At 36.9% G+C, this 1153433-nt stretch overlaps 5 protein-coding genes and 2 long non-coding RNA genes across 18 annotated transcripts; 5 read left to right on the top strand and 2 right to left on the bottom strand.

Moving 5' to 3' along the window:
- Nucleotides 1-144252: 144252 nt before the first annotated feature.
- LGSN (lengsin, lens protein with glutamine synthetase domain) lies at nucleotides 144253-188406 on the bottom strand (the record flags this gene model as incomplete). 3 transcript variants are annotated; one of them, XM_084515725.1, is made up of 6 exons in its annotated part: nucleotides 144253-145452; nucleotides 147094-147272; nucleotides 156936-157923; nucleotides 165462-165557; nucleotides 170418-170493; nucleotides 188253-188406. In XM_084515725.1, the coding sequence occupies 4 exons, from the start codon at nucleotides 165489-165491 to the stop codon at nucleotides 144253-144255; spliced, it is 2397 nt and encodes a 798-aa protein (XP_084371851.1). The 3 variants fall into 3 exon arrangements, with proteins under 3 accessions (XP_084371851.1, XP_084371852.1, XP_084371850.1); XM_084515726.1 differs by lacking the exon at nucleotides 188253-188406 and adding an exon at nucleotides 181176-181300; XM_084515724.1 differs by lacking the exons at nucleotides 165462-165557; nucleotides 170418-170493; nucleotides 188253-188406 and having other exon boundaries at nucleotides 156936-158007.
- A 58236-nt stretch (nucleotides 188407-246642) lies between these two features.
- On the top strand, nucleotides 246643-254197 carry LOC311434702 (uncharacterized protein). The gene is made up of 2 exons (XM_084515012.1): nucleotides 246643-246874; nucleotides 254000-254197. The coding sequence occupies exons 1-2, from the start codon at nucleotides 246836-246838 to the stop codon at nucleotides 254093-254095; spliced, it is 135 nt and encodes a 44-aa protein (XP_084371138.1). The 5' UTR covers nucleotides 246643-246835; the 3' UTR covers nucleotides 254096-254197.
- A 139-nt stretch (nucleotides 254198-254336) lies between these two features.
- On the top strand, nucleotides 254337-260306 carry PTP4A1 (protein tyrosine phosphatase 4A1). The gene is made up of 5 exons (XM_084515011.1): nucleotides 254337-254548; nucleotides 255891-255983; nucleotides 256332-256462; nucleotides 257892-257966; nucleotides 258871-260306. The coding sequence occupies exons 1-5, from the start codon at nucleotides 254444-254446 to the stop codon at nucleotides 258986-258988; spliced, it is 522 nt and encodes a 173-aa protein (XP_084371137.1). The 5' UTR covers nucleotides 254337-254443; the 3' UTR covers nucleotides 258989-260306.
- Nucleotides 260307-273594: 13288 nt separating this feature from the next.
- On the top strand, nucleotides 273595-322867 carry PHF3 (PHD finger protein 3). Of its 6 annotated transcripts, none has more exons than XM_084512620.1 (16): nucleotides 273605-273735; nucleotides 281626-281894; nucleotides 291164-291325; nucleotides 292467-294279; nucleotides 304253-304580; nucleotides 305959-306136; nucleotides 307665-307815; nucleotides 307936-308092; nucleotides 309051-309167; nucleotides 311097-311225; nucleotides 311663-311798; nucleotides 312178-312370; nucleotides 314911-315058; nucleotides 316545-316634; nucleotides 317831-318026; nucleotides 319238-322867. In XM_084512620.1, exons 2-16 carry the CDS (start codon nucleotides 281651-281653, stop codon nucleotides 321403-321405), a joined length of 6210 nt encoding a protein of 2069 aa, XP_084368746.1. In that variant the 5' UTR covers nucleotides 273605-273735; nucleotides 281626-281650; the 3' UTR covers nucleotides 321406-322867. The 6 variants fall into 6 exon arrangements, with proteins under 6 accessions (XP_084368743.1, XP_084368746.1, XP_084368742.1 ...); XM_084512616.1 differs by having other exon boundaries at nucleotides 273718-273735; nucleotides 281718-281894; XM_084512617.1 differs by lacking the exon at nucleotides 281626-281894 and having other exon boundaries at nucleotides 273595-273735.
- Nucleotides 322291-1046064, bottom strand: EYS (eyes shut homolog). Of its 3 annotated transcripts, XM_084512624.1 has the most exons (39): nucleotides 1045950-1046064; nucleotides 1037768-1038021; nucleotides 1022683-1022787; nucleotides 939496-939618; nucleotides 924054-924158; nucleotides 899246-899368; nucleotides 897541-897654; nucleotides 896170-896283; nucleotides 895641-895754; nucleotides 882059-882256; nucleotides 879564-879685; nucleotides 839845-839966; nucleotides 809902-810161; nucleotides 803571-803667; nucleotides 802381-802488; nucleotides 801558-801703; nucleotides 777325-777496; nucleotides 776719-776797; nucleotides 769521-769720; nucleotides 701249-701373; nucleotides 696597-696721; nucleotides 689488-689734; nucleotides 609112-609302; nucleotides 607306-607397; nucleotides 591866-592016; nucleotides 560172-560284; nucleotides 534891-535117; nucleotides 480911-481075; nucleotides 469097-469250; nucleotides 432340-432448; nucleotides 429580-429800; nucleotides 381239-381411; nucleotides 367360-367542; nucleotides 361558-361724; nucleotides 361206-361350; nucleotides 354721-354895; nucleotides 347242-347414; nucleotides 336122-336283; nucleotides 322291-326563 (listed from the first exon to the last, which is right to left on the bottom strand). In XM_084512624.1, exons 1-39 carry the CDS (start codon nucleotides 1045961-1045963, stop codon nucleotides 325362-325364), a joined length of 6870 nt encoding a protein of 2289 aa, XP_084368750.1. In that variant the 5' UTR covers nucleotides 1045964-1046064; the 3' UTR covers nucleotides 322291-325361. The 3 variants fall into 3 exon arrangements, with proteins under 3 accessions (XP_084368750.1, XP_084368748.1, XP_084368749.1); XM_084512622.1 differs by lacking the exons at nucleotides 879564-879685; nucleotides 882059-882256; nucleotides 895641-895754; ... (6 more) ...; nucleotides 1037768-1038021; nucleotides 1045950-1046064 and adding exons at nucleotides 842521-842634; nucleotides 847641-847781; XM_084512623.1 differs by lacking the exons at nucleotides 879564-879685; nucleotides 882059-882256; nucleotides 895641-895754; ... (6 more) ...; nucleotides 1037768-1038021; nucleotides 1045950-1046064 and adding an exon at nucleotides 847641-847806.
- Nucleotides 432082-475030, top strand: LOC311433466. Its single transcript, XR_014690763.1, has 3 exons — nucleotides 432082-432206; nucleotides 432334-432623; nucleotides 474842-475030. It is a non-coding gene; the product is annotated as an uncharacterized lncRNA (long non-coding RNA).
- Nucleotides 883385-915126, top strand: LOC311433465. 3 transcript variants are annotated; one of them, XR_014690760.1, is made up of 8 exons: nucleotides 883385-883565; nucleotides 893227-893361; nucleotides 896003-896181; nucleotides 897561-897696; nucleotides 898482-898535; nucleotides 907056-907153; nucleotides 910225-910599; nucleotides 915011-915126. It is a non-coding gene; the product is annotated as an uncharacterized lncRNA (long non-coding RNA). The 3 variants fall into 3 exon arrangements; XR_014690761.1 differs by lacking the exon at nucleotides 915011-915126 and having other exon boundaries at nucleotides 910225-912353; XR_014690762.1 differs by lacking the exons at nucleotides 883385-883565; nucleotides 915011-915126 and adding an exon at nucleotides 886429-888193 and having other exon boundaries at nucleotides 910225-912353.
- Nucleotides 1046065-1153433: the final 107369 nt, after the last annotated feature.

The following is a 1153433-nucleotide window of genomic DNA, read 5'->3' as shown; positions in this document are numbered from 1 at the left end:
AATTTGATCCAGTCAAATGTTCCCCTTTGATTTAAAAAAAAAAAAAAAAGAAAAAAAAAAAAAAGATAGATGTAGTAGTAAAGACTTTATGGTAGCATGACCTGAATTATCTGCACTTCTTACCTAATAACTAATATCTAAGTGACTTGTTTTTGAGAGTGTCCTGCACTCTACACCTAGTCTTAGCCAAATTTTATTCCTCATCTTTACTAATTCTTAATCTTTACTAACTGTGTAGGTGAAAGTACAAAATGTCTGGCAGTAAAATCTGTACTCATATCTTTGAAATTTATCATTTATGCCATACATAAATGGCATAAAGATTGAGAGATCACCAAAGAACAAATTGACCTTATATAGACTGAACAGTCTTCTGGGGCTGCCTCCTTAATTCTCTGCCTAAAATTTAAGCATGTGTCTATATTCAAGGAGCATATGGCTATACTCAAGTGTGGACTTTTGAGGAAAGCTGAAGCATCAAGATATTATGGTAGGCACTGTACAGTAACCAGAGCCTGCGAATACAGAATAATTACATCAAAAACAAACAAACAAACAAACAAACAAATAAATAAATAAAGGATTTTGACAAAATAGAAGTTGCCTCAATAGTGTGAGGTCTGGAAAAATCTTCCCAGTAAAAATTTACAGCTTTACTACTTATTAAGTGTATCCAAGAGAATTTCTTACATTAATTTTAGCATGGTTAACAAGTACCTAAAGGATGAGAGTATTTTTTTTTTATTTTTTTTTTTTGAGATAGGACTTAGCCTACAAAGAAAAAAAAACATTTTGAGAAACACAGGCTAGAACCCAGATCTGGATATATTTAGACTAGGCAGAAGGTGCTTATTGTTTAAAAAGAAAAGCTAATTAAATACACAAAATAAGTAAATATATTAAAAAAAAAAAAAATGTAGTAAATCTGTCATATTCCTACCCATCACTTGAAAATTTTAAATCAATATTTGTTGTCATTCTTTAAAATGTGCCATAATACAAGTTTTACCAGTACCATGAATCACTGAATTCTGCAATTGGGTTAAGCAGCATCTTACATTAGTTGATTTGCATTGTCCCTTTCAGTCTTAAAAATCCACAGCCCATATACTGTATAAAAAGATTGAAAACAGTAGCAAAAGCAGTTATGTAGAAACACCTGTTAAAAACAGAAAATTCCTAAACTGCCTGCTAAACAAAACAAAGTCCTGCACCTTCTGCAAGCTCATTTCCTCCTGCTGCTGCTCTCTCTGCCAGAAACTCCTTTGCCCATGCATGTGTTTTGACAGGTGGCATTTCTTTTTCCACCTTCTTACTTATGCATTGGGTTGGCAGTCCTTTACACTAGCCTGTTTCCATCCCTATTCACATTCTCTGTTGCTGCTTCCAGACCTCCAAAAGTGTACACAGAACTGCCTTCTTGCTCCTTGTGAATTTTCTGTACAGACCCGTTACATTGTGGGTCTTTTCACATTTGCAAGTAATGCCAAAATTCTGCTTGAGCTCCACCTGAAGTATTGTGGCTTATCTTTCTGTCACTATAAATACATCTGAATTTATAAATACAACTGTTTAAACTGCTGAAGATTAAATGCTTGAGTGGGATTATTAACTACAAAAGGATCTTTGAAGATAAATATGGGTTCAGCCTAGGGGAGAAAAATCCCTTTCTAAAGACCTGGCTAGCCTTCAGTAAATGACTCTAAATTAATCAAAGCAGGGTTTTGGACAACAATAATGCCATAAGCATTATTGGATGTTGGCACCTGCTGTGGTGTGGAGAAGATTTTTAAGTCTGGGAAAGCTGTCACTGTTACAAATCCAAACCTTTGCAAAAGCCATTTTAAAAGCATTTTCAAATTTTGTTCTTGAGAAAGAACAAAAGGAACTTTCTTCTCAAAAAAATGTAGCCCATTCCCCCTCCACCACAGTTGTTTGAAAGAATGATGTCTCTATTAACTCCCATAGTAAATTTTTCATCAAAGAACAGAAAATCTCAGTTTCTTGTTGTCTCCATTAAGAGTTGTTGTATTTTTTTCACTGAGAATAATAATAATAATAATAATAATAATAATAATAATAATAATAATAATAATAATAATTGTGGAAAGAATCCCAATTATTTGGTGTCATTTATGTCTGTGGTGGTTTTACTCAGGTGGGCTGCCGAGCTCCACCACAAATGCTCTCTCACTTCCCCTCCTCAAAGGGGAAGGGGGAGAAAACTGAGGTACTCAAGCAAATCCAGAGAAGGGCAATGAAGTTGGTGAGGGGTCTGGAGAACAAGTCTTACGAGGAATGGCTGAGGGAGCTGAAATTGTTCAGCCTGGAAAAGAGAAGGTTCAGGAGCAACCTTATCACTCTCTATAGATATCTTAAAGGAGGCTGTGGCAAGGTGGGGGTTGGTCTGTTCTCCCATGTGCCTGGTGACAGGACGAGGAGGAATGGGCTAAAGTTGCACCAGGGCAGGTTTAGACTGGATATTAGAAAGAACTTCTTTACCAAAAGGGTTGTTGGTTGGAATTGGCTGCCCAGGGAAGTGATTGAGTCACCATCCCTGGAGGTCTTTAAAAGACGTTTAGATGTAGAGCGTAGTGATATGGTTTAGTGGAGGACTGGTTAGTGTTAGGTCAGAGGTTGGACTAGGTGATGATCTTGGAGGTCTCTTCCCACGTAGATCATTCTGTGATTCTGTGAAAATATGATGAAGAGGGCCAAAGGGCCAAGATAAGGACAGGGAGATCTCTCAACAATTACCATGATGAGCAAAAAAGACTCAGAGTAGGGAAATTATTGAAATTTATTGCTTATTACTAAAAAGACAGAGAAGTGAGAAACAAAGGAAAGAAACCAAAAACACCTTCCACCCATCCACCCTCTTCCACCTCCTCCCCAAGCAATGCAGGGGAATGGGGAATGGGAGCTGCAGTCAGTCTATGGCATTTTTTCTCCTCCACTCCTTCAGGGTCACTCTCTTCATCTGCTCCACATGGGGTCCCTCCCATGGGATACCATCCTTCCCAAACTGAGTCTGCAGGGGCTACCCACAGGCAGCAGCTCTTCAAGAACTGCTCCCACATGGCTTTGTACCACGGGGTCCATCTGTCAGGAGCAAACTGCTCCAGCACGGGCGGCAGCTCCCTCCAGACCCCCTGCTCCTGTGTGGGCTCCTCTCCACAGGCTGCAGCTCTGGCCTGGGGCCTGCTCCTGTGGGGACTCTCCATGAGCCACAGCCTCCTCCAGGCTACATCCACCTGCTCCACTGGGGGTTCCTCTATGGGGGGGAGAGGGGGGGGAGGGGAGGGGGCGCCTGCTCCACCAGGGGCCTCTCCACCTCTCCACAGGCTGCAGGGGAACATCTGTTCCATGCCTGGAGCACCTCCTGCCCTCCTACACTGACGCTGGGGGCTGCAGGGCTGGTTCTCACTCCTCCCTCTCCCAGCTTCTGTTTTACAGCAGGTTTTTGGTTTGGTTTGGTTTGGTTGTTTTGTTTATTTTTCTTTTTCCCCCTTTCTTAAATCTGCTCTTTCAGAGGTGCAAACATAGCTTTTTGCCTTGGCTCTGGGCATCAGTGGGTCCCTTTGGAGCCAGCTGAAACTGGCCCCTATCTAACATGGGGCAACTGCTGGATTCTTCTCACAGAAGCCACTCCTAAAGCCCCCCACTACCAAAACCTTGCCACTGCGAGATCTAACCTTGAAATAAAGAAAAATATATGCCTACATTCCTCTGTAAGCATTTTTCAAATTATAACTACTCTGTAACTTATATAATATGAAATGAATTCAGCAGATTTTAAGAGAATTCAATATTTTTATATTTTTTTTAATTAGCGGTCTTGCAATTTTAAGGGATACTTATTTCTGAAATTGCTGTAAATACAGCGTTTATCACATCTGCCCTGTCAATCAAATTAAAATAACTTTTTGTCTACTGATAAATAAGGTGATTAAAAAAGGTTTTTATCAGTAGAGACTAGTTCAGACATACTATGAAAACAAAGCAGATGAGAAATACAGCCTCCTCTAGATCAAATATACATTAGATATTAAAAGAATTTTATGATTTGCCATAAAGAAAATGTGATTCTCACTAGAATTAAAATGACTGCTACAGTAGTTTAACATTTACAAAGAAATTTCCTTTGTAAATAGAAAAAGTACATGAGCATGAAAATAAAAATTCAGGAAAACAGTTATCAGCATATATGGTTAAATTCCTTTCATTGATGCAATATCACCTGAGCTGGTAAAATTATTTCATGCTTATACAGTAACACTGTTGGCATACTTAGCAGGCATGTTCACTGTACTTCTCTGATGAGCTGGACAGCAAACTGTGGCATTGAATTGAAATGGAAGTAGTGGATATTTTTGAAGGGGTCTAGGGGAGAATTTCTGTTTAAGCACATCCTCCTGCAACTACATTTTCATGGGTACAGTGCTGTAGTGTCCCCCACACACATTAGAGGAACTTTTTGGTGCAGTATGAGACCCATGATCATGATTTAAATTACACCTTTAATAATAATAATAATAATAATAATAATAATAATAATAATAATAATAATAATAATAATAATAATTTTAAGCAGTAAGGGTAATATCAAAGGTGATGTTAATCAAATTGAGCTAGTTACTTAGAGATACAGTTCCTATTTCAAGTGTGACTGACACATTTAGAGAGAGATTTTCAGAAACTGCCCTCAGAAAATGAATGTTATGCTGCCTCCAGACTGCCAGCTTGTTAGTCATGGGGTCAGAGCTGGGACTGTCCTTGCTTTACGTTGGAAGATACCCCACCTCTCAGAAGGCTGCTGAGTCTGCTGAGCAATCTGCTGAGATTAAGACTAGAAGCAAAATGGAATTCCCACCTTACTTATGCAGTTGGCTTTCCTCACTGTCAGAAACAGCTTTTAAGGAAGGCTGATAAATGCCTGAGATGGACAACAGAGTAAAATCAACATCATGGTGCTGCCATGGGACAAAGTGTCAGGAAAATTAACAACCCCTTCCACTCCCTTTTATTCAGCCTTCGAACACTGTAAGACTAAGATCATACTCAAGAGTTTAATGTTTTGGGGATTTTTTATGCTATATGCACACAGAAGTGAAGAGCCAAGGGTTGTGGTTTTTTTTGTTTGTGGTGTTTGGTTTTTTTCCCCAGTGTATGGTACATTATCTTAAAAAGGAGTTTTAGGGGGAATAAAATGACATGTATGGTATGTAGACATCCTTAACTATAAATAAATAAATAAATAAATAAATAAATAAGAACATTGAAGAACAAAGTGGCATTTTTTTAATTAAATACTTAATAATTAATATTTGAATATTTTACTTAAATCAAATTATTTTAACTATGAGAAAACCTATACTTAAGAAAACAGATTTTAAATTTTTAAAAGAATAAGTGCCATAGTGTTATAAATGAAGTCTCAACTCAATCTGAATTTAAATAATATTTTTAAAAGGTATAAAAGGCAAGTAAACAGCGCTGGGTGTGCGGGGAGTCTACGCTCCACCAACACGCACACACGAACATCAAACATTCTAAATATACAGAACATTGCTTTTACATACTAAACCCAAGTATGCCTATACAATCAGAAAAGGTAACAAACAATCCTTTAAGTTCCATGACTTAGCGGTCTCCATTTTCAATTCCTTTTCTTGATTACATACACTGGAGAATTCCAGGGCTAGTCGTGGGAACAATATGTCTTGCTTTAAGTTGTTAAGCAACTCGGTCTTCAGGCCTTATATATCCCATTCTTTCCGAAGCAAAGAAAAGCATACCCATCTCCTTTTCAAGGTCAAATGGCACGTCCAGGTCACCAGGGGGCGTAACAGCAAAGGCCTTCGATGGCAGGAGTGGGGTGGAGGGGCGATGGTGTAGCAGAAGGGTCAATAAATGAGCCCGCAGCTCCCTCACTGTCTGGCAAACCACACGTTTCTGACTGTGGTCCCACATGGCTCTTTAAGGCCTCAGAGACTGCTCGCCAGGTATCGAGCAATCCCACTGCAACCTTGTCATTTTTAGTTGCAGAGTCCCACACCTTGACATAAATTTGGTCCCATGTTTCAGGATCATAAACTGTCCGATTGTTAACAAGGAGAATAAGCTGTAAGGTTACCAGGACAGTCTTTGTTTCTAAGTACGTATGATTCCCCATAATGCGCAACTGCTTACCAGCAAGAGGCAGTTGTGTGTGTGGGTCCGCTTCTTCCAGCTTGAGCTTCTTTCCAGCTCCAGTGCGCCTATTTCCAGCGACTTTCAGTATGAGCTTCTTTGAGCAGTTTGCTGAGTTTGGCCGAACCTATCTTCATGAGGCGATCAATGTGCCTGTTCCCGTCCTGGTCTCCATTCTGCCAGCCTGTTCCTATTCACTCCTTTTTCCTGCTTCTTTATTGATGACGTAACTTCATCATGTTGCTTTTTTTATCTTGAGGGCAGGCTCCCCTCTTATACTCTTCTCGCCACAGCAATTCTTTTCAAAACAACTTTTCATTGGTCAAACAACTTTGCATATAACAACAGCAAACACCCAGAAACTTTCATGCCTTAACAGCTTGAGAACAAGCAACCCAAGACTGCACAGAGTCTCCTGAATCACCCTTCTTTGTTCTCTCTAAACTCTTTTACATTTCTGATGGCCTCATCCTTAAGAGTCTGATGTTATCATCAACCACAGGGCTTTCTGACCCCCATGGCCACGCTCACACATCTCCCCCTTCTTTATTAATATCAACCATTTTCTCGACACAAATTACCACTCCATATATAACAATAGGTAAACTAAAAATGGAAACTGGACTGCAACATGCACTTTATTCCACTTTATAATAATTTTGATTTTAATATTGCTCACAGTTCAAACCAAAAGCTAATATTTTTATCTTTTCAATGTGGTGCTTAATATTGAATGAGAAGTTCATTTGCTTTCCAGTTCTATGGTAGGTGTCATCGGAGGTAGATAGTATGTACAAGAGGATAACTTTGTAGAGTGAATTATCTTTCTTTTTTTTTTTTTTTTTGCTAGAAGTACTGACAAAAAACAGCATTGGTGAATAGCCAGTGTAACATACAGTATTAAAAGGAGAAGTTTATGAAAGCTAGACATAATTAAACTGAGCATTGATAAGTAAAACTATCATCATAAATAAAACATTAAACACAACAAAGGAGACGTGAAGAGGTATTTTAAATATATAGGAAGCAAATCATCTGTAAAGTCTGACACTTCAGGCTTTTAAAAGGAACAAGTAGGAAGTTTGACAGGTGTTTATATTAAAATTACAAAGTGCTCAAATCAAGTCTTTTCCTTCAAAGCTGATTATCAACACTTGAAGTTTGAATATAATTTGCTAGAGGGAAGAAGTATTGTAATAGCACAAAAGAAGTAGCTGAACTCAGCTTACCAAGTTCAATACAGATGTGATTTTAACTTTTGCGAAGTCCAATTAAAATGATGAATTTTTACAAATACATTTGAATATGGAGACTATAAAATGGACAGGGAGCCAAGAAACAGTATTTCTAGTTTCTCTTCTTGTCTGGTACTCAGACAACACTTTGTTATATACTGCATGGCACGAAAACATGAAACAAGAAGTTAGCCTTCCCCTACACTGTGTTTCTTCAGAGCATAGTCCCTAAAAAGAACAACAAATCAAATTATTTCACAGTGGAAAATGTGATATTGAGACTTTTACCTGTGAACTGGAGACATCACCTCTAATTCTGACTCTAACAAATCAAAAATAATAACAAAAAAATTGGGAGGGTTCCTTTTCACCTGTAGAAGATACTATATCAGCTTTTAGCAGTCAAAAGTAATGCTGCAGTGTTAATTCAAAATGAGTTATAAAAATGAATGTAGAAAAGCCAGAATTCTACAGTTCACAGAATCACAGAATCACAGAATTGTCTAGATTGGAAGAGACCTCAAGATCATTGAGTCCAACCTCTGACCTAACACTAACAAGTCTTCCACTAAACCATATCACTATGTTCAACATCTAAACGTCTTTTAAAGACCTCCAGGGATGGTGACTCCACCACTTCCCTGGGCAGCCTGTTCCAATGCCTCACAACCCTCTCAGTAAAGAAGTTCTTCCTAATATCCAACCTAAAACTCCCCTGGCACAACTTTAGCCCATTCCCCCTCATCCTGTCACCAGGCATGTGGGAGAACAGACCAACCCCACCTCGCTACAGCCTCCCTTGAGGTACCTATAGAGAGCAATAAGGTCGCCCCTGAGCCTCCTCTTCTCCAGGCTGAACAAGCCCAGCTCCCTCAGCCGCTACTCGTAGGACTTGTTCTCCAGGCCCCTCACCAGCTTCGTCGCCCTTCTCTGCACCCGTTCAAGCACCTCGATGTCCTTCTTGTAGCGAGGGGCCCAAAACTGAACACAGTACTCGAGGTGCGGCCTCACCAGAGCTGAGTACAGGGGGACGATCACCTCCCTAGCCCTGCTGGTCACACTGTTCCTGATACAAGCCAGGATGCCGTTGGCCTTCTTGGCCACCTGAGCACACTGCTGGCTCATATTCAGCCGACTATCCACCATCACTCCCAGGTCCTTCTCTGCCTGGCAGCTCTCCAACCATTCCTCTCCCAGCCTGTAGCTCTGCTTGGCGTTATTGCACCCCAGGTGCAGGACCCGGCACTTGGCCTTGTTGAACTTCATGCAGTTGACCTCAGCCCATCAGTGCAGCCTATCCAGATCCTCCTGCAGAGCTTTCCTACCCTCAAGCAGATCGACACACGCACCTAACTTGGTGTCATCTGCAAACTTATCGAGTGTGCACTCGATGCCCTCGTCCAGATCATCGATGAAGATATTAAAGAGGACTGGCCCCAGCACCGAGCCCTGGGGAACGCCACTAGTGACCTGTCTCCAACTGGACTTGACTCCATTTACCATGACTCTTTGGGCCCGGCTATCCAGCCAGTTTCTAACCCAACGAAGCGTGCGCCAGTCCAAGCCAAGAGCAGCCAGTTTCTTGAGGAGAATGCTGTGGGAGACAGTGTCAAAAGCCTTGCTGAAGTCAAGGTAGACCACATCCACAGCCTTTCCCTCGTCCACCCAGCGCGTCACTTTGTCATAGAAGGAGATCAGGTTCGTCAAGCAGGATGTGCCTTTCATAAACCCATGCAGACTGGGCCTGATCGCCTGCTTGCCCTGCAAGTGCTGCATGATGACTCTCAGGAGGATCTGCTCCATGAGCTTCCCTGGTACTGAGGTCAAACTGACAGGCCTGTAGTTTCCTGGGTCTGCCCTCCGGCCCTTCTTGTAGATGGGCGTCACATTTGCTAGCCGCCAGTCAACTGGGACCTCCCCCGATCGCCAGGACTGCTGATAAATGATGGACTGTGGTTTGGCCAGCTCCTCTGCCAGTTCTCTCAGTACCCTTGGGTGGATCCCATCCGGCCCCATCGACTTGTGCACATCCAAGTGCCGTAGCAGGTCACCAAACAGTTCTTCATGAATAGTAAGGGCCACATCCTGCTCCCCATCCCCTTCCACCAGCTCGGGGTACTGAGTATCCAGAGAACAACCGGTATTGCCGCTAAAGACTGAGGCAAAGAAGGCATTGAGCACCTCCGCCTTTTCCTCATCTCTTGTAACTAAGTTTCCCCCCACATCCAGTAAAGGCTGGAGATTCTCCTTAGTCCTCCATTTAGCATTGATGTATGTGTAAAAACATTTTTTGTTGTCTTTGATGGCAGTAGCCAGATTGAGCTCCAGATGAGTTTTGGCCTTTCTAACTTTGTCCGTGCACTGCCTCGCAAGATCCTTATAGTCCTCCTGAGTGGTCTGCCCTCTTTTCCAAAGATTGTAAACCCTCTTTTTCCTCCTAAGCTCAAGCCACAATTCTCTCTTGAGCCAGGCTGGTCTTCTTCCCCGCCAGCTCGTCTTTGGGTACTTGGGGACAGACCGCTCCTGCACCATTAAGATTTCCTTCTTGAAGAGTGCCCAGCCTTCCTGGACTGCCCTTCAGAACCACCTCTCAAGGGACTCTACTAACCAGTGTCCTGAACAGTTCAAAGTCAGCCCTCCGAAAGTCCTATACAGCGGTTTTACTGGTCTCCTTCCTGGCTTCTCCAAGAATAGAGAACTCTACCATTTCATGGTCACTCTGCTCAAGACAGTTTCCAACGACCACATCTCCCACCAGTCCTTCTCTGTTTCTGAAGAGAAGGTCTAGCGGGGCGCCTCCCCTGGTAGGCTCACTAACCAGATGCATCAGAAAGCTATCTTCCACACTCTCCAGAAACCTCCTAGACTGCTTTCTCTGGGCTTTGTTGTGCTTCCAGAATATATCTGAGAAGTTGAAGTCCTCCACAAGAACAAGCACTGATGATTTCATAACTTTTGTCATCTGCCTGTAGAACTCCTCATCGGTCTCCTCATCCTGGTTCAGCAGTCTGTAACAGACCCCCACCAGGATGCTTGCCTTGTTGGCCTTCCCGCTGATCCTAACCCATAAGGACTCAACCTTATCATATGTAAAGGAAACCAATATAATGAAGTAATGTATGCTTAATTGTTTTAGAAGTTATATATATTTGACTTCATAAATCCTGTCCCTGGAAGCTTACCCACCATGCAGTTTAATCATATATGAATTTTCAAGTACAAAAATGGAATTTGCAAAAAATAGAAAAAGACAAAATCTTTCACAGTCATGAGTGAACTGAATACTTCTTTGACTTGTCTAAATTTCATTATCTTTGCTTTTGTAAAACCAGAAATGCTCACTGTTGCTGAGTTCAGAGGGATTTTTTTCTCATCTTGCTAGCAAGTTTGCCATCCATGGATTGACCTAGCCACCATCATTTTGTGAAATCCTCCTCCTTATTATTGTATGTGAAGAAGAGAAAATATAATTTGAAACAATTATTGGAAAACCAGGAATGATAAGATAACTTTATTGTCTCTTCAGATGTTAGGATTTTGTTATTAGAAAGAAATGTTTCCTTTTCTCCCCTTGAAAAATTTGGCTTGGATTAAAAGAGTTACTTTCTCTTCAAAAGCTGCCTGGTTAATATAGTGGAACTGATGCATCCCATTAGAGACCCACCAGAATCTTCACAGCAGATGGATGCTGCCAAAAGAAGATGACAAAATTTCCCAATATGGAGTACAATCAGAGTCACCCAACGTAGAAAGCAGACTCAGAGACACTTCAAAATCATTAGGTCACCCATTCCTATTGGTCCACTTGCAGTAGGATGGTAGGACAGCAATCTTTTTATCTTTTTATCATTTTGTTTGTTTGTTTGTTTGTTTTTGTTTGTTTGGTTGGTTTTTGTTGTTGGTGGTGTTTTTTTTTTTTGAATGACCTTTATGAATTCTAGAGTATAAGTGTTTATTTAACAAAACAGGAGCTGTTGTACAAACAGTGAGTGCCTGTAAAAGGATCACATTGTTTAACTATTTTGGCAGTGACTCAAAGATACCCTCAGAATTTTTCTTTTGCTTCTACCCAGAGCAGCTTATTATCTCATACTGGGAAAACAACATTTGCATTTGCAACAAAAAGTTTATTTGATCTTCCATGCACATGGTTCCTTAGATGACTGCAGCTTGACAACTTTATTCCTTTCTCTGAAATTTTCCTGGACTGTTTCCTCAGAAAACCTCTTTACTTCTTCTCCCATTTCCCTTTTCTAACCTCGGATTCAGAGAAATTGTTGTCTTTCTGTCTTCCCTGACCTAGCATAACGATTGAGTAAATCCTTTCACTGATTGCTTATTTTCTTATCTACATCTGTCTGCCTAACAGTTCACAAATTTCTCTGTGAAAATTCTGAAACCATCTGCACCTTTCTGCAGCAGAGTTTCTATTCAGTCCTTGCTAGTCTATGAACTTTACCATAACAGTTCGTAACTCAGAAATCTCATGTTGCCCTTTTTTTTTTTTTTTCTGCACCTATTAGTTCCAGCCACTAGCAGGTCACTACAATTTAGGCACACTGAAACTGATTCATTAATAAATGACATCTGCCTATTGTGAATCATTATGGTGATGACAAAACCAAGGGAGGAACAGAGCCATGGGGAGCGCCCATGTTCCTCCAGGCATTACTAACTGCCGAGTAGCATACAATTTATATGGGCATAAGAGAACTAAACCCACAACCTAAAGCATTGCTTTAGTACAGGCCAAAGCCACTAAAATAAGCTATCTTCAACAAGAATCCTTCAAGTATAACAAGTATGCCTGTACCAATAATTTTCTTCACCTATGCTAGGAATATAGATTATTTATTTTTTTTAATCTAATAGTACTTTTCTGACAAAACAATTTTTCAGACAAATTTGCTTGTTTTGACAGCTATGTTGACACTATATCTCACATTATTCTGTAATGGTACAGACCAATTTAAAATTCATCTTCCAGTTTCACCCTGAAAGTGAGCTCATGGTAGAGGTCCTGTCTACTCTGTTCCAACCTGGCAATGAATGTCAGAGAATTCTGATACCTGTCCACACTTAAGCTTGTTGCAGGATAAAGCCTGCATATTTGTCTTCTAAAGCCTTCAAACTTGTAACAGTACCATGTTTTCATTTTGGTTTGGTTTTTGTTTTCTTTTCTTTTGATTACTGCCCTCTAGAATACTGAAGGATATTATCATTCAATGCTGACAACAGCACTTTGCCCAAGCACTGTCCTGTGCTATCAGAGAATATTATAAGTGAACAAGATAATATTCTATCTTAGCTACTGTGAGAAGATGCAAGGAGCTGAGATTTGTTACATGGCCTTATGATCTTTCCGAGAGAAGTTATTTTCTTATCTTCCTAAAGAGGAATACTAAAACAGTATTTGTGCAGCAAAGTGCTACAGTTGAATTGCTTTTAGAATTATTCCAATTCCAAGATGAATTTTGCTTGATAATCCCAGAGAAATATCTACAAAAATGAATGTCAATTTAGGAATGGGTGTTCTCTTATTTCCAGACAATTACAATTCTTCATTCTTGGTTTGGGATTTTTTTTGTATGTTTGTTTGTTTGTTTTTTGTTTTGTTTTGTTTTGTTTAGTTTTTAAATACTTCTGCCAAGGAATGTTTTTTAACAATGACTGTTGTGAATTTAAAAGCAGTGTTAATTCAATCTGACAATAAAAGAGACTTTTTATCCTTGTAAAACTGATAGTTCTTCTTACAGGTGTATCTTAAAAGACTAAAAGATGATGATATTAATTCACTGTGCCCGAGGCAACCTCTTAAAATTAAAGCTCTAGTCTGAGTAAATCTCAATCTGTTTTGAAAAACAGCTTAAATTGTTTGCTATGGAGAAATTCAAGGTCTTTAAAAACAGAGATCATACAATTTGTTTAGTTCCATTGGAACTGGGGGGAGAGGGGAGGGGGAGGAGGAGGGAAGACAACGTGTTCTTAAGCAGGTGTTAAAGGTGAGGTAGTGTTAATATTTTTGTATAACTCTATTTCTGAGGTACTGAAAGATTTGTTTATGACATGTATTCTAAATAATAATTAAAAAAAAAAAAAAAAAAAAAAAAACTGTCACCTATTATAAAAGATTAAGGTTATTGCTAAGTCTGAAAAGGCTATATGAACAAACCAGCACCATCAGCTGATACAGGAGATAAAGGCAGCAGCCTCTTTTAGAGAATGAGGCAAGGATTTTCTCAGCAAGATCAGCCTGAAAATGAATTTCGATATATATTCATTCAAGGTGCAGATTTTGCAATTCAAGGTGCAGATTTGCAATCGAACAAGAGCTGATGCCTTGCCCAGGTTTGAGATAGCTTTCATAGCCTTGCCAGTGACATTTAAGTTGGTGCTCACTTAAGATTGTACCTGCAAGGAGCAGACTGCCTGCCAGAGAGGCAGCCTGGCCCCTGATAGACTGCAGCTGAAGGTAGATTCACTTCCATCTGGGTCTGCCTGCAGAAGAAGATCAGCTGAAGCCTGGAGCTCCTGCTTTGTACAAAAACCCTGTGGTTACTTTAGCCATAGGCAGAGGTTCCTGCTCCTAATCACCTTTCTTTCAAGGATTTCTCCAGCTGAGGGTGCAAGAGCAAGGCTGAATATCAGAACGAATATCAGAAGAAAAGGCAGAGAACACTGTGTATAAAAGGAAGCAACAACTTAAGGCTGCCAAAACCCACTAAAGGCAGCTGTGTGAGGTCCCAAATCTGTGGGGGGAAAGTTGGGATGAAAAGTAAATAATTGTCTGAAACTTCAGGCTGAGTATAGTGAAGAGGATATGATGTCAACTGAGGAGAATGTGACAGAGAGAATGTTCTTCCAAAGGTAAAAGTAAAAAGACAGAAAATTTCTTAAAATTAATTTAACTCTCTTCCCCTTCTGTCAGAACACTGATTTGTAGAAGAGCTGCAGAAAGATTAAGATTCCTACAGAAAGAAAAGGATAATTTTAAATCAAAAGATAGATTGCAAAACAAATTAAATACATAAATCAAACAGGATACTGTTTTCTATTATCATATATATTAACATATGTGCTATATTTTACATCTTTTTCTTTATGATTTCTAATTTCAAAAGGCATATTTCATAAGAAACTGCATGCAAGATACAGTCTGAAATTGGTAGTGTGGAGGCAGCTCTGGAGAAGAAACTACCTCCTGCTACACTACCTGTAGCCTTATATATACCCATAAGTATGTATAAGTATTGTTCAACGGCTTAATTGATGACCTTGATGAGGGAATAGAATCACAGAATCACAGAATCACAGAATTTCTAGGTTGGAAGAGACCTCAAGATCATCGAGTCCAACCTCTGACCTAACACTAGCAGTCCCCACGAAACCATATCCCTAAGCTCTACATCTAAACGTCTTTTGAAGACTTCCAGGGATGATGACTCCACCACTTCCCTGGGCAGCCTGTTCCAATGCCTCACAACCCTTTCAGTAAAGAAGTTCTTCCTAACATCTAACCTAAAACTCCCCTGGCTCAACTTAAGCCCATTCCCCCTCATCCTGTCACCAGGCACGTGGGAGAACAGGCCAACTCCCACCTCGCTACAGCCTCCCTTGAGGTACCTATAGAGAGCAATAAGGTCGCCCCTGAGCCTCCTCTTCTCCAGGCTGAACAAGCCCAGCTCCCTCAGCCGCTACTCGTAGGACTTGTTCTCCAGGCCCCTCACCAGCTTCGTCGCCCTTCTCTGCACCCGTTCAAGCACCTCGATGTCCTTCTTGTAGCGAGGGGCCCAAAACTGAACACAGTACTCGAGGTGCGGCCTCACCAGAGCTGAGTACAGGGGGACGATCACCTCCCTAGCCCTGCTGGTCACACTGCTTCTTATGCAAGCCAGGATGCTGTTGGCCTTCTTGGCCACCTGAGCACACTGCTGGCTCATATTCAGCCGACTATCCACCATCACTCCCAGGTCCTTCTCTGCCTGGCAGCTCTCCAACCATTCCTCTCCCAGCCTGTAGCTCTGCTTGGGGTTATTGCACCCCAGGTGCAGGACCCAGCACTTGGCCTTGTTGAACTTCATGCAGTTGACCTCAGCCCATCGGTGCAGCCTATCCAGATCCTCCTGCAGAGCTTTCCTACCCTCAAGCAGATCGACACACGCACCTAACTTGGTGTCATCTGCAAACTTATCGAGTGTGCACTCGATGCCCTCGTCCAGATCATCGATGAAGATATTAAAGAGGACTGGCCCCAGCACCGAGCCCTGGGGAACGCCACTAGTGACCTGTCTCCAACTGGACTTGACTCCATTTACCATGACTCTTTGGGCCCGGCTATCCAGCCAGTTTCTAACCCAACGAAGCGTGCGCCAGTCCAAGCCAAGAGCAGCCAGTTTCTTGAGGAGAATGCTGTGGGAGACAGTGTCAAAAGCCTTGCTGAAGTCAAGGTAGACCACATCCACAGCCTTTCCCTCGTCCACCCAGCGCGTCACTTTGTCATAGAAGGAGATCAGGTTCGTCAAGCAGGATGTGCCTTTCATAAACCCATGCAGACTGGGCCTGATCGCCTGCTTGCCCTGCAAGTGCTGCATGATGACTCTCAGGAGGATCTGCTCCATGAGCTTCCCTGGTACTGAGGTCAAACTGACAGGCCTGTAGTTTCCTGGGTCTGCCCTCCGGCCCTTCTTGTAGATGGGCGTCACATTTGCTAGCCGCCAGTCAACTGGGACCTCCCCCGATCGCCAGGACTGCTGATAAATGATGGACTGTGGTTTGGCCAGCTCCTCTGCCAGTTCTCTCAGTACCCTTGGGTGGATCCCATCCGGCCCCATCGACTTGTGCACATCCAAGTGCCGTAGCAGGTCACCAAACAGTTCTTCATGGATAGTAAGGGCCACATCCTGCTCCCCATCCCCTTCCACCAGCTCGGGGTACTGAGTATCCAGAGAACAACCGGTATTGCCGCTAAAGACTGAGGCAAAGAAGGCATTGAGCACCTCCGCCTTTTCCTCATCTCTTGTAACTAAGTTTCCCCCCACATCCAGTAAAGGCTGGAGATTCTCCTTAGTCCTCCTTTTTGTGTTGATGTATTTATAGAAACGTTTTTTGTTATCTTTAACGGCAGTAGCCAGATTGAGCTCCAGATGAGCTTTGGCCTTCCTAATTTTGTCCCTGCACAGCCTCGCTACATCCTTAAAGTCCTCCCTAGTGGCCTGCCCACTTTTCCAAAGATTATAAACCCTCTTTTTTCTCCTAAGCTCAAGCCACAATTCTCTCTTGAGCCAGGCTGGTCTTCTTCCCCGCCAGCTCGTCTTTGGGCACGTGGGGACAGACCGTTCCCGTGCCATTAAGATTTCCCTCTTGAAGAGCGCCCAGCCTTCCTGGACCCTTCTGCCCTTCAGAACAGCCTCCCATATACTACACACAACATTATATACAGTGCTGTATATAAAGAGGGCTATGTTTGAATGTATTAATTCAGGGTGTTGAACTTCATAGAGTAATTATAAGAAGAACTAAGAATCCTGTGCATGAAATAACCATAAGAGGACAGTGGATAACCATAAGAGGACTAGGATAGTGGCTGTAACTTGAAAAGAGAAAAGACAAAAGGACACATAATTCACATTCACAAAATATTTTTTCCTGTGTAAGCTAAACTCTGAGTAAATACAGCTGTTATTTTTATCTTACTGAACTGTTGCAGAGAGATTGAAAAATGAATACTATGAAAAATCCATTTCTGGAAAATTGATAAAATTATATTGTTCCATTTCTTTTCTGTATTTTCATGTGGTTTCTTGCAAGTGTAGGTTTTATCCTTGCAGGTAAAATGAAAATTATTAAATATCTGTTTTCTTATATTTCGATACAGTTTTTATTTTAGATTCTTTATATTATTTTATATGTACTTTACACTTGTTTTATGTGTATTCATAGCAAACTAGATATTCTCCTAACAGTCAGAATCACCACAGAGGAAACTGCATTTTTTTGCTACAAAGTGAGTTGTAATTGCCAGAAGCCAGGGAAGAAACTGTATGATTCGCCACCAGTGGATAGCATGGGCAGTTAATTTATGGTCTTGAATCCAGGAGAAATTGTTCAAGAAATTGTTTCAGTTTACAACTAAGAAGTTTTTGCAGAAGGGGGTTTTATAGTTTAAATGCTATTATTTTGCGTTGTACAATGATTGATGAAACTAATACACAGTCATTTACATATTGATACACTTGGAGAAGAGCCAGAAAAAGTAACTGTCTTCCTTTAACTGGAATCTGAGAAAAGTCTAGGGCCTCCAAACTGTAGAAATCTACTTAAGACATTTCTAAACTGATTAACTTTTCTTTGTCTGATTTTAGCTTATTCCAGAAGATTTGTAAAACATAATTTCATTACTTGTGTTGGAGTCTTCTATTTGTTTATGTGAGAACTTAGCCAGATGCTCTATTGAACTACTTTTTATGAGTTCTATTTCACAAGAAACTCAATATCTTCTTTCCAATAGCAAACAAAAATTGAGTGTGACATTATATTTACCACTGCAATAGCCATAGCTAATTTAGTTATAGTTAATGGAGTTCATTAATCCTCTGTAATTCTTTCTTTTGTTTCCAAAAGTACTGCACTGAATAGCATAGACTTGAAAATATTTCACTGATGAACTTCAATATAACGGTGTATTTGCACTTCGGCCTAGTTTATGTAAACCGTAGTTTATTGCTCAAGCCTACTGTCTTGAGTATTTAATCAAAAATAAATAAAATAATAAACAAACGAAAAGCAGCAATACATGGATAAAAATAGAATTATTCATACATTTTGTAAAATATACCATACACTTAGTGGTCTCTATGTCTGTCAGCATGGACTATCCTCTTAAGTTATTTTTCTCATTCTTTCAAAAATTCCTCCCAGATATGGAGATACATACTGTACTTTCAAATAAACTTACCCAAATAAACTGCTGGGAAAAACAGCACACTGTTGCCATCAAACAGTCAAAATGGAAGGATTTAAATGTTTACATATTGTACAAAGTTCACCGTTTAAAACCTTCCTTGCACAAATAACTTGCATCAGTACCTCCTTGTAATAGAACCTTTCATGGGAGAAAGAGCAAAGAGCACACGGTATTTGTTGAAAGAATTCATCTCACATAAAATTTCCCTTTGGTCTATGCAATCCATATATCTTCACAGTCTTCACAACATTGCCTTTTTCACTGAAGAATTATCTGTCATACTCCGTAATTAGGTGCACTTTCACAAGTATATTGTATAGATTTTTGTAACAGCACTTCATTGGTTTTGTAATCCTTTTTCCTTAAGAGCAGTCACCCTTTTACAAAATCTTCAATACTTTGGAAAACAGAAATGTTATATGGCATTCAAGTTTCTTCTGTGGTCCTCCGGACTGCAGTCTAAGACGTTTCTACAGTTTACTGCCTATGGTTCACTTCTCCATAGATGTTTTCCTACAGAAGTTGTACATTGATACAATAAAAAAGCCTCTGTTGTAAGATAAATACCTAAAAATAAATCAGTGAGCTAATGTCTTTTTTATATTTTTTTCCAAAGTTTTGCAGTTCATTTATCCTAAAATGCCATATTAGAAGAAGTAAGCTATCTAGATGATCTTGGTCAATGGTAAACATAAGTTTAAGTTATGATTGGAGGTGTTTAGGAGAGTTTTTGGCATACCAACTCTAGAGGCTGGGGAAAAGATTGTTTTATAGAAACAAAAAGACTAATTCCCACTTTTGATGCCTGTATCCACAAAAGGAGTCTTTAAAGCCTTTTTTTTTTTTTTTTTTTCAGCTGCTAGCTAATTTTGTAGACTCTTAGTCTCCATAGGCACAGATGTTTTATTTTTGCTAAATTTCTGCCTCCATCCGTATTATGAAATTTCTTCTGTCTCGACAGCACTGCACAGAAAGATGTATATCCCATGTTAAATATTCTTTGCCCATGCCCACTACTGAACATGATCCATCAGGTCTTATAAGTATTGTCCTTGTCCAGGCTACCCATGAACTGCTGTAAGAGAACAACCCCTGGGACTGGCAGCTTATTGTCAAAGCCCACCAGCCCAACATCCAACAGCTCAATCATTGACCTACAAATAAATATCTGTTTCAAGGGACTCAAATTCACATGCAAGCAGACTTGTACAGCATTTTAGCAAGCTAAACATAGTAATGCAAACAGGAAAGTAAATCCTAGCAAAATATACTGAATGTGTGTGACACAGGTATTCATCATATAGATGAAAGTTACACATGACTTGAATTTAAATGAGTGAATTTGCATTTCTTAGGGCATTATTTTATGTTAATCTCAGAGTCTCCATTTTTTGCAGAACTCCAGCAGCCACTAAGCTATAGAGAGCAAGAAGTCAAACCTCTGTCTCATAATTCTGGGAGACAAGGAAAAATTATAAAAGTTCATAAAATTATGATAATTTCACCAATCCAGAGGACACAATGCCTATTTTCATAGTACTGACTCTCTTCTCCTGGACAAAGTGATATTCCCAAGAGACATCCTGCTCTTTGGATGACTCTGCTATTTCTATAACCCTCTGATTTCCCTCTCTTTCCATGTGACTCACAGAAGTCATATGAGGTACTGTGAATCTGTTTTTTTATTTTTTTTAATGTAAAAGTTCTGTTGTTGAGCTTTTTTAGGATCTAACAGGCATGGTTTGCATTTCATTACATAGACATGTAGGTCCAAGCCCATGTGTCCAAGCTCTGGGAGATGCTTGTTGTCATAAAGTGATTGCCATGGAAGAAGATGTGGCAGCTTTTTCATTCCTGCCTATGGAAGTTGTTTCACTTTGTTTAATGAATTAAAAAATCTCTGTACCAGAAAAGCAACACAGATATTGTGCTAAATAAAATTAACTCATTCATACAAGAAGAAAAATCAAATAAATGTAGGCTATTACAGTAATCTTTACAGCAGGAAATGGAACCTTTATCTTCTACACTCTAATAAACAGCTTAATGTCAAATTACATCAATAATACATTCATGTGGTCTGGATTAGTCACTTCTATGAACAGTGAAACAGTTTTAGTTGTTCTTTCCTTACGAAACTGAGTGCAAGGAGTCCTTAAGTGAGATTTCAACATTAACTTCTGTTATGTACCAAGGCATGACTTCTCACAGAACTGGATGAACTGATTAATCTGATCAGGAGAATCACTCCTGAATGTTCATGCTCATTTGAAACAATTTAAGCTTCTAACCTTTATAACTGTAAAAAAATAATCTTTGTGATATGAATTAAGCATAGAATGATTCATTTTTCACTACAACCTAGCAAAACCTTGAAATAAATTGATTCATCTTAATTGGAGGCAGATTCTAATTCCTGATTAAAATGTGAACACCATTATTGTTAGCTATCTTAATATTGATTAAAAAGAATAAAAAGAAAAGGAAAGATCACATTACGATAATGTGATCTTTATCATGAGTGTATTTTGGCATCATATATGGCTAGGCCTTGGGTTACAGTGTTTTGAGAGAGCACAATCACTTCTTTTTCAAGATTCCTGATGCATAAATTTTACAACCAGAACTGTATGCTTTCTACTCTTAGTTGGCTATTTTAAGTGCAAAGGAAGAAACAAAATCTTTGGAAATAGGATGCTTAGAGAGTGTGCTTAAATTTACAGACAATCTGTTTAATAATTTTTACTGTCTTTAACAACCCATTCAATATTGAATTGAATGCAAGCAGTCTGCATTTCACATCTCATAAATTTATCTGTACTTACAAGGTAACTTGTTTCTTACTTTAAAATTAAACATTCTGGTATATAGAAAAAGCTTTTGAAAGACTTATATTTGCTATAACACTTCGATAGTAACTTTAGCTGTACTTAGTATGCATGCACATATGCTTCAGATATTTTATTTTCATAATTCACCTTCTGTTTTGGTAAAGAGTACATTTTATAGTGATGCATATTTGTATGTCAGTCACCTACCCATCTTACATAAGATGAAGTATTCTTAGTTTATCTCTGACACATCTGCCAGAACTTCCTATTATCCAAACAGTTTAATCAAATTGAAATTGGATTCAATTTTTCCAAAAAAATTACCAAATCTGTTCTAAAACTTACCTAACAAATAGAGTTCTACAACAATCTGGAGTTCTAGAATTGAGAACATTGTAGGTAGATTACTTAAGGGAAATAAAATAAATAAGAATAAGAAACAGCAATAGTTTATGATTTCAGGGAAGCTGCTGAACACAATTTTATTGTACAGGCTATCTTTCAGCTTTTAAATAAGAAAAAAAAATAATTCTTGGTTCCACCCAAATGGAGTGGAAATGAGGCCCAAATGGCTCAAATACTGATGGCTTACAATTAGCCATTGTAAGACAGAAACATCAAAAACACCAAGTTTGAAGAGAAAATTTAATGTTGGGCAGACTATATTTTCATCTGGTCAAAATTCAGCCTCTCTACCTGCATCTCTCTGCAAGGACTCAGGAAAAAAAGCCTTTGAAGAAGTTTTTCAATGACAACAAATTTGCTAAATAGCAAAGCATGGTAACATGGCAATGTTTAATCACTTCAGAAGAGTTTTTAACACAATTTTTTGAACACTTGATGCAATGGTCTGGAAATATAAAGACCAGTGGTATGAGATAGTTTGCATGAAATTGCTTGATGGAAAATATTGCTTATATTAATCTTAAATAGCTTATAAAGTATCAGCATCTAAGAAAAAATCTTTACAGTCTCAAGCATAAATTGAAGCTATGCATAATGCTTAGTATGGCAAGAAAACAGATGAGTTGTGATAACAATTTGATCAAAATGACATAATGTCTAATGGTGCTCTTAAAATACAGTATGGTCCTCCTAATGACAGTTCCACCCCTTTTGTGAGTTTTGGATAGATTGCCTTTCTGAAAGAACTAAATTCTTGAAGCTAAATGTCAGCATTTACATTTTCATTCAGCAAACAGTCTACAAGGCCACAGAATGCCTGTCTTCACAGACTGTCAGTTCACTCTAGCTATCACTTACTGTCTCAGAAATTCAGGTGACAAAGAACTTACTCTCATTTCAGTTGAGACTCTCAAAGGCTTTGAGGCTTCTTAATCCTTACAAAGCTCTTTCTGTTTATGTGAGATAAAGTAGTGATCCCATAAGACTACAAACTTTGCTTCTTTGTCCACCTTTACAAGAAGATAGATAATCATTTCATACAGTGCACTCATTGAAGACCTTCCCTATTAAAAAAAATCTTGATGATATTATTATGAGGTCTGTATTTAACTGCCTTACTTTGCCATATAACAAAAACTTTTGCCTGGCAGCAAACGTTGTTTCTGAAAATGAAATGAACAACAAACATAGTCTTTGCACATAGAACAAAAGTATGAGAGCCTTTATGTCTACTCCACGTTTTTTGACCTGACATTGTCAGTAGTATCTTTCCTTTGGGATGGGTTACTTAGATAGTTTCACTGTGTGGCTTAGAAAATTTCATGATGGAATAAAGGCAAGACTGGTGGAAGTATGAATGCTTTCAATTTGTTTCCTCTAGTAACACAAACTTGTGTCATCTCAGCAACACTGCTTATTATACAGTTTGTCATGCTGTTCTCAGCTGATTTCTAAAACACACTTCAGGTATCTGGATTAGATTCAGGGCTTGATGGAAAGCCATTAAGTGCCATTGTGTTGAGCAACAAGAATATCTGATCCTCTGTCTTCTGACAACTGTATCCTGCTTGCTCATGCCTAGGAACCTATGCAAATAATAGTGAATTGAATTTCTTCTGCATGTTTACCTTTTGGAATGATTAATGACCTTGAAAACATCACTTTTCATGGTAAACCACCAACCATTAGTTATAAATAACAGAAGGCATGTGCTTCCAGCTGTAGAGAAATTATCCCCTCTCAGTGTTAGAGACTGATGAAACTTTCAGCAAACCACAGTTGCCCAAGGCAGCCTTCAGAAAATAACACAGATATCTTTTTGACAGGGAGGGAATAATTTTGCAGACATAGTAAAAGTCTGAAAGGTGTCTGATGGGGAGCTGTAAAAGCAGGCCACTCCTGCAAGGGAGGGTGAGCCAAGGACCAGGGTGACAGGAAGACTGGCAGAACAGTGTCTTCATCAGCAAGGGCACAGTCCCAGAGTGCCCAAGCAAGGAGAACAGGACAGGACCCGATGATGGTTACCAGGGTCAGTCAATGCTCAGTGATCCCCAGGAAAGTCCGTGTTGACGAGGCAGGTCTGAGGTCAAGTTAGGAAGTCAAGTCAGCATCTCAAGGTCTGTACAGTTGAATTTATTACATGTTGTGCATTTTATTCATCTTCTATGCTTTCCTTTTTATTTTTTTTTTCCTCCTTGTTATCCTTAAAACTGGTTTTGTCCAGATCTCCCTCTGCTTTTCTTTAAATAACAACCGGTGAGTTAGTCTGTAGCCTTGCAGTCTCTGCTGCCATCCTGTTCCCACTTCTCAACATCACTGAGAAGGATCTTTTACCAGGCCTCTGTTTCTTTACAGTATACATAAATGAATATAAATGTTTCAGTCTACAAAAAAAAAAATAATTACTTGTAACTACCAAATATATAAAACTATAGCTATGCCAAATTAAGACAAGCAAAAATAAAATGAAGGAAGCATAGCTACCTGATCATCTGCAAAACTCTAAGAATGAGAAAATCATTTATGGACTACAGGCCTAAAATATAGTGGTGTTCTTGGGGAAAAGGAAAAAAAAAATCTCTTCTATGTATTATCTTCTTCAAGAATAAAATGATATCTTGAGTTTGGAAAAACATGGTGATTCTGAGGAGTTAAATAGAGTTTTTTGGTGTGACTGCATGCATATAAAGACAGGAATATTACTAAGAAATATCTGTAGTAACAATTTTCAAATTAGGGATCATGGCAGACATGAAGGAACTTATTCATAAAACTCATCAAGACATTGTGGAGTTTGCACTTGTTTGCAAGCTGAAAAGGAGGAAGTAAAAATCTTTGCTTGGGGAGCCACATCTATTTTAATATTGGTATGCTGTCCTTGCTATTTGTTATTTGGTAGAAGAATGAATGTGAAGAATGTAATGCCCTTGCCTGTGTATGGTTCTGACAAGAATTTAGTAACAGCTTCTAAATGAATTTATGGATTTGGACTGGGAATAAAACAGTAATCAGTATTGCAAATGCTTGTAAACAAAGACACAAATATTCACCCGAGCACTTATTGTATAATCCTGAGACAAAGCTATGTGTTCCCTCTACAACCATCAAGAGAGAGCTGGGACAGCAACTGTATATATACATATATACTATACTATACTGTACTTAAAGCTCAATGTTTACTGAGCCACAGTGAGTTCCAGTTCAGCTGAATTATAGAAAATTAGTCAGAGGTTGAAGTTTTTAGAAAAGAAAACTATTAATTGGCATGTTTCAAAATGTTTGGAGGCTTAATACAGTTCCATATGAAGAAAAAAAAAAAAAAAAAAAAGTCTGAAAATATAACCAAAACACCAAAACATCTAAGCTTTCTCACTTTGGAAGCAAATAAGCACAGAGAAAAAAAAAAATCTTAATAGTATCTCTTTGAATATTTAATCATCCTTTCATCCTTATTCCAATCAGAAACAGTTACAGACACTCAAATGAAGATTCAGACTACACCAAAGTTAACCAAAATATCAAAAAGCTCAAAAGTTTCACCTATGACTTCACATAAGAGGTCAAACTTCATAAACATTTTCATAGACATAACAACCCAAATCCCTTACATATTTCTGGTTAGGTAGAATATCAATTGAAAACACAAATAAAGAATTAAAAATAAAAAGCTTAAAAAACTTTATTTATTTTTTTAAGTGAATTAATAATAATATATTAAGATATTATTAAGATATTAATTATCTTAATATATTAAGATATTATTAAGTCTGTTAAGATAGCGTAAGACTGTACAATGAACATTGCTGAAAAGTACATGCAGAGAAGTAATACTTAGATATAATTCTTTTTTGATATAAGCTGGTATGACACTGCCCCTTATGAGTGACACATTACCTAAATTACATTAAAGTGCTGGAGAGACTTCTGTGTAAGTAACAATGATAAGGATGAACATGGCAAATTAGTTAAGGACACAGGTAATGGCCTTAAAAATGCAAGCATGTTTTAAGGTGGATGAGTATTGCATACATCATTATCATGATGTGTCAATGGACCTACTCACATATTCACTATCAGCCTTAGCAGATGTGCCTTGTTAGGCTGGCCATAAGGGAACCAGCTATGTTGTGTTTTTTTTTAAGGGGAAGTTATAGAAAAAGCTTTAGAAATGCTAAGGGAGATTATTCCTATAAGGTAATAATATTTTAATAAAGCATAAAAAGGTGTGACTAAAATCAACAGAATGAAATCTGTAGAAGAAAAAACTGAGGTTGGATCTTAGATGGAAATATTTTCACTCTGAGATCTATTGGACTGTGGACCTACTTCAAGTAAACAGAGAGTTCTCATCTCTTTTGCTGTTTCCTGTGATATGTAAAATCAGATTGAAAAAGAGAAAATGCACTTGAGCTGTCAGCTCATTTTCCTTGTTATAATCTTTTTCTACTCCCTTTTTCTGCTGTTAGGGATAGCTTATTGAAAGAAAAAAAATATATATTGCTGTTGTAGAAATGCCTCCTAAGAAAGCTAATGGCAGATATACAAGACTTAAAAGATCCTTGACAAATGTTATTCTGCTTCTAATACTAGCCTGACATTAAAAGGATAATGGAATATGTCCAAAGTGTCACTGAACTTCTATTCTCTTCTTGATGATGCAACTCTGAAAAAGTTGTTATATAATGAAGACTTAGAGTATTCCAAAACAGATTCATATGTGAATATCTCTAAACATCTTTTACATATTACTAAAAATCTGTAAAGGAAAACTATATAGTTCAAAGACTAAACCATGTATTCCTGTTTAATATTGAAGACTTTCAAATAGAAATATTTGGGAACTGCATTAAATTTATATAAATATTAAACAAAAAATATATTTTTGAACACAAGAAAATATGAAAAACTGAGATGCACATATTACTCAAGATAATCTTCTTTCACCAAAAAATCAAAACATTAAAATGGTTTTAATTTAAGAGTAGTAAGTTTATCTGAAAAATGTAAAAATATTCGTATTCTAAGTTAATCAGTAGTTAAGCTTCTTCTTTTTATTTGATCTTTCTCTAAGGATTTTTCACTTCATTCCTTCATTCAAGTATTAATAATAATTCAGGTTTTAATTTGATGTTGAATTTCAAATACTTCTTATTAAATATTAAATATGATATTGTATATTATATTTAGCATAGGTTAATGAAATAATAAATATATATAAAAAATAAATTTTATGTGATTAGAATCAGTAACAATTTAACTATTAATTTCAATTTTGCTAACATTTTATCTATTAAATATATATTAAAATGCAATATGAAACTAAGAATTAATGTTAACTTTGTAATCATGTCTTGATAAGTTCATAGTATAACTTATATGGAATCTCCTCAAGTGAATTAATAGCAAAATGTATGTATGGACAAAGCTTTTCATATTAAGTTAAATCAATAATATAACTTTGAAACACATCTTGTAGTTATCTGCAGATAAAAATCAATATCTATCTTTGCAAAAAAAAAGGTTAATAATATCTATTAAAATAAAGGCAAAAATATTTTTAATTAGTAATTTACAGTGTATTCAAACTGCATTAGTAAAAACATTCGTATTGCCCATACATTTCTATGATGAGAACACACAATCCAAAATTCTTTAGAAATTCTTTGGTTTTAATAGCTCATCTCACAGCCTTTTTCATTGATATCAGTGCTAATTGTTTAAACTGATAGCCTCAAATGTTTTAGAAGCAAGACTACCGGAACTTTTATTCTGAAGGGCTTCCCTGAATTAAAAAGTAAATGAGACATCTCTTCAGACCACCTTTCTGTGTAGTCTCTGAGAAGAGATTTCTCCAGTTCAGTTTTCCAGAGTGCTATGTTCCCTCTACTGACATTCAAAGTCATCTCTGTATTGGATATAAATAAAATGTTTCACTATGCAAAGAGATCAAACGATTAGATAGGACAGAACTGTCTATGAAAGAATTGAGATGGAAAGAATCAAAAGTAAATGGTCAGTCAGTGAATGACAGCTCAAAGTTCTGCAAAGCAATTAGTTAATATCATTACTGTTAGATCCCTACATATCCATATTCACATGGAGCAGTCACCACAACCATGTTTAATCATGCTCTTGAAGGGTACACTGTTTGGATGTAGGAATAATATGAATCACTAATCCATGATAGAAGAATGTATGGGAGGAAGGACTCCTTTACCTCAGCCCTCCTCTGTCAAGTACCCAAAGTTACGTCCCTGTATCAAACGTATCCTTTGGTCTCTTCCCTGAAATAAGGTCAAAGTCAGGTTCTCACATGACAAGCACTTTAATGGCATTTAAGGCCAAGCAAATGCAAAACAGTCCTAATCAACTCAAGCCATTTTTTTGGAGGAAGTTTAGGGTTTGTTGAAACCTCTACAGGCTGGACTCCACACTCTGAACTACCCCTAGGAAAATGAAATCTCTATTAAGCCTCCACAGGCTCAGTTTATATTGATAGTATGTCAGCATATTGCAACCAGTCCAGTATCAAACTACATTACTGTGAACAGGGAAGAGAAATTCAGTTTCATAACTAGAGGGCATATAACTTAAGGCACACTGATGGAGAAAAAACTATGTGGTCTCGTTGCATCAGCAGGTGAACTCTCAATTTCCCAGTGCACAGCTAATTTCCTAATCTTTCCCAAATGCAGATGGAAAGGAACAAAACAAAACAAAATAAAACAAAAAAACTTACTCCCCCATTGTTTTCTGATCCAGTGGAGATGTCGGTTTTGCTCAAATCTTCAGGTACCTAGTTTAGATTGGAATAAAAGTTGAGTACCTGATTTGCTTTGAGGATTTAAGCATGTTCTTGTGTTGCTTCAAGCCTTTTCTTTCCTGTCAAGACTCCTATTATTCTTATCCAACTTCATGTCTTATGGTCTAAAATCACTGCATCTCATATTTTCACAGTATCTTTTACAACAACATAAACTCTGCAAATACAACTATGTGCCACAATACATTTACCTGGGAGATAGAGATCCAGTAGGGTTCACATGCAGTTTAAATCTGGAATATCAGATGCATCTCTTTCTTCTAATTTACAAACAAGGAAATAACCCCCAGGACATATTGTCTTGTTTCATATGAAGGGTAGAAATTGTAAATCTATACTTTGTTTAGGTTTACAAGCCACTTTGCTCTCATTTAGACAAATTTAGTTAATGTAATCTTAATTTATGTAATCTTTTCATCACAAGTCAATTAAATACATCGTACTACAAGCAATCTTAGCCTGGTCAAAACTAAGCTAACAAAAATATTTCTGTAGGAGATCATGAAACTGGGTTTTTCTCCCAAACTCAGACACAATAGTTGTTATGAGATGTTCTGTTTATTATAGAGTACATGCATACTATCCAGATCATTTACTATAAAATATGTGATTAGCTGGTACTTATAATTTATTTTCAGGAACTGAAACAACAAATTATTTTCTCCTTTTCTTAGAGAACTGGTATATGAGTTTAAGCTGACACATATAATGTTGATATTTTGTAATTTACAGTAGATAAATTCTCTGGAATGTCATAGAGAAAATACAATTTAAGATCTCCCAAGCTATACCACTTGTCTTTTTGTTACTGGCATGCTTGTAACTTGAAGTTTGTAAATTGAAGCTTCTTTGATGTTTTTTCTTTTAGCACTGTTAATTTTAAAACCAGGTGGAATTGGCATTTTAAAATTCTATTTGAGTAGTTGATTAGATGTAAAAATTTTCTTACAGTTTCTGCAAGAATCTGTGTGAGGTGTCCTTGTGTTAGTTCCTTCCCTTACATTGATGGCATAACACAGTCTGACATTCTGTGTTAATAGGCTTTTATTAAGTTGGATTCAGAAGCTGTATCTCTTGGTGAATAAAGAGGTTGTATAATGTATTTTTCTTCATTCAGTGATGTTAGAAAGGATGTGGTGGTCTTCTGGCTGGGAAAAGTAATAGCTTTCACCCGTTTCTTGCTAGACACTTATTTTTCCTGAGTATTTTTAGACCTGAAGCTCACAGGTGTGTTTCAAGAAAATCAGCAAGCATGCATGTTCTGTAATTTCAATACTCAGTACAAATTAACTGATTTTATTGTTGTTATCAATAAGTCTTTGATTTATCCTAACATTAAAACTCAGCTTTTAAATGGACTGTTTCAGATATGTGATCCACAGTATTTATCATGATGTTCACTAAACACTATTCAGCTCAACTTTTTAAGTCGTATTTCCAAAGCATATCTCCAACATAACTGTTCTAAACTATATGCACTGGCTTATAGTTTGAGCTTCAGAATGATAGTCCTAGTCATGGTACACAGTTAAAAGGCTTCATTCTCCAGAACAGAGAGCGGAACTGTGTATTGGGGTTCTAAGGTCAAAACCTACCTGCAGAGCAAGAAAAAGAGACTAACAAACCAGACTTTTTATGCCCTCTGTGCTGACATGATCTTCACTCACTCTGGTACCACTGAAGTATGATTCACTGCCCCAGTTCAATGCCTGGGAAGAACAAAGTACCTTCAAAAAGTAAGCTTGACAACACTCTGAATTGACATCGAGTAAGTAGCTAGCAATAAAGAAAGAGACTTCTAAATCTTGTTTCTCAAGAACTTGGAGCAACAAGGAGATGGTTTTGTTAATATGAGATCCACAGCCTGCAAGTTCCTCCAGAGAACGCTGTTATTTGATGGGTACCAAATAATAGTAGACCAATTAACACAAATCTAACACACCCTGTTAAATCACATTTTCAAGGACCAGAAGTGTATTTGACACAAACTTTGCTTGCAAAGTCATTCTTCTGTCACCAGAATTTATGTAAAAATGATTTTTTTTTTTTTTTTATATAGAACGACAACCAAAATGAGGTTGTAGTACCTTTTTTTACCTTCTTTACAGTCATGGGGATACATATATTAAAAAAAAAAAATAGTAATGAGAGCAACAAATTATTTAATCTGGAGATTTCTGGGAGTCTCATGCTGATCCCTCTGCCTTCCTCCCCCATCTGGTATATTTAATATTTTTTAATCTGATGAGAGTTAAACAGCTCTTAATAGGCCAATTCTCTCCTTTTCATAACAGCTAACATCAATTATGAACTATGTAGGAATTACAGGATAGCAATAAACTGTGAAATTAAATAATTCATCAAAGCTAATTGTCAATATCCAGCATGCATACAATTTTCATTACCACTACCTGCGTCAACATGAGGCAGTTCTGCCCTTTTTTTTTAAGTGAGGCAAGATTTGTGGGGAAAAAAAACAATACCTGTTATTAGACCATCTGATATTGCTGGGTAAAAAGCATACAAGTTTACTTAAATACAAACCCTTCCTCAGACCTGACAAAAGCAAACATCTTTCCAAACTAAATAATGAATGAAAACATTGAGTCCCAACCACCTGAAAGAAAAGGTATCTGCTACACGTGGAGTTAGGGAGAGAATATTCACAAGTGGATATGTTGTAAAGTGATCATTTATAAGAAAAAGAAAAAGTCTGGTAATTTATTGCTTGCAGAACAAGAAGGGACTACCTTGGAAGGCAGAGAGAATTATAGAATACCATAAAGCCATACCTCTACTGAGTCATTTGTTTTTAGCATCAAATATTATATAACTAAACTTAGACTACAGTATGGCACTGTTTCTTCTCCCTGGATTAGTTCACTCCTTTGCACAAGGAAGGAAACCCAAATTTTAATTTTCCACAGGCAGGGATGCCACCCAATAGATCAGGTTGCCCAGGGCCTCATCTAATCTGGTTTTGAACACCTCCAGGGATGGGATATCCACAGCTTCTCTGGGCAACCTGTTCCAGTGCCTCACCACCCTCTGAGTGAAAAATTTCTTCCTCATATTTAATATAAACCTCCCCTCTTTTAGTTTGAAACCATTTCCCCTCATTCTGTCAATATCATCCCGTCAAATCAAGAGTTGCTCTCCATCTTTTTATAAGTCCCCTTCAAGTACTGAAAGTTTGCAATGAGATCTCCCCAGAGACTTCTCTACTGTAGGCTGAACAACCCCAGCTCTTTCAGGCTTTCTTCATAGAAGAGATGCTCCAGCCCATTTATCCCCTTTGTGGACCTCCTCTGGACCCCCTCTAACAGATCAACATCTTTCTTGTGCTTGGAGCCCCAGACCTGGACACAGTACTCCAAGTGAGGCCTCACAATGGAAAAGCAGAGTGGGACAGTCACCTCCCTCAACCTGCTGGCCACTCCTCTGTTGATACAGCCCAGGATGCAGTTTGCCTTCTGGGCTGCAAGCATGCACTACTGGCTCATGTCAAGGTTTTCATCCACCAGAAGCCCTAAGTCCTTCTCTGCAGGGCTGCTCTCAATGAGTTCTTCTCCCAGTCTTGTTGAACCTCATTAGGTTCACGTTACTTCACAAGCTTGTCCAGGTCCACTTGGATGGCATTCCTTCCTTCTATTGTATCAACCAAACCACTCAGCTTGGTATCATATCCAAATTTGCTGAAGGTGCACTTGATACCACTGTATTATGTCATTGATAAAAATATTAAACAGTACTGGTCCTAGGACAGACCCCTGAGGCACACAACTCATCTCTGGCCTCCACTTGGACATAGAGCCACCACTCTCCGGGTGTGAACTTCAAGCAAACTCCTAATCCACTGAATGGTTCACCCACCAAATCCGTATCTCTTCAATCTGAAGACCAGGATTTCATGAGCGACTGTGTCAAAGGCCTTGCAGAAATCCAGGTAGATGACATTGGTTGGTCTTCCTTTGTCAACTGAAGCTGTCACTCATTTGTAGAAAGCCACCAGATTAGTCAGGTACGATTTACCCTTGGCGAATCCATGCTGTCTGTCTCAGATCACCTCTTGTCTTGCATGTGCCTTGACATCACTTCCAGGAGGATCTTTTCCATGATCATGCCAGGCACAGAGGTGAGGGTCACTGGTCTGTGGGTCTCTGGGTCCTCCTTTCTATCCTTGCTAAACTTTCCAGGCTGTGGTAGTTTCACCCAGATAGACAGCTAAACTCCACCATAACCACTCTCTCACTCCTCCTCCTCAAAACAAGGGGAGAAAATACGATGAAAAAAGGCTTATGGGTTGAGATAAGGACAGAGATTACTGGTCTTATCCAATTACTGTCACAGGCAAAGTAGAATCAGCATAGGTACATAAATATAATTTATTACCTATTGCTGTCAAATTAAAGCAGTGAGAACTAAAAGCAAACTGAAAACACCTTCTCCCCATCCACCCTCCTATCTCTGAGCAGCACAGGTAAACAGGTAAGTGGGGCTGCAGTCAGCCCCTAACATCTCTGCCACTGCCATGGTCACTCTCTAAGCCCGCTCCCCCATGGGTCCGTAACACGGGGTTCATCCCCCAGGAGCAAACTGCTCCAGCATGGCGGCAGCTCCCCCCAGGCCCCCTGCTCCTGCATGGGCTCCTCTCCATGGGCTGCAGCTCTGGCCCAGGGCCTGCAGCTCTGGCCCAGGGCCTGCTCCTGCAGGGGCTCTCCATGGGCTGCAGCCTCCTCCAGGCCACATCCACCTGCTCCACCAGGGGCTCCTCCACAGGGGGGCTGAAGCGTGGAGATCTGCTCCATGTGGGACCCATGGGCTGCAGGGGGACAGCCTGCTCCATCAGGGGCCTCTCCACAGGCCGCAGGGGAATTTTAGCTCTGGTGTCTGGAGCACCTCCTGCACTCCCACTCCTCTCTCCCAGCTCCTGTTGCACAGCAGGTTTTTCTCTTTCTAAAATTTGCTTTCCCAGAAGCTCAACCAGCATTGCTCATTGGCTCTTATCTAACATGGGGCAGCTGCTGGGCTCTGCTCACTGAAGCCGCTCCTGCAGCTCCCTGCTACCAGAACCTTGCCACATAAACCCAATACACAGATGGCACTGAAAGAATTGTGGGCATCCACTTCAGCAGGTACTCAACTTTCCATACTGGGTGATTAAGAAATGGTTACAGTCTGCAGTGCACATGGTTACAGCACAGCAATTCTCCAATTTTTCACCCAGCTGGACATTGTCGTTAAAGGATAATCACTTCTATATTCATTTCTGTTTACTAACAAGTATGGATTCTTAGGCTATCTGAACACACTTTAATCTAGCTAGCAGTGACACCCATGATAGTGACATTAATCCTGGTAAATGGCTTTCAGCTTTCAAGCTAATACCCAAGGTACTTTGACAGTCTGACCCACCTCCTCTGAAAAGCTGTGGTCTCCATATCACAACTCCTATTGCTGCCTAGCAGCAACTAATCTACCTCTTGCTGATAGCAAATGCATCATACACCATTCAGATGTACTCTAGATTTTCCTTCTGATGGTGTCATACTCGCTTATTCTATCTGCAATATGAAATTTTGGTACATGAGTTCACTACAGAATAGTTTTCAATGTAAATTACAAACATTCTCCTTAATGTAGTACCCAATTGCATTTTTCTTTGTTTGATTATCAGAAAGATATTGTTATTTTTATCCATTTCATTTATCTCATTTTTATTAGTGCAAACACAAAATGGAAGTTTTCAGCATCCCTTCTTTCTACTATGTTCTCTATATATTTCAATGGTTACATTGTCTTTTTGTTTGTTTGTTTGTTTGTTTGTTTTTTGTGATTCACAAAATCACTGCTTCTCTGAAAATTAGTCAGCATTGGAATGGAAAACAGCTAACAACTGCTACATGGTGACACAACTGAGAAGTCATTTTGTATGTCATGCAAATCAATACAGAATGTTTATATTTTAAAAGCTGATATTAAAAAAAAAAAAAAAAAAAACTCTAAAAATATTTTTTTAAAAAGACAAAACGGTTATCCAAACAATAAATTTTTAGATAAAGTATCAGTTGCAACTTTAATGATTCAAAGGCAAGATTTCATTAAAAAAAAAAAAATGCACATTTAATTATGGATGTTTTGAATGGTATGATGCACAAGATGCAAAACTATTAAAACTCATTACTAGGGTACAGATGTTTTATGTACTTTTAAACTATAGACTAAATTGATTGTGCCTCTTTGTCTATAAACCAGCTGGCTATTCTTTATTAAGGCATCTGCCACTTCTTCATAGAAAAAGATAGTAAAAATGAGGGCAGAACAGATTTTAACTCAGAACCTCCAAAGACATTACTTTAAAGGAATATAAAAGAAGAAAATAATATGTAAACCTGGTAACTACAAACAACAAAAACACAGGCAATATACATTAAATTAAATCTGTCATATGGCAACTAATTTTATGAGCTTTCAGCTGAGTCACTAATCTCAGGATATATTGTTATATTAATAAAAAAAATCATCCACCTTTAATAACAACAAGTATGATTATGTGAAAATATTAACTACCTCACTCTCCATAAGGAATTTAAAATTTACTTCTGTTAATCTTGGTACTAGCCCTACAAACAAAGCCTTGTTCCTCTCAATCTTCATTAAATGGGGTTAGTAGAATTTTGATAAAACAGATTCACAAGATTTTAGTTATGAATATTGAATATGAGTATGTAGGATGGAATTTTTTTTTGTTCCCCCAGTGGTCTAAACTTGCAAATGCACAAGTATTGTTCAATGATTTCATGCTTCTATGCCCTAGTTTTCTGGTTCACAGAACTGTAAGCAGGAGAAGGTTTTAGTTTTAATGCAATAACATAATTGTAATCACATGAAAACAGCTCTCTGCCTTTCCTTTACCTAGGAGGAAGAATGATGGTTATGTGACCCATTTTAGGTTTGTAAATTGTAAGATGCTAAACACTTCTTTTTCAAAATCTAACATTTTTTGCTAATTGTTATGCGGTGAAGTGATGAATGCCTGCCTTAATAATTTAACACTTCAGTAAGAAATAGTTTAGCAACTTTTAATAGTCCCATTAAGGGTTTTAATTTTTAAAAAATTCTCCACCAATTTATAACTATTACTTGCAAAGCTCAAGCATGCTGCCCTTTGTAACAACACTTTGGTACTAGGCAAGGGTCTATGCATGCAGTCAGTGACCACACAGCCTATACATGTTATACATCTTTGAAAAATTCACTTCCCTTTTGTTCAGGAACCCAAAGACTTTTGAGCAATCCTCAAGATGAATTACTGGTGTGAGCTCCTGTTGTGTGGAAGACCTGCATCTGACCCTTGGGTCCCCTCACTAGGCCCAATCCTCATCCCTAGCCTAGCCTAGACAGGCTTTTCCTAAGTGCCTCTGAGAGGGCCTGAGATAAGTGCTGGATTGCAGTGCCAGTAATTCCAGACGTGAGCACACAAACCTCATCTCCTTCTCAGACAGAGTCTCAGAGAAAAACATGTGAATGTGTGAATCGCTCTAGCCATTTCTAAACTGCACTGAAAAATCTGAAGTAAGGCATAATACTCCAATTGATTCCAATACTACACCTTGAGAGTAACACTGAAAGAATAAAGAGCTATAACATACAGTCTTTTATATGTATAATTTCTGTAATAGTTTTACTCTAAATATTGTTTAATTTAAAAAAAAAAAAAAAAAAAAAAAAAAAAAGAAAAAAAGAGGAAAAGGATTCGAAGGATGAAATCCCTTCCCATCCCCTCCTCCACCCCTCCCCCCCCCCCAAAAAAAAATATATTAAAAAAATCTATTTTACAAACAATACATATTGAGAAAATTATCAGCAAAGGCTGGTAACTGCTGCCTATGGATTGCTGGAAGGTAAAGAGAAATGCAATGTCTTTATATCCCTAGGATCTAGTCAAAAATAAAAAATGCTGTTTATGCTGACAGCTTCATTATTTTTTTGTTGTTGTTATTGTTGTTCTGAAAGTACACATTTTGATTGATGTTTGTATTGAGCAGGAATTTTAATTTGCCTATATTGACCTTTCTGATTAGTAAAAAGGCCTTGAGAAAGAATTTATTTTGTTCTTGTATTTCGTATCTTTGGTTTTAGTGAGTTCTGATATCTGTGTTATAAGGAAAAGGATAGAAATTCTTCAAACAAATCAATACCACCACTCTTATCTTTCCCCTTTTCATTTCTTTAGAACCAAAATTCTGCTGCTTACCCTTAAAAACATGATGCAAATCCATTTCCAGTTTCTTCTCTGAAACAACTGTACATGAAACTAAATTCACATTCCTACAGTCTACTGAATATGTATTTTCTTTGCTACTTGTTCATGTATAATAAAGCTACAAGGAATACTACTTCTGCATGACGGATGTACAAAGGGGAATAAAACAGGAAGAATAAAAATCAGGTTTATGATTAACATTCCTCACTCATTTTCATTCATATTGTCAGATATGTGATATTGCCATGAACATTTTGAGTTAGACTGGAAGGTTTGTGAATATCCAAGTTTAAAGTTATACCTGTTAAGAAGACAAAGAGGGAGAAGAAACACTACCTAATTTCTTTATTATTCAGCATTATCTTGCAACATTCATCCTCTAGGGATCACAAAGCTTTCTTTTAGCAGAAAAAGGGTGCTAATTTAAAATGTTAATGAGGAAATGACATTTATTCTATTTGAAGATTGAAAGAAAGTGTTCAATGTATAGATATTACTTTAAATCATCTTTAAAATTGTGTTGGTGATTCCTAATGGGACTTGAAAATTCAATGAGACTTGAATTTTGTCAGTCCTACTCTATCTGCAACTGGGAAGTAAAATTCAATATCAATGAGATGACAGCTCTACTTGAAAAGAGACAACATTCCCATTTCTTGTACTAAAATACTTTTCTAGGACCAACAATGCTAAAATACCTTTTCAAAATTCATTTTTATTTAATATATATGATGTCAATCCAACGACTTGTATTCTTTGCTTCATAGGATCAAATGTCTGCTCGAGTCAGGGATTAGCTCAAGCTTGATGGTCCTTGGGACTTCAACCTATGGATCTGATCAGGAATTATTCTACTGAATGCAATGAAAGCAACTTAGTGTGAGCAAGCAGTGGCTCAAATCCCAGACTCCCAATCCCAGAAATCAGTATAGTAGTTTTGTTGTAAGATTTATACTTGACCTTGAAATATTTTAAATGTGAATATCAACACACTATACAGTAAAATTTTGGAGGACTTTTTCCCTGCTGAGGTATCTGCAATAAATTGTTCAAATTTAGTACAACTCAAAACTTTTGTAAGCTTTGCATTGAAAGAAAAGTATGCTTTTATATGCTGTTCTATCAAGTGAAAGATTAAAGGGCACTGAAGTGCATTCAAGATGTTGCTATACAGTTAGTGACACTGCCTTGACAAATTTTGATGACAAGAGCTGTCATATATGTGATGGACCTGTGCACTGCAGATATTCTCCCTTTCCATATTTGAGCCTGAGCTGAAAGGTTGAACAGACCTTTTCCAATAAGTGTGGCCTTATCGTCCTTGGATCACTGGACACAGGATACTTCAAGTATGAAGGGACCTCCGGAGGCCTCTAGAGCACCTCCTGCTGAAGGAAGTGTCACAGGGTGTAGAGCACACAGGCCCAAAGAAGGATTGTGTGCTGCAGTCTCTTTTCGGACATAGTAAAAGCTAGTGTCCAAGGGCAGGGAGACTGTCAAGAGTGAAATGTCACACAGACCAGAGACCATAACTGTGTTGATAAAATACAATGATTTTACCATAGTGTATTCAAAAACTCAGGTGGAGGAAAAAAAAATCTACTGTGTATCATGCCAGGAATTAAAATAGAAAAACAGATGACTAAGTTCCCAGTTCTCTATTCCTTCAGTACCAAACACATGGCATATAGAGTATAATGATTATTTTAGAGAAACAGATACTAATCATGTGTGAGTCTCATGAGATCCTACTGAGGGCATCAGATATAAAGCCCAGTGGAGAGTATATTATCTATAACGCCAACGGTGAGTATAGCTTTAATATTAGCATGCTACTGTATTTCTTAATAAGAATCTTTTATATTTGTCATTCTTTTCTCTGGCATGAAAATACAGAAGAAAAAAATAATTATAATTTTAAACAGAAAGCCAAAAGTAAGCCAACCAGCTAACTGTTTAATAATGGAAACTTATCCTGTTTTATAGCAATAACCATCCATGAGGATTGCTTTGTTTAATTAAATATATTTTAGGTTCTTAACACAAAAATATTAATTTACATTGTATTCTTTTTTCATCCCTCCTCAGATCATTTCTCATTACTTTCTGGTATACTAAAACTTTTACGTATTTAATGAGTGAAAGTCTTTATTAGGAAGGGAATTAAAGATGCATTTCAGTAAATGGCCTATATGCCTATGATGTAAGTTTTAGAACTTTACAGTTGATGCAGTTATTTTATTTTATTTTATTTTATTTTATTTTATTTTATTTTATTTTATTTTATTTTATTTTATTTTATTTTAATATCTTATTTCTTATGATAGAGGTGTCATGAATTTTCCTCTGAAGAAAAATGTAATGAGAAACCAGACATCCATTCATGTTTGATATTGACTACTTTTCCACCTGATGGGCCACTCTTCAAATCCACATCTTTCCTATTTAGAGATTAGGATGTTGTGTGGGACCGTGTCAAAGGCCTTACAGAAGTCCAAGTAGATGGTAGTAGAAGTCCAAGTCTTTTTTGACTGAATTAAACAACTGTTGTGTTTTAGCACTTAAACTCACAATAGTTAATTGTTGGTAGTATGAGACCAATTTTCAGTTACTTTTGTTCTACTAACAAATAAATCTGGTATTTTACTGGAACAGAATCTTTTAACTTTTAATTAAAATAAATAACACAGTATGCCTAGCCAAATAAACAATTTCAAACAAGTTCCATATGTTTTAGAGTTGAAAATTAAATAGATGGGCAAGAGAAAAAGACTCAAAACTCTAAATTACTCATAGGAAGAAATTCAAAATAGTATGATTTAGCCAGAATAATTTTATTTTATTTTTTAAAAATTTGTAAGTTGTGGGGTTTTTTAGCTACATTCCAGTGAGTAGTTTTCCTGATATGAGAAACAATGCAAGTGTCTGACTAAGTTAGCTAGAGGACTGTGCAAAGAAAATGGGTTAGCATCACTCAAAGGGATTGAAATGCTACAAAATCATGCAAATCATGACTTTTCACAAGGGAATTTCTAAAGTGTAAAATGAATGCAAATATTAAGCAAATTGTCCATTGCATAATAAATATCTTCTAAGCTTCTAAATTTTGAATTTGGATCTCTTAAGTGACATATGGAGGAAAAACATTTGTTTATGTAATGGTCTTGAAAAAATGTATTTTAGCTTGAATGTCTGACTATTTCTTCAGTATAAAGTGACAGAGAAGATTTCCTCCTGAAAGTGAATTTTGATGTTGAGTATTTTCCCTTACTTTCAATGCAGAAGTTTTCAACCACAAAAAGGTTATTCAAAACAGGCAACTATCCTGAAAAGAAATAACGTGTTTCTGTTTGTTTGCTTGTGTTTTGTTGTTGTTGTTGTTGTTGTTTTATTTTGTTTTGTTTTGGTTTGGTTTTGATGCAAATTTGTCATAGCAAAATTTCAGCCACTTTCTCAAGTTCATTGTGGTTTTTGGATACCCTGATCAGCTGTCTCAAATGGGAGAACTAGAATGTAAGGTAGTTTGTTGTTGTTAATTGTGTTGTTTTTGTTCCTGTTATATAGAATAAATGTCATCTCCTTTAACCAGAGATCAGCAGTATTTGTAAGACTTTCCTGAAATTTGTAAGAGTTTCCGTGAAATTCCTAAAGATCATTACATAGCACAATACTAATTTGTCTTTTTCCTCCTTACCTATCTCCAGCTGTAGCACAATGCACAGCTGACCATTTTAATCATTATTATGCCTGTTGCTTTTGTTTGTTTGTTTGTTTCCAGAAATTAGTAATATTTCTAATTGATATTTGGGGAATACGTAATTCTTTGGTTTCTTTTTATGAAGAATTATCTTCATTTGTTTCTCTTACTTGTCCTTTTTTTTTTTTTTTTTGGAATACTTTACGTTATCTCTTACACGTGTTTAACACTATGTTTATGCAATTCAGAAAGCTGATTGGGAATTAGGACTGTCAGGAAATTTTCTGATAAAGCATTTTTCCACAGAAAATGTCAGTCCGTCAACACCAGTGTTCTCTGCAAAAGGGACAGTGCCAGCAATGCTCTGAGGAGCTTTCTCTGCCAAGAGGGATTTTGGCTGGTTCACTGTCCAGCTGCTGCCTAGTGCACTGCTGGGACGCTGTGCCCTGATGGTGGTCAGGTCTTCAACCTCCTGCCTGATCCATCAGCCAGGATCTTGGGCTCCCAAGGAGGCCCAGCTCTGATTCTGTCTATATTTGGCTAGTCAGCCATTATGGAGTTGTGACTGCAAACCAGTAAGGTCAAGCAGCTGTTTCCTTAGGCAACAGGGATGAATGGAAGTGGGAAAGAAATTGTCTGTCACTCTACTTTTCCCCTTTATTTCACTAAAGTGTAGAGGTTCTGGCATCTAGCACATTTCCCAACAATCGTTATTAGTGTAATAGATCAAAAATAAAATAAAATAATTACAGAAACACGTAAGCTTACATCCATACTGGTCCCTTAAATCACTATTGCAACCAAGGATTTTGAGACTTCTTTTATTGGCATAAACAAATACACGAAAAATACATACATCTCCCACCATGGAGATGGTGGGGTGGATGTGCAAATAATTGGGTCTTCAGCTGTGTCCTAATACTTACATACTGAATTAAAGTGCTGAATAGCTGAAAGGAGACATAAAGCCACAGTGATGGCTGGGGATAGTGCTCTAATATGGTGAACAAGATCCCCTACATAAATCTCAGTGAAAGGCATAGACCCAGGGAACTACAGACTGGTGAATCTCACCTCTGTGCCTGGCAAGATCATGGATCTGTTCCTCCTGGAGGCAATATTAAGGAACATGCAGGACAAGGAGCCAGCATTGCTTCACCAAGGGTAAATCATGCCTGACTGATCTGGTGGCCTACTATGATGGAGTAACTGCATCAATAGACAAGGGAAAACAGACTGATGTCATCTACTTGGACTTCTGTAAGGCCTTTGACATGGCCCCACACAACATCCTAATTTCTAAATAGGAAAGATGTGGATTTGAAGAGTGGCCCATCAGGTGGAAAAGGAATTGGCTCAATGGCCACACCCAGAGAGTGGTGGTCAATTGTTCTATGTCCGGGTGGAGGCCAGTGACAAAAGATGTCCCACAGGGGTCTGTCTTGAGACCTCCAAAGGAGGGTCACAAAGATGATCAGAGGCTGGAACATATCTCGTATGAAGAAAGGCTGAGAGAGCTGGGTATTTTCAGCCTGGAGAAGAGAAGAATCTGGGGAGACCTCTTTGCGGACTTTCAGTACTTAAAGTATAAAAAAGATGGAGAGTGACAGTTTACATGGGCAGATGGTGACAGGATAAGGGGGAATAGTTTTAAACTAAAGAAGTGTAGGCTTCAATTAGATATAAGAAAGAAATTTACTATGAGGGCGGTGAGGCACTTGAGCATGTTGCCCAGAGAAGTTGTGGATGCCCCATTCCTGGAGGTGTTCAAGTTCAGATTGGATGGGGCCTTGGCCCACCTTATCTAGCGCTTGGCATCCCTGTCTATGGCAGGGGGGTTGGAGTTATATGATCTTTACGGTCCTTTCCAACCTGAGCCATTCTATGATTCTATGTGAGGATAGTGCCAAAGTCATGTTACAGCACATAACATGGCAGATGAGAAGCAAGGTCCAAGACAGTCCTGTGAGCCTGTTGTAGGTTCAGCAGAACCCTTGGCTCTTCCAACACAGAGAACCGTGAAACACCACTGGACTGAAGGAGTGCAGAGTTACTTTCCAAGTGACACTCCTCTAAGAGACAGCATTGAATATTTGCAGCAGTAGGTAAATTCTGTCTCCACTTAATTGACTGAGGAATTTAAACTGGATTTACAGCTCTTAAGACCTTATAGGCAAGCCTGTAACATCTTATAAATCTATGTGTGGCAGAAGAACTGTTATTACCCAAGTTGCATGTCCAGTATCTGCTCGTGTTGCCACCTGAAGTAGTTATTCTGCAGGGATGAGAAAGAACAGAGTCCCTGAGACTGTAACTTCCTTGCAATGGGAAGAATATAGCCTTGGCTCTGCACAGATAAAACAACACTGAAGAAGAGGTGATTTGTATTTATTACAAGGTTTGCACAGTCTTGTCTCCATAGAAAAAGTGGAGTGAGCAAAGAAAAATTCTTTACTTACTTTTCTTGTTTGTCCTTAATGAAGAACATCTATTAACTTTTCTCATGCTGAAATTCAAGTCAGCTTTCTGTTGTACAGTTAAGTACTTAAGGTGATGATAACAAAAGACCATCACTGAATTTGCTTTATTCTTGAAAATTGAGGGGCAACTTCTGTTAGTACTATTGTCTATTGTAGATTTTCATGCTTCATAAATAAATGAATAAATAAATAAAGCTGTTATCGTCACCAGGAAGAATGATTGCAAACCCAACAGAAAGTGTTATTATGTTAGTAGTTCTGAGTTCACATCTATGGTATGATTATTTTTTCTAAGAATCTAAAGTTTTGAGCAGCTAAGTTACCTATGTAAGAAAAAAAAAAAAAAAAAAAAAAAAAAAAAAAAAAAACTTTAAAACCTTTTCAGTTTTAAACAAAAACATGTACAAATATAAAACTTCTTCCTTTACCAAGGTAGGCTATCTGTGCCAAGATTTACATGCTTTAGGAGAAAAAAATTGGCTCAAAGACACATCTTCTAGGCTCCAGATCAGAAGTTATATTAAAGTATGCCAAGGTCTTGCCCTCAGTTGTATTTCCTCTATGCAGTGTTCCAAGCAGTATCTCAGAAAGCATGATGTGGAGAGACCATTAAAAAAAATCATTTGTCCATGACAAGCAGGAAATGAAACAATCTCTCTCTTGACATAAGTCAAGTCATTTAGTCTAGCTCCTGACACAACCACATCCAAGGTGTCTTTACACTGAGTCAAGTGATAAGGGATAAAGGGAAATACTGGCAGTCATAAGAGTTCAAGAGAAGTGTATGCCTGTATTAGATTTTATTTTGTGTTTTCTTTTTTAAAAATTAAAAAAAAAAAAAGAAAAACTACTATTAGACTTAATTGTAAATATTATTGTCTTCTAAAACCAATAATTAAATGAGAATTTTTTAAAATACTGTGTTGTCAGAAAGTTAAACAAACAATTCCTTTTCCTGTAAATTATTTCAAGAACGTGTAAAACTATAGCTAGCACATGACCTAAAAAAAAAGTGCCATTTTTCCCTACTACACAAAGCACAGATTTCCTCCTTTACTTAATTCCAGCTAGACACTAGTCTGGATAATGAAAGGAAATAGTTTTAAAAGTTAGTAGGCATTCTGATAACTGTAACTTCAAATACTAAAGCAGCATGTTGAAAAGTATACAATCAGCTAGACTGAGTGGTTCTAATAGAACTGCAGACTTTTCAACAAATTTACACTTAGCGCGTTGATCTCAATATTTATGTTGTTATGCTGAATGATAATAGGAGTGCTCCAAACAGGATTTGAAAAATGACTGTTTAGACAGTCTGAATCTTCCTTGTTCTCAGCACTCCTCATTTCATTTGCTGTCCATCATGCTTTGAATGCTAGGATGTAATATAACCCTGTCTTACCTCTGGTCATTCCTAGGCTAGGTATTTGCACTCTGAAATGCAAATTGTTGAGATTATGCCTGGCACAGGCTGGAGCAAGGTGTTGAGGTTACCAGAGTATTAAATCCTAGACATGAACACTTTGCTGTATCATTAAGCAGAGCTAGTAGTCCCTCAGTCTGGGTGAGTATTTGGAACCAATGGAAGTTTTGTTGCTCAATTTAATGAAGCCAGGATTTCACCACCGACCCATCATGTTCTCCCAGGCTATAGAAATACTTAGGCAAAAGGGTTTAACCTAATCCTTGTCAGCAGAATAACGTAGTGCCAACTCTAACACTGGATTGAGATAGCAAGACCAGCTTCATTCCAGTTACTTTTCCTAGCTTTGCCTGTGAACATCCATACCAAAATTAATTCAAAAAGCCTAGGGCATTCTTTAGTAGAAATAAAAGGTCAAAGTCAAGCACAAACATGTACCTTTAATATGTAATTCTACTAGACAACATCAACTGATTCTCCATCTTGGCATAATTAAAAACGAGATCTTGCTCTCATCTCCTCGTTTTCCCTTATAGAATGAATGGGAATGAAGAGCTGCAAAGAGGAGGAAGGGGAAGATAAAGCCTTCTCCCTTCAGCAGAACAAACAATCTGATCAGGACAGATCCCCAGGCAACCTCAGCCTTATGAATCACATTGTTGAATGTCTTACATGTATCTTAGGGAGAGCTCTGAGGAAACTGTCTTACACGTCTTTTTACATGTATAACTCAAGCTATTTCATCATCCTATTTATTTTATTATATTTACACATATATGTGTATATGCATATAAATGTATACAAATATACTCCCCATAATTAATCATTTCATTTTCATCATTCACCATGAAAACATTATTATTGTCATCAAGACTTTAGAGATGCTTTGTCAAAAGCTTTGGTGTCAAAACACCTTAGCCTCATAATGATTTCTCAAAATATGTTGAGTGTCACTAACCATCAAAAACTTCCTCAGATACTCCACACACCTTCTAGTCCAGCAAATTTCAACACCTGGCTGCCTTGCCCTATTATTCGCTTAATATATATATTTATATGTAATACTCTCTACCAAAGACAAATAATGTCTAATTTTATCTCTCTTTGTCTAGCCAGACTAGAAGATAATTAGTTCTTTCTTTCTTACACTATTGAAGATTAGTAAGAAATTCAATAAAAGACTTCCACTGAACATCAGCACATTGTAAATGAGAAATATAAAGGGGTTTTGTTGAAGGAAAAACATTCATGTTTTTATTCCCCTTTAATGTATTTCAGGTTGAGTATGAAACTTTAGCAATGCACAAGGGAGAAACGACAAGTTGTTGAGGCAGGAAACACAAAAGTAAGTAATTGGAAGAATTAAGTGAAATAGTGTTGTGGTATAGGCCCAGCAAGCAACTCAGCTCCACACAGCTGCTTGCTCACTTTCAGCAGGTGGAAGTGGGGAGAGAACTGGAAAGGTAAAAGTGCAAGAACTCATGAGCTGACATAAAGACTGTTCACTAGATAAAGTAAAAGCCACATGTGCAAGTAAAACAAAAGAAGGAATTCATTCACTACTTCCCATCAGCAAGCACCTAGGTGTTCAGCCACTTGTTGGAAAGCAGAGATCATCATATGCAAGAGTTCCTTGGGAAAACAAATGTCATCACTCCAAACTCCCACACACATACACACTTCCTCCTTCTTTACTCCAGCTGCTATTGCTGAGCATGATGCCACATGGTGTAGGACATCCCTTTGGTCAGCCTGGGTCACCTGTCCTAGCTGTGTTCCCTCCCAGCTCCCAGTGTACTCTCATCCTTCTCACTGGCAGGGCAGCGCCAACAGCTGAAAAGTCCTTGGCTCCTTGTGAGCACTTCTCTGCAACAAGTAAAATATCAGCATGTTATCACCATTATTTTAATCAAAAATCCAAAACATAGCATCATACAAGCCTCTATGAAGAAAATTAACTCAATCCCAGCCAAAACTATGAGAAATAATATGACAGAGATAATTTGGAAAGGGTTAGGAAACTAAAATGAAAGGCAGAGAGAGATGCCTTGGTTTCTCATTTAAAACACTGAACACTTCAAAAGAGATTGGCACTCATAAGTTATTTCTGCTCCAGTTGGCCTTATTAATCTCAGTCATATTGTCATAGATATTTGCTCAAGCCTATGAACTGTTCAAATAGTGCATGATATGGGTCATGTGAATACAGACAATTGGAAAATAATCTTTTACTCTTTTAGAAGATTGATATGGGTAGTTTGTCTTAGAAAGGCTAAAATAATATTATTAAAAGCGTTTAAAGTGCATTCTAGTTTCAGTAATGAATTCTGTAAATACTCAGCTTTATCACAGACCAACATTACAACTATTGTAAAATAGTAGAGATCCATTTAAACCATTTTATGCCACCTAATGATATGCCTCAACAAATGTATCCAAAAGTTGGTGCAATTCTAATACCTGTCATCAGGTGGCCTGTTATCAGAAGAACTACTTATGTAAAAGATTTTGTGATAATGTATTGACTTTCTTTCATCCTGAGTAAGACAACCTACCATTTAATGTCTTCTAATGAAACAGCTACTTTCATTTAGATTAATCCAACAAACACAAATAAAGTACTATTTGCAAGTAAAAAAGAAAAAAAATCTAGTAATTGGCTTTGAGAATTAAAAGAATGTTTTCTTTGTATTTGAAAGAGGAACAGAAAATCATGAACATTAATTTCAGAATATAAGCTATTCCTTTTATTGTTTGGAGAGTGGCCATCAGAGAACAAGAAACTCCACTCAGACTGATCTCTTGATACCTGTGCCATAAAAACAAATCAGAAAATAGACTTATTTCTCTATAGCTACATTGCCTCCAGTTTTGAGGCTTCTTATATGTTTGCTGTATTCCAGGAAATAAATAAACGAACAAATAATTGTGGTAAATAACTTCAAAACATCCACAATTAAATGTATGTGCTGCTGTGACTAAATTTTATTAAAACAGTATTAAAGATATTAAAACAGTATTAAAACTGTACTGTAAAACTGTTGAAATATTCTGTGGAAGTTAATTGATCATTAGGTTTATTAGTTTTCCCTTTACAATCATTGTATGTAAAGAACTTGGGAACTTAATCACAGAATCATAGAATCATAGAATATCCTGAGTTGGAAGGGACCCTTAAGGATCATCAAGTCCAACTCTTGACACCGCACAGGTCTACCCAAAAGTTCAGACCATGTGCCTAAGTGCACAGTCCAATCTCTTCTTAAATTCAGACAGGCTTGGTGCAGTGACCACTTCCCTGGGGAGCCTGTTCCAGTGTGCAACCACCCTCTCTGTGAAGAACCCCCTCCTGACGTCCAGCCTAAATTTCCCCTGCCTCAGCTTAACCCCGTTCCCGCGGGTCCTGTCACTAGTGTTAATGGAGAAAAGGTCTCCTGCCTCTCGACACCCCCTTACGAGGAAGTTGTAGACTGTGATGAGGTCTCCCCTCAGCCTCCTCTTCTCCAGGCTGAACAGGCCTAGTGACCTCAGCCGTTCCTCGTATGTCTTCCCCTCAAGGCCTTTCACCATCTTCGTAGCCCTCCTCTGGACACTTTCCAACAGTTTCATGTCCTTTTTATACTGTGGTGCCCAGAACTGCACACAGTACTCGAGGTGAGGCCGCACCAGCGCAGAGTAGAGTGGGACAATCACCTCCCTTGACCTACTAGCGATGCCGTGCTTGATGCACCCCAGGACACGATTGGCCCTCCTGGCTGCCAGGGCACACTGCTGGCTCATATTCAACTTGCTGTCTACCACGACCCCCAGATCCCTCTCTTCTAGGCTGCTCTCCAGCGTCTCATCACCCAGTCTGTACATGCAGCCAGGGTTTCCCTGTCCCAGGTGCAGGACCCGGCACTTGCTCTTATTGAACTTCATGCGGTTGGTGATCGCCCAGCTCTCCAACCTGTCCAGATCCCTCTGTAAGGCCTTTACGCCCTCATTTGAGTCCACAACTCCTCCAAGTTTGGTGTCATCAGCAAACTTGCTCAAAATACCCTCTATTCCTACATCCAGATCGTTTATAAAAATATTGAAAAGTACCGGCCCTAAAATGGAGCCTTGAGGGACCCCACTGGTGACCGCCCGCCAGCCTGACACAGCCCCATTTACCATAACCCTTTGGGCCCTGCCCGTTAGCCAATTGCTCACCCATCGTATGATGTTTTTATTTAGCTGTATGGTGGACATTTTGTCCAGTAGGATCCTATGGGAAATCGTGTCAAAAGCCTTGCTGAAGTCCAAAAAAATCACATCAGCTGGTTTCCCTTGGTCCACCATACAGGTGATCTTATGATGTTCTTTAAACATCATAAGGGTGATCTTAATGAGTTCTTTAAACCTGGTTATGTCCCCAAGTTCTCTTAATTTCTCTTGACTTCAACAGGTCTGCATGATCACGGGAGATGGCCTGCGTACACCTGATTATCTGTTTTGATTTGCATGATGTTTGCTAAAGTTAAGATCATCAAATATTTATTAGTCAGAGGATTAGGGGCTGGGATATTATGGATAATGCAATAAATCTGTAACAGAAATAGTGCCCCTGGGCACCAGCTGCTCTGGTTTATAATAGTGTAGTCATGTCCATGCAGGGATGTGACCAGTTAGTAAACTGTCACAGACCAGAAAATATCAGACATACACATTAAACTTGTATCAACTAGCTGTGCACTCCCAGAAGCTCATAGAGCCATAGAATAATTTAGGTTGGAAAGGACCTCTGGAGCTGAACCCATTGATCAAAACCAACTTCAGCTACATGAGATTGCTCAGGGCCCTGTCCAGTCAAGTTCTGAATATAATCAAGGGTAAAGGTTTCACAGCCTCTCTAGGCAACCTGTTCCAGTGTTTGATCAAATTCACTGTGCAAAATGCTTTTCTGACATTTTGTCAGAATTTCCTTTGCTGCAGCTTGTGACTATTGCCTCTTATCTTTTCACGGTCCCTTTCAGGAAGAGTTTGTCTTCTCTAAAACTGTTGGTTATGTAGCTGAAGACAGAAAATAGATTCTCCCTCAGTCCACTAGTCTTCTGGATGAGAAAACCCAACTCTTTTGGATTCTTCTTGCATGAGATGCACCAGCCCTGTAAACAACATGGTGGACTCTCTTCAGGTTATCTATGCTTTTCTTGTCCCAGGGACACCAAAACTGGGTAAAGTACTCTACCTGTGCTTTCACAAGAACTCAACAGAGGTAAATAACTGCTTCCATTAGCCTATTAGCTACACTTTTACCAATACAGCTCAGAATGTAATTAATCCACATATCCACAAGGACACACTGTTGACTAGCATTCAACTTATTGTATACCAGGACCCTCCCTTACAGTCCTTTTCTGTAAAACTGTTTTCCTGTAGTGTCTTGGTGATACTCCATCAGAGGTGCAGAATTTCATATTTGTCTTAACTGAATTTCACGAGGTTCCCATTAAATCATTTCTGCAGCTTGCCAAGGTCAGCTGCCTGTAAACTATACTCCTCACCATACCAACCGCTTGCCCCACTCTTGGGACAATCAGTCTTGTCATCTGCAAACGCACTGAGGGCACGTTTCATCCCATTGTTCACCTTTTAGTATGAATAGCAACAACAGGACACACAGCTGCCCAGGCCACCCCTGGAGATAACATTGATAATAACATATTGCTAGCCTTGAGTCCTAGCCTGGACTTTCTGCCCCTCAGAAAGTTGTTAAGGGGATTGGGAGAGCAGGTAGTGTTCTCCTCCATCTTCCCAGTTGGAGACTGAGACCCAAAAAGAAGATAAATGGATCAGGCAAATGACTGGCTGTGTGGCTAGTGCCATGTTCAGGGTCTGGGGTTCTGTGATGCTGGACAAACCTCCACAAGACCAGGCATATTGACACTGGATGGAGCAAACCTGAACAGGTGGGGCAAGAGTGTTCTGTGAGGCAAGCTGTTTAGACTTATTAGCAGAGCTTTAAACTAGATTCAGCAGTGGACAAGGATTTACAGAGGAGAAACAGGGAACACCGACACTTCAGGAAGCAACAGGGAAATATGTGAATCACCCCAAAGTAATTAGTGGCTGCTCCACTGAAAAGGTGATGGGGCTGACAGCCTAGCTGAAGTGCCTCCACATCATAGCACACCTTATGGGAAGCAAGCGGGAGGAGTCAGAAACCTTGGTGCAATCAGAAAACTGTGACCTAATTGCTACCATAGAAACGTGGTGGAATGAATCACTCAACTGGAACACTTCAAGTGAGGGCTACAAGCTTTACAGAAGAGATAGACAGGGAAAGAAAGGCTGGGATGTTGTCTTCTATGGAAATAAATTGATAGATTGTGAAGAGCTGTTCTGAGAAACAGTCACAACCAGGTTGAGAGCTTGTGGGTAAAACTCAGGGACAAGACCAATAAAGGACACATTATCATTAGGTTCTCCTTCAGGCCACTTGATGAAGGGAAGCCAGTTGACAGGACCTTCTTGATTCAGGTACAAGAAGGATCACACTCACAGGCTGTCATTCTAATGGGGGACTTCAACCTCCCTGACATCTGCTAGGAAAGCAACAGAGCAGGCTGTAAGCAATCCAGGAGACTCCTAGAGCATGTTGAGGATAACTTTCTGGACCAGGTATTAGTTAGTGGGAAATTTTTTACTTGGAGGGTGATGAGGCCACTGGAACAGGTTGCCAAGAGAAGCTATGGATTCCCCTTCCATGGAGGTGTTCAAAACCAAGTTGGGTGGAGCTTTGGACAACCTGATCTAGTGGGATGTGTCCCTGCCCATGGGAGGAGGGTGGAATTAGATGGTATTCCAACCCATCTAGGATATGATTTTATGGTTTCCAACACTGAAGTTCTATAGATACCAAAGTAAGGAATGATAAACTTTTAAAAGAAATCCCTGGTGACTGCCAGACGAAAGGGAATCTTTTCATCATGCAACTGTACCAGACAAAGGGTTAATATGGTCTCTTAGCAGCCTCTTAATGTTGTCTTTCTTTAATATTGTACTGGGGGTGTCCTCAGGTGCATGTCAAAAGTGTAATAAATGAATTTAGATGCATGGTTAGAAGAAGGTTTGAAGTTGCCATAATTTTATAGGAAAGATATTAATGGAAAAATCATCCAGCTTCTGTTTTCAGCTTCTAAAAGGAGTTTCATAATTATCCTTTTTCCATTTCACATACACAGATGATAAGTATAATGTTTTAATTTTAACCTGGGCAGACAACTTGCAGAACTATGATTTGATTGAACTCTGTTGTGACTGAAGATTTCTTCTGAAGATCAGCACCTTACTGAGAACATTGAACTCAAGTGAATAAATAAAACATGAACATCAATAAGGATAAGGAAATTCAAAGTTAAATAAAATAAGATGTTATAAGACAACCACGGAATATTTAAATATGTAATGCAGACTTTCTAATGAAAGGAAGAAAGGAATATAAATTAATTTGTAACCACAGAAAGTGGAGAACAGTGCAAGAGGCAGAAGAAAAATTAGCCACCTGCTTTAAAAAGTTTTGTGGCCATGATCACAGATGAAGTAAAATGGTGCTGTGCTACAGCTATGTAATCTTGATTCACATGACAGGATAACCTGCTGCAATGTTTTATAATGTGCACAATCTATATCCTGTAGCATTATATATGAAAATCAAGAGGCCAGATGGGATGTAATATTGTTTGTTAACTCACCCAAAGTAGTAGGAGGTGAAAACAGACTCTCTTCAGACTTTCTTACAAAGTCATGGCCCACTACATTGGCATGTGAAAATGAAGTCCTGGATCTTGGTCTTAAAAATCTGTGTAATGCTAGCTATGGCTTTATATATATATATGTATATATATATATTTATATATGTTAAAAAAATCTTTTTAACTCTTATTTGTTCTGTAGCATGAAAAATTGAGCTGAGTTTTTAATAATCTGACAGAAAATCTCACACCTCAGTCTGTTAATTCTCTTAAACCTCACCACTGAAATGACTGTATGATTGAGATTACCTGTCCATACTGACAATGTCATAATGCAGGTCCTGCTGAAATGACCCCAATTGCAACGTGATGGGCTCTTCCAACTGCTTCCCACAGAGATGGTTCTTACTTCAGCTGCCTGTGCAAGGTACTGGATCCTCACTTGCCACTCAAAACCAAAATCCAGAAAGCATATTTCTTTTCTTTTGAGGTAATGCCGAAAAGGAAAATTTAGAAGTAGGCAGAAATGTTGCCTTCTGCTTTCAGCTCATAGGCTGTGTTGTCTGCCTGAGGTCTAAAGAGCAGAGCAACTAAAGTGTTGCCACTGCAGAGTCATGGTTATAAGGGACTTGCCAGAGCAGGAAGAGATGGTGATGTGAGAGGGGTAAGAAGCAGAGAGGGGCAACAACAAGGTTTTGTATTCCCTCAGAACAAACATTAGCCCAAACAAAATGTTCTCTAGTTCCTTGGCTGTTCTTTCAAGGGATGCAACCATTTTGCTTAGGCCTCTGAGTTATGATAAGGCTGTTTTAGCTAGGAGTGCTGCCCTTACCCATGTACAATGTTCGTTCCCTTCCTTTTTCCATTTATTTTTTGATATGCAACCTGCAAGCTTCTGTTGTGCACTACAGGATAATGCTGTGCAAGTTACGTAAGTTTTTGCAGCTGGATGTACATGTGTTGCTGCTGCTGCTGCCTTATAAGCACTCCAAAAATCATTTCTGTTTCATTTTCTAGTGTACAAATTGTTACTTACAGTGTACTGACAACAACCATAAAGCGAGAATCTAATTAGAAATAATTAAGAGCCATCCACATACCCACGAATTATAAGTCTGATCCCTTTGGATGACTGGCAAAAGCTGTTTCCTGTGCTTCACAGAAGATAAGTGTTTACAGGGAGAAAGAACTAGATTACTAACCACAGCTAGTCAGCAAATTTCTTTGTTGTTGTTGTTGTTGTTGTTTTTATAATTCAGTTTATTCCAAAATGCAGAACAATGCACAGCACTGATATTTTATCATTGTAACTGTGACTGAGAAAGCTTCAAGCAAAACCTTCAAATATCTAGTCAGTCCAATAAATGTGAAGGCATTTATGGCTGCCTGCTCCATTCTTTCAGTGAGCAATGCTCAGTGGGGCTGCCAGTTTGATGTGAGATGATTGAAGTCTTATTTTGGAATTACTCTTTATAAAATTGCCACTGGATGCCCAAAAATATATTTGATAGAAAAGCTGCAATCAAAACTAAAAATACACCTGCAAGAGATGTGTCATACCACAGTTATGTTACAAGAGCCTCTACCAGAAAGAGAGTGGATTTAGGACAATGCCACACAACTGCTAGATAGGAGTTCTGAGTGTACCATGTTCTGAGAGAAAAAATGATAATAATAATTGAATTTGAGTGCACTGCTAATTATCCATATAAAATATTTTAAAGTTCTACCATGATACAGCTACAAATAATTGCTGAAATACTGAGTTTCATCTGCCTACAAGGTGTGTAGTCATCTATGAGCTACTGAGCCCTTTTAGCTGCATTGTGCACAAAACCTGTTTCAACATATGTAAAGTTCTTGAAAATTGCCTTAAGACAATTCACCAAACTTAGGGAATTGTTGTAACAGAAGACTGTTGCCAAAACAGCTTTTCATGATGGCATGCCAGGGACATGTCAGAAACTGGAAGTACATTTAAATTGCACAGCACAGCTGTTGGTTAAAAATCAGCTCTGGGGTAAACCTTTGGAGGCTGACTGAAATGCTGGCAACCCTTAATGTGCTCTTAAACCAAGGACCAGGCAAGCTGTTGTGCAATAAGAGAAATGGAAGCAGATTTTCATGTCTCTAACTCTGTCACCAAAGTAAATTTTCCAAGATGGTATTCTTTGCTCCTTCAATACTTAAACCAGAGGGAATTTAGAAATGCTAAGTCTCTATATCATGAATGCAGAGCTTCCAGTGTAAGCATCCATCGCAAAGTTAAAAATACAGAAAGTCTAAGCATCCAAATCATGTGCTTAAAGTCAGATAGCATGGATATTCCCCAAAATCTCCTTGTCTTTTCTTTCCTATTGAGAGCCAGAAAAGACAACCAATGCTCAAATATTGTTTGGGGTGGGGGGTTAAGGTTTGTAAAGCAAGTTGATTTTTTTTTTTCCAGCTTCCTCACTTTTTTTTTCACCTCAATTCTTAAGTTTTATTTGTCTGTACTCATCCCTGGTGACAAAAATAACAGTTTGATCCTCCTTTCACCCTTTGTAGTAAAAACTGTGTCTGTAGTTTTTTACACAAGGGCAAAACCCTTGGGCAATCAGAAGTGAACTCAATGTTGTTAACTTCAGGTAGTACTAAAATAGACTTTACAAAAGGCATTGCAGAGGCTTTTTATTTCCCAATTTTATTGCAAACAGGTCCTAACAACTCTCTTGAGATCAAAAGCTGTCTAAAAGTGATCTTTTTAGTCAATTCATCCAGTTACAACAAATGAACATTATCTTGACATTCTGTGCATTGTTCTGGTTATTTTCAGTTGTTGCTATTGTAACCTGCTTTAAGGCATCATGCTGAACACAGATTCAATTTCTAAAGTACCTGAAGGTACTGTCAGTATTAAGGAAGCATGCCAAAGCTGTCATCGAGTAGTCTACAGCAAAAGATTGTCCAAAGCTGAGCTGCAAGTCAAAAATTAAGAATCTTTTAAAATGTTCAACAGGAAGTAATATAGCCATAAGGACTTACCCAGAGCAAAACCTGCTGTAGCAGTTACACTGAACATAGAGCACAGAAGAGAAAATTCTGACTGTGTTAAAAAACAGACTTTTATACCTTAATTGATTCCCTCCTGGAAAATATTTTATTTTTCATTTCATGAAAAGTGCCAGTTATGGAAGTTCCAGAGTAAACATGTGAGTCCTTTGAAGTATTTTTGTTTTAAAAAGGTTTGATGTTTGAAAAACGGGGATATTTTTCCCTTGGGAATGCCATTTTTTTTCTCTCCAGAATATGTGCTATTTAATGAAAAAAAAAAAAAAAAAAAAAAGTTTTATTTTTATTTTTATTAAATTTGTACTGAAATCACTAACCTCTGATGTGGCTATGAAAAAAAAAAAAAAAAGAAGAAGAAGAAGAAGAATTTAAATTCATTTTGATGCTAATGCGTATCTCCTGTAGTACTTTTTTACCTTCTTAGTCTTGCATGTTCTATATTTCAAAAATAAAAACATTAAACTGGAATATATACGTATATTTTTTCATCTTGTACAGGCTTGTATGATGAAGACCTGACAAGGTAACTGTAAAAATATCTGTTATTCTAACTTCCATCATTGATTTCATTAAGGGATCTGAGAGGAAAAAGGAGAAAATGGTTTCTATGAATTCTTGAATGTTATACAGAATTTCTGATTGTGAAGAACTTTCCTTTTACTTAGCTAAAAGATAGCACGTCCCAGAATTTATGAAGAAGTTGTTTTATAGGGTTGATTGCCAGGTAATTATATTTTTTAATTTGCTGAACGTCTGCAATCTCTAAGAATAAGTAATTTTATCAGCCAAGGCCTTTGTAATTTTTTGCTGTTGGTGGTGGGGTTTTGTGTCTGTCTGTTGTGTGGTTTTGTTTGTTTGTTTGTTTGTTTGTTTAATGTAAATCCAGTAGTCTGATAATTACTATCTGAGTCACAAGAAACTACTACTTCTTTTTCCAGGAAACACGATTAAAGTTAGGTTACTCAAAGTTTCTATTTAAAAAAAAAATATATATATAAATATATTCATAAATAAATTTTAAAAAGGGGGAAGGAGGGGAAGGAAGCCTAGAATCATAGAATATCCTGAGTTGGAAGAGACCCATAAGGATCATCAAGTCCAACTCTTTGCACTGCACAGGTTGTGGTGGTTTTACCATGCTGGGCAGCTAAACACCACAACCGCTCTCTCACTCCCCCTCCTTAGATGAGGAGGGGAAGAAGGAAAGCACAGAACAACTCATGGGTTGAGATAAGGATAATTTAATTAAAGGGAAATAATAATAATAATAATTAAAGAAAGATTGTTATGAACTAAACAATTTAACTAAAGGGAAAAAAAAAAGGGGAAAGGGGGAAAGGGAGGGGGAAAGCAAAAAAAAAAAAAAAAAAAAAGAGAGGAAAACAAACAAATAAAACAAATGAAAGCTATGTGGAAGTGCAGAAGAAAGAAATTACTCTCTACATCCCACAACTGAGCGATGCATGAGCACGTTCTTGAAGCAGGGCCTCAACGCACGTAGCCAGTGTTCAGGAGGAGGACCGATGTTTTCACAATGAGAGCCCACCCCTCCCCTCTTCTTCCTGTTTCCACCTTTTATTGCTGAATGTGACATCACATGGTATGGAACCTTTGGTTGGTTTAGGTCAGCTGCCCTGGTGATGTTTCTCTTCTCACTTTTTGCCCACACCCTAGGAGGGTTAGAGAAAGGTCCAATGCTGTGCCAGCACTGCTCAGCAGTAGACACAACACTGGTGTGATAACACTGCTGTTCCAGCTACAAGTGCAGAGTACAGCACTGTATGGGCTGCTGCAGGGAAAGTTAACATCCCAGCCAGACCCAGTACACAGGTCTACCCAAAAGTTTAGACCATGTGACTAAGTGCACAGTCCAATCGCTTTTTAAATTCAGACAGGCTTGGTAAAGAGACTACTTCACTGGGGAGCTTGTTCCAGTGTGCTACCACCCTCTCGGTGAAGAACCTCTTCCTGATGTCAAGCCTAAACTTCCCCTGCCTCAGCTTAACACCGTTCCTGCGGGTCCTATCACTGATGCCCAGAACTGCACACAGTACTTGAGGTGAGGCCGCACCAGCACAGAGTAGAGTGGGACAATCACCTCCCTCGACCGACTAGCAATGCTGTGCTTGATGCACCCCAGGATACAGTTGGCCCTCCTGGTTGCCAGGGCACATTGCTGGCTCATATTCAACTTGCTGTCAACCTCAACCCCCAGATCCCTCTCTGTGGAACTGCTCTCCAGCGTCTTGTCACCCAGTCTGTACATAAAGCCAGGGTTGCCCCGTCCCAGGTGTAGGACCTGGCACTTGCTTTTGTTAAACTTCATGTGGTTGGTGATCGCCCAGCTCTCCAATCTGTCCAGATCTCTCTGCAAGGCCTTTCCACCCTCATCTGAGTCCACAACTCCTCCGATTTTGGTGTTATTGGCAAATTTGCTCAGAACTCCTTCTAGTCCTATACCCAAATCATTTATAAAAACATTGAAGAGGACTGGCCCTAAAATGGAGTCTTGAGGGACCCCACTAGTGAACATCTGCCAGCCAGTCGTGGCCCCATTTACCACAACTCTTTGAGCCCTGCCCGTCAGCCAATTGCTCACCCATCTTATGATGTTTTTGTTAAGTTGTATGCTGGACATTTTGTCCAGTATGATCCTATGGGAAACTGTGTCAAAAGCCTTGCTGAAGTCCAAAAAGATCACATCAGCTGGTTTCCCTTGATCAACTAGACGGGTGATCTTGTCATAAAAGGAAATCAAATTTGTTAGGCAGGACCTACCCCTCATGAACTCATGTTGGCTAGGACCAATGCCTGCATTGTCCGCCAGGTGCACTTCAATAACTTCAAGAATCATCTTCTCCATGATTTTACCAGGCATTGACATGAGACTGACAGGCCTATAATTGCTAGGGTCTTCTTTCTTACCCTTGAAAATTGGCACAACATTTGCCAGCTTCCAATCTACTGGGACCTCTCCAGGTTCCCAAGATCGTTGAAAAATAATTGAGAGAGGTCCCGCGATGACATCAGCCAGCTCTTTAAGCACCCTGGGATGAGTCCCATCCAAACCCATGGACTTATATGGATCCAGACAGAGCTGCAAATCCCGCACATGGTCAGGGTCAGTTGGGAGTTTTTCATTCCCACCATCATTGTCCTCCAGCTCAGGGCACCCTGGGAAGAAGAAGGCATGAAATGTCTCTGCTTTGCCTATGTCATTGTCTGTGAGGAGACCTTCCCCATCAAGTAGCAGACCTGTTTTCTTTGGTCCTCCTTTTTCTGTTCACATATCTAAAAAAAACTTTTTTTATTGTCTCCCACAGACATGGCCAGATTCAACTCTAGTTGGGCTTTGGCCACAAGAATTTTATCCCTACAAATATGAACAGCATCCCTGTACTCCTTCCTCGCTGTCTGACCCTCCTTTCAGCAGCCATACACTTTCTTATTTCACCTAAGCTCTAGTAGAAGATCCCTGGTCAGCCAGGCCGGCCTTCTGCCCCATCTGCCTAACTTCCGATATTTTGGAATTGCCTGATCTTGTGCTTTTAGGAGGCAGTGCTTAAAGACTGACAAGCACTGATGGACGCCAATGCCTTCAAAAGCAGTTTCCCAGGGGACCATGCTGACTGACACTGAGAAGCCTGAAGTCTGTTTTCCCTATATCCAGTGCTGAAGTTTTAGTGGCAGTTTTCCTTCTGTCACCATAAATTCTAAATTCAACCATTTCATGGTCACTATGACCAAGATAGCCACCAATTGCCACATCTCCCACAAGATCCTCTCTGTTCTCCAGCAACAGATCTAGGAGGGCACCTTTCCTAGTCGGCTCCCTTTGCACCTGCACCAAGAAGTTATCATCTAGGTACTTTACAAACCTCCTGGACTTGCTAGTGTCAGCTGTGTGGTGATCCCAGTTGATGTCTGGCAAGTTGAAATCCCCCATAAGGACAAGGGGAGTTGATCTTGAGGCATCTCATAGTTCCGCAAAGAATAATTCATCGGCATTATCATCCTGGCTGGGTGGTCTGTAATAGACTCCCACTACGTCATCCCTTTTATTTGTTCATCCCTTACTCCTTACCCAAAGGCCATTGCCAGAGGCCAACTTTGCCATCGCCAACTTTAAGTTCCACACAGTCAAGCCCATGCTGCACATACATCTCCACCGCACCACCTCGCCTACCCTGTCTGTCCCTCCTGAAGAGCCTGTTACCATCTATTGCAGCACACCAGCCACAGAACTCATCCCATCGTTTCTGCCGATGATGTCGTAGTTGTGGGACTGGGCCAAGACTTCTAGCTCATCCATTTTATTCCTCATACTGCGTGCATTTGTGTAGAAGCACTTCAAATGTGCCTCCCAACACACAGTACCTTGTGGAGCTGACTGAAGGACCTCACCAGCACACAGTCCCTGATTCTAGTGCACCATCCTTTAGCTCATCACTGGCATGCCTGTTTTTTTCCCCTTCCCCCTTTGACTGTAGTTTAAAGCCCTATTTATCAGCCCTGCCAGCTCCTGAGCAAAAATTCTTACCCGTCTCTGAGAGAGGAGCATCCCATCTGGTGCCAGCAGGCACGTTGTCACGTAGACCTTCCCATGATAGAAGAACCCAAAGTTCTGCCAGTTGCACCAGTCCCAAAGCCACATGTTAATGTGAGGAGCCTACTTGTCAGCTTCAATTCTCCCTATCGGAAGGACAGAGGCAAACACAACCTGTGCACCTGATCCTTTAAGTACTCACCCTAAAGCCCTAAAGTCCCTTTTGATCACTCTTGTGTATAAGCAAGCAATAAATGTAGTTGCTTCAGAGATACTCTTTGCATGTTTTTCTCTGAAGTGTTTTTTTACAGATATAACCATTTTCAGATTAGGCTTATTTTACTTTGGGCATTGTCCTCCAAATAACTTCAAAGTGTATTATTCATCACATCAAAAGTGAGTTCTGTCATAGCTGACTGATCAGGCTTTGTTGCTTTGGTTTTCTTTGTACTTCTGATGTCAGTCTGCTACTGTGATGTGAAGTGAGGATGGGGAATGTAAGGCATATTGAGGTAGGGCAGCCGTGTGAGCAATATATTCATTGGGAATGTACTATCTTTTCAGATGTCCAGACGATGGTTTGCAGTGGAATGCCAACAAGTAGCTCACAAGCTATCAGTTATTAAACAGATACAATATCAGTTATTAAGGTTCTCAAAACCTGCTCTTATAAGACCTTGTAAGTCCTTGTTTTTTACTTACATTTAATTTTGAAAAAAAAAAAAAAACAAAAAAACAAAACAAAAAAAAAAACAGCATGTCTCAAATCAAAACCTTTTACCCAAGGTATGAACCCTGAAAAAAGAATGCCAACATAAGAAACTAATTGACTTCTAAGAATAGGATAAGGATTTTCTATTATATTAAAAAAAAAAAAAAAAAACTTCTGTTAAAAGCCCAGCTGAAAAAAAACCACCTCCAGACCACAGAAACAGCATCAGCCTCCCCCACATTTGACTCTGTAGCTGATCTCTCAGACATGGGGCAGCATTCAAGTAAACCAAAGAATACCACTTTTTCCATAGTGTGGTAGAAACATAGGAACATATGAGCAACATAGCCCAGCTCCACGACAACCGGTCTCTCACTCCCCCTCCTCAAAGGGAAAGGGGGAGAAAATATGATGAAGAGGATGAAGAGGACTCAAGGGTTGAGATAAGAACAGGTAGGTCACTCAACAATTACCATGACGGACAAAACAGACTCACAGTAGGGAGATTATTGAAGTTTACTGCTTATTACTAACAAGACAGAGAAGTGAGAAACAAAGGAAAGAAACCAGAAACACCTTTCCCCCATCCACCTTCTTCCACCTCCTCCCCCTGAGCAATACAGGGGAATGGGGGAATGGAGATTGCAGTCAGTCTATAGCACTTCTCCTCCACTCCTTCACAGACACTCTCTTCCCCTGCTCCAACATGGGGTCCCTCCCACAAGATGCCACCCTCCCCAAAATTATCCTATATGGGCTTCCCATGGGCAGCAGCTCTTCAAGAACAGCTCAGGGTCCACTGCCAGTTCCTGCCACATCACCTGCTCCTGCATGGGTTCCTCTCCATAGGCTGCAGCTCTGGCCCAGGGACTGGACAGGAAAAAGATGAGGGTGGGAAGTGATGGGACTTGTAGCTTCTGAAGGACAGAAGGGGGGAACTTCTTTGAACTAAGACCATGGAGATGAAAGGCAATGGAGACTACCTGTGGTGGTTTCACGCTAACAGGCAACTTAATTCTACCATACCACTTTCTCATTCCCCCTCCTCAAAAGAACAGGATGAGACAGTATGATGAAAAAAGTCTCATGAGTTGAGATAAGAACAGGGAGATAACTCATCAGTTACCACCACAGGAAAAATAGACTCAGCGTAGAGAGGTTAATATAATTTATTGCCTGTTGCTAACAGACTAGAGCAGTGAGAACTAAAAGCAAACCAAAAACACCTCCCACATTTATCCTCTTCTACCTCTTCCCCATGAGCAGCAGCGCAGGGGAACTAGGAATGGGGGCTGCAGTCAGTCCCTAACATTTTGTCTCCACCCCTCCTTCACGGTCACTCTCTGCCCCAACTCCACATGGGGTCTCTCCCACAGGGTGCTGTCTTTCCTGAACTGAGCATGCAGGAATGCAGGAGCTGCCCACAGGCAGCAGCCCTTCCAGAACTGCTCCCACATGGCTCCTTACCACAGGGTCCATCCCCCAGGAGCAAACTGCACTCACATGTGGGCGGCAGCTCCCCCCAGGTCCCCTGCTCCTGCGTGGGCTTCTCTTCACGGGCTGCAGCTCTGACCTGGGGCCTGCTCCTGCGGGGGCTCTCCATGGGCTGCAGCCTCCTCCAGGCCACATCCACCTGCTCCACCAGGGGCTCCTCCAAGGGCTGCAGCATGGAGATCTGCTCCATGTGGGACCCATGGGCTGCAGGGGGACAGCCTGCTCCACCAAGAGTGTCTCCACAGGCCGCAGGGGAACTTCTGCTGCATGCCTGGAGCACCTCCTGCCCTCCTTCTGCACTGACCTTGGCGTCTGCAGAGCTGATTATCTACATTTTCTCCCTTCTCTCTCCCTGCTACAGTTGCACAGCAGTTTGTTGTTGTTTTGCTTTGTTGTGTTTGTTGTTTTTGTTTGTTTGTTTGTTTTTCCCCTTTCTTAAATCTGCTCTCCCAGAGACCCATCCAGCATCACTCCCTGGCTCAACTCTGGCCAGCAGTGTCTCTTTTGGAGCCAGCTGGAGCTGGCTCTGATCTGACATGGGGCAGCTGCTGGACTCTGCTCACAGAGGCCTCCCCTGCAGCCTCCCTGCTGCCAAAACCTTGCCACATAAACATTATACACTGCTGAGTGTAAGAGTCCAGCGATGACAGTGCAGACAACTGCAAGAAAAATAAACTGATTTAATTAAGTTCTAGGCTGTGTGGGGAGAAATGGGGTACTTTGGATGGACCAAGTGGGCTGGCAGGTAGACATACTTGCAGCGAGGCAGAACTAGGACACAGTGAACCCAGGAGGGACATCTAGGACTGTTTGAAACAGAGGTAGCAGAGTGATTAGAATGGTACAGCAAAGAAGGTGCTGGAAAAGAGAGAGCTTGGAGAAAAGTATTGAAAAGCAAAAAAGTACGGGAGAATGATTTAGAGCAGGCTCCCTCCAGGCACTAGTAAAGACTTAAAGATCCTTGAATCTCCCTACTCTATTGCCATTGACAATTTTTTTATTTTTTTAGTGAAAATATGTGCAATATTCCACCTTCTCCCTGTCCACAGATAGAAGAATCACCTATTATTTCTATCAGTCACACCAGTAGACTTACTGATAAATTATTAAATTAAATATATTTCCCATACAGACGCCATGAAGGTGTTAATACAAGGGCACATCATGCAAATCAAGGGCTTAATATACAGTTATTAGAAATCTGTGAAATGACACGTAAATATGTATATCCAATTTTGTTATATCCTTCTCAAATCACCCTGAGTCAGGAAGTACTACTAAAATACTGTTCTTTTCACTTTACTTGAGTTCCATTATGCACTGAGTTTATAATGCGTCTTTTCATTTAGGAATGACCCTTCTTTGTCCCTGGACTTATTCTGCATTCAACCACTGTCTACACCATTGGAAAAACCCCTGAGCATCTCTAAATTTGTGCCTTTAGTAGATGATAATCCACACTGTTAAATGAAAAGTCCAGGCTGTCACATTCCAGCTTGCAGCCTGCAACCCTCTGAGAAACACAAAGGAAATCTTGGTCCCACAGGTAGTATGGTGAAGTCACAGCAAAACTCTGGCTGAGAGAAAAGCAGTAAGAGAACAGCTTCATAAACTGTTGTGCAGCTATAAATGAGAACTTGAGCTCTTACACAGAATTTTAACTCAAAATCTTTTCTGACGGTTTATATATATACTTTTTTATACAAGTACATTTTCCAATGACTTCAGTAGCTCGGATAAGTGATTTAAACTTACATCTTTACCCAGGCATTGGACCGTAGATGAGTGCTTACAGAGATAAGTGTATTTTGGAGGGATCCTTTTTCCCCATCCATGATGGAGGGATCCATCTTCCTTATCCAGCCACAGACTGCAGAGATACAAATGCAAAGTAATGCAACATGTCAAAGACCTGGTGCCAAAGCCCTGAGACTGGGGAGGTACAAATAGGTTGCATATGCTTGTCCCCTCTATGGCCTTGTCACAGGTACGTATAAGAAATGATATAGTAGAATATTGTTTTAATCTCTGTGTGACTAGAGAGAAGAAAGGAATCTGTGGGCCATATCATTAGGGTCCTGCTCTGGAAAATTTAATACTATCCCTTTATCTTCCACGTAGGCCTGTGCAAAAGTTGTACATGTCTTCAAATCCAATTTTTCACAGCAGATAGTTCATTCTGTGTTTTGTAAGTTGGAGTTGTACTTGAGTATACAAAAGCAATGTCACTGTAGTTTGAAACACCCCAAATTGCTTACCTAAGATTTAGCACTTATCTCTGTTTATAAGCTCTCTCTGTATCTACTGGTGTATAAATTGCAGACTATACCACATCCCCACTTGAGAGAAGAGACCTCACAAAATGGATTCATTGTTTTATGGAGCAGCAAACTGCAGTAGCAATACTGTAGATAAAAACTCAGAAAACAAACAAACATGTTTTAATGCAACATTTAAATAGTATGCAGCAAGTAATGCCTCTAGATATCCATTGACCAATGAGAATAAAACAAAGGCTTAGACCGTTGCTAATCCTTTAAGTGCTGGACATTCTCTGCATTAAATGAAGTAAGGGTTGGAGAAGAATAAAGTGTATTATACAATTCTGAATCATATATATCTGAAAATATATGCACAATACTAACTATAATTCTTCTATTTCCTACCTGCTGAAATTTTGAATTTGCAGCCTTTTTAAAAATGTGCAGTTATCTTTGCTTGACTGTTTTGCCTGTTATGTATGGAAACATATAGCAGAATTACTACTTAGACTAGTCTGAACTAGTATTGAATAAATCATTTTTGATTCTCAGTTCTATTAAAATGTAGTACCATTACAATTTTTATACTTAATATTTTCTTACAAGTTTGCAACATAGATTTTATTTCAGCCCAAAAGAATACCACTACAACATACAGCTAACATTGATTTTTTTTTTTCCTGAAATCATATATGCAACATCTTGTTCTAACCTGTATCTAGAGAAAACATCTGCATTTTCTTTTTGTGACAGAGAAACACTGTAGTTTCATACGGTTCATATATTTTCAATTCATATTCTAAGTTCTGTAAGAAGAGAGCTGTTGAAAAATATGTCTTACAAACTGTGAAGATGTATAAAAATTCAGGATTCCTTTTTGTGTCAACAGGATTCCTCCACACCTCAACAAATCTTCTCTGCCTTCTGCTGATCCCTGCATTTTGTTCCAACACTCTAAATGAAAGCCTTTCCCTCAGTGACCAAAATGACCACTTTGTATACTGCATGAGTGATGTTTTTAATTTCTCTCTGTTACTTCAGACATGTATTAGAAAACAAATGGTTATAACTGTACACTTATGGAAACATAAATAAGTGTGCTACTTCCACTAAGCACATTCACAGTGAGTAGCATTTAGTAACTTAGGTGGATCTTTTTGACCTTGGAAGCAACTATTGTACTATGTAAGCTAATACATGAGAAATGATCTTAAAACAAATCATATTTCCACCTCAAATGGGAGCAAAAAGACAATCTATTTCAAAGACACTCTTTCCTCCTTTTTTTTGCTTATGCTATCAAAAATACAGGTGCAATAAAGAAAGCGGGTAAGATTTGTGGTTTTGTTATCCTATTACCATGACAGCAAAGACAGACATGCTATTCTGTTATTAAACATGTCCAATTACAGCCATAAAATGTTGCTCCTATTTTTATTATCTGTCTTAGGGTTATAAAGTTTTGTAGGTTAGATGGGAAAAAAAAATACACGTGAAAATGCTTCAATACATATTTGTCACACACACTCCAGTGTATACATTTCCTTGGAAACAGCCAAAAAAGGCTCAAAGTATGTATAGAATGTACAGAAATCAGGAAAGCTAGTCTAAGAACCAACTCACTTGTTTAGATGTACTTGTAGCTCTAGTATGAAACAAAGCATTTGTGTTATATTAATAACGTTTATTTTGCTGTCTTAATGTACATGGAAAGAATCTGGTCTGAAAAAAGAAATTTTATTTTAATGTATATGACCAAATTCTACATTAAATTGTATCCTCAGAGACATATACATTGTTGCTAGCTTTGGTGAGGACAGATTTTGGTCCATTACACTGAGAATCGCTGTTTGATATTTCACATTCACCCTGAGAGGTAAGTAAAAACACTATGGTACACACTTGCAAAGCTATTGAGGATCTGTTGCTTACTGAAATTAATGGAGCTTCTGTTAACTGAGATCTGGAGGAATTAGCAAATAACTCACATTTTATATTTAATGTGTTATAATACTGTTCAACTATAACTACTAACAATGAAATACTTTAATTTTCCTAGTATAAAATTTTCAGTTCACCTTCTTTGTTCTTTTTTATTCCTTTATATATTTTTATATATATATAAAGGAAAAGGTGTCAGTGACTCACCATGTTCCAGTGCATCCAGGTACACACATAATTTAGTGGAACTGTCAACATGCATTACTGGGAAACTGTACTGTGTTTTTCTTCATTTTCTAGTCTTGTACCAGAGACGGAAAGACTAATGTTGTCACAATAGAAACAGACGAAAACAGTAGAGATGTTTTATTAATTTTATCACCAGAAGGCAGAGCAGCTGCAACTACGTAATAGCTCTGCCTTTAAAATGCTTTAGCACATCTTTCATTGTGTGGTAGCATATTTACTATACCCAGACTGAATATCACCATGAAATGAATGTTTTGAGCAATGAAATAAAAACAAAGGCTTACATTCTATTCATTCTACTTTTCTGTTTTGTGCTCTACAGTTTAATCTTCTGCTTTCTAATTTCACATTCCTTTGTTGGTCTAACAAATGTACAAGACAAATCAGATCAAACCACACAATCACTGTGTAAGAACCCATTTTGTTGGCATATGTGTTCTTATCTTTCTTTCTTTCCTTGTAAAACTTCAATATGTCTTTAATAAGAGATGTGTTCACATATATGTAATCTGAAAGATTTCTGAGAAAGGTTTGTTTTTTAAGGTGGTTGGATGAATGGATTTCTGTTTCTTTAAGCTAGCAATGTAGTGTCACTACATTGTATTATATACATATGTATATATAATTCTAATTTGTACTGTACAACATATTCATTAATCTTTCATTGGTCTTAGCATATACTTGTCCATGAACTGCTAAGTACATTAAGAGCAGTTCACCAATACCTTTCATGAAAAGGTACATTGTCTATTTCTTCATCAACCTAGTTTAGATGTAAGTCTTGATTTCTTGCACTCCAGTTTAAATATCTTGTTACAATTCGTAATTGTGATTGCAAGCAGAACAAATAACTGTGGAACTTTTGCACAGCCGCGTATTTCAAAATTAAAATATTCAATTATTTGACATACTTTCAGGGAGTACCATGATGGGGTACAAAAAATCACATATATTTACCATTTCATGCAAAACACATCTAGTCAAATTAATTCAATATGTATCAATAATATTATTTGGTCTAATTGAATAAATGCTCTTTTTTATATTTATAGTTTGATTTGTGTAAGCAGTGTGACTTACTAACAGATGATATTCCAATTCTAAAAATTTATACTATTACATATCATTAGAGCGTGCTTCCAGTGCTTTATGCAAACTGGAGTAACAGACCTCAAAAAGCTAATATGAAATTTTCAAAGAATTTCCTGCTCAGGGAAAAAAAAATTCCTAAAAAGGAATCCTCTTAGCTCCATAATTCAACATTTTCCATCTGATATACCAATATCCTCCTCAAAAGGCTGACTGTAATTGAGATCTGAGCCAAGTGACTTGAGAGAAAATTAAGATTTTTTTTTTCTGTGAGTATGCAACCCCATGCAAGAGTATCAGTTCCCAGATCGTTCCGCTACTCACTGCACCCACAATATAATAAGCTACATAGCTGTGTCTTCCTACAGCTTCTTCCTCTTTTTCCTACACCAGCCCTCAATCCTTAGCCAACGTTCTCTCTATCCTTTCTTTGGATATCCCTAATAGGATCTAGAAGCAGTACTGTAATACAGAAGTCTTTCTGAATTTTTGACCAAACAATTTGAGAAGGCTTCAGTCATTATGATTTAGTATTGTAAAGAATATTTCAGTAAGTTACTTTTGAAGCCTCTTCCAGAGAAAGAAAAATATCTAACTCAAAAGAGATGTTTTATTTCAGTAAATTGAATTATATGGTCTGAGTTTCTCTGTCTCCAGCCAATAAAGCTTTCCAAAGGCCCTTTGGCACTTGGGTTTTTGAAAATTAGGATGTCTCTGAGGAGAGATTTAGTTGCTTATCGTCTTTTGAGGATCTGAGACTACAGGTTTGTAGTGCAATGTAAACACATTTTAATACATTGCACAGTTACTAGCTTCTCAGTATTGCTTGCATCTACTAGTTTCCAAGGCTGAATGACAAATATTTGAAATGGACTTCAGCATTTCACTGTATGGCCTAGTATATATTGCTAGTTTGTCTATGTTCATGTATAAAGTAAGGATTTCATTGAACACAAGTAAGCACACTAAGTTGCATAAGTATCATCCTATAAAAAATAACCTAAATGTAGAACAGAAACTTTGAGCACTGTAACTTAACTACTTTAGAAGACTAAAGTAGGTATAATGCATGCATTATTAACTGACATACATCCCATTTCCTTAGCAGAACAAATGTGATGCAAGTCCACCCACCACAATCCAAAATTTATTATAAGTAAAAGAAGCATATATATTTTGAATAATATATGCTTAAGTGTATTAAAATCAGTTTTATAGCATACCATTTACAATGGAATTTTAAGACTAATACATTAAAAATATATATTATGTGATTTCAAAGGAAATTCATATCTTTGTGTTCAGGAGTATCGATTTGTTGTAAGGACATGTTCCAGAATCAATGTTCACTTTACGTTTACTTCCAGCACACAATACTTAAGATACATTCATGATACACTCATTCCGTCAAATGAACCCTTAGGATATTATCTTTTACTAACAAAGGTAACCACAAGTATTTGTCTACACCACAACCAATAGATACAATGTGGGGAGATAAAAAAAAAAAAAAAAAAAAAAAAAAGCAGAGAAACCATTATCTGCATCTTCAGACTACACATGTGATTTTATTTTAAACCTTGTATATATGGGATGCCGGTACATCAAATATATCTGCCACCAAATCTGTATGACTTTGCACTTAAGCACAGCTTCATTCACATCAGTGAATTTCTCTATGAATCTGTATCTGATCAAATATCAGTTTCTGATATCAAGTACCTAATCAAATAGACTGTTCCTAATTCTAAATTCTACCTAGGTAGATAGTAGAAACACAGACCACTGTCAGAATGGCAATGCATATTGCAATGCACGGTCATGTTTTCAGTCTGTGGAAATTAATGCAAGGCACTGATAAAAGGAAAACCTTCTAAAAAAAAAAATAAAAAAAAAATTTAACAGCTAGAAGTATCAGTGTGTCAGTTACTCCAGATGAGACAATGAGGGTGGAAAACCTCTCTGATGCTATTCAACGATTTTACATCATGATTTTACAACATTCAACGTGTCATTAAAAATCCGTTGTGTCTTCATAAAAAGAAAAAAAATAAAAATTATGTTATTTTCCCTACAAGTGTCCTCTAGCTCTATTTCATATGCTTGTGAAACTTTTTCCTACTTTTTTGAGCAAAATTTCCTACATTTCTGAGCAAACTGGTATAGTGAAAACTGTCCCTGCTTATGTTTGGAATTAGATGCTCTTTAAGATCCCTTACAACCCAAGCCATTCTATGATTCTATGATTCTATGATTCTATGATTATCTTCTGAAATTAAGTGAGCACCGTTATTATCCTATATTTTAATGTTCTTCAGAAAAAGCTAACAACTGAAAAAAAAGTAAGGATTCAGAAGTATTTTTCTCCACCACTTTAGCAATAATTCCATAGGATGCACCCTTTTAAGAGAGGCTTTCTGAAATACAATTCACTTGTATTCTAACACACTAAAATTTCTAATTACACCTGTTAAAAACAGAAACTCTGTGTAGCTCAATATCAATCAGAATAGTGAGTTCCTCATAGAGAACAAAACTTTGCTGTGATTCTGATCTGCACTTTCTTTACTGCTGTTGCTGCTGCAGGCCAAATCTTATTAATCATACCCCAGTAAACTCTCTAGTAGACAAGGGCAACAATATATAAAATTTACTCTAGTCATTAGCAACCCTGTTGCACAAAAAATATTCCCCCCCCCCAAAAAAAAAAAAAAAAAATCAAAGAAACAGTATTTGAGGCCTTATTTTAAAAATAACTTGCAGTTTAAACAGAATTTCACTAATTTTATGACATTATCTAATCAATAAGAAAATACAGTTTATTAGATTCCATTACAGTTCATGACCATCTAGTCTATCTTCCAACAAAATGCAGACTTCAGAATGCCTTGAATTAATTCCTGTTTGATCTCAAGCATATCTTTTAATGATATCCAGTATAGATTTATAAATACTCTCTAGAGATGGAGAATCCATTAGCTAAATGCTTACTATAGGCAATTACTTTCCTTCTTTGCTAGTACTCTGTTAATAGTTTTCTATTCCCAGGAAATTATATATCGATTAGGCTGGGGTCACCCCCACAGACCTGTCTTTTATTAGACAAATTGTTTGAGCTATATATTTTAGGGAGAGCCCAGTTTTTTGATCTCCTTATCATTCTCAAGGTTCTTCTCTGAACCGTCTCCAATTTCTAGGCAGCATTTCTGAAATGTAGATACTGTACATTTGTACATGCTCTGTGTCCCAGCAGCAATCATTCCTCTCTCAAATATGAAATAAACTCACTTAACACTTTCAGAGTACATCTCTTCCTTTGCATCTGAAAGGATGTTTGCCTCAAGTTCAAGTCAGTTCTACCAGTCCACTAATAAAAAATAGTAAATTATGTGCAGCGAAGAGCCTATTCCTCCAGGACACCATAAGAAGTATGTATCAATGTGGATCTTGCTACATGTGTTAAGCATAAACCAGACCGAACAACCTCATTGCCTTTTCCAGCCACCTTGCAAATAATTGGAAGCTTTTTTGTTTGTTTGTTTGTTTGCTTGCTTTTTGTTTGTTTGTTTGTTTGTTTTTAGTATAACCATCCTATTTCCTTATACTTATGTTAATTGGTGTTTACAAGGGTAACCTACTTGGCTGTTAATTTATCAAACCCCATTTCAGCCCAAACACAATGTCGTGACAGTACAGTTTACAATTAGTTCCATTATTTTTTCTTTCCTTTTTGAATACTGTCACAATGTTACCTTTCTTCTTCTGCAGAAATTTTGCTATGCTCCAAATCTTTTGAAGGCAGATAACAATGTTCCAAAGAACTGCTTTATGCTGGCATAAAACTTCTAGTGGTTGTATCTTTTTTTTTCTTTCACTCGTCAATTTAAATAACAGAGGTTATTGATCACTAGCATTCAAATATGGATAATAGTCTTAAAATTTCATCAGCTTACTTCTAAGAGGGTAAAACTAACTAAAACTAACTAAACTAACTACAGGTCATTCAAACAGGTGAATCAGAAAAACGATATTATCTCTCAGTCAGGAGAGATAAAGGACCTAGAATGTGGTTGGTGGCCTAAACTAAAATCAAATCCTTCTTTGAAGACTTCTGCTTTTGCATCAGTCTGCTAAGAAATGATACAGGTAGCGAGGGGAAGATATTTGAGTTTACACTCTTTTTTAATGTGTTTTACATTTCTCTAGTAGCAATGAATTCCCATCATTTAAAGCATCAGTTAAATAAGACAGTCATCTGTGGTACTAAGAGGATTAAATTCCCATCTTTTCTATGTCAGTCATTTTAAAACCCTTTTATTATCAAGATGGCTTACTTCCACAAACACACATTTAATTTTAAACTTGTTAAAGCTATATTCACTTTCAAACCGAGTGAGTCCATTACAAAAAGATTCAGAATTTTGCTTTGGTATAAATTCTGATTTCAGAGCCTGAAAGAGCTTGCTTTCATTCAAAGCAATCACATGTTCTTAGGAAGCTCAGAAACATTAAAGTAGGCATCAAAATCCCAGCTGCTGTCACTGTCATAGATCTTCCATCCTACTCAACTTTTCACAGAAAAGCTCAAAGAATGTTTTGGCCAGACAGAGGGGTAAGTGCAGCAGCCTGTATCCTTTTATGAGAAGGCTAGTTTTCCATCTCAGTTCCAAACAACCTGCCCAAAATTTTAGACATAAATTAGATAAAATATAATTTTAGATACAATTGTTGATTGAGGCAAAGAGGAGAACTCAGACTTCTTCCCATGTGTATGTCTTGGCCAGCAGTGAGATGCTACATGAGCATCACACTTGGTTCCTTCACCCAGAGTGGGGCCTGACTGTGTTTTAAGTCAGGAGGCTGTAGCTTTTCTTCATAAAGAAAAGTGGTTCTTTACAAAATGTGTGGCTGCTTTATCCACTGAAAACTTGTGTAGAAGAGTGAGTGTGACAACTTGACCTGCTATAAGAATGCTTTATTGGAACTGAATTGTATTGCTTAAACAAATCACAGCCTTACTAGATCTCCTTTTTGGTCACAATAAATTTGATATTCCCATGAATATATTGGCACAAGTGCCCTATAAAAAGTAGTATTTTTTAAAAAACTCCTACAATTCATTTACATAAATTTATTTTCTGAAAACAGTTTTGTGAATTCTCTTGGAAGAAACTGTGGCAAAAATAATTGAATATTAGCTGTGAAAGTGAATTTCTAGTTAATCATTCTAACCTACCCAGCTAGCAATGTCATCTTTCTGTGTTCAGATATTTCTGCACATTGCAAAAGCATAGCCTTTACTGATCTAATTATATCTACAAGGCTGGTAGGTAAACCTAAGTCTTTAGCACATTTTTTTCATAGTTTGAGTATTAAAAATCATCTTACACTTTCCAAATATTTATTTTTGTAAGACTGCTGATTTTTATTATTTTTTGAGCCCTCCAAGCTTTTCTATTTCTGCTCTTAATGTGATCTTAGCAAAACCTTACGAATTATTATAGCTATTCAATTTCCTATGTAATTTCTACAGGCTCACTTGAATCTATCTGTCATAGAAAACTTTGTTTCTGCAAGGAATAATTTCTATCTGTACATAGAAATGACATCTATCAATCAATTTTTTTTTTATAACTGATGTGTATTCTAGGTCAAAGCTGCACTGAAACTAATAGTTGGCAATAGTTGCCACCCACATTCTTTCATAAAAGCCTGATATATGATAGCTACTGATTTATTTTGGATTAAATGGATGAGGTTTTTGATGTTTCACTTAAAGTCTCTCTGCTGTGCTTATATAAATTTATCATTTATTATGGAAGAATGTGTAAATCTATACAATTTCTGTTTGTGGAAAGCTTCATTATTCTCATAACTACACTGTAGAGATACCACAGGTGGCAGTGGAGGCTGCAGGGCCTCTGCGAGGTGAGCTGGTTCCAGCCAACTCCAACAGCCCCACCGCAGGGCATGGCTGGGCCTAGCAGCCAAGATGGTGATGCCTCTGGGAAAGTTTATTTTAAAAAGAGGAAAAAATGCCATACAGGCAGAAGAGGAGGGGAAAAAAAGAGTGGGAAACAGCCCTACAAACAGCAAGGTCAATGTAGAAATGGAGGAATCATAGAATGGCTTGGGTAGGAAGGGACCTTGGAGACCAAGGAGTTCCAAACCCCTGCCATGGGCAGGGATGCCACCCACTAGATCAGGTTGCGCAGAGCCTCATCCAACTTGGTCTTGAACTTCTCCAGGGATGGGACATGCACAGCTTCTCTGAGCAAACTGTTCCACTGCCTCATAACCCTCTGAGGAGAGAAGGTGCTCTAGGCACTGGAGCAAAGAATCCCCTGCAGCCCAAGGAGGATACCATTGTGGAGCAGGTTTATCCTGAAGGACTGCAGCTCAGGGAGAAGAACCATTCTGTAGCATGGGAAAAATCTGAGGAGGGAAGAGTGGCAGAGTGGAACTGGATTGACCTCATCCTGCTGTGCTACTCAGGGCAGGAGTGGTAGAGGAGTCAGGAGTAAAGCTGATCATGGAAAAAGGAGTGGAGAAGAGGGAGCAAAACAATGTCTTTTTTAGTTGTTGTCTTTGTTTCTCACTATCCAAATCTATTTTAATTGTCAATAAATTAAACTAATTTTTGCTGAGTCTGTTTTGTGCATGACATTAATTTCTAAGTGAGCTCCCTGTCTATCTCAACCCATGTACTTTTCATCTTACTTTCCCCTATCGGTCCTTTTGAGGAGAAGAGAGAGTAAGCAAACAGGTGGGCACCTGGCCCTTATCCAAGGTTAACTGTTCAGATAAACCCAGACTGTATGTAATAAATAAAGCTAAAGGATGTACATCACTACAAAGATGAAGAGAATGATAGTTACCTGTCAACTCAATGAGGTAATATTCAGTGGTGAAAAACTGATATGCAATCATGCAGTTTAAGATTCTGATTTGGGGCACACAGGACAGTATCATTACTGCACAAACAGACATCATTTTTGCCTGTAAAATTACTTTAAACAAGTTTAAAAAAAAAATAAGATATCATAATTATCTTGCTGTCACTGTCAATATATATATACATTTGTACATACATATAGGTATAAACATCTATTTATTAACTTTTAATGCTGTTACTCTAAAATATTTATGTTATTAAAATCCTTAATATTCTCCTATTCCAGAACAAATGTATTGAAGGATTTTTGCAGTAAATTTTCCACTTCTGCAATGGAGTGAGCTCTGCTTTGGCAGCTTAATTATTAAAAGAGAAGTCTGACTGTTTACAGATATTTGGAATGTAAAAGTATATCCTGCAGAGAGCTAATGAGATAGTCAAATATGATTTAACATCTCTTTGATTCACAACGATAGCTTCACAGTATTAGTGGTATGTCTGTACATTGGAGCAGTTTATCTGTGTATCTATTTGCAGCCAATCAGTTAAGTATTACTCTGAGCATTTGAAAAATACTTGCAGAAAGAATACATTAGAAATTCAAGCCAAGCACTTCTGAGGTTATTCCCTCTAATCTCATCCTTTGGCAAAGGGAGTATTTCTGTTGTAATTAATTTTAACACTTTGACCAATCAGTTCTGAAGTGACTGTTACTTCAGGCTGTTCTTGTCTCAGCTTCACTGGCTATCTTGTAGCTAGTCATCATTAGCTCTTTCATTGTACTGTAATTTAGTTCCAGGATCCTACTTTTTTCTTGCATTCAGTGTCTGTGCTTTTTTCTTCCATTATTTGTTTAGTTATTTTGAAACAGACTACAATAAAAAATTTTCTGAAGAGCACAGAGGCTGATTTACCACATTTCCACCAATATGTCAACATTTTTGTCAGTTTTACTTTAGTTATGGAAACAGTACAAGGAAAAAAAGAATCAAAGTTGCTGTCAGTGGAATTCTCAAAATCAAGATCTAATTAATAGCATGTTTTTACAGCAGATTCAGTCAGCTTTTTGTGACAGTATCCTGTGTAATGTCAGAGTTTAAATGAATGCACTTTAAGAGTATGCACGGAGTCAACTGGTTGTCAAGCATAAAAACATTTTTGAAATTATGGAAATAACCTTTCAAAGTACATCAAGACAGACCTCAAACTGGACATGGGAACCAAGATGTACATAGGTATAAGGATTAAATGTTATTTAGCCACAACCTTAAAATCAAAAAAAAAAAAAAAAAAATCTTATCTATGAGGGTGGTGAGATACTGGAAGAGGTTGCTGAGATAAAGTGTAGTTGCCCCATCCCTGGTGGTGTTCAAGGTCAGGCTGGATGGGGTTTTGAGCAACATGATGGGAAGGTGTCCCTTCCCATGGCAGGGAGGTTGGAATTAGATGATCCTTAAGGGTCCAATGGTCCCTTCCAATCAAAATCATTCTATGAATAAAAATTAAGAAATAAAAAAATAATAATAATAATAAAAAAAATAAGACTTAAAATTAAACTTACGTTGCATACCTCAAGAGATTTTTTTCGCTCCACTTGCTATTTCTCTCCACTGTCCTAACTGTTACTCCTTCACGTTATGAATATCTGCACAGCCCCCCTAGGAGCAGGAAGAGAGCAAAGAGGATGGGAACAAAAGACAACAGGAAAAACAGCAGAATAGCGGACTAAAAGTCCGCTAAGAAAGTGTTAAAAAGAAAATGAGGAAGGGTAGTGTCTAGGAAAACAGGGAAGAATGGCAAAGCACTGCAGTGAGGGGACAAAGAAGTATGCTGTTGTGCTTGCTAAAAACAAGCATGAGTAAGGAAAGATGAACAATTGTAAAATGAGGTTTTGTTACTTCAATTCCTAGAATAACCTGATGAAATAAAATAATAAACTTCTTAGGGCTATGCTGTGCTATGCTTTTCATTTTCTGGATTTCAGTTTGTGAAAGTTCTGGAAAGTTTCTGGATTTTCAGTTTGCAACATCCCTGCCATAAGAAGCATATTCTCACACAAGTAAAGCAGGAGAAAAACAGTAGAACCTAATCAGACAAGTGGTCACCTATAAAAGCTCTTTATTTGTTTTTGTTAAATGAAGACTTGAGAACCATCATTTTTTCTCCTCAGATCTGAATAACATTAATATGTTGAAAAATTTCTTATGGCATGTCCTAAATCTGTGGAACAATGCAATAAATTTATATGTATACATATATATACATATAAATTAGAGGAGCAAAAAGCTACTGTAATTGTGAATAAAGAAGCTGAGATGTACTTCACAAACAAAACCTTCTTCCAGCCTATCATTCAATGTTTGTCATATTTGATTCATTCTCTTAATAGAAAGCTTAATTTTCCCAATGAGACCTGACAGCTTTCTTGAACTAGTTTCACAGATGATATATCTGCCATGAGATTGATGTGTCTCAGGCAGCACTACATATGACATTTTCTGTTGGTCTGCAAAGGAAAGATAGAAACAAGACCACAACTTTATGAAAAGCCCGCAGATTTTTGGCAGAAAATGAAAAAAATTTTAACCCGACCTTTGATGGGAAAAGAGACACCACTGCAGAACATCTAGCCCAGTAAACAAACAAACTGACACTTTTGCAATAATGCATACACTTTGCAGATTGAAGGGTTGCTTGATGTTTAAATTGATTATCTGACAACAAAATGTCAGGATGTTGTTCATAAGCATACAGCTTATTCTGTTCAAGAATTTTATTAGGAATATTTAAGAATACTAAGAATCAAACTCACAAAGGATAGAAGCTTATTGTGCTTACATATCAGAAAAAGGTTGTGCTGTTGCATGTAAAAATATTTGACCTGCATGGTCAAATGTAAGATGTAAGTTGTAAGTTGTTCAAAAAATTAACAAGACAAAGCAGAATCATGTTATCATTAAAGTGAAAAACAAATAATAATAATAATAATAATTTTTACTTGTTTTTACCGTGTTAAATACGCTTTTTTGGTTTGCACTCAATCTACCATTTCTAATGCTAGCCTAGCTAACCCTATGCTAAAACATTTATTTATAGATTCCATCTGAATGAGATTTTGAAAAAAAAATCTTACAAACAGGAGAAATTGTTGCAAATCTATAATATGAATGTTAACGTAGAAATCAATGGCTGGAAGCAGAATTTAAATTAGAAATCTGAGTTCTATGAAGTTACAGCTTCTACAGCTGAACCTGTTCCATTGTATTTCTGAAGCTGACTTTATTCAGGATATTTTAATTCCAGATGACCAGTGGATTACAAATGTAGAAAAAAACATGCTTCAAAAAAGCAGTGCTTGGCTTCCACTAAAATGCAGGCTCTTCTGGACATTATCGCTCACCAAAAAATGACAGATAAACTGAGAACAAGGGAAGATTATATAATGATCAGCTTGCCTGTACATGGCCTGTAAGCTGAAAGAGGAGCTTAAGTCAATTAATACATCAGCTGCTAGTCTTTACCTAGATAGTCAAGTAAAAACACTTTGGCATTCAGCCTTATTTCTCTTCATTAGGAGCATTGTATTTAACATGAAAGCCACATTTTAAATCAGACACTATCAAACAGGAGAAGGTTTAGACAAGCACCATCAAGAATCATCAAAAGCTCTGAAAATAAGACCTATTAAGAAAGGTTAACAAAACAGGATTGTTTAGTCTGGCAAAAAGGTGGATGAAAGAAGACAGAACTGTCTACATACACATAAAGTGATGTAAGAAAGTTGACTAGGATCAGTTATCTCCCTAGTCAACATAGAATGTAAAAAATAGTAACAGACAATCTATAGAAGGGACAATCAGGTTAAATAAACTATTGATCATGTATGGCAATTGAAAAGCTTTGCCAGGAAACTGTAGTTTCACCATCAAAACAGGCGTTGGGGATAGGAAAGATGCAGTGTTTTTCACTAAACCCATCATGTTCTCAAGAAGCAAAAGAACACTTCTGCAATCCAAACCCAACTCAGTGATTGCTGAATTGTAAGCTACATTACTGCTGAAACTCTTGTATGTTAATACAAGAATGTATGTGATTATTGTATGTAAATCTTGTGAGTAGATATAATTTTGCATTATTATATCTGTGACTTCCTGCTTGAAGGTGTTCATTAATTTTAGAAATAAATAACTGAATACAATAAATAAACAAAAATACAATACAATAAATAAAGTAAATAAATAGAATATAGCCTTTTTCTGGGACAGGTGCTCTTTTTTATTTTTATATAGCTTCAGAAATACTTATGTGTAATTGTGATTTGTCATTTTTTATAGATTCCAGCAACATATTGAAATGTACAAATTTTACTAACCTTTCAAACAGAGTTGACCTGTTTATCTTAGCAGTCATGCATTTCTAAAGTGTGTTCAGAATACATTATCTTACCAACCTGAGATTTATGTACTGCAGATAAAGCCTTTAATTTCCTGTGTGAAAACTGTAGCAAAATCAATAACTATTTCTAGTTCCTGTGCTTACCTGAAAAGAACCATTACTTAATAAACAGAAAAGATGGCCTCACTTTTTGGCCTGTGATAAAACACTAAATCCATGTCATAAAAAATCTTTCTAAGACAGTCATATCTTCAAATGAAACTAGTATAAATTCACTGCTAGAACAGCAAAGGTAGTTTCTAGCAAAACAGACAGCACTGGCAAACTGTTTTGACATTTAAATATTTATACTGGACTTTGATGTTATCTTGTCATTTAGTTGAATAATATTTTAAGTTATATGCCAAAAATATCTATAAATTTAAATTTATGTTGTTATGTATAATTGTATCATTTTGTGGATGTCTTTATTAGTATTCTGATTTGCTATGCATCTAAACATGACCTGAGTAACATTTGAGAATCAAATAATAAATGCATAATAAATATTAAATTATATTAAAATTTATAAGTTCATAAAAAACTTGTAGCAGTTTATTATTCCAATATTTTCTCTGTTCACATATTTTCTATCATTGCCAAACATAATAATATAAGTTTTAAACATGATTATCTATAGGTGATCCTTCTAAATGTGTTCTATTAAACAATTATGATGATGAAGCCTTTTAATCTTCTCCATTTTCCTGTCAGAAAAGTTTCCTAGAATTTTGTAAAGATTAAACTGACAGAAAAAGCTCATTCAAATTCTTGTTGATTTCTCTTTGTTGAATATAACATCAGAGCCTAATGTTGATTCCTTGAAGTTGTTGGAATCAGAGATGCACAGAAAGTTTAATGACATAGACAACAGCGATGTACATTATAACTCATGACGTGTAAAATACAGTGATACTATCTGAAAGGTTCAGCCACAAAGTTATGCAAACTTTGCAAACTGATTTTAATGTGTAGTTTTTAATTGTATGTGGAGCAGTTTAAGTTACAAATGTTACCTCACCACTGGTACTTACTGGGTTGATGTGAATATATTTGATAATTTCCAAGGCCATATTCCAGATACATATGTCAACTTATAACATTTCCTCTTGCCAAGTTACTTTATAATGAACTTGATTAACCAGTATGATAAAACCACTAATGTTTTTTTTCCATTTTAGTGTTATGTGTGTGATAATTTTGTGGTTAAGTAAAACTAGGGACAAGTGTTTCTAAGGGTACAGCAGTTGTAAAAGGGAAATAACAAGTGCAAACACACATTAAAAGAGAATCTTTAGAAGTCCTTGGAAAAATTATTTGTACTAATAACACTTGAAAGAGATGCTTTAATGTATGAAATTAAAAGAAGTAACGAATAGAAAGCAGTGCTTATGAGAATACATACATTTTGAAACAGCACTGACTTGTTTTTGATTAAATGGAAAACTGTTTCAAGTAAGGATTTGCTTTAATGTTAAATTCCAAAGCCAAATGATAAAATACTAAGCTAAGAACTCTAAAACATCTGCAGGTGTCTGAAATAAAGAAGAAAGACAGTAAATGAATACATGAAAGCAATGTGTTACTCTGTCAAGCATCACTGATACACTGAAAGCTTGACAAATTTTAGATTTGTCATCAGGTATTATGCTTTTAATGTTAGTCTTTTGAAACAAAATATATGTTAAGAGACTTTTTCAAGATTTACTCAATTCACTGTGTACAGCTCTGTACAGCTTATGCAGCACTCACTTTCTGTGTACTTTTAGTTGTCATTACGGAGTTTTTACTCTAAGCTAAGAGTGTACCCCACACAGTACACCTCTTTTTTGTAGTTTCCCACATTTGGACATACAAGTAACATTCTTATTAATAACATGGGGGAGTTGAGACCTTATCACTTACAACATTGTCTAAGACAGCAAAACAGTGCTAAATAATAGCATTACATATCAGAAATGCTATTTTTACAGGATTTGTATAACTTTCTGAAACCTCTGATTCTGAAGTTAATCAGGGCCTGCAGAAAAATAGCTGGCAAGAACATATTATTCCATAGTTCTCTTGAAAAATAAATCTGTAATATTTTAAAATAATTGTGAGATCGATAGGGTGTAAATTAATGACATACTGAAGATTTTTGGTAGTCATTCTAGTACCTATTTAGTGGAAGGTCAAAGATAAATCCATTCAGTGGTGCTTCCTTGCATATACACTCCACTCCCTCCACCTCTCTATGTACCTAGCAACATTGTCAGTAGAAGATATCAGGACGACAAAGCAAAAGCAAAAAAGTAACTGTTGAGCCCAGTCTTCTCAAGCAGGTAGGTGGATGAGCTCCTGTTACTGTGCCTGCCTGTGACAGATGAGGAACAAATTACAGAAATTCAACTAATTATGCATATGGTATAATGGAACATGCCCGTAGTGAATAACCAAATGAGGCATGTACTTCACTTGCAACAAATTATCGTGCAAATGCAGTACAGTCCCTTCTTCATTATTTATTTGTGATTTTGGTTGATAAGCACTCCATTTGAAAGTAATCCTTTCTCATTTAACTTAGTCCTATTGATTTGTATGTTTTGGTATTTTTCTAATGAGATCATCTATTTGTCCAGGATAGTTAATCAACTATTTTGGGGAGAAAAAAGAAAAAAAAAAAAAAAAAGAGAAAAAAAGAAAAAAAAAAGAAAAGAAAAGAAAAGAAAAGAAAAGAAAAGAAAAGAAAAGAAAAGAAAAGAAAAGAAAAGAAAAGAAAAGAAAAGAAAAGAAAAGAAAAGAAAAGAAAAGAAAAGAAAAAGTAAGATTAGTGTGTTTTATTTGTAGAACATTTAGTTAATGTTCATCCCACAATGTGGGAAACTGACATTTCCGAACATGGATTTTGATCTAACCTGTAGTAACTGGCAAAGTACACTGAACTATTGTCCCTCTGATAAGACAACCAAAGAGACGGTGGTAAAACGGTATACAATTCAAACTTAAGCATTCAGTTACCTAAGTTCCAAACTAGAAGGAATTTCTTGATGGCAGGGAAAGAACTAATCATAAGGCTTTTATTTTTAAATTATTATTTTAGTTTGTTTTGTTTTGGTTTGTTTTGTTTTGGTTTGGTTTGTTTTGGTTTGGTTTGGTTTGGTTTGGTGTTTTTTTTTTTTTACATTTTCTCTAAACAGAAAATGCTACCTAGTCAAGTGTAGTCAATGACACTGACAAATCTTTCCTCAGACAATAAATTTCACGGGTGCGTGTAGCCCATTATTGTACAAACTTCTCTACCTGCTGGAACTTGATGTGTATTTACTTATTAGTTTTCTATGTCAGCTCTCTGAAAGCAGGGTAATATTGCAATTCTCATGGAACTACAGAAAATTTAGTCAGAAGAAAGGGTCAAGTATAATGATAAAGCTGAAAGACTGATTTCTTTGTTCAAGAAAATAAAGATTTATACAGGGTGAAGAAAAATGGCCAAAGATTTGTGCCAAAGTCCTCTGTGGAGAAACATATTAACAAAGAGAGAGAGCTGAGAAAAGACTGTGCATGGGCTCCTGTTAATAAAGAAAACCTTAGGTGTTAAGAAATAACATGGTGTTGATGTTTCCTGCCAGGTTCAGCTTCTGTGTATTGCCATTCATTGTGTGTATAGTAGTGAGGGTAAAAGCATTCTGCTGGCAGTGTAGCTTTGTCTCAGTATGGGGCTTAGGAAGAAATGAAACATCCTCTTTGACTTTCATACAGAAATTCAATCAGTCTTCATCCTAGGGGATGTCTAGCTTGTTACCCATGTTCCCTTTTCTTGCCTGTAACAGCAAACAGAATTATTCCTTTTGCTTTTTGGTTCACATGCACAAAGTGCCAACGATTTCCTTGGTATGGCAATATGTTAGACAGAGGGATAAAACCATCAAGAACTCTATGTGTTTCTCTTGAAACCTGCCACTTCCACTTTGTTTTACAAAACACAAACTTTCCATACAAACTCAAAGGTTTGTTTATGGGTTCTAGTGACAAAATTTTACCATTAGATTAACAATGAACCTAATTAACATCAGTTAGATTTGATGCAGTTATTTAGAGATTGCCTTCTAATATGCACCTCAGCAATACTGTCAAATAACTTCAATTATTCCTGAATTCCCCAAAAGTAGTCAACATCTAACAAAAGATACTAGTAATCTTGAAAAAAATATATAATAATATTGCTTTCATCTCAGGAAAATAAAAGGATGCTGTTGTAAGCCAGAAAAGATCTCATAATTGATATAAATTAAATGTGATGGATGATGAAAACCTGAAAAGAGTAATAACCATTAAAACATCTAAATTCTACTGTTGAAATTAAACTAATTATGATATTATATGGTCTGAAAGTTAGACAATACAGTCTAACTTTCTACAGTCTCCAGTCTAACGTCCCCATGGACATTTCATAATATATTCTTGTCAGTATCAGGAAGAGATGAGAAACAGAAATATGTCAGACAAAGAAGAAAGTCTTAAATAGAGTAGGCTAAATAATGAAAGGTCTTCTATTGACCAGCCCTAGATCTAGAACTAGAAAAAGCAGAGTATTCACACCACCGATTTGGACACCTGACTTAACTAGTCTGTCTCCCTTGCTTCCATTTATACTTGAAGGAGTGAGGCCCTCCTTCAAAATTCAACTCAGAGTAATAATATGTAATTTTTTTTTTGGATGTCCCAGATCTGGTTTAAAAATGCTATAGCCAAATGCTGCAATGTGCAAATGTGCAAAATATAATATACATCTTCTCCCTTTCAATTGAGATGCCTTCAGAGCAATGTATAAATAAGATGTCTGTATGAGATGCTTAGGTATGAATACCGCTCAGATTAACTACCTGATAACATCCCATTTCAGAGGAAATGTGTAATACAGGTTCTTCCTCCTTAATCTGTCTTGATCAGTGCCTCAGTTATACTCAGTTATCTGGGGGTTCTGTCTTCAGTTGTGCCCTTCAGCACAGAGCAGGAGACCACAGACTGTCCATCTGTGAGGTGAAAACAACAGTGCTATTTTCCTCTCATAAATGTCTGGAGATTCTCTCATAGAGATGCTACATGGTCAGCCATGTGAACCACTGAAAAGAGCAAGGATATACTGTTCATACATGATTATGTCAGATGACCTCTTTGCCCCGTGCTAGTGAGGTGATTTCACATGGTTCCACTTCCATAAATAGTCCTGGAGTTGTAGGACACCTACAGTATCTGCTTGCAGATGCTTCCAGCAAATCACTGAAAAAATTCCATTCAATATAATAAATTAAGAGAAGGGTGAAAGACTGAGAACATTTCTGTACTCTAAGGAGAATGAAACAGCAAGAACCTTTTGCTAATATACTTGATTGTGGGAAACCATCTTCCTCTGAAACAAAATCTTCTACCCTAGGTCCCTGTGGGCAGTAAAAATGTATCATCAGGAAGTTTCTTCCCAGACTAAAAGAACTGCAATGCAGAGACGAGTAGAGGTCTTCCCTAAGGACAAAGCAGGCAAATCCTGACTAGCCACAAGACGTCAATGCACCTGTTCAAGTGTATATGAATCACTCAATTTCTGTGAAGGAGAAGAAAACAATTTCTGATACTGCATTTCTCACTATGGGGAAAAAAAGAAGAAGAAGAAAAAAAAAAAAAAAAAGAAAAAAAAAAGCACTGCAAGTTTTACCTTCTGGAATGATTTACTGTACAAAGTGAAAACTTATTTTATTTCTATCTGTGAAACACAATCCACTGCTAGGAAATGTCTTCTGTACTACATTCATTTGGAAAATTAAAGCCTCATTAGGATTAGCTAATTCAAAAGGCAAAGAGTAATTATACCAATTTTGTGAACTTCCTTTGATAGCAATAGTAGTAAATGGCAGGTAGAAGAAAAGAAGAAATGATAAATCCAAGAGAGAGTACAGTATGACAGAGTGAGATCTACAAAGGGAGAACGATACAACTACAGTGAAGCAATTAGTGTGAAAGACAAGTAGTCAGACTAAATGTGGTATTTTAAATATAAATAGTGATAGTTGTTACAAATGGTGAAGGACTGTAAACTTAACCAGTAGGTCATGCATACCACCTTTCAATGTTGTCAAATGAGTCTGTATATATGTGTCAGAATATGTATGCACACCAAAAATACAACTTGCTACATGTATTAGATTTGTAAGCTTGGAAGTCAATGAAGAGAAAAGAACTTTAGGTTTAAATTGGAAATTGGAAATACATCGTGCTACATACTTGAAAGCAAATCAAAATATTCTTGTGTTTAATAAGACTGCATTTTTTTATGCTAATCATCATACAGCCTGAAACATTTGATTTTTGAGACCAATTTTCTTGCTCTGCCAGATCACTGAAAGTCTAGTTGAATGCTGGATTCTAGTTGGAAAATCTAGTTGGATTCCCAGTCTGTGTTGGTGTCATTACTGCCTAGTCACAACAACTCAAAACAGTGGAACAAAAACCTCCATGCAATTTTAAGTGCTAGAGCAGCAGCTTAAAAAAAATATGTATACTCATTAGGAGAGTCAAACTGAAAACAGCAGTCAGGGGCTTACTGACTGAGCCATGCTCAGATCTGTTAGGCCAGCAGACCATCTGACTGCAGTGAAATAAGAAATATAAAAGCAAGTTTTTGCAAAACCCAAAGTCCAGAGAATAGATGTGTAACCTATAGGCTAACAGCAAAGCTGAAAGCAAAAAGTAGACCATGCAATCACTGTGATCATACAAATGCACAAGTGTTGCACACTTTATTTTCTGATGTGTGTTAGGGTGAGTTCTTCAATTATTTGGAAAACATAATCACTTTTTAATTTGGATTATCTCATGGTTTGAAGACCTAATTGCAATGAAAGGTATTTCTTTGGGTCTGAACATAGCCAAAGTAATGTCATATAATAGATGCATTAGGCTCTATTTTGCTTAAATGGGAAGACACACTGTATTCTCTCTCTTTCTTTTTAACCAAACTTTCATATATATATATAAAAAAAAAAAAAAAAGCTGAAAATTGAATTAACACTACAATTATTTCAGACAACATAAAATAAAAGCTTGAGAAATATTGTAATAAACAAGGTAATTGGAGAGGCAGATTTTCTCAGGAAAGAAGTAGACAGAAATCTGTTTTATATGGATAGTTCAATGACAAAGACATTTAAAGATAATTGACCTGATGTTAATAACATTGCCCTTTAGAAACAAACAAAACAAAACAACAAAAGAAACAAGCAAAAAAAAATACTTAGCAGAAGTATCAACCAAGTTATAGGAATCCTTCCTTGTCTCTAAATGAGAAATCTCACAGAGCTGTGAACAAGAAGCTACCCAACCCATGAGATATGAGATATAATGATATATATATGAGATATAATATGAGATAATAATGAGATATAATGAGATAATATGAGATAATAATGAGATATAATGAGATATAATGAGATAGCTTAATGAGCTAATGTGTGCAAAACAGAACCCACTCAGTATGAATGAAGAGTAACTTTTTGATACTAAACCATGAATCAGAACAGGTATGACATTTGTCCAAAATAAATACACACAAGAGAACATAACAAACTGTCAACAGATTACAAGGATACATAGACAGAAGTAACAGGTTACTAAGCAAAGTGGCTGATTGTTTTGGCGGGATACACCTGATAGTAACCAGAGAGATATAAGCATTTTCCATAACTGGACAATATGTCTCTCAGTTGTCATGCCAACAAAGTATCATTGATCTGGAACAGACTTGACAAAAGTGAAGCTTTTTTTCAATTTAAAACCATTACCCCTTGTCCTGTCAAGGACATGTACTGTGGACTGTTGAGTAGGTGATTGTTAAATTTTCACAGGGAGGAGGTAATCTGAGCTATTTATGAAGAGGTTTGTGCATTTTGATTCATCAGAGAAGAGCATTTTGCAGAACTCTTTCATCTTCTTCACCCTTCCAACAATTAACTAAAGGTTCCCCTTAAAGACATGTCTGTTTCTTATTACAGTGTATAATGAACTGTTTAGGAACCTGAGTTTGTAGGGTAAAAAGTTGTATGACAATATTGTCTGTGGGCTGACCCTCAGTCTGGGGCTCCAGACCCTCCATCCTCCATACAGGATTCAGAAATAGAACTACCTGTACAAGTATCTCAGGATTTTCTAATAAGGAGCTGTGTTTAGAACAGAACAGATCAGAACAGAACAGAATAGGAATGGGAATGGGAATGGGAATGGGAATGGGAATGGGAATGGGAATGGGAATGGGAATATTCCAAAGATCATCTAGTCCAACTGCCTCTTCAGGGCTAACCAAATGTTAAAGCATATTCATGAGGGCATTGTCCAAATACCTCTTGAACCCTGACAGGCATGGGGCATCAACCACATTTCTGGGAAGCCTGGTCCAGTGTTTGACTACCCTCACAGTAAAAACATTTTTCATAATGTCCAGTCTGAACCTCCCCTGGTGCAGTTTTGTGCCGTTCCCATACATCCTGTCATTGGTCACCAGGGAGCAGAGACCAGCACCTCCCTCTCTAATTCCCCTCCTCAAGAAGCTGCAGAGAGCAGTGAGGTTGCCTCTCAGACTCCTTTTCTCTCAGTGCCAGTTGTGGCACCCAGCATTTTCCTTTATTGAACTTACTGAACATACTGTTGCTGATCATCCACTTCAATCCCCCTGCACGGCCTTTTATTCCTCTTATTCCACTTATTCCTCTTATTCCTCTCATTCCTCTAGGGAGTCAACACCTTCCAATTTAGTGTTGTCAACAAACTTGCTGAGGATGCATTCCATTTGTTATAAATGGCTCAGGATTCAAATTAGAATTAAATGAAAAATAGGATTTATTAAAGGATATAAAGGAATAGAGGTAAGCAAACAGCGCTGGGTGCACCGGGAGTCTCCGCTCCACCAGGATGCACACCAATTACATCAAGCAACTGATTTTTATGCTCCTAGACTAATACATATTCATTACTACTTCTAAAAAAAATAGATTATTAAAATTAGCTTCCGGGGTGCAGTCCCTCCTACTGGAGCATGCGCAGTCTCCGCTGGGGTCTCTTCTGGGGGTCTCTAGGGGTCTTCCATGCTGAAGGCTCGCAGTCTTCCTCTTCCCCTTTGTACTTACTGGGCACCATCCCAAGTTTACGGAACACCTTCTTCAAAACACCTTCTTCAAATCTTGTCTCCCAGCCACCTTTCAGCTTCTTTCTCGGCCCCCCCCTGACCAGATACCAAAGATCCACATAGTATCCCATAACAGTCACTAGTTGTTATCAGTTGTTCTGAAACTCCCAGACACACGGGTAATTAAAACATTCTTCCCCAGCCATTCACAGACATCTATAGCAGTGTTAGAAATAGAAGTCTGGAATAACAAAAGCAAACAGGTTCATAAATTTAAGAAGTGATAAATTGGCTAGAATGAGGAATGAGGGGGAGACTGGGACACACTGCAGCTGTGGTTCAAGCATTGCCAGTGCAGGGCCCAGAGGCAGACAGGATTCAAACATTTCAAACAGAATTGTTCTTTATGGACACGAATTGTTAAAACATTCCTCACAATCCCTTATCTTCTTTTCAATATCCCCAATTCGTGTCTCTTCTGTTATTAATAATTGGATTTCATCAGTTTGTTCTTGGAGGGTCCAATTCTTAAGCATCATAATTGACATATTCCCTTCTTTTTTTAATGAAGTTATTACCAATGTACTATTTATCACCCGGCGTATTAATAGTGTAAGACAAGGTATCATACAAGGTACAAATAATAACGTCATTATACCACATAATAATAAAAATAACACCCTTTTAACCCATGGTCCACCAGGCAGCCATGAAAATAAATCCCATTCCATATCCTTCCAGGTTTGTGTTGGGACGTGGGCTAATTTTCTAATTTCCTTGGTTATCTTTTTAACTACTTTCCCATTATCGTCAATTTGTAAGCAACAATTAGAATAATTTAGTTTACCACACACACCCCCTTCTTCTGCTAGTAAATAGTCCAAGACCATTCTGTGTTGGAAAATAGCATTCCTCATCTGGGTAGATTGGTCAGCTAGGAGATCCAGAGCTGTTGCTGTTTGATTAGTTATTATTTCGAGAACTGCTTGTAACCTAATTATGCGATTCAAATTATAAATAGGTTCTCGAGCTCCAGATATTACTTCATTCGGATTCCATGTAGCTGGTCCATAATACTGTATGATTCTTTCAGGGGGCCACTCATTTTCTCTCCATTTTTGAGCACTACCTCCAGCTAAAGAGGTATCAATATATCGTTTCTCCCTATTGAGATCATCATATAATTTTACTCCTAAGTGATTCCCTTGTATTTGAGATAATAAAAAGAATAAAGGTCTTATGTATCCCACGTAGCATATTCCTGACCAATCTTTTGGTAACCTTTTATAGGCCCGTTTGCCACATATCCAATAATGTCCTTTTAAAGCCCACGTCCCATTTAGAAAAGGACCATCCCAGTTTTTTCTATTCCTTGGGGCGTGAAAATACAAGGTGTTCTCGTTACCAAGTGGCCCAGTTACAATGTTTGCTTCCTTAATACTCGTATATATACACTTCCAAGCCCCTACACTAGATTCCCACTCACAATTACAGCTAATTTCTCCTTCACGACTTGTCATATTATTGGCTGACCAGAAATGTTTAAAAAACACTTGCGTCCTGTTCTCATTTTGCCACCTCCAGCGATAGATTTTTACCACATGCTGTTCCCTAGTGGTGTTATCACGCTGACAACTCAAGATTTGAACATCGAATTGTCCTTTTGATTGTGCTCTTGCCATGGCTTTACACCCAGGTCCAAAGAATTCCTTAGATGAGCATTTCAGCCAAGTCCCATTTTTCAGCTGGACATGTGTAGCATTCCATTTTCCTTTACTTGCTGTACAGTTTATAGGTCTACATTCAGGATCAGTACATTCATATCCAGGGGACAGAGTCCATTTACAAACGCTTTCTCCCACCTTTACTGTCCCTGTTCTGTTTAAACAATATATACCTTTTTCTGATGAATACAATTGCCACGGGCCTTCTTCCTCTTTCCAGAATTGTGTTCCATTATGAACTTCACTTAAATTACTAACCCACCATTTAGGTTCAACTGGGCCAGCTACCCAAGGCCAACTTTCAGCTCCTCTTGGTCCCCCACAAACCCACATCTATAGCAGTGTTAGAAATAGAAGTCCGGAATAACAAAAGCAAACAGGTTCATAAATTTAAGAAGTGATAAATTGGCTAGAATGAGGAATGAGGGGGAGACTGGGACACACTGCAGCTGTGGTTCAAGCATTGCCAGTGCAGGGCCCAGAGGCAGACAGGATTCAAACATTTCAAACAGAATTGTTCTTTATGGACACGAATTGTTAAAACATTCCTCACACATTCCTGCATCTAGATCATTGATAAAAACATTCAACAGGATTGGCCCTAGAACTGAGCCCCGGGAAACACTGCTAGTAACTGTCCACCTGCCAGATGAAACCAGAAAGCATGGAAGTCATGAGAATCTCAGTTTGATGCCAGGATAAACAATTTCTAGGCTTCTTACCATGGCAGTTACAGGAGTTACCCTTGAGTGACTTGAGTGACTTGATGATGCTTAGGGAAGCAAGAATATGAAATTTTAAATCCCATGGATAAAAGCTTAAATTCTGTTTAGAGACTCGTATTTTCTGAAAAACTTGGCTTCTTCTAGTTATTTCTTCATTACTCACTTTTGTACAACTTCTTTTGCTGTGATTTAATTCAGTGTTAATACATCAAGTAAATTTTCTTTTAAGAATGTTTTCTTCTTGGCAGCTGCCCTACAAATAGGTCTCTTCTGATGTCCAATCATGTATGCACAGTGTTCTCTTCTATCATAAATTACATGAGATCTATAATTTCAGCTTTGATGCATGACTGTAAAAGTGCTAAGATTTAAAAGCCTTGAGGTGATGTTGAGTTCATTATGGGAAGCTGGCAGTGCTTCTTCCAACAGATAAAAGAAATTTAATTACTGGCATCTACAGGAGACAGTTGCGTCTACTTTGAATGCTATGATTTCTTTTATAACCTAGCTAGCTATAATTTCTGTACCACGTATTTTCCCTGAATGGATTTGGTACTTCAGTCAAGCTTTTCAGCAAGAAATCATCTTAACAGGAATACGTTTTTTTTAATTTCTTATCGCAAGAATAAACATGAATCTGATGCTTGAAAGGTTTCAGAACCCCAATGGAAGAATTTTAAAGGTCTTATTTGTATGAGATTTTTTCAGCCAAATTCTTGTTGTTTTCTTCCTTTCCTGATGCTATAGCTAATATAGAATATAAGAGATGCAAGCCCTGTGTAGGATGCTGTTTATTCTACTTATAATATATACAGTATTTTCCGTCAGAATGAGTTTACAATTTTATAAATGTGTCTCAAAACTTTGGAGTGACAGGAGATTGCTTGAAATGAAATATCTTTTTCAGCAGACTTTTTCAGATTGTGTCTAAGAAGAAAATTGTAGTTAATCTACTTCTCTAAAGAAAATTTGGCTGAACTTGTAATATATATTTTAAACTACTGAATCCTCTCTATTTCAGGAATAAACCCAGACGTTGAAACTCCAGCCAAGAAAAACTTCTAACTGCTGATATTGAGAAAATAACTGTAAAATAATTTTCTTCCAGCCCAGAGTGTAGGAAAAAAATTGATCTTAATCAATTATTTGGAGATATGTGTGTAGATTTGCTTTCAGTACCATCTTTGGGGATCACAAAGCATTGGCCTTGTTTCAGCACAGACTCTACATGCTTTGAATAGGAAGAGATTTAAGTAATTCTTAAATATGCTGCTTTTCTGAAAGGGGCCTTTTGTAAGTGTAATAGGAATATTGATCAGAATGAAGTTATATTTTTTTATATTAAATTGCTATCTTCACCTGTAATAATATAAGTAGTATTCAAAATTATTTGCTCTGTAATGGTCATGGCATGCATACTGACAGTCTTCACAGACTGTTTGTAGTTGTATGTCTGATCTGACAAGCCAATGCAGGCAAAATGCCAATTGAAATTAATGAGAATTTTGCTTGTGTGAGAATGCAAAATGAGGCTCTTTATGATTGTGACATTCTTAATATCCACTAGCTTAAAGCATTAAAAAAAATAAAATAAAATGCAGTAACATCTAATGGAGGGCTTGAATAGTCTTTGGAGTAACTTAAATGATTGACTTGAATTTTTCTCCATGTACAATTCAAAGAATAAAAATGACAAAAAAAAAAAAAAAAAAAAAAAAGATTTTAGTCTGTAAGGCATCTAAGTCTTATTAGCAGCCAAGGTTCATGGTCACTTGATAGACTCTGATGATACCATGACACCATAACTGGAATATTGTGTTTATACAATTCATATTTTGATAGAAAGTATAGAAAGTATCTTCAACTGTTCTAAACTGTTATATTCCCAGGTCGAACTGTACACACACTCTGTATACTTGGATAACTATACTAAAACACATTCCAGGAAAGGTTATGCATCCTGCTATTTTAAAGCCCAGTGGAAACCATATGAAACCTTTCAAGAAAATCTGAAGACTCATATATTAAATTAATAATATTTTAATAACATGAATTCTTTGGTGTTTTCATACAATTAACATAGACAGCCAGTAACAATAAAATCACTACATATCATAGAATCATAGAATCATAGAATATCCTGAGTTGGAAGGGACCCTTAAGGATCATCAAGTCCAACTCTCGACACCGCACAGGTCTACCCAAAAGTTCAGACCATGTGCCTAAGTTCACAGTCCAATCTCTTCTTAAATTCAGACAGGAATTCATATGTATGTACACACAAAACACAAGCAAGAATTTAAGACTTATGTCAGAGATCGCTTAGTGTCATGAGAGCCTCTGAAATTTTTCTGAGACCATATTTATTGTTATTATCCTGGATACTTTTGCATCATTAGCAAAGTTCTCCAACCCCTTTTCTAAGGATACAGAACCTCGTGGGATTCCACTGCTGTCCTTCCTTCACTGAAAATGTTGACTGTATTGTCCTATCATATATGGCACCACGAGATTGCTAGTTTGAAGGAAGTGAGCTTTGTGACTGAGCTAGGAATTTCTGAGGCTTGTTTTGGGCTAGGTCTTGGAAAAGAGGAATGGCTCAGATGTGATGTCATTGCCCGAAAGACAGTAGTATTTGATCCATGCAAGAGCATCTGGACATGGAATTTCCTGGAGCCGCCTAGGAAAGCTGCAATAATTAATGAAAGTAAAAGTAATGATGAAACTAGAGTGTAATAATAAATGTAGAGAATGATGCTAAGCAGAAGCATAAATCACTCTTCACAAGAGGAGCAGATACCATGAAAGAACCTATCACCTTTGAATTTAATGAAAAGCCCTCTCTCAGAAAGGGAAAATCAGTTACATACACCACTCAAATGAATGCTGTATGTCCTATTGTAGTAAGTTCCAAGCACTTTACACTTCTAGCCTTTTTTTTTTTTTTTTCCTCCTGTTGTTTCTTTATCTGTAATTGTCTCCAGATATTTTTCCTGTTTTATCTGCCATTTTTTTTCTTTCTCACTCAGTTTCATTCACAGTCTTATCCTTCCATCCCTGATCCTTTTCTCTATTCCCTTAAATAATCCCTTAAATAATCCATCCGACACTGGTGCTACATATGACTGCATTTTTAAATGACGTTGAAGCCTTTTATTTGATTTCAGCTGAAGTACATGTAGATGTAGTCACCTTCTCATTATTACTTGAATCACTTGCTTCTTCACTAATACTAAAATCCAGGTCTATTTTTTCTCTTGATGAATATTTTCCCCAAGATTATCAGTTTATTTTTAAACTATTGGGAAAATGAATTACTAAATCTGTGGACTGCTATGCACAGAACATTTTTATATTTAAACTTACACTGGATTTTTCAAAAACACAATTTAGTTCCCACAGTTCCTTATTAAGTTGATCTAATTTTGCTGGATTTATCTCCTATATCAGTGTACTGAAGAGAAAGAAAGCTAGATTGAATGCATGTGTGTGTGTGTATGTGTGTCCAATGGCTTCTGACAGTTCCTTTCAGGAATGAATGGAAAATAAAATGAAATTAAAATGAAATTATACAGATGTGAGATGCTTTGCTCAAACTGCTCTCCAAGATACAACAGAAACAAGTTAACTTGCATGACAAAGCTTGGGATAAACCAAGCTTTGAAACATAAAATGGCTGATAGATTTAGGATGTATTCATAGGATGTATTCATTTTAAGAATAATTAAAAAAAAAAAAAAAAAAAAAAAAAAAAAAGAGGAAAGGGAGAAAAGAAGGAAATTTATGAATTACTGCAAAGAGGTCATTTTATTGATATTCTTTGTTCCAAAGGCTCTAGAATATGCACTATGCATGCTAACATCTGCTGAAATCTCAGACCTAGTTAAAGCATAAGAATAGATCACTCTTTATTGTTTTATTTCTCAGTTATATGGAGACCTCAGTTTCATTCATCAGTTTCATAATACACAGAAATAACAGTCTGTAAGCTATGAGGTAACCATCAAAGAGGCTGGGATTACACAAATCTGACAACAAGACTAAGCAGAATTTAGCACAAGGACTAGTCCCAAAATCAGTAAGGTGATACCACACTTGTAAACAAACCCACAAACTTTCCATGGAGTGTACTTAGTGTATTCCTATTACATATTCCTTAGATGAGGAACAGAATGATAACCACTAGTGATTACAAATCCAGCATTTACTTTGACAGAAGAATGGATCTTTCAGTTCTCTGCAAAAAAAGACAAAGACAGGTTTGGTTTTGTGCAAACTGTCAAGAAGAAAAATGTTCAGAAGACCTGGATCAGTAAAAACAGCTGTTAACTGTTATTAAACTGGTGTTAAAGAGGTGCTCAACATTGCTGCAGGACTATGAATTCTGATGGACCTGAGAATTGCAAGTGAATTATTCACATAAGGCCTTCTTGACAAATATGGGAAATCACTCTGCCATGCAAATACTTCACATATCTTGATTTATCAAACTATATTATCTTGCCCAGTAGCTTAAGGCTAACACAACATAAGTGTTTAGACAATGCTCTCAGACACATGGTCTGATTTTTTGGGTGGTCCTTTGGAGACTGTGGTGGTTTTACCGTGCTGGGCAGCTAAACACCACAACCATTCTCTCACTCCCCCTCCTTAGATGAGGAGGGGAAGAAGTAAAGCAAAGAACAACTCACGGGTTGAGATAAAGATAATTTAATTAAAGGGAAATAATAATAATAATAATTAAAGGAAGATTATTATGATCTAAACAATTTAAAGGGAAAAAAAAGGAAAGGGGGAAAGGGAGGGGAAAAGGAAAAAGGAAAAAAGGGAGGAAAACAAAAAAAAAAATAAAACAAATGCAGGCTATGTGGAAGTGCAGAGGAAAGAAGTTACTCTCTACTTCCCACAATTGAGTGATGCGTGACCACGTCCTTGAAGCAGGGCCTCAACTCACGTAGCCAGTGTTCAGGGGGAGGACCGACGTTTTCCCAACGAGAGCCCACCCCTCCCCTCTTCTTCCTGTTTCCACCTTTTATTGCTGAATGTGACATCACATGGTATGGAACCTTTGGTTGGTTTAGGTCAGCTGCCTTGGTGATGTTTCTCTTCTCACTTTTTGCCCACACCCTAGGAGGGTTAGAGAAAGGTCCAATGCTGTGCCAGCACTGCTCAGCAGTAGACACAACACTGGTGTGATAACACTGCTGTTCCAGCCACAAGTGCAGAGCACAGCACTGTATGGGCTGCTGCAGGGAAAGTTAACATTTCAATCAGACCCAGTACAGGGACCCAGGAGTTGGACTTGATCCTTGTGGGTCCTTTCCAACTTGGGATATTCTATGATTCTATGAAGGTAGTCTAAATAAAGACTATTATCTTTCAAAAAAGAATCAGTCTACCCTAATTCTTATTTGTAGTCTTTTTCTTGAATAACAAAGCTTCAATTCTTAACAGATCAAAATCAAAATAAGTCTATAATAGTCTTCTGGATTCTCTTATATCCAAAGAGGGCTATAGAAGAGAAATCAACAGAAAATGAAACAGTAGCAAAAAGGACTGACACAAGCATTTCAATGTCTTAAGTAGAGAGGAAGAAGAGATACTAACAAGGAAATAAGATAATCTAAGATAGAGATGACAAAGATTTTTATACACAGAAGGTTCTGAGGCTCAATAGTAAAACTCACTATGTACACAGAGGCCAAAGGTTCATCAGGAATCGGTGAAAATTTCTAAGAAGGAAGCAGCATGCTACGAGAACTCCAGCTGTCCCAGACAGAGACAGAGCTAGCTGGTTTAAAGTAATTGTTAACATTTATCAGGGACTAAGGGGAAATACACATATATAGGAAAGTTTATAACCTATGAATAAAACTGTTTTCTTCTGATGATGATTGTTTTATCAGTGTAATCAGACACTGATGATGCCCCAAATAAAAGAAGAGATGCAGATGCCAAGTTACGCATATCATGTTAACTTGTTCAGAATACAGAGAAGCTGTGACCCAAACTGTGCATCTGGACTATCTTGAACTGTATCGTTGTGCCTCTGAGAAAGGAGTTCTTTCACCTTGGGCTGTCATGTTTTAATTGAATCTGAGAGTGGCACAAAGGAGTAAGAAGAACCTTATTGCTCATTTTCACCTTATAACTATGGTATCTCTTCCTGCTCCCTTCCAGACCAGAACACTCTTTTTGATTTTTTTAGATTTAATTCTTGAATGTATATTGGGAGCCTTGAAACATTTGTCTATGTTCTAGATATGAGGAGAAGAGAACAGCTTTGGTTCTGATCATTTTTTTGGTTTTGCAGTAGGAGATTAGAAATTAAATAGGTGAATTAAACTAAAATGCGGAATGCAAGAACAAACTTTATTCAGAGATGGTCAGAAAAACATTTAAAAGCAATGCCTTAGAATAAAAACTTTGAATCTTCATCTGTCACTTATAAAACTGGTCCACCTCTCTGAAAATTCTTTGAGATCAGGGATTTATTTATTTATTTATTTATTTATTTATTTTTCTGAATCAGTTTGCATATAGCTAGTTATAAAACTAGAAACCATATTATCAACCGTGAAAGTATATAATTAGTTTCTTTATGGATCTGCAATTTTTGCTAGATAAAATAAAAACTGTCACCAAATGCAGATGCCATTATGAATATGACAGGTCATTTTGTAGAAAAAGTTTGTGTAGAATAACATCTGATAATTTGTTGGAAACATTAGCATATAGATGGCTGTGGGATGTGTGAAATATTATCAGAAGAATTCTAATCTAAATTGCTGCAATGTCCAAATAGGATTTAGTGTTTTGTTATTATAATGCTCATAGCAGTTCAGACCTAAACAATTTATAGACTTAGCATTCAGTAGTGAATAGAAGCATACATTCTTTCTCCCTGTTAAAATCCTGAGAGCTGTTGAGTTGAGAGCATAGATTACTGTTATTATACAACGATATGTGATTAAGTGTTTGAAAGTGACTAATATTACTGAAGGGTTTTTTTTTGCTTCAAGCTGTTTGTATAGCAGAGGATAGGTGGTGGTTTTGTTTTTGTTTTTGTTTTTGTTTTCCTAGTAATACTATTTAGCTAAACTTAGCAGGAATGCTTTTAAAATTCCTGCACCCAGAAGATTAGGTAAATATTTTCTGAAAATGAAATATAATTCTGTTCCACTAAGGATTACATTAGAAAGTAGAAAAAAATAAATGAAATGAAGTGAAAGGAAATGAAGTGAAATGAAATAAAATAAATAAAATAAAATATTTTTCTGCAGAGCCACTGCACCTAACAAAAAGAAGACAAACAAAGCCAACAAGCTATACCATTTCTTGTGTAAATAGAGTGATTTAAAACAGTCTACATTGATCTAGAGAGTAAGATGATTCACTAGAAAGGGAACCAGAAAATTCCTAAACCAGAAACCCAAGATGATCCCCATACCAAGAAAATAATCAGATGGCAGCAAAAATAGAATTCTCTTTCTGGTTCTTGGTGAACACTGCTACTGAACGCACTTCATGCACTTGCACAGGCTGTGCAGATCTTCTCTACTTTGAACTCACTGCTAGGAATCATTTGTCAGATCAGAGATAACACCTAATTTTTCACGCAAGTACTTGACATTCTAAGGACTTCTACAAGAGCATTTGTAGCAAAAAATAACACTCTAATAGCAGTATGGATCACTGGTTGCACATGTTTATGATACCTTGGCATCTTTGCCTCCAAAACTCAACATGGAAAAGTAAGGCCCTTTGTCCTAATGCCAGTGTCTGTCATCAAATACTAAACTGGAAAAATCCCACAGTGCATAAAAGATATAAAAATAATCAGCAAAATGCTGATCAAAATACTAAATAGGTTTCTCCTTCTCCTCCAGCAATTTCTCTACATCATTTCTAACTGGAATTTCTCTACATCATTTCTCTGGGTTCTGTGAACATTATATTCAGTACTGCTACACCTGCATTTCTTGTTTTGTAAATAGACTCACATTCTTTCAGAGATATAGAGAATATAATTTTCTGCAGCTAAGCACATCCTAAAATAGCTGCACGCTAAATGCAAAATAAATAAATAAATATCAGATTTCTTCCTGGTTATTTAAGAATTATTGTCTCCTTTTAATCACGTCTTTTAGTAATGAAAAATAGGGATTAATTCCTTAATAAATAAAGCAATTTTACATATTTGTATGTAAATAGGTCAGAAGATATATGTAACTTATATGATGGACAGGACCTAGTTCTGAACTTAGTTAAGGAAATACTTTAGGTCTTTAAATATGAATGTAATTTACTGTGGAAAAAAAAAAAAAAAAAAAAAAAAAAAAAAAAAAAAAAGTAAGAGCAGCCTCTATTTTTTCCCCTAGATTAAAATCATTAAAATATTCTAAACTTTTCCATATTAGTTCTCTTATTTAGGATAGGAAAATGTTTTTTGTAGGCAAAAGAGTGATTTTTTTCTGTATTGTTTTAAAGATGTAGATTAATTACTGAATTAGGCATTACATGAGACAAAACACCATAATCAAACTTCTAAGTATGCATCTCAATTACAGCCTGTGTTTGTGTTCTTAGAAAAACATTTACCTACACTACAGCTGGCAGATTTTTCAGATAATTAACAATGGAAAGTGATTCAATTTTAATTACTTATGGAAATGTCCAAAGGCTGCCCACTCTGAAAATATTGGGCCACACTGCCTATCCTAAATGAACAGATCCAACTGTTTGACTCTGAGATTATCAATACCTCAAAATCAAAGACATACCATACGATCTTGGAAAAGGAAGAATCTTCTCTAAAAGTTCTGTTGTCTCTCCTGCAGCAGAGTAATGTCTTGAACTGTGTATTCTTCTCTACCAAGTAACCTAGGGGAATTTTAAATTAAAAATCTGATAAACATATCATATTTAAAGGCTATTGAATGCTGTCTAAGTTCCAGCCTTCTAATGATGAATCTGCATTTTACAGATGAAAAAAAAAAAAAAATGTACTAGTAGCTGGATACAAAGAACTGTGAAGTTGAGGCCATAAAGGGAGCTACTCCAATGACTGCTTTCTACTTTCTAATAAGATGAACAGAGACACTGTTATATGTCAAATATAAATAGAAATTTATATTAAAAATATAAAATGGACCTCTTGATTCCTCTCTGACTAGGTCAATTAATTGCATTGGTTGATTGTCAAAATGAGTGGTAGGAAACTTCTCTTTCAAATTTTCCAATGCAAGAATAACACAAAGAAATTTAACTTGATTACCTGCTGTATTAGTTGGTGGTTTGGTCATTTGAATTAATTTATTGATTTAATTTTAATTGTGACTTTGATCATCATGCTTATGATCATTCCTCTGTGCCACTTTTAATTATCTCTCTGAAACTAGTACGTTAGTTTGATAATGTGTTTGTTTAGTTTTATTAAAAGGATGAGCAGGCAAATATAAAAAAAAAAAAAAAAAAAAAAAAAAAACATAAAAAATGTACATTTGTATTTCCTTCATCAAATTGCCACATGGGTCATGTATTCAAGGGCAAGTATGATATTAAAGTACTTGGAAAATACTTGGCTCACCTTCAAAATTAGTATTAAGTCATTCATATTTGACTAAGTCAATGGAAGTGAGAGCAGAATATGCTTTTCAGATCTAAAGATTAGATCATATAGATGAAATATTAGGTACTTAGATATTCCACAGTTGGTTTGGTTTTTTGTTGTTGTTGTGTTTTTTTGGACCATTTTAGGGAGCCTGGTTTTGGATCAAAATTGTTCATTTAATAAAATTTCTGTTTCAATTTGAATATTTTTCTTTTTTCTGATCAAGTAGAAACTAAAATGGAAACACTTTTGGGTAGAAACTCTGAAATCTTGCTAAAATCTTGAGCTTGCAAACACTGAAATATTTTTTTTGCCAACAGAATATTTGAATGGCATTTTGAGAACTTGAATTTCTCTCAGAAAGTAATTCACTGTGTTTTCTGATCTAACCCGTGAAAAAAACAAATTACAATTTCAAGCCCACCCAAAACACTACTTCAACCCATTGTTTTTCTACTTCAGTCTCATTGTTAGCAACAAGCATGTTACCTTCCTATTGCTTATCCATGTAGCATGGCTATGATCCTTGGAATAGGGTCTAAGTTTCACTCCAATTATTAGCAGCAACTGCATAAGCTTCCTAACTAGGAAATGCTTTTCTCTGCTCAAATTTCACAGATGTGAACAATCTCCTGGTTTTAGATGTCAATGATGAACTAAGGTGCAATGCTTCCATCCTGCATAGCTTTTCTGACTCACAGGAAAACAAAATTCACTGTGCCAGTTCTGGATTTGCCTCCAGGTCCCATACAACAATGTTTTAATCACAAATAAAGCAATTGACAAGAAAAATGCTTTTTGTTGTTGTTTTGTTTTGTTTTAATATATATACATTTGTTTAAAGTTAAACAGCTTCAACAGATGAAAACAAATTTCTTCTTCCAAAACATTCTATATCCTGGTATCTTGTGCATTCTCATGGAAATGGATGTCCTGAGTTTGAAAATTTAACCAGAGTGACAAGTCCTGAATCTAAGACTTCAGCTGATACAATGAGACATTTGCTTGAAAGAAATAAGTGTTTTATTAGTTTTATTACTGCTCACTAGCACACTGACTTCAATGTATTCATAGCACAAATATTACAGCAAGCAGCATGAACAATAAAGCAGGCAGGACTGGGAGAAGAATACTTACCTTGTGATTCCTGTGAAGCTTAAATCTGAAATAGGTGCTTAGTAACTGACCCATCAGGACCTGGGTGCTTTCCCAATACTTTACAAATAGGTACTAACATCTAGAGTTACTGATTGAAACTTCAGTACTCACAAAGTGTCCTGGATAGATGAGAGGCTCACAATGTTTGTGTGGAGGTGGGCATCTAAACCAGCAGGTAGCTGCCAATGTAGCCCAAGGGACACAATGGTGAAAGCACTGTGGGCCAACACCAGCACTTTTGTGTGAGACAGATATGATTAACATAAAATACAGATTAAGATACAGATTTATTTCTTGCAACCTCATAGAGGCCTGACCGTATTGGAAAGCTGACTGGGCAGCTTTCCCTCTCCCTGTGCTGTCCCCACAGCAGCTGAGATGTGCAGGAAGCATGGACTTGCTGAGGACCCCCAACACATTGACAGGAATGTCATTAGCAGTAGTTCATGGTAGCTCATGGTGGCCACCTCCCATTGACATCCCAGCCCTACAAGGAGTGGTGAGGAAATGCCTGAGGGTGTTTTTTCCTGTCATTCACATCATTGAAATGTCTGTCAGCTGTAAATGAAGATGGGTCAGGGTCAAGTTCTAACAGGTACCTCAAGATTTATCACTTATCAAAGTAAAACAATGCTGGTATTTGTTTTTTATTCAAAGAACCCTGAATTTTTGGATTTTAGTTTTTAATTGAGAAACATGTTTTTTATTCAAAGAACCCTGAATTTTTGGATTTTAGTTTTTAATTGAGAAACATGTTTTTTATTCAAAGAAGCCTGAAATTTTGGATTTTAGTTTTTAAATGAGAAACATTACATCGTTATAGCAGTATTATGTTGTATTTTTGGTTTACAATGTTTGACTGGATTTAGGGCTGAAGATGAAAGGAAAACCTTGTTTCTGAAGATATTACCAAGACTACTTAGCTATTTCTCCTTTCATTCCATTCATTAATATTGTTGTATTATGCAGTGTTAAAACACCAATTAACTTACAGAAAACATTCCAGGTTCTCATGATTATTAATCTCTGCTTTTGAAAGGGCTAACTGAATTACTGTCGTGTAAACTCAGAGCATTATTCATGAGACTGTGGCTGAAACTGCATTTCCTTCAATCTTCAACAAGATCAACCATATCCTTAATGAACAAGAGCAAATGGGAAATAAATCCAACAGAGGATTTTGATATTGAATTTGAAAAGACTATAGTCTATCAGTCTTGGCAAGAGAATTGAATAAAAATAAAATAAAATAAAAAAAAAAAAGAGAGAGAGAAAGAGGGAGAAAAATAATGTTTGGATTATGCGTGATGAAAATAAAGAAGGAAATGCGTCCTAGTTGCATGAAAACATTAGGAATATTTTGGTGATTGACTTTGCTGTGTAAACTTCACAAATATCATTTGATACACCTTTTGATACACCTTTTGATACACCATTTGATACATCTTTTCACCAAATAAGTATAAGTGATTATTGTGACAATGTTCAAAAAGAATATTTATATTTCCAGAAGCCTTTGCTTTACTTCCGTGAATAAAATCTCACTAATTTATTATTTTCCCTTGGATCCTCTAGTATATTTAGAACAGTTTGCAGCAAACCTGAGATTGAAACTGAAAATAAAAATAATCATTTCTCAGTTTAAGAAATGAATGTATGTATATTTTGAATTTCATTGTTTCTGTTAAGCCAATCTCTACTAGGAGGTTGTTAAATTCAAGATTTAATCTGAAAATCTGTTTTTTTCTCAACTTCTTCTCTATAGTAAAAATGAATTTGCCTCCATGACGACCATTTCTGCAGTGCATGTGCCATAGCAGAACACTAGACTAAGCCACTGCTGTTAGCACCCACCTGTACACAGACGGAGGTATTTGCATTAAGCAGCAGTCATGCTACAAGAGTCAGTGGCATTCACTGCTACTCTTCCAGCACACGTACACATGGAGGTAAATCTTTGACTCTTCTGTAAGACTTCCATGAAACCTGGGGACAGGGGCAAGAATTCCCCCATGGCTGCAGGAAATTTTCTATGCCCACATACAAGCAGACAGATTCTCCTTCAGGAGACCTGAAACTGCATATAGGCTCTTTATTGACTGTATGGGATGGTTATTTGCTTCCACTGGGACAGTATCACTAAGCACGTAAAGCTTAAGACAGAAACTGGCACTCACATAAAGCAAACTGGATCATAGCCTTCCATTTGCAAGTGCCTTTAATAACCAGACTCTCATTAGTCAACAGCAGCTGGCTATTCTATGCTCCACTCAAAAGCTATTTTTGTCGACCTGCACTAATACCCCAATCACTATACCTCTTCTTTCTGTTATTTTCATTTTTTTTTTTGCCTTTCTTGCAGGAATGCTACAAAAGCACCGAAGCCCCTTTGTGTTAGGCACTGTATTTTTTCAATGTCTATTTTCTTGAAAGAGCTTGCTAACCATGTATAAAATCAGAAAAGTATATAACAAAGATGGAAGAGTCTTGAGGAAATAATGAAATGATTATAATAGAAGGAATGAACAATTATAATATAAGGTTCATGTCAAACCAGCCATTAACCTAACACGCTACTTTGAAAGCTGAAATCATATAATATCTTCACATAGGTAGGACCTTACTGACAAGACTCTGCTTTGCTGTTTTTTCTAGGAGGAAGTTGTTAACACCATGTTCATATGCAGAGCAGTAAAGTCATGCTAGATTTCATATGTTTAAAGGAGATGGAAGAGAGTGATGAAACAGATATCTGGAAAGCACTTCACTCGTTGTCACTGAATCTTTCACTGAAAAGTAAATCCTGGCCAAAATATTTTATTCATATGTATTCATGAACAGTTGCCCTGGCCATGGACATGGAGACAAGTCAGATTTGCCAGTTTAGAGCACATTAATCATTCATAGCTGTTTTGGCAAATTACTGAGTAAGGCTTATTCTCATATGTGCAAAGCTAACCTCACCAGATATTTTATATAAATGAAATAATTAAATGGATGTGAGGTAAACAAAGTGACAAAGTGATGTGCTTGGTGGATGAGGGAAAGGCTGTGGATGCGGTCTACCTTGACTTCAGTAAGGCTTTTGACACCTTTTCCCACAACATTCTCCTCAAGAAAATGGCTGCTCGTGGCTTGGACTGGTGTACACTTCGTTGGGTTAGAAACTGGCTGGATAGCCTGGCCTAAAGAGTTGTGGTGAATGGAGTCAAATCCAGTTGGAGACAGGTCACTAGTGGCGTCCCACAGGGCTCAGTACTGGGGCCAGTCCTCTTTAATATATCGATGATCTGGATGAGGGCATTGAGTGCACCCTCAGTAAGTTTGCAGATGACACCAAGTTAGGTGCGTGTGTCGATCAGCTCGAGGGCAGGAAGGCTCTGCAGGAGGATCTGAATAGGCTGCACCGATGGGCTGAGGTCAACTGCATGAAATTCAACAAGGCCAAGTGCCGGGTCCTGTACCTGGAGCACAACAACCCCAAGCAGAGCTACAGGCTGGGAGATGAGTGGTTGGAAAGCTGACTGGCAGAGAAGGACCTGGGAGTGATGGTTGATAGTCGGCTGAATATGAGCCAGCAGTGTGCTCAGATGGCCAAGAAGGCCAACAGCATCCTGGCTTGCATAAGAAGCAGTGTGGCCAGCAGGTCTAGGAAGTGATTGTCCCCCTGTACTCAGCTCTGGTGAGGCCGCACCTCGAGTACTGTGTTCAGTTTTGGGCCCCTCGCTACAAGAAGGACATCGAGGTGCTCGAACAAGTCCAGAGAAGGGCGACCAAGCAGGTGAGGGGTCTGGAGAACAAGTCTTATGAGGAGCAGCTGAGGGAGCTGGGCTTGTTCAGCCTGGAGAAGAGGAGGCTCGGGGGTGACCTTATCGCTCTCTACAGCCTTAAAGTACTCTGTAGCGAGGTGGGGTTGGTCTGTTCTCCCACATGCCTGGTGACAGGATGAGGGGGAACGGGCTAAAGTTGTGCCAGGGGAGTTTTAGGTTTTAGGTTGGATGTTAGGAAGAACTTCTGTACTGAAAGGGTTGTTAGGCATTGGAACGGGCTGCCCAGGGAAGCGGTTGAGTCACCATCCCTGGAGGTCTTTAAAAGACATTGATGTAGAGCTTAGTAATATGGTTTAGCGGAGGACTTGTTAGTGTTAGGTCACAGGTTGGACTAGGTGATCTTGGAGGTCTCTTCCAACCTAGAAATTCTGTGATTCTGTAAAATCAGGAGATAATGTAGGTACAGAGCTGTCACCTACTAGGTTCACTTTGTGGTATGCTTCAGCTTCCTAAACTGTGTTTGGTTTTAAATGTTTTCTGCTTCTATGCTTAGGTAGAGTCACTAAGACAGTGTATTTGAAAGAAAAAGAAAAGTCTTGTATAGGGTGTTTTTTTTGTTGTTGTTTTTTGTTTGTTTGTTTGTTTTTCAGCTGATTTGAGCAATATTACTCTATCTTATATATAGTAATGATGAAATGCTACATCATTTATACCCAATTCAGTGACAAACCTGCTAAGGGACTTAATCACAGTCTGTGCCTGCAACCAATTAAGGAAAAAAGGGCCTTTGTTCATCTAATCTTCAGAGTATTATCAAACAATCCTTCTGGGCCCCATTTAGAAATCTAAACACCTCTGGCAATTGAAGTATAGTGCATGTAAATAATTAAAATCATAAATATCGTTAAACAAATGAAATTGCTACTGATCTGGTAGGTTGCCAGTGAATTCACTGAGCAAAGATGCTGTAATCGGACAGCATATGGTGAAGTTATGCATAAAGTTTCCAAGTTTCCAAGTACTGTTCTTTTTCTGACTTACAATTAAATGACATGCTGTGGAAACAGAGGCTATATAACTCAGCTTGTGTTAGAAGGCAGATGTTCCAGGCAACAAGATATTAAAAGAATATGCTTCAAATATCTGACATTTTATGTGTGGGGTTTTTAATATTTTTTTATTATAATAATAAATAAAAAATAATATCACAGATACTGAATATAGGACTTTAATAGAACATACCTCTTTTTTAAAATAATTCAAAGAATTTTGTGAATTAAACATTTTGCTACTGTGAGGTCTCACTTCATTTTGTTTACTTTTACTATAAGTAATAATAATATTTTATATTTAGTAATATATTAGGTACAAATACCTCCATTTATTTCTACATCATAAATAGCCAAACTGAGTGAAATTTAAACAAGGAAGTAAAAACACTGCACAAATATTTATGTGATTGTAATTCAGTCTGGGGTAATGGTTTACTGGTTCAAATTTCTTTTCAGGGTAAATTCTGGAGTATCTGTGGATTTTGGTATTCAAAGGTGTGAAAATTCACTTTAACTTAACATGCTTTATTTTTCAGATACTTGAGCAGCATCCTAAATAATACATTTATTTTTCTGTTTGAATGCAATTTCTTCAGAAAAGTCATCTGCCTGTGAAATGTAAACAAGCTCACTAATAGCCTCAGAAAAGAAGAAAATCTGGCCACACCCACATATCACTTCAATTTTGTGCAACTGTCAGAAATAGTCTTTGCAGAAATAAGATTTTTAGCATGGGATCAAACGACAGTCACCTACAGATAGCTACAGTGGTTCAGAAAAAGTTCCCATCATACTGTCCCCAGAAGTGACCACAAACAAAAGACTAGAGAAAAGTGAGAACAAAGCAAACATTTATGATACTTCCCATGAGTATGCTCTCATCCTTTACTTGTTTTATGGTCAGGGGAATTCCCGAGATCAACATAGATTATCGTTTTATTATCTTCATCTGATGTCTCTTCCAACAATCTGTCCAGTGTCCCTTGAATACATGTACTTTTTTTTTTTTTTTTGCTTACACATCATTTGGAAAGTATTTCCATGGTATTTTACATGTATACCAACTGCAATTCCCTTGATCTCTTACTGGCAGAGTAGGAGATTTCAACAGTAGAAGTTGAGCAGTTTCTAATCACACACTCCGTGTCTCCACATCATTCTTCAGATCTCTGTCACATTCCCCCTACATCAGCTCTGTCTGGGCTGCAGAAGCTTCATCAGCTCAGTCCTTTCTCACACAGGAACTGTTCCCTGCTTCTGATCATTCGTATTGCCTTTTCTTGAATCTTATTTAGTTTTACTATGTCCTTCATTAGAATGAGAGGATCAAAACTACATACTTACAGACAGCGTGTGAGAGAGCCAAAGAAATTATATCAGTGGCATGATGATGTTTTCTGTTTTATATTCTGTTCCTTTCCCTACAATACTTAACTCTGGATTGGTTTAGACTGCTTCTAAGCACTGAGCTGGTGCTTTCAGGGAACTACAAGACCAGAACCACAAATCTCACTCCTGAGTGATAACAGTCATCTCAAACACACCACTTTAGATGTGGAAATAAGACTAGTTTTGGCCAGATTCATTCTTTTACATAAAACTTAATTCCACCTCTCATTTGATTGCCTAATCATAGTATTTCATAAGGCCTTTTTCAGTTCTTCACAACCTACCCTTTTCTTGTTACCCTGAATAATTTCAAATCACTCTTAAACTTTCTTCCCTCATTTATCTCCCTCTTTTTCAGACCATTACCATGCACATCTCTTATACCTGTCCAGAATTCCTCTACTTAAGATTACATGGCATATTAGGATGGAGTAAGTTCCTAGCCCGGTGCTTCTCCAAGTTACTTCCTAACATTACACTCTCCCATTACCATGTTATCTCTGTTCTCATAGTATCTCTGTCCTGCTTCTGAATAAAGTCAACACATGAGAAGAAGATACATTTAGCAGGCTGCTTGAGAAGAACCTGCAACCTAGGTGTTGGTGGTGATTGTCTTTCCAATTTCCAATTCCAAGTTCTCACAAATATACTTGTTAAGTTATGGCCACACATACAAATCTGGGTATGTTAGAAAATCTTGCTTCAATAGTGCAATAGGATGATTGTGACTTCCACTGCGATGGAGACAGTGATTAATTACTTTGCATCTTTTAAGCTTTGGACCAATTTTGGTACCATTGGCTGAGGTAAAATGATATTTTTTGAAAAACTCTATTAGAGTTTTAGAGTACATGTTGGGAGAGCAATTATTCACTGATTTTAACTGTCTATCATAAATTATCCTAGTCAGCATCCATATGTACTTTGTTTCATGGGGTTCTTCAGACAGCTTATTAGATCTATCTCATCTCATTAGAAATCATCATGACCAGCCAATGTTATTCTTTGTCTTTGCTTGTCCTGTGCTACTTTCATAAAATAATTATTTGCCATCTTGTCTGTTGGTTTTGACAAGCTTTCCTGGTAGAAGAATAAGAGCCAAAATAATTATTTTTAATTTATTTATTTTTTTAGTAAAGCCTACCATAAGTATTTACATTTCCATGTATTATAGAATCAGGCATAAAAGTTTCATCAAAATGGAATTAAAATAGAAATACTGGGAAACAAAAAACAAACAAACAAACAAACAAAAATAACACGTTAAAGAGGTCAACAAATGTAGACTTTCAAAGGAAGTATGCAGGGCTGCTGGTATTCGTTCTGCTACATTATTTACTGTCATTTTTTGCAAAGTTATGATACATTTTTAGCTACTGATTTTTTTTCCCTGTAAATATATAATATGCAGATTGTCAGTAATATTATTAGAAAATAGATCATTAATAGTAATTAATGGTGATAATGATAATGATTAATAATAATAATAATCTTGGGGAAATAATACCCCCCTGACATTTTGTGGCAGGAGCAAGACACTGATTTTACCTGTCATGAAATGACATATATAGAGGTCACAAGAGATAATGAAATGTGACTGAATATGAAATAATTCAGTGTGACTTATCCGTTACACTCAAATTCAAACTGAACAAATCCATAGATGAAGGTTTTCAAAGAAAGGTTACAGAGGTTCAGTTCTGAAATATATACACACTAAAGTAAAGGTCTAGACTAATGTTTCAACTCCTAACTCCCATGAGGAGTTACTGAATTCTGGAAGTAGAACCTATGCAGAACTGGAACCTCACTCATCTGCTTTTCAAAAGATTGGACATTCAATAGTCCCCACTAAAATCAACAGAGCCTGCTGAAAATTTGGCATTTATTTTTAGACCATTTTTTTAGTCTATGAGTTAAGCTAAAGTTTTGTTAATACATTCCAAGTATGCAAATAATGTGGAAGTCTGTAATTGTATATAAAACATCTTACAGATGTTTCAGAATCATTCATACATAGCTGTATTCAATGTTTTAATGTTTTCTCTTAAAACTAGATTTCCCTCTTCATTTCTGCCGAATACTATTTTCATTCTCCTAATCTAAATTGAACTGTGTGATGCAGCAAAGTACATTTCCTCCATGATAACTGCAGAATTGCATAACATTCTCACATCCCAAGGTCTAATGTGAAGGATACAGCATGAAGTAATGTTACTTTTATAGATGGGAAAGTAAAATTAAGATAAAAATGCTATTACTTTACTTCAGGGGAAAATGTAATTGCAAGGTTTGAAGCTAGTTTAAATATTATTTGAGAAACTGGATGACTGTGTGCAGAGCTCTGCAGGACATGGCAAATATGCTTGTTACTCTTACCCCTTTGTAAGATTCAAAGGTAAAAGATGTTAGTCTTAGAGTGGAAAGCATATGCTTTATTTTTACATTATTTTTATTTAATTCTCCAGCTGAGCTTGATAAGAATAAATGTTTTTCCCTCAAAAAAAAAAAAGACCTACTTTAAAAAAATCTTCATATGAAAAAGAAGCTTTAATAAAGATGTTCCAGACATAAATTAACAAGAAATGAAGCAGTCAATAGATAGAAAGCTTCAAGAGCCATGGTTCAGTTACTGCCCTATCTGTTTACATAATAAATCCTTACTAGACTGTCATCACTACAGTCTCTGAAAAGAAATAAAATCTGTAATATATTTATATCCTCTGTACCTCTCACTGAAAAATGGATATAGTTACACCATATTAAAATGGTAAGGAGCTGAGTTATGAAGAGGTTATAATGACCTTCCTGAGGTCACACGAGTTACCTGAGTAACCCACCTTTCTTCTAATTTCTCTGGTTTTGAATTAGTGACTGTTTTTTTCTAAATCATACATATGGCCTAACATAGTGTGCCCTTGTGCAGGTCTGCACTCAGTGCAAGTCTGCTTGATGCTAATGTAGTAAAATCCTAAATAATGTAATTTATTAAAAAATGAGAGATAAAGAACTGTAAGAGAAAATTAAAAGTCTTAATTTAATTTTAAATGTTTCACCTTTTAATTACCCAAGAGAAAAATCAATTTAGTCAATTCCATGCTTCGTTTGCTTTGAAACGTGATTTTAAATGTTTTGTTTTGCACACGGTCTCACTTTTTGTACTAATTTTACTGGCAAAGTATAGAATGAAAAATTAAAATAATAAATTAATTACTTAACCTTATTTTACACTGTTTGAAACTTTTTCACGTTCTTCTAAGGGAAATTTAAGTAAAATCTACTTTTACCTTACTTTTACAAATTTTCCAGTCTTTCAAGTGGGAAGAATTAAAAAAAAAAAAAAATATATAAGTAAAATTATCCTATTATTTTTAATAACATACCTTTTTAGAATTCCTTCATCAGATATGAAAAAGGAAATGTTGTGAGAAAGAGTATTTTTCACTAACTTTTTATTTCAATTAAACTCAGTGTTTCTCCTTACATTGAAGTAAATCTCAACATAATTTAATAATACTGAGAGTAGTTTTATATTAATTGTCTGGCCCTGGGCTATAGTTTCATGATATGAATTGTTCAGAGAAAACATTAGCTCAAGGTATTTCAGTCTGCTTTTTCTTTCCACCTCAGTCATTCCGACCCACTTCCTTTATTATGCCAGAAAACTGAAACACCAGATTCTGGAGTAGATGCACAGCAATAAGGTAATGTAATGCACGAGTAAAACCAGGAAAAGTAAAGTAAAACCAGGAAAGACCCAATGCACTGTGAAACGAAGACCTACATCATTGCTAAATAAATTATTCCAAGTTAGTATTGATCTTTTTTTGTACACCCATATGGTAAGAATTAATTTGCCCTAACACTGGACATCTGAGGTTTGACCTACTCTTGCTAGAGTCTCTCTATAGGCACTGAAAAGAAACTGTCACTTCTTGAAGACAGTATGTCTTATTCTAGATCAGTTTTTGGGCAGATGAATGACTCCATTGAGACCCATATTTCTTTTCAAGTAAATAAATTTAGAATTAAATATGTAAAGTGGGTGAGATGATTCCCATCTACCATGTTATTCTTGAATTGAAGGCTTTGATGGATAAGTACAACCATAGATAAGTAAAGTATATGTGCAGGCAATTAATTAAAAAGAAAGAGTACCCAGTCCCTGGCTTCAGAACATCTTACTAAAGAGATGGTGTATAGATAAAAAAAAAAAAAAAGAGGAAATACAACTAACTGACCACTTGAGTTGGATATGCCTTTCGTGGTGATGATTCACGTGTTTCTGAGTTGAAAATAACACATTTAAAGATTAAGCTTTTGGGGTCTATGCATTTCATATGCAGACCATTGCCCCCTTTAAGTACCCTGTCCCTTATAGCAGATCCTGACTGGCAAGTCATAAGTGCAAAATTTGTACATACAGCTTCTACTCCAAAAAGCAGAACCGCAGCAGCGTTCATGGTCATCTGCACAGGATACTAGATTTATAGAATCAAAATAGGAATTTATTTTATTTATATATTTATTTATATTTATTTGATTTGTAGAATCAAAATTTAGGGAGAAAATTCATGTGGCCAAAGCTCAGTTACAGTTGAAGCTAGCCAGTACTGTAGGGGACAATAAAAATGTTCTTTTAAAATATGTTAACAGCAAAAGGAGGAACAAAGAAAACATTGGTCCATTATTTTATGAGGATGTTCACCTCACAAATAGGGATGTAGACAAAAGAGACATGTTTAATGCCTTCTTCACCTCTAACTTCAACACCAGGCCCTGGGAACCCTGGAGGCCTGAGTTGGAGGACTATAATATGTATATATAAATATATGTATATATGTATAACTATAAATCCCAAACTTGTGTGGGATTCGTTGCTCCAGCTGTATGCATATAAGTCTATGGGGCCTGATGGGATTCATCCCAAAGTACTGAGAGAGCTGGCTGATGTCATCAGGAGACCTCTCTCAATTATTTTTCAATAGTCTTGGGAATCTGGTGAGGTCCCAGTCAACTGGAATTTAGCAAACATTCCAATTTTCAAGAAGGGTAAGAAAAGAAGACCCTGGCAATTACAGGCCTGTTAGTCTCACTTCAGTGCCTGGTAAAATTATGAAGCTGTGTTCCTTTCTAAAGTTGTGTTCCTTTCTCCTGCACAAACAGAGTAAGTGTTTTATGCTTCCTGGGGTCAATCAGCACTGTGAGATAAATCGTGCACAGAGATAAATGTACATATATACCATCCAACTTGCTCTTTCACTCAAAGTGGATAATGACAATGATATGAGCTAAGGGATTCTTGATGAACTCGATCAAAGTCTGGTTAAAAAGAAAATATCCTGTATTATGATAAATATTCATAATCCTCAACAAGTTAAAGCTGGCTTTGGGAAGAGCAGGACATTCAAATTGATGGATATTTTTATATCCATCAATCCCTAACAATTTTTTTGATTCCCTAACAATATAAAGAGACTCCTTATGCTACTCTGTGCAAGGAGTGAATTTTTCTCTTTATAATAAAATCTGTCTAAATTTACTGAAAAGTAGTATACTTTTTAGCCACAGTAAAATGTTTTTCTAACATTCTCCCACTTAGGCCAGCAAGCAAAGTGAATGCTTGTCTTCCGAGATATATTTGTATACACAAAATAATTAATTTCTCTGTATGCAAACAAATTATTCTATAGCAAGGAGAACCACAAACAAGTAAAAACAAGAAGTGTATCCAGGTTTCAAACATCTTTGAATTCCAGAATGTTTCAATGAATATAATGCAAAAGCATGGGCAATCTGCAAAGTTCATATTTCCTATAGATTTGATTGACAGAGGGATAGTTGTTTCCAGACCATGTGTGACTGGGTGGCAGATTTTGTTGTCTAAAATGTATTTAACAATACCCACATTGACATTTTACAGCATTATCATGCCAGCACATGGCATTTTGAGTAGAAGATTAAAAAACATTTAAAGCATTTAACTGACTTAATTCCAGCAACTGACCTTTGCTGACATTACTTAAATGCCGTTTTGCAAAGAAAAAAAAATGTAGCTTCAATTGTTCACAGCCTGTCAGCCTTTAAAATTACTTCAGGAACAAATCCTTTTTTTCAGACTGATTCAGTGAAATCTGAATTAGGAAACTGGCAAACTACCCCCTTGGCCTACGTAGAAAACTGTTGAACAAGCTCAGGCACTGAAGGAGCAAGAGGAGATGTAGATAGCCTTGTGGGAACACCATTAGCAAAAAAAAAAAAAAAAAATGTTTTCTTCATTTTCTTCATTGACTGCACTGCTCTCTAGCTAAGCTGAAACTTCAAATTTTTACCAAATTTTTCAGAAACCTAACCACATTCCCACAGCTAGGTGAAGGTCCTGAACTGTGTAACAACACTGTGACAGGGTGAAACTTCTGAGCTTCCTCTATTTCAATATGGCACTGAGAGAAAACCTGGGTGCCTCTAGGAATGCCATCTATTACAGTGTTTCAGACAGCAATGGAATAAGTTTTACAGTTACAGTTACAGTTTTGGCAGGGAGAAAATTTATGGTTATTTAGACTAAAAATCAGAAGAATTCTATTTTATTGATTCAGAATATCAGATTTTTAAGTGAATTCCTAAAAGTGGGAGAAGGCAACACAGGCACTTTGGAAACTAAACTAACATGAATATTATATATGGAACAAAAGGGCTTAAAATATCAGATTTCCATTTTATTTTCCCTTTGAGTATGGAGAACAATGCTTATTTAATTTCTTCTAAAATTATGCTTTATTTCCATGTTTGTGTGTGTGTTTTTTTTTTCTTTCCTCCTACTACAATGATTATTTTCAGTTCCTTAGTTTCTGTCTCATGTTTTCCTCAAATAACAAAAACCATTATGAGTAAATGCCACTTCTATTCCTTCTAGCATCCTTCTGCTCTTATCACTTGTAGCAAAACAAGCTTGAAAGGAGCATTGAGGTCTCTTCCAACCTAGAAAATTCTGTGATTCTGTGATTCTGTGATTTTTGCAGTTCAGGCATCTGCATTTTCTTCTGACAAATACTTAAAGTAATTTTTTAAGGTTTAATTCAAGATTATACAAATTTATCTTTTAAACTTCCATTAAGAAGTCCTATGCTTTAAACCCTCAGTGATAATTAATACTTTTCTAAATTGGAATATTTGTGCCTGCAAGAATCAACCATGCTGTTACATACAGCATCAACTAGCATTTCTAATATCTGCACAGGTCATTACACATCCTATTTAACCCCTAATAACAATGATTTATATGCATGATATTCTTTTTCATTATCTTTGTCCATCACCATAAACTCTTCTGTCTTGCTAGAGAACTGCTGCCTTTAGTAAATTTTTCTTATATAAAACAAAACAGAATTCCATTTATCATGTTATTTAAAAAGAGGATTTAGACATGCAGAAAACTGCAACTTTCCAATTTTCCAATGAAAAACAAGGGCAATCAAAGATATAATCAAGGACTATCTTCCTACTACTCTTGACAGGGGCAAAACTGGCCTCCAGCTAATATAAAGTAATACCAGCAAGATGGAAGGTCTAAAATTTCCTAGTAAATTTAGAAGGGCTTATTTGGGCTTCTCATTTTTCTTTAAGTCAGAAATGAGCTTACAAATTTAAAAAGACTTGAATGAGAGCCCTGCTCTAGTGGATGTGTATTAGCAAAACAGAGGGACCTTTGTACTGGCAGCAACTAGATGAAAATACAGAGTTGTCATTACTGATGTTTGTATGCTTCAGGTGTGTTAAATGCTGCATAGCAGCTTGGCATTAGTAGCAGTGCTGCCTGGTACCATTGTCTATGTTAAGCTAAAGGTATTGTTAAACACAGTGATTTTTCAATTCCACCACACTTTGAAGTGTGTGTTAACACCAGGACATGCATCCTCTTTTGAAATTTGTGAGGCATCTCTCTGTACCTGCTGTGCTTAATTTTAAAATCTAATGCTATCATCAAAGATAGAAAGCTGTTTCCTCTTTTGTCTATGCGCTCTATTTCACACCAGTTTTCATTAAATCTTTCCATAGTTCTTGCTATAGATTGATCCTGTCTAGCCCTGCCTGACCTTCAGACCTTGTCAAATGACATTTTTTTTTTAAGTTTAAAATCTTGCTTTGTGACAGATCTGAATAACCAGGGACATGTTTGCAAAAACAGAGTAAGGAAGGAGCTAAACAGAAAAAGAGTGTTCTTGAATGTCTCAGCACAGAGGAGCTTCTCTAGTTTTGCTTCATTGGACCCCAACTGTTTCAAGAATGTTTTATTAGGGTCCTCCAAACACCTCCTGAAAGCACAGGATACTTGAGAGCAAAGAGAAAATACAGGCTGCAAGGGTCCCTAAGAAAACCTTATTATGTCTGCTTAAGCATGAACCATAGAATCAATTACTTTGGAAAAAAACAGCCATCAACCTGACCATCTGAATCCCCTCACTAAACCAGGTCCCGTAGTGCCACATACACTTGTCTTTTAAATAGACAAGTCTCTGCATAGACAGAGACTCCGCCTCTTCCCTAGGCACTTTGTTCCACATAAGAAGACTCCCATGTGTTCATCTTCAGCGTATTTCTGGGTGAAGAAACATGACTAACTTGAAACTGAATTATTGTTATTACTCCCTACTCCACAGGATGGGGATTGGAATTAGATGATCTTTAAGATCCCAACCCAAAGCATTCTGTGAATCTATGATTTTATTCTATTAAAAAAAAAAAAAAAAAAAAAAAAAAAAAAAAAAAAAAAAAAAAAAAAAAAAAAAAAAAAGTGAGGTTTGAAAACACAGCATATGTAAAAACTCTTTCTGAAGCAGTTATAAAGACAATACTAAAATTAAAGCCTGGAGTTTCTTCAGATTGGTCTGTAGTGAGTTTTATGGTACACAGTCAGAGAAACAGCATTAACCGCACTGATATGCTGGGCTAGAAACATCAATATTGACCTAATTCTGCAGGATTGATTAGACAAGATTTCAGCGGGGGGTTTCATGGGATGAGAATACTGCAGTCATGCCCACTGTCTCTACAAAATGAAAATAGCACCACAGAGTACTAAGCATGTTGCATGTTTGTTCACATTCCAATGGATCCATACAATATTTGCTCTTTTATTTGCTTTGAAAATGGAGTAACTGTCCTGGTTTCAGCTGGGATGGAGTTAATTTTCCTCCTAGTAGCTGGTATTGGATTGTTTTGGATGTGTTTTGGATTCAGGATGGAAATAAAATTGATAACACACTGATGTTTTGGTTGCTTCAGAGCAGTGCTCACACAAAGCCAAGGACTTTTCAGCTCCTGGTGCTGCCCTGCCAGCGAGGAGGCTGGGAGTGCACCAGGAGCTGCGAGGGGACACAGCCAGGACAGCTGACCCAGGCTGGCCAAAGGGATGTGCCACACCATGTGGTGTCATGCTCAGCAATAACAGCTGGGGGAATTGGCTGGGAGGGGGCTGTTGCTCCAGACTGGCTGGACATCAGTCAGCAGGTGATGAGCAATTGCACTGTACATCACTTGCTTTGTATATTCTCTGGTCATTATTATTATTTTTCCTTCTTTTTCTGTCCTATTAAATTGTCTTTATCTCAGCCCGTGAGTTTTTACCTTTTTTTTTTTGAATCTCTCCCTGATCCCACTGGGGGGGAGTGAAGGAATGGCTGCATAGTGCTGAGCTGCCTGCTGTGTTAAACCAGAACAGTAACACAGATGGTGCAATTAGGTGGTTGGCTTTGATAAGTTGCACCTGCTTTTATGGCTTCAGAACATAATGTCTCTGGCCATTTTATTTCTTGTAGATTCCTTTTTCAAGTGCTGGAAAAGTACTTGTTATTTGCAATCCACTACCTCTATTGCAGTAAACTATGTCTTTGTAGGAATATAGAGCCTCTTTTTTATTTACTGCTGCTAGTGGGATGATACCATATAACTCTTACCATTGGTTGGGAAATGATGCCACAGCATGATGTGTGAAACAAAACCGCCTTTTGAACACAAACGCTCTTCCTCAGTCTCAGTACTCAAAGTCTGCAGTGACTAATGTTCTGTCTAGGAATGACATTCTACCCAGACAGAGACCCATAATATGGGGGCAGTTTGGGGACACCTCTGCTTGGTGTGCATGTAGTGCCACATGGAGCCCAAGTGGGGGACAACATGTGGGGCCTGCACCCAACATCTCGCACCAGGGGGGGAACTAGCACAGAGAGGAGGTTCAGTGGTGGAAGTAGTCTTTATTTATAGAAGGATATTTGGAAATCTGTATATATTGATATTTTTCAAGCATCTGGGGTTGTGGTTTATCTACTGTATTGCCAGTATTGATCCTGATTTTATAGTTCACTGATTGCCAGTTAACAATGTCATTAATAAATCAATAAACCACTGGTTTGATTTAAATTACATGAGTAGAGCAATTTACTACAGTGACACATATGATCTATTACTACACAGACCCAGAGGCCTAAGTCCCACAGAGGAGGATACAAGACCACTCTTACACTGATAAATAACTAAAGGCTCTTAGCTTAAATGTTTCAGCAACATCAAGGTTAAAACAGTAGAAATATGGAGGACATAAAGTTTCAGAAAACAGAATTACTCATTATAAGACCTTTGCTAGGGAGAGCAAATTTGACAAAATTATACTGCATGTTTTGCAAACAACAAGACCCCATATGCTTAGTAATTACTTTTTATTTTTTCAATTGAAAAACTACTTTGTCCACCTGTTATTCACCATCAATTTATAAAGACACTAAAAGTTTTGCAAATATTTTGACTTCCCTGAGAATAGCATGGGTTTCAACTACTTGTTTTGAACGTTAGAGTTTTATTGCTGAGTATGATTTTAAATGCTCACTGGCAAGTTTGGTTATCCAATGCAACATAGACTGGAAGCCACCACATAGAATGCATGGGTTGGACTGAAGAGGGGGCATTACAGCAAGATCTTCAATTTACTTTTGGGACAAATCACTTCTACAGCAAGGTACAGAGCCATCCCAGTAGAGATATTACCTAGAAGGAAAATCTGAAGCATGTTTCTCACTAAGAAACCAAATATATATGGGAAAAAAAAAAAAAAAAAGTCTAAATAAAGATTTAGCAGGTGAAAGAATCAAAAAAAAATAATATTTAAAAAAAAATAAAATATTTTTTTTAAAAATTGAATGCTAAAAAGGAGCAAAAAAGTATATGGAAAACTTCTGCCCTAAATCATTCCTAACAAAACAGAACACTTTCATGTGAACACAAAATTGCCAGTGCTTCCAAAACACAGAGACAAGATTTACAGTACCTAAAGAGGACCTACAAGACAGCTAGAAAGGGAGTCTATATCAGGAAGTGTAGTGATATGACATAGAACAAAGGATAATACTTTTAAATTAAAAGAGGTTATTAGGAAAAAAAAATATTTGCTATAAGGGTGGTGAGGCACTGGAAGAGGTTGCCCAGAAAAGCTGTGGATGCCCCACCCCTGGAAGTGTTCAAAGCCAGTTTGGATGGGACTTTGAGCAGCCTTGTCTGGCGGAAGGTGTACCTGCCATGGCGGTGGGGGTGAGGGGTGATCTTTAGGGTCCTTTCCAACCCAAACCATTCTGTGATTCTATGATTGCAGATCCTAAATAGAGATTGTGGGGTGACATTGTAATTAATAGATAATTAGACCTCATCTCTCAAAACACCTTTCTATTTTGCAGTAAACATTAATAGGGTAGCTTGAAGGAACAAGATATTTTCTGTGATTATCAAAAAAAAAACAAAATCTGAAATGAGACTGTCTCTGCAACCCAGGTAATATTTTAAATCTAGAGAAACCAGAAACACACATGAATCAATTTTCTTTTTGTTATATATATATATATTCATTGATAATTGCAACCAAGAATATTCTATGTAAATATGAGTACAATGAACTTAAATTTAAATATAATGTCTTTTCATAAAGTTAATCTTTAATAAATTCTGAAAAAATATTCAAACTTGAAAAATTTTTAAAACATTGACATCTAACCTTCTACCAAATAATTAATAAAACTACTTGCTTTGATTATGGACACTTTTTTTTTTTTTTTTTTTTTTTTGACTGTTAGGAATATATAGATATGTAATTAAGATTTTTTTTTCTTGTTATTTTATTTCTCTTGCTCTCCATCCCTGGATAAAAGCTTTATTAATTGCCTGATGTACTGAAAATCTCAGTTATAAATGTCATTCCTCCTTACAATCTAAAATACTATGGTTCATTAATTCATGATAGATAAATATCAAAAGGTTTCGTATTCTGGTTACATTCAGATGAGAAAAGATTTGGATGTTTAATTGCTCTTTAACTTAAAGCTCCAAACAACTGGTTAGACACAGCTAGATTTAAAATATATATATATATGTATATACATATATATAAGAGTTTAAGGGTTCTGCACATAATTTTAATGCTTATGGTTAATGGCTGAGCTAAGAAGAGAGTGTTGTTGAATTTTAACATCTGAATTCTACAGTACTATATCCCACGCAGTACAAATTGTAGAATTATCACATTCATACATGAGATATATTCATAGTTTCACTCCTCTGAGCCCTCCATCTTAGGTTTGTATCCAGATTAAGGTGAAAAATGGTAAAAAGAAGTAATTATATTCTGTATTTCAAGGCCACTGCTATTGTTATTATTTAAAATCATCATAACTGTTGATGAATCTGAACATAACGCCCAGTTGGCTGAAACACATTTTCTTGGGCCTCTCTGACATGTTCCTGCACATAGGCTATTCTTGAATGGGGGTGCACAAAAGCTCCTTTCCTTATGTGTTGTGAAGCACAGCCATTCCCTCTTCCCACCCCAGGTTTTGTGCTAGTTTGAGCATTTTTTCCTACAGTTTTATAGGTACTCCAGGGTTTACCATTTCCTTCTTCAGGGCACACAAGTGTTAACTAATAGAAAAAATAGGAGAATAGTTTTACACAGTTATTGAATATTGTTGTGGTTTTTTTTAATGCCAGTCCAGCAACTAGTCCTCCAATTTCCTCCTCCAAATCACAGAAATGTCTCTCTTATGCTGCACATTTTCTTCTCCCGTATGGGTTCTGTAGTTAAAAATGTCTCTTCTGCTACAATGCCACAGTTTTTGTTTCTTCAAGCAAGCTACATTTCTCTCTGAATCCCTTCTAGTTCTTCCAGAATCTTTTAACTTCAGTGATTTTCAATACAGAGCAACTATATTCAGTTTCTTTAATCTCCTGAGGACCTCTAAACTCCAGTGTTTTATAAGAAACTACCTTTACCTAGAATGTATTATCTTCATCTGTGCAGTTTATTTAGATACTTATGATAATAATTAGTCTCTCAGAGAGAGACATAACATTACTCTCTTCTCATCTCTTCCTAGATCATCTACCAAAAATTGTAAAAAACAGTTTAAGGTAAAGAAAGGTTAGATATTATATAGAATCATGCCATAAAAACAAACTGGAATTCATGAAATATATAATATTCACTATGCATAAAAATTACAGGTTTAGAAACACTTTTCAAAAAAATCTTTTTTTTCCCCTCTCTTAACTTTCTCAAATCCAGATGTGCATGCCAATATCTGAAAAGTAAAGATTGTGCAAGTGCCTTTTCTCAAAGCCATCAGCGGCCTTGATTTATTCCAAATTGATTATCATTTCACTGATTATCCTCTTATTCCAATAGAAATGGCAGTATATCATATAAATTCATTTAGTCTATTTTGTAATATAAACAATGAATAAAATATTTAAATCAGAGGTTTCACTTTCTTAGAAACTCAATCTGCTTGTGAGACCTGCAATAAAATTTGTGGGAAAAGGAAAAAAGGGAAAGGGAACCCTATACCAGCTTATACCTAAAAGGGGCCTAAAAGAAAGGTGGAAAGGGACATTTTATCAGGGAGTATAGTGATAACACAAGATGTAATGGCTATAAGCTAAAAAGGGGTAGATTTAGATTAGATATACAGAATAAATTCTTTACTATGTGGTGATGAGGGACTGGAAGAAGAAGTTCAGAGAAACTGTGGATGCTCCATCCCTAGAAGTGTTCAAGGCCAGACTGGATGGGGCTTTGAGCTACCTGGTCTAACGGGAGGTGTCCCTCCCCATGGCAGGGGGGTGGAATTAGATGGTCTTTAAGATCCCTTCCAACCCTAGTCTATGACTGATAAAGGGGAAGGGAAGGAGGAAAGAGAAGGGCAAGGAGAAGATATTCACATATGATACACAATATCATATGCATGCAAAATATTTTAGCTTGGCTGTGATTCTACTGAAAAGCTGTTATCAACAAATAGGAAAAAAAAAAGTTTGAAAAACTCTGATTTACACACAAATCAAAAAGCCAACTCCTTCCTGTAGTTAGCAATGTAGCAAGCAAACATATACTGGGAAATAAATAATTACAAAAAATATAAACATTAATATAATTTTAGTGTAACAGAAATAAATTATAAAGCAAAATCTATTTTAATATGCAACTTGATGTTACATATCTATACATTACAACAATATTCCTTGTTACACTGGAAAGTATGTATTGGAAATTTGTGTCTCACAACTCAGGAATGGAAGGTATAAGATATGCACATTGAATAAAAAGTAGTCTTGGCCAGAAGAGAAATCTGATGTTAAACTTCCTGAATCCTACAACTTTCTGTTCTGTTTGCACCCAAGCCAGCCATTAAAGTGAGTTCTAAGGATTTTGATTTGTTATTCATGATGCTGGCTGCTGTTAACTCACCCACAACACTGTGCTGTTCATGTCTCACTTGAGAAGTTCTTGGAAGGAAAGGTATAGGGAAAGTTAAAACAAAAAATATATATTTAATTTAAAATAAGTTATACTTACTTTCTTTTTATGTACAGGCCATGGAATATTTCCAGCTGATCTTCATGGTCTTGAGTTGGTCTGTATTTGCATACTCAGGAGCAAAATATTACACCTTTATAAGACGTCTTTCTCTTTGAATTAATAAATTTGGACTGTTAATTTACAGTCCATTTTATGACAATGATGTTCAAACACTTGAAAAGCATAATTCCTAACAGAGATTGCCCTCAGCCCATCCTCAGCATCATCTACTACCTCATCCTTTCTTCTCAAAGACACAACAAAATGCCAGGCTTTGAAATTTTACTTGTTTGAATTAACAAATTGCAACAAATCCTGACAGAATAAATAAAATAGGAATAAAGAACAAATAAAATATGAAGCGTACATTTCAGTCATCTTAAAAAAAAAAAAAAAAAAAAAAAAAACCTTCAAAACCCATAATGTTGTGAAAGAAATATTATACTCACCCTTCATGGGTGAAATATTACATATTTTCAATGACTCATTGCACCATACTCAACCATTCTGGAGTGGCAACGTTAACTGGACTGTTTTTTCCCAAAGCACATGAAAAAATAGAGCTGAAACTTTCTGAGCATGAATTGTGGTTATTTCAATACCCACTCTACAGTGCTGTTGTAGGCACTGTGACTTTAATTAGGAAAATGCTAGCAGTAACTTATGTACTTCACAGTTATTCGGATACCTTGACCATATTTTGTTGTTTTTACATCCCTGGAGGTCTTTAAAAGATGTAGAGCTTAGTGGTATGGTTTAGTGTAGGACTTGTTAGTGTTAGGTCAGAGGTTGGACTCAGTGATCTTGGAGGTCTCTTCCAACCTAGATGATTCTGTGATTCTCTATTGCTATTGCTTTTGGTTTTTAAAAGAGGTGAAATTCCACATTAAATTTCGTCAGTTTGTTTCATGTTCTAGTCATATAATGTGGATACAGATATTAAAATCTGTGTTTATCAGTGTGTACAGTATCTAAAACACGAAAGATGCACTGGAATTTAAAAATATTTTTGGAGAGCACCTTGCTACTTAACAATTTCACTTTCTGCAAAAGCCTACACATACTTATCTTTCACGAACTAGTGCAGAAAAGACACACGTGAGCAAACCAAAGAACTCTGCTGAAGATGCATGATGCAGTTGCATGACACTAAAAATGATTATAAATATGAAGGAAATTCTGGTAATATCCTTATGGGGGAAAAAAAAAAAAAAGAAAAAAAAAAAAAAAAGTGTCCTGTGTCTGACATTTTGCCAGCAATGCACAGAAGAGTGTAATTTAACAGGACATCTATAATTTAAAAAGAAACACACTTTTATTTAGATTGCCACTATTGATCCAAACATCAGGTCTCCACTCTGAATATAGTTGGTGTTTATAAGGAAAGCTATAGTATCTTATATACATACTGGATAATTCAGTAACAAACAAGTGTTAAGCAGAGTTTGCTATAAGTGAAATAGAACTAGCAGAGTTTTACATACTGCTTTCAGCAGTTGAGTGTAGTTGCACATACCACATGCACGTAAAATGGACAAGTAGATTAATCTGGCAGGATTAATCTGTCCAAATGAAGATGCTTATAATATGAATATCTGAATTAAGCTAACCTTTGTGGGACCATTTTATGCAGAGGAAATAAATACATCTATGTTATAATTGATCTAGTCCTGAACCTGAAGTCTGTAACAGGTCAGGTTAATCAAAATTGAGAAAAGTCTAGTAGCCAAGACAACTAGGTTAGATGTAAATACCCACACTGTGTGTGTCTGAAGTACAATGAGATAACTGATATCCACTTCATGCAGAAAGAACCAAGATTCAGATAGTCCAGCTACATGCCTCAAGTTCACCAAATCTGATGCCTAGCAGAAGTAGCTCAAAGGAGAAAATAAATGACTTGAAACAGCTCCAGCTGAATTCTGGGAGCCACTGGTTCCCATTCATATTTATTAATATTTATATTATATTAATATTTGTTATTATTTTCAAGAGAATCCCACATTAGTTTAGATCTAGAAAGAAAAGCTAAGGAAAGCGGGTCTGAAGAAAAGAGACAAAGTGATGAAAAAGTATTCTTCAGCTCTAGGAAAAAAAGAGCGAATTACAATATTCTATGTATCAAATTAATACTATTTTTGTTTGCTTTCTTTGAGAGGACATAAGAATGTCCTCTGAGTTATGCAGTTTAATAAACTGAGGTTTTATACGGATCCTACAATCAGAAAAATGGGGAGAAAAAAAAAAAAACAAGCATGGAAAAATATTTGAAAGCGTAATTAAACTTTTATGAAAGAAAATAAAAGCCAATTTTCCAGTCAAATTTTCCAATGACAAAACATTGGCATCACTCTTCTCATTCAAAACTAATGATCAAAGTCTTTTATATCTAACTATACATGGAGAAATTAATACATATTTTGAGTCAGCTCGCTAAAGCTTGCCAGGATTAGTAGCATCAGGTACTAAGTCTTGTGATGAAGCTGGAGGGAAATATGGAACCCATTCACTCAAAGGAGCATATCTATCTCAACCACTGAGCATGTAAATGAATGTTGATATCTTGGCAGTACCAATTCAATCTTCAATCAGGACATTCATGAAATATCATTGGGAGTCAAAACACAGATAAATATATGTTTGCTCTTAGGATAGCATGTTGTATAAGTAAATTAACACAGGAAACCATTACTCATTTCATATGAGAAAGATGTGGCTTACTAGGATAGAGAAAAACTGATCTAAATTTCCTTAGGTAGAAACCTCAAATCCCTGTTCTACCTGTCCAGTCTGTAGGCTAGCAATTGAAATACTTAACTCAGTGCTAAAAACTGTGCTTTTTGGTTCAAACAATTTCTGTGTTGGATGATAACATGTTGTGGTGTAAATGCCTGAAGTAACTAGGAAAATAAAACTAACATTCACATTTTTAAGGAAAAGGTACAGCATTGAAGAGGCTTTCAGGGTAGGGCATAACTGCTTTATCAGAGCGTTCCCTAGGCTCCCAGCCTTAGATGCTATCGCGCTGGGGAAACTTGGTGTGCTAGCTCTAAGGAACAGCACGGAGCATAGAGTGGAGTGGAGACACCACGGCTAGGCTCTGTAATCAGATGGGACCTCGATTGTTCTTGTGCACAAAGCTGCACTTTTTGCCACCCTAAGCCAAAGACCTGTCATGTTTTGACAAATGCTGTACCCTAGTGTACTTTTTGCTCATTATAATATCATTATAATACCAAAACACACCTCCATCCCAAAAGCTACCCGCCTCCAAGGTGCGACCACCCCTCACTGAGCATGCGCTCTGAATTCCTCGGAGCCTATTACTTTAAACGGAGACGGGAAAACTTTACACCAATCATAACTAAGATATGCTTGACTAGAGCCACTCAAGCTCCACCTAAAAGATAGAAAATAATATAAATTGGCCCAAGAGAAAGGGGATGTTAGGGAAGATACCACCGTCAGGGGAGATACCATCCCGAGGACAACATCCTTAGGACCTCCTGACTCCTGGGATCAGTCGACGGGCTGAGCCTCTCTTCCCCCCCCATTGGGACGCCTTTGGGTGAGATCTAAATACTTGCTTATAAATCTCTATAGAGTCTCTGATCCTTTTTAACGCGTTTATTTCTAGGCTGCGCACCTGCAACATCTATAACATCTATAACATCTGTAACACCTATAACACCTATAACACCTGTGTATTTTATGCATACTAGCTTGCTTTGCAGACAGTCACTATCGCCGGCAATCCAAAAGAACCTGATTATCTGTTGCTGTAATAAACCATACTTGATTGCATTGTGATAACTCTCATTGAGTGCAACGAGGGTGAGGGTGGTTATCCGTGATAGTTCAGTGTTCTGAATCTAACCAGACCCCCAGGCGGTTAATGCATTTTTGGTGAATGTCCGAACGGACCCCCAGATGGTTAATGCGTTTTTGGTGAATGTCTGAACGGACCCCCAGGCCGTTAATGCGTTTTTGGTGAATGTCTGACTGGACCCCCAGACGGTTAATGTGTTTTTGGTGAATGTCCGACTGGTTCAGTGTCCTGAATCTGACCGGGCCCGTAACGGTTAATCAGCTACACCCCTTAACGCGACACATGTGCATTTGTATGCACATGGGCACAAGGTCCATTTCAACTGTTCTTTCAAGCAATGGATTTTGCAAAGAACACTGTAAAGGGAGCAGGGAGGGAATGAACATTCAAAAATAAAATTAATCCTAGTTTGTTCCATTCCTGCCTTAGGATTCCCTAGGTGTATTTTGGTGAATGAAGTAACTGGCGAAGTCATACATATAGCCCCTGGGTTGAAAGGATAGTATAGTATCTCTAGGAAGATAAGCATACCTGAGATTCAACTTTTCTGCCAAAGTCCTTAGTTTGATTTTGCAAATATTTAAATATGAATGATGCTGACCCAAATAAACATGAAATGGCTGCTTAAGTTTGTAATCTTTCCTCTATATCTCAGCATATAACATGCAAGGAGTGGAGATCATACTTTAATATATTAAATGAATACGTTTCATACATAAACATGTCTCTTCGTGAAACAAAGGAATTAAGCTTTCTCCTTTTGTCAATGAGACCACACTTCTACATAGCAACCACATATAACTTTTATTTTATGATCACGAGGAATAGTGTACAATACACAGAACATACCATGGGAAACATGAAATTTTCATTACCTCTCTTCTATGGAGAGACTTGAAAGTGGTGGATATCCATCCTAATTCAGTATCTGCTTTTGTCTTTTTCAACTTTTTACTCTTTGTGTGCTGTAACTTTTTTCCACAGAGTGAACAAATTCTCAAATTCCTTAATGGCTCAGTATTCTTCCTCAGGGGGAAAGTTTTCTATCTATTCCTCCCCACCTCCTTCTTACCCACAGAAGGATGGTTTAGCCTTCTTGCCTTATCATGCTTATCCTTTCCATCCTTTCCCACTTAGGCATCTGAACAGAGTTCTATAAAACTCAAGTGATATTATAAAACAAAGGGAAAGAGAAAAGCACCAAATACAGGAAAAAGGAAATATTCCATTTTACCAAGCATTCTATTCAAATCCTTCAAATGTCTGCACTTCTGTCCCTAGTTGCTCTGATGGTCTTGTTGCAAGCTTTGTAAGCAAGAGCCAAAGAGCAGGCCAGCTGGCTCCAGAACAAGCCTCTCCTCCCATCTGCCTCCTGCAGGCTCAGCCCTCCCTCAGAGAGATGGATTGCTTAACCACAAGTATATCATGCCAGCCTTTTCCTTTGCAAGTATAGCAACTTTAGGGAAAGCACAAAAGAGTAGAGGAGACAATTACGATTTTAAAACAGAGCTGTTTGAAGCATTCTATTTAATTCAATAAAATGTAATAGCAAATGGTACTTTTTTCAAAAACCTTCATTAAGGCAGTATATATATAAAAATCAATAAAAATCTATTTCCCTAGTTCTGTTGCATCATTAGAAAAGCTATGCTTTTTGGAGTTATATCCATGGAACTTTATTAGTTTTATCCTAATTCAATTTTGTAGTACTTTTCTTTAAGAATAGTTAGAACACTGAAAACAGCAAGGAAAAAATGTCATTAAGGTCAAAATTTCACATTTTACCAAAATAAATCTAAGAAGATAATGTTTGATTTCCCATTTATGTCAAATATTAAATAACCATTTGGTTATAAACTCTAATAATTAGAGGCATCAAATTATAAAAGATATGTTTTTCAATGGTAAAATTAGCTGTTTGGTCATTTGGCCTGGTAAGATAAAAAGGTGCACCTCATATAAGATTTGAAGATCAAATAACTATATTAACATGAAGAAAGATAAAAAAATAATAAATACAAAATAAGAGGATTCATAGCCATACCCTACAAACATAAATTAAGAAAAAAAAAAAAAAAAAAACTTTTTTTTTTTTATTTCACTGTCCCCAACATATGATATAAAATGAGTTTTCAAATATGTTTCTAAATGAACCTACCCAGTTCCCAGTTTTGAAAATGTGTTTGTTTAAATTTCGTGATTGGTGTGGAGGAGCTCCAGGTTGCCTGTCAGAATCAAAAAAACAGGTCATATCAAGTACTTTGTACTGATGCATAAAGTCCCTTAGCTCTATCTAGTGGATGGAAAGGAGTATACTGCTTTCTGTGAAAGAGCTGTTTAATGACTTTGCTAACATATTTAAATGTGACTTAAAGTCCTTCTTCCTTCCACTCCTTCTGTAGCTGCACCATGTATAAACAAACATCTGAGCTGATAGCGTGATTGCATTATTTTAGAGAATTAGTTTATTAGCCTCTCCTTAACCTGTTCAATATGGCTTAAATAATAGGTTTGTAGGGGAAAGACAATATATTTTATTAAGCAACTGATGTAATTGGAAAAAAAAAAAAATGACAATTTTTAGTCACACAAGATCTTCATGAGAGCTAATCCAGACTTATTTATGTTTCAGAGCAAAGTAAATCTTCAGACAAGGCATACTATTTTCTTCTTTTTTTTTCCACCATTTTTCTTGCTTTACTAGTACATGGTCATGGCTTTTTGTTTACAAAGATACTTTTTGTCTCACCTATACATAGGCTTGCAAAAATATTATTATTTATTATATTTTTGGTTTTGGCATGGTAATCATTTTTAAACTGTGCAGAAAATTCATCTTTTTATTTTCATTTTTTAAAAAAATCTTACATTTTAATAAGTTTTACGTAATTTAAATATACCTACATAGGCAAAATAAAAGACAGTAGGAGAGGAAGATTTTTAATAGTGGCTGTTAGCTGCTGACAGTGTTCTCTCTTGAAACTTGACTCTGAAGCCAGTACAGGCTTCCATCTATTCCTGCAAAACCCTGTGTGAGCAGAAAGATCTGCATGTGTGTTCCCAGAAATGGAGCATAGAGAAGTCAGGCATCACAGCACAGCCTTCACTCCAGGAAAAGAGATGGGGGGAAGACTTTAGTGAAAGTAAGGTTGTTTTCTCTTAGGCCATTGAAGAGTCCCTTTCTCATTAAACGTGAGAAAGCAGTTGAAACTAGATGTCACCTACCCTCACAAAAGCAAGAGTTCCATGAGATTTCATGCAAAGTCCCTTTATACCCTCCTAAGTAAATATACTCCTTGCATAAAAAGATATGTCAGACTGAAGGATGTGGGAGCTAGAGTACTTATGGAGTTGTTCCACCATTTCTGTTATTGTCATGCATTGCACAAGTTTATGCATATTTGAGGTCTCCCAGATGAACTAATGAGATGTTTGCCACATGAGCTATTTTTGAAGGCCTGCAGAAATCTACACTTGTGCTGAAAGTAGCTGCCAACTTGTTTACTGGAGTGAGAAATAAGTCTCTCTTTCAAAGACTCTTGTTTAGCTCTGTAAAATATTTGGGCTTTTGTTTTGATCTGCAAAGCCCTCTGTAGCTGAAACTTCGTACACTGGCACAGCATTGATCTGCTGAAACATCTTAACCAACTTTATTCAACTTTCCCACAGAAAGGCCTTTAATCTATAAAAAGTTTGTTTGAGAGGCCATCAAATCCTTGATGTATTACAATTTCAGCTATGGCTTGGTGCTGTAAAATTCTTGCAAGTATAACTTCAATGAGAATTCCTGTCCAAATAAACCAGGATAATCTTTGGAAAGGAAGAGGGAAGTGAAGGGAAATGAAAGATCATAAGCTTAGCTGTCATTAGAAAAAGATTTATTGATACAGATGTATCGAGAAACATTTCTAAGACACACCTTTTGGAAGCATAACATATCCAGCTTCACTTCAGCAAACAAAATGTACTAGCAGAAAACAGTTTTTCCCTGGTATAATTGTGTTTACATTAAGGCTTAGAGCTAAAAATGTTATGGAACGCTCCTGCAAACTATTGCAAAATTTACCAAAAATACTTAAAATAACAAAGCTTACAAAATATAAACAAATTTTATCTCAGAAATGCATCTTTTTTTTAAGTATGAAAGTTTATATAATGAAGATACTAATCCTCCTTCCAGATTCCATACCATCACAGCTATGACACCGATACCTGCAACAAACTTCACTATATCATAAAAAGACTCCAGCATAGACCCAGACTTAAAGTAGTATTTTTAACTTTTGTGTATGTGTGTTTTTCAAACTATAGACATTCTCAAAGGTTTCCCTTTGAGAAAGTTTACCTTTATGTCCTTAATTATCTTTAGAAGTTCTTTGTTTAGACCAAAGATCCTGAGAGTCTCATGGAACCATAGATTTGAATCAATTTATTTTGAAGGAGAAGACAAACGTATCACACTTTTCATAACATGTAATTTTACCCAGAATCAGTCTGAGAAATTGCGGAAGATCAGAGAGCAAGTAACTGGCAAACGTGAGAACAGACAGCCTGGTTTAGTACTTGGCTGTATACTGCTGAGGTCTTATCATTAATTATTGGTGTTGTGTGAAGACAAGCAGGTGTAGTGAGAACACAGCACTATCTTCAACAGGGATGCTCAAAATAAATTTGACTACAATGATAACACTGTTGTGCTAGGGATGAGAATATCTCTGTTCTGTTTGGTGCAGGACTGTATTCCATAGAAATTATATAAATAGTAATACATGGCTGTATTGTTAATAAATAACTAACATTGATCTGTCCTGCCAATATTGTTCATACATTCATACATCTTGTTGATTTAGCTTGTTTCCTAAGGAGGAAAAAAAAAAAAAAAAAAAAAAAAAAAAAAAAAAAACTGAACTGTCTACATATTCATACACTGGAGATTATATAAGCAACTAATTAATATTAAAACCTAGGATGAAAATGGGATTATCACAGCTTTGCAATTCAATGTTTTTACAGTCAAAACTATGCAATACAGGGAAGAATTTTAAAAACAGAAACATTAAAACCCTACTTTGATGAAAATCTTCAAAATGCCTAAGACTTTGCTGTCCTTCGGTGAAGCTTTACAGATCATTAGAAAATTCTAAGTAGATATCAGCAATTTATGCTGCATAGACTGACAATTAATTGAATTGTAACTAGCATAGTTGTTGTGACTACACCCTGAGGACCCTTTGAAAATGAGGAATGAACCTGTCAGATTATTTCCTCTTGATTAGGAAAAGAAAAAAGAGCAAAATCCTTCCACAAATCCTGAATTCTTTTGAGGACAACTTGAAGTAGCTGTGCATAATGCATAGGTACTGATTAGACATTTATTTGATTTACTGAAACACAGCTACATAACAGTTTGCAATGCATCAACCTCCTGAATGGAGTTCTCAAACTATAGTGTGTCTGTTTAGAAAAATGTTATCTTCCCGATTCTGAAAACCACCATTAGGAAGCTCCTAGAGAAGTGAAATGCTTCTGGTCTCTGGCCGAAACATTTTTGACTTTTATTTCTTAGACGTTTCTATCACTGTTCATTATATTGATGAAGGGATACCATTTCACCTCTACCTTTTTAAATTAAGTAAATAGCTACATAGATTGTAAGCCATATATTTCTGTCTCCAAGTGCTATCTCTACAGTGCCTTGCTATCAGGATTTAGTCATTACTAGAGACCATGGGTTTCATTCCCAAATTGTTTATGATTGCAGTTTCACTTCTTGCTCGCCTCCAGACATGCAACCTCAAATACAGTAAAAAACAACTCAATTTCTTATAACACTCCCTTATATCTCCTGCTATCTCTCTGCTCCCAGTTGTAACTCCTGATTTGCAGACTACTGCTGTAGGCACTTCTGCAATACAAATAATGAGCCATGCAGAGCAGTATAAAGTACCCAGACAAACAGGAGAAATACATTACATGCTTAGGAGTGCTGCAGCCAATGAGACCATACGAAGTCTTTAGACAGTGGGCATTTATCTAAGGTACAGCAGAAGATATAAGCCCTTTCTCTCTCACCTCATCAGACCATAACTGAGGAAGACGCAATTCACTATGGGAGTCCAGGCAACCCCAAGAGTACAGTAGCAACTCATGTGCATCTCCAAGAGACTGCCAAAGGGAAGTAAGTTATAAACCTCTGCTGATAGAGGGGAGCCAGTAAGAAATAAGTAATATATTAAGTAATATATACATATAAGTCATATGTTATATAACTATAGTTATAACTATATAACTATAAGTATATATATATATATAACTATATATATAACTATAGTTATAGTTATACTTATAGTATATAAGTAATATAATAAGAAATGAAGCCCTTGCATAGAATCATAGAACAGCTTGGGTTGGAAGAGTCTATAAAGATCATCTAATTCTATCCCCCCATCATAACTAAGGATGTCACCTGCCAGATCAGGTTGGTCAGGGCCTCATCCAACCTGGTCTTGAACACCTCCAGGGATGGAGCATCCACAGCTTCCCTAGGTAACCTCTTCCAGTGTCCCACTACCCTCTAAGTGAAGAATTTCCTCCTAATAGAACAGGAGAACTCCTCTGCACAGAACTGTCCAGCAACGTGCCCTGGGCATAGGCACAGTCCTCTGAGCTTTGTCTAAATTGGTAGCTGCAAGGGATCTTCCAGCTGTCCATGACTAGGCCACATTCTGTTTTATCCTTCAGTGGGATGATGCACACTTAGCTATGTCCCATTCTGGCTGATCAGGGTTCAAGGACGCTTGTGTTTACAAGACTTACAAGACACCGTTTGCAATGCAATGTTTTATTTAGGAAAATGTGATCTACTCAGTGAGCAAGTCCAGAAACCACTCCTCATCACATCTCTGACCAACATCACAATGCCAGTAATACTTCATAAGACTGAAGCCCGTATTTGTTCAGGGCTACTTCTGGAGACTCACAGCTGCTCCTCAGCCGTGCAGTAGCATAAAATATAAGTCTGCACCACAAAGCATGAATACACCAAAGCCTATCCTTCCTGACAACCATCCTTTACAGTACACTCATTCAAAGATCTGTTTTTACATATCTTCTGTTCACTGTATAGGAATAAACAACTAAGTAGACTGTCCATGAAGATGTAATTAAGGGCTAAACTGTTGGGTTAAACTCTATTATCACCAGGGTGTAAATTCAGAGCAGCTCTACTATAGGTGGATTTAAACTGATATAAAATTAGAATAAATAATATAAGGGGCAAGACTCCAAACACCAAGGAGACTTCCCACTGTTGGGCAGAGTTATGTAAAAAGAAGACATAGAGGAGAGGATTTTGAAATGTGTCTACAGGGGAAAGAAAAAAAAAAATAAAAAAATAAAGTAGCTTTTACAGAGATCAGACAGGATTTTCACAGTATAAAATCTGACATGCAAAACATTGATACTATAGCCTACTATATCAGGACATATGTTTAAAGCATCAGATAAGCTAGAATAAATCTTCTTAAAGTTAATAAGTATTGTCATTGTTATTTACACAGCAAAATGATTTATTGATTTTGAAAAAAAACAGAAGTTGTTTTTTTTTTCCCCACTTCTATCTTTAAAATTATTAAAACTTACAATGCAGTGCCCTAGAGTTTAAACAGGTTAGAAGATAAATCAAGGAATTGAATGCTATGATTATCTGGGTTAATTGCACTTAAATAAATAATATTCCATATATATCACTGAAAGTAAGATTTATTTTCTGTAAGATATTACTTCCCTCCCTTTCCTCCCCCTGCCACAAAGTTCTCCATTTAAATTCTTAATCATAGTGTAGGTTCAAACTTTTTTTTTTTTTTTTAGGAATTGAATACAGATATTTGGTGACTAGAGTATAACAGATGGAGAAAATGTGCGAGATTTTTTGGATTTGTTTGTGTGTTTTTGTTTTTGCTAGTTTGTTTAAAAAAAAATGAAAAAAAAAAAAAAAAAGACAGTTTGTATAGGACAGAACTGTAAGATAACTCAACCTTCATGCTGCAGAAAGGAATGGTTAGGCAGCATTTCATCCAAAATCCGGAACAAAGATTTAAAAATGCAGTATGTTATTATGCACCCTATTGGCAGAACAGTACTTAAAAGAAGAAATGACAAGAGATTATGATGAAAAGAGGATATTTAAAAAAAATAATAATTTTAACATATCTTTTAACAGTATAATTAATGATAATTAAGATAATTAATAGCTCTGATTTTGATTGGTATAAGAGAATACATAAATATTAAAAAGTGATATTCTTTTGTGGGGGAAAAAAATGCATGCTTTAGACAGAGTGAAGCATACACTAAGAAAATACTGTTTTTCTTTCTCTTCTTTCCAAGATCAGGATCCAGAAAAGAAAAGAAAGTAATTGAGAATAAAAACAGTATTTACATTCTTTTCTTTCTTAGTAGATGGCAATGATTGTTTTAGCTTACTATGCTGTGTAATCATTTATTTCTTCATGTTCCCTACATCTGTAATGTTAAGATAACATTACTGTAGAAAAAACAAATAGTTTTATGTTTCTGTTCCAAACACATTCACTTGAATAATTCGGCCTTACAAAATAAATATGTATATATAAATATTAGCAGTATTTTCAAGTCAGCAGTTAGCAAGAGACACTGCAAAGTTAAACTTCAGATTAACTTCCATTACCCAAGAATTTTTACAATAAATGCCTATTCAGTTTTCAGCCAAAGATCCTGAGCAGATCTGTATAAACAGCAATATAGCACACTGTATTGTTATTCCATCAGATGTTAGACTTAAGAAATAAATATCATAGGAGATTTTGAGAAATATTTTATTGCTAAAGTAATTGTACGAAGTCACAATTACCTTGAAATGTAATGGACAGGCATCTACACATGTTGGAAGGTTGCACAGAACTGCTGGAATATTTATTAAATATTTCTTGTCCTTAAAAAGATGTGTCAGGGGCAAGATATATAGGCATTCCTTCTACTTATTTTGTTCTGCGTTCATGGCAGGTTATCCTGTATTTGTCTCTTGTAGAAGAATCTGTCTAACCTCATTTTTAAAACAAATGATGTATACAAGGTTAGGGGAAAATGGCCCAATAGACGTGAGGTTGACACAGCTCCATGCCCCATGTCCAAACAGTGGTAAGGCTGAGCATGCCCCTAGGCACATGCAGACAGAGCTCAAGTATACACCACAACTTTAACAACCAATTGATGCAGCTGTGTGGTAAAATAAATAAATATGCAGCCAATGAAATATTAAATATAAAAAAACGTCCTCCAGAGCACATCATCTGTATTAAAATACGCTAGCTGCTATTCCACCCAAGAATAAGGCACCATAAATAAAAGACCATTTTCTTCAAGAGATCTAACACACAGGTAAAGAGAGTATACTATGTATGCGTAATATCTCCCAGGTTTGAAAAGCCTCAAACTTTTCCACTTTTTCCACAAAAATTCCAGCATTACTAATATTAAACATAATTTTTCCCCCTCCAAAAACTCCAATATTTTTAGCTAATGAACTATCTTTCACTTAGGGTTGTCTTTAACCAGGAGAAAGAGTATTCAAATGGTTTTTTTACTGTAGATTGACGCTGGACAGAAACTAAACACATACCCAGTTCCTCACTCACCCTGTCCCCCTCCATTAGGATGGGGGAGAGAAGTGGAAAAGCAAGCACAAAAAAAACCTCATGGTTCAAGATAAAGGCAGTTTAGTAAGTGAAGAAAAGGGTAAGGGGAAGTGAAGTGAAGGATCACTCACTGCTCTCCACAGGCAGATCAATGCCCAGACAGTCTGCAAGCAGTGGCTACTTTAGAAAAAACTACCTCCCAGTTTTTGTTGCTGAGTATTATGTCATATGGTATGGAATATCCCTTTGGTTCCCCTCCCAACTTCTTGCCCACCCCCAGCCTGTTCAGTAGGGAGTCAGAGTGAGAAACAGAAAACTTTAGTGTTCTGTTTAGCAGTAGCTAATACACTGGTGCGCAGTTAACACTGTTGTAGTCACAAATCCAAAACACAGCACTATACACGCTGCTGAAAAGAAAATAAACTCCACCACATCCAGACCCAGTATATTGAATGATGCAGTAGTTGAATGATGTAGCATTGAATGAGCAGGCTTTAATAAATTTGTCTTTAGCCCCACCTCTAAAGCCACTGCAACCAAAATGTTAAAATACAGCATAAAAAATTAATATCGGTTATCCTTTGGAAACGCTTATCCCTTGCCACTAAGTCTATGAGAACTAAGCTCCAAACTGAGGTACACCAGTTAGGTGACTAAAATTTGATGGGGTAAGTCTGCACCCAAAAGCTTTGAAATTGGCTCAATATTCTACAAAAAGACTATCTAGAGTGTGTGTGGAAGAGGCACAACATCATGTATTAACTGCAATTCTGTAAGTTCTATCTTCGGTATACTGTATTTTTATAAGGCAAACAAAAAAGGGAGCAAAACACCAAGAATATAACTTTTATCAGGGTGGAATATCATCACCGGTATGAGATGGTAGAAAGCACTATTTGTGGATGTTACAATAAGAGCTTAGTATCAGCAAAGAAATCAAAAAGCACCCTTAAATTGCAGATTAAATTGAACAATTGTTGTTGCATACCTTCAATCAAAGAAAATTGCTCTGCAGTTGCAAACTCATCCAAGCAGTTTCTCTGTCAGTCAGAGTTTTATTCACCTTCAACCAATCATTCTTCACCCAGCACCTGATCTCCTGACCGCTGCCTTACGGAGTTTTTCTCAGGTGGTGAATAAGAGTTTGCACTGAGCACTCTCACCTATTCAGCCATCTTCACATCTTTCTTCCACTGTTCAAATCTAACATAGACATTTGGTGAAATTGCCTGTAAATAGTTCCTTTTCCCTTCACTTCCTTTCCTGGCATATTGTAGGATCATATTTGTCTGTTTTCCACAGATAGTGTATAAAAATGTTTCAAAATAATTTCAGAGCAGATAAATTAAAGTTCTGCAACAACTTTGCAGAATCAATTTATATTTGAAGCATTTGAAGTATTTTGAACATATTTGAGTTGTTTAAAAAAAAAAAAAAAAAAAAAAAAGTAGTTGTTGCAAAGAAAGAGTTAGAAGAAAGAGATTGTTAAAATGAACATCGCAACTTTGTGAAGAGATTAAATATGTGAAATATGAGATGTAGAAGCTGACTTAGAGAATGAAGCCATATATATGCATATACTTAGGCAGAACTACTTTAAAATGTCTATCCCACATGCTGACTGATATACAGATTATATAGCTAAATCCTAATAATCTAAATTCTGTGTAGAGTAAAGTTTCTGCTCAGGAATAGAAAGGTAGTTGGAATAGTTGTGTCTAGGGTTCATTTATTATGTATTTATGATTTTCCCACAGCAGACAAATAATGTGTTGGAAAGGAAGGAAATTAGTATAGGTAAAATGGCAATCCCTATAAGCAAGAAGACTTTCCACAGCATTTTAATAAGATGGAAGTATGAAAGAGCTTGCAGTGAAGGTGCACATTCAAATACTGAATACTGCTATTAAATGACAAATATTTGCATTGCTATGTTAGAGAATATATAAAGTATATAAATATATGCATATGCATACACATGCACAAATATAGACAAACACCTTTTAAGATCGTATAAAAATGTATAAAATATTATTAGGAATCAAAATAATATTTTGAGAAGTCGTGTAGTGAGTGCATCCTTTACTGAAAATTCAACAGTAAATTAGGCTTAACTAACCAAATGACAAAGAGATGAATTAGCTTTCAGCTGCTGTACTATGATTCTTTAAAATACTATATGTACATATTTAAAATATATGGGTATATTTTTATGCCGCATTTTGTAGCACAGCATGAGAATTTGAGATTCCCAGAGGAAAGTTGTGCGGTACACTGCTGCCCTCTGGCTGGAGCCTGAAAGAAGGACGGCTAAATATTTACTTTGTGTATATGGTGTCAATGGCTTGACATACTAGAGAAATGTTACCTAATACATCAAATTTTGTTTTTATATCTCACAAAACGTGAAGCACAGTTAGAATAATCTAATTTCCAAATTCATCTCCTGGTGAGTCAAAAATCTATGTGAAATGTATGATTAATTTTCACAGAAGTCTGTAGTCATTGCTGATAAGGAGATGAGATGACCAACTAAAAGTTAAATTGTGTGGTCTAGGCCAAACACCTAAGTCACTTCTGTAGGTAATAAATGAAAGTAGCTCATACATTCAACCAACCTTGTTGCCTTCTATGATGACATCACCAGCTGGGTAGATGGGGGGAGAGCAGTGGACGTCATCTACCTTAGACTTTAACAAAACTTTAGCAAGGCTTTTGATACTGTCTCCCATGACATCCTGATAGCAAAGCTGAGAAAGGGTGGACTAGAGGAGTGGACAGTAAGGTGGGTTGAAAACTGGCTGACTGGCCAAGCTCAGAGGGTGGTGATCGGCAAAGCAGAGTCCAGCTGGAGACTGAAGTAGCAGTGTTCCCCAGGGGTCAGTGCTGGGTCTGGTCTCATTCAACATCTTCAGCAATGACCTTGAGGAGGGAATAGCGTCCACTCTCAGCAAGTACACCAATGATATAAGGCTGGGAGGAGTGACCTACACACCTGAAGGCTGTGCTGCTATTCAAGCGGGACCTGGACAGGCTGGAGAGTTGGGCAGGAAGAAACCAAATGAGATTTAAGAAGAGAAAGTGTAGAGTCCTGTAGCTGAGAAGGAACAACCACATGTATCAGTACAGGCTGGGGGGTGACCTGCTGGAGAGGAGCTCTGTGGAGAAGGACCTGGGGGTCCTGGTGGATGACAGGTTGACCATGAGCCAGCAGTGTGCCCTGGTGGCCAAGAAGGCCAATGGGATCCTGGCATACATTAAAAGGAGTGTGGCCAGCAGGTCAAGGGAGGTGATCCTCCCCCTCTACTCTGCCCTGCTCAGGCCTCACCTGGAGTGCTGTGTACAGTTCTGGGCTCCCCAGTACAAAAAAGACAGGAAGCTCCTGGAAAGAGCCCAGCAGAGGGCCACAAAGTTGATATGGGGCCTGAAGTATCTTACCTATGAAGAAAGACTGAGAGAGAGTCTTTTCTCCAGTGTCTGTTCAGCCTGGAGAAAAGAAGACTGAGAGGGGATCTTATCAATGTTTATAAATATCTTAAGTGTGGATGACAAAGGGATATAGCCAACCTCTTTTCAGTGGTTTGTGGAGACAGGACAAGTGGCAATGGCCACAAAATGGAGCACAGGAAGTTCCACACCAACATGAGAAAGAACTTCAAGGTGAGGGTGACGGAGCACTAGAACAAGCTGCCCAGGGAGGTTGCAGAGCCTCCTTCTCTGGAGATATTCAAGGCCCATCTGGACGCCTACCTGGGCAACCTGCTCTAGGGAACCTGCTTTGGCAGGGGGGTTGGACCCAATGATCTCCTGAGGTTCCTTCCAACCTCTACAATTCTGTGATTCTGTGATCTAATTACCTTTAAGTCTTATTCTGATTACCTTAAACTACATATTTAATTATTTAGAAGCTGGAGCAAATGATCTCAGCCTCCTTTCCAGACTCAGAGATGGGCTTATGTGTCATTGGGCTAATAAGTAAAATATATTTCTTTTCCTATAAACTCAGCTACAAGCTCACAGTCCAACTGTCTGTTCCACTGACACACAGCAACATGGGATCTCTGCAAACAAGGAAAATTGTTTATTATTATTCCAGCTCATTATTCCTATAAATGCTTATGTATCTAAGGATGTACCTATCCTGGTAAATATTAAATTACACTTCAGTGACCCTTATCAAACTCTGTCATGTTCCACAGACATCCACTGGGTAAAAGCATGCTGATAACATGAAGATTACTAGTACTGGAGACTCCACAGTTTTCTTAAATGTCACTTTTATTGGTTCAATAACCTGAACACTATGAAGGTCTCCAGACTATCTAGTTAAAATCTTCTTTGATACAACTCTCTTAATTCCATTCTGACCACAGTGGACAGGAAGAAATGATTATATTCTGCTACTTATCAGCATCTTTTACATGTTATAATCCCTTATACCATACCCCCTCTTTCCCTCTTTCTAAGCTAAACAAAGCCATTCAGTCCTTTCTACTAAATAGGTCTGAGAACTATGATCATTTCCTTTGCTCATCTCTGGATTTTCACTAATTAATCTACAGGTCTTCAAAGTGTGGCACCCTGTTATCAAATCCTGAAAAGAATTACATTAAGGAAAAGTATAAATCTGTGCTTCTTGCAGGTTATACTTTTGTTTATTATTTCCAGTCTGTACTTCCTTAAAATTGCTGAGCTAGTGAAATGGAACACTACCCAGACTACTTCTGAACAAACACATACTTACACAGCTCAGTTCCTTGGCCCAATTTAGTATTTTGCATTTATCCTTACTGAAGTACTTTTATTTTTTTTCCAGAAATTTTATCCAATCTATTAACATCATTTTTATTTTAATCTTGTCCTTAACATAAGGGGAAAAATAAATAAATAAATAAATAAATATGTTTACAAATTGTTGTAGTTTAACCCCAGAAGGTAATTCCAGGTGGAAGTTTTTCCTCAGAAAAGTATCCCAAAATTTAAATGAAAAATAAAGCATAGCACCTATCTATATTCTATTTTCATATAAATGGCAGTGATGCAAATTCTAAATAAATTATAAAATGTATGCAATATGAAATATTCTTCCATAGGAGTCTATAGACTAGCTGTTAGTTATAAAAATGTTGTCTAAATTTTCTAGTGAAAAAAAAAATTAAAAAAAAAAAGTTTTGAGGGAAAGCTTCTTTAATCATTATTAATGGTATTGATCAAAAGGCATAGCCAACCTAGCAACTACTTATTTACCTGCATATTCTGAATTGCAAACTACCATAATTCTACCATAATGCCTACTGGCATTACAAAAAGCCATCTTGTGATATTTTAAAGGTTTTAGAGTTTAGAACAGTGCTACTTATAATTATTTTGCATGATATGGAACCAAGGCCTGGCATGTACAGAAAAAGAAGTTGTGACATTGTGCAATGTCAAAAGCAGTACTAATTTGTCAACAAGTAAATAAATATGTAGTCTGGATAAATCTGAAGAGATTAAAAGATGCCTTATTAATATCAGAAAATTCTTATGCAAAGCTTTGCAGCATCTGACTATAGTACCCTGGGAAATCATCACTACCTTATACAAAGCTAGAGATTTCATGTCATCTTTTTTTTCTTTTTTTTTTTTTTCAATTTAAAACTTGCAGAAGTTTAAATTACCAAACTAGTGATGCTCAAGATATCGATCCTGAATCTGTAGATCAGTGAAGGATTTTTCCAAACAACACTTCAAGTGATGAAATGTTAGTGATACACCAGTCAATAGTAAGCAGTAAGGTTACTATTGCAGTAAGAAGTAGTTATCTTTTTCTTGTTGCCTTTCTCAAGCATAAGCATGAAAATTTGCTCAAAGATGAAGACTACTTTAAGAATGTATGACTGCTTATTTTGAAAGAAATATTTTTGATGTTTTCCGCAGAGTTGGAATTATCTTATTTTTAATATATAGAATATATTTAGGAACCAGTGTTGAACAAAATATTGAACAGAATTTAAGATACAATAACTTCAACCTGCATTTGTGAACCTTTTATTTCAAACAGAATTCAACTGACTATTTCAAACATAGTTATGACAGGTTGGTTATCCAAGTCACAAAAGAACTGAAAGAGCAACATCTCTGTTTTATAAGGTATTTCACTGGGTCTCTCTGGGAAGGGTGAGCTAACATGTTTTATTTAACCTGGTTTATTTTATGAAATAATTTGTGAAAAATAGATATAGATCTGAAATTGGATTTTAGAAACTCTAGTGTGTGAATGCATTTCTATTTCAAGATCGACTTCTAGATAAACTTTAAACTTGTTAAGATAATTATGCCTGAAGAAGCTTAATGCATGTTCCATGGCCATTTCTTGTACAGCTTTGCTTAGCCAGTGTATTTACCATCACATAAAAATTTCATCAGATTAATACATATCCTATATGCAGTGACAGGCTTTAAAACATCCTTGCCAGATGAAGAGCAAGGAATAGCTATTAGCCTGTGCTACTGTTGGGACTGAACAAGGAGTAAGGTAAGAAAGTTGTCTGAGCAAGGAAAATATTTTTGTTGGTATTTTCTGCCAAGAGCTTGTGAAAACAAGAGTAAGAAATTACCAGAAATAGAATACAGTTCTTGGTAAAGATAGGTTCACAAAGCCCCTGAAGAACTTTTAGGGCAGCAAAACAAATATTTTTTTTTTCAGAATGGGAAACTCAGTTTAAAATTCAAGGCTAGACTTGGGTAAAGCAAATCAGCCTGGAGCAGATAAAAATAGTTCCATAATATGGAACACCCAAAAAATAAGCATCAGGTGAGTAAGGGAGAGAAGCAAATCCACGCACCAACCACAAACTGAGACAATGGAACACATTTATTATGTTTCCTCAGATCTGTTCATATCCTCTTGTTATGTGAGTATGAAGTGATTTCTTCTTTGGAATCCTACATCAAGTTTTAGCATATCAGGTGCCTCGTTTGTCTCATGTCCCTGAAGATACTTTAACCTTTAAGTAGACACGAGTGTAAAGATCTGAGAAAGGTTGTACTAAATTAGTGAAGATAACTCCTATTTGAGACTATGAAAACTGAACTGCATGGCCTCGTTACTGCAGCTGATAGAAGGCCATGTTCAGAGACTGTGCCAGTGAGACAGGAACCATACTTAAGGCCAAAGTAAGTCCAAGAGTGTATGAGTCCACCTTAGCCAGCAGTCTAGTAATGGGATAGGCAATGTGCCCTGAGAAAATGGTACATACCATGACTGAGACTACAAAAATAAACGAGATCAGAAACAGTATTGCTTTCAAAGTCTTCTAAAATTATTTCAACATTATTACAGTTGCAGTTCAACTATTAGTGCAAGTATACTATCTAAGTTTCTATAACATAGAAAATTTCCAGTACAACACTCTGGAGGGGAAAAGTGACAGGTCCATCAATAGGCAAGCAACACATTTCTATTTGCACTTTCTAGTTCAAGGGGTTGACAGAGGCAGTGACTGAACCTTGTTTCCACTCCACTAGTGACCCAAAACTTTCACTCAGGAATTCCTACACATCAATTAAAATATTGCAACAAGATAAAGAGCATCATAAACCATTCTTAATGTGGAGCTGGAATACAAAATGATGGTTGGTTTTAATAATAAAGGATGGAAGCAAACCTAAAGAATGAGAGCAAACCTCCTGCCATTCCAAAAAAAATATATATATATATATATATATATATATACACTTAACTTTACACTAGCTACTCTTTCTTATTTTAGGATGGGTTTTCTCCTCTGTATTAATGTTTGTTTTCTAATCTCTGAGTTCATATTTTCACTCACTCTTTCTGATTTTAGTCTGACTCCTTTTCACAGTAATTTTCTTCATCTTTGATAATATCAGGTTGCCCTAAAAAGCCCATTTTAAGCTCTTTATTCTCTGACTTCCTTGTCTTTTTTCTCCTCATTTCTCATTCAACTCTGAATTAACCCATTAACCATCAAAACTGTCATATTACCAACTCTTTTTACTTCATAGTGGTTTGATTCTCCTAGCTTTCCATCAATAATTCCTTCTTCAAGCCACTATTTAATTTCTTTTAATATCTTTATCCAATATATTTTTTTGCAAACTTCACTCAACAGTAATCCTGTTGTATAGATTATTTCATGCCCACTTCTCCCTCCTTTCTTTTCTTTACTACTAAGATACTGATTCCTGTCTCTCAGGTTCTCTAGCCTGAGAGAGTCTTTTGCCTCTCTTTCTACAATGTTCATCATTCTAGATGAAGTTTTGAATTGAAGTCAAATTCTTCTGGTTTATCAACCTTTCTCCTACTGAATAAGCTGGGAGAAATCCCAAAAACAAATGGAACAAAAATTCCTTCGCCTTCAATTTTCCTGCCTGCCACCTTTCACCCCATTACTCCTGCTTTTCTCCACATTATACTTGTCTGTTCACTTAAATTAACTTTTAAAATAATGTTTAAAAAATAATAATAAAATAAAAATAATTTAAAATATGTTTATTAATTTCAAGATTCTTGTCTACAGTATATGCATTTACACAGCATTACTACAGAAGAATGCTCCTTCTAAATAAAATACCCCAAGCATTTATTCCTTTCAATATCCATTTCTTCAGTTTCTAACTCATAATGTTTCATGGCAACAAAATATCTGATAAAAGTTTCACCTAATGCTTCCTGAATGCACGAATCTTTCTCAAGTGCAACAAGAGCATCTTCTAACTTCAGAGGGATGGATGAAGGTTTCAGATCAGAAACAAGGTTTTCTTCTTGGGACATATCATCATACCTAAGTCCTCTTTTTATTCCATCTAGACCTGCAGCAACTGTAGCAGCAAGCACAAGGTAGGGGTTTGCTGTAGCAGAACTTAATTTATTATCTATATGAGTACCTTTTCCAACATGACATTTGATGTTAAAGGCACAGCTGTTATCATTATATGCCCATTTTGCATTTACAGTCTCTTTTGATTCTTTACTGTATTTGGAATAAGGCTTACGGCAGCTGGTGGTAGGAGCCATCAAACAGCTAATAGCTGCTGAGTGTGCCAAGAGACCGGATAACCAATTTTTTCCAATATCTGTGAGCTCCTCAACTCCATAACCAGCAGAAAACAAATTCTTTTGGCCATTCACATCCCACAGACTGTGTGAAAGAGCCCCTGAATTGTAGAATCCTGATTCTGAGAAAAAGCTAGCTACATAGTTGTACTTCTTAGCCACCTCTTTAATGCCTGTTCTAAATGTGAAGGCACTGTCAGCAGCATCTATTCCAAATGCTGGATGAAAAGTGATCTCCATTTGTCCAGGCCCACTGGAAGAAGAAAAGCTTTCAATATTGGCTCCAGTATAATACATTCCTTCAATGAGCTCCTGAATGAATGTCTGGTCATGGTTATTTAGTATCGTTGCTGCAGGAAAGGATATTGTCTTTGAATTTACAACCTCAGTAATGCCATAAATACAAAATTCATAAGTGAAAGCAGAGTGTAGAGAAAAGCCATTGTCCTGAAGCTGGCTCAGCTGCTTCTTGGCGATGTGCCTAGGTGAGGTCATTAGGGGGTTGCCCAGTACAGTGAAAGAATCACATATCACTCTAGCAGTCTGCTCAGTCCAGGGTAGAATTCGAAACGTTGATAAATCAGGATTGAGGATTATGTCACAATTAAAATTTGTTGCATTTATGTAATCTATTTCATTATCCTTAGGATTCAGGGTCAGTTCAAGATAACTTCTGGGCATGGCAACACCATGAATTGCTTTTTCCTAAAACACAGAGCAGAATGACAGATTACCAGATGAGAAAAGAACCGAACAGTATTTCTATGTATGTTAAATTTACGAAACACAGACTCTTAGCAGGAATAAAAAAACACCTAAGACACAGTTCTCACTGAGGTGGTGGATAACATTCAATTACGGTGTCAATGAGAAACCCAATGAAAACCCTGGCATCAGATATCCTGATGATTGCTTTTTAAATTCCCATGCACAACTGGAAAGAAAAAAATTTTGTTCAGCACCTAATCTTCCATGGTCATTGTACAATTATGGAATCATCAGTTATATGGAAACTTTACAAGTCAAGCTTTAATTTATAACCACTTTTTTAGGCTTTCACATTCTCAGAGCATTTACTTTACATAGATCCAAGTGACCACACAAGACTCATGTCAAAACAAATTCAGTCTGTCACTTCCCTTTAAATGTCATAACATGTACCTCACTATTTTTCAGATGCAAAGTTAAGCCAAAAATTTATGGATCTGTCAAATAAGGAGGGGAGGGGAGGGGAAGGGCGGGGAGGGGAGGCGAGGGGAGGTGAGGAGAGGCAAGGAGAGGCAAGGTTATGCCAACATCTACTTAGTGAAACTTGGTTCATGTTTAAGTCTTACATTTATTCATCTAAGAGAAAGGGTTACCATCTGAATCATCAGAAGACACAAAATGAACCTAAAAAGGGGGAAACATTTTAGCTCTGTCTCTGGCTGATAAAACAAAATTTTGCTTATCCAGATGGAATATTTTTTAAACACTTCAAACTGCACACAACGGCTCCTCTTAAATTTAATAAATAAATATCTGCCTTTTCTAAAACAGGTGGAAATCTAGTGGTAACAATTCTCACTAACTAGCATCCATAACCAAAACTGCCCACTTTGGTGAATACTGCTGCAAAGTTTCTAAGCTGTCCATTCAACATTGAAGAAGTACTGAAGGTAAAAGCCCTATATTACACCCAACTCTCTGTCCACCAAAACCTCCACCAAAAATTAATTAATTAAATAAATAAATAAATTGATCACTCTCTTCTGTGCATATACATACAGATATAGTACAAATATTTGTACTGATATGAGTGAAAGTATAATATAGCTATGCACATGAAGTATCATAGAAGCAATATACTGAAAAGGCTGACTAGTCAGGGATACAATTGCTTCTTAATTTGGTTCTTATCTCCTGAATCATCAATATGGCAAGTATTGTTATTAAATCATTATTTTCTCATCTGATTTACTCATAGCTAAATGCATTTTCATTTCCTCATTTTCCTTCTGTTAGTGGTTACACTTTTTCTTTACTGATATTCAGGAACCAAAATCTTTATAATAGTGTTGAACTTGATAATTCTGATGAAAGAGATTATTAGAAGTGCAAATAACTGAAATTATTAGATTTACTTATTTAGATTACCATTTTTGTGGAACAGAGGGTAATCTAAATTAAAAGGGGAGAGGGGGAGTCTAGATCCTTTGGGAACATTAACAAGTAGAAGGAACAGAAAATTTGTTCAAAGTTGAACTTTCTGCCTGCACTCCAAAAATAATATATGTATATATAACATAAATTAAGGATGATGCCATGAAAATACATTACCATATACCTAAAAAACAAAATACTTACATGAAAAAAGCGAGAAGGAATGTTCTTTGATCTTGACACACCATGGAGGTCTATTGATTCAAATCTGACAAACTGTATGTTGTCTCTGGCCATCTGCTGCTTAATAAATTCAATATGAGAGAACAGGTGAAGGAGAGTTGGATTTCTGAGGCTGTTTATATCAGGCTCTCTGCTGGATGCTAAAAGTGAAGAGGAATGTTCACATCAAACAAAATAATGAATGCTGGAATACAGGCTGTTCTAAAAAAAGTGCAATAGTGGCAAACAATGACAAAAAATAGTGTAAAAACAGAACTGAGAAAAAGATATGGATCACAAAATATTTTTTATAAGTAAATGGGCAATTTTGGCCTGAGGATCCATATAGAATCCCTTGTTTTCTGGAGTGGCCTATAATTTGAATGAATTTTTATTGTGATAAGAAAACACAGAAGTATCATGTAGTAAATCCAGGAATTTCTGAGGGATACCTCAGCTGTTTTGTTGGGTGAATTTAGGAGTACAAATAGCAGCTGGATATTTATTTCTCACTGAAACCTGATAGAATTCAGGTGCTGTATTTCTTTAATGCCTTCGAAAAACACATGGATACAGAACTGTGATAAAAAGGGCACTTATCTATTAAATCTTTCCCAGTACCTTCTAAGGAAGCCTGCAGTCTTCTCCACAGGCAGCAAACATTTAAGAGAAGTTTCTGCATTTACTGGTATAGAGTTGCCTTCTTTACTGTATTACAGAAGCTGTAGGACAATATAAACTTTTTGGTATAAAAGCAGTAACATTTGAGTATAATTTTTATAGCGGAGCAGAGACCTAGGCACTGTAACTTCTTTTCACAAACCTCTTCATCTGCCAGATGGCTTTCCCTTTAAGTGTCTAAGTATTATTACTATCCAAGTTAAACTGAATAAAACATTAATTTCAATTTATTACAATAAACTTATTAAATCAAGGGCAAAATCTGATATTATGAAAAAAAAAAAAAAAATCAGTACAAAGCAAGAAGGTAAAACCAAGGGAAAAAAAAAAAAAAAAAAAAAAAAAAAAAAAGTTGTAACATCTTCACCTGTGAGCAGTTTATTAAAATACCTTTTTCCTTCTGTCTTCTATAAATATCAGGGAACTATGTCCTTAAATGGATATACACTGAATAAGGAAGTATTGTTTAAATTTTGTGTTACATTCTCTGTTACAATTGCAGCTAAAACACAACTAGTGAGCACAGAATATATGTAAACTATCTTATATTGTCATTCAAGTAATTGTTATTTGAATTCCAATTCAGTTGTCCTATAACTTTGTTCTACAACATAAATGTTTACTGACTTTTAGCAAATTTGACCTCCTTATGGACCATCAATTAGCCATCTATTAACAGAAAATAAACTGTGGCTATTTATCAGATGGAAAGAGTTCATAAATATTCTAAAAAGTGTAAAAAGCCTGAGGTTTTTCAATCTAAAAAGACTGCTCAAGCCTTTATTCTACGAGTGTTTAACATTAAAGTGTAAACGTTAAAAAAGTAAAATAAATAAATAAATAAATAAATGAAAAAGCAAAAATTGTCTTCTCCAGTTGGACTTATGATTAATTATAACTTTTTCTAGATTTATCTAGAACTAAAATTAACATTGACCTAGTAAAATTAACAATGACCTAGTAAATAAAACTAGGCTAAATACCAATTTGGACAACACAATAGTCAAAAGACAGATATTTATTTTATTTACAAGATTCTTGACACAAAATCTGTTAGAATCAATAGAAATACTACCACTACTTTCACATTTTAGAGGCAGTTTGTCATTTATGATATCACTTGTATATTGTCTTTCCCACTGAAATTATAAGGTTTTGTAAATTATATGATAGATAAAAATATTAATATCTCTGTCTTGAGACTTAATATCTCTGACTGATTTTGAAAATATGAAAGGTTTTTTTTGTTTGTTTGTTTGTTTGTTGTTTTGTTTTGTTTGTTTTTTTTTTTTTTGCATAATATAGAGAATGACTGATCAATAGCAATACTTCTTATGTTTCTCCAGCACAAGTCACAAAACTACATTTTGTTGGTAGCTGCTGTATAAATCACTGGCAAACTAAGTCCATGAAACTAGTGATGACTAAAGTTTAGAAAGGTGCACTGAGGATCTGAGTACTTTATCTTTTCCCAGTTTGTACAATCATTAACTAGAGCATTAGCTAACAGAGAGAAGGTAGCTAATAAATAAATGTCTACCCGAATTCAATGCACAGTCTTACATTCTTATGAGGTAGGACTGTATCCACGAGTGTTCCCCTAGCTCCCCGAGACTGTAGAAGTAACAACAAATTCATTCTCAATTCATAAACCCTACTTACAGAAACATGTACGTACATTTCACAAGGTGTTCAGATTTGGTTTCAGTTTTTCATTTTAAAAAATAATTATAAATCCATACTATATTTCTTATGTTTAATCAGTAGTACACAGGAAAGCATTTAATGTTTCTATGTTTCTGTCTGTATTTCCAATTCAAGTTAACACAGAGGAAAAAATAGTATGGCTTATGTTTGTTTTGCAATTACTACAAACTAGCTACTAATCCATGTAAATTATCTACATATATCTTTTTTAAATATGAATATACAAAACTACAAATATTAATACTCCCTAAGTCTACAAACTCTACAAACTATAGTATTGTGATTATTTCTAGCAGAAGAGTGATGTCATTCTTGAATTATTACTATTGAAATCATTCAGTTTCCTAAGAACAGCTGACTTCTGTCTAGGGCAAATTGTTAACATTTGCTTTATGTTCTCAGAAAAGTACCATCACAGAAGGAAAGTCCACATGTCCCAGATCAATCTGTCGTTATCTGCTTGTTCAAAGAAATTCTTTCCCATGGTCTCTTGTTAAATCATGCAGCATCTAAAGCAAACAATTTCTCAGTTCTATAAGAGGTGACTGTGTCAAACTGATGAAACAAAAAGAACATGTTACATGTTACCAGGGGACTTAACAGTGACAGGAAAAGGCTGACCTAACAAATGTAGTAATATTGGAAACTCTTCTTTGAGAAATACAACCACCAAGGTAACATAAGGCAATAACAGCAGATACCAGGAGGTAGTCTCCAGATACAAATCATGCACTGGAGAAGAGACCAAGAGACCACATTTCCACTGGTGCCCTCAAGTCTCTTCTTCCAGCAGCACCAGCTGTGCTAGATACAACGCTGCTGCAGTCATATAGCTGCTCTGCTCCCTCCTCCTGTCCCATGAGAAGGGGTCTGGGTGCCCTTAGAAATCTGTCATTGGGTGCTCTGAAGATCTGTGTGATATTGAACCCCTTTATAAGTCTTGGGTAGATGATATTCACTGGCAATGTGTCCAATGGGATAAATACATTTATACCCTTCTAAATCCTATGAAAATACCTGTCAGTAGTAACTTAAATATAGCCATTCATCTTTACATGACTCTGGTCTGTGTATTTAAGAGCAGACAGTGTACTTGGTTTGTACAGCATATTCTTACATTTGTCTTAAAACATTAACAGCCTCTTTCTCAAAACTCATATGAGAGCCTTTCTAATGTTATATTCTTATATTCTTACTGCTACTATTTAAACTCTCTCCTTTGTATCCCCATCTGCTTGTTTAACATGCTAAGTAGGAGTACTGAGTTATATTTAAATAGTAGTGTTGATATGAATGGCTATCAGAAACATTTACACTTGAAAACATTATGTAATTTAACTTTCTTTTCATCTAACTATAGTTTCATCAAAAATGTTTACAATGTTGATTTTTGTAGTCAAAAGGTGTTCCATAACTCTTATTTTTGCTCCCTACAAGCCCTCTGACAGGGGAAGAAAGATGTAACCATACCAAAAAATTATCAAAGTGTGGGAGAAAGTAAAAATATTTCCCTGTTTGATTATCATATTTGAATATTTTTCCATCTGTTTCTTTGTCTCATTTTATCTTGCTTTCCTTTTTAATCTTAACTCTGAAAATGGCTTTTTAAACTAATGTGGTCACAGAGAAGTTCAGCTCTTTTTCATGAGTTTCATATCTAATTTAGAGGTCAGTTTCAACCATCCACAGATTATTCTTTCCAAACTCTACAACAGTACATGACATAGCTTCTCAGAGGAGCTACATTATTGAGAATTAAAATACAAAATACAATTTTATTTACCAATTGATGAAAGACAAAATAAAAGACTCATTTTTTTCTGTCTTCCAGGGTGTTTTATAAAATGGTTGTTCTGTATTGAATGAGAAAATCATCACATTTTTATATAAAAGTTAGAGACAATTCCACCTAGACAAGAGGATTTGAAAATAAAATATGTAGAAATGTCTGAAAATAATAATGTGGGTAATACCCAATTGATAATCTTAAATGTAATGGATATAGAGTGCCATGCCTTTCTTCAAACTCAAATAGAAAAATTGGATTTAAGGGGGGAATCATTAAGCCAAGTTCCATGAAGTGAGTTATACAGTATTACAAACTAGATAGCCCCTTCTGATTTAAAAATATTTGAACTAATGAGGAAAATAAATAAATAAATAAATAATAAAACAAAACAAAACAATGAGTGCAAGAACTACATTAGCCAAAAGTGTAATTATTTAGGGAAAAGAAGGTAGAGACTAAATTCTTCCTGAATACATTATAGAAGGAGAGGTGGCAAGCAAAGAAATCAAGCAGACACTCTATTCCACTTACATTAGGTCTAAACTAGTATATATGGCAATTGTTACTATCACTGTTATTAGAGATAAACTAAGTGTCTCAAAAAGGACAGAAAGAATTACTGACTATACCTCTTTTTCTCACAGAGCTACAGGATGACTAGCTTACTGCAGGCACCAGAGACAGATGAGAAGAATTTCACCCAAAAGAGTACATAATAGAGCAGAAAGATAGGATGGAAGTGCTATCTGAACATTTTTGTTTTGTATAGATCAAGAAAAAAAATGGGAAATCATATAGAGACACAGCAGGAAGAGATTTTCTGCTATTGGTATGAAAGATAAAGGACTTAGGAGTTTTGGTTTGCTTTAAAGAAAAATATCTGCTCTTAGAGTTTGTGAGGCAAAAAAAAAAAAAAAAGTAAAAAAATAAAGTAGCAAGTTATATACAGCTCAGCTCTAAGGAAAAATGAAGTAAAAAGAAAATGTGATGGTTTATTTGACAGAAAATAGGGACAATCGAGAAAGTTTAGGAAGGAGCTAAGTTTCAGCCATGTTATATTCAAGTTGAGTTCAAAATATTGAAAAAGCAACATCAGAAAAATAAAATTAACTGCAGATAGGGTATAAGGAAGGAACGTGATGAAATAGCACAGCATTGTTTTTTTCTCTTTGGGAGAGCTGTGAAAACAGAACAGATTGTATAAAATATAAAGCAGAGAAGACCAGCAAGTCAAAAACACCATCTTCCCCACAGTAATCCCCAAAGTCATGCAGGAATGACTGCAAGAGGTACTGAACATGATCAGCCCAGAACAGGATTTTACAAACCTCTCCAGTGTCCACTTACAGCTCCTAAAGTGTCTTCATTTCTACTTCCTGATCAATGAGCAAAATCAATAAGAACAGACAGACATTCCTCTTCCAGGTGAGCACAGGGGATGGTGAACTCTGGCAGCAAGGAGTTCAGACTTTGTTAAAAACATGTGGACAAGCATTGGTTTCTGTGGAGCAAAAAGTCTATGCTATTTGCATTGTATGAAAGTCTTCTTTTCATACTTCTGCCTGTAAATACCAGTTATCACCTCTTCTGACTGCCTTTTTACCAACAGCCTTGAACATGTCAAGAATGGCATCATGAGATTACTCACTGTAACTGAAAAGTGCTCATAGAGTTGATAAGTTCCACTCTTAAGAAATATAAGAAATATAGCCTGTTAGCATCTATTTGACGTATGGGTCCCTTCCAACTCAGGACATTCTATAGAGAATTTAGCAAAGGAACTAATAGTAACTTGAATATTTGGGGTCAACACCCGAATAACTTCTCACGTTGGAGTTCTTTTTCTGCGCACCTAACATTTCAACAGTCACTGGGTAACTTGCGATGCCTACAGCTATAGTTAAGACATATTTTCATTCTTCAGAAATTTTCTCCACCCTCCTGATCCCATGCTGGTCACATATACATGTCCTTACTTGACATATGCACAAGATCAGCCCTGTTGAGAGGACCCATTCCTGGAGCTGTGCACATTTTAGCTCTTCCTTGTTTTGTTTTTTTTTTCTCAGCTACAGACCAGGATGTACAAAAGGGCATTTACAGTGTGTTGCCCACCTACAGCTACATGGAGATGCTGCTGTCTCTTAAGATACAGCAGATAGCTTTGTCCTAAGCCTGTGCAGTGGCACCAGGTTGTTCAGTTCAATTAATTTCCTTCTGTGACAAAGAGAGCCCCACCCATGTTGTGAATCACGATCCTTGGGAACTCCAGATTTCTCAGATAAAATTTTCTTCTGTCTCCTCTCTGGTTACCACAGTATAAACATTCCAGTTTAGCAGTATGTAAAGCAACATGTGATATGTTCTGAGTTCAGTGAGGTTAATATACATTTACATTATATACTACATATATAAAACGTATTCCTGTGTGTATATGTACATGCTATGAAGTGTTGTGTAATGCTATATACATTACACTTCATCTGCATTTTTACTCTTTGGAAGATTCTTGGTCTCCCAAGATCACAGGCAGTGAACAGCTTACGAAGCATCTGATTATTAATGACTACATGCTAATTTGCAGAAGTGCCCATAATTATCATATATGGATACTTATGCAAAAAAAATTCATAAATTCGTGTTAATGCAGTCAGTAGAATTACCTAATTAGCTTTAAGTGTTAGCTTCTATCTTTCCATGGTGATGAATTAAATTCAAAGAGCTTTAGTTTCAGCTCCAGTTTCACTGACAGTGTCTAAACAGTATTTTTCATGTTGGCCAAATACTTTGGGTGTCATTTATTTATTTTTTATTATTATTATGCTGCATCGTTGTTGTTGTTGTTGTTGTTGTTATGTTATTTTTTTTCCCTCAAACACTTCTTTTCACAAAAAAGTTGGCAAGCAATATATTAAGTATTCAGAAGATGAATAGAAATCCCATGCAACTTCCAAACAGAAATTTGGAACAAATGCATGAACTTCTTTTTTTTTTGAGAGATGTTAACCAGGTAACTAGCATGGCTATATTTCAATCCTCTGCATTACAATAAGTCCCAGCTATGTTTTAGCCCTCCTACTGCTTCCATCTAGTGATTGTCCATTAACTGAAAGGATAGGTGTGTAGTTTTAGAACAGTAAAGTATACTCCAGACATCCAAATGTCTGTAAGTGCTCAACATAACTAAAGAATTACACTGGGCAGTATTTATCTAATTTTTTTTATTATAGCCATATAATTTCAATGCTCTCCTACTTTGTATTCTATATTAAACAGAGACACAAAGAGAACAATCTCTGTGTTTATTTGTAAATCCAATGTTTTGAAAATTTGCTGAATATGAGTAGTGTTTCAGATAGACGCAGTATAGATGTATAGTATACATGTCTAGATCCAAGACTTTTGTTCAATCACTTTTGTAACTAAAATGTTCAAGATAACATTTTAGTCATAAAATATTTTGGATTTTTTCTTATAAATCTTAATTGGCAATGAAATATTGTTTATGCAAAGACTCATTAAAGACTGCAGAATTTTATCTAAATCTTTCTTCCCTTCATTTGAGCTACTGAGTATATTCAATGAAGATTAATTTCAAAGCACACAAGTTTCTATGTAAGTAGAAACTATTTCTACACAAATAATGTGTTGTTTTTGTTTTTTGCTTGTGGTTTTTTTTTTCATATACTAGTGGAACTATAAAAGTATACATGGTACCCTGTCATTTGTTTGGTAAAAGACAAATGGAATCCAAACCGTATGTGACTTGTTTTGTTTTAGATGTGACAAAACAGTATTCCCTCCCCTCCATTCATAGTTAGTTTTCAACTAGAGTTCACTCACAGTCATTTTACTGCCAGTGACACAGGTAAAGATTAACCCCAGGTTCATTTAGGCATTTCAGAGTTAGGAAAATAATCTAAACTAAACATGTAGAATTCTTCCCCATTGAGGAGAAAGAGAAGCCAGTTTCTCAAGACCAATTTCTCTAACCAATTTCTTTCCATTTTCTTTAACCATTCTGTCTTTGAACAGAGAATGACTGTCTTTCTCTGTCTTTCTCTACTGACAAAGAAATGAGCTTGACTAGATAGACACTTTAGTGGCTATATTCTGGTTGAAATCTCTCTGTAGAGTCTACAGTTAATCTAATCAAATCCTTATACTTTTTAAATGGTGTTATGAAAAAGAATAGTTTTTTACATTTTTTAAAACTTATTTTCTGGTTTTGCAGAAAACAATAGTAATCTAAATTTGGCAATTAATTTTGCTAACCTTTCAGCAGGGGAAAAATACTGTAAAGGAACAACAATATTGTAAGGGAACAACATCCATTGTAGGCTAAGAAATAATCCTCTAACTTGTTTGTTCTAATAGACAAAAATAGAGAGTGATTTGAGCACAAAATATCATTTCAGACCTTTATGTTTCTCATATAGTGCACTGAATTACTGCTGATGATCATAGAGTCGTAGAATAGTTTGGGTTGGAAGGAACCTCAAAGATCATCTAGTTCCAGGCCCCCTGCCATGGGTAGGAACACCTCCCACTATGAACAACTATTCATGGATATTATATTCTGAATTGTTCAAACTGGTTAACACAATGTCTATTGAAAAATCCTCCTGTGCCCAACAAAATTTCATATATTCAAACTGCCTGTTTTCAGAGCATATACAACCATGTTTCTACCATCTGAAAGCAGACTTTTCAAAGAGCAGGATAACTTAATATTGTTATACAAATTTAATTGTGACTTATAGATTTTATTATATAGTCAATGATAGACTTTTTTTTTTATTAATGAAGAGTAAAGATTCGTATTTATTGTATCAGTCATATAAGTCAGAGGGCATCGTATCTACCCTGAAAAGCTGATGATGTTATCTGATCCTGATACTCCTGGAAGTTTATTAACATGATATCTCTTCAACTGGTAAACTGTTGTTTGTGTCCTTCCTGGAAAACACACAAAGCAACTAACAGCTCAAGCCCATCACATTATTATAGTTAATAGTAGCATTCAGCTTGCTGATCCAGCTAGCCCAGAAGTCTAGTTTTTACTGTTTCAAAGAAACCACTACCTATTAGTAGCAATTAATCTGCTCTATAAACATTTCCAAAATGGACTTATTGAACACCATGAAGATACGTGGAAGTTCTCTGCCTCGTTTGCTTTTCTTCCCCTATATTTTATATTAGATGTTTTGCATTCCAGTCCTCTCACAGGACTAATAATTGCAAACATCATACCTACATGGGAGCAATTTTCACTGCTGGATATGTTAACAAAAAGGAAATTTTAAGAAACCCAACTGCCTTCAGAGTTTTTCAGTGTCTAGCAGACCTTTGGGAAATGTTGCCTGCACTTAGTTTAAATGAGGAAATATTTCAGTTTTAATGAACATGACATGACCACTTGTGCATGGCAGTTTTTGGCAGGCAGCTTGGCATCATAAATGCCTTACTTTCTAAAAAACTCAGCACAGATGTAGGGTAGAACTTCTGATCCACCCCAATGATACAGAAATGATGGGTATCAATTTTCTCATTAGTTCTGACTAAATTTTGCAACTTCACAAAACCCCACAAAATAACAGAAGCATTTTCTTTAACAGCACAGCAGGTGTTGGCTAAATATCCTTACCAGTATGGCTTGCAGAAGAGCCGAACTCAATCTCTGGAGCAGTGCTTTCTGCACTCGTAGAAGTTGCTGGTTGTCTCAGAATAGGCTGATCCACCTCACCGCCTGCTGGCTGTTGCTGAGCAGTCCCAGCAGAGCTGAGAACCAGAAGAGACTTGCTCTGCTGTCCCACTCCCTCCTTGTGGAGACTGTGGTACTTTTGATTCTCTTTTCCAAAATGGAGACTAAACAAGTCAAAGGGTCTGCCCTGTTTATCAGCTATTTTCTCCCCATGCTTCAAGTTTTGCTGAGAAAAAGTGCCACCTGACCTACCACTACAATTGGGCCCATGGTCAGGAAGAGGACTTTCACTTAGAAGTTTTTTCAGCTCTTCCAGACTTTGTTCAGAAATGCCAGGTGTGAAGGACTCTGCAGTACTTCTTCCATGTGTGGTTGCAGTACTCTCCAGGAAGCCTGTCTTTGTCATATGAAATTTGCTGTCTTCATCTGTCCTACCCTGTTCTTCTTGTATACACTCCATCTTTTCACTGTCCTCTTCCTTGTACACTGTGTCTGCACACCCAGCTTTTTCTGTGTTGTTGGCAGCTTGTACATCCATGGGCAACTTTGTTTTACCTGGTGTATCTATCTTCTTATGCATTTTTTCTATTACTTTTACCCCAGTGCCAGCATCTTCTGGGATTTCATGTGTTTCCCCAGACATGTCTTCTTTCATGTTGCTGACAAAATGGGAAATGCCACTACCCCCTCTGTCTTTTTGCACTGGAGGAAAATTAGTCAGGTTTTGAATAGATTGATGCGATGGTGGTTCTGAACAACCAGTGATTCCTTGAAGATGATGAGGATCTGGGATTTCTGAGGTATGAGACAACTCCGTCTTCTCATTTTCTAACAGAGGAACATGCTTTGTGGTACCTTTGACTCCTTTTTTCTTTCTGAAACTACATATATTGTTGCCATCAACTTCGTCATTTGCAATTCCAGATGTGTTCTGCAACCAGCAATAAAATATACAACCAAATAATATGCATGAATGAAACAGAACATAGGAATGGTCTACTAGCACCAGCTTCATTTATTTTGTGGCACTTCCATCACTTCTTGGTCATGGAGGTCTTTGTGGTTACTTACTACCTTCAAATTATACTATTTGGATAAAAGGTTCCTACTGAAAATTGAGTGAGAAGGTCTTAGGTTTTAAAACAAAACAATGTACCTTCATAATTTAATTTTTAGGCAATCTTAGTAAATGAAAATATAAGATGTACACTGTGTGACATCATTTGTCAAAAAAGACATGGCCTTTAAATATGAAAAAGTGTGTTTTAATCATTACATTTATACATGTTCTTGTTCATATCAAAAACATTTGTATTTATAAAGGAAATAAATAGCCTTAAAACAGAATGCTGCCAATCATTTGGGATTGTATGGGAAGTGAAACCTAAAAATAATCTGGCTTTAACTGAATTTCAAGGACCTAGTTTGGCCAAATAACCAAACTGCCAGGGCAGCTGTCAAATAAACAAATCTCTATTTGGATTATAATGAGGAAAGAACCAGAGGATAATATTTACCTTTATATTTGGCATTAATATGATTTACATTGTAGTGTTGGGAGCAGATTTCTAAATTTATATAAAAAATATGGAGATGGTGCAAAGAGAAGCAACAAAAAATAATCTGTTAGCATTATCCCACAGAATATCAAGAAGTATCTGAATCATCTCTCCTAAGTATACTGATAGGATCATTTTTGGTCCTATTACTATGGGTAATTACCCCATCACTGTAGGTAATTAATTATTTTACAAACTATCAAGGTAGGGATCAAATTCTCCATCTCGTGAAGTAACAGTGAAGACTGTAATACTATTTAACCAAAATATATATCACTCCATAGCTGATCACAAACTGTTATGTTGGTCACAAATACCTGCTCAAGCATTTATTAATGACTAAGCAACTTAGCCAAGAGTTCTTGGTTTGCTTGGGTTGGACTGGAATTAACACCTGTAAAATAACTGGGAAACTGAGAGATACCATCTTTGTTACTGCTCTTCACCTTTTCCACAAAGACTAGATTCTGTCCAATTTCTGAATTTGCAGAAGAAATAGGGGTCTGCACAGAAAAAAGTGAATGCCAGTCTGGATAAGGCAAAAGAGCTTCCTGCTGGCAGACAAAAGCATTTAGAAGAAAAGGCAGCAGTGTATGAGACATACGTGGAAGGAAACAGTCACATGGCTTCCACTAAGATAATTAATACCTCCCTTTTTCTGTATTATTCCTCCTATTTTCTCATTATGTTCACCCATTACGCTACTTTCCATTAATACCCCAGTCAAAAAGGCATAAGACCTTTTTTTCCTGAAACAGAGCTCAAGGAAAGCTTCCTTCCTCTCTTCCCCTTGCTCTGAATCTCTTTGATGCACTTTATTACAGCTTCTTTTGGAGCTTACTGGGGCATTCCTGCTAGCCCAGAAAGCAGATGAGTGCCAGCTCTCTAAGAAGGACATGACATTCTCTGCCTGTAACTCCCCCACACATATCACAACCATGACTTGGTTGGCTCTTTGAATCGACATGATTACTGTCTCATTGACAACAGAAGTCTTTGCTTACCTCAGTTTTAGCACTCAATTTCTAGTGATTCCATTTTATATTCAAAAAACTTTGGTTTATTCTCATAAAATGATTCTGGGTGTACTCTGATACCTCTACATGTTCACCCATGCAGAATAGGCCTAATTCCTACAGCTCTGTGTCATAACAGAATAAAAATGTAATGAAGATTCCTTCATTTACATTCAGTAATGTTCCTGAATAGACGAGCAGACAAGAACTGCTTATAATGGAGCATTTTAACATCCTCATTAGTAACACAACTCGAATGAAGCTGGGGAACTATTGATTGCCAAATGGAGTAACCTAAATCATTGTGAAATGAAAGAGGCATCAAATTAAATTTCTAGATATATAAAATGTTTTTCTGAAAGAAGAGAAGAGTTTCAGCTATGAAAGCTATAATCGTTAGAGGATTGCATTTTTAATGAATTTATGAAAAATATTTACTTAAACATCCTCTGCGGCAAAGGCTGCCATCATTAAAATATTCAGATTTCCTCTTTATGAAGTCTTCATATTTCCTTTGTCTTCTTCAATAGCTTGAAATCAGTAACATAACATAACAATATGTGCATTTCTGCCCTGCATTTGTGTATTCTGTGCTTAAAGATAACTACTGAAAATTCTAATGTTAGATGCAAATCTTGTCAGTTGTCCCTATTGTAGATCTTTGAAAATACGTTGAAAATAACTAAATATGAACACATCCTTTTGTATAATACTTAGATATTGAAGTCAGACAAAGAGTAGTTCATGTAAGAAATGTAAATGTAAAACATCAGAAATCTACCTGTTCCTGTAGTTAACCAAGCTAAATGATTTCCTGAACACAAGGTTCATATTATAATCTTTACCAAAACAAATTCCTTCTGAACAGAGAAGAGAAGGATAAGGACTGGCCACTTGTATACCCATTAATGGAAACATTTCTTTGTAATAAAATTCTAATGATCAATGTGGCTATAGTACTCTGCAAAGAATTTATTTTCTTTACAGGAGTTGAGACACAGTTGAGTACTGCATTTTTATCATAGAATATTTATCATAGAAAAAGGATATTGTGCCCATTGCTCTTAAATAAAAACACTGACCTTTTTTTGCATTTAAAGAAAATAAAATCTTACATTTACCCAGAGAAAAATCTATGCATTACTTAGGACCCTCAGCACAGGGCACTCTGTGATTTTGTCTCTGTGTAAGAATGATTCTTCTAAATAAACTGAGATATGTACATGTATGAATTTTCATTTTAAAGTAATTTCATGGCATTTTCTGAAGTGGACTAATGCTGAAGTTTTTGCAAGGTACAATTATAGCATCCTTTCATATTAAAAATAGTCATATGCACGAGTTATGATACAGCCTTACTATCTAGTAGTTTATGTAGAAACTACTAGTTTCTACATAAATTACTACTACTTTTATCTAGTAGTTTACCAGAAAGAGTCTAGTGCTTGCACACAGAGGCAGAAGAACCCAGGATATAGGACCTAAGAATTTTCTCATTAATTTATTATTTCTAGACAGTTTTGTTTACAGAATACAGAATCAAGTAAAGTATCTTTCAACTATCAGCTTGAAAGACTTAGCTGGATAGTGATCATGACTTAATTTCATTGAACCATGTGTCCTGTTACGCAGAAAGGAAAATAGAAATATTCATGGCAAAAGTTCTAGTTATTTTTATGTCATTACTGAAATTACTGAATGTTCCTACATTTTTGTTGCTGTGTGGCAGCAATTAACAGGAGCTACTATAGCTACATGAAAGTTCTTTCAGCCAACATTTGTTTCAGAATCATTCATGGGGCTGGGTTTTTTGTTTGTTTGTTTCTTATTTTCAAATATTTACTGACACACTAAATCAAAGATCTTGAAAGTTTTGAAGTTTTCTTCTCTTTCTTAAGTCGTAAATACTCAGGTGGTGATTCAAATATTCTTGCCAGCAAGGTTATTTCCAAAATGTAAACAATGTATGCAATACTATGCAATAAATCTAAAGTTTAGGTTTTCTAAAAGATGTATCTGATGTTAAATGTCATTGATAGGTATCGGTACTCTGCCAGGTCTTTACTTCCATTGGGACTTCTTGCCCCAGTGCTGTAACTCATGCTGGCACATTGATCCCCTTTGCAAAGGGGATTTGGCCCTAGAAAGCTTTCAGTAGAGGTGAACCACTGTGAGTTCTACAAGGCAGGTAGTCTAGGGGTGAAATAGACTTAATGTCTTGTTAATAAATAATTTAAATTCACACAAATAACAGCTTTGCATGTCTTCACTTGATACCTAGTGTATCATGTCATGTGCACAAGTGTCTGGATGTCTGTGACTATCAACAGAACAAAGTTCTCAAACTACAAAGTGCAAAGTGCAAACTACAAAGTACTACAGTGCTTCAGGGCTACACTTGTGTGTTACAACACTGTATTATATAGCACTATAAAATATAGCACTGTAAAAGTAAACACTGTAAAATATAGCACTATACAAAGTATAGCAAAGTATATCTCTTGCTACACAAGAGAATATCCTGCTGTTCAGCTCTCACATGACAATGGCAGGTAAAAGGTGTAGAGAACAGAAGACAGTATCAGCAAGCAAATATTTCAGCCCTGTGCAGATGAAATTGCTTGCTCTACTTAACCCAATTACATGCCACTGCTGGCATGTCGTCAGGCTTCTACAGTTGAAAGACATTTTATATCTTGTGGCAACACAAAAGCCATACATCTAAAGCAATTTATCTCAATCAGTTTGTGTTCACTTCTAAGCTTTGTACAAGCTCTGAAGTGGAACATTAACTATATCATGAAATACAGCACTGCCAAAAGGCAGTTCGTCTGTAAACCTGCCAATCCACAAGCCAAGAACATTTGGAAATGTAAAGGGTTGCCTTTGGGAGGAATAATAAGCACAGGGATATCTGGTGTGTGGAGCAAGTGAAAATCCAAGACAGTTCTTGAACCTTTGCCTTAAAAGGTTTTTATAGATGACTCAAAATATATCTGCAATGTACTATGAGACAAATTCAGAGGTTGCAGAGGGAACCTTCTATTTTTTCTTACTTTTTGTTTCCTTCCTGACCTTAGGAAAGAACTCAAACATTATTGGGATTTATAAACCTCTCTAAAAAATCTACTGACAGAGAGAGACAGAAAAATGAGAAAAATAAATAAATAAATAAAATAAATAACAAAAAATTCATACTATAGCATGTGAACGGGGAAAAAAAAAAAAAAAAAAAAAAAAAAAAAAAGGAGCAAAGAAATATGGTTTAAAAGATTCCCTAAGTAACTGCAGATGAATAGCTGCACTAGGATTTATATCACAGAGGAAAGTGAAAGAGAGAACACTGAAACTCCAGCAGCAGCTTTTATATATATAGTCAACGAGATAACCCAATGTTTCTGCTACCGGCTATCCAAAAACTTAATGCAGCAATTCGGCAAACAGCACTGGTGTATCAATCACATTCTTGTTTTCTCTTTTCTTTCAGATTATTAATCAATTATTAATCAATTGTATCCATTATTTAGTTAAGAGGTCAGGGAGTAAGGAGGTGAAATTGTGATGGTCTTCCTCCGTTATCAAGATTTTTCAAGAATGGAAGATTCATTGTGCATAGAACATCAAGACATGAAAATCTGGTATTAAAAATCAAAATTCTGTAAGATGTGATTGGCTGAATGTTTTATTTATTTAAAGTTAAATAGCTTCACAAGGGTTTGAATTTGTTTTTCTATCATAAAAGTCAGTGGTGAAAATTTTAAATTAAAAGTTTTCAGTCTAATTTCCAGTCTAAGAAAATCTTAAAATATTGTTCAAATGATGTTGACAACTGGCCTTATTCACATTGTTTGAACATTTCTCCAGACTTCAAAAGTAAAACAATTTTTGCATTACACTTCGATTATCTTTCAATTGTTATGGAACTATAAATGCTGAAGAACTTTCTGGCTGTTACCAGGTTACCCTTTTCAGCTTTCTCTGTTTGGTACAGTCAAGTTAATTAATGTTTGCATGTGGCAACAAATCTCAAAAACTAAAATTCAGGTCTTAACAAGAGGTGCTCCTTAAGACATTATATAACAGTGTACGTAAAGCTAGTACATCCAAGTCCAAGTTTTTTCCCTGTGTCTTCCCCTGACAGATGGAAAGAGTTACCCAGCTGCTTGCCCCAGCAACCAGGCAGCGAAGGAGCAGAGGATGATGGAATAATTATCTACTGCTGGGAATTAATGCAGCTTCACTAGAGTCACTGGAGCTACTCAGATTTATACCAGGAGGGAATTTGGCCCATGGAGTATAGAGCCACAGAAGACAGCACAGACATTACCAGGGAGTTGCTCTAGGAACAGAGAAGGATTTTGTGTTTTCTTTTGCTTGCAGTGCTAAAACAATGTATGCTACTGTAAATAGACACTGGTGGTTTTTCAGCTAGAGACATGAAGATCACAGCACATTGTCAAGTTATTGCTGTAACTAATTCCTCTCTCAGTGACCTTGTTTTATAAAGTGGTTCTCAGAGAGTGATTTACTGCTACAAAAACCTCCCTGTGAAGGACCTGCAAGTGGCATAAATATTAGGTACATGTGATTGTTTTGCAGTTAGAGAAGCTGTAAAGCACAATCTTGCCATAGGTCATGGGAAGATGTGTGGTAATGTTAGGAGCAGAAGCAAAGTCTCCTTTCGTTTTTGAAACTTTTAAATATACACAGGATTACTAATGTCCTTCATGGGAAAATGAATAGAAGAGTTTAGCTCACTTATTTTCACATCTGACCTCTGCCTTCCTCTGCTACTCCCATCCAAAGACTTCATGCTACATATCCAATTAGTAGATTAGCTCTCAAGGTCTCAAGATTCACTGCTTCAAGGCAGCAGAATCCTTGTGGTAAAGTTATTTGCAAATACTTTCCCTTGGACTGTGCCACCTGCAACATGTAAGAAAATTCCCTAAAGCAAGATAGACTCTCAAAATTAAGAAACTGATCCTGCTTTCAAAATGACTTTGGAACAGAAAATTACATTGGTGGTGTCATCTCCAACTTGCAGTGGTGTAAATGAGATGTAAGAACAGGACCCATTTAACACATGACTGATCCTCTTTCTGGAAGACATTTGCAAGGAAATGGACTTAATGATACACAGGATTTTTATGTCTAATTTCTATGACTCATTTCATATCTAAAGATGGTCTGGGAGGCAGTTAGTGACTCAGAGAAGGTATATCTCTGGCATAGTATTCATTTGTTCACCTTGACAAAAAATTTTAGTAGCCTCAGGAAGTCTGCCTTCACCTTTACTTCCAAGCTACCTTATATCTTTCTCAATATTTTAAATTAAACATTTTAATTTCATGTTTTCCATAATAATATATCTTGGACCCTACCCAAGATAACAGTGGTTGTTGTTTTTTGGTTGTTTGTTTTTAGTCTTGTTGAAAATATTTAATGCAACTTCAGGGTCAGAATCTAAGAATCTAAGCAGCTCCAGCTCCACTCAGCTCAGTAGAACAAATCAAGGGCATCACTTTCAGGTCAGACATTTATGTTAGTGGTTTCACTTATATTAATTATGTCAATTTACTTTTTCACAAATATTAATGGGTCAGATTTTAGACCTGTATTTCTGATACTTTTGCTAAAATTATAAATGGAAGATATAGGAAATTAAAATGTGTTAGACTTGCTTTCTAAGGTAAATGGTTGTTTGAGCTTAAACCAGAAGTCTTTCTTTGACCTGCATCTGGCTCAGAATTAGACCATGCTCAATACACGTGCATGAAGACATACACATACACCACAATTAAGTATTCGTTCACTTAAAATCTTGAAGCGGATATAAAAAGTATTTTATATCATATTATCTGCTCAGATATCATTCACAGTCAGTCCCTTACCTCCTGAGTAAGATCTTCCTTTTCGTTCATGTCCACTTCATTCTAGTTCAAGTCACCATTAGAAATGGCTTGGTAAAATTCTAATAGAAGTACATCCTGTATTTATAGGCATGGACACAACAAAGGTTAGTTAAAACAGAATTGCTGTAAAGTTCTTTTCCCAGAAGGCTATGCAGGTGATGAACCATACAGAGCAACCCTAATGTGTCATGCCCAAGAGCACCACTTTCTGGAACAGTGTTAAAGTAGTAAAATAACAAATGCACATTATTAGCTGCCTGCCTGAAAACAAAGACAACTGAGTATAAAACTGTTTTGCTCAACTTTTCTCCTCACAAAAGGTTTTTTTTTTTGCTCTGTAGCAAGCCATTTTTGTTCTAGAACAGAAGCTATTGTTAGGCTCCTTTGAGGTAAAACCTATATTGGACTTTATAACAACAGTATGTTGTCAGGGCACAGAGGTAGGAATTTGAAAGGCACAGCACACTACAAGAACAACACAGAGTACTAGACTGCTGTTCTAGGTGTTTGCATGTAGCTAATTAATACTGGTGGATCTGTCTTTTTGGGGGGAAGGGTTTGGGTTTTATATGTTTCTTTGTTGTTTTTTTTTTGTATTTTTTTTTTTCCATCAGGTCTCTAAAATCATATCAGTGATCAGATAGCTAAGGTTGCCTTTCTTATACTTCTTTAGTTACCTGTTTTAATATGGATTCAAAGGACTATGTTTAACTGATATTTCATTCATCCAATTTCCTTTAGCTGACCTAATGTGGATGATTGTGTGTGATTACAGCCAGCAGCTGATCTCCCAATAAACTCATGTGAGCATCATGTTAAGAATAGCACTTCATCATGCAAAAAAAAGCAGGTTTAGTAATTTTTCATACTTTAAAAAAAAAAATAATAAAATACTGAGTTTGTTAAAATTACCCCATCAAAAGAAGAGCTATGGATTTGGAGTTACAGTTCACAAAAATCTCTGTCTTCTTCAGTTAAATATATAAAGATAGGTGCCCAGGACCCAAACAATGATTCTGAAAACCCTTCCTCAACTTGGAGGCACTGAAAGGCTCTGGAGCTCTCATCTCAGTTATTCCATCTGCTCAAGTGCTCTGACTGCCCTTATTATGAACTGCCCCACTTGTCACAAAGCAGAACAGGACAATATCTGCATAACTGTGAGTTTATCAGTGTTCAAGAAATAGACTTACTCATAAGACTATTAACAATGCAACATTGTGCTAAAAATTCTCTTGTCAGCTTATACTAGCTACAAATTAATTTTTAACAGCTCATCAAAGGTGTACTAGGTACCCTAATGTTTTCATGGATATATGTTCTATGTAGCATCACTGGAAAATGACCCCAAAGAACAGCCCATAAGCGTGTTCTCTGGAGGAGAAGCAGATTTACACAAAATGTTCTGTTTCTTTTAGAATGTAATACTGATATCATGAGTTTGTGTAATTATTTAATTTAAATATGCTGGTCTTAAGCCACAACTTATCAAATATTAATCTAAAAACCTAGACACTGGAAATACAACACACGAGACCAGCCATTAACAAAAGTGATCACTTAATATTTTAACTACAGGTACTTTGTATGCACTATGATGAATACATGGTAATGAGAAATGGAAACTGCTCAATTATCCCATTAGCCTCTCTTCAGTAGCTAAAAAAGAGAGACAGCTTCTCTTATGACAGCTATTGCAGCAGATAACTGCCAGCTCAGGGGAGCTCTCTGCTGGCTAGCGGCCAAAATCTCACTTCACCATCACCGCGGTTTACAACTATTTCTGATCTCAGCTACTGATGTCAGGGTTTTTTTTCACGTGTTTTCCAGAGAAGAAATCTGTTCATAATCTTCTCCCATTCGAACTGGTTTTCCAGAAGGGGAAATTTCTACATACTCTTCATTAACTTATTTTTAAGTAGTAAAGAGTCAGGCCTTAAACATCCATCGGGAATCTTTTTCTCTCAGTGTTAGGTGGAGGTTACTTTCAGTTGTTAATTTCAGTGGGTTCCCTGGAATACCTACATTTTTAAAAATAAACTGTACAGGACAAAATTTCTGTATCTTGGATAGGTCTTGAATGGTGCCTAATGATTCCCAGGTTGGAGGAAGGGAGGATTACATCCTGTGATCTGTTCATGGGCCTGGAAAATTTATCACAGTAATTTTATCACTTCCTTTTATCACCTAAATTTAATTGAATGCATCCATTCCTGTTTCTAATCCTGACAGGCATGCCAAAATACACCTTTACTACCTAACTGGTTTCAAAAGTAGTTCTCTTAGAGGTTGCTGAAGTAGGTAACTAAAAGTTAACAGAGGAAACAGTTCAAATGGAAAATTGCTTCCTCCACTTGCAGAAGCCTTTAAAAATAAAGGGTCTTTCAAAGTCTTATAACACTTAGAGACTTCCAAACTGGTATCAACTGGCTAGTGTCAACTAACATCCACAGGGCACAGATCTGTATAGATACACAGGTTAAGATGGATTTTTTACAGACCTATCTCAGGAGCTTTTGAGAACAAAAACCTTTGAGGTCCCCAGTTCCAAGGCTGGGAATTACATAGAAGTAAAAGGAGATATTCACTAAGTTTCTCCCTCACAACCATAAATATATAAAATTCTGTGCTAATACCAAAAGGCTGTCATTATAAAGCCAAAATAAAAATCTGAACACCAAAATCCCTTTAGGAAGATCCAACCTAATGTGTTCCTTCAACAATGAGATATATTTCTGTTTTAACCTCCAACCTTGTGCGTTGCCATCATTATTAAACAAAACTGTACTTTGTGTTGTAGAAAATGTCTTTTTCTTCACCATTTCTTCACAGCTGATGTTAGATATTATCCAGTCTCAAGATTTGTAGAAGACTGCAGTTAAATTCCAGTTTAAATTGCCACCTAGTAAACTATGAGCATAGAAACACGATTAGAGCTTTGTTTTCTATTGATCTTTATTCAGTTACTATAGCTATCTATCTGCTATGTCCTCTTTTAGGATTTATTCATATGACTGTCTCTTTCAGCACTCTCACAAATAAGCCCTCACTATGCATGACAGCATTTATCTAGCACTCTCCCATCCATTGCCCAGTGCTTCCTTCTTGATTTATATTCCAGTTAGGTAGCAAGAAATGCCCCTGTAAAAAGCTGTTCTCTTCTGTATTTTCAGGTGTCAAAAAGTAGGCACAAATGATACAGACAAGGAGAGTACTGAAAAGCTAGTCTAAGATGTATTAGGAGTTAATTATGGTAATTTTTTAAATCAGTGACATTAGTAAGAAATCTTATCAGTGGGTAATAAGCAATTATTTTATACTCAGAAGAACTGCAGTTGTCTTAAATGTTGATTATTGGAAACTGTAGCACTATTTGTGCTTCAGGTGATGCCTTAATATATATGCTCTCCATAACCAAAGCATTAAAATTGAATGCCAGACCTTATTATACCTCTCCCAGTTTTTGGTCTTTCATGTATTAAATGTGAAAATGAAATACAGAGGCCTGTTGTTTATTTTACTCTTGACATCACACTTGATTTATTTTCTGTATTGAAATTTTAAAATTACTTTTCAAATCACAAAGAACCACTAATTAGATCATGATGGGTCTGTCATTCTGTAAGTCAAAGTGATACCTTTACATGAACAGCCTAGACCTTGTAAGTTTGCATCATTCCTAATAAAATGAATCTGTTATTTTTTTCATCCTTTTCATTCCCTCTTCTATCTTAATAAGTGACTGGAAATAATTCTGTTTCTTTTATCTATTGCTTTTTATTGCTTTTTTTTTTCTTGCATTCTCTGTCAAAAATAGAATTTCTTTTCCTGTCTGGAAATCAGGCTGTTCTTTGTATGTTTTGAGCTTTTCACCAAAAATTCATATGCCATCTTTTCCTTCCAAGGCATATACTAGTGTTTTTTTTTTGCTCCCGCATACAGCTGTCACTGAAACAGAATCAAAAAAAAAATACAGAATGTTAAAATTTTTAGACAGGGGTTGAAGAATATTAGATTGGAACTAGCCATAGCTAGAAGAAGAATTAATAGAATCATAGAATCATTCATGTCAGAAAAGACCTCTAAGGTCATCTAGTCTAACCTTTAAAATGCAACCTTTCAAATGCCTGTGCCTCCAGCTCTGCTCCAATATTCTTCCCTCCCCATGCTTTGCCACCACCATGGCAACATATGCTCAGTCCCCTGGTGGTCACACACTGTCACAAGGCAGATGTTGCTGTGGGTATAAAGTTACAGAGCTGTGCAGCAGCTAGAAATCTGTCTGGTTTTCCACGCCTCTACCAACATGGCATCACATGGGAAGCTTACTGCACCAACCCAGTGCTGAGGCATCGCATAACCTGTGGTGGAGTCTGGGGAGGGAAACCAGCAAGCAAGGTGCAAGACACTTCTTCCAGTGAACAAAGTGGCTGCACATGGCCCTGCAGGCTATAATTAGGAATTAATCTGGATTTAATTAAATCCAGATAATAATGCTTAAATTACTAATCCTACCAAACATGTTATTTGAGCATCACTAATACTATTCCAGTTTTACAGCTATCTATATAATGCTGCACTCTCTGATGCACTCTTTGAGATGAAATGGAAGAAGCTGTGAAATGGAAACAGCACAACAGAAGCACCAACACAATCTCCTGCAGTAACTGTGATTTTCCACATTAATTCACCATCTAAACTTCTGGCAGATGTCACACGCCTTGACTCATCAACACAACAGTGTCACAGCCTGAGGTGCTGTAACCGCAGTTCATTGTGTCCTTGTTAAGGATGTAAGGTCTGTAATGTCTTCTTAATTCATTCCAGAACTGTGCTAATTCAGGTTGCTGTGTACCCATGCTGAAGGAAGGTTAGATGTTTACCATTGGCTGTCAGCGTGGGCCAAGATCCTTGCATTATGGTTTAATTTCTTACCTCTTGTTACTTTCCACTGCTTCCTTCAGCTTTCTTCTTTTCCAGATCTGTCTTCAAGAGCTGTTTCACATTTTGGCTGCCAGATCAATTTTAGTAGAAGGATGGGATAAATTAATTTTAAATTAATTAATAAATTAATTAAATTAATAAATTAATTTAATTAATAGCTCAACCATCTCTAACCTCTTACAGCTCTTGCCTTTGTTCATGAGTTGTTCATGGAGGACTATGTCCTACCACAGCAAGATAACTATTATGTCTCACTCATTTCACTTTTTCCATGGTTAACCCTGTGCACGTGGCCCTGCCTGCTGCAGAAAGAGGAGCACAGTGACACTAGCAGCCTTGGCCTTCCATTTAGACATAAGAAGTTTAGATGTGTCTTGACAAGTCTTCCAAATTCTTCTAGGTTAAACCAAACAGCAGACTACAAGCTGTCACTGACATGCATCAATACTACAGCAAGAGGTGCTCTATGGCAATAGAGAGGGAAAAGGAAAAACATCCTTCAAGTACTACAGGACCAGACTGATCCAACTTTCTTGCAGTGTGCAAATATTTCAGCCTGCCTGGTGGCAGATGTGTCAAATACTTTTGCTGAGGAGCTAGCAATGGTTTCATAGTACTTAGTTATGCAAATCATTGAAAGTAATGAGGTATTCCGTAGGAAAATTAGGGAATGTAGTGCATAGTTTGAGACTACTAACAATACTCACGCCAGTCATTCTCCTGTCCTGAATTTTCTAATTGCCTACCCAAACAGTACTGTATGTGATCAATAAGAAGAATAAATGTTGTCTGGTACTTTAATTTGTACTTATAAATTGGAAAAATCAAAGATGAGAAACTACGTATCTGTCCACTTTATGCATTTGCTTGTAAAAAAAAAAAAAAAAAATCTTGACAGATGCTAAGTTTAAGGTCTTTGTCATGTTAGTCTTAAAACGAACCTGGAGTCTTAAAACAAACCTAGGGGAAAATATCTCTAACATTATCTATGGAGAAATTTTTAGCACTTTATAGATGAAAAGGAATTCAGTACTGTGTTATTATGCTTACTTTAAACTAGTGTAGTTCTGCTGATTAAAATTTGATCCCAGCTTTATTAGCCTAGTTATCTAGACCTTTTGATGTGTTTGTGCTATTGTACCATAACTCCACTATTCTTTATTTTTATTTCCTCAGTAAATTTGTCCACTGTGAAAATAAATTCTCTTTTTCTTGTATTCATACATGTAGGTGCCTACTCCCTTTTCCCCAATACATTATTTATGTTGTTCAGGCAGAAAGGAGCATACGTATATGTTTCATTTGTTCAGTAAAGTATTCACCTAAGGTACAGTATATGGTTTCGATGCAACTAGTGTCTGAATATCCATTCAGTATAGTGGTCTCTCTATACCAATTCCCCTACCAATCAGGCCAACAGCTGCTGTTGCAAAAGGAAAAAGTGATAAAGGAGCTTAATCTTCCTTGTCAGAATTGTTCCACTTGATGCAAACTGATTACAAATTCATTGGGTCAAATAAAGGACATATAATTTTAATTCTATATATCATTAGTGAGGGACTCTGCTAGACAAATGAAGCACCTCGTTAAATCTCTGTCACAGTAAAAATTATATATTTTACATAGAAGTTGTTTTTCTATATAACTTTTGTGCCAGGCAGATTTTGTTTAGATGGTGTAGGGTCCCTTCCCTTTAAATGATATTCTTTCAGTCCATGGGGATTACACTGATCTCAGTCACACCAGTAGAAAGCCAGTAATATTTTTAGGATTTCAGTGAAATTATTAGGATGACATTAAGAACTATACCACAGACCAAATTGTTTAGAATTTTAAATGGTTATATGAAAAACATAAATAGTTTTCAAATGTTTTCCTAATTAGGAGCAAGAAATCTAAACCAACCACAAGAATACAAGGGTAAAGTGATCACAGCTATAAAAATGTAAATTTATGAGTTTAACCAAAAGTAACCTTTGAAATCTATTTTTTTCCAGGAATCACTGAAATTAAAAAAATAAAAATAAAAATTAAAAAAAATGCTCCTTATCTGCTCATTAAGAATGAAAAGTATTAAGCAATTGTCATGTTTTCCTGAATTCCCATAGGGAATAATGTAAAAACATCTTATTAACAACACTCAAGAATATTATAGCAAATGTCATAACAGCTTTTGTCTATTCTTGGAGCACCAATACACTCCATGTACAATTTAAGAACAATTTAATTTTCAATTAAGACAATTAAGACAGTTTAAAAACATTTTTCATTTTAAAAACATCTTTGTCTTACATTTTCAAGGAAGACTTGAAAACAAACCAATGCATAAAGAAATAACCTCTTTATGAGTCTGGTGTTTTGGTGGGTGTTTGTTTTGATTTTTCTCTTTTTAAAACTCTGTGCTAGGGGTTTAGTAAGTAAACCAGCCTTAGTAAGTAAATAAGAGTTTACATGCTGTATATGAAATCACTTATGACTTCACTTATGACTTTTATTATATGGTGTCCAGATTCAGATGTGCCCAGGTTGTCGCTGATATTAATGGGTCTGCCTCAGTGGTTTCAATAGCTCTACTGACATGTTTTAGTCCACTCTTGCATAGTCCACTCTAACTTAGTGCACTATTGCTTTAACTCCTTTGCTACCCACAAACCTGTGTTTCCCTTCAAGAGAAGCAAGGTCAAATACAGGATGATATATACCCACACCCACTTCTTGTCCTGGCACAGAGTCAGGACACAGCTAAGAGCATAACCCAGCAACCAGGACTATGAGTGGTCTTCAGAACATTCTTGTCCCCCTACTAGATATGTGACAAAAAAGAAGCATTTTTAGACTGTTTTAGAAAGAAGGTGAAATAATAATCCATGTAAAAATATGGTTAGGTAGAAGAGAGGGAAAAAATAAAACTGTACTGAATTGGGCATTATACTCTTCAACTGTAAGTGAAGTTTTGTATTCCAGACCAATCAAAGTGACAGAGACAGAGAAGAAAACATGTTTTATCTTATAAATGGGATGAATTCCTTCTCATGGATGTTATAGTCTGGCAAACCAGCCATCTCTGTTCTACCATGGTCAGCTGGAACCATATAAATCCTGTCCCCAGTGATCTGAATATTGTGTTTTTTTTTATCCTTCATATTTCTATAAAGACACTGTCAAAAGACCCAAAGAGTATCGCAATAATGTTGTACTTTTAATATAAATCTTCTCAGATTAAGAGGATTTTTACCACATGAAGCAATATTTGTTCCTATACATGTTAAAAATTCTCATGCTCTTAGATATGGGAATAAACAGTAACTTTTGTGTTTTCAAGGCTGAACTCAGGGAATTAACTGTTAGTTTTTGATAGTTTCAGTGAAGGTTGTATGACTAAAACATTATTCAGCTCTCTGCAATCACCACACATAAGCCTGGGGAAAGAAGGAAATAGAGGATGAGTGGAAAAAATATATGGCTTTCTAGTTAATTGAAATGTTCATTCGCAGTCAAAACATTTATCTTTTATGATTCATAACTATGCTTGGGATTTTTTTTCCTTAATTAGAAATACTTACCATAATTTAAAAAATGTATTCCAAAAAATCACCCTCAGTGATATAGGCATTCAGCCTTACCCAAACCACTATTTTTGAATGAACTTTCCTAGTTGCACTGAAAATTATGAAGAGTTATATAGCTCATTTACACAAACTAAAATACAAGGTCACTATGACTTGTAAGACACTATTTCAAACAATGTTGCTTAAATCAGATCCATAGTTTCCATGCTAATTATCCCCAAATGTCCTAAGAAATAGAGCATCTGAAAGTAGGTCTTCTTAATGTGTTGCTTCAAGGTAGGTACCTAATCTCTGTTTGCATTTACAGAACTTTAAAATTCCTTTTCCTATTACAGGAAAAAAAAAAATATTTAAAACACCTTTCAGACCATGTTCAGCTATAGCTGAGACTGAATACCTAAAAATACACCAATTAAAAAAAAAAAAAAATGTAAATTGTTACAAACCTAATAAACACTCTCAAAATCTGAGTAGATTCCATTGGTGCAGATAACAGATTCAGCATGATGATTGGGCTAAGACTGCAACAAATGCAAGTACAGAAAGAGCATGGGTAAGGAGGATACATGGCAGGTCCTAATCCAGTAGGCTTTCTCTGAGTTATTTCCCCTCGCTTCTTCTCATGAGCCAGAGTGTCTGTTAAATTCTGCTCTCTCCTCTTCCAGCAGTATTTGAAAAGTTTCTCAGGTAACAGATGAATCTGACTGAATCCAGAAGAGCTGCATACAGCTAAACCTAAGAAATTTTTATTAAAAATATTGTCTGTATTTTATATTCCTTAAGAACTTGTAATAGTTCAAAACTTACCTATGCAAAGCCCAAAATAGAAGCAAATCCTGTAGGAATGAGACCTTTTCAGTCATTCCATTGATATTTTATGTGGAATGGCCCTGCAGATAATTATGCTTAGGGAATAAAGGAAGAGAATACTAAATTTCCAACCTCCTGATCTCAAGTGGTAAATTAATAATGTTGTATGTATGGAAAATGGTTGTCATGTTCTCTATTTACATTAGGTGGCACCATTCTCGCAGATTTATGGTTTATCTCAAAAAGCTGTAAAACAATCATTCTGAATTCAAGTGAAATACCACCCTTCATATGGCAGGTACTTGACTTGCATCTTACATTATTTAGGCAAGCAAAATTACTTAGTTTCAGTGTAAAAGAAATCTTCAGTTCTGAAGAAATGCTGCAAGACATAGCTAGCAGGAAAATAGAACAGCCAAGGGATTTACTGGTAAACCTTGCTCTTTAATAGGCTTATTATTAAACCTGCATTGCATTTCCCATCTCTAAACAAGTTCTGTTCCCAGAAAAGTGAGAGCTAAAACCCACTTATGGTTCAACTATTTAGCTGAATTATAATAATTTGCCAGGACTCACATTCTTCGGGTATTAATGGGGGAATTTCTCAAAAAAGTTGACTGAGACTGACAATATCGTTTTGTAACGTATTTCACCATGTGGTTCACCTAATATTAAAGTGAAGTCAGAACTTCTAAAATGCTTTTACAAAAGAAATGAGGGAGAGGGTAAGTTGACACAGCAATCAACTTCATTTTCAATTCAGATCAGCCTCTTCTCAAAATACAACCGGCGAGGTGTTGACTTAGGAATGGTTATCCAGCATCTTTAGGTGGTACCTCAAAACCAAGGGTAGCAAAGTAACAAAGTTTCCTGCTTGTGAAGAAAAATTTATATATACATCAGCCCCTTTCTGCCAAATGCTTTCACTCTGATGTACTTCAATACCTTGACAACAGTGTTCCATGTGGCTGTATTCCTGTTCCCATGCTGTCACTCTGCCATCACAGTTGAAAATCTCAATAGAAAGAAATTCTTATAGGACTCATGACACTAGGGTTCCTGGTCTTGGCATGAACTGTTGGAAGAGAAGTACTTGAAAGTTTTAGGCTTCGTTTTGCCAAATTTGGAAAAAAAACATACATAGTCAAATAGATAGGAACAGATGGATGGGAACTGTCTAAACGTTTCAAGAACTCAGAGATGTGGCTTTCTATTCCATTGCTCTGTCTATAGTTTAACACCCTCATAGCTCATGTAATCAGTTTCAGTAACCTCTTTTTCATTACCTAAGGAGCCATAGTCAAATTTGTAGAAGCAAATAGATGCTATTTGAAATTTACAATACACATTTTACTGCTCTGTTTGTTGCTGATTCTTTGATATCAAATTTTCCCTCAGTACAAGTTCATGTCATTTGTACTTACAGAGACAGGTGACCAAAACTGTCTGTGACTTAACTAGGAATCAATTTTTTAAATCTTCAGGGAACCCAATATACAACTTTAGGTACCAGTCAAAAACAGCCTCTGAGTCCTACTACAACTAGTGACAATGGGAGGGGTTTTAATAAACCTTAAGCAATTCTAAATGTCTTTCCACACCATTTATGTACAGACAAAAAAGCAATGATAAATTGAAATTATAACTGAGTAGGTGATTTAGGTAAAAAGCTGTTAAGGTGTGGAAGGCCTTAAATACCAGCCTTAACTATGTTTTGGGATGACATCATGCAATGGCCATGCAATTATTATTAAAAGCATAATAGTATTATTATTAAACGCATCGAGTCCCTGGTGAGACTGGACTGATTGCAAAAGACACTATTTTTATTTTCTTGCTAATATTACTAATTCATATCTAAATTAATGATGATTGATCTATTCATTATAAAAACATTATATATCAAATGACAGCAAGAAAATTTAGAAAATATTGCAGAGGATCTTAGTACACTTTTTCTATTACTCTCAAGGAAACCACATTGATATCAGTGTTAAAATTGTCAACAAACTGCAGTTGAATCTTACTAAAAATACTTCTAGACAGTGAGGGCTACAAGTTCATTCTTAAAATGTGTTTCTGAATTCCTTCTGATTGTCTGTATGTATGTTTATGGGCCAGATGTAATGGGACTTTTAACACCTAAAAAGTCAATTGAGAGTGGACACACACAGGTGCCTAATACATGGTGTTTATAAAGTTACAAGTAATCTGTATATGTTTTCAATAAACCAAGCCACAGTACTCCTGGAAATAAAATTTATACATAGGTATATGTATATCTTACACACTTACCTAGGTAATAGTACCATCTGTAAAGGAAAAGAATCAGAGGCTTTTTGTGTAGTTTATGGTTACTGGAACTTTATCTATAACTATAGAAAAAGAGACATGCATGTATATGTGTGTGTGTGTATATATATGTATATATATATATGAGTTAAAAGTAACTAATATATACAGTAACATATATTGCAGCAGAGAATATAGTTTATCATCTTGCTGCAATTTTGCACATTTACCTGAGTCTGGTAATATCAGTGGATTAGACAAGTGTCATTTATTGTTTGTCATATTAGAACCAAACACCCTTGAGGCTGAATCACAGAATTATATTATCTATATTTGGAAAGGAACTGACTAGAGGAAAGCTAAGTTTGCTTCCTCTGATGTCCTGTAATAAGTATACTTACATCTGTATCAGATAAAGTACAAATCTACTTTATCTGTTGAAATACCACTGGGTCAAGGGTGCATGAAGATTAATATATTCTCAGTACTGTAGTTTTAATCAAATTTGTAAAGATGTTTCATACCCTTGTAGACTACAGGTATGGAAACATCTATGAGTAAAACAGATGAATGGACTGAAAGCATACCATGAAATCATTTTGGGATGGCCCATTTTGGCCACACTTCCTTGCCCCTAGTGGATTATTACAATTTTTCCCTCCACCAGAAAGCTTGCCGTAGGTTTGGTACATGCCCACATGCCAGTTGGCATTCCACTGAGCAATACCTGGGCACGTTCAGTGTTTAGTAGAGGCCAGGAACCATTCCTAACAAGTGGCTTATATAAGTCAACCCCATTTTGAAAGGTATGAGAGATCAGACAAAAGGGCATGAGTCTTGTTGTTTCATTTAACCTGACTACCCAAGAGCTGGTCTTGGCGATATTCATGTCCTGGTTATAAGGATGACAGCACAATCAGAGGTGAAGGAGATAGAAATTATATGGTACATAGGAAGCTATGGAATATATGGCCCTTACGATCTGTAACATAAGCCTTTGAAATAATTCAGCTGCCAGATCATTTTCTGCAACTCCAATAAGCACTGCAAAGGACTTGCCCCTCTGCACCATAGTCTGGGGGTCATTACTTAACACACCTAGACCTTCTGCAAACTTTCTTAATGTGTTGAAAAAAATGGCATAAATTGGTCATAAAGAGACTGTAAAGATGTAATTTATTATTTTGGCCTTTTCAGGCCTATTCACACCTAACATGCTTCCGCTTTCCCCAAGCTTATTAGTTGCAGTATCATAAGCAGACCCTTCCCTCCCATACCCCATCCAAATGTTCAAACTTTCACTCACAAAAAAACTCCATCTAGCCTTTAGATGTTTTTAATAATAACTGTAGACACCTGCTTGTGTTTTCAGCAAGTATCTGACTGCCCTTCTAAACAGGAGTTGGAGAGGGTATAAGGAAAGTTTTCCAATCTGTTTAAATAAACAAGTATCAAAAGCCTTTGTTTTTTCCCTACTACTTAGAAGTGTAATTTAGTTTTTGTTTTTTTTTTTTTTCCCTGGGATTCATGTGGCAGGTTGATCTAGTTGAGTGTAAGGACAGGGCACTAAGTGTAGGAGTCCAAGGTAAAAGTCATTGCAAAAACAGCTAAAAGGAACCTGACCTTGTTATAATGAGACAGTGGTTGTACTGCTGCCAGAAACAGAATTAACACAAAGAGTAGAACAGGTGTTTAAGCACCTGATTAGTGTGATGACTGTTTGCTGTGACCGTTCACCTCCTGAGATACAGGAGAGAGAGAAGAAACTTCTGCTTGAGAGGGACAGCTGCTCCCAACTCTAGACAGGTTTGATCTCATGAAAATCCATGTTCCAGGAGTACCTCACCACACACTGCCCCAGGATCTTCAGATTCAAGAAGATACCTACTGGGAGAGCTATGGAGTGTGAACATCGCCTCCTTATCGGTTCCAGGAAAGAAAAGGGCAAAATGAGCACCAATGACACCATGTATGAGCCCTGGGCTGTACTGGGCAACCTGCCGTAGGTGTCCCTGCTTGAGCATGGGTGTTGGACCAGAGGGTCTCCAGAGGTCCAACATCAACCATTCTGTGACTATTTTTTGAGTTCCCCCAAAGTCATTGACTGAAGAACACCGACTCTGTAGGGAAATCACACATACCATATCTGGTCAGCTAAGGCAACTATAAGAAGCCTAACATACCAGCTTTCTCACAACTTTCCTGAATCTGTATGAATTGCAATTGACATAATTAGTAAGCCTTTGAAAAAAAAAAAAAAAAAAAAAAAAAAAAAAAAAAAAAGTGGGGGGGGAGGTTTTTCATAAAGTGGAAGGCTTATTCTTGACATGAGTGCTATTCCTCTGCTAAACAAAATCCCCGCTTCAAAGCAGGGTGGTGCTGGAGTGTTTCAAAGGCCTCAAAGTATTAACATGAGCAAAATGGCACTTTGTTCCTGGGTTCATTTGTTGAAGGGGCTGAACGATTTGGCTGAAATATTATGGAATTCAGCCAGGGGCACAGGCAGGGTAGGAAAAGTTTTGGCTTAAACTCAGCATTTCAGAAAAGGTGGAAACAACTAAAAACACTATTGCATAATGGGAATGGTAGCTGTCTTCAATGGTGCCTTCAGTGGTGCATAATAAGTGGTGCTGCTAACACCACATGTAACAGAGTTCTGACCTGCTTTTTTAATTTCCATTACTGCAGCAGGGGAAGGTTTTTTTTTTAATACAAATACTGGAATACATTAAAAAGTCATTAATGACCCATCCTATATAACATTCATTTCTCCTCAACTTGGCATGCCGTTTTAATTAGGGGCTTGAAAAATGAAAAAGAAATAAACACGGTCTGAAGATATTCCTAGCATTATTCTCTCTCTGACATCTCCAATGCAGACCACAGCCTTCCCAACCTGTGAGAGACAAAGAGACATGTGGAAAGTGAGAGATGTGTATCCTGTGTGCCAGCTAATGTTAACAAGATGTACATGCCACTGTGACTCAGCAACAACAAACCTGTAATTTCCTGCAGGCTTCAGGCATTTGACATCAGAATGACTCAGCAACCACACAGAGAGCTGAAGAGTTCTTTGCACAATTGCACCAGAGCATCTTTAAAATAATTTTGCAGAAATAACTGTAGTTTTCAAGGTCTCCCTATTCTTATATTTAGTTATTGCAGTAACCTTCTTGTGATTGTTTCAAAAATTAGTTACTATCACATGGGGCTGGTTGTGGCTCCACTACTCTTACAAAACAATATTGCATATTGTTCTTCAATAAATTCTTATCATACCTTATTTTCCACCAAATCTTTGATATTTGGGAATGGAGGCAGCAGGAACACAGAGCCCACAAAGGAGCTGTGCCTGCATTTTATTAGATTTTGTTTATCTACTGCTGCTTTAAGAACCACTTTCTCTCAATTTTATTTCTCAGAACTTTTTGGCAGCCCACTGAAAAAAAAATAAATAAATAAACATAAATATTCTAAGGTAGGAGTTGTCACTGAATACTGGTGAAAGGGAGCTGAGTGACATCCTACAGGCTGGGGGAAATTTTAATGCTTAAGAATGAGAAGCAAATCATACTCCTGCCAGAGAACAGCCCACCTTCAACACCTGAACAACCCCACAGTTCGTAGCATAACCACACAGTGAGCTCAAGACCTCTAGCTCTGAGTGAAAAGTAGGAATTTAAAACATGCTGAAATGGACAAGATCCCTTCACCCATGCTTACAAAGGTGGCCGCAACTACTCATCCTCAGTCAAGAAGTCCCAAGTGGAATACAAAAGCACTCCACGGGTGAACCACGGTGTTTGTAACTCTTCTTCATGAAGGCATCTAAGCACTAGCATATGGACTCCCACAAATAAAACAGGCTCATATTGCGCAAAAGTCAGCTCTGACGAGTTTTGACATCAGGTATTTAAAAAATAACTGAGGACTCAAATTTGATAATGGAGATTCTTACAGTGTCATGTAGCAGTTGTTGTTCCAGTCATCTTGTATAACAGAGAGCTAAGGAATTGACTCAAAAATTAATATGCAAAAAGAATATTACCCAGGTTGCAAGGTATTTGCTGACATTTACTTTTTTAGGTGCTGCTACCCCTGTGCAGGCTCTGCTTGTGCTGCTGGCAAAAGAGATTCTGGACAGCTTCAAATCAGATGTTGGAGAGTCACTTTAGCTGTTGCTCTCTCAGCCACTTGATTTCCTTTACCCTGCTCAAGTTAAAGAAAACAAGTGAGTGCTTAAACATATTAGCTTGGCACAACAATACCTTAACACAGGCACACAGCTGGTGTGTGACCATACGGCGGGGAATGCAAGCTAGGAACTTAGGTCAGACACTAGGAGTTAAGAAACATCAGATAAATTACTTCCTGGCAACTTTAATTCTGTTCCCTTGTGCAATTACATTTCAATGCAGTCTTTAATTATGTAATCACATCCTATTCTTCCTCTTTTTGCCTCTTATTTTTAATGAAGAAACTGGATTCCCTTGGTAGCTAAATTAAGATTTCAGAAGCAACTCTAGATATAGTGATTCCTAGTTTTCAAATGCTTGACCTGCATTCTAATTTATATTTTTTGGCATAGTTTTTTTCATATGTAAGTTTAAATGGAATGATAACATCAAAGTAAGGTGAATTTAGAGTGTCTTTTACCCCAGCTTTGCAAGTGGCTGATGTAGATGGTCTTTATTTTTCATGCACCACAAGCTTCAAACCCACACACGTTGCCTTGTGAAAAGTTTCATTGTTTGGTTGGCTTGTTTCTAGAAGAAAAATGTTTCTACTAAATGTTGAAATGTAATCATATATCATGGGAGATGTCACATTCTCTCTGAAAATCTTGAAAGAAAAAAAAAGACAAGTAATTGATCTGCAATTCTCACAAGGTAGCATTCCAAATTTACACACACACACACATATACATATATATAAACATAAAAGTTTGGAGTTGAAAATTTATGAGGTCAGGTTCAGACTTCTTGCATTCATTTTTTCACCAAAAAGTCAATATTTTCTTTCAGGGAAGAAAGTCAGCTCTCGTAGTTACTCTGCTTCCAAGTGGTAGCTAGCACTGTTTGAAAATGTTACCAGGCAATGGTAGGACAGCAGAGAACAAATTAAACAAAATTCTTTCCTCAATGTACTTCAACTTGCATTTGAAATTGAAGGGAAGAAACTGTTTCTAGTTTTGTTTACTTAACCTACTTCAGTTCTTTTGTTTGTAGTTATAATGAAGTTCTAGAGGTATTGATGAACCACTCAAAGAACACTGTGTTTTTGTCCAGGCCAGTCAGTGGGTCCAAAGATTGAAAACAAAATGTTACATTTTCTTCTTGGTAATTTAAGAAGCTTTGATATTGCTGTTTCTGCTTAATGCCTGTTTAAAAGCATCTTTTTCCAACCACCACTGACCAGACCTGAAAGCTTTTTGTATTGTTCTGAAGGAGTTTATTCATTCTGGTTTAATCTATTGTGAGCTAATGTGATCTGGATGTCAGATTTGCTCTTCATTCAACTAAGTGACTCATGGCCACTTCTACTCCAGTTTCTCCGCATCTTCAGCCTGTTTTTCCAGGTTCACCTGGAGTTTGGGCTAGGCTGCCTTCAGGCAGATGTTCTTCATTTTGGCTTCTCTTTTCAGTCTTGTAACTGAGGCTAAAGTGTGAACATAAAAGAAACCAAATATCCCAGGAATGTGATGAAAAAATATGAAACTTTTCTAGACGTCATTAACCTGTGAACCTATTTAATCAGTCAAGGAGATTCCACACTACCATGGAACATGGGAAATATTTGAGATTTATAAAGTTTTATTATTATACAAACTTTTGGCTGATGGGCTTTTGTATTAAATTCTTTTATGAATCTTTAGGAGAACAGATTGTCACTGTACAGCCCTGAGATTTTGTTATGGCTTGCACCAGACGTCCTGTGCCTGAAGCTAATAAATAGCTGTGATATCAAAATTTAAAAGGCAATACTGTGCATTCCTATGGGACTCCTCCTTTTCAAAAGCCTTTCACACTAATGAAATGACTTTACTCTACTAAAAAACAGGAGTTTTATCAGATCTGGCTTGATTCAGATTGCCTGTCCTATCTTGTTGTATTACTGTAGAGGACATGGAATCCATCACACAGAAAAATTACTTAAAAATAATCTGCTCAAGAAATAACAATTACTAATTGCTTTTGTTTATCTGAATTAAATTTTCTACTGTTCACAGAATACGGCTCTTTTGGAGAACCCCTGTTGCTTCGTGGAAACATTTTTTGGGAAAAGCATTCTCTTTTTATGGTGTTGCTACCAGGGATTTTTTTTATTCTGCCTCTCATTTTTATTATTATGAAAATTAACTCTTGTATGAAAACAGGATTTTTGTTCTTTGAGATTTATTCATAAGAACACCACTTTTTAGCATTCATTTAGCACTTTTCATTTTTGAAAAAGCAACAAAACATCTGTTAGTTACTATTTGCTATCTACCATAATACTAGAGCATAAATGATGTCTTACCATTCTTTTTCCAAAGAATGTTCTCCTTTTTACCTCCAAACTCATAGAATTATATGTGACATTGCAGTAGACCATCATAAACATACTATTTTCACACACATTTATGATAATTTTACATTGGAGATAAATGAATTGCAGGAGCAGAACTTTCACATAACTGTTTTTAATGGAAATAAGGAAAAAACAGCACAGCACATAAACTTACTGACTTTTGCTGGTTTCAGACTGCTGTTCCTTCCTAATGTCATGTGGAAGTGAATCAGGCATGTATGAATATGGATACCATTTGCAGAAAATACTATGAAAAATAATTTTTCCTAGCATTTAAAAAACTTTAATAAAATGTTCTAATTTTGTAGCAAAAGTTGGTGCAACTTCTGCTAGAAATTAATTTTCTGCATGTATAAAACATACAGTTAGTTTTTAGTGAACAAGGCAACATTATGAAAATACCTTCATCTGTGATGTTTTTGTGTTTAATGAAGTTTCAGACACTTAAAATTAATTTACAGAGGTATAATACTGCAATCAAAACTACTGCCACTTTAATTTTCACTTTCTCATTAAAAAGGTCTTGTATCCACAGTTTAATTTTCAAGTCCAGTCTATTGTTTTTATGAATACAGACTATACTATGGAGGCTGTACAAGCCATATCATGTGTACATATAATGATTCCTGTCATTTAATACAGGCATAATAATTTCTATTTAATCATATGGAAAAATATTTAAGTAGTTATTGGTGCTGGAAATCCATATAAATCCCTGGATTACACATCATAATATAAATTCTTCTTTATATTTCTCAGTACATCCTCTTATATATAAAACAAATATTTCACCATCCATGTTCTTTCCTTTTTCTTTACTAAAGCATTTCCATTTGAAGAAAGGTTTCCACATGACTTAGAGGATCTTTGGGATTTTTCAAATAATTTATCAAAATCTTGCAAAACTCCGTGTGTACAATCTAGTTCCAGTGGTATCAAGGATGATCTTTGGTTAGTTCTTCCTTCCCTGAAATATTTCTGTATGGTTGAAAGTTTTAAATTCCTTTAAATCAAGTTTATCTGCCTATCAGTTTTTCTTGTTAGTTTTGAAGCACAGAAGATGACTGAAGTGTTTGACAGATAAACTGTACTTTTTCATAGAAGGAAGGGTGGAAGGAAACTTAGTTCAAAATTAACACAAACATTTCCAAGTACTGAAAAGTCTGGTTCTGATTTTTTATTTTTTGCCATAATGTAAATTAAGCTTATAGGTCTATCTTTGGCCAGTGTGCCTTCTCTAGAGAGTCTTTTCTGCTGTCACGTTTGCAAAGGCTATTTGTCTACCATATTTACAATTCATGGTCAAGTCCCCAAGTGGTGCTTTCTGGCTGTTTTTGAGCTAGGGGACACATTTCAGCAACCAAGTCTGAAAGCACACATTGATCCTATCTAGATCTCTAACAAGCAGAGACCTGAAAAAGTCTCACCTCCCCCGGCCTCCACTTGAAGGCAACCTGGGCCAGAACATTGTCCCTACAGACACCAGCAGGGCCTCAGCCTGGGCTGTAGGTCCATCCAGGGACAGCTCCTGCCACCGTAACTAAACATAGCTGAAGCCTATGCACATATCTCAACATTGCATTTTGTTAAGATGTTTTATGGAAAACACAGTTTCTGGGTGTTCCATAGAAACATTATTTCTTGATGAAGAGAACTGAAACATGGTAATTCACTTAACCATGACTGTAAAATTGTTCTTTGCTGCATAATGAACTGTAGCAACTGCTTCAGAAGCCTTGTTAGTTAGAAGCTGTCATCCCCCGTTTTCTCTTGTGAAGCTTCCTGACCAGACTATATTTCCCATGATATACTGGAGATATCCCTTACTAGGGTGAAGGAGCAGCGTTTCTTTATCAGGCCACAGGTTTCATCTGATGACTTCTGTTTGAATTTTCCTCTCTTATTAGGCCACTTTCCTACGGTGGAGAACTGGGGCATCCACGGCTGAAATTCTTTCAGTTTAAAAAGATCTCATGGCACTCTCTATACACAGACATTTCTATGCTTCTTTGGCATCAGCCTTCAGGCACTGAGTTGCATCTCTCTGTACTCTCTCTATGGTAAATGCAAGCTTCAGCTGAGAATCCTACTAGCTCCAGAGCATCAGACTGCTGCCTCACCCCAGAGATTTGAAATAAAATAGAAAGCACTCAGTGCATTTTCTCTTGTGCTTTCTGCCACATTGTGCAGCTCAGCCACCCATCTGGGCGTCCTAGATCCACCAACAGATAACTTGCACCCAGTTCCCCTTTAATGAGTTCAGGTCACAGCAGTCACCGAAAACCAGCAGAATATTTTAACCTGAAGTTGAGGTCTGAAGATATAGAGTGCCAGTGATTGGCAGAGCCAACAACTCTTTACCACTTAAGAGAATTAACAGACAGAATGGTATTAAATTCAACTCCTTTCACTGTTTAGTCAAACTAATACTTAATTCATTAATATCCACTTATCTTCTTGATGGGTGACTAGCACCCATGGTTGAAGTGCCACAAATGGTGATGAGACAGACTGAAATATAAGGTCTGAATAGGTCTGTCTCGTGTTGTTTTCAACTACGCTGCTACTCTTTGCTTAATCACATCAATAGCTTATCCACGGCCTCATGTCTTCCTCCCCAGCACCCTCCCAGCACCTGTCTGCGCAGGCTAACATTTGCAGTCTGAGGTAGGCTAGAAGGTTTACTATTTCATCTATGATATTGGAATCTGTGCTACTCTAGAAAAGCCAGTCACAGCTTCATCACTCCTTACTTCTGAGTATACACTACTTTTGATCTATAAAAGCCTTGGAAGGTTCTTGAGAACTGGAGCTGCTGGCAAGGCGAGTAAGTGGCAGCCACTCCCCGCCCCCTCTAAGAATTCACATTCTGCAAGGGGGATTTTCCTCTCATTTAAGGCTGAAAACATTCCTGAGAGGAACAGTTTGTCCTCAAGTTGGCATAATGTTGCACTAAACATTTGCCACTTACTGTTCTGCAAGCTGTTAAGCTTCCTGTGAAAGCAGTAAGATACCACAGAAGCACTCTTTTGTAAACAGAGTCCTACATCATTTTATTAAAGTACTGTGGCAATACTTATCTGGGAACAAAACAAGGGGAAGTTGCATCAGTATGTGGGCTGCAAATGGGGCAAGGGGAACTATTAACCTAAATTAACACAGAAAAACAGATGACATTCAACCAGGAACCCTTCTTTTTACAAGGAACAGCATACAGAAAGAAATTCAAAGCATAGAATATAGGATAAGCAGACAGAGAGGAAGGGGGTAATTTGGGAGCAGTCAAGACACAAAAATATGATAGAAAATAAAGAGTAGAAGAAAAGCAATGAAAAGTTTCAATAAGCTTTGTAACAGACATCAAAATGAAGGAGAAATGCACTTCTTACAAAGACTCTGGACAGACATTCCATGTGAGCAGGTAGTCCCTTCTCTTCTCACAGTACAAGGTCACCAGCACCATACTGGGCAACCTGGACTCCTTGCGTGGCTAAGGTCATTGGTATCTCCTTACTCACTGAACTGTAGAGCTTATTTTCAGTCTTGAATCAGGACCCTATTTACTATGCACTTTACAAGCCCCCTACTGTTAATAACCTAATTACAACACAAGAATTAACAGATACACACAGAGGAACACCACTCAGTGGATCTAGGTGGTCCTTTCCAGCCTAACATCCCCTTGTAAATGGGAAAGCACCTTGAAACATCCTTGTTGACCATGACAGGCTGTGATTAAAGAACATCTGCACCCACTCTAGTTGCTGATACAGTATTTATGGGTTACTGATTTTCTAAATAGATCCCAGGAAATGTAGGAGAATGAGTCCCATACTTGTATATATCTTTAAAAAAAAAGAAAAAAAAAAAAAAAAGGCTGAACCTGCTCAAGAGGTGGCAAGTAAGTAATGTGCTGGAATAAACTGGTCAAAACACTATGCCTCTTTACTGAAAATTAATTAAACATGCCTAGAACTTCTCTGAACCTTCTGATACTCAAACTGGCTAGACCAGAATGGCCTGTGTCTGCACTAATGACAACTCTTTCTATCCAAAGCACAGTTGTTGCTTCCAAACTGCCTCGAGGGAATTGCCTCTTCTGCACAAACCCCTAAGAAGTGCCCAAGAACTGCTTGGAGAAGTCTGAGCTGATCCAGCATGAACCAAGGACTAGGTTAATGATCTAGCAGTACAGATGGCTGAGTTTCATTACTCTAGAAGATTTAGCAACAGACACCACCTGTGGCACTAACCTGATAGAACTCAAGAATTAACAAAATGAGAAGACAGTGCTTTCAAGAACTTACTGCAAAAGCACATTAATTGATCTGCAGAGCTGTATGTATCAGCAGCAGAAAACAGTTTGATGTTTCAGAAAGGAAACTCCTGAGAAGGAGCTGTTGTTCAGCAGAGTGCTGCTTGGAAGGGCAAACTCAGATCCGTGAGCATGGAAACTATTTTCTTTTGTCTGCTCCTATTGCAAAGCAATGGGTTTGCTGAGTGCTGAGGGGAAAGGCCGAGGAGGGAGACAAGGGCATCCCTATTTACAAACAGACAAAATTGCACAAGAAGTGCCTGGACTTACATAAGCAGTTTGTCCTTCTGGTGCAAACAATCCAGCTAGACCACAAATATCAGATGAGTGCTCAGGTGAAAAGCAGTTACAAGTCATTGTTCTGAGAAAATGCTCTGAAAGGGAGAGCCCAAGGCCATGACATCACCCACAGACATCTGCAAACCAAGCCTGGATGCTGGTGAGTCACATCATACATAAAGCAGCTGCATTTGAGAAGCCCTTCACGACCAAGGCCAATAAAGTTTATTGTTGTTAATTTACAATTAACTCAGATTAAATTGACGTAATTGGGAGAATCTGACTCATAGACTTTTTATACGTTTATTTTTAAAACCTTATCTATTAAATAAATACATTTTCTGTTTCCAAAATGACATAATTCGTCATTACCTGTGTTTAAAAGAACCAATGCTGCTTTTCACACAGTAAAGGAGTCAGACACTAGGTTTTTTACTAGTTGTTCTGTGTCTGGGCTGAGAAGCTGATCACTACCCTTAAATTCTGCCCCAAATGGTGTTTTATACAAACTAATGGAGAAGGTATGATTTAATATACATATATATTTGTGTCTCAGATGTGTTGTAGCACAACTGAGGACACTGAGTCAGATCCTGCCTTACGCCACAGCTGGGTTTATGTATAAGGGAGACCAGCATTTGGTCCCCTCCCTTGTGCTGGGCAGCCCTCTTTATCTTCCTATAACAACACCACCTCCAATTCTAATCCCTTGGGTTGCAGGACAAGCACCAAACCACTTGTTCTGTCATGGGGAGCTGCTGCAGGGTTGCAGTGCTGTGACAGCCGAATTTGGCTGTACAGAAGGTGGCAGGATCAGGACCACTCTCAGCTGTACAAAGGAGTCGCTAGGCAACAAAAGTAGCTATGGTTACCTGTATCCGAAATGAACCACGGATTTCTGTGATTAGTCATTCAGCTGGAAAAACCTGGAAAAAAACACTTTTTTTTCCTTGATGAATGTATCAAAATATAACAGTGCCTTTGCATAAATATTGTTGCAATGACAAGACACAATTAAATAGATCTTACTTTACAGGCACTTGTTTGCTTCGCCTTGGGTTTTATGCAAGATGTAGGCTATTTGCTTTCAGATGTTTGGGGCTGCAGCTTTAGAGACAAGACCAGACCTTTGGCCAAGGATCAAGTGCTTCCAAACTCTACATTAGGGAAGTATCCTGGAGAAGCCACAGGAGAAGCAGCAGATTTCCTTTGCCCGTTGAGACTGGCTATTCTTTCCCCAGGAAGCTCTCACTGGAGTTCACTTGGTACGTGAGATTGTTTGCTGATTAATATCAAAGGGTGCCAGCAATCATGTGCCTACACTAATGCTCTCATGCATATCATCTTACACACACTGGAGATTTCCATGAGGCAAAGGCAGCTCAGAGAAAGCAGTGTCCCAGAGGCCTGAACCCAGCCTCAGCAGCAGGGACAAGGAGCAGCTGAGGTCACCAACACCTTCCCTTCAGTGACTGCAGGTGCACCCTTCATGACCTTAACAGAGCCAGAAAAACTCCCAGACCCAGCAGTCCCTGGCCACTACACCCCTGAGCAAAAATCCCTCCTAAATCCAAAGCTGGCAATCCATTTAACCCTGTCTGCACACATCATCTGAGGTGATGGAAGTAGCAGTCTCTTTCCTACCTCTTTCACCTGGAGTTAAATGGTTGAGTCAACTAAATCAATCTGCAGTTAGCACAGGCATTCACAGGAGCATACATTTTTTTCTTGCACAAGGAGTGTATTCAGAGAGATTCTCTCAGCCATTCCTTACAGGGGCTTATAAACGTATTATTGATTCTTGGGTGTTTGGGGGTTGTTAATTAGAATTTGAGTTTACAGCAACAGCTCTCCTTGCTTCATCAGAAGAGACTGAAACTAAGGCGCTCAGCTGGTAATTTAAAAGCAGTATTTTTATAATCTGTAATATGTTTGCTACTTTAAATATAAATGTAAAGCAATAATCAAGTGAATTAATGCTAATACACATGCTAACCTACCTTACTTTGATTAAACTAGTTTACTTTGTTTACCATTGGAATGAGGAAGTCCCTGCAACTTACTTTAATCTACTTATTCAACTCCTTTATTAAAATCATGCTTTTCAGCTGTGATCACTAAGCCAAATAATACATGATGTAAGCAAAAAGCTCATGAAAATCTGTATAAACTATTTTGATCAGTCTTATCCAAAAAAATGAATTGGGCTTCAAACAATGGGCTTTTCTTTCTATGAAGCCTGTTAGGAAATCCCACTGCAAATATTCTTAAGCTTTAACGGTAGCTACTGAGGCTACCACTTCCATGCTAGAAGCATTAAACTTTATTTACCTTGTGTCACAGAAAAAGAGAGAAGAAAGCAGAAAAAAATTGCCCAACTCAGTAGTACATTTGCAATAGTGATGCTGCCATAAACTACACTTTGATCAGTCTTGTGATCGGGCTGCAATGATATTAGCTTCCTTGGAAATAAGCATTTGGGAAAAGCTCCATAATTTCATAGATTTTGCTTCATGAAGCCTAAATGTATATGCACATCTCTACAGTTTCCTTGCCGGCGCTCTCTCACATGGTTACACAGTTAGCAGAGATGCTGATAGAGCTGTCAAGAAAAACCCTTGTTTCTCAATTCGAGTACTGAAGAACAGAGGGAAGAAACATAAAAGTTCAGGCCCCAGCAACGATTTTTTTTGTTCAAAGTGCTGCATCAAGGAAAGAGAAGTGTCTTGGACTAGATAGTTAGAAGTCATATCTTTTACTGAGGTGACAACCAGCTCAAAACAACACAGAGAAAGACTGGAACAAGATGCACTGTAATGGTGCTTATTATCAAAACCGATTTGATTTACAAGCGGGCTGAAAATCTCATAACAAATTTATTTTCACATGACTGCCCAGACTCTCTCTTTTAGACTGGCTCAGAAATGCCTTGGCCTTTCTCACAGTACTACTACATTTCTTCCAAACCCAGCCAAAAACGGAGACACTGCAGACTGCAAGAATGAAGGAATAAATTATTTACTCAGTAAAACAAAATCTCTCCCTGAACACTGAAGCTAATAAAGCTTGGTTTCCTATAAATTTGTGCCTTGTGCTTGATAGACTTTGGCCAGGTGTAAGCACTAAAAATATTATTTTTCACAAACTGTGATGTCTGAATGAAGTTTTTCATTCTAGGATCCAAGTTTCTTTTTCATGTCTATTCTAATAGAGTATAAATTTCTACAGCAGACTTTAATTAACAGGATTTCCCCCCTCTAATTGTTCATTTATTTGCAGAAAACCTTTTATTTTTCTTTTCTTTTTCTTGTCCTCTATAATTTTGTTCAATGAGGTAAGAAACAGACAGGAGTTTTAAGTTATCAGAGAGTGTTCAGGAAATCATCATATACGGATAAGTAAGCTTAGCAAATGCTATTGCCTAAGTCTCATTTATTTCTGTCTAACAAACAAAAAAAAAAAAAGGGGGGGGGGGGGGGAGGAAAGGGGGGAAGAGACAGAGAAAGAGAAAGTTCAAGATTGATTTGATTTCATTAAACCAAAGCTTGAAGACACACGAACCAGCCTGTGTTGTAAAAGATTTACATCCAGATTTAAAATGTAAGGGTTAGATCTTAGATCTTGGGACCTGGAACAGCTCATGGGACTCTAAAAAAATTATTTAAAACTCTGACATTGTGCCATTATCATCTGGGAAGTTTTTGAAGATAGATTCTTGGTTCTGATCTACATGTGGCTGTTATTAATTTTTTGTATCTAAACAATCTCTAAAGGGACAAAAAGCTACTTTCTCCCATTTTCTCTTCATTATTAATCAATCTGTTGAAGTATTGGAGCTGGCTGTGAATGCTAAGAAGGAGCACCTTTTAGCTTGTTAATGAAGTCAAACACAACGTAAATATTTTTGCAAAACCTTAAGATATATAACTAACTTTAGAAGAATATTCTGAGGTGATAAAACAAGTTCTTTAAATAAAGGGGTGCTGAGCCTTATTAAAGGGGAGCACTTTTATTGTTGTTGTTTTGTCTTGTTTTTATGTCTTCTGTAACATTTATGTAACATTCTGCAACATTTATTTCTGAATGCATGGAAGTGCACAACGGGAGCATACCATTCATAACAACAGTATCTAGTACAAGTGTTTGTACATTTCAACCTGCATTAAATGGACCATATCTCACCATTACTGAGCTTGTGGCTGAGCAGAAAACAGATTTCTCCCCCAAGAGAATGTCTGTGATTGTCTGTTAGTTTTGATTTTTTCTTAATAATTTATTTCACCACTTAATATCTTTTAATTTAATAGGCTCATATCTGTAATAAACTGCGTCTGTTTTCACAACATTTTCCCCATAGGTTTAAATGAAGTCTATCAATATTACACACAGATTGTGAAATAAGGCAATTCGTGGAAAGATTCAAGTGGACTAAAGTCATGCTGGCTGTAATCTACCCCACCTCCTTACAGTCTGGATTTGAGGTCTGATAGTTCCTGGACTAGAACTGACATCTCACACTGCTGAGATATCCTCAGCTGCAAGTGTTGCAGTTGCTGGGCTGGAACAAGCCCCTCAGATCCTTGTCTATACCCAATTTGTCCATGTTTGGTGCCTTCCAAGAGAGCACTGACTTGTGAGGGCAAACAAGAGGGAATGTGTCTACAGCCCTTTTGAGAGTGTTTTCTTCATTCTGTTTCCTGTCTGAGTTCTGCTTGTGCACTACCTATTAAGACACATGGGATAAAAAGCACAGACAGTACTGGAAACAGACATTTCCCCATTCCCTATTCATAGAATTTTAGAATAGTTTAGGTTTGAAAAGACCTCTAAGATCCTCAAGTCCAACTATTAACCTAATACTACCAAGTCTACCGCTAAACTATGTCACTAAGCTCACATCTACACATCTTCGGAATACCTGCAGGGATGGTAACCCAACCACTTCCCTGGGCAGCCTCTTCCAATGCTTGACCACCCACTCCATGAATAATTTTTTGCCTAATATCCAACCTAAATCTCCCCTGGTGCAACTTGAGGTCATTTCCTCTTGTCCTATGGCTTGTTGCTTGGAAGAATAGACCAACCCCCACCCTGTCACAACCTCCTTTGAGATAGTTGTAAAGACAGATGAGGCCTCCCTTGAGACTCTTTTTCTGTAGGCAAAATAACCTCAGTTCCCTCCACTGCTCCTCATAAGACTTGTTCTATAGACCCTTCACCAGCTTCATTGCCCTTCTTTGAACAGGCTCCAGCACCTCAAAGTCCTTCCTGTAGTGAGGAGCCCAAAACTGAACTCTGTACTCAAGGTGCGGCCTCACCAGAGCCCAGTACAAAGGGACAATCAGTTCCCTAGTCCTGCTGGCCATGCTATTTCTAATACAAACCAGGATGCCGTTGGCCTTTTTGGCCACCTGAGCACACTGTTGGCTCATATTCAACTGGCTATCAACCAATACCCTCAAATCCTGTCCTGCTGTGCAGTTTTCCAGCCACTCTTCCACCAGCCTGTAGAACTGCAAGGGGTTGTTTTGCCCCAAGTGCAGGACCCTTCAATTGGTCTTGTTGAACTTCATAAGGTTGGCTTCTGCCCATCAATCCAGCCTATACAGATCCCTCTGTAAATCCTTCCCACCCTCAAGACCATTATTTTTTCTCTTCCAGGCTTCATGAATTTTCTGGTCTTTTCTGCTTGGTTGTCCAGCTTCATCCTCACTGGAGATATCCATCAGCCAGGTGCTTCCTACACTCTAAGGCAATTAGGTGAGAAGGTGCTATTTCACCCAGAACAAAGGTGATGGCTATGGTCCTGTATTTCCTGAACAAGTGCTCTGTTTCCCCAGGCTACTGAATAAAAGCAGGTATTTCCTTCAAAGGAAATTCAGAACTAGGAAACCCGGGGGGATGCACTTGCCTGCCGTGAGTCCCTCAATGACAGAGTTTCAGCCATTGAACAAAGAGTAGAATTGGTGACCAGGCTGTTCCCATCATCCATCTTGATGAAAATACATGTACTTCTGAAATCTTGGGAAACATCTACCTTATCTTCAGAAGTCAAAAGCAGCTTTGCCTGACATAAAACAATGGAAAAATCCCAGAGATTGTTCTACTACAGGTGCAGAGTAACCCATCTAAGATCTTTAGGAACATATGATATGGTAAAAAAAATTGATCAGGCATTTTTTTCTGTCAATTTGAAAATATTCAATAACTCAAATCAGCCCTTAATTAGAGAGCATGGAAAAAAAAAAAAAAAAAAAAAAAAAAAAAAAAAGTCTGCTTCATTAGACATGTTTGGCATTGATTAGAAGTGTAACTTGTTCTTGGCCTTAATTTGTGTAGGTGGCTGTCCTTATCAGGAATAAGAATCGCATCCTGTGAGAGCTCTGTCTGACTTAGCTCTGATATGATTTTTCATTTCTCTATGAAATGCCAAACAAAAACATTAACTAAGTCAAAGATAGACCCGTTGTGCTTGATACTTTTCCAAATTCACTCTATTTTAGCTAACTTTCTGAAATACTTTTTCTCTGTGTAATTTTCTTGGAGCTTTTAAAGTCACTAAAAATAATACAACTGCATCATCACAAGTACCATCTACCCCAAGGCAGCATATGCTGTCCTTGACATCTGTAGTAGCTCACACTCAATTGTTGTATATCTTCCGTAAACAGAAAGTGCTAATGCAGCTTAACTGAAAGAAATATTTTTAAAAGCTGATAAATCAGATTAAATTTTCATTGGGATTTCAGTGAAATGTGTGAAAGATCTGATATTTGTGCTGATATGTTATTCTTTATAAACACAAGTGGCACACCACAGAGACAAGTAAATAGTCTAATTTTGTATATATAATAGTAAACTGATGTGCATTTATACCTATAAAATATTCAAATACACACAAAGAAAAAGTGGAAAGAAGAAGAAAAAACAAACAAACAAAAGTTCTCCCAACCTAGCCATCTTAAATTAGAAGACAGACCTCCAGATTTAACCTCAAAGATGTTATTGAGAAATATGGAGGAAGAAGAATTGGCAGTTTAAATTTGTTCTAATCAAATTGCAAGATAATTATTGTTTAATATTCAACTTTGGTATATCTTTTTTTTTTTTCCTCTTTGACACATCTTTTAAGCTTTAAGTATTCCAGAACTGTTCTCAATGAGAATCTGAAAGCACAGATTACTCATCACCACTTAATTTTCTAATGTCCACAAATAATTACATTTTTATTCCTCTATATTTCTACTACATTTGAAAGAAATATAATAATAACACAAGTTGCTGAGTGCAAGAAAGCAAAAAGGTAGCATTACAAAGCTGCCAAGTTAGGCAATGACAAGCTTTCTTTTAGGTGATTGACAACATTTTCAATCCCAGGTTGTCTGATCCTGGCTGTCTGTGGGAGGTTACTGACCTCACAACCCTTCTGTGGGAAGAATCATATGAGCAATCCCTAATTTACTTCAGGCAAAGGTGTTTGGGTTAGCATACAATCTTGTATCATCATTATCATTGATTACCTCATTGACCTTGCCTGAAAGTAGATTAGAAAATGAATGCATAAGCCTTTCAGCATCAGTGTCATAAAACACCAGACATTACATCTGGAGCCAGTAATGGCATCAGCTGACACAGGTAGATTCAGAAGGGAAGTTTTCCTGTTTGGTGTCATTTAGTTAGTATACATTCCCCATCCAAAGAGTCAGAATTTTGTACAGGAAGAAGACTTATATTGGAATGTGTTTTCACTACTTTTCAGAAGTCAGTAAAGAAAATCTTGTTTGCTAAACAATCTTCTGCCTCTATTGTAAGCTTTCTAGAGGTATCTTTCTTGTTTCATTAAGGCAAATAGAAGCTCATGTGGTCATATTCATAGGCTGCAACAGGACGTGTAATATGGAGCTTCCCTTCCAGGAATTAAATGGTGGTGCACAGCTGAAGTTATTGTTTTTCAAGACACCTGCACACAAACCCACATCTAGGCACAAAGAGACAGTGAACTTCAAAACCCCAGGCAAACAGGGTATATAGCAGAACCAAGCAGTCAGCACTACTGATGCAGTAACTGATTAGCAAAAAGCAAAACAGAAAGCTAATGAAACATCATTGGTTCTGAAGGTCAAAGAAATCACTTCAGAGCTGCTTTCCCTCTCAGCCAGACCTGGATATTGAATTGCTCATAAATGCTTCTGTCATTGCAACAGACACGTTATTTTTCAACATATACTGAACACTCTGCAGCAAATACTACTCATAGTTCATTTTGATTCCAAAAAATATTTTTTTTCACCTGGAAACGTGTTTTTTTTGTTGTTGTTTTGTTTGTTTGTTTTCCCTCTCGTGTTTCAACATGAAAATATTAAGTTAAGCAAAGCAAATAATTAAGGAGTCAATAATAAGTTGTGCTTAAGCATAGTGTGAGTAGAAAAAAATGTCTTTTTTTAAATACCTCTTCTTTTTTTCTTTAACCAGCAGAATGTTGCTCTCCGCAGAGCTGTTTTATATTTTGCAATTCCAGCAAAAATTTCCCTTTAGACTTATGATTGCTAGCTACAAAGAGAGATGAAACACAGATATGTTGCATCATCAGACATGATTTCTTATCTTGCTATGTAACATTGATAATAACTGTTATTATTTGTGCCACATAGGTGTTTCAGTTAAGCTCTCTGTTGCAAGTGTTGTACAGGTATAAACCCCGGGTTCTACCCCAGCAGAAGTTTCTGCCCACAATAAGTTTAGCTCAATGTACTCCCATAAATATAATGAGTCGTAGAAGAAAACGGAAAAGACAAAGGAAGTTTGAGTGCATATTAACAGAAGGCAGCAAAATACATCTGCATTATTTTGTTTTAATTCTTCAGTTGGAAATAACACCTAATTATCAGAAATCCCCTTTGGCTGTTTATCTCCACTAATACATCTGGAACACTGCTTCAGCTCAGCATAAAATTCAACCCACATAATTATTGTTTTATTTCTTTGTCATCAAATATTTTCTAGTAAACAGAATTCCTGTCACGGAATTTAAAACAGATATGTTTTTCTTAATTATCCTAGGATCTGACCTAGCTTTACCCAAAGTCACCTCTGCTTACTGGCTAAAGCATTGCCTTATAATAATGGCAAATACATACAGGTCTGTTGTTTCTGAAGACAAGCAGTCAAGGAACATGAGATGTATAGCAGATATTCTGCTCTTCTGAGATGAACTAAGAACAGCGGTGTCACTGGTTGAGAAACTCTCTCTTAAGTCTACATATCTGTGAATTTTGGAGGCAAAATATATATTAGTTAATAAATTGCTTCAACACCTAAGGAAAAACTGTCTTAAATATAAACAGTATTTAAATATTTAATTAATACTAAATACATATATAAAAAAACTAATATAAATATAAAATATAACGTGTAACTTAAGTATCCAGTCAACACAGAAACTTCTGCTAGATATCCTAATTTTGCAAATAGACTATAGAAAGACGTGGGAATATAGATTATGACATTCCCCCCAAAATGTACATGTTAAAAGGATGGTTTCAGAAGTCAGCCAAGAAGAATCGCAAAAACAAAAGGCAGGTGGGGGGAGACTGGTCTCTGTTTTGGAAATTTGGTGCCTTTCTCAAACCTGTAGTTAAGTTCCCCTACCCCTTTGAGATTAAAGGCAGGCTCACTTGTGAAGGCTTTGTTTTTAAAGCTACACCCTGAAGAATTTGGCACTGAGCACTGTGCTGATTTAAAACACAAAGGTTGAGGACAGCGATCTGCCCTTTAAATTTTAAACATGAACATCAGTTTGATATCACATCTCCTTTAGCGAGGTGGATATGCAACTTCAGCACTCTGTGCTGCTGAGGAAATTTAAGCACACATAACTTTTGACTGTACCTTACACAACAGACAAGAGATTAATTGGATAAAAATGGCACGGTTCAGTATTTTTGCTGGAAATTTCATTCTACAGAGAACATAAAAGTCATTTGGCCACACAATAAAAAGCAAGAGGAAACACAACAAAGTAGGCAGAAGTACTTTCTTGGATAAATAAAGGAGCAGAGACTGGGGGTTTATATATTGTATCTATGATGCTCTAATATCAACAGCCAGTACAGAAATTTTTCAAAATCCAGGGTCCTGTTCTCCAGGTGTGTGCCCTAATTACAATGCTACAGGGTGAAGGTCTCTCTTGTGTTTTTTTATTCACATCCCAGTAAAATGGTCTGCTCTTCTCCAAATGCTTTATTTCCAGAAAGGACATGAGCAGAATAACTTGTTGCTCATGCCACTGTCCACACTTGACTGAGAGCAGGCTGCAGCAAAATAGATAGAAACTATAATTTTCTGTGATTAGCACAGCTTTTCTATGTCTAAAGAGCACCAATCCTTTAACAATTTACAGGGTAGTGTTAATAATAAATGTCCTGAAATAAGAAATAATTATGACTATTTTTGTTGGCACTTCTACTTACTTTATGCTCCTGTGTTCCCATACATGTAGGACTTACTCCCACATTTCATCCACATGGTAAACGTGTCTGATATACCCACACCAGCTGCATCTGATTGAAGGACAGACAGTAAGAGAGCTTACTTCATCATTCCTCACAGGAAAAGGAAAATACCAGACAAAAGCAAGGCTTATGACACTGGGTCCTAAAAACCTCAGGCTCTATTACAGTTACTTTTGGCAGAAGGAGGATCAAATACAGTTTAAACCTTGGGAACGGACAAGAGTCCCACGAGTAAATAAAAGGAGCAGCTCTACAGTCAAGGCCAGCATAATCAGGGATATCAGATGACATTAAGGGAACTAGGAAACCCAAAAGCTAGCTTGTGTACTCCAGAAATACCAGTAACCAGAACAAGGGCAAAAGTTACTCAGTTTTAGATTCAAATTACTGCAGATAGAGATTTGCCAAGCTACTTGGACATGTAATTGGGTTAGAAAGTATTCCTGTGTATAAACTTCAGGGATTCTGTGGGCTTTTCAGAGTGAAAAATATAAATGATTTCTTACAGGTCTCCAAAATTGTTTCCTGATGAGACTCAAAGTTGGGTTTTATTTTATTTTATTTTATTTTATTTTATTTTATTTTATTTTATTTTATTTTATTTTATTTTATTCTGTTTTGCTTCTGAACACAGTATGCATACCTACATCCTGCCTATAGAAAGGCTGTGGAAGGCAGCCTGTCAGGCTCTGCTAAATGAGAGGCAAACACAGCTCTGTGGTACATGGCTGTGGACTTAAATGAGAACGGGTTGTCTCAAGGGAAGAACATTTCATGGCTGAGTTCTTTTATATGAGCTAATCTTTTCAGAAATGGCACTGAAAGACAAGAAATGAAACCAAATTAGTATTTCTTGGTCTAGATTTTCACAAAGAAATAACCCTACTTTATAATCCAAGTGCAAATAATACAAGGGGTAACTGCAAGAACCAATAATTGCTTCTAATAAGAAGATAAGATGGTATTCTAAATGACACATTTTACACAAGAGTTCAGCAATCTGAATTTGATACACCATGAAGCAAACACTTTGAGCAAATTGTATTGTTTTCTGATGTTTTTTTAGCCTCTTTTTTTTTTTTTTCTTTTCTTTTTCTTTACCCTCATTCCAGGAAGATTCATATGTACATGTGGTGTTTAATAACAGATTCTTTAGTTTTTCATCAGGCTGTATTGTTCTTCACAAATACTCAAAGGACGACTAATTAAAAATATCAAAAAGCTGTGAATCCTGAAAGATTAATAACTTTTACTATGAATTCTGGTTCGATTCAAGTTTAATGAAAGCATAAAATATCCCCTCTCACTATGAAGTAGTGGGTACTTCATAAGCAAGTCTATGTTCTAACCAAGCAGCTGAAACAATATCTTGTGACCGTAAACTCTACAGGCTCTCATCTATACTGACATGAAAAAGAAGATTCTGCTATATAACCCAGGACCACTTTCAGAAGTAGGAATGGGCAGGATTAGGAATTACCTCAAATATTGAATGAGTAGCAATCTAGTAAGAAATCCTAAAGGTAATTTTCTAATTACCAAACACAGAAAATAGAAAAATACCGAATACAGAGTCAAAGAAAACACTTTAGCTCATGAATTATTTGTTGCCATTATTTGTGAAATATCTGAACATTAAATATGTTTAGACAAATGAGGATTACTATGGTAACAGAAAAAGACTACCTTTGTCAGATAGCTTCTTTAACAAGGATGCTACTGTGACGGAAGGACATTATTGGGGGTGGGGGGGAAGGAGAGAAAAAAACAAATGATATACCAAATGAACTTTTATTTTCTTATTCTGATCTCAAAATTCACTGTTGACTTGAAGTCAACAATTCTGCTCTATTCCTATAATGAGTTTCTATTTTGCATAACAAGATCTCAAATCACATGTGTATAATAAATATGTCCAAGTTTAGGTGCATAATTGAAGTCCAAGAGGCAAAACAAAAATATAATGAGGCTCCAGGGGTTCAATATTGTTAATGAAGGATAAAATACCTGGACTTGTTTATGTTTCTTTTATGTTGGAACAGTAGATTAAGAAGTAGTGCAGCTTTATTACATATTTCTATTCAGATGTATTTTCTTCTATAGGTCATATCAAATTTTCAGCCCCATGAAACCCTCATTTTTCATTTGTGTATATCTTAGTGGATTACACCTTTAAGAACATAATAGTTACAGATATTTAAAATTCTTCTAAATTGTCATACCTTATGAAGCAATCTCATGTTTTCATTCCCCATCTAGAGCTTCCCTTTTAGCCAAGCATGAAGATTTCTACTCATAATCAACTGATATTTGACAGACACCATGAGCTAATATATTTTCCCAGAAAAAGAAAATTCCGTTTCCATAATGACTTGAAAGGTAGGTCATAGTGAATTTTGTATATTGCTCAGAGATTAAATTCTGTCTTGTTTCCAATCAAGAATGGCTACAAGCCAGCAAAATTGCAGAGAGAAATACTAGAAGGTTTGGCAAGAACTGTATCTGTCTCTGATTAAATTTAGGTATTCTTTGACTTGTCGAGTTTCACACATTGAAGCTGAGATACACTTGGCTCCTATTCCCTGAAGTTAAGACTACATACATTTACATTTTGTGACATCTCTGCTTCTTCTTTATCCCATATGGGTCACCTTTATCACAGTATAGTAGTATGTCTAGCTTATATACTTAAGGAGCAAAAAAGAGGCCAGAAGAGAGCTACAGAATAAAAAAAAAAAAAAAAAAAAAAAAAAAAAAGTCTTTGCTGGGGAAACAATACCTTGTGGGGCCAAGACTATAAAATACATAAAAAGTAGTCACGGTCTCCCAAAAATAATAAAGATAAAAACAGTAAAATTTTCCTATTTTTCTTCCCATGGAAGATTCTCATTCCAGACAAGCTTCCCACCAGTTTGCTGAGCTCTTCTGTAGGGTATCTTTTGACAAAGCTATCCAGTCATATGAAGCTATTTTTGTCTGCACAACCGTATTAGTGAAGACCAACAGTGAAACACAACATGATTTGTATCTCTGGCTACAGTGTTATCAAAGTCTTCTAGATTCGTAGCTACTCTGGATCTCTACATACTAGCTACCTGAAATCCTGATTTTAAATTCCAGCTTTTGTCTTTCCATGTCCATCACCAGCACAGGATTTGGAATATTACTTAGTCCACTGTCCTCCACTGGAAACACAGAAAGGTGGTAAACTGAAAGCTGGAGAGAATCAAAAAACAGCTTTCTGCTGCTCCCCTGAGCTTTTCTTCATGGTGGATTAGACACCAATAGGTGTCAATTCTGGATATTTTGGCATCATAAACATGGCTGAATCCTAACCCATAATTGAAAACTGTAAATTTTCTCTATCCTATCATCAAACTCATAAGCAAAAATTACCCTAAGGAATTAATATTTGAAACTCTTTCTTGATTGATTTAAATTTAGATTTTCAAGAAGCTTTTGAAAATATTATTTGAAAAAGCTCTTTTAAAAGAATTGAACATTACGTCTCTCAGGTATATGTGTTTAAGCATGTGACATTATTATATATCCGTCATTATTATATAGACATTATTATATATCAGATATAACATATTCATCATGTATATATGTGATATTTTATATATAGTATAAAAATTTTCCTAAGTGAACTTGTGAAGAGGTAAATAGTGAGACCAAAAAAAAAAAAAATCAAATAGTACAGAATTAATTACAATAGTCAGCACAGGAGCTGACAAGAAAAAGTTGCAGAATAGTCTTATGATACAGCATACATGTTTGATAGAATGGTAAATAAAATTCATCCTTCATAAATGCAAATCCATACATACCATGAAAATAAACCATAAGTTGTTGAACATAAGATTAAATATTAAGTGACAATCAGGAAGACAGTACTAGAAGTAAAATTAATAGGAAGTTCTCTGAACTTACTATAAGTAAGTTAGTAATTTATAGTAAGTTATAGTTAGTAATTAATAGTAATTTATGGTAAGTTCTGTTTCCCGGTAGAAAAAAGACAGGGAGTTCCTGGAAAGAGTCCAGCAGAGACCAAAAAGATAGTACAGGGCCTGGAGCATCTTCCCTATGAGGAAAAGACTGACAGACCTGGGTCTGTTCAGCCATGAGAAGAGAAGACTGAGAGGGGATCTTAACAATGTTTACAAATATCTTAACTGTGTGAGACAGAGGGATTTGGTCAACCTCTTTTCAGTGGTTTGTGTGGACAGGACAAGGGGCGATGGTCACAATGAGCACAGGAAGTTCTGCACCAACATGTGAAAGAACTTCTTCACAGTGAAGGTGATGGAGCACCTGAAAAGGCTGCCCAGAGAGGTTGTGGAGTCTCCTTCTCTGGAGATATTCAAGGCCCATCTGGATGCCTACCTGGGCAACCTGCCTTAGGGAACCTGCTTTGGCAGGGGGGTTGGACCCAATGATCTTTCGAGGTCCTTTCCAACCCCATCTGTGATTCTGTGAAAACATTTTTTTCAATGTTCAAGAGATCACAACAGAAAACAGGATTATGAAAACAGTAAAGAATCAAATGGAAATAAGACACTCTGATTCTCTGATTCTACCCAAAAAGAACACAGTAAAATGGGTTAAAAAAAATAAAAAATAAAAAAATAAAATAATAAAAAAAAAAGGATCACTGGGGATTTGGAATGTCTTCATTTGAGGATTAAATAAACTTCAATAAATCTTCACTATGGAAAAGAGATAAATATGGGGAAATTGGAGAGAAATATGCAGGATATATGATACACATTGATAGGGTGAATAGAGAATAACTATTCACTGTTTCCCACAACATAAAGACAGTGCAGAAAAAAAAAATGAAATTACCAGGCAACAGATTTAAAACAAATAGAAGGAAGTATTTTTCTTGTGACACATGATCACATTGTAGCACTCATTGCCATAGGATGTTGTGGATGCCAAGAGTATAAATGGGCCCAAAAAGCAATTAGACAAAATTTATGTAAGAATTCATGGAAGATCTCTGTACTGAAAGTCCTTCAGTCTCAGATTATTGAAAGCTATAAAGGTATAAGCAGGGAAAAAATTATTCTGTGTTCACCTTGTTTTGTCATCTTTCCCAAAGTTTGTGCCTGTTGCCTCTTGTCCTGATACTGGGCACCACTGAAAAGAGCCTGGCTCCAGCCTCTATGAACCCTCCCTTCAGGTATTTATGGACACTGATAAGATCCACCTTCTTCTTCATCACCTTCCTCTTCTTCAGGCTGAACAGCTCCAACTCCCTTAGCCTCTCTACATAGGAGGGGTGCTCCAGTCCCTTCAGCATCTAGGTGGCCACTGGACTCTCTCCAGTTTGTCTAGGTCTCTCTTACACTGAGGGTCCCTGAACATCCCACAGACAGCTTCACTAATGCAGAGTAGAGGGGAAGGATCACCTGTCTTCACTTGCTGATGATACTTTGTGAAGAGACTTTTTACTCAAGCCTGTAGTGATAGGTCAAGAGGTAATGGCTTTAAACTGAAAGAGGTACATTTAGATTAGATATTCAGAAGAAATTCATCACTCGGAGGGTGGTGAGGTACTGGAACAGAGAAACTGTGGATGTCCCATCCCTGCAAGTGTTCAAAGCCAGGACGGATGGGATTTTGGCAACCTGGTCTAGTGGAAGGTGTCCCTGCCCATGGCAGGGGGGATGGATCTTTAAGGTCCCTTCCAACCCAAAACCATTCTATGATTCTCTGGTTATAAAAGCTTGAATAGATGTTCTGATCCAACAAAGTTGTTCTTATGTTTTGACAGCAGGATTCAACCAGATTCTTGTTGGAAATATGATCTTCGCTGCTATTCTGGAGTAAGCATATTTTGAAACAAAATTCATGTCTGGACTTTGTATCAGTGGTTAGACAGTGGTTGCAAGATCATGATGATATTGCTGGTTTGATGCTGTCCCAGGTTCAGCAACGAGTAGAAGCTCTTGACAGCTGTTTTATTCTTATATGATAGGATTGATGGGTTGTGTCCCAGAGATGAGATGTTGCATCATAAAGACACATTCACAATTAAAACTCCCAAGGAAAACAACCTTTTCTCAGTATACTGAAGCCTTCTTCGTTAGCAAGGTAGATTGCACAATGTTTGCAATTCTGTGCAAGATCTTACAATGTGTTTCTGTAAATCCTTAGTAATGTAAATGAAGAGTAATTTTCTGAAAATAAATGATACTATCCAATTTTAGTCACTGCACCTACCATTATTTAGGATTGTGGTTCTGGACAAATTTTAAGTAGTCTGGGAAATGAAAAATTCAGAGTTCGTTCCTGCTTTCAGAGTCCTTAGAAGAGCTTCAGTCTGGAGAACAGCACGTGACAAGACAGGTGTTACTGTAGAGAGAATTGATGGAGCCAGTGTAAATTGACTTTGCTACTTCCAGAGACGAGGCTGAGCTGGAGTTTGGCCCATTCATTAAATATGTGTTTTCCTAACAGGTAAGGAGGCACTGTACTGTTCAATAGTCAAGGGAAGTTGGTGGGGCAAGCAGACAAAGGACAAAACGGAAGCAGAGATCATTTCACATCTTTATTATTAATACTTTAATTTATGTAATATACCTCAAAGGTGGTGGAGGATTAAGAAATTGTTGAAAATTAACTAATAGTTCAGAAAAAACAATATTATTGAGGTTTCATGCTGATCATTTTTTGTAATCTATGCAGCTCTTTTTCATTTCTCTGCTTGCTTTGCATATATTTCCTCATTGACTGCTATGAGGAATTTGAATGCCATAATAGTTATTTGGTGGAATACTCCTGTTTTTCATCAGTGCTATTAAACAATGTCACTTGGAAGCCAGGCAGACTCCTGGACATGTGGACACTGAGGCATATAATGCTCTGCACAAACAATCACTAATGTTTTAGATAGTACAGATTATATATGAGATACTGAGAAGCGATCGGTTTTAAATGCCTGCCAAGGAAAGTGGTCGAACAAGTTTGAACGGTTACAACACTGACAAAGCCATAACCATGAAGTTCGAAGAGAACAGAACAAACAAGACTGTTTTCTAATAATTTAGTATGTTTTAGGTGCTAGAAATATTGGGAACAGACAATCTATTGACTGATGCAAAATTCTAGCTGGTGTTAGACATGACTACACGGTTTCTGCCAGTTTGCTTTAGTCAGATTAACTCAAAGCTTCATTGTAATTCCGGCACCAGATAGTTGTATTTCTGCCAACAATGCCAAGTCTTTACTTACTGCTGAAATAAGCCTATCAAATCTAAGGTCCCGATGAATAGACTGCAGTGGGAGGATGGCAGGAATTGCTTGCGCAGGCATGGCACGGGGGACACATTTCACAGTGATCAGCATCTGAAAGACATCAGCGAGCAGCTAATTGTCTGTAAATTACTGTGTTTACCAGTTCAACAGGGCAAATACTAACCTAATGATATTTAAAATTAATGCCACTGCTACACAATCAGACAGAACGTAAATTAATTCTTTTTAAATTACAGCTTTCTCACTACAAAAGCAAACAAATAAATGAGAAATAATAACGTTTTAATTCACTCTTTCAAAATGAAGTTCATCATCTGTAGTGTTTACACTTTGATGGATTGCTCAGGCGTAGATTCACTCATGTGCCACCTGACAATGTTGCAACCAAACTGAAGAGCACTCTGATTTAGCTGGAACTTTGAGAGGTTTTCTCACTTTTTATTTATTTTCACTACAGCTGTCCATTTCTGCCCTTATATGAGATAACTGCTACCTTAGCCCAAAGTGGCAAAATCAGTATGCCCCCAAACGTTTTCATCATATTTGCCTAATTAATTTATTTTTCTGGTTTTGGTTTTAGTTGTGACTTAGAAATGAACTGCATCTGCAAAAGGAAGGGATAAGTTCTGTTCTTCACATTTTGGGAATGTTGATAAAGCTATGAAATCGGAAATGATTTGTTTCCATCCTATTTCTTATTCTCTGTTTTAGGGTATGAACACATCACTTTTTATCATGTTATGCCTTGAATCTTCCCTTTTGTTCTGTGAACTGGTTTGTCAGTCTATTTCAGTTCTACTGTGTCTTATACACCTTTGGAGGCACACAAATAAACAGTTTAATCCTTTAAATATCATTAGAGCTTTTCTATTTGTTCTTCTGTTATGCTTTATTGCCTTCACCATGTGATATTTCCTCATTCAAACTTTTTGGAACCGTGTTTCTTTCACAATTCAGAGGCAAAAGGGTAATGCAACCACCTTTCCTCTCATTTTTTCCTGCTAGGTTATCAACACCGAGGTGTTTGCAGTCACAATCTATTGGCAATGTGTCTTGTAAGAATTTTTGAGACTTGAAATACGTCACTGCCAAGGCAGGACTGCACTATACATTTTGATGAATTGGTAATCAATTAACTATAATAAGTGTAATCATAAATTCTGATTAGCTGGTAAATAGTGTGAGACATAGCTGCAAATTGATGCATTTGAGATTCTGATACATCCACCTAGAGCAGTTCCTTTCAAAATGAGCTCTTTGTCTAGGCACAACTAGATCAGCCAAACCACAGAAGTTCCATGACGTAGGACTGATCCAATGAAAGTATATACTTCTGTATGCTTCTATATTCACTTCTGCTGATGTCTTTAACCTGTGTCCCTTCTGTTATATCACAGATCTGTTCCGAAGATTCACGCAGTATTCTCAAATTTTATGCTCTGAATGCAGATTTATGAGTCTGGATGATTTATTTATTTATTTTACAGACACAGAAATTGAGTGGAGTGGACCAGCACAGGTGGTGATGGAGTTAGCAGGTCCCAGCCTGGCCTGCACTATTTCTTATCATAAACTCAGTGATTCAGTGGCTGGGCACACATCAGGATTGGTATGCTTAGAACAGAAATATCATCTGCAAGACTCCTTCCAGCACATTACTTGTGCTGTCACTCCTGCCCAGGTGGGGAGATCAATAAAAGTTGTGGCTATATCTGGCAGAGTCAGCTTCCAGTACAGCTGCTACCAGGGGCAGCAGCCAAGCTCTGAAGCAAAAAGCAGATAGAAAAGCAGTGCATATGGCAATCTCATAGAAAGTAGAGGAAAGGCTAGATACAAGACAACCCAAAATATCACATAAAATGCACAACAGAATTGGTCATAAACACATAATGTATGATCTTTCTAATGCAGGCAGTGACCATTCATGACCTGACCTTGCAAGTACATGTTGAATTGTTCTTTATCTGTTCTACCAAATTATCTGGTTCTGCACAGATATGACATAGTTGCTTATCATTAGACTTCTTAGCTAGGTCTAAAATCAAATAAACTCTATGTCCTCAAGCCTGCAAGTGTTATAAATTCATTTTAAAATTCCACCAGATAAAAAAAATTAAAAAAAAATAAATGAACACTTTGTCACTTTGTCTTAATTGTTCATTTTGTTGGGATTACTTATCTAAACGTATGAAAAGAAAGTTTGTGCTTTGCATCTCTTTCACTACAACAGTTTGAGGTGGGTTTTTTTTTTTTTTTTCCACTGACTAATAAACTGTGTATATGCATATATACGTACAGAAACACACATTTCCACATACATACGTAATAGCTTCCTGAAGCTACAGGAATTTCAGCATCCTAAAATTGTGACATTTTCATGATACTAATAAACCAATAAGAAGCAGGCCTGCTGTGGATGTTAGGAGGTCATTTTCAGCCTTTCTCTCTGCTGCAGTACAAGATCAGCTTTGTTACTGTTGATAAATTTGTGTATTCTGTCATTAAGAGCTTTAGTAATGAATACGCCTTAGTCAGTGTTTCATTTACCTAATAAGTAAATTTACTATATATATATATTTTTTAGATTGCCTTATATTTTTAGATTTTTATTTACTAGACTCTTTCCATTAATTGTAAATACTATCCCAAAATCATGTCTAGTGAGGCTAAGTTGTTTGTAAGAAATAGGCAAGTACTACAACTGAGAAAAGTGGTTGTTAGTAAGTTCAACATACTAAAATTGCTTGGCTATACACGTGAAGTGAAAGGTTAATTTTCTTTATCTTCATGATTTCTCCAACAGTACAGAATTGTAGCAGAAATATGAAGATTGGTATCATTGAAGGATATACAGAAAAGTTTGTGTTCAAAAGCACCACAAGCAGGAGTTAAATAACAGCCTGTATTGATAACTTAGGACAAAACCAACAGCAATTCAACTGGCAGACGCTGAAGAATGTGTTTTTGTAAAGACCAGAGGGTCTGTGGTCTGATGAGAAAGGCAATAAAGATGCACAATGTCATATGCATAATTCTTTTTCCTCTTATCCTAAAAGGAAAACAAATTGTAGTGATGAAGATACTTCAGATGGGAAAATAATACAATGGGCAACACATTACCTAAGATTCATGGAGAGTGAAATTAAATTCTGAAACAAGAACCACCTTAATAGAATTTTTGGTTTCTAAAGGATATTGAAGACCAGCCCAAAAATCCATTTGTCATCACCAGTAAAGAAGAAGCCAAGAGACATAGCGAGGACTCAACAACCAATATTCATCGTTACCCACATAAGACATACAGATCATTCTTTCCAGACCAGGTGGCATACACATCTCTATGCTTATGAGGGTACGAGTGAGTGAAAGCTTAGGGATGACTGGAACCAATTTTGTTTAAAATGAGCTTCTGTAAGTTCTCACACTGAATTTTGTTAAATTAATTTCCCACAAAGTTGAGGAGAAAAGGGAAGGTCATATTGAATTGGTTGTAAACGGTCCCCAGTGAGAGACCAGTTAAAATAAAACATAAACACTTGAGCAAAGGACATTGTTTAAGAAATCTGTTCCTTCTGTGAGTGCCTTGTCCATGAGGCAACAGAGTTATTGTCCTGACTACAGTCTTTCCTGATAGGTAGCTCCAACTCAGTTCTGCAGAATAAGGCCCATTCAACAATATCAACCCAACTTGGCCCACAGAAAATCTGGTTTTGAAATAAGCAGATTATTTTAAAAAGGCACCAGAAAAAGGACTGGAAACCAAATTTCCCATATCCTCAAAGAATACTCTAACCATTACACAAAACGCAAGAATGCATATCATGACTATTATCTCTTCTATTAGCTATGTTTCAAAACACAAAGCTAGAGCTCTGAAGCTTTGACTGAATTTGAATGATCTCAAATCTGTACATGGAGTTACACACACATTTGGAGCACATTTAGAGCATGGAACTGCTCTGAAGTTTTAAGAGCTGTTTGGGATAGTTTTGGTAATCTAGTGGCAAAAGTGGAAGCAAAGCACTGAGATGCTTAAACTGGGACAGAGCAGAAGCAAAAACACTGAGCACCAAGGAAAGAGGCAGGAGGACTTGTTGAAATGAAACATTTACAGCAAACCCATGAAGGCTTTTGGAGCTGCATTGAGTATGAGATTAAAGCAGCTAAATTTAAGCATTACAGGTATCAAAACTGTGGAATTGTTTTATTTGCTACTAAGGTCACAGTCATAATATCTGCTCTAAGGTGAGCTGAACTGCTCTTTAGAGTCCATTAACTGTGTTGATTAGACTTCCATCAACTATAATAATAGCTGCCTATTATTATAATAATAGGCATGCCTGTGTGCATCTAAGTATAAAATTCAAAATTTAATGTTCTTAATGTCTAACCAGGAATCACTTTCCTGTGTTCTGACTTTGTATGTGTCTTGCTATAGATGCCATTGGTCTTTCTTTGGATATGCCTCTAAATCACATTTCTGCAATAGTACCTTTATGAATGTCATGATCAACAACATTTTAACAGTGAGCAATTTGTATTTTTTCTCACTCAAATAACAGCATTAAATTATCTAATTCTTCAAGTTTCATTTTGCAGAGTAGAACTGTTCCATACAGTTAAAAATTGTCATAACTGCTCTAGTTGTTTGGATACCATATTCTGGGTTAATGCCTCCTGAAAGGTTAACAATGGACAGAATATGTGACATGAAATTTAGTCTGGAAGAATTATTTACTGTTTAGCTACCATCATTTTTCCATTATTTAAAGATAACACAGCATGGAAAAATTTTTGCAGATACTTCTATTGTAACTGATCAAATTGCATTTTTCTTTTTATGGTGAGGGTAAACTCTTGTTCTTGGAAGTCTTGACAACAATGATATCTGAAATCTCTTGTTGAGTCACATAGCAACATTCATATCTAAAGACAAACTAAATTTCCTCCACATTTGGTTGCTGGTAGTTTCCGTGCTGAATAAAATACTCCCAATAAAATACTGAAGAATCAGATTAATTCTGGCTCTTCTTTTACATTACTCTTGCTAGTAAGCTCACTTTGACTATACATTTGTTCGAACACAAGTAGAAATCAAGATTTTGGGGTTTTATTGACAGTTCTTCGGTGTATGTTCAGATCTGTGCAGTCCCTTAACTTTTTTGTTTGTTTGTTTGTTTTTGTTTGTATACTATTTATGTATAATACAGAATCTCAAATACTTCAGCATGAAAACAAATTTTAAAAATTACTTTAGCTTTCACAGTGTTGCTTTTAAAATACTTTTTATTCATCTTAAACATCACTACAGTGCTGGTTTTTAAATGAAGTCCTGATTGTTCCTTCTGCTCTTATTCACAAACACCCTTCAAAAATTCATTTGGGTTGTGTTTATGCTCACTCTGATTTGGGTAACTTTGAGGAGCTCCATGAACACACATCTGCCTTGTTCCCTCCCAGTGGTGGTGGTGTGAAGCAGAGGAAAGAATACCACACAGGCAGTGCAAGAAGAGCAGTTACATGGGAACACCTTGTCCCAGGCAGGCACCTCTTGCCCTCCATCCCCTTAACTAGGGCTGTAACCTACAGAGTTTTACAGAGGCCTTTATGGTCAGTGGGGAGAAGAAAACTGGCATGAGCATCCTTCCACCCACACACCTTTGACTGAGCTGAACATGACTTCTTTGCTGATTATAGCTTTATAGTTCTGAATACTCCCACGTGGTTTTGGTACATTTAATTTTTCTGGTTTGCATCCAAAAGGCATATGTCTAAGTGCAAGGGAAATGAGTTCTGGCAGGAATAGGAATAGCCTTCAACTAGCCCACGTGTATCCTGGCAGTGATGTAGTATATAGACAATTTTAAAGTCTCATCATTTATTTTTAATGTTTTTCAGAAGCAGTAGGACATAAAAAATATCTACAGAAAATGCAAGATGAGTGGCAGAACACGAATCTTCTCTTTTCTTGCCTGTCTCCAGTAACAGTTTGAGGATATCCTGTTGCTAGCTAATTCCACCAAAAATGACAAAAGTCACTAAATAAATTATCCTCAGGGCAGGTTTTCAATAATATAAAGGCTGTAGTAATTTTTCTTCTGTTTTGAAATGTTTGAAATCTGTTAACTTTTAATAGCTGCCTACTACATTTTCTGAAATATGTTATTTTAGAAATATTACATATCTTATTCTCTGCTTATATAGGTTTTCAGTGTTTTATTTAATAGTACAGCTGAAAGTCTTATTTTTCAAAGTTGTTGCAAAATATAAAAGACACTGAAATAGAAATCTAAGACTGACTTTCCTATATCCTGGTTTTAAAATATTTTGTTGTCTTTTCTTTCTGTAGCAGTGAATAACTACTTTATAAAAATGAAACTATTTCAATTATTTTTTTCTCCTCTATATTCTGTTGATTAAAGTGTTCTCACATAAAGGGAGAAGTGTCCTCGAGATCCTGACATATTAAAATAAAAATGTGAATATTTGCTTTTTGCTTTTCATAGGAACCAAGCAGGCACCACCTATTTTTTGGAGTTAATGTATATATCCATTACTGCATAGACTGTGAAAGTCTCCATTATTTGTCAGAAATGGTATGACAGCATCCTTTCTCCATCCAAGAGAAGATAGATGGGAAGATGTCTGGTATGGCAATCCTGTCAGGGCAGAGGTTTCAGCATAGGTCCCCAGGTGATGGAGTGGCATCCTCAGTGGCAGAAATTCACAGAGTACATGAAGCTAGCACTACCTGAGTGAAACATTTTTTCTTTGTATTTACTTTGCATTAGTATTTTTTGGTATTACATGTCTGCCCAGAGAAGCCATGGATGCCCCCATCCTTGGAGATGTTCAAGGCCAGGTTGGATGAGGCCCTGGATAACCTGATCTAGTGGAAGGAGGGTTGAAACTAGATGATCTCTAAGGCCCCTTCCCCAAGCCATTCTGTGATTCTATGATGTGGAAAAAAAATCTTGCAGGTCTTGTGGGGATACACATGCCAAAAAAATTTGCAAGGCCCCGACAGCAACATGTAATCATGTAGCTTTATGGGATACCACGTTATATTCAGGACCTACAAGAAAATGTTTAGATTAAACAAGTAGACAATGCAAAATAATGGGGTGGAAAATTTATAGACGACACAGAAATATACTGTGGAACAAAGCCAACATTTTCAAGTATAAATCCTTAAAACCCTTTCACACAGTAAAAGAAGCATGTTGTCTGAAAAAAAAAGCTGCTCAGAAGTGTCAGCTCCACCAACACAGACTTCCCCTGGTTATTTATTTCATGTTCATTTCTAGTTGTAGGACTTAAGTGAGCATTCAAGCTTGAAAATGTTTGTCTGTTGCTCACTATAATTTTTCAAACCAGGAGGAAGGTAGTTCAAGCAGGTTATGCCATGAAATATTCACAGACAGCAGCTGCTCATGGAGCCAGAATCCCAGGTAAAACAATCACTTTTCATTACCTCATCAGAGCACCAAGCACTTGTCATATATGGGCATCAACTTATCACTTTGCACAAAAATTCATCACAAGAAAATAGCAAGCATAAAGGTCTGTGTTAAAATAATCAAAATAATTCTGTTTCTCTTTATTTTTTTCTTTTCCTCCCCTGTTTAGTTTCTTCCTTCTTTTTTTTTCATTCCATTTCATTACCTCATTTAACCTACTTCAGATAGTGTGTTCCCTAGCAAACCTCCCATTTCCCCGTTCCTTGTTTAGTAACTCCTACAGTGGTGTAGATCAGACTTTGGAACCAGCATCCTGAAATCTCATGTGACTGACAAGTCAGTGGATCAACTGTATTCAGATTTCTGAACATAGTATTTGCTATTTCTGACAGGCAGAATGAGTTCAGGACAAACTGTTTCAATCTCCTCTCATTTTTTCTTGTTGTATCCCAGCACTATTTTTTTTAACTTGACCCCTTATTTTATAGGTTTAAAATTTCTTTTTTCTCGTCTTCCTGTCCTCTTCATGTCTTATCTCTTTCCCCATCCCAACATTATGCCTTAGCTCTATTTTTTACTTCTAAAAGAAAAAGATCAAATCAACTTTCAACATTTCTTCACCATTTTTATTTGTACTTCAGAATAACGTTGTCTAATGATACAAGGAAGGATTTCTCTAGCAGAATAATGTCATGTGTTATTAAGAATTGATGGCAAAGTCTGATACAATATTTCAATATCTTCATTTGTGTAGTTCACAAAAACAATGTTGTGCACTTTTTATATATACATACTGTATATATATGTGAGGGGGCAGGCATGTGTATACATGTGTGGATATATGTTATCATTTCAAAATCAAGACATGATATACAAATTGGGAATCTGACAAAGAAACACATAAACCCCCTCAAGTGACTGAACTTTTACTGTCCAAACAGCAGCTGTTTAATATTTAATTCCCACACTTACTAGAATAAATTGGGGTCTAGTTATTAGTTTCCACATATCCATGAATATGCTTAAGGTTTGTTTTTTCATTTGTTTTTTTTTTTTTTTTTTTTTTTTTTTCTGCACAGATCATATTTCAGTATATTCTTTCTTTTTGAAAAGAATATAAAATTGTGAATATAGAAAAGATATCAACATTTTACCAAACTTGGACCAGCCTTGCAGTTGCTGAGGGTAAATTTCCTATATTTTAAATAGGAGTTTTCTTGGAAAATTGTGGATACTGTTGCAGTGTTAGCAGTGCCTCTTCATGATAGATAGAGTATATTCCATTCATAAATAAAAGCTAATTAAATCTACAACATTTCTTAAACCATAGCATACTTAATCTATTATGCAGAAACATCTATTATGAATCAGCTCTTGAAATGAATTTCCAAAGTATATTTGGAGACAGGTGATTATATGGTTGTGTGGAAATAAGTAAATTTTCTACATGTTCTCTCTCTCTCTCTTTTTTTTTTTTTTTTAAGCCCTTGTTAGCATGTTTGGAATAACTAGTTGTCAGAAAGTTAATTGAAGCTGTATAACCAATCAACAATATATAATTCAGAAAGGAACCAGAATACATTTGAGTACAGAATGCCTCTGTAAGCTGTACCTCTCTTCTTGCACTATGCTTTGTCTCACTGATGGCTGTTATACAAGAATAGCACCCCTTTTTTCTGGTCAGTAAGGGAGGTTTTTATGAAACAGCTGTTTTAATGATATTTTCTCCTTTCCCAGACTGGTGATGATGAAAGTGCCATATGTTTAAAACTGCTTATGCAGTAATTTGGAAAACAAAACAACACCATGCACACACACACACACAAATCAACAACAACAAATATTTATTTGTTTTTCTGAATTCTCTGTGTGTCTTGGGCAAGCAAGTCAGAGGATAGCTTTGGAAAATGCCTGTGTAGTAAAGACGGAATATGTATTCTCTTGCTGGGGAAATCCCAGGCGGAACAGCAGAGCTGACATTTGACACATATCAGTTATTAAACTGCATCTCAGGGAATATACCAGAAGTGGAGTTGCCAGCCATGCTTCCTTTAATAAAGATGAACTGCAGTAGCTGTGATACTTGACAACAATACTGGAAAGAAAGTTAATTATTAAGATTATCTGGAAAACAATTCCATTCTCCAACTGCTTTCAAAATTATTTTATTTTTATCAAAACAAGTGGTTTATTTTATTTCAAATGAAATTCTGTTGAAACAACGCTGAGCTTCGAGAACTAAAGCTGTGTCACCACTAGAAGTAACCAGTGAACCCTGTCACAGATCCATTTTAATATTAAATTCTGTGAAAACATAATGAAAATGTACACATCCAAGAAATATACCAGCTATGCCAAACCTGAATATTTCAACATATTTCTTTTAATTATGTAGAAAACTAATATGAATGTTAACGCTCTTCTCTTATAGCTGTTCAACTAAATAACTAGTAATACTTCTGTTTTTCCACTTCTAAAGGAAATTGGTTAAAAAATAATGTGAAATGAATGCAATGGAGAAGGCGGGTTTTTGTTTTTCACATTTTTTTCTCAGAGGCTGATTTAGATCTCTTGTATTCAAGATGCATATTTACTTCAATGAAAATGCAAGGTTTCTGTTTTTGTGCCCTTAAAACTGCACTGAAGCAGAAACTAAGATATTTGAGTATGCTAACAGGATGGAAATAAATTAACATTTTATATATTATTCAAATAGAATATATGTTCATAATGGCTCGTGTTATTAGGATAAACCATCTATAAGGGAAAGGAAGGATATGAACAATATGGCTAAGCATGTACTTCTCACTAAGTACATAAATCTAATATTGCTAGAGAGTCTGGTGGTAGGCAGTTATGTCTCAGTTTTCTTCTCCTCCCCGTTATTGTCTCCTTCTATTTTACTAAACGTATGAAGAGCAAAAGCAAAGTTCATGAAAACAGAGTTTCAACCATGTGAAAGGGGAGGCACTCTCTTCTACATTTGGAGGAACACTGAATTAATCATAGTCTAGGAGGTATTCTGTTGTTAATAATCTTGACTTAACACTCTCATGTTGGATAGAACTTTAAAAACAGGATGTTTACCATAAAGGGACTAAGCCTAACCAGGCTGACCACTTCAGATTTCACACCATACTTGATAAGAAAAGATTAGCAACTCCTGTGTGACATATGTCACAATTTTAAAGTCTGTTTCACAACCATTTCTTCTGATGTTAGTTTGGTTTTAAAACAACCCATTTCTCTCCACCCTAGCTATTCATTTCTGTTTGTGCTGCCCCCATTGTTCTGTTGTTTCATTTATTTGTGTGGCCATGGGTGTGACAGATTTTGAAGCTGATCTAGGTTAAAAATAAACCAGGGGAAAAATACAACTATATTAACCCAGTTATTTGCCTGTTCACCAGTTTCAGAAAGGAAATCAAAGAAAAAAAATCTTATTCCTGCCTATCTTATTCTGGGATGCTTGATGCCAACTCAGGATGGTTGTTTCATACTAAGTCTTCCCACACAAGGATATAAGGTTAGGGATGGATATTTTACATTATTTACATTAGGGATAGATATTTTGCCAATAGTCAATGTGGTTGGGCCACTCCCAGTTGTGGAATTCATGGCTAGCAAAGGAAAATACACAAAACTTTCACCTAATACCTAGAGTACATAACAAAATAATTGTAATATTTGCAAATATTTTTTGACATTAGCTATAAAGAAATGATCTATTTGAAAAGTGTTATAAATGTTATTTAAATATTCATGTTTCTTTCCTGAAGAAGAAAAAAAAAAAAAAAAAGAAAAAAAGAAAAAAAGAAAAGAAAAGCATTTTGTTTCTTTCATTTAGATTTGTGATAAAAATTAATCTTTCAAAAATATTTTAGTTATTATTATAGAAAGTCAAAATTACTTAAGCTCATCATTAATTAAAAAATATTAAAGGACTTAATTTTAATTAAAAGACTTAAAACTAGATCCCCTTGAAATCAGTGGCAGGGAAGACAGTTTTTCTATGATTTTTTTTTTCTGAATTTCTATTCAGATAACCCTCCCTTGAAATTAAGATGATTATTTCCTTCAAAATATATACTAGTAATTCACATGCAAATATCACAAGTTTAAGGAAATATATATTGTGGTCATACTGCAAAACTTATATTTGGCAAAAGAAATGAAATTTAAAATTATACAGCTTTAAGTATTTATTTTTACAAATAGTATACATTTTACATATATTAGCATATACAACTTCTCAAAATTTAGAGATTTCAGTTTATTACCAATATTACTTCGTGAAGTGACTGCTATTTTAAAAAAATGTAACTGTGTCCAGATGAATTACGTGTGAGGCAAAAAGGGAACTAAGGCTTCTCATTCTGCTATGTTCTTTCAGAAAAAGAAACTAGCTCCACACAACTCTCCTTAGAGTTCAAAGAAACCTTGACAGAAGCCAGTAATGACTATAATGCTAATAGTACCTATAATGCCAGACATTTCACAATAAGCCTAATATTTTTAATCAATTCCTGAACTAACTAATTTCACAAGAATGTAATATATTATCTTTATACTTCTCTTATTATGAAAGTGATAATAAACAAGTCACAATTCAAATACAGTGTATAGGGAAGGAAAGCCAGCTGCTGCTATGATGTAAAAAGACTGCAATGTATGTGCATGAAAGGTTTGGATTAGCTCCAGATACATGCAAAGTCCAAGATACCATCTGATACTTTTAATTTCCAGTTAGGAAGAAAATAAAGGCAATATAAACAGGATAAGAATCATCATAGTCTTGGTGTTGTTTTTGCTACAGCAGTGGTAAGGCAAAAGTCATAGTCCTGCGTACAATTCTTCATTATCATAAATTTTCTGGACAACAGAATTTACATAGAGACAAAAAAATTCAGAGACATTTAACTTTCTACTTCAGTGTACTAAAGGAAAAAAAAAAAACATTTATTATAATTTGTACATTTTTTTCAAGTCTATATTCATGACTATTCTTTCCTTCTCTTTATTGACATACACTATTATATTCTCCTCTGACTTACTTTTGAAAACAGAACAGAAACTGCCCTAATAGTGTTAATTCCATGTAACTTCATTAAAAATAGTTCACTTGTCTCATTTGACCCAGGTTAAAAGTCATGTATTTTCTTTTAAGACACTGAAATAACTACTGATCTACACAACAAAAGTGCAGGAGATAGCTGGTACATTGGAATGTGATTGTTCTTTTATGAACAACAGTGGATTTCATTTTAAAGCAGATCCAGAAATTATGCACTTGTCTATGTCTGTTAGCTAAGGGATTGATCTGGTTTTGGAAAATAAAAAAGATTTTATGTAAGTTAAATTGCTTATCTGGGATTTCTGATGCAGACAATTGAAGGCAAATTGGAAAAAAACTTTCATTTTGATACATTGCTGACATTGAGGTCCTAGAAAAATGGCCAGAATGTGTCTGGAAAACCAACTGGACCTAGAAATACTTGTTAAATAGTTAATGAGGTAAAAAACCCTATTTCTTTATCTCATTTTTAGCTTTTCAGTATCAACTACATGCATGCTTTTTAGCCAAAGACATTATTTCAAATCATTTTTATTTGACATTATTTTGATTATTTGATATCATTTTTGCACTGATATCATTTCATTTACAAAAATGAAATTTTTGTGAACTTGTATTGGTGTAATGTAGAGCGGAATGAGCCCCTCAGAATTACTGGAAGGGCAGGTGGCTGACATAACTATAGCCAATACTTTCCTAATCCAATACTTGAATCATTTATTTTAAACTTGCCCAACTATAATTTTTTAAGCTGGCATTTCTAGCCTGGAAACTTTTAGAAAATGTTAGCCATAACAATTCATTTTTTTTCTGAGAAGAGAGCAAGGAAAAACAGATTGTTTTCGACATATATTTAAAAAAAAATAATAATAAATTTTAAAATGACCTTTTATTTGCAATATTTGCAAGAGTGAGATAGCATTCTATCTCACTTTCCCTCTGTCTTCCCCTTCTCCATACTTTGTACCATGGTTTTGAACTTGAGCAGGATGTGGACATTTCAAGGATGGACCTTTCACTGTGAAATTCCATCCATAATAGCTACATCGCAAACCTTTAAAAACTCACATATGCCCATAGGGACCTGTGAGAGAGAACAGTTAAAACCCCTAAAAATTCTATACCCATTGAACACATTAAAGCTTTACAAGGTTTGTAGTGATGAGTAGGCTGTTCCTGAACCATCTCCATAAAGTGAATGACTAAGATGATACACAGACTGTGGATTTTTTTTTCCTGTTATGGCTGTCCCCAGCTGCTCTGCCTTAGAGAGATTCTGTTACAAGAAGGAAAAACTGCAACCACATAGTCTGATTTTTCAAGTGCTATGCACTCAGACTGTAACAGTTGTCAGAAGGACCTCTGCTCTAGACATGTGAATTGCTAAAAATACTACTTTACTTGAAAAATGTAGTCTCAGCCTTTTCAGACACATGAAATTAATGGATACCTTTGACCTTAACCTCACTATACTTCAGCTTCCTACAAATCAGATAGGGATAGAATGCACTTTCACATGGGCATTGGGAAAATAAATTAATGAATATTTGTGGTGATTTCAGATGCAAGCAATACATTTCATAGTAAAACCTGTGAGAAAGGTAATGATTCACTATTCAGAGAAGAATTTAAATAGTGTGCATGATCATCTGTAAAGAATTAGGCAACATTTTGAATATGTGTTCCTATATCATATTATACAGGGGCTTAGATGTCTTGTAACTAAGATTGCAAAAGCACTTTTCACTCGGGCACTTACAAACATTTTAATGCTTGGTTTCTCAACCTTACTTACAATTGTAATGTTTGTGTGTGTGTCTGTAGATTTAAAAATGAATTTTGCTGCAGCAGCAGTTTAATACATTTAATGGCAAATTCTTCAGCCCTTGAACAGAAAAGGACTTACTTACTTAAAAGGACTTACTTATGACTCCCACTATGGTTTTTCCTTGTAATTGTTATTTATCATGGTTGACTGTAGTTTGCTTAAACACAGCCTGTTTTCTCACTGTAAGCCTCACCTTGCAGGGCAACTAACTCCTGTACAAACTGACACTGTTTCAGAGACACTGCCCACCCTTGCTTTGCAACCTACTTACTGATGCATTGTTGTACTACCTGAGCACAGAGCTCTGTTTATAAACAACTTAATATTTCAGTTAATTACCAGAATGAAAAATAAACTACTGGAGAAAGTATTCACTTCCAGATTTTTGCCTAAAGGCTATAGAATCAGATAAAAGAGAAACATAACAGATAACAGTTTGCTGTTTATTTCTTGTCCTGTTTCACCTTTGAGACATTTTCACCAACCAGTTTGTTTTTTTGACCTTGAGGAAGGTCGGAAATTTCTGTCTGTGCTACATGTCAATACACTTAATTATATTTTTAACTACTGCCAGCTAAAATCAGCCATATGAATATATCCGTGATGTTAAATCCAGAGATGTGAAAGGGCTTAGCATGAATATATTTTCTACTTTGTTTTGCCACTGGGTTTATGTCTGCAGTTGTGGCTCTTGGTTAATTAAGGAATAGAATTATTTGATAAGAAAGTGTAATATTTACATAAATATTGTTCAAGGAAAGCTACAGCTTGACCCTTTAATTAGAATTTGATTGAGTGGCACTTGTAGTACCCAGTAGCTTAGAGTCGATAAAAAAAAAGGCAACATGAGTATATATTCACTCCAATACTACAGTGAAAGACAATGAGGAAAAAACACAAACAGATGCAGTGGTAAATTTTGCACATCGCCACAAAGAAAACTTGAACTGTCCTTTTATTTGCATGCTGTTCTAGCAGCAGATTTTTAGAAACAGCATTTTTAAAAAGAGTATAGCCAAAAAACTGAGTCTTGACATTGTGACGGCCAAGTGAAAACAACCAGGAAAACAACAGCCTCACTAGTGTGAAACAAAAATAGTCCCAAAGATGAAAACTAGACAGGAAAAAAAAATAAAAAAAAAAAAATCAGGATGCAGCTGAAGCAATCATTTAAAACCTAAGGAAAAAAAAAAAAAAAAAAAAAAAAAGGCAGGGGGATGTTATACAAAACAATTTTTCTAAGAGAGGTCACTATAAATCCAGATCAACAAAGATTAAAATAGCAGCAAGAGAAATTCACCATAGCAAATCAATTTTACAAAATAAAAGTCCTTTATCCCAGTGATAAATTAGAGACAAACTGTATGCAGGAGAAAATCATGCAAAAGAATAAATTGAATCTCTTGTGTAATAAAGCACAGAATAGAATTCTACTCATGCTTTTATAAGTTTAAAGATCAAAAATATAAAGAGAACATAAAACTTCAGATGAATCTTGAGATCAGAATAATTGGGTGTTCCAAATATAATATGCATGCTATAAGCACCCCAAAGCCCAATCTGAAACAGAATCCCATGTACAAAAATGTACAAAAATCATGATCACCATTCTAAGCACTGCTGTATGAGCAGGATACAGACTTAACTTGTTTTATTCACTGGAGTTGCTATGAGATAAAAATCATGTCATTTTTTTTCATTAATTTTGTTGTGCTGCTACAAGTTTATCCATAACAAAGGTGCTGCAAATTACGGGTTTTAGGATAGCATTCAAATAAATGTGTAGGTGTTAAATACACTTAGCAAGCTGTTGAGGTCCAAATACACCACTGTTCCATACACTTCACAAAGAAGAGCAGCTTTTCAACATTACAGCCTAAAAGTAACCAAAGTTAAATTTCAATTAACTGTGTACTGCATTGTGGCTCCCATGTTATATCACTAATGGCAATATGTTTTCAGCTTTCCTATGAAATATATAAAGGGCAGTTTGCATTGCAGTCAGCACAGTTAATGTTTAACAATTCAAGTAACATAACAATAATGTTCTATTGTATCCTTCAAAATGCTTCATCAGAATTCCCAAAAGACAAGAAGTACTTTTTTTTTTTAATAAAGTGAGGGATGGCAGTGATTACAGATTAGTACCTTACATTCTGCATTGTAGTCTACCTAATCACTGTAAACGCTTGACTGACTCTGTTGCATGCCTGACTTGATCCCAGACTGTACTTTTCCAAAGTTTCCTCCAGAGATCCCACCTGTTTCAGTTTGTCATAATTTTATCTAAAAACTGTTTCTCCTATGTATTTTTCTATTCAGCATCTGAATCAGCTAATGATTGTAGTAACTGTAATAATATATGTAACTCCTAACACCTGCCATCAGATTTTCAAAATACCATGAAAGTAGGAAGGATATATAAAAATAATTCTGAAAGGTCAATTTCTAAACCCAAGTTTTAGGGCACTTTGGTCTCTTTAGTTTTCAAAAGAAGCTGAGAATGAATCTGAAGACACTTTGCAACATGCTTTCTTAACTTTTCATCTACACTATGAAGATAAAAAAATAAAATAAAATTATAAATTGGTGACTAGCTTCACTGAGGTTACTTGAACTGATTGGGACTAAAGGAACTAGTGCCAGCTAATTATGTATGTTATGTATGTATGTATATATGTATTAGCATGTATTTATTCTGCTTATATATATGAAAACAGGTGGTTCAGACTTGGATTTTTGAAGCAGTGACACCATTTCCCTCTCTTAAACAGTGACTCAGACTTGAAAATGGAAAAGAAAGAGTTCTCTTACCTTTACTCTTTAAAAATACTGTATATTTCATTTTACATACATACCTATTAAACACTTGACTTCTCAATATCAGTGATTCAGACATAAAGTGAGGATAATCAAAGACTTCTGAAAACATTTAAGAATGAACTCCTTTTGAACTCCTTGAAAATCCAGTGTACAATCATTGAGCAGAGCAGTACTTATTTTTCAGTCATACAATAATGATTTAGCCAATCAGATTAGAAGACAGCAACAACAGAAGAAAGCAACAGTTTTAATAACAACACCTGTGTCTTATGTCTTAGATTAATGCAATAGTACAGAGCTAATAATGAGGTACATAGTTAAGAATGAATGTAAAGAGCACTGGACAAACTCAGTATATGGGGTAATGCATACTCGTAGGATGTAGTTCTACATGCTTCAGAAACAGATTTGCTAAGAGATTGCTGCCCCATTCTTCTCTTTTTTATAACCACCAAATATTTGTATCTTACTGACTGAAATTCTAAGGTCCTGACCGCAAGAGAAAATCCTTAATGGATTATCTGCACAAAGTATCCTTTGATTCCTCAGAATGAATTCAGGGATCTTGCATATATAGACTACTCCTTCATTACTAAAATAAATTATTAAAATCTTGGTCTTAAACTATGTCAGTATTTACGTTTTCCTCAACATACAAACCCTTTTCTATAGCCTGATCCGTATGTGTGAAGATCTTATGTAGTAGCAAGCAGGAGAAATACTGCAGATGTACAAGCAATAGTATATGAAAATTAACTTTAATTCAGGCAACAAATTCATAAGGTATCAACACCTCAGTTCAGGATCCCCAAAAGAGTAGGCAAACTTCCATTTGATTATGGAAACTGGGTCCAAAATTCAGATGTAATTGGATTCTAGGCTTTTCTAACTGCTAACAAAGGTTAGAATCAGTAGGAGCCAGTTAATGTTCTTCAAGTGTGTACTTTGGCATAAATTAGAGCTTCTGAGTAGTAGCTATAATTCATGTTACTGACACAAAATTATGGTCAACATCTACTACTGACAGGCTGAAAACACCGGATGATGGTGATAGATTTTGACACTGATAAGTATAGCTCACCTGCTTCCAATCTAGGCAATAGAGTTTACTTAACTCTTGTGTATATCAAAAAGGAAGTTTACCCTCTTTTTTTATTGAACTTCATGTCACTATTCTTCTTTTGTGTTCCATTATTTCTTTTAACCAGCTTGGCAGCTGAATTGAATATCTCTCTTTTTTTTTTTTTTTTTTTTTTTTTGCCTTGGACCTCCAAGTCACTAGACAGTGACAAAAAGCTATGGGCAACTGTTAATTGCGAGTTGTCTGTATTTGCTTTGTATTTTAAAAATGCTTTGTAAGTTCCATTATTCTTAAATGTCCTTCTGCAGAAATTGAGAAGCTATCATTTCCTTAGCTGTATTTTTCTAGTTATATCTAAAAGTGTCAAAAACAGTGACTCTGGTGCTGACTCATTCCCCATTGCCTCCTTAGACATTTGTGTTGTAGGAATACAAATAGTAGGTTTCAAAGGTATTTTTTCCATGAACTGAGCAGTAATACATTGTTTTTAATGCCCATTCTAAAAGATCGTAAATCAAAACTGCAAACTCTTTTACTTATTTTTAAGAAAGAAATCAAATATGTCCTAATGTTACTTAGTTGGTATGTTCAAATGAGAGACAAGTGTCTTGCCAAATCTGAAGAAGAGTTGTTTTCACTGATTTAAAATAAATAAATAAATAATTAAAAATCAGAAAAACTAAAAATGCACATCTTTTAATGTACTGTTCTATAATGACTATTTGGCAAAAACAGGTGGTATACCAGGTTGCAGGCTTGTGTTCTACTGATAGTCTAACAGTTCTGTAAGATCTCAAACTGACAGAGACAATTTGTTTCTAGCAAATTTCCACTGTATTTTTTTTCCTCAGGATACCTAAAGCAAGTGCAAAAAGGCTTCTGTCTTACTTTGTTTTCTTTCTTACAAGCCAGCATATGCCAGGTAATTATTCCAGTCTGATATTGCTCCAAACAAAACACAATAGGTCTGTGTGGCAATTGAGCTAGAGAAGACTTTTCTACTATAAAACTTTAGAATATCTTCCTTGCAATGACTAAGACTGAAATTTCAGGTTCTTCATTCCCTTGTTCTGTGCCTTCCCTAGAGCAAAAGAAAGGCAAAAGAAAAAAATAATATCTGAGATGCTCATTTGCAGGCATATGCACACTAGCTAGAACTGTACTGTATTTTCTACTACTGCAAGAGAAGACATTTTTTTCTTAATGCAACTATCTGTCCCCCCTGCATCCCTATTCTCTCCTCAAAATAACAGTATTGTAACAACAACCTTTTGGCCTTCTCTGGTAAATTGCTTGTATTGTCCAGTGAACAGTCTGTCCTCCTGACTAATTTCATATAGCTAAAATTAAAAACAGCACTAAGCTTTGCTTTACTCAAAAACAAAACCAGAAAATATATGTCTTTTTAACATAAATTGGTTTATTTTTGTATGTAAGAAGAGATAAATCACATAAAGCTAGACCTGTGTCTGGGAGACTTCAGTCCCCAAAATACCAATAGTATTACAATAATAAAAATAGGACAGTATAGAGGCCATCCTAATTTAGCTAAAGAATTGTTCTCCTGACACTGTCACTATATGAACACAAAGCTTTTCCTATTCTCAGCTCCCACTTGCAGTTTATAAATAGATGCAGTGATCTGTACAAAAACAGGTTGCAAACAAGGTGGAAGGAACCAGTAGTGAGAACTTTTTGCTGGAGTCTAATTATTGTTTGCACTACTGCAATGACCACAGTCAAGTACTAGAGTGCCCTGTTTGTTTTAGAAATAAACTTCATCCCTTTTCTTTTGGATTTTGTGGGAATGATTCATAAAATAATGTTAAAGTGTAATGGTATGTATGTTAAAGAATAGTTGAGATTAAAAATAGTTTTCTGTAATTTTTTTTCTGCACTACCACTCATTCACACTCATTCACATTTCTTCAGACAACATTTCTGCCTGGCACTGACATGGTCACGAGTGCTTCGTGGGATGACGGCAAGGATGAAAGCCAAAGAAAGAGCCAGGCAGCATTATAAAGCAGCACAGGGGCTGCTTTATTCCAGATGCTCTCAGAGCACGTCACATCCCTAAGACAATTAGGGTGTACCAAACCTACTTAATGGCAGCAATAGTACAACGGGAGCCTACCAGCTACAGCAACTGGCCCATAGCCCATGTGATCTGGCCAGCCTGAGGAAAGGCACTATCAAATTAGTCTTTGGCTGGCCCAGATCTGTGGGACAAAGAACAATTTGTATAGGAAGCAATGATCTTAAAAGTCCCAAAAAATAAATAAATAAATAAAAATTAAAAAAAATTTGGGCTTCTGCCATGCAGCAGATTGGGAGCTTTGGAAGCATTTCAAGAGATCAGCTTCCTGTTCCAAGGGAATTGCCCTATGCATCTATTCTTTTTCCTCCTTGACTGTTTTTTTTAGTGGTGTTATTAAACTTGCAAAAAGACAGCAACATCCAGTAAGCCAATGGTCAGACTGTTATTCTGTTAGAAAACTCAGCATAGTGTCCAGCAGGTCTGCTCCTAAGACTGAAGAGCACCTGTCCTTCCAGTAGCTTGTTCTTGTGACCTCCCTGCCCCTGTTATTTTCAGCTGGAAATGCTTAGCCTCAAAGCACTTTGCATCTTGTGCTCAAAGAAGATCTGAAAAGAGACACAATAAAAATGTTTAAACACTTGGCCCCAGGAATAAATTTCAAAACTGAGGATTTGATATCAATATGATAAATATAACACATAGCAATATGTAAGTGACTTGGAATGACAATGACAACAGAAAAAGTTGAAAACTTGCTGCCCAGGCAATAAAAAATCCTGAAGACAGTGACATGTCTGAAATCTATCCTCCCAGAAATATTGCATGTCATGCCAGACTGCCGTAAAGCATTCCTGTCCATTTGTGACCCACAGTCATGAATTCTTGCTTGAGAGTTGGCTGGATCCAGACTTATTCCCTTCCGCATAGACATCAATGGAATGGTTTCTGCATAACTGCCTTGAGGTTAGTACACTGAAAAGGGAAGGATTGTCTTGTGCTTAAAATTTGTTTTCAACCTCAAACCCATGTTTCCTCATCTTTAATTGTAAGAGAAACTTTCCTATGTCTATCAGTATGAGGTGAATAAGGCTCCAGAAAGAAAAATAGCACATTTTAAATGGAGGTAGAGAAGGACTTAGGAACTTATGAGCTAGCTAGCCAACCACAGTCCTCAGAAAAATACTGCAATAAACAATCAAAGAATTTGAAGGTCTCTACAGGACAGCCTAAGATATTTGTAAGGGATTCCCTACAAATCACATTATACCAATTTAATCTTCTTCTAAAACAGGCAATAGGCCTTCTGAATAGAAGACAAGTAGGAAAAATTACATGCATTAACCTGCAAAAAGTTTTTTGACACTTTCTTGATATTTTATTTCAAGCAATCAGAAAAAAATCTTGATGAAACTAAAATAGAATAGATTCGAAAGCTTTGAAAATGGGTGCAAAACTTGGGAAATTATTTTAATTATTTTTTTAATAGAAAAAATAAAATTAATAGTTTATTGTCTAAAGGGAGGGATGATTAACTATAAAATCACAGAAATATTCATTACATCTGGTACTATTCAAAAATGTGTAATCAGTAAATTAGATTAGCAAATAAAAGGGTAATTTTTGACAGTTGTATTTTATCTTGGAGTTTGGAGAGTGTTAGCCAGACTGAATGGCGTACTTAGAATTTGAATGCTTGAAGAAATTGGAGAAAAAATCAATGCAATTAAAAGAAGGCAAGGTCAAAGTATTGCTCTGTTAGGGGTTTACCAAAAGTACAACAGCAAGATTACCAGGTAGAATTTCTTCAGAAACAGAATCTGGGCATCACTGTGGTTCACAAGTCAAGGTGAACCAACACTCTTACTATTGTGAAAAAAAAAAAACAAAATAAGTCTTATGCATAAATAAAAGTGTTACAAGTAAAGCAATATGAAAGAACTTTTCTACTCCCACAGACATTGATAGATCCTCAGCTTGAGTACTGCATCCTGTTTCATGCAGCTAAATTCAGGAAAGGAGTCCGATCTGGATAAAAGGCAAAGTATATGCTCTGGAGCAAAAAACTTAAGGACTTTGGTTGGATAAATTTCAGAAGAAACCTGAACCTAAAGAATCCCAGCAATGATTTAGGCAGACGTTATTTTAGTTGCTCTATAAAATTTCCAAAGCTGTGTCTGAAGTTCTGGGACATATCAGGTTCCTTCCAGAGTCCTCCTTCCAAAAGAGAAAACCCAAAATAAAAGATTTGCTTTTATGGGCAACCATGTCATCCATATCTAGGACCATTATTAAATCATTGCTATAAGGTTTCCTTTTTTTTTTTTACTCCTTATTTACAATGTCTGGCATATTTCCATAAATAACTTCATCATTAGGAATGTAAAGTCAGCAAAAAATGTACAAAAGTACATAGGGTTGAAGCAAACATGCTATTTACAAAGAAAAAAGTAAATGCAAATGAAAACAAAATCTGGGGGAGAAAAAAAAAAAAAAAAAACAAAAAAAAACAAACAGTAAGTTTAAAATGAATTGTAAACTATAAAAGCAAAAACAAAAACAAAAAAAATGAATATTAGTTTAATATTTAAAACATTTTAACTATATTTATAAATCCACTTTTAAAGGTCAGTTTTAGCCCTTCTAAATTAGAAGACTATTTATAAGTTAGAGAACCAAGGCACCTAAGCAATAATACTCTCTCGTAAACTAAATAGATGACTGATTGCTACCAACAGCAGAGAGGACATTTGCAAAGTCTTCTGTATGCTGTTTAGTCCAGCAGAATAAATTTGACAAAAAGTCATAAAAAAAAATAAATTAATTAACATAACTAATAATGCTTAATTTTAACTTGTTTTTCAGTATTATATTTCAAATTTAGGAAGGCCTTAATATCAGAAGAATCAAAAGGCACCATATATTTTGTCATAAGCAGAAAAAATGTTAAAGAGATAATGCAAATTAAAGGGAGATCTCAGGTGTTATTAATCGATGTAGGTATGAAAATATGCAGAAAATGGTGTTTCCTAAGATATATATTTCATGTTAAAAAGCATGACAAATAAAAACCCTTTGCTCAAAATTATACTTTTTATTTCAACACCATGTATGGTTGAAACCATGTTTTAAAATGAATGTTTAAAGACTAAGTAAGCTATTGCACCTTTTAGATAAACAGATAGATAAGGATTCAATTTGGCTGTATGTCCCCCACCAGAAAGCAGTAACCGGAATCCAAATTCCTCAATTTTGTGTCACACTAAACTTACGTACATAGTTCAGATCAAGTATATCCACAGTACACTCCAGAGCTTCATCAACCCTGCAGTCTAGGGATTTGTCCTTTCTAATTTGACATAAAACTCATTGCCAGCCTTTTAGTGTTCAGTCTTTTATTATGCTGTTTGAAATACACTTTAACTCCTTGCTCTTCTAAATCCAGCAATAAGAAATAAATTGCCAGTAGTTAATGCACTTTCCTGAAAAGTTTGAGATTTTTGTTTAAATCATTACCCAGAATCAAACAGACTTGACTTGAAACCACGGTTCCTGTTTCTGGTCTTTCCTGGAGCATCCTGGACCAGTGGTGATATTATTCCACTGTGGATAAAATGCATAAATAATCGGTAAGTCAGAGACCAAAAGAATAGGAAGGTAGACACCTAGATAATAGGTATGGCATGTGTTCCATTTTTAGTTATTGCTGCAGAGTGGAGGAGCACTAGGAGAGATTGAGAGGCCCTACTCAATCTGTACTTGAGATGTAGTACAGTTTTAGGATTAAGATAGTCTTCTGAGAGATGCAGGTTCAAATCCCAGAAAAAGAAACAGAAGATTAAAATTAAGGTATTGTATTTCTTAATGACTGCCCTAACAGTATAAGATCAACGCTGCTACACAGTTGTATTTGGAGACCATGTGAGGCCCTTAATTTATTTTGCTTTTCTTAAAAGTGCAGAAATAATTTCAGATCAAATACACCTTTTTATGCTGCGGAGATGAAATGGTGACATTTTGTGTTCCTTATGATTTCTAAATGTTTCCTAGGTAAGGATAACAAAGAGCTCAAAGAGATGTCTGAGAGGCTGTAGTATCCCAAACAATGGAGTACAATTTAGAACACATTAGAAAAGCATCTGTCAGGAATGATATTCACTGATACATAATTCCTTGGGACAGGAAAATGTATTGGGTGACTTCCTGATGTTATTAGCTAGCCTTTTTTTTTTTCTCTAATTTTCCATCCCTCAGAAGGGATCAGACTGGTTTTAGCCTTAGCAAAAGCAGAAAATCCTCCCACAGGCTTAAAGATTACAGGTTCCATCCAAATACGAGAAATTTAGATTCAACTGCATAGGTCTGAAATACTAACGTTCTCAGGGTTTGCAGGTAGACTTGTCCTTTTAATTTGATGCTCTGAAATACAGTGTCACTGTTTAATATCAGGACAGTGAGTTAAGAGAAAGTGTTGATATCTTAGGTAATAAAGATAGAAAATCACATCCTGTGGAATATTAAATGCATTGTGCCAAGTGGCTGAATATATTTATCACTAGTCACATTTGACTGTACTGGAATTCCTTTTTCTCAAGTCAAGTGCATTAAGATCTGCTTGGTACATAGAGCTGCTCAAAGTAAAACACTGGGCAGAATGTAGGAAGAGCTACTGATGAGTAGATATTATTTCCTCTGACTCAGAACTAAGCTAAAAATCTAGTATGGTTTTAGATATTGACATGGTTATTCTTTCAGATGTGAGAGACATTAAAGCCACTGATAACCATAAGAATCCATGACATTCTAGCTTGGCACGATTTGGTGTATTACTTTTGGCCTGATTCTCAACTCCACATGAACTCTAGAGCTTCAACAGAACGCAAAATGTTTTTTGTTTTGTTTTGTTTTGTTTTGTGTTTTTGTTTTGTTTTGTTTGTTTGTTTGTTTTGTTTTGTTTTCTCTTCCTACCATGACTTGATGGTAAGAGTTACAATGCAATGACCAAGTTTCATTTTGATGTGGGCATTGTTTGCATATCACTACATTGGATGTTATGGGATAGTGAACACTGGATACATTCAGGGTAGTACAATGTGATTTTAGAATTTTTTCTTTAACTTTTAGATTTTTGTCTAGAGACAATACTATTAGAATAGTCAGAAGGGAAAGAGGTTTTTTAAATATCTATGGACAGTAATCTAGACTATTACACACAGTCTCACTGAATGTGGAAACTTTGGCATGAATAATTCCTAGCAAAGCTCAGGACTACTGTGGTGGTTTCACGCTGATAGCTAGCTAAATTCCACCACAGAGCACTCTTGCTATCCCAACTTAAAGGAACTGTGGAAGAAAATATGATGAAAAAGGGCTCAAGGGCTGAGATAAAGACAGGGAGATCCCTCATCAATTACCATCACAGGCAAAACAGACTCAGCATAAGGGAGATAACTGGAATTTATTGCCTATAACTAGCAGACTAGAGTAGTGAGAAATAAAAAACAAACTAAAACCACCTTCCTCCCATCCAGCCTCTCCTTCCCCGAGCAGCAGAGGATAACAGAGAATGGGGGCTGCAGTCAGTCCCTAATGTTTCATCTCCAGTCCTTCACGGTCACTCTCTGCCCCTGCTCCACGCGGGGTCCCTCCCACGGGATGCTGTCCTTCCTGAACTGAGCCTGCGGAGGCTGCCCACAGGCAGCAGCTCTTCAAGAACTGCTCCTACACGGCTCTGTACCACGGGATCCATCCCCCAGGAGCAAACTGCTCCAGCATGGGTCCCCCACGGGTGGCAGCTCCCCCCAGACTCCCCCTGCTCCTGTGTGGGCTCCTCTCCACGGGCTGCAGCTTTGGCCCAGGGCCTGCTCCTGTGGGGGCTCTCCATGGGCCGCAGCCTCCTCCAGGCCACATCCACCAGCTCCACTGGGGGCTCCTCCACAGGCTGCAGGGAAGCTTACAGAGGCCACCCCTGCCACCAGTAGAGAAGCCAATGACAAGAGGTGCTATGCTTGACTTCATGCTCAGTTATAAGGAGATGCTCACTGAGGGTGTGATGTTTGAAGGCAGCCTTGGCTGCAATGATCATTAGATGGTGGAGCTTAGAATCCTAGGAGGAATTGGAGCAAAAAGCAAGATCACTACAGGAGAGTGGACTGAGGTTTCCTCAAGGATCTGCTTGGCAGAGTACTGTGGGATAAGACCCTGGAGGGACAGGAAGCCAAAGAATGCTGGTTAATATTCAAGGATCACCTTGAAGCGATAAGCAGTTCATCCCAACAAAGAGGAAGTCAGGCAAAAATGCCAAGGCCTGCATGGATTAATGAGGACACCTTGGCAATACTCAAAAAGGGTGGAAGCAGGGACAGGTAACTTGGAAGAAATGGAGATACACCATCTGAGAATGCAAAGACATGGTCAAGAAAGCCAAAGACCATTTGGAATTGAATCTGGCTGAAGATATCAAAGACAACAAGAAGGGCTTCTCTAAGTACACAATGAACAAAAGAAAGACTAGGGAAAATGTGCTGAATGGGACAGGGGCTCTGGTGATGTGGAAAATGTTGAGGTACTGAATGTCTTCTTTGCCTTGGTCTTTACCAGCAAGACTGGCCTTTAGAAATCCAAGGACCTGGGGATGAGAGGGAAAGTCTGGAGCAATGAATACAAATCCTTAATGGAGGAGAATGAGATCAGGGAATACTTTAAAAAAATGTACTATACAGAAGTCCATTGACCATGATGGGATTAATCGTCAAGAGCTGAGGAAGATGTCTGGTGTCATTGGGAGGCCACTGTCAATAATCTGGGGCAAATGTCACTCATGTCACTCTTATCTTCATGAACTGTAGGAAGGAGTGCTCAGAGAAGTATAGGCAGATTAACCTCACCTCAGTCCTTCAGAAGATGATGAAGCAGCTAATCCTGAAAACCACTCCCATGCACATGTGACTAGTTTAAAATATAGGTGCTTATTCTAATTGTTCATTCTTTCTCTGCAGTCAAGAGAAATACTGTTGAAAACCAACTCATTTCATTTTAAATAGTTATTTCACAACAGGATTAATTAATCTCTAGAAGGGCTTATCTCTCTCTTAGTTATAGAGGAAATTTAGATCATTAACTCACATTTGACACCTAATTTACAATGGCAAAACTTAAGCAGGATGCATCCTACTGTAGGTTTCTATATGAGGTGCAACTCAAAATTTGGTGTCTGTTTTTCCACATTAGGGCTAACGATTTGATTTAACTTGAGATAGATGTCTGAACTTGTGTGAATACCAGTTCATAAATCTTCCGTGTTACAAATCTGTCCTCTGATTAAGGTTTAATGTATTTATCATTTTGTTTCCTGTTATAGAATCATAAAATCATCTAGATTAGAAAAGCCTTTAAGATCAGCAAGTCCAAACATCATCCTGAACTGCAAGACCCATCACTAAACCATGTCCCTTAGTGCCATGTCCACACGTCTCTTGAATATCTTCAGGAATGGGGACTCCACCACATCCCTGAGCAGACTGTTCCAAGGCTTCACCACCCTCTCCATGAAGAAATTCTTCCAAATGTCCAATCTAAACCTCCCCTGGTGCAACTTAAGACTGTTTCCTTGTGTCCTGTCACTTGTCTCCTAAGAAAAGAACCCAACACTCTCCTTGTTGTAATTTACTTTCAAGTAGTTGTGGAGAATGACGAGGTCTCCCCTCATCCTCCTTTTCTCTGGACTAAACAACCCCAGTTCCCTCAGCCACTCCTCTTAACTCGTTTTCTAGGCCCTTCACTGGCTTTGTTGTTCTTCTCTACACACACCTGAGCAACTCATTGTCTTTCTTGTAGTGAGAGGCCCAAAGCTAAACACAATATTTGCAGTTCAGTCTCACCAGACATCACCAAGTACAGAAAGACAATCCCATCCCTAATTCCTGCTAGGTGTTCCACACCATTTTTGACACAGGTCAGTCTGCCACTGACCTTCTTGCCCACCTGGGCACACTGATGGCTCATGTTCAGCCAGCTGCCAACCAGCACCCCGAGGTACTTGCCTGCTGGGCAACCTTCCAGCCACTCTTCCCCAAGCCACTGCATGGGGTTGTTACGACCCAAGTACAGGACCCAGTACTTAGGACCCAGTTAAGTGTCCTGTGACTGGACTTGGCCCATCCAGATCCCTCTGCAAAGCCTTCCTACTCTAAAGATCAAGAATCCTTCTTAACTTAGTATTGCCTGCAAACGTACTGAGAGTGCACTCAATCCCCTCAGCCAGATCACAGACAAAACTATTAAAACTGGCCCCAGTACCAAGCCCTGGGGAAAAACACTGGTGACCGGCTGCCAACAGGAATGAACTCCATTCAGTGTGATTCTTTGAGCCTGGCCATTCAGCCTATTCTTCCCATACTGAACTGTACACCTGTCCAAGCCATGAGCAGCAAGCATCTCCAGGAGAACTCTGTGGAAACCAGCATCAAACACTTTACTAAAATCCAGGTAAACAACATCTGCAATACATTTACATATCTTACATAATGCAACACTATCTTAAGACAATGATAGTTAATTTGAAGGCAACATTTATAGCCTTTTTGCCACATAATAATATGGGAGAAGGCAATATAAGGAAAGCCACAAGTAGTCAGGAATAGACCGCTCTGACTGTGCTAAATACAGCACAAGAGAAATACAGAGCCTAAGGGAGGGGAAAACTAACTGATTCCTGAGACTGGATATAAAACTCAATTCCTGACCATTCAGCAGGGGGAAATGAAGTAATAAAACTTCACTTCTGACTCTGAGGTTGAAAACTGCAGTCCTTGAAGAATGTTCTGAAGAAGATTGAGGTAGCCTGGTGAACAAGATTGAGTACTGAGGTCACAGGAATAAGGAAAAAATAAATGTGTAGTTTTGTGGCAAATAAGACCAAGAAAACACTATTGTTACTGTTGGTTGGTCCCTATAATGTCAGCAGGGAAAAAAAGCAGAAGGAAGGGTTGTCAAACACAGGTACGTGTGTTTTAATCCTTAAAAATAAAGAATTTGTATTGCAACAGAGTACACAAAAATAGTTAAGATGTTACATAATCATAACAGTAAACAAGACACATGGCTTTAGTTTCTAGGTAAAGAATAGATTTGAGTGAGGCAGTGTTGGAACGAGAAAATTGTAGGTGGGAAGTTTCTTGTACCTACCTTTATACATAGATAGATAGATAGATAGATAGATAGATAGATAGATAGATAGATAGATAGATTATTTTTTTCCCATTCTCAGACTATAATGGATAAAGAGAGAAAACTTGAAAGTTTGTTTCAAGAAATATTATTCTGGTGGTACTTACTGCACAGGCTGAAATATATTTGAGTTGGCTGAAGAAGCCATTTCTATGCTGATATTTTCATTCACCTGCAGGCCGTACTGAAACTTGTTTTACATAACAACATTTTCTAAGAAAGTGAGCTTTCTTAGAGGCCATAGTATGCTTTCAAAATGTTTTAAAATAAAAGTTTCTTGGTTATGTTCAAGAACTTTTACCCCAATGTCTGCCTATTTTCTTTAAAAAAACTTCCTTTGTTTTCATTGCAAACTGAGTAAAGAAAGACACTTTCATTCCCCAAGAGTTGACTCATAGTTACTTAAGTTTTAAGTTTTAAGCCTTCTGGATGTTTTGGTCTGGTATCTCCTTGCTAGCTGTTATGACTCCTACTGATTCTGTTCTTAGTTTCCTAATTCTCTTCATGTTTTGGACAGGAGTCCTTACCATCTAATTAAGGGTGTGAATTCCATTGCACTGGAACCATCTAAAGCTGGGCATCCCCAAGAGATGATTGCCCTGGAAAATGTGATTTGTGCTCTGAGATCACTTAGATGCTTTAGAAAAGTATTCTGTTAAGCAACAGATTCTAAAGAAACTAATTTTAAAGTCAGAACTTACATTTTGCTCAACTCTTAAACGGAGATGAAGTCCTATCCACCTTTCCAAAATAAATTTCCTATGTGCCCTAATAGAGTAAAACCTGAATAAAGGATTCAGATTGTTTTCTGGAAAAAAAAAATTAAAAAATAAAAAAATAGGGTATCTGTTGACTTTTCCTAAATAAGGATAGTGAAAGTACATCAAAATGGAAAATACCATAGTCAAGTTGTATACAAAACAGCACCTTCAACAAAAAGTCATGATTCCTGCATTAGCTTTCATTGTATTTTACTTAAATCAGAGGAAGATTTATACCTTTTATCCTGTACAAACAGTGGATGGTTCTGAAAGCTTCTATTCAAGCCTGGACTTACTGAGTCACTAACAAGTTGAGAGGCTTCAGAGAACATATGATTCACAAAGCTCACTTATAAGCTTAGCAATACGGACAGCAAAGGTTTTCCGGTTTGTATTTGCATGCACTGAGCAGCATAACATGCCTATTTTTTGAGGGTTTTGCCAAAGTCTGTAGAGCAAACTCGAGTATTGAGAACCTTGTTTTAGCAACAGAATATGTAGAGTTCTGGTGTCACATTGCCCAGCCTTTTGAAAATGTCTCTAGATTGTTTCTTGTTTGCTTAAAAATAATTTTTTTTGCAGCAAATAAAATTAAATCTTGAAATGTATCTTGATGCTTAGGCATTATAAGTTTTGGAATTTCATGTTGTTTTCTACAATGGAGTTCAGTAAAAACAACAAACAAAAACCCTAGAATTTCTAATAGAATTACAAGCTCCAAGGAAGATGTAATGTTTTAGAATTTGGTTTCTTCCAAAAGAATACTTTATGTATTGAAAATTCCTCCTAAGCTGTCAGCATTGTTTACTCTAAAGCACTGTAGAACAATCATTAGTCCATTTGTGTTTATTACTTTTACATCCATCTTGTCTGTATCGTAAGAATTTTCCTCTACTATCTACAAGGACTTTTCATGGAGTTTCAGGGTGCTGAAATCTTTCAAAACTATCTGAGAAAGATTCTGGAGGAAATAATGGATTTGCTGGCCTCTAAAAGAGCTAATTGACCTTTTTCTGTCATTGCAAACATATTGTTATTTTCTGAATTACTTGTCATAACCAACATAGTATGACTTGGTACTTAGCTTCCTACCTTTCTGCAGTTTTTCCTCCCCTTCCAAAGGCCAGCCTTAAAGACGTAGGTTTCACTACTTGTGATTATCTACAGTGGGCATGTCCGCAAGGCAGAGTATTTTCAGATCTGCTCAGGCCTCCTTAAACCACACAAAGGCCCTCTGATTACCTGCAATCCCATAAAACATGTATATCATAATAATAACAGGTGCACTCGCTTACTCCAACGGTTATAAATATATCTTCCAATTTATGTAGTGCCCTTATGAGTGATGTGTCTCTAGGTGCAAAGCCAAAGGATTATTTTACCTTTATGCTCTAAGAACAGAAGTTATTTCAGCTTGCCATCAAATGCACATGGGGTACTTCTGGCCCTATAGTTCTTACTATTCTCAATTTGCATCACTGATATTAAAAGAGCTGCTCCAATTCTAAGTGTTTATGTTAAGATGGAGGTGTTCATATGATGCTTGATGCTTTTTGCACAATACTGGAAAGTGAGAAGATCCCGAAAAATAACAAAAGAAAAAGACTACCATAATGTTTTCATGGCAAACCAGATGGCCACAAAAGCTTCTGCAATCATTACTCTATCCCCAAGTATACATTAGTGTTTCAGGCAAAGACTGTGCAATTCTACAACAGGATTGTTCAAAACGCAGGCAGGGAGTGGTTGAGGTGGCTCCAGAATTTTGCATCTAAACAGATGTAGAAATAAATGTGTCCCACTCCCCGTGGTGTGGGGATGCTAACTGCCATTAATTAAAAAAAAAAAAAAAAAAAAAAAAAAAAGTTACCCATGTGGCATCAGAAACATATTGAGGTAATAGCTTTTTTGTAGAACAGCGTTATTGCTGAGACACATATGCCTACAGCTTGCTTTGCTGAAAACATATATGAACATGTTAGTCGGAACAGTATTACTCCCCAATCTTGGGCTTGATGGCAGGTTCAGAAATACTAGTTTGAAAAATGTTAAAGGCACATGTCATTAAGGATACAAAGGAGGCCCTTCTGCAGAAAGAAACTATTTGCACAGGCAAACCACAATGTATATTCCTCATATTCTTAATGGGGTATGGGTCCCTACTACTAGTTTGATATGTATTATTTTGGCCAACAGTATTAATGGGACTGATGACCAAAGCAATGTTCTGTTCAAGCCCTGGGAAAATTTAATTACACATACAGCATCTGCGAAGCCTCTTGCAGAGTTCGTCTGCCAGACTGACAGCAAAATAGCATAAGGCCTATGTGAATGTCAGTGTTGCAAAAACTATGTACTTAATGATATACTCTACCAACTCACTGAAAGGCCAAATGAAAGTACTTTAATATAAGATAGACTTACCTTACTTCTGTTTTGTTTGATTCAGCTTACTGAAGCAACAGACAAAGGAAATGAGCGATAGTAAATAATCCCAGCACCATACCATGTAGGATGGTAGTTCTCAGGTGCTCTCTGGTTTAAAACTGAATAGAAAAGCTGCTGATTTTTTTTTTTTCTTAGCAAGTAGAGAAAACAGTTAATCATTCCCTTTTACTGGGTTATGGCTTCCAACTTGAATTTGAAATGTAGTTGGTTTTCATGTGTTGGTGAGTTTTGGATCATAGGATTTCATGTATTTTGGTTTTCAAGTGTTTTGTTTCTTCTGTTAAATTAAAAATTTCAGATGTATGAATACATTGTACTTTCTAGTACAATGACAATTATGATACTATACAAAAGTGAAATGTACAATGACAATTATGATACTATACAAAAGTGAAATATCCATTAAGCAAAAAAGCAAGAAAGGGAACATGTATACCAAGCAAAAAAATATATATATGTGTGTATTTTATTTTCTATGACATGTTCTAAATTTCCATCTCCTATAATAACTTTAATTGTCACTTAATGACATAATGTCATGTAATGACGTATTTGAGCATGGATTGGAACTGCAACAGAACTTCTGTTACCACCCTTTGCCTCTATCTTTCAATTTTTAATTCAAATCTCAGAATTAAAGACAGGAATTCATAATAATAATGAAATTCAAACAGTAAATGGCAAGACAAACTTTACAGATAGTAACAGTATAGCTTAGTAATTGGCACAGAAATAAATAAATAAATATTCTTGAACATTTCTTCCTAGCAATGGAGGGGGAAAAAAACAGGAGCAGTGCAGGTAAGATGCTGAACAAGCAGTGAGTGACTGCTATCTGCAGTAAAGAATATGGAATAAGCTGAAGTCTGGGAACTCTTCTACAGACATTTTCATGAAGTCTTTTAATCTTTACAGACCTAGAATACTGAAAGCTAATGGTACATTTTCAGAAAACTCCACAGTCCTACAGCTTGAACAGACTGAGGAAAGAGAGTGCTGTTTAGTGCTGGCTGCAGCAGTAACAGCACAAGGCAATATAATCTGTGGTTAACATTTTAGACCAAAAGCATAAATGAATTTTCACATTCATCCAGAATAATGTTTCAAATGGGAACAGTAACAAGGCCTTGTAATAGCTGTATACTCTTGTAATTGCCGTTAAAATGTCAAATATACTATTATTAAGGTATTAGCTTAGCAGCCTTCACGGGTGGCATTGGTGCGAGGCAGTAGCAGAAAGATTAGAATTAGATTTCAGCTTTGTAACAGTTGTTGTATAGGATCTTTAACGTACAATTTCCTACACAGTCATAGCAAATAGGGAAAGCATGATTAGCACCAAAGGTTCTGCTCGTCCTCCCTATGGCTAGGCTCTGATTCACTCCTAACATGTCCTCAAAAAATATTCCCAGGCTGTCATCTTGAACAGCTTACTGAGATAAGCACCGTGGTATATCCAAAATGTCAGACCATCGAATTGTTCCAAAAAGAGTGTAGAGAAAATTTAACATGAATCAAATCAGCAAGTCCCAGCTTTCCTAACACATAAGCCTAAACTGCTAGCAAGGAACTGCTAGGATAGTAGGAATAAATAAGTAGACATTGTAAAAGCGGGTAACAACAGGGAACTTGTGAGAAGTTTTTTGCAAAATTTTGTTGAGACTATTCATCTTTAGGATTACTCCTGTAGCACTGCTTAAATCACCATCTACCTGGCTTATCTGTTGCCTAAGTGACAATTATGTTAAACCTGCAGCGTGGCAGCTCTACTAGCTACAGCACTCCATGCTATAGCTACTAAGCACTACAGTAAGCACATGTATTTTAAAGATCTGCCTGTGATTTAGATTACTTCTTCGGTCACAAGAAATCCTTCATTTGCTGATCTCCAATGTTTTAACGCATATTGGGAATGAAGTCCACACCAGAAACAATACCTCTACTGAATAAACAGAAGCAACATGAGGAATCCACTGAATTTTCCAAATAAACAACTGAAAAAGGACTTCATGATGTGTCCTTGTATTTATGAGTTATCAGCCTAGTAGTTCTCTACTCCCTCTAACCAGTTCATGGCTGATATAACCAGAGTTCCAGAAAGAAACAGAAATGACCTTCTCTTCCAAAACCAGAGAAAGTTTTAGAAGCTGAAAATGGAAAACTGCTGCTATCATTAAAGCATATAGACAAGATGTAGCCAAAGATCAAAACTTAAATTATATCACACCTTGTAAAAGTGCCCATTTACATTAATGGGTGAAGAGGTCTGTGCTAAATCCTGATAATGAATTCAGACTATTTTAATAAATATGCATAGACAAATATATATATATGTATAAAGAATCCAATGTAAATTTTTCAGTTTTGCTAATTTGCTAGAGCAACAGACATTCATTTCATACAGTAAGCTGAATTCTGTGTCACACTTCAACCACTTCATTCCACTCAAAAGCACAAACACATCAAATATATCTCTAACACATCAGTGCAGAAATTTCCATGGCAGAAAGGTTCCCCCCTCTAGCATAAAAACATAGGTCTGGTTCATCAATCTTCCACTAGAATAGTGTTCCCTTGGTGTTATATGGAAGCAGCAGAGGTCTCAAATGCATGTTGTGACCATGCTGGCCCAGGCCCTTGGAAACAGAACAGGCAGCTTCACTGCACTGTTGAGTGAAACTTGGAAACAGGAGAGAAAACAGCTAATGTTTTTAATCCAAAGTGAAAAACAATCATAAGACTTTTCAAGGGACTGAAGAAAAGGATGCAGTTTGAAAGAATTTGACTGGAGACATTCATCAGACAATAAGAAGAAAACATGCTAAACAAAAATGGAATAAATGAGAAATCAAGCCATGGAAAGGAAGCTGACAGTTAAAATCTGACAAGGGAAAAAAATAAATTAGAAATTTAGAACAATTTCATGTACACTAAGGAAAAATCACCAGTGGAAAAGTATAAGGCATCAATCAGTTAATCTGCAGATATTAATGAACTCTGGAAATATTAAAAGCAGAATTTTCATATAAGGAAAAAAAAAAAAAAAAAGAAATTATATGCTACCATTATGATCTAAATATGAAGTGGAGTTTGACTAGATACATAAATTCAAAGGATCTTCTATTAAAAGCTTTCTTTTCCCATTAGATTCTTACCTCAAAATGAAAATAAATAAATAAATAAATAAATAAATAAAATGTATTTTGTGGTTTATGTCACAGTCTTTGTGTCACAGTCTGTGAAATTTCACCCAGTTATTCCTGTATTGAACTCAGTAATTTGTATTTTTTCAGAGCACATGAGTTTGTCAGACTTGTTGTCAGACAACATCCCAGCTTTCTCTTCAAGTTAAGAAACTTAGTAGCTTGCATCTTCTATCTGCAAGGTCTCCTGAAGCTACTTTTTGAGATGGAGAGGGAGAGTTCTTCACATGTCTCAGCAACTTCTTCCACTCTTCAAATATTTTTTCAGCTTACATTCTCATCAATATGTCCACATCTCTTCTAAACCATGGCTCTGGATCTCTCACAATACAAACACAAGACTTACACAAACTATTGACTTGTGCCTCACACTGTCCTGCAGACACTCACACTCCATTACCCTGTTCAACAGAAAGCCAAAAGACTGTGGAATCTGAAAGAGGCCGTGGCACTGAATGTAAGCTGAGGAAGGAAGAGAAAAAAGGGATAATTGTAGGAGGAATAAAGGTAACGAAAGGGGTATTTAACAGGGCAAGTAACAAAATGCTACACACAGGCTCCAGGCACTTTTTTTTTTTTTAATATAGAAAAATATGGTAATTTGAGAAGTTTATGGCCACAGACCTGATAATAGTCAGAATCAATGCTATATGAAAAGAAAACTCTCTAGCCCTTCTCACAATTTCATGTTATTATCTACAGAACACATAAGGATCACTTTTAGTGTTACCATAATGCCACCTTGGAAGTTCATATTGACTTGTCATATACTTGTCACGTATTTGTCATTCATATTTGTCCATTATGACTTCCAGACTCTCTTCAGAGTAACAGAAGTGTTCTTAAAAATGCACAAAACTATCTCAAGTTCTAGGTTCTAGCTATATGACTTTGCTCGTGGCTGTACTTAAGCAAATTTTTGAGTGAACACAAGTTACTGAACAATCTCTGCATAACTACTTTGACATCACTGGTACTTGCTATTCATCAGTCTTTGCATCAGTCACACTTTTTTTTCAGTGATCTTTGATTATATTCCTTTGATAAAACTGTTTGAAAACATGAACATTTAGTGTACCAGCCATGTAGTTACTTTCATGCCAACCTTGTAATCTTATCAAAGCATTAAGCCAGTTTTCTTTGACAATAGCTATTTTCCCTAAAACTATAAAAATTTGCATTAATTAAATTCTCATCCTTTAATTCTTTTTTTTTTTTTTGTTCTAATCAGCTTAGTCATGTATGAGTTTTTTAGTAGATGACAGTCTAAGTAGTTCATGGTCAACTCACTTCACCTTTTTAAACATTGGCATGACATGGCCATGAATACAGCCTTCTGAAATTTCACCACAAAAAGCTACAGTTATTATCAACAAGTGAAAAATCTAACCAGCAAACTCTTCAGTGTGTTAGTTCCATATGGATAGCCTAGTGACAAACACAGCAAAATGGTATTGATATAAAATGCCCCTGAATTTATTCAAATTTAAATGATTAGTCCATATAAACACCAAATTCAGTGAAATTACATCCAACTGATACTGAAACAAACCCAGATTTCTGACTTTTCTTCTTTACCCTCCTGTTATGATACAGAAGACCCAAATAAATGGCAGGGAAAATTGATTTCTGACTAGAAGGACTAAGGAAGTGCTGGCAAAAGACAAATATGTTAAGAATCAATATTTTTACTTAGTCTCTGAGTAATATCTATATTAGTTGATACATAAATATTTCAAACATAAACGTAGTATTTTGGAGTTTAACTTTTACAAATTGCTTAGAAGCAGGTACAAGCAAAAAAGTAAGAAAAAACATTTCATAGAATCATAGAATGGTTTGGGTTGGAAGGATCCTTAAAGACCACCCAGTTCCACCCTCCTGCCATGGGCAGGGACACCTCCCACCAGACCAGGCTGCTTAAAGCCCCACCTAGCCTGGCCTTGAACATCTGCAGGGATGGGGCATCCACAGCTTCTCTGGCCAACCTGTGCCAGTGCCTCACCACCTTCAGAGTGAATTTCTTCTTTATATCTAATTTAAACCTACCTTTTAGTTTAAAGACTGTTAGGTCTTTTCGTTTAAAAACACTGCCCCTTGTCATATCATTACAGTAAAGTCTCTCTCCATCTCCTTATAAGCTCCCTTTAGGTCTTGAAAAGCTTCAGTGAGATTTCCCTGGAGCCTTCTCTTCTCCAGGCTGAACAGCCCCAGCTCTTTCAGCCTTTCTTCAAAGGAGAGGTGTTCCAGCCCCCTGATCATCCTTGTGGCCCTCCTCTGGATTCACCCCAATGTCCTTCTTTTCCTTGGGGCTCCAGAGCTGAACGCAGTACTTCAGGTGGAGTCTCACAAGAGTGAAGTGGAGGTCCCTTGACCTGCTGCCCTTGATTTTTTTTTAAGGCTGCCCAGGATGCAGTTGGCCTTCTCAGCTGAAAGCACACAAATCTCATGTCTAATTTGTCATCCACCACTATCTCCAAGTCCATCTCCACTTGGCTGCTCTCCATTCATCCTCAGTCTGTACTGATACCAGGGATTGCCCCAACCCAGGTGCAGCACCTTGCACTCAGCCTCGTTCAGCTTCCTGAGTTTCACATGAGCAAAGTGATGCACAGTCACAGTGACTGCATGTTGAAGACTACTTCTTGTCATGGTCCCTTTGGTTAAAAAACAATATAATGGATTTTTGAAAAGTACAGGAAGGTTGTCAAAATTGTCCAACTGTTCCCCATTATAACCTCTTATCATAAAAGTTATATTAGTCTTCCTAATATCACAACTGTGGTGACTGCATCTTTGTCTCTCAAACTGTTCATCCTGGTCTCTTCTCCCACAGGTTTCTCTTTACAGGCATTTCTTTTTCCTTATCTTCAGGAGTTCTTGTCTCTTTCTATCTGTTACTTTCTGCCTCCTCAGCTCACTTCATTTCATCAGTACACTGCCTTGCACTTTGTAACAATCCACTTTTATTTCTTCTGCAAATATCTTTGTTCTGTGTTGTATGAAATAGCAGCTTATTATCTCTCTTCTAATACTCCATGTATGTCTTGACATCTTAGACTGTAAAACACAGGGACTGTATCTTATGTAGTGATTAGTAGGACATATTTGACCATGACAAAGGGGTCGAGATAGGGAATATCGTAAAACAAATTAATATAAATCGCTTAAATGACACCAGCATTATTTCCTCAAAAAATGTAGTTTTAGACTAAAAGCATTCTGAGCTAAATCCTTTCCTCCTAGGGAATACAATTTCAAAGAAGCTGCCAGTGACCCTTACTTCCAGTGTACACTACTGTGCTGCAGTACTGAAAGGATGTTGCATCAGAAAGTAATTTGATCCTAAAATCGTGATCAGTTTAATGTGCAATGAAACAGTAAACAAAAGCTTGCATTGTTGGAGGAAAAAAACCAGCACAGATTAAAGCAGGTAGAGAGCTGTTTAATCTGTCTCAGAACTCTGTCCAAAGCAAATTCCTCAGGCTTTACTGATGAGAGAGGGAAGGTCTGTCTGCATTTTCTCTTTTTCCACTGAAACCTTCCTAACATCGTAACCGCCGACAAATAAACAGTATTCCAAGCAGCCATTAACCTTGGGATCATCTTATTACTTCATAGTATTCCAAGCACATTTACAAGAAGCTTTATACGGAGCAGCTACAAGTTCACCAGACACGCGCCCTGAGTCAGTCAGTAAATAGAAAACGCAAAAGTAAATAAACACAGGCCAGATGTATTTATAGCCCAGAAAGGCTGAGTCTAACCTCAGCAGAGACGTGACTCCTGGACAGAAATTAGTTGATGCGTGTGTAGTCTGGAGGCAGGTGGAATGAAAGGTGGTACAGGCGTCTTCTGAGTAACACCTCTTTTATATGCAAGTTACCAAAAAAAAAAAAAAAAGAAACAAAGGCTGTGAATATGCCATGGAGGTTATACAAAAATAGAAAATTTAGGCAAAACCAATTGTCACAGAATCATAGCATGGTTTGGGTTGGAAGGGGCCTCACAGATCATCGAAGATCATGACAGGGCTGCTTGGGGTCTCATCTAGCCTGGCCCTGAGCACCTCCAGGGAGGCGCCGTGCCCTCGTGCAATTTAATATAAAACAGGCAAGACTTAGAATTAGCTGTTTATTTTTTAGACAAGACACAGGTCTGTCAGGACGGGACACTGCTGACCCGCAGTAACGCACTACGCAGGAGAACGGCTCAGCGAGCCGGCTGCGGCAGCGCTGCCTCACGCAGCCCGTCCCTTCAGGCGGAGCTGCCCCACACGAGCTGTTGGCCGGGCTGACGGTGCCCGGCCGGGGGCCGCCGCTCCGGACCCGCCGCCAACACCGCCCCGGTGCCCCCTCCGGGCACCCTCCGCTCCCCTCCGCGGCGGCCGGGGGCGGCGCTCCCCGCCCCTGTGGGCGAGGCGCGATCGCGCCGGGCCCTGCCCCCGCCCCCCTCCCGCCGCCTCCCTCAGCAACCGGTTCCCGCCGGCTGCCTCCGCCTCTCGGCGCCCTCCCGCCCCCGCCCCGCGGAAGCCCCGCCCCGCGGGCGGTGCCACTCCCGCCCCCTCCGCGCCGGCGGCGCCTCCGATTGGGCGAGCGCCACGCCCGTCGCGGCCGGGCGCCGGCGAGGGGCGGGCCCCGCGGCGCTAGTGCAGGAGGCGGCGCCCAGGCTCCCCCCTTGTGCCGCCGCGTCCGCGCCGCGCCAGCCCGCAGAGCCGCCGCCCGCCGCAGCTGTATGCCCCAGCCCCGCTCCGCCGCCGAACCCCCTCCGGCAGCTCCGCGGCCTCCAGCGCCTCCGCGTCCTCCTGCTTCTGCTCCTCCTGCCCCCGGCGGTGGCGCCCGCACCCCGGCTGTATGATCAGGCTACAGTCTTCAATGAGTAACCATATTCCTGTGAGTGCCGCCGCGACGCGACGCCCCCCCCCCCCTTCCCTTCCCCGCACCCTGCCCGCGGACCCTCGCCCCTCCCGGGCGTGCCGGGCTCGGCGCCTCTCCCTCTCCTCTCCCCCCCTTTCCCCGGCCCCTTCCGTCTCCTCCATGTTGTCTCCTTTGTTCTGGCGCGGGGCAGCCGGGCTGGGCTCGCCCTCGCCGCGCCGCCAGGGGATGGGTTGACCTGTCCGCCGCTCCGCATCACCGTCTGGCGGCGGCGGCGGCGGCGGCGGCGGTGGCGGCGGCTCCCCCCCGGTGCGGGCACCGCAGCGCCCCGGCGTTGTGGCAGGCCGGGAGCCCCCTGCCGGGGGGAGGCCGGGGCCGGGCGGCGGCTGCGGGGGACAAGATGGCTCCGCGGCGGGAGCCGGGGGGAAGAAGCGCGGCTCCGACCCGGCGGCGGCAGCAGGAGGAGGAGGCGGCGGCCCCCCGGCGGCGCTCGGCGCGGCCCCGGGCCCGCGGGGCGCTGGGGCAAGCCCCGGCTTGTCCGGCCGCGTGGGCGAGGGGGGGGCGGCCGGGGGGAGCCATGGCGGCGGGCACGTGCGCGGCGGCCATGAGGGGGGGCGGCCATGAGGGAGGCCGGGAGGGCGGCGGGGCGGCCGCGCTTTGTCTGCGCCGGGCGGCGGCTGTCGGGGCGCGGAGCCTTCCCCCAGACGAGGCCGGGAGCGGGCTGAGGGGAGAGCGACGCTGCGGAGGAGGCGGCTGAAGGCAGGTTGAGGACGGGTGCCGCCGTAGCAGCCTGTCCCGCTTCGCGGTTGCGAGCTGACGAGCGTAATAAAAGCCGTGAATTTTGCCGGAGCCTGTCGTTGAGACCTTTCTTTGTGGTGTTCTGTTCCCCTCCCCTCGTAACCTCTCCCTTGCTTAACTTCCGTGACCGCAGAGCACGCTGTGTGTTAAAGCAGCAACGCCACAAAGCTGGCAGGTGGCGGTGCGCCCTCCGCAAGCAAGCAAAACGCGATCAAAATCCGGCTGCTGTCAGCTGGTAACAGCAGGAGCGCGGTCACTTGTGCGCGGCTCGTAGCTGCCTGCACAGCGAATCCTCTGAGCTGACCCTGGCGCAAGGGTTCGGCGATCCTGCTGTGCCTCGCCGCAGCCGGAGGCAACTTCTCAATATGTCTACCTGTGTCTGCGGAGTCGCCGAAGCAGTGACTCAGAAGTACGAACGCTGTCTCCTCGTAACTTCATTAAACTGTCAGATCAAAAAAAAAAAAAAAAAAAAAAAGAAAAACAGCGTGGAGATGACACTCAAATGTCAGCTCTCGTTATTATACCGACGGAACGGCAGCGCGCTCTGAAATTGTCGTACAGGAGCGGCATTGTTTCAGGGGGAAAATGTGAAAGAATGCAGGGAGGAAATGTGAGAATGAGGAAGAAAAATGAGTGACAGCTGTAGCGAGGGCTGAGGGAGAAGGATATCATTGTCTTAGTGAAACTAAATGTGTCAGTATGGCAGTAAATAAATAAAACTTATCCTTATCTAATAAGTCCTATCTTGTGAAACCTTTTTGTTATGACAAAGACATGCCACGTAATAATGCTGGATCTATCCCAGTGTGTAGGCTGACTGTAAGTGATCACGTCTCTTAAAGATTAACCAGAACTCCCTGATCAGGGTATTACTGAATTCTAAGCTAGTTGTAGATACCTTATATTTGAAGATAAAACTCAGTCTGTAAGATCAATAAATAAGGTAACAGTTACGAGTAGATCCCTAACTTCTTACAGCTTCTCTCACAGATGCGGCTTCTTCTTGGGGATCTGTATTACACTTAAAATACAGCAATAACTGTATTTGCCTTTATATGCTTAAAACGTAATGGAGTAAGTTTTGAGTAGAATGACAGGAATTAAGTAGTTTGCTGTCTAAGCAACAGAAGCGTTAAGTAATTTCTGAGTCTGTCCTTCCTCACTTTCAGAAACTCAGAGGATGCATTAGAAAAGGGGTGGAATTGGATTGTCACGTCTTGCTCTCCCCAGTAGGGAATTAAGGCTTTTTTCATGTTCTTTCATGGTGCAAGCAGGAGAACTGGGAATATAGTCACAAGGCCTCTGTTTCATCATCTGTTGAAGTTGCATTGACTTTCTATACAGGAAGTTTTGAGATAATCTTTTCTTCCCCTGAACTGCATGCTTTAACCACAAGAAATGTCCTTTGTGGAGCATGTTGTAACGAATTTGTGATAAACCCCAGGCATTTCTTGTTTGTGCTATCAGAGTGTATTTTCTTAGGCTGTGAGTTGCTCTCTGAGCCAAAATGGGTAACCCTGTCACCGTGGATATAACACAGGTGTTCGCGTACCCTGTAGATGGAAGGAGAATCTTGTCAACAACACCTAATGAAGGTGTGCCATCACCTTATGTAATGGCTCTGCAGTTAGTACCCCTTTCCCTCCCACTTCTTTGTGCCTTTGTTACCACTTAGGCCTTGAGTAGTAAGAGAGAGTCTGGATACTTGCCCCCCTGTTTTTCAGTAGCTTTTTGACAAGTAGCAAGTTAGAACAATTGTAGGCACTGTCACATTGTAATGAAGTTCAGTTTTCTAGCTTTTATTCCATAGTTTCAGTAACAAAGTGTATTACAGTGTGGTTTCAGAGAATGTGACACCCACATCGCTGATTCTGGACATAAATGTTCAGTCTAGGAGCAGGTGGGTTGAGCAGCTGAGAGCCATCTTACGCATCTTCTGAAAGTGAAGTGCCCTGCAGCTGTGTAGACCAGAGCTTCTGGTTTGCACACTTCTAAAGGTGCTACCAGGTTTTGAACGAACATCAGCACCATGGGTTAACCTTACAGGCCTTCCATTTCCACATGTCGGTACCAATCTAACAGATTTTTCATAAGCACTTTTTGCCAGATGTAAATGATTGTTTCAAACAGAATTGATGTTTGAATCTTCCTGTCAGCAAAGACAAATAATTTAGCTTCCTATCCCAAAGAAGGGTGTGAATTAAAGCTTTTCTTTATGAGATGTCTTCCTCTTGCTTGAGTAATTATTCTGTAATTTCTTGTAATTTCTATGATAGATGGAGCAATCATAGTTAACATGACTTTGTCCCTTATTGGACGGGATACCTTCTTTTAATAGGAGGTCTTGGCATATTAAACCTTCATTTTGTTTTCCAAGTCTTGACGGATCTGAGAGTCTAAATGTAGCCTGGCTTTCTGTTACTAATAGAAAGTGCTGCTATCATCACCAAAAATCCTTCAGTGTTAATTTCCTCAAGGATAGCTCACATTGAAATGGAAAGCCATGTGACGGAGTACCCAAATTAACAGTACAAACTGTTGGTTGATATCATTCTGTTAAACTTCTGTGTACAACAGCATGCATTTGGGTTTCACTTGTGCAGCCTTATGCATTTATATGGCATCTTGATTTTTTGATAAATCACCTACCAAATAATGAACTATCTAAAAAAATACAGTGACTTAAACTGTACTTCCAAGCCTTTTGAAAGTTGAAGTCATTTGGGCTCTCACCAAGCATGAGGTGGTGTTAATTACTGCAACAGTGTGTTTATAGCTGACTTTTTGTCTTCCAGACCTTTTTGCTGAAGAGGGATGAAACCTTGTACTCCAACTTAATGTCCTAGCACAAAGAGCATGCCAATATACTTGTTTGTAATTTTAACTTAACTCCCAGAACAGACCTAAATTAGGTTGGCACAATCTATCTTAGCATAGTACAGACTATTATAGCATTAAGGAATCGGTCTGCACACGGAGCTTTCCAGCTAGCAGTGATGAGAAGAGATGGCATACTCATCAAAGGAAAATGTGAGCTTTGCTCCTTTATAATGTGGCAGCAGCTGTTGCCAAGGCAAACAGTGAGAACGAAATGCATGCTTAGTTAGGTCCGTACTTCTCTGAATTAGTAAGGTGCTGATGTGTCTAATTGCTAACTGCTAAGCCAGTATTAAAGAAATGAATCCATTTGTAGGGGTTAATTGCACAGGGAACTCAAACTTAACATCGTGTAATATAGTCCCTTCAACTTCGTATAATTTGAATTGTGAACGCAGTTTCTGGATGTAATTAACAATCTGCTTTGAAAAAGGAGGCGTTGCTGCTTAATCAGTGCTCTGCTGCCTGCCCTCCTCTTTACCCCTGCAAAGTGTTTGTCTGCTTTTACATTGAGTACTCCCAGGCGCGCACTGAGGGCAGCCAACCTACTGGACTGGATGAAACCTGATGGCTTCTTACTTCCTACCTGCCACCGTATGGGGTCGTGCTGCCTTGTTTCCAATTACTCTGTGTTCCTTTCCCTCTAAATTCTTCATCTTGCGGATTGAAAAACTGTTTCTTTACCCTAGTGACCCAGTTCTGTCTCATAACTTCGAGCTCACGTTTTTTCTGTTATTTCTGTTTCTGACACTCTTCTCTCCCTCATCCTCTACTGGAGAAAATGGCCAGCTTGTCTTAGAAGACTTACAAAGAGATAAACATGAGATCTGCCAGCACATGAGAAAAGCAGTGTAAGACCTTGCGCAGATGGATCTGCTTAAAGCTGCCCTGTGCTTTTCTGGCGTTCTGCTTCTTAAACTAATTGAAAGTGACTTTAAATAAGCCCTCTTCAGTTGCTATTTTAGGTGTTCCCTAAGTCTGGTCCTAGGACTCTTTATTGCACCATCTACCTTTTGCTGGTATGGTTGGTATGTCAATGATGATGCTTGAAATTCTTCACATTCTGCTGGCTACTGTTAGTCTGTTGCCCTTTAACTCTTCGAGGGATCCTTCCTGCTCCTTTTTCATGCTTATTTTATTTCAAGATCTTAGGTTACATCACAAATAAATCACAATTACTTGGAGAATTAATCCTCTAGTCTTCATAAAAATGGTGATGATACCAATGGAATGGCAGCAACGTGTGTGCAGCTCTTTTTGTGTCATACTGGTTAGCAGTTGTTTATTTTTTTGTCTTCTTTTTAAGCCAGTAAGGTGCATCCTTCAAAGTTGGTAACAAAAAGCTGTCTGAAAATGTGAAAAGGACCAGGGGAGGCATTTGGTGTGCTTTTTGTAAAGGTACTTGGTAACTGTATGGTTCATCTCTGCTACAGTCTAAACTGGAATGACTTTTCCCTGTTACAAGGACTTCCTCTCCTCTGGACTTAGGAATGGAGCAAAGCCCTGTCTGCAACATAAAACATTGTTGCAGTTCTTTAAAAGCATACAGCACTTGGAGAACTCCTGTGCTGCCAGGAGGCCTCTTGGGAAAACCAGCAATTGTTAGGTCATCTGATCTGTTGTGACTTCTGCTTAATACTCAGCATTGTTATGAATATGCTCGCTGTCGTCTTTCTGGATATGCTTTAGCGTCTGCAGTGGGGTCTTGGTGTGACTCCAAATCCTGGATGGCAGCTAGCAACTGTGAGTTATTTGCATGTAACTTTTTCTTCCTGCCCTTTTCAACGAAGTGGTTTAAGACGTTGGCAGTTTTCAGGCTTTATCGTGCAGTTTTCTTTAGGTTCTCATCTGTTGAATTTGCTTTCTTGTGGTTGGGCTGCTTTTCAGCACAGGCTGGTTCTTTCATGGTTATTTGAAAGAAAGTTGAGTGTAGGAGCACTGAAATTCTGTTGCTTATTTTCTCATGCGTGCTTGCCATGATTGTATATGTGGATGGATGCATAGAGTTTGTGGTTAAAAAAAAAAATAAAGTCTGATGATTGCTACAGTTTACTTACTAGAAAAATATACAACGTAGCTAGATATATGAAGGCAAAGAACTGATATTGCCATTTCCTAGCCTACCAAAAATCCCATTTTAAACAGTAAGTCTCTGATAGTAAGTCTCTTCTGTAATATTGCATGCTCAGCTAACCCATTCCCAAAGTATGTTGGGTGATATTTTGTTTGGACTTAGATATATTTGAATTCCTCCCAGTGTTTGAAGTTGACTGGCCAGCATACTTCATTTTTCCTGAGAAGTTGTAGGGTTGGTGATGTTTCTCATTATACCTAAGAATAATTTGTGGGCATCTGTTTCAGCCTGTATCTATCCTTTTGGGAAACAAAACTTCTTTTTACCCTCTGTTCCCCAGGTAGAAAGGGGCTTTTGGGTATCGTCATCCACACTGCCAATGTGGCTAGGCACGAAACTAACTCCTGTGCCATAAGATTCCAGAGTGCATGAAAGCATGTATTCCTGGATCATATTCACAGCAACATCTGCAAGTGAATGCATAACTTATGGCAGTTCATCAGCTATCTACTTCCTGATTGTGCATTTTGCAGTAACTTTATATGCAAATTTAATCTTAGGGAAATAGCAGGCTACTGGGCAGGAATAACCTAGTCAATAAGTTGCCTTCATATTTTTTTTTAGCTAGAGTATAGCCACTATCTTGATATAATGTCTTCATCCTTGAGTATGTGAAATGTTCCTTTAGAAGTCTGCACGCTTTAAGTCTCAAAACATGTTTCAAACCTTGTGTTACTTTGTTAGGCCATAAAGATTTTGGGGTTTGCTTTCAAGGCCTCCTGCATTTCCAGGTTTTTTTTTTTTTTTTTTTTTTTTTTTTTTTTTTTTAACTGGCTATTCTGCATGTGAGTTAATTGTTCCTACATGCAAACTCTGTCCATTGCGTTATCCTTTAAGGCAGGTTGTTCTGTCTCTGTGTAGAGAATGGTAGTTTGGTTTAAACAGTAGTTGTCTGAATATTCAGTGAACATTCAAGGAATCTCATGTGTGCCTTTGTGTGGCTGCTTAAGGTCAGTGTAACTTTAGTAGGTGTTGTGATATTTCTTAATTTGCAGTAGAAGATAGGTACACTGGGAGTTCTTAAAACTTCATATTTTCTTGCAGTGTTAGCACTTCTGAGTTTATACTTCAAAGTTGCTGTATTGAGTACTTTAATACTGAAGATTTAAATATTTTGTTTTAATAAATATATTGACTTTCTAGTAAACATTTAGTTTCTTTGTCAGGGAAGGTAACAGGATTTTTATGCAAACCTAATTCTTTGATTTAAAGAATAAACCTTGTGAAACTTGGTCTTTCTCCTTTCATTTATTCAGTTTATAATGCTTATTGTCTTTAAAAATAACCTTACCTTATGTATGCTCATTTTGCTTCTTTCTCCTTTCTCTTTACAGCAGTTCTGTGGTGTTCTTGGTCACACATTTATGGAGTTTCTGAAGGGCAGTGGAGACTACTGCCAGGCACAGCACGACCTCTATGCAGACAAGTGAACTGTAGAAATTCATTACTACTCCACCAAGAAGCCCCCCTAAGAGTGGTTGACCAGGATAAGAAGTATTGAATTGAAATTGGCAGAGCATTTAACAAAAGAATTCAGACCTGGATGGGGTAAACCTCAGTGCACTGCCTTTCTTTTGCCTCAGTATTACTGGATTGAAGAATTGCTGCTTCTTGTTAGGAGGTTCATTTCATTTCCCATTGCTCCCAACTTCATACTTCGAAGCACTGAGAATTTCACGTGGAGTATAGTGAAGTAGACTTCAGTTTCTCTACATCACTTCTGTATTAGATTTTTTTGAATCCTTTCATAATCTTGTTGCATGTTTAACTAAATTAATATGGCCCGAATGAACCGCCCAGCTCCTGTGGAAATCACCTACAAGAACATGAGATTCCTAATCACACACAATCCAACCAACGCAACCTTAAACAAATTTATAGAGGTAAGGTTGGGCCAAAGTTCTTACTGATGTGTTCTTATTTATGCCTCAACAGCACACTATACTAACAATTTCCTTCCTCAGTATTTGTTAACTACAGAGTCTGTATGAAGTAGTGATGAGGCTGTTCATATATTAACTCATTTCAAGTAGCAATGCCATGCTTTACAGACGAATCTACTTGGAGACTTAAGCCTTCACTAAACCATACTTCTGAAAGTGAAGCACAGAAATAATTGTTGTCTAGTATTTAGTACGCTGCTTAGGAGCGTAATCAGGAATGGTCTTGGCTGAGTTCTGTAGAACAGTACCAGGATCTGCTAGTGATGGGAACCCATGTTCAGATTCATCTAAGCGGTGTAACATTTCTTTGCCTTTATTGCAATACTGCTTACAAAGAGAATAATTCAGTATAGATTGTACACCAGCAACTTAGGAATAAATAATAGAATCGCAGCATGCTTTCACTGCCTGTATCCATTGAGTATTAGTAGATGAGGGTTCTAGTGTAGCTTAAGACAATCCTCTTGAGTGTCATTGCTTACATGACTGAAATTTATAGTAGTAAACTTGTTCTGCATCCTGAGTTGTTGATGCTACTTAAGTGTTCCAGTATATGCTGAAACTCTTTGCCAGCTAAAGCATGTCTTAGCATATATTGCTTGTATCTGAATCTTCCATCTGAACCTTGCAGCTAGCATGCTGGAGGCATAAGTTGTATAGTTAAGTGTATGATAAAAATGCCTTCTTCCAGAGTTACCTATGGGTAAGGTTTGAGTTTGTAATGCAATCTTATTAGCAAGATTTAAGGTCTATCGTACCTCTGTTACATATATGCATTTAGTATGGGCTAATTTACAAGAAATACAGTGAGTTAATAAATTTTTTATACTCTCACAGCTAGATGAAGTGTTCACAGACAGTGTGAATGATGTTTTTTTGCAGGGAAAATGAAGTGTGATTGTACTGTTGTTTCTCATAAATGAGGCTTAATAGTAAAATGGAAAATTATTTTTTTATTCTCCAATAATGAAAACCCATGAACTGGAATGATTTGTTGCCCTATTCTCCTAATTCTTATCAGTAAAGTGTGTTACAAACTGCTAGTTTTAAGTGGAGTATGCAAAGGGGAAGATCTAAGAAGCAAACCACTTCAGATATGTTTGCAGAAGAGCTTACAGGTATCTGGCGTTAGTGCACAGTAGTCTTTGATTTCAGCTGTGTTCTTCACAGGCTGGCAAGCATTTGTGTTAGTTCATTTACTGAAACTTTAGGAAGAAGTTAATAAGCAAACCAGTTGAGAAAATGTCATCTTGCTCTTAAAACGGTTCTTTTCACTCCCTAGGAACTTAAGAAATACGGTGTTACCACAGTGGTAAGAGTGTGTGAAGCTACTTATGACACTGCTCCGGTGGAAAAAGAAGGCATTCAGGTTTTGGTAAGTAGTGTAACAGATGCTTTTTGACACTTAATGTTTATAGTTATTAGTCACCAGCTTAATTCACTCTATAAGCATATTCCAGCAGCTGATGAGTGCATAGCTCCATAGACCTCTTCTCTTAGGAGAAAAAAACATTTTTTTGTGGAAATGCCTTTGCTCAATGAAACTGGTTGAGAGGAATATACTCCTAATATTGCTATGCTTTTATTTTTAAGAAAACATAAATTTGAGCAGTTCCCTTGTCTGTCAGCTCTTTCGTCAATTATGCACACTTTTTTTTTTATGCACAAAGCAGTAGTAGTTGCATCTTCTATGTAATTATGCATGTCTCATGTTATATTATAGGACTGGCCCTTTGATGACGGTGCTCCACCATCCAACCAGATTGTTGATGATTGGCTAAACCTCCTTAAAGTTAAATTTCGTGAAGAACCTGGTTGTTGTATTGCTGTACACTGTGTTGCTGGTCTTGGACGGTGGGTAAAGTTTTAAAGATCTGTTATCCCTGGTCAGACTTTCGAATATTTAGTACAAAAGCGTAGTTGAGGCAAATGTAAAATAGTCACAGATCCAGCATTGGAATGAGCTCACACTCGAGTAGGTTAAATGACAGCAAACTGTTGTATGTAATATGGGACTTAGGTTATTCAAAAGATTGTGCTGTTATCGCAGCTATTGAGTTACTAAATGAAGTAAAAAACTACATTCCTATACCAAGCATATTAATGAGTATCCCCCTGATATTTTTTGTCTTGCTACAGGCTTTCTTTTCTGTATGGATTTGTTTTTTACTGATTCTCATCTATATGTCTTTTTCCATCCATATTGCAGCAGTATTGTCAGTTTCCTAGTAATGGGGATACTATAGCTATTAGCCCCAAATGAGTGAGGTGTTTTGGCATATCAAGAACAACTTTAACTCACCAGATATTTGGCTGTTTTCCAAAGTCTAAAAACCCTGTTTCAGTGACACCAGCCTCAAAATTTATACAGATGAAGCTAAATACCCTACCAACTCTGCTTCTTCTGTCTGCTGGGGCTCTTAAATACAGCTCTAAAAGTTCTGAAGACAAAATGTTTTTTCTGTTGCTTTTTTAGACTACCTAGAAATAAGTCTGCTCAAAAGGTAGCTGAAATATTTTAGCCATTGGTTTCAGCATTTCTAATATAAAATAAAATGGAGGTTTCTGGTCTTGGCGTCACTTATCCACTGCTTGCATTATGGCTTCACGTGAGTTGACTGTAGTGCTGAATGCCACCAAAACAAGCGATGTGTCTGGTTTTCCCCCTCAAAATTTTGTGGTTAACTAGTTGGAAAAAAAATCTATCTTACATATAAGGCTTGTTAAATCCTTATAAAATCATTTAGTAAGCATATGAAACCATTTAGTAAGCTTGTTATTAGGTGTGCATACCTTTTGCTGCAGTATGGCATGTTTTTTCTGTCTTGCATGTGGAACTTTCTTAAAAAAATAAATAAATAAATAAATGGAGCCATATGTTGTTAATCTCTGTTAATTTGTGCCAGGCTTTCTTAACTGAAGACAGTATTCTGTCAGATGAAGAACACTTTAGCAAGCAAGGAAATCCTTGGCTTGGGTGGAATAATAACTTACATTTTATTCTTGCTGTCTTCCCATATACCTGAAGTCAGGTGAACAAAACTATGGTTAACCATAGTTAATTCTTCCTTTTTTTTTTTTTTTTTTTTTTAAGGGCAGTACATAGCTTGAAAACATGGTATAATCACCCGGTTATGTAGAAAACCTTTCCGTCTTCCTTATGTTTCTCTTCTGTCCTTATGCATGTCTTCTTTGCTTCTCAAGGGAAGAAGTGGGGGAAGTATAATTCTTTCCTGAGTATGCACTGGTAAATGCTAAATTGAACTTTTTTTTTTTTAACCAGAGCTCCAGTCTTAGTTGCTCTTGCACTGATAGAATGTGGAATGAAGTATGAAGATGCAGTGCAGTTTATAAGACAGTAAGTACGAAGCTAACATCTGTTTCCAAGATATAACACATTGACATATCCTTGGGTACTGCAGGGAATTCTAAATTATTGTTTGTTGATCTTCAGACATTCTTCATAACAGTCAGTGTTCTAAGACTTGACATGTGGGATTGGTATTTCCTCTTGAGAGGCACAACACCTTCGAGACTTAGGTTCTGTCTACTAGCTGGAGCTAACATTCATTCATTCCCCTTTGTGGCTCCTTTCTTTATTAGATCAAAGTGTGCTAAACAGTTTTTCCCCCATGTCTTTTTTTTTCTGGTAGCCTACCTAAGAAGAGTATTTCCTTCTATTTTTTGTGCCTACTAAAAATGGCAAAATACTTGTATAATTGCCAAGCCTTTGAGGAATTATGTTCAGCTTGCACATCTTCAGGCTGGTATATACAAAGTGAGGAATATGAAACCTGGTACACATTCCAAAGAATAAAGGAAAACGTAGCTCTTTCATAGGTTCTTGGTTTGAGCAGAACCAAGAAAGTTCAACTTAAAATGCTAAATACTCTCTCAATATTGTAGTATTCTTAATTATTTTAAGAGATTACATAACCTTAGCTTGTTTAAGGAAGAAACGGTCTCAAATCTGCTCTCTGTAGCTTTCTTTTGAAGTCTCTTCTAAAGATCTGCAAGATCTTTCTCTTGTATATATCAGAGGTGGAAACACTATCTAAAATACTATGTAGTCCAATTAGGTATTTGTGAAAGGAAGCTACCACCCTCTTTCCTGGCACTTAACTTTTAATTACTGTTATTTTCATTACAGTCCTGACTTAATGGTATTTTTTCAAGTGACCTAAAAATATTTTTCTCCAATGGGTGGTATTATTTCACTGGGCAGTAATTGAATGTTTTAAGACACTTTTTCTTCTATTTAGGAAACGTCGTGGAGCTTTTAACAGCAAGCAACTTCTGTACTTGGAGAAATACCGCCCCAAGATGCGCCTCCGTTTTAAAGACTCCAATGGTCACCGAAATAACTGTTGCATTCAGTAAAGCCCAACAGCCTATACTACTACTGTAGGATTAAAGGACGGGAACTAAGAATTAAGCAGACTGCATGCCAAAGACATGGGTCTGATATTTTTTAGTAGTAAAGGAAGCTTCCTTAGGAGTAATTAATAGGCTAAAAGCTTAGTAGAAATGCAACTGTATGTTTAGATAAATACTCAACTGTTTGGAGACCCAGTAAATGTTTTTGCTGTACCCTGAGCTGTCTGAGCTGTCTCCTTGTTTATTAATTACCAGTTCAAATATCCTTTAATCATGCCATTGAGTCTTACCCACCTAGTTTCTACTACTAAAAATTGGGGTACTAAAGTAAATCAATCCGTAGAGAGATTAGGTGCCAAAATACCCAGCATATCAGCTATATGTTTTTCCTTATAAATGAGCATAGTTCTGATGAATTAAGAACTACCAGCTTATCTGGACCTTACTTTTTTTTTTCTAGTCATTTCAATATTGAAGAATATGGCCTCTAAGATAGTCTTGCCTGCTTCACTGTATGTTTCGTCTCCCACAATCGCACTAGAATTATCAGGATTTGCACAGTCTGTTTTTTTAATACTATGAATTACAGCAACTTTTTCTCCAGTGTCTGTACTTTCTGTTACCTGAACCTCTCCATTTTACAAATCATTACTCTATGGTTACTCATGTAGAAAATCTTTTAAATTGTACAGAAGCACACAAGTCTTTAATGTCTCCAGACAAAAAGCCTTACAGTAAAATTAATGTTGGCACTTGATGTGCAACTTAACAGAGGGCCTAAAAAGGTTGGGAGGGGCTATTTAATATTTCTAGTAAAATGTTGCCTTTGTCTTGTGCAGGAAGTATAGAATATGCCCTTTACTTTAGTAAATATTTTTTTAAAACGTAGAAATGCTTTGTTATTGTAGCTAAAAATTCTTAATCAGAAAATTTCTGAAAAATCTTGTAGTTTCTTTTACTGTACCTATTGAAAGTTGTTTACCGACTATTGCTTTGTTGAAAGTGTGATTATTTTTTTTTTCTTTTGTTTTTCCCTCCTTGAGTTTCTGCTATGACTTGGGCAGACCTCTGTAATATTTTGTATGCCTTTCAAGCTGCGTAACTTAATATTTGGATACTTGATAATTTGTTTTATTATGTAATTGATAAAATGGTGATGTGTATTAATGTTAGTTCAACCATATATTTATACTGTCTTGGGAATGTGTGGTTATAGTTCTGTGGGAGAAATAATTTTGCCAGTGTTCACCAGCTTGTAAAATCTAGTGTGAGAGCTTAAACATCTAAATAAATACTGAAATGCACTTAAAGTTTGCTGAAACACTCATGACTTTCACTTCTTCTTGTGTACTTTGTCAGCAATCTTACGGTGCCTAAAATCAGAATCTATCCAGGCACCTGTTTTGTTTTGTTTTTTTTTTTAAATCTGGGCCTGAGTGTCCCCTTTGCTGTAATGTTTGCTGTTTGTTTTACTCATAAATAAATGTGGACAAAAATTAATAGTAGAAAGTACGCTATTTCTTTATGGAGCTTGCTTTTGACTTCCTGTCCCCAGTACTAAGGTAAGTTACTAACTTAACATTCTTGAAATGCTGCAATAAATACAGAGGAGTAATAAAACTAATGATACTCGTAAGTGTTGTCTAGGCTTTACAGATACGTGTAGCAAATAATACGATAGCCTCAGCCTCAACAATGAAATGCTATGTACAAACAGAAGGTATTCCAAAAATCACGCGACCTAAAACTTAGGCAATTCCAAGTTTCCATAGTGGTGGTTGAACTTCCTGATGGAAACTGGCTTTATTAGTCAGCTGGGCTGCTGTTCCTACCAGTGATCACAAACCCCAGGCATATGTCTGCTCAAAAATTAAAGTTGTGGTTAAGTATATCTTGCCTTTCTAAAAGGTGAGGTGGAATGCTATGTACAACAGAAGCTTTAATGAGACTTCAGAAGAACTTTGGAGAGGCATGGTCTCATTAAAGAGAACACTTTGAAATTCTGTGTTGTTTGAAAAAGGCTTGCAACTGAATATAATTTACCTTTGTCATGAGTTCTGTACAGTAGTAAATTAAACTCTTAAGAGGAAATTAAACTTGGTTTAAAGAATGTTTTGACTAAATGAATAAATCTTAATGTTTATTGTATTTTTCAAGATTATTACTTTGAAATTGGCAAGCTTAAAGGCGTCAAAGTCTATTCTACTTACCTGCTTCCTTATGAATTTCTGATAAGCTGGAAATTCTCCATCTGCTCAATTGCTGTAATTAAGTCTTCTAAGCTAAGGGCACTTTCTTGTACTGCAAACGTAATTCAAAGTTATATAAAAGTAAATTCTAAAGTAATCTGAACACTTTTTTAAAAGTATAAAAGTCAGGGAAAAATGGGGAGGAGGTAGCTGAAAACTGAGAGCCAGAATCGTGCAGGGGATTCATGTTATGCAGTGAGATCTGGCACACTAGAGTATCTTCTGATCCTATAGCAAAGCTGATCCATTCTTTTCTCCTAAATTACTGTGTCTTGTCAGGCTGTTTCCTGGCAAAATAAATAAATAATAATCAAAGCCTTGTGCAACAGAACTGGGATCATCTTATACTTCCGGAAAAAGTTAACATTGAGTGAGCAGAGGAATATTCTAGTATCTTACTATCACTGTGGCACCTACGACATGAGGAGACTTTCCAAATATTTATTGGGGTAAATAAAACTGTCTTCTGTATTCAAATAATGCTTTGTTAAATGAATAAACTGGTCCTTGAACAGTTTTAATATAACTGGTTGCACAGGGGCTACTGCTTTGTGCAAATAAAAACTGACAGGATACAACTCTACATTTTCTAGGTTATTTGGTTTATTACTCCTCCTGTGTATACATGACAGTATGTCCATTTGTCTGAGAAAATGAGACTTTTAAAATGAAGACCAGTGTCATCAGCGTTTCAATTGTCAAAATAGTCCGCACTTGGGAAAAATTGCAAATCTACAAAAAGTTGGTAGCTCAGGAGTTCATCAGGCTATTGTTATCCAGTATTAATTGGTATCCAAACTAAGGTAAAAAGTAATTTATTCACATATCTTAGCTTCCTTGTATTCCAGTAAGTCCTGGTAAAATGCTTGTAATTTTTTTTTTTTTACTTAAATCATTAGTGCAATGCCAGTACATTTTAAATCGAGGGAAGGCTACATTTAGTTTGAGAGCTGTAACATGTTTGTGATGGTAGCTTGGTCCTCTGGACTGTTTTATTTCAAGCCTACTAGTGAGTTTAATCAGTTACATAAACTGCTCTAAAGAGTAAAACTGCATCATGCGCATATCAGCTTCAAGCAAAGCTCAAGTCAACTTCTGAACTATGTTAATCATATCTAAATGTGAATCCCTAGGTAATGGAAAATATAATTTCTTGTGCATAACAACTCTGGTAGATTTTAGGCACTAAAATGTTGGCTATACTCAAAATATGAAGATAACATGAAAATATAAAGTGAGTTAAAATTCAGTATAATTTACATGAACTGACAAATAAAAAGGAAGAAACACAAATGGAATTACTGTATCTTCAATTAAGGCTAAAACCTCACATGAAAGAAAATGCCATACTGTTGCATGTAATTTTATAGTGATCCTAATCATTTGAATGTTGCACTTCTTTAAGTGATTCTATTTTCTTGGCAGTACTTAATTACACAATAGCATATCATTCTCTTCTACTAGGCTGTGTTTCATCTAGTTGACTGTGAATGGATTGGGTAAGTATAGTTTGTAAATGGTAGTATTACAAGATTCCTTAGCATATTGTATCAGAAGTTAAATATCTATGGTAAATATTTAGAGAGGGGGAGAGCATGATCTTGTGATTACTGCAGCAGAAAATTGATGGACTCTCTGTACTGTTCTGTCATGCGTTTCCTAAATGATTCTGGGGAAAGGTAGTGAAACAAGATATTCTGTGACCAGGCATCCAAAATCATGTATAAAGTCAAATACGATTCTTTTGAACCTGATTCTCAAAAGTGCTGACTAGTCAATTTTGATAAAAGTGTGAAAACATATTTGACGTTACATAGCATTACATATTTTTGAACAGTCACAAAGCATTTCAGAGTCAGCACTCAAAAGCAGTTAATATTTATCATAGAACCACAGAATGGTTTGGTTAAAGATCACCTAGTTCCAACGACACTGCCATGGCCGTGGTGAGGAACACCTCCCACCAGACCAGGTTGCTCAAAGCCCTATCCTGTCTCTGACCTTCAACGCCTCCAGGGATGGGACATCCACAGCTGCTCTGGGCAACCTGTTCCAGTGCCTCACCACCCTCAGAGGGAAGAATTTCTTATTAATATCTGATCTAAATTACTCTCTTCTAGTTTAAAGCCATTACCCCATGTCCTGCCACTACACTGCCTGACAAAGAGTCCCTCCCCACTTTCCTGTAGCCCACCCTTTAGATAATGGAAGGCTTGAGTGGGGTATCCCTGGAGCATTCTCTTCTCCAGGCTGAACAATCACAACTCTGTCTTGTCTTTGTACGAGAGGTGCTCCAACCCTTTGATTGTATTTGTGGCCCTCCTCTGGACTCGTTCTAATACTTTGATGTCCTTCTTGTGCTGGGGGCCCCAGAGCTCAATGCAGTGCTCCAGGTGGGGTTTCACAAGAGCAGAGTAGAAGAGGACAATCACCTCCCTTGACCTGCTGGCCATGCTTCTTTTGATGCAGCCCAGGATGTGGCTGGCTTTCTGGCCTGCAAGCGCATATTGCTGGCTCATGTCAAACTTCTTGTCAACCAACAACCCCAGCTCCTCCTCATTAGGACATTCTCCACCCAGCCTGTGTTTGTGCTTGGGATCGCCTTGGTCTGAGTGCAAGACCTTATACTTGGCCTTGTTGAACCTCGTGAGGTTCTTACAGGCCCACCTCCCCAGCCTGTCCAGGTCCTTCTGGATGGCATCCCTTCCTTCCATTGTGTTGACAGCACCACACAGTTTGGTGTCATCGGCAAACTTGCTGAGGGTGCACTCGATCCCACTGTCCATGTAAACCAACAAAGATGTTAAACAGTGCCACTCCCAGTACTGAGGAACGCCACTTGTTACTGATCTCCACCTGGCCATTGAGCTGTTGACCGCAACCCTATGAGTGTGACCATCCAGCCAGTTCCTCATCCACTGAGTGGTCTGTCAAACCCATGTGTCTCCAATGTAAGGACGAGGATATCATGGGAGACAGTGTCAAATGCTTTGCACATCCAGTCCAGCTGTCAGTTGTTCTGCTGTCCACCCATATTGTAGCCCCATTGTAGAAGGCCACCAGATTTGTCAGGCATGATCTGCCCTTAGTGAAGCCTTGTTGGCTGTCACCAGTCACCTCCTTATTTTCCATGTGCCTTATCAGAGTTTCCAGGAGGATCTGCTCTATGATCTTGCCAGGCACACAAGTGAGACTGACTGGCCTTTTGATTCTTAACCTCCCTGGTCTTCAGTTCTCCTCCCATAAAACTCCATTATTTCCAAACTTCCCATAAGGTAGTTGCAGAGATAAGCGCTGTTTCTGAAGTTTAGATACATCTGTAGTGTTAACTGTAGAAGAAACAGGTAGGACAATATATAATTCTGTATTGAGTAAAAAATTTTAAGTTAAACTTGAGATCTTAAGAAAAATACTAAGGAGTTGCTCATTCATATGAACATTGCTCATTCTAACAAGTGAGGTGGGGGCAAAAACTTCTGGAACTATGTATTTATGTTTGAGAATAACATTTTAACATTTTTAAGTTTCTGCATGTTTGTGTAGCATCAATAAGACTATTTTTGCAAGTTTTTTTTTAATATATGTGATGTAATTTAATGTTTTGAATACTATTTCTAAAATATTTAATATTTAATATTTTAGAGTTGTTACAATTATGCTGCATCATTAAGCAAGTATTCTTTGTAACTATAGGGGAGATTGTCAAATAGGAAACCACAGTAATCTATCTGGAATGGTGCTATCTTTATGTACATATTTGTATAATCTCTCCTGAGGTTATCGTCACTTACAAAAAGATAATTATAATTTGTAAGGTTAATTCCAGTCTTAATAGAATGAAGCTTTTTTTTTTTTTTTTTTTTTTTTTTAACAGCCGGGATTCCTGAACAAATATGGATGTTTACATGTGAGTAAATGCTTTCTTTACACTCCCCGGAACTAATTTTACACTTCTAATCTTCTAATCAGTCTTATGCTAAAAGAGATGCCTAAAACAGACTACATGAAAAGCTCCCCACAGGTGAGAGCACAGTTTTGCAAAGGGAGCATGGGACAGCAAACTCGCTTTGCAATGTTGGTATCTACAGGTAGATAAAAAATATCTCACCAACTCATCTAAGTGAAATATGTATTTCAAGGTACCACATAGAAAGTCATTTCTTTCAACATACAACCTTGTTCTTAATGTGTAATAACCATTAACAATTATAACCTGATTTTATTTTTATTGGCATGAATTTATGCTGTAGGTCACCAAAGCAAGCACGGCATTATTTTCCTGTTGGTGATTGCCTGTATGAACACCATTAGTTTTGATAGCCACTGTTATAATGCATTCTGTCTTCAGTGCATTGATAATTAATTATCTCAGTAACAACACAAGTAAGTTACTCATCAGTGGAAAGTGTATCCTTGTGAGGTAATAGTGGTTAAATAATGGTCTGACAAGAAAAGATAGGGATGGTGCCAGAAGATCAAGTTGCCTGCTCCGATTTCTGATTCAAATGATTGTAGCTGTAGAAAACCAGACACCAGTGTTCAGATACAAGGGAACGCTCAACATAGAAATACTCAAGTAGTATACTGTCAGTATGTCATCACTGGATGTAACCCGTGTCAGTGTAATGAAACCTACGGATAAGGAAAGTGTATTTTGTAGTGGGCTGAAATCTTAATTCCACTTTAGGGGTGAGTAACAGTAGTAGCACAATCTTATCCCTCATATAAATTTGCACATGAGAACACTTTGTCAGCTAGTTTCACAGATCCCTCAATCTTTCTTCATAGGAGAGGTGCTCCAGCCCTCTGATCATCTTAGTGGCCCTCCTCTGGACCGTTCCAAGAGCTCCACATCCTTCTCGTGCTGTGGGCCCCAGGCCTGCACGCAGTATTCCAGGTGGGGTCTCACAAGAGTGGAGTAGAGGGGGAAAATCACCTCCCTCTCCCTGCTGGCCACCCCTGTTTTAATGCAGCCCAGGACATAGTTGGCCTTCCAGGCTGCAAGCATGTACTGCTGGCTCATGTCCAGCTTCTTGTCCATCAGGACCCCAAGTCCTTCTCTGCAGGGCTGCTCACAAGTTCTTCTTCTCCCAGTCTAAATAAATACCTGAGATTGCCGCAGCCTAAGTGCAACACTTTGCACTTGGCCTTGTTGAACCTCATTAGGTTCTCATGGGCCCACTTCTCCAGCCTGTCCAGGTCCCTCTGGATGGAATCCCTTCCCTCTATTGTATCAACTGCATCGCTCAGCTTGGTGTCATCTGCAAACTTGCTGAGGGTGCACTCAATTCCATCATCTATGTCATTGATAAAGATGTTGAGGAGCACTGGACTCAAGACCAACCCCAGAGGGACACCACTTGTGACCGGCCTCCACCAAGACATAGAACCGTTGACCACAACCCTTAAGCAGTCAAGTAATTTTATGACATTCAACCATGTTGTCTTGTTAAGCAGGCTATCCTTGTGATGGAGAACAAGCAAACTTAAAATTTTAATTGAACTGTATTTAATTACAAACCTGATTCAATCATTTTTACTTCTACAGTTGTCATTCTTCATTCAGATGCCTGATCTCTGTTAGCTATTTGCTACATGAGGTTTCTTTCATACTCTGAGAAACTTGACTTCTTTAATTTTGTCCTGGTTTTGGCTGGGAGAGTAAATTTTCTTCCTATTAGCTGGTGTGATGCTGTGTTTTGAATTTAGGATGAAAACAAAGTTGATAACAAGCTGATGTTTTAGTTGTTGCAGAGTGGTGCTTATACTTGAGGACTTTTTGACCTCTTGTGCTGCCCTGCCAGCAAGGAGGACAGGGGAACAAAGAAGCTGGGAGCAGATACAGCAAGGACAGCCAGCTGATAGACATCAGTCAGCTGCTGGTGAGCAACTGTATTGAGCATTACTACTTGCTTTTTTTTTTTTTTTTCCCTTTTTTTCTTTTTTCCTTTTTTCTTTTATTAACCTGTCCTTATCTCAACCTATGAGTTCTTGTACTTTTCAGTTCTCTTCCCCATCGCACTGAGGTGGCTGGATGGTGAGTGGATGGCTGTAACCCAGTTGTCTGCTGGGTTAAACCTGGACTCCTCAGGGTTAGGCTGGGCATCAGTCATCGGATGGTGAGCAATTGCATTGTGCATCACTTGTTTGTACACATTATTAGTAGTAGTACTATTATCATCGTTGTTATTATTATTGTTGTTATTATTATTATTGTTATTATTATTTTCCTGTCTTAATAAACTGTCTTTATCTCAACTCACGGGCTTTACTTTCCCATTTCTCTCCCCCATCCCAGAGAGGGAGGGGGGAGAGGGAGTGAACGGCTGTGTGGTGTTTAGCTGCCGGCTGGGTTAAACCACGACAGGAAGGTTCTGAGCTAAGTCCAGAAAGGGAATTGGAAAGGGTTATTACATCTTTGTGGATTGCAGCAGTAAGGTGGGTTTGAAGGAAATGCCCTAACTGCCCCAGTTAGTGAACAATTTAGGTCGTACAAATATCAGGAGGTCATCTATTCCAACCACATGTTCAGAGCAGGGCTAGCTTCAAAATTAGATCAGGTTATGCAGGAGTCTGTCCATTGAGATAACTCAGTCTCTCCAGGCATCTGTTCTAGGGTTTGTTCAGCTGCCCTCCAAGTGAATACTTTTTTCTTCGTAGCTAGTCTCAGAATCACAGCATGTTAGGGATTGGAAGGAACCTTAAAAGATCATCTACTCCAATCACCTAGATATCTGCTTTTGGCTAGTGATAAGGAAGTCCTTAGAGGGATCTTTGACATGCCTCAGTCCTAAACTTTTATTCTCCAGTGTTCTACCCTGAGCAGCATCCCACTTAGCTGCAGTATCTCCTTTAAGATAAACTAAAACACAGCAAATAATTCTTCAGTCATAATTTGAAAAGTGGGAAAGGGACAGAAAAAAAAATAATAAAGAAAAGAACTCAGACTACTGCATTTTGAAAACAGAACAAAGATTAGTTATAAACTAGGAATAGTCTCAACCTAAATTAATATTTTTCTTCAGTGTTGAATAATATAAAGTAGAAGACAAAGGCTATGAAGGTTGTGGAGATAAGAATGTAGAGAGCGAATACTTCACATGGAAGCACTTCCAAATTTTCAGCTTAAAGAGACTGGGAAACATCAGCCTACCAATTCCGAAAGAACTGGCTCATTGCATTTCAAGTTCAGAGACAAGCTGAACTTGAGCCGTACACAAACTTAGCTGTTTGTATATCACATGAAAGTCAGAAGCAAGCACACATGAGCACAGTTTTTTGCTCCTATTGTAGCTAAGGCTGGGACTGAACCATGCAGCTGCAGTTGTCTCTCTGCGTACCCAAGCCCTTTCCCAGAGGACCATTAGGAGCAGCAGTCCATGTCAGCACGAAGCCAAGGCTAGGAATGGATTTATTGCAGAGCCGAGTGCTGCACAGCCAGCATCCCCATGAGCATAAAAAGTTTGTGATCTGTAGCTGTATAGATTCCCACTCATTTAGACTGCAATCATTGTACTGTAAAACTGGAGATTAGCAAATTTAAGGTTTATATATAAGAAGGGGCAAAAATGAGGAAAGCAACTTTGGGTCTGGTAATATGATAAAAATTACAAATTCTGAGGTGAAAAAATAGATGAAATAAGGTCATCATTCCACACTAGAAATGATTAGTCCAACTGGAGGATTTAGTAGAAGAGTTTCAAAGTAGAAAAAGCAGGAGACAGTAACAGGTAACAATGGAAGAGTAGAGAGAAGGTAAATGGAATTTCTCAGCTGATTTGAGAACTCCGCTTCTGGGTATATGTAGCATGATGTACAATGGATATTGTATGTTTTAATATATGCTCTCTTATATATATAACTACGTAATAGCATTTGCATAAAACCTAGAAAATTATCAAGAACTGTGCTGATGGAGAAAGATCGGAATGCCATGCATAGTCCTTGTCAAGTCTGTCCAAGAAAGACAAATCCAAACTAAGGCATGTGTGCTCCGTAAGATTTCTGCTCCAACAGAGGATGGGACTTCTAGCAATATCAAATTAAAATTTTGTATCTTTGAAGTTCTTTCATTTGATTTTGATTTTCAGAGTGATAAATCATATGTCCTTCATTCATAAATTTATTTATTTATACTGTATTTTTTTACCTGTTATTTGCTTTTTTTCTGTGTGGTAGTCACAAAACAAAGAGTTTTGTGCTCTGATGTTCAGCAGAACAGCCCTACAACCCAGCAACCGCAGCAAACAGGTGTACTGACAGTCTCTATTTCTAGCACCATGCCCGTGCCCCAGCTACTTGATGCAATACCACATTTACTGGTGGGAAAAAACATTTAGGACAACTTGCTGTAGAACAGGAATAGAGCGTAGGGATGATTGTTGAACATGTGTGCGAAAGAAATGTAATGTCTAGTCTTAGTGGAAAGGCAGAGGAAATACCACAAATCAGAAAACAGTCTTACAGGAAATGTGTATGAATTTTTAGTGCAAGATATATGTACACACTACAATGTTTATGTTTAAAGTTAAATGAATATACATCTGAACAATTACTTATCTGAATAAAGTTGTACTTATTAAAAAAAGTAATTAATGCTCTCTCAGATCTCTCCTTATGAATATACAGGGAAAACAAATCATAAAACAAGCACTTAGTCAGAATATATTGTTTTTACTATAATTTAGTACCAAATGATCATCTTCACAGAAATTACAATTAAGGTAAACAGACACGAGTGAAATATCAGGTGTTTAGAATATTAGTAACTCGAGCAACAATTCCATAGGCAACTGCCCAAACTTGTTTGTGAGTTAAGTCAGTTTTATGTGAGCTGTTGTAGTTTGTTTTCATTCAAGGCTTTTTCTTCCTGGCATACACAAATCTCTGCCAGTAACTGCAACTCCATCTTGTCTCCTGGGATGAAATGTCTTTCAGTCTTTAATTCAATTATTCAAGTATTCAGCTGAGTAAGTTGTAATAAATAGCTTGTATTATCTGTATGTTTCATATCCTTACAAAAAACTACTTGTAGTCATATAATCAATGACTAAACATCCTTTCTTCAGAACCCCACCCTAGTTCACTAAGTTGTATTGTTATTTTTAAAAACAACAGTTCATTTTACCTTTATTTCCATGGAACTGAATGATTTTCTGCTTTACAAAGTATGACGTGTTTGATCCAAAAATCTGCAAAAATCGGAATGGTGGATAATGAGGAAAATAGTGTCAAAATCTGTTTATTATAAAATTTTCTAAAATTTATTTATTCTTAATAAAAGATGTGCATTTTCAGTATGGAACTAGAAAATTTCAGGAGGTTACTGGTTATTATTGTTGTGCATTTGAAAAACAAACAAACAAACAAAAACACACACAAAAAAAAACAACAACAGTGAAAGAGTTCTTGTGTTAAATTTTAAATTTTGTTAAGGATACTAGTTTGGGATAATATACAGCTCATAGGCTTCAAATGAGCTAACCATAGAGCTTCCCAAATTATTGATACTGGCCAATCCTAGATATTTTGAACAGACATTTTGCTGTTGACCCTGGGAAAAAATCATGGCAAATGATTTTTTGTGTATGTATGGAAGGCAGTTATCTAATTATTAAGAGGTGCCAATGTAATATGTATGACTTTTCAGAATAGCATAAAAAATAAGCTTGTTTAGTGTTGTAAACTTTGAAGATTAATGCAACTGCTGCTCTAGTATTTTAATTTCTTTCAGAAGTCTAATTCTGCTTTGCATAACATTCTAAGAAGTTATATAGGTTACAAAATTAGTGCAACACTTGGGCATTAAAATGATTTAAATCAAACGTCTCTGAGAAAATTCAAATAAATATGCCTAGACAAAAAAAAAAAAAAAAGTTATTGTGAGAGTTTGCTTGAATAGCTATTGGCCTACTGCTACTGCTATAGTGTATCTTGGCTTTTGACAGTGGATATTTTCCTTGAGCATGGGAGAAATATGTTAGTTTGCAACCATATCCACTAACTTCTTTATCCAGTTAAGCGTATGTAGCAATCCAGCGCCTTTCAACATTTCTATTCAGTAATTAACACTCAAAAGCAAACCATGTTTAATTCCAGTAAGGAATGTGACTGTGTATACCATATTTTCAAAGGTATTGTTTATAGAAAAATATATGAAAATATATTTCATATATGAAAATATATAGAAAAATATATATGGACGGCAAGAGAAGGCTATAAGGAAAATCATTCAGGAACCTCTTGGAAAGAGTTGTGGCTGTGAAGAGACTTGGGAGTATCGGCAAAGAAACTGCCTTCTGCTGCTGCTTTCTCTTGTGCTTAGGGCAGTAGAAGACTGCTTTCTGAAAATAAATAGGTTCCTTTCCAACGGAAACAACTTGCAAGATCTGGAATATTACCAACTATCTCGTGTAATGGGATGACATGATAAAAACATCGCTAAGAAAGATAGCAGATGGTACAGTTGTAGTTGTGTGTAGCTGATCCGATGTCATTGTGTACAAAGCCGTTTGTAATACCTATTACATTTTCCGCTGTATTTTTTTTTTTTCTCCTTTATTTTGATGTTAAATAAAACCACAGCACAGGTGCTACTGGTGAGCAATTTGCTATGTATGACAGGCAACTATGATTCTAAAGGGACTGGCTGGTGTGGGTCATCACAGAGAGAAGTACATGAACTCTGTTATACTGAGAAGAGCAAAAGTTAGGTGTCTTTTGAAAGTGTAAAGAAAGAACTGAATAGGGCAATGATCAATAATCAGATTATTAGCAATGCTTTGCCTGGTGCTTATGTCAGAAGGGTTGAATGCTGGAAAATCTGTGTGATGCATTTGGACGCAAATGTAATAAACTCAGTTTCATTTCAGACAATAATTTCATTTCTTAGTATAGTCTTGAGAAAATAAATATCAGAGGCTTAGCACCTTGTTGAAAGCCTTTGGAGAAATGAGTGCCATCAACTCAGTAGCTCAGTTTCGTGCCATCATAAGACAATCTTTTAAAGAGATGGCTGCCTTGGAGAGAGAATATTCAAAACTGGAAAAGCACAGGAAAAAAAAAAAAAAAAAAGATAAAAAACAACCATGGTGATTTGCGTAAAGGTGATTTAAGGACTGAGAGAAAAACAGTTTGGGTTAAAAACTGTGGTCTGCAACAAAAGTTTTTGTCTTGTTGCAACTAGTCTGTGCACTGGCTGAAAATATGAAACGTATTGCTGTGCTTTAGGTTTAAAGCCCCCTCTCCTAATGTGATTGTAGTGAGAGAAATATGTACTGCATTTCAGCCTTTATAGAACCACAGAACATGCATTTCAAAGACTCTGAACTAAGAAAAAGAAACAAAGGAAAACCAACCCATTTCAACTTCCTCGCCTTTTTATTTTGTCCTGATGTTGCTTGCACTTCACTACAAAATGAGGAATATGCAAAGACAGTGTTACTGCCTTATCATTCTGAATCTGTTTTTAAGACTAATATACAAAGACAATGTTAATACATTGCCGTTGACAGTATAATTTATTATTTTAAAACTAATACTCCTTTTTTTTGGTGGGGGGTGGTATTCAATTTGAAACATGGTGTGTGCAATAAAGCGTCAGGGTTGCAGATACTGTTCATCATCAGGCTGAAGGAGAAATATGTATTTAATGTTAGAATGCAAATCAGAAGTCCTTTTCCAGGGTGACATTATGTGGAGACTGGATTATTTCAGGCACTGATGACCTGATAAAAGCACCTTTGGAGGGAATTTGCGTGACATGGTGTGAAGGGTCAAAATTATCCTAAAACAAAGCCACAGGAAGACGTGTGCATGCCGAGGGGCGGCATGAGAACCTCCCAAGGAACAGGCTGCCCAGGGAAGTGGTGGAGTCACCATCCCTGCAGGTCTTTAAAAGACGTTTAGATGTAGAGCTCAGTGATATGGTTTAGTGGAGGACTGGTTAGTGTTAGGTCAGAGGTTGGACTCGGTGATCTCGGAGGTCTCTTCCAACCTAGAGAATTCTGCGATCTGAGGAACCAGGGGCCACCAAGAGCCGAGCACCCCTCACCACTCCCCCACACACAGACGGAGCGCCCGGCTCGCCCCATCCGGCACCCAGCAGAGCCCCGTGGCTCCTCGCGGGCCACCCCGGGGCCGTGCCCCGTTATCTCGGCCCCATCCCTCAGCGGCTGCCGAGGGTGGGGGCCGGGCCCCAGCGCACCGAGCGGCGGGGCCCTGACGGGGGCCGGGCGCCTGCGCGGCGCCGCGCCCGCCTCCCGGTAAACAGCGCGGTCACGTGAGCGGCGGGCCCGGCGGGGGCGCGCCTACGGGGGGGAGCGGGCACGCGGCCGGCGGCGCCAGGCGGAGGAGCCGGAGCCGGGAGCGGGCAGCGGGGGCGCGGGCAGCGGGGCCGGGGGAAGGCGGTGCGCGCTCCCGCGGGCCCTGCCTTCCCTTGCGGCGCGGCCTCCGCGGCCTCTTCGTCGGCGGGCGGCGCGGCGCGGCGCGGAGCGGGGTGAGGTGAGTCACCGCCGGCGGGGCGCGGGCGATGGGGGCCGGGGGCGCCGGGCCTCGCGCGGCCTCCGCAGCACGGCCGGGCCCGTAGCGGCCGGGCAGGGCAGGGCAGCGCCGGGGGGGCCGCGGCTGAGGCCTGGCCGGGCTGGGCCGGGCCTAGCGGGGCCCAGCGGCGCGGCTCGGGCCTTGAGGCCGCGTTGGGCCGCGGGGCCGGGCCGCGTCTCGGGGGCCGGGCCGGGTCCCGTCGCCCAGCCGCACGCAGCCCGCTGACCTTGCGCAGGCCGCGGCCGGGCCCTGAGCTCCGCGCCCGCCTCTCCACGGCCCCGTCTCGGCCTCCCAGCTCCGCCCGGCCGGCCCCGGGCCCCGGCAGCCCCGAGAGCTGGGGAGCAAGCGGCGGTTGGGAGCCAGCTGTTCCCCTGCTATTGGCCTGGCCTGCGCGGGGCTCCTCCTCCCGTCCCTCGCACTTCGCATCGTCAACGGGTGCCGTGGTTAACTCTTGTGTAGGGTACCCGCCGCGGGAGGCACGGCACAGGAGGCTGGGGGGGCCGGGGGGGCCCTGGTGGCACCGCCATCCCGCCCTTGGGTGGCGTGGGCTTTCCAGGACGGTCTGTCCACGCTTCCTCCTTGCTGCTGGAATGTAAATAATTAATGCCTGTTGGGTTTAGAAGAGACATTGCTCATGTAACAACAAGTCTGTAAAGTAGGGGTACGTTACAGCCATGGCACAAGAGACTGGAAGAAGAGCACCCCCCCATTCATTGTAGGGTGAACTATGGAAGTGTTCAGAAAGGAGCATGGAAGTTGGGAAGGGAACACGAGGACATGAGGTGACAAGTGTAGCAAGCAAATTACAGCTGTGGTGTTGTCCTTTATGGGGCTGTTAATCTCTTAGGTAAGTTCTGTACGCTTGCTGTTGTAAAAGTTGATGCTCGTATTGCTAAACCAGGGAAATACTGTAGGATTAGGTGTGAGGGTTGTAAGCATGGCTTCTCTCTGACAACACTAATTCACAGTTTGTTGTGCTTAGGAAATTCATCTGGTAAGGTTTGGGAAATATTCTATACGGGAGATCTTGAAATCCAGGATTTCAAGATTTCTTGGAATAATTTAACTTTGGTCTTCACGCTTAGTGTGCAACTCACAACAAAGCTGGGCTCAGCTCTCTTCTTGCTTCATCACAAAGCTGCTACTTCTAACTTCAGTTCTGCTTTAAAGATTAGACATAAATATAGAATTCTAAACACCTAGATTTTTTGTTTCAACCATCACTTTCAGCTATTTGGCCATTTGTTTTATATGGGCATGTTACATTTGCAAATCCTCACAAATTTTATGTAGCTGGATGGAATGGCATCTAACTACAAACCATGATGTATAGATCTAATCCGTTATAGTTATCACAGTGTGGAAGCAGTTGATAAGGTGTCTCTAAGAAAACAAAAGCTCAAAAAACTTATGATTATCTACCATACTTCTGTGACCTCTTAGAAACTTTTTAGAGCTTGGTTCTATCTCGTGGCTTAAATGCTACTCACGTGCAAAGAGGTGAGCATGTGTATGCTGTAAGGAATTATTTTAGCTGTTAGTTTAATGAGTCTGTAGCTCTTTAATTTTCTTTACATTTTCTGCAATTCTTTAATTTTTCCTTGGGAACCTAAATACCGTTGAATCCAAGTCTTAAAAATGTTAAGGGAAGAGAAGTTATTTGTAGAAAACAGTAATCTTTCATTGTCTTGCCTTTTATGTCAGAAACATTGATGAGTAAGGGAATGTTTTTTGTTTATTTTTAAGGTAGCATTATGAAGCAGAAATGCCAAAGTCCAGTAAACTGTGAGTGTTCATTATATAAAAGCAAAATGAAAAATATGGACTGCCTGTGGCATGCACCTGAATGGTGTCAATATGGGCATGTGGCAGATGTTATATTTCTGTGGAAAACCTCACCAAGCTTCACCATTAAGCATCTAACTGATTTTGAAAAAAAATAATTGTGTTTCTAAATTAATCGTTATCAGAGAGGCACTGAAAAATTCAACAAGTATTACAAATGAAATTATTCTGTCTGGGACTACTGACAAATAATCAATGTAACCTATTAGAAAGCTTAATGTTTATATAATGACCATGCTGAAAATTCCTAAAACAAGTAGTGTGTAATGTGAGGATGGAAAAGAGTTGAAGAACATACCAATAGTCATGGAAAAATAATCTGTCATTAGCTTTTTCTTTTCAGGGATACGTCTCTTCTTAGTGAGCTTACAAATTCTAGAGGCATATGGAGAGATGTGTACTCTCTGAGTGATACAGAGCAGTATAATCTTTGATTATTATTAACTTTTGTGGGATTCACTGATGGGGTGGTCCGGTAAAGGAAAACAGTCTACTTCATGAAATGGATTTGAAAGATGTCACAGTGTAAAGTCATTTCTGTGACAGAACACAACTTCTAGTGCAGGTCTTTGTGCCTCTTCTAGCTGTAGAGGGAGAAGCGTGTTTTTGAGGAAGGGTTTTTCTGTGCAAAAGATCTGATTTTGTGTGATATAATTTGATTTTTTATGATTAGGAAAAGGTTTATCTCTGTCTCTTCCGCATTTCTTTGTCTTTTAATTTAATCCTTTTTCTTCCTGTTCAGTGAAATGAGTTACAGGTCTGGTAGTTGAATGTAATTCTTTCAGATAGTGAAGTTTAATAAAGAAAAATCTCGAGCTGTCTGACCTTCCATCAAATAATCTGTAGCAAAGAGTAGGGAATCCACAGTGTCAGTGAGGAGTACAGCACGCATCTTCAGATTATAGATTTTGGGATGTGGTTATTGCTTCAGATATCAAGACCGCAGAGATTTCAGTAACAGGGTGGTAAGATCTGGGTCAGTTGGTGTTTGAAGACCTTTAGGGTAAGGGGAGGACAAGAAGAGCCACTGAGAGTTACATAGTTTTAAATGAGGAATTAAAATAATCAATAGGGAATTTAGGGGAGCGGGTGGTATATAGATACTTATGGGTGGACGTTTTTGATGTACAGCTTTGTCAGTGTACCTGCAATGCAGCAATATTGATGTTACAAATACACATTTTGGTTACATGCTGCTGTTAGGCAGGTCTTTGGTATGGTGTTCTGTTTGAGTGGCTGGCAAATTAGAAAGCGATCAAATTTGATTATCCTCAAAGGCCAAGGCTCAGGAAACCATATTCCATCCAAGCTTTGTATCTTTTTTTTTTTTTTTTTTTTTTTTAATAAAGGACACTGACATTTTCTTTACCAGTTCTGAATACGTTTCTTTGGTTATATTGCAATTCAGATGCTCGTAAATCAGAATTGCTTTTCCCGTCAGAGATGTTTTGTCAGTTCGTTTATTCCTTGATGACTGCCCTAGATGATGGATTTGAAACAGTGTGAACCAGAGTAGAAGGCATATTGGTGTGAGAGTTGTAAAGGTCCAGCATTGTTGCTGACCCTGCTGCTGGTGTATTGTCCAGTAATGGTTTCTTTTTGTATCCCATGGTGTGTTGAGGCTGTGAGCTCCATTGGCTAGAACGTGCGTTACTACAGAGGACCTGGGTCTTGGCTGTGGCTTTTGGAGCTGTAATACCTGAAGTTGTCAGACTAAATACAGCTGCCAATGCTTAAGCGTGGACACATGGCAACCTCATTAACTTTCACTCAGGCGTTTGTGAGCATACCTGTTATGGTTCCACATTCAAGGAGGGCAGGAGGATGGCAGTAATGCTGCCTGTGTGCAGCGCCAGCACTTGGAGCAGTGCTGGTAGCTCTGGGGACATGGGGTGCCTGGGGTGTGCTGGCATCCCAGCTCTGTGGAGCTAAGGCAGAGGTTTGGTACGCTGAGTGCTCTTTTAGTTACAGTATTTACCAAAGCACGCAGGAGAGGGATGCCTTTAATTGCATGTGTAGTCAGCTAATTTCATGTCAATTAAGGTGCAATTTCCCTCTGTTTTGCTGGAAAGCTGCTTTTGTCAGTTGTACTATTGTACTAAAACGCAGTTGTGTTTTTGTCAGTGTGTGCTGTTGGGTTTCTCCATGGCAGTGCAGTGCTAGCATTTCACGTTTGTTTTTGATATCTAAGAAGCTATTTACCCAAACAGCTCTGTTCCTTTTGTATACTTTTCTGACCGATGTTCTTAATAGTACTACTTGAAGGAATAAATATAATATGAAAAAACTGTTAACTTTCTGTGGAAATACTGTTTTTTTTTTTTTTTTTTTGTTTTGTTTTTTTTGAAGTCTAACTTCTGAGGACTTTCATAAACCAGACTTCTTTTAAATTACTAACTAGAAATACAGGGACTTCCATTTTACATGCTTAAATTTAAAATATAAGCTAACTTATACAAGTCCTCTCCTGCATAGAGGAAGGAAGAGGGAAAGTATTTTTTTTTTTTGGTAGCAATTGCTTTGTAAAAATCTGTGGTCTAGCAAGAAGTGTGTCTGCCTTTCATTGTCAGTCCCTGTGGGTTCTGTGCCTTGTGCTGATCTAGTAACGCTAAAGTACTTTTTCTAAACTTGGTATGGTACAAGGTGAACTTGGTGTGGTACAAGGAATTGAACATCCGTTTCTTGAACCAAGTTTAGCAAAATTTTCATCCCAAGTACTTTACTTGATGCCCCTCTTGCTTTTAACAATTGTAGAACATCAATTTTTTAACTTACTAGGTTTTGTGGTGGCAGGATTTCTCTGTGAAACAGCATTGGTTATAACCTTACAGTGATCTTTTGATAAAAAAATTTGGATAGAACTGTATTCTTTTGGATAGATATGGATAGAACTTGAATCATGCTCCAGAAACAAACTTTACAACAATTTTTTCCTGAGTTCTCTCTGATAACTAGACAGATGTTGAGGCCACACCTTGAGTACTGTGTTCAGTTTTGGGCCCCTCAGTACCAGAAAGACATCGAGGCCCTGGAGCATGTCCAGAGAAGGGCTACAAAGCTGGTGAAGGGCCTGGAGCACAAGTCTTGTGTGGAGTGGCTGAGGGAACTGGGATTGTTTAGCCTGGAGGAAAGGAAGCTCAGGGGAGACCTCATTGCTCTCTACAGTTGCCTGAGAGGAAGATGTGGGGAGCTGGGGGTCAGCCTCTTCTCACAGGTAACTAGTGATAGGTCTAGAGGGAATGGCCTCAAGTTGTGTTGGGGAGGTTCAGGTTGGAAAAGAGGAGACATTTCTTCTCAGAAAGAGCAGTCAGGCATTGGAATGGGTTGCCCAGGGAGGTTGTGGAGTCACCGTCCCTGGGGATGTTCAAGGAAAGGTTGGACGTGGTGCTTAGGGACATGGTTTAGTGGGTGGTATTGCTAGGGGGAGTTGGACCAGATGATCTTGAAGTTCTCTTCCAACATTATGATTCTGTGATTAATTGAAGATGGCTGAGGCCATTCAATGTGTAGTTGTTTTGAGTTTTGTAAGAATGCATTTGGTGTTCTGGATGGCTGTGTGATGGGTCTAGCAAAACTGTAGGTGTTCTCTCCCCCCTCTCCCCCCCCAAGTCACATTGTTGAAGAGGTTAATTCTGTTGACAGCCTTGCTATGTATGAAGAGCTGCAGTTCTGCCAGAGCTTTTGTTACTTTGCAACTGCTCTTCATGAAGTGGATACCGCTGCTTTGGTAACAGGCATTACATAAAGGTTCGCCTCCTATGCAGGAGACAAACAAACAAAGCCCTCTTGAGAAAGATTACTCTAGGTATATTAAAGCTCCCTACCCTTTCCCCCCCTCCCCCCCCCCATTATATTTAATGTTGGGCACAAAAAAGTTCTTCCAGTAATTTGTGAGTGTTATATCTGTGATGTCCCTGGTGAGGTTTGCCATCAGTTTGTCCTGTGCCTGTTACTCACGTGCTTGCGTGACTCACATGCTTGCATGATGCTAATATGAGAAAAACATGGTCATTACAGGAGGCTGTTTTGAAGTACTGGGTTGTGGCATTTGCAATTATTTTCCTACTCTGAGCTACTCCAGCTCTTGTAGTTTATCCTGTGTAGTATCAGATTGTTGTAACTACATTGCCTAAGGTTAATAAAAGAGACTATTTAAAAGGGCACAGCGCTTCCTCAGTTACAGTTTGGTACTTTGTTTGTTGCCAAATTTGGATATTTGTGAACTGGGAGAAGAATATGGGCTGCTATACATGCTAGTTGACGTGGCATACACATAGATGCACTGCTTAATAACAAAAAAGTCTTTATTTTCTTGTAGGGAGTTTTCAAATACAACACGTTTCCTCCTGTAAGGCTGTTACCTTTGTAAGTAAAGGCACCTAATTTGGCCTCATTTTTTCTTCTTGCTGACTGTTCGGTCAGTAGGATGTTATGCACTAGAGTATTTTCATCATGGTTAGTGTGTAGATATTGTAAAGACACCATGCTCTGCAGTGATATACCTGACCCCTGTTTCCTTCTGGACTGCCAGATGGGAGAATAAGGACTGTCACGTTTTTAACAAAAAAAAATAATAATTTCATGCTCGTGTGTAGTTCATGTAAACTTGTGAAGTTGCAAAACTAAATTACAAGAACAGGGTTGAAACTGGGACAAAGCACTTGAGTATGTGTATGGCTTGGATTTTCCCTGTTGGTCATTAAAACAGAAATATCCAGTTAATAAGTATAAGAAAGCATACTTACTGCTGTACTAAGCGTAAGTAGATCCTGGGCTCATTTAGCAGCAGGTTGCTGGAATGGGAATCTAGAAGCTAATTCAAGCACTGGAAGCTGTAAAACCCCCTTTTCTCCCTTTCCTTTAATTAGTGCATTCATTCAAAAAATAAAATCCTGTCTAGTGTGTGGGAGGCGGCTGATAGAGGAAGGAGCTGGAGAGAATTCGTGTCCTTGCAGAAGCATGAACAGCTTTGCATGTGCCAAAACTGGTCTCCTAGGCTCTCTAGATAATGCCAGACACTGCTTCATTTTCCTTGCACCCCAAAGTTACCATATTTATTATAATTATCTCTCTGCACTTGAAGTGTATGGTCCTAAACCCCTGAAGAAGCAATTTGTTGATTTTTTTCATCTCTTGTGTAGTTGTACTTTCTTATCAGTTAAATCTTTGCTGAAACAGTTGTTCCTTCTGCTCCATCACAATGAAGTGATGTAGGGAAATGTAGGTGCTGTCTTTGACTGCAGTTCTTTAAGTCTTAAGCTTCTTCAAAACTGAAACTTACAAGAGGGTTCTGGCTCTTTTGAAGCCGTCTAACAGAATTCTTACATGCAATTGGGGTCAAACTTTCACATAAAACTTTATAATGTTATTGGATATAATCATAGGTGAAAAATAGGGATAAGACTCTACTACTTAAAAATAGTTACTTGCCATGAATTGCAGGGGCAGAAATGTAATCCTTCCCAGTTTGGGGCCCAGTATGCAGGCTCCTGAGCTCTGCTCTGCTGTTAGTGGAAGCTGACCGCGGTTTCGTATGTGAAGGTGAAGAAAGATGTGCCCTTGCAGTGCCATTGCTCCATGCTTGTTGACTTCTGTACCACCCCCTGTACCTGAGCTGGTTAAGGTTCAAATTTTAGAAAGGAAATGTTTCACTTAAACCTTATTGTACGTATTCTGCAGAAGTGCCAACACTGATGTTGATGGAGGAGCTTATGTTAGTAACTTAGCATACAAGTTCTTGTAAAGGCAGTCAGTTAAAAAGAGAAATGATTTTAGATATGTAATGGGCTATGCTAAGCCATATGCAGATTTATTTTTTATTTTTTTACAAGTCTAAAATACCTTAAGCATTCTTTATTAAACAAAACAACCAAAACAATTTGCTGGTTTCTTAGGTGTTTTTTTCTTCTTCCTTTTTTTTCTTTTTCTTTTTTTTTTTTTTCTTTTTTTTTTTTTTTGGCTATTTGTAGCTTATTTTCTTATGGTATTTTTCTTGTCTTTCTATAGGGCTGAAAGACACACAGGAGACTTCATGGATATAGTTGATACATTTAACCATTTAATTCCTACTGAACACTTAGATGATGCCCTATTTCTAGGATCCAACCTGGAGAATGAAGTCTGTGAGGATTTTAGTACAAGTCAAAATGTCTTAGAGGATTCGCTGAAGAACATGCTCAGCGATAAGGATCCTATGCTAGGATCTGCAAGTGCCCAGTTCTGTTTGCCTGTTTTGGATAGCAATGATCCCAATTTCCAGATGCCTTGTTCAACAGGTAAATCTTATAATTTTTTAAGATTACAATTTAAAATACATTAATACTGTAGTGCCAACCCTTTTTCATAATGTAGAAATAATAATTTGGGATTTCTGTCTCTTTCCTGCCCCTTTGGTTGTGCTGCTTACATGCTTGGCATGTAAAACATGCAGTTTTTTAACTTGGTCACTTAACAACAGGGGAAAGCTCCTAATCTGGGTCAAAATTAATCTAGGCTTTGACTTGAATATGTGTAAATTATTCCCAATTAGAATTTGATTTCTTTAGCATAAGAACTGTGTCTTATTAGTGAAATTGTTAGTTGTCTTCAAAAATTTAATAGTGCAGGATTGCCAAGAGGCGTGTTTGAGGTATACAGCTTCTGTTACTTCTCTGACCTCACGGTTATTCTGTTAGTGCTAGGAGTTGTAGCATGGAGTTGATACTGGGTGTTTTGCTTTGTTTGGCTTCAAACAATTCTTTATTATGGTTTGGAAACACCTGAGTTGGAACTGATTTAGAGCACAGCTTTTACGTAAAAATCAGTTAAGGAGTTGTGGAACAGTTTTGGAAGATGGAGGTGGGTGGGGAACAAAACTATAATCCAGTTCCTAAGTTATGTATAGGTTGAATAGTTGGAATAATTACTCTGAATTTACTGTAATGGGTAAAAAGGTACTCTTTGCTTAATAGGTTTTTTTGTTTGTTTTTGACAGGAAGGTTTCTTTTTCTTTGTTTTTAAATTGGGTTCATTACTGAAAAGTGTTGTAGATTAGTGCAAATAACTTATATCAGCATTTAATTTTCTTCTGGTAGCTTTTATGAATTATTTCTGAAAATCTTGACAATTTTGTAGTATAATATGTTTTGTTTCTACTAACAGACTGAATTCTCACCTTTGTTAAATCAAGCGGTATTTTGGCATGGAAAACTGTAAATTAAAGATGGTACTCATTAGGGCAATGACAAAGTGAGCTACAGAAACCAAGATATTTGATCTTTTTACTGCTTTAATACAATATGGTTTGAGGCCATCTTTAATGTTCTTGTTTATTCTTGTAATAGTCCATGTGCTTACGCTTTGTCTTTAACCTACCAAACAAAATTATATCAGTTGTAATGTGCATAAGACTGCAGTGTACACAGTTAAACCAATCTTCCTCTCTGTTTATTTCCATCCAGTAAAACAATGATGTGAGTTCTTGTTTCACAGAGCCACAACTGTGTATCCTTCTATAAACCTATACTGCATTTAAAATTTTTGAATTAACTCATAGGGTACAGCTGGATATTTTAGAAGTTACAGGGAGATGTTTGGGGGCTTTTTGGCAAACTAGCTGGATATTTCTCTTAAAAGTGGAGTAATTAACAGTATTGATATTTAAATAACCACAACTTCTTAAAGTTATTTTTTTAAGCTTGCTGTCTGTTAAAATAAATGAGCAAGCTCATTAATTGTGGCTATTACTTCAGGCTGCATACAGGCTCAGAGAATCAAAACTGGTATAACTTCTTTTAAGTTATAAAATATATATTATTTAATTTATATTTTAAATATAAAAGCAAGACTAAAACCGTGTTTCAGTATGTAAATAAAAACATACAATTTGCAATTAATGTCATAGTGATCCAAAAGGATCACTATGTTCTTGCTGTTGGTTGTTCTTTATAGGTCTTGTTAAGAAGGTCTTGTCTTTATTCTGAGATGGTAGGACCCCAATATTTTTCTATCAGTGGTGTTTTCTTTTTTTTTTTTTTTTAAATTGAGAATAACAGCCATCATTTTGAAGCAGTGTTTCTTTGTTTGTCCTTATTCCTCATGACTTATTTGATTTGTGTGAGAGTTGGTGATCTAAGGCAACTCAGATTGTCACTACATTCTTACCAGCAGACTGAAGATGGTAATACCCTTTGTAAGAACTGATGATGGAAAGGCTGATATTTCCAAAATGTATGCATGAAAGCTCCTCTCTGCTCCAATATCATTTTGTTTGGAGAAGAGAAGGGAAGAGAACCCCACAGTTCTCCCCACAAAACTTGCCTTGCTAATATCCTTAGATCTGTAACACCTTTGGTGTTTCATACAGTGTAGCTTGCTGTATTATTATTCATTCATTTTTTGGTGTTTTTTTCCTCTTTTGTGTAGGATATCATCACAAATTTAATCTGTGTTGCATTAAGCAGTATGGTTACAGAACGGTTGGTTGTTAGCCCTTTTATCCTTTCCTTAGGATAAATTGGTAAAAACAAATGTATAGTAAAACCTTACAAAAAGAAAAAGTTATGTTAACCTGGGCACAACCTAGGAAATACTGTTTTTTGCAGCGGGGGGTGGGGGAGGAAGTCTGTGGTGGTGTTCTGGTTTTCTTTTTTCTTTCATTTTGTTTGTTTAATTTCGTTATTTATTCTTAAAGCTGAAATGTTAGATGGCTGTGATTCTCACTGTCAGCTCTGCAGGGGACAGCAGTTGTTTGGGCTCCCGAAGATAAGCCATTTTTTCTGCAGAGGCAGAAATTTATGTATTCATTGTTATTTATTTTAGACCTACAAACGGTATCTTGCAAAACACTTATCAAGACCATGGAACAGTTTAAGAATGGGAGCAAAATCCTTTGCTGGCCTTCTGAGCTGATTTTCAAAAGGACAGGCTTAGCATGGTTGCTGGTCCATGAATAGCTGAAATGTCCTGTTTTGTCCAGTTTTTAAAGTGGTGAAAATTTCTTTGTGTTCTTTTGCTGTGAAAATTTCATGCTATCTTCTTCTTCTGTGGGTAAGCTGAAGAGATAAAAGTATAAATAGTTGGGCTGAGGTGATTTGGCTGAAGTGGAATTAGGTCTGACAGGTAAATCGAAGGAGCTGAGTGCATGGCTCACTGATACTTAAGTGGAAGCTTGTTTTGAGCAAAGAGTTCAAGAGTATTTGTAAACCTGTGCACAAAGCAAGATGCTGACTTCAACCAGGAGACCTTGCACCACTTCACCATAAGGAGGATATTGAGTTGCTTGATTGTGTGTGGAAAAAGCAACGAAGCTGGGGAAGGGGCTCGAAAAGAAGAGTTGAGAGGAGCGGCTGAGCGAATTGGGGTTCTTTAGTCTGGAGAAGAGGAGGCTCGGGAGACCTCATTGCTTTCCACAACTACCTGAAAGGAGGTTGCAGTGTTGGTCTCTCTTTCTCAGGTGGCAAGTGTTAGGGCTTATATTGAACATGAGGAAATGGTCTCAAGTTGTTCCAGGGGAGGTTTGGATTGGACATTAGAGAGAATTTCTTTGAGGAAAGGGTGGCCAAGCATTGGAACGGGCTGCCCAGGGAAGTGGTGGAGTCCCTATCCTGGGAGGTATTCAAGGGACTTGTGGACATGACACTAAGGGATGTGGTTTAGTGACGGGCCTTGTAGGTCAGGTTGATGGTTGGACTTCATGATCTTGGAAGGCATTTCCAGTCTAGGTGATTGTATGATTTTGTTTAAACGTGAGATTTTCATGTGCAAATGGTACATTTTTGTGGTGTAAGGCCTGCATAGCAGTATATCAAGTTTCTCAGAACTAACAGCCTTTTCTCTGCTTTACTTTGGAGATTAGAGCTTTTTGGCTCTCATTTACATCAGTCTTAAGAACCCCTTCTTTATTCTGGCTCTTAACTTGTTTTCACTTGTGGGTCTGTGTTCTGCCCTTTCTCTTACTGTTGGGTTGACATAAGTTCTTGATGAGCGTTGTTCACAGGCCTAACCCAAAGTCATTACTCATCAGTATTGCATCTGTCTTGCTCAGCATTAGGATTTATATTGCACACCATTCACCACAAACTAAGCTTTTTGTTACTGCTGAGCTCTTTCAAAGGTGGTGATCTGACTGGATGTGATGCATGGTAGCAATTGGTTTACATCCCTATGCACTTATCTATATGACAGAACTGCACAGACTTCTGTGAGTTGAGGTTTGATTTCCATCACTGTTGGTTGGAGGCATTTCCACAGAAAATGCACAAACTACTTTGTAAATTGGATTACATGTAATTGGCACGGGAAGCATAGTAGCATCATAGTCCGTGGTACCGGTATATGACAGATAGCGAGGAGCATGAAAATAGATGTCTGTTGCCTGTGTATTGATATGAGGAACTGTATCAGTGCCAGTAAAGCAGTCTCATGTTCGTGTCTTGGCCTGAATCCAGCTTTATGCTGGATCTAATTTTTTTGTTAGATGACATTATTGATCTTTGTCTGTTCTATGAGCTTGCTCTGTAATTACCACCGAGAAATAGAATGGGATTGTCTTGTTCAGCTTTGACTGAAGAGTTGGATGTTTGGAGAAGACAAAATCCTTTCCAGACCTGTTAATGCCTTTGAGCAGAGATGGAAGTAACTTTTCATGATTTTTTCCAAGCTGGAGAGGGTATGGGTCAAATTAACAGCTGTTATGCTGAAATCCTTTTAGGATGTGTTTGTGAGAAGTGACTGCTAAATTGTGAAGATGTGGTTGGGTTGCTGGTTTGTGGGATTAGATGGTGCAGATTGCTGCTCATGTAGTGCAGCTGGGAAATTTTCTGTTATTTCAATGAATCAAGGCACAACCTATTTGCAGATCTCAGGAGCTTAGCAGTAATGGAAGCGGTTTACTGTCCTGAAGTAGCTATTGGCAGTGAGACCTAGTGGCATTAGTGGAAGTTGGTGCAACTGCTGCCTTTGCCAGATAAAAGACAGAATTTGACAAAACGAGGTTTTCAAAAATTAAATGAAACACTAGTTTTTGAAATACTCAGAGGTGTCCCATATCATGTTTGAGGTGTCTCTGTTTCCCTTCATCAGGACGGTAAGGTGTTTGTTCTCCAAAGAGCTGTGTGATCAACACAGGTAGATTATGTGGAATAGCTCCAGGCTGTCTTTGATATTTGGATGGTGCGTATGCATGCTTTTTGTTTGTTTGTTTGTCTTTTCCTTCTGATCCTTTTTCTTTAATCAGAAATGGAAAATGTAAAGTTAAGAATATGACTTAGCTCTTCAGAGCAACACCTTTATTCAGACTTGGTACTTTAGTGATGGGGGGTGTTCTGTTTCATTCTGTTGTTTCTTGCTGTAAGACAAGCTGGAAATTTGTACACTAGTCTTATAAGTATGAGCATGGCAGGTCAGGCCAAAACCCCTGATAGCTGAGATCGTATGGTTTCCTTCACCACAAATCCTGTGGTGATTTGCCACCAAACTGTGAAGATTTGTCTGACTTCTGGTCAACAGCCCCAGATTTGGGATTTTCCTCTTCCCTTGTTTTATTTATTATATTTGTGTCTGTGTCTGTATATATGCACACATGCATATATATGCCAAAATCAAACTAAGTAAGCAGGATTTGTACTAACTGGGCATTTCTCAGCTATCATAAATTCTGTAGCTTTCCAGGTTGTTATTCACTGGAGCAGTGTGATTTTATTATACATGTAGTAGATGGTATGGCATGTGAATTGCATATCATCTAGAGATGTTTCTGGATTTCATAGCAAAATTAAAATTTTACCAGTGTAATTTATGTTTATCAAGTCAGATATTTTTTAATAAGTGATGAGGATTGGCCCTATAAGAGTGTAAAAAGACTGTTGGGGATATCTTTTAAATTGCAATTTTTTGTTTCCTGTGCTTCTAGATTGCTTCTTGAAAAGGGTTTCCCCTGAGTGCAGTCTGCTCTTTCCAGTTTTACCCTATGTGTTCACGAGTACTGTTCAAAGCAGCATTACTTCTGCTAAAACTGTGATCATGTACTAAATCTTTGGAGCCAAAATGATTTTTCTGACTACAAATACTTTTTTTTTTTTTTTTCCTTGTAGCTGTTTTCTGTTTTAGGCACTTTATGCTCGTTTCGCTAAAATCAAATGTACATCTATTTTTTCCACCTGCTTATGAAGTGATTTTGAATATAACTTCTCAATTGCAACCCCAAATGCTTTATGGTTTCTCAGTATTCTTACCTCTTTCTGCCTTCCTTCCTCCAAGCTGTCCCTGTGAACAGTTGCACAGTGTCTTGTGACCAAGGTAGTAACCTTTCTGTATAAAATTTAAATTTGTTATGTTGCTGTCATTCTGAGAACATGGAAAATGTTTATTTTGCATGCTTTTTGTCTGTAGGTAACAAACTGCCAGTTTTCCCCACTGTACATTTTTCTGAAGACGTAGTTATTTCTTTGGATCAGTTCTGTGCATGGAGGGAGGTTGGGTCTTTAGCATTTACAACAGTGCAGAGCAGGAATAGTGGAATGTTATTCCTTCTGGTTAGCTAAGCAAAAGAAAACCAGAGCTGGTACCTACAGGAGAACTTTAGTTCTACACTTGAAATTTACCTTGACCAGTGTGTCAAAAATCTGAATATTTTTGTATAATTTTGGCTAAAGATAATCAAGGGAAGACATATGTTAATAATATTTATATATTTAAAAGATTTTGATGATATTTTAGGTGTTTTCTTCTCCTTCCCTCCCCTTCCTCCATCAAGTAAGGCTTGTTTTCTTCAATTATGTATCAATGAAGAAATAAAAATTTGTCGCAGTTTTGTTTTAACACATGGAAAGTTCTACTTTAAAAGTGCGAATATTTTTAATGTGTTCTTCTGTTATTGTTTGACATGTATGAAAAGTGAGACAGTAGCCTGGAAATTTAAATACTTTGCAGATAACAGACTCAATATATTAAGATGACAGCCAGTGGTGCTTCTTCAAGCATGTGTATTTGTATACATATAAATATATAGGTCACAGTCTCTCTCTATGTATTTTCCTTCTTTGCAGCTTTTTCAGTTGTGTGCAGTTCTGATGTTTTTTCCTTTCCTCCTGTATGATTATTTATCACTTACACCTCTGTCTTAATTTCTATAGATAATTATTGCTAACATCATCTCTATCCTTTTCTGTTGTTTTCATTATCAGTATCTCTTTCTGTTTTATTTCTGTCTGTTTCTGCTTTTGGTGGTTTTGTCTTTCCACATTCCTATCTCTACCTCCATTTCCTTTCATAATTCAATGTTCCAGTCTCCTCCTCTGTATCTATTACTATTCCTTGTCACTTTTTCCTTTCCCAGCAGGGTTCTGTGTTGACTTCTCATCCCGCCTCATGTGGCTGTAATAGCCGAGTTGTAGCTCAGGTCGTTTGAAATAAACAAGATTCTGTGCTTCAAATTCATCCATAAAATTAAAGCTACAGCACAGAGTCTTGTAAGTATGAAAATACTTTAATTCTGATATTTCAAACTGTCTGTCAATAGTAGACTGAATGTGTCCCTTGTGTTAATGAAGGGTGTGTAAATGAATTAACTTGTGCAAGACGTGTAAAACACGAGGCTTTAATGAGCTGTGAGATCAGCTACAGAACTGTTTCAGAAGTTGTCTGAGTAGTTTTGATTCTTCGTGTTATCTTCAGTAGTTAGTGTAGTTCTACACCAAGGAGTCAGAAGGGTCACAGGCTGTTCCCTCACACCAGCTGCACGTTCTGTAGGAATGCTGTTGTAATAAGATGGCTCACACCAAAGTGCGGAGCTGTCAGAAGGATCTAATCACGTAATCTTTCAGAACACAGGAAGGGTGGCCTGAGTTAGGATGAGGATCCATCTTGTTTGGTGTCCTGTGTTGGACAATGGCCAGCATTACATATTTAGGGGAAAATAAAGTCTGACAGGGCAATTAGTATCATATTTTCCCCAGTATGTAGCTTGTAGCAAATAAGTGACGAAACATTTGGATGAGTGGACTGACGCTAGATTTATCAGTCTTGTGCAGCTGGTGTGTGATATCTGTATACAAATACACCCATAAAGATAGCTCTGTGGATTGGGAAGAGAAAGCTGCCAGTAATTGCCAGAAATACACATTTCCTCTAACTGGGGCATACAATGCAGTAACTAAATAATATGGTTAAAATAAAATGAGTGACAGTACGTTGTTAGCTAAAGAAACTCCTAGTTTTCAGCTCCTGACAGCTGTCTAAGTACAGAGGACCAGAATGAAGTTCACCTGGTGCCAAGCTCAGCCTTACTTTTAGAAGGATTTTAAACAGCCTCATATTTGATCTTTAACAGGTGTATCTGTTAAATGTGTCATGAGACTGTGGGTTGAATGACAGTCTAGATAGACTTGATTATTTATCACTGCTTGGCTTTAGCAGTGTTTTACAGCTCCTGTTTTTCGTTACTCTATGCTCATTATTACAGTGGTTTCACAAGAGAACTTCTATTTAAGTTGTGAAAACATCTGAGTTGAAGCAGAAATTGACAGGTTTTCAGAGGCAAGCTGAAGATTCTAACAATTTTTAATTTTTATTATCTTCTTGTTTTGGTTTCTAAGATGAATATATTAAAGCAATTTTAAGAAAATAATTGTTAGAATTTTTTAGAGATCTTATTTCTGTTGTGTAAGTTAGTTTGCCTTAAAAATGCTGGAGTTGGTGCTGGGATAGTGAAGAATAGGCTTACTTGATTGTTTGGAGTCTGTGTTGTATTTGTCAGACCCTTCTACATGTCTTATAAAATCACTTGGGTGTTTGGCCTGATCTCACAAATTTCGCATCCTACAGGGACCGGGATTCATTAATCACACATAGGATCTTGGGATAGGAGAGGCTACCATTGCAGAACCAAACTTAGAGAAAGTGAGGAGAATGGCTGGTACAGTGGCCTGACTGCCTCTTAGGAAACCTATTTTCAGGAGCAACCTCTGGGATCCTTCGCAGGTTAGTGGAGGATAGGAATTCGACAACGTTCTCTGATTCTGGCTGGGAGACTAGTGCATGCTGCACTCCATGCCCTTCCGAAACTGGGTTGCAGATGGAGATACGTGAGGTGGGTGGGACTTTCAGTTTTAAAATTGTGTCCTATGAGAAAACCGTGATTTTTATACTCATTCCTCTTCTGGATCAGCTCTTTGTACTGTTTACCTTTCTTCACTTTTTCTTAGGTGGGAAGGGGCAGTGAGGGACAGCTGATCCTCTAAGACTGTGGACCTTCTTGTGCCAAAATAAAAAAAAAAAAAAAAAAAACAAAAAACAAAACCAGTAAAAATGTGAGTCCACCAAAAAGCTGTAAGGACTATCTACAGAAATTTTAAGCTTTGGGTGACAGCTTCTTCTACACTGAAACTGCCTCACGTGGGAATTTTCTGTCCTGCCTTTCTTCATTTTTTTCCTTTTTGTTTGTTTTTAGATGGCCAATTTATTTATTTTTCCCTGTTTCTTCCCCCGCCTTACTCACCCTTACAGTTGCAACACTTTTTGTTCCTTTTAAAGTTTTAGGATCTTTCTTGTTTGTTTGTTTTCCCAGTTATCGGTCTTGATGATATTATGGATGAAGAGGGAGTTAAAGAGAGTGGAAATGACACCATCGATGAAGATGAGTTAACTTTACCGAACAGGAATTTGAGGAGTCGTTCAGAAGAAACGTCAGTCGTGTCACCAAGAAAGTCACCACGTTTAATGGCACAAGGTGATTACTCAATATGGGATGTATGTTTTTGCACATTCAAGGTCAACTAAATTTTTAGAATCCCTTCCTAATATTCATAAATGCCAAGTATTTGTTAGTAGTTGGTTGTGTGGAGTACAGGCGCTTCCTTTTTTTTTTTTTTTTTTTTTTTTTTTTTTTTTTAATAAATGAGAGCCAGAGATTGGCATCAGTAGGGTGCTATTCAGTTTGAATTCCTCTATAACAAATGCTCTTCCTTATGGCCTGTGGTTCTCAAACATGTTTTTGAAACTTTGTTCCTTTTACCTAAATCAGATTTGCACTGTGGTTCTTTAACACAGCCCTGCTGTATTTTCAAACAGTATTGGAGAATTAGATTAGCATGGCTCTTTATTTCCAATTAAAATTTTTAATTCTGTTTGTTCTTATTTGTGTGTGTTCTTTTTGTTTTAAAGTTACAGTAATTGCACTTGTAAAGTCTTTCATATAGATATCTCAACATGCTTAATAGTTATTTCACATATTTAAATTGTGATAGCTGATTGTATATAATCAGGGTTTTTTTAAACTTCTTGAACAGGTGGAGTTATTGACAGCTCTACTTTGTCCCCAAAGAGTAGGCCGAGTTAAGATAAAATTAATAGGGAAATCAGAATTTAAGAAAGAGCCTATGTTACAAAGCTGGTGAATACACTTTTAAAAGGCACTTAAATTTGATTATTACTTTTACAATAATCAATAATCTGTCATTAAGTGAGAACATGACTGGATTTCAGATTCATATACTGTGTTCTCTAAAAACTTTGTAAAATTTGCATTTATACTTATCACAATATAACTTTATGCTATTTTTACTTAAAGTAGAAAGAGTAGAAAAGGTTGAGTGCTAGAAAAGTTGAGTGGATTTTGTCTTTTTTATTGTGAGAGCTACTTCTGTTTTTTCATATACTGTTCAGAGCTTTAGTAGCCATAAAAGTAATGATTTTTTTCCATTCAAACTGTTTTTTTTATTTTCTCTAAGTTCAATGAACAACTAAGTTTCAAAATTCTTTTTGTGTCCAGTAAGGTAAGGTAGGCTCAGTCACTTCTATTCTAGATTAGTCTTGTGTTTGCATATAGGAGTACATGGTATAGCTAAGACACTTTCTCTTTACCTTTATAGAACCAGTACGGAGTTTGCGACAGAGCACACTGGCCAAGCGTTCAAATGTTGCACCTCCTGTCAGTACCAAGAAATCATCTGTAAAAAGTGGATCTGCTCTCAAAACAGGACAGAAACAACAAGAGAAAAGTCCAGCTAAAGAGGCAGATGTTGCCACACCTGTGAAAGCAGAACAACCTAAAGAAGTTAGGCGTAGTACAAGACGATCAGCACAGACAGAAGGAGCAGCAGCAGCAGTAACTGCTTCCCCAAGTAATACAAAGCCTCTTCCTGGTCCTGAAGAGGTGAATGAAGTGAAGTCTGAAACACCTGAGCAGGCAAAGGTTGAAGAAATATCCCAAGAGTTAAGTTGTTCTGAGGTACCAGGAGCTTGTACTGCTCCTGGAGAAACAAAGGAAATAACAGAGATTGCAACAAAAACTGAGTCTGGGAGTGTTGATTCAGTTTGTTCAGCATCTGCAGATACTGAAATTACTGCAGCTAAAAATGAAGGAAATGATGTGATTAATTCAATGGGCTCTGAAACTTCTGCGGAAGAAAAGACTGAAAATAAAGCAGAGGAATTGGAGAAAATAACAGAAGAACATGATCAAAGTGGGATAACTGGAGAAACTAATGATCCATCTAGCGTTTGTGTGAATCCAAGTGAAATTTATGAGACCTTTTCAAATTTGTCTGGCTCTTTAGAAGAGGGGGTTGAATGTAGATTAGGTTCCCATAGTGTGGAATTTCCTGATGAAAATACATTGTCAGTAAAAGAAAGTGTAACAGAGCCTGTAGATGATGGCAAAGGAGTGGAGAAAACTGTAAGTTCATCAGAGGAACTACTGGACAGTACAGAGTTTGATAATAAAGACTTGAAAAGTGAGGAGCTTACTTCTGTTCACCCAGGAAATAGCATTTTAGAAAGCACTGTTCTTGACCATGCAAGCCAAGATGTACAGCAGCAGATCAGCAGTACTGAAGTAGAAGGCCCTGAGACCTCAAAAGTTCAGGATGATGATAAACAAATTAGTGTTGCTTCAAAATGTGAAAAGAATATTAGGCCTCGGCATAGTAAATCTGCAGTACAGAATAAGCAAAATCTGACTGCAGGTACTCGACAGAAATCAGGTACAGTGCAACAAGACACAAGGAATTCAAGAACAAGAGCTGGTATTGCTGTTTCAGGTCTTCACAGTCCATCTCCAGCAGGTCTGAAGCGGAATGCAGATGAGCAAGACAGTCATCAACATCCGAACAACCCTGTTAAAATTAGGAAGAAACAATCTGATCTTGGTTTGAAAACAAAGAGTTGTCTTTCAGGGACCACAGTAAAAAAGCAGACCAATACAATGCTGAAGAAAATACCCCGAGTCCAGGCTTCTGGGCAAGGACAGAAGTCATCAATTCAGAGAGCAATTGACAAATCTCCTACACAACAAAGCTGTTCTAAAGATACCCACCACTCTGTGCACACAGTGTCAGGCCATATTTCAAATCTTGGTCAGAAGCAAGCCCAGAAACAGCTTACAACTGTGCTAAAAACAAATAGCTCCACCAAGGAGGAGTCAGAGGCAAAAGATGCCTCTATGGTAGAACATCTGAAGGAGGATGATAAAGAAAAAAAATCAAAAAGAATTGATAAAAATCTTCAACCTCGCCAGAGAAGAAGTAGCAAAAGTCTTTCGCTTGATGAACCTCCACTGTTTATTCCAGATAACATTTCAACTGTTAAACGGGAAGGCTTGGAACATACCTCTGCTAGTGAAAGTAAACATGTTTGGGTGCCCAGCAAGCAGTGTGGCTTTTGCAAAAAGCCACATGGCAACAGGTGTGTGTGGCTTTGTGTCTGCAGAGTTCTTTATTATTGGTCTCAGAAGATACTTTGTTTTTTTCCCTCTTACCAAATGTTTCTTACTGCTGGTACCCAAGCATACAAGGAAAAGCCTTGTAATGGAATCCGGTGTGTTATGCTGTGAATTGGTTTTATTTGCACTCATACATGTCATCTTGTCTTTTAAATAGATCATTGGAAATGAGTTTGGCCATAAACTTTTGCTAAGAATGTTTTATTTTATGAGTGTATTCTCAAGGAATTTGCAACTCTGTTGTAATGTTACCTCTTCTAAACTCATTCTTTTTCTTAGAAAAGAAACCAGACTAAGATACCTGTGTTCCAGATTGCCATTTCCTTCCTTCCAGAGATCTCCTAAGTTAAAGGATTGCCATCAATCAAAGGAATTGAGTAGTTGTTTGCATCTGTTTTTATCATTTAGAATTGTGATTTTAGTACCGAGAGGTTAACATTTGTTTTTTCCTGATGTCATCATTGCTGCCAGGCTTTCATGTAACTGGAGTAACAATGAAGTTGAAGTTGGGGGGGGGGGGGGGGAAGGAAGGGAAAAAGTAATGGGAAGGGGAGGAATTTATGGAACTTCCACGTAAGCATATCTGAAATTGTCTTTAAACCTAATACTGAGGTTGCCTATGAAGTTGATGTCCCTCTGTCACTGTAAGTGAACTGAAAAAGGTTAAAATATTTCACTAATGAGCTATCAATCCAAGACGTTGTGCGTTTAAAGTAATTTTCAGTCATTATATTTTAGTCCATTTGTTAGAGTGAAATGCAGAAAATGAGATACAGCAGATATGCTACTGTACAGGAATAAGTTCAGTAAACCAATTTGGCATTGCTAGATCTTAGTGCTCCTAGAAGAACAGTATAACACATGGATGACTAGTTGAAGTCAGACTCAAGAGAGCCCTTGAGTTGCCAAAGATGGTGATTACTGCTATCCTTACCTTTGTAATAACACTTGTTCGGACTTTCTATCAAAATCTGTGCCACAAAACTGTTGGCAGACACAACCAGAAGTTTCAGCATGAGAATATTGGATCCTCCAAATGTAGGAGGATATTTGTAATGTAAATGAATTTTTGAATGTGGAATAGAGACATGCTAGTGGAGTGAGGAAGCTCATATTTATTGAGCCTTGTGGTTAATAATAGAGACTTAAGACTGATGGTTCATGACTTTTTATTGACACTTAAAAAATGATTTTTTTTAATTTATTTGAATTTATTTCATTTTGTAGTTGCATGCTACAAATAAAAATTATTAACCTTTCAGATTCACTTCATGTCGCTAAGATACAAGAGAAAGCAAAACTTGTCTGAAGTGTCTTAGCATACTTGTGCCAGTTTAATTATTGATGCAAGAACAAGCAAACATTTTCAATACAGTACAAAAAGAAGGACAAATTTCATATTTTCGTAATTTGGAAGTATATCATACTGATGAAAATCTACTATAGCACTAATTGGTTTTTTTTTTGGTGTCCCCTTGCCCCCCTTCACTTTGTGGATTGCTTTTCAATGAATTTGTTTCCCTTCTGTAATAATGAGCCTGTTTCCTTTATTTATCTGTTCATGGTACAGGAAAAAGCAGAAGGACGAGTGTGAGAGTCAAATATTTTAAAATGGCGTAAGTTCAACAAAAGACAGAGAGCAGAGCTGAGATCTGAAACAGTGTTTGTATTTATATCCCACTCAGTGGTCATTTATACTTTGAAGATATTCGTCAACACTAGTACAAATTACTTGTAGAAAAAGGAAGCTGAACTGAAGCTGCAGCCCTGAGTTGGGAAATTATGTGCATATGATAATGAAATATTAGAATTCAGGCTGCAAAATACTAGTTATTTGAACCTTTTTATATTCCCTGCAATAAATACGAACCTACTAACTTGTCGCTAATGTAATACTAAGCTTGGAGGATTGATTCAGGTTGGAGAAAACATGTGGAAATCATTTCATCAGCCTTGTTTGTGTATAGAATCCTCAGAGGGGATGCTTACATAGGTGTTTCGCAGCCCCAGGGTGATCTTCGTAAGCCTGCTAGAAGAACAGTACAAGATGGATGGTACTGTTGAATATTGGTTTATTTCAGAATCACCTCTTCAAAAAATCATATCAGTTGGTGTCTTTAGGGATACAAGCTGTAATTTGTTGATCACATGCAAAGTCAAAGTACACCTACCTTGCACTGCTGATTTTGGCTGGGAAAGAAGTCCTTTCTTGTGAACATGTGACTTGCATAATGGAAAAAAAAATCAAGTTACGATGTGCCTTGCCCTATAAGAGGCATGCCTGCTTTTTAGTGTTAATAGATTTGATCATTTTCTCTTGGGTACCTGAGTTTTGAACAGTGATTTTTCGTGCTCTGCTTTCCACTTGCCTTGATGGTTATAAACTGGAACCAACATAGCTGTATTATTGTATCTTTATCACCATTACCATAGAGTGGGTGGTCAACCTTTGGCTTAAGGTTGGTCTTTTTGCTTGATGTTATGGTCTGTTTGCTTGATGTATTCTTTACAAGATAACTAAAAAAGTTATTGTTCTTTCAGATGAAAACTAAACCAGGTATTTCTCAGCAACTTGGATAATTATCATGTATCTTTTTGTAGGTAGTAATTTTCATCACATCTGAAACACTTTCTCTGCTTAGAGCAAAGTTTCAGTTGGTGTTACCCATTCAGTATTTCTTTCAACTTAGCCATTGTGTTCCAATACTGCTGTCAGATGTTTTCCCATTGGCTAGTAACATACATAACACATAAATTTTCATTCATCTATAGATGAAAAGTATGTATATATGTGTATCGCATAAAGATAACACAGACTGAATTTATTACCTCAACTTCTCAATGTGTCCTAGTAATACTGAAAATAGTAAGCTTTATCACAAACATAATAGTTAATTTTCCTGAAGACAGACTGAAGATATTTAAAAATAGTTGAAGAAAAATATTTAATTTCTTGGGTAGAGCTAGATGAAGATGCTCTGCAGATAGTGAGAAATGTGCTAATTCAAGATTTATTCTTGGATGTGTCATGTGCATCCTTCTGATGTAAAGGCCCATAATATAAATTTCTCCATTTTTCTTTGTAGGTGTTTTTTCTGTACAGGCTGGGGGGCTGAATTCATTCCTTTCTTACACAGAGAGACAAAACCTAACGGAGGTTTTGCAGATTCTCTCCTTTGTCTTCACTCTATCTTTTTTTAATGAAAGAAGTTCCATATGTACTATGCATTAGTAATGAGAACTCGAGATTTCCTGTTTTTAAACAAATCTTCTAGAAAGTGTTGTAGAAAGCAAAAGGAAGCTTGTACTTTTAATTGCTTTCTTGTGAATTTGTCTTTTGATTTCTACAATTCTATTTTTTTTTAACATAGTGTGGTGACAGGGATCTTTTTATGTGCTGTTGTTTTTATTATTTTTGTTCTGGTGTTGCTTGGTGTATGCCCATGCAGTTTGTGTGATTAGACTACCAGACCTTCTCAGAGTTCACAGAAAAGCTTGGTAAAACTGGAGTTTTACATAGTCATCATCTTCCCCACATTTCAATTCTGCTTTAAGGTGGAAGAAAAGTTAGTAATGCTGTAAAAGGCAATTGGGAAGTGCAGAACTTGATTTAGCAAAGGTACAGTATTCCTGACCTTGCATACTGAGAATCACGTATTTATTTAATTTGATAATATATTATTTAATAATGTAATTATTATACAACTGTAATACAATAATTACTTTGTGTATGAAGTTTTAAAAAAAAAAATCTGAATTTTTTTTCTACAGTAGCATTTGTTTGGATTTTTTAAATAATGCCAGTACTTCATTAAGCTAATACAAACATGAAAGGACGAAGAAGGAGATTAAGGATCTGAACTCATAACCACCCTCAAGTTAAACACACATTCTTTTTAAGGGTAGATGCATAAACAGTGCATGCATGAATCATTGTTGCGACAACATTCTTCATAAGAAACAGTAATTAGAATAATTACGTTGCTTTAGTTCTGACACTTGTATAGTATGAGTATATTAAACTGTAGGTTCTGTGAGATGTCATCAATTTGTAGTCATGGATGATGCTTTCAGGTTTTCTCCCTCCTACTGCTTTCTCCCACTTTGAAAAGCCTTGCAATATTAAAAGCTCTTATCCGTGAGCTGTAGCGAAGTTGAATGACAGTATAAGCAACACAGTGTTGTAATATATAATTCAAGAATGGCAGGACTCCAGTGTTCATATTTATAGTCATACCATTTTATAACTTGTTTTTTATATGCATCATATTGCTGTGCTGCAATATTGGTAGAATTACTGTTAATATCAGTAATGTTAGATAATCAGGAAAATGGATAGTACAAGTTGTCTGAAATATATAAAAATATTTTATAGAATTATGTATGCAGTTTACAGAACTGATCCAGCAATATGTATATAGAACCACTTGTTAATGGAGCTGCCTTTAATGATTTTTTATATGTTTGTGGTTAATATTATGAGATGTATTTTACCCCTTTTTTTTTTCCAAGGTTTGGGGAAGTTCAAGGATTTTGGTTTTCCTGTTGTTGGGCCTGTTTCATTCAATTACATTCAGATCAGGGTGCACAGGGTTACCTGTGTCCTTGTTCGCTTCCTTTTTGGAGAGGCTCTTGTAACATGAAAAAGAAGCATATGCTTTTAAGGAAAAAAAAACTTGTATAAAAGATCGGGTACTGAAACTTGATATTGAAGAAATGAGTTTTCAGTGTCTTGTTGCTACGCTGCAAACTTCACATAAAGATAGATGATTATAATGTTTCTTTGAAGATAGCTTGTTCTTGTTTCTTGAAAATCAAAAGCTGAAAAATCATTAGACAACTGTATTAATCTTGTACTAAAGGTGAACAAGAAAAATTGCTTATGTGCATGTGCTCTGATAACAAGGTACTGCAGATTTTCTTGGTAATCACTTGTTCTGCTGAACTTTGGATTGAGCCCATGCTACTTCAGTGATGTGGAATATGGGCTCTGCTAAAGCTGCTGTGAATATCTTCCTCAGTCTCTGAGGAATAAAGCGGGTTGGTAAAGGTTAAACCTGTCACTCATTCCTTCTATTAGGAATGTCTTTATTAGGTAAAGGAAAAACAGTTGCCTCCATGTAATGTCTCTCCTTGAGGTTGGCTGGACTGTAGCATCAGTGCAGCTGAGACACAGTTATAATGTTAATAGTTAATACAAATTGCAACAGATTTTATAGAAGATTGGTTAATGGTACTATTAAGGGGGAACCTGAAATAATACTTAAGCGCCTAAAGCACGCCCCATATTTGCCAGATGCAGAAATATTTGAACTTTTCAAAACTGCATGAATAGTTTATCCTCTTAGCTGAGCTGAGGGTTAGAGTGTCTTTTTGAATAGTTAAGAGTATCAAGGCTTTTTTTGTTAAGATTTGAATTTTGTTGCAGGTTTTTGTCTTATGCCTTGCCAAATGCAATGAGCTAAAAAGAAACAGTTATTTTTCTATGTCAATGCACTCTAGGTTATTAATCTTAAAATGCAGATAATTGGCCCATACAACTATTCTGACAGCTCCTGATTTTTTTGTCTTTTGTTTTACTTGTAGCTTTACAGCAAACAATTATTTTATGAATAATAGGGCTTCTGCCCATATTACTTTTAAAATCTTATTTCACAATAATCAATTTCTCTGAAAATATGCTGCTCTATAAACTAAATGTATGCAAGTTAATTTTAAAACATGGCCTATGTATTTTGAAAATAAATGGTTCAAGCTTGAGTGTTTTCATCTCATGGTTGAATTTAATTCACCAAAAATAATACTAAAGACAGTCTGTCAATCTCTAAGAGAGATGGTGAAAGGTTTGCTTTAATTGTCTTTCTTTATTTTGTGATCCATTCCTTAATGGCCTTTAAGGTACATCTTTTTATGCTGTTATGTGGGGACTGCCAAGAATCCTGGAAACAGAATGGAACAATAACATACTCCATGTAAAAGTGCCAGTGAACTATAATAGTGTCTGCTGTTACCTGTCAGCTCTTAGATTTTTCTCAAACTATTTTTATTAAAGACAAGTAAAAGGAGTGCTGATCTGTTATTGAATTTGGCATGATATAATATTTTAAAACACATTTTTTTTCTCTTTCAGCTTTACATCTTCCAATCCAGCCTTACAACATGGGTAAAACTCCTGCACATCAAACTTGAAGCAGTCTACATTCAGAAACCTTGGTGTTTTAAATAGTCCAAGATATCAGAACCTCTTCAATCACAACTGACAGCTGTGCAAGAGGACATCTTTGATCCTTCAAGCCAGGCTTCAGTGTCCCTTGACGCCCCTTTTTAATCTGAGCATTGCGCCGTCACTTTTCTGTTCTCCAAATACAATTACTGTTACAGATCATAAATGCATTTTTGTGTGCAGATGAGTGAAACAGAAAAAGATGCAAAAGTGGCCTTATGGTACAAAGAATTATTTACATTACTTGTATCAAAATCAGTATGTTCTCTCCCAGCCTTGGAAGTCAGTCTTTCAGTTGAGTCATGTGAAAACAGTGAAAGTTTGTGGCAGGCATCACTGGTATTTTTATTACCATTTTGTATAACAAGGTTTAAGCAAAACAACTGTAAACACTTAAATTCTGTTTATAGTACAGGCTTTGTGGACACTTCCAGATTCTCTTCATAGCTTTGGTTTCTGAATCCCAGGTTTTATTGTGCGTGTTTAAATACAGAGCAATTGAAACCTTGTTGTAAAGCCAGGAGTGAAGCCAAATGGACATTCCATCTTGAGTAGTTTGCTTAAGATGGCTTGAATGACATCTCTCTATCTTGGTGTATATTGTTAGTGAAGAATTATCTGTTTCTGAGCAGAATTTGCTACACTTGTTTCTTCTTTTTATTATTTGCAAGGAATAGAGAAAGAAAAAATAACACACTTGTGAAGTTGGCTGCTAGTGATCAGTTTATTTTTGGAAGACTGCCTCTGCTGTTCTGCTTCATTGCCTTAAATTATCCCTGTTCAACAAGGTTAAACTACTAAGAAAGAAAAATCACTTCAAACCTGAAATTTGCATAGTTAAGACTATGAACACATGGGACAGACTTTTCTAACACAGATTTTACACTGTCCACACTAGGTGAAGTCTTTGATATGGGGGAGGAGGGTTGAGTGTGTGTCTTAATTCTATTATTGATAGGCCAGAAAATAAAGATGTAAGACTGAATGCCTATCTGGTGCCCTACTGGTATCACACACCATCCCTTTTGCTGACTTCCTGTTTGTGAGCACAGCTGAAAATTGCATGTGCTGTCAATTTAAAATTGGAGTTGTACAGCACTTTGTCTGTTTTAGTCTCTGGAGTTCATCTCTGCTTTTTTGTAAATGTAGACACTTTCCTAAATGTTAGTCAAAATTTTATTTGTTAAGGGTTGTAATCTGCCCTGCTCATTTAACAAACTAGCTTGAATTTACAAACTGAAGAAAATGATTTTTTTTTTTTTAATTAAAAATATAAGTAGCATTTGTGGCTCTGAGATGGTGTATTCCTGGTTTCCTTCAATTTTTAACCAAAAGGCATTCATTCATTAGCACACCAAAATACCCTCTGGGCAAGAAGTACTTGACTACTTCAGCCTGATTTCAACTCTGTAGAAAATTTTACGTTTGGAATTCTTGTAACCAGTTTTTGGTATCCACAGAGTTCTTGTAATACTTTCTGGCAGTGATGCAGGATGTATCCGATGTCAAGCATCTTCTTGTAGATCCTTGCAATTGTGAAATGGGCATTCATGCTATATTTCCTACCATCATGTTTGGCTGTAGGTTCTCAGTAAGGAACAATCACCTTTGTATTAAATTTACATCACTTCTCTTTTGTTTTATTGTGTTTAAGAATATGGTGTTCCTGGGGCAAGGCTGTCAGAAGCACTTAACTGTGATGTTGCCATTCATACATCTTTTAGCTTTGTTGGGACATAGATGTGAAAAGATGGAGATCCTGACAAAAGTTGAAGGAACCTACACCTTCATAATTGAAACTACTGAATAGATAGCCAGATTTTGATTTTTGGTTTCTCATGAATAACACCAAAAATGTACTTGCAGCTCAGAAAAAAATAAAAATAAAAATGAGAAAAAGCAGAAGACAGCTTTCTTCACAAACTAGATTATAAAAACTGGTTTCTTTAAATCTAATGAACAAGACTGTAGGCTACTAAAACTGGAAGTGACCTTTTTCTCAAACAGGTGGAGCTTTAAAGCTTATCAGACTCATTTTGGCTCAAAAGATTCTATTTACTTCAGGATTTAATCCTGATTTTTTTTTGGGGGGGGGGGGAGGGGGGTGGGTAAGCAACAACAGAACATAAAGCTGCTACTTTCTTCTTTCCTGCTCTTGTGTTTCAAACTTCTGCTGTTAGACTAGGAAGACTTTTTTTCATCTCTTGAGATATCTGTAGTTTCTTGAATACAGTACCAAACTGCCTGGAAAGTTCATCTACAGCTCTGCTGAATATATTCATCTAGGCACACTTTGCCAAACCATACACTATTACAAAGTAGGTAAGTCAGCAGATAGCAGGACCTGATCTTTACAGCAACACATACAGGTTAGGAATCTTCTTTAGAGTAGTCCTACAAACTTCAGGTCAGATTTCTTCTATGGAATTGAACCAAATAGTTCTGTACATAATTTTTCAGTGTTAACGAAGTCACACTTTTCATAATGTGCTTGCAAGTCTTCTTGGATTTCCTTCTGCTAAACATTAAGGTACTTAAAAAAAAAAAAAAAAAAAAAAAAAGAAAGAAAAATAATGCAAATGGATAATGCAAGAGCTCTTTCTACATCATTTGCAAGCAAATCTTTAGTAATCACATTATATTCAGTTTTATAAGAAATTATTTGAAAAGTAAATACTACCAATTCTGTTTCCTATAACAGATGTGTTGAGGTGTTTAATCTATTTAACTTTGAAATTTCATTCTACTCCAGAATAATTCTACTGAGAAATTGTACCTTTCAGAGCAATTAGGCACTAGTGATACCTAATAACATTTTCAAAGTTTTAACAAAATTGCCAGAACTAGGCTTTTATTTGAGACCAAGTGATCTTAATGCTTAGAAAATGCAACCTGTAGATAAACTTACTTTTCATTTAAAAATAATGAAACAGTTCAAGTGACTGCGAGATGAAAAGTGTGCTTTAAATGATACTATTCTTTATTTGAAATATTATTTAAATAAATAGTAGCTCTGAATAAAGTAGCTGAGCAACACAACAGTGGCATGTACCTTGTTTCAAGCAAACAAACTAATCGCTGCCAACTGGCCAGATGTAGCTAATTCCTGGCTCCAAATTCACCAGTAAAGAGAATAAAAGGCAAATTTCTGCATATAATTTACTAATAATAGTCTCTAAGTAACATGGTGTAAAATATCAACTAACTTATAATAGCCTTTTCTGTCTGGGCCAATTTTATTTGTCAAAATAATTAAACATCTATTACTGCTATGGAGCATTGTATCAGTTGATACATTTCTTCTATGAGGATGATAATCGCATTTGAAACAATATGAATGTGGTATGTTCTTGCAAGAAAATTTTCAAGTTTTCTGAAACATAAGTTTACGGGTTTTGAGATTAATACTTCGAGAGATTCTATTGTTAGGGTTTGGGGGCAGATTACAAACACCTTATGAGGTTATGATACTCTCTTGGACTGCTGCAAAAAAGCAAAAACAAAACAAACAAAACCAAACAATTTCTCAGGAAGATCATACCATGTCGTAAGGCTGGAGATGGATGTAAAGCTACAAAGAAAATCATGTTTCAGGTAAGAACGATTTGTTGACACGTACAAATAAAACCAAATATGGTATATTCTGCTTAAATTGTTGCTTTCTATTTATTATTACTAGTTAGACACTAACCTGTATTTTACTTTGTTTTCAGGTTTATGGTAGGCTGTGGCAGGTGTGATGACTGGTTTCATGGTGATTGTGTTGGACTGAGTCTATCTCAAGCACAGCAGATGGGTGAAGAAGATAAAGAATATGTTTGTGTGAAATGCTGTGCTGAAGAAGACAAAAAGGCAGAGTGTTTTGATCAAAGTCTACTGGATACTCAAGTTAAACTTGAAAGCTACAGAGAAGAAAAAGCAATTGAATGTGAAAAACCGGGGATGTCAAAGCAAGCACCTACCTGTAATCTAAATCTAACAACTGAAAAAACAAAGCAGGCAGAAGATGCAGGGAAGCATAAAGTCAAAATTTTCAGAAGGGTAAGTTTCATTCATTTAATTCCTTTTAGTTATTGGAGATATTGGCAGGGGGGTTGGACCCGATGATCTTTCGAGGTCCCTTCCAACCCCTTCAATTCTGTGATTCTGTGTGATACAGGAGGTTTCCTTTTAAATCCATGTCATCCAAAATACTGTGTTTCAAACATTTTTGAATCTAGTATAAAACTTGTTATTTTCAGAGTAACGTTATTTTCAGACAGGTTTGGCTATTTTGAGGTACTGCTGGTACATTCTGTCTTATATTGAGCAGCAGTCATGTCATACATTGTAGGTTCACCTATATACATATTTGTCTGTTTAAAAATAAGCAAAATACATGATTAGAAACAGCTCAACCCTTCTCACTAGGGAAGGAACACGTGAAAAACGTAATAGAATAAGTGTTTACTACACTATAGACTTTCACAGGTCTAGGAGCAAAGGATAGCCAGAAGTTTTTGAATATTCTATTAATTTTTTTTTCTGTCCCTCCAACCCCTGGTAATGGTCACGTTATAAACAGTGTATATGAGGTTCAATGGAAGATTGGAATACCGTATTTTACATAAGTGATATTTTGAACAAGTTAGCAAATTTTGCCTTCAAAATTCTACTCATTTTTATATGGCATCTGTCAATTTGCTATATTACATAAAGCATAAATCTTAAATTTCTATATGACAACAACATTTTAGAAGAAAATACGTAACACTTTAATTAGGGCCTTTCTACTTTCTTTTACTAATAAATTTAATTTATTTTCATAATGCTTTTGTTAAACTTCCTTAGTCTTTTGACATATAGGTATTATATTCACCATAACTTGTAGAGCTTAGGGATATGGTTTAGTGGAGGGCTGTTAGCGTTAGGTTGGAGGTTGGACTTGATGACCTTGAGGTCTCTTCCAACCTAGAAAATTCTGTGATTCTGTAACTTTATCATTACTGATCCTTTCTGTCTTCTTTCTGCATGGTATTATTGTAATTCTGATTCATAAACTCTTCTGTCTAATTTTGATCAAATTTTTGTATAATCATATGTGACTTCCTGTGGATACATGCCTAAAACAGGTTAAGAGAAGTTCATGTCCCTGATTTTTTAAAACAGCTGAAAACAGAGTGTTTTTCAACAGGGAGCTTAACTGCAAGACACCTGTGACGTGTCTTGGGCCAGTTTTTCAATGAGATCGTTAATCGTGTTTGGTAGCAATTTGGGATATTGTTCAGTAACTTCTTAGAAGACATTACATAATGGTGCATATACATCTCAGGAGTTTATTATACCATATACTTAAAAACTCGCGAAAATGCATGGTAATTATATAGTGGTTCATTATAGCATTCAGTAGCATGCTAGTGTACATAAATGTTTATTTCAGGAATCTGGTGATGGGAAGAATTTGTCAGAATCCAGAGACTCAGATACTAAAAAAGGCCAACATGTTCCTACTCGAAAAGCAACACAAACTGCTGTAATTCCTCGGCGATCTTCAGATGAGAAAAGTGAAAAAAATAGTAAAGAGTCTCTTAGCATGGTTGAAAAGTCCACCAAGTCAGGTAAGGAAGTTTGGAAAAGTACTCCATGCTGTAAATGACATGTGTACAGTGAAGAATGATGACTTCATAGTATCAATTTTCAAGCATTTCATGGTGCAAGTGATGGTGATCTGGAGAGCTGTTTTTTCCCATGATGTTTATGGCCTTCATTTCTCATTTCATTTTAAAACTTTTTTTAGCAGGTAAATGTTTCCTATTTGAATAGTAGAGGGTGATCACATTATCAAGAGTGGAAGAAAAAGCGCATCTGTATTAAGCTTAATTTCATGTTGTAGAAAACTTTGTAGCATTCTTCCATAAAATAGTAGGAGCACTTAATGGGCATAAAAATGTTGATATTGAGATATAAGTAGTACCTTGAAACACTCGTTTCTTTTGCACAAATTGATAAATAATTGCATCAGAATTCATATCAAAGGGGAACATTATATTGCACACTGAGCCATCAGATTTTCATTTGTAATTCTATTTGAAAGGTAGACGGGACCTATTTTCGTTCACAGCAAACAATCCCCCAGCTCCCTTCCAGAAAGCATTACTCTTCCAAGTTCATGATAATGTGAAATTCTTGTGATTTGGATCTGAAATCTCAGCAGCAATGCTAGAGCGATTCTGTCTGAGAACTGTGTCTTTAAATCCTAAACTCAAGTTTTGAATTCATGTCTTAAAAAAATCCACTTTTCTAGTCTTTTGCCAATGTTGACATCCTAAAAAAACTGTGGAAGAAAACAGTGGAAAATGTTGGGGTTAAATGTAATGGCATCTTTTAAACTTCAAACACTTTGCTGTTTGGAATTCTGAGTCACAAAATAGCTGACATCCTTTCTAACTGCAGATTGCAGGAGTTTAAATGAGTCTGGTATCCATGATATCATTGAATTATTCTAAAATATGTTAATTAAATTAGGAGGTGGCAAAATGCTGTCACGATGAATTCAGAATAGTAGTTAATCTAAAGATCAGTTTTAAACATAGAATCACAGAATGGCTTGGGCTGGAAGGGACCTTAAAGACAATCTGATTCTACCTCCCCCACCATGGGCACGGACACCTCCCACCAGACCAGGTTGCCCAAAGCCCCATCCAGCCTGGCCTTGAACACCTCCAGGGATGGGGCATCCACAGCTTCTCTGGGCAGCCTGTGCCAGTGCCTCACCACCCTCATAGGAAAAAAGTCTTCCTAATATCTAATCTAAACCCACTCTTTTCTAGTTTAAAGCCATTCCCCCTTGTCCTATTTTTGCACCCCCTGACAAAGAGTCCCTCCCCAGCTTTCCTGTAGGTCCCCTTTAGCTACTGGAAGGCCTCTCTAAAGTCTCCCCAGACCTTTTGTTCTCCAATCTGAATGAGCCCAACTCCCTCAGCCCCTCTTCGTAGGGGAGGTATTACAACCCTCTGATCATCTTTGTGGCCCTCCTCTAGCCTTGTTCTAATACTTCCAAAAACAAAAGCTCATGATATCCAGCAATGGTAATTGTTTATTTAAGTGGCTGTGTCACTTACAGTTTTTAACTCTGTATTTTGATAGGTGTTCACGAGAAACAAGAAATTAAGAAAAAGAAAAATGAGAAAGGATCAATCAGTGCAACACATCTACCAGCTGTGCCAGCTTCCAAACCTTCTGCTGATCAGATAAGACAAAGTGTTAAGCAATCTCTTAAGGAAATTTTGATGAAAAGGTATAAATATATGTATTAAATGAAATTATTAATTTTTGTTTACAATTCCTTCAGAAGACAAGATAAGAAATTAATTATTTGGAAGTATTTGGTAATTTTTGTACTTGTGTTTTCTCACAGGTTGACAGACTCCAGTTTAAAGATTCCTGAGGAGAGAGCAGCAAAAGTTGCCACAAGAATCGAAAGAGAACTGTTTTCTTTTTTTCGGGACACTGACTCAAAATATAAGAACAAATACAGAAGTTTAATGTTCAACCTAAAAGATCCAAAAAATAATGTATGTATTACTTGTTTACTATGGTTTGCAGAAATCCTTTATTTGCTGTAGGTTAAAGAAAAAGTTTTCTGTGTGGGTACATTATTAGTTCTTTCACAATTAAACCTGTTCATTACTTTTTTGTATGTTTTTTATCTTTATTATTTGTCTTCTGGCATATTCAATGCTCTGTTTTTTTCTCCATCATTAATTCTTCATCTCTTTCCTCCCTGTGCACTTAGTAGTGGGATTTCAAAGTGTAGTGAATATATTGTTTTGTCAATATTTTTGTAATTACTACTGATGCGTATTTTTTCCCATAATTTTCTTTTTTTGTTTGTGTCTTGTAGCTTGTCTCACTGTTGTTTTCATACCCAAATTTCTCACTTAGTCTTCACTCATGTTTTCTGCATTCTTTGAGCTCATTATTATTGCCTCTTCAACTTCTGTCTTTTTGACTTATCAATTGCTCTGATTCTTTCTTCTTTGTTCTGATCAAGTTGCCTTGTCTAGTTTCTCCCTATAGTAATCTCTCTATATTGATGATAACCAACTGTAAGTTGTATAAGCAGAATAATTTTTTTTACTAACTTGCCTTGTTTGTGCATACCCCCAAATTATATGGCATCCCCCCAACAAGGATTCATTTACGTCAGTCAAGAAGTATAGACATCCTCTTTAATATTACAAAAAGTCTCAATTACTGCTGCAGTGGGCATAAATTTGCTTTCTCTTTTTGGAACAATGGTTGACTGTGCAGCTGGTCATTAAGAATATATATTGATGTAGAACAAACAGGGAGCTCTGAAATTAAGGTTTGTATCATAAAAAATCTAAATCTAGTAGTGCTTCTGATAGTGAGAAATAATTACAAACAATATATATAGCTGTATAGAGTGTATTGTATGTTGCTTCTCTACTGTGTTTCCTATTAGGAGCTGTTTTGTCTCAGCAATAGTTAATTATTTTTTTCTTCTAGATACTGTTTAAAAAAGTACTGAAAGGAGAGGTTACTCCAGACCATCTAATAAAAATGAGCCCAGAAGAACTGGCTTCCAAAGAACTGGCTGCTTGGAGACTAAGAGAAAACAGACACGTGAGATTTGTCAATTTATGTTGTTTAGTTGGATGCCTAAACATATTTAAATTCTGTTTTCAGGTTAAGTGTATTCAGGAAGAACAAAATGCATGTTAAGCAAAGCAACTCTAACTAATCAGTAGGACCTCTATAATTTGAATACGCAGTATTCAAAACCCAAAAGAAATATTAGGACAGAAGTGAAAGAAGTAGTAAATTCACTGGAGGGGGAAACAGTGCATTTTCCTATGCCATGCAGCTTTCTTGCTGCTCTTCTTTTCCATTTTTTCTGTCTCATGAGTCCAGGCTTTTGTGTCTATCCTTATTTCCAATAAGATTTTAAAGCTCCAGCTGGGGTTTTATAGAAACAAGGCTTTTTTTAAAGCGGTAGAGAAATCTCTTGAGATGAGTGAAACCTAATGGGTCTTTATAATTCATATATTGATGGTGCATGACATTTCATCCACCAAGAAGTAAATCTGAAGCTGGAAATTTGACCTGCCAGTCTGAAAAGTCATCTGAAGGAAATAAATAATAACATAAGGTATAGGAAGTTTATTAGGTTACTTTGGCTATTACTTTTCTCAGAACAGGAAGTAATGATATATTGTAGCTGTGCTGATAGTTTAAAAGGTGAAGCAGGAATATAAAGAACTGTGTTATTTTTATAGAAGATGCCTTTTTCTTAAATAGTACTCTTTTCAATGGTCAGTTAAACTGATGATGGTTAGCCAGTGATAGTTAACTGTGGCTACTTAAAAATGCTTGTTTTACAGCATCAAGTTTTATAGTTTACAAAATCTTGATTTGCGTTGACAGGATCTTTGATATTTATAAGCTACTGCATGGGACTGAAAGGCACAAAATTTGGATCATGTTAATTGGGATACATTTTGTGTTTGGCTATAAATGAATAGGTACTTTTCTGTACAATAGGTGGAAATCCATGACCTCGAATTCTGTGTGGTAAGAGTGAAAGAATGTTTAGTGATACCTACTTCAGTACAGTGAAATGCTATTTTAGAGACTGATTTGCCTTGTGACATTATTTATTCATATTTTTCATTTCTCAAAGCCCATATTTTCTGTCTAATGCTCATCTTTTACATTACATGCTTGTTACATGTGTTTTATTTTTATAAACAACAGTAAAATACTGAAAATAGGTGATACAACACAATACTGCACTGCTATGAGGGACAACTTCAAAACAAAAATATATTCTGCTTAAAATTACTGAAGGGTTCTAAATATTTCTAGAAGTTTTCAAATATTACACAGAAACATAATGCAACATGTAAAATAAATAACAATGATTGTTTCATCTGATTGTATTTTTCATTTTCCTGTTTAAGGAAAGACTTTAAGATTGTCACTTACAGTGCTTTTTTTTCCAAAATTTTCTAGTGTGTTCAAAAGTGACTAAGTACTTGTCAGACAGCTGAAGTAATCATAGAATCTTTGTTCCTTAATCAAATCAGGTTTAAACTGTTGGGGACAGCCAACACAAACTGTTCCTGATTTAAGTAGTAAAGATGTTCTAAGAAATTGATTTAAGAAGCAGTTTTAGAAATAGTGGTGTATGTTTTCTTCTTTGTGATGGAGCAAAGTAGCAGTCCTGATCAGAATTAGCATATGCATTAAGAGTACGTTTAAATGTTTTTATTGAGGTAGAATGTTTATGTACTCAAAATCAAGCTCTTGGAAAATTATGTAGATCTGTATGTATTTGTGCCCTACATCTTCTTTATTATTATGGGGAAAGAGTTAATGCATTTTTCTTTAGACCTCTTACTTGTGGTTTTGCTTTATGAAACTGACTGACACTTGCAAAATAAGAATATATTGTATACCCATAGAGTTTTCTGATTGCTGTTGTTACATTTACTAATTTCCAAGTTGTTTTTATATGAACGTACACACATACATAGCCTCCTGTTTTTACAGACAATTGAAATGATTGAGAAGGAACAGAGGGAAGTTGAAAGAAGACCTATCACAAAAATCACTCACAAAGGAGAAATAGAAATTGAAAGTGAAACACCAATGAAAGAACAAGAAGTTATGGAAATTCAGGTAGAAAACAAAACCATTAACAGAACACTTTACAACCATTTTATCCATGAACCGAATATGCTGTGTATCAAGATCTGTGACTACGTTAGGTCTGTTTTGAGTTTAATTTTTCTTTTAACCCTACTGACTGGTGTTTTTTTTCCCACGTTGTGTCCATGATCAGATGATGAATTCAAAAAACGGTAGAAAATACTCTGAATCTTTTGTGAAGAAATATATATATATAGGAATAACTATGCAAAATTTTTATGCATTTCTAGATTTTTTGATAGTCTCTTGGGTAACAGAGACTTGATAACTTCTAGGTTATAGACCTGAAGAGAAAATTTTATCTGAAGGGAAGAAAACACCATAAATAAAGTGAAGGAATATAAACAGAAATATTAGGAAAATTAACAGAAGAAAAAAGCTAACTGAAATGTTTTGACTTTCCTTAGGAACCTAATATGACAAAGATGTTTGAGAAGTCAGAGGAAGCTGACAAAGATAAAGAAGGAAATGAATCTGCAACTCCAGACACCACAAGTCAACACAAAAATCATCTCTTCGATCTTAACTGCAAAATCTGTATAGGTAATTTTGAGAAGCACGTTTATTTAAATGCATCATGCACCAAGGCAAAGAGGAAAATCCTTGTTATGAGTGTATGTGCTATCATTGATTTGCAGTAGAAATAACAGCATGGTTTGGGTTGGAAGGAACCTTAAAGATCATCTACTTCCAACCCCTCTGCCGTGGGCAGGGACACCTTGTATTAGATCAGGTTGCCCAGGACCTCATCCAGCCTGGTCTTGAACATCTCCAGGGATGGGGCATATTGGAGCAAATAATACATTTATCATATCACACTGCAATGGCTATATTGTATTTTTGGTTCATCTTCCTTGTCTACAGAGGAAGTCCACTTTGTTTATTTAATAAAACAAACAAAATTTTACTTCATTCTTTGCAGGTCGAATGGCACCACCTACTGATGATATTTCTGCAAAAAAAGTGAAGGTGTCTGTTGGAGTTGCACGGAAACAATCAGACAATGAAGCAGAGAGCATTGCAGAATCACTTTCTTCAACATCATGTATTTTAGCTTCAGAATTATTGGAAGATGATAAACAAGACTTATCCAAATCATTCTCACCTCTCCCAAAGTAATATAAACTGAAAAAAACGGTGTTTTTAATGAAACACATTATTTCTATCATTAACATATTATGACTAACATTATTTTTTGATGGCGTTTCATAGCCTGTTTGTATAGTGGAAGTAGTACACCTTTTCTTAGGATTGGGGTTATTTGCTGGAGTACATAATGCTATTCATTTATATAAATAATGCTACATATATTGTGATTACAGACTTCTCATATTTCCTTCTGGGAAAAATAAACCTCCTTATGTTTTCTGGTACAAAGATACCTAAAAATACATGTGGGTTTCTGTTAAAAAGGTCAGAGTATAGATTTCATACTGTATTGTGCTATTAAGGGACATAATATTTACAGTGCTGCAATCAAAGTGTGTGTGTGTGTGTTTGTGTATATATAATGTTAGGGACTTTGAGGTTGCTCTAGATAGACCAATGTAAATGATAAACCAGCTTAGTTACAAACCTCCAAAAAATAACTAGCGCTTAAAAATCTTGCCCAAATGAACTGTGAGTATTAAGTACGGTGGATCTGTTGCCTTACAGTTAGCACTAATGTCCATGGTCTTTGTTAGGGTTGTTAAGACCAGAGATCTCAGTGTGAGAAGCTGAAACTGAAGTTATGCCATCCTTCTCACCTGTTTTCTCAGCAGTGGTGTTCTGCGCTGTCTGTACTCTCTCCAAAACAAAAGGGGAAAGATGGAGAAATCTCATTTGTTCCCAACACTGTGTTTTGTTTGTTTGTTTTTTTACAGTCTTGGTGTTTCCAGGCATCTTCCTTGCTTGTTGTGCCAGATTGTTTTTGTTCTGTCATCATCACATTTCTCTCTCCTGCCTGCCCTACATCTCTTGTTACCTTGCAGATTTTGTTACTGTTTACAAATGCTTCTTGTACCCCGTCTGGAAGCAAAGCAACAACTCTTCATTTGCCCCTTTGCAGTTACTGATTATTTTATGCTTTGCTATGTTACAGAATGCTTTTGTGTTGTGGCTGCTTATGTTGTTAGCAATGTTATGTTTCTTTAAAAAAAAAAAAAAAAAAGTATATACTGTTTCCTGTTACACAGTTCCAATGTGGTTTGTTTGTTTTTTTTTTTCATTTGTGGTAAGGTAAGGAAATACTATTTATATCGTGCTTACTATGCGTTTTCATTATGGTATGCACCAGGCTACAGTCAGGTCTGGTATGAGTAATACTTAGAGAACAGTCATTATAATGTTGAGTTAATGTAGGAAGGATTTTCATCTGAAAGAAGAATAGTTTTATCTTTCAGTATTTCTAGCCATGTCAGACTGTGTATTTTGGGATGCTGATAACTCTTCCACATTTAGAAGAAAACCACAGAGCAAATGGCAAAAAGCAGCAGCAATAATTTCTAAACCTGTTGTCTTACTCTCTTTAAGATGAAAATGTGGTAGCTATTCTTGAACACACGGGTTTTGTAGACCCCTTCTGTTGGAGAATTTTTTCTCTTTAGTCCTTGCCCTCCCCTTCTTTCCTTGGCTTGTAATTTAGCCAGTCTGTCAGTATGGGTTTTGCTGTTTGCCGTCAGCTCTCTTCATTTTCTTCCCCCCCCTCTCTCTTCTCTCTGCTAAAGGCAAATTGCAATTTATGAGGCTATATTTTCTGGTTTACAAGAGGTGTTTCTAGAAAATCATTGACTCTCAGTTATTTAGAAATGACCAGTGTCCATAATGAAATTCAGCCTTTATCAGAGCAGTGCAATCCTTCACCAAGGACAGTGGACTTTGAATCTTCAGCAAACTATTCTAAAAACAAAGAAGTAATTTCTAGGGTAGACAGAAAGAAACACCAGTTATTGTGTTACTATTGCAGCACAGCACTTGTTACTAGTGAGTGGCTAGCTTACCATTGCTAGTAGCATGCCTAGAGTGTTTTAATAAGTACGAGTTTGGAAAAAAAATAAATATGTCTGTAATTTAAAAAATTAGCTGTAATGTCTTTGCTGAGGAAACCCCCAGGTTGAAAAACACTCTCCTGTGAAATTATTCAAGTCTTTCAGTTTATGTCTTGCAACTGTTTTCTGTTAAAGTGTGTGTGAGGAAACGCCTTGTGCAGGTGATGATATTGGAATTCAGAAGAGGTACTCACAGAGCTTGTGGATGTGATGCATGAGTGAGAGCAGCTAGCCCGTGGGCCAGTGACAAGCAAGGGGAAAGCAGATACTCAAGTGGTGGGTAGACAGTGTTGCAAGCAGAAGTAGGAGCTTGGAAAGCAAGGTGAAGATAAGCCAACAGTTCAGTGTCATCTCCCCCCCGGTGCAGGGGAAGATCTTAACTTCTGTGTGCTCCAATGATAGTGAACTAACGTGCTGCTTATCTGATGGTCCTTCATGTAACACATCTGCTCCTGTAGAAGGAAAGAAATAAGATTGTCTGCCTATCTCTTTTCGTAGACCCTCGAATATGCTTAACTGAAAAATAAAATTCTTAATGATAGGTAACCTGTTTTACAAAGAAAGGTGATTATTTACGTGATCTGACATGTCACATTCTAAACAAAGTGTTGTCTGTCTTTTTTCAGATCAGAAACACCTGGTACTGTAGAGTGTGAAAGTCTGTTTCTGGCACGCCTGAATTTCATCTGGAAGGGTTTCATCAACATGCCTTCTGTGGCAAAGTTTGTTATTAAGGCTTATCCAGTGTCTGGCTCTTTTGAGTATTTGACAGAGGTATTTACATTTCTTGCAAAGAACGAACAATTAATTTATTAACTTTAGTGACTTGTTTACCATAGACTAATAATAGTATAATGATGAAAGGCAGTGAAGCATGATCGCTATACTGAGTTGAAGTACTTGTGGGAGGAAATAGGATAGGTAAGGTTTATATGTATTTACAAGTAATGTATTTCTCCCTACGTGGACCCACGGTTCATCAGGACTCAAATTCTCTGAATCCCTGAAATGTTTAAGATGTTTTGTTCTCACGTTTCTTGAGGATGAATAGCAGAATTTACAGAGCTGGCTTCATAAGGGTTGAATCGTTTCTAGTTTATTATGGAGTATCTTCTATATTACAAATTAACAGGGAAAGGCAGGACAAAATTTGCTACTGAAATAATCATCTCAGTGGCATCTGTTTTCTGAATTAGAGGTGGAAAAGTGAATGATCAGTTTTTAATTCAAAGCAATAAACAAGTCAGACACCTCTTTTCCAAAAACGGATACTGTTGGTGGTTTCTTTTAACATTACGTGAAGTCTCATTTTCTGCAGTAAAAACCTGCATAACAGGAATTGTATTTTTGCCAATCTGGTGGCAGTTGTATTCGTAATCTCCACTGTAAGACTAAATTGTCCTTTATATATATTTATATGTAAGTATAAATAAATATATAATAATAATTATTATTATCATATACTATAATTATATATAATAATTACATTAATAATAATTATACTATAATAATTATATATGTATGTAGTATTCAGTATCTGAGGCAGGAAATGGATGCAACTGCTTATAACAGTTGTCTTTGCAGCATAAAATAAAGATCAAAATCTCATATAAGGCTAAGTGTTACTTCTCACCAGTGACACAGGAAGCATCAGCTGTCTAATTAAATGGCGTTAAGTCTTTTATTAATGTGCTTATCTTTACTTGGCTGTAAATCTTTAGTGTAGTGCAGGGCATGCAGTACCCTTTAGCCCATGTACTTTGCATAGCTCTTCTGCTCTACTTCAAAATGACTTTTTCCTAAGTTGTTCTGAAATTATTCTGGAAGTCTGTTTATGTCACTGGTGAATAGTGAACTCAGTAGTATCTGAGAACAAATTTTTGTCTATATGCATCTATAAGTAGATTGCATTTTTTTTCTCATGATTAAGATTTTGAAAGCTTGTATTCTTTGATAGGTGTAGGGCTTGCATAACAGTTTAATTTTAAAGATAGCTTGTGTTTACAGTTAGTGTTACTGAAATAAATGATTTTGGAAGATGTAGATGAACAGCGTTGAATGATAACTAATTTATTACTAATAATTGATTTTGCACTGAAAATCTTAATACAAATATACAAAATCTAAATGTAAATTACTTTTTTCTAATGTTGTAACTTCTACTGACTTTTAAAATTAGAATTTAAGAACTATAAAAATTATGTTTTGAATATATGAAACAAATATATTGGATTCTGATTTCTGTTGTCCTTTCTCATAGGATTTACCTGATAGTATTCAAGTAGGTGGCAGGATATCTCCTCACACTGTCTGGGAGTATGTAGAAAAAATCAAAGCTTCAGGGACCAAGGTAAGAAATCTTACGTATTGAAGGCTTGCTTAACTTACATTCTGTTTACCCTGGACATCTTTTCTTCCTGGGACATTTGCAAAATACATAACAGTTTATGGATAACTCATGGTTACATTAAATGGGATGGGTGGCAGCTGTTGGCATTTGTTTTCTATCTAACCTCAATTGGTCAGGTGTTGTTCAAGAACACTTACATTCTTTTGCAACATACACAACTTCATATGTCTTAAGTGTTACTTTCTAGTTTCTGTACTGTTACAATATGTAAAACCACCTTAGTGGCCCAAGATGGACTTGTACCGCTGCGTGCAGGTTGTCCTTCTGCTGGAGAGCCCCAAACTAGACACAGTACTCCAGTTGCTATCTCACAAGTGCTGAATAGAAAGGAACAATTGTTTCCCTTGACCTGCTGGCTGCTGTGCTTCTGACACCCAGTATACAGTTGGCTTTCCATGCAACATGGGTGGTATTGCTGGTTCATATTCAGCTTGCCCACCAGGATCCACACATCCTTTTATGCCATGCTGCTTCCTAGCCTGTCCTGGTTCCCAGGGATACTCCTCTAAAGGTACAAGATTTTGCATTTGCCTTGGCTGATGTTTATGAGGTTCTGGTCAACCTGCTAAGGTCCCTCTGAAGAGCAGCCTGCCTTTTGGCACATCAGCCACTGTCCCTAATCAGGTGTCATCTTGGTTTTGCAAAGAGTCTCCTGTTCCATCTTCCCAGTCATTAAGTCATTAAACAGCATCAGCCCCAGCATCAACTGCTGAGCTGGGTTTTAGATGTAAGTTTGGGATTCAGATGCTGGTCTTGCTTTAGTATTAATTAATAGCTTAGCCATGAAAGACAATACAAGGCAAATCTTTCTAGTAATGTTAAGCATTAGGGAGGGGAATAATTTAGGGAAGCATGCCAGCTTCCACTTAAGCTTGTTATTTTGCAGGCTGATAAAAGTTAGCTTGTCATAGAGTAATTTATTTATTTAAATTCTAAATGCTTTTTGTTTGCTTTTTCCATTTGCTTTAATTACTTTTGACCTTGTCTCTATTCCTTCTACCTCCTCTGTTCTCTGCATTTCTGGGGAGACACTTTGTTTTCTTCTTTGAACTATGCCTTTAAATGAAGAATAGCCATTGAACAATTGAAATTACATTTTATATATATGTATCTTTTTTTTCTCTTTTTCTAAACAGGAAATCTGTGTAGTTCGCTTTACGCCTGTAACTGAAGAGGATCAGATATCCTATGCTTTGTTGTTTGCATATTTCAGCAGCAGAAAACGTTACGGTGTAGCTGCCAATAACATGAAGCAAGTGAAAGATTTGTATCTCATCCCATTAGGTTCCTCAGATAAAGTCCCACATCATCTTGTGCCTTTTGATGGGCCCGGTAAGTACAGCATGGAATTTGGAAGTTTGTTACTGTTTTTCATTTATATAAGCTTGTAACAGAAAAGAAAAAATAATTTTAAAAGATGGTTAATGATTTTTTGAAAAATAACAGTTATTCTGTTGAAACATGTCATGGTTTTTCCAGCGTCATATTTGCTTCCTTGAGAAGACATTAATTTCCAATTTTAAGACTATTCTGATAATTAAATGTACTTTTGCTGAAAAAAATAACTGAATAATTTTGTTTCATGTTTTATTGCATAATTCCTCTAACCCAGATTTCTTTGTGGTTGCTATCTCAGAAAATTCGGTGACACAGGTAACCTTTGATAGTAATCCTACTGAGCGCCAAGTTGATACTGTAACTTAAAAATAGTATTTTTCATTATTTGAAATATACTCGCTCCTTTTTTTTTTTGCTTTCACTTGAAGTGTTCCAAACATTTTAAAAAGGGAAGGAAAAAAAAAAAACACAAAACAAACAAAACAGACACGTAAAGTTTAAAAACAGCAAGAAATAAAAAGCTCCTGAAATGTTTGTCATTTGTTGCTTAAGCCTGAGTTCTTGAGTTCTTTTGTGCCAATTTATTTTGGTTATTAAAAAAATTGCAGATGATTTCATTTTAGATGGGTGGGGATGAAACTTAAGAGGGGATAAGCTACAAGTCATAATTTTCTTTGCAACAACCTAAATTAGAACAAAATGCATATGGAAGAGAGAATAGTAGACCTTGAAACATGGTGCCCTTCTGGAATAAGGGAAGCATTTTGGAAAGTCAGGCTTGGTCAAACCTTTGAGGAAATGTATCCAACACAAATTGATTACCAGACTTCTTTGTTGCAAGTGGTATATTGTTTCTTTTTTTTTTTTTTTTTTACTCTTGTGCTTTGGTGTCACTGTAGCTCACTTAGATGTTTAACTTTTTTTCTTACATGACTAGACATCCTTTATAACAGTCTTGTGTTCTGTATTTGGAAGTTATACTGGGTGATAAAGTACTTAAAGCAATTTTAATTTGCTATAGTTGAAGGCGTAATTTTCATGTTGGAAATAGTTCTGATTTTAAGTTCTGCTTAATGATGGAAATCTCAAATGTCATAAAGTGTATAATTTCCATAATATATAAGTTTGTGGGTTATTTTTGTTAAAAATGAGTGCCTTAACCAAAATATAAGTAGATGATAATTTGCTGTTACAATTTTGTGCAGGGATTGAATTGCATCGACCAAATTTATTACTGGGATTGATAATTCGGCAGAAAATGAAGAGACAGATTACTGCTGTTACAAGTGTTACTAGTAGTTTTGTGGACGAAGCTTCTGAAAGTACCTTGAGTAGCTTGCCGCCAGAGAAGAAAAGCAAGCCAAACAAACCTGAGGTCTCTCATAATGACTTGGTACTAGAAGACGAAGAGGAAAATGATTTTTTTAATTCCTTCACAGCAGTGCTACACAAGCAGAGAAACAAACCTCAACAGTCTAATACAGATGATCTTTCAGCAGTAATTGAACCGTTAGTGGAAAGTACAAAACATGAACCACCAAAGCCTCTCCGATTTCTTCCTGGAGTCCTGGTTGGGTGGGAGAATCAGCCTTCCACGCTGGAGCTAGCAAATAAACCATTGCCAGTGGATGATATTCTTCAAAGCCTGTTGGGTACGACAGGGCAGGCATATGAACAAAGTAAGCCAGAGACGAGTCCCAGTGAAGACATACCTTTATTAAATGAACAAACAACTTCAAAAGAAGAAAACATGGATGTTGCTGAAGTAGCTACTGAAGTCAGTGAGACAAAGGCTAGTTCAGATGATACACAAGAATCCACTAATGCTACCGCACCTGGGGATGCAGCAGTTGTAGGGACTTCAAGTTCTGCAAGGAGTGCTGGAACTTTGATAGGACTTAGTCTAAAGGGAAAGCCTCCTGATGTCTCCACAGAAGCATTTTTAGCAAATTTATCTGCTCAGTCACAGAATAAAGAAACTGAAGAAAGTAAAGAAAATGATTCAAAGCGGCAATTGCCTGACAAGGATAATACTGCACAGGAAACTAGAAGGACAGCAAATTCCAGCTTTTCTTCTTCATCAAGTGCAGGAAAAAAAAATGAGAACAATGGTAATGCAAGCTCTGCTGAAGGTACTACTGCTAATACCTCTAAATCACCACAATTTATTAACCTTAAGAGAGACCCTCGACAGGCAGCTGGACGAAGCCAGCAGACTAGTGCTTCAGAAAACAAGGAAGGGGATGCTAGCAAAAATGAAGACCGACAGAATGTTTCAGGAAATGAACAAATGGAACCAGAGAATAAACAGACTTCTGGAGAAATGGGATTAAACCCGTATCAAAGCGATGCACAAACAAATGAGATGCAGTGCAGTTCAACTGCAACAAAAGCAGATAACGCATGTGCATCACAAGCAGAAGATACCAAACAGTCACAGGAAGATGCACTGATGCAAAACATTGAAACAGTGAACTCTTTTAGAAGAGGACCAGCAGCAACTTCATCTCATTTTGAAACTGAAAATTCTTCTCGTTCTGAGTTTATTTCCAAAGTCCCAAGCCCTGGCAGCTTCTCATCTGTTAGACCTCCGCAACAGAATTTTCAGCATCCTAAGTCTAATCCACCTGGATTTCAGTTTCAGGCTCCTGCACCTCATAACTTCCCTCCACAAAACAACCCTATGTTTGGATTTCCTCCTCATTTACCACCTCCACTTCTTCCTCCTCCAGGCTTTGGCTTTCCTCAAAATCCGATGATGCCATGGCCACCTGTAGCTCATTTATCAGGTCAGCCACCACACTATGCTGGACCCATTGCACAAGGGCTACCAGTGGCTCACAAACAATCCAGATTTTTGGGGCCAGAAAATTTTTTTCAGGGTAAAGACACTAGGAGACCAGAAAGACGTCATAGCGATCCTTGGGGCAGACAAGAACAGCAATTGGAGAGAGGGTTCAGTAGAGGAAAAAATGATCAACACAGACAAAGATTTTATAGTGACTCTCAGCACCAAAAGAAAGAAAGACAAGAAAAAGAGTGGAACAATGAAAAATACTGGGAGCAAGATTCTGAAAGAAATAGACGCAGAGACAGAAACCAGGAAAAAGAGAGAGAGAGGAAGAGTAGAGAGGAAGGACATAGAGACAAAGAAAAATTGCGGCTTCCACACAGTGATAGGGGTGCTGATGGAAAATGCCCCAGAGAGACTAGAAATCCAGAAAAAAAGACGGAAAAGCCTAAGACGGAAGAGCAGGATCAAGAAAAAGATAAGGAGAGGGAGAAAAGTAAAGAGAAGCATAGAGAACGAGAAAGCGATAAGAACAGAGATAGACATAGGGACCACAGTGACAGAAGTAAAAGCAAAAGGTAAAAAGATGCAGGCAGTCTTTTAAAATCCTATTTAAATAAACTGTTAGATTAATGTCGTAAAACTTTGTATAAAAAGAAAAAAAGCCTGCTAGGATTGTGCCATCTTTTTTATTCAGTGTTGGTGTTTTGCAGAAACAAGTCTGTGTTTTGGTACCATTCAATGTACCAATACTCATCCTTTTTTCATTATACCAACTATCGCTAGAAGTAGGAGTTTAATATTTTTAAAGATTTTACATTGCTGTATATTCAAAATTTTAAAGATTTCTTTTATTAATATGCAATAAAGGCTTAGAAATTTTCTTAGCTGATAAAGTTGGCTTTAGTCAAGTCTGCAATATAGTCGCTGCCTTTGGTAATTTGTGCTCTCTTCTGTTTTAAGATGCTCTGATAATTTTAAAGATGAATTTCATACGATAACCTTCTTTTTAAATTGCACTCTTTTTATGGATTGTAGCAAAGCCTCAGAGTCCACACATTCTACAACAAAATATAATATGCTCGGCGATGTGAAGAGTTTTTTAAATTATTCAGTAGTACAATAAAATAATTCAAGTGTATTTCATCGGTTTTTCAAGTATTTCCTAAGCATCTAAAGCAGTCTGTGACCAGAAATTGGAAGGCTGAGCTGCTCGAATGTTATTGCTTTAAACTGCACTTGTTTTAATAAGAAAGCATTTTTAACCTAAGTTCTTGAAAATATGATTTGTGGTAGTTGATTCATTTCTCCCACCATTTTCCATGCTTCAAAAACTTGAATACCTAAGCTTGTACATTACTTTGTGTTTTGCTATCCTTTTTACTGTAAAATGTAAATATTTTAAGGGATATTTTGATTCTAAAATGATAAAACTTTCTCACATACTGTGTGTGTTTGATTTCATAGGTGTGAAAATGTAGACTAAATGAATATAGCAGGCTAAGTTGTACAATGCCACACTGGTCTTATGGCTAAGTCATTCTGAGTTTTGGGGGGGGTGAAGAAAGGGGAGAAAGGTAGAGGGAAATTTGTACCATTGGGACTTTCAGTAAATTGACTGCCATCCATTTCAGAAACTAAAAGGCAGAAAAAAAAAGAAAAAAAAAGAAAAAAAAAAAAAAAGACAACCTGAATACAAACTAAAATCTCCTGCTCTTACCCTTCCTTAAATACCCTGGTCATTTTGTCTAGTCTGTTAGAAACAAGAAAAACATTCCATTATGTAAACCAAAAATTAGGTTTATTGTCCTGTTTCTCAGTGTTCTGTTTTTTATTTTGAGTACATTACCTTATGTATGGACATCGCATTTTGCACTTTGCTGTAGAAAAGCCTCTTCTTTTTCAGAAGGTCATTTCAGTCTAACAACACACTAATAACTGTTCATTTTAATTATGGATGTATTTTAAAGTAAAATTTCATTTGGGTACCCTGCAGATAGATTCACAGTCAATTCAACTAAAATAAAAAGAATCTTACACCAAATGAAGGGGGCAGTAGCCTTTTATTCAGTGATGTTTCTTAGCCTCATAATTGAGAAGCTTCTAAAGGGAAAAATCCTCTGTTAGTAACCAGAAGCAATATTTATCCTTCTGAATTTTGTAGTGTGATAAAATGACATTAAATTAGCCTTTTCCAAATTAATTCCATGATCTTGATAGCAGTAGTGCCACCGATTACATCAGGTAATAATATGCACACGTTGTGTTGCTTAAACATTTACCCCAGTGTTCTTTAGATATAAAACTGCACCACAACCTTGGTTTGTGTTTGAAATCCATTTTAAATCAGTAGCTTTGCTCGTGAAGGTTTTCTTTTGACTTGTCCAAAGGTGCTCTAAAAATAAACTGTTAGTGGTGAAAATCGCAGCTGCCTGCACTGAAGAGAATGGGAGTGCTTTCTGTCAGAATTACCAGAAGCATTTTGTTTGGAAAGAGTAAGTAAACATTTCCCAAGCTTGCCGAGTGCTTTACTACCTGCCTCTTGTATGCGAAGCCTGAAGAGTGCCAAAGTGAAAAAGCTCTGGAGGTAGAGTTTGAAGATTTTAAATGAACAGGCAGAGACAGCTGACAGAATTTGGTCCTAGAACTTGAGTTAAGGTAATAGGAACAACTACCACTGCTGCAGGGGTGAAGGACTGTTGTCTTCTCCATTGCCTTCAGTCACTCTCCCTCTGACACTGGTGTTAGCTGGGAATGCTCTGATTAATTGTTACTTGTTTTATGCTGAATCACTGCTCAGACCACAAAAAGCAGCGTGCACTCGTGGGGAACTGGCAGTACACCAGGAACCCCAGAGAGAACAGGATAAACCCTAAAGACGCTCCCTTCCCCAGCATCACATGGCCTTAAAAGGCCCTTCTAAGAGAAACGAAGAGGAGAAGAATCTGGAGCCAGCTCAAATGCCAAATAGGCTTTGTGAGCTGCCGTTACTTGTTGGAAAGAGGGGAGGAAGCTCTGCTGCATCAGCCCGATCGCTTGAGGGTTCAGAGCAGCTTAAGAGGATGGAAAGAACCTCGCAAAGTTGTTTGCAAAGCCTTATTAGAACATCTTGCAGCAGTTCCATCACCCTGCCCCTCAGTTAATCTTTGAGTCATCTCTTACTGCTGGCAAGGCACTCGTTGCCACGTGCTCGTAATGGTTATGTGGCAAGTAACGTGTCACCTGGTTTTGCTGTGCCTGTTGTCTATGTTCCTGACCTGCTTTATAGGAATTAAAAAAAAATAGTTGCTTGTCCCTGATCAGTACCCACTGAAGATTTCTGTTGGGAAAATTCCCATGCAAGGAGGTAAGAGTTGATAATGTGCTTTGGAGCAATAGTAAAGTTAAAAGGGAAAAAGATAGGAAGCCATCACTACTATTTTTTATATATTTTATTTATACAGTAAGTCAGCAGTCAAATGAGGAAAACAAATGCCATCACAAATCATGTGTCTAAGCAGATTAAAATACAACTTGATTTCTTTTGTATTTATATATTGAAGTGTTCTATTTTTACTTTTGATGTTAAAAATTCAAAATAATAGTAATGGAAATTCAATTTATAGTGGCTAAAAATTTGTCTAGTAAAATCTCAACATCTCATTTAGAGGAATAAAAGCCAGAAGGTGTAGCTAAAGCAAAGCAGTTGTTCGACTTTATTAAATCTATTAGGAACTGTAGTTATTTGTAGGCAGACTGCCACTGTCCCACATTCCAGCTGTAAATAGTTAAGTTTTCATGTAGTCAAATCAGGGAGACCTCTGGTGGAGAAATACAGTAGGCATATTTTTATGCCTCAGTGGATATGTATGAGCTCAGTAATTAAGTAAAATACCTTTTCTACCCTTACGGAAGAATGATTTTAAACATAATATTTTAGCAGTCTATTAAGTTCTACTGTTTTACATAAAAGTATATGTAATGGATAGAGACTTGGAAGGTAGGAAGAACAACTTCATTACCTGAAATACAGTCATCGTGGACTTAACAATTAACTAGAGGTGTTATGATTTTATGACAGTGCATGTTATTTTTTTAACATACGCTTTTTACCTCAAGTACATTTTTTTTCCACCTACAAATACTGCTTTTTCTCTTGGTCTTAAAATTACAAACTACAGAAGAGAAGCTATGCATTCTAATAAAACTTAGTTTTGGAAAAACAGGTAGGTTGTCCTTATCTACAAACAATACTGTATTTTTGCAAGCTAATTACCATCTGTTTACAAAATTATTTCTAGCACAATAAAGAAAAAATCAGACTTCTTCAATAAAGTAAATACCAAAATGTATGTAAAAGTACTTATGAGTAAAGTAAAAATTCTGACAATATTTTATATATGCTATTAATACTCAACATTAAAAAAGAAAAGGAATTGGAGACAATTTTACTAATTGCTTTCTTACATCTGTTCCTGAATATTACACTTTCACCTAATACAAGAGGCAGGACAAAAATGAAATGTATCACTTTTAAAGGATCTTAAATAGTTTTTCAATTAATTTCTATGATCTCCATTATGGACATTATAACCTTCTGCTTTCATTAGCTGAACCTTTTTGGAATCCTGGAAGAGTGCAATATCTTTAATTTTACCAGTGAATTCCTTCTGAAAAAGCCCTGCAGTGACTGTATGGATATTTCTGCCAATTTCAAACCCACCAAAATAACAAATGCCACCATAATTTAAAGCAGTGTATTTTCTGTCTGGATCAATATCTTCAAAAATAATTAGTTCCTCATCAAGATACACCTTAATACAAGTTTGATTTTGGATTACAGTAACAAAATGCCATCTTTCATCACAACAGGTGGAGGAGTCTTTGCTGTGAATTAGAGGAACAGAGATTCTTTCACCAAGATTAATGACAACTTTTAATGTTCCATTGGCTAGACCAATGGCAAGGAAATCATTGTCTTCATCTTCAGCTTTTCCCATCCATACCATTAAGGCTTCGGCTTGATTTGTAGAAAAATTTAAAGAAATGCGGGTATATTGGAGGTCTCGTTTTCCATAAAGAGGATCTATGTATTTGATATAGGAGTTACCAACAAACTTTGCAGTAAAAAATTTGATTTTATTGTCGCAGTGTTTACCTGACCAGCCTAGTGCACACGCACAGGTATATGAGAACAACGCAGGCTGAGGAATACAGAGAGCTCGAGACCCACACCTGTTCTGTGAACAGTGAACGGATTCTTCACACGTGTTCCCTATCCACCCTTGGGGGCAAGAACAAGAAAAGCCTGAGCTTTCAACCTGGCACGTTCCATTATTTTTGCACACTGAATACCCACAAGCTGTTCCATCGCAGTCACCGACGTTGGCTCCACCTTTGGGGTCTGTCGCTGTAAGCTTCAGTTCTCTGTCATTTATAAAAATTTCTCTTATACAGCCGCTGAAACCTGTGGGTTCGTCTTCTACTGCCATTGAGTTGACAAGACTTAGAGAAGACACCCCTCCAACATAAAAATCTGTGTGCACATCTAGCGCCTTCATTCCAGCGCTGCCTTTCTGAGTAATGTTGGTACCATCCAGGTCCAGGTAGCCTTCATTGCCAACTCTTCCTGCTTTGAGCAAATGCCATGTTTTTCCATCTGCGTGGATCTTTTGAACAGCCTGTAGGATGATTGTCTTGTCTCCTAAATTATAGCGTAGCTGTATAAATCCATTTACTAATGATATACATAGAAAGTCACCTGTAGAAAACAGTGTAAAATAGTTTTACTTTTTAGAGGCAGTGTGTTGAAAAATAGCATATTCATGATCCTGATAGGCCTGCATTTCCCCAATTCAGTAACATTTTCAGTGGCCTTGTACCTTCGCTTTATATTAATTGTACAAAGGGCTATGTTCCCTCATGAGCTTCTTGTGGTTCTCCACTTTTTTTTTTCTCTTATTGGAAACTGAGCCCATGTTTTCTCAGCTTCAAAGAAACATGCCCAGCTTTCTGAAAAGCTCTGCCTTGGTACAGAGGCTAGATAACTGGGGGGTAGGAGGAAACGGGATCACTTTGGCATTCAGGGAATGTGAGTTGGTGTTCCCATGAAAAAGAATAAAGTTTTGGCTGAGATATAAATGCTACAATAAACTTAATTTCCATATGCTGAATAGAGGTTTGATGGATTTGTCAGTTTAATGACACTGAAGGTTGTCTGCACCAAACATACTCTGCTTTCCCCCCCAGCTTCTTTTTGCAACTGTGCTGTGTTGGGTTTAATGATCTGACAGCTGTAGGAGTAGATAAGCCTTTTTATTTATTTATTTAATTGCTCTTCTGGAGGCCTCCATGACAAAGAATTAGGTGGAGGTATCTTTTCTTGTACTATCAGTGTTTCTGGCCTTACAAGCAATATGAAAGGAGAGACAAAACCTCTTTGAACTATACTTACAAATGAGGAAAAAATAGGAAAAGTTAGGAAGCAGGAGCTGGAAGGAAGGTATGGAGGGTAGAGATAGAGTCTGCCAGGGAAAAATGACAGTGAGGCAGAGGAGGGCAGCAAAAGAGTTTGTGCAAACGAAGTTCACTTTTTTTTTAACTTTTTGGTATTTGCCTTCACAATTCAACTTTTTCAGTTTAACCTTACTTTTGGAAGTAATAGGTATGAGGTATATTTTTAAGTTAAGCTTACTAAATTGATAAGTTTATTAAATCTGAATGTATACTTTCCTAGTTATCAGTAAAACCTAACTTTTAATGTAGTGTTTTGCTAATGAAGAAATATTTTTAAATCGAGAAAGTACAGGTTAGTTAAAAATTCAACTTTCATAAGGGTGTACCTGTTAGTACACCGAATAAAATTTGTTTTCTTGTAGGTTTATTTATTTATTCATTCATTTATTTGTGTAAAAAAAAAAAAAAAAAAAAAAAAAAAAAAAAAAAAAAGAATCCCTGAATTACATTGCTTTTAGTAAAGTTAAAAATGAATGGCTAGAAGATTTTGGAAGTTACTCAAATTGTACCTCTCTTTTGAGCAATTGCTTAGGCTCACATTCAGAGATGTTTCAGTTCTAGTGGTGGCTGTAGAGGATGTGCTTTGTGCCTCAGCTTGCCTGTCCCGGGCACCCACAAGGAGATCAAGGAGAGGGCTTTTTGTTGTTTTGGCTCCAATCCCAACAAGCAGAGCACTTCCTTCTAGCTTTCTACCTCCAGCTGCAACAATCTGTTGTACTCACTTGCATACCTCTTTGTATGTAACTTCTTTCACCATTTCTTTTATCAGGACCTCAATCCCAAGGTAAGAAAGGAGCATCAGAACACATTTCTGAACTACCCTTTTGGTGTCCCTCAATCCTATCTGTTACCCAGGTATGCAGACTTGCATAGGGAGGTCAGTACTCATTCTTTGCTGCCTAGGAAGAAGGAAAGCATCTGACCAGATGCTGCTTAAATGAGCTGTTTGCTTGTCTGTAATGTAATCAAGTGCTGGAGAAGCTGGAACTTCTCCAAGACTTCCCAGCCTACAGAGAAGTTTCTTGATAGCACTGCACATGTGACAATGATCTGTCTGAGATGCCATTAGAGAACAGTAGTTCAGTGAGGCCTAGCAAAGGTGGACACAGTTTCAGCAGCCTTGTTTCTGACTCAGACCTAGTGCTGCTTATCGCTATTGTACTACAGTTAGCGTTGCGGCTCTAGGTTACTCATTGCACAAGCACCTGCCCTCTAGAGTGCAAGGGGAGGTTATGGCTCAGTGTTCTGGATTCTGTTTAGCACAGGTTTGAGGCCTCTCCTCAGATAGAAGTAACTCACCCTTCTGCTAGTTGGGAACAACAAAGTTAAACTTTGTAATTTCAGCTCTCCAAGGCTCTCAGGGCACTTTCCTCAGGTTATATTCTTTCATTTTGCATATGACAACTTGCCCTTTTAGCCTCTAGCAAGAACAGCTGAGTCTTAATATAAACTTTATGATGTGAAAACTGATGCCAGAGTTCAGCTCAGTATTTCTCCATGAAGTTTACCATGCCGTAAGCAGTACTACTCAGGGACATCTGGCTTAAAATATTTTGGGACTAGAATATGAGGTGTTTTGTGCTCAGTATCCATGAAACAACTTCTTAAAGGCCAGTTATGGACTTGTCTTTGTCACTCTTCACTTTAACCGATGACATTTTCAACAAGGGACCTCTATCTGCCCTTTATCTGAGGAATGAGTTACACAGCTGAGGTTTCTGTTTATGCTATTGTAGGACTTCCAACACCTTTTTAAACAAACAGAAAGCATCCTTAGCATTGAATTTCCCTTCAGCAGTCTCATTATGGAAGGCCACAAAGCAAAGTAATTGCTACTATTTTAGCTTTAGTACTATTCAAACCCATTAAACAAAACACTAACTGGGACCAAAAACCCTTCTGAAGAAAATTGCTTTTGTTAAGAAGGAAAGTGAAGCAATCCTCAGTTTTTTCAGGACGAGAACTTGGGTCTGGTCCCTCCTTTCTATAATATACAACACAGGACACATAACTTTGCTTCTGGCTTTTCAGATTAGCATCTCATCTAACATGGACTATTTATCCCCATCAGTATTGTCACAAAAAAAAGCAGAGACTCCTGAGATAGGTACTCACATTCATTATTTTGCTGTGCACTCAAGCCTTTGCACAACCCATTGGAGGGTGTGCAAAGACCTGTAAGGCAATCTGTCTCAATAATATTACATCGGCCTCTATGGAAATAGGCTACTTGAGTTCAGCTGCAGCTTGAAGCCACACATCAAGTCCCAGGGTGTTGAACAAAATTTTTGACAGTTTCAGCCTTCATTTCTGTTCTGATATACCTTTCCCTGTCACCTTTCTGTTCAGAACAGCAAAATAAGAAGGTTTTTTATGGCCTGAATAGAAGGTGATTTTGTAGCAAGTGTTGACTTTAAGGAAGGAACTGTTACGGGCTTAAAGCAACACCTTTACTTGTAAACCCAAGTTCATGGTTTTCACCAAATGAACGATGGACAAAGTTGCTCAGTCTCAGAATGGATTGTCTCTCTATCGCATAGTACAGGGCAACACCCTAAAATAGGTACTGATTTTTCTTCACCACCCTCATTTTCTAGGTTTCATTGCAAATGCGCATCCCACCTGCTCCCATGTCAGATGTCTGAGTTCCCAGAAGCCAGCTCCTTCTGGGAGCTGCTCCTTCAGGTGTCCTGAGCAGTCAGCTGCTAAAACTGGAAGTTAATGAGAAGTCCCCTATATGTTCATCCAACTACTGCTGTGAGATCTGGATTATCCACAGCAATATCTGCTTGGATGACTTCTTACAACTGATTCTGAAGGTATCACAAACATTTTCAGCTTTCTACCACTCTGAATATGTAAATCTGTAAGTAGGTTACAGTCATGCAGCCAGGGTTTAAATTCTCCCAAATGGTGGCAACGCCCTTTCATGTTCAGCCTCTATCTAGACATGCAGGTGAGTCTCTGTATCCTGCTCTTGAGTGGGAATGATGCTTAAGCAGTATCAGGTCACCATGTTTTTATGTCACCACAGGAAACTCATCTACATGGTAATGTATCAAGACCGTATAGTTAGAAATGCATGCTTGGAATGCTTCACTCTATTTTTTCACTTTATTCATGCAGAAACATTACAGTGTGTAAAATGTGATGACACCATTACATTTGCACAGCTGTATTGGCCAAACATCTTTACAGTTACTGCATTCACTACCAAATCTGCCTAATGATGATGCATTTACTAGGAGGACTGAACATGCTGTCAAAGGATCTTAGGCTGACAGACCATGGGTAGGGGATCATAGGTGGTATTTTTAACTCTTCTCTTTCACAATGTCTTCCCCACAGTGACTCAAAGTCTATGCTTGTGCTCAATGTGTATGTGAATAAAGCAATCTGCTGTCTGACAGATTTAAGTCTGAGCTCTTAGATGAGAAGTTTTTATTCCATTGATGGTAAGGAGGATTTCCCATTAGTTTTTAAGGTCAAACGGACCTCCAAAACATCCTTTTAATTAACTTTGGAAGCAGTGGATGCAGTCTTCTAGTCAGTGACATTTGCCCTTTTCATGCAGTCATCATGTCCAATGCAAAACAGAGATGCAAATCTCCCTAAGGGCTCCTTGTTTGTCAGAAACACCAATAAATTCCTGTCGTACTGAAGATGTAGGTTCCTTTACAAAGACTCCTAAGACATATGATACTTGTCCTTTATCTCTTCCTTTGTGACTAAACGGAAGCCTCAGTGCTATGATATTCTGCTGGGGATGGAGGCTTTGATGTGTCTTCAGGGTACGTGTCACAAGAGCTCTAGGCAGCGGTTGCAGATCTATGGTCTTACTTCCTTCAGCCCTGCGACAGCATCTCTGTGTGTAGATTTGCTGGCCTCAGCCTATGCCTTGTATTGCTTTTACCTCACCTTTGCTTCCTCTAAATCAAGGCCAGAATGTCAGTTTCTATTCTAGTCTTTCTTTCCCCTCTCCTTCCACTTCCTATTTCAGGAACCTTTATTGATCATCGGCACTGTGTTGTCAATGGACGGTACAGAAGTTTCATCCTGTTTCATGCATTGTAGTTTCTGCAGTGGCTATTTCCTCTTCCTAAAGAGGAAGGCTCATTAGTGATTTATCAGAATTTAAGAATGTAAAATGTCTACATTTACATTGTTCACATTCAGTATATCGACCTGTATCTTTTGTTTTCTTCCTGCTGGCTTTAGGGGCTTGTTAACCTTGACCCTATCTTGGCCACATTCTGAGTGCATGCACCCAGCTAGGCATCACTCAGCTGACAGGTTACAGCAGCTTATTGCACCCATTGTAACTTGCTCTCTCACCTAGTGATGACCACAGCACAGTGCCTTTAAGGTATAAGCATTGCCTTATAGGAGCTACTCCACATAAACACTTTTGTGGGTTATTACAACATTATTATATGGCATGTACAGAGCTGCATCTCATGGATAATGCAAAACTAAGAATGGGTTTCAAGCCAAGCCTGTTAATCTCTCAAATCATGTAAAAATCACCATGATAATAGGTAGACTCCACCTTATGCTTGGAGCACCATCTTGGAGCAGAAGGGCACAGCTAGGATTCAGAACAACCCCCTGGATGTAGTGATGCTGATGCATCTAGAAGGGGTTGGGTGTTATTTCTTTTTGGGTCAAACTATTCAGCCTTGTGTTTCAAAAAATGCTGTTCTCAGTGAAGAAACTTTTCAGCCTCATTTACGCACCACTATCACTCGGACATATTTCAGCAGCTAGGATGAGTCACCTTTATTGAGCAATCTCAATTTTGTTGCCTCATGTTTGGTTTGCTTGCCAGTGGCAAACGGGTACCAACAGGTCTTCATATACAATGGATTTCAGGACAATGGGGATGAGTGTTCCTTCACATAGATAAGTGAACAGCTCAGCTTCCTACACTGCTAATTTAGTCCATACAAATGATCCTAAAACTAGCAAAAAAAAAAAAAGCAGAATTGATGCCGCTGTTGGAAAATGAAAAGTGTATAAGAGAGAAGACTTAACCACTGTGATTGTCTTCTAAAAGTGGGTAGACTGGTCAATTTGTTTATGATTAGGAAAACAAAGCTTTTCTCTGCATGTGTATTCCAGCTATTCTGAATACTTTCAAGGGATTTTAGTCCAGTAGAATGATCTGGTTTTCACCATAAAAATGTCTTAGAAAAGCAAGTAGCCATCATACACCCATACTTGCTACCTCTTAGTTCAGGTTTTTAAACTGAAATGCTTTATCAGGAGTTAAAATGTGGAGGTTTTTCAGACCAGGTAGGTAACATAATCCTTTTAAAAGGAGACAGAGCACTGGCTTTGCAAATGTTGAGTATTAAATTTAGTGTGAGTCATCCTATTCTGTTTATTAACCTGACTACCTTCTTAGTCACCCAGAATAACTGTTCTTTCTCATCTCATCAGGGATCAAACCTTTCCATCACCCTGGCCTGAATTTAAGAACTGTGTAGGCAGCCTACAACATATTCCACCTTTATGAACAAATGTAAAGCTTCAGTAATGCTATGACTCAATGAAAAAAATAATGCTCCTCACTGCTTTTTACCCAGAGTGCTAAGGACTTCAAATATGTAGAGTGGTCTCTATGTAAATGGACTAAATTATACGTTGCTCAAGCATTTGATGGGCGTCCAGCTGAATTAAAGGATATTTAGTGGGGATCTCACACTTTTGTTGGTAGGAATAGGATACATTGCACTGAAGAAAATGTGAAATGGGCTGACCTTCTACCAACACCTTGCTGAACTCCACAAAAATGCTGTATTATTTGCAGAGATCTCACTCAGAAGCAGTTCATACAACCATCTGCATCTCCCAAATATTTATCTTGCTAGAATAAAACAAGTAATCAGAGCAGGGGAAAAAACTTTTTGTCTTTCTATCTGCAAGTTTACAAATTAAAAAATGTACGCTCCCCTTCCCTTCCCTTCCCTTCCCTTCCCTTCCCTTCCCTTCCCTTCCCTTCCCTTCCCTTCCCTTCCCTTCCCTTCCCTTCCCTTCCCTTCCCTTCCCTTCCCTTCCCTTCCCTTCCCTTCCCTTCCCTTCCCTTCCCTTCCCTTCCCTTCCCTTCCCTTCCCTTCCCTTCCCTTCCCTTCCCTTCCCTTCCCTTCCCTTCCCTTCCCTTCCCTTCCCTTCCCTTCCCTTCCCTTCCCTTCCCTTCCCTTCCCCCAAATTATTATTAACCACTAGCCACTTAAAATTTTGCTAAATTTTGGAATGATTTTCACAGGAACAGCACGGATTAATAATTAATTATTCAATAATATTAGTATTATTACTGAAAGTCAAGATGGAACTTCAGAAAGAGCTGGCAAAGCAAGAAAGCCTGTGACTGACAGAATTATAGGAACTTCTGCTAACAGAAAATGATTGGTAGGATATCTTCCATTTATGCTAATTTGCCAAGTGCTTAAATGTGTCTACTGAAGTAACCAGTTTGTTAGACAAGCACAGACTGGGACCAGCATATCAAGATTTGAATAAAGAGACTACCCTCTCTAGAAATGTGTGTAATGTTCTTTGGAAAGAACAAAAGAAGAAGGAAATGTTTTAAGGAAAGTCTTATGCTTATTTCTTCACTTAAGATTTTTTTTTTCTTATAGAGAATGCCCTTGCAGTCCTTTGCAGGGAAAGTCCCAGTGTACTATTTACATTGGGTAACAAGCCAGTGTATAATCGTGTCACTGTGACATGCTACAACTCAGTATCACTCCTAAATTAGCTGCATAGTCAGAGCTTATTTCTTTTACAAAAGCAGCATTACCTGCGGGAAGGGAAGGGAAGGGAAGGGAAGGGAAGGGAAGGGAAGGGAAGGGAAGGGAAGGGAAAGGAAGGGAAGGGAAGGGAAGGGAAGGGAAGGGAAGGGAAGGGAAGGGAAGGGAAGGGAAGGGAAGGGAAAGGGGAAATGTCCTAATGTCCTAATTATTTTCTATTAAAAATAAGTTTAGAAAAAAAAATCCTGCGGTTTGGACAATCAATTTATTAAATCTTACATAACTGCACAGAAGAAAAGGATTTATATAAAGTGCTTTGTAAACTAATCCCCAACAGAAAGCTCTTTCACATCTGCTGGCTGCTAAGAATACTTCTGAGTCTTTCATCAGTCTAATTCTGTCTGGATTTGACAGGATTAGATAAAGGCAAATATTAAGGGCCACACGATTAGCTTTTCCTAAATCTTTCAAACTTCAGGACAATGAAAAGGGGAGTAGGAAATGTGTAAAGAAATTAGATTACTCTATAGAAGACTTTTTTTGATTTTTTCTTTTTTTTTTTTTTTTTTTAATGAATTTGGTATGTTTCTAAAGAGTGACTTTAAGAAAATATTCCTTTCAATGCAAACTAAACATTCCTGAATCGCAACAGAATGAGGGCATGCTCATGGTAAACCACTCCTAGCCCAAGTTAAACAGGCTGAGCACTCTCCTTAATGCTGCCAAAGAGATATTTAATTTCTTTATATGCTAGTTGCTTCCATGACCTCTGACTATTCCAGGGTTCTCTTGAGAGGGATCCTTTTTTTTCTCTTCTATTTTTCATGGCCCATATAATGCTTTAGTTTACACAGGAGAGAACTATTCAGTGAGAATCTCAGAGTTTGGCTCATGAGTGATAGAGTTATAAAAGATTCATTGTAGAAGACAGAGTTCTTTGCAAATAAATGTATTTGTATTGTGCCATCTATTTTTCTTTGAAGCTGCTTCTCTGAGTGCAGTTGTAATTAGAACAAGACAAGCCAGCACTGTATGATATATTATCAATCTCACCTAATAGTAGCCTGTTAAAGCAGCTGTGTATAGAATAAGAAGATGGTAAGCTGGGTATATGTGCATTTATATGCATACATGTCCAAGTATCTTTATAGAAATGTCTCAAAGCTCTAGACCTCGAACAAAGAAATATAAAAATACATGATGAGCAGTTATGTTTTTTTTATCATACAAAGCCCCAGTTTTGCACAGAGTATTACTTATTACAAGTGAAAAATTTGCTCTAAAATCACATTACAAGTGATACATCATGCTTCTGCTTAAAAACATGCAAGCCACCATACAAATGCCATATAAAAATTACATACATTAATAAAGTATGTCATAAAATTACACCTTAATAATAAATTTCAAAATGTATTTGCACTGTTTGGCAACTTATTTTTATTTTTTTTTGCCATGGAGTTTTAGGAATGGTTACTCAGTAAAATTTGCAATACTTTTGTACATAGCAGAAATTATTTATTTAATTTGTTTTTCACTCTGCATATCTGGCAAATGTAGAATATGTATGTTTTGCATGCTGCACTAGCAAACTTTTCAGCATTACAGAAGAAAAAATTAAGTTTCTGATGAACATCAGTTCTCTTTCACAGGTCACTTTTGCTTAACTTCAGTTTAATAGGTTTTTATATTGCTTTGTTTTGGTACATTTTAAAATACTGATCCAAACCCTGGGCTGTAAATCCTGGTGTAGCTGCACTGGATTTACGGAAGCAGTATCAGTAAATACTTGTTGAAGATCTGGCTACTATTATTTTTCAGGGGAAAACAGTTTGTTGAATCACTTCATTAAATCTTTGTTGGCTTTGGACTCATGCAAAATTTTATTACATGATTGTTCTCAGGAACATGATTATTTACACAGCTCAAAACCCAGTCACCATGGACAATGAGTTACAGAGACTGAACACCTGCATCACTTTAATATGCTGCTTTTCTTTTTCACCAAAGCACCTGGATGTATAATATTAGCAAACTGGGAATATCCTTACCTGATTGAGTAGCCAAATGCTGTGCAGTGTAAAACAGAATACCGTCTGGAGATAGAGGCTGAAACTGGAGTTTGATATGGGTCTTATGTCGGATATAAAAGGGTGCAAATGACATCCACGATGATTCGTTACTTCTGAAAGAAGGATCACTAATGGAAATATCTGAAAAATATAACAGGAAATGTCTTCTTCTGAAAGATACTTGGGAGTACTGCATTATTGTAGCATAAGTTGTCTACAGATATTCTGTATATCTCACATATGCAGTACATAATACTTCCAATTCTTCCCTTTCTGAAGACTAAAAAAAAACAACAACTAAAACAACTAGATATAGAATAAAACTCACATAATAACAAATCAAAGCCATTTTGTTTTCTGGATGCCTTGTCTGCATTGACAATCAAGCCTGTAATTTTCATGCAAACTAAATGTGCTCTTGTTAGTGTTCATTTTCAAATATACAAAAGTGTTATTTTTACATTGTTTAAAAATCCAGGCACAAAGTGCTCTTGCAGGAGTCAAAATAAGCAGTCATTTCTTCACTACATAGACAAAGTCTTTAGTGGAAGATCTTTATGAACTGCTTCTTATGACATAAGAATGTACATTTTAAGTTGAAAGTACATTACTAATAGCTGCTGAAATTTGTTTTTAGGGTAATCACACTGAGCTGCTCAGTAATTCAAATGGTTCCTTATTATACTGAAATGTATAATATTTCAAATATTACACATTTTCTCTTTCAGTTTCTCTGCTGAAGCTGTGTTGTTTCTTTTTTAAGAAACCAACAACTTACCTCAGTTTTGCACCCGAAATTTCCTAGATTTATAGTAACTTGATTTCAGCCAAATATACCTTCAAGATTTCCTAGTAGCACACTCCTACATGACCGTATATTATCTTTCCACACTCAAGTTTTCTCTATAACATCTGCTTGTGAATTCACTTGTCATGCAGTTGTACCTTGTACTGCCTATCACAGATGGGCCTTAATTATTAGATTGGTATACAGCCAGCATGCTGCAAGACTTTGTAATTTGTCTGTTTGTCATACCACCTCCCTCAGAATTGGATTCAAAGTGTTTTTGGTGGACAGTTTCCAGCAGACAGATGCAGCATTATAGAGGATCCAGATGTCTCACCTGTTGTCAGTACTTGATCATGCCTCAGTAAATAACACAACTGGCCTCTTTGTTATTTTACTTTTTCCCCTAGGTTACAGTTAATACTTCCAAGAAACATGCATGGATTTAACACCACAAATTCTCAGTGAGTTTAGAAATAAGTTTTAACCTCTGTAAAACCATTTATAGTGGATTTATGAAATGTTCTAATAATCTGAATGAAACTTTTGATGATCTGCTATTCAACCTACACATATATTCTCACTCAAAAACATTAACAAATCACTCCCATCTTAAGCGTCATAATAGCTGTTATGACATCAAGGCTATGCAGTGTCTGTAGTAATATGTCAGAAAAGTAAAGTTCCTGGCATCTATACTTAAAAGATAACAGTAATAAAAATACAGTCTTGAGAGTAGCAATGACTGTGTAAGACAAACAGTAATAGAACTTTCTAAACAGATTAAGTGATATAATGAATGCAATTAAAATGTCTGAACACTCTCAGGTACAAGAGCCAAAACAAAGTTATACTTAAAATTAATGATTTACATTTGGATTTTTAGATGCTTGTATTTTTTTAGTGGGTAAGAGAAAATATTCTCCATTAGCAGTTATAGATGTAGTCCATACCTTGATGGCTTCATACTTAAAAATTACACAGAAATAATGATTCTTTTGTTCATAGACTTTTTTGCTTTCTGCATCAGTCAGTCAGTCTTCTCCTAGCAAAGTTTTGCACAGCAGGACTTACATATGAACATACAGAACTGTGCCACAGCTGTCAATCTTATACTAAAATAAGTAAAAATCTTATACTAATCTCATGCTAAAATAATATAAAAATAAAATACTGATTAAAAGGTCATACTAGCAGAAGTGTAAAATGAGATATCTGAAAGTCTTTGTGACACATTCAGTTTCACTTTGTCAATGTAGTTAATTCTTTACAGTTTATGAAGGAAGCATGGACAATGACTAGTGTGAAAGCAAAATGTTATGCTGCAGCAGTGAAATGCTACATTACTTATCATTGGCAAGTATATGGGAGAAAGATTGCTATAGTAAAAAGCCTTGGAGCAGAGAGAGAAAATAAGGATGGAAAAAAATCATGATTTTATACTATCACTCAGAGAATGAATTAAATCCATGACTTTATTGCAAACAATATCTAAAAATGTCAAAATGCTTTAGAAAGGCAGTATCATGATTCTGATTTACAGATATCAAATAAAATACTCTATTTAATATACTTTGTTTTGCAACTTTCAAGATGCAAATAATTTATTTCCATTTTGCTAAAAATGTTTTAATTTCCAATAAATTTATCTGAACATATCTCAGAGAACAACACATTTTGCCACAGTGCAGCAGGACTAACTACAGGAAGTACTTGAATGACTTCTAATTTGCATGTAGATTATTTTGTAGGTCCAATAAATATTGATTACATGCATGAAAAAGATCTGACTTGACAGGTACATGGAAAGTTCACCATATCTCAGAACAGAAGTCTTTAAGTCTACTGCAGTGCACAGAGATAATCAGAATAAAATTCAATTTTTTGCAACACTGCATCTATAGATAGACAAGTTTTTAAGCTGTAGAATAAGAAAATTTAAGCATTTCAATTTGCTTTTATGGCAGGCATATGCAAAACTAACATGTTAAGTCAAATGCTGAGATACTTTGCTATTGTATTCTTGGCAACAACCTTTGTTTTTTCCCCTAAGATAAGAATATAAGTAGTTTGGCAAAACTTGTGCAAAACAGTTCCTGTGTTACATATTCTTACCCCAGAGAAACTCCGCTAAAACAGTTGAGACAAATGGATGCCTTTGACAGTCCTATAAGCTAAATTTGTAGGACCTCTACTGTGTAGCTGTTGTATTCCTCATTAGTGCACTCAGCACCGCATGGTGTACTGTTAGCACAACAGGCATTTAAGCAAACACTTTTATTCTGTATCAGACTAATGTCTCACTTCTCTAAGCTGCGTACTAGTATCTGATAAAGTTGTGCATCTCTAAATGATACCGAAAGAATTAAACTCTAAATCCCTTTAGACCAATAAGAGATATGGGAACACATAACAAGTTTCTGCAAGTACTATTGCTGAAGTTTGCTATTGTTTCTCTCTATTAAACATTCATACATTTCAGGTTCCTCCTGCTACCCTCCTTTAAGTAGCCCTGTAATGCTCTATATCAGGTTTACATGGCAAGAGTTTGGTAGCAAGGTGGCTGCAGGGGTGGCCTCTGTGAGCACAGCCCAGCAGGTGCCTCATGTCAGATCAGAGTCAGCTCCAGACAGCGCCAAAGGGACCTGCTGCTGGCCAGAGCTGAGCCAGGAAGCAATGCTGGGTGTGCCTCTGAGAGAACAGATTGAAGGAAGGGGAAAAAAAAAACACCTGCTGTGCAACTGCAGCTGGGAGAGAGGAGTGAGAACCAGCCCTGCAGACCCCAGGGTCAGTACAGAAGGAGGGCAGGAGGTGCTCCAGTCATGGAGCAGAAGTTCCCCTGTGGCCTGTGGAGAGGCCCCTGCTGGAGCAGGCTGTTCCCCTGCAGCCCATGGGTCCCACATGGAGCAGATCTCCACGCTGCAGCCCGTGGAGGAGACCCTGGTGGAGCAGGTGGATGTGGCCTGGAGGAGGCTGCGGCCCATGGAGAGCCTCTGCAGGAGCAGTCCCCCAGCCGGAGCTGCAGCCCGTGGAGAGGAGCCCACACAGGAGCAGGGAGTCTGGGGAGAGCTGCCGCCCACCCGTGAGGGACCCATGCTGGAGCAGTTTGCTCCTGGGGGATGGACCCGGTGGTACAAAGCTGTGTGGGAGCAGTTCTTGAAGAGCTGCTGCCTGTGGGCAGCCCCCGCAGGCTCAGTTTGGGAAGGACGGCATCCTGTGGGAGGGACCCCACGTGGAGCAGGGGCAGAGAGTGATCTTGAAGGAGCAGCGGAGACAAAGTGCTAGGAACTGACTGCAGCCCCCATTCCAAGTACCTCTGCGCCACTCAGGGGGAGGTGGTGGAAGAGGGTGGATGGGCGGAAGGTGATTTTAGTTTGCTTTTTATTTCTCGCTGCTCTAGTCTCCTAGTCTTAGTCAATAAATTGCAGTTATCTTTCTATGCTGAATTTGTTTTGCCCATGACGATAACTGTTGAGTGATCTCCTTGGCCTTGTTTCAACCCTTGAGCCCTTTTCATTATATTTTCTCCCCCTTTCCCTTTGAGGAAGGAGAGTAAGAGAGGGGTTGTCATGGAGCTCAGCTGCCCAGCTGGGTAAAGCTACCACATGCTCATATGTCCTATTGAACCACTATTATTTCGAGGTTATTCTTGCAGCTTGGTTTGCACTATTGAAGCCCAACTGCTTCTACATATCCCACCCTGCTGCCTCAAGAATTAATTACGCTATGATAGTTTATTCAAGCAGCTTGTTGCCTCAAAACTTTCAGTGAGCCCATTTGCCATGCAGTCTGTCAACAAATCTTGCAGCAGAAAAGTAAAACAAACAACTTAAAAAACTGAGCTCAAACACCATGAAGGAAGCCTAGAGGCCGTGGAAGCAGGGATGGGCTACCCAGCAGGAATACAGAACCAACACCTGAGTGTAACAATGGTGAAGTTAGGAATCAAATCTCAGCAGGAGTGGAAACTGGCAAGGGATGTGAAAGGAAACAAGAAGACTTCCGACAAGAAATCTAAGGAAAGCGTGGAGCCACGTTTTCCCCCACGTCTGAAAAACGTTTTTCATTAAATGACGTTTAATGAAAAACGACATGGAAAAAGGCAAGATACTCAAAGCCTTGTTTGATTTTCTTTACTGGTAAAGTCTGCTCAAGACTCCCAGGCCCTTGAGCCTGGAAACAGCACTTGGGGAAGTGCATTATCTTTGGCAGAGGAAGAATTTGGGAGCACTTCAGCCAGTCAGACACAGTCAAAGACAAAGGACTGGGATACATCCCAGAGTAATGAGGGAGATGGCCAATGTCACTCTGGGGCTGCTCCTGACTGATAAGCTTTGAAAGATCATGGGGATCGTAGGAGGTTCCTGATGATAGGAGGAAAGCAAAACATCACATTCTCTTCCAGCAAAGGCAAGAAAGATGATGCAAAGACTTATGGTCCAGTCAACCTCACTTCACTTAGAAACTACCATGAAGCAAAAACCTCCTGGATGCAATATCCAACCATGTAAAAGACAAGATGTTGACAAGGTCAAATTATGCATGACCAGCCTGATAGCTTTTTTGATGAGATGGGTAGCTCTGTGACAAGCCAAGAACAGTGAATGTTTGCCTCAAGTTGGGGCAAGGCCTTCGATATAGCCTTTTCATAGTATACTTATACAGCCAAATTGGCAAAATATGGTTTGGATGATCAGCCTTTGATGCTATATCAGCTATACCACTTTGTTTTTCTTCTCTCCAATCCTTCTTGGAACTAAATACAAACAAGATTCCTGCCTGTTAGTCCCTGAGTAAGCTGAGCCAGATGGACTCAGGGGAGCAGCGAGTGCCAGCTTTGGAGTCCTGGTCACCCAGGCTGGTCCAGAGTGATGAGGCAGGGCTGAGGTCAAGACCACAAGTCAGCTTGTGGATTGGGGTCCAGGTTCAGATCAACACAGTTCATGGTCTGGATGTGGTGCTGCTGCAGTACAGCCAGGGATCAAGGTCAAGAGCCTCTAAAAGCTGCTCTTGAGCAAAGCAGGAGGAAGCTCCTGCTGAGGCTTCTCAGCAGAGCTGTCTTCAAGACTAGATGCCTGCACCATCTCTAGGATGACTGAAACCAAACAGACGAACCATTAGGAGGTGGTGAAAGAATGCACTTACAGCGCAGCACTAACAGTTCATTAGCAATAAGCAGTTGCCTGAAATCTTTTAAGTTCACAGTCAATGTTTTGAATCTGTCATAGAGAGTGAGCAGCTCCACCAGACAATTGTTTCATTTTGGAAAATAATGACAGGTGTGTCAGTATGGAAATCTTCATCCTGAGCTAGTATTTGCTTAAGATTGCAGCTGAAAAATTACTGAAATAGCACAGTTTTTTTTTTTGTTTGTTTTGTTTTTTTTTTTTTTTTTTTAAGGGGGGAGGTTGTGTATGTAGGTATTTAGATAAAAAGAAAAAAAAATCAGCTTATCTCAATTGTGTTTTTCTTTTCAATTATCACTGCTTATTTAATCTTTGAAGAGCTAACATTTCCATAACCAACAAACTAATTCAAGTATAACAACAAACAACAACAACAACAAAACAACGAAAAACAAAATAACCATTGGAACTTTCATTTTTAGTGCAGTAACAAGAAGTAGAGCATGTTAATGAAAGTATTGATTATTAACACAACTCTAATAGACCAGTTAGAACAATGTATTCATGAAAGTGGTAATTTTGTCAGACCTGCAGCCATTAGTAATCCTTGTTGTCCCTGAAGACATGACTGAGCCAAACATTGTTCAGAACAATGCTGGAACAAGAGATTGCAATTTTGTAAGTAAAGTCTACAGTTCTATTTGTTTTTGTTGCAGCAGATTTGTAACCACTAATTAGATAACTAATTAGCTAGGAAGTAACATCTAGGAGCATATGGTTAAATCCCCAAAGACACCTCTGGTTCTCCAAAGCCTAAAATAGCTATCACCATCCAAAGTCAAAACAGTAGACCTCAGGCTTTTATCCTTATGTAATATGACTGCTACTCCAAGATCTTCTCAGCATGTTGCCACAAGGTTTCAAAAATTCTACTGGAAACAGAAAGCTTGATGGGCCCTTTGTTGCTTAAATTACTAAGAGAACACAGTAGTCACTGTGATTCAAAACAGCAAGCTATTAAGTGCCCACAATTGTCTTTAAAATGGTTAAACATAGAAACACAAGTTTCCAAATAGTATTTATGAAACAGTTTGTGCATAAAATCAGCAAGTCTAACTGCATTGTCAAATAAATCCAACATATTATGCATGCATGTATGCATGTGTTCGCACTTGAGTGTTTGTATGTAAGGTGCCTGTTTATGATAAGAATCTCGAGCTAAAGCATAGTCTAAATTAATTTGTCTTATACTAGTAGTAAATATACATTGGGGAACATTCTAGACTATGTAGAAAGAAAAAAAATCTTTATAGTAAAAATGATTCTAAGAGACAGTTTCTTCCACTTTTCATTATGACTAGATTGTGACTAGATGGACTAGATAGTTACAGAACTGTCTTTATTTTATTCTCAGGTATTTGCAAAATTCTGCTGTACTATTTTATCAGACATGGAATTTGACATCAGAGCAACATCTAGAAAATCGACTTCTTGTTGATAAACATGATCAAAGGAAATTGTTTGTCATTTGTTCATCAAGAATTTTTTTTTTACTGCTTGATAAGTATCCTATTATATTTAGGATAAGAACAATGAAAAGCTCTTTTACATTTGCTTTCCTTTCATCAAGACCTGTACTGATAAGCAGTGATTGTAGCTATGGAATTCAGAGCATAATATACAGTAGAAGACATCTATTATTAACTTATTTCTTTGTTAAAAGGGCAGTAGCATTCCATTATGGGGCCTTGAAGAAAACAGAAGTTATTTTAGTAGGTGTTGTGAAAGTGTGTCATACAAACTAATCCCTTTGTATTTGAACATGGTAATAGTTTCAGTAAGCGCACTTAAAGTTTATGGGACATGATGAAATTATTGTTTTCTATTTATCTGATCAGCATCTGTTTAACAGAGCCAAAACTTCCTTGGTAAAGACAAAAACTATTGAATAATTAAAAATTTAAAGAAATACAGTGATAAAAACTGTGCTCATTTTAGCCACTGTCAATTCTTCTCCAACACTGCCATCTACAGAATCTTTCAAATACTACATTGATGTTGCCTTAAAAGAGAATATTATCAGGTCTATAAAATTTTACAATTAACTCCTCTGAAATTATAGGTTTTCTTCTTTCCTCTACAAAACCGAGTATATTACATAGGATATGAATTTCAAATGCTTATTATCTAGTGGAATTCTAGCTTATGTAGAAAGATATCTCAAAGCTTGACGTAATGTAAGAGGAGTTTAATCGACTCCAAATTTATTTCTGTTCAAGTTGTCTACCGCCTTGAATGAGACTGTTTATGTCAAGGTGAGAGACCTGATCTAATCTTTAAAAAAAAGAAAAAAATGCAAGATAAAAATGTTTGGATGATAGAAAACTACCTCAAGGATACATAGTTGCTGTGCTAAACTTTCCTCTAAACCTTCACTCTTGGCCACTGCAAGAGACAGGATTACTGGACTCACACAGGGACACTTCATACATGAGGAATAAGCAGCTGAGGTGCAATTTGGTAAAGATTAGAATATACATGCAGACAGTTATTATGCATATATATGTACATGTATATATATAATAATGTAATATTGATGTGCTACAAATCAAACTATTTGTCTGCAGCAAAAGGTTTTTAGACTATTCCTTCATCTCTAAGCTTTGACACTTGATCTTGGCCACTTTTCTCACAAGCCAGTAGGTCTACTGCATACTCAGAGGAGAGCTGAAACAGCCAGGTCCTTAGTGGTTTCCTGGCCCAAGTTACTGCATATAGCCAGGGACCTTGAAGGCTGCATCTGTCATCTCAAGCTCTGTCTGTGTTGAAGCCTCCACACCAGCAGAGAGAGCTGCTCTGCTGCCTGCTGGTCTGTGGCATGTTGCCACCATATCCCAGAATACATGAAGGGACTGAGTTCAACTGTGGGCCCCCTTCTTCAGAAGGAGCAGTTCTTTAAGAACTGTTATAGCCTCACCTGTATATATGATTTCATTTCTCTCATGCAGTTTTCATAAAGAACCATCTGATCTAGTGGGTGGCATCCCTGCCCATGGCAGGGGGGTTGGAACTAGATGATCTTTAAGGTCCCTTCCAACCCAAGCCATTCTATGATGATTCTATGATATTTTTAGTGTTTGTTAGGCAGGTTAGTACTTGATTTCTGTCATTTTGTGTTTAATTATCTCTAACTTCTAAGGTCAAAGTACTTTTTCTCATTACTGTGGCTCTAGCCCTACTGCCTTATTTATTTCACCTGACCTGTTGTTGTGTAAACCATATTACTGTCCTGTATTTTTCCAGTCACTATTATTTGGTAAAGTCCTATTTGTTCTTACTCTTTGCTATTCTCCTCTGATGTCTTTTGCCTCATAAATCTCTTCTGTCCTTTCCTCACACTTCTTTCCTTCTTTCTTGCACATTCATTAGTCTCCATCATTTAATTTCCCTCTGTTCTCTTTGGGTCCCTTGGGCCATTCATTCTTCTCTGTCTCTTTTTCTTTTGGCTTCAATAACCACCATCAATCCAGAGATGAGATATTCAATCTTGATAAACAGCTGTTTTTAGCAATTTGCCATCCACTAAAAGTGCAAACTCTGATTTGAAAAATCTCATGATAATTCATTACTCTGCCAGAGTAAGGTGAAATGCAGGGCATGGAGTTTGGTGAGGACCCATAAACTCTACTTATAAAAAGAAAGCTTTTAAATAAAACAGAAAGAAACCCTCTACTGTGTTTACCAGGTGGAAGAATTACTAGGAAGATGACAATCTACAAGAAATACAATTTTCTATTGCTCAGTTATAAGCTATCTCTTTTAGGTAATAGTGGCCATCACAAGAAGATCCAAATCTATTAGGAAACCAGAATACAGGGTTTTTTACTTGATTAATTAACAGCTTTATGTATAGCACAAATCCTGTTGATCAGTGTCCTGAGTCCAGATGGTATGATATTTTAAAATCTCACTTGAAATGGGAATTCAAAATCTAAATGTTCACATGAAGAGCCCTGAAAAACTATTGCAGCAGAGACAATAAAGAAAGCATATTCTTACCTGGAATAAAGAATTTAACAATGGCTTTCCGTAAGCTATATCCTTTTTGATTTGTGTCTACCAATTGCAAGTGCTCTCTGAAACAGGATTTTAAAACTGTACCAAACTATTGGATGGGAACTGCAAAACAGGTCAAAAACAGTTCGGCTTGTCAGTTTTGTGCTTGAAACTTGCTCTGTAGGCAGAACAAAGGAGGTTGGACATCGGCAGGCAGTTTGAGAAGGGAGCTATTTAACAGTAACTGGTGTTCAAAAGTTGTAAAGAGAGCATCTTGAAGGAAAAACATACACTTCTACAATATTAACTTGAATTTGAGAACTGCAGAATAGAGGATGCAGACCATAGTACATCTTTTTGCACACAGAGACACTTCAGACACTTACAGGAAAAGTCCCTGAGCTTGCAGAAGTTATGTATGCACATTGTTGGATATTCATTTGTACAATCCCTTACAGGTGAAAACACCTTGATAAAGGATTCCTACATGTAAGGATAAGAAAAGGTGGGCAGATTGAAGAGATATTTTGTGGAAGACGTTGATAGAAAGTCTCAGGGAAAAAAATCTCCTGAAGATTATTACAGTGATATTTGCATTTCTATCATCGTTCTCAGTGCATACCTATCCAACAGCTACTAAAGTCAAGAACAACCTCTCCACTGCTGTCAGAGGAAATTGGATAAGGTCCTAAATGCTTACTATTTCTGAGATGTGCTCAGAAGTGTGCTTCTGAGCTCTTAAGAGTATTTCTCAATGTACTTCATTATGGTGAGCTTGGGAATTGACCTGAGCAGAGTATCACTGTAACACTGCTCTGGAATGCTTCCTGTCCCCTCAGTATCTGACAGTGTCAAACTGCCCATGGATTTAGTTGAATGATTTGAAAAAAAATTAGGGAAAAAATGGTGTTGAAAGTAAGTAGAGTCAGAAAACTATCTAACATTTCAGTTTTAAATGACTTTATTTTTCTAACAGAAACAAGTACCAGTTTCTATATTTAGTAAAATCTATTTTATACCTTGTGACTTCATTTCACATTTCATTCATATTTTACAAAATACTGTGTTTTTTCTGCCTGGACATTACTGTCAAGTAACTCTATGTACCGTGTACTATTCACTTGACATACCTTGTTCGCAGTAGGTACCGGTTGTTCCAAGAGGACAGTGACATGTGTAGCCATCAGGTAGTGGCACACAGGTACCGCCTTGCTTGCACAGATGTGGAGGATTGTGCTCTGGGTCACATACTGACACCGTTTCTGTGCAAAATGCACCTTTCCATCCAGTGAGGCAGTCACAGCTACGGTAGGTAAGTGAAAGGAAAGAATGCAACATTGTTACCAAAAGAAATCAATGGTTCAGTAGCAAAGTAATCAAGATTTTCAAGTCTGGAATACCTGCATTTAATCATCTGGTCCAAAACAGCAAATAGAAGAGTGTCGTAACAAAGTTTGTCATTTACCTTTTTGATCTGTTTACTTTATAGCATGAAAATTGTATTTAATAGGGAACATAATATTTTTAATATTTGAGTTACAGGATCAGTATCTACAAGAAACAATCAAGTTTGTGGCTATTTTTTTGTATTTTGCTCTACAAATAGCTCAAGGAAGCTTTGACTGCATAAACTAGTATGAGTCAAAGTGGAATTTAAAAGGGAAAGCAAAGCAGCGAAGAGCATTTCTAAAAACACAATCAGATGTCACTATAAAAGAACTGTTATCAATTCCAAATTGTAACTACTAACAGGAGTCTGTCAGCAACTGCCTTTCATTTAGCCATTATTCATTTGCTAAAATCTTATCATTGGCAATCAGAGATAGGCTTGGTGAAGCACTTCATGGAAAAGAGGATAGTGGATTTGCCAAGAATGAGGGGGCAATCTGAGTGTTGTATGACTGTAAACCTGTGCCATTATCAAATTGTCTAAATTGACTGGATCACTAGTGAGTGTCTGGTACTTTCTATACCTTTCATCCAAACCAGGAGAACAAAAATTTCAAATTAACTTGTAAATTTAAAATTAAATTGAATTCTATAGAAATTGTGAAATACAGATTACACTTGGCGTTGATGTTAAAAATGCCCTCCTTATTAAGAAGCAAATTTTCAAAACAGTTCAAATGAAATGTGAGACCTATTTGCATTTTAAAATCTAGTGACACTTTATGATACAAAAATCATTCCCCTGAATAAAAACACTTATTGATTCTTTTTCCTAAATATTTTCTCTTTCTAGGCTAAGAATGAAATCTCATCTATTTTGATTGATTCTTAGTCCGTGTCTTTTTGTATATGTGCAAAATCTTGAATTTTTCTTCAAACTCACTCAGTTACACTTTCTCTATTAATCAGCCCACTGTTTCTGGAAAAAACAGGGAGTCTGTGAAACTGTCTCATTTCAAGTATGTTCTGTCACTATATTTCATCTTCCACAGTTGATATACAAGACACAGTGATACTTTTATTGCTGTTTCACTAAACCTTCAGATCAGGCAACACCATGTAAATAAAGCAAAATCAGCAAACCCTTTGATAAAGAGCTATCTGGATTGGAAGGGGAGAGAAGACAAGACCTTGCAAAAGCAAAAACATCTCCATTCATCATAGCATTAGAATGTGTTCCGTCTCACCAGCAACTGTTAAGCTTTGATGCAGAAAAGTTACTGAGAAAGGGAAGTAATTTTACTCCCTAAGTGGCACACAGAAATGTCCATTTCTTGTGCTGTCAAGCAGGGTGTTCAGAGCCAAAGCTACTACTACTGGGAAGTATACACAAAGGTTCTTCTCATTTACTTTTTTTGCATCTGTGTATGTCCAATTTCATTATTTGTCTCTTATGACCAATAAAAGTTAGGTTTTTAAATGAGTTGAAAACTATTTGCATGGGGCTGAACATGTTTGCTGTGGCTCATAGTGGCAACCCCTTCTTCTAAACACTCTGAAGCAAGTTGGAGAGGGCTTGAGAAGTTCCGACCCAAAGTTTCCTAATCTTTAGAAAGGTAAAGCAAGAGGCAACATTTCAAATCCTTTGCATCACATGGCCTGTCATATTGGTCTAGTTTTCTCTATACTTCATTATGGTTGCATATTGTTTTACCAGAATGGGAGAACCCAGTGGCTTGTAACATCACCAGTCCCTTGGTTCTCAAGTGTTTAAAGACACATTTATTTAGATAGAAGAAGTGAGATTCAGTTTGAGATCAAGATACTTAATTTTATATATTTACGTATGAGCTGGGGGAGAGGTTCTATTGCCTATGCATCCACGTACAGTGATTCATTAGGTGCCACAAAGCCTCCAGTTGCCTTCCTAGAGGTATGTGGGAGTAGGAAGACAAGACTCTGCCAAAACACACTGAATGCTTGTTAGGCAATGGGATCCTAGAGTAGGTGCCTGAACTCATAGGCTAATGGATTGATTAAATAACATCCAGTTAATGGATTAATAAATTAATATCCATTAGATCTAGCAGAAACAGTCAGGGGAACCAGCGCAATATCCATTGACATTATTCATGTATTGATATGCATAACTAATGACAAGGACTGCATTCAACTGCCTCAACACAGGCATTTAGTGCCATCTGACATGCCTTGGTCAATCTGAGAAATCTGTGCAACTAGAAGACAGAAGACCCGCAGAAGACATGTGCTCTTCTGGACACCCCATGGAGACCAGGAAAGGTATCCCAAGATACGTGCTGATGTATAAAGACAACTGGAAAGGCCTGGACTTCCGTTGATGGTGGATCAATTGACATCGATCTTACACTTTTAGCTTAACTGTTAAGTTGATGTGTTTTAGGAGCTAAATCTCACCGCAAGATACTTTCCTTTTTAAGGGTTTTTGAACAATATGGATTAAATTGATTCCTCTGTGTCTCAGCTATTAAGTTTCTCAAGAAAACTGTCAAAATGCCTCTAATTTTTCTATATCATATTTTTATGTAGAGAAAGGATAGGAAGGCCCTCACTTATAACTTTGATAGTGTGACTTTGAGGAAATTGGATAATTCTTTTTCCTTGTCTTAGTTTTTCCAAACGATTCTTAATAGGGTGCACTGCACAGTGTATATATATGACAAAGATGGGCCAAGTCAGGAAGCAAGAACTGTCAAATTCACAGCTCATGGAGAAATAAAACAAAAGATCACTTTTGAATCTGGAAGTTTCAGATATTATTTAGAGTTTTGTAATCTTTCTGTTTAGGAAGTTCAATTATGGTTTAATTTAATGTCAATTTGTTTGTTTCTTCTCAAATGCTTAACAGTGTCACACACTGTTCACAGAAAGGCTTTCCAGGCTCCAAGTCCAGTACTTAACCCAAAGTCAGCTCTCAAATAAGTAACACAGTTTCTGCATAAGTAGGGACAAGAAGCACTGTTGATGACATAAACCCAAAATGTGTTATATGAAAATGTTGGCAACATTAAAAAAATCATGAAAATTAATTTCACTTTTTATATACTATAAAAGAAATATGCTGGTATCTTACTACATAAAATCCTTATCAAACTAGAAGAATTTACTGAACCTTATTGGAAAATAATTAAAGGTACTAAAGGATTTCTGTGAAGAAACTGGAATGTTTGCTTATATCTAATGTGGTTTCCTATACTAAACCAAGAGCATTCTCATATTAAACATAGAGAATATCAAGTTTAAAATGTCATGCTCAATGCTAACAAACCTGTAACTTTCTATAGTTATACAAAAGTGATGTCAAATCAAACAAATCTTCTTATAACAGAAGGGATTCAGCCCTGCAGATTTAGACACCTGAATATGTGCAGGTGTATGTGAGAGTAGGTGTCTACTTTTAAGATGTGTATCTATTCAATGTAGATGAGAGGCTCAATTAATTTACCTAATCAGGTAGGCCAACTGAGACTAAGCAAATGTCTGCTGCCAACTAACACTTCCCAGGGGTATCCCATCTGGTCTCCAACTACTTTTCCACTGGTCTCTTCAAGGAGAGAGGACACTGGTCTCTCCAAGTTTTGTATTACATTTGCAAACATATGGATATCTCAGATACTGCATGGTTTCTCGAATTTATACAGGCCTATATTAGCCACCCAAGCTACTGGACATTTCTGGATATATTTCTTAAGTTTATATTGTATTGGAACCGAAAGATGCTGAACAACTGAGATCTTTTAATAAAAGTGGCTTTACACTAAGGCAATGGAAAACTAGAGCATTAGTGAAAAACAGTTAATCTTCAGGCTATAAGGCAAAAACAGCCTGGAGCAATTAAGATTGGAAGAAAATTAATAGTATTTAAACAAAGAGTACCATGGAAGTCTGCAAAAATTTTCTACTAAATCTGCCAAATTAGATGACAATTTTTAGGTAGCAAATACACCCCCCCAAAAAAGTAAAAACTTTTATTGATGTAAAGTATAACAACTGGATAGATAAATGCTTTTTTTCCTTACAAACTATAAAATTGTGTCGTTTCATTGAAAATTGTTTCTGTCCTTGAATTGACAATTGTTTCTAATCAAATTCAACCTAATAATGAAACTACACCAGCTTACCTTATGGGGTATCCCTGCACTATATAGAGTTATGATTTAATTTCCCAAACCTAAGTGGCTAGTGCTATTTGAAGTGCTATGAGAAATCCACATGTGCCTCAGAGATATGACAGAAGACTTATGCAAGTCTTGAACTCTTCAAAGCTGCAGCTGAAGGCCAAATGGTTTACTCAGAGGTACCTAAAGTGCCATTACAGGCTTACATTAACCAACTGAATCCTACCCATTATGTGTGATGTTCTGTTCAGAGTACACAGAAGACATACTTTTCCGCTCATTTCAGCAACAAACAATAGCTATAACACTTCATAGACAATCTTATTGGATGTAATTGCCATAAACAAAATAATGGAGTATATTATTGCCCCTTGAACATAAAGTTCTTCATTTTACTATTCAAATATTTCCTCTTAATTTTGTTAATACATAGTAGTTCTGCTCTGTTGCTGGACAGAATGTAAAATTTAATGCTGTACATTTCTGCTTCTATTTAAATCAAAGCATTATCCCTGTAGCAACTGAATCTACAGCTTAATGGCACTGCACACTTTCTGGCAGAGTGGTGGAAACAGGACTTAAAAATAGCTCAAAACAGCAAGAAAAACTGGAGAGATCTCATTTCAGGAGAAAAATACTTGAACACAAATACAGTTCCCTCAAGGACTCTGCTCCTCAGAGGAACACAGGTGATATGAAAATGGAGAGAAGTTTCCCCTGAGAAAAGCAAGACAGTATTGATAGCTACTATACATTGGCAAAAATCATATGCATGCTATATCCAGGCCTCTTTGGCTTTTTGTTGTTATTGTTGTTTTGTGAGGAGAAGGTGGCAAAAACTGGTACATGCATGAATAAATATGTATTATCTATGACAACCTAGCTGCTGTGAAATATGAGGGCAGGATTATAATTCAGTAGGAGGTCACTACAGATTAAAACGAAACAACTCACCCCTCTAAAAGCAAACACCCCACATTTTAAAACAATTCCTAAACAAATCTACAATTAACATTATGAAACTGTAATGATGAAAAAGAACTTTGCCTACAATATCAAGCTTCCAATGTAGCCCAATCACCAGCTGCTGCTCTAGCCTGTCACTCCTTTTCCAAATGTTCCCTAGGTCTTGCTGGTGGTGGTTCTGTGTACTTTGCAGGCCAGAAGATGACTTAGCAGTGCTGAGTAAGTTCCTGAAGCCAGGACGTAGGTTGGTGTAGGTGGGCACATGGGAGGGGCATACTTCAGCCTACATTTCTGTTATTTTTTTGTTGCAATTTTGTTTTTGTGTCTCCTCTAACAACCCTGTAAATGGAAAGGGTGCCATTTGCCTTTCTTTTTCCTCAGAAGGATCAAACACACTGGATGCCAAGGACTTAATAGTTCTGGAAGGAACCTGCAAAGTCCAATAATTGAGACATACCTATAGCTCAACAGTCAGAAAGCAATTCCAAATTATACCTTGTTATTCAGGATGTTTAAAGCGTTTCTTTCATTGCTCTATTTAAGAGCATATAAAGATGCTTTTAAGGGGAATGGAGAGGGGAATTGCATGCTACATATCAAGGGTGAATTTTCTAAATTGTAAGTAAAGCCTTGCGAGCTTTAGAAATGCTAGTTTTGTACAGGTTTTCTTACTGATAAAGATTTGTCTCAGGGGCAACAAAACCAATTACCGTTTAATTCTCTCTCCAGTACACATTTAGGAGCTTGTTTTTAGCTTGACAAGTATGCAAACTCTTTTCTTTGTATTACACAGAAGGGACAGGTCTTTGTTGTTTTGAAGAAGAATTGACATACACAGAGGCTCCACAGTGTAAAGCCTGTCTTTCTCTTCTTATCTGTCTTGCTGTCCACAGTGTTTTCAGTCATTGTTTTCAGACATTTTATATCAGCACTTCTTTCTTTTTTTAAAAAAAGAAGTAAATATATGTTAATAAATGAACACAGGAGGAAGTACATGAGGGAAAGCAAGTATAATTAATCTTGGCAGATGCTTTTAAAATCAATAGCACTCCTCAGCGAAGGCTTTACAGCTGAGTTACAAAGTTTGGAAACAAGATTTATTACAATGGAAATGTTGACACATAGCAGCAGTTTGGAACTGCAAATTCACTTTCTTCTTTGTGCCTTACAGACTAGACACAAAGATCCATCTAAACTTAGTGATAAGGCATGAAAGACTTATCTTTTGTGCCAGCTGAAGACCTTTCCGCCCCATCACCGCTTATTATCTGATTGATCAGCCAGCTGAACAGCTCATATGATGAACTGACCTAGTTCAAACAGTTTTGACATAAGATCCTTACTAACCTGCCTTGTTTTGTATGGAATGGATTAAGAAGGCCTTACATGAGCAGGCCAGACAGCAGATCCGGAAAGGCAATGGTGAAAGAACAGTTGAGAAGGGCATGAGGGTGCATTTGAGAGAAAGCAAAATATCCACATAAATGATAACTGGAGGCAAAAAGACCTGTGTATATTAGGGAGAGATTGAGCAGCAGAGAATTACACACAGATGCTCAGTAAGATTGTTCCTATGATTTATACTGGCTCAGAACTTTCCAATATTAGACATTCAATGATTTACTCCAGAAAGGGGTTCTCAAATAAAAAATACTTTTTTTTTTTGGTCTACCAGCCATGTTCAGGCAATGTTCAAGCTCCCCTCTTTTCTATTTTGTTCTCTGATATCTAGGATGCTACTTAGTTTAATTAAATGCCTTTCTTACATATCTAGTTCTATCCACACATTCTGTGGTAAGTCTGGATGCCAGTGACTTTCAGAGGAGCTTGACCAGTCCATGGAGCTTCTTAAAACAGACCCTCAGCAAATGTCCTAATAATTTTTAAACTTTGGTTTTGATTTTATTAATGTAAGATTAAAATTATATTTTTTCTTCTGTTATTAGAAAGGAAGAAAAATGTTCAACAGTTTTCTACCTTTCCAATAAGATGATAGGTTTCTGGAGACTTCAGTTATCAAGAAATTAAATTAGCACAGTTATTAGGTCTACTGATCAGTCTATGTTGTAACCTAGAAAAAAGTTTTTTCATACTTACTAAACAGTAGAGCCACTTTCCACACACTTGCCACCATTTCTGCATTTTATTAAACTGCATGGGGAATCTTTACATTGTCCAACACTGCGACCTGAATTAGGGTGACCTTCTGGACTCCCTGGTGATTTAAACTCCTGATTCACGTTGGTGCGAACTTGAACATCAAAAATGCAACCTTAGAAGTAGAAAGGAGAAAGAAGTGGAGTTTACAACAGACACAGGGAGACATAACAAACCAAACAACAGAACACAGTCATCCCTCACTGAACGGGTTCCACCAGAATGTCTTCAATGTGTAGACAATCATACCATCTCCAAGAGCTAAAGCTATGCTGGCTACTTTCTGTTCAGGAAATGAGTGAGATTGTAAGATCCTTCATTAACAATAGGTAAAACAACGGAAGTAATTTCTCAAGGAATAGACAGAATGCAGAGTCAGTGACTAAGGAGTGATGTGGGTGCAGTTTTGTGCTTACACATGCATGCTCTTACAGAAATGCATCTACATCAGATAAAAGAAACAAACAAACAAACAAACAAAAACACAACAAGCATAGAGCACAAGAAGTCTGTTTGATGTAAAATATGTAAGAATTCAGAGAGCATTGGCTAATGCAGTGAGGAAATGTGGACTTGAATTTCTTTAGGCTAAAATGGACTCCTTCAGGGGATGACCAAGATTCTCCCCTCCTCAGGTAAATGCTTCAGTCTCTGTTACAAAGAGATCATTATCACACATGACCACAACATTTGACAGAGTGTATATGCTGCTCCTGTAGGCCCTTGCTCTCAGAAAATGATTAAAAATTTTCATCTATAATAGTAAGGTAAGCAGTACCAGAGCCTGTTCCTTTGTTCTGTGGACAAGTAACCTAGTGTATCCACAGCTGTATCACCGAACTGTTACTAGCTTCCAGAATAGTATAGGTGCATCCAAAATACTAATGTAGTATTAGTGCCAACATTATGGCACCCCTAAATACACCTAATAATTGTTTGGGAAAATGGGGATTGACACAGACCAAATATATGACAATTGTTAGAATTCATCTATAGAGATAATTGAATGTCAGTAACTAGATCCATACACTGACATTTTTTTAATTTGCTAATACATTGTTATCCTAAATGAAATATACATTAATGTATACCATTTGAAACTAAAAATCAGACTTAAACCCACTTAACAGTGGGTTTAAACAGTGCAAAAAAGAATTTTCTATATCTGATTTATATAATTTAGTTGAAATACAGTGAATTCCCACAGAGTTCAAAATCCTGAGAATTGTAGGTATTGAACAGTGCATGCCAGAGGCTCTCTGTTTAACATTAAAAGTGGCAGAAAGGCATGACATGAAGACTGCAAATAATCAAATTTCTTTTTTCAATTCACTTAATATATTTTTTTTCATGATCCACTGAAATCACTTAAGAAACAAACTTGTACCTGAAAGACAAAATAAATTTTCAATACAAAATCACCGAATGACAGTTGAGGTTGGAAGGGACTTCTGGAGATCATCTTGCCCAATCCACCTGCCAAGCAGATTCACCTAGACCACATTGCAGAGGTATTTCTATATATTTATTTATATTTATCTTTGTATATTTCTACAATAATGGGTATTTCTTCAGTTTATAAAAGATATCAAGAACATATGGACTTTCTCCATTGTTTGTTTCACAGTCAGGGAATTCAAAATTAATTATTACTTATGTGACAATTATAGAAAAAGATAACTGCTTTGTGCCTTAGTATTTATTGATATAATTCTGATCTTGTTAAAAATATTGGAACATTTATCAAGATGGTTGACTTGAAAATACTTTGACTACATATAATTTTGAGACTTTTCCCTCAGATTGTGTTATCTTTATACAAAGGAGTAATAGAGAACAGCAGTCATTTCACATTCCACTGACACAACTATTTGTTGACCCTTAATAGCTCAATAGGGTAAGAAAAGTGTGATTTTCACAGTCTGAAGTCATGTTTCCAGAATAGCTTTACAAATCTTAATATACTATTCACAATTTACATTCTCACATGAACATTCATTGAACACTAGTTCATTGGACCTAGCTTTATGTAATAAGCCATCTTCTTCTATAGCAATATTGTTTGAGTTCATTTACTGATGATCAACATTTTCAAGCTTGGGTTTAGAAATATTTGACATAATGACAAATGACATAATGACAAATTATACAACCCGTAAAGTAGGATGTAGCTTTTTATTCCCTCAGAGAATTATTAAGGAAGGAAGGTCAATAGAAGCTATGAAAAACAAATACATCCAATTTAGATAATCTAGATACTGAAATAGATATCTTCATTTTAGCTCTGCATTTCTTTTTTTTTCTTTTTTTCCCCTTCACTTTTGGAAAATATGCCGTGAGACTTTATATTATCAGACTATTCTGTTGAAGGTGTATATATATATATAAATATAAATATATATATATATAAATATATATATATAAAAATATATATATATATATATAAATATATATATATATAAAAATATATAAATATATATATATATAAAGAATCATAATTTATTTTGACCAAAATGTAGCAAAACAAGTATTTTAACAACTGTTAGAACAACATTAGACAAATTTGCTTTCTTAGGATTTTTCCTTATTACACACACTTTGTAGTTCTGTTTATACTGCCACATAACTGGTAATTTAAAAACTCATATTAAGCAATTTAAAACAAACCTAGCTTGATGACTATTTGCAATCTTCATATTACATCCCTCTTTTGCTTTTAACAGTGTTAGTTTTAGGCCACCACATACTCAGTAAATCCTAACTGATGTTTCATCTGTTTATCAGTAGTAGATAAAGCATGTTCTGTTCTCATGAGTCTTGCTAGAGTGCTGAGAAAAAGCAGCCCAGTGCTCTGTGTAAACAATGGAAAGCACAGTGAGTACCCAAGAACTGGGAAGGTCACCATGGAAAATAAACTGGCATTCATGACAATGACTAGTTTGATCGTACCAGCAGAACACCTAGGTTAGAAACAGCTTCTGAGCATTTGTAAACACAGCATACAGTAATTACTGGAGCGTATTTTGGCAGAGCTTTATGAGTTCAGTTGAGATTTTCATTTAATTTTCTTATTTCTTCTAACTGTTAGTAGGATGCAGGTGAAGGACTCAAGCAAGCACTACACAAACTTCTGCAGAGGGATCAGCTGATGAATGTGCCTTCTTTCAGACGTGAATTCCCTTTACTCTGCCAGTTCTGGGCCTCTTAATGAGAAACTGCCAACTATTCTGAATAGTGGAGAGGTTTTCTGTCACAGCCAAGTTTGCAGGACGAACTCAAAAGAAGCTTCTGAATTTGTGAGTTGAACTCAGTTTGATCCCAAAGATCAGAGTTTGATGCAAGTTAGCTGAAAGCAGATGCAGCAAGACAGTGAACGCACAGAGGATGCACTACTACCTCTGTAGTAGTATTGTAGTCTTTAGTCTAGTGGCTCCTTAGACCACACTTGGACCTTTCTGTTAATGACTTTTTTACTCTAAATGTAACGTATAGCTTTCACCTCAGTCAAACAGAGCTCACAAAACAGATCCCTTCCTTCTTTGTCTCCCCTACTAACAACAATATCTGCCACTATTTTTCACCAGATCCTAAATGATGTCTGCTCCTTTTGTGGCTGCCTCAAACAAAAGGTCAGAAAAGGTTTCTCCTTTAGTATAGTCATAGAAATGCAAGCATGATTTTGGCTTTTTGTCTGGTTTTCCCTGTAGCTTATCTTGCACTATTACAAACCTTTAATTTTAACCTGTACCCAAATACCTAATGTCATAATGTTCTCCTTGTCTGTTCTTGTCTTGCTTTTGCACCTCACAGATGACAAGTTCCTTTCTTTTAGATCCTGAGGGGACAATCATCATGCAGATACACCATCTCTGAAGCCATGCATGCATTTTGGACTTAGTGCTCATACGTGATGACAAACTCTTCCCTTTTTGTAAGATACCATCAAGACATAACAATTTGTACACAAGAATGGACCTAAAGCTTGTTCCTCCCTGCTAGTCCCCTGTCTAGGCTGCAACCTTAGCTTTGATCTCTATCGTCTTCTCATTTTCCTGCTTGCTGCCTTGCTAGAGGAGCAATGGCCAAGTGGGGATCAATAAAAGTCCTGAGAAACTGATAGAGAAATGCTACTTTGCATGAGGCTAGAGGAAGTCATGGTCCTGATGTAGCGTTTCCATTGTGAAGGAAGAAATAAACATTTCCTCTACTGACAAGTAGAAAAATGTTTGCACCCACTGCTTTGTAGTACAATTCTTTTGAGACCAATGAACACAGTGTAAAATAGGACTTACGAGTATAGTATCGAAAGAATTATGAGTATACTCCTTCTATATCGTTTAATAAAGACATTTATTTTCAGTTCCATCCTCTCCTATGGAAATTCAATAACAACTGCTAAAGACACATAACCTTGCATGAGCAAATGGTCTGAAACAGTAGCTGTACAGAGGAAAATCCTGAGTGATTGCAAGCTGTTACTGGGGGCAGTGGGTCTGCAGCAGCAAGGCTGACCTTCTCAGTGTTTCTTGATCCAATAGTGATTGCTTATAAAAGGAGAGGTACACTGTGCTATTAGAAGCAAAATGGTTTTAATAAATCATGTCTTTAAAAGCAGCCAACAGAAGCTTTCCAAAAGTCTGAGGGTTTTAATCAACTATATGCTAGACAAATTTATCTTGTTACTTCCAGAGTTTTTATGTGGACTCCCTACAGCTCCAGATTGGCTGAAGTACAGTGGTTACAAATTTTCCTTTATGTTAATGATATTGCAGTTCCCCCTCTGGAGGACTATGAAGATTTATTTCTGATCCTGAGGGCTGAGAGCTGAACCTGGGGAGACTTCTGAGTTAGAAGAACAAATGAGAAGCTGACTACATGAGAAAAGGTCATGGGAAATCAGTTGTAGGGAAATGTAGCTTCCTTCAATGTCAATATGATCTGGAGAACAGACACAAGATGATACTGGGAACAAGAGCATGAAATTGATTACCAAATATAAGAAACTTAAAACTGTGAATGACAGGGACAATGATAAAACTGTTTATGTGCTACATTAAAAAAAAATACTGAGGTAGAGCCTTCTTTTTAAACAGTAAGAAAAATTGATCAATAGTAATGATAACTAAGAGTATCTGAGCTTTGAAATATTTTGCATTTTTGTCATCATTCTATGATTTGCATTGTCATAAGACCAAACCTTGAGATTATATATCTATTAAAAACAAAACAAAACAAAACAAAACAAAACAAAACAACAACAACAACAACAAAACATGAAAGAAGGGCATCTCCTAGAAACTTGGAAGCTCTGAGGATTCATTTGCATACATTGGCATCCAGAAATCATGAACTACACTTGGAATAAAGGATCATATTGGAGAATTTACATTTAGAAAATTACTATACTGTTGGATTTATCCTTTGAAACTGGAATTAGGAGATGAGTTAATAAATTCATAGATGTCAGCTAGGACAAAACCAGGTGGATTTAAGTTTGTACTTTTATGCTTGTCTTCATGAACTCGAATTTGGGGATGTTGTAATAAGAAAAAGTAAGGTGATGGCTAGAAAAGAGGCAGTTAGGCAATCTTAGTGGCAATGGAGTGTACTGGTGTATGAAAGTGAATTTTATTGCCATACTTGCCTTTCATAATGCACCTCTGATTCATAACTAGGAACTCAAACTTTGCTCTGCTATAATAAAATGTTTTACTTTCATGTGAAAGGTGTTTAAAATAAATTGAAGTTTATCTAACAAATATAGAGCACATTTTTTTCTATAGAACTAAGGAATACATATAAACAAGTGATGTGAGCAAATCCTTTGCTTTACTGCTGATCCAATTGGTAGAAGTTGAATTTAGATTTCTACAGAGCTTAAAATATGAAGGTTAGAGGTAGGAATTATCATCTGTTATATAAATAGCTGAAATATTCCTTACAGACATTATAGACACCTAACCTGTCCAAAGGAAAAAACATAATGCCAGAGAAAAAAAATAAATTCAGATTTTATGATACCTTATCAGAAAGGAGCCTTTAGCATGAAAGCTATTACCCAAACCAGTACTTACAGTGACAATGGCTAGAACTAGTTGGGAGAAGAATCTAAATTACTTTGCCATAGTGAAACAAAACTGTTTTGGAATGATACAATAGAACAGGGGCAGATAAAAAGAAATGATAACATGTCAACCTTCTGTTCTTATGAGAAACAGAAAGTGTTAAAAATGTTCAGCAAAGCCTCTTCTTGCATTACGTTTTTTAGTCACCACAAGGTAATAATGAAAAAGCTACAGGAATTTCAGCCAAATATATTCTAGTTTGTTTCCTTTTACGACAGAGTTTTTAGATCCTTATTTCATAGACAACTGAAACAATCTGACACATGTTTTAACAGGAATTGAAAACAGTATAATCTTTACCTTGAAAGCTGTTCTTAAATCTGGATCCCTTTGGTAGGAGTTCTGGAGTATACTCATGATAGCCTCCTAAATAAAACTGACTGAAGACATTGAGTCCAACCAGTCTTCCAGGAGAAGTGACAGTTTTATTCTTCTGATCATCCACCTTTCAATAGAACATTTATATTTGTTACAACAAAGCATTCTACCTTACCTGGGAAAGCCTAAAGAGGAGAGCCCTCCAAACATAACAGGGAAATATAAAACAGTCATTTTAAAGATTTTCATATTGAATGGAGGGGTGTATGGGGGGAGAACTCTACAATCTAAAAGTCTATCCTTCTAAAATAAATATATATACATATATTTTTACCTTCAGCCAGCCTTTCTGGTGGTATCTGCCAAGATGGATGACGTGAATTTTGAGTGTCAGATCAAGTGGTTTACTAATGATTGTTGCTGTGCCAGAACCTAAATTGTAGCTATATACTACTCTGCCATCACGGAGGCCTAACACCAGAAAATCATCTCCATTCAGACCTGGAAAGACAAAATTAGAATAGCTACTTCTTCCAGGATTCAGTGAATACTGCAGCATAAAATATTTTTCAAATCCACGGAAAATACATCAGTTTAGGAAAATTTTAGCTAGAAAGGTTTTAAATTTTGAATCTGTTTTTAACATCCATTGTTCAGTTTATGTCACAAATTCCATTATTCTTGTGGATTTAAAAGAGAAACTTCAGAGATTTGTAAAATAATTATAGCTTTTTTTGAAGGAAGATCTATTTATTTATTTAGTTAGTTAGTTAGTTTCTGTAGGGTAGGCTAGTTACATCCACAAATCCTGTTGAGCCTGGTGGGTTTAGTAGTTGTTGCTGTTCTTCTGCCTGCAGTATTAATAGATTCTCAACCTCTTCCAAAGTCTAAGTCATACTTAAAAATACAAACAAAACAAATTGAAATTCCAAGTTACAGAGGCCATGGCTTAATTCTATCCCAATACACTTTCACGATAAATACTTTTCTTTTGAAACAGCAATAACCAACAGCCTCAAAACCTGAGGGTAACTGCTACTATGAGGTTAGGACAAGGTAATGGAAACCATAGGGTTATGAGCCTGGGGAAGCTCAAGCAGCTTCTAACAAGCTCGGCCAGCTGCCCATGACCCTGAAACATCCAAAAACTTTACTACAGCTACCCCTGGTTAGGGATTGCCAAACACTGGTGCTTAGCACTTAGCTGGTGCTTGGGAGAGACCTTTGTAAGAGCCAGGTGTAAAACACAGCTAATGGAGGCAGCAGTTTGTAGCAGTAGTTTGTGGTTTGTGTGGAAGGGTGCAAGGAAGAGGTCCACACATCGCTCAAAATTCCCCACTCTTTCTTCTTCTGTATCTGTTGTTAAATCCAGAGTATTTATTACTGAAGTTTCTCTGGTCAGAATATTCACATCTCAATTTTCTGAATTTTTCTTAGAACTTTCAATTTAGAACTAATTTCTTTGTAAATCTGCAGCACAGAAATTAATTTATTTACATTTAGGTCAATATATGCTATCACTAGCAGAAATTCTTCAAAGGAACAATATTTTAAAGGGACATAGTGAGCTTCACAGTTAAAGGTCCCCTCCTGAACTACCTCCTACAGTTTAACTCCAAAGCAGGGATCATTGCTGGCTGCAGCTATGGTGAAATCAAAGGGAGAACTGGGTGGTCCCTCAAGTCAGAAAATTCCAAGATGTGCACATTCCTGAAGAGATAAACCCGAAAGGTGACAGTAAACATCATTATCTACAAACGAGGCTTTTTTTTTTAGCACTGTACTTTTTACTGCGCTATGCGGAAAATTTGACAAAACCCATTCATTTATGGTCACAGACTGCAGCAGAGGTTGTGAATAGACATAGAGGAAATATGCTCTTTCTGTGTGTGCTTCTCTTTCAGTAGAGCAATGTCTGAAAAAACACTGGACTGCTGTGAGTGGAAGAGTGTCAATAATCAGATTTTAATATCTAATTATATTTACAAAGGTGACAGAACAAAAAAAAATCTGAAAGTTGTAAAGAAATTTACAGAGGAATATTGGGCATCATGATGGATGTGAAATTACTACATCATCTAAACATTCTAAGGTAAATATAATACTGTAATTACTTTGTATAACCTCAGGGGGAAAAAAAAAAAAGTCGAGTTTAAATTTAATAGTGTTATGTAATTGGAATTTCCTTTTTAGGATTCTTTTTAGTAACCCCTCTTAAACATGCAAGAGATAAGCTCTTAACTTCCACAAGGACATAAGCTTATTTAACTATGAACAGAAATGTAGCAATATTATTACTTAGGGTAGGAAGAGATGTAAGAAGTCAGTAAAGTCTTAAAATCTATGACTAATCTAAAATACATATTTTTTTTCCTGATATTGATAGCTTCTTTAGATTTATCTCTCTAAAATTATTTTGTTTTGGGTAAATTGTTAGTTTTTTTAAGGAGGTTTTACACTAATGGCACTGGTCAGAAATATCATGGACAAAACAAAAACCCAGTGAGGATGAAAGGTATCAAATCAACCATATTTCATGCTGAGGTAGGCTAGTCTCAGCTAACAGCCATGCTCCCATCCATCTGCTCACTCACTCTTCTCAGTGGGATGGGAGGTGGGAGGGTGACAAGAACAGGAGCAAGAAAGCTTCTGAGGCCACCAACACTTTGCCATGGACACCTCATGGACGTACAGAGTGACAACTTCTGTCTCAGCCTGTGGGAGCAGGAGATTTTTTTCTAGAATTGTAGCCCAAGCCAGGGGTCAGACACAGACCTGAGATGAAAAGCAGGGGACGTGTCCTCTATGACAGGGAGAAATCCAGAGGATGGTTAGCCTGACTGTTGTGAGAGGTTCAGCATTAAGGTAGGTGAGATATTAGAGCTAGGGTGACTTACCCCACTTTGTTTTTTTTTTTAACCCACTTTGTGGGGTAAGAGGGAGAAGATGTTAGGCACCTGTGTATCAGACATCATTTGATCATACTTCACAAGAGGTTAGACACAACATTAATTCAGTTCAAATATAATACGGGAATTAATGTGAGATGAAAACTGAGTTGGGGATAGTAATCCAGAAATATTAACAGAATAAAAGAACAAAGAAGCCGGTCAGAGTCTGGAAATGAAGAATGATCCCATCCTTGTTTTGTGTCTGTGTAGATGATCTAGGCAGGGTTGACAGGAGGGGAGTTAAGTGGGATTCTGCAAGAGAATGCTAAGAGAAATGGGATGAAATGGAGAAAAGGGAACACAGAATATTAAAAATGCTTCCTTACAGCAAGATTACAGGCTGCGAAAAATCTCATACTCCTCATAGTGAGAGCATTATTGTTTGATATTTGATAAAAATAACTTGTTGGAACAACAGCATCTCCTCCCAGTGAAGTAGGCAAATTTCACTTGGTAGAAAGTGCTGCTTTCTGGTAATGAGAATGGGAGTTACTTGATCTCCCCAGCCATTTGAACTAAGAAGAAAATTAATATAACTGCTATAGAGCAGTTCACCTGACACCTCATTGCTTCCCGGTCTTGCTGACAGCTGGTGAGCTGCTGCCCACCCCTGATCTGACACAGAGGTGCAGGAATGTATTGTTACTGGGTGGCAGTGTTCATGAAAAAAATAGATGCTGAATAACAAAAAGACAAGTTTCCACTTGACAACTACATAATAAGCCCAGAATGCTAGTATTCCGGTTAATAAAAATGACACCATGGAAGAGCCAATAATAATCCTTTTTGAACTCAGTTCAGCTAAATATGTCTGCAAGGATTGTACTTCACAATAACTTTGACACTACAGGGTACATCTTGCAGGCAGGCCTTTTGGAAACAGACTTCAGTGCAAAGAAATTGATTCAGTTGTTTGGATCTGTATTATATGCAAGCAATTTATTTATGTATTTATTTATTGCATTCTGTTTTGATTAATGTAGCTCAAAAAGAAATTCAGGTTATTTTTCACCATTGATGCTGTTAATTTTATATTTGCAGTTTTTTCTATTCTGAGTAAAGGCAGTGGACAAATGGTTATAATTTGGTTATGTTTCCTACAATTTCTGTACTGACAGTTTGAAATTCTGTTCCCAAGGTTGCAGAAACATGTATAAATGCTGTGGTTTGTTTTTGTCATTGAAAGGAGTGTTCTTTTGTGTTTGTATTACAAGAGTTTTATTTATTATTACTATTAAAATTTAATAATGGGGACACTAGTTTCTGAAAACTGCTTTCTGAATGACTGGATGGAAACGTTTTGGCAATGATGACTCCATGTACCATCTCTAATTGGTTAGCTGAAAAAGACAAAATTTCCTCTATCTACAACAATAAATAATTAGTAAGTGAAAGGAAAAGCTGCCAGGGAATAAACCAGGGAATGTTATGGAAGTAAATGTGGCACCAGTGGTAGACTTGGATGTAATCAAAATTTTGTTCAATATAATTCAGTTAGCAGCACCACCCTAAATTTTCACTAAATTTTTGGGGGAAAAAAAAAAAAAAGGAGAAAAAAAAAAAAAGGAAAATAGAAAAGCCAGATTCACACAAAGAGGCAAAGCAAAATTTTGTATTTAATAAACTTCCAGTGGTTTAATATTTGTATTAAGCTAATTTGGATAACCAACTCAATAAATTAAGTAAATCAGCTTGTGGTTGTTTGTCCATGTGCTGTGCCAAGGTATCATGGCACAGTGAAGTCCAGTTGATCAACAGAGCTGCACTAACTACATCTGACAGGATCTTCCCAAATGAAAAGTAACCAGCTTAATTACATCACAGATATGTAAACTGCCAAGCCAACCTGAGCTGATGTGTTAGTTTGCATTGCAATGGGCTAACTCCGCTGTCTGCCACAGAATGTACAGGAACTTCAGTTATTAAGAAACAACAGAAAACAAGACTAAAAAAAGCCCCAAATGAATTAACGCAGTAAATTGAGGACACCCCGTATCTTATTGCTGTGATATACTGGAGTAATTTTGTGCAATGTGTATGTAAATTAGGCAAAAAGGCACATCACCAAACCTCCCTTATAGGCTTCAACAATATGCATCAGCTCTAAATCCAAAACTTAATTCAAATTGCAGAAACAGCTATGGTAAAGATAAGTAATATGTTTCCAATGATCTATTAAGTAGTTTCTGCCCTGACTGCTGAATATCTGCATTAACAGTTTATTAATGTTTTTTCTAACTTTCATCAGTATTGCGGGTCCTGTTTAGACAGTGATGCTAAAATGGACAAAACACAAATAGTAATATTTTACCCCATTTCAGTGCTGAGGCTGTGTCAGCCTACTACAGTGGGCTGCTGTGCAGATATACGTAAAACGTTGTTAAAATCTTAGTCCATGCATTGTAAACAGATATATATAACCCACTTCTCAGCTGTGTTATTGAGACCAAGTTGAATACCTTGCTGTACAGATTCCAGCAGAACTTATAGCTACCTTGGGTTAACTTGCTTTGAGGGATGTCAAGGTTAGGGTCTAGTATTTCACATAAAGAACACAGAGTCCAATTCTCAGTGCCACAGGGCTGTATTTCAGTCCTGTGGACCATGGAAGTGCAGCCACTGTGATAACAGCAGCAATTCATGGCCGTTCCTCTGGCAGGTTGTTTGAGGACACAGGAAGAAAAAATGACAGGGTGGCTGTGACATGTCAGACAGATGAACTGATTTTCCAATAAAGTGAGAGTCCATGTTAGAAGATTTGAGGCAGCATGTTTCAAAAATGGCCACCAAATCAATGTAATCAATAATGTAATTGATAAATAAATGTAATCAACAATTAAATGTTTGTGACTGAAAAGAGAATCTTAATCTTTTAGTTTCTATATATTTTGTTCAGAAATCTGCCACCTCGAGCATCAGATTAACTGTTTCCAGTAATTAAAGTTAAGTTACACTTCTTCTCTATGGAAGAAGAAAAAAAGAACAATAAAAAAACTACTACCACCACCACCAAAACCCTGATTGTTAACTGTGTTTACAAAGCTATAAAGTATTGAAGAGATTATTTTCTTCCTAATGAAATTATATCATGAAAAGAATCAAGAAAAAGCTGTGTATATTTTCTCCCTACTTGCTTGATGAATATTCTAAAGTCTGTAAGAATATGTAACAATAGTAAAGCTTACCTTGGCCCTTTTGTCCAGTGAAAAATATCAGGTTATCTTGTAAAGCTGAGTGGTGATTTACCAACTGAAATTTCAAGCGGAATTCATAGTAGAAGGTGATATTTGGGATTGTAGAATAAGCTAGGAATGAAGTATAGCCAAAAGCATCTGTGCCACTGAAACTGGGCTGGCTAATACTAATAACTGTTTAAAAGAAACAGAAATTCAGTGTTAGGGCAAATTCTTTAACATACATATTTGCAATTTGTATTTAATAGTCTGTTCTAAAATTAAAACATAATAAATAATACCAATAAATTGATATGCTGTAATATTTTACATACATGCAGACATAGCTCAATTTTTCCTTTAATTTTACACAGTCCTACTTTTACAACTAAATTACTGGCAACTACTGCCATCTCCTGGTCTCTACATAGTATTGTTATAAACTGAAATACACTGCAATATTTACTCAGAGCTCAGACAGACAAAAGAAAACACACAAAGAAATTCTCCTGTTAAAGAAATGCCATCCTACACACATCCCAGTGAAAATAAGTACAGGGATATACTGAATCAGTTAAGGAATAGTAATTCTTCACATGTGGAGAAGTAATAGAAATAATCATCATAATATGATGAGTTTACAGTGCTGTGAATAGGACCTATATGAATTATATTGTTTCACACTATTTCCTATACCCTTTGAAATTTTTGAATATCCACGAATTTGGAATATAAAACGTAACTTTACAGTACGGACAAGTTATTTAACATTATTATTATTATTAAGGATCAATTTAATAAAAACTTGTTGGGCATTGACCAAACAAAGCATGCAGCTTTATAAAATAGTTTGCCAGCTGCTGCTTCCTCAAAAGCAGTGAAAGTTACAATTTCATTAAAAAACCTACCAGTTTTGTGATGCAGAAGTTTATACTTTATATGGTAAAAAATGGTAGAATTAAAAAAGCAGATAAAATGCAAATAAAATCAAGTCTGTACACATATATCTGTACTGGTAAACAGTTGGTAGAGTTCTGGTTCAAGCACCTACATGGCATCAGGGACTTCCTGCTGGAGCCAAATATCCAGGCTGCTGTCAATTGTTGCAGTCAGCGCCCAGAGCAAAGATAACATAATGCTCATATTGACAGTATGATTTAGTGAAAAACAGGATAGAAAGGCAGAATAGCTGAGCTTAATCCTGGAAGGCTGAGTGTGGGGCTAGATTTTAAAGATTTGAACACTAATACACAACTGATACGAGCACCAAATGTGGCTGGATCTAGAAATGCACAGGAGCACCATGTATAAACCAGATTGGGAAATCCTGGTCAAGAATTATAATCTTCCCCAAGTAAATCTACGTTAGCCTAAATAGCTTTAAACATCTAGCCCAAAATACTTACAGTTTGGGAGAAACAGTCAAATGTAATTGTGCAAATTATATCACCACCTCTAGTTTGTGGAATCTACTTCTAAATTTGCAACCTGGGAAATTTGCCACATTGACACTGATTACTTTATTATCTGAACCTGACAAAAGGTGCAGATGTAGCCACAGAAAACCTTTTATGGCACAAAATTCAAGTCTGCAGAAAAACAGTGTGTACTGTCCCATTTATTAAGCACTACTTCACATTATGCCTTGTTCTGTGATTTCAAACAGGAGCCAGGAAATTTCCATATGAAATGGTTGTTTTGTCCTAATTACAACAAAACTGGCAACGATTTTGTTCTTCTCAACATAGTCTCATTGAACATAACCTCAGGTCTTAGATCTTTATGAGTCATGTGAATTTGAAGAAGAAACACAGCTCTCATATTTAAATCTGGTGTTGGCTGCAGTCCACTAGTATTTCCTCAGACTACCTCCACGTGGCTGAGGACAGATCAAGTTCTCCATTTTTTTTCTTCTCAGGAAGCTATGACAGATTGCTCCTTTAACATGGACTAACTTTCTTTCTTTCTTTCTTTCTTTCTTTCTTTCTTTCTTTCTTTCTTTCTTTCTTTCTTTCTTTCTTTCTTTTTCTTTCTTTCTTTCTTTCTTTCTTTCTTTCTTTCTTTCTTTCTTTCTTTCTTTCTTTCTTTTTCTTTCTTTCTTTCTTTCTTTCTTTCTTTCTTTCTTTCTTTCTTTCTTTCTTTCTTTCTTTCTTTCTTTCTTTCTTTTTTCCTTCCTTCCTTCCTTCCTTCCTTCCTTCCTTCCTTCCTTCCTTCCTTCCTTCCTTCCTTCCTTCCTTCCTTCCTTCCTTCCTTCCTTCCTTCCTTCCTTCCTTCCTTCCTTCCTTCCTTCCTTCCTTCCTTCCTCCCTCCCTCCCTCCCTCCCTCTCTCCCTCCCTCCCTCCTTTCCTCCCTTCCTCCCTTTCTTTCAAACATCTTACTCACAACAAAGAACATATCATATCTCTTTGGTAATTTAAACAAGAATTACAACCCATGTGCCATCAAATGTCAAAACCTTGACAGACATTGTCAAATAGGTTTAAAATACTTCTTAGAAATATCAGTTCAAAGTTTAATGGATGCCTCGGTGATAGTCAAGTTAGAAACACCTCGATAGAAGTGACATGTTTTGAAAAACACTGTGCAAAGGGGGAAGACCACACCAAAGCAGATGTATCAGAGAATGTCAATGTGACACATTACTTAAGAGTTCTTGAAGGCAGGACAGCTATTTCTGACAGGACCTTTAATGAATGGCTTACATCCATGACCTTTAACATGGATGTACCCTGAACAAACATCTATTCAGGGGAAGAAGATGGGAGCTCTTTCTTCAATCCAAATCACGATAAACATTCTGGTTCAGACCTTAACTACACTGCAATTTTACCTACACTTTGGGTACCCACTACTTGAGTATAAGAATTGAACTTTACTTTCATGTTCTTCATAAAGAGAAGGCTTACATGGCATCATAACTTATGCACTCTTACAAAAATAAATAAACAAATAATAAATCTGGTATGTAATAATTGTTTCTTTGTCACAATAAAAAATAAATCATTGGCATTTAATATTTGTTATACTTTTTTAATTTCACAGTATTACTTGCCTACTTCTATTTTATTTAATATTTATTTACAATAGGAAAGAGACATCTAGGTCCTAAGCCTCCCACCTGTTAGAAGCAATGTGCACAAGTACACCATGGGTGGCAGTGATCTGACCACTTGAGGGCATCTACGCTACAGATGTCCACGTAACAGCTGGCTACCCCAGGTTGTATGTTTTGTTGGTAGAAACATTAAGCACACTTAGGATGCAGTTTCTTTCATCTAAAACACATCACTTAAGTAGGTCAGGTGAATAGCATTCTAAAATGCTAATTTGACCCCACCAAGCACATAAACAGCCTTGGGCAGTAAGTCAGAGAAGAGTATTATAGACCTCTAAAGTTAGGTGGGATGAAGACTACCTTCTCTGTATCCTGCAACTACCTCCCAGCCCACATCTCCTTTGTTTTTGGTACCTGTTATGGTAAAACTGAATGATGAATGATTGAGAAATTCTGAAGTAGTTCTCTGTGAAATAAGGAAACTTTTTTTTTTTTTTTTCCCCCCTCTGGTTTTAAAGAATTGGAACTGTAGGACACTCAGAAACTAAATTATGTGTTCAAAGTGACACACAATGGCTGAAGTGGACTGAAGAACTGAGTATAGATGTCTAAACACCAAGCTAGAGCACAGCCACTAAGCATTCTTTGCATATTGAGCTTTTCAGTTTCTTACCCTGGGTGTCTGAGCCCAGCACCTTTCAAAATCCCTGACAAGATATAATTTTCTTAATTTGCATCTTTTGGCTACATGAACATCTCCTCTCATCATCTTGTCAGTACTAGGTTAAAGGTTGGACTAGATGATCTCAGAGGTCTTTTCCAACCATAATGATTCTATGATAATTAAATCCCTTTATGGCCTTTTTGCCCAGTTCTGAGTGTAACCGTGCATTTTTCTGGGGCTGTGAAGTACTCTCAATAACATATCCAGCATGTAGGCGCTTAAGGCATCCCTGCTGTGCTAGAGCTTCTGGATACAATAACAGACACCACCAACCAATGGCTTTTAGGATAAACAATTTATCTCAGAATAGCAGCACAGAAACAAACAAAAATCTGTAGTACAAATGCCCAGGTCAAAACGACAGTAAATCCAGTAATTCATTAATATTGGGCTAAGTGTAAAATTTGCATAACCCTGGTTATCAGAGAGGCCAACAGGCAGCAGGGCATGGCCTCTCCTCTGGATGAGGAAATCAGACACACTGACAAGTTTGGGGAATTTCAAATAACTCCCTGATTAGACTACCCTCCTTTATTGTTGGGTAGTGGAAGGACTACCTGAACTTGTCAAACAGCCCTCACATCCCACCCTTGCTCTGTTCTCTCCCCTGTGTGCACAGTACCTGAATGCTACCTGAAGTGGTGCACAACCATTGTATAGACCTATACTTACATCAGGCATGTAGTCACCAGACAAAGAAATACCACACAAGGAAACCATAGCATTATGCTCACAGGCATATTTTGTGAAAACCATTATAAGTTATTTTGTTTTAGTTCCTCACAGTTTTCTCCACAGTGTTGGAGCAGTTTCTGACACCTACTAAAAGTGAGCTGCAGTGTCTAATTAACTACCCTATCTTTAGCAGGCAGGTACACGCAGCAAGTGTTCATAAACAGTCCTCCCTATGGTGATCTCTGAAGGGTAAAAAGTATTTAGATATGTTAATTAATCCTGAGTCAAAAGCTTGCATTTCAGGCTAATCTAATAAATCTAACTTGTCAGAAGATACTTATCCATGTTTTATCTGTTTCTGGGTGGTTGCTTACAGTTTTATGCCACATTTTAAATCATGATTCTTCTCTGCACTAAGTGTTATTTATCAACAGGTCTTTATCCAATCACATCAAAACCTGAAAGGTTACGGTAAATATGTATTGGTGTAAAATGTTCAGTCTTTGAGATATCTTTCATACAATGACCTTCGTTAGTCTAAATTTAAAACAGACTACTTTGCCATACTCTTACATATTTTTAACTTAAAAATGCAACAAACAAAAAACCCACAACTATATGAAAAACACAGTAGGTGGTAAATTCATATCTAGTAATATAACTCCACCTTTTCCTTTTATTCTCTATCTTTTTTATTATAAATGTATGGAGCCAAGGTAGAAAATTGTGTAATCTTGAAGCCCTCTTTTCCTTGAGAAATAGTCCTTCAAAATGTTATTTTCAAAAGACTTATTGCTGAAGGAAGAGCAGAGGGCACAGATGTCTCCATTGGGCTCCATTGTTATTTTCCTTTTCCTGCCTAGCCACCATCCAAGCCAGATTCCCACACTTTTGCTTTTGCAGTATACAGTATGAAGTTATAAAGCACAGAGTTGTGTCCCAAAGGCTATTCTTATGAGCCATGCAAAGCCACACTCCAAATTAACTGTGCCTAAAACACAAACAGCTCTGACAGAGAACTTGAAGCCTTTTATCAACTTTTTTTGTCCTTGATCCCATCCTGTGTCTCTCTGTCAGTCTTATGCCATTTATCACTGTCCTATTCTGCATTCCCAGTACCAAACAGGTAATAAGGTATGATATGTCCCATTGACTCACAAACAAATAATGACAAATTATCCCATTATATAAATATATAAATACGGTTGGCTACCTACTTCCCTAGGACTGTACATCACATCAGAGGTGAATACAAAAGTGGGAGGTGAAAAAAGCAAGTATAGTTTGAAAAAAATCTTAACAAAGAGGAGAGAATAAAGTGACAAGGAAGAAAGAGAAAAATGGTTTCATTATCTTTGAATTTTCTGTTATGAGTTAAAATAAATGTTCCTTTCAGCATTCACTGCCAATACATCTTCGACCACAGCTTTACAATTCATTGTAAAAAACAAGACAGATGAATGGGATAAAAAAGAGGTGAAGACTTCAGACTGTAGAATTACAATCAGAGAAGCCAATTCTTTACATTATAATTGACAATCTCTGAACAGTTATCAGCTGAGTGCCTGGCTCCAGGATGAGCAGCCATATATATTTGGGGATGAGTATTAATCAATTCTCCTAAAAAACAACTCACATACTTGAGAAGACAATATTGAAATGGGAATAACTGGTAAACATATTTTCCAGCCTTCTAAGATGTATAAAAGTCTTCAGAAATGTGTCCTTTGTTGTCATGAAATTCTGCAGCCATCATTCCTTTTGCTGGTTTGCAGTACAGCTTTTAGTAAACAAAATCTTGCTCCTGAGCATAGAAATATGAATGAACAGAGAGAAAAATATTCCCTTTGCTGAGTTTACAAAAACATTTTAAGTGCTGCTGGTCTGTTCATGCTCTTACTCATCATGTTTCTAAGGAGGCAGCAAAAAGGACAGGTGTTTAATTGACAAGCTATGCTCCTAATGAAAGTGGCTGGCTTAACAAAGCAAAGCAAATTACAAATCAATTTCTATAAATCAATATATATTCACAATGGCCGATTTTAAATACAAATTTGCATGCAGACCTCTGGCACAGGGAAGGTACCTCTGTGCAGGTACCTCTGAGGTAGGAACCTCTTTCTGTGCATGGCATTACATTACAAGGTATCAAATCAGGGATTGCTGGCTGACAGGTGAAGGGAAGACAAACTTTCTGCTACAACTCCCCCGTCCTTTGTGCCTGGAAAGAAGTAGAGGGTTAGGGAGGACAGGGAGGTACTCAGGGACCAACAGTGGAAATGAGAGAGAAGGCTTGTTGTACAAACAGGTAACAGATACAGCAAAACTTGTGAAGGAGAGGTGAGATGAGCAAATTAAGCTGATATTTATTCTACGTAAAAAATGTTTTTCTTTAACAATCAACCCACTTTCCTTACCAGAAGCTCTGTGAAATGCAAGGAGGTAAAGGTAAGGGTGGCCTGAGCTGCAGGGAGGAGTTGTGCCAACTGGGAGTTCAAGGGTGTATTAGATGACCCATGATGTCTGGAAGACTATTGTATGAGGAGTTAGTGATCCACATAACGGCAAATTCAGGTGTGTGCTCCCCTCCAAGAAAAGTATCTCAAGCATTCATTTTATCTGTGTTGTGGGATCAGTGGTATAGTTATGTGGTATTGTTATGGAGCCCATGGGCCCTATTAGCTTAGCTTATTTCTGTAACTCTATGGAGTAGTAATTTTTTCACTTCTAAGTGGAAGCTGAGATTTGATACAAAACTGATTTCACTGCTCAAGGATGAAACTGAAAAACTGGTAACAGAGCAGTGACATCAAGTGTGTGCGTGTGACTGTGTGCATGTGTGTTTTGTACAATTTTTATGACATACCTTACTTTGGAGGGAAGGAAAGAGGGAAATTAAGGCCCAGATAATGATCCAGAAAATAAATTCACTTGAACAGGAGAAAAGAAATCCTGATCAGCATTCCCCAAAGTCTCTTACCACTGACCAAGAGCCTTGTGAGGCATTTTTTTTTATCTGAGGAAATTCCCCTTGGGCATCCATCGTCACTGAACTGCACAATTTAGTCTGCAGATGTAAAAAGCTCTGAAGGTGACATTGTGTGACAAACATAGCTGCAGAGAACACTTCACTTGCAGGCTGATTTTCACTCCACAGAGTTTGGAGCAAGTGGCTATTCCCACTTCAGCACTTCGAAATGAATTTTATACATGGGGGAATACATCCTACAGAAAACACAGGCCAGACCCTCTGGACTGGCAAACATTACCATAAATGTTGCTCAGAAATGTGTTGCAATGAACGTACTTACAGAGTGCTGTGAATACATGCTGGGCACAGCCCTTTTCAGTGTGTGTTCATCAAACACAATGTCACAGTTAGGATTCTATTTGATCTTGTCACAGTTATACCTTCACAAAGCAAAACTAAAATAAACTCCGCAGTTTGGTCTAAAAGACTGCAGTTTACACAATTACTCATCTTCGCAATGCACACTCCATTGAAATGCTTCTCTTTCTTTTAAACTTATCTCTGAGTATACAAAGTGCTTGCCCTTGACTCCTGAAGCACAAAATGCTTCCTATTATGACCAACAGCTTTTCAGAAGGGTCTAATTTCTTGTGTAATATATAATTAACCACATCAAGGGTTGAGAACTCCAGGTGTTCATTTCCATTCCTGGTGAATGAACCATTTGTATTTCATGTTTTTCCATGAGCATTTATGAGGCTATCACAACTCAGCAGTAGAGTGACACCTGGATATTTCCTCTTTATGGTTTCTGATTTTTTTTTATATTTGAATTTCTTACTTTATTTCAAACATACGGAGCTCATATTTTACAGACCATATCAGGTTCCTGTATGAGCCAGGGAATGACCCCAGATTGTACATGACTGCAGGTGTTGGAAAAGGAAAAGGAAAAGAGATGAAAGAGAAAGAGAAAGAGAAAGAGAAAGAGAAAGAGAAAGAGAAAGAGAAAGAGAAAGAGAAAGAGAAAGAGAAAGAGAAAGAGAAAGAGAAAGAAGAAACAGAAGGAAAGGCTGGCGACTGAGATCATAGCAACTGAAGTTTTTTTTTTTTTAATGTACAAGAATGGTGAACTCTCTTTAGTTTGACAAGTATTTTTAATAGTTTAGGCTAACTGAAAATACTTGACTTGCATTTCATATTAACCTTAGTAATTTGGCCACATTTATATTTAAATTTTTATAATTAGAATTCTCTTATATTTTAAAAGAGTTGAAGTATGGACATGTTTGAGCTCAGGCTTTCTCCTTGAGTGGAGGAAGGACTGCAATTTTTCATTTAGATCAGATCTTATGAAATGATAAATCTCTCCAGGTGACAGCGCATTCTAGTTCTAACCTAATCCTCATTTGTTTCCATAATGAGTTGTTGATATATCTTCCTGACCAACTTTTAAAAGTAAAAAAAAATAAATATATAGGAGGTATTTTAAAAATAGTTTCACAGAAAAAAAATGTTCTTAGCGCTGTTGGAGAATGTGTGTTCATTGGTCCGAAATGGTAAGATTTGCAAGCACTTTCATTCACCAGTGTGATCCTAAACACCAGAGTAGGAAGATACAGACACTTTCATTTACAATCTGCAAGAAACACAGTGTAAGCCAGTTTTTACTAAATTAAATGTAAAAGGAAATTTATCAGACCAGGACTTGAATTTTGGCTGCTTTTATACAAATCTACTAGCAATAACTGGTTTTGGTTTAAATGCTCTAGATCCCTTCATGTACAGCTTAAAAAAACTAAGTTACTTCAGAGACTGAGTCAAGCTGCTCATGCAGACATCGTCTCTGTTCCAAATTATTGTATATTGGTGATGTAAATTGCTAAATATTTTCCATTTTTTATTCCAGTGACTACAATCCTCTTTCAGGCTTCATTTTTTTTCATGAGAGCTTTTAACACCAGAAATCAATAGTCTTAGGTTATGTCATAAAAGCTTGCCCGTGACCCCAGAAAGCAGCACAGAGGCACCAGCTGGTGGTGGAACTCAATTAACACTCCACCCCAGATACCCGTGGCCCATCACAAGAGCCATCAGCCCACCACAGGCTCATCTCCACAAGCCCAGAGATGCACAGAGCCCAAAGGCAGGTGGAAAACCATATCAGGCTCCAGAAGAAGGGGCACCCTGTCTGGACTGTCCCAGGAGAGCCTCAGCCCCAGTGTCTAATCATGGCACCAACCATGATGCTGGAGTGGCTTTTGGACTGAGGGGGATTGCTGCCTGGGGGCATGGGACACATTGTGGGATCCAGGTGCATCTCCCCCAAAAGAGAGACCACAGGGAAGTCCCAGCCAGCTCTCGGGGGGGGGGGGGGGGGGGGCTTGTATACCCAGGTGCCAGCAACTGGGGAGACTGGGATCCATGGGCAGCTACCGGGCAGACTGAGGGTGTGAGCCCAGCTGTTGAGAGGATCCATTTTGTACCATCTCTTTATTTATTCTCACTGATAAGATCCATTTTGTACCATCTCTTTATTTATTCTCACTACCAGACCTCCATTGTGCTTAGCCAGAGTGGGGAGCAAGATGGGACCTTTGGTGTTCTCTTTGTGTGAGTGCTCTAAGTGTCCATCTGTGGTTTGTGTGGCTGGACAGGTATATATGTCCATGTGGGGTGTATATGTGTGCTCTTTGTGTGTATGCAGCTGGGAACATGTGCGGTGCGTTGGTACAGGTTGGACCTGGGTCATGGAGCTGCACCAGCCTCACCTCTACCAGGCTGCTGGATCCAGCCCAGTTCCCCTAACAAACAGCAGTGAAGTGCTTCTAAAACTGGTGATAGAGAGTAGAGCTGGGTACCTTTATATTAAGAAGCTTGAAAGGAGCCTAGTGATTTTATGTAATTGCAATTTAGTGTTCATGTCTTCCCATATTATCGTCCTCCCACTCACTGACCCATTACACCTTATCTATGTGGCTTCATGAGAGAGATTTCAATATGTAATGGTCAACGTGCAGTCAGAGTAACGTGGTCATCTAGTGATAAAAACAAGGAAAGATGTGTAGTGACAGATAATGCATCTTACTATTTTTATATCTGGAAAAATGGACATGCTTTTAGAAAGCTTTTCTTGATTTCTGAACTAGTATAATGTAACTAGTATAATAAACACAGAGCAATTGTTCCCAGCCTGGTTAGATTGCAGTATGCTTCATCTCCTTCAGAGACTGAAAAGTGCTTGTTAGCCCCAGGAGCTTGTCTATCTTCTCCATATTATATAGGTTAGTCTAATAAAAGTTACCCTCCATCTTTAAGTTTTTGCCTTGTTTGTCATTTGTATAATGCCATATAGTTTTCTCACTTTTAGAATGCTGTGCGTTCCACATTAAATGATGTATTTTTAACACATGCCAGTTTTTCTCTCCCCCCCCCCAATGGTGACAACAGTTTTATTATCATATTCTCTTACATATCTGTAAAGTTTCATGTTGTTCTTAGTGTGACTTAACTCAACTGGTAGCACTTGAAACTCTGACACAGGCAAGACCTGTAGCAGTGGGCTCATTTGTGGCTCTGTCAACATCTTGAGTTCCTTTTACTTTGTCTTTTGTAAATAATATCTAGTGACAAATAAACATACTAGGGTTTAAACATGATAGGTTCATCAACATTAATGAAGACCATCAATTATTTGATAAATAGCTAGGAGAAACAGCTTTTCTTCAGTTTCAGACACAAAGTAGCATGAATTTGGTGACTAATCTCAATAGTAGAGACAATGTTATTTCTGTGTCTTGAACAGGAGAAAAATAAATATGCATGCATCTAGTCTTTAAATTTTACGGACTATTTCTTTCTAATAAATTTATTATCTGGGCCACTCATTTTGTTAGAGTAAACAAAGTTGGCTTCTGTTTCTAATGCAATTTATATTGTTCCACAATTGTAATTAGGCAATCTATCATTATCTCCAAATGCCACACCAAATGTATAGCTTTGGTTTTGCTAGCACTATTCCTAAGGCTGTACCCAGCATTCACTGCATTTTGTTTCACACCTCTTTGTTCAGTTTTAGTTTATGTGACCAAAAGACCTTTTGCAGCTCATTTTAACTTTCAGAGCAACTTAACAAGATTTGTATCTGTGCTTACTTTATTTCTGTTCCTTCTAAACTCTTAAGACAGAGCTTGGTGGAATAATTTTTCATATTTCAATAATTTTTTGTTGCAGACTTATTCACCCTAAAAGATTTATACTCTGACCTACTAAGTTATTTTTTTCTCCCCCATTTTTCTTTCTTATAGTGATGCTCCAGAAAAAGTTTTCCCTTTTCACATAATAAAATTTCATCCTTTCTGTGCTTTCATATGCTTTAGGTTTGTAGTCTAACCAAACTCATGAATTTGTGTATTTTCAGTTTACACTAGAGACAGCTGACTACAAAGAGTTGTGGAAGAACCTAGTAAATTGAGGCAGATGACAGAAACAGTCCTAGCCTGACACATAGAATGGTGTGCTCTGAACTTGCTGTCAGCAAAGGAAGAAGAGTTTTAGGAGTTTTAATAGGTGGTTTTGTGAAAACCTCAGCATACTTATAAAAAGAAATAGAGTACAAGAAATGATTAAGAAAAAGACATAGTCCTTTTGACAGAAAAATATCAAACACTGTGGCATTATCACACCTTGAATATTGAGGTCACCTCTGGACCCTCATCTTAAAAAGGATGCAGTAGAACTGAAAAGGAACAGAGTAGGCAGTCTGGATACAGCCTGGCTGGTGTACCAAGACTAAGGAAACAGTCTGGATTCTTTAGAAATCATTTTGTGAGGCTTATAATGAGGATGCCTAAAATCAGGAAAGGCATGCATAAAGTTAACAGGGAACATTCACAAAACAGGGAACAAGTTTAAAAGATCTGTTCTGACACAAATCTTGACACATTAAGGTCATTGGATGCATTCCAATGTGTCATTGCAATTGACACATGCAAGCAAATACATGGCAGTACTTCTGCGCATGCTACACATGTACATCTGGAGTCATTTGTTGCAAGATGTTGTATATCAAATTTATACGGGCTCAAAGACCAATTAGAGAAGTGTGTAGAAGAAAAGAAATCTATCAAGGGCTAAGTGATACCCATACACTAACCCCAGCACATGAAGTCCCAATACTCCAGACAGAAAAATACCAATACATTTTATACACTTATCTACACACTTACTATTGGCTATCAAGTGTCAGGGTGAAATTAAATGATGGATAAAACCTAAAAGTTCTACTGAAAAGTATGGAAATTTCTTCTAATTGACATTTTAAATAAGAGGTAAACATTTGTGATATGATGAAAAAGACAATGCAATCCTTTGATCTGACCTGAACATTACCTCATATTAATTTTGAAAAGCATTTCAAATGCACTTCTGAATCAGCTCAGAATCAGGAATTATTTTCTATATGCAGATCTGTCAATCATTACTTGTCATTACATTTTTAATTTGTTCTTTCTGACCTGAGAAATTCATCACATTGTAACACCTGGTAGTATCTTTATAACCCAGACAGTACTGTTTATATAATCTTTTTATATACAACATGTACAAAGTCATGCTTCCCTAAGTACAGCAAAATTAAACTACAGGAGAAAATGTTTTGTCCAAAGAAGTTCTCAGTCAAATATTTTTCTCAGGTTTTCCTAAGGCAAATTACTAAAACATCAGCCACTACCCCGTATTTCCTGGCTTGTCTACTCAGTTATGGGCCCCTCAGTACCAGAAGGACAATGAGGCCCTGGAGCATGTCCAGAGAAGGGCTTTGAAGCTGGTGAAGGGCCTAGAACACAACTCCAGGCTGAGATACTGAGGGAACTGGGGTTGTTTAGTCTTGGGAAGAGAAGGCTCAGGGGAAACCAATTTGCTCTCTACAGTTACCTGAAAGGAAAGTGTGGGGAGCTGGGGTTTGGCCTCTTTTTGCAGATAACTAGCAACAGGGCTAGAGGGAATGGCCTCAAATTGTGCCAGGGGAAATTTAGGTTGGAAATTAGGAGGCATTTCTTCTCAGAAAGAGCAGTCAGGCATTGGAATGGTTTGCCCAGGGAGGTGGTGGAGTCGCCATCCGTGGGGGTATTCAAGGAAAGGTTGGACCTGGTGCTTAGGGACATGGTTTAGCGGGTGATATCGGTAGGGGTATGGTTGGGCCAAATGATCTTGGAGGTATTTTCCAACGTTTTCTATCATTTTGTGATTTTTCTGTCTCCCTTCCTGTTTTATGAAACAACATGCAGAGCAGGTGCTCAGCTCAGGCATTCTTTGCTTGGGACTGGGCATTGGGTAGGAAACAATGAAAGTGGGGAAGTGGTCACTTACAGTGTTTTGTCTTCAAAGTATTTAACTTGTTTCTTACCACAACTTCTGTGAATGATAAAAACATTGTTGTAAGAAAGATGAAGCATACAGTTCTTACCATCACTGCAGAGGATGCCAGATCTTCCATATGGACAAAGGCAAACAGCATCTCGCCCGGACTTTGGAAAACATGTAGCTCCGTTTCCACATGGATTTTTATCACAAGTCATGAACTGGCAGAGCTTTCCAGAGTAGGGTTTAGGGCATTCACAAAACCAATTTTCTGCATCACTGGAAAATTTAAATTAAAAACAAAACAAAAAATGTAAACATATTTGAGAAAGGATGGGTTTTATTCTCACAGAAAATCAGTGACATTTGACTTATGAGTGTAATATATTTCTTTGTATTTGTCCTCCTTTTTTTTTTTCTTGTGTACCTGGCATTGGAGATGTCAGAATGTTTTCTGTGTGACTTGAGTTGACAGGTTCTTTTTTGTTTTATATTTTAATTTAGTTTTCCTTTCATGGTAAAACACATGACTTTTTCTGATGAGTCTCGTTAGTTATTTGTGCTGCTGCTTTCATAACATGGTCAAAATAACAGCTAAAGAAAAATATCTCTTCTATCATGTCTCAGAAAAAAAGGAAAGAAGGAAAAACAAGATATTCAAAGGTACTAGTTTACTTTGCAAACCATTTGTACATTCAGGTATTACCTACAGGTCTTGATAACACAGTAAAGGAAAACTGAAATATGAATACTTACAGTGGTGATTATATTGAAAGTGAACCAGAATAAACAGGAAATATCTCTGCTTTCATATATCTTATGTTCTCAACTATGAAAAAAATATTAGAATAGACAAGGGAAAAAATAAGTGCCAATAAGTCTCAAGGGGTAAGAATGTGCATATTCTGTTTTTATGAAGTATCTTTTTAGTATGCAAGGACAGCACAGTGGCAGATACAGTCTGGAAATAAAAATCAAATAGGAATACATGGAGTGTAAGGCATTCCTGTCTACCACTTGGTATAAATATCATTTCATTAAAGGCTTTATTTGATTTTCCCCTTGTTTTATGTCTGAAATCAGATGACAGCTAGATAGGTCAGTTTATGTGATTACTACACATCTTCAGTATTGAACAGAAACATGTCTTATACTTGATAAGGTCACATGTGCCCACGGGTATGAATGCAGAAGACATGATGTGAGCTATGTCAAACCACAGCCATTTTATTTTTCCTGATAATAGTATAATCATTAGGAATTTCAGTGGTGATATACGAAACAAATGTGATTTTTAAAAATGTGTCCGCTGCTTACAGTATCCATGCAATCAGGTTAGAGAAAATAATCTGGCTCTGAGAGAACTGCTGCATTTTTTTTTTTAAAAAAGGAAATAAGGGAGTCTTGTGACAGCCTGTGCATAGCAGTTGATTAGTATATTTCTAAACTGACCACCCGCAGTTCTGGGGAGCGAGAATCTCATCTGGAAAGTCTACCAGAATGAATCTCATGAATAATGCCTCCAGACACCTTTGCAAAAGAAAATTGCTATCAGCTGCAATAATAAATTTCTGTGTGTAGCCTATTCTATTTATAGATCTGCTGCAGACACTGGGACAGGAATGTAAATGAGGTACTGGGATGCCTTCACTTGTGCAGCATCAAAAAGCCTGCTTTCAGCTGTTTCAATATCATCATTACATAGTTTAGCTAATTGAAAAAGCAACAATAAACTGAATTATTCCTGGAAATCTACAATTGACACTGATGATCTTCTCTAAAATCAGTTATCAAATGTGTGTGTTTGTTTGTAGAGGAGAAGAAAGATCATCACTGCTGACTGCCAAAATACAGAGACTTTAGTCTTCACCTTTAAAAAAAAAGAAATGTAATATATTGTTTTATTGAACTATGTATATCAATATTTGTCATTTCTTCTGTAGTCTTATTTTTAGTGCTGTACAGACGATTAAAAATAACAAGACTCACCAAAAATGGTGAGGAATGTATTTATTATTATAAAAATGAGAAATGTCCTAACATTTTACTGTTTTTAAAACAATACTGTTTTACCATTTACATCAACAGTAAATATAATAACAAAATATAATAACCCTAATGACAAAGAAGGGTGATTCCCAATGAGGCAAAGAAAACAGTTTTTAAAAAGTTCTCCAAAATAACACAAAGCTTGAAAATATCAAGCTTTGTGTTTATTTTGTTTATTCAGTGTTAATCACACTGAATAAATATTACAACCAATTCACAAGAATTAGTGTACTGAAATACAAAATCCCAAATGACTTATTATTCTCTCTCGAAGCAGTCTGTTTCTGTACTTGGTTTCAAAAAGGACAAGGTCCCTTATATTCTGCTGAATTCATTTCAGCTGGAAAGAGCACAAAAATGCTTCAATGACTAGGGAGTTCGCTTCTCCCAGGTGGTTTTCACAATTTCATGGTATCCTGCCATTCTTTATAAATGCATGAAGAGAATGAAAAGGGGCAGCAAATCTGAATAGTAGTATCTTTTGCTTATACCATACACCTATAATGGCTCCTAGAAAAAGTCATTGGATAAATGTGGGCTGAATGTATAAATATTGCCCAATAGAACCACTGTGGAAAATACCAGAATTTTGAGGCTGCAAAATTGGAAAGAAATTTAGAATGTTTTGCAGAAATGTTTCATGTCTACATTTGTGTTTCTGTTCAGATCCAGAGAGTGATTTTGAAGCTAATCTCTTTGTTGTCCCTATTTGAAATGCTTTGGAGTGATCTGAAGAATACATGAACTCCGTTTCAGATGAACCCAACCCATAAGACTGTCTCACACCTCAGGTACTCCAGCTGCTAATGGGCGTCCATAGCATGGGGCCAGACCAGATTGTGTGTGTTAAAGCTCCTTGAAACAAGGTGTAGTAAGGATGTTGTCCTCAGCACTTAGGTGCCCTGTAAAACTACTCCTATTGAACTGCATTATCTGCTAATATAGACACAGATTTACAGATGCAGTCCTCAAAAGAAAATCAGACAGAGATGGTATATATTATATACATAAAAAAAAGCCCCAGATTTTAAACTCGGGCTACTCCTGAAGTAGATAAAGAACAAAACAAGCATCCAGAATTGTATGAAGGAGGAATGTCACAATGAATGAGAGAAAATGGGAGAAGAGAGAAATACCATGGAAATGGAGTGGAAGAGACAAGAGCAACACTCCTAGGGCACTGTCACCTCATGTCACCAGCCTTACGGTATATGAAGTAGCATGCGTAGGGAAGATGAACTGTTCTCCCACCTTCTTACAGTCCTCTTCTGAAATGGTAAGGGGTATACTTTTCATTACCATTTCCCATGTTAAAATATTTCTTTGATCTTTGAGGTAGACCTTGGCTTGGAAAGAAAATCATCAAGAAGCATGTGCAAGATCTGACACGACATTGGTAATTCAGTAATAAAAATTCTTCCCCTTGAATCTTTACTGGAATCATCAGTGCTCTGAGCTAATGAATTAACTCAGTGCTCTGAGTTAATGAAATCAAAGTTTTGCATAAGAGTGCCACCTTTGGGATGACAACACAGTTTTTGATAGCTTAGTGTTTTTAAATTTTGCACAATGCAGAGGAAATTATTATAACGTGATAATACTGTGTCACAGCGGTATTTAATTACAGTTTTTGACTTTTAAACTAATTCCCTTTTTGAAAACAATATTACAATTCCTCTGTATAACGTATCACAGACATCATTTATACTACGGTGATGCAGTGGTGTGGTTCTCCAAAGCACACTACAGTCTCCTATAGGCCTGTGTTTCTTCCATCTATAAAGGTGGAATACCACTACTTACAGAGCCCACAAGTGTTCTGTGATCCCCACTGAAAGCACTGCATGTGCCATTTGCCTACCTGTATGTGAGAGGGCTTCCCTGAAAGTGAATGTACGCAACACCCTTTAATCATGACAGTGCTAAAGTAAGAATTTTAAAAAATGCTTGTTGTAGTGGGTTCAATATTTAATGATGCAAGTTCTTTTACTGCTATCACTATATTATCTGAGATAAAGATATAAAAATTGAAGGAAACAGCTTCCCAAGCTACTTCAGTTAATAAATAATAGATATAATTCCATTTATTTTAAAGTTATTACCATTATTTATTACCACTGCCATTAAAAAAAAAAAAAAGGAAACTTAAAGGAGCATCGTACTTTGCCAGTTTAATTTGAATTACACTTCATGCAAAGACTTGTTAAATCTTCTTTTAGAAAATACTTGAATAATGTAAAAGTGATTAGGTTCTTCTTCTGAAAGCTTTGTGTAATAGACAAATCCACAGAAACTCATTGCAACCAGAAGGATAACCGTATCCCATCAATAATCTTAAAAATATCAAAGGACAATACATAAAAGAGGCATTTCTTCCTTGTGCACAGCAGGTGATTTTCTAGTATATAATATATCTGCCAATCTTTCCTTGTATTATACAGCTCCAAAAATCAATTCAGCTTTCCTGCTGCTTTGGTACTTTCAGCCAGGTTTCCTCAATTATGGTATCTTCTCTAGATCTGAGTGCTTTTGTTAGCTTTACTGTTTTGAATCCTTTTTCCCCTATCAGGAATTATTATTCTGCAAGCTCTGGTGATTCACTTTAAATTTCCTTTCCTTTCACTGAAAGTACTTTCTAAACTGTTTCTCTTTGTATAAACAACTACTGACAAGCTCTCTTTAAACCAAGTCTAAATCACTTGTGAACAAAATTGCTTTTGAAAACTCCTAGGAAAAATACTTCCAGATTGGTTGGGTGCACTCATGAAAAAAAGGTTTTGCTCTAAATTTTGTTTGAGGCAGGTTTACTCTCACTGTTATGCTGGTTCTAGCATGGACTAAATGGCCTCTGATTCTACTGCAGATCTCACACTTAAGCTGTATCTCCAAATTCTTTGATCCATGTTAAAAGTATTAGAGTGGGAAGGATCCATTTTCACTTCAAAATGGAGAAAAGGAGTGACAAAAAGGTTTCAGCACTTTCTTTGCCTGCTGCCAATATACAAGAGACTCTTGCATATAAAATCGTTCAGCTCAAATGAAAAAAAAAATAATTATAAAATCAAATTAAGAAATTTAATTAAACAGATGCTTAATCCATCTCAGGCAAATAACAACAAGCATCTGCTCAATCTTATCATTTTTAAGCATGTATGACCTTCCTCAAACAAGAATACACTCCTGAAATGATACCTAAGCTTCAGAAAGTTCACTGAATTCATGTTGGTGTTACTTACATCATGTTGGTGAAATACTGAAATCATGTTGGTGAGACTTACATGTATTAGCCCTTCCCCAGTCTCCTCAGACTTTTCAATTCTTTCCTGTCCTTGGGTTGTATGGGACAAATGTTAAATAGATTTTATCATCTGCTAAAATGTATTTATGAAAATTCAAATGAAAAAAATGCTGAAAGGCAATGATTTTGATAATTAAAAACTAGCACTTTATGGAACACAGACAGGACAAAGTAGACAAAGTAGTAGACAGATCTCTAACACATGAAAGCAAAAAGCTGCATAACTCCTATTTGTCCTTTGAAAATCTCTCATAATTCTTCTATGACAGCAAGTTTGCAATCACTCCCAGCAGTGCCCTAATCAACCTTTGCTTCAATATATTTACAACTTGCAAGCAGACTCACCAGCACTGTATCGAAAACAGTAACGCTGAACATTAGCATGTATCATATTGCTTCTTGCCCTGTTTTCATTAAAGTAGCATTGTATACTATTAATCATTTCTGTTAGAATTTTGAAGAAATCTTTTAGCACAAAACCATTAATCACTGCAACATTAGATGAATTTATAGCTTGTAGAACTATGTAATTTAGTAATTTCAAAGGTTTCAATGTTTCTTCACAGAGCAACTATAGTTTGTTACACTGATTGTGAGATGGATAATAACAAAATTGATGAACAAAACTGTGAATAATTTGCAAAATAACAGCATTTATTTTAAATTCACAGCATAATACTTTTGAACTATAAAGGGTTTAATCTAAATCCAGAAACAGCAGACTGTAGAAAGAGGTATAATTTGTGTAAATCCAGTGTTCATTATGCTTTCTTTCTCAGTTTCTTCCTAACAATTTTTTCTGTTTCTAAACCAGATTTTTTTTTATTTATGCAAACTCTATCCAGCCCATTGTGAATTCAATTTATGGAAAGAAGTTTTCATAACCACCTCTTCAGTGCTGTGTCTCTAGTTCTTCTACCAATTTGTAACTCCAATAATCAGTGGCTCAGCATTTTCTTATCCATTTAGCACCCATTACCTTTTGTGTTTGAAAAACATTTCTAACCATAAGCAGTTCATCATCAGTACTTTCTTAGAGGTTTGGTCTATGTACAAGGCTTGGAGCCAGGAATTGGTAGGAATTCACACAAAAGTGTAAGTTACGCTTCGAATTTTCACTGTTCTCACAGCAAATGGTGCTGTTCACACAATTACTTCCCAATACCTCATGTATATTCAATTGGACAACCTTCTTTTTAATCCTAGGTACAATCTCAAGTTATTCTAGTTTCACCTCAGCCTCTGAACTTCCTGTTTCTATCTTAAAAATAAAAATAATAATAATTAAAAAAGAGATAATTTCAAAATATGCATGCAACAGTGTAACACAATAATACTTTTCCAATAATATTTTAACATTAATGAGGTCACCATATCTCTCCTGTTTGATTATTCAAAGCTTGTGTGTGATTTCTCATTTTTAACTGTATTTATTTATGTTGGCTATCTATCTATCTGGGAGCTTGCTGTTTTCTTCTGATTCTTTCATGTGACATAAGAGAAGGTCTCTTTCTTCCTCCCTTTTTGAGATTCACTTGCTTCCCCACTGTACTCCAGATGTCTTCCTGTACTATCAAGAATAAGAGAGGGGAAGAAAGCCACAGACACGTCTCCTTGTGCATCCTTTCTTTGGGGTGCCCCAGCTCTCAGAAGCTGGAAGAAATCCCCGCAGCACAGGATTTCTTTTTATACAATAATTGAGCTGTGCTCAATTTTTAAGTTTTAAAGAAAACTTCGTAGCTTCCCTCTGCCCACGGTTCTATCTGAATATCTACAGTTAATTCAGATTATGCTCATTCTTTAAGTGACATCAAAAGTAGGTCACAAAAATGGAAAACAAAAAGAATTAGGAGCAAGCACATTTGAAGGACCAAATCTTCACCTGTCTACCAATTATTATCCTACTGCAAATTAAAGGTAACATATAGCAGACTGCACAAGCCTTTTACAAAGACTAATTACCTAAGCTTGTACAACTTTTTGAATGTAAGAAGTGTAAGAGAAGTGCTGAGTACCAGAACTACTGACAACACTGATTGAAGTCAAAAGTCAGCAATCACTGTGTGCTTTCATTTACTTTTACAATATAGTTTTTATCAATAGCTTCAGTTTTGTCTTGTAGGTTGACCTTTTACTTTGCCTGCTGCCTCAGCTTTGAATTTTACACATTTCTGGATGATGGCTATGAATTATGAAGGGTATAAGGTGCCCTAAAAACTGTGAAATCAAATGCTTTAAAATTGAGAGTTGGCATTTTTCAAACGTGCAAGAACTACCACAGTTAGAAATGTTCTATTCTTGAAAATTGGCATAGCTGGATGACATACCAGACTAAACTAATGCAGACAAACTTTAATCTAATTAGCACAGTTACCAGCTGTAGTAAAAACATAGCAGGATGTTTCATCCTGACTGCTAATCCGTCAGGGAAAGCAGGGTATGTTCTCAGTTTACTAGCACGTATTGACATTACTATGCATTCTCTCTTCATGTAAATTATCTTGGTTGTTCCTTTTCTACAGCCATTATCTCTTTATTTTGTTTTATAGGCATGCCCTTTGTGTATCTGTAGAAATGAGCACAGAGGGAGCTGTGATGCTTGTGGTCGCACTTTTGTTTTGAAGTTAGCACATAAAGGCAGTGAGAGTGCCTAAGGAAAATGGAAGAAAAATGCACAGAAAAAATAAGACAGAGGCATACTGCAGAAGATAGAGTACCTTTTAACCCTTTCTATTTACTTTCTTCTGTCAACTTATAATAAGCATAGTTGCCAAATCCATATCAGCTGCAAAATTGATGTAAAAATGTCTTCCTTTGATATCAATACTCCTACCAGTAAAACACACATTAGAGCTAGTTAGCATGATTTGCTGTTCAAACAGTTTGACTAACAGGTTGGAGAAGACATTTAAACATCCTGTTTCTGGACACGAAAGGACTTACTAATAATGCCAGTAGTGCTTGGAGTTTTCCTAAACTTCTTGGCTCAGTTGGTTAAATAAGGATGGCTCTACTGAAATCTGTGGTGCTCCTGAAAAGTCACAGCTTTGGATGTAGACTGTAACATATAGCAGGAAAAATTACAATTGGAAATATAATTTGGGGGTACTCATTTTCTACTTCTAGACTGCTAATGCTTTAATATTAAAATTATATTGACAAAGAGCAAAAGTGACTCAGGAGTACCAACTAGAAGCTGAGTTCTCACTGTTTCTGTTATGTCCCTGATCAAAGGCATGGGTGGGTACCTACTGATTGCTCTTAGTCCAGACCAAAAGATTTACTCTTGCATTGCTAGCTGCAAAGAGGAAGTGAAAAATGCTCCCAAAAGTATTCTGAAAGACTCTTGTGCTTAAAGACTAACTTAGAGCATGGCCTGGAATCTAAAGTTTATTTGAGACCTATACCAAAAATTGCACTAGAATTATGAGACAGATATGTAGAAATTAAAAATACAAACGGCACTCTGCTAACCAAATGAATTATACAATTATTAATCAAACAAAAACAACTTCTCTGTTAACTGATTCCATTTTCTGACATGCTTTGTAAAGGCTTTTTAAGAGGTTCAGGACTGGAAGCAGTTCCCTGGAGTTGAGGTCCCCAAACAACTAAACAGCTTTCACATCAAAGAGCATGTTTCTCTCGAATTCTACCCGTGACTGAATCTCCAACACAATAGCTTTTAACTTGTTGAAGCATCAGACCACTGTGTGAATGTTCAGTTTGTGTCTGAACCAGCTGACTGGTTTCATGAGGATCATAATCTTCAGCACAGTAGCAGATGCTTTAATGCAGACAAAAATCTCCATGAAACCACTTAGCAACTACAGAAACTGGTAAAACACCTGAATTCTTTGATGTTAAGTCCTGTTCCTTGTTTGAAAAGAAAAATAAATAAATAAATAAATGTTGCTTTCTTTACTCAAGGGCTTGAAAAGCTAATACACAAAAATATATTGTGTGACAGCAGGATGTACTATAAATCAAATGTCTCCAACATCAAAATACAAATCTTGTATTTGTGTGCACAGTCAGAAATCAATTTGTATGTGTGTGGTATATCGAAGAAAAAGGTGAAAGACTGGAATTTCTTCTTGTTTTCACTTTAATTTTTGGATGTAATTTGTGAAATTACGACTGTTGATATTCACTTAGAACATTTTATATATGATCTATATAAATGTGGTATGCCATACTCGTAACACCATAATTTGTTAGGACAATTTGGTATTGATTCACCTATGAAATAACAACTTATCAGATCTTCACCTGCAACTGATACAAAGCATGGCTGGTTATAAGCATTTATTAATCATTTTTTTTTTTCTACTGGATTACTTTAAAATATAAAATCAGCAATCATAATTATTTCATTAGCAAATTCCTTTTACATCCCCCCTTCCTTCTGTATTTGCACTACCATTTCTTTTTTAAGGTGTCAGAGATGAGTGACAAAGCTGTTTTTAAATATGTTAGTACTCTTAATATTTTAATTTGTCACACAGCAATAATATTCAGGTCACAATGGTATTTATGGGAAGGGGATCACTGGCAGTGGTTTCTGCTAATGCAACTGAACACAAAATATCTTAGTTGGGATTGAATTTGTATTGTGATTATAAAGAAAGCAGGAACAGTCTGTGTTGCAGCTGTAAGAAACTGGCTTGAGTCCTCTAAGACTGTGCACTGCATAAAATCTTTTCCTATAGAAATTTCTGTAGCTTGGATGGCTGCCTTTAAATGTATTTTCTGTGTGTAATATAATTCTGTGTCTGCTAGTATAATCTAAAACACTGTCTATGCCAAGGTATCATTTACGTGTTTCCTATGTTCCAGCAATTGGATTTATGCTAGACTAAAAATCGCAGCACTGGAAGAATGGAGTGATTCATTGCTGGAGTGTTTCTATGGCAAGCCTTTCTCTGCTATAATTGTTCAACTCCACAGGTGGTAGCTATGGCAGCATCACTTGTGCAGAGAGAATATCACACAGTATCTGTTTTAAGGAAGGTAAAATTTGTCATTGCTAAAAACAATCTTACACAGAACAATGCTTATATATATGGCATTAATTACACTGTTGCTATTAAAGACTAACCCGTGTACAGTGAGAGTATCTGTAATAAAACCTGTAAGCAGAAAAAAGAACTAATAGACAGACTTTGTAAACAAACATAATTTGAAGCTGTCCAAGTAAAAGTTATAAGTAACATACATTATAGAAGTGGTTAACAAGGCTTAAAAAAAGTCTGTAATATATACAATTATAACTCATTTTTTGGAATATTTGTCTGTTTTGTCTAAGGGCAACATTGCTCTTCTGATTGGTGTAATTATGTCCCAAACATGCAAGCTAATATATTTTACATAGGACTCCATAAATCTAAAATTTTAGGGAAGACAAAGAAAACATAGCTTTTGTGGAGCTTTTTTTACACTCATTTATCAAATATCTTTTTGTATACCTAGCTAAGATCTGCTGCTTATGCAACACAACAAGATGCAAGAAGCCCTAGCGCAAGGAATTCATCTAAAAATCCCCTAGCATAAATCACACAGGATCACAAATCATTCATCAATCACCCCTTCATACATCACCGCCTGCCAGAGGATGGTCAACAGTGTGCCCTCACTCCTTAAACAGTTGCAGCCAGTGCCTGAAATAGCATTATGTGCTGCTTTATGAAGGTTAAGTATCCTGGAGAAAAGGCATTGTCCTCTTACTACCCAAGCTATTAAAAAGCCACATCCTCCATTGATCATCATTTCAATGAGTACCTTGCTCTGCAGTCCGTGTGTTCCTGCCTGTCAGGCAGTGCAGCTCTCTGAAGAACACAACCTGCAGCACATTGCTACCACCTGTCATATGGCAACAGCAGGGTTTTTCCAAATGCACTCCAGAGGCACTGTGAGAAAGCCCTAAATCACACTTTATTGAACCCAACCTGATGAAAAGCAAAACAAAACAAAACAAAACAACAAAAAATCCATCTCACTGTCCTAGAAGAAATAAGCACAATGTTCACAGAGGCTCAGAGGATTCGCAGCTGTGCTCTGACTTATGAATGAAAGCTGGTGATCTCACAGCAAAAGAGTTGTGGTTGATGAGACAATATTGTGCAACCTTTCTTTTTGGAGATACAAAAAAGAACTGGCGATCTATCTGACCTACACTTGGTGATGTTCCTTCCCAACTCTCCAAAGAACCTCAAAACCCTTTCTTCCTACAGGCAGACAAAGCCGTGCTCCCTTTTAGCTTACCTGACATGTACTCTTGAAAATCAAACTTTTTGCTTCTAAGACCTTACTTGTGGCCAGGATACACTGACACTGGGCTATGTCTCCTCATCTGAAGCAGTGAGGAGTACTAGAGACTCTTGTCATTTCTACTTTTGCTATTCTAGCAGTGTTTCCAAAATTAAGAATTTTAAAATGTTGTAAGAGGCAAAGAGAAACGAGGTGAAAAGTCCAGATATTACACTCCATCACATTTGGCAGCAAAATAGAAGAGTGAAAAGATTTTTTCCCCCTAGAGAATGTTTTGTATTAGACATACCGATATTTTTTAAGCTAACCTTTACAATTATTTTCCTTTAGTTATCACCACAACACTTCTGTTGCTGCAAATATTTCACACTGATGAGATGTCTGCTTTGTGACAGATATTAGAAAAAACACTGATTTAATTTTCCTCTGAATTTTATGCAAGATTTGAAAAGCATGAGATTTTTTTTTTTTTTTTCCTGGGAGCTGGCACTTGCTAGAGACTAGCCAGATCACTCATGCCTTAAATTTAAGTCAAAGTTTGTACTTCATTTGTTCATAGTCTCTCCTTCCCACAACAGAAAGAAGCAAATTGCTGCTGAAGGGACAAACAGTAAGGACACTCTCTAAATCCTAAACTAGCCACAAGGCATCATACGTAACATTGTCTGATTTTATACATTGCTCCATTACCAAGGTAAAATCTACTGGCTTATATTTCACTGTTCACAACTATTGCAACAGACCAGAGAACAAGGCCCTCTACATTTTTTCCATCTGGCTGTGCTGGTGTTGGTTAGGATGGAGTTCGTATTATTCAGAGCAGCCCGTATGGTGCTGGCTTTTAGACTGATGACCAAAACAGTCCAAACCAGCTACGTCCCTGTGCTGTAGCTATGGCTAAGCAGTGTTTGCACACCTCCAGGGTTTCCTCTGCCTCTCTCTCTGCCCCCCAGCACATAGGTTGCAGGTGGGCAAGAGACTGGGAGGGGACACAGCCAGGACAGCTGACCCAGGCTGACCAAAGGGATGTCCCACACCACACAACACCATGCCCAGCTGCAAAACTGGGCACAGGGGAGTTTTCCCAAAGGTGCCATTGCTCAGGGGTGGCCTGGGCATTGGTCTGCTGGTTGTGAGTGCTTACTTTTGCATCACAGTTTTTCTCTTCCTTTTTTCCCCTCCACTTATTAAACTGCCTCTATCTCAACCCATGAGTTTTCTTGCTTTTGCCCTTCCAGTTCTCTCTTACCCTGCTGGAGGCAAGTAACCCAGGAATGGGGTGGGGGCTCACCTGCTGGCCAGGATCAACCCTCTGCGGTGAATTAACTAACAAATCCCAAATGGGCCCACAAGTTATTGTAGCAGGAATGGCAATACAGTCACTCTGGAGGAGTTTTTATTTAGCAGGCTATTCAAGGAGAAATAATGTGGCCCAAAGACTGGAAAATCTGGACATTGCAAGGGACATTAACTTCCTGCAGTTCTTCCCTATTTTGATAACAACACACATTTGTCAGCGTGAGTTCACCAGCAGGTCAGGGTTTGTGTGACAACCAGGCTGCAATGCATTTAATCAAGGAATAGATAGTAGAAATCCTGCATATCCTTAAAGGCTTTCATACTTTATTTTGATCCTGTCTCTGCTGGCTCACAGAGCACAGCAGCTCCTTGCCTGGGCTCTGTGATGACAAACACAGAAAACCCAGCCCCTGGAGTCAGTACAAATCCCAGTGTCATGCCCACAGAGCTGTGAATATGTCCTTGATGTTGACACGAAGCAGGGGCGAGCAGCACACCTAAATACACAGTTCATTCTGGCTTAGGGGAGTCCTTGAAAGCCAGGAACAAGAAGGATTGCAGGGCAGGAAGGCTGCACACTACCAGGGGAGTCATAGGAGATGGGGAACAAATGTCATTATCGAGCCATTTAGTAGCTCCTATATTTGCTTAACATTGGTGAGCTTCTCAGAATAAGTGTTCTCAAAAAAATTTTTAAGCGTGAGACCCATGAGGAAGGTCCAAAGCACACTAGGGATGTGATTCTGCTTGGGCATCTTATGATACTTACAAATATTAGCTTTGAGGAGGAGGCAGTATTTGTTAGAGTATTTCAGAGTGTTCTGAATTAGAAAATCCATTCCTCTAATGGCAAAGGATAGGCAGAGTTCCAGACATGTTAATCTACACTGGTTGCTGGGTGTGCCTACTGTCCACGACCAACAGCATCTAACAGTAACCCAGGATCGTCTCGGGAGTTTTAAGCAGGTGAACCAGCAAATTGCAATGAGTTGCAAGCAATAATACTCAGCAATGTTATACCTGGTCCAATTACATACACCAGGTCAGACCAATGCATGTGTGCCAGTGTCCTGTCTCAGACAATGGACAAAACTGGCATCTCAGAAAAGAGGATGGTTGTAAGGTAAGCAAAGCATTCAGTGACATTCATCTTCTAGTGACCTGAACCAAAGCATATCTTGAATCAGAGCTGATGTCCTTGTGTTTCACAGTCCTTAATAGATTTTTTTTTTCACCATGAACGTATCCAACCACTTTATGAATCCATGTAACCTTTGAATATCTCCACTGTGTGGCACAGTTTCGCAGCTTATGCATGAATTATTATCTAAGTATCTACTGCTCAGTTTGAATTTGTCTCTTTGCTTCATGAGATGCACACAAGTTCTTCTATTAGAAGATGAATAGTTATTGTCTATTTGCTTTCCTCACATCTCTCTTGATGTTGTAGACCTCTTTCATAATGCTCTTTGAACACCTCTTCCACACTGGAGAAGCTGAGGCTGAACATCTGTTGAATGAAACACTCCAGTCTTTCAATCATCCTTGTTGCCTTTTTTCCTCTAACCTCATTCATCACTCTGCTTTTTGAGATGAGAGACTAAAATGAGAAAAACAATGTGGGGTAATGGTGCCCTGCCAATTAATATTTGTGCACCAATATTTTTATTTATTTATTTCTCCTAAGGCCTACTCTTTGCTTTCTTAATTGCTACTGAGCACAGAGCTGGTGTATCTCATAGAATATTTAAAAACTGTTTCACGGGATATTAGAATCTTGGATGTTCCCAAACTTCTTCTGAGTGGCAGCAGCTCATTCAGAGCGAACACTTCAATTGGTAAAGTTAAGGTGTTTCCCTCTTTTAAAATGTGTTTTCCTTCTCAGTATGCATGAACTTAATTTATATTGGATTTCCAACCACTTGTATTACTCAATCACTTCATATTATGAGAGCTCTTATATAGTTCTTCTCAGTTGTCTTGAATAGCTAAGGATCAGCCTTAAGAATTAAAGAATAAGGCAATATGAGCAAAAGACTATAGTGGACCTTGTGCAGGGTCAAAAACCAACTTGCAATACAATAGGGAATATTGTATGTAAGGCTTACCTACCATAAACTTTGGGAAGAACAGCAAAACCTTTGTATCTAGTGAACCACATGCTCTATTTTTTCCTGGAAAAACGCCTTTTTTTTTTTTTTTTTTTTTTTGAATTCTAGAATATGGAGAAAGGTAAATAACATCAATACACCAGTCATGCATTTATGCCTAGGAAGACATGTATACGTTATAATGCAGTTGCAACTTTTAATTTCAGGCTACCTTTTGTGTCTGTATTTGTGTTAATGTTTAAAAGTGAATCCACAATCATTAAAATGTGTATTCAGTTAAAAGTAATGAATTCAAGAAAGCTAAGAAAAGACCACGTTCTGTACAGAAAAAGAAGTGAAAATGATGTTCTGCTTATTATTTCGCATCCTGATTTAAACCATTAAAAAAGCCTGGTTCAGAAAGTTGTTGATTATATTCTAAGATGCTCTGAACTAAAATGATATTAAGCCTATTTCTAAACATGTTTCCATTCAAGGCAGCTGTCACAGAGATGTTGTCCAGAGATGATAAGGATACAAACATATTCTAGTTATACAGGGCCACTGGCCATTTCTGGAGCATAAAGGAAAATACCATTACGAGCAAAAAAAGTTAAGGTTGAAAATGGTTATAAGAAAACATGACATTCACCTAGATTTTTTAAAATTTACACTCTCATCTATCATGTCATTTTTTTTTTTATAGAAATCAGCCAACAGAACTGCTAAGGCAGACTGGGTTGATAAAATCTAAAGTAGACTTTCTGCTGCCTAGTCTCTAAGTGTCAGTAGCAATACATTCAGTGTTATGAATGTCCTCAAGGTATGTCTCCTGCTCTGACGACTGTGATATCACTCATTTCTCAGGAATAGCAGTTGCCATTGAAAATTATGTTTTGAAACTGGTAAATCTCTGGAAAGCAAAGAAACAAAACATCAAATATGGGATGACTGCCAAACAGAGAGCAAAATTTAATCCTTATTTTCACTAACTGCTTCTGATGGTACCAGGCTCATTATCACTAAATGCTTCTGATGGTACAAGGCTCATTACTGTTCAGTTTGTGAAGAATCCTGCTGTATTTATGCAGAAAATTAGAATGTGGTGAGAACTGTGGTATAGGAAACTCCCCTGCTCTTCCAGTTCAAGAAGCTCAACTTTGAATCTGAGTAATTGTTCACTTACGGAAAGCCAAAGTTTCCACATTTTAAGGTTCTTTGTCTGTAAAATGGGTATAATCTTGTCTTTCTGGGTGGGTTAAAAATCATGAAGCAAAGCACTGTGGAAAAATGTTCCACATAGGTCCTTAATACACATTTAAAACAAATTCTGTGAATACTTAGGTTAAGTCTGCTCATAGATTCATCCTACGCCTGCAGTTCAATGAGATGAACTACCATTTCTATTTCCATTTAGCAGTATTTACCCCTTGTTTTTAATTTCAGGGTATTAGTGTATTATTGGAGAGAAACACTGCTTTCCAGACTTTCAACACTGAAAGATTTGCAACATTTGGAAAGGAAAGCTGAAAACTGCTGAATGTATAAGTGCCCATTTTACTCTAAATTAAGTAAATTGCTGTGATTATTTTTTAATTTGTATTTGAAATCAAGCTCATAAATGCAAGGTTTCAGAAGCAAAACCAACACTATCTATATATATAGTTCTTCTAAAGTTTCTAAAGGTAAACTTACTAACAACGCTTATATGAAAAGAGGTGTGTGACTTCCATTGCATTAGTATGCTGAAAATGACTTTAGTGCTAATCAAACATCACTGGTGCAATAAGGGCTTCAGGATATTCTCTACAAGCCTGCCTGAGCACTTAATACGTTCCCAAAAAACTTTTCTGTAAAAGTGTACTGCTTTCATTAAAGTTCATATACCAGCTGTCTGGCTTTCTTGTGTGTACTTATGTTCCATCTTCAACAGTCATTTTAGAATAAACGTATATTTCCTAAAGGAACAGGAACAAGGGCTATTTAGAGCATACTAAAACAAACAAGCAAAAAATTTTTACATTGAGTAATTAATAGAAGCCCTCAACAGTCAGAGGCTTTTAACTCCAAGCCAATGCTGATATCTAATATTTTTGCTCAGGGAGGTGGTGGAGTCGCCATCCCTGGGGGTGTTCAAAGAAAGGTTGGACATGGTGCTTAGGGACATGATTTAGTGGGTGATACTGGTCCATCTGTTGGACCAGATGATCTTGGAGGTCTTTTCCAACTTTAATGATTCTGTGATTCTGTGAATATAGATCAGAAGGGACAAATGTGAACATAACTTGTAGGCAAGTATCACTAATAGACATGAAAACTTATCAAAAACCCAAGTGGATAAACCTAAGACTAAACAAGAAGATATATGATATTCTGGATGAAATACCGTAGGAAAAAGATCCCTTTGAGTATTTGTTTGAATACTTGTCAGTCATTTACGAAAAAAAAAAAAAAAAAAAAAAAAAAAAAGACTAGCTGTTTCAAAACACCATAAATGCTGAATGCAGAGGATAGTGAAAGCTCTATAAAAATAAGTGCAAATAAAGATTGACACTCAGTAAGTGGAGGAAAAGAGCTCACCCCCTGAAAAAAATATTGGAATTCATCTTTCAAAAGTCATAGCTGTGGAAATTCAAAGTAAAATGCTGCTGCTGGAAGCAACTGACTTAACCAGTCAGTTTTCAGACTCTCAAAACTGAAATTAAAATAGATTTGAAAGACTGTAAAGTCAACTGAAGTTATTGCAGCGGCTTGGAGAAATGATGCACTTCTGTTTACTTTACTTCACATTCTCTCTAGAGTCTGCATGAAGCCTATTAGTAACACATGCATTTTATTCTTTCAGAGAAGACTGGGAGATGGTACGTGCCATAACAGCAAATCCCTTTTGTATTAGTTTCTTAGCATTGTTAAATATTAATCTTTTATGCTTTGGTTTTCTTTCTCTTTTTCTATTCTAAAAAAAATGCAATAACAACAAAGAACAACTCCCCTCCCTCTCACCCCCCAATCTGAAATGATATATAAATTAAAGGTAACTAAGTTTATATGTTAACAATCACTCAGGCAGTGCCTTGTGAAGCTGCTGAGGACTGAGTCCTGTTATAACAGGTGTTTAATACCCAGAAAGTCAGCTCTGGTAATATAATATTTTAACACCAAGGTAACTGATCTGTTCGTGCAGTTGGTCAAATACAATGGGGATGACAATAGGATAAACAGAAAGCCTCAAGTTTTCAAGAGCTCAGTAGCTCTTATAGTTCCTGTGCTCCTTTCTCTGTAGGCTTGAAAAATGAGGGGGCTCATCTCTCACTGCTAACCCCACTCCTAAAACCTATAAGCAGAGGGGACAAACCTCACCCACGTGTTCCTTAAAGCCATTCATGGAGGTGGGTAGTTTTTGTTTGTGCTAAGGGTTCTCCATGTCCCAAAAGCCTGGGAACAGGATTTGAACTATTAGACCAAGATTATTTCATTATACTTAAATGCTTGAAAAGTTAAACAACATTCTGGTAATTTCATTTGGAGGTGCATTTGGGGAATGAAGCATTTTAGCAAATGAAAGTCCGCCTGGCTTGTTACAAATGTGTCATGTATTTGCAGTTTGTTATTAGAGTGTAACTGGCTGAGTCTGGCTTTGCCATCCACTACAGTTTGCTTCAGTACCAGGCTGCACAGTCAAGAGCCTTCATCAAGTCAGGGCTCGGAATTGCTTTATGACCATTTGTAATGTTTATGATGCTGGCAACTGTCTGTAATGTAAACTCTGTGGTCATCAGGATAAAATAATGCTCTTATACTAATACGATAAATCAACAGTACTATACAGAATTTGTTATATATATTATGATGCACTTGGTTTAGGATTATCTTAATGTACTCCACTGCAATATGGCTCTGTACATTTGCAGTAATATACTGCAATTTTATACAGTTACATAAAAGCTCTATTGAAATAATACTGCACAGCATTTTATGCAGTTCTTAAAATAGCAGACATAATGTAGCCCAAAAATCACAGGCTATTTAATAATGCATGAGATGTTAAAATTATGCTACTTTCTATTGTAAGTTTTTCTTTTTCAGTTGTTAGTGTCTCAGATGTTCTCTTCAACACTGTGCTACTTCACTCTCCTTCACTGATTGCAACACAAAGAAGTAGCATTGTACAGCACACTACTGTTGTATTTTTTTTCTATCAATCTACAAAACATTATAAGAAGCATCTAAAGAGCAGAGGAGCTCCTTTTGCCCCTGCTTCCTTTGCTTCATTTGTACACATTCGGTAAAAGCTGGAGGAAACACTGTTTATATTGCTGAATGCTATTGCAGACCTCACTAAAATTAAGGGAGAGATTCATGGCTCTAGGTAATATTATGCATACTGTTATTTTCATTTGGATACCTTAAAAGTAAAAAGCTGTGAAACCACAGACAATCTACCAGCCTAGGAGTCTGTTTTTTAGAAGTCAGCCCTCATATAGCTTACCAGAAAGGAATACCCTTGCCCCTTCCACTCCTGGAGTAGGCAGTCATTGTTTTAAGTGTACAACACATTTCTGCTGTGAGAGGACCCTAAAGGAGTACAATCCCGTTGCTTAGCAATATCAAGCAAACAAGATTAAAAAAAAAAATTCTCTTCATCCTGTTTTCCTCTGTCCTGCACTTGTTCGTTTTCTGAAATATACATAAGCATTTGTGACTAAACCATACTAAGCTTATATCTAGTTTCATAGCCTATGCTTTTTAAAATACAAAATAGGCACTTCCATGAAATCCTTTAATGGGGGTAGCAGCCATTACTGAATATTTTAAATTATTAGACTGCTGCTAACCAGAGCAACCCACAATAATATCCGTGATAGAGAAGAAAAAAAAAAAAAAAGGAAAAAAGAAAAAAAGCTGTGAGATTCAGATTCCTTTTCAGCTTCTTTAAAAAGCAGAGAACATAAATCTGTGCCAGAAGCAGAATTTCTTGTTCAAAGATCACAGAACCACAGCATGGCTGAGGTGGGAAGGGACTTCTGGAGGGCATCAGGTCCAACCCCCTGCTCAAGCAGGGCCACCTAGAACAGGCTGCCCAGGACCACGACCAGGTGGTTTTGAAGACCTCCAAGGAGGGAGACCCCACAGCCTCTCCGGACAGCTTGCAGCAGCATACATTTAACTAATTGTAGTACGAAGCAAATGACTGAAACCTCAGAATATAGCTCATTGCTCATTTCACTCCTTATCAAGTTAGTTAGGAAAACAAAACAAAAACCAATCAACAAAAAAGAAATAAAGACACTGGCAACCTGACAAATAATCACTTTAATTTCAAGATAGATTTTAGCTGTCAGTCAAATGAAAGTTGCTTACTTAGGTAAAATAACAGACCAAAAAGACAGTGAAGGATGTTCACTAGATTTTGAGCATTTTTCAAGGCTGAAAGTGCTTATTTGTCAGGTGGCTAGCTTGCATTTATAATCAAATTTTCTTGCTCACTGTGCCTTGCAAACAAATGCCCAGTAAGATACATTCATCAGAAACTGCAACACCCAGCTATTGGAATGAATACTTTAAATGCCAGAATGTTTCATTTTTCCACCATTTTAAAGCAAACAGTCCAAATTATACCATTACATATTCTATAGGAAACCTCTTCACAGGAAGATTAAAAGAAATACGTAAATATATGCATAAGAGTGAAGAGACTGCACAGATAACAGATGAATAGAACAGTTACAAATATGAGAATTTCTTTAGATGAGACAAATGATACATAGTAAAGGTACAGGGTCAAAAGAAATGAGTAATACTCAAGAGAACATACTGCAGATACATAGAGGGCTATGTTACACAAGGAGAAAGTCTTTACTGTTAGAAAAATAATGTTTACTTTTTTTTTTTTATCTTTTACATGCTAAATACAAATGTAATCGCTCTTATGAGCATAGCCCTTTTTGCAAAAATTTCAAACTTAGCTTTGTGATATACTAGAAAATACACTAGGTGGCAGCAAAAAGCAAGCTAACAAAGCCGTAACACTAAGGCATATATTGAGATTGAATACGGAAGAACTCTGTTTTCAACAGGGAATGAAGGTGAAAGGAATTAAATTCTGGTCTTCTTTTGCTTAGATATTTTCCATTAAGTAGAGCAGTGTCTAAGCAAGTTGTCCCTTGCACTATTTGTTATTCTGTCACAAAGCTGAGATGTTTGTGATGGTCTTTCAAGGAGAATCAAATGCAGAGTCTCTACATGGCTCACTGCAAAGAAATTCAGTAACAATTCCCATGCTGCTAACAGACACACAAATAATGATGTCGTGCTCCCTATGCTTTGGGTCAAATATTTTAGATAAAATGACATGTCACACTTAAACATAAGAAAATGCTGAAAATACATGCCAAAATAAGGCTCTGTTTTCAAAATTATCTGTACTGCTGCCTCCTCTTCAGTATATCTTAGTTTCTATAATTAGGTTTTCAAACTCCTGTCATGCAGCAGATTCCCAAAGAAGATTTATGGATTGACCAGTATAGTCTGATTAAAAGCGGATCTCTTCCCTAAAAAGAAAGCGATGTGAAGCTCTACTTTGTAAACATTATCTAAAATGGCTGCCAGAATTTTAGCTATTAGTCCACTGTCAGTGGATAATGACATTATATTTTAGAAAAACATTTGGAAGCTGTCGTATAGTACCTACCATGTCTCCCTTAAAAAATTAATTATGTACATCTAGCTGTTTGTGTGCCTATACAAGAAACACAAAAAGTTAAAGCTAACTGAGAAAAGATTAATGCAATTCTTCTTATCTCCTGAATGCCTTTGCTGTTAAGATTTATTATTTGAGGCAAACTTGGAAAACTGGACCAGGACTAATTTCTGTCCAAAGAATGCACTGAAACTTGTCTCTGCTCTTATGTCACCCTACTGAAATAAGGAGGGAATAATATATCTATATATCTTCCTAGTTTCCCTGCCATCATTGTAGTATGGACAATGAACTGTTTTCAGTAGCTCATACTTTCCATCTTAATAACATGCTTTCCTGCTTACCCATCTCCCATAGGGATTCTTTTGTCTAAGACAGGAGAAATAGGAAAAAGTAAAACAGAGTAGAAGACATTGCTTGAAGATCACAAGAGTGACCTCTTCAATTTTAGCTGCTTTAATATGTACTGTAACAGACATTAAATAATCTGTTGAACAATTCAAGCTCTGACATGATGGATCTTTGTTGCAAACTTTTATTATTTGTCACATTCATCATACATAAGAACACAACAATTTTGTCAAAATGTGCTTTGTTTGGCCATCAGCTGAAAGCCCAAATAACCTATAGACTATAAGTTCAAATTAAGGAGCCTGGTAAGTATGGTGGCAGAAGGTAACAAAGTTGTAAGAAATAAGTTTCAGTCTAAATATGTAAGTAAACTCATCTTAGATGTCATCTTTAATATCAAGAAGCAACAAATTTGAAACTTTTATTATATATTTGAGGATATCATTTCATATCCAAACCCATATTATCTTTTCTTTCCCCAAACTTTCGATACCTTTACCTGTGAATAGCCAAAAATCTTCCTCCTCTCCGCTTCCCAAATTTTCCTAAGAGTTTCTTGGTGATACAATTTTGTGAAAGACAAAGTAGCATTGTTTAATTTTCTGATTCTGGAAATCTACTTGTTCAATGATGACTAAAAATAAATAAATTAAATAACTAAATAAATACAGAGAGTTCCATAGGAAGTGTTTTCCTGCTTTGAAATGGTTGTTTTGTCTATTTGGATGAATAGACAAAATTCAGAGGAGCGATGAGAATTGGCTACTCTGTCAAGGCTGCCATGAATTCACTCACTAAAGACAACAGATGATGGTAGGGAAATTCTTTGTGGACTTTTGCAAAATAATATTTTCTTCAACTGCTGCTAAAAGAAGTAGAATACCAGCTTTAAAGATTTTTTTTGTAAAGGTTTTACCTGAACCTTTGAGAAATAACTGTTCAAATACAGTTAATACAAACTTCTACAAGCTTTGCTGTAGTTGAAAAAAAGTGTTCTCATAAAACAAACGTCATTCTCAAAGAACCCATTTAAAATTAATTAATATGTTTAATTTACCAAGAAAAATAATAATAATAAAAAAACACAACACTTTTTAATCAGGATAAGGATATAATTTTGGTGATATATTGTATTCCAACTGTATAATAAAGTGACTGAACACGTTACTAATGTGTGAGGCTCATCTTGGCTTAAGTTATGGAACAACAAGCTACAGTTTCTTAAGCTAATAATTCAAATTGAACACTACACTTAATAGATCTTTTTCTGTACCACTGATGTGCAGCCTTCTTCAAGACAGAAAGCAACAGTAGCTTAATAAGAACCAAACATCTGGGGAGGAAATGTTCGCTTCTTTGTGTGGGCAAGCAGAACTGCAAGAAGGCACGCTGTTTTCCAGCCATTAGGTTACTCCTGTGTAAATCTGCTATATTATATGTATTTCTGAAGTTTCAGAAAACCTTTCTCAATTGAAAGTGATTTAAGACTCATGCCTAAGGTCTCATCTAAGAGAGAACTGCTGTGCTCCTCGGCATCAGACTAAGAAATTTAATTGGAACTGATTTAAAGGGATGAGTGTCTCTTGCTGAAACAACAACAATGCCTCTTTGCCACCTGGGTTTTCTGCAGAGGTTTCCCATCTGAGCAGTGAACTAGCATCACACAGCTTAACTTCTCAGCTCTGACAGTTCAACTGCAAAATACAATAGGCCTACGGGGTATATGCACCTCTCATACTATTACATGGCTTTTCTTTCTGAAAGGCACTTATTTATTTGTTCCCCTGCTTCCCCTTTTGGGTCAGGTGGACCTTGTGTATATCTTTCTTCACTGATGGAGCAATTGCAAACCACAAGGTCAACCCGGGTAAACACATTTATACATGCAGTTTTAAAATGCTGTGTCAAATTTTTCCCATATTTCAGAAGCTTCCTTGGATGGTAAGTATATAAATCTGTATTGAGGAAAATTTATTTTCCTAATGTATAAAATAAATTGAAAGGAAGCTGTTAGGAATGATTTTATAATCATCCCTGAGGCAGAAACCATTTAGAGCAACTCTGGCAGCATGCAGGCTTCATACAAACTCAAGAAAGCATTAAGAACATTTATGATTGTTGCAGCAGAAGTCCAATTTACATTGAGCTAACACAAATGCATGACTTGGAATTACCAAGTGTGTAGATAAGTTGAGCAGGTCAGAACCGGATCATTGTCATACCTTTGGGTATGTCAGAAGTAATGTGTACTAATGTATTATTTAAAGGATTTTAATGAAAACTGAATCAGATGAAGTGAACTGTTTCTAATCTGATTTTCACTGTATCAGGCTAAGCCATACTCCGTGATAATAAGGCCCAAGAAATCTAAAGAAAAATAAATAAGCAGTGATCATCAGAGTGTAAAAAACTGCAGTCTGCAGGGCCAGGAGTCAAGCACTAACTTTCTGTTATTAGTTGATTCCCAACTTGCCAAAATACCTACTTGCACTCTCAAGAGAAATTAGCCATTGATAAAAAATGCCAGTTTTCTCCACCAAGGAATGTCAAGAATTAAAACCTCAAGTTAAGATTTCTCAAGCAGGATATGCATTATTAGTTTCTTCTCACCATCAACTAGTCCCTCAAAAACAGCACTTCTCATCAGTAATTAACAGAGTGCAAAGTAAAGTGTCCCAAGTCTCGGTTGTGCAAGTAATGATGTGAAATCGTTTCCACATCTTTTCTGGAAGCATCTGGATGTTTCCACATCTAGATGTTTCAAGGAGATTCAAAAGGCTGTACTGTATAACTCTCTCCAAACCATCCTCAGACTCCTTTCCTGCTTCTCTCCTCTGCAGCTTCAGAAGACTGTGAATTAATAACCTTGAAATTTTTGTAGTAGCCAATTGATTCAGAAAATTGTGTCAATAGTTCTACTAAAAATCCTTTTATTCCATGGTTTGTTAGCACTTACATGGTCCTTTTAAGCAAGTTGCTATGAAGAAAAAATACTGTTTCAAGAATGCAATTACAGTTTGCAGGGATTGATAAACTGGCACTTATGTAATAAAACAGTTAAATTTGCAGTCTCAGACTAATCTTTGGCTCATTTCAGCCAACATAAAAGAATAATTTGACTTGACTTGACCTAGTAATTTTACAGACTGACCAACTTTTAATAATTTTGCTTGAATCAACTACTTACCTTCACTAGTGATAAATATATATTGGTGGTTTATCTCACTGCAATTTTTCACTTATCACATTTAAATTTTGAAACCTTTTTTTACAAAAGGTGGTAAAGACAAGGTAAGAATGATAGGTATGGGTATTCTCCACTCTCACTGCTTTGTCTAGTCCTAAGAACTATATTGAGACTGTTTCTAACTTAAAATGGAAGCCAGTTCTTGTCTTTTTTTTCCTAAGGGTTTCACTCTATATTTTGCTCTAATTAATCATAATTTGTCTCTAACCTTACCTTCTTACCTATTATGCTGGCCTGTCATATTTCACCGTCTTCTCCCAACCAACTTGGAGAGATCGATTCGGACCTTCATATCTTAGCACTACACTCTGGTAAATGTTGCAGCTCCTAACACTCAATTCCAATTATTTTTATGCAAATGGATATGACAACACCCCATGTCTATCCTACCTCTCACTAATAAGAGTCTCAGTTTTTAAAGGACTTTTCCATCCCTTTCAACTGAACCATGCTTGAGAAACATTATTTCTGTAACATCGTCCTTCCAGTGCTGCAGCTCAGCCATTCGAACAGCTTCCAAATAATTCCTCCTTGACATGTTTCTGCTATGTGATATGTCTTTCCCTCTGGGCTTCTTTATGGAAAAATATTCTCCACAAGAAGCTCAGGAAGACATTTACTGCATAGCTGCAATAGCCAAAAAATTACTATTCTTACCATATTGCTGCTTCTGCAGACAGGGCATGGCACTTCCTTCTACAAACTCAGACATGTGAGTTAAAACTTGAATGTCCAACTTCATTTTTATTTTATTAATTTGGTCTCTGGGTGACAAGCTTAACTTTGACCTTGTTCTGGGTATTTATAGATGCATACCTGATGCATTACCATGAATCCTTGATGACTGTGTAGAAAAGAAAAAATTCTGACTTATGTTTCACAACAGTGGCAGCAATTATTTTGCCTTATACCTATTGTATCCATAGCTTCCAAGAATACTAAGTAAGTGTTCAGAACAGTGTTTCCAGGCTCTACACTTCCATTTGCATGCAGACGTTCAACAGTTAAGCGTCCAGACTCAGAAAATGATTTTCTGAAATGTGCCAATGCATTTGTGTGCCTGTGGAGAGGCACTTTACATGTGTAGTTGAACCAAAAGCAAGTGAAAACAAGTCATCATTACCTTAATTTTTGATGATCAAGAAGGGAAATGCACTAATAATATAACATCAGCACGTACTAACAAAATAAAATAATAAAAGAATTACCCAAATTTTCATTTGTTTCCAAAAATAAATCCATCTCATTAAGGTATAAATATTCATTGATGGTCAGAAATGTGGCGATAAATTCTTTCAGTTTATGAGAAGTTACAGAGAAGTGCTCAGTTATGGAGAAGTGTCATCTTCATGAATTTAAAAATGTAAATAAGTGCAAAACACAAAATCCATGAAGGTAAATCCAAGTATTACTTAATGAAACAGTGAGGCTTAGCAATGAAGACAAAGGAATGATTCTGCAATGTGAGAAGAAAATGTAATTGTAAGCCTTTCACCAGGTCACCAATTTGTCCACTTTTAGCAGTAGCAATTCAGCAAGATAATTTAGCACTTTAAAGGAAAATAAGAACAGGAGTTCTTCAGAATATTTTAAAATATAAAAAAGACAGCAGAAGAAGAGACTTCATCATAATTAGGCAAAAAATGTCCTCTCAAGTTACTTGCTGACCTCTGAAATGCAATGTTCTTCTATCCTTATTAGATGGATACACATTAATTTCAATTTAAGACCCAGAAAACCAAGAGTCAGTAACTGTCAAACAATGCCAGTATGGCTTTGTCACTTGTTCTTCTGCGCTCAATTAGAAGTTTTCTTCGGTCAAATATGTAGTGAATAAATGTTTCCTTTTGTTTATGGACTTGCCCTACGTGTTTTCTTTTTAAATTTACAAGATAAAAGGGAACTCTGTAATATTCCCTAGATATTTAATCTGTGACACATTCTTGTTACTGTACTTAGTACATTTCTTTGTACACCAATTAATAACAATAATAATAAAAAACATTAATAGAGAGATTGTTATATCTTTAAGTAGCCAAACCTTAACTGAACCTAAATTAACCTTTCTTGGTACTTAAATCTGAAACAATAGACAATATTTTCAAACTCTTTTAAAAAATCCTGATAATAAACTTATCAGGATTTAAACTCACAAAGGAAAGGTCCTGTGGTATTTGACATCTTTTCATCAAATCTTTCTAAGCTTTTACTAATGAGACATGTATGTATGAAGTAGTATTTACGTAGAACTCAATAAATACAACTGTATGCCCTGAAAAATTAATTTACAGAGAAATAAATGTATTTATATTTAGCTTCCATACATGGACAAATAAATTGAATCTGAAACTGCATATTCTCTGGTTTTCAGACAAGAATTTTAACTGTATTGGAATTCTGAATGTAACAAGGTCATGACATGTAGATTAGAAACTTGTTTAATTTCAAATCAGGTACTATCCATACTGTGCATTATGTGAAACAACACTACACCCATGATTACAACCATATCACACCCTTCTTCATGTTCTATGTGGAAAATGTTTTAAAATGTTTGTCAGAAAGGAGGAAATGCAACAAGGCAGGCACAATCTCTTGGTACTTAAAAAACCCTTCAGCTTTCATATACAATGCTAAATTGTCAGTATTTACTGAAGAAAGTTTCAAAGAATTAGATGTGTTGCATCATCATAAGGCTAAACCCTTGACTATACCATCTGCCTTGAGTGAGGAGAAGCACTGCTGTATCTTAGGAAAGATAAAGGTACTTTAATGAATGCCATTGACTGCAAATATTACGAGTAAATAATTTTTGCTACTAAAGTGGCAGAAAGCACCAATTATCTTGGAAGAGTATAAAAGAACAGAATGTAATTTAAGAGATATGCTACAGCTAGAGCAGAAATAATGGGCAATCAACAGAGTGCACTGAAATTCCATTTTATCTGTTAGGAATCATCTCAAGGTACACAGTCACAATGATCCACGTGAAACCAAATCCATGGTTTCAATGGACTTAAAAATACACTGAAGTATTTCAATTATTCAGGATATAAGGGTTTGAAGTTTGGGTTACATTCATTTATTATCTGTAAGCTTAGAAAGAAATCTAGCAAAAATACCCCCAGCAAGCTAGCAAAGGAAGATGAAGAGATAAATTAGTGTTGTATGCATAGGATTGTCTAATCTCTGATTTCTGTGTGTTTTTTAGCATTCAAACAGCCTACGAGTCACAACCCATCAGTCATCAACACCATCCTCTTCTGGAGGCAGCACCACCACGGGACAATCAGTACGACAGAAGGTGCAACCTTCAGTTGCACCTCTTCACAGCTCAGTACCTTAATATAAATCCACCTGGTTTACACTAAAAAGCCAAACTGTGTGATGAGATGCAGGCATACGTATCTTCATCTGACTCTGAAGTGGAGCAGACAGCTTAAACAAGCACTGTCAGCGTTATCTGTCAGAACTCTCAACAGAGAATTGGAATTTTACAATGGACAAGGGCAAGTTTATGTGCTATTACTTTGGACTCTGGGTTTATTTAACTTGAAAAACAGACAATATGGTCTACCTTAAATATCTAAATAAGATTCATGCAAGTGTATTTGCCCAAAGTTGGGATTACAAATGTGTGTATACTAACCACTAAATACCAATTTACTACATAATCAGAAAGGGTGGGAACCTTCTGCTTTAACTTGTGATCTGAAAACTGTGAACTGAAGTGATCTGAAAATTAGACATCTAGACCAAGCTAATTACCTGTATATCCTCAGTAGTCAAATAGGTAGTAAAGTACTTCCAGAGAAGGATTTATAAAGTATTAATATACATGTACGAGGAAGGTGGCACGTTCTTCCAGAAGTGTCAACAAGTCTGCACAGAGTATGGAGAAAGCAAACACATAACTTAGATATCCTGCTTCTTGGGGGTTATTATTGTTAAGGTATATCCTATCTTAGTGGTTCATCTAAAGGTTTGAGATAACAACTGTTACCTGAAATTCAAGATTTGACATCATGCAGGGGCTAGTAATGCTTATTATCAAGAATAAGATTTTAAACTTAATTTTTTTAATTTATGTTTATAACTAAAAAAATGCCAAAGTTTAAAATGCAAGTTCTAGAAACTAAGTAAAACACGAAGGAAAGTGTGATGATCCACAGTGAAAATCTTCTGGCTTCAGGAGAAGAAAGATAAAAGAATGCTGCAGTCACTAAAATTGCATGTTTCCAACAAAGGTTCGGGGACATGCAATTATTGAGAAATAATTGCAGAAAGAGTCTTGTCTGATGATTCCACCTGACTATCTGGAACAATAGATTCTTGGACTGCTTCTGTCAAACTCAAAAATAATAAACAATGGAGCAAAAAAATGCAGTGTTTATATCCTACTTGTATATAAATAAAGAGAAAAAGTGGGTAAGCAAAGATACTCCAATCATTGAGCAATATCAGCAAAAAGAGGATAGACAGCATGGAGAAAATATAATTATTAACAAGAACAATAACCAAGCAATTTAGTTAGTAAAATGATTGCATTTGAGCTAGGAGAGTGGATACTGGCACTGAGAAAAATAATGGCCCCTAGATATTTCAATATTAAAACATGAAGAATTTGAGCATTACAGAGGAAAAACCAAACAGAATAAGCAGACCATAAAATTTGATATAACAGAAATAATAGGAACATGGTACAATAGCAAATACAGCTTCGGGAAAAAAACAAGGGTTGGGGGTAGCATTGCACAGAGATGTTACGATAGAATCTAATTCTCTCAAGAAAAAAAGAAAAAGGCCTGATGCTCCAGTAATGTAAAACAAACATAATATACCTGGACCTCAGCAGATAATTTACTTGAAGTTATATTCAAAATTATTAAACAATACAGTAATATTGGGAAGTGCCTGCCTGGTCTGCCTTCAGCAAAATGCCCTCAAAACCAGCAGGTGATAACAGAGGAATGTGAGCAGGATGGGACACCCAAATCCATGTGAGTGCTTGTCCCAAGCTGATAATGCTAATGAGGAACTCCACAGCAGCCTCCTACCAGACTATGCAATAACCAGGGAATTATGAAGAGACTTTTGAAACCAAGGAGCCTGGAGATGTGCAAGAGAGCTGGGAGAGGCCCCAGAGCGGGATGAGGAGCAGCAGCCCTGGCTGGCACTGCTGTAGTGGGGTGCAGGCAGTGATAGGGGTGAACACAGAGCTGGAGCTCCCACACCTCTGCAGGTGGGTACCCACCTGCAAACCTTCTAGAAGTGTTTGCAGCCCAGGCTGGGCTGGGTGCCCATGCTGTGAGGTTGCGTGCAGATCAGTTACAGAAAATTGCTTGGAAATTCATTGACATTTATTAACGTTCTGCAGTAAGTAGTACTGTGGGTTTTCCGTCACATTGCTGGTATCGATCGTGAATGTATAGTGCAGTTATTGCCAGTTAATTACATGTCATTAATAAATCCATAAGCCACTTTGATCCTGGTCTAAACCACATGAATTAAGCAGCTTTTCCCCCATGAGAAATATTAGCAAAAAATTTAGAATAGGTAAAAAACTGACTGTGTATGAAAATTCACATCGAATTTTCTGAACTACATAATTCTGAACATGCACAGACTGTTGTGCTTATATATTTGGGAAGTCTGGAGGTCAAAATGAAAGCACCAGCTAATTTTACACACCGCTTGGAGCCAGGCACTGCTTGAAAGCAAACAATCTGAATTACTGTCTGAGACAACCTAAAGTTTGTCTAAATTGAGAAAATGGATGTAGACAGAAAAAATTGCAAATGTGGACATCCAAGTAATTATCCATATTGCGCTGTGGCAGATTTGTTTCCAGCTGTATCAAATATGGATGAAAGCATTTAATGGGACAAAAATCTTTGAAGTATTGAGTTGGCTAAAACCAGACGCAAAGGTTCACAGTCATGTTCTCTGCAGAATAAAGGAGAGCCCTGCATTAAACTCCTACTTTTCAGACAGAACTAATTGGTTATTACTTAAGAATTCTGTTCTTTTCTGATTACTGGAAAAATCACCCCCCTTTTCTTTCTTCTGTTTCTCAAAACAGAAAGAATAAGGCAAACATAATGCTATTTACCAGTAGCTATGGCGACTGCTTGTAGGAAAGGGTAATATGTTCACAAAGGAGAAAAAAGAAAGATCCTCACTATCTCGTCCTTAGACTAAAATGAAAGCAAACCAAACCAGTTCATTCGTTAATATATGTTTCTTTACTCAAGCAAGCAAAGTGGGAGGGCAAATAACTTCCTACAGTTCAATGCATTAATTGGAAAATTGTTTTAGGAAGAGTGCCTTAACACTTCAGGAATTCTATGCAAAATCATTATATCATCTTTCTCTGCTGAAGATTTGTCTGGCAGCTGACGGCTTTGTAATAATTAACTCCCTCCAGAAAGCAGGATGATAGTGAGGTCAGGAGAGAAAATGTAAATAGGTCATGCAACAGTCAGGATTATTGGCACACTATCTTTATAAATAATTGAATCAAGTAAGTCTCCTGGCTGCAACATATCCTTGTGATGTTGGATTCTTGTTCATATTGATGTGGTTCTGGGACACAATATTGATTTAATCATCCTTTCCTATTAGATCAGTGTTGAGAAAACATGCTGGTTTTCTCTTCTCTACATGTCCATTCCAAAACAGGGAGATCTGAAAGTGTTTGTTTGCAATTGCCCTCTCTGTTTGTGCTGCACTTATTTAGAAGCCAATTTTAAGCTGGAGTACCAAAGTGCTGTACTACTTAATCACGAGCTACTATACATTCAGCTAACATTGGGTTCTAAGGGACACATCAAGCCATTTTATTTCATCAACATTAAATACATATTAATGTCTAAAATATTGAAAGACAAATGTGACAGAATTGACTTTATATTAGTTTAGAGCTTACAGTCTTTCTCTGCTGTTATTAATCAGGCCTGTGTGGATCACTTAAGTCATTCTGTTGTAAGGGAGGCAAAGTTGTCTCAAGATGAAAAGACTATTTTTTATCTCAAAGGATGAATTCCTAGACTTCTCAGAAACACATACACTTATCTATGCCTGCTATCACTAGAGGTAGAGCAGGTTTTGCCCTTTTCTTTGTCTCAGAAGTGAGAAGCAAGTGGATTTCTTTTTTCCCTAGTTTTACTTTACACTGACATCCATAGTGATACATGCTGGTAGCAGCAAGCCAGTGACACCACAGCAATTTCTCTCCTACAGAGTCATTCATCCAGCAGTTTGAAATGACTCAAACAGCACTTTGGTGCTCTGTTTTCCATCTCTTTTTATACCACCCTAGCTCTCCCCTTATACTGTCTATGCTTTGCTTTAAAGAATAATTAAGACAAAGTTAGACAAATTTTTAATCCCTGGCACTGCAGTGTTTTTGCTGGCTCTGCGCCCCCACACCCAGTCTTTACCTTCTGTCTATAGAAACCACTTAATAAGTTCAGGACATTTTTATGCATGCTTCTGACTGCAGGTCCTTCATTGATTTCTAAAGATGATCCAGCTGAGTACAGCAATGAAACAAGCACCTTAAGAACTTTTATTAGGGTATAAATGAGACACTGTTTCTCAGATTTCCCTCCTGTTGTTTTCTGTTCAGTTCTATAATGCAGATCAATACAATCCAGAGTTATCTTGGGTGAACAAAAAGTTGCTGAATGTATCCAGCTGTGGGCTTGATTAGATTTTCACTTCACTGGTATAAATCAGAGTAGCTTCACGTAAGGCAAGGGAATCTCAGCTCTCTGAAATGGTGTAAGCTGAGACGTAAATGAGAACCAAACTCCATTTTCTTTCATGTGTTCTGCTAGCAGTGTCAGCTCAAAATCATGTGTCAGAGGATGAAGCTTTACATGTAAAAACTGAATTGTACTATTACTAATTATTAATGATTACAGCAATTGGGCAGAGAGAAATATACCCATAACATTTGCTGGAAAGAAAGATAATTGGAGATGCTGCCTCAAAGAATTTGCACTTCTGCTTCTGTGACTCAGATGTCAGTTCATAATTCCTGCTTGAGGAAAGGTAGGTGTTTGGAAGAAAGGCTGGTTATAGGCATAACTTAGCTCAAACAAAAGGCAGCTCTGATGGATGGCTTGAATATGTTGATTCTCTCTTTTTAACAGCACAACGTGTTCCTGTTTTTTCTGAGGTTCATTCTGCATTCAAAAATGAAATAAAAGTCTCAAGCTTAATTCCTTTTTATAAATAAATTATATGTAAACACAGTATAAAAATATTTTCTTTGCTTTAAGTGAAAATAAGATAGCAGTGCTATGCAGGCTTTTGCCTATGTGCTTATACACTTCACTGCGCAGGATACCTTCACGAACATAGCATTTCTACTAAAATACATCATTCACTAAATCTCACTGGAACTACTTACATAAGGAATCCTTTTGGGAGTGAAGTAGCTTGATTGGCCCACATAGAGCACTCTTCTTCAATGTAGCATAGAAAGGGAAATGAAATCAGGAAGAGCATAGAAAAAAACTCCTCAGATACCACAGCAATAAGTGAAAAAACAGGATACACTCGGATGGAAATAAACAACGACAATCTCCCCTCCTTCCCGTGCACACAGAATTTTTTATGCAAATATTTACTGGGTAAGCAGTACAATTATCAGAAGAAGTTAGCAGTCCTGAATTTTACTTACTGAAGAAGATATTGCAAATAACTGCAATGAAGCACAGAACAAAAAAAAGGCGGGGGCATACACAGAAAATGGCGCACCACTGCTGGGCATTATTATTCCTATTCTCCTGAGGTCTTAATTTAAAATGTGCTTTTTTTTTTTTTTTGAAGTGCAGAGATAAAAATGCAGAGGGGAGAAGGGACAGAGGTTACAGGAGACAAAGAACATTGAAAGCCTTTAAAAATAGGTGCAACACACAAAAACACGATGACCAAATAGGCCCCAGCACAACAGTCATTTTTTAATTATTTATTTATAAATCTAATGGTGTTTCAAATGCAGGCTGGCATAAGGATTCTCAGAAGTGGAGTATTTTTCTCCTCTCTATGAAATTTAAACATTTTTGCCAAGCTACTGCCAGTAGGAAGGTGCTTTTATGAGAAGCAAATTGCTTGAATATGCTACTGGGGGATTTACTTTCTCTGTAGCCCTATTTTTAGTTAAATGCCATAAAATGCTGGCAAAACCCAATTACTACCAGCTTGGAAAAGTTCTCCTTTAGCTCACCTTTAAGATCTACTGCATTCTGTCCAGAGGGGTTTCAGTACAAGGTCCATTTCTCTAGCTGTGAGTGGGTGACATTCCAGCTCTAGGTGGCAGTAACCTATAGCTCTTCCATTTCAGAGTCTAGCAGAGGATTAAAATCAGCCCAGGCACAGAGAGCAGTGTTTCACTTCGATATAGCAGAAACAAAATGCAACTAATTAGGATTTCTCACAGCCAAGAATTCCATGGTTTTCCTGGCAAAGAAAAGGAGTTTCTGAGGCAAAGAAAATGAGTTTCACCCAGTTACTTAAATCATGATCTCTATTTTTTAATAAATTGTACAAATCGAGTGTTTTTCTTTACCTCAGGTTTTATTTCAGAAAGGGGCTGGTTTACATCCATGGACTCTTCGACAGTGCATAATCAAACAGCTGCAGAGAGAAAAGCTGAAATTTGGTATAAAAATAATCTTCCTCATTTTGTCTCTAATTATGTTTCTGTAAATTGGAGTAATCTGTGTTGAGTGAACTTGGGATGCACTGGGTATATTAGGTTTGCAGCTAAACTTGCAGTGTTCCTGACTAAGGAAAGTTACTTGTACAGCTTCCTAGTCCAAGGTGGCAGAATGTGTATGCAATCTGTGTCAAGGACTTGAGAAATATATATAGACAACGTTACTAAAACTGCATATTACCAAGGTTAGCCTACAGAAAATGGCTGCAAAATAAAACATCCAAGAATCAGGAACTACCCAACTGATAATGAAAAAAAAAAACAAATGCACAAAATATGGACAAAAACATACTGATAAACAAAGTCATCATATACCAATGCACGCCATTGTACATATGCGTATACAGTTATATAACAATGTACAACTATTTTCTACTATACAAAATAATTTTCCACAGAATGTGGATCAAAAGATGAGGTTTTAACTGCATTAGTTCTAGGCAGAAAAAAAGATAAATTCATTTCAATTACCATTTTGTACTCATTCTGCACCTACCAAGATCTCTTCATGCCCACAAATACCATCTTGTTCATATTAAATCACAGCATTTTATCATCACGTTACAGGACAAATATCAGCTCATTTTAAAATGAAAGTATTATAACTTCACATCTGCTCTTAAATCATCAACCCAGCTTTAAAGACATGCTTGAAAAGAAGCAAGCAATCGTCCATAAATAAAAAGTGTCCTGATGTTGAGTCCTGCTCCATCCCAGCATTGTCTCATGCCTTGCAGTAGTTCATATGCAAAACATGCTCTCCTACTGATGGAATCCACTTGTCCTTGCTATTAAGTGAAACACAGCAGGACCCAGAGAGCATTTGCTGAAGCTGAAAACCGACTTTATAATTTAGCCTTGAATCTCGAGCTGGCATAACTATCACATTATAAATCTGGATGCTGAGTCTGAACACTTGTAAAGCAAATAAAATAAAATCCTGATTGCTTTGTATTTTTCATTTCAGTTTAAGAATATGTACTAAAATTAGATCTCAATGTTAAAAACATCTTACGTTCATCCACTCAAAGAATTTCAAAGCCTAACAATTAAATCGGTATCTGCCAACAGTAAAACAAATACATGCTGTCTACCTTGCTGTTATTCAAAGCAGGGAAAATATTAAGGATACTCAAAGACTGCACCAGCTTTTAAAATTTGAGTGGCTACATTTGACTAAATGTTAAGAGAGATGCATGTTTATATGTTGCATTGTTGTGCCATGGTTCCTGCAACAGGGACAAATCAAGGAGCCATTTTCCGAGGGCCAGTGCAAAATCCGTCCCCTGTGCCAACTTAGCTTCCAGGGTTTAACTGAAGCTTAAGCAAATTTCACCCTGGGGAAGGCTAGGGTGTGAGGATAGAGACAATCAGAAACTGTGAGAAAGCACCACAAAGAGGGAATGGATCACAGCTCTGCTTCTGTGCATTTTCTGGGACAGTAGGTGGCATGAGACGAAGGGAAATTCCAACCCTTCGGCTGTCTTTCATCTTAACTTCTCCATGAAATTTGATTTGGGGAAGGAGGGGGAAAAAAACCTAGCCACCTTTAAAATACCCAATTTATTTGTTAATGGTTGTTAACCACAAATGTTTTTCAGTTCAATTTACCCTCGATTTTTCTATATAGTTTATTCTCTCCACTACATTCATATATTTATCCAGGTAGTGACTCTGTTCCATAGAGTAATATCATGACTTCTAATGAAAAACAAGAAAAAAAGTCTGGATTACATAAAAAGAAACCATGCTGAAAACATGTTTAGCTTCAATTTTAGTTTTTAAATCAATCTCTGATTTTTTTTTTAAGGTGTGAAGTTCATAATTAATCTCTGAAGGTATCCAGGAAACAACTTAAATCTGGGTTAATGAACTACTGTGCTTGGTTTCCACCCTAGAAATACATTGCACTGTTTCTGCAAATGGTTTACGAGATGGAGAGGTGGATGAATAATTGGACAAGTATGACAACTGAAATATAATGATGATAAACTACCATATTATATGCCACTACAAAAAAAAAAAAAAAAAAAAAAAAAAAAGAAGAAGAATTACTGGAAATTCCTCAGCTTACAAATAGTACCAGTCTTTGTGTTTTAGCTGAAGATTTGTATTAAAAATGCTAACAGTTTATAACTCAAAATCCCTTGTTAAGAAGAATTTATTTTAGAATAAAATTTCTGTTACTGATGCCATACCACCTCCCAGCATATTTCTGTGTGACTTTTTTTTGGCTTTTCCAGACTCTGCTTTGTATAATTATGAAGAAAATAAATTAAATTAAAGCCATGAATAGTTGCTGGGCAAAGATTGTCATCAAGAAAAATAGAAAAAAATGGCTATTTACAGGACAGCTATTGTGCATCTTGAACAAATGTTGTTCATTTATATTTCATTAACAGTATCACTCTCACTGTACTCAAGATTATGTTCTAATTACCATTATTGTCTGTTGGGGATCTTGCCTATTTCCCTGTTGTTCTCTTACAAATGGTGGGAGACGGAATAAACCCAATTGCCCTTTGCACCCTCCCCAAGAACGTATTATAAAACTCCATAGTATAATGAAGAGATGACAACTACAAATATATGATCAATACATGCTGAAGAACTAGAGCCACCATATGGTAATTAAACTGTCTGAGTGCATATACACATGCATGTGTTCATATATGAACACATACTTAACTCACACTTTCATAATTCCTGATGATTACAGCAAAGATGACGAGATGGTAACTAAGATATGAAACTTCATTCTCTACTAGCAGCCTCAGAGGAAACGTGAAAGAGAAGTCATGGCCACAGCTTCGGAACTGAAGGCTTGCATACCCCTCTGCCATCTTGAGAAAATTCTGGGTTGAGTGTAGACAGGGAGATTCAATTTAAATAACAGTGCAGCATAGAGGAGCCCTTATAACTTGCACTTTGACTAACTGCTTAAAACAATTTTCCTGATTCTGAGTAACTTGTCTCTGTCTGGGACATTTCACCCTGGGAGATGCCTGAAGTTCTCTCTCCAGTTGGACTTTTTCAGAATTTGATTTCATTGCTATTACAACCTATTCTAGTATGAGTGTGAAAAACTACCAGCAGCTCTATATTCTTTCATGTACACACCAAAATAAAATAATTTTTAAAGTAATTTATGTGTTAATATATTTAGAAGTGGCTCACGTGCAGCAATGACTAGGATGTCCAAAAACTGATATTACTATTTCATATGGTCCAATTAAAACAACACAAGCACATTAGAAGACAATAAGAAGAAACAATATGGTCACTTCTGTGTAACTTCCCTTCAGAGCAATGAAATACTTTCTTATCTGACTGTAAAACACCTTACTAGAGCAATGCGAGAAGAGATCTAGTGTAAACACTGACCTCCAAGCCAGATGAATTTTTCAAAGAACACAATAAGGCTAAATTGATGGGCATACAGAGAAGATGACCCGAATACAACAGAACACAGTATCCCTTATTGAACACTGAGGCCTTGTGGAGTAGTACAAATCATGCCTTAACATCTCTGATCTTCTAACTCATAACACTTACGCGCTATCAGTTCTTGAAGTAGCAAAGAAGCCATACCAGCTGTACTCTTATGAGCATCTGAAGTATGTAGTTTAGCAGGGTATGACTGGTGAGTCTGATAATAGTACAAATACAACTATTACAAAGAGAAGCCTGTCCCTAAAGGAAACCCTTCTAAAGCTATTCAGGACTTTTTATTTAGTAATACAGTATTCTAGTCAGGTAACTGAACAGCAATGGTACTGTTTAATGGATAAATGAAATAATAATAATAGATAACTATTACTGGAAATAATTCCATGAGCTTTTACAGTGTTGTTGTGAAATTCAATGATTCTATGATTTTTATTGTTCCACAACTAGACTAGAGCAATGCTAGAAGACTCCATGGATTAAGGAGAATGCCAATGGACTCATAATAGACTTTGTGCAGACCTCTGCTATAAAACCTCATCAAGATAATCTGAGGAAGGTCCTGGTTGAAGGAGAAACAGATTCTTGTTTGAAGGTCTCTATCCTTGTATCTGCTAATGTATTATAGAATCATAGAATCATAGAATATCCTGAGTTGCAAGGGACCCTTAAGGATCATCAAGTCCAACTCTTGATGTTAGAAAGAATCAATCTTTAAGAGTGGATTTATCATACATGTTCTTGAACAAGACAATCTTTTTTGAACAGGGATGCACTAACTCTCTAGCAAGACACCAGGTAATTCTTAAGTCTATGGATTCTTTACACATAACACACACACCCTTTCACTTAAGAACAATATACAACCTCAACAGGTCTTCCCTAGCAAAAATAAAAACTCAAACCATTTCACTCTTTCACAAGTTTTAAGATTGATAGGTAATCTGAAACAACTGGACTCAATTGTGGGCAAGACTGTCTTTACAAGCATCCCATATATTGACCCACAGAAATAGTCAGCGAGGAAAAACTGAGGGACTAGTGAGCTTACATTTGCCTTTGAATATTCAACTAGACAACTGTAGATAATTGGTACAGGCAGAATGTCCCTTCTATTTCTGTCTTTTCTCCTCCCTAAAAGCTAGATTTTGGCTAGGTTTGGCTAGCTAAAAGAAGCCTAATCTAAATGTATTGTATTCATGCACATACAACATATGGACATGCACATAGAGAACTATGAGTATGTGTATGCCACTGTTTGTATTTAGCTGTACATATGATCATAAAGTTGTTTTTTTTTTTTTATGAAATCCAAAAAAAAAACCACCAACAAACAAAAACCAACAAGGCTTAACAGTCATAAAAATAAAATAAAATCCGGTTTCCTATCTTTCTAAAAATAACTTTTAAAAAGTGAACTGAAATGCTGTCACTGAGAAAGAAATAAAGTAACAAAAAAAATTTCCTAACACTACTATAGCTCATATCCAGACACTCCACATTCAGGCTGAATATTAACCATGTGATTTTCAGTTCTCTATTCAACAAGATGCCAAAGGTGAAGAAGGATTCTCAAAACCATAATCAAAATCTGTTCTCTGAGGTCACCTCAGATAAACTTCACTCTCCATGATAAGCTCCACAAACAGTTATTCAGAACCTTGTTCAATCTCCATTCAACCACACTAGTAAGGACTGAAATGTCATATTTTTTTTCCTCCCTTATGTGATTTTCATTGCTTGAAGTCCAGAAATCTATCATTAGTAGGTAGGTGTGTGCATTAAGTTAGGAGCAAAGGAATAAATGTTCTAACATATATTACAGATACTGCATTATTCATCTTTCTCAGTACCAGTCTTGTAATTTTATTGTGATATCTTACAGTAAACAGCTAGAGCCTATAATGGTTCCTTATGGAAAACATACACATTTTACTGAAAACATGATCTCTGTGGAATCTTGTGTGACCATTAGTACAAAGAATGTGCACATTTATCATTTTTCATACATCTACTACATGTGATAAACCATATAGCAAACAGTGCCGGCTATACTACTTGTCAGGATTTACAGAGCAGTGAACTTACAAGAATGCACGCGCTACTTCTCTAGTTGGACAAACATGTCTGAACAGTGTTTTGAGTAGTTATACATCCATTTAAACATCTCAGTCACTTTGGAAAAGGATACTATTTGATTCATTTCCCCGATGTTTTAAAGCTACTCCATATAAGATTCCCTTTCTGGAAGCAGTGGTATCACAAATGCCAATTTGGTTGTGCGGTAATCCTTGAAAATGATGTTGCATGTATTTCTGGGAATTGAGTCAAATCATTCCAGAATGATTGCTATTAAAATGATACTAACTGGTATTTCAATAACTACACTAAAATTTGAGCTATTGAAGCTTCTCTGATTTAAATACAATTGAACTGAGATAATATATAAACATCACGTTTAACAAATTTTGTGCACAGCTTGCACATTGTCTGAACAGTGAGGAATTTAAAGTCTATTTATACTTGGATCCTTGCTTTTTCTGCATGCTCTGTTTTCAGCATGTTGCTTTTCACACTAATAGAATACTAAATCTGCAGATCTGAGAACAGAAAAAATTGATTTTTTCCAGACATTTTTAATAGAACCACCACCGTACTGCCTACTTTAAAAACAGAGGAAGGTTTACTCTTTGATCATCTCTTTTTCCAACTTGTTTGCTTGGATTTGGATTTTAATGCTATTATTCAACCAACAGAATTTGTTACTTCAACAATAGTTCTGTCAGAAAATGAGGTTCTGAAGCTAAAAAATTCTGAAAAGTGTACCACATTTTAATCACTGGTAAAAGAGTTGCATATTTTAAAGAAATTTAAGTAGAAATTATGTTGGACTAGGAAAAACAGCAGTCAGGTTCTATTGTACACAACAGTATGTATTACAATATAGTGTTAGTAAAACTGTAGATTAAATTTTCTCTATTGCTTGCCTCTTTGACATTCCCATAAAAGTATGATGTAATAAACGTATGTCCAACAGGATTTTGGTCATTTTAAGAAAACCAATGGTATTCATTCTCCTCAAAAATGATTTGACAGATTTTCTGAGTAAGAGTGGCATTATTTTTCCTAAGATCAGGTGGAACCTGATACAATGAAAAATCTCTCTATCAGAAAAATAAAACAAGTTGGAAGTAAACTTAAATAATATTTTTATTCATCAAAGCCCAATTTGACATCAGCATTAGAAAAAAAAAATGAATTTTCAAATGTGAATCTTTCATATCTAGCAAACCAGCTACACTAGCTACATAATTTAATAAAATGTACAGGATCCAACAAGTTCAGTCTCCCAAATGAGTCTTCCTAAATAATGGCATGTAGAAGCATGAATTGAAATAGTAATACCATCAGTTGCTGGAGTTGTCAAACGTGTAGGTGAGCACCTTTAGTATTGACAGAGCTAAGCCAAACCCAGCCCTTTGGAAGGAAGCAGAAAGCAGGATATCTTCCTTATGCAAATCAGCATTACTCAGGCACATATAGTGAAAATTCTGCAAAAGTTTAAGGTATGAACAACATATCTGGGTCCAGGAAAAGAATTCATGACTCCCATCTGGAAATCTACTCCTTTTTCTCCAATTTCAAATCTACTTATATAAAAATGAAACCCTTTTTTTTTTTTTTTTTTTGGTTTATCTTTGTGCATGAGTTGAACACAGCAGAACTTAAAATATTATTTCTGGACTTAATATCACAGAATCACAGAATCACAGAATTTCTAGGTTGGAAGAGACCTCAAGATCGTCGAGTCCAACCTCTGACCTAATGCTAACAGTCCCCACTAAACCATATCCCTAAGCTCTACATCTAAACATCTTTTAAAGACTTCCAGGGATGGTGACTCCACCACTTCCCTGGGCAGCCTGTTTCAGTGTCTAACAACCCTTTCAGTAAAGAAGTTCTTCCTAACATCCAACCTAAAACTCCCCTGGCTCAACTTTAGCCCATTCCCCCTCGTCCTGTCACCAGGCACGTGGGAGAACAGACCAACCCCCACCTCACTACAGCCTCCTTTAAGGTATCTGTAGAGAGCAATAAGGTCGCCCCTGAGCCTCCTTTTCTCCAGGCTGAACAAGCCCAGCTCCCTAAGCCGCTCCTTGTAGGACTTGTTCTCCAGGCCCCTCACCAGCTTCGTCGCCCTTCTCTGCACCCGCTCAAGCACCTCGATGTCCTTCTTGTAGCGAGGGGCCCAAAACTGAACACAGTACTCGAGGTGCGGCCTCACCAGAGCTGAGTACAGGGGGACGATCACCTCCCTAGCCCTGCTGGCCACACTGTTTCTGATACAAGCCAGGATGCCGTTGGCCTTCTTGGCCACCTGAGCACACTGCTGGCTCATATTCAGCTGACTATCCACCATCACTCCCAGGTCCTTCTCTGCCTGGCAGCTCTCCAACCACTCCTCTCCCAGTCTGTAGCTCTGCTTGGGGTTATTGCGCCCCAGGTGCAGGACCCGGCACTTGGCCTTGTTGAATTTCATGCAGTTGACCTCAGCCCATCGGTCCAGCCTATCCAGATCCTCCTGCAGAGCTTTCCTACCCTCAAGCAGATCAACACACGCACCTAACTTGGTGTCATCTGCGAACTTACTGAGGGTGCACTCGATGCCCTCGTCCAGCTGGATCCATATGGAGTCAAGTCCAGCCTCCAACTGGACTTGACTCCATGTGGATCCTAATGATATGTAACTAGGATTCATATTCATATATCAAACAACAGCATCAACAAGAAAATGGGAGCTCTGGAAAACATTCTTGCCTGAGTCTCCTAGTCTATAAAAAAGATCTGTAAAAGGATCCTTGTAATATGATCAGTTCTGCTACTTCAAAATATCTGGTTCCTTTCTTACCTTACATCTAAAGCACTGATGGGAGACCTATTAGCAGTTCTAAAAAATTGACCTACAGTACTATTAATGTTACATGGGAGGTGCTTCCATGGTCCCTGCTTTGAGAATAGGAAATAGCTTATTCTCATCTTTACTTCAAAAAAAAAAAACACCCACAAATCAGATTTTGTGAGATTGATAATGTAGACCTGTGCTAAAAATCTGAGAAAAACATTTATAAAGGGATAAAAGCTTACCTTTAGATGAATTCCTTCAGCTAAAACCTGACTTGACATGCATTTCTGTCTTATGGGCACAAGGAAGCACAAGAATTATTTCTAGCATATGTCATAGGAAAGATTCAATATTTGAATAACCCCTTTGAAATGGAAAATGAGACGCAAACATAGTCAGAACAACATTTTAGAGTCTCCAAGGTCTTCAGTTTGAGCTCTTTTTCTAAAAAAAAAAAAAAAAAGTAGCAATCATAACAACTGAGAATATATAGAGAAGAAAGGAACCATGAAATTTGTCAAGTCACTTCACCTACTCTTCTCAATAGCTGCAATATATGGAATTGCATCACTCATCAAGTTCCACTATAAATTTTCTTTTTGCTTAAAATAAAGCTAATTTAAAATTCATTTTATAACTTTCAAAAAGGCATTAAAAACCTTTTCAGATGAAGTTTGGAAAAAACTTCAGACTGATTTTCTCATTCCGTGAATTAGTTCTTTAAAACTTAAGAATAGTATGTTCTTTCAACATGTGGAAAACAGACAGTTTCTGAAATATGATTTAAAATGTGGCCATTCCTATCTGTAGTTGTAAAGGTACACTACTGATGAAATCTACATTTCTGGGGAGGTATTTCTTGCACTTTCAGGGACCAAAACTGAAAATTTGCTTTCCTGGCATAGTTGGTGCATATGGCATTCATCGTGGTTGAAATCTGAAGATAAGTGTCTCTCTATTGAAATTTATTGCTAATTGAGTTTGATTTTTCAGTCTTAGCTAATTGATTAACATTAATGGACCCATCTGCTGCACCAATACATGGGGAACAACAACAGTAAGAAAAATCACTGTGAGAATAGTTTGAGACACTGGAAACATGAGTGTTCGTGGGAGCAATTAACTTTGAGATTGTACTGTGCACTACAAAAAAACAAACTTGTCTATGTTTACATTTTCCTGAGTCTTTATACAATTTAAAACAAATGTATTAATCAACTGCTACTAGCATTGCATCTGACAATTGTCAAACCATTGGTGAAGTAATTTTATGAATTTATTTCCTACACACAGATGTGTCTTCTTAATTAACACTAAGCTTGGTTTGCAACATCTGGCTCACACGAAGAAGGGGCCACACAGAATATTAAGAGCTTCCAAGGTTAATCTTACCATGCCCTTTCCAAACAAGAACTTAAAATAAAATAAACTCTGATTTCACAAAATTAGCCATAGAACTATATGCCACTCAAGTCCTAAATTTACTGAATAGTTGTTATTTTTTCCTCTGAAATAAACCACTCTCTGGAATGCTACATTTAGCATGGATTTAAAGTGCAGTGAAAGAGCTAGTGAACGTGCAAAAGTGCTTCTAAAAGCCACAGGGCATTTACAAATGAAAGAGAATAGTTTTTAAAAACTAACAAAATAACAGTTATGTAAAGAATTATAAATTTAGATTCATACTAAAACTCATTCGATAGAGCATATGTTTAAAACAGAATGGCTTTTGTACTACACACAGATTTTTAGTCAAAATATAAATGGAATTGTGATAACACTTTTTTTTTTTTTTTTTTTATGAAAGCAGAGGGGCTCTTAGAGCATAGATATAACCATATAAGCATAACTTCAAAAGAATAAAAATAACAGGAGATTTTGACTTCCACAATATGATGCATTCATTAATTTCATACTGTGGCAAAATGGTGATTGTGTGGCCCGTCACCATCACCATGGCCCTTCCTGGACACCCTGGGGCAGTGTCTGACCCTTGTCAGGCAAGTAACTTTCATTTAGGAATGACTGTAAAAAATGTTTCTTATGAAACACACCTGCCTATGCAGAGCAGTATGTGTTGACAAGTTCCAGTGCTCATTATAAAACATGGCTGAGTTATTCATTATATAATACTTCATGGCCTTTCAAAAGCAAAAGCTCTAATTAGTCGCCAAGCACCTGAAGAATAACATGCAATAAAAAAAAATCTTTTTTTCTTGCCACTTAACAGTGTAAGTGAAACAACTGACAACATCTGAAACAAGTCAATAATAGTTTCATAAGAGTTGTCAAATCACTGCTTGTTTCATCTGAAAAAAAAATACAATAAATACAACTAAGTTGTTTCCAGTAATAAGTAGACAAATGGATAAAATTAATGGTGGAGATGGGAATATTACTACTATTGACATGGTGGTTTAACATGGATGGGCAGCTCATCACCACCACACTGCTCTCTCACTTCCCTTCCTCAACCCAACAGGGGGAGATAATATGGTGGAAAAATAGGCTCATGGGCTGAGAAAGGGACAGGGAGATCTCTCAACAGTTACTGCCAAGGGATAAACAGACAGCATATGGGAGATAAATGTAATTTATTTCCTATTACTAGCAAGCTAGAGCAGTGAGAAAAACGAAACAAAACAAAACAAAACAAAACAATCACATTCTCCCCTATCCACCCTCTTCTACCTCCTCCCACCAAGCAGTGCAGGGGAATGGGGGCTGCAGTCCCTGATGCTTTGTGTCTGCCGCTCCTTCACGGTCACTCTCTGCCGCTGCTCCACGTGGGGTCCCTCCCATGGGATGTCATCCTTCTCGAACTGAGCCTGCAGGGGCTGCCCACAGGCAGCAGCTCTCCAAGAACTGCTCCCACATGGCTCCGTACCACGGGGTCCATCCCCCAGGAGCAAACTGCTCCAGCACAGGTCCCCCATGGGCAGCAGCTCCCCCCAGACCCCCTGCTCCTGTGTGGGCTCCTCCCCACAGGCTGCAGCTCCAGCCCGGGGCCTGCTCCTGCGCGGGCTCTCCACAAGATGTTTTTTTCCCCTTTCTTCAATCTGCTCTCTCAGAGGCCCACCCAGCGTCACTCCCTGGTTTGGCTCTGGCCAGCAGTGGGTCCCTTTTGGAGCCATCTGGAGCTGGATCTGCTCTGACATGGGGCAGCTGCTGGGCTCTGCTCACAGAGGCCATCCCTGCAGCCCCGTGCTGCTAAAACCTTGCCATGTAAAAACAATAGATTATTTACAGTTTATTATTGCAGTCATAAATATAAAATCATTACCTGAAGATAACAATGTTGTGTAGTCTACATGCACCATTTGAACACTGGAACTGAGATTTTTTTTTCCATAGAAACTATATACAGAATATCCACCTCTTTTTTCAGTTTTCCTGTTCCACATATAACATGGTGTGAACTACTACAGGGTTCCTTGCAATCTGAATAGTGGTTTATCAACTAGTTTTGAGGATAAAGCAACTAATAAACCATTGTGGAGCTAAGGGAGAGAGTAGTGTCTTTCAGCTTCAAGAAGTATTAAGGAACATTTGTAACTAGGAAGAATGTGATGAGTACTACAGCTCTAAAGTTGATCTGTTTACTATATAGAGTTTGCTAGACTACATACTTGATACATAGATTCCTAAATAGTATTACAAGGAATTGCCTGGAAAGAATTACAGGAAGAGTCTATTCTCACAGAATATTTCTGTTCCTTTTGGGAGATGCTTCATTCATTGAAGCAATCAATTCAGGTCTTAAGACAATAGATTTAGAGGAAAAAACTTTGAGGAGTATTCACGTCCACATTAGAGACACTCTGGAGCCAGACCTGACAAGGTTGATCAGGAGGTATAAAAGTCATTATTCTTCCATACCTCCTCAATCTGATGAAAAGCTGTGGAAAATGGGATCAGTAAAGAGAAGAAATGGGTTTCTGACCCTGGCATTGTCAGGCAGAGTCCGTGTAAAATGCCTGCCAGCACCTTGTCACCCTGTTTACATCCAGCACAAAGAAATTGTAGAAGATGGGTACATGACTCATCAAGAGTGAATCTTGTAGATGTGTCACACGCATACCTTTCATCACTTCTCAGAAAAGCAGAAGCAATTTGTTCTCCCCTTAGTTAATTACATGGTATACAGTGATGGAGCTGTATGTGCACATACTGTGGACAAAATGAAGCATCAGGACTTTGGGATGCAGGAATTGCACCTCTGAAGATCCCTATCTATTGACCTATCCAAATGGGACTTCCATATCCTGAGACACAATCTGTTTTGTGACATCTAGAGGAATGATCAGTCTCTGAAAAAGCAAATACTGTTCTGGCAAATATATGTTATTAAGTCAGAACTGCAGAACCTGAATACTTATAAAACAGGCATGGCAACTACTTACCAATTACCATCAATTTTAAACAGAAATGCAGTTCTCAAATTCTGAGTGCCTTAGACAAGTTACTATGGCTTAAAAACTTACTGTGCTTCAACTGAACCATCATTCAACTGAAACACCATCCTCTGTGCTTTTAGCCCACATCTCTTTTGGATCCCATTTCTTCTTTCATTTGATGCACTTTAACTTTCAAAGGTTCTTTGAGCATACTTTTTCGTAAGTGCTGAAGGTGATGACTCACTTGTTGGTGTTTTCATAGCATGGTGATGAATGCATGTGATGTGTATCCAGAACACCATGAGGATGGGTGAGGGTACAGGCCTAGCAGGATATAGAGTTGTTAGACAGAAAAATGAGACCTTATGTGATCTCGTCCTATCTGTGAAAAGAGTCTGATTTAGTCACCATGCCTTATAGGTGAACTAGTTGACCATGAAGGAATTCTGGCAGCAACCCAATATGCATGTAGCATGGACAATGTAATTACATTTTATATCTGTTTTCATGTAAGCAAATAAGGTGTAAAATCTCTGGTTAGGCATGAAGCATTATCGGGACAGAAGATAGGTGATTACTTTATTACACAGAAAATTATAATAATTTCTCATTAAGGATGAACCTACCAGCCACTGTGTAAATAGATGATAAAATGGTAACTCTTACCTAGTGCACGTCCCACCATTGTGACATGGATGATATTCACATACTGGAACATTACAGTTCTCAACATTCCTCCCTCCGAGAGCCTCATCTATGATGAACAATTCTTTGTTGTTAACTTGAAAATCCCTAATGCATCCTTTATAGCCATGTATCTGCCCAACACATCGAGGAACCTTTTCATGAACAGGAACATTTCCAAGAAAGATCGATCCAAAGGCGATCTGCCGAAACAAGAAAAGAAACAGCAGAAAAGAATGTGGTATATGATGGTACTATAAGCAATGAAGGAATAATACGAGATAAAGGAAACAGCCATTAGTTGAAGATGGTCAAAACTGATGATATTTGATTATAGGATTTTTTTAAACGTCTCTCTTTTTATTTTACTTTGTACAAAGAGACTGTTTTTATGTGTGTGTATATCTTCAAATGTGTAAAACAACATATGTTCTATGAAATATAAATTTGAATTCTGAGACTTAACTAACTTTAAACATGGTTTAAGGTTTTCTTAGTGTTTTCCTCATTTTACACAAGTTTTACAATCTTGGTTGAGGGTTGGCACAGGAACACAGGAGAAACAGTATACCAAAGGATAAAGCTTTCCCTTAGGATCAGGGACCTCCAGAATCCCCCCAAAAAGGAATTATGAAATAAAGATTTTACATTTCCTAGATGAGTGACAAAAATGGACCACTATAGTGAAGACCAGGAGAAAAGGGAAAGGTTTAGTTAGTAAATTCTAGGGTTATATGTACCTAGAACATCCTGATAAAGATGCCAAGGGAACAACCAAAACAATTTCATACTGCGTCTGACCAAGTCTAGTGTTCTTGTGCTACCTATCTAGGAGGGAAAACCTTGTCCATAACTTTTAAAGGTTTTGTAAGTGACTCATTCAGTACTATGAATTCCACCCTCAAAGCTGGTGCTTGACTATTTAGAGCTCTGATATGGGGCTTCACCATGCCTAAGTTCCTTTGCCTATCAGGAACTGAAAAGATCATGTATATATATATATATATTTTTTTTTTTAATTTAAAAAATCAGGTAAAAAAATTCATTATCATTCTGTGATAAATTTACTTATACAATGCCACCAATCCAGAAAGTGAGTGAAACCTAGTCAATTCAAGTATGAATAAATCAATGGAATAACAAATATATCACAGGATGTGTAAAACTGAGAAATCATTTACGTGAGGAGATAATTTATAGATAAGGAGTCCTTCACTATCATATCCAGACACCAACTGCAAAATTTAGGAGCAGAAGGAAGAAGACATCATGTTGACTTGTCTAGATTTCACATATCTATATTACCTTGTTTTGCTGTTTCTTATATGGCTTTTATCACTGCATGAACTATGCTGCTGACAATCTAAAGTGAAATTTGGAGATACAATGAACATGAATGCCTTCAGATATTCCTCTACTTACAATGCATTTCATTTAGAAAGAAAAGAAAAAGAAAACACTACACCTTTTAGAGCATGGATAAAATTAAATCAGATTTTTCACATGGAAAGAATTCAAAGACATCAGTTCAGCACTTGTCAAATTCATTTCATATCACTTGACTCTCTCTCCTATCAAACATAGCTGTAAACCAGCATAGCTTCGGACAAGATTTGTAAGTAGTATTCGCAGACAGACATTTTCTCTCCATCTGTGAACCTGTTACAGAATTAAGCAAAGCACTGAGCTGGAATGTACAATGTCTATGATAAATATATATATATACATATGTATGTATGTATGTATCTAACAATTCTCTTGCAGCGCAACATTTTTATTATTGGATTTATTTTACAAAAGTGTTGACCTGGGGGCAGACCCAGTGAACCACAGAATAACTTCAGTTGGCTCTCCTCAGTTTCATGCATCAATGGTTTTTATCATAATGTTAGATGTTCAAACTCATGCTAGTACACCATAAAGCACATTTTTTTCCTGTAAAGGTCTTGTTCTGAGTTAAACTGACAGAACCAGAATATATTTTAAGGAAGCACACAAGAAAAATTCCTGTTAATCTTGTTAATACCCTAGCAGCCTTAACATAACATTATGGTAACGTTATAGTAACTTGCAATGCACATCATGATTAGTATCTCTACAGTTAACTGTACTGTCTCTTAGTGAATAAACTTATAAAGTGAACTCTCAATCATAGTTCAAATTCTCATGTCCCAAACCACCTAAGACGTACCATGCAGAAAGAATCTTGTGATGCTAGAATGCAGAACAAAGACAGGTGATAAAATGGAGACAAAGAATAACAGAAAATCTCAAGATCTGGGAAAGTTGGCCTGTTGCCCATTTAGGGTGAGTCTTCTGTTACCAGTTTCAAAATGGAGACAATCATATTTATAATACTGTTCAGAAGGCAAATCCTAGCAACAGTTCTGACACCAGGTTAAGTCAGTGATGATTCATAACTGCCTTCCACTATACAGTGTCGATTGCAAACAAAAAGTAACCAGGATTACTGCTAGGCATTATCTGAATTGTTCCTAGCAGCACTGTGGCCTAAGTCAGTGACACTGCAAACATTTTATTTTTCCTCTTGCAGTATCAGTGTCCTTTTCATGGACTTTAAGCAGCTGAAATAGACGTTTCAGGGTTCGGTAAGCTGAAGAAATCATTGGAAATACTATGGATGCCTTGTGTGAAATGACATATTAAAGAGAAAGTAAGTGCATATAATGATATCTGTGTGTTCAAAGCAAATAACTGTTTTTTGATGTTTTGCAGACTCACCTGAGATGCTTGATATGAGAGCGAGAGTCTGTGTTGTACAGGAGGATTTCCATCTGCAGCCATTTCAATCATGCAGTACCCTTCAGGACTGCTAACAGGCAACATATAGCTGGAAGGAAACAGAAGATCTCATTACCGTTTATGCCACTGACAGAGGAGTATTCGAATCTCATACAGCAAAGGCAAGGTGAAAAAGATGCTTCTGACTCCATGAGGGATGACAGCCTTTGGACAATAAGAATTCTAGTTTTATGGCTACATGGACTAACCAGGACACAAAAGATGTAAGTTTCTTCTTTTAATGTCCCTCTTCTATTTGCTTTCCTGCTGTTCTTGACTCTAGTTTTTGAAATGTTTACAGAGATGAAGAAGAAAGAGATCTTTACATGCGTAAGTGGGTACTGATAAATTGTAAGTGCAAAGTGTGGCTGACATGTGGTCTCCCTAGTATAGAAGATTGTTGGACAAGTATCATCAATGTTGAATGATGCTGAACTCCAAAGGTGGAAATTTCCTCTTCCTGCCCTACAGGGGAAACAGAAATGGAGTAAGAAATGAAAGGCTGCATACCTCAGAGCAGCAAGATTACAAAGTGATATAGTTATTGCTACTTGGGAAGCATGCTGTTTATGTAAACTCTGGTACTGAGCTTCATAGATAAAGAAGAATATAATGTTAAGGGAATTTGTAAAGCAAGCACTAGTGAACATTAAATCAGACACCCCAAATTCTTTAAGTTCTGTCTATGATGAGATCTCAGGAAATGTTATGAATAATATCAATAACAAAAACCCAATCCTACAAGATGATTTTGAAATATATATATATATATATCAAATATATATATTTAGTATTTAGAAAGGAATTTGCATAAACATTATTGCAGCAATGGCAGAATACGAGAATATTAGTTGATAGGTTCTTTAAAACCAAGCTTTGATAATTCTGTACAAGTGTTTCCCACTTCCATCCTCAGTTTGAATTTTCAAATACTTTAAAAGTAAGTGTGATGGGCCTCCTTTTGGGAACCATGTTCATGTTTACTGACTACATGCACAAACGCTAACATACAGGTCATCAAACTCTACTCAGTCATATCCATACAACTGTGTTTCCAGAGTAATGCCTTTAACAAGAAAAATGTTACATTTTCACAATATTTTGATCCTGAAAGAAATGTATACATTTATTTGGACTGCCAAATTTCCCATGTTTTTAGCTGAACTAAGAGACAATGCCAGGAATCTCATAAACTGTTTTGTGTTGGTGCAACTGAATCTTCATGTCAGGCCTCAGACTTATGAAAGAGTTAACATATTTTAAAGCCCATGATGCCCTGAACACTACAAGCAGATATTACTACTCTTATAAATGACACACCTCAGCCCTTCCAAAGATAAATTTACTCCTGGATGAACCGCAGCAAAACCTACCGCACTCTTGAATGCTGACTTCTTCATGTACCACCACCTGTTTGTCTGTTTCCATGGTATAATTTATCCTGTGTTATGCCTTGAGCTTTGCTTTTGTACTTGTGTCTACAGATTTACTTTCTATCCTCCTATCTGTAGATCCAGCATGAAATCCAGAGCCTCAGTTTTCACCTCTGGGTGAAGTTACTGGGAACACTGTATTGACATAAATTGATATAGTATCAGGCCCCTAATGAATATGGGTACATTTCTAACACTAACTGCAGTTCAATGACATCTGAGTGAGCAGGAAAAAAACAGTACATCCACCAACACAAGTCACATAGGCAGTATGTCTATATCAGCAGGTGATGCACCCATATAAATAAATCCTGCCTTTCTAATGGCTATGTTGCTTCTGGTTCCAGAGCTACTTCAGTCAATACTAACTCATTGACTTTTCACTGCATTCTGCTGCACGGGGTTGAAATGTGTTAAATTATTTCACCTTTGTAAGTATGCAACACTTTTCCTACTATTGAATCAGGAACAACAGTGTTTTAAAAGTTGTTTACAAGACAGGTATTTGAGTGGCATCTTCTAGATCGCCCTTTAAAAATGAGACCCAGTCTCTTAGACTATTCAACTGAATTTGAAAAATGTTCATTTTTTCTTTAATTTTAGGTTTAAAAAAAATGAAGTTGTTAATATTTTAAGTTCCTTCTTACGTAGCATAAAGTTATAATAACATTTCATTTTTAATGTAGGGAGTCAGCAGCAATATCTGCCATTCTGAAGATTAGCTAATTTTCACAATATCTTTATAAAATGTGAACTGAATAAACACAAGCTCCTTCTCAATAAATAATAGGCCTTTGTGATTCCCTTTTTAAATACTCACATAAGGACAAGTTTGGAGAAAGTACTTCTATCTACTCTGATTTCCAGCCAATTCATGGTATGGAAAAATACCTTGAATTTCATTTCATGTTCCTACTAATACTTCTGCTCCAGGAAAATCACAGTGTATAAAGATAATTTCTCAGGTAAAAGTAAATTTACCCTTCTTGTGGGGAAAAGCAACTCATAACCTTTCCTTGACATCAGCCAATGTGGATTTTTTGGCATAGACCTAATATACCCATGGCAGTGCCTCCTCCTCACCCCTGCCTTGTCCCTGCTTTTCAGAAAGATTTCTGAAATCTGCATATTCTGCAGTTTCTATATTAATTCAAGGTTTAACCCTACATATCACATTTGACAATAGTCCAACTTACAAAGAATAAAGCTTTAAGTGATGTGGCAATATTCATAAATAAGAATGTTTGTCTGATAGAAAAGAATAGAACAGCATGGTCTATGTCACTTTGATCAGCTTCAAGCAATTAGCCTACCAAGCTAAATTCAGCATTGTGAATTTTCATTGCAAATGTCTGGTATTCAAACATTATCACTGCTTTGGGTACATAAGTTCTCTTGCTTTGATTCTTTGCAAAGGAAAGAAAAAAAGACATAGAAAAATAAAAATAGGTGCAATTAAAATAAACTTTAAAGATTATTCAATGCTGAAACAGTTTTTACTGCAGTATCTTTATGTAGCTAATCCCAGGTATCCTAAATCGTATACATGCTAACACGGTTATCCTTACTCAGGTATATCTGGTGATTCATTCTACTTTTAAAGTAACATGTCAGAAAAATGGAAATAATAAATACCTATAAGCAGCAGCTATTACACTGTGATTTTGAACATCAGGTCTCAACTTCACAAAGAACATAAAGCTATATATTTTTTTTAAGATGCAGCAACGAAAACTCAAAGAGAAGAGACGATTAGATTGATGTCAGCCTGCAGATTAGTGACTGAGCTGTGGGAAGAAAGCAGAGGCTGTAAGCAGCAATCTACTGCCCTGTATTCCGGAGCTCATGTTAGGATTGCTGCCACCACTGCCTTTAGCGTTTGCTCCTTTCCTTGCAAGAACTTCCAAGCAAATAATACATGAAAATTCTCTCTGTCTTAGGTCACAGAAATGAAAAACTTGTCATTTGAAATGTGAGAAAAATGCATATTTTTCATGCTTACATTACCACAAAATTAGGACTGTTTGAGTTTGCTAGATTACTCACATATGCTTAGAAGAGCTTTTGAAAAGAGACAGAGCATGGAAAATTTCAGCCCAAAAGACAGCTTTCTGAGAAAATTATGAAAATAATGAAAAATGGCAATTAAAACAGAAATTCTGTCTCTATCTTTACCACAGCATTTGCATTCACGAAGTACTAAAATATGGACATATGAAAGATAATTATTCTAGTTTTTAAAAACAATGATGTAGAAAAGAATATGCTTGAAATGTTCTGCAGTAGAAATGACCTGAAATAAAATGTCTCTTCATCTAACTGTACAACTGGATAATATTTCTGTTATAAACCAAGATTAAATCTGTCTTAATCTTGCAGCTAGATAAATGCAGCAGTATTATTACACACACCTCATATATAAAAAAATAATCCACTATCTATATTAGAAAAGATAAAACCGAACTGATGATTTATTCTCTTGACATTTTTTCTTTCTTTTTCTAATTAACCTCCTATTATGAGATACTGACCTCACATAAAGAACACCTGAGATAAAAGTGGCTAATCACCGACATCTTTAAATTTTGACGTATTTGTAGCTCAGTTGTGCTTTTTCACTTGTTTAGATGCTGAAGGCATTTCAGTCCATCTGCCTCACATCTCAGTGGCATATTTCAGTTGCATTCAAAGCCGGCGTATTTTTACCTCCAGAGACAGTGACTGAATAGAATGCAATATGATTCCTATTGCAGGATTATTTTGTCAGGCACCAATTGGTCTGATTCATGCACATCACACTTGTAATGATATAAAAAGGTTTCACGTAGCGGAAGAGAACCGAGTGTGTGGAGAGTAGGTATGGGAAACATGTATGTGTGTGGGACACATGGGAATGATATACAGAGCGTTTCTTACAGTAATCTAACTAGGTCTGGAGCCATGTGGAGCCCAACCTGTTCCTGTAAATGCTAAGGTGCAGGCCTGATGTAGCTGAATATTTGTTTCCACAGACTTGAAATGAGAAGAGGTTCAGACTTCTTTTCTGTGTTTGGCTTAGAATAACATGATTTTTCATAGCTGCTGTGGATTTTATATAAGCTCTTGTTAAGAACAAGAATTAACAAAGGGTTTACTACAGGGGCTGTTTCTTTACAAAAGACTGATGGACAGATACGAAACCGAGGTTGCATACAGTGATTAATGCAGTTACTAGTTACAACTTGATTAATCAGGTGACTGAACACTGAATTTCTAACAAAGTGCAATGTTTACCTAACATGCTTGTACCTATGACACAATTGTAGATATAAAGTATGGAATTAATATAGGTTTGAAATTGTATTAAAATAAATCCTCTTAAACTAGCAAAGATCGAGGCACTTCTAAATCTGTCACCTGTTATAATCTTGCTCAAGTAAAGGTTTTATTTCAAATTATCACAGCTACTTCTCCACATGAGAAATGATCGCAATTTCTTTTTCTTCAAGCAGGTCACCAGGTGGCAGTAAAGGAGCACAATAGAAAGTATGATCAAAAAAACATACTGCTGTCTCTTCTAATCATTGGAAAGACTGACTTAAGCCCTAATTGATAGCATGATTGCTTCAGCTACCAGTTTATATCAAGGGAAACACAGTAAAGTATCTTAAACTGATTACATATTTGACAATATGGATGAGAATGGGTCCAGAGAGTGGAACTTCTGGAAGACTCTTAACTGCATTCATGCATTATAACAACATAATGTAATCATCTAAAAATGGTGCATTCACGGTTGTGTTAACAAACTTTAAAAAATATAGTTTATAGTAATTATATTTTCTGTATAGTGCTGTAGGTGCAGCCATATTTCTGACAGCCTAAGGAGAGACATAAAATTAAAAGGTCAGATCAGAGGGTACAAAAAAAAAACAACACAGGCTTTATAAAGAGAATTGGCTTCTAATTTTATGCAAGCTAAGTTGTCATTGAAAGATGTATTTATTTATTTATTTATTTATTTATTTAAAATCAATATCTAGAAGATAGTAGATGGGGGTTTCTAGTCTTCTGAGAAATGATTACAAAGCAGTTAAACTACTGTCCACTTTTTAATGTTACAATTGGAGGACTACTTTTAGAGCTGTTTGCTATTTTTTTCCTTCAAGCTGACAAACACAAACCCAACTTAATAATACATCATGGGAAAAAAAAATCTCAACAAAAACACACATGACTCTTCACTGAAAAAGTGCTGATATTAAAGAGACAATCTAAAATGACTCCTGCAAAACACTGAAACAGCAGCCTCATTTACACCCTTGATTAACCAGAGCAGTTGTCAAGGGAACATCTAACCAGCTGTCAAGCAATACAGGAGATTTTTCAAGAACAGTGATTTTACTTATGACTGAGCACATTCAATTCACAAGTGTGAAAATGTGTACTGTGCCTTACAGTTTTAATAATCTCTTGGTACTTCTTTCCAGAATTGCTGCATTTATTATTTGTTTCCTTAAAAAATATTTCTGTTACTAAAAACATACCCTCTCTTCTGAAAAGTGACTTCAACATGCTGCTTCTATGGAAATATTCATATGTTTCTTTACCCTCTTCTATTTCAACAAGGTGAAATTTTAGTATCACTAAGCAGTGATAATTATAGAAATGAATGCTTCATTTTATGTCTGACATTTTATTTGAAATCAATGAAATGTCTATTGTAACCTCCAGCCATTCAACACCAAATTTCACGTTTTCTAGTTGTTATGAAGTGACCTAGATGTAAATGCATACCGGCAGGGGAGAGAGAGAGACAGACAGAGATGAGGCAAGGGAGTCAAAAGAAGCGCAGAAGAGGGAAAAAACACAGATGACTTTGACCCCTAATAGTGTCTTGCAGTACTAGTAATCTCCTGATGCTCTTTATAAAAAAGAAAGTGTGTTTGTGTGTCTATTGGAATGTGTTACTTGTCAGAGGTCTGGATTTGGAAGAGAAAGGAAATTCTAACTCTTAAAAGGCTCTTCTGATGGGGTAGAAACTCTGAGTGTTGCTGACGGTTTGTTTTGAGTGTTTTCTTAATTGGGTCTTAGAGTGTTTGCTGTTTATGTAAGATTCAAGAGCTGTTCTTCAGTCTGTGAAAGTAAAACAGTTAACAGTTCTTTGGAAGCATCACACCGAATATTACTTTCCCTATTATTGGTGACACTTTCCTCATATCCATACATCGAACTCAACAGCCTTCCTCCTAACAATGCTACAAAATAGCTTCTGCTATCTCTACTTAAATTCTTCCCTTATTCCTTGGTACGTTTTACTAGAATATGTGGGAAAAGCAGAACTTAAAAAATACATGAAGATAGAGAAACTTCAGAGAGAAAGTGAATTCTTTAAGGATAGCATACATAAAAGTGGACATAATAATGCACATGAATATCTTTGGGACTCTAGTGTGACTTATGATTATAAGCAGTTGATCTGATTTATTCATACTCAAGAGTATTGTAGCTAGCATACAAATGATACTGCTTTTCTATCGATATGCTTTGTATGTTTGTATTGCAGAGAGGGTTCTGCAGTAGTGCACTGATTCTCTTTTACTCAAAAGGAAGTTGGAGGTCCATGCTACTGACCTTACTCTTGAGTGCTCCACATTGCATTGTTGAAAATATTATTTATTGTTTTCTACTAAAATATTACTTGCAAAAAGGATTGTCTAAAAAAACCTGAAAACTGAGTTTTTAGAACATCAGTCCATTTACATTATGGTTGACTTTGAAAGTCTTCCTGACACTCCATTTTCTCTTTCTTCATTGTGGGTGCAACCAATTATGAACAAAATAAAAGAAAAACAACAACAACAAAAAGGAACTATGTAGTTGTTGTTTGAACACACATAAGTACTTTAATGGATACCAGTCTTAAGACACCACTTTCAACATTAATTTCTTTTTAAATTGAATATTTTCTTCTTTGCATTTGATTGCAGATTTATTGGCAGGGTTGTTTTATGCATAGAACACATGATTTTCTGCCAGAGTTTTGGATTTATCTGTGGGAAATAACACTTCAAAATGTATGAGGAAGTTTGAACTGAAATTCATATGTGATATTTAAACAAGAGCTCTTATGTAGTATACAAGCAGAATGATTTGTACAATAGTATCATACCTTTTGTACTACATGCATTCTTTTCACTCATTTTCCAAGTAGGTCTTTTAAAAAATATTCAAAATTACAAATCAGAAGGAGAAAATCAACAAGAAATAAAAAAAAAAACTTATAGGTCTTCCCCACGTGACTTTACCTATTCCTGGATGTCATCATTTTCTTAACACAGATTTTATGGTATTAATAAAACTGGTGATATGTTACTGTATTAAACCTTTCTTACACACATTTTATACACTTTCCTATCACCATAATATTAAATACAGAGTTTGACATTAAAGAGGTATTATTTGCCTTTTGTTTCTTAGTGGACCTTCAACTAGCATAATTTGCTGTATATTGGAATATGGTATTTGTCAAAATTCCGATTTTCGAACTGCCATCATAGTACTTGCTAGAGCTTCTGAGAGCAGGCCAAGTTCTAATAAAGTGTAATGAATGTTGATAGCCTCGCATTAACATGAGGGAGAAAAAATTGCCAGCTCTTCCTCAGTTCTGATTAATCCAGGAAGAATAATAGCATCTTTGCATGGCTCTTTTATTAAAATTGCTGAGCTTTTTCTTATTATACATACATCAATCCATAAGAAATGAAGTATCCATAAGGGAGTAGCATTTAGAATTTGGCTTTACATTACTAAGATGCTATTTTAAATACCTTAAAAGTGAACCCACTTAACTTCAAGCCTGTTTACTATACTCCCAAAGTAGGCAGTTTTAGTATTGAAAGACTAGCCAGTCTGACAGTGACTTTTTGCTATTATTTTGTTGGACAGAGCCTTTTTTTTTTGATCATATTGTAGTTTTAAAAAAACAAAACAAAACAAAAATATGTATTTATTCTACTCTTCCATTCACATATTTTCTTAGATTTACAGATTATTTAATATAATAAAGATTCACCAAAAATTGGCTTGATGTACATCATCAGCTCCAAGATAGCTTTTAAGAGGATGTTTTGCTAGGCTTGCTGTCATGTCCCTTCACACAATTTAGTAATAATTAATCTATTATTAACACAATAAACAGTACTTAATACAGCATAATAATTATAAGCAAAATGTACTCCACAGTGTGTTTGAAAGCTCCTAGGACTACTGCAAACAGCTGAAAACAGTTCCACAAGAAAGATCCTTAAGAGTAGATGACAAGCTGAAAACATGACAAGAATGCCATCCTGTTACAGAAAAAGTAAGCAAAAGACTGTGATGTATAAATAGGTATATAGAGAGTATACATGTAAACATTTTTCTGCTTTCTTCCAACATAAGAATGGCGAATGATGTCATAATTCTTAATGGCCCACTTTATTAATCAGCAGGAGTTTTGCTCAGTCTATCAATTTTCACTAGTCTCTGATCCTATGTTCTCTTACTGCCATCAACATGTTTGGTATATACATTTCCTCATTTCTATCATTGCTGATACATAAGGCATGCTAATAGCCTTGAAATGGTACATCACACTGAAGTACATCAGCCAAGAGAATTAAAATTACAAGAAAGTTTCAAGAACCACTAGACACCTGAAAAAGTGACCTGAAAGGTAAGTTTAAATCCAGGTTTCATCAAATCCAAGATACATTCTTTCATTGTTAGCATCCTTTTAGCAGATAATTACTTTTGCTAATACTCGTCATATATCACTTAGGCAAAATTGAAAGAGCTGAAGAAGACAAGACAAATTAGATGCACATTGTAATCTCCAAGCACAGAGAAGGCTGCTACAAACAACAACAACAAAATCTGTTCTTTTTCTCCATGACAGGTATTAGAATAAAATCTCTCTAATGGGATGGATATTAAGGTAGATTGCATAGGCTTATACAGGGTCCCTCACTGGATGTTTTTAAGCACAGGTTAGAAAAACATGTTAGAAATGACATAACCATATACTTTACAGTATTATAACAAAGTATGGAGTAAGCATGCCCTGCTAATGCAGTGGAAAAGAGCAGGTGATGACCTAAGATCTCTTGCAGCCCTGCAATTGTATAATTCTAACATTTCTATCAAAAAATTAAATATATTTCAGTGCAGGAATGTTAACACTGTAATATTTGTCTCAGATTTGGTTAAATCTAAGCTTAAAATTAATGACATTTACAATCTTTCAGATAATTCTACAAAGTAAAGAAAAAGTAGAACTGATCTTAGAATGGACCAACAACAGGATTATAACAGAAGTAACTGAGATGATTAATATCTCTGAATATATATAGGCCTAGATTCTTTCTATTAGATACAATTCTAATGTTATCTCCTAAGGAAGATAGTTTTTCTAAGGAGTCTTTCTAAAGAGTTCTGAATAAAAAGGCAGAAAGGAAAACCTTTTTGTTCTCATTCAAACTATTTTTCTCTTCTGCTGTAGAGATACTAGAAGAATTGGATAGTATATGGAGAACAAATATATTTTATCTTGCATAAAATTCTCTATCTTGCATAGGAGATGCGATTTCTTTATGAAATGTCTGCACACAGTTTTTCACATATTACATAGAATATTAAAAAAAAAATCACAACAGCAACCCATGTTTGCGTAATAAGCTTATCACCAGCTGAAAATCTAGTCATACCCACTTTATGTGAAACTAGAACTGTTTCTGCCAGATTCTACTTAACTTTCCTTATTCCTCATGCCAGTTCTGCAAGCTCTGTCAATCCCAGCGTTAAGTATATGATCCTTTAGTAGATCAGTTAATGGGATTCTTTCTAATGCATATATCACCCCGTATACTACAGGGAGCAGGCACCCAAGGATCATTTACTTCAATGGAATGCTTTTCCTCAACAGATATATTTTATGAATCATGACTTCGAATATATCTGTTCTCAGACTGGCTCCTAATAGGAAAGCAGAAGTTCTGCTCTTAATCATATCTCTGCAATTCTACTGATTTCACGGGGACTGCACTGGTGTAAACACAATACATCAGTGCACTGTGACAACAGACTGACAGACTGCGACATCTCCATTTCACACATGTAAAAATGGGAATGGCACAACAACACTGGAAAAAAATAACATTAATATTTATACAGAGTTTTGAAGCTGCAACAAAATTTCATAGTTGTCCTCATCATCATTACAATAGTTATTGTTATCATTATTCATGATCATGACAGTATTGCAAGAGGAGATTGTTACTGACTTGATCCTGTCAGTAGGCACCAACTCCTAGGAATACCAGATGTTTGATTCTGAGTTTCAGGACAACCTGTTGTTACTTAGAAGTATGGAGAATATTGAACTTGTACTTATGTTCTCTGCTGGATCACAATTGGTTTCTTTGTGTATTTTTGTGGGTTTTTCTTTCTGCTAGATGAATGCATGGGCCCACTTATTTTTATTGCTAATAAAAAGCTGTACTTTTTAACTCAATAATTCACCTTTGAGATCGAATACTGTTACTTTCTCCTGTTTTTGATAGCATGGCCGCATGTTCATGTACCAACTGGGTATTTGCTCCACCTGAACATGGCTATTTCAATTTTCATTATGGTCACCTTTAACTTGCCTTTGAGTCCACATTATATATCAAAGAAAAAGACTTCTACTCCTCAGAGCTCCAGAGATGAACATTACTTTTGGAAAGTCCTTGCAGTCTTTTCCACAGCTTGTTCTTACTCTCTTATTTGGTTTCTCTCATTCACTAAATTTTAATATAAATATAATTACAGTCAAGCAATTTTAGCTAATATTATACAAGAGAAAGGAAAATTTGCTTTATCTTTTACTCCCCTTATGTAATCCCAGTTAAAACCTATGTAACACCTAATAAAAAGTGTGGAAGACACAGAGAGAATGAGTAAAATTAAACTATAATCTTCACAAAAAGAATATACTGACAAGAAAAGAGTGAAGCCCCTTATATGAAGTCATTACATAATAGGTTTTGACCTGTTGTTCTTCCCTTAAGTACAGATGAAACCATTTAAGTACAGAAAATGGAAAACAAGCTCCCTAACACTCATCTATTATCTAAAAAGTCATATGCTTTCCTCTGGGGAAGCCAAATTAGGTGTTTTTGTTCATTTAGAAAAGGCCTAAATGGCAATCAAAAGCAGCAATACATTATTATATTGACAAAGGGTGAATTGGGAGACTTCTGCTGAACAGTGAACAGATTGAAGCCTAAATTTGATTGCATAGAGCACCCAAAACCTAACTTTAAAAGAATAGAAGAATACTCTTTACAAAAGTACAAGATTTCACCAAGTCAGAGAACTTTTATTCTGGAGAGAAACATGACTCCATTATCAGGCACATCATTCTCTGTAGCTACAGTATCATTTGTAGTTACAGTGATTTTGATCACACTGAAAAAGTGTTGGATCATGTTTCTATTTTAAAAAATGGTAAGATTCATATTAATATCATTAGAAGCAGAGTATAACCCTATATAGGAAACATCCAATATTATCTCCCACTAAGCAAATTAACATTTTTCTAAGCCTGGCAAAGTATGAAACTTTACCAAGATAAAACTTGGTAAAACTTCAAATTTCAAAAACTGAAACTGTTGCATTGGAGACTGTGATATTATATATAATACTCTTTATTAAACCATGTATCTACCTACCAGCCAAGTGAATCTTATGCATATGAAAGTACCAGTGGAAATAAAGAAATATAAGAAATCGGTGTATGGATGTATGGAAACAATTGTCCCATGTGAAATTGCTATGAGATAAAAATTGTGAAGAAAATGCATGTCTATGTATGTTTCTGACAGCCAATGTTTACCTACATAAGGTTATACTAACAATTTGCCTGTGGCAGTAAGAATTTTTCTGTGTATATGTAAATTGTGCTTGACAGAATGGCCAAAACAGAATGAAGAATGAAAAAAAAAAAAGAACATATCCAAAATACCATACTCTGAGTGGGGAAAATTCCACTCAATACAATAATGAAAAAGGTAAATTCAAACAAATGTTGAGGATTGAATTGTCCTAACACCTCACCAACAGACTGCCTTAAAAGAGCATGAAAATGTACTTTAATGTACTCACAAAGAGACATGGTAGGTAATGTCCTACCAGTTATCTCTCTCCCCTCCCCTGAGAAGGGCTATTACTCCCTGCAGCATATTGACACTTCCAGAGTTAGAAGCTTAACATTGCGCTAGAATGTAGGAATGAATGATTACGTGAGCCATCTTAAGATATAGTCTTCCATTTAGGGTCTCGCATAAATCTGATCCTATGAATGAAAATTAGGAGGCCGCCTGACACATGAATAAAGCTGTTCAATGCAATGTTGTACAGATAACAATACAATACTAAAATGACCTCCAATTGAGAATCTTCTATTTTCTTACCTATTGCAGACAGAAGAAATACAATAATGAGCAACATTTATCACTTCCACCAGGCAGCACTAATTATTTTTCCTTTACATAGCCTGATGGCCTAAAATGAACTACTACACCCCCCTCTACATTGGGGAAAACTAAAAGAAAAATAGGTTAAGCAATGTGGTTAATGAGAAGCCTAGTCTTTAACTTGAATGCCAAGGGAACGAACAATTTATATACTTAGAGTGTTAATACAGGGGAGACTGCAAAGAATAAAATCCTTCTACTGCCAATTAGTGCGAGCCCTGAAATTGAGGCTGCTGTCTTTACCAGCACTCATGACCAAAAGATTTTCTCCTGGTATTTCAATAGTATGCATTTAAGTATTTATTTATTTATTTATTTATTTATTTTTATATAATTTGGAGATTCTTTAATGGTATTTTGGTTTCAGAGGCTTTAAGGCTCACCTCTTCTAGTTCTTTGCAACCTTGAGTCCTCGAGCCTTAGAGCTACACTCACATTGCCCTAATTTAGACTTAGACAAACTTTATGTGCCTACTTCTCCTAGTGAGATTCAGACAGCCTATTCTCAGGCTCTGCTGATCATATTCAAGTAATTTGCTTCTTTACATTTTCAGACACATCCTAGTCAGAAAAAAAGGAAAAGACAGACATCTACTCTCTGTTATCATTCAGGACCAGCTCCTGAAGCACTTGTCTTCCCTACTCAACTGTTTATGAAGTAAGGTCTAAGGATTCCTAATTCAGCTGAATTACATTAATATAAAAAAAATGGAAAGGGAATGTGAATCAGGACTGCCTCTTAGGATATTGAGATCTCTATTGTACTGCTTAACTTGGTAAATTATTTTAGTCTAACTGAAACTAAGTTATTGATAAAAAGTAGTTTTCTCTATATGACAAGAAATATCACTAGCATTTTATTTGTGGTAAGCATTACTTTTTACATTGTCATAAATAAAGGGCCAAGAATTCCAGCAGAGTATACTTCAGAAGGGGAATACACCATTTTTAGCCCACATGAAACTGGGAATGAATAATTTATCTTTCTTAGTAGGCTGTAGCAACTGTTAAGAGAGTAATCTCTGTGTCTCCAATCCTAACCAAAATTGTGTCTTTTGTTTTGACATCATCAGTAAGAAAGAAGATGAGTCTCTGTCATCATAATCCCTTCAGGCTCTCTTCAACACAAGTGAAGAGTAGCTCTGATTTTAGATAACAAATGAGAGGTAACAGTGCTACTAAAAGTGCCAGGCGCATTACAAATCTAATTTCACAAAGCATGAGCAACCCACCTCAGGTCAATAATACAAGACAGAAACGTTAAATGGCACACACACTTACCAGACTGAAGATTTATTGATTTGTGAAGCCTAACTACCAGGCAATATAATCAGTTGCTTGCGTTTTTCAAAAACTGCTACTTGGCTGTTGCATATTTATTTGAACAAAGGACCAGAATGGAGCACATCTGTGCTTTCAGAATGCATATATAAGCATAGAATAGCAGAGAACTTCAAAGTATATTGTTATCATCTAAACTGATTAAAGGGGTTCACTCACCTTTTTCTGGACCAGAGTCATTAGCTGTTTTGCTGCTGCCTGCTTATGACATATATGCTGTGTTTTTCCTTAACACTAAAGAGTTTGAGCTTTAGAACTGCCATGTCAAAGAAATTAATATTCTCATAATACTTGCATATATCCCTTGTACTTGAATTTTTCTAAATCACAGCAATCCATATGAAGAGCTGAGAATTTTTTTCTAAGCTATAGCCAAACATTTTTTTTTAAAGAAAAAAAGAGACTATTTTATGGCAATACGTTTATATACATTTTAGCTGCAATTTTCTTTAAAACTACTCTAAAATGCACATGAAACGACAGTATTATATATTTATTCCTTACTTGAATGTAAAAAGATAAAATATGGATTACAATGTAATTTGGATATGTTTCAAGAAAGACAATATTTAAATAGCCACATGCACATTTTATAACATATTATAAATGTCTTATCTCCTATTTTTATTCAGAAACTTTGATTAGCAATGTATATTTGAGCTGAAGTGTGTTATTTGGAAAATAAATACTTCACAAGATTCATGAATATTAACTGCAAAGAAGAAAAACAAGGTAAATATAACACATTTAGCTCATATGACTAAATGTGTGCCACCTTTTATTAAGTTTTACATTTTTTAAGCAAGATGGATTACTTTCATCTGAGTATAAACATGGAAACTATGAGGTGTTTATGGAAAAGAGAAATCTTTATGATGTGAAATGTGCAGCATTTTCTTCATGCATGGGTAGATGAAACCTTATGTTGGACACTAGCCCTTTAACAAGATTATATTTTATGAATGCCTGTCATTAAGGAAATTAAGGAAGTGTAAACAACACAGTGACTGTTGCTGTGTATGTGCAATCTGGTTTTCGTTGCAGATGAGGTGCTCTATTTCTTCATTTTTGTGTCCACTTTTTCAATAAAATATTGGGAATGCAAATCCATACATGCTGAAATTGGAAATATTAGAAAGCATTTCTCTACAAGAATAAAGCTGAGATTAAACATTTCATTTTAAAGGGATGCTCAATACTATCAATCATGTAGATACTTCAGGTAACAAATAAGGCACTGCATAAAGTTTCAATTTATCAGAATAAACATCTATAACTGAGAAAAATTCATTTCAGATTAATCTGTTTCTGATTTGCAAGTGTATAGATTATATGCAGAAATAAAATCAGTCAATTTAACTATTCCATTAAATAATGTGAAATCACAAAGTTCCCACCTGAAAATGTATTAGCTCAGATTTTGTCCCACAATATGAATACATCCATTTGGTTTGATCTTATTTACTTTTAAATTGATCTATTCAGTAGTAAACCCCACTTTCAGTGTATAATTCATAACACTAAAATATTTGGATGGCCTGTTCTTTATGGCAGAAGAACACTCATATTATGAAGTTTTGGGGAACTATGAAACATATACATAAGTTCATAAACATGCAAAATATTGTATTTGTCATAACAAAGCATATCACATATCACAAGGTTTATTTTTATAAATATTTATTTATATTGACATTATCTTTATAAATATATATATTATATAAGTATATATATTTAACTTATGAAGCACTTTAGAAGCTTGAGTCCTTCAGCATTTATACAACAGAAAAGCTTATAGTAGAAAAATATCATACGGAGAATAACGTACACAAAGAAAACAAGTCTCCATATGTTGGCCACTATATTCACTATGGGTACTGCAACTGCTGACACCATTGGTTTGAGGTAGTTTAACAGTTAATTTTGAAATATCCAAATCAATTTTTCGGGTGATACTCAGCACCATCAGTCAGCATTCAATTCATCACATTGAAGAGGAGATGGATTTTATAAATTACATTTTCGCTGTGTGAGAGTCCGGATGTCCCTGTCTGGGTACCACAAATCTGTCAGAGAAAAATGCTATGTGGAAATGTTCATAGCTATTAGCTGTAAGAAAGCAGGTCACTAAGCATGATTGGTGGGAAGAAGCAAACCACGTTTTTCTGGAGATCAGCTATAGTTAGTAGTGACTGAAAAGTAACATGCAGAAGCAAACAACTCTGCCTGGAGGCTGGTACTGAAGGTAACGTGAGGAAGCAACAGGAGATGTAAGGGATCACTGGAGGAAATCACAGAAAGTATTTGATTGAATGGCCCACATAATGTTTGGACCAGGAGACTGCTTATGAAACCCACCATGGTATTATGCGTATTTTGGTGGGAGAAAAGATGCTTTGAAGACACTAGAGAAGCCACCCCCAGAAGGCCGACTTGTGCATGGAACTGCTGCCTAAAGTGAGGAAGTACTGGGGCTTTGGTCTTGTTGCTGGATCGAGGAGAAGGTAAATAGAGTGTTAAATCCTGAACAGATTTAGGACAGGATTTTATGTCAGGACAAAGTGTGGGTCAGCTGCTCCTGCAAGGCCAGGATGTCATGAGCAATGGGGGCTCCCTAGGGTAGCATGGCAGGGCCTGGCAGCAGGGCCTGCCCCAGCCCCACCACCTAGGAACAGGGCAGCCGGGGGCACCTAAGCAGCCCCAGAACCTGGGGCTGCCCCCAGGCCATCCATGGTGTGGACTTCGTGTTGGCCCTGAGCTCCAGCAGCCAGACCCCAGGAAGGGGGATGCATTCAGGACCCTGAGGGGACAACAGGTAGCATGGTGCATGAGGTCATGGCCTCCACACTGCACCTAGGGAGGCATGAAGCCCTTGCAGGCAATGAGTGAATGGGATATGTATGTATTACTTGTTACTGTTGTTGTTTAAGCAGTGTTTTGTTCAGTAGTTGCAATTTTCTAATTTTAATTATTATTGGTTTCCCAATCTCAGGTAATGCAATAAGAATTGAAATAAGAGAGGGATCATCTATTTTCCTGGCATAGCTACACCCACACTAATCAATCAAGTACCTCAAGACAAAGTCTGGTGTGCAGTACACAGGCAGAAAGCACTAAAGGTAGTGGAAGCCACAAATCGATCCTTGTATTTTGGCACCATAGCTGCATTTTGACAAACTGGTGGAGAATGTAGGCAGTATGAGGCTGTCCTGACACTGTGTGTATGAATGTGTAAATATAATGACAAATAGAGCAATTAAATAGTAAATGCAAAGAAAAAGTCTGTTTTGTGAATGTATATTAAAACTTCCAGGGTGGACTGAGGGCTTACTAGCTAGCTAACCAAACTTTGCGACAGCCCTATGAATAAGTTAATTATTAATCTTTCCATATTTCAAATAAGTGAAATTACTTGTCTGGTGTCAAACTGTAACCAACTGCAGACCAAGGGTAGGCTAGATGATGTCAAGAGATCCAGCTGCACATAAAGACTGAATTTATCAGAGCCCAAGCTTGACAGAAAGGTAGAAGAAAAGTATTCATTTAAATAATACCACAGTTACTACTGCTTTTAAATATGCAGTATGCACATTTAACACAGTGAGTAAACAAGCACAGGAGAATGTAGGCTTGCCAAAAGAAAAAAAAAAAAAAAAAAAGAACAAATCAAAACATTTTGACACATACTACCTAGGATCAACAAAGTCAATTAGGCATGTGTGTTTGATTTTGAGACCCAAAGGCTGACAGCACCTCCTTTCTGCCTCACAATCACATAATCACAGAACTGAGGTCAGAAGGGACCTCTGGAAACGTTCTTGTCCAGTTCCCCTGCTCACAGGAAGGTCAGCCACACAAGGTTGCTCAAGACTACGCTTCAGAAGGCTCCTTCAGAATCTAACCACACACATGCTTCAGATGATCCTACCCTGAGTCCTTCAGTGTTTTAGTTTCTTTCAACATTCTCCTGTGTCTCAGAGATAGGCATTAAGGTGCCCAAACCCTTGATGAGTGTAACCTATTCAGTATGCATAGTGAAAATGGGCATTCATATAACACAGTGGAAAAAGGCAGCTGTTGAGAAGCCCACTGCCTTTAAAAAAAGTCCTGTGGTCAGGGATGTTGGCTAGTAGGAGACCCTCAGTCAAGTCCTCTTCAACCTTAATGAGTCAGAACACACATGCCAAGAGAATGGATAAGTCGTCTAGCTGTAAACCAGAATGGGCTGGGATGGGCTAGGACCTCTTTCCAGCCTAAAGGAATGTATCATCTATGGGGTCACAGGGTGAAACACAAGAATGTACTGGAGCCTATACCACTGCAACAGGACTCAACTGGTCCAGAAACTTTTTACATACTTTGAAGTCATAAATGTCACTAAATAGCAAACATAAAGTGCAGTGGAAACATAACAAAAATATCCTACCCTCACTAGACTGAAGTCAAGCTACTTCTAGCTTACCTCTGTTGTTATGGACTTTTTTCTGTATTTGGAAGGTCAATGTTTAGGATCCCAAAGGGAATGAATCCCATAATGTGTGGGTGTGAGTCAGGCCAGCCCTGTATACTGTCTTCTTCCCTACTAATTGATACTAAATACTTGAAATCAACATTGTAGGAATGGCATATTGTCACTGTCTGCCTCTTCAGTCAACAGAAAAAATATACAGCTCATTGTGGTGGTCTGAATCAGTCTGAAGGGAAGACCATTACTTTTTAGCCACTGCAACACCTAAGTTACACATGGCCTTCACTTCATAGGGGCCTAAAAGTAGACACTCTCTCAATACAGCCAAATAAAGCTGAGGTATAGAGTGATTTTACATTTCAGTGTTGTTTTTGGTCTATCTGCTTGTATTCATGATACTAGCTGGTCCCATTATTGCATTCCTTCTCCAAAGGTTACTTTCTATTTATTTATTGCAGTAGATAAAAGAATACCAGGCACCACGGCACAAAGGATGGTGACACGATCACATTGGGGATTTGATTTTACTCAGAGGATTCAGTGATGATCAGCAGTTGAATTTTATCAAATGGGTTGTAAAAATGAAGTCTTCCTTTAGAAAGGAAGAAAGAACAAAAATAAGAGTTTTCTTTCATTTCAAGCCACTCTTTCAACCTTTAAATGCCACAACAGCAAGAACAAAACAATCTTACTAAAGATGACCAAACTGAACATACCAACATAACCCAGACTACATACTTCAAAAGTTTGGAGAAGAAGGTTGTCCTTCAATATTAGGTAGAAAAGGAAAAAAAGGTAATTTCAAATAATGTTTTATAGTAAAACATTTCCACGGTGGTCTGAAGGGCATTTATAGCATTGTACTTCTGACATGAATATGAAGCAATCCCTATCAGGGAAGATTTTTTTCCTCTGTAGGACTTAATGGACTCCTTCATTATTTCTTTTGGCCACAATATTGAGCACTAAGGGAACTGACTGCCAGCTAGATTTTGCACTGTTGACCATCAAATTTTGAGCTCTACGGACCAAATTTTCTCCCAGTTATCCCATTCAGCCATAAGGGTATTATGGATGATAACACTGAAAGGCTTGTATAAAGGACTGAAAAAACAGCAGTAGGTTCAAGCAAAGTAGATCTGCTTTCAAATGTGTTTTAACTGAGATCGGTTAATTTGTTTTGATTATTTGATTTGTTTTGATTGTTTTAGTCTTTGGCCATGCATCTCAGCATTTTGTGACTATTAATGAATTTTATCATAACAAGAGCTCTGTGATCTCTTGTTATCACAGACAAGAAGCTGAAGCAAAGATAGATGAAAAGACTTGCTAAAGAACATGGCCCCAAAATGCCAGATAATGAGTTTAAGTCCTGTGACTGTTATAGTTATATTCATAAATGTATCTTTCCTATATAAATTTGCTAGAAATTAAAAAGAATCAATCTAAATCCAATGTGCTTTTAAAGACCATACTCACTGTTCTGATTAAATTGCAGCAGTTAAATATTTGTCTGTTTTCTGTCAATATTAACTGCTTTGCTTAATGATGAATCTGGAATACTTTCTTTATTATGCATCTGCTTCTCAGTTGTGAACCAGAGGAATAGAGTGGGTAGAAAGATACTGCGAGCAGGATTAGATCAGCTAATCCTTCTGCTGCTTTCAGTAAACAGCTACTGGATTGTTTTTTTCGAATTAAAGAAAAATTAAAAAAAAAAAAAAAGGCTACTGCCTGGTCAGGAAGGAAAAAAAATAAACCTAAACACCTGTGTCTGGCATAGGAGCAGCTGGGTGCATGCTGATGATGATTCAACTGTAATATGTGCTGCGTATAATTATATAAGCAGAATAAGTTGTGTGGGGAATCTATTACAGAAAATCTACTCCATGACTAATTAGCTTTATTTTGTTTTCACTGTCTTCCTTTTATCATCCTTTTCTCATTCTGGAAAGCATGGGGGAACAAATGAAGCTCTGTTTCTGACTCATTGTTACTACTGAATGTTGTGACAAAGAGCTTCAGTAGGTAGGAAAGAAATAGCCCATTTGGCTTGAATCATAAACCAACTCCATATCAACATAAACAGACAAAACGCTTATTTTCTGTGGGAAAACTGCAAAGGACAAAGCAAGAATCTTAGCAGATAAAGTTTTAAGTGCTCATATTTGATCAATCACTTAATATTTTGGAGCCTACGTGTCCTCCATTCAGGAAAATGATTTAAAGCACGCTAGTTTTAGAGCAGAAATTCTTTTGAGCCTATAGAAAACTATTCTCAGTTATCTGCGATTGAAATGGACAGTGCTTCTATCAGTTGCTGACATCCAAAAGATATAAAATGTTTGAACATATATTTTGGAGACTTCTAGAATCTGCTAGGTTCTGCTAGGCATCATGATAGACAGGTCTTTGGTTAAGGAGTCAGTGCAGCTGGGGTCACCTCTGAATAATGAAGAAAGAACAGAAGCCAAAAAGAAAGGGATAAATTGTTCAGACACCATTTAATAGGATCTGTTGAGGTTTGTCAAGAATAGAATCTCTGAATTTTTATCCTGTTGTTTAAAGGGTTGCAAAGAGATAAGAAAAACACAGAATGTATATTTTACCAATTTTTAAGCGGTATATTTTATCACCACAAAATGCAACAGTACTATGCACAAAAGTCACAGGTGGCAAGATGTTACTTCATCTTTAGTTTAAGAACTTGTGTAATGTGAGAGGAGCTATACCAGCTTCCTGCAGCTCAGCTTGAATTCAAACCGAACAATTCTGTGCAGCTTCATTTCCTACTTAATGTAGCTGTAAATGTTTTGGCCCTTTGGTCTTCTGTATTCAGTGTGCAACCTTTGGTATATTTAACAGTTTTCCTGCTTATCACAAAGAAAAATGTCATCTTAGCCATTCTCTGTCTTCTTAAGAAAGATTTTGAGAGGTCTACTGAAATAATAATAATAAAAAGGAAACATCACAGTAAGAATTCTGAATATCTGAGAGCAAAACCCTGTTCTCTGTTTAATCGCTGATTTAGTGCTACATGAACAAAAAGATAAAAGCTATCAAAAATCCCCACAACCTTACTGTAAACCAGTCAGAAAAGAAAATTAGCTGTAATTAAAATTACATGGACAAATCACTTGAAATCATAGCACAGAGGTATAAAGAGAACTAATTCTGAAAGTGTTGGACCCATGATCTTTGGATAAGGTTAGTTTTCTACACACTAACTCACCAAATTAAGAGTCAACAGAAGCTGCTATAAAAAAATGAGAGAGGACTTTTCCAAGATCTTGGCCTCTTTTTGGATCTGACTGCCATACTTGTCTGAGTGATAAGGTGTTTTGTCCTAGTGTTAATAAGGGGCAGTTTTAGTCAATCTGGGACTGTGCTGCTGCCAAAAAGAACAGTGCCCACTAACACCTTGGTACAGCTGTTCAGGGAGCATGATTAGAAGTCCAATCTGACTGAAAGCCAAATTACCAAATCCCTCAAAAGATCATCTTTTAATCAGATGGGCAGAATTTTAGCAGCAGTTCACAGCTAATTGGTATAAGTTATTCATCCTTCTTTTGAACTGCCTGCCCAATAAGACTGACAATACCTTCCTGAGCAAACAGAACTTTAATATATATATATTAATTCCAAAATCTGTAAAGTGCTGATCAGTGTAAAACAAACAAGCAAACAAAACAAACTAAAACAACACACAAGAAAATAAAACAATTTGTTGCATATGTTATAATGTGCACATGTGGCTCAAAATAATTTATTCCGAAATGCAGTGAAACTCATTGTTGCATGTGTGCAGAATGTGTGAATATTTGAAGGTCACAGGATTACTTTCTAGCATTCAGAGACTTTTTGCAATTGTTATTAGAAGGAAAGCTAATGATGATGCCTACCATCTTGCCGTTTCCCTATTAAGTATGTGCTCTGCGTTCTGAAAACAAAAACCAACCAACCAAAACCCATGAAAACAAAACAAAAACCACACACATCCTTTGGGGCTTAAGTCAGAGGCTTAAATAGGTTAAGAGGAAACAGATGAAATAATAAAGGTTTTAAAGAGCACTAGCATTTCTAGCCCTTGGAGCAGGATTTGGGTATTTAGCAAGATGGGCAATACCGCACCGTTGGCTGGGAGAACCTCAGTGCATTACCACACTGAGCTCTAAAATTGAAGAACATTGTGTATACATTTGGCACGGGCTGCTGCTGGGATTATTGTCTGCATCAAGCAACCAGCAACCTCCACTCATGTGGTGCTGTGTGCCTGTTTTATCTTACATATTTCCACCTTATGTTTTCAGTAAAACTGTTTGTGTACATGCTGCTCAGCAAGGGAATTGAAGAAACATCATTTACAAAGTGGTATGATAAAAGTGCCAGATTCACTACCTACACAAAATACAGTTAGAAATCTGGGGTAAAGGAGACCACAGAAAGATTATAACGGTATGTATTTTATGGAAATAAATTCACCAAAACAAAGCAGTATGTGTTTCTCTTCTGTTAAAGGTGAAAGAAGAATTCACATTCTTAGTAATAAGCATCTGCATCTTTGGAAGGTTCAGGAAGAAGTCTTTTCATGTTCTTCTGCCAAGGAAAGAAATGGTCAGATCATGTCTTATGTCAGGCACAGACCAGTGTTTAAATTTGTATTTTTCACAACATTTGCTGTTGAGCAAAACCTACACCCTCCCACAGAAGGCAGGCAAGTATAATCCTGTTATTTTCCAGATGGGTGAACAAAAGAGGTTGCAGAAGATTGTTTCTGACAGTGCTGGGAACAAAACCCAGGGGCCAAACCACCTATCAGATTTACATAAAATGCATTCAAATGCAAGAGAAAATGTATTTTCTGAAGGTGTTTTGAACAGCTGCTGAGTAATTTAGTAGCAACACAGCATGCAACACTATAGCTCTCACATTCACATCTTTCATTACTACCAGTCCCCTAGGTGCTGGCAGCTCTGACAAGACAATGTGAGCCGTAGGGGGGATGAAACAATTTCTGTGACAATGTATAGATCCCTAGTTCCCAGTGTTCTCACTAAAACTCTCCAGTTCAGTAAGAAGACATAACCACCAGCAGCACAGAAGGCTGACCAGCACTGAGAACAGCACAGAAGCAGTAGAAGAAAAGCCACAGAGGCACATACTACAAGACGCAGATGTCACCTGGAGCTATACAAGCCAAACAGAGAAATGTACAGCAAACATATGATACTGCAGTTCAGCAGAGCCTCCAGAAAAGGAGCCTCCACAGACCGGAGAAGAATTCTATTTTAATGTACTCCAAACCTCCACTTTACAAATCTGTTTAACAGGGTTAACTTGGATTATGAGCTTGAATAAGAATCTGGCCTTCTATAGTATTTTGCCATTTCACAGCAAAACACAGGGTTTCACAGACCCACAGAACTTGTTTACAAACTATGTTGAAACAGTCATCATATCCCAAAATGCCTTGTAGTGCAACAGATGTTTTTTTATGCCTCTGGAAATACAACAGTGCCAGTAGTGCTAGACATTAATTACTTCTCTATATTCGGTATATGCTAACACTTATGATGTGACTACAGGAATTCTACAATATATTCACTTTTACTTTCTGTTGAACAACAGAATAAAATCTTGTCCAACACATGGTAGCAGTAGTTGTAATTTAAATAAACTACAGAGGCCACATCTTTATTATCAAGTTTTGCCTACACAACTACATTTGTAAGGGATGTAGAAAAATTGCTTTCTGTATCGCTTTGAGTTCCCTCTGTGGTGGGTTGACCTCGGCCAGCTGCCAGCTGCTAACCCAGCTACTCTCTCACTCTCTTTCCTCAACCCGTTTGGGTGGGGGAAGAAAATAGCATGAAAAAGATTGAGATAAAAGTTCAAGATAAAGACAGGGAGATCATTTGTCAATTAGCATCACAGACAAAACAGATTTCACTTCGGGAATATTAATTTAATTTACTGCCAGTTAAGATAGACTTGGGTTCTGAGAAACAAAATCAAAAATTAAAACTCTTTCTCCCTATTCCCCTCTTCCCAGGCTCAACTGCACTCCTTCATTCCCAAATCCTCCATCTCCTTACCCAAATGGCACAGGAAGGGAAGGGGGGGAGAATGAAGGGTTGCAGTCACAGAATCACAGAACCATTGTTGTGGCTCTACATTGAACTCTTTTCAGTATGTCCATGTCTCCCTTGTGCTCCTCCATACAAGGAGGTTCTGCGGAGCACCAGAACTAGGCACAGCACTCCAGGTGCAGCCTCACCAATGCTGAGCGGAGGGGAAGGATCAGCCCTCCTGTCCTGCTGGTGATACTTTGCCTAATGCAGCCAAGAATACTGCTAGCCTTGTCAGCAGCAAGGGTACATTGCTGACTTGCATTCAACTTGGTGTCCACCAGGATGCTCAGGTCCTTTTCTGCCAAAGGTCCTTTTCTCTCCACAGTTTGCAGAGAAATACAAGCTCCACTGTGGTCTCCTACACAAGCTGCAGGGGAACCTCTGCTTTAGCACCATGGAGTACCTTCTGCACCCTCTCTCCTTTTTGTTCCCTCCTCCTCTATGTTCCCTCCTCCTCTATTTTCTCCCCTTCCTTAAACACATTTCCCAGAGGCCCCACCATCTTGGCTGCCAGGCCCAGCCGTGCCCTGCCGTGGGGTCGTCTGAGCTGGCTGGGGCCGGCATGGGGCAGCCCCGGCCTCTCCTCACAGAGGCCCGTGCAGCCCCCAATACCACTGCTGAAACCTTGCCATCTGCACCCTATACACCTTCTTTCTACCAAATGTGTATGCACCTTGCTAAAATATTAAGCTATTGACATGTGGATGTAAATTTCTTAGCAGAAAAACTAAACCTCTTATTGAACAACCTTGCAAGGACAAGATCAAGTGACCACAATGGTCACTTTGTGACTGTTTTCATCTGTGACCATTTTCATATGTGGATGAAAGTGATCACAGATACAACAGTAACTACATAGAAAATAGACCAACAAAGTTAAACAGGGTGGGAGAGCTAGCAGACAAAGGTGAGTGAGCAGAGAAGAAAGTTTCAAATTCACAGTCTAAAGACAGGTTGGTGTGTGCTTCAAGGAAGAAGCAAAGCATAATGAGGACAGTCAAGGTGTAGGACAGATGAATAAAAAAGCTTTTCCCACCTGAATTAACTACATCCCAGAAGATAAATTTATCACACAATTGACGTGCTTTAATCAAATGCAGAGAAATACCTTCCTTCCTCATTATGCTCCTAAATGAGTTTCTTTCAGACTCAGAAAGATGCAGCTCACTTCTCTCTCTCTCTTACATGACTAGTAAGGAGGACTATTTAACAAATGTACCTGTAAATTTTACTCAGGTCACTCCATATGTATCACCAATTTTCATACAGACAGTAAGTAAAAGTAGACCTAAACTGGCTAGTCTTAAATCAGTCAGCTCTGTGATATCTTGCTTGTTTCTTCTTTGCATATGTGTAAACTATATATTAAATACCAGCCTGAAATTTGTTTAGAAAGCAAGAAGTTAAGAAAAGTAAGGTTATAGTAATTAAGATTAAATAATAGTAATAAAACATGAAATAATCTTCACTATTTCTTCCTTCCCTTGGCCCCCATCAAAAGAATAATTTCCAGTGAAATGTATGAAAGAGAGATACCACGTTTGTGAATCTTAAGTCCCGTGATCATTTTGGGTCTGGACTTGACATAGTGCAAACTACAGACCATATATTAGGACAGCAATTCAACAATTTAAAAAATCTGTTTAAATATTTAGATTGCCCTTGGAATGGTGGCATATGAGTGCCTCAGAATTATTAAATACATTTCATCTTTTGAACATCTTTCTGAGGTAAGTAAGTACCAGTTGCATTTGACAGCTATGCAAACTAAGCAACAAGATAGGGCTAGCCAAACTGTTTAAAACCACATGGGAAGTTTGCTGCTGAGATAGGAGCTGACAATGTAGGCTAAGAAGACCTTCTCCTTTCTCCTCAACACAGAGGACAAAATCCAACCAACCCCATATTAGCCTCATCTACAAGACTTCACTGCCCACTCTGTTGCTTTGTGGAGACCTGCCCTCTGATTCTTCTACAATTTCTACTGCTCATGAAGTACATCAAAGAGAGCCAAACTGGCTAGTCAGGAGCTATATTTTCTTCCCCTTCCACCAGCCACATATGAACCACATATGGTTCTATGATTCTATGATTTTGAAACCTTTACTATCTGTTTCACCCAGCCACATGAAGACTAAAAAGTGAATCACATGAGATCATGTAGCAGAAACTATCTAGAGAAATTTCAACTCTAGAAAAAGAAATCACATAGCAGAACTTGGAAGACAGTCCTTTATTCATCACATGGGATAAAAAAGGACTACAAAAGGATAGGTATACCCCATTAAAGAAGTGTCACCTGTAATACATGAAGGGAGGGTTCTAATGAGCTTAGCAAAATTCTGGAAATTTGCGTTACATGCAGTTTAGAATTTTCATAACATAGTGAACAGAGCAGTTATAAACACTTTAGCTGTAACATTACTGAAAGGCAATGCATATAATTTTCAAAGCAAAAGCACCCAGAAAATTGAAGTGGACTATATAGACTATTAGAACTTAAATCTTGTATTTTTTCCTGTAGAAATACAGAGATTCTTCCAAATGTGGAATTTTAAAATTATAACACAAAGCCAAACCATAAAATAAAAGGTAATGAAATGTGTATTATGTTTTATAATGTATGCCTTTCTTAATTCTAGTGAATCTACAGCTCAGTCTTTAGAAAAGCTAGTAAATTATGACATAGAGCTTCAGTAAAATTACATAATCTAATAATGGCTATTAGCAACATCTATCATAAAGAAAGTCATAAATAACTGTTGCAATTATCAACAGTGGAACGAAACAGTTTCTTTAATGTGATTATTAATCCTGAGCACATTTTTGAGAAAATGAGATTTCCTCATTACTTTTGATTCTGCAAATTATATCAGCTATTATTTATGCCACTTTTGATAAGACGGGGTGCTAAACAGGAAGGTGTTAGGATGCTCTGAATTATATAATATTTCAATCATGCTTTGTGAAGTTTATGATATGAAAAACTAACAATCTACTCACATATCTAATTAGCAACTTATTTATCATATGTATAATGATGAAATACTGATCATGTATTAGAGAGTACACTGGTCATTAAACATCCGATCTCATGTGAATATTGATATGACAGAGTTTGCATGTGTCCCTTATTCCATGTATCCTATTCCTTTCAGTACTTCCATTCTAGTATGAAAAAACAGAAAATATATTGTCTTGAACTATTTGGTATTCCTTTACCATCAACAAGTGTTAGCAATGAAATTCAGAGTATGAGGACTATTTCTTAAAGGTATGATTTAGTGAAAAGAACATTAAAAATAGCAGTCAAAATTGAGAATAACAACCTTTATTGTTATCTTCAAGTATGGTCCTCTACTTTAGAGATGGAGAATAGTGGAAATGAAACAAAATTATTGGCCAGCAATGCACCTTAACCACTGGAAAGATTAAATAAATGTTCACTGTACAATGAGGCTATATGGAACCTCTCCGTAGGACAGTCAGTATATTAAATATAGGTCTTGACTCATGTCAAAATGATCACCAACAAGATGGAAATAATTTCAAAAGTACTTTTTTGTTGTTGTTCACAATCATAAATCACTTCTTTGTATGTCTTGTGCATTAGCTAAAAGTTAGTATTAGGGAGCAAGTGAGTAAGTGATTAATTCGCAGTGAGTGATTAACTGTTTTAAATAGCTGTATTACAGTTAAACTGGTAGGCAAACAAAATAAATCACAATATGATAAAAAGTACATATCTCTGTTTCCAATATAAATGATCTCTAGGAAGTGAAACAAATTCTATTAAAAACAAAGGTCACCAGTTGTCACGGCATGTAAGACAGGAGCTCACAACAGTCTTCACATATACTATGTGTATATATACACTATGAATAAATCTATCCGCAGGATTCTATACTTGTGCTGACAAAGCCATAGATTGATTGAATTTATTTCTTGTGCTGATTTTCAATGTTTTCAAATGATGCGTTGTTACACCAAAAATCTCTCCATGAGACAGGATTTACTAGCCTTTCAGGATGGATTAATTCATCCTGAAAATGTAAATGCAATCCAGAATAAACTACTGCAAAAGTTACTGTGATTTTTCAGATGCCTGATTTCACTTTATTGTGCTAAGTTGAATATACTTATAAATTTCCTATAGCAGCATTGGTCATACAAGTGAAGTATGTTACATTCTTAAAAGGGTTAGTAAAAAAAATAAAAGTAAGACCTATTCTTGTTTCTTGTAGGGAATAAACTCATCTGCACCATTTCTCATTTCATCAAGTAAAAAATTCTGGTGGATGATAGCTTAAGGAACAGAGGTTAAATTACGCTGTCTTTTATTTTATTTTATTTTTTTTTCAGGATACTGAAGGACAGACAAGAATTTAACTATATCAATTTCAAGCTCAAATTCAGAGCATCTTTTGGGTTAAAAGTCAGCATTTGCCTTCAGACAATTTGATTTATCAAAATGCCAGATTTTACATAAAATTTGATTACACTAAATTGCCAACAAAATCTAATTTTTCAAATTCCATTTCAACAGGAGATTGAAAATGGCATCATACCAACTGGACATGAGAATAAGAAATTTATCTAAAATTAAAATAACTTTGTCTCTATTTTCTCAATTATTTTTCATGGCACTAAACACATTTATCAAATGAGTTCCTTTTATCATTAAGGCTTACGACGTTAGAACCTTGAATTTCCAATTAGAGAATGGCTTGGGTTGGAAGGGACCTTAAAGATCATCTAATTCCAACTTCTCTGCCATGGACAGGGACACCTGCCACTAGATCAGGTTGCTCAAGGCCCCAGCCAGCCTTGTCTTGAGCACCTCCAGGGATGGGGCATCCACAACTTCTCTGGGGCAACCTGTGCCAGTGCCTCACCACCCTCATAGGCAAGACTTTCTTCCTTAATATCCTAATCGTTTTAGCTTCTAGACCACACATTCTTGCAGATACTCCAATAACATTTACTGCAGCTTCCTAAGTTGCATATAAGAAAACAAAGCAGATATCACTTCTGTAGAAAAGGATCTGAGATTTATGGATTTATGAAGGGAAAATCATGCTTAACCAATCTGATAACCTTCTACAATGAGGTGGCTAGCTTTGTGGTTGAATGGAGTTTATTTGTCTTTGATGACTCATTGATGAAATGCTAAATATCATTGCTGTATCAAAAAAAATATTTGTTTCAAAAAGTGACATACATTTCTACACACACTGAATGTTCAGTTCAAGCATAAAACCTGAAACTGAAATGAAATCAAAAAGAAAGCTTTTCTACATGAGAATCCATTCTCCTATCTGAGTTATTTCAGCTAGGAGGCCACACAGAATAATTTAAATGGTTGATCCTAATGTTCCCTCAAATGGTCAATTTTAATTAAGTATACAAGAATTTATATACATCACTTTGGTGTAATGCACATATTATGAACTACTTTTGAGACTAATAGATGTAAAGTGATTTAATTATGTAAAACTGTAACAGCTAAAAGAGTAGCCTGTCAAGGTACAAGGAAAATGCTGCATTGATGGCAATGAGATTAAAGGCTTCAGAGAACGCTGTATATATTCAATCTTCCCACCTTATACTGGCAAATATGATGATGATTTTAAGAAACAGATATACATTACAAACTGAATTGAGCCCACAACTGCTTTCAAACAGGTTGATAAACTGTCATCAAATGTAGATAATTTTAGTGGAAAACCATCTCTTTGAAAGAATTTCTATGCTCTGTCACACTGTGATTTATGCTGAGCTATCATGATTTATAATTTCTGTAGAAAATGCAGTAAATATAAATATGTATAGTTAATTAGGCATTCCTTCTGAAAGTAATTCCAAGCTTATTATAATCTGTTAGACATTTTACAGCATGTACAGTTTCATGCATTTAACACAACATCCACATGGATAAGAATCATGTTTGCGCTGACTCAAAATTTAAAATTAGAAAATTACAGTATGTAAGATACTCCATTTCAAAACTCTATCCAAGTGTGTTTTCTTTATCAGTTTATAAATTTATATGGCCAATTATTCTTACACCTCTCCCAGACTGCTTTCACTGTTAATGTTCAAAGAATTTTGGAACAATTTTTGGTGTGATAAGATGACACCAACACTGCATCAAGTTGATCCAAGCTATCTAATAAAACACCTTCCCATTTCTCATTCTTCATATAACAATGTTGGAAGTATTAGCTATTACTAATGGCTATTTACTATTATCTATTACTATTATTATTAGGAAAGAGTACCTGAAGACAGCAAAATGCTCCATGTGCTACACTATACACCACTTCAGATACAAAGCCACTTTAGGAAGATCTGCTCAGTTGTTTCCAATTTATCAAAAAAACAAATCCCTGTAATTCATGGTAACTGGTAATGTTGGACACAATGGTAAACCATCAGAAAATTAATCATTCTTTGTTTTACTGATTTAACATATTTTTCAGCAATACAGAGAAGAGCATCTGGCATCTTTAAATACTAATGAAATGATGACTTAAAAATATGTGCTGAGAACATATATCTCTCCGGAATGATGAAAAGAAACAAGTAAACTCCATGATTCAAAACAAATCGAGTGATCATATGGATGATGATTTACATATTTTTATAAAAACAATTGCATTTAAGAAGACAAATGTAATAAAAAAAGTTGTAAGATCAGTTCAAACTATTGTCTCCTGTGTAAAATGAGGAAGTGGACGTAAAACATGGAAACTAATAATATAATCATGTGGCTTGCATTCGGCACATTATGTCTTGCCAGTTTCCATGTGGAGGTACAAAAATATTTTTAGAACTTTCACAATTCAGAAGGTGTCCTCTGCTTTTGAAGCATGAAAGACCAAATAAACTTCAGCAGTTTCTGTACAACTACATGGTCCAGGCTAGAATTTGTCATACAACATTAACTGAATAATTTATTTAACACATTTTGCTTTAATGGATTGCCATGGGTGACCTCAGCCATGAATAAATGCTTACATCCACATACAAGTACTAATTTTAGTGTGACACAAAGCTGGAAAGAACTACATTCTATATAGTCACTTGTAAAATTTATGAAAATTTACTGTACATAATACAACAATAAAGCTCTGTGGAGATAGTCACTATACTCATTAAATCCCATAGAAAAATTCTGGTAATGCTACAGGTAAGGTACAACAGAGTAATATACTATACTATACAGGCAAGATTTTAGTTAATGCTTGTGTAGAGTCTTCCAAACATAAAAGAATTTGGTGTCCTCCCTCAAGTATGTGCTCACTGCCTAGGGAGTGAACAATCTAAACTTTTGGAAGGAAGTACATCTAAAAAATTACCGTTCAGAAAAGATGAGCATAAGATGTCAAAAAAAAAAATCAGTATTTTTACTCCAATTGCTAAAGTCCATCTCACTCTCTATCTAGAAAAATCGAGTCATGGTGACTTGATAATCTCTTCTTTGTTAAAGATGTTTTCCTTTAATCAATGAACTGAAGGAACACCATATGGCTACCATGACAGCCATATCACTTTAACCACAAATTATGTACATCAAATTTTGCAACAGGCAAACATATTTCAGAACCCACATGTGGAATGAAATGTTGTCAAACTAATGTTCTTTGAATATTTGTAGAGAACAAAATCAAAGGCAATCTAAACAACACAGCAAATATGTGTTTACAGACTTAACAAAAAAGATCAATACAATCTCAATTACGAAATCACAAAAAAATAAACCCAAACAAAACACGCATTTTCAAAAACAGGTATCAATTCATTCTAAAATCAACAGAAATGGAAACAAATAAAACAGGATTCTGAAACAGCTCTCTAGTTTCTTTAGGCAAGGCAGAAAAAAATAAGCAGTCAAAGTTTTATTGGTTGTTTCCATAAAGCTGTCATATCACAAGGATTGTAAATAAAATGACTGAATATTTAAAACTCATTTAATCTTCATCAGGTTTGAAAGAGATGACCATAATCTAAGGGAACAAAACATATGGGTTAATCTAAGAGAAAGCAATAGGGTGTGAACTCTGGGGATGTCTTAGCTTCCTATTAATCGTGTATTTAGAAACAAAAAGTGTAAAAGATGGAAACTTTCTTCTACAAAGGCTATCGGGAGTTATGCTGTTTATCCCATTGGAACCGTAGTTATATCCAGAACTGGAATATCTGTCAAATATGACCTTATAGAATAATTCAAAGTCAAATTTAACAGAAATATCATTTCCCACATGGAGTATTTTCAAACAGTAACAGAGAGTTATTTATACCAGCCTTTGTCTCTTCTTTTCCTGCATTATAGGGGAAAAAATCATTAATTTTGCAGGTAAAATGTACAGATAGAGTTATCTATCTTCAACAGCCACTAAGAGAACACAAATCAACAGTTTTGTCATGCATTCATATTTTATAGCCAATGATACAAGATCCTGGGGAGGCACAAATGCCTTGTCAAGTTTGCTTTTTCCTTTGGCAGAGGTTAAGGATGATTGCTGAAGGATTACAATTTTATTGCTGTTTGGTGAAGGATATACTGCTCTCTCTACATTTTAGAAGGACTCACAAGAATAATCACTAGTCATTTTGAAGGCCATGCCCATAAACTCAGATGCATATAAATCCCTGCCAGTCACAGTCTACATTCATGCATTTCAAGTTATTTAGTATGCCACTGTTTTAAAGATAGCAGAATAAATTCCAGTAAACAAAGGTAATGTGTAAATTGAACTGACATTACCTTTTAGTGTAACAACATGAAGAGTGAATCCATAAATATATATGCTAATTTTAGGGTAAAAAAGAGGGAAATAAATTTATTTTTCAGTGTCAACTTAAATTTTATACCTTGAATGAATCTTTTCAATGACATATAGCTTCATTTATTGCTAAGATATTGGTAGAGTTTTAAAGCTACACAGCATTTTAATGTTTTAATTTTATGAATGAGAGACAAGGCTACCTCAGCTAATACACTGCAGGTAATCAGTTGACCAATGTCTCACCCAAGAATTGCCTCTGAGATTAAAAAGAACAAACTTAGAAACAATTTTTTAGTATTGAACTGTATGCTTTTATCAAGTATCTGCTATGAGAAAAACATCATCTGCTTGCTCATGGGTAGAAGGAATAAAGTTTTCTTTGCAAGTTTTATATATATCTACAGTATATATAAAAATCCTAAAATACATTAATATACAGTCAATTAACAAGTAATTAGGTTTGAGTATGCTATGTGACCTTGCTTCATTAATACTAAGCATTAATAAAGAATACAAGAAAAAAAGAAAAAATGGTATAATTGGAGTGGAAGTTTAAATGGAGTAGAAGAGTAAAGTATAGACTGGCAGCTAAGAAATGTAAGATGGACAGTTTCTTAAATGGTAGATCCTTTCATCCCTACATGTGCTGGAAAGAGGTTTCCTATTTATATTCAAACAAGTTTTTGTTATAAGCGAATATGGTAAGGCTTAATGTGTGAGCATAAAAACTAACAAAAAATTCCAAACAATCACTTAGCATACAAATAAACCAATATCAATATACTCCTAGCAATCTACTCTTATATAATGAGGTCATCAAAACTTCTAGTATGAGCAACATTTCAGAATTTTGAAATATTTACATAAAACAGAAATATCACCAAAGACAAACATAAAAATCTTCAGATGATGCTTTTACTTCCCTGTATTGGTAGTAAGAAGGTAATTTTGAGAACACCACTATATACATTTCAAGGAAATTCTTGCAGTCTCCTTCACATACGATACTCTAACAGCAAAAATGTTCCTAGGTAGAACTACCTTTAATTTAACTAATTTGCGTTATGAGTTCCCTCATATCACAAATGCTTACAGTTCAGGTGCAGCAATTTAACTATATGACAAAGTAAAATAATATCAGAGTGATGGTAACTTAAAATTTTAATGGACATCAGAATTCTCAAATATTTTTGAAGTGAACATTACACACATTACCATTATTTTGATGTCACTAATATAAACATAACACAAAATTTATATTATTTCATTCTTACCTCTGTCCTAACTTGCACATTTAAAATCCCTTGAGTGGAAAAGAGTTAATCCATTACCAGGACATAACAATACATTTTCCAAAATTATAAATTAACCTTTCTGTGAACTAGTGTGTGCTAGATGAAAAATACTCATCAGCCACCATTGCGAACTGCTAACAGTGCAATTGCTTTTGTAGATATGACATCGTAGATAACAATCCTGTGCTGTGATATGTTACCATGCCTAATTTTAATTTCTCATCTTAAAATTAAGCAGTAATTTAGTTCTATACTTAGCACTAGAAATATGATAAGTTAAATTTATTAAAGAATAGAATAGAATAGAATAGAATAGAATAGAATAGAATAGAATAGAATAGAATAGAATAGGATTAGGTTTCAGTTGGAAGGGATCTGAAAAGATCACTGAGTCTAACTGTCAGACTACATCAGGGCTGACCCAAAGTTAAAACATTAAAATCATCATCCAAATGCCTCTTAAATACAGATAGCTATAGATCCTCAACCACTTCTCTAGGAAGCCTGTTCCAGTATCACACTACCCACTCAGAAAATAAGGCTTTCCTAATGTCTAGTCTGAACTGCCCCTGTTGCAGTTTTGAGCCATTCTCATGCATTCTGTCACTAGATAGCTGTGACAAAAGATGAGCACCTTTCTTTCCACTTCCATTCATGAATTTATAGAGGGCAATGAGGTCACTCCTCAATTTGCTTTTTTCCAGATTTAACAAGCCCAATGTCCTCATCTGTTCTGAGAGGATGTGCCTTCCAGCCCTTTAGCTTTGTTGCCTTCATCTGGACACATTCCAGTATCTGAAAGTCCTTTTAAAATGGTGAAGCCCAGAACTGCACACAAGGTGAGGACACACCAATACAAAATACGGTGGGAGAATCACCTAATTTGATGGGCTGGCTATGCTGTGCTTAATGCACCCCACCTAAAATGCAGTTTGCTCTTTTGGCTGTCAGTGCACACCGCTGGCTCGTGTTGAGTCTATGTTATTGTTGAGTTATGTTGACCAGTACTCACAAATCCCTTTCTGCTGAGCTGCTCTGCAGCCACTCATCTCCCAGACTGTACTTGTGTCTGGCATTATTCCATCCAAATGCAGAGTCTGGCATTTGATTTAGTAAAATTTCATGCCACTAGTGATGGCCCACTCTCCTAATCTATCTAGATCCCTCTGAGAATCCTCTTGTTCCTCGTAAGAGTCCACAGCATCTCTCAGCTTAGTATCGTCAGCAAATTTACTAAGCATGGATTCAACCCTTGCACCCAGACCATTGACAAAAAATATTTAACAGAATTGGCCCCAAGATTGAGCTTTGGGTAATACCACTATTGACTGGCTGCCAGACACTCCTATGTGGATTACCTTATCATAGAATGATATCAAATTAATGGGTTAGGACTTACCCACGTTAGCTCATAAATTATGAGCTACCTATTTTTAACATCCAACATTTTATTTTTCTTAAAAAAACTGAACTAATGTATGTGAAAAAGATATATTAAATCAAGAATACTACCTTATGAAAAAGATTTCCAAACATGCGTACAATTTTGCGTTCCAGTATGATTTTTTTTTACTGTCAAAAAACCAAAACAACAACAACAACAACAACAACAACAACAAAAAACCACAACAAAACTACTCTTTTTTTGCTCAATATATATGACTAAATCTCTTTAGCGTAACACAGTATTAAGTTCTTACCTTATTGTGATAGGGATGAGTATACCCTTGCTAATGGATTGATTGACAGACACAGTCAGAATGTTCTGAGAGTTTCCACAGCTGAATCGAACTGCTGGTTTCCCTTCCACAAGATACAAGTGAAGAAATTGCTCTCCAAAATGCTTTTCACTAGCTTTGAAAACAAAAATAGAGACAGTCATGATTCTGAAAGCATAGGACCTTTTGGAAAGATCTGACACTACTAAGAAGTCACCACCAGTCTTAATGCCTATGTCTTCCATTCATAGAATTAAAGAATCAAAGAATTATCTAGGTTGGAAAAGGCCATCAAGATCACCAAGACCAACAATCAACCTTTAGTAGCATGTCCACGAGTCTCTTGAATACTTTAAGGAATGGGGAATCCATCACTTCCCTGGGCAGCCTGTTCCAATGCTTAATCACCCTCTCCATAATGAAATTCTTCCTAACGTCCCATCTAAACTTCCCCTGCTGCAACTTAAGACCACTTCCTTGCATCCTATCATTTGTCACCTGAGAAAATAGACTGACACCCTCTTCAGTGCAAGCTTCTTTCAGGTAGTTGTAGTCAGCAGTAAGGTCCCCCCTCAACCACCTCTTTTCTAGACTAAACAACCCCAATTCAACAACCCCAGTTCCCTCAGCCATTACTAATAATTTCACCAGCTTCATTTCCTTCACCGGCTTCATTGCTCTTCTCTGCACACACTTGAACACATCAAGTGTTCTTCTTCTAGTGAGGAGCCCAAAACTGAACATGGTACTTGAGGCATGGTCTCACCAGTGGTGTGTACAAGGGGACAATCACTTCCCCAGTCTTGCCGGCCACACTGTTTCTGACACAGGCTAGGATGCCACTGGCCTTCTTGCCCACATCGGCACGCTGATAGCTCATGTTCAGCCAGCTGCCAACCATCACCCCCACGTCCTTGCCTGGTGGGCAACTTCCCAGCCACTCTTCCTCAAGCCTGTAACGCTGCATGGGGTTGTTACGGCCCAAGTGCAGGATCCAGCACTTAGCCTTGTTGAGTGTCCTGTGATTGGACTCGGCCCATCGATCCAGCCTCTCCAGACCCCCCTGCAAAGTCTTCCTGTCCTCATGCAGATTGAGAGCCCTGCCTAACTTGGTATTGTCTGCACACTTACTGAGGGTGCACTTGATCCCTTCATACAGATCACTGACAAATCTGTTAAACAAAAGTGGCCCCAGTACCAAGCCCTGGGGACCACCACTGGTGACGGGCTGCCAACAGGACTGAACTCCATTCACCGTGACTCCTTGTGCCCAGCCATTCAGCCTGTTCTTCCCTCACTGAACTGTACACCCGTTGAAGCCATAAGCAGCCACTTTCTCCAGTGTCAAACACTTTACTAAAATTCAAGTAAACAAAATCCACAGCCTTTCTCTCATTTACTAAATGGATTGTCTTGTCCTAGAAGGAGATCAATTCATTTACAGGACTCTGCTTGAGTGACTATGAGAATATGATTAAACTTTGTGTCAGCAGGTCATAACAAGTCAAAGAAATAATATCAAGACAAAATTTACTTACATATCACTATAATTACATAAGCCTTACAGGGATCTTTAATGGAAGGTGAGCTTTTCTGTTTATCCAGCAGTATCATTACAGTGACAAGGACAATGGTAAAATCAAATCACAAAAATATTAGAATATTATGATTTACAATTTCATTCAGATTTTCAATCATAATAGAGAAATTAAAAGTTGTAAAAGAACTTCTTTCCTATAACCTCTATGGATAATTCAACTTTGCCAACTATTGACACATTTCAAACTTGATGAGATAAATAATGATCTACAAAATGTCAGATATACCATACTACTTGCAGAGTAGAACTAAGAATAAAAATATATTTACAAAAAAAAAAAATAAATCATTTTTTGTTCTCTTCCAGTAAACAGTATCTTTAAAACATCACTGGAAAATACCTTTTTAGATGATAGATAGCATATGCTTGATCTACTAAAAAAAAAAAAAATAAAAAAAATAAAAAAATGACACCTACAAATGCCTTTTTAATGTTTTATGTACGTTTTTATATATATTGTGTATTTTTTTTAAGATTTTGTCCTTTGAATTTAACTGTATTTACTTCTCATACTAAGTATGACACGGTTCCTGTTTAGGATTTTTATTCCCCTTTAAGAGAAACTGTTAAGTGTAAATGTTTTGTTGTTTTTTTCCCACTGTATTTTACTATATTTAACTGAAGTAAAAATGACTTAATAGCTAGGTCATAGAGTTGAATTTATTGTTTATTTGTTCAGCAATATTTGAGCATAAGATTACGATTTTCTTCCAGAATCATTAGGTTGTTTTGACATAACTCAAACACATCACTTTCAGAGCAGAGATAATATGTTATGACTAAGCTACAACTTGAAGAACATGATTAATTCCCATTTAGTTATTTTTTAAAAGATCAGGGTCATATTTTGCTCTTAGTTTATTTATAGTAATTAAAAAGAAGTCTGAGCACTATGCCTTTTCTCAAACTGTTACATTCTGCAAACCTGGATGAAAAAAAATAATATATAAATATATATATATTTATATATATATAAATATATGTATATATTTTTTTTCTTACAAAGACTCAAAATCAAGGACTTGATTCTCTCAAAATCTCTGAACTTCACAACTGATAATATGCAAACCGGGGGTTGACTACTGGGAAAAGGGGGGGTGAAAGAAACTAGGCAACTGCTGGTAGGGAACTGGGGAGGAACAAGGGAGGCAGATAGAAAAGGGTATGAAGGGGGAGGGTCACGTGTAAACTGGGACCAGACAGCACGCTTATCTGACTGAGCCCTACACTTGATCACCACAGACTGTCCTCCTATCTTTTCATTAAATCCTTTCTTAACTATCCTTATGTGCAAGCTCACTCTCTACCCCATGTGTGTGAGTGCTTGAAGGACTTAGTGCCAGCTACTGGGAAGCCAGTATGACTGGATTTGGTGCTGGCTACAAGAGTCAGATCAGGAGTGTAGGCACCCCCAGGCCTGTGGGTGCAGCCTGTGTGGCCAGCTGTGTTATGCTCTGTGTGTGTCTGTGTGTGGGCACGTCTCTGGGATACATGCTTAACTTTGCTACTGGTTTAACCTGCAAACAGGAAAGCAACAGCCATGTCTATTGGCTTGGGATGGAGACCCAGAGGTGGGTTCCAGAGGCTGGGCAGGAGGAGCTCCCAGGCCTGGAGCTGCTGGACATGGCCACGGCTTATAACATCCCTTAACACTTTATTTAGAAAGTTATAAATTACATGGGTGTGCTTGGGACAGCTTCTTGCTGGAAAACCTACTAATTTGTAAAGAGAAAATTATAACTTTAATTTGGAGCACATAACAGAAATAAAAAGGTAACATTTTTTAGCAGACAAAGGGAAGCAGCAAATGTTTGCAACTGCCTGACTATTTGCATTTGTTTAGTTTAAAGCAGAAACAGTTCACAACAAAAACCCTATCCTCTAGAGCAGCTTTCTAGCCAGCACACGGTTTCTTCAGTCTGTTAAAAACCCTGATAACCTACTAAAATTAGCCATTAGGCTTAGGCATTTTTGTATTCTAAATATATAATTAACTCAGGAAGAGTTCAACTGGGTTTTATGCCTTTGGCTTTTATGATTTCCTTCTACACTGTTATCTTTCAAAATGTTTTGCACTATCACTGTTAAAAAGGTCACTGATTTTTGACTTTGGCTTTACTGATACATACATATCTTGCATCATTTGTTTCCTTATCTTTTCCTCCCTTCGCACACACGCTGTTCCAGGCATTCCCCATTCTCAACAATAATCTGTAAATTATGTAGAATTGGGAGAGGGTTGTGAATGTATATATTGACAATAGGGCTTAAAAGAAAAAAAAAAAAAGTTACAGATAAATAGGCTTTCTTCTCTCAGTGACACCACCTGACTGTTCACATTACCCACTACTGAAAACTTGGAAGAAGGTTCTTGTTATTACTAGTAAAGTAAAAAATCTGGGACAGCTCCCCCAGAGGTAGCATCACTCCTTGAAACCCCAGTGAGTGTTACTGCTTACACTTTAGTCTAGGGAGCACTGATGGGCCATGCTTATAGGTAACTAATAACATTCTTCACATGGTCTGCTAGGTAGTATAAGAACCTTTGAAAAAAAACAGTCGTTTAAATCTTTCTACAGTGACCATGAGGAGGCAGAGTGTCCCTCTGAAGAATTTTGTTCTGGCACTGTAAAAGAACATATATATTCTTGCATTCTTGCAGCATACAAGGTCGGAAGCCTTCATAGGAAAAGCCTGAGACTTCAGGAAGAAAAAAAGGTTCCAGGACCCATTTTCAGGAAACCAATTTAGGATTCAGGAAATCAGGAACCAACTAAATAAAAAAAATCTTTTGCACAGTAGGATTTACTCATCCTGATGTTAGTAAAAATTACATGAGAGGATTGGGTCAAAGAAACCAGATCTCAGCAAACATTCGTTCACAGGAAACTGCAAACTGCAAGGCTGTTTTCATACGTCACTACAGTGGCAAGTGAGTGGCCACTGGTCTCAAATGGTTGCCTATCTAGAGAAGAAATTTAAAATTCCAATAAACTATGGGAGGATGCTTTATTAGGTGAAAGTATATTTTGACACAGAGGAGGGATGCCACAAAATACTCTGCTTGAGAATGCCAGGCTGAAGTAATTAGACCATGACTTAGCTGCCTGCAAGGCCCATCTTTACTTCTAGGAGGATAAGTAGAATATGGGTAGAGCTGGAGAAATCAGCTTTTGAGAGCACAGGAACATAATTTATGAGCACAACTTATGAAAAGGGAGTTGGTGTCCTTAAGGAATGCTATAACCATGGGATGTGATATCTCAAATCCAACTGTCAGAATACCATATATACTAGAAAACAAACAATGTGCCTTTGAAGGGATTGAGAAAAGCATTATGCTGACTCTGTTAGAAGTGAAAATGATGAAATAAAACTTTATAACTGTATCAGGCTTATTTTATGACCATTTGCCATTTATTTCCCGTTATGGTTAAATATCACAATTTGCTTTGACTTGTTGATGAAATTAAATCACGCAAACAAAATCAATGAAGAATATAGTAAGAAGTTGCAAGAATGCAGCGTATCCAACAAAGAAATATTTCTCAAATGATGGTTAATCTTTATTGGCACAAATGTAACAATTCTATATATTATTAAACTTGCTGTCCTGACACATTTAAAGAGAAATCTCCACCCACCCTGCCAATAATGGAAAGATAAGGTAACTGCAAAGAGACCTGCAATATTTTTAGGTCCTCTGTATGTCATTAAATACATGCTTTATTATTAAAAAAATAATAATTAAGGAAATCATCATTATTAAAAAGGTTTTATTTTTTTAAATTAAATTTTTTACTAATTACCTGATGGAGAAATAGGTCTGAACTTAAACTTATCACCACCTAGTAAAATCAGGTGTGTCTGTAAAATGAATGATCTAAAAGTGGACTAAGTAAAAAAAAAAAAAAAAGGTATAATTATTTTCTAGTACAATAAACCTGAAACAAGTAGATTACTGTGATTTTCTTCCTGTTTTTATAAATGCTTTTGTCAAAGAGGATTTTTGCCTAATGAATGTGTGAAATGTCATAATTATGGAGCTACTACTAACACCAGTATATTAACAATATGGAAATGTCAGAAATGTTAACCCCTTTTATATTTTTTTTTCTTGTATCCAGTGAGTGCACTAGCCTCAAGAGGACTTTCTGCTGGTAGTTCATTTCTCAGCTATTTGATGGGAGCACAGCTTCAAAAAAGCAGCAGCAGAAGCAGGAGTTGTACTGCTTCTGAAGGAGCACAGCTGACAACAGCAGCTTCTCTTTTGAAGCTGTCAGAAAGGAAGAAGAAAGATGGAGCAAGGAGCAAAGAACAGGGATGAAGGAAGAACAGAGGGAGCATATGAACTCATGAAAGGTATTATGTTTATCTGACAGAACTACAGAAGATCTTGGTGCCTGCACAAAGAAATAATAGATTACAAAGCTCTGGATAACCTATACAGGATCAATTTTTCCTATACAAATACATAGAGCGTTAATACACACACACAAAAAAAAAAAAATAAAAAATTGAGAGATATTTATTTTACACATGAATATAATATCGTGTTTTACATTCAAGCAAAACTCAATAAGGATACTGATAAGGACACAGATTACCAGAGAAACATAGAACAAAAAAAGGAAAAGCAAAACCAAAGGAAAGACACTGGTGACAAGGGGAAAGATACCTTAGAAAAGAGGAGGAAGACAGTTTAAATGTAAGGCAAAGATATAATTAACATTAAATACAGTGCCAGAGTTCTACAGAATATGTAGGCTTCTCCTGCTTTATGTGTTTGGTTCAACAGCCGGAAGGAGATCCAGATTTTTTTTAATCTTAGCAAAACCGAATCTTAGAAGAAAGCTTTATGGCCACTGAAAGAGTAGAATCTTGCAGGACAGGTAAAGCTCTGTTTTAGGAATAACAAGGGGAACTGGAATGAAAGTTACTGCAAGCCAAAAGCAAGTAAGAAAACTGTTAGAAATCACATAAGAATATGCCCGAGTTCCTGGAGCTATCCCAACTCTGTCAGTGAGAATGAAGTCATTGCATCCTGACCCTCCCTCCTTTCCTCTGGGTGTGTGAAGGGACAAGAAGGCAGCTGCGACACAGGGCATGGAGGTCTCAGATGTGTGTAAGTGGAAAGCAAGGAAATGCATGGTCCTCCACTCATACTACTTTATCTTTCCAGTTCTAAAGAATGTTAAGTGGCCAAATACTGTTATAAAAGAATCTTTGTAAACACCTAATAAATACTCTATTAACAATTTAACAAGGGAAGTATGAACTGATAGCTGAACAGCTATGAGGTTAGACCCATGATGAGTACACTATCTAGAAAATATCTTCTATCTTAAGACTAATAATTCAAGTCAGATAACCAAAATCAGATAAAATGTTTCAACTGTCTGAAATTATAGCCATTTTTAGTTTATTTTTTATTGCAAGGATCTGGAAGGTAAAACTGGAATGCAAGGTTGCAGATGACACTAAGCTGAGTGGTGCAGTTGATATGACAGAAGGAAGGGAGGCCATCCAAAGGGACCTGGAAAAAAATGAGAATTGGGCCCACATAAATCTAATGAGGTTCAACAAGTCTAAGTGCAAGGTGTTTCACCTGGACCCTGTGCAGAGAAGGACACTGAGGATTCTGGTGGATGAAGAGCTTGACATGATCCAGCAGTGCGTGCTTGCAGCCCAGAAGGCCAACTGTGCATTAAAAAGGCTGCATTAAAAGAGGAGTGGCCAGCAGGGCGAGGGAGGTGATTGTGCTCCTCTACTTGAAGCACTGCATCTAGTCTGGTCTGGGGCCCCCAGCACAGGAAGGATGTGGGTCTGTTAGAATGGGTCCTGAAGAGGGCTACAAAGATGATTAGAGGACTGGAGCACCTGTGAAGAAAGGTTAAGAGAGCTGGGTCTGTCCAGCCTGGAGAAGAAAAGGGGGACCTCATTGTGGCTTCTCAGCCCCTTGTTTAAAGGGAGCTTATAAAACAGATAGAGAGTGACTCTTTGCTCAGTCAGATAATGACAGGACAAGGGGGAATGAACTAAAAGAAGGGAGATTTTGATTAGTGTTTATGAGGAAATTCTTCTCCTGGAGGGTGGTGAGGCACAGGAACAGGTTGCCCAGAGAGGCTGCAGACGCCCCATCCCTGGAGGTGTTCAAGACCAGGTTACATGAAGCCCTGAGCAACATGATCTAGTGGGTGGCATCCCTGCCAATGGCAGGAGGCTTGGAACTAGATGCTCTTTGAGGTCCCTTCCAACCAAGGCTATTCTATGATTCTATGACAAAAGGATGACATTTTTATAAGCTGAGGAAAACCTCTAAGGCCATTCCATCCACCATAGATATGACATTGTATTTCCATGCAGTCACAAACAAATGTTTTACAGTGACATATGTTACTGGAAAAGTTGAAGTATTGAACAGTAAGCATTTATTGAATATTAGATTGAATATATGTTCAATGAAATATATAATACATATATTCAATATAATATTGAATGTATATTCAATATACTTACTGAAGCATAAGAACGGTAAATTGAATAAATGCTGGGCAAAAATGTGCATGGGCTGAATGTAGTTGACACGGTCTGGAACCATATAGGAAGGGCAAAACTAAGGCTGGTATACAGAAGGAAAAATATCTAGAATAACTATGGTGGGAGTGTTCCATGCAAGACCATCTGTCACAGATTCAAAGTTTTTTTATCCTAGAAAACCTACAGTTCTGTGGTTCACCAAGCTATTTCTTGGTGAAACAGCAATTTCCATTGAAATCTGTGGGAGGACTTTTGTGGTAAGAAGGAACTGTGGTAAGAGTAAAACTCCATCACTGACACTTCCTCAGATTTTCCTTGGAGTCTTGCATTATATTAACAAAGAGATATAAATTATGAGGTGCACAGTATGTGTTACTTTTTCCTCTAAAAACACAATTAATGTTTTCAGTTTGATAATATTAAACTGGTTAAACAGTTTTATGAGCTTAGATTTATGATACACACCTTGCTGCAACAAAAATCTCAAAGTTTTATTCTTCCTGATACTACTTGTCTTTTCTTTAAAATAAAAGATTTTTGGCCTAAAGGTACACCTGCTACTTCTGCAGAGTTAGAAAACTGAAAAGCTAGAGAGTCTCTTTGGTTAGTACTTTAAAAATACTTTTTTTTTTTTTTCTTTGTCAGCATTCCTTCTGAGATTTTCTGTGTTGTCCAATTGGCTCTAAGTTTCATGATATGCTACTAGCTTTCAAACTTCCAATTTAGAGGGAGAAAAAAACCAGCACATTATTTCCTCTTGTGGTAATGAAAGAATTTGTTTAGTGTTTGTACACATGAAAGTAACTTTTGTCTGCTTTAATGAAATTTAGAAACATTAATACTTTCTCTGATATTCAAAAGCTGAAAATGTTTCAGCTATAAGCACATAATCTGAGATAGACTACAAAATTTACTTTGGAGCAGCATCATCTTAAATATATTTGGTTTGATTTTGAATGTGTTAAATTATCACTCCGTTCACTTAATTCAGCATTTTCCTTTGTTCAATTTTTCATTTATTAACTACAAAAAAAACACTAAATGGTCCTACATTTATCGAGTATTTGTACCTTTATAGCTGAATTAGGCATAATGAAACTTTGCTTTTGTTAAATCAGTGTATTTTTTTGGATAAAAACAATGGTAGAAGGAGATATACTGGCTTACAGAGAACAAAATTAAGGAGTGTAATACAGCTATCAATTATGCCCATGGTGGCCTCAAAATACAAAGAAAGTCTCCAAACCTTCTCTTCCTTCCCTAGCATCATTTCAGCTGCACCCAAACTCTCAGTACATAATCCTGAGGTTTCATGCCAAATTGCTAAGAAAGATATTTAACTGTCCAAACAATGTCTATTCAAAGTATTCATCTGCACTTGAAGTATATGAAGTGTCTGCAGATACTTCTGTGCCTTATCATACCAGCTGGTCAGAACTAGACGTGCAAAATGTGACAATTTCTAGGTTTCTCAAAATGATTTGAAATGTTGCAAACAACAAAAGAGAAATTCCACAGACCATATCATAGAGTGAAAGCTGAAATTAACACCTTTGAGTCTCAGCACTCTTCTCACTCTTCTAAGGGAGCTCACTAATTCCAAGGGCATGCTAGTTCTCACCTGACAATTGGAAAAACCTTAAGAAAAAAAAAAAAAAAAAAAAAGCAGAGAAATCTCAAAAAAATAACAAGTTTAATATCCTCAGAATTTTCACACCACTTCTGTTTTAAATGATTGCTGTAAAAAAAAGTGTGGAAAACCAACTAATCACCAAAGCTTTGGTTGTAGCTCTGCTTTGTGCAGCTGGATGAAAAGAAAAAATAAGAGGATATACTGTTCATCTTTGCGTAATTTCCACATGAAATGCAACAGAAAAGCAAATATCTACCAGATTTTAATTACAGGAAAACATAGATACTGAAAGAGTTGGAATTTCATTTTCAGTTATAAATTTTGCACAACATTTGATGCTTGCAAAGATAAGCAAATTTACTATGTTTTAAATATTTGCATTGTAAACTAGGCAAACAGCATTCATCATTGAAAATTTTGTTTCAAAGCTACTCCAACCACAATTCCTCCCCAAATCCATACATTTGCTGCTTTCAGATCAAAACATTTTCCAACAAGCAGTGGTAGAAGAAAATTACATTCTGACTGTAGGAGCACAGTACACTTATCTGGGTTTTCAAACTTCACTTCCTCCTAGGATTAGCAGAGAAGCTTCCAGATTGGATTTTTTTTTTTTTTAATATACATGCTTACTCATTAGGGTTTATGTGTAGATAGCAAACTTTACTTTAACTTTGGCTTGAAGTTTTGCAGTGATGAGCCAAACAAAATCATTAAATAACAAAAACATTCAAAGTACTTCCAGTGACCTTCCTTGAATACTTCTTAAAGGATGAATTACTCCTCTTCAAGTTGAAATAATTAAAAACTGTAAAACGCTTCAACATAAAGAACTGCCACATCACCATTTATCTGTGACTCTTAGCAAGTTTTGTAGCCACATATCTTAGGCAACTGCAGCAACAACCTGGCTATAACATGCAACAACTTGAGGTACTTTGAAAGTCAGTAAACATAAATGTCTGGTTTGGGGCTACAGTGTTTTACATCTAAAGAAAGTGTTATACAGACAATAACAAAAAGCATAATTAAATAATGCCACAAAGATTCTAATCATGGCTTGTAAATATTTACATAGTGCAGGTGAATTCATGTGTATTACTTCCAGATGAACGTACAAATAACAAAAAATAATTTGAAAAAATATATTAAATCAACATGATTTCTTCATGTAGACTAACCCAAAGAAACTGTGCTGAAGAGAGAATACTTCTACTGATTTTGTCTTTGTGGAGAAATATTAAATCTATCAGAAAGACTGCAAACACATTTTTCTATCCCTTCCTGTGTTCATGAAGAAATGAGCTCACTTTTCAGGAAGACACCATCTCACTTTCTAGGTTTTCCTTTTGGATAGGAGTTACAAGCTAAAATATATAATGAATTATTAAACTGGAAGGGAAACCTATTTTTCTTGCTGATTTGTGAAAAGTATACTGTTTCGTGAATTCATGCTGTATACTGAGAAACGAATTACACAGGCAAGAAGCAACATTGTTATGTAGTATTAACAAGTATACTTCTAAGTCTGCAAGTATACTCTCCGGGGACCACAAAACAATCCTCTGAAGTGTGAAATCACAGTAAATAAGCAGAACTAATGGTACTTCTGCAATCCAAAAAAAGCACTGGAATCAAAATCACAATTTTAACAAAAAGTGAGACTCAATCCAAGTATGGAGAACTTGTTTCACTGCAATAAATTGGTCGAAATTGCTTCAACATTTGTATTTTAGAGTTTTAACACGTATTACTGGAGTCAAACACTTACTGTGCTCCTTCCTGTCAGAAAGCAGCATTTTCAGTTATCAGTTGTGCTTTGCTCAATGAGTCATATATCAAAGAACTTTCCAGAATAACACAAAGAACTACACTTCAAATTTTATAACACATCGTGTATTAGAATACCAAAAGGCTCCTACTGCATTTTAATGATTATTTTTGCTGCTGATCTACACCAAAGTTATTAAGGACCTGAAGAAGCTAAAACTGATACTTAACGTCAAGTATCATTGGTACTCACTGTAAAGAATAGTGCCACTTAGAGCAGTTGTCTTCACTGTCAAGTACAGAGTCGTCAGATTGCTTGTTTCCTGCCCAGATGCAGTCCTGATCTCCGTTACAGATGTTAGAGAAGGAAGTTCCAAATATGAATTTCCAGTGAAGGATGGAAAAAACAGGGCTGTGTCTGCAATGAATAACAAAAAAGCTTTTTTCAATTAATTGCTACAAAATAAAGTAATAAAATGCGACACAATCAGCAAAGCACATTTGAAAATACCCATTCTTTTGAATACCTTTGAACAATGTAATCAACTCTATTATTTGCAAGGTACATGCAAAAATGTATTTAATTTCAAACTTCTGAGTTAAAAGACTAGAAGAGGAAGATGTTCTAGCATCTGCGTATTAGAATTGAAAAGGCCATTATAGGAGGGACCACTGTCAGAAGATGCAATAAAGTTCAGAAGCTTGTATCAAACATTCTCGTCTTTACAGATGTGTCTATGCAGAATTATTGTCCACTAACATACCCGTGAAGTGTTTTTGATTTATAATTGTAGATGAAAATACAGTTTTTCTTAATTTTGAGGATACTTTAATGTTTCGTTTTTGAAATTATGATGACTGTACTGTTGGGCAGTACATACATTTTTCCACTAGACTACTGGTGGAAAAAAAATAGAAATCACAAGTGAAAACTTTAAATATGAAGGCTTAACATCAGCAACTTCTATTGTATTGATTACTTTTGTTTATTTTTTTTCCTTTGTAGGAAAATACTCGTAAAAAAATACCATCCAAGCTAGAAAAAATAGTTTAACTGAGGTTAGACTGAGGGGCTTCCTGATGCCTTATGAATCCTAGTCAGGCAATGCTCCTTGAAAACTGTTCAAATTCATCATCATGGACATGAACAAGGAATAAGCAGTCTGAGTAAGGTAATATATCAGTAAAGAAATTTAATATTTATTTAACTAGAAATATACAATGGATTAGTAATTGATGATTACAGATAGGCATGATTAGCATGTGGTTATTCTTATTCACTGCTGTTGTTTAACCACAGTAGACCACTAAGCATCACACAGCTGCTCACTCAATCTCCCCATAGTGGCACATGGGAGAAAATTAGAAAGGTAAAAATGAGAAAAACTCATGGGTTGAGATAAAGACAGTTAAATAAGTAAATAAGTTTAATAAAAGTTGCATGTGCAAGCAAAGCAAAGTAAGGAATTCAGTCACTGCTTCCCATCGGCAGGCAGGTGTTCAGCCACTTCCAGGAAAGCAGGCTTCAAGCAAGCACATAACAGTTACTTGAGAAGTGTAACTCCATCACTCCAAACGTCCACCCTTCTCTTTCTTTCCCCTCAGCTTTCACTGCCGAACATGCCACATGGTGTGAGACATCTCTTTGGTCCCCTCCCAGCTCCTGGTGCTCTCCCAGGCTCCTTGCTGGCAGGGCAGCACCAGAAGCTGAAAACTCCTTGGCTCTGTGCAAGCACTGCTCTGCAACAACTAAAATATTGGTGTATTATCAATAATATTTCATCAAAAATCCAAAACACAGCATGATATGTGCTACTCCATCCTGGCCAAAACCAGGACATTCATTCTGAATATTAATTTTTTGTTTGTTTCTCAAATGTGTCCACAGTTTGTTCTCTGCCATTTTTCATTGTACTTAAGAAGAAAGAATAAAATGAAACTCATTGGTTAAACAAGCATGAGTTGAAAGGCATTCATATAGAAAAAAAAAAAAAAAAAAAGCAAATAGAAAAAATAGAAAGCAGGAAGAAAAGCAGAAGGAAAGCAAGAAGTAGTTATGTTCCTAAAAGGTGGGTCTGGAAAGATTAAGGTTCTTGGAGAAATTGAATAAACAATGGGATGAAAAAATTTCCTGGGTGTGTGAGGGAAAGGTCCAAGACATTGCAAAGAATAAAAAGTCAGAAGCAGACCTATATGGTTAGGAGAAAGTTACTTGTCTAACTAAGTTTATACTTTTAAGGAAAACAGCATTATATATAGCTAATCCAGTACAGGACCACAAAGATGATGAAGTGACTGAAGCTCTTCTTGTATGAGGATTGGCTGAGAGCGCTGGGTCTTCTGAAACCTGAGAAGAGAAGGCTCAGGAGGATCTTAACAATGTGTATAAATTCCTGATGGAAGGGGATGAAGAAGAGGAAGACAAGCTCTTTTCAGTAGTGCTCACTGACAGGACAAGATGTGATGGTCAAAATCAAAAAACAGGAAATTCTGTCTGAACACATGGAAACACTGTTTTACTGTGAGGGTTGTCAAGTGCTGGAACAGGTTGCTCAGAGTGGTTGTCAATTCTCCGTCCTTTGAAAAATTCAAAACCCAGCTGGACATGGTTGTGAGAAACCTGCTCTCAATAACTCCACTTGAACAGAAGGTTGGACTTGATGATATCAAGAGGCCCCTTACAACGTCAACATTTTGACAATTCTGTGATCTTTCACAGAGAGGCTTTGTGCAGAAAACATTAATTCTTATTTTTCAAGTGCAGTGCCTTCAGAAACATTAGTGTAGTGTAATACCATATACTAACATATCATGCACATAAACCTACTGAGTCTTTCGTTAGGCAGCTTTCAAAAATATTTAAATTTGCGATTACTTCTCCACAAGAATTGTTCCCACCACCCACCAACGTGCTTCCTCTTTTGCTGTGTCAATATGACTGCATGTGCTCATGAAATTAATCAGATTAGGAAAGTCCTCCAAATTAAAATAATCTTGAGCAGGAGGGGATTTTTTTAAAATCTGGATCACTACCCTGATCTGTTTTACCATGGATCCCCAAGATATTGGTACTGGTACAAGTAAGAGAACACATAAAGAGCAGAAATGAAGAGCAAGGAATCAAGGGCTTACTCATTCAGTACTGCTACTGAACATGCTGTTGTGGATTATGTCCTACAAACAAGAGTGTGCACATTTCTGGCAACCCCACTTATGAATCACTTACTGTTGTATTTTTATGCCCTATAAACTCTATCTAAAGCTTGCAACAAGAAAAACACACTTTTTCTTCCATCATTAATGGTTCCAACAACATGAAGTTTTAACATTATGTCTTTAAAAGGCTGTAAAAAGGAAAAGGAGCCAAACACCAATAACATGCATCTGCAGTGCTATATAAAAAATGATAGTTGGCATTCTAATCAAGAAACCTGAAGGGGAAAGAGAGGAGGGGAGGGAGGACAGGATGTTCTGTCAGTCTTGAAAGTAAGGATGACTGCATCTGTCCTTTAGCTGGAATAGTTCCCTTCAAAGGGCAGACCTTCCGCAAAGACACACAGCTTTCCAGGCAGTCCAGCACCCTGCAAGCAGAATTCCCTGCACTACTAAACAGCGAAGACAACTGAGAAAAATGTTATTTCAACTGTAGTTGGCTATAGCCAACAAAGCCATTCAGGACTAGGAGGGTGCAGAGTGTGAGTGTACGTCAGCAAAGAGGTGAGAGGAGAGGAATTAGTCATCTCCTTGGATGAAGGCCCTAAGTGGAAGAAAACTAGGCAGCTTTCCGATTTTCTTTAAAGTGTGCATACCTCCTCCTGCTTTCATCTTCACACAAACCAAGACTGATTATCTGCAATGTAGGTCAGAAGCAGGAATACAAGCTCCACAGGTTGCACAATGAAGCAAAGAAACTACCAAAGGCTTCTTAAGCACAAGATACCATGGAAAAGTTCCTGCCCAGCACGAGGAATCAAATCTGAAACATTCCATTTCAACAGAGCCAAAGAGGGCATAAGCTGAACAATAATAGGTTAATCATAGACATACGACTGATGCCAGCTATAATGTGCATGCTCTACCACTGCAGGAGAGCATTTTACACTGTTTTCGAGTTGCTTTTACATATTTTACATGCACATATTTTAAGATGGCTGCTGGCACTAAGTCATTTTGTGCTTCATTTATTTCACGTCAGGCTGAAAGAAGAAAGAGTTACTTTATTTCCTCTACAGTCTCTTCTAGGGCCACTACATAACCACCTGTCCATGACCACAAAGGACTGTTCCACGGGGGCAGCTGTTTCCAAAGTGGGGTGCACACACCCCATGGGGTGTGCAAGACAAAATACAGGGGTGCAGGAAAGAAAATATTATAACTTCAGTAGCTCTTGTATGCAATTTAGTAATAAAATAATATACATATACCTGAAAGGTGTGCTCAAAAATAGTTTGGAGATCAGTGCATTAGGGAAAAAATCAGGTCAATATGGACTCAGCAGCCACATGTCCCATGGAAAGCAGATGAGCATAGTGAGAGCACCAGCACAGCAGTTCTGGAGTATCGAGAAAGTCTGAAAAGGAATTGTGTTACGATTCTTTGACCTACATGTAAGGTGTTACTATAGCTAAACAGTGACAAATGTGTCACTGTACCAACAGAGGATAGTGATGAAACTAATACAGTACAACTTCTCAAAAAATGCATGGTTCTTTTACATTCAGTGTATGTCTGTGTTTCAATAAGGAAAATGGTTTAATGAATTTTATTCCCCAAACTGTGTTTTAGGTTATCTAGCTGTCTGAAACCTAAACTGTGTGTGTTTGAGCTTCATCTTTAGATACTTATATATAGCTAATAACCAGGAAGTGACATAATACAATGTTAAAGAAAATGAATACAGAAATAAAAAAAGAACTTCATAAGTAGAAATCAAAATCAAGTACAAGTAACTCAACGGTTTTACAGGTCTCAGTTACACTGGAAGAAATGAAAAATCTTCTAGTATTTTAGAGGTAAAAAAAAAAAAAAAAGGAGACTGAATAATTCAAGATACAATACCTATAAAAATTCATAACAGACTACAGAGCTGTTTCTGGAATTCCCTGAATAGCATATAGTGCTAAAAATGATGTGTTAACAGTTTAACTGAAGTTTTGAATTTTCTACTGAAATAAATAGGTTATCTGGCAGAGGACTGACTATAATTTTCATAACATAGTGTAACAAGAAAAAGTTGGGAAGACTTTAACAAGTTTCTGTCATCATCCTATTTGAATTTGCTTTAGTTAGGAAATAAACAGGAGTACGGGGAAGAATACATGTACACTGTTTTCCATTGCTAGGAAATTGGAATAAGTCTATTTCCACTCTTGTCTTTAATTTCCATTTGTACTTCTGTGTGTGTGACAAGTTTGTCTTAGTAATGCATTCTATTCAAATAAAAAAAAGTCTTTTTAATCTTGAAGATAGTAAGAGACAGTCAAGTGCACCAGCCATCATTAAGTAAATTCATATGAGAAATCAGCAACGTTTTTAATAGTAAGAATGAATATTAATTAGGAAACAAATGAACAAACAAAAACAACAGCCAACAAAACCTTAGGAAGAGAAGTAGTTCGTTCATCTTGTGGTAGGAGGAATATGACCAAACATTTGGCCAAGTTGTCTACAACCAACAAGATAAATAACTGCACAGAAGGTCCTTGGTCCTCACTGGTAAGGCAGAAAAATGTGTAATCCTAGGATGTGAACTCATTCTGCCTTATAATAAACACCTAAAAAGGCCAGGTGAATGATGACCTAAAACTACCACTTGCTCTCCACTCACCTTAAAAGGACTTGAGGGTCACTAGCTTAGCTGTAGACATGTACACAGGCAATATCTGAAGTTAGATGAACCAGCCATACTCTTGATGACCATGCATCAGAAGCAAATGGCTTGCTGGAGGATATTCTTTAGGCAAAAGCAAGTTACTTAACATAGTAGTTCTGAGCTGAAATGTTAGATAGTGCACTAAACAAGATGTCAGAATGGTTAGGGGCTTAAACTCTGAATTTCTGATTTCTATTTTCCAATTACAGTGGTAAACATCCTACAAGAGATTGGAAACTTACTGATAGATTATTTGCTTCTTTTACATCGCTGAAGGAATATAGAAAAAGCACAGATGATTTGTTTGCCAGGCAGTGCAGCAAACCTTTTCCACATTACCAAAACCAGAGGCATTTGCAGCAAGAAGTCAGGTTAGCAGCAATATCAAGGGGCTGATGAATACATGGCTTGCTCTATCCATCTAGAGCTCACAGAATAGCTCAGAGAACCAAATATAACTAACTACCTGATAGTAATGCATTCTTTTATCTCATGGTCATGGTGCGAAGAGAATCAAAGTGAAATAAATATGATTCAGATAATTCCTAGGGATAAGTCTGGTACATACAAAAACCTGACTTGGGTATATCATAAAACATCACACACATCTACAGAAAGAAATACAATAATCATTGGCTCAATGACCGTAACTTTAGGAATCTAAAAAATAATTGATTAGGCGAGTTCAGCTGTTTCCACACAATAAAATATGAAACAAAATAAATCCCACCTTCACTACTTTCATTCTTTCAGCAAAAGCCTTCTTTTTGTGGAAACTCAACTACATTACAAGGCAAAAAATCCTTATGGAATAACACACACAAGTTTTTCCTTATCAGGGCAGCCTGGTGCCTTGTTGATAATGCTCTTTGCTGTCAACTGGGGGATCTAAATTCAGATCACTGACTTAATCTCTTGTTTTGCAGATTGCTAGGGGCTTCAAATAGCAAAAAGAGAGTATATTTAATCATGAAGACTCAGAGGAAGCACTGAGAAACAACAGGTCAAATAAGCAATCCTTAAGAGCAGGGCATCATTCCATTTTCATTGAAAATGCCATACAGGTGGAAGAATATTAGATAAAAAGAGTTTAAAAAAATCTGGGAAAATAAAGCAGATGATGGCCTCTGAAAAGGTACAGTGAAACACAGAACAGAAGTGAGGATGATCAAAAGGATAGTATGACTTCCAGAGTGAGAAACATATCAGGACTATGGAACGTGCATAAAATTTGCAAAGGAAAATGTGAATAAGAAATGACAATTCGGTGGTTTGTACTATAAAAGCTAAGCGTACTTAATGACACTGTCAGATCACAGACTTGAAAAACAAAAGGAAGTGATTATTAACTTTACTCAGAATGAATAGTTACCTTGGGCAATTTATGGCCACAGATGGTATGTGGATCAAAAGTATAAAAAGTAAATGATGAAAAAATGAGAAAAAGAGGGGAAAACAGACCTGTACATATAAACAAATATATTTCCTGCAGCTCAGGAAATCCTAATCTCAGATTGGTGGAAGCTGTTGTTCTTCAGGAAAACTCACAGCTGCCTTGTTTCTCGTATCTCTTTCAACACGTCTGTGACTAGTCTTGCTCAGAGACAGGATATTGAGGAAGTTAACCTACCAGCCTGATCTATCTGGTAGTTTACAGTTATTTGTTCTGCTTTCCACATTGCCAAAAAGATACATGACAGAAGACAAATTTATGCACGGTATTTAATATAAAGGAAATTAATAATTCCATAGTTATCTGAAACACAGTGATTGCTATTATCTAGTGCCTAGAGATCAAGTTAACCTTCTCTTTATGCAGCTGCATTGTAATAAGTACCACCTGTGTAGATGAAACCAATATAGAGATGGATTTGGTTTTGTTTCAGAAGAAAAATGAGACACTCATAAATTCATAGAATATCCTGTGTTGGAAAGTACCCACAAGGATCGAGTCCAACTTCTGGCTCCACACAGGAATACCCCAAAATCAGATCCTCTGTCTGAGAGCATTGTCCAAATGCTTCTTGAACTTTGACAGGTTCGGTGCCATGACCCAGTGGTCATGACCCTGGGGAGCCTGTCCCAGTGCCCAACCACCCTCTGGGTGCAGAACCTTTCCCTCACACCCAGCCTGACCCTCCCCTGTCCCAGCTCCATGCCATTCCCTTGGGTCCTGTCGCTGTCCCCAGAGAGCAGAGCTCAGCGCCTGCCCCTCCGCTCCCCTTGTGAGGGAGCTGCAGGCCGCTATGAGGCCTCCCCTCAGCCTGCTCTGCTCTGGGCTGAACAAACAAGGGACCTCAGCTGCTCCTCATAAGTCTTCCCCTCTAGACCCTTCATCATTTTTGTTGCCCTCCTTTGGACACTCTCTAATAGTTCTATATCTTTACTGGCTCAGCCAACTTTATTTGAGGCACCCAAAATTGGGGAATGATATGTTGATAGTTTTAGCATTCTTTAAATACTGAGCAGTTCAAGAGTTAGCTCCATGTCTGACAAAAGGAAATCATAATAAAGCAGTTCGATGCTCCTATGCTTTGGGAAACAGGGAGTCACAAGAAGAAGAAACTACCTTCAGATTTCTGTTTTGTGGATTTCATTTTTCTTCTTCAGACCTCATGTTTTAAAATAGAAGAATCACTTTTTTTTTTTTTTTTTTGCCAATACCCTTGCTATAAATCAGCAGTTATTACTGCATCGGTTTTCAGATGAGAAGTTGGTATTTTCAGCCAACTCTTGTTCATCTGTAGCGGGAAGAAAATTACCTTCCTCACTTGTTCTTCTCTCACTGAAGTTTATTCACTTAGAGGCCACGAAACATGCTAATCTGTCCAGCTGAAAGATGCAGTGTAATTATTAAATTCAGTTATGGTTATTTATGGGTATTATATAGATACACAAAGTAAGGCCAGACGTGTAAGTAAACGGAACAGATTGACATGATAAAGAAAAAAGGAAAATCATTCATTCATATCCCGTTCAACAAGATTTTGTGAAAAAAATAAGGAATGAAAATATTATCTAAACAAGAGAAGGTATAAAAAACAGTCAATATGAATAAATCCCTCAGTATCTATTTCCTGGTGCTTTTACTGTTATTTTGTGATGGTAACATCTGCAAGCATACTGAAAATAAAAAAAAACTATTTTTTGTTAGTCCAAATCCACAAATGAGATTAGCATCACAGTAACTGTTTTTAGTACTTCTGAGAACAGCTTCTCCATAGGTCTTTTTCTTCTTGTTTAGTTTCACCTCCAAAACTTATTTTGTTTCTAAGTGCCTTCAATTTTGAAACAGAAAGAATGTTCCTAATTGATACTTGTACCTTATTAGGGTTATGTATTTTACCATCTCCATTCAAAATGATGTGTAAATGTTAAATCTTTTCCTGAACTTAACGTAGACGAAATTGGGAAACTCTTACATAATATTTTCTTCAAGTTCAACATATTTGATTGGAAATATGATCTAACTGCAAAAACACCTGAGTTTTATCTTTTTTTTTTTTTTTTTTTTTTTTTTTGTAAAGAAGTTCTATCTGGAAGGGAGATAAGGCTCCTTTGTATCTTCAGGTATGCTTTTCAACCTTTCTCAATTAAAGGAAGAAAATCTAAGGTAGGCTTTGAATATCACACCATAATTTACACTGGAGTTCTCATAATGAATTACTAGATTTGATGTTAGAAAGCTGGCTGCATTTAAGGTCACAATGACACATATTACAGCAAATCCTAATGAAGCAAGGACTTGTACAAATCTTTTGAAGTTCACTCATTAATATATTTGTTCTGTAAAGTATCACAGAAGGTCTACATGAACATAAGCTTTCACATTTTTGATTGAAGTCTAATGAGCTGGTAAAAGGAGTGAATGAAATAAAGTATTGGTCTTTGGGGGGGAAGAAAAAGGCAGCTATCCAAGTGATTCTAGAAACTCAAGATTTTTCTATGTCCTCAATGTAATGAAAACTGTTTGGTTGCTTAAATGCGTGTGACCCAAAAGCTTAATTTCCTGTTGTTTTACAGTGAGTTTCAGTTAGACATGTACATATTTTATTTGTATGCCTGTAATTCGTATGTTTATCAAAATTTCAAGGCCATCTTTTTACTTTATGAGATACCAGTGTATTTTCAGTTAGTCTAATTTTATTTCTGCCAGCTAAGTTTAATTTTATTATCTGCAATGGTGCTTGAACACATAAACTAACATTCCTGTCCCAAAGGATCAGAGAGATACTTGATGAGTAACTGGCTATAAAAGTTTAATTTGGATAAATATTCAAACTTTCAGTGTGTGTCATATTTAGTCAGTTGAAGAGGAATCTTTCATCTGGATAACACTAAAGACAAATTTTTTACATGGTTGGCACCAGATAAATGATGATCAATATTATATGTTTTAAGCACACTAGATTTAATGTGCTCATATACATAATGCAGTGTAAATAATGCAACATTGTTTATACACCAAATTTTAGTAAGATTTTCCTATGATTATGTTATTATTTAGACCTCTAGATGCAGGTCTAAAAAGAAAAGACAGTGATACAGGTCAGTACATAGCAATAGTAAATATGAAAATGGGATTTCAAAAGCAATTTCATAACTTACACTCTCATATACAGAACTAATTAGGAGGTTGGACAGTAAAATCCACTGAGCTGTGTTGGGTTTATGTGCCACAGTTTTGGTATAGGGAGCCTCTGTGAGAAGAGAACAGAATTATAAGAATAAATGCTGTATTTTGGCAAGAGGATGCTAAAAACAGAAACAGCAAGTTCATCAAGAAGTCCTTCTAACCTCTTGAAATATTTTCATTTGTTTAGGCCAACATCTTGCAGTTGCCCCTTGGACTTCAGTTTGGGGTGGGGGATGTTCCAAGGTCTTTGGATTCAAATCCTAGAGTTATGACCTTATTCTGAAAAAGATGGCTTTGATATCTATGATAAGAACCTGAGATTAACCAGTGACAATGTCTGTAGGTGAGCAAGGTTAGAAACAATTTGAATACAAATAATGTTAAATTCTGTTCCCTCAAAAAGTGAGGTCTTAAGAGGAATGAGAACCACAAAACGTAAACATGTAAGCAATTTCTGCTCCATTGCCCAATTATATTAACTCAAAAGTACTTTATCATGGCTTCTTTTGGGAATCATATCACTAACTCTACGGTTTGGTGGAATAAAAAAATAAATATATCAGGCCAAAAAGAATATTTAAGGACTATTTTTTTTTAATAAAATAAGGCAGATTAATCTTCATTTAGCATTAGAGCAGGAATTAGAAAAAGACATTTCTATGTGTTGACATTTTCCTTCGAGGATTTAAAAAACAGAATAATTTTCTGTTTCTCTATAGTTTTGCTAATATAATTTATTCATTTTTAGCCTGATTTTTTGGATAGAAGAAAGCAAAAACATAAAGTAGAGAAGTATCTATATAGACATCCTACCTTTATTTCCTAATGCCAGCCACTGTGAAAATATACTATATTAGTTTGAAAGGACCAAATTAGAAATACCATTTAAAAATAATGAAAATTTGTGCTAGACTGTATCTAACACAAAACCAGTTCAGTCACAGGTAATTGCAGGAGAATGCTACAATCTTGTAAGCAAACATACCTGGATTAAACTAATGAGACAACTGAAAATTCAGAAATTCATAACCTTTTGCACAATCTTTAATTTTTTTTTAGCAGCCTTATTCAGCCAAGACATGAAAACAATGCCACGTCTGGCATAATTGTAGATTGAAAACAAGTAGTTTTATTGCTATCATGGCTTTACCTGCCAGACAATCACTATCCTCTTCCAAAACGTATCTTGTAAAAGTACCAGATAAGATAGATGTTCAGCATTAAAGCTTTCAGCTCATCTGCATGCTTTTCCTACTGATTTGATGCTACAGTGATGTAGCAAACCCCTGGCTGAGGGTGTAAGCGTAACAGAGAGTAGCTGTTCAATTTTCCCATACACTGTTTGCTGTGGGGAAGACAGTAACATGGACTCTGTTAAAGCAAAAGTGAGCAAGCAGTAGGGAAGAAGAGTTCTTACTGTCGTATCATAGCTGCTTCATTTTGGGTCAGTCTAAATCCCTTCTAGGAGAGAAGAAAGAAAGGCATGACTACATCCCCCAGGAAGCACTGAGCAAGCTTCTTTTGGAGATGGAAGACACCTGCAGCATGATTGTAAACACAGACATTCCCCACCTCTTTTCTCCTCCCCCTCTATTCAACCCACCCAAAAAGACCTGCCTAAATTAAGTTCCCCTGGGCAATAGGTCTACAAGAGTTTCATTAAAATTTGGAAGTCATCCTTCTTGAATTTGTTTCCAACCCTTTTTATTTTAACTTGTTTTGCAGTGCAGGCCTGACCTTTATCTATACAGAGTTGCTTAGTTCTAATGTAGTGTTTTATGTTCTAATGCAAGATGACTTTAGGCATGGAATCATTTGGTGTTTTGGGATGTTCTTCCTTAAAGAAAACAGCGTTTCATCTCCAGGTTGCAGCTTACTTGGGAAACTGCCAAGTGGCAACTCAAAACTAAAAGCTCTTATTCCAGAACCGTTTCTGGAACAGTTTTCCAGTTACTGCAGAATGCCACATGCCTATTGAAGTGAAGCATTACAGACCACTTAGCAATTTCTTCCCTTTTGTTAAATGGTACAGAAATAAACCTTGTCACTGCTGTAAGCTTCTTTGCATTCATGTAAGTAGGTTTATTCAAACAGGTTGCTAATGTGATTCACAGCAATAGTTTGTAAACATACATAGTTAAATGAGTAGCAAGGTGGTCGATGAAAGAAGAGAGATAATTTTATCCTATAGAAAAACATATATAGACAAAAATTTCCTCTTCTCCCTAACCTTACTGTAGAACTCAAACATACTAGTTTCAAAATAAGCTAAACTACTGCTAATTCAAGTCCAGGTGGCCAAGCTATGCCACCAGACTACAGTTCAGAAAACATAGTACATGAAATTGACACAACTGTTGGAAAGCAAATGACAAACTCTTTCCCAGCACTTGCCAACAATATTTAAGAAACACAGTCTTGTATACATGGATTTCTACAAAGGATCTCATGAGGAAAATAATCTTCTCTTCCAGGCAACAAAACAAACACAGCAACATTTGTCATGGACTCAAATAATCCTTGCACCTCAACACAACGCAAAAGAAAATCTCTAAAGCAGGGTATGTAAACAGTAACAGATCTCAAGAATGTCTGCCTTGATTAAAGAAAAAATACAGAAACTATTAAAATTTTGTTTGCTGCTTTCTGAGGCAAGGAATTCAAACAAGATGTATGAAGGTTATGTGACAGTAAAAGCACAAAACATGTCCACGTTAGAGTTTCTCAATGAACCAGGACAAGTCCTTAAATTATTAATGTTGCAGTATGCTTTTGTTTGCTCAATTCAGAAGGTAACTGCACCTGAGCTACTGGAAGCTGCTCTGCTCTAAAGACAAAAGCCAAACACTACTGTGAAAGTAAAAGGGACCCACAATTTGTATGTCACAGTTCTCCAGTTGGTTCTCGCAATACGAGCATCTGTTCCGTCTACGCACACACTCCAGCAGTTCTCCTTGGAGACTGCACTGTACAAAGCAAAGCAAAAATTGCAAAGTTCTCTTAGGGTACTGACAAATAATGAAATAAAAATGGCATATTTAACAGAAAAGTGTTTCATTTAACCCTCTTCTGAATTAGGTCCAAAGGAAACAGGTCCTCTTTTCATCCCAAGACCTGGTGCTGCTACGAACAAGCAAGCAGAACTCCATCAGAAGACCTCACCAGTTATGCCAGTGCCATAGGACTGACTACACTGCACAGCTTTTAAGTACCCTGCCCACAGAATGTAGAGAAAAGACAGAAAGCTCAGCCATAGAAACCACATCCAGGCCCCCCGTACGGTGCTGTTGAACTGTTTAAAAAACCTTTTGTTCCTTATTTTTATTATTACTTCTTTCTAAGGGACAAAAGTCTAAGCAAGTCTAATGCCAAAAAACAAAAAACAACACACACACACAAAAAGTAATTACTGATCACACAGGATACGTATCGTTAGTGATATCAATCTATCTTAAAAAGAACTAAATTTTAAGTACTATCTATTTTTAATATCTGTTGAATGAGAGAACCCTTCTATGATGCCTTATTTTCAATTACTTAGGCATGTTTAAATAGTGTGTTGCTTTCTTTCACATTTTTTGAACTATTTCTTTCACTGATGTCATTGATTTTCTCAAGTAATGAGAAGACTTTCACCATGTTCTTAGGGCAAACGAAGTGATAATTCTAGCAGTTTTCCATTATAAGACCTGTTTAACAGCTGAGTAGTAATTACAAAAAATCAGCACTGGAAGGCTGATACTGAGCTCTTTGTGGCACATACTGAATCTAAACTGCTCCATTTAAAACCTTAATGTAATGTACAGGCAAGACATGCTTCCCTTCAAGTCACTGATGAAAAAGATAGGAGGAAAGCAATTCTTCCTTTATACTACTTAGGAAATGATATGTATTTTGGAAGTAAGGTCTAAGTAAATGGAGAGGGTATGTAAGGAATACAAACATAAGAAACATAGATCTCCTTCTCCATGGTGTTGCCAAAATACTCTTCCTCCTGTTAGTACAAATGTATTGGATAGTCTGAGAAGAACACCAGAATACTGCGGTGGTTTCACCCTGACGAGCAGCTCACCACCACTACACCCCTCTCTCACTCCCCTTCCTCAACATAACAGGGGGAGAAAAAATGTTGGAAGAAAAGGCTCATGGGCTGAGAATGGGACAGGGAGATCCCTCACTAATTACCATCATAGCAAAAACAGACTAAGCATGAGGGAGATAAATGTTCTTTATTACCTAACTGACTAAAGCAGTTAGAACTAAAAGAAATCCAAAAACTCCTTCACCCTGCCCACCCTCTTCTACCTCCTGCCCCCAATCAGTGCTGGGGAATGGGGGCTGCGGTCAGTCCCTAACGCTTTGTCTCTGCTGCTCCTTCACGGTCACTCTCTGCCCCTGCTCCACGTTGGGTCCCTCCCATGGGACGCCGTCCTTCCCCAACTGAGCCTACAGGGGCTGCCCACAGGCAGCAGCTCTTCAAGAACTGCTCCCACATGGCTCTGTACCACGGGGTCCATCCCCCAGGAGCAAACTGCTCCAGCACAGGTCCCCCACATGTGGGCAGCAGCTGCCCCCAGATCCCCTGCTCCTGCGTGGGCTCCTCCTCTCCACGGGCTGCAGCTCTGGCCCCAGGGCCTGCTCCTGCGGGGGCTCTCCATGGGCCGCAGACTCCTCCAGGCCACATCCACCTGCTCCACCAGGGGCTCCTCCACGGGGGGGCTGCAGCGTGGAGATCTGCTCCATGTGGGACCTGTGGGCTGCAGGGGGACAGCCTGCTCCACCAGGGGCCTCTCCACAGGCCACAGGGGAACTTGTGCCGCATGCCTGGAGCACCTCCTGCCCTCCTTCTACACTGACCATGGGGTCTGAAGAGCTGATTCCCTTTAATTTTCTCATTCCTCTCTCCCAGCTGCTGTTGCACAGCAGTTTTTTCCTTTTTTTCAATCTGCTGTCCCAGAGGCCCACCCAGCATCACTCACTGGCTCAGCTCTGGCCAGCAGCAGGTCCCTTTTGGAGCCATCTGGAGCTGGCTCTGATCTGACATGGGGCAACTGCTATGCTCAGCTCAGAGAGGCTACCCCTTGCCATGTAAACCCAATACACAAACAAGCACACTTTCCTTCATGTAAAGAGCACAACTTAACTCACAGAACAGAAAGATGTTTGAGGTAGGAGATGCATAGTACCTTTTGACACCACCTAAAGGAGTTGTTCTTTCAGCTAGATGGGCAACTGGAGTACCAAAATAGATAAATAACAATAACTAGAATATGGCTGTGTAAAAATACATTATGTCCTGAGATGGACTTCTAGGTCTGTCATCACTCTACACCTGTCCTAAAATGTGGCCTACACCAGACAGTAATTCTCAGGTTCCCCAGCAACACAACAGGGATCTGGAAGCTTTAGGAGTTGTGCTATCACCAGGTCTAAGCTCCCAATCCCTCTCTTAGAACCTGGAATGATTCAGACCCCTGAGCCTCCAGCACAGGGAAAGGAAATCCTACACTTCAGGCCATCCCTTAGATCACCCAAAGGTTTCCAGATTATAGAATACTGACTGGAGACTGATGAATTTCTGCAAGACAAGATTAAGAATGAGCTAGCTCAAGTTTAGAAAAGCCATGATGCCATGATGAGTTTCTAATGGTAATAATGTCAAAATAGTAGGTTCCAGCAACCGTAACTTTTCTTTCTAATGTTACAAATTACCATAAATATATATATATATATATTTTTTTTCCCCACAGCTGCAGAACCCATTTCCCAAGAAGCAAAGCTTAAAAACTATTGGTGAAATGTACTGTGCAGCCACGGACTTCTTTCCTTGTAGTTGGTTATGTTACTCTGCACTATTTATTACTTAATGACACTGCATATTTTATTTGTTCTTCCAACAGCCAGGAGAATATATCTAGAATGTTCTGCTTTTTTTCTACTTTGTCTTAAAAGGGGACTTTTCAGGAGAATAGGTATAACCCATACAGGCATAACCCATCTAGCAAATTCCAGTGTTAAAGACAGAATGAAACCATACTAATTTGTATACAATATATTCAGATGCTTTTCATATTGAGACATCATGTTTTAGCAACTCCAAATTATTTATTATTTCACTAGAAAATCCTTCTGAATAGTAGCTTTTCAAGGATATCCAGAGATATGTTATCAACCTAAAGCATGCATATCCAATGGGACATCTTCAAAGACAATATTAAAATTTAGTAGTAAATAAAATAAGAAAAAATAACACTATAATCACTGCAAGGAGTTTTGAATCCAGAATCCTATTGTAGATGTGAGCCAGAGAAAGAAAAGTGATGAAAATATGGGGGAGAAAACCCAGCCCAGAAGAGAAGTATTTTTCACTCATGGATGTAAAAGGCAGATAGAATTAGTCTCTCAAGTCTGAATAGGAAGAAAAAAAATGTTACACTTGACTGAACTGCTCAGATCACTGCCAAGTGTCTATGTTAGAAGTACAAATCATGTTGTACAAACTTACTCTTTACTTCGCATGACCCTATTGAACTGCAGTTCAGAAGAACAGATCCTTCTACTGAATCAGGAATCCACATCAATTCAAGGACTCAGAGAATTCATTTCTGGTTACAGGTGAGTGGAGCAATTGTCTGCTTGAAGGTATTGAAAAGTACAGAGTCTGGGCTCAGAAAAAGTGTTCTTTTTCTCCTTTTCTGATTTGAACCGATGCTTTGTACAAACAAAGCACACAAAATACTGTGGAACACAACACACTGTCTCAGGACAAGTAACTAACTTTATATTGTACTTGATATTTGCATTTGTCTGCCAATACAATCATCTTTCTTGGCAAGCCACAAGTAATAAACTTATGCAATTTATTACATCTTTATTAGAAGTTCAATGTTCGTATATCATCCACTGTTCTTTTCTCCCAGCAAACTCTGAAAGGTAATTTAAAAATGAAGCTTATGATGTTGCTGTGACAGTTAGGCTGTTTGTCCTCCTCTTTATAAAAGCTGAGACCATTCAGTAAAGAAACACCAGTATTATGTTAGGTTTTTGTTTCTTTAAATCATAAATAAATTGACCTAAACATTCCATTGGAATATGACTTCACCGTTACACATGAAGCTAGGAAATCTGTAAGATTTAATACAGTCAGCTAGGATACAGGCAATTTGTCAGATTGGAAAGGTGAACACACCTGAGGGACAAATACTAATTTTTCATTACATTTTATGAAACAGTTAAAGCTTCAACTTGATTCCTTAGGAAAATTAGAAAAAAAATGAATTAAGTAACTCCTTCCTTTTAAAAGCAAGTATTTCTGATTACCTTCTCTTTCTTTCATCCATCAAGAATTTAAAACATACATTCTGAATCAACTCCAAGATTTCAAGATTAATACTTCACCTCATCTGATATCAATTTTAGATTTAGTTTTAACATTTTTTGCCAGCTAGCAGCTGCTAAAATCAAAACTGTACTGAGGCAGAGAGGAATGCATGGGGAAAGATGATAATCAGGATTATGTGATTTCAAAGATCTCAAACTACCAGAGCTAGAAAGTCTGCTGCCCTTGGCAATGGAAAGCAAAAGGCACTTCCAGCTGTTCAGCTGGTGTATTTATTTTTGACACTAGAGTTGCTCACAAAATGCTCACCATATACAACAGCACTGGGCAGCATTTCCTGTACTCAAAACAACTGATACCTACTCTTTGCAGAACAGGTTCAAAACTCAAATACTTCCTCATATGAATTAGCCTAACTATGTAATATACATAGCACTGGCATATAGCACAACAAACTTACAGTCTGACCTACAGGTAGTGAAATAACCCAACTGTTAGGGACTGCTATTTTATCCTTTGTGACTTTTATCACTGACTTAAAGTTAGAATCATAGAATCATAGAATATCCTGAGTTGGAAGGGACCCTTAAGGATCATCAAGTCCAACTCTTGACACCGCACATGTCTACCCAAAAGTTCAGACCATGTGACTAAGTGCACAGTCCAAACTCTTCTTAAATTCAGACAGGCTCGGTGCAGTGACCACTTCCCTGGGGAGCCTGTTCCAGTGTGCAACCACCCTCTCTGTGAAGAACCCCCTCCTGACGTCAAGCCTAAATTTCCCCTACCTCAGCTTAACCCCGTTCCCGCGGGTCCTGTCACTGGTGTTAATGGAGAAAAGGTCTCCTGCCTTTCGACACCCCCTTTCAAGGAAGTTGTAGACTGTGATGAGGTCTCCCCTCAGCCTCCTCTTCTCCAGGCTGAACAGGCCCAGTGACCTCAGCCGTTCCTCGTACGTCTTCCCCTCCAGGCCTTTCAACATCTTCGTAGCCCTCCTCTGGACACTCCAACAGTTTCATGTCCTTTTTATACTGTGGTGCCCAGAACTGCACACAGTACTCGAGGTGAGGCCGCACCAGCGCAGAGTAGAGCGGGACAATCACCTCCCTTGACCTACTAGCAATGCTGTGCTTGATGCACCCCAGGACACGATTGGCCCTCCTGGCTGCCAGGGCACACTGCTGGCTCATATTCAACTTGCTGTCTACCACGACCCCCAGATCCCTCTCTTCTAGGCTGCTCTCCAGCGTCTCGTCGCCCAGTCTGTACGTGCAGCCAGGGTTTCCCCGTCCCAGGTGCAGGACCCGGCACTTGCTCTTATTGAACTTCATGCGGTTGGTGATCGCCCAGCTCTCCAACCTATCCAGATCCCTCTGCAAGGCCTTTACACCCTCATTCGAGTCCACAACTCCTCCAAGTTTGGTGTCATCAGCAAACTTGCTCAAAATACCTTCTATTCCTACATCCAGATCATTTATAAAAATATTGAAAAGTTGATACTTATCTACCATTTTGCTCTAACTTCTGTTACCTAACAAACTGAAGGATACTATCAAAATCTGAAAAGTTTTAATTTGCTTTTATATAGCTAAAATTTACTTATAATCTAGAGTAGTATCAATTATTCAACATGCCAGTCCTTTGCCACATTAATTGGAATTTCAGGAGCTACTTCATGAAATTAAGTACTTCTGTTATTTCTACCATTTGTAATATTATTCTTTCAATTTTAAACTTCTAATGTTCCACAGGAAATGTCAATGACATGGCTGTTCCAGGAAATAGTTCCAGGCCATCTAGAAAGTATAGTAATGCAGTCTGCTGCCATTTTTAGAAACCAGCTATTACTGGTCTAGTAGAAAGAGTCCCTGGAAAACAGGCAAAGCTCCATGTTCTGCCTTAGGTACTAGAAGCAATAGCTGGGAAGTACACGTTCAGCTGGAGAGTTAGGCCAGATGATCTTGTAGGTCTTTTCAAACCTTAATGATTCCATGCTCCCAATACTCACTTAAAAAAATAAATAAATAAATAAATAAAAATCACACCACCATAACTACATCACTGGCAGAACCCAAGAAAAAGAACAGGTAGAGGTTGCACCATGAATTTAATAATGCTTTAGAGACTGCAGTCTAAACTACATTGGAGTGGACCCTGTCCCAAGATCTACTCTTATATACACGTATAAGAAAATACAATTGCTAACAATCCTTTGTAATATGACATGCTGCTTTAGGACAGGAAATTTTATTTATAGCCATTGCCAGAGGTTGAGCTAAATTTTATTTTCAGAGCTACTTGCATGACTGTAGCATTCATTTTCTATGCATTTTTCCCCAGTCTAATGAGCAACTGCAATTGTAAAATAACCTTACAGCAATGTCACACCTCTACTACTAAAACCACATGATATTATGGTTCTCTAGTACATGATAAAGGAAACAGGAAAGGAGTGAATAAAACAATACTGAAATCACATTTCCTGCCACTCTTAAATACATGTTCCCCATCTGCCTTACTTTAAAATCTGCTTGAATATAAATAATAATCAATGAAATCACTTCTTTTTGAAATCATATGTGAAAAACATGAATGCAGGTGGAAAAAAATACCAGGCTGAAATGAACCAGCATTCAGCATAGCTCAGGTGCACTTGAGAGCAGCAGCAGTGCTGATTATTCTTTGGAAAAAAAAAAAACAACAACAAAAAAACAGTCTGAAAACATGCTGAAAGAGAGAGAAAATATCTTCACAAGAATATGTCCCAGGATAAAGAACACCTGCCCTTTTAGCTTGTGGCATCTAATTATTAACAAAGGTTCGTTCTGCGTTTTAGTGCTGTTGATTTTTCCTCTTTGAACCACATTTTACTCAGAGTCACACCTCAGATATTTTCTTCCTAACAGTCTCAGTGCTGACGGATTTCAGATTGGAAAATATAATTGCTTTTCTGGGTTTTTACTACATTCATTTGTTAACAAAATTACTAAAAAGTATCACAATGGATGAACTGCAGGTAAATGATCCAAGACAGATTTAATCTAATTTGTCTACTAAATCGCTTTAATTAGTTTTGGACTGTCATCTGTTACTTCTACATTTAAAAAACAAAACCAAACAAAACCTCTCATTTGAAAAAAAGACTACACACCCCTTCCTCAAGCCAAATAACCTCCCACAAATTCAAAAACCAATAAACAAACCAGTAGTTTTGTTCAGTTATGCTCTGTAAGAAAACATCTTGCAGAAAAAAAAAGTGTCATTAGTATACCACTTCCAGTTTATAACTTGGATTATAAGACAGAAAATGACTAACATCTGTCATCTTGAAAAGTGCTCTTTACCTTTATTATCTAATGTCTAGCAGAGTCAGAAGCTACTAAGCAGTCTTGTTTAGACTGATTTAAATTCACATTTGTTTTAATGCATGCTTATAAAAACTGAAATTTGCCATTTGGTTTATTTTTCTGCAGTGCTTATTGATGTCAGATACAGTAGAATAAAGCCAAAATCAAAAGTCTGTAAACCTAAATATGATAATGATGGCAACTTCAAAGTGTGGACTGATTTTATTAACAATATAAATAATTCTAAAAATATACTTAATACTTTTTTTTTTTTTTTTTTTTTTTTTGCATCTTGGGCCAACACAATGCAAACTTGTTTATTTTTTCTTTTATGTACAACATGTAAATAAACAACAGATGTTAAAGCCCTCATTATATATAGCATGTTCCTTTGTTCCTCAGCAGCAACTGTTCTGAAAGAAGCTTTGTATTGATATTGAAGAACAAACTGTGTGAAATAAAGCCATTCTTTCAACAGTCAAACATTTTCAAAATTATACCCCAAAATGAAATGAATTTGTAACTCATTTTGGCAGTTCTAAGAGCACACAGTAGTGGTCTTGCTCAGCTGCCATGTTAGCTTTGTTAGACTTGTCTAAAATTTTTTGAATGAAGAGAGAAAATAATAAAATGAATATAGACTGAAGCAGATACCTTCCCAAACCACCAAAGCCCTACAAGCTGACCTATTTGCTTCTTAATCTATGGCAAGTTTTCATTGACATTAAGAGCTGTGTGTCTAATGAGGACTTTTTTTTTTTTTTCCCCTTTTCTACTTTGGAAACACATGAATGTATGTGCTACTGTGGCGTACAGCCCTCTGCCACAGAACAGACAGTGTGGCAACTGAACTGGTACTACTGCTGTAAAAATGTACTGCTTGTTCTTTAGTTAGATTTGCACATTTGCATAAGGAGATATCTGGAGACAAAATTTGTTTATTCTTCTTTGCCTCTATTTATGTACTGAGGAGCCAAAAAATGTCCTGATGGATCAACAAAATGAATTAATGATTTATTCTCATTTAGAGCAGCAGTCCTTCTGTTTGCTAGGAGAGCTGGGAAGGGAGCAGAGCAGCAGCTGGTACAGGTCATGGAATTAAAGCTCTAGTAAGAGCAGCATCTGAAAGGAGATTTGTAGACAGGGGAATACGAAGGAGGAATCTGAGATACTGTATGTCAGATATGAGAGATCTGAGGTCAGAAACATCAGGGTGGTGAGTCTGTTCTCAAGAGCTGACCCCTCCAAACGGGACTTGCATCTGGGGCAGATATGCACAAAAAATTGCCACTTACATCCCTCCCGTTTACTTTTGCAGGTAGAATTAGAGCAGCTGTAACACAGATGAAACTTGCATATGAGCCAAGCTGCAAAGTAAACTCCCAGTGTCACAAGAATGGGTATTCCAGCCGCTGCCTAGGCCAGGATTCTTTTTAAGATAGGGAATAAGAGAGGATGCCACAGAAGAGTACAAGAACATGGCAAGCATGCAGTGCTTTTGAAGTATTCTCTCCCAAACTTCAGTACTTTGCAGCTCATGGACTTTGTAAGCCAAAGACTTCTTCTTTGCATTGAATATTTTTTTAATGAATCCTCTCATGAATTTATACATGTTCTTTTTGGAACCCATGTAACTTTTAGCCTCCACAATATCCTACAAAGAGTTCCAGAGCTTAACTACACTATGTGGAGAATACCAGCAGGTAATTCCCAGTGATTTCAACCAGGCTGAGAGTATTTTTCCCCTCAGAACATACAGTGACTTAAAAAGATAAAACCAATGATAAATTATCCTCTCTAAACTGCTTAAAGAAAACAGCTTAAAAGTACTATTCCTGTACCAACTAAAAACTGTGGGAAGATCTGAATTACGTGAAAAACAGTTCTTTGGACACTCAGCCATCAGTTCTACATTCCACCTTGAGCATTAGTTCCAAAACTGGACATATACATATATATATATTTTCTCCCCTCAAGAAGTTCCTATTTAAATTGAGATTTTTAACAAAGAAAACCTATTGTAGCTATCAGCACTTGTGCTGAGAATGAGAGAAAGCAAATAATTCTTCACTTTCAGAGTAGAAAGGAAAGATTTTCTTGGTGACTAAAGAGTATGTAGGCATAACAAAAATATATCAAACTGGCACTCCTAATGTCAAAAGAGATGAGACTATTTTCTGCAAAGAAATTAGTTTCTCCCAGCATAAATTTACAGGGAGAGCTCAAGAAGCTCTGAACCTTCAATTGTTTTTCCATACAATATGTGCTGTTGTGTCATGTGAGAAGTTACTGCTGATAACCCTTGTGTTCATGCAGAGATATGTCTACCTGTAGTCTCTGTATCTATAACAGTGAATTTAATTCATGTCTCAGTTCTCGTGCCTCACAAATACTACCACCTAATGAAAGAACTGAAGTTTAACTATCTTAAAAAAGAACATCAGAGGGCACATGACATAGAGCGAGAACTTGTTAATTTGAAAATTAAAGCAGGAAAATCCTTCTCTGAATGAGCTATGATTGTGGAAATAATGGGAATACTGAGACTACATTCGTGTTCATTTATGACTTAGATGTAGCTGCTTAAAATGTTACTTACTGTTCTTCAGCTTCTCATTATCATGCCCTCAGATAAGATCTCCTAATCATGTGAATCGTGAATCCTTTCAGTACATTTCAGTGCACAGTAAAACATGTTAGCCTATTATTGTACAAATGAGAACATTACAGAATCGATTTTTATTACCATGAATTACAATAATATCCTAAATTAGGTGAAAAATTAGACACTAGACTCACACTTTACCACGCCTCTGAAAAATCGTTAAAGATAAGCCTTCTTCTTCATGCATTCACCTTTGTGCTTCCAAACAGTAAGTAAGCATCCAGCTTTCAGAAAACAGGATATTTGATGCAGTTTTAAAATTTTTGCTAGCTTTTACACAAATCATGAAACAAATACTGCCTCAAGGCAGGCATGTGGAAAACACAGCCTTCTAGCACACCCTTGATGGCTTAATTAGCCCAAAAGAGTAATAATAAAACCCACACTTAGCAAAAGATTCTACGGTCTTTGGGTTTGGTTCTTATTTAACTCATGCATTACATTTTATTTTATATTATTGCAATACAATGACTGTATCATTGCTATACTGTTTTCTGATTTTTTTTTTTAACATTTAAACTTTTCACCTATGTATGGTGTTTTGCCACAATCCCGTTTTTCTTAGACAAATAGCTAACTCACAGGTATGGCAAAGGAGGTTTGGAGTGGTTATATTTTGGATAACCAAAACAGTAGCACTGTTGCCTAAAATAAAAGGCGCAAATCACAACACTTACTGCTCAGCATTATTTGCCTCATTTTTAGCAACACCACTTTCTGTGAGAAAGCTTTTGTCATAGTTATAGCACAGCTGATAAAGAGCTAAAGCCTCTAAGGGTATGACATGGAATACTAGTGTAAAAGGACCACTGAAGTTTGGTACGGTGAAGTTTCTAATGGATTTTTTGTTGTTTGTTGTTGTTGTCCCTATTGCACACACAGGGCTTGATACTGTACAGTGGGGCATTGCCTTACACTTCCTTAGGACAACATTTCTATTGTTCAGCACTTGGTGAAATGAAACAAACTGAAACTTTGATCAAATAGTCTGACTTATGTCCAAAAGATACTACTTGAATGCTAGAACTCAACTGCAGAGACTGAGAACAAGAAAATTAACATTCACAGCCTAAGTCTGGCTAAACTCATTTGACCTTCATGTCTCAGGAAAGATGCCCATGGCCAACTCTTCAACATTTGTCTCTTGAGTGAGAACTGTTACGGGATGCACAGCCACTGGGTGTTTCTGAGGCAGCTAGGAACCAGGCTGGACGACTTCACACACTCATGATGCAGAGATGAACAGCTCTGGTTACCACATACTCACAGCACCAAGAGCTGCCCAGTCTCAAGGTGCTTCCACACACAAATAACCCCAGTAAAAAGTGGCACTGAGGCCTTTCTGCACAGGTGAGGAGATCATTGTGAGAACGTTGGTTTTCAATAATTACATGAAAAGACTTGGTGGTGCCATCCCATTTCCAATGCAGTGTCAGTACTGTCATAACAACTTGTACTATGAATAATTTCGTTAGTTAGCTTGGAGGCAGATCTGTCATGTCCTAGAGGTAATCATTCTAACTACTACTGTTAGTAATTCAGTGATTATGCTAATACTGATGGTGCACTTGCAATAAGCTCTCTGCTTATGTGGGGAAAAGAAGCAGGGATCTTCCAGTTCAAGTATACTGTTGTATGACATGTTATGATCCCCCCCAAAACACCTTCCACTGCAAAGGATAAATAACTTTCATGGAATGTTCCATTTCTTAAAAATAAGTACATACATAAATAAAATATTTCCTTTCAATTTTTAAAGAAATGCACTAAGTACTGTAATTTCATAATTAATGGTGAAGTTTACTTTTCTGTCGCGCAAGTGTATGATGTTGTCAACGAAGTAGCTGCTAAGATTGGAATTAGCTCTTTAGCTTGCAGACGATGTTAAAGGCTAATGAAGACAAATTTTAGACTGCTGCAACATTTCTAATAGATTTCCTGTTTTATTTTTCTATTTCTCTGCATTTTTTACCAAGTTGTATAGGTCAACTGATATGACAGTTGCATTAAGCTGCATCAAGTAAGCAAAACCACCTGTGTACAAATATATAACCATTCCCATTACAAGATGAGACCTGCATTTGTTCATGAAAAAGAGGGTATATTACTGTATCCTTACTGTCTTCAAGTTGTGGATAGATCTCTTGAAACAGAAACCAACACCTAAGTATGCATGGGGTAGAACCTGTGTCCATGGAAATTCTGAAGCCTTCACCATCGTAATAGATGAAATATAGGCTATCACCTCCACATAAAAAAAAAAAAAAAAGTACACGCAGAACTGATAATACAGAACACTGAGAAAAGATGGAAATTGTACAGAATAATATGAAAAAGCCAAAGAGAGCAACTAATTCTGTCATTCTGTTATTCACTTAAAGGACTCATTAAATGGATACTTCACACGTAGTTACTTTATCAGTTTATAAGTGGTCCATAACAATACCATAGGCAAAATGTATAAATAATGAAAATTTATATATGAATTATATGCAAGTGATGACTAACACTGAAGTGCCTAATGACAGCCAGTGGTTTCTGGGATGTACTGTACATGAAGGCATTTTTCTCTTCTTCAAGAGAAATTCAAAGCATTCAGTCCAAGGATTTCTCTAGGTACAACCTGCTGGAGCAGTTCCTTCTCTGCAAAGTTTTGAAGACCGAGCAGTGGGAACAGAATGCACATCATAAAATACAGGTACAATATATTTCAAAGTTCCCAGTTCACTGTGAAATAAGCAGCAGTCTCCTCCTTGAGTGGCCGCTGTACATACTGCTGATGTTCTACTGCAGTAGTTTTTTAACAGAAACTGTGACAAAAAATAAATAAATTAGCTACCCAGTGACCAAAGCCCAAAGCAAAAGTGTATCATGTTATGTATCATCAACCAAGGGAATAAAAATGCATTTGGTACTAGGATATTGAGAAAGATGCCTGTATCATATTTCTGAAAGTATCTAAACTAAATAATTGCCTATGCCCAATGTGTACTATCCGGACCTGAGTTCTAAAACAAGCTGCAATTCTTTCACAAGATTTTTCAAAAGGTTCTCTGCAATTCTCATGCCTGACAAATCTGGTGGCCATCTACAATGGGGTTACAGCATTAGTAGATGGGTCTGTTTTCTCCTTTGAAAGCCACTTGGAAATACTAGCATGAGGATAGGTTCATTTATGAAGCAACTCACAGCTAACTAGTGTATGTATAAGATGCAGTTTCACAAGAAACTTTATGAAATATGGCAGGAGACTCAATCACCAATGCCTGTTATCTACTTCTTTCATGAAGGTAGTGACAGTAGTAGCTAGCTAGTAGCCACTAGTAATGAAACACAAAATAGCCATAAGGCTGAAACTGAGACTGGGAGGTTGGATAAAACTAAATGCAAGTATAAACTCAGTATAGATCCACTTAATGGGCAATTTTATTTAAGTTCTTTAAAAAGGCTGTTATTTGCTGAGAAAATGCTGAAAAGGCCCTGCAACAGATGATACACAGCCGAGGTGGCAGCTAAAAATACCATTATCGAATCCAGTGACAGGCAAAGCTGCTTAAGCAAATAGTTTAGGATATCTTGAATCTAAGATATAGTTAGTAATGGATGCTATTGCAGAGAAAATGACAGGCTGTTTTTTAACTTTGCAGGTACTTGGGTCTGCTAGACTTGTTTCTGTTATGCTCAGGTTTCTGTAGTGTGTCTGAAACATGCATCTTGTCTTCAAGAAATCATGCATAGAGCATCCAGTAAGGAAGGCTGCAAGATGTCTGGAACAACTAAGTTACCTTTACTTTAAAAAACCTGTATACTGACGTGAAGTAAAAGTAAGGGTGATCTCAGTCATATTTCAAAACGAACACAAAATGACTGCACTGCACCTACTGCTGACTATATATAATGGCGGCATTCTTTGAGCATGAAAATGAACAAAACTAGCAAAATCTTTATTGTCTACTCAAAAACAAGAGAAAACATGAGAGGCTCCTATACCCGCAGAGGGAAAAATGGCACAAACACTGGAAAGAACAGTGGCCCACAGTGGTTTACAGATTTCTCTTTTGTTTGGGCTTTACTACCATGTGAAGATTGGCACTCACAATTAGTAAGAATTTCCCAGAAGTGATAATGCAGCAGCAGTTGCATCACCATGGGACAAACGGAGCCTGCTGTATTTGGCAGTCTGGTTAGAGTGCCAACACAATGAAAGGGCAGAGCAACTGGGAGAAGTGATTTTATAACTTAGGTGAGACTTAAGAGAAAAGAATCTGATTATGCAAAATTGTTATAAGGCACTTGGAGATCTGCCTAATTTCTTTGCCCTATGTGAAAAACCTCAATGTTTAAGCAACAATCAGGAATGTTAGAGTTGTACTTCAATGACCCTTAGGCATGTTGACAGGATTTCTTCCCTTTTAATGCTTCTGTATATCTCATGCCTTTAGAGACCATCTGAGGAAAAATCCTCTTTTTTTTTTTTTTTTTTGGTGTGTGTGTATCTCTGTATTCTATTCAGAATTCAGTGACACATTAAAGTAATAATGAAAAAAATATTGTTGTTGTTGCCTTAGGGTGATGTAGCAGCTTTAAATAAATGAGAGCTCATTATCAAATTTCCTGTTTTATTATTGGTGTTAAACGCATCCAAATGATGTCAATATGAATTATATACATATCCTAGCTAAACAAAACCCATCCGAAATGTACGTTAACACTTACATATAAGTTTATAATTTCCATGCCATAAAACAATAGCCATTTGTTTAATAATCCTTTTAAATAAGAGCTATCTTCATTTTTTTCTGGAGAAAATCTGTGTTCCTATTCAAGTGTTTATTCTCATGAGGACAAGTAAGCCATGCACATAAGGCACTTAGGGATCCTGTATCTTCAACAGTGGCCCAGAAGGCTGAAACACAACACACAAGTGTCAGAACAAGAATCCCAGTATCTCTGGGAGGTGATTTACATTTTCACTGTACTGCTCTTTTATTTCCCTGCTCACCAGCACAGGATGAGGCCTGGAAGAGATGGAGTAAGAGCTGGCTGAGAGTGAGGAAGAATTATCTAACCTGATGGTTCAGGACAGATGTGACTATTTGCATGTACTTCTCCAGTTTGGATCAATTCAGCATTCTTCTTTGTTCCAATGGTTTTGCTGGACAACATTGTCTGCCATGTGCTCCTGTCCTAAGAGATTGATCACTAAATATTCTTATGATCTGGTAAGACAGTGACCTGACAAGCTACAATTGACTATAGCTCTTCTTAAGCTCATAATGGTAGAAAAGGTACCTATGTATACATGCCAAGTCATAATGGATATGCACAACTGCAATATATATATTGTTAACCAATTAAAATCTGACCCCCACTTTTGGCAGTGTATAAGCAGTATGGGTAAAATCTATGCAAACCATTGCTCAGTGAGGAACATATTTTTCATATGTTGGGAGAGCAGAAAACATCCGAAGATACAAGTCATTTTTTGTTTCAGAAAGTGTCTCTTGAAACCAAGACAAGTAGCTGGTAATAAGAGCTAACATGAAATACATCTCTAATATCATGAGACAAAAAGAAAAGAGCAACCAGTGCTTACAGCTGAAAACCAAATATACTGATTTTGGTTCCTGGCTTTACTGTTAGCATTAGATGAACGTCTTTATAAGCTAATGGTCACCTGACCCAGTATGAGCAACTTTTGCGGTAGACTGTTTACAGTCAGTGAGTGGAAATAGGCACAAAGAGTGCGTGGTTCCTCTGAAGTGTTTTAGATGCATAAGATAATGTATGTCCCAGAAATGTCTGCTTCTCTTCACTAAAAGAATCTAGAATGACTAGCTCAGATACAGATATTTAAATTGTAAATACAGCTATGTTAGACAAGCTCCACTAGTAAGAAGTGAGGTACCAAAATTAAGCTAATAAACTATAAAGCAAACAGAAGGCTGCTCTAGAGCTTCAGTTAAGTAATTTTTTATTAGGGTGGCATGCTTGTAGACTCACTGTTTGCATGAGCAAAGAGCTGCTTTACAGCTTACTGTCACAAATACAATCCTAAATATCAGAAAAGCAGAGGATGTTCAAGCCTGGGAAACTGAGACTTCACTTCTTTTTTGAAACCGTGGTGAGAAATTTGACAACACTGGTTAAACCTACAGACAGGTTTGAGCTAAGAAGAGAAGAAAATTACCCAACCTCTAGAGCTTACTTTCACAGACGTACACCTTTGTAGAGAGGGCTTCATTCAAGTTGCTGTATACAGTCAATATTTATAAATAGTCATGCAGAGCTTGGTTATCACAGCTTGGGTTCAGTGCTACTGCAGCTAGCTTGCTAACAGCAGCTACTAACTGTGACTGTAATGTAATATTTTGAGGAATCACACATTTTATAGATGAACTAATTAGAACTAGAAGTGTTTTAAAATATTATTGCTGCTATTTTCTAGGTCTCTCTGTCCAGAAAGCTCAGTACTATATTTTGTAAGTCTATTCTGCATGCAGAACTCTCTGAAGAAAACAAAAGCACATCCCCAAGAGTGATGCAATCATTTTAGCATACATTTCTGTCATATCAGAAGGCTTGGAAATCTAAACAAAGAAAGAAAGCATCGCCTGCAACTTAGCACTAGTATTTAACTTAATATTGTCCATCCAACAGGTTAGACCAAGTATGGTGAGTAACAAATTTGATCCAAAAGAAGGAAATATTTATTTATTATTTACAGTCAGAAGTCAGAAGAATGTAAAGCTACCCATGATTTCATGAATGGTGAATAGGTTTGTGGGGTGAATCTATAGAAAGTCCTAAATAATTTGTCAAATGTTTTAAAATCTCATTACATGGCTTCTGTTACTGTCTACTAGGCACATTAGTAAAGGTATTTACATCTTGTGTCCCCAGAAAGATGCTGTGCTACTTTAAAAAAAAAATAAATTGATGCATTCTACAGAAAAGTTACCCAATCAGCTTCTGAACATGCTTTTTCAATTCCTATTAAATATTAATTTCCTGAGTCGTTAACACCCTGAAATACAAAGATTTGAAATATTCTTCTTCCTAAATGATTCTCATTAGGAATATGATTAATATAGGAAAAAAAGTTGCAGTACATTGCAAGGTTAGTTTGATCAATTGGTATAGTAAGCATGGTCTCCTAGCCAATTTTATAGGCTGATGATAAAGAGAGGGACATTTTTCTTTTAAAATTACACAGCATAGCCTCACTGGATATCAGCCACAAGATATCAGCTATAAGTCAGATGGACGCACAAAAATGCCTCATCTTAATTAGCAGTAAGGACACCAGCACATGCCATATATCTTCACTCTATGTATGCTCACATTGTTCTAACTTAAAGTAGCTCAAGTCCCAAGTGAGTAAACACCTTTTATTTTACATGTAAAGAATTTGAAAGCCAAATATTTGTTTCTTGGAAAGGGGGAGAAAGTGTTTTCTGCTTAAAATCTATTATTGTTATCATCACATTCTGCATGTTTTTTTCATAGACAAAGCTTCTTTCCTGATGATGCAAAACTGGATACATAACACTGTATACAAAATAAAAGTATAATTAAAAAGACAATGTCAGGAGTGACAGTTTAGCTATGTAACATGCTGTCCAGTGATAATTTACTAACTTCAAATGGCTGTAGTTACAAAATTGCGAGAAAAACTGTATTACTTCATCCAGCAGTGAGTAATGTTTGCAGTGGATTTAGTTTTTTTATATCCATGCAATGTATTTTTTTTTGCCCTAGCAGTCTGGTTAAAATATAGCTATCCTACCTAGTTTTCCAACACAACTTTCCATTTTTACTAGTTTTTTATAAGGGCGTACTCTCTCAGGCAATGGATTTAAGTGATTTACACAGTGTTAGACCAAGGGGGAAGAAATGTCTGTGTCCCCCAGAGCAGCCACACTTTTAATCAAATATAGCTCATAAATCACATTTACAACTTTCAGAGCTCAATCAATAGGATACTTTATAGTCTGTAACAAAATTACCTGGAAAGAAGGTAGAAGTGCAAGAGGGATGTTACTGAGGGACCACACGTATCTAGGCTCTGCACCCTGTCTGCCTTTAGGGATTGAGCTGCCAATTTTAACAATGAGCGATCTGTCCCAGAACTCTAATGCATTTATAAGCAATGCATGGCTGGCTGATAATGAAGCATTCTAGGAGGCCATAATCAATAGTACCAAAGCACAGCAAGTTTCCTGTTCCCCTTTACCCTAGTTTGGGGACAATTATTAATACTTTTCTCATTAAACTTTAGTTAGAGGCTTTTGTTCTTATGGGCAAAAGTTTTCATGGCTTTGCTAACTCCACAATATTAAATTTCTCTGAGGGTCTTACCAAGTAAATCACAGAATATCAGGGACTTTTCAGTGCTAATTCAGTTATATGTCTTCCTTAAATTGAATTTGCATATTTAATATACCAACTACTTTGGCAAGTGTTTAATTTGTATATATACTATTGCACAGTTTCCTTCAATAAAATGTACTAAAACTTGCAGCATTATGTAATGCATAAAAGTTGCTGCTGAAGCAATACTTAATCTAGGACTGATGCGCATAAGTCAATGCCAAGTTCTACAAATTACAGCTAAAATACCCACATAACTTTATTACTATATCATAGAATCATAGAGTATCCTGAGTTGGAAAGGACCCACAAGGATCATAAAGTCCAACTACTGGCTCCACACAGGAACATCCCAAAAACAGAACACGTGTCTGAGAGAATTGTCCAAATGCTTCTTGAACCACAGCAAGCTCAGTGCCATGATCACTGCCCCAGGGAGCAGTTCCAGTGCCCGACCACCTTCTGGGTGCAGAACCTTTCCCTCACACCCAGCCTGACCCTCCCCTGTCCCAGCTCCATGCCGTTCCCTCGGGTCCTGTCGCTGTCCCCAGAGAGCAGAGCTCAGCGCCTGCCCCTCCGCTCCCCTTGTGAGGGAGCCGCAGTCCACCATGAGGCCTCCCCTCAGCCTGCTCTGCCCTGGGCTGAATAAACAAGGGACCTCAGCTGTTCCTCATATGTCTTCCCCTTTAGACCCTTCACCATTTTTGTAGCCCTCCTTTGAACGCTCTCTAATAGCGTCATGTCTTTATACTGTGGCACCCAAAACCACACACACAGTGCTGGAGGTAAGGCCACACCACCACAGAGCAGAGTGGGACAATCCCTTCCTTTGATCAGCTAGCAGTGCCGTGCTTGATGGACCCCTGGGCACAGCTGACCCTTTTGGCTGCCAAGGCATACTGCTGGCTCATATTCAGCCTGCTGTCAACCAGAACACCCAGATCCCTTTCAATAGGACAGTTCTCCACTCTCTGGTCCCCCAGTCCCTAAGTTTATCCAGAATTACCCCACCCCAGGTGCAGAATCTGGAATTTGCTCTTCTTCATATTGTTGGTGATTGCCCAGTCCTCTAATTTCTCAAGATCTCAATATATATTACATTATATATATGTGTATATATATAAGGTAACTTTCTTAACAATTTTCTCGTAATTTCTGGAGGATGAAAAAGAAAATGAGTAATCACCTCACATTACATACTTGTTTGAAATGTGTTGCCTACTTGTATATTCCACTAATGACACAAACACTTTGTGTTATATTTTGTTCTTATGATTTATTTGAACTTCTTTTTCCCTGCAAAAGGCAACATGAAAATTATTACATCTTGTGTTAAGAGCACAAATAACTAAATGAATTGTCTTGACCTCCTGAAGTTATGACATGAAGCCTTCATGAAATTATAAATGGATGTCTGCAGCTGTTTTATCAATATTCAAATTAAACACATACTCCAGTGATACCAACGAGTTCTGATTTCGAAGTGATTAACTACTCAATAAGAAGTTTTCCATCAGATGAAAATCTTCTTAACAGACTGAGTTCAGACAGCTTTGTTATTCATTCCTTTTTGAGACATCTGCAAAAATTATTGGCAAAGATCTGGATTATTTCAATTTTCAAAGATAGAAGACTGGAATACATTGAACACTGAAGATGTAAGAGCTGTTACCAGCTATTACAGAATACAAAGGATAAACATTAGGAAATAGTATTGATATATCAAGATTTTACATGAAAATGTGTTCCCACGTTAAAATGCATTTCTATTATCACTTTCAGGAAATTCAGGTGGAATTTGCTTGTAATCACAGAAGACAAGGAAAGTGCCGTCACAGCTCAGAAATCTATTCTTTTGCCAAACTACAAGTGACTTTCCTTGATATGTCTATTAGGGATCATATTGACATTGATTTAATACAGTTTCATAGGCTAAAAATAGTACATGAAGGTACTAGATGTGACTAGCTCTTTAGCGGGTTGAAAGAGTCATCCTTTTTAATCAAAACCTACAAAATTTTTACTTTAAAGAAGGATGGGAGACAACTGTTTGACACAGAAAGTGTAGCTGACAGCAGCTAAATAATCTTTGACCAAATTTAATGTCAAATAGGTCTATTTCAGTTGTAATTCTCTAACATCAAAGGTACAAAGTTCTCACTGGTATCAGAAACCTCCTAAGATATCTCCAGTATCACCATGAAAACTTTCTCTTATATTTCAGTGTCCTGTGGCTTTCTTATGAAGACAAGGGAATCTGCTCCGTAAAGTCTGTAAAAGACTGCTTGCTTATTTAAAGAACATCATTTTGTGACAAGAGTTTCAGGTGGAACAGTAGGCTGTTGAGGAGGGAAGCTGAAAATATTTTAACTCTAGAAACCAACTGGTTGAATCCTGCTTGACATCCATGTTTTAAGAACTAATCAAAGCCTACATATATACACACCTAAAGCTAAGCCCAAGTCTTTAAAGATATTTTGGCATATGGAGCCTTTGATTTCCCACTTACAGTGTGAAGAGAGTTATGTCTGCTAAAGTTTTCTGTTACGGTGTTCTGCAGACCTGATGAATCATGGAAAATATGATCTGGTGTCGAGTGGATAGCTTCCAGGCAGACACACTTGTAGATGGAAAATATGCCATATAACAAAATGGGCACATTTATCTAATTTCTATCATAATCAGATTCATCTGACTAGCCATGAACAAAAATGTTGTCAATCATGTCTTTCTGGTATTCCAGGGACAGGAATTGGATGGACATACAGAGGCCCGTCTACATGATCTCATGAAGAGAAGTACTTATAAATTCAATTTCTTTTCAAAGTTGGTGGGGCATTAAACAGATCCAGTCTAAACGGTATGATGTTAAACTAATATACAGGTAGCAGTACTTGTCACAAATGTGTTAATTCTCATGCTAACACATTCACGTTATTTATGATTTCTTCACACACTACTTTAAGACAAGTGATTTCTCAGACAAAGCTAAGAGCATCACCATATGTCACTGATCATGTGAACATGCACAGAGTGGCACAATCTTGCAGCATCTAGTCAAAATGTAAATCAAAATGCCCATAACAGAACACAAGTCTTGTGAGGAGTGGCTGAGGGAGCTGGGGTTGTTTAGGCTGGAGAAGAGAAGGCTCAGGGGAGGCCTTATTGCTCTCTACAACTGCCTGAAAGGAAGGTGTGGGGAGCTGGGGGTCAGCCTCTTCTCACAGGTAACTAGTGATAGGACTAGAGGGAATGGCCTCAAGTTGTGCCAGGGGAGGTTCAGGTTGGAAAGTAGGAGACATTTCTGCTCAGAAAGAGCAGTCAGGCCCTGGAACAGGTTGCCTAGGGAGGTGGTGAAGTCTCAGTTCTTGGGGGTGTTCCAGGAAAGGTTGGACGTGGTGCTTAGGGACATGGTTTAGTGGGTGATATTTGTAGTAGGGTGATGGTTGGACCAGATGACCTTGAAGGTCTCTTCCAACCTTAATACAATCTATAATCTGGATTGTGATATTAAAGTTATCACATCATGAATCAGCCATATATTCTAGCAAGGCAAGTAGCATTTATATTATGGGGTCTGGATTTACTTCCAAATGTAAGATTCTCAAATCTGTTCCAAACCAGATAAACCCTGAATTTAAGATTTTGCTCAAGAGAAATCACTTTTCACAGATATTGTGGATTTCTCAATATATTGAATACATGCTGAGTATCCAATTTATAAGAGGATGTTTTCTCTCATATCAGACAATCATCAAGGAAAGTGGCACCAAGATAAAGTCTCTTGATTAGGTGTGCAACTGATCCCATTGAAAGTGAGGGAAATTGTCGTTATGTAATAACATTTTTATTAATAACAATTAGTATTTGTTGCCAAGAATAAGTTACTGATACTTAATGAATGCTCATAGTGCTGATATATATAAACACATATTTTAAAATTGTTCATTGCAAATGAATCCTGAAGATTCAATTTGCACACTGACATACTGAGTTTTCAAAACTAAGTAAAGTTAAGATTCATTTGAGGAAAGAAATTTTATTCTGGGAAAAGAAAGAAGAAAAAAAAATCACTGACAACATACATATTTCTATTTCAGAGAAACAAAATCGAAGATTTATTTTTCGTGAACACGTGATCCTTTTCAAAGGATCTTAGAAAAAACATGGAGTGTCTGTGGTTGGTCTTAAGATACTAGGCAGTGGATTTAAAACTGCTGATCAGAAGTATCTGCATGCACAGTATTAGAGTTCTGTTCCCAAGCATTTTCATAAGAAAGAGTTTGAGCTGAACTGCACTGAGTTAAGGACAGTTGGTTCTGCCTGTCACACAGCCCCTCTGGGTGATCTGCTACTCCTTGGCAGAAAAACAATTTTGGAACTTACCTTTGTGGGACATGATTGCTATTGGATATAATTCAGTATTTAATGTATGGAGCTTGACAGGTTGCAATAGCAGCTAATTCACTGAGCCTCATGCCCTTTATGATACTGGCTTTCAAAAGCAGTTGATCTGAATTATCAGACACCCCACCATTAGAAAAGGAAGTAAATAAAGACCTCACTGAAGCAGCCCTGGAAATCTTAAAAACCATACAGCTAAAGAATGGAAGAGTGAATTATCACTTGGCAAGCAGAATCACATCGCAATTATCCCACAAAGACTGCAGAAGAATGTGCAGCAGGAATTGCAGTGAGTGAACAGAATCCAAAGGTCATACAGCGAGTCTGAGGCTAATTCAACATAGGACAGCTTGATCTCTGGTCTCCTTAATATTTAATAGTCATGGTTTATCTGTCAAGCACTGAACTTGTCAGAGTACAACAGAAAAAAAATAAAATAAAAGAAAAGACTACATCAGTAACTTCATGGAAAATCGGTTTCTTGCAGAACATTCCTGGAGCTGCCTTTAGTGTCCTGAAGCAGGCTTCCTAACTTACTCTGATGAACAGGTTTTTGCTCTACTAAATTACTGTAGGTTTTACCGGGGGTGGGAAGGACTCTTTTTACTTCCTTATCTGATTGTTCTTTCTTTCCTCAAATACATTCTATGTTCACCAAGAAACAGTCACATTCTTTGATTTGTGACAGTCAATTCTGCCTTTTTTTTTTTTTTGGCTTTGTTATTTCTTCTCTTAAACTGAACATTGTGCAAGTACCTCTTTCACTGTTGCCATGAAACAACTGAACAGTTGGCTCCAGGAAACTAATTCAACAAAGCTACGTGACATCAACTTTCTGCAAAACTTATCTCTCAAGTGTCAAAGTCTCTGGAAATTAATCTTTTTCCATGCTCCACCTTGGTGAGTTTTTTTTTCTTTTCTTTCTTTGCTACTTTTAATTCAGCTGTATAATCCACTATGTACAGCCAAAGAAAACCATTTCTGGTTCTGATGATTCAGGCCATCTCAGAGTATATTTATTACTCTTCTTCTCTAAATCCTTTCTCCCTTTCCTTTATTCGTATTGCAGATCTGATGTGATGTGTGCAGAGCACCAAGCTAAGCTGGGTGGTGGATTCTGTTCTCTGCTGTATTATGCATGTAATGGTCCAGTGGTCTCAAAAGCAATGAAAATAAACAGCAAGCTACTGCAGATTTCAGGAGAAGAGCTTATGGAAACAGCAGAAAAACATGAAGTAGAGACACACAAAGTAGGTTTTCTGATCAAAGATAGGACAGGCAAAGCACAGTAATTACTAACTTCAAATTGTAACAGAAGTATTTGGGTGTACATTCTGAAATTATATTTTCTGATAGCAGTAAAGGTATTTAGGTTTTTATTGAAATTCTCCAACCATTTCCTTTCATCACCTATTTAGGTGACCAATATGTTAACAAAATTTCAACCTCATATTTCCATGAGATTTTCCATTTCACCTTTACCACATTCTATTAATTTTGAAGGTCACAATAGCTGCTAATTCAATTGAGCTCTTTATGATATTATATTAGCTTTTGCAAGCCGTTGATATGAATTATCAGACTTCCCACAGTCACAAAAGAACTAAGAAGCTCACAATACTGTAGTGAAATATGGAATGGAAATATAAAGATACTGTTTTTATTCTACACATGCTGTTGTCCAAAAACATTAATGGTGAAAGAAATAATATTTACAAACACGATAAAAGATATTTGAAAGTTAACCTTTTCAAAGTTTTTGCATTCATCATTATTCTTCTGAGTAGTTATTTGGTAGTTGTGCTGCCATAACCTGTTTTCTACAAAGTTTTCAATTTTCTGTCAGAATAAAAAATTATAGCCTTTGAATTATAGCACAGAAAAGATAAACAGAAAATAAATAAATAAATAAATAAATAATCACAAACACACCAACAAGCCAAACATAAACCTTTTTTTTACTTTTTTTTTTTTTTTTTTCATGGCTCAGTTTTTATTCACTGATGAAAATAGGAAAACTTTCATGTTCTTGCAAGAAAAAGAGTTTAAGTTGGACTTGGTCAGACTAAATACGTTTCTTTGTAGAACTGCACCCAGATTTCTACCAAGAGGGAACTGAAGTCAGATTTTGTTTAGCACATAGCACAGAATCACAGAATGGTTGAGGTTGGCAGGGCCCTGGAGCCCATGAGGTCCAACCCCTGCTCAAGCAGGGCCATCCAAAGGGTGCCCAGGCCCAGGTCCAGGTGGCTTTTGAAGATCTCTAAGGAGACCCCACAGCCTCTCTGGGCAGCCTGTGCCACTATTTGGTCAGCCTGTCAGCCTCATCATATGGAAATGTTCACTGATGTATTAAACAGTTTTCACAGTTACTGTCATCATCATTTATAAATAACCACAAAGCACACTAAGTATGTGCAGATAGCATATGAAAAATGTTTTTTTTGTTGTTGTTGTTTAAATTAGGTAAAAATATTTTTTCACTGAGCATTTAGTACATAAACTGGTACTAAACTGGTTAGAGAACCTCACTTTAAGTTCTCATTTCATCCCCATTCTCTATTAAATGGGACATGGTACACCACAGTAGCACTGACCTCACCTTCCCACCACCAGGGCCACCGCAAACACCTGGAACCACAACCACCACATATGCATCTTCTGCCGATTCGTGTGAAAGGAGCAGATTAGTAAAAACCAACACTGTTCTAGGTGAGTGAGCTGGGCAGCTGCTGTATGGCTAAGACTGCCTGACAGAGCAATAGTGTAGCTGATATGCAACATACATGTACATGTGCATACATCTGTTAAATTTAAACTGGTTTGGACTGGGAATTTTTCATATAACTAGACTATGAAAATAGAGATGCAAGTTTGCAACAGTGGACCTGGCAGAAGACATTGCCTCCTATCTGAGTGAAGACTGAAAAACCCTCAGACTAGGTCTCCCTTGTCTTTTGGAGGACTGCTCTGCTTGTAATGCTTACAAGAGGTTGTCAAATACAGGGAGATGTTAGAAGATGTCCTATCTGTTCCAAGATGTTCCATGGCTCATTAAAACAGAGGTGCAGGCAGTCTTTTTCTATTCTGCTCACTCTGCACTTGGTGGGTTGGCAAGCTGCAAAAACTTGTAACAGCTACAGAAAGAAAGGGAGAATAAACAAAGACCACAAGAAAAGAGAATAAACTGCTATGAAATTGAAATATAGTGTTTTTGTATGCTCTTTATATGCAATTGCATATAACCATTTTATTACTATTTGGAGGAACAAAGCCAGAAAAGAAATAAAGATGTAATATCAATATTGCAAGGTCTGTAATGGGAAGGGAAGGGAAGGGAAGGGAAAAGAAACAGTGTTGGTCAGATTCAATAAGGAGCATTTCTATTACTAGTCAAGACACTACTTTTAATGACATTTTGCAGTATTTCCACAGACCACTTCAGCATTTTTCTCCCTCATTTCTATTTAGTTATTTATTTGGGGGGAAGGGAGGGGCAGACACTGTCTGATTATATCCTCTCAAAAATTCATGAATCAAATGTTAAGGGGGAAGACACTTTTTGGAGAGAACCTTTTAAAGCTGAGAATGCAAATATCCATGTTACAAGCAAGAAACCATGGCACAGATAAATGAAGGTAATAGAGAAACTTCTACAATCCTAATGCCATGCAAAATGAATAAGCCTTACCAACTATTACGACTAAGCCTTACCATCACTACTCATAGAGTTAGAGTCCTACATACTTTTGGTGGATTAAGTGAAAAATAAGGTGCATAAATAGAATTGTATAGTATTAATCTGCTGCTTTGGAAACTGTAACAACTCAGCAGGATTTCAATGTACCACTAATGGAGCCAGAAGAAAGAGCAAAGAACTCTTTTCTGGAAATCCAGAAATCATGATGTATTTTCAGAGGTAACAGAAAATACAGACAAATGCAGGGGTCCCTGTTGAAAGTACCTTCAACAACAATAAAATCCTGTTCAGTAGGCCACCTCTGCTGTGGGATATGATGATAACACCACAAGTTGAAAGATTTTGTGGCAAATGTTGAGTATAAAACATTAGTTTCCTTCCTCATATAGTTCTGAGGAAGAGTATTAGCATACTCTCTGTCCAAGATTTTATTTTATTTTTTGTAAACACTTCCATCTGGATTAAGTGTAAGGCTGAAGAACATTTATTTAATTTTTATTTAAAGAACATTTAGATGTTCTTTTTACAAGAACATTTTTATTTAACTCATTTAATTTTTATTTTGCTTTTCCAGATTAGTATTTCGAGTATATTTTCAGTGTTGAGCTGCCCTATCCCCCAATCTCAGAAAACTCTCCTACCTGCTGGTAGGTGACAAAGTAGTTTCTTTATCCTGTTCTCCCTCCTTTTCTTAAATGTCTTCAGCTTCTTAGTGTATCTATAGTGACCAAATGACTTCATCACCTTATTAATGTCTCTCAAGCCTGTTTGGGTTCCTCTTGTTGGCATCCCTTCCCTCCAGAGTATCAACCACACCACACATCTTGGTGTCATTGACAAACTTGCTGAGGGTACACTCAATCCCACTGCCCATGCCACCAACAAAGACATTAAATAGTGCTGGTACCCATACATATCCACGAGGGACACCACTCATCACTGGTCTCCACCTGAACGTTGAGCTATTAATCACACCTGTTTGAGTGTGACCATCCAGCTGAGTGGTCCCTCCATGAAATCCATGCCTCTCCATTTTAAAGAAAAGGATGCTTTCCTTTTTTTTTTTTTTTTTTTTTTTTTTTTTGAGTTAAGAATAACAACTCAATAATTTAAAACTCAGAAAAGCCTGCAATGATAAATCTTTTTGTACTGTGTTGCAAAACAACAACAACAAAACAACCCCACACTAGTATATTCCCTGTTATATGAGAAAAGAAATACAAACAGACAGGTATCCAACAGGGACTAGGCTTCTGCTGTTAAACTTGGAAAGAAAATTTTCAGTGCAGTACTTTGCCACATCATACATTTTTACTAATATAAATATGGGATTGATTTATGCTCTTTATTTTGCTGAAGTTCACCAGTTGCTGAAACAGATTGTTGATATTAATAAAAAGAAAAAGTAACAGGAGCTATGATTATTTCCATGAGATAGTATTAAGAATAATGCCATGTGTTGGAAAATGTTTTTGCAAGTCAGATGAATCTATAGTTTTCCATTGGAAACTGCAGCCAGCAGCTGGTATTTTCAGAAAGCAATCATTGTAATTCAAACAACTTTCAGGATTGTGATTATCTGGCCAAGATTTCTGGTACATCAAGAGCTTTAGCAGGAGTTCTCTGCAGTTGTCTCATAAATGTTAACATTTTTAAGCTCTTAGATCTTCAGTCGCTATCCTAAAAAATCTGCTGACAATTACCCAATTACATCCTATTATGATTGGTAGAGACTAATAGGATGCTTGCCTTTATTTTCTTGGTTTATTTCCCGTATTTGCATATTCTCCATCGTATCCAATGTGCAAGATTTTTTTATTATTTGTTTACAACGCAGTGGTTTTATTTTGTTTGTTACAGGCTTCCAGGCTCTGAGGCTAAAGAATTCATTACAGAAGAAAATCCTTGGTACAGGGCACTAGGGTTCACTTAGGAAAATTATTTTCACTTGTGCAATTTCATGCCTAAAACCTGAATCTAACAGAGAGTTGGAAACTAACAGGGGCTTGGATTTCTCCTTGGGCAATGTCTCAACCCTTTGCTCTGCTTGATGGTGTATTCAGCATTTTGCTTAATTCCACTGAAGCACACACAGTTGCAGGCTTTAAAACATCCATATATTCTGCACAGAACTGATCTACACATTTGTAGAACATACTTTATTGTGCTACTAGAAAATTCATATTTTTAACCACAACTTTCCCAGTAGCTAAAATAGCTAAAATATTTTTGATATATAAGGACTTGCAGATTTTATTTATATAATTAAAAAAAAAAAATGTTAAAACAAACAAACAAACAAAAACACAATTCAATACCAGAAGAAAAACTGACATTTTACATTATTCAAGTGAAGCTGTCTTCTTGTCCTCAAACGGAAGTTTTCTATTTTGAGGAGCATCAAAGCAGTGACATTGTAATATTCGCATTGTAAATCTTCCTCCTCCTAAAACAATAATAGTTTAAAGTTTTATATAAACACAAGCAGCAAAGTTCCATGAAGATGCATGAAAAGGCAAATGTCAGACATTCTTTTTCGAAATTGTACACCTCAGGATCCAGAAATGAAACAGCCCCTCTGTTTTTAATTGCAACGCTCTTGAAACCAAACTATCAAGCAGCACAACCCTAGGCAGTTATCCTACCTCAGGAACAGAGGTGACTTCAATGGTAAAAGACCTAACTAACTACTGTTTATTTTGTGCTATAAAATCAAACCCAGTCTTCTATGTCTCTTTCTTAGAGGCTATGTAATAAAACTCAAGGAGATTATTTAATACCTTGCCCGCGTTAGTACATGGCATTTCCCGTGGAAGAACACAAGTGAGCCAGGCTCAGAAAATCAGACTGCTGTTGCATTGCCATCCTGCCTAAGGAGACACATAACATTTCTGCAGATGACTTGATTATCAGCAAATTAGCACGAACAGAACAAATGGCAGCAACTGAGGCATTACTGAAAGAAGGTGTTTCCAGCAAATGCCATAAATGGAGAAGGAAAGGAAGAAAAAAAACCCACATTTGTCACCTGTGCAACAATGGTTATCTTTGAATGAAAAAATGACTCAAAGGAGCTGGGAGATTAGCAGCTGAATAGGTTACAGGCTTTAGAGACAATCAATTTTTATACTAATATTTTCAAGCGGAAAATGAAGGGAAGAAAGCTTCTTCCTGCAAATTCTAAACTCATCATTATTTCATTTTCTGTTATCTGTTCTCGTCTAAAATGGTGTTTGTTATCAAATTGTTTCAATTCTCCTAAAGATTACTATTACAAGAAAACATTCATCCATGTTAAAGAAAGTGATTTAGATGCCTAATGCTAAAAATGTCAAAATTTCATAGGTCTGATTTACATGAGGAAAGAGTTGTCTACTTTTTTTTTATCCACTGTTTTTTTTTTTCTCCCAGAAATAAAAGCATAACTTCTTTAGAAGTGCCTATGCATGCAAGCCTTTATATCTAAATGCTACAGCTATCTCATTTCTAATAATATCCAAATGAAAAAAAAAATAATAAAAAAATAATAAAAAAAATCTTTGTGCAATGCCTAAAAACAATAATTTTAAATAGCTCATGACTAGATGTGAGTGGATATGAAAACAGAATGAAGAACATACTAGCAAACTGATGGCTCTTTCTAATATTTTTATCACAATTCTTAACTGTTTTCAGAGTCATCTTTCAAAGCTATTAGAGTCCAACAGACTTCAGAATGTACTTTCCTAGACCAGACTCATGAAATATATACCAATACTCCTATACCAGACCCTGTAGGAGTTCCAAAGATCCTGATTTTGGGTTAAGTGGCAATTGCAATGGTAAATAGTTTTACAGAGACTGGGACACCAGCTGTTACAATTGGTTGGTGCTGTGATAAATTATATCCCTGTCTCAAAAAGCTCCTTCTTCACTTGTTACCTTCCCTCTAGATATAACTAAAGTGTGTCTTAAGCTGTCATTTAATCAAGCTTTTAATCTGGTCCTAATCAGTAATCATAGAAAACTGCCATGATCCTTTGCAATTTCACAAAGGGCACTGGAAGGGTTTGAGATGCAGGTTGTTTTTAACTGATGAGCTACATAAGTGACCAAACTAGGAATGGGATGGATCCCAGTTCAGGATCTGATGTAGCAGAATGCCAGAGTCCTTAGTGTGGCCAGCAGGTCAAGGGAAGTGATTCTCCACCTCTACTCTGCCCTGGTCAGGCCTCACCTGAAGTACTGTGTCCACTTCTGGGCTCCCCAGTACAAAAAAGACAGGGATCTCCTGAGAGTCCTGCAGAGGGCCACAAAGATGATACACGGCCTGGAGCATCTCCCCTATGAAGAAAGGCTGAGAGACCTGGGTCTGTTCAGCCTAGAGAAAAGACTGAAAGGGGATCTCATCAATGTTTATAAATACCTGAGGTGTGGGAGACAGAGGGATTCAGCCAACCTCTTTTCAATGGTTTGTAGGGAGAGGACAAGGGCAATGGCCACAAAATGGAGCACAGGAAGTTCTGCACCAACATCAGAAAGAACTTCTTCACAGTGAGGGTGATGGAGCACTGGGACAGGCTGCCCAGGGAGGTTGTGGAGTCTCCTCTGGAGATATTCAAGGCCCATCTGGATGCCAACCTGGGCAGCCTGCTCTAAGGAACCTGCTTTGGCAGGAGGGTTGGACCTGATGATCTCTCGAGGTCCCTTCCAACCCCCAAAATTCTGTGATTCTGTGATTAACACAAAGCTTGTGAACTATGCATATGCCTTATACTCTTACAGTTAGATATATGTAAAGCTTACACACTCCACTGGATCTAGGACATGATTTCTAAATTGGATGAAAGTGTAATATTAAATTATCTTAAAGCTCAGTTACACTGACACTTGCTTCTAAGGTGGTAAAATTCTTCCAAACAGTTCAGAAGGGCAGAAGAAGGATTAGTACAAAATTGCTTTACCACTTGTGAGCCCAGCTGCTCTTCCCTCCTGTTTTCCTTCAATTTAAAAAAGCACTTAAGCAAGTATGAACCCGATATGTAGTAACTGATAAAATAAAATGGCATTAGATTGGGGATATTATATTCTCCGTAATTTTATGAACTATGAAGGAAGAAAATGTAGGAACCACATGCCAGGTCCAGGTGATTGTGCAGCTAATATAAGACTGGATTTGTTCCCCTCTCACTAGATATTTTTCAAACCTATACAAATTCTGTGCATGATGGCACAACTGGGATTTCTCAAAAGTCCAAAGACTGTAGGAAGAAGATAAAAGGTAACAACAGAGAAAATGCTTTGTCAGAACTTCAGGAAGGAAAAATCCACCTTTCCTGGTTACATTTCTTCTGTTGGCCTGAAGTTTTTTTCAGAAGAAAAAGTACAGAAATCAGGTGTGGTGAGGACACAGAGCCTAAACAATGGCATTAATAGTTAGTAGAGAATAAAGAATGACCCCTTCCAAAATCTGTGAGCAAAAAGACAATACTCACAGACAAAAACTTTGTCTGCTGTTAGAAGTTCCAGGATGAGTATCACTGACTTAACACAATTACAATAATACAAAAAAACGTGGAACCCTACCTCCAAATACTGACTGAGAGCACATCAATCTGGCTCTAACTTCAAATGGATCCCTCAAGGGATGAAATATCTGAGTCATTTCCCAGCTATGGATCAGCAGTTTGTCCAAGTGAATCTAAACTTTACATTAGACTTGACCTTAAGAGACTAGCATGGATGGGGAAATTTCATACCATGTCTGAATACATGCAATTATTATTAAAACAGCTATGTTTACAAATAGCTGGTTTTTATATTTGTTTAAAAAAAAAAAAAAAAAAAGTTATAAATTTAATTACTAAGCTAAAAAGTTACTACAAAATTAAATCAATGGAAATATGTCTAAATGTATTTATTTATTTTATATAATGGTTTAGTTCCAAATTTCATCCTGATTCAGGCGTATTTTATTTATTCAGGTATATACAACTCCCCAGACATAAATGATTATTCAGAATAACCTACAGAATTTTGCTTTTTATTGGAAATCCTTTTTAGTTTGACTTGTAGATTCTGCTCACACTGCCAGAACATACTGATTCTTCATTTAAAAGACACTTGTATATCAATGCCTATACTTGGCACAAACCGCATAAACTGTATCTGCTTATCCAGGCTTCTCAAATCTACATCATCGATGGGAGACTTCTAAGTTTGAAAAGCAGTTAAGAGGACAAGCACAAGGATTTAATCCTTCAATATTTGATAAGGAAGTTCCATAATATTATTATTTTTGTCCGCTTCTTTGAAAAATAATGAAAGAGCTTTCAAAAGTTTCTGCTCACAAAATCTGCAGTCTCATATCAGCAAATCAAATATTTATTCTTCTCTACTGCTATGTAAAATAGTTCCTTTAACTCCGGTTGTGTGCACATCTATGCATACAAATGTGGATATGCCTAGGATCATCAGTAACTCTCGTGGCCATGTTATTTGAAATCAAGTGAAGGTATGTCACACCTTGCTACTTTTCAGAAAAGTGAGTAGAGTCCCACATACGCAATATTGGTCACATATGCTACATCGGACAGTATTACAGATGTCAACTCCCTGTTCTGCTTCTTTTCCTCACTCCCCTTCTTGTGGCTGCAATACTTCACAAAACTACCTGAAGCATACATAAGAGAACATAGCCCACTGGAACTCCAGTCTGACAAGGACAACTGCTCTCCTTCTCTGTCTTCTGCTGAAGCCCCAAAGGAAGCTCCCTTTTCACTGAATCTAGAGCATGCTCATTCCTTCTATCCTGTGTTAATAAGGAAGGAAATTGTTTCACGTTGTGCTTCAGAACTGCAATGTGAAATTGATGAGAGTTTCTAATAACAGTGAAAAAGAGAAGACAAAATACACTTCTTTCTTATATCTACCTTATATATGAAAGCTTCTTTTATAATGGGCAACCACCAGGACTGACAGGCAAGTCAATTACACAAGGTTATAGGAAGTGAGCTATTTCCAGGAAGAGGTAGGTGGATGTACTTGAAAGACAAGACCATACTGTATTAACCACATACAGTGAGAAGCTCCAAGATAATATGTAGGACAGCAAAAACAGAAAATAATCTGCCTGCCAACTAGTTTGGAAAATCAATGATGGACTAAACTGATTGTTTGCCCTCAAGAACCAAGGGCTCTCTCTTCTCAAGAACCAGAGCCATTTGCTTTGAAAAATGTTTCTGTATTGCACAAATATAAGGCTGAATGTGCCAAGAAGTTACAGTCTGAGCCTCACTGAAAAACTGTGATGATTAGTTTATGTAACAGCAGTTATATAGAAGAGACACTGATCTCTGACTTTTGTGGTCATCTCCATACTCATCCATGCATGGACTGATTTCTAAAAGCCTTTGTGTGACATCATGTTGTAAGATATGTGCTAATATATAAGTTATATAAAATATTTATTTAAAATATAAGCCAATGATCAGAAATTAAAATACTACATCAACCAATAAAAAAATTCTGCAGTTACACAAAAAAATATTTAATCAACAAAAAATCCCTTTAATCATGCAACTTAAATAATTAAATATTTGCAGCATAGGTGACTTTTTTTTTTTTTTGATCGCAAAACTTTCAAATACTTTATTTCATTTTAAGTACAGTATTTCCTTCATACCAATTACTTCAAAGAGGAAAATAGTTTAAATAATCTAGTTTCCTTAGGAAAAGCTGTGGAAAAAAAATCAGTGTTGAAACTATTCTGGAATTCAGTTATCTGTATGTACATTTTTTAATGATAAACAGGTACCGACTTTCCTGCCATTTAGAGATAAAATAAAAGATACGTGTTGTCATGATACTTAGAGATGATACATGCTATGTTTTTTTTCTTTTTTTTTTTTTTTTTCTGTTTTATAGCTTGTGAGTTTTTATATTATTTCGCTGTACTTTATTTCAGTGGTTTTGGAATTAAATCCACTGAATGTATTTATTTCCTCTTGCCCTGACCACATCACATACACTACTGCACTTGTTAAAGTGGACTATTGAATTCCACAGCTCTTTGAATCCTCATTTCTAAGAAGAAACAGATGAGGTAGGGCTGAAGCAGGCGGGTGTTCAAGAAGTGGATAATTCTATAAACCTGGTGATTGAAGAGTCAGACTTATCTCAAGGAAAGCAAAACAGAAGAGACCAACAGTTGAACGAGGAAGAAGAAAGTCAAAAGGCTGCAAGATGGAAGGACAGATACAGCTTCCTCTTAAACTTTGTTTCCCATGTGAACATCTGGGAGTTGTGCTGGCCATGCGAATCCTCTGGTCCATTGATCAGCTCATTAAACTTGCCTGGCCCAGGTTATCAGAATGAACTCACCACTTTGTTCAGTGATAGCTGGATATTCCACCTACATCACTGGAAGTGGTAACTGGAGTACATAAAATCAGATTTTGACCCATTACATTTACAGAGAAGATACACTAAACAGATACAATATTTTAGTTTATATGTGAAATACTTTTCAATTGCAATTTGAATTCTGATAGAATCTCTTACTACAGAGTCAAAATCGTGAAGGTGACAAAAAGCTTTGTGTTGTTTGCTCCCCCACTGTATCACCATGTGATTACTTACAGATGCAAAGCAGAAAAATATTAAGTATTGTTATCAAGTTATACTTTACAAGGTCTGCGTAGTCCTGTATTCAAAGTGCAAGATTATATACATGAGTGAAAGTACCGAGTGCATTAAAGCTCATTAGATGACTCCTTTTTACATTGCTCACAAAAATAGTATTTCTGTTGAATTTTATTTTATTAAATAAACCATATGGGAAAAGCTAGCCATTTCGTACACACAACATGCTATACAGGCAACTAGAGTATCAAAGCAATATACAACACACTATGTTATTTAACTTCTGGCTAAATTCTACTTTTTTTCTATCCTACTTTGCTCTTAATTTTTAAAGTCATACTTTAAAAAACATTCAAAATCTGAAGTTAAAACTCGTGTTGGCATTTGATCTATTTTTGTTTGTTTGTTTGTTTGTTTTTGTATGTAAATACACAAATAAATGTGTTTTGCACTAAATCAATAGATATAAGTTTAGACATTGGCTCTAGTTTATGGCATCAAATTAATTATATGCAGTTCATAGAATCACAGAACAGGACAGGATGGAACAGACCTCTGGCGGTCATCCAGACCAAACCCTCCTGCGCAAGCAGGGCCACCTGGAGCAAGTTGTCCAGGACTATGCTCAGATAGATGACTTTTGAAGTCCTTCAGGAGGGAGACTCCAAAACCTGGCTGGTAAACACGTTTCAGTGGTCAGAGTTAATACATGTCCTTGAACACATTATATTTTTCTGCTCACAGAGTCCTTCAGGTTTAGGAATCACTCTGAGGGAGGAGAAAATGGGTAAAACAGCACTTGAATTCTGGAAAAAGAGACGATATGGGAGGAAAAACATTGTGTTTTTCTTGCTGGGTACCTCAGACTGAGACTTGAATGTAGAGAGAAAAGCAAGCATGAAGAACTGCCCTTCCTCATACACACTTCTGTATATGATTTCCATTTCCTAATCCTTTTTTTTTTTTTTTTTTTTTTTTTTAATGTTGTAAATAGTTACAGACTTGTTTAAAACCCCGTATACACAGTATAAACATTATTGAGGAGATAAGTAGAACTTCAACCTACTACAGATATGAGATTCTATCCTACTAAATATGATTGAAATCATTGCCTCATGGAACCTGGACCAACTACATTTATTTTCAAAAACAAACACACAAAAAAAGTCTGACTTCAGTGATATTAGTCAACAATGCAAGTCAGAAATGTTAGGTTATGAAAAAATTATAGAAGAACTGCTAGTAAAATAAATCTTTAATGTTTAAGGTTGTATTACCATTATTACTCAATAAATCAGGTATTCAACAAGTGTGTCTCAGGGAATAAATGCAGCAAAATTTCAAGGTTGGACTGGTAAAAGATAAATGCCTTTAACAGCCTCCCACTTTGCTCCTGGTTTTGCAGCTTTGCCAAAGGAGTTGACCTTTAAGTAATGTACAGCACATACACAGGCAAAATATCAAATTAAACAGATGATTTCCTGGTTTTAACATACGGCATTTAAATATTCTTTGATTGAACAATTTATAAAACTTTTACAGAATACTAAAAAAATTCGGAGACTTTAAAAATGTTAATCATATAATTAGCAGTCAGAGTCATACTTTCTTTGTGCATGCAAGACAGTGATATTCTAAACCTACCACTATGAACTTTACCGTAATAGACAACCATCTGCCGTCATGTCAGAACAGAAACATTATGCTTCTCTCACTTGTGTGTAGGGAAATCACGATGAAGCAGATAAAACAGCTTAGCTAACAAGGAGTTGTTTCATGGAGGAAAGAACATACACATTGCATATTAAAGTCAAAGCTTATTTATCCAGAAAGAAAAATAAAGGTGTATTTAGCCATGACATCTGGGGTTACCCTTCACTGTATTCCCTATTTATGCAATCCTTTCTTTCTGTTGCATGACTGCTCAGTAATAAAGATTAATTTACACTGGTGGCAAATTTTCTACACTGCATTTTAAATTAGAGTTTTTAAAATAAAGCTTGTAGCAACTTCTCATTTCCAGGCAACTTTGGTAAGTCATAGTTAAAAAAAAAAGAAAAAAAAAAGGGAAAATATTGAAAGTAGTATTAAAGGGAACTGGGGCTTCAGATGGTTTCACATGTATGCTTTAGACTAAATACTCACTTTGGCATACATCCAGCATTGATATCTTCAATTTCACTTTAGCAAATACACTAATTCGCATACATTATTTTCTATTATCTTGGAAAAATGGAAATACATTTCTACTTTTTAAAATTGCCATTTAAACATATTACAGATTTTAGAAGTATCTGATTAAACAGAGTAAAAACACTACAAGAAACCTGGCTTATACCTAATGTACCCGTAATGATGTTTCTGACTTCAACATATTTCTCACAAGGGCAGAACTAGCTGCTGTACTTTATCCGTTAAGGAACAACCTAATAGGAAAAGGCAATATTGAATATAATGTAACACTACCAAATCAAACCACGTAAGTGAGATAATGACATTCGCTTGCTTTAACTCTAGGAGATGGTCTCATATGCCATCAGAAATATACAGTTTCTTCCGAGAAATTAAGTCATGCATCTTAAACCAGATATAAGACAAACAAATGCACGGGTTCTAATGTAGTATGTTCTACAATAATGAGTTCTTCCCACACTTTTTGAAGAACTGGACCTTCACCTTCAAAGCATTGTAATGACAGGACTGGGTGTTTTCTCATCTCATTTACATTAAATTATCAGTCTTGTAGAAACGTCAGGACTAAATAAAATCACATTATGCTACAGTTGCTTTTCAGCCACTAAATAGAGAATACATCAGATCTGATCCTGATCTACACGAGCACAGAATGTGGCAGCATCTGATGCTCCAGGGAGCTGCCAATAAGCCTGTCACACACCGCAGCCCGGGCTGACCCAGGAGTGACAAGCACGAGGCAGGGAGCTATTCAGTGTACTGAAGGTGAGGCTGTGTAGTGTAAAAGCAGAGTTCTGTGAAAAGAGGAACTCCTTAATTTGTCTCCTTCATACAATGGGAAGAAAAAAAGAAGATAAATGCTTTTCTTTCAGTGCCAGAACTATTAAAACACATCCTTTGCAGAAAAATGGATCGCTGCTCAAATCTGTTCATCAAGCATGCCTGCAAGCTTCTGCAAAGCAAATGGCACCTCTTCCAAGTTTAGAAAAAAAGAGAAGATATCTCACAGAAACTAGACACTCAGCCATTAAAAGGTTATATGATTGTATAGTTGAGGTTATATTCTCAAAAGGAGTTACCTGCTACATTTTTTTTTTTAAGTTTGTATTCTGATTTTACTGAATGGGATAGCTACCAGTGTGTCTAAAATAGGATGCTTTGGTCCTAATTGTAATACACAATAAATGTTTGTTCATTGTCTTTTGTATTATAAAACAAGGAGTTCCGTTTGAGGAGCAGGAGTTGCAAAAGCTCCCTGCTGAAGTAAGATGTATAATACTTGGCTAGACACTATGAAAATTCTTTTGCTTAATGTAACAAAAAAGAGAACCCCCTCCCCTTCTCTCCTTCTGCATCTCAGTTGCCTCTTTTGTTCAAAGACACTGCTGCAAAGTTCATGTAACCATCTCCTGATAAGTTGCTAAACTAGTGTATCAACATCCTGCATTCCTGTCTCACGCTGGGCCAACATGACCAAATAAAAAAAAGAAGTTGAACCACAACGCGGAGGAAGACTACGGCCTTCATCTTCACGACCACCAGAGGGACAGAGACGACCCCCTAGCAACAGTGCGTGCAGTCGCAGAATATACCAGGATGTGCTGCGTAATCCCAGAATTACCAAGATATAAAAAGGGACCCTGGCGGGGGTGAGGTGCGCGCCGTTGGTGGAGCCGAGACTCCCCGGCCGCCCAGCACTGTTTTGCTTGCTGTTGCTTACTCAATAAATTCCTTTCTATTATTAATGCAATGCTCTCTGAAAATTAATTAAGGGGGCAACTTATAACACTAATCATCAGAGATTTAGTTACAGTGGTAACATCTTGTGGTAGTCCTCTGCTTTTAATTTGCTCTTAAGGTAGTATTACTGGTATTACTATTACTAGTATTACTCTTAGTAATACCGGTAGTATTACTAGTTTTACTCTTAAGGTAGTAGTAGTACTGGGTTTACACTACAGGGTTTTGAACTGTATAGAAGATATCCAGAGAATTCGGTTTTAACATTGATAAAGCTGAATATAAATGATTTAATGTATTACAGAATTTGGAAAGCCTGAAAGGTGTAATATTCTCTGATATCTACAGCTACATACTGCAATTATTTTTCTGAGCTGGCTGTCATTGGTTGTTTTCTCATGTAGTGAGTGTACTACTTTCACACAGTAATACTAGGTGATATTAGCTCAGCTGTACTGGCAGTCTGGAAAGGGCATTTTTAACTCCAGTTGTCTGCATTTCATACCCAGGGAAGTTCATTAGGAGGATGTTACAGTTATATAATCACAATCTAGACATTTCTTTCTTTTCCTGTACACCAGAGATGACATTTAATACTAGGTGAATTATCCACTACCATTAATAACCCACAACCCACTGTACTCAAAAGTTAAAACAGCTTCTGAAGACAGCTATAATATCTATCAAAAAAAAAAAAACAACAACAACAAAAAAACAACAAACCAACTTTCTGAAAAGTGGTAATGCAAAATAATTAGAATTACTAAAGAGAAAATCTAGCAGTTATTGTTTAGTTATTTTATAGGCTTGATTTTTACAAGGAAACAAACATTGTCCAAAGATTTCATTTTATTTAAATTCTAATTAAATTATGTTAATCTGATTAATCTGTGCACTATAAGGAGTAGTAATACAATAGAATTATAAATGTACTGCAGAGTAAAAAAAGTATTTTTCAACAAAGGATCAGGTACAGTAGCAAAAAGAGAACAATCTGCAGAAACTAAAAAAAATATCTTTTGAAGAAATATTTTCCTTATTTTCATAAATTAACTTTCTTCTCTTCCAGAAATACTAGGTTTCAAGCCATGTATTAAAAATGTGAATAATGTTTTGCACAAATAACATTTTTTTTTCATTAATTCAAGTCTGTAACTCTTACTAATGCGCACAGCAAAAATATTATTCTAAATACCTCAACAAGTATATTTTGGAGTTACCACCACCAACTGAGATGGAAAGCAGAGAAACATAATGATCATTACCTCTTCCCCTTTTCCATTCCAAAGGAACGTAAGACATGCATTTCACAAATAATATAGAAAGAATGAGCCACAACTACCTTTTTTGCAGAACCGACCAGTGAAGTGCAGTGGGCAGTCACACCGAAATGAGGTGGCCCCACTAGGCAGAGAGATGGGATGACAAGTCCCTCCATTGTGGCACAGTCCCTCCTGGCATACAGATGGTAATTCAGGGGAACTTGGAGAGGGAACAGGCTCAGGCAGTTCCGGCATATCATAAGAAACTGTAGGGAATGCTGTTGGCAGATGTGTAGGTACAGGAGTCCTGAAAGGATAAAGACAAAATATGAAAACAAAGCATTTTAAGACCTGCTTTTGCCACCACACTTCAGCTTAATTTTAAAACTGTAGGTATTTGTTTAGGAATTCAGACTATATTTAAGAAAATGCGAGTGCATTAGTAAATCCCAAATCAAGTCCTTATCCTGAAAGCTAGCAAAAAAAATAATGACGGTGTTTTTCCCTGTGTAGGAGCAAGAAATAACCTCCATACCTATAGCACACTTTGTACAAACTGTCATAACTCCTTTTTGGTGGAAGTCAACAGTGGAGTGATAAGCAAACATAGGCTTGTATTATTAAATATTTTACTGCTTGAAGCTCCCAATTCTTGTAAAGAGGCATTCTAGAAGACAAGATTTCCATACAAGTAGATTAAGCATATATATGCAGAAGAAAAGTGCCTCAGTGCAACAATATATTATCTTTTATATTTAGTTATAAATGACTATACATGAGAGGACACGAGAAACAAAAAGAGAAATAATTTTCTTTTCACTTCCCCCCTCAAAATTTTCATGTTCAAGCTGACGTTATCTTTCTCTCCTCAGCTTTTGAGCTCTCAAATTAACTACTAGACTGATATGTTAAGCAGTTTCTTCCTTTTAAATTATTTTCTATCTCAAGGTTGTTATTTTTATTATCTCGAGGGCTAGAAATGAGTTAGCAATGCCGCTTGTTTGTCCTAGTTATCAGCTTTGTTTATTACTGCTTTTTGTTTTCATCCAGAGCGCCAAAATTGTGGCTTACTAAAACCATTCAAATCTGAGGCTATTGATTTACTAACCAGAACAATTTATATATATGACACAAAATTACTATTTTAAGGGCAAAGCAAAAAGAATCAAAAGTCACAAGAAGGTTCATGGCTAATTAATATATGGTACCCAATATGCTTCCACAATTAAAAAAAAAAATCACTAAATTTTAAATAAGAGACAGACGATCTTCCTTCATTTTATGAAGGTCAAGAGGTTCTGCTCTTTCCAGAACAGAACTTGAATTTTCAGATTTCATGTAAGTAATCTAACAAAATACCTTACTGCTTTTACTTCATTGGTAATTTTCAGATTTCTGAATATTTCTCTTATGTCTCAGTGCTGCATCAAAAAAATCATATTACAGAAAGGCAGACTAGTTTTAACTGAAATGGTAGTCAAGTTTTGACCAAAAAAGAACATAGAGAATATACACTTCATACGATAATTTATAAGCATCACACTGGGATGTCAGCATTTCTGGGAATGTATTAAAAATCAGCGGTCAAATTCTTATTTATTTTGGTGAAAATGGTATTATAAACCTATTTTAAATAATAATAATAATAACTTGGTCCTTCCTGCACACTTTGCTCTCTCCTTGTCACCCGTACTTGTATCAGATAAATCTTCTGCTTCATCGTATCATAGAAGTTGAGGCATGTCTTAAAAAGAAGTGTTTGAGAGGGATGATGCATCTTGAGAACTGAGTGTGACTGCAGAAGCAAGGTAGATGGGGAGAGAGCGGTGTGATGGGATTCCAGACATCATCTTCTTAAATCTTGCTTCCATATTTTTTACACATCTTGTTTAGTCATGACTACAATAAAACTGCTTTTAATAATTAACTTTTTTGAATTTGTGTTTTATAAAGTGCTAACAAGCTTCACCATATTATGAACAAATAGAATGTAACGCGTCTAATTATGTATAGCATGTATAGAGCTCCTTATTGAAAAAAAAGCAGTTCTCTGAATCATCAATATAGCACATGTAGAACTTGTACAAAGACAATGATATATGCTGCAAGGCAGGCAGAAAGGAAAGGCAGCTGGATGGAGAAAGGACAGAAATCACTCAAGACAAAGTAAATATCTAATAGGACTCAGAGAAAGGGACAGCAATTGAGAAAGGAGCAGAACCCAGGGAAAGAATAATAGGGGCACAAGGCTTATGTGACAGTACAGGAGAGATGTGCAGAGTGATGATACAGGCAGCACTAGAAAGGGACACCGATGCAGAGAGAAAGACTGCCATAGATAGCTGGAGAGCAGTGAGATGTAGAAGAGAAAAGGAGGCATTTGGAAAGCAAGATCTGTTTATAGTAAGGCCTCTAGTTGTATAAATACTGTCTTTGAAAATAGGAACCCCTTGTGTTCTTCCAGGAGAAAGAAGGCAATCCCCAGGTATAGCTGTATGGGAAGTTCTGCTTCTGGCAAGATATGATCCTTACGGATCTGCAGGGAAGGGGATGAGGGTCAGTAACTAGCAGACTAAGCACTTCTAGCTATGGGATCCAAACCTTCATGCTGCCCTTCTTTGTACCTGTGCCAGCCCTAACATCTCTCTCCTATTTTCTGCACACTCTTTTCCCTTCCAGCAACTGTCTTAAAGCTGAGGAATCCCTCCCATCCCTTACTGCTCCCTAAACATAATTGAGACAACAGCTTGTTATACTATTCCCTATCACTTGTGTTAAAATGTGGCTTACAGAGAGGTAAGAATGACAGGTACAAAACTCTTTATCAAGTCTGACTGCTTCATTAACCTCTTGACTACAAAAAGGAAGTATTCTGTATATTGCACAGTAACGACATGAATTCATATCAACGATACACAAAATTTGATATAAATGGTAAAGAAAAAAATTTTGAAATGAAAAATGACTTTGTGACTGCCTCTACCTTCTGTTTTCTACCGACCCTGTTTCACAAAATTCCAGAAGGATGTAAAACTGCATCTAAGTTTAGTCAGTTACATTTGCTTGACAGAGCAATTCATCAGAACCAGAACTGCTTTTTATTAAAACTCTTTTCCAGTGCCCCACTCCATCAGTCATTCATGAACAGCATGAAAGGTTCTAGATATTTATAAAGTTTGTGGGATTTACAGACAGTAGACTACCTTACATCGTTCAGAAACTTAATGGGACATCACTAATACAAACATGTAAAAGAATGTTGAAAAAAAAAAAAAGAATGAAAGATAGAAAATGAAAAAGAAAACTTTCAAATCACAAATGACATGTTTAAAGCATAAACAGAAAGCAGAGGACTAACTAGAATAGTTTCAGAAACACACAGTCATGCTTCTTACAAAACACTTTATGGAGATTAAAAGGCTATGTTGGGTTATACTAAGTACAGCCAGCTCTAATACATCTTTATGCCCTACATAGATGCTGTAAATGTGAACTCAGATACCCAAAGACATCTGGTCATAAATTTCTCTTTAGGCACCTAACTAGACTTTCATATCTTACTGCAATTTTTAAGGAATGCCATCTTTATATTGCATGCTTGGAAATTTTATAGCACATAGAAGTCTCTGCTCCTTGCCATTATGCTCTATCAAAACAAAAACAGAAAATAAGGTTATGAAGGAGGTCTGGTGATAGTTCTTCATTAAAAATAAGTGGAAAAAAAAAAAGATGAAGATAAGCAAGTGTTCAGAAATACCTTGAATAAAGAGTGACATAATGCAAAGCATAAGAAACCCAAACCACACACACTGGTTGTTAGAAATGAGGATACAGGGATTTCAAGGCAATTAAGTCATCCACTTTCTGTGACAGAAAAGCATCCAAAAAGATGGCAGATAACAGCAAGACTGAAAATAAATGCTAAAAAGATATTGGAAACTGGGGACTTGCTGATAAGAGGCTCAGAAATCTAAGAAGAATAAGTGATTTCCTGATTATTCCTATTTACATTCACAGAATTACAGTATTTCTATTTATATGAATACTATTACAACAAAGAAATTTCTGGGTTTATACCCATTCTCTTCTCCTAAGGGAAATAACTAACATGATCTGAATATGGGCCAGTCCATTCAGAGCAGCATTAAGGGTGCACTGCCGTGTCTGTTATCTTCTACCAGGCTAGCACAGCAAATTACAACTGCTGAGGCACCTGCTGAGATTACACAGAAGCACAGCATGGCTGGGGTTGGAAGGGACCTCTGAAGATCATCTAGTCCAACCCCCCTGCCGAGCAGGATCGCCTGGAGCACATTGTGCAGGATGGCATCCAGGCCGGTTTTGCGTATCTCCAGAGAAGGAGACTCCACAACCTGTTCCAGTGCTCTGTCACCCACACAGTACAGAAGTGCCCTCTCCTAATCAGCTGGAACCTCCTGAGCTTCAGTTTGTGCCCTTTGCCTCTAGTCCTGTTGCTGGGCACAACTCAAAAGAGACCGGCTCCATTCTCTCAACACCCTCCCCTCAGATATTTATATACATAACGATAATGAATTAAAAATAAGTATATGACTTTCTCCCTCTCCTCAAAAAAAAACACCCTAATGTTTGATAAACTCTGAATTAACAGTAGGTTTACATAAAGAATCAGACATTTACAGGAGAATCATTTGGGTCTTTTGGGGAGCTATTACTGGGAATTTGGGTTAATATTTCTGTTTGGAAAAAAAACAAACAATAAAAACTAACAAAAACTCTGGGAAGAACACGGGCATAAACGTAAGCGCATACTACTAACTATTAGAAAGACTATTGCTCTAATGGCATATAATCTATAGACTACCATTACAAAATTTACCTCTGAATCAGGTCACAGCTGTTGTCAGGGGCAAAATACTGAATGAGAGGGGTATCTCCCTGAATGTAGCAAGTCATGCTTTCTTGCATTGGAAGCTACGATTTCCAACTACAGAGGCTACTATTTCTCTCTAAAATAGAACCACAGGAGTGTATTTTGAATGAAATTTTATGAGCACAAATAACGCAGCCTAGCTTCATTTTTTGGTTGACATTCTAATCAGTGGAGAAGAAATAAAGAAAAGCTTCTTGGCAGGTTGATTTCTCCCTGGTTCATTTGCTAGTTTTTCTCAGGGTGTCAGGCCTTGCTGTGTTGTTTTGGATGTTTTGCTTCAAGATGGTGCCAGCCCTGCTTCCAGACTCCCTGCAGCTTGCTCTTTTACTGCAAAAGCAGAGCAGAGTTTGCCTGGGCTTGCCAATGGGGCAAACATCTGCAGCTGCACTCGCAATCCATTCAAGCTGCTATGAATTAGTAATGACCTCGACTCAACACAGTTTAAACTAAAACATTTATTTGAATACAGAACCAGGAAGTGTTTAAAGTAATGTAGTAATTGAGGTGTTAGAAGCTTTGACAATGTGCAATAAAAATAAATCAGGAAAAACTTGATTCACTGATACTACACAACAAGGCCACATTTTTTTTTCCCTTTAAATTTCCCAACCTGTTGCTGCCTCTCAGGTCAATGATGCACAAAAGATCTTGTAACTTGCTACAAGCATCAACACATTGTTTTTAGTCTTGAGTTGAGCTCAAACAGCTGAGCTTTAGAGGCCTCTAACCTTGTGTTTCATAGCTGAGTACATGGAAGTTTGAAATGCTTGTCTAAATATAGATGTTAGTGCAATTTTTTTTTTTTTTTTTAAATATTACATTCTTCATCACTTAGGGAGATGTACTATCACCTGAATAGCAGGACTATGCTACTATACTATAGCACTTGGGGATCATACTTAATGTTCTGTTGTTAAATCAAAAGCACACACAGACTGTTCTCCCCACTCCCCTGAGCTCTCATTCTCTTTTCAAAAAGGGGCTGAAGGTAAAAGTGCAAGGAGTTAGGGATGCTACGGATGAAAATGTTAACAAAAATGTCACCTTGCGTTCTTGGCTTTGCTTCACTGTAAGCAGACTTCTTTGAGATGTTACTGTGTACACCAACCATTTTAGGAAAATATGCTTCATACGTGTGAACTGAGAAAATAGGTGAACTTGTAGAACAGTTGAAAAATAGCCTAGATATTATTACTATTTCCCAAAATTAATATCCCCATGTTCTGATCAAAGCAAGGAAATAAAGCCCTCATGGATTTTGTTATATGGATACTCCAGTAGCTTGCTGTTTCGAAAACACTTGTAGATTCTTGAAAATTGTGAAAACTGAAAATTGTGCTTATGAAAAAGTCCCTGAAGAAACAGTATAAAAATTACAAAATCAGGAGCAGTTACAATGTTTAAAAAAAAAAAAAAAAAAGAGGACTGACTAAACCCAGTGATTCTTATGCTGGGATTATAAAGTATGCAAATTCCTCATTTCTGTCAGACTCTTGATTGTTACCTTGATTTCTTGTGTACAATTTTAACTTTATATTAACCATCAATCACATTTCCATTAAGCCTGTCTGTTATTTATTTTCATTTGCTACCTGCTGTATTACCAGTCATGATGCATTTCCAAGCAGTCTGAGCCTAACAACATTAGAAGTATACCAGGCATAATAATATTTCTTAACATTGTAAAGACAAAGACCTACGGTCTTTAAAGGAGACCAAAATGTCTCATAAATAATTACACTTTGAATTCAAACAGCTGTCATTAGTGGAAAATTAAAGGTAATTTATTTCATGTCAAACTTGCTGCAGTGGCTGGTATCAAATATATTGATTTACTAATTATCTATCAAATATGAGGACATGAAAAAGGGATCTGACAACTGATCATGGATCATAGGTTTTTAAGATCAGACTCACAGTTATGCACCAACCTCTACTTCCCAGCAGAAAAAAAACCTGTGGCAAAAAACACCTAGAAGTATATCAGGACCTGGTACTCTACACAACAAACATTGGCCTATGTAGACAGAGTTTTAATGGAAGCCCATCACTGGATTACATCACTTATTGCTTAGGAAAGTCACACAGGATTGTTGCCCAGTATGTAGAACCCTTACCAGTAGAATCCCCTTGATGTCTGAATGCTGGCCAGGCTGTGCAGGGGCTCAGTCTGGCCATGGCATGAGCTGGGTTTTACTGGTCCAGGCCTTCCACCAGGAAGCCTTCCACCAGGAAGCCAGTGGCTGCTGCAGCCTTGCTTTGGCTCCAGCTCTAGCAATGGCCCCGCTGGGGAGGGGGTGACATCAACTGGGAAGGAACAGCCCTAGGCACCAGTACGTGCTGGGGCCATCCAGATGGAAAGCAGCTTGGCAGAAAATGAGCTGGGGGTCCTGGTGGACATCAAGCTGATCATGAGCCAGCAATGTAGCCTTGTAGCAAAGAAGGCTGACAGCCTCTTTGGCTACATTAGGAAGAACATCATCAGTGACATGAGGGAGGTGATCCTTCCCCTCTTCTCAGCACTGGTGAGACACATCTAGAGTCCAGTTCTACATTCCCCAGCAGAACAGAGACATACGCTTCCTAGGGCAGGTCCAGTGATGGGCCACTAAGATGATGAAGGAATGAGAGAGGTGGGACTGGTCAGCCTGGAAAAGGGAAAGCTCAGGGGGATCAATAATAAATAGCTGTGGTGGGGGGGTGGAGGAGATGATGCAGCCAGAGTCTTAGTGGCGGCCACTAAGGAGATGGGACAATGGACACAATCTGAAACACAAGAAATCCCACCTAAATGCAAGAAAAAAAAACATTTTATTTTTTATTTATTTGTTTAGTTTTAGCAAGGAAGTTTTAGTTTTAGCAGCTGTAAAATGGACTTCGAACTGAGACCTGCAAAGAGAGTAGACTTGTCCCCAGAGTAATTCATTACTGGGTTGATGGAAGCCATGTCTGCAGAAGCACTCTGACATTTTTCTATGAAGCAGGTTGATGAGACATGCAGTGGCATGGGAGTGCCAATGATATGATAACATCTGCACTGCCTGTATCTTCTGGTACTTATGCACTTAACATTTTATTACTGAAGTAATGGATTTAGCCTTATCTGATATGAGTGTGATAAGAAAGTTTGTATTTTTAGCTTGTCAATAAAGTAATTTGTCCTGGGAAGCAACTGCTTTTATTTGCAATTTTCATTTTGGAGATGTGTGTACATGCCATTTTGGCTGGGCTGTGACAGAGTATTATTGTAAGCAAATGTTTTAGATTTTGTAGCCAAAAGAAAGATTTTTCAAGGGCATTAGCATGCATGGTAGAATATAATTTCAAAACCCTATGAAACTGAAAACAACTGCACTTCAGAGAAATGTCAGCTTTAACAGGAATAAAAACCTAATACCTTGCATGTAATTTGCAAGAATAAACAAAACTTTTTTACAGACTGTTTATTTCAGTATTTGCAACCATGTCAAGAATAGTATTCTAAATGACAGCTCACTGATTTCCATGAATCCAGAGAACAGTACAACTGCACACTCACCTTACTGGAGAAATCACTTAAATTGCTCGTCACATTAAGGTGAGAAAACAATTGAAGAGATTACTAGAGAGGGATTATTTTTGTTCAGCAGTTTATATCTGAATCATATTTCCTCACCAATCTCAGCTTTTTTGTTTGATTTGTGAGCACTAGATGTCTGTTTTCCTAATAAAGTATGAAGAGAACTTACAATCAGGCATGTATCTTTGAAAAATTCAATTCTCAAGGTATGTTCCAGGCTATGAGCCCAGCTTTTCCCTCCTACCAGGCACAACATTTGGCAGCGGAACTCAGTGATACTGTAGTTACAGCTTTCCATTTAAAAATTCTCAGTTGGTATAACATCATTTGCAACTGCTTTTGCACACACAGCATCTCATTTAACGGTGCAAACTCTTAGCAGTGCAAATAATATTTTTGATGTACAATGCAGCCAAGAATGTGAAAAGGCAATTAACTGACAGAGTGAAGTTTATGAAGGCTTGGTTTGCAAATCCAAAGAAAAAATCAAACTCCAGGATGCACAGTATGCATAGCATTGTCAGATACGGGAAGAAAGGTCAGGTACAGAAACTGATATGGAAGAGAAGGAAACACGTGTACTAAAAGATACTCCCACACTATTTGCTTTAAGGCATGTAGATTCCATAGGCCACAAAACAGAGAAATATGCAAGTTAATGTGACAGACAATTTGCAGCAACACTTTATGTTGAAACGGTAATATCAAAACCTTCCTAAACAAGATATTGAAGTGAGTCTTCCTCAGATGAGGGAGGATTCCTTAGATGATATTTAAAAAAAAATAAAAAAAAAATATCCTAAGGTTAGGACATGACAAATAGTATTTTTTCTAGAACTGAATTTCTGTACCAATTCCAGTCCTTGCTCTTTCACCTGGAACAATGTCAAAGGTTGCCTGCAGAAGTGAGTATTGAATCTGTCAATTGCTCACACTGATCTTTGGTTTGGTTCAGTTTTGCTGTCTCATAGGCTTCCTCATCCTCCTTTTTAAGCCCCTTTCGACTTTCTGCCATCCAAACATTAAATTCAGAAAAAGGAGAGCAATCAAAACCACTCAGCACTGAGTGGACCAATGTGCAAATCTCAAACTTTCTGAAGTTTAAGCAAATCTTAAATCTGTCTGAACTTCAGCTTTGTGTTCTACATTTAGTCAATAGTCACAGTTAGAGAACCTCTTCCTAATTTCATCTCTTAGCTGCTGTTTAAAAAAAAACAAACAAAAAACACAGCACTTAGTGCCCAAATATGATATCTTTCTGTTGTTTTTTTGCAACTTTTTTTTTTCTTCTTGAAACTATTGTTTCTGAACAAGATAAATACTTTCCTTCTCTCTTCAGTGCTTTTCTCAGCAGATCAGAAAATATTATTTTTAACGTGGCACTGTACTTCTCCTTCTGAAGAGGCTCTGCAATTAGAATATAACCTCTCTGTCCCAGTCCTAAATGGCTGAGTAAATTTTACCAGGTAGACTGAGTTCCCATAACAGAGAAGCTGTGAGAGCTTTCTAGATTATTGTAATTCCAGAACAGAATCACTACTGTTTACCAAAGCTTCTATCTAGCTTCAAGGGATATACACTTTCTTCCAGCTCACTGATGCCACTGATACTTTAGACTTCAAAATGGAAGATCTATCTACGGCATAGTACTGTTGCACAATGTATCTGTGAGGGATAAAGCAGAATCACATCTTCATCCTGGATGTGCAAGTGATTTCCTATGTAATAATTTAACACAGGGAAGACCTCCGAATTATAATTCTCAGAGATGTAGTAGCCAAACCTTTGGTTTTTGCCTACACCGAAGATTCTCCAGATGCCTACAGCCCTGCCTCACCAGGAAGAAAACAAGGTGTTTCAAAAGGTATATTAAAGCACAATTGATACAGTGGAAAAATACAAGAGGAATATTCTAACCGAATGGATGGAGAACCATATTCAAACACTTTTCCTATTCAACCCAATTCACTCAACCCAATGGATGCTCACTCAATGCAAGAAATAACAGACCAAGAGATTGGTTTGGGGAGTACTTATAGCATTTCTGATAGTGGACTGTTAATAACTCCATCAAGCCGAGTACACAACTGAGATCAAGTACCTGATAAACTGGAACAGCCCCCTTATCATTAATCACAGTAAGAAGGGAAAACAGGTATGTACCAAAGTTAGTTTTATTTCTTCTAGTAGATCTTGCCCCCTGTGAGATACACTTCTGAAGGACAAGTAGAGTCACTCTCAGATCCTAGCAGGAAGGAGGGGAACTCTCATGAGAATCAAGGTGCTTACAGAAATGCACAGAAACTCACACGTTGGTAGGCTGGAACTTCAGTGCACCCCAATTACTTTACAGACAAAACACAGTTTTGAGAGTATATACTTTGTTTTGAGCTATTGTCACATGAGAATAGCTTAGGCATCTAAGTCATTTTCATAGATAGAGTCCTTAATCTCTTTGTGTATTAGTTTCCCCATGTGCTGACAATCATTCTTGCCTACATAATAGAATGAGGGGAGGCCTACATTGCTTTATAAATATCAATTAAGATTGCTGGCTAGAAAGTATTATGTTATTCAAAGAGTGTGTGACTAGAGAGGGATGGGAATATAAAAAGGCATTCTGCACCAAACACTGCTGAAATTGCCATGAGAGCTGGCCTAGAAGCAAGATGAGACAGGTATGTAGAAATTATTAGTACAGAATGAGTTAAAAATGCAGAGTACTATTATGTATTATTAAGCCTTTCTTCCAGATTTAATTTCTAATTATATCTTAATGGTGCTGAATGGCTGGCATGCATAAATACAAACATCATTTACTCATCAGTAATCTGGCATTTAATTAAAACATTGCTGCATTCCCATTCAGTGCATAAGGAAGAATAGTGTAAATATGACAGGTCAAAAATCCGCATGGTATTAACAGATAAAGTAAAAAAATACACTGTTGAAAAGCTTCCTAAATAGTATTTAACAATGTAACAGATCAGATATAAACAAAATTATAGTCCTTTATGTAGTATTTTCCTATGAGGAAAAAACGATTTTATATTCAGTAATGCATCTGTCACAGGTGAGAGAGTAAACAACAATCCACAGTGGATCTGGATATGGGGGCGTACTTAATAAGTGATGAGATTAGGGCTTTTCCCCTACGTGATTATCTCACACACTCCCTTGCTCCCTCATCGCCATCACATTCATTAGGTTTCCATTTCCCTTCCCAGCAGGGAGGCTGCTGCTGACCTAGGAAGCTTGGGTGGGAAGTCATGTCATTTCGTGCTTAGCTTCTGCTTGCAGTTACTCGTCTTGAGTGGTTTTGGCCATGGTCTCTGTGCATCCCCTATTTGTCTCCATGCACCTCTGTGAACTTCAGCATCTTCCCCACTTCCAGAATCTTTCCTCTAGCCAGGATCTTTACCTCTTTCTTTCCTGGCCCTCTTCTTCTTTCCAAGACTACTTATTTTCAGGAACTTTATTTTTCAGCACTCTCTTCTCTCCAGAACCACTTTTCAAATCATTTTTCCCAACCTAAAGTCTCTCTGTATATGCGTGATCAGCTGCCTAATCGGTTCTTTTATCTCATGCCTCTTTATTAACTGGAGGTTTCAGTATGTGCCATGTTTGTTTGTTCAGTCCAGACATTATCAAAATTTACAACCATCTCATACTGATTGCAGCTGGCAACTAGGAGGCTTCTGTCTGAGAGTTCAGAAGTTCAGTTTTGGATATTCGTGTCCCATTTTCCCCCATTTCCAATTATTTGCTGCCCATTAATGTTAACAAATTTAGGCCCCCCCTCCTTTTTTTTTCTTTCTTCTTTTTTTCCAGCATCGTATCTTAGAGTGTCCCAGTGTAAGAGGCAGTGCAGGTAGAAGTCTTTTCCTTCTTCCTCACATAAATGTGGAATGACTGTAAGGGTACACTAAACAAAGTTATGTTCACATTAATGGGGTTTTCCTAAGGGAAAGTTGTTAAATCTTTGAGTATTTTTCTTTCACATGATTGGAAAATTGTTTAAATTTTAGCCACAACACTTTTCTGCAGTGAGCGTTCCCATTTTACTTGAGAATGAACAAATGCTGTAACAGTGAGAATGACAGCAGTGACAAGAACTAATAAAATAGTAATTAACATGTTCAACACTTATGACCTCATGCTCAGCCTCTTTTTCCTTCCATATCCAAGACATCAAAATGTCACTTTAGATAGCCTTTAACATAGCTCTTTCCCTCCTAAATATTTGAATACATTTCATCTGCCAATAATACTCTTAGGATAGAATTCACTTCATCAAACATTATTTAAGAGTTTAGGAGCTTGCATAAGTTGATCATCTTGATTCCCTCAGTAGATATCTACACAGAGAGGCATCTCCAGTTCATCCCACTCTAAGATAGGCGACTGCCTTTCTTCATTGACTAGAGATGGAACTGAACAAATTTTGATCAGTTTGATGAGTGAAAATTTTCACTTTGATGAGTGAAAACAAATTCCTATTTCTGGTCACTATGTTGCATTTAAAATCATGTATGTTTTGATTGTATAACAGAAAAACAGCTCAAATCATTTTTAGATATTTAAAACATATGCTAAAGCATTCGTTATGAATCACAAACCTTTACTGCAAAGAATAGCGCTTACTTTTACTGTGTTTCAGCCTAAACTGATCTTTTCTAAACCTTTGAACTATTTAAGGTCACAGCGTGGGTATGACTTCATATTTAGCAAGAGAAAGGAATTCCAGTTTAGCAAAATCTTAGAACTGGGAGAGCAATAATGACAGCATTATCACGACTGCAATGGAAAAGCTTTGTTATCAGTGTGAACCACTGAAAAAAATGCATAGCAGTTTCCAAACAAGAAATAAGGACAGGAAATGGGTTATGAAATGGATTCAATAATTGGTAAATGGTTGGAGCCAGTTAATGATACACACTTGTGTTTATAGTGCCCAGAAATTCAGGAGTCTAATCACTTCCCTTCATTTTCATACAATGCTTATTCAATTTTATAATGTAAATGAAATATATTAGGCAGTTAATTCTAAGATATGACTGCATTTTCAATAGGCTAATGTCATTTGGCCTTCAGCATTGCTCCTTACAGCCATAAAAATTACATATTACATCTGGTTATTTAAATAAGGAATGTTTTTGAGGGTTAAGAAGTGCTAGGTTACACTGTTATGTCAATAGGGCTTTGGATGGGTACAAGTAGTGTAGCATCTTCTCCTGCCAGACTTTTAATTTTACAGTGCTTGGAGAGAGGACAAATGATGAAGTCTGGCTTCAGAGAGCTGGTCTGGAGCATGTACATCTTAATACGTTCCTGCACAGCACAGAGACAGACTTTTGTTTTCTCTCTCTCCTTTTTTTTTTTTTTTTTTTTTTTTTAAGTTCAATTCCATTATGTGTTTATACTCTTTTTGACAGTGCTTGCAATTTTAACAGCTCTGGGTCTTAGGAACTGAAATCCTTCTATTTTCCCATACATAAATAAATTACCTAAGATTTCCACTGTTGCAACATGCAAAATACTGCTTCCTGTAAACTTCACAGCTTCAAAAGAAATCCTCAAACGCAGAACTAATATTGTTTCTGTATATATTTACCAATAACTTGAGAAGGATATGAGAATGAGCTGAAGGAGAGGACACAAAACCCAGGCTTATCTTTATATCACATGTGATCTTGTGTGAATTGCCCAAAGTGTACATGAATACCTATTGCAGGTTTGCAAAGATTAAACAGGGATTTCAACATACTGTGAACATTCTGTGTGCTGCGGAATGCGATCTTCTGATTGACTGTTTCGTTTTGTAAACTATTAAATGGGAAAGTTTACACGTATGTTATGCATTGTTTATGCTTCTACTTTCTGCTTTTTATATAGCAGTTCTTCAGAAAAAAATAAATATATATAAATATATATATATTTATTTATTTATATAAATATATATATATTTATTTCTAATGAACATGCCTATAAAAATCTGTCAATATTTTAAGGTTAAATTTCTAAAGCATTCTCTCCCTACCCAAGAGCTGTGATTTCACTTTTAAAGAAAGAAGGAGAAAAGAAAAGAATACCGCAGGATTCAAAGCTGTCGAGCTATTCTTCTCAATAGTTACTTGAACAAAGATCAAAATCTTATGTTATAGTAATGTTTCAAGGCTGCAGGGGGCACTGATGCACTGTATATCTACAGTACTGCAAAGCAAGAGTCAGACAGGATACGATTAAATGGTCCTGCAGGTTACAGATACAGAAAATAAAAACATAAAATATTTATAATCAATTTAGCTTTTTTTTAGAAATTAGGTAATTATAAAATATTTATATGAATTTTGGAGGGGAATTAATGTTTCTTTCACTGGTAAATGTATTTGTTTTTCTGCTTCAATCAAGTAGTTACAGGATAAGACTGTTTTATTAACTTTAGAACCAAGGTCCCTTGAAGGATGATGTATCTTTCTAGTATTGCATTACTTAATATTACAGCTTTACACAATCCCCATTCCCTCTAGAAAAAGAAAATAGAATTTGCTTAGCATCTCCCCAGAGAAGCCCATTTATTAGCTGTTGATAATAACTTGTTTATATCTTAATCAGCCAATACAGATATTTTCTGATTTACAGACTCATTTAAAAAAGAATGCATTACAGTAACAAATAATTATATATTTCAAGAAATAATTAAGTATTTTATCAGGTTATTTGATATTTTTGATTTGAGGACCTGGGAATGATGGCCCCCATCACGGTTACAGCTATTTGTTTCATTATCCATTCAGAGGGTTTGGTCACAGCTTTCAGCCATTGGTTCTAACAGGCCGGGCTCTGCTGATCTAAAGGAACTTCTGTGTCCAGTGTTTCTCCTCATGAAACATGTGTGATCTCTCATATACACTATAATGAACATAGTAATCTTTTAGAAAAAAAAAACAGCTGAATTCCTAAAATAATTTTCTGCATATTTTTTATTTAAATCACCAATTTCTTTGAGAACTTATTAATATACTTTTTATCCTTTCTAATTCTTATGTACTTCTCTGGTGGGCACTTCTGGCTTTCTTAAATGAGATTTTTACAAACCCACAAACACTTTATCAGTCATGAAGTCCTGTGGTCTATTCACTGACACAATGAAGCACGCAGAATGGATTCCAGCAGATAGCTACTAGCCAGAATAAAACTGAACTTCTAAACTTTTGAGAATCTGGTTTTTATCAGTTGAAGGCAACTCATGATTTCTTATTACTTCTGTAGCAATTTCAGAAGTGAATCACAAAGATAACAAAAAGGCACAGAGAAAGTCTTACACTGATTCAGGCTTCCAGTAGGCAAATTCTTCCATTCAGTATGGCCTTATCCCTATTTATTCTCTCTAATATGCCCCTCTTTTCACAGTACAGTCTTGTACAATAGTAAGAGCAACTACATCTCCATTACGAGGCACTGTCTGCACATAACTTGCAAATCATGGAAACTTGCTGTGAAGTGTAATTATTTGTGAGTATATAACAAACCATTTTTTTTCTCTATTTCTAGATTCCTGTAATTGGAATGGCATCAAATGCTAGCACTAAAACTCAGTACAACTGCAGCCCGTTAAGGAAGACATGCAAGGTAGTTTCTTTTATTACGCAATTGTTTTTAGACAATTCCTCCTGTTATATACTTGGCTTTTCAGAACTACTGCTCATAATAAATTTAAGACCACATATACAGGGAACTCTCCTTAAAGCACAATTCTGCCAAACCAATTGAGCACCCATCTGCAAGTTTTAGCAAGCAGCAAAAAAATCAAGATTACTTTTTCTACCCCAAAAGAGTAGAAGAGGGTTTTGCTGTTCGTATACCTGTCTGGCTAGAAAACCAAGTGATTATTTCAGAAAACTACCAAACCATTCCACTTCATGTCTCCTGTCACTAAAATAATTTTCCTTAAGCATTAGTTCCCAAAGTGTATTGCAATAGCTATCGCAAATCATAATACTAATGCTGTGAAAAACACATGGTGAAGTCTTAAAATCTTTTAAAAATGACTTTAAATTTAGGTTTTATTTTGTGAAGCTGCTTCAATTTTATTAGAAAGCTGGGATGTTCTCATCCCAATCCTTTTGTTTGTTTTAGCCAAAATCTTGCATTTTCATGTTTACAACATTATTTTGCCTTTATGGGGAAGCCATGTCGAAACATGACAGCAAAAATTTATATTCATTTATCAGAAAATAAGTCTCATAAATCTTAAAAATGGATTTTGTTAATATAAATTTTGTCATGGTTTTGTATTTCAAAAGCTAGGTATATTCAAGTACATTCCTGCATGGATGACAGATTTTTCTAGGAAAGTAAAAATATTCAGATTACTTTGGTAGAAGTTAATCAACATTGCCATTAATCTAGAGCAATCCAAAATGTTGCAGCGACCTGTAGGGTTCCTGAAACTATAATCTTTGACGTAAAGCAAAAAAGGGGTCCTCCTCATTTGCTGCAGCTAAAAATATACAGCTGAAATCCTACACCTTTCCACCTGTCAAATTACCCTTGAATCCACAGCTAAGAGAGTCAGGAAGACTGCAAAAATGCTTTTAAGCTATCTTTGCAGTCTTCTAATTCTGATCGCTTTTGACATTGTGAAGAAGCTCCAATTACAGAAAGTTCACCGTGTGGTCCTTTAGACTGCAATGCCTCCCAGAATTTCTTAGCCACTCCAGGCTGGCCCATGGACCTCTGTCATTTCCTTAACTCTCTTATTTCCTGTGTAAGAACATGTGATGATCTACTGAAAAGGCATCTGATAGGCAATCTCTCTCATTTCCACATTTTAAGAATGGGCTGTGGATGGGCTACAGTGGCCTTGTACGCTGATCGCAGCTATTCGTGTGGCTTTGAACCTACCACTCAGTGTAAAGAAGTCAAGGCTGGTAAGATTTTTTTGGTGTGACAGAAGTCTTTAACACAAGTTTCTCCTTCCTAAACTATTTCTGTAACAAATTGGATAAGATACTGTCTTCAGTTCTATAGTACGAGTGTTCTGATTAAAGCTTAGCACTTTACTTTACTGATGTACAAAAGGATAAATTTATATGCAGCGTTTAAATATTTGGGATGAAAGAAGCGCTACAAATAGCATTAATAAATTCAGTAATCATGCAGAGTAAAATTCACCAGTAACCGGAGATATTCAAGATTATGTAACTGCACTAAAATAGATGCAAAGATGTGACATGAAGCAAAACAGTATTTCTCCATCACTGAAATCTTTCTTTTGGCACACAAAACAAATGCAATAAAATAATGAAGTGCACATGAGCAGCAGCAGAAAGTTAGTTTCTTTACAAAAAAAAATAATAAAAAATCCATTAATCTTATTCATTTCAAAATTTCCCTTCTGTACAACTGTATCAGACTGCTTTCCAAAATATTTAATTGAGATATCATTTATTTGCAGTAACACAGGGGCTCAGACATATACTTTGGCATGTATAAGCTGACATATATATTCATAAATGACTTCCTGATAAAAACGGGCCAGAAAAAATGCATGCTATCATTTAAGTCTTATTAACTGTCATGCAGGTACCTGGCAATGCCAACAGAAATCAAGATCTCATTACACTTGGTCGTTACAGGCACACGAACAGACGGTGACTGTCACAGAATTCTGTAACAGTCCTCTGTTGGTATAACACATGTGCCTGAAGTGGCAGAAAGGTAAGAAAGGTAAACATAAACAGTTCCAAAAATTGCTATTAATCTTTCAGGATGGAGAGCTGGCCTAAAAAAATTGGTGTTAGTTTTGTGTTATGCTGGTGAGAGGATGCCTTTTCCAGAAATAAGGAGAAAAATGTAATCTTTATAAAGACACATTATCTCACCTGCATATATTTAGCACAAACAATTTCCAGAGAATTCTACAAAAGACTGAGCTAAAGGCTTACAAAAGAATTTATAGTGATATTGAGGTTTATAGCAGTAGGTAGATTATCTCTGTCACTTCTCTCTCTCTCTCTCTTCCACCTTTTTTCCACCCAACATTGACTTCTGCATCAGTGAAAAGTCATCATCTGAACAAGAATGCCAAAGGAGGTAAAAAAAAAAAAAAAAGGTAAAACAGAAAAATACCCAGAAATCACACATCCACATAGGAAAGAAATCGCACAGGACAGCAAGACTCACAAAGGAAAAGCAAACATTGAAAACAAATGTAATGAAAGATGAGGGTAATCAGAAAGGACAAATCAAGCAAAGAGGATGAAAGTATATAAAAGCAAATCAGGCACTGGAAGAAGAGTAAGGGACAATCAGTAGCACACAAAAATGGTTATCAGCCATCAAAAGCAACAAATAAGAGAGAAAAAAGTAACAAAAATGCATAAAGAAGAACAAACATTTGTTATCACTCTCTATGTTAAAATTGCACAGAATTGCTACTAACATATCAAGCACCATATATGTGATGAATACAAATCAATATTTCTCAAGCTTTATCTTCAATTCTGTATTTCATGAACATTTTAGACCAATCTGTGCTAACCACAAAAAATACAGAAAACCTGTTAAATAAATCTCAGTATCAGTACTACTCACTTCATCATTTTCTTCTACAGTGTTGTAGAGCATTATATACATTTTGCTTTTTCAGAGTTAAAGCACATAGTTCCAAATTGTTAATGAAAATACAAACATATCTACTCATGCTGAGAAAGAATATAACTTAAAGTCTGAATAATCACTTTTTCACATATACATGTAACAGAAGCTCAATGCTTCTCATAGCATCTTGCACTTATTCATAAACTAAGATGTAAGTAGACAAAAGAGCTTAGTGCCACCAGCTTGTACATTTGATTGAATTTAAGTTCTTCAGCTTAGATGGATTAATATGAAGAAAACCTTTAACCTTACTTAAGTCTTGTATGGGTTCTTACTACGGACTTTATGCAGTAGGTACCAACGCAGCACTTTTCCTTTTTGAGGTGTGAAATGGTAACTTTTTGACTTTCACACCCAACTGAAAAAGAATTTTCAGTGGTCCCAGCCTTCCCCTTTCCTAAGTATGTCATTCATTCTGAAGATGGAAATCAACCCCCTCAGAAAGCTGGTGTCAGATGCATTGGGTTGTGAAAGTTCTGTAATATTCTTAAAAAGCAGGGAGTTCCACAGAGGAAGAGACACAATGAGGAATTGCACAGGAGAATGAATTTCACAGAGCTGTTAGGGGTCTGTTGAGATGTTTTTAAATGTATCGCAGAAAACTAAAGAATGGAAAGGGGAGTGCTCACATAAGGATGGGGATTTAGAACTTGCTGGGAAGTGGATAACTAAGGATAAAGTGGAACTGAGGGCTTACTGAAAACATCTAGAGAACACCAAAATATATTGTGTAGCTTCTGAGAAAATTGCAATACATTAGGAAACCCATCAATCCTCTTGATGGAATGGAACTTGGGTAATGCACATGCAAGAGCCTCTTCCCTAAATGCACATAGCAATTGGAGTCCTTGCTGAAATGAAGCTCAGTTTTACCCTGAAAAAAAAAAACATCTTAAGATAAATTAACAGCAAAATAAAGTCTTAAAAAAAAATAAATCCAAAAATGCCTGCTATAGGCAGTGATGAACTCAACTAGTTAGCTCCTGTCTGCAAGGTCAAATCAGCCTTGTACATTTACACTCATCATCAGGACTCCTCTTAGGAAAGCAGCAAGCAGTGTTGTTTTGAGTTAGGATTTTTATTTTTTTAAAAAAGACTAATTGTCATATATACATACATGTATGTGTATATGTATGTATATGTTTTATATATTGTGTGTTTGTTTGGAACCTTTGAATTTACTATATGCAGTAAACACAGGAATATAAAGTATTCCTAACTCTTAGACACTAAACGAGAAGTGAGCTGCAGTAAACACCAGCATTTAATACCGGGAATCAAAGCTTCATTTATATCTGTCATCTGAACTCCACCTGAAAGTGGTAATCATTTTTCCAGCAAATCTATTCCAGCAACATTTTCTGAAACACTTACAGAACCGTTATAGTGCATTAACACATCCCACGTACCTCACTTGCTTCAGAAAAAGGAAAGAAAAAAAGATTTTGTTTCTTAACAGAATCTCATCAGAGATCTGTTATTTTCAATTGTTGGGCATTATATAATCTCTTTCAAAATTGCCCGTATATTCATAGCTCTGAGACAGGAATAGTTTAAACGTAATCTTAAAATAAACTTCGCTAAGATTTAGATAAGTACATCGTCTACTGTAATTCTGGAAAACTACCTATTGGAGGCTGACCTTTGCTAATTGATATGGTTCTATTATAACCTTTCCTGAAAGCAAAAGCACATAGCTCAGAGGACTTTTAGGGCTGCAAATGTGCTCTCAGGAGAGTCAAGCTTACGTTCATTCTCCTGCCCATACCATTATTCTGCCATTTCCTAATTCACCTCAGTTACATCTTATGGAAGGGAGCTCTGATGAGCTCTCAGTGCAATCCATCCCTCGCAGCTGTTCGCTGCTCCCCACGGTACCATGTGCTGTGGCGAACTCTGGGCTGTAACAGGCTGTGTTGGCAGCAGGTTCCCACGTTTCCTTTCTCTGTTCTCACAGAATCACTGAACTGTAGGGGTTGGAAGGGACCTCGAGAGATCATTGGGTCCAACCCCCCTGCCAAAGCAGGTTTCTTAGAGCAGGCGTCCAGACGGGCCTTGAATATCTCCAGAGAAGGAGACTCCACAACCTCCCTGGGCAGCCTGTCCCAGTGCTCCGTCACCCTCACCGTTAAGAAGTTCTTTTGCATGTTGGTGTGGAACTTCCTGTGCTCCATTTTGTGGCCCTTGTCCTGTCTCCACAAACCACTGAGAAGAGGTTGCCCTGTCTCCCACACCTCTGGTATTTATACACATTGATGAGATCCCCTCTCAGTCTTCTTTTCTCCAGGCTGAACAGACCCGGGTCCCTCAGCCATTCCTCATAGGGAAGATGCTCCAGGCCCCGTATCATTTTGTGGCCCTCCGCTGGACTCTTTCCAGGAGAGGTTCTATGCTACAGCAAGATGGAAGAGGAGTCTGCACTACTGGAAACCAAGGAGCATGAGCAGTCTGCATGCTACTTGAGGAATTCAGAGCAGAATGACCACAGCACCCCCCTTACTGGTTCAGCTGAGAAACAAAGGGTATGCTTGTTCTGAAGGCCAATCTCAGAATAATGCATAACCTGCCAACTGTCTGCACTAATGCTCCATAACTTGATCTCTAGCGGCTATTCCATCCCAGCCCAGAAACTTTGCTGAACACAAAGGATTTGAGACCAAACTGTGTCAAGCTCGCTCTTTTCCACAGCGTTGTGAAATGACCCCTTTCAGCAGAGCAGGAGGTTCCCTAGATCTACTCCATAGCACCAACGCTTCAAGTTCTCGTCCTTCTCTTAATCCATGGCCTTCCCTACTAAAAATTAACTCATATCCAGAGCTCCTTTAGAAGGCCAAGCCCTTTTTGATATTGTAATGAATTATGTCATTTGGGGAGCACAAACCTTAACTGTTTTCCCTTGAGAAGTACAACCACTAGCTTTGTTTTCTCTCACTAGCCCTGGGCACTGCTTCCCTTTCTAAATTGTGGACTGTGATTCAAATATCCCCAGACTGAGGTGGAATCCACGTCTGGGAAGAAATCAAATATCCCCAAACTGAGAAGAAATCCTCACTCATCTATTACAGATCAAATTGATCTGCACCATCTCCAGCCTTTCACTGACACCCAGTTTGTGGAATGATAGCTCTTCTGGTGCTGTGTTGAGACCTGTGCTGAGGAGAAGGATCTGGGCTGTGACCCTGAAGATTAACCGTGTTACAGCCTCACTCTTGAAACCTTGGTGCTTCTGCACATATCCAGAAATGGTATATTTTATAGAATGATCAGGATTACTGCACGTTTTAAGGTCTTTGATCATTTCCAATAGCCCAGTGCTGCCTTTACCAATCATCCTCTTGAATTTAAGCAGAATTTAGCACCTTCTGAAATTACATAAAAGGAAATTGTCATGTCGCCCCCATCTCCATTTAGTTCTACCAAGTTAAAATAGTTCTCCCTCCTTTGCAGTATATGACATTTGCATTAAAAAAGAAAAGCTGGAAGACCAAACAGCATTCTTGCCCTGTATATTTTGGGTACTTTAGAAAGCAGGTAGTCAGATATATATGCCAGTGAAATTAAAGTTATGGCTTCACTTTTTACATTTCTTAATTCTTATTTTTTTTAAAGTAATGTAAATTGCATTAATCTCCTGAGATAAACAATAAAGTATATAATATCCTATGAAAAGCATCAACACTGCTGAAGTAGTGATGCCAATAGTTTTGAAAAGGTTAATGAACTGTATCTAAAAGTTGTTTTTGAAAGCTCTCAATATTCTGTGCACATATTAGCTCAACCTTTTGGTATTTTAAAATTCAAATAGATCTAGTTAAAAAAAATGGCAGAACATTTAAGTAAATTTCAAACCTATTAAAAATTCATAAGCTTAAAATTTACTCACAAGCCCATCCACTTTAGGAAGTTTCTGCATGTCTCCCTTTGGCTGACCTTCTACACCACAATAATGAAGCAGTCCGTGCTGTGGGGGCACCAAGAAGTAAAAACTCCAGTAGGTTAAATGGATGAGAGTGTGGCTAAGTTTGCAAAAGCAGGGGCATTCAAAATGAGTAAAAATCTGAAAATGGGCAATGATAGATAGAAGATCAATGAAAGAAAAATGACTACAGCAAGAACAGAAACACTCAGTGCCACTGGAAGACAAATACAGGGATGTTATTACCCGAGGAAATTGGAGTGCTTTGTCTGTCACATTATAGAGTACTCTGTTACTGCCAGGCAGCTCCAAGTGTAGCAATATTGCATCAACAGAACCATATGAATTCTGCAAATCCTGTGTAACTACACCAGGATTTGTAGCATTCACCAGTTTCTCATATTTGCAACAAGTATTGCCCTATTTAAGTAACTTTCTTCAAGCACTTTCCCCTTCCTTCTCAAGAAAAACATCTCTTCCCAGGAGGCCCATCCTGCAAAAAGAGAATGGTAGCAGGGCTTTCTGGACACCTTCTGGGAAGCAGAATTTATGTGTTAAGATTGGTGGCAGTCAGGATGCACACTGTGTATACCTAAAGTGAAGAGCAAGGGACAATGCAAGCTGCCATATGTGGGCAGATACAAAATCCATTTGTCACAGGGCAGAGAATTAGACAGGAGTATGCTTGCCAGGCTTCCCTGCAGTCTGCTCCTATGGGACAACCACACCACGCAGGGAAATTCAGGCTATGAATTCATCTTCCCAGGTGTTCACAGACTGGAAGAGCTGCAATTCAGACCAGGATGGAACCAGCTCTGTGTGGGCTGCATGGGGCTGGACACTGTTAGGCTCATCTGCAGCATTCTGGAACAAGCAGGGAGGGAAAAGAAACACATTGTCCAGGATAGGTGACTCAGTAGGCCCAGCTTCCTTTCCAGCATCCTTTTATGCATAAAACTATTTTCAAACTTCATCTACAAACTATGATTTTTTTTACTCACCTAATTTGTTATATATTCACAGCAAGTATTTGCAAGAAACAGGCCCTAGACTGCAGTCAGAGGATCACAGAATGGTTGAGGTTGGAAGGGACCTCTGGAGATCATCTGGTCCCACCTCCCTGCTCAGGCAGGGTCCCCTGGAGCACATTAACCAGCATTGTGCCCAGACAGCTTTTGAATACCTCCAAGGAGGAGACTCCACAATTTCTCAGGGCAACCTGTGCCAGCGCTCAGTCACCCACACAGTACAGAAGGGTTTCCTGATGTTCAGATGGCACCTCCTGTGTTCCAGTTTGTGCCTGTTGCCTCTTGTCCTGGCACAGGGCACCACTGAACAGATCCTGGCTCAGTCTTCTTTGCATTCTCCCTTCAGATATTTACAGACATGGGTAAGATCCTCTCTTAGCCTCCTCTTCTCCAGCCTGAACAGCCCCAGCTTGCTCAGCCTTTCCTCATAGTGCCTTCAGCATCTGTGTGGCCCTACAGTGGACTCTTCCCAGTATGCCCATGTCTCTCTTGCACTGCAAGGCCCCAAACTGGACACAGCACTCCAGGTGCAGCCTCACCAATGCTGAGTAGAGGGGAAGGATCACTTCTCCTGGCATGCTGGCAATACCTTGCCTAATGCAGCCAAGAATATCATTAACCTTCCTAGTGGCAAGGGCACACTGCTGACTCATGTTCAGCTTGGTGTCTGCCAGGACTCCTACGTCCTTTTCTGCAGAGCTGCTTTCCAGCTGGGTGACCCCCAGCAAGTTCTGGTTCTGGTCACTGAGTTCTGATTCAAATAAAGAAATCTTTTTTATTGATGCTCTACAGCATCAGCCATATTCTACTCCAATTGACTAAACATGAAGAAAAGTATCAAAATCAATACAAACTGCAATACATCTTGGCTTATAATTCTATAGATTATAATATAACAGATAATATAGTATTCTAAATTACTCAAGATTAAAAAGGAACTAAATTGAATTTGCTTAGAAACCTTCTCCTTCCTGCCCAGATCCCTGTAGATGTTACAGACACAGATTGGACAAAGCAGATCTCATTGGTCTTATGTTTCAGCAGCCAGCGGGTGAAAGCTCACTCTAAATAAGCTGTCAAGTTTAATTGAATTATTCTGAAAAAGCATCTTCCATAATGAAAAGGGTTAAGAAGCAAGCAAGAAAGCACAATATCCATCTATATAATATTTTTTTTTCTCTGATCATTGTAGAAATTATCTAGAATGGTCACACCACTTAAGGAAGAAAGCAAAATCAACACAGTTTCTTCTGACTTGAATAGGCACAGAGGGTAGTTTACCTGCAATTGTCAATATTATTTCTTCTCACAGCATTAGAGATGTTGAAAGGTCCCACATTATTGATTTCTATGACTTGTATACAGCCAGTGAAATTGTAGACAGGTCCAGGTATCTACAAAAGAGAAAAATGCACACAGCTCTTATGCTTGTTGTCTTTGTAATCAGTTTTCAAAAGCATTATGTTGCTGTGAAAGATTTTTAATATACTTTAAGCCTACTGCTGAAGAACCCTCCTGGTCTCCTTTTTTTTTTTCCTCATAATGAAATTCTATCAAATAACACTCAATGTGAAAAGAAGTGACAGCAAAATAAGCAGAACTGACTTTTTAAAATATACTCATAGAATTTTGGACATACAGACAGCACCATAGGCACCGTGAGACCTCAGCAAAATGTGGACTTGTCTAATTTTAATCAGGTGCTTATTTTTTATAGATGAACACAGGACATAGGGAATAGCAAACAAGGAAGCTTTGAAAAATCTACTTTTAAGTTTACTACTTCCCTGCTCAAAAGATATCTAGTACCATTAATCATGATTCAAAGCTGCCTAAGGACCTACTAAGAATGGGAATCACACTAGGGGCACTGAAAATACCCCACACGATAAATTGGTATGCATATCTAGCCACCTAAACAAGTAACACTGACACAGTGTGCTGACAGATGTTATAATGCTTAAGCAATCCACCCCAAATGTTGCTACTGAGAGTTTATGGACTGGGCCACGCTACTGGGACTGTTTCCTAGTCATACCAGGTCACGTTTACTTGCTTCTGGGGCCATACAACAGGTAAGAGTCCATAGGTTTGTAATAAATTTCATGTCCGTGGATTTACATTTTATACCAAAACAGGAAAAAAAGTACTGCTAGGACTGTCCATGATGATGAAAGACATTGCCACATTCTGATAGGGACCTGAGAGACTACTCAAGATGAAAATACTGTAACAGTGGAAGAGGGCATGACCTGAGCCACCTAAGTGAGATAAGAAATGACAAGAAGCAAGTCTTGGCCTGTTCCTTAGCACTGCAGAGGACTCGTTCCTAAAGTCAGGTTTAGATACCTACAGATGTAAAAGAAGTCACTGAGGTAATAATTTCATACAAGTGCACTATATAAAAATAAAGGGATTTTCTTAAAGCACATTCAAATGAACATCCAAAAGGGCAAAGCCCATGCATATGAATACTTTACACAAGCTATCAGAGACTTAAAAAAAACACACACAAAAAACAAACAAACAAACAAACAAAAACAATAAGAAGAAGGTAAAAGACTCTGGAGCCCCACAAATCTGAGGTGTTTAAATAGCAAGCTAAAAAATATTTATAATGGCTAAGAAGATATCCTTTAGAAGTTGAAGTCCAAACAAAGGAAAATAGAAAATAATACAAATGTTGGTAGTGAAAACCCAATAAAGCAGGCCAGATAAAGAAAAATAAAAGATCTTTAGTAACAACTTTCTAAAAGCATAATGATGAGCACTAAATGCTTTTTAAAACCCAGCAGGAATGGGAAGCCTGCCAGAAAGGTAGGACTAATACACCATCAAAGTATAAAGGGAGTATTCAAAGAGATAGGGTTCTAAAAGGAAATATAAATGAGCTCTCCAAATAAAAAATTAACATAGAGGATCTCTGGTAAGTTCCCATGCCAGAAACTCTTTTTAGTGGGAGATCTGTTTCCATTTGAAACATCGCTAGAAACAGACTTAAAATTAAAAATTAACAAAGCGAACAGTAGCAAAGAAGAAACACCAAACAGCGTTTGACCAAAAGTTGTAATGGGAATTGCTGAACATGTGGTCAGCAAAATTACTATGGTCATCACTCCAAATGGCATCCAAACCACAGGAATGGAAGATGTGAATTTTGGGGATTTTTGTTTAGTTGGTTGTTGGGTTTCTTTTTGTTTGGTTTGCTGCTTGGCTGGTTGGTTGGTTGTTCTTTGCTTTGTATGATTTGGGAAAGGGGGACCAAGCTGGGGAATGCAAGAAGAAACTACAGGCCAGTAAGTCCCTGTTCCATTCCATACAAACCATTTAAGCACACATCAAAGAACAGCATCACTAGGTACATATAGGAACATAATTTACTGAGAAATAGCCTAGCTGGTTTCTGAAAAAGAAAATTGTAACTCTCAAGAGGAACACTGAACATTGGGAAAAGGATGCCTTGGCACATACTCTTTGATTTCCAAAAGGCTTTTAACAAGTTTCTATGCTAAAGGAGTCTAAGGTAACTCAGTCACCCTGGGATAGCAAGGAAAGCCTTCAATAAACTAAGAGAACGGTTAAAATAGAAGCAGCAAGAATTGGGAATAAATAGTGAACTTTCTCAGTATGGAGAGGTCCTGGAAAGTCTCCAAGCAATCTGTATTAGGGTCTGTGCTCTTCAGCTTATTCACAAGTGGCTCAGCGCTTGCTAAGTTACTCAGGATAGCAAAAACAAAATCCTGAGAAGAGATCTAGCAGAATTTCACAATATGCAAAAACCATAAGGATCACAGTATGTGTGAGTTTCTGAACAGAAAGTTGACTATATAGATCAGGAATCTTTACACAGGAAAACCCACCATCAAGGAGAGTTAGAACAGGGTAGTGTGCAGATGAATAAAGAAGAGCTTTCACAGTTTCTTACAGTACAGGATCAAAAGGACAAGAAATTACATAAATCAGTGCCATGATGAAAGCAAGCTAGAGGGTGTACTTTTCACAAAACTCAAAATTAAACTGTGGAACTCCGCCATAGGATGTTGTGAGTGCTGTAGGACTAAATGGGGTTAAAAATTAGTTAAGTTCATGGAAAGAGATTTTTCCGAGAGAATCTTCCCTCTTTTTTTTTATTATTAGAGGTCATAAAAAAAAATAAATGATGGCCTCTAGCCTGAACATTTGCCTTGTTCCTTACCAGTCAATAAAACATGTTTCATATTGTGATGGCTTCTTGCTTTCTCCAGAGTCTTGAGGCCTGACCTTTTCTTCATATAGAAAAACAGATTTTTAAAAGACTGACTGGTTTTAAGACCAGGTTTTACTAGAACACATAATACTAAATTAGAACATGGCAATCACTTCAGTAGATCTGTGACATGCTGGGTAAGGTATATTAAATAGATAAATCTCCCCTCCCCACTCTGTCCTTGCATGGATGGTCCTTTCCCCTAGTCTTGCTTTTGAACAATCTGAGTGAATCCACCAGTGCTCTGTGTTCAAGACACACACGGCTGCTTCTGGGCCCGAAGGAAAATTCCCTTTTTGCTGTCACTTCTACATGATGGCTGAGAGTAACCTCCACCCTTCAGGTGAACTTCAGGTTCCCCTCAGGTTTGCCCCAGCCTCTGTCCCTCCCATGGGCTTCCTGCCTGCTGCTTCCCAAAGCTGCTCCCAGCAGGAGCTCTCGGGGAAGGGCAGGGCTCTCCCTCCCCGAAGAGGGATGCACTGTGTAAGGATAACATGGCTGGAGCAAGGCAAGCAACTTTCCCCTGCACTGGTCAGGCACTGTGAAAAGTAACACTTTGTGCCAGGCAGCACACAAGGAACAAAACGAGCGGCCTTTCCATTGCACAGCACAGGCTCAAACAAGTTCCTTAAGAGCTAGCTGCTTACTTCTGTAGCAGCAAAGGTTTAAGGGGTGCTATGTATGGCTTCACAAGACAGACATTAACACACTGACCAGGTGTGAAGTTAGGCAAGGCTTTAAGGTGGGATCTGACCACAGCTGAACTCGGGGGCTGTAGTGGGGAGCACAGACTCTCCATGCAGCTCAATTTTTACAGAATCATTAGGGTTGGAAAAGACTTCCAATATCATCCGGCCCAACCATACCCCTACCAATTATCACCCACTAAACCATGTCCCTAAGCACCATGTCCAACCTTTCCTTGAACGCCCCCAGGGACAGAGACTTCACCACCTCCATGGGCAACCTGTTCCAGTGCCTGACTGCTCTTTCTGAGAAGAAATGTCTCCTCTTTTCCAACCTAAACCTCCCCTGGCACAACTCGAGGCCATTCCCTCTAGTCCTATCACTAGTTACCTGTGAGAAGGGGCTGACCCCCAGCTCCCCACATCTTCCTTTCAGGCAGCTGTAGAGAGCAATAAGGTCTCGCCTGAGCCTCCTGTTCTCCAGAAAAAAAAAAAAAACAACCCCAATTCCCTCAGCCACTCCTCACAGGACTTGTGTTCCAGGCCCTTCACCAGCTTTGTAGCCCTTCTCTGGACATCCTCCTGGGCCTTGATGTTCTTCTTGTACTGAGGGACCCAAAACTGAACACAGTACATTAAGGTGCAGCCTAAAATGTTAGAGCACAGCACTGAGGTTACCAAAGGAGAGAACAGCCCCACACAGGGACTGGATGTGGACATTCCTCTCCTCACAGATGTGCTTCAGATATTAAAAGAACAGCATTATTTGATTTGATTTAGCTGACACAGACTATTGATATGGATTATGGACAATCTCTCTCCTTCCTTTGCCAGTCACTTTGGCAAGGAAATAAGTGTGATGGACATTATGCTTGGCAGTTTGCTTTTGCAGCCACCACCATGACAAGTAATAGTGGGTGATCTTTGGCTGTGTATTGTCCTATTACATTTCACTTTCTACTTTTTGTAAGAGATGCTTGTTATTCTTTTTTTTTCCTTTTATAAACAGTAAATAAAAAACACTTTCAAATTAATGGGATGCAGGAACTGTTGAGAATTTAGTATGAGCAAAGACATAAAGTTACACACTTCTGGAAGGAAAACGACATGGGACCCATAACATTGCCTAAAACAAAACTGAAAAATTGAACAATGTTTGAATATTGGCTGCATAAAGAGCTCTTTTTAGAACTCTTCTTCTCTCTCCTAAATTTTTATGAAGTTTCACAAAAGCATAATCACGATTGTTCCAGTCACACCATCTAAGTTTTTTGACAAAAATCCTTATTCTTTAGATTATAAAAACAAACAAGCAAACAAACAAAACATAAAGAAAGCAAAAGAAAAAAAACAAACAAACAAACAAACAAACAAAAAAACAACACAGAGGAAACAAAAGAAACCAATAAAAGGAAAGGTCAGACACAATACAGCCTTCACATTTATGGCAGCTCCTGTTCCTTGCTAAGCTCATTCAAGACTCCGAGTATCAGGTTAGTATGGGGAAAATTCACTATGGCAACCTATGATCCATTTTGCACACTGAACAGAAAATTAATAGCTTGGCTTGGGAATAAACATTTATCTGCACATTCCCCCAAGCACCATTATCAGTGAATATTTTAATAACATGATTTCCTTCTCCCCAAAACAAACATTCAGACAGCTCCTACCCATTTCTCTTACCTTGATATTTGTGTATTTTGAATGTAATGGATTTCTCTAAAGTAATATCAAAATACTTTGAAGCTTCTTCTTGATTCTGTAATCATAACTACATCATAAACACCCTGCTCAAACAATCACTTGCCTTTGGAGTGCCATCTATACAAATATGCTATCTACACAAAAAGCTAATGTCTTTCTGGACATATTTAGGAATAAGGGCTATTGTTACAAATAAATAAAATGTGACCACGCTTTATTCTGCTATTTTTGAGAATAGGTACTAGGTGTTTTTAGCAGAAAAGAGTATTAAAATGTGGACTTCACATGTATGTGGACTTTCTTCCATTTATAAAAATACATTAATATACTGACAAACTGTAATACTTAAATTGCCTGAAAATGTCAGGGTCATAGCAACATCAGAAATTTAATTTAATACAATTCACTATTCAGAAACTATGCAGATATGTTTGACATATAGTAACCATGCTCTTTAAATGCCCTTTATACTTGACAAAAATGAGTACAGATACTTACCTGGTAGGAAAAGTTCACACATATGTGCCAAACCATTTATTAACATCCCTTACTGCCTAGCTCGAATTAGAGCTGCTGTTAGGTAGAATTAGCCTAGAATTGAGTTCCTAAGTGAAATGAGCTGGCATCCTGTCATTTCGCTACAGATTCGTAAATAGCGTAATGAGGTGTTGGCCTATGATCAGAGCTTTTTATTACAAAAATATAATTAATGCAAAACAAAGCACATCACAATCTTTCCTGGTTTGACTTGCCTCAGGATAAATTTTATAGATCTCAAAATTTCTCACTATAGATAGTGAGAATGTATCTCACCAGAATACATTGTTCAGTAAACTTTCACATCTTTTTGATTCCTATGAAATACCTTGGGCTTTGGGTTCTTGTCTGTAGAGCTTTCTGCAAAAGTCTGTGAGACTTGTCAAATTGTAATATTTAAAAAATACACAAAATGGCCCAGGTACACATTTTTTAATACCCTTATTAGCATTTTTATTTATATTTATATTTACTAACACAGTTTGGAAATTAATATATAAAATCAACCCTGAGTTAACAGTTTGTCTACTCTACTTTTGGATCTTGCATATGAAATGGTCAATACTGAACCATGAAATAAAGCAAGTTCTGCCCCCAGCTTGGAACTCTGCAGATTGGCCAAACAGCAACAAATTCGACTTCAGTTTTAACCTGCTCTAAACCTACTGCATCTGAACTATAGTACTGACACCAGAGCTGGAAAGGAAGGGAGGAAGGGAGGGAGGGAGGCAGGAAGAGAGAAAGAGAGAAAGAGAGAAAAATAGAGAGAGAGAGAGAGAGAAAGAAAGAAAGAGAGAGAGAGAGAGAGAGAGAGAAAGAAAGAAAGAGAGAGAGAGAGAGAGAGAGAAAGAAAGAGAGAGAGAGAGAAAGAGAGAGAGAGAAAGAAGAAAGTCGTTCTTAGGAAATGTCATTTTATGGTCCGTGTTCCCGAGTTTTGAATATTGAATTCAATACAGTACAAAATAAAACTACACACACTACCCAATTAGCATCTTCTAATCATGAAAGCAAACAGAATTTGCTTAATCCAACAGGACCTTATGCTGCCTTGTATGCCACTTAGTAAGTACTGAAATTTTCCTGCCATCCAAACAATATGCTACAGGTAGAATATATATTTTTTCAAGTCTCTTCAACCCACCAAGTTTTCCAGTTTGTTAAAAATCAACATTAGCCAAACAAACACCATCTTGACTAAAAAAAGTTAACACTTTCATTCTTGCTGATTTAAACTGTTTTAGCATCAATTACTAAGCCACAGGCATAAAAATTAAACCTTGCACATTTTAACTGTGGTTGTTCAAGCAAAATGGACAACGGGACTCTGGCTAATTTGTACAGACACTAGCTAGAGATAAATAGGCCTTCCTTTGAAAAATGTTGCTGAAGGAGACAGGGGAATTATTTTTTCCCCCCCTCAACATATTTATTTTGTTTGTTACTGCATTTTATTTACACTTAGAATTATATATATTTACATTTATATTTTACATTCTCTTTACATTTTTATATACTTTTCCTAGTCAGCTCCAATTTTAATGCACATGCATTTTTTTTGTTAGATAATGTAGTATAAAACAAATGTTATTAGACTTTAATGACACCTCAAAATGTGAAGGAAGATATGAAGTGGTATTCATTCAGAAAACAAAAGTAATAAAAGAAAACACCTAAAATAGAGGAGAAGGAATATTGCTTCAGCTTCTGTACTAGTACTTGTTAAGTGCTAAAGTTGGAAAGAAAAATGGGAAGGTATACTGGTAAAATTGTCTACATGCCACCATAAATAAAAGAAAGCGGATAAAACACAAAGGAACTGAAGTCTCTTACATCTTGAACAGTACTGGTCATGAAATTAAACCCTAAGCAGAAACTGAAGTATAATACCAAGTTTTTAAAAATTGAAATGTTAATATAAAAGATGATTTTAATCTGAAATTGGTATTGAGCTAAACATGTAGAAATCATTTTAATTCAGTATACTAAAAAAGGCTTGAAGAAGTTAAATCAAGATTATTTTTTCATGCAACTGCTTCTACTGAATTTTTTGAAGAATTTATTGGTCATATCCTGACTCTGTGTTTATCATATCTGTCACAGATATTGAAACACTATCACAAAACTTTCATGAAACAAGAATGGTGAAGCATAACAAAACAGACAGAAGAGGGGGGAAAAGAATCCCCAAACTGCCTAAAGCAGCACAACTCTGTAGCTCTGCTCCTCATTTCTCATGTTTTCCAGCAACTCAAATTACAGGGGTTGCAAAACTTGCTACCCTGGTAGCTCTCTTGTATGAATTCTTCCAGTCCCCTGCACTGAGCCTGCAATCTCACACCTAATCTTTGAGCTGCCCAGTGTGGGTACAGCACCTCCTGGGTTGCTGTGCTTTGCACTGGGAGCTTGGCTGGTCAAATGCCTGGTCCCAGACTCCAGCAGAGCCAGCCGCCCACGTAGCTGGCATTCACGCTCCTCCTGCACTGCTTCCAAGTCTAAAGGCACTGGCAGTGGGAAAATCATGCTGTAGTGTTACACCATGAGTTCCTCATGCCTCTGCCGTTTTGCTCTGGCTGAGAATGGTTCACTAAGCCACACGGATTAAATAAGAGCTTTAAAATCACTAAGTCTGAAAGATTTAAGGGTACTGAGAAGCTCCCTTACCGTTCTTACAGAAGTTTATCCCTGGTCAAGATCCCTCTTTTAAAATTCCTCTTGCCTTGCAGTTAAGCAAGTGCAATGTTGCATTGCAGAAGTGATACGAAAATTTTGAAGTAAGGATGGACATCCCTAAGTGTTATAGCTCGTAATGCCTTGCCTTTTCATAAACAATTGCAGTGTTTCTGGTTATAAGTATACTGCATGATTTACTTATTTTGTTTGCTACTGCAGTTCTCAGTTAAGTTGAACTACTGGATTTTAATACTTAGTTCACTCTCATTAATGGGATGCAGTGCCTTCTCCATGAACATCCTGAAAAATGTACTGCCCTGAGACAATTAGAGGATGTGGAGTGAAATCTAGAGAACAGGCTGATGTTCTTATCTAGTACAGACTATCAACTAACTGCAGAAATCAACTTATCTCATTGTAAAATAGAGCACTTCCCTTTTTCAGAGTGATAATGAAGTTAAATTTATTGAGCACTTTGCTAAGCTAATACAATATAGTCTTACAACACATCAGAGAAAGATTACCATGAACTAGTTTTCAGTCCAAGTCAGTTAATTTCTGTAGTTTTGTTTCTTCTCATATCAATAATTAATAGCTCAAACCTACAATCATTTGACCTAAGATTTTTGCACCTATTTTTAAGTGGCAATGGACACCTATAATAAGATTCAGTGTGAAACACTTCACACTGTCACAAAAGAGGGAGAAGCTGAAACAGAGTTGTATATCTTCTCTTTGAACTAGAAGAGAAATCACCTTATCTAAAACAAAGACAAATGAATATCAAAGGAATTAATATTCCTATGACGATCAGACTATTCTGTGCATAAGGATGAAATACATATGCTTCAGGGAGAATTATTATATTTATCTGGAACACCTGGAGGTCTTCAGAAAGAAAAATGACTATAAAAGATAAAATGTTGCAATAAAATAGACTTTCCTTTAGTGAATGCAACCTGAGGAATATGGTATTCAGAAGGGATCCATTTTGTCAGAGTTCTAAGAAAGCCAAAGAATCTCAGCTGAAGAAGGGGGATATGAGAAAATCTATTTATACATTTTTAGGACTTTGTACCTTCTTATATCATACTGGTACATTTGCAACTAGATTGTCAGATTTTTATTCTTTTTTAATTGTAAATACAGTTTTATTTTTATAGCTCAGCCTCTTTTAAGGTAATCAAGTACTGATGCAGCATTCCCCACATCATGAGATGAAAGGAGTATCTCAGCTGGGACACTACGTCTTTCAACAAATGCCCTCACTTCCCAAAATGTCTTCAGAGGCTAACAGTGTGGCATATACAAGCTATGGAATGACACAGAGAACTGCTAGTAAGGTGGTCTGCAGTGCTAGGAACACAGTAACAGGGAGAGCTGCCTGACATGGTGTTTGGGAGTACGTGTAAATTCCAAGGTCACCAAAATGTTAGTGACATGTATGTATGTGACCACAGGAGTACATACCTGCAGTGGATAGATCACATAATGTTAACTATCATGTCTGAAGAAGGTTATGAATGCATACACTTCCAAAACATTTAATTTTCCTTCTATAGCAAAATGAGATACTTTTTTTTTTTTTTTTTTCATTTGTGTTCCAGAAACAACGAACTCTACCAATGAGTAAAAATTCAGAACCTTTATCAATTTTTGATGAGAGAACTGACAGGTTACTACCTACTGTTGTCTGCACTGTCTTTCAGGTAGATGTTACTGCCCCTGTGGCAAATCCAACAGAACAAGAAATATATCTGCAATTCATAATACTAACAGAGATTGAGATTAACGGCATTTTAATTTGGTGCAACTGAGAAGAGGACCCATGACCTATTTTGTCATCCCTCCTGAGGAAACAAAGACCTTTAGCAAAGGAGTGAGGTAAGCAGCTGGATTCAGTTACCTAATTATTTGTTTCAGCTTGAATTCCCATTTTGAGAGTCACCGTCCTTAGAGATTTATGACAATAGATGTTTCTCCAGAGCTACAAGCCTCCCGTCTTTCAGTTTGGGCCTATTGCCTCTTGTCCCAGCCCTGGGCACCACTGAAAAGGACCTGGCTCCATCCTCTTTACATCCTGCCTCCAGGCATTTATAGACATTGCTGATTTCCCCATGGCTCTTTTCTCTAGGTTGAGCAGTCACAGCTCCCTCAGCCTTTCCTCATGCAAGAGACGCTCTAGTCCCTTCATCATCTTTGTGGCCCTTCGCTGGACTCTCCCCAGTACGTATATTGTACTGGGGAGCCTGGACTGGACACAGTACTCCAAGTGCAGCCTCACCATGTTAGTAGAAGACTTTTCACATACTGATCAGGAAAATGACATAATGTCACATGATAATTCAGCTATCAGAGTTTCAGAAGCCAAAAGGGTAAACTTTCCTTTCTGATATTAATATGCACATACTTGCAAACACAGACACAGCACACAGGCTTACAGTCATGCACTCATTCAGGCTGTTAACCAGCAATTTCTTTTAATTACATACATCCCCCTTCCTCCAACTTGGTGCCACTAAAAGGTTCAACAATATTCTGCTGTTTCTATCCAACAATAGAAACCTACCAGAAGATAGACAGCAGTTTTGCGTGGATGAACAGTATTCACCATTTTTACTATCTGATTACAAGACAAAAACCGTATCTTTGTTTTCCAGGAACTGAGTACACACAAGATAACAAACAGCAAACAATTCAGGATGAAGCAAAAAAAAAAAGGATATTCCTGATATTTCAGGTTTATATTAATATTTAATTTTATAATTAACATGTTAATTTTGAAGTACATTCTATAAACATATATATATTTTTAAGTTTTTAAGTTATTTTTAAGTTTTCCTCTCCTTTTTTTTGTACTCTTCTGCCTTTCCTCTGAACAACAGTCTGTAAAACAGCATTTGGTAACCTGGTATGAGAATCTGTATAATGAGACAGTGACACTATCAAGGAACATTTATTCTCTGTTTACTGTTATATACAGAGAAAGCAGCTTTGAGTAGTTGTATATATAATTCTCAGAACTTAAACACCAGCACAGTAAAGTAGGTAGAAGCTAGGTAAGTAAACAAGAATGAGGTTTAAACCACAGAAGAAAACAACAAACACTGACACAGCTACTCATCTTCATTCCTTTTTGCCTTCAAAATGTAGAACATTAATACTAACATAAATATGAAATTAATGATTTTTTGCTACTGTTCCCGAAGTGCCATTTTATTAAGCACTTCCTTCTCCTTTATTCTTTCATTTCCAAATCTAACAGCATTTAGATGAAAAAGCAAAAAATGAGTTGCATTTCCACTGGTTTCATGTAGAACAGTTGCCACTTGCTTTGTTCCTTTCTTGTTTTGATGATGCACACCAGAAATCACAAATTTACAAACAACGTGATTACCATGTTCCTCTCTTAATATTGACTCTTGCTTTTTATTACAACTGCTTAACTGGCTTCTACCTTTAGAGCAGAGTGCACTTCCTGCTGCCTTGGCAAATTTGTTATTTGGCTATTTTTCAGGCTTGACTATTTGCTGCATGCCCAGTAGGTGCACGCAGATACTTAGGTTAGAGTGAAGCTATTAAGCAAACAGCATTGAAGGGCTTCTTTGCCAGAGATCAGAAATGGCCTTCATTTACTATAGTTTTCTATAAAAATTGCCTCTGCCACATTCTTTGCTGTTGGAAAAAGAAATGAAACAACACCGTGAAATACCAGAAGTGCCAAGGTACACAAACTCAATTTATTGTTACTGAAAAGATGTAAACTTGAACATAGAAGATCAATGAGAATGGAAGATCCTGGGATTGAGAATAAATGTGGGGAGAGATTGCTAGCATTATTAGAGAAGCAAGTTCTGCTGGAAATCACACAACCGCGAGTCTACCTTAACTGGAGACCACTTGCTTTTGACAGTGATAGAGTCTCTCTATTCCTCATTGTAACATTTCATAACTTTTTTTCATCAAAAATAGACTGAGCCTAGAAAGGATGATGATGCTTTATATTTTAGTTTGAGAAATGCCAAGGACACTTTAGAAACTCCAGTCACCAAAATTAACTCTGGAAGGAACATGAAGGAATCACCATAATTTAAACAGAGTCTGGACACACAAAACTACATCTTTAATGAAGATTTTCTCATTTGGAAGGAAAAAGCCCCAAATTAAAGGAATCAGTTACAGAACTGAAAGCATAAAGATGGGAGGTTTGAAATTTCCTTAATTAAAGTGGCAGAAAGGTCTGGCAATCACCAGCTGAAAGAGGGTACTGGGAGTAATAAATACAAAGCAGAAAGATGAACTAAAACTTGCCAAAACTCAGACTGAGTTGGATTTTATACAAAATTTAAAAACATTAAGAAGAGAGATCAACTAAAACAGAGGATAGGGACATGTTACAAATACTGCAGATGTGACTGAAAACCTTTGTCTTTCTAACACTGGAGAAGCACTTCCAGGGTTCTTCTAGATTGTCTTGAGTATGGACTGCACATTATATTTGCTTGTATTTTAAAGTAGCATTATGCCCCCTTAAGAACAATGCATGGCTATCCCCATACAGAGGGAAAATGTTACTTATTTCCATAAGGAGCCACAGAGTGGTCTCAGATTTAAAAAAATAATAAAAATAAAATCCAGAGAACGACACAAGGCAATAGGCATAACATTGGACTAGGAGACTGCAACTAAAGTAGTGCAACTGAAACTCCTCTCAGGAGAACACAGCAGAGAACCCGAGCTCAGAGAGGAAAACTTAGGATCAAAGAAGATGCAAATAACTATACTTCAGAAAGCCAGTGAGAGGCTAAAATCCCGCCTAGGACATGGCTGGTGCAGGAGGATTGTGCCAAGGCATTCTTCCCCTATTTTGTCTGACATTGTGTTAACCTTTTATATTATATTATATTATATTATATTATATTATATTATATTATATTATATTATATTATATTATATTTTATTTTATTTTATTTTATTTTATTTTATTTTATTTTATTTTATTTTATTTTATTTTATTTTATTTTATTATTTTTTATAAAAGGGATTGGATCGAAGTTCTAGCTTCCATTCTACTAAAAGCTGGGACTTTTTTTTTTTTTTTTTTTAATTTAAAGACATTTGTTCCTTGGTAAAAGAAAGCCATGCAGTATACCATTCCCAGATAGCTTCCTACAATTTAGGGTCAGATCAGGCAGCTATCAACTGTGAAGGTGTTCAAGCAGCCCAGGGCTGCTCCATGAGAAAAACCTGTATCTCAACATTCCCTCAGTTTAATGACCCAGGGAGGTATATAACCTGATATGACTGCCCCTTGCTCTGCTGGGGTATCTTGCCCACCTCAGCCTACTCTCTGGGGAAGGAACTGAGGGAGAAATAGAGGCAGCCTCAACAGTGTGCCAGCAATAGCTAAAACACAGTGTGTTGTTAGCAGCTCTGCTCTGGTTGCCAGTCTGAAGCACAGCAGCATACAGGCTGCTAGGAAGAACTCTCCAAGCTGGGCAGTACAGGGAATCAACACAAATCCAGAGTTTCCCAGGCAAGTGACAAGAGCAGGTGATGTAATGTTCAATGTGAATCAGTGCTTGGAAATACAACCAACTACTGCTAAAGCTGTTAGCAAAATGAAAGGGATACAACCATCATTTTACTGATAAGGATGACAGAAGTGAGAATTAAAACCCAAAAATGCCTGTCCTGGAATACTGTAAAAACACAGGTGTGAGAGAAAAGATATACATGTTATTTTTATTATCGCTTGGGGTGACACTATATGGTTATAGAATAGCAAATAAATTACCTTTATATCCTTTCTAGCCACATGCATGCTTTTGGTTACTAAGTTTGTTTTTGTCAGAGAAAGCAACAATTAGCTCCACTTACCATCCAAAACACACAATTTTAATCAGTAAAAGTAGTTTCCAATGGGATTTTGTGGGATATAGCAGCATCCCTTTTTTTTTGAAAAGAAACTCATGGATGTACATTTTAATAGGAGGGAAGTGTATGCCATGAATTTCATGTAAGTGGCATAAGCTTCTCTGCTTTAAAAAGCTTGGAGAAAAATAATTCATACATAAAGTAGAAAGAGATGAATATTGTTTTTGTCTATTACAATATGATGTGAAGTTTGCATAATGTGCTTTCTTTCATGTAGCTTGAGTCTTGTGGTTAGATTGTTACAGGTTATGCCTAGTCACTTGATGATAAAAAACAAGTTAACAGATGCGTAAATTGATAGCTAAAGGAGATCAACTCTTGATTTTAGCTAGCTGTGCATTCCATAGAATGCACAAAGAAACACTAGGTGAGATCTGCACGTTGCCACCAATTGCAGAGAAACAGTCTGCCAGAGAAGAACCTACAGGCACCGAACACACAAGGAGAGAGGGGGCAACTAACCTAGGAACTGCTGATTGACAGGGTATATAATGCTTATAATGCTTACAATATAAGCATTATTATTATAATAAATGCTTATAATATAAGCTTTCTGATAAATATATACCTGCCTTGTCAAATTGGCTGTAGTCTGGTTTCTGCTGAAGCTGAAAGGGTCCTATCTCAACGACATGGAAGTAATACCTGCTGTCATATAGCTCCCTTTTTAGATTTACACCATCAGGCTATGTCCCGTAAGAACTACAGAGGAAGATTACAGCCCAGTGACTGGTATCCACTGGTCAAGGGTATCCACTGGTAATCATGTTCCACACGTCCCTTTTCTGAGGGGTCTCCCAAGCTCTTCTCAGTTATTCTTCCTGGTTTATAGAGAGTGTAATAACCACCATTCAAGTCTCCTAGATATAATTCTGCATTTAGAAGGAGACTGAAAGGGAGGAGGAAGCCACGGTGAGGAGCCACACAAACACACTTGTGGACTGCATCTGAATTTTCGTTGTGAAACCTTTCTTTTTTTTTCAGGAAAGTATCCTTCCATACATTTTCAGTTCAAGTAGATACTCTGCCATCAAGCTTCTTTTGGAAGATCTGAGAGTACTTTCATCCAATGAGTGATTACAGCCTATCCTCCCCAGCTTTTGAAGACTGCTTGGGAACAGTATATTGTTCAGTGAGTGTCTGGAAGGAACTCAAAGTGCTCAGACAACAGATGTCTGGGCTGCAAACACCGCAGAGCACTGTTACATATGTAAAGTCACTTCAGTACAGTTTCTTTAAGCTTTAAGCTTTGCTGGAGGGGACTGATACCAAGCACATCCTCTAAGGGCTCATGGAAGTTGTCTACTAACAGCTCAAGCCTTACTTCTCACTTATCATCAACCAGACCTACTGAAATTGTCCAAAAGGGATCTCAAAGAGCCACACAGATGAATTACTGAAATGTCATCTTCACAGATGATGCCATCTGCTGAGCTCCATTGCTTCCAGACAAAGGAAATTATTACTTTTCATTGTTTGCATATCATGTGGTGGCAAAACTACGCCTGCAATTCTCCAAGGTACATGCATTATGAATTGCATAGAGTTCCAAGATGTCAAAGCGAAGGCATATTTCTATTAAACACCACAAACTCTGAGTAGTAGATTCCTTGTGCTCTCCACCCCGTAATACTGTGTGCTGCTGCTTCCAAGACAGCGATTACTTTTTAAAAAGTAGCTTCCAGACTGGACTATGAACAACAGGGAAACAGGGTGAAATACTGGACAAGGTACCCGAAAAGTAGTTATGTGCTATTGGGAAAGAAGGGCTGAATATGCTCAGCAGAAGATAAGTCATCCCATACGTCTTAATTTTGCACACTGAGTAGGAAGGAGATACAAATGGTTAATGTTACTAAGAGAAGCAGGGCTGTCAAAGGATGAAAGCATCACACAGACATAATTTTCTCTCAGGACAAATCCAGCATCAGTCCACACATCAAGCTAAGGTATCAAGGAGATGTCTTGCCAACAAAAATGGGCAGAAGCTGTTGCCAGGATCCTGTTGAATATGCAGGAGCTGTGGACTAATTAAGTGGCAACATCAACCACAAACTGAAGGTGTTAACAGCAGGTTAGCCTGGCAGCTATGGGAAAATAAATGCCCTCACAGCTGAAAGACAACAAGCGATCTTCTTGCAGCCTTGCCAATATGTTCAAAGAGAAATGTTCACCTGGATTTGAACTTAAGAAATTCATGAAAACAACTTGCATGTGAGTTCAAAACAGCCTCATCCCTTCAAAATAAGGGAATAATCACCGTGGAAACAGAATCAAATCTTTGCACTCTTGGCCAAAACAACATCTTTCTTCTGATAAAATTGTCTCCTTGTATCAGATGTTGGTGTCAAGGTGTTGGCAGGGGGGAGCTGCAGGGGTGGCCTCTGTGAGGAGAGGCCGGGGGCTGCCCTGTGCTAACACAGCCAGATCCAGTTGGCAGCACAAAGGACCCACCGCAGGATGCTGCTAAGCCCAGCAGCCAAACTGGTGGTGCCTCTGTGAAAACACCACACAGGCAGAGCAGGAGTGTGTGTGGCGGGGAACAAAAAACAGAGAGAGAAAGGGAGAAATAGAAGTGTAAAACCACGGCCAAAGAATGAGGGGAAGGAGATGCTCTGTGGTGCTGGAGCAGACATTCTCCTGCAGTCTGTGGTCTCCATGCCGGGGTAGGTGTGCATTTCCTAGCAGAGTTGTGGCCTGTGGAGAGCCCATGCTGGATCAGGCTTATCCTGAAGGACAGCACCCCCTGGACAGGACCCACAAAGGAGCAGAGGAAAAGTGTGAGGCAGAGAGGAGCTGCTATGGACTGACCACAGCCCCCATACCCCCTGAGCCCCTCAGGGTTCAGAGGAAGAGTTGGGAATGCAGCTGGGCCTGGGAAAAGGTGGGGGGAGACACTGCTTGCGGGGGGAGAAACTTGGCTTTGTTTCTTACAACTAAATTATTTTAATTAGCAATAAATTGAATTAATTTTCCCCAAGAAGTGTCTGTTTTGCCCGTGATGGTAACGGATTAGCAGTCACCCTGTCTTTATCTCAACCCATGAGCTTTTTCATCTGACTTTCTCACCCTGTCCTCCTGAGGAAGGGGAGTGAGGGAGCAGCTGGGGGAGTGTTTGGCCCTTAGCCAAGGTTTACCCACCACGCTCCTGAGTGTGTAAGGACTGATGTAATAAGGCAGTGAGTATCTCTGTCTTCTCTGTGCCATTTGCTGTCGGGCCCTCTACCCCATTCGGCACTGGGCCCATGTTTTCCCTAATAGACCTGTCTTGCTGGACACGACTTGCATCGCTGGAGTCAGTGAAAGAAAACAGAATGTGCCTTAGGACATGGGGTACAAACCTTACAGCTGGAACAAGGCTGAAAGGGAGTCAAAGCCAATTTCCTAAAATCCTAAAGGCAAAGACAACTTCAGAGTAAAAAATACCAAGTACAGTCAGAACTGGCTGTAGAGAAGCTTATATTTTTCTTGTTGATTGAGAGGAGAAAAGTAGCTCGAGAAGGTCCTCTACAGGCATTGCAACAGAAAAGCCTTCTGGTGTCACACAGGAATACATAACACGTTCCTTCTTTCCAGTATATATGTATTTTTACAACAGTATGTCAATTCATCTGTGTGCCCACCAGTTGCTTTTACGAGATGAATGGTACCGTAATATTTCCCTTTTAATTTATATTTTATTTAAATTTATTTCCTGAACTGTTATTTCCCTCTGCAGGAAATATTAGTTTAAAAAATAAAACACGTTTCTTCCATACTAAACAGAAATCTGAACTCAAATATCTTAATAAATTCTCCAAATACAAAGTTTGTTTACATTTCCTTCCCTGTATGGCTTTTTCAACTGATCTCAAGAGAACAAGATGGAGGAAGTTTCAGTGCTGCCTTTGTATCAATCTTTTAATTTATTGAGGACACTGTCTGGGTAGCTTTAAGCATTTAGAACACAAAAATCTGCATTCAGGCACTGTAAGCATGAAACAATTAAAATCCATTGAGAAAAATATTTCCATAAAGTCAAATTCTGAGGGGATTGCAGAGAGACAGTGGCAATCATCATCGTTCTGGTTCAGCAGGAGACTTTGCAAGTTCCTTTTGCTTTTCTTCCCACATGCCTTTAATTTCAGACACAGAAGCTTCAGCAGTTTGATTTCCCAATGCACAAACAGAGAGGTATGCTTGTTTATTTGCTGCATAAAAGAACTTCCAGAGATCTTGGTTAAACCCTTGCATATCAGGACTCTCATGCAAGGAAGAAATAGAGATAATCTATTTGGCTCGGCATCCTGACTCTGCCCAGAGTTTTGGAATGCAAACCCATTGTTTTTAATGTTTGGATTCAGCATGGCGAGTCCTAGCCAAGGCCTTCTGCACAGACGGCCTGGGGCTGTCTACTTCTTAAAGTTCACTGACTACTTTTCTGCTACATCTGCCGTGTAGCTACGGAATCAGTAGTTGGTGTGCTCTGTAGCCCTGTAATGAGTACAATGAGCTTGGCATCTAGCATTATCTAATGAGACAGAACTGCATCTTCACTCTTGCTTATAATAATCTGTTTACACTGTACTTTATTATACATATATGTGGAATGCAAATGCATTTTTTTCCTATAGAATTGTTGGTACTAATGAGATTTTTGCACTTCTGTCTGGAAATCACAGCCATGTGAACATGTATCAATTTATATACAACTTTAAGTGTCTCCTTTAATGTGATGTGTAAGAAAATCCCTGAGAAAAGATCTTGTTACCAGCAATACTTTCTGATCCATACACTTAACACAATGAACGGATTTTTTGGGTTTCTGGTTTGAAATTATTTTCTTATGTCTTTTAGTGAACCTTTTAGAATTGTTAATAACAATATAGTATTAATACCAATCTGGTAACATTACATTAGTATCAATAGTTAATATTTTCATGCTATTTGCATTACATGATATAAAATACACATGTATATATACATTCACACATGAAATTCTAACTTCAAGGCAACTCCAATGAAAGAAAGAAGCCTTGTAAAAGTATTACTGAATATAGCTGTAACGAGGCAAAAAAGATGACTGTTTCTAATATACATGTTCACAATCAATAAGAAGCCTAATATTATAAATGTCAAAAATACTTCTTCTCAGCTACCTTCCTAATAAAATATGAAATGCAATCTGCAACTTAATATGATTTTTTGAATACATAGTTATTGAGAAGCATTCAGGAAATTGCACTAGTCACTGGATAAGAAGAATTGAGGGGTCTTTGTACTTATTTTCTGTGTTTTCCATTCTTCAATTTCAATATGATAAATCAAGAATTTGTTAGACATACCAGAAAGATTTACTGCATATTTTGATTAATATAGTCTAAGTTTAGCTTCTAGTGTAACAAGCAGAATCCAAAACTTCTGCAGCCTGTACGAGTTGGGATTAGTTTTTAGCTTTCAGGATGGCACAATACTAATACTGCTCTTCACATTTGATTCAAACAGATAAATGAATACTGAATTATCAAAAAATCTTACATGACCATATTCAGATGTAAGGAAAAGAATCAACAAATCAATAATATGTCTATCTGAATACTGTTTAAATCAATCTAATTAAAAAAAAAAAAAAAAGAGCAACAAAAAACCCTGCAACAATAGAATGCTTTCCACACACAGGTTTAACCTATTGTCTTTGAGTGGGTGTCTCAAATGCTGCAGTGTCCAAGATCATTATCTGCAGACTTTGCCAAACACACTGACTTGATACAAAGAACATAAGCAACTAACACAGTCTTACAGGAACATTTTAAATTTTCCCTGATGTTATCACATCTCTGTATTGCTTAGCCTTGGAGATATAAAAAGATACCTTAGATGCTAAGTGCTACTGGCATACTAGTTACAAAAAATCCCAACAGGGAAGTATTGTATACATCCAGACCTGGCAACAAAATATCTTTAGCATCATATATTCAGTTTTGGATCAATGGGATCAAGCAAGACAATATATTACCATTATATAATAGCCATAATTATAGGGTATCAAATTATACTATGTTTATAATCTAGATAGTGTTCTTTCTCTGCTTTCACAATAGAAGAAAGAATTAGGAAAAGACTATTCAAGCAAATCCAGTTCTCAGCACTCTTTTAATCTACACGAGTTGATCTTCCCTGCACTAGCAGAAGACTTCAATAGTCTTAGAATGTAAACAAGCATCAATTAACATATGGATAGGACTTCAGGATATGTGATGAAAAAGACAGTTTAAAACATAACAGGTCTTTTATTGGTGGAAAGTGAAAGGCAAGCGGGGGCCAGCTGCACTACTTACTGTACACCCACTTCCCACCTGTGGTAAACGCACAGTCATTCCCCCAGTCCATCCCTTACTGAACATCGTCCTCCTCAGGATGTGCCTTGATGGTCTGCCCCCATTTTCTTCATGGGTGCTTGTTCCTGGGCTGGACATTAGCCTCACCCTCACCATGGTGGCCTGTACCAACTTGGTTGGGGAGTGTCTGCCTTTGACCTGGACATTTTTCTCAGGCTGAACTCTGACACTTTGCTCCAACACTGGTGGTGGCTATCTGTCCTAACTTGCCAGCATTTTGTTAATGTCAACCCATACCCTGCTGGTCCACAAAAACTCCAAGTTGCCTTGAGCTGCAGGAGCGAGAAGCTTGGCAAGATGTTGCCAGACACGGGGCAGACCTTTTTATAGGGTGGGGGCCAGAGGTCACCACTCAGGTGACATCACAGTAGGTGGCAGCTGGCATCACGGGAGGCCCCTTTGTGGCAAAGGAGGCAGATCCTGAGTACACCCAGCATCATTTGGCTTATCCTTACCACAGATCTAAGAAGCAGTCTTCTCCATTTCATCTCCAATTCATCCATCTTACATGGCTCAACAAATAGTCTACGTTGCTGTGGGAGATGGTGCCGATTACGAGAAACTTCTTAGAAAAAGTGGTTGAGCATTGGGATGGGTTGCCCAGGGAGGTGGTGGAGTCACCGTCCCTGGGCGTGTTTAAGGAAAGGTTAGATGTGGTACTTAGGGACATGGTTTAGTGGGTGATGGTGGTGGTAGGGGGATGGTTGGACCTGATGATCTTGGAGGTCTTTTCTAACCTTAATGATTCTGATTCTATGATATTAATCTATATATTATTATTATATTATATTATTATATATTATATTATAATATTATATATTATTACATATATAGAGATTGGAACTGATTTTCCAACGTACATGTAATTTCCTTACCTGGAAAATCTTTAAAAAAAAAAACACTAATTCACATTCAAAATGTGTATGACACAACTGAGCTAGGTAAATATGTTACAAAAAATGTAACATGAGTAATTTGTGTGCTCTTAAATCCAACCCCTCCCTCATCAAACCACTAAGCCATTATTTTTTTTTTAAAGGCAAACAACTGCCTCTGAAAAAAATACCTAAATTCTAAAAAGAAAGAGAAATAGTCAAACAATAAGGATAATCATCTTGGGGGTAGAAAAAGAAACACTGGGATATCAGGATGCAAGAGTAAAAATCATGTAAGACATAGGCTGCACAAGAACAAAGGCTGTATAAATAAAGCAGTCAAGCAAATATATACAAGCCAGTAGCACAAATCCTTTTGCAATGAAATTTCATGCAGAAATAAAAATACAGTATTAGAGGTATATTATATATCACCTAAGCAAGATGATGAGAGTGCTTGTTAAATACTGAAACAGTTTAGAAAGGGTAAGGCAGAAAGCATGGTAATAACAGCAGATTTCAATTACTCCCAAGCAGTCTGATTAGAAATCATGACAAGGTGTGATGCAGGGACTACATTTTTAGATGCCATAAATAATGGTTTCTTGGAACCATTAGAGAAACCACAAGAGGAGAAATAATTCTTGATTTTGCATTGAGCCAGGCAGAGGATCTGCTTCAATACATAACCATAAAAAAAACACCCAACATTTCAAAACAGTGACTATAATGTACTCCAGTGTTCTTCTGGGAGCAAAACACACTTTAAAAATCCACCAGAAATAGTTTAACTGCAAGAGGAAGAGGTTTTCTAGGATAAAAATAAAAGGAACAACTAATGGGTAAAATGCTTGCAGGTTAGAGTAAAACACATCCATAGAGTTTAGATAAATATATACACTCTAGTCAATACATAAATAAATAAACAAAACATTTTTTTTTTAAAAAAGGTGCTTGAGTGACAAACCAGAATAATTATAAAGACCACCTGAAGACATTTTTCAGGCCAATAGAATGGTGGAGGGTGCAAAGGGAACATATTTAGTAAATTAAATTTAAAACTACATATATTCAAAAAGATTCTAGGATACAATATATGTTAATCAGTAAAATTACACATCAAAACTTTCTAAAATGTTAAAAAAAAAAGGAAGCCTGGAATTATTTAAATGTGGTACGCAACTTCCCAAATAAAGGGTTGTACTTGGTACCAAAATGCAGAAAGATGGTAAATACAATACCAATTCTTCAAGAACGACAGTGAAAGGACAAAAAAGATTGAAACTATGAGCCAGCAAGTCTATTTTCCATGAGAGACAATTTCCTAAAGGTTGTAATAAGGAATATAAGTAGCAAAACACGGAACAGTATGACATAAAGAATCAGTGTAATTCATTAAAAGGAAGTTATGCTTCCCTGATTATTAGAATTCCTTGAACACATTAATGGTCATATACAATAGGGTCATCAGATTAATATATCTCATTTTATTACCAAATATATTTTGCCACAGTTCCCCACCAAAAGTTTTTATAGAAAACTAATTGTCATGGGAAACACAGGAAGGTCTTTTTTTCAGGTTAATGAACTGGTTAAAAGATAAGAAACAAAAATTACAAATATTAGGTCAGTTTTCACACTGGTCAGATGTCACAAATACCATCAACTGAATCCAGTGTTGTTAAATACATTCAGAAATTATCTGAGAATGTAGCAAGTGCTGAGGTGAAAATGTTTGCTGATCTACAGCCATACAGAACAGTCAAAACAACAGCTCCCTGCAAAGCACTGCAGAACCAACTCTTCACTCAAGAGAGAGGACCACTGATTTCATTAATTGCATGAGAGCAGAGCATGTAGACCATGGCTTCTCAACCTAAATATGAGATGAGTGGGGATGAATGTGACAGCAGTCCATAAAATGACTGACACGTAGAATACACATTTTTTTGTGATGTAACAACTATCTATCTCGTCTCTCTCTGTACATATTTACATACAAGCATGTAAATATATAAAATAGCTTGTGGAAGAATAACAAAAGCTTTTAATTATCGTAAGTATTTTGATGATGCTAAGACAGGTCTGGAGTATACCTTAAATAGGTCATTAGAAAGAAAAAAAACTTTTCAGAATCCAAGGAGAAATCAGACATTCTTCAGGATGTACCATGCATTTCAAACCATCAAGCACTCTGAAAAAGCCTTTCTCAATACTGTAATCACAAACCGGACAACAGAGCTGCCTTAGGAGAAATACAATGTGGAAGGGAAATCAAAATGAAAGGGTATGGCAAAATTACAAGGACAAATATTTTAATCTGTAATCTCTTTTTAGGAAAAATAGGGGCACTGAAATTGATGAGAACAGGAGCAGCTCATGGTTTCAGTGGTGTACCACTGAAACCACAAGACATTGCATAGAAGAGTCAACACTGCTTGCTTTCATATATATGCTTTCATACCATGGCAGAACCTCAGATTCAAGGTACAGTGAAATACAAGCACAGAGCCACTACAAGCTGTGCACTTATATTCCACTACACCTTGAGAGAAGATTAATGCCTAGCAACTAGGCTCCCACACAGTATATTCTGAGCTACAGCTTAAACTCATGGAGCAGATGATGCTTTAAATTGTATCAAATATGAAATAATATTTGAACAATTGCCAAGCAGATTTCTGATTTCCAAAAAAAAAAAAGCAAAACAGACTACAACCCATGCACAGGTCTGACTATATACAGTGGTCCAAAAAAATCCACCCAAAACCAATGGAAAATTAAACAAGTCATTTTACACTTAGGGGACTATAACCACATCTGTCTATCTAACTGGACATAAGCATGTTAAAATTTTGACAAAATAAAATGTTTTTTATAAATCGTATGATTATTAATGATTAAGTATGAAAATTTCAGATTGCTGTGGAACAACAGCAAATCTGTGGATATTCAAGACCTGATCCCTTCAAGGTTTTAAGCTAGCCACTCTTGTTTATACCACTGCACCAAACAACTGCAGTAATGCAGCAGTCCCGTATGTGCTTGTAATCCTCTGAAAGATGGATGTCCTGTCTTTTTGTCAGATTCTCCAGGAATCTTCTCAGCTGCAACACTGGCCCAGAAGGCATTAACTGGGTCAGAACCACCGACAGCAACTTTAATTTGCTCACACCCGATGACTACTGTAGCAGTACACTGAAGCATCATATAAATATAATATTATTATAAATTATTCTGTGACAGTTACTGTCAGAGCCCCATTCTGCAGCTTTATCAGATAAGGTGAATGCCAGACAATCAAACCTGAATACTGTGCACAGATTGTACTAAATTCTCCCATTGCTTTGCAATACTCTGGCAAGGGAAATGGGTCATAAACTATGTCTAACTAGGCAGTTACAGAGGGTTTACTGTTGCTTCAGCCTATGGAAGCACAGCAGCTGTACATACAACAAACTGCCTTCAGATCATTACAAATTAAGGGTCTAATTCTGCATGTTGTAATACCCGTTTTACATTGTCTGTATATTCACTGAATGCCGTTGAATTTAGTGGATGAATACAATGATTGCAACAGAAAAGATATAATTCTATACATTTTAGCAAACATTTATTAAAATATTTGTTTATATCTACATATAGTAATACCTGCGAATATTCTGAAGCTAAGTAGTTTCACAGCAAAATATAATTGTGATATCACACTGACTTTTTTTCATACAAGACTGTATGTTTTCTATGTGTGTATTTAAAACACGTGCCCACAAAAAAGCACACCCAGGCATGGGCCAGTAGTCTAATCAAGAGAATTTACGCGTAGAATTATCTCAATTTCATCTCAGCCATAACACCAACACACTACAACCCTGAGCATATCACCCAATTATCTGTTGCATTTCCCCATTGGCAATATGGAGATACCAGTGCTTGCATATAAATTTGCATGCTTTCTGCTTCATCTTTTACCCTTATTTTATTTAGAAAATTATTCTCCTGGTACAGAAGCTTCTTTTTCTTTTGAAACTTCTCTTTGAATATTTAAGTTTAATTATGGAGATTTGTTTATGTTGAAAAGGAATATGGAGATATAATGACATTTCACATTCCCAATACTAAAATACTATTAAGTCTAGAAATATAAATTACTGGAGCAATTATAGCAGCAGAAATAACACTATTACTGCAATCAACTATTGCTGTAGGTATTTGAAAACAACCTTTAATTTCCCTTCAAGTGTACCAATCTTATCTTCTCTGCAGAGGAACAAGCTATTGTAAACAATTAATGACACTAAACCTAGCATGAAATTAATTATTCTGAAACATGTCTTGAGATTTCAAAATACATTTTTTTTTTCAATTTCTGATTTGAATATCTTCTTTTTTGTGTGTGTAATTTGGTTTATATGCCCCCATTGTTGACTTTTAAGTATTAGAAAAAAGCTATCATAAACACCTTAAAAAAACTAAGATGAAGCTATTAAACTGTTTAGCTGATTTAACTGTTTACCTATTTGTTATACATGACAAATCTGAAGTACACCTTTTATACTCTTCAACTACGAAACAGGATATAATTTTAGAATAACTAATAAACAAAACTGTGGGAGAAATGGAGATTTTCACTCTACAGAGTCTGCAGCATGAGATCTCTGCCAGCCAGCTATTTGTAAAATAACTGCGTAGCTTTTCTTCTGACCAGGTCTGTTTTACTACACTGTCATATGTACCCACTAAACGTTACAAAGGAGTTTACAGAGAGTCATAAAAACAATTTGTGTGTGTGAAAGTTTGCAGTGCTTGAACTTGGATGAATTCATCCAAGATGTTTCAACGTATTTCAGTGTTACCTAGTTTTCCATGCATATTTTCAGATCCTCAACATCCAATTCATATTTAGCTAAATATTTTTGTCTATCTTTGTCTTGTAGGTATATATAGTCAGAGAACTATAGCCGTGTATCAGGTGCAGGTGTCATGGTGTTGGTGGAAAGGGGCTGAAGGGCCTCTGTGAGGAAAGGCTGGGCCTGCCCCATGCTGGACACAGCTGGTTCCAGATGTTTCCAACAGCCACACTGGGCCCAGCAGCCAAAATGGTGGAACTTCTGGGGAATTTATTAAAAAAAAATAATAAAAAAATATGGTACAACTCCATGAACCATGAACCATGGGTCAGAGAAGGAGGGAGGAGGTGCATGAGGTGCTAGAGCAGAGGCTCCCCTGAAGCCTGTGGCACCCTGCGTCATGCAGGTGGTTATGTCCCAATGGGCACTGCAGCCTGTGAAGAACTGTACCAGGGCAGGGGGAAAAAGCATGAGGAGGAAGGAGCAGCAGACCACAGCTCCCACCAACACATTGGTGTTGGGGAGCGGGAGGAATCAGGAATGAAGCTGAGCCTGGAAGAAAAGGTAAGGGGTATCCACTATCCTACCTTTGTTAACAGAGCCTTCCAACATGGAAGGTGATCATATTGGCCAGGCACAGTTTCCTCATGCTAAATCCTTGACTGTTCCTTTCATCCTTGCAATTGTCTCAGGAACTGAAGTGTGTCATTGGCCTGACCAGCTCCTGGTTACCCAGGTCCTCCTCCTCAGTCTTTTTAAAGATGAACATGATTTGACATTTGTTCTTTTCCAGAGAGTAGGTACCTCTTCTGATTGCTATAGTCTTTTAGATGACAGAGAGTGGCCTTGCAATAACACGAGCTACTAGCACATGCTTGCTTATGTGCATGCCATCTGGACCCATAATACTTTCTACATTCAACTTACTTAAGTAGTCCATCAGTCTGTCCTGCTCTACTCTTGACAGCATTTCTCCCCCCAACCACTGCTACTAGGCACAGTCATCTGGGAGGTCTGACAGTTTCTGATTAGTAAGGAAATCAATTAAGTAGTATAACATTGCTTCCCCAGATGTCACAAATGTTCTTTTAAACACATCGCTGCCTTGAGAGTAATATATCTGTTCTCTATAAGGCTATAATCTCTGCATTCCCAAGCTGTGGCAACAGCCAGGGAAATCAGTAGAGGGTGGTTAGGAAGGAAATTCAAACTTCTGTTGATAGCATGCAAAGTCTTTTATTACCCTGAGTGGTGGAAACATGTATATGTGGTGCTAATCAAGACTTCCAGCCTGGAAGTATTATGACTTTGTTTATTGATATTTCCCTTCAAGATGGTATATGCCAGGCAGAATGCCAATCATGTTCAGAAGAGACTCAAGACCCCTATGAGTACATACAGAGAAACAGTAACTTCTCAGTAATTCTTGTAAGACCCTAAAAAGACCCCCAATGAAAGAGTAAATGGGTACCCCTTACAGTACCCCTAATGCAGAATGGTATTAAAGAACAAAATGGAAAGCTGTCAAGGTAGCAAAAATAATTTCCCTTAATTTTTGGAAATGTAAGCCTCAACTTCTTTAGACCGAAAGGCAAAGACTAACTGTTGCACCTTGCCTTATATGTTGAGGGCACTCTGACTCTTAAGCAATGCAGAATAATAAACATACAGACCAAAACTAATTATGTGGGAAAGGTGCACAGACACCCAAGAGCTGATTAGGAAATTGCAGTATAGGAAATCCTCAGAGAATATTTTACCCTGCGGGCAGCACCAATCATATCAAACTTCACTAATAAAGAAAGGAAAAGGGGTCTAGGATGGAAATCAATAATGTTGCATGAGCTTGTTCCAGTAATATGGACAAATCCGGTGTCAACATCTATGGCCCTGGTTCCTGTTAGACAGGAACCGGCATCCACTAAAGCAGTCTAGGGTCTGAAATTACTGTTCTATATAACTCCCACAAAATTGGACAGTAGGAGGGCCAACAGCCAACAGCAGAATGAACTACTCTAGTGAGAGAAGGAGCTCATCTAAAACAAGACAATGCATTATTAGGGAGATACCACAGGTATCACGAGGGTCATTATCAGACTTGACACCAAGAGTGATCAGAGCATTTGCCAGGAAGAGCTGAGTCCCAGCTGGAGCTGAAATTTCCCTTGAAGCAAACTGCAGGATCAAGGTCAGAAACAGACCTTCTCTGTTTTGGGGATGGTGAAGGTTTTACAATAGCAACCTGACTGCCTGGGTCAAAGCTGACAAGAAAGAAACGTCCAGGAGTGGTTTTCTGCTGCTGGGAATGAATAGTCAAAATAAAAAGAACTTGGAGAGATTGTTCTCCATTACCAGACAAAAGGGAAGCATACAGCCTTTATACACTGCACATGGCTTATAGCCAACACAATTTAATGGGAAAACCAAGGAAAATCAAACTTGCCGAAAGCTAAAAAAAAAAAAAAAAAAAAAAAAAAAGAACAAAATGAGACACTAAGAAAAGATAAAAATGAGCACAGAAATCATAAAGGAGAAAGGAAAATGAAGGAAAATAAAAGGTTTAGGTAATCTCAAACAGAAAGCAGTAAACTGCAAAAAAGTGTCATGGAAAACTGAAGAGGCAACTGGAGAGGCAACTGATAGTTTAAGATGCATTTTTACCATTTGGGACACTTAATGAACATACCCCTACTAGTACTCAGGAAGTGTAAAGTATCACCAGCTCGAGCACTTACAGTTGTCCCACAATGCTGTTTTTACCTCATCTAAATAAAAAAACATAGACCATAACATAATAAACATGATAAACATAAAAGCATAGACCATAACATAATAATAACATAGACCATAACCTAATAATCCTGCATTAAGAACAGAATAATCTATTGCCACATACTTGAAGAAAGCTCATCTTGTTAAGAGTCCAACACAGGTACAGGCAATATGTTTTAGCAGTAAATTACCCGTAAAACATTGTGTTTTATTGTTATTTTAACTTGCATAAGGTAAACTTCTTGTCCTGGATTTTATTTCGCCTTTGGCTGGTGAAAAGCTTTTTACTATCTCAGACTTACTTCTCACACACACCATCATTAAGTACAGCCCTCAAACAAATTGCTTCTTTACCTTCTCCTAAATACCCTCCAGGGACTGAACTTCTCTAAATCTTCAATGCAGCCTCTTTAGAGATCCCCCAAAATATTTCACTTAGGTTTTGCAAGAAATGTCATTTAAACATTGATGGTGCTATTTCCTTCTTTCGTGTTAGTTTAGAATACTTCTTGAAGATAGATTCCTACAGTAAATTAAACTTTATATGCAACAAATATGATAAAATATTCCATACAAATGGTTAGTTGAATATGAATGTTTGAATTAAGGGAAAAGTTATATGATTGCAAAAGCTATTTGACATGTTCTCTTAATACCAGTACATAGTATTTAGAAGTATAATTTTGGATGAGTATTTTACTACTCTAAAAGCACCTACTCACAAGAACATTTAAATTGGATTTCAACGGCATTGCCACTCCATTGGTTACTATGTAATTTATTATAAGCAAAATGCAATCTAGAAATGCTGCATTACAAAAACAGCATCAAAAACACATCTGTGCTTGAAGGTACTGTATTCACCTCATGATAAGGTGACCTTCACCTGCCAAAGAGCAGAACAGAAATGAAGAGGTTAAAACAATTGTCACAGGGTGAAGCCTACCCAAAAGTAAGGCTCAGAAAAATGAAATTTTGGTTACATGTGTTAAGCTCTGATTATGACTGTTCTATGTGCAGGGAAAATAAACACCACAGATTAACTTTGTTACAGCCATGGGGCCACGAGTACCCAAGACCACTGCTCAGATAAATGAGATCTGGTCTATGCTGACCCAGTACTAACAGTTCAGTGTATTCCACTATGTGTGGAAAACAAATAAAGACTCACAGATAAACTTTGTTATGTAATGATAAACAATTTTACCTTCTTGTACCACAGTTGGGATATAAGATTAGGGGGTGAAATCAACCACCTAGCAACACTGCTTGCCCTTAGGTAAGGGGAATGTCAGGGGTTGTCTTGGGGCTATGTGACTAGAAAGGCCTCTGGCACCTGATGCTGACAATTTAATTTGCCAAAGCAATAAACACTTAAGAAAGCAGTCCCTTGGGAATGGAGGGGTTCTCCATACTGAGAAATCTGATGAGACGTGGAAGGCTGAGCCATCTGGGAACTGCTCCATACAGGGGCTGCACTTCTGGAAGATGGAGTCGATGTTTACCTCCAATCTCAACTGGATTACAGGGCTGGGGCTTTGATCGACATGAATGTGAAGAGTGCGAGTGTCATAGGATAGAAATTAGTGTCTATAATCATCTTGCTCTGCAAGAACATCAAAGTCACCAAGTGATGTCTGTTACTGTGACTACCCTACCCCAAATTCCTCCGTAACAACACAGTACTGATCCACTTCTCTCCAGCCCTCTGCATGCCCTCGTATGTACTCTCATCACCATTTTCACAGCTTACTTCTTCCCTAACTCTGTGTTAGTCCTCTTGAGCATTAATTCTCATCCGCACATACACCCTTACCATACTACAAGAATAGCCCCACACAAGAATAGCCCCCCACTACAAGAATAGCCCCACATAGCCCCTGTTCCATACTTGTCAGCCCTGGATGCAGTTCCACAGCTTCTCTCTCCTCTCATTTTTAGACACACCTTTCTGTGTCAGGACAGGGTGCAAACAGAGGTCCTCTCTGGTTTTGAAACCCAGTGCTATTATACTTTCCACATCTTCATAAAACAAGCACCTGAGCCAACAGGTGCCTTCTCCAAATTTGTTCGTATTTACTCCCTAACTCTGCCTACTCAAGGCAAAAAGGATTGCAGATGAAGTTGCAGTGCTGTTTCTCTTCACTTACTGAAGTCCCAGGCACCAGCAAAACTGCAGCACGCTCATACCTTGGATGTAATCCTCAAAAGAGTGTAAGAAATTTCTATTTGTGTATAATTTAAATTTCTTCAATTATGTTTTATTCAATAAACCATTCCTGAAATAAAAATATCTTAAAATAAACAATGATAAAAAATACCTGTTTTGTTGCATAAGGATGAGGCAAGCCACCGAAGAATACGGATCCTGTTTCAAGCCAATACGAACTGGACCAGAAATTGCTAGGCACCCTTGTCTTCGCAGATATCTCCAGGACTGACATTTCTGCTTCACATGGCACCATGCCTTGCCTGCATAAATTTTGAAATGGAGACATTTTACCACCATATACAGTTTACATTAATGTTTATCTGACAAATTAATTAAGCTGTGTCATGGTAAAGCTGGGTAAAGCTAAGCTCTTGTACTTTTGCCTTTCTGATTCTCTCCCATATCCCACCTGGAGAGAGGGAGCAAGCAGCCATGTGGGGCTGAGCTGCCTGCTGGTGCCAAACCAAAAGAGGCTGTTACTAAATCAATGAGTAAAGAAAATCAAGTAAATAACTGTTTTGGTATTAAAGACTATCAACACAAAAGAAGCTGTTTAATAAGCTGTAAGTTGGCATGTGATTGGGGCTTGAACTTCTATTAAGATGAAATCATATTGGAAATCTAAGCAGTGTAATTGCTAAAAAAGTCAAAACATAGTGAATGAATTAAAAAGTTAGACCATTTTAACAGCAAATAGGTTTTTAATTTGACAGAAAAACATTTATTGACCTAAAAACTTTTAAGTATCCATTTTCACCGCACAAAAGAGATAATCCAGAAAAGCAATTTGAAATACACTGCATTTTACAGCACGCAGACCTACTGTAATCTGTAATACTTATTTTCAAAAGCGTCATTCCTAAGACTGAAAGCAGTAATATCAGGCCCTGATATTAACACATCCATTCCCTTCTCCCTCTCCCTCTCTACACATCCCTTAACAGTGTCACTCTTAACAGAATCAATACATTGTTAACAATAAACAGAAGGTGCAAAGTAAATAATTTGGTTTTCTTTCATTTATTTTTACTGACGAAAAGCTTATTTACATTCCTATAATCAACTGTCTGCAAGGCCTCAGTCTTCATGAAGAAAGACAGCATGGTGGAGAAATACCAGAACTAAAAAAGAGCCTCCCAGGTAGGGATTTCTTTCAGCAAACGAAGCAGAGGAGTTCTGGTGAAGCTCAGTGTCAAAGAATCAGTGTTCAACCAGCTGTATACCTAACAGCATGTATTTTTGTTAGGATGCTATAGATAAGGCATGAATTTAGTTTATGTTTGATAATGCAAGATCAGCTTCTGAAACAGTTAGTTACCAAAAAAAAAAAAAAAAAAAGAAAAAAAAAAAAAAAGCATTGCAAAGCAGTTTCTTCGTTATCTTCTCTAGATAATGTCATATAAAGGATTTTTCACATACCATTTGATAAGGTCTCCTATCTTTTTATTGAGAGGATGAAGACTCCACATTAGCGACATTTGCAAACAGTTCTCTGATTATTTCCTGTATAATTCTGGTTTTGTGATATATTCAGAGAAAAATGTGAATGTGGTATTAGCCTTTAAACTGAAAGGCCTATAAGCATTTTTGTAGGCAAAACAAACAACATGTCCATCGTACGGTGAATAAATTTGCATGAAAAACATAGTTTTGTTGATAAAATCAATATAAGATAAAGGAAATTACAAAGGGCTTCTGTGGGCAAAAAATTAAATTAAGGAATCAGTTGATGAGACCAAAAAAAAAATCACCTAATTTTTTACAAGTTTTTTTTGAAACTTGCTAATTATTGAATTATTATTTTTTTTTATTTTCCTGAAACTTGCTCACCTGAATGAGGGCAAGGAAGAAATTGTAGCTAGAGCTGCAATCACGGAACGAAATGTTTTCCTGCCATGTTTGGTAGATAAGCAAATGCACAGGGTGCTGCAGCACACTGTATTCATTACTTGCTTACAAAGGAAGTTTGCTGATAATGCATGTAATTTCATCCGTGCATTCTCAGTGGCTCTGTTTGCTACGATCAAGCTGTTTTTTCCTAAGGCTTGAACCCAGTGTGACAGCCTGACTGCAGTCATTCTGCAGCAGAAAGCTTTGGTGAGGGTTCTAAAGGAAAAAAGCAGTGACTTTTAAATATCTGAAATGTCTTCTCTTTCTGATAATAGGACATAATATTAATCAATAAAGGGATAACAATACTGTCATAATCTTTCTGAAATATTTTATATCAGATGTTTTAATGCACCGTAATTCTTAAGATTGGAACAGAAGAAGGTTAGGAAAGGAACTGACAGGAAGAGTTTTCATTTTTGATTTTTTTTTTAAACTCATTTACAGATGTGCTAAACAAAAGAAAGCTGACCACACAACACCTTTTTTTCCAAAATAATAAGTTACTGTTTTTCTTCTATGTATTTTGAGTTGCTAACACCGTAACTGGTTATATGACCACATGGGTTCTTCTACTATGCAAGCTTCTATTTAAAAATACAGTTCTTTTCACAGTGGCTTTAGACCTGTTTGTTAGCTCTTCCTTAAAAGCTTCTATGATGGATTTGCAGAGGTATTTTTGTGTGCATATATAAACGTATTTTGAAATTAATTCCCGGTACTTTATGTCAGAAAACAAGTTAATGCAATTCAGTAGTGTGTGAGCTGCCTTCACCCTGTGCTTGTTAGAATGTCAGCCGTGAACCTTTGATTGTGCTTGATTGAATGTAGCAGGGTCTGGCCAAATTAGAATAACAACCTTAAACCATTATTGTTTAGCATTTGCTGATGATACAATCACCGGGTCGCATATGCACTCTATGAAATTTCCATCAGGCTTTTAAAATACTTTTTCTACAATCAGCACATTGGGTGTTTTAAAAGGTCAAGTAAGAAGACAGGGCTTTTTGCATAATTATAAATGTGGAAATGCATACAGCAACAATCGAGCACTTTTGCTGGGTAAGCTACCGGTAATTGTGCCTCAGTCCAACCCAGCAGTAATAGTTCACAGATTTCTCATTTGTACTTACATAAATGTAATGATTAAATATGGGCCTATTAATTATAACCTGAAGATGAGTTCTATCTAAACAGTGTTAAATCCATTGCCCAATGCATTCCGGGTTGGAAGGACAGAAAGGTCAGATAATCATTTGATAACTGCTGGGGAAAAGGTACCTAAGCATGACAATAGCTTTATGAAATCCAAAATCTTTTACATAATGTCCTTATTTGCTGGCATTTGTCAGTGAAGATTAAACGGCATGTTTGGGATTATCATAAAATGGTAAAAAGGTAATAAAACAAATGGGGGAAGAGGAGGAGGGAAAAGGGGATGTCCAGAGAAAGTGGCGTAAAGCTCTTTTAATCTGGGTTTCCTGATAAGAAAGGTAAACCTCTTGTTCTAGAAACAAGACTGAAACTTTTACCTGCCTAGCAATTTCACTTCGAATGTGATCAAGAGTAAACAATTCACTAATTACCCTTGAAATATTTAGGATGTGATGTTAGCATTCAGTCTATTAAACAAAAACCACAGTAGGTCTGCAAACAACTGTGTCAAATATGAGTTGTGAACTGCAAGAACGAAAGAGAAGTTTTATTATCATATATGCTAAAGAAAACACACCCAAGTTCCCTGATTTTGTTGAAGACAACTAATTAATTAAAGCTCAGAAGCATATTTCATTTTCACTGTGCTTAATCACTACTTTGTAGATTTGTTAGCTTAAAAAAAAAAAATCAGAGCAACTTCCACTGTTTCCCTCTGTTTTCACCCAGCATCAAGTAGATCCTTGCAGCAGCCAGGCTGTGACCCACGGCCCGACTCCAGCCACTGATGCTGAGCCCTGCACTCACTTTGCTCCTGCCAGTCCCCCCACATAGAATGGTTGGGAGCACACACTGCTCCTGCCCCATGATGGGTAGTTAAAGACCCATAAAGGCTCCAGGAGCTGACACTGAGACCCCACTGACCCCGGTAGCTGACAACAGCCAGTGGTGCTGTACCCCTCGTCTGACTCCAGAAGCTGGCACCAATTGTCACTCACGATGGTATCCCCAGGCTTAAAGTCTGGAGGACCTCCCCTCCTCAGATCCAGAGAGCTCCAGCTGTGGACCCCCACTCACTCCAGCCGCCGGCACCACAGGCTGGGGTCCCCACACCTGTAGCTGGCATCAGCTGCACTCCCGTACCCGCAGGTCTCGTCAGCAGCTGGCACTGAGCCCTTGCAGCACACACACAGTGAGGAAGTGCTGAGCTGGTTAAGATTTAATGAGGATGTGTAAGGAGAAAGGACAGAGTGCAGACAAGTGGAGTGACTGCCGCATTTTACACACAACTGACCCCTTTTATACTTTTTTTCTGCATTTTTCCCTCTTTGCTCCTCCTTTTTGCTCTTTCCCCTGCAGTCCCCTCATGGGTTAACAGAGCTCTCTGATTCCTGCACCTCTCCCAGTCTGCCTGTCCCTGTTCACAGTTTCACCAGCCTCAAACTCCAGGCTGATCTTCCTGAAGTGGCAGCTGCAGCTTCTCCTTAGCCCATCAATTAGTGCGACAGGGAAGTTTGTTCCTTGTCATTGTCTCCATGTTTGCTTTGTTAGCTCTGTGTCTTGGTAAACTTTGTTTCTGGCTTCCCCCTTTTGCCTTAGTTTCCCTGCTGACGAGGTCCCTGAGCAGATAACCTTGAACATCCCTGCACTCTCACTGTCCTCATCAATTAGTGTGGGAGACCAGGCTTGATTCCCATCACTCCTTCCTCATTTTTTTTTTGTCACGTTTGTGTCCTTTCTTATCCCTTATGGTAGGTACTGAAGGAGCTCCTTGAGCAGATAACCATAAAGGAGCCACCACTCCCCAACCACATACCGTTACACTCATGTTATCCTGTGTACATTTATTTAGATAGGCAACATCAGTTACTCTCAGAGTCATTACGTTTTCACCCTGCAGTAAGATGCATCACTTTAGACTCCTCACATCTGCTGGTCCTGATCTTTCCCAACTGAGACACCAGGGTAACACGCTCTTTAACGTTGCAGATGAACTAATGAGTCAACAACATTTTTTTTTTTCTTGTTCCCTCTGACAGCACTTATATTTCCTGGAGTTGATTTCTCAGTCTGGTCTTGCAGAGTGAGATAACTTAATAAGTAAGGACAGTGAAATGAATGACAAGGCATCATGTAAAGGTCTCTAAGAATACGGAGAGAAAAAATCTTTGGATTACATTCTAAGTAATGAATAAATATGGTTCCTCCTTATTCTTTTCACAAAGGTTACACTTGCATTAATAAATGAAAAAGGTCCACAACATGAGGTTCTGACACATAATCATCTGTATTTTTGTCAAGTTATCCCAGTTCCTGTAAATGTTGCCACCCCTCTAGTATCACCTGTGAAACTGAAAAAATTTAGAGTAAAAGGTTAGAGTAGTTCAGGAATCATTCCTATTCTGAATGTTGCCAATGTATTCTGCAAGAAGTATTTTTATAGGCATGATCTAGGGCCTGTCAGTTGGCATCAGGTCCAGAGAACAGTCTTCAGATGATTTTATTTACTCCTATATATTTAGCTGGAGAAGTGGTCTTTGGCCACTTCTGTCTTTGCAATTTAGAGAGCTTTAAGTTTCTTGCTGCTCAATTGTAACAACCTTAAATGCTATTTACACTAATTAAATATGCATTTCTTTCAAGCTGATGCAGGCAGATGCAAGTAAAGTGTCATTTACTGAACAGCTTGGCCCAAATGAGTGAATTTGTACCCAAACATTCAGACAGCGGCAAGCTTAGAGTTGGATTTAGACTTGCAACACTGAAATTTTATTTCAAGTGAAACAGAAAGACTGCACTGCATAGGATGACACTTACACAGTGGGAATTCATATTGATACGATCTTTAAGGGTCATGATTATTTCTGGTCTCTATACCCTGTCTGCATTCTCCTCAGTGTCACTTCCACGACTGTGGCATGGGGCCACGGCAGCCACAGAACCCTGAATCCACCATTAGTATCAATGTGTGGTTTGATGTTCCCCAGATAGTAATTTATAACAAAGTTTTAAGTATGTTGCATGTTATCAGAGTCTACTGTTTTTATGTTTCTGTCCCTGCAACAAGTTTTTTCAGAAGATAAAGCAGAAAACTTTCATTTGTACAAGTGAGACTGAAGAACTCCTTTGAGATTCCAAGTAAAAGAGAGCAGCAATGACAAATTATTTTTGCATTACCTAGTGAATGAGAATAGACCACTACATGACAGAGATATGCTTCTTTGATGATCCTGAATTTTAACCTCTGAACGTCTCCTTTGATGGCAGAGTTCTGAAAAGATGTATTATGTGATTTGTACCCAAGATGTGATATGACTAACTAAACTTTTATCTTATAAAAAGGCTGTAAAACAACAGTTTGTATTAAGCTAATTGGCCATATTGTTATTACCTGTTATTATGACCAATTTAGTATAATTAAATCCACTGCATTTGATTACATTGTTAGAAAAAGGCAGTTGCTTATTCTCTGTTGACTCTCATGAAGACTATGAAAAATAATCATTCTTTGTGTAATATAAAAACCATGCACAACATATTGAGCTTTGATTTCCCGATGGCTTTTCATTCCAGATAATATTTTTTTACATAATATTGATGCAAAAGACTACATTATTTAGCTGTAAACAAATGTACTTTTGTAATATTAAAAAGATAAAAACTCCTGATGTCTAAACTTAAACTCAGCTATGCAAAAGCTGTCATTACAATTAATATGTGTTCAGCATTTTTAACAAATTAAGAATTTGGAACCTTGAAGAAGAGAAATAGCTCTCCATATTTCCACTGAGATCTCCAAAAGGTATTTGGATCTTTGTGATGTTCAATTTTCCATTTGCCAAAGCAAATACCTATGTAGATATATACATTCATGCATATGTAGAGATAATCTCTGCATTTAGTACTATAAAAGACTGACAGCAAGAAACTGACAATCTCATTAATAAGAGAAGAAAAAAAAAAAAAAGGAAAGCACTTCTAATAAAGTATTTGGAATATTTTCCCATAATTCTTTTTTTTTTTTTTATGATAGATTTTTTGTCATTGCATCAGTTTTATTTTCAATGTTTTGATTTCTTAGAAGATTTGATGAGTGCAAATTTTCTGAGATGTATATGCAAGGAAAAGGTCTACTTCCAGTATTCTCAGATTCTGGAAACTAACTGCAAGGTTAATTCCAGTTTTCTGGAATTAACTCAAATATTAATTCCAGTTTTCTCTGTAATCATTTCTCTGTTTTACTATTCTTTTTTTTTCTCTGTGAGATCTTTGTTTTTGTTGAATGAATAAAGCACTTGTTGCAGAGACTTCAGAATGGTAAAGGGTATTCTGACACGTCCAGCAATGATAGCTAAGACCTTTACTACATAATGCTCTAAATAAGTATGCTCATGCAACATTAGCAGCATAACAGCACGGCATTCTTTTTTTCTGACAGAAAACTGGTTTCTGAAATGTAAACTGCTCATTATAAGAAGATGAGATTTAAGTTAACATTTTGGAGAAATGCTAAAGTAAAGGGAGGACTGGGAATATGTATAGTAGTTACAGAGCCTGGGTCATCTCCCTAGCACTTCCAGTACATCTGTAGGTGTGGTCTGACTGCCTGCTGAAGCAAAAAGGAAAGTTCCAGCTTTTACTCCATAGGCATTCACACATTCCCTCTTTTCTCTTTGCACAGCAATCTGCACTAAGGAAATCACTCAGCTGAAAACAAAAATAGTACATATTTTTAACTGGATCATATCTCTATATGAGCTCTAGTCACTGGATAAGGTGGGTAAGAAGGAAGACAGAAAATAAAAAGCAGCTTAAACATGAAAAACAGAATAAAAATAAAATAAAATAAAATAGAGTCTCCCTGAGGCTAAAAGACTCTCTTTAATGGGACTTACCCATCTTCCATTGAAGTGACCTCCAAAAAGACCCAAAAGGAGTCTACTCTTTAAAGGTAGGTTTTGTTTAGAGCACAAAATAACCGGAGTGTAAAAAGGTAACTTTTTAAATAATGAAAATTCAGAACTAATTGTGATAGATTAAATAAGGGGTAATGTAAACATATTCTCTATCTTGAAGAAATTTCATACTATTTTTGTTGGTTCTGAACAAAACTTTCCTTCCATACTCTTACAAGGGTCATCTTAGTGTTTGCTTCCTACAGCAGGCAGAATCCTGTTTTTTTTTCCTGCGTTCTCCCAGTCCACACTGCTGCTGCAGACTTTGCAAGCTCCATCCTGTCCTTCAGGGAAGAGAAGCTTATTTGCTTTCAGAAGAAGAGCAATCTCCCTCCCTCCAGATGGCTCTGACTGAAAGTGCATCATGCAGGATAAAGCAGAAAGACAGCTTCCTTCTTACCAAGTAGGAGTTGCAGTGTGCAGTATTCACACGGCATTCTCTGAATAAACAAGACAGCTATACTGCTTGTCCTGCTCTCTGTGTGTGCCTCTATCTTCTGTGAAAAAGAATGCCTTGCATTATCTTTCAAATACTCATGCTGCCTCAGTACAAGGATTTTTATAAAACTCATGCCTTCAGGCTTCTGGATGCAATGTGCAGTGCATAACAGCATTTTTCTCCCATTACTGAGCTGGCTAATTAATTTTGTTTTTCCATATTCTGTGACACTTCTCAAATAGCAGAGCTTGAGATTTGCGGGGAAAGCATATCTAGCAAGTAAAAAGTTTTTTTGAGATAAGTGTGAATTACACTTCTTAGATGTCTGCCACTGTTCATGTAGTCAGGGTGACATGCCTAAGAGACATAGGGCTAGCAGGGTATGAAAAGAATCGTTACCCAGCTTTGTTTCAGCCTTAAACTGAAACCCCACTTGTTGGGGCTTGCCAGCCAGAATCATTTGGATACACATGTTCCTCACAATACTGTGGTTTTAGGCAGAGGTGGCCATAGCAGAATGTACCTTAGAAAGATGTTGAAGAAATCCAAGTTTGATTCAAATTAAGTTTGTGGCTTTCTGAACAAAATTCTGATCAAAATTCTGAAATAGATGAGGTCAAGTTAATGACTCTTTGGTGGTCAAATGGGTGGTTACGGTGGTTACTTCTTGACTGAAACTCTACACCCAAGAAATTTTATCTGCAGTAAAAATGGTAGCTTACGTTATCTTATCCTCTAATATTCAAGTGATGTAAGAATTATCTGTGAAGGGGAAAAGAAATTCTATTAAATATCTTTAAATGCTACACTATTTTTCCCCCCATAAGTTCCGTTTGTGATGTCTGTTGTATTTGCTCTTATTAAATATGCATATATTGTGTAAAATATATTGGCATCAGATGTGAAAACATGAGAACTTAAAATCACTATTTTTTAGGAAGTCAAAGGGCAGAGCACATTTAAGTATATAAAAATAAAAAGATTGTCTGTATTGTGTACATTAGGTATGCTTTCTAAATAACTATTCAGAAATTGGATACTATTATGTTTTATTATTTCTCCATAAGTAAAAGTTATTTCAAATGTATAAAAGATGTCAACTACTTCATTTTAAAATTAGCAATTTGGGCTATTCTGAGAATGAAAAGTCTGGGAAATTAATAGTGTGAAGAATAGAGTTAAAAGCTTCTGTACAGATCAATGGGATATCATAGGATTTAAATGTGCTTAAACATAGAACCAGTTAAGGATATGTCCTCAGGTAAAGCCTTTGGCAAATACATAAAATGTTGAAAAAGTATTTCTAAAAGATAGGGAATTTTGTGCTATGCAGCAGTAAGAGTTGTTTCTTTGCTTTTCTACTGAAAAGGAACAAAGAAAGGCAACTGTAAGTAAGGAAAAATGATAGTTTCAGAATCTAGAAATAAAAATACAGTTTTGTTTCTTATTATAATGACACTTCAAAGAAGAGCTGATGGCTTTAGTAAAGCAGTTCTACTAAGTTTAAGATGTTCTCTTTTCAGAAAACAAAACAAAAACAAAAATGGTCAAAACACTAAAAACTAGTACTTTGAATATACCAAAGATTAATAGCAGTTAAATGCTTTGACACATTGTACAAGAAACTCAGTTCTGGTACCTGTACACAAAAATAATCTTCAGCAACAGAAATTAATGCTTACTCTCAAAACAAACTGGGTAAGTATAATTTCATTTCACATTCCTTCAGCACCACATTCTATCAATGCATTCTCAGCACTCATCCAATGCATAAAGCACTTTGTTTATCTAAGTTTATTATACTTTAATTGTTCTGATGATTTTTTAGTGAGATGCTGTATTTGTATTTACATTGTTATTCATCTCCAGCATCTAAAAAGTCATTATTTCCATAGTGCTCTATGTTATTAGAAATGGAGGATTAGGTTCTTGGCCAAAAAATTGTATAACCTGAAAAACATTTTTGACTGAACATTTATTCTGAAGAAGCACCATTATTTATTTTGAACACTTGACCTCCAAATAGAAAGATACTTTAAGCTACATTTAAATTATCGAGTATTTATGAGATAAAGTAATGAATACCATTAGTCACAGGAGGGAATGTTGTTCACCCAACTCCTTTTCTACTTATCTGTGAAACGATTAAAATCAAATTAATTCCCTAAATGTACTGCATGGGGTTGCAGAATGAACTGTAAAATATATAAACAGTCATTCTGACTATGAAGATTTCAAAACTTTTCCTCTGTTTAGTGGTTTTTATTCGTATTTGTTTTTAATCTCACAGTTCATAAATCAGAATCTCCTTTGATTTTCTTGGTTCAATCCAGCACTGCCATTTCTGTGGCAGAGTCATGCTCTGTCAGTGGGCCATAACAGTGTCACCATGGAACAGAAATCTTCAACACTTAGAAGTTAAAGGATCCCACTTTTTTGAACTACTTGTGCCAATAGCTAATCTTTATTGTTGCAAAGCCAGGTTCTTTTTTCTTTCAGATATGTACCAGAACACCCTTTCTGGGGGATATTCTTCACTTCTTGCCTTTCATCTCTGTGATAGTCGGCAGACATATTTTAGGTTATACCTCCTAAAATGTCTTAAATTTCCTAAAGTGTCTTGCAGCTGATGCAAGTCCATTGATAGCTTCCTTCTGATAGGCCCAGAAAATGCAAAGAGCATGAGGCTATATTACACCAATAATACACTTCTTAGAGCATGAGCACACTTCTAATTAACTAGTGGCCATTGTTGTTCGTAACTTGTGGCTTATACTGGCTTTTGAGGAGATGGCCAATTTGGGATGTTTCCATCAAGTAGAGTACATTGCATTTATGCAGTACTCAAAACAGCAGGGGGATGACCTCTTCACCTATATGCTCCTATGTTCCAGATTAAGACCAATGCTCAGCACCTTTGTGATAAAATACAAATAAGAATTTATCATTGAAAAAGCAACAACACAGAGGTATCCACAGCTCAACACAATAAGAAACAGGCTTCCCTATCAATGTCTGCATTTTTTTTCCCTAACAATTTTATCTATTGTCTGCTTATCTTACCTGTCTGAAAGCCCTAGGGAAGATATGGGCTTTGTAGCATATTCTGAAGGGTAATATATACAATGTATTTGGCACCACATGGATTATTTCAGGCCTTCATGAAAAGCTATCAACAAACAAGCAAAGTGCAAGCTCCAGAGTGAGCATATGTTGCATTATGCCATGATTAGAAAGATCCTTTTCTGACTAGAAGAATCAGAAAACATCCACATCTCAAAACCAAGGCAATCAATCACCAGAAGCCCTGTAGTTAACTAGTGAAAACCTCAAATTACAAACATTGTGAGTTAAAGAAGAACAATGCACTCTATGCAGATGATTTCTGGGCTGATGCAGCTTCTATGCCAGTTTTCTAAACCTACTGGTCAGGGTCAAATAAACAAAAAGGACGAACTGGATAGACTCATTTTAAAGAAAGAAGCTGTATCAGTGACATCTACTATATAATCAATTTATAAACTGCTAGATTTGCTAAAGTGACTGCCAACTGTGATCTAAGTAAAAATAATTTAATTTAATGAATGAAGATACTATTATTATCAGTACTGAAATGACTGTTGTTCAAATGGAGCATAATAGACCAAGCAAAGGACACATTTCTAATATTGCAGATGAAGTGTGGCCTGTTTCTGCAATACATGCTACTTTATCAACTTGTTTTGATGTCAAAGATTGAAAAAGATTAAGCAGTTAATGAAGGAGGTTTTTTAATGGGTGGAATAATAAGTTTGTGGTAGAAAATCCCCCGTATTGCCAGAGGTAACTGCATATTCTCAACTAAAACAAACAAACTTCTCAGTGTTTGGATCTTTTTATTGTTTTATTTTCTCCACAGTGTCCTGTAAAAATCCAATCCCTGTGAGGTTTTTTCAATATCCAAATTTTCACTGTTGCATTTTCACATTCTTAAGAACACAAAACCCAAAAAATCAGATATGCGAGTAAAACAGACACAATGATTTTCATTAAAAACTAGACTTACTAAACAACTGCACTAGCTTACATACAAATCAGGGCTTTAGGGCACTGCTTTCTGGCAAACCTTGGCAACATGATTGATTTAAACAACCAACATCGTATATAAAGATTTATCTGGGACAAAAAAGCGATATCCTATCCAAAATTATCAAGATATTCAAGATCTGTGATGAAAATCTAGTCCTCTTATTGTATCTAATTTTATTCAGTTGTTACAGTTGTAGCCACAATATTCCATCATGATGAAAAATGTATTTCAGCAATGCTGCTATTTTACTTTCAGTATGAATATTCTGGTGAACTATGAAAACTGGATACAGTGTAGTGTCTGACAGTAATCTGCATGTTTATTTGCAAACATTAGAAGGTGTGACATTCCGTTTATTCACACCAGCAATGACTTCTGAGGAATAAAGTAAGCAGTAAAATACACTCCTGTAAGCAGAAAAGGAAGATATTATCATTAATTTTCACTGTGTTTCATCTTGTATTACACTGCAGTACTTTTGATTCTATATCTTTCATTTAATATGATGCTATAAAGGCAGTATATTCTTCACAAGTTTAACTTCAGTAACTGAAATGCATTGCTTTTAGGGAATTTGGCAAAAATCTTTCCATCATAGGGCCACCTCAAAGGGGCTCCAAAGAATTTGAAATACTTTAATGAGAATGATCAGTTTCTTTAACAAATAGTACAAGAACCATATAATTTTTTAATTATTATTATTACTCATGATATTTAGTCATAATTCTCCACATCTGCAGAACAAAGAAGATCCCACACTGTGCACATACACTGTGTTACAGTAATCAGTAACTCCTACATTCCCATCCTGGCTTTGCCAACTTCCCACGTAGCGTTATTCAGAACTTAACTTTCTTATCTCACTGTAAGTCAATTTTGTGATGACTAAATAATGTTTGCAAAGCTCTAGGCAGCTGTTGAATAAGCTACTGCAATTTTCCACCAAAGTTATTTTAAGTTTTACTATGCCTTATTATACCACAGTTGATTAAATCTAATGTTAAAGTAATAAAACAAATAACACACGTTCCAAGAATGACCATATTAACTATAATTGACAATACATTTTTTTTAGTAGAAAGAAGCAGTGGATATTATACTTATCAGTTCAGAAAATGCATTTGCTTAACTCGAGAACATGTGAAGACACACTAGATTAAAACAAGATGAAGCAACTTCTAACCAAATCCTTCTGACATCTGTAACATTAAGTTTTCAAACTCTAAAACAATTTCCAAAACCATTTCCAGTCCATTAGAGGGGGTTGAGTGATTAACAACTACTCAGTACATATTCTGAATCCCATTAATGTTACGCACTCCCTCTTTTTTAACATGACAGATCGGTTCAGCTCATCTTACCTGAGCTGTCTTTTAATATTCACCATTCACTGCTTCCTTCTCAGACTCAAAAGGATCACTGGAAATAAAAATGGGACTGTTTTTCTCTCCGGTTATTGGCATGGACTGGTTTGAAGATTCAAGTTCTTTTCTGCTCAACTGAGTTTGTATTGGCTTTACGTTGCAAGGTTTTGGTAGTGGGGGGCTACAATGGTGGCCTCTGTGAGAAGAATCCAGAAGCTGCCCCATGTCAGATAAGGGCCAATTTCATCTGGCTCCAAAGGGACCCACTGTTGGCCAGAGCCGAGCCAATAAGCGATGTTGTTTGTGTCTCTGGGAGAGCAGACTTAAGAAAGGGGAAAAAACCTGCTGTGCAACTGCAGCTGGGAGAGAGGAGTGAGAAGCAGCCCTGCAGGCCCCAAGGTCAGTGCAGCACGAGGGCAGGAGGTGCTCCATGCATGGAGCACAAGTTCCCTTGCGGCCTGTGGAGAGGCCCCTGGTGGAGCAGGCTGTCCCACTGCAGCCCATGGGTCCCACATGGAGCAGATCTCCACGCTGCAGCCCCCCAGTGGAGGAGCCCCCAGTGGAGCAGGTGGATGTGGCCTGGAGGAGGCTGCCACCCATGGAGAACCCCCACAGGAGCTGTCCCCAGGCCAGAGCTGCAGCCCGTGGAGAGGAGCCCATGTAGGAGGAGGGGGTCTGGGGGGAGCTGCCACCCGTGGGGGACCCGTGCTGGAGCAGTTTGCTCCTGGGGGATGGATCTCATGGTACGGAGCCATGTGGGAGCAGTTCTTGAAGAGCTGCTGCCTGTGGGCAGCCCCTGCAGGCTCAGTTTGGGAAGGACGGCATCCCGTGGGAGGGACCCCATGTGGAGCAGGGGCAGAGAGTGACCATGAAGGAGTGGTGGAGACAAAGCGTCAGGGACTGATTGCAGACACCATTCACCATTCCCCTGTGCTGCTCAGGGGGAGGAGGTGGAAAAAGGTGGATAGGGGAAGCTGCTTTTAATTTGTTTTCTTTGTTTCTCACTTTTCTAGCTCGTTAGTAATAGGCAATAAATTTCTCCAATCTCCCTGTGCTGAGTCTGTTTTGCCCAAGATGATAATTGCTGAGTGATCTCCCTGTCTTTATCTCAACCCTTGAACCCTTTTCATTGTATTTTCTCCCCCTTTCCCTTTGAAGACGAAGGGTGAGAGAAGGGTTGCAGTGGATGTCAGTTGCCCAACAACGTAAAGCCACCACAGATTTGAACAAAAAAATAATCCATAAAGTAGATGCATTTACATCATGGTAGTTAATTCAGCCCTGAGTTTCAAGGATTACCATATCTTTTTTTTTTCTATTAGTCACATTTAACTGTCAGGAATTGAGCTTCTTCCTGGACTAGGTTTGGGCCTACTGCACAATATCTTCCCTGCCTGAATGCTCGTGCTTTTATGCTACATGATAGAGAGGAAAATAAATGTATTCCCTTTAAGCACATTGCTAATCTGGTAAGCACTGTCCAACTGTACTATAGTTTGAAGCACTCTTTCCAAGGATATGTCGTATTCCAGGCTGCCATAGCATGATTTCATTGCACATATTCAGGTATCACTTACAGCTAACGAGATATAGTGCCATTAGAATGAACTAACTGTCCAACCTAGATGATCTTTGAGGTAATTATAAACACAGACAACAGTAAAGTGTAACACTTACCTAATTTGCACTTTATACCAGTGTCCATCATCCACTCTAGCTGTAGTTGTGATGTTTTTGACTTCTGCTGCTTCATTACATAGAAACTGGTACTACAGAATGGGAAAAATGATTTTCTTACATTATTTCTAATAATTAAACAGCTACTGGCTTAGAAACTTAAAAAGAATGAATGGTTGCATAAAAACCTGAGGGATGTCATGCACATCAAGAAAAACTAATGTTTCATTAAAGATCTGGATCAGGAAATCTATCATAGCAGAAATGCACAAGCACACATAAATGTTTCCTAGCCTGCATGAAAATGCTTTCATCATTGTGTATTTTGCAATCAGATTGTATTATTATTGTAGACCTGATTTGCAAAGAAGTTGACCATCTGCAACCCAGATGAAATTAACATTGGCCATGGGTGAATTTTACTTAGCATTTTATGGCCTCCTTACACTTCCAAACACGTAATGTAGCATGCAAGCCTGAGCATTTAGGAACACCATTTAATTTCCTATACTAATGTGAACAAGCACTTGATTTCATGGTTTGTCTACTTGTAATTGTAGCTTGATTGTGAGCTTAGAACCATTTGTTCATTGGGCTTTAAATCTACATTTAATTGACCAGTTTTGTGAATGATTAAGTGAATTCAATTAGTTTTAACATGGCACACTGGGATCTCTGAATAGATTTTTGTCAGTTAAAGTACTTTCATATTTTATGGTGTTTATGATATGTTAGAAAAATATTTTTCTGCATCATTACTTTACCATGAATACAAGTAAGATGGACTTAAAGCCATCAATGTTTTCTAAACCTTGGATTATGTCCTGCCCCAACTAATCTTGCTTGTTCTGGATAAAGATAGTCAAAATAAAACACAGTAAATTACAATATAACAAAATAAAGTAAAAAGTTATTTTGATTTTTTTCCTTATTATCTGCAATTTACATATCTTTTTTAAAATGATCGTGTTCTTTACAACATGAAGCAAATACACTGTTCCTAACAGTCATTTCACTATCCTTTTAAAAGAATATAATTACAGCCCAACTTTTGGAAATTTATACTAAGAAAAAAGATCCATTACGAGAAAAGTAACTTCTCTTTTAATATCTTCTTAAACCTCTTCACAAATACAAGTTCTATTTCTTTCTCAGAAAAGAAAGAGTAATTTGCCAAAGGTAAAGATTTATTGGAACATACATTTCATTCCTTAATGTCTATAAACAAATGTATTTCTATTTAGTTGTCCACAACAGCCAAGCAAATCCTGTGGAATTATGAATTAACATGACAGACCAAGTAAAAAGTTTCTACTCAGACACAAATGGTGAGAAAGTTAGTCTCTCCCCTTACACAGTAAATTTTCCTATGCAAAATTCACTCAGTTCCACAGCTTATTCCCTTAAAAAAATTTCAATGAACTTGCACATGAGCAGGTTCAGTAAGCTTAGGCTTTGTATGTAAGATAAAATAACCAGAAGAAATCTGTTTTTTATTTTGGTCTTTCAGTGTGTACATTTTCTATGAGACACTGCAGTTATAATCACTATTCAGCTGTATTCAAGCACCACCTCTTGTAAGACATACTAATCCTGTCAGACATGATTTTGTCCTACCACATGACAAGTTTGACAATTATTTTCCTTAAAACACTAATGAATCTCAAAAACTTCTATAGCACGTATGATCTTCTATAGTAGGAAACAGAATGAAACATATATATATTAAAATATATATATTAAAAATTTGTTATAGATCCCAGATTTTACTTCCATCTCCTTCAGCAGAATATTTTGATGCCTTACCTGTAAGGTGCCATGTCTGATGAAAAGCTGAATTAAAAACTGTCCTATTGTTTCTGGACTCTGTTCAATATACAGGAGGAGTCCATGAGGATCATGGGTCTTAAATTCCAAGTGGATGAAGTTTAGCATGTTGAAATGCAAGCCTTGAAATTCCAGGTAAGAATCACCATAGTAGCGAGCATAACTAAAATCTGTAAATGGAATTTTGAGAGATATAATAAAAGGCTACAAAGACATTTTTCCTCTTTACTCACTGCATTCTTATTCTGCTAATGGTAGCGAAGATAAAGGCTACTCTTTTACATCTGTCAAGCAGATAGATATGAATCTGAAAAACTGTATTACTTTTCTTCTTTCAAAGACTAATGCTGACAATTTTTAAAACTGGACATAAAGTTTTATATTAACCAGGCAACAAGGATCAGTGCCTGAAAGGAAAGGCTCTGAAGCTGATGGCACTCGGAACATATCTGCCAGCACAGAAGTATCTTTTCAACGGACTCTTTGGTTCCTGCATAAGCTAAGAGAAGTTATTCACAGTTTTTGATGCAAAATTGAAGGAGTTTGAAAGCCTTTGCACATGGTATTTTCTTTTTCTCTTTCTTTTTCTTCCTTCCTATTTATTTTTTGTTTCCCTTCCCCTTTCACAGTCTGTGTTTTCACAAGAACAGGGTATTCAACACGCACATATGCACCTGTACACATGTGCACAAATATACATATACATGCACTTAGCTTTTTTACTTGCCAATATTTACAATGAACCTCAGATCACTGCATTTATCGGCTCATAAGGAATTAAAAAATGTATCCTCTTCCACACATGACTCAAAAGAAGTTTAGTTGTCTAGTAGTTTTGTTTTAATACAACTATAATATTTTGATTTAGCACAAGCAGAAATATGCTATAGTCTCACTTGAAGAATCACACAAAATACAATTACTTGCTTGATCAACTTTATGAGTCTGTTACAAATTTAAAGATGTATAAACAATTTGCCAATTTTGTTAAAAGTCAGTGCAACAATATGAACCTAGATACAATGCATAGCATGTAATAAGCCAATGATTCTATTTTACTTGGCTCACATTTCACTGCATATTCTGTAGAGTGATTCTGAGTATCTTTAAAGGTAACAAATCCCATTTCTGTTTTCCAAAACAAAATTTCAGTTTGTTTGGATACTGAGTTCAATAGCAAATACGTTATGTGTAAATTATGAACATCAATGATGCTAGAATAAATTACAAACTACCAATATTGCCCTCTTGTATATCACTATAAATATATGTTTTGTTCTTTTCATGACTTTTCAGAAAGCTATTTACAAATTTGAGTTCAGAGACACTGAACCAAGTTGTCAAATCTGTAGTCAAATCCTGACCAAAGCTCTTAAAGAAAGATGTGAAAAAGAAACGGGAACAAACCAGTACTATATGTACACATATAATACACAGTAAAAGAAACAAAAAAATGTCAAGCAGCAATGACTAGTGATGAAAAAGATGACTTCATAAATTTAAATGTATATGATCTTTAAATTTCTGTTTTGAAATATCAGCCTATATCTGTAAATTTCAGAAAACTCAATTAAAAAAAAAAAAAAAAAAAAAGAAGAAGAAGAAGAAACTGCACAAAAAAACACCCTCCATTTTATAAACAGAACAAATCCTCTAAAAATTGCAGACACAGCTTTAAAGGATTACTTTCAAACCCCACCCATTATTTGCGTGCCTTCCTGAACTGTAAATCTTCCCCTCTTTCCATTTGCCTAAAATGCCCCTGCACATGGCTTTGCTCCTCCCATGGAACCACTCATTTATCCACATATTTCTGATATATTGATATCTAACCACATCTTTTTCTTGACTTCACTTAGGAGACCAGCTTGGCTGAAGGACAGCAAAGTTGCAGGGAACATCTCTTTCCTGCAATCCTCATTCCTTAACTTTTTTTTTTTTTTTTTTTTTTTTTTTTTTTCAGTGTGTGTGCAGTGTTCAGCAAAGCAGGTCAAAATTATGTCTCTTCTCTGATGTTCTGCTGATGCAAGGCATCTGATCACCTAGAAAGCTCTACAGGGAAGTAAAATCTGTATATTATGGGGAGAATAAAAAAAGACAGGGAGAAAGCAAAGCCATTTATTTACTCATGGTTCCTGAAGCTATATCACAGCTCTGGTAACTGAGGTCATAACTGGATCATCTACTAAATTCCAAGAAGGACTGAATAAACAAGAGCTAGTGGTGTCTACCTTTAGCTTTGTATGAATAATTATAATAGGTACACAGAGCACTGCAGAAGAAAAAAAAAAAAAGCAAAAAAAAAAAAAAAAGCTTTATTCTCCCTGACATCCACATCTTTTTGTCTTCCTATGGCCACAAATGACACTGCCTTGTAAAGCAATACATTCCATTGTTCGGTGTATTTAGGGCCAGTTTGGCTTCTTATGGGAAATATATTTATGGTGCAAACCAGAAAGCTTTTTAAAGGAAGCAGCTCAGTAGTTAAATTGCTGAAACAGTGCTCTATGTCCTTAAATATGGAAAGAGTTAATGAGAGAAAGCACTGAAAACTATTTAGCAGGCTACAGTTTTTTTGTTTTTTTTTTTTTTTTTGAAACCAATAAAAATGTGCTACTTGAATCACAAATGGCTTCATACCTTCACACAATAGCTATTAAAAAACCACCCCTGTGGTTTTACCTATAAGGATTCCTACATTATTTGTAACAATACACAATCTCTTTTCATAGAACATAAGCTTTGCTTATAATCCTCCCACTATACTTAAATGCAGCTTTTTCATTTGACCTCCAGAGCTGGCTTCCTAGATTGTTATTTGTCCTAAAGCAGAGTGCTCATCACCCAACCATTTCAAAGAAAAAAAAAAAAAAAAAAAAAAGAAAGAAACTGAAGTAGCATTTTATCTTAACTCTGAATGTCTAACATTTGCTTTCCTAAGAAACAGGAAAGCCCTTTGGCCTACAAAATCTTTTCGGTTGTAGCTTGTTCCCCTGTGTACGTACAGCTCTCCACTTTTTTATGTTTACTTGAATTCACATTAAAATCAGAATGTTAAAAGGTTTCAGACCTAACCACAACAGCAAGCATCTACACAGTTCTGCAAGCCAGTTGACTGACAATCTTCATTAATTCTTGCCAGTAGCTACTGGATTTCCTCACTTCCAGTGAGCTTTGGAAGCCTAAGCTTCAGAATAGAAAGCTTCAAATTTAACACCTGAGTTAGACAAGTGCAGATCCTGTTTTTTTAAGGGCAGGCAGAAATAATCAAAGATTTGAATATGCTCATTAGCCTATCCTATTTTATGGTGGGGCTTCAATGTCTGGATATTTCTAATGTCTAATGCATACTCTGCAGCTTGCATGGGTTCAGTCACAGAAGGATTCCTGTTAACATCTTCCTTCTTTTTACTGCTTTTCTGTTTTGTTATGTTCCACCTTAGGATAAAACAATCTCATTTAAGCTATCATTTCTTCCCCTTTCATGGACACATCTTCTGTATCACTTACTATTCTTTTAATTAGAAATACCTTATAACATTCAAAGAAAAGGCATTAGCACCAGTGTGAAGGACTCTCATGAAAAATATGAACAATTAATTTCCTACTTGGAATTTTTTTTTTTTTTTGATGAAGAACAAGAAGTAGGAAAGAAGCAAGCAAGATAAACCGCGGAATTGCAACCCTGGACTCAGAAGAATGTATTTTAGTCTCGCTGAAGATCTGTCTGGCAGAATCCCATCAGAAACTGCCCTTGAGGGCAAAGAGGCTCAGGAGAGCTGACTAATCCTCCTCAGAGCACAAGAAAGGAAACACACAGAGCTGGAAGCAGAGACAGGCTGCTTGGAAGGAATATCGGGCAAGGAATCTGGGGAGTCAGGAAAAACAAGGCTTGATTTGAAACTAGCAAAGGATGTGAAGGGCAACAAGAAAGGCTTCTGTAAGTATGTCCGTAGCAAAACAAAGGCTGTGTGGGCCCACTGTTCAGTGAGACTGGTGAAAAACAGTAGGAAAAAAGTTGAGGTACTCAGTTTGCCTTAGTTTTCATTGCTGAGGCTTGTCCCCCTGTCTCCCAGGTCCTTCCCAGCAGTTTGCAGAGTAAGGCAGTACCCACAGCTGAAGATGAAAGTTAGACGTGACATAATCCACTTGGACATGGCCAGGTCTGCAGTATGCAATGGCATACATTCACAGGTGTTGAAGGAGCTGGCTGATGTCACTGCAAGGTGGTTCTTTGCCGTCTTTGAGAGCTCATGGCAGTCAGTGGAGACTCCTGACGACTGGAAGAAAGCAGACATCACACTTGTCTTGGAGAAGAACGATTCAGAGAACTGTAGGCCAGTCAGCCTCACCACACTCCCTGGAGGGGTTATGGAGCAAACACTTTTAGAAGCCATTTCCTAACATGTGAAAGACAAGAAGGTGACTGGGAGCAGCCAGCATGGGTTTACTAAGGCCAAATCACCCCTGGTCAACCTCATTGCTTGCTACGATGAGAGGAATAAACCCCTTAAAGATATTTTTCCTGCCAAGGGACTGAAGGTGTACCAGTACCGCACTGCAAGAAAGTGCCATTATACATGAGGTAGAAGTTGCTAGCTGTAGTGAGAATCAATATCCTGTAAACTGTGGCAAAATAAATTGATTTGCAGGATATTATAGATTGGCTTGCATATCATGAAACTGATAACAAAAAGATTGCCAGCACCGTAAAGCATGATGAATTTAACTCAACAAAATATGCTGGTATAGGACAGACATCTCAACCACTGACACTTCAGATGAGGTACAAACACTGCAAAGAATTGCAGATGGTAAGTCAGGTAAAACACCACTATATTTCATTAGCCCTCCCTGCCATTTCCTTCTCCTATGAGCATTCATACACAGCATTCTTTTAATTTACAAGAACACCTACAGAATGCTTAAGTTCAACAAATGTTTTTTTTTTTTTTTTGAACATATTCTTGGGGAAATTAGTGATGGCAATAATTTTGCAATGACCTTGAAAGTAATTATTTCATTTTTAAGTTTTAAATATGCCCTCAGTCCTATAATTAGAAAGGCAGAAGAAAAACTCTGCTAAAATACTTTGCTATGAAACTCTATCTCTGGGTTTATTTCTTCACTTTCTAACAAACATTGAAAATACATGAAAAAAAAATATATTTTATTGGTGTTAAATTATCCTGAAGTTGAAAATTGAAAAAAGGAAGGGGGAGATTTTTAGAACTGGTCTCTCTTAGTGGATAAATAGTGGATAAAGCCACCTAGCAGGACTTCCATTTCTAACTGAAATTTATGTCTTCAATAATTTATTTTTTATTTTTATATTGTACATTATTTTATTAATTATACTTTATACAATATGGCATCCCTGCCAAGGGCAAGAGGGTTGGAACTAGATGATCTTTAAAGGTCCCTTCCAACCTAAAGCATTCTATCATTTTATGATTATTATTCTGCACCCTGGTGAAGATTTTCAAACAATGACTCCAACTACTGTCAATTATAGTTAAATATTTTATCAAAACTACAGTGTACCCAAGCTTTGCACTTAATACTGGAGAACAAGTCCTACGAGGAGCGGCTGAGGGAGCTGGGCTTGTTCAGCCTGGAGAAGAGGAGGCTCAGGGGCGACCTTATCGCTCTCTATGGGTACCTCAAGGGAGGCTGTAGCGAGGTGGGGGTTGGCCTGTTCTCCCACATGCCTGGTGACAGGACGAGGGGGAATGGGCTTAAGTTGAGCCAGGGGAGTTTTAGGTTAGATGTTAGGAAGAACTTCTTCACTGAAAGGGTTGTGAGGCACTGGAACAGGCTGCCCAGGGAAGTGGTGGAGTCACCATCCCTGGAAGTCTTCAAAAGACGTTTAGATGTAGAGCTTAGGGAAATGGTTTAGTGGGGACTGTTAGCGTTAGGTCAGAGGTTGGACTCGATGATCCTGAGGTCTCTTCCAACCTAGAAAATTCTGTGATTCTGTGAAATAATTTCTATTCAGTACTTGTAAATAATTTCAAACATTAAACTGCTGTTATCAGTTCCTTCATTCTCTCTTTTTTACTCTGCAATTGTGCTTGTAGCTAGATCACATGTGATAATGGGAACTCAGTTTTTCTGGAAGCATACTACCTTCTCTTTACTAACTGGTATGTGCAGTTTTAATGATGTGCCTTGATGGCATTTCAACCACTGCTGAAGGTTTCCACACCCAAAAAAGCTTCACAAGAGGAAAAACAAGTGCTGTGGTATTTATGATGAAGATGAGAAGTCTTTGGGGAATGCTTCAGGGTGACATGACAGCAGCCTTTCAATACCTACAAGGAGGTCATGGAGGAGACAAGAGTCAGGCTCTTTATAGACATGAATGGCAGGAGGGCAAGAGACACTGCTCTTAAATGGAAACAGGCAACTTACCACAGCAGAGACATGCTTGCTGTCATAACTGTAAAGAATTCATGCTTCCCTACTTTTGTGAACTCTGACAGAATGTAAAAACAGGGTGAATGGATAAAATTTTTGTTATGCATTTCTTCTATCTCTTTTAGAGCCTCCTGTCTCAGGTAGGCTATGCAAGTAGCAGTGTTTTCAGTTTACTCTTCGTATGCTGAACATTTATCAGCTTTCATTTTCTTAACATTTCTACATTTTATCTCCAAAAACTACATTTCTTTGAGGTTTTGTATTTAATGAGTCATGTTAATCACTCTCTTCTACATTCTAAGATGGGGTTAATCATTCCCGTGAGTCCCAGAGGACAGCCACAGCAAAATCCATAAGCTTTATTATTATTATTTTCCTTAAATACAATAACTTACTCTATATTTGCAAAGAGTACTTTAAAGGTTTTAGTTTATTTCCAAACGAGTCTCATATTCTTCCAAATATTTTGTCTTTTCAGCTGAAATACCTTAAAGACAGAAGAGAGAAATGATTCCCAAACAGTATTTCTGTTTCCAGATGCAATGCTATTTCACTGTGATGTGCCTCACCTTTGGTTCCAGATAGCATACCCACAGCTACAGTGAACCTATGTTTTATTCTGTCAGAGAAGTCCGTGCTGCATGACTAGCAGAGAATTATAGTTATGTTTTTCTCTCAAAGTTGAAATGCTCTCTAATGTGGCGTGCTAGACAACAATGAAATGTGGTTAACATCCAGAACTGTTGCCAGTGCAGCCCATAAGCAGCTTTCAAGCAAAGAAAAACAACAGTTATGAATAAAACTTCTTTACTGTTCCTTTGTCATGCTTACACAGAGCTACAGATATGAGTAGACTGCAAAATTCTTCTGAAAGGGAAACATGGCTCTTTTAGAGCTCCTGTAATTTATAGTGTCTATACTTCTAGTCTCAACGTGCATAAACACATATGTGTAAGTCAGCTGCCTTAAACATATGGAAATTCAGATGCTAAAAACCATGAAGTTCCTTCCCTTTTCCTGCAGTTATCGTATAGCCTTCCTTTTCTCACGCATGCATCATTCATACCTGTGTCCATAGCTCGATCCTTAACTCCTTCAGGTTGAAAAGTCAGTCTGTGACTCACACAAAAACCCATACCTCTGTCGGCTGTTTGTAGTGAGATCTGCATTTACCCTTCCTGTACACCCCTTAAAAGGGAACAATTGGCTGCATTTGCTATTATTTTTAGTTCTCCTCCATTCTGTTCAAGAGTTAAAAAGGACAGTTGGAAACAAACAACAAAAAATCTATACATACAAGGTTTTTTTACACAATACATTTTTAAATGATTTTTCTGTAATAAAAGTGAAATCTCAATGAGTATAGGTCACATGAAGTACAACTATAAAATGCATAAAACACATGCTTTCCTAAATCCCTTGTGAAGGAGGAAAAAAGTTTCCTTTAAGCAATTCTGAATTTTTAACATAAAAGAAAATCGACTGAGCACTGGCAAATAGTTCTGTATTTGTCCCTTTTGGATGACTCACGTGGACTCATAAAAGAGGTTTTGAAGAGCAGATGCCTATGAACAGGACTATATACTATGGGACTATATGGTATGTGCCAGTGAAAGGTTTGTGTTCCAACCATATTTCAAAAGTGTAACTTTAATGAGTCTCTTTCAAAATAAATAGAAATCAGATGTGCTTTTTTTTTCTTTTTTTTTTTCCATCAGTATAACAGTTTGGAGAGCACTTGTGCCTTTATTCTTGTTGACTTCAAAGAATTCCTGAATTAATTTGAAATTATTTTAGGATGATATTCATGAAAGACACTCAATGCCTACAGTGAACCTCCCAATTTCCATTGATTTCCATTCCAATTGTATTGATGCCTACATTCTGACAGTCAAACTGAAAGCTATTTTCAGATGTCAGTCTCTACACTTTCAATTCAACTTTTTTCCAGAATCACCTAGAGCAGGTAAATTATGGCTATGAACTGCATTGCCAGAACAATTATAACTACACTGTGTTTCTGGAAAAACTGGTTTGCAATTTGTGCAGATAATATATATGTTTATTTCAACACTTAAAACTCAATATTTATGCTCTTACAAGGTGAGTTACCCTATGTTTATGTGAGGTAACATACTTCTACTGCTGTTACTTGCCTCTGAGCAATGCTTTAATTGCCAGTTTTACCTACTCACTGTCAGATGCCAAATTTCCTCTACTTCTTTTGCACTCAATCATCTATCAGGGCCCGGTATAGTATCTTTTCCTGGGTTTAGAAAACCCTTGCTAGGGTTCTGTGCCAAAGCATCTTTTAATATATTCCACTGCTGTTTAAATTTGACCGATATAAATGTTTTCTTTAAATCAAGACTACTAAAGATTGCTATATAAAACATCAACTTGCCCAATGCACTCAAAAATCCCCACTGATTTCTTGTCTGCATTTACCACTGAGAGGGGCATATTAAATGCTTCTCCTGCTACTGTCACTGATAAATCACTGATAAATGAATTCCACCAATAATTCAACCAGAAAATGCAAATGTACTACTATATAATAGGAAAAAAAAAATCCAATATTAAAAAAAAAAAGAAAAAAAAGAAAAAAGATCAGGATAAGATATATGTAATACAGCTTATCTAAATTCAAGGTTTACAAGAATGAGAACATAATAAAAACTGAGGCATTTATTCTGTGGGATTCTAATACTGAAAGCACTGAAAATGTCTACAGATGAAGATGAGCATGAAAATGTTTCAACCACCTGCTTTAATTTTGGACCCTGCTCACTCTCACTCATTCTTTGAAGAAGTATTTTTCTACTTACAATAAATACACAAATTATTTTCTGGAAAAAAACAGTCTATACATGCAGCAAGAGCTGTGAATGTTTATATATTTGAAGTGCATTATCTGATAGTGTCTTTTTTTTTTCCATAATTGTGAACATAAAGCAGTTAATAAACTAGCTGATTATTGTGCATTTAAAAGAAATTATTTCCTTACACGTGTTCACATATATATTGACTGCCAAGAGTTGAGAAGATGGTGAGTCCTGGCCACTCCCTGAATTCAGGGACAGGAGGGGCAGGTTCTTCTAATAGTGTGCCGTTTAAATTAGATAAGGCACATGGAATGCAATTAGTGCAGGAATTTAATTTTATTATTAAAGTATAAATAATTCCTTAAAAGGGATTCTGTGTTATGCTCAAACATGGATTTTGACATTAAATACACTGCAGGTCTAGATCTACTAATTGTTAGCTTAGTGAGAGGAACTGAGGCTTTTGTACCTGCTGTCTGGCAGTCTTTCCCTGTAAGAGATTTTTCAGCCTGTTGGCTAGCTCAACAACACGCAGGTAATGGAGAGAGCTGTTATGTTTTAGTGCAATCAGGATTCAGTGAAGGTGTAAAAACATATATATATATAAAATCAGGAATAACTCAGCTGTGTGTGCTTCTATTTCCACTAAAGCCCGTGTTGTTTCTTTCCTTTCAGATGTACCATAAAGGACAGAGAGAGGATCAAGTATTATAGTAGAAATCAGGAGCAGCTCTTACCTTGAGGATAATAGGGCTGGCTCTCAGCAGAACTTCACAAGCCTTGGTAAAACCTTTCCCTCCTGCCCCCCCCAGCACAAAGCACAGGCAGCTGGCGTGCAGCCACCACCAAGCCCAGAGCTGCTGCTCCCGTGTCGATAATCCCCACAGCCACAAGGCATCAGAGCCACCACCGGGCAAGAAGCAGGTATATCTATAGGAAACCAAGCTTCTTTATTTCTCCTACTCATAAACCAACTTGCTCTTTTCAGTCTCTTACAACTAGATTTTGAACAGAACAGAACTAACTAACATTTTATCACCAATTAAAAAAATTACAACCAAATCAGTGGTCACAAAAACAAATAAACCAACTGTGAAGGAGCTGTGTGGACTGTCCGAATATGGGTGTTGCACGAAATGGTGTGACATTCTGTATTCTATGCATTTACTTGAGAATGCATGCACGGTATAGCAGAACGATAACTCTCTATGAATAATTTCTTCTTCTCTCAGATGCAGATATTCATGGATCCTGTAGTTTGACTTGGCATTTCAGCTTGAATTTGGTTAACACCACACTGATATGGGGGAAGTGATATTCTTGAGAAAAGTATTCTCAAGAGAATACTTGAGAAAAGTATTCTCAAGAGTGTGCTTCTTCCCATGGAAGGTTATTCCAGAAATTATCCCGGAGTCCTACGATTAAAACTATGTTCATCCTGGAAAACATCCTTCGCAGTCACAGATTAAATCCTCTGGGCAAGATGGCACTGCGAGGCTCGCACAGTAGCTATGTTAACTCCTTGTAATTTACATTAATTACTTTCACCTGTTAATGGTAGACACCTCACTAAGCAGACAGCTAAGTCTTATGTACTCTGTATTTATAACTAAAAGCACTGTATTTATTGCAATTGCAACACTGCACAAGCCCCTGTATGCCCTATGTGGTTAGCCAGTGTTGTAATTAAATTGGTCAAATACACCTCTATCTTCAGCGTGCCTTGTCTGGGTCACTGCTATGTGTGCCACCTCTCAAAATGGTGCCAAAACTTACTGGGCAAGAACATCAGCAGCAGAATCTGTCTTTATTTTGGACACAGGGATCTGAAAGCAGTAGCAGCTGAAGCTGCACCTTTAGACACAGATATTAGTCACAGTAGTGCCCTACCAAGCTGTCTTTTACAAGTAAGGCTGATGCTATTGATCCTAAGCCACAGTGCTCTGAAATAATTCACCTCACCTGGTGAAGATGTGACTGCCTCTACTAAAATCTTACATATCGTATTGAGTTTAGTCTGCCTGTATTTCTCTGCTTTCCTTTCGCCCAAACCACTCTGCAGTGCAAATATGTGGCTGTCTTACAAAAGAAATACTAAAGCACTCAATTGAAAATGTGGTGAGCCTGATTCCGACTTCCCTCATCAACCTATGTCAAGTAGCAGAAGCCCGCAGGCTGTCTGGTGTGCTGGGATGTGTTTTATCCCCACTTAACTTGTGAATTCTAATGAAGACCTGCATGCATGCAAAACATCGACAAAAATCACTTGGTGAGTGTTAAAAGCATTCTTTCATCATTCACAGTATTAACTTCCTCAGTGATGTCCAATAGTGGAGGTATAAGATAGATGAACACAACATCACATTTTCTGTTTCATTTTCTAAGTCACCATGGTCCAGGGTCTGCTAATGTAACAAGCACTAACGAAACAAATGCTGTCATGAATATTTAAGAATATAAGTAAGGAATGAATCATTAATAACACTACAGACCAATGTCACACCACATAAAACTCAGTGAATGTTTTGAAGGTCACACAAATGGAACTCTGATTAAAACCAGGATCAGGAAATTTGGTGGATATCATTTATGACACATAACCTATTAGAGAAAACCAAAATTCAAAACATAAAATATATGATTCATAAATTATATAGCCAAAGGGGTCCCAGATCTCCCCTCTTGCTTGGTATGCAATCTAGTCACTTGCAACATGTAAGTACAAAATTCTTACTTGATAGCCTTTTAATATGGCAACTGGCAGCTCAAAGGATGTGGAAGATGCAAACTGATAGTGCTTTTTGGGTAATTTATTTCAAAATATACATTTAATGCAATTTCTTTGCTGAAAAATTTAAATTCCGAGCTGGAGTCATAGATTAAGCACTGTAGAATAATTTCCCATGTAGAAGAACTCATGGTGCAAAAGGAAGACTTCACAGGAATTTTCTGCTGCAAAGATTTCACATGAATCATAAAGATTAAAGTGTGCAGACACATGATATCTTCCAAAATAACTACGTGTATCAAATTTGTCTGTGGTAATGAAGAAGCTAATTCACGTGGCTTCTGAGTAAATGTATTTGTTAATATTATGCTCGACTGTAGTGTCCTTGGTGTAAGTGCAGGTTGGAATCTGAAGAAACTATATTGTGGTTATTAGAGAGTTTCTAAAAAGTATTTGGGAAAATTTTCCCACTTTTGATCATAATATAAACAGAAAGCTAGCAGCAAACCTAACTGAGAGGACATGGCTGAATGAGATTAAATGGTTTAAAAAACATTAGCTAGACATGAGATACAATATTTGACTATGTTATAAAGACATGCATTTATATGGGAAAATTTTCCAATAGAAAAAAAGATCTAAGGACAACAATAAAAGCTGAAAATATTGGTCACATTTAGAACAGATCCAACAATACGTATGAAGCAAAGATGCTGGTGGAAGATGAAACAACCACATCCATATATGTATGCCAGGTAAACCAGGAAGACATTGTGATTCAGATAAGCACGCAACAGTAAGGAAACGACAGGAAAGGATCCCAGCTAGTAAAAGAGAGAGTAGAGAGGAGAAACAAGGAATGAGATGCAATACCAGCAAAGTTGCTAATGCAAGATTATCTGTGATCAGAACTGCGATCAGGTGAAAGCTTATGTAAAGTGTTTACACCATCCGACCATCTGCAACAGCAGGAGCACTGACTTAGTATGTAAAGGTCCTTGCCAGCCTTCTGATTCTGTTTGCACTGAAGTACAGTGAGATAAGCAGGAATAGATTTGGATTTCACGTTACAAAACAGCAGTAGCTCTCCTCACATTGATGAAAAGCAGTTGACTATTCCACAAGTTCAAGGACAAATCATAATCAGCTTTCACTTATTCACCAATTCACTTACAAAGCAAACCTACCCATGTCCTCTGTAACTTTAACAAAATAATCTCTTTCAACTACTAGTTTATCAGCTGTATTGGGTCTGGCTGGGATAGCCAGGAAGACCCTGCAGCCAGCATAGGAAGACACTGCATAGCCAACAACAGGGCAACTTCGCAAGGAACCGGCAAGTGCAGCAATGACTCGAGCAAAGCTGGTGCTGACATCCAAAAATCCTGCTCCACTTGTCCTGAGTGAATGCTTTGTCAGATGAAGCCTAAATCATCAACAGTTCCTATGGACATTTTGGGAGATGCTTATAGAATGGAAAGACATACCTCTCTCTATATATACATGTATATGGTAAAGGACAGGTAACAGTGGTGACTGCAATACCAATATACTGAAGCATGTGGGACCAGGGTGTGACACAAATGTTACAGAATAAGGGGTGAAGGTTGTACTGGGTCTGGCTGGGATGGAGTTAACTTTCCCTGCAGCAGCCCATGAAGTGCCATGCTCTGCACTCGTAGCTAGAACAGCACCGCTATCACACCAGTGTTGTGTCTATTGCTGCACAATACTGGCACCACATCAGGACTCCCTCCAAACCCCCAAGAGCCAGCAGGATGGGGATGGGCAAGGGATGGGGACCCAAACCAACCAAAGGGATATTGCATGCCATGTGGTGTCACACTCAGCAATAAAAGGTGGGAAAGGGGAAGGAAAGGGAGGGCTCTCATTATGAAGATATCTGTCCTCCCAAATGACCACTAGGCCTATTGAGGTCTGCTTCCTGGGACATAGCCAAATATCACTCATTGATGGGAATCAGAAAGTAACTTTTCTCTCTGTGCTTCCACATAGCCTTTTCTCATTTTTTTTCTTCTTCCTCTTCTGTTTCCCTTTAATGAAATTCTCCGTATCTCAACACATGTGACTTTTTTTCCTCTTTCCAGCATATTTTCTTCTCCCCATGACTTCTTTTGAGGAGAGGGAGTGAGAAAGACATTGTGGTGGACTTCAGCTACCCAGCAGGGTAAAGCCACCACATCAGCTAATCCCCTATGGATTTGAAAGGTTGTTCTCTTCAAAAATGTTGCTACAGCACCAAATGGCAGAGAGAGAGAAAAAGAAAATGAACATTTATGTTCGAGTCATACCGAAGGACAGCAGGGGTTGATAATGTAATGTTAGCATGAATTAAAGGTATTACTTGGCCAGTGGCTGGGTTATCTAACTTATTCATACAAAAGATGGAAAGTAGCTCAATACCACACTGTCTTCCTGTTTAACCAATGGAGAGGAATGCCCAGCAGGAAGCTCACTCCCATGACAAGACAGGTTTCTAAAAGAATGGGAAGTAAACACTGCAAATTCTTCTGCAGATACTAAATGGCCATCTAATACTAGTCACTTATACACTGGAGAATTCATAATATCTGTATGGAGGGTGTGTTGCCCGTGAAGACAGGTGGAGTATGGAGATTTTTGTTTGGTTTTACAAACCTCCATGCATCCAAGCAGCAGGGCCACTACAACTGCCAGCCTGCTTTAAGAAGAGGCACTTAGTGTGGTGAGTCTGAATGGACCAGATGCTTATAATTCCAAGTCATGTACTTCCTAATATGCCAGCCCACTTTCAACAAAAATCTAGGATATCAGTAAGCTGGTTACAGGGGAGTCGTTTCAGCTTTATCCTTATTCCTTAGAAGTCTTTATATCACTTTCCATCTATGACTGTTTATATTACTGTTTAAACTATATGATATTTAGTAGATAAACCAGTATATTTTCTACGTCTTGTGCATATTTAAAAACAGACGGTGTATTTATCTTCTAACAAAAAATAATCTTTGTAAACAGGGTGAATGTAAATGTCACCTTACCTGCTTCTGGCAGGTACTTCACGAGATGTAAACATGAAGACAGAAATATTTGATGAATTTAAGGAAGGACAAAGGTACGAAATTACAGTTTGCATAGGAGCTGGAAATAGTCACATTTCACAGCCAACCCCATCCAGAAATCTCTTTTCTTAGTTGCTGTTGTTCAGTTTTCTGCCTGATCTGGTGATATGTCAAGCACTTCCACCTAAGTGTACTTGTTAATTCTCATAGAAATCTAAAATTCATCTCAGGTTAAGATCTGTCCTACATAAAACACCATTAAAAAATGAATGAATAATTAAATAAATAATTCCTGACATGCTTAAATACCACACAGCAGCAGTCACTGAGCATTTCTGACAAACACTGGATCTTGTTTTGACCAAAACAAAGAGAAAAACATCTGCAAAAAATAGATTACTATTTGGCAGCAAGATTACGTTATATTTTATTTGTTTAGAAAATGAGATAGGAATTGTCAGCACATATACATAAGGATGAAAAAAACCCTTATGTTTGCCAAAATAAATTTGAAAAAAATATATTATAATCTTGGGTATGCAGACATTTCCTTTACCCAACTCTGTTTCAAACTCTCTCCAAAATCCAAATTTGGTTCATTAGAAATGTCTTCTAAGTCATGAAATGCAAGCCATGAAATGCAAGCAATTTGAAAAAATGTATTTTCAGATCAAAAAATACAACATCAAAAAAGAGCTGCACATTACAGATATTTATTGAGTTATGATTTTCACCAAAACCATTCTTTTGGAAATCTGATGGTTAAAGAGAAGCACTACAGAATTTATAATTTATCACTTCCACTTGTTATTGTGTCAAAAGTAATAAAATAGTTGCAGTACATTTCCTAACAGGAACATGTATTGTGTGCATGCTTTTGGAGGGACCAGTCATTAATTAAACCCATAAAGAGCCTGGAATTTCAGGCTTTCTCCTGAATACTGGTATTAGCTCAGAGGTTAAGTGTGTCATCTTTAGTATGGCACTATACAATGCTTGTATTACTTATGATGGTCTTTCTAGTATGATAGAAGTATGCTGGAAAGACATATGAAAGTTAGAGATTTAGAAATCTAGAAATATGTTGAAATGTTGGAAGAACACTAACAAAACAGAAGGAAAAAAGATTGTTCTATATTTCAAGGCATATAAAAAAATCTACATTTAGCAGCCCACCCCCGAATTATTTTTCAGTTGAATACCTTCAAATAATTTGACAGTAACAGGTCTAAAACATCACAAATTCATCTTACGTCTTTCAAATATTCCAGTTCAAGGATTTACCTGAAAGTCAAACCCCAGCACTACCAACTGTTATTATTAATAACTACATTCTCAAGAATACAAATCCCTGTGACTTATGTAGCTTTCATCAGTTTGTGAGGTTTTTCCTTCTTCATCACAAAATCACAGAATCACAGAATCATTAAGGTTGGAAAAGACCTCCAAGATCATCTGGTCCAACCATCCCCCTATCACCAATGTCACCCACTAAACCATGTCCCTAAGCATCACGTCCAACCTTTCCTTAAACACCTCCAGGGACGGTGACTCCATTACTTCCATGGGCAACCTGTTCCAGGGCCTGACTGCTCTTTCTGAGAAGAAATGTCTCCTCTTTTCCAACCTAAACCACCCCCAGTGCAACTTGAGGCCATTCACTAGTCCTATCTATTCACTAGTCCTATCACTAGTTACCTGTGTGAAGAGGCCGACTCCCAGCTCCCCACACCTTCCTTTCAGGCAGCTGTAAAGAGCAATAAGGTCTTCCCTGAGTCTCCTCTTCTGCAAACTAAACAACCCCAGTTCCCTCAGCCCCTCCTCACAGGACCTGTGTTCCAGACCCCTCACCACCTTCGTTGCCCTTCTCTGGACTCGCTCAAGCACCTCCATGTCCTTCCTTGTAGTGAGGGGCCCAAAACTGAACAGAGGACTCGAGGTGCAGCCTTACCAGGGCTGAGTACAGGGGGGTGATCACCTCCCTGGTCCAGCTGGCTGCACTGCTCCTGACAGAAGCCAGGATGCCGTTGGCCCTCCTGGCCACCTGGGCACACTGCTGGCTCATGTTCAGGCAAGCGTTGACCAACATCCCCAGATCCTTTTCCTCTGCGGAGCTTTCCAGCCACTCTGCCCCAAGCCTGTAGCACTGCATGGGATTGTTGTGACCAAAGTGCAGGACCTGGCAGCACTTAGCCATGTTGAACCTCATCCTGTTGGCCTCTGTCCATCAAAAAACTCTTCCCTGACCGGGAATCGAACCCGGGCTGCGGCGGTGAAAGCGCCGAATCCTAACCACTAGACCACCAGGGAGGGATAAGATGCATAAATAAGGATCTGAAAACGTAGGTACAATGTTTTCAGCTTTCCATCTGGTGAAGTGGCAGTTTCAGAAAAAAAAATCTTATCAGTGAGAACTGATTAACAGCATCCAAAGTGGTCAGCACACTGAACTTTGTGCACAGCCTTTAAGTTCTGAGGACTTAAATCTTGCTCCCTTATTGAAAACATAAATCAGGCTCCATCCGTAAGAACACAGTGCTAAGCCTTCTCTTGAAGGAAGGAGCAGCACTTTCTTTTCCTATATGGACAGTACGCATATTTAATACCTGACAACAATTCACACACACACACACATTACTGCCAAGGAATTGACATATATATTACAAAACCCCTCTGCCTGAAGAGGTTTAATGTACAGCTCTCATCTTCCTTAGGGGCATTATTGACCGTATTCATTTCTTAATAATGCCATTCTGCAGAAGCGAATGCAAAATCCACTGGGAAAGAGAGCAGGAGGAAAAAGTCCAAGACTTCTGGTTGCAGCCTAGTGAACAGGAGCATCACCTGGAAAGAGGCCTCAGAGGAGCAGTGTGTTGTAAAAGGATTTTGACTCTATGACTTCAACCGTACCACAGCTATGAATAACAGAATTTAGGTTATCATTTTGCCCTAAGAAATTATATGTTGTTAAAAGAATGCATCATTTTTGAATGGGGGCGGAGAAAACAATTAAAAGAACAAAGAAGAGGAGATATATTTGCAAATGAATTTTGGGAACATTATGCAAATATGGCATTACATATCATTTGCCTAGAAAAGCGTGAAGAAAAAAAGATAACAGCTTTAATGGGTTAAGCCTCTTATTTAGTTTGAATAATCAGATATATTGGGCTTGAAATAATCAAAAGCCATGTAAAAAATAGCTATCTATCTAAAAATTCGTTTTTCAAAATATATATGTCTTTTTTTACATAATTCAGGGAAATTCTGACTGAGAACCATCTCCACTGAATGATCACCACCGAATCCCTATACCATGGTTTTCTGCCCCCTGAAAATAGGATCAAGAGCTGTGCAGCAGTTGGGAAATTAAGCATTTTTGAACAATAATCCCAAACCTGCACACAAAGCAGGAACCTATCTAACGCTAGATAATAGAAACCAGGGCAGGCAGCAGCTGGGCTTCTGACCCCCCTCAGCTGCAGGCATCTGATGAAGGATCGCAGGCAGGTCCGGCCGCCTGGAAGCTGAAGGCCAGCATTGTCTGCTGCCTGTTGACACATGCAATTGTACTTTCAAAGAATTAAACAGGAATCATTATTTTCCTTTACAGTGCTGCCACAGAGGTGACAGTAGGTGCCACCGTTCATCTGTTACACTACAATGCAATTATTACACTGTTCAGCCATGGGACACCCAGCTTCAATTTCTTTCTTTGTCTAGGACTCAATATCTGTATCTTCTATGTATTAGCAAATGTCCCAGATACTAGATAGAAAGACAGCCCAGAGGGCATTTTGTCTTCCAAAGTAGCAAAATTCATGAAAAACATAAGTGAAGAGGAAAGCATAGCTTTTGTAGCCTTTGGTGAGGGCACTTATCTGAGAATAGGGAGACACAGGATGATTCGGATTTGCTTTATGGTGGATGGAGAGAGAAGAACATCTACAACATGATTTATCTGAATAATTTCAGATGCATTCCCCAAGATGAAACACACCCTAAAAACATCAATTTCTCTGCATAAAGGCAGTCTAGTTTCCCACACAAAATCCTGTTACAGGCAAAACAGAAACCAAAATTTATACAGAGCCAAGAAATTATTGTTCTAAAGGTCTCATAATGCATATTACTTAACTAATACAGAAAAGCATCATTAATTATTAGAGTTTAGAATTGCTATATGCTTAAGTCTTCTACCTTTTTCCTTTGAAGTTATGTTCAGGCTTCCAGTCTCCTGCTGGGTCGTAAGGTTGACTCTTCAGTCTTCCCCAGAAGGGACAGGGACAGGGGTGGGAAATTGCAGGGGGGTCACAGTGAGCTCTCAGCATCCTCAGGTCTTCACCACAGAAAGTGTCAAACCTCTTTCTCCTCAGTCATGGGGTTTGTTTATTTTTATAAGTATTTTTATCACAGCCCTCTTCCACAGTGCAGCTCACTTCATTCTCCCTCTGCAGCCTGGCAGCCCCCGGCCCCATGTACACCAAGGGCTGCTGTTTGTCAGGCTGTGGCTGCTGCTGGTGGTAGTGAGATTGGTGCCGAAAGCTGGAGCCAAAGCAGGGCTCCAGCAGCCACTGGGACCCAGTGAAGGGCTTGAAGCAGCAAAACCCAGCTCAGGCCATGGCCAGGCTGAGCCCCTGTACTGCCTGGCCAGCACACAGACAGACAGGGACTCCTAATCATGGAGGGAATAGCAACAGTGGGAAATGTCCTCCTAAAAATGATGGGAAAATGATATTTAATGGGCTGCATTAGTTACATCGCTCCCATATGGTCATCATAATAAACCTGTAAGATTAGGCACAATGAAGTGCCTGAAGTCTTGTTAAGGACAACCTATGGCCTATGAATGATAAAGGGTAAGACAAACAGTATCTATTGCAAACTAAGTCATCCAAGCTGAGTTTTCTGACATGACTAAACGTTACCTTATGCAGGGGAAGGAAAAAAAAGGAATGGGATGAGGCAGTGTTGTCACTAAAATTGCTAGTTGGCCAATTCATGGCAAAATCCAGTTAGGAAATATCATCATGACATACACTAAAAACAGCCATCCACCTGCAAAGTTCTGTGAAGTATCTTCTTGCTCTTTTGCAGAGTTAAGAGAAGTTTAATTAATCTGATGCAATCTTTACCTTCATCCTCCCTCACAGCTCCCCCAGATCCACTGATCTCTTGGAGGAGGAAGCTTTACACTTAAGGAACGTGAGATGACTCCTAATTCAATGAATTTAAAAGTTAAACACAAGAGTTTTTCCAGATAAAACAAAGAAGCAACCTGTACTACCACTTTCGTGGACAATGAATTAAAGGATTTAACACCCATTTTTTCTCCAATACTCCATACATTCCTACTGACATTACTGCACAGATTCCCTCCCCACATCCTTTTTCTACTCTTTATTTAGGAGTTAATTCCAAAATAGCTGAAGACTCAAGAGATAGCCTGCTATATATTTTAACTGTACCCAGATTAGTCTTGCAAAACGTATCTTAGCTGAATGAAAAGTCTCACAAGAGCTATTCAGAGATCTCAGCGTAGTGAGACCCAAACCCTAGCTGTGATTTGACTTCAGATATGGTTCCTAGTAGAAACCTAAAATAACTAAAACACCAGCCTGTTTAATCAGTCTCTCATTGCTTTAAGTTAACACATCTCCTTTTATACAGTAAATAATAGTAGCCTTCTATAACCATGTGGTATTGACTCTAAATATTTTACATCCTTTAAAAGGGAACCATACATGTCAAACTAAATTTGTATAATTTTTCTCTATCCTTATCTATTGTTTAGTTCCTGACAGAAAGGTGATATCTTAAACATTTCATATATGTAGGAATGTAACAAAATTAAACTGTCATACAAGCCTGCTGTCCTTAAGAAAGGTTTCTTCTGCTGTTTTTAGGTCTTTATTTAGTAAAGATCGCCTCTGGAATATTTTGGTAACAATTCGCACAGCTTCTTCAGCACAGATAATCTGTACTGCTGAGTAGAAACGTAATAAAGAATGACCAGGCTCAAGATTGTGAATTTTCTCACAATCAACTTCAGGGTAAGAAGAAAAGCATTGGTAGTTCCTATCTAGCACATGTAACAGGGCTGCTGAAGTTGCCTGGCAACCCGGAGCAGACATTTTAAAGAAAAATAAACACCTACAGCAACACCTGCAGATTTGCCTGTAACACCAAGAGGAAGCTGATACTTGTCGGCCTGTTGGTTTGCCCAGTACGCGGGTTGTGCTGAAATGTCTGCCCGTGATTAAGAGCTTGAACTTCCCTGTTTAGGTTGCTGATAGCATTTATGGTCTCCTTGTTTCTTAGTCTCAACCCGGATCTGTCAAGCAGCAGCCAGCAGGCGGATCTGCTGAGCAGATCCTCCGCCCGGCCTCCTGCGTGGCTCTGAGGCTTCCTGGGAGCACCTGCGTTTGCTCACCCAAGCAGTGACTAACTCCGAGCCCCTGCTGCTGGGGAGACGCTTTCAAAACAGTATCTTTTAATGGCAGCCTAAAGGCTTCTGCTTGCTTGAAGGAACAGCCAGAGCACATTTCAGGCATCAGTGTGTAGAATATTTAAGCTGAGGTCAGGACCCAGGGGGGAAGAGCCCCCAGGTTGCTCGCTGCAGCAGTTAATGGGACTTGCAGGCGGTGCAAGCCTAGGCCACTTCGGCAGCATCCGCGGCTGCAGCGGGCACTTAAACAGCCAAGGCAAGGAGAATGTGACCGGAGCCATCTTCCTGACCTGGTGCTCCCCCATATATATATATGCATATATAAAGCATATATGCTTTATATGCTCATATAAAGCATATGCTTTAGCATATGTGTAGCCTTTCCCAGAAAGTGAACTACTACAGAGTTTTGGAGAAAGAAAAAAGAATTTGCAAATCTGTCACCTATAATATATTAACTCGGAATAACTGCCTTCCACAGAGATGCTCCATTGCTCCCTGTGTTCCAGATGAAATAGTTAATCTTAACACTCCGGTAACACATCCTCTGCCCTGGAGCAGCAGCAGATCATTTCATTATGAATTAACCTCGTCTCAGATACCTGCTTCGTCAGGCCTGATGTGACGGGGCTCGCATGAGGGGTTGGATTTCACGGAAGACACGCAGGGATCCCCCCTGAGGTGAAGTTAACTCCCTCTGGAGGGGGCTCTGATCACCAGTGCAATGGAAGCTCAGAGTACAAGGGGAGAAAAAAAGAATTATGGTGCTAACTTTCTTCTGTTTGAGGTTCATTTCTGTAATTAAAAGTAGCATACTCAGAGCTAATGCCTGTTATAAAGAGGAGGCTGCTGCCCCCTGCTCTACCACAACAAAGAGCTAATTATTCAGAGCCAGTAAGAGCTATAAAGGTGCCATTGCACTCTGTACAGCCTAGCTTTATTTTTTTCCTTTGGCTAGAGAAGACTTTTGTTTATATAAATGTATCTGTCCTCTCACAGCCTCCCCTTTCACTTTTCACCTTTAAGCTCCACCAGCGTAAGGTGTCAGATTATTGCTGAAGTCAAGAAAGGTCCTTGAAAAGGAGGGAGAATATGGCACCACTGTCACGAAAGAGACGATAATTCATTTACAACCTACAGCTTTCTTAAAAAGAATTTCCTCAGCAGGTTAATGTTCCCATCCTGTGGACAGGCTATCTAATGATAAAGGACAAGACTTTAAATAACTTTTTTTTTCTTTTTTTCACATAGGCACTAGAAGAAAACTAAATAACTTACAAGACTAAGTATGCTTCAAAGGGATTAAAGCCAGACACAAAAGTGTAAAACCCTGCAGAATAAACAAGAGAATGCCTTATCTTTTTCTTCCATCTGACTGCAGTAGATGAGTAAATCTAAGGTAACTCCATTTGATTTAACTGTCTGTGGAGAATAACATGAAACTAAAGCAAGCTATAAAAAGAAAGCTCAGATTTTAAGTGTTTCTAGTTATTCTGGCATATATGCAGATGCTCCACATTTCATTAGTATGTGAACGGGATACTGGTGGATATGCTGCAAACGAAGACCTTTCCTCTATATTCAATACTCCCATTTCAAAAAAATCAGAATAAAGTATTTCCTATGAATGGAGCCATATAGATTGTGACTTTATAGAAATTCCTTATGGCTGTTTATGAAGACAGAACTATTGGAACAGGTTGCCCAGAGAAGCTGTGGATGCCGCATCCCTGGAAATGTTCAGGGCCAGGCTGGATGGGGCTTTTGAACAACCTGGTGGGAGGTGTCCCTGCCTATAGCAGGGGGGTTGGAACTGGTTGATCTTTAAGGCCCCTTCCAACCCAAACCATTCTGTGATTCTATGACTGCTAAGGGAGGTTCAAGATTAGTTTGTATGTAGCAACTCCAAATAATACTCTTATTTTTTTATTATCTCCCTGTAATTCACTCTACCACTGGTTCCTCATTTAACTTAATATCACTGAGCTGTAATACCGCTTCACATATGAGAGCTTCAGCAATTTAACTGTTTTTAGTGATCCTAAAGTGATTGTACCTGTAATGCAAAACTAGAAAAAGCCTTTTGATGCTTAACACCTATAAACCTGTCATTGTAGATCACAGAAAATCTATTATACCGATGAACACTTTCTGCTTCAAAAAGAGATGAGCAGGCAAACCTTTTACGGCAATTTGTGAGGCATTTAATGGCATGATTCACTTTTCCGAAGTTTTTTACACATGTATTAAGTCCAAGATAATACTTGAGTTTAAAAAGAAGACAAGCATTAGCTAATAATTCTGTCACTTCATAGACTGCACCAAGCATTAATGAAAATGACATTGGAGGACTTACCAGAAAACAAGAACAAATATACAACAGCTAACATATATTGTCATTTCAAAACATCACATTCAGTTATGTAAGATATTGAAATGCATGAAAAAAAAAAAAAAGAAATAAAGAAAAAGAAAGAAAAATCTGGATATGAAACCTTATTGATTATTTTTAATGGCACTAAACCTCCCATCAATCAAAATACCTCATAATTAGCCAAAACAAACTCAGCTAAATTGTTGTGCAGTACTTAGAGAGTCAAACTGTTAATTCAGTCAACATCTGTTCCATTACTATGATGCAGTTTTCCATCTAGAGCCTTCAATATACTTCATAAAGATGCTGACAAATGTAATAAAGAGACACACCTAATCAGGTAGTGGTCCACCTCTTTAAAGCTATAAAAAAAAATTGTGGCTTCTTGTATTTTTATTATGAGCTAAAGCACCTAAAAAGCACAGAGCTATCATCAAGACCAGACCTCTCAAGCTACAATTTAACAACAGAGACTATAGTGTTTCTGTCTCATACAAGCATAGAGGTAAATCCTTGGTGTCCAATTTTTTTAAATGAAATGTACATGTTCTCTTTAAATGAGCTGAAAAAGGCAGGAAAATAATGAACAAAGTACTTGTAAATAAGTGTAAATAAGCAAAATTAAATGCTCAGGAATTTTCCAAACAGAGTGAACATGTACACAAAAGCATGAGGAACTGTTCAGAAGGACACTGGCTAATTTGTGATTCAAATAGGCTGCATCTGGCGAAAACAAGAGCAGACCGACTGGATGGGGAGAGGCTTACATGATCCCTTGTTACTTATCACCAGCACTCTGAGTGGTGCAAACTTATATATGTGCTTTTATATACTTATATATGTACTTTTAAAAGGTAATAGTTCCCTTCATATACTGTTTTAACGTGTATATAGCACAAAACTAATAATTGTTAACTTGTCTACTGGGGCCATGAAGTGAACTCTGTCTCCTTACATTTTCCCAAGAGAAGATACAAGAGAAAAAAGACCTAGAATCCTCTCTACACACTCGTGATTTACAGTCATCAGCTGATTTGAGCACGGCATGTTTGGGATCTACTCTACCTACAGCATCCTCACAGAGGTCACTTCTGTAACTGGGTACGTTTCCCAGTTCTCACTCTGAGTAGTCACAGCCTTTCCACACTGTGCGCTTAAGAGTTTGTTTTATGACATTTAGGTGTGGGATCGCTTCACATTTCTCAAGTTATGCCAACAGTTCATCTGTCCTTGTCTTGGCTTGGCTAGAGTTAACTTTCTTCCTAATAGCTGGTATGGTGCTGTGCTTTGGATTTAGGACGAGAATAATGTTGATAACACACCAATGTTTTATCATCAGAGTAAGTTCAATGTGTGGTGCTTGAAATGGTTCAGAACAATAACAGCTGCAACACGCAGAAAGTGTAGCTTGTGCCTAGTGCAGCGGACCTCTGTGGTTATCAGAAGAGTTTTGTTAGCAGTATAAAGGTCATAGAAACACAGAACAGCTTGGTTTGGAAGGTTGAAGGGCTGCAACGAGGCCTCCCCAGAGCCTTCTCTTCTCCAGGCTGAACACTGGAGAGGTGCTCCAGCCCTCTGATCATCTTTGTAGCCCTCTGTATTCACTCTAATAAGTCCACATCTTTATCATGCTGGGGGCCCCAAGTCAGAAAATCAGAGCCAGTTACAAGCTAATCGCTTGGGTTCCTCGGCAGGTTTCACAGTGCTGAGCTCTGTGCTGGTAACGCTACGCTAATACCTGTACCAGAGCAAGCTTTTTTCATGTTGGGTCCTCTGTACCCACGTAAGCTGTAGTCACACCTTTGATTTTCCTGCAGAAAAACCAACACCCTGTTGACAGAGACTTCACAAGCTCTGAGAGTTTTTTCACAAGAAACAAAAATGTATGAGGGATGGGATTCAGTTCAAAATATAAGTGCCTAAATTGCGGTGTTGTGATAAATATATAAAATGACATGCTAAATTCCATTACAATCAGTGAGGCTTTATGGGGCAGACCCTTACTGAGCTGTCTGAACACAGATATTTGATACCATATTAGTTGCAGTTGGATATCCTGCCTGGAGAGGATTCTTGGATCATATCTTCCAGCCCTTTAGTATGCGCAGGATAATCTAGTATTTCACTTGACATCTGTGTTTAGTCAACTGAATTGGATTCCTGGTCAGCTGAATAGCTCTCTACAATTCACTGCCAGTACTGACTACAGTATCTCAGTCACCTGCAGCAGTTAGCAACACCTAACTGTAGTTTTCAAAATTACACTGAATCTCAGTCTGTAACTACTTTTACTTCTAGGCATCTTAAGCCAAACTGCAGAGTCCGCTTAGTTTAGGCCTTAAATATAACTACATAAAAACCTGAAAATCCCTTACACAGAAACCCATTTTCTATTCAGAATGTCTCTTAATTAAATGTTGACATTGCAAAATGTGTTCCCTAATGATATTCATGAAACTACACCATAAGCGGACTCTTAGAAGAAAGAAATGAAAACCACAAGCACCCCTCTCAGTGAGGAAAAATCTGGAAAATGGGATTCAAGATCTGTTGCCCTTCCCAGGTATTCTCTAAGTAAATCAGAATTAAAGTATCTTTTCATACTGAAATGGAAAACAGACTAAATCTCAATAGAGGAGCTCTACAATTATAGAAATGGATTAGTTCTGCAAAATGCATGATGACTGCAGCAGCACGTTCCCACTTATTCTGAAGAATGTCACTGATGATTTGCAGTTACACAGAACACTGAATCATTGTCTCTGTTTGCTTATGACGTGCCAGCTAAAATTGTAAAGTGCTGCAGCAGTTTTGTCAGAATACTGAAGTCTATGTAACACAGAAAATAAGGAGAAGATATTTCTGGGGCATTCAAATTCAACCTGACATTCGTAGCAGCAAAGTTTCCAGTTTCCATTTCTTTATCCCCATTTTTTGAACCATTTCTAGAAAGGTTCTAGAGATCCAGTCATAGTCCAGCAAAGCTGAATTCGATTTTGAAGTCTTTGTTTAGTTTAACTAGTTAATTAATCTCAGAAATGATATAACACTGACATTTTGCATGTGACATAGGAAGTTCTCAATGTTCTCCCCTCAGGGTTTGTCAGTGATGACATTCATTCCCAGTTCCATCAAATTCCCAAGCAGTTTAACCCAGGAAGTGTTCAGAATTTTCCATTTCCACCAAGAATCTCATCAGCATCCTCTGACATCACGGTCTCAGTATCTTGTCTTCCTGTATCTCTGACAGCATGCAGTAATGAAATCTACCCAATACACCTACTTAAATTGTTATACTACAACAGTTAAGTGTTAAGATGACTACCACTTGCATTAGAATATATAACTGAAGAGAATGTATATAAAACTGAAACACTAAGCTCTATCAAGTTTAAGAAAAACCTTTGCCTTTTTAGATAAAATAACATGGAGCTTTGTGAACCTATCTGAACCTCTTGCAGTTACACAGGAGTGGTATGTAAGGTTGATGTTCAGCGAGCTCTCCTAGGTTTCTGCCTGGATCATGTGGAACAGCAGAAGGACTTGGCTGGATTTTCTCCTTTTTTCATTTGATGGAACAAACTTGTTCTGTCTTGCTGAACAACTGTCAGCCTTAATAATGATATGATCAATACTCTAGGGTAAATAAATGCAATTTCATGGAAGACTGTGTGCAAAAGAACATCAGAGAGATGAAACTATAACCCAAGCTGAATGTAGGCACAGAAGAAAAATGAGCCTTCCAAACCTGACAAGAGTCAAGAATTCTTTTCTCAACGTTATGTAAGCTCAAATACAATTCCCTTAGAGAGATGGAGACACCTATAAGATGGGATACTCAAAGACCACAAGTCAGGAAAAAAAACATTGATAATTACAAGCCAGTCAAAAGCAGAACTAACAAAAACTATGAACAAGAGGAAGACATGAGTAAAAAAGGTAGCAAAAGAGTAGTAAAAGAGGTCTTGTGTAAGAAAACTGTAAGCATGCACTTAAAATCTTGGCAGATAATATTGGCAAAACTTAAAATATTCATTCATACATAATCTACCCAAGAATGGAAAATAAGCAACATGCTCCCAAACACACGTATGAAATGACCTTTCTTTGCACAAACCTAAGCACAAGCTATGGATAAACATTCAAAGCCCCCTTTAAACTCTCCACTCTGGCTGCCCACAAAGGAGGTCTGTCAGGGGCAAATACATACACACAAAGGTGATCCCTCTGGCAGCTGGGATCATGCCTTCGGGCTGCCCAGTAGCTGCCCCTGGATCCCAGTCTCCCCAGTTGCTGTTACCTGGACACAGGAGCCCCCAAGAACACAGCAGATCTGCAGCTCCTGGTACAGATGCCCCTTCCATGAAATGGGACCACACACAAAGGCACACACTAAGGATTGTCCCCAGTAACGTGCCTTAGACACAGTCCACCAGTAGCTGGCCCGGAATCCTTGCTCTTTCCCACTGCCTCTTGCACTGATGCACACAAACACACTCTGTTGGCCTTTGGTGGGTTGACGTTTCCTGTGAAAGCCCTGGAAGGTGCTGGGGCACAGTGAAATTCAGGTTTCCTCAAGTACCAGTGTCCCCCAGTGCTCTTCCGCTTGTATGGAGATGAGCATTTTATTACCTAACATGACAAACACAAACTGAACGCTCACCAGAGTACCTTTCCCTCATTGTGCACCCAGGGAACAATATTTTGGTCACAAAGATAGCTGCAGTTTCTCATCCTGGCAGTTGCCTCCACAGCCCATTGGCTTGTGCTGTGCCTCTCACTTTTGCCATCATTTCCCGGACTTTTTTTTCTTTCTCTCTTTTTCTCTATTCTGAGTTTTGGAAGGCAAATCTTCCTTCACTACATTAACTGAGCTTATAGAAAGCATTCAGGAAATAAGGCCTCTTAGATAATTAGTTAATATTAATATTAAATATAAATGTTAAAGTAGGTGGACTGGCAGGTTGACTGAAGCCGGATGTAACAGTAACACTTAGGACTGCATCAGGGTACAAACCAGTGTTGAAAAAAGCAAGGAAGTGCTGTTTCCAGGGTAAAGTAGTTGACAGACCTCTTACGTACCATAAAAAACATTTGGGTGTAGAGGTCATAGTTGTAAAATGTCTAATATTTCCCTATCCAGTCCCTACTGCTGGGAATAAAAGGAAATCTAACCCCCCTCCATTGTTTAAACCATGTTTTGTTTTTTTCCAACAATCAAGTTTTGGCAGTAAATTGAATACTTAGAGGCAATGTAGGTAGAGTTACTTACAATTGTAATAGCAGCAGCTTCACTTTATCCATCAAAATTTGTAGGTTGGATGACAATCTTTCCATACTCATCCGTCTATATGTATCAGAACTACAAAAATAAGACCTAATTACAGCAAAGTTCAGCGAAGAAATAAAGTACCAGCTGAGCTACCTCCCACAGCATTATTGCCCTGAAGAGAGAAAGTATTGCAAAAGGATCCTCTCATACACACAGACTTGCTTTTTATGAGATGAAGATGATTTTCATATGGAATCTACATATATAATGTGGTCATTATGGTCACCACAAAACGTGAGAAAAAAGTAATTTCTGGTAAAAAGAAAGACCAGAATATCAAATCCTACGATGGATATGCACATAATTTTTTTGGTGAACCCCAAAGATTTCTGTGCAGAGTGATGCCCAGAGAAGAAAACCAAAGAACTTATTGTGATGGCTGAGATGAGCAGTACCTTTTTTCTTGAAAACAACATGCTTTAAAGCCATGTGAACATGTATCAGGTTATTAAATCTTGACTATCAAGGTACAGAGTGAAGAACCAACAAAACCACATTCATTCTACTTTCCTAATTCTGAAAATTCTAATCTTACTTTTCCTGTCCTAATTCTCACTTCTTCCTGTCCTAATTTTGCCAATCTCTTGTGTGTTCTAACACATTTCCTCCCAGCTCTTTGGGGAAGAGTGTGTGTTTCCATGTCTGTAAAATGCTGAACTCATTTAAGAAATGGCACAGCTAATAGAAAAAATAAAATAAAATCTGTGTCATTTCAGTTAATTGAATTGGATATCAGAAGTTTCACACTTCAGAAAGCTGCACCTGGGACCTAAAGCAAGTAGTAGAACAGCAGGTACCTGTCTCTGTTTTCCTGCCCTCCACCAATCCTAGATTTTTGTAGATGATGCTAATAAATTCAATATATATAGGAAAGGGATTTGGAAAGGGGAAGAACAGTGCCCTTTCCTACAGTGTCCCATTTCAAAGGTCTGTTTTTTTAAAAGCACAGCCAACAAAACAAATACAAAACAAACAAAAAAAATAGAACGAGTTTCTACAGAGACCAGTTATGTTTTTTATCTTTCAGCAATCACTGCTTTATGATATCTCTATTTCTAGCCCAAGTCCTTTCTCTTAACCATTTTTTTGCCTTCTACTTCAACATTCACCATCTCCACTCCACCAACATAAATGTGTTCCCCCAGCTCCATGCTGGGATTCATGCATCCTCATCTTTCTGTGGTTTACAGAAACTTGTAAGGCACAGCTCTGTTCAGTCTAGCCCCACTCCTGTGCACATTTCTTTTACAACTATGTCACGATCACAGCATACTGAAAAAATCCCAAACAACAGCCTGGGAATCTGCAGCAACTCTTTTATCCAGTCCCTGGACTTCTCACCAGAGGGTCACTCATTCTCTCTGGGTTACTGACTTACAGCACACCTGCCAGTCTTGCAAAATGCCTCTGGTTTGTCTGAGTTAAAACAGGATTTTTACACAGGATTTTACATGAAATTTACAGGATTTTACAGGATTTAAAGAATTTACAGAAATTTATGGGATTTTCCCACAGAATCTTGTATTCTTATTTTTCCCTGCTAAATGTTTTTCCTCTTACCTAAAACCCACTGGTTCAGGAATTTTTTATATGGCTGAACCTACACATTGCAGTTATGGGAGATAACAGGGCAGAAGAAATTCCAACCATCCACGAACCCCATGATTGTAGCCTGAGAGAAGAAATGATGGCAACAATCACACGGCAACCACATTTTACCTCATAAATTCAGCAAACCCTGAAGAGGAGTTAAACAAACTTTCAATCTACTTTCTTGACCTAACATTCAACTGAAAGAGCCCAGACCACAGCAGGGTGTCATGCAGAGGAATGCTCTATGGTACGGAAGTCCCTTAGATCACTGTAACATCAATAAAGCTTTGTAGCCTCCAAACATACCTTTTACACATGTACACACACAAACTTTAGGCATGCTTGTAACTTGAAAGGCTCCGGCCATTTGTAGCAATCAAGTGGAAGTGAACTGATGTCTACCTTAACATTCAATGTATTGCATCCTTTGCATGGCTCTGGGTCAGCTCACTTATTTCCCCTACTTCTGCAATGTAACAGAGACTTCACTACTAGCACAATCTATTCCACCTGACTGACAACCAATCATTCAAACCCACAAATGATTTAAAAAAGCACCAGAAACAAACAAGAACCAGAGAAATCAGTGAAAGATTTATGTTCAGGATATGAAAAATCTGAAGAGACCATTTTCTTTCCCATTGTGGTCAGAAAATTTAACAAATAGCCATGGGTACATATTACATGCTTTTGTCAAGGCAAACGGACAATTTGTTTTTTAGAGTTCTTGGGAAAAGCTCTTCCTAGATATTTCTTCCTCAGAGTCTCTGGCTTCAACTGGAAGATCTTACGGGAAGCAATTCTCTGGTAAAATAAGACATAGCCAAACACATCTTACAACCTATTTTTTTTTAAGGAAGCTGATATTGAAGTCTATTTACACTTACAAAAGTTGGGTTTATGTGTATAAATAAATAAGGTCAAACATTTGGTAATGTAAAATGAGATTTTTATAGCTAATTTAATGTGGAGATTAAATAAGCGTCACCAAAGCAAGTAGAATCTTTGCCTAATGGTTCAAAATTAATATAATAATCAGATTATGGAAAAGAAATGAAGTAATATAACGTAATAAATGAACATAAATAAAAGGTTTGAAGAACAGAGTAATCGGAGTTTAGGATGAAAAGAAAAAACAGGTCATAAAAATGTAACAGTGTTGTAAAGATACTGTAACACTTCAGAGGCAAAACATGGCTATTTTGAAACCAACCTTTCTCACACTGACAGGACAGGTAGAGGGGACATGGAGATCCCTTGCAGGATTATGTATAAAGAAAGCTTGCTCTCTAGTACCTTAGGACATAACAGAATGAGTCCAGAGGAGGGACACAAAGACAATGAAGGGGCTGAAGCACCCTTCTGATGAAGACAGGCTGGTGGAGTTGGGGTTTTTCACCATGGAGAACAGAAGGCTCCAGGCAGGCCTTATGGCAGCCTTCTACTACCTAAAGGGCACCTACAAGAAAGCTGGGGAAGGACTCTTTGTCAGGGGGTACAGTGATAGGACAAGGGGGAATGGCTTTAAACTAAAAGAGGGTAGGTTTAGATTAGATATTAGGAGGATTTTTTTTTTCCTATAAGGGTGGTGAGCACAGGCTGCCCAGAGAAGCTGTGGTGCCCCATCCCTGGAGGTGCTCATGGCCAGGTTGGATGGGGCTTTGGGCAACCTGGTCTGGTGGGAGGTGTCCCTGCCCATATCAGGGGGGCTGGAACTGGGTGGTCTTTAACGTCACTTCCAACCTGAGCCATTCTGTGATACTATGATTATATTCAATGATCCAGTACATGGATCACAAGGTTTACCCAAAGATGACACATCCACAGAAGTGGATCTATTATAACAGGCAGCTGATTTCACCTAAAAAAATAGAATTCTGGAATATGTTCCATCAGGGTTTTTTTGTTTTGTTTTGTTTTGTTTTATTTTTGAATTACGAAGGCACAATTTCTAATCTTGGAATTACATTACAAAACATGTTGTATATATCATAAACACCTTTACAGCAGTTCTAGTCTGAATGATCTGGGATCAACAACCTGCAGAAGAGATATTGTTCACAAAGAAAAAATGGCTGGCAACATCATGTTTTAAAGCAGTCTAGTACATTACACCTCTCCTCTCCTCTCTTATGGAGTCTTACAATCTTTTAAAACTTTCATAATAGACCAGAAATAATTTAATTCAGGATGAATTTAATTAATTTTAAAGGTTTATTAAATGCTCTGAATAGTTACTAATATGTCACCTGGAAAGTTAATAAAATTCATATATCAATTTCAGCCACACTTTCAAGAAAAAGGATTTTTTCTTTTTTTAAGATACATTATTACATGCAGCATTACCAGCTTGGGAATGAAAGTGCTACTCAGGCTAGTACTCATCTGCATAGAATTCTTTCATCCTTCTCTTGACACTTTTTACTCTGTTTCAAACTTGTCCAGGATATACTTATTTTAAAATATTTACATGGAATCTCCTCACAGATTTTTAAAAAGCATTATCATGGCCTTGCCTTGACTAGGAATACAATGCAAATGGGCGTTAAGTTTGGGGAACCTGGTTGACTGGACACTAGGAAAAGGACCTGAGTGTGCCAAGTCTCAGTACATGCCATGCATAGACAATTGGCAGGACAACAGCACCTGAAACTGCTGGAGAGATGCATCAGGACAGCATCACAGAGTCCTTGGTCCACCTAGTAAACTGAATGTATCAGCATCACACCACGTGGTATTCATTTCTGCCCTCATGTGCCAAAGAGTTTACATGTTTTATATGATTTTTTTTTCTCTCAAATGTAGGAGAATTTAATTATTTATCCCAAAAGAATCTAAAGGACTTAATCACATAACCTTATTGACTCCAGCCCTCTTGACCTCTATCACAACCAAGTTTGCACAGAGCCCTGTAGGTGTATTTGCCAATACAGATGAAGGGAGAAAGAGCCATTAAAAATAGAATGTTTGGGACATCCTGCACATTGGAGACAAAAAACGTAACAGGCACAATTCGATTTCTGTCATCCTTGTATTAACCCATATTTCTTATTATCATTTTATAGTTTTTCAAATTATGCATGAAGTTCTGGCATAAGGTGTGATCATTTGAAAAGCAGTTTTATTTGTATCTTAACCAGGACCCCAGTTTATGCCTTACAAAGCTTTGAGTATTTAGACCAGATAAACATATTTTTATGTTCTTAAGACTCTTCAGATAACCTTATGCCAACTGGATTAAGAAGTAAACATAAAACAAACAAACAAACAAACAAAAACACAACAAAACCTTAAGCTACCAATAATGTCTTTCTACTGCAAAATACAGAGCCTTAGAGATTGGGAAGTACTGTTACAATACCTTGACTCGGTTTCACATCACATTCCTGCAGCTATCCAGGCAAACATTGCCCTGATTAAATGTTGTAAAGGGCAGTAGTAAACCTGGTTGGAGGAAACCATATTCAGAATCATGAAATGACAGGAATACATCATGTCACTGTCCCTGCAGTTCTGTTCTGAACACTGCGCTAGGACTTCAATAATGAAATAGGGTATGCACCACAGCAACCTCCACAAGAAATATTAGCTCTCTATTTATTTTCTTTGTAATTGCACTTACAAGAAGATTCATAGACTAATCAACTGTAATGGCAAAAAATCAAAAATGACTTTTATAGATTGCACTTTCTCCCAAACCACTTTCCTTTGATAAAGAGATATTCAGTAATAACTTCTTATATTGTATCTTTCTATCATTGGATCTTAACGGTCTTCACAAACAAGATCTCATGTATTAATCACCCATTTTAGAGATGGGGAAATGGAGACATGCTGAAATGATTTTTATGAAGTCAGCATACCAGAAGCAGGGACTGAAAACAGAATTGAGATGGAAACCATTTGTGCTTTCACTGCAAAGTGATTGATATGGTCTTTTCTGACAACCCTACTAGGGCATCTGAGTTATTGCTGTGCACATTTCAGGATTTCACTTGACAGTCCTCAGATATCATCATTTGTATGTGGATCCATTCATCCACCCCTGTTTTCCCTAGGAAATATGACAAATCTAAGAGTGCTTTCAGCCATGCCCCTACCCCAGCCACCAACACAACCCTCAAGACTCCCAACAGAATGTTTTCAAATGAGGCAAATAAATTAAAAAAAAAAGTGCATTGTCAGCCAGCACCAATTTCAGCTTATTACCTGTTCAACACTTGTGGAATAGACTGAATTTTCTAGTTTTACCTTTTTTTTTTTTTTTTTTTTTTTTTCCTTTCATTCTTATTTCTTCATTCCTTTTAAAATACATCTTTATGGAAATCTAATTTCTCCATGGGTTGTCAGTATCTTGCCTAGAAAAAGTAACAAATTGTTCAAACCTGTAACTCTTAAAAAAAAAGAAAAAACTTCTTTCCTTTGTAGTTTTATAATGGTTGTACAATAACAATAAAAAAAATAGTAAGGGTGTCAATTTTCCCAATTTAAATACTGAATATTCATTAAACATTAGTCTGGGTATTTGTAGGAACTACATCAAAATAAATGAAATAGTTACAAATATGAAAAATATACAGCTAATCCATAAATAGTACTTAAATGCAAGCCTAGAAATAAAATAATACACATTAATAAGGAGTTAGTGAAGAGAATTAAGAATACAGTGAGATTGTAATAGCTCTTACTAATGAATAAAACGAATTTGTTGATTAAGGTTCAGGGATCGTGAGCAACCTGCTGAGTTAGTAATCATTTACACCATCTAACACCTCGAAAGCAGAACTGACCAACGTATGAACTTCATTATATTTGTCTTTTCATATTTGTTCTCCATATAGACTGTAGCTGAAGAGAGAAGGAAAGTTATAGCACTGAACTATAAAGTAATCACAAAATAATTAACAGCTCCTAAGGTAGGGCTGATGCTACTGATATCATGAAATCAAAAATAAAGAAAATGTGCTCACAGTAGATTTTTTTCCCCCTCTGGCAGTTACAAGGTATAGACTGCACTCTTGAGAGGTAAAGAAAAATGTATGTATCATTGAGGGGAAGAAGTTGGTTAACAGTGTTAAATTATTTAACACAACAACCAAGCAGTTACAGACTACCTTCTATATCATATAAGCAAATACCAGTATCTAAAAATAAATTTTTAAAAAGTGTTAGAGAGAATGAAAGCAACTAAAACCAACATTTTTTCCCCCTCAAAACAGTCAAGTGTATGAAAGTAACTTTTTCATTTACTTCAATTTTCAGCCGCTCAGACCCCATAGTTGCAGGCTCTGTGGCTGTCAATTTCTTTATTTTCATTGCTTCCAGTGAGAAAAAAAATAGGAAGATCCTGTGGGTGTCCAATGATCAGTGGTCCACAAACAACGGCTTTGTTATATGAGGTGCTATTATTATAAGGCAACATTATTATGCACTCTCCTTATCAGATATTTTTTCCCACACCTTTTCATAATATGTAGTTGGCATTGTAAATGCAATGGGAAGGGAAGGGAAGGGAAGGGAAGGGAAGGGAAGGGAAGGGAAGGGAAGGGAAGGGAAGGGAAGGGAAGGGAAGGGAAGGGAAGGGAAGGGAAGGGAAGGGAAGGGAAGGGAAGGGAAGGGAAGGGAAGGGGTCTTACAGCATTTAGGAGTGATTAAAGGTGAGCACAAGAGATGAATCCTTAAAATATTCTTTCTACAGACACCCTCATATGTGAGAAATTTGTCAGATGTCATCAAATTTATCAGCTAGCTACTATAACATCTTTAGACCAGCAACAAAGCCCATTAGTAACTATTGCTAGCATTGTTCTTAAGGATCCTGGTTTTTCACGTTAAAAAAAAAAAAAAAGAAAAAAAAAAGATTTATTGTAACTGCTCACATGTATGAAAACACACTCAACATTATTAATTGGTCCTGAAACAAGCAGCATTTTTTGCTGTACACAACTGAGCAAAAAGCCTTTCTCAGTGCAAAGCTTTCATCAAATTATCTACCCGTGACAACTGACAAACTGATTGAAAGTGTCAGAGGAAAGAGGAGGTAATGTATAACAGCACAATTTTCATTGCACAAAGCAATATTTTTAGCCCTTACAGTTTATACTGAAACTCATTATTCTTCTCCAAAATGGGCAAAGGGGAGACTCTCTGTGTGCCCAAGTCTGTGACTTCTCTAATTTTGAATCTAGCTCAAATGACTGCCTTCCGCAGGGAGATGACTAAATGATACACAGCCCCTCACCAGGCATTTGTCTCTTGTTCAGATTCAGGGAAAGAATTAAACTCTGTGCAGCCATTACACTGCTGGGAATATTAAAGGCAGGAATGTGCTACATTAGGCACAGGGTAATGAAGGATGTTGCATTTCAATTGGTCTAGAATTGATGCCACAGGACAGCTATCTGTGTCACAAACAAAGGCAGCTGCAGCACTGTAATTCTGTACGTACCACAGACTGAACGCTTTCTGACACAATATGATCACTTGCGATTCATTCGTCTCCTCATGAGATTCCAAACAGGCTGGTGTTTTTTATTACAGCAGGAGTTTATTGAAAATCCTGGGCACACTTGTGTACAAAATGATATAACAATACCCATTATATGTACATGAATGAGACGATGCTAACGCTACCTGTTTTATGCTGACCAGGGATGCAAGGTTCACTTTTGTTGTTTTACTTTTTTTTTTTTTTTTAATGTGTTTCCAAGGAGATTTATTTATCCATGTTTTAAAGTCACTTGCTGAAATATGGCATATGAATGAAAAAGAATTCAGATTGTCATAATTGGCAATAAGTTGTATTGTTAGACACGGTAAAATTTGATAAAGGAACATGGAGTTTTAAAGGATTTTTGTTATTTGTGGAACTTGAACTAATGTACAGGCAGCATTAACTTTTTAACAGAAGCAAGAGAACATAGAAAAAACTTTAATATATGCTGACTTAATTTCTACATAATTTTTGCAAGGAAACAAACTTCTTGGAGTTCTAATAGCATATTCTCTGAAAACTGTCATTTCTCGGTTGCTTAAAGCAGAAATTGCAGTTGCAAGCTGTAGTGTTCTTTCTCTGCTTTCACAATAGAAGAAAGAATTAGGAAAAGACTATTCAAGCAAATCCAGTTCTTAGCACTCTTTTAATCTACACGAGTTGATCTTCCCTGCACCAGTAGAAGACTTCAATAGCCTTAGAATGTAAACAAGCATCAATTAACATGTGGATAGGACTTCAGGATACATGATGAAAAATGTGTTTAAAACATAACAGGTCTTTTATTGGTGGCAAGCGAAAGGCAAGCAGGGGCCAGCTGCACTGATGTACCCCCACTTCCCACCTGTGGTAAATGCACAGTCATTCCCCCAATCCATCCCTTACTGAACATCATCCTCCTCAGGCTGTGCCTTGATGGTCTGCCCCCATTTCTTCATGGGTGCTTGTTCCTGGGCTGGACATTAGCCTCACCCTTCACCACGGTGGTCTGTACCAGCTTTATTGGTGGGTGTCTGCCTTTGGCCTGGACGTTGTTCTCAGGCTGAACTCTGACACTTTGCTCCAACACTGGTGGTGGCTATCTGTCCCAACTTGCCAGCATTTTGTTCATGTCAACCCACGCCCTGATGGTCTGCAAAAACTTTGTCAGTGGGTCCAGTTCCATTTCTGCATCATCCACCTTTTGATGCTTACAGGGAGGTTGGCCGTCTAGGTCATCCAGTTTTTGGGTGGATTTCCTCTTCCTCCCCAGCCACACTGTTTCATCCAGCCTTGGACGCTTACGGGGAGGTTGGCCACTGAGATGGTCCAGTTCTTGAGACTTCCTCTTCCATCCCAGGCAGAACATTACATCCATCCTTTGGCTTTTGCAGTGCACCGCTCAAAGGTTGGCAGTTCCTGCCTGATTTCTCTGCACCCTGGGTATTCCAAGTTGCCTTGAGCTGCAGGAGCGAGAAGCTTGGCAAGATGATGCCAGACATGGGGCAGCCCTTTTTATAGGGTGGGGGCCAGAGGTCACCACTCAGGTGACATCACAGTAGGTGGCAGCTGGCATCACGGGAGGCCCCTTTGTGGCAAAGAAGGCAGATACCAAGTACACCCAGCATCATTTGGCTCATCCTTACCATAGATCTAAGAAGCAGTCTTCTCCATTTCATCTCCAATTCATCCATCTTACATGGCTCAATAAATGGTCTACGTTGCTGTGGAAGATGGTGCCGATTAGGAGAAATTTCTTAGAAAAAGTGGTTGGGCATTGGAAGGGGTTGCCCGGGGAGGTGGTGGAGCCACCGTCCCTGGGGGTGTTTAAGGAAAGGCTGGACGTGGTGCTTAGGGACATGGTTTAGTGGGTGATGTTGGTGGTAGGGGGATGGATAGACCAGATGATCTTGGAGGTCTTTTCCAACCTTAATGATTCTGATTATCCTTTGAGAGAACAGCTACCTGTAAGATTTTTTTTTTAAATGCTAACTTAAAACAATCAAGTGGTAAATTCAATCTGGTGTCAAATCATCTCCTAATCTTGTTTCTCTTGTTATCAGGAACTACTTTATATCTTTGTGGTAAGGTAAAATCAGATCAAGATGTTTCAGTCAAATATTTTCTTTACCTGATATTTCACACTGTGCCGGGCATTTAAGCACATATATGAACTTTCTATTTATCAGGAAATGCCTAGTTGCAACTGATGTATTCAATTTCAAATAAATAAAAATTGTGAATCCTGAATATTATTTCGAAGTAATTTTATTTAATTTCTTCTATGTTTCAAAGAGTCAGCTATTTGCAGTATGTGCATTAAACCCTCATTATAATAAGACTGTACTGAGACAAAGAAAGTAGAAGTTTTGGGTTAGTAGCACTTTTCAGGGATAATCCACTAAAGCCACATGGCCACATAAGGCAGAAAAGTACCCAGGGTCACACAGAAACCAAGTCCCATACCCAACTTTCAGTTTAGTGAAGTATGTGCTGGACTGTGCTTGAAAAAATGCCCTGGCCTCACTTGAACCAATAACCATTAGAAATCACGGCATACAATGGCAAAGATCTTCACTCTTCTATGCCTCTGTGTGCTCTTTCAGCTGAATGTGCTTTTTCCTTCACGCTCCTTACTTCCAATGCAAAGTGAATCAGGATATATTTGTTACTCAAATGCAGAAACAAGAATGTTCTTGTGCAATTTGCTCCAAGCAAAAAAAAAACACGCAACTTTCACTCCTCTAGTAATTCCATATACTAGGGTGAAAGCAATTCAAAAAAACCAGAACAACCTTTTGTCCTGAAAAATATCTACAGATGAAGATAAGCAGCACACACAGAACAAGCTCTGTAGTTATTAAAAGAAAATAAAATTATAAAGGTTTAAGTGCCACAAAAAGTAAACTGTAGGAAATTTCCTAGGAACCCATAAATCTCCCTTAGAAATTAGGAATTATCAAGGAACAAAATCATCAGCTTTTTTTCCCGAAGGGCAAGAGATCATAAAGGTTCAAAATTGTCATTGAAAATTTGCACTTGGGATTCTTTCAGTTCTTAAGTGTGCACTCAAAAGTAGTTGTTTTCCACTGGTTGATCAGACAGTCTCGGTGTCAACTTTACATATCTGTATTTTGACTATGGTGTTCAGTGCTAATAGAGCTATCTGAGTCATAGCAAGACTGACTGGGACTCAAACTTGTGTCTACTGGCTCTATACATGACTAGAACATTAAGATATAAACAAGCAAACAAACAACAACAAAAACAAGAACACTGAACAACAAGGCAACAATTAAAGATGTATAACCTTTGTATCGAAAAGGGAGAACTGAAGGTTCTGAAGCCCCATGAAAGTTATATTTGTTCATCTGTTATTATGAAAACAGAACAAAACACCAACTAAAAACAAAACAAAACACAACAAGAAAAAAAGTCAAAAGGGAGAGGATAGGTACACTCCAAAAACATATGGCAAAATTATTTTGTAAATTTTATGCCCAATGGTGCATGATTGTTCAAAAGTTCATAACAAAATTATTTCCTTGGTGGTAAGGAAGTGGGCAGGATCTGAAAATCAGATTAATACTCAGCTGAGAAAAACACAAAATCACTTGTAATAAAGTTTCTGCAGGTCAAGTTTTTCCTTGGGCCACTTCTATGGAAGCTGACTATTCCCAAAATAGACTCTAAATTAAATCTTTATAATTCTATTACCTTTACTACGGTAGCATCTGAGGGTGTAATTTGAAGAGAAATCATTTTCTAAAGGAAACTACAAATAAAACTGAGTTCTAGTGACTATATGCAAAATAAAATATAAACTAATTAAGATTTAGAATAATCTTGATTAAAAAATTTGGTTAAATAATGAATGTTCAATAGCAAGTCCAATGACTTCATATATGTATGTTTCTACAAATATAACTGAGCTATATATTGAAAGAAAAGATGGCTGATCCCCACCTCAACTCTACCCTACTCCACTTTGTCACAAGTATTGGCCAAAGTTTGCTCCAAAATATTGTTATTCAACAGTGGCAGACCAAACACTAATTAAAGGCATTTTAAACACATTAGGCCATAAGCATGATTCTTCAACATTACTATAAAACTCCCTTTTTCTAAATTGCCTTAGAGTTCAGACTTGATCCCTCATTACACTGAGACAAATTACAAGTTTTCCTCAACAACTCTTTGGGACTCTGAATAACCATTATTAGTTCTCAGTTAAGACAAACAAGACGAGGTCAACCACTTTTGGCAACAAGCTCAACCTTCATTTTGACACACATACTACAGATCACAGAATATGTACTTCTTGACATGTCAAAAGTCCAAAATATGAGCAATAATAGCATATTAAAACAAACAAATAAACAAAATATAACAAACAAAAAAACTGCCAGACCTTGTCGCTGAGAACTTTTTTAGGATAAAATCTACCACATTTAACTTTAAGGAGAAAGGCATTATTAAAATTCCATATTGACTATCCTACTTGCACTTCCAGTCAAGCTTGAAAGCACCAGTAAATACTTGAGGGCACAGTATCTTCCCAGGGGTGTGAAGGGAAGGATGCTTCATACAAACTGGAGGAGCATCATGATGTTCTATCTAACACAGCATTCTACAGTTAGTAGATGGTCCTGACCTCTCCAGATTAAAAATGGAAAAGACAAAACTATAGCAAGCAAATCAACTGAAGAATAAAATATAAAATAAAACAAAATCAAACAAAACAAAATAAGACAAAATAAAATAAGACAAAAGATCCTTTAACTACTTATCAGGCAACCAAGATTACAATGACAGTTGGAGGAGAAATCTTTTAACACGCAGGATTTTTAAAATATGAAGATCCTGGAGAGGCTTGAATAGCAGCAGTGATATAGTGACAACAATAGACTGGATTTCAAAAGGAAATATAAATGTACCCAGAGTATTGAAAATTAACTAGCATGCTGTAAAATGACTATTTGATAAATTACTAATGATAAAGAACTTCAAAGTTATAATTTTTATAGATCTTCTTGATTTTTTCTTACATAGAATGTACATAATTTATTCTCAGATTTCATTGGTAATTATTTGATGTCTTTCTTATGTAGCAACACCATAAAGGATTTCACAAATCCTTTTGTGGAAAGTACAGCTCTGATACTTTTCAACTTTCGTCTCTTCTGAAGAAAGTAGAGTTTAGCATTTCACTTTCTGCTTTCCTTTATAAAGTGAAATAGTTTTAACAATATATACAGTAGTGAAGGCATTTTAAAATAACTGTCTAAAGGCCTCTCAAAGAATTAATGATTTTTGTTCGTATTTGGAAAATGGTTTTTTGCTATTATACATAAACATTTTAAGAAATGGCACTTTGATAGAGATTCAGGACCTAAGATTACATGCAAATATACATAGAACATTTACAATCAATTTTATTATTGAAGGATGAGTGTACAGTTTCTGGATGGATCTGAGCTTCAGCGCAGCACTGCTTGTAGTGTGGTCACTCTACTTTCTAAACTACCTTTGCAGGTCGCTGAAGAGTCCTGTTTAACCTCCCCCTGCCTAAAAGAATTTCAACCACATAGTTCAAAAACAGATTAAGTATCACTGAGTAGCATCAAAACCCCAGCAAAGATTTTTGATCTTTATTATGGCTGTAGAGTTGTGAAGATCCGACATTGTCTACCCAGCTCTCCTGATGTCAGTGAGCTCTTATGGTTCTCAGATCACTGCAAGATTAACCCCTCCAATGCCCACTCTCAAATCAGCAAAACGCAGCCTCTGCAGATGTGCACCATGTCCGCGTAGAGCGATGGCTGGTGAATGCCAACACCCTGCTCGTGAATAGATTACTGATAGACAGTATACAAGGAGAAAATACAATTAAGTTACAAAGGCTAAAAAAAATGCACTCAGATTAATTATGAATGCCCTCTTTGGACATTTCTGGTTTTTAAAATATCTAAATAAATTAGAGTTTCTCTTAAGATTCAGATGAGAGAAGGGCTAAGCAAAGGCTTCCAACAGATGTAGAGGCCTTTTTCTATTTTGTCCCAGTTCAGTCTTCCAGTGACTTATCTCATTTTTGAAAGCTTTTTTTGTTCTGTATTTTCACAGTGACATGACCATGAGATTAAGTAAGGGATGACATCAAACCTTTTTTTCTTTTCTTCCCCCTATTCTTTCTCTCTCTTTCTCTTTTTGAAATAGTTTTGATTGGGATTTGCCTGCACACTTACCTAATGCACGCCTTATTTCAGCCCATTTTCTCCCTTTGAAAACACAGTATTTAAATATTTTTTGTTTCAAAGTAAGTTTTCCTGTCATCATATGAGGAAGAACATGTATATGCATCTATATGACACTCAGAAAGCTAACACACGAAACCAAAGATACTGATGTATAGAAATGCATGCTTAAGTTGAAAGATAACCACCTGTGTAAGCTTCGTTTCATGTGATCCTGTCAGATTTGGGACACTGCCTTGGTTTCATGTATATTTTGTACTGAAACTTCAAACTACTCAAAAAGAAGTTAGGGAAGTTTGAATACGAAGATCACTGTACCATGTCCATAGTTGTAGACTATTAAATCCCTCCAGACTCAATGCTGGTGACTCAGGTGACAGCACATTAAAGCAAGAGCAAGAGCAAGGGTTACAAGGTAATACAACCTCAGTACCATGAAATATCAAGCCTAGAACTGCTGTAAATTTTGATGTCATTTTGACGAGGCCAGGAGTTAACTCTTCAGTAAAAGGCAGCCATTCTCTTTTACAGAGAACTGAATATTTATCTCACTTGCCAGAACAACATAGAAGGATCCAGACTGGCACAGTTTTCTGTTTCATCAAGCTGTAGCAATTTCACTGGGATTTTCTGTCAGATACATATAGATACAGACCCCTGGGAGCTCATGCAGTTAGTCTTAGTCTAGAGATTTTCTCCGGTCCTGTTCCCAACCCAGGCAGCTGCTACTGATGGAAGGAGATATGGTGCCAGTTGCTCATTCTATTCAAGACTTAATGTCTCTGATTATTCTTTGTTGTGCATCAAGATACATGATTTATAGTGCCTGAAAAGCTTCTCAGGTTTGTACAGAAGTGTTCTTTAAAGTGTATTTTGTTGCTTAGGTTCCTTTTATTATCATTCAGAGTTCTCTTAAAGGAGCAGATTCACAAAAGACATAATTAACAAAGCATTTGATGTGGTACTGCTTAATGTTTACCCTTCCAGTTCTTAGTACAGAGCCCCAGGAGTCTCTTTGAGGGTGTTTTACGAATACCCCAAATTAACCAGCTGATGACTTGGAGTTTCTGGAGAGAAGCACCAGTGCAAAGCTCATTTCATCTCATGTTGTTGTTAAGCTGTGAAGCAACAGCCTGAGACTGAACACTGGAAAGACATGAATTCAGCATTGTTACCCTTAACTCAGATAGCTTTAATGGATTAAGACATCATTGTTTTAATCCATACAGAAGAATAGTTCTTGGTAACAAAAAAAAAATAAATAAATAGAATTTATAGTAACTGACAGAAAGGGTGCTGGTTTTAAAATACAAGTTTTAAAACCTTCCAATACAAACCAATGAGCTGAGTTACTGAAGAACATGCCCCTCACTCAATACTGTTTCAAATAGGTACCAAAGCCAACCAGATGGTGAAGACCTTCCCAGAGCATAGTTGGCAAGGCTGTGCTGGTGGGGCATTCACCAGCATTGCCCAGGAAGGAATCCCAGCCTGGTAGCCATCTCTCTTAAAATGAGCACTTCTTGGTCCCAAACTAGAGTTGTATTTATTTTATCCATGTCATCAGCTACCTTTTAGCTAGCTTTCTTTGCCCTTACTGTAGATTTAAATTTAAACACCTTTTTCAGTTGTAGCTTTACATACAGCTTGCGCAGACCCAATTTTACTCCCTTAGCTACCTACTGCCCACCCTCCACCCCAGGTGCATGGCTGATGTAGCAGTTCATCAGGAATCATCACTGAAAAGGCTGACAAATTTACAGGTGAGCACGTACAGAAGCTAGGCTGCTTTTTGGGACCACCTGAAATGATTTTACAGCTGCAGTAGCCCAGGGAAGCTACAAGCATTCAGAGACTGTAGGAACTAACAACAACGCCCAGGTTCTGCTCATCGTGCTACTTCTCTCACAAGCAGCTATCAGGATCATATTTTTACAACCAAAAGCCCTTGGTAGGTGCAAGTTGCCAGTCACTATATTTTCAGAATTTCCAAATAACAGAAGCCATTACAGAGAGTTTTAGAAGGTTTTGTTTGTTTTGTTTTAAAGCTACAGCATCCATTAAGAAGTCTATAAGGTAATGCCCAACACAGTTATTAATAACCACCACATTCTGTGAATGCTTTCCTCTCCTAAAACAAAGAAGGAAACATATTTTACTGTCTCAAGAGAGCATAAAACTGTCTATATGCCAAGCATCATACGAACATAAAAGTCATGTACCTTGCTTATAGCTCTGTCTTTCCTTTTTACTGTGATTGACTGCTCTTCTCCTTTACTCACACATCTTTTAAAAACCATTCCTATTGATCAAACTTTGCCATCACCTTCCTTCTTCTAATGATACGTCAAGCATTTGCTCTTTTCTTCTAGTTTCTCTCTAATCATCATTGTCGCCTGGCTCTTTCCCATCACACTTATGAAATTTCCCCCCGTGCACTTTTTGCATATTAAATGGATTAATATTCCAACGTGTCTATACAGTGAATGGTGCTCCTTTTCCAGTACTAATACCTTACTGGCTCTAGTCCTTGAATAGTCAAAGATCCGTGTTTACACTTAGGCCCATTCCACAGCGCTCATGTAAGGTGAGCCACCAAAATACTTTCCATTCAGAAAACCTTGCTATTAAGGGAATAATTGCTAGGATGTCCAGCATATATCAGTAATTCTGATTTACTGCTGCTGAAGGTGGATTCTGTCTGCCAGATCCCTTCCCAAAGAAAGGGGTCAGAATCTTTCTCAACACAGTTGGCAGGATTTCGTATTTTCTTTTTAAGAAGGGCAGTGCCACTGGTGCTATAGCTGCTACCTACTTTCCGTATGTGTGCTCAGTTTATGAAAGCAGATTTCCATCTTTGTGAGCTGGCAACAACATCAGAAGGAAAGCAACTGCCATTTTGTGAGGAACCGAATCTTCCTGGTAGGTGCAAAGCTGGGAATGCAAACCTGAGTGTGCTTCAGAGAGCAGAGGAAGAGGAATGATGAGTTTTCTGCAGTGTGATGAGGCCTAGCCACACACTGCAGCAGTGCTCAGTGCTGCTAAGTCCTTGGCACAAAATGAAAAAAAACGCAGGCTTTTGATCAAACTGTAGAAGAGGAATATTTACAAGTGAACCAATCTGAAAGTGCCTACTTTGAAACAGTTTTAAGGATGGGCAGACTGATTCATGACTGGAGGACACACTTTAAAAACACACACACACACCATAGGCGTGATTTAATATGCTCCTGCCATCTTCTAGCAGTTAGACGTTATTCAACACTAGCCATATTTCTCTTTTTTAAAGAAGCCAGAAATGCTACCACTCCCTTCCCCGGATTCCAGAAGTCTCACTTGCATTCCCATTTGACCCTTTTATTTTGGAATTGTCATCTGGTGGGAGTGAGCGGGCACAAACATTTTTTCTGGCTTACGCTTTCAGAGCAAGAAGTCAGTTACAAGAAGTTAGTTTTATGCATAAATACCCGCATCAATACTGACTATGCCTTTATAGAACCACAGAATGGTTTGGGTTGGAAGGGACCTTAAAGGTAATCTAGTGACAACCTCCCTGCCGTGAACAGGGACACCTTTACATTCTGACAGCTTAGCTTTAAATCCCAACTCTTCCTGGGACATTGTTTCACTCAAAGTAAGGAACTTCATGCTTCTTGTACCTCTAATGAAGAGCTGGAAATAATGAAGACAGTGACTGAAAATAAGTCTGATCGTGAGAGCAAAGGATCCAAAGTCTGGACTGAGAAGAGACTGATCCTGACCAACAGTGGCTGATAAACTGCACAATGCAGATCTGTATGAATCACATCCTACTATTCTGGAGGCAAAAACAAACAAAAACCCATGTGTACACCTGTGCCCACATTCAGTTCATAATAAGACTAATAACAGGAATAACAGTTGAGGAGAGTTTTGATCATAAACAGTGAGATACCCAGCACGATAAAGTTGCTAAAATTATTCTTATGGTGAGTAGTAGTTTATACACTGCAGTACAAGTCACCCTGACAATAAATATGCACTTCTCCTTTAGTCTGTTTTCAAGATCAGATGTCCACTGTGGCTCTTCAGTCTTCAAGCTAAAAGTTGAAATAACTCCCCCAAAACACAGAGCTGCATTTCCCTTTTCAGTTACAGCAGCTCATGATGGCTTTAGTTTCTGAGCTGATGCTTGTTACAGCAAGTGAACTGGAAATAATGTAGAAGGGTTTTGCAGTATTACTTACAGGGCAATAAAACGGTAAATGAAAGTCAATGTAGATAAGCATGAAGTGATGTTAGACATTAATAACTTAAAGACAAGGAAACAGAAAAGATCTCATTAAGCTCATGTAATGGTGATGTCCCCATACAATGAATACTGAGTGGTCTGGTCCCCATCTCAAGGACCAAAACAGTAGAACCAGAAAAATAACAGAGAAGGATGATCATCTTATTACTAAATAGAGTAGGAAGGATGGAAGAATAGCATGAGAAAGGCCTAGAAAGCTATGGGTGACAGGAGAAAAGCTAATGAGGTATTCACCATTTTCAAACAGGAACAATAGAGGCATAGTCTCAAATCTGTCATGGCAGATAGAGGCAAACTAACAGGAAATGCACTTATTTCTTATAATTTCTACATTTTTTTTAATTTTATAATGATACTTGTACTGTTCTTCTCTCTTAGGATTTGTTCCAGTAAATATTAAAATTTGCCTTTGAGTAGACGAAAACCAAACATTATGTTCAATATGGAATCAAAGTGATTCAGCAGTGCTTTATACTTAAAAAAATAAAAAAAAAAAAATTGGAATTAGGGCAGTTAATTATTTTTTGTAGAAAAATGCACTTGCAAATACTACCTTGCAGCATACAGCTTATGAAATAAATGTCTTTGAACAATAATGCAGAGGATAAAAAAAAAAAAGAACGAGTCAACCATTTTCCCTCACTTGTGCATTGGAGAAGTTTTAGTCACTGGTCTTTCTTTGAAAACATTTCTTTGAAAAATATTGAACTTATTTTCCAGTAATTTTCTTGAAATAGGATCTGAGTACTCTGGGACCTGAAGCAGTACTGTCATATAACCACCACTGCATTGAGAAAGCCACTCAAGGGTGTGGGAAGTAAGTGCTGCAGAAGTACCTGGAATCTGCAGAGTGATGGACAGACTCCTACACATTAGCTACACACTGACTTTATGCATGCATTTTCACGTATTTCACTTCTGAAAGAATAAAGGTTTCCAGAAGTCTCACTTGTTCTGGAACACTGCTGGATTGTATTCCAGAATTCAAATATGATGCAGATAGACTGTTTCTATTGTTTACTACACATAATTATTGTGTCTTTTGAGCTGTAACCGTAGGTGTTAACAACATGTTTTCCACTCTGGTTACATCTAGTTCTCTCACCTCACTTACAGAACCAGCAGAACTTAGCAGCCTGTCTTTATATAGTTTATGCCAGTCTTGTGCATCATATCCCACAGATGCTTAGACAACTTATCCTCTGAGATGGGTATCTCATTCATTGACTCGTTAAATCCTGAATAACTACTCTATACTTAGAATAACTGTCTACTCTCTGCTGCAGGAGAAGAACACAAGAAATTCTAATGACTTGTGTACATCTCAGTTTCAGCTGTACATGTATATCTTGGCAATCAACTACTCCAATTACAGTATTTTGGATGCTGCTCGGCATTCTTACAACACAATTTTCTCTGTGAATATTCTGCTTTGTTGTATAAAGTCTAAGCTAGCAGAGGTCAGCAGGGAAGTACAGGACATTCAAGGCAAAATTCAACATCATGCCCACAGCTTGCCTGGAACTGTCTAATCATGGGCTCAAACTTCTCAGACTTCCCTGCTCACCTCACCATTTTCTGTGCCTAAGCAGTAGGTATGGCTATTCTTCAATACATTAAATATTAAAATCCAAAATATTGTAGAAAGTATTCTGAGAAAAAGAAAGGTGAACTGAAGTCTATCACTCAGCTTAACAGAGCTGATACAAATCTCATCTGAAGTACATTTTAAAAGTTTGAAAAAATCTCTTAAATATACAGTTCAGCTTGTACGCTTTTATGAACACTTCTGAAAATAAAATCACTACCCTTTAAACTAATGCAATTACTACAATACAGAATGACAATTTTCTGAATTTTGAACCTAAAAAGCATTCTTTCACATGCAATATGGTAAGTTTATTTTTTATTTTTATTATCATGGAATCTGAATAATTACGGTTGGAAAAGACCTCCAAGATCATCTGGTCTATCCATCCCCCTACCACCAACATCACCCACTAAACCATGTCCCTAAGCACCAGGTCCAACCTTTCCTTAACTACCCCCAGGGACGGTGGCTCCACCACCTCCCTGGGCAACCCGTCCCAAAGCTCAACCACTTTTTCTAAGAAGTTTCTCCTAATCGGCACCATCTTCCACAGCAACGTAGACCATTTATTGAGCCATGTAAGGTGGATGAATTGGAGATGAAATAGAGAAGACTGCTTCTTAGATCTATGGTAAGGATGAGCCAAATGATGCTGGGTGTACTCAGGATCCGCCTCCTTTGCCACAAAGGGGCCTCCCGTGATGCCAGCTGCCACCTACTTTGATGTCACCTGAGTGGTGACCTCTGGCCCCCACCCTGTAAAAAGGGCTGCCCCGTGTCTGGCAACATCTTGCCAAGCTTCTCGCTCCTGCAGCTCAAGGCAACTTGGAGTTTTTGTGGACCATCAGGGCGTGGGTTGACATTAACAAAATGCTGGCAAGTTGGGACAGATAGCCACCACCAGAGTTGGAGCAAAGTGTCAGAGTTCAGCCTGAGAACAACGTCCAGGCCAAAGGCAGACACCCACCAATAAAGCTGGTACAGGCCATGGTGAGGGGGAGGCCAATGTCCAGCCCAGGAACAAGCACCCATGAAGAAATGGGGGCAGACCATCAAGGTACAGCCTGAGGAGGACGATGTTCAGTAAGGGATGGATTGGGGGAATGACTGTGCATTTACCACAGGTGGGAAGTGGGGGTACATCAGTGCAGCTGGCCCCTGCTTGCCTTTCGCTTGCCACCAATAAAAGACCTGTTATGTTTTAAACACATTTTTCATCATGTATCCTGAAGTCCTATCCACATGTTAATTGATGCTTGTTTACATTCTAAGGCTACTGCAGTCTTCTACTAGTGCAGGGAAGATCAACTCGTGTAGATTAAAAGAGTGCTAAGAACTGGATTTGCTTGAATAGTCTTTTCCTAATTCTTTCTTCTATTGTGAAAGCAGAGAAAGAACACTACAGCTTGCAACTGCAATTTCTGCTTTAAGCAACCGAGAAATGACAGTTTTCAGAGAATATGCTATTAGAACTCCAAGAAGTTTGTTTCCTTGCAAAAATGATGAAGAAACGAAGTCAGCATACATTAAAGTTTTTTTTCTATGTTCTCTTGCTTCTGTTAAAAAGTTAATGCTGCCTGTACATTAGTTCAAGTGCCACAAATAACAAAAATCCTTTAAAACCCCATGTTCCTTTACCAAATTTTACCGTGTCTAACAACACAACTTATTGCCAATTATGACAATCTGAATTCTTTTTCATTCGTACACCGTTTCTCAGCAAGTGACTTTAAAACATGGATTAATAAATCTCCTTGGAAACATTAAAAAAAAAAAAAAAGTAATGTAAAACAACAAAAGTGAACCTTGCATCCCTGGTCATCATAGAACAGGTAGTGGCAAGTGTGTGGCTGATCACTTCCAAGCAATCCTATTGTCTCTGTTCAAATTGAACATTGCACAAGTAGTACTAACAAAATGTTATTAAAAATTTAATTGAATTGTTAACAGCTCACTGTCAAGTGCAGTCACTATGCTCCCCCCCCATGTGTGCTGATTTTTTTGATTGCCTGGATGTTTGCCCGAATGATAGTTTATCCTTCATACACCCATGCACTGGTATAAAGAGAATTTACTCATACAAATATTCTCTGATCAAGTTCTACTGTTATACCCACTGACTTTCCATAAAGTCAGTAGGTATTAGCAAAGCAAATACAAATGTACTTTCTGTTGGATCTCAAGGTTAGAGGCTAGGTATCAATATTTCATAATTCTGAAATTAACTGCTCTGCCTCTTACAATAATCTTAATATGTGACTGGGCATTTTGTTATTATTATTTTAACAGTTATTGACAACATTTCAGTCTCTGGGGAGAACAGATTTGTTTGGCATTTTACAAGCAGTTACATTTTAAAGAATTATCACACAGAGAAAAGGCTGACATTCACTCATGCCCTGATGCTAAAATGTATTTCAAAGCAAAAGCCGCATCAGCTGACTCCTGAAGGAAGATCACTTGTTTATTTGCAACAGGGACATTGTTTCAGCAGCATCAGAAATTATGGGATTTTAAGACACACCACACTGTGAATACATTGATTAACTTTTGATAAAACAGTTGTAGCAGAAGACGAAATGATTCAACAAACCACAGAGCAGGTTTGAGCTAAATCAGTGACAATGGGGCATCAAACAAGCCCAGACTACCTTCTCCTTCCCCCATCCTATCTTTTACCCCCACCCTATCTGCCCCTCAAACCACACACTTACTAAATCTAATGAATACATTTGTGAGCTGATAAAACACTGACTGCTCCTCACTGACTTCATGAACACATACCTCTTAAGTTACCCACTTGAGGAAATACATTGGTTAAGCTTGTATCCTGTTGCAAACAAAAGCACAATCCATTTTCTTGTGCTTTGTAAGATCCCCAGGGTACTTCAGGTTCTAGGCCCTGTATTTTGGAATATTTTCCTCAGTGACTGCTTACATGACTAGCTCCTTTCATTTAGAGTGAACATTTATCCGATTTCCCTGACACTTGCCTTCTCCCCCCCTTCCTTTCTGCACCTCCAAATAAGAGTTTAACCAATGTTTTCTGTACTCTAAGAGAGACTCTTTGAAAAGTAGACATTAACAAAGCAATGAAAAAAGCTATATCCTTTTTTGTTTGTTCACAGTTTACCTTCAACAAATAGGAAATACCCATTTGCTTTAGCCCACCTATCACACACCTGGTGAGCAGAAACACAGCAAGCTGAGAAAGGAGGATAGTGCTCCTTCCTTAAAAGCAACCACACTCTGCTGGGGTGAATACTGTAAGAAAAGGCATTTGTAACAGGCATCTGAGAAAAGCAGGGAGCAGGCACGTAGCTGTACTTTAAAGGTGACAGCAAGACTTTTTCCAAGGGACTCAGTACAGACTACACGGAGATTTTGGCTGTCAAACATAGTCTCTAAGTTTTAAGCTACATATGCCTTAGAGGATGTAAAAATTCATAGTCCTTACGTAACTATAAAACTTTGTTCCAGAGAGACTCTGTTGTTACAAGACCAAGCATTATACAACTGTGCTTCAAGTAGTCAGTCCTTCATTCTCCAGCCGTAATTCCAATTTACATAGAAAGATAATAAAGTCTTAAATCGGTGTCAACTTAATGCAACACAGTATCTTGGTTTATCCTGTCCTGACTTTATCTCAGGGCATGACAGAAGTCTCTTTTCGCCAGTCTATAATAAAAAAACTGCTACCTTCTGTCCTGTATGGCAACTTTGTTCCCATCAGCAGCCTCTTGCTCCCTCTCTAATGAAGAGCAGCAAAACAGCGCTTCCTCTTCCTCATGGCAGGGTGATAGGTGAGTTAATAGATTCTCCGCAGAAAATATGTCATTGAATAACTGCTTTATATTTGCAGAGCAGACCATACTCTACTTATTGGTCCAAGCTGTTAGTGGGTTCCAGAAGATAACATTATGTTTGTGAAGAAAATTCAGGGAAAGAGAATAAAAAGGAATATAATAAGATTGAACAGTCTCATAATAATGTTACTCCATAAATTCACAAGTCCATCCATACATTTAGGATGGTTCTATTAAGTTAATCTAGCTACTATCATAGGGGAAAGAAAAAAATAATGCCCAGTTATATGAAAAAAAAAAAAAAGCAAAATATATCACAAGAGCTGTGCTATCCAAAAGATGCTTTTTGGACCTCCTATCATGTCTTTCCTGCCTTCTGTTCAGACGAGTCTTAGCACCTCTGCCATTCCCCACTGTTATTTCAACTCATTTGTATTCCCAACTCAGCACTCTGTCTTTCAGTCTTCGCAATTTATTTTTTTGCACTGCAAAATCAACTCTTGGTTCTTCACTTTGAGCTGGCTTTCCCATTCTCTTCTGCATCTAGAATCTTATTTAAGCTCAATTCCCTCTCTATTTTCCACCTTCTCTTCTACTGGTCTGTGTCAAGGCACACACAGAAAGGAAAACCACGCTATTTTGCAGTAGGTTTGAAACAGTTTTGTTGTGAAGTTACACTTTCATAAATTTTAATTTCCATGTTAAAACACTGCTTTCTGGATCATTAGAACTATTGCTGAAGATTTTCTTAGGGGTATGGAAGAATCTTCACATTTTATGCTAAGGTACAATTAACTCTCCCATACTTTATTTGTAAATAATTTTTACTTAGTTATTTTAAAGTTACATGGAAATTAAGCTAAATTCAAGTAAATCTGTACCTTTGTGATACTCAATAAGCTCTACCAGCACCTCCAGGGTGATGAACAAGACGATTAGGGTTTGCTACACTCTTCCCCAGCATATGCAAAAGCAATATAACAAACTGTAGATAATTTTTCCCTGACCTGAGAGATTTAGTAATCACATTCTGCTGCTCTGGGGTACTAGAACTTTTGGCATCCTGAGCACTTTTACATTCACATTTATTTGGGAAGGAAGAAACAGTATTGACACAATACAATTTCTGTATTGACACCTTGTGTTCAGTCGCCCATGCATTCATCAAGCTACAATCCCAGTGTTTTATGCCATTTACAGCCTAAAAGTACTGAAATCTGTTTTCTGCCTGTCAATGGTTAGATTTTAAGGATACCTCCTATACATCCTATGAAACTGCTATAACCCAGAATATGATGTGAACAGGTCCTGTCTACAAGGAAGCAATAAATAAATAAATAAATAAATAAATAAATAAAAATCAAAGGGTAAAGCAGTGTAAAAGCTTACAAAGACAGAGTAAGGAGCTTGGCCCTACAGGCTGGTGACAAGCAGAAACACAAACACATTGTGAAATTAACACAAGGACAAACTAGAAGTCCATAGCTTTTCAATAAAAAATAACACAAAATCCTAGAAGAGTGTGAACAGAGGACTCTGTCTTGTTAAGTGTGGGCATGTAGCTACATACCTAACTGTGAACATAGGCATACATTTCAGATCTCAGTTTGAACACTGTAGCCTAAAGAACTTCACATAATTTTAGGTGATGTTAAAAGAAAATACGTGGCAGAAGAAGCCTCCTCATTTTCTAAATGCTAAAATGAAGAAATTCTTAAAAAGGCACCTTTTAAAAGATGTGACTGCTCCTCATTTTCAAAATTATTTTTGGTAGAAATCCCCAAATCCTGAAGACCGGTTTCATGTTTGCCTGAATAAGCCCTTTCCAACCCTAGTTCTCTAACCGGCCTAAGGGAGTCTGAAAACCTCATAGTGATTTATGTAACAAGGTTTACTCACCTCAACTATCAAGTACAATTTCAGCATAAATCATTAAACCAGCATAGCTACTGCAACTTTCCAACCTTACACTGATAATTATTGCTTGCTCCTTATTTAACCAAAAAAAAAACCACAAAACAACAAAGCCCTTAATTGGCATATCTAATTTGTGACTTTCACTGACCAAACTAACATAGAAATTTCCACGTGGTACAATTGCTCCCTTAGCTCTACCTTAGTCAACTCTGTATTTCCTTCTTCCACTAGGCAAAGCCATTTCATAGGATTTCCTGCTGAGAAAGACAATAGGAGCTTTTTTTGATAGTAACTGTATTTCAAAAACTGTCAACATTATTGCTCTCATGAGGAAGCCAGAAACTTAAGTTCTGTTTCTGTGCAAGACCACATTTATAGAAGAAGAAGTTAAAATAGGATACAGGCTCATAACACACTTTTCAGTTTCATTATCCTTTTGTTGGTAAAAAGCAAGTCCCCTGGAGCACATGTTCAAGGTTCTTGCAACTCATTACACCTCTAGCCTGGAAAATGTGACTGTAGGAACTGCAAGATAGCAGAAATCAACATGAGACAAAGAAACCGTATGTCCTTCCCCGTGAAAATCCTCACATCAGAAGTCATCCCTAGGTGTATCATTCAACTCATTTAATGGCTTCTTTGCACTACACATAAAAATAAATAAATAAATAAAATAAAGGTGGTGGTGGTGAATAGAAAATGGGGACGTAACATGTTTAGAGCTGCGTTGTAAGGGTCTTAAAGGAAGTGACTAGATATTAGAAATACAGATTAAAGGTTTGAAAGTCTTCTTTAAAGCAGAAGCAAAACAAGAAAAAAAAATATGCTACTGTAAAAACACCAGGCTATGTTTGTGTTTCAAGGTAAAATAAGTATATTCTTGAATTTCACTAACACAGATGATCAAAAATCTTTTTTTTCTTTTGTCTTTCTACCCATTCTCTTCACTCCCCCCCCCTTTAAAAAAAACAAAACAGAACAAAAAAAAAAAAAAAACCACATTGGTTTTATGGCAAGCAATCAATAATTCTGTCAGACTGAAGACAGGATTCCAAATTCTGCCATAGGAAACATTAAAAAAAAAAAAGCCATATTGTTTGAGATCACAAGTTCCTGTTCTCCTGAAGTATTTAAAATGGATGACAGTAAAAAGGCATGAGCAGATCAAACATACAAGTCTTTCTACTAGCCTCCTATTATTTTGCAGCTCAGATGAAGCTTTAATGGCTTTCACACAAATAACTTGAATATTCTTCTCTGTTTTTTCCTATCATATCTCTTCTTAATACAGGACTGCACATAGTATTCAAGATGTGAATATTTAAGCGGCATCTATGATGCTATAGAATTCCCCATTTGTGTTCTTAATAATTCCTAACACTTGATTTGGAAATTTTTGATGATTTCTCAACAGTGAGTGATACAAACATCAAGCATAAACCCCAAATACCTCTTCCTAGTCTCCTTCTGTAAACTGAGCCAGGCTTGTTTTATCTTCCTTCCATGCACGTGTACCATTTCAGACATACATTGAATTTCATTATGCCATTTTATAATATAGTCCCACAGTGTTATAGCTCTTCTGAAGTTTTTCAGCTGAATAACGTGGTTTCTTAAGCAAACTGGTTTTCATTTCACTAGTTACTCTCTTCAGGGCATTAAAGAACATATTAGCTTGTAGAATTTTACTACTGACTTCCATCTGTAGCAAAAATTTGCTGTTCCACTGTCTCCAACCCTTTAGTGGCTCCACTTCCTTACAAGTTTTTTAAGGGATTCAGCATCAGCCTTTTGGATACCTATGAAGCCTTCATCGATCTGATTACCCTTACACATATGGCAGCTAACTCTTCCAAGCTCTCCAGTAGGTTTTATGGTACAATTTCTCTTTAATGAAAAAAAAAAAAGTTTGCTTTTCTTAAGTAGGTCATATTTACTTGTGTATTCACCATGTCTTAATTATCAGTTCTATCTTACCTGGTAACAGCAGGATGCCAGTCATGGCTTGTAGTTTCCTGGATTTCTCCTAAAACCTTTTCTGGTGTCACAGTAATGTCTTACTTAAAACTGACTGGGCACTGAAGACACAGAAAAATTCTGGTGTTCATTTTCTCATTTTTTTCCCCATTATAATTGATGTAGTTTATTTTCAAACTGATCTTTTAATGACTCCCACTAGAGAAGAGATCCATCCTAAATGTTTCCTCGGTTTCTTGTAAGTGAAGACAACTAAGAGTGTAAAGATGCAAAGACTGATTTCAGTTTCTCTGCAATGGCTCTAGTGTCTCCATTGCTCTGTTTTTGCCTTTATCCATCAACCTTATGAACTTGCTTTCTGACATCCTGCCCTTGAAGTACAGAAGAAAAACTTGTCACTAGATTAGACACACTTTGTCAGTTGTTCTTCAAAGTATTTTTGGCCTGCCTTATGTTTTTAATGTTTCGTCTGCCAGAGTTTCAGAATTTATCTGCTTTAATGTTCTTCATTAAAGACAATATTTACCCATGCCAGTTTCCTATGGCTCTTTTTGTAGACTGTTTCTAAGTACTCTGTGTGGGTACAATCCCTAACCTCAGTGCTTTAGATGTGTAAACAAGGCCACTTATTGCTCAGAGAGGAAAAGTGTCCAACTTTCTAGTGCTGCAATTAGAACAGTCAGAAGAACAGACTACTAAGGATTTGAAATACAAATGTGAATTAATAAACAGGGCCAGGCAAGCCATAGCTGATCAGGTTCTCTTCTCCTCCATTCCCTAAGTTATTCCAAGACATTGTATTAGAAGAACTTGTATTCCTTTTAGCTGCAAATTTCTGTCTTGAGGTTCCGTGATATTTGATAGCTGCTAAATCCAATGTGACAACAGCTGAAGTCAACACTAAGGTGCACCACTGTTGGTGTGCTTTATAAGCAATAAACCATCAGGAAGACGTAAATTAATATGGAGACTGTGCTTTGATCACCTTGAGAAGAAAGCTATATGTAACTTACAAATAAGCTACAAATCCTGGCCATATGGAGCAGTCTCTCATTAACTCTCTTGCTCTGAAAATACATGGCAGGTGTGCGTGTTTTGCTTTAATTTCATAATCAACTGCTTTGCTTAAAAATTCAAGAAATACACCATATCTTTTACTTACTGATTCTTAAATCACAATAGTTTTTCTACATTAGAAAATAAAAATTACACAAAATAGTAAGCTATCCTGACAATAACTTCAACTGGGAAGGAACTATTATTACCTTTGCAGAAGTCCCGTTTGGTTTTGTACTTTCAAATTCAGATACTGCACATGCTTATTTCCAAGCACTCTGGATTTCAGTAAGAATTCAGGAAGTAAGACAAGAGGGTTTTATATATATATAAATATACTTTATATATTGTTTTTTTAAGGGAACATTCAGGAAAGGGAAAGCTAAAGGGACAGGGACTTTCTATACCTGAATATAAAATACCCACAAAAACCTTATGTCCAAATATGTCGTGGATATAGGCCTACACTTGGCAGCTATTAGTATTTGTTTTCAAGGGGATGAATTTAAATTTTCCATTGTATTTGGACACTTGAGAATACAATTTAAATGCTGAATGCTTTAAGCCTAAACTTCCTGTATAAATTATAAAACAAAAAACACATCAGAAGTCTAAGCTGCTTCACTGAAAATCTCAGGTATTAGCCAATGTGTTTTATACTATTTACCATTTAACTTACAGTGTATTTTTGAAAAGGCTGTGGAATATGATTGCACAATTAATTCTAATGTTCTGGACTTTTCCTAATCCTGACCATCACGAAGAAGGCTGCAGAACATCTCAAATATTTATCTTGTGGGAAAAACCTGACCAAAAATAAATCAAATTATTCTTAAAATTTGTCTAAGGTCAATCCATATGGTAATTTTTCTAGTTATCTTGCTTGCTAGCCTTGGGTGAAATCCTCTCTTCAGAGTCTCTAAATGTTGAAGTGAAACAACAGAAAGTAAAGCCAAGTTACACGGTTTCAGGTAATTTGGAAGCACTTCAACGTTTTTAATGAGTCACTTGCAATAATATGAAGAGCAGGCATTAAGGAAATAAAACTATTATAGGAATAGGAAGAGTGACAATTTTAACTTGAAGATCAAAACATGGTTAGTCTCATTCACTTTGAATACTGCAGCTCATTTCTACAGACAGAAGGACAAATATAACCACAGTACATAAGACCATACCTGCGCGAACCTTTTAGAAACACAAAATTTGGAAATAACTTTCTTTAAAAGGTCTTTTCAGCAGGCCAATCACATGCATTAGACTATTTATTTTCCCGAAATACTGCATTATTTTTTTTTTCCTTGAGCCTGCTGGGACTCTGAGTTATGAAATCATACCTCACCTCATCTTCTGAAGTCTCTTAGGAAAAGAGCATGTTAACCTATGAAATAAATTGGATTACCTCTACAGCTGAGAAGAATGAATCATTTATTTGATTCATTTCCATGGATGCAACACATCTGTGTAAGCAGTTGCTTACTTAGGATCATAGAATCATCTAGGTTGGAGAAGACCGTCAAGATCATCAAATCCAACCATTATTACAACTTACCAAGCCCCATCACTAATCCTTAATGCCACATCCACACATCTCTTAAATGCCTCCAGTAATGGGGAACTCCACCACTTCCCCGGGCAGCCCATGCCAATGCTTAACCACACACTCCAGTGCACCTCATAGGCCAATGCTGTATTATGCTCAGAAAATTACATTTCAAGAGATTACACTATGCATTAGGCAAATACTTCAATACTTGAAAATTTGTTGTTGCTCTTCGTGACACTCTTACCCATTTTCTTCTAACGCAATGGTGTTAGAAGAAATGGTTACCAGGAATAACCTAATGAAATTTGTATCAAGCTTGTTTAATGAAGGTATCTGAACTGCTCTTTAAGTGAAAGCTGTACATAGCAGCACTCTATACTGCTACAAAACAGAAACCATTTTTAAAGTGTGGTATTATCTAAAAGTAAGGAGTTGGAAAGAAAGCATTCAGAAATTTTGTATTGATTGTGCTGATTATGAGTGGATACTTCATAATCTCATCGAGGTAATGCTTTTTTTTGTATATATGAAGTTATTTTACTGCAATACGTGTACTTTAATGCTGGTACTTAACATTTTCACTTAAAATTGGTAAAGAACAAAGATTAACCACCCATTAAAAACTTAGTGGATTAAGTTTTAATAGCTACAAAACCCACAAAACAATGTTTATAATGCAGAAGTTCAGTGAAATGAGTGTTTTAACAGCTTTTTCAAATTAAGCCTAAGAACATCTATATCATTTGTATGACCCACACTCGGTTACTCTGCAAACTGGGCATGATATTTTCAGCAGTTACTGTAGCAATAACTAATTAATTACTTTTAAACAGCAAAAAGGTGCTGCACTAAAAGTCATTTAAAGTATCCTCTTCTACCTATAACAACAGCTTTTTTTTTGTTTTCTAATTAAAGAGAAACACACACACACTTTTGATAACAGAAACCCACTCTAAAATCTTGATGAAAAAGAAAAAAAGTATGTACCTAAGACTGAAATATAAGTAAAGAAAAGTGATTTACATTTTAAGCAGATAAGCTCATATAGCCTAAAAGATTTAAAATTGGTATAATAAAGCACATACAGCTAGCTGAGGCTTAGATTCTGCAAATCACATTATAGAAAAATCAAATTCATGACAGGAAGTGTTATACCGATTAGTAAATGCTTGTAGGATTATATACAGAATTTGCTTTCCTATGAAATGCATACCTACAGAAATACGTATGCTTTTTGTTGTTTGTTTTAAATTGATCTTATCATAGTACCAATGACTCAAAAGAGATCCCCTGCCCTCCAAATGAAAATTCTGCTAATGAATTGTGAGTCACATCTCATTGTCAGCTTTATGCTCCTCTGAACATTGCTTATATCTTGTACCATGGCTATCTTCAAGATCAAAACAAGCTCAAAAAGGCCAAACAAGAGACCTAGGGATCAAATTAAAAAAAATACCTAATATCAATTAGTACAGCAGCAGCCTTAGGAGCAAGCACCAATAAACTTTTTATACTTACTGCAAGGAAATCTTTCAGGAAAGAAAGGTCACTCTCGGAATATTAATTTACCAGCTCGGAATTGGTCACTTTTAGAGTATATTGCAAATAATTGTAACAACTAAAATAAGTACCGATTTTTGCACTTTTACCTTAGAAAAATACTTCAATCATCTGTTAGATAGAAGCCAATGCACAGTGCACATACTTGTATTATCTACCTTTGACTCCAGGTCAGTAAACATTTTAGTAAATTCAACTCATTGTTACTGAGAAACGTAATTTTAAAAAGTAAGAGACTTGACTGTAAGGTTATTTACAGTTGGGAAATACTAAGCAGACTGCAGTATGTATTTTTCATTTTTTGTGTGCCTCTACTAATTCTACTATTAGTATTGAGGGAATAGGTTCAAGCTAGCAGATACTGAAATTAATTTAGAAATGTATAATACAATGCCATTGTTTTTTTCAGACAGCTGCAAGTTTTTGAATTTTATTTCCACTAGAAAATACATTTTCTATGAAAATATATCTCTGATATAAAAATGGGGTTTAGCTATCTGAACTTACCAAAACATACAGAAGGAAAGAACAGTCACTGCAGAAAAGCCACAACTACCTCCAGTATGTTTCTAGCATCCATGTTACATAGTTCTGTATATGCACCATCTAGTACAAGGAAGACTTCCAGGAAAGAAAGGTCACTCTCAGAATATTTTTTATTTACCAGATGGAAATCTTTCAGAGTATATTGCAAGTAATTGCAACAATTAAAATAAGTACCAATTTTTGAACTTGTACCTTAGGAAAAAAACATTCACAGATTAAAGAACCAAAAAAAGGGCAACATTTTCAAAATTCAGCAGAAACACTGAAGATACTCTACCTGCAATTATAAAAACTCTAAGGATACAAAGATCTCAAAAGTTTTCAGAAGTTGGAGAAAGACTAGCATTTTCTAAGACTTCAGGACTTACAAACTTGTTAGAATGGCACAGAGCAGAAATTCTACCTCGATGGAAAGCAGCAGCAGTCCATTTCACAAAACCTCAGCAAATCCTATCAGTCCCAAGATGTCCAAACAATTTATTTGTTGATTGTGCCATGTCAGGTACATTAGTATGCATTTGAAGGGAGGAGGTGATAGATAGAATGGGCATGTTAAACTGAAAGGGAGTCTACAGCCATTTCTGTCCGATAGATTCGAAAGTAAATCCTTTGACCCCAGCACTGATTTGGGGATGTAGGTTAGCACAGGTGGACAAACATAACACCGAGGCTGACAAACCAAAATGAATGCTTGCAGTTCCTATGCCAGCACTGTCAGTCCCTGATCAGCCTTACTAGTTCATGAGAGAATGACTGCAATACATGGCCATTTTGCCTGCAGGGGCAGCTGAATTAAACACAATGAATTATATAATACACTGATTTTTTATTTATTTTTTTTATGGTAAGGTTAGGATGTATTTACAAGTGAATTTAAGTTTGAGAGCTAATCTTGGCTGTTTCCTTTTCAACCTCTTGATTTTAGAAGAAAAGTTTATACACAAAACCTTCAGAAACCAATTTAAGAGGAGACACTCAACACAACCTTTTTCATTTCCACTTTCCATTATGCCAAAGTTCTTACACAGCATTTATACCCCCATAGATAGCACTATACACTATGTTCCTAAATGCATTTTCCCATTTCAGCATTTCCTCTTTTCTTGATTTCAACAAAGCTATTAAAACAAATATTTTTCTCAAATCCCAAACTAATTGTATTAGAATTACAGTTTGTGACAGTCTTAGTCATTTACCCTTTGCCACCAAGATGAAAAGGAGAAGGAGAAAGATGTGAAAAACTCAGGAGCTCACATATGCTTCTAAGTCCTCGTATTCCACAAAGAGTATGGTGAAAAACATGGGACTTCATTCTCCCAGGAGATTTTTAGTGAGACTGATACTCTAGTTGTTTTGCAAACCAATCATGTGTACAGAAGCCACCAAAATATAACTAAAGCAAATGAAAAGTCAGATCATATGGAATGCATTGATTCATATGTGTACACTTATCTCAAGATAATGTAGACATTGCAAGCATGGCAATCTGTAAACTGAAAAACTGCATTAAGGAGAAAAAAGGATGAGGAAAATAATGCTGGAATTCATTAGATTCACAAGTAGTAATTCAAATATTTTTAGAATGCCTGCAAGCAAATTTACATTGTGAAGCTACATAGATGAATACAAGAAAGTCAAACAGAAGCATATTCCATCAAAAGACAGAGCTCCAGAGCTTTCTTTGAGTAAACAGGCTGCCTCAGATGAACTCAGGACACTTATGTTTTCCAATGCCCAAGGAAGGCTAGTGTTCAAAACTCTAACTTGCCTCCTTTATTTCTTGAATATGCATTTTCTCAAGTCAATTTAGTATCACCAAGAGGTGACATAACGACAACTTCTTATACTGAAGTGCTTATTATACATTTTTTTTCACAGTGCAGGCACAATCCTCATTTTACTCTGTGGCTGCAGTATTCAGGCTGTTTTTTCTCTGAAGAAGTTGGCAGTTTTAATACATATAGCACACTGTTAATGTGAGTAATTTCTTGAGGTGAATCATAATGGTCTTACTACAGTAGATATTAAAACAAAGGAATAAAAACTTAAGGCTTTATTTTCTAGCCCAGCCATTCCTACATTCATATTTATGTGAGCTACTGCAGTTCATCTCCTGGGCTACTGACCCCATACGAGTGTAAATTCTGAGGTTTTGCCAAGTTTTTGTCATAGTGCATTATTTTAAACAATTCCTGAAGCTACTGTCTTTAATTAAAGAGAAGATAAATAAGAGTTTAATAGTTCTCTACTTGACCTTGAGATAGTCTATTCAATGTGAAAAAAAAAAATCCCATGAGGTGACAGTGAAAAAAATCTCCCATATCTGAGGAACTTGGGATGAGTCAGTATTAAACAACTTGGCTCTGTTTTCCAGTCTTCAACAGGAAGCTATCTTTCAACATGATGGCTCTCTAGTAGTCTTAAATAAAAGCTCTGAGAGAAAGAGAAGCAACATCTGAATTAATAGTTCACCATTTTAGAGGTGGTCAGAATTATAACTCAGCACCACAGTATTGCTGACAAGCACTCTATTTCCTTTGTGCATCTGAGGTTAGAAAAAAAAAAAAAAGAAGAATAAAAAGGCAGATGATTACTAGAAGAAAAAAAAATAAGACACACATCTTAGATAGAAATAACTTAAGAATTAGGTACAGTAAAAATTATATCCACTTTAAAGTATGGTGTGGAAAAATAAATGAAATCCCATCAATTTTTCTCCCCTTTTTCTTGTATTTTTAATATAAATAAAGGAATAAGTAAGCGTAGTAAATGCAGCCCACTTCTAATCATACTAATGAAGTTCTTTGTTTCTCTCTCTTTTTAAATTAAAACTCAGTTTGAATTGGAATTTGACCAAAATTACAAAATACTAGAATCCATTTACTAAAGTAGATGTCTTAGAACCCAAAAGAAGCTCTACTATAACCAAATTAACAGAAATTAAGTCAGCATACAAATGCTGTTTACTGGAGGCCATACGGACACAGCTAGAAAAGCTGCAGTAAGGGTGGCTAAACTAGTAGTGATTCTTCCTTTTCCAAATACTGTGGAGTCATGCAGAGATATATGGGTATATAACCTGATATACAATCAGCTACAACGGTGGGAATGCCTAACATCTAGAGGTGTACCATTTCAGAGTGGTACAGTGACAGTCATTTATGACAATCGCAGAGTGCAGTTACAAATGAAGAGTCCATGAAGCATGTGCAAACCTTAAGTTTTCAAAAACCCGGCCATACCTCAAGGAAGCAGAAAACAAATCACCTTTCATGTCAGGCATTGCCCAAACTCACTCTAAATATCAAAGAGACATTTAATATTTTCAGATTAGCAGCCTTGTCATCCACTCTTCCTTGAGTATTGCTTATAAGTAATAATATCATTGGCTTCCATTATTTTCTGCAAGCCTCCAACATGAATCAAGATAAAGATAAGCTTGTGTCTTAACCAGTTGCTGGCTGTAGCTGCAATAATACTGAGTCTTGTAATGAGCTGTCATGAACGCTCAGAAATACACAGTGCTCATGTTCCTTCCCACAGAATGCCCCCGAAGTACTCCTATGCACAATGAGGGCTTTCTATAGTCCACTTCTGGGGAAAGGTGAGGTTGCACCCTGGAATATGTGCAAAGTTTGTAAAGTTTCCATTACACAAATGCTCAGTATCATTATGAAGATTTGTACCTTAATTCCCAAGGCTTTCCTTGAGACAGCAACATTTCCATTCCTGATCACTACCTCACACAGACGAGCCAAGTACACAGAAAATCTTACATTTTCAGCAATCTGTGCAGCAAAGAGAATACAGGGGTGGAGAGCTTAATTAAGTGAGAGCAGGGAGAAAACTGGGACAGAATACCCTGTGAGAAAACAGATGGCTAATGATGAAGGAAAAAAGTATCAGCATCTGGATAATATTGTCCAAAGCCATTGCAATCCTCTGTCTTCCACACATATCTCCCAAGTAGATCCAAAGGTATCCATGTCTGTCAGGTTAGAGGCAGTCTGATCACCCTAAAGCCTATGACTGTCTTTCAGATTTGAATATAATGAGTTCTTTACAAAGTTCTGAAATCTACTTATCTATACGAAAAGGGCTTGTGGAAGCCACAGGCTCCAGAAGAACCAAAATCCTGGTTCTGAGGCTAACTTTCAAAGGAACTTCTGAAGAATTGTATAATATGAAGTTTGAAACATGCCCTTTAGAATCAAAAACATTTAGCAAGTTGTATTTTTTTTTTTGCTTTCTTCAATTTAAAAAAAAAAAAGTTGACTGGATAGTTCTTACCCTCTAATCAAATGAAGATGCACCCGTCATGCTTTAGGAAGTGCAAAACTGATGTTAATTTTTAAAAGAATGTTTAAGATCAATATCTCATTTTCTATACTGAAATGTAAAAACTAAACCGAGGTTTCATTACTGAGCTCATTGTTTTATTAATCTTTTATTACGTATCTAAATTCACAAAAGATTACTAACTAGGTCAATGATTAGGCTTGTATATTCTTTCAGACACTGGAGTATAAAAAATTTAAAATGTCCTTACATTTTTAACACAACAATCCATTTGTATACCCAGATAACCTTGAGAAGACTGCACAAGATTAACTAGGAACTTTCATTCACCCAAATCTCACCGTTTGTGCATTGTGCTCCTTTGTTCTTAATAGCAACTTATTATTCTTTTAGCGTTTCTTTGCATTTGCAAGATCTAAATGCACATGGTACAGCACCTTTAGAAAGCAAGAAAGCACAGTTGCCTCCAAAGTAATTCAGGTTAAAAGAATCAAAGTGATACACTAAAAGGACTTCTATCTAACCTCCTTGGCAGTCTGTGATTTCTAAGGAGATCTGAAACGTAATTTGTGTGTCTGATACTTCCTCTGTCCCCAGAGATCCAGAGCTCTCTGTTGGGTGTCTATATTCCTCGTACATTTTCTAGACAGTCTGAAACCTTTAAAGTAGGCTGTGACAAAACCAGTACATTAATGAAAATACTGATCTCCCTACACCCGTTGCCATTCTTCCTGGCTGAATCCACAGTGCAGTTTTTGATAGAAGTCCACAGCAGAAACCTCATGAGATAAGCGTTACCAGGGATTCCACACCCAAGTTTTTCTCATAAGGAGGGAGAGAGCTCATGTCTCTTCATGACACAGCTGGGGTTAATGAGGACTCTGCTTCTCTGTACAGTGTTTCTACTACAGACCTGCTGGTGAGAATTCTCCCTCTTCCCCGCAGCACGCTCATCCTCAGACTCTTTATGGAAAGACGATGGAGCCTAGGCTGCACTTCATCTTCACTACAAAGCTCAGTAACTCTGGAAACAGATTTTATCCTCCAGGCTTATCTGTCCCTTCGCCACCCCACTGCCCCCCAGAAAAGCTTTGATGAAGTTTTGTCTTCACTGACACAGTGAGGACTTTGAAAGACACAGAGATTAAAGTCCCACAGCAAAAAATACTTCGTCCTGGGAAAGGGGAAGTCACTCCAATCTCAAGTTCCAATGCTATGTTTTCAGAAATGACTGCTATCCAATTATGTCTACACATGGATAAAACCATTGTCACAGAAAAAGAAAACCAGTGTATTACCTTCCCTACCACCAGTAATTCTGGTTGTCCTTTGTGTTTTAAATTCCACCTCCCCCTGAGAGCTGTTAATATATAACAGCAATTTACTTCCTCTCACCAACAAAAGAACTGTTATTAAGTTTTAATAATATTTACAGAGATAAATATAGCCAAAATAATTTACTGAAAATTTTCATTAAGTAGAATTCCATCCTCTTCAGAAATAGCTGTGATATATGCACGATACTGAAGGTAAAGATGCATATTTCATTCTTTGCTATCCTAACTTGAAGTACAACGATCTTTAAACTTTTTTTTCCAGTATTCCCACCCTTACACAAATATGATGTGGCTGCATGCATAAAATATTAATGTTACCACGGAAACCATCTCTAAAAAGATTAAAGTGAGGATGTAAGTGAGGATGGTATCTGTAGATTTTTTTTTTTAAAGGAAAAAGGAAAATCTGTTACACTGTTCCATGTCCCACAGTTGTTTTAAGATTTAATTTTCAAAATCAGATCCACAGAAGATAATTAAGATAATGAGTGTTTTAAATTTTCCTTCAAGATACTATTCTGAGTTTTTTCATTGAAATAAATATTCTTACTGTAAGTTAAGTACGTTGTTAAGTGTGCTGTTACACTGCACATGTTAACCTCCATCTTTTTCTTAGCAGTTCTAAGAGATCATAAGCCTGAAAAAACTGTGACAAGAAAAAAAAAATATATATACATGTATATATATTAGGAACTTTCAGTAGTCTCCAACTATTAAGGAAAAAATCTATATACGTTGATAAACGCCAACAATCAGTTAACCTTCCAAGTTAGGAGAAGAAAATCAACGTTTGAATATTCAGATTGAAAACTATGAAAACTAGAGAAACTGGAAGTACTTTGACCAAGAAAGTACATACTCATGGTTTTAGAGACATAGTGCTGCACTGGGAGAAGTGCTACATGGGAAGAGAACTCCTGTTTCTATTCTGCTTCTTTCACTCCTACTCCTATCATGAAAGAAACTCTAGACCTTAAACTCATATTCCTACAGTGAGTACCTTGTTGTTTTTTTTTTTGCCTTCCAAGCTTTCAGACTCATTTATTGTGATACTCAATACATTCTGAACACTAAAAAGTGCTAAACATGATTATTATTCTTAAATTATTTTTTACATTATTATTATAACTACTAATACAGTAACTTCTTGTGATAGATACAACTGAATTTGATAAGTCTGCAGAGTTTCTTTGGTATTTGGAATATATGACAACAATAAATTGTAAATCATTCTCTAACTAAGGATTACCTAGCATCTGCCCACCTTGGGGGAACAAAAGAGCCTCTACAGTAAGCTATGCCAGGAGAGGCTAAATCATTTTTTCCCCAAATATAGAAAATAGTACCCCAAAGTCATAGGTTACAACCTCTAGTTGTGGAGCAGTAAATTCCAGCCAATAAGAAGGGTGAAATATTTTTCCTCTGGTATATTCTTGACCTAGTCAGGTATGCAGAAAAGGCATTGTTCCAACACCTTTTCACCTATCCTGTTACATCTTCACATAACAACTAGGGTTCATTACCAACTGTGTAGTTACACGTACCCTGCCGATGCTAGGAAGGAGGCACACAAAGGTACTCAAAGCATGTCTGAGGCAGATCTGAGACAACACATGCTAGAGAGAATTTGGTCCAGCTCCGTGCTGTGTACTTACTAATAGGGAAAAACATGTTGCATCATCTTTAATTTTAAGAAGAAAATAAAGAATAGTTATGCACGACAAATTGCTGGCCAGGCCAAGTCAAGCCACAGAGCAACATACTGTTAATCAGGCATAATCATCTCAAGAGTATTGAGTAATCAGTTCAGTCTTTATGAGAAAGTGACCCATGTGACATCAGAGGAAAAAATAGGATTGGCTTATGAAGTCATTTTATGTTTCCCATAATTGTACATAAAGATTTACTGTGTACTTGAAACAAGACGAACCCCCTGGTCAGAGGTCTGAGGTGCATAACCCACCCTTGCTCACAACTCTACAAACCTGTTAAAATTAGATACACTGAAAGAGTAAAATAGTGAGCCTACATGACCCAACCTCTCTAGGAGGACTGCCACTTTATTCATGAGATATTGCTTCTTGCTTCCAGCAGGACAATGGTGGAGGCTTTTAGAATTAACATTTCTACTGAAACTGAGGGAAATTTGGGAAGGGCCAATAACCTGCTGTACCATTTCAGGGCTCATTCCTAAACTTGTCATCCTGAATGCTCTCACATTCCTGACCAGTTTTCCTGCCTGATTTTGATACACTGTTACCTCACAGTGCACACACTTCAGCTTATCCTCTCCTGAACCTACGCGGTCCCCCTCTCTTCTACCTCACCCTCCTTGTCCACCCTCCCCAACACACAACTTCTTCACTTGAAAGCATGTATCACAGAAATTTGCAGCATTTTTTTCTTTATGTATTTTCAAAATAATGCTACCCTCTTTACTTCTACAGAAATATTATGTGATTTTAAAACAAATCTGAGACTTATGCATGATGTTTGGCCAACGCTTCCTCTGTCTCAGTGCAATGTCCACATTAGGTACAGATCTCAATCAACAGATAACGTTTCTGAGATGCACCAGTTCAAGAAAACAATTATTTTCCCTTACCTATTGATTATGTTTTCTTAGCAGGATGAAGTCTGAGAAATCTCATTACTTAAACTTAAATACAGGTTAAGTTTGCTCAGAGTTATTATTTGCAAGGAAAATCTTACCTCATCTATCCTTGATGTTTTTTATCCTCCAGCCTTAGAGAAAGGGTAAATGTAATACTTATTTTCCAGTCATTATGCAATAGAATCTAAATGCAGGTACCTATGTTTGAGCAATGTTTATCAGCACATAATTACAGACCTTGTACATGAATCCAATAGTGCATAGCTCCTATTGTGGTCCCCTCTTTGGTTCAGGTCTCAGTGGCTGTTACCAGAGCTCCATGTTTTAACAGCTTTACTTCTGCCACTCAGCTGCAGGAATTGGCACTGTTTCTACTTCCTGAATGCTGCCAGATCATCCCTAAGGCCTGCTTATCTCCAGGGCATGTAACAGTACCTTTGAAGAGCAACCTCAGCATTTGGGATGCAGCTCATATTACACAAACTAATAGGTTGTTCAAATAAATAATGAGAAAAATTCTTACTAAACTTACTTAGTAGACTTAGACAAGTTCTTAGGGTCTCTTCACTCCATAACTTTTGCTATCATTTTAAACTACAGAAATTGATTGTTATGATTTATTTTGACTATATTCAACATATGGGCTAAAAGCAAAGCATAAGGAAATTCAGTAATTACACTAACTGCTCTAAAATTTATATGCAAAACGCCAGCTGCATGCAACTCCTCATATCTTTTATTTGCTGTTCTGTAAAGAAAATTAAACGTAGTCTTTTTAGACTCTCAGAACTCACAGCACAAGTGAAATTTTAAGATATCAGAATATCACTCTTGCCTATATTCTTGACCATGCTCATGAATGTAGGCACAAATGCTTTATAGTTCTGCTGGTCCAAAAATCTGCAAGCTGAACCTATATAAATACAGCAGGAACCTTACAACAGAATTGTGAGTTACTATGAAAAACAAACCAGTCGATCAGTCCCAGGCCATAGATCTGCTCCTAGATCCCACTGGCTTTGAAACTCTGAGTGACAGGAGCTGCTGACTATCATTGACACGGTTCTCAAGGTGGCTTCTGTATTCCTGGCACTTGAAATCTGCTGTCATTGGCATGTATGCCACAACCTTTTTTTCCCAATATCACAATGCTCTCTGCTGCAAGCTAACATTGTCCTAGGAATATCAGGCAAAAGGAACCTCTATGTAGAAGGACAATAGAAAGTCAAGACAATGTTTAAATATTACTGGAACATTTTTTGATGATTAAAAGGCAGAACACAGCTGTCAGGCTTGGTCAACCTATAAGGGAAATTTCACCCATCATAGGTAAAATTCTGGCATTTATAACTATAAATCTTTTGTTGTTGTTAGTAAAATATTCCTGAAATGAAAGTGAGGGGACCTAATTTAACAGACTGGCTTAATCAAGCTTATTTTCCTCTTACTCAGAGTACATAATAAAATGAATGAAAATGTGAAGGATTTCTACATAGTCAGAAACTAAATTATTACAGTAGTAGACATTTAACCTCACTTTTTATCAAGACTCAAATACCCCATCACCTGATCAACACCAGCTGTATGCTCTTCAGATACAGAGTGAACATTTTTAATAGTATGTATGATTCAATGCCGAAAGGTTTATTGGAACGCATACATTAGGATAGACAAACCTTACAGTGTGTGATTTGTCATTCATTTACTTGTTTAAAGTTCTTCTATACTGCAACATACAAAACACTTATTTCACACTTCCACAATCTCGTTTTCTTATAAATGGGCCACGGATGCTCTAATATTGTGGAATTTATGCATATTTGATTGTGATATTTTTGCAGATGACTTAAATTTATTTTTTCTATACTTTCTGAAATTTCTCTTCCAGGTTTCATTGTAATAGACTATACCTGCATTATCATTTTCCCCACTATCATCATTTTAATTAGATCATAAGGGATTCATACCAAAAACTGACCCTGCTTTGAAAGTTAGCCACACATTCCCTTTCTCTCATTTCCTGATCATTCTGCATTAAGTTATGACAGACCAAGTAACAGATTTGAAAGTATGACATTAACAAATATTGAAAGTTTACTTGTTTTTAATATCTACACAATGTTTAGAACACAGAAGCATTGCTTACTTTACAGATATAGCACGTTAGTGAGATGAATATGAAGAATTATTGATCTGAGAATTAACTATTCAATGATGTGAGGTAAAAGCCAGTATTTTCAAAAGGAACAAAATATTTTTTAATGTGACTAAACTATAAACAGTTCATATGGGTAGTATAGAACATGTCTGTCTATATCAGGGGTACAGAATGTGTACGTGTACAGACATGTCTCAGTGTGTTTGTGAGCATATTTTACATTTTATATATAATAGGGTATGTGTTTACACAATATATATAACTTGCATATGTAGCTTTATACTTTGACAGTGTACTCCTCCTCACCCCCTGGTTAAGCAGAGCATCAGGCCTAACAGAGCAGCTAACCATCGTGGGCAGCTGTGATGGGTACACCCAGCCATGCCAGCTCTATCCTGGAACCTGAGGAGACAGAGGACACACAGCCAAGGACTGCAAGAATTTGGAAGAAAGTGCAACTTGCGCCAAATTTGGGAGAAACTAACATCGGTATGCAAATGTGCCCATAGGCCGTTCATCTTACCCTGTAAATAGTGAGCAGCCCAAGAGCCCTTTGGGCTCTCCTGACACAGCTGTGGGTGGCACACCAGGACCTCCCCGTGGGCAGGGATGGCCCAGACAACTTGTACAGAGTGCTAGGAGACTTGTCATCACAGGTAGTCAGTAAGGGGATTGGGAGAGTGACAGCATGCCAGTGTGCTCGAATGGTGCTTTGTGATCACGCTAAAATCTCAGTTAAGCAGCATTAAGGATTCATGTAATGCATATGATCCTTTAGTCATAAACTGTTGACCAAGCCTGGGACTAGGAGCAGATTCAGCTGCACCAAGGCTCCTTACCTCTCCCACTCAAGTTGTTTAGAAACCTAAGTGTCCACTCTGACCCTTGTGACTCAACGGGAGGGTTTCTTTGATGTAATGTCACCTAACACAGTTCCTTATGTAGTCTCTATGTACTATATAATGGCTTTCATTTAGTGACTGTGAGTAGGAAATAGTGTGTAACAAAGTGTATCTTCCAATTAAAATCAGGTGTACCTTGCCACTGTTGAATAAGCTTTGTAATATACAAATATATGTACAATTTTCGTTCTGTAGTGACCATATCAGCCTCAGTTGGATATCTACTGATAATTCTCCTTTTGGTCTGTGTCAGATATGAAGAGTGATGAATAACCCTACTCTGAAAGATGCCACTTATAACAACTAGTAGTAAGTATTTAAGAACTGTTTGCTGAAGCGAATTCTGAAGTTTGAAAGATGGACTGTGGAATGAGGACACTGTAGACAAGGACAATTAAGGATTATCTTCTGTTAGAACAGCATAGCATTACACATTTGTTGGAGTACTCAGCTAGGGCTAAGAGATCACAACTGAGTTTTCAGTTCTGTCACTGACAGAATACTCAGTGTTTTTAGTATTTTTATTATTATTATTATCTCATTGTGTTTCATTTTTGTCAGCTTTGAAGTGGTAATAATAGTACTGGTCATCTTTTTGAAGTGTTTTGCCATCTACTGATGTTGTACTGCATTATACTGTACTCGGCTCTGGTGAGGCCGCACCTCGAGTACTGTGTTCAGTTTTGGGCCCCTCGCTACAAGAAGGACATCGATGTGCTTGAGCGGGTGCAGAGAAGGGCGACGAAGCTGGTGAGGGGCCTGGAGAACAAGTCCTACGAGGAGCGGCTGAGGGAGCTGGGCTTGTTCAGCCTGGAGAAGAGGAGGCTCAGGGGCGACCTTATCGCTCTTTTTAGGTACCTCAAGGGAGGCTGTAGCGAGGTGGGGGTTGGCCTGTTCTCCCACGTGCCTGGTGACAGGACGAGGGGGAATGGGTTTAAGTTGAGCCAGGGGAGTTTTAGGCTAGATGTTAGGAAGAACTTCTTCACTGAAAGGGTTGTGAGGCACTGGAACAGGCTGCCCAGGGAAGTGGTGGAGTCACCATCCTTGGAAGTCTTCAAAAGACGTTTAGATGTAGAGCTTAGGGATATGGTTTAGTGGAGGGCTGTTAGCGTTAGGTTGGAGGTTGGACTCGATGACCTTGAGGTCTCTTCCAACCTAGAAAATTCTGTGATTCTGTGATACAAAGGCTTAAAATACACATCCACAGATACACATTCACAAAAATGTTTTACACAGTAGGTGGAGATATCTAGATATACCAACACATACTTTTCCATGTGGATTATCTTTGGATTTAAGATTTCTGGGAAAGATCAAGAGCATTCTGCATGTCAAGGAGTCATAGACTATTTATGTGAAAAGAGGTCTCAAGGATTCATACATGTAACTGCCATTTGAGATTGGAAGCATTTGCTGTCAATATTTATAGGTAGAAATGTTGAGAGAGCTATTCTAGCAAGCATGTAGATGTTGTTCTGTCCATGTAAGAAAATAATAATTTCACAGAGTGCGATGGTCATAACCATACTTGGCTACTAAATAAATATATATCTCAATCATTTTTGAACACAGGAGAATCATGGAAAACTACATGGCTTTAAAGCTCAGGGTGTAGGCCCTGTGATAGCTTTGGACGATCTTGATTTTGAATAAGTTGAATTCTTCTGCAGTATTGAATTGTTCTTATGCACAAAACAGTCCTGGAATCTAAAATGATTTCTATACATATTATATTAGGAAGAGCAAATAATCAGGAGCCTCCATCAGTCCTACAGAAAGACAGTGGATAAATGGGTAACATATTTCTTGTGACTCCTGTAATTTATTGCATGTTTTGAGGTTAGTTAAACAGTGGGATATGTAGTCCAGCTTCCAAAACAGTGCTTCATTTTTCTTTTTCCCTAAACTTACAGTATGAGAAGTGTTGCTCAAGGGGAGATACATGCTGGCTTAGATGCTCTTGAAATGTGGTCAGTTCCCTGGTGTCTGCATTAACAGCAGCACTTTGTAGTGAACTACAGTAACTGCATAGGATTCCATAACTGCAAAGATTCCAAGAATGCCATGTTTTCTTCATGGGGTCTGAGTGTTCAAAGCCACACCTGTGGAAACAACCTATGAAGAAAATTTCTTTGAGTATCTTTGTGTTGAAGAGCTTTCAAAACGCAGGTGGAAACTTTCCTGCTATTACAATTGTGATCAAGACAGTATTCACATCAATATAAATGTGGTCATATTTTGCATAGGGATATTAAGCATGCATACAGAACTTTGAAGAGTATTACGAGAAACTTCTCTGTGATAAAGAACTTTGATCATTCCCTTGAATCCCATAAGAGTTTGTTGTTGTTGTTTTCCCTATGAACACAGATCCTTCTCAGAACATTTTTTTTTTTCCCAAAGCATTATTTTCTGCAAGCAATGGTCTGGTAGTTGAAATGCATACCTGGAGATTGGAGCAAAGGATATGTTTTCTGCCAAACAGATCACATCTCTCATAGCCCTTTTCTAGAGGCCCCTGCTACTTTAAGCTCTCTTAAAACTTGCTGTGGAAAAAAAAAAAAAAAAAAAGGAAAAAAAAAAAAGAAAAGATGAGATCTAGCCATGCAAAATAAGATGAAAGATCCTGCCTTTTACGGACTGCTTCCACGTACCTCAGAACTTATCTGTGTTTGTGTCTTTTGAACACGTGGATACTGGAATTATGGCAAGTGATACCAGTCTCCTGTAATTCCCAAGCAGTATTCCGCTTGGGAAGTGACCTCTAAAGACTCCTTCTGCTTTCTCATGCAATCTCTGTAAGAGGAAGGTCTAGAAGAAAAATATCTCTTTTGCTGTTACAGACAAGGTGAAAGAAAAGGGTGTTTCTGTAATTTTTGGTGTATTTGGGCCTCCTAATGTTTTTCAAAGAGGAAGTGGATGGTCAGCTCAACTGTGGTATGCAATTTTATGATCCAGGCAACTTTCATATGTCTTGATGTTATACAAGCAAATAAGTAGTATTAATATGGGCCCCAAAGAGTTCACTTGGTGCCAAACAAGTCAGAGGAATTGAAAGAAACGACCGGGAAGTGTGTGGCTTAATCCATACAAATTACTTCACTCTGAGGGTATCAAAGAATAAAGGGGAAAAAAAAGAATTTGATGTTTACTTATGTATGCACACTGAGAATTAAATCTGCCCAGGCAAGCACTCACAGGGAAAAGAACTGTTCTTTTGGCACCTCTTTATACATTCATAATCAAGAATTCCTTTTAAGTTTTTCAAGGGATTGAAATCAATGATACAAACCATTTTTTCTCCCTAAATAAATCAGCAAGCAAATACTGAAATAAAAAAAAACAAGAAGTCAAAAACTTCTCCTTGGCATGTATTCGTTTTGTAGCATGTATTTTTATAGAAGTACAGAATGAAACACAGTCAAAACCAATCAATATTCCCTAATATTTAATTCTAGAATTCACAGGATTTTGTGTGTTCTTTTAATTCCTGGTATTCTTTCTGAATGAGTTGTAATGCTCTTACAAAAGTACTACCCATCTTCAAAAAACATAGCCATCGTCTGTCTCCCATCTTGGAATCAGATGTGGTTATTTAATTATATCATATTTAAAAAATAGACCCTTTAAAGAAATTAAAATGCATTTTTTTCCTCTAAAATTAAACATGTTAATAATAACACTCATATACTGTAACCATAGAGATACCTCCTGAATTTATATGGAAGTCTAATGAAAATTACACCCAAAATTCTGAAAAGTTTACTGTAATGAAGTGAAACTGTTTAGTTGCTGATTGCCTGCCAGCATTACAGCAGCCTCCAGCCTGATTCTATATTGATCTAGCAGTGTATATGGCAGAGCATGAAGAACAACCATCTGTGCCAGGTACAGTAGCAGGTGTGATATCCATTGAACAAGCTGCTGCCTGATTAAAATAAATCCCTTTCAAGCATCTGGCAACCCTGACGGACACTTTTATCTTTGTTAAAAACACCCCACCACCTCAAAAAAGTTGTCTGAACAGAAAGAGAAACCGAAGAGAAAACATCAGCTGAAAAGGGCCAGAAACAGAACCCACTGCAGATACACAGTGAAGTCTGGGTAAAGGAGTTTTAATGTCCAAGAGAAGTTCCTTAGGATGTAAAGCAGCAGTGTCTGCTCGGCCCATGTGTTCCAGTGGTGTTGCTAACATCTTCTAAGGGAGAACTGAAAGCAGGATAACTGGTGTGAGAAGATAAATGCTTTGTCACTAACATTTTATGACTTTACATTTGCAGATAGGGTTTGTGCAGATAAAACTGAGTAAGATAACTCATTAGTACAAGATTTCAATAATGAGAACTTATCAGAGTATTCAGCAAGTAAGTCTATAAATAAAGCTTCTACAATCAAAAGATACAAATCAAGAGCACTTGCTAGTTTGTTTTTGAAAATATTTTTAGAATCTCCTGATTTTATCATTAGATTTGTTTTGAACTCAGAGCTACTATTTATTATGTGGGTTAAAATTAGTTCTTGAAATACATACACTACTTGGCTGTGCCTCTAACAAAGACTTAACAAGGAACAGAGCTCCATAACTGGATCATAGAGCTTTGACTTCAGTAATTGTTAAATTTCCTCTGTTGTCAGCTGCTTGATAGTAGTTAATCTTTTTGTCAAGTTGATGTTTATCTTTTTAAAGGATGTAAGTGCTGAAAATGTTGATTCTAAAGAGATGGTCTGGGAAGGAAAAAGAGACAGTATGAATTGGAATAGTGTATGTGATTCTTGTGAATACAAAGACAGAACAGACAGTCCTATTGGTGCGTGTATTTTCTGTGGTGGGATGCAAGGATGACAGTTCTGTGAACTCCACTGATTATGCTATTTTGCTAGATGAAGAAAATGAATACCCAGAAGTAGTAGCAGTAGATCCCACTAGTGCATAGCAGCTGTTTAATATTGCTGAGTTCATCCAAAATGTCTCATAAAATGGAGACTGTTTGCTGCGCAGAACTTGGTCTGGGAATACATTCAGAGGGTTTTATTCTAGCCATAGAACATTTTGCACGTATCTGGCTTAATTCACTTAAAGAATCAGCAGACTGTGGTTTAATGTTTGCAAGTCTCTGGTTGATGGATGAAAAAGTATTAGCAGATTAGCAGACTCACTAGGAAGAGATGTTTGCATTTGAGTTTCATGATTAACCAATGAAATCAGAAGAGGTATGTGTTTATAAATATATATCTTAGTAGGGGAATAGGAAATTTTTGAAGGACTTGGTAATCTCCACTGTTCTTCTGAACCTACAAAGATCTGACAGTTCTTCAGGACCCTTTTGAGGCAACCTAGAGAGAACTGAAGCTGCACTTACAGAAGCAGTTGTAAACTGTAAACCATGGGAGAGCACTGACTCACTATTTAATTCTATTTCAGCCCCTGGTACGCTACTAATTACTGAACTCATGTCTAAGGCAGATAAAACAACAGTCTGGTGCTGCTCTAATGATGAGGCTTGTGTAGGGAAAACAGAAAGTGTTATTAACTAGAGATAAATTGCATCATAATTATGCTGGGAAGGAAGTACTGATCTTTAATCTGTAGCCATGTACTACTGCGATACCAGTCTTTATTTTTACTGAGACCTGAACAGCAGAACTAAGAAAGTGTGAAGAGGGAACATCTGTTGAGATTGCTATCCTAAACACTTGAAGACTCTCCAGTGGCACTGAGTCCTCCTAGTCGATAGCTCGGTTTTGCCAAATTAGTGGTCAGAAGTATCCCTCAGCTGAAAATATATGCCTTTTTAAGACCTTTAATGATAAAAATGTTAAGGAAAAAAAAAAAAAAGAAAAAAAAAAAAAGGAGCAACTCTGGCTCTAGACTGAGTCTGCAGCAAATTACATGACCACCAAAAATCATTCAGTCTTAGCAAGATATTATATAGCAAATACAACTCTTTAAATCATATTTTTAATAAAAGCACAGAAAAAACATACTTTTAATAAAAGCATAGAAAATTGTATTTTTAATAAAAGCATATAAAATCATATTTTTAATACAAGCACAGAAGCAGTTTTAGTGACCTCAAGAGCTGAGTAAATGCAAATCCTCCCATTATTCATATTCTGTATGAGGGCCAGCACCAGAACAAATGGCAGCGCTCAGAACAGAAGTATTAAATTTTCTAAATCCAACTGCTGCTGGGAATCAATATAAAATGAATGAGTTACATATCTTATCCATAAAGGACATCAGCAAACTAGCTGACATGGTATTTTGGAAGAGGTACAGATGTAACTGCATTAATAACTCCATTTCTTTCAGTCTCATTACCTACATGAAGAAGGAGTATTACCTGTTAAGAAGACAACCAACCAAAAAAACCAACACAACAGAAACACACACATATACAAAAAAAAAACAAACAAAAAAACCACCGTAGGTATATCCCTAAAATACTAGTCTGTACACAAATCAAATGTTTATTAAAACTCACCCAAGTAAAAACAGGTATTGGCTGATATATTAAACAATAAATACTCTGAAAGACTAGATAGGCAAAAATTCTGAATCTAACTGTAAAGACACCATTACACACATGCTAGATGTATAATACTAGCTTTAGTTAAATGAACAGGTGACAATGAAGATACAACCTTCAAAATAAGATGTTGCACTTCTATTACTATAGCCCTGAGATACTTAAAAAGAAAGAATGCAGACAATTTTTTGTGTTCCCCCCCAAAATCACTAAAACCAGTCAGAATGGCAGATGTGTTGAGAGCCTAGTTGCAGACATTTCTAGTGAAAAACATCTGGATGCACAGAAGAGGAAGCACTGAGAAAAGATGTGAACTTGGAATGGAAAACCAAAGTCCCTGAGGAGTAAGGCAAATTACTCTGATAGGAAGATGGACAGATTGTCATTAGGGTCAGACAGAGATGAACACGATACAACGCACATGAGATTTTATACTCTCGCAAAGCAGACTGAAAACCAAGCTAAGTGCAGTTTTCCTTGCTGGATGTGAAAGATGCTGGGGAAAAATATTCTTGAGAGAAAATTGTAATTTTCCAATTATGTTTAAACATGTAATTATGAAAAGACAGTGGATTAAATTACAAGAACAGAAGGTAGTATAGAAGTGGAAAACAACATGAAGATGAAAATTGATACACTTCAAATATTCCAATCATTTAGAAAGCACTAGTAAGGTAAGAAGTTTGATAAATATATGACTGAGAAGCTTATTCTTCTTACCTTGGGACATCTCTTCCGCATGAAAATCAGGGGTAGTAAGTTTAGACGGAAGTTCCACAGACACAGCTAGGGCTGTTGGAAGGTCATTATCTAAAATCTCAGTAGGAAACACTTCAGCCATTTCAGTTTTCTTGCTTTGGGGAATAGTAGGTAAACAGGTGATATTGTTTATTCCATCAATGCAAAGAAACCCAGTGGAGCAGGACTGTATAAGGCAATCATTGTAATTAAGCTCACAGCTTCGTCCCTGAAAGAGAATTTTTAAAAAGACATTTTTGAAGGCAATTTGCATTTCATAGTCATGGTAGTTCAAATTATTGTTTTCTATTTATTCTAAAATGTTTTTTGCTTATATTAAACTGTCCATACTTTCAAAAGAAAATCTAATAACCTGGAAAATATTGATCAAGTAATATAAAAGTATAGTTGTATTTTTTTTTAATTTCAACTAAATGATATTTTGATTCCCACTTAGTATTACAATTTATCAATAATCTCCCCACAAATTTGTAGTTGCAAAGTATCAAAGACAGTATTGTCATTAAGGAAAATAATCATCTTCATATTATGGCAAAACCTCTAGATAATAAGTTTATATGTAGTTACACAGAAAACCATACAGAGGACTTAGCTGTCTGAAAACCTACAGATTGCTCTGATTGTCAAGTTAAATTTCTACTTTATTTTCGTACACCGTGGTTAATTATTTGTTGCCCATTGTTACCAAATCTTCACATAGCACCATCTCAACACATTAGGTTTGCATCTTACTTTTAGAAATGTGCAGTGGCAGTCTTAAATTGGAGCTGGCACTCACTCTTTATTTTTATCAAGACTAACAATTCATGAGAAGTCTGAAATATCCTTTCTAATAATAAGTTAAGAATGTTCATAATCAGTGGTCTGTAATAAAGAGAAGAAATAAGGCATTTCTTTTACAGCAATAATTATGTGAATTAAATGCATTCTTGAAGTGTGAAATAAATATAAGCTGAAGTCAGGCCTGAGTTCATTTTATTTTCACTTCTGTTGTAATGAACTAATGGGCTGTGTGAAGAGACAGAGCTAACTTAACTAACTTAGAGGGATCTTATGCATTTGAATAGCTATTTAAAATATGCAGGGTAATATCTGAAAGACACAAAACTCTTTCAATGTATAATCTGACATGTAATCCCACATGGTTTTCTAATAATCTATGGGGTTTTTAAATGATTTTAGCATCATGATTTCCAGGCTACATAAGGAAACCACAGTTTTAGCTCTTTTTCTACCTCGTATCTGCTGCTTTAAACAACTGTTGACAGAGAGAGATTTGGGGCCAGCCGTATTTTCAAGCCTTGGAAGGGCTTGAAAATGAACAGCTAGCATTCATCAATAATTTTGAATCTAAGTCTTTGAAACACAAATGTCTTCTTTGAAACTCTGAATGTCTTCTAGGTCATCTGATAATAATAAGAAATATCTATCAGAGACAAATTGGAGTTGTTTGGGAAGTATTAGGTGGCACATGTCGAAACCACACCAGATCAGATCTAACAAGTTCATCTACATCTATACAGGTACATCTAGCAATATAAATCATTCAGTGAGCTTTGTTGTCTGGAAATGCTCTCCATTTCTTAATTTAGCAGCCTAGACATAAAGTTTGGGACTTGTTTTAAAATGGAGACATTCAAATGTGGGTGTCATATAGTGACTGCAAGCATGCTAGGAATCTAAACTCTCTTTAGAGTCAATGCGGATTCTGAGGAAGTTAACTGCTTATATGTGGGTGCCTCGTATCATGTTTGTAATTGCCAAGTATCTGGTCAGAGCTCCAGCTGACAATCCAAGAGTTATAGATTTCCCACAGGCCTTATGTTAATTTGACTGCCTTATGAAGATATATTGGATATTCTAGACTGTCTCAAGTAGTATTAGATTTTTATCATTAGGCAACTAGATCACTCTCTAAGTCAAGAAAATTCCATAAGATAATCAATCATCTCAATGTAGACACAGAACTGGATTTGGAAGCCATGTTTTGGGATGGTCTCGTAACTATGAGACAGCTAGATGGTGTTGGCAGATGTAAAGCAAAAAACATAGAAAACCCACAGTCTTCTGGGAAGCCAGGGAAAACCCAAAATGGCATAGGCACCCATATCTAGGCTTCAAGTGTCTGGACAGCCAAACAACCCTTTGTACTCCATTGACCATATCAACTAGACTTCATTTAATATAATATGAGTACAAGTACCAAGTGCAGATACATGAATTTTAGGCATCAGAATCTCAAATTGTATCCAACCTAACTGCTAAATCCAGAAAAGACTTGCTACTGTCTGAAACATTATTTAGACTGCAAACAAGAAACAAAGATCATCTACTCTTTCAACACATGCATTCTTTCAACATATGATTTTATATTTCTATGATTTTGCACCCACTAGAATATAGAGGGAAGTGGTGAAACATAAATATAATACTTGCATGACCAAGGAAAATATTGTGAAAATTATTTAACTGGTATCACAAATGTTTTGATAACGTTGAAGAATTACTACGTTAGCCTCAGAAATTATATTCTCAGTGCAAGCCACATTGATGCAATCAAGAAGTATGTTCTTTGAATACTATATACTACTGAAACCTGATATCCTATAAAGTATCTCGTGTTTAAAATCTGAGAGAGATGAGTTCTAACTGAAGCTTTTCCTGGAACTGGGCCATATGTAAGAAAAACCAAGTAGTGTTTAATAAGCACATGCTCATTGCATGTTTTCCTTCAGACAAGATAGTAAAACAGATTCTTTTGTCTATCTGGTTTGCTTTTTTTATAGAACTTAAAACAACTTACATGTTTCTGAGATCTCTATCAACTTTACTACATTGTGTGTGATGTTAGGAAACAATAGGACACACAAGAGAGAACGGCAGAAATGGGAACACAGAAATAGAAATTCAACTGTTTTTACAAGTAGTTTAAATCATTCAATGTTTGAAATGGAAAAGCTTAAATGGAGGTTTTGGTATGATTTAGGTACACCCATGATTGTTTTGATCAAGCACTTAATTTATTTTGGCAATCAGATGAGCTAACTGGTAAATTCATAGCATCCTATAAACTCGCTTGCTGTATTAGTATTCTCAAACATGAAGGAACAGCAGGCCAATTTATATCCTATATATAGATTTATAGGTTTCCATACAAGGATAAAAAAAATGTTTCTTCCTTGCTCGCTTCCAATTCTATACAAAGCACAAATGATCAGTTTATTATGTAAGATTTCTGCCTAATAATTTTTCTTAATCCCATAAAACTTGTTTCATTCTGACTTTTGTTGCAACAAATTAGTGTATTTTTATTACTTCTTAATGTATTTTATTATGATTTTATGACTCGCGAAAACAAAGCAGATGTGGATAACCTCCACTGTGCATGAAGGGTACATTGAATAGTCATAGATAAATTTGATAGCCTTGAAAGTGACTGTAAATGTTTTAGTTAAATGCTTTAACAGTTTCAATGAAGGCAGATACTGCAGATTTGCATTTGAAAGTAGGTATGCTTCTATAGATGTTTTCAATTTAAAAAGTAAACATTTATGCCATACACCACTAGCTATGCTTTTATTCTCAACATTTCTGAGAAACTTCATGATCCATACTTTATTATCCATGCTTCAGATAGCATTGCGTACATACACCACAGAAGATTTGTGTATGCTAACGTACACTTTAGCTAGAGTTCCTTGAAAACTTATTCCTCTGGGAATTCTACTGTGTTCACCACACATTAACTCACTGTTAGGAACCAGAATCCGCCAGAGGTTTACAAAATACCCATCATCTTGAGATGTTTAGATGCTAGGTTTCCTTGTTTTTACATACTGATGACAGACACATTATACATTTTCTGTTTCTCCAGTTTTATGTCTCTACTGTGGAATTCCCAAAGCATAGCAGAATCTATGGACTGAAGATGGAACAGTGGATAACAGAATAAAAGCAAAGACTTAAATTCCAGCTACGTCAGAGGTTTGTAGCTTTCTTATTCTTTAAGATCCTGTTCTGTGACACTCTGTAAGTTAATGCTGAAGGTACATACTAATGGTAAGACTCCCTCAGTGGGTCAAACCAAGTATCTATCCAGCTCCATCGTCAATAAGCTAATCTTGAATGCTTGGGGAAAAACACAGGAAGAAAGCAAGCAGAGTTTGTCTCTGACAATGCCCTAAATATTCCCATTTCTGGCAGTGAGTAATTCAGAGATTCCCTCTCTGTAATATTCAGATCAGGATCAGAGTAATATTCAGATTAAATAATGATGGACCTATCTTCCTTCTATCCTATTTTTGGACTTACTTTTAATTTTGGTCTCTTCAGTATCATGAAACACTGACAACAGAGAATTTTGCACTGAGTGAAAAAATAATTTCTTCCTGCAAATTTTATACTCTTTCTCCGATAGTTTTGTTTGGCATTCAGAAAATTTTCTTTTGGTGAGAAATATGAAATAAGTACCATAATTTTATCCATCACAGTTGCTTGTGTAGGAGTTTAAATACTGAATGAACAAAAGGAGGTTTGTTTGTTTTTTGTTTTTTTTAACATGAAGATATGATTATTTTCCAAATAAATAGACCGTGTAGACCGTGTTCCTCAATTGATATACCCTTCATCATCACCTGACCTTGTTTTCAATGCCAGCCTGCTTTTGGAGATAAAAACGATAGCAGTTGCTGTGGACTGTGGGGAGGTACCAACTGTGTCCATTGTACTCCGCAAAAACCACCCTACAGAATATGTGTGTTCCTTCTTATGGGTTACTCTCTTCCTTCTTTGGATAGTCTGTCAGTAAGCTTAGATTATATGCATTAAATTCAGACATTCATACTGGTCTTTATCCTCCATATATTAGTTTTCAGAGCAGTTTGAGAAAAGTTTATATAGAAAAAAAATCTCTGCCTCCATACAATCCGTTGCATGTGGATTTCTATGGGGATAACTTTTATAAATAAAGGGCACTTTTTTATAAATAAAGGGCCACTGCTTTGTTCAGATATGACGAGTACTAGGAATCTAGGAAAGACGTATGCCTATAAGGTTCCATTGAATCCCTTCTCCAAATTTTGTATTGTGGCAAACATGGGTATAGACTCAGGGAACTCCTATCCTCTTATTCTGTAAGTGGATGTAAAATTCCAGAAAATATGGAAGTTTCAGTTACCTATAAAGGCTTCCTCACAAGTTTGTACCACACACAGCAAACAAGGCAACCCTTTCCTCATTTACTACTACCAATATAGCACTTGGTCTGAAGTTTGATTAGAATTGCAAGTTCCAGTCTGAATATTTATGTTTCCACGTGTAAAGGACTTAGTAACGTCCTCTGATAAAAGCATTAACATGACAGTGTTCCCATACTTTAGACTTGAAGATGTTATTGTCAAGGCCCTCATCAACCTGTGACTATCATTTTTCTGCAGTCTGCTCCTACACCCTTTTCCATTGCACCCACAGGTTTAGCTCCTTTGCTGAAGGTCAGCTCTGGTATGCTGCAGCTGTGAAACCTTGGATTGACCTGCTGTGAAAAGAGCTAAACTGTGAGAAAGATTTTTGTGAGATGACTCATCTCTGACCTTCATACCTGAGCTCAGAAACTGCATTTAAGCTCAGGCCCTTGCCATCAGACCTTATCTGAGCCTCAACTAACGCTATAGCTTCTCATAAAGCTGAAGCCAGCTGTAACAAGCCTGGTACTTGGCTGATCCTGATCCTGCCTTGCAGACTTGACATCCTGGCTTAACCTCAGACTTCTCTTGTGATCATGGATTTGCCTGTTGGCACCTGGACTTTTTGGATGGACATGGTTACTGTCATCACTGGACTTGCCCTGCTTTCCTTGTTCAGGTACTGCTTGTCTCTAAGGTCACAACCCTTACCTACTTTGCTGCCATCCTTGGCTCCTGGTCTGCCTTCCCTTGTGGAGCAGCCCACTCAACAGTTGTGCTCCACAACATGTGCTGGGATATCCAGCTACACCATGGGTGCCCTTAAGGGAATAGGCATGCAACAGAGACAAGTATGATGCCTGGGAAGAACTGAAGATAGACAGGAGTTCCTTCAATTTTTAGAATATTTTTTTCTGTCTTATTTCATGGTTACTTTTTCTCTCATTGATGTTAAATAAGAATCTTCTGCTGAGGGAAGAAGCCTTGAAACTAGATAAAGTCTGTAAAGTTACACCTTTCTTTCTTGACTCAACTGCTGAGAATGTATGAAGATAAATCTGGATCCTATTACCAACAATCTGTTCCTTCTACTTTACAGTCTTCAATACATCAAACAAATGGAGCACATTAAAATGAGCATCATTGTCATCATTTATAAAGAAAAGCTAATCAAATAACAATCTCAAGTTTGGAGTTGTAGAGATAAGAATGACTAAAGCAAGAAAATAATAAAATAGATTGTATACTTCTTACTCTCCTTGTTTGTTACTAACCCCAAGCTATTAAATGATATTAGTAAGTTAAACCTGAAGTGCAACAAGGTAAAACACAAGCTCAAATTGTAGATACCAACTACACATTTCCAACAGCAGAAAGAGTTGGCATAAAATGGTGCTGACAGCATGGAAGTTTCAACCTTAGGTAAATAACATCACTGGCATTCAGCCATCATCAAAGGATTTTTTGTTATGTTAAACAGAATAAAACATAGGACAGAAGTCCACATGGTCAAGCATTCAAAGGAATTGTTTGATTTAGTTTCCAGGGACTTGTTTTCAAAATATTTATCTGTATGCAATAGTTTGAAACGTGAGTTATCTTTGTATGTATATAAAAACATTAGCGTACTCTGACTGACAAAGCCACTACATATACTTAGCTTTTTTACTTTGTATGAGTATTAGGTAAGTAGTTCTCTGGAACAGTGTAACTCCCATTAATAAAACAAACAAAATAAACAAAAAACAATTACTAAAATATTGTATTTTTCTGAAAGGCTATGTTTTATCTGTGTGAGGATAAAGAAGAAAGGGATTACATACGGTATTTTCTGTGCACCAATTATTAGTCAGGTTAAGAGAAGAAGAAGAAAAAATGTCAGCATCTCACCACAAACCCTGGCTTGCAAAAACAGGAATAACCAAAACCGGGGTCTCTCTGAACACAGATGCCATGGATGCAGGGGTTGGATATGCACTCATCGACATCCAGCTCGCAATGCAGACCTTCCCATCCTGTCAAAAAAACATTAAAAAAAAAAAAAAAAAACACACATTAAAATTAAATCTATTTACTAAGTATCAATCAAAAAAAAAAAAAAAGCTATGGGTAACTATAATCAATCCTCACATCTATATATGTCATATCAGATAGGAACTGTCTTTGTACTGTGGTTTCTCAAAGAAGAAAAGAAAGTTTAGCAATAAAAAGTCAGAACGTGAGCTATATGGATTATATAACTATACCCTACAAAAAATCTTTGGGGAATGTTAATATTTGCTGACTTTTATATTGGTAGAGATTTAAGTAAGCAAACAAGAGTAAAACCTAAATATATTCTTGCCTTACTGAATTAACTGACTTGACAGGTTGCCCTTCACCTACAGAATTATCTATATTGTTATCTCTCGTGTCTAAGAATAGTCAAGGGTAAAATGTTCCCTGAAACCTCTAATCTCATTTCAGATCAGCACAGTGCAACCAAAGCCACATTATTTTCCAAAATTTAAACTGAAAGAGTATGGAATTGTTTATCTTAATTTTTGAGCTCTTTATCCAGTTAAATTTGTGCATTATTTTCACCCCAGGGAAGGAAAAGTGGAAGTTTAGACAGAAAACAATAGTCATGTTTACCTAAAACAAAATAAAGGAAAAAAAAAAAAAGAAACTCATATTACCATACCAGATCACTGGGGAGGACATTTTCTCAGCAAATACGGGTTTGTCTTTGAATACCATAAGGATATCGTCTTCTTATACTTCAACACTCAGGCTACTGGCACTTTTGGTAATATGCATTTCTTACAAAATCTACTTTATAATTAAGTAAATCCATAAGTTAGAATCCAAAACCTGGGGTTTAAATCATGTAATTTGAATCTGTCTTGAACATGCTCTTCAGAGGCTAAGTCAAACCCATTTGCAGCCCATTTGCTTCAAAAATCCAAACCCAGAGTTTTGTAAAATATGGCTAACTATTGAAGAACTCCACACCATCTGCCATGATATCAACTACGCCCATTACAGCTTTGCTATTTCTCTAATTCATTTTTCCCCTCTCTAAAAAACAAACAAGCAAACCAACGAACCAAACAAAAAGACTTCACAACCCCAAAACCCCAGAAGACTTCAGCTGAGCCAAATCCAGTTGCTTCTATCATGTGTTTGCCTTAGTGCATATGTCAAATGGACCCACCAGTTATGTTCCAGCCCTGTTTTATCTGCATTGTTATAAGTACAGCTGAAGACTTCAGTTGTGAGGGCACCATTAGTTCCAGTGGCTGCTGTTGTTGCTTTAGAGCTGTCTGAGATACTGACAGAATATAGTTTACATCTCTCTGTGTCGCTTCTGCACCTGAACAGCCTGCAGCTGTGGACACAGATTCTGAATACGCATCTGTTATTCTAGAAGTATGAGGCCTGCTACTGGGACAATAGCTGACAAAATTCATGGCCCACTATAGAATGGATTTGTCAGAGCTAAATGAATTCCCTGTTCTGGTAACACATGCTCTCACCACATGCTTCATTTTGTTCTCTGAAGGTTTTTGGAAAGCTGCTATCATCGCCTTGTTCCTAGTTCTATCTTGCCACTATCCCTTTTCCATTTAATTAAATTACAACCATGGATCTGTTGGATATTTCAGACTTCCTGCCTTGTGGAAAGTTCCTTCCCATGTCTGCCTCTACAGATGTAAAAATGTTTAGTGACATCTCCTTATTTCTACAGATGAAGGTCAGTAGAGAAATTAAAGACCTATCATATGCAGGTAGCCTGCCACAAAAGCAGATTTATTCCAAGTATTTCTGCTTCATGTATCTGGAAGGTATTTTTTCTTTATCTTCCAATCCCTTTCTTCAGTTGTGCAACTTTACAACAAACTATTCCTCCCACAGGTTCCCCTTCTCAAAATTCATTCATTTTCTGAGCTATAATTTTCTCATCTCCAGCCACTTCAGAAGCCACAGAACTCAAAAAAAAAAATAATAATACCACAATACCACACTAATTAAACAGGAAAGGTATTCAACCATCATATATATACCTAACACATGTGATTCTTTCACTGTTTATGTTCCTAGTGGAGAAATCAAATAGAGATCTTTTGCCCACACTAAAGAATGCTATTATTAAACAAAGGTAAAAGAACAACAGCTTACACTTGGCTTAAAATGTGTTTAAATCATGTTAGCAGCAGGACTGAGATATAATGCCTACGAGAAAGCTTCTTCTGCTTACACCAAACATTTCCATGTAAGTTGCACAGAGGCAGCAGTTACAGCCCTTGGCTGGTAAGCAATTTTAAAATGTCTATATTCAAATATACTTACATTATCAGTAGCTTTAAAAAATAGGGAGAAACATTTTGAACTTGACCATATATTCTGCATGAGGCACAGTAATGATCAAAAAACACATCTTACTAGTTTTTAAGTCATCTGTACTGGTGAAGTGGTATGTGGCCATATTTAGTAATAGGCAGAGCTTCCTGAGGGGACATACAGTTTTATTCAGGTGGAATTTCCATTGTGCAACAGTGCTGAGAGGAAAAAAGATATATGCTACCAAAGATAGGTGATGACTCAAACTTTGAAGATCAAAAGGGACTGTTACGATTGTGAATTCTGGCCCTCCGTATGGCAAAGTCAAGAAATTTTTCACTCAGTGGTTCATACATCAAGAGTATAGTGTCTTTATGGATTATTGAGTGTCTATTGGATATTAAGGGGAAAAAAAGTTGCTATAAAAAGTTTCATCTGGGAGTAAGTTTATCCCTAAAATTAATGAGGTCCTAGTAAGCCACAGATATATTGCCTTACCAGTGCTTCCATTTAAGTCTTATGCATTAAAATATCCTTCCTTAGTACTGATTAAACAACTACATAAACTGTCCATATGGACTTGCTATATACACATGTGCTTGAGTATTTTCTTGCATACCTAAAATCTGATGTGTTGCTGTTGTTTGTTTTTAATGTAAAACCAGCATGGAAATAATTATATGTATGTGGAATAATTGCTGGAGGTGACTTATTGGGGTTCAACAAGTGTCTACATCTTAAGAGAAGGTTCATAGAGGACGAGATATGGCAAATATGCAAGCAATCTGTTCCATGATAGCCCCCTTGGCAATATAGCTGCAAACTTAGGTGTAGGTAACACCACGGGAGCTTGGTGTGCTGACTTTAAGAGAAATAGCACGGAGGGTGGAGAGGAATGAAGACACTGTGGCCAGGCTCTGCGCTATCACTGCAGGGATGGGGAACATCATGGTATTGTGGAACTGATAGATTGCATGGCCAGATCTGAACCTAACTGATAACCAAATCATGTCCTCTGGGTGAACTTTGTTCATTATAATCCCATTATAATGCCAAAACACACCTCCATCCCAAAGGCTACCTGTCTCCAAGGTGTGACCACCCCTCACTGAGTACACGTTCTGAATTTCTCTGAGTTTACATCTTTAAAACAAAAGCAAGAAAAATGTATACCAGTCACAACAGACTTGTGTGACTAGAATCACTCAAGCTCCACCTAAAAGTAAGAAATTAGTATAAAAATGTCTCAAGAGAGGAAAATGCAGGGAAAGACACCACTTCCCCCATATGGACTCCTATTGGATGAGATTTGAACTCTTGATTATACCAAGTGCTTCCCTGGGAAACCTAACAGCCTCTATAGAGTTGTTTAATAAACTAGCACATGTGCAATTGGTTGTGTTAGTCGTATTTGTGGTATTTGCATGTGCTTTGCAGACAGGATCTTTATCACCAGCAATCCAAAGGAACCTGTACTCCTGTTACTACAATAAACTACACCAGTCATTTACTAGACCGAAAGTGTATTACGCTATTTGTGCATCTGTGATCATGGCAATTCAATATAATTAATGTGACCAGATTTATAGTACTGAAATATTGCATTATTTGTGCTTCTGTGATCATAATAATTTAATATATTGAATGCAAATGGACTTGTAACACCAAATTGGGCATCACACAGAAGCTAAGCCCAGATGCCCCCAGCCCCCCGACACTTGAAGACAAGCTGGAACACAATGGCATTTAGGTCCTGCAAAACTTCCTTATCCTTTAACTCAATAATGTAAAAATTAGATGAATGGACTACTAGAGTGAGGAAAATTATTTGGTGATCTATTAAAAAGACTGCAGAAAAAAAAAAAAAGGTCTAACACATACAGATAGTTTAAATATTTAGTTGTTATTCAGTGCCTACTGGTTGGTCTGTAAGTTACATTTGTGAAGACCACACATAATAAATCCATCTCTACATAATTTTTCATACCCTCTTAATTCACTGTTTTTAGTTTTATGTCCTTCTGAAATGCTTAGTAGACTAGTTAATTCTCTTTAGATTTCATTCAAAAAAGCTTGTCAAACAATAGTTACTATTTTGGTACCTTATAGATTATACACATATATATAAGAACTAGATATACTTTACCAGCTTTCTCAGTACTAACAATGATAATTCAAAACTATCATTCTTTAAGATTGTTCTGTCAAATGTCAGTTACCTTGTTGACATTTACAAGTGTATCCATTGACATGATCTTCACAGGTTGAACCATGTAGACAAGGTGATGAATTACACTCATTAACTTCTATTTCACAAAACTGCCCAGAAAATCCAGCAAGACACCTGAAGCAAATAACATTACAACGTGTTACATTATGCATAAACCATTACATAGAATGTACTTTGTGTGGAAACAATTCATACCATCTATATACATTAACAGAATCACAGAATCACAGAATTTTCTAGGTTGGAAGAGACCTCAAGGTCATCGAGTCCAACCTCCAACCTAACGCTAACAGCCCTCCACTAAACCATATCCCTAAGCTCTACATCTAAACGTCTTTTGAAGACTTCCAGGGATGGTGACTCCACCACTTCCCTGGGCAGCCTGTTCCAATGCCTCACAACCCTTTCAGTGAAGAAGTTCTTCCTAACATCTAACCTAAAACTCCCCTGGCTCAACTTAAGCCCATTCCCCATTGTCCTGTCACCAGGCACGTGGGAGAACAGGCCAACCCCCACCTCGCTACAGCCTCCCTTGAGGTACCTAAAAAGAGCGATAAGGTCACCCCTGAGCCTCCTCTTCTCCAGGCTGAACAAGCCCAGCTCCCTCAGCCGCTCCTCGTAGGACTTGTTCTCCAGGCCCCTCACCAGCTTTGTCGCCCTTCTCTGCACCCGCTCGAGCACCTCGATGTCCTTCTTGTAGCGAGGGGCCCAAAACTGAACACAGTACTCGAGGTGCGGCCTCACCAGAGCTGAGTACAGGGGGACGATCACCTCCCTAGCCCTGCTGGTCACACTGTTCCTGATACAAGCCAGGATGCTGTTGGCCTTCTTGGCCACCTGAGCACACTGCTGGCTCATATTCAGCCGACTATCAACCATCACTCCCAGGTCCTTCTCTGCCTGGCAGCTTTCCAACCATTCCTCTCCCAGCCTGTAGCTCTGCTTGGGGTTATTGCGCCCCAGGTGCAGGACCCGGCAGTTGGCCTTGTTGAACTTCATGCAGTTGACCTCAGCCCATCGGTCCAGCCTATCCAGATCCTCCTGCAGAGCTTTCCTACCCTCAAGCAGATCGACACACGCACCTAACTTGGTGTCATCTGCGAACTTACTGAGGGTGCACTCGATGCCCTCGCCCAGATCATCGATGAAGATATTAAAGAGGACCGGCCCCAGCACCGAGCCCTGGGGGACGCCACTAGTGACTGGCCTCCAACTGGACTTGGCTCCATTCACCACGACTCTTTGGGCCCGGCTATCCATCCAGTTTCTAACCCAACGAAGCGTGCGCCAGTCCAAGCCAAGAGCAGCCAGTTTCTTGAGGAGAATGCTGTGGGAGACGGTGTCAAAAGCCTTGCTGAAGTCAAGGTAGACCACATCCACAGCCTTTCCCTCATCCACCCAGCGCGTCACTCTGTCATAGAAGGAGATCAGGTTCGTCAGGCATGACCTGCCTTTCATAAAGCCATGCTGACTGGGCCTGATCACCTGCTTCCCCTGCAAGTGCTGCATGATGACTCTCAGGAGGATCTGCTCCATGAGCTTTCCTGGCACTGAGGTCAAACTGACAGGCCTGTAGTTTCCCGGGTCTGCCCTCCGGCCCTTCTTGTAGATGGGCGTCACGTTTGCTAGCCGCCAGTCGATTGGGACCTCCCCCGATAGCCAGGACTGTTGATAAATGATGGACAGTGGCTGGGCCAGCTCCTCTGCCAGTTCCCTCAGTACCCTTGGGTGGATCCCATCCGGCCCCATCGACTTGTGCACATCTAAGTGCCGTAGCAGGTCACCAAACAGTTCTTCATGGATAGTGAGGGCCACATCCTGCTCCCCATCCCCTTCCACCAGCTCAGGGTACTGAGTATCCAGAGAACATCCGGTATTGCCGCTAAAGACTGAGGCAAAGAAGGCACACACAATCTCAAATATTCCTGTTTTTCCTTATTTTACTGCAACTTTTCCAAGTTTCAAAAAGATCCTTGGTGATCTTTTAGGGGATTTATGATGGCAAAGCCTGTCCAAAATTTTTGTATTTTAACCCTAGTATTTGGATCACAACCAGACTTAACAGTCTCCATTTCAGTTTACTGGTTCTAGCATGGTGAGTAAATACAAACCTTTCTTAATGTGCTTTTGGGAGATTGTCTACTAGTTTAATTGGCAAAGTAACTACAGCCTATGTTTGGAAAACCACTTGTTAAGAAATGTTTAGACATGTTTGTACACAGCTATTTCACATGAGGTAAGGTATTCTGAAACTACTGTTAGCAGCTGGGTGGTGCGCATCTTGCATGTCTTCTTGTTTCTAATGAAGAATGTAAGTTTATGCCCCACTTACAGGAAGATGAGTACATTAACAGATTGCCTTTCAGTAAATTAGAATAGTCACATCACTTATTCCTTAGAATACCACCCTGGGTGAGTACTAAACACATCAATAGAATTAAATACCTGCAGTGTTTACCTTGAAGCAAAAGGGAAGGGGCTGGATCACCGACTAGGTATATGTAGCACTTCCTGATGAATCATTATATTATGTATTGTCAACTATGTTTTGACTTCTGCCTTGACTATTAGAACATATTTGTTTCACTTTATATGGAATGCACTCCACATAATAGGAATTTGGAATCTACCACGACAATGAAGCAGAACATATTTTCCAAAGTCCACATCAGCTACAGAAGACACTGCTGGCATAGTGCTTGGAAAATGCTTAAACTAAAGTACACACTGCCATTTTGCAAGTATCTAGTTATAATGTATGACAGAAAACCCATGGGTAAGGCTGAATGAGTGCAAATAAGGCTGACTGAGACTGAATGATTCTTCTGTACTCGTTGGAGTAAGGGGTGCAGAGGATGATTCTGCTCACTGAAAGTTTAAATCATGTCCTGCAGATACCCTTTTCTTTCCACTAGCTATATGTCATATTAAAAAATAAAATAAAAAAAAAAAAGCAACTTTTCCTAAGTATTAGAAGGATGACCAGATGGATGAATGCTTATAATATAATGCACTTAACATTTTGTTGGCAACTACTGGAAAAACATGACAGCTAAACAAAGGGACTTTTAAACACAGTTAACTTTAACCTTATACTGTGGTATGTTTGTAGACACTTTGCTTTAAAAAAAAAAAAAAAAGAAGTCAGACAAAACAAATTGGAAGAAAGATATATCTTATGTAAAAATTCTTGATATAATAATTGTACCTACGTATATATAAGGTGAGTGGGCTTGATTTTTTGAGTGTAAAGCTCAAATATTGAAGAAAAGTTTAAAGGTCTTTTTAAGAAATCTCTGGTTAGCAGCTTCTAGTGGACACATTTTTATAGGCTACATGTATACTTGCTATGAGTTGTCATCACTGTGCAGAATGCATTCTTTTTCCTAAGTCAGACAATCATTCAGATTGGAATATTTAAGAACATTGAAAGTATTTCAGATACCAAGGTGGCTTTTTTAGTTTGCTTGCTTATTTTGTTAATGCTACAATACCACAGATAGTGTTCAGATAGTATAATTAGATATAAATGATGCTGATGACAGCAGAGGCAGGCACTCTATTAACTGAATGATTCTGAGCAATTATGAAACCACTAGTGGTGAGCATGCTACTGGTAAATATTTGCAAGTCACAAAACATCACCTTAATGTAACTTTCCCAAATCACTTTTTAAAAACTGCAATAAATTTTTATGTTTTACTGAGAGTGTTAATGAAATTAATGATTCTTAAGATATGACAAGTACTTTGATCATTTCTGAATTTTTTGTTTGCTCTCACTTCCCTTCATTCTTGCTCCTTTTTTAATATATTTATATTTTGTTCTGGCTCTCCACATTCTTCCTTTCCTTATGTCATTTCTTTTTGAGGATGAGGAGAGACAGAAACAAGAGAATGTAAGTAAAACAGACTCCAAAAGTGTAACTACATATGGAGAACAGTTCTTGTGCTGTAAATGGAATAATGGCATTAAACTTAATCAAATACTTTGGAACACAGCTGTATATGGAACTCGGGATATCACCAGTCTGCAAATGAAAAAGAGATATACAGACAATTTCATATCAAAGTATGACCACTTCAGACCTTGTATATTGAATACTATTTAACAAAAAGCATAATTTTATAAATTCATGCATATTTATTTTCAGTAAATAACTCTTAGAGCTTTTCTGATCAAAAAAGATAATACGTTATGATGACTGAGCTTATAAACATACAAAGTTTTCAGTATTGAAAGGCAGCAGCAAAATACTGCTGATTTTATGTAAAAAAATGATGTATTCAGAATTTAATTCCATCTGCTAAGACCTATCTCATATTTAAATCAATCCCAAGACATCTAGGAAACCCATGAAGCCATGTTCGTCTAGAGATCATAAAAGAAAGAGCTCTGGAGCAAAGACTATCTGTGGTTGTGGAAGACTGATTTATTCATCCTCAGTAAAGCTTCCAGTCTTCTCAGTAACAAGAGCTTGTCTAACACAGCATCCTCTTCCTTGTCTGTACCTCTACACCTCTGAAGGGTGTTGGGAGTGATAAATAAGAGATACTTCCTGACCCATTCTTTTAATTCTGCCATGTTTCTATCACAGTGGTGTCTTCAAATTTAGCTTCCAATGTGAAGTTCAGTTTGAGAAGTTCCTTAGTTATCATTAGATGAGTCCCTAAGGTGATAGTTGCACTCTCACCCCCAAAAAAGGCAGTAACTGAGATTGTCATGCTATCCCTTGATGACACTAAAATTTGTTTTGCCTACAGAGCTAGTTAGGTAGAAAAATAAAAATGCTGTAGCTTTCACTCACATTTGATGACACAAGTGGATGTCACCTGTGTACTGGGTCTGGCTGGGATGTTAACTTTCCCGGCAGCAGCCCATACAGTGCTGTCCTCTGCACTTGTAGCTGGAACAGCAGAGTTATCATACCAGTGTTGTGTCTACCGCTGAGCAGTACTGGCACAGCATCGGGCCTCCCTCTAACCCTCGTAGGGTGTGGGCAAAAAGTGAGAAGAGAAACATCACCAGGGCAGCTGACCTAAACCAACCAAAGGGATATTCCAAACCATATGATGTCACACTCAGCAATAAAAGGTGGAAACAGGAAGAAGAGGGGAGGGGTGGGCTCTCGTTGTGAAAACATTGGTCCTCCTCCCGGTAAAACCACCACAGCCTGTGAAGATTCAGTCATTGCAAAGCAGTACAAAAACCTCTGGTATCTGGGTTCTGAATTACAGTGTTATGTTGGGAAGACTGATTTTGTTACATCCAATATCTTAGCTTTATTAAGATGATTTTCACTAAGATTTTTATCTTGATTCACTATGGGTTGATAGTAACAGAGGGAACAGCTACATGCTGAAGGCCTGTTTGTGAAACACAGCTACGACATTGAAACTGAGAGAGGCATTGCACAGGGAGCCGGGGAACAGGCTGGAGAATGGACCTGTAATGGACATTGTATAAAAGCAATCTGCAAGCCTGCAGCTGGCCTGGTTTCACAGTTCAAGCTAAAAGAAATAAGACTCACTCAGGATGAGGGCTTAGCTGTCTCAGGTTCTGCCCATTAGTAGAGTGAAGAATTGACCTCTTAACCTAAGGGAGTTGTACAGACACAGTAAGAGGGCTGAGTTATTAGGGTGCTGGCTACAGGCACTTGGATGAATCAAGCCCTAAGAAACATTCTCAGATGCTAGTACTGTGAAATTGCAATTTAAGCATTTGCTACTGTTCTACTGATAGATTTACAGAACTAGAACATTTTTAATATTTTATCAATCAAAGGTCAGGTGAAATGACATCTACCTGATTTAAGCAGCCCTGTCCCAAAGTGCTGTATATGTCCCCAAGGCCTGCCATACAGTGGGTCAGACTAGGCAAATTATTACCACCCTTGTTATATAAGACTTTTAACAATCTAATGCAACCTTAAGACTGATTCCAGTCTGTACTCCTTTTTTTTTTTTGTATCATATAATATAATTAACACAACAAATGCAGCAGAATGCAGCAGATAAATTTACCAAAATAAATTAAAAAAAACCAACTGTATTTTAGATACCTGTTTTTTTTGGGGGGGGGGAGTGGAGGAAGGAGGGAGACATTAAGGTTTGTTAATTCATTAATAATATGGTAGAAACACAAACTTATAACAAATTCACAGAATGTACATGAGAAGAATTAAGTGATTATACTTCTATTAGTCCTGAGTATGTCAGATCACACATAAGAACATCAGTGTTTCCTCACCAATGTAACAATCTTTCAGGGGGATGAAAACTAAAAGAGCAGCAGAGGACTCTGTTAATGAATTGATTCCTCACACTTCAGTATAAACTCCTCTGTTTGTATTCTTTCACATTAATGGTTACCAAACAAAACAGTAACTGTAGAAAAATCTGAAACCCAATTGCTCTGTTCCCGGAGGTTATGCTAAATAAGAAAGTAACTTATTTTACTGTCTTGTTGTATAAGTATGTAAGAGTCTTTGAAAAAATCTTGCAGTTATAAACAACAAAAAATATGCAACTACTTCTATGCAAAAAACAAATTCCTTATTTATCAGTATTGGAAATATTTCATAGAACCACAGAATTGCTTGGGTTGGATGGGACATCAAAAGTCATCCAGTTCCAACCCCCCTGCAATGAGCAGAGACCTTCAACCAGACCAGGTTGCCCAAAGCCCCATCTAGCCTGGCCTTGGGCATTTCCAGGGATGGGGCACCCACAGCTTCTCTGTGCAACCTGTGCCAGTGCCACGCTACCTTTGTAGTAAGTAATTTCTTCTTAATATCTAATCTAAACCTTTCATTTTAAAGCCATTACCCCTTGTCCTGTGACTGCACTCCGTGACAGAGTCCCTCCCCAGCTTTCTTGCAGGCCCCCTCTAGGTACTGGCAGGCCTCTATAAGGTCTTCCTGGAGCCTTCTCCTCTCCAGGCTGAACAACCCCAACTCCCTCAGCCTTTCTTCTTGGGAGAGATGCTCCCACCCCTTGATCATCTTTGTGGCCCTCCTCTAGGCTCACTTTAATACTTCCATGTCCTTCTTGTGCTGAGGGCTCCAGGGCTGAATGCAGTACTCCAGATGACATTTAACAGAGAAGAGGTAAGTGAACTTCACAACTTCACAGACTTGAGTGTTTTATACAGAAGTGAAGTTATTCAAGCCTGATCAGATCTTGAGGTTGCCAAAATATTTGAATCTTTGCTGACGTTTCCATATGAACAGTTGGTAGACCAGTAAGATACTTCAACTCCTAGATGAGGTGTCCAAGATGCCCTATGTGAATCTACTGCAAAAAAGCAGCAGTGATAACTTTTATCAAAGTTTTGCTTAACATTAATTCTGCATTCTAATGGCTATTGGCATGCAAAAATTTCTACTACACAAAATACTTAATTTAAAACAATTCCAAAGTGATCCATTCATGATTTAATAGAAGACTTAAATGAAGGAGTTTGATCTGTGACCATCACAGGTGCATAATAAAATTTAATCTGTAAGTAAACTTTTAGCCTCAGAGAAAATCTGAACAACCCAAATGTCAACCAATTTTTTTTCCCTATAAGTCTAATTCATATCCTGTTGTAATTCATAGGTCTTTGAGTCTGTTTTGTAACTAATTGTTCTTCAAGTCTATTTTTTATCTGTACCCTTTTCCTCATCTCTCCCTCTCTTTCTTCAACTGCCTTGTGACCTTTTACAGCTTATGAATAATTTGTATATCCCTGAGATATAAGGTTCAGAAAAAAACATGGTTTCTACAACACAGAAGTATTAGGTTTATCCGGGAGCAATGATTTAGAGCAATTGTACTTATGAGAGAGCATTTATGGTGTAACCTTTACCTGTCTATTTGACTCATTCAACCTAGTAAAATAAATTAATTTTATGGACCAGTCCACACTATGGAGTTTGTTTGGGACATCAATTTTTCTTCACGAGTGTTAATCTTGATGAGTAGGGTAATGTTTTGTTAATACTTCTTGGTTTGGTAATTAGGACTTCAGACAGAATAATAGATCAATGTGAAAAGCACCTCTCCTGAGCAACTGTCTTGGGTAAAATTGTCTTGTAAATGTGCAATCTCTTTTGACATTAGTCAAAATCTGCATTTTCAAATCTGCATTTTCTGTCCAAAATAAATCTAGTTAACTGCTCTACAGTAACAGGCCAGCTCTGTCACTGCAAATTTATACTGGGATCGCTATACATTATTAACAAGCTATGAAAAGTCACTGGCTAAATGTCATGGAAGCTGAGATATAGCAGCACCTTGGGATTCATACAGCAAACAGTTTAGTTTTAATCATCTTGAACCACAAGGTGCCTTGACATTTGCGAGGCAACTTCTTCCTTTTTAACTTCCCCTGGAATCAGACCTCTATTATCTCAGCCATAATTCTAAACTTAAAATGTGATAGAAAGTTTTACCTTCTAAATTAAAAAAGTGAAAAATCGATCAAACATGGACCTTATCATTCATTTAATCAATGCTCACATGCCAGCTTGGAAAGTAAAAAAAGGAAAAGCAAGAAAAACTAGATAATTTGATCATCCTCAGGTTTACTAGAGATGTTTCCTATGAAATGCACCAGTCTTAGTACTACTGAGGCTTGACTTTCCTGAGCAGTATTAACACAATGAACTTCTGCAGAACCTCTTTAATTTCAGAGAAAAATTGAAAAAGGGGACTGACTCATTGTAAATATACAGATCTATTTCAACATGTTTTCTTAAAGCTTTCAGAATGTATTTATTCCATTTATTTATTCCATCTATGTTGGAAATACATTTGCAATCATTATCATACTTCACTTCCTAACAGCCAACATTTTGGATCCTAAGTTCCAATTTAGTGGAAGCCAACATATTGGTTTTGCTCCTTTAAATAAGGCTATTCACAAGAAACACAAAAGAGATGAACATAATTTTATTCACCTGAAATTATTATTTTGCAAGAAGTACAGGAGCAAGCAAAATTCCCAACTTTACCAATGCTGCTTTGAGAAAATGAAATCTATTTCATTTGCAAGTTACATTGTGTTGTTTATAAAGTTTTGAATTTCCAGATCTTTTCCTTTCAGACTTTGCTGCCCTAACATCTGTGTGTTATTTCTTATATTGCTAACCACCTACACATTATCTGTATTGCTAATATACATGTTAAAAAAAATCTTTCCTCGTCAATGAATGTGTACCTCCAGTAATGTCATCATGTTATACAATGGCTCTACTACTGCAACTTCAACAGCTCCCCTCAATCTGATACACAGAACTGAAAACTCTTTTATTTTTTTCTTTTTTCTTTTTTTTTCCCCCAGAGATTACTTTTCCATTTCATATGAAATAGGTTTTAAGAAAGTAATTAATTTCCCTTTACTCTTTTGGTTCTTTTCATGGTAACTCCAGCTTTAAAAGATAAGTGACTTGTAGCATTTATTCTTAAAATCCATAAATAAAGCAAAGTGGATATAAGGTTTTCAGCTTTCACTGATGTTCCATTAAATAGGGGGTTTATACAGAGTTTTGTTAAAGGTATTTTTTCTGATGTTGATCTAAAAATTGTAATCATTACTATTAAATCAGCCTCTTAAGAAAAAAGTGATGAAATCTAATCCTAAAGTAAATCACTGGAAGACATCCACGAGCAGCCTATTTTATGGGCTGAACCAGCAAGAAAACACACGTCTCGGGCTCCTGACATTTTTTATTTTACCAGCCAAATGACTACAGTGAAAGGATGTGGGTTGTTTTCTCAGCAGCTTACCAATTAAAAGTACTTATTGTAATTAATTTATTTATTTCCTTTACTCTCTTTGTAACGTTTTAGAAACTTGAAACTCTAATTAACTATTCATCATATTTGTCAGTTTTCCAGTGGGTGACAGCAGATGATAGGGACACACAAATCAGCTTTGCCGTGGAGTGATTTGTTTCTGAAGTACCTTCTTGCACTGCCTCCCCTGCACCACTTGGGCTGGGAGGTGGAGGAGCCAGGAATGAAGGAGCGAGACTCAGCTTGGGAAAAAGGACAGAGTGGGGGGAAGGTGTTCCATTTTTTATCTTTGCTTCTCACCACCTTACTCTATTTTTAATTGGCAGTAAATTAAATTAATTTTCCCCAAGGTGAGTCTTCCTCCCTGTGAAAGTAATTGGTAAGTGATACGTCCGCTTTATCTTGGCTCTTGAGCTTTTCCATCTTATTTTCTCCTCTCATCCTGTTGAGGTGGGGGAGTGTGAGAGTGGATGAGTAGGTGTCTGGAAGGCAGCCACATTCAACCCACCATAAAGCTGTAAGCTTTGCCAGAGATTTCTACATAACTACTGCAGTTCTCAAGTTACTGCCCTACTTCAAGTATTACTTCTGCTTACGCTAATGAAGACAGAGATCAGGCTCCTTCACAGTTCAGTAGAACCCTGTTGAGAACCCATCTCAGGAATGGCAAGAATAGAATTTCATCATGAATCAATCTGTACGAAAAGCATACTCCATAATAAAAGAAGAAATTTTATGACACAATGCTTTGGTGACAACGTTTTTTTCCCCCTTCTATTTTTCATAAAGCCCCAGTTGAACCTCATTGACCAGTCTGGACAAGGCCCCAAGCAACCGGATCTTGTGGATGGCATCCCTGCCCATAGCAGGGGGTTGGAACTAGATGTTTTTTTAGATCCCTTCCAACCCAAGCTGTTCTGTGATTCCATGATTGATACTAATATGAATTGTCAAAACAAATTTGTGAGCCACTAGACCTGTATGCTTCTGCCCATTAACAACAAGATCACAGGGCATCTTAAAATACCAATATTTGCAAAGAAACTTTGTCTCCAAAATTAACCGACACTGTTGGTGCTCTTGTCCCATAATGCTTGCTTCTCTTTCATCCTTTGACGGTCCTTAACTATAAAATTACTTTGATTCAAATAACAAAACTATTGGTGGTAGATTCCTTTAGACCATTCTTATCTCATGTATCAAGTTACTGAAACTTTTTGATATTTTTCTGAAAGCAATACCAATAGCTAAGGGGAAGCTACTGTGACCCCAACAGAGGATTCAGAGAGGAAGCTTTTATAATTACCTAACAATGACAAAATCGCACTGACACCTCAGTGCTTTAGAAGTAAATTCTAAGGCCAAATTCCTTCAGCTGGAAAACCTTTCTTCCAGATCTTTTCACTATTCTAAGCTTTGCATCAGGCATTTCAAATAACTTTCACAGTGAATTTTACCAAGGCCTTCAAGTAACACTAAAAATCTGGGAGCAGGACAGGCAGCATAATGAGTTCCTCTTTCAGGAAACGAGTCCACATATGTTTCACAGCCACAACTTTTGAACTTTTACAACATTAAGCTCAGATACAGCAATTCCCCATGAAAAACTAAAAAATGAAGGTATCACATGAGAGGAGTTATCTGCTGACTGATCATCTGTCTGAAGGTTGTGGATGCAGCAGATGATCCAACCAACATGTATGTTACATAGCAAACTACATTTTAAAGTCTTCTGTCGCTTTGAAATTTTGAAAAAGCAATTAGGAGTGGGAGGGGAGGTAAGGGGGAACAAACAAGCACCAACAAACACACACGTGTTTTAAAGAACTCCCTGACTTTTGTGCATGTGTGTACGGACTGTTAGCAATTTCTGGGATCCCACAGTGGATCACCACAGAGCTTCATTGTTACTGTGGCTTCATGGGTGGGTTAACCTGATCATCTGCACAAGGCTGATGACTCAAAGTAATGCAAGTCAGCTGCCTTACTGGCAGTAACGCTACTGAAAATTGTTTCTCCTGCTGTACTTTGGGGCATCTTTCTATGGAAAGTATTTCAGAAAGCAGCCAGCAGGGAACTTACAGAAGTCTCCCAGGAGAGCCTTTCTCAGACTATTTTCTCCAAAATCCTTTCCTTCCCGAGGGTGATACTGTGACTGTTAATTTTAGAATACTGACAATGAAGCTTTCTCCAAACTACAAGTCTAATATATCACATTACTTTTTTTCTTTTCCTTCTCTGCTCTGAATTCTCCTTGGAGACACTGTCAAGAATGGAGCACATTTATTTACCTCTGAAGTAAAATTTTGCTTAGAATGACGTAAAAATAAATTAAAGCTCTCCACGGTTGTCAGGAAATGTTAGCTCTATTTTAAAGAACAGTGAGTGGGAATAAAAAAGAAGAAATTTGGTAATAACACACTTGAGTGTATATTTGATTTTAGAGAGCTTTCTTCCATTTATTCATCTACAGTTATGTTCCCATTACTTCAGCATCAGAGTGCCTCCTAGATATTTATAGCCCAAGATAACAAAAGTCATCTTTTGCCTTTCTTTTTTACTTCATGGGAGAAGCCATTCAATGATTATTACAGAAAAATGAAGCTGAAAAGAGGAGTCGCATACATAGTACAAGAGATCTAGGGACAGATCTTGTTTGCTCAAATCTTTACTCTGATTTTTATAGTCAGGAGCTTCTCCACATTCATCATCCATTTCTCTAGAATGTAGCTTTGCAAAGGTAAAATGCATTTAAAAAGGGTAATTAATATTTCCAGTCTCTTGAGGAACTGATTTTAGAATAGGAGCTACAAACCATGAGGTTGCCACTTTATCTATATGTTCGCTTTTAATTTTTTAACTCCAAATTTTCACTACCGATCAGAATTAACCAGAAGCTTACCAGTTTAAAGACATCAGACGTTTACTGCTGGTTTTTGGCCCCACTCTCTACTGCATATAACTGCCTAAGGGGTAAATGTAAAAAAGAATGAACTGATAAATCAACACTTCGCAGGGTATGACAGAAACAGGAGTAGCTTGCTCTTTGTCCTCTGAAGACAGGAAAAGTGCCCCTGTCAGTATACCATGCTAGATACACTAGTGCAAGGTGTCTTTCTTCTCAGAGGAGGGATGTTGCATGTAGCAGATCACAACAGATTCAGGTAGTTTAGTCCAGATTGGAGCTAGAAGCTCTATAGCTTTTCTGCTTCCTACTGTTCTTGAAAAAAAGAGTTAATAAAATAGAGAAATTATTACAGCCTGTGGGGAGGGGGGCGAAGGAAGCAATGCAATGTTAGAGCTGTAAGGACCATATTACTATATTTAGAGCTTTATTCCTGACTATAATAATACAAGTGCAATGTGTGCTAAACAAAACTACTTTTTTACTACTCCGGATACACAAAACTACTCAGGACACTTAATTTTGTTTATAAAAGTACCTGGCCAATAAGGGTCTTTATTCTCACAGAACGTCTCAGGACAACCAAAACACATCCTACACACTGGGTAATAAAAAGTTCTGTTCTTTCTAAGGTCACTCTCCTACTATCAGTAGCGTTCCTGCAGTAATCCTCATCATAAGAGACTTTAAACTTCTTCAGTCCACTTGGATGCATACTTTATTTTCCCTGAGAGAAAAAGCAGATTTTACTGCCAGTAAAATCTCCCACTGTGGTTATCATGGACCACATGTATTAAGTGATAAATTACGTACTTGCTAAATCACAGTTGGTGGGGTGTGACAGTGTTATAAAAAAGGTTAATCAGTGGAAGCTCAGGCTAGAAGGAATACAGCAAGCAACCAGAATGGCTGTGCCTTGATGAAAGTATATGAGAGTTAACACACTCCTTTCCTTATTTTATTTTATTAATCTACCCAATTGGTAATGTGAGTGCATACATGTGTGTGTCTGTGTATGTGTGCGTGAGTCCATGTAGGACTAATGTAAAGCCAACCTTCAGCTGTTTGCTAATATAATCCAGATTTGCGCTCAGATTTTCTAGACGGAAAACCTATCATTTATCTATCTGTTCAATCCTTCAAACTGAAGTCTTTCTGGGCTTCTACTTGTTCTTGTACATGAACAGATATGTTAAAACAGGACCTGAGCTGATGTAAACTCTCCTAATACCAGTTTTGTTATCTTTCTGTACTATTTAGGCAGTCAGTCTCAATCATGGATATAAAATCCAGCTTAATATCAGAAAACAAAAACAAAACAAAACCCCCCACCACCAACAAAAAAAAAACATTTATTTATCCTTTTTTTTGTTTGTTTATTTGGCTCCTTAAGCAACTGTGTTACATACCAAACTAGAAGCTTTCAATTCATAGCTTTTACATAGATCCACTTAAAAACATTACTTTGAAGTGTCTCAGTGATTCCTTGGTGATGAAACAGCAACTACATCAGGATGAATGTACACAAAACGGCCATTACCCCATTCCAGCCAAAACAGAAAATTGATTTTTTTTTGTTTGCACCACCTTCTTCCCCAGTCTCACGAAGATAACGAAACAACATTAGGAGAACATTCAAAGATGGTGGAACGACATAAGAAGTGATGTATACATTTTATTTACAGACTCAGCTATATCTTAACAAAAAAGTTGTCTAAAACCAATTCTTAGAACTCAGCTGGAAAACATCAAGTGATTTCAAAGCCCTGCTTCTGAACAAGTGAGTGGAATAATAGTGAAGTTCTGTCATCCTCTGAGAGTTCACTTCTCTGAATATTTAATATACTACAAAGAATAATTTCATCTAAGCAGCATTGATAACATTTATCTTTCTTCTTACCAAGTTACTGCAAATGGCATCATAATTTCTAGTGCATTGCAAACTTCATTCTTTTCCATGACTGTTTATGGAAAGATCTATTTCTCACACTCTCTATTACTTGTTTCCGTTTATGTGATATTTCCCCCACTCTTTCCTATGCTGTCATAAAATCTTTACCTTATAAAAAGCTTTGCATTAATCTTTGAAGTGTGTTGTTTTTAGCAGAAAATACTCTTTACTCTCACTGAATAATGGCTTCCTTCAGTTTCATATGTCTGAAGTAGAGCTCACATCTTTTTATAGAAGACTTATCCTGAGCTTGCTTGTAGGGACCTTCCATAACGAAGAAGAGATTCTTGAAGTGTTGAGTTACCAATCTTAAATAACTTTTACAAAGTGTTTTCCTTTTGGAATTAAGTTTTTCCTTCTTTCTCCAGTTTCATTCTGTCTTTGCCAAAATCAACAAGCACAAAAAACACAAGTTCTACGTTTTGTCTTCAACCCTGATGCTGGATTTTCAGTAGTTCAGATCACAAATAGCTCTCACTGGTTTTAACTGAAATTATAGATGCTTTCCATTTCTGAAAGTAAATCCTCAAAACAGCACAACAAAATTTAACTAATTGATAATTTACATTATGCATTCCAAACTCTAGCTTTCATCTTAAGAAAACAACAGCAATTAGAGAGCTTAATAAGCCTGAAAATCCTCTTAGATTCCTAATGTTGGACTCCTACATTTGAAAATGTCTTCTATCAGTACTCTATTGTATGCTTAAAATACCTTCTCCACAAAAGATATCCTCAATCCCTTTTTAAAAGAGGGAAGTAACTGATTCAATAGATGTTTGTCTCTTAAACATGAAAAATTTGTTACTCCTGAACACAAAAGTTAGATTAATTGTCATAAGAGGCTGAGATTAGCTCCACGTCAGCTGTCTATCCCATACTCTCTGGAAAAGTAGCAACATTTTCCCTAAACCCTCAAAAAGGCAAAGTGTTTTTGGCAAATTTCAAAATTTCTAAGGATCCGTTAAGATACTTGTTTAAGCAATACAATAAACTATCTTGGAATTCTCTTTAGACTCTCTGAGGCCTCCATGAATTTTCAAATATACAGCAGTAGACTGAAACAACAAAATGAAAAGGTAAACTTCCACAGGGTACAGAGTGATGTGCATTACAAGCACTTAAGAAACAAAGAGTAGTCATATACATATATATATGTCCTCTAGAGAGAGAGACAAGATGAAACCAGCAAGCTGACTGTTCCACCTCTAAGGATTTATATGTATGTGCATGTATTTATCTGCTAGTAGTAACTTCCATTGATCCACTGTACTCATCATGAAGGGAGGGCAGAGGTGCACAATCAAGGGACTGAGCTGTAAGCATTCACTTCACTAAAAAGCTGCAGAACTACAAATGCTGTGCATTCTTTCCAGTCTCATAGTTAACAGAATTAAAATCCCAGTGGAGAACAGCAGCGTACAAAACATGAAGGTCCCAGTGTGCCTACAGGCCCCCATACAGACCCCAGAACATCCAAAACAGAGTGGCAACATCTATCTTTGACTTCAGCACAGTTGTCTGGATAGCTGGCTCATGCCCACAAGTCCAGATTTCTCTGTGTCCATACAAGGCCATTCTCCTCTGAATGCTTAAACCACTGATGGGGTATCTTGCATTCAATCTACAGCTTTGTCTTGGACATACTCTGGTAACCTAAAATGTCAGCACCTACACTCAACCACTTCTCTCAGATCTCTCCACGTTCACCAGGGGGAGGCTGGCACTTCCAGGGGGCATTTCACACCACTTCAGACATCTAGCCTACCTCGCAAGCTCCGTAACATATTTATAGAGATGCCTAACTTTTGTGTAGCAGATTTCAGTAAGGTGGATCTCATTATTAGCGTTATATTCCTTGGACTATTGTATCAGTAGTGAGATTTTGTATTTACAAAGGTAGTTAGCTAAAAAAACAATTTACTTGTTTGCTCTCTAAGCTTTCTCAATTACTTCGAGTATCTGCGCTTAAAATCCTTCCCTGCTTATAAATAGCCAAGATCTACAAATATTGCTCATGAGAAGTATTTTCTTTTAAAAAGTTGCAAATTATAGAGAAGTGCTGTTTGTATTTGTTTCCTAAAGAAGATACAAAGCACTCACTGTTCCAAGCTGAAAACTATCCTGAGGGAGAAATCTACAGGAGTACACTGGATTATAAAATTCTCACTGAAAAGAAACTTACTCTTGGAAATTGGCTTTTCAGTTATATTTAAGTTACCAAAGATGTTGCTCTAGACACAGGAGGCTTTCTGTAACAGGGCACATCTCAAAGCTAAATCCAACCTGATGTTTTTCCTTGGTTTAGTCACATAATTCCTTAAGGATACCTGGAATGTAAGGATACCTGGTTTGTACGGTCATCTGGTTAACAGCTATTCATCTTAAGGAAAAGAAAAGAAAAAAAAAAAAAAAGAAAAAAAAAAAGTACCAGTCAAAACAGTGACACAAACCCTAAGGAGCAATAGATAATTGAGAAGACAAAAAACACAAGACGTCACAGGTCACTGACTGATGGGGTATTAAAGGAACCAGTGAAGCAGTAACGGAGGAGAGGTTCAACCAGAACATTTTAACAAGAAAGAAAACAGCATTATCATACATGTGATAGGAAACAACAAGCTTCTTACAGGATATATGAGGAGGCATTTGGATCTGTGTAAAACTTTTTTAAGGGGACAGTAGAGATGTACAAAGCAGTACAGAACTTTAATGAAGGGCCATCAACAGGGAATGAGGAAGAATACGAAGAGGCAATTCTTGCTGATCACATCTATGTGAGTACTGGTGCGTTTCTGGGAGCACATGTAAAGGCAGTGCTGCGTTGATCAGCATGGCTGGCTGGGGGTGTATTTGGAATTTGCACTTGGCATCACTACTGGGTGGGCATGTTAACACAACAGCAACAAGCACAACAAATATTCATGACTCTGGTGTTAAAATCCACCAGATTTTGCTCTCCTTTAATACTCCTCCTTCTGATTTTGAAGTACAAAGTACGAGGGCTCTGTGGAGTTGGAGTCCTTTCACACTGCCTCAGAGCCTGGCAGAAGCCTATGTTGTTGCACATCCAGACATCGGCTGCAGACTGCTCAAGTAAATGGGACTTCAGGTTAACTTACTCCCAGAACTTCACCCCTTAACTGAATTATCTTTGTCAGCAACAACAGAGGTTGGTACTTGATTTGTATCTCAGCTGAGGTTCTCAGTCATGTGTTTGCTTTTTTTTTTTTTTTTTCTTATGATGTTTCTTTACTTTTCTTTTGTGAATCACTATGAGATCTAATGTGAGAAATCACAGCCAACATTTCATGCTCCTTCACTGTAGGCGCTTAACTTCAACTCCTTTGTGTATACCAGCTTATAATACAAGTGAATAGCTCATAAAACGTTAAAGGAGGAGAGAAGAGATGTTAACCAGAGAAATATTCCTCCTGATATAAAACACTCTTTACTACTTTTGTTAGTATAGGTTTGCAAGTACTGAATCCTCCGTTCCTCCCAACTCTGCTAACACATACACAATGCAGGACTGTGAACACTTCATTAGCAGCCTACTATTTCCTGACAAGACCAAGCTCCCTGCCCTCACTTAGCTTACTGTTAGGATCGCCAGAGATAATTTCATAGCGGTTGTCTCAGCTGATTCCTGATTCCTGATGCCAACCTCTCAGAATCTGGATGGTTGGACAGCAAACGAACGTAGGAAGTTATGCTGGAGAATGCATTCTCACTTTTACAAGTGGTATCGACGCAGCTTGTTCCCTGTGTCTCACTTCTGTAGTCTTTTAGCTCAATAGATATGGTCTTACTGAAGGAGAAACCACAGGGTTTGTGCTAACACTGCAAGGCGGCTGGACGGGGGCTTATCAGGCATGATTTGTCTGGACTTGTCTTAAGCCTGCCTGGAGCCCTGCTTTAGCTTTTTAGCTCTGGCAGACTTATCTAATTTGCTGGAGTTTTGCTTATCTTTGTACAATTGTGTGGTGTTATGCCTCTTGTTAGAGTAATTCTGATATAGCTCTGTGAGTAACAGATAGTGGCAACAAGTGCCATTGCAGTGTCACAGCTCATTGTACGCAGAATAAATTAGGTGGCATTGTGGAACATCAGCACTGGGTAACAGAAGAGGCTTTGAAAAACATAAACACGGGATGGCATATCAAAGCTCTGAATTAATCATCACTGACTAACTACTGATCATTAAAGGAACGATACGTTTGCAGCTGAGTGAAGCTGGCTTTAGGAGCAACAAGAGATTAGCCTGTGTTTTATGTGTCGGATGCTTAATAACAAATGCAGATGTAACACAAAAATACAAAAAGAAGCAAAACGTAGAACTTAAGAAAATGGTTACAAATAGCCCCTGTTATGAGAAGGAAGAAAGACCCCACCTCATTCCCTTGGCAAAAGATTTAGGATGGTGACTAACCCTGACCTCCTGACTGTCACCGGTGAAAGCAGAAAGTTTGTGTGTAGGCTTTTACCAGTATTACTGTGACAGGACTGTAATAATTGGGTACCTTCCATGGTGTTAGTGCTTTTGTAACCAGATTAGTAATACTTCTTTGCCAAAATCATTAAGATCCCAATTAGACCAACAGTAAACTCTTGGATTTGTATGTAAAGCATGTTTCTTGTGCATACTGTGCACCAAAGATTGATATGGCATACTGGGTGAAACAAGCTAATTTAAAATTCAGTTGAACATTTTTTTCCCATTTTTCCCTCCTTTTTCTTTTATCTAAAGGCTTTGCTGAGCAAATCTAGTATAAAGTGGGACAAAATTTGAAAACATTCTGACAAAAACCTTAGCCTTACCCAAACCAGAGTGATTTAAGAAAATGGAGCAACAGTATCACCTGGAAGAGATGCTACTCTTTCATGACCAGTCACTGCTACTGTTTCTGTGGCTGAAGAGAAATGCACTAAAAGCTTTCCCATGGTGGTGAGGGTGAAGTGCCAGCAAACTATCTTAGCAAGGAGAAACCATAATATATAAAAAATGTCTCTAATGGCTAGGAGCAACTCATTTAAAGGCAGAACTGTTACCTTAAATTCCCCAGAAGCATGATAAGACGATATTGCAATCTGTCCAGGTTACTAGCATCCACAGCAATTTCTCCACAGCAGCCATTTTAGGAGAGCATATAGCTCCATTTAATAGTAGTAGAGAACAACGCTGTCAAGTCAGTTTATCAAGGGACATATTTGACTGCCATCAATGTAGTTAAAACACTTAAAAACAGCATTCCCACAGAAATAGATGGAGCGTCTCTTTGAAAGGCTGGACAAGGCCATAATAATTCTTGGAGAGATGAAAACAATTTTGACACAATAGAAGAAAACAGTGGAAAAATAGATGAGAGCATTTGAGTGCAAGCATAGTACTTACCACACTATTTTTAGCATGTATTTATTGCTTTATTCAAGAAGATCACGGAAGGATAATGTAGAACAGTACTACATGCCAACCTCTTGGACAGAGTGTATAGAGGTCAATGGGGATGAAACAAAAACATATTTCTAAACAAGAGCTCTCCACACTAACCAGAATGTTGGTTTTCTGCTTATTATGTGTAATTGCTGAACAATTCAGTGTTTTAACATTGCATGATCCTGTACAGTGACAAAAATTCTCTGGACTTTGTTATCAATATAAACCTTCCATAAAATATGCAGACATTACAATAATTGATAAAAGCAGAAAACTAAAATAGGTACTAAAGACAAAAAAAAAAAAAAAAAAAAAAACAACATTTAGGAGAAATCAGTACTTGCACTTTCTAAGTGAGATTGAGTGAATAATGTAACTTTTTTTCATTACTTCACTTTTGCCTTTTTCCTTGGCACAGGATATTTCCTCAGCAAGAACACATACAGCACAAAAGGGAAAACTTATGCCTTCTTTGCATGGTCTGGTATCTTACAAATACTAATGACAGTGTGTGCTGAGCTACCAATGCTGCTGCCACCAACAGATCCTCTCCACTTCCAAATTTAAGTTAAGAAGCGGACTCCTACCCCACCTGCCTCCTACTTCCCCTTCCTCAGAAACGTATAGGATAAGTGTTAGCATAAAGATGGCATTAGGGAGTGCTCAGTCAAGAACTAAGTTTGTAAAATTTAGTAATGGAAATAATACATTATACATCTTATCCTATCACTTTTCAGCACCTTTGACATTAATCCTCTCCTGCCCATTTAAAACAGGTGTAGAACAATGCAACTCCTTTGCCATCTTTTAGAAGTCAGATGTAGACTCTACAAATCCTTATCTACCTAAAACCAAAACCGCAAACCCGAACATCTCCATTATCTACTCAACTTTACGCACTCAACTTGTTAAGCTCTGTTTAGAACTTCCTTTATACTCTCCAGGGAAGGCTTCATTCTCATCATTTGCAGTGTGTAGTGTCTTCTTATTTTTGTTACCTAGCCTTTGGTTGCTAGCTGTAGTGTTATGAGTGGGATTTGGTTGCCGACACAGAGATATCAAGTGGCAGTTTATGCAATCTAATGAATTCTGTGCAGCTTCCTGCTACTTTTCTAGAAGTGCTCAGTTTTCCCAGAGGTCCCATACCGTATTTTCTACCCTGTCTGGATGTCTCAGATTCAAAAGGAGAAACTCCAACAGCACTGAACAACTCCATTAAATGGTATTTGTGCCATTAACAGCAGAAGGACACTGGCTCTATATTGACCCAACTACTTTTTAGGCGAGTACTAAGGAAGTTTTACTTAACAACTTTAACCACATTTTGTAATGTGTTCTTTTTTTCCCCCCATATTAATTGGGTAGTTCAGACCACTGGACTGATAAAACTAGTTCATGGTTCCTCTGTGTATTTTGTGCTCCCCTTTGCCCATAATCACACTGGATCACAACACTAACAACTGAATCCCACCCCATGGCACAACAGGACGGTTCTCATGCTTTCAGTCATTTCCACTGCATGCCACAGCTCAAATCACAATACTAAATGCACGCAACCGATGAAGTGAAAAGCTTGCCCATTAAGCTATGTACAACGTTCTGCATAGAAAGTGATACTGAAAGTTACGATTTCATGATTAAGTACTCAGGAACTACAATCACCTTTATACTTGAAGGCTTGATTGACCTGATTGCTTCTACCTTTATTCATTCTTTCTTGGCATTCAGTGAGCTATCACGAATATTCATTAGCAAAGTTACATGACCCTTTTTAAGGCACTTTTAATTGATCTGTAACTTCCTCAGATCTTAATCATGTGAGGGGATCAGTTCCCTCAGTTGCAATGCTTCAGAACAGGTCAATTAAAAAAAAAAGCAAGTCACTCCTCAGACATACTACAAGTTCACATGAGGGGGAAAAAATAAATATATCCGATTTGTCATGACCCTGTAACAAAGATGATTTTACTCTAGCAGTAGAAAAATGCATGTACATTTTCCATGTAATAAAATCTGGTTGTCAAGCAGGGACAAAGGGAGAAAAAAGGAGGGATACAAAAAAATGTACATATGCAGCACCCATGCTTGTTAAAATCTCCAAATGCTTTGTCCCCACAGATTTAGTAAACCAGACTGCCTCATTTTTAAGTGGGCCTGGAAGTCTGCTGCCCAGAATAACATTCAGATTGGTAAATCCAGGGACAGAAAAGCTAAGTTAGATGTGAGCTCTAGGACGAGGAACCAGCTAAAAGGAGGTGAGGAAAACCAAAGAGATGGGCTCCACAGCTGGCTTCAGCCACCGAGATCTGTGGAGCAAGACCTCTTGGAAGCTGTGTTGGGTTAGGACCCCAAAAGAAGTGCCCCCATGCCCAACCCACCCAATTCACACTGTGCAAGTGACCAAAGCACAACCCAGGGGAACAGCACTGGACAGGGAGTGAGCCACACAACATGTCCCCACCGCCATGTCAGGGGAGGCCTCACTGCCTCCCCCAGCCCGCAGTGAGGGAGCCACAGGCCCACCTCAGCTGGCTGCAGGAGCCCCCAAAGATACCGGGAAGCCCTGGAAGCAGCAGTCAGGATTCAGGGCGAAACCAGGGGGGAATGAGGAGTAACCAAATGGCACCAATGCTGCCAGCATGAGGAGAGGCTGCGGGATGAAACCAGGAACAAACAGCAAACCTGACACAAAAACACCGATTCCTTCACTGCTTTGCGTTCCTGCTTTGCAGAATGGAAACTGTTTTTGCAGATGCACTTAACAGTCTCTCTCTGCATTCAGGCTGCTCCACTTGCTTCTTGTCTTTCCATTTCTCACTCTTCATCACTTTTCTGGTTATGAAGGAATACAAGGGGGAAAGCAGGGACTCAGTGTGATCTTTCCTGTACACTAGAGTTGTCAAATCCAAGTAACAGCAAGCAGAAAACATGATGCCAGCTAATGACATATAATAAAAAGCACTCAGCATGCTCTGGAGAACCTCCTCTTTTTTCTAGGATATAACAGACTTTTGACTTTAAATTTGCCCAAGTAAAAGACTCTTTAAAGGTTTCTCCAGCACATTTAAGTAGAAAAACTGGGGTTAACACAGATGCAATTCCTTTTTGTCCAGAGCCCATTAGCCCCAAAACCTTCATTCCATTAAGATTCCTCCTCATGGGTTTTGTCAGTGAGCTGAATCACTAAAAATCAGGAGTGTCCAGTTGCACCCTCAAATCTTATTTTGCCATCTTAAACTTCACAAAACTTCAGCCTCCCCACTCCATCTACAGCTCCTAAATGAATTTTGCAGTTGTGTAGAAGAGGCCAAAGACTCTGTGACATTTTGGTGCTCTTACTGATTCTGACAGTGTGTCGAGTACAAACAGAGAGGACCAAATTGCTCTAACACCTACAATTTTCATACTTCTCTTATGCCATCGTTCTCTCACTCCAGCCAATTTGGGATGCTGGGACCTTGCACAACTGAACTAAGTAGCTTTCTAAGCCTGATCTGCTCAATCTTTTGAAGCCAATAACTGCTCACTAGATAGAAGTTGTAAGTAATAAATTTCTCTTTGTGCCTCTTACTGACAACAAGAAAAACATTAATTTAACTTCTTTGGCTGAATGCGAACTCGAGCCTTAAAAATAATGAGTGACTCAAACTACTTCACTGCTGTTTCCCTGCAACTCCCAAAGAGAAATGAAATACTGCAGGGATCCTAGAACTCAGTTACAGTGACTTTCACGGGAGAAAATAATTTCAGTTACAACCTGCCAAGCCATACAAAAATACTAGTTCAGCTTTATGCACATTAAGTTTCCTTGACCCTGTTCAATTCTGAAAGGGATACATATGTTTAAGGGACTTAACAAACAATTTATTTCCAGCTGATTTCTCCCTGGCAGGAAAACAACCATTGAAGCATTACTCTTTTTCTATAGACTCAGAATCAATGACTGATTTATTTATTGTTGCTGTTGCTGTTATCATTCATATTAGTGTAATATCAAAACAGCTAGATCAACAGCAGCAGATCTATATACATAAAAGAAAGTGCTAGCAATACAAATAGATGGCAACACAGTCAAAGAGAAGTGAAATACTCAAGGTCATTCAAAATATTAGTGAGAAAGAACTTAGGTTTTCTCCTAGTAAAAATTCCTGAAGCATACCATGTGTCTAGTCATTTCAAAAGTAATATAAACAACTTGCCAAATTAGAACCTTTAGAACCAGAGTGTTATTCTGCATAATGAAATACCCTCTAGCTTGATCTCTTTAAATGAATCTATAGCAGCTTGCAGATCCAGTCTGACATAAATACAGAACAATCAGAAGTAATAATAACTTGTAACTTGTTAATCTTGATGTTGGTTATAATGTCTAATATTATATTTCATATTAGTGCCTTATAGCACTTTCAACAACAATGCAAATAATTAATCAAAATTAGAACAGGAGATGCAGCTGTACAAATAAAGTCTTTTTTTTTCAAGATTCATTTTGTTTTTACATGTATGTACATAATAATGCAATTAACACTCAATTAATTCAGAACTGTACTATGTTTATTAAGCTGTGCAATCATTTGAGATGTTTACAACTACTTTTCTCATACTAATTAACAGGAAAATGTAAACCATCTCTTGTTTTTTTCAGGATACTTTTCATATAAAACATTCCACAAATGGCATCTTTGAGTAGTGCTGTGCAGTACTGTTTTATAAAAGTTGCATAGAGGCCTATGAACCCCAGTGAATATTTAAAGTCTGCTTTCAGTGGCAGCAGGAAATGATCCACCTATGTCAATAGCAGAAAAAAAAAACAGCAACAAAAGTTTCCTTGGGAGGTATGCCCTTTTGAACATGGGGCAATTCACGTATCTTGTAGAGAAATGTTCAATGGGTATCCTGAGTGCATACAGTGCCTTCCCTTTTGTTTGGGCTCTATTCATCACACTTCAAGCTTTCCATGTATCTTCATTCTTATGTGGTTCAGCAGTGTGAAAGTTTGCACTCCCCTGCTCCTCTGGAAGAAATACCTGTAACTGCCCTAGCTCTTGCTTCTATTTGTATACCTGTTCACCAATACTGATGTTGAAAGTTGCTTACACAAATTTAAATACAAAGTGAGAGGATACAAACTGCAGTTTTAGATCAAAGAAGAAGCAGAACTGAAGGTTTGGTTTGTCTAATATCTCAGCAATCACTGGTTTACATCATTTGCTTTTACTTACCCTGCAATGTCTCAGTTGAGCATGACACAAAATCTATTTTTCTCAATGTACGAGGTCTGGAACAACAGTCTACAAAAATTAAAGAGCGTATAGTGTGGGGACAAAATCCTTTTCTTGCTACAGGAGAATTCTACAGTCAGTAATCAATGTTGTTCAGTTAAAGAGAGAAAACAAAGGAGGTGAGAAAAAAAGAAAGTGGGACTTTGATACTTTTCAGTGTTATTTTTGAACACATAAAAGTGTCTTGTATATATTTGTACACATTATGACCTCTTGTTGAGATAAATATGTACACTTAAATCCATATAAACACCTGTGTGCATATCTGAACTGCCTGTTTACTAGAAAACACAATGCTACCATTTGCAGATGGGTTTTACGAGTTTAGCATTATATGTCAAAAGGGCTTATTATCTGTTTCTAATGCTGATTTACTGAATGAAATACAAGTTCGCATTCTGTGTGTATACTCCAGAAAAGCCGAAAAAAGCACTTCAAAAACTAACACTTGGGTGTGTCTTGACATTAAATCTTGTAAATTCATGAAAGCCATTTTTAGGGCAGACATTTGATTTGTGTATGCAGATGTTTGCAACTTCAAAACTGCATGTGTGGATTTAAGTATGTGTTTTGTTGCTGTGACTGGATGCTTTGATGCAAATTGGATGCTAGATGTTCATTTGCTTCTGAATTAAGATATAGCAGAAAACCAGGCAGCAGTTATCTCAGAAGGCCATGTAGAATGCAACTGAGATGTAAATCAACAAAGATAACAGTCTCAAGGACCTTTGCATACGCGAAGAAGAGACACTGCTGTGTGCTTATGAAAAAAAAATAAAATTTCCATATGCAGTCATGTTCAATCCAGCACCTGTCAATTATAAAGCTGCAGATGTTTCAAAATCTGATTAGGGCTGACTGAGTCCTTTCGGTTTTAGCCGATTGATTTCAAGTGTGCTTAGAGATTTGCTAGAAGGCACAGTGTGCAAATCTATATAAATAAATAAAAGTGCTGGCAAATTGCCAGAGTATTATAGATAATCTCATAATCCAGCAGGTGCTTGCTTTGGGAAAACAAAGTGCTTGATGTGGCTCTCAAGTTTTCTACTAGGCAGTGCCTGGAATAAAACATAAATAGTCTGTGGTCTTCACTTTTAGTTGGAAAATTAAAACATACATAGCTTTGATATATCAGAAGATATTATTCCAGTGCTACACTATGCCAAGAGTTCTCATTGTATGACTTGCTACAGAATAGTAGTGACAATGGCTTTATAACATAAATGTATATCTAGGGCCTTAAAAAAGAAAAAAAAAATGTAGTTTCTCTTAGTAATTCACCTCATGGTTTTTTTTTTATTATTATTTTTTATTTTTTTATTTTGCCAGTATCTGTATCACATTAAATTTTAAATTAAATAGGTAACACTGGCAAAATAATAGGAGCTTCCCAGTTACAAACAGTTCTTCGGCAGGGAAGCTGTTTCCAGGTAGCTTTTGTTAAAAGGGGAGGCTGGGCAATGAAAAAAAAAAAAAGAAAAAAAGCATTTGGATGAAAAAACTAGTGAACGTATATAAGAAAACAAAAGAAAACAAAAAGGTAGAACCATGATCTAAGCATAAGATATTGATGCCCAAGGAAGAAAGTCAGTTTAGTGTTCCTCATTAATACTTCAACCTGTTGAAGATATTAAAGAAATAAGAATCATATTGGAAGTCAGGTATATCTGGTTCTTTATTGCAGTAGCTATTAAAGACGAATTTCTTGTTTCCGCATGGAGTATAATCTCTAATAACATTAGCATTGGACTGTTTTCATTTCTATCCAACCCGTGCCATAGCCCTGCACAGACTAATGTATTCTAAATTCAGAGGGATTGCTACCCTAAACTATTTAGATTTCTGACAGAACAGAGATCATAAAACTGCACACAGTAATTTATTCACTGAGCCCATCAGCTTCTGCTTAAACCGATTGTGTGTACACAGCCTCCTTTTTTTCACGTATCATCTATTGGGTCCATCATTCTGCAGTCAGGATTGGGAAGGATCATTGTTTTAAAAACCTTTTCAAGCCTCACTGTTGCAGGCAATTAATTATATGTACTAGAACTTTCCTTCTCCTCCCAATGGGTGTTCTTCATCATTTGCAGCATAACATATACTTAAAAATTTCCCTTCCACCTTAACCCCCCAAAATACTGCATACTACACTTTTAAAATTATACACATCATAATGCATTTTCATTTACTTTCATTACCCACAGACTCTGTTCTGATCAACTAATAATGTATTCTGACTTGCTCAGACATTTTATTCTACTACTGGAGAATCCCAAGGGAAGACACCGTCATCTAAGACTACATCCTTTTTTAAGCAAGGATTAAGCCTAATTTAGTTATTTTGCAGTGCCAAAATACATTGAACTATGTAAAGTATCCAGGCAAACCCTTTCGTGTTTCACTACTCAATGAGTCCATATTGTTCAACTGTAAGTAGTGAACTGCTTGCCATATACCTTAGGTATAAAAATATTTCTATTTCTTTCCTCTCCCCTCATTTCTAATATAGTCTTATAAATTATGTAAGAAATAGATAGATAGAATAGTAAAAACAACATGATTTAGAGGTTACTGGAGAATACCTTGCATTAGGAAGATACCTTGCCTGGGTGTCAGTCTGCTCAGTGACGAGTGATTGCCTTTGCATTGCTTTTTTCTTTTTTCTTTTTCTCCTATTACCTTCACTTATTAAACTGTCTTTCTACTCTTGAGTTCTTCTCACTTTTGCTCTTCCAATTAGCAGCCTAGCACTGGGACTGGTTAGATAAACGTCTTATTTCCATCAGGCTGGACTGTGCCAACTCACTGGAGGGGCAATGGGAGCAGGATGCAGTCAGCTACAGCTGTGTGTGCTCTTGAGTATACAACTCCTTGATGTGGTTTCTCTCTTGCATTTTCAGTGGTGGCTCAGTTTCACCTCAGTCCTCTGCCTTTAGCAGGGCTGCATGTCTGCATAACATCTCCCCCCAGTCCTTATTACTGTGACATTTTATAATCAGATATCACTACAGGCCACCAATCAAACCAGTGTCCAGTGTTGGCACACTAAATCTTTCCAGCAGTTCCACATATTGTTCTCCCAACTTGTTAATCGACTGCTTGTACAAAGGCTCATCACCCTCGGTTCTTGCTCACCTTGGTCATCACTCATTATGGCCACTTACCCAACTCCTGATCAAGGCACAGTCATGGTGCTTCCTGGTGATAACACTGTTTTGCTTCTTTTCTTTCAATTTTAACATATGTCCTAAATTATTATTATTATTATTATTATTATTATTATTATTATTATTATTATATCCAGATCTCTTTTTTGTTAATTCTATGTTAGCCTGGATTATTCTTTCTGTGACTTCGGATCCTTTAATTTCATTATCGTTTTCTTCTTGTTGCAAGCAGGGCCTTGTAAAAAGTAACACTTCATGGAACAATGAACTAACTGCCTCCCTGGCAAACACGAACTTTCTAAGAGGAAGGCAAGTCTGATTTTTAAATTATTCATCCTGCTACAACTGTGTTTCTGTGTACAGATGTTTTAATCAATGCTGAAATCCCCCTTGTAAGTTTCCTTCATAATTTAAAGACCAAAAGGTGAGAAATAAAGTGGGTTTAGGATTGGCTGTACATTTAGGAAACCTTCTGTTTTTATTGTGGAGATCAGTTTGATTGCTTGTTTTTATAAAAGAAGATCTCAGCTGGAAACAGCGATTTCTTAATAGTAGAACAAATAATTTTCAGGTGGTATATCATTTCTCTAGGATTTAGTAACCAACATAGTATTTCACTGTCACAGCTACCATGCCAGATGCATTATGCTTAATGAAAGGCAATAGGTTTCACCACATAGGTGCCCAGCTTCTCCCACCAGCCATTTTTCCTGAAACCAAAGATGTTGTAAGTGGATGACTGTACTACTGAAGAAATGTGCCATAACATTCAAATAATTTCCCAAATAACTGTCCCTGAAATGCAAATCCTTGAGTAGAGATCTGTACTGTCCAAGGAAGAGCTTTACTCAATTCAGGCTCTTAAAAAAAATAAAAATCCAGAAATCCAGAAATGAGTTTTGTAATTTGATATACATGTCAAGGGAACATGAAAAGAAAACTTGCCACTGTGGCCCTTATACTCAATTCCTTCTCAGATCTCAGGTTACACTTTAGTACTGTTTGTCTTTCAGTGTATCATCTGGAAAACAGTCTGACCATAGAATGAACATGCAATATACAATCTGCATAAATGAACTTGCATTTGAACTATTCACTAACACTTCAAAGTTTTACTAGATGCCTAGGCTACTCAAAAAGAAATAACATGCACGTTTTGGAAGCCCCAGAATATCCATAACGGGCTCACACAGAATTTATTTTTAAGTCACAGCTACACAGAATTTATTTTTAAGTCACAGCTTAAAGTCAAATCTTCTGCATTTCTATCCAAAATCACAACCATTTTGCATCTACTTTTTATTTTTTTTTCCGTGTGTGTGTACTTTTAAACCAATACTTTGGTTTGCATAGTTTTGTTAAGAGCCTCTATATTTTCTGTTTTCTTCTGGCTTTAAAAGGATCATGACTTTAGAACGGACTTAGAACTGAAAGTACATGTACCAAACTCGCTTGGAAATCCCCCTTTTTAAATATGCAAGGTACAATTCAGTGTTACCGAATGAGGTGCTCTGAATCACCTTCTGGAAGCATACAGTTCACTTTCGAAACTACAGAACTGTAGTGTGAATGGTTTGCCTCCTCACTTTGCTTAAACAGCCATCAGCATTATATGTCAAAAAAAATCCACATGATATCCACATTTAGCTTTGTTGTAAAATCACAGAACAAACTTCAAAGATAAGCTACAAAACACTGTCTCATCACTGGGGGACCTCCCTTATCAGTCCTGTAACAGAGTGTATGAAAAAGCTAGAGGAAATATTTTAAAGGTTCTTTCACATAACAGCTTCATTTGACCAAAAGTGATATTTTAAAATAAAATGTACTGATTTTTCTCTTATTTGACTATAACTGACACTTGCCTACACAAATCTAAACATCATTCCTCCTACCTGACACAACCAGTTGAGATGTATTCATGAAATACAACCTAGGACCGATAGAGTGAGCAATGATTAGAGCTATTTGTCAGCAACTCAGCAATGCAATACACATATTATCTATTAGTTTCAATTATGCTGTTATTAAACAGTTTAAAAAATACATATTGTTTTCCTTGACAAAAGAAATCTTTCTTTGGCTGTTTGTATGAATAATAGGATTTAGCAATAATGAGACAATGAGACCATGCAGAAAATCCTGACAGGAAGTGAGACACAACAGACCCCATTTGCCAGGTAGTTTATAATCCAGGACTGGGCCTTTACACAGAAAGTCAATTAAAAATATAACAATAAATGAGTTAAAATTGTGTTAAAATAAAGCTTTGTTACTTTGAATGGCCTCTACAAAATATATTTAACACAATACATTGTGTCAAGTGAGACAGGTGTGTATTATCTCACTATTCAAAAATTAGTGCTTTTAAATGTATTCAGTATTTTTAAAAGACGTGTCCACAGAAAAAAACCACAATCGAACGTAAATATACAACCCATCACCCTCTTCGTACAGTTACATTTGCTATATGTAGCATTAAGCATGTTACTTTTTCTGAAATGTCTTCTCCAAAGTATTTCAAATTAACAGCTAAAATAATTCGCTCTTGTGATCCCCACTCTCCATTTTTTTCCTATTTCAGATGCATATTTTTACATTTTGTACATTAAAAATGTAATTCAATGTTTTAGATTCAGCATACAATCCTGTACATGTTTATATATCTGTAAGATTTTTTCATGAAATGTAAGGTAGTTGAAGGCAGCAGCTATTTATTACCTCTGCATTTACATCCCCCAGGTACACCCCCACAGCACTGAAATAATGGTATATTATCCAATGTTTCTGATATATTGCAAAATCTCAAAGCTCAATATACATTTGAGAAAAACAATGTTCTTGCAATTACAAAACAATTTTTCTTTCTCTATAGAATTCAGTTCTAATCCACTCTCATGTATGCGAGTTATGAAAAACAAAACGAAACAAAAAAAAACTACCCTGACTTAATACATTGACACCTAAAGTTTTGGCAATAAATTTTAAAGCATTTTTAATAATCAGCATAACTTGCACGATTTCTAAAGAAGTACTCAATCTTCCTATTTAAAGATTATGTGAAGAAGGTACAGAACCATGGTAGCCTTAAGATTATATTTTTTAAATCTAAATCATGCTATTGTATTTAAAATCCTTCCCATAAAACAAAATAAACAAGCACCCTTATTGGAAATTATTCACTGAGCTTGGAAAGAACCTCTGGAGGTTACCTGGTTCAACTCCCCTGCTCAAGAATGTCCAACTACAGCAGATTGCCCAGAACTATCTCCAGAAAGCTTTTAAGTACCTGAAGACTCACAGCCTTTGGACAGCCTGTACCCATGATAAGACACCATCACAGTTAAAAAGTGTTTTCTAATGTTCAAACAGAACCTGATGCATTTCCGTTTGTGCCCATTGCCTCTTCTCCTGTCACTAGAGACCACTTGAAAGAGCTTGGCTCCATCTTCATTGTTGCCCCACTTCAGGTGTCCATAAACACTGGCAGATCCCCCTGAGCGTCTCTTCTCTAGTCTGAACAGTCCCACTGCTCTCAGACTTTCCCCACAGAAGAGAAGCTCCAGCCCCTTAATCATCCTAGTGGCCTTTCATGCATTCTCTCCAGTATGCCCATTTCTGTCTTGTACTGAGGAGCCTGGAACTGGACATAGGGCTTCAGGTATGGCCTTCTCAGTACTGAGTAGATGAATCACCTCCCTTGACCTGCTGGCAACACTTTTCCTAATGCAGCCCAGGATACCATTAGCCTTCTTTGCCACAGGTACACATTCTGGCTCATGTTTAACTTGGTGTCCACCAGATACCCAGGTCCTTCTCCATAATGCTGCTTTCCAGCTGGGTAATGATACACAGAATTATTCCTCCCGTGGTGCAAGAGAATCACAGAATTTTCTAGGTTGGAAGAGACCTCAAGGTCATCGAGTCCAACCTCCAACCTAACGCTAACAGTCCCCACTAAACCATTTCCCTAAGCTCTACATCTAAACGTCTTTTAAAGACTTCCAGGGATGGTGACTCCACCACTTCCCTGGGCAGCCTGTTCCAGTGCCTCACAACCCTTTCAGTGAAGAAGTTCTTCCTAACATCTAACCTAAAACTCCCCTGGCTCAACTTAAGCCCATTCCCCCTCGTCCTGTCACCAGGCACGTGGGAGAACAGGCCAACCCCCACTTTTTTTTGTGGAGGAGTTTGCACTTCTCCACATTGAACTTTATAAGGTTTCCATCAGCCCATTTTTTCAGCCTGTTCAGGTCTCTCTGGATGGTAGCATGAAAGTCTGGCCTATCAGCCACTTCTCCAGTTGGGTGTCATCTGCAAGCTTCCTGAGGGTATACTGTACTTCATCAGCCACACCACCAATGAAGTTAAACAGGATCAGATCTAGCGTTGACTCCTACACTTTGTGCCACTGATCACCACCTTCATGCTATTCAGCCAGTTTGCAGTCCAACTCTCTATATTCTGACAGACCATGTACCAACAGCTTCCCTGTTAGGATCGCAGGGAAAACAGTATCAAAGGCCTAAATGTAGTCCAAGTATCATCCACTGCCCTCCCCTCATACAACAAGACACTCATATCATTATAGAAGTTCATGAAGTTGGACAAGCAGACTTTCCCTTGTTAAACAAGCTAACTACTCCTAATGGTTTTAAAGGTATTCATGTGCCTCGAAAAGGTGTTCTCATTTGTTCAACCCTAGCATTAACACTAACCCCAAACTTAAACCTAGTCCTAGACCAAATTTCTCACTCAGACTAGGATTACTGCACCTGTTACTGGCACATGTCCCACAGTTCCAGCACAGATCTCTTCGCTGCCTTGTCGCTGACTGCCCAATTCCAGCCCCACATCAACATCTAAACTAAACCTTTTCTTTTCTGTTAAACCAAACCCTAAATTCTTTTCAGGTTGGGATTAACATGCTCACTTCTGTCTACCAACACAAAGTTCCTCTCACCGCAGATGTCTTTTGCAGCCCTAAGTTGTACTTGGCAGCCCACCTCCAGCCCTCATGCAACAGCAGCTCTAGGCCTTCTCTTTTGCTCAGTCCTAACCCTAATTCCTGGCTCAGACTGGGACAAATAGCCCCATCTCTGGCCCACCACAAAAGGTGTTCCTGAGCAAAGATCTCTTTGCTTTCCCAACCTACCTTTGGCAGCCCAATTCAAGCCCCAGTCCAATGACACCTCTACTCTTTATCTTTTGATCAATCCTAACTTTAATGGTAATTTCTAGCCCAGGCTGGGACTCAGAAGCCCCACCTCTGGCACAAATGGCAAAGTTCCTCTCAGCACAGATCTCTTTGTGGTCCTAACTTGTTGTCAGTCACCTAATTCCAGCCCCACTGCAGCAGAACCTCTAGGCTTTCTCTTTCACTTAGCCCTAACCCCAATTTCTAGCCCAGGTTGGGAGTAATAGCCCCACATCTGCCCACACCACAAAGTTCTCTCAGCACAGATCTCTTTCCCTTCCTATCTGTGTCTTTGGCTACCCAATTCAAGCCCTACTCCAACAGCACCTTGAAGCTTTCTTTTTTGGTCAACCCCATCCCTAGTTTCCATCTCAGGCTGGGGACTATGATCCCATCTCAGGCCCACGCCACAACGTTTTTCTTGGTACAGATTTATTGGCTGCCTTAACTTGCATATTTAACCCTTTTCCAGCCCAACTCCCAGGGCATCTTCAGGCTTTCCCTCTTGCTCAACCCTAACCCTAATTTCCATCTCATACTGGCATTCCACTCTCACCTCTGTCCCACCCAGAAGCTTTCTCTCATCACAAAGTTCTTTGCAGCTGCAAGTAGTATTCGGCAGCCCATTTCCAGCTCCAATACAACAGTACCTCTAGGCTTTCTCTTTCCTTCAGTACTAGCCCTAACCCTACACATACAGATCAATCACAACACAATAATATAATATTATATAATAAAATATTATTTAGGGGTAAATGTATGCATTGATTATTAACTAATATATTTAGCAGATTTCTGCTTGAATGGAATTGGTTTAATTCTTTCTTATCTCTATCAGAAAGATGACCCACAACTGCTGTAGCATGACCTGGCCTGCTGGCAGACATTAAATATTGCATGAAAGTCAATGTTCAGAGCATCTAATAATTCCTAGTAAAACCCTAGTATTTCATATTTATGTCAACCTTTCTGCATTTTTTTTTCATTATAGCAAGTTCAAATTATCAGCTTTTGAGATAAGATATTTCTCTTGACATTTTGTTTATTTTTATCTTCCAGCAATGTATAGCTAAGCCATTTGTGTTTTTACAGCTGAGTTGAAAATATACTGCATTATCTCCATATTGGCCTTTTTTCATTTTTTCATACTGGAATGTAAATCTCTGTGGTTTTATTCAGGTATATATAACAAAGGAAAGGTGGTATCAGCTAATCTGATCTTCTACTCATAAACAACAACAACAAAAAAGTATAAACACAGTCAAATGTTAAAACACACACACACACAGAGATTTCAAAGAACCTAGCAAGGGAAGAAACATTCATACTATTAGCCTGAAGATTTTTTAACATTTTTTTTTCTTTTCTTTTTTTTTTTTTTTCTTTTTTCTTATGAAAGTGTTTTTAAAGGCTGACTTAGATAGAGAAAATAAGATCAGAACCCCCTACTAGGCAGTCTGGAACAGCTGAATGTTGTAACAATTAGAAACCATCTAATTGTTGCAATTTTATTATAGTTATAAAAAATCTTCTAAAGAGAAGGGCTCTCCACCTTCTGTTAGCTATAACTTCATTAGAGAATGATTAGCTTTACATGTGATTAATATCAGGGATTTGAAGAGTTGGGCAGTCTTCTGACTCTTTTAGAAGAGGAATTGTATATACAAAAGGAAACTACTACATAAATATTTTAGTTCTCTTGAAGTAAAAACTCTTATGTTTTATTGTTGCTTTTAGTCTGAATTGCCCATTGAAAAGGGATTTGAAGACATCCAAAGAAATCTAGGTGAATATGGCTCTGTTATTCTCAACTTCTTTACCGTAAGAACCATATTATTTGACTGAAGGGAGCTGTTGGGATGACTCACTTTAGGATGTTCACTACCTATTCTTCAAAATTACTATTCCCTTCTAAACAAAATATTACAAAATGTCTCAGTTGTGAGCAGTGCTGAACCCAGGAACTGCAGAAAAACTTTATGGAATCCAGATGAGCATAAAGACAACACTCACAAGGCTCAAGACTTTAGAGCCTGAGAAGCAGAGATTCAGCAGAGTAAGCTAGAAGGAAAACTTGTCTTTTTCTCTATGTACCTCTGTACAATGCTTGGTAGAGAAACAATGTTGTGATGTGAGATCAGTTAGAAAAAACAAACAAACAAACAGATTCTGCAGAAACAGCTACAGGTAATGAAACTGTGTTTGAGGTTATACATATCAATCCATACATTCCTGCTGTTTGACCAGGTTTTACCTCAGCCTATATATAGTTGTTCTCATGGATGTTCTCCAGGACGCATTTGCATGCAATGTCAGTTGATAAGTTATATTTTACAGTTGATTGTATATTGTATCTGGAGGCTTTTATGCATACTCTATATGGCTGCATTACTTCCCAGTCTACAGATGGGGGTAGACATAAGAGAGATCTTTGTTTTTTAGAAAGAAAAAGAAAACAAAAAGGACCAAGAAGTCACTGCTATCTCCATTTGGAATACATACCAGTACATATTTCAGCATCATAGAAACCAGTAAGAGAAACTGACTTTATATATATCTATGTATATATATATATATGTACACATATATGTATATTTACATAATATAGGCAGTAAATAACATGAATAGTATAGAAAAGTTAAAGAATATTGCTTTTGATCCCATTATATTGTAGCCAGGTCATTATGTAGTTACATACTCCATTTGAATTCCAAAGGGGAAAAAAAAAAAAAGAAAAAAGTAGACATATCATAACATGGGGGGGGGGGAGTGATAGGGTGAAGAATCTTCTAGTAAAATAAGGTAGGATGCCTGGGGTAACCATAATCAAAGAAATTATTAATAAGATTGTATTAAATGCTGCAGTGAACAGCCATCAAAGAAAAGTCAGGGTCACAAGCTAAAGTGCAACTGCTGATGTGACATCCTAAAGGTACTGAAAAATTATGTTTTCACTTATTTTATGAAGCCAGAAGTCATGGCTTTATGATGAAAAATGCATCATGAATTTTTGAAAAGAGCAAGAAGGGGTTATTACCATATTACTACAAAGCTCATGTAATGAACTGCTGCATAGTGGACTGATGTTTTGTCATCGCTAACTGAAGCAAATTACATAGGATAAATTACAAAAATAATACTTATTCATGCTTAGTTGTCATCTGGAATAACGGTCCATTTTGGATGATAAGTGTCAATATTTCAGAGGGGGCTTATTTTCATTTTATTTTGAGCACAAACAAAATGAATTATATCCCCTTCAATCCAATGCTTATGCAGATCATTCTTACTGGCCTGATTATGTATTTGAGACAGCTTTTTGAATTGGCTCCTTGCAAGTGCCACTGAACCCAGAGACTAAAAAGCAATTCCAGTTTAAAGAACCAAATCCTTCCTAACTTACAGAATAAACAGATGACAAACACAGCCCATTTATAAAAACAAATAGTTATTTACCTTAATCTTTTGATACAAATATCTTAATGGAGAAAAATACTCCCCCTTTTTATTCAAACATAGTGATTTTACTGAAATTTACTCTAATTTTGTTTTTAAAAACCTAGTCTTGCAACCATGAGCTAACAAGGTGCACTTGTGGCAAGGAAGGCTGATGGTATCCTGAGTTGCATCAGGAAGAGCACTGACAGCATGTCAAGGGAGGTGATTCTTCTACTCAGACCTGGAAAGGCCTCACCTGGAGTCCTGGGCTCCCTAGCACAAGAGGGACATGGATGAAAGAGACGAAACTGATTCAACAGAATACTACAGTATGTAACACTTCACTGGAAATCTAGGATAGAGCCCATCAATTCTGATAGGTTTCTTCCATGAAAACTGAGTTACCCATTCCACCATAGTTTAGAAGCTGGCAAGTACGGATCAAAAACCAGAAAATGGTATATCAGTTACTTCAGTGAGCTTTCGCATAAACATACTACATAACAAAGAAAGCTCAGAGGCCATCATTTAAATGTTTAACTTCATCTTTACCAGCAAACATGTGGTAGTGCTACTGATTGTGATATATTTTTCAGTAATTTAAGACACACAAAAATGTATAATACATTTTTATATGAATACCAGAAACTCTAGAAAAAAAACAGTGTAAAGAATCCAGAAATAGCCACCCAGTAAGATTAGCATTTTGTAAAAAATGGCATGGAGTTACAGTTTATTCCCTCCAGCTACAGCACTGACAGAATACTGCAGACATGATCAGGAAAAAAATGATCTTGCAGTAGACTATGGGAAGTATAAAGTGTCATACTTCTGCTGTTTTACATGAAGCTAAAAGACTTGTGCCAAAAATGGATTCTCTCTTGGAAGCTTTGTGTCCTGTATTTACCTTGTAGAATTGCTTCTTTCTTTGTTTTTGCCTCCACTATTGGTTCATTTTGTTTCAGTTAGGGTGAGGAGATATAGGGAAATAGAGATCCTCTGTAATTAAAACTGTATTGCTGTTAAATAATTTAAAATTAATATCCAGATAGATTGCTGCATAGATGCATTTTTTTAAGGAAATACCATACAGTTAAAGCAATTTCCATGAGGCTTAATGCAAGACCTGCCTCAGAAGGAGTAAACTGAGAGAATGACTATTACACCTGCCACTAGGCCTAAAATCTGGCCTTAAACTCACCAGAGACTAATTTAGGAAAATGACCTGAATGAATAATGAGTTGATAATAGCTGTTACATACCTACAGAGAGAACCAGTCACTGAGATGTTATGGGTAAGTGGAAGAATATTTTTAAATAATTAAGCTTCAAGAATGAGATATATCTCCAAAAGATGTAGCAGTTATGAACAATCTACTTCATAAAGGTAAAATAAGGGTTTTTAATTTTATACTCTTTCCCAAAAAAAAATCTGAGTTGTGTGTGTAAAATTAAAAAATAGTATCAGGCAAGGACCACAGCAACTGAAAGGACAACTTAGCACTGAACAATTGATCAATTTATGTAGATAAAATAATCCCAATTGTAGAGATTGTCTTACTATAAACTTCTTACACTATACAAATATATATTTATACCTGAAGATCAGACTGTAAAACAGGAAACTTCTTCTACTCACATTTCAATGTAAGGCTTGGCTATGCAGCTCTTAAGTGAGTGGAAAAGTAGGTAGCGACTTGTATAAAAGCAGGATTATGCTGTAGTACTTGAGGCAATATGTACCATTTCTGCAGGGATAACTCAAGTCACAAAATATTACAGCAAGGGGAAAACAAATTCCTCAATGAGCTTTGCTGTAGGCTGGCCTGGCTCATTGCAGTGTAGTACAACTCCAGCTTCTGTAATGGATGTTCCCAAGTAAAAAAGGCCATTGATTCAGAGTGAAGCTAAAATGTCTGTCATGTGAGTTGTAAACAACCAGCAACAACAAGAAAAATATAATAAGACAAAAAAAGCACAGATCTCTACACTTCACAGCACTCCAGTCCTGCTACAAAAATTTACCTTAAGCAGAAAAATCAGTCACTTTAAGCAATGGAGACTATCTAATAAAAACAGCACATATTAATACTGTCAGTGTGACAGATGGTTGTGCAGTACATAACAAAGTCAAAGACATTTTGATGAGAAAGAAGATGTATCTGATAATTTGCAAATCAGAATCCTGACAGCATAGCAAGGCAAAGATAACAGTGCATGTTATACTGGCACTTCTTTAATATTTTACATTTCAAGACAATAAAGGAATGGGGGTGAACAGAAGTGCTTGAAGAAATGAAAGGGGAAAAAAAGGAAAGAAACCATGTATTTGTATGCTACCGATGATCATATAATACAGCAGCTTTTGGTTTGAAAAATCAGTATTATACTTCTAAATAGGTGGTATGAGGAGATATGTACACACCATACCTATTTTAATAGACAACCCAGTTTTAAAAATCACCCTTAGAGTCAACTTATATTTCAAATGTCAAAGGTTGCAATTTAGCCACAAGTAAATGAAAGACGAACCTCACTGCAAGCTCGGTTGCTATCACAGTTTTAATTTACAACATTGCTCAAGAAGTCGCTCAAGAATTTTAATCACAGTGTTTCCTCTGAAGATCTCTCTTTCCCAAAATATCAAATAGACTTAAATTATAAATTGTGTTTTCAGATAGTTAGAAGTGTTAAAAGTTGTACATAAAGAATAGAGCACAGAAAGATATATATAACCTTGACACATAAAAAACATGGTTGATGTAGATTGGATCTGGATGATGGCTGAAATTTTCAGGATTACTTCTACTTAACAGTAGTATTTCGAAGTAAACAAGCCAAAATATTCAACAAGATCTCATTAAGAAATGGTAAAATCTTCACTTGAATGTCCTTTAATACATTAGAACCTCATTCTTAACCTGTGTAGGGTTCAAAGAAATGCATGTGAAGAACCAACACTTCCTTTCATAGTCTAGCTTTAAATGCGCTATTTTGTTTTCTTTTTTTCTTCTGGTAATACCAAGATGCATAGAATTTCTGTGTTTCTTGTTTAACAATGTATTCATATGCCTTAACATTCTCTGTGGCTTCTATCTTCTTACGTTTGACAATTTTTAAGATATTTTAAAGCATTCTTATGTATTTAAACTTCAAATAAGGAATTTACCCTTGTTCAAAAGTGTTTGGCTCCACCACTGTCTGCAGCAGTAGTTAGAAACCTCAACTTACAGTAGAATAAACTTGTTTTAGAAGAAGGATGCTTACTGATCCACAAAGTATCTGAGTATCTGCTCAGATAAAGCTGGATATAACATTTCTGGATATGGAATTTATAAGATTTTATTTAATAAGCAGACTAAATCAACTTTCTTTGAGTCTTGATTATATTTATACGAATTTTTAAAAAATGAACAAAGAAAAATTCATAAAGAGCTGCTTCATATCTCTGATGCCAAATTTCAGAGTTTGTTGCTTCAAAATATAGGTTGCCCAGTGAGCTTTTTAAAGAAAAGAAAATCAATGTACATTTTCTTGACTTGGTTATAATATTTATTTTGGTGGAATTTAGCTTTAAATAGATAACTTAGCATGGAAATATTCATCCCAAAACTTTGGAACATGATCATCAGCTGAAAATGTTGTTGTGTCATGGGACATACCAGTAGTCCTGTTAATTTGGAGTCTCACCCATACATTGATGCTTTTATAAAGTGTTTCCATTACTGTTACATATATATTTCCTACCAGTGGAGTCATAGCATTTTTTTTTCTATTATTTTAGTTTTATCTTTTATAAATTCATACGTATTCCCAAATTTATTAAATTCCATTATTTGCTGTAACTAAATATACTTGTATCTGCATTCCTTTTTTCTTTCATTAGCAAATTAAGAGAAAAGAAACTGTAACATACTTCCTAAATGTATATGTTTGTACTACTGCTTAAGTTTAATGGGATTCTATTTAACAGAATGCATTTTAGGTTATCTGCTGAGACTCAAAAGAAATTGTCAATAATGATGATCATTCCCTTCATATTTCTGCCAACCTCTATCTGGTCTTGTCAGCAGAGCTACAGGTATCTCGTTGTGAACATCTGCTAAGGGCATGCATGATGAAAAATGATCACATCAGTGGATTTGGCATTTCTCCTGGCAAAAAGGACAAAATGGATCAGAAGAGTTCAAGGAAGCTTTTAAAATAAAATTAAAAAAAAAAAAATGGTGTGCATATATATATCTAATAAAAAAAATAACTGCTGGCATCAGTAGTACAACAACACAGAGGCAACAGAATGTGTAACCTTCTCAGAAGAAGACAAACAGCTGTTACTGACTTTCTGAATGCTGTATACAGCTCTCAGAAAGATTTATGTTGACATTTGAGACTGCAACTTTCCATTAGGGGTGGACATAGGGACACAACTCTCATTTGCTCTCCATAAAAATGTATGAGTTGTGCTAAAGGCATTTCATGTATCATAAGGGTATGTGATAACAGTGCTCAGAGAATGACTGTTCACTTGACCATTTTATGATTACAAACTAATGGGAATTGTTAGGCACTAAACTCGTAGTTGCATTTAAGTTACTTACAAACTGAGCACTATGAAGTGCTTCTCTTTCAAGCATGACGCAAAGGTACAGGTGGTGTATCTCTTTGCAGAATACTCAAAGATTTCAAGAAATGTGTACTTAAGTTAGGTGTTTTTGTTTACAGTAGGTCACTACATAATGTGCACCAAGTTAGCAACTTAAATCTCTAGTATGATAGTCCTTCAAAGCTTAACACACTGGTCCTGTAACACCTTGCATAAATATTAACTGCCTTTGACTCATAAGCATACTCAGTTTTCTTCCAAATTAATTATTTGAATTGTCGAAATATTTATAAAGATGTTTAAAATCATAAACTCTAAAATTATTATTGTATAAAATAATAAAGGCATTAAGTCTTTTAGCATTATATTCGTATCCCAGCTGCCACGTAACAATGAGGCAGAGGTGACCCATGGAATTGTTTTTAGAGATTAATAATATTTGAATCAGATATGATGAAAAACAGAGAGGAATGGAAATACTACAGTATATGATATAGAATATTACAGAAAAATACACTATATAAATTTAAATACCTAAGTTTAGAGGTTAGTCTCACGAGACTGGGAATGTAAAGATAGAACCAGAAGACAATTTAAATTAAGAGCTTGTCACTTCCATTTGATTGCAGGTAGCAGATTGGTGGAACTTTACCATTTGAATCAGTTTTTTAAAGTAACTGGAAAGGCCTTTCCCCCAAATTTATGTTAGGCACCAATTTCCAACAGCCCTGGCTTCCCATGTTGCACCCATATGATTATCAGCTTTAAATTTTGTACATGCCAACTGAGGAAAGCTAGTTACTGCCTAGTCCCAGATGACTTTTCAGAGCTAGGAATCAATACTCTGGTAAGTCAGAACTGCAGTAACAGAAGCTATATACAGTCAGATTTAAAACTTCACTGGAGGTTGTACAGACAATTGAAAAAAAAAAAAAAAAAACAAACAACCACAAACATATTCTTCTACATGAATTATTAGTGAAATTACAGTGCACTGCTTTATCGTTTTTTACTAAGACATACAGATACATAAAATAAATAGCAAAAAACGTTACCCTTGAAAATGAGCCCATTAGCCTTTAGTCATTTCCACCCAGCACATCATTTTCATTTATTTATTTGCTAATGGGTAAGCTGAAGCCCGTCAGAATCAGTCAGATATCACATATAAATCTAGCTGGTCAGATCACTGAATCTTTCACTCATCAGATTTCACAGGCAGTATAGTATTAGCTAGTTCTATGATTACACATTTGCCTGCTGCCGATTACAGTTTCTACAGCCTTTACCATTACCATTTTCCCCCATTTTTTTAGAAGAGAAGTGTCTTTTGGTTGTATTTTTTATGATATTTCAAATATGAAATGACCAGGCTATATTGCTTCATTCAGGATTTAGTACATCTGATCCTAGCATCTTGTATTATCAAGAATACAATGATCTGGAAATAATCTTACAATATATTAAATATTCTTGGAGGACACTGAGGCATGTCAGTCAGTGGGAAATAGCATTAGCACACAAGAATTCACACAGTGGAAGAGGTGAACCTTTTTGCTAAAGAAACAAATCAAACATGAAAAAGAGAAATTAAACTGAGAAAAAAGAAACATTGGAACCATAAAAATGGCACATTTCTAAAGAATTAGTTTGTGTGTCTAGTGAAGCGTTTTCTCTCCTAAATGGAAAAGTTTCGTATAGTCCTATGTGGCAAGTTTTAAGCTTAAATATTCAATGCTAACATATAAAGAATATACTGTGATTTGAAATCTCTCAGTTCTGGACTTCAGCAAATAAACTGAAGACTCTATTTCTAGCTAAGCCTAAAAGTGTAGGGCGTGACACCTATGGCAATTATTACGTACGTGTGCTAAGAGAAAAACAGTAAGGAGCTAGCTACAGGAAGAAAGCACAAAAGAGAAAGTTTATATTCAGTGTTGCAACTCACAACTCTTAAGCTCAAAACTGTGTAGGAAAGATGCTTCCAACATTAAACTCCGATGTTTATTTTTCTACATAATTTTCTTTCTTCAGCTACTTATTTAAAATTGTTAACAAACCATTCTAAACACACATTTAAATGTTACGCAGACTCTAGCAGTTGTTATTCTCACCACAAAAATTCACAAGGCAAACACTGGCAACCCAGCCCCCACTCTCCACCACATCTACACACATTGCTTTGGAATAGATTTAATAATGGAGTGGAACATAGTTCTGTGAAGGGTTAGGAAAGGTACTCAGATGGGCAGCTAGCAGTTCATGCACTGAAAAATTGTATATAGTGAACAACCCTGAGAGACAGATATTCCAAAGGTATCTAATAAGGTGGCCTCAACACTGGAAGTGATGCTACTGTGTATTTCAATTAGACCTGAAAATTAGAAATTGTTGGGAGAAATTGGCAAGAGAAAATAGAAAGGAGGCTTAAACTACTATTGTGACATTCCAAAGTAATGCTGAAATATGGGAAATGAAGATTTTAATGCTTGCAGATGTTTGTATATTTGAGGCTGTTTTTCAAAAAGTAAGGGTTTGGAATCCACACCTGTGCTGAAAATCCAAAGCAGAGACAGCAAATGAACTATTTGTCTGACTTAAATTAGAGATGCAAAGGCTGTGAAAATCACTCCTATACATACAGCCCACTGCACACCAAGCACCCAGAAGTTCCATATAATGCAGAAGAGCTTTCAGATGTGAACTTGGAAATATCATATAGATAATTAATTTTCAAATGCAACTAAATTATCACAATTTATTATTATTTAGGTTTTGTTATATACCTAATTTGCAGAGAAAATAATGTTTTAACCAATTAGTAGCAAACCTTTTGTTGGGCACCAATCCATTTAATGGATTCCCAAACAAGAAGCTAGGTTCAGGATACAGGCTAGCATCAACAAGTTGTAAGAACCATCAGATAGTTACCCTGCTCAAAACTGTGATTCACAGTTCTGGTGCCCTTCTGTCTTCCACTGTGATTGCTGGATACCAAAGCAATATGTTTTTGTGGCTACAGGTTTACTTGATCACCACGCAAACTGAACAGTAGAACGATTGAAGTGCTGCTCTGAATCCTTGAAGTAACATTGGATAGTGGTATCATAAAGACTGGGGTACCAAAGAACTCAGCTTGTACCATGGAATCCTTAAGAGTGAAGGTAACTTGTGAGAAGGTAAAAATGCAGTTGGAAAAATTTCAGATGAATTCACAAAGATATTACAAATCATCTTACAATTTTAATAAAATTGATCACATAATTTTAAGAAAATGTAGAAAGTGGCTGGGTCAAGTTTTTCACAACATTTCCGTATTTAGGTTCTTTCTTTTATTATTACTTCCCTTGCCTTGGGGAGAGGGTGTGTGGGGGAGAGTCAAATACTGTTGTAAGTAATGATCTTTTTCATAGAAGATGTCAAAGTGATAGTAGCAAATGTGTATGCTAGCGGGAACATTCTTACTGCACTGCTGGCTACTTTACGCTGAAGGGAACTACTTAAATGTGAGCGAATAAACATAAAGGACTAATCACACCGCAGGACTTCTGCTTTGCACCACCTTGTGTAATTAAAATCAACCATTTCCTTATGCTAATAATTTAATTCCATCTGTTGAAATCCTGCCAGCCACATGTCTAATGCAATCATACAATTTGTACTTCACGCTGTCATTCACATGTCTACCACACCTATGAATTTCTTCTCATGTCTAACGGCCAGAAATTCTTCTGGCTGTATGAAATCACCTGAGAAGGGTAGAGAATCATGCCACCAATAGAGAAGGTAATATCTTCGTAAAGGAAATCATTCTAAACTCATTCTAAAATCCTTCTCATTCTAAAACACACAACCAAACAACCAAACAAAAACCACCACCCCAAAAAAATACAATTGCTTCATTTCTTAGCCAGAAAAAAATACGTACAAGAGAAACTTTCAATGAAAAAGTTAAGTCATAGTCTGCCTTTATGTGTATCTGAAATATTTACCATGCAGATGAAGCACTATTAAAAATATTATGCGGCTACAAAAAGATTGTCTTATACAATACTTGCACAATGGACTCAACATATTCTATACTTCAACCTCTTGACTTTGTAATCTATACAACGGCCATTCAGCAGATTTTGTGTACGTTTTCTGAGAATGTAGTTCAACAGGTAAAAAGATACAGTCACACAAATATATACATAAATATACACATATGTTGATATGTATATCAACGTTACATACAAGTGTGTGGCTTGAATCTTCAGCTTTCCAAATTACCTGCATATATTTCTGCACTTTTAGTTAGATACTAGCCACAAGAGGCAGCATCTGGAGAAAGTTTATTTCTAATCAGAGGTGAATGACTAAAACTACATCCAAGTGACTGTGCAGTCTGTTGCAGACTCCTCTCTCTTCTGAAGAAACCCTTGCATGGCCTGTGCCAGGTCTGCAGACTGAGATGGTAAGAGAAAGGCATCTACTCCCCCAGCGAGTAAAACTGCTCTGGCAACTCCCAGGCACTCCAAACGCAGCGTACGCTGCTGCTGCAGGTGTTGCTTTGGCAGCAGCGTGAGCTTAGCTCCTAAAAATGTTCAGTTATGATTTTGTCAGGCTGCCAACTTTCTTCCTGAGGAGAAAAGCAAAATGGCTGGGGCTGAACTTTTAATGTTTTGCTAGCATAGGTGCGGCGAACATGGGGAAAAAAATCATATTCCCGTCCAACACAACTCTGAGAACAAAAACCTCTGGGCAGACATGATTTATACAAGAAAACGATTCCTGGTAGTGCTATGGGTTATGCCATCCAAGAAGGCAGTTTCATTATGGTGGAGAAAGAGTTTCTTTTGCTGGTAGATATTTCTCTAGTAGAAGGGTTTATTGGTATCATTGTACGAGCAAACTTGCTGCAGTCTCACAGACTGAAATTCAGCTATAACACCGTGGGATTTCATAAGACAAGAAAAGACATCAAAAGGAAAGAAAGATAAGAAAAGACAAAAAAAAAAAAAAAAAGTTGATCTTGCTCAATTTCAAAGGCTACAGCAAATAAGTGTGTTAGATCAACTTCTGAAAGAAAGGTCAGTAATTTCTAATTACAAAAACTGGCAAGTTTAAATGGCAACGTTGATTTCTGTGATAACTGTATTACACACACACATATATATGTAAGAACATATACACGGAGAGATGACTCTTTCATACTGTATATACAGATGTTCAGGTGAAACTGGCTGGTTTTCTAAAGAGCACAATGTCAGGCCCTATAGCTAAAACAAAGATACAAGGATTTGACTGAAACATTACTGAACTTTCTATGCTGTGTTGCATAGGGAGCTAAAATGAAAAAGCTTCTTTACAAAGTTTACCTTTACTTCTTGTACCATTTAATGAAAATTTCAAAATCATTTTGCTTAACCAGTCCCTGACCAGAGGGGACCTTGGCACCTACGAGGCTGTTTCTCACTCCTCTCACTCTCCCAGCTGCTGTGACGCCGCAGGTTTTTTTTTTTTTCCTTTCTTAAATCTGCTCTCACAGAGGCACAAACAACATTGTTTATTGGCTCAGCTCTGGTCAGCAGCAGGACCCTTACCTAACATGGGGCAACTTCTAGATTTTTCTCACAGAAGCCACCTCTATGGCCCGCTGCTACCAAAACCTTGCCACGTAAACCCACTACAGGAAGGCATCCAGTACCTCAGCCTTTTGCATGTTCAGTGTCATCAGGTCCCCTGTCTCATTCAGCAATGTGTCCACATTTTCCCTAGCTTTTCTTTTGTCATTACTTGCAGAAGTTTACTTGCAGAAACCCTTCTAATTACCCTTGCCGTATCTTGCCTATCCCTGGCCAGATTCAATTCCATTTTGGCTTTAGATTTCCTATCTTCATCCCTGGACTCTTGGACAAGGTCTCTGATTCTCTCCCAGGTTACCTGTCTTTACTTTCATCCTCTGTAGGCCCCCTTTTTCTGCCCGAGTTTGTCCAGGAGCTCCTTGTTCATCCATGCAGGCCTCCTGGTGTTTTTGCCTGACTTACTCTTTGTATGGATGCACTGCTCTTGAGCTTGGAGGAGGTGATCCTTGAACATTAGACATATTTCTTGGGCCCATCTTCCCTCCAGGACCTTATTCCATGGGATTCTTCCAACCAGATCCTTAAGAAGGCCAAAGGCTACTCTTCTGAAGTCCAACATTGTCTCAACCTTTGTCTGCACCCTCCTTGCTGCCATAAGGATCTTGATTTCCACCATTTCATGGTCACTCCAGCCAAGGCTGGAGAGAAGTCCCTCCCAAATAGCCCAGATCCAGGCCCGACATGAAGCAAACTTCTGTAGTTGACAGGTCAGCTGTTTTTATAATGGCATGATGGTGGCATTCTAGCACCATTCCTATATACTTCTGTTTGTGCTAACTTGCAAAGTCATGGTTGTGAGATGTATTTCCTTAAGCATTTTCTTACTTTTTAATGCATTTAGATTAGTAGCAAGCTTCAATTTGTCTACATTTACCACGTAAGCCTCAGAAGACTGATCCTGCTACATTTTAAACTGAACAGCATATTGTACCTCCCAGTCTTATTGATTTTTGTGCTCTCACTTCCAGATTATGCTGTGACTCAACAGGTATAAGGTTCAGAAATGTGGCCTATGCTTAATAACTTCTAAGAGCTGCCTCTAGAAAATTCAGTGAGTAAAGAACATAAGTTAATGAAATGTGTAAGTAGTAAATGGTAAGGTAATACATGAGAGAACTGTGAAGGTCATGAGTGCAGAATGGGTCTAACCACAGAAATGCTAAATGCTTTCTGAGATAAGCATTACTGAGCACCCAGTACTCAGTAATGCTTATCTTGGCTGAAATTCACTTTGATACCTTTTGCAATAATAGGATTGATCCCTGCTTGTAAGCTTTCAAAAAGTACATTGAAGAGGCTCTGTCCTCTTGATTGGTGCTATTTTCTGTTCCTTGGTTACTTAGCATATTGCTTGGAAGGTACACAATCAAACTAATGGAAACTTCTGCAAGAATTACTTAGATACATTTCGTTTGAGGGAAAAAAATATCTGAACTGTAAACAAAGATCGTAATTACAACAGAAATTTACTGACTTTAAAAATGGGGGTATCATTTAAAAAACAAATATTGCTTGCACAGATGTTATGCATCTGAATAGTGCATGTTAAATATTTGATAGTTAATCCTCTCATACCATATACACATCACACTATCAGCTGGACCATTCAAGAAGCATTGACACTTGTATTGTCCTCAGGCTTTGCAGTTATTTTTTAATTTAACATTTTCAATGCTTACATTTTCAAGAGTGAAATTCAAGAACCTTGAATCAAAAATAGTATTAATATCAAGCCCTTTTATGTCTCAAGATTGGTGCCCAAATATTTATAGCAATGTACCGAAGTCACTACTTATTTGGGTCAGTAAATATATATTTTTTTCCAGGTAAAAGCATACTTTTTATTATTATTTTATTTACAGTCATAGAGCTTAATAGAATAACTAAAAATATGTAACTTAAATTCAGTGTGTGGCATATTTAGTACTGGAAATCTGCCTTTTCCTTTTTAATTTCTCCAGATAAATTTTTCTTTCACAACGTAACTGTATATATATTCATATATATATATATATGGGTGTGTATAAAGATATAACATACATAATATACCTGATATAAGTTTTCATCCTGGAATAGAATTTTACTGTATGAATTGTGAGCAAAGGAAATGTTTGAAATCATATGCCAAAAGAGTACACAGGATTCTTCCATTCACTGCCAGCTATTGTTGCCCTTCTATTTGAAGGATAGATGTGGCTTGGAGAGGATTTTCTTTATTGTTTTGAAGCAGTTAGCTTTGAGTATAAAGAAAACATCATGCTGAGCAGCATTCATTCTCATTTGAAAGCAGGCCATGCATTCAGCTTTGCTCTCAATTTCCAAATAATCCTAGCAATATGCACCACACATGCTGCTTCAGGCCTCTGAAAGGACTCATACTGGTAAGCATCCCTTAACTCACTTATCTTATTAGTGGTCTGGGTATGTCTTTCTTTTACTTTTGTTTCTAATTTTGCACACCTGCCACAATCAGGCAACCAAGAAGCCTGTCTATGCCATTAACGTTGACTTTTTTTTTTTTTTGGATAGAAACACAGCTTTTCTCTCAAAGTGAAAAAAGGTATAATCATCACAAATTCTGTCATTGATTCTCAGAAAGTATCCACAGCTATGAAACAAACAAAAAAAAAAATTAACTGTCAGCATGACTGTACTCAGAACAACTGATTTAACTGGATATTGTCATCTTCAGTACAACTTCCATTTCTGAGAACGCAGCATAGAAAAGTATTTAGATCCTATGTTCTTCTATTCCCAAAGCTGGCTATTGTTGTATGCCAGTCAGTCATACACACAACTTCATACCCCAAAGGCCCTCAAAAACAGGAAGCACTGACTTTTAGCTCTCTTCTTTCAGTACTGTGCATCAAACAAATAGGAAAAAGAGAAGACTTAGCAGCAGCAAACAGTGATGTATTTACACTTGGCATATTGTATTCTATTCACACACCTCTAATTAAACCACAGCTTTGATGAAGGGAATATAATAAATTGGGGGCCTCTAAAACATTACATTCAGTTCATCTCAATTTGATTATGAAAAAATTACAGCAATGATAATCAACTATCACATGCACCAAGGTGGTGGGATGCTATTACCAAATCCCTCTTACTGATCCACATACAATATTTGTTGACTGTAGCAAGACTTCTAACACTGTTCCCACAGCGTTCTCATTTGTAAACTGATTTGTAAGCAAGATGACTAAATGGAGATGAGCTAAAAATTAGCTGGACTAGCTGCCTCACAGAGGAGTAACCATGAAGCTCATGTAAGAAGGACTGCGACACCTGGTTGCTGAGTCAGATTGAGCCCATGGTATAATGTAGAGCCAAGTGAGTAGAAGTCCTGCTGATAAATACAACCTGAGGGCTATACTAGACTACAATACTTTCAGTATTTCAGAATACAATACTTTCTCAGTGAAGACAAGGCAATCTGTACACTGGCTTTTACTCAGGAGTAACGGGGTCAGTAGATGAAGGGGAATTACCAACCTTTTCTCTTGGCCATGGTGTAGATGCAGCTGGAATACTGTGTCTAGATTTGCCCACACACACACTCCCCTGGCCCCCTGCAGTTAAGTAACACAACAGAGTCTTGTACAGAATATTGAAATGCTCATGCATACAGGTGGCATGATCTACATGGAGACGCTGAAGGAACTATCTTGTTTAATCTTGTGAAGAGGAGGCCAAGAGCGAGTGATCTAATAACAGCATGCAATGAGTGGTACAACAATGATGGAGAAAAATTCTTTTTGAGTTATGGAAGAAAATACAAGAAGGGCCAAAAGCCACAGACTGTGAGTGGGAAGGTTCAAGCTGTATATTAGAAAAACATCTTCAAAGAGACGGTGGAGTTCCCGTCTTTGAAAACTTGCCAGATCCAGCTACACAAACCCATGACCTGATCCAACACTGAAAATAATCCAACTTTAAGCAAAAGGTTGCACTGGCAATAGTCCAATTTTAAGCAAAAGGTTGCTTCAAGCCAAATTTTTTATGATTCTGTTATTATTTTCCCTCCTTATTTCACAAGACCTTTAAGAGCAGACCTTTATTACCAGTCTAATAGAGCCTTTGGAGAAAACTCGGACTGCAGAGGAAAAGACTCCCATCTTTGTAACTTTTACTTAACCCATGATATTCTGTTGTTTTCTGAGTGGCTGACAAGTTGATGGTAGATGTGGTTTATTGTGGTTGGTGCCAAGTAAGATGGTACCAACGAGTATTTCCAGCTATGCTGTCTAGCTGCTCTGTTTTGAAGCAATTCTTTTCTCTGTGGAAACAGAGATGTGATGGGGACAGTGATGCTTGTTCCTACTGGAATGAGTTCTCCCATTCCTGTAAAACTAAAATTAGTAAACTTTATAGATACAGTGAATGTTATTCGTTGTGAAAGGGGTCAAGAAAGGACTATGGCCAGGCTACAGTTTTGTAATGTCTTGAGATGCTTATTCGTATCTTTATCATTCATACCAAAGTAAGTTTAATTATTACTAAATCATCTTTTGCCAAAAAAGTTATTTAAAGTACACAGTGAACACAAAGTGGTTCAAATGTAACCACTTCTGTGCCAATATTTTCATCCATGTCTTTCTCTTTCTCCAATATTTTTCTTCTCCTCTCCAGTCTTTCTCTCTAGCCAGTCTCCTTAATTGTAGTATTCACAGCAGGAAGAAAGAAAAAAAGCTTTGATCCATAGTTTAGCTATCCTGACAGATGGATCCCGTGGTACAGAGCCATGTGGGAACAGTTCTTGAAGAGCTGCTGCCTGTGGACGGCCCCCGCAGGCTCAGTTTGGAAAGGATGGCATCCCGTGGGAGGGACCCCACGGGGAGCAGGGGCAGAGAGTGACAAAGCATCAGGGACTGACCGCAGTCCCCATTCCCCGTTCCCTTGTGCTGCTTTGGGGAAGAGGTAGGAGAGGGTGGGTGGAAGGAAGGTGTTTTTGACTTGCTTTTAGTTCTCACTGCTTTTGTCTACTATCAGTGGGTACTAAATTACACTGATCTTCCTTTTACGGAGTCTGGTTTGTCTGTGATAGTAACTGGTAACAAATGTTACCAGTTACTTATTTCAACCCATGAACCTTTTTTCCTCATGTTTTCTCTCCCCTCTCCTGCAGAGGTCCCTTCCACCCTCAACCATTCTGTGATTCTGTGAAATATTAGCTCAAATGTATATGGGGTTATTTAATATATATTATATGCATACATATATTTATTGATATAACAAACCTATTGATACAGTGATTCAGTAAACAAATAAATCCTTACTTACTACTAGGTAATACACATTTTCCTTGGAAGAAGGAAAAAAATAAGCATTTTTATGATAGCATTTTGACAAATGTTTTCAAATAACAACTTTTTAATAGACTCTATTCATTATAATTATGAACAATTATGTTCCTCCTTCTTTGGAACAAGAAAAACAGAAAAGCACTTATTCATTATTTTGCCCTCTGTAAAAATCTGAATTTCTACCACCTACTTTTTTCCCCCTACTGATTTCTGTTTTATCATTCAGCCAGTTTGCACCAAGGAAGTCCAAACAGATCCTCATATACCCTATCTGGTAGACTTCCCATTGGAAAGAGCTTCAGGAAACAAGCATGTGAACTCCTGTGAGTGCACATCAGTAATCTATAAAAGTATTTTTTCAGTTAAAACTAACTTGGTTCCTAAACCTGGCAAGAACTGGAATTACAAAACAGATTCTTCTCATTTTTTTTCAGTGCATGCCACCCCTCTAGAGGAGATACTTGCAAATGATACAATTAAGGCATTGCACAAGCTTCACAGCACCCTGCTTTTTAAAAATTTTACTAAGATGACTTCAGTGTTTGCATTGCCAATGTAGTACCTTGAGTCCCATCTTAATTTCTGAACCTAGACAGCTGCAGATATTGAAAACTGTTGAGAGATTACAAAAAAAAAAAAAAAAAAAAAAAAAGTGTAAAACCAATTAAAGTTCTAACCAGCATAAATTTAGAAGTGGGATGAAAACTTGCCTCAACTTTATGACATTGTGCTATAAAAAAAGCCTTTAACCTTTTCTAAACCTTGTATCAAACATCACTAAATAGCTGGAAGGAACATAAAAGGAGACACCTGCTTGCTGACAAAAAAAGAAACCAAATGTACTCAAGACTATACTCTTCCAGTAAATGCCAGAGAGCATTTACCAAACATAAACAAGGAATTCTCAGAAGTGGAGTAAGTTGAAAACAGCAAAACAGCCAAACTTTAGAGTGAGAGACTGATGTTTTTTATTTTATTTTATTTTATTTTATTTTATTTTATTTTATTTTTTAGTTTTTATTGGCCCTTTTCAATCAGTTGAATATTCAGTATGCAAGAAGAATATATTCATTCCAGTGAAGAGCTGCGAATGACAAATTATGTCTTCTGTTCCCTATTTTCATTAAAACTAACTTCTGGTACTATTCTACAGTTACTTGGAAGGCAAAGGTGGACACATCACTTTTTAGAAATGTCTCTGTTCGTGTTTATTATTAAGACCAAACAAGAGTTATATTTCCTACAGCAAGAGCATCACAAGGAAATTAGTTGATGAAAAATCAGAAAAATCCTAAGACTACTTAGTGAGAAATAAAGTATATAGTGTTTGAAGTACATATTTGAAGTTCATGAAAGAAGCCAGAACATCAACAACCTTGCAGGAAGCAGCATCTCAGGGAATACCTATTCAGAATGACAAATACTTGTTTTGGCAAAACAGTTCTGGAAGAAGTTTAAGACGGGAGAAATATACAGCATGTATACATGACATACACAACATTTTTGCATATCAGTTTTATGACTCATGAGCCATTTTTAATGATAAACATAAATGAAAGTTTGGAAGGGCTTATATATTTTGTGGGATTAAGAAATATCCATATTTAATGTAAAAATGTTTGAAAATAATCTTTGAGAAGGATCTTAACCTTATGCTTCAGGGCAGTCACTTCCAGTGACCCATTAAACTGAGATCTGTTTGTAGTGGTAGAGGAAGAGTTGGGAAAAAGAAATCTTGTTTATCTACTGAGTCCTTCAGGCATTCCTCCGAAGTCTGGTTACAGTATAATAGAGAACAAGATGAAGCTGAGGTCTGATGTTAAATGGCATTTTCTGTCTTCCATTTTGTCTCCCCAAATTCCTTCACACAATAACTAGTACAAAGAACTATGCACTGAAATTACACAGAGCTACTGGAAGTGATAGTGACAGTGCACAAGAAAGTTTTGCAACAGCACTCAAAAGCTGAGGAAGAATATTTTACAAAGGTTGGATGACTTGTTTCTAGCATTAGTGCTTCCTAAAATAAGATTACCTTCATAGATGGAGAAAAAGAAGAATCTGTTCTGGGAACCACGGCAGCCATTACCTGGTACTATAGGACAGTAACTTTAGAAGGGGAAAAGTTGCCCCACTGAGATTAATTTCTACAGAAAAGTACTACTTCTCCAGTGCAGATGCATGGAAACTTTGTGAAAAGAACACTGGCCTTTAGTTATGTCCTAAAAATTGAAAATGAGAGTTTCACTATGAAACCTTCAGGAAAGAATGAAGCACCTCAAGTAAGACCATGTACAGAGATATTATTTAATTTCATTTACATTAATATGTGCATTTCACGGTACTTTAGAGAAATTCAAGTAGAATTACATTTTATGTCAGATTTGGACATAGAACTCAACACCTTTTATACACTTTTAAATATGCGTAGATGTTAAATGCTAGTTAAAATTAGAACAGACACAGTAACTTCTGGGGACTTTTCTTTGGTAAAGATGCCAATCTTATTTGGTGATCTCAGCAGAACATGTCTGAGAACCTGTTATGAACAGACGCACTATTTTTGATTTCCACAAATTTATCTTAAATGCCACAGGAGAGGCAGTTAATGGTATGTTTGCATTCTACACTCAGCAGCATGGATCTTGACCATTTTAGAATCATTATTATTTCGGATAATATAAATTCACGTATACATTCTGAAGATAAACTATATCACTAAGCTCTACATCTTTTGAAGACCTCCAGGGATGGTGACTCCACCACTTCCCTGGGCAGACCATTCTAATGCCTAACAACCCTTTTGGTAAATAAGTTCTTCCTAAGATCCAACCTAAAACTCCCTGGCACAACTTTACCCATTCCCCCTCATCCTGTCACCAGGCACGTGGGAGAACAGGCCAACCCCCACCTTGCTACAGCCTCCTTTAATGTACTTATAGAGAGCGATAAGGTCGCCCCTGAGCCTCCTCTTCTCCAGGCTGAACAAGCCCAGCTCCCTCAGCCGCTCCTCGTAGGACTTGTTCTCCAGACCCCTCACCAGCTTGGTCGCCCTTCTCTGGACTCTTTCAAGCACCTCGATGTCCTTCTTGTAGCGAGGGGCCCAAAACTGAACACAGTACTCGAGGTGTGGCCTCACCAGAGCCAAGTACAGGGGGACGATCACTTCCCTAGCCCTGCTGGCCACACTGCTTCTTATGCAAGCCAGGATGCTGTTGGCCTTCTTAGCCACCTGAGCACACTGCTGGCTCATATTCAGCCAACTATCCACCAGTACTCCCAGGTCCTTCTCTGCCAGGCAGAAGGACCTGATGACACAGGCTCTCAGACACTTCCGAAGTGCCTCAGTGCTTTGTAAAAAAGCAGCCAAATTAGATGAACTAAACCGATCCTTGTGTTTTCCATGTCCAAAAAAAAATTATAGATTATTTTAAACTGTTGCTTATTTATAAACACAGAGTCAAACTCTAAGGTAGTAACCACGTTCATGCATACTGACACACACATGTGCCTGTCAAATATTGGAGATTAACTCTGAAATGCCCATTTTCAATGCTGAACTTGGATGGAAGAAAAGTTTTACTTATCGTTCTTAGTTTCCAAAATGACAGTTACCTGAATAGTGTTCTCCTTTCCTTTTTCCTTTCCCATTTCCATTTCCTTTTCCTTTTCTTTCTCCTTCCTTTTCTCTCCCTTTCCTTTTCTCTTTCCCTTTCTCTTCTCTAAAAAGTAATAATCTGTACAACTGAATAACAAAGTGAAAGAACTTGTACTAAAGAAAAAAAAAAGGTAAAAATGTTAGTTAAATCTTACTTTTTTCAGACCTAATTTGTTTTCTTACTGTCTTCATGGAGATCATAACAAAACCAAGAAACCACAAGCTACACCATAACTTTTTCATATAAAAAGATAACAAGAAGAAAACCTCTGAAAATTGTTATTTCATACAATGATTTTATAGAGACTGCCTTTTAAATTCTTGAGGCAACGAAATGTTTATGGATAAGTGCATAAGAAGCTCTTCTTATATGGACAAGTTGAAACATGCACTATTGCTTCTATATTTGTTTTAAAATAAGAAATAATAGTTTCTCTTGATTTTTTTACACTTCTAGAGACCATTCTGCATTGTAAAAATTGACATTAATTTATTAATTCATGAAGACACTCGGGAATTCTTGTAAACTGTATCTTCTTATCTGAGGTAACAGTTTTCATAGCCTCTTTTTTAACTTATGGACTGGTCCTCAAGATACAAGGTAATAACATTTCTTACGTTCATAAAATGCAAGAAGGTTGGCATTCTACAAAAGAGTAAATAAAGAATTTTAAACAGTAGCAAGCTAAATTTTTTCTCCATCAAATAACTTCTGAATATAAACAGATATAATTTTTTTAATTTATAATTTTTATGATAGATCTACTGCTGTTTTTGTTAACAATTACTACTATAGTACAAACTAATTATTAACATGATGTGTCCCATTTGTTTATATGCACTCAGAATATGTATCTTAGAAAGAAAAAGAAAAAAGAAGAATGCCACAAATATAAGTTTTTGAAGACAGTAACAGCAAAGAGCATCAAAGGTGATGTTTTGTGTTTGAACCACTTGTGCAACATACTTTAGTATTCTATATAGAATTCTGAATAAGCAGCACTTTACATACTAAAGCATTTTGACATTTTAAATCTTGTTGCAGGTGTTGAATTTTATTTGGGCATGCATGTTTTGGGTAATGTTGAATTAAATATTCTCTGTGTGTGGCTAGAAAGAACTGAAATGTTATGTTACAGGCACATTCCCAACTGTTCAGTCACTACATCTTCTATAAGCGGGTTTGCCTTGTAATGGCTTCTGTTTCACAAAGTCAGAAAACACCTTGATAGAAATATACACATAGGGAAGGGATATCCTGTATCTTTCAGGCAATGCATTTTTAGAATGTTTGCTTAAGAAAAAAAAAAGGCAAAACCACCACCAACAATAACAAAAATATAACAATTGGCAATATCCAATCAGATATAAGCTTTAAAATGGCTTTATTCCAAAGCTGGACAGCTGGGTGATTTGTACTGGATTTGTATTCTGGTACTGGTCTGTGCTTCTCGTATTAGTATTGTTTACCTTATTTCCACACACCATTTTCTGCACTATTGTAGACATTGCTAATCCTCTAGCAGATTACACTTTACCAATTGTCCTGTTATGTCCTGGTATGACAAATGTCCTGGATTGTCCTGAAACCAGGACACTGATGAATCTTAAAACTTTAAAGGGTAGGGAGTCTGGGCAAATTTACCTAGATGGAGTACTACCATTTTAAATATCACTAGTAAAATGCAACAAGACAAAACATGTATCTGTTCCAAATAAGAATCCCCCAAGACAGAAGTCATACTTCTGATATGTTTCCTAATGCCTTGCCTTTCTTCACATTCCACTTTTACAGCCTCTTAGCATTTAGCATTTACAAGTTTTCCTATTTCTTTTTTCCAATTTAATTGGAAAAATGACTCTGTAGATGCTTCAAATGGTTTGATATAATGCTTGAATATCAATATAAATGTCCATTTGAGTGACAGAACGCTGACTTTTCTGCATTTTAGAGCTCTAGGGGACACAGGTATAGCAGCTATTCCATCAGACACATTGCACACATTAAAGATCCCTAGACACATTATCTGTTTATTTTAAATACTCATTCTATATCCTGTGATTTTGACCTTCTGGTAATATTGCTAGTATAACAGAAACAGTTCTAAAATGGATGTGTTGCTTCTTAACAGCTATAAAATGTTCCTTTAACTTTCTTGCAATATCATAAAAAAGAGCAACATATCAATTTGATTTAATCTGAATAAGCAAGGCATATATTCATCAAAACTGATTAGAAAGTAGGCAAGTTAGGCATGCCAAATCTTCTTTTCAACAAGATTTCTAAAAACTATTCCTAAAATCATTCAGAACTATAATTCACTTGGCGAATTATTTTTAAATTACTTACAGATTTTAATTATGATTACAGTTTTGCTTCTAGTTGAAAGTGTAGAGATATGTTAAGAGTACCAGATAGCATATGCAGTTTATTAAATCCACAGCTAACTTTTATTAGCACGTAACAGACTATGGTGTACTTGTTCTCTTTTATATATAAACTCGTAGCGTGTATATAAGGAATACAACTACATATACAGAAAAGTAAGAAAAATACAGCTCATTATATGTATTTTTATTATACCACTTCTTTTGATATTATTACATTGACAAGTATTATACATGCACTTTTCATTACAAAATGGAGTAAATGGTTAGAAATCGTCATTAACATAATCACCTATTCTCACTGGTCTCACAGTAAAGACAGGATTTTGATTAAAAAAAGAAGTACAATGTAATCATGCACATATATGATTATTTATCAGTAAAATAATTAAACATGGAAGTAGTATAAGAGCTTGCTAGTATGCCGACTTTATCTAACCACTCTACATAAGAAATACCACCACCTTAAGCATAAACAGAAACCCCTGCTTCCTCTCCTCCCAGCATCAATAAAATGCCAGGCATTATTGTGGCAGGAACAGAAAGAAAACAACACTATGCCACTGTGTGAATCACAGTTTGGCCCATACCTTGGATAGTGTACTTGTCTCTTTATTTCAGTGAAGGTAAAACAGAAATTGAAAAGGCTTGGAAAAGAGCAACAAGGATAACCAGAAGCTGGGAAGCTGGGATGGCTTCCATAGGAAGAAGGACTGGGAAAGCCAGGAATCATTTGCCTGGACAGCAGGGGGCATGAGCCAATATGGGAATGGCCCACAAAAGCACAAAGAGGATGGCTTGGAATCAGCTCATCATTCTCCTTTATCACATTCATATGAGGGGGCATGAAATGAAGCTATCCGGAGCAATGCTGAACATTAAAAAAAGAAAGTTGTTCTTCGTACAGAAGGCTAGACCTGTGGGACTGCTTGCTGAATGGTATTGTCATATCATCTCTGCTTTGGAAGGGATCTCTGGACACTGCCTAGCTGTCGACCCCTGCTCGGAAGAGGAGTTTATACAGGTTCAAGGGAAGACAGTTATTTAGTTAAGAGACTCAACATGCTCTACCAATCAAACCACAACATTCTCAGGAACCCCCCTAACTATTTAAAGAGGTTCTGATGTTCCACTGGAGTCACTCCTTCTGTATCACGAAATGCATTTCTTCCTACCTTTATCTCAGTGCTCTGAGAAACTCGCATAGCTCTGTGTAATGTGTACACTGCAGCTTTGGTCAGACCACGTAAACTGTCTATCATCTGCTGAATGAAAGGAAGCCTTTTAGTTAACAATCTGGCAACAGGAGCATGCCTTTTCTGTTCCACAGCACATAAGATCTGAGTGGCTCTCAAAATGACTACTTTATCATTAAGTCACTCTTTGGGTTGATGAGGGCACACAGCTGTGCAAATGCTTCACAAGTTCAGGATTTTGAAGTACAGGAGAAGCTTTTTACTGCTGCCTGGAGGTACAGTTGACACACAGAGTTCCAAAGAATAGCTTTTTCTCCTTTGGGATGAAGGACTGAATGTATACTATTGATAAAGAAAATTTCTGTTTAAAAAAGAAACAGTAGGTGGCATTGTGTCTTGCCATCTAGTTCACTAGGAAGCCATAAGGGAAACAATAATACAATACATATTCCTAGCAGCAAAAGTTGGAAGTGTTCACAGTGCTTTCTATCACTGACACAGGCCCAATTTCAAAATTTCAATCTTACTTTTTCAAGGTGGACTCCAGAAGTACAGTAATATATGCGTTTGTCAGCTTCACACTGGACTATCACAATTTGCCAAGGACAATTTCATACAGAGAAATGCAAAGCTCCATTAATGTAAAGTGTGACTGCAACCATGTGAAGATGCATTTCTTCAAGACTGAACTTTATTTTGATTTGCAATCCACAATATCTTTCAATTTAAATAGATGGCTTTCACTTATCAAACCCTAAACAACTTTGATTTTTCAAAACCACAGGGATCAACTCCTTTAGCATACCATGACAGAATCAAGGAACAGAGGTTTTTAGGATACAGATGCCTAGATACATGTAGCCATGCAAGACTGCACCCCCAAACTCCCCCAAACAATTATGTGCTTCAGTCTATTGTTTACATCACATATGCTCTAAGAAAAAGCATTCTATTTTACCATTTCTTATCTTATATTCCCTTTGCATGACAAAGCTAGAGCATGACAAGTTGTTCAGACTCATTTTCTGTCTGTACAGTATCCCCATTCTTCAATTCTTTTTGTCTCTTTCCTGGATTCCTGCAGAGGCCCCACTTAGTTATGAGGCCTGGTTCTCCAGTGGCACACCTTGATCACACAGATTGAGCAAATTAAAACACAAGGGAAATGGAAGCAAGTTATTCTCAAATCTGAGCTCTGCTTCCTTATCAGTTGAATGCAAGAATATTAGTGTATTGATTTCTATTTATTTTTACCAGCTTTTCCTAAGCAACAGAGTAAGAAGACTGCAGGACAGCTTTGTTTTTTAATTCCATGTTCTGCATGTTCAACTTTAAATAAAGAAAATGTATACAAGAATGTAATGTAACATTCATACAATCTGATCTTCCTGATAGAAGCAAAATGGAGGAGTGGTAACAAGGAGAAAATGAAAGACTTTTCTGTACTAGGACTGCTTTTGACAATGTTATTTGCTCTTTTAACTTTGTATTAAGTAATATTGGGTAATAATCTTTTACAAATTTTAGCAAATACTTGATTAAATATATGTTAAAGATCCTTGTGCCTTTCTCACATACATGTGGACTATAAAGAGCAGTATCTAGCCTTTCACTACTTATCACTGAATTCATTACAATCACTTAATGGTCACAATTAAATCATAGGATCATAGAATATCTTGAGTTGGAAGGGACCCACAAGGATCATTCATTGCAACTCCTGGGTCCCCAAGGGACCACCCAAAAATAAGAACGTGTCTGAGAGCATTGTCAGAACACTTCCTGAACCCTGTCGGGCTGGGTGCCAGGACCACTGGCCTGGGAGCCTGTCCCATTGCCCGACCAGCCTCTGCGTACAGAACCATTACCTAACATCCAGCCTGACCTTCCCCTGTCCCAGCTCCATGCCATTAAAAAAAAAAAAAAAAAAAAGTGCTCGATTTCAAAATAAACATTTAAAATAATTGCACTTCATTTAGAGGAAATGTAGAACAATCTATTCCTATTTTAGAATTCTTCCAAACTAAAATCTCATGAGCTCTAAGAAAAACCTTGACATTGTGTTGATCAGGTATTCCATTAATCAAATATTTATTCTTAGATGCCCTTGGAATACAAAACTCAATTTCACAGAAATTGCCTTACAAGTATAAACTAATGTCTGACAGATGACTACGAAACAGTTTCTGTTTTAAACCAAATTATATATCAAATGTAATCAAGAAGGCAGATTTTAAAAAGTACTGACCTACCTTTATGAACCAAAGGATATGATCACACCTGTAGCCCTACACATTTCTAAGACCAAAAAAGTTACATCATAGTACTAAATATTCTGGAAAACAAACAAACAAACAAACAAAAAAATTGCAGCTGATGATCAAGGACATAATAACAAAAAAATTACCTGTTTCGCCTAGCAAAAACATTACAAAAAACGCGCTAAAACTTGCTGGAAAAGTAACACGAAGCAACAGTTTTCAACAATTTAATCTAAAACAAGATCTGTCATAAGGTTTTTGGCATTATTTTCATGTGATCAGGCTGAAAGCACTGCAGAGATAACCTTTCTCAAAATAGTATGACTTCTGAACCTAGCCAGCAGGAAGGACCTGAAAAGCACATCTAAGAAAGGCTCTAGGCATGCATGGTTGGAGAGGGAGATTTTTTTTTCCACTTTTTAAATCCCCAACCGAAGATATGAAATGGCCTTGGGACCAAAACATGCAGAAATTGGGAAGAACCAACTATGGATTAAAAATAATGAAAAATAAAATCTGGTTATTTTATGTGGAAAGTCCTCAAAATTCCTATTACTCAATATATCAACCATATGTAGGTTGTGTTGGATTGTCTACTGAAAGCCCCTCTGGGGTCCATAATAGCTTTATTATTAATTTGCTAATTTATATGGCATTCGTTGTTGTGGCAGCCAGTTGCTTTAATTAAATACGCAATACAAAGCAAGGTAGGTGGGCATTTCAGATGGTTATCTGTTTCCTGCAGCCCTGATTTAGTGGCAGTCTGCCCAGGATAGAACTGAATTACAACTCCCAGCACCTCTCTCATTTCCAATGAGTTGTTTTAAACAATGGGTTTAAAGACAGAAAGATATTTCAGATAAAACACAATTCAAGGACTATCCCAAAGGGTATTTTTTCATATTAATTTCAGGAAGAAGCCTGTAGGGTTGCTCATGTAATTGATTCCCACATAAGTCAAGGAGAGTTGGACTATTCACAGTACCACTGGGTAAAGCATCACATCCATCATAGCTGAAGCTGGCAGCGCTGCCCATAGTTAAGGCAGCCTGACACTTAGCCATTACTGGACACTTTTTATTACTTGCTATTTCCAGTTTTACCAACCACGGCAGTACAAACTTCTGAAAGGAGATCCTCAAAATAAGGAGACTAGAAAAGACACTAGGTTTTTGTCTTTCCTCCTGTCCACTCCACAGAACTGTGTGACAACTGGCAATGCTAGGCCTCCCCATTTGTTTGGAAGTTTGTGGCAATCTGCTAGAGTAAGAGCTGTTTTTCCCTTATTTTTCAATTACTCTCCCTTTCCATCCTCCATGTAAGTACTACTCCCCAGTTTGCACATGAGTTGTGTTCAGATTTCTTAAACCAAGTGGAAGGAATGGTAGAAAAGGAGGAATGTTCACACCACAGCATAAGCAGACCTGCCTTAATGTGTTTGTTTTTTTTCCCTTTATGTTTAGTATTAATTGTAGGCCTCTGGTTGCCTGGTTCTGTGAGCTGGAAGACCATGACCTGTGGAACCACAAATTTCCTCACATTGACATCAGAATTGTAAGGTATCTATTTTATTAGTTACATGTTTATACATTCATCAGGCCCGACTGAACTCATGCCACAGTACTGAGAGAGTCAGTGAATGTTATCGCAGACCTTTCTCAATTACCTACCACAGGTCTTAGGAGTCCGGGGATGTCCCTGCTGACTGGAAACTAGCCAATGTTACCCCAATGTATAAGAAACACTCAAGAGGAGACTCTGGAAATTAAAGACATATTAGTCTAACTTCAGTACTTTAAAATTATGGAGATGATTATCCTGGGCATCACTGAAAAGCACTTAAAGGATAACAAAATCATCAGGCAACACAGGCTGGGCCTGATGATTTTGTTCAACCCAGAGTTGAATGCATACTTAGTAAACTTGCTGATGACACTGGACTGGGAGCTGCTGTTGACACTGCTGACTCTCTTGAGGAATGAGAGGCCTGAAAAAGATATTTAGATGTGAGGGAACACTGGGCCATCAGCAACAGCATGGAGATTTTCCCCTTTCTTCAATCTGTTCTCCCAGAGGCCCACCCAGCATCACTCCCTGGCCAGCAGCAGGTCCCTTTTGGAGCTGGCTCTGATCTGACATGGGGCAGTTGCTGGGCTCTGCTCACAGAGGCCTCCCCTGCAGCCCCCGGCTACTAAGCCCTTGCCACAAAAGCCCAATACACTACTGAAAGCGGCATGTAGAAAGAAAAAGGATAATTAGATGGTTGAAACAGTTGAGTGTTATATTGATAAAACAACTCTTTAAAAAGCCATACTTGTAAAACTTTTATTGTATGAAAACAAAACTTTTCTCCTCTCATATTCTGGAAAATGATGTCAGCAGTCAATGAAAATATTTGGTTAAATTACAGAAACCATTACGACCTGGCAGTCCATGGGCCATTTGCCTTGTTAATTCTGTTGAACCCTAATGAAACTTCGTAACTTCTAATACAAGGACACAAAGGAAACCAAGTGGAAACTGAACCACAGACTGGAAGGAATAAATCTGTTTCTCAATATGAAAACATGAATGACCATACACTATTGTTTTTATCATTTGTGCATCCACTCTCAGGTTGCTAAGAAGGGGATATCCACTCAAAGGTAAAGCCTGCACACCATGCTAATCATAGATACTCTACAGAAGAGAAACAGAGATTAAAGCTGCACATACTGATATATTTGTTCAACGTAATTCTCAGTATATTTTTCAGCGTATTCTATCTAAAATTCTATTACAACTTCGAAGTTTTGACAAATTGTGTTAACGGAGAACAAATTTAGTGTTTTCCCTCAAAATTAGTAGTATTCATCTTACAGTTTTAATTTAGAATTTGATAATTAAGGCAGGATACAATTAAAGTTAATGAACCTTAAGTGTAATGTCTACAAATATGTATCCAGTCAGAGTTAGGTGTCTAAACTTTGATTATAGGCAATGAAGATCTAATGAGCAATAGTCAAGGGAGCCCAAGGAGCAACTCATCTCAATATAAATAAACTCTATTCAGTTGAATTCATCTGTAGGCTACTGTAAATACATTGATTAGTATTCTATTGATTTTAATATTAATATAGTCATCCAAAGTGTTAGAGAGTAGAAGAAAACAACACTTAGGTGGAAACCTTATGTGGAAAATATTGAACTATGAAATGATCATTACCACTCAGGTCTGTGACCTTGAAACTATGGTAGATAGTTCCACTACAGTATCAGCTTGGTGTATGGTAGAAGTAGAAGCAGTAAGATGTTAGGAATTAATAGGGGAGGAATAGCGAAGGAGAAAAAGAATCATTATGCAATTGTATAAATCAGGTTTGCCCACAGCTTGAATACAATGGGAAATGCAAAGTCCTGTACCTGGTCAGAATTAACCCTAGGCACCAGTACAGGCTAGCTGCCTGCCCAGCTCCATGGAATGACTCTGTTGTTCAAGAATTGAGCTGAACAATGACTGTGTGTAAAACTAAGCATTACTTCTGGAGGAAGTGCTCACCAAGCCACTTTCAATAATTTACCTGCAGTCCTAGCTAACTGAGGAGGTCCCACTTGACTGAAGGTCAGTGAGTGTGACTCCAATCTACAAGAAGGGCAGGAAGGAGGATCCAGGGAATTATAGTCTGACCTTGGTATCTGGGAAGGTTATGGAGCAGATCAGCTTGAGTGCCATCACATGGCTCATAAGGAACAATCAAGTGATTAAATGCAGACACAGTGGGTTTATAAAAGGCAGGTCCTGCTTAACTAACCTGATCTCCTTCAATGACAAGATGATCCACTTAGTAGATGAGGGAAAGGCTGTGACTGTTTTTCACTTCAATTTTAGTAAAGTGTTTGAGGTTTAGTAAATCTGTTTCCCACAGCATTCTCCTGGAGAAGCTGGCTACTCATGGCTTCAATGGGTGTACAGTTCAGTGGGGGAAGAACGGGTTGGATGGCCGGGCTCAAGGAGTCACAGTAAATGGAGTTCAGTCCTACTGGCAGCCCGTCACCAGTGGTGTGCCCCAGGGCTTGGTACTGGGGCCACTTTTGTTTAACAACTTTGTGATCTGAATGAGGGGATTGAGTTGCACCCTCAGTACGTTTGCAAATAGTACCAAGTTAGGCAGGGCTCTCGACTTGCTTGAGGACAGGAAGGCTTTGCAGAGGGATCTGGAGAGGCTGGATCGATGGGCTCAGCCCAGTCACAGGACACTCAACGAGGCTAAGTGCCAGGTCCTCTGCACTGGGGTAGTAACAACCCCATGCAGTGTTACAGGCTTGGGGAAAAGTGGCAGGAAAGTTGCCCAGCAGACAAGGAGCTGGGGGTGGTGGTTGGCAGCTGGCTGAGCATGAGCCATCAGTGTGCCCAGGTGGGCAAGAAGGCCAATGGCATCCTGGCCTGTGTCGGAAATGGTGTGGCCAGCAGGTCTGGGGAAGGGTTTGTACACGGCATTGGAGAGACTACATCTTGAACATCCTGTCCAGTTTTGGGTCCCTCACTATGAGAAGGATCTGCAGTTACATAACTCCACGCTCAAGGTTGAGCATGTGCAGAGAACATCAACAAAGCTGGTGAAGGGACTAGAAAACAAGAATTATGAGCGGCTCATTGCTCCTCACAGTGCAGTAAAGACTGGAAATGCTGAGTTCGGTTGGTCAAGAAACAGCGGTCAAAAACAACTGCAGCACGTAGTAAGGAAATAGAACAATTAGACATTTATCCGACACTACTATAATGTGTTCAAGTACCTTATAAAAGAGAGAAACTAAATGAAAGAACATATTTCAAACCGCGTTATGACAAAATAAAAATGAAAAACATTACTCTCCAGTAATGCTGATTTCACATGGCAAGATACTCAGTCCCCTATGTTACCCAGAAAGATTGCTTCATACACTTTGAGGTATTTTAACATATCTCCACTAGTTTCACGTATTTTCTAAGAGACTTGAAATTACAGGGTTAGTTGGAAATGACATTTCAACCTTAGCTTCATTTTAGTACCATGGTGACTCTGATGAAGATATGTAGCATCATCTTATACTTCTTATACACTTCTTATAGTTTCATCTCTGACTGTACATTATAAAGCTATCAAATTCTTACATCCAACTAATAATCATTATTATTGTCTCAACATCTGCAGTTATTTTTTTTAAATAAAACTATCACCCTTAAGCTTCAATTCTGCACATAAAATAAAGTCCAGATATTGAGCACATGATTGTATATGGAAGATATTTCTGCTTCATTGTTACGTAAGTTTATAAAGTGTTTTCTTAGTATTTGATATTTCTACAAGTATAGTAATGGATCAGGAACCTAGATAACAATTCTGAGCTAATGCATTTATTAGACGTAGTAGAGAATAATGTATACAATCTATGGAGTAGTTTAATTTTAAGGGGGTTTTGCTATACTGAAGTGCTTAACTATGAGATTATATGTATTTAGCCAGACAATGATGATGCTGGATCACAGAAGATTTCTTTGGACACATGACTGTGCACAGATAATAACACGAACTATCTGCTATGTAAATTTGCAAATTAATAGCTCTGAGTACAAAACACAGGAGCATATATGTATCTTTAAACACTGAATTTTCAATTTTTAGGCTCTGTTTATGCTTTAAGTTTCCACATGTAATTCTGAAAAGGACTAGAAGATGATATTGCAGAAGATAACTAGAAGATAAAAATAAAGGGCCTGATGTTAAACAATGAATAGCTTAAAATAATATTTTTGAGCACCAGACTAAGCATTTGCATTAATTTTCTCAATTCTTAAGAGCTTCAATATTAAAAAGTGATGTTTTTCTGAGTTACAAGAAGTCTGAAGTGAAATGTGGCCACATCAGCAAACTGCAATAATTAACTCTGATTATTTTATAACATTTTCAGTCTGCCAAGTCCCTTAAGTGGTATCAAATCCAATTGTGTTCTTAGAGTGCACAGAGCAACACTGCCCTGAAATCTTAGCAAATCGATGTTTATTAACTAGAGCAGTTAAATGGCAGTATTCTTACTAACCTGCAGTGAAAAGTTCTTCCAGGACCATCAGCACATACACCTCCATTGTGACACAGAACTGAGCTCAGCATAGGTTCACTGCAAACATCAATATCAACTTCACAGAACTTGCCAGTGTATCCACTCAGGCAAACGCAAACAAATGCATTAACCAAATCTTGACAAGAACCTCCATTAATGCAGGGAACAGATTCACATTCCTGAGGAGAGAAACAACAATGCATTGACTACACAGCTTTAAAGCACATTATTTATTCATTCATGTCTACAGCAAGTGCAAGAAACTGAGTCTGGAGATTAGGAAAGGAATAATAGCCTTTTTAATGTCTGATATGCAAGAGGCTCAAATTTTGGTCATTTTTTTTTATATAGAGATGATTTGATTACTGCTTATACGCACTCTTGAAATTATGCTTGCTCCTCCTGATTAATCTTGCAAGTATGTGATTGCTACTCATGATTCATTTTAAAATTTAAAACTAAAAAAAAATAATAAAATTTTAAAGAATGCTTTTAAGTTGTATTTCATACAATTATTCCTTCTTCTGAGTTTTTAAAAGTACAATCACAGTGATAAAAGCTACATTAGTAAGATAATTCTGGACAGAATAAATAACTTGTACTAACCAATGTATACGAGCCCCATTCTACCAAATACTTATTGATAAATGCTAACTAATGATTATCAATTATTGCATAATATTGTAAACAAGAACATGTAGAAGTGTTTATGTGTTCACATAATAACAATTCCCTCTGATAAAGTTAATGCGGAAGTCATCAAATTCAAACCAAGAAAACTAGCCACAAATTACCATTTCTGTAAAATTAGATGGGAGTGTCATTTGTGTGATTTCCAGTGCAAATATGTGGTCTTACCCTTGAGCATATAAACCTACTTTTTGCCTATATCCGAAAGAAGTTTTATTTTGCTGCTGCCACCCAAATAGTACAGCTATACCCAGTATTTTAAAAGGGAATTTATTCTCACAGTACTTAAACTTGAGAAGGTTTGATTTTTTAAGGATATCCAAGGGCACTTAGATTTCATGCAGTTATTGCAGTTGCTTTGACAGAATGTAAATTCAGATACCCACAGGGAATTGTGAGAAAACAACTTATTTCCCTATAAGTTCTCCAGCTGGGTATATATAGGATGATTTATTAGTGAGCTTTACATAAACTAATTGAATTATACATCCCATAGGAAAGTTGGGGATAGTTTTATAGACTGCCAGAACTTCTGAGTCTGAAGTAGCCTTTTGCAATGTTAATTGAATTTGTTGTTGGCAAACAAAAGTCATCTTTGTTTTGTTTATACAAAAATCACAATTCACAGTTCAAACTTTCTGGCTTTTTTCTATTCCACTAATTTATTTTAGTCTTCTTAATTTGTATTTACTTATACTGCTCTCTACTTCTATTTTTTTGTCTTTGCTCATTAGCAGAATATATTAATAATCTATCAATTAATGGACCGATGATTTAACTAATTATAATTGAAAAGATGTAATTCACAAAACAGCAAAATCGTCATCAAAAGTTACTAAGTATAATTTCAAAGCTCAAACAAGTGTTCACAGCCTTGGCTCAGTATGCCATCAGAGTCATATCAAGTTACAAACTTACTGTAAGACCTTTTTATTTTCTTCTGTGGAATCTATTTTTCTTGTAAAATCTTATAAAATTGCACACAGTAATTAGTTTTTACAATAGCATAAAAAGCACATAGTTTAGTAGATGGGATTACAGTGGAAATCTCCTGGGTTTCTGTTTGTTATAATACATTACACACCTTGGCAAGCATGTCAACAATTTCACTTCTGACTTCCTTTGGAAATCTTGGGTTAATGCCATTTGCTCAGGATGACTCACGTATGCCTTGCTTATGTATTCTGCTTGGTAGTTCCTGAGTACTTGCTTCAAATTCAGCTAGCAAGTGTCAGGTGTGGGAACCTCCCTAGCATCTTCAGTAGTAAGGACCATTCCAAAGAATTCAATGAGCTTCTTTGTGCTATGACCTTATGCTGTTTGAGTGCCTACCTTTAGCCTTTGCCCCAGGCAATCTCACCAGTTCCCAACCTGGCTTCCTGGCTTTGATAAATGTAAAGAGCTTTTTACAAGAATATTCTTTAACAAGGGACATTTCAATTTATTTTTCAGGTTTTTGAACTTTCAGCTAACATTTAAACTAATGTCTTATGAACTTCTCTGTTTTCCTCATTTGGGCAAGCTTTCTGTTTGTTAAAATACGAGTTAAAACCCCTGTGGCAGCCTTCTTAAGTTTCCCATTAATTCATTCAGGGGTTTTAGACCACTTTGTGTTCTTGAATTGTGAAACACATTTTAGCTGGGCTTTTAACGCATTATTTGTTAATAGCCCCTAGGCTGCTTGTAGGTTTCTTGTGGATTTAGTTTTCTCCTCTTAAATCACCTGACAATTACATGCCTCATTTCTACAGAGTCTCCTTTCCTGAAGTCGAATGTCCCTCTGCTATATTTATTTGGCATGCTCTCTCATACTACATTCATATACCTAACTCTGCCACAGTCACTAATAGACAGCAGCTCTGTCATTAACATGTCTTGAGTACGATGTTCGTCTTTTCAGAAGCATACTGCGCATTAGTTCCATTCATATTTAAAAAAAAATTGTCACTCTTCAACAGTTCTCTTTTATACCTGTCAGCATTTCCTAAGTGTCTAGTTTCAAGACTCCCGTATAACAATTTTTATTTTCATTCAATAACCTGATTCCATAATGATAAAGGTGCAATCCATTCTTGTCCAAGTTCCTCCAATTTCAAAAGGTTTTCCATTTTCAAATGTCTTTGAGTTTCTTTTGTCTGCACCATCATATTACTCCTGTACTGGGGCCAAATCTCCATCTGTCTCAGGTCTCATGCAGAACTGGCAGCCTTTTAACAAAAGCTAGAAGCATGTCCCAGACTTCAGTTTGCTGCTCAGCCTGAATTTAAAGATTTAGTAGCACCCTTCCCACACTTTTCTCCATTACTGGTTTTCAACACAGGCCACACGTCTCAGATCCTTCGCGAAGTAATGTCTCTAGACATACTGATAATTTATATCCAAGGCTTCTAGCTGCCTATGTATCTACTGTTTGAACAGTCCTATTTTTTAACACATTTTCTGTTGCTAGAACTTCCTCGATGCAAGAGTATGCTGTGATATAAACTAACAAACTTTTCTTATGTAAGAGATCAGATATCTGCCTGTCAGAGAAGGTCCTAAGGTTTCTGTATTCTATAGAAGCAGAGGGTTTTTATTACTTTGGAGGCAAAACAACTCTGCAATATTCTTGTAGGTCTCATCCATTTCTCTACTTCTCCATTACTCTTTACTGTTCTAATTTCTATTCTGTATTCCTCTATTACATCTCCATTTAAGAGAATCACCAGTTCAGCCTCTCTTACATTAAGAGATCTATTACATTATGTTAGCTCCTTTGAAGAAACTACTTACCTTACTCAACCCTTTTTTATACTAATTAGCAATAACTAGAAAATACTAAATAGCGTAATGAAGTCCAACACATGCACACACTGTAACATCCAGCTTGTGGAGGCTTCTCCCTATGTTCACCAACAGTTGTCCTACAAGTACATGCTACACACATACAAAGAGATCTGAGGAGGCAATCCTTCTCTCTGGCTTACCTATGGTTAGATGGTTAAGAACCAGTCATTAGCCAGTGGAGTATGGACTCACTAATGAAATGCAGATCTCTCTTTCAAAATCAGCTGAACAGCTCTGTAGACTTCGCTCAATATTCACATTTTCATTGACTCTAAGTACACAGACAACTAGCTTTCACAAAGACACCTCAAGTTAGGCAAGCTGAATCCTACTGTTCTTCCCAACTCCAAATCACACATAATTAATAGCTGTCAAGTCTCATGTCTTCTGTGCAATCTGGCAAGTCCTAGTGAATAATTGCTTATCTGCTTGGACTGTCAGAATACTGCTCTGTGTCTCCACATGAACATCAGCTGCGGTGTCTCTGTATACAAAATCAGTTGTTTTTCCTGATTTCCCTATTTTTTTCTATCTTTTATGAAAACAGAGAAAAAAAGATTAGCAAAGTCAGACAAAAGAAAGCAATTGTAGGATGTAGTCCTCACTCCCACCCATCTGTTCTAACTGAATAATCTATTTATTTTCCCACATAGTCTGATCACAACCTTTTACCAGATACAAGCAAGAGCACCTACATGCTGCATATCCTACTGTGTAAGGACACAAAACACTTTTTCTTACCCTTTCTGACAGCATGAGACAGCATTATGACCATGCATTAGCTAAGCATGGAAGAAACATAATTGCCAATGACTGTCACTACCACAAAGCAGCCAAAATAAATTAGAAAGGATGTGTATCAATAATAGTCTAGTATTAGCCATCTGTTTACCTCTGTTGGTAGATTTTTCTCTTTCTTGCATGAATTCTGTGCAACAAAAAATAATGACAACTATAATAGAAATGGAAGTTCCTACATCCATACTACGCATTTCATATGCAAAGGTTAGAGGTTGTAAGTTATAAAGTGTTTATTTTTTTCATGAGGTGTTAGACAATCTGAGAAAGCCTTGAAGTGCATTTCCTTGTGAACTATATTTCAAACATATGTAAAGGATAAAAAAAAATCCAAGAGGAAAAATACCCTATTATCTCAAAGGAAATATATATAAAAACACAAACATATGGGCTATTTTAATCAGCTTACTTGCTAATCGCCCCTGGCTGCCTGATGCCCACTCATCCGCTCTCTCATTCCCACTCCTAAATGAGACAGGTAGAGAAAATAACATGAAAAATATCATGGGTTGAAGATAAAGACAAGGAGATCACTGATCAATTACTATCATGAGCAAAACTGACTCAGCTTGGAGAAAATATTTAACTTTCTGCCAATTAGAGTAAGATGGTGAGGAAAAAAAATAACAACAACTAAAAACACCTTCCCCCCAACCCCTTCTTACCAGGCTTAACTTTACACCTTCATTTCCCACTCTTCTACCTCCTCCTCCTCCCACCCTGAGTAGCATGCAGGAAACGAGGAGGGGTATGTTTCCCTCAGGGCTTGTCCACCTTCTGTGATGTGGGGTCCTCCACAGGACTGCAGTGTGGGTATCTGCTTCAGAGTGGTCCCCTCCATGGGCTTTAGGGAAATAACTGTTCCACCGTGACCCTCTCCATAGGCTGCTCTGCTCTGGCACCTGGAGAACCTCGAGCACCTCCTCCTCTTTCTCTAATCTTGGTGTTCTCAGGAACATTTCTCATTTTTTTTTTCATCGCTCTCTCTGCTGCACTGCTACTTTAACACTTTTAAATTGTATTTCTACAGATGTGTCACCAGCTTGGCTGATGGGCTCATATGTGCCCTGCGGTGGATCCACTGGAGCTGGCTAGAACCATCTGCGTCATTCACAGGGCAACCCCTGGCTTCTGCCACAGAGACCACATCTGCAGCCCCCCCAAAACCAAAAGTAAAACCTTGCTACCTACACTCAATAGAGTTGCATATACCTTAATACAAAGATATACATCAAGAAAAGAAAATAGAATTTACATATTTATTCCTGATTGTTCTTTTTCAAACAAAGAATCTGGCTGATGTTAATCCAGAGAAAAACTATTTTAGAGCACCATTCTAGCATCATTATCTAGATGTGTACACCCCTACACAGTCAGAAAGCCTTGTTGATCTCTGTAAGACTTGGATAGGCATGATATATGTCTGAGCAGGATGAATGCAGTATTAGAGCCTTTAAAAATATGACACCTGCAGCACAGTCTAATCTGGGAAGCACAGTGCATGCAAATAGAATGAAGCCATCACTCTGACAGACTTATCTGTCAAATGTATATGTATATTGTTTCTTCCTCTGAATTTCTAATCTATACATTTTCAAACATATCAGTATGAAATGTGGATATCTTTTGAATATGATTTTATGCAGTTGTCTACAGGTCATTTAGTGTCTTATTCTCTCAAAATGGAGGAAAGCTTAAATTATGGATGTTGCCAGAGAAAATATTACCCAAGAGTATGCTGTATTAGCATTGGCAAGAACTGATAATCATATAGATCTGCAATATCATTATCACAATGCACACTCTGCTGAACTGAATTACTTATTTTTTCTTTCTATAATGGAAGTTGGAAGATAGGATTCCAGCTACACTTACTCCTGGTGTGACACCACCATGCATTTTCAACAGCAAAGTTATAGACCACACTTCCTTCATGTAATATAGGGCATTTTAGTTGTCTGACACTTTTTAGCTGTATTTAACATGAATGGTCCCTACACGGATAAATAAGCTAAAAAAAAAAGGTTTAGATAACATTTTCGGATATATTTTTAGCAATTCAGAAGCACAATTTTACAAGTCAGATAGCCCAAAAGGGAGGCAGTCCTCAAGACAGACTTTCTTGTGAGAAGAAATACATTCAAAATGTCCAGATACCGTAATCTGATTAAACTCTGGCACAAAACCTGAAAAAGTCCGAATTAATGTAATACTTCCTCCAAACTGCAGCCAACTGTCTAAGGGCTGTTTATTGTTACACCAGATGCAAAGATCTTCTACAAACTTGTTTGCTGACCACTGGAATCTTCATGGCACAGACATGAATATACACTTACCTTCCTCATGATAACTCAAATACATTCTTTCCCTTAACACGAGGAAACAAATAATGTATTTTATATGCCAGATAATGTATTTTATATGCACGAATTCTATAATTATATGGAACTTGAAATCCTAAACATAAGTCATGCCAACTTTCCGTATAGAAAATTGCATCTTGGGCTTTAATATTTAACTATACAGTTAAGCTACAGCACATGGGCTTAGCAATGTAAGATAGTTTTATATTACCATACCAAACTGAAAGTATAAATTATTTTCAGAGAATGCTGGCTTAGTTTGCTGTGGCTTTTCAGATTTATTACTCACAGTTTAAAGTTCTTTAGACATTTTCTCAATTTTCTTTTAAATGCAGTTTCATTTGAGTAACAATAATGAGCTTTTCAGAATGGATTTGAAACAACTGAATTTGTCATGCATTTTCAATATACTGACACATTCAGAAGTTATATTCTAAAAGTGAGTTTCGAGTGGCACATTACCCTTTCCCCTATAATTAAAGTAAGATTTGATGACTTACATTAATATTTATCTCACATCTTGTGCTGGTCCATCCTGCTTCACAAGAGCATTGATATCCATCAATGAGATCTATACATCTGAAATACAAAACAGTATTATTCAGATGAAGCTGTCTAATTATAGGTTCAGCATTTACAGTACCATTCTATACATTTTGAATTAGTGGTCTGATGCAAACTTCTGAAATCCATGGAATTTTTCATTAGTTTTCCTAGTTACAGTTTCAAATGTGCCTATTATTGGTGCTAAGGGGTTTTACAAGAATACTGATTCTCGTATTAGAAGACCCCTTCCGATTTCAACCTGTTGGATGTAATAGATAAAGATTTGCTTTTAAGTATATTAAAATCTAATTAATCCACATTTACTGAAAACCAGTTTATGATAATGAACACAAGTGAAAGAGGGACTAAGACAATTTTACAGTGTATTACATTAGCTTTAACAGGCAACATCTGTCATCTTTAAGTGTGATTGTACTCTTATTTTATGGAAGAAAATAATTTAAAAAGTATTTATCACCCTTCTTATGTCATTAAATCTTAAATATTGCTATTTAAGTACATTATCTTGGAGATAATAATAATTAAATAAAAATAGCCACCTTCCATGAAGACAAGGATCTGGCAAGCATTCATTAACATTTATCTCGCAGTTTGTTCCAATGAAACCTCTCCTACAGTGACACGTATAGGAACTGATGTCATCGATGCAACTTCCATTGTTTAGGCAAGGAACAGAAATACATTCATCTATATTTGCTTCACATCTATCACCTGCGTAAAAAACAGAACAGTTACGACTAAGCTCTGAATTCTAAACTCAAAGCAACTAATAGTTTATCTATTCATACTGTATATTCCAGATAAACTGTTTTTATTCACATACATTGTTTCATACATTGTTTTATTCACATTCATTATATTCATCAAGAAAGAGTATCACACTGGAATTAATTATAGGTGCAAATGCTAGAAAGAGTGGTTATAATGTAACACGTTACTTCAATAATGTCTGTAATTGTGGCAAGGCAAGAAGGCTGTGAGGGTCAACTTGCAAGCAGAATAATTAAGTGGAGAAACAAAGTTCAAGAGGATTTTTTTTGTACACAGTTATTAGAAAGATGAATAGCACAGGTTTCCCATAAGAGAAATGCAGAATTAAAATGATATATGTCTTGGTAGCGATCTAACTATAGTATTTATTTTCTCAAACTGTAATTAGAATTCAAGGGCTTTTGGTAAACGATCTTAGACATAAAATTATGTGAAACCTTTATGATGATATCCATTATGGAAGACATGGCGGTATGTTTTTCTGCTTGTTTTCCTGCAAATTAGTGCCACCCAACTTCCAGCTGAACCTCTCAAAGTACTTTACGAAGTACTAATTGACAATCAACACATCTCTAGGGATATGTAACCTTGTGTTAGCAAGATCACTATCCTGATTTTTAGGGTGTGTGGGTCAGGTGTACTGTGTGGGAGAGAAGAAGAATGCTTAAGGCAAAAAGTCATCTGCCAGAGCATATGAGTCCTGAAGCCAGAAGTTAAATCAATTCCTCTGGCTCTCCATTTCACAAAACACCTGTATTTACTTAAGTACCCCTGTCTCTACTCAAAAGAGCAACTGCTACTTCATAGTGAATAGTGAATGAAAAGCTCCTATAGCCTTTTCTCATTACTGTGCACCCCAACTGCTGGCAGTTTTTTTTTTTTTTTAAAAAAAGAAAATAATCTATAGCAAGGAAGAAGCAGAGATGCACTAACCTTTTTGTGGTCTATACGTGAGTATTTAGCAGAAGATCAAAAACAGGAGTTCACAGTACATCTGTTCACACAGCTACAAATAGTGTCTTTAAGATCATGGGAAATGTTTTTGCTTAGTAAAGATTTTAGAGTAATATTCATGTTAATATGAATGTTAGCTATTTACAAGTATTGTACACATTTGAGTTAACAGTTTTTTTCACAATATATACTCAGCTTCTTAAAACAAAAGGAATGAAATAACATCCCAGGTTCTATTTAAAAGTCTGCAGCCACAGCCCCAGGAGCCTTAGAGCACTGCTATCGTGCAGTAGTAGAAAGTACCGAAAAAACTGGACTTGGCAGGTATCCTCAGGTAAATGATCACTCTGAGAGAGGCTGCGGTACATTTCTGTGTTTGAGCAGATCTTGGTGCAGTGGTACTTGCAATATGCTATGCTCTGTGCTGGTACAAATTAGAGGGCAATTCTCTGACATGTTCATCCTCCACCACATGCAAGCATTCAGCAAAAAGCAGCTCTGGATACTCTTGCTCATTTCCAGTGTCAGATTCTCTGACCAGTAGTATCTTACTTGAACTTAATACATATAAGAACTTAAAACTCTCAGAAAAATGGTGTTTTGTGAATACGCTGCCAAAATCTAAATTCAAGAACAGAAAAGACTAATTCTACTACAGAAGATTTAAAATACCAGACATTTTTCCCTGTAAGTTGGCATTAGGAAAGACAATTCTTAATCTGCTTTTTAACAAGCAATGCTTGGAAAGCACTGGCAGGAAGGATGGTAGTACTACACAATAATATACCATGACTTTACTTCATTTGCTGAATTTACTGAATTTAAGTATTTTTGGTAAATAAGCAATTCCAATTTTTGCTCTCATAACCAGCAGCATTGTCACTTTATCATGTTCATATTCCCAATCTTTTCAAAGCTGCTGATAAGAAATGGTATTAGCTTCCTAAGGAAAAAGAAAAAAGAAGAAAAAAAATAGTCTGTTCTCCTATGAAATCTTATTGAATTTTTAATATACAAAATCAGAGGGAGGACTTACAATGAAGTGGGTAGTATTTAAGTGTACAGACCACTACTATTTTTTGCACTACATGCTCTTACAAAAACAATAGCAGTTATCTTTGGAAACTCATTTTAATAATAATAATGTTACTCAGTAGGTCCAAATCTGTATTTCACGGGTTAAAGTTCTCAGTTCAAATTTACTAATTTGGTTTTGATAATGAGATTTGTGAAAGCATTAATCATCGCAGACATTAGATTTGGTGTTCTTATGAATTTTAAGGCAGACATTTCTGATCTTAAAAAAAACAACAACAACCAAAAAAAAACAGCATCCTAGAATAGTTCTGTTCAATAGCTGTTTCTTATTCAAATATTAATTTATTACTCAAAATAGTTTGCTTCATAAATAATCTAAGGTCATTCATTCATACTGCTGACATTTACTGTTGCTATCTTCTATCCTCTCCTTAGGGGTAACATATTCACTGAAGGAAAATAAACCTGACATCAAATAGTTTAAAAAAATAATATTTTGCTAATAAGATACTTCAATATTAGTTCAGAAATATACCAGTAGCAGATTTCCAAATCACCTAGGTACATTTGATTTGCCTATTATCAACCTGTTAGAAAGCTGGTTGAGATAGATGGTTGAAACCTTTCATTTGAAGTTGACACGTATTGATAGACTGATTCTGAAAGACAGATCAAGGGTTAAAGGTTCATCCTTCATAATACTTCCATATTCAGATGTGCTTCCATTACTGCATAATCTATTCAAAAAGAAAAAAAGTTATAGCTCCTTTAGATGATTAACATCTTGAAATTGAATAGATTCTGTTACGTTATTCTGCTCCTGATCTACCTTTATTTATGCTACATTGATCTACTACCACAACGCCATTGAATTAATTTTTGCTTGAACAGCTCAATGAACGCAATGGCAATGTAGTGAAAATCCATTACTTGATTGTGAGAAAAAAAGACCCAGTGCATAATTTAATGTGTTAATAAATGATTAGAAAAATTATGTTTCAAAAGACAAGATGTACTGGGAAAAAAACATACTTTTCATCTTCCTTTCATTCCTGTAACTTGCAGTTATAACCTCAGATAGTTTTGAAAACAGGAATCATTGCAGTGTTCCTTTTATTTTAAACTATTTGCATACTCAGAATTACCAAACTGTGAAGAAATATTCAACATGTATATTATATGAAGAGATTTTCCTTTCCTATATCATATTTGAAAGTTCATCCTAGATGTAATTTAATATATTTATTAGAAATAATAATGAAAGAGAACATGCCAGTACAAGGCCACAGAATGGCAATCAAATCTGCAACTCTTAGAAGCATTCATTAGGTTAATTCCATTATACTGCACCAACAGTTGTTTGGTTGAATATGAGACAATGAAAAATTGTGATCAAACTGCCAAATTAGAACTAGCCATACTTATTATTAACACCAAGAAATGTTTCTCTGTTATATGGTCTTTTGTCTTTTGCAAAAGCTTGCAGACCTACTCTCAGACAATCAAGTAAAATATTCATAATGAATTAACGAAAAGAAACAACTCAAGAGTAACTACATAAATTGAAGAAAATAACTATTTTTATTATTCTAGACAAGGTGTTTATGCACAATGAAAAACTTTTATAATTACTTTTTTCCTATACACACAATTTTGTTGAAACTACAGCTGACATAATTTATCAACCCACTCCTAAACTTCTATGGGACAGAGAAGAAAAGAGTAGAATTCAGATACTACATTGTTAGGGAAGTCAGTCTAACACATCCCCACTAATGTTAACTAATTAAAAATTAAGAAGACAGTTTAAGGTGTCTATATTCCTTTTATAATGCATAAAGAGAAAACCATTGTCAACGGGTGACCTGTATCATCTGTCTCAGACAGCACTTATCTTGAATTACCTAGAGGTGGCAATGAGTGCACAATGAAACCAAATGGGAGAGTTGGACTAGCTGTTTAGTTTTTAGAGAACTAAAATTCAAGGAAATTAAGCCTGCTCCTATTCTCAGCTGTAAACATCATTATGCATGCAGTGCAGCTTGCTCCACATTTTGTACATTTTATTTTTTTGTGTGTGTTTGTTGTGTATAGGGGTTTTTGGAATATCAGGATGAGCCCTTACATAATATTTAATTAAACAAAGCTTTGTTTTTCAGTCACAGTTCTCCCAGACCTTTGAGTACAGCACAAACTTCACAGTCATCTTCCTTCGTGTCTGCCCCAATACTGTGATACACTGTACAGCACCTTTCAGGCTGACCTCTCCTTAAGACAATGCTAGGCTGCAAGTGGTCTGTAGGGGTATCTCAAGTACAGGCACCAAAATTCCTGAAGTATACATGAACCAATGTTCAGGCTCGGAATATGTGAGGCATGGGTTGTTCAAGCTCACTACTTTCAACTTTGTTGTTGTTGTTTTAGATTCCTTGGAATCCAACAACATAATCACTGCATTTTCTTAATGACTCTTTCTACTCTACAGAGAAATAATTGCATTTGAAATGTCTATTAATAGAAAAAGGAGAAATATTTTGAAGGGTTGAGTTGGACTGTACATAATTTTTATTTTTTTTTTAAAGTGCTTTATCCAGACAAACTCACATAAAAAATAAAATAAAATAAAATAATAAAATAAACAGGTAAAAATCAGTGATTAAGTGCCACTAATGAAAATCTGGTTATCAGACAAAAACGATAAAAAATGCCTATTACTCTCCAATGAATTTTTTCACTGTGGGGAAAAAAATAAAAGGGAAGCTACAGAACTCTAACTTTGTGCTTATGTTTTTTTAAAAAAACAGGTATCATGAGATGTAATTAAGATTAGAGTATGCCAAGAAAGAGTAAATCCGATAGAAGGAACAAAAATGCCTTCTACTGCTATCTCCATATTCTGTCCTTACTAGGAAAGCTTTAGCATTATTAATAGGCAAAATGGACTTTATATTCTTCCAAGTGCTGATGTTTTACACATGGAGTACAAGTCCATTTTGCGTTTTCCACCCGGAAAGGAATTTGTGAGATTTGTTGTGAATACAGACTATAATCATTACAGTGATTACTGGTACAACAGGATTAAAGGTGAAAATGAGTATTTCTCACATAGGAAAGACAATTAAATAAAAATTAAAGAAAGTTATTTTGAAGAATTAGTTCTAACAAAGAGAATTCATAAACAGTAGGAGCTAGTTCAAATGTTCTTGCTAAAGTGCACTCATGGAAAATATATTTGATAGTTTTTATAAAACATAATTTATATTCACATGCTAAAATTTCTTCTTTGAGTTCAGCACCTATATGCTAACATTGCCTGAACAAATTAGGCCAAATATGTCCCTGGCATTAATCCCTTAGCTTCACTAGAGGAATCCCTTCCATTCTGAATAGACATTATAATGCAGCTATTTCCAAGAGCAATATGTACTAAATTTGTGAAATGTCACTTTATAGACACAGAAAGGTTAGTAATCATTCATAACTTACACAGTCTGTCGTCCTCTTTCAATGCTGACTGTCATTTAATTTGAAACCTGCCTTCTTTTCAATTCTTGTTGGAAGTATGAAAACTTTAGTAAAAATCTTTTGCTGTAGTATAAACATCCAAATATTCTGCAAAGTTGGTGTGAGAGACAGGCTACAATACCACAGAGCTAATATTTGACTTAAAACATTGCCTGCAAGTTCTGTTTCTTAGCTATGATTGTGCCAGGTGTGTTCAGGCACACTGGGATGAAGCTCTTGGAGCTCTGCTTTACAGATTGTACTACAATGCCTCCACTCACCCAAGAAAAGGGAAAATTACCCCATACGTGCCACATTTCGGTGATTTTTGATACTAATGGTAACCTAGGGACTCCCCAAGGTGTCAGTGTGCTGCAGATGGCAAGGAAATGGCATAGATGTCACAACACAAGAGCATGGAGCAGTAACAGTAACACTACAAAAGGGAGACAGCCCTTCTCCTCCTGCTCCTTCACATTCATCAAGGATCAAAGACTGTCTGATATCTTAATAAAGAAAACTCAACAACCTTCTTCTGATGCCTTTTGTATCTTCAACACACTTTGCTAACTGGAGATGCCTCTCCCTTTCATGTTTCTTGCACCTTGTTTGCAGCATTCCTTATCTACATCCTAATGAAGAGATTATCACATCTTCCATCTACACTTTCAGGTTTTCAGCTGTAAACCCAAGTAAGAAAATACCCTTTTCTGTCTTCAAGGATTTTCCCACCAACTTCTCAACCAAATTAGAATCTTTCCATCTTCTGATCACTGGGTATTTAGTCTCAGCCCTCTGATTAAAAATAAATAAATAAATAATTTTTGCATTCCTTATCCCAGAAACACATTCCCCCAATATCCAATTGATTTTTTACGAACTGTAGTGTACTCAACTGAAAAATCAGACACTAGACTAGATCCCATAAGCATTTCAGGATAGTAAAGGAGGAAGACAGAAATGACTGTGATCTTCAAAGTACTTTTTTGAAAACTCTCATAGCTGCAGAACTTGAGCTTTTCAAGACCATCTGCCTTTCAACAGAATAGGGCTGCAAGCTGACATTGTGAACATGTCAATGGACCATACAATAAACACCACTGACTTACACGCAATCTCTGTCAAGCAGAAGCATTTCCTAAGCCTACATCCTAGTACTAACAGCCTTAATGTTTTTTCTGTGTATTTTTGCATTTTGACTATAACTTATGACTGATGTGTTCACGCCCTGAAAATCCAAGTTTTGTAGTCTATGCAAGTTTCTATTTCACTTAAAACCATTCGGCTTTTTGGCTTCATTACTTTAAGATGCTTTTTTAGTTCCTTTATACAATATGAACATAAATTTGCAAAGGTTCAATTTCTTAGACAGTAAAGAACATTTTTAGAAAAAAAATCCTGTGATCATCTCCAGATTCTCTGTCCTGGTAACTAACCTTGGCATTTTTATAACCTTTTGTACTCAGATGTTGTGGCTGTGTGTTACATTTCTGAGAGTAAAAATATTTTCATTTTTGAAACAATAGCATATATCCTGGTTTGTTTTCTTCATCTTAGACATGTAAGAAGACATATAAAAGCATATACAAATACACCCCAAAATTTATATACTAAAAATAAAAATATTTGATTTTTAGGGCTACAAACTGAGGAAGATGCTAACTTATAGATCTGTTCGTTTCTTTTTTTTATGAGATGGTAACGAGATTTGAGTGCTGTTTCAGGAGATCAAAAATTTAGGTTTTTGCTGTTTCAGGAGATCAAAAATTTAGGTTATTGATTTATAGTAAGTGGCTGTGTTTTAGTGCAGAGAAGAGGAAGAAAAACAAAATCTTGTACATAAATAAAGCCAAAAACGTACTACTAGGAAAAGAAAAACAAATGCATGCGAAGAAACAATTGGCTGCTGAGGGCACACCTGAAAACTGAATGGGATGGTAAACTAGCACACTATATTAATTTACATATGATGTTGAAAAAGATGTAAAGAAACAGCTCTTCACCGAGAGGGTGGCTGTGCCATGGAACAGGCTCCCCAGTGAGTGGGTCACAGCACTGAGCCTTATGGAATTCAAAAAGCATTTGGACAATGTGCTCAGTTTGATTTTTGGGTGGTCCTGTGTGGAGACATGATGATCCATGCGGGCCCCTTTCAACTCAGGAAATTCTATGATTCTACAGTCAAGAACAACCGTGTTTTGCTTTTTTTTTTTTTCCTTTTTTTTTTTCCTTCAGTTGTGGATTCCAACCCAATACCCTTTTTTTTTTTTTTTTTTTTTCTTTCTTATCCACCTGTCTTTATCTCAACTTACAAGTTTTGCAAGTTTTTCCCTTCTGATTCTCTTCCTCTCATCCAGCTGGGGATGAAGAAGCAAATGAGTGGCTGTGTGGTGCTTAGCTTCCTACCGGGGTTAAACCACAACAAACTGTAAACAATTATAAATCATCAACAGAAGTTGTGAAAGGACATTAGAATATGTCCCTATATATGTATACGACTTAACATTGGTAGTTATTCCAGCTTTCAAGATCTTATTCCGGACAGAGATAGGAAACATATTCAAATATCTTCTCCTTCTTGACCATGATCAAGAATTATCAGTGTTCATTCTTAGTTTTTTGCCGAAGAGAAAAAAAATAACAAAAAAAAACCAAGAAAGTAATAGAGAGAAAAAAGATGTATCAGCTGAGTTATCTGAGATCAAAAGCAATGTGAAGACAAACTGGTATAGGGAAATTTATATTCTATAGCGTTGCATAATTAAAGCAAGAACAAGCTGGGATGAGTACTGGGTGGAAAATTCAGATATTTTACCAATTATAGGAAGATGCTGCAGATAGATTTTGAAACAGTATGATCTGACGTTAAAGCACCTATAATTTCCACCAGCTATAATTTTATTCCCACTGCTTTTTAAATAGTTGCTGTAATAAATACATTTACTAAATACCCACATAAGTACAAAACCACATTGCAAAATAAATGCTTTAGTCTCCTTGGAAGACATTTTCCAGCAGAAAGTCTTCCATCTCCAATCCAACAAATTAACTTTTGATACCATATACACCAATCATCATATTCTAAAACCACTATCTAACAAATCTAAAACATGTTTCATCTTAAAATTAGTAGCTGACAGCGAAGAACTAATGCTCATTGTGTCACAGGGACATTAATTTTGTGAACGGCACAATGTGTTTTCAACATCATTTTTGTATTGCCTCATCCACCCCATTTTGAGTAAATAAACTGTAACAAACATTTTCTATGTATGCAGCAAGAAAAACTAGCACTGATAAGGCTGCTGAGCCTGATTTTGTTGATGTCATCTTAAGGAAGATTTAGTATAGCTTAGTGACTAATACCAGAGATTTAGATTTTCTATTTCTGTTGTATTTTGTTGTGTTAGTAATAGATTTATTTCAGGGATTTGTTAATAGATTTATTTCAGGGAATTATTTCACCTTCCTTACATTGAGTGAAGTTAAATTGCTGCTGACTGCAGAAAATTTGCATGGTTGCAAACTATTTTTATTTTAGACAAATTTGATACCCATTCAGGGTGGAAAAGTGAAAAGAACTTTACAAGATAATATTAGACAACAGGAAACACCATAATTAATATTAATACAGATTAATTTGCTTGGTCTGAAACATTTAAGACATTATTTGTTCTGTTAAATATCAACTTCAGATCTGCGATAATCATGCATGGCGTTTGAAGACTATATATATACATTTAATTTTAACGTGAATGCACAAAACACATAGATTAAATACAAACTGGCAGCATACACTGCCTCGTTATTTAGCTATCTGAACTCCAGACCGGAGCATCAGGAGAAGCAATCTACCTCAGGCAATTCCTTCTTGGCTTTTTGTACTGCCTAGACAGAGAGACCATCAGGTCTCTCAAGCATCTGATCTTAGTGATCTGAACACCTTCTACTTTTCAGTAGAAGTAAGTACGTCTTGTGAAGTGGCACAGATTTAAACAGTAATGACCTTGTGATAGGCGAAAAGGAAAAAAAGCCCGACACCTTGCTCCTATCCATTTGTGTCCAGGTACACCAAGGGCTGCTGTTTACCAGGCCGTGGCTGCTGGTGGTGGTGAGATGGATGCCCACAGCTGGAGCCAAAGCAGGGCTTCAGCATCCACTGGGCTTGAACCAGCAAAACCCAGCTCAGGCCATGGCCAGGCTGAACACCTGCACTGCCGGGCTAGCAGAAAGCTGGGACCTCCTCCAGAAAGGGCAGAAATCATACTTATTGCACTACAAAACGACTAAAAAATAGCTGGACCTAGAGATACCACAATTGAGAATTAAGATTCAGTTCATGTATAACAAACCGAAAGGGATGAAGAACAAGATAAATCTGCAGACAGTACAAGTAAAATCTCTTAATTCTTGTCTCAATTGGAAACATTATGGCACATAGAAAACATCATGAGCAAAATGTCACAGTTGTCAATATTGCTAGAGTAGGTCACACTGTAGATGAGCAGGATGCAAATATCAATTCAATATTTATGACATTTTAAAATGATTTTAAGAACATGGGTTTTCGTACCATCAATCCCTTTACTAAAATTAATGAAAAACTTTTAAAACTAAAAGGTAACTAAAAAAAATTTAACCGTAAGACTGAAATTTCTAAGAAGCAAAGTGTCTGTCATTAGAACTAATACAGTTCAATATGGGGAAAAAAATCCATAGTGAACTGTATTAGTGTACTGTATTGCATATATACTGTATCTAGTTGTGTATGTATAACTCATATAAACAGACACATACAGTCTTACAGAGAAATGCCCATGTTTGCAGGCACTGTTTACAAGCCATCTTAATTTTAACACTGTAACACAAAATACAGCACAAAATAAAACCAAGTAATGGAAAATTGGAGAGCTTTGCCATCTATGTGGTAAAGGTATCAAAAAAGGACTTTCACTCTGAAACAATAAGAGTATAGTTTGGTGTAAAAGAAATTATATTCACATTTATTTCCTTATCACTCTGTAACATGAATGCCTCCAGAATATACTAATATTACAAATATTATTACAGCTTTTGATTTTCATCTCTACTAGGCTTATTTTATGCAGTCTGTTAATATTCCTATTAAAAACTGAAGTACTTACATGTTTTCAGACTCAGGTGAAAATAAAAGAGTACACATTAAGGCTAAAAACTCAATGTCTTTCTCTTCTTGGGACACAAGGAATCACAGTCACTACTGCTAACATAATGTAATATTCACATTACAGTTTAAATGTGCCATCAGGAATGAGAACAATGCTGTCCTTGGAGGCTCTCCAGACCTAACAAGACAAAGCCCTGAGCTCCTTGGTCTGGCCCCATGGCTAACACTGCGTTCAGGAAGAGTTTGGGCTAAAGAGCTCACAAGGTCTCTTCCAGACTGAATTGTTCTTATTCAAGAATGAAACTGCTCCAGTAACCTGACCTGGAAGCTTGGTAAACAGCAAAATGCACGGGATCAAAAGTATGTAATGGGTCATGGAAACAGATGACAATGCAGCGAGAATTTGAGCACAGTTGTATGCAAAATTACTTGGGAAATGCATCAATTTCATTGCAAGCTTATCATTTTCAAACTTAATATGCGATTTAATAATACTACCTGGTCAAATTCAACTCTCCTCAAAATCCCAGAAGAAAGTAAATGAAGACAGTAAGGTGCTTTTATTCCTTTTGAGATAGGCGCTAATCACACACTGAGACTCCATGCAGGCAAGCAAGAAGTACAGTTCCTTGGAAACAATAACAGGAAATAATCTCAAGTACCGTCAAGAAAATGTAGTATTTAAAAAATAGGTATGCCTTTAATAGTGTATTTGGACAATGAAATTTGGTTAATTTAAGTACTGCAGAACACCTTTGTGACATCTTATGTCAAATGAGATTTTTGCAATTCAGAACTGCATTTTAGGGTGACTGAAGGGAAGTAAAACAGATCCAAGTCATGTAACGAGTGAGACCCAGAGAGCTGCTACTTATCTGAATCCTACTGAGATTGAGACAGTTTGCTGGCAAAGACAGCTTTAAAGAACCTAACAGATCCATGAAGCTATCACTGCCATGCTGTTCAGAAACATGAAGAAGCACAACTTCGCATTAACTGTTCTAACACACAGCACATTGAGTTCTGCTAAGTGAAACACTCAGTAGTCATTGCTTTAGTTATTTATTGCTGTGACTGATTGAAACATCCACAAACTTTTAAATTATGTATTGTTTTTATCTAAACTCTTCCCAGTCACAGCATTTTCTGAGTTCCAAGCAAAAAGAAAAAAAAAAAAAAACACCATCACAAATCACTATTAAGATATTATTTCCTTTGTAACATCTTATAGAAATATTATAATAATCTAATATAGTAGATTTAGACTTTAAGTACATTTAGAACTTATAGAAAGCTCAAAGACATATTGCAGAATCACAGAAGAATAGACACATTGTAATGCATAATGTTCCTCTGTGGTGTCAGCATTAAAGCTGCTTAAAAGTTCCTTTTTTCATAGTATCTGTAGCAGAGCAATTTGTGTGGAAATTGAGATTTCAATCCCCTGGGCCTTGCTAACTCTTACAGAATAGAAACTCCTTTAGCACATTCGCAGTAGTATACTTGAATACATTCAAAGACCCCTGCAAAGTTAGACTTGCTGAGAAGTACAGCAACTTCCCTAGCTAGGAGTAACAGCTGTATTACCGTACAGCTCAATCTCAACAGCTGCATCAGGATTTTTCAAATTTGTTTTGGGTATAATGCAAAGCACTGATTTTGGCTCCAGAAACCCTAGATAATTTAAATTCTCACCTAATAGCCTACCATAACAGATAAGATCTGATCATTTGACCACAAGCTCTCAGATATTCTCACTGCATAGGACTAGCCCTTAAATTGTGCATCTCAAGCAGCTCCAACAATTTTCAGGGAAGGAAAATTATCTGCTTCATCTCCTTTACCCTGAAACACTGATCAGATAGATTATATTATTGTAAGATAAATTAAGATATGATTTTCACTTTGTTTAGCTGGGGACATCACTAATCCCGCAGATTATACATAGCTTTCTGATAACAAGAACCCCTTATACATAGACAAGCAAAATTTGGGCTCAGACATGGAACTAAGTTATGGAAGGTCAGCTCAGGCCTCAGCAAAAGGCTTCATCATTACAGTTAAGCTAATTTAAATGACCTTGCACTTGTTGAGGAATAAGGTTCATGCACAGATACGTACTTGCAAAAGGTGCCATGTAACAAGTTATTTCTGTACTAACTAGTAGCATATAAGCAAGTACATTTAAGTATTCTACTTGGCAGCCTCAGCAAAATCCTTAACTTTGAGGCAACCAACCTTTCCATGAAATCCACAAGGGAGGAAAGGTACCCAAGGACTTTAGAAGCCTGTAAAATGAGGAAGGAGCACATGTCTAGGTAGTATAATGAAGTAGTGTTATAGTCCCTATGAAATATGTGCAAAGCAGTAGCTCTGGAAGGTCAAAAGCACTTTAGCCATGTTAGTATGGCATTATATCTGGCTTTACTGCCATGCCTCTCAAGAGAATAAATTAGACGGGCTGACACCATGCTGATGCAGTTAATTTTTTTTTTTACATTCAGTCTAGCTGGGAAATCTTGACCTGTGATGTACATACAGTATGTTCATTTTTGTCAGCTAAATTAATCTAAGCCATCACCTCCCCCTGTTTTCACTAAAGAATTATAAAACTATTTCCAAGTATTTCTAAATGTTCTTGATATGTAGCAATAATGTTTAAGATAAACTGACAGAATGCACCCATGGCATATACTGTACTGAATATTTTTTATTGAAAATCTTTTTTTTTCCTACTTAGTATAAATAATTAATAATTGATACACCAGCTACAGACAGACAATATGGGAGAGAAGGCATCACCATAATCTTACATTATGTGTAAGAATCAGATCCAAGACTTTGTTCTGGTCAATATGGAGCGATGTACGAAAAAATAGTATTTCGTGCAGAGGTGATTCTGAACTCTTTAATAATACTGTTGCTGCAGTCAGTGGCCTCTACAAAGGTGCAGCAAACGTGGACAAAAATCTGAGAGAATCAAACTGAGATTTTCTCAAAGTCAATGATTGCTTTAGGCAGTGGGTACAATGAAAAATGGGTGTAGGTCCTAAAATGTACTTGACAGCATGAGCTCAGTGTCCTTCTTATGAGTATAATGTGGTGCCTTCTACATAGATAGTTTTTGTAAATAAAGCATTGCTTCTCTTCAGCAGTCAAAAATAAGAAGCAGAGATTGTTCTATTCCTCCTTTACTCGTATGAATTGAGAAAGAAGATGGTTCTGTTTGAAGATCAATAGTAACTAACTATACAGCACATTGATGAAATTGCCTTAGAATTACTATACAAAATACATACACAAATTGTACAGTAATGAGCATGAAGAACAAACACTTCACATTTAGATATTCATTGCCAAAAGACAAGGATTTTCCTTCCTAAAGGCAGAGATCTGTAACCCAAAACAATTATATTTTACTAAGCAAGGAGAGTGTACTGTCATCCAAGTTTCTAATCACCAGATTAAATCTGTATACACAGCAAGAGTTGCTGCTGCCAAGCACTCATTATGAATGGACTGTAGCATCACATATTTTGAACATAATCCATAGAAAAAAGTAGGTAGTTATTGACTTTATCTCCTTAATGACCTTAAGGAGTCTCCTTAAGAGTTTGCATGCACTACAGAGACTTTGTTCCTTACAATTGGGATTCTCAGCTGTTCAGTAACTTCCCTGCTTTGAAACTGAAAATATGGACCAGTCTATCTTCCCCTTCTGCTGAAGCTGTGACTATAAGACTTGGAATAAAATTGTCAAAAGGTGACAAACCCAAACTGGCTTTGTGTGGCTAAAAGTTGGACACTAATTTAACCATGGGTGCCTGGTTTCCATTCTGGACCAAAGAACACAGACCACTGGGCCAAGCATACAAAGCCTGTATCAACTCATATAATTCAATACCTGATGGGCGGCATTTGAGGGCACTGAGAAAACTGGCTTATAACCTTGGAAAGCTTTCTGTTGTCTGAAAATTTATGGAAATTGGGGAAGGTTCTGAAAAGCCATAGAAACTGAGGGAGATCACCAGGGAAGGACAAACATGGCACTCATTTCTGCTTCAAATTCCCATTTTGCATCTCAGTTGGGTGTTCCCTATTCAACCTTGCCATGCATTCTCGACAACTCTTTTCCTCAACCATGGATGAGCAGAAATTTGAACAAAGCTGCCACCAGTCTCACGTTTGATCAGTTAAGGGATGGCTTAAGACTTTAGTTAGCACTAAGGTCCCTTTCAGGGCAAAAATGTTTATGTCTTTTATGATCTTGGCTCTTGGGATTTGTTTATCCAATGAGAGCTTAAGAGGGAGGAGGGGACACAGCACTTCAAGCCAAATGCTACGTAAGGTTACACAGTACTCTTGTATGTTCCTCTTGGCCCAGGAAATCTGCCAAATAGCATTGAAGCTCAGCAAGTGCAACAAAAAGTACCCTCACCTTTCCTTACAAAGCAGTTTAACATATAACACGGACATTCCAGCACTTCTGAGGAGAATGGACAAAGTGAATTTGTCACTTCAAGATGGAGTGTTCACTGAACTTGAAATTCCCAGTACTGATGTGAATGCTCTAATTATTAAAGACAGACCCCACTACCTACACATTGAGTGAAGAATTTCACAGTGTACATGTGAAATTTCTTCTCAGCACACCAATCACTTTTGGCTTTTCTCTCTACTCAAGCTGCATCTTGCTTTGGCATCTCAGGGAGCCAAGAGATTCCTCCTCTCAGAGGAATGACTATAAATACACAGTCATTGTCTTGGTAGTGTAGTTGCTCTTCTTCTGTATATCAATAGCAGGGAGTAAAGACAGAGGTCTGAGGACAGCAGATGCAAGCACTGCCAGCTGGCTGGCAGCAGGAATATGCAGAAGTAGCTGGGAAGGTCAGAAAGATAAACCCAACTTTTCTTCCTTTTCACTGCTAGGTTTGTGGGACTTTTCTGTTAGGTCAGCCCACCGTATAAAAAGCAGAGCAGAATTATTTATTGTCATGCAGAGAAGATGAACAGGCAGTTTTGTGGCCCGGGATAAGGAAAGTTGGAGTTCAGACTTGGTATTATAGAAAAAATACATGATGAGGTAAATTTTAAAACAAGGTTTTGAGTTGGTTTGACATAAAACTTAAATATATCCTTAGTCACTTGCAAGTGGCAGTTTGTACTGATGTCATACAGAAAATATGACTATAAAGGGTAAGCCAGCGATTAAGAGACTAGCCATTCAAGGAATAAGTACTGTGCTCTGCAGAAACGATGAGTGAACTTTCACAGCAACAAGTGGTACTTAGCCATTTTTAGGCAATTTTTAAATCACACGTCCAATAATCATCTGTTTAGATCAGAATTTTGAATTTATATACCTGTTTTATACATCTCACATTTTAGTCACTGAAATCTTACTTTTTGTATTGGATGTGGGTACCAAGCTGTCTGTAGTGTGGGAGCTGCTGGGGTGGAAAATGTAAGGAGAAGCTGGGGCTACCCTGTGCTGGACACAACTGATCCCAGCCGGCTCCATCAGCCAAGCTGACAGTGCCTCTGCGAAAGTGCATGTGAGAAAAAGGAAAAGGCTGCACAGGCAGAGTGAGTACTGAAGGGAAAAAAGTGTAAGAAACAATTCTGTGAACACCAAGGTCAGAGAAGGAGGGAGAGGAGGTGCTCCAGGCACCAGAGCAGACATTCTTCCACAGTCCATGCAGGAGACCATAGTAGAGCAGGGAAGGACTGCCGTCACAGCAGAAGACCCATACAAGAGAAAAGTGTGAGGAGTAGGTAACAGCAGAGAGGAACTGTTATGAATGGACTGCAACCCACCATTGCTCTGTACTGCTTGAGGAGGGCAAAGTAGAGGAGTCAGGAAATGATATTGAGCCAGTGAAGAAGTACGGGGTAGAAGAAAGCTGTTGTTTTAATTTCTTTGCTTCTCACCATCCAAAAATCTATTTTAATTGGCAATAAAAACAATTTTGCTTAAGTTGGATCCATTCTGCCCTTGATGGTAACTGGTAAGTCTCCCTGTCTTTACCTTGACCCATGAGCTTTTTCGCCTTATTTTCTTCCCTGTCTTGTTGAGAAGTGAAGTGAGAGCAGCTGGGTGGATATCTCGCAGCTGGTGACTAAATGATTCTTAGAATTATTCTAATAGCTGAAATTATTTACTTAACCTCAAGATTAAATACATATATATATATATATATATAAAAGAAAATAAAGACTTAAGAACTAGCAAATATGTCAATAAATGCAGTAAAAACTTTTGCTAGTCATAGAATCCTTTCAAAAGAAGCAATTAGGCATCACCCCAAAAAATTCTCTACTCAAAACAGTTGTATTCTAATTAGATTCATTCTGCATCAGACTTGGTGACCCTGACACTTATAGTTTATACTTCAATATAAAATGATTTTTCATGAACATGAAAAATATTTCATTTGAGGCATGTCTGAATCATCTGGATTGCACTTTGACATAAGGTTGTTTGGATGGTAAGATTTATAAAGAAAAAATGATTAACACCTGAATCACGAAAAAGACCTTAAGGGTAAGTTATCATCATACATTATGTTTAATTACTTATTCCTATTACTTTGTCATATTTCACAGCTGAAGCGAGAGTAGTATTAATGTTTTAGTTAACAGGCTTGTTTTTAATATCAATGTGGAATATATATTTATGTAGGTTTTTCTTGTGTTTTTCTTTATCATAATTATGTACCAATGCACACTCAGAATGCAGCAACCCATTAATTGATTTGTGATAATGAAGATATAGCTATACTCATTGATTATATTTCATTATCGTGCTTGTAATTTTAAATTGATGATTATGTTCCATATAATTTCACAAAGAGTAACAGAAGTTCCACTTGCCTGCACTATATCTTCAGATACAAAGGTTTATTAACCTATCAAGCCATCATGAAATCTGTGCAATAGCCTTTCATACTCCTTTGATTTCCCTTTTAGGTACCAAAACCCAAAACACAATCCTCAAAATGTATATCCACTAGAGAAGCCAGTGGTGGTCAAGAGGCTGGGAGGCAACAGTTGACCCAAACTGACCAAAGGGATATTGCATACCATATGATGTCAAGCTCAGCAATAAACATGAATTTACAAAGGGGAGTCACGCTTGGCCAATGTGAAAGTCATCACCACAGAAGGCTGTCTTAGTGAATGAAAGGAGAGAAGTGGTTGTCTATCTCAATTTTATTAAGGCTTCCAACATTGTCTCCTGTAGCATCGGTATAGACAAGCTAAAAAAATAAAGGTTGGACAAGTGCCCAATGAGATGGATTAAAAGCCCACTGGTTTGTGATCAGTGGCACAAAGTCGATCCAGATGCCAGTCACTAGTGGGGTATCCCAGAGTTTGATAGTAGCTCCAGTATTTAACATCTTTACTAACTTAGGACAGTTTATTGGAGTGCACCCTCAACATCTGCAGTTGGCTGTTTTGCCCTTCAAAAGTATTTTGACAGACCCAAGCCAGGTCTGAGAGGACTCTCAAAGAAATGAACAAGGAGAAATGCAAAGTCCTGTACCTAGGAATGAACATCACATGAACCAGTATGCTCTTCAGGAAAACCAGCTGGAAAGTCTCTTCGCAGAGAACTTATAGTCCTAGTAGACACATTGATCATGAACCATCAGTGCATCCCTGCAACAGGAAAAGCCAGCAGTATCCTGACCTGCATGAAGCAGAGTTTTGCCTGCAGGTGGAAGGAGGTGATTCTTCCTCTCTACTCCATATGAAGACAGTTCTAGGCTCCTCAGAACAAGAAAGGCGTGGACTTACTGGAGCAACACCAGAGCAGTATCACAAAGATGATTAAGGGACTGAAGTCTCTTTCATAAGAGACATGAGAGAGCTTGGACTGTTCAGCCTGGAGAAGAGAAATCTCAAAGGGATCTTACCCATGTGTACAAAACCTGACGGGAGGGGGATGAAGAAGCAGCAGACTCTTCTCAGTAGCATCCACAGACAAGACAAGAAGCAAGGGGCACTAACTGCAACATTGTAGGTTCTGACAGAACTTAAGGAACTGTATCTTTGTTGTGAGGGTGACCAAGCATGGAACAGGTTGCCCGGAGAGGTTATGGAATCTCCATCCTTGGAGATCTTCAGAATCCAAGTGGACACAGTCCCAGACAATCTGCTCTAGTTGACCTTGCTTGAGAAGTGAGTAGGACTAGATGATCTCAAGGGATCCAATCCGACCTAAAAGGTCCTGTGATTCTGTGATAAATATATTTATCTAATGAGAATATTTTATAACATGAGACTAACTATGACCTTCCAGCAAAATGGAAAATAGTACTGATAATTTTTCCATATTATTTTTTTAATCTAAAGTTGTTGAAAAGCAAGTGTCAATGTATTAATTCTACTCTCAATTCTACCTGTTCTTTTGAATGATTCACTTACTAAGTAAACGACTGCTTTTAGTATGAACATGCCACAATATTTAATGTACAAGTGTAGTGCCTAGAGAAATATCTTTACCGTAGATTATTTGTAGAGCAATGCAAGTAAATATTTTTTCACTTAAGTCTTTATACATGTAATGACTTGAGTATGACTGAAGCAGTATTTTTTTCAGCTGAAAACCTAATAAAAAATTTACTAGTCTTTTTTTAACCCGTAGTACAAGATTCCTTTAAATTAATAATTTTTGGTTTTGCTATTTTCTAAAAGAAAGCACAATTTTCAAATGATAAATTAACTTTATTTTTATTTTAAAATAAACAAACAAACATAAAACAAGGCTGACAAAATGTTTTTGCTTGCATTGATGCTTCTAATATTTTGATCAGAATCAGACCAACTGTACTGATCAGTTTTTCAAATATTTTCAGTTGTCCTAAATCTTTTTAGATTTGTAGTTCAATTATATTTGCATCTTCCCATTCCTGTCTGCATAAACCAAGAGTGTAAATTAAGTCTGAGTCCACAAAGACTATCCAGACAGCCTCAGATGATGGAAGCCCCCAAAGGGAAAGGCATTCAAATGGCATCTGGGAGAGAGAAGAATACAACAAGTAGAATGAAACAGTTTCAGTTCTCTCTTTAGTTTTATATGAAGACACCTAATATCTACATATGAGCTGAGTGTCTAAGTCCGCAATATAGTCTGCAGAGATTAAATAAAAATAATCATGAGAACTTCAGAGACTGATCCCATCAACACTAAAGGCACTCAGGGAAGTATTAAGTCACCTAAATTGGTTTACGACGTCATACGAGAAGGCCTCTGGGATCCAATAAAACAGTGCAAGTCCTGTAGTTACTATTTAAAACCCATGGGAAACCCATGACCTTCTGGAGGGTCAGCTAAAGACAAGACAGAATATGCTGGGGGAAGTGTAAAATTGTTCAAGACAACTGTGTTGAGGCAACTAAATCTTGATGTCAGGATCTGACAGCTGAACAGGCTGCTGGAATCCTTTGACTGTATCTCTCTGCTGACGGTATTAGGAGCTTAGTCAGACAGAATATTACTGATGCAAAGACACATAAATTTAAGCACTTTTTCCCAAAACTGATTCTTGCCATTTATGCTTCATTATGTCACGAAAGTTAAAAGTAGCTTTACTATGAATTGAAGGGACAGACATATTGCAACAGTATGTGTAAAACTGGGAAAAACTAATAGTTTGTGTGCTTGGAAGCAAGTGGTCACACTAATGTAAGGAGACAGGATGTAGATTTCGCTTCCTAAAATCACTGGTCTGAAAAAACAACACACATCTGTTTACAAAGGTCATTTTCAGAAACAGAGATTACGTGTATTCTATATAAACATTTGCGGAAGAGCACATATAAGTACAACAGCAGCAGCTGATGAAGCTGAAATAATCAGATCTGGCGTTATCAAGAGTACCTAGTGGAACTGAGCAGCATTCTTTCATGGAGTAACACTGGCCAGCCAAAGCAAATTTAAAAAAAAAAAAAAGGGGGGGGGGGGGGGCTAGACTGGAGACAGAAACTTCATATTACTAGGTCATCTGCTGCTTTGACGTAGCCTTGCTTGACAGTGTGATTGAGGATGACTAAACGTATGAAGGAATACTGCAGAAGAGGGAATGCAGTTATCTCTAGCAGGTATAAAAAATTGATTTTTTTATATTATGCTTTTGTTTTTTTTACTTTTCTCCTCCTTCTAATATAGCACTGCTGTATTAAGTCACTTACGATTTCTCACCAGGGGAAAAACAGTTTCTTGAATGCCTAGATCTCTTATTTTCTGGGGCAATCTCTATACAGGTTAAGACGACCATTGTTGCTGCCACTTAAATCCTGACACAAAGGATACATCTGTGCACTTGTCACCTCAGCTGTGATAACTTTTTGTAAAAGTCTGTATGAGCTGCAAGACAGCAATCTTACAGTGCTGAGAAAAATGTTTTAAATATTAGTACATTTTTAAAAAATATTTTTGTTAAATAGCTATTTAAAATGAAATAAAATGTTGAGCGATGTAAAATGAATAAAAATTATGTAAATTTACAGAAAACACATAACTTTAAGTGATACATTAACTATCGAAATTCTAGAGCCTACACAGTAGAGATCAGTGTTTTAAGACTGCCTTCCTTGAGACATTAAATTACATTATGACCAAAAAAAAACAATAACCAACATTCAAAATGTCTGGTGAAAGACAGTACTTTTAAAATAAGTTTTTATAAACAAAATGAAATAAAGTAACATAATTTGGCCTAACCCATTTGATGTATTATTGTAATGACTAAGTTCTAAAATCTCAAAACAACCAGGGAACTACTTTACAATTTTGTATGTTTGTCAGGGAAACATACACTTGACACATGCTCTTTGTTCACACTGACACTGAAAGAATTTTTCTGCAGCATCTGTTTCAGTGTAAATAATAGAAATATTTTGTAATCATTTCGTGTTAGAAACTGTACAAAACAAAAATTTTAGTAGGCATGTATCCTCCATAGAAGAAAAATTTAATGTACAAATACTGCATTTCATTATCTGTAATCTGATCTCATCACTAGGTGTAGTAAATTATATGATATTTGTTATATTTCTGAGCAAGATTAAACAATACAACTATTGTTGAGCTTGAATTTACTCCTTCTGGATCTTTATTTCTTTACTGTTCTTTCCAGTATTAACCATCCCTATGTACTCTTATTTTTTTGGAAATGTGATGTGTCCTGGGTTCTAAGTCTTAAGGAATTATATGGTCAAGCTAACAAAATGACAAAAATAACTTTATAATAAAAAAAATTAGACAGTATTATCTTCATTAGAAGTGATATGATTGCATTACTTAAAAACAATAGAAAACGTGAGGGGTTCATCTATTTGACTAAGTATCAGTGTTAGGTAGAAATCCAATTGTCCATACTATTATTCAGGTATTACTCAGTTTTATAATTAGTAAACAAGGTAGGTGACAATGTTTGAAGAAAATAAAGAAAACTTCCAATGTTAGTATGCTGTCAGAGCCTTAAAATATTCAATGATACTCATCCAACTGTACAGCATACTGAAGTGGAATATTCCCAACAGACTGACTCATACCATCTAATTTTACTGAAGTTTTCTTCGTAATTCTGAAGAGCGATGTCTTGCTCTAAAAAGACCTTGCTTTCAAATCAAACTACTTTTAACTCTCTTCTGCTAACACTTTAAACTTTTTCAAGATTACGTTTGCTTTCACCAAGACATTGAAGATGCTGCACATACAGCTTTGCAATTTCTTCTTTAACCCTTATTATGCATCAGGTTTCTAAAAGCAATCAATACCCCCAACACTTTGCATTGGATGAATTACTCTTTGACACGTTGCACTTTAAGGGTGAAAAAAGCACTCACTGCAATCAAGCGATGGGCAATCTATCACTAATTTTTGAGTAACAGTCACCAGGATATCACATTGCCCTTGACAGTAAGTAACTAACACTAGGTAATAAACAACTATCCTTATTAATATACTGAAGAGTATTGCATTTGTAGCAGATGACTACTTGTAATAGAAAACAACTATGATAGCTGACATAGAAACAAAATGAAAAACACCTATCCTTCCAGGGTAGTTGTGTAAGGGAAATGAACTCAAGTCAACCTTCTTACTCAAATAATGAAAAATGATAGAAAGAAAACGCTTGCAGATTGCATATTCTTTTTTACATTGGAGTCTCATGAGCCCTTCAAGTACAGATGTCTTTTACGAATATAACTGGAAATTCTTACAGAAATATATACGTAAAGCTGAAGGCAATTGTTTTAAAATCTAGTAGTTAAAATTTTACATCTGCAGGACCACTGGCACCACCACATCACTGCACCGCTAATGAACCACAGTGTTTTTGATACCCAAGAAGTATTATTAATCAGAACACAGTGCTGACGAGAATAATCTGGGAAAAATGTTTTTAAAGTTTTAGGCAAGAGAATTATATGGTTTTTCCTAAACTTTGCTGAAATGTCATTAAAAATGTGAAGAATACAGTACAAGTGATACATGCACTAAAGTCTGTGACAAATGGAAGGTTATACAACCGTACTGGTATTTCCCAAACTGTACTTCGCTCTGCAGACTCACTACATTCCTCTCAGTTAAGGGGATGCCAAAAGAATCCTCTCTAGTCTTTTGAACTTATGTGATATTCATCACAGACTGGAACGCGTATGAAAAATGTTATGCAAAAAATATGCAGAAATCATGCAACTTGAGGCAGAAAACTGTAACAATTTCTTCAAGCACAGTCATATGACCCCAAGTGTATTTAGGTCGCTTAAACTGAATACATCAAAACATTAAGCATGAATTGTTCTGCTACATATAAAGCATTTAAGTAAATGTCAGCATCATTTTAGAGAAATTTTAGTACATCTCTACCCATTAAATATTTTGTCATTAGTGCTGTAGAAATGTAAAGATTAACACTAATAGCAACACGGTCAGCCCAACAGGTCAGTAAAGTCAAAGCGTTACTATGGTTATGTGCAAATCTAGATGACAAGGTAGCATTTTATTGTGTTTGTAAAATTTACTTTGTATCTATGGTAATACTTTTTCTTGGTTGATTTCAGAAAACAATGATTTACTTTGCACTATACAATCTCCTTTAAATGTGTTTCAGCATAATGTACAAGTGAGTAAAGAAACTATAAATCAACACTTAATTTAAGTAACACCTTGACCTACTTAGCAAGAATTGGATCAGAGTCCTGTTTGAGTTAATATTGATTTATCCTCCAATAAGCAAAAGATCCCGTGTCTTCCTTGATTTAGTTGAGGTCATTGCTATGAAATTAAAAACGAGTAAAACCCATAATATAGCCCTCTCGTCTGTGGTAGAGAATGTACCATACCTGTGAATCCAGGAGAACAGAAGCACTGATAACCTCCAAGCCTGTTGATGCAGCTTCCTCCATTCAAACAAGGCAAGGTTTCACACTCATCTACATCCATCTCACACAGAGACCCATAGTATCCAGGTGCACAATTACAGAGGAATCTTCACAGAAGAGAAAATTGTGTGACTCAGTGGAAGCAAACAACATCATCTATTGTAATATTCTGAAGCTATAGGTATGTTCTGATGTCAAACTGTGGTCCCTAATCACCATCCATATTGAAATAATTAACAGACTCCTCTCATTTCCATGTTTCTAAAGCATGCATAGCAATTTAGTGTTGGATTTTTTTATTTTTTTAATTAGTAGGAAAATTGTGCTCAAAAATTTCAGCTGAACCTATAGGAAATGACATACAGGATAAAATTTTGTCAGAAGTCTCTGAAAAATTGTAGTGTTGTGGATACAAACACAAGATACAGTATTTTTTTCTTATTTATACTTAACTTTGTTAGTAAACACATTAAAAAACTTCATTGTTGGAAACTGAAGAGAGAGAGAGAAAGCAATCTAACTGCAGTTCATTTCTTCTATTTCACATTTATGCCAAATTTAAGAAAAAGGAGGAAAAGAACAAGTTGTGCCAACTTCCCTTCCATTTTCCTCTCAAATCACGTAAGAAACAAGTAGCTGAGCCAGCAACATTTGCTGACCCCATTTTAATAGAGAATCCGTGTTGCCTGCTGAAGGTCCCTTCCAAACCTCAATACAGTGAAGCACATTTTGCATTCAAGCAATTTTTTTTGATTTTTTATTTCATTTATTTGTAGTAACTAACCTGTTAATGAGATCAAGGCAAGTTCCATTGTTTTTGCAGGGTCCTGATAAGCATTCATTAACCTCCACCTCGCAAAGTGTCCCAGTGAAGCCATGCTGGCAGGAGCACCTAGCAAAGAGGACGTCATCATTTTACTTTTCAGTTTACCATAAAAAGATACCTGAAAAATATGGGGCATATTTTGGGAGGAACAAACCAAAAGTGTTTTTTTGTTTGCTTGTTTTTGTTTTTTTTTTTTTGTTTGGTTGTTTTTTTTGTTTGTTTGTTTGTTTTGTTTGTTTTTTGTTTGTTTTGTTTTTTAAGATCATTAGAAAGTTCTGCATTTCAACAAACTTCCTAAGTACAGTGACTTCAGCCTAGGAAATAGTATTTTCACTATTATTAGTTGAAGCCACAGATTTTGTGCTGACTCAGCTGTGCAGGGGCTCAGGGCTTGTCTTGACCTGACATGGTTTTTGTTTGTTTTTAGACCTACCCTGGAGCCAACTGACTGATGCCTCCCCTTGCTTTAGTTTCAGATCTGGGATTGGGACCTATGGAGAGGGTGTGACACATTGGGACAAGCATGGTGTTGCGAGCACTCACCCCTTGTGTCCATGGGGGCTAAGCAGTGCAAAGGAAGCAAATCACGATAATGAAACATACCAAAATAGCTCCAAGCAGGTAGAAGACTGAAAAACATAAAACACCCACCTAGCAGACACTTCCAAATGCAGGTCACTTGCGAAAACGCTGCCAGTTCTTCTTGAGAAAGATTGAAATCACTGATCCCAGAACCCAGACAGAGTTTGTGAGGATGCTCGTTACAACAAGGGCTAGATAACTGTAAGCTTTCTTACCTAACAATTTGAACTATAGTTTTATGAAGCTCTTTTGTATTAATATGGACATAAGTATTAGTATGTTTGTAACTGGATCAATAATAGCTGTTTTAATACATGATTAGGTTGTTAAAATTTTAAATAGCCTAACAATAAATTATTGGGTCCACACATATGGCATGTTCCTTTCCGACCATAAGATCCTGTATGTAACATAACATGTAATGTGTCAAACCCATAACAAAATAAGGACGCATTATAGCACCAAAGGGCAGCAAACATAATACAAGCAAAGGTTGAAAAGAATAGCTAAAAGCTAATTAGCAATTTATCATACTGGGTATTCCTTGCTCAAATAATTTCCCTCACCTGTAACTGTTAACCCCGTCCACACAGAGACCTTCATTCTGGCATGGATCTGAGATGCACTCATCACTGTTAACTTCACAGTAAGTACCTTCAAATCCTGAAAAATAGATTGTATTAACTATGAATGAGTGAATTCCACTGCACAATTTGAATATACGGATCAAGGATCTTCTTGGGAGTTGAGCTATCTGAGCTCAGGATCAATTTTGGTAACACAAGTGTCAGGCTTGAGAAAACTCAGCAACTGTAGAAGCTGCTAAAGAAAGAGCTGAGGAAAACATCAACTACTTCTCATGGGAGCACTTCAGCTGAGGCTCTCTGCCCTTTGAGCTGTGTTGCAGCCATGCCCGTGACCATGTATCAGTTCTGCACCCTGACTCTTGCCTCAGATCAGCTCCCTGGCTTGACCCTGTGCCCACTCAACTACTACAGATTTGACTGGTGATCTGGCACCTAGGCTGACCCTGGATACTGGAACTGGTCCTGTCCTGCTCACCTGACTCACATATTGTCAAGACGAGATCCTCAATGGTGAGGTTCCTGCCCTGGCACGCTTGGTTAGACTCCTGGCTCATTTTTGCTTGTGGAGCAGCTAGCCCTCACTGCTCCCTCCCTCACATGCTGCACATCAACTGCACATCAAGTGCAGCAAGCAGATGCCATCCTAAAGGAATTTTCTCCAATTATTTTATTCATTAGCTTCAACCAGTTCATCTCCAGAGACTAAAAGAAGCCTTATCATACTTTAATGAACCAGAAAGACCACATTTGGATGTAGCTCCTGGATACTGTGAAATGCAACCAGTTTTAAAGGACTTAAAAGGCTTTCTTGGGGCATGTAGGACAGTATCAGAAATGAAAAGCTAATTCAAAAATCTAGAGCATAATAAAGGTTAAGAGAGACCACATTTATCCAAAGCAGTCAGAAGATGAGAAAAACACATTTAGCTCGTTCTACTACTTACATCAAGAAAAAATATTATTCATTAGGATCTTATATGGAACAGCTTCTTATTCTTTTGTGATACTCGGTAATATCTGAGCAAGCATCTCCTTCTTAAAATACCACAGCTGTCATTAAAATACATAAAAAGGAAAATGGTAGACATTCATCATTCTGCTTCCACCTGACACCCCAATTGGTTATGGATGTTTTATAGTCTTTTTGAGGTAAATAATACTGAAGTGAAAACATAAAGCACCATTTAGACACATTTTTGATTGCAGTAGTACACACTATTCCAGCCCATGGCAAAATACAGCTACCTTGGAAAGACATAAATGAAATAAACATAGAGCAGGCATGGTATTTTACCTACTATTCCTACAAATGGAGAAAAATACTAGCTTCATTGCATAATTTAACCAGTTATTTATTTACTACATTATGATGTAATAGATGTGTTCAATCTAATACTGAATACTGTCTTTTTTTTTAACCAAAATAAATTAGCTCATCTTTTTTTTTTTAAAAAAAAGAAGTCAATCTTATTTTTCTTAATGATACATGCTAACCATAAAAGACACCAAACTATGTAGATGACATGTTTTGATCTACAATTTAAAAGCACTGTTCTGAATTCATGCAGCAATGCTAAACAACTTTAGCCATGCCGGCCATTTTTACAGATCTCAACAAAAACCGTTCGCGTTCAGCTAAAACTGTTTATCAGAAACACTCGAATCTTCTTAAAAGAACATAAAAATATCAGTGTTATTTACACTGTTTTATACATAATTTCTGGATGTCTGTGGTGTAGTATAAAGTCTGCAAAATGAGTATTTCAATGAAAGCAATTGGTTAAAAAGCCAATTTTAATTCACCGCTGATGTATGTTCTCAGAGAAAATTATGAAATTAAATTTAAATGTGCACATTTCTTGTACAAACAACAGAAAAACCTCAAAATACGTACTTTTATGTTAGGATCAAAATACTTGTACAATGTTTACAAATATATTTGGACAGCAACCAACCATACTGTTTTCAGATCCAAAAGACTACTTTAAATACTCACATGTAAGAGGAGTTGGCCTAAGGAAAGAGTTACCCTCCTCATTTACTTACACAGTGCTGTTAAAACTATGAGAGACCTCATGGGTCTAACACGCATGGACATGTAGTTCTTGTATTTTACATGACAGTCAAACATGATTTAAAGTGCGATGTAACACATTAGTAAATTTTGTATAACTTACAAATGCTGCCACACATAGCCAGGATCTTCTGGAAGACTAAAGCTAAGATCAACGTACGGTTGCAATTTTTTCAGTAATGTAGATGTTTCCAGATTGTTTCACGTGGGGGGGGGAGGAAGGAACAGACGTGTTTTCCATTTAAATCAATTTAAAATGTTTAAAATGTCAGACATACTACTGAATCTAACATTTAAGTTACAAAGAAACTTGCAGTACATAAACAAGCATTCACTTAGTGGAGCCAAAAAAATATACTGGAAGACTTAATTTGTAGTTTATATGGCAAATATATTTCATTCATCTGAATTACAAAACACAAAACCTTTTTATTTAAGCAAACTATTTTGTAAAGCAGCACATTACTTAAAAGCCCGAAAATATGCATGCTGCTGTAAGGTACTGTTACTCTAACAATATTTAGTATTATGTGTAGGACAGTAATATGCACATTTAAATGCAAGTACTTCCTGCTTTTGCTAGTGCAAATCAGTCAAGCTTCGGATCTAAACTGTAAATCAATAGCACATGTAAATGATTTGTTGCAGCTCTCCAGCCATATACTTTAACAGGTAGCTTTTCCACATTTCAAACCTGGGTGACACATTAAAAATGCAATTTTTGACCTTAACGCTTTTTATGTGGAAAACCTGAAAGCTTTCTGAACTCAGTTCAAACTACTCTGAACTTCTAAATGAAAAGCTGCATCTAATCAATAGGGAAGAGCAAATGGCACACACTGCCACTCTGGAATACAGAATTGCATTAGATACCTGCTCAAAATTTCCAATATTGAGTTTAAGAAATTATCCTAACAGGGATGGACAATCGAGCGGTTTTTCTTTTTCTTCCCCCCATGGGTCTGGCCATAAGGAGTAGATGAATGTCATTGTAATGACAAATAAATGTTTTTTATTTGCCAGATGTATTTTACATTATTTTTCCTACGACATTTAGGAAACCCAAGTAAGATAGGAATGGAATCTCATTGGTATTAGAGAAGTTTCAAATATGATCTTTTTCACACAGTAGTTATCCACTTCAATTTTCACAGAACTACCAACATCCTGTGAAAGTTTTTCCAACAGTATCAGTGGATGAAGCATTACTTAAGTTGGGATAGACCCTATTGCTCCTTCGGCTTCTCTGAAATACTGGAAATGGCTACTCTGTGTGATCTGCAATGCACAGTGTAGCCACACATCTGCTGTTATTATTATGGTCATGTTTGTTTGCTTAATCCATTTCAGAGAAATACCACAAAATTTACCTTCAGAGGCAACAAAAAGGACAAACTGCGTTCTTTCTCTATAAGCTCTCCACTGATTTACACACCAGCAAAGAATCATGGATTGTACTTGTCTTCTCATTGTGAAACACTTCTGAACCAATGTTTGCAAGCATAATCATAACACACAGCTGTGAAGTCTTTAAATTTTTAGATACAGTACTTTATACTGCATCAAAATACATAGTAAATTGTTTGACTCATTATTTGAGTATTTTATCAAGCAACTCTCAAGCAGCCCACTTCACCATCAGCTGAACCAATGTTTGTTTCATATGCACATGGTGGTTTAACACCAATGGGTAGCTAAGCACCACCATGCTGCTCCCATTCCCCCACCTCACCAGAAAAGAAGGAGAAAATACAATGGAAAAAAAAAAAAATGTAGGTTGAGATAAGGACAGGAAGATTATGCACCGATTTCTGTCACAGGAAAAACAGACTCGGCATAAGGAAGATTTATGTAATTTATTGCCTTTTGCTATTAAGACTAGAAGAGTAAGAAACTAAAAACATGTTCCTCCCCATTCATTTTCCTCTCACCTCCACACCCTGAGCAGGGCAGGTGAACAGGCAGTGGGAACTGCTGTCAGTCCCTAATGCACACTTCATCTCTGTCGCTCCTTCACAGTCACTCTCTGCCCCTACTCCACTGAAGGCTCCTCCACTGGGGGGCTGCAGCGTGGAGATCTGCTCCATTGGCTGCAGGGGGACAGCCTGCTCCACCAGGGGCCTCTCCACAGGCTGCAGGGGAACTTCTGCTGTGTGCCTGGGGCACCTCCTGCCCTCCTGCTCCACTGACCTTGGGATGTGCAGGGCTGGTTCTCACTGCTCTCTCCCTGCTTCTGTTGTGCAGCTTTTTTTTCCCCTTTCTTCAGTCTGCTCCCCCAGAGGCCCATCCATTGTCGCTCCCTGTCTTGGCTCTGGCCAGCAGCAGGTCCCTTTTTGAGCCAGTGGGAGCTGGCTCTGATCTGACATGGAGCAGCTGCTGGGCTCTGCACACAGAGGCACCCCCTCCAGCCCCTGCACTACCAAAACATCACCACAGAAGCTTAATACAGTGCATATTTACTATATTTATGAAATTGTCTAGTCAGTTGACACAAATATTAAATAGCTTTTTTTATTCTATGAAAGTTGTAATGACAACTACATCGTTCATTTAGTTCTTCTCATATACGGCTGCATTTTGCAACTCTTGATAAACTAGAGTCAGAACAACTAATGACTGGACTGTTAACTACATATCATGCAAGTTCTTTAATCAATATGTCATCTGGTACTAAGTCAGGTATCTTGGAATATTCCAACTATGTCAGTTGTGATAACCCTTTGTAATCTAGTCTGTAATCGTGACAAGCTTATTGGGAGAGAAAGTGATGCACGTGGCAGACAAAAACAGGGTAAGAAGACAACTGAGAAAATCTATCTCCATAAAATGCTTTCAATTAGATTTTTATATTTTACTATACTTCCTGTTTTGATAGTCCTTAATAAGTGACTGCTTTTTTTGAGCATGTATGACTAACTCATTCCATGAATTATGCCTTTTACCCCTTTTCAATACTGAGATATTTTCAGCTTTCCAAGATCTGTTAGCTATGCACTTTACTCTTCTGTTAGTTCCCTGAAGATTTGTTACGATTCCTAGCTGCAAGTTTCAAGAACCCTTGAAGATTCCTTCAAAGTTCCTTCAGAACCTTGGCTGCAAGGTTTTTGTATTCTTAAGAAACTATGCACAAATATCTTTTGAAAGACTTTTCTGGTGGATGTATAGAAAAGGTTTGAACTCTTTACAAATCATTTCTGAAAAAGGCTTCAGAATCAAACACACTATTAAAAGCTTTTTCCTATTGTTGTCATGAAGTTCAATATCATAATAGCACTCAATAAGCAGTTCACCTACCTTCACAATGACTTTTTTTAACTCAGTAATTTACAGTAACCTTAGTAATAAAGATCCTAAGCTATAAATAATGATGACTTCTACATCTTGTCTCTGTATCTTTGCAATCCAGCAAGATGAGTAATACTATTGTGGTGTACACTGAAATTACTGTTTTGCTGTCTTTGGCCCTTGATACACTCCTATACCCCCACCATTTTTATGTATAAAAGCAATGACTTCAAAATCCTACCTAAATTCCAAATTCAGTAGTGCTTTCACTGCAGCTTTAATTAGCTAATGCATTCTTCAATTCTTATGCTAGATTTTACAGAGATGTTTTGCAGTTAAACTGTTGCTCCATTCCACCTTACAAGTTCTTGTACACTGATGGAGAAATTGTGTTTTTTAAGCCATGGCCCAGGAAAGCTTTAAGTGCCTGTTGCGATTTTACTTGTTGCACAGGAAGACAGACAGCAGTCTGCTTTTTTCCATCAGTAAGAGGAAGATTACTCCCCCGATGTCCTAGGCCTTCCTGACAGCTCAGCAGGAAGAGACTGCATTTCCAACTTGGTCCGATTTTTGTACTTTTAACAATATGCATGTATTCTGTCTATTTCTGCCTGTTTTGTCAATTTAGTCTGCCAGCTCTGCTAGCCAGGCTGATGTCTGTCTATGTTTTTGTAACAATTGACTCAAAAATAGTAATTCTGAATGGTGGAATCTGAACAGCCATAGATTTAATAACTATTGCAATATAAGAAATTAATATTAGGCAAACCGACATCTGTATTACCAGTCTTTCATCATAATTGATGAACCTGCTGTAATTCATGAAGGCTTTATGTGCTTTGAAAGATAGACATTCTTGTTGCTTTCATTGAAGAACAGCATTAAATTCAACATGTATTTTCAACTACTCTGCAGTAAAGATTAGGAAACATAAACTACAGCAGTTTTTACCTGTTTTGCAAACGCACAATGGATTTCCATCGACTTGTGCCAAGCACGTTGAGTTGTTTATGCAAGGATTGTAAGGCAGCTCACAGGGACTGAAGCGCTGATGGCAAAAGTCACCAGTATAAAATGGAGGACAAATGCATACAAACTGTCCCTGCTTAACAGATTCATAGCAGGTGGCTCCATTCAAGCATGGTTCAGAATCACATTCATTTATATCTACACTGCAGTCTGGCCCTGTCCACCCTGCTGTACACGAGCACCTGAAAAAAATGAGAATGAAAACAAGAATGAAAACCAACAACTTAGCCCAATCAATTCTAACTACTTCAATTAAGCAAACAAACAACAATAAACAACAAAAACACAATAATGTTTCTGTCCATATTTTTTTTTTGCCAATTGCATCAGTTTACACTATGAACACAAGCCATATTTAAGTTCTTCTCCACCAGTTTCTTTGTGTGAAGACAGAATTACTTATTCTGAATATCAGGATTTATCCACCTGGAATTATAAGTGGTTTATTTAATGCTGACAGAAGCATCTGGGTATCTTTTCTAAGCTGTTAAACAACAACAGTAATTATCAAATCTGAAATTCAAGGTTTTTCAAGATTTAGGATTGGAAAGACATCTTTTCATGTGTGAAATCTCCAGGTACTGCAGTGTTTAAGATGAATCCTTTTTACAGGATGCTTCTTTTTTGTACGCTTGTGTGAAGGGATGATACTGACAACACAGGAGAGAAAAAATGAGCCAAACCCCACATTACATCTGATTGTAGAGAATTTACTTTCATGAACTACATAAATAACTGTTTCCATTTCCAACATGAATATGACAAGGTGCTAAAAATTCAAACAAGGATTACAGTTTGCAGATGATTTCAAAATTTGCGGAGAAAACTTCATCATTAACTGCAATAAAAGGTCTGTTCCACCTTCTACATACCTACCTAATGGATTCAGCTTCTCACTGCCTAAAGATTTAAATATGATCTGAGGATATTTAATTGTTGAAGTGAAATTTGTCCAAGGGCAGATAATATGAATGCAAATGCCCTTCTTAGTTAAAACACTATTTAAAGCCTTATTGTTCTACAAAGTTTTCTCACTAATTTCATTTCCTTTTTAGTATATTTTTGAGACAAACTGCTGTAATTCATGAAGACTATGCACTTTGAAAAGTACACATCCTTATTACTTTCACTGAAGATAGCACTGAATTCAACATTTACTTGCCACTGTTTTGCAGTGTAACAGACAATATGAAAGATTAACAGCAGCTCTTTCCTGGTTTGATTGATGTTGTTTCCAGGCATTAAACCATTCAAATATGGCTGGACAGTTCTACTCTGATGAGAGGACTTTTTCTTAAACAATAAATAGGACATTCAATGCAAAATCAATAGAATTAGGTAGCTCTGTTCTGTAGGGCATGGGTACTGCTTGCCACATGAAAGAACTTGAACCCTTTACAAAAAACAAAGGGAGTGTTTTCTTTGGAGTTGTTGATTTTCTCTGTGATTGGTTTGTGGGTACAATTTCTATGCCACATCAAGTAGTTACTACTAAGAAACTTTACAATTGGAAGTCTAGACTCTTTTAGCAATAGGGATTCAAAATCAGGTTACCATGTGTTACGCATGGGAAGAAAAAGTCCTTTTCTAAAGGTCCTTTTCATCTTCTAAACTCAGATAAAACGTTTTAAGAGTGCTAGCAAATACCACTGAAGTTTTCACATAGCTTTTTCTCTTTAGAGAAAAATGTAAATATGAGAGATGTTCTGCATCGAACTTTGTGTTTACTCTTGAACTGTTTAGAAAAGTTATAACCTTTTTTGGATTTATTTGCTGATATTTGGTGTTTAAATTATGCCAATTTTTTTAAAAGCAAACTACAACTGCAAGTTATACAAATAAAAACCATTCTGTGCACATACTAATCAACACCCCTTCAGGTATGAAGAACTGCTATTACCTGGGAAATTACTCGGTCTTCTGTCAATGTTCAGAAGATTTCTCTGCTATATTCAATAGGAGTATATTTAGAATTTAATTAGAGAAACTGTCTAAAAGTCCAAAAGAATTTTTAAGCCAAAGTATGTGGTATTTTTATATTTACTTAAAAACCTAAGGTATTGTATACTTTTAGATGATAAATTACTCTGGGCATGCGACACAATCCTATCATCTGCTAAATTCATGAAGAAACAATGCAGGAAAGAAGCTAAACATCAGGAAGAAAATACTGCGACCTGGAAAATGCTTTCTACGTCTTCTCTTAAGAACAAACAAAATTACTATCTTTATTCCTACATTAGCAAGTTGTAAATTCTGAAGCTGAAGTTTTTGTGAGACCTTTATTTTTCAAGAATGTTGACATTTGTGAAAAAAATCAAAATTTATAATAAAAACATAGCCAATCACTCAACAAAGCGTATCATGTACTTCCAGAACTATGAAAACATGACTTATAAATGTTATGCAATTATGCAAATGACATCTTATGCTTTCATTCCCTAATTGTATACTCCTGTGTAACTTTTAAAAACAGCTATGAGAAGATAAACCACCAAATACATCAGGAATCGTGGTATCCCACTGCTGTACTCTTTCTGCTCTGTATTTTACTATCAGTTCTAAGAAAAAAATTGACACAGAAAAAGCAAAAAAAGTTGAAAATAACTTGATGTTTTATTAAAACAGTATTTTAAACAGCACAAACTTCTATCAATCTGAGTAATTTAGAGCATCTTCAGAAAGAGGAAGTATACACAGATTTTACAACAGAAACAGATTTGATTAAAAAAAATAAATAAATAACTTGCCTTCCTCCAGAGTCTGTATTAAAAACTTCCTTTTAAATAAGTAAATTCAAATACCTGATATTACAAAATCAAATCATGTATGACTCCTTTCTTTAAATTATTCACTCAAGCAATAATATATACCTGCATGGTGCTGTGATTGTGACTTACGTGTAGAATTCTTCTAACCCAGAGATTAGCTTCTGTAAGTATAGTATTTTGACTTTCCATAGATTTCTCAAAGCTAAAAATTGCAAGCTGTAGTCATGAAAAGTACCTGGAAAAAAACTGATATTAAAGTTCCCACAACTCTGTAAGCATTAAATCATTTGCTTCTCGCTAGTTTGAAACCCTCCCTTTCTCACATTCCAGTGAGAAATATCTCGGTATCGCTTGCCTTACATACTACCTTATGAGTTTTTGGGGTGTATTAAATGTAACATAGCAAGACAGTCAAAAGAGGTGATTCTACTACTACGTAGAATTGGTGAGGCCTCACCTTGAATACTGTAGTATGAAAAAATATGAAAAGGATGTCAAGATACTTGAAAGTGTCCAGAGGAGGGCAACAAAGCTAGTAAAAGGTCTGGAAGGCACATCAGATGAGGAGAGGTTGAGGACACTTGGGTTGTCTACACTGGAGAAAAGGATGCTGAGAGGCAACCTCACTGCTCTCTGCAACTTCCTGAGAAGGGGAAGTGAAGAGGGAGGTACCGGTCTCTGCTCTCTGATAACTGATGACAGGATGTGAGGGAACAGCACAAAGCTGTGCCAGGGGAAGTTCAGGCTACATATAAGGAAACACTTCTTTACCGTGAAGGTCATCAAACACTGGAACAGGCTTCCTAGCAAGGAAGCCCATGCCTGTCAGTGTTTAAAAACCATTTGAATACTGCTCTCACTGATGTGCTTTAACTTTCGGTTAGCTAGCCCTGAAGTGTTCAGGCAGCTGGACATAATGATCTTTGAAGGTCCTTTCCAACCGAGCCATTCTAGTCTAGTCTAGTCTTCTCTATTTATTTAAGGAATCAAATCATAATTAGGAGTCTTAGAAATCAAAGAATGGATGATGTTGGAAGAGCTAGACTCACACTCAAAAAAGGGTCAACTACAGCTCCTCAGGTCTGTGCACAGCTGGGTTTTGAGTACCTCCAAGGATGAGAGAGTTCACAAGCACTCTGGGCAACATGTTCCAGTGTCTGACCACCCTCACAATAAAAAAGCATTTAATTGTGATTAAGTGGAATTTCATCTACTTCAGCTTGTTTCCACTTTTTGTGTCACTGGGTATCACTTAGAAGAGCCTAGCTCCATCTTTTCCCTTCCTTTCCATCAGTTACCTACTAAGAGCCGCTCTGAAGCAAAGCAATCTTTTCAGCATGCCAACAGGAACCACGATCTATTCTGAATCTCAGAATTCTAAAGTGGCTTTCTATCAATTAGAAAAACCCACTGGTGTGCTCATTTCTACCTACCTCAGCTAGAAGCTCTGGAAAAATGCCAAATCTTGACAAAAGAGGTAATGCAGATGATTATACCCATGCAAAACACATTTCAGAAGGAACCATTTTTGCTTTCAGATGTCTTTCAGCAAGAAAAAAAAAAAAAAAAAAAAGAAACTGGCATTTTAGCCCTCTGTATTTTGTACCATATTCAAAAAGTATCAATCAAAGCACTTGCCTTTGTCACGGATACTTCTAGAAAACAAAATGCTATATGCATGATGGGGGAAAAAAAAAAAAAAAAAAGAACAAAAAACCCACCTACAGTAAAACTGTTTTTTCCTTAGTGTTCAGTCAAAGATACTGAAATCTTGAGCTGAACCCACAGATAAACTGTGCCCATCATTCACCTGCTTTTTTATTTGATAGGATCTTGATCAGAAAGGGCAGGATGTTCAGTGAAGTTTAGGTCAGCCTGTTAGCTATACAGCACATGCAATAATGGTCCATTTACTGCAAGTCTGTATTCTCTAGTGCACTGAATCACATCAGCTAACAGCATGAAAAGCCGCAGTGCTCACTGACAAATTTATTCCTTGTAAGCTAGAGGCTACTGGATTGTCTGAAGTAGTAAAATGAGAGCTTGCTTTCCATACAGGCACGACTTTGAATCTGGAATACCATCCACTAACACCCATCACAAAGCTCCAGACATACATTTTCAGTCACCGCCGAAGCTTCAAATATTAATTTTTCTCTCTCCTCTGTCCTCCACAAACATTTTTCTTCTTCTATGAAAGTTTTAACACTCTTTGTTCCTCAGACAGCTGCATGACCCACCTGACATACTCCTTCAGCTTTCACCTCTAAGAGCCCTGTTAAGAGTTTATCAGCACTCTTCTGGTGCTCCTAGTTCTCCCTTCTAATGTCACTCCTAATCGTTCTTAAATTCTCACACCTCTCCTCCTCTCCCTTGAATTCTACCCTGAGCCTCTCTTTACCCTTATTTCCATATTCCTCCTCACCCTGCTTTCTTCCTAACGGTCTCCATTGCAAACCATTAAATTCATTGCCTTGGCTAGAACTGGGTTTCACATGTTTAAACTCTGTGCTGGGGCCCACTGACTGCTGCCTCCCCTTGAGCTTCAGCTCTTGGACCCCTCTGGGGCTAGTCACTGCCTGAAAAACAGCAGCCCTCTCTGGGCATGGAGCTGAAGGATGGGGGCACTACAAGCCTTCAGCTGGCCACCCAAGAGAAAGAAGCAGGCTTTTTACAGGGAAACTTAAACATAACCCCAATCACACAGCTCAAAACTGAAAATCAAATCCCAACCATATACCTAAGACTTTTTCTCCTAGCAAAGACCTCCAGACACCAGGATTGTGATCATAACACAGAGAAAATGCATTGGCAGTTGCTGGCTTTCCTATATGAGATTTTTTGCATTAGATAATTTTGACCATTAGACTGTTAAACTTTCATTGGACTAACAATAAATTCTTATCTAGGTATTCCCTGCATAATGGAGCATTTCTGTTCCACACTGCTGTGCAGGGAGCAGGTTCTTCCTGGCCTTTCCAATTAGGCAGTATGCTCGGGTACCCTGCAGCAAAGGCTGGAAAGGCTGAGTTAGACTGGTGATCACAAACAACTGCAGCGTGCAGGAAGGAAACTGGTACCTGCTTTGTAGCAAACATAACTGTAGCAGCAGTTTCAGAAGTATTTGCCTGCCTCTGCTCACCAAAACCTCATGTGGGCGTATGGATGGGTGTGGGGAGTGGCATTACTTATATACAAGTAAAGCCTTTTTCAATCAAGATGCTGTAGTGGGAAGGTACATAGAGAATCAAAAGGCATTTTTTGGTATATTTTAATAGTACACAGATCTCATCTCTTCAAATCCTCAAGAGAAATCAGCATCGTTACTGCCTACATTCCCTGCACTTCCTAGAGAAAATAATTTACTTTTAGTCGTATGAAATGCTCTCTTACTTTTCTCATCAGTGGGGAAGAGCAACTGACATTATCTACCCAGACTTGCGCAAAGCATTTGATACTGTCCCATAAAGCATCCTCATCTCTGAATTGGAGAGACGGATATGATGGGTGGACCACTTGTTGGGCAAAGAATTGGCTGGGTGGTTGCATTCAAAGAGCTGCAGTCAACGGCTCCCTATCCAGGTGGATCCCAGTGAGGAGTGGTGTCCCTCAGGGGTTGGTAGCGGGGCTGGTATCTTTGTCAGCCATGTGGACAGTTAGGTTGAGAGCACCCTCAGGAAGCTTGTGGATGACACCAAGCTGAGTGGTATGATCAACATGCTAGTGGGAAGGGATGCCACACAGGCAGACTCTGACGGGCTCGAGAAGTGGGCCCACATGAAGTAAGACCAAGTAAAAGGTCCTATACCTGGGTTGGGGCAATCCCAAACAAATACAGCCTGAGTGGAAAATGCATTGAGAGAAGCTCTGAGGAGAACAACTTGGGGGTCTTGGTGGACAAAAAAACAGCCAGAGATGTGTGCTCACAGCCCCGAAAGCCAACCACATCCTGAGCTGCATCAAAAGAAGCAAGGCCAGCAGGTCAAGGCAGGTGCTTCTCACCCTCTGCTCTCATGAGACCCCACCTGGAGCGCTGTGTTCAGCTCTGCAACATGTCCGGCACAACAAGAACATGGACCTATTATAACTAATTCAGAAAAGGGCCATGAAGATGATCAAAGACTAGAACATCTCTCCTACAAAGATAGGCTGAGGGGGTTTGGGATATTCAACCTAGAGAAGAGAAGGCTCCAGGGAGACCTTATAGTGGCCTTCCAGTACCTAATGGGGGCCTGCACAAAAGCTGGTGAGGGACTCTATTAGGAAGTGTAGTGATACGACAAGAGGTAATGCCTTTACACTAGAAGAGGGTAGGTTTAGATTAGATATTAGGAAGAAATTTTTTAGCCTGAAGGTGGTGAGGCACTGGAACAGGCTGCCCAGAGAAGCTGTGTATGTCCCATCCCTGGAAGTGTTTAAGGCCAGGCTGAATGGGGCTTTGAGCAACCTGGTCTGGTGGGAGGAGTCTCTACTTATGGCAGGGGGGTTGGAACAAGATTATCTTTAAGGTCCCTGCCAACCCAAAACATTCTGTGGTTCTATGACATACAGTCTGACATGCAAAACTGTCAGGTTTTGGTGAAAAAGAAATGCATGAATAAGCATTGTTCTAGTGCTTTCAAAGGAGGCAGGACAAAGTCCCTCCAGAATCTTCCTGAGAGACTGTGGCTCAGTAGGGACTCAGCTGCAGATCATGAGAAGGAAACATCTTAAATGTCAACATAGGCTTTACTGGTACACAGCATTAGCACCAGGTTGAAATTAAATGGAAAAGACAAATTAAAAAATGGAGCAGTCTGTAACTCTGCTCCAGCACAGTATGAAGAAACATAGTGGTTGTTAGCAGTTTTTATGAAACTAGTTGCTTACTCTATTCAGTATTGCAAAAGTAATTAGTTTTTATTTTGCTATTTTGTTTTTAAATGTACTTTTAACATAGAACATACATTAATCTTTACAATATCTTCATAAATAGGAGGAGCAGGGTAGAGCAGTGCTCTTGTTGCCCTTTTCTAATGCCTGCCAGAAAACTTCTGGTTACATGAGTTAACAGGAAGATCTTTTCCATACCAAGGCTTTCTATTTCAGGCACGTGAACTGAATCATGTGGTTCAGTGCAAACTATCTCAAAGGTCTACCTGTCTGTTGTAAGGAGTGTTGAGCGCACTGTGAAAATATGCCGGTATCGCAGCTTATGGGACCACTATTTTTTGTTTTAGGAATGGTCTGTCTTCTTGCTTGCATTTGTCCTGAGAAACTCGTAAGTTATTCAGTTAGAACTCAAGTCAGAAATAAAGTAAAAATACATATATTGCATAGCAATTCAGATAAATTCCAGATGTGTTTAGGTGCTGTCACAATCAACAATAGCATGTCAGTAGGTCAGACATAAGGCTTTGAGAAATACTAGGACATCCCTTCATTATTGCAATGCCATTAGTCATCACCGCTGTTTGTAAACTGAATTATCAGTCTGAGCATAGTGACTGACCTTTCATCTTCTCAATTCAGGGAAGAAAGCGGTATTAAACTACCATTTCTTTGTTAGTCAATAAAATAGTTCAGCTCCTTCAGGCTGTCAATCTGGCAATGGAAGTTTCATTAGCAGTGAAATAAACAATAGCTTGGTTTGATTTATTTTTTCAGCGGTGAAGTTCAGGGCATAAAAAGATTAAAAAAAGGAAAAAACAGTCAAGAAGCTCATCCATATGAGCTCATCCATTACCCAATGGTTCTGATTCGCCAATACCTTCAATTCCCTAATGTGTGTCACAACCAAGCAATAAATATCTTTCCAAACCGTGTAAAGGTATACAGCAAGAAAGTGGCCACATAAGAAATACCACCTCTTCCCCTCTCACCTCTTTCCAAAGGATTAATCAATAGGTGAGTGAAGAGAAATTTGTCTTTCATGAAATTGATAGGTGAATATCAATTCAGCAATTAAATTATAAAAGATTCTATTTGCCTTTTTTGGTTGTTAGAATAATGATGGGAAACTGAAATTAAGGAAAACAGAACTGTTACCTCTGGAACATATACATCTAAAATTCCTAAATATAACAAATGTAGATGCCAGCTTATGGGAAGCCAAGGCACCACCTGCACTCTTCAAGTTGAACTTGAACCAGGTACTATGAAGGAATATGTAAAATACCTGGGGAGTAGTACCAGGTAACAACAGATTAACTCTTCATTGTGCACCTCATAGTTCCAGGCTTCTGACAAGTTTCCATCATGGAACGTAAAATATATGCAATAATAAGATGACACAGTGCATGAACTGTAAATACAATGCACCTTGCTGCTACTCTACCTCGGATATATAATTCATCTCTAAAAGAACTCTGCAATAAAATTTACACCAAGTATGGCCTAAGATACTTGGTCAAACTGGCTGAAACAACTTTCACTCTTTCTCTAGGCCCGTACTGTACGGAGGCTGTTGAACACTATGCAAGTAAATGTGTTTCCTAAGTTAACACTACTACTTGCAAAACAATATATTATTTATTTTGTATACTTTCAAACTATTGATATAACTCAATTACCGCTTTGTATTATTTATTCACCAACAGCAAATACAAAGCACTGAATTAATACAAACTAGGGTTTAATCCCAGTAGTCAGTGCCATTATCTATAAGGAACCACATATTGCTGGTGATAATTCACTGGCGTTCAGTGGAAATGTGAGCAACACTGAGTACTCTGAGTTGTTTAGGCAGTAGGAAACTAATCCAAGTTTTACAATTCTACAACTGATGTTATACCTCATGAGAGAAAATTTCAAGAATCCCACCAAAAGACATGTAGCACACCACTGCAAAGATGTGCAGTAATTCTGACTGGAATACCATTGCACATCCAAGGTATCAGTGATTGAAGTAACAGTTAAGCTGAGTTGGTGTGTTCTGTGCTGTGCTACACAGTACCTAGAGCTCTGCCTTCTGGCCTGCATTGTGCTTTATTTATCTCCAGACCACAAGGCAAACTTTGCTGGTTAAGTGTAATACAGAAGTCCAGTACATGAGGCTGCACCAGCTGTGGCCTTGCCTTTCTTCATGTAAGACTGCAGTAACAAGTTCTCATGTGGACATCCTATTTGGCAGTACAAATGATGAATAAGGTTGTCTCCATGTAAAAAAATCCTGTAGGAACCTGAGTCACCAAACTAGGCTAGCCTTTCCATAGACTGGTTCTGCACACATGGCACACCGTGCTCTGACTGGAGACTGGAGGTCCATTTGATGCTGCACAGCTTGGGGTTCCCAGCACATGATGGGACCTCTAATTATATGTACTAACTTCTCTTTCCTTATGGCCTTATCTCCAACCTAGGACATTCTGAGCAATACATGACAGTGTTTGAGTGCCTTTCATACTAGAATCATAACAAAACTGCACCTCCCTGTGCAAATCAACATCTTAGTCCAATTTAAAAAATGATAAATGGGAATGGGTACATTATAGTCTCACTGGCTGTACCTATGCAACAGAAACTAAGCCTTTGCACTGCCTGTTCTGGACATCCCAGTCCATGCTGGGATGACACAGAAGGGCGAACAGAGGCCAAAGGCCAGGCCTCCACAGTGTGGCACAAATGGAGACAATCTGTGAGGCAGAAAAGTAGGTATAAATCTAACATAAAACACAGAAGAGTCTCTGCCTGTTTATCTTCTATGGCTACGTAGGAAGCAGCTTGTGAACTTAGGGTATCCCAGATACACAAAGGATGTCTAGACCAAGACCAAACTGCTTTCCTCAGATTTGCAAACAGTGTGTAGCAGTTTAAATAATTCAGGTACTTTTGAAAACTGAATTATACGTTGTTTTTTTAAACTATGCTATCTTCTTCAGTTTGACATGCCACAAATCCATGGTATTTGAGAGGCAGAGGAATATATTCCTCCACTAAAGGCAGCCCAATACAGACTTACACAAATTTCTCACAGAACTGATAATGATTTTTTTCCCCAATATGGATAACAACTTTTATAATTTTACTAATTATAACCATAATAAATGCGTTTATTTAGTCTTTGTATTGCTGAGCATGACACAAAGATGATGGCTGTCTAAAAAAAGCAGGAATAAAACAACTACATGAGACGTGTAACTTCTAATATTTATTGTATTCAAAGCATATCAGAAACAGAAAGCTCTGTAACAACTGCTTGATTTCTCCTTGTTTTTTACAGTTTTCAAAAGCTAGACCTGTAATTTCAAAATGTATTCCTGATGCATGCTGAAGATATTTGTATTTTCTCATTCAGAAGACAGTTTGAAATATCTTTTTTCTGCTTATAGGTTTCTGGATTAGAAATCAGAAGGATTAACCCCTTTACACAGAAAACATGAAGTACAATACAAATAAATAAATAAAACCTGCAAATAAAGTATGCTGAACCCCTTCATGCTTGTTCTCAAAGCTGGAAATAAAGTGGATATTGACCCGGAACTGGAGGAAAAGGATTTGGGAGGTAAACTGCTGGAAAGAGAGATAAAAAGATTATGTTTCTGCTACTGTAATAGTATATAAGTGTGCCTTTTGAATGTTTGATGTGTACAGAAAAACTTCAGAGGGCTTAGGTAGTTTTCATTCCCTTCCAGCTTAATTGCTTCAGCCTTTTTATCCTTGTCCTTTCTATATTTTTTTAGGATGTATTTTCTTTCTTCTGTGTTCTTTGGCTCCCATAATCCTCTGCTCACATTATTTCTTTTGGTAACAATAGATAAAAATTTATTCCTAATATTCTGGGTATTCAGTGATATGACACAAGGAAAAAAATGTTTCAGAGGAACAAATAGATCAAGTTGTATTCGCTTGTTTTCCAGATATTTCTTCCTTAATCCTCCTCTACTTGAAGCAATGAGTTCAGGCAATCACAATGTAACACTCTGCTCAAGGAGACAGCAAGCTGTATGTCAACCTTTTACTTGAAACTCTACTTCAACTGTAATGCACAGATTTCTGTTTTAGGAAGCAATTATGTCGTAAAAATGATCTTTCAACTTTCAACTCCCAATTTTTTAATGAAGCTAAATTTGAAAATTAAAAATCCTCTTTTTTTCATTTTCCGCGTATCAAAATACAAGACAAATCTTACACCTTTGGATTGGATGCAGCTTCCAGTCTACTGGACCACAGATACATAGTGTATGTGGTTCCTCCATGTATCAATCAAGCTATTTATCTTGAGAAATATTTTTGCAACAAATATTCCTATTTACAAAACCAAATGAAATTAAATTATGTTTCAGTTGGAAATTGTTACAATAGTGAAAAGTTACCAGCAGAACTGACAGTAGAGAGCAGTCTCATTAGAAAGAATGTTTGTGTTTCAAAGAGTGCAAACATTGAATACTTTTAATTAAGACATAAAAATACAAGTAAAACTGAGCATTATTACTGTCATTTATGTCATATGGCCTGGTACCAGTAAATACAGTATGGCTTGACATCAGTCTTAATTATAGATCATGACCGAATAGAAAATTACTAAAATGCCTCCAGCCTCACTTCCTGAAACACATTTTAGATGTAGCAGGAATGCAATGAAACTGAAAAAAAAAAAAAAAAAAAAGGAAAAATAATGGTTTTTAGGGTATTGCCCCCCCCCCCCCCCCCATTTGCTCTACAGATTTGGAACCACTTAATGGGTTCAAGATCTTTTAAAAAATTACTAAAAGATTAAAAGTTACCAAGCCGTCCCTTAAGAAAAAAAATGGAACTTCCATCTCCTACAGTCTCTGAGCTACATCGGAAGTGCATCACAGTCAGGTGAAGACTTTGGAATGCAGCTTAGGTAGTTAGCACACAATACAGAGTAGAAAGATCCGACTGAATTCATGTTAAGTATATAAAATTAATTTTCTGAGCTGCAATGCTAGTTCTCTGAATTACTGTGGACCCCATGCGTGTTGTCCATGCATTCTGGCATATGAAGCTGCACTTCTGAGTAACATCATTTATTACTTCAAGCTTCAAAGACTTCCTTTTGTTCCTGACAAAATGGTAAAAGAAAGAAGAGCTACATTCTTTGCCTTTATGTCCTTCATCCTGCACTGCAACAACAATCTTTACAACAACAAAATAACTTGAGTCAGACCAAGTCTGCCAGAGCAATAACCTCTTTGCGAAAACACAGCATCAGTAAGTAGATGTTACAGTGAACCATAAGTAGAGCATCTACCTCCAGCATCTTGGATGGTACTAATTCACCTTGGCAGAGAAGGCACAAATACTATTTCACTCCTTCAAGAACCAGAGGGCATCAGTTGCTATGCGGTAGCCAAGAAGCTCATGTTATGTAACATTAGAGCTCACATGTTGTAAAAATCAATTATCTGGAAAACTCTCCGTCTTTGAAGGATTCCAGAACAAAAGGCTTCCATGTCCCTTGCTGCCTGCTTGCTTATGCTCCTCCATCATAATTTAATACCAGCGTTTGATGAAAAACCTGGCAGTACCCAGTTTATTGCTGCACCTATTGAAATTGGTATCTTCGGCTCCATTTCCAGCTTAGAAATCTCTTACTTTCTGCTAGCCTTCAGCATAAGGCATCTATGTGATTCTGGAAATTATCTCAATGCCTCTTTTCAGTCTAGTGTTCCTCTGATATTTTCTCAGTTGCAGGTAACTTACTGTGTTGTAGCACACATGAAAGGAAGAAGCATGGTACACTGAAAAAATACAAGTTGTCACCTGAGAGCAGGAAAGAGCCCCTCTGCAGGAGTGGCATTTAGACTGGGAACATTTAGCAATGCAACAGCAGGTCTGCCAACTGACCTCAAAGCTTTTCACCTAGTGTACAGAGATGGCACTGAGTACCAAAATGAAACATTAACTCCTCAGGCAGAGTGCTGACAGCATAAGGTACCTTTTTCTCCAGGGGAGTAAAAGAGATCTTCCTTGGTCTGTTCTTTTTACCACGGGCAACAAAGGAAGACCGAGTTAATTACAACTGCTAATCCTTATTAGCAATAATAGCACAACAACATTAAGTGGTAAATGGCATGCTGCAACTTGAAGGTTTATGAAGAAACAGTGATACTGAATATTACCCTGAAGATAGGTTACTGAGATATTTAGAAAATTTGACATGAAAAATTAATAACTGAACATAATGTACAGCAATTCAAACATCTATGCAAATTACCTCTGCATAACAATTTGAATGATTTATACTGATGAGACAAAAAGCATGTCCCTTCCCCATGTTTCTGTTTCTGAACTCTAAATACACTTGTGCCATTTAAGCAAGATGTCTTTATCAGCTTTTTTTCAGTGTTCAATGCCTGTTTTTTCCAGTCACTTCAAGGATTGTCTCCTGTTCTCTACTGTGGGTCTACTCAAGCTCCAAGATGGTTTCTTTTGTGATATACCATCTTTGCTCAGTCTGACAGCAAGGCACTATCAATTCCAGGAATGAAAGCAATGGCATAAGGGAACATGTCTCAAATAACTTATGTTCTTTTATTGCCCCAAAATTCCAAATATAGAATACATTGGGATACATCATGATACATCATTGGGAATCAATTAGGTGCCTGTAAAAGCATTAGGTGCCTTGATAACCGAGGACAGCTGTGGCATTTCTACAGAATCCATCAGGACAACGCTTAACAGTATAATACCCATGTTTATGCATTTTAATAGCACTAATCAAGTATCTTCAAAACTCATTAGTAGCTAAATATTCAAAGTTCATGTGGCGAGTCATTTAGCATGTGAACAACACACAATGCTAATTTCAACATTATAAACTCAGAGTTGCAAAGTAGCCTATATGAAAAAACACTTGGAAAGGCTCCCGAGTTTGTCACCAATACTGGTGGTTTAAAGAATTTAGAAGACACTTTTATTAGGATAAGAAAAGCTATTTTAGTAAATTTCATTTTGATTAATGATCTAAGCTAAATTATCCAATTATCAATTACCAAAATATCAAAAAAAATAGTCAAATTATGATCTCTTATTATTCATCTAATCCTGTATGATTGTAACTTTCAAACAAGAGTTGAGGCAGTAAGATTCCATTTTGGCACAACTACATTTACCAAAGATTACCTAAAATAAACCTTACTTAAGTTTTCCTAAGGACAATTTTGAAATAAAGACTATGAAAATGAAATATTTTATAAAGTAGTGGTATAACTTCTAAACACATAAACATTAGCAAAAGAGCGAAAGTAAGCATTTTTAACTCAGTTATTTCAAATACGTTATGTTCATATATATATATGTTCGAATATATATATATATAATGTGTGAGTATACATAGGTATAGATACATATACACTTGTATGTTGCTCAAATGCTGCAGTCAGTAGATGTGGCACAGATTTCCCTACTACAGGCTGTTACAAAACAAAACTCATTTTGCCATGTCCTGGTAACTAGACTTTCAAAAATTGTTTTTTTCCTTAAAAATATTATTGTTCTGATATAAAACTATGAAAGCAAACAACAAAAATGATTTTCAATTGGTCTCTGAGAGTCAGTTATGCCTTTATCTATCTTTGATATCTACTGCAATATAAACAATCCAGCTTTCTACTCAGGCTGTCTCACTGAGTTATTTCAATAGAGCAAACCTATGAAAATTTTATGACTGCCCCTTCCCGATACACAATGAACAAACCAAGAGACATGCATAACAATACTTAAGGATGCTCATGGAGAGGTGTGACTTTTATATTTGTGCTCCCTTTTCTCTTCTTGTGACCTTCAAAGATAAAGGCTTCTTTTCACTGCAGTAGATTTTTTTTCCACACATCCAAACTAGCATTTGGTGGAAGTAAACATGGTAATTACAGATCCTGCATTAGTCTGCTTGTTGTAGTGAGCGTAGCTTTATAGAGGACCTCTAAATAGCGTACTATCTGTAATTGCAGTCTAAATAAATTTTCCTATAATACTTCTATTGATCTAACAGAACAAAAGAGTTTAAATCCCAGGCAAAACCAAGATGACTATTAATGAAAATTCAATTACCTGTAGAAAGTAGTAGTGGAGGAGACAATGCCGATTTTCTAATTATGCATTGTGTACAATTTACTTCTACTAGAACCATTTCTTAGTTTATACATGTGCATACATTTCATATTGTTCTATCATATATAATCATTCGTTTCAAAGATGTAACTGCTTTGAGTACTTCATTTTTCCAAGCATACATTTTCTAAGCACATAATTATACTCCTCTCTTTAAGTGTGTAATTGCTAGTGCACAAAAAAAAACAATTGTTTAAAGAAATGTCTGATACTTCTTTTATCACTTCTTAAACAGAGAAAACTTTTTTCTCCATCAGCTGTAGGCCATATAATGCCAGTTTTACATATGCTAGACTATATCGTATGCTGTAAATACTCTTGCAAAATTATTTTTCCTGTTATCTTCTTCACCCCAGTGACCTGAAAACAGAAATATAATCTACTCATCTAAAGTATTTGAGCACCACTGATTGAAATCAATACTGTATGAGCTAGATAATATTTCACTGAATTGCTTCACATAACTAAAATATAGCCAAAGTTTCATCCCTCCCCCAATCTCACAAAACAGAGTAAATGCTGCAAAACAGCCTTGTAATAACTAATATTCTCAGTAAAACAAAACTATCGTTGTTATCTCAATAAATCTCTCTCTAATTCAAAAGATAAAAAAGTCTTGTAATTTAAGATGAAACCTTGCCTTTTTTTGTTTTGGCTGTAAAGTTATTCCACTACAAAATAAATATGGGTTCCATTAAGTCTTGGCATTAAAACTGACACAATTCAATTAAGAATTTTTTTTGTTCTTAACTGCTTTAAAATTGCATTAAGAAACAAGATAAAATCAACGATACCTATGAAACCGTCAAGTCTGTTCTAACAAGTAGATTTTACTAAATTTTCCATTAAAAAAAAAGGGTTGTTAAAGGAAAAAAACAGATTTCATACTAAAGAGAATGGTGATCTATGTTCTCTCCTTTAATGTGGAACTGCTTATTATCCATTCTGCATGGTTCAACAATGTATGTCAGCAGAAATGCCCATAATCCTTTCTAAATTTTGCTCCTTTCTCCATGCACTAGACACTACCAATGCATGAAACATCTGATTTGCAGCTAACAATAACAGATCATTTTCCCATTCATTTCTAATAAGCCATTTTTTGTGTCAGCATCGTTTTTTGTTTAAATTTCCTATTTTACTGAAGTTTTCTAAAAAATAAAAGGCAACATGCTTTTAGAGAACTGTTAAATGAAGACAGCAAAACAACAAACAAAACTGAGTTTACATGCAACAGGTGAGCATTTTAACAGGATTGGATTACAAATAACAAGGTACTGAAGTCTCTCTTGAAAACTCGTTCTGCTGTATTCTTCTGCTCATTGCCTCTCTTATTTCTATCCAGTGTAGTTTTAATTCTCACTCCCTCACTCAGAGTATTTTTGTGGTAGCAGCATTTTTGTTATTCCCCAGAACAGCAGTCACAGAATGGAAAAAAAAAAAAAAAAGTCATTATATTTTCATATTGGTATCATTACTATGTAACATGATGGAGGGATGACTTCCACTGAGTATCAGTCAGAAAAAAAAAATAAGTTATAGTTTAATCCTTAAAGAGAGCATTAAAGTATTCTATAGAAAAATAAATAAAACGTGAAAGAAGCAATGCTACCTGCTGTCATTTGCACTGCAGTCAATTAAGGCTTTGTTCAATCATTTTTATTTATTTGGCCGTATCTCATTATGAGCACCCACTCTCTCTCCTATGACCCCCTTAAGATTTATTCACTCTTTCATCCAGTATTCTTATCATCAAACCTAAAAAAAAAAATCAAGAATACGCTAAGATAGTCCAAGGTGTTTCTCCAAACCTCTGCCTCCTTTACCTTGATGCCTCTGAGCAAATTCTAAATTAATTTGTTGAACAGTTTATTAAAAAAAAAAAAAAAGAAGAAGAAAGAAAAAAAAAGAAAAAAAGGAACTCCCTGAAGTTTTCGAATCCAGTTTTTTGGCAAACTCCTGCAGAATCAGTTCTTACACCTCTGGAAACCTACCTGACTCCCCTCTCTAATCTTTCTTCATACTTAGATGAATACATGGTCCCACACGATATCCTAATCTCTAAATTGGAAAGATTCGAAGTGTGGTCCATTAAGTGGATAAGGAATTGCCTTGATGGCCACACCCAGAGTACTGGTCAATGGTTCTCACATCCAGGTAGAGGCTGATGACAAGTGGTGTCCCACAGGGGTCAGTTTTGTCAGTGTGTTTCAACGTCTTTATTAATGACATAAATGGTGGGATTGAGTGCATCCTCACCAAGTTTGCAGATGACACCAAGCTGATTGGTGCAGTTGATACCAAAGAAGGAATAGATGAAATTCAAAGGGACCTGGACAGGCTGGAGAAACGGCCCCGTGGGAACCTAATGAGACTCAACAAGTCCAAGTGCAAGGTGCTGCTCCTGCGTCAGGGCAGTTCCAGACCTGAGGACAGACTAGGAGCACTCATTGAGAGCAGCCCTGGGGAGAAGGACTTGGGGCTTCTGGTGGATGAATGGCTCGACATTAGCCAGCAATGCATGCAAGCTGATTGTCCCCCTCTTATTCGCTCTCACAAAGCCCAACCTGGAGAACTGTGTTCAGCTCTTGAGTCTGAAAGACTCAACAAAAAGATGTGAACTTGTTGGGACTGCATCCAAAGGAGACCTATAAAGATGATCAGAGGGCTGGAGCACCTCTCCTGTGAAGGAAGGCTGAGAGAGCTGGGAATGTTCAGCTTGAAGAAGGCTCTGTGGAAGCCTCAATGCAGCCTTTCAATACTTAAAGGTTCTTACAAAAATGATGGAGAGGGACTCTTTACTTGGGAAGGTAATGATAGGACAAGGGGGAAGACTCATAAACCAGAAGAGGATGGATTTAGATTACACATTTGGAAGAAATTCTTCACTCTAAGGGTAGAGAGGCAATGGAACAGTTTGCCCAGAGAAGATGCGAATGCCCCATCCCTAGAATTGTCCAAGTCCAGGTCCGAGGGGGGACTGGCCAACCTAATCTAGTGGGTGGCATCCTTGCCTATGACAGGGGTTTGAACTAGATGATCTTTGAAGCCCATTCCAACCCAAGTCATTCTGTGATTAGATGCAAAGCATTTCTATGTCTACCAGTGGTACCAGAGCACTTAATTCACCTGCAACATACCTGAGACTGCTCACTGAATGCTTATATGGTTTTAAAGCTGGTCTTTGGAAGTGACTTCATAAATTTCTCCTTTGGCTCTCACTCTTGATCTTCCCTGCACTAGTAGAAGACTTCAGTAGCCTTGCAACATAAACAAGCATCAATTAACATGTGGATAGGACTTCAGGATACATGATGAAAAATGTGTTTAAAACATAACAGGTCTTTTATTTGTGGCAAGCAGAAGGCAAGCAGGAGTCAGCTGCACTAATGTACTCCCACTTCCCACCTGTGGTAAATGCACAGTCATTCCCCCAATCCATCCCTGGCTGAGTATCATCCTCAGGCTGTGCCTTGATGGTCTGCCCCCATTTCTTCATGGGTGCTTGTTCCTGGGCTGGACATCGACCTCACCCCTCACCACAGTGGTCTGTACCAACTTGGTTGGTGGGTGTCTGCCTGTGGCCTGGACGTTGTTCTCAGGCTGAACTCTGATGCTTTGTGCCAACACCAGTGGTGGCTATCTGTCCTAATTTGCCAGCATTTTGTTCCTGTCAACCCATGCCCTGATGGTCTGCAAAAACTTTGTCAGTGGGTCCAGTTCCATTTCTGCATCATCCACCTTTTGATGCTTACAGGGAGGTTGGCCATCAAGGTCACCCAGTCCTTCGGTGGACTTCCTCTTCCTCCCCAGCTGCATTGTTTCATCCAGCCTTGGACACTTACAGAGGGGGGTGGCCACTGAGGTCGCCCAGTTCTTGAGACTTCCCCTTCCATCCCAGGCAGAACATTACATCCATCCTTTGACTTTTGCAGTGCACCGCTCAAAGGCTGGCAGTTCCTGCCTGATTTCTCTGCACCCTGGCTATTCCAAGTTGCCTTGAGCTGCAGGAGCGAGAAGCTTGGCAAGATGTTGCCAGACACGGGGCAGCCCTTTTTATAGGGTGGGGGCCAGAGGTCACCACTCAGGTGACATCACAGTAGGTGGCAGCTGGCATCACGGGAGGCCCCTTTGTGGCCAAGGAGGCAGATACCAAGTACACCCAGCATCATTTGGCTCATCCTTACCACGGATCTAAGAAGCAGTCTTCTCCAATTCATCCATCTTACATGGCTCAATAAATGGTCTACGTTGCTGTGGGAGATGGTGCTGATTAGGAGAAACTTCTCAGAAAAAGTGGTTGGGCAAAACTGGTTGAGCAAAAGGGGCTGCCCAGGGACGTGGTGGAGTCACCATCCCTGGGGGTGTTTAAGGAAAGGCTGGACGTGGTGCTTAGGGACATGGTGCTTAGGGACATGGTTTAGTGGGTGATGTTAGTGGTAGGGGGATGGGCAGACCTGGTGATGTTGGAGGTCTTTTACAGCCGAAATGATTCTGATTTTACAGTTGCACGTGTCCACTTTTCTGTGGATTTTCTCTTCAGTAGTTCAAACTACCCTTGAAATTAAGAAAACTAAGATTTCAGGACAGAAAGACAAAAGCTACCTCCCTCTGCTTTAACAATTTACCCTAAGCTTTTCCTCAAATGTGAAAGCACAGTCACTCCATTCCTTCTCCACACTCTGCCAGTACAGAAAACACCATGAACCAGCCTTTAGAACCACTATGACTCAGTACTTTTTCTCCAAACATGTTACAGGTTGAGCCACCCTGTAATTACAGATACTGTGATCTCCTTCCCACCTCATTATGTGGGGGAGAAGAAACAAAGGGAAGTTTATATCTTTATTTTCTCCTGCATTCTCACTTCATCCACCATAGGATAAATCAATCTCAACAGAAGCACAGTTCAATCATTCTGCTCTCCTTAGCTCTTTGTTTCATGTTTGTCTTTTAAATGTTTCCATACAAATGTGACCAGATATTGTTGAATTAGTATCACTTATGTATTTGGTCCAGTCTTCCATCATTCCTTGTATAATGAACATCCTACCTATGGATGTATATGGCACTTGCTATTTTAAAGTGTCAGAATCCTGAATACATACCCATACCAGCACTGAGGAACTGCACATAGGAAATTCCACATTATTTCACATGCATTAAACATAGGACTAGACTGAATTTAAAGGAAATCTGAAGTGTAGAATAACTCATGTTAATTTATGTATACTTGATTTTACTGTTAAAATCACCTACTTATCCCAAAACTATTTTGGAATATGCTCTACATATTTAAACTGATGGAAAATCCAGATGACTGCAGAAAGAAATGCACAAAATCTCTGGGGCAGGAAGGGACCTTTGGAGATTGTCTAGTACAAAAACACAGTCAACTAGAACAGGCTGCTCAGGACCCTCATCCAATTGAGTTTTGAGCATCTGCAATGATGGACACTCCAAAACCTCTCTAGGCAACTTGTTCGATCACCCTTACTGCTTTTCCTATTTAGACAAACTCTGCTATATTTCAGTTTGTGCCCATCACTTGTCCTTTCGCAGAGAAGCACCACTGAGAAGCATCTGGCTCTGGCTTCTTTACCTGTCCCCCTCCCCTGCAGTACTTACACACACTGACAGGATTCCCCATTGACAATTCATCTCATTGAATTATATCAGGTTGGCCAGGCATGCTTTCCCCTTTGTTAATCTATGCTCCTGATCACCTTCTTATAAATCATGTATGTAGAAATGGTTTCCAGAATTGCTTACTCCAACAGACTGGGGTGAAGCTGACTGCTCCACAGTTTCCCAAATACTTCTTGCTTTTTTTTTTTTTTTTTTTGAAGGTAGCAGTGACACATTCCATTTCTGGCCTTCCTTTTTCTGCCTTTTTCCTATTCCATGGCACACTTCCATTTTCAGGCTTTCTTCCAATCCTCAAGAACCTTTACCAAGCAACCAGACCTTTTGAAGATAATCAGGAGTGGGCTCAGATTTCCTCAGCAACTTTTATCCTATCAGGTTCCTGCAGTAGGGAATCTCTTGGTACCACCACCCGTCCTTCCTTCCCAGTGCTGTTTTGTGGCTCAGCTTCAGTTCATTCAGATGCTTCACTGGACAAAATTTCCAGTCCCTCCTCTGCTACCAAGTCTCTGAACCTATTCCATGGCTGCAAAGCTTCAGATAAAACAGGACACATTATCCTGACGTCAATGTCGTGCTTCCAGCCTTCATCATCACAGACCATCACGAGGTATTTCCCAATCTCACAAACACAGACTCTGCCTGCTCTTCCTTCACTATGCTTATGAGTTCAGGTTCTGGTATCTGCAGTGTCTTGGAGAAGATGCTGCTCTTCTCATTACCTCTGAAGCTGTGCAGTCTGCTGCTGACTGCCTCCTGCAGCACATTTACTTGGAAGCACAGATCCTCCAGTCCACATGCACCTCCTGCAGGCAAGGACACTGTACCCTGACCCCTGCCTCCAGAAGAGGCATCAGACATCTTCCAGCTTGGGGCTGCAGAGAACAGCATCCTGCTTTGGAAGCTGTCTGTTCTGAGGTCTGATATGCTGGGATAGTTGCTCCAGTGGGTGGTTGGGGATTGCACCCTGCAGCACCATTGCTAAGCAATGTCCGTTTCTGGCCCCTGCTTCACTAACTGCAGCCTCTGGTGGCTGTGCTCCAGGCCTGGTAGTTAACTTCATGCCCTCCTGCACTTCCTGAAAGGGTGCTAGACTCTCCCTAATGAGTCAGCTGGAAACATAAGTCTAAAAGCCCCCTTTGTTCAAATAGTTGACAACAAGCTTGTGAGCAGCTGTCACAGTTTGCTATCAGTCACAGCTTCCTGTAGCCATTCCTTACACAAGCTGCAGGAACCATGAAGCTCCTTAAAGAGTTCCTACCAGTCCACAGAAAATCTAGCATATCTCAAATTATAGCCCAGAAACTGCTGTGCGAACTGCTTCATCTGTTTGATGCACTCATGTATTTGTATGTTATTTTGGAAACTTTTTTTAAATACGTATTTTGTAATTTTTAAACCCACAGGTATGATTAATATGGGTAACTTAGCACATCTCATGCACTCACAGTTACTTCATTATTTTAGAAAGTGTTTTGTGCTCCCTCCATTTAACCCACATTCAACAAAATGATCATTTCATGACTCCTTGGGTGTCCGTAACCAAAAGGTATTATAAAACATTTATTTAAAACACATCTCCCAGTGATTTAGTATACCAGAATGAACAACACTACTGTTCAAGATGGAAAGCTGATGAACTGGCTTGGTGTATTTTCATGTTTCAATATTGATTTCACATGAAACTTTATATGGTTAGGATTTTAAATAAAAATGCAACTATCCTTTCTGAAAACTGTTGAATAACAGCCAAAATTTACCCCAAAGGCTGCAAAATGTCAGTGACTTTTTTTTAGTACATACTACTGAGATAGCAAAGCAATATTTTGTTGTCTGCCTAAGGCAATGAAAACCCTAAAGTCCATTTCATACACTGCATTGAAACAAGCAGCACGCTACATATTTCCAGTTGTTAGCAGTGTTACCAGATAAAAATATAAAACATTTGCTGTCTTTGTAGGTAACGTTTGTTTGCTCTTTCACAAATTTCTTTAGATAATTCATTAGGAAGTCTCCCAGCCGGCCATATAAATCTTTTGAAGATGTCTTTATGTAAGAGAACAGAACTTGGTACTACGGTGAAAATAAAATTATGAGTCACAACTGAAGATGTCAAAAGCACAACAGCCGAATGTTTTGGGAAACATCTCAGCAGCTAGAGAGGAAGAGCTCGCCAAAGAACCCTGAAAAAATGCCAGCTAAGAAGCCAGATGCTGCTTGCAAAAAAGTGTTCCAGAGTTTGGCATCAGGGACCATTAAATGCCAAGCTGATCCCCATCTGTGGGAAAAGCTGTTTACTGCTTCTGGGGAAGAAAAAGTAAGAAGGAATATAGCAGTGCCAGTAAAAACAGAAGGCAGACTAAATTCAGCATTCAAATTATAATATCACAATTTACTTTTTAATTCCATGATAGTTTTAAATCTATTAATTTAAAAATAAACATATCTTAAAAAAATATAATGCATATATATGCATGCTTTTAGTTATGGATCTTTGCGATATCTTTGATTCAGTTCTTGCATAGTTCTGAGAAACTGCAGAGGCTGCTTTTAACTTTACTTTTCCAAATAAATCCTCTCCAGAAGGGGGAAAATGAACCAGTATGCTCCTTTCTGTAACAATACTATAATCAAAGCTCATGGTATGCACAACACAGAACACTTTGTAATGACATAACAAGCCATTTTTTAAGTTAAGAACAGTTACACTAATGAAAATTCGTTTCTGATTTTGAAAATATGACTTGGCTTCAAATGCTAAGAGGCAAAGCAGGGAATTACAGCAAGAGATGTATTTGTGAACGGACTAAGAAAGTAACGGGAAAGGGAGAGATTAACTCTTGCTGACAGTACAGTTACCTTATCTGTCAACTGGCACACATTATGATCTAAGTAAATGTGAAGATGATCATTGCATGGGTAATAGTTGAAGAAACGCTGCAAACAAGACTATAACACCTTGATGTTCAGAAGTAACTCAAAAGACCTGTTACAAAACAACTGTATCTCAGTTGTTTCAGGCTCCAGTATTTCAACTGAAGTCTGAGGGGTGATAGGAGAACTAAAACAGAACATGAAAAGCAACAAAAGGGTCTAAAAGAAGAACATTTATATATGGGCAATACTTCTGCACATAATCAGTAATTTCTTCCAAGTGCTTAAGGTACTTATTGCCCGTAGTTAAAGGAGATTCTGGCATTCAGCAAATTTCATCTTTGTAAGAGTTGGTGGGAAACAGGGTTTTAGCATCAATCTTCTCTGAATAAGAGAAGCTTGCTCCTAGAATTTAGGGGCATACAAATAACATTCTGAAACTACTCGTAAGTTTTATATTGAAAAAACTTACAGAAACTATAAAACAGGAGTAGGGCTCTGTTTAGAAGGGGATTAAAAAAGTAACTAGTAGATTGATTGAACTGCTGATTAAAGGTAATTTTTCTCATGTCTAGTGATTGTTAAAAGGGTATGACAGAGTCATAGAACTATGCAGGTTTCAGAAGACCTTCAGGATCATCAAATCTAACCATCAACTTGACTTACAAGTCCCATCACTAAACCATGTCCCTTAGTGCCCTGTCCACACATCTCTTAAATACCTCCTGGGATGGGGACTCCACCACTTCCCTGAGCAGCACGTTACAATGCTTGGCCACCCTGTTCACAAATAAATTCTTTGTAATGCCCACTCTAAGCCTCTCTTGGTACATCTTGAGATCATGTCCTTGCATCCTATCCCTTATTCCTCAAATGAGGAAACAGACCAACAGAATCCTCACTGCAATCTCCTTTCAGGTAGTTGTAGGGAGTCATGAGGTCTCTCCTCAGCCTTCGCTTCCCCAGACTAAACAACCCAAAATCCCTCAGCCATGCCTCATAACTCTTTCTCCTTTAGTCCCTTCACCAGCTTCATGGCTCTTCCCTGCACACACTCAAGCACCTCAAAGTTCTTCTCCCAGTGAGGGGCCCAAAATTAAGCACAGTACTTGAGGCATGGTCTCACTACTGCCACATACAAGGGGACAATCCCTTCCCCAGACCTGCTGGCCACACCATTTCTGACACAGGCCAGGATGCCACTGGCCTTCTTGCCCACCTGGGCACACTGATGGCTCATGCTCAGCCAGCTGCCCAGGTCTTTGTCTGCTGGGCAACTTCCCAGCCACTCTTTCCCAAGCCTGTAACACTGCATGGGGCTGTTACAACCCAAGTGCAGGACCTGGCACTTAGCCTTGTTGAGTGTCCTGTGACTGGACTCAGCCCATCAATCCAGCATCTCCAGATCCCACTGCAAAGCCTTCCTATCCTCAAGCAGATCAAGAGCCCTACCTAACTTGATATTATTCGCGAACTTGTGGAGGATGCACTCGATCCCCTCATCCAGATCACAGACAAATGTTAAAAGTGGCCCCAGTACCAAGCCCTGGGGAAGACCACTGGTGACCAGCTGCCAACAGGACTGAACTCCATTCACTGTGACTCCTTGAGCCTGGCCATTCAGCCTGTTCTTACTCCCCACTGAACTGTACACCTGTCCAAGCCATCAGCAGCCAGCTTCTCCAGGAAAATGCTGTGGGAAACAGATTTACTAAACACTTTACTAAAATCGAAGTAAAAAGCAGTCACAGCCTTTCCCTTATCTACTAAGTAGGTCATCTTGGGAAGTAGATTGGGTTAGTCAGATAGGACCTGCTTTTTATAAACCCATGCTGGCTGTATTTGATCACTTGACTGTCCCTTATGTGCTGTGTGATGTCACTCAAGCTGATCTGCTCCATAACCTTCCCCGATACTGAGGCCAGACTATAATTCCCTGGATCCTCCTTCCTGCCCTTCTTGTAGACTGGAGTCACATTCACTGACCTCCAATGCATGACATAGGAAAATATACTTAAGTCTTATTTCCCATTTCGGATGGAAAAGTCCATTGGTACGCTACAAAGAAAAAACAGCAAAACACTTAACATGTTTTGTTCTTTGTAACAACCTCAGCAAATAACACTGCCAAAATGGCAAATAGCATGCATCTGTGGGATTCAATCTGGATATATGGAAAGAACTGAACAGTCTGGAAAGACACAGGGTTAATCCTCAATGTCATATTTACTAAAATCAGATTTCAAGCTATTCTGTATCACTGTAAACATCAGTTCATCTATAAAACTATGTTACCTAATATTTTGCAGGAAGAGTTGAAGAGATTTTCACTTAAAGTTTCTCTGTAAGACGGTAACAGCAAAGGAGACCCCAGGGTTTTAATTAGGGTTTGTTGTTATTAGGGCAGAACCTCAGAAGAAGCAGAAAAGATGGTACAATAGGATAGAGGAGAAACCAGGAATTCAGCTGGTAATAGATGCATCTGTCTGTAAATGTTCAGAGACATAATTTGAGAGTTTATGCTATCATGAGAATTAGAGTGAGGTTCGCAGTGTACTGGAAATATATGCATGGTTGTAACTTCATTTATTTGCTGTGCCATGTGCATAACTGAAAAAGGAAAAGGAGAAAAATTTCTCATTTTATCAGCTGCACTAAAATCAACTGGAATGAAATGGGAATTACAAAACAAATGACTCACATTACCAATTCAAGCTTAACTCTTGATTCAGGCTCTTTCTTACTCTAAAACGCTTTTACTAAAAACATTATCTGAGAAGGTATTTTTTCCTCTCAGTTGCCATGTTATTTATTTTACTATTAGGAGAATCCAGTGAGAAAAGAATTCAGTTCTGGCATACTTGTTGATCCTTTAGTTCTGACAGCAAGATTTCATAGCAAGGTTCAAAAACGAATACTGCAGTTAAATAAATGAAATTCTTAAAGAACTTTTTAACAAGTTATTTTGGTTTGTATTATTTTTCTCATTAACACAAATTTGAAACTTGGCACTAAGTTTTTATATATTCTTTTCAATTTATTTTTCTATACAGAATGTATTTTTAATTATTATCTAGCTTTTCAGGAATTGATCTTTTCAAAAGAATTTGAGAATATTTAGAGAAAATAAGTAAAAGGAGATTAAAGGCACAGAAGGCACACTACGTTATCTATCCATTCCATTAATTCAAGTTAGAAGTGACACCAAGTGATATCAACAGTGCAGCCAACTTCAAACAGATTCAGGGAATTATGAGAATCATTGACAGTCTCTAAACTTACAGCAAGAAAATAAACACTGCCAGACAAGGAAGAAAACTATATTGCGTCATCACTGTTGCATTTCCAAAGCAGTGCCTCGCATGATTTCAGTCCAGACCACCTAGTGATCAACTAAAACAACAGCTAGGCACAGCTCAAGAGTTAGAAGATGAGCCAGTGATCTTTTCTATCAGGCAGTTAGAACAGAGTTATCCTGCTTCACAGATTACACTTAATTTTAAAGATATAGCTGCATGCCCTTAGAATCAGATACTGGGCACTGGCCCTGCTCAGCTACCATGAAAAACAAACGTTTTATTGCTGCTGTTTTCAAGAGAAAATTGTTAGAAGTAGTAAAAAACTTTTATATTGAGCAATTGTGAAAATAAACAGTGTCTTTTACCATTTGTGAATATGAACTACAGCAATTCTAATGACTGAAATTAAATTGCATTATACAAAAACATTGTTCACTTTCACTGTGGTTGCTAAGTCTCAGACTCCCAGTTTCAATTACAGGTATCTTGGAAGAAACTGTTTTCCTTTGACTTATCATGACCCTAATATATAATGATTCAATGGTATGTCTAGTTTTCCTGTTCTGTTATGTCAAAGAGGACAAATAGCTGTGAGGAAAAATACGTGTGGTGCTTACAGTTCAAACCAATTCTCCTCTAAACATTTTCTGTAACTGTTCTGTATTTTCCAAATCCAGAAAAAGTACTTTTTGAGCATTTTTTTCATCTCACTGTACAACAGGGAGTCCCTGGATTTGCTCTTATGCAGTTGGTCCAGCTAGGAGTAAAATCTGAAGAAGCCATATTAACTTCTACAATATATTTAACACTTCCAGAAGCTGAAAGGATAGGTAAGATAAGGATAAGTAACAGGATACATCATTGCACAATCCATCATAGTATGCCCGAACTCGTAAGGTAACAACTAATCAGACTAAAAAAATTGGTTATAAAATTTTTCATTAGTAATCTAGAAATAATTAAAAAATTCACAAAATAAGGACTACATAAAACATTTTTCTATGTACCAATAAACTTTAAAAGGGAAGAAAATCCATTTAAAATATTGTAAGAAATTTTCTCAAACTTCAATCTTGTTTTTCTGTTACTGGACTGAAGAAAATACCAAAGTTGTACATCTCATACTACATAAAAATTAAGTTCTAAGATAACAAAGTATTTCAGTTAAATTCTGAATATAAATTATTTAAAAAACAAAAAGCATTAAAATTGTTTCAATTGACTTTTACAGTAAAGACTATTCAAATTAAAAAAGACTAAAAAAGTTAGAATTTTTAAATTAATGTCACAACTGAAAAAATGTGTTTTGCCCAAAATTTGTCTTCAGGATTCTCCTAACCCAAAGTTCTAATTATGTCAAGGCTGACCAGAACTGTTTCACATGAACAAGGTGTTTAAAATAACAGAACTTAAAATTGTCTTTGGTAACAGGGGAAACTTTGTCTATGTTCAACTATGATAGATTTTCTTCTGATTACTGCCTGTATTACCAAGACATAACTGTGCAACAACTACAATGTCTATAGTCATTACACTACATTCTTCAAGCCAATGTCAGTATCCATTAGCAACAGTTCACATTCAACTACAGAACGACTGTTTTAGTATTGATATTATAATATAGGTAAGGCTGGTACAGGTAATCCCTGTCTATAAACAACAGAAGCTGACAGTTTAGGGGGTCCTTAACCTTGTAAAGCTGAAAAATGTATTTTAAATCAAATGCACGAATTGTTGGCATTTGTGTTAGAAATACATTCAGTGTCAAATCCTCATACTTTCTCTCAGCATGGCTGTAAATTTTAGCTAAATCACTATTTTGTTGTCAATTTAAGACACAAGGTGGCAGCAATGATATAATCTCTTCATTTAAGACTGCACAAACACATCCACTCCCACTACTTTTACTCTTAAAGCATCTCATGTGCTTATGGGGCATATATGACAAAGATCCTGTATTTTCTTTGACAATATGCAGTTCCAGGTTAGGTTACTCATTAAGTGTTTTGAACTGATGTTTTAAAAAATGTCAATGAATCATTGTTTGCTGACTTCAAATGAATGTGCACTCAAACAGCATACCCATGACAGAAGTTGTTAGTTGATCTTTGTGTAGTAACATTCCATTCACAGAGCTGAGAAATGAAAGAATAACTGGGTGCATAAGCTTGTCAGTTCTGGAACATAATGATATGGTGAGAAGATGCAATGCTTACTGATAGCTGTTGAAAAGATCTGTGCAGGTGCCGTTGTTTCTGCAAGGCTCTGAATTACATTCATTTGATTCATATTCACAAAATGTTCCTTCCCATCCAGGAAGACAAACACACTGGTATCTCTGTAACATTAAGGAAAATAAGTTAACTGCTTGTGTATTTCTTAAATGTATTTACAGATGATATTATACATATATAATATATATAAACTGTGTTTCTTGTCTTTAAACAGGTGATTCACTATTTTAAAACTTTAAAAAGTTATACATTTATTGATAGCTTAGCCCCCTAGTATGATGAAAATGGAGTATGAAGTAGATACATGACAACACATCAGTTAGCAGTATCTGCCAACTTGCATAATCAAAAATTCTTTACTATCTCCTCCTCCCCCCTTCTAAGTTTTTGTAAAAAAAAAAAAAAAAAAAGATATTACCTCTCCCATAAAACTACTTGGCTTGGATCTTACACTGACATGCCTAAACCACAGGTGCTAACAATGATCTGAGTTGTATTGCTCAGCACACAGTCCAAACCAAACTCAATATAAAATAATTTATCATGAATTCTCAGGATTATATATCCCACTTAACATCTTTAATGTGAAATTGTCTAGTACTGCACAAATGAAATACTGATGCATAACTTACGGCATGAGAAATATTATCTGATACACATGTATAGAAGACAGTAGAGATAGCATAAATAGGAATACTCTAGCTCAGTGGTGATAGTACCTAATAGATTGATGTCCAGGTGTTGTGAAAGCAGTATTTTTGACATTAAATGAATAAAATTTTTCAGCAGCATGTATATCCACCTCTAAACAACACATATTACAGGACACTTTCATCACACTGCAACACTATCAAATTGTAATCACACTCCAGTATTACCCCCAGCCCCAAAATTATCTGGTGGCTACAAGCAATAGGGTGTTTGACATCATTTCACAGAAGTGAAGAGCATAAAGCATCTTCCTATGTTCTTAAAAAAGAACAGGTGAACATCTGCTGAATTGAATATTAATTAGAGATGGGCAGCAAGGCAAACACATTCAGCATAAGTTTTAATTGCTTCTTTAGCAACATGCTTACTTCTAACAAGGCTTCTTTCTACCAAAAGTTAGAAAATGCTTTAATGGTAAGCATGACTAATGCACGTTATTTCATTACTTGCTAAACACTGCAATAGGCTTCAGGGTAGATTTTAAAGCCTATTAAATTCCATGTAAATTAGAAACCATTAAAAATAAACAGCAGTTTGTTTTTTTTTTTTTTTAAGAAGCTGACTGCATAAATAAGCTACCATAGCATGATGATCAAATGTATAATGTACCAGGCTTGCAGCATCCATGCTTCCTATGGCACAGAACACAGGCTTTATTTCCCAGTTAAATTAAGGCATTTTGACAATTATGAAATCTGTCACTTCTTAGTATATGAAAATAAGACAAAAATAATTGCCTGAAAGCAAGCTGAACAACTGAGTTCAACATATACTGTTCAGTCAACTACAGATTAAGTTAAAAAAAAATAAACTAACATTTTGTCCTTTGTGTTTTATACAGGCAAGGCTACTCCATGCAGTAAAATATTAGGAAGATCGAATACACAGTTTGCAGCTTATAAGTGTAATTTATAGTTTACTGTTACTGTTCTGTATGCCTGAACTCAGGCTCAAGACCTGTAAAAAATCTTCTCCATGAAGAGAGAATAAAATTGGCAACATGAATCTAAGAAGTGTGAAATATTAGAAGTGACAGTTAATCAAAGGTTAAAATAGAAGATGAAAAAATCTTGTTAAGTAAAATAAGTAAGTAATAAGAAAATACTGAGATGAACTCAGAAAATTTTCTGGGTATTCTGCCAAGGAAAGAAGAAAAAACATTTATACAGACTACATTATTAGCCCACATGTTTATGTTTTCTATTACATCACAGCCACATCCAAATTAGCTGTTAAATATTGTAATTAATTGGAATTTTTTTTATGTGATTTCCTCCATTCCCTGAATAATTATCACCAGAATGAAAACATTAGAAAAAGATGCTACAAACACAAAATGCAAAAATGGAGACTTAATCCATATTCACAAGTAACTATTAGGCATTTAAAACTGTTCTATTGTCAGGTTACACTTTCACATAAATCAGGAGTGTGAGATAATGATTTTATCATCATAATTTCCAGAAACCTCTTCCAGAAACAGATTACAAGATCTGAAGTGAAAGGATGCTGCCAACAATTCTGTTTAGAAAGCAGTAGTTTTTTTTCATGGTTTCACTAAAAACATTTATGAATCACCTACTGAATTCTCTACTTTGCAAATTTATTTCTCACCATATGAGGATTGTCACATTAAGAACAAACCATTACTCACATATGTATCCCATGCACAGGTGCTGTATACTTAAACTAGAAAATGTTACTATCTGTGTATTGTTGTTTATATTAACTGAAGATGTCACATTACAGTAAATGTAAGTATAGATAGATTAGATAGATATTAATGGATAAAATAGGCTGCAGAAAAAGACCTGGGGCCTCTCATAGGCATAAAGTCAACCAAGCCTGCAACATGCCTCAGCAAGGATGCTGGTGGCAGAAGGCAGCCTGGGCTGCTGCAGAAGTAGCACTGCCCACAGGAGGGAAGTGACCCCAGTGAGGCCTCACCTGCAGCTCTGTGTCCAGCTCTGGTTCCCCAACACAACATGGGCACACTGGAGAGGCCAGCAAAGGGCCACCAAGATGATCAGGGAACTGGAGCATCTCTCAGATCAGGCAAGGCTGCGAGAAGAGGGGCTGTCAGTCAGGACAGCGTGCACTGAACATAGGATGACAAGAAGCTGTGTTGTGTATGCAGCAAATCATGCAATGGGCTGGAGGAATAGGATTCAATTCCTATTTATGTATTTATTCCCCTTTATTTATTGTAGCTATGAACTACTATCTGTGCTAGACAGATTAAAATAAATGGTACCTTTGAGTTCCTCCACATCATCTCTTGCTTGCTCACTAAAGAACACAGTAAATGTGCTAAGTGATACCTGAACAAATCCCCAAACTGTTTTTTTTAGATCAGTTTTTCCTCATACAGTATATATAGCATATTAGTTATGAGAAAAGTAGGTTTACTCGCTATACAGAGTCAAAGCCTGTAATTTTTTTATGATCTCTTGCATACATACCCAGAACCATATATGCTCACTAGCGTATCTTCACCCAATTAACTGTGTGGGTGGTTAAGAAAGCATTATTTGAGAATATTTGCATATTTTCCCTTCTCTAACACTGTAAATGAAGAATTAATCATTTTCTTAAGCCTTAGTCTATGTTATTTTACTGGAAAATGGCAAATGAACATCTGGCAAATAGAAACTACAATGAAAAAGGTTCATCACACACAACAAGGATCTGAATTATGAGCATGCTAATCTTCAAGCCTGTACTTTGCACGTGTAGGTGGAGAAGAGTTTAACAGAGCTACACTGCAAATATTTTTTCCTAGAGAAGAATTTGAAAAAAATCACTTTTGAAGGGCATTTTTGGGGAGGTGTTACTGTAGTTTATTTCTTGGCAATCAGAAAGGATAAAAAATGTTGCCTGGAAACAGAGAGAAGCAAGTGGAAATGCAGAAATCTCCATTTCTTCTCCATGTTCTAAGCTCTTCAGTCAGACTGTGCAGCTCTTTTTCCATTAAGGAAAATCAGGAAGAGCGTATCATAGGATTGCTCACCACTGCCACATACTGGGAGTTGTTCTCCAGCAAGAAAATCCCAGGCTCACCTTTGAGATTTTTTTCTCCCTGAAAAACGATGGTATTTTTGCCTCTACGGAAAATGATTCATCACAAAATTCTGTTCTGTTGGAAGCATTCTTTTTTCCTAGAGAACACCTTCATGCAACTTAACTTTCAGTGCTAACAGTAGTCCATTTAACCTTGTGAAATAAACATGAATGTAAAAACAAGCATCTGTGAAAATCGTATTTGCAATTGCTCTTAATCATACTGAGCTCCTAACATTATTTAGGCAGTCTTTTCTGTTGATGTAAAGGTTTTCAACAAATTGCTACTTTAAGGCTTCACTTGTAAGTAATTATTGATTTAACCATTTATAGAACCACTCTTAACACACTGGCTAACAAAACTAGGTTTTTCCCTCATTTTTCATTATGACATTGTTTTTATTATGCAAGCCTTCATATATTTATCCTAAATAAATTAGCTTATTTAATCAAAAACAAAAACCAACAAAAAAAAACAGAACATCTTCAGTTGGTTTAACCCTTAGCTTTAACCTTTAGTAGAAAACCAATTAAAAGAAGACCTGTGCAGAGTAAAGTCCCAGCAATTACACTACCTGCCACTTTCACAATAATGAATTTACCTGTTCCTCACAGTGTGTAGGAACAGTTATTTATGGTGCTGCTCTACAAGAAAAAAAAAATCTGACTTGTGAGATCAGAAAAAGTCTGCAATTGGCCTTGTTCTTTCCTAGTGTTAAAGACACACGTGACTTAGTTCACAGATTAAGTCAGATCATTCGCCTTAAGAAATATTTTGGGGATAAGTGCAATAAGGTTTGCAATAAAAGCACTTAAATTAACCGGATAAACAACTGTAACTAATATGAGACTAAAATGAAAAGTAAATACAAAGGACAGATTCAAAAGTATAGAAAAACCACAAAAAGTCTGATTTCGAGACTATACTACAACAGCTGAATGGCTCAGGTAGAACCTACACAATTACAAAGCTGAAGTGATTTTTGCACTAACCACTGCAAAACAAGGAATATTAAGTTCAATACATTAATACTAAACACTGTCTACTGAGGTTGAGATAGCAATGTGGATTTTTAGAAGCTAATCCACTACTTTAATTCATACATTCTTCCCCAAACTGACAAGTCAAAAAGGCTAACCAGTATACTTACTTGTCCTTCCAAATCTACTTATCTTCTGCACCCTGAGTTATTATAAATTATACATTATCTGATATTAATGATAAAACAGTGTTCCTTTTATTTAAATTTTAAGCAAGGCTTACAGAAGAAACAAAGAACATTTTTAATTTGCTTATCTCTCCAGCCTTTTGAATAATTAATCATTTAAATTAGCAAGACAGTATATTTAAAACAGCTAGTACAGGCTGTTTTGATCAACTGTAACCTGTTCTTGCCTTGCAGTGCAAGACTATTACATTTCTGTATAGCAAACAAACACATGTGAAGGTACAGTATTTTTCCTGTCAATAGAACACCAGTAGCAAACAGAGGCTTACATTTTCATTTAATGTGTCCTCCAAGTTAAAATACATCTTGTTTCTAGACATACTGCGTATTTACAACTCTAACTACACTGTACTGTAATTTGTGACCACCAGGAAAATTACCTTAAATACGAATACTAGCTATTTACACTGCACGCCTTCATATACAACCATTTCATTGAACAGTGGCTTTATAATAAATTCATTATCATCACTGCCTTCAACACTGAACATTTTAAAGCAAGACTTTTGTAAAATGGATACTTCTCTGAAAGTATAGGGTTTTTAAAATTAAATCATGACCAGTAAGACTTCAAGTTACTTTAGATTTCACATTGCTATTAGAAACAACTGAGTTACCAGCTGTGCCTTTAATTAATTTCATCACCACACAGATGTGAGAGTTCTCATGGTGCAACTCAAATTTTGATGGGGTTAGGTTTGCTTTTATTTTTTTGTGGAGATTTATCTGCAACATAGCTTTTACTCATTGATACGGGTTTTCTATTTCAGAGAAAATTGGGAAGAATTTTTACCAAACTGGCAATGACTCTGAGGAAAAAAATTTTTTTTATTGCTTTCAGAAATACAGTTCTAAATACTCCTACTGTAATCACATTAGAATTAATTTTATAGTAACAAACCAAATCAGTTTGAAGTCTTATATAATGAATAACTGATACATTTTTTCTCTATTTTCTAACCTCCACCATTTATCCTTTTTATACCCTTCTTCCATTCTTCTAGAGAGAGTACTTACTAGAAGAAATGTGTCAAAGAAACCACCTTCAAGGTGACAAGTACCAAACAGCAAAGGAAAACTAATGAGAAACAACCGTAAGTTATTCAAGCAAAATAAACTAAACAGCTACTCCAGACAGTGACAGACATATGAATAGCAGGGTTTGATCAGTGTATTTGGTTTGACATTTACCTCAATTTTTCAATGAATAATTAAAGGTCATAAACACACTCCTAGTATGCAGAAACAACTTGACTCATTTAAGGCTTGTCTGGAACTTTTCCATTCGCCCCTAGATCTCTGGTTCAGGGAGAGCTATGGGAGTTAAACAGGGTATTGCACAGGGGGAGCCTATACCCTGGCAGACAGATATAATGCTTTGCTTCTAAATTTCAAATTTGGTGTTGCTGCTAGTAGCTTTTTTTTTATTTAAAGTATGACCAAATAATAAAACACATATTGTTTTCCCTAAAACTACACTATCATACCTGCATATAATAGCTGATTCAAACATAGATCTTTAACAACCATTATTATCTCAGGACACTTCATACATCACCAAGTCCCATTCTTACCAACATCAGACTCAAAAGTAGGGGAAGGCTAAAGAAACAGGCTGTTCTAAAGATACTTCAGACAAATTTTCTTAGAAGCATTGAGACCTTCACAGGATTATTTGATGTCAACTCTTCTCTTGTGAAATTTCACTCATCTCTACTTTAAATTCATAGAGCATTTCAGTACAAATAAATCATATTACACGTTCATGTGGTGTCTCTATCATATCTAAGAGGTGCCAAGTTTAGGTAATTTCTGCAATAAATTTTATCAATTTAATCTAATATTATCATTGGGAAGAATAAGGAGGTTTCAAAGTCCTACACAAACTTTAAGTGATATTATTCCCCAAACTAAAAGCCACAAAACACAAGGATAAGCTCTGGTGATGAATGTAAGATGGCTGTCAAACCAGCTCAGCTGCACAAAGGATATTTGTTTATAATATAGCAACAAGGAGCCTATGAAAAATTAACTATGAGAAGTATGAAAAAAAGAATAAATAAGTGTCATGAGTTAAAAATGTAGGAACAAAAATGCTGTTTTTGCACAGTTACATTGTTTAAAGGGAAGGGATGTGGTATTGGGATATACTTGTAGTGATAAGAAAGTTTAACAGATGACCTTGTAAAGTGCAGACAACTGGACTCCTTAGAGCAACTAGGCAAAAATCAGGGTGTCAAGTCAGATAAGTGAAGAAGAATTACCGCCTCAAAGAGTAATGAAGTCAAAAGAAATATGAAAATAACAGGCCAGCAACAGAAAGCCATGTATTTTCTGCAAAGCATCAGATGGGTGGTAAACCTGGATTACCCAGTCAGTGGGGAAACAAGGGAGGGTCCCATCCTTCAAGAAGAAAAGTATATAAACTGTGTTATGGAACTATTGGGTGTGCTCCTGCTTGTGGGTTGCCCACTATTGGGATCATGAATAAGATTGGTACTTCACTGAGATTCTCACCTGAGCCCATGTTATTGGCTACAGAGCATTGCTTACAAAAACACACAGACATGCATACACCAAGAAACAAAATACAAAAAAAAAAAAAAAAAAAAACAACAACAACAACTCAAGCTTCCCTCGACCAAATAAATGCTGATCAGCCTCAGTTAGTTACAGCCTTCTTAATTTAAATCAGGTTCTTCAGAAATTCAGCTTCCACCCCAAGTCTCCTAAACTAAAGTCACACACCAGTCAAGCAGTAACTCTGCATTTTAGTACCTCACAGCAGTCCTGAATCGCCTCTGGTTCTTCCTGGCAGGATCCACTTGTCGGTCTCCTCCCGGCCAGCAACACCGCCATGCAGCAGCGCAGCGCAGCCCAGCACACACCGCCCGCCCCACCGCCCTCCTGCCGCAAACAGCAGCACACGTGTCCGGCGGAGAACTTTCTAGGGCAAGGGGCGGGAATGCCTGTGCAGTGACAGCCAATCGCCAGGCACCGCGGGAAATTCAGCGAATCAAAACCGAGGATTCTCTGTGACTGACAGGGGCTGGCAGCAATCTTCGAGGGTGGTGGTTGAAGTGTGTGAGGGCACCACAGGTGATGACGGGACCCGGCCCAGCCTCGCCGCCATGACCAGACCCTGCTGTACCCGTACCACCTCCTTCTGTCCGTCCTGTAGTGCCCCAACCCCTCCCGCTTCTTTCCAGTCTGTCCCAGCTCTTGATGAGGGACATTTACCCTGGCCTGCTCAGCTTCTCTCCCAGTCTGCCTCTGTGGAAGGCAGGGATCAATTGTTACTCATTAACATTAAAAACACACCTATGTCTAAAAGTATTTCGGAGTTTGAGCCCATTAAGTCCTCACGCTGCCACTTCAGTCCCATTTGGCCCGAAGTCTGAGTGCTCCTTTCCTCAGCAGATCGTGCTGGTGACTGGAAGCAGCCCTCCCCAGGCCAGAGCCTGCAAGGGTGTATTTTCAAATAAAATGGGCAGTGCTAGTACAAGGCTATTAGTATGCAAATTAAGATGCAAAGCACAAAATATGAAGTAGTAGGAAATCACATAATTGCACGAACACGGAGATAAACGAGGTGTACATTGGAAGTCAGGTGTCTGGAAGAATATATTCACATTCAGGGGCTACTTTTGCAACTTATAGGGCATAACTGTGCTGGTGTTCTTTGCCTTTCTAATTGGATCAACAAGCACAGAAGTCCAAAACCTGGTGGAAACTCCCCCATGTATTTAGCTCATACAAACTGTTGATTGTTAATGACCTGATAAGAACGTGCATGCCTTTATGAGGAAGCCCAGCATCTTTCTTGCTGGGACTTTTTTTGTTCGGAGCCCAGCACTGCAGCCTCTTCAGTGCCGTGGTTTCTGCCTTCAGACAGGTCACGTTCCCCAAGAGGATAATCTGAGTGTCCCTGGACTCTGAGTCACTAAAGGCAGCAAAATTTTATCCCAGAACAAAAAAATAACACAGTACTGCAGTTACTTGTATTTGATACACAGCCTCTGCATTGCAAACTAAACCTCAATGCTCTTTTCATTGTTTCTTCACCCACAATCTTTCATTACCAAAACTAAGAGTACCTGGTTCTCTGATAACGTACAATTGAAGTTGGTTCACACACTAACAACTTGGAAGAGTCTGTTTAGTCACCTTGTGATATCTGTATTCACAAGTTAAAAGATAATAGTAGTTTCTGATTTGTTACAGGAATCAGTGCCTTCTGGGAAAGGCACAAATTCTGACCACTGGTTTTATTCGTTACCTAACTGTTGTAGTTTAGCCCCAGCAGGCAGCTCAGCCCCACACAGCTGTTTGCTCCCTCTCCCCGGGTGGGATATGGGAGAGAACTGGAAAGGTAAAAGTGCAAGCGCTCATGGGCTAAGACAAAGACAGATTACTAGGTAAAGCAAAAGCCATGCACACAGGCAAAGTAGAACAAGGAGTTTGTTTGCTACTTCCCATCAGCAGGCAGCTGTTCAGCCACTTCCAGGAAAACAGGGCTCATCACATATAACAGTTTCTTGGGAAGATGAACACCGTCTCTTAAAACACAATCCCCTTCCTCCTTTTATTGCTGAGCATGACACCACCTGATGTGGGACATCCCTCTGGCCAGCCTAGCCAGCTGTCCTGGCTTTGTCCCCTCCGGTGCCCCCTCAGCCTCCTTGCTGGCAGGGCAGCAACAGGAGCCAGAGCCTTTGGCTCTGTGTAAGCACTGCTCTACAACAGCTAAACATTGGTGTCTTATCACCACTATTTTCATCAAAAATCCAAACCAAAGTATCCTGTGAGCCTCTACAAAGAAAGAGAGTCAAGTTCAAGAATTAGTTAGAGTCAAGTGCAAGAACTAGAGTCAAATTCTTTTACTGAAAAATCAGAGTAATCAGCATGATTTTTTCTAAAAATTGTATGTCAACTAGAATATGAATAAAGATGATATAGAACAGGATGCAAACATGAATACTGAGATACATGTTAACTAGCTAATGTTTGTCACAATTTTAAAGTTACATTTTACTACAAGAAAGAGAAAAAAACAAAAGGGAACTGCAAAAATTGCAGGCACATCAGATAAACTGAGCGTTAGCATTGTAACTAACCCCTGTGGTAGTTTCACACTGATGGGAAGCTAGATTCTACCACACTGCTATCTCACTCCTCCTTCTCAAAAGAACAAGTGGAGAAACTATGATGGAAAAAAAAAAAAAAAAAAAAAAGGCTGATGGGTTGATGGGGGAGATCCTGCACCATGGAAAAACTACATCCTGCATCATGGGAAAAACAGACTCAGCATAAAGAACATTAATTTATTTTATTGCCCATTGCTAATACAAAACTAGAGAAGTGAGAACTAAAAACACCTTTCCCCTCCCATCCACCCTCTTCGTTCCGAACAGCACAGGGTAACAGGGAAAGGGGCCTGCAGTCAGTCCCTGATGCTTCCTCTCCACCGCTCCTTCACGGTCACTCCCTGCCCCTGCTCCACATGGGGTCCCTCCCATGGGATGCCATCCTTCCCGAACTGAGCCTGAGGGTGCTGCCCACAGGCAGCAGCTCTTCAAGAACTGCTCCCATACAGCTCCATACCACGGGGTCCATCCCCCAGGAGCAAACTGCTCCAGCACAGGTCCCCCACGGGTGAGTGGCAGCTCCCCCCAGACCCCCTGCTCCTGCGTGGGCTCCTCTCCACAGGCTGCAGCTCTGGCCCAGGGACTGCTCCTGTGGGGGCTCTCTATGGGCCGCAGCCTCCTCCAGGCCACATGCACCTGCTCCACTAGGGGCTCCTCCACGGGCTGCAGTGTGGAGATCTGCTCCAAGTGGGACCCATGGGCTGCAGTGGGACAGCCTGCTCCACCAGGGGCCTCTCCACAGGCCGCAGGGGAACTTCTGCTCCATGCATGGAGCACCTCCTGCCCTCCTGCTGCACTGACCTTGGGGGTTGCAAAGCTGGTTCTCTCTTATTTCTCACTCCTCTCTCCCAGCTGCTGTTGTGCAGCAGTATTTTTTTTCCCTTTCTTCAATCTACACTCCAAGAGACCCTCCCAGTGTTGCTCTCTGGCTTGGCTCTGGCCAGTGGCAGGTCTGTTTTGGAGTCAGCTGGAGCTGGCTCTGATCAGACATTGGGGCAGCTGCTGGGCTCTGCTCACAGAGGCCACTCCCGCAGCTCCCTGCTACAAAAACCTTGCCATGGAAGCCCAATAGAACCCCAAATGTTTTCAGAAACTTTTTCCAATCATGATTTTTTCCCCCACTCTTCGTTTGCATGTGTTTGTCTTTGTTGTGAAAATCAGAACACGACTTTATAGCAGCAGTAGCTCCAGATTTAATAACCCATTTCTCTTTTTCTTAAAAAAACGCAAGTTAATTCCGGATTACTACCATATAAAAGTACTATTAAGGAAGAATTTTCATTATAAAAAATATATACAGATAAGAGAAAACGGAATAGCAATGTTCTTACAATAAAGTACTTAACTATTACTCTACATTCAAGTGTCAACTATCTTCCCCCATTTTTCTGTTTTCTTAACACCTACTTGAAATGAATTTTAATAGAACTTGGGATGAAACAATAAAACCTTCAATAATTTGTGCTGCAATTAGACTCCACTGTGACCTTAGGAAAATTACGCTTTATGAAATTATGACCTCAGATTTTATGATTCTATCCATATTTGGTATGGTAGAGGTTAACAACTCTTTACCTGTTAGCTCATATTTCATCTGAGAGAAAGAAAAGGCTCTTCTATTTGATAGCAGCAAATTTAAAGACTTTTATTCTAATCTTGTAAGGCAGTAAAAATATTTAATCTTAGCTATAATTTCTTCTGTCTCATTTCCACTCCCTGGGAGAGCTTGATGTTATTAAGGGAAATTTTCTGTAATTAGCATGTTGTGGGATTTCCTGGAGTTTGTTTCTTCTTCCTGTAATGAAGTTCTGTTTTTGAATATTGATGGTGCTTGCTTACAGAACTTCTGGATGCTCCACACCTTTTACAAGCACTGCAAATACCAAACACATTCCCCTTATTAAATCTATTACAATTTATGACACTGGTGCATGAATAGGGCTTTTCTTCCTTCTTGGGATTTCAGCAGCATTTCAACGTGCCATCTCACCAACAAGCCACAGAAAGATTATTGTATCTGAAATTTGCTTAAAATGTGATCAATGACATTTCTTCTTTTTCTACCTGTGTAGGTACAGCTGTGTGATCATTTGGCCACTGACTCTTGTTTTCCATTTCTTCTGCCCTTTCTCTCCCCACTCTAATGGAGAATAAATCCCATCCTTTTATTTTGTTTATGAAATCCTGTATAGGCCTCCTGAGGAACTGAGTGAAGTTACAGACTTGTACAGCCATTACAGCTAATGCAAGGTTTGTAAAAGTTGCTATCAGACACTAAACAAACAAACCAAAAATGGATTGCAAGACTGATGGGGAATATGAGGAGATGGTGGACTCTAAACCTAAAATTATGCTCTGGTTATCTTAGCGACCTAGGGAGCATTAAAAGAGGATAAACAGTAGCAAAATAGGAAGGGAGAGCTAGATAGGGAACTAAAGCAATGAGAGCATAAAGGGACATAACCTCTCAGTAAGCAATTTGTGTAGTATTTGTAGATCTTTCACAAATCTGATTTTGATAATACTTTGATAATGAATTGAATTATGAAATGAGGGATGCTGTGGAGAAACAAGTGTACTGCAGGTGGGAGAAAAAGGCTGTGAGATCCCTGTGAGAACTCTGGACCTAAGAGGTCATCATAATATATCACTCACCGGTCTTCTGAGGCCCATAAACTTAGGACCATGATTTGTCAAGACACACATGCAAGATCCCCACTCTCCCTTTTTCACCTACAGTGTCTTTTCTTTTTGTTATCAAGATACAGAAATGTTATACGACAGTATTTTAAGATGCTAAAGTCTGAAAAACATAAACACATTCAGATACAGCAACTCAATTTGGTTAAACGAAGAAAAAATAGAAAATTAGGTTTTGACACACATAAGGACACAAACTGCTCTTGCCATTGCTGGAGGAGTTCTCTCTATGCAGTTTCAAATAGAAGGCATCTAAAGAATATGCTACCATTACATGTTATTTTCAAATATTACTTGCTTTTGTGGAATTCCCCCAAATTTTCTATTTCAGCCTTTCTAAAGTAACACCAAGGTCATGCTTCTACAAAACTCTGGCATGTGTTGCTTACTGAAAGTTGTTCTAGTTGTTTATAACTACAAAATTTAAAAATAATGTTTTATAATAATATAATATTATATAACAATTTAAAAATAATAGCCAGGGGAAGAACTTGGGGTGGGGTGCATTTTTTCACGGGTTGTATACTTTTACTTAAAATATCTTAATAAGGATGTTGAAGTAAAATAGAGCAGGCACTTATCTGTCATCTAAAAATTAGATTTCAATTTCTTTTTACTTCACACAGCTCGCTATATTCTATATGTGGCTTTTTTAGTCTTCTGACTTTGATTGCAAAGTGGAAAGTAAAATGATAAGGATAAAACAGCATATGATTTAATTTAACTTTATGGATGAAATTAATATTACTAGGTGCATCTGATTTTTTTTTCCTTCTCTTTACTTAATAGAAGCCATTAGTATTTACTTTTAAAAAGTGCAGTATCTGTGTCCAAGAACCTTTTACACAGCCTGAAGCTCTTCACCATCTAGTTATAATGTGAAAATTGAGTAAAATGAGTCCAATATTGGATACTTCCATCACTGAGACAGAAGCTTAATATATTAGGGACCAATTATTTTATACTGCTGACATGAACTTGAGGCTCAGCTTTCTTAAAGGGGAGGCGTACAGCTGGGACACTGCAGAAAGTGAGGGCAAGAATTTTTTTATTGGCTTTCACTTGCCATGAAAGTGGTGGCAATTTACTTTAGCACAGACAGGGTATAGCTTACTTTCCCAGTAATAACAACTCACATGCCAAAGCTGGCCTAAAGAAAGCAGGATAGGGTGTTCCTGTCAAAAGACAAATGAGTTATGGTTACAGAATTTTATACTAAGAGATAAAGGTAGAGATGAAGGGATGGAAATTCAATACTGAGAGGAAAGAAATTGGAGCAGCTTCTTTGTATCAGATGTTTTAATAGGTGGATAGCTGCAGAATTGTTTAAGATACAAATGTTAATAAATTGTTTTTCTCTGATTAAATGATTGTTGCCAAAAAGTGCACAAAGGAGCTAGAAAATATCACTGTTTAAGCATTCTGAAAGTTGAAAGGTATTTTATAAATAAAAATGGTTTCAAGAATTGTTTCTGCTCTTGTTTTCATTTGCATAATGTGCTTATAATCTTCTGAAAGCTAATACAGCACAAGAAAACAAAGCAGGGCTCTAACATTCTGTACATTGAGAAATAAGGAGATAATGAAGTGCAGCAGAGCATCTTGCTGTTTTGGTATTTCATTAAACACGCATACTGTTAGCAAGAATAAAGAATATTTGTTTACTGATAAGTATGGAAAAAGCCAGCATAAGCATTATTCTGGATTAGTTACTAAATAATAAATGAGGAAGGAGGTCTCAATTTTATAAGTCAAACAGGATAGAGCTTATTTAGAATACAAGCCCTCAATTCATGATTAGTCTCTTCATTTAAAAATGAAGATCAGAAGCAGACTGGGATCTTCATCTGAAGTTAAAGATATTTTAAAAAGAAAAAAAATAATTCAGAATGACCATGCTGTTTAGTAAGCAATTACAGAAAAACAAGAAGTAACTGTATGCACACACACATGCATGCACACATAATCTTTGTAGGAGATGAGGACTTTATGTTCATATTTAATTATTTCAGAAACATATTAAACTTCTTTCTGTGTACTCTCTTCCCCATGGAAAGCCTAAATATAGGAGAAAGAAGAAAAGCTCATTTGACCCCCAAATGTCTAAAAAGCCAAACAAGTGTGAATATGTAGTACTTAATGGTCACTTGAATAAACTGTGACACTATACTGAGCAGTGCAGAACTGAATTTTAAGGATAAAACAATGCTTTACATTAGGAGTATATGACCAAAACTAGAATCAAGAAGCAGAAGCAGAGTCAAGAAGTGGAAAAATTGCCAGGGACAAGATAAAGGAGGTGGTTGTCATTAGGCCACGGAAGGACTGTGTGAAGCAACAAATAAAAAAGAGCAAAGGGGACTAATTGCTTTCTCTTCTTCTCTTTCTTCCCTCAGCACATGATTCACTAAGAGAAACCCTGCTCTTCTAGTAGTAAAATTTTAAATTAAATTTGGTTACTCAAGGGCAGAGCAGATCAAGGTGGACTTACTTGAGTTGTCTCACAGGAACAGGTATTGGATTTTGTTTAGAGGGGACAAGGTTGTGATCCACCTGCTAAATTCACTTCTGCATAAATGTAGGCTTTTAATGCTACAGATAAGACAATCACACAGTGTCTTAGGATAATAAGACTTTCATTGCTGTTTTAATACAGTGATTCTACATGACAGAGAGTTTATTTAATCATTTGAATATAACTATTACTTGATATTAAAAAAGATCTTGTTGCTTCAATCTCACCAATAATTATGTATTTTTTATCACCTTCCTAAAAGAAGAAAATTCCTCTTTTTGCTCCATCCTTCCATTTGCTTTCAAACTTGAAACAAGAATAATATAGTGGAGCAAGGATATAATTTCTTTCATAGCTTTGCCTGAACAGCAACTTTGAACTACTCTGAAGCAACAGTTACGTCTATGCTAGCCAGTTAAACAGTGTCCTGGCACTGAAGCTTGATAATTTCTACCATTAAAGCATTAGAATGATCTGGTCCCTAGAATGTTTCCTTCCTGGGTCAACTAGTGCACTTTGAAATGCTTCTGAGGCACAGTTCAGGACTAACCGTGGCCAGGACACATTCCCAAGAGCCAATTTCTCAGTTATAGCCATTTAAGTATTGCTGTGACTTTTACATTTCTGGAGAATGACATTTTCCCAGAAATTAAATCTGCAGTGCATTTTTCTCTCACCTACAGGTTAGAGAGAGAAGTATATGAGAAAATGTACTCTGATGTACCCTTGGTAAATAAAACTTGACTTTATTTGATGTGTGTTCTGCTTATCTGCCAGTTTAGAGACAGAAGGAAATGTCTGGGTTTGAAAATCTAGTATATCATAATGAAGAGGAAAAAATCACACATTTGACAGCAACAGTGAAATAATCTCAGAGATTTTAAAAGAGAAGATTTATACAACTGTCATAAGGAGGAACTTAATGTTATATTCAGTAACGGAGGGGGGAAGCCTACAACTTTGTAAAGGATGGATTTTCTTATACTAGCATACGTAAGTCAGTATGCTTGAACCGGATCAAAACCAGTGTTATAGGAAATTTAACACTTGGACATTAATTATTGAGCTTTATAATACATTTCTTTTTTTGTTTGATGCTAAGCTTAGTATCAGTCAATAATGTGCCCTCATAGCCAAGAGGCCAACTGTATTCTGGGATGCATTAAGCACAGCATAGCTACTTGGTGAAAAAAAATTACTATCCCACTATACTCGACATTGGGAAGGCCTTACCCTGAGCACTGGTCAAGCACTGGAACAGGCTCCACAGGGAAGTGATTACAGACACAAGACTGTCAGTGTTCAAGAAGCATTTGAACAATGCTCTTAGATATATGGTTCAATGCTTAGGTTGCCTTGTGTGGATTCAGGAGCTGAACTCGATGATCCTTGTGGGTTCCTTCCAACTCAGGGCATTCTACAATTCTATGATTCTACAGATTCTTATATACTGTGAGGGAGTGTAGCTAGCGTACTGTTCATAATTAATCTTCTTAATTAAATTGACATATTTAAGTCATTGAAGAAACAGCATCTCAATTATTGTTCATTCCTCAAGCATGAAACAACTATTAAAAAATGACTAAAAAGCATATGTCCATAGCCAGAGGAGACTGGGAATGTTGCCTAGGCAATACAATCACTTTAGCCTTGGGAAAATGAAAATGCCAGACTCTTTGCTGTGCATTTTTTGTCTTCCCCTGTGTGCACACATGCAGAATGCACATTATTGTTCTTTATAGCACTGGGACTTCCCCATGCAGAGGCTTTCCAGGCTTGGACTTTTTTAGTACTCATTTAGTGACAGTCATCCCAGATGGCTAGCTAACCGTTAAATGGCAACAGAGTAAAGTAGAAAGTGTATTGTATTTCACTATGCTGTTCAAAATGCACAGTTGTTTCTCAAAGCAAAAGAAAAAAAAAATAGTTAAAAAAAAAAAAAAAGTAATATCTGAAACTGTCAGTTCTTACACTATAAATATATTTTAGGACAAAGTTAATTTTAAGATTCAGGTTATCATTTCTCAACTGATTTTAAAAATACTACATATATTCTATTAGTGTCTTCAAACATGAAAATCAGAAATCGTAACACAAATCTTATATGAGAAACTGATAACAGTTTTGAAGATCCTAAACGGTTCTACAAAGACCATAATCTCCAGATAGTTTTTTTAAAGGACACAGACATACCAGAGCAACAATGTGCATGAAACAACGGACATATATAGCACTGGTAGCTAACAATTAGAGTTTTTCATTTTAGGAATGTCTCATACACTTGTGCTGTAGTTGAGGTAGAGTAACACATGCACTGTAAGAAACCAGAGCAGCTGGAAATGTTTACAGTCCTCTCTCAATAGTGTTTTTTTTTTTTTTTTTTTTTTTTTTTTTTTTTTTTTTTTCTCATTATGTCTCAGGAATTGCATGTGAGTGAAATTGGAATAGCAGGGTTCTTGAACACTGCTCAGCACATGATGTATCAAGAAATAGATGTATCAAGAAACAAAATGTCATTGTCTTTAAAACTTGGAAACAAGGACTTGGAAATGTCTCCTTACCAGGCTTCTATTTCATATCACTAACTGAACTGCATCCAGACAGATGTGACACTGATATATAACTCAAGCTTGTCACACACTGAAGCTACGTATAGTCATTCACCTTTCAAAGAAAACACACATTCTTTGATACCTGCCAGTGCAGTGCTAACAACCAGCTGGTTCCTTCATGGTTCAATTCAGTTCCGTAATACACCTCTGTCAATTGGCAGATTATCAGTAAGAACCGTCTAAATGTAGTGTCCTTGCTCTGATGCCCCTTAGGGCTTGGGACACTAAGTAGTGTTTATTTGAAACATGAATGCTGAGTTTCATTTATGTTTGCTTCATGTGGAAAGGTAGATGCACTGTTACGGTCCAGTAAGAGTTAAATAATTTCAACCACTTGGCACATTTCATCTGACTCTGTTAAATGGACCACGGATTTTCTAGTGGGCGCAAAACCAGACAAACATATGGAGAACATTTATAGGCAATCAGCACACTTACACATAATCTGAGTGTCCTGGCTGACTAATGAGATTTCCAAGCTGCTGTCCATACTGAGATCACAGACTGCTGTTTCAAAAGACCTGTCCTTTATGAATCTGTTGGCCCAAGTAACTTTAAAACAACCATGTGTTCATATGCTTCCTAGCATCCATAAGGTTCAGACTTATTAGAGTTTTAGTTTAGATCATGACTATGTTTTTCCAGATTAATTTCCCAATTGACCTCACTTTGTGTGCTTTGCTTCACATCATATGGTGGGTTCTGACAACACAAACCAGATTACTTAGAAAGAAACAGAACCAGAAGACAGGCTCCAAGAACACGCTTCAGTCCAGTATTAAATATGGTCCACAAAACTGCACTCAATACACCAGAACTAGTTCAGAATTATGAGTCCCTGACCCAAAACATGTATCTCATTTACAGCCAGTAAACTCCAGTTTTGCTGCATCTCCAGTTGTTTCACTCTGCTTCTATTTGTCTGCACTACTTGCTGGTGTAGCAACACCCTTAGTTCAGGTGTGCTATGAAGTGTGAGTGAAAAAGATATAATTTTTTCTTTCTTGGATTCCATTTCTGAACTCTTCACACTGATTAACACTTACTGTATTGTGGTGGTTTCACACTGATGTGAAGCTAAACTCTACCACACTACTATCTCACTCATTCTCAAAAGAACAAGTGGATGATGGAAAAATAAGCTGGTGAGTTAACAGAAGGATGGGGAGATCCCACACCAATTAATTACTGTCATGGGATAAACAGACTCAGCGTAAAGAACACTAATGTATTTTATTGCCCATTGCTAATACCAAACTAGAGAAGTGAGAACTAAAACCAAACTAAAAACACCCTACCCTAACCCTCATCCACCCTCTTCCATCTCCTCCCCCCAGGTGGCGCAGGGGAAATGGGGAATGGGGATTGTGGTCAATCTATAGCACTTCCTCTCTGCCGCTCCTTCACGGTCACTCCCTGCCCCTGCTCCATGTGGGGTCCCTCCCATGGGATGCCATCCTTCCCGAACTGAGCCTGCAGGGGCTGACCACAGACAGCAGCTCTTCAAGAACTGCTCCCACACAGCTCCATACCACGGAGTCCATCTCCCAGGAGCAAACTGCTCCAGCACGGGTCCCCCCCATGTAGGAGCTGGGAGCCTGGGGGGCTCCCTGCTCCTACATGGGCTCCTCTCCATGGGCTGCAGCTCCGGCCCGGGGCCTGCTCCTGTGGGGGCTCTCTATGGGCCGCAGCCTCCTCCAGGCCACATCCACCTGCTCCACTAGGGGGCTCCTCCACGGGCTGCAGCGTGGAGATCTGCTCCAAGTGGGACCCATGGGCTGCAGTGGGACAGCCTGCTCCACCAGAGGCCTCTCCACAGGCCGCAGGGGAACTGCTGCTGTGTGCCTGGGGCACCTCCTGCCCTCCTGCTGCAGTGACCTTGGAGGCTGCAAAGCTGGTTCTCTCTTATTTCTCATTCTCTCTCCCAGCTGAAGTTGCACAGCAGATTTTTCCCTTCCTTAAATTTGCTCTTCCAGAGGCCCTCCCAGTGTCACTCCCTGGCTTGGCTCTGGCCAACACTGGGTCTGTTTTGGAGGCAGCTGGAGCTGGTTCTAATCTGACACAGGGCAGCTGGGATCTGCTCACAGAGGCCATCCCTGCAGCTCCCACTACCACCCAAAGCTTGCCATACAAGCCCAATACATGTATTTACATGGAAAGTCCCCTCCTTAGGTGAATCAATCCCACAGTGGCTGTTACAGACTTTCAGCAAAGTACCTATATTAGTACATTTAAGAAGGTCCATTTACAGAATAATTTTTAAGAAAAGCATGTAAAAGTGATCTAAAGTAATGTGTAATGATACAGCTGTAATGTATTATTAGTTAGTAAAATCTGACCCGGTTTTAGTGCATGTCAATCTTAAATGGTATTTACTCTAAGATTAGACCAGAAGAACCTGAACTTTTTATCTTGGTATACTCACTTACACTCACAAAATGGTTGTTAAATAGATTACCCTTGCATTTTCAAGTGCAGTTATTTTATTGTCACATTTTGTCATTATAATTTCCTCCACCTAAGTGATTTGCACAGGTGTAAACCACCATTTGATCAATTCTTAATGTATAATATCTCTGCAATGCAATTCTCAGGCTCTACTTTTTGTCTTTACCTTTACACCATTCTCAATGTATTAAATTGTAAGTGGTTGGATCAGATACAGGAATCAAGTCTTTTTTATTACAGAATCCTAAAACGGTAGAGTCTGGAAGGGACCTCTGGAGATTGTCTAGTTCAGCACCTCAGCTCACAGCAGTGTCATCTAAAAGCAGGCTGCACAGGACCTTGTCCAGTCTAAGTTTTGAATATCTTCAAGGATGGACATTTCACAACCTTTCTGGGCAACACTGTCCAGTGTTTGATCACCTTTACAGTCAAAAAGATTTTTCATACATTTAAGTGGATTTTACTGTATTTCAGTTTGTGCTCTGCCACACACACAAGCACATACACACACAGAGCCAAGGTTTCTTTCTACCAGGCTAAATAATCCCAGCTCTCTCAGGTTATTCCAATACTCTTCACTGCTTTTGCTGGACTTGCTCCACTAAGTCCATCTCTTTCCCATACACATCATCAGTAGGGTAAAACCAACCTGTCTCACAATAGAATCCAGAACTGGACATGACACTCCAGATGTGTCTCACCACTGCGTAATAGAGAGAATATATTATGTGTTTTGGCCTGCTGGCAATGCCCTTACTAACCCTTTTGGCCTTCTTTTCCAAAAGGGCACATTGCTTTTTTATATACAAGTCATTGTTCACCAGGACCCACAGTTCCTTTTCTGCAAAACCGCTTTGCAGCCATTTGCACCCCCCTTCCCCCTCTCCCCACTCTCCCCATCTGTACTGGTGCAAGACTGAAGCATTTGTTGAACTTCATGAGATTCCTCCTGGCCCAATTCTGCAGCTTTCCCAGTTCCATCCAAGTGGCAGCACAACTATATGATGTATCAGCCACTACTCCTAGTTGGAAATAGAAATGGTTTTCAGGAGGATTTGCGTTATCACCTTTCCAGTTACGAAAGTGAGACCAAGTTGCTTCTAATTCTCAAGACTCTCCTTCTTGCCCTTCTTGAAGATAGGAGTGATAGTTGTGTCTTTCCAGTCTTCAGGAATTCCTCTCAGTCACCAAGAATTTTCAAAGATTATCAAGAAATTATTCAAAGGCCATCTGGATATGGTCCTGGGCAGCTGGTTCTAGGCATCCCAGCTTAATCAGGGGGGTTGGACAAGATGATTTCCAGAGGTGTGTTCCAACCTCAACCATTCTGTGATTCTAAGAGTGGCCTCATGACATCAGTCAGCTCTCTCAACTCATGTGAGTATATGCCATCATGTGCATGACTTGTTCATGTCCATTTTTTGAAATTTTGACTAATTTGAACCTCCTCCACCAAGGGTAAGTCTTTGTTCTAAAATTTCCCACAGGTCTCAGAGGCCTGAGAAACTGTGGTGGTATTTCTATTTTAGACTACATTATGTATATCATGAAAATGGTAATTAAAAATTGTGGAACTTTAAATCTTACCATCATATCAAGCAAGTTTGCCATTTGACATTAATAGATACTCAGCAGCAGATGTTAAATAACTTTTCCAAAGTTTCCAAAGTTATAATTGACAGAACAGAGAAATCAGAATTTTTCCTATAGGATTTCTTTTTGTATTGGTGAGATATCTTTTTGGCAGGATGTTGCTCAACAGATAATGACAGGAGATATTAAGAGCTAAAGTACTTGGTATTATATATGGAGCAGTAGTGAGTTGAATAAAATTGTAGGTCTACTTTTTGCATTAAAAAGGACCGTAGACATTTCAGTGGGGTTGTGTTTATGTCAAAGGTTCATGATATACAGATGCTTTAAGTAGCTGGTAAAATTTAAAGTCAAATCATGGACCAAAAATGAAAGAATCTAAGTGTAAACCACTCAGAAAGAATTCTTAAAACATAAATAATTTTAAAGCATAAAGATACAACTTAAAATCTCCTGTGAATAACAAGAAAAGCAAGCAGAATGATATATTAAAAATAACTTTTTTTTTTTTTTTGGTGTGTGTGTGGTTGAGGAAATTAACTGAAACTGTTTGACTTCTGGGATCAATTTGAGGCACAAGCTCTTCAACCAATTACTGACCATGCTGCATTAGTGAGTCATACTGTTGGTAGAACTCAATACTGCCATAAGAATGAAAATATAAACAACAATTTATAACAAGGTCTTTAAACTCTGGCTGCTTGGTGCTAATTCTCACCTTTTTATATCCTGCCTTTGTGCTATGAAAGCAGTACTTTTGCATATAAGAGTAAATATTTTACAGTATTGATTGAATAATAGTAGCTTCCAAATGTAGTTATTCACTTGTGGTATTTTTCACATAAGATACCATTTGTGAATGTGAAGGAAATTTTAAATGTGGAAAGTTAAATGCATTTTTATAATTTTATGTTTCTCAGAAAATGGTAGGTGCTTTTCAGAAGCAAATGGAGAAGTGGAGTATCCCCTTGTCCTGAGAACTTCTAAGCAGAAAATGGGAGAAATGGAACCAGGAATCAATTCAATAACTTTATACGCATTTATAAGTGACCAGGACATAGCCACCCTGTTTTGGTTGCTAAAAAGCTTAAACAACATGTCTGTGACCATTTGATCTTAAAGCTCTAACATTGTTTAATTTACTATTTTAGAAGAAGCCAATGAATCTACATTAAGATGGTGAACTTTTTGTTTCAGGTAATCTATTTCACTGACAAATGGAAATGTACTTCTATACAAATGAACCTGGAAAATAGTACTGGACTGAAATACAAGGCATATGATGTCTAGTTGGAACAGAGTTAATCTGGAAGGAAACAGTTTATTCTAACTTTCAGGGATTTCTGGCTGGTGTTGAAGCTGTTCTGAGCAAACATAAGGCATTTATACAATACTACGACTCTTTGCATTAGTATGAACAATGCAAGAATTATTCTAAATGTTAATAGGGAACTCTACAAAAGCTTTATATTTTGTAATGGCTCCAGGTGATGCAGTTGCCTATTACTAATTATTTTTGAAGTCCTGGTAGCATGCCTCAAAGAAGCAAATACATATTTAATTACTGCTTCAGAAAGCTGTGTGCAAGTGTATTCCTACATAGGACTGCAAATAGTACTTATACTGTACAACAGTTTTGGAAGTCCAAAGCAAGTATCAAGGCACATCTTGAAATTGAAAGGGAGAATAATGAGGAAATGTTAAGAAGCTATCACAATTATTTGGGAAGGAAATTTTAGTCAACGGTTTTGATTTTAATTGGCCCCAAATCTGATGTAATCTCCTATTTTCACATTACTTCCCTAGTAGTAGCCTACAGAAATCAATTAGTATGATTACTCAATGAATGAATTTAATGTTTTCAGAGTCAGTTCTTTTGTAGAAGTATAACCTATTGAAAATTAATCTTGAAAATTACTTTTTTTTTTTTTTTTTTCTTGGGCAATTTAGAGTCATAAAACAGCCTGGGTTAGAAGGGTTCTCAAAAGATTATCAGGATCCATCCTTTTGCTGGCAAAAGGAGCCTAAATGAGATTATCTAACACCCTGTCCAACCACATCTTGAAAATATCCATTGATAGGCATGCTACCATGTCTCTGTAGAGGTTGTTTGAAAGATTGATTTCAGTGTAAAAAAAAAAATGATTTCACGTAGCCACCCTGTAAGTATGCTCTTTAAGTATATCTCAGCGTATTTCAGAGTTCTCTGTTACAAGGCAAGACAAACTGAGTAAATACAAGCATACTATATAATTAATAGAGTTTGGTTTAAAAAGTTATCTCTGAAAGAGCATAAATAAGATACAGAAATAAGAGTCATCTGGCTCTTATGACAAATAATTCAGTATCAAACACATGTATAGAACCTGCTGAATTGTTAGGGGTTTTCTTCAGCAGCCTCTTTACCAGTGTCATGAGAAATAGGTAAAGGGACAAATTATAAAGAATGAAATTAAAAAGTACTGCAAGAGATGTGCTGATTTAAACAAAAAAAAATATTTAAAGGGGCACTTCGCTTATTTGCCAAAAAAAAAAAAAAAAAGAATTGCCAGGCAGGACTTTTTTTTTTTTTCCCTCTATTATTTATTGGTATTTTTGCTTGTATGATATTGTAATGTAGCAGAAAGAAGGTTTCCATCTAACTTTTATTTGTTCTCGTTTACTGTCATGTAGAAAGAGTCCATGTACATTTATTGCCTTTTTCCACTCATTGCCCACCTTGCTATAGAATATAGAATCATCACTGAATCTAATAAGCCAGAAAAATATTATTTATCAGAGGAAATGTGTTCCAGTGTTAGTCTGGAAAGCCAATGGAATCTTTTTGCTCAGTCCAGCTGAGTGAAATAAATTCAGAGATGTAAGATAAAAGTAACCTTGTAGATTACTATGCAAGAAATCATCACTGGAGTTTTAAGAACAAGCTTTTAGCAGAAATGAATTTCATGAGGTAAATTTCACTCATGCAGTTTTACAGCAATCACTCTAAGCATATTTTTTGAACATTTGAGGGTACATGCTGTGCATGTATGGAGTAAAACAATATTGCTAGAGTGGCTGACAATTTACTTTGCTACAACATTAGTGGCAAAATAAATGCACTGGCATATAGATTATAACATGCATTCCTTAAAACTTCAATGGCATGCAACTTATGTAAGTTATACACATTTAAAAGCAAATACTATGTAATATGATGTAACCAGGCTGAATTAATTGTGCTATATTTTCATGAAACTTTAAATGACTGTATCTGCATCAACACTGTCAATCAATCCTGCAGAATAGCAACAAATATCTCAAAACAGTTGGCACCTTTGACCCAGCATCCATGCTACCTGGGCTCTGAGCGTTTTACTTTAGAATTGATGTTATCTAAACCCACGGACTGAAAGTCAGTGATTGGAGTCCATTATATCCCTGTGTGGAGAGCATTTTCAGTTTTAGTTTCAACCAAGGCAAATCCAGTTTGCATAATCCAAGTCTTCTCCACAATGCAAATTATATGTGTAAGTGGCTACAGCTGGGAGATTTGCTTCAGAAGTGTTCTTGTAATATAAATGAAAATGCTAATGTAAACATACTCTACAATAACAAGACATTTTAAAGGATTTTTTTTTTTGTTCATTTTTACTTTTGATTTACAAGATAGAAATGATCAGAAATGATTTGTTTAAAGAAAAATTAATTTAGCAACTGTGGCACAGAAGGAAAAAAAAAAAGGTGAAAAGGGCAAACATTTGTTCATAGAGCAATTTAGTGTAAGAGAACCGAGTTGGTCTCAAATTAGCAAAGGCTGAATCCATGACTGATGAATGAAATTCAGAACAGTGAGCAAGAACTTTTCCCAGTGAGGCAAACAAGTTGGATTTGCGTTTGTTCTAAATTAATGAGCTAAAGCAGACAACCATTAAAAAGTTTGCCCAGTGTTAAAGAGCCATTTCAGAAGTCTATTAAGCCAATTTGAGCACTTTTATTTCCAGAACCTCTCTTGTGAGCACACCTTTTCAGGAAGTAGCATTACCACTAGCCTGAGACCTTTGAAATTTTACATCTAATTATAGCAATTTCTATGCTAACAGGTGAGATATAATTGTGGGAATTGGTGATTAGTGTGCACGTGGAAAGTAATACTTATGAGAAATATTCTGGAATAATTTATTTTGATACAATTAAAAGCCCACTTCTTCACATCCAACAATCAACATGCTAGGCACCGATAAATGTTTTTATTAAAGTATGAGCTTTGTAACATTAAAACTAACCTCTCATCAAACTCTTAAGTTATCCCATGCGTTTAGCCCTCTGTGACAGTGTACTCCCTGTCACCCCCTGGTTAAGCAGAGCGTGGGGCCTAACAGAGCAGCTAACCATCGTGGGCAGCCGTGATGGGTATGCCCGGCCGTGCCAGCTGTATCCTGGATTCAGAAGAGACAGAGGACACACAGCCAAGGGCTGCCTGATCAAGGCACCCCCACCCCACTCCCAACCCCAGTGCTGGCCAAATTTGGAAGAAAGTGCAACTTGAGCAAAATTTGGGAGAAACTAACATCAGGATGCAAATGTGCCCATAGGTCATTCATCTTACCCTGTAAATAGCAAGCAGCCCGAGAGCCCTTTGGGCTCTCCTGACACAGCTGCGGGTGGCACACCAGGACCTCCCCATGTGCAGGGACAAGTTGCATGCCCAGGCAACTTGTGCAGAGTGCGAGGAGCCTTGTCACCACAGGTAGTCACTAAGGGGATTGGGAGAGTGACAGCATGCCAGCGTGCTGGAATGATGCTTAGTGACCGTGCCTTATAATCTCAGCTAAGCAGCATTAAGGATTCATGTAATGCGTATAATCCTTTAGATAAACTGTTGACCAAGCTTGGGACTAGGAGTGGATTCAGCTGCACCAAGGCTCCTTACTCCTTCCACTCAAGGAGTTTAGAAAGCAAGGGGTCCACTCTGACCCTTGTGATTTGTTAGGAGGGTTTCTTTGATGTAATGTCACCTAACACAGTTCCTTATGTAGTCTCTGTGTAGTATATCATGTCTTTCATTTAGTACCTTTGACTAGTAAATAGCACCTTTTAAATAGTCTGTAATTAAATATATCTTCCAATTATAATAAGGTGTACCTTAATATCCCTGAATCTTTGTTAAATTGTATAAGCTTTGATAAATCATTACTTTATGTCAATAAATCATGTAGTTGTTTCTGTCTTCCGAGTGACGAGTACAGCATTTCCACCTGCAACTCCCTGCTGGCAAAATGTGACACCTGTTACAGCCTGTGTGATGCATGACCAATTTTGGATTCTTATGGTCAGTGAAGGACAACTTCCAGAGTCTGAACCCACGAGATATAAATTTCCAGCTGGAGGCATAGCATTTTGTAACAAAAGAGAGCCAGCATTAAGTGGATAGTCTGAGGGAAACTATAGCAATACGTACCAATGAGAGAATCTAATCTAGCTGGCAGTCAACACTGAACACCCCAAGGTCTTTCTAGTATGTATCAATTTAAAGTATGCACAGGCAGGCAGCACAAATTCTGGATAATTCTGGATACTCTGGATTCTTCAGAGTATCTTTTGTAACGAATAGCTTATTGCATTCTTCACCGTTGAATCAGTTTAAATGTATAGGCACTATTATTATTATTTCTTAAGAAATATATATTAGAAAAAAAGAAGAAGATCAGAAACTGGTAAAAGCATTTCTTTATCACATGGTCTGGCCATGCCCTTTCTGCATAGGTGCTGTGCAGTAAAACAGCATCTTGATTAAGGACAAAGGCAAAGGCAGCTAACACAACTGAGCTTTTCATATATTCTGACTGGGTATATGGCACGCACTATATCAGAATTGTGTATGCAAACAGAGAGAACATTTTCAGCAAGCAGAAAGGATAATCATACAGCATGGTGATTTAGAAGTGGCAATAAACAGCGATACTGCAAACTCTGCACATGACAACAGTTTACTAAGGACGGAGCAAAATTAGATGAATCAGCAACAAAGAATAGCTAAAATGCAATGTTTCTTAATTATTATTGAAAATTAATGCTTGAAATTATTTAAGCTCAACATATATATTAAGAAAATATGCTTCTTTCTGTGAAACTGCCCTCGCCAGTAAGATGAGAACCATGTAACAGAATTGATAAAGGTCTTCTAAAGAGACTCCTTAGAACTTTTTTTTACCTTTAACCAATTTTAACCTTTTAACCAGTGCAATGACTAATTGTCCTCTCTGAAGAAAAAGGCATTCCTCATGATGGCATTCCTCAGTAAATACATTTCTTTCACATGTTTTCCATATACATGCTAGGTATGCAATCAGCCATAAAAAAAGTCCAATGTCAAGTCTTATGTGCAGCACTATCTGTTAGTGCCATCCCTGTATGCTCTGACAACCACTTTACCAAGGTAAAAGATGCTCATAGCTTGGTTTTCACTCACAGTTTGCTAGCAAGACAGGCAGAAAAGAATTTCAAAATCTAAAGGAAAGCAGATGACAGAACTTGCAAGTAACTTTAAAAAAAAAAAAAGGCTAACCATTTTTTTTCTCTGGGCTATTTTCCATCCAGGTAAGTACCAATTACTTCTTGCAGACCTCAAGGTAGTTCTAAATAGACATAAACAACTGGACAGACCTACTAAAATGAGCAATTCACCTGCTAGTCAGTGGATGACAAGCATAAGTAGATAAATGGAGCTAGCTGTTCTGCGTCTTTTGGATGAAATATTTCACGTTCTATTATTTATTCCTTTAGAACTTTGTTATGACAGGGACACCACAGACTAGACTGTATTTGACAGAGTAGAAGTTACATAAAAACTTACTCTAGAAATGCAAACGACTTCAGCCATATACAAAACTATTTCATTTTCTTGAAATAAAAGAGTAAAGGCCTTCCTACTACCTGGTGAAAATGGTTTTGTTTCACTCATGTAGCATTTATTTTGAGAGGAAAAATACTGTAATGCTTGCAAGGTTGTATGAAGGGAAATGCACATAGCATAGACACATCTTTGATACTAACTTCAGGAGGGGCTTGACTTTATGGCATAACTGTCCAACGTAGCAACACAAGGCTTGTTTTTTCTCGGTATCTGAGAAATAGTGTAAGTTCTTGTTTCATATGGAAACAGTCTGAAGTCAATGGGAGCATTCTCAGAATCAGGCACTTGTAACTAGGAGTATGACAGTCTATGCTTAAAAATATATTTTCCCTTAAATATATTAAATAATATATTTTCCCTTTACTTTTCCCCAAAGTAAATATGTTCATAAATGTAAAGGATGTTTATGAAGAACATTTTATTGCTTTATTTTGTCATTCTATTCTACTATTGAAACAATAGCGTCAGACTTTTAATTTGGTATGCAAAGAGCTGCATTTACCTTGATATCTAAACCAGTCTTTCTGAAGTGGAAAAATATTTTGCTGTATGTTCATTGTTATATTTTCCCTCTTAATATCACATAAGTTCTTTTTTTTAGAAATCAAAATTTCAGTATAAAAGTTTCTATCTTAAACTGACCCTGTAGTGAAAATGGACAACGTTATGTCAAAAGCCTTGATATGATTTCTGAAAAAGTCATTCAAACAAAATAATCAAAGGACCATCAGACAAGCAGCCTAAGGGCACCAAGGTATTGATAAGTCTAACGCTGTTTTTAAGCTTCAGAAAGAGAATATTCAGTTGCTTTCTGGCCAAAATAGAAAACTCCCTGCTGAAAATGATACATTAATTGGCACAGCTGGCTCTATAGGATCAATGATTTATATTGCCAAGGAAGGATTATCAGAAGACTTGATTTTCTTTGATGTTTGATTATCAGTTTATTATAACAGCACCCAGCAGTGCCTCTAAAGTTAAGGGTAAGATGCTTTTTCCTTTATGAAGTTATTGGAGAAGAGTTGCTAATGTAGGCAAATTTGCTTAGACTGGAAACTTGGTATCCTTGGGTAAGCTCTCTTCTTTCTTAGAAGGAAAAAAGGAGAAAACAGATGGAATCCAATTTTTATAAATAGGATTTTTTTTGTGGGAAACAGATAAAGGGATGAGCAGACCTGGAGTCAGAACTATTTTAGATCTTTGTTTTTCTCCTTCAATACGAAACTTGTGAAGAAGATCCATGTTTAAAAACTATGGATAATGTTCTGGACTTTTTTTTTTTCCTTAAAAAATATTAAAAATTTGCTTGGCAATGGTAATACATGCCAAGTGTCTGCCATGGTATCCAAAAAACTAACCCTGGAATTAGAATTAGAATATATTATTTAGTGGCACTCTGAAGTCAACAACAATTTTTCTGTCAGCTACTGTGGTAGCAGAGCAAGGCCAGGGCTTTTCAAATACTGCTGTGAACATGTAGCATCTGTTCACACTCAAGAGTGAAAAAGGTCTACTATATGATGACAGAAAATGGCTTGCTTCAAAAAAAAAAAATAATCTGTGTGATGACTTAGATCTATTACATTTATTTTTCATAAAAATTTATGCCAAAAGTAAAATGCAGGATTTGCAAAATCAGATACTCAAAACAAAGGAAATGTCAGAATTAAATTTTCTATGATTCATTAAATTTAGCCCCTCTGCACCCCCATACCATGAAAGAGTCTTTATCCACTTGAAATAAATAATTTTCCATCACTTCATTCAGTGCATAAAAAAGCATGAGGATACTGGTCTGCTCTAGAGATGCAGTACAGGAAAGCATGTTTGTTTCTCTTCACTTGTATTTGGAATAATGGAAGCCAGAAAAGAACAGTTAGTTTTACGGTTCCAGTTGAATGTTACCCTAAATAAATTAAAACAAATACTATGTTAGCTGAAGGTGGCATAACCTAGAAGGTAACTTTTTATAGATAGAATTAATTCTTCACTTTTGTTATTTTCTGAATTTTCAGTTTAAGGTATGATTTTCAGATCTGCTTAGCACTCACCACCTGCAACCGAAGCCAATAGGTTGTGTTTTCAACTGCAAAGTACCTGTTTGAAAGATGCTTAGCTTCTTCGATGACAAATATAACAAAAACACATCATGAGAAAATGAGCAAACCTGTTCTCAGAACAGTGTTTAGAGGACACTTGAAATTGTCTGGCCAGAATCATACGGCTTGACTTTAAAGAAATGACTGATTGCAATAAAAACTGGTGTGTGAAATTGCAGTCCAAGAGCTCCTTTTCAGTAATTGTCCTGATGCTCACACTTATCCCACAGTAAATGGATTAATTCATCAAAATTTTACTGAAAAATAAATTTAATCTTTTTTTGTGTGTGCTGTATAGAAAAGACATATGAGGGCAGTTATGAAAGACTGATTGCAGGTCTTTGAATTTCCTCATTCGACTTATTTCAGAGTGATTTCCTTGTGGACCTATAACCGTTTGTGAGCCTCTGCTCTGTAATTTTACTAAATACAAACAATTTACTGTGTCCACTTCTCTGCAGCTAAATCCTCATGTTAGAATACCCCTCCTCTTGAGACAATGATCTATAGGCCTGAGTCTCTATAATAAAACTGCCAGTCTTTTGATGCTTTTGAAGGTACAAACACCTCATATCCTGCCTCATATAAAATGTTAGTCTCCATGCCACACAAAAATCAGGGGGTTAGGGCTTTGCTTTCCACAAATGGGCCATTGTTCTCCAGGCTGTTCCTTACACTGTGAAGTTCTTCAGTTTTTTTCCCTGCTGTCACTTATTTTCTCTGTCCAGCCTCCTTGCTGCTGGCATAACCTAGAGCTTACACACCATCTGGGACCACCTTCCTGTTCCTTTATCACACTGATTTGCCATCTGTTCAGAAATCTCATTGGAAAACACATCTTTAGTTGCCTGTTAGTTTCCTTTTCCTCCTCTTTGTAACAATTTTATTCAATTCTGTACAGTATTTAAAATTCAGTTTATGTAAATGACAACAGAAGACTTACATGCCCATGGCATTTACAGACACTTATTGGGTAAAGCCAACAATTTCCACGTGTCTACGATTTCTTTCAAATTAAAGCATTTAAAACACTATAATAAATAAAACAAACAAGTTAGCTGGAAAGCTAATGAACAATTGGTAACTTTTATCTTTAATAGTTTCTGTTTTTCTCTTGCTTGTTTGCTGACTTCAACTTTCAATTAGATGAGTAAGGGATAATACATCATAATCACTTCCTCCAAGCAATGTACAATTCTGTGGATCAATGTTAAGGACATTATCCTAAATAAGTAAGTCAATAGTTAATTTTGTACATTCCAATGGCTTTGATTCAAATGGACTTAATAGAGCACAAAGGACTACAACACATAATGACCAAGTTTTTAGTCTGCGCACGACTATGTTCACTAGCTCTGCAGTACAAGGCAGATGAGGGACTTCTTTCACTAGGTCTTTTACAAAAACAAACAGAAAACAAACAAACAAACAAAAAAACACTTTTTATTGAACGACTGTGGGGACACCATTCTCTCTCTCTTTTTTTTTTAAATATTAGCAGTAGAAGTTTCCATAACAACTGCTGCAGTTATTAGTTTCTTAAGTGAACTTCAGCTGTTGTGTTTCTCTCTTCTGGAATGTGTAATTGGTAGTCTGAAAATGATTTGTCAAACAGCACATTCACAATTTTAGCACGTGGATTCTCTCAACGAAGTCCATTTGTAAGCTTAAAGTCACATACACACAACTCAACTTGAATTTATGTGACCTGGGAACTGTTAACAGCTGATTGCTTGTTGTATACTGCATGACATTCATGGTACATAGTCTGACCTTTAGTTCAATCTAGGTGCTATTTCAGACCAATTTCAGTGGCAGATTTTGTTTGCTTTATTGAGACCTTAGAGAATTTCCAGTCCCACAGAAATCTGAAAATGTTTAATTGATGCAAGCCTATCTAGTCTCTGTTCGCATTTCAAATGTCAGACAACCTGCTCTTATCAGCTAGGAGGCAGAGCCTCCTGAGGCAGAGTTACTTCATCATACCATGAGCATCTCCGGATGTTCTAAAACAAAGTTCTGGAAAGTACAGGAGGTTCTGTTTTAAATGGAAGACAAATTATGAAATTAGGATTGTAGAACATCTGAGTTGGAATGGACCCACAAGGACCATCACATCCAACTCATATGGACTTGATGTTAGTGCAAATTATGTTAGTGCAAAGACCTAATTTATTCTTTTTAGGGGGTGGAAGGGGAGTAACGTGAACTATTAACAGTTCACAGAATCACAGAATCACAGAATTTTCTAGGTTGGAAGAGACCTCAAGGTCATCGAGTCCAACCTCCAACCTAACGCTAACAGCCCTCCACTAAACCATATCCCTAAGCTGTACATCTAAGCGTCTTTTGAAGACTTCCAGGGATGGTGACTCCACCACTTCCCTGGGCAGCCTGTTCCAATGCCTCACAACCCTTTCTGTAAAGAAGTTCTTTCTAACATCTAACCTAAAACTCCCCTGGCTCAACTTAAGCCCATTCCCCCTCGTCCTGTCACCAGGCACGTGGGAGAACAGGCCAACCCCCACCTCTCTACAGCCTCCTTTAAGGTATCTGTAAAGAGCAATAAGGTCACCCCTGAGCCTCCTCTTCTCCAGGCTGAACAAGCCCAGCTCCCTCAGCCGCTCCTCGTAGGACTTGTTCTCCAGGCCCCTCACCAGCTTCGTCGCCCTTCTCTGCACCCGCTCAAGCACCTCGATGTCCTTCTTGTAGCGAGGGGCCCAAAACTGAACACAGTACTCGAGGTGCAGCCTCACCAGAGCTGAGTACAGGGGGACGATCACCTCCCTAGCCCTGCTGGTCACGCTGTTCCTAATACAAGCCAGGATGCCGTTGGCCTTCTTGGCCACCTGAGCACACTGCTGGCTCATATTCAGCCGACTGTCCACCATCACTCCCAGGTCCTTCTCTGCCTGGCAGCTTTCCAACCATTCCTCTCCCAGCCTGTAGCAATAGTTAATAGCCTGTAGTAATAGTTAATAGAACTATTACTTTTAACCATAGTTCTCTATGACAGAGTTCCTTCTAATCAATCATTCTTTTACAACTTAGGTAATGAGCTAACCTACTTGTGGTTAATGCTCTTGAAATATGATCCATTGGATAGATCTCTTGTCTATTAACTCTCAATATTTTTCCTGATTTTTCTTTCCTGGAGGAAAAAAAAGTATTGATGGTACTATCTCTCCCTTCCTCCCTCCTTCATACAAGCCTTCCAAACATAAGTTCCTAAAAAAAGTGTTACTGAAATTCACTTTGTTATGAGTCCTTTTCTTCTACCACTTTATAAACAGAAATGACAAAAGTAATTATTGCTTCTTTAGATTCAAATTAGTAAAAATATTCTACTGTTTGTATCTTTCAGTTTTATTCTATTTTTATTCATTACTTATATACTGTATGCAGAAAGCTTCAGTCTCCCTTTCCTTTCCTCAGCTACTGAGGACTACACCTCTTTCTTTTGCAGAAATAACACTACAGCGTTTCAACCATTCTCATACTTCTCATTCTATTATTTTGATCCATCAGTTTGACCGAAAAATTAAATTACTTCTGCATGCATGTAAATCTGAGATTTCACAATATTTTTGTAGTAATGGCCAAATGTTTCTTAGAATAGTGAAACTAAAAAACACTTACTTAGATTTTTATCAGGATTTTTTCATAATATATACATATATATTATAAAAGTAATTGATTTATGAACAGCAAATGGTGGCAAATCAATCTGCCCTGGAATCAGTCTCTTTTTTCAGTGTCTTAAGTCTTAATTTTTTTATAGTTAGTTCACAAAACAAAATTACAGTTCTGGTTGGTCTGAGTGATATTCACCAATATATGGGACAGGAACCTATGCTAAAAGTATTTACATCTTTTAATGTTTGCTGGCCTAGCAGACCTGATGAAGAAAGTAACTGGTTCCTCTTACTCATGTCTCAGAGTAGTTGCAATAAGTAAAATTACTTCTTCTTCCGTGAAACTTCTATATAAAAGAACTTTATAATTTGTCACCCACTATGTAAAATAGATGGAGCCTGTAATGTTAGTAAGATGACTTTTCTAGTTTTAAAGAGTCATCTGTTAATTCTATATGTCTTACCCTTAACACTTTATTTCTGTTATAATGCATGTATATATACATTAACATATGGTTAATGTGATGCCCAGCCATTTCAAAGTACGAAGAAAGCTGGGAACTGAGTCATTAATAGCTGTCTTAAATTTATCTGAGCAACATACATTTTTAGTCCTTTGTTATAAATATTTGTCACTACATTTTGGCATGCAGGCACGGAGCACTCCACTGCTAGAATCTCAGGAATGTGACTGCTGTGTTCTCTCCTCTCCATACGCAGTTAAGTAAAACACTGTTTTTATCATTTTAGCTGTTACTCACTACTTGTCTTACATCAGCATTGGGAATACTTCTCAGGTGAGAATTTTATGGTATTGAGAATCTTTATCACGGAGAAACCTTAAAAATCTGGTCCACCACCAGAAAGAATGACTAATCCATTATGATGTAATTGTATATGCTAGTCATTTAGGAACTTCAGCTGTATCAGAATGAATACACTCACTGAGTGTATTCATATCAGAATGAATACACTCAATCCCCTTTCTCAACAGGATGGGGAGAGCATAGAAAACAAGATGGAAAAAAGAATCTTGTAGACTGAGATAAAAGCATTTTAATGAAAAAAAAGCAAAAGGTATGCATGGAAGCAAATGGGGAAAAAAAACACCTTTAATTTCCATCAGCAGGTAACATCCAGCCACTTCCTGGGAAGCAGGGCCTCAGTATGCACAGCAATTGCTTCAGAAGACCAAGGCCTTCCTAACAAATATCACCCCCTCCTCCTTTCCCCCCGGCTTTTGGTGCTGAACATGACATCAAAAGGTATGGAATATCTCTTTGGGCAGTTTAGATCAGATGCCCCATCTATGTCCCCTTTCAATTTTTTTCTCACCTCCAGCCTAACGAAGAAACCACAAGTTTTAATGTTTTTGCTCTTTCTATTACCTCCCCCAGTCCATGGTGGGGACAGAGTCACTGAGCAGCTATGTGGTGCTTATCCACCAGCTGGGGTCAACCCACCATACAGGAGTGTCATTCTTTCTACCAATTTGTGCTGATGCATAGTTAATATAAAAAGGTTATCTAGTTTTAAAGCTCTGTATTATGCTACATTACCAACACCAAAGAGGAAAAAGACCTATCACAAGTGTCTTTCTGGCAATGCTAATTGTCTCTGTCAACTTGTCACTTTGACCTAGAAAAAATGCATCACAAGTATTTGAGCTGTTGGACTGCAGAATGGAGCATCGGGTTAGCCAATTAATTACTGTTGAGCCACTAAAGGGTCTACTAATATGACTGATAGTGACTTGTCTTGGTGTATAGTAGCTCCTGGGTGGCTGGAATTCTTGGATGCAGTAGAAATTCAGAGCCTCCTTAAGCTGACCTAGTTGTGCCATTCAGCTGTTTACTTCACCTGTCTGGAGACTTAAGGAAAGGCTGTGCAGTATATGTTGCAATTACAGAGTACATTTGAATTCTTTCTCACATTAAGATCTTTAGTCCTTGACTTGTATAATAAGGCAACTCTAATTTATCTTTGGAATAAAAGGATGGCTGATAGAGAAATTATGAATCTTCTGAGATATCCATCTGTTTTTAAGTCTTCCTTGATTATGCCTCAGTTCCCCATTCCTCGATTTATTACCTTTTTTAAGGAGGAGGAGGAGCCCCTTAAACTTGGAAAATTCATCCTCTAAAAAATCATTATGTCAATATGTGTTCTTTTACAGATATTTTGGCTGAGGAAGGAGGAACGAGTCTTCTTCCATTTTTATGAATATATTGTTAATTCATTAATCTTAATCCATCACTGAGAAATTTTACTGTACAAAACTGCATCATTTGAAATGGAAGAAGTTCAGTACCCTTTGATAGTGAACACAGTAAGAAGGAAATTGCATGCCAAATAACATCATCCTATACAAACTGAATAATGCAGTCACTTAGTGAGATAGTCTTTTATGTCCCTTAATGGAGTCAACATATAAGATGAACCACACAAAAGTTATTTCATAAACTTGTACCAGAAGTATTATTTTAATTAAATATAATTCTGAGAAGAGTAGAGATGAGAAAGTTTAAATATTGAATAGCAACACATTACTATTGCTATAGCTAAATAAAACTTCTAGTAATTCCCTATTTCTTGTCTTACAAATTACAAGCTGCTACTAACTTTTAAAAATGAGTAGAGAACATTCTGTATTTCTTTTTTTTTTTTTTTATGAGCATAAATTCACATTACTATCAAAAATGACAATGAATAGTCTTCCAATGAAAAAAAAACAAAACGGTCTTACATGTATGTGCACATTAAGTAACATCAGAACGAGCATTTCCTTTTGAATGTTTTCTATAATGTTAACAACATATGTGAACCGTGTTGAGAAAGCCATTGAAACAGATCAAATGCAAGGTCTAAAATTACACCATGCCATTAAGTTTCTAACGTATTTATTTCCTTTAGTTAGCCACTGAATCCATACACAATAAATTTTTACTTTTTAACGTCAGGCTTCTCAGTCTGCATGCTTCTCACTGATTTGCTGTGTCACAGTCCATTTACAACAAAATGTCACAGATCTGTGACAAGGAAGATGAGAAATGTATAGCTACTGCAGGGCAAAACCAAACACAAATGAATCAAGAAAACAAAAGCATGAAAGGCATATGAAGAAAAATCTAAAATTGTATTAAAAGTTGCCACGAGCTACCATTTTTCCTCAGGTTTAATTTTGCATAAACAAAACACTCCCCTGGATCAATATTACAACCCACTCAGTGAAGCCTAGCAGACATTCTTGGTGAGATGATATGTTTATCCTACAAAGAACCCCATAATTTTGTCAATTCCTGATATCTTGTTTTAGAGGGGAAAGGTCTTGTTTTAACTTCTGCTTTTTTAAAAAACAAAAACAATTTTTTTGTTTGTTTGTTTGTTTTAACTTTTTGTATTTCAATGCATCAGCTGTAGACAGGAGTAATACATGCAATGTTTACATATAAAGCAGTTTCATAATAGCAGGATAACACATTTCTTCTGAGCTTAAAATTTATTTCTGGAACCCTCTCTAGCCTGATTTTAAGATGGCAATATGCGTCCAGTTTGAGAGCCTGAACTTTTATTTGCAGTCTATTGTTAAAAAGAAATATGGATTTGCAATAATGGCCAAGGACCAGAACAAAAACATCACAAGCTCTGTGGTCTCTGTAGCAAGCATTGAATTTTGTCCAAGGCATTTACTAGTTCTTGAAGTACATTTACAAAATGTTTTATGCTATGTGTAAGGTATTCAGACTGTGAAAAGAAGAAAAATCTCTGGAAATTAGAGAATTTGAGAAAATTCTTTTGAAGAAGGTAACTTCTGTTAAAATTTAGGAAATAGTGATAGCTGTGGGTTATCACCATGATTTGTCAGAAAGAAGCAAAATTTCTTTATCTATGTACCAAAGAAAAATAAACAAGCCAAACCAACCAACCAACCAAACTAGACATCACCCTCACCCCCAACAATTCCAGGCTCCTTGGATTGGAGTCAACTGGGAATGCAGACACCTAAACATGGGTGTCTACTTCAGCATTAGGGCAGCCTAGCCATACAGTCAGGGGCACTACAGGGTTGTTCAGATCATCCAAAGGGAACATCTACAAGATTTGTGGCTGAATTATCTCTGGGTTGTGCTGACTGCACCATCAAGGACTCACAGTACCATTGGAGGGTGCCTAGACACTTAGCTCATGTATCGACACAAACTTTTAGGTGTCTTAGTCTGAATTCTACACCTTGGTTTATCATTTCCTTAATTTCATTTTCTCACAAGTGTACTTGGAGAAACTAGAAGAAATAATAATACTAAACTTTCTTCCTTCCTTTTTTTTTTTTTTTTTTTTTAACCCCATCTAATTTCTCTGACAGTATGAATGTTCCCAAAAGACAATACATATATTATACAGTGTTAGTGTCCATACTGAAAACAAATTGATTCCTGACAGATTCCTGGAGGGTCTGACACAGAACATGGGCCACTTCTAGTGCCAAAGATTACACAATGTAAATGCTTTTTCTCCTCCTTTCCTTCCATGAAGGAATCAGTTGGTAGACTGTTTTTATTTCTGAGAAGAAAGAAGTTACCTTTAACACCTTCCAAGTTTCAAGAACTAATAAAACTGAAGAATTCTGAAAGGAAATGCTGAAGTACTTAAAAAAAAAAAAAAAGAAAAAGAAAAAAAAAAAAGCGTCTTACTCTGCAAAATGGCTTTAAAGCCTCTTTGAGACTAATGTCATCGGTGTAAACAAGTATTACTGTCATGGTTACAATGAGGCCATAAACACACTTAGTTGAAAATATTCTCCTCTTTTAAAATTCCTCAAATAACCACATTGACTGAATAACTGATTTTAAATGGTAAAAACATTCTTCTCACCTCTTTGCCTATATCATTATAAATAAATAAATAATAATAATAAAAAAGCAATGACTGTAAAGCCTAATTATAAAACTCTGCAGGTGTATGGATTAAGTGGTGGTTCAGAACTTGCAATAGTATTGCTTTATATTTTAGGAAGAAAACTGAGCGATCATTTTAATTAAAAAATATTCTGTACTAACCAAATGCAGATCAACACATGTAGAATTGTGTTCACAAGCGTTGATTATGCAGTCATCAATGTCCTGCTCACATTTCAGTCCTGCATATCCTGGATTGCACAAACAATAGAAGCCATCGACAACTGTAACAAAGATAGGAGTGTTTCAGAATTAACAACTGAATGTAGTATATTACAGAAATGACTACCCTGGAAAATACTTGGACTATCTTTACCTGAAAGGTGTGGACATGTTAAAAATTGAAATAAATGAAATACTTTACCTCAAAACATCTTTTAAAATATGTAAACAGATTACTGCACTGCATTTTACTTAAACAATTCCAATGTTTTGATATAAGAATTATAAATCAATGCTTCTGAAAAAGTGATGACAACTTATAAACTGTGCAGAAACTATATAAGACTTTAATATTGTGCCTGAGATAGGAATGGTTAAACACTGTAAGGTTTTTGTTTGCTTTCGGTGGTGGGGGGAGATTGTTTTGTTTTGTAAGGAATGCCTCACATTATACCACTATATTAAAGGAAAACTTGTTTCAGTTGAAATTGGCAGCTCGATCTATGATAGATTTCCATGCTTCATTTCAATCTTATCATGCTAATGATAAGAATTCTATCCGTTTTTCATCGTTAATGACCTAAAGGGAGAGGAATCTTCAGAGTACTACATTCGTATAAGGAGTTCGTGAGAGCAATAATTGCAGCTCTTACAGGCCTGGATTTATTATCAACTCAAAGAGGTCCCTGGGTTCTTCATTATCTCTGAGATTTACCACAGAATCTATGTTGTCATTGTGTCTGTACACATAGTTGCTATTATATTCATTAAATGCTTTAAGTCCTTCAGAGCAGCAGCATTTTTTATCTGCTCAGAGCTCCCCACCTTCCTCAGGATTCCACATTTCTGCAGTCAGTGTGCAGAGTGCAGATGAACTGAGACATCCATATGATACAAGTCAATTTCAGAGGCAACACAAAGACAAGCCACCCACAAAGAGATCTGGCACTTTGTTAGCATGAATAACTTTACTACATCTCATCTAAATTCCAGTTCAAAAATCTCTCTTAACTAATATACAGTAAATAGAAAACATCAGTAAACATCTTGGGAAATAATCTTTACTAGATAAAATATGAACCGTATTCCACCTTAAACCACTCACCTTATTCCCATGTATGAAAACTTGGAATTCTTAAAGCTCATTTATAATCATTATTTTTAACTAGGAAAGTATTATGCAGAGATATATTTTGCGATTTGGCGTCAGATCTCTAAGACATCTTTCAAAAACAGTACATTAATTAGATCTTCTGTAAATTTGTCTAAAAATACTGAATTTCAGGGAAATTCTCAAGTCATCATTCTCATTTAGAAAGAGATATGGGAAAACTGGAGAGGGCTGCAGCAGAAGACAAGCAGGTTTGTCCAGTGCTTAAAGTATGGGACCTATAAGGAAAGGTTATGTCAGCTGGGTTTGCTTTGTATTAGTACCTTTGGGGAAGGTTTAATAGTTAGAGGGTTGGGTAATAATAACTTCAAGAGCAGTTACAATAATGAAAACTGAATTTCTCTCAGTAGTGACAGGCAATATAAGAGACGATGGCCAAAAACTATGACTTGGAAGATTCAGCTGGGATATCAAGGGAGAAGGGAGTGGAAATCACTACAGGAGTAGTGCTGCAGTGGAAGAGGCTGTCCCAAAGAGTTTCCTGAATTTCTGTCCATCCTTGTAGGCTTTCAAATCAGCAAGAAAAAAACCATCTGATCTGTTCTAGTGATATTAGTCCAGCTTCCTGCAGGAGGTTTGGCTGTGACCTCCAGACATCATTCTGCTTTCCAACTGCATTGATAAGATTCTCTGAAAATTACCACTTCTCCTTTTGTTTACCAAGCACATAAAGTGTCTGATAGGTAGTTTCCCCACAAATCTTTCCAAAAAGTACTCCAGACATAATGGTAGAGTAATTTAGCCTGCCACCCCAAACAGAACACGGTAGAGCAATTCAAATTGCTTCTAAAGCATGTAAGTATAGCTATTAGTAAGAGTCAGTTGCATGATACAGGGCACTTGAAGGTAAACAGAAACTCCATTTTGCATGTTTGGTATTTAATGCAGTTTTTCGACTTGTTAGAATTGTTAGGCATATATACAGTGCCTAACTGCTCTGTGAGCCCCTTTTCAGCACCTGAATATTCTCTCATCAGACGCATAGTGTAAGATATGTTTGGCTAATTTAGGTATCAAAGGAGACAGCACAAATCTCATTAAAATTTCTCATTAGCTGCAATTCTGACCCCCTGAACACACAAACCTCAGTGCCAGGATTTGAGGCAGTTTGGCAAAAATAATCCTCCAGGCATTGGCTGTGGAGCTCCAGACAAGCTAAATTTCAGTAAATTATCCACTGCTCTCCCCAGAGCAGCTCAGTAGCTACAGATGCTTCAACAGAAAGACTACTCTACATTAAAAGGAGTAACCAGACTGAACTCACTGTCATAGCAGTATCCGTGGAGGCAAGGGTTAGAACTGCACTCATTGACATTGATCTCACAGCGTGGACCTGCAAAGCCCTTCACACACTGGCACTGGAATCCAAGGGGAAAAACATCCACATTCATTTCTTCTATGCACACAGCTCCATTCTCACAGGGATTACTGGCCTCACAAGGCCTAAACTCACAGTTTGAACCTGAAAAGGAAAATAACAAAGCTGTCAGTGTTTAACTAATGAACATATCCCTGCAGCTGCTGCCTATTATGAGCTGTATTTTCTTTAGATCCCTGCTTAAAATTAAGTTGGAAGGTCTTAGAGATACATATATATATAGTACCATGCAGAAACATTTATTTGCTTTGTAGTATTAAAAACAGATAAGACAATTTATATATTTTTTCATATGACATTGGATTTAAAAATCAAAATAGTTATGTGAATATTTATGCTTTTTTTTTCTTTTCTTTTTTTTTTTTGTTTTTGTTTTTTCTTTCTGTTTATCCTTGTCCGTTAGATGGCTCAATGTTACTTCTTTCCGATATTATTATCTCAGTTACCATGTAAGTTGTTTATAGTTAACCCCTAATCCTGAACATGAAAGATATGCAAGTAACCTTATATTACTGCTCAGCTTGCAATTCATGACTGCACACAAATTATTTTACTGAAATTATGTGTTTTTCTAATAACAAGTGTCTTCCTCCATAGTGTATAAAAATGCCTTACAATACAAAATCTCTCACAGTCTCTTTCTACTTTAACAAACACTGCAATATGTAACAGATTATGTACATTTATCCAGGGTAATCACGGAATTGTATGATGGTGATCTTGGGTCACACATGCCCTCATCTAAATTCTTAATTTTCAATAAATAGATCAAAAAAGATTAAACGGCCCTTTAAAGTGAGTCTCACTTTGTTAGCACATAAACAAGACTGGTTCATGTTTTTCAGCAGCAAAACCTCAAAACGCTGAGGGCAGACAGAACAGAGATCAAATGGGATTGTAAAGCTGCCTCCTCTTTCCCTCAGCACTGCTGACGGCAAGTCTGCTCTTTCAGGCTGTTTCAGGCAGAGCTCGGTGACTTTCAGGGCTGCAACCAACTGTGCACAAGCTCCTCTGAGGCCCTGTGGAGCTTCCTTGCCTTTCTGCAGCTGCTGAGGCTGGGCCGTGTCCATGCTGTGCTTAGCAGAAGAGTTGTCTGGTGTTTGCTGTCCTTCAGGCCCTCTGCCCACCTCCCCTGAGCTGGTGCCCCAGCTCTGGCTGCCCAGCCATTCCTTCCTCCTCCCCCTCCTTCTTTACTAACCCTGGTGTCTGCAGGGCTGTTTCTCACTCCTCTCTCACACAACTGCTGCATGGCTTTTCTGGCTTCAGGGCCCAGCTGTGCCCTCCAGCGGGGCCACTGGAGCTGTCTGAAACACAAGGCAACCATGGCCTCCCCTCAGAGGAGCCCCACTGCCTCCAGCTGCCGCCACCTGGGTGCCTGCACCCAGTCCACGAGGTAAGCCATATTTTGTGGCTCGAATAATAGTCCTGAAAATTTTCAGTATCTTTTCAGACTCAAGATTTCAGATGGGAATTCCTGACAAGGAATCAACCAGTTAGACTCACATTTATTGTATATACGCTTAGTATTGGCATCAGTCAGCTGAAGCCACATATCTCCTCCTTTGCTCATACTGACATTATAGACAAAATTTTGTTGGACTGTTCCGTATTGGTTGCCTTCCTTTGTTACAGGGATTGCTGATCACATAGTAGTCAACTGGCTATGGTCTTCTTAATAATAATGAAACGTGCTCTCCAAAATGTCAGCAGGATTCTAGGTGAGCTGAATCCTCACTGTAAGGTGGAGTAAGTTAAAGGCTGAAATCTCTAGACTTCTGATAACAAAAACAACAAGCAGGAGCAGAATTGGGGTAAAAAACAACAACAACAAACAAAATAAACATCCCCCTGACCCAGCAGTGACACCGATGGAGGCGAAAAAGCATGGCACAAGTTGTTCCTGTCTTTATGCCGCCAGTGGTCTCTCCGATGCAGGGTGATTCTGCCACAAGCAGTTGACAATTATGGAATTCACCGAGATTGCATAGCAGACGCTGCCATATGGCACATTGATATTTTGCCCTGAAGTTTTCATCTTTATATCAGGACAGCTTGACATGGGTGACAACCCTGCTGATTCCTAATGCGGAGTGCACACCCACATGAATAAGCTTAACACATGGCTCACAATGGTAAGTGGAACTGTCAGATGATCCAGTAATGCAGTCCTTGTTTTTCTTTTGGGTTGATGGAAAAAGCATTAAACAGATCTGCCTGTCCTTTTACACGCCAAGTGTTTTGGGAGGTAGACATTTCTGGTAGATAAAGCAAGGTCATGCCACATTGCATCAGTTTTCTGCTACTGTAGTATTCCCTAACACTGGATACCAGCTGCTTTTTGGATAAGAGCATAACAGAGTCTTGGTGAACAGTTGGAGAATAATCAGACAAGAAACAGTGAGAGTGGATGTCCTAAAGGCCACCGGTTTATATTACTTACAAATATTTGTCTGGTATAAATAGGGCTGTGCACAGATCTGTCATATGAATGCTAATGAATCTACAAGCTTTTTACCTCATTATCTTGTGACCAAGTTTCATGTGGCTTCTATGAATGCTTTTTTTTTTTTTTTTTTTTTTTCCCCAAACATTTTGCTCTGCTGATTCAGAAACATATCAGGTTTCTTCTTCCTTTTCATGTGCACTAACACTGTATCCTTAAACAAAGACTAGCTGAACTTTTGGTTGGTCTCTGTGCCTCAAAAAGACAGTGGTGTTTAAAGAACTATGGATAAATATGTGTGTTTTTCTTACTCAGAAACTCATAATTTATTTTAAACATTAGGTGAAGATGCTATCTCAAACATAATTTCTGAGATGATTTTTGGAAATACTTGAAATGTAGCAGGTTCAATGTGAACAGTCTCAGATAGCAAGGTACCAAAGTAACCTGTATTTTCATAAACCTATTTTTAACAAATATTGACATATTTTTGTTCTCAAATCTAGTAAGTGATTATAAGGGTTTTTTTTTTGTTTTTTTTTTTTTTTTTTTGTTTTTTTTTTTTTATTGTTGGTTTTTGTTTTTTAATGAAAGCCTGAGTAGGTGTCTCACTGTGTACACTGAGAAAAGGAGTCTGAATCTGTCTTCTCTGTAAATTCACATTAAATAAATGGCAGGTTGTTATTTGGTCCCCATGAAACTATCTCTTCTCCAGGCTGAGCAAGATCACTTCCCCTACTGGTAAAAAAAAAAATCATGAAAATGTCATTGAGTATCTCAGAATTTTCTATGCCATTGTTACATCATTCAGCAGTGGGATCTCATTTTTCTTATCTTTTGTTACCAGTAGACCTTTGGAACTCTTTCTTGTTTCCTTCTGTTGCCTTGCTAGTTACAGCTCCATCCGTGGTTTAGGTGGGCCCAAGATATATCAGTTTTTCCTTTGGTTCAGTCTCCAATGGGAGCTTTCCAAACAGATCCCTGAACAAATCAAAGTCAGCTCCATGATACCCAGGGTCATTATTCTGCTGCTTTCATTTCTCATTTCTCTTAGGATTATGAGCACCATCATCTCACTGCCACTGTTGCCAAAGCTGTTTTTGATCTTTACACCCCAAACTACCTCTTGCTTATTCAGAAATAGAAAACCCAATAAATTATATCCCATATTTAGCTTTCCCTGTGCTTGTTTCAAAAATCTGTCCCCAGCATGGTCCAAAAATTTCCAGTCTTGTCATACTGTCTTTCCAGGAAATGTCAGCGTCATAACATCCCAGTGAGAACTAGGGCCTGTGTTCACGAAGCTTTTTTCCAGTTTCTTGAATATGGCTTTTTAAACTTTTCTAGAGCGGTTGCCTTCACATCCTGCCCCACTGAGCTGAGCAGTGCATCACCATATCACACTGCTGTCAGCATATCTGCTTATACAATATTAATTTTATGTATTATTTGAAACAGTTTTTTTCACTGCCTTCTTTTAAGCCACCTTCACCTTAAGCCACTTTAATTGGAAATTCAACCTCTTTTCTTCCCACATAGCATTCTTGCATATCCCTGCATGGAAAATTTTTCTTTGCTATGGAAAATCTTTATTTGCCACTGAAGTAGCTAAGATTTCATTCATACTAATCTGGAAGGTTGGACGAAGAATAAGACAAGAAAAAATAGAAGATTCTCTTACCTACTTGGTCTCTTTCCTTGTCTCAATTAATTTTAACCTTCAGTGTTGAGAATTAATAATGTAAAAGACTCTTCTCTTATTCAGAAGATTATAAATGTTTATATTACTTTCAGTGCAATACTGAAAACCATTCAGTAATAAATAATTGATTAGTTATGCTAATCAATACAAGTAGCAAGAATGTAAGAGAAGAATGCTTGCTGATTTAAAGTAGAATTTTTGGAAAAGGGCATATCTAAACAAAGATTAAAGTTGGATGGTATCAGGCAGTGGTGGTTACATGTTAGTGAAATGAATGCCCTGCTGCTGTTGCTGTCATATCAGTGTTTTCTACAAAGCTGTATGCTTAAAGCCATTTGGATAAATCAAGCAACAAACAGAGTACATATGCAATATTTCTTTACTGAAGTAGATTTATCAGAATGATTGCTGCATTGTCTCCATTGTCTCCTGTTTTAAAGTAAAATATTCGCTAAAAAATTTCAGTGTAAATATGTAACTATTAAATGCATAATTCTAGGTGATTAATTTGAATACATCTATTTTAAATTAAATATTGGAAAGTTCTTACTTGATCTGGTAAGTTTCTGAAACAGTAAGTGTGATTTTTGAGAGAAAGGAAAGCTATGCCAGGGAAACATAACATAAACTGTCTTCATAAATTTTCTTCTCTCACTAACATATCAGGATTTTTAAATTGGTCATCACATAGTAGAAATGGTAATATTCACTAAACATTGTTAGCTGACAAAAAGAGAAAGCATGTCCAACAGATCAACTGTGAAAGTTTCAAACCCAGTTCATTAATGAGTTAATAAGTTCAGCACAGCTTTCACAAGTTTAACCTTTTTGCTTGTTTAATTCTTGGCTGTATTTTATTGATTACAGGAATAGAATGCCTTTACCTTACTAAAGCATTAAAAATCTCTCCATTAGCATAAGACTGAACAAAACACAAAAGAATATGCACTAGTGATTAAATTACACAGTCAGTTGAAGGAGATTTGTTTTCAGTGGCACAATATATCAAATTAGTATGACTTTATAAGCATAAAATATATATCAAATACTGAATAAGTTATTTGGAAAACACATTGTTTTGTTTTGTTTTGTTTAGGAATGAGAAGCGTATTGCATAATCAGAAATGTCATTCTGCTAATATTAATCAGTTGTCTTTTCTACTGTGGTTGCTTCTACAGTAGGTTCAAAGTTTCATAAATGAAAAATGAAAACAGATAATTTATTGTTGAAAAAGACTTTGATTTGTTAAGGCTATTATTATAAGACAAAAACATAATTTAGAAAAATGGCATAGAAAATAAATTACCTGACATAAGTTTTCATTTTCTTATGCAAAACTATTGACACATGTTTATTTTTAGTTGCTCAGCATAAACCTCTACATGAAATGTTGTGATGCGTTCTACAGAATTCTATTATAATCAGAAATGGCACCACTTCAATGTTGTTATTCTTTGGGGAAAATAATTTAATAAAAAAGCCATTTGCTACAAACATTTTAAGGAATTAAATCTGACAACAGCTTTCAAAGTCAGCATTTTTGCAGTAAAAGTATGGACTGGATCAATGACAAAACATATCTGATTGCAAACTGCTGGCATGATTATGACAATATAGTGAAAATAAACTATCTGTGGCTAGTTCTAGAACAAGAGGAGTGTCACTTGAATGTCAGTTTCCTAAGTAATATCATGTAGTTTAGTACTGGTGTTAAATATGAACTCAGATAATAAAAGCTCTGAAGACAGACGAAGTGGCATCAATGCCAAATGGTCCACACGGAGGTATAGATAAGGTGAAGAACCAACCAGGTAGAAGCACCTACCCCTGGGCATCACAGGGTCAGAGGAGGAAGACACACTGTGAAGTTACGAGGTGAGTGTTACTGACCTAGTTCTGCTAGCTGCTTTGATGGAAACCATGATGCTGATCTGATAACTAAAAGATTATTTTATGGGGATCCAGCTCCAGTAACCTTATTACACTGGTATCACTGGATTTGAGTAGCCTGGCTTGAAGTCTGTTCACCATTGCCATGAATTTGATGAAACAGAACATATATCATGCGAATGGGGTTAATAGCATTTTTCTTATGAAATAAGAAAACTATACTTACTTAAAGGATGTCAGGAAGGAAAGAATAAGAATGAATAAATCTACCACAGACTAGTTTTGTATGGCTTGTATGTGTACAAGAAATTTTTCAAAAGTTGGTATTCACTCAGTACTGTTTTTGTTTAAATTTATGCTATTTTGTTTGAGCTCAGGCTCAAAATACAGAGAAACCATTTTCTTCAAACTGACAGTAAATTAATTTTGTATATGAAGTAAAAATGAATGAGCTATGTGAACCTTTCATGATAAATATGTTTTCTTAGATGTTTTCCATGGTTTTTTTTTTTTCCCTTATTTATTATTATAACATTCTTGCAAGCGCATTAAGTTTCAGTCTTTCTGAAACTTTTCAGAAAACATTCCCCTTTTAACAATAGGTCTAAAAGACACTTCTACCATTAATCACAACTTTTTTTTCCAAGAGTAAATCCAAATAAACTTAATGCCATTCAACGAAATTAAAAATGTGTTTGGTTATGGGACATAATCCAGTATACAACAGAACTAGAAGGCTATATAAAAAGCAAAAGAACAAAACAAAACAAAACAATCCCTACCTGGAATCTATAAGAAGCTTGCTGGTTTTCCCCAAGTCGTTCTTTTGAAACTAATAGATACAATAATTTTAATTTTGTTTTACAAAACTATTTGAACACTCCAGAGAAATCTGTGTTTTGGTTTGCATCAACTTTATACAGCTCCTACCTCAAAAGGCTTTCATAAACACACCTTAATGTAATAGGAAATAGGAACAATAATGAGCAATAAGTTGGATGCCTAAAATTTGAAGTCCCTGCAAATCTAAAGATTAAATGTCTTAAGTATAAAGATTAAATTGTCTCTATTAAATGATCAAAATTGTCATTTTCTATGTCTTTGAAAAGTTCAGATGTACCTGCATGCTTGTGCTTTTTTATCAACTAGCTGCTTAGTTTCATCTACTTTGTGATATAAGGAAATATAATCCATGCACATTTAAAAAAAAAAAAAAAAAAAGTATTCTGGAATCAGATAGGAAGAAAAGAATACCCATGGAAGCATGTATATATTGATATTACCAGAAATTAAGCCAAGTATTACTATAACATTTTACAAATTTGACGTGTTTTCTTTCAGTTCAAAATTACAGGAAATTCTTTATTTTCTGTGGAATTCAAATTCTACTTTACATTAAAAGAATGGCTTTGTGATTCTATACATATTCTGTGAAAAGGCATTTTCTGTGAAATCCATACAAGTTGAACATGGTTTTTATTATTTGTTTTTTAAAGGAAGAATATTTGCAAAGCAATACTTGGCACTTTTCAGGTGAAGGACATTCATATAATTGTGTATGATAATGCAAACCATACAGCAATGATGGAACAAAGCGTAAGATAGACCCACATCACACACTTAAAGTTAAAATCACACAGATGCATATATTGTTCCATACCTGTATAAATTTCTGTAAAAACAGACAAAAACAGAAGTTGAAGATATTATTTGAGTGCATTTTTTTCTTGTAAAAAATGTTACAAATTTCTAGCTAATAATCAATGAAGATGTAAATCTATATCTACATTTGTGCACTTCAGGTTTCAGCATAAAATCATGCTTCATTCCTTCTCAGATAATAAAAACAAGAATGCTACTAAGCAAAACAATTACCAGAAATTTAATTCCTACTGACATATACATAAATGCTTTTCTTTACATTTTTTGCTACATCAGAACTCAAATGAAATTACTGAAGTATATAGAAAATGTACAGAAAGCTAATATTGAACTCAGTTTTTCTTCATGGCCTAGTACCTGTGGAAATAGTTTTTGCATATACTACTGGCCATCTTTAGTTCGGGCAGACAAACCCTTCTCTGTTTCAAGATTCTGTTTTCATTTGCTTAAAATTTGCCAGATTGGCTGGACATTATTTATAACATGCTAAAATTATCATTTTGTTACTTCGATTTGTGTTGGCAGATGTTCCTACACCATATATCGGCTTGCCATGTAGACAAAAAAAAGTTGCAAACTTTTATTTCACCAACCAACAAAACCACAAAGCTTGATAAACTTTTTCTGATTAATAGCAATACCCACATTATTTGTAGGGCAGCCAGGGAAAAGGTAACCATGCTTAAAACCTTTGAAAAACTGTGATTTGCACATTCTTTCTGGGAAATAAGGAACAGATACATAGAGATTCTCATTTGCAATGAATATACCTTGTATCATCTACATAACTTAAATCTTCTCCCTGTCACCAAGGTACTCATACAACATTCTCACAACATGACTAATGAGATTCAAACCCCTGATCTGCTGTAGATGACTGGATTTACAGAGGCAGTATTCCCAGAGTACTCAGGGCTGTAAAGGCTTGGGATGCACATTCTTGTGGAATGGTGCATCCCAAGGTGCAAACTGAAAGCAGAGCTGAGATTACAACACTTACCTTATTGAATTTGTATGTTATGAACAAGGGCTTTTAGAGATGCTTTTGGGTTCTTGGCGCTGCTCCAGGAGGTACTGGGTCTCCTGCTGATCTTATATTTGCCAGACCCTTGTGGAAGTCTAACATCCACTGCTGGAGTGTCTAAACTGGCTAAGCAAAAGACCTTCTTCCTGATCTGTTTAGTTTTGGTGACAGAAACACCTGAATTTACATATTTATATGTCAAGTTTCAGAAACAATAGCAAGATTGGTAGAAACACCAGAAAAATTTCCAAAGAAGTTCTGCATTGACTTCATATAGGAGAAACAGCAAGTTCTCATCCGTACTGTTTCCCACATCACGTAGCCTTTTGATCAACCATGACAACCTTTTTCTTTATTGCTTGGAGGTAATACTTATTTTCTAGATCGTATACCATGGACTTGGACACTGTGCTTCTCTATCCATGAAGAGCTCCAATACGAGACAAAGTGAATCACATATCTCTCTGCACCGTTTTATTTTTATTTTTTTGCCCTGAATAAAATTTGCTTTGGCTGCTCAGCATCAAGAGAGTGGCAAAACCAAATATGAACTGGTATTGAACAGGAGATAGTCTTTTGTGGTATAACACAGATATATGCTGTAAGGAGCCACAGGTCTTTTTTTTTTTTCTTTTTCTTTTTTCTTTTTTTTTTTTTTTCATGGGACTTGGCACAGGAAAGACTGAGATTTGGCCTGTGAGCACTGAAAAAGTAATTGCTCCGTTATATCTACTCTAGCCTTCATGAGCACTTACATTTCTTACTTATTATCTGCTTTGTAATTAGCTGTTCCCATAATAGAGTGTCCTGTGCTGAAAACTCCATTATTACTCTTGCTTTTCAACAGACTTAAGCATTTTTTTTTCTGCTGAGTTGCCTTTCTCACTAGTTTACTTTCTTTTGCAACATGTTTAATGGCCAATTACCATTTTTGCTTTAATCTTAATTGCAACACATTTGGAGACATGTGTCATTAAGACTGCAACAAATAAGTAGACATTTCCTCAGAACTGAATTTCAATTTTCCTCTACAATTACATATATTTGATTAAAAAGGTCATACCTATTAGCAGCATCTAGACCAAACACACACAGTGCATTTTTTAAATGAGTCATGTAGTCATTTGGATCAGAGGATAATTCTCTTTACTCTATTAAAAACATACTAAGGAGCTTTTTGCTTTGCTTTGTTTTGTTTCATCTTATTTTTTATTAGGAAAAAAAGAAATATTAATGTCAACTATTATAGGGGTATCACATATCAAATACACAATGTTAACCTGAAAGGGGCATTTTTATACTTTCTTCCTTGCTGAACTTTCCTTGCAAATAGAAGACTGATTGAACAATCGATGAACTGTGAGCATTCCTCCCCTTTCCTTCATACAGCTGAGTAAGATCTAGGTAAAATCTATATACTGATGCACCTCTCATGCTTTAAGATATGAGAAGACTTTAAACTTATGAAAGCAAAATAAAACTGCAGGAATCCAAAAAGATGGTTCTGATTGTGCCAGCACAGATAGAAGAATATAATGGGAATGTTTCAGCCATGTAACAAAATAAATAGCTTAAGACAAGAAAGGTACTTTGCTAACTTAAAATGGAGACCAGCAAAGGACCATAAAATATGGTAGTTTTGAGGTTTGGAAAAATATTGTTCAATTCCTTAGCATAAGAGAATGAGTTTTTCTCTTTTTCATGGACAATTAAATGACATGTTGATTTCAAAATATGATTTTTATTAGCTTATGCTTCATATTATTCTACATAAACTAAATACTTTCAGGTGTGCATTTAACATGCTTCCACATGTAGATACAGTTATAATATAGATAGATATTTTATATACAGGTAGAATGTGACAATGGTAGCCATATCATTTACTAATTGCACTGTTCTTGAATCATATTTGAATTTTTAATGGAACAAAAAAGTATTTTCTTATAGAGACATGGGAGCTTTTACTTCACCTTCCATGAGACCGTTAGTACCCTTAAATGAGATACAGCCTCACAATATGTTTCTCACACACTCTGCTCCCTTCTGAAGCACTTAATATCAATTCTATAATAACTGTGATTCTATTATAGAAAGGCTACAATTGTACAATCAATATCATAATAGAAAAGTTATTATAATAACTCCCCAGCTAGAATACTATAATGGAATCAAGCTCATAAGAGGACTGAGAGGCCTGCTTAACACTGTGATAGATAAATTACTGCCAGAGACTATCAGTGATAAAGTATTGGCCAGAACTGTAGCTAAATACACTTCTGAGCTATCTGTCTCCTGTTGCTAACATTAAAATCTTTGATTTGTCCTGCAGCTAAACTGAGTTTGCCTTTCTACCTGCTCCCAGTTCCAATAGTGGAGGATGCAGTAGAAAAACAGCTTATCCCATTTCTAAACATCAGCATAACTTCAGAATGTCCTTCAAAAAAACCCTCCTATATACATGACTGTAAGTGTTGTACCTCAGATATGAGAGAAAATGGGTGGGAGAGGAGACATTTTAGAAATATTTGCAGGGACTAGTATATTAGAACTGAACAGAAGCAGCTATACCAGATTTGTACTTAGGTTAAACCTCTGTATGAAAAGAGCATTATACTATAGTAGATACATGTATAAGAGTCAGGAAAGGAAAAGGAAAGAAAGAAGAAAAAAAAAGTATTTTTTTTCTTCTGTTCTCTTTTTAACAAGAGGAAATAAAGTAAAAGAACAAGAAAAAAAAAAGGAAAAATAAACATTGTCCTTGCAATCTAGCAGTCTTTTTTGTCACAATAAACAAAACAGATTAGTCAGGGAAATCAGGGAGAAATAAATATATGCAAACCACTATCTATAGATTGAATCCATTTCTATATTAATCTGAAAGGCTACCTTCTGTATGAATGCCCCTGAATGTCCAAATCTGAATTCCTTAATTCTGTGTTCTGCATAGTAGAGGGTTGCTGAACACATCCTGAAGTGGTATATGTTCTTCTCTATAGTGGTGCATACTCTTTAAATCTGATTTTGTGACTGAAGAACCAAATCTTTACAATATATAAGGTATATCCAACTTCAAGTTTCTTTCCAAGTAAATGAGAGCATTCGTAACACAGCATGTATGCTTTTCCACTGAGAAAAACACATCAAGAACTTCTGTGAAAATATTCAAAACTAGAACAGATATTGCTATATTACCTTTTTCATGTATTTGCTTTCTTAATAAAACAATTCTGTAACTGGTAATTTGTACACACAAAGCTATTCATCACAGAAACCTGAATATTTCCACACAATTAGAAAACATGGTTTAACTTTCCATTATTTATGTTGGCTTACTGTGAATGAGTTAAAGACTACTTCAACAGCTGTTTAATACTAAATAAACATGGTAGGAGAATGAGATAGAGTTTTGTTATGAATCTAAATCTGATTTTATTTATACCATCATAAAACTAGGTAATATCAGTGTAAGAATTTGATTTGAAGTGGTGCCAAGTAAGCCTGTAAAGAACTAAACAACCTCAAAAATCCTTTATTTCAACAAGAATCCTACAGATTCTAAGCATCCTGTACCAACAGTGTTGTTTCCAGAGGATCTCAGTTACCATTAATGTAAAACCCTTGCCAGAGGGGTTTAACCTTACCAATGAGAGCATTAGAAAATGTGAGCTTCTAGAAGGGTGATAACAGAAATGGCGACTTTCTGAAATTTTAATCATTTACTTGAATATCTAAAGGAATACTGAAGTCTCCTGAAAATCTGTCTCCTTGTGAAGCAAGATCTTAACAGACCGCTATATGTAACCATGTGTAAAAATGGTTCCAAATCTTTCCATGCAGAGACAATTCTGAAACCGCACTACACAATTACTTGTTATTTGACTAGATTTTATTCAGCAGAACATAAATTAAAACTAATAAAAATGACAAACTAGACTTTGACCATTAACTAAAATGATAAGAACAAACATTAGAGCTCCCTCTTTCTCATGAATGATGAATTTAATGCAACCATCTCCCCTAAAGGGGAAAAACCCTGCTGTCTCAACATACCAGGAAAATTGTCTTTTAATGATTATTCTGGAATCCTAAGTACGTATCATTATATTGAACTGCAGGAGGAAAAATGTGTTTATATTTAATTTATAAATCAACAAACGCCTCTAATGGAAATTATCAGTTAAACTAGATTTGCTCAAGAACACTGCACAATTTGTTATTTTAAATCATTTTAGCAGTGCATGTTTAAAATTACCCCCCCCAAATTTCTGTGAAAAAGGTCACAATAAAGCTTGCATTTTAAGTATTTCTTTAAGGCATCAACAGAAATAACCACGCATGATTTATGGATTCCAAGATAACTATAAATTGTTTTCTGAGAATGAAAGCATAATTTACAGACTGTCACGACCAATCAAATTAGAGAGAAAAATGTTTAGAACAATTGTGATGGCTATTCTATGGACATATGTCTCACATTTTCTAAATAATCTTATTTGTTAACAAACTGATTTTATAGTATCCATTTTGATTAATAATTAAACAGTTCTAGTAGATGTATAAATAAAGTTTACTTCACATTACTTGCAGCCTCGGGCATAATTGGCTGGTCACTTTAAGAGCTTCACTTGAGAAAATGAAGGACTAATAATGCTGTAGGAAGAGTGAAATGAGTTCAGACAATTGACAGAAATGCTTTCTAAAGTTAATTATGTTTGCTTTCCCTTCTCCCTTGGTGTTCATTACCTTTAAATGGAGCCACACATTGGCAGAAGTAATTACCAGGTTGGTCAATGCAGGTGGCTCCATTCTTGCAGGGAAATGAAGCACACTCATCTATATCTGTTTCGCATCTTGCACCTTTGAAAAGACAAAAGATTTGAACATTAAGTAAGACAATCAGCTGCCAATTTCTAATTCATTTGCACCACAAGGATCTCAAGTAACTTGTGAGAAGAAACTGATATGAATCAGCTAAGTAAAGATCCATACATACAAATGTCAGCATACATTTAATTCTTCTCACCACAAATATATCACAACTTCTGAGTTGCTAAATGGTAACTAATCTTCCTGATATGCAGACTAATTTATCTTGTGCTGTTTAGTTTACAGATGGAGTCAGTGTTCCAGTTTGTTGGGATGCAAATGAAACATTAGACCAAGGAGCAGATAAGGAGAAATGAGAAGGAAATACAAGCAAATTAGCCAATGATATCTTAATGAATGCTTTGTGGTCTACCTCTTTGTAGAAAACACGATTGACAGGACTCACCAGTAAAGCCAGGTAGACAGATGCATTCATAGCCACCAATAAGGTCTTCACATGTTGCATTATGAAGACATGGAGAAGAATGACATTCATTTATATTTGTTTCACAGGTTGTGCCTATAAATATACAGTCAGACATAGGGAAGAAGTTATTGTATAACACATATAATTAAATAACAATCATTTTAATTGAATATAGCTCACATAGTGAAATATATTTGACAGCCTTCAAGATTTGTAGCCTTCATATTCAAATTTGGTCACTTAAGACAGTATGTTGAGGATTTTAAGGTTTAAACTATTCACTCATTTTCTAATAATCTAAAAAGCACAGTCTTTGCAGTCATTGAATAAATTTATTGGGCCTAAAGCAGGTAATTTCTTTATATATAGAAGAATAGCAAACAAATTACATTAAATATAATAAGCAGCATTGCAATGACATGGGAGGAAATCTTCCATGTGTAAGTACAGAAGATATACTTCTGGGAAATGGAAAAAGACATGTAATGTAGAGAACACCACTTAGTCTAGACAATAGCTAACATAACAACATACTTTCTTAGCATACACAAAGACTATCTTGAATATATTACAGAATAAGTGAATTCACTAATAATTTTTTTATCATTTGAAGATTTGAAGAATAAATGAAAAATTACAGCAAATTGCAAGATTTGGGATGTTCAAAGAATCTTTATAAACCAAATTTCAGGCCATAGTGGTTCTGAATATAACTAGCAGTAGAGATGTAGTAGTTCACCCTGTGACATTTGAATTGTACATTGCTTTGAATTTCAATGATTACAAGTCAATGTTGTTTAAAAGATGATGCACTAAAAAGAAAATGGATGCACTTTAAATTCCTCATCTGAGCTGGAAGCAAAGAATAACTGCAGATAGTTATCAAAGTGATTACATTTCTCATATGAATTGTACAAATGCGCCAAGAACAAAACCTTTCCCACATAGCTTTTTTTTTTTTTTTTTTCTCTGATTCTATTATATTACATCTGCCAACAGTTTAAAGAGCTTATAGAAAACAATATATGGTATTTGCAAAATTTCGTTGAACCCAGATGATCTATTTTCAATAGCTAAGCAACCAGCCAACAGAAAACACCTATTTCCATGCTGTCATGAAAACAAAGCAAAGAAGTTTTGTAAAGATGTACTTACATCTTAAAGACTGTAGTCTTTTTTTTCTATAATATTCTTTTTCATTCATTTCTTGTTGAGAAGTGATGTACCTAATTTACTTGTTTAGAACTTTAGATGACACTAAAACGTCTGTATATATCTCATCTGATATGTTAAAAAATTGGTGTAAAACTCAAACATTTGTAAAATAATAGTTATGTGGATTTTTAATACCTTGAAATCCATCCTGACAGACACAACTGAAGGCATTCAGATGATCAACACAAGTGGCTCCACTGTGACAGGGATCACTAAGACACTCGTCCACCTCAATCTCACAGTTATTACCTGGAAACATGAAGGATTCATTTTATTAGGAACATGCCACTGGTGAGTCACCAGTTGTGAGAAGCAACAACAAAATGAAATAATGGAGATTAGTTACATACAACTTTTACCAATGATCCAAAAAATGCCCTCAGGGAATTTATTTCTCAACAATGCGAAGCAAAGACATGATGGGAAATGTGTAGATTCATTTATAGACCCACTCAAGTATTTGTATCTTGTCATATTTTAAGGGCAATAAACTTTGAGTTTTCCTGAAACATCATGGAAGTGTAAGTTGGTTTCTAACACCATATATCAGAGTCTTTTCTTCTATAATTTATTTTTTGTTTATTTATTAATTATGCATTTTTATGAAGATTTCCATGGGAAATATAATGAATGGGAGTAATTATAGATCCTGATTTCTTGTTGAGAAGTGATGTACCTAATATTTTTCCAGCCTGCAAGGGAAAAAAAGCTCAGGAAATATTTATTTGCAAATTGTATATGACATCCAAATAGATGATAATAGGTAAAAAGTTCATGATTATTTCTGAGGGGTTTTGTGTTTTATTTGCCCACAGAAAAAGTATAAACTAAAAATACTAATCTAATGTTATGTAGATGTGAGTATAAGACTTCAAAACAAAACAAAACAAACAAAAAACAAAACAAAATAATAATTCAATAAAATAAGACGCCATCACAACTTTATTATAAATAACACAGGACAATTTTATTTAAAATTTTCATAATAATAATAAAATGAACTAACCATACATAGCAGCAAGATATAGCATTTTTTTTATGTTACAGACACTAATACTGCTGTTATTAAATTACAGGTTGTTTCATCTAAATGGATGCCTACATTAGGATGCAGAGCAGCAATTTAAGAGGTATGGTGGACATAACTGTGTCTACTTGAGACCTGAATCCCTCTGTTTGCCTGTGTCCTCCTTGACTACAGAGACTCTAGAGTCAGCCTGTTTCTGATTTAAAAGCTAAGTCAAAGTCCCTGCAATCCAGATAAATCTGGACTGCAGAGCTGACCTACTGAAAAGGGAAATCCTGCTGTGTTTGATCCGAGTCTCTGTCTAGATATGTTCTTTTTTTGTCTGTTTGTTTGCTTTGCAATGCAATCTGGAATTATAAAGACAATATGCTGACATATCCAAACTACTTTTGATCTAGTCATGCCTAGTACTGATGACAATGACCAGCAGGACAGATTTAAGCATGAGTAGATAAGCCTGCCCAGAGTCTTGCATGTACATTTGACAATTGAGGTCATTGTTACTGCAGCTTTATTGTTACAGGAAGCACAAGCAGATATATTAAGGCCAGCTTGCATATGGCTACAGGAGCTGCGATCATATCAGTGTAAGTCAGACACCCTGTCTAAAGTAGCATGAAGTAAGAGTGGCTGGGTCCCTCATAGTTAGTAACTTTTACAATGGAATACTCATGTGCTGGAAAACAAAAACTGCTTCTGCCTGACTCAGAAACACTGCTAAATTATATCAATCACTACTTCTGAATAACATTGTTTTCTGTGGTTTAGGACTGACTTAAACAGATGTTAAACAATATTTTCTGTTGAACCCACCTATAAAGCCAGGTGCACAGAAACAAAGATAGCCATCAAATATGTCTTTACAGATGCTGGAGGCTCCACATGGTTGTGACAGGCAGGCAGTAATATTTGCTTCACAAAACTGACCACTAAAACCTGATGAAAAATAAAGCAGAAGACATAAAGACTTTAGTATGACATTTAGTACAAAAAAACAGGCAAGTGAGAGATAAATTTTGCTAAGTACTTTTATATTCTTTTATTTCAAAAGTTTGTTTAGAATAGAGAAAAATACCACTTCCTTTGAAAGCTTGCTTCATATATAAACCAATTCTAAATTAAACAAAAGAACTGTACGATAAAGCCATACTAGAAATGATTAAAATCACTTATGATACAAAAGGCCTTGAAGAGAATTTGACAGAATGACAATTTTCCAAAACAGTTTAATACACATATTTCTAGTTTTACTGAAATAGTGGTAAGTGCACTGTTGATGAATGCTTTCTCATTTTTAATGTAGCACTCTGTACTGTCTTTAAGAAAAAGTGAAAAAAGAAAATTATCCTAATAAGAAACCTAATTTTGTGAAACACTGAATGTCCTAGTTTCTTGTCGAGGGCTACATAGGCACAATGTTTAAAAAAGAAAACCAAAGATAAAATTTGAATCAAAATTTTACACTTAGGGTATTGGCACATCGGCAATGGCATTAGAGTTTCGGAAGCCATCATCCAGGAAGAAAATCAGAGATGGCTGAGAGATGACAGCATCTTTATTTTAGAGTGTACTCAATAAATAGTTGAAAGTTAATATACTCTTTCACTGAAAAATGTTTTCAATTATAGATAATTTTAAAGTAGTTGATATAAATCAATTAAAATATCAAGCATTATGTGTGGAGCTAGGATCCAACTGCTCGTTATAAATGCCAAATTTCAAACTTCAGACATTTTTGTTGTAATTTATGTCAGAAAAAAATAATCTGTGAATAAAAGAAGTGTAAGGTTTTCTGTTGTTTTTTTTATTAACAGAACACTGAAAAAGTTTCTAAAGATTTTTAGATTCTTGCAAAAATAATACCTCAGCAAAGATCAAAAGAGACAGGACCTATTTATTATAATTTAACAATTATAGCATAAAAAGCCACTAAAGACTTAAACCAGGGATTTGGTTCAGTGAGCTAAATATAATTAATTCAAATGTCTTGCAAGCTTGGATACTAAGTCTGGTTGAAAACCTGAACTTCACATTTCATTTAAAAATAGATTTATGATTGAATGTCCTGCTTCAGTAGCATAGGTTTTGCAAGACAAGATTCTAGTGTGCCAGTGAGTTGCCCTGTATCTACCCTTGAGTTCATCAACATTTTACACAACAATGAGAAAAAGAGAGAATCTTTGGTCAAAGGCATTCAAACAAATCTGTATTCCTACAGTATACTGTGGTAGCCTAAAATCTCAAGATAACCTTTTTTTTTAAAAAAATAATAATAAATAGTAAGTGCAGATGCAGAGGAATCATATAATCATAGAATGGTTTGGCTTGGAAGGAACATTAAAGATCACCTAGTTCTACCCCCCTGCCATGGACAGGGACACGCCCCCCAGACCAGGTTGCCCAAAGCCCTATCTAACCTGGCCTTGAGGTCCTCCAGGGATGGGGCATATACAGCTTCTCTGGACAACCTTTTCCAGTGTCTCACCACCTTCAGAGTAAGAACTTCTTCCTAATATCTAATCTAACTCTATCCTCTTTTAGTTTAAAGCCATTACTACTTGTCTTGTCAATACACCCCCAGATGAAGAGTCCCTCCCCAGCTTTCCTGTAGGCCCCCTTTAGGTACATGGAAGGCCATGAGAAGGTCTCCCCGGATTCTTCTCTTTTCCAGGCTAAACAGCCCCAGCTCTAGGCCTGTCTTCATAGGAGAGGTGCTCCAGCCCCTTGATCATTTCTGTAGCCCTCCTCTGGACTTGCCCTAATAGGTCCATTTCCTTCTTGTGCTGGACATGTCCCAGGGCTGAACACAATGCTCCAAGTGGGGTCTCACAAGAGCAGAGCAGAGGGTGAGAATCACCTGCCTTGACCTGCTGGCCACGCTTCTTTTGATGAAGCCTGGGATAAGGTTGGCTTTCTGGGCTACAAGTACACATTGCCAGCTCATATCAAGCTTCTCATCAACCAGCACCTCAAGGTCCTTCTCATCAGGACTGATTTCAATCCATTCTCCACCCAGCCTGTATTTTGTAATAAATTATTAGAAAATTTTAGAAGTTCTTTCTCGCTTGGGCCTAGTTTAGTGTAGTCTTCAAATTAAAACATATATAAACCATGTCCTTAGGGCACTACTGAAGAGCTCCCAGTCTAGAAGAATTTTTAGTTGTTGAACAGCTGGTTAGATGAAGTAAGACAGCAATTTCTGACCATCAGGGTAAATTGCTGAATCATACTGCACTTTAGAAATCCTGGCTTGTATAACAAGCCTTTGAGGCATAAATACAAGACAATTCATATTAAGACTGTCCTACACTTTCAGTCATTTTGATTTTTAAATCAATAGATGCAGAAAGGTGTCTTCAAGCTATGTTTCTGCTCTATCCAAAACACCAGCTGTGCAATGTCCTCATAAAGCTGAAATTTTCCTCCCTGTTGATCGCTATTAAAAATTTAAGCATCTCTCTCACTTTTGCCTTTGTAAATAAATGTTAACGTCTGCTTATTGAAGTACTACGTAAAACATAGAAATTAAGATAAAGAAGTAAAATTGAAACATTAATCAGTAATGGTAATAGTTATGTACAGATACATGCACAACTGTTGTATGTGGTTAAGTGAGATTGACATCAAATTGGAGACAATGTAGAAAAGCTAATGTGTTTTCTTTTACTTGACAAATTAAATATTCATAATAACGTTAAAGATTGGAAAAAAAGGATCATAACCTATGTATGCTTTCATTTCTGTGTTTTGAATCCATTAGCAGTGTTGCTGCATTGACAAATATATCTGAAGTTAATATACCAAGTTCAAAAACAAGGAAGGGGTGGTGGTTTCAGGGCCAAATTTTAATATTAAAAATATGGTTTTGTATAAAGTTTTCAGCAAAACAGATTCAGTAGTATTACTTAGGAATATACTATCTCCTATCAAAAGAAATGTGTCTTTTTCTAATAGTTTCTCAAAAGAAACTTCATGAATTTAGACAATGGAAATTTAGCAGCAACCTATTTAAAACATATATTTTTTTCAGATAAGCTACTTTTACATTCTTCAGACCTTTCTTTATGACAAACCCAAATGTCTCATGACAAAAGTGATTTTTAGCAGTCAGACTATGACATGTAAACTCTCTGGGGAGATCGCTGCATTGTGATCCATTCTGACATAGTCCAGACACGTTTACTAGAATTTCACTACATGGTTCCTTATATTCTGGATGGCAGGTACATCTGAAGCTGTTAGCTGGAACCTCATATTAAGGGTTATTGTCAGGGCCAGCAGGATTTGATGTGCATTCATTCACTCTTATTGAACAAGTATTACTTATGGTGAAAAAATTTTATGGTTACGACTAAAATTATACTGGGGAAAAAAAAATAAACAGACTGGCAGGGACAAATGTCAGAATTTATTTAATTATTTAAAACCCAAACAATGTTTTCACTGTTACACACTAATGGGTTGCTAATTTCACTTTACTTACAGTCTTACACTGGATATTAATAACATAAAAGCCATTTTATTTATTTATTTATTTATTGAGATGGAAGTGATTGATACTGTTTTGTCATGCAATACCTATCATAATTTTGTTGGGGTCCTCTAGAATTTCAAATATAAAAATGGTACATGTTGCAAAAATTATACAAAATGTAAAAAGTTCATAACTAATTTTAGCATAGGTGAACAAAATAGAGAAGTAATAAAAAGGAAAAATCACCTCTGTATGGAAAACAGAAAAAAAATGCTGCCGTTACCTCAGAAAATACAACAGTAATGTACTATGATCATCTGCACTAATAAATACATGTTATTGTTTTGTTGGAGTAACCAGTCACAGCTATAAAAGACACAGTGTAAGATGTAATTTCCTCTGCTTTATCCCTCTTGCATATATGGTTTCTGGAACTCAGAGATCAAAAACCAGTAAGTAATTCTCAGTAAAGACTGTGAGAACTTCAGTTAGGTTTCTGTAACATAACATAATTCCTCTCTAAAAAATTTAGAAACTTCATATTCGGAATTTAAAGAGATTGAGAAATGATGCATATGTGACTTTGAGAAGGCTTTTGCTCTCTTTGAAGACTGCTCATTATCACAAGCAGACTTTTGATTTTACAACAGCTACAATCTTGGAAATGGTACTCAGTTCCTGTGAGAAGTTCAGGTATCATTTCATTTCCCAGTTTGGCTCAGGGACAAGCCAAAACTTGTGTTTATGTACACATAATCTAAAGGAAAGTTAAAACACCTTGTAAGAATACATTTTTATGAGTATTTGGGGTGTTTGTACATCAATTTCTTACCTAAGTATTCCATTCCTTGGATAAATAGATAAAAATTCTAAGGAAAAATAATTTCAACAGATTTACAATTCTATATCATTAAAATCACAGTCATAGAATCATTTACGTTGGAAAAGACCTCCAAGCTCATCAAGTCCAACTGTTAACATAGCAATGCCAAGTTTACCATTAAACCACTAAACCACATAAGCACCACATCTACATGTCCTTTCAATACCTCCAAGGGTGGTGACTCAGCTGCTTCCCTGGGCAGCCTGTTCCAATACTTCACAAACCTTTTGGTGAAGATTTCTTTTCTTGACACATCCAATCTAGACCTCCCTTGGCACAACTTGAGGCCATTTCCTTTTGTCTTATCATTTGGTGCTTTGGAGAAGAGACCAATCCCCACTTAGGTAGAGAGCAATGAGGTCTCTCCTAAACCTCATTTTTCTCTAGGCTAAACAACCCCAGCTCCCTCAGACACTCCTTGCAAGACTTGTTCTCTAGACCCTTCGTTGGCTTTGTTGTGCTTCTCTGGACATGTTCTAGCATCTCACTATCCTTCTTGTAGTGAGGGGCCCCAAAGTGAACACATTATTTGAGGTGCAGCCTCACCAGAGCTGAGTACAGGGGGACAATCACTGCCCTAGTCTTTCTGGCACATTGTTTCTGATACAAGCCAGGATGCTGTTGGCCTTCTTGGCCACCTGAGCACGCTGCTGGCTCATATTCACCTGGCTAGTGACCAATACCCCCAGATTATTTTCTGCTGGCAAAAAATAATTATCCCAGTTTATTTTCACATGGCAGAAGGTTTGAAGTGAAGTGTTTCAACAGTTTTAAATCTTTTTAAAAGGTTTCTTGAGTAAGTAGTAAGTTAAAAAATAATTTTTGTAGACCAATAGTAATTTTTATTCCATCTTTTCTGATGAAGTTACATTTTATCAGATATTCCTCAAAAAGCTTTACTGGCAGCTGAAAAATCATCACTACAGATTGCTTTAAATTTAATATAACAATTTTCTGATGGGAAGACTGAAAAAATATTTTTATAGCACAAACTAATATACATCATTTAAGATTAATTTAATCTGGAGACGAATCTTGGATAGAAGTCCACCTTCTGCTGATCATTCATTCCCTTTAGTATCAAAAAATACATGTACATATACCATAAACCATGTGACAATGATGTCAAGATGGCATATCCCTCACAGGCAACAACCAGAGATTCCATCTAGGCATCAGATACAGAAACTGTGACTTTTTTGCCTCAGTCCTTACTAGCAAGAGCTCTAGCCACATAGCCTAGGCCTTAGAAGGAGAAGGCAGGGACTGGAAGAATGATGAACCACACACTGTAGGAGAAGACAAGGTTTGAGACTAGCTAAGGAACCCAAGGTGCACAAGTCCATGGGACCCGATGAGATACATCCATGGGTCCATAGGGAACTGTCAGATATAGTTGCTAAGCCACAATCCATCATATTTGAGAAGTCATGGCAGTCTAGTGAAAGTTCCCACTGGAAGAGGGGAAACATGACCCCCATTTTTAAGAAGGAAAAAAATGTAGAGCCGGGGAACTAGAGGACAGTCAGTCTCACCTTTGTGCCTGCCAAGATCATGGAGCAGATCCTCCTGGAAACTATGCTAAGGTACATGGAAAATAAGGAGGTGATTGATGACAGCTAACAAGGCTTCACTAAGGGCAGATTGTGCCTGACAAATCTGGTGGCCTTCTATGATGATGTTATAACATTGCTGGATAGGGGAAGAGCAACTGACATCATTTATGTGGACTTGTGCAAAACATTTGGCACTGTCCCTCATGATATCCTTGTCTGTAAATTGGAGAGACATGGATTTGATGGATGAACCACTCAGTGGGTAAGGAATTGGCTGGATGGTTGCACTCAAAGAGCCTGTGGGAACTTCACAAAGTTCAATGAGGCTGAGTGCAAGGTCCTGTACACGGGCTGGGAAAATCCCAAGCACAAATACAGGCTGGGTGGAGAATGGATTGAAATCAGCCCTGATGAGAAGAACCTGGGGGAGTTGGTTCTTCACTCTTGAGAAATCCATGTTACTTAATGACCGATTGTTATCCTTTTGTTATTTTCAAGTGCTAAAAATGCAGTTCATTTTCCCATCTTGTCTATTTTTTTTATAAGAATTTAAGTTAAACCTGACAGCTCGTGTTCACCTCTGTTCGTATCTACTCTTCTGTTATTTGACCTATCCACAAGAACAAAGCACTGAAATTGCTCAGAATCTTTTCTAAGTAGCATGCTGGAGTTCTGGCTAAACAGACCTTCAAAGTATACATTTTTATCTAAGTGTTTTCTAGGTTATTCTTTTTTTTCTTATGTTTAAAGATCTTTATTGTGGACTGTTCAACTGTTCACTGTGACTTTTTTTTTTTTTCAACATCCCTTCTGTATAAAAACTTTATACAGAAAAGTATTTATACAGTTTTTCTGTATAAAGATTTTATACAGAAGGGATGTTGAAAATTTCTTGGCATTTCATTTCAAATATGATACGTCAACAACTTAGTCTCTTTTTCTAGGAAAACCTTTTTGATCTCTTATAAAGAATTGCCCAAGTATCAGATGTAGATTTCCTCCCATCATTTTTTATTTTCAGGTTACTTCGTTTCTTCTTGGATATAGAGCAAAACAGAAGAACAAGAGTTAATTATCTAGAAGTTTCTTTCAAGAGATGTGACTCCATAAACTTTGCTGTTAGTGATCTTCAAATTTATCTGTAAATCTCTGACCTTTCTGTTACTCTTTCTCTTTATTCTCCCCTGTCTAGAATTTCTTTCTGATAGTCAGGGCTAATGAGTGCCTCCCTTACCTCTCTCGTAGCAGCCCGACTTGAATGACTTTTTCTACCGCTTTGGACAAACTTAAGCCATAAAATTTAATAAGATGTAAGAGAACCATTGTTCTCTCTCTATATATTTTTTTTTAATCCCCTCCCCCCCTCTAACCAGGGTAGAAGGACACAAGGCCAAATACAGCTTCCAGTACTCTAGGAACATTTTTGTCAGTTCCAGTAAAAGATGGATTAGACCTAGAGAAAAAAGGATTAAGTAAGAACAGAGGTGTACTCTATAGATCTTACAGAAATACACCAGAAGACTTACAGCTATTACAACAGAAGTTTGATTACTGTAGCACAGCAGGCAACTCCAGCTTCTCTTTTATTTACACTAAAGTCACAGAATAAGATTTTATTCTGACTGTGCTTGCTGCCTTGGAATGTGTCAGACTATATCTTATCATTTTATGGTATGATGTATTAGAACAGGACCTAATGCTATTTTACAGCTGGAGAATAACATAGATGAAGAAGAAAAGGAGAAAGAAAAACCTTATGAAATAATAGCAGTTATCCATTTCCATTTTACAAGATGGACTTCAAAGAGGTCAGTGTTTGTGGCTTTGTTTGGAAGTATGACAAGACATATTTAGAAGGCAATGTATATCACTGTACATATCTTGTTTCTTATTAGCAATAGGTAATTTATTACCCTTTCCTAGCTTATCTGTTCTAATAATTTATATAAAAACGTCAGACATTTATACATTCCTTTGTGTATAAGAAAAAAATGAGACTAAGAAGTTGCCTAACAGTAATAGCCTTGATCTTTCTATATAATTTTATATTGCATTGTCATAGATAAGTGTAAAATATCACTTCACAAAAATTCAGCAGATAAAGAAAGAATTCTTGAGTCATACTCCTCTCTTCTGCCCATAAAGGAGTGACTGTACATGCTACTTTGGTATTTTTTAAAACAAATTATGTGTAACAAGACCAAAATAAATATTACAGGCATTTTCTTCCAAATAAGGCAAAATGCATGCTGAAAACCTTAAATATAAATTTGGTCTTTAAGGATGCTGTCTGATTTTTAGTAATTTTTCTCCCCCTGTGAATATTATCTAAACAAGTATAGCAGGTACCTTGTCTGGAATCAAAAATCAGTTACAATCAGGGAAGAAAGAACACTGCTAATAGGTCAGTATATTACAGTTAGTTTCAACTTCTAAACCAATGACATATTTTAAACAAAAAACATAGTTCACAGATTGATAATCTAGAACTAAAAAACATAAAATCATACAGCTCAAATGTTCTTGGGTGTATCAGAAAATAAAGAAACTAAACATCTTGATTGTCATGTGATTTAAAGCACCTATAGTGAGATTAACTCAAATTAAAATTATGTTGCTCCAGAAAGCAGAGCCAGACCTATAACACTTCTTTAAAAAAAAAAAAAAAAAAAAGGAAAAAAAAGAGGAAATTCAAAAAATATTAAGTTATTAATTAATTAATTAATTAATTTTCAGAATGCTTGTTTTGCAAAAGCGTATTTCTTAGGGAACTTTTTTTTTTTTTTTAGTCTTTATTATTTATTTATTTATTCTCACTGATAGCTTACAGGTAGCTTACAGGAAGATTTCTGCCTGTCTAGAATTGAAACAAAAGTCCATCATCTCTTTCATCTTGCTTCAATGCTGATATATGCAATAATCATGTTTCAGTAGAATATATAGGTGGTGACTTAAATATATATATTTTTTTTCTGTTTTGTTCTTTGGTCCTTTTGACAGAATTTATCTATAATTGTTCGCTTCTATTACTTACTTTTAGTGATAAATCTTAGGTATCCAGCACCTGTTCCCTATTGCTAGTCTGCTACCTTAATGTCTATCATCATCAAAAACTTGTGTCTATTGTGCTGAACTATTTCTTTCTGAAAATAATAGGAATAGTGTTTCAAGCAAAAAGAATTAAAATTTAATGAATGGAAATAAAGTACTCGATTAATTCGAACAAGCTCTTCCTTAAAACCAGTAAAGGAGACTGATAGAGAAATTTTAATTTTTGTATGTGTTTACCCTCAAAGCTTATATTTATTTGACAGATCTAAATAAGTTCCAAACACTTAATATTTATTAGAAATAAACATCTGTGAATTTCAAGAGAAATACAGCATATGTGCTGAACTATGTTTTCTATAGAAAAGCAAATATAGTAATTATAATAGTAATAATTAATGTATATTTTCTAACTTTTGATAATTACACAAAATGTAACTTATCTTAATATCTTTGGAAAAAAAAATCAGCAAAATACGAACCTTCCTGTAAAATCAGCACAAGCAGTGGGCAGTGACTGTCTCCCATCAGTCACATCTTGGACACATTGCCTGCCTTTCAGAATTCATGTATCAAAAACAAGGAGACAAGAGGATGAGCTGCCCCCCATAGTGTGATTTGACACTCAATTAAATTAAGAACTCTTCAGAGTAATATTCTTATCTTAGAAACAAATTAGATTTATAACAGAAGCTAAGTCTTTACATTAAAAGAGAATGGTTTCTGAAGTGCAATATATACTTGGGTATACATTTCCTCAAGTGTGTAAATTTTTTTTTTTTTTAAGTAAAATTCAAGAAGACAAAAAGGCAAATAAAAACAAAAATCCGTTAGCCTGCTATTCATGACATTCATAGTATTAAGGTTAGCAAACAATAAATAAAGTTTTGCTTTTGAACTATTGTTTTTAGAATTGACAATAAACAACCTCTTTGACAAAGAAAAAGCATGTAAACATTACCTTTCATCCATCGTATATATTCTAGTTTATCTTTTGTAACTATGAAAGACAATAGTTATAAGATCCAAATATGATCCTTTATTTCTCACCAGGTAAGTATACCATTTGATACCAGAAAAGAGGTAGGTTATCAAAGAACATAAAGCAACAGCTATAGACTTTGCTAAGCCTGGTCAGGCAATTCTGTTAGCTGAAAACGTCAAGATTTTTATACAACATTTATATTTATACAACTGTTACTTAAATGTTAATTACTTTTCAGTATATTACAGGAACAGAAGGACAAGATTAGTTTGACAGTGAATTGTTGAATAAGGAAGTTATTTTAGAGAAGGGTCGGAAAGAGTAAAGACAGAGCAAAAATACAAATGAAGAATTAAAGAAGTGTATAGAAATGTCTAAGGAAAAGATTAAATGCCATCCAAAATACAAAATGTTAATATTGCTAAATAATGGCAATAGAACTAAGACCATTTTAGTTTTGTCCATATAAATACACTCCAGATTTTTTTTCAAATAGTAGATTGCAAACAACATAACAGAACATAACTCCAAAACCTTTACATCCCTGATTATAAATTTGAATATATTCAGACACATGTTGGACAAATCTCTTTTTAGTTAGATACCTACTTTCCAGAGAGAGAAGTTTTGGAGCACACAACTCTCAAACATATCAATCAGACATATAAAATCTATGTTTAGTAGATGCAACATAGTAACTACAGAAAAAGTCTGTAGTTTGATTATCACCTTATCTGCTTTGCAAATAGCATGATTTTAAGCATATTGACTAAAATTTTAGGTGTCTATAGCTATGTTCTGGAAAAGGATGTCTAAATATAAATGTTTTTGTATTTCTAATAACAGAAACAGAAGAAAATAGAGAGTATCCAGAGACTGTCAACACGAAAGGCTGGGCAGAGCAACAATCAGACTAAAATTCAAGCTTCAGAAATCTGTAATATGAAGAAATCTGACCAAAAAAAAAAAAAAAAAAAAAAAGATGACATAAAACATGAATGTTGGCATGTGAATTTATTTCAAGGGACAATGCCTCATCCCATGCACATACATGCATACACATATTTCCTTTTCATGGTAAGGGGAAAGTATGAGTGCTCCTGCTTAATGAAAATTGCTTCATTTCTCATCATCATGGAATATCTAAGTGAAATGTATACATTGCTGGCTTCATTTTTCTTTAAGGAAGTGTCTTGTATAGCTGTTTTGGCATTGCCCAAGGTAGGTTTTGAGAGGTAAATTGAATTGGAGTATTATAATTTAAAAATACTTATAACATTGATTGTTTGCCTTCTTCTGGCTAGCTATGCCTGACTTCTGGCTAGCTATGCCTGACAATGTAGAAGAGAAATGAGGAATTATTCATTATTCTTCTAGTCACTGTCTGCTTGGAGCTGACGTGACAGAAATGAAAACTTTCATGTACTTGCCTCTACATGGTGACTAAAATAGGCAGATTTACACTAAGTAATGCATCCAATTTAATTTGAGCTTTGTTTTTTTCACAAATTGGTTGCTTTATGTTTATTTATTTATAGTTTGTTTGTTTTTTCTTTCTTCCTCTGAAATGGGGAACAAAGTTTATTATCTCCAAGGTATGCCTTGAAGATGAGCTAAAAACTTTTGAAGATATGAAGCTTGGTGTAATATAAGCACCATCTTTAAGATTAATTTTAAAATATATGTGGCCAGACAATCAATGTGGTGCATGAGTAGTTACTCTCTGCAGTCTTAGAACAGTAGAGATATCAACATATGGGTAGTAAAATATGATTTTTTTTTTAAATAGAAAATTATAATTGTTTGTACTGCTACACATTTTCTATAGCATGCAATACTTTGCAGATAGTTTTTCATAGTGAAGCTTCTCATAAACAGCCGGAGTGCTCTTCCTCATTTTCTGAGAAATTAATTAGTGTTTTATCTTACTCCTTTATTTTTCTCACCAATGACAGTAATCTAAATAAGCCTAGATACCCTTATACATGTAGTCAGTTGTCTATGCAGTTATTTTTGTATGATTACCCTTCCATTTATCATTATGGAGGTTTTGTCCTGTGCTGACCTTGTTCTAAACAAGCATATGGCGATGAAACATGTCTATTTTCTATAAAAATGCTTGGTTTTAATGACATCTGTGCATACCATTGACAAAAGGATCACACAGTGAAGAATGAGAGTGTGACAGATTCCATTTATAGGGTACATTAGTCAGAAGCTCACTGTCATACTTTTTTTTTTTTTTTTCAGTAGAAGACTCAAAGCTTCAATGGAATAAACAATGGAGCTTGTTTACTATTGGGCTATCTATTATCCAATACAAGCAATGCATAAATCTTCTAATTCCTCTGGTAAATGCTGGGAGTTAGGAATCTGGATCTTCTACAGCTCAGGTTCTTCTTGCCCACAGAGATTATATGCATGCATCCAAAACCTGAGGTTTTTCACATTTGAAAGGGAATTAAGTGACTTTCAAGAAATGATTCATTGGTTTACCTAATAAACCTTAGCTTTCTGTTTGTTTGTTTCCTTTTTTTTTTCCTTTCTTTTTGTTGTCAGGGGTGATCGTATGAATTTCCTGTTATATGTCAATGGCTTCTATTAGCAAGAAACACATAAATATGGTAACATATACGATCAATAAATCAGACAATAAGAAAAATGTAGCGATGCCAAATATAAGAAGCAGCAAATGAAAAATTAATCATCAGTTGAGGAGCAAATCACTTGTAGAAAAGTGTAAACTTGTTGAATTGTGAAATATGTCTGTGAATGTTTGAACAAGTCGTCAAACTGCTTAATATTTAGAGAACAGACATCTTTATTCCATTATGTTACTGCCCGTATAGCAGTTTTAGAAATGAATAGACTCAAGCTGAGGGCTATCATAGAGATTTCTTCACCTGGGGAATTTGTAATAAGTTATTAAAATATTTCTCAAGAGATCACTGTTTCTTGCCTGCTTTTAACAGTAACTCAATGTCTTATTATCTACTTTGAAATAAATAATTTATTTCTATTAGAAAAATGTCGAAATTTTAAGTCATCTCTGTTAGGATTGTAGGCTAGAATTGACATTACAAATGAGCTGCTAATCAATAGAAAAATGTCTTTATTTTTAGCCACATAACTGACAGCACATTTTTGGAAAAAAGGGAGAAAGCCAGCAGCTTTTTCTTGTTCTATTGCAAGAAGTTTTCACTTACCCCTATCATGAAGCACTTACACTGAAAAGGATAGGAACACAGAAGAAAATTGGAAATATAAAAGAGAAAGTAACTTAGTAAGGCTGTTAGACCTATTAAGTTTGGTTCCTTTTATAACAGTGAGAAATTTGCCATCTTCTTGCCTATTGGTAAATTTACTTTCCCTTCCTTCATCATAGCCTCCCTTAACACCAAATCCTATAAGAGACTTTTTTTAACGAACTTTGTGAAGTATGTTGCTCGTCTCATTTGCCCTTTCTTAGCTTTTCACTTCCTATTTTCATCACAGTGCTTTCAGCTTCCATGTTTTGCCTTCCCCTACAGTTCATTTCATGCTTCTTCATGCTGCCTGTTATATGCCGGTGTATAATGAATGTTTTGCATTCCTTGGTTCCCTTATCATTTTACTTCCTTTCTTATCTTTTGTAGAAACTGTCTGTAATTAAAAGGGATATCTATTGCAAGAAATGTTAATAATTCTGGCTTATTTTATCTTTTTAACTTACAAAATTAAGCATATTTCAGTATTCAAGCACAAAAGGTCACCAAATGATTATCTGTATAACAAGAACACAATGAAATCTCACCTGAGTAGAAATTGCAGTTTTGTTTCCTGTCATACATTTATGTCCTCTTTTTAACGAGTAATAAAGGTTAGGTTTAAAAATTAAAATCCTACTATGGTTTTGGGATCAATATCTAACAGAAGGTACAGGTATCATGGAACCTGACAAACACTTTGAATACATAATTACCACTATGAATTCATGGATTACATGATCACTTCAGAAATGACCTGCTGTGTTTTTAACAACATTTTTGATCACTAAATCTTGAGAGCATATTTTCCTTTAAATGAAACTTACACGTTAAGGTTTGTCTAACAATTTTAAACAACTTAAAACATGTATGGAAACTTAAAAGTATGAGAATTCAAGTGTGAAAACTTAAACCTTACTGTATTGTCACCTTGTTCTTTCAGTGAAAATAATGAAAATAACAATTGATGCATACATTTTGATAATTGATGCATACATTTTGAAATATGATTTACAGGTATTACATATACCATGCAATAGCATTTTAATTGCCCATTCTGTATATGACTTAAAAGCAGAATAATGTTGTATTACAAAATTGTTAAATACCTCTTATATTGTGAACGTAAAGTGGGAAAACTGATGTTGTCTTTGTTGACCTGACATTTATAACTTTTCATTTTGTAAGCAGCAGGCAGCAATTTCAATCCAATTCCTTACAACTGAATGGCCAAACTAAATACATAAATAAGAAAAAACTAAAGTGTTAGAATTAATTTATATAATTTTATCTGTGTTCTTAAGAAAAGTACAGGCTGTGCAAAAAAAAAGTTTGAGTCTATCTAACTGTTAGCAAATCTACAACCTGTCACTTGATCCCTAGAACTGTCTTTAAAGAATGGTATGATTTATTGAAGTGTGCCCTCCATTAAGTTTATGGAAAATAAGAGTTATTTAGATAGTATAATAAGTATCAGGATAATCTCCTTTGATAAAAAAATATTCTCAAATAATGTAGGATGAGATTCTGTACATGTGCATGTATATAAATATGTGTGTATAGGTGTGCATATCTGTTGCTAAATATACATATGAGAAATAGAAGAGGCAATGAAGAAACTGAGGGAACAGCACAAAATTGTGCCAGGGACAGACATTCACACTGGACATTAGGAGGAAAGTCTTTACTATGAGGGTAGTCAAACACTGGAACAGGCTTCCTAGAGAGGCAATTGATGCCCCATGCCTGTCAGTGCTCAATAGGTATTTCGATAATGCCCTCAATAATATATTTTAATTTTTGGTTAAAGGGTCAGGCAGTTGGACTAGATGATCTTTGAAGGTCCCTTTCAACAGAACTATTCTATTCTATTCTATTCTATTCTATTCTATTCTATTCTATTCTATTCTATTCTATTCTAGTTTATGGATTGCTTATAAATAACACTGATGACTCTGTCTAGAAGGGCACATTTATTTATTCTTACTCTGTAAAAGTAGCATTTAAATTAAAGCCAAAAAAACTCATCTTATTTTTCAGGTTTATTTTAAATGTATTGTGGGTTGCTAGCTTTTATTATGTGTCAGAAATCTAACTGTATTAAATACATCCATCCCGAATATCTAGCTTTTTATGAACCACTTTGGTATAATGTAACTATTTCAAATTACAGATTGTACAAAGTTAAACATAATCAGAAGACAAACAGCTGAGAGAGAAAATTTAAACTGAGAAATATAAATGGCAACAATCAATCTTTTGAGAAATGTCAGTAGATACTTAAAAAATAGAATACATACAATTAAACCATATGTGTAGATAAAATAGCCTTAAAAATAGCGAACAAGTATAACACTGGGTAAGTTCATAATTTTTTTTATTTTTAGGAAGTTGCAGAATAATGATAAAGGAGCCTAACTATCAGAAAACAAACAAACAAACAAACAAACAAAAGCAGAAATATGGGACAAAACAAACAGAAAGAGCAGAAAGAGATGTAAAGGAAGTTTAAAAGTAGAAAAGCAAACTTAGAGTGGTGGGTTGACCAAAGCTGGCAGCTAAGTCCCGCACTCGATTGCTCTCTTTCTTTCCCTCAGCAGGGTCGGGGAGAGGACTGGAAGTACTGAAGTGGTTAAAACTGATGAATCCAGATAAAGACAGTTTAATAAGTGAAGGAAAAAATAAAACAAAACAAGTGACTGTCAGTCACTATCTCCCACCAGCAGACCCATGCCTAGCCAGTCTCTGGGTAATGACTACTTTGTGAAACTGCCCTTGTCCCAATTTTGCTGCTGAGCACAACATCATATGGTATGGAATATCACTTTGGTCAGCTGTCCTGGCTGTGTCCCCTCCTTGAACATCCACAGCCTCCTTGCTGCCAAGGCAGAGAAGGCCTTGACACTGTGCAAGCATTGCTCAGCAATAGCAAAAGCACAGGCGTGTTATAAACACTTTTGGTCACACATAAAAAGCAGATAAAAAAGTGTTTTATATGTGTATCAACCAGACCAAGTACATTGAGCCAATCAATGGGAGGAATGCCCATTAATGACTCATATTTTTTTAATCTTTCTTTTTGAGTGTTTCTTCTCTGGTGAGGAATAATTTACAGACTATTTTTAAATTATTCCTGCTTAATTCTGAATAATGGTGGTCTTTTCATTTCGTTTCGTTTCGTTTCTTTTTGTTTCGTTTTAGAGGTAAAAAGAAGTGATAATACTGAAGGTGAAAATAGGTAATTTTTTCACATTTTCAGGATCCAAGCCTGTTGTACAGCAATATGTTTGTTCTGCGCAGGAAGGATGGGTTACACATTTGCTGTTCCAGATTCTGTCCTAGTTCCCCATATAGGACAATTTTGCTTAGCCTGGTTATCATCTTTGCTCCACCCGTCTCTTGGGTTGAAGCTAGGATTGATCAGCATGCTTCTATTTTATTACCATAATTAATCATCTGACATTTTTGCTGAGGCATGCAGAAAATTCTAGCAACCACCCTAATATAGTGATGTCTGAATTTCTTGAGACCATGATTTATTCAACATATTATTTAATACATCTTAGAAAGCTAAAATAAATGGCACTCTTTCCTGTGCCATGCTTAAACAATGTGGTGGTTAACGTAAGTATTACAGGGGTGAAAGGAAGAGAGGAAGGACAGGTTAATCATTACATTGCAGAACTGAAAATGAAAGAATAGACCAGCAAGATTATTTTTCCTACTTCCCTCCTTTACAAATACTTTGGAATATTTGCAAATTTTATTCTTGCATTGAGTGTACCTGGAAAGGTTTTGGTAGTGGGAAGCTACAGGCCTCTGTGAGCAGAGCACAGCAGCTGCCCCATGTCAGAGCAGAGCCAGCTCCAGATGGCTCCAAAAGGGACCCGCTGCTGGCCAGAGCCAAACCAGGGAGTGACGCTGGGTGGGCCTCTGGGAGAGCAGACTGAAGAAAGGGGAAAAAAACTGCTGTGCAACAGCAACTGGGAGAGGGGGGTGTGAACCAGCACTGCAGGCCCCAAGGTCAGTGCAGCAGGAGGGCAGAAGGTGCTCCATGCATGCAGCAGCAGTTCCCCTGCAGCCTGTGGAGAGGCCTTGGTGGAGCAGGCTGTCCCCCTGCAGCCCATGGGTCCCACATGGAGCAGATCTCCACGCTGCAGCCCCCCTGCGAAGGAGGCCCCGGTGGAGCAGGTGGATGTGACCTGGAGGAGGCTGCGGCCCATGGAGAGCGGGGGCAGGAGCAGGCCCTGGGCTGGAGCTGCAGCCCGTGGAGAGGAGCCCACACAGGAGCAGGGGTCTGGGGGGAGCTGCCACTCACCCGTGGGGGACCTGTGCTGGAGCAGTTTGCTTCTGGGGGATGGACCCTGTGGTACGGAGCCATGTAGGAGCAGTTCTTGAAGAGCTGCTGCCTGTGGGCAGCCCCCGCAGGCTCAGTTTGGGAAGGACGGCATCCCGTGGAAGGGATGAAGCGTTAGGTACTGACCACAGCCCCCATTCCCTGTTTTTCTGCATTGCTCAAGGCGAGGAGGTAGAAGAGTGTGGATAAAGGGGGTTGAGGGGTGGTGAAGGTGTTTTTGGTTTGCTTTTAGTTCTTACTGCTGTAATCTGTTAGCATCAGGTAATAAAATACATGAGTCTCCCATACGCTGAGTCTGCATTGCTGGTGATAGTACTCGGTGAGGAATCTGCCTGTCTTCAGCTTATGAGCCTTTTTCCATCATATTTGCTTCCCCTGTACTGTTGAGGAAGTCGAGAGAGTTGTGTGGTGGTGGTGTGCTGCCCATCAATGTTAAAACACCACAGTTCTTTTGAAGAGGACTCACTGTCATAGCCTGTGCTGATTTTAAAATGGTCCCCTTTCTCCTCTAGACATTTTATGACTAAAATATACAAAAAGTAACAAATAAATGGCCTTTAATTTTTTGAAGATTTTCATGAAAAAGTGAAATGAGCAATCAGACCTTCTACATTAGCAAATGTCTGGACATTATCAGTGAGGAGTGCCATTATTAGAAAAATAGCTAAATGTATCAAGATTCTCAAAAATGTAGAAGAATTAATATAGTTAGTAAAAATATATTTAACAAATATCTGAGAAAAACTAAGGCTTGTGTATGGATCAGGCACAGATGCAAAAAGGAACTCCTGGGAAGGGGTCGTACTGAAGCTCCTTCTTAGTCATCGCTACCAGAAAAGGTGTGGCTTTGCAAAAAATGGCAGATGGCTTTCCTGTCTGGGGAACAACCTTCTGCACAACCTTCAACCTCTAACAGCTCTGATAATCAATGACCTCAGCGCTCTTCCTGGACTGTGAGTCAAATGCTGTTATCTCTTGGATGTGGCCACCCACAAAAGTTTCAGTATAAAGACTTTGCAAAAGAGATAACATGTTGGTTAACAGACTGATAACGGACCAGATAACAGACTGGTCAACAGCATTTCTATAGCTGAAAGGATGAGCATGCTTAGAAAGAATGCTATGCTGGTATGTTGTTATAAAGAATGATGATGTTAGAGGTAGAAAGAGGAAAAAAAAAAAGACTTCCAAATTGTATAATTAAATTGTAACTTGGAGCAAGAAATTGATAATAGAATTTTTAAACTATGTTCCAAGAAAATCATTGTTGTTAAGCTGAGGAACAGTTTCACATAAAAAATATTTGACCCCCTTATCAGGCAACTTTAAAGCAAAAAAATATTCTTTACAAATTGTATATTAAGGGTAATTGTGCTGTAGCAGTGTGAAAGACAGAATGATTCCCCAAATAGTTCCCATCCACTGTTTCAATTAGTCAATCTATTTTTTTTCAGTCACAGAATGTGACAGTTTTCCTAAACTCTCTTCCTGGAGTAAAAACTTTCATGTATAAACTTCTACTTCATAAAAACAGTTGCCAGAAATGTTTAAAAGAAAGTACAATCTTATTTCATGGTACAGCAAACTTTAGAACAGGGAACCTCCCAAATAAAGAATTTGATTTATAATTTTTCTGTGTATGAGTTTACTTTTAATCAGAACTACTGCTTCTCTGGTTCAACATATTAAGCTGAACAAAAGTTGATTCTAGCTTGAATCCATCAGCCCAAACATATCAACTTTTAGGATTTTCTGCTTCAAGAAAAGTCTTTAGCAATCTTGCTAATCATGCACTAATGCCACATACAAAATAAATATTTATTTATTCAGCTAGGTGTAGCAGGTGTAGCAGGGGTTATACATCACTGAGGCATGGATAGTGATGGGAAAGAAGCTGTGTAGTAGACGTTAGCTTTTGTAAAATACATAAACACGAGACTGCCTTGTAAGAAACTAAGAAACACTCTGCATCATCAGTGCAATGTTGCATCTAGCCCAGAATTGTGAGGGTGGCAAAATGAGAGACTGTTTAGGGAGAGCATATTCCAGCATTCTAGCCATTTCCAGCAGTCTGTTCCACTCTGTATTAAAGATGTCAGAAGATCCATTGGTATCCATTTTGTATCCATTGGTATCCATTGGTAGCCTTTTTGTTTGTGTGCTTGGCTAATCCATTGCCAAAAATTCTAATTAAAATAGTCTAGCTAGATCACATTCTATGGTAACAAATTTAGAAATGAATGTCATCTGTTAAAAGTTCTTCTATGTGTTTTAACCCCAGATCCTACTGGGTTCTTCAAGTGACTTCTTGTTTCTTGGGAAAAGGCTTTGGTAGACAACAGCGCTGCTTTCAGTTTTGTCCATGCTTTCATGATTTTCTTTCAAAGCTTCCTTTCTCTTATCCTTTTCTTTTATAAAATTGCTTTTTCATAAGGCAGTAACTCTATTCCAGTGATCACTTTTATTGCCTTTTTGAATGCCTTCTGCAATTCCAACATCTTCTAGATTGATAGTTTCTCAAATACCAGCTAACTTCTCTCCAAGTAATAAACTTGAAGTAATAAACAGCAACACCTCACTTCTTCCTTGAACTGTGCTTCTCTAGTGTACCATTTCAAGTCAAGTTTTCCACGACAGGTTAGTATTAACCAATTTTTGCTACAACACTAGTGCTTGTTTGTCTTTTATTTATTTATTTATTTTATTTTTTAAAATTCAGTATAGTTGTGAAACCATTTTCTAGTGGAAGGTTAAATTAACACATAGGGAAAAAATGACTTTTGAGAAGTTTTAAAATATTCATACAGATGTTGACTTTTGAAAAGCGTTGTCTATACGCTATATTTTTTCCTTTCATCTACAAAGTTGATTGATACAAGGTGACATCCTAATGATTATTAAAGACATTTTTTTGATATGGCCCAAATGCTTGCAGTCTTAAAGACTGCATATAGGGACAGGTAATTCAATTCAAACACAATTAGAAATATTACATTTACAAAGTATAGATAAAATGGGGTAAAGATTCCTTTTTCAGTAATAGACTCATAAAATAATTTATGTTGGAAGGGACTTCTTGAGGCCACCCAGCCAAGCCTCAATGACAGCAAAGCCAGCTAGATCATGTTGTTTAGGGTACTGTCCAAACCAGATCTGAATGTCTTCAAGAACAGGGATTCCACAAGCCTTTTGGACAACCCATTCCAATGGTTAATCATCTTAGCTTTTCTTTTTTTTTTTTTTTATAAAAAAAGAAAACAATATCTCATCAGAATTTTCCCGTGTTCCAACTTGTGTTCATTTTCATTACCTCTTGCCCTGTCTTGATTTTCATCTCTAAGAGTCTTTCTCCAATCTTCCCACAAAGTATTTGTATACCCCATAAAATCTTCCCTTAGACTTTTCTTCAGGCTGAGCAGGTTTAATTCCCTCAAACTCTCTTTGTACTTCAGGTATTTCAGGCTCCAACCATCTTCACAGCCCTTTGATAGACTTGTCCCGGTATTCCAACATCTTTCTTTTACTGGAGAGTGCAAAACTTAGACACGGTCCTTCAGATACAGTTTCACAAGTAATGAGTAAAAAAATAATCACCTCCAGCCTTGGTACACTCTTCCCAATGCAGCCCAGAATGCTCCTTTGCTCCAAGAGCACATGGCTGACTCCTGTTCTACTTGATGAAAACCAGGACTCTCAGGTGCTTTTCGGCAAAGTTGCTTTCTGCCAAGTTGGTCTCCAGCCTCTCTGGTGCATGGGATTATTCCACCAAAGGTATAGGACTTGCATTTTTGTTTATCGAACTCCATGAGATTCTTGTTGTTTATCCAGTCCCTCTGAATAGCATCCCTAACCTTGAGCACAACTACTGGCTCAGTTTAATATCAACTATGAATTTCCTGAGAATATAACCCACCCCATCATCCAGGTCACCAATGAAGACTTTAGACAGCTTTTGACAGTATCAAATCCAGATGAATGCCAATAGGTAACAATTGCCAACTAGGCTTTGTACTACTGACCACAAATCATTTAACTGTGGTGTAGCAAGATATGATGTGGCTCAGTCTTCTGCCTCTACAGGGTATTTGGAAAGACCTTACTGATTGATCTCTTACATTCAATCTTTGTGATGGTTTGCAGTCTGCTCATCTTCTTCATAGCTGACAACATCATACCCACCCCAGGAAGAAGAAAGCAGTATTCCCTGGAGATCAAAACCTGCATGGCAACATCATACTTCAGTACTACTGTCTGTATCAAGACTGATTTGCCTGGGATATTTGCTTCATCTGATGCTGAAGACTGTCCTGTACCACACAGTCCAGTCCACACAGTCCACAGACCATTGCATGGGTCTTAAGTCCTGAACACAGTTTCAAGGTCTGTCTTGCACTTGCAAAGCCTTCATTTTCTACACTCCACAAGCTGTGCTCCTACCTACCAGATTTGTATCTGCTCACCAAGCACCAGCTGAGTAGGTGCTTGACACTCCCCAGTTAGCAGTCAAGTGAAGACAGTGTGCACTCCTTAAAAAAGAAGCAGCTAACACAAACAAGACCCTCCAGAAGTTATTCGTCACTCTAAATAGCCACCTGACAAAAGATGTTGTTCAGTGAGGAAGATTCTAATAGATACTTCCTGCAGTTCATTGAAGAAACCTGGAAACTGCTGTGACTACTGCTTAGGTCTCTTAGCTGTTCTGTTTTATGTCATCATAGCCCTTATGACACATAATTATTATATGTCACTTGTCTTCTTTTATGTATAAAACTTCTTGCTTTCTTCTTTTAAATCTAGTGCATGTATGCATATGTCTATCTTCTTAGACTAAATAACATCTAAGTCATTTATTTTCATCCAGTATTTCGTACATGTGATAATTATTCTTCTTCAAAAAAGTACCTACTGAATATTCGAGATAATAATAGAAAAAGTATTTAGTCCAAGAATTCATATTTGTATTTCTTACATCATTTTAATAATGATTTTGTGCATATCACAGAATCATAATACAGCCTGAGTTGGAAGGGAGCCACAAGGCTCATCAAGTCTAACTCCTTGTTCCACACAGGACTACCCCAAAGTGAAATCATATGTCTGAGAGTGTTGTCCAAATGCTTCTTGAACTCTAACAGGCTCAGTGCTATTACTATTTCCCTGGAGAGCCTGTCCCAGTGTCCAGCCACCCTGTCAGTGAAGAACATTTTCCTCACATGCAGCCTGACCCTGCCCTGTCCCAGCTCCATGCCGTTCCCTTGAGTCCTGTCTTTGTCCCCATAGAGCAGATGGGGTGAACATCCAAGGTGCTACAGGTAATCCTCATATGTCTTGCCCTGTACATCCTTCATCATTTTTGTAGCCGTCCTTTGGGCACTCTCTAATAGTTTTATGTCCCTATGCTGTGGTGCCCAAAACTGCACACAGTGTTCAAGATGAGGCTGCACCAGTTCAGAGTAGAGCAGGACAATCCCTTCCCTTGACTGTCTAGCAATGCCTGATGAGCCCCCAGATATGGTTGGCCCTTTTGGCCGCCAGGGCACACCATTGACTCTAATATCACTATTTCAGTCCTGTACAGCAGCCAGATGTTTTCATGCTCATATTTCACTTTGCACAAAGCAAAATACTCTGTGACAAAAAGGGGTGTGACATTAAGTTTATCCACCATGGAAAAAGAAGTGAAATATAGGCACATGCTTTGCAATTTAAAAAGTAAAACTAAGCTAATATATCAACAAAAGAATTCAGACTTAACAAATTAGCCATTGTAATAAATAAAAAATAAAATGACAGAACAGGGATTCTGAATCCTGAAAGTTTGTCAGGAGACTCAGATTTTAAAAGAGGTTGTATGTATGTGCATATATAATGCATACATACACATGCCTCTACGTTTACTAATACCTAAATTTGTGTATTTGTGTATATATTCAAGTTATTTTTATGCGTGTACACTGTGATTTAGTAGCAGTGCTGGCTGCTGTGAGTGGTATTTCTATATTTTACATTTAAATATATTTCCATCTACTTATACAGTAAATGAAATGGCTTGTATATGATTTTTAAATAACTTATATTAAAAATATACATAATTTTTATTGTGACATAATTTTAACCACTTTTTTTTTTTTTTTCTTTTCCATTATAAGCCAATATCTCTGTCCAAATATGAGCTCAATCGTTTTACTATTAAGTTGCTAACTTGACACAATGGAACAAAGTTTAATTAAAATGTCCTAAAAATCAGAAAAAAAAAAAAAACAAAAACAAAACATCACAGCTGAAAGAGCACTATCTTTTCTTGTTTTAGTTGCTACTTTCCAAACACATGATGACTATTTGACTCTCGATAAAGAAAGCAGGAAAAAACAACAACAACAACAACAAAATAGTGATACTATACAAGTATCACATCTAAATTAGCTGGTTATATTAAAACATTACATTACAATATGTAGAGGCTGGCCTGTAGCATCAATCCAGCTTTATAGAGAAAAAGCCACAATGAAACATGTAAGTTCATATATTTATAGGACATTCTATATCTGATGGGAATTATCCAAGCCATATAAAGACAGGAAAGAGATTGATCTGATATTATTGATGACTTCAGTTCAGGTATTAATTGTAAGTCTCTTTGGTGCAGACAATCTTTATGACAGCTACCGTATAAATTCTCCACATTTTTTTTTTTCTTCAATAAGAAAATAATTTTTGCAAATAGAAAAGAAGGAAAAAAAATATTATACATTTATGGAAGGTAACCAGAAAATTAAGTTTTGAGAAGACTGAGAAATGAAAGATTCCTCAAAGATTCTTCCATAAATACCACAGACATTCTAAGACTCTTCATTCACCAGTGTTGCAAGGCAGAACTTCTGGGATGCAAGCTGTTTTGTAAACAAATTCTGGTGACACTGGCCACATAGCAATTGTTAAGTACGCTTAAATAGTGCCTGCTCAGTCCTTCTCTCTTTTCAAGCCAAACAAATGAGTATTTAGCTGTGAAAAAACATATTTCTTTCAGGAATATCGCAGAACATTTCTCATGTAAATATCACCTGATTTCTTACCTGGCAAACAGCTACAGTAAAATTCACCAATCAAATCCTGGCAATGGCCTCCATTTTTGCAGGGCTTGAAGGCACATTCATCAATATCCGTGGAGCAGTTTTTGTCTGACAGAAAAGAAAATGAAACATTAAAACTATAAATCATGCTGGGTTGGGAAAGCAGAAAAGCTACTTCACAGTACAAGTGACAACTGCATAATTTAACTTTTCCAGGTTGGAAACACTATTTTATATTTTCTTGACAGCTTTAAAACTACAGCTATTCATAGATCATAGTTGATAGTTAACAAATTAAATATTTTAAAGAAATAAGTATGAACTAAATTTGCAAATATATTTCTGTGTATTCTAGCATTATATCTCAACACTGTAATTACTATAACTATATACCATATTTTAAATACTTTTTAAGAGGTTTAATAACCTTGGTAACAATAAGAAAAAAAATCTCAAAGTTACTTCCATACTTAGATTAAAAAGTACTTCTTAGATCCCAACAGAAAACAAATTATTTCAGCTGTTGCTTTAGTTTTAGATATTTAATTGAGATGAAATTCAAATTAATTCAAATCTGAAACAACAAAAAATGTAGCAGAAGCATGTATAGAAGACATGTAGAAGACAACATTAAAATACAATATAATGTATGAAAACAACTCAGACATACTGAAGAAAAGTCACAGTTCCTCATCTATCTGTTGTGCACTGCAATAATTTGGAGCAACCTGTTATTAATTATACTGGGATCTTTCTGATCCAAAATTTAACCAAAATCAAGGAACGATGTTGGATATTAACAGCTCCAGTGATGGACAATGAAAACTGTAGCTGTTGTTGATGTGAGTAAGCAAAATAGTGGTTGCTATTCTACCCAGAAAGTGATGGAAGGGTATTACTCAAATTGGGTATAAGAGATAGGTAATGTCTCCCAGGAATCTCAGTCTAAGGAACTACTGAAGTTTACCCCACTGACTTGTACTACAAGCTATGTGAGAAAATTACAAGTGAGTTTGAAACTCTAGGAGTAGGAATTAAAGTAGGGTTTCTGTGTTCCGTCTTGGATGACCAAAGCTCAGACAATGATAGATTCATCCTAAGAATAAATGCATGGCTGGCAGATGGTGCCACCTGATAGTTTTGTCTTCCTTAACCATGTGATAATTTCTGAGCTAACTGGTAAAAATTGAATCTACATAAAAACCAAAATCAATGGGCTGGAGCCAAATTGATGGGAAGACAGTGGAAGAAAAAAGCCAACCTTTTTCTGCTGTTTCTGTAAAATACTTATTTAAAAACAGGAAGGAGGCAGAAGTGTATAATTTTTACAATCTTTATTTCCTGCTTGTTTTCTTTCTTTCTTTCTTTCTTTCTTTCTTTCTTTCTTTCTTTCTTTCTTTCTTTCTTTCTTTCTTTCTTTCTTTCTTTCTTTCTTTCTTTCTTTCTTTCTTTCTTTCTTTCTTTTTCTTTCTTTCTTTCTTTCTTTCTCTCTCTCTCTCTCTCTCTCTCTCTCTCTCTCTCTCTCTCTCTCTCAATAATAGAACAAACAGAGCTATTAAGAACATAGGACTTGGAATGGTGGGGAATTTAACAACCCAAACATCATTTTGGAAAGGAATTATCTTTCAAAAATGCATAGATCTTTGAATGTGCTATTGCAACCTTTTTATTCAGTAGTGGAGATAGCAACAACAACAGATATTTTCTGAGATTTGATGCTAAGCAAAAGAGAAGAGTAGTCTCTGAATATTAAAAACATAATACGAAGAATTTAGATGAGAGCAATGGACCCATGCAAAGGGAGAAGAGAGGGGATGTACAGCATAAAAGCAAAAGAATTCAGAAAAATCACTAGGAATGCAAAAAAGGAATGCAAAAAATTGGTGATGTGAAATCTGCTGAGAGGCTAAGCTAAAATAAAAAGATAAGTAAGAAAACTTCTGCAAGATTATCAGGATGAATTATATTTTTGTGGGAGAAAGAGCCTAGGTATTAGGAGACCAGGTTAGCAGTTCATGGTTTTCAAAGGATGGAAAATGCACAACTAACAGAAAATAGCTCAGGTTAACCTAAGATAAACTAACCTGAGCTAAGAAGGATAACCTAAAAAGTACAGAATAAATATGTTGGCATAGAATTATAACAGCTAAGACACAATATAAGATGTAACTATCATGGATGTGCAGGGAGGCAAGAAATCATACTGTAAGTACTTCAGTTTTAAAGATGAAGGAGAGGTATGGTTTATGGAGAAGGATAATTCAATGGAGAAGGATAGCTACTGATAATGGCAATCATGCCAAATTATTTAATGCTTCTTTTGCTTCAATCATTACAAAAAAGGTCAGCTCCAAGCAGATTGTTATTATAATTGATACCTATGATTAAAGGGCAAGACTTCAGTACTGAATAAAGAAGACAGGCAGAGAATGTTCAGAAGAGTTGGATGTTCAGACAAGTTGACCTGATGAACTTCACCCTTGGGTACTTTGAGAGCTGGCTGATAAAAACTTAGTGGTTTTCTTTGTGAACCTGTGGAAGACAGTAAAGTACCTAAAGTACCTAAAGACTCAGTAATGTCAGCCTTTAAAAAGGAAGAAAAGATGGAGCAGTGAAATTATAGATCCATTTGTGTAATTTCAGTTCCTGGAGAAAACATGGGAAAAACTTATTAAACTGATTACTTGTAAGAACCTAATTAAAACAACAACAACAACAATAATAATAATAATAAAAAGAATCCTATGTAAGCAAAGCAATTCCCTTCTAAGCCAGAACTACAGTCCTTGTGGATTTAAAAAAAAAAAAAAGAAGAAAAAAAAAAAAGCATACGTAATATTTCACATTTCAGTAAGTTTCTGCTGCTACGCTGCTATTTCACACGACATACTGATAATTGGACTAGATATGAATGACAAGAGAATATTACTGGATGGGTAAAAATTGTTAGAAAGCCACATTCATTAGTTATCAGTGGTTTATTACCAAAATTAATTAATAAATTGCAGAGATTTTGGAAGGGGTCTGCAGTGCAACTAGTTCCTTTCAAGAATTTCACCAACAATCTGAATGGTGGATAGCAGAATAAGTTTATTAATGGCATCACAAAAAGGTACATTGGAGGACAGGATTAGAAGTCTTCATAAATTTTGTCAAATTGGAGATAAAGTTTGAAATAAAAAATTTTATACATTAACAACAAGTGGAAGATATGATACATGAGAACACAAGTTAAGTAGGAACAAAAAATAGAATAGAGAATAGAGAAATAGAGATATAGAGAAAGGAACATAACCACTTAGATGCATTAAATAATCCTTCCATTCATGTCTAGCTGGGGTAAAGATGCATTTGGAATGCTTTGCACTGTGCAGTGAGCTGCATTCAAGAAAAATAATGTAAAATCACAGAATATCCCAAGTTGGAAGGGAGACACAAGAATCATCAAGTCCTACTCCTAGCTCCACAGAAGACTACCTGAAAATTAAATCACGTGTCTGAGTGTGTTGTCCAAATACTTATTGAACTCCAGCAGACTCAGTGTCATGACCTCTTCTCTGCTGAGCAAATGAGAACAGTTCAGAGCTGCATTACAAAAATGAACTACAAAGGGTCATGTCTTAGGATAACAAACAAACAAACAAACAAAAACAATAGATGGATTTGTAAAGCCTAAGTAAGGAAGATTTGAATAGAAATATGATGACAATCATCAAATAAGAAAAGGTTTTTGCAAATTTATTTAGTTCTCCATGTCCATAGCCAACAGGATAAGAAGTAATGCTTTTAAGCTGCTATGAGAGAAACTCAGATTAAGCATTAAGGAACTCCTTCCAATGGTTACTATAACAACACACTGAATAGATTGCCTAAGGAAAATGAGGAATGTCTTTGGATATCTTTGAGATAAAGTGAGACTTACATGTCAGGAATCACACAGTATAGTAGTTGTTTTCTGCTGGGATGAGGCTGGAATAGACAGTATTTAGTGTTTTCTTCTAGTGTTAAGATTATGTAATTGACACCTGCACTATTTATGACACTGAAGAAGATCCAAGGGCTTTTATGTTTGTGTAGTGAATTGGGTTTTCTTGAAATTCACTGTGCCTCATGGCAGTGTAAAGAAGAAGTATTCCAAATCTGTAGTCATGTAAGGAAGGACCAAGAGACATCCATTTCAAAAGTCTAGGAAATTTAAAGTAAGATAGGAAAGGTCTTATGTCTTTTTGTATGTGATAACAGAGTTCCCACTTTGGAGCCTTGTGCTTCTATCCAGATTTGTATCTCCACTCTGTCTCTCCATCAAAAAACATTTCTGTAGTAGCCAGATAAGACAGAGGTGAGTCCAGGCATGCAGTAGTCAAGAGAAGCAAAGAACACACAGTGCATAACGAAAACATCAACACTGTCAAGGAGAAGGAAACACATTCCTCATGCAGACCACATATGTATATAGTTGCAAATACATATGGATAGATAGAAAAACCTATTATGAAGGGAGTGGTACAGCTTTTGACACTCTCAGCCTATACTCACCATGTACTGCATTTCCTCTCTCACTTCCTTGCCTGTATACCTCTGCTACATGAGACCATTCATATGCACTAATCGAAATGTTGTGATAAATTTTGTTTAGTTAAATAGTACATTTTTTTAGTGTACTGCAGGTTAGTTTTCACTGCTGCCAGATACAAGTAAGGAAAAAGACATGTAGCTACTAAAGATATAGCTACTAAACCATAGCTGAACTACATTTAAGGAAAAAGCAGTCCTCTGGAAAGGACTGCTGATGATTACTTCAGCATATGAGCTTTATTGCAATGCTGTGACAAAAAAATAATAATTCTTAGATGTATTAACAAAAACAACAACAACAAAAAAAAAATCAGGAGCATTTATGTGTAAGGGTAATTTTACCTCTGCATAAAGCATTGCCTACAAAGTTCCATACAGTCCTAAGTCTTGTATATTTGAAAATATGCAGGAAAAGCTACACAGCTTATTCAACCACTGAAAAAAGTGTGCTGTTGGCAAAAGCTTAAAGACCTCCATCTGCTTCATTTAGAACAAACAAAAACAAGAAATGACTTGATTAGAGTGTATAAGTGTTTCTACAAAGAGAAAATACTTGGGTAGTGTCGTGGTTTAACCCGGCTGGCAGCTAAACACCACGCAGCCGTTCGCTCACCCTCCCCCCTCCCTCTCTGGGACGGGGGAGAGAAATGGAAAGTGAAGCTCGTGAGTTGAGATGAAGACAGTTTAATAAGACAGGAAAATAATAATAATAATAATAATAATAATAATAATACAATGATGATAATAGTACTACTACTAATAATATGTACAAACAAGTGATGCACAATGCAATTGCTCACCACCCGCTGACCGATGCCCAGCTTAACCCCGAGCAGTCCGGCCCCCTCCCCCCGGCTAGCCACCCCTATATATTGTTTAGCATGACGTCAGATGGTATGGAATACCCCTTTGGCTAGTTTGGGTCACCTGTCCTGGGTCTGTCCCCTCCCAGCTCTTACTGCACCCCCCCAGCCTGCCCGTTGGCAGGACAGAGCAAAGGCTGAGATGTCCTTGGCTTAGTATAAGCACTGCTCTGCAACAATTAAAGCATCGGGGTGTTATCAGCACTCTTCTCATTCTAAGCCAAAACACAGCATTCCACCAGCTACTAGGAAGAAAATTAATTCTGTGCTAACTGAAACCAGGACAGGTAGTAAGAGGTTTTTTCATTTTGTGTAGCACAGGACACAATAACTCAAAGCTGAAGACAAGAATATAAACAAAATATTTAATATAAATGTCTAAATCTGATGTTGATTACTATTAGAAAAGAAAAAGCCAGTCATATTCTGTCTTCTCTTCATGCATTCAAATCAGGATTGAATGCTTTTGGATTCAATGTGTGCTTTAATCAAAACTAAGTAATTAGATTCAGTACAAGGTGGTTAATGGGCAACATTAACTGCCTTCTGGTATATAGACCTTACGTAGAGCATGCAACCAGCAATGTTGTTAGAAGGCTTTCAGAATAAATTCTGTGAGGCTATAGGCTTTCCTTTTCTAGGAAAAATTAAAGAGAATTCTGCAAGTCAGATACATTTCTGTGGCACCAATAGCCCACCTCAAGAGAGCTGATCCCTGTAGCATCCTTGTCATCATATGAAATATATACTTCCTGTCCTTGGGCAGCATACATGCTCTGGAGGTACCTAGAAAAACTGTCAGGTGCTGCTCTGCTGTTACCAGAGCAAGTAATCTATGCACTTCTGTTTCTTGTCTGAATGCAAAATTGCCAAGGAAGAAGACTTCTGATAAAAGTTATAAAAACAGCTTTAAAAACATCACTCTGCATTTAACACTTTTCCCCTTCTGCCCCAGACACTCCTTAGATCTGGGTAAGCAGCAGTCTCTGGCCACCCACCATTCAAGTGAAGCGAGTCTAGCTCTTGGGTAATGCCTCCATCATCACCACTGCACCCATGTAGCCCAGTATATATGGAATTGCCATTGCTAGCATCAGGCCACAGGTTTTGCATCAAACTAACAACAGAGGCCTCAGGGTTGAGGCCTCTAATGGCCAGGTAGATCTTCTCTCATTTGTTTTAGTTTTCCTTAGTTTTGTACAATTGCATGTTGTTATAATTAATAAGTTGTAGACAGGAATAACCAGTAGTTACAGAATTCTGTAGAATTCGATAGAAAGAACTAATTATAGCCCTAAGGCTGCATCTTGAAGGAGTACAGGAGAGAGAGTATAGGCCTTGAAGTTGTGTATGTAGGATGACACTGAAGACTCCAAGGCTATTAATAGGTCTCTTGTGGTCAGTTACTGGTAGTGATGCAAACAGAGCTGGGCAAACAAAATTCTAGGGGTAACAAAAGGGACAAAGGACATATGCTTAACGTATGCAAAATGCCTCAAATATAGCAAAATCAGAAGTTATAGGAAGCTGCAGACCTGAGTAATAGGAAGGTGTAAAAAAAATAGAAAAAAAAAATTCACAACAAAGACTGAAGAGTGAAGAAGAAAAAAGTCAACTGTGTCACTGAAGATGGAATAACGTATGGCTACTACTTAGTGTGGTCTCTCTAAAACTGATAGCGTCAGACCATTTCTAGTATGGTACTACCAAAGAATGCTCAAAGATGAATTGTTGTTAAATACACAGCCAGATATCATAATATCATTTAGTATCAAAACCTGTGGTACAATGCTAGCTGGTACTGCTAAGATGGTGTGGAATAACAGACTTCATCCAAGAGGTGTTTTGTGGGTTTGTTGTTGTAGTTTTCAGAAAAGAAGCTGTCTGCTACAAAACAAAATAAAACAACCCAAAACCTAGAAGAAACTGTTCTCATGTAAGATGTCCCTTCCATTTTCCAAACTCAGTAACAGAATATTTGGGAGGAATGGAAAACGTGCATTGGGCAAACTGTCAGGAGACAGATTTTTTCATACCAGAATTCACTCACTAATTATTCTTGTCATAACATGAAATTTGGTCCTAGCAGGTTAACTGAGCCAGTTATAATAAAAAACTTCAAGCAGTAAGAGATTCTCCCTTGATATCCATATGTTATTCTTACACGTGCAGTCAGATGCAGGCAAAAATAAAAATGGTGCTCACTGTAGTGGCATGTTAATGTTCATTCTATGATGTCACAGATGACTTGGGTGAAGGCACAAAATGCCTCCTCAGCAAGTTCACTGATGGCACAAAACTGGGAGGAGTGGCTGATACCCCAGAAGGCTGTGCTGGCATTCAGCAACCTGGACAGGCTGGAGTATTGGGTAGTGAGGGACCTCATGGAGTTCAACAAAGGCAAGTAGAGGGTCCTGCACCTGGGGAAGAATAAACCCATGCACCAGTACAGGCTGGGGTCTGACCTGCTAGAAAGCAGCTCTGTAGAGAAGGACCTGGGGGTCCTCGTGGACAGCAAGTTGACCATGAACCAGCAATATGGCCAAGAAAGGCCAATGGTATCCTGGAGTGCATTAGGAAGAGCACTGCCTTTGGCAATCTTCCCATTCTACTCCACCTGGTGTCCTGAGTCCAGTTTTGGGCTCCCCAGGGCAAGAGAGACTTGGAGCTCCTGGAGTGAGTTAAGGGCTACTAAAATGATTAAGGCAGTGGAGCATCGCTCACATGAAGAAAGGCTGAGGGAGCTGGGCCTGTTCAGGCTGGAGAAGAGAAGGCTCGGAGGAGATCTGATCAATGGATATGAATTTTTGAAGGGAGGGTGTCAAGAGGATGTCGTCAGACTTTTATCAGTAGTCCCCAGCAATAGGACAAGAGGCAATGGGCACAAAGTGAAACATGGGAAGTTATGTCACAACAAGAGGAAAAACATCTCTACTGCGTGGGTGCCTGAGAACTGGCACAGGTTGCCCAGAGAGGTTGCGGAATTTTCTTCCCTGGAAATACTCAAAAGCTGCCTGTACACAATCCTAGGTAATAAGCTGTAGGGGACCCTGCTTGAGCAGGGGGGTTGGACCAGATGATCTAGAGAGGTCCCTTCCAACCTCAGCCATTCTGTTATTCTGTGATTCTGTGACCTTAACTGTTTATAATATAAATACATTTAGAGAGAGAGAGAGAGAGAGAGAGAGAGAGAGAGAGAAGAGAAATGGTTTATAGAAAAAGTAGGGAGTTAATGAAAATCTGGATAATTTCCTACAGTAACTCAGGAAGACAAAAATTTTAATAATGTTTTCCAGTCTTGCGCTTGTGCTTTAATCACAATATGAGCTTTTCTAGACATGATGGCTTTCCATTTTTGAATTGATAAGAGCCTCCCAACAACCTACAATCTTTTTATTTTTTTTTAATCTATTGAAAAATAAACCTCTTCATTTTAAATTATGTTCCAATTTATCTAAATTAATTAAATACACAGCCATTCACCAAAAGATATTCATTTCTGTTCTAAATAGTTTATATTATACATGACAATTGGCATCACCATTGAAAAAAAATCATATCTGAACTAAAAGGGATAAACTGAAATACAAAAATAATCTCATAACACCTCAAGTAGAGCAGTGATAAAGTAAATCCTACATAAACTAATTAAATTTTTGATTGAAGAATTAACTTATCTTTTTTTCAGATGGTTCTGACTGTTATTATTCACCCTCTAATTTAAACAAATCATGCTTAGTGTTTGCAGATGAGAAACTATTGGAAAAATGTGCCATATGATTTCTCATAAAAATAGACTTTGCTTATTTTTTAGATGACTGGAAAAAAACATTACTAGTGAACTATAATTGATTTGTTTTTCTTTCATGCAATTCAATAGTTTCTTTAATGTATTAGGCTATCAAAAATTTTATGTAATGTAATTTGCAGCATGATGAAACTTAAACAGACTTTTGTGCACTCGACTAATCTTTTTTTCCACTCAGTGTTCTAAGCTGAATTCCTTTGAGGGGAAGCAGGTATGCTTATACATTAGACAGGACGATAAACGTTCTCTAATAACCGAAGAAATGCATATTGAATACTGCTCCACATATGCATAGATAGTGTTTGTTTTCCAGAATGTCAGGTTTGCACACACCACTGTAGGAAGCCTGCCCTAGGTGACTCGCCTTCTGGAGTGTTTCTCAAAACCAGCAGCCCAGCAGAACAGTCCCATCCTAGCAGCCTACTCTGAGATAGAGCTGTGGTGGCCAGGAGCCAGGGAAACCATCTTGTCCCTGTTCAGTCTTCTGTCTCCAGGTTTTAGTTTGGTTTGAAAAGCATCAGTGCTCAGTCTAGAGATCAGATATAGGTACTTTGTTTTTATTAAGTCATTAGGAGACATGGGAGAAAAGGATACCTCGCTTTTGGCCTGATTCTGTAAGGGCTAAGGATGTGGAACGATAATCTGATGCATGAGATGCATGTGAGGCTAACCATGACTCTAAAGATGGGTGAGCACCAGAAGATTTCTTATGCCAGTTCATTCCTTTGAATCATTGAGGGCAGGACTGGAGATGATTAGCATGGAATGGATGATGGAGGGACTCAATGATTTTAAACTGCAGAGGTACTGACATTAACTGAAAACATCTAGATCATCCTGCCTCAAAAAAACTTTTGAGGACAGCTTTTGCAGACTCATTGAAAACAAACCTTAGAAAACCTCAGAAATTGAATACACAAGAAAAGATTTTTTAAAGCACAAAAGAGATTTCTCTTTTTGCCTTGCATTGGAGTGAGTTGAGTTAGAAGACACCACACTGCCTTTTATAATCTTGATTTATAAATGTTCAGTGTTGCAGCAATCACTTGTTCAGCCAGAGTAGCCACTACAGGATTCTTCAAACTCATAGTATGAGACATACCAAAGGGAAATATATAGATTTGATCTTTAGAAAGCTTGAAAATGTATTTATTCTGTTTTGCAAAGCTTAGAGACTTATTTAAATCAACATTCAGCTGATGGTAGATTTAGACTGATAGTTCATACTGTTTTAAGATAATAACAAACATGAACAAGAGAGATGCAAAACCTCAAACAAGGATCATGTTACCCATAGAGCATTCATATGGACCATGATATAAGTGAGGAAGTCAGAATCTCATGAATATAAATTAGAATAAACTTCAGTGCTAAGTGCTAATGGGACCTGGCAGAACCATGACAATTACTTTTAACTATGCTATGACTGGTGGATATATGTGATGAATAAAATAAATCACATTTGTGAATCATAAATATTAGTACTAATCCACAGCCAGCTAATTTGTATCACCTATTTCTATGATTACCTCTGAGAGCAAGCATGGTGTTCTCATCAGCAGCTTGGAGCTTATATACGCCTTTTGCTTTCCTGGATTTCTCTTCCCAACATAAAAATAAATAAATAAATAAATAAATAAATAAATAAATAAATAAATAAATCCATCCCTATTCCAAATTATTCCTACATCCAGAAAGCATACATGACAAAACCTAACAAAATTAGGACCACAGCAGGTCCCCTTCACTTCTGGCTAGTTGTGCTTTGATTTTAGTAACTTAACAGTAATGCATGCCATTCAGCTGAACAAGCTCACCCTATTTCTGAGCTTTTCTACTCAGCTGGTTAAATTAATTGGTTGGTAAGACAGTGAAATGACTCAAGTAAGAAGTAAAAAACACTTTGGAGTTATTTCTCCCCAGTGGAGACAGGCATAGGTTTGTTCTATAAAATTTCTCTGAAGTGAAAACAACAACAACAAAAAAAGGATGTGGTTTCATTTTTGAGGAAACTGTGCTGAAGTCTACAAGGAGCCCAGCACTGCTGTTTCAGTTATAAACCAGAGGGGACCTGCTGGGGCCCTGGAGGAGAAAGGTGTGAGGCTGAAGGCACCGCCATCAGGCCCATCTCAGCCATATGGCCAATGAAAGGAAAATCCCTTGGAGATGTATCCTTCCACACACTACTACTGCTCCTGTAGGTCCCATCCATGCCTTTACACCAAGCAGGCCCAGTTTGGGAATGGCCAGTGATGCTGGGCATGAAGAGGCAGGCCAGATGCGAGGCAGCAGGGCTGTCCTCTTGGGGCCTCAGCTTCCCCCCACACCAGCTGCAGCAGCAACCCTCAGGACTGAGTTGTAGACCCTTGTGGTCTACAACTTCCTCACGAGGGGTAATGGAGAGGCAGGTGACCTATTCTCTGTAAACACCAGTGATAGGACCCACGGGAATAGTGTTAAACTGAGGCAGGGGAAGTTTAGGCTGGACATCAGGAAGAGGTTCTTCACCGAGAGGGTGGTTGCACACTGGAACAGGCTCCCCAGGGATGTAGTCACTGCACCAAGCCTGTCTGAATTTAAAAACTGATTGGACTGTGCACTTAGTCACATGGTCTAAACTTTTGGGCAGCCCTGTGTGGTGCCAGGAGTCAGACTTGATGATCCTTATGGGTCCTTTCCAACTCAGGATATTCTATGATTCTATGATTCTATGACTGATTTTAGATGAGACTGCTGTTTTATTGGTCCTATGCACTTCTCCTACACAGAGAACCTTCATGTTGCTTTTGAGAGAATGGGATGAATGTTACCCAGATAGGCAGAGGTTTGCCAGATTTACAGCACAGGTTCTACATCTGAATAGAATATGCTAAGTAAACAGGCATGGATTAACAGACATGGACTGTCTTTACATGTCTCAACTGCTAGAGGTGCTTGTAAGCCCTCCACTTGATAAAACCCAACAAAATATTGTGATGGAAGGAAATGGCACTGCCACCATCTGTCTATTTGTCCAATAGTTCTTTACTATGGGATAATTGCAGTAATTCTGTGTATGCTGACTCCCACAAGAGAGCATTTGAAAGCAAGTGTAGTGTTTTAACCCAGCTGGCAGCTAAACACCACACAGCCGTTCGCTCACCCTCCCCCTCCCTCTCTGGGATGGGGGAGAGAAATGGGAAAGTAAAGCCCATGAGTTGAGATAAAGACAGTTTATTAAGACAGGAAAATAATAATAACAATAATAACAACGATGATAATAGTACTACTACTACTAATGTGTACAAACAAGTGATGCACAATGCAATTGCTCACCACCCACTGACCGATGCCCAGCCTAACCCCGAGCAGTCCGGCCCCCTCCCCCAGCTAGCCACCCCTGTATATTGTTTAGCATGACGTCAGATGGTATGGAATACCCCTTTGGCTAGTTTGGGTCACCTGTCCTGGGTCTGTCTCCTCCCAGCTCTTGCTGCACCCCCAGCCTGCCCGTTGGCAGGACAGAGCAAGAAGCTGAGACGTCCTTGGCTTGGTGTAAGCACTGCTCTGCAACAATTAAACCATCGGGGTGTCATCAGCACTCTTCTCATCCTAAGCCAAAACATAGCATTCTACCAGCTACTAGGAAGAAAATTAACCCTGTCCTAACTGAAACCAGGACAGCAAGGTTTGATTTCATAGAAAAGAAAAGGCTTTTCCTTGTCTTCCTCAGAAGGGACACTGGAAGGATGAACATAACAAAGAAAATGGGTAGATAACAGCAGGTTTTCTGGTATAATAATTTTGACTCTCCTGCTAATGATGTTTTTCTGTATCTGTTATATAATACGGATTTCTACATTGCTTAAATATTAACTAGATGAACAATAAATTCCTGTATGTACAGTGTTTCCTTTTGCTTCTAAACTTATTTTGAGTATACCACTGCCATTATGGCAATATCTACCAGGTACATTTACATCAGTCCTAGTACTCAGAAGTACATGCGACATAAAGGGTACCATGAGTAAACAGTGGCAATTCAGAAAGTTGCAAGATACTGAAATCAGTAAATCTTGCATTAAATCAGAATATTGGTGGACAATATGCTGATTTACTACTGTTTTTCATAGAAGATACAAGCTCAAATATACGGTATTTGGCATCAAAGACCATTTCTAGGGAGGATGAAGCAGTTGTCAGAAGGCATGGAGAGATCTGATTTAATGACATCCACAACATCTGATTGTGCATTTATTGCACAAATAACATAAAGCACAAATGAAAATACTCAGTGTAATCAGGAGGAAAATACTCAGTGTAATAAGGAGGGCCCTTATACCCACTTCCAGTTCGAATCAGTGCACTGGCTGATTTGTTTTCTTGTGGGAGCTGTCCCATCTCAAAACCAAAAACCAAAACCAAACAACAACAACAACAACAACAACACAGTATAATAAGAAGACAGCACTTTTCATAATGTTCTATTGATAGCCCTCAAAATATCCATTAAAATCTGCCTATCATCCACTGGTAACTATTTTTATCATTGACAGAACATTAATCTTTTTTGTCTTATAATGAACAGCTTAGCAAACTGTTTGTACCAGTATGAATCTAGGATTAAGTGTTCCTTCTAGGGAGAATATACCTTGTTCCAGGCTTTCATGACACCCAAAATTCTCCTTATAGTTCTGGTTCTGTAATGTGAACTCCCTTATATCCTGAAGAACTGTAGGTGTATTTTCAAAGGAACAGCTTTTCCTGCATTCGCTAGTTAAAACTGACTGTTTGGAACCTACTACAGAAAAGTTATATGTTTTCTGTTTTGATCCTTGTGGTACAGCAGTGAGAGTTTTCTGTTGTTGTTGTTTGTTTTGTTTATTTTTTTAAGTTTGTTATTTTAAAAGTGTCATTAAAAAATTCTCCCATTTACATTAACAGATACTTTGTGGTCACCTCCTTTATTTTCTAATTGACGTAACATAGGCATATAAATTCATAACAACAAAGCCAGTTATCAAAGAAAAAAGTAAAATATGATCTGGTAGGAAAAAGAGCACATTTCAGTTTTGTAATGCAGAATAATATTAGAATACATTGGCATGAATTAAGCAAAATTGCAAACATCTGTGGGAACTGCAACTATTATTACTTTCACAGATTCTACATTTCTGTGTATCATTTTACATTCCTTATGTCCCATCTGCCTATTGTTAACCATTGATAAAATACATGACTTTCTCCTAAACTGGATGTCATTGGTGTTACGATCAACCTCAAATGCTTTATTTTCTTGTAACTTAAATTTGTCTCCTCATCCTTCACTACTTGACTCATTCGTTTAACCCATCTTTCCATAATTGATCTTTTATTTTTTTCTTTTTCTGTCACCACAGATTTTGAACACCCTGTAACACACATTTTACTTTTTATAGAACACCCACTAAATTCATAGGATTGCTGAGACTGCCCAGCAAATGATGATTTTTTTGCTGCCACGGCTCATCTTGTTACCACTCATATCATACTAATGCCATTCCATTTGCTTCCCTGAAATCAGCAGCTGAAAGTCAGTGTGTTCCAGTCCCTGACATCACAGCCTATTAGTTGTTAAGATAGCGTATTTTCTGAGACAGTTTTATTGATTTCCCCATGATCCTGTTAGCTGCTTCTGGCAGCAAGTAGGTTCATGAAGACTGCTCCTGATGCAAGAGCTATTTTCTTAAGCCTGTTGTACACACAAATAATTGTGTAATTTCCAACCTAATTATCATAAGGATATGATGGCATCTTTCTTGAAAAGAACAAAGTGTACTCTTGCTAAATTGTATTCTTTTTTTTCCATCTGAATCACAAGAAAATTATGGCTGTGATATGATCTTCTGAAGATAAATACCACCAACTATAGCTATAGTTGCATGCCTAGGAAAATATGAAATAATATTTTTCATGGGCTATGTATTTTCTGAACACTTTTTATCTAGACAAAATATAGTTCTGTTTTCTATCAATTAGTCTAAAAGCATACACACTTTTCATTTTTTTTATCATCTTAGTAAGGAAGCTAAAGCAGATTATCAATATTAAATTTACTTCTATTAATGCTAAAATACTCAACAAAATGCAATCACAAAGAGTTTTTTTTTTAATTTATTTTCAGAAAAGTAAATAAACATTTAACTATTTAATGCCTTATCCAGAGTACAATATATCTTACCAGTGAATCCTGGAGGACAAACACAACTGTAGTCTGCAATCAGGTCCAAACAAGTTGAATTGTTTTTACAGAAGCCATAAGTGCACTCATCAAAGTTCATTTCACAGTTAAGACCTTCAAATCCTTGGGGAAAAAAAAAAAAAAAAAAAAGTGTTATGCATTATTCAGCTATGTGTGTGCCTTCTCTGGGTATTTTTTTTTTTCTAAAGAATAGATTAGTTTCAATTTACTCTTGCAATACAATTATCTTGAACTCTTTTTGAAAGATCTTCCTAAAAGCTTTTCCTGTGCTATCATTAATAAAAAAAATAATTTGACCATCAAACATACTTTAAAAAGAGCTAATAATTGAAAGAACAAATTTTAGGATTCAGTGTTTTCATTAATCTAGTTGAACTTTATGTTCAGCAGAAACTAAAGAATTGGTATATCTTCTGCCATTTTGAGAACATTACAGATGTACTGGGATTTGGGCATCTGATTATAGTTTTAATAATCAACTCTCAAATAGTCACTTCTCCAATTATTCTCTATTTGTTTCTCATGTAATAGTGACTTTTAGCAAGCTAAGAAGTCCAAAAGATTTTTATTTTTTTTTAATACCTGAAATTGCAGGAGAATCTCCTCTGCAATATCTGACATTTTACGCTCTTGTAAATGTATTCTAATTCGTGGTCATGCTACGAAATGACTGTCATTAGTGCTGTCACAGGCCATGGCTACAGAAAGACCATGACTAATGCTAAGCCATCAGCACCCTCAGTGCAAGCCATATTCTCATAATTTCTCAAACTGACCATGGAACCAATTTCCACTGATCCCTAAGTCATAAAACTTTAGAATTACCCTGAGTTCATTAATAATGTATATAGTAACAGCTCTCGTTTGCAATCACAGTTTAATCAGACCCATGTCTCACAGGTAACAAGTAAGCCACAAAATTATCAATGTGGATGCCAAGAATTATTCTTCTGTAAGCTGATCAGGAAGAGTAAACAGCAGTATTATCTTTTCCAAGCTCAGTTTTCAACTGCTTTCCAATATCTGTTTTGGCTTCTAATTTAAACTAACTAATGATGGAGGCTGTACTTAAAAGAATTATTTGTAACAGTTTCATCTTTTGTGATAAGTTTCTAAAGTTATCATCAGCACTAGAATGCTTGTATTAGTATAAAAATAACTGAAATATTGTAAACTACGAAATCAATTCACCATCAGTCCAAACATACAAAACAGCACTGTTTGAGATTAAACTCAAGCAAGTATAAGAAATTTTAAAACGCAGAAACAAATTATCAGCTTATAAAACATGAACTTGACTCTTTTAAACTAAAATTACAATTATAAAAATACAAATATTCAGAAGAAAAATGTTTTTAAAAAGTATTGCAGAAAGACAATGTAATATTAAATGCTTTAAAGCTTTTTGTTTTTTCCTTGAACTACTTTTTTTTCTTGAAACCAATCATTTGTTCGTATACTTTTCATACACTGGGCCATATGCATTTTTACAGAAACTGACCAAAAGTATTGAAAGACATGTTCTTTTTGTCTGTGAAAATTTTAATACATTTTCATACTGAAGAACTACTATAAAATCATTATTTTGGCCACGATAGTCTGCTTCTTATGCTCAGTCACAAAACAGCAAATTAGTAAATCAGGATAAAATATTTTATTTGTAAGCTTATTCACAGAATCACAGAATCACAGAATTTCTAGGTTGGAAGAGACCTCAAGGTCATCGAGTCCAACCTCCAACCTAACGCTAACAGCCCTCCACTAAACCATATCCCTAAGCTCTACATCTAAACGTCTTTTGAAGACTTCCAAGGATGGTGACTCCACCACTTCCCTGGGCAGCCTGTTCCAGTGCCTCACAACCCTTTCAGTGAAGAATTCATACATTTTTCTGTGAATTTCACATGCTACACATTTATGTTTTCCTTCACTTATTCAGCTTTTGGTAAAATCATGAGGTTTTGTTTGATAAATGTCACACATATCTGCCTCCATTCATTTTGAGTGTGCTTGTTTTATTGGGTGCCTTGATGGACAAAAATGCAAATGAGACTTCATTAAAGAATAACTTATCTTCAGAGACAGAAAATTAGAAAAAAGAAAAGGGTTTTAGACTGTCAAGAAGATATTTTGCAGACTGAAGGCAATTTTAAAAATTGTCAGAGAAAATAAAAATAAATTATTTTGAACAACTTACCTTCAGGGCAAAAACAATCATATCTGTTGACATCATTCTGACAGACAGCACCATTCAAGCAAGGAGCTGAATCACATTCATTCAATTCTATTTCACAGTACTGGCCTGAAAAACCTGCAAAGAAAACAAGGCAATCTTTGATTTTCTTCATCTTTATGTGTGGTATTAACATGAAAATTTCATTCCAAATGCTTTTCTGTAATTAAAACCAAGAGCTGTTAGAATCTGTATTTCATTGAAAGAGGAACCTGAAAGGGAGAACTTCTGTATTTTATCAACAAAGAATTAAATTTCTTTCACTTCATATCCAATATTGCAAATACATGTCTTTATACCTGATATAAAGCAATAAATAAAATAGGAAGTACTTCCAGAAAGTAGGAAGACATTCATAGAATTATGCAAACAATATACATATTTTCATGTGTTTTGCTTGTATTAGAGTCACTTTGATATTTTTATGATACCTTTTGTGAATTTTGACATGTTAATGTAAGAGACAGTATTATCAATTATTTTATTGTCTAGTTCTTTCAGCTGTGGAGGGGAGAAGTAAAATACACAGCATACGAATATATTGAAGCATAGCAAACAGCTGCCATACGAGTCAGGTCTCCAGTATGTATGAACTGTATAACTTAATTACAATAGGTGAGAATGCTGTCTGCATATCTTGCTAAAAGAAGGAAAGTAGGCATCACAGAAACAAAAGGAAACGACAACTTAGTCTCCTTGTTTCTTCAATACACTGTACTAGGGGTAGGTGGACAGGCATTGGCAGTGGGGCGGCCGCTGTGAGGAGAGGCCAGGGCCGCCCTGTGCCAGCCCCAGCTGGTTCCAGAGGGCTCCAATGGCCCCACTGCAGGCCACAGCTGGGCCCATCAGTCAAGATAAGGGTGCCTGTGGGAAAGCTTATTTAAAAAAAAAGGAAGAAAATGCCAGATAGGCATTTCTTGAGGAAGGGGACTAAAATGAGTGAAGAATAGCCTTTTGAGCAGTAAGAGAAAGGAGGGAGGAGACATTCCAGGTGCTGGAGCAGAAATTCTCCTGCTACCCGTGGAGCAGGTAGACATGTCTGGAAGGAACTATAGCCCATGAAACACCCACACTGGAGCAGGTTTATCTTGAAGGACTGCAGCCCACTGAAGGACTCCCCTGGAGCACAGAAAACTGTGAAGAAGGAGGAATGAACTGACCACAACCTCATGAACTGCTCCGGGCTGGGTGAGAAGGTAGAGGAGTTGGGAATGAAGGAGTGAAGCTGAGCCTGGAAAAAGTGTGTGGAAGGTGTTTTATTTTGTCTTTGTTTCTCACTATGCCATTGTATTTTAATTGGCAATAAATTAAACTGATTTTCCCCAAGTTGAGACTGATTTGCCTGGCAAGGTAGGTGATAAATGATCTCCCTGTCTTCATCTCAACCCATAAGCTTTTTCTGCACATTTTCTCCTCCAGTTCTGCCAAGGAGAGAGAGCAGCTGGGTGGGGGTCTGGCAGCCCACCAGTGTCAACCCACCAAATCTATATAGCTTTGTGCCATGTTAATTCCAAATATTGATACTAATCTTTGCACAATTGTCAGCACATTTCATTGACGTGCACCATTCAAACAAGTTGCCACTCTTTTTCTAATCACTATTTTTAAGGCATTACATAAACAATGGATGGAAAGTAGATACTATTCTGTGCACACCTCTAAAGCGGAATATCTTTATATTGAGTTCTGCAGCTAACTTTTAATGTATGACTGATGATGACCTACTTACTACAAGAAAGGTATGTCCCAATTTAATTGAAATAAAAAAAGAAATATGTTCACTGTTACTAGAAAAAATAATTCAATTTATAAAATGAAAATGTTCATGCTTTTTTTTTTTTTTTTAATATCTTTCTGTTTTGTTTTGTTTCTATATACCTTGCAGTAATTATTTGAATGGAGAAAAAGCATTCTTTTTTATTATGTTAGGTTCTCAGGACATGACTTGTGAAAGATATGTAGTGAAGACGTGGCACACCATTAAACATGTATATTTACATGTTTATATGTATCTAAAACAAAAAATTCCCAATTTGTATATTTTCTCTAAAAGTGAACTAGCAGATAAAAATTAACAAATTAAAACTATATTATATATTGGGAAAACAAAATGGTTTTACATCTTTCTTTCCTATTTTTATGTCAATTTTAAAGGTCCCTAAAACCTTATCTGATTTGGAAAACAAATTCAAAAGCCTTCAGAACCAGGATAACATGTCAATCTATGATGCATTTGTGAATACCAGAGAAAATAATTTGTATAGAGTTGATGGTTGTGTCAGAAAAATAGCAACAAATACAGGTAAATAGTGGAGTGCCCCAGTGCAATCAGTGTGTCTGTCAATTCTTTTCCCTGTTCCTTGCAGAATTTATTTATGAATTCTAATATATGGCTGAAGTCTCACATAAGTTATAGAGCACAACCTGCATCGAATACAGAGGTCAAATATCAGACATGCTTTCAAAGAATCTAATTTTAAGTCTTGTCTTAAACTGAACATTTTCAGAACACTCCCTACACAGTCATCACTATTTGGATTATTCTGGATATCAGGTGTATTCTGGTATATATCTTGATACCAGATATATTTGGTATCATATATTTCCCATGATTCTAACTAACAAATAAAATGTATTTTAATAGTTAATATTTTGATGGTAGAGGGTCCAAAGTGTGGTTTATTGTGAGGTAAACTGTAATTCCTGTGCATTGTTATGGTCAAACCAGGGAAGAGCACACTGTCTCTTCCAGGTTATTTTTTGTCACTGTTGTGCTCTGGAACTGGCCTTAATAACCTATGATGTTCCCAGTTGTTCTAAGTTTCAGTAAGATTTATTTTCCCACCATTTGGATATTTGACAACAGACTTCATTTTCCCAAAAGTGGGAGTATCATAAAATGCTGATACATCATTCAAATCCTGAACTAAATTTGTCTAATTTAGCTTCCAATGCCAATCAAGTTTAATTATTAATAACAATATTCACACTCAATTACATGTATGTTTAATGCTTATTCCCTTTTATACAATATTTTAAACGTACACTTTAAACCCATATTCAGGAAGAACACAGCACGGGAGCTAGCTAATCATTGTGCTAATCCTTCACGCAGCCTTAAATACACACCAAATAAACACCTGTGGGGTCCTCACAGTAAGCCCACCCTACATGCATTGTTTCAATATCAAAAATGTTAACTTGGTTATCTTTTTTCAAGGTGAAAAACCTACAGCAAGATATGATGAAATACAGACTGCCAAACTACAGTGTTCTACAAACACAGATGTTTGTTACATAAATGTCTGGACCATAAAATACTCAAGGTCCCAGTATGAAAAGTGCTGTTCACCTTTTTAATGCCCCCCTCCCTGTGACTGTTGTTAGAAGTACCCTCTCTGAACTATTCTTTCAGATAAAGTCCTTCTCAATTTTCCCTCCTCAGAAACTTGTAGAGTGCAATGAGGTTACCTCTTAGACTTTTTTCTCCAAACTAGACAAACCCAGTCTCCTCAGCCTCTTCTCATACAAATGTCTTCCAGTCCTTTTATCAGTTTTGTTGCCCTCCGCTGGATTCATTCAAGTGTCTTAATATTCTTTTTATATTGTGGAGACCAGAACTGCACATAATATTCAAGGGGAGGCCACAACAACACTATATATTGTGGGAATATCACCTCTTTGTATTGGCTGGCTGGCCTAAAAATAAACAAAGAAAATTGCAGATTCTCACTGCTTGGAAGAGTCTGACACATGTTGATATCTTCCCGTGAAGTGTTTTCTTATAATACAGCTTTTAATATATACAGCTTTCTCGTGAGGGGGAGCAGAGGGGCAGGCACTGATCTCTCTGATGAGAGTGACAGGACCTGAGGGAATGGCATGGAGCTGTGACAGAAGAGGTTCAGGTTGGATATTAGGAAAAGGTTCTTCACTGAGAGGGTGGTCAGGCACTGGAACAGGCTGCCCAGGATAGTGGTCACAGCACTGAGCCTGTCATAATTCAAGAAGCATTCGGACAACGCTCTCAGACACATGGTTTGTTTTTGGGGTGGTACTTTGGGGACCCAGGAGTTGGACTTGATCCTTGTGGGTCCCTCCCAACTTGGGATATGCTATAGTTCTGTGATAATGGTATGATCCCATTGACTAACTGTTGTTTTGAGGTCTTCCAAAACACATAATGTTTTTTGCTGAACCGAGGCTTTGCTAGCCATTGTCTGACATTTTCATTTTAGGTCAGTTCTCTCAGTAACAACTTTGCACTTTTCCAAAAACAGAGCTTTAAATGGTGCTTAGAGACATAGTTTAGTGGGTAATATTGGTGGTAGGGGGATGATTGGACCAGATGGTCTTGGAGGTCTTTTCCAACCTTAATGATTCTATGATTCTATGGTTCTAAGAAATATACAAACTTGTATAAACCACTACAATAGGGAATTATACCTGACGTGTCTGATGACCTAATTGCCAAGACAACTGAGACATTAACACTTGACCATTGTAACTGAACATTGTAGGGAAAAGAAAAATGAAAGCAGTCAGAACAACCAAATATCCCATTCCATTTGTAATCAAAAGTGATTTCATTTGTAAGCATTAAGATTGGGAACTGTGTGTTTCCAGGCCCTTTCTAAAAATTGTCAATAGCTGGAAAGAAACAGCAGTCAACGCATGACGCAAAGCCTAAAGGTTCTAGAGATTTTTTAGGATTACAGGCCATTACATGAACAGTAACAACCGTGAAACTGCAGTTCTTTCCTGAAGATGACCCTGAGCTCATAGACACACAGTGTCACTCTTGCTTCTGCGGCTAGTCCTACCTGGTCTGATACTCTCAGGAACACAGAATTCTGATTGGTGCCAGCTAATAACCTTATGTCAGAATAAAGTGTAAATTGATAGGAAAGAGAAGAATTAGGTGAATTGGTCTTGAAAAGACATTTGATAGTCTTACAAATTAGTAAATATAATGACAATGTTCTTTAATATAACTATTCCCCAGCAACTCCAAATGCAAAACTGCATATTTGACTATTCATTACAATTTTATCATCGCAACAATACTTTTGGACTAGTTCTACAGTGAATACGTAAAGGAATCATGATATAAACGGATACCTGATGACAATTTTATCTTTGTAATGACTAGAGTATGCTCCAGTACTCATCCTGCATATTTTATATTCTGTATACTAAGAATTCCCCTGAAGAAGAAACTATGGTATCAACAAAAATATAATTGTGGGATTAGAATTGTTTCACAGAATACTAGATGGGCCCTGTGGTTTCAGACTTGCAATGGAAAACATGACAAAATGCATTAACATTTTTTATACGACCTATCTAACTTCCTAATGAATAAAGCAATGTAAAACCATTCCTCATATTTAAAACAAAAAAAATAATTTACCAATGTATTATGAGATTAAACATTATGAATATGAGAAGCTGAGGGCCAAAAATAATTACTAAAAATTCTTTATTAATAAATTCTAATGCAGCGCGTACATGCATTATGTTTAGCTGTTCTTTAATTAATAAAGAATTATTTCTTTAAGACGTCGTAAACTGGGAGCTTTGAAGAACATATTCAATTCCCAGGTAAATTATTATTATTTTTTTTCACAGGACTCATCAAAATTTCCTAATTTTCACAGACTCATCAAATTTTACTAATTTAAAAGTCTGGAAGAGTAAGTTTGGAGGCACACAGTGTCAATGGTGTCATGCTAAAATTCAATATAAATTTTGCTACAATATCAAGTTGTCATGGCAGAAACTGCAAAACTCTGAGACTAGAGCCTTTGTCAAACTTACAATGAGAAAGATGTGCCTTTCTTAAATAGCAAATATATAACTTCAAGTTCTTGTTATTTGTGTCTGACTAATCTGCAGATGCACAATCAGACATTCGGGAGGATTTCTAATGAGAAAACTCCTGCCAGCCTCAGATGACAGAGTAAATGTTCAAGACATTATATTGTTAAAGACAGATGGGAACCCTTTATTCACTCATTTTATAGACATACGGCTTTCTCAGAAACTGTTTTAAAAAACTTTTCTCATGGGACTGGTAGAGAACACATACCCAATATGTGATTTCTCAAATCCTTTCTCTAAGGTGTGATCTATTATATAAACAGATAGGTAGAACAAAGCATTGTTTTTCTAGCAAGCTTATGGTTAGTATCTTTTGCACTTCCTTCTTCATTTTCAATGAAGTTTGCCCTAACTCTGACACATTTTACATGTGGTAGGCTTGAAATGACGAGAAATGAAGCTTTTGCCACTTACTCTCATTAACTCAAATGTTATGAATTATTAACTAGTAATTGTTATTGCCACAACTTCTTGCTGCCTTTCTTTCTGTCCAGGAGGAAGAAAAGAATCTCCTGATGTCACAGAGCAAAAGACAAGGGATGGGAAACAAAGTTGTGATGAAAGGAGATATTCCTTTAAGACTGTGAGAGAAAATTGTTCAGTATGTTAGCTGTTATTGTTAGATACCAAAAAATGAAGTTACTGGCACTTTTATTTCTTATAATGAAGAATCTTCATGATTTGGCTCTGAACAATTCTACAATGGAAAGATGAGAGAACACTGCTGTTCTAATAATTTCTCATCTTTCACAGTGGTAGCCTGTGTTGATCAAAGGGAGGTCCCCCAATTAAAAGAGCAAGAAACAGATATACCTACTTATTAGAAGCACTCGATAACAGAAAATGTTGAAGATCTTACAGCATGTTTCTACTTTGTGGCAATACTTCTCAGAAAAAAAAAAAAAAAAAAAAAAGGTGAATATTTTTTCAGACTAACAAGAGACACAAATCAAAGGGGAAAAAAAAAAACACACCTCACTTTCTGAAAGCCCTGGTTTCAAAAACAATCCTGTTAAACTCTGATTGACATTTTTCCTCCCTGCAATACTTCCCAATAGCTCATGAGAAGCTGCAGAGCTCAGTTTACCTCCAAAGTTATGGCAGCTGAGATCTCTTGTTAGATTTCTTTAAATAAAAAGAAGAAAGTCTGTTTCCCTCAGAAAAGAGAAAATATTAAATATAAATAATTAAAAATACCATTCAGAAAAAAAATAATATATATATTTAGAAATGTGATAAGTTTATTTTATGAATTGTCATCCTGGTATAAGCAGAAAATGGTTTGGACTGAATTTGGATATTGCATAAACACTGACAGAATACATAGCAGGGGAAGGTACTATGCTCTTAATTTTATTTTCAGAATGGAGTGGAAGTTTCAATTTTCTAAAATTCAGAGAAGTACAAGAAAAATTACATTAAAGTATGGGACACATTTGAAAGAATTTCCTAAAGGAAGAAAGAATATCTTGCATTTATACTTTCCTAAATTATGACCAGGATGATCACATGTTGTTTATAATGCTAGCTACATTCTGTGATTCTGTGATTTACACAAAATAAGAAAGTTCGTATGCCCAGAAAGCCAACTGTATCCTAGGCTGCATCAAATGAAGCATGACCAGCAGGTTGAGGGAGGAAATTCTCCCCATCTACTCTGCTCTTGTGAAACCACACTGCATTTGGTTCTCAGGTCCACAGTATAAGAAAGATATAGACCTGTTAGAGCAGGTCCAGAGGAGGGCCTCAGGGATTATAAAGGATTGGAGTACCTCTTCTATGAAGACAGGCTGAGAAAGCTGGGATAATTTTACCTAGAGAAGAGGAGGCCTGATAGTAGCTTTCTTGTACTTAAAGCCTCCAAGAAAGTAGGAGAGGAACTTATTATCAGGGAGTATAGTGATAGGACAAGGGGTAATGTTAAACTAAAAGAGCAATTAGATTAGATGAGATTAAATTAGATTAGATTAGATATGAAGAAGTAGATTTAGTTTAGAGATTATGAAGAAATTCTTTACTATGAGGATGGTGAGGCACTGGAACAGGTTGCCCAGAGGGGTTGTGGATGCCCCATCGCTTGAATAGATCAGGTTGGATGGGGCTTTGAGCAACCTGGTCTGGTGAGAGGTGTCCCTGCCGATATTAGGGGGCTTGGAACTAGATAATGTTTAAGGTCCCTTCCAACCTAAACCATTCTGGGATTCATTTTTGATTCTATGAATAATAATAATTATAAGATATGAATCGACAATTAGGGGTGAAATAGAAAATATATTCAGACTTTCATCAAAGGGGAGAAAGTTACAGGAGAAGAGGGGATGAGATCTTGAAAGTGGTGTTGATTTTGAAAAGAAAACCCACCAGGACACAAAATGGAAATGTAATTTTACAAATGGTCCATATATACTCAAATGAGATAAACACTTAAAAAGAAAAGAACTGTAACAAAAATTCTGTATTACCAAAGGAATCAAATACTAAACGAGAAGACCTATTCTGGCTTTAATTTCTAAGCAGCTGAGAATATGAACTTAAGTGAGTCTGCTCATGTTTTCTAATTTGTCAGGAGATAGAGTTATACTTCATTAGGACTGTTTATAGCAACATTTTCAGGCTGAAGGGAGAAAGTAGTTTTCAGCACATTTTCAGGCTGAAGGGAGAAAGTAGTTTTCAGCACATCTCAATCCAATATGCAGCTCACCTGTGGATTGCATGTGAAGTTTTGCATTTATGGAAGTGTACTTTTTCAGTCCTGTATATAATGGTAGAATGGAGAAATTTATTTGTGACAGAAGAATAAATCTTTTCAGATTAAAGATCCTCGTCATTTACTTACTCAATACTTCTCTTATGTCTTCAGAGTTTACTATGTGACATGTCTCTTCATAGTTTAGTATGTGACTCCTCTGTTTATTTTGATCATTTTTTAATATATTACTTGGCTCTGAATCCTCACCTTTTAACAATCATTAGTACTAATTGACCAAACCACAATAGGGTTGCGCTGATCACATCAATTGTGAAGAGTCAAAATTCCCTCTATGCACGTTTTAAAATTTATATTCTCTACTTTTTTTTTTTATTATTTTTTTTCCCTAGGACTTTGCTTGCATGAAAGCATAAAAGCATGCCAAATCAGAGTAAAACTTCTTTATTAGCAATCTTAATTTGGTTACAGATTTTCTTAGAGAATATCAGATATTGGAGGGCAAAGCTGAAGTGGCAGGCAAGTAGTCTTGCAGCCTTCCAGATTATCTTGTTTAGTTAAATCGGCATTTGTCTCTGTTAATCTTTGTATTGCTGTACTCTTCAAGTAAACAAAATTATATCACTTCATGGATATAATGGGATGTGACAAGTTTACTGTGTATAGACCATGGTACTTTGATGATAAACAAAACCATAAAATAATTCACACTGCTAAAAGTTAAACCACTTTAAACAAACAAACAAACAAACAAAACAATAAGATTGATTCTGCACTCACTTACGCCACTGTAAATCAGAGAAACACTACTAAAATTCAGTGCAGTTTCCTAATACTGCTGTAAAACTGGTGTATGTGGTATTAAACCATATCCTTCGTTTCTTCTGACAGCTTAGTGCTTCTGAGTGAAACACAATGTTCAAGAAGTTCAAGGGTTTGACACTATTTTATTTCTCACAAAGTCTTAAAATTGTTGTCCTTGGAACTTATAAGAATAAGAAGAACATTAGGATGTCATAGACGATGTTAAAGCTATTTATCTCATATCAGCATGTCTAATACCAAAAAAAAACAAAAAAAACAAAAAAAACCAAGAAAATTTGTATTAAGTCAGGAGTTCTCAGTACAGTATATTTAGTCTTCAGGGAAAGGATCCCTCCAAAACTTATATTCCTTGTATTCCTTTTTTTTTTTTTTTTTTTCTCTCTCCACAAATCCACACTTCCTGGACACTGCCTCACAAAATTGTAATACTTAACTCCATAGTAACTGAATCTGTTACTGCCTATTCTTCTATGTAATTTTGTCTGAATGTCAAGGGAAAAATACCGAAACATCATCACCCAGCGTTTCCCAAAACATTCTTCTAAATCATGGGCTCTGAAAGTTTGAGCACCTTATGTTCAGAGTAGAAAATGGGTGCGAGCATGGATAAAATCCCCCTAAAGGATTTTTAAGGTGAAGATTAGGAGGCAAAAAGATAGTGGGTGAGGACAGAAAATTGTGTTGAGCATTCCTGTTCTGTCAAGTGATAGTTTCTTGTTCCCTCTCCATCAAGGAGGTGCTATAAATGAGGAGGAAATGAAAAAATTCTCTCACCTCACCTTCCAAGTCTCTCTTCTTTCAGACCTGTACATGTGCTGCTGACAAAAAGAGATGTGCCGTATCATCAGGAAATTTGAGGAAAGAAGGCAGTACAGAGATGGCTATGATAGAGTGTTGAAGGAAGAATGCCCATAAATTTATTCAAGTAAACAGTCTTCTGACTTATTTACTTTCTCCCAAACGTAGTTCCCCCAGTTGCCTACTACAATTACCCTACATATTAGCTTTTGCTTTATTTCTGTTACTAAGCTGTCATTCTTAAATGACCTGTCCAATGACCTTTTCTCTCTAAATAACCTCCCTCTCAATCTTCTCTAAGAATTCTTTAATTCTTTAAATGTGCCTCATGTAAGTAAATAACTGAAGTTATGCTAGTAACAGCTTTCCTTGAAACAGTGTCATGCAGAGGACAATGAATAGATGGAAATAATTTTGCAGGAATACATCACAATATAAAAAAAATCATTTTGCTTTCAAGTGGAATTATTGTTCATGTGAAATTGTTTTATGGGTTATATTAGGTTATATGATTAAAGACTTGTCTCCACAGAGGTGAAGGAGCACAAAAGCATGATGGCAGGTGTTGGAACACCAAAACCCCAGTCAGAGACACAAACACCCACTCTGGGCCCCTGAGGTTTGTCCCAGGGTACCTTCAGACCACACACCAGTGTCCATGGGGATGGCCCCCTGGGCACCTCACATTCCGAGGGAGGTCATTGTCCAGGGGTACAGGGCTCATCACGGAGTGCTGGGGAAGAGTACACTGGGTTGGAAGGCAGGTCCTAGAGCTGCCCTAATTTTGGGCCAGATACTGGAAGTCTGCAAGTTGGCAACTGGAGGACCAGGAGGTCCAAGATGGTGAGTGGGGAGTCTGTGGGGTTTGGGGACTGGTTCCTGGTGAGGCTGTAGTTCTGGTCTAGCTACTGAGGAGACCCATTCAAACGTGTATGTCTGTGCAATGCCCCCTGGAAGACCAGGAGACCCAGGGGGCAGATACAGGGTTGGCTGGGTGTCTAAGGCTTGGTACCAGAGGCCTTTATGGTGTGTGGGTGTGCATGTGTCCGAGCACTTATGTGTGTGTGTATAGGTTTGAGTACCAGCAGCTGCCATGGAGGCCCAGGTACTAGCAACAGGGTAGACTGGGAGGCAGAGGCAGCTACTGGATAGACTGAGCATCTGAGCCCAGCTGCCAGGATGGATATACATTGTATGTATATATGTATCATATATGCTTTCCACTAACTAGTTTTAATTCTGGTTGTCTAGATAAGAGAACAGATGAGGAAGTTGGTGTTGTTTGTGTTTCTGCAAGTGCCATGTGTCCTGACTGTGTCGATCTGCAGGGCTGGTCATTGAGTATATATGTACAAGTACTGTGTGTGTGCATGAACCTGTTAGACAAATCCACTCAGCCTCACTACTGGATGGGCCAGAGGGCATAGAGCTGTGGCAGTGGGATTTGGCAATTCTTATCAGATCAGACCTATGTCCATAGGACACCGAGATTGGTTCTAAACTTCATCACTTTTCAAGAAATCACAATACCAGATATGTGTCCTTGGATATAGAAATACAAAGCTTAAGCTGTGGATATTATAAGGTAAGCTTTGAGTCAGTCAAACTAAAACTCACCTCATGTTCTCTTTAGTGACTCTTTAAGTATATGGTTGCATGGCTAAAGCTGGAAACGGTGTGAGGAATTAAACTGCCTTACTGTTTAGCCTAGAAACACAGTTAGAAATTCAGTTTGGCCAATCACAAAACAACAAAAAATTTAAATGAGCTCTTACTGTGGGATTCAGGACAGAGCTAATCCACTTCCTCCTAATTTATATGCACCAGATCCACAAGATGAATTGGCATTCTTATAAATAGCAACCAAAAGTGCAAGATTTAATCTAAAATACAATGATGAAGTGTTCTTAAGGCTTTATAGTGTGAACTGAAGCCTATATATTTTAATTTGTTTTGTTGATACCCAACACTGAAGAAACCTGAAGAAAAGAAATCAGAAGACTAAGAACACTGATATTAGCTGATAGTTTATACGTTTAAAATTATAAAATGTAACTATTTTGAAAGTAAAATGGCAATTAGAGCAAAATAAAATAGACAAAAATATGTTTTGCATGTGAATGTATTAAATAAATACAGGCAAATTCCTTCTGCCTGTGCATTTTAGTTCTTTGACCTTTAGGAAGCAAACAGGCAGTTAGCTGCCAAGCTACCTTAATGTACTTGTTAGCTTTCTTAAAATTAACTGAGAACTAGCCAGCTAGGTGGAAGCTAATTCAAATTGAAAACCTGCTTAATCTGGGTCAAACAACTTTTATTTTTGTGATAAGGTAGACAACTACAAGCACAGATGGAAGCAGATCCTTCTTAAGAAATAAAAAAGAATATTTTTCAGTTATTTTCTGCTCTATTTTAGCATTCCACATTTCCAAAGTTATCTCCCCAAATCAATGCTTTTTAGAGAGCTTCTTAACAGTTGTAAAATGTATTACACAGGACTTTTTTAAATAACAAACGCTTAACATTCATATCATAGTTTCTGCTAATAGCATGGAAGTATTTTAGGAACTGCTACTTCCCTCTCAGAGTCAGGAAAAAGGAAGAAAAAAGAAGAAAGAAAAAAAAAAAAACCACCATTTTTGATCATTGACAATTTACTTATTCTGAAATGTGAGAAAATCACAGTGACTCAAGAGCTCCCAGCACTCAACATTTTGGTTGGGAAGTTTCAAGAGCTCCCTATGACAAGACATGGCAGGAGCACCCTTTCTCAGGAAGGACTTAAATAACCAGCATCAGTTCCTGACATACTGTGGATACTTGTTACAGGAGGACTAACAGGCAAGGGGAAATATCATGGAGGCAAATGATATTTGAAAGGGTGCTGCAGATAGCAAAACATGTTTTTAAAGGTGCTGATGCATAATTCATTACATTATCCATGTTGTTACAGCTGTTTGGAGCTGACATTGGTATATTACAAACCGAAAGAGGGGGAGAGAAGAAATTAAAGATATAAGCAAAATCTGTCCTTAATAGATTTGTTTGGTGTACACAGTGTGAATTAACCATTCTGAAAGATTTACAAAGAAAATATAGGTTTTTATTTCTCTGTCTTTTCCTTTTCATGTCTTTAAGAGAACCTCCTGCAGACAGATGCAATTTAAATGTAATTTGTCTTTATCTTAATTTGTTTCTGCTATAGCAGACTATTCATTTTCAATATAATATCATATACTTTGATTATGTTTATTTCTTGCTGATCTGAATACTGACAAATGACACCACTTTCTCAAACATCAGTTATCTATCTTAATGTACTGGAAGAACATGAGGATAAGTATGCTTCATTTGCATTATTTTTAAATCAAGAAGCAGTTAAGAGGGAAGTTTTAAACCATGTATTCACACTTAATTACCTAATTTTAATATAATAAAATTAAATTAGACAATAAAATAAAAGGAATTGGGAAATTGAAATATATCCGAGTGCATGCAAACGTACAAGTTTGGTAATATAGAATCTATGATTCTATGTTTCTGTATTTTAGCTTAGATACCCTACAAGTTTGACTAGTTTCATACAGATGAAAATATGAAATGGAATTGATGTGAATATGTGTTAACATAGAACATAAAATTATCATTACTGTGACAGTACATGAAAGGGAAATAGTATGTTTGTCTTTGATTAGTTTATGGTAATGAAACTCTAAAATTAAATACCTAGATAAAGGTTGTAGGTATAAGAAAATCATATCTCAAAGATGATCATATGTATAATATATGTATAATAGGACTATTCTATTCTATTCTGTTCTGTTCCCTATTTTACATCTTATGCATATTGACATATAATTCAAAATTGGAAAACTAAGGAAATTGGATGATATACATAAGACTACAACAAGACTACAGCACAAAGAAATATGAAAATAGAGTTACTCTATACAAAACTCAAGGAACAGTAAGAACCCAAATTAAGAATGTTGAGATCAGTCCCTTTTCTCCTCCCTTGTAAAGGCCACAGGAATGGAGCATGTAGCTTTGCGATATGAGTGCATGCACACCAGTGCTTTGACATACAACTATGTTAGCAAAGTCTTTCTAGAGTATGTTGAGACAGTTAAAGAATTACAGGATAACACAATGGTTGAGGTTGGAAGGGATCTCTGAAGCCCATCTCCCCTCTTAATCAGGGACACCCAGAGCAGGCTGCCCAGAACCATGTCCAGGCAGCTTTTAAAGACCTCCTAGCAGGGAGACTCCACAACCTTTCTGGGCAACTTGTACCAATGCTCAGGCACAGTAAAAAAGTGTTCTCTGGTGTTCACGTCAAACCACTTGTGTTCCAGTTTGTGCCTCCTGCCTCTTTTTCTTTGCAATGAGCACTACTGAAATGATCCTGTGTTGGTCTTCTTTGCACCCCTCTTTCAGGTATTTATATGCATCAGTGAGATAACTGAGCCTCTGAGCCTTCTCTTCTCTAGGCTAAGCAGTTCCAGCTCTCTCAGATATTCCTCATAGGAGAGGTTGATCATCTTGGTGGCCCTTTTCTGGACTCTCTTGCACTGATGAGCCCAGAACTGGACAAAGTGCTCCAGGTGTTAAAAAAATAAAAAAGTCATTTTAAATATCTAGTAAGCATTTTCTGTACTGAGAATCTCAAACTCAACTGAATGTTATAGCACTGTATTACACAATTGTTTCATTTCTCTAAATCTGCATCAAGAAGATTTGCTTTACATTTCTGGCTGTTCAGGGTTAAGCCATTGCTAACCTCGTGGGTTTAGGAAGTCAAGAAGAACATCTATAACTGGTATACCTTGTCTTCCACAAACCACTCAGCTCTGCTATGGTATGTCATGTCGTATTTTTATTTTTTTCAAGCACTCAGTAGTGTGAGCCTAGGATACCAAAATTTCAGAAAACTTAGAAAAAGAAGAGAATAGACCCATTAGAATTGTCTACTACAAGGGTTAGACTTATTTGTACAGGAGATAAAGCTTTCCTGACAGCCAGTTCAAGACTGCTGAACAAATTTCAACAGGAATTATGAACAAACGTATAGCAGAGAGTACAGCTAGTCAATTATTTAAAAAACACTGTATGATTTGTCTTTGTAGAGAAAAATAAAGAAAGACTTGCATGTGGGAGATGCTCATCACACAAACCATAATATAGGCCTGAATAGAAAACTGTGACCCCTGACAGGGTGATTGTATAAAAATTGTACTTTGAGGCTTCATGAATTTCCTTGTGCTGCAGCAGGAGTTCTACCAGGCTTTTCTCTCAACCCATTCTAATTTTCAATGAACATTTTGTTTAAAGATGAAAAGCAGCAGAGAATTTCTTCCATGGCCATTAAGAACATATTTATTTATTTATTTACTTTCTTTTTACTTTTTTTTTTTACCTTTTTTTTTTCTTTCCCCTTTTTGATGGCATGTCATTACTGCAGACAAACTTACAAAGCCACATCAAATCATCAAATCTAAGGACACATGAACAGCACCTGAATATCTTGCACTGATAAAAGGCTACAGATGTCACCACACAGAGCTCTGTTCCAAGTAAGATGCTGAATATACCTGTTACTCCAGTCAGTACAGTGACAACTATTGTTTCATCTCTAGGTCTGAGGAACTGTTTTCAGAATTTGTCATCTTCAGGACTTACAGCTTGAATATAACAGCATTTACAGCTGAATAGAATAATTTATGAAGTGCACACAGTTGTAAGAAAATAGAACAGATCTATGTGATCAAAATTTTAGCTGGTGTAAATATCACAGATTCATGAGATATCTTGAATTGGAAGGAACCCACAAGGATCATCAAGTCCAACTCCTAGCTTGACGCAGGACCACCCAAAACTCAGACCACCCAAAACTCAGACCATAATATGTCTGAGAGCACTGTCCAAATGCTTCTTGAACTACAACAGGCTTGGCGCCATGACCCCTTCCCTGAGAAGCCTGTTCTAGTGTTCCCTATGTATCATAAATATATTAAAGGCTACATATTTACAAGAATTTAAATAAGTGCTTTTATTTGGGATTCTACTGTTTGGTTACTTGTTTCTTTTTCTCTCCTCTCCTCTCCTCTCCTCTCCTCTCCTCTCCTCTCCTCTCCTCTCCTCTCCTCTCCTCTCCTCTCCTCTCCTCTCCTCTCCTCTCCTCTCCTCTCCTCTCCTCTCCTCTCCTCTCCTCTCCTCTCCTCTCCTCTCCTCTCCTCTCCTCTCCTCTCTTCCCTTTTTTCTTTTGTATTGTCTTTGCATCTATTTTTCTAACAGATTTTAAACTAAAATCAAACACAAATATTCTAGATTAACTGACAGTAAAAGAAATAAATGGACAAATGGTATTAAAAATAATAATTGTACATCTGGATTCCAATAGCTAGATGGGAACTTTTGCATCCAAAGACTAAAGTTATCATGCATATAACTGTGGTATGCTCATTGCCCTGCAGATGCACAAGGATACCATTTTTTTCTCTGGGAACATGGAGTATTATGAACTTCTTTTAAATAATTCAGCAGAATATTAATAATTTCACAACTCCTTAGATTCATAAGTCTGTTTAAATTAGCTGTCTTTATAAGCAAAGTATTCAGGACACAATTTTACCCTAGGAAAAAGTCAAAAATAAGTTTAGAAATAGTCTGGTCACTGAAGTTAAATCTAAATGACATAGTTCAGCATATCTAGCATTTGAACTAGGACTTGAATGTTATTTTTTACCTCTTATTCATAAAGCCTGAACAAATTCTGTCATATAAACAATTAATGAAGGCTCTCTAATTTCCTGTAATTTATAGAGGTGAATATGCTGAATATAACTCCCAGTGAAACTGGTTGAATCAACATCATCGAAATTTGATAATCATTCATCAGGAAATCCTTAATGTGACTTTCAGAGAAGAAAAAAAAAAAAGGCTTAAACAGAAGGTAGTTGTGGATGTGGGTGATCATTTGAAACTGACTTTAACCTCCCAAGCATAAGTCTGCAAGTTGTTAGTTGCAGTAGTTTTGTGGTCTTACTGTAAATTTTGATTACATCTGGACCAGGTAAAAGTGGCATGTCCAGAATCTGCCAGTTAACGGAGAGCCATGAGAGAGAAACATGTATTAGGAGGCTGATCACCCACTGTGTTTCTGCACATAGACTGTTTAGACTGAGAAAACTGGGGAGGTGGGGTTCCAGAGAGAAGAGCTGATACTGAAAATTATGAGAGCCTGGAAAGAAGTGGTCTTGGATAGAAAGGGGGCTGGCAAAGAAGGTAATGAAGATCTTGGCTGGAGGAGATATCCTAGAAGTGATCTATCCCCGGAAATCAAAGATAGATTGAAACAAATGCCAGGGGATTCCCACGACTAATAACTGTGAGTACCAGCTTGACTCTGTAAGATTCTGATGACTGTGTCCCATGCAACATGTTCTTTTCCATACTGATACAACAAAAATCAGTAATACAGCTGCTTATCAGTATTGCTGCAAATTGGTTATGAACAGTCCTCTGTATTTACTGCTCTGATCTCTGCTCTTCATGGCTACTACACTATATATGAATGTGCTTCTCTTGTTGTCCTCCTGAGCATGTGACAGGAATAAGGTGTTCTGGAAATTCTTATGTCACACCAATCTCTGTATTACTTTAGCATAAAAGTCAAGGGTCATACTTGTTAGTGGCATATACTGTGATGATTCAAAATCCAGTAAATCAATAAATGACAGATATATTTTAAGGCCTGGAAACTTAGATAATAAAAAATATGAAGTTGATTGTTCAGATGTGTATTTTTCTGTAATTGTAAATCAAATTAACTGTATTGAAATAAAATAGCAAAACTGAATTACCATCTGTCTTTAACTTGATTATCATAGAATCACAAAATCAGAGTAAATTGGGAGGGAAGGGATTTCAGGCAACCATCTAGTCCAACTGCATGCTCAGATCAGGGTCAACTATGAGACCACACCAGATTGCTCAGAATTTTTTCCAATCTGGTCTTGAAAGCCTCCAAGGAAAGAGACTGCACAATCTGTCTGGCCAGCCTATTCTTGACCATCCTCCTGTTGAAAAGCTTTTCTTTTTATCCAGTCAGAACCTGTCTTGGTTCCATCTGCTCCCCCTCGAGACTTTCACCTTCACCATCAAGATTAAGAAGAACACCACTAGGGCCACAATGCCCTGAGTGCTTGGTGCCTATGTGGAAAAGTAGCAGACACGATGTCCTGTGGGTCAGTCAGGCCACAGAAATCTCTTCAACATTCTGGATCCAAGTGCCTGAAAAGCACAATGTGCCTCTGGACATCAAACAAGCAAAGAGGTGACCTGCAAGGGATGGAAGCAACTACCCACTGCTGCCAAGCCACTGTGCACTGATTGCTAAGATCTGGATGGCAGCATACTGCCCTAAAGCACTGTCTTAGTTGAGGACTAGAGTGTGCTGGGGACTGTGCTCCATCTTAGGTTGGAGACTATGCTGCATGGGGCCTCATATCCATGTCTTCAGAAGAATCCTCTCCTGGCCCATTCTGCACACCTGCTGTGACAAATGCCTGGATACTGTAAGATATGCTTTTGATATACCAGATATATTTTGTCTGCTAAACATTAAAAGGGAGGTCCTTCTCATTAACATACATTGCTGGCACAGCTAAACTGATTCTTCTTTCTAGTGGTATGATTAAGACGAGTGTTTGTATTAAATAAAAAGAATTTGAATGTAGTGCCAAACAATATGAGTGAGTCTAGCTTCTTCCCTTGGAGCAACATGATAATAGATTTCTCTTCCATCCAGTGCACATGTATGAAGCTGTGGTCAGAATACAGGCAGAAAAAAACATTTCTGAGAAATGAATACTCAGAAATACTCAGAAATATTAACAATCAAGTTAGTGTCCTCTGAGGGGAGTAGCTGAGCTACAGTTATGAAAAATTAAATAATCATGAGGAAAAAATGCATGTTTACAGTGTAATATTTACAAAGGCTTGAAAATTAGGGCAAACCAAAATACAGATACCTGGAAACATAAACATTGCCATAAGAGTTAGTATGGGGAAGTAAAATACTAATATGATCAATTTGAGACAGCTAAACAAGCAAAAGAAAATGGTTAATCTCTATCATCACTTACTATTGAAAAATAATTTCCCCTCCCACTCATGAATAACAGAGTAATCTTGTTTTAAAGAACCGTGAGCAATGAAATAGTTATTTTGTACACCACTCAAGATGTACCATCACCACTTCCTGAAACAAAGAATTTTAAAAATGATGTGACAGTTTAATGCAAGACCATGGAGACCAACTGCTTTCTATGCTGATACAAGGTGAGATAACCATGACAAAATGATTTCTGTATGTGTCTATAGGGAGCCCATTATGAGTCTATCATGCTGGCATTACAGTGTGAAATTATGATGGAAAAAAAAAAAAAAACACTTCAAATTTGAACTGCATGACAATGTTGTTCTAGCATGAGATAATGATATATAGCAACTGAAATGCAAGCCTTTTTTTTTTTTTTATCTTCATTCTGAGTAGAAATCTGTCTAAACACAAAGTTTTGATTCACTTACAGTGGAAAAGAACTCAATATAAGAATAAATTATCAGAATTACCTTCAGTATTTTTTCTCTACTTAGCATAAAAAATCTGCCTTAAGGCTAAATCAACATGTTTCTTTGCACGTTTACCATTAACAGAAATTCACCTTGTGCAGATAAACTACACGAACATTTAACTAGAAATCAACTCTTTGTTCCATCATAATCCAAAAAAAAATAGAATCAAGTTTCCATTTGCTTTCTTCAAGCCAACAACTCTTATGCACCTGCCAACTTGGAGTTCTTTTGCTAGCAAAATAGTTTGGAACATGTCCTTCCATGTGTACAAGAATATATAACAATGTGTATATTTCTCTATATTTCATTATTTACCTTCCACAATGACTGATTTTCTGTAGGGAATCAGGATTTTTGTACTTACTGATTAAAGGCAATTTTATTTTTTACTTGTAAAAGCCTCAGCTATCTGAAGTCTTTCTGGGTCAATATTATTTTTATTCTCTTAATAGACTCACCTTTTCCATGCCTTTCAGTTCAAAAATATCTTTCATATTATTTCTAAGAAGAAACAAGTATTTTCTTGTTCTTTTCCCCTATCCTTTTCCATTTCCCTGTAGATTTTATTAAATTTCATATCTTTGTGTAATCCGTATGTAAAGAAACTCGTGTCTAAACTTCCTTATTTACAGAACAACTAACAATGGTAACAAGTCTTAAGAAAAATATTCAAGAAAAAATGATGGAGCACTGAAACAGGCTGCCCAGGCTGCAGGGTGTCCCGTCTGGACACCTACCTGGGCAGCCTGCTCTAAGGAACCTGCTTTGGCAGGGGGTTTGTGCCCGATGATCTTTCAAGGTCCCTTTGTAGTGGGTTTACGTGGCAAGGTTTTGGTAGCAGGGGGCTATAGGGGTGGTTTCTGTGAGAAAGATCTAGAAGCTGCCCCATGTTTGGTAAGGGCCCCATTGTTTTCCAGATCTGAGCCAATAAGTGATGTTGTTTGCATCTCTGTGAGAGTATATTTAAGACAGGGAAAAGACGCTGCGCCAGACAGCAGCCGGGAGAGTCAAGGGAGTGAGAAAACAGCCTTGCAGGTGCCAAGGTCAGTGTAGAGGGAGGGGGAGAGGTGCTCCAGGCGCCGGAGCAGAAGTCCCCTGCGGCCTGTGGTGGGGACCATGGTGAAGCAGGATGTCCCCCTGCAGCCCATGGAGTACCACGGTGGAGCAGGGTTCCATGCTGCAGCCCGTGGAGGAGACCACGGTGGAGCAGGTGGCCCTGCACTGACGGAGGCTGCCACCTGTGGAAGACCCCTGCTGGAGCAGATTCCAGGCCAGACCTGTAGCCCGTGGAGAGGAGACCACGCAGGAGCAGGTGACCTGGCAGGAGCTGCTGCCCGTAGGGGAGCCAGGTTGGAGCAGTTTTCTCCTCAGGGATGGACCCCGTGGTACAGACCCATATCTGGAGCAGTTCTGGAAGAGCTGCTGCCTGTGGGAAGCCCACGCTGGATCAGTTCATCAAGGACTGCATCCCGTGGGTGGGACCCCACAGCACAGGGGACGAGAGTGACTAAGAAGGAGCAGCAGAGAAGTGCTGTAGACTGACCATAACCCCCATTCCCCGTTCCCCTGCGCCGCTCGGGGGGAGGAGGTGGAAGAGGGTGGATGGGGGGGAAGGTGCTTCTGGTTTTTTTTTTTTCTTTGTTTTCTCACTTCTCTCGCTTGTTAGTAATAGGCAATAAATCTTACTATCTCCTTATGCCAAGTCTGTTTTGCCCGTTACAATAATTATTGTGTGATTTTCTCGTCCTTATCTCAATCCTTGAGCCCTTTTCATATATTTTCTCCCCATTCCCCTTTGAGGAGGGGGAGTGAGAGAGCGGCTGTGGTGGAGCTCGGCTGCCCACTTGAGCGGAACCACGACATCCTTCCAACCCCTTCAATTCTGCTATTCTGTGTTTCTGTGATGCAGCTCTGAAAATTTACTCAGCGTTGTGTTGTACCTACTGTGCCAGGTAAAAAAAAGCACTTTTTCTGACATTGTGTGTGAGTATGCTTGTTTCACCACTAGCTATGAGAATAGTTAAGGAGTGTCTCAAGTGTGTTATTCCATGAAACAAAGTATTGGAATTTGAAAATTCAAGACTTCTGTATTATCTTAGCTATGTAGCTAGAAATGTTTCATTGAAAATGTGAGCATAATGCTAGTAAGTATATTGGACAGGCATTGTCCTTTAATACAGGTGCTTAAAACAAGTACAATGACATCCCAGAAGTATCCTAAACTTTGTGACTCATTCAGGCTTTGAAGGGGCTTCCTTTGAGAATAGAAATGCATTTCATTTTCCGATATCTATTGTATTTTATTATTGAAACTGCCTAGTGGGGAAGCATGAAATAGTGAACTCGGAAGCAAACCAATAGAAATAACTGTATAGTCATGTGAGAATCACAGAGAAAGCTTATGATCAGTTGACTGCTAAGTTAGATTTGGGGTATGACAGGTAAAGCTTAGCATAGTTCTGTCCATACTCATCCTACTTACTAACTTATGTTAAGCATTTTATGCAAATTCTTTATAAAATCCATAATCCATAAGGGAAGTTAAAAAGCCTACAGGTTGTAGCTTAAAGATTTCCAAGCATATGCCTTACATGTTATTAATCTTTAATGCAATTAAAGAACATTAATCACATTCTTGGATTTAAAATTCAAACAAACAAACAAACAAACAAAACCCAGGTCTAATCTGGTATCAGATCTTAGAAAGACAGTGGGTATTTCTCCAGGGAAATGTGGGAATCCCTTAGTTCTCAAAGCAGCACAAGTCACAGGAACACATAACTGGCAGGTGCTATTGAAGTCATTGAATCAGCCATCTCTTCCTTTCTGACACGTGAAAGAAGCTGATCATGAAATAAATGCTTGTTTCAGGAGAGTTAACAATTTATTCCCATCTCCTAGCAGAAATCTTTTCAAAACACTGTAATAAAATTAACAACTGTGCCAAGAAAACCACAATTATATGGGAAAAATAAATTGAAAGATCAAGAGTTTGACAAAAGATACAGTAACAACAGAATATTTGCTTAATAAGACTTCTTGCATTTTATAACCTTACAATGGCTTTTATGACCAAGATGATCTTAGTCATCTAGGATGTGAGAACAGTCTCTGCTATGGAGGAAGGCTAAAATATTTAATATTTATAGAAGAAACTGAGAAGGAAAAAATCTTAAGGGTAATTAATAAAATAAACTACTTAATTATGTGACCTGTAGTGTTATTTTCAGTAAGACTAAATAAAAAGTATCTGTGGGAGTTACTCTCCCCTGACTTTGTAAGGGGAAGCCAGACATTGTAACTGCAATTAGCAGTCAGTGGAAATCAGGCACTTATGTCCTTGAGGTGCTGTGGATGGAAAGTTGGATGGAAATTCTCCTTGAAGACTAAAAGACTAAAAGTGAGAAAAGAGCAGCTCTTCAGTATCTTTTACTGGAGATTTTAGTAAAGCTCTTTTTATTTATTTATTTAGGTAAATCCACACCATTAATATTAAGGCACTGAGAAGAAGCAAGGATCAGCTGCCCCAGGATAGAGCTAAGATTGACACAGTTTATTTCAAGATTTTGAAGATTTTGAAAGTCTTTACAAGTGTATTTGAGAATAAAAGAAACATTTCAAAAGCAAATATATTTTAAGTAACATCAGCAACTAGAACCCATACAAATAAAATTGTAAGAGATACCCAGGCAGGCAATTTATATATTGCTTCTTTGACACAAAGTTTGGCCCATATTAAATTTAATTTCCTGTCGCTGTTCTCAAAACCTGGTGACAGACACACAGATTGGAACAACATCCATTGACATACTGAGATCTTGAGATCTTGTTATAGTGTCTTCATACTTCCACAGTGCAAAAGGATACAGGAATTCAGCTTGTATAGGAATTTAAACCTTGCAGGAAGCTGATTTCTATGGGTATTGGTTTAGGCATAAAGCTTATACTTCTGAATTGTGTTTTTTTATTCAAAGAATATGTACTTCAAACTTCTTTTAGCACATACATTTCAATAAATATTTCTTCAGATATCAAGATTATTATAAAATCTTTCGCACCTACTGAAACAAAACATGAAAAACATTATTTTTTACAAAACTTTTCCTCAGAAGTGGTATTTTTCCTTTAAAGGCAAAATTTATGTATAGGGAATACATATGTCAGAGTATTCATACCACAAACTTGAAGACAGTTGTGGCTATAGAATTACTGCTTTGTTCATCACAGTGATCCATGCCAACTATAACTGATTAAAAAGTAACAGACTGACAATATAATAGCTTAAATTGCTCTTGAACAGGTGTTAGAAATAATGTTTGAATAGGTGCAATTTATTTACTTAGATACTAACCACACAGATGCTTTCTCCCCCCATGCACATCCTTTCTTTTCAACAATGATTTAATGGTTTCTTGTACAGAACTAGTCTGAGACAATTAAAAAGCTAATAAATAGTCACAGTGGAGGGCAAATTGCTTCTCCTGCCTTCAAGAAGCATGCATGCAGCAACAAGATAAGATGTTGTCAATCTGTTAAAATCTCAGAATTGAAAACCCATCCTCATCAGATGTTTATGCCACAGCATACTTGAACATCAGACCATAAGTACTGAAGGTCATTCTTCCATATACTGTCACACCCGGAGAGCATAAACAAAATTATATTACCTGTGACATTGCAAGTATAAATAAATCACATTACAAAGCCTTCCTTTGGAACTTACAGATATATCCATTTTATATCCTCTAGGTTTAATGTAATTATAAAGAAGCACAACTAAGATTAAGATTTAAATTAGTCATAAGTAAAATACTTCGTGAAATTTGAAAAATTCTGATTTTTTTTTTTAATAGACACATTAAAGAATTGTTGTTAATGCCTCTAAACTTATATTTCATTACCATTGTTAATGTATTTGTTGAAAATACTGTGAAATTATACTGAAGAGGCAAGAGCATTTTTTCCTTTTAACTTAGGAATTGCTTCTATTTTTGCAGTGATCATGAAATATTTTCAATTTCATTAGTACTGCAGATAACACTAAATGACAGATATTCAATTCACTAAATTTTCAGTCTATGGAGGCACTGAATTCTCATTCGGGATTATTAAAAGAATGAGCTGAGTCATCCTCAATTAATATTCATTAAGACAAAACTTAGAATAAGAGGAAAACTTCAGAATGATGGAGGAGAGAGTTACACAGTTGACTATTACACTGTAAGTCGCAATAAGAGGACTCTTAGGGATTTAGGTTTGTTAGCTTGACAGTAATTCCAGAAAACAATTACAGTAAGATGTAAATTATCTTGTTGAACAACAACATAATTAGCAGCATTAATTCCTATTTTAGGAAAATGGACTGTGTCAAATAACACTGACATTTTTGGCTTGATCAGAAGCACAGTTAAGAGAAAACATGCTGACACAATGAAATTGCATTTCTCTATTTATATTTTTGGCTTAGTATCATAAAATATTCTGAATAACACAACAGTGATATACAAAATAAGAGCTCCCCAGATTTACTGAAAATAAAATGAGATGAAACAAAAGCCATTTTGACTATAGAACGTCTGCAAAGCAGTAATATTTCAGTTAGATATGGAAGAGATCTGTTCTTGGCCTAAGTATATTACCAGTGAGAACATTGTGGGAATCCTATACCTACTCCTTGGGCTGGCATTTTTAAAACAATCTGGGAAAGTTTCAGGTCTTCAAAACTTTGCCTTGTGGAGACAATCTTAAGAACCTCAGTTAATCAAGTTTGTCTTGATTATGTTAAATGTTATATAAAATACAAAGACGCAGAAGAAAACCTCTGCCAGCTGAGTTTATATTGTACATACTTTATGTCCATTCCAGTGGTCAGAAGAATTTGTGACTGTTATTGATTTTGATTACTTTTAAATCTTTACTTTGCATATGGAAATTTGTAATGCTGTTTTTTATTCTGTTCAGGGCTGTACGAAATCTAAAGTCAACTCTACTCTAATTCATTTTAATTTGTATAGGACTATGTAGAAAAAAATACTAACTGAATGTGTCCACATCTGTAAGGGAAACAGCATTTGCAAATTATATAAAGGGAATTGGTTGACATATTACATTTCAGGTTGTTTGTTTATAATTTTTATTAATGTGATCACTTGAATCAATCTGACCTTTTGAAATGAGCATGCATCTGAATTATGAAAAATTTCAATAAATATCCCTTTATTGTTACATTTCTTTGAAATAAAAAGAAACACATTTTCTAATGACAGTGCTTTAGGCCTGAATCCAAGAAAGCACTTAACTAGGGGTACAATTTAAGTGTGTGAGGAATGGTATTGATTTCAGTGGAGGCACTTATATAATTGGAGTTACTCAGGTGATTAAATACTCTACTGGACTTAGACCCCATTGGTACAGCATAAAATTCACCCTTACACAGAAATCCAGAGTCAGCAGAATAAAAAGAAATCTCATAAAACTTTCAAAATGGGGACTCCAGTGTGGGCTGACACTCAAACTTTTCCTTTTTAGAAAGCAGAACACCACACTTGCTATAAAACAAATCACGTGGTTGAAGAATGCTCTGGCTGAGTTATATCTCTTATTTTGCTTTTAAAGCAATCCTGTGTCTATTTCCTCACTCATTTCCTCAGTCATTTTTTTCAAACTGGAGCAGGTCACCCTGGATACACCAACTGTAACCCAAGAAATAATTCCTCCCACTGAACCTGCAGAGCACACAGAATAAGCATGGAAAACTAATTTATTATATTTTGAAGTCGGAGACTTTGTGGGTCATGTGCTGCGAAGAGGCTTTCTGTGGGTGGATGGGTGGGTTGCAGGCCACAAACCCACCCTCAGGAAAAGGAACAGCCCAGGGTGCACCCAGGGGTGCTTGGAGGTTCTGTGCGTTAGAGATTCAGTTGCAGTGCAGAATCCTACCAGAGACAGAAACCAGCTCAGAGATCAGCCAGAAATACTGATTACACAAACCTCACTTGCACTGCGTGAGACTTTCTCCAGCCTATTTCCATCAGTGAAATCAGTTCACCATTACTCGTCACCTAATGTTGTTCATTTTATTGGCTCAGAGCAGGAGATAGAGCTACAACATAGACATAATGGCATTTAGTTTAGCAATTTACCATTGCTGAGAACAGGCAGCAGACCATCTGGGTCCTAGGTCTCTAAACCTCTGTGTATGCTAAAAACAGACCAAAAGGTTTATATAAAAATTATTCATGATATTAATGTTATAATGCCATAGCATTTTAGCACACAAATGTGTATAAGGCTTATAAGTAAATGTTTTCAGCATATGTGTACAGAATGTATTCAGCCAGTTTCACTCTGAGATTACCAGAATATTGGTATTGGCTCTTATCCAATCTGATTCAAAGTCAAATGCCTCCACCTTTTTTTCCTTTTCACAAAACAGTCACTGAATACTTTACAAAGCCAAACAGTTGCTGAAAGCAGTTTGATGAGGCAAACTCATTTGAAGTTAAGATATGCTTCACAATGTAGTAATTAAATTGTTCTGATATTTCTGATTCCTGCTATTACAACTAATTTACATAACCACATAATTAATTATATGAGAAAATTACTCAGCACTACTCCCTTAAACCTGTGTTTAAAACATCTTTAGCTTTGGAATGCAGGCATATCAACTACACCAGCACTAGGCTGCAATTATTCAGATTTTGTCACTGTGTATTTCCTAAATACTAAACAGCATTTTTAAAATTCTTCTGGGCAGTTTTCATGCTAACTTAAAACCTCCAATAAACACATGATGTGAAAAGAGGTCTTCAGCTAAAAAGGAAACAAGCATTTTGATGAGTCTTCTAAGTTGCCATCTACATTTAACCTCTCTTATGCTTATTTATTTTTCATTGTCAATTAATTGTGTTGTAAGTTCCAGCTTGTTCAGATGGTTAAATTTCTTGGCCTTAATGATGGTATACAAACAATCTATACTGGTATGGCAGTTCTAGTAGCTTTGAACATACAAAGATGAGACAAACAAAGTAGGGAAATGGAAACAGGCACACAATGAAATTAACTTCTCATATATGAGCAGATTTGAAAAGGCAATCCAGGTTTTGCCTACATCATGCAGAGCTCTGAGTGTGTTAGCTCTTTTTTTTTTTTTTTTTTTTTTTTTTTTTTTTTTTTTTTTAACGACAAGGAAAAGAAAATGAGAAATGCAATGCAATGCCTTCAGAGAGAAAAGAGGAATCTAAGAGCCAGTAGGCTGTACTGCAGCTCATTAACCACTGATAAAAATGATGCTGCTGAATCTCTCTGCAAGATGCATAAACAAAGATGAAAGAGAAATGGTTTTCAATTGCTCTATCCTGAAGATGAATGAGAAATAGTTCAAATACTGTTTTACATGTCAGAGTTGATCAGACAGGCAGTATTAAATACCTAGCTGTCTGCAGCTGGACTCCGGGCTAGCTGGTTTGTGGCTCACAACTTCATGCTCACAACTGACACAAACAATGTCCAGCAAAAATCAATGTTTAATAAAATATAACACAACAAGATATATAACATGCCACAATTATTTTTTATTTTGAAAAGGAAGATAACGTAGGACATATGCTATACAGTGTGTGAACTGTGGGTGAATGATGTCTGTTAAACAATGAACACATTGAGTACAGGGCCAGATTTGTCAGTGTTTACAGCATCTACTCCTGCAGCTGTAGCATAGCTAAAGCAAGTGTATAAAACCATTGCACAGCAACAAAAAGCTTAAAAACATAAACATTGTGAAAGTAAACACTGAAGATAGCTTTATTCAGCTCATTGACCTGTGTATAATTTGCTTCATTCTACAGTTTTCACAGCTTTATTTTACTGTGCTTTCTCTTCTACCTACGCCCTGGCTTAATGCTGCTTAACTACAATATAATTATCTTTCTTCATATTACTTTTTATGTTGTAAATGAGTAGCATGTTTTTTTTTTTTTTTTTTTTTTTTTTTTTCTGAGAATTTATGGGATCTTTTATGGCTTATCTTTTCTCTACATTACTTTACAATGGAGCCTTAATACTTCTACTGAAATATTTACTCTCAACCTATTTTACATTGCAAATTCTGAATATACCTATTTATCTTACTGGATCTGTCACTATGTTTGCTCCCTTTCCATCTGTAAATTTACTTTTAGCTTTTATTGTAACAATATTTTATTACGTTAAAAATCAAAGTATAGGCAGAAGGAGGTGCTGGCTATAGCAAAATAGAGGAACTTCAAGTTTTAAATGCATAAAGACCTTAAATTTCTTATAGAAAGAAGATTTATAATTTTATCTGGATATAATACCTTACAGTTTAAGATAACAATGTATGCAGGATATTTTGCAATTTTTACAGAGAAAGTCACCCTTTGTACCCTTGTTCCAGCCACACATCAGTAACTCACATAAGCTACTTACCCTGTAGTGTTGGATTTAAGGCACTTTTTTCATACTCTTCAGAACAACTATACAATGAAGATTACCTCCACATGATAACCTATTTTATAAGGGCAGAAATTTTAATCCAGAGAATTCCCCCCCCCCAAAAAAAAACTATTTATGCCACCACATATTTTAGCTGCCTAGCAAACCTCTTTGAGGTGTTTTGCTAAGTCATTTTGATCTCTATATTATAATGTCTAAGTGTTAAAGATTCTGAGATGCCCAGAACAAATCTATTAAACAAAGACAAAAAGCAGTGAAGTCCTACTTTCAAAAACTTTTGGATATCTGGAAACTCTTTAGGATTTATGGCATAAAAAGCGAAAAAAGAAATTCAGCACTTTTAAAAATATATTTCTTTTTATACCCTATGCAAGCAGACTTAAAACAGCAAAAACAACAAAATAAGACAACAGAGAAACGACGCTGTCAGGAAAATCCAGTGCCAGCTGGCTTGCTAGTGCCGGCTAGATAGTTCTGCGGGAAAACAGCACTACCAGCTTGGAGAGAAGTGGATAGCTGAGGGTTAGCTGGCTGGCTTAGGGGTCCTCCTGGCTGCTCTCCAAAGGCCTGATCCCACTGAAGGCAATAGGATTCTCTCTATTGATTTAAATTCTCTTTGGCTCAGATCTTAATCTCCCCAAGCCAAGATCTCCATAGTGAGCATTACACCTGCCAGTCCAATACATAGCCAAAGCTCAGGAAGATGGCATAGTACTACATTTGGAGGTAGTTGTTAAACTTTGGTTAATGATTATTTTCAGTTTGAATTGCTCAGTATAATAACCCGAATAGCTATAATTGTGCATAAAATCATCTGGCAGACAATCAGGTCTTTCCATAATTAAATATTTGACACTGACTTAACCAACCACATGTTAGACTCTTAGTGTTTTCCACACTTCCTCATATTTATGGCACTTTCTATAGTAACTTATGAGGACTCGTTAAGCAGAACTTAGTGGAGACTATGTATGGAAGATATAGGGAAGAAAGGAAATAATGAGATCAAAGCAAAAGAATTTATAATAGAAAGAACTAGTCTACTCTTGGTTCATAAAGCTTCTTAGAAAGTTCAGTATTTATTATTGTGTATAGTCTTGCTTCTAATTGAACAAGATACAGTTAAGAATGCTTAGAAAGGTGTAAATCCACCGTTTTAGGGTATTATTTATGTGGGTAAATTGACACCTCTATACTCTATTTATAACAGTACTTTTATAAGTTAATTGACTTAAAAATAAATTAGCAGTGATGCAAGGCTTCATATCAGGTATTTTATGTTTAAGCCAATAATTTCTTCAGGTACAGAAGTTCAATTATTTTAGACTCTACTGGTAACAACATGTTAAGACTACAGGAATTTAAGGAATTTATCTTAATTTCTCCCGACAGTTCAGTAACAGATGAGTAACAAGAATAATCATGGCTTGTTGTGTTATAGGGCATTGTTTTACATCCCCCACTTACACTCAAGGTCGTTTAATTGTATCATGACCATAAAACCAGGTAATTAAATACTTTTCAAGGAATTCTTTTTTTCTCATTTCATTTTATCTCTACACTGAAGTGTTTAATCAAGGGTGAAAAACATGTCTGGCAGAGGAGTTTTAAGATCTAAAACATCTGCATTGTGTCAAAATAGAAGTATGAACCCAACAGTTAAAGTATGTGTATGCTAAGATATAAAGGAAAGAAAATAAAAACTTATGACTCTTCTCCTTCACTGGGTGCTAAAAGCATGTATCTTTAATTGTTTACATGAGGGGAGAGAATAGGTGACCGCAATATGAATATGCTGGCTGTCAGATTGGCCTCAAGCTAAATATATATAATCAAAAATGCATTGAAGGAATATTTGTTATTTATTTATTTATTTTGATCTAATAGTAAGTTAGGAGTTACAGTACACTAAAGGTTTCTAATACACTGCTCTTTAAAACTTGCATATAAAATTTGCATGTACATATACCATATGACTAATGACTTGTCTACTGCAATTATTTAACACATCAAATACCAAACTTTCAAACTTCTAATGTTTAGGGCTGGGGATCTTTACCTAGTAGAGAATCAAAGCAAATAATATTATCTATCAATGAAAGATCTAAGAATTCAAAAAAAAAAACAAAAAAAAAAAACAAGTTGTCAACAGATCTCTCTCTTTTTTTATATATATTTTTCTGCTTATTTCAAACAGATACTTAAAAAAAATCTAATTGCATTTCATTTTTAATCTCATATTAACAAAATATTAATCACCAATATATATTAATAAATTGACACTACTATTAGAAACAACTATAAAATAGGTGCAAACGCCTTGCACTAGTTTGAAAAAGATCTACATTTGATTAACAGATCTTATCTGAATTTAAAATTGGCTAGGGGCTTTCATATAATGTCAAATGTCGTTGTACATCTTGTTATGCTGTGTTACAGAAAACAATTTAACAACAGTGATCAGTCACAAACAAATCCCAAGAGCATGTATGTGGAACATCACTGATTTAAAAAGGCTGCTGTTGGGGCAAAGCACTGTCAAAGGCCATCCCAGTGTAAACAGGAACTAATCTTCTGCAAACAAGAAGAGAGTTGATTGCAACTTCACCAAAATCGTGCTAAGTAGTTCCCGTGGCATAAATTAATTTGACAAATTACAAATTATGCAAGTTAGATTTATTAGCTAGAAAAAGCAGTTTACAGTGGTAGTGTCCCTCTGTCCCTGCTGACATCAGTTCATGCCTTGGTCACAGGATGGGAATGACTCTGCTGTTGCCAGATGTACTTTCCCTATGCAAACAGGATTGTGACTCCTCAGGTCCTGGAGTGGCCATTAATTGTGAGCATCTAATTGGAAGAGATGATTCCATACATGGCGGGCTAAAAAAAAGTGTGTTATGCTAGGATAAATTATATGGAATTTCACTGAAGTCAACGATATTCCATTGCACAGTTGTGAAAGGGGAATATTATTCTCACTGTTTACAGTTTATCTATCCATAGATAGTCTGGATCTGTTTGTCCCTACATAAACAAAATGTACATAAGCTACAAATCAGTTCTACCCTCTTGATCAGGACAAAAAGCTATTAGAAAGCACCAACAGCTGTCAATTTGGAGGCAGGGTAAGACAAAACTTTCACAAACCTCCCTCCTCATTTTGCTGTAACTGTGAGAAATAAACAAAAAAATCATGGAAAAATGAGGAACTATGCAAAAATTTCATTCAGTCCTTCTCTCACCTCTTCTCTCTCTCTCTCTCAATCCTGTTCCAGCAGCTGAGGTCAGACCACACCAGATGTGATAGCTTGAGTTAATACAATATATGGTTTCAACAGCCTGCACTGATTAAGCAGGGCGATTTACCATCCCCTACTTTTTTTTTTTTTTTTTTTTTTTTCCCCATACTGGAAGGTAAAATGACAGGATGGGAGAAAAACCTACTGCAAAGGCAATGTAGTAGGCTGTTTTTAGATCATCATAACACAATGCTGATTAAAGCAGCTAGTGTCTTTCCCTGTGGGCATGGAAAGAAGAGATTTTCTAAGTTTTGTGGAAACTATCATGGGCAAGGTCTGACATCAGGGAGGGTGAAATCTACAAAGAATGATCCCTGGAATGGTTCATACAAGGGAGACAAGGTACTTTGTAGGCAGTGAGGAGATGCAGTGAATCCCCACTGGAAGCCTGGGAGGAAGGAGAGAAGTTTGGGCTTAATACCAGTCTACCACAAGTTTGAGAAGCTGTAACATTTAAGGGAGAGTAATACAGATTGTTAACATGCAGACTTTGCACAAATTATTACAATTAAGGAGAAATGATATCTAAAAAGTATGATATCATCAAGGATACAGTAGGGTATACATCAGATCTTTTGCACAGAATTATTTTATTCAGCCTGAATTTTCAGATTCACATGAATTGTAGTCACGTGTTTACCATTAGAGCACACTTATATAGACAGAAAGTCCTCTATGTCATCAGAAACAGACCCACAACACCACTGAACAAAATGAGCATCAGGAATCTTGACCATAAACCCAAGCGAGAACATCTGATGCCTTAAAGCCACCACCTGTCTGTTTCTGCTGAATGCTTCAAAGAAGGGAGTGACTGAACAAAATCAGGAGCAAGGACAGAAAGGAACATGGGGACTTTTTCTTTACAGGGAAATTGCTCTTTATAGAGAAATAATTCTTTTTGATTTACAATTTATAAAGGAAAAAATATATATACTGAAATTAGAACTATAAGACAGAACTGTCATAGTAAGGACAGTATTCATGAAATAATTTTCTCTTGAAGCGTGTTCTGATACATAAACCACATTTATATAAATATTTCAGTACAGCTACAGCTAGGTTATTTTCAAATGAAAGAAAATGTATATTATGTTACTTCATAAGCTTACTGAATTTACCATAAATTCATGGGAAATTAATTAAAGGTATGGTAATTCCTGTTACTATGGTAATTATTTACATTACATAGACTTTCAAGTGAAAACCACTTCACAATATTTTTAAAATGTTGTAAGTATTTTAAATATTTTAAAATATTCTGAACATAAGGTCCAGGTTGCTAAGGGCCAGCCATACAAAACTCATTAAAAACATGGAATCTAAAGTAACTCCAAGGACTGTAGATATAATTTTCTCTCACATAAACAATTACTGACAGAGATAACTCTCAAAGCATGGAATTTCAGCCATAGTTAAAGACATTTTGACATCCTGACTTCCTGGAAGACTCTCTTTCCCCTGAAAAAAAAAAAAAAAAAAAAAAAAAAAAAAAGCAGATCTTTGAAAATCAAAGATATCCAATCAGATTTCTTCAGTCAGATTCACTTAGATTTATTTTAAAGTGGGGAAGGAGATAAAAATATTTATTAGTTTATTAGCTGATGACACTGAATAAGTTGTCAAAGGGATTGACAAGTGTCAGATATTCCTTATATTCTCAGGATTTTTGTTTGAAGGAAAGCCTTGCATAGAAAGATACTGCTTGCCAGAATTTTCTGGACCAAGTCCTTAGAAGACATCTTTAAATCATACAGTCTCTATTTTACTGCTGGGGAAATCAGGAATGGGAACCCAGGCCTTCAAAAAGAGACAGTGACAGAACCAAGGCTAACACTTATTGCCATATAATCCTTACATAATCATGCAAGTGAGATTTTCATAGTAAACAGTTTGCCAAGCTCTTGTGATGCCATTTGACTATGTCTTTTGAATTGTGTAAATCCTTTACACAAATGCTTTTGCTCTGTGACACAAGGCAACCTGTAGAGATAATTCTGTTTTGTTAAGAAGTATTGGTCATCCAGTATGATACAGATTGTTCTTCAAGCTGGTGGAGAGAGTAGCATGCATCAAAATACTCACCCAATAAACAAACAAACAAACAAAAAAACCTCCTTAATTTTCCATTTGCCTGTGTGACATTGTATTCCCCCTTTGTCCCCCACCCTGATCTTTCAGCTGTAACCCTGCTTGGGTTATAACCATCAGTGACATCTGTGATAAATGTGGCTGGTTGTGATAGCTGAATTGGGCTCAGGATGGATTGCAGACAAATCCAAGGGCTACTGGGACATGCACCAACCAGATATGGCTGGTATGCAAATATGAGTGGTAGTCAGTCATCTTACCCCATAAACAGGGGATGGCCCCGAGCCTGTTGAGCTCTCCTGTACTGTAGCAGGCTGCCAGGATCTTCTCCTGGAGCAGAGGTGCCTCAAGGTTATCCCTTGAGAGATTCCTTACCTGTGACAGATACTCAGAAAATCAATAGATTGCTTGTTAAAAAATTACAAGTAATTTGGTAAGCATGCTGAGACTTAGTGATCTTAGTTATGTGATATAAAGGATTGATTTTGTATATAATCCTTTAGGCATAAACTGTTAAATATCAGATTTGTATAGGATCCAGTCACATCTAGACTCCTCTGAGTTTGGATAGCAAAAGGAACTCCGTCCTGAACCTTGAGACTCAACCTGATGCTTTTAGTCTAGCAGTGTCCTCTATGCAGTAAATAATCAAGTGACTGCCATCACGAATCTTGTTATTGTCTCATTTTCCATTAGAACTTCACTGTCTCATTCACAGTTAAGCCCTGCTAAATCACAGTTTTCATCAGTAAATATATTGCTGCTTCTCTCTTAAAAGTGAAGTGCATAACTCCTTTCATGACAACTTACCAAGGGCTCATGCGTACTCTTCTGTACTCTAGGTATGATCAAAATAACTACAGAAGAAATGTAAACTAAATGAAACTGGATACAGTACAGAGGTCACCAAAAATCTTCTGTTTCTACAACTGACAAGTATATCCTATTTACATACTAGTGGTCATGTTGATCACTGGATTTATCTTTAATAAGGAGTTTTGCTCTATGTCAGATTGCCAGCATTCTCAAATTTTCCCAATTCTCTTCTACATTAGCATATACATGTATATATTGCTTGACATCAAACAATGTATTCTGTTTAACCTACTTTTATCATTGCAGAAGCTGGAGACACTTTAAAGATACACTCATACCTTTAAATTTCCTTTACATAAACTGTGCTCTGCAACTGTGCCAGTGGGCTGTTATGTTAAAACTTTGTGATTAATATAGAGAGGTGGAGGAAGATAACAGTCTGTAATACAAAAGTGGGAACAGATGTTTCAATGATATCTTCTGGCATAAAACTCTGTATAGCATTCTTTCTTCACCACTTCCTCCCACAATTAAAAATAGTGTAAAATGTAGAGTTTACATTCATATATAATGAAGAATTTCTAGGGATTATTAACAGACAGCGCGGCACCATAAAGTTTGGTGGAAATGAATCTCTTCTCATATCATTACTCCCACTTTACTTGTGCTTTCTGCTGTTTGGGGTAAGCTGAGTCTTCTCATTTAAAGAGTTCTCATGTCCGTGATTATGTACACATCTTACAGACTCCTTCTTTCTGAGTTGTTCCAGAAATATAATTAGCTATACTTGAAACCTACAAACTTTGTTTGCATGAAATATTGTCAAGATGGTTTCTGACTGGTATCTCTCTTTGGGGGGAAAAAAGTCCAGTACCTAAAGGGGATAGATAAAGACGGAGATGGACATTTATATTAGGGAGTGTAGTGACTGGACAAGAAGTAATGGTTTAAAACTAAACCAGGGGAGATTTAAATTAGACATTAGGAAGAAATTATTTACTGTGAGGGTGATGAGGGTGAACAGGGAAGTTGTAGATGCCTCATCCCTGGAGGTGTTTAAGGCCAGGCTGGATGTGGGCAACCTGGTCTGCTGGGAGGTGTCCCTGCCAATGGCAGGTGTGGTGGAATAAAGTGGTCTTTGGTTCAACCCAAACCCAACCAATTATGTATTTAGAATAATTCTATTATTTTAAATAATGGGTTCTAGATTCTTCTATCTGCATTGTGGTCTTGCCATTTAACTACACTGATGATCACATATTTTTAGTATTATGCTTGTAAAGGTGTAAATATGGTAGAAACCAAATTAGCCCAATTTTCAGAAAAATATTTGATTTGCCAAATTACACTTCAATCTGCATGGAAAGCTAACAGAGAGCACACAACCAGAATTAATACAGGAGTGTATTAATTATGTATTATTGTACACTAATAATGTATTATTAGTGCACAATCTATGAAAACTTTAATTCTTCAGATAGAAGGAGCACAGTATCTCATGTCAAGATAAAATCTTTTTTTATTTAAAAAAAATTAAAGTGAAGGCTGATATGAATTGTTAGTATTGAATGTTTCATTTACTATTTCAATTCAGCACATTGGGTTTTACACTAAACTCTTAACTAAGAGGTCCATAAATCAGGAGTGACTGAAAAGAGGCACTATTACAAGACCAAGTGGAATTCAGTATCCACAGTGAAGCAGTCCTTCTAGAGGTAATGCTTATATTTTTAGTATATCATTGTAAGCAATCCTGCCTGTTCATCTTTGAATCATTAAAAACCAGAGTCCTCTGTTATATATAGCCAGCCTTTGGAATGGCTAGTTAATGTCTTTAGGCAAGCTCAGTTCTTAAAATCTACGCTTAGATCAAACTATTTTAGGCTTTATAAGCACTAACTAAAACTTTTGATTTTTATTTAAGAAGTTTGATCTGGAAATCTCATGACAATTATATATTTTACACTGTGTAAGACATTTCAGAGATTGCGTGGAGCATATTGTGTAAATTGAAATGGGCCAGCAGAGAGAAATGCGCCAGTGCAGAGCAGAGCAGGACAATCCCTTCCCTCTACCAGCTGGCAGTGTTGTGCCTGATGCTTAATGTACAGTTGGCCCTTCTGGCTGCCAGGGCACACTGTTTACTTGATGTTGAGCAAAATCTACAGATCCTTTTCTGTGCGGCTGCTCTCCGGCCTCTTGTCACTGAGTCTGTACATACATCCAGGGCATTGCCTCAAATATTGTCCAAATATTGTCCAATATTGTACTGTGAGAAACAGTATCAAAAGCTTTGTTGAAATCCAAAAAGATCACATCTACTCTAAATAAATGTCCAGTATATATCTACTCTGTCTACTATATATCTACTGTAAATAACTATGTTAAATGTAAGTAAGCCTAATTTTTAATATATACATGATATACGGTAACATTTTTTACAAGAATATAAACTTTTTTTTTTTTTTGTATATGTAAAGGACACAAATTGTCAAATGTAGTGACGTCAATATTTAAGGTTAGTAATCTGCCTATAGTTCATCTTGAAAAAATACTTAATTCCTTTCAGTTCAGTTATAATTGCAAATATCTTAATATGCATAAATAAGCCATAGAAATATATAAATTTTGCCTTTATCAGCAATGAACTAATTTCAAAAAGGTTTGATCTTTTCTTATGTCTTTTGTCCTGAATTTGGAAACATGTGAACTTGTTTGCTGCCACAAGTACCAGGATATACAGTAATTACTATTATGCACAACCTTGCTATTTCCTCTAACAAAGCCTGAGTGCTCATTGACAAGATCTCTGTATGTGAAATGTTATTCGGCAAAACAGGAACTTGATTATCTATTTCTAAAAAGCTTTTATAGTTATTTCTACCTTCACAAAGTGTGTGATGTCCTGAATTGTTTTACTCAGGGACTACACAGAGCAGAAGATATGGATATGGTATGTTTAGCACATGCAATAGAAAATTTGTGTTTAAATCTTAAGCATTATTAAAACAAATAATACAAATATAATTGGAGGAGAAAGAAAAAGTAAGAATTTTTAATGGAAAAAAATACTAATTGACAATAGATTACCTAATACAATAAACTATGTCTCTAAAAAGTAGAGAATACATATATAAATTATAGAAAAATTTAAAATAAATATTTATTAAATTAATTTTAAAAACATTTTTACTGATACTTGACCTTGAACAAGATATATTTCAGTATTCACTAGTTTGTTTCTCTGCTCCACTACTTCAAGTTAAAATAATACAATCTTCTTTAGAATCAAAAGTGTTTTAACCTTGCAGTGTAAAAATCAAAAATGATTACTTTTTCCACTCTTGATAGGTCTAAAAGTGAAAGCTTATAGCGTAAATAGGAAACATGCAAAACCTGTCTTAAATCACTTATAGATATTATCTGTGCACGTTTTTTAAAAAGAAAACTAGTCTATAGAAGGTTTTTATTCTGCAGTGACCTTAAAACCAGCATCCTCAATTATTCATTTAATAAAAATTAATTAAAAAATTAAAAAGAGCTGGAAAAATCTCTTTCTTGATATGCTGAATATTTGATCGGGATAAAGGTTTTCTCATGATGATTTACATGGACAATCAATAATACATTTTTGTCTAGGTGTCTCAGGTATTCTTTATTGTTGGCTGCACCAACAAGTATCATTTGAATTAGTTCAAGATCCACACTCTACAGTGAGTAGGGTGTGGTATGAAAAATACCATAGACTGCATAGATACAAAACAGCTTTGCAAATAACAAACATTTAATTAAGCTTCCATCTGCTTAATGAATAAGAAGAGTTTTTGATGTAACTGTGAAAAGAAGACAAAAAAAAAACCTTTTGCTTTTTAAAGGGCTAAGGGGAACCAGCTCCCTAAAAAGATGAAGGAATTACTGACATTGAGTTGTAACACTGTGATACACCCGTTTACTGATTTTTCATTTGTGAGAAATGCATGCACACTCACACATGCACATACAGACACTACACAAAGACATGTGGAGAGATTTCTAGGCAGACTAAATTAAGCTCTAAGAAATATGCTATCCACACTTTAAATACCTGAACTTGCTTATCCAGAGGTGCATTACAGTTTGTTGGTACATCCAAAGATGGCTTTATTAACGTAAAATAATTTATACCTTTGTACATAAAGGCTGAGACTCTTTCCTTTTCACATTATTTTCTAGATGGAAGATTAAAAGATACATTTGGAAATAATTTTGTAAGGATTTTTAAAGGATTTTGTAAGGATCGAGACTGGTTTGCTTACTCAGTCTTAGGAAAAAGATCTTTGATTTCTTTCTTAATAGTTCCTACTTTTTAAAATGTATGCTGTTCTCTTTCAAGAAGTTAAACAATTTTGTTCCCTTCACTACCTAGTCCTACATTATTTCAATGAAATGCTATGGCAGTTTACACAAGATCTTTGGATAAAACCTTTTCTTAAAATTAAATATTCACACAAAACCGTTTTCAAACAATTTCAATAGATTTCATAAATATTTTAATGAAATTATTCCATTGATTTAGTTTATAAATGAGAACAGAACATAGGCCAAAAACATATATAGGGAAGTGGTTTTGTATCAGGCAGAAACATGAGAGAAAACAAGAATATCAGTATAGATATATATGCTTATATGCATTAACATCCTTTTATATAATGCCAGTAATATATGCTTTGTAACTTCAGTATTGAAAATAACCATCTATATCAATGGTAATAATGTAAAAGTATCAATATTATTGCATTATATAAAAAAAAAAAAAAAGAAAAAAGAAAAAAAAAGCTTTTATTTAAAAGGAAACAAAATGCACTTTACACTTGTTGATCTGTGTAGAATTGTTTATGCTTGGCTGTAAAAATTCAGCAAAATCATACATAACAAATTTTTAATAGAATACAGGGCACATGTAATGAATATACAGATATATGTATATAAATATTTGTTAAAAATTATTCATCTCATTAAAATTGAAAATTAACTGTACTGCTGAAGGTATGCAAGTTATCCTTTTGTATTTAATGCACATTAACTCATTTTAATATATTTAGTGGATATAAAGTAACCCCAATTTGCAAGAGCCTTCCAAAAAGAGAAAAAGTTCAAGAACAAATTGTCAATAATATGCTACAGATTCTTTCTTGTTCCTGCTGAGAATGCTAGATGATCTTGGAATGTGAACCAATCTTAAAAGCTTCTTTGGAGTATAAAGCCTGAAAAAGCATACTTTGGGAAGTAACTGTCCATGTTGTTGACAGGATTATTTCTACTCCAGTTTTGTGAATGTTTTCACATGAAGTCTGTTTTTTGTTGTTGTTGTTGTTGTTGTTGTTTTTTCTGCTCAGCTCCAATACAAAGCCAAAGGAGCCTGGATATAGAGTGACAGATGGGATTTTGCAATGGCAACAATGGCTACCAGACTTGGGATCTTTGCTAGGGTTTCTGGAAGCCCTGAAAGTTCTGTTCAAGTCACAGGCTCTGCAAGATGTGGATCACAGAAGAGTACTAAGCAAACCAGGTGAATTCACAGTGATTAGACAGAAGCTTGCTGAATAAACCAGAACAGAATAAATAAACAAAATTTTGCCAGAAAACTTCCAAATAGCTATTATGGTAATTCTGCTGAAAACTTGAGAGCACTCTATTATAAAGATAGTCTTCCAATAAGTCTTTGAATGAAATTGAAAGAAAGGAAATGCTAGAAGTTCTCTATTCCCTGGACATTATTCTACAAATATATTATATCTTGGAGAAATAAACATTAATCTTTACGTTTTAATCACAATATGATTTTTTTTTAATTTAATTTTGTTTTGTTTTGTTTTAATTTTTGCAAAAAAAAATATTTTTGTCTTTTGTACTGCTCTTGAGCTTACTGTGAAACAGTTATAGAAAAAATTAATCCAATTTGCAAGGTGTATCATTCTGAATGCTCACACAGTGAGAAGTACTCCTTGCCTACATATGCTGCAAATTGTGTTTGAAATTAATCTTTTTATTTTAAGTGTTACTTTTGAACTACCTGGAGAGAACCTATACCACTGACGGATGGTATTTTTCACTTCAGAATGCAGTAGGAGATTCTACAAGAAGATAAACAAAAATCTTGACCATTTAAAACTGAGATGTAAAAAACCAGTATGATTCTTCGAAAAATCTTTGAGAAAATTCATCAGATTTTTAGTGACTTTTAGATATTCTTCAGTGGAACCCTTATAAATCAGGTTTTATTCCCCAAATTTATCCTGTGGGAGACATAACAGGGTATTATATATCATAGATCTGATTTATTACATTTGTCTTTAATTACTAAAACTACTAAAACTTACTAATTACTAAAATTACTAAAACGGCACGAGATTGCACAGCACAGTGCAGGATTGCACGGTGCAGCACGACACAATGCAAGGTAGCATGGCACGATGCAGGATTGCACGGTGCAGCATGGCACAGTGCAGGATTGCACAGCCCAAAATTGCACGGCATGGTGCAAAATTGCATGGTGCAGGGTTGCACGGTGCAGCATGGCACGGTGCAAGGTAGCACAGCAAAGTAAGAATTGAATTACAAACAGAAAAATTAAGCAAAGCCAATATGGAAACTGTAGAAATTGTATCACTGACATGAAAGGTTATAAAAATTCCCCTCAAAATTATTTTGCCTTGTACAGTGGTCTAAGAAGATAAATATGCACCAGCTTAGCCCAGGACAGTAGTAAATTAATTACTGCATATTTCTCTTAATGATTTTATTTTTATTTTTCTTAATATTCATCTGAAAGCAATTCTGACATTAGAGATAAACAGGTACAAACTCTGAAACTCTGACAGCTTAACAAGAAATGATGAATCACAGTTACTTTGCAGAGTCATAAGACAATATCCTACCCTAAGAAAAAAGTAACTAACACCTGTTCATATAGTCAGTAAGCTATGTTTTTATCTTGAATGGCCTTGATGTTTGGTTCACTGCAGACATATTAGAAGCTTTAGAATGTGAAATGTGTATTTGTAAAGAGTTCACTTAGTAGCCCTATAAGTATTTTTTTTCTTTTAAAGAAAGGAAAACCAGTTATTAAATTTATACTTATACCTTAAATACTTTAGTTCACCTACAGTAAATATCTTTCTATTTCAAAACACACATAAAACTAAAGGGATGTTGCAGAAAATAAACACATAAATGTGTAACAGCAGCAGAATTTAGACTCCTATGTCTACACTTCAAGGTGAAATAGAAATTTCCTCTAATTCAGATCAGATCAGAAAGAGTTATTCTTACATTTTATTGCAATGTATTACACTGAAATTTCATTCACTGCATGATAGTCTTAAGCAGAAAATTAATCCTATAACTGAAATGCTTATGCTTTCTCTCAAGATATGGAAGGCCAAGAAAGCTGCAAATATTTCAGAAAGCTCAGAGATTTTCTGTAGACAGCTTTGTCTCTATCGAAAAGGCTGAAGCTCTCATAACCTACAAATGTTATTGTTTTCAGGTCTACTCTTCACCTTGTTCTGAAAACATGATCAGAAATTTAAAGAAGTGTCAGCTAGGTATCTTTTGAAGTTAGTTTCCCTTTGTATCTTCCAGCTGCTATTTGGACTTTATATCCACTCCAGGAAACCTCCAGAGCAATAGGCATTTCAATAATCCAATGAACACATAACCAATATCCCAGTTACAAAATCAATTCAGCTCAGATTCATTAAATATCAATGCAGAAAACACAATAGGAAATCTTGGTAGCTAAAAACAGCAACACGAGTATTGTGTAAAACCAAACAGACCATTTGATCTCTTCATTTTTCCCTAAGGAATACTATTTTAAATTTTGAAGTTCTATGTGAGCTAGGGTATGACAAGAATAGAGAGTAGTCCTTTCCCTCCACATGTGCAAAATGAATTTATTTTTATAGTGCTAACCTGATGATCTTTTAGTTTAATACTTAAGTAGGGCTCAGATGTACAAGAAAGACCTGCTTCCGTGAAAGTGATACTTTTTTCAACTCATCGGAGTCCAGTTTGACTGACTTGCTCCACTGTATATAGTATTGCTAAGATGCTTATCCCTGTACAATATCTAAAAAATAAAGGCATTATCTTACAAAGGAATGCATAAATTGATGCATGCTAATATGTGTAATTAATCAGACTATTCAGAAGTGTGTGGAGTGACAGAAATGGAAGTAGAATAAGAGACCTGAATCTTTTTGGTGGATATTTAGGAAAGCTAGGATAGAAAGAAAGCAGAAATACTTACGTAGAGTTTCATAGAAATATAAAACCTGGAAAGCTTTTAGAATTCACCGTTGTAGCTCAAAATATTCAACAATATGTGCAAAAATATGTGTTTACATTAAATTTATATAGTTAATATTAGCTTGCTAATTTCTAATGATGCTTGCTAATTATAATGATGAAAGACAGTTCAAAACTGCTCAAAACTTTGGTTTAAAAATGTATTTAAGCAAGGGATTCTGAGAAAAAAGGGAAGTTATGGCTACCTGCCTTTGTTATCATGACTTGTTTGCTCTGTGAACATATGAATGAGTCTCCAAACACGGTATTGCTTATACTGTGTTCTTTGGTTCATATAACAGTCTTTTTATTGCTTCAAAAGATCAGCTTGGATATGGGTCAATTTGTGTAATATAGGATAGCCCTTGAGCTGGAGCTAATGCAGGAGGGAGAGCAGCAGCAGTCACTGGGCACCCAGCACTGGGACAAGTGAAACCTGTCTCAGGCCATGAAGTGGCTGAGCCCTTACACTGCTGGGTTAGCACACAGCTGGGACCTCCTCTGGTAAGGGAAAATATTAGCCTGTGTCCTGGCACTGACTGACAGGTGAAATTTCATTCAATTTATCTGTATAATTTGAATTCTGGATAATCCTGAACAGTGTTTTTTTATTTTATTTTATTTTATTTTATTTTATTTTATTTTATTTTATTTTATTTTATTTTTTTGTTTGTTTTTTTTCCTAATGTTCAGGAAGTCTAAATATAAACTTAGGAACCCAGCTCTGGAATTTTGTCAAGGTAGTAGAACTTCAAATTAATAAAGACAGACATGCTTTCATAGACCCCTCTCTGAATCAAGTCCTACACTTACAAAGTATGCAGAGAAAACATTTCAAATTTTATTGAAAGGAAATCCTCCTAACTCCTAAATAGAATACTAGACCTAAATGTGCTATACTTATAATGAGATTTCTGGCAGCAACTTTTATTTATTTATTTATTTATTTATTTTTCCCAGTGTAAACTGGGACTTGGGAATTATCAACTCTTGAAAACTAAGTAAGTCTAGGTGAGGATAAATATGAGGGTCTTGTAGTACACAGCTGAAAAAAAATTCATAGAAAACCAAAGTTGGTAAAAAATAAGATAAGCATCCTCATGCTGATTTGGAATTTAAGGTATTTTCTGAGGGACAGGAATAATAATAATTAATGCTTTGTATATACATGTTATCTATTATCTGAAGATATTGAGTACTGCACATTATTATCTCATTAAACCTTACAACACCCTTGTGAGGGAGGAAAGTGCTTTATTAGAGACATTTTACAGTTGAGTAAACTGAGGTATTCAATTAAGAAAAAACATGGAAGCTCAGTAGCAATATTAGCTCATTGTGTCACTGCAGTTAAAAAGCAAACACAATGATTTTGCTCATTAAAGAAGAGCAGCAACAAATAAAAAAGATTAAAGCTATTCTATAAAGGGGAGAGGTCTTAATTTAAAACACTGTTTTGAGTTTAATAACTTAAGTTATTCATTAGGAAGAACCCTTAAAGATGGACAAAGACAGAGAAAATATTGCCTAGAGAAGCTAGGTATATTCTATCCTTAGAGATTTTCAAAAATCTGTTTACTGGACAATATCCCCCCAAAATTAAATATAGCTCTGTTTTGAGCATGCATTAGAAAAGACAATTTCCACAAGGTCTTTCCAGACCAAATCTTCCTGTGATTATATTATAATCAACATTACACTGCAAATATTGATCTCTCAAGTATGCAACATTTTATAATAGAAATCTTCCATCAGGGACATTTACAAACTACACAACTCTAAAGAAATAACCTATCACAATTTTCACTCCATGAAAAAATAAATCATAAAGAATTTTGAGGTCTGTTAAGAATTATTCTATTCCTTTATTTGCAAAGTTAACAGACGTAAAAAGAAGAAGTAAATGCACACAAACAGAGAAAACCATAAAGTATTAACTCTTAACCACCCACATATGCCCAACTGTACTCTTTCTACTTTAACTTAGTTTTGATAACTCAATGGAGGCTATTACACTTTAGTCAGCCAATTTCATTATTTTCCTAACTAAATCAGTTAGGTAAAAAGTCTCATAATTCAAAAAGTTAATCTTAGATTTACAAACCAAACCAAACCAAAACAACTTGTAAAACCTTTTTAACATATTTGATGCAAAAGGAGTCATATTCTTACTTAGATTTATGATTTATCTGCTTTTTAAACACACGGTATCTTTCTTAAGACTTTTATCTTTAGAACTGTGAGAGTGTAAAGTCATTTTCCTATGGTATAAATGTCAATTAACTTCTCAAATTATCATAAAATGTAATGACAGCTCTCAGATGGTATGCCTGACAGGGAAATCATTAAGTGCCTTTCAAAATTTTAATTTTCCCTTTCTCTTCTACAACATTCAGAAGAGCAGATCTGAGGAATGAAAACAATTGTCTCTGCTAATTGTGTCGTTTTCCACTTGGCAAACATTCAATGTCCACTTAACAACACTGAGAACTTGCTTCTGCTTACTACTGATACAAAACTACAAATGTGCAGAGCAGAGATGCACAGTTTGGGTCTTTGTTTAGAAAACTTAGTATGTTCTAAACACAAGTAGTTTAGACGCAGTATGTTTAGTAAACTTAGTATGTTTAGTATATTTAGTACTTACTAGACACTTAGTAATTTAAACATTTATTATGTTCTGCATAGGCTTTAAAGGCAGAAAGGACTTCAACCAAGTCTTACTTTCTGTAGATAAAAGTGCATTACAGTTCACTTGGTTATTCAAGAAAGGCATGTAACCTGATTTACAGAGCAGAACTAGAGAATAAACAGATTACTTGAGTTCTTTGCTATATTTATATCACTGAAGAAATGATTGCTGCCTGTTTTCTACATCATGGAAATTTTCTTATGAGCTATGACATAACCCTCATTCATTCCTGATAAACTGAACTCTTATATCTTTCACTATAAACTGTTTAATCAATTTCAGACATTCAGCACTGTCCACTCCTCTTTTTCACCAGGCCTTTTAAAATGAGCAGACAGTATGCTACACTGTCAATGTCTTAAGGATGAGGGAAAATGAATGTCTATACTAAAACAGGCATTATCTATCTTGTCTAGGCTAATAGATATATTTCTAGCAAACTGGAGAACTTCATTACCATATGGCTGTGTAACGGTGGGTAACTTCCTTTTAACCATACTAAATCCATCTTAAGCATTGGTTACTGAAATTTAGTGAATTTTGATATGACACTATACTTTTAGCATGTCCCCTTTCATTACATAGATTAAATAAGGGGAAAGGAGTTATCATTGTTGTAAACTTTGAACCTGATGGACCAAGATTTTAAACTAGAACATGAGTTATAGTTTCTTTAAAAAATGAGATAAATAGAGCATTAGATCAAATTTTCTAAAATGTGTTTGCCTGGGTATAACCATGGGACTTAGACTTCTAAATTACTCAAGCACTTTTGACAGTTGCGTTTCTAAACACCTAGGGATGAATGTTTTTATAAATTATTCCTGGTAAAAAGAAGTTTGCCCATGAAAGCATTGACTGCTCTATTAGAATTATTACCTTGAGGTTGCTTAGTCTATAATTCCACAAATACCACTCTCACCTCCCTCCCAAAAGGAGGAAAAAAAGAACAAACCAAAAGACATGGTTTCCAAAAATTCCATATTGGCAGAGGGTAAACAGGAAACCTTATTCATTTGGAATTTCTATTCAAGCACCTAGAATAGAAAATGAATATCCTGATTTTGGATTTTTTGTTTCCAGTACTGCTTTTAACACATGCCAAAGTTTAATGCTAATGTTTGTTCCTCAAGTATTTAAAATAAATGAATACAAGTGACAAAGGGAAAATAAATGCAGTGAAATGAATACAAAATTAGAATTGAGAGACTTTATAAATAAGCTAATGGCTCTCCTAAAAACATAAAATATTTCTTAGTGTCAGATTTTAAAAATGCAGTTATGTCATTGTCAGGTCTCCCTTTAATGTGGGGTTTCTGTTTCTGTCAATTTTCCTCAGCTATAGGTTAAAACTACTTATGCAGGTAAAGACTTGAAACATTTGGCAGACAGCAAAACTACAGTTTTCTTTCAAATATCTAATAACTAAAGGCTTTGCTTTTAACAATTTTATTTTAAAAATTGTCCCTGACAATTGTGCTTTCTGTTATTTATTATTTGTTATTTATTATATTTGTTATTTATTATCATTATGTAAATGAGATACAAATAATTATGAAAGGCCCACAGAAGAAAATTATACTGAAAGTCCTTGAGGGGCTGGATGAGAAGCAGAGATACAGGCTAATCAATACTCCAGTGAAAAAGACACCAGTTTAGGTAAGGCTAGCTTTGTGGCAATTTTATTTATTTTATTTATTTATTTATTTTAGGAAAGGAAGAAAATATTTAGTCTAAGAATTCCCAAAGTGGATGAAGTTAAATCATTATTACACAGATACCACCCTGAAAGTATTGAAATGCTTCAGCTGTGAGGAAGCATCAGCCACTGTGGAAAACAGTGGCCACAGTGATAGAGTCAGCTAGGGGAAGTAACTGACAATGAATTAAGGCAGTGGGAATAACTGTAAAAAGCAGTTCCAATTAAATAAAGATCATGTAATATTTATTTGGGAATACTTATATGTAAAGAGATTATAATATGGGATGGAGGAAAACAATAGAAAAAAAAATTATCTGAGCTGTAGAAAAAACCTTGGTGGACCTGAACAGAATCCATAATCCCGGTGAATGAAGGAAGAAAAAAGACCATGCATGTTGTTCTAGTCCAAACATTCAGAGATGCAAATAAAATGAAAGAAGGAATATTTTCACATGTAAATCTCATAAAGTTCAAAATACTGATTATTTTGTTTGATTGTTTGCTTGTTTTCTCTGTGACTAAACTTCTTTGCCTGGTTATTTTGTGCGGAGTGGCATCTGAAGAGCTGATTAAGAACATTTTTTAGATTTTGTCATTGAAAATACTGTTTAGGATTTACCAACTATATATTTAAAATTCTAGCACTTCTTGTGGTCAAAAAATTCTACGTGCTGCAGATGTAATTGATAAAGAAAAGTAGCTACAATTAGTGATTTAGTGAACAGCAGTGTTTTTTTTTTTTTTTTTTTTTTTTTTTTCTTTCATGTATGAGATAATGCAGTGGAGAAATATTAAGTGCAAGTATATCCTATTTACTTTATAAAATGGAGGTTGTGACTCTACAGTCACTGATTTACGTAAAATGCAATGACATTCACTAAAGTGGTCTTAGAATTCCTGCACCCACACAATATTTAAATAATGCACATCATATTACATATTACATTATAAATTTTAACAGTTATCAGAAAACCATTAACAAATATTGGTCTGATCCTGCACATTGATTTAATCTAACAGTTGTGAGGGGGTCATCTGAACATGTATTTATGCAACAGCCAATCATTTAAAAGATATAATGTAAGATGTTACAGGGAATCATTCCATAATTACTCCAATTCTCATTCTTGGTAGGACAACACTGTTACACAGTATAAGGAGAAAGTTACATGCAGTCCAAAACAAAATCAAAACTGAACTGCTAAATAAAAACAAAACAAAACAAAACAAAACAAAACAAAGAACAACAACAAAAACCACCACCACCACTAACAAAAACCCAAATCCTATGAAGTCAATTTTCTTTTAAATGAGTTTTGGCACTGTAGGAAAGAAAAGGCTGTTCTGACAGGAAGGTTAGCTTAATGTGTCAGTACATATCACTTTGGATTTACTCATTCTCTATTTTCAATTACAAATGTAATGTATATTGAAACCAGTCAATCTTTGTTTTTCATTTAAGAGATCCAATTCTTTTGAGGGTTAGGAGTTCAGACTAGCTTGCTGTGGACTTTTGATAAGTTCCTTTTTACTAAAATAAGCTTTTGGTTAATGATAATATGAATAGAATAAGGACTAAGGTATTTTAACTTCCTATTTTCTTTTTCATTGTTTCATGTATACTTGAATTTTCTTTCTTGAAATATTTACTTTTCTAAAATGAATTATGGCTCGATCTAAACCCCTGTGAAAACATATCCCTTGCATTAGGACAAAATGAAAGCAAGTCAAATTCCATTTCATTTAGTAACAATCAAAATAATAGAGGACATTGTGTTCAATTTCAGCTCCCTGTCATGACTGAACAGAGACTTAGAGGCTTAAGGTACTTTCCAGGAAATTATATAGTAAGACCAAATCTAGCATATAGATTTGGCACTACAAGAGATGAAAATGCTTAGTGAGAGATAAATTTAGTCTTTTACAAATCTTGGAAGAACTTCCCTTGTTTCTATAAAAGGTTGATATAGCCCTCTGGGTATTTACTGATTTTAACTGATTTTATTTTTTTTATTTTTATTTTTTTTTCCAAAATCAGAGTAATGTTATCACTTTTAGTTAGTTTATTTGATCTCATTGTGAAAGACCTATATCTCAATGTATAAAGGTGCAGTCAGATTGTTCCAGCAAAGGAAATTAAGAATTTTATTACAAAAATTACATTTATAGACAAATTCCTCAAGGGATATTATTAACCCTTTACTCATATTCACTTATTCTTTACTATATAAACCATTCTGCCTTAATCAAAGGGATAAATGATGAAGTAGCTCATAACCAAGATGAATATCGACAGCCATAGAATGGGTTCATACTTAAAAAAAAAAAATGTACACTGAGCAGAGATAGCAAAAGAAACAAAGCAGTATTGCTAACATTATTCTGAAAAGAACATTTTGCATTTCTAAGAACTTAGTAGATTTGTACCTCAAGCAGACTTTGGCCCTTTCATATATAATACCATATTTTATCTCTCCATAGCCTTTTCTTCACTAGATATCTTTTTTTTTTTTTGACTATTCAGTCATGGAACACACAAAGCTAAACTCTGCATTCACTTAACGAATTTAAGTTTGGTGAAAAAATATGAAAAAATAATCTAAATTCCTAATTTTAATGCAATGGAAATTACAAATCTTTTATGATCTGTTGTTTTATATTATAACTCAATTATTCCACAATCCATACACAATCAAATGAGCTTACAAATTAAAAAGCAAGTACCTCTACATATTGATATAAATACAATACTTTAACCTTTGTAGATTGCTCTAAATATATTTTAAGATATGTTTTCTATACTCTGCAAAATATTCCAATATTTGAAATTCAACCTAACTAAAAACTAGGTAGAATTCACTTGATGCTGTCACTAATATTGCACATTTACTTTCAAACTAGAGTACCACTGTTTTATTTAATTGAATGGAAATGTTACTCTTGGTGCTTTTTTATGTTGTTGTTGTTTGTTGTTTTTTTTTTTTTTTTTTTCTTTTGTTTCCTTCTTTGTACTGTACTTATTTCAAACCAAACCAAACCAAAACACACACACACAAAAAAAAAAACCAAAACCCACCCACACCACCTTTGCATTCTTTACAGCTGAGTAAATGTTATAGGAAGATATATGGTTAAAATTTTAAAACTGCAAAATGCTGAACTCATGGTGAATATGAACTTCAATACCTTACTGCAACAGAACTTTGTTAATATCTGGACACTGCACTAGAAAAGTTAAAGAGTCAAACCAAATGAAAGGACTAGTATATTCAGCGATTGCAGTGATAGGACAAGGAGTACTGGCTTTAAACCAGTAGAGGGTAGATTTAGATTACATATTCAGAAGAAATTCTTTACTATGAGGGTGGTGAGGCACTGGAACAGGTTGCCCAGAGAAGCTGTGGATACCCCATCCCTGGAAGTATTGAAGGCCAGGTTGTTTGAGTCTTTGAGCAACCTGGTCTAGTAGGAGGTGTCCCTGCCAATGCAAGGGGTTTAGAACTAGGTGATGTTTAAGGTTGCTTCCAACTCAAGCCTATGATTCTATGATTTTCTATTTCCTCTCAATTCAAATTTGAGTATTTTATTCTTGAATCTTTAGCTTTTGAATGTCATGTTCTGTACTGTAATTAAAGATAACTATGAAACAGAGGTATTACACAATGTCATTGACTACGTTAGTTCTGTTCATGATAGAACGTTACAATCTGTGTCGTTATCTTCAAAATTTTCCTACTTTCTTCTCGAACGGGAGATCTACAGAAAGTCACCTGCCACATCGTCTAATAAATGACCTAATAGATGACCCTGTGGTTAAGCTTCTGAAGTGAAATAATGAGGTTCCCATACCAGAATTTGGGATGACACTGGTACTGTGAAATGGCAAAAATCATATGTCAAATAAGGAACCTCTGATAGCTAGCTGGTAAGATATAGCCCAAGAAACATGTGCCTCAAATACATGTCGTCTCTCACTATGTGTCTCTACCCCTTTCAGGAGCAAATCTGGGAATTATTAACAGAGAATCAATATCTCCACTCATCTCTTTATATTTTAGGTGGTAACACACAGGAGATTGACAGGCATTTGTCAGGACCCTGAGGGTACCAACAGACCTATCTTCCCTTGTATGTTTCCCCTGACCTCTGCCTGTGGACTCATAAGCCCCATTTCATTTCAGCTCCAGTTGCAGCAATGCCACAGGAGAGTCAGTCTCGATCTCTGTCTGTCTCCTGTATGACCTCAGCCCTACACAGTAGACAAATATGCCCCTTCATGTTGTAGCCTTGTCTCAAGTCCTGTGTCTGGCCCTGTTTCCTTTGCTCCTGACTGGACTTTGTGGATGGACCTTGGACCTGGTTCATTACATACTGTGTCTGGTATGTCCATTGCTACCAGCCCCTGGCTCTGTCCATAGGTTTCAAGCCCTATGGGTGGAACACTGCCTGCCCTGGGGTCATCCTTGCTGCTCCCTGACATAGGGTTCTTATTACTTTATAATTTGAGTCCTAACCAATGAAGTGAAAATCTTGATTCAGAGAATTTCAGATTCCTAAATTATTTGTGCCAATATCTTCTATTACTTAGAAAACGTCCTAACCTTGCAGCCATCAGATATCTTTGTGAAAGATGCAACCTTCATAATTTTCTCTTACTCAGTGAAGAAATACATAAAATGGGTAAAGAAAATGCACAGACAGAGGCAAAAATGAAAAACTTTGTAGACTAATGGTTAAAAACTCATTAGAGTTGGCAAGTTTTGACAAGAACAGCATCTTCACAAGAAATCTGTAAAAGAGAAACTCAGATGTGAGTGATCTAACTGCAAGGCTACAAAAACAGTCTTCACGTTGTTTCTCAGGTTATACATCTCTACGCAGAAGGCTTTGGAATCATACTTTGGGGCTGGAGTGACTCTATTCTGTCTGTCCTGCATTAAACTTGTTAAAGAATTTAAGCATTGAGCTGGTTCCTTATGCAGGCAATACTTTGCGTTTACCTCCCAATGATACCAGGAATTTTGAGTAATAAACAAATGGAATTAAGCACAAGAAGGACATTAACATATTAGAACAAGCCCAGAGGAGGACCATGAAGGTGATCAAGGGGCTGAGCTCCTCTCCTATGAAGGCAAGCTGAGTGAGTTGGGGTTGTGCAGCCTGGAGAAGAGAAGGCTCTGAAGAGACCTTATAGGAGCCTTCCAGTACTTCAAAGGGGCCTACAGGAAAGCTGGGGAGGGACTCTGCCAGGGAGTGCAGAGATAGAAAAAGGGGGAATGGCTTTAAACTAAACGAGGGTAGATTTAGTTTAGATATTAGGAAGCAATTCTTTACTCAGAGGGTGGTGATGCACTGGAACAGGTTGTCCAGAGAAGTTGTAGATGCCTCAGGTTGGATGGGGCTTTGAGCAACATGGTCTAGTGGGAGGTGCCCATGGAAGGTGGGCTGGAAATAGGTGATGTTTAAGGTCCCTTCCAATCCAAACCATTCTATGATTCTATGAATAAATACAAAAGATTATTTTGTACAGTACCTAAACACTTGAGGTGGAGTAATTTATAGACCGAACTTAGAGATTTTCTCTTACTTAAAGATATTTAATGTCTTCCAGGTGAGTGTATTGCCACTTTGCACCTACTGTGAGGTTTAGCAATAGCATCTACCACAGTATATTTCAGTGTAAGAGGTTAATTAAAACATAAGTGGTTTGATTTCCAGTATAAATTACCACCTCTGTTAACAGGTCAGCCATTAAATGTAAATGGTGTAACAAGTTCAAAATGTCTTGCAGTATAGCTGCATCAAGTTATTTCTGCATGAAGAACAGAGAGTCTCTTCATACTATATTGTCCTTTTGAATTGTTATCTGTGTTCTTATATGTTAATTATAATGCTCTGAATACTCTGTATTGATAAACTCACAGAAAGTTAAGTCATATATATTATAAAGCCAGAAGAGGTGAAAAGGAGAAAGAAAGAATGAATACTAATTTTTAGGCTTGTATAATACATTTGGTTCAGAACAGCAGATGCACTGGTGTTAGCTGATACTCTGATAAACATGAGGTACTCACAAGTCAAGGAACAGAGAAAAAAAATACATCTGTATCTGCTATTCATGAATGCACAACCACATGGATGCAATCCTCTCTTTCTTTAATGCACAGGAAAAATTACAGATTTATTGAGAAAGGTACTCCCTTTCTCAAAAAAAAAAAAAAAAAAAAAAGTCCCTGCAAAATTATAAATCATGCGATAAGAATAACTGCAGATAAAGAAGTGTGGAATAAAAATTACCAAACACAGACACTAGTTCTAAGCAACATCAGCTAGCAAATCATCCACCTAAGATGCAGTGGTAAGGACATCATTTCAAGCTACATTGAATACTGCATGGTATAATACAAGCCATTTTGAAAGATAATTAGATGCATAATTTCCTATACAGACTGCATAAGAAACCCAATCAAACTAAATTTGTCATTTTACTGACACATTTTTGCTATACTTAATGTCAATTTGCTGCATTTTTTTTCCTCCTACTGTGTTGTTATTTTTGGTGAGGAAGTGTGCCAGAGAGCCTTGAGGTATATTTTGCACAAATCAGTATATCAGAATGACAGCTATGAAATTCATTTACAAGAAAAGACTATGTAAAGCTTGAAGAAAGACTTTAGTGGGCAGACACATAAATTAATGTTTGTAATACTGACTCATACTTTTCTCATTTGCCTTACATATATTTTCATTTATAACAAAGGCAGAAATTTTATGAGTTAAAAATGATTGAGACATTTATAGTACCCTATTAGTGATGTCAGAATAGAAATGGTTAAATTAACTGTTTTATGATGTCATTATGAAACTTAATAGCAAAAATGCTTCTTTAATCTTATTTCCAATCCTATGTCTCTCAGTACTTTTTCCTGGTAGACTGTATTGTAAAATCTGGGATCAAGAAGTGTAAAAATATCATATTTTTACACAAATGTCATATGTCACAATCAACATTGTTTTAAATTATATTGGTCTCATTTCTTTTCTCCTCTCTCTCCCTCTCTGTCAAACACACACTGATGCGAAGTATCCTCAAATTATGTTCCTTCTGTGGTGATTAATAAGTATATACACACTAAACAAAGTTTATTAATTACAATATTCATTATATTCATTAGAGCTGTCCATAACCATAGGTTATACCTTCCAGATAAGTAAGCCTGTACACATAGACTGAATCTGCCCAACTTTCTTCAAAAGACAATGTTCATTGATCATTGATTATTTTCAAATCTTTTTTTTTTTTTTTATATATATTTAAGACAGGTACAACCACAAAATCATGTTATTATTGAGTTTTACTAGGCCTAGTTGCCTAGTTGTTGGATATGTGACCTTCCAGATTGATGCAATAATATCCACAGCTCAAACCTGTGGACAATAACAAAGGTATTTGAATAAGAATATTTGTACTAGCAGAAAGATTGCATAACTGAAACTTATTTTTCATTAATTTATTTTTTGCTATTGAATTCTTGCTATTAGTTTCTACATCAACTTGCAACCAATACCAAATGCACAAATTAATTAAAAAAAAAAAAGTTGTAACCATCCAGAGGTATAGTTTTATGTTTTACACAGTAAATACTGAGAAATACAGTGCACTGATTCCCTAAATGAATCACTAGACATATCCTATTCTAAAATTAGCAGCATTTTTTTCTTTGTTCTTTTTGCCTTTGTTTACGTTATTTGCTTCTACATGTGTCAGAAACACTTTGTACCAGAGGAAAACTCCTTCTATTTCATCTAATGTGTCATGCTAAGTTTTCTACCACAGAATATATTAAATTGCAGTCACTCATCGAATGCTGCATTTTTAGTTTCTGTTACCTACTATGTCTTAATTATACTCAGTAAATGGCCGGCTATAAACTATGGCTCCTTATCACCAGACACACAGAAGCAGAATAGCTCTGTACTTACATTGTTCTCTTCTAACATCCCTCATAGGTCTGATTTGCAATGCTTCTCTACAGGAAGCCTAGAGGGATGTTAATATAATTGTTTGCAATTTGAATGTAAAGAAAATTACTAACAGATTCATGGAGGGTGCTCACAAGATGACTGTACTTCTTATTGCAGGATTCAGCATTTATGAATGCATTCTGACCTAGTTTGCTATACTGATTTTTCAGTGCAAGCAATGTTACATAACCATAGCTGTGTTTCAGACATACTGCTCTAGATTCTTACAACTGTAAAGCCATGTATATAACTTTCTACTAGGAAAATAGCTGCTATGCTATGTTTAACTTTACGTAGGTTTCAAGAAATCTGTTTGTGCAGTGATGAATTCCTTTTGAAGAGAACACACAGGAGAGGTATGTCTTCTAAATATGTACAGGTTTATCCCCAAGAAATGATTTTTCCTTTTCCTGGTTGCAGAGAAAACACTATGAGAATGAGCATTTTTCAGTCTTACTGCTCTTCTGCTGAATGGTAATTGAAACATTTACCTCATGAGCTAGTTTCTACTGGAGGGAGTGGTCTGTGAGATAGCATTCATATACATTTACATGGATACTCATGTGGATGCACAGGTATGCTCTAGCGTAGACAAACCTCTCTTGCAGAAATCTAAATCTGAACACCAATACCCAGTTCCTGAAAATTTACTGTATGCAGCAAGATTAAAGCAAACACAATGTTGTCTTGCCACAGCTCACTCAAATGAAAAACAATACAAGAAATTCTGAAGAAACAGTATATATGCATATTAAAAAAAAAAAAATAAAAACACAAGACTGTGTTTATAATATGTTTTGGTGCACAGTGAAAAAATTAAGAAATCCATGAGCTAGGTATAGTTTGAGATGTTATGAATCAACAGATCATTGAGACAATGCCATTTAACGTATTTCCACAGGAGTGGTACTACATTCTGTTACAGAGCTCCTGGGGAGCTGCACCTGGTCCAAGCCAGTCCATACCGAGCCACCTGAGTCAGATAAAGTCATCTCTGCCCTAGGTCTAGAAAGACTACCTTTGTGACTAGTTGTACTTCCTACCTATTTTTCTGTTTTATTCTTTATAGAAAAGCATTCTGTGTTAAGTCATGCATGAATATAATGAAAATGTATTAAGACCATTGGGGGCTCTATACTCTATATTGATTGAAACCACAGCCATATAGAAATTTGACTGCTAGTTAAAAAAAAATTAATTTTTTTTTTTTTTTTTTTTTTTTTTATTGTTGAATGCCAGCTGAGCAACTCATTATCTTGTAATGACAGATCTTCACCCTCCCTTAACCAGTCTTCTGGATACACAACATCAACAAAATGCCTAATGACAATGGAAAGATAAATCTCTAATGTTTGAGTGTCAATGAAGTAAGACAAAAATTGTGTGACTATTGTAGCCACTACATTACTAATGAAGACTATATGTTATTATTAGAATGCCCTTAAAGAAAGCAAAGCCTACCATTTTATTTTATGTACAATCCCATGTGGTAGACACCTTAACTTACACATGAGAACTCTGTAGATCCATACTGGGCTTTGCTCAGCATCTAGTTTGTGCTTCTCAGATCCTAACAAGACTTATGTACTTGTGAATTTGGTGAGAAGCAAAAGTTGGGGAACTTTTAAGTGGGACATCCATTCACTTCAGAGCATAAATAGTGGATGACATGAGTACCTTCTTACCATAAATATCTTGTTATTTTTCCTATTGATTTGGTCTTTTGTTGGTAGGATAGAAAAATATTGGAGTAGCTTTATGCAGCAGCAGAGATCTTAATTTTTATGAGTAAAGGTCTGATTTTGTCTCAGAGTGCTATTAGAAAAACCCAATATCTCATTTTTAAAGGATCTGCTCATTACATGTAATGAATATTTGTTTAGTAAAGGGGCTGAGGGATCAACAGTTTTGTATTCTACAGGTTGGAGGCCATTTGCTTTTTAAGAAGAGCTTGCTTGTAAACACAGAACAGTGTATAGATGTATAGGCATGGATACTATCAATGTGCACTTCATGTGATGTGCATCAATATAAAGATGGACTTACATGTATATTTCATTTTTGGCCCTCGCTCCCCACTGATACAAAGTCCACTGAAATTGTGATGTTTATTTCTAGCATTAAGAGTAGAAGAAAGGGGAAAGAAGGAAGAGGAAGTCAGAAGAAGGCCTACTTTGGAGAAAACACATCATCTAGTCAATGTATACAATATGTGACTTACTTTGTATGGTATTCCAGATGGAAAAAAAAAAAAGAGAATTCCTTTGCCTTCCTGTTAAAATTCTGTTTAGAGGTAAACTGTAAAGGAACTTGGGAGTCTATACTACAGAATGAAATTAAGGGCACTGGCAAATAAATGACCCATTTTTATATAATTACTAAGTGTAATATATATATAAATAACTCCACAAATGGAAAGCACAAACTGCCTCCTCTATCTGGTCTTCTGGGTTATCTTTGGTCATATGCATACTTTTGTTTAGAATCTCTTTATCTGCAAGCAAGGCTTGGATGTAATTTAAAGTCCAGCAGTTAAAAGGTGATTTGATTTTAAATTGACTTTAAATTTTCAAGAATTTAGCTTGCAACTATTTCTGACTCCTAAAAGACAGGTCCTGCATAAATTTCTCTTTGAAACACACAACAGAAATTCCTTCTCTCACAGAAGCTTAATTTTTTTAAGATTAGCTTTCATTCCAATTATATATGAAACATTTTTTAAAAATTTGTTAAGATCATTTCTAGAAAAAATATTTTAAACAAATAATTTTAAAACTATCAAAATTCTTAACTACACAACTGAATATACAGAATTCTTAATTCATGTATTATTAACACACTAAAAAGAGTGTAATTGAAGAGGGGTATAGTTGTGATCCCCTTCTCTATGGATTGTTTTCTTCTATATATTTATGAACTTATTATAGCTAATTGTAATAATTTATTATCACTCTTTAAGTTCTATGAATGGAAGAAGCATGTGCTTCCTGGATCTCATTTACCACTGTCAAGTTGAAAAAGCATATGAGATTATAATAGATTCATCAGAGACTCCCTATTATGTGAATAAAACCGCAGAAAATTAATATTGGGGGGATGAATTCATGAATATTTACATTTTCTTTGAAATTGATTATGAAAAAAATAGTCATTTGTGTGAAATTTATCAAAGCAGACAGGTGGAAAAAGATGATAAAGCACATTTTTATGAATGTGGGAATGCATTTCAATGTAACATATTACAAAATACCACTTTTTTATTCTGACTAGAAGGCCAAACTTTCATTTCAGAATATTCTGATAAAGCAGCAACAGTAAATGTCATGCTGAAATACAAAGTCAATGGAAACTGTAAAAGAAATGTTGAAGCAGCCAGTATGCAGTTATTCTGACACACAGCAAAATAAATAAGTTTTGAGTGTGGCACAACTCAGTTAATGTTTATCAGATGCAAAACAGCACTTCTATGAAGTACATAAGTGGCAGAACTGTGTGGAAAAAATGCAGTAAGTTACATATAACAAGTTTTTTAAAAGTTCGTTTATCTCTGAAATGAAGTCTGAACTACTGTATTTGATGGGAAATAAATAGGACAGAACTTAATGAAGTATGATAATAATTTGCTATCAATAATTTGGTAAATGATAGAATTATGCAATTAATAAACAGGTAGTTAACATATTAAACATATGCTAAGAAAACATAGTTCATGTTTAGAAAGGACTTCACAGGAATTCAAATTAATTTACAGTGTTTAGATTACAAAATTAATAAAAGCTGCTTATTGAAATCAGGAATGCATTACCCTGGTAATGATATGTGAAACTGGTCATGTCCCAGAGACCTGACAATTCCAGGGTTGAGTCTATGCATCAGTAGAGCAAATGGATAGGATTTGGTCAGGATGCGTAGCTATTGCTGTGGCAAAGATAATTGTCTTTTCCAAATAATGTTACATACCAGGTTTTTCCTTAGGAGGCCAAAATCAGAACACATATTATCCCTTTGTCACCTATAAATTATTATAATTTAATTCACATCCATTTACATTCTCCTCTTCAAATGACTCCTCGTGACCCAGTCAAATATTGTATATATATGAAAAGGTCATGAATATTAGTAAAAAAAAAAAAGGCAGAAAAAAATAAAAAAAGGTTTGGAAGGATCCACGTATTTATACATGTCTACTTACGGATTTATAGCACAAAAGAAGTATAAAGATGCTTATATTTTCTTCCTGAGGTTTATTTCTGTGAAAGAAGTAGAGAGGCAGAGAGAGAAACTAGTAAAAATCGGTCACAATTGAATATAAATAATAAGAAGGTTGCAAGCCATAAAAGGGATTGAGTTTCCAGAACAACTTTCCACAAATCACAGGAAAAAAAATTACTGCTTTTAAATGGAACTTCATCAGTTTGTGAAAAGTATTATAAAAAGTGCTTGTCTACAATAGCAGAGAACTAGGCTCAGGCCCAGAAGACACCTCCTAATACTACATTACTCCATAGGAACTTGTTTTTATGGAGTGTTTAAGACAGTTGGTTACTGTGTAGCTAGTCAAATTGCACATAGAATGAGAAGATATCTGCAAATTTTGGCAATCAATGACAGTCTTACTTTCAAATTATTTTTTGTTAACCTGATACATATGTTAAAAAGTATACACTTTGACTTTTCCTTGCTAAGTTTCCAGTAGATAATACTGTTAAAAGGATTCCTAACAATTTCCCAATTTATCTTCCCCTCCCCTCCCCTTCTCTCCCCTGAAAAACTCAGAAAAAACTTTCTGTGTTTTTCTTCTCATGATCTCTTCTGCCTGGGTTGTTTTTTCTACCTCTTGGTTATTTCACTGGAGTGCCTGACAGGAGAGTCTAACCCATTATTTTAAAGTAAGTGTTGTTCAAGTTTGACCTTAGCTGAATTAACATCACCAGTTCAGCACATGAGGTTTGAAGAGCAACATCTTGTCACTCTACAGCTACTGTCTGACCCTCAGCCAATAACGTCAATATATTTAGTCTAAGTATATTCAAATTTTTAAACAAAATTAGCATGTATGCATTTGGACAGATAAGGTGCATTTGTAATGCGATTTAAAATGGCTGAGTTATAAGGTTCTTGAAAATGAAGGTTAATAAAGAAACCATGGAAAGACACTTGAATACAGCAATAGTACATAATGGCTTCTTGATATATAAAAGAAAACTCATATTCTCTTTTAAAGTTTAATGACTTTTCATTACTCTTTTGCAGTATCCCTGGACTACAGCCACATACCCTACGAAGTGCAGTCTAATAGAGGCTTCATCCTATCACTATTTGTCATCATTTAGAATGTGCCGCAGGAAAGGAGACATTAAAATATCTTCAGTTCCTCTCACTGGTTCAAACCTTTACAGAAGTTCAATTTTACAGAAATTGTAATTCAAACAATATATATCTGCAATATTGCAGTATGCAAGTGCTTTACTTCAGTAGGCAGCAAATCCAAATGACTCATACTTACTTACACAAAGGTTTTACTTCAAAGATAAAATGACAAGGAGTGTTCTTTTATTCTCTTTGCTCCCTTTCAAGAAGCTTAAAAAAGAAAAAAATCCCCTTAAAATAATGGTACCTTTAAATGCAACAGCAGAAAACTACTAACAAGAACATGTTCCCTGAAGAGATATCACTACAGGTAAATGAATCATGTATCAGGTAGAAAATAACTGTTTGTTAGCTCTGTCTAAGAATCTGCACAAAACCACTGAGTTTTGCACTAATTGCAAGAAACAGATGCATTATGGAAACAGTGTCAGAGTAAGTTCAGAAAGCTTCACAAGAGACAATGAATTAATCTAATTCATATTTTAAATAATTCACGAGAGGCAGTATTTAATATATGTATATGTTTTTTGTAGGATCATGCAAATAAGTAAATCGTGTATTTTCTTCCAAAGTGGTCTAGAGGGCAGCAGGGAGATGAAACAGCAGTTTTGTTGAACAATGGAGTAACATGGGTGGGAAGAACCTTGAGGGGTCATCTACTTCATCCACTTCAACCTCCAAGTCTAAGTAAGTCTGCCTTTAAAGGAGATGATTTTTTTTTTTTTTTCAGGACTGCTTCCAGTTGCATTCTGAAATTCTCAAAGGATGAAGACTCTACAACCTCTGTGGAAGCTCTGCTACAACTTTTGACCATCATCCATTTTTCTTTTGTTGTGTATGTCAGAGAAAATTCTTCTCCATCTTCTCCATTACCTCTCATAATATGAGCCTCCTTTTTCTTGCTTTCTCTTCCCCAGGCTAAATAAACAAAGCCTCTAGGTCTCCTAAATTATGTATCACAGCACTACTGACAGAAAGAACAGTCAACTCTTCCCATTCTGACAATGCTTTGATTATAGTTCAGATTAGTAGCATTCATAAACAAGTGACTTAAAAGAGAGATGACTTGGCAAATACCTATTTTTCTGCAAGAGAAAATGTAAGTGCTTTTTAATAGAAAGATAGAAATAAGACTCCACAATCATTTGAGAAACACCATTTTATCTGCTACTGGAATTCCACTATATAGTAATGATGAACACCATGAAATAAACCAAAGTATGTTATTTGCACATTCCTATTGGCAAGGTTTCATTCCTACAATTTCTTCTTAAATTGCTCAATAAATAAATAAATAAAATAAATAAAAGAATATAGACTGGATGTAACTCTCACTGGTATGCTAATTTTTTTTTGAGACTTTCTGTATGTTATCAAATTGAAAAAAAGTTTTCAATTCAAATTTTCTTTATAGGATAGTTTAAAATCATACACATAGGCATGTGTATAAATTCTTATTTATCTCCCAGTACTCTGAGATATTAAATGAATGACAGAACCCCAGAATCCCAGAATGGGGACCTTTGGAGATCATCTAGTCCAACTGCCCTGCTCAAGCAGGGTCACCTAGAGCACACTACCCAGGATTATGTCCAGACGGCTTTTGAATATCTCCAGGGAAAGGAAGGGTACTTACAGCTCATAATTTCTAAAAAGCTGTAGGAGACAGTTCAGTGAGATAAAGGAAGATCTGCTTGTGGGCATTTCATTTTCTGAGAGGAACATATTCAGTAGTTTTTGGGTGTGATGAAATGAATCATTCACTAAAAGTAACTCTTTTGTCCTTATTTGCTATGCGGCTACGCCTATATGGCATATGACTGTTTCAAAAATAATTCAAGATGAATGAAATTAATACTATCTCTGCTTAAGGAATTCATTTTGGAAACATACAAGATTGCTGTAAAGGACTCTTCAGGTACTTCCAGTTTCTGAAATCTAAACAAACCTTATCTATTGTTCTAAAATGTCTGGTGTTCTTGGAATGTTGGTCAGCCAATATCTCTCTTTTTTTCTTCAGTCAATCTGGAACACACACAGTTGCTTTTCCAGTACATTGTAAGATAAAAACAGTGCCATGGAGTTTGATATTCCCAGTTGCTTAAACGAATTATTTCCCAGAATCTCATCAAAAAGTTAACATATTGACTCTTAATGGGAAAAGAATGAATTCCTATTTTTTATAATGAATGAAAGAGTACGCAGTTCATGCATACATTCAAGTTAGTACACTGATATTAACATTGACATAGTCAAGTACTTGATCACCATTTTTTCTGCAATGTAATACTTGAAAAATCATAGAATCATAGAATGGTTTGGGTTGGAAAGGACCTTAAAGAACATCTAAATCCAACCCCCTGCCATAGGCAGTGATGCCACCCACTAGATCAGGTTGGCCAAGGCCCCATCCAGCCTGGCCCATCTCCATGGATGGGGCATCCACAAATTCTCTGGGCAACCTGTTCAAGTGCCTCACTACCCTCACAGTGAAGAATTTCCTCCTAATGTCTGATCTATCCTCCTTTAATTTTAAAGCATTCCCCTTTGTCCTATCACTATCTACCAAAGTAAAGAGTCCTCCCTCTTTTTTATAAGACCCCTTTAATTATTGAAAGGCCATAATGAGATCTCCCTGGAACCTTCTCTTCTCCAGACTGGACATCCTCAGTTCTCTCAGCCTTCCTTCATAGGAGAGGTGTTCCAGCCCTTTGATGATCTTTGTAGCCCTCCTCTGGACTTGCTCTATCAGATCCACATCTTTCTCGTGCTGAGGGCCACAAAACTGGATGCAGTATTCTAGGTGGGGCCTCATGAGGGCAGAGTAGAGGAGGGCAATTACCTCCTTTGACCTGCTAGTCACACCTCTTTTGACACAACCAAGAACATGGTTGGGTATCTTTTTCCAACTCAAAACAAAACAAAACAAAAAATTAGTGTCAAGTTGCTTAAGAATTCAGTTTGTAGCAAACAGTTCTAGTAATGTGCCCTACCTCTGAATTGCCTTGGGATAAATCAACATCAATAAAATTATGACCAAGAGTGTAAATGTTGTTAAATTTATGCATACTATTTTATTTGTCTTTGCAAGATTAAGAAACCCATATGCACTGATATTACCGCAACAGCCTACTCAGATCTTGATAATGCAGAAGATTAAATCCATTGGTTTGTATTGTTCCTTGCCTATTGCTTTTTTTTTTTTCATTGTTATACAATACATATAATATTACAATAATCCAAAGAGTGGAACATATGGAAAAAATGAATAGGACAGGACATTGTTTTTGCTGTTTTCATTAGCTGATTTTCTATTTCCATATGAAGACAGCAAACGCCCTTCTCCTGGTCAGAGCAGATAATGGATGGAGCTGAGATGCTGGAATGAGAGAGGTCATGTAGAAAGCATTGGGAAGACATACTGTCCTGGCTATCCCTGAGCACTTTTCACAGAGAATTCCTGGAAAATGTGTGATGGTTTTCTACTGGGAGAGAATGCTTGGGGCAGAAGTCATGATATAAATAATGAAAATATATGTAATATGTCTGGTAAACTACTATAAAAGCCGATCTTGTACATGGAATAATACCTTATCTGTTTTTTTTTTTTTTTTTTTTTTTTTTTTTTTTTCCAGAACTATAGCATTCCCTTCTCTTTTCCTTTTATTTATCAATTTAAATTTATTTTTTAAATCAACTTTAGCATAACTGTTGCACCTACTTTGCTTTACCTTTTCAGCTGAGGTGTTATTTCAGGTACATCCTTTCTTAGCCCTTTGGAAAAAGAGGGAGTACAAGGAAGGGGGAGGAATGCCTCTGTCTTTGCATTAATGAAACTTGCTGGAACCCATCTGTTTCTTTTAATAGAGAAGGAATTTCCCAATTAAGGCAATGACAAATATTCATACTCTACTATCTTATTTATTGGATACTTTTCTTCGTTCTTAGTAGTATGAAATATACATATTGAAATACTTTACAAGATGTATGATCAGATTACACAACATTAGGACATGACTTGATGCACCAAATGAATTATTCACATTGATGATTTTCTATTCTTACTACTTCCTCTCCATCCTTTATTTGTAGTATCTAATTTTTGCATATTTGTACTGTCCTTAACATGCTCACTATTAAAAAATAAATAAAATCAATTTTCAAATATAGCCTATATTGGCTATAACAATATAACAAGAAATAACATTTTGCCTTTAGATTTTTTTCTCAGTGTTTGGCTGACTGAAATGTTTTCTGTTTTGCTTTAGATAAATGAATATTTTAGTTAATAGTTGAATTTCAATAACTGACTTCTAAAATACGTTTTCAACTTTTTTTTTTTTTTTTTTTTTCTTGTGCAAACAAAGAGAGATCTCTTTCAAACAGAATGAAACTGAACAGCTGGGATGAGAGATTCATTATCCCTATTATGAGATGAAATTTTATATTTTCAACTCAGGTTTATTCTGACAGACTTTAAATATGGTACAGTGTGATAAAACCACAGAATTGTTATTTTTAGGTCATGCATAGTGCTCAGCCAAAATATAAATTTTAGAGATGTATATAATCAAGAAGATAGTGCTATCAGACTACCCAAACATTGTAATTATATATTTTTTTAATAAAAAAAATAGTCTGTATCATACTTCAGAGATCAAGAAAATACCTTCCTTCTGCCTATATACAAGTATCCCTGCACAAAGAAGACTTTTATACAGGAAAATTAGCTGGAGACTAAATTAATTGATTTTCTATGGTAAACTCAGGACTGAGGTAAATTAATAAAAGTGTTTTGTATTTAGGCATCAGTGAGACAGTAACCCAGTTTATGAATTCTAAAATATGTAATAATGATAATTCAGCTCTGCTGAAAATTCACAAGTGAACATTTTTTGTATTTACATATAATATTTATGTATAATATTCTGTGGATCTGTAATAACATTACAGCTTTTTTTTTTTTTTTTTTTTTTTTTTTTTTCCCCAATTGCTGCAGTACACTGGGAAAAGGAATTTAATGTATTGTATAGGTATTAAACATATATACTTTTTTTTTTTTCTACAGTAACATCATCATTTTGTTAATGCTTTCATGAAAATTGAGTCCCAAGTAAATAAAAGTGTAACAAGTAGGAAACACTGCATAAAATACTAGGAGTTTGCCACTGCAGATATTGTAAGGCCTATTGCAAGAAATGTCTCTTTTTTCCTATTTTTATACAGTACTTTGTTTTGTATTATATTTTGTATAATGAACTGTACCCAAGGATGTATTTTAGAACATATAGTTGATATAGTGGTATCTGTATATGTTGCAGAGAAAATGCTCAGAGAAAATGCTTTTTAAGAAGTAACATAGAAGAAACTGTGCATACCCATTTCAGTCCATGGCTACATGAGCTGTGACTTCTCAGAGGATATTCAGAAAATACTTAGGCTGTAGGACTGGTTATGGATGGTACTGTAGCTGGAAACAAAGGTTTTCAAATTCAAAAGGAAAATTGAGGGTCAAATTCAAAAGGAAAACTGGCATCCCATCCATTCTGAAAAAAAAAAATATTCAAACCAATCAGTGAAATATTGCCAAACAACCACCTGCTCCATGAAACAAGTCATGAAAAGAGTTTTTGTAAATACTCATTTTGATTAGAGTTAAACAAGTTGCCAGTATTGCGAAATTGCAGCATTCCCTTGAGTCTATTCTGTTTCTATTCTGACATGACAAAAACTTGCTACTAATTTCTGGAACAAATTTAGTAATGTCATATCAGACACATCAAGTCAGATGGAAGACAAAAAGTCAGCATGACTTAAAAAATTTGAAAAGATACAGGGTGTCACAGATGTCAGAATTGATGTGCTGTATTATATTCCTTTCAGATCATATAACAGCTACCAAACCTGACAGGGAATATTACAAGGAGATCCATTTGAGGATCTCCTCACCCTATTAGTTGTGAAAGTCCTTATTTATATTTCTCTAGTTTCTGAGGAGAAACATTGTATTGTTTTCCCTGCTATAGTACCTTTTCCAGGTGAAATGAAAGTATTTCTAGTGTTAGCATGCTTCAGCTATGCACACTCCCCTACCCATTCTCTGATTCAGCTGTCTCTGCTGTTTATAGAACTTACTTTATATCACTTCAGTCAGGTCCACACACTTGGATTTTTTTATTTTTCCTAGTCTTCTTTTCTCAATTTTTCTATACTGTTTATCCAGATAAGTGCTTACCACTCTAGGGTAAATAGTTCCCATTTACTTCTGACATTTTTTCAGGGCCAGCATTTGAATTTTAACTTTCAATCATTTTATCAAAACATCTGGAATTGTTGACACACTTGACTTTAGCTCCCAAGACACAGCCATGAGACTCAGAAGATGCAATATATATCTCCTGAAACACAAAGATTATGATTTATCATGGAAATATGAATAGAAATGGTAGCATATGAAATAAAGAAAAATGAGCAACATAATAATGTTGTTTTTATGTTTGTTCTAGTTTTGGCTAAAAGGCATTTTTCTTTCCAAACCAAGTTTTCCTATTTTATTTTTATTTATTTATAAATTTATTTTTTCTCCAGAAGAAAGAAATATACAGAATTGAATGCAGTTTGACACTTAAGGAAACAATTCACTATTCTTTTTTCAGAGCTTCCAAAGCTAGTAGTTCATTATGGAGTTAGTTCTACTGTAGAACAGTAGTTCATAAGTTTCTTTTTCAAAGCTGTGCTCGCCTTGGAAAATATGTGATTCATTGCAGACAACTAGCAAATTCCATATCATTTTGACAGAATCAAGATTTTACCTTGGATTTCTGAAGACTTTTAGATTTAATGCCACTTTTGTAGCTACAGTTGAATACTGTTATTCTATTTTTTCCCGTGAAAATACATACTGCAATAAAACCTGTAATCTATGATGCAAGAAAAAAATATCTCTTAGGAGCATTGCTGTGTTACTTGGACCTCGTTCTAGTAGTGCTAGAGTTGGTGTCACTTTTGGGGAGCAGGAAAGGAGGGAAGCATGTATTTCAGCACAATATTAATCTACATTATTTCCCATTGCCTATTCTTTTGGAGGAATACTTTGAGAAAAGCAGGACTTAAAATATCTTCCAAGTGTCTAAGAGCATAGAAATGAAAAGCTGGTAAGATCTTTCTGACTATTGTCATACTGATTTGAAAATCAGCTAAGACAGTATTTTAGATGTAAGAATAAAAAGCTAAATACCAGTTTCAACATGACATTAGGTGTTTCCTCAAGAAACCTAATTAACTCATTCATAATATTCCTCCCACTGCTTTTAGAATTGTTCTGCCAGAGGCATTTCACATACATTTCACTCTGTAATCAAGTGTGGTTGATAATGACTGGTCTTTGGATGATTTGAAATATATTAATTCTTTCATAGAAAAAGAATAATTTGAAGACATTTAGTATAACTAATGACCTCCATTGATTTCACTATGTAGAATAAATAATCAGATTCATCACATACACAGATAACATCTGTGACTATCTGATCAATACTGTTTCATAAAACAGTAAAAACAGCAAAATTGTAGACATCAGCTCTCCTTGCTGATATTCCTTCTTATGTCCAGAAAACTGCCTGCCTTTATAAAAGGCAACAAGATGTCAAGTCCATTCAACTTAATACATGTCCTGATACCCTATTCTTTGTATTAGGTATAAATCTTCCTGAAATATGATTGTTCCTTTTTTTCTATTTTTTTTTTTTTTCTGTAACTTCTAATGAAGCTCTTTGTGAAATGTCAAGTCTCACTATTTCTTGAAAGTCTTGTCTGTTACATTTCTCCTTTCAAAGTAGGATGTTATATGCTAGAATATAACTGAATATAAACTGAAGTTTGTTCTTTCTAACTTGTCAAAAAGTTAATCATTTTCTATGTTATAAATTGACTAGCTAAATAAAATTTGAAAAAATATAAGAGCTTAAGCATTTAAAGAATATATTATTTTTAGCGTGATTTCTTTCTAAAATAAACTTGACATGACTACATTTTTTATAAAGTAAATCTTATGTAAGTATTTTGTTTGTGTGTGTGTACAAGAAAAAAGCCAAGCAATCCTAACATTAAATTCACTCACCAATTTAAAATTTCAAAAAGGCATAAACATAAAAGTACTATTTCTATATATTCCATGAAAATGAAAGTTCGGTTTTGGTGTTCTGATGAATAAAAGTCTTTACTATTTTCTCTCCTCTTCTAACACATCACAGGATTCATAAGGAATTCCAGCCCTGAGAGAAAAACATCTAAAAATTCAGACTTCGTTAGATGGTGGCTGTAATCATTCTTGATTTCAGTAAGGCCTTTGATATTATTCCTCACAGCATCCTGCTGGACAGCAAGCTCAACATGAACCAGCATTGTGCTCTGGCAGCCAAGAAAGTTAACTGAATGGTTCTCCCACTGTATTTATCAGTAGTGCAGCCTCCCCTTGACTATTGCGTGCAGTTCTAGGAATCACAATATAGAAGGGATGTTAAGGTACTTGGACACTTAAGTGTCCAGAGGAGGGCAACAAAGCTAATAAAATGGCTGGAAGGCATGTTGTATGAGGAGAGGTTGAGGAAACTGGGTTTGTCTAGACTGGAGAAAAGGACCACCCTACAAGTTTCTGAAGAAGGGAAGTGTAGAGGGAGGTGCTGGCCTCTTCCCCCTGAAGACCCCTGAAGTTATTACACAGCACTTTTTTATGTGTAGACACTTAAAGAACTTAGATGAATAAAGAGATGTTCATTGTAGAGGGTTATGCTCAGTAATCCCGTGGTAAAGTCCGGCCAATGTGAAGAACCTTCACAAGTTTGAATATATTAAAATCTCATTTCGATAAAACATTTTTATCAGATTATACAGCCATTGCCCTAAATTCTACAATTCTTCTGGAAGGAAGAAGCTCTTATTTACAAGAACTGAGAGCTATTCAATAATCACAGGCAAACATGACATCTTATTTCATGCATCTTGGAACCATAAAGAATGCTTTTAATATATATTTATATATATAAAAATGACAAATAAAAAGCTTGAGAAGATAATTTCTACAGAATAACTGAATACCTAATGTATTCAGTTATTCTGTAGAAATATAAGCAAAAAAAAAAGGTAACTAGAAAGGAGTGGGTGGGCAAAGGCAAGAATTATTTGCCAATAATAACGTTTATGTGAAGAACGGAAATGACTGGTAGTATGAACTATTCATCGAGCTACTGAGAACAGTCCAAAGCAGAGATAATTTTATCTCAGAGGAGAAGACAGAAGAGTAACAAATCTGTTTAACTAAAATGGGTACTGATAATACCTTCATGCTTTTAGTATTCTATAGTATAACTGCATCTTATTATAAGTAGCGGAAACTACTACTAGGGAGAGAAGGTATGATAATATTTTGGGTTAATGGAAATTTCAGGTTGGAAATTAGGAGAAATTTCTTCTTAGAGAGTAGTTAGGCAGTGGAACAGGTTGCCCAGGAAGATGGTGGAGTCACCCTCCTTTGAGGAAAGGTTGGATGTGATACTTAGGGACATGGTTTAGTGGGCGATGTTGGTGGTTGGGGGACTGTTGGACCAGATGATCCTGGAGGTGTTTTCTAGCCTTAATGACTCTATGATTCTAATGCTGGCGGGCAGTTGAACCTCACACAGCTGCTCATTCACTGTCCAGTGGGATGGGAGAGAGAAAGCGATAAAACTCATGGCTTGAGATAAAGGGTGTTTAATATATGAAGCAAAGTGGTGCAAGCAAAGCAAAACAAAATAAGGATTCATTCACTACTTCCCATCATCCGGCAAATGTTTAGTCACTTCCATGAAAGCAGGGCTTCATCACGTGTAACAGTTACTTGGGAAGACAGATGACATAATTCAAATATTCCCTCCTTTCACCTTCCTTCCCCCAGCTTTTATTGCTGAGCATAATGTCATATGGTATGGAACATATGGTCTGTCTTTCCCAGCATGTCCTCTCCCAACTTCTTGTGCAGCCCCAGCCTACTCATGGTGGGGGCAGAGTGAGAAACAGAGAAGGTCTTGACTCTCTGTAAGCACTGTTCAGCAATAGCTAAAACGTTGGCAAGTTATCAACACAGTTTTGGTCAAAAATCCCCCAAATAACACCATAACTGGTACTATGAATTAAATTAACTCCATCTCAGGCAAAACAAGCCTACATTAAAACAAATAAAATAAAATCAGTTATTTTGTTTTTGGTGACAGAGAAATTAATTGCATTAGAAAGAATTTCAGTGGACTTAAAGAAAAAAAAAAAAAACAAAAAACAAAAAACCCATAACTTGAATTGCACCAAAACCTTCAAAGTACAGCACTTGTGAACTGAATCTCAGTTAGAAAAGCCAAATTATTATATTAGGATTATGTACAGCCCATACTGTACACTGTTTCTCTGTTGGTTAATGTACAGACTCCCCATCCATCTATCAGAAGCATGCTCTATGTTCCCTGGAAGGTCAGCCAATACAGCTGCCAGAGGCTAAGCAAGGAGCTTTGAGAAGGCAAGCTGACAAGCCCTCCCAGGAAGTACTTGGAGATGCACTCTTGGATCCTGCTTGAAAAGATAAACAAATAGTCAAGTAGAAAGAATAAACAAGTAGTCAACACCCTATCTAACCAAACCACAGTTTGTATAAAATCAACTGGAGGGAATAACTCTGAGTAGCTGCAGTGACAGACTGGAAGTCCAAACAGATTTTCTGCATTGTTAACTGCAGCAGATACATTTTTTACCCTATGATACAGTGATAAACAGTGATAAATTTGCCATTCAAAGTTGATCTGCAGTGATATGAGGCATCTTTTCCTAACTATGTTACCAATATCAAGTTGTAGAATACTTCAAGTGGCAGGGCTGCCTTGTCATACAGAAGTATAATCACTGTAATAAAATAAGGCATAGAAATGCTTCAGTGTCATGACATATTCCCATGATATATAGCATGATTTGTCATCCAGGCACAAGCAAATAAATACATATTTTTCCTTTAATTTAACAAAATACTTTAAAGGAAGATCGAAGAGAACTTTGGGCAGTGTAAGTAAATAAACTTTACATATTTACACCAATAATTACACCTCACACCAAGAATTTAATGAAAGAAACATTGCATAAAATTGTTTCCAGTGAAGAAGCTTCATCACCAGCTATGGAAAAGATTAAAGTCAGTGTTCTTTCTTTTTAAATATTTCCCAAGAGCGGTAGATGTAGATCTTTTTCATCAACACATGGCTTGGTTCATAAAATCAAATACATTTCCATAAGCAAGTTTGATAACTGTGATTAACTGTTATAAGTATATGGCAATAAAAGAAACATTGATATAATATGCATATTTTACAAATGAGTTTGTATTTTTTTGAATATGTTTTTATTATTGTGATTTAATGATTCTAACATACCATGTCTTAAAAAAAAAAAAATCTATCTGTAACTGAAGAAAAATATACCTCATAGATGGTGTACAGATTAACAGGTTTTCTAAGATGTACAAGCTATCTAAGAAAATACATAATGAAGGACAGGCAACACAACTGGCACATTTTCAACTTTTCAAAGCAAAAATATTTGTGAAAAAATGAGTTAACCTTGTACAGAGATACCAATGTAACCATATAGATAATAACTGAAGTAGACCATAATTACCATAACTAAGGTAATGGTGCCTCTAGTTTGGGAGCACAACACTGTAGGAAATCCCAGTGTGTTTTGCAGCTGCTCTTTTCTTAAGAAACAAGTTTGCCAAATTAGTCATCGATAGTCTTTATTTTATTGCCAATTCCATCAGCATTGTTTTATTGTCATTAAAGTGAATGGCATGAATCTGGTCTACGTCATTCTTGGTTGTGTTTGGCCTGGGTATATGACTTTGTTGACTGCTTACTAAATCTGGATTCATACTGAGGTTCAATTTTATTGAACTTTTTAATGGTGCTTTATTACAACTTATTTTCATTGTCAAATAGCTCTTATAGTCCTCTTGCACATAAATTCCTTCATGTTATTTCTCTGAGGATTCACATTTAGTTATACTACAGACACAAGTTGCCACTTGTCATTTTAAGATTTAGTCAGGATCTATATAAAGTTGTGCTTTACTAAAGTAGAAGAACGTTTTTGAAAGCTGAAAGGTGTGATGAGAAAAACAGAGTAGAAAACTGTGAATCAAAAATCCAATCTCCAAAAGTCAGTTATAAAGATGTAAGAAGGGCAACAGACTAAGACTAAGGACTATCCACTTTTACTCCAGTGTTACTAGTCACAGAGAAAATCACTTCAGTTTCCTAAACCTAAGATTTCTCACCTTAAGCTCTGTTCATCCTACCTGTATTCTTCTTGCCTCTGCAATTACTTGGGAAATTTCTAGGGAAAGCAATATTAATATATCCAATCATTTTCTGATTATTTTGTTTACAGCAATGGCAATTGCACCTAAAAACAAAAGAAAGCAAAGCAAAACAAAACAAAATGGAAACTACTGAACTTTCTCAGATGAGTGCCTATCTTGCTACTGCAAAAACACACACATACCTAAAGCACATTGTATAATTGCTCCTAATATAAATCAGGTCTCACAAACACCATTATAGTACATGTAAAGAAATATTTTCTATATGGATAAAATAGAAATATATATCAATTGAAATAACATATAATGAAAGTGATGAGTAGCATGGGAGTAATGCAAAAATGGTTTTTGAAACTCCAGGAAGAATGTTGTCATGGAAACAGCTGGGTTAGATATCTTTTTGTTGCTACAGTTTTATTTAGTTGCTGCTTAGTCTTTATGTTCTTTTAATAAATTAATCTTCCTCAAGTCATTCATGATTTTATATATCTCAAAACAAAATGCTATGTTAAGAACCTTTCAGATTCAAGGCAATGACTAATGGCATATTCATCTATACTGAAACATATAAAAATGAAAACTTCCATTTTACTCCCACACTCAGTCATTTGAAAGATTAAAAGAGAAAAATGAGTAAAAGAGTAGTCACTCTCTCCATAAAAGGCTATCATGGCATTCTAGACTATTTTGCCAGGAGTTAAATGAAGGAAAAAGAAAACATGCATAAACAGTCCCCCAAATTTTGAAATGCTTAAATTACTTTATTCTACATAAATGTGATGTGAACTAAAATGGCTAATTAACAGAACTCATTTATAAAAGTAAAAAGAAAGGAGGTTTAAAATTTAAACAAGCAAACATGTAAGTGCCAAGTTAATCAGAAAAGGAACACCAATACTAGGATAATAAAGAAATTAAAAGTAAAAAAAGCTTGCTAACTAGCCTTAGTGCAAGAAACAGAAGTTTAATTAGTCAGTGTTAGCATACCTCCCACAAATAAGTTTCTAAATATTAATTGTCATCAAACACAAGAAGTGGTAAGTACCATTGGGAAAAGAATGGGAAGGGCAACACTGACACATCTTCAGAAGACAACCTGAAGCAATGAACATAAAACAAACACAAAGGCAATAAAGTAATAGTGTTTCAATGAAATATAATTGTCAAAATGACCAAAATAACAAACCTGAAGACTGAGTTGCATTAAAAGAAATAGCATATACAATGAAGTAACATGACAATAAAATACAGAGGAAGACATACTTGAGGAGGTTATGACGATAAAGAATCCTATTTTTCTTTTCTTCCTATTAAATCTGCTGATTTCCAAGACTGGTGCTTGTGTATGTGTGGTGGTTGACCTTGGCAAGCTGCCAGATCCCCATCCAGCCACTATCTCACCCTCACCTCCCATCCCCTCAACACGACATTATTGATATAAAAACTTAGGGTCAAGAGAAAGACAGGGAGATCACTTACCAATTACCATTGTTAGCAAAACGGACTTTACTGGGGGAAGATTAATTTAATTTGTCGACAAATAAAATAGAGCAGAATAGTGAAAAATGAAGACAAAAACTCCAGCACATCTCCCCATCCTCCTCCTTTATCTCAGGCTTGACTTCACCCGTTCATTCCCGATTCCTCTACCCCACAGAACAGGGGGAGTGGAAATGGGGCACTGTAGAAATGGGGCCAAAACAGATCCTCTTTGCCACTTATCCCTCATCACACTTTATCCCTGCTCTAACATGAGTCTTTACTACAGGCTACAGTAGTAAACCTACTCCAGCATGGGTCCTCTCCATAGCCACAGCTCTTCAAAAACAGCTTCAACTGCTCCATGGGTCTTTCACATGGGCTACAGTGCTTCAGGAAAAGACTGCTTGTATACGGGCTCCTCTCCATGTGCTGCAAACCCTGTCAGTAATCTGCTGTAGCATGGGCCACAGATCTGTCAAGAAATATCATCCTGCTCTGGTATAGGGCTGCATGGGTTGCAGTGTGGATATCTGCTCCACCACTGGTCTCTCCATGGGCTGCAGGGGAATCTCTGTTCTGGCATCTGGAGCACTTTCTCATTTCCTTCTTCTGACCTTGATGTTGGCAGAGCTGTTTCTTACTCTATTTTTTCTTTTTCTTCTTTCTTCTATTTTCCCCCCTTTCCTATTAAACTCATCTCCCAGAGGCACCACCATCTTGGCTGCCAGGCCCAGATGGGCCCTGAGGTGGGGCAATTGGAGCCAGCTGGTACCGGCTGAGGCTGGCATGGGGCAGCCCCGGCCTCTCCTCACAGAGGCTACCCATGCAGTCTCTCCACTGCCAACACCTTCCCACTTCCACCCAATAGGCTTTGCACAATCCAGACTTCTAAATCTCTCTGGCCTGGGTATCTAAAACATAAGCAGTGAATCTGGCGTGCTTCAATTTCTCGTCACTAAAATTTTAGCTTTTTCAATTATGTGTCTAGTTACATGTTTTAAATTCATGAGCCACATTCCATGAAGACTGGAAATTTGCCTATGCACAAGAAACTCATATGCCTGTTGCACAGTGCCAGTGTGCACAGTCCATAGTGATTCATATATTGAGTGGGAGGTAGAGATATAAGACTTACCTGCTTTTCCAGAAGCTACTCTGTTAGAAATGAGTTAGTATAGACAGGCAGCTGACATTCAGAGGGTGTATTCTTTATACCCTCAGCAGCCCTTTAACAGGATGAAGTCAACATGATATATATATATATATATATATATATATATATATATATATATATACATACAGTAAAGAAATTCACAGTAGTGACAGCATCTTAAGCAAGCTGGAGTAATAAGTAATTTCTAAGAAATATCTCAGATGTACAGCAGGGAATTTTAATAAATATTTTTTTAAAGCTGCTGAAAAGAGATTTGTCATATAAAAACAATAACTTTATCAGTATTAACTTCAACATGTTAAGACAATGAAACACCTGGCAGAAACTAATAAAGAATAAGGTATATTTCCATAAAATCAGTACGTGCAAATTAAATGTGTATACTTTAGATGTGCTAAATACACAGAGTTCTTCAGTCTTCTTAGCAAGGGAGAGCAATCCTGCTTCTCAAGGACAGAAAAACTATGTAAGTTCGTAAACTAAAACAATGAACATAAGTCGTTTTCAGTCATTTTACATGACTGTGTAGGAACAAGAAGTGTTTACGGTAGATCTGGATAATAGTCTGGTGGCAGATGGCATACCTAAACTGGTACCAAGGATTCACGTGAAGGTTGCAGTGAGAATTTGGGTTTGGATGAACAGAAGCCAGAGATCAGAAACTTCCACTCAACACTTTTTGCCATCAACATCATTCTGCAGCTTATATTAGCAAACCAATATTTTGACAAACTTGAGGAGTTAAAATATATTGTGTAAAAATTTGCTCTGGAACAACAAAGAATTTGCAGTAGATTTCTTACATCACAGTTCATTGCTTTAGCCCTCAGACCATTATTATTTTCAACTGTTATAGATGAACAATTTCCATAGTGGTGTTCTCTCTGTTGCAAAAAATCTTTGTTGCAAAAATAGTTTTTGTTGTTGTTGTTGTTGTTGTTGTTTTTGTTTCACATACTCAGACTTACAAGAGAGTTTTCCTGATTTCATCTGAGACAGAACAGGTCTGAAGACTGGTGTGCAAACTTTTCTCTTGTTTTGTACTTAATTATTACTTCTTATATTAAGGGAGGGAAGTCAAATTTGTATAACTGAAGGGAACATAAGGGAACATACACCCTTTCTTTTAAAAACGTGAATTTCCTCAAAGGATTTTTTTTTTTTTTTTTTTTGAGAAAAGAGTGGAGAAATATGATTTTCTACTTTTGTGTCAGAGTTGAAACATGATTTCATAAAAGACAATAGTATGAGCTACTATTAATTAATTTAGTACTTTGGTATTTATGTTACTGTTGTGAGTACAGAGGTTGTTAGTGCATCAGTGAGTTCAAGCTAGGCTAATCTCTTGAGCCATCAGAGGGATTAATACTAAGGTCCAGCTAACAGTAGCAAAATTGTCAAAGATAATCTAGTTTCCTTGTATTTAGAGGACACTCTTACTCATAGTTCAGATAGAATATTTTCTGAAGACTTAATATATGAAGTGTGAATCAGAAAATAAGAATTCAGTAAAAATATTAAAATTTTATTTTTCATTAACAGCAGCTGTTTTCCATAAAAGGGTCAGAATCTGATCCCTAAAAATCTAAAGCAAATTTTAACAAGCTTAAGTAATTAATGGCAATAATGCTTTACATCTACCAAAGTATTTGATATACCTAAACAAATTATTTTCCAAAACTGTATTCAAATTTTCAATGTCTTACTATTCTATTGGGGAGGCCGCACCTAGGGCACTATGTCCAGTTCTGATCCTCTCATGAGCAAAACCTACGTATTTTCATACATTCAATATGACACTAGATTTTACTGAAAGTATGGAAGCATAAGTTGTCATTTTTCACTTAAGGATTAGTTAGTTTTTTTTTTTTTGTTTTTGTTTTTTTGTTTTGTTTTGTTTTGTTTTTATGAAGTGATGTTCTTATTAGGACCAAGCCAACAGTAAAAATATCCAATAACATAGTGACTTTTATTTTCAGGCAATTTGCAGACATTATCTATTTAATCATTGCAATATCTTTGTGAGATGATTGCATTTATTTATCTACAGCTTCAACTGAAGAATATGAACTGGGGATATTAATTAATTTACCCAAGGGCACAAAGGGTATATATATCTGTATTTATATTAAAACATCTTTTCAGCTAATTGTTAGGTGTGCATGTCACTAAACATTTTTTTTTTCCAACTCTAATTCAAGTTCCCATAATGTTAATAATGTAGCTGCGAATGCTAGTACAGAAAATCTTCATTCTTTTCAAAAAATAACTGACCATTTAAACAGATCATCTCTGATTCACTAGGAGTTACTTGATCCTTTGATAATGATGAAGAATCACTGCTATTCACAGCATTTTAGTAGAGTCATTAGGTTGAAACTCATAGTTTGTATTGTATGTATGTCCATTACATAAACCTGATTGTTCATAATAAATCCCTGTATTAACCTCAGAGGCACAGCAAAAAGGAATGAATAGGTACAGACACTCAAACCATGTATGCACACACCAAGAATAATAATAAAAATTTATTGGATAAAGCCTGTATACAATGACTGACACCTTTAAATGAATAGGCACAAATGATCTGCTGAGAGAACGTCACAATAATTTGCTTTTCTATCAATGACATATTCTGCCATGTGAAAAGTAATCTCCTTTTGGATCCATACACAAGAGTGTTAACAAACACCAATAGGGACTAAACGTGGGATAGCAAAGCAGTATATTAAATGTGTCTCTATCTCAGAACAAAGGACATAATGTTCTTGCTAATTTTTAGCTACAGACCTAATTCAGCAACAAATATGAAAGCATAGTCTTGTGTTTGAAGATATAACTCAGTGTTGTCTCCATTTTCAAACTCAACAGGATACTACTCAAAGCCTTTAAGGATCTTTTGATATTAAGTATATTAAAGTGCTTTTACAAACAATTGTTTTGCTTATGAGGGGTGGTTGGAGACTTGTGTTTCAGTGTTCTGACATTTCCAGGGTTTACTGATAGCTATCAGTTTTTCTTATAAGCACCTTAGTACTACTGTAAGTCCTCTCAGACCAAGCTTGTATAAAAACAGGTTTTCTGACCTTGTTTTCCACAGAAACAATGTCTGTAAATGCACATGTCATAACCTATTCAGAGTTTATCAGTAAATTTTTTTTGGTATTTACCAATAAATACCAATGAATTTACCAGAATTAACTCTCCTCCAGACTCCTTTGCCCACTGTGCTTTTAAAAACTGAAGAAAGGCTGTTTGATCCTGACCAAAGGATTTCTTATCTCACGAATCTCTACCCTGCACCCCCAACCCCCACCCTTCTACGTTTTCTTAATGTGCATATAATAGCATGCAAAATCACAAATTATACAGTGTATATATAATTGGCAAAGAAAAATCTTCAACATCATATTTCTTTCTTCCTTTATTTTGTTGTGTCTTTTTTCACTGTGTTGCTGCCTGGCCTGATTTATCTTATAAGTCCTTTATAGCACACACCATTATCTGCCAGCCTCATACAGTGTCTTGGATATGTAAGGGCACCTCATGTGATACAAAATGCACATACTCAGGCAACCTGATTGAGCTCATGCATACTTTAGAGTGTTTCTTGATTCTTTTAGGTGTGAGTAATGCAGCCAGTAGAATTGAATCCCAAAGACAGGGATTTTGAATGTTTGTAAAATTTAACATTTTTTTGCTGCCTAAAACTTACAATTTCATCAAGAAATGTGTTGCTATAAGGTCAATTATATAACCAGATACTAAACTATTAGAAATCTCCAGTTCTGTCATATTTCTTTAATGATATATTACAATATTTCAGTGGCTTTTTACAAAATACAGGTATTTTTTTAAATCCAAGCAATCACTTACTCATTAAAAATGGCTGTCCACCTCCCAATGTCAGGTTGGATGGGGCTTTAAGCAAGCTGGTCTAGTGGGAGATGTCCCTTAGCATGGCAGTTGGGTTGGAATTTAATGTTGATCTTTAAGGGCCCTTCCAACACAAACCGTTCCATGATTCTATGAAAATTGGTCGTAGACAAATTGCCATTGACACTGACTGACGTAATTTTCATTTTCCTTAGTCTAAATAACTACCTCTGTACCTTTCAAAATGCAAGCAAGGTGCTTTTGCCATATGACATTTCATAGCACACAAGATATAAATGTGGTACTTACACACTAAACCAAATTAACAATTGTGTAAAAAATTTCAAATGCTTACCAAGGGGGCAATTGCATTTGAATCCATTTATATCCTCTTCACAGGTTCCTCCATTCCAACAGTGTCCATCTAGACACTCATTCATGTGAACAGAACATGTTTCTCCTGAAATTTTATATTAAAATAAATAAATCAATAAACATGCAGATCTGTTCAAATTGTAGGGACATATTATTAATGGAAAAGGACTATCAGAATGTTGACCTCACTGGCCAAGGCACACTTAGTAGAGCACACAGGGACACTGGTAGACATCCTTTATGTCATGAATTTTTCTACTTCATTTGTTACAAGAGTCCATTTTGACAGGCAATATTGGAAGCATGACAATCGAGAAAATAGAGAGCTTTCCTAGAGAGGATACATGCAATCCTGGAGGGCTTTCCTGTTATACAAAATTACTGTATTCAGGCAATTATTTATTTATTTATTTATTTTTCAGTTGTGTCAATCGTTTTCTTTCATTTCACTCACTGTCTTCTTTGAAAAAGAATGGCAGAGTATCATAGAACATGAAAAGCAGGCCAACACTAATTCACAGAGTTATGTGTAACAGTAGAGTTCAGCTTATGTTCCACAGAATGTTGCCACTACTGTGATACTAAATATACCTTTCCATGAATACAACAGAAGAGGATAATCAAGTCACTAAAGAATATATAATGAAGCAAAATACAGATATTACTTAATGAAATAATTAAGAGCTAAGGTGGGAAGTGTAATTAAATGTAGATTTGTTACAGCAGGGGTTGCTTTGATTTGTAACAGGAATAGGTACTTCCATCCACGTGAATATGGAGGAAAATCATAAGTGCAGTGCTTATCATAGGTCAGCAGTGTATAAAGCATGTGCGACTTTTGGTGAACCTCAAAGAAAAGTATGAAAAAAAAAAAAAAGAATCCTGAAATTGCCCTGAATTCTTTGCACTGAGGAAAATATTTGGTCTCTTATCCTCAGCACACATAAATGCCTTCTCATGCAATCATATGTATCAAGATAGTCAGATCTGAAAAACCTTTATTTTGTCACTAGAAGTACCTACCATATCTACCAGAAATAGGCCTTCATCAGGGAAGCCCATAGTAGCAATAAGGTTCTGTTCCATGCTTAAAATGATTGGCAGAGTAACTTCTATGAGTGCTTTTCTTTTTTTCTTTTTTTTCTTTTATTTTATTTTCTCATGTCTACCCATGTTCTACATTGTTCATATGATTTTAAGATACCTGGAGGAAAAAGTGGAGACACATGTAGAGACCAAGGAGAGTCCAAATAACTCAGTAAACTAAAGAGCTACCTGCTTGATAGCAGCAGTTGCTGAATGTTGCTTAATGTGCTGTGCCACCTGTCAGGAATATAGACATTTGGAAGTGGCCAAAATATAGATGTTTTTAGATTTCTTTTTATATTTGTAAATTTTGTTTGAAGTGTTGAGAAAGAAATAGCACTATATGCAACCTTTCTGATCTAATTCCAATATTTTGCTTTCCTTATGTTTTCTAGTTCAGACCTATTCTCACAGCTACGTCCCAGAATATGGTAGGTCTCTTTGGAGGGAGATAAATGGAGATGCATTGGCTCTCTTCTTATGCACAGATAAATGGAGAGTAGCACAGAGTTTCTTCTAGGAGTAAATAACATGTTTACAAGCCATGGCTAAGCTGCAATATGTACAAGAAAAACTACCTGAAACAGATTCTTTCATGTCCTTTAAGTTGTGGTATACTTCTAATGGATAAAGTCTAAAATAAAACAAATGCAATTCTAAGGGAATTGCCTCTTGAATCGAAGGCAGCAAAGGTATCTTTGTGATCTGTATGGTACAATAATTTGAAGACATGGCTGTACCAGACACAACTACAATTTCTTCCAAATTGTGGACTGTTGTTAACTTTGTTTTTTTATTTTCTTTTTGAGATATGAAATTTAGTGTGGGATGAGTCAACTTCATTTAGGCTTCTAACTAGCCTATACTTCTATACTTTTCAACTGAGAATTTACAGTGAAATTCGGCACCCTAAATGATGTTATCTAATGCTATATAGAAAATCCTGTATTCAGCCTCAAGAAAATACTTCCTAGGGGATGAAATGGACACTAAGCAGAGACAGTCACAACAGTTTTATAAAAGTACCATAAATTGGTACCATTTAGTCTGGCAGTCCTGATAGGATAGTAGGAAATAGATAGTAGGCAGTCCTGATAGGATAGTAGAAAAGAACAAAGACAGAAAGGGCAGCAGTGAACTGTGCAGTATTTCCAAAAACTAACAAAAAATAGTCTGCATTGCACAAGGTGAAGCCTTTGAGGAATTCAAAAGTAAAAAGACAACCAGATGAACAGACCAAAAGGTTAATTCTCTGGCCATGTTTTGACTGAAATATATGAAATGACACATCTGGGGATTCCTGAGAGGATGATGAAATAATGAAGGCTCGAGAAGTTTGGGACATGAGATGAACATTGGAGCTTTAGCTGTTTTGAGGAGCAGTGACAAAATCTAATTGTATGTAGAAACAGTGAGAAAGGATTCAAAGCCTCCTACTGAAGTCTAACCAGAAGCATAGTGATTTAAGCAATATGAGAAAGGAAGCAGAAAAAGGGGATTTATTTTTTGCCTTCATTTGGAAAAAATAAAATAAATATTGGTTATAGTCCATATCTAAGAAATTCCCACTAGTGTTATCAGAAACTGATTTTAATTTCAAATATCACACTATTAACTCCCATTCTTTTAAGACTTTATAAATACATTTTTTCTTAATGTATTAATCTATACTGCAACACTCCATAGATTAAAATATTTAGTCCCAATTTAGATGATTGATCCCAAATGTAAATGTCCAGACTAATACTATACAGTAGAAGTACACCTGCTGTACATTTTCAACACTGCTGAAAAACAACTTGGTTTCAGGTATTTTGCTTTTATTTATCTGTGGCAATGTTAAATGTGTGTGAATTCCATTCTGCATTTAAAAGAACAAGGGAATTAGGAAAAAAAGTCCCTGCTCTGATAGCAATGGTGTTGATTTTACGCCTGGAGGCTGTTATTACAGCTAAATTACTTCAGTTGACAAAGAAGCAATTACATGCCACTCAGCCTCGTCTCAGTTATCAAGCTTTGAGAATACGTTTCTCATAACTGACAAAAATATTTACAAAAACCACTGACTGATTTACAGTTTGTGCTAGCTAACAGTACTTGCAGAATGATATAGAAAATTATTTAATTTTCTGAAATATTCCAGTTGAAAATACTCTTAACACATTAAATAGTTCAGTATTTTCTATCTAAAAGTTAAAAGTGCCATTGTATTATTCTGTACACCTCAGAAAAGGCTACAGAAACAGCATTTATTTTATTATTATTATACGTGAATGATGTTAAACCTTGGAAAAAACTTCATGTGTTAGTGCAATTTCTGCCAATCAAATAAATGATTGTGTAATGAAAATGAAAATAATTCCATTTTGTTTTTGTAGATAATAATTATCTCTTGTAGTTATGTGTCCTAACAAAGAGTGGCACTAAGCTGGTAGTTGCACCCAACAAAAGACATGTCCTTCTCGCATACAGTTGCAATGGAAATATAAGAATTTATGCCTTCAGAATAGGAGGGCAGTATTTGGACAGTACTTTTTAAAATGTTTCAGAGAGAAGAAAAGAATTTACGGAGTTAATGTATGATATTTTCTGAGTATGCAAGACAGGAAGAAAGGTAGAAAGGCTAGATACATACAGTGCATCCATTTATTTTTATTTTTATTTTATTATTATTATTATTATTATTATTTAGTATGCAGATAATCTCAACTACACATTTGAAATGGAAAACCTTATTTGAACATACAGTAAGAATAACTAATTGGCTACAAATTACTTTCAACATCATAGTATGTTCATATAAATATTTTCTGGGTTTAGACTTTTAAGGTTAACATTAATATAACAAATCCAAACATAATTAGTAGTATAACACAATATTTAATTAGTTATTTAATAAATCATAGCTTTGGGTCTGAATTCCTAAGCAATTCACAGGGTTCATGTAATCAAATTCTGAAATACAAGCATAATGTTAAAACTCATCATAAACTGATTCTGTTTCCCTTTACTTTATAGTGTGTTTTATCATGTATAAAATTGCAGTGTTCTTAAAATACATAACAAATAATTAGAGCTGCCTAGGAAACTCTGTTACTCTAATAACACATGAGTTTCATGGCCTGACGCTTAACAGCTTTCTACAGGCACACTGATGTTGCAGAAGTGACTGATTATTCCGCAGAACAGAAGACTTGCTAAGAGATATGCGTTTAGGACCTTCAGCGGATGCATGCTAAGAAATTTGGCAGACACATAGTCTATCAGGATTACTAATGTAGTGTTTAAAGAAATCATACTATTTTAGCAAATGAAAACATTCATAAGTTCTCAGGTAAATAGACGTAAGAAAACAAAGGAATACTCCATTTCAAAATATAATGGATGAAGTCTCATTGAATATTCCTTTACTCTGAAGTACAGGCAACTCTGTAAGATTACAACACTGAAAGTCTGCACCTTTCAGTAGTTCAAACTTTATTTTATTTCTGATGACAAAAGAGCCTAACCTCACACTTTAAATGAATGATTTTAACTGTTTTGACATTTTTTAGAATATCTGCAAAACTATACTTTTTTTTTTTTTAATTTCAAAGTAAGCTTAATTACATATTCTCAAATTAAATATTCATGCATTAGAGTAAAACCAGGAATGATTAGAAAGCTTATTTTTTTAATATAATAGATGTTATGTATAAGTATCTGTATTTTAATGTCATCCATTTTATAAATTGCCACTGCTACTTTTAATGTCTTTCAGGCTTAATTCATGCAAAAATATCGAAATGCCACACTTCATTTGCATAAGGTTCATACCAAATTTTGTTTTATAGGCATAATGGAATATAAATTTTGACAATGAAAAGATGGAGAGAGTGAACACAAAAAAAATTGTCTAAGTTTATTATTATTAGTATTAGTATTAGTATTAGTATTAAAAACTATTAACCCTTAAATTGGGGAAACATTACTTCAGGACATAAACTGCATATTTCTATTCCCAGATCAGATGAAAAGCAAATGTTTTAAAATTCTGCTTAATGTAATCCTAATAAAGCACTACTGAAAAAAAATGCTTGTTTTTTTTTTTTTTTCAGTCCAACTAGTAGCCATAAAAGCTAACAATATATTTGCAGGTTGCAATCACAACTGCCTGGCTAATGAAAAGTTAATGCATATTATTAAGGACATTACCAAATGCCTATTTAACACTGATAGACATGGGGCATCAACTGCCTAACTAGGAAACCTGTTCCAGTGTTTGACCATTCTTAAAACAAATAATTTTTTCTGACTATCCAGTCTGAAGCTTTCCTGGTGCAGCTTTGTGCCAGTCCAGTGCATCCTATCATTGGTTACCAGAAAGAAGAGATCAGCATGTCCTTATCCTTATCCTGAGGATAAACTGTAGATAGCAGTAAGGTCGCTCCTTAGCCTCCTTTTCTCCCAACTAGATTTCTTTTCTCCCAACTAGATTTCTCCCAACTCACTCTTCTTAACCTCTCCTCATACAACGTGCCTTCCAGCCCTTTTATCAGCCTTCTTGCCCTCCCCTGGATGCATTCAAGTACCTTAACTTATAGAAACATATAGAAAGTACCTTTCTATATGGTAGACTCTAAAACTGCACACATTATTCAAGGGGAGGCAGCACCAAGGCTAAATACAGTGAGAGAATCCCCTCTTTTGACAGGCTGGCTATGCTGTGTTTAATGCATCCCAAAATGAAGTTTACCCTCTTGGCTGTCAGGGAACGCTGCTGGCTCATGTTGAAATTACTGTCAACCAGCACCTCCCTTTCTGTCGAACAATTCTCTAGCCACTCATCTCCCTGTCTGTACCTGTGTCTGGCATTACTCCATCCCAGATGTAGAACCCATAATTTGCCTTTGTTGTATTTCATGCCATTGATCATCACCCACTGTTCCAATCTATCTAGATCCCTCTGCAAGGCCTCTCATCCCTCCAGGAAATTAACAGCACCTCCCAGTTTAGTATTGTCATTGAACTTGCTGAGGATGCATTCCACTCCTGCCTCCAGATCAAAATGTTGAACGTTGAACATTGACAGAAATATTGAACTAGACTGGCCCTAGCACAGAGTCTGGGGGAACACTGCCAGTGACCATCTTCCAGCCAGAGATTGGCCATTTGAGCTCTGGCATGAGTCCATCACCCAGTGCACTGTGAAGCGGTTCAACACCCATTTGGGCAATGTGTCCAGAAGGATGCTGTGACTGATGGTATCAAAGGCCATACCGAAATCCAGAATGATTACATCCACTGACTTCCCCTCATCCACCATGCATGTGACCTTATCATAGAAGGAGATGAAATTACTAAGGCAAGCGTTTACCTTTATGAAGCCATGTTGACTATGTATGACAATTGCTTTGTTCTTTAAATGCGTTTCAGTAGCATCTAGATAATCTTATCTATAATAGTTCCATGTATTAGGGTTAAACTAACAGGGCTGTAGTTTCCTGGGTCTTATCTCTAGCCCTTTTTGTAGAGTATTATTGCATTGGCTCACTTCCAGTCAGCAGGGACCTGCCCAGACTCCCAAGACGTATTATGGAAAGGAGACCAGCTATAACATCTGTTAACTCCCTCATACTCTGGTGTGAATCCCTTCAGGTCCCATGATCTTATGAATATTTAACTGATACAGCTGGTGTCTTACAATTGTGTTGCCCACAACTGGAAAGTTGCTGCTCCCTCTGTCATGGGTGTCCAACTCTGAGGACAAGGCAACCCAAAATCTACCATGAATTTTAAAAAGTGGTAAAAAAAAAAAAAAAGGCATTAAATGATTTTTCCTCATCCTTACTTGCTAGGTGACCTTCTTTGTCAAGTATCAGTCTAATGTTTTCCTTGGAATGGAAAAATTTCATTCACTGGAAATGGTGAACAGAAACGTGAATCCATTTGCATTCCTTAGTGCAGCAGAAACATTTTCAATACATTATATAGGTCACTTTGCCAAAGAATGGACTAACTAAGGAGACATCTCTTTCTCATAAGAGTAGTATCTAGTATCTAGGTACCTTTGTCCTGCTACACAAAAGCACCATTTAAACCTGCCAACTGGCAGCTGCCAACCACAGGTAAGTAGTTTCATTCCAGATCAGTACCTGCTAATCTTACAGGCCTTTAAAAGGTCCTCATGCCCTTTTTGCATCCTGGTACTGTAAGAAACTCATATGAGGAACAATATTGATATTGTTATTAAAGAGTTTTCATTTTAGGTCTGCATTTCAATTTGGTTAGTAGGTCAGAGCAAATCTCTGTGTAGAGTATGTGGTGAATAGCAAAATATATGAGCTTGACTTCACATGCTACACAGATTAGTTAAGAACTTGCTGGAGCTCCTGGGCTCCTGTATCTTTTCACAAGACAGCTTGGCAGAGAGCACAGGAAGATTGGTTGCACAGCACACAGCCAGTCTGATCTAGTTAATAAAATAGCCATTAAAATAACAGGGACATTATCTGTGCATGTGACAATGCTTTGTAAATATTTTTTCATAAAAGTATTTCACCTAATTGTTTGTATCCAGAATCAATTTAATTTTACTGAATTAGGAACAGTAGGATGGGTATTAGTAAATTAAACATAGGTATCTGGTATTACATTAATGCTAGAGAGTATCTTGGCTTTCAGATATTACTAAAGAGGGCAGGAGTCTCATGTGCACCTCGAGTCATATCTGACCTATGAGGATCTCTTAGGCTGCTAAGACAACAGAAATGATATCTAATGCTTAGATCTGAAAGCACTGGAAGTAATCCCATAATGTCTTAAGTTTCCTATATATGCAGTGGAGAAAGCGTATTCAGTGATTCAGATAAAAGCTACATAGCAAGCTTATAGTATTTTATTCTGAGTTTTGAATTACTTTGGAAATTCTTCTTTCTTTTCCTACAGATGGAAAATCCATAAAACTAGAAATTTAGGGAATATCATTGAAGACAGTATGAAGGCAATGGACTGGTTTGAAATCAAAAAGAGGGGACTGAGAAATATCTTTCTATTTATAAAGATCTTTATAAAGGCTTTCTCTGTGTCCATTTTAATGTTAATAAAAGCTTTTTAATAATAGCCATAATATTACAATGAATTTCATTAAGAGCTATCAGAATGGCATATATACTAACAGAGATGAAGGAAGTTACATGTTGATGTGTCTTCTAGCTATACAGTTCTATGACTTGTATGTTTTTAAGAAAAGTTAGCAAAAATAGCAACAACTCTAAAATTAGCAAGTATTACAAGTATTTTTGCAGTCCATGATGACTACTACTTATGTGCCTGTAGGCTATCCTTTAATGAAAACTAAAAATCAAAATCCTATCTAATCTGTGAGGTAGTTTTCTTAAAGAATTAGCAGAAAACAAATCCAGCACTAAAAAGAATCAGATGCATCAGAATTCTCTGAAAATCTCAAAGACAAACTTTTTTTGTTTGTTTGTTTGTTTTGTTTGTTTGTTTCGTTTTTAAATTGTCTCAGAAAACAGCTATGAATTTGATACAATGGTTAGCTATACAAACTGTGGGTCTGTATAGTTTTCATAATTTCATAATTGCATGTGGACCTGCTAAGGCATATCATGCCCCTGAGAACACTAGTAGAATGTAATTGTCCTGAGCAGCCCCATCTGGGACCTTCCCAAATACCCTGCCCATTGTCCAACAAGCCCCATTTCAGCTCAGCCCTAGGCACTCAGCTCTAGCCTGAGCTATGCTGTAGATGTGCCTGTTTATAGTACTGCCTAAGGCCCTGTCTCAAAAATGGACCTCAACTGACAGGATCCTTTGTATGTACATTGCAGCCTCGTCTCTGGCCTTGTCTCTAGGCCTGCCTCCTGCTGTTTCTAACTGGGACCCCTGGCCCTGGGCCTGGTCAATTGCTTTCAGTGCCTAGGGCTCTTGAGGGCAACAGGTTAGCAGGTCTCAGCCTGCTCTGCTTAGATGCTGCAGGACTGTGCTCTGCTTAGTGAGGGCAGTGCCTACACTTGGGGTTGTTTTCAGCCCTATTCATTGCTACCCGCATGAAGCAGCCTTGTACTTGCTGCTCCTTGATATAACATAGTCAATCTTCATTATATTAGTGTGTCCATCAGCTGTTCTAGACATTATTTTTTAAAGCAGCTAAATTCACTTGTATTGAAAAGGATAAGTTTTCACACAACCTTGTGTTTTTCCTTTCAAGATCTGTCTTTAAGAATAGCATCAAAGATATATTGTTCATTTCTACCACAGAAATGTAAAACTATTTAATAACATTTAAGAACAATGAATAGCTTACTGAAAGTACAAACACTTAAATGCTTCCTCTAATAGACTCTAAATGTTAGGTGGATTCTTCTGATGTAGCTGTGGCATAATAGATAAAAAAGCAAAGTACAGAAATTTAAAGTAATACAATGATATTAAAAAGGTATGTTATTTTCCCATTTTGGACAAAAAAAAAAAAAAAAAGAGAGAGAAAACTGAAATGCAGCATATATAGAACATATTAATGTGTAACTTAAAAACCTACTGGAAGACCAACATTGGTGATGAGTGTGAATTTTGTTATTCACTGCTTGCATATGTATAGAGCAATGATAAATTAATATCTTGCTATGTGAGTTACAGCATAATTTCAGAACAAAACAAAACAACAAGAAAAACAACAACAAAAACCACACATCTTAACTATACAGCAATCAATGTTGTATAGATACAAAACCTCAAGAGGCAATATTTCTCATCTACTTAGAATTCTCGGCAGCTGTCTTCCCATTTTTGTAAGTACCCGAACAAACAAGACTTTTAATGAAGGGTATGTTTGAATAAAGGCAACCTTTTAACAAATACTTCCAAGAAGAGCTTCTATTAAGCCGGAATGAAGCACAGCAGTATTTGCTTAGAAATCCAAGTCATTAATCATGAAAGCTAGAACCATTTGATGCTGAGCACTGATTTTGTTATATGGAATAAAATGAAGATATGGAAGAAGAGAGTCTGACAATGACTTCTCAAGTGAATAGAATTATGTTTGTTTGATACACTGAATCATAGCAAAGCAATATAGAGTATTTTCACATGACCAAAATGATGGAATAAAGGTTTTCATAAAACTACTAAATTTTTACAGGTCATACTGCAAGCTGCCAAGTCTGGCACAGGCCGAATTCTCTTGCTGGTAGTGGAGACACCAAAAAAATGTCTCCATATTAAAGTCTCCATCACAAGTACAGTTAACAGTTCAAAAGGGAAGAATGTGCTGTACGATGCTAAAAATATTATATATTATACATAAATACAATTTATACATATTATATAAAACAATATATTGATTTTTAATATGCAGATGCCCAAGTCTTGGATTTTTTATAAGCTTCTTTTTGTCAAATAAGAGTGTGCAAGCTGTTCATATTGATAAATCCCTTTACAGTGCCTAAGGAGACCCTACATAATAGAATGTAAAACATTTGTGAAATACTGATAGACATCAGACTAAAATGATAATTTAGGCAGAGGAGACAGCTATGAGTTGTCTATGTAAAATTTGGTTCTGAAATAAAAACGGACTCTAATTCTATATCAAAGAGTACCCAGGGATTCATTTATTAACAGCAGAAAAAACAAGTTGGTGGCTGGGTACTCATGGCTTGTTTTCAAACTTGTGAATCCTGGTACACATAGTATAATAGTTCTCAGAGATTTACAGAGTCCTGAGCAGGAATGACTTTGGTTTTACTCTTAAATTTATCTACTGCTGCCTTTGATATTTCCTCTGAAATTGAATTTAAGACTTATGAAGAAATTGAAGCACATGTGGATATGTAAAAAGGTTGAATTACATAGCATAACAAAACCAAAATGTGTCTTTCTAACATCATGCTGAGATACTCTTCACTGATTCATAACATGCAGTTATGACTGAACTTCAAATCTGTTCTATAATATAAAAAATCACAGGATCATAAAACCTTAGACAAAATATGAACATAGAAATACTAGAGTAGTGATAACATTTTTATAAATTTCTAGTCTTTTATTAATTGTTTTTGCTTTATACTCTATGAAAAAAAATTATGTTCAGTACATATGATAATGAGCTGCACTACATTAATAGTATTGTGAAAATTCTCTTGACTTTGAATTTGCTTCTCTTGGAATACTATCATATAATACCTCTCTGAGTGGTAAAATAAGAAAAAAGTACTTTCCAGTAAGATGTCATCTATATAAGTGCTCATGCTCACATAAGCACAGAATAGCTGAGGTTAGAAGGGATCTCTCAAAATTATCTACTCCGATCCCTCTGCTCGAACAGGGTCACTTGAAGTAGGTTGCCCAAGACCATGTGTGGATGGCTTTTGATGATCTCTGAGAAAGGAGATTCCATGACCTCTCTGGGCAATCTGCTGCAGTGCTCCATCACTCTCACAGTGTTTCCTGATGTTTAGATGGAACTTCTTGTGTTCCAGTTTGTGCCATTTCCAGTGAACACCACTGGAAAGAGTCTGGATCCAGACTCGTTGCAACCTCCTTTTCAGGTATTTATATAAATTGTTGAGATTTTCTGTGAGCTTTCTCTTCTCTAGGCTGAACAGTCCCAGTTCTCTAAGCCTTTCCACATATGAGATGTACTTCAGTTCCTCAATGATCTTCATCTGTTCCTTCACAAGACTCTCTCCAGTATGTCTATGTCTCTCTTGTACTGGGGAGCCCATAAGTGTACCCAGAACTCCAGATATATCTCACCAGAGCTGAGTAGAGGAGAAAAATCACCTCCCTCAACCTGCTGGCAGCACTCTTTCTAGGGCCATACAGGATATTGTTAGCCTTCTTTGCCACAAGATTTACTCCTGGCCAGTTTGGTGTCCACTAGAATCCCAGGCCCTTTTCTGCATAGAGGCTTTCCAGCTGGGTAGCCCCCAACATATACTAGTACCTGGGGTTATTCACCCTCAGGTGAAGGACTTTGCAACTACCCTTGCTGAACTCCTTGCGGTTCCCATCAGACCATTCCTCCAGCCTGTTGAGGTTCCTCTGAATGGCAGACTGCTCTTGCAGACTTCCTCTGCTGTGTCAGACATTCTTTCTAGTTTCGTGTCATCAGCAAATGTGTTGAGGGTACATTCTGTCCCATAACGCATGTCATTAAAGGAAATGTGAAGCAGGACTGGAGCCAGTGTTGTCTACATCATGAATTGCTGGCCTCCAGATAGACTTAATTCCACTTCTTTCCTCCAGTTCTCAGGCACCTCTTACAATCACTACAACTGTTCAAAGATTATTCAGGGTGGCCTTGAAGTGCACAAGAACTTGAGAGTGGACACAGCCAGGACAGCTGGCCAGACTGACCTTAGGGATATTGCATACTACATGACATCATGCTTATCGATAAAACTGGGATGATGGAGGAGGAAGAGGGGGATGTTTAGAGTGATGGCATTTATCTTCCCAACAAACTGTTACGTGTGATGAGCCCTGCTCTCCTGGAAGTGGCTGAACATCTGCCTACAGATGGGAAGTAATGAATTAATTCTGTGTTTTGCTTTGTTTGTGTGAGTGGTTTTTGCTTTACCTAGTGAACTGTCATTATCTCAACCCTTGAGTTCTCATACTTTTACCTTTCTGATTCTTTCCTCCATCTCACCTGGGAAGTGTGCAAGCAGCTGTGTGGTACTTAGCTGCCTGCCAGGGCTGAAATATAACATACATGTAACTGCATCTCTCTGTGTTCTGACAGTGTTTATATTCCTCCCAAGTTACCTGTCCTTGCTTCTAGCTTCTGTGTATTTCATTTTTATGCCTGAGTTTTACCAGGAGCTCCTTCTTCATTCATGCAGGCCTGTTTGCATCTTTGCTTGACTTCCTGCTCGTTCAGATAGACTGATTTTGAGCTTGGAGGAGGTAATCCTTGCCTATCCCATGGGACTCATTCAGGCACATTCTTGAAAGGGCCAAAGTCTGTTCTCAAATCCAGTTTGGTGATCTTGCTTTTTACCTCCTCTCCTGTCTAAGGATTTTGAACTTTGCCTTCTCACTGTCACTGCATGAATACTGCCTTTAGCCTTTAGATCTCTAACAAGTCCATCCTTGTTTGTGTGAAGTCAGGCAAAGCACTTATCCTTGCTGGTTCCTCTGTTACTTGGGTCAGAGAGTTGTCATTGATGAACTTTAGAAACTTACTAGTTCATGTATTCCCTGCTATATTGTCCCTCCAGCAGATATCAGTTTTTGAAGTCCCCACATGAAGACCAGCAAAGCACCAAATCAGAACTGAAGTTTCATCAGTGTAATGAATATATATTAGGATAGATTTTGTTCAAAGAAGCCAAATACTTTTCCTCTTTTCTTGCAGACATTTAACTGGCCTGTGTTTATCTTTATGGAATTTAGGTCACCTCCTGTTTTTTTTTTTTTTTTTAACTATAATTTTTGATTTTTTTTTTTTTTTTAATTTATTTCTTTTAGCCCTACCTCAGATGCATATATGGATACTTTATTTCGGACTAGAGTCTAGTCTAAACTTGCTGCAACTGATAAATGTTCCATATAGTCAACAGTAGTAGCAAAAAAGCACAATAATGATGCATTATAATTTGCATGAATAGCTCATGACAGAAAGCAACAGGTTAATGAAAGGGTGCAAATGATGAGCTCTGAGTGGAAAAATTAATACTGTTCAGAGTTGCCTACTTATAAATAAAAGAGGAAAGAGAGGAAATACCATATATTATTAAAGGTGTATTCAAATGACCAAAAAAAATACATGCTCAAATTGGGGACAACAAATCCATAAATGTTTATCAATTACATAAATATATGTATATGCATATGTGTACAAATGAATATAAACATATTTGAAATTATAAATATTAGTGCAGAAATGTTAAAAGTGAGCTTAGCTAGCCAGGATTTATTATGAGAAATTAGCACTGAATTTGCAATTGCTTAATGGTTCAGCACTTCAGCACTGACCCAAAAAGATCTAAATAGATGTATTAGCCCAATGGTTTAACTGGAACTTACAAATATATTATGTGTGCTGTAAATGTCTCCCTGAACTAGAGCAAGAACCCTGAGTAAATTGGAAGAGTAAATTGTAAATTAATGATGAAAAACATTCATTATCAGTTGGTACAGATGGCACTATGTATATTATATTATCTATTTATATCACCACCAGTGATATTATACCACACATTATCAATAAATATATAGAAACATTCAGTGCATTGCTATTTGTGCTTGATCATACAGATTAAATGGAAAAGCAACATTTTAGTGTCGCTGAGAAACATGAATTGAAGATGAGCTTCTGTCTTTCACACAAAGTCTGAGTATCAGAGTGTTCACACAAAGTGGAAAATTAGTACAAAAAGGAATCACATTATCAGCTTTATGCTGATCAAACACAGTGCAGAAATCTACAGACTTGCATTCTAGGACTGATGTCTAAGATAAGTAGATGCTCTAGAATACTCATCTATCTTTGCTGAGAGAGTCTGAGCAACTAAGTCCAATAAAGCTGTTTATACATGTAGAGAATGGTACTGCTGATCTCATTACTCCTTATACTTTCCTGTTTCCTGTACCAAAACATTCATTCCATCACGAGATTCTGACATCCTGTTTATGACTGAAACCGCAATACCTAAAACTGCCTAATAGGGAAACTAAACAAACACGATTGAAATTGTGTTTTGGAACTTGATCATTTTTTATTGCCAAAAGCATCAAAATTCATGTTCAGAATTGTACAGTTAGTAGAAGAAGGGTCAGCAGAAGAACAGTTAGGAGATACAATGTAAGAATTTCCATACTAATTCAGTTAATACTCTGTCAAATCATATATACTTTCACGTATACACATGTATACACATAGTTCTTATAAAAAGGTCTTATCAACATTGCTGAGATAGAGTTGGACAGGCACATTTGTAGTGCAAGGCACTTCAACAGTGAAAACTTACCTTTGAACCCTTCAGCACAATGGCATGAAAAGTGATCAATTAAATTCACACAGGTAGCTCCATTTTTGCAAGGTGAACTTGAACATTGATTAATTTCTACTTCACAGAAGGGTCCTTCATATCCAGGCATACAGTTACAGCTGTAATTATGCAAGTGGTCCTGGCAGAAACCATACTCAGAGCACTGGTTTCCAATGCAGTCATCTATATCAAGTTCACAGAAAGTGCCAGTGTAACCAAGGGGACATATGCACCTGTTGTTAAAAAGAGAAAATTAAAAAAGGCAGTCTCTGATAGCTGTGTATAGGTCAATAATGTCTAACATGGTTAACAATATTTTTACTTTTAATTACTCACAAATGAATTGGATTCTTTTTTAGTCTTCATTCTTTACATTTAATTAGTCACCAGGTAACTTTGTTTCACATAAACTGCTTGGAACTAAATTAATTAAATGGAACTGTGCAATAATCAAAATTGTATGAATTTAGATGGGACAAAATAGCAGCTGTATAGCTTTTAAAATCAAACTTCCAATTATAATATTGAAATAGAATCGGTGTGATATCAGATTAGAAAATAATTTCAAAACTGAATCTTACAGTCATATGAAACAAAGTGACTGATGTATAAAGCTAATCATGCCCAAAATAGTGGCAGTAGCTCAAAACAGTGCGCTGCTACAGACTAATGTTGCACAATGAGGCTTTGTTCTGTTATTGTTTGCTCAACACGTAGCAATATACACACATACATTAATACAAACAGTTTGTATTAATTAAACCTATTAAACTATTAAACAGAGTGTTCTAGTCCTCTTAATAACGTAAATTCTTACTGTAGATTAAGATATCATTTATTGAAGATTACAATATCTAAGAATCATTCATTTATTTTTTATAATCCAGACTGATCTTTAGTGGTGATAGGATCACAAAACTCAATACATATTTTAGAAACATAATCTATAACGATCTACGTCAAATTCTAAATGTATATTTACAAATAACATTAACACATAATATCATAAATGGAAAGTCTACAAAGAAGGGCCAAAATACTTTAAAATAAATATACTAGTAACTGTCATTATCTAAAATCTGTATTTTTTGGTAATATGTCTATTTTTCAAGAAAAAGAGATTTATTTATTTTTTTTTTTTTTATGAAGCAAAATCTAAACTAATCAGGTCTTTAATTTTAATACATTTTCTGCTAATTAATAGCATTAACGATTAATAGTTACCTTTTACATTGATATCTTGTACATATAACAGTAATATGTACTAAGTGGATTATATTGTGTGTTTTTCTCAAATTTAACATATAATGACATAAGTAGAGTTCTGTAGGCTTTGGATATTAGCATCTGACTGTATTTATTTGTACCTCCAGCATTTGTATAAGATACTAAATTATACAACATGTTTGATTTATATTATCATTTTATCTCTAAGTTATTCTATGATTTTTTTCTTGAACACAGTTTTGTTAAATGGTGTAACAGTGATGTAACTGAACTTCAAATACCTTTTCCTGTCTTTCTTATGAATGATATGAAGTCCAATGATCTCTAAGTAATTAGGTCCTTTACTCTAGGACTAGGAAAAATATCATCACCACATTAGATTTTAATGACTATGACCTTGCATTGGTACTTCAACAGTACTAAAATACTGAACATGATATCAAAAGCTGAACATGGTATCAATGGTAGATTGATTTGCAGTTTTAATTTTCTGTAAAGCTAAAATGCTTCCCTACAATAAATTTAAAAAACACAAGCCAAGAAAAAACAAGCAAACAAAAAAATGAAATATTAATCTTTCAATGACATACATATACATATACATATAATTTTTAAGTGAATGTCTTGCCCTTTCATTTTCACCTTTGGTATGTGGTGAGTTACAGATACTTCAGTAAGTTAACAGTAACTACAGATGTACATGTGGTACCATAATTTGTATTTGTAGGTGAATCTGTCACCCAAGAAATGTTTTCTTGCCCTTACCAGCAGAAGCTCCCTGTCTGTGTGCTGACCAAGCAGTACAGAGGCTCCGCCTGGCCTTGGCCTGAGCTGGATTTCTCAGGTTCAACCACTGCACCACTGCCCAGTGGCTGCTGCTGCCCTGCTTTAGCTTCAGCTCTGAATGGCCCAGCTGGGGAGAGGGAGACACCTCCCAGAAAATACCTGGAGATGCTAATGTCACCCACCAACTACTTTCTTACAGAATAGTAAAATGTCAACCTTAGAAACCAGAGAAACATTGAAAGGACAAGTAAGGCATCACAGAAAATGTAAATATGAAGTTTTGTATACCACTTTTAACTGTTTTATTGAAGATTGATTGTATTCATTTAGACTACTAAGTATGGCCATCCGACTAATAATTTGATCTATTAGGCTCTTAATGGGAATAACAACAATTTCTTAGGTTCATGCGTTCTTCCTTTAGTCCATAACAAGACTGAGTGTAACAGATCCTAGGAAAGAAAACCAATACATTAGTGCTTTTGCTACAAACACAGATTTTAGTAGTGGATACCAAACTCAAGCCACAGTTACTCTGTTACAGATTGCTTTGCCCCAACACATGTGGTGTAGATGGCTGAATGTTGATAATCTACTGCCTAAAACTGGTTAATATTGCACAAAAATTTGATATGCCCATGAAATAAATGTAAGGTGGAGACTCATAAGTCATGCACAGAATTTTATCTAAGAAGTAATATGACTCTTGAATGTGGATAGTTATGGGGTAGCTGTAATGTGTTCCTAACAAAATGTAGTAAGACATAGCCTTTTTATCCTACAACGTCTGGAACAGTAGGTATGTAGGTAGGTGGGTTCATACTGTTTAGTCCAGGCACAGTAGCTGTCACAATGCATTTACAGACTGTGTGCACTAAAGTGATGTAGGACTTGTGCCATTGAGTAAATAACTGTGGCAACTGATGAATCTTTAAAATGACTGAAAAAGGCTAAAGACCAGACTGAAGATACACTGTGGCTATGTTGATCTGTGCTACTTGACCCAACTGTTTTCCATTTTAAGACAAGAAGGCACATTTAAGCTAGGCACTAGCAAAGATTTCTCAGTATCTGTTTTCCTTTTTAATATATATATATTTTTTTATGTTGTTATTATAATAATACAAACAGAGTAACTGTATTTACTCAGTGTTAATTATTTTGTTTTCTATAGAAACTGAGAACACATTCATAAAGGGACTGAAAAGTTATTTAGTGCCACTTTGGCTTTTTGTAAGTATCTGTATTATCTATAGAAAAGCTGTAAGTATATATAATTTATTACAGAGATATTCCCTAAGAAATTGTAGCATATATTCACCTACTTTCTGGAGCTTTAGCAAAGTGAGGAAATGCATTTTTCCTCTTTCTCTATTGGAAAAAGCCTTTTATTGCTACAGAAAACTGTGTTCATCATAACAATAACTTTATATGGCAGTGCCAACTAGGTCCTGCAGTCAAATTGCATGTATACTATAGAACAAATAAAATTGAAGATGGAAAATTAGATACAAAGGAATCTAATCAAACAGCTTAATTAATCCACGTGACAGAAAAAAAAAATGGAAAAAGTCAAGGATGAATAAAGCTTTAGATAATGTGATACTCCAAAGTTATCTAAATTATGTTTGCTTTCATAACCTTGCTGGCATCAAGCAAATAAGATTTTCATATTCTAAAACACTTTATTTAACAATGTGTCACTAGGTCTTTCCTACTGAGGTTAATTCAAGATTAAACTATACATATTAAAATATATATACTGAATATTGAAAATTGAGTTGGAAAATTAAACTTTCCTGTACACCAAATCCACTTTATGGGAAATTTTCCTGCATCAAACTTCAAGAAATGCTGACCTCAGAGCAATACCTATAGATAAAGATATATTTATAAATCATAATAGTTTAATATAATCTTTTATTTAAATTGCAATAGTAAGTCATGCATTACAGCTTCCTCAGGCATCTTAATCTTGATGGGCTTCCCTGGAGCTATAAGTGTAGAACTTCATCTGAATGGACTGAACTGAAGAAACATGAGAAACAGGATAGCTAATGGAAACTACATTGAATTATACATTCTACCTTTTTTCTTTATTGCTTCCCTTTACTAAATAGATTATAATATACTATCTGTTACCTATTTCAGTTAAGATCTTGATTGTCCAAAACTTTACTTATTGTCAAGAAATAATTTTGCAAGGGTGAAGAAAATAACCCCTGCCCCCCTTGGATTTTAAAACAGGAGGAACAACTCCATGAAGTGTTCTTTCACTTTATTCATTAATTACTCCTCACTGGCCAATGTTAATTCTGTTCTTCTCTCTCCTCTTCTACAGAGAACATAGTGGAGAGGGAAGGGCTATAGAACAGAATAGAATAGAATAGAATAGAATAGAATAGAATAGAATAGAATAGAATAGAATAGAATAGAATAGAATAGAAATAATGAAATTATTTACAATAAGGAAATTCTTCCTAATATTCATTCTGAACCTCTTCTGCTGATGCTCTGTGCCAGTCCTACTCATCCTGTAATCAGTTACCAGGGAGAAGAGGCCAGCACCTGCCTCTCTACGTGTCCTCCTCAGGAAACTGTAAACAGCAATAAGGTTGCCTCTTAGCCTCCTTTTCTAGACAAACCCACTCACCTCAGCCTCTCATACAACATGCCTTCCAGCCCTTTTTTTCAGCTTTGTTGCCCTCCTCTGGACACTTAAGTACCTTAATATCCTTTCTATATCATAGAATAGAATCATAGAATATCCTGAGTTGGAAGGGACCCTTAAGGATCATCAAGTCCAACTCTTGACACCGCACAGGTCTACCCAAAAGTTCAGACCATGTGCCTAGAACTGAATATTGCACACAATATTCAAGGGGGGGTGGCACCAATGATAAATATAATGGGAGAATCCCCTCTTTTGACGGGCTGGCTATGCTGTGTTTCATGCATCCCAAAATGTATTGCATTAAAATGCAGTGCCCACTGTTCCAATCTATCTAGATCCCTCTGCAAGGCCTCACATCCCACCAGGAAGTCAACAGCGTATCCCAGTTTAGTGTTGTCAGTGAACTTGCTGCGGATACATTCCAGATCATTGACAAAAATGTTGAACAAGACTGGCTTTGGGTCAGATCCTGGGGGAGCACTGCTAGTGACCATCCTCCAGCCAGAGGTAGCCCATTTGAGATCTGCCATTGAGCCAGTCCATCACCCAGTGCATTGTGAAGCTGTTCAGCTCCCATTTGGACAATGTGTCCAGAAGGATGCCGTGAGGGATGTATCAAAGTTCATTCTAAAATCCAGAATGATTACATCCACTGCCTTCTCCTCATCCACCATGCATGTGACCATATCATAGAAGGGGATGAAATTACCAATCTTCTCCATATTTTTCCAGGGCCTGAGATTAGACTAAGTAATTTTGAAAGGAAAATTCAAATACTTTTGTATGTAGCAACACAGTCTATTTACTAAGGCAAAAAATCTTCTGTTTTTCTCCCAGGTATATGTGACCAAGGGTCAAGACATCCTTTTGGTATGCTGATACTTTGGACCATTGCATGGTATCTGCCAGATTCAAAGTATCTACAGATGCATCATCAACCCAGTGGTAGGAGCAGTACTTTTCGGGAGAAGATATCACTTTCAGTACATGCTGATTAACTTATGATAACTCAAACAACAGAAGCTCAGCAGGAAATGCAGTAATTCATTTGAATTAGTAAGAGGCTTTGTGACAGTCTGTTTTTAGCCACTCTAGTTGTTTGAGAGGCTCACTAAACCAAAAGAGTAAAACTTCTAAGAGATGTTATTCTGATTATGATGTTCTTATTATATATCCTTACTATCATCCTAGTATAAATAGAGCGGCATGAAGCTCAGTGCCCCTCCTTCATCCAGAGTGGCTTCCTGTGGCGAACTTTAATTCTGCTCATATATCAAATGTACACCTATAGGACACTACTGTCTGGAATAGCAGTTATGTAATGGGAGGAGAAAGAGTAAACAAGTCATGTGTATTTTCAATCTGAACGTGTATTTTCAATCTGCAAAAACCTGACAGCTCGCCTCACAGAAGGTGAGAGTTTAAAAGAGGGTAGGCAATGTTGCTTAAAGATAAGCAAAGCTGTATATTCTCCATGCTTTTCTGGTCTTAACATTGCTCTAACGAGCCATCACTGGAAAATGTGTTATGATCAAGGTTTAAAAATTAGTTTAAAAGTTATGCTTTCTTAAACTGGGAGAATAGCCTAGAATTTTATGTTAATTTTCCATTAAAAAAATAGTATATGACATTTTAATAGTTAGCAAATAATGAAAATGTTTACTTAATGAGAGGAGGAGATAAAGGTAAGTAATTTTTTTGAATGACTATAATAGCTTTAAAAATAGATCTCAGTAGAATTTTTGATGTCACTTACACATATAATTCACCATATGTTCTGCTGACAGTGTTCTTATGTCTTCCTAACACTACTTTGCATCAAATACAGCTCTAGATATTTGCCTTATCAAAAATTATACTTTAGGATAAAAATAAAAATAGCAAGAGTCTTTTGAAAATGTTGGGTGATTACAGCAGTTACATTCAGCATTTCTCCTATTCTTTTTAGTTTTAATGGAGTATGGGAAAGGGAAAATTACAATAGTTTCGCTTGCTGAAAATAACTCCCGGGAAAACCATAATTCAAGATACAGTTCAGTTCTCATAAAAAAATCTTCTTTGTCATTCAGAAGTAACAACCTTCTGTCCACAGAGCTGCTATTATGCTGTGAACACTTTGCACACTGTCCTTGCAAAATATCCTATTATGTTTCTGTGGGGTCAAGTTCTATGATAAAACTGTCAGCTAGCAAGTTTTCTTGTTCCTTATATAAACAGACTAATAAATCAGCATAATTTGTCTTTCAAAGACTGAAAATGTAAGAATTAAGTGCTTTCTCTTGCTAGTCTGAGTCTGGATTAGTGAGCTAAATTCAAAATGTCTTGTTCTACTGGAAGTCTTCAAATCTACTCATTTTGTGATAAATATTTGTGAATTTTTAAGTGAAGCATGGCTTTGTTCTTCTAATAAAATTCTCTTTTCTCTCCTTGAGATGGACAGGAAAACCAAAGATTTATCAATCAAATAAAATGTCAAATTACGTCCCAGAACTTTGAAATAAAAGTTGGTTGTGTAATCTGACAAAAAAGAAGGATGTGTATTTTGCAATGGCTCTGTAAAAACAAAATCCTTCTGACTTTGGTATATTGAGATTCACATGCTTATCTATATTTCTGTGTTTATTTGGGGATTTTTTTTTTTTTTTTAATTTATTACAGCAGTAATTATTATTACTGAAGAACCTAGAAATATAATGGTGGAGTGAAAGAAGTGTTTAATTTGTGTTATTTAATTACAGTGCTTTCAAGTTCAGGAGAAAGCATAAAATCAAAGCCCTTCACAGATACATTCACAGGCATTATGTACAGATTTTAGTTATTTTTGTTATTTTTTTTTTTCCCCAGAAGAAATAAATAAATAATTCAAGTCTGATAAGAACAGAGCTCTGTTTATTCAAAACATCCCTTTCCATTTGTTTTTCCCCATACTTTTATAGTCTCATTTTCAAATATCTATAGCATATTACAGATCACTAAGTAAAGCATATATTTTATGCTTTTCAAAAAATTCACATATTAATACGTAAAATTCACATAAAAAATTCACAAATTCACATATTTTTCAAAAAAAAAAAAAAGCTACAAAGCGCTAAAAGTTTCAACTATTCATCTGAAAATAATGAATATATAATTCAGATTTTAATAAGAAAAGCTATTCCATGTCACACTCCAGGCTTAAAAACTGTTTAGCATTTGCTAAATAAATGTTTTATTTATAAACATTATATTTGCATAGCTGGTTTAGCTTCTTTGTCCAGCAAAAATAAATATTTGTAAGGCTTTCCTTTGTGATACTTTTGACTAAATAGCCTATCTTTTTGAATATGTGTGCTTATTAAAATTTAGTATCCATGTCACTGTCTAATCTGAGAAAAATATTGCTGCAATAGCAACTCCTGTTGTAATTCTTGTTGAAAGAAAAATATTTTCAGTGCTATCTTCATACAGTATCTACTTCTAACATCATGTTAGTACCTGTATTCATTCATTCCATCTTCACATGTGGCTCCATGTTGGCACTGATTTACTTCACAGTCATTAATATTCTCTAGGCATGTTTGTCCTGTCCATCCAAGAGCACAGACACAGTGAGATCTCTGGTTGTCCTCATCATAGAAACAGCTACCTCCATTTGCACATGCCTGATGACAAGAATTACATCTATGAATAGGCTTTTCTTTAGATGTTTTAGATGTTGTCTTTTTTTTTTTTTTTTTTTTTTTTTTTACCCTGGTAAAAATAAATCACTGGTAACAAATACTGTATTTTAATATTTTAAATTTTAATTCCACAAAATACAGATCTCTGAGGATGTAAAATGCTGGATGTCATTAAAACAACATATCATAAGATATCATTCATTGTTTAATTGGAAACAGACAGTTACAATTCAATATAATGGTGGCAGTTGTCATAATTCACTTTAGAATATGCTTATTTTAGGAGAGACGATAGTGAAATAACCTGTTATTTTTCCATTGAAAGAGTGATTGAGTTCACCTTTCACTGAGAGAGTGCAACTGTTCCTACATTTAAAATTCAAGGTTAATATAATTTAATTTGTGGCTTTCAGGATAAAAAGACAGAAGATTTTTAAAACTTGAATCATGATTCTAATTCACAATCTTGAATCCTGTTTACATCAATATATCTATAGATAATGATATATCACAGAATCAAAGAATATCCTCAGTTGGAAAGAACCCACAGGGGTCATGAAATCCAACAGACCACCCGAAAATCAAACTGTATTTCTGAGAGTGTTGTCCAAACACTTATTGAAATCTGGCAGACTTGGTGCCATGACCACTTCCCTGGGGAGCCTGTTCCAGTGCCCAACCTTTTGGTGAAGAACTTTTTCTTAATTTCCATCCTGAACCTCCTCTGATACAGCTTTGTGCTGTTCCCTTGGGTCCTGTCAGTGCCCCCCTTTCTGTCCCATGAGGGTGAGGAAGCAGTGGGCTCACAGCTCACAGATCACATCACAGTCTCCTTCTCTAAACTGAACAAACAAAATGATCCCAGACACTCCTCATATGGAGGAGCTGTTTAGTATCTTTATCAAGAGGGTGCACTGGGATTGAGTGCACCCTCAGCAAATTTGCAGATGACACCAAGGAGGAGTGGGCCCATATGAACCTAATGAGGTTCAACAAATCCATGCGTAGTTACACTTCTTCACCACCGTTGTAGCTCTTCTTTGTGCACATTGATATATATATCAATATTACATCTATGCTCTGGGAAAACTGGAGTCTTCTTTCTTTTCAAGCTGTAAATCTTGAAAAATTAATAAACCTAGACAGGAAAACCAATTATTATTAATATTTTTGGTTCCATTTCTTTTTTTTCTCTCTCTCTCTCTCTTTTTCCCCTAATATTACTTATTAAAACACTATCCCCTGCATTCTTTAACCATTACAGAAACTTGTAAGTAGGAATGAACACTCCTTTCTTTATTTTATTTTTAAGGTCTAGTTTCATTTCAATGAAAATTTTGCTGGTGTAGAAATGGATAGCTACACTTTCATTTCAAAGCAATTAAGATCTCTCTTTCTAATCAATTGGTTCCTAAAGAAAATGGTGTATAGAAGATGAGCTAATGTACTAGTACTTCAGTTTGATTGAGTTTGAATCTCTTTAAAATATCGTTAAGATTTGTAATAATAACAGTTCTTGCCAGAAATCGTCTAATACTCATTTGTCTTTGATTAAGTTTTAAATTGACCTTAAAATTGAGATATTTTTGCTATGCTCTCAGTACTGAATTTTAGGCTTAACTTTTTTTGCTATGCTCTCAGTACTGAATTTTAGGCTTAACTTGGGATTCTGTTTAAATAGGATATCTTGAAGAGGTGCACAGCTAAAGATAAATGCAAAGAAAGCTACTGTGTGTACAGTCTTGGAATGTTATTTTATTTTATTTGTATTTTTATGTGTCTTTTTTTACTTAAGCATTGCTGCAGGATTTTGTGCTAAAGAGTAGTATTTACTCAAAGCTCAAAAAAAAAAAAAAAAAAAAAAAAAAAAAAAGCCAAAGAAACTTACACTCAAGAAAAAGTAACACAGTTGTAATTGCCTAATAATCTTCAGCCAAGCTATTCTACCCATTGATGTTTGCATATACCTGGTCAGGGATAACATTAATATTTACTTTCACCACATGTGAAAGATAGGCTAAGCAAAATTTAACTATGAAGTGAGCACATTCAGCTCCCATGGGCTTAATTCTGAGAAATTTCTACTTATGTGTGGATTAAATGAATTCTGACATTTCGTCCATAATAAAAACATGATTGTACAAATCATGTGCTGAGTTTTCTAGGTCTGTTTCAGGACTGGGGCTTGTAAGAAGGTAAAGAGCAGAATCAAATCACAAAATCATTAACACAATTGTTGTTAACACAAACAGTGTTTTTAAATCCTAAAGATTATCTTTATGAATTTTATCTAGGCTATGTTAAAATATTAAATTTGTTTTTTTAAACATAAATCATTTAGGAAGAAAATAGAAAATTAAGGTTCACTTTTAATTCTTGGAAGTTGTACTTAGATAAAGACACACACATCAAGATGAACTGCACATGCATGCAGTTTATTTCTAATTTATCAGCTACTGCACAGACTTCAGCTTGCAACTGTCAAATAATATGATCTAAAAAGGAATAAGAAAAAAAAATTATCTGTCTGCCAATAGCATTTAAAACAAACAAACAAACAAACAAAAAATACACAAAAGCCTGGAAGATAGGATATAAATCGGAGAAACAGGATTTAATGTCCATCTTCAGTCTTGCCAAGGTACTGACATCATCCTGGAGGGGAAGAATGTACAGATCCAGTGAGGATTGCTCAAAATGCTGCTATCAGAACTGCTAAATTCTTAAGAACAGACTAAAATAAATTAGTACCTAAGGATGTAAACCAGGTATTAAGAGAAGCTTTCTGAAATGGTTCAGATCTTAAATCATAAAGGAATTATCTTTAATAATCCAAGCTGATGACTACAAAGTGTCCCTGTTTACATTTTAAAACTGAAAAAGATTGGGAAAAAGTGTTTTTAACTCCTATGATTCATTTTATAAAACAATAACCATTGGCTAATTTCTCCAAGTTCCCGTACTTCTCAAATTTCAACCTCCACAATACTAGTGGAACCAATTATTTTTTAAGCTTGCTAGCACTTTGGAATGCTTTGAGGGAAGTAATAGAATTGAGCCATAGGCTTTATGTCAGTAAAATAATCTCAGGATGCCTCCTCTTTTGTGAATTTTTGGGTCACAGATGTGAGATTTTGAAGTGAATTTCCCAGTTATCACTATTTCTGCAAATTTCTGACATTGCTGAGCAATTGCACAGACCACAGGCCAGCTTCTTTTTGTATGAAACTAAACAAAAGATGCATTTTGGGAACATGCCTAACATGTTCCAAACAGTAATCATCATCCAGTCAATCCAGTCAACTTTCAACAAAAACTGTTTCTCTCCATTGATTTTCTCTACTGCTACACTACTGCTACACTACTTACTGATGTAGACACAGAGCAGTGAGAATGCTATACTTTAAATTTGGCATGAAATACTAATGTTTTATGTTCCTGGCAACTGACACCCCAATACTGAGGTTACACTAAGTAACAATGCTTACTAGGAAGTCTGATTTCTTTCTTATACTGTGTGTACATGCAGCAGTTCAATTGTGTGTACAAAGTACAATATATGATGAGTGCAGGGAATAACCTTAATCAATACCTTATCTCACTAAAAAATATTCCAGGGTAAGAGTAAAAAACACTATATAAACAGAAATATCCTTCTGGCAGAATACTACTTTCTCTTTTTATTAACAGAAGTATTATTAAGACATGAGTATTAATTCAGTCTTCACAGCCAATGAAGCACTTATGTAGATATCACTTTAAAAATATGGTTATGATCAGTTCTGTTGCAAGACTGGACAGGTTTTTTTTTACCTATACAAATGTTAAGGTCTTACCAAAATCTCTTTATCACTGTGTCTCTGTGGATAAGGGTATGGCTGCCTGAAGATTTAAAAAGTTTGCCATAGCCTTTTTTTTGACAGAAACAATTTTGTGGGGGTGGAACCCCAAGCAATGAATAGCAGTCCTGTCCTGTGGATATCATGCTGACCTCCACTGAATAAATGAATAATCTTGAGTTATGACAGCTATTAGCTTGCAGAAAGTGAGAAACTAAATTTAAGTTGAAAATCAAAAAAGCACAGACAATTCACTAATTGGCCACTATACTAAAGCAGGAGATTGGGCTAACAGCTTTGACAATTACTTTGATATGATTGAAAAATACTACAGATAACACTAGCTATGTCTTATCATAGAATATCCGAATTGAAAGAGACCAACAAGGATCATTGAGTCCGACTCCTGGCTCCTCACAAGACCATCCAAGCCAAAAAAAAAATAAAAAAAATAAAAATCAGATCATGTGTTTGAAAGCACTTAATTTCTTGAACTCTGGCAGGCTCGGTGCCATGACCACTTTCCTGGGGAGCCTGTTCCAGCACCTGACCACCCTCTGGGTGAAGAACCTTTTCCAACCTGGACCTTCCCTGTAGCAGCTTCAAGCTTGGGTCCTGTCACTGGTCACTAGAGAGCAGAGATCAGCACCTGCCTCTCCGCTCACCATTAAGCTGAATTAATCTAATGCACACAAAATGGAACTAAGTTTCTTTCTCTGAGGCATTAGATGCATCCTATAGCTTTATTGTAAAGTGCAGGAAGGCTCCCTCTCCTGCGTATTCCGTATAGGCCTAGCATGTTGCAATAAACTTATTACTCACCTTGCTCTTACCAATTCTCTAATAATTGCTGTCAATAGAAATGTTATATTTTGTAGCATACATCCTATATCCTAATGGGACAAGAATTCTTCTTTATTTCTTTTGATGTCATAAATACTGTCTTGTTGGAAGTCATTAATTTAAAGATGACAGAAATCTGATTTATTTTGAGGTCCTTCATAATTCTAGGCACATGGCAGTTAGGCTTCTTCCTGGTTACAAAGATTAGAGTTTGAAACTTAAAGGAAGACATTCCCTATTTTAGTATGTTCATTTTTATTATTTTTGTATGCTTATTTTAAAGAAAAATAGCCTTAACGCTTTAAATGTTATGCCAGGGGAAAAAAAAATCATGTTGGTATCATTATATGTTTATAAAAAAATAAAAGAACAGCAGTAACTTAACTTTACCTTTTAGACTTTAAGATAACATTAAAAACATTAACATTCTTTTTAGTCTATTGTCCTGAATGCACAAACTGTGTCAAAACTGTTCACTATACCTAAGGTACCATCAGAGAGGGAAAACAAATGAAGGAAGAATGAAAAACATATACTAATGTTCTAGCCACAAAGAATATATAAAGGATTAAATGCTGAATGAATTATGTAATTTATTTAATAATGGAAAACTTTGATCTCACATCGTTACATACACTACTTCAAAGAGTATTCAAATATTCATTTGCCTGAATAAGACCATTATTTTTTCCAATAAGCAAATGATATTACTTTCATGATAGGCTGAGAAAACAAGTAAAAAGCCAAATATATTACTCCTTTATTTTAGTTTTTAGTTGCTTTCCCATTAGAAAGTCTGCTAATTATTGACATTATGGCAAAATTAAGTTCCCCGTAGAGTAATTTCATAAATATATATAGATACATGTATATATATACTCCACATGAGATTGATGATGGTCTGTGTCGTGTTTGTATAAATAAACTAAATGTTTGCGAGCTTTTAAGCAAATATTACAGTACAATGTTTTAGTAGCTCTTATCAGCATCCTTGGCACACTATTACTTCCCATTCTGACTAGCCATAATGATTATTACATCATTATAGTGTTATGCCATGTGCAATAAATTTGCACTCAGTATGGCACTTTAAATCATAAAAATCTTAAAATTTACCAGATGCTGAACAATTTAAATATAAACCTGTAAAGCAGTATGTACATGTATTTCAATACTACATTTCTTAGTCTTTGGTGAGTGGGTACCCATGGACTTCAAGGTGACATAAATGTTGATTGCTTCTTTGTAAATACATTGCTTGCTCTGCATGGTATATTTTTATGGTGAATATATTTCAATAAAAGACTTGATTAAACCTTTGAAACACTGGTTATCATGTTAGAGCAGCTGTTTGGAATGGATATATGGCATTATGTATACAGCTTTAAAAATAACTTTGAGAATTAAAAGGTACTACAGTATTTTACATTATCCCATACCAAAATCTTAGTAACTCAAGGACCTGGGTCTGTACTCCACCCTGATGTGAACGAATGTTACACAAACCAAGAATTTAACTAAAAGCATCACTAAAGGAGACCGTGAGAAGGACACGGTAAGCAAAGTTCTTAAGACATCTGGGTCCACAATGGATGCTATTTTGGCCTAAGTATTTTCAGTATCTAATTCAATGATTTATAAAATAATGTACTAAAATGAAATTAATTACTATATTATATGAGCACTTAAAATTAATTTCCAATAATTTTGCTTGTTTTCTAATTACATTTTTCATATTCCTTGCAGAGTTAGTCTTTATTTTTTGTTTGCTTGTTTGGTTTTCTTTGGTTGATTATTGTCTCTGCTCATTTTCTGTGGAAATGCAGCTTTTGTTATTCTTTCTGTGCATTGGTGCATCATCAGCCTTCTCTCTAATAACTTTTAAACACATCAGGACATTTCAAGCAAATTTTGCATCCAGTTCTTACAAGTGTAACAGCATAACAGAAAGTAGGCAACAGAAGGATAACTATAACTCAATAACAAATAAACATATAAAGAGTAAGGTAGGAAGAGCTCAGGCTGTTTGTCTGACAGCGGCTAGGCTAGTCACATCATGCACTTTTGCATTCACATGTTACACAGGAAAGAGGAAGGTTAGGGTATATTATTAGAATTAGAATATATTGAGAATGAGTATATGTCCTGTGTTTAGGAAAGCCCTGGGAAATAAGCCATTGTTGGCACAATGCTCTTCAAATAACTTGCTTGATTTCCCCAAAACACTAGAGGGAATATATCACTTTATCCTACCTTTGTGTTTCCAACACATGGTGATAAACATGTGTAATTAAATCCATGAGATTTATTCACACACAATGCTCCTGGGCCACAGCTTATATTGTAGAATATGCAGGCGTCAATATCCAGTTCACATCTTTCACCTTCAAAACCTACACCACAAAGAGAATGGTCAATCACAGTTCATTCACAATACTGAGATTGTGTCTATTCGTGGTGTTAGCAGTTAATATCACTCTACTAATTTGGCATTTTTGTTTCCTAATCAAAGTGAAAAAATTCTATTCTTCATTAAAATATTAATTTCATACATTGAGATATATCACTGTTTATTAATTTAATTTTTATGTTTTCTATTTTTCAAGTTAAATATTTGGATGGGATTTTCTTGTTCTGTTCAGAAAATAAAATAAAATTTAAAAAAAAAATAATACAATGATTCACCTATGGGGCAGGTGCACTTAAAATGGTCTCCATAGTCCACACATGTTCCTCCATTTTCACACGAATTGGAATTACAGTTATCAATTTGCACCTTGCAGAATTCTCCTGGGGTTGGAAAAAAAAATCTTAATGAGGTTAAGAATTAATATGGTGTATTTAAAAATAAACAAACAAACAAAACCATAAATAACTAAATAAACTATATAAGTAATATTAGTAAAATAGCCATTGCTTTAAATAGCAAAATAGCCCTTCTGTTTGTTTAGAATTTGTAAACCTTATGTAAGGTTCCAGACTGCTTTAATAATATGAAGCCTTAAGCCTTCATATGAAGCCTTACAGTCTTAAGAAAAAGGTCATAAATTTTCTCATGCAGAGAGATCCCTATCAATATTAAGAAACAATTTTAGATTGGGATTCAAATGGGGACGGGGAGATGAAGAGATTTTTTCACTGGAAATAATCATCTGAAATAAAGGTAATACTTTTGCACTTTCTTCTACATTTTACTGCTGATAAAAAAATCCTGATCTCTAGTCAAGACTTTTTATTCTATTATACATATAATTTTTAATGTCTTTTCTGTGCTTTAGTTTGGCTAGGAAAAAGCTAGTTACATTTGTCTGAGGTAACCTTTAGTGCCATTCTGCTGGACAATTATTTGCTTATTTAGCTGAAGATATTAGCTCAGCAGAAAGAAACTGAACTTGTAATTGGGTAGTTTGGTAGTTCTAAAAACACTGTACAGGAGAGAAATGTATTTCTGGCAAGGTGAAAAGAGTCTATAAGGAAGACAATGAACTGAAAAGCCAGTAGATTTGAAAAAAAAAAAAAAAGAGAGGGAAAAAAAAGGGAAAGGAAGGAAAAGGAAGGGAAGGGGAGGGAAGGGAAGGGGAGGGAAGGGAAGGGGAGAGGAGGAATATTTTCTCCCTATTTTGCTTTGGTATGAAAACCAATATAATGAGTCCTATATAAGGGTTCTTGAGATTTGTTCTTGTTATTGGAGTGATATTTTTTCCATGATATTTTTAACTTATTTTTAGTTTCCTATTCCTATGGCAGAAAGTTTTATTTTTATTTATTTTTTATTTTTTATTTGTTTCATTTTAGAAAAGATAAAAAATGCATAAATGAAAAAGTGAAACAGTTTTTACTATGGAAAAATCTAGAAAAAAATGGAGAAGTTCTGAACAGTTTCATAAAGGAAAACTTCAGTAAGGAAAATAACAGTAAGATTACTCAGGTTTACCACCTACTTGTTTGTAATCAATTACTGATTACAGTGGCTTAAGCAGAAAAAGCAAAAGAGCTGAACAGAAGAAACATATTGGAGAGATGTACAAGAAACTGGAATATATTTTTTTAATCAGGCAATATGTTCTGTTAAATGGTATGTAAAATGTTAGTATTCTCTTAAATTCTTCATATGGCAAAAAAGTATATATATATATGTATATATATAATGACTTTTTTAATGCTTTTTGATTTTTAGTCATTTCTCCTTTGAATCTAAGCTAGAGACCTCAAGAGAACATGAACTAGTGGGATAAAATATGGTAAGGGATGGAGTCTCTGTTTCAGCAAAGCATTTCTGTTAACTTCAGTCACATGACTCCATTCCTAACCAAAAATATTTAAGTTTTCAGAAATATACATTATATCTTTTAATAAACTGGAATAGAGTATCAAACTAAGAGTTAAAGTTTGCTTTTTACTGACTTCCGTAAATGTTAACAGGAATATTAAGGCCACATTGCTGTGATTTACTGGCCATAAATCTCTTCCTTATGCAACAGGTGGTACAGCACACGTGCAATATGTTCAGAAAGGTTGACCAACATACCAATCAGACTTAATGTTTATTTTGCCGATTGCTCCTCAGCTAAAAATAGCCCAGTATATAACAATTTCTCAACAGTCAAGAGCATATTTTACTGTTGTAAAGCTTACTGAGTTAGAAAGACTTAAAAATATTTATTTATGAATGCTAGAAAATTTTAAAAATACAGACAGTGGGAAATTAGACACTTCTTGTTGTTTATAGCTGTTACATAATGCAATGTGTAACATTACATGGACAACTGTGGACAACTTGACCTTACATTTACAAGATTCCAATTTGCTCACATTGTACTGACACTAACAGTAACTAAATGCATCCGATAGTGTTGTGATTAATAGTTTTAGAAAGTAATGCTATGAGCTAGCATAAGAGTTATGAGATGTGACTTTGTGATATGATTGGCAAAAAGAAAGGTAAAAAAAAATAGAATTTTAATTAGGAAATCAGCTGAATGCATCTAGGAAGTTATGCGGTCTCCTAGATTTTTCTTTTTCTTTTTAGTTTTTAATTATTTATTTATTAAAAATAGGGTAAGGAAAGCAACATTAGAAAAAGGTGGCAATAAACTTCAGCTCCATTTAATAAAGATTTTGGATCCAGTTTTCGTATTTATTCATAAAGGTGGAATTGTATTGTCCAAAAACCCCTTATGAATAAAAATTAGTACAGATCAAACTGGCTTAAGAATTATTTTGGTATAAATCTGAAATCCTTATAAAGGCTGAATCCTTTAAGCAAACTTTACAACTTTTCACTGTCACAATGAGGTCACGGAAATGCAGTAACTCCAAACTGTTATAAAATTTTTTAGAATCTTAATACTGCTGAGAAATGCATAATTTATGGTATTAAGATCTGATTAAGTGCTAAATGGATGTCAGGAGAGATCTCCACAGTAATCCACTTAGCTTTTAATGCCTAATTATCACTTCATAGTGAGTGAGGGCTGAATAATTGAGAACTGCAATACTTATATAACTCAAACAAGATTTTTGTGTGCAATTAAGAATGTTTTTCTTCCATCAGAAATAAGTTCAGAAGGTACAAGGAACAAAGGAAAAAAATGAAGAAATTACAACATAAGAGGGAGGGAAATAATTTGATTACAGAGTTTATTGCTGTACTGTTTATTTAAAAAAAAATAAATCCTTACACAGTTTTTACTGAAGTGTATATTCTTACAGTGAAATTGATTAATTACAAATTTTATGCCCAAGATATCAGATAAATAAAATATGACCACAAGAAATCTCATACTTAAAATTAACAACAAAGAAATGGGGAATGCTAAACAATTTTCAAAGTATTTAGGAAAATGGAAAGGAAAAGTACTGGTTACAGCCAAGTATTTACATGGATTAATTATTTAAAAGTTAAGAAACTACATACTGCTGTACATACTACATGTTCATGCTAATAACAAGTAAGAGTGAAAATTTCTGATGCTTTACAACAGTCCGCCTTTTGGAAATAATGAAGAATGATAGAATCGTTCCAATCATTTGGAATGATAGAATCATTTCCAATCATGTAGACTGGAAAAGACCCGTGGAAATCATCTTGCTTTCATGTGCTTGGAAGTGCCTTCCAGGTGGACTTGGTCCATAACTTTACTAGGGACTGAGGTAATAGCCTGTACTTTCCCTTTTCAGTGGTGTCCAGTGACAGGACAAGATGCAGGGGGCACAAACACAGGACCTCTATATGTCTGATGTGCTTCTGTACTCCCTAAAAGTATTTTCTTTTACTGTGGATACTGCTACTGGTCTCAAGGAACCAGAAGGATACAACAGTAAAAACTGAGGCATAAAAAGCAATTTACTTCTTATTGGATCCCCCTGTCCCATTCAGCAGTGAGTCCAGATTTTTCCTGAATTTTCTTTTGCTACAAATGTACTTAGAGAAAACCTTCCCTAATGCAATGCTGTACAGAAATATAGGCATGGTATGATAGCAGAGACCTTGAGAAATGGAATAACAGAATGTAGCATGGAGTTCCACAGGTATGGAATGAAGGCAAATGGGGCACAGACTTGGCACTGGAGACTCCAGAGCAAAACACAACTCACCAGTGGTAAGCTAAATAAATACAGACCTAGAGCTGATAAGAACTCATCTCAGGTGTAACATTCAGTTTTACTTTCAGCCATTGCTGCTAATGACATATTAAAGGTTTAATTTAACCCTGAACAAAGCAAGTTCCCTGACAGAAGCAACAGATCCAGTTATTTCTACTTTGCATATTGCTGATACTAGGAACATAAGAAAGCAGATGTTTTGATGACATTTGAAGGTAGAAGCAAGAGAGTGATTCATTCAAATTTACTATTCTTCCCCTAAGAACTTTAAATAAATAAATAAATAAAAATGTTATTTGAAAAAGCATGAACACTTGAGATTGATACTCAGACCTGCTGAAGTGTGGGCCTTTATATCCATGCTATTGCATTTACAGGACATGAAATCCTAACTTTTAGAATGTGATTTGTCTTATCCTGAACTTTACATCCAAACTAGATCAGATGATTGGAATCTTTAAAATGCTCATTTCTTTCCACATAATCTGCAGATAACACAGAGCAACAAGATTGATAAAGACAGTTACAATGTAGGCACTTAAAATGAGGCTTGATTTATTCCACTCCCAGAAACTCTACATTTAATTCTTTTGAGGGTCATTAAATTCATTTACAGTAAACTTTATTGGACCCACTAGAATTTGGAAAACAGTTTTTCACTGGTTCTGAATAATTCCTAATTGGAAATTGTGTTGAACTGTGTAGTAAATGTATTTTTAGATAAATCTAATCATAGCAATTAATTGTTGTGCTTTTCCAAATAAAGTAGATTTTGCAAATGAAAAAAGAACAGCAACAACAACAATAAAAAACGCAGGAAAAAAGACCTGATCTGACAATTTACATGTGTAGATGGTAAAAATGTCTGCCTGACTGTAACTCACTGAGTTGAACAACCAAGTTTAAATTACTTGGTTTTATTAGAGTTCAAAAATTTTACTATAGGCTTCATGAAAAATCTGTCTATAATAAACCAGTAATTATAAATATGAAAATAGGTATTTAAGACAAATGCACATTGTTTTTCAGTCCTTTCAGAACAAAATATAATGGTGTACTGATAAAACATAGTTGTCTAGACTCCCTCTACAGCTAAGCATTAAAAACAGGAGGATGTAATTCATCCCATTTGAGGAGAAATTTATAATATAGGTGAAAATAATTGTTTTGTGAGTTGTGGGTGCTTACAACTAGATAAACTCCACTGACTATACATAGAATTGAAAAAACCTGTAGACTAAATTCTTACTTTTAAATTGCTAAAGATACATCATACTGAATTAGTTAAGTTATTGATTATCTCTACTTCTATCCCAATATTTAATTAAAAAAATACTTAAATAGTGTAAGTCATAGACGGTCAGTGTAGGATGCATACTACTAAATGCTGACTGTTACATGTGAGCTACCAGTTGAGACAATGCATCTATTATGTATGCTTCTCAGAACATAAGAAGTATTTAAGAATACTTTACAAAAAGTAATGAATAATACCACCTTCTGAAATGACACTTGACTTCAGAATGCACATATTTTTCTATAGTGGTATTTTAAATTTAATCTGTGAATATTATTTTTATACTTAAAACTGAAACATTTTAATATTTTCCTTTCTTTATTTCCACAATTTCCTCTACCTCCTTTTCAGGATGGTGTTTCACAAGGGCTTGGAAAGGATAGTATCACCTACTGAATCATCAATATTTCTTTCTTAATTGCTTTTTGAGACTTTTCATCTAAGAATTTGTTTACTGAATGTTACTTAGGTAGAAAGTATTGACCATCTCAAACATCTTTTAAAACACTGTCAGCAAGAATATCTCTGTCTCTATTTTTTAAATTGTTTCAAAATAATTTATTGTGGGAATAAAACAAATGGATGAAAATAAAAGGCAATAGGTCTGTACAGAAAGCCAGAACAGAAGTAGAAAGAATAGTAAGAGATAATATTTTGAAAGGGAAGAAATAACAAGGATGAAGCAAACAGACTGTCTTTATAGAGATTAAATCTCAGTGTGGTGGTGGGGTGATAGGTTCAAGGAAAGCCTTCTCCTGTTTTTTTACATATTTTTTATTTTATTTTTATTATTATATATATACATATATATATATATATATTTTGCCCAGCATCTGGCATTACGTAGTATCATATAGACCTTAGGGGTTTTAAAAGCTCAGTAGAGCTCTTCCTACTTGAGTGATAGTTTATGCGGAGAGAAAAAATAGTTTTACAGAGAGAATGAAGCAAACATATTGAGTCTTAAAACTCTTTCCTTATGAAATATTTTTCAATTTATCTCCTGAAATTAATTCTTAATAAAGAATAGGTGCTAGATTGTGAAATCCACAGGAGCAGTGAAAAATTATTTTAAATATTTGAACTCTATGTTTAGAAGCTGGTGTTTTTAAAACTTTTTTTTTTTTTTTTTTTTTTTTTTTCAAAGAATCTTGCAAAAAGTTGAAATGGTTTACAAAACTTTATAGCATAGCATTGAAATTGTCTTTCTTTCAATACTTGAGTTTAACATGAACATACTTTAAAAGTAATTCTTATTTTTCTGAGAGGAAGACATTACAGAAAGTTAGCCCAAGAAAAATGTAATATTAAAAATTTTTAAGGATACAGTTCTTCTAATCAAGACTTAAAGGGAACAGGTTCCATTAGCTACTCAGAACCAATAATTTCCTTGGGTTGGAGATAACAATTCTGGAATCAGAACTCATAATTTACTAAACATGATTAGGTGAAGGATATAAGGCACATTTACACCATACAGTGGAGCAGTATTCTAGAGAGCTACTACTATGTTGCTTTTTTTTGAAAGCAACATAACCTTTTTAACGTAGAGACACATATGACTCAATAAGTGAGAGCAACCAAAATGAAAACACACATTCACTAAATGCTGTCCCAGTTTCATAGATTAAGGAAATCTAAACTTTAACATAATCATGGCGAATTTGCTAAGCATGGCAAATAGATTTTTTGTTTTATTATTTTCATTGTTAATGTTTCCTTTTTTTTTTTTTTACATTTCTAAGTATATAAATAAAACTGTACATATAATTTATAATATAAATAAATAATAAATATTTACATAATAAATACATTAAATATATAATGAATATAATAAATATATAATGAATAAAGTAAAGTTTATAATATATATATAAATAATATTGTTAAAGACCAAAGTACAGAAGTTTGCTGTATGCAATTTTACAACATAAAGTGGGTTAAAAATATGATGAGTGTTTATGTCAGAGGAAAAATATCATCATCAATATGAAACCATGCCTTCGGTCTGTCATATTGTTGTAGCACCATGTACAGTATTCAAACAAAACTTTTTTTTTTTTTTTTTCTTTTTTAGAAGGAACAATAACTGAATACAAAGCTTGAGAAGTAGCATAAGAAAGCCTTGAATAATTAGTTTGTATATTAGCATAAACCTAGGTTCAGAAGAAGTATAATGGACTATGTTAGAAAATGGTGTGGTACATTGTGTCTTAGGAGTGATAGCATGGTTAAGCATGGTTATCAGTGTTTTAAAGAAGAAAGGGGATATTCAGGCTGATATAAGAATACTATGGTAGATTGGGTTTTGTTTAATCATGTTTTCTACCTATTATGATAAATTCTTCAAAAACCTTAAGCCCCATGCTGTGTTCTTCCAATATACAGAAAGATTTCAGAGAACAAAAGGTTTAAGACTGGTGCCTTTTAATGAAATAAGATAGAAGTACGAAGATCAGCTGTGTAAGCAAAACTAGGTCTATGTCATACCATTGTTCAGCTCTCCAATCCATTTTCTCTTACTAAACATGCAATATTTACATCCACAATACACGGTTTTTATGTTTTAAGACCATCAGTGTGATAAGTGACTTTATAATGCTGCTGAAAATTTCTGAACCTTGGTAAGATCTGAAATGCTGTGTCTGGTTGAGCTTATCAATTCAGCCCTCCAGTTTCTGTTTCTGTTTCTTATTGATGATTTTTTTTTTTTTTTTTTTTTTCTGGTGATGTACAGATACATGGAAGTACACTATTTCTTCAGCTGTCTCTGTACGGTTAAAGAAAGCTGCAACCTCTTAGTTTCCTTCATCACTTACAACAGACCTATATGCTGGGTAATAAGAATAATGAGAATGAATAGTGCACTGAGTTCTTTTTAACCTAACAGGTCCAGAAAATAAAAGGTTAATGAGTATTGTACTTTGATTTAACAAAAAGAAAAAAAAAAAAAGGTTTTACAGAGAGGGTTGGAAGTACTATTTGGAGTTCATGAACAGATGTAGCCAGAATATTTTATATGTCAAGTTTAAGGACACATTTTAAGCATCTCTTTCAATAGGCTATCTTATTGAATTATTTACTTAGAAATCCATAGACATTAATATTATATACAAGCTTTTCAACAAACTACAGCATCATTAAACTAAACATGTAAAATATACCTTCACAATGGACAATCTTTCGAAGTTCTTTCTTATTCATGAAGGCCAAATGCATTCACTGTGCACTGACTTAAATAGAAAACTGAAATAGTAGAAACTATGAACATATTCATAAACATACATGTCCACTGGGAGTGTTTTGTTTCATTTTAAAAACAGCCAGAACTTAAATACTGATATGATGTTTCCTGTTGAAATATCAGAACATTTTAAGTTTTTTTTTTTTTTTTTTGTGCAATTGCTGCAAAGGACAAAAAAAAAAAAATGTTTCCAGCATAAAAATTTCAGTAGGCTCAGTATTTCTTATGGAAATCAAGGCCTGAGAAAAAGTATTGACTTAACCTGCCTTTAGGTCCCAGTCTGCATGGAGTTCCCACAAGTATGGTACATCAGACATCATTCCTCTCTTAGTACTCTAGAGTTTATCTGCCTCAAAGTATGACAGCCTGGTTTAATGTCTTCCTTTTATTTTTGAACTGTTTACTGCCCTACCCTTTTTTTTTCAGTTAGTACAGTGGAGTTAGTACAGTTAGCTTCAGATGGAGTTGTAATACCGCTGTTTCAATGCTCTCAAATAATTCAGCTTGATATCTTCTTAGGTAAAAGATCTTTGTAAAAACCCATGCCCTACCTTAAAACCATTTACCTTTCACTGTAGCTAATATTATTCAGCCACATCCTATTCTAAAGGGCATTGCAAATAGGAGGAAACATTTCTAGACATCTGTTGAAGAGTACTAGAGATTGATTTACAGTGGTTATTATTTTTGCTCTGCCTGTTATCACTGAAAAATCTTAAACAGAAAACTGAATCTTCTGCAAAGGAGTCAGTTCTGATTTTCTTCATTTAAGAAAGGTATTCTGAGTGAATTCTTTATTAATACTTAGCAAATGTTTTCTTATATTCCATTATTTCAATTTGTAGTCTTGATTTCAAAGTTCAGTCTTTGGAATCTCTGTGCACCAACAATTTCTCTTTTAAAGGTGACAGCAGTAATAACACCTAAAGTGCAGTAAACAAAGCTTAAAATGACAAAAAAAATGACAGCATTTGGAGCTGAGACATATACTTCAGTGTAATTCCAGTTACACTTCTGTAATGTAGGAACCTCCCATGATGCTACGAAAATTCTTCTACCAGCTCACCTTTAGCTCAGGGAATAGAGCTGGGGAAGAAATGTTATAGTTCTTTATATCCATTTGAAGGTTTTGAGACTTATAAAAACCTTCCACTGAACATCACATGAAATAGAGACCTTATCCAAATGTTCTGGACAATTTCTTGAACTGAGAAAAAGTAAAATGTAATTATTTCATAGCAGGGACTTGGTCACAGTATCCAATATCTGCTGTGATTTTGAGGACCGTCAGACCCTCAGTTATCCTGAGATGGTCTTTTTCAGTCTCTGCTTCTTAACCTGTTCATTGTGTTGGAGAAAGACAATGCCCCTATATGTGTATCATTAAGGCCTTCTATAGGGCTAAATCTACACCAGTAAATTAAAAAATGCCAGGGAAAAGTCTGTTAAATGGTTAGAACACTTCCAGGTGGGTTCCTGTATCCTCTTAAACAATTAGTTTTTCGCTCTTTTCTTTAAAAAGAGCACAATTTGTTAGCTTCATTAAGACTCTTAATAAGCAGTTTTGGGTATAGCCATTCTATTATAGAGAATAAAAGAATTTTAAAATGTGTATACGACCAGAGAGAACCAGTTAGATCAGGTCATATCACTGTTTTATTCACTAGTATAAGCAGTATCTTAACTGGATTGTGAAATGAAAGATTTAGGAATTTTTATATTTCATTTCTTCTTCTCTTGGACATTGGATGTGGTACTTAAGGACATGTTTTAGTGGGTAATAGGGGTGGCAGGGAGACAGCTGGACCAGATGACCTTGGAAGTCTTTTCCAATCTTAATTATTCTATGATTATATGATTAGCTATTATGGCATGAATGATTCTTTCTACAGAAGGCTGTCTCAAACCACCTACATAGTTCAGTAGTGCAAATTTCATTCATGTCTGTGTATATGTTTTCAATATACCTGTGGAAATTAGTAACCCTGCCTTAGCTCAATAGAACAATGAGAGAAGGAGAAACAATAAATTGTGGATAAATCTGTGAATGCTTTTAAAGAGTCTTCCAAAAAGAAAGTTTGAATATGAGAAGTAGGTATGTTATTGAAGGAGTACTTTAAATTCTGATCTGTGAGTTTGCTTAGGGTGCAGTTCATTTTAGCAGCAGAAAGATTATTTTAATTAAAGGATTTTTCTACTAACTAAATTAAGTGTCTAACATGCCCAATCAATTCCTGCCAATATGATTGCTCTATACACAAGGAAAGTTAGTAATTAATTAGAGGAAGCTTCTTCAAGGACAATTGGTCTACTCTGCAAAACTTGAGAAATCGCTGACAAGGATTGTTTCATTTCAATGTCATAAGCTGTGTTGCTTACATGTACTTCGTAGATAACAAAGGTTTTTATCCACTTTCAGAGAAGAGAATAAATCATAAGGAAAAATATGGAGCTAACTGTTCAAGGAAATCAAATACAAAAGTCATAACATCTATTCACCAAAATAACTGTATTTTATAACATTTTTTTTCTACCCTTTTAGCCTTTAAACCAAACACATTTTTTTTTCTAAGTCAATTATCTGAAATGTGTTTTATATATAAACAGAAATAAAGAAGTACTTTTAAAATCACATTTGTTTGTATATACTAAGTTTCTACAGAGGTTTCATTAAAGAATATAACACTAAAATGAAATGATTTTAACTTTTTTTTGACTTTGCTTTTGACATTTTTTAAGTCTAACTACTGCATTTCATACTTTGTTTTTCCAAAGACAAACCTACCCCAAATACGATTTAGATGTTAATGCAAAGGCTACTGCTGTAGTGTTTATAATTTATAGTCATAGACATATATTAGAACAATTAGATGTGAAACTGCAACAGCCTGTGTGGTTGCAGATGTTATGTAATTCTAAGTTGAGTAAACATGACAAAATAATCAATAAATGGTCTTTCCCTCTTTCCTTCTCAGGCATACAAATGAAATGATAAACATAATAAAAATGCTAAAGAACAATATTGAAAAAGTGACATTATTTAAAAGCAAAAAATAAAATAAAATAAAAAAATATTACAATACAAAGAATCTCTTAAATTCAGATCCCACAAAGGAAAGAATATTGACCTGAAGGTAGGATGGGACTCAACACTGAAGACACTTTCACTTGAACACAATTGTAACTCAGTGTTTAGTAAGGCTGAACTGTTTTGATTGCATACATTTATTATGGTTTAATACTGTCTGACAAACTTTTGTTGGGGTTCTATATTTTTAAGTAGAAGCCTTACTACCACTTCAAAAGCCTTGATGTGTTCTGGTGAAACAGTACTGCTATTAACAAATCCATAATTTTGGTTGTTATGCCAAAAATCATAACAATAGCAAATCATACAAGTGACAAGGTGGAAGTGAAAAGGCAGGTTGATAGTTATTACTGAGGTTCTGTTTCAATGGCAGTATATTTGAAATCTGTTTCATATGTATATTACTAGAATTTATTTAGACTAATTTTACTTTATTTATGTAGTAAATATTGTTTCTACTTCTTTCTTTCTTTCTTTCTTTCTTTCTTTCTTTCTTTCTTTCTTTCTTTCTTTCTTTCTTTCGGCACTTTCTTTCTTTCTTTCTTTCTTTCTTTCGGCACTTTCTTTCTTTCGGCACTTTCTTTTTTTGGCACTTATATTTAAGTTTATATGTATACAGCTAATATATGTTTCCTTAATTTTACCTAAAATTGGAGTGAATCACATGCAATACCTCTCTTTCAGTGCTCTCCTTCACCAAATATTTCTAAAGTATTGTAGAATCTGCTTCAGTCTGAGGTTCTATTTAGAGGGTAAGGCTGGAGGAAAATATTGAAATTGTTTTCCTTGCCAGCCAAAACCCAAGGTGGTTAATCTAAGCTATTTTTCTAGGCTTCCTTTATATCCAGTAGAAAGAAAAACACTCCTGAAGGAAGTGTTTCAACTACTAACAGCTATCTAATACAGGTGGTCTTTATTCCCCTCTGAAAATTCTTACCCACTGAGTATACATGGAGCCTGGAAAATTTGTTTACTAGGTCTCACAGTACATTAGACTTCTAAAGTCAAGTAAAGTGAATCGGTTAATCCCACCCCAAACTGACTTGTGTAATTCATTGAGTGTCCATCAAGGAATTGAAATATATGGCAGAATGCAGCTCTTTGCTAACTAAAGTTATCTGAACAAATATAGGCTGATATAGAGCTAACAAACTCCCAGTCTTTCCACTAGTTAGATCTATAATTCACATGTATACACACACACTTAGTGTCTCCAACTGGAGCTGAAACCTGTTCAAGGTCTGTTCTTGCCCTTGTATGGAAGGTTCAAATGTAATCTGTAAGTTTAATTTAGATTTTGTAAGCATCAAAGGACAGAAAATACAGAGATATGATTACTGCACCAAACACTTCTCTATTCCTTATTTTTGAAAATGCAGCATACCTATGCTTCAATATTTGAAAGTTAATAAAACTACAGAATTCTACATGACATGTATATGCCTTACCTGTGGAACCATGAGGACACAAACACTGAAACACAGGTTGCTCTCCCAGTTGGCTCATATCAATGCAAGTTGCTCCATCAGAGCAAATATTTGGGTAAATCAAACATGCATTTTCAGCAAATTGGCAAAATTTTCCTGTCCATCCAGGTGCACAGAGACACTAGATATTAAAACATATATGTGTATTAAGAACAAAATAAAACAAAACAAACAACAAACTACCACCACCACAAATAAAAATATAAAATGGAAATGTAAGGTAGAAACTTTGTACACATTTATTTGGGTCTTGTATGTCACTACCACAGGGTCCATCCATCAGGAGCAAACAGCTTCACGGGTTGCAGCGTGGAGATCTGCTCCATGTGGGACCCATGGGCTGCAGGCGGACAGCCTGCTCCACTAGGGGCCTCTCCACAGGCCACAGGGGAACTTGTGCTCCATGCTTGGAGCACCTTCTGCCCTCCTTTTGCACTGATCTTGGGGTCTGCAGGGCTGATTCTCACTCCTCGCTCTCCCAGCTGCAGTTGCACAGCAGTTTTTTTTTTTTGTTGTTGTTTGTTTGTTTGTTTGTTTTTTCCCCTTTTCCTTTTTTTCTTAAATCTGCTCTCCCAGAGTCACAAACAGCATTGCTTATTGGCGTAAAGCCAATACACTGGCAAGACACACAAAAAGCACCAATGTAAGTAATATTAGGAAGAGAACCTCCTTTTGTGTGTGTGTATGTGTTTTTTTTGTTTGTTTGTGTGTTTTTTTGTTTGTTTGTTTTCTCAGAGTGAGGCAAAATAGGATAAAACATCAAGTATCTAAGTAGGAGGATATTAGCATTGGAATCATACATGAGTGGAAGTATTCATTCCCCCACATCGTGCTTATGGTATATGAGTCATTATTGCAGTGTTGGTTCTCAATGGCTGCTGAAATGGCTCATCGGTTTGGTCCCAAATCTGAATAGATAAGGGATCCACAAAGGTGCCTAAGCCTTCTGCTGGTACAGCTGTAGTATGCTGCCCACTGTGATCACTGTAATCATAGAATCGAGGAATATCCCAAGTTGGAAGGGACCCACAAGGGTCATTGAGTCCAACTCCTGGCACCACACAGGTCTACCCAAAAATTCAGACCATGTGACTAAGTGTACAGTCCAAACACTTAAATTCCAACAGGCTTGGTGCAGTGACTACTTCCCTGGGGAGCTTGTTCCAGTGTGACAACCCTCTCAGTGAAGAACCTCTTCCTGATATCTAGCCTAAACCTCCCCTGCCTCACCTTGACACGATTCCTGCAGGTCCTATCACTGGTGACTAAAGAGCATAGATCAGCACCTGCCCCTCCACTCCCTCTCGTGAGAAAGCTGTAGACCGCGATGAGGTTTCCCCTCAGCCACCTCTTTTCCAGGCTGAACAGGCCAAGTGACCTCAGCCACTCCTCATACGTCTTCCCCTCTAGGCCCTTCACCATCTTCGTCACCCTCCTCTGGACACTCCAACAGTTTTACGCCCTTTTTGTACTGTGGTGCCCAGAACTGCACACAGTACTCGAGGTGAGGCTGCACCAGCGCAGAATGAGACAATCACTTCCCTCAGCTGACTAGCAATGACGTGCTTGATGCACCCCAGGATACAGTTGGCCCTCCTGGCTGCCAGGGCACACTGCTGGCTCATATTCAACTTGCTGTCAACCATGACCCCCAGATCCCTCTCTACAGGGCTGCTCTCCAGCATCTCGTCACGCAGCCTGTATGTATAACCAGGGTTGCCGCATCCCAGGTGCATGACCTGGCACCTCCTGCACCTCTTCAGTTGCTCTAGCATATGTCACCCAGAAGGCATTTTATTTCATGTTTTGATAGTGGAGTTTATGCAGAGGTCAGTTTATCTGTGGGGCTTTCTCTTTTTTTCCAGATTCTTTCTTCAAACTACTTCTAGGAGACCTAGAGATCCTTCAGAAGAGTACTCTAGGAAAATAGTATTGTTCCTTTCCTCTCTCACCCTTGGAAGATCTAGAATTTTTGTTATAATGAGCCTTCATTTTTTATATAAAACAAATATCCACATACAGACATATAGTATTTGTAAAAGAAGGGAAGCGAAGACGTTACACCAGAGTTAAAAGTTTCACACCAACAGATGTTATAAGAGAGGTTCTTCCCCCTGACCTCAGGCCAGGGTCTTTAGCACTCCAGGAACATTAAGAGATGAGATACTTCATCTCCAATATAAGATACTCATTCATGTGAATCTCTGATTTCAGGTAAAGTTATTAAGGGCCTGGACAGAAAAAAAAAGCATAACTTCAATTAATTGAATTAAATAATTAAAGATGTTATTTTTTCATTTTTCAGGTAGACATTTGGGGGAAAGCAGAAACTACGTGAAAGAGAATAATATTCCTCTGGCTTCCAATGAAGTAAAATTCTCTCTATGAATATCTCATTATGGGGGTGGGAAGGAACTTGATTTTTGCATAGCTCAAACAGGTGCCACCTCTCGTGTAATCAGATTTTATAAAATAATGGCATTTTATTAATATTTAATTACACCTGAGAAAGGGTAGTTAAGAATGTTCAATTTTGTTGAGTGTTTGGTAGTAGAGGAAGAAAGGTATTGAGGGGTGAAAAATAACCATCAAGAAGTGCTAGAAATTCACGGTGGAATTTTGGAAACAGCTGCTGAGGATGCCACAAAAAATTATACAGCATGTGGAGAATGTGTGTCTGATCTTATTCGCATTAACAAACAGGTTAAAAATTTTTGTTATAAGTTATGTACCTCAGAAATACACAGTGCTGAGCTGGCTGGCTGAACTTTTATGGAATCTTTCTACAGCCATCCTCCTTATCTCAAAAGGCCAGTTCCTTATTAGATAATGAAGACAGAAAAAATGATGTTTGGGGAATTTCTGAATCCTTGAAAAGTGACTTAAACTTGAGCACAGGCTTGCTTTTAGCTGATTTTTGTTAAAAAATAATTCAAACTCAGCTGGTTTACCCATTCCTTGAACTTCTTCCTGAGATGCAGGAAAAGAACTTATTTCAATAGTTACACGACATTGTTGGTTCCTTATTATTAAATGCATAGGGCCAAACAAACTGCTTTCGCTTACACAGTGCAAATGTGTGAAAGTGCAATGGTCTTATTTTGTTATATTTGTTAATGGTCCTGTTTTGTTATAAAATCATAATCTATGGACAGCATTGGGGGAAACTCATCCTTCTGCTGCTATTAACCATTGTGATTCAGCTGATACGAAACATTTAATTGCTTTTCTACTTACAGTGAAAATATAGTCTATGCTCTTAATAACAATAAAGATTAATTTTCACTTGTCAATACAGCAGTAAAATTCAGTCCACATTTATTTCTTGATTATTCACAGGACTCTTAAGCCCTGGGCCCTGTCTATCTTTTGCCCCAAACGCCTAATCTTTTATATCTGTTGAGTAACAACAGTGTAAAATAAATATAAATTGTGAAAGACCCAACCACTACTTTCTCCATATTTCTCAAGAAATCATGGTACATAGTCATTTTTTTCTGTTTGTTTGTTTGTTTGTTTGTTTATTAGTTTGTTTGTTTTTATACCTGGTCTTAACTGTGAATAATCACAGCTGGAATAAATATTGTGTCAGCTCAGCTAACTAGTTTACAATCAGTGTAATTATTAATATGATCCTTAATTTCTCCTTACTTCCAGTGTAATTCCCATTTGATGAAGATATTCCATTTATCAGGATATCTTATTTAGTGCAATTATTTTTCAACATGAAAAATATTCCAGGTGTTGTTTTGGTTGGTTTATACAACCAACAGAAAAGAAACATTAGGTTTGCTTTGATTCTCTTATTTCTGTTTTGGGGATAGTTGTTGCATTGTAATTCAATGCTTCATAAAAAAATACTTATTTATATAAAGGTTTTGTGAAGGCTATATTGGGTTTACTTGGCAAGGGTTTAGTAGCAGGGGGCTGCAGGGGTGGCTTCTGTGAACAGAGCCTAGCAGCTGCCCCATGTCAGATCAGAGTCAGCTCCAGCTGGCTCCAAAAGGGACCGACCCACTGTTGGCCAGAGCCGGGCCAGGGAGTGATGCAGCTTATGCCCCTGGGAGAACATATTGCACAAAATCAAGGAATATCCCAAGTTGGAAGGGACCCATAAGGATCATGGAGTCCAACTCCTGGCACCCTGCAGATCCATCCAAAATTTCAAACCATATGAGTAAGAGCATAGTCCAAATGTTTCTTAAACTCCGACAGGCTTGGTGCCATGCCCTGGGGAGTCTGTTCCAGTGTGCGACAATACTCTCAGTGAAGAACTTCTTCATGATATCCAGCCTGAACCTTTCTTGTCGCAGGTTGACACCATTCCATTTGGTCCTATCGCTGGTCACTAAAGAGAATAGACTGGCGCCTGCCCATCCACTCCCCCTTGTGAGGAAGCTGTAAACCACAATAAGATCTCCCTTCAGCCTCCTCTTTTCCAGGCTGCACACAGTACTTCAGGTGAGGCTGCACCAGCACAGAGTAGAGTAGGACAATCAGTTCCCTTGACTGAATAGCAATGCCATGCTTGATACACTCCAAAGGGTTGGCTCCAAAAGGGACCCACTGTTGGCAAGAGCCAAACCGTGGGGCAATGCTGGTTATGCCTCTGGGAGAACGTTTAAGAAAGGGGAAAATCTGCTGCAGAATAGCAGCTGGGAGAGAGGAATAAGAATCTGAGATAGAAGCAGCCCTCCAGACCCCAAGGTCAGTGCAGAAGGAAGCCAGGAGTTGCTCCAGGCACACAGCACAATTGTCCCTGCAGCCTGTGGAGAGGCCTCTGGTAGAGCAGGCTGTCCCCCTGCAGCGCGTGGGTCCCACATGGAGCAGATCTCCATGCTGCAGCCCCCCTGTGGAGGAGCCCCCGGTGGAGCAGGTGGATGTGGCCTGGAGGAGGCTGCAGCCCATGGAGAGCCCCTGCAGGAGCAGGCCCTGGGCCAGAGCTGCAGCCTGTGGAGAGGAGCCCACGCAGGAGCAGGGGTATGGGGTGAGCTGCCACCCGTGGGGACCCGTGCTGGAGCAGTTTGCTCCTGACGGATGGACCCCATGGTATGGAGCCATGTGGGAACAGTTCTTGAAGAGCTGCTGCCTGTGGGAAGCCCCATAGGATCAGTTTGGGAAGGACAGCATCTCATGGGAAGGAACCCATTTTTTGCACAGCTATCTAATGATTTAAGTTATATTCAGCCAAAGATGAACAAGGCAATTCTAGTTACAATCCATCTTTGTGATAAGTATTTAATATGATTGTACCCCTTATTCATGTTGGTAAGTTTAGAAGGCCCTGATATTTAACAATCTTATATATTATTGCATTTATATATTATATTATATTATATTATATTATATTATATTATATTATATTATATTATATTATATTATATTATATTTGTTATAAAACAATTTTGTTATAAAAATTTATATATTTTATATGTATATACATTATATATTTATGTATATTTATTTGTATATATTATATTTGTATATTTATTGCTTCTATATTGCATTGCACGTTTATGATTGCCTACTAGCAATGAAAGTATAGCTATAGAAAAAATCCTCAAATTTTTAGAGGCTTAACAATGAGCTTAAGCTAGTTGACACTGAAACATGCTCAGTATGTTTTCTGTTTACATTGCTATATATACTATCCTGTGCTCCTTTCTATAACTAGGCAACTTTGGGGAATAGTTAATTAATCTGTGTGTTTTGTATAAACTATACATTTGAGTCCTGGTACATCTCTTAATTAAATGCCTTTAAGTCACACTGTTGTCTGACAGTTTTAGACAAGAACGACTGAGGGAAGTTTTGATTCAAGCATTGAGGATATAAGAACAATATATAAAGGATATAAACACATGGATAAGCAAGGGAAGTGGAAAAATAATATTTAGGAATCACAGTAATATTTTTTAAAGAACATTATCTTATTCAATAAGAACATAAAATTCTTCATTAATAGCTTTATTTCAATAAAAAAGTTATGTATGAGATCCAACCGGGTTGCTCAGGATATTTTTCAGTTGAGTCTTGAAAACAGAATTCTAAGTCTGGACTCTGCATAACATCTCTGGCCAACCTGCTCTAGTTCTTGATTGTCTGTACAGTGAAAACATTTAATTTATATCTATTTGGAATGTCTTTTGTATCAGTTTGTGACTGTTGATAATACATCAAACAGACTAAAATCTTATCTAATGACAATAAAAATTGCCTCTATCTGGAGAACTTCTTCATACATGTTGAAATTAATCTTTCCAGTTCTCTTTAATACTTAAACTGCCTAACTGCTAGATTAGGCAATAACACATTGTTTTATATAATTTCATATGTTTGAATATATAGGACCTTAAATCATTGAAAGATTTCATAATAAATAATTTTTGAAAGAGCACTGTCTAATAACATTGTGACAATTTATTATCCAACCTATTAAACTTTTACACAGAACAATTCTGGCTTCACTCAATGAAATTAAAATCATAATTCCTTAAGGAAAAAAAAAAAAAGTAAAAAAAAAAAAAAAGTTGCTCATTAGCACTATCTTTTCTGTGATTCTACAATCCAGAAGTGCATTGCAGACAAGTATGTTTACATATGGTCCTTTTTTAATGCACATGCTGTTCCACCCTGGTAAAGGTTTTCATCTCCCCCTGTATGTTTAATATCCTCCCATATAAATTAGAAACATCTGTGCTGTAGGTTGTATGGCCTTTAATATAAGGACTATTTCATAGTATAAAATCAATAAGTAATACTTTTACTGTTCTTGTTTTAACACTGTTTCCTTAAGATTAGTTTTCCTTTCTTCTGGAAAGTCTTTTTGTCTTTCCATTCCTATCACCTAAAACCCAGCTTATATTATTTGTCTTTTTCATTGTGTCAAAAACGTCTTATTATTTTTTTTCCTTTTCATATAATTCTTAGAAATGGCATTGCATTTTATCAATAACAAACAATATTTCATAACTATCATATGCCAACTCTTTCAGTGTAATATTTCCTAGTTTTAACTATTTTATTTCTCATTATTTGTGCTGCCTTATGCTTTGTTTGCTTTGCTGGCATTGAGTTAAAATGACTGTCATGTTCTCATAAAAGATTTGTTTAAAAATTAAACAAGATATTCTTATTGGTTATCCCCAGTTCATTTTATTATGCTTTTACATTTATCTATATGCCATTATAGTAGATCAATTAAGATACATTCTAGCTTTACCATTTACTCATGTAAAGTTATTACATTTTCAGAGCTTTAACTTAATATTTTTATTTTAAATTAACACTTGGAAAACAGAATATTTAGTTCATTACATGAAGAATTCCACTGTTCATTAACTTCTGTAATGCTCAGCAATACTTAATAGCATGTGTGAAATGCACCTAGGGTGCTTTGATGCTGTTTATTTCAATAAAATAAGAAAAGTAAGAAAAGGTTGTTTTGATAAAGTTCTAATTAAATACTGAAGAAGCACAAAACTGTATAGGATTCTTTAAAATTTATGTGAACTCTTCTGTAGAATTACTGCTGCTGCATAGAAGGAAACGGACTAATTAACTTGTGCAAAACTAGCCCCCAGTGGAAGTATCTGACTTTGAACTGCTGCTGTTTGAACAGTCAGCTGGAAGGACAAATACAAGAGAGACATCAGTAGAATTAATGACAGTGGCAAAGTGGCTTCACATAGTTGGAACTATATTGCTCAGATAGTCCATGGAGAGAAAACAGTAAGAGAGTCTCTAGATTTTTTTAAAAGGAAAATGACAATAATCTATTTTATATGTTGTACATAAATATAAAAGTTGCATCTGAGAGCAGTAGATTTTGCAGTGCCAATTTTCATTGCTTCTAGCATTGCTAGTAGAGCTGTTATAAATATTCATAACAATTTTATCACTCCAACCAACTGCTTTAATATATAGTATGCCAAACATATTAAATGTTTGTTTGTTTCCTTAAAGGTCTATTTATTTATTTATTTATTTATTTATTTTATTATTTTATTATTTTAATACTCAGAAGACAAATTTTGATTGATACAGTATAGAGGGCTTCAAAAGAGCCCTAGTATCCCTCCCCTCTGCCCTTCTTTTTGTTTTGTTTAGAACTACATTTGTTAAATAGGGGAGTGCTTTATCTCAGCTATACTTCTTTTACTTCCTTTTCATTCTGAGCATATTATCTAGAACTTATTTCTTCTCTCATGCAATAAATATAAATGGGTTCTCCGAGAGTATGGCTGTGGCCTTCTTAGGGCAATGAGATCTAAGCAGTGTGACTGATGTAGCTCAAGTTGGAAGATTATTGTTCATTCTGCATAGAGATGCTTTGCTTCTGGGTTATAAATTCAGCCAGACTTCTGCGGATAAACTGTTGTCAAAGAGCATTAAGACTGAGAGAGCCTCCTCAGAGAACAGCTTACAAAGTGGAAAAGGGGAGCAGTGACAGCTGAGTTTGCAGTTTGTTTCTGAGGCTGTTTGAGGGTGTACCACATGCTTGTGGGCTTGTTCTAGCCACACTTCTGGAAAAAGCAGTTTGACTCCCATCCTAGCAGGTGGCTGAAGGCTCAGATTTTGCACCCACAAGGGCAAAACTAATCTGGTTATGAATGAGACATAGAGTTTTGTCTACCTAATTGTCACGGTAATTGTTATAGTATCACTTATGGTGAAGGTGTACCATATAATGGCATTCAGAAATGGGGAAATGGGAGAATGGGGAGTGAAAATAAGGGAAAGAGAGTTTCCATCCTCTTTTCTCCTTCCCCCATTCTGCAAAAAAAGAACTTGTATAATTGCCTTTGGTGAAGTAGTTCTTTGTGTTAGCATGTAAGCCTCTTCTGCTTTACTAGGGAACACAATGGTCCTTGGGCCGCACATATTTTACTTTTTAAGTCTAAACCACTGTCGTGGTTTAACCCGGCTGGCAGCTAAACACCACGCAGCCATTCACTCACCCTCTCCCCTCCCTCTCTGGGATGGGGGAGAGAAATGGAAAGTGAAGCCCGTGAGTTGAGATAAAGACAGTTTAATAAGACAGGAAAATAATAATAATAATAATAATAATAATAATAATAATAATAATAATAATAACAACGCAATGATGATTAGTACTACTACTAATAATGTGTACAAACAAGTGATGCACAATGCAATTGCTCACCACCCGCTGACCGATGCCCAGCCTAACCCCGAGCAGTCCGGAGCCCATCCCCCGGCTAGCCACCCCTATATGTTGTTTAGCGTGACGTCAGATGGTATGGAATACCCCTTTGGCTAGTTTGGGTCACCTGTCCTGGGTCTATCCCCTCCCAGCTCTTACTGCATCCGCAGCCTGCCCATTGGCAGGACAGAGCAAGAAGCTGAGATGTCCTTGGCTTGGTGTAAGCACTGCTCTGCAACAATTAAAACATCGGGGTGTTATCAGCACTCTTCTCATCCTAAGCCAAAACATAGCATTCTACCAGCTACTAGGAAGAAAATTAACTCTGTTCTAACTGAAACCAGGACAACCACAATCATGTGACCTCTGGTGTTACCAATTATTCATTTATACTCAGAAGTGTACTATATCAACCATATATTCTCTCAGTTCATAATTTGTTATTGAAATATCTTAGGTTCACCATAAAACTCCAAGTATAACAGCTATGGCTGTGGTAATATTCGTGAGGAAAAGGATCAAAAGTATATATCATGAACAGCCACAGAGCCATCTGCAGGGCAAGTTTTTAGGTACAAACCTTTTCTATTGTATTAATTTTTATGTCCTGTTACAGTGGAACATATTATTCTATCTACACTATTAAATACATATCCATATATAAAAGTGATTCTCTGTGATTATGTACCAATATATATTGGTACATAATTAGGTGGTTTCTAGTTTGGTTGTGGTTACAGAATCACAGAATCATCTAGGTTGGAAGAGACCTCCAAGATCACTGAGTCCAACCTCTGTTCTAACACTAACCAGTCCTCCACTAAACCATATCACTAAGCTCTACATCTAAAAGTCTTTTAAAGACCTCCAGGGATGGTGACTCCACCACTTCCCTGGGCAGCCTATTCCAGTGCCTAACAACCCTTTCAGTAAAGAAGTTCTTCCAACCTAAACCTCCCCTGGCGTAACCTTAGCCCATTTCCCCTCATCTTGTCACCAGGCATGTGGGAGAAAAGACCAACCCTCACCTCACTACAGCCTCCTTTAAGGTACCTGTGGAGTGCGATAAGGTTGGTTAATAGATATATCTTTTATTAATCAATATTTCCCAGGCATATGCTGGATGTTTGTAGAACACATATTCTTCAAGACATTTATAGAAGTTAAAAACATGATTTGTTTTTGATCTAGATTTGGTCTGCCTTTACAGCACAATTTACTTCCATAGCCCTGTATAAACATAGCCAGGAATCAGCACCAGTTCCTACTAATCTTTTGAAAGGTACCAGGACATTCATTGACAATTATTCCAACATTACATTTCACATTTCAGTTTTAGTACAGCTTCTCAAAGAAAATGTAAATGTTTGCTTTGAATGATCCTAATTTTAAACCCTATAGAGATATCAGAGATTATTGTCTCTTTCTTTAACATTGCTCTAGTATTTATTTGCTTGCCAATACAGCCCAGCAATTGAGGCAGTCTGTGTGACTTGCTTAGTCCTTGTCTGAAGTGTAGTGCATGCAAATGGAAATGGCCCTTACAATGACACTGCTTTCACTTCATATTTTAGCTTCAGCTTTTGTGTCTTTATAAATCAGTTCTTTTGTTAGCAGTAAGTACATAACTGTCCACGAATCAGTGGCTTGTCAGGATGATAGGAGAAAGGCATATTGACAAAATAAACTTGGGTACACTACGCAAACTGTATAAGTTGATAGATTGTTGCTCGTAACATGGTAAGGAGCAGTGAGGAAAGAAAAAAGCTGTGAATGAGCTTTTTTACACCCTACAAGAAGGGGAATGCATTTTTAATCTGCATTTTTTAATCATAGTTTAATCAGTTTTAATCATAACCAATGTGTGGTTGAGCAGAAATTGGAAAAAATATGTAGCTATTCCAAATACCCTAACTGCAAATGCTGTAGGGCTCTACTTTCTTCTCCCTCAAATATACTTATGTAGGTAGTCATAATTAGCCTATGGATTCTGTAAACACTATGCAATTCAATGACTGAAATATAAGAACACAATATTTTGTCCTTCTCTAGAGAATCAGGCTGGTATGCCTAGAACTAGACTGTCTTAAAATCCTCATCCTTCCACTTTCATGTTCTTCTGCTCATCTTTCCAAGATTCCAAAATTTGATAATGGGCAGTTCTGTTATCCTCATAATTTAGGCTAAATTAGCTTAATCTTTTTACTTTTATTATTTTATTTAGTATCTTTGGCTTTGATATTTATTTATTTAACTTTTTAAACAGAGATAATTCTTTTTGTCTTGATCTAAGCCACTTGCTGTAGATAAATAGGTAGTGGAATCCCACCTTCAAATCCCTTCTTTCTTCCCTAGAAGAAAATCACACAATCATAGAATCAAGAAGTATCCCAAGTTGGAAGGGACCTGTAAGGATCATCAAGTCCAACTCCTGGCACCACACAGGTCTACCCAAAAATTCAGATCATATGACTAAGTGCACAGTCCAAACGCTTCTTAAACTCCAACAGGCCTGGTGCAGTGACTGCTTCACTGGGGAGCCTGTTCCAGTGTGTGACAATACTCTCAGTGAAGAACCTCTTCCTGATGTCTAGCCTAAACCTCCCTTGCCTCAGCTTGACACCATTCCCGCAGGTCCTATCACTGGTGACTAAAGAGAATAGATCAGTGCTTGCCCCTCCACTCCCTCTCCACTGGAACAGGCTCCCCAGTGAGCTCAAAGTTGTTGTGGTGGTTTTACTGTGCTGGGCAGCTAAACACCACAACCGCTCTCTCACTTCCCCTCTTTAGATGAGGAGGGGAGGTAAAGCAAAGAACAACTCATGGGTTGAGATAAGGATAATTTAATTAAAGGGAAATAATAATAATAATAATAATAATAATAATAATAATAATAAAAGATTATTATGAACTAAACAATTTAACTAAAGGAAAAAAAAAAAGAAAGGGGAAAAGGGAGGGGGAAAGGAAAAAAAGGGAGGAAAACAGACAAATAAAACAAATGAAGACTATGTGGAAGTGCAGAGGAAAGAAATTACTCTCTACTTCCCACAAATGAGTGATGCTTGACCACGTCCTTGAAGCCTCAATGCATGTAGCCGGTGTTCAGGAGGAGGACCGATGTTTTCACAACGAGAGCCCTCTTCTTCCTGTTTCCACCTTTTATTGCTGAGTGTGACATCATATGGTATGGAATATCCCTTTGGTTGGTTTAGGTCAGCTGCCCTAGTGATGTTTCTCTTCTCACTTTTTGCCCACCCCCTAGGAGGGTTAGAGAGAGTCCCGATGCTGTGCCAGCACTGCTCAGCAGCAGACACAACACTGGTGTGATAACACTGCTGTTCCAGCTACAAGCTGCAAGCTACAAGCACAGCACTGTATGGGCTGCTGCCGGGAAAGTTAACATTCCAGCCAGACCCAGTACAGTACAGTTGTCTTAATCATCACCGAGTATCAGGAAACAGTCACTGCTGTGTAACTGACAGATTATTTTTTCTTGTGCATGCAGCCTCGATTAGAACACTTTTTATGCTTTTTTTTTTTTTTTTTAATATATATATATATAATTCTGAAAAAAATCCAGAAATTTATCTATAAAAGAGATCTAGCTCTGTTACAGTCCTCTTGGCAGTTGGCCAGAACATGCACATCTAGCAACACGCACTGTGGGATCTTGTGCTTCATCTGAGGAGGGAGGGAGGCTAGAAAAAGCAGAATATTCAACTATCCTGTGTCAGTATTTTTTGTTTGCCTAGATCCATTAAAGTGTCATCTAGATTTTTTTTTAATTTTTTTTTTCTTAGAGATTAACATGCTCCATTAAATGATTTATTTTGTTTCATGAGGGAATTGCAGCAGAAAATATTTCTCTATCACTATCCATCAGGTTATCTCATTAAGTCAACTTTGTCTGATGTGATCTGTTTTCATTAAGCTATGTTAACTGCAATTAATTATGCAACTACAGACTATTTTTCTATTGATAAATCCTATATCAATGTATACATCATTACTTTGGTTCCCAGGATGATAGAAAACAACAGGTATCCTCAACAAAGGATATTATTTGTTGCTACTACAACTGTATTCTGAAATATGAGGTATTAGAATTGAGATATAAGAACTATGAGAACATGAAATATGAGGTCATTTTCCTAAGAAGTAACAATACCCATATTTATCTGACAGTAGTATCATCAATAAATGCTTCCTAAGTATTACTGTCTAACATAAAGTTAGCATACATTAGACCTAGGGATTTCTTCATAGAGGCAGAAGTAGTTTTTGAAACTTAGAGTAAATTAATGAACATAATAAGTGTAAGCAGAATATTTATTTGTGTTACAATTACTTGCAATTAATGCTAATTACTAATAGAGGGTTTGTGCTGATAATTGTTACAATTCCAAAAACAGATAACTATACTGTTTCAATTCTAATTACTACACTTTTTAGCTAAGCTAGAGATGAATTTCAAATCCAAAATCCATGTATAAACTACATCTTAAGATTCAACACTTTGATTTTTTAAAAATTATTTCATCATTCCTTAAAGTCTCTTAAAGTATTTCTCAGGAAAGTGGTGGAGTCACCATCACTGTAGATATTTAAGAGATGTGTAGGCATGGCTCTTAGAGACATGGTTTAGTGGTGTACTTGATAGTGTTAAGTGATGGTTGGACTTGCTGATCTTATGAGTCTTTTCCAACCTAAATGATTCTATGATTCTGTGATTCTGTCACATACCACTCAGTACTGTAGGCATCGATGTCTACATAAAGCAAACCAGCCTTTGCTGTGCCAGCTCATTTGGCTGCATTTTATAACCTAACAAAGTGTCTGCTGAGTATCACATCTAATAGTGGTCATGAAGGTGTGTTTTTGATGATTATCATATGATGACATTCACTGTCAGATATCTGTTTTACTTGTGTGTGTTTTTTTTTAATGTATTTTAATTTGTATATGTCGTGGTTCCGCTCGAGTGGGCAGCCGAGCTCCACCACAGCCGCTCTCTCACTCCCCCTCCTCAAAGAGGAATGGGGAGAAAATATGTGAAAAGGGCTCAAGGATTGAGATAAGGACGAGAAAATCACGCAATAATTATTGTAACGGGCAAAACAGACTCGGCATAAGGAGATAGTAAGATTTATTGCCTACAACTAACAAGCGAGAGAAGTGAGAAAACAAAGGAAAAAAACAAAAGCACCTTCCCCCCCATTCACCCTCTTCCACCTCCTCCCCCCGAGCGGCGCAGGGGAACGGGGAATGGGGGTTATGGTCAGTCTACAGCACTTCTTCTCTGCCGCTCCTTCTCGGTCACTCTCGTCCCCTGTGCTGTGGGGTCCCACCCACGGGATGCAGTCCTTGATGAACTGATCCGGCGTGGGCTTCCCACAGGCAGCAGCTCTTCCAGAACTGCTCCAGATATGGGTCCGTACCACGGGGTCCATCCCTCAGGAGAAAACTGCTCCAACCTGGCTCCCCTACGGGCAGCAGCTCCTGCCAGATCACCTGCTCCTGCGTGGTCTCCTCTCCACGGGCTACAGGTCCGGCCCGGAATCTGCTCCGGCAGGGGTCTTCCACAGGCGGCAGCCTCCGTCGGTGCAGGGCCACCTGCTCCACCGTGGTCTCCTCCACGGGCTGCAGCGTGGAACCCTGCTCCACCGTGGTACTCCATGGGCTGCAGGGGGACATCCTGCTTCACCATGGTCCTCACCACAGGCCGCAGGGGACTTCTGCTCCGGCGCCTGGAGCACCTCTCCCCCTCCTTCTACACTGACCTTGGTGCAAGGCTGTTCTCCCACTCCCTTGACTCTCCCGGCTGCTGTGTGGCGCAGCGTTTTTTCCCTGTCTTAAATATGCTCTCACAGAGGCGCAAAACAACATCGCTTATTGGCTCGGATCTGGAAAACAATGGGGCCCTTCCCAAACATGGGGCAGCTTCTAGATCTTTCTCACAGAAACCACCCCTATGGCTCCATGCTACCAAAACCTTGCCACGTAAACCCACTACATTCCACCCCTCGCCTCTGTTAAAAGCATATTTAAGACTACTCACAACATACTCTCACTTTACAATTATCACAACAACCTTCACAAACTTCACTTACATCAAAAAGAAAAAGAATTCACCACACCAAAATAAACATAACATCATCACAGCACCGACAAGGTGGACATTTTACACACACACCACCCCTCGTCCCTTCACCACACTAACATATCACAGTTACTGCTTTCTTAAATTCTTCACAACTTGTACATTCCTAACAATCATCCTGCACATATTTTTGCCCGTTACTTCTACTAACTATCATCCTTATCTCAAATTCCTCGTGCCCCACGTTGGGCGCCAAAAAAGACTGTCGTGGTTCCGCTCGAGTGGGCAGCCGAGCTCCACCACAGCCGCTCTCTCACTCCCCCTCCTCAAAGAGGAATGGGGAGAAAATATGTGAAAAGGGCTCAAGGATTGAGATAAGGACGAGAAAATCACGCAATAATTATTGTAACGGGCAAAACAGACTCGGCATAAGGAGATAGTAAGATTTATTGCCTACAACTAACAAGCGAGAGAAGTGAGAAAACAAAGGAAAAAAACAAAAGCACCTTCCCCCCCATTCACCCTCTTCCACCTCCTCCCCCCGAGCGGCGCAGGGGAACGGGGAATGGGGGTTATGGTCAGTCTACAGCACTTCTTCTCTGCCGCTCCTTCTCGGTCACTCTCGTCCCCTGTGCTGTGGGGTCCCACCCACGGGATGCAGTCCTTGATGAACTGATCCGGTGTGGGCTTCCCACAGGCAGCAGCTCTTCCAGAACTGCTCCAGATATGGGTCCGTACCACGGGGTCCATCCCTCAGGAGAAAACTGCTCCAACCTGGCTCCCCTACGGGCAGCAGCTCCTGCCAGATCACCTGCTCCTGCGTGGTCTCCTCTCCACGGGCTACAGGTCCGGCCCGGAATCTGCTCCGGCAGGGGTCTTCCACAGGCGGCAGCCTCCGTCGGTGCAGGGCCACCTGCTCCACCGTGGTCTCCTCCACGGGCTGCAGCGTGGAACCCTGCTCCACCGTGGTACTCCATGGGCTGCAGGGGGACATCCTGCTTCACCATGGTCCTCACCACAGGCCGCAGGGGACTTCTGCTCCGGCGCCTGGAGCACCTCTCCCCCTCCTTCTACACTGACCTTGGTGCAAGGCTGTTCTCCCACTCCCTTGACTCTCCCGGCTGCTGTGTGGCGCAGCGTTTTTTCCCTGTCTTAAATATGCTCTCACAGAGGCGCAAAACAACATCGCTTATTGGCTCGGATCTGGAAAACAATGGGGCCCTTCCCAAACATGGGGCAGCTTCTAGATCTTTCTCACAGAAACCACCCCTATGGCTCCATGCTACCAAAACCTTGCCACGTAAACCCACTACAGTATACTCTAGTTTTTGCTGTTGCTTGACATAAATGGACATAAGATACAAATATCTGAAAAGAGATTAAATAAATGTTTTGGACTTGAATATAACATTTCTATCATGTAGATAAGTTAACTGCGAGATACAAACACCAGTATGGTCTTTTCTTGACTCTCCTTATTTCAGTGCAGCAGAGCTGGACGTAGTATTCCTGTTTGTTGCATCTGTTATCAACAATCATGGAATCATAGAATGGCTTGATTTGGAAGGAACCTTAAAGGTCATCTAGTTCTAACCCCCCTGCCATGGACAGAGATGCCACCCACTAGATCAGTTTGCCCAGGGCCTTATCTAACCTGGTCTTGAACACCTCCAGAGATGGGGCATCCACAATATCTCTGGGCAACCTGTTTAACACGGCAACAATGTGGAGGGGCAAATTATCAGATAAAGATACTCCCTAGCCATCTATTTTATTCTTCTGTCGGTATATTGCATACTCAACAAAGCAAGTATTATGTTCTTCTGTAAGTGTATGTTTTAATACTCTGTTAGTAATAATATCTGATATACAATATCTTGCAAAGTGCCTTGCAAGGTTACTGTTAAAATACATTAAGTACTATTTCTCTAGTTAATGTATATTTGCTGACAGTGCAAAGATTATTCCTAAAATTCATATTTTAAAAAATCAGTATTCAGAATTTAGCAGATACTATATACTTACTTCTTCCAGTAAAAAGAAGTATTAATTAATTGCTCAACTTATGATTCACATGTATTTATTTAACTAACTTTCTCATGCTCTTAAATAAAATTATTGTTATAGATCTGTTACAGATCTGATTACCTTTCTGTAGAATTGCAAGCAGCTGAATGAGTTATGGGTCAATCTAAATAGCAGTTTCTGGCAATTAAGATCAGAGACCAAGGAAAAGGGCAAAACGCAGCAACTAGGTGACTGTGATGCAGTCAACAGTGGTATGAATCTGATTCTTAGTGATGCTTGAAAAGTCCACAGCAGAATATGAATTAGAACTTGCACAAAAAGCTTAGGGGCAAAAATACGAGCTGACTACTTTGAACAAAGGACTGGAAGTTTTTTCTCTTTGTTCCTATCTATAGATAGGAGAAACAATCTTTGGTCACCTGTATAAAGCAGATTAGAGATCAGGTAAGGCTCAAGAAACCTGGCCAAACGCAAAGAGTACACTGGAATGCACTGGGGAGAAAATATCTATGCTTCTTCAGCTTTTATGACTATAAGAAAGTCAGTAAGATTTGTATTGAATGAATAATTACATGCAAGGAGCATTCAGATTCATATTAAGTTGGGAGAGAAACTGTCAGGAACTTGAATGCATCAACAGGCTCTAATCGGCCTAACCAGTTTAAAATTATCTTTCTCTACACTCTTCCTCTGTGACCTCTTTCCCCTCTCTCACAGGTTTAACTGCCTGTGTTCAAGGTCAGCTCAAACATGGCATAGAAGTGTCACCTTGGATCAGCCTGCCATGAAAACAAATCCCCTCTCTGAGATGTGCAGTTACAGGCCTTCCATTCATTTACTCATGAGCTGTGTTAAAGCCCAGGTCTTTACACTAGAACTTTTCTGAGTTATTTTTTCAGTAGGTCTGTATCCAACTTTGTATCTTGTTGATTCTGACCTGTTGACTTGACTACTCAGCTTGACTGCAAATTTGCTTCGTCACTACAGACTAGTCTTGGCATCAGTGAGCTATTGGCTGAACACTGACCTTCAGTGTTCTTGCGGCTACTGAGGGACAATGCCCCTTGCTGGTGAGGACATTCACTGTTCCTGCCTGCCTTGCTGTAACACTTGGTCCCAGCAATCCTTCCTTTACAGAGTAGACTACTCTTCCAGCTCCCTGTCACAAGAAGTAATAGTAATCCTAATATATTTTGCCTGAACACCTAAATGGACAAGTGGAAACCAGAACAGCGTTTAGACAAATATTGTTTCTAATAAAACATAATCAAACAGCTTTTGAAAAGATTATGAATCCTGAGAATTTTGAGTTCAGTCTAGGATTTGAACTGTTTCTAATTCTCCCAGGAACAGTCTGAAAATCAGAAGGCTATACCAAACTTAGAGGATTCTGATTCTACTCACCTTTTCCAGGTTCTACATTCCTCTTTTCAAAATTCCAAAGGAGAAGAGACACCAGACTGTTTGGTCTCAGACAGACTGCAGGGAAGTCTTTGTGTGATCGCTTTCCATTATTTGTAGAATGAGTGCTAGTTTAGAGTAATTTTTAAGTTGCTTTGGGGAATATTATTATTTCCTCTCTATTGACAAGTTATGGCCAGAAAAATCTTGGTATATGATGGATATTGCTCAGAATTTTAAAGAGCTATTTCAATTGTTAAACCAGCCTGAATTATGATGTATTTTGTTGCTTTGTGTGTGTGTGTGTGTTTGTTTTTCCCAACTTGTCAGTTAGAATCAACCTCACTACACTGCAGTTTCATCATCAGACTACTGTGTTTTTATTAAATTTAAACAATAGCAATAGATGTACTCAATTTAGGCAATGCATTTTTAAAGATTGTAATATAGCTGTGATTATTATCTGTGTGGATAATAGCATTGGAACACAATTAGTTATGTATTCTTTTAACTATAAAAATACTCTTCAGTCCTCTTACTTGATAAAAAGCAAAACATTGTCTCAGTAGAAAAGTAATAAAAAAATCCATATCACCCAAGTGAATACTCCTTGTGTATACACAGCAACTGTATAAATGTATGTCCCTCTTGTCTCTTAGAGTAATGAATGCATTTCAAGTTCTGGTTTTCTGAAGCTTTTATACTTTGGAACACTGAATTAGTTTAACATGTATTAAATTACTTACAGTGAATCCTCCAATTATATTAAGACACAATCCTTCATTCAGACAGTTGATGCTGAGCAGTCTGCAGTAGTCAATTACTTCCTCACAGTTCTTTCCAGTGAATCCTGGCATGCAGCTGCAAATACACCAGTGTATTTTAGAGTGTATTTTGGATTTTAAAAATTAATTGTATTTAATTATGTTCCATAATTCTATTAAATAATCTTCTTTCAGTAACAAAACAGATCTCAAACATTATTTAGAATAAGCATAACATGTTTTCAAGCAATTAAAATCGGTTCTATGAGTTTGGATCCCTGGAAGTCTTCAAAAGACGCTTAGATGTACAGCTTAGGGATATGGTTTAGTGGAGGGCTGTTAGCGTTAGGTTGGAGGTTGGACTCGATGACCTTGAGGTCTCTTCCAACCTAGAAAATTCTGTGATTCTGTGGATATTTTCACTTCTCCATAAAATATTTTTTTCATTGTTTGAAGTATTTTCATACCAATGCTTCATATAATCTTCCAGAAACAAACACAATCTAGAATGAGGCAATATTTAATAAAAAGCTGTAAACAAGGTTTTGGAAATCTATTAGAAAGGATGGGTCAATTAAACCATCAGAGAGAAAAATGAGAAATATGATTGTAAATCGGGTTTAAAATAGTTAGCATCAATCATTGCTAATGATCAGCAAAGACTAGTCACTAATGACTGTTTTTGTGTTTGCTTAACTGTAATTTTGTATTTTCTTTAAAGGAGAAAACTAATATTCTGTTTTGTGACTGTTTGTTGGTTCTATGTGATATGAATGGAGCTGTGGCTATTCATTCTATTGTAAAAGTAGCTATAGGTATTTATTCTGCTTCATGCCAGCATTCATCATTACAGAATAGTCTTTTCTATTCCAGCCCTCCAGTGTTTAAAAAGAATCCCATGTGCAGTAAAAAAGATGAGATTCAAATGGATAATAAACAAGTCTTATTCAAAAGAGATAACAAAATACTGCAGAAAAATAAATATTTGAATATGTATATCTTGCTTAACATGAGGAAAAAGTAGAAACCAGAGTGCAAAAACTCTATTTTGTATTTTGAAAGATACATCATCTCTGTCTAATTCACTTAGAGACATACTTAGTATGTTCCTCTTTTTAAAGGCTCTTTCTGGTAGAAAATATTTAAGTAAAAGAGAAAGGAAATGTCCAGTTAGGTGAAAAAAATGTGGTTTTGAAGGAAAACAAAAGTAGTAGATAGGAGGTTTCTCTTGCTTTTTCTGATGGGTATTTTGTCTCATGGCTCAGCCCAGAAGCTGGAAATCATGAAGATGTTTTCAGAATGTGTGGAGCCTCTCATAATTATGGAGTGGACAACATTAACGGATATTATTTTCAATATCTAGTATAGTAGAGGCAATAATTTTCAATAGAAAATTTCTGAGTTAACTGTATTTTCTAAATCAGTTAAAGAATTCAAAAGAAGCTTAATCAGTGTGTATGGCTGTGCTACTGAGGGATGCACAGAGACATAAGCTATGTCCAGAGGCATAAGTCATTTATTAACTTTTACTGAAGTGTCAGACAGGCTGTTTTTCACACAAACCCTTTAACAGCATCCACACAGGTTATTTGTAGGACCATGAGGACCATGTGGAAGGAGGACAGTGGATATAGGAAAACCTTCTCTACATAGATATTTACAAAACTTTTTTTCTTTAAATTAGTATAAACAACCACAGGAGGGTCCTCTATGCTACTCACAAGTAGCAATGGACTACATAATCCTCACCTTCTTCTTAGAAAGAGTTGCTGCATGCAAATCCTGTATGAAATCCTACACCAAATGCAACTATTACCCTTTTGAATACTTGGAATCAAAATTCTTGCAAAGTCTATTCTTACAAAATTTCCGGTTCAATTATTGTAACTACAAGTTTTTTCATATTGCTTAGATGCTTTTATTTCAGCAAAGATATGAGGGATTTATTTAAAGATATCAGGCAGTTACATGCTTAGCCATAAAAGAAATATTACATATGTATATAAACAATTATATAGTATCTTTTGTTACAATTTGTTTTTAAAATCACACTTAAAAACAAATCAGATTAACTCAATTACAATATTTGTTTTAGTGATAGGTTTTCAGCTATGATATGAATCAGATGAGAGAGCTCCTGTTGTTCTTCGTTCTATTTACCTGAGTAATCTATGACTGTTTCATAAAATAGATAATAGATAATATTTGCACATTTTTCATAGTTTTGTTTTGTTGTTTCTTTGCAATAGACATGACAATGCCAGAGAATATAAGATAAATTAACAGCAAAAAAAATGGCTGTAAAGTGGCAAATATGGCACTAAGAAAACAAATTTTCTGAGAACATCCTTTCACATTTTTTGTAACTTGTTATTGTCCTAAAGAACATGAATAATAGAAGTTACAAAGTAAACAGTCACAATTTATTGTGATTGATATCCTTGTACACTGCCTATTTGAATTCACCTTAAATTTTGACATTTAAGAAAAAATGCTACTATTAGATTCTTAGCACAAAGTTGTATATGATATGAAGACTGAGGGGATGGAATTAGGGTACAAGATAGTCATACATCATAACTGAAGTGAGGAAAATTAAATCAAGTTTGTTTGGTTATGTTTAGACTGGAAAACAACTGCTTTCTCAAAGAAGATAGAAGCTTAGATGGTGATGGATATAAGCAGAATGCAGCTTGAGCATAAGGAGAAGCAGATAAACTAGGCACAACCAAAACAAAATAAAAGGAACAAAAGGTCAACTCACCTATTATTTATATGTGTATGTAGACTAATGCCATTATATTTATTTAAAATGTTATGATACTATTTAAGTTGATCAGTTGTTACAACAAGTGAAAAACATGCAGCTTTTAATGGAATAACTAGATATAAATACAAATAAAATATAAATATACATATAAACATAAACATAAATACAGTATTTGAAAATTATTACCAAAAATGAAACAAAATTTCCACTTAGAACTTTGAATGACCAGCTTCAATCCTCCTAAATAATTTTATATTAATTAACATATATTAATATATTAATATATAAACATTAATATATTAATTTACCTGAGGCTTTCCACAGGTAAAATAAATTATAAAAAAGTGACTCACACTCCCAGAAAGCTTCAAAGCTTGTAACTTAACAAATCTGAAACTGTTAAACCACAGTTCCTATAGGTCTTCTTATTTTTTATTATTATTATTTTTTTTAATCCAAGTTTAATGCAAGACACATTTACAAGGGGAATTTTGAGTTAATAATTAAAATTAATAAAAGCTGCTGATAGTTGTTGATCTCTCTAAAGCTCTTCACACCTCTGCATTTCAATACTATCACTTTGGCAAGACTGCAGCACTCACAACCAAGTTACTGCATCTGGCCTCCTTGTGAAAAGTACCTGACACACTCCTTCAAAATGCTTTCTCTGACATAAATCTTCCAAGTATAAGGGTACAATTATGCACATAATTTACATTCCCTAAGTATTTGGGATTAAGTTGTGGAAAATTGATTTTATTTTCACAAAAAAATGAGAAAATTAATTTATTAACAATAAACACTTTTTAAAGTTGTAAACAGTAATTGGATCCTTCAGTGACTGAGTGTTAAAACTAAAGCTGGATTTTGAAACTGAAGTTCCAATGTGGCCATTTTTATCTAACTTTCAAAGCTTACAGTTTTAGTATTTAGTTTAGTCTGGGCTTTCTCTGTACCTCTCTACAAAGCACCTTGGGAACTTTCAGAAAGTGCTTCATATCACCACCTGTTTTGGATACTTTACTTTGGAAAGTATGAAACACTTGCTGTAGTTCTTTTCCTTCACAAAGAAAGCCTGCTGTATAGTTTAGATATTAGGGAATACCATGAGGAAAGAACATGAGCAAAAGATACTTAACAGTATGTTCAGGGCCAAACCCTTGACATTGTACAAAGTTGAAGGATGCACTGCTTATTACTGTATCCAGTAATGTTTTCTCGAGGATGTTGCTTTCCCTTTTAAAATAATTCTTGGTGTTAAAATAATAAACTTATAATCCTTATCGCATATCTCAAACCAGCTTTCCATAAATGTGACTTGCCTGTCTTGTCAAATATGTATATTATAGATAGCACAACTGAATGCATAAATAATACAAAAATACTAAAGGTAAAATCTTGGCAACACTGCTATTAATAGGATCTTAGTGTTTAGTGTTAGTAGTGAATAAGCTTGTACCCTTTTTGAGCCCAAGATACCTCTGGTATCTACCTTTAACAGTATAACTTAAGTGATTCTCTTTATAACCAATTTAAATGGGTTGTTAATTTTCCATTTCTACTTTCTATTATATTGATCTAAATAATGTATTCTCTTATTCTCACATATTATATCACTAAAAAGACCATTAAAACACCATACCTTTGCATAGTTATTTTTATTAACCACAGTCAGTGGTACAACAAGGTTCATGTTAAAGCACCATCTCTAGCAGTGCTTTTTGAAATTATAAATTATTGAACAGCATTATAGACAGGGATCGGAATATTTTTTTCAATATTATTATGATTATTATGATGATTATTATGAGAAAAGCCAATCTGCATCTTGGTATTAATGGTTCATGTTATTCAGATTTTAAATGTAAGCTTTAGGCATCATTTCATACTAACTCATGCACCAACATACTGTGAAAAATACTGGCTACATAATAGTAAATTATTAATATCTTATATCTGTGTTTCAAATATTGGAAAATAAATGGTAACACTGTTGTTCTGTGCTATGCATATGGGAAAACAACTGTGTGTGTGTGTGTATGTGTGTATTTAGAATCTCTTTTGTTCCCTTTCATGGGAAAGTTGTAAACATATTTCTACATATATTCATATTTCCAAAGTTTTCATCTGAATGTACTCTTATATAACTTTATGTTCTATACTTCTGTTATGCGTTTGCAGTTTCTAAGTTCATTCGTAATGTGTTTTCAGACTTTTGTGTACCACAGCTATCAATTTTCTGCTTTAATGAATATCCTAAAATTTGAAAGTTGTTTACTGCACTTCAGTAATGCTTAGCAGATTTTTTTAAGGCAACCAGATAAAAGCCAAGAAAATCTGAAGAGTACAAATTGTACTCTTCAGTAGTGTGAAAAAATATCTATAAAGCTATTTAAAACAGAATGAAATTGTATACCTATTGCATCACTTCTGTTATTTGCAAATGGACAATTTTCAGTATGGTCTTTCTGAATAATAATAAAAATATTAATATGCTTCTTGAAGGATCAATCTAAGACCTACTGATGCATGTCTGTGAATAAGGAATGAACACAGTTGTCTTATCTTTTCAGAAACATAACATAAACATTATATCCTTTTAAACATCATAAACATCATATCCTTTGAATGGGAATGGTATCTGTAATTTAATTGTCTCACATATTGTTGGTCCATCAGGAAACAATTTATAACTCCTTAAGTGCTTTAAATCTCTTTTTTTTTTTTTTTATCACTTCAATTAATTTTCAAGATGTTACATTGTAGAGCATCAGAAAATAAGAAAAAATTGTTAAAATGTGTTTATCGTTTTCTGTGCTTTCTGTAACTGATGACATCTTTTCTTTCTGCAGTCAATGACATCAAGTGATCCAACAAAGTACTGACATTAATTTCTAATCTTACCGGCAGTTGTAGTTCTGTTGTTGAGCTACACAGGTTGCATTATTTAAGCAAGGCAATAATTCACATGGATTCAGTATTCTTTCACAGAACTTGCCAGTGAATAATGGCAGGCAACTACATGCCACATCCTATAGAAGAAAAGGAAATTGGAAAGACTTATTTTTTTGTACCCAAGGCAACTCAGAAATTAGTATTTACTTCTATTACTACAGAGACCCTAAACAGGACAGTGTCTCATCATATTAAACAGACTACAAATACATAACAAAAAACAATCGTAGCCCCAAATAGATTACAAACATAACTTAGGACAAGTGGAATAGGACATTTAGGACAAGTGGAATAGGACTTCCAGCACAAATTATACCAGAAGTGAGTTTGCTAGTTCGAAATACAGCAGCTCTAAATTTGTCTGGTTTTGTGATTTCATAACTGAATCAAGAAGGTGCTTTGTAACTTGTTTGTTTTTCCTCATTTCTATTTTTTTTTTTTTTTTTCAGTGTGAAAATCTCTTTCAAACAGTGATAGTGCAGGAAATACATCATACACCAAAGAGTATTCAATATTTAGGGAAGGAAATAAAATGGTTTGTATCCTTCCCCCCCTCTCCCCAACATGAAGCACAGATAATATGCTTCTTTTTGATGCTGATAGACATCTGCCAGCTACTGCAATCTGTAATTTACATAGCAAGAACAGTAAATTATTTTACAACAAAATATTTATTAGAGCTGATACTCTCATCCTTATTTTTCTGGACAATGTAAAGCTCTCTACAGGCCTTTCTATGTCAGAAAGAAAAGGGAAAGTATATGAGGGGTTGTCCCCTGAGTGAAATTGGTAGTGCTCAAGTGTTTCTTCAGAACTGGTCCTAAAAGCATGATCAAGGAACTTTATTTTATCATCTGTTGAGAGATTTTTATATGTTTGAAACAAACTACTGCTAGTATGTGCTAGTATATCCACTAGCTATGAATTAAGTGGAGATACGAAATATTTAGACAGTTTGCATACTTTAGAAACCCATCATGTTTTTTAGCAACTTAGAGTTCTCTTTTTCTCTCTCTATGAGTGAGCATATATCACTGGTTTATGGTAACTGAGCTTTGGAACTCTTCTTTGACTATATCATTTCTGTGTAATCACTGCTATTTGCAATAGTTATGCTAATGAAAAAACATTGACAATGCAGTTTGAAATACTACCAGATATGACTATATTATCAAATCTTGGAGAGTGTGCATGAATTTTATTCTATTTTACAATAAAATAAAATAATAAAATTAAAAGCAGATACCACAGGAAAAGCAACAATATGAGACTACTACTAGGTAATGAAGATGACTTTTGTATCATGTTTATATCAGAAGACTTTATTAGGGAAAAATAATTAATAAAATGAAATGAAACAACATTGTTGGTTTCCTAAGTATCCTCTAAACAACTGAAAATGTGGAATTCAAACATTTTAACCACAGAAATATTGTGAACATAATACCTACAGATAATGCTAAGTTAGAATTAAATCGTTTAGTATTGTGTTCAAATATAGATAGTTGAAGTTTGTACTTACATTTGGCAAATCAATACATGTACCTCTGTTCTTACATGGCCTTGAAGAACACTCATTGATATCAATTTCACAACTGTGACCAAGAAAGCCTGCTGGACAATCACAAATATATCCAGACTGATTATATTGGCATAGACCCCCATTTAGGCATGGCAGAGATGCACAAGGATCACTAGGTTCCTCACAGAAAGGACCTAAAAGAAATGAACGTAGGAAATTAGGGTGTGTTTGAGAGAAAGATACTTCTTGGTATACTGCCCATAAATATTAGAATCATAGAATGCCTTGGGTCGGAAGGGACATCAAAGATCATCTAACTCCACCCCCCCTGCCATAGCAGGGATGTCACCCAGTAGATAAGGTTGCCCAGGGCCTCCTCTAGACTGGCCTTGAACACCTGCAGGGATGGGGCATCCACAACCTTTCTGGGCAACCTGTTTCAGTGTTTCACTCTGAGTGAATTTCCTCCTAACCTCTAATCTAAATCTCCCCTCTTTTAGTTTTAAACCATTCCTCCTTATCCTGTCATTATCTGATTGAGCAAAGAGTCACTCTCCATCTTTTTTATAAGCCCCCTTTAAGTACTGAAAAACTGCAACAAGGTCTCCCTGGAGCCTTATCTTCTGTAGGTTGAACATCCCCAGCTCTGTTAGCCTTTCTTCACAAGAGAGGTGCTCCAACTCCTTCATCATATTTGTGGCCCTTCTCTGGACCTGTTCAAACAGGTCAACATTCCTCATGTTCTGGGGGCCCCAGACCTGGACGCAGTTCTCCAAATGGGGCCTTACAAGGTCGAAGTAGAGAGGTACAATCACCTCCCTTGACCTGCTGGCCACTTCTCAATTGAGGCAGCCCAGGATGCAGTTGGCCTTCTGGGCTTCAAGTGTTCACTGTTGGCTCATGTTGAGTTTTTCATCCACAGAAACCCCAAGTCCTTCTCTGCAGGGCTGCTCTTTGTGAGTTCTTCTCCCAGTCTGTGCTCATGCCTGGGATTGCCCCAACCCAGGTGCAGTACCTTAGGTTCATGTAGGCCCAGTTCTCAAGCTTGTCCGGGTCCCTTTGGATGGCATTCCTTCCTACTATTTTATCAACTGCACCACTCAACTTGGTGTCATCTGCAGATTTGCTGAGAGTTCACTTGATCCCACTGTATATGTCATTGATAAAGATATTAAACATTACTTGTCCCAGGACAGTTAATATATTGTGTTTGCCAATTTAATCAATTAATTTATTAATTTATTTAATTAATTTCAGGAGGCATTTAGATGCTTTTATTTATTGTATTTTTCTTAAAATTTTCTACATTGTGAAGCTCTAGTTACTGACTGAGACACCTGTAAACTATCACCACCTAAAAAGCAAAGAAATTAGAATACCATATTTGAATAGCATATTAGAATAATATGCTTCATTATTTATTTATTTATTTATTTAATTTTATTTTATTTTTTGTGAATACACGTTATAAATATGTGTGAGTGAGTAAACTCATCAGTATTAAAGGGAGGAAGAGATAGGGAACTGTGGTCCCAGGAGACAGGGAACAGTCACTCAACATCTGCCTCACAAAGGAAGCTGAATCCAGTGGGCTTCCAGACAAAGGAGGTTGTTCCCATTACTCGGTCCAGCGGTCCAGCGAGGCCGAGTGTATTCTCACACACACAAGCACACATACACAACGCACTCACAGTGCTCACATAGATTGGTATGGAAAGTGGTATCCTTCCCCACACCATATAGGCACAAAGAATACTCATGTGAGCATGTAAAACACAGATGACTTTAACATTCATTCTCCTCATCTCTAGCTAGTCAGGATCAAAGCTCACCAATGAACATGGACACTTCCTCACTTTCTAAACACAAATAGAACACAACATGAAGCCCTCAAACATCAGCACAAGTTCTAAATCTGGCTGACATCATCTCAGATCCTGAGCCTCTTACCAACTTGCTAGTTCAGACTTGGAGTCTTTCCAGATATGGGTGTTACTCTAGTCACTAGTCCAGCTTAAAAACCCAACCCCTGCCCAGTAGAAAGAGTGGTCACACAGAAAGAGAAGGTAGTAAAGAATTCTACAGAGATTACACTGATCAGATGCAGGGCTCAGCCACACAAACATAATAAGCAGCAGCCTTGTTACACTACACCAGTCCTTTTGTCACCTCTTTTCTGCATTTTCCCATATTTTTACTTCCATCCACCCTAATCCCTACCTTTCTCTACCTTTATTTCCTCCTAGATTAACAACCCTTACCTAAATGCTTGTCCCCATTGACCCCAGTTGACAAAACATTCATACACAAATTCAGTATTTTTGATATGGTCCAGTAGTATCCATGTCCTGTTCAATTATTGTAAATCCAGTTAGGGGACTACAAATCTGTCCACATACCTCAACAGTTATGAGCTACCTAGCAATTAACTTTTTTTTTTTTTTTTTAATGGTGCAACATTAAAGATGTAGAAGAATTATACCAGAATGAATTTACTTCCATTTACTTATGGAAAATTGTATAAAAAATATGCTTTTTGCATATTCTGTACTTTGATATTCTGCTATGAAGGAACTCTGATTTAAAATGCCTTCTCAATACATACATCAGAAGCACTTTTCAATTATTTGCTGTAGCAATAACATTAAATTCATAACAAATCTATTCTCAGGTAGTAGCATTTATTGATTCCATATTTTGTCAGTCATTTGAATCAACAGAATTAAAAATAGACATTCATAAAGAAGTAAATTATACTTTTCAAAAAGATTTTTTTTTTTAAATGGTAAACATAATGCTTTTAACTTGGAATTGTAAAACATAAGAAAACATAGCTAATTTCTTCTAAACTAATTTGTAGATAAACAAGTGGGTCACTAAATAATTTTCTTGCCAATACATACTAGCTGTATGGAGCTATTGTAAGTACGTGGAACATTTACCAAGAGATCCAAATACCACAATCAATCTCTATTATATACAAAAACAGCTGATGCAACAAACACCTTACAAGAAAATACCATTAGCAGAAAAAGGGTCAAACCACATTTTAATTTTTATCACTCAATCCATTCATTGGAAATAGTTGTTTCAGAAAGGCAAGATGAATTGGACTTAGTTTTTAGGACATAATATTCACTTTTCTTTAGAATCAGAAGACATTCAGAGTACCCTTTCTGAATTTGTTGCTATTCCTCATCACCATAGTAACAAAATTACAGTAAAACTATATAGCAACTTGCAGATGTTAGGGCTTGCTAATAGGAATAAACAAGAATGCCATTCCTCAAAATCATAGAATCATAGAATGTCTCATGTTGTAAGGGACCTTAAAGATCATCTAGTTCCAACCCCACTGCCGTGGGCAAGGACATCCTCCACTAGACAAGGTTGCTCAAAAAATGATGCTAATGACTGGTATTCATGCATATATGAGAACATTTGCAACATGAAGTGAGGGGAATTGGTCCATTATTTCTTATGATTCTTTTTAATAATTAGCTGTCCTTTCAGCTACCTGTTCAGTAGAATACAGCAGGAGTCACAGATTAGCTTTTTCATGGAAGCTGACATTATATATCAATGCTTACCTTGTTTATTTTTTTCCTTTGACCTGTGAACATCTGGGTACTCCTGCCTCACACACATTGTACAACCAGAGAAGATAGATCATCAAAACAATGATTCCAACTGCTCTACGAAAGCCAGAAGGCAAATTTCTACAAACCAAGTGGATTACTGAGCTGTTTCTTCCATTGTTTCTACCCAGAATCCTTCTGATCCTCATCATTTTTCCTGCCACCAATGTAAAAATATTCTCATCTTTTGTTAAAATTGCCACTGGATTGGATTATTAGAACAGTGAATGGCTAAACGAACAAAATAACACAATGAAGGCCAATTGGAAAAAAAGAGATCAAAGAAGTGCCTTTTTGGTAATGCTGTGCTCATTTTTAACAAAGCAAGGAAAAGGGTATCGTTCTGCTAAAAAGAACATATATATATATGCTCTTATATATATATATATATGTTCTTAAAAAAAAAATATATATATATATATATATATTTAGGGAAGACTAAAGGTAGCTAGAAGAGGAATAGAGAAAAACCTGATAGAAGATAAGGAAATGTTGTTCCCTCAAAAAATTGAGGGAAGAATGCAGGGTTCAAAGACAGAAAGAAAAAAAAAAAAAGTGTTTAACCTCTTTTCTCCTTGGCCTCACCATGCAAAAGGGCGATGTATACTTTTATATACATGTATATGTATTGTATATATATTTATATATATTTGCTACTTTGGAAAAGAGTGCATTTAGTGTGAATTGGGAACCAATTGCCTAACCAGGTCAAAGCAGATCAATTTAAAAGGAGACACTGAGACAGCAACTGTACTTATGATCCAAAATACAAAGCACAACTTCCAGAGGTCTATCTAGAGTGAATTCAATAAATTCTTTACCAACTATCTAACGTCTTTTAGGAAGAATTCAGTGCTGATCAGGAATGGTTCTTTAATCATTAAAGCTACCTATGTCTTTGGCATTTATCTACTTCATAATTTATTCTGTTCAGAATCTTCCGTGAAAAGCAAGCGCAATGCTCTTTCACCTGAACATCTATGGCTGATGAGTTTGACAGATCAAGTCAGTAAAAGGAATTCTGGAGAACCAGTGTGTTGAGCTTTTTATTTTAACATTCCAAAACTTGATGTCATATTTGATATATTTTCTAAAGAAGATTGAAAGGTGACTTGATTACAGCCCTCAGATGGAGAAAATGTCAAACACTAAAGGGTTCTAATTCAGTGAAGAAAAGTATAACAACAGCAAATGAATTTGAGAATTTGAATTTCAAGAGAATTTGAATCAAATATAGTTATAAATGCCTCACATACTTACAAGTGAGGTAACAGACTACCATGAAAGAACTGGATTCTACAGTTGCTGATGTTTTCCTGTCAAGGCGAGGTGGCTTTTGAAAGGTAGTACTTTAACCATATGCAAGATAGAAGACCCAATACATGTAGGTAAGCAGTATAAAGACTTCTGGATGAATTGTTCTTCTAAACTTAGAAATCTATTCATCTACTTTGAGTCAAAATATATACAAAACCTCTTAAAGGTTGTGTAAAATTAGGAATTCATACCAAATTCCCATTTAAAAGTTCACATTTTTGTCATCATCAGTACCTCTTCTTTAGCTATGTTTAAATAAATACCTAACTTCATAGCAATGCTAAGATCTAGAATGCTGTTGTTAGCTGACCTCTGAATGCTGTTGTTAGCAAGCTAAAGAGGAAGCAGGATAAAAATAGATCTGTACAATCTGCAGTTGAATGTAAATCCTTTAAGCAGGATAATACTTGTTAAGCAATGAAAAATGTAGCTGGGAACAACATATCAGTCCAACTTGCAAGAGCATAAAGAATATCTACAAATTTTGGAGGCTGGAGGCTTAAATTAAAAATGTGCAGGGCAAATTCTTTTAACTGCATAGATTTGATGCATAACCTTCTATTTTACTTTTATATCAGTAACAATGGCATAATTTTCAACATAGATGTTTTGTATTTTTGTTGTCAACATGTTCAGCAGATCATGGAAGTACTTCTTCCATTAGTTAGACCCCAAAAGAAACAATTACTGAAAATACTGAAGACTCCTTAGTGCTCACTGATGAATGATTAGCTACTTGTAGCTATGATATATTGTTCAAATTTTCAGAAAAATAAATGCCCTTAACAGAGACCATATTCTGTTGGGAGATGGCTGATTCAAGAAGTCTTCAATATGAAAAAAATAACATAAATTATCAGCTTGATTGAAAATCTTTAATCAGATTTTCCTCTGATTAAAAAGGAAAATGCAAGAAACTAAAGACATCATCAGTAGGCTGGGTTCACCACAGTATTTCAATACAGTGAATTCTTGTATGTTTTACTTCAATAAAATAAAAATTGTGGAAGATTAATAAGGAGGAATGAATTAGTAAATAGCAGTATCCTACAGACCTATATGAAAGTGAAAATTTTTATTTAAGGAACTGAATCTTATTTCCAGGATTTCCTATTACATGTGAAGTGAATAATACCCTCCAGTACCTTTGTTTAAAAAAAAAATAATTGAGCAACAGCAATAAAATCTTTCAATGTTTGATATAACTGTATCCCTACTAGTCTTCCATAGTTTTACTACTAAATTTGAATGATAATCCATTGAAATTCAAAGGACAGTCCTAGCACCTTTGATAAGGATCAATTGGTCAAAATAACACATAGTGCCATTTGCATGAATATCTGGTGTTACAGATTAACATTATATATATATATATATATATATATATATATATATATATATATACACACATATATATATAAAATAGAAGTCTCTCTGGGCTTTGTGTTTATATAACCATTTATTTTAGGAAGAGAAATGTTTCCCAAGGAGCAAAATATGTGAAAGATTATGCTAGCCTTCTATACTTCAATATGATTTCAGTACTTTTATTTTTTCATTCCCCTAATGAAAAATTAGTATTTTCTAAAGCATTTATGCATATGGCAGAGTAGACTATTTCAGGAAACAGCATGTGTTACATCCAAATATATTCACTTTACTTAGTATGAAGCAATAATATTTCAGGGTTAGCATAAAAAAAAAGGAACTTTTTAATGGGAGAGTGATTTATTTTCAGTTTAATTGAAACAAGTGGTTGCTAGGAGTTACAATCAGGGACCAAGATACACTGTAGGCAGTAAACAGCAGATAGCCTGGGAATAGAGAGAAGTATGATAATTCAAATGTTATTATTATTATTATTTTATGTTCAGTTTGACAACTGAAATGATAGAAACCCACTTCTTATGTCATGTCCTTCTTAAGTTGTGCCATTACTAATGCTTAGCACTCTTTTTCACTATAAAACTAATTCCAAAATAAGACTTTATTAATCTGAGGACCATCGGATTTCTGTTGATTACATGAAAGTATTTCTGTAATTAAATTAATTCCTATTTGCATAGCTCAGTTAACAATTCATTGTAATTAGTCTAATGCAGTTCAATTATTGCTTTTACTTTTCTGAATTTTATTAGCTGCCCTTCCTTTTAAATGCAAAAGTGAAATAGATTTCTTCAGAGAAAGATTTTTAATTTTTTTTTTTTTTCCTATTTAAAAGCAACACTGAATCACATCAGCTATTGTCTCTCATATATCTAGACCCTGAAATGCACCAATATTTCTGTTGGTACAATAAATATTAATCTTAGAAATAAGAATACAGTATTGACAACTTCATGTACATTTCTAATCAAACAAAATGAATGACATTTTTTAACTGCATGTGAAATTTCAAGAAAGTTTGAATGAAAATGAAATCTACTTAAGGCACTGTAAATCTAGGTCTCAGAAGAGACTGAGTCCAATACTCCATGAAAGATTATAAAGGCTACAATCTTAATTTTAGACCAAATAGGCAGTATCAAAGCTCACTGATGTGCTTTATACAAAGCTCCAATCAGCAGACTTGAAAATAGACATTTTTGAAGCAAATGAATGAAAAGAACATTAGCTTCCATCAGGGGAAAGCCTATTAGAGACAAAATTATGGCACTGCTGGAAAGACTCATCAAGAGTTCTTGTAAACTTTTTGTTTTACTTCCTTATCTTGACTAAACCTCAGAAATTCTAAATTAGCTGAAGCAGATAGATTTGGACTGATTCTGAGCTGATGACACCCTGGTCACTACATAGGCAGTATGCATTTGCCATCACTGCTAGTGGAAGGCAGTTGTTCCCTAGGGTGAGAAAAGGGCATCACCCTAGTTCTAACAGATATACTATTTCCAGTCTAAAATCATTTCCCAATGCCTCAGTTTGTTGCAGAAAGGGGTGTTCAAATCACTGCTCAGGGCAGCAAGAAGAATAGCCTTAATGTTCAAATTGAGAGCTTTGGCTTTTACAAAGGATATCAATGCTACCCACCCACATAAAGTCTGGATATAAAAGTGCCTTTCTTGCAGCAGGCAGACAGGGTTTACAATGCAGCACAAGAAAATCTAACACAGTATCCATTAATAGGGAAGCCATTAATACTCTGCTTTTTTTACTATAGTAAAATGATGTGATTACTTATGCATCTTTGGGGAAAGTGATTTTAAAAGTCTGGTGACTAATCACTCCCTTTTGTAAGGCAACAGTTTCTCCACATAACGTTAATTTAATTGCCCAGCTACCCCTCAGGTGACAAGGCCTTTCTTATACAAAAATGCAAGATGTGCTGCTAATGGCTCACATATAATTCTTCTAAATATTCCACCTCTTTGAGATGACATTGTCTATTCTGTAATTTGTGGAATAGCATTGTATTCAAAATGTTCTATACAGGTATGAATGCAAAAGAGACTTTTTTACTTACATTGTGCAAAGGCATTAATGCCTGTCTGACTGAAACCTGGGGATGCAGCTAGATCAGGGAAGGGAGAAAAGAGAATCCAAGAGGTGTAAGAGCACTGAATCATAAAATGGCTTGGGTTAGAAGGGACCTTAAAGATCATCTAAGCCAAGCCCCCTGCCATAGCAGGGACTCCACCCACTATATCAGATTGCCTGGGGCCTCATCTAACCTGAACACCTGCAGGGATGGGGCATCTACAACCTCTCTGGGTAACCCGTTCCAGTGTCTCACCACCCTCTGAGTGAAGAATTGCCTCCTAGCCTCTAATCTAAATCTCCCCTCTTTTAGTTTTAAACCATTCCTCCTTATCCTGTCGTTATCTGGTTGAGCAAAGAGTCACTCTCCATCTTTTTTATAAGCCCCCTTTAAGTACTGAAAAACTGCGACGAGGTCTCCCTGGAGCCTTTTCTTCTGTAGGCTGAACATCCCCAGCTCTGTCAGCCTTTCTTCGCAGGAAAGGTGCTCCAACCCCTTGATCATCTTCGTGGCCCTCTAACAGATCAACATGTTCTGGGGGCCCCAGACCTGAATGCAGTACTGAGTCTGGTCTACAGTAAGAGGGCCCTCACAAGGTCTAAGTAGAGAGGTACAATCACCTCCCTCAACCTGCTGGCCACTCCTCTCGAAGCAGCCCAAGAGGTTTTCTGGGTTTCAAGTATTCACTGCTGGCTCACGTCGAGCTTTTTGTCCACCAGAACCCTGAAGTCCTTCTCTGCAGGGCTGCCTTCAATGAGTTCTTCTCTCAGTCTGTACTCATGTCAAGGATTGCCCTGACCCAGTTGCAGGACCTTGCACTTGGACTTGTTGAATCTCATTAGGTTCATGTAGGCCCAATTCTCAAGCTTTTTCTAGCTTTGGATGGCATTCCTTCCTTCTATTGTATCAACTGCACCACTCAGCTTGTCATCTGCGATCTATTGTTTTGCTTTGCCAGGATAGGCTTATTTGTGAACAGATAAAAACAAATTGTACCAGTGCTGGACCTACCCATGCTCACAGACCATATTCATATGCTCATATTATCTCCTTCTATTGGGCAAATACCAATCTTTATTATTATTATTATTATTATTATTATTATTATTATTATTATTATTATTAATTTATTTATTTTCTAGAAGGGAAAGGTCTTCCTGGGTTTGCAACATAAAAACAATGGATGATTAATCTATTATGGACAGGAATAAGGACAGAACTAGTAGGCAGAAAGTGCTTTTTTAGAGATATTTGAGTGGACGTTTCCTCAGGAAATAGGAAGAAACCACTTCAGTTATGAGAAGGTGTTCTGGGCAAAGCAGCAAAAATTGAATAGAAAAAAAAAATCACAGATGAAAGAAAAATGTTAAACGACCAAAAGGGCATCTATCTTTAGATGTTTATGTTACTAATACAGGGATGTATATTTCCTGATCTTCAAGAGCTGTTGCCGAAAATAAAAGAATTATTTATTAGTAGGTTAAAAACCTTAAAGAAAAGAAACACATTTTGAACAAATATGATCCAACCTTTTCTACTTTATTGTTTGTGTATTTTTGGCCAGCTAGAAATGAAGAGCAACATCCCTCCTGAAGAGCTTAATAATATAGGAAAGGGAACATGCCTCAAGGAACAATGTAAGTCTATTAAATTCACAACAGGCAAGGTGTTACTTAAAACTTATATGGTTGTCTATAAAAACCCCATCAGAAATTGAAAGGTCCTGAACATTTCTGTTATTTGTGAGGAAATATAGCCATATTTTCTTCTCTTCTGTTTAATGGAGTAATGAGTAGTAGCTTCAATGCTTCGTGGTGGCAATGATTAACTGCCTATTGAAATCCAATCCCTTCTTTACTTAATTTAATTTAATTTAATTTTATTTTATTTTATTTCATTTTATTTTTTAAGTGGTGGTGACTTTGGGGCTTCTGCTTCTCCTTAGGGTCTAAGTTGTTAAGTTGTTTTTTCAACTTCCCTTGTTTCCAAAGGCTAAACAATGGGCTTAATAATAAATTTCACATGAAAGAAAATACTGAAATATTTTTTTCTATGTCCCATAGGTTACCTATGCTGTTTCTCTTGAATCTTTTAACAGTTTTTTTTTTTTTTTTGTTACTGAAATTTTGAATAAATGCTGTTTTTATTTTATTTTATTTTTCTGAAACGCAAATAATTTGATCATTGAGCATAATGTGGGTAAAATATTGTTAATATACACTTTAATTTTCCTAATTCTAATATATTTTTGTGTGAAATATCTATCAAAGAAAGTTATTTGTCTTTATAAATGTATATTAAGATGATATTACTATTACAAATAAAATTCTTTTTCTATATTTTTTCTGCTCAGATTTGCTGACTTGCCAGACAATATTGGACGAGAAGATAGTTAATCATTATATTAACTGAAGGGACTCAGTCTAGTTCAACAAAATAAGTAGAATAGCAGTTTAAAATATTAGCCAAGCTTGTACGTATTTTGGTAATATTGTGACAACAGTAAGTTTAAAATTCAAGTTATTTAAAGATTTTTATTTCTAAAAAGACCACATCATTATTTAGATCTTACATCTCCAATAAGTACACAGAGTGGGAAATATACTAGGAAGGAAAGAAAAGGAAGGAAGGAAGGAAGGAAGGAAGGAAGGAAGGAAGGAAGGAAGGAAGGAAGGAAGGAAGGAAGGAAGGAAGGAAGGAAGGAAGGAAGGAAGGAAGGAAGGAAGGAAGGAAGGAAGGAAGGAAGGAAGGAAGGAAGGAAGGAAGGAAAAATGTACAGAGTAGACTGTAATTTTTTCCTAAATTAATTATTTTTATGGGAGAAGACCAATAGAATGAATATATATGACTAATACATAAGACCAATTAAATGAATATATATGTATATCATAGAATAATAGATTGATTATATGGTTTGGGTTGGAGGACACCTTAAAAATCACCTAGTTCCATCTCTGCTGTCATGGGCAGGGATGCCACCCAATAGATAAGGTTGCCCAAAGTCTCATCCAACTTCTCCTTGAACACTTACAAGGATGGGGCATCCACAACTTCTCTGGGCAACCTGTTCCAGGGCCTCACCACCCACAAGAGTAAAGAATATCTTCCTTATCTAATCTAAATTAATCTAATCCTTTTTTATTCTAAAGCCATTATCACTGTTGTATCACTGCACTCACAAGTAGAATCCATTCCCATCTTTCCTGTCGGCCTCCTTTTTATATCTTCTGCTTAATGTCATGTATACTGAAAAAACCCTACCCCAAATCCCACATGAACTACTATTTAATGGGAATGAACAACTATAGAACCCCCAAATGGAAAAAATAACATTTAAGAGACTTATGTAAATTTACTGAGTATGAAAAAGAGGTGAAAATGCTCCAATTAATAAACAGACAAGTTTGAAAACAAGAGAAACAAAAAAAAAAAAAAAAAAAAAAAAAAAAAGATAATGGCAAGATTATTGCAGGGAATGGTTACAAAAAAATAAAAAGTATAAAAATCATTTTCTTACTTTACATGTGATACAACCATTGTGCTTGTATCACATGTAAAGTAAGAAAATGATGTATTACAAAGCATCAATAGATCTCTTCTAATTTGAGACTCTAACTCTGAACTTAATTTGTAGTCTATTAGACAAACTTTCTAATGGTATGATTCAAATTATTGATATCTGCAGTAGACAAATGTAATAAGTACGTTTGAAATTTATATTAAAGATGTGAAAAGACCATACATTCAACAGCATGAATTAACATGGCTGAGTAGTGTAATTGCTTTGTGACAGTGTAACTTTGGCTCCTAACCTCATGTTTAATGATACTTTGTACTACTGCTTGAGATTTTAAAAAGCTACATGGCAGTTTAATTTTGGTAACAAAGTCTGATAAGTACCATACATGGAACAATTTAACAATTTATTTTTTCGAATTTTGAACACTCCATCTTACCAAGATAAACCGTAAGTATTATCGTAATGTAAATTATTTTAAAATTAAAACAGACTGAGATTTATAGAAATATATTGGTAAAGTTAGCTATTTAGTAAGCTCTTTAGGAACATAAAAAATGCACTACAAAATGAAGCAAAAGAAGTTTTGTAGGGACAAAACAGCTTTTGTAGATCAAACCTGGGTCTTTATTTATTTATTTTTTTCCTCAACAGTTTCTGTCAAATCAATTTTACTTCCACCTTTCATTACTTTAATCTTTAGACTTTTAGTGGTTAGTTACTTGCAGATTTTGGTCCTCACTTCTACAAAACCCTATGTCTATAAAGTGGAAGATCAACATGTCTTTAACTAAATTAACCCCCAAATTATTTTTCCTCTAGACTGTATGTTTTTATTTAAATGGAATGGGACACATTGCTAAAAAGTAGTAAAACCCCTTGAGAAGGATTTAAATGTAGAGCCTCGTTCATGGGATGTATAAAATCATGTATTTATTGGCTACTGTGAAACACTCATAATATTTTGGGACGTTCTGTTTTATATATATAAAAAAATCACAACATGAATAACAATCTTTGTGTAATATGTTTTGTGTAATCTAATCTGCAATCAAAATTTTTGTAATTTGTTAGTACTTACCTTTCTAGCACCATAAACCTAGCTGAGATGTTAAAAAACACAAAAAGAGCCTGAATTACATTTCTGAAAGCACCTGAATGACTTGACACAGAAAATAAATGTGCTACATGAGATATCTCACTTAGAGGTCTCTTCTAGTAAAGCTAGACTATTTCACAATTTAAAATAGCTTGTATAAAGTAGTGTTGGCAACTCCATATTGAATTTTACACTTCATTTTCTGGGTGAATTAGGTACTTTGATATCCTATGAAGCCCCATTTTTAAAAACAATCTAGGCACCTGCAGGATGAAAATTCTAAGTTAGTACTGGAAAATATGCTGATAAATGACAGCTTTAGATAGTGGAATGCAGAAATTGGCTACATATATTTGAAAAGTGATTTTGAATTCTGTGCTAACAGGTTTACTGCATTCTACATAATAATTTATTCTGCCCATCTTCTTTTTCCTTCTTTTTTATTTTTTTATTTTTTTCCTAGCATATCTTTGGAATCCATAAGATTTTACTCTGCATTTCATAGCAAAATTTTATTTAGTTTAGTCCTTCATGTGTTCCCAGAGTAGCACAGAGTTTTGCCATCCATGAATATATATGAATATATATATATACACACACACGTATATATGTATGAATATGTGTGTATATATATATATGAACATATGTATATATATGTATATATATGTATATATATATATGTATATATATATATGAATATATATATTCATTGTAGTAATGATTGATGAAATATACACCTTTCTTTGGTAACAATCTGGGTTATATTTCTTAGGTTATTTTTAATTCACTTATGCAAACATGCAAAACTTCCTACAGCATAGAAGTCATCAGATTAATAGTATCTTTTACATCTTTGGACACTGAAAGCTCCAGACTAATTCTTACTGAGATCCAAAAGAAATGAAAGAGACCTGTAACTGGAAGTTCCCTAAAAGACCTCTAAATATTGGCTCTAGCCAAATGTACTTCAATATTTAGTAATCATGACTAAAATATAATAAAAATAAACATTTAAGAATTATTAAATTATTCAAGAGTTGTTTATTATTACTATATATTTTTACTGTTTTTTTTTTTGTTGTTGTTGTTGTTTGTTTGTTTGTTTGTTTTTTCAGCAGTATTATTTTCAAGAATTCATCTGAAACCAGTAGAAATCAGAGATGTAGTATTTTAAATATAGGTAGTTCAGGTAGCTATATGAACCCAGGAAGAGCTTTAAATTAAGTAGCAGAAGGAAAGTTGACATTTTGGTACTTATCTTCTAATATGCAAAGTTTCTAGAAGCACATGACAGGTCATTAACTTTGTCCTCTCTCCTTGAAGGTACTACAACCAACTGACTGATGATAAAGGATATGCGTGGGATGGAAAATCAAATGGAGTCATAGAATCATTGATTCATTTAGGTTGGAAAAGTCCTCTAAGATCATCTATTCAAACCTAGCACAGCCTAGTCCACCATTAAACCATGTCACTAAGCACTACATCTACATATTTTTGAAGACCTCTAGGACTCAACTACTTCCCTGGGCAGCCTCCTCCAATACTTCACAACCCTTTCAGCAAAGATTAATATTCAACCTAAAGCTCCCCTGGTGCCACTTATGGCCATTTTCTCTTGTCTTATCACTTAGTGCATGGGAGAAGAAACCTCCTTTAAGGTAATTGTACTTACAGTAATGTACTACCCCAGCTCCCGCAGCCACTTCTTGTAAGACTTGTTCTCCAGACCCTTCACCAGCTTCATTGCCCTTCTTTAGACACACTCCAGCACCTCAATGTCCTTCTTGAACTGAGGGGCCCAAAAATGAACACAGTATTTGAGATGCAGCCTCACCATGGCCAAGTACAGAGGGACAATTACTTTCCTAGACTTGCCATGGTATTTCTGACCTGTTTGTCTTCTTGGCCACCTGAGCACACTGCTGGCTCATATTCAACAGGCATCACCCAATACCCCCAGATCCCTTTCTGCCAGGCAGCTTTCCAGCCACTCTTCCCCCACCTAGCCTGTAGCATTGCAAGGGGTCGAGCATTCATTAGAATACTCTAGTGCTTTCTTCTGCAACAAGTTAAAACATGTAGTATGGCCTCTTCTCTTGATTACTGTCAGATCTGTATTGTGTGAGAAAGTCAAAAGTGTCTAGTAAACAGGTACCAAGCCATTTATAGCTTTGTACATCAACTCTAAATCAGCAAAATACATCTGCAGTCAAATGCAGCTCACAACACTATTTTATTATGTGCAGGTCTACATAATGAACTTGACAAGTCTCTTGACATATTTTCACCGTCAGGTTTTCACATGGAGTCCTTTAGTGAGATACAATTATTAAAACCATTTAATTCTCTCACACAGTACTACTACAACACAATTACTAGTAATGCAAAATGCAAGAGTACATAAATAAAAGAAAAATTCCTAGCAATATATACATCCAGAAAAATTACTACTAGGTACAGTTAGTTTGAGGAAATTACTAAAGACGTGGAAAACAGATCTTGGAGAGATTTCCACTTGAAATTCAATAAGCAAGGTCAGGGTTGAGGAAGAGATGTAAATTGTAGCAATATATTCTGGGAGGTTGTGCCCTCAGGCAACTTCAGAGAGCAGGGCAATATGTTAAATAAGGGGAAGCCTGAGACAGAATTGAGGACTGAGTATATTGCTGCTGCTGCTGATGATGATTATAAGGAGGAGGAGGAGTGAGTGAATGGTAGAGAATGCAAGAGAAAAAAAAAAAAGCCCTTGAATCTCAGTAAAGGAGTCCATGACACTAATGGAGAAGCAGTAAAATGGGATGAGTAGTTCCCAGTACCCTTGTTTTGGCACATTTTGTATCCTAGCAGGTGGAGGAAGAAAAAAAAACAGAAGAAGAGAAGAAGAGGAAGAAGTTGAGAACAACTGTTTAAAAAAAAAAAGTTTATAACTTATGTTGATCGTGAGAAAAAGATGTTATTTTTAGCTTGAATATTGCCACATCACTGATTTTTAGCCTAACTAGTGAATTTTAATAAGATTTTAAGACTGCCATGTAAAATCCCAAGAGGGCTCAATTGTGCTAATGTCTAAAATGAAGAAAATGTTCATGTGGGTAAAATGTGTTACGTATTAGGTGACCACATCACATCATTTTATGATCCAGCTTATCTTTTCATCTTCTAGAATACGTGTTAATGTTTTATAGTGAATTAATCCTGAAAGGAAAAAAAATCTCTAGGACTACCTATAGAAAAAGAACATTAATTAAAATTAGATAATCATGTTTTGTACATCTGCCAACTGTTCATATTGTGGTGAGAAAGAAAAGGGATGTTTATTATGGCAATTGATAACATTGTTAGACTCAGAAACAACAGAGTATTATATCCTTTCAAGAAAATCACCCTTTGAACATCCAAGGCTGCTTAGAACAGTAAATTTTAGTCTCAAAGGACCTTTCAGTATATTTCAATTTCCTGAGGCCAAATTTGATATCCATCAGCATTATTTAATGTGACAGGTTGGGAATAGTTAGATGGATGCCCCAGGATGCTGAGCAGTCTATTGGGGCACCCAACAATTCAGGAAGCACTGAAGACATAGAATGCACTTGGTACAGACAACATGCCAGGGCAATAATATCAAGAGGGTAATAGGGCCTAGAGTCTTTCATAAAAGGCACTGGCATCATCAAAAGCAGATAGTACCACCATGGTCTTATGATTCTAAAATAGTTATGTAATATAAATCAATATAAGCCTGGTATGATAAAAGAGGCCTTGGAAAATGGAAACGGGATGAAGCATAAGGGAGTACAAGTAAGGGATGATAACAGATGGGGCACAGGCTTGACACTAGAGATTTGATGGCTGTAAGCATTTCACCAATGATCAGTTAAAGAAATGCAGACCTGGAGCTGGACAAAACTGATCTTAAGTGTAAAAAAAGAACAAAGAAATAGTATCCAACTTACTAAAAGCCACCACATATAGTAAATTCAGATGTAACGCGGAGCTGCAACCCAGTGAAGAGAAAGAAAGATATAAAGACATGTTAGCAAACATATAAACATGACCCTAACTGGATCCTGGAACAAGGAAGATGTTCCAGAATAAATATTATATTTCTCCTGGAAAAGGACTTCTGCTGCCAACACTCGTATAAAACCTCTTAGAGAAACAGGGTAAGCATAACATCTGGAAAAGTGTTAGATGCCAAGAAATGTGTGTATAACAACCTTAACTGTATTGTTGAAATATTTTCTGCATTGATGATTGTTAAGATTTCATTTATACTATACATTTTTGTCTTTATACAGACCCTTTCTCAGTTGTGCCCAGTGACAGGATGAGAGGCAATGGGCACAAACTGAAGCACAGTAAATTCTGGATTAATACAGGGAGTCACTTTACTATGAGGGTGACAGAGAACTAGAACAGAGAGGTTGTAGAGACTCCTTCTCTGGAAATATTCAAAACCTGCCTGGATGCCATCCTGCTCAATTTGCTCTAGGTGGTCATGCTTGGCAGAGGGGTTGGACTAGATGATCTTCAGAGGTCCTTCCAACCTCAGCCATTCTGTGATTCTGAGAATAAATATGCTGGTTAATAAAAGGACCCCTTTAATAGCAAATGAGAGCTCTACTGTGTCAAAAGACTATGTTTTCTCTCAATATATGTGATGTCTGTGCTCTGAGACATATAAAATGCAATTTTGTATGACCTAACACGAGTCATATAAAAAATAGATGTTCATTCTAACACCTGTTAAAACCACAAAAGAGAATCAAACACCTTTAGAGTATGGTTCATTCCATCTTAAAAAAATATCAATAAAAGATATCATTGCAAAGATGAAATGAATTATTCCTGGGAAACTTCAATTTCTCCTAACCAAACAGGGAAAACTAAACAAAGAGTTGAGGTTAGACACAGAACTATGCAATTAACGTGAGGCTGGTCAACAAAGAATATCTGAAAGTTTGTCAAATGAATAGATTAAAGGTAACCATGTAGTCTTACCACAGATTTATCTTCGGAAGCATTCATTTTGCAGAAAGCTAGAAAAGCTAATCGATAAAAACAATCTTTTTTTGTAGTTTGTTGCTTTTACTGTCAAGGTAGTAAACCATGTTTTTGAAATGACTGGTAACTGTTTGGAAAAAAGACAATGAAAGAAAAGCTACTTCAATAGTGATGTATTCCTACTTGCATTTTTAGAGATTTTGTTATGGATATGACAGCTAAAAATCTAAAATGGGCAGTGGTTAACATAATCTTTTCATTTTTCCTAAAGTGTATTTTTATTTCCACCTGTAATCTCCATTCATTTTTGAAAATGTACTTAATTTAAAAGATTGGAGTGTGATGAGGCCAAGCCATGCCAGATCAGAACTAAGATAAGAGTGTCTGCAGGGTGCACCACGTTACATGAAAGCAGCCTCATACCTGAACTCAAACATTAGTCATTTACTGACCAAATTTCTTGGATGTTGCCTATGGGTATGTATTGATCTTAAGGCATGTTGGGGTGTGGTAAAGGAGCAAAGTGAAGCTGAGCTGCTACTTAGAGCAGGAAGACAGTTCAAGTGAGTAAATGATATCAAATGCCATAACAGCAGATGTATTAAAATAATTGGTTGTATGCAGGTCAATCAACATTATGAATGGGTTGTATGCAGGTCAAACAACATTATTTTATAATTCTTTAATTATTACCTTCTAACAAAATCAATATTTTCAGATTTTTAAACATACCCATTTTCCTATACTCATTTGGAAGAATAATGAAAACTGTGCAATGAGTGCTAGCATCTTTCTCCATCAGTGATAATTACCTACTAGTCCAGGGAGAAAGATTAGTATAGTGAATAGTGGTGTTATTAATCCTGTGACTTTCTGTCTGGAAATTATTTCACAGACCACTAACATTTAGTGGCATGTGTGAAGATGGCATTTATGCTCTGTCTCAAAAATTGTTTTCAGAGTTTCCTGCCCAGCAACGTAGACCTACATGTCCCTGTGACTAGCGCATCTCTTCTTGATTGAACAGACTGGGATGCATGGGCAGGAATAAAATGTGAGTATGGCACATGCTAGGCATGTGATACTGGAGGTCTCCCTGCCCAGTGACAGCAGTCTTGACCAATCGGAAATAAGAGCATACATAGTGATGAACTGGCTACGTGCCATTACCTTGGAAAACAGGTAAAAAGACCATCAGGAAGATGGTGCCTTTTCAAGACACGAGGGACCTTCCCCACTGCAACTCTGAAGACAACAGACCGATAGGATGTTGCTGGATCCATGGTGGTGACAATCCCTTGTAGTCTATCAGAAACTTTTGCTTATATATCAATACATTTTCTGTCAATCCTCCTTTCTTAACTCTCACTTCTCTTTTGATATTTTTATACAAAAGTAATTAACTGGCAGACAACATTTGACCTTGCTTGTGTCTTGATCTTGCTGTGGGTGACTCACAATCCTCTGAGCAATCAGAATGGGACAGCATGTCATTATAGAAGAGCCTCAACTTTAATTCTTTAAGGAAGCTTGTACTTCTGGTGGAGGGATTCCAAATGAGAAAGTTAGGTATTTGTTTTACTGGTTTTACCACATGTAAAATGACACTATAACTTGGTATATGTTAAACACTTTTTAAAACCATGCGAGTGAACAGCATAAAGTATTATTGTCTGTTTTAATTTTTTCTGCCTCCCATACTACATGTTAGATGGAAGCTGCTGGAGGGAAGGGGTGAAATCACTCCTGAGTACAACTGAAGCTGCTGGAATACAGGCAGAGCTGCAAACAATAAGGTGGGTGATATGAGCATACAGAGAAACAGAGAAAACATGAGCTAAAGAACCCTGGTGAAGGACAGAGACAGATTTTTTCTGTGGTCCCAGATATAAATAGCAATTGCTTCAAAATTGGCTGACAAAAGAACTGTTAGAGAACTGATAGCAAAATTGGAGGAATGGACACAAGAAAGTTCTTTGTATTTTAATCTGTTCTAGTATTAATGTATCTCTTTATAAGTTAATTGTTCTCATGCTTTCATGCTTTTATAAAACACGGCTTTAGCAGTTTAAAGCCCTTCCTTATTGAAGAGCAGGCAGGCCTGCTTCAAAGCTTTGGCTGACTCAGGTTATGTCACATTTTCTAACTTTTTTTCCTACTCTGTAGTGGAAAAAGGTAGTGTATAGTATAGTATAGTATATTGTATTGTATTGTATCGTATTGTATCGTATAGTATAATTATAATACACACAGTATTATGATCAAGTTAGCTAGAACAAAATATATTTGTGTAGTCTACTAAAAAATGTACTAATTACCTTAATCTTGACTTGGAGGGTAAGAAAAACTCTTAAACAAAACAAAACTAAATATTGGAGAACATGGAAGACAGAATAGAAATACTGCTCGAAGCAGAAAATGGACATGTGTTCGCAAGTATTTCACTTATAGCTGCCTATCTGATTTTAAAACTGCTCGAGTTTCAGAGTTTACAAAAAAAATGCAATCTTAATTAATTAATCGAAGAGTGAGAGCTCTTCTGCCCTTTTCAATATACAGTGTTATCAGTCAAGACAGCTACACTCAATCTGCTATGTTATTTTTTACTGCATGAATTCTTAGGAACTAAATCTGAACTGTAAACATTACTTAAATGAATTATTGAGTTATTTAAGTGTGGCACACTAATGTACTGTTTCTGATGCTGGATGACTACAGATCACTCCCAAGGCATTGTTCTCAAAGTCAGAGCAAAACAGCATGATAGCTTCTAGCTATACCTTTTTGTCTCACATGTTATTTAACAACCACTGTCACCCTTCTGCTGCTGTTAAGGCTGAGGATGAACTGGAATGATGACTGATTTACTAACATCCCTTCCTTCTGCGGTTATTTTTATGCTTGCAATGGTTTTCTGGACCACAAGTTTGACAGATTTGTCCTCCTAAATAAGAAGGGGGTGAATGCTAGTACTAACTATGTATAACATAGTATTAACATAGTTATGAGCTCTTGATGCCTTCTTGATGAAAGGTATGATGTTCATGGAAAGAGTTTCATCCTCCTCTGTCTCAGGTGTAAGTTGCTTGCTTGTTTTCAGTATATGTTCTTATCATAGACCACTTCTCCCATACTGCCAGCTGCTGTCTAGCAGTGGCCCCCAGCCTTATGCACACGAAGCGCTGCTGTCTGTCAGGAAGTGACCAGTGATGGTGGTGGTGTTACCTAGTGGGGCCATTCCCAGAGCTGAAGTTAAGGGCAATACACCGGCCCCTGATGCAGCGATTACACCAGTGAAATCCAACTAAAACAAAGGGCAGGCTGAGCCTCTGCCCCTGCACTGTTGTGTCAGACTGTGAGCTTCTACTGGTAACAGCAAAAATCGCATATTCAGTGGGCCAAACAAGCATTACACACACCCACAGGTGCAAGACATTGTCAGCCAGAAAATCAGTAGCATGCTTGTCCTCTAACTGGCAAAGAAAAAGGTAATCTGATGCATATATACTGAAGGTCTTGTGATATTCACTTTAGAAAGCACTTCAGTTTGTGTATCAACCTATTGCGTTACTATCCAAACCTGTATCTTGTTGACTTTACTCATACTGCTATAGAAAAATGTTATTTCATTTAGAACACTGTTTTGGAAGATAAAGTGTACAGAGCCTTGTAAAGTATGATTCATCCTTTAAGTCCACTTGATGCAAAAAATAAATTAAAAAAAAACAAAACACCTTCATTCTGTTCTATTTTCAAACTGTGTTTTGTTCTTTCTTCATATCCTTGATTTCTACTCACTTCTAAATATACTCAGCTTATTCTTCTATCTATTCAGTTTGACAACATGTCAAACTTACAACTGTACACCTTACAGCTGTAGTGATCGCTAAACTCTGCAGAAAAGAAAAAATCTCCAGGACTCATACCATAACTTTTATTTCACACAACTCTTCAACTTACTGAGATTCCAAGTAGCATTCTCATATCCTTAGCCTTACCTATCCTTTGGTAGAAAGACTCTAATTCATAAACATAATTCTGTAGTTTTAGCTTCTTGAATCTCAGCAGACATGAGATCTGGACATTAGAGGAGGTTTAAACCTAGCTTTTATTTGAAAACACATACTTAAATTGTAAGTTTACAAACATGTTCTTAAATATTCAACTGTGTTCTGATGTGACTGAAACCTTACTTCTTTTTCACCTTTCCAATAAGCATTGTTTCCATTAGAAGTTGCATTGTTCAAATTTCCCCAAGATGGATGAGACTACATATGTGCAAATTTATTTATTTATTTATTTATTGAAAGAATATTAGAATACATCTTATCTGTTTTGGGTAATTTGACCTCAAGAACAAATTACATGATTGGTTCTTGAAGTAAATAAATGAGTATTTAAATATCGTAATTTAGTCCCCACTGACAGGTGATTTTTTTATTTGTTTGAAATTAGTTCTGCTTTTGCTGTAGCTGTTTTTAGCTTGTTTTAAGTCTTTATTTCCTTCAGATTTCCCCAGAGAAGCGGAAAGCCATTTGGATGGGTTAAATTATGAGACAGGCTGAAGGAGAGAATCATGAGTTGTGATTTGTCAGATTGTCTTTGGAAGTGATTTAGCAAGAGAAGAACATTTATGCAAAGTACGTGCACATTTGTTTAAATTCTGTTTTATGAGTGGGACATAAATATATTGGAATGGGTCACCAATTCACTCACCAGACTGAGGTGGAGCCAGTGCAGAAGCTTCTCCCCTAAGTCTGCTCAGTTCCCAGCAGAGAAGAAGGAATCTACCCTTGACTTTTGTTGTTGTTGTCATTGTTGTTTAAAGGGACAGAATGTATCAACTGAAACCACCAAACAACAGCGATTCAGTTTATTACCAACACCTTTTAAATGCTCTGCTGAATGGGTGCCATTATTCCATACTGCTCATTTTAGTTAGTTTAAAATGCTGTGTCATACTGAGGTCAGTATCTCTGACTTGCTTATGGTTTCTTCTACCTCGCTTGTGCCTGAAGAACCTTCAGAACCTGAATTTCCTATCCTATTGCATACTATCATTAAACACTTTGAATACTCCTATAAAAGTTATATAGGTACTGCTGATATTGAGTCATGATATATGTTAACAGTTAATACTGTTACTATGTATTGGGTTTATGTGGTCAGGATTTGGTAGCAGGGTGAGCTGCAGGGGTGGCCTCTGTGAGCAGAGCCCAGCAGCTGCACCATATCAGATCAGAACCACTTGGCTCCAAAAGGGACCTGTCAGTAGCCAGGCCTGAGCCAGGGAGCAACACTGGGTAGGCCTCTGGGAGAGCAGATTGAAGAAAAACTTCCATGCAACAGCACCTGTGAGAGCAAGGAGAGAAAAAACGGGAGACAAACAGCCCTACAGCCTCCAAGGTCAGTGCAGAAAGAGGGCAAGAGGTGCCCCAGGCATGGAGCAGACGTTCCCCTGCAGCCTGTGCAGGGAGAGGCCCCTAGTGGAGAAGACTGCCCCCCTGCAGCCCATGGGTCCCACATGAAGCAGATCTCCATGCTGCAGAACCTCGTGGAGGAGCCCCTGGTGGAGCAGGTGGATGTGGCCTGGAGGAGGCTGCGGCCCATGGAGAGCCCCCACAGGAGCAGGCCCAGGGCCGGAGCTGCAGCCTGTGGAGAGGAGCCCACGCAGGAGCAGGGGGGCTGGGGGAAGCTGCCGCCCACATGTGGGGGACCCGTGCTGGAGCAGTTTGCTCCTGGGGCATGGACCCCGTGGTACAGAGCCATGTGGGAGCAGTTCTTGAAGAGCTGCTGCCTGTGGGCAGCCCCTGCAGGATCAGTTTGGGAAGGACGGCATCCCGTGGGAGGGACCCCACGTGGAGCAGGGGCAGAGAGTGATTGTGAAGGAGTGGTGGACTGTGAAGGAGCTGGGGACTGATGGCAGCCTCCATTCCCCCTTCCCTTGCACCACTTGGAGGGAGGAGGTAGAAGGTGAATGGAGAGGAACGCGGTTTTGGTTTGCTTTTAGTTTCTCAGAGTTCTAGTCTGCTAGTGATAGACAATATATTATATTAATCTCCTTATTCTGTGCGTGTTTTGCCCATGACAATAATTGTTGTGTGGTCTCATTGTCCTTTAGCCTCTTCCATCATGTTTACTCTTCTTTTTTTCTTTTGATGAGGGGGAGTGAAAGAGCGCTTGTGGTGTTCAGCTGTGTAACAGGGTAAAACCACCAGATACTATCAATTAAAGTAGGTAAGATGTTTTCCAAAAGGACATTCTATTCATCTCTAAATCTTTTATGCCTGTAAGAGATACATGTGCACATTTATGTATAGAGGCTGCTTTTAAGACCTCTGATTAAGCAAAGCTGTGAGAAAGCTAGTTATTGATACAACCCAATGATAAAGTATATAGAAAAATGCAATCTGTGCATTTGAAGGCATATAGTTTTGATTAGATGCATGTATTTATAAATATTTAGCAGTTGTGTTTTGTGACTAGGCAGATACAATACGGAAGTATTTTTCTAATGTGAAACCACATTATGTATCTTGGTTACCGGACTCAAGGTTCAATGCACATAAGCTAGAGCTGCCTTTTTTTTTTTTTTTTTTTACGATTATGGTCAATGTGCTGGAAGGTTCAATAGATTTGCATTCTCAGAACACTCTCCTATTATATTTATAAATTGTTGTGAGACACAGAACAAGAATCAAACTGATTGAAATATGGCAAGACTCCCAGTGTCCAACTCCCTCTCCTTGAAAAATGAAAAAAGATCTCTTTTGCTAATGGCTTACTTAGAAAGTTCAGAATTAGAGGAATTATTCTGGGTAGTAAAATAAATAATCAATCAACAATCATTCTTTGTCCTGCACAGAACTTGGCCCTATTTTGCAGCAAACAACACCAAAGTTAAGGATAAATTTCAAAATGAACCATGGGTTAAAGGTAATTTGCAAACGACTTAAATTTCTTTCTTTATTTGGAACTCCTGACAAGAACTGCTGTATAGACCAATTTTTAATGTACAGACCAATTTATCCACATAATGATGGACAAAAATGGAAATTCTAAATTGAAATGATATGATAAAAAGCCTAAAGAAGTTACATTCTTTAATATACAATACTTTTTCAACACTTTATGTTACTAGAAATAATAAACATTGAAATTTGCTTACAGGATATGCTTGTATTTCCAATTGTATATGCAATTAGCTTTTTTAGCACATTAATGTCAATCAGGCTGCCATTCACTTGAAAGAATGTAAAAATTTTCTAAGAACAAAAGACTGAAATGAAAAGAGGCTTGCTTTCAAATGGAGGTATCCTATATTTTGATGACTTTGATTCATTACTATGTGGACAAAGTTAAATTCAAGATAATGCTGAAAAGTATACTATCTGTTAACTTCAGAGTGATTAATAACAAGGCAAGATATCAGGTATCTCAGAGTTGAGAACCCATTAGCTTGGGAGAAAGCTGAAAAGCCAGAGGGAAGAAATAAGTCAGAGTAACAAAACAAGATGAAGAAGCAATGTAGTTCTCTTGACTGTAGATTGATATGTTCCTATGGTCATGTTTAGTGTCAAAAAAATTTCAAATTACTGCTCCTGTATACTACAGTTTTACATTTGAACGAGCTACCACAACTTGACCAGACTGAGGTCCTAAGTAAGAGAAATAACGGATTTAAGTAACAAACTAAAGAAATTATTCCCTAGAGTGAGTCCATAAAAACAACACAAGTTCAGATGTAGGAAAAGTAACAGCAGCAATTATGTTCCATTACCATAGCATTTAAAAATGAATTGAACTGTTGAGCAGATAGAATTGTATGTGTATGATATTTAAGTTAAATCAGTAAAAAGCACATAATTATCTTTTCAATTTATTTTATAAATCTAGTGTTCAATCCTCTCAATGCACTGTCAGAATAAAAATATGAGTTTACATTCTACAAGGATATCCCTTAAACAAAAGGAAAAATATTTTGAATTAATCTCAACAGCATTCTATACAAAGTGTTACTCTACATTGTTAACTTTTCTGCATTTGTAGTCATTTCCATCATTAAAATAATCTCAGTTCCTTACCTACCACAGCATTCCTTTAAAGGGATGAATTCCATATATGTTAATAGGTATCCACAAAAGCATCTATCTTGTACAACAGTTTAAGACAGTACATTAAGGCTTTCTGTACTTTTAATGAATTGCATTTCAGGAACTGTTCTGATTGTTTCTTTTTATGGAACGATAACAACAACATAAGAAATACCCTACTGACATAAGCAAACCATTCTTTACTTGTCAAGTGTTGATAATATGGTGCCTGCTAAGTGATCTTCTACAAAATTAATTGACTAGAGAGTACCTGCTGATTTTAAAGGCCAATAATAACAGTAAGAAATTGTGTATCTGTAGTTTTCATACTGAACACTTATTAAGCTCTTTATTCCTGCTGTGAAAGATATTTATTTTGGACAAATCAAATTATGTGTGTACATCCACATTCTGTATCTATATACGGTAACGGAACACTTCGTGGTACAGTGCTCATGGAATCCTGGATATGGAAAATCATGTGATCTGCAACCTAGAGCTCATAAAAGCTTCAGAGTTACTTTGGTGACTAAGTTCTCTCTATGTAAATAATTGTGGTAAAATATCTTCCAAACAGCTACCATCAAGACATCCACAGTTTATAGGCATCATGTTTTCAGTATTCTATAATTGTCTAACATGCAGATGTCATATTTAGGCTAGAGCTACTCCAGTTTGATTATTCACTGCCCGTCTTCAGTGGTGTTACTAAGATAATAGAGCCAAAAGATATTTATTCACTTCTAAATGAAGTAACATACACCAAGGACATCTGCTTATCTATTTTTTCATACTCTAATGCTACTATAACAATGTTCAGTGAGGATACAAAAATTAGGAGCCCTCATAAATTGCCAGAAAAGCTTAGTAAACTATCCACAACTAGAGAAAGTCATGCATTTTAATCACAAAGAATTCAGTCAACAGCATGAGAAGCTACAGTTACATGCAATCATGGTTAATTTTAATAAAACTGAGATCTAGCCACTTTCTGGAGGAGAAAAAAACTTGCAGAAAGTTTGTATGTTTCACGAAGCTCACAAAACTTTTTGTTTGTTTGTTTTTAAACATAGATATTACAAAAATATCTTTATATAGATATACAGTTACAGATGAGGTCACTGTATTGACAGTCTTTCAGGAACTTCATTGTTTTTAAAAGCTTTAATGATTGTTTAATAGGTATAATTAAATAAATTTTAATTTGTTGTAAATAATACAGTCACAAAGTACAAAAATGTATTTTAAATTGGAGTACAGTGATAGATGCAGTTTGGCTATTTCTTTTTACATAAAACTAAATAGAAGTTGGAGTGATTTGTTCCTCTTACCCAACAAAGCTACAGTAATCTTGCAGCTGCAATTCAGTCCATTCAAAACATATTTCTTGCAGTTCTAAATGCATATTAATTTATGGTATAATGTTTGACTCTGGGTTTGAATCTTTTGTAAATGGTCACTGGAATAAATCCATAAAATCATGTTGGTCACACTGAAAAATGAGCTTGATACAAATGGGAGTCTATAATCACAAATTACTAAGATGTTTTAGGGACAGCTTTTTGCTATGGAATATGGCTTTTAAAATACTTGAGAATTGTAGTAGGCAATCCAGTGGAGCATGTGCAGAGTTCTACAATTAGATAACAATATTAATATGTGTAATGACTTGCTAAATAACATTATTTAGAAAAGAGTTTCATGCTTTTAGAACATCATACTCAAAGTGTAAGCCAGTAATTTCTTGCTGTTGAAAAAATAACTTGTATAAATTGAAATATTTTCTGTATAAAGAAAACAAAATATTTTATGTGAAATATTTTCTCTTCTACTTTTTCTCTTTAGGTGTAGTTTCTGATTTGTGGCACTAGCTGCCTGCTGGATACTTTGCAAAGCCCTAAGGGCTCGGAAACTGCACTTTTTCCTGTTGCAGTTCTGAGCAGTGGACACACGTAAAAGGCTAAAAATAGGCAGAATGTGTAGACGCTTCTGCATTTTCTGCTATTGAATATAAGAAATTTATATTCATTGACCATATTCAAACAATTTGTGTCTTACTGTCTTTTTTTTTTTTTTTTTCTTTCAATTAGCTATGTTAATATATAATTAACAGATAGGAAAATAGGAATGGGATCATACAATTTTTCTTGCTATGATCATACAATTTGAATATGTATTCAGAATCAGTGCCACACCTTTCCTTTTATTTTTGACTATATCAACTGTGCAGAAACATAGCAAAAGTGATAAGCAGATGTCATAGTTAGAATTTAGAAATGCTTCACCAGCAAATCTCAGCTGGAAGACTGTGAAGCTGCATAGGTTGGAAAAATGGAGGAAAGAAAAGAACAATATGCAATAACTGACAAATAAATCCATTATGTAAAGAACTAGTAGGCTCATAGCTGGTGTTGCAAAGAACCTGCTGGTTCCTGTGCTACTCTTGTGGCAATACACTCACTATGACGAAAGAACACAGGAGATCATAAAAGTTTTTGTTTGTTTGTTTTTACAATTGAAAGTAAATAATGAAGGGAATAAATGTTATGAAATGGCAAAACCTTTACTTCCTATATTGGAAAGTTAAATGTGAACATATGATCAAAGCTTGTGAAACTTAAAGATCAGCATAGTCTTAGGGAACAAAAGTAGTATACTGCAGTTTGGGGTGATCATTAATAGAGAATCATAGAATAATAAAATGGTTTGGTTTGGTAAGGACCTTACATTTCATCTAGTGCCCTGCCAAGGGCAGGGACACCTTCCAGTTTATCAGCTTGTCTGAAGCCCCACCTGACCTGGCTTTGAAGACTGGAGAAGAGGGATGGAGTAGATGACACTGGGAAGACTTTAATGTTATATTCCTTTGACTTTTGTCAGTAAAAATGCAAGTATCTCAGGCAGCATGCACTGCCTCAGAGGAGGTCCTTTGCTTTGCCAAAGTCAAATACAAGAAGCATTTTTTGTTTGTTTGCTTTTCTTTGCTTTTGTTTTTAATAAAAAGTGATTTCATCAGAGCACTATTAAATATAAATATGGCACAAAGCTTGACTGAAATGTAAAAACAGGCAAACAAAAAAGCTGCATATATGAAAGATTTAGAATGTTAATAAGGAAAAGCATGTGCCAACAAAATTCCAAACAATATCATGTCAAACACCTCTGCAATGACTTTAAACTATGTATCCCCTATGATGGTGCTATTGCACAACATTTCAATGGAGATGATCAAATTCTGCCAACTGATGGAAGAGAAATCCTGAATCACTGGTGCAAAGTGAACAACTCAACACCATTAAATCATTCATCTATCGTTTCTGACAAAATGTTAAATGAAATTTAAGCTGCCCATCACAAAGCAGAAAGCAGCTGTACCCCACTGTGATATACCTGACTACCAAACAGATGCAATAAAACATTTCAACAGAAACTTACAGTATTCCCACCAAAATATGGAAATATTGGAGGCACTAGCGTGTCAGCAAAAGTGTATTTTTGATTGACTTCATATAAAAACCGACATTTTTTCACAAGAAAATATAATGTTCATCTCTACAAAGAGAAACATGACCTCTCATGCATGATAACTACCGTATTGATCCTCTCAGTGGTAGAATTGTTATAAAAGAATACCAGTTGACAGTGATGATGCAATAAACTCCTTCTAACCTATCAGTTCAGTTTCTGAACAAGCTGTATAATTTTTTTGCAACAAGGGATATTTAGGAAAAATGTGTACTACTACAGGACTGTCAGCTATCAGATTCTCTGGTTGCTGCAGGAAAATATATCATCATTCAGGCATGTTTTTGAATATATTTCTTTTAATTTGCAGAAGGTAAGGGGATGGGTCCTTAAGGCAGACTGCTTAGGTCTTTTTAGTCAAAAACAGTTACAATGGAATAGTTTATGCTATATCAAAATTTATATAATCGTTGTACCATCGGCTGTTCTTTCTCAAGTAATTATGCATGTATTAGGGTGCCTCATTAACTCTTTTGATCATAAGATTAAGCCATTAAACGTGCACTTCAGCATAAAATAAATTAAAGTCTTGATCCAGCTTCACAACTCTGAAAATCTAGAAGATGCTAAAATGTCACTTAGACCCATGCATTGACACTGAGGCACTCAAAAATCTGTGAGAGAATTTAGCTAGGCTGGCAATGTAACTGATAAAATGGACATGGGTGACAATGAAATCCAGTTCAGTTTTGGGACTTTAAAAATTCATCTATAAAAAGTAAAATAAAATGATTTTGTATTAAAGTGTGTTCTTCTCACTTTTCAAAACCATTTTTATGTCAGGTGCAGAAGTTAGAAACTTGCAGTCATCAGAATAAACATTTCAATGCTTTCCACATGAGCCTGTATGAATATTGAGATCAACAGCACGGCTGTATGTTTCTTTAGGAACAAATATGCTGGTCCAGGCATCTGCATGTCAGATAACAGATTGCTCAAATCTATTTTCACTGGCAAGGTAATAAACAGTAAATGGCTGAAAATAAGTTTGATGAAACATTAAATGGCCACACTCAATCTTTAGTGCAGTGGCAGCAGTACCACTACAAAATGGAAAGCTAAAGTCTAAGGGTAATTTGCTGAGTCACAGAACCACCTGTATTGATATTGCCAGGGCCTTCAAGCAACATCTTTCAAACAACATGGATGAAAGACAACATTCAAACTGACTGCAGTGAAAAGTACATAATATTTTTATGGTACTTATAGTACTAATTATCTACAAATCAGTGTTACAAATTTCTATGGCTACAAAAAGGGACTAAGTTCTCATGAGGAAGCCACAAACCTGAGTCTTCACATACTGAATTAGTAGTGACTCTGTGAAGAAATTCCTATAAAGCCCATGTGTTTAAAGAAACTCAGAAGACAGTTTGAGATTTAGGATATTTTGATGGAAGTCTGGCACTGCAGAGTTTGGAGGAAAAAAACAAAGATAAAAAACAAAACCGCTTCTTTTAATCAGGATGAGTAGAACTTTCATGAGTTGTGGTGGGAATGTAGGTCAAACTACCTAATTTTTGTAAAAAAAAAAAAAAGGTTAGTGAACTGGCTTAATTTTTATTTTAAAGCTGGAGTGTTTTTTTGTTTGTTTGTTTGTTTTTGTTTTTGTTTTTTTAATATAATTCTGGAAAAAATAGCAATGTATATGCTGCAATCAAAATATCTAAGCATATGACTATTACCATTTCTCCATGAATGTTAATGATATGATTTCAAGCTGATTTTGTAAATCTAATCTACTAAGTGAAAAAAGCCAGCACAAAATTAGTTTGTGGGGATGAGGCCAAGGAAAATAACACATGCTCATGCAAACTAAATATTTATCTCATCATCATCTGTGCTGCTGGTATGTTATTTCCTGTGGCATGTAGCAGACAATACGTAGTTTGGCGTGAAGGCTTTTAAAAAGCTAACTAACCTCATTACAAATCATAGATGTGATACAGACTCTTTTCTGCCAGGAAATACTAACTTATTTATTGTACTATGGAGTGCAAATCATCAATGATAGCATTGGCTTTTACTTATGGTTACCATAGCAACTAGATTATCATGTTAGCCTTCTATTATTATTAATTTCTTTCTCTTTTGCTTTTATGAAGGATCTTCATTTCCTTCCTACTTATTTAATAATGTTTAATAAGTTCTTAAATAATCCTTAATTTATCCTACAACATTAACAAGTTCTTAGATAAATCTCGGTTTCTTCTTTAGATCTACATTCCATTGTAGTATTGTTAAGTTATATAATTTAGACTTCTTTTTCAGAATTTCCTTGCCTTTGAATAATTTTAACTGTCATTTCCTGTTTTCCAATTAGTATCCATTTAGTACTCATAGGAGAATGATACTGGGTGAACTGAATTTATAATATTACAGGAGTAACATTAACAGGAGGACATTATATTCAAAACATAATACTAGTTGGTGGAAAAATTTACAGTGGAAATAATCAGCTGAATAAAATAGCCTATATCAAGCCAGAATTAGTAGTTCTTTTACAGTTGTTCAGTTGCCACAAAGGTGGGCAACAAACTGCCTTCAGTTGATAAATACAGGTTACAGTTGCTTCACAGAGATACATGAATTAGAGGGACTTAGTTGGACTGCAGAGTCCCTGCGTACCCTGTTGAAAGCACTATGTCAAGCACTACATCGCATATTTGCTTCTGTAAACATGAACAAGCTTTGTTTTGGGAGAGTTAGGATCCACCTGACTAAGCAGGGCAAAGGCATCATTGCCAGTAGAAAGGCTGACTTGGCAAAGAAAGTTTTAAACTGGAGAAAATGGGGGACCAACAGAAGCCCTGTGAGGGAGGGATAGAAAAGATTGACAGGCACAGGGCCTGAAGTGATGTGAATGAAAGGGAACGCAAAATCAATGGAACAGGGTCTAACAGGACCACCTCTGGTATTTCTTCATGTAAGGAAGGAAATGCCAACAAGACACCACTATGAAACAACAACAACAACAAACAAACCCTAAACTCTTTCTGAGAAAACAACACGTTGGGGTGCCTTTCTGAAGTATCTGTGCTTTGATTCAGACAGCATGAAAACTAAAATGAGGAATTTGAGATCAGTGTGTGGTTGCAGGGCTATGATCTCGTCATTACAGAAACTTGGTGGGATAGGTCCCATGACTGGAGTACTTCAATGGAGGGATACAGACCTTTAGGAATAACAGGGAAGAAGTGAGAAGTGAGATAACAGGGAGGTGGAGATGCTTTTTATGTGGGAGAATGGCTGGAATGTGTGGAGCTGTCCCTGATGAAGATGGAGATGTTGATGAAGAGCCAACTAAGAGTTTTTGGGTAAGGATTAAAGACAAGACCAGTATGGGTAGCACTGTAGTTGGTGTCTGCTATAGGCTGCTTGGCGAGTAAGAATAAGTGGATGAGGCTTTCCCTAGATGGTTAGGAGCAGCTTCATAATTCACAGGACCGTGTATTAATGGGAGATTTCAACCGGCGTTATCTCTGCTGGAGGAACAACATATGAGGTGCAAAGAGGAACCATGTTGACCAGATGACCTTGAGAGATCCTTTACAAATTCCATCATTCCATTTATTTAAATGATTTTTTTTCAATTTTTATACTTTTAAAAGATTTTTTTTTTTTATCTTAATAATTTATTTTAAATTTTGTCTGCATGTATGTTTCACAAATTGGGTTGTCGGTTTTACAGGACATTCACAGTAGCAAAATTACAGATCTCTTTCAAAATCTACAGAAAAAAAAAAAAAAACTTTGGAAAAAAAAAATCATTGTATTCTCACACTGTATTTTGCTGGGTTACAAAAATAAAGTTGATATAGTGTCCTCTTCCTTTGTGCTTTGCTTGCACAACTTTATTTCCCTTTCATGAGGATAAGCAGAATTTTACAGAATATATTCTGAGTTTCTAATTTCATTACTGTACTTTCTAAATGCGTGAATACTTCTGTATGTCAGTTGAAAATACCTCTAGTAAAATGTCATAGGATCTCAGTTGCCTTCTTCACGGTAGTACTGCACTGCTTGCTCTGTATGGGTTGCTTTGGGATCAGCCAAATATCATTTTCCTCTCCATCTTACTTCATAAGCTTACTTCTTAACAGATTTTTATTTGTTTTTTAGTTTTACTCTTTAAAAGTATATTTTTAATGCTTTTATTACTCCAGTTTTCAAGGTCACACAAATCTTCCTGTAAAACTTTTCTAATTCTCTGTTTTATTGACAGAGCATCCTAACTGGAGTCTTAGTAGATTTAATTACCACTATTTACTTTCTGTATTCAAATAATTAATAGGATGATGTTAAATCCATTGCTGATCATTTCTCACACATATTTAACAGCTCACTTGCCCAAGAACCAGTTTACCAATGTCTACCAATCTACCAATGTAGATATACATTTCCAAATATAATCACCTTTTTATACAGTTGTTTGATGTAGACAGTTACTATGATTTCTAGGGTCGTGCATAATGTTTTTGCTATCATAGGTGCTATCAAAATTTTATCTTTTCATGAAATCTGATTTTGGCTAGTCAGTCACTTTCTGTTGGTATTTTCCACATACTGTACAATAACTCAATGAGATACATACTATGCAAGTCACTTCTGTATATAGAATTCTACTGTAGTTAGAGTTACCCAATAAATAAGCGGTGATTTTAGTATGGTACCTGAGCTCTTGGCTACCTCTTGGCTCCCACAGTGATCTGTTCAGTGACTTTGGAGCTTCAGCTACAGTTTCCCAGGATTCACCTGACATGTTATTTCATCATAAAGTCTTTGGAGAAGAGATATTTTCCTTGCATAATACAATAATGACTGGAATTACGGGAAGGAAGGAAGGAAGGAAGGAAGGAAGGAAGGAAGGAAGGAAGGAAGGAAGGAAGGAAGGAAGGAAGGAAGGAAGGAAGGAAGGAAGGAAGGAAGGAAGGAAGGAAGGAAGGGAAAAAAAGAAAATACAAAGTAGCTTTTTTTTTTTTTTTCCCCAATTTCATGACATTCTGTCTTATTCTTGATCTTTTTTCCTCCTTTGTCGCTTTTTTAAGTCATTAGTATCATATCAGTGTGAGATAATCTATCTTTTATTTTTGATCTTAAACCATGGGTTTGATTTCACACTATTTTTCTTTTTAAAAATTGTTATTTGCTTAACATTAAGAATTTTAAACAGTCTTCTGTTTGCAGTGGCAGTACCTTTATTGACTGTGTCATTTTTATTATTTCCTACAGTATTTGTCAACTTTTTATGATTGCTATTATTTTTAATATTTGTTTGGTCAGAATTTGTCAGTCTTCAATACCCTTTTTATGGTTTAGTTTTCATATCACCTTTTTTTCACATCACCTGTTTTTTGTCTCAGTGAATGTAATTTGTAATTCTGTAAGTGAAATGGCAGCACAGGCAGAACCAAAAAGAAATATTACATCTCTATATTTTCATCAATATTAACCCAATATATTGCCATGTATGCTTTGTCTTCACCAATCCAACTGTGATTGCTAAATATGAATACTGACAGTCATAAGCAATCTCTATTTGTTGTATTATCTATCTATCTGTCTATTCATCCTTCAACCCAGTAACCAATCACTTTCATAAACATGAAAAGTGATATATTCTGTGGGCTTAATAGAGCCTTTGGCATGTCTCTTATTTCAGGCCCAGCATTGTGCTGGAGGTAGAGCTCTTTTCTTCATATTTGCTGTATCTAACAAAGGATGTCACATTTGAGCTATCTCTTATCCTGTTATTTATCAGCCTTGTTGTGTACCCTAGACTCCCCTGCATAATTGATATATCTCACACTCATTTTACAGACTGTGTCTCTCTTTTCATGGTCACATGAACTGTTTCCTTCCCTCTTAATTTTTATTGTTTTATCTTCTCTGTTGTCTTCAGCTTTTTTTTTTTTTTCTTTAAATCCTAATTGTTAAATTTAAAATGCCTTTCTCTGATGCATTATTTCCTTTCAGTCTACTACATGACCCACCATGTGAGCCTGTGTTCCACGAAGGCTCATCATCCTTAAACTCAGTATTACAGAAAAAATCCTCATTTTCTGAGTCCCCCCCCCACTTTGGTGGAACCACTCTCTTTAGATAGGTCATACAAGAAGTTACTACTAGAGTCTTTGCTCTAAATCATTCTAATGAATTGATTATACATATAACATGAAACAGAGAATTGTTCTGGATAACATAACTATACAGGACTGTGAATAAAAGAAAATGCATGCTCTGTTCTGGTTCTTTGGAAGGAAGTAGAAACACTTCTGTGGCTTTTTACTGCTTATCATATTTCGTATATTCTTCCTTTGTAGAGATTATTTAAGCAACATTCTTTGCAGCTGTAAGAGAAGTAGCATGTGCCTCTCTTTTAAAAATGTATTTTACAGAACTGGCTACCTCATAAATGCATATTATTGATGACATTCCCTTTCTTGATGCATCTAGCAGGTGCTGAAACATGAACTAAAAGGAATTAATGTCCAAAAATGTTCTGATTACCCATTTCCCCATGTTTACATTGTTCTACCCATCCCCTTTTTCTTTGCCAAAGCAATAAACAACATAGAATTTCTCCATCATATTTTTAGGATAGGATAGGATAGGATAGGATAGGATAGGATAGGATAGGATAGGATAGGATAGGATAGGATAGGATAGGATAGAAAAGTCGAGTTGGAAGGGACCAACAAAGGTCAACAAGTCCAACTGCCTGACCAATTCAAGGCTAACCAAAAGCTAAAGTATATTATTGAGGAAATTATCCAAATGCCTCTTGAACACTGACAGGCTTGGGGTATCAACCACCTCACTAGGAAGTCTGTTCCAGTGTCTGACCACCCTCACAGTAAAGAAATTCTTCCTAATAGCTATTCCGAACCCCCCTGGCACAGCTTTGAGCTCTCTTCCCTCATGTTCTATCATTGCTTACCAGGAAGAAGAGAGTGGCATCTCCTTCTCTACATTCTCTCCTCAGGAAGATGTAAAGAGCAATGAAGTCACCTCTTAGCCTTCTTTTCTCCAGACTAGACAAGCCAAGTATCCTCAGCCTTTCCTCATATCACATGCCTTCCAGCCCTTTTATCAGCTTTGATGCTGTCCTCTGGATGCTTTCAAATATCTTAACATTCTTTCTATATTGTGGAGTCCAGAGCTGCATGCACTATTCAAGGTAAGGCTGCATCAGTGCTAAATATAGTGGGAGAATTCCCTCTTTTGTCTGCTTGCCTATGACATGTTTAATAAACCCCAAAATGCTGTTTGCTTTCTTGGTTGCTAGGGCACACTGCTGATTCATCTTGAGCTTGCTGTCAACCAGCACTCCCAGACCCCTTTCTGCTGGGCTGCTCTCTAGCCACTCATCTCCCAGTCTGCTTCTGTGTCTGGTGTTATCCTATCCCAGGTGTTTTTTGAATTTCCCAGGCCTTTTTTGAATTTCATGCTGTCTTGGATTTATGTAGCAAGGGCTTGGTATCAGGGGGTTGCAGGAGGGGCCTCTGTGAGCAGAGCTCAGCAGCTGCCCCATGTCAGAGCAGAGCCAGCTCCAGATGGCTCCAAAAGGGGCCCACTGCTGGCCAGAGCCAGGCCAGGGAGTAACACTGGGTGGGCCTCTGGGAGAGCAGATTGAAGAGAGGGAAAAAGCTGCTGTGCAACAGGAACTGGGGGAGAGGCGTTCGAAAACGTAGAGAGAAATAGCCCTGCAGATCAAGGTATTGAAGAAGGAGGGGGAGGGAATGTGTCATGCACAAGAGAAGGAGGGCAGGAGGTGCCCCAGGCATGGAGCAGAAGTTCCCCTGTGGCCTGTGGAGAGGCCCCTGGTGGAGCAGGCTGTCCCCCTGCAGCCCATTGGTCCCACATGGAGCAGATCTCCACGCTGCAGCCCCCCCGTGGAGGAGCCCCTAGTGGAGCAGGTGGATGTGGCCTGGAGGAGGCTGCAGCCCATGGAGAGCCCCCAAAGGAGCAGGCCCCAGGCTGGAGCTGCAGCCCGTGGAGAGGAGCCCACGCAGGAGAAGGAGGGCTGGGGGGAGCTGCCGCCCACATGTGGGGGACCCGTGCTGGAGCAGTTTGCTCCTGGGGGATGGACCCCATGGTACGGAGCCGTGTGGGAGCAGTTCTTGAAGAACTGCTGCATGTGGGCAGCCCCTGCAGGATCAGTTTGGGAAGGACAGCATCCCATGGGAGGGACCCTACGTGGAGCAGGGGCAGAGAGTGATCTTGAAGGAGCGGTGGACTGTGAAGGAGCTGGGGACTGATGGCAGCCTACATTCCCCCTTTCCCCTGCAGTGCTCAGGGAAGGAGGTAGGAGATGGGAAAGGGAGGGGGGAAGGTGTTTTTGGTTTGCTTTTAGTTTCTCAGAGTTCTAGTCTGCTAGTGATAGACAATATATTATATTAATCTCCCTATGATGAGTCTCTTTTGCCCATGACGCTAATTCTTAAGTGATCTCCCTGTCCTTTTCTCAACCCTTGAGCCTCTTCCATCATATTTTCTCCCCTTTCTTTCTTTGAGGAGGGGGAGTGAGAAAGCACTTGTGGTGGAGTTCAGCTGTATAGCATGGTAAAACCACCACATATATCATTGCTGATTGACCAGTACTCCAATGTATCTAGATCCCTCTGCAAGGCCTCTCATCCCTCCAGGAAGTTAACAGCCCCTCACAGTTCAGTATCATTAACAAACTTGCTAAGGATGCATTATACTCCTGCATACAGATCGTTAATAAGAATGTTGTACACAATTGTCCCTAGAATTGAGCCCTGGCTTGTTGTATTGCTGCATATCTCAGTATTGTTTTCTTGCCATTAAAGAAAACATTATTTAGTATTTCGTCAAAGGCTTTTATCACTGTGTTTAATTGATCTGGTTACCAATATATAAGGACTAATAAAACTAGATACAACTAGATACTGTCTAATAAAACTAGATACAACATTTGAGTTAAGTGGACTCAACATTATGTAACTAATTCTATCCCTTTCAAGTACAAGAATTAGGGGATTTTATTTATATATTTTTTCATCTGTCATTGTATTTTCTTAGAATATCCAAAATATTAATACATCTATCCTCAGTGCTCAGAGTATTGTCTTCATGGGGCAACAGATAGAAACTCCAAACCTCCTGGAGCTATTAGAGTGGAAATATATTATCCTTAGAGTTAACCTGTAACTGTTTTCAGTGTTCATGCATGAAGAAGGCAGAAGAACGAAAAATAGGGTTGCTTTTATTTATTTATTTATTCAATAATGTGTGTAAGTAGTTTATATGAAACTGTAGCGAAAACTTAAAAAAACAAACTAATAAACAACAACAACAATAAAAACTAAACATTTTTAAAAGATGTCTTTGAATTCCTGTCTAGCATATGAGCTCATTTCACTGAAATAATAGATTTAATATAATGTATAAATTCAGAAATCAAAGAAACAAAAGAGAAAACAAAGAATATAGGTGGTTGATGTACTATCAAGTTCCAGAAAATGTCTGGAAAAAAAGCTCCTAGGAGATAGCATAGAGTTTAATGCATCTGGGAGAGACTAGGCTAAGGAAGGTATTACTGAACATAGGTATCATCATCTTCATATACAACAAAGACTGTTGCAAATTGGAAAGACAGTTCTGTTTTCCCAGCAAAAGTCATGGCACTAAACATAACTGCAAAAAATATTTAAATGAGTTGTTAAGAAAACTGTTAATGATGAAATTAGATCAGAAATGTTTGGGAGATTAGAAAGTCTCTCTCTGGAGCTCTTTAAGAACATATGAGAAAAATATTGATATGAATGATTGTGGGCTTGGCCAAGGGCCAAATGCCCACCCATCTGCTTGCTCATTACCCCCTTCTCAGCAGGACAGGGACATAAAATAGGAAAGACAGGAATTAGAAAGCTTGGGAATTGAGGTAAAGACTGGCAGGTTGCTGGTCAACTATTGCTGTGAGCAAACCAGACTCAATGTAGCAATCGTGGCAATTAATTTAGTGGCAATTAAAAAAGATTTTGCTAGTGAGAAACAAAGACAAATATTAAAATGACACATTCCCTTCTCACTTTCCCAGGCCCATCTTAATTCACTCCATCACTGCCCTTTCTTAAATGCACTTTCCCAAAGATGCCACATTTTGGCTGCTAGGCTCAGATATACCCTGTGGTGGGGCCATTGGAATCTGCTGTGTCCAGCACAGGGCAGCCCTGGCCTCTCCTCACAGAGGCCATCCCCCCTTGCAGCCCACCTCTCTGGCCTTCCCCCCCTCCCCCCACCTTCAGCCGCTGCCTGTACTTATATATATTGCATATATTGATATGCAGTAATACTTTGACACCTACAGCCCCTGGAAAGGATATATACAATTAGTCACTTGGAGGAAAGGGGTAAGTTCTAGATTACTTCTTGGTATCTCCCCCTCTTCTGTTTTTCTCTGATAATCTTACATCTTTTAAAATGATGTTGATATCAAGTAGCAGCCTATTCTTTTGCTAGTATTAAAACTCTTTATAAAAAAGACATTTTCTTTCCCCCTAGTTATATGAGATTGTATTTGACTATATTAGAACTGTAGTTGCAGCATCTGCAACACCATTGTTCACACTTTGCTAGTTTAAAAAACTTTAGAAATGTTAATTTTATGTTTTCTACCAGATGCTGACACTGATACTGATCAGGTTAGGAACAATATGGAAATAATAACACAAGATAATGATTTATGCCTACATCTGAAATATCAATTGTGTTTGTACTATTTACACACTATTATTTATTTTAGCACTTTACATATGCTATTATTTTGCAAAGTCTAGATTTAGTACATAAAAATAATGTAAAGTTTCTTCAAGATCTGTTTTGCAGCAGACCATTTTGATAAGTGTTGGTTGTATAGTCATCAAGAGTACTGAGGTATTGTCCTGGTTTCAGTTAGCACAGAATTAATTTTCTTCCTAGTAGCTGGTGGAATGCTGTGTTTTGGCTTAGAATGAGAAGAGTGCTGATAACACCCCGATGCTTTAATTGTTGCAGAGCAGTGCTTATACTAAGCCAAGGACATCTCAGCCTTTGCTCTGTCCTGCCAACGGGCAGGCTGGGGGGGTGCAGTAAGAGCTGGGAGGGGACAGACCCAGGACAGGTGACCCAAACTAGCCAAAGGGGTATTCCATACCATCTGACGTCATGCTAAACAATATATAGGGGTGGCTAGCCGGGGGGAGGGGGCCGGACTGCTCGGGGTTAAGCTGGGCATCGGTCAGCGGGTGGTGAGCAATTGCATTGTGCATCACTTGTTTGTACATATTATTAGTAGTAGTACTATTATCATCATTGTATTATTATTATTATTATTATTATTATTATTATTTTCCTGTCTTATTAAACTGTCTTCATCTCAACTCACGAGCTTCACTTTCCATTTCTCTCCCCCGTCCCAGAGAGGGAGGGGGGAGGGTGAGCGAACGGCTGCGTGGTGTTTAGCTGCCAGCCGGGTTAAACCACGACAGTCTTTTTGGCGCCCAACGTGGGGCTCGAAATGTTGAGATAACGGCAGATCTGACCAGAGTGTGTTAAACTAAAATTGGTATAAGTATTAGACCTGCTTAATAGTCACTTGTCATAATGCTGATTACTTTAATCTCAACTGTGCTGCGCCTGTTTTCCAAATTGAGTATTATAGCACGTTATTTTCCGTATGTGCTCTCTGTCATGTTGTTTATCCTCTCCGGGCCCTGGTTTCAGACCGTTATGGTACTGTGTGTTGTATCAGTGGCTTATGAGATGATGAAATATCTGGCCATGACTCTAACCTGGTATTTGTACTCAGTAACATCTTCGATTCTATACTTTGGAAACTGTATTTTGGAAACTATTAGCAATTGTATCTGTTGCCTTTTTTCATTAGGGAGTCAATCTGTGGAGGGGAAAGGGGAAGATAATTTTTCTTACTTAATCACTCTCCCTTTCTCCTTCACCACCCCTGTACCCTCCTTGATCACTCTCCCTTCCTCCTTCACCACCCTCTTATCCTCCGAGTTTATTACAATAGCTCTCCAAGATATTGAATATCCTTGGGATACTCAGACCAGCATAGTCCTGTTGTTCTGCCTCCTGAATGCACTTCAAGTTCTGCTTAAAGTTAAACAACTACTTAGGAAGCTCATCCGGAGATCTGCCCGGAGGCAGTATAGTTGTGGGTGGCAGGGAGTATGGGTGGATATGGGCAGGCATCTAGAGCAGTTGGCACCCCCAGTGTGTTGGAAATTCACCCCTGAACAATGGCAAAATCCTCAAAAACTGGCAGAATGCTTGAAAAAAAGGTGTAATGATTCTGGCAGTTCCAAAGTAACACAAATCATTGTAACGTGCTGGGGCCTGGCTCATGCCTATCGAGCTGCCATTGATACTGCTGTCAACTTAGTGACAGACCCTGCGGCCACTCCAAACCCTGTGACAGATCCAACGGCCACTGTGACCCCTACGGTGGATTCTGCAGCCGCTCCAGTCCCAGCTCCTGCAGCCGCTCCAGTCCCAGCTCCTGCAGCCGCTCCAGTCCCAGCTCCTGCAGCCGCTCCAGTCCCAGCTCCTGCAGCCGCTCCAGTCCCAGCTCCTGAAGCTGCTCCAGCTCCAGCTCCTGCAGCCGCTCCAGTCCCAGTTCCTGCAGCCGCTCCAGTCCCAGTTCCTGCAGCCGCTCCAGTCCCAGCTCCTGCAGCCGCTCCAGTCCCAGCTCCTACTGCTGCTCCAGTCCCAGCTCCTGCAACTGCTCCAGCTCCAACTCCAGCTCCTGTAGCCGCTCCAGCTCCTGTGGCCGTGTCAGAGAAACGAGCTGTAGCAGTGCAAGTTGACCCTGCAGAGGGCATTCCAACCCCTGTGGCAGACCCTGTAACAAAGTCAGAGAAACGAGCAGTAGCAGTGCAAGCTGCCCCTGTAGAGAAGGTGAAAATATGGTATAGAAATTCAAGTCGTTTAGAACGCAGAGAGTCTTCTGCCAATCCAGGTAAGGCTTCTGCCAAAACTAAGTATAGAGATGACGAAGATGATGACGACGCTGGGCCGTCAAGGATTCAGGAGGAGGAAGATGAGGATGCCGAAAGAGCAACAGTAACTACCCGAAGCCTAAACGAGCGCGAGCTACGAGATGTGCGAAAAGATTTTGGTCGCTGTATAGGTGAGCAGCTTGTCACCTGGCTGCTCCGGTGCTGGGACTCTGGAGCCAATTGTGTGGAATTAGACGGCAGGGAAGCCAAGCGGCTGGGATCCCTTGCTCGAGACGCCGGCATTGACAAAGCAATTGCAGATGGAGCACGACCCACCAGCCTCTGGAGGCGTCTCCTCTCAGCTGTGAGGGAAAGGTATCCCTTCAAGGAAGATATTTTATGTCTACCAGGCAAGTGGACCACTATGGAGAAGGGAATCCAGTACCTGAGGGAATTAGCCGTACGGGAAGTGATTTATGAGGATCCAGACCTCAAACAAACATCCACAGATCCAGATGAAGTCAAGTGTACACGACCCATGTGGCGGAAGTTTGTACGGAGTGCACCATCATCATATGCCAGCTCATTGGCAATAATGGCCTGGAAAGAGGATGAGGAACCCACAGTGGGTGAAGCGGCTAAACAACTCCGGCAGTACGAAGAAAGTCTCTCCTCTTCCTTACAGGCCTGCGTCTCAGCTGTGGAGAAACTTTCTGAAAAGGTTCACCAACTTGAAGAGAATCTATTGTCCTCCCCACCTGAACCAACCAGTGCCCACCGACCAAAGGAGAACACTTGGGAGAAACTTTCTGAAAAGGTTCACCAACTTGAAGAGAGATTATTCTCCTTCGCACCTGTACAAAGCAGTGTCTCAGCTGTCAGGGGTAGGCGTTCACCCACACAAGGAAGACGATATGGTGGGTACTCACCCCGTGCCACCCTGTGGTTTTACTTACGAGACCATGGAGAGGACATGAGAAAGTGGGATGGAAAATCTACCGCGACCCTAGAGGCACGGGTACGTGAGTTGCAAAAGAAAACAATCAGGAAAAAGGGATTCTCCGAAAAGTTTGCTGCTCCAACTTCCAGCAGACAGTCCTTCAAACACAGAAACGAGGAAGATTCTGACCAGGATTAGGGGGGCCCTGCCTCCAGCCAGGGGGAGGAAAGGGACAATCGAGTTTATTGGACTGTGTGGATTCGATGGCCTGGCACATCACGCGCACAGAAGTATAAGGCTTTAGTAGACACCGGTGCACAATGTACTATAATGCCATCGAGCTATAAAGGACCAGAGCCCATCTATATTTGTGGAGTGACAGGGGGATCTCAGCAGTTGACTGTATTGGAGGCTGAAGTGAGTCTGACTGGGAATGAGTGGGAAAAGCACCGCATTGTGACTGGCCCGGATGCTCCATGTATCCTTGGCATAGACTATCTTAGAAGAGGATACTGCAAGGACCCAAAAGGGTTCCGGTGGGCTTTTGGTATTGCTGCCTTAGAGACAGAGGGCATTAAACAATTATCTACCTTGCCTGGTCTCTCAGAGGACCCCTCTGTTGTGGGGTTGCTGAGGGTCGAAGAACAGCAAGTGCCAATTGCTACCACAACTGTGCACCGGCGGCAATATCGCACCAACCGAGACTCCCTGATTCCCATCCATAAGCTAATTCGTCAATTGGAGAGCCAAGGAGTGATCAGCAAGACTCATTCACCTTTCAATAGTCCCATATGGCCAGTGCGAAAGTCTAATGGCGAGTGGAGACTAACAGTGGACTATCGCGGCCTGAACGAAGTCACGCCACCACTGAGTGCTGCAGTGCCGGACATGCTGGAACTTCAGTATGAACTTGAATCGAAGGCAGCCAAGTGGTACGCCACAATTGATATCGCTAATGCATTTTTCTCCATCCCTCTAGCAGCAGAGTGCAGGCCACAATTTGCCTTCACTTGGAGGGGAGTCCAATATACTTGGAATAGGCTGCCCCAGGGGTGGAAACACAGCCCTACCATTTGCCATGGGCTGATCCAGTCTGCACTAGAGCAGGGGGAAGCTCCTGAACACCTGCAGTACATCGATGACATTATTGTGTGGGGTGACACAGCAGAGGAAGTTTTCGAGAAAGGGAAGAAAATAGTCCAAATCCTTCTGAAAGCCGGTTTTGCCATAAAACAAAATAAAGTCAAAGGACCTGCACGGGAGATCCAGTTTTTAGGAATAAAATGGCAAGATGGACGTCGTCAAATCCCAATGGATGTGATCAACAAAATAACAGCTATGTCTCCACCAACTAACAAAAAAGAAACACAGACTTTCCTCGGTGTTGTGGGGTTTTGGAGAATGCACATCCCAAATTACAGTCTGATTGTAAACCCACTCTACCAAGTAACTCGTAAGAAGAATGAGTTTGAATGGGGCCCTGAACAACGACAAGCCTTTGAACAAATCAAGCAGGAAATAGTCCATGCAGTAGCCCTTGGGCCAGTTCGAACAGGACCAGATGTAAAGAATGTGCTCTACACTGCAGCCGGGGAGAACGGCCCCACCTGGAGCCTCTGGCAGAAAGAACCTGGGGAAACTCGAGGTCGGCCTCTGGGGTTTTGGAGTCGGGGATACAGAGGATCTGAGGCCCGCTATACTCCAACTGAAAAGGAGATATTGGCAGCATATGAAGGAGTTCGATCTGCTTCGGAGGTGGTCGGTACTGAAGCGCAGCTCCTCCTAGCACCCCGATTGCCGGTACTAGGCTGGATGTTCAAGGGAAGGGTCCCCTCTACGCATCATGCAACTGATGCTACATGGAGCAAGTGGGTTGCACTGATTACTCAGCGGGCTCGAATAGGAAACCCCAGTCGCCCAGGAATATTGGAAGTGATCATGGACTGGCCAGAAGGCAAATACTTTGGGATATCATCAGAGGAGGAGGTGGGTCGTGCTGAAGAAGCCCCACTGTACAACCAGTTGCCAGAGAATGAAAAGAAATATGCCCTGTTCACTGATGGGTCCTGTCGTATTGTGGGGAAGCATCGGAGATGGAAGGCTGCTGTATGGAGTCCTACGCGACGAGTTGCAGAAGCTGCTGAGGGAGAAGGTGAATCGAGTCAGTTTGCAGAAGTGAAAGCCATTCAGCTGGCTTTAGACATTGCTGAACGAGAAAAATGGCCAGTTCTCTATCTCTACACCGATTCATGGATGGTAGCAAATGCCCTGTGGGGATGGTTACAGCAATGGAAGCAAAACAACTGGCAGCGTAGGGGCAAACCTATCTGGGCTGCTGCATTGTGGCAAGATATTGCTGCTCGGGTAGAGAACCTGGCTGTGAAAGTACGCCACGTAGATGCTCATGTGCCCAAGAATCGGGCTACTGAAGAACATCAAAACAACCAGCAGGTGGATCAGGCTGCTAAGATTGAAGTAGCTCAGGTGGACCTGGATTGGCAGCATAAAGGTGAATTATTTATAGCCCAATGGGCCCATGACACCTCAGGCCATCAAGGTAGAGATGCAACATACAGATGGGCTCGTGATCGAGGGGTGGACTTGACCATGGACGCTATAGCACAGGTTATTCATGACTGTGAAACATGTGCTGCAATCAAGCAAGCCAAACGGTCAAAGCCTCTTTGGTATGGAGGACGATGGCTGAAATATAAATATGGAGAGGCCTGGCAGATTGATTACATCACACTCCCTCAAACTCGCAATGGCAAGCGCCACGTACTTACAATGGTGGAAGCAACCACCGGATGGCTGGAAACATATCCTGTGCCTCATGCTACCGCCCGGAACACCATCCTGGGCCTTGAAAAGCAAGTCCTATGGCGACATGGCACCCCAGAAAGAATAGAATCAGACAATGGGACTCACTTCCGAAACAACCTTATAGACACTTGGGCCAAAGAACATGGTATTGAATGGGTGTATCACATCCCCTATCATGCACCAGCCTCCGGGAAAGTTGAACGATACAATGGCCTGTTAAAGACTACCTTGAAAGCAATGGGCGCTGGGACGTTCAAAAACTGGGATACGCATTTGGCAAAGGCCACCTGGTTAGTCAATACTAGGGGATCTACCAACCGAGCTGGACCTGCCCAATCAAACCTGTTACGTACTGTAGATGGGGATAAAGTTCCTGTAGTGCATGTAAAAAATATGCTGGGTAAAACAGTCTGGGCTACTCCTGCCTCAGGAAAAGGCAAACCTATTCGTGGAATTGTTTTCGCTCAGGGACCTGGATATACTTGGTGGGTGATGCAAAAGAACGGAGAGGTCCGGTGTGTACCTCAAGGAGATTTAATACTGGGTGAGAATAGCCCATGAACTGAATTGCACCATGTTAAATAGTATATTATACTGTATGTTATCACTACCATGATTACTATAGGTGACTAATTAGAATGTATGGAAAAGAGTGTAAACTGAGCATGACATAAATGGTATGGAATAAGGGGTGGATAGATGTCCTGGTTTCAGTTAGCACAGAATTAATTTTCTTCCTAGTAGCTGGTGGAATGCTGTGTTTTGGCTTAGAATGAGAAGAGTGCTGATAACACCCCGATGCTTTAATTGTTGCAGAGCAGTGCTTATACTAAGCCAAGGACATCTCAGCCTTTGCTCTGTCCTGCCAACGGGCAGGCTGGGGGGGTGCAGTAAGAGCTGGGAGGGGACAGACCCAGGACAGGTGACCCAAACTAGCCAAAGGGGTATTCCATACCATCTGACGTCATGCTAAACAATATATAGGGGTGGCTAGCCGGGGGGAGGGGGCCGGACTGCTCGGGGTTAAGCTGGGCATCGGTCAGCGGGTGGTGAGCAATTGCATTGTGCATCACTTGTTTGTACATATTATTAGTAGTAGTACTATTATCATCATTGTATTATTATTATTATTATTATTATTATTATTATTATTATTATTATTTTCCTGTCTTATTAAACTGTCTTCATCTCAACTCACGAGCTTCACTTTCCATTTCTCTCCCCCGTCCCAGAGAGGGAGGGGGGAGGGTGAGCGAACGGCTGCGTGGTGTTTAGCTGCCAGCCGGGTTAAACCACGACAGGTATTAACTGTATTCTTCCACTTCTTGCTTTTAAGAACTCATAGTAATATACTATATAGCATATCTTTAACAACTTGTGCCTCTTTTAAGTCAGATAAATAAAACTATTTACAATCAGTTGTTGAAAAAAATCATTTTTTAAATATAGTTTAGCCCAAAGCACATCATCAACATCAAAAGGAAAAAAGCATTCCAGCATAGCTGATTTACTTTCTAAGTTGAAAAGGAGGAGAAAAAACAAACAAACAAAAAAAAACCCCACACACAAACAACAAAAATACTGTACTACCAGGATGCAAAATAAGACACAAGAAAAATGGCATGACTTTTTTACGTGATTTAAAGCACAAAACAGTAAATATGCCTGACTGTATTAGGCATATTAAATATTTTATCCTTTTTGTAAAGAGACACTTAGAGACTTTTGTTGCACTTGGATGCTCTTGATACAGAGCAATTCACCACTGAAATATAAAGATAGGAAATTAACTAATTAGATGTATAATGCTCTGAAGTCATAATTAATGAAACTAAGGTACTGAAATTATCACCAGCTGTTATGTGTTCAGGGATTCTTCAGCTACTTGTCTGGCTGAGGCTGTGGACATTTCAGGAACACAGCTTCCTCCCAAGAAGAATGAGGATTGCAAAGTTTCTTATACAAATCTTGAGATGCTACAGCATGACAAATTGAACAATGAAATGTTCTGATGAGCTGATGTAGCTTTGTAGCATCAGGTTGTAGTCAGCTTTGATGTCATAGTGAGACCTCTGAGAAATTGCTTAATCTCCTGCCTGCCTTCCTTCCTCTCATTCTTCCTTTCTTTCTTACCTTCTTCCTCGCACTTCCTCATTCACTTTTCTTCCTTTCTTTTCTTTCCCTCCCTCTTTTCTCTGCCTTCTTTATTTTATCTGATAACATTCAAGAAATATGTACTGAATTTTACATCAGAGACATATGGTCTTTAAAACAAGGTAAAAGGCATCCTAGATCACATGTGCATACATGTTGGCACCTTCTATAACATAGGTCACATGGCATCATATCACGGTATCAAACCATATGACTGTATCAAATCCCATCATATGACCGTATCAAATCATATCAATTCTTGAGGCATATGTGCTTATCTGCTTTAAAATTGTGTCCATTATTAGTCTATTTGAGAGCTCTGTTAAGAGTTTGAGCTGCTTATTAACCATAAGATTGGGTTTTCCTTACAGTGTCTGCTGCTAGATGCTCTTGGCTTGTGTAGTCATGATTATGGCTTCCTAACATATCGAAAGGATGTTGAGCTGCAATGGCTGTAGTATTGTAAGGGTCGTGATCTTTTATCATCTCATTATGATATATGCATCAGTGCAAATTAAGTACTAGACCTGTAGGACAGTGACTATATCATCAAGGGGCCTATCCATTCTTTTGGACTTGTTTCGACCTGTATCGGTTATGAATTAAATTTCAGAAAGGGATTAAACACTTGTTGAATGTCCTTGGTATCAGTACTGCTTCACACTGCTTCTCATGTCCTTAGCATTTTCAGCCCATTATTCCATCAAATACAAATGAGAGTAGCTTGGCTTGTTTTCAGTCTTAATCCCTGCCTACAGTTTTGAAATGTTACATCCCACTTGGTTCGTCCTCCAATGTAATTTTTCCTAAATATGTAAACTGAAATATCCAGATTCTTAGATATTGCTTGCATGTCTGTTCTCTCATGGATTTTGTAGAATGTATGAACACTGATGGTGCCTCAACGAATCATCTATTATCCCCATTGTCATAATATTATGTGTTTATTGCTTAAATAAAAACAACTGTAGGCTCCGGTCTCTATAATAATGGGCTCATTTTCCTCTCTATTCATGGCAATTATGTGAAGTACTTGAGGAGAATATAGGCAAGAATTCTACTTCCATCCCACACACCCCTCTTCTCCCCTGCCCTCCAAGCTTCTTTGAATAGAAATGTATATTCTCACATTGTTATTCAGAAAAGATCTATGATCATACACTTGGAATTACAATTAGATAAACATTTTTGCATTTCTTACCATAATTGTTTTAAATAGAAAGTGATCTACATTCAGATTCAAATGAGCAGAGAGATTTGTAAAAAGAAAATTGTTATGAACAGCTATGGTTGGTGTCTGAAGAATACAATGAGACTAAGAAAGTGAAAGAAAAAAATTCATTGCTATGTATTGGTAAGCATACCATCTTTGGATGCTAGTACAAAACTGATGTAACACTGAAGCTATATTCCACCACTTAAAAACTTCTAAATTGCTGTCAACAAAATTTAACAATACTTAACTCGGTTTAAAACTAAAAGCTAAAAAAAAAATAAAATTATTTTTTCTCCAGAATTTTTACTTTTTCTGCTAAAGTTGCCTTTACTTCATTCAGAAACAACAGTAAGAGACTGTCTGCAGGGTGTTTGGAAGTGCTAAATATTCAGATAAATAACTAAGATTAAAATAAAATAATCTGGAACTTCTGGCTTATAAAAATTTTCACAGGATTAAAAATTTGACTCTATCAAACATGAACTATCTAACATGAACTATATAACTACTCTAAAAATATTTGTTGTTGTTGTTGTTGTTTGTTTATTTCCTTTTAAAATGCATTTGCAGTGCAAGATTATAAATGTGAAGCCACAGTCTTTAATTTTTATAAGACATGGAAAGCAAGAAAATACTGGTTATCAGAGAAACCATTTCTCTTTACCCAAAAATGTCTAAAAGAAAAGGGATGTCAACTTGATATAAATCAACCTCAATTATACTTCTGGTGAAATTAAGCTTGGCATAAAATATATTTAACTGAATAGAATATCTTCACTTAGACAAAACTTGTACTTTTCTTTCTTGTAACTTATGAATGTTTAGATGTATTTAAGTCTTCCAATAGTTTCTTAAAATATTCAGTATAGTATAGATTAGAAAAAAAAATCTACAGTAATAATTGACATCTTTGTAAAAAGCAGCTTTTGGATCATTGCTATCAGGTTTTTGTTTGGTTGTTTTTTTGACAAGGTTGGTTTAATAAGAAATATCAGTTTTAAACTTTGTTCAAACCCAATTATTAATGTATCAGTTTACAACAAATTAGTAATGAAATTATTGACTGAAACTGATGGCACTGTAGGGCACGCAGTAGTGCATACAATCACTCTTTTTTTTTTCTTTATCTCAAAGTTATTATTTTCTGTCTTTTTTATTTTTAATAGTGATCTTACTCTCCCAACTGCAACATCAGGCATAAATTTTTAAGGAATTGTGAAATAGCTTATGGCCCTGATCCAGAAAAGCACTTAGGAAAGCATGTAACTGGGTCTAGTCATGTGCACATGCACTTATACCACCTGTACAAAGCTCTGTTCTTTCCTATATAAGTATATGTGAGCTTCAGTCAATAACAGAAGTACTGAGACACACAGTCTGTGTCTGCCCTACTTAGCTAAAGGAGGTTAGAGCCCATTTCTGGGGGGCCATGGAGAAGAAATGGCACAACATCTTGACAGCCAAGGGCAGTCAAGAAAATCCTGACCACATTAAAATGGAATTTAGCCCAAATTCAGAGGGACTCAAGATTTTTCCAGATTTTTTTTTTCTAAATTCTTCTTTATAGGCAGAGCTTGGGAAACACTGTGTCCCTATCCCCCACCCAAAAATAAAACAAACCAAAACAAACACAGAAAAACTTAACAACTCCGTACTTCTTTCTCATTCAAGCAGTAAAGACACCCAGCAGAAGAAATTATGTGGGTCTTCTTCAGTGTTGTTCAAAGGATAGATTAATTATCCTTTTTTTTGCTTTCTCTATCTTTTCACTTGTAAGAGGAAGAGCTGAAAAGTTATGTCCATCCTTGATATATATTTATAATGGTAAAGATTATAGTATAATCATCCGTGACATTAGCTTAGAAGAGGTAAAAGGTAATTAAGTTGGGGCACGACAGCTAAAGGCTAGGATTACATAAGGTTACAGCAAAGCCCTCTTCCCTCTGTGGATAAAAAGATTGCAGAAAACTGTATGTAGGAACAGGAGACTTCAGTTAAAACAAACAGAAGGAGAGAATTACTTCTTCATTGCCTGTCTTTACTTTTTCAGACCTTCGTTTTTAATGGTATTCAAGTCATTAATGGACATTTCTTTTTACCTTTCACCATCTCAAATTGTAATAAAAACTGGGAAAATGTTGAAAGTGTAAAAGCTGACAAATGTTGAAAGAAATACAAAATATCACTTGTCAAGCATCAAGCAATTATTTTTTAAGAAAAAAACAAATCTGGACAAAAGATATTTCAAAAAGAAATAAAAGAATACTACTGTGTTAATTAATTAATTTGTTTATTTAATTACTAAGAAATCCAAGTAGTTACTGAAGAATTGTAGTTCTTCAGCGAAGGAGAAACACAAGCAAATATTCATTGAATGCAGCAGGTTGCAACCCTTTCTTAATTTCCTCTACATACTGTATTGAGTCTGTACTTTTCATTTAGTCTTTTGTTTTATAACCTTTCCAAATGAGGATCCACCTATTCAACCCCCTATTCAACTTCTTCCTAGTTTTGACAAGTTGACAATGAAACAACCTTGTTGCGATGTGATATGATAACTGTTCGGCCTAGATTTGATTTTTTTTTTTTTCCAGCCCATTGGTATTTCATGCCTCTATAAATTTAAGTGGCAAGAATTTTTCTTAAATTATTCTCAAAACAAAATAATATGCAATAAATGGCCACATAGATGTTTTACATGTGACAGATTGAGCCCTCTGTCTTCTTCTCAATATTGTTCTTGATGAAGCCTGATACTTTGTTGGCTTTTCTTCCTGTCACAGAACATTCAGCCAAAGATTTCAGAAATTTTTAAAATTCAAAGATGGCTAAGAGGATTAAGGGGACTGGAGCACCTTTTATACGAAGAGAGGCTGAGAGAGCTGGGACTGAGAAAGAGAAGGCTCAGGCTCATCATACCCATGCACATAAATACCTTATGGGAAAGAAGGAAGAGAGGGAAATTCATCTAAGTAGTCCATATTAACAGGACAAGAAACAAAACTGAACCAAGAAGTCATAAAGAGGATGGAATTATTCAGATATGTCAGTGCAATAGACATTCATACACTAAAGTTTCAGTCAGTTTAATTTTTAATAAATTTACAGGTTATTTCTAATTCAATGTTAAGTGCTACCAGTGTTTTTTGAGTGATAACATCTATAACAATGAGGCGTGTCTTTTTTTTTTTTTTTCTCCACTATCTTTTGCAAGGCAATGTGCAGGCATTATTTTGTTTTCATTAAAGAACCATGAAACAATAATAAATGAATAGAAGTTGTGGCAATTTATGAATTACTAATGAATATCTCTAGTGAAGGACAGGAATCCAAAGAATGGAGAGACTGTGTCTGTAAGGAGCCTTGAAAGATTTAGTCAGATTTGCAGCCTGATAACACCTTGTAATGTTCTATCACATCATTTATTTCTGCAAAAATGGCAATGTAGTATGGAAACAAAGGGAGTTTAGGGGTTAGAATAATGAATTGTGGTACTTACTACAGTGGTAGTTCTGTAACCTCACAATGAACCCATTCATTTAGAGTGTATATTGCAATTGCTAAGTGATCTAATTTAGTTAAGTTTCAGTGAGAATTATCCAACTACTAAAAACCCAATCACATTTTAAAATAAACAGATTTAATTTAAAACAGAAGTAATAAAAAAGTTGTTCAGTTAGAAATTTGTTGTGAAGTATATTAAGAGTCATGTAGGGAAAAAAAACAAAACACCTTCCCTGAAGAACATGGCGGACAATTATTCATCTGAAAGAAGATGATACCAGGAATTTACTTTATCCTGAACCAAACTAGTGCATCAGTTATTATAAATAACATAAATGGTTGTTTATCTGCTTTCATAAAATGTATCAGTTACATGCTGTTGTGTTCTGTGTACACTAACTTATAGCCTAAGTCTTGGCATTTAATGAATCACGAGATAGGTAAAAAATCTAATTTTAAAACCAAATTTTTAAGGTGACACTGCCCACCAATACTGATGAATAGCTTGCTTTCACAAAGACAAAAGAAATGATGAGGAAAAACACATTTTCTGAATTCAGCCATCTTTTGGTATTTTGCCATAGGTTTCACCGGCCAAACTGTTTACTTCATCATGGCTCAAGCATACCTTCCCAAAGAATCTTATAACCAACGTACTTAAAATCTACACCACCCACAAGTGTTTGCACATTGCCATCTATTTCAGAGTTATTTTAGTGTTAATAGTGTTGCTTTTCTTATAATAGCACAACTTCCATCTTTCACTGTACAACTAAGCATTGTTATTCATCTCGCAGCCAGTAATTGTCTCTCCCCTTCCCCCTGTTTTCAAAAATATTTTGTTACAATGCATTTTGTTAAAAGCTTACTAGTTAGTATATTGGGTTATAGTGTCATTGAAATGTACAATTTACTCTCCAAGGTCTTGATTTACATTTAAGGGTTGGAAAGGTCACTGGAATTTGCCCTGACATAACTTTAATAATAAGGAAACTTGAGTGCAAGCTAGCTTATTCCTTTAAAGTGAGCAAAGGATCACTGAACTGCTCAGCATTTAATGTTGTTCTATTTAGTAGTTAACAATAAACTACAGGAAGGATACATGTCTGGTGTTATCCTAGAGTAATTATGTTTGTCTACCATAAAGTACTGTCAGAGATTGCTTAATCATTATATTGAAACCTATTTATTACTCAATGATGTATTTCTATTAATAAAAGGAATTCCTGCATTGTATGATGCAGAAAGCTTATTAAAAATCATAAGTTTTGAAAACTAGATTACTGAAGTGTGTAATAGAATCATGCCAGGAAAGTACATTTAAGAAAACTTAAATCTGCTTGGTCAGAGAAACTAATTCATATTATTTGGTGCAGCTCCCACAGGTCTTTGTTATGTATCTTTATTATTAGGTAAGATAGATTGATCTGTATCATGTCTGTAGAAGTAAATTATAGTTATTTGTATCAGATTTATCTAGCACAAGTTTAGACAGTTGCCTAAATTGCTTTAGCCTCAGCAAGTATATGAAAAGTCCTATCAAATATTCTCTTCATCTAACTTAAAGGCACTTAGCTCTCAAAGTAAAATGTTCCTTTGTTGCTGAAGTAGTGTTTTCAAGGTCTCAGTTCCCTGCATCACTCTCTTGAAATAGCAGCCCCTAGAAAACTTAAGGTCCCAATTAAGATACCCTAATTGAAAATGATTTAAATAAGATCTTATGAGCTCCCTGCTACTGAGTTAAATACAGTAATTTAATAAGTATGTATCAGAGAATCAGGAGCTAGGATTTGCATGTTTATTTTCATGTCTGAGTCACATGTGACTGACATATTACGGTCTCTGGCATGCGATAGGACTCACCTGGAGAAGAGCTGAGTCTCTTAATCATCAGATCAGTGAGGACAAGTATTACCTGATGAACACGAAAATTAGTAGAGCAAAGCATCTACAGAATGGTAGTTTGTGACAGAGGCTAAATATAGCAAAAGATGCTGAGGAAGACTAAAACCCTAACTTAAAAATGTCTTTTTAATTTTTTTTAAAGTTGGATTAATTTTTTTTAAAGTTGGATTAAAAGTAAATTATAAATGAAGGTGAAAAAAGGGTTGAGAAAAGCAACCTGGACTGAATTCTCATATAGAAAGCATTTTATAAGAATAAATAAATATTTCTATGATACTTGAGAGAGATGAGAGATTCAAACTCTTATACTGAACATGCTGTTACAGATCTTACAGTACTGATAAAAGAAATATGAAATATACATGAAATTACATGATTAAAAAACATAACTTCATTTAAAATAAAAAATACAACATGCATTTTCTTCCTTAACATTAAAAGAATTACAGCCATTTTGGTGTGATTTATAAAAATGGCCAAAAGGCATGGCCATACTTTCTCCACTCCAGTGACATTGAGCAGAGATAAGGGAATATTTCTCAGGATGATTTTATAACTAAGGATCATCATCCTCATGATTGAAAGCTTTCTCTGAGTAAACTGTCATCCTTGACAAACTGTTTTATTAAACCATTGTCAGTTGAGAGAGAGAGAGTGAGAGTAAGAGTAAGAGAGAGAGAGAAAGAGAGAGAGAGAGAGAGAGAGAGAGATTAAAATAGCCTGGAAAGACTTGCTCTCTTATTGCCCTCTTCCCTTGATCTCCTTTCATCCCTGTTGTTGTTGCCCTGCCTGTTCCCTAAAGAAATAATAAATAACAAATTCCATATAGGAGGAATATTTCTTCAGGCTGACTTTTGTCCTGACGTGACAGTGCAGTGGCTCAGAACCTGTCTGGTTAATACCTGGCATCCCTGATGCCAATTTAGCATCATCTCTAGGAATGGACCCCCTGTGGAGGGAGTGACATCACCACCTTCCCTCTCCCCATTATGTCACTGCCTGACAAACAATAACCCTTTGTGTCTGTGCATGTTTGGGGTGAAGGGAAGAGGAGTAGTTGGGGCAATGCCTGCCTATAGCTTGGAGAAAGAAGCAGGATGTGATATGAAAATGTGTAAAATTAACCTGGACCCTTGACTAATGGGGGAGAATCTTCCACCATGGACATCATGCTCCTCCCAAAAAGGACTTCAGGATACTGATGACTTGTGGCGACTCTTGTCCCCAGTCTTTGAAGAAGTTTGATGTGTTGATCTTGGGACCAAGAGGAACACTGAAAAGCTAAGCATAACACCCAAATAAAAAATAGGTACTAGGAAGGGTGTTTTTTTTTTCCCCAATCTTTTGTTTGTTTGTTTGTTTGTTTGTTTTCTGGATATTATTAATAAGTCTTTACATTTTAAATTGGACTATAAGTGTTAGACAAATTGAATCATTAGCCTGTTAACATACTGACCACACAAACAATACATTTGTTCAGTCCATATATACATATATATCTTTTTATAATTATGACTTTTTTCACAGTACTCAGGCTGTAATTGACTGATTAAGCAGACCACTTTAAATTAAAGTACCTGGATGATGGAAGCTCTGAGTGGCTCCAAGCAAAACCACCTCATTCATAATCATACTGTCTTTTGTCCCAAAAATGAAGATGGAATTCATCATGGCCTGTAAAGAGGCTAATTGGACCACTGGGGAAGACAGAAAATGTAGATTTCCCTTACAGGAATATGTGAAAAAAGCAACAATCTCAAGTGCTCAATAGAGGGTTGTTTTTTTAATTATTTCTGTTACCTACCCTCTTCCCACCTAAGGAGTTAAAAGCCCCCCAGATTTAACAAAACATATTCAAGCAGAAAACTTCTGCTCTCAATCCACTAAACACTGTCCGTGGTAAATACACTACCATTATGGAGATAACTAAGATACTGCTATTTCTTGTTGGTTGTGAATGAGTCATTAATTTTTCTGTGCATCTTCAGAACGGTACCTCAAGATCTGTTAGAATTTCAGCTTCAGAAACATTCTGTTTATTAGAGGTTATATAAGAGACACCTCCTCTAGTGGAATCCAGGATTCAAGGATACTCCTTTCCCAGCTGTGGGAAGCCAGCCCCAATCACCCTGGAAGTCCTTCCCTTGCAGGTTGATGGATGCAGCTGCAGTGTTCCCATTCCAGGTTCAACCAGTGGAAAAGATGAACATGTAAGCTAGAGATACATGCAGAGATGACACACATGGAGAAAACACTAATGGCCTGACGCATAGACTGCCCAGAGAGAAGGCACTTTTAGCAATACCCATGTATAATAACACAACTCACATGAAACAAAAGCACAGAACATCAAATACCAGTCCTTCTCTCTGATTTACCGGGATTGAATCCAAACAGCTAAAATATGCACATCTATACTTTCTTGTTCACAAGGACATGGATATTCATGGATCCCTAGAATACCAGCACATGCCCTCAGCTCAGCTTATATCGATGCCCAGACCCCAGGCTTCCCACTCACCACCAAGTCCAGCACCATCTGCTAAAGAACTACACATGCGTGCATGCATGCACGCACACACACACACGTGTGTGCACACACACACACACCAGATTAAGGGAAAAGGACCAGTCCCCACAGTTGTTGGTGCTCAGACATGCTGGTTTTATCACCCTTCTTCCACTCTACAGGTGTTGATGCTGGGACCCTCTTTTGCTCCAGATGATGGCACTGGACACGGTGACCACCATCATCCAAGACCTGACTCCAGTCACTGAAAGAAAATTCACTCTCTACAGACACACACTCTTAATGAGTCCCTTCAGCTGCTGATCTTAAGACCCTCATTCACTCCAGCTGCTGGCACAACACAAGTCAGAGCTGTTATCACCAGCTGTCTAATTTTCATTGCAGACCCCATATTCAGTCACATTATTATCTCCTGTCACTGGTACCTAGACCTTAAAGTCTTCAGTCAGAGTTGACAGTGAGATTACATGGAAAGAAAATTAAGAAAGGATTATATAAGAAGATAGGATTGACTACAGTGATTAAATGCAGGAGTCAGACAAGTGTGCAGACTGGCAGCTGCTCTCATACTGCCTTTTTACCACCTTCATCCTTATATCCATCTTGTCTTCATTTCTCTCAGATATCCTTGCCCTAAACATTCCTTAATAAATTTAAGTGTGCAAATTTCATCATGGAGTATTCAATCATAAAGTAATGGCATGCCTAAGGTTAACTGCTTGTTACTGAAATATGTTTAAAATGTGCGTGAGGAAAGTTGTAAGAGCTCAGTGAATGAACTAAACAATCTATAAAAAATAAAAATCCATAGCTAACATGAATATATACTTTACCAGTCTAATAAGAGCATTTTATCATAGTGAATGCAACAACTTGGGTTAGGTAACCTTTACTTATTTTGAATAAATACTTGTAAATAATAATTGTAAATAATAAAATAACTTTATTGTAATTTTATTTACATCTTATCATCCTGCAGTGACAAAACCTTTTTGTATTTTCTTTCATACCATATTAACAGTTACTGCCAGTCTCTTACCTCATTCTGGAAAAAAAATACATTTATAAAAGTTTATAAATTCTTAAAAATCATTTGCACAATCCTGTTTTTTTTGTTTGTATTTTCTATTCTATTCCACCCAAAATAGATGAATGATTTTAATCTACTCAAACACTTAGAAAAGCATTCTTAATGCTAATCTTGTATCAAGAATGCTATTCTAATCATTCTTGATACAGAATGCTATTCTTGATAAGAATGCTATTCTAAGCATTCTTGATACAAGATTCATAATTAGACAGCTCATCTTGTCTCAGAACACAGTACAGATACATTGGAATACCAATAATGCCACTTTTTATAATTTTTTGGGCGGGTAAATATTTTTGAAATTGCCTTAATACTGACAGAAAATTTTACATATTATTACAGAAAGAAATGTGAATTTAAAGAAAGCACACTGTTGAAAAATAATTAGAGAATGTTATTTTATATCGGTCAAATAGTTCTGATGCAAGGTATGCTGATGTACTACATCCCTATCACAGTGACAGCTGAAGTAAATTATATTACAACAGGGGAAAAAAAATCATTCATAGAATAAAATCATAGAATCATCTACGTTGTAAAAGACCTTCAGGATCATCATCAAATCCAACTACCAACCCAACCTACCAAGTCCCGTCACAAAACCATGTCCCTTAGTGCCTTGTCCACATTTCTTAAATAGCTCCAGGGATGAGGTCTACACCACTTCTCCATGCAGCCTGACCACCCTGTCCATGAAGATATTCTTCCTAATATCCAATCTGAACCTCCCCTGGCATAATTTGGGACCATTTCCTCATGTCCTCTTGCTTGTCACCTGAGAAAAGAGAACCTCCTCATTCCTGAAATCCTGCCTTCTTGCTAGTGTGCTTAGAGAGAAGAAAGAATACTCCATGCTCTTTTAGCTACCGAGGGAATAAAAAGGCAGGTAATGCACAATCATAGTCTCATTTTCTTCTCAATCCTTGCCAGAAACCTGGAGTACAACACTTCAGTTACTGCTGCCATGTCACCATAGTTGAGTACATTGAACTATTTTCATGTCACTTTGGGTTCAGGTTTTCTGTATATGGAAGGGTGGTCCTTGTCTTCTTGCCTCAATCCCAATAGGCAAGGATCGCTTAGATGCAAAAGAATGTTTCAGCACAATTTGGGTGAAAGGGACAAAACTATTTAAAAAAAAAATAGACCATGCACGGGGAAAAAGTTGGTTGTAGAATACTTTACTCATGGATTCTGTGACTGTGAGTTTCCTCAGTTTCCTCCTTTGGAAAGAAAGGATTTTCTCAGAATGAGGCTGATCATGATCCCCTATACAGTGAAGGACAGGGGAGAGGAATATAAAAAGGAGCGACTAAAAATATAGAATTAGAAACATTTTTTTTTTTTTTTTTTTTTTTGAGTCAACTAAAATGTAAACAGGAATGTTC

This window comes from Aythya ferina (assembly GCF_964211825.1).
Source record: "Aythya ferina genome assembly, chromosome: 3".
Classification (NCBI taxonomy): domain Eukaryota; kingdom Metazoa; phylum Chordata; class Aves; order Anseriformes; family Anatidae; genus Aythya; species Aythya ferina.
This window is presented reverse-complemented; position numbering and strand designations above follow the sequence as displayed.

Coding starts and splice junctions, on each gene's coding strand:
- LOC311434702 (XM_084515012.1), top strand. CDS start 246,836: ATGATCAGGCTACAGTCTTCAATGAGTAACCATATTCCT. Junction 246,875..253,999: donor CAATGAGTAACCATATTCCT/GTGAGTGCCGCC, acceptor TTCTCTTTACAG/CAGTTCTGTGGTGTTCTTGG.
- PHF3 (XM_084512620.1), top strand. CDS start 281,651: ATGGATATAGTTGATACATTTAACCATTTAATTCCTACTGAACACTTA. Junction 291,326..292,466: donor ACCACGTTTAATGGCACAAG/GTGATTACTCAA, acceptor TTACCTTTATAG/AACCAGTACGGAGTTTGCGA. Junction 304,581..305,958: donor AAGTCAAAATTTTCAGAAGG/GTAAGTTTCATT, acceptor TGTTTATTTCAG/GAATCTGGTGATGGGAAGAA.
- PTP4A1 (XM_084515011.1), top strand. CDS start 254,444: ATGGCCCGAATGAACCGCCCAGCTCCTGTGGAAATCACCTACAAGAAC. Junction 254,549..255,890: donor CCTTAAACAAATTTATAGAG/GTAAGGTTGGGC, acceptor TTCACTCCCTAG/GAACTTAAGAAATACGGTGT. Junction 256,463..257,891: donor TGTGTTGCTGGTCTTGGACG/GTGGGTAAAGTT, acceptor TTTTTTAACCAG/AGCTCCAGTCTTAGTTGCTC.
- EYS (XM_084512624.1), bottom strand. Junction 776,798..777,324: donor GATCCTTGTCTTCATGGAAG/GTGGCTATTTTT, acceptor TTTGTATTTCAG/ATGTATAGATCTCATTGATG. Junction 696,722..701,248: donor CACTTGTAAATGTCAACAAG/GTAACTGACATT, acceptor TTTTTTTGACAG/GATGGGAAGGTCTGCATTGC.